Below are 1047355 nucleotides of genomic sequence, written 5' to 3' on the forward strand. Positions count from 1 at the left end.
CGCTGTACCCAAGATTGGCTAATTCTTATAATTAACGCGGCCAAGCGGATTGCAGACACAATTCTTATTGAGATACAGGCACTAGAGTCCCAGATCAAAGTGACCCAATCAGACGCACTGTTTAAGAAACAGAATGAAGAAAACAACAAGAGTAATAAAATGTTCAAAGACAGGCTTCTCACAGTAAAAAATCAATAAGTTCAATAAGGATCTTGCGCGTTTCTTTATGGAAAACGTGTATCCTTACACAAGTGCTGATTATACTCCACCTCAATTTAATTGGCAGGGTAGAAGGTATGTGATGTAATTAAGTACTCAGAAGCAGTAGTAAGTACAACGTTTTTATTCTGTCATCCACTCTCCGTGACTGGCAAAGGCATGCCAACATTCTAATGTCAACTGCAACAGAACGTTGCAAGGAAAGGGGAAAAGAGGGAACGAGGGACTGTACCAAAGTAAGGAGAGGGAGAGGGAGGGAAGATTACAACACATCTCCCTACCACAGAAAAGAGGAGGATACTATAGATAACAGGTAAATATCTTTACAGGTTTGACAATGTGAACCCAGCGGTTGATGGAGGCTTGAAACAAAATACAAGAAAACCACAAAGTGAAGGAACAGCAACCAAAAGGAACAGCGCAAAAATAAGGGAATGGCTGTGGAGACAATGCCATCAATAACATAGTTGTCCCCATGGAGGAAAGGACCATCTGAGCACCCTTTTTCGATGGCCTGGTAGCTGGTGTCGAAGCGAGTAACTGAGGTTACTTTTACCTTGGGTGATATGTTGGTTCGTAAGGGTCCCAGACTTCTACTTGAGATAACAGACTCTGTGTTTGTGGTCACATATCAGATTTCTCATGTATTGGTGACATAAAGGATTGTTTTTAGTGCTTGGATCTCTTCCCCTGATGGAAGCAAAAGGGGATACACCAGATATCGAGTCGGGAGAGATGTGAAATGCCCAAATTCCATCTCTTAAGGTTTTATCCACATCTTGACTGTTGACCCGGGCTAATCGAATGAGACTTTTAATCATGAGAATTGACTTTCCAATGAGGTTGTTGGCCATGCGACCATGTAGGGAAATTTTCTCATGCCTGATGCCTAGCCCTAACAGAAAATCCTTCATCCGAATGGAAGAAAATGTAATACCATTGTCTGTGACTATAGATTCTGGTACGCCTTCACGGGTGAATGAGTCTCTTAAGAATTCGATGAGAATGCTTGTCGTGGTGCATGACACAAACTTGTATTGGATCCAATGAGAAGTGTAGTCCATGAGTACAATCATAAATCTCTTCTGTACCCCCAAATGGTCTAAGGGACCGATTATGTCCATGTTCAGCTTGGTCCATGGTGTACTTGGGACCACTACTGCATTTTTAGAAGTGGACACAACTTCACCATCAGACAAATAATAACCACATCCAGTTTCTGTAATAGCAGATAATTGATCTTTTGTCCCCACTTCTACAAATGCTCTGGCAGAATAGGTGGAAGCAATGTTTTCCCCACCAGTTGGTGCATTGCAGACAGTACTACGAACAATGCAGCATTTTTCAGAGGACAAATCAGGATACATATAGAGACCCTGTTCCCACTCCTGAGGCGCAGCCGGGAGCTGGTGGTACACACTGTATTTACGATCTTTTAAACTTTGAATGTAATTCTTGCTATTGTATTTTAAAATATATCAGGCTTACCCTCCCTACTGATCTCGAGGCAGAAGCCCATTGACATTTAGCACACAGCCGATCATTCGCTGTCGCGCTCTCAGCTACTCTAGCGGCCGCCATCGCCGCCGGGCTCGTTGGCCATGCCCCCCCCCGAGGCCACGCTCCCCCCGCCCTGCTCAAAAGGCGCTGACTACAAGCGTCCTTAGAGACCCTGTTCCCACTCCTGAGGCGCAGCCGGGAGCTGGTGGTACACACTGTATTTACGATCTTTTAAACTTTGAATGTAATTCTTGCTATTGTATTTTAAAATATATCAGGCTTACCCTCCCTACTGATCTCGAGGCAGAAGCCCATTGACATTTAGCGCACAGCCGATCATTCGCTGTCGCGCTCTCAGCTACTCTAGCGGCCGCCATCGCCGCCGGGCTCGTTGGCCACGCCCCCCCCGAGGCCACGCCCCCCCAAGGCCACGCCCCCCCGCCCTGCTCAAAAGGCGCTGACTACAAGCGTCCTTAGAGACCCTGTTCCCACTCCTGAGGCGCAGCCGGGAGCTGGTGGTACACACTGTATTTACGATCTTTTAAACTTTGAATGTAATTCTTGCTAATGTATTTTAAAATATATCAGGCTTACCCTCCCTACTGATCTCGAGGCAGAAGCCCATTGACATTTAGCGCACAGCCTATCATTCGCTGTCGCGCTCTCAGCTACTCTAGCGGCCGCCATCGCCGCCGGGCTTGTTGTCCACGCCCCCCCGAGGCCACGCCCCCCCCGCCCTGCTCAAAAGGCGCTGACTACAAGCGTCCTTAGAGACCCTGTTCCCACTCCTGAGGCGCAGCTGGGAGCTGGTGGTACACACTGTATTTACGATCTTTTAAACTTTGAATGTAATTCTTGCTATTGTATTTTAAAATATATCAGGCTTACCCTCCCTACTGATCTCGAGGCAGAAGCCCATTGACATTTAGTGCACAGCCGATCATTCGCTGTCGTGCTCTCAGCTACTCTAGCGGCCGCCATCGCCGCCGGGCTCGTTGGTCACGCCCCCCCGAGCCCACGCCCCCCCCGCCCAGCTCAAAAGGCGCTGCCTGCAAGCGTCCTTAGAGACCCTGTTCCCACTCCTGAGGCGCAGCCGGGAGCTGGTGGTACACACTGTATTTACGATCTTTTAAACTTTGAATGTAATTCTTGCTATTGTATTTTAAAATATATCAGGCTTACCCTCCCTACTGATCTCGAGGCAGAAGCCCATTGACATTTAGCGCACAGCCGATCATTCGCTGTCGCGCTCTCAGCTACTCTAGCGGCCGCCATCGCCGCCGGTTCATTGGCCACGCCCCCCCGAGGCCACGCCCCCCCCCCCCCAGGCCACGCGCCCCACGTTAAAAATTTGCATGGACAGGAAGCGCAGCGGACGAGCGCAGCGGGAGCGCCTAAGGCAAGCCCGTCTGCGCCCGTCTGCGCCCGTCTGCGCCCGTCTGCGCCCGTCCGCGCCAAGAACGCGCGCGGCGCAGGAAGCTCTGGACAAGACCCCTCTTCCATAAAATACCAGCCCGACTTTCTTTACAGTCTACGCATAGAAAATAGCTGTACCTGTAAGGTAGAAATGAGTAACATCAAAGGGCCCTTTAGCTGCAAGCTCTGTAGGTGGAGTTCTGCAGGATCCCTAGCCACGTCGAAGACCTCCCCAGACGACTTGGCCAACAAAATGTCGCACTTCATAGGAGGGCTGATCAACGCTCGTTCCATGGGCAACCATAGCCAAGACATCAAAGATCTTATCCTCGATTTAGATCTTGACTGCCTCCTCATTACCGAAACCTGGCTTACTGATAACAGCAACCCAGACCTAGCCATCGCCCTCCCACAAGGCTATACCATTTTCAGGCAGGACAGGCTGAAGGGGAGAGGCGGGGGTGTGGCATTGGTGTTAAGAAACCATTTTAAATGCCACACATTCAACCTAGACCCCCTCAAAGGCATAGAAGGACTCGGATTCTCCATTAAATTAAACGAGACCTCCTCCTTCTCAGGAGGATTAATGTACCGCCCTCCGGGCAGTGCAACAAGATTCCTTGATTCTCTCAGTGACTTTTTAGGTCAGTTCCTCATTCGTTACCCACACTTTACTCCCCTAGGGGACCTTAACCTACACCTCGACTCTACAACAGACCCTCAGGCTCTCAATTTCCATCAGACCCTGGAAATTTTTAATCTTCAACAACTGATCAAACAGCCTACACATCAAGCTGGACACATACTTGATGGGGTATGTACGAACTTTTCCCACCTAGAAACTCAATCTCCGCTCCCTCTTATCTGGACCGACCTTAGTCTGATTCCATTCTGCATCAAAGCCCCTTTCCCACAGATCTCCTTCATATCCAAGTCACCTCTTGATAACCATGTTAACTGGAAAAAGGTAGAGGAAAATCTTAAGCTTACTCCTATCATCCAGTTTCAGACCCCCAGTCTGACGGGAATCGTAGACCATGACTCAGAACTCTTCCAAAACTGGATACAACACGAGATTAAAATACGTGCACCACCTAATCGCCACCGTAGAAAGGAGAAAAGAGGCAAAACTAATGCCCCCTGGTTTACTCCAGATTTAGCTAAAATCCATCTGCTATGTAAAAGAGGCGAACGCAACTGGCGCAAAACTTACAATACGGCAGACAGAAACTCCTACATTCAGCTGAGGAAGGTCTATCATACCAACATAAAAACTGCCAAGAAAGACTTCTATAACAGCGCTATCAAAGAAGCCAAACACAAACAAAAAACTTTGTTCTCAATAGTTAAAACCTTCACCCATCCTAGAGCACTTCTGCCTGAAATACCCCCATCTCAAGAATTCTGCAATCAGATAGCGGACTTCTTTGAGGAGAAAATTGACTCTATTCAGAAAAATGTTCCCACTCATCTAGCCCCACCTGCCGCTTCCCCCTTCAAACAGGGAGAAAACCCCATAGGATTTTTGAAAATTTTCACTCCGGTCAGTTTAGCCCAAACTCGTGATGTAATCTTAGCCTGTAAATCAGGCGCACCCTCAGACCCCTGCCCCCCGAGAAACCTACATCAGCTAATTGATGTGGTGAATCCTATCATAAACAACATCGTGAACTCCTCCCTCAACTCAGGCATTGTGCCACGAAAATGGAAACAGGGAATTGTTAAACCACTAATGAAAAAACATAATAAATCACCCTCAGATCTATCTAATCTACGCCTGATCTCTCTCCTTCCGGTCTTGGGTAAAATCACCGAACAATTGGTTTACAGAGAATTAAAAGGCCACATAGAAACTTACAACATCCTCCATCCCCAACAATCTGGGTTTCGCCCTCATCACTCCACAGAAACAGCACTAATTGAACTGACAGACTCTATAAAGCTGCTTCAAGACCAAAGAAAGAACTCCGTGCTGATTCTACTGGACCTCACTGCGGCGTTCGATACCATCTCCCATTCCATACTTCTAGGCAGACTAAAGGACATAGGTATCTCAGACGTGGCTCTCGCGTGGATAACATCCTTCCTAACAGACAGATCCCAAACCATTGCCCTGGGCCCCTTCCTTTCCAAAGAGAAGAACGTCCGCTCTGGAGTCCCTCAGGGATCTATTCTGAGTCCTCTACTATTTAACATTTACCTAATCCCACTCATCTCTCTGATTGAATCATTTGGCATATCAGTAACTTCGTACGCCGATGACACCCAACTCATCGTGCCATTAGAGGCCAACTCTATAAATGCCGAACTGAATCTCAAAAGCTGTCTAAGGGAAGTTTTCCTCTGGATGGAAGTAAATCGCCTCAAATGTAACGCCAGCAAGACCGAAATCCTCCCAATGGGAAAAAATGTCAATTTCTGTCCCAACCGTTGGTGGCCAGAGGGCTCCACTGCTCCTCCCCATACCGTTACAACAGCAAGGAACCTCGGAGTCCTGTTCGACACTGAGCTGTCCTTTGACCAGCACGTTAGGAAGGTTGCCGGAAGCTGCTTTGGCATCATTAAATCCCTTAAAAAATTCTTCGACTTCCTGCCCACAGACTCAAGAAAGACGGTAGCTGTGGCTCTAATCCTCTCCCGCTTAGACTACTGCAATAGTCTGATGGCAGGTGTTAAAAAATCTACACTAAAAAAACTGCAAAGCGTACAATACTCGGCAGCCAGATTAGTTCTAAAACTGCCCAGGAAATCCTCTGCTTCTGAGGCCATAAAAACTCTTCACTGGCTACCTTTGCACAAAAGAATATTCTTTAAAATTCTAATCATCGCCTTTCCGGCATTCCACGGCACAGGCCCTAAATACCTCACCAGGCGCTACCCCCACTACAACCCCCCCAGGACTCTACGTTCCTCTAACGACAACCAAATAAAAATAGATAGGTTCAATCTCAAAACCAAAGGGGGCAAAACCTTAACTTATCTGTCCTCCAGTGCCTGGAACTCCATGCCTAAAACCCTTAGATCCCTAACTCTAGAATCCAAGTTCAGGAAGCAACTGAAAACCTGGATTTTTAATCTTCCAGATGACTATGTCATGACCGCCATCTAAATCTTGCTTACGTAAATACTGCTTACCCCCAGAAACAGCGCCAAGATGCTCCTTTCGGAGCGACCGTTGCGCTCTACAAATACAATCACAAAATCACAAATCACAAATCACATATTAAAAATCCTGTTGGTACCCTCCTCCCGCTCCACAAGGAGAACTTCTTCTTTATAATTTGGATCAAGCATGATCCCCGACTCCCTTTGATGATGCCAACCCAACAGATTGGAACCTTTTTGTACAATATACACTTTGCCACATGTAGATCTCCCTTTGAAATTTATAAGCATCTTCACCATCCCTACTAATGGAATGGTTTCTTTTGTGTATCCTACTGGTGAAATGTCAGGTTTCAGAATATTGAGACTAGAGATGTGAAACAGGTCATTAATGGCATCAATATTTATTAAGGTCCAACGGGAATACAAATCAGCAAATACTACCAGGGGCTTATTATTCAAATGAATGGTACATTTAGGATACTTGGGAGTATTCAGAGCGGCATCGCTGTCATTAACTTTTACTTGAAATACATATTTGGGGGAGAAGTCCCCATCACTGCAAACTACTTTCACTTGACTGTTCTCTCCCTCTCTGTAAACTCTAGCAAAGTGCCCCTTCTTGTTGCATTTTTTACATAACACATTGTGGGTAGTACAACAAACACTATTTACAAGATGATTACTACTGCCACATCTGTAGCATTTCAAACCTTCAGTTTCTCTGACAGATTTGTTAACGTTGACTTATTTGGTTCTAACTTTAAGTATTTCCTTACCATTACAACTGTCAAGTGCATCACTGGTGTTGTGAACATTGGCAACAAGATCCTCAGATGTCTTCATTTCCTTGATACACTTAGATGTGTGTTCTATAGATACTGCTAAACTAATAGCTTCTTTTAGAGTAGGGTTTTTGGCCAGGAGCTTTTCTTATATGCAACTATTATTTGTGCACTTGACTAATTGGTCCCTGATAAGGGAATCATTAAGTTCCCAACATCTAATCCATTGTGCTTTGCACGCGTAGGTTCGTATCCAATCCTCATCGCCAGTGATGTAATGAAGTACTCAGAAGCAGTAGTAAGTACAAGGTCTTTATTCTGTCTTCCACTCTTTGTGACTGGCAAAGGCATGCCGACATTCTACGGTCAACTCCAACAGAACGTTCCAAGGAAAGAGGGGGGAAAGAGGGAAGGAGGGACTGTACCAAAGCAACAGAGAGGTAGAGGGAGGGAAGATTACAACAGTATGGATCAAATTACTCCACATCAGGGAGTGATGAGTGGTCCAGCGACTCCGATAATTCATACCAGTGCGATGCTGGCTTTAAAGGCCCTGCTCGTGGGAATAGAAACAACTGGAGAGGATACAGAGGAGGCCCTCAACCCCCACCACCACCTCAATGGTGGGCCCCAGAACCTTTTGGTTTTCCTAATGTCCCACCAAAGGGACAAATGTTCTCTTGTCAGCAACAACCACAAATGTACTCACATCAGCCTTTTTTAGGGTTTGGCCGAGGCAGGTCGAGAAGGAAACGGCAGAACCAACAAGCCCAGGTATATTGGGTAGATATACCACTGGCCCAATCAACCCGGAGTGCGACGGAAGCCACTGCCGGCTCGAGCAACGAAACGATCTAGTTATCAATCTGAGCAGTCGGAGTCTGAATACAGATGAACAGGCCGTCCTCAACCAGGGGTTGGGCTTTGTTTCCTCACATCGAGGAGATACTTTTGTGATCAAACAGGAACTTGCCCAATTTTTTGCAAGATTCGCCTCTAATTTTTCTTCAGAGGCAGGGTGCAAGATATGGATGATGAGGACGATACAAACTCAGGCCTTAAGAATCAATCTACATTTAGCCCTCTTGCACACCAAGTACCGCCAAAAGTTCTGACGTTTGAGAAAGCAGTGACGACACAAGTCAACAACATCTGTACCAGTAAGAACAGGCAGTACCAGAACCTGACAAGAAACAAGCGCAAAGTGATGCTAGTGATGACACTATAACGATCAAGCCCGCAGACAAAGTGGGAGCTATCGTTATAATGGATACCTCGGCCTATCGAACAGAGTGCCTTAGACAACTAGAAGACACTCGTTTTTACACTCCACTGAGAGAAGACCTGACTAAAAAACTAGAAAATGAAATCAAAAGCATTGTGGAAGAGGCTAGTACAAATGGATGGATCACCGCACAAGAGGCCGTTTTCTTGACTAAAACTCACCGGGTCATTCCATACTTCTATGCACTGCCAAAGGTGCACATGAATCGCAGCCCGCCTCCAGGACATCCCAGCAATATCCGGATAGGGCTCGTTGCTCGAACCATTATCCAATTTCTGAAGCCCTTGGTAAGCAAGATGCCGACATATCTAAAAGACACTAAGGAAGTTTTGCGGTTGGTGGAAGACATACAATTTGAAACTGAGCACAATTTCCTTGTTTCCTTTGACGTGGAATCATTGTACATGTGCATTCCTCAGGCTGAGACCCTCTCGACCATCGAGAAGTTGCTAATAAATTAAGATTTGGATATCATCACTCCGGTACCCTTTATCATTTCCTGTGCCCGTTTAGCGATGAAGGAGAATACGTTCACGTATTTGAACAGGATCACAATTTCAGTAACACGAATCCATATACAAACCATATACGCTTATGGAAGCGGTACATCGACGACCTGCTAGTGATTTGGAGAGGAGCACCGTCGTCGATTGATGAGTTTAAAATGTGGCTGAACGACAGGAATCAATGTTTGAATTTCACCTGTGAGTACAGTAATACAAGCTTACCCTTTTAGGATGTCAGGTTTTTACCCAGAGATGGTGGTTTGGGGACTGAGCTCTACAGGAAACCCATGTCAAGGAATTATTTGTTGTCAGACCATTGTTTCCATCCTAAAGCTCTCCGAGAGAATTTGCTGTTCCGCCAATTCTTGCGCATTAGAAGGAATTGCTCATCTACTTCCAAATATCAAGAACATGCAAAGAACTTGACAATGCAACTCCAAGCCATGCACTATCCAAGGAAACTTGTGAAAAGATCAATGAAAAGGGCAGCCAATACCCACTGAGCTGCACTCACAGAACCGAGCAAACCAAAGGAAGTGAACAATAGACTTTCCTATGTGCACACATTCTGCAGTTTTTGGAACAAAATAAAGAAAACCATCCTCTCTAATTGGAGAATATTGAACATTGACACCACATTTTTGCGACGTCAACTTTTTGCTTTTGAACGCAGTACCAACATCAAAGACCGTCTAGTGCATACAAGACCTAGAGGCAAGAAGGTGGGTAGACAGGAGACCCTCTGGGGGCTACCACCAGTTAAAGGACATTTTCCCTGTGGTTCGTGTGCAGCTTGTCCCCAGACGTCCCACACCACAGAGATAGATATCCGCATGACAAGACCTTGGGTACTATCGAACCACAGAAACTGTAACAGTGAACAGTTGATTTACTTGATTACTTGTCCTTGTACATTCCGATACGTGGGGATGACTACACGTAAAATCAAAATCCGTATCTTAGAACACAGGAGTACAATTCGTAGTAACAAATCCTCCACGAGGAGCTTCGCGCGATTCCAAGATGGACGCGTGAGCTAAGGGCTCCCGAGACCCCTTCCGCCTCCCGCGACTATCCTGTACTTTATCCTGATTACGACGACGGGTACTTTTCATTGATGCCCTGCTGATGCCAGCGTCCTTTTCAAAATTTGTTTTGGCCGCCGGACACTGGACTTGCTGCGCCCTGAACTTTGAGGCCTACATCGTATGCCAGCCGGGGGCTTGAGTCCCTGAGGTACCCAGGTGGCAATCGAACAACAACGGCTGATACGCCACGCCCACTGCCCCTGGTGTACTTTCGGTTTCGTTTCTGCATCTTGTGTGACCGCCCAATTCCCGATCGGAGTTCCGATTCTGCAACCGCCAGCCTGGTGCTAGCGCTGTGCCCCTATTCACTCGCAGTTCCGCGCCTGCCACGACGAAGATCGTTTTGCCTGGTCTCCGCAATTCCTGTTGGAGCATCTCCCCCGTCATGACGGGCAGAACAGTTGTCGAGAGACGCAGCACTAGAGGTTCGTCCCGAGGGGGGGTCACCCAATCTCAGACCATTGATCGATTTACTCGACCAAGGGTCTCCCCGGGCGGATCGAGTGGTGCCCTGGAGGAAGCTGGAGATGGTACTCCTGATGACGAAGAGCCAACATTGAAAGACGTTATGGGCGCTATTGCGAGTGTCCAATCCAGCATGGGCCAGCAATATGAAACCCTGGCTGCAAAGATAGACACGGTGGCGGTTGATGTTACCCTCATCAGAGCGGACCTTGGGAAGACAAACGAGCGTGTCAAATCTCTTGACCTCAAGACCACAAGTTTGACCACGGATGTCTCGGACCTCCAGACCACGGTCCGTAATCTTTGGACTACTTGTGACCTGTTTGCCAATCGGTTGGAAGATTTTGAGGGCCGGGCCAGGCGCAATAACGTCCGCATCGTTGGTGTCCCGGAGAATTCTGCCGACACGCCTGTCGATATCCTAGTGGAGGACCTCGTGTTGAAGCATCTGGTACCGAAAGGCCTAAGTAAATTCTTTGCGGTGGAAAGGGCCCATCGTGTCCCGGGTGGCAAGCCACAGTCGGGAGCCGCTCCACGGCCTATAATCGCTAGACTTTTCAATTTCCGCGATAGAGACGCTATCCTGCAAGCATCGCGAACAAATGGGCCCACTAAATTTGAGAACGTTTCAATAAGTTTTTATCCGGACTTCACACAGGCAGTACAGAGACAAAGGATGGGCTTTACGGGTGTGAAAAGGCGCCTCAGAGAACTGGGACTGAAATATGCTATGCTTTTCCCGGCCCGCCTGAGAATTGAACATGCTGATCGTGCGTTTTTCTTTGACCGCCCTGAGGTGGTGAGTGACTGGTTGGACACTTTATCGACGCGAAATGAGGGCCCGGAAGATTCGAGAGGCGCTGAGGGAGGCGTAGAGGACCAGGAGCAGTGAGTCTACATCGGCGAGCCAGAATCCATCGCAGTGGCTAAGAGACTATGTTTCAAGCATGATGTGCATGCCCGGGGGTGGGGGGGGGTTTACGGGATCTTCCTCCTCTGGGGACTTTTCTCTCTTTCTGTAGGTTGTTTAATGGGGCGACAGGCACACTGCAAGTTGGGGTGGCTTCTAGGTCTACCGCAGGGGTGCAGGGAGGGGGGTTTGACTCTGTTGGGTTCCTTGGGGGTGGTGGGGGGGTTCTTTTCTCTTTGTTTGTTCCGAGGCTGTGTTCTGCTTTACAATTGCTTTCATGTGGCTGTTTCGAGGTGGGGTGAGCGGTCAGTCTCCTTCCGGGATGGGGGGTAGGGGACTTAGGGTGCTGAGCTGGAATGTTAACGGTCTTGGGGACAGGATAAAACGTGGGATTGTGCTGCAATACTTTAAGAGGTGTTCCCCGGATGTGGTCTTGCTCCAGGAAACTCATCTGGTGGGCAATACATGTCATGCATTGAATAGGAGAGGCTATCGTTTGGTGGCACATTCCGGCTTTACCTCGGGATCGAGAGGGACTGGTATCCTGGTCAGGAATTCCCTTCCCCTGGAGATAGATACCACACTGCTAGATGACAGAGGCCGCTATGCTGGCATTACGGGGAGGTGGGAGGGGAAATTGATTTCCATACTGTCTATTTATGTTCCGCCTGGGCTGCAATCTACCACATTCGCCAATTTGGGGTCATTCTGGGCTTGCCCGATGGCTTGCTTGTGTTGGGTGGGGACTTTAATTCTGTGGCGAATGGAGAGTGTGATCGTAGCCCCCCCAGGCTCCTCCCTGCATCGCAGTTGTGGCTGGGGAGGTTCCTAGATGCCTTTGGGTTGGCCGACTGTTGGAGGCAGCTGCACCCTGGCCAACTACAGTACACTTTTCATTCGGGGGCCCATGGCAGTCTCTCGAGACGTGATTATATCCTCATGCCGATGGTGCAGTTGATCTCTGTGCGTGAAATCAAACACTTGGCTAGAGGGATCTCAGACCATTCCCCGATGTGGCTCCACTTAGATATCCGTTTGGGGACTGGGGGCCGAATTGCTCCGATCAATCCATGGCATTTTCATAACCCCAAAATCAGATCTGAGGTGGTCAAGTGTATGAACTACTATTTTTCCGAAAATGAGGGGTCGGTGTCTTCCCCAGTTTCACTGTGGGAGGCCTATTTATTTATTTATTTATTTATTTATTTTTAATATTTATAGAGCGCTGCATATACCCTTGGGCGTCTTGGCGCTGATAAATCTTTTGTTTGCATACGAAAAGTGAGATTATGAACCAGTTGATTAAGGTGGGCTGTAAAGGGAAAGATAATTATTGAGTGAACAACCAGGTTTTCAGGAGTTTGCGGAACTGAAGGAGGGTAGTGCTTTGCCTGATGTTGAGAGGCAGGGTATTCCAGAGTCTGGGGGCTGCCACCAAAAAGCGACGGTCTCCCCAGGTGACAGTTTTGGTGCGGGGGACGACCAGTTGATAAAGAGTGGCTGATCGTAAAGCTCTGGTGGGTTTGTAGTGTTGTAGTTGCTCTCTAAGGAATTGTGGTCCTAGATTGTTGACTGCTTTAAACACAATGCAGAGGGATTTAAAGTGGATTCTTTTTTGTACAGTGAGCCAATGAAACTCCTTTATGTTTTTGGAGATGGATTCAAACTTTGTCTTGCCAGAGAGCAGACGTGCCGCCGCGTTTTGTATAGTTTGGAGTTTTGTGATTACTCTAGTTTGAGCATTAAGAAATAGCCCATTGCAATAGTCCAAGGATGAAAGGACGAGGGCAGTGACTAGTGTCTTGATGGCAGCGTCAGGGAGGAAAGGACGTATTTTCCTGATCATTTTTAATTTCAGGTGAGCCGTAGACACTGTTTTATTGGCGTGGTCCAAGAAGATTAAGCCATCGTCGAAGATGACTCCAAGGTTCCTGACCTTGGTGGTGGGTATCGGAGGGGTACCGAAGGTCTCTGGCCACCAATTAGTTGGCCAGGCTGGTAAGAGAGGTCCGAAGATGAGTACCTCGGTTTTTTCCGAATTTAACTTTAGGCAGTTGGTAGCCATCCATTCCCCTATATCCAGGAGCCCTTCCTTAAATTTTTCGGCTACTTGCTCTCCATTCCCTTTGATTGCCAACACTAGTTGGGTATCATCGGCGTAGGAGGTAAGGCTCATCCCATGTGCTTTGATGGTCTTAGCAAGGTCCGACACATAAATGTTAAAAAGTGTCGGACTCAGGGATGAGCCTTGAGGAACTCCACAGGGGGCAGAGAGTTGAGCCGATTGAAAGGGACCTAGAATGACAGCCTGCGTTCTTTTGGCAAGGAAGGACGCAATTAGGTTTTTGGCAGTGTGGCCGATGCCACATCCCTGGACACGGTCGACCAAGATGTTGTGGTCGACCGTGTCGAAGGCCGCAGATAAATCTAGCAGAACCAGTATGGCAGTGCCACCCTGGTCCCTGATTACCCTGATGTCATCGGCGGCTTTGATCAGGGCTGTCTCTGTGCCATGATGTTTCCTGAACCCAAACTGCGTGCTGTCCAGGAGCTGATGTTTTTCTATAAATTCGGAAATCTGGCTGTTCATAATTTTTTCAATCACCTTCGCCATGAAGGGGAGGCTAGCGATGGGGCGATAATTTTTTAGCTCACTTTTGTCGAGGGAGGGTTTTTTTAACAAAGGTTTTAGTAAGGTGTTTTTAAGGGGGTCCGGGTAGTTGCCTGACAAGAGGATCGAATTACAGACCTGCGTGAGTGCCGGTATGACAGAGTCCATTACCGGTCGGAGTACGGAAAGAGGACAAGGGTCCAAAAGTGATCCTGATTTAATGGTGGATATTGTATTTTTTATTTGGTCGGGGGTGACTGGTTGAAAACTGAGGAACATATTAGCCGAGGAAGAGGTGGTGGATGTGGTTATAATTTGGGGTGATTTGGTAGAAAAAGCCTGGTAGATATCATCTACTTTGGTGAAGAAAAAGGAGGCGAGGGAGTCACACAAAAGTTGCGACGGAGGGGGAGTGAGGTCGGGTGAATTGCCTGATAGTGCTTTATTGATTTGAAAAAGTTGTTTACTAGAGTTCTTAGCTTTCTCACTTTGATCACTATAGTGTTCTTTTTTTGCTTTCACTATCATGGCTTTGTATAGTGCCAGGGCTTCCTTGTAGACTAATTTACTACATCTTGATAAGTCTTCATGCAAGCGGCAGACGCATGCAAATGACAACACTTGATCCGTGGTCAGGCGCTGTCCCTGGTTGCCGATGAGAAACGGCGTAACCAAGAAGAGGTGGTGAGTTTGGAGTCTGAGATTGCGGTGTTGGAGGAACGATTGGAAGCTGGGGTTACGCCTGAGATATTGCATGTTTTGGCTCTTAAGCAAACTGAGTACAGGGCCCTGGTGACTGCCTCGGCTGAGGCCATGCATCGTATGCAGCAGGGGCGACTCTATGATGTGGGTGATAAGGCCGGAAAGTTGATTGCTTGGCTGGACAGACAAGACAGATTGAATCGTGTGGTGCCTGTGGTTGAGAGAGATGATGGAGTGCGAGTCGTGGACCCGGTTGAGATAGTTGAGGTGTTTGCACAGCACTTTCGGGTCGTGTATGCGCCGGTTTCGGGCCTGCCAGAGGAGGACTCGTGCCTGTTACTTCGGGATCTTGACCTGCCCAGTCTCTCGGAGTCAGACGGGGTGTTAATGGAGGCTGATTTTTCCATCGATGAGGTTGCGCTCGCTATTCACTCTCTTCGTTCGGGGAAGGCTTCGGGCCCTAATGGTATACCGGTTGAGCTGTATAAGTTATGCCCAGACAAAATGGCGCCGTATCTGCTGCGTATGTTTGCGGCTTCACGAGATCTTGGCTTTCTTCCCAGGGACCAGAGGCTGGCCTCCATTGTGGTCATTCATAAAGACGGCAAGCCCCGCGAGCGTTGCTCATCGTATCGTCCGATTTCACTTTTAAACGCTGAACCCAAGATATTGGCGAAAATACTGGCAAACCGACTGGTCACGGTGATTAGCGGACTGGTCCACCCGGATCAGTCCGGTTTTATCCCCCAGCGCAATACTGCACTCAATCTTCGTCGTCTCCATGGCGTCGTCGCGAGGGCGGGATCTCTTAGTGAGCCGGCCATCTTGGTTTCTCTTGATGCTTCGATGGCCTTTGATACGGTCGAATGGCCATATTTGTGGGCCACCCTCGCCAAGTTTGGCTTTGGTCCGAACTTCATTGCATGGGTTAAACTCCTGTATGAGCAGCCACTGGCACAGGTGGTGGTTAATGGTAGAGCCTCGGAGCCCTTCGCTCTCGGGCGGGGCACGAGGCAGGGATGTCCTTTGTCGCCGCTGTTGTTTGCGCTTGCGCTTGAACCGCTGGCCGCCTGGCTCCGATGGGAACCCTCCCTAAGGGGTATTCGGTGGTCTCCAGATTTTGAAGACCGTGTCTCACTATATGCCGATGACATCCTGCTGTATCTGACGTCCCCCCGTAAGTCACTGGGAGTTCTCATTGATGTTCTGCGCTCCTTCGGCCGTAACTCCGGGTTGGTTATCAACTGGTCCAAATCCTGTATCTTTCCGCTCACCAATGACCCTCTTTCTTTGCCCCGAGTATGTCCGATCCCGGTTCGCACTGATGGTTTTAAGTATTTGGGGATTTATATTTCGCTTGACCCTGTGCTGCGTTATGATCAGAATTTGTTGCCTCCGCTCGCTCGGCTTCGGTCGGACGTTGCGGCGTGGTGTAATCTGCCCTTATCCCCCTTGGGACGGGCAGCATTGCTTAAAATGATGTCCCCTCCCCGGTTCTTGTATGCCGTACAAAACTCACTCGATCTGGTGCCGGCTAGCTACTTTCGCGAAATTGAGTGCCTCCAGAGGAAGCTGGTGTGGGCTGGTCGACCCCGTATTGCATTGGCTAAACTCACGCTACCCTGGTATGACGGGGGCATCGCATTACCCGATATAAGACGATATTACTGGGCGTCTCAATTGAGTGCTGTGAACCATGCTATGTATGGTCCAGTTCCGAATCCTGCTTTTGAAATGGACCGATGGCTCTTACCCGGGAGGGACTACTACAGGGCATTCTATTCTAGAGGTGCTAGGAAGACCTTGACGGGTCCCACGGCAGTGGCGGTGCGGGTATGGGGCAGCGCGACCGCGGCTACTGGGTGGACGGATAGGCTTACCAGAGCGACCCCTTTATTTGCTGCGGAGAGGCTGGGTGAACTATGGACTTCAAAAGGGTTTGATAAGTGGGACCTCATCGGGATCAGTAAGGTGGATGACCTCTGGGTCAAAGATAGAGTTAAGACCTTTGCTGAACTACAGCAGGAGTATGGTTTGAAGGATTCAGAATTTTTTCGATATCTCCAGGTCCGCCATGCCATTGGGTCGGTTTTTCCGGCCGGTTCTGACATCCCGGAGAGCTCCCCACTGGAGGATAGGGTGCTGGACGGACATGTTCCGGACAGCACTATCTCTCTTATTTATAAGAAACTTATCAATACTCGATCGGACTTGCTTGTTCACTTGCGTAGTACCTGGACTACCGATGGGCTGGAACTGGATGATGAAGATTGGCAGGCCGCGATATCCTCTCCTAGGGAGGTCGCGATTCCGGCGCGTCTGCGACTGATTCAGCTGAAAATTCTGCACCGTGTCTATGTCATAACATAACATAACATAAGTCACGAATGTTCAGCTGCTACCTGAAGCCAGGCGCTGTCTATTGAATGTATGGGAACCGAATGATTGTAATGTTGCCCAGACTCAGTGGGTGACACTGGGGAACGTGGTTGCGAAGAGGGACATTGCACAATTGTGGGGGTCTCAGAGGGCTCCATCGGTCTCCGGGTGGGAAGACAATATGGACTGGTGCATGTTCAGGGAGAAGATCGTTTATATATCCCGTGGCAGGCCCAAAAAATGGGGTAGGATATGGAACCAGTGGAACGCGTTCCGAGGGGATATATGTGAACCCCCTTTCATTGATCCCCCTGATATTCCTTGTTCCCCTTGACTGTACGTTTTGGCTCCTTCCTGTACTGTATCACCGATAGATCATTGGCTCTGGGTCCCCGTTCTGCCCCCCCCTTTTTTTCTCATCTCCTGAAGAATCTCCTGTTTTTCATATTGTTATCTGACTGCTTCTCCCCGCACCATATGGAACGGATATAATAACTGGAATATAGCCTTGTTTTTTCTTCATTGTTTTTCTTTGTTTAGATGTTATAAAAATGAAACCTTTCTATATCCTGTCATTCTGGAACTTACCGATTTTAACTACTATGGCTGCCGGACCCCTGGTTGTCGGCTGATGAGCTGTGTATCACACTGTTGATTTGCGGTATTGCACTAGCCGGCCCAATGGGTTGTAGGCATATCTCTGTATTTTATTTCTTGCAAATAAAGGTTTTTACAAAAAAAAAAAAAAAGAAATCCTCCACTAAACTGACGTGTAACTTTATTGAAGCAAATCACTCTCCACAAGATCTAAGATGGACGGTCCTTGAGAAACCATTTATTCCAACTCACATAACAGATATTACCACCTACCTGTTCAGATGTGAGCAACAATGGGTCCACAGATTAGACACTGATTGGCTGGGTTTGAATGAGGAGATCCCTTGGGTGTCTCTGTAAGGAGTTACTCAGTCAGTCCCCTAAGGCATGTCTAAATTGGCTATACTTATTTGCTAGAACTCCCTATGTTAGATTGGACCTTTTGTGTCCTGCCTCCAGGCTGTATGCGTATACCATTTTCACACACTTAAATCTTTTAAGTGCAGTCATAGAAACTAATCCTTGTAAATACAGTTTATGGGCTTAGTTTTTTATCTCCAGTAAATTTAGATTGGCATATATCAATACCATGTCTTTAAACCAATGCAATTTTTTAGACTCTTCCATCCAGTCAGATCCATAAGTTTATGTAATGAATGCAAGTAAAGCGGTATGTGCATCTATACGTAGGAACTGCTCTCTTGACTGTTTCGATTTGTCTGCCATAAGGAATTACTTATTACTCATCTATGAACTTTAGAACTATTAGCATCTACGATATGTAGTAATCAAAATTCTCTTGTGCAGGGCATTGGAACTACACATTCCAGCATGCCTGTTTCCAGATGCGGTTGTTAGATTCTATGTCAGTCCACGGAGGCTCTGATTATGCTTCTCTTATCTTTACTGAACAAAACAGCAGCCAATAAAAACCTTTAAACTTGCATAACCCCGGAAGGACAACCCCCTCCAACAGTCTGCACCAATCACTGTCCTGTCAATACAATATTAGTCCATGTAAAACCGGAACCTTCCTCTTTCTTTGCTGCTGCAGCAGCGAGTTAAGTGCCTTTCCCTTATTTTCTGTGATTATAGGGGTTTATGGTGTTTAGGTTGTGTTTTTAGGTTGATATGTTCAGTATATGCGCGTTTTGCGCGGCGGATTGCAGCGTTAGTACGCTTCATTGGTTTTGACTTGCGTGTGTTTTTTACTCGCGTTCTATCGCCTCGTTCCGCTTCCCGGCGGGGTGCACTGTGTATGTGAGCGCGTTAGGGGGCGGTGGAGCAGGAGGAGACAGACGCGGCTCTGCCGCGCACAGGGAGCAGTCGAGTGTGTGTCCCCTGTGCTACGCGCATGCGCGAGGAGCCGAGTTTCGATTTTCAGTTACCGGCTCCTCGCGTTTTAGCGCGTTCAGACTGCTCAATCCCTGGTCTCAGTTCTAACGCTGACCGGAGCGTGTCCGGATTAGAGCATTGCTCAAGGGGAGTTCTCAGTGTGTTCAGGGGTCTCCTTCCACCTATATATATATTAGCCTGACTCTGTGGTGTGTGGTGGCAACTGAGGTTGCATTGTGTGTGTGTGAAGGCTAACCCCTGGGCTGCTCCCCCCCTGTAAATCTCCTCCTACCTCCTTTGTATTTTAATATGGCGTATTACGCCGAGGAGGACGACCAGTGGGTCGAATTTAATGAGTATCAACAGTATGAGCCTGAGGAAGAACAGCTGGAGGAGAATTTAGGTGAGGCTCTGGCTTCCCACGACCAGAGCTCTGTCAGTAAAGCCCTGATTAAGGCGTTAAAGCCTTTTACAAAGTCCCATCATTCATCGGGCAAAAGGAAGGCTAAGTCTTCACGCAAAGGTGAGACTTCGGACCATCCCCAGTCCCATAGAGTAGCGGAAATGGCTAAGTCAGTGATGAGGGACCATGGCTCTATGGCTATTCAGACCTCGGGGGACTCCTCCTCGACACCACCTGGTACTTCGGACTCGGAGGTGGATTCTATAGCTCCTAGAAAGAAGTTCAAGAAAACTAAGCACACGGCTTACAAGCCGGACGATAGTCAAGTCCCTAGAAACCTTCTTTTTGACCCCAATAATATTGTTCACCCTAGATCCACGGAGTGGGTGCCCTGTGCCGAGGTTGCACATTATGTCACCAATAATTTGCGACAAGGTTTTGAGAGTGGGGTTCGAGCCACTCTGAGATCGGAATGCCCCAGACCTTCTGTGCTAGGGAAGGTGGCGGATACTCCGGACCTTGATCCCACCATGACGGCGTTTATGAGGAAATTCGCTAAAGACCCTAAAAAAGGACTGGATAGGGCGTGGCGGGGGTGCCAGGACAAGTTATTGGATGTCTCTGGCCCCCTTACTAAAATTCTGGAAGCTGCAGTCAAGGCCAAAGAACAAGGCGTACCTATGGACACCTCTGATGTCATGGAATGGGCCCAACGGGCTATGTGCTTTCTGGGGAACGCGAATGTGGCGTTGTCCACCGAGCGGAGACGCTCTTTCCTGATGCGCATTGACTCCCAGTTAGCGGAGATGGCCACCAACGAACCTGGTTCGATGGCTAACGGCATGCTTTTCGGGGACAAATTCGTTAAAGAAATGGGCAAGTACGTCGCCACTTTCTCCGCGCTTGACAAGGCGCAAACCACTATCAAGAGGGTGCTTCACACCGGTGTTTTTGATAGGGCCGGACGTCAGCGAGGTCGAGGGTCCGGCCGAGGCTTCAATCAGACCTCACGTGGAGGTGAACAGAGAGGCAGAGGATACCAACGTCCCAATTTCTACCCCTCCCGTAATCGGGGAGGAGGCCGTGGCAGAGGTCAGAAAGGAAATTACAGAGGACAGCAAAATAATTCCGGAGACAACTCCTATTCAGGTACGAATTCTTTGTGCGTCGGAACACATGGTGGGGGGCAGGTTGGCCTTGTTTCTTCACAGATGGCGAGAGCTCACAACAGATCCCTGGGTGTTGCAATCCGTCCAAGGGTATCAGATAGAATTTTATGCCTCCCCCGCGCAGCGTCAAGCGCCCGCGCCTCTACATTTTTCCCTACAAGAACAGAGTTTCATAGACACAGAGGTGATGGCTTTGCTCAGCAAGGGAGCAATTGTGGAGACTTTGCCACACGCTCTTCGTGGTCCCAAAGAAAGACCAGGGCTTTCGATTAGTTTTAAACCTCAGAGATTTCAACGCATGGGTGGTGTATCGACACTTCAAAATGGAGGGCATACACCTACTGCGAGACATTCTGTTAGAACAGGATTGGATGGTGCGTCTGGATTTGAAAGACGCTTACCTGGCGGTGCCCATTTTTCCACCGCATCGACGGTTTCTTCAATTTCAATGGCGCAACAAGTGGTTCGAGTTTGCCGCCATGCCCTTTGGCCTCTCATCCGCTCCCTGGTGTTTCACCAGACTGATGAAACCCATAGTTCAATGCTTGAGGGAGAGAGGCGTACGGATGATCATCTACCTAGACGACATCCTGATCCTGGGATGCTCTCCGGAGATTGTCTCACTTCATTTATCATGGACGATTTGTCTCCTTCAGGACCTGGGCTTCCTGTTGAACTTGCAGAAGTCCATTCTGACACCTTCACAAGTTATGGAATTCCTGGGATTTCAGGTCGACTCGGTGAAGGCCCAATTGCTCCTCCCGCTCAAGAAGAGGATGGCAATCAAGAAGGAGTTGAGGAAAGCACTTGTCTCTCCGACAATTTCCTTGAGGACCTTAGCTCGCCTGGTGGGACTTTTAGCTTCTTCCATCCAAGCGATCTTTCCGGGTCCCTTGCACTACAGGGCGATGCAGCGTTTGAAAGCCTTGCATCTTCGCAAGGGTGTGACTTACGCCCAACAGGTTGCGTTATCGACGGACGCGCGCACCGAGATGAACTGGTGGTTGGAACATTTGGAAGCCTGGAACGGCAGGGCCATCTTTGCGGCCACCCCGGAGGTTGTGATAGAGTCGGATGCGAGCCGATGGGGTTGGGGAGCCCGTTGCGGCTCGGTGGAGACCGGGGGCCGTTGGTCCCGCGAGGAACTGAATCTCCACATCAATTGTCTGGAACTCCTGGCGGGTTCATTTGCAGTGCGGACTTTGTCCCCTCAGAAGATTTCGTGCTGTATTCTCCTACGCATGGACAATGTGTCCGCGGTACGGTACATAAATCGCCTCGGGGGCACCAGGTCTCGTCTCCTAGCGGAGATAGCCAAGGACTTTTGGCACTATTGCCTGGACCATCAGATATCGGTGACGGCGGAGTACATTCCGGGTTCTGTCAACGTGACAGCGGATTGGAACTCACGATATTTGAGGGATGCCAGCGATTGGATGCTGCATCCCAGGATTTTCAAGGCTTTGGACCGCTTGTGGGGTCCGTGTGTCATAGATCTGTTTGCTTCACGGCTCAACAGACAGTTACCCCAGTTTTTCAGTTGGCGTCCGGATCCGTTGGCGATCAGCTCGGACGCCTTTCTTCAGTCATGGACGATGGGCATTCTTTATGCTTTCCCCCCGTTCATCATGATCCCGAGGGTTCTAGCTCAGATCCGGAGACAGAGAGCAGAGGTGATTTTGATCTCGCCGTGTTGGAAAACCCAAGCGTGGTTTCCGGTCGCGATGAGTCTGGCTTGTGCACCTCCGGTGCGAATCTCATCGTTCCCAGACCTTCTGACGGACCCAGTGGGCCTTCGTCATCCGCTGGTCCTTCTGGAGCAATTGTCTCTCATGGCGTGGAGACTTTCAGGAGACGCTGGCAAGTGCCAGGAGTTTCTCAAGACACTCTCTTTTTCTTGTCGCAGGCTTGGGCTCCTTCCACCCACAAACGCTATGAGTCTGCTTGGAGACGCTGGGTTGGTTGGTGTAACGAGCAACAGGGAGATCCGGTGGGATCTCATGTCTCTGTGATTGCAAATTTTTTGTCGGATTTGGCTCGGTCAGGGTTAGCATACAGATCGGTGAATACTTTCCGGTCAGCTATTTCAGCGGGACATCCTCACGTGGATGGTAGACCGGTCGGGGAACATCCATTGGTGTGTAAGGTTGTCAGGGGGATCCGGCTGGTGAACCCTCCTCAACCTAGGTATACGGAGCTGTGGGATGTTTCAGTTATTTTGCGTTTTTTGTCGGCGTGGCCGGCGAATGAGAGTCTGTCTAGGAAACAGCTCTCGGCGAAGCTTACGATGTTGCTATGTTTGATATCCTGTAGAAGAGTCTCGGACATTAGAGCACTGGATTTAGCAGGTAGAGTATTTACTCCCACGGGAGTTTCCTTTACCATTTCGAAACGTACAAAAACTCATTCAAAATGTATTTCTTACCCTGCTTTTCCTCATCACAGCAAATTGTGTGTGGTTAAATGTTTGAAAGTTTATGAGGATTGTACTAGAGAATTTAGGACCGGTTTTGGTCAATTATTGATTTCTCTACAGAGACCTTTCCGCCCAGTCGCCAATGCTACTCTGGCCAGGTGGGTTTCCTGGTTATTGAGTATGGCTGGTATTGATTCCTCCAGGTTCGGAGCTCATTCTGTAAGAGGGGCCATGGCCTCAAAATCTTTTGGTGCCGGCTCTCGGCTTCAGGACATCATGACTGCGGCTGATTGGTCCTCTGAATCTACTTTTAGAACGTTTTATCATAAACCTATTGTGGATGTGGCCTCGGTGGTGGTGGAGAGACTTTAAACTAGCATAATCAGAGCCTCCGTGGACTGACATAGAATGAAAAATTGTCTAGCATTCGCGACAAAGAATTTTCAATTCTATTAAGGACACGGAGGCGAGGATTATCCCACCCGAGTTGTCAGTGATTTACTTGATATGTAAATGTTGATGAAGTGATGTATTTTCCCACCCGAATAATGTTATGGCTGATTGTATTCCTGGTTGTTGGAATCGCCATTACGACACATTTTTTGTTTCAGGTGATCAGCACAAGCAGACCTGAGTGCGACTCCTGGAGAATGAGCTGGGTCTCAGCTGTGGAGCAGTTTTCCCCTTCGGACAAGAGCTTGCGATAGTTGTCACGTTGGGCTACAGTCTTGGTTGGACTGCGGAGGACTTCGCAAAGAAAGAGGAAGGTTCCGGTTTTACATGGACTAATATTGTATTGACAGGACAGTGATTGGTGCAGACTGTTGGAGGGGGTTGTCCTTCCGGGGTTATGCAAGTTTAAAGGTTTTTATTGGCTGCTGTTTTGTTCAGTAAAGATAAGAGAAGCATAATCCTTGCCTCCGTGTCCTTAATAGAATTGAAAATTCTTTGTCGCGAATGCTAGACAATTTTTCATTAGTGACATTTATGGTAAATACATGAGAGCAGTTTTTGCATTACTGTTTTGTAATCACACACCTTACTGGATTCAAACTAGGCTGAGCAAATCTCAGTCAAGGTTCTTTCTAAGCTTGGTTCATGCCGCATATTCAAACCGTGGTAAACTACATTTCCCGGCATGCTTATCATTGCGCATGCGCACTGTTACCGTGATAATGTCTGTCTAATATTATTATTCCGTGCATGAAATACCAACAAATTTTGCAGTTTAACGTAATCGATTTGCTTCTCCCTGCCAGATTAATTAATGATGATACAGATATTTGGTTAGTTTTCAGCATTGATTATGGGCTCTTTCATGAGCGCATGCGCTGTGACACAGTATTCCCACACGAGCATTGCGCAGGCTTTCCTGAAGTAGGCTTTCCACACCTGCTGCTTGGTTCATGCCATTTATTCAAACTGCGGTAAACTTAATTTCCAGGCATACTCAGCACTGCGCATTATTACCGCGATGATGTTTGTCAATACTCCGCGCCTGAAGTACTAGCATATTTGACGGTTTATTTCATCATATTTGATCCCCCTTGCCAGATTAGCTAATGAAGTAATGGACATTTAGTTCCTTTTAAGCATTTACTTCCGGCTTTTCATGAACGCATGCGCCGAGAATCAGTATTCCCTCACAAGCGCTTGCGCTGTTATTCCTGAAGCAGTATCTTCACACCTGGTGCTTATGAGTCACGGGCATTATAACAAGCATTGGAAATGCAATAGGTCTCGCAGCATTAGAGTTAGTGCTTTTAGAATTGTTTATGGGTTTTTGTGTAAATCTTTAGCATTTTTGTTTCCTGTAGCCAATGCTAAAGAATTAAAAAAAAAAGCCATAAACATTTCTAAAAGCTCTAACTCAAATGCTCCGAGACCTATTGCAGTCCCTAAAACTCCAGTGTGTAGTCAAAAGATAGCCGACGTCCTTGAGGTTGTCAGGGTGCTCAATCACCATATTTAAACACAAGGCACCCTAATGGCGATAATGCTGTGTGAGGGTACTCTACTCTTAAAACACAGATAGTGAGGTTACACACTGTCCTTGATGGTGTGGGAGGGCAAAGTTACTGGGTGTCATTGATGGTATGTGAGGTTCCTCAAAGTCCATGTGTAGTCTAAAGGTATACGGCGTCCATGAAGGTGTTTGAGGGCCCTCCAATTCCCACAGCTAGAAAGAAGGTACATAATGTTCATGATGGTGTGTGAGGACCCTTAAACTCTTGCTACTAGTTAGAAGGTCCCCGATGTCCATGAATCTGTGTGAGGGTCTTCAAACTCCCATGTCTATTCAAAATGTACTTGGTGTCGATCATGGTTTGTAGATGTCTGAGAAGGAACACAGCAGGTTGTTCCACAGCTAGAGTTGACAAAGACTTCTGCTTCACCAATAGTCTCTCTGTTGCATGGATTACACAGGTGAAGCACATCTCTTCTTCTCAGTGCCAATCACAAAGCTGATTCCCTTTGAAGTGATAGGTTCAGAGCTCGCCAAACTGGATTATTCATGAAATCTTCACTCATATTCTATCGGAGATCAGATTCAGCGCTGGATCAAGGAGGAAATGGAGGGGAAGTTGCTGCTAACTTAAGAAGCAACAAAAAAAGATGCTTACACATGTCGGGGCAAATATTGATGCAGTTGTAGTTTTTGTAGTGGGAGCCAAAACCAATACTGAAGAATACATGTAAGGCCTTCACAAGTGTGATGGGAAAATATTGACCGGATATGTTTAAGGCTAACCACTAAAGGAGCCTCTTGCTTAATGCATACTGCAAATATGAGCAGAAAGGCGAAGCATTTGAATAATCTCTTTATTTTTTCTTTAGATCATTCTACCTCTGTCTTAAATGTTAGGATAGGAATGCCCATATTTTCAGTTAGAAGAGTAGTATGTTTGTCACAGTGGTGGGATTTGCATCTTCATTACATAAATGCTCCTAGTCACTTTGGCGAACAGCACCACCACCCTCACACTTTTGTTTACTTCATTCACATATACATTTCCTGCTAATTTTTATGAACCTATTTGTGGAGCAAGCAAATTATTCATAAAATAATAGTTCGATATAAAAATAAATATACCCTGGTCCATATGAAAGAATTGTGCCATACCAGTATTTGCTTCTGCACAACATTGAAGGCAGTAGCCAAAGAGTTGCGTTGCCTTTAGAGGACCGAAGGAGATGCCAGGGGAACAAAAGGAAGCGAGGGAAGAGGTGGGTCGTACTTAAAATATGTGCATTGTAACTAAAGACTGAAAGGAAGCAGGTCCAGAACATCACGTGGAGTAATAGACAATAAGTTGAATAAGTAACCAAAATTGTTTGAGCATGAAATACCGGTGTAGGGTCATGTTCCTGATAAAGAACTCATACTCTTCCAGAGATCAAAACACACCCCGTTGGCAATTTTTAACCATTGAGTATATCTACAATTTCTAGGGAATAAAATTCCATGGGATTGAGATTCAAATAAAGTTACAAGCAAAGCAATTAAGGTAGACCCTTTGTCCTTTGTCTTCTGTTTGTTGCATTATAACAACCTCCTCCTCTATCAGCAAAAAGATAAGGCCTCTTGCATGAACATGTTTTATTTTTATTAAAACAAATGAGATTTATTTGAGAAAGAGATTGTTGCCTGAAGAGATTCCCCAAAAATAGTTGGGGAATTGGACATGCAAAAGAATTGCACAAAAATTGAATTGTGGTTTTGCAGTTCAGATTGTGAATTGGAACATTTGCACAATGAAGGTGCAAACAAATACATGCACTGAAAAGTAAGGTTGTTTTTCAGGATTAAATATTAAAAGAAAAAACAAAAGATAAGTTACTGATGCAACGATAATGCACGACAACTATGTTAGTTTAAATGTTATTTAATCCTTACAAATGATGGCAAGACCCACCTTCATCAGCGCAATACCCCGTACCATAGAAGCATGTGTGCGACATGGCTTCATTACGAAACTCTTTTAGCATGGCTGCCAAAGACTAGGACTGCCGCCAATCACATCAAAGATGAAAAACATCATGCAGTCCAGTCTCATTTGAAATCCAAGTTATCAAATCGTCCCAAAACGCGTTCTTTACACTGAGAATACTGCAATGTATCTGACTTTACCTTGGCCTAGGGCACAGGATTCATATGACATGAATGGTTCTTATATCGAACTATCAAAAAATACCAATAGTCCAGTTATAACGAATCTAGAAAGTAAAAGCTAAACATGGCTGTTTACTTTGGCTTATAACTTGTGGCTCTCTATTCTGGCTAGTCTGTTAGGAACCTCCGAGCCAAGAAACCTGCTGGTGTACGTGCGCTTAAACAAAATACCCACATAACATAACATAACCTAAACCACTCCTCTATCCTGGCTGACTGGATAATATTACCCATTCCCTCAAAGCCTTACTTTAGTTTCCACTTGCCTACCAAGCACTCTGCATTGCATACCGGGCAATCTATGGCGGAAAGTCCAGTCTCTTTATAGTAAAAACTAGGAGGTAATGCCTTCTCTGCAAAGATGTGCATGTTAAGGATCAAGCTGCCGAGGGGGCGCACGGCAAGATGGCTGCACCGATGTGAGGCTCTGCCTGACCGAGCTTCTATCCGACTAATATCTGCTGCATCCCTCGATATTACAACCTGCTGTTGGCAGTGGTGATCATCTGCCTGCCTCCTGAACAATTACAAACAATTTGCTGCGCTGCAGAGCCCTCCGTACTGGCCTAATGAGTGGGAGTCCTGATCTCGAGGCTGCGTGAAATGGCGGGCGCTGGCTACATTGCATACCGGGCAATCTATGGCGGAAAGTCCAGTCTCTTTATAGTAAAAACTAGGAGGTAATGCCTTCTCTGCAAAGATGTGCATGTTAAGGATCAAGCTGCCGAGGGGGCGCACGGCAAGATGGCTGCACCGATGTGAGGCTCTGCCTGACCGAGCTTCTATCCGACTAATATCTGCTGCATCCCTCGATATTACAACCTGCTGTTGGCAGTGGTGATCATCTGCCTGCCTCCTGAACAATTACAAACAATTTGCTGAGCTGCAGAGCCCTCCGTACTGGCCTAATGAGTGGGAGTCCTGATCTCGAGGCTGCGTGAAATGGCGGGCGCTGGCTACGGCAGGCAGGCAGGGGAGGAGAGGAGGAGGGGGGAGGAGAGTAGGGGAGGCACGGCCCAGCGGCCGTGCAATCAAGTAGTGAGGGGGCGGAGCTGGGGGAGGCTGTGGAAGAGAGTAGGCAAGGCGACACGGCGGGAGGGGGCGGAGCGGGTAAACAAAGACGGACATGCACGCGCCCGTGACTTTTAAGGTCAATGCGCATGCGCATAAGCTTAATGCGCATGCGCATTGACCTTAAAAGTCACGGGCACTGCAAGGAATCGCCACGATTCCTTGCAGTGTGGATAAAGAGTGGATAACTCGCAATACTCTCGCCTTGCTCGATGCGCATGCGCATCGACAGGCGAGACCTAAAAACGACTGCTACGGTTACTGACGCTCACCTCCGGTTGCAGGCTCAACTAGAGCTTGGGGGTATTGACGGATAGGTGAGTGTTATGGCGGTGCTTGTCCAAGCTATATTCTATTTTCAGATGTTTATTTGCTTGAGTACCCTTTCGTTTTTTGATCTTTACTAGATAATTAATCAAGGGTTTTTTCTACTTAGACATTCACTTACTAACCTATAATCATGTCAATAAATGTAGATCATGCCCTATACTCCTTGAGTAACCCGGCCTACTGGGTGTACATGGGTGTACATGTTCTTAAACATAACTCTTGCTAGATACAATGGGAGTTTGTGTGCTCCACCAGTTTTCCCCTACTTCTTGCTCTTTAACATGTCCTGATTAGGCTGGATGATTCAATATTGTTGTCACCACGCTGGCATGAGTACGGGCTTTTTAGTAATGGTAGTTGCCTCAATTTCTTCCTTCTAAAGCAGTGCCCACTGTTTTACGTATGGTAGATTTAAGCCAATATTCACTTCCTTTTTACACAGGATGTACACATTTGCATATTTTTCTGTTTCCAATAGGTAATTTCACCTTTTGGAATAACTGGAAACCGTAACCCGTTCTTGTATCGTTTGTTCACTTGAGCACTGTAGCAGCAGCATCTTGATAGGTCCTAAAGAAAGCCTTGCCTGATCCAGGGGTATTCTAGGCTGAAACATGTCGACCAGTATTTTTCATAGAACAAAAGGAGGCTATGGAAAACCACAAGCTACGTGGAGCATAGCTAAGGACGAAAATGTCTTCAGGAAATTACACAAACAATTATATGTTCGAATATACTCTATTAAAGAAACTTAATCAGTAATAATTTCATCAGTAAAGTTAACGAATTTGTACAGTTGATTTCATCAAAAACAGTATAGTGTATTATAAAAAATGTAGATTTCCATCACATTAACAAAAAAGCGAAATAATTAATTTTAACTTCACATATATACAGTGAGTTACTGTTCAAAGATGGTAAACCTCAATTGTGGGATGGTGTGTGAGGCCTGCAACCAATGAGCAACCAGTGCAGAGCTAATGTTTTTATTCCGGATCCTACTCTTGTGCTCTACCATTAGAACAGGTAGCCTTGAGTTCAGGAATAGACGCTAACACTGCATTGGCGCATAGGGAGACACACTGGATAAAATTACTAGGTACAGTGATCCCTGGGGGCTCAATGATCACTATGAGTTACTGTGTTTCCTTTGAACTTATACTGATTCCATTTCAACCTTCAGACCTTTGTTAAGGATTTGCCCTCTTTTTCTTCGCCCATTCACTTATTGAGTTTATATTATAATGATACATCACACCCTTTTTAGCTCACTCTACATTTCCCTTAGTGTCTTTTATATAAGCCTCAGCTCCTATGTAATTTTTTCGGTTCAGACTTCTCTAGGTGTTGCCTCACTTCCTCTACCACTGTGTAGCAGTGCATTAGCGTTCTTACATTGATTTTTTTACAATGACTCTCTATGTGGTTGCGATCACTTTTGCTCACTTGTTGGCAGCTTGAACCTAGTTTGCGATTACTTTCCACTGAACTCGTACGCTATCTTTATTATTCCGATTTTGCACAATAACGCCTGTTGAACCCTTTTTACTAGCAGATCGGTGTTTTTTTTAATCATAACTAATTATGTGCCCTGATCGTTTTCGCCCTCATGTTGGCAGTGTGAACCTAGGTTGTACGCTATCTTTACGATTCAGTGTCAAGTACATGGGCACATTCAAGTATGTTGAACACCAGTGGTGGGATGTCGCTTTAAATATTTTCAGCATGTTGCATATGCTGTTTCTTTAAATATGCTCAGCATGCTGGGTACTGTTGGGTACAACGGCTACTGGCGTTTGTTCCGAACGAGGCGTGAGAAGTTGTGTGCTCCGGTGTTCCATAATCCACTGTCCCCCATGTGGCATTGTACCCCCTATCGTGCGCATGCGCACTAATGGTGCGCATGCGCATATTAATTTTCATGACGTCTCACTACCCCGCCCATTCGGGACTGTATCCCCTGTTTGTGCACACATTTACGTAAGTGTGGGTGGGGCCAGTTGTTCTACGTTGCCATGTGTAAACACTCATTCATTGGCTCATCAACTGCTAGTCAGCGCGCTCTCTTAGACGACAGCCGAACTTGTGAGGGTTGGAGCTGTGAGTGAGGCGCCGCGCGCGGGGGAAGGTGCTGGGGGCCGTGTGCGCAGCTATGAGACTTCCGATTTCGCTCTCAACGACTCGACCCGATCGGAGTGAGTGGACCTTTGCGGCCTCGCCCCTCTGCTGTTATTCTTGTTACCCGAGCACCATGGTAACCCTGCCCAATTCCGACGTGTGCAACTGCCCCACCTGACATCGAGCCGACCCTCTCTTGGGCGCGATGCCTTTGTCACCATACTTAAAAACTCTGCAATGTCCTCGCCTGCGCGCGGTACTAGCCCCTCAGACCCCACCGCCAAGAGCCTTGTATCTGCCCGCCCGGAGCCCTACCCCCCAGCCTCCCTCCATCCTCTCATCCTCTGCCGCCCCCTGCGCCGTTATTATACTTTCGCTCCTTTGCCACTTACACACCTGCCGCCTCCCCCCCCATCATCTACCGTTCGCTGCATCCTGTATCCTGTTCGTTCTTCATTGCCACATGTCCGTCCTGAGGCCCCCATGCCCCCTTCTTTCCTCCACCGCTCTGTCTATCCTGTGCTAAATTTTTAACTATTTAGACGAGAACGCTAAGGGCCTAGTAGCGAACCAGTTATTTATACATGTGCATTTGTTCTTTCTGAATGCAACCTACTTGCGTGCTAAGGGACAAGTGCTGCAAACTGCGCGAGGTGGCGCTTACGGTGGCCACAATGTATAGCGCTTCCCAGCAAACTTCTACGCGCTGTAAATTAAGGCAAATCAATGAACTGCGACTTGCTCTGTCAGCCTCGAGGAGCTCAAAGAGTGATGTAGCTTATGGGCCAGTTTATTGCCTATGAAATCCCTGTATGTGAGTTAGCTTTGGGGCTGTATTTTTATGCGTTGGTACGTATGTGACTTTACAGTTCCATTTGCTATTGCTACTCGCACGCTTGATGCACGAAGGCTGTGTCTTCCTTCGAAAACAGAGCCCCCAATACTGAGAACCAGCCCCTCCCATCTTGTTACGCCACTCTCCGATCCTCAACCCCCTGACACCAAGGGGCATCTACTACCCAGCCCCCATCTCCGTAACCTGCAAGCCAGCCTCCAACCTTTCAACTCCGTCCTCCTGGGGGGGGGCCCTCCCCAAGACTTAGCGCCTGACCTGCTCGTGCTCGACCTCACCCCCCCCCCACCCCCCTCCCCCGCTATGGTTGTTGCCTGGGCACTCTGACACCCTGCCCCATTATTCCTTATGCCACAGTCCCGCAAAACGCCGCCTCGCCCTCCGCTGTGTAGGGGCCTGACCCCCCCCGTCCCGTGCCATTCACGCCCGTGCCACAGACCCCAGCGCCCCCCCCCCACTCCACAGAAGTCCCCTTGCCCCGTCCATTGCTTGTTGATATTGCACGGAGTCTTTAACTTGTTACTCCCACCCCTCCTTACATTTCTTAATATTGCACACTCTCTTATGGCGTCCCTTCCTTTACTTGTTCCTCTGCGCCCCCGCAAAGTCCCTCCCCCTTGCTACCCCCACACCTTCTCTTCTGTACCCACTACACTGCAGCCCACCCTAGATCCATCCCTCCCTCCGCCCCCTCCCCCCACCTCACCTCGCACTTTGTTGACGCTGCACCTCTTCTCCTGCCAAAATTCTCCGGAGAAAGAGGGCCTTGTGCCCAGTGTCCACCCTTAAATAGCCCTTATCTCCCTACCACATTCCTACCTTAAATTTATGGCTGAGCTGGCCCAGCCCCAATGCTTGGTGGGCCTGCTCTTACTCTTTTTCCTGCCTTTGCTCCCCTTATCTCCCGCCAATCATTGGTGCTCGGGCTCTGCCTCTCGGGGGTGGCCTCCACTGAGACCCCCGGTCCAGCCACTGTCCCCCTCCCCCTGGGGAGTGGGGGGGCCGAACCAAGGGGCATTGTGCTGACCTTGAGGTGCCTGCCCGCTTCTAGGAGCATCCGTACCGTTGTTCTGAGAGGTAAGGGTTGGCCCTCGGCTCCGGGAACAACTCATGTCACCGGCTGCATTTTCGCGGTGGTGGCAATTGGGTGACTTTTTGACTGACTGAATTTTATGCGGGTGTGGTGCCTCTCCACTTCATGTACTCTGGCTTTACTCACGAGCCACAGCCTCAAATGTAATATACCAGCTGACCGCTGGCCTATTGTCCCTCCCAGTCCGACCCTGGGGCAGCATCAGTCTTTCAGCTACACAGCAGTTAAAAGAGGCCAACTCATCCCCAGCCCTACCAGCCTTTCAGAGACACGAGCATAGCAAACCCAGAGACTGGCTGACTGCTCCTCAATACTACTGGCCTTTCAAAAGCATGGAGGCGCACATGTCGCAGACACGCAGGAGTGTGATGAGTGTTGCTGTTGTTGATTCAACCCCAGCCCTACTGGCCTTCCAGAATAAAGAGGCTACCGATCCGGCAGAGGGGCATCTCGATTTTCCGAACAAAGGACAGACTCCGTTGGCCTCTCCAAGCCCTGTCCGCTGTGTTCAGACTCTCAGCAACAACAGCCTTTTAGAGGCCGCGTCGTGTGACTAACGCCCTCGACAGTACTGGCCTTTTAGAGGCGCCACTGGCATGACTGATCCCACCAAGCGCTAGCCGGGTATCGTAGGTCGATGAATACTGTTATTTAAGAGGTCAGCTTGTGAGCTTGTCGTGTGGTTGACTCTTCCCCAGCCCCATCGACACGGTCCCAAGGGTAGGCTGTATGTCAGAGGGTTTCTGATGCGGGACCGAAGCGTGACTGAGCCGTCACGAGACAGTGTGAGGTCCAGCTACATTAACCATGTACATTCTTGATCAAGGCCTGCTTATGGTCTCTCCAACCTCTCTACGAACAAGGGTGGGGGTTCTGTGTGACTTATATCACTTGGCTTTTCTCTTTCAGCAACCTGCCCACCTCACAACAACCGAGACCCCCTCCCTCACCTTTACCTTGATCTTGCCAGCATCTCTAATAATAATAATAATAAAGAGCTTATAAAGCGCACAGTAACGCCATCACGGCATGTCCCCGCGCTGAATGGAGCTACTCACAACCACCCACTACAGAACCCCTAGCCCTACAAGGTATAGAGTAGAGTTTTGAGCCTAGCCCGAAACACCGTCTCACTGCTCTCCAATCTCAGGGCAGGAGGAAGTTTGTTCCAGTGCTGAGCAGCTTGGAGCGAAAAAGATCGTCCGCCCATTCTGGCCTTCCTTACCCTTGGGACTGTCAACAGCCCAATGCCCTCCGAGTGGAGGGCCCTTGGCGGTTCGTAGCGGCTGACTAAGTCCCTAAGATAGGCGGGCGACCTGCCCCAGACAATACGGTTACAGAAGAGGACGCATTTGAACAGCACGCGTTTCTTCACTGGCAACCAGTGAAGCGCATCCAGTGCCTGCTGAGAATTTGCTCTCCTAGGTCTCCTTAGCACCAGTCTGGCGGCGGCATTCTGGATGACTTGCAGGCGACCAAGGCTACCCTCGGTGGACCCAAGGAACAGAATGTTTCCATAGTCCAACCGAGAGGTCACCAGTGCCTGCGTCAACGTCCTTCTGGCCTCTAGGGGTAGCAGGTCTAAAGTTTTGTTTAGGGTCTTCAGTACCCCGAAACACTTGCCCACAAGACGCCTTATATGGCCCTCACAGGAGAGAGTGGGGTTAACCCATACTCCCAGGTTCTTAGCCTCCTCACTAGGTGTGGGAGTAGGACCAAGGCATTGAGGCCACCACTCGGCCGACCAGCTGTCACTCTTTCCCCCCACTACCAGAACCTCTGTCTTAGAGCCGTTGAGCTTTAGGCAGTGGGAGTCCATCCACTCAGCTAATGCCTGCATACAGGCCTTAAAGTTGGTGGAGGCATTAGCGGTGTTCTGCGATAGAGAAATCAGCAGCTGGGTGTCGTCGGCATAAGATACCAATTCCACCCCGTATGCCTGTACCACCTTCGCCAGGGAGGCCATGTACAGATTAAAAAGAGTGGGGCTCAAAGCTGAGCCCTGAGGCACTCCCTGGTCTAGTGGCATCTCTACCGATCGACATGCCCCTTGTTGTACCTGGAAGCATCTTCCTGTAAGGAACGACTGCAGCCAGTACAGCGCGGGACCAGCGACCCCAGCCTCACTAAGACACTGTAGCAAGATGGAATGAGCTACAGTGTCGAAAGCTGCGCTGAGGTCGAGCATGATCAGGGCCATTGTGTGTCCTGCATCCGCTCCTGCTCTTAAAGTCTCAGTGGCACGTAAGAGAGCTGTCTCCGTCGAAGCCAGCTCTAAATCCTGATTGGGAGGGATGAAATAAATTCCCTCTCTCCAGATGCTCAGTGAGTTGAGCATTGACCACCTTCTCAGCCACTTTCGCCACGTAAGGCAGTAATGAAATGGGTCTGAGGTTTTCCAGCACATCAATGCTTACATTTGGTTTTTTCTTTATTGGGAGTACTATAGCCTTCTTCCACTCCTCTGGAACCCGCTGAGTGGAGAAAGAGGTCTGTAAGACATGTCTATGTGTGGTTCCAGTCCAGCTAGACCCTCCGCAATGACCCAAGGAGGGGCCGGGTCATTGGGGGATCCAGACTTCACACTACGACGACATGTCTATGTGTGGTTCCAGTCCAGCTAGACCCTCCGCAATGACCCAAGGAGGGGCCGGGTCATTGGGGGATCCAGACTTCACACTACGACAAATCTTTATTAGACTATCAGCCGACGGGACCTCGAAGATTTGCAAAGAAGAGTCGGGAGCCATAGGCGATCCAACAGCTCTGAAGTCTATGCCCCTTCCCGGCTGTTTAGAGAAGGAGGTATAAATTGGTTTAACTTTGTTAGAAAAAAAGTTAGCGACTCTATTGCATTCCTCCGTGGAGACACTTACAGGAGCATTTGAGCTGGAAACCAGAGATATTTCCTTGTAAATTTTAAACAATTCGCGTGAGGAGCTCTCTGCTGCCTCAATGCGTGCCTGGAAATATTTAGCTTTCGCTCTGCGTACTGCATACTGATAGCATCTCTAATCGCCCAACGGGCCCCTCCTTTACATTCTACCTCCCCAGAATTAATCTCATAACGAGAAATGAGGCATTATTTATTGAGAAGTTTGTGTGAACAGTGTGTGCCCGCCGTGTCACCCCAGAGCACCAGCAGGTGGAAAGAGCAAACCTTATTATTGGGAGGACTCATTAGCATGTAGTCAGGCAGGGGGATGAACCATGTTCGATATTACTCAGCACAACCCTTGTCCACAAACCATCAATTCCCTTTGAAGGGAAGTCTGAAAATCTATTTTTCAGTAGTTTTCTGAATTTCAGGTCGTTGACTTTAGCTTCTGAGCTGGCTTCAAGGGTGTCTCAGAGGGGGAACATCCTTAACAATGACTTCGGAGACAGATTCCTGAACAACAAAGAGTTCTGGAGTCACGTTAGCAGTGATGCATTGTGAACTGGACGTCTCGTGTCACTTCCATGTCTCCTCCCTCCTGCATTCACCTCTTTCCTCCAACACCAGAGCGGATTTTGACACCATATTTCATTATGTAGTGTACATTCACGACCGAACAAGTTCCACAGCACCGGGAAATGTGAAGGTAGCATGATGGAAAGTGACATTAGCACCACAGATAAACACGGTGCCAAGGAGAGTAAACATCCATACGTTCAAATCGCTTTAACCTCGGAAACGTGGTCAGCTGTGCTTTGTTCAGTGTTACCATTACGATGACGCGCTTTCTTGCACGAGCTCAATAATCGTTATTGCTGACTGATTTGATGGGGTCTATGACACTACACTTTGGAGGTCTTCAAATTGATTGTTATGAATAGTTAACACTCTATGGTGACAATTTTCAATATCAACCTGTTATGTGCCTCCGGCGGTAGTAAAAGGGAGGGGGCAGCATTTCTCATTTCTCGCCTAGGGCAGCAAAACACCTAGAAACGGCCCTGGGGGCAGCATGTGGCCTGGGGTGGCGCGGGCGTCCCTATCCTCTTTCAATACAATTGGTCCGCCGGGGAGAAGGCTCCAGTGTCGCCCCAATATGCAGCGCAGCAGCGGCTGCCCTGAGCGTGTGGCCTGGGGTGGGGGTGGCGCGGGCATCCCTATCCTCTTGCCGGGGAGAAGGCTCCAGTGTGTCCCAAACGGCATCCCCCGACCTGTGTCTCCTACTCGGGGGATGCCGCCGTCGTTCAATCTGCGGACTGCGCCTAGGGCGGGGGACCTGCTGTCCGACCCCGGAGCATGCCTGGCTTGAGGTGCGGGGCTGGCGGAGCAGTGATGGCTGCTCTGGAGGGCGATTTAAGGGTGGTGTGGGAGGCGCTACCGTGCACCCTCCTGTAAAGGTCAAGTTGTCAAGATTAATTTAAATAGACACGTTTTCTATTGTTTTACAAACTTAGCACACAACGTTACCGGTGTCGTGTTTTACCACATTAATAGACTAACCCTGCATGTCCCACTATTGGAAATATAAATTTGTCTGCTAGACCCCTTATACTTTAACTGATGCTTTAGCCCAGAGCATCTTTACAACTAAACAACGTCATTCTTATACCAAAACGTCCATTGTGGACATGTGTAGAACCTGTAGGTCACAGGCTCGATCCTTCCGAGGTCATATCAGTCAGTTGGTGCTATGGTTAGCAAATATTTTCCCACATACAGACGAGAAAAATTGTATAAAGTGTGCGTCATGTATACTTATTATTAAGTTTGTTTGGTAATGCACGAACCCGTTCAGAAGACGTCAGTGTGACCATTACACTGGAAAAAGAAGTCAGAGGTTTATTATGAAGGAAAGCCTTATCATCTGTTCTAGCTCTAAAGGGCTGATCCCACAAACAAAATCCCCTTTTGTTGCACTACCCTACACAGCCACACACACTTTGATTCCATTACTGTGCAGACTGTACTAATGCAGCTTCCCTTTGCCGATCCAGACATTCATTTTAAATATCAACTTTAAAAATACTGAATTTAGTGAACTCCACGTTACTACCAAGCGGTAGCCGGTGACCTGCACGGACAGGTGTATGGTTGATATGAAGGTTTTAACTTAATGAAACCTATTTTGTTTTCTCATACATTTAAAGTATTCAAGGGCGTTCTAGGGTATGCCGTAATGCTAAGCTATGGAGATTTCTGGCTATACACTCGATTACTTCCGATAATATTTCACACCCCAGATCCTTCCCTAAAGCCTTTACGGTTAACAGCGCAAAGTGCTTTGTTGTGGGCCACATAAACCACCAACATAGAGTGTTCTGCTACCATCCACAGAGCGCTCGGTAGAAGAGCAGAAGGGTAGCACCGACCCTCTCCCCCCCCCCCCCCCCCCCCCAGCCAACTCGGGTGTCACCCCCAACTTTGTGCCCCCGTCTGGGGCACCCGAGAGCAATGTCAGGACTCCCCGCTGCATCCATGTTGCACTCCAAGAGGCCTTGTCCCCACCCTGCGGAGTTACGAAGCTTGACCCCCCCCCCCTTCCTCCAGACTCAGTCTAGAGCTCTCAGGCCAGGTTACTGTCCTGAAGAAGCCCTCGGGAGCTGGCTCGCGCTCCCCCATCGCCCGCACCGCGGGGGCTGCCGAAGCTAACGCCAATGGTCCAACCCCTCCCAAACCTTGGCCCGGTAACTACCCACGATTAAACCAAATTTAAGCGAGACCGCCCCATCTGAAGGCCCGAGCACGGACTCGGCGTCACAGATTTGGGTATTAGGAGTGCGGTAGGTGCAGGTGCTGGTACAGCCCTGCCTCCGTAGGGCCCCCATGGCTGGAGAGTCCCTCAGCTCCCACCATGGCCATGGTACACTCCCTGCCTCTGCAGGCCACCCCATGGCTGGAGAGTCCAGCAGCTCCCACCATGGCCATGGTACAGTCCCTTCCTCTGCAGGGCCCCGGTCTGCAGATCCCATTGTGGCCCTGGTACAGTCCCTTCCTCTTCAGGGCCCCAGTGCTGGAGAGTCCGTGGCTCCCATCGTGGCCCTGGTACAGTCCCTTACTCTGCAGGGCCCCCAGGTCTGGAGCCCTGAAGCTCCCATCGTGGCCCTGGTACAGTCCCTTCCTCTGCAGGGCCCCAAGGTCTGGAGAGTCCTGCAGCTCCCACCGGTGTCATGCAACAGTCCCTATCTCTGCAGGACCCCCAGGTCTGGAAAGTCCTGCAGCTCCCACAATGGCCCTGGTACAGTCCTTACCTCTGCAGGGCCCCCATGGCTGGAGAGTCCTGCAGCTCCCACCGGTGTCATGCAACAGTCCCTGTCTCTGCAGGACCACCAGGTCTGGAGTGTCCTGCAGCTCCCACCCACTCTACCGCCCTCCCTCACTCTACCGCCCTCCCTCACTCTACCGCCCTCTCACTCTACCGCCCTCCCTCACTCTACCGCCCTCCCTCACTCTACCGCCCTCCCTCACTCTACCGCCCTCCCTCACTCTACCGCCCTCCCTCACTCTACCGCCCTCCCTCACTCTACCGCCCTCCCTCCTTCACTCTACCGCCCTCCCTCCTTCACTCTAGCTATCGCCCTCCTTCACTCTAGCTATCGCCCTCCTTCACTCTAGCTATCGCCCTCCTTCACTCTAGCTATCGCCCTCCTTCACTCTAGCTATCGCCCTCCTTCACTCTAGCTATCGCCCTCCCTCACTCTCTAGCTATCGCCCTCCCTCACTCTCTAGCTATCGCCCTCCCTCACTCTCTAGCTATCGCCCTCCCTCACTCTCTAGCTATCGCCCTCCCTCACTCTCTAGCTATCGCCCTCCCTCACTCTCTAGCTATCGCCCTCCCTCTCTAGCTATCGCCCTCCCTCTCTAGCTATCGCCCTGTTCTCTTCTCACGTGCTGATCTGCTGCTCTCTTCCACCCCACCTCCTTCTTTAACTCCCTGTTCTCTTTTACTGTGCTGATCTGCTGTTCTTTCACCCCGCCTCCTTCTCTAACTCCCTGTTCTCTCACACACAACCACACCACACACAACCACACCACACGCGCAACCAGACCCAACCACACACGTTTATAAGCATTTTATCTTCTTTATTTCTCAAGCTCACTAATGCAAATGAAAACCTGTAAAGCAGTGTCCTTACTGCAGTTTTCAGAATTGTAGCCAAGAAGTATCTACACCTACCAGAATGGCAACAACTGCTGCTTAGCCTACGAATTCCTTGACCACCCAACATTGGTTCTTGGATTATGCCTGCCATTATTATAAAACTGTTAACACATTTTTGCACACCATGTAACTTGCCTTATCTGCATACTCTGCTAATTTTATGTTATCAATTTGCAGGATTATGGCGGTATGCAGAGACCTGGAATTGTTGTCGACTACCAGACAAGTCTGGTATTTGGTGGGCCTGCTGGAAGGTGGATGAAAAGAAAGATGATGCAATCGCTTAATAAACCCATTGGAGGGGCGTTTGTCGGCAAAAAACCTAAATTGAGAAAACCTGGATCAAATGGCAATGCGGTCAAAAAAGGTATGTTTCTAGATAGACAGCTTCTGTTTTTTATGTTTCGCCTGGCGATCCGCTGCGCAGCAGCGTTCGCCCAGGCGAAAACTTTTGTTTAGTAGTATGGGTGCTTTGTCCCGCATGCTCTTCCATTGGCTAGCTCCATAAATGGAGGCTAGCCATTGGAAGGGACATCTGTCTGTTATTGCCCGAGCAGATTCGTGGGCGTTCCTGTGTTTTTTTTTTTCTCTCTCCGCCCCTTTTTTTGCCGTCACGAAGAGGTGGGCCCATTGTGGGTGTTTACTTTTTTTTTTTGGGCCGGATGTTTGCGGCCGCCATTTTTTTCATGGAGCTGTGGGATGATTTGAGGTGGGTGACTGTTGAATGTCCCGGGTTTACCCCAAGAAACGTGGAGCTCTCTAGATATTGGCTCGTAAGGGAGAATGTGGTTCCAAGTCTAGCCGGTGCCGGTCAGCCGCCGCTGTGTGGCTGGCACCAGAGGGTAGGTCAGACGACAGGGTATGTGGGGTCCGGTTAAACAGTTTTCGTTTAGCTGGCACCGGTGGGTGAGGCGTGCAGCCTGGGATGATGACGGGCTGGGTAGACCGGGTGTGTGCGCTGCTACCAGAGGGCGAAGTTCGAAGATTGTCGCTAGCGGGCAGAGATGGGGTCTGATGGCCAGGGTGCAGCTGGCATACGTCTGTGGCTTTCACTCGATTATTGTGCCCCCCCTGCCTGCCTTGCTCTCCTGCGCCCTTCTCCCTGGCAGGCTACAGCAGCCAGGGCAATGCCTCGTCTTTTGGGATTGATTGGCAGGTTGGCGCTCTCTTGTAAACGCCAGGCGCGCCGCCCAGCGGCTGCTCTCTGAACTGCCTCCTGTTGAGTTCAGACGGAACCGGCCATTCCCTGTTCTGCCTGAACCTGGTGCCCAGAGCAGGCGCCCGTGGCCCGCCCGCGTCCATCCCCCCCCCCGAGGCCTGGGCCGAGGCTGCGCCGGTGGAGCCGCATTCCAGAGGAGCCGGGCCGGCTCCGAGCTCGGATTCCTTCAGAATGCAACTTCCGGTTGGGCGAAGTTTGTTGTGATGGAGCGGAGCAGCCAGGTGTTGTAATTACTCAGTGAGTGTTTGTCTGTCGGAGGCGTCCTGAGCCGGGATATGCCGGACGGAGAGCTCCCCCCCTCGGTGCCACCCCTCCGGCTTACGAACAGGTGGGCGCTGGATTATTTTGTAATACTGGGCGGCTGAGATGCGGAGTCGGTGCTGGATGAGAGCGAGGTTTGGACGAACGAGTGACTGGGATGAACCTGAATCTCTCACCCTGCACTGGACCTCGGCACCCGTCACTCACACTGGACCCCAGCACCCGTCACTCACACCGGACCCGAGCACCCCTCATTCACCCCTGCACTCGTTATGCACCCCCGCACACGTTATTCACCCCGGCACTGGTCCTCGGCACCAGTCATTCACCCCTGCACTGGACATTGCCATCACCACAGGACCACTGCAGGAATCACTCACAACTACACCGTGTCTGCCTCCCGCCACTAAACACTGGATCTGAACACCCCCACTCACCCCTAGATCTGAGCACCCGCCACTCACCCCTGGCCCAGAGCACCCGCCACTCACCCCTGGCCCAGAGCACCCGCCACTCACCCCTGGCCCAGAGCACCCGCCACTCACCCCTGGCCCAGAGCACCCGCCACTCACCCCTGGCCCAGAGCACCCGCCACTCACCCCTGGCCCAGAGCACCCGCCACTCACCCCTGGCCCAGAGCACCCGCCACTCACCCCTGGCCCAGAGCACCCGCCACTCACCCCTGGCCCAGAGCACCCGCCACTCACCCCTGGCCCAGAGCACCCGCCACTCACCCCTGGCCCAGAGCACCCGCCACTCATCCGTGGACCAGAGCACCCCCCAGTTGAAAATTAACTTGGGTGAATCTGAAGGAGCTACATTTTAAGGTGTATTTCAGAGTGCACAGTGTGTTACGATGAGACCCAGGGGCTTATTATGTCTGTGGTGCATTGAACCTAGGGGGCAAGTCAGAAGTGCTCACTATATCCTAGTTGGCTATTATTACTAAACCTTAGGCTTGCATTAGAGTCTAATGGGCCCCTTTCACATGGACGCAACGTGTTGCTTATTTATTTTATTTATTTATTTATTTATTCAAAGTTTTATATAGCGCGAACAGGATCCTTACAGATATCAGAGCGCTTCACAAAGACAGGGAAGGGGCAGTAGGAGTCAACAGAGATAATGGGAGACAGTATAATAGTCAATAACATGGTAATAACATGGATAATAACAACATACATAAAACCAATCCATATACAATCAGGTAAGGGAGTAATATAGGAACAGCACAGGTCATTGTTCACACTACAGAGGTGTACAGGTGGATCAGTAAACCAACGTGTATCATATCTTGGTCGGTAGTAAGAAAGTAGCGCAGTAGTGCCCCCAACAAGTAGAATATAGTGCCAGGGGATAGGGTGAGCAGTGAAACACAGCAGTGCAGAGTCTCTGTACCAACATCTATAACGATCAGGAGATCTTGGCCAGAAGGATGGTTTTCACCTCTTTCTTGAAGAGTGCAGTGGAGGAGATCAGCCTGGTTTCAGGAGGGAGCGCATTCCAGATCCGGGGAGCCATCCCTGAGAAGGAGCGCTTGTAGGTTTTCACTTTCCGGAATCTGCGGGGTTTCAGGAGAAGATTTTTTGTGCTCCTATTGGATCTCGAACCTCCTGATAAAGACAGCTTTTGAGCGAGGTAGTTAGGTGCCTTGTGGTGCACGGCCGCGTGTGTCATAACTGCAATTTTTAGCTGTATTCTGGCTTCAAAAGGCAGCCATTTTAGAGACTTTAGGTCTGGGGATATGTGCGAGTGCTTTCTAGAGCCAGTGATGAGTCTCGCGGCAGCGTTCAGGGAGGCTCTTAAGGGTGCTGTTGTTGATAGCGGGAGACCACTGAGGGCCACAATTCCATAGTCTATTTGAGGGATGACTAAAGCTTGTACAGCAGTTTGGAAGTCTTTGGCCGGGAGGAAGGGTTTAATTTTCCTCAGTGTGTTAATTTGGAAATTAGCTGCTTTTGTGGCTTTGCTGACGTGCTGCTGCATGTTGAGCTTGGCGTCGAGTGTGATGCCTAGGGATTTCGCCGAGTCCACGATGGTAGGTTGGACATTGAGTGCTGTTAGGTTGTTGAGCCAGGTTTGGATGGTGGAGATTTTCCCCGGGGGTGAGATGAGTAGGAACTCAGTTTTCAGAGCATTTAGTTTGAGGTGATTATCGGCCAGCCAAGCTTGGGTGTTAATAAGCGTGGAATTCAGATGTTTGATATCTTCCGGGGATTGTAACTTTAGATAGAGTTGTGTGTCATCGGCGTACATATGGAATTGTACATTGGATGCTTGAAGCAAGGTGGCGAGCGGTTCCATAACGAGGTTGAACAGTGTAGGGGAGAGGGTGGATCCTTGTGGGACACCTAGATCTACAGGCACAGGTGTAGATAGCACATTGTCAATCTTGAACCTCTGGGACCGGTTGTGAAGGAAGGACGAAAACCACTTGAGAACAGTTCCCGATAGCCCCATTCTAGTACTTAGCAGCTCCAGCAAATTCTCATGTTTGACCGTGTCAAATGCAGACGAGAGGTCAAGAAGGATGAGGAGGCAGGACTCATTGCGATCCAGAATTTGGAGGGCGTCATCAATTATGTGTGTCATAGCTGTTTCAGTGCTATGTTCTGTCTGAAGCCTGATTGATGAGGGTTGAGGAGGTCAAATTGATCAATGTGTTTTGTTAGTTGGAGTTGGACACATTTCTCCAGCAGTTTGGCCAGTGTGGGGATATTGGTGATGGGCCGATAGTTGTTTAGGTCAGACGGATCAGCTGTAGGTTTCTTGAGTATAGGCGTGACTTGCCCCACCTTAAGGGAGTCTGGAATGTGGCCTTGTTGTAAAGAGCTGTTGATGATCTTGGTCCAGAGAGGGAGGAGCAGGGGGATAAAGTCTTTTACCGCATTAGCAGGTAGAGGGTCTGTGAGGTGATTAGAGGGCTTCAAGGTGCAGAGCAGTTTGTGTATTGCTTCTTCCGAATAGGTATCGAAGTACTGCCAGGATGCCTTGTTTTTAGGTTGAATGCCTGCCTTTCTGGTGTGGTTGGGGTATCGGCTTACATCCATGATGAGGTCATTTCTTATGTTGTCAGTCTTTAGTTTAAAGAAAGCAGAGAAGGCTTCACAGTGTGGGGTGTCCTTTGTTGTGCTGTTTGATTGCGTGGGTTGTGCCTTTGTTTGGGTCTTGATTAGCTCGAACAGCTTTCTTGGCCTGTTCTTCGCTTGGTCCAACTGGCGGCTGAAGAAGTCCGACTTTGTGCGCTTTATTTTCCTAAAGTAGGCATTTCTCTTGTTCCTAAGCTTTTTGAGATGCAGTGCTGAAGGGTCCGATCTCCAGGTGCGCTCTGCCATTCGCATATTACGCCTTTCGTCATTGAGCCTGTCATCATACCAGGGGTTAGAAATTTTGGTGGAGACTCTCTTCAGTTGCAGAGGGGCGACTTCATTGACTATTGTATTCATAGAGTCAAGGTAGTGGTCAGTCAGTGATTGAACATCTGAGGCACCTGAAGGGGGAAGGAGGAGGTTGCCGATGTGGGGAGGTAGTGTGGAGGGGTTAAGATTCTTCAGATCCCTTTTCCATGTTTTGGATTTGATTGGTTGCGTAGGGTTAGGTTTAACTTTTTCGTTGATAAAGAAGGTGATAATGTGGTGATCTGACCAATCGCAGGGTAGAATCGCCTCCAGTTGAATAGCGTTCTCTTTGGCAATGATGAGGTCGAGTATCGCACCTTTGTCGTGTGTTGGTTTATCGCATAGTTGGGTGAGGTCAAGCGCATTGAGGAAAGTTTTGAGACTATTCACCACGGTGTCTTTCTGATCGTTCCAGTGGAGATTGAAGTCACCCAGGTATACTTGAGTGGTCTGCCGACCGGCATTGGAAGTGATCAGGTCCATGAATTGTTGGGTGAATATGAGATTGTCACCAGGCGGGTGATAGATGAGATGTAAAGCACAGACTTGTTTGCCCTCACTGGTGATGTCGAGGCAGAGGAGTTCACAGGAGGAAAGGGAGGGGGAGGTGACTTGAGTGACGGAAAGATTGCTCCTAAAAATGCATGCAATTCCCCCGCCCGTCTTGCCAAGAGACCTGTCCAGCCTAATGATGTGATAGTTGGGGGGGACTAGTATGTCCATAATCGGAAAAAGGCTTCAGTGAGCCACGTTTCCGTTAGAATGGCTAGGTCCAGCTCCCTATCTGAGACGAGATCCGCGATGTCGGAGGAATGTCTCTGGGCCGATCTGCAGTTTAGTAGGATGCATTTGAGTTTGGGAGAGAGAAGGGTGGTCGAGCTTACTAGTGTGAGGGGAACTTTTCTGAGGTTGTTAGGGACGGAGCCTCTGTTGTTGAGTGTTGGGAGCCTCAGAGGGTTAGTAAGAATTGTGGGTATGGGGATGTGTGAGTTGGAAAAGACTTTTACCGGACCTGGGCCATAAGAGTGTAGGAGAGAGCATAGGTCGCGGTCCGACAAGGGGTTGAGAACACGACGGGGGCGGTGGGAATTATTGCGAGCGGGGATAGTAGGCCATTGCTGGTGTCGTCGAGGGCGAGGGTATGTAGGGAGGGTGCGTCGTTTGTAGGGTAGTTGGGTGGTGGGAGGTAGACTGGGCTGTGAGGAGAGAAGGACTTTGATTGCGTGGACGTCTTTTTTGATTTGTAAGATTTCCTCTTTGACTTGTTGGAGGGTGGATAAAGTCAGGTCAGGAGGGTCATTGGGGAAGGTGTTGGTGGAGAGAGCCGTTGGTGAGTGGTGGAGTAGTGAGCTGGAGAGCAGGCAGGGTATCGGGGGGGGGGGGGTAAACTAGTGTTGTTGAGGGGTTCCGCGGTGCTAGTGAGTGGGATGGTATTCAAGGTGTGGACGTGTTTGTGGGCGAGGGGTGAGGGTATTGGAGGTGTGGCAGGCTGTGGTTGGGAGGCATAGGTAGTGACTTCAGTGGGAGACGGTGCTGGTGAGTAGAAGAGTGAGTGAAGGCTGAAGACAGTGGGGGAGGCAGGAGGGTAGTGAGGGCTGAGAGTAGGAGGTGGGAGAGAGGGGGATGCTAAGGCAAGGGGGGAGGTATGTTCTGTATCTTTTGTTGGGCGGGAGATAGAATTGTGAGTGGGAGTGGGGAGGGAGCAGGGAAGGGAGAGGTGTCTGCCGTGGGGGGGTTGGGGGGGATGGGGGGTGGTGGATAAACTCCGAGTGATGGTGTGTGCAGATGTAGGCGTGTTGTGGGTGGGAGTTGTTGTGTCAGGCGTGAGAGACTCGTGGGTGGGGGTGGAGAGGGAGAAGGGGAGGGAGAGGTGTCTGTGATGTGGGGGATGGGAGTGGGGGGTGGATAAACTTTGGGCGGTGGCTTGTTCAGATGGTGGTGTGTTGTGGGTGGGGGATGTGCTGTCCTGGGGGAGAGGGATGGAGGGGGTGTGGGTGGGGATAAGAAGGGTCATGTTAGAGGGGCTGCTAGTATATGCAGTGGAGATATTTGTGACTGTCCTTGGGGAGTGGGGAACGTTGACAACAGGTGGGTCAATTACTGGGGAGCTGGGGGTAGAAGTGTAGTAGGTGGTGGCTGCGACGTCAGGGGTGCTAGTGCTGGCGGAGTTCTGTGTAGGGGTCCGCAGCTTGGAGAGGTGCTCTTTGAACTTGGGGAACAGGTTGTCTAGTAAATCCAGGTTCTTGTCCGTGGCTTGGATTAGGACAATCCCGTTATTGTAGATAGTAATGGTAGACCTGCCAGGGAAGAGGTGGGAAGGTGTGATGGTGAGAATTAAGCCATGAGTTGTTTTCCTGGTGGTGGAAACTGAGAGTAGGGAAAGGAAAGTTTTCCTCCATTGGGCTCTGCGTGAGGTGTGGAGGATGATATCAGTATTCAGAGCTCCATTGCCCGATGAGAAGTAAGTGTCGGCAAAGGGTGTTTCAGGGTGCGACCTCAAGAAGTTGTGTTTAAAACGTTTAGTGGCATTTTTGGAGAGAGGAGTGGAGGGGTAGTTAATTCTAAAAGTGTGCTTGCCGTTGAGCTCCATTTTGGGGAGGCTGTGGTGTTAAGTGTAGGAAGTAGGACGACAGGGCCAAGGACGACACTAGTGAGTGATCAAAGATATAAGGAGTAGAAGTCGGTGTGATCCCCGAACAGACAGTGCGTAGGTGCATCTTACCACAAGTATCCTATATATGAGGTAGCAGTCGGCTTACACCGTTAAACCAACTATGAGAGATAGGACCGATTAGGTGGAAGCCAACTTGCATATTAGAATGTACGAGGTAACAGCAGTGTAGTCTAGGTGTAGAAAGTGGCTGTGTGCAGCTTACATGACAGAGCGAGTTGAATGAGGTAGTAATAGTCAGTGCAATAACGTGATGTAGCTTACATCGAAAAACCAACAAATAAATAAATGCGGTAGCGGACAGTGAATGATGGGGATGGAGGTGAGATATGTGCAGCTTGCCGCATATAAAATGCAGGCTAAAATAGGGCTAAACTACTAGTGAGTTACTGCATTCCATAAATGTGCATACAAACTGCAGCAATAACAGATATAACGCAGGCTAAAATAGGGCTAAACTACTAGTGAGTTACTGCATCCCATAAATGTGCATACAAACTGCAGCAATAACAGATATAACACTAGAATATACGATAGTAAAGTGATAGCAATGCATACAATGTAGGAAGCCAGTAATAATATAATAAGATAAAATAAAATAGAGACTGCAATAAAGGCAATGACTAGTCCATGATGGCCGCTGAGTAGAGAGAGAGGTCAGTCTAAAATGGCCGCCAGATAGGTCTGGAGACGCTAGTCCTTTTTTGTTGTTATTGCTTGGAGCAAGGAATAGAGGATCGATTAGTCCTCTTTTTGTTGTTACTGATATCCGAGCAGAGAGGAGTAGTTTCCGAGTCTATTCGGCCGGCGCAGGAACTTGCATACCAAGGGGAGTCTTATCTCAGTTTTTTATTATCTTAAGAGGGGCTGCTGAGGGGCCTCGTGGGCTCAGGCGGTACAGGAGGGGATTAGGTACTTAGTTTATGACCCCCGCCATTTTGAACAACAGAGGTTTTGTTAAAGAAAACGAGTGGGGCAGAATGTGCACATTTCCAATAAAACGCGTGGGGCAAAGCAAATACCTTTGTTAGCTGTCGCTGTCACTTCGGCAAAGACGATATTCACTAGCGTTTGCAGACCAGTCGGTCTGTCTGTTCCTAATGCAGCTGGGTGTTGGATACAAAGGGGGGGAACGACCATCCACCCTACAGCAAGGCGTCAGCTTCCTCTGGTGTCCTGGTGGCCGCAGGCAGGGGACGAACAGCCAAGCGAACAGTTTGCCAGGCAGAGCAGGGAGATCACTCCCGTTGTGAGTCACCCAGTCAGACTGGCGTGTGCGACGGTGCTCACTCAGGCTCTGCTAAAACTCCACTCGCCTCCAGCCGACCTCTGTCCCACTGATCCCACCAGCCACAGGGCTCCTCTCCGCTAGCTCCTTGGACGGCGGTGCCCCACTCCTCAGATCGCCCCCAGCTTGTATCTGATTTAGGATATTACATAAAATGTGACAATCGTGGCAGATCTGGTATTAACATTGTTAAATATTCCAGGAGTTACTGGCGATTAAATTGTGGAAACATGATTTCTGTTATTTATGATGCAACTCTCCCCCCAGCAGCAAAGGGCAACTGGAAACCGTCCCGTAAATTAGGTATATATGCGCGTTTGCTGTCCTACCTCCAGGCTATTTCAAGCAATAATTGTTTAATAAATAGTTGAAATATTGATTTGTGACAGGAGGAACACGCTGTAGAAAATGTGACTCTAGTATGTAAGGCATTATGTATTGCGATAGGAATGGGGAGCTCACAGAAGTCCGCACATACTACTTATCCTTTGAATACACACACACACACACCAAGCAATCTGTATCCTGTGCTCTACTCATTCCCCACATGCCAGCTTTCTACTCACCTTTCACCCTCAGCTCTTACCGGTGCCCTCAGCTCTTACCCTGTGCCACACATTGAATTGGAGATCTCTGCCTCGTTCACAGTTGATAGATGGACCATATCAGTAATATTCATTGGCAGTCTGGGATGGGACAAAAACCTGACTGGAGGTGGTAGGGGGGTTTTGGGGAACTTGGACGATCACATTGTTTAAAGTTTGTCACTGTTAATGTGTACTCGCCAGCCTGGCACGCTGCTGCAGCCGGTGACTGCTCCTCTGAACTCTTCTCTCCTTCCCAGAGCTTAACACCAAGATGCTTGGCTTTGACGAGTTCTTGCCCATGCTGCAGACAATTGCGAAGAACAAGGACCAGGGTACCTACGATGACTTTGTGGAGGGGCTGAGGGTCTTTGACAAAGAAGCCAATGGCTCTGTGATGGGCGCTGAGCTGCGACATGTACTAGTCACTCTGGGTAAGAGGCCATTTTGGCACAGTACTATTTTCAAGGCAGAATATAATTGACTGCTGAACTCCCCAGCCCCCCTGCAGTGTTCAGGGCCCCCCTTTCTGATTCCGAGCTTAGATTTCTACCCGCATCTGGATATTACAGTTAATGTGCCCTGATTCAGCCTTACAAAGTGTCCTATCAATCTCATTTAACTGTACATTCTTTTGGGGCGAAGGGAGGACGGGGACACGGACGGGGACACGGTTGGGTTACAAGTGGTTTTTGGATTGCCCCTTCTACAGGCTAGAGCTTTGACTGACTAATAGTTAGTCTTGGTGAGCCATGTCCTGGAAATTAGTGGCGTCCTTGTCTTGTGGGTAGCGGCCACTTCAGAACATCTGCTCTGTCTGGTTTTACCCTGGTGGCTGGCTAGTCTGTCCAGCCAGTGCTGCTTCTGTGGCGGAAGTGTATTTGGTGGGTAAGTGCTGGGACTGAAGCTGTGCGTGCTGCTGCATTCTGGGCAGTTAATCTGGAAGGTGTTTGATCGAAGCCTGTGTGCATTTTTGTCCTTTCCTTTGAGCAGGTGAGAAGATGTGTCTGCCTGTGTGGCTCTGTCTGCCTGTGTGGCTCTGTCTGCCTGTGTGGCTCTGTCTGCCTGTGTGGCTCTGTCTGCCTGTGTGGCTCTGTCTGCCTGTGTGTGTGGCGCTTCTGTGTGTGTGTGTGGCGCTTCTGTGTGTGTGTGTGGCGCTTCTGTGTGTGTGTGTGGCGCTTCTGTGTGTGTGTGTGTGTGTGTGTGGCGCTTCTGTGTGTGTGTGTGTGTGGCGCTTCTGTGTGTGTGTGTGTGGCGCTTCTGTGTGTGTGGCGCTTCTGTGTGTGTGGCGCTTCTGTGTGTGTGGCGCTTCTGTGTGTGTGTGTGTGGCGCTTCTGTGTGTGTGTGTGTGGCGCTTCTGTGTGTGTGGCGCTTCTGTGTGTGTGTGGTGCTTCTGTGTGTGTGTGTGGCGCTTCTGTGTGTGTGTGTGGCGCTTCTGTGTGTGTGTGTGTGTGTAGCACTCTGTGTGGATAGCTTTTTTTTTGTCGGTGGCTCTATGTGTGGGTGGCTCTGTCTGTGTGAGACTGGCTCTATATGAATGTCAGTGCAATCCATCACGTCATTAACAATTACAGACCTTCACATCGCCAACACCTTGGCATTGGTTTGATAGTTGAAATAATTGGGCAGTGTGGTGGTTATAATATTAATTATGGGTATCTCAAAATAAAGGCTTTGTCAATGTGAAGGGCATGTCTTTGAAATTGGGTGGCCTCTTCTCCCTATTTCATTTATTTCCAAATCCTTCGGCTCTCTCATTGACCAATCTGTGTCCTTCAAAGGGCATGTCCAGAAAAGAGCACAGACATCGGAGTCCCAGCTTACATTAAAGCACATTATCAAGCTTGCCCTTCATCTTAAACATTTGTGGTTCACGTTCCAGGTAATTGTCTTATCATTTGCCCAATGAGGCCCCACACTACTCTCCCACAGTTCTCATTAACACCTGTCAAAGTTTCTCTTACGCGGTCGCTTTTCTAATCGCCAAAAACAGACAATGTGAGCTTGTTTGCCCTTCTTTGAAATAATTACATGAGTTCCCTCTCCATTTCATAATCCACCTCGAAGTGTGTTGTGTGAGCTACAAGGCTATGAATCACTAATATCCCTACAACAGCACAGAAACCCGTTTCATAAATCAGTCATAGCGCATGCTGTCACATTAAGCAAGCACTATTCCTCCAGCCCCCTAGAAAGCACACCGAGTTCTTAAACAAATCCAAGCCTCCGCGACCTGGGAAATCCCCGCCCGCTATGTTTTGATTTCGTCCGAGAATTCCAGCCTCCAGCGTTTCCAGCCCACCTTCGCGGGTGACTGGGATACCGAGTCCTCAGAAAGAGATACCAGCCCTCTAGCCTTCTAAATCCCAGGTACTGAACTAACTAAAACCTTACAGAGAATTCTTGAGTCAGATTCTTGGCAAAACAAATTTAACTTAAACTGCTACTTACTTACTCCCACGTATTAGGCTTAGGTCAGGTACACCGGGGTAGGCGTAGTTAGAAGCACCAGTTGAGTACGATTAGTCAATGTATATATGTATGTATATCTTTTATCCATTTTAAAGTATCATATGGCTAAGAAACCATATCAATGCTTTTACAATATTATTTTATAATCCTGCTTTTACTATATGCATTCTACTTAACCCTAAGTATTGCAATTGTAGCGATTCATTTCTCTTGTATGAGAAAAGAGACTGATCAATAAATAACACCTTTTATTGAAAACGCCCGTCTCTTCTTTTCTCTACAATCTGGTGAAACCAAGTATGCACGTATTGACTGAGTAAAATAGCTGTCTTTTGTTTTCACACGACTCTAGAGATATACTCTTAATCAGGGAGAGCAAAGTTGTCCTGTTCTATGGTTGTCAGAAACTAAATCCCTTCTTGTCTATCCAGGGAGGTTAAAATCCTCCTCTCCTATTAAAGAAAGTTTCTAGTGAACTCTCAGCTAGCTGGCACACAAAACTTAAGTCTAATATAGTCAGTAGAAGACCTAGTTAACCTCTGTCCTACGTCTATACTATTGAAGATATTATTCCAATGCGCAGAGCCTATTGGGAATACAGGAACTACACTACACCCCACTGACCCCGCCCCCACTGGTGCGGCCCTCAGACACAAACCACAGTGTAAATTTGGCCCCTGAGAGAACGTTTGTGAGTACCCATGACCTATGCTGTGCTTCCAAGCGCTGAGATACCCCCCTGGGGGTGATTCAAGCGCTATACACATTAAATAAAATCATTAATTAAATCAAACAGGTACACATGCTGCAAACGGAAAGTTAATTACCATCAACAATTAGCTTGCATCCTGTAATGCTGTGGATGCACTTGCACCCTTCCTGCCACCAGGGCTCACACTGCATATTGAATGTTCAGATCTGTTTACTCCTTCCTCAGCTTTGCAAATAACACTTCTTCCGTACTGAGTTTCACCCAAAAAATTGTAGTTTTGCAGGAAATGAATTTCTTGGAAATGTGATGCCCACCCTCAATATTCCAGTCATCGCCCCCTCTGTACAAGGACTCCTCGGAGCTCATGGGCGTTCATAGACCTGGCATGGATTTTTCCTTCCTATGGTCTGTCTGGACATACTCTAAAATTTAGAAGTCCTGCATATGTTCTCCCCTTTGTAAGATGCCTTTTCTAATAATATATTCTTTCTGCTTTTTTGTGATCTGAAATCTGAGTTCTTTACTTGCACTGTACACAAGACTTTTGCTGTTACTTTTGTAATAGTTAGTGTGCATTTGTTCTGGAGAATTTTGCTAAAGATGGTTTAAAACTTGTGTTTACTTTTAGGGTGAGAATCCCTTTGAAATCGTTGAACAAACGGGAGAATCGGTAGTTGAGGAAACAACTGATGCGAATGAAGAAGACAATGAGCAAAACGAACAGGAGGACATTGATGGTGAAAACGATGAAAATGAGGAGCAGATAATGTGGAGGCAGAAAGTGCAGATGTGGATGATGCTGCTGACCCAAATGATTACTCTGGGGACTTAACAACCACTGATGAAAACTAGTTGAGAAACTGCCCTGAAAGACCAAACACTTTAGCACACTGCATTGGTGGAGTTAAAGAACAATTTTCCGCAAAGTTGAGCAGTTCGTTCACCCTGCATGCATTCCACTTCTGTTTTAATTGCCTATGGGCAAACCGGTTTTAAGTTTTGTTTTTTTAGTAAACTAAAGCTTGTATTAAGCACAGCAAATGCGTCAGTATTCTTCCAGTGTAAATTGATTTGTTCATGGTTACGTTTTGAGTAATTTTGAGCAGTTGGGGTTCTAAACATTCCAATGTGATTTTTTTTCCCCAGTTTTTAGCGCCCAATGTAGTGTTGTATATAATTCAAGCTGTTGTAGCAAAGAAACCCTGATTATGTCCTGCAGTAATAAAGGCTTACAACAAGATTATACACTTATTTTGCACCTCTCCTATATGGTACTGTCTACCTCAAAGAACGGGTACACTCAAGGTGGTGTATAATGTGTTTTATGCCCGGAGGTAGCGCCCCAGGGGGGAGAACTCGCCTGTTTAATGCTGATCAACGGCTCTTTGCTGAGGTGTGAGATTGGAGAGGGGGCCGAGGGTATTCTGGGTGACGAGGTGTTACTGTAAGGTCTGGTAGCCTCTGGATAATCAGCAGAGGTGGGGATGGCAAGAAACATCCGCTCTGCCTATGGGGGCCTTGTGACACCAGCTGGGTGATTCACCCACCGAGGTGTTCCTTTCTTGCTTTAAAGCGTTCGATTTGTCTTGTGTTTTTTCTGCACTTTTATTTAGCGCAAACCCTATCGGAAGGTATTGCAGCGCTTTAAATGAACACTAGTTACATCACACAAGGTCACTTTTTAAACCAGAAAAACAAGCATTTTCGGAAATTATGTAGAATATTCCATTTGTGGAGTGCTGCAGTCGGGGCCGGAGCTGAATTTTAATCAGGGGTGGACTGCAGTGATGGACTGCAGTGTGTCTGCTGTTATACCAATGGCATAAATCACGCCGAGCCAGACTCTGCACCCACAGGCACCTGCTCCCGACTGTCAGGGTGGTCGGGAGGCAGCTGGAAAGGTCGGAGGTACCAGGGAGAGGTGGCTGGACACAGACAGGGACGGAGGAACCAAGGAAGCAAGAAAGAGCGGGAAAGACGAGGGAGGAAAGGAGAGGAGGAAGAAAATAATATGAAGGAGGAGGGGCGAAGAGAGGGATAAACGAGGAGGGGGTTATGAGGGAGGAGAACAGAAGTGGATTGACAGAATAAAGACTACGGAAATAAAACGAAGGAAGCAGTAGAGGCGGGCATGCATGGTGGAAGGAGTAGAGGGGAAAGATCAACAGGATAGAAAGAAGAGAATGGAAGGAATAAAGCCGGGAAGCTGCACATTGGGGACACAAGAAATATTGAGCAGAAGTAGAGACGGAGAAAAGCAGAAGCACAGAGAAAGAGACTGAAGAGGATGGGGCAATGTTGGAAAGAACGAGGAATGAGGTAAGAAAGAGAAAACCGGAGCGAGAACAAGGAAGGTGGAATGAAGAAGAGGAAATCAAATAAAGAAGGCAGTAATAAAGAAGATATGAGAATACAGGTGATGAAGTTGTAGAAAATATGGAGGAAGGGGAAGAAAGGAGAAAGTACACCAAAGCATGTAAGAAAATAAAAGATGCATCGAAGATGAAGAATGGGAGACAGGGAGATTGACAAAGAGGAATACATGAAGGAGGAGACTGAGAGAAGGAGATAGAAATGGGAGGAAAGTGAACAAGTCAGTGTAAAGTGGTAGGTGGAATGAAGCATGGGCCGCAAAGCACACCAAATAAAAAGCGAGAAAAACTAGCTTTGGCATTGTGCGGAGTGGGGCGGGGGAGCGGCTTCCTTTCAAGTCTGATGACGAGGCATGGTGTGGGATGTGGCTGGCGATGTGCATGCGCCTGGCTCACATGAACTGAATTGAATCCGCAGTTTGGGGAGACTTTTCGGAACAACTACACAAACACAATTAGGAGGGGACCCAAGGGAAAGTTTAACGACCGAGCTCTGGATACATGCCCTACAGTATACTCATAACAACAAAGGTACCAGAGGGTCAAATAGTGGCAAGTGTACTCGGACTGGGACTAGATACTGATACCAGCAGCTACACCCTGACTCTTATAAAACTAGTAAGATAAGCCAAACCTGTGGATGATCTTGAACACCCATCAGTCACCACTCGGAACCGCCCTTCATCATTTGGGGTTCCGTGAGAGACCCACACACACCAAGATGTCTTATCACAAACCGGAATGGGCCGAGCAGATGACCATTGGTCCCTCCCCAGTCGGCACAGATGCCGGTTTGAAGTACCGACGGAAAGAGCGGTGCTTCACTTTTGCCCTGAGCCGCTGCCAGGTGGGGTGAGGTCTTCACACCTTACAATTCGGTGAATAACTGAAATTGTAAGAGGAGACGGGACATTGCACCTAGGAGTTCCAGGTGATATTTGTGCCAGTCTGTCTATTGATTCACTATTTGTTTATTTATTTCACAATTTGATTACATGTTTTGGTATTCATTTGCTGCAGTAGCCATAGTCGTCAATTAGGTCCTGAAGAAAGCAAGGCATAATGGCCGTGAATTGCTGAAACATGTTGACCACGTTCCACCATTAGACAGTGTATATCTTTACCTCTCGACTATTTTTAATGTTGGAAGAGGAAGCATTATCCGAATAAATTTGTTCTTCACTTCCCAATCCAATTTTAACACACTTTTTTATTTTAGTTGCATTCAATTTTTGCACTGCACAGTCTTCTTTATCTCATCAGTCACACCCTACAGCTACTCATAGTGTAGAGAGGCCACCCCACGCTCCCAACAGGAGGGACCAATGGTCATCTGCTCTGCCCATTCCTGTTGGTGATTGTTAGAAAGGCGATCCCGGGGGAGGCAGAAGATGTCTGACTGACCACCCCTAGGTCCACCTCTCCGTCGAGAAGTAGCCGAGAGTTATCGAGAGGCCTCCTGAGCGAGGGCCCTCTCCTAGGATCGTACAGTAGAGTAACCACAACACTACAAACGGACACCACACAAGAGGATAAGTTCTTAGGCTTTATCAGGAATAAAGGTTGCTGGATCTCAGCGGTATGTACAGGCAGATCGAGGGATCTGGAAAGTCTCGTAAATAAGGGATAGGGTAGCGGGACAGTCTCAAGATGGGTGCAGGAAAGGATACCCTGCGCACAGCTCTCAATCATCGAGCCGGGGGTTCTGAGGGTCGAGCCGCGGCAGCACGACTCGACAGGTGATCTTAACGGAGAGGAGGCCGCGGCAGCGCCAGCAGGCTCTAGAGATGGTTCACCCGCGGCAGCGCCAGCAGGCTCTCAGGGTATCTTCAGGTTACAGGCAATGAGTTCCTCTGGTGTCGGCCATGACAGCGTCAGCAGGGCTTCCAGTCAGGATACAACTGGCGTCCTACTCCGGGGCTGGCCCAGATATAGGACGGAGGTCCTTTGATGTTCGGACCCTCTCGCCTGGGGGCCAGAGGGGCCGGGATGATGGTGTCCAGACACCCAGCAGGAGGGTGGAGCCAGCGCCCAGGGAGGCCGGAGGGCGATCAATACCAGGCGTCCGGGGACGGCTGGAGGCCCATCGAAACTCCTCTTCCTCCGGGATCTGTCGAGTGGCCACTCGACCACCTGGGTGGATCTTGGTGCCTCGATGTCGGGGGTTCGCTGGGGCTGGGGCCGAGGCCACGTGGTTGTGACGTGGTGGGCCCAAGATGGAGTCGGGCACGGCCTCGTGCTTAGGTCGTGATGGGCCTACGCTGGGGTCAGGCCGGTGGTGGGGATCCGGGATGGTAGCCGGACCTGTGGTGTTGGGGCGTGCAGGGTCGGGCCGAAGGGGCTGCCCGAGGCCTGGTGGAGGGCTGATGTCGTCCTGGGCCTGCCATGCGGGAGGGGTAGGACCACGCCATGAGGCCGGGTCCAACAGTGATAAGACATCTTGGTCTCTCACGGAACCCCAAATGATGAAGGGCGGTTCCGAGTGGTGACTGATGGGTGTTCAAGACCATCCACAGGTTTGGCTTATCTTACTAGTTTTATAAGAGTCAGGGTGTAGCTGCTGGTATCAGTATCTAGTCCCAGTCCGAGTACACTTGCCACTATTTGACCCTCTGGTACCTTTGTTGTTATGAAGAGACTTTTCGGAAGCCTTACTATAATCTCGCCGAACAATGCTTACGCGTTGGTTTAGCGAGACCTAACAATTAATGTGTCCGTCTGTAACACAACTGGTGCTCATGTAAAGCGCTCTGATGCCTTCAGGTCTAGTTCGCGCCCCCCCCCACCCCCCTCAACAAATGTATAAACTTCACACAGGATGACTTCCTTCAGGGAGTCCTGCACTGCTGCAAGCTCCTCAGTCCAGGGCGGCACCTCTGAAACTCCATTCTTGCAAGAAGAATTGACAACCACCTCAAATTTTGAAAGCCTTCAAACCTGGCTGTTTATAGTTCCTTTAAGCTGTGAGACAGCATGCTGCTAAAGCACAGGGGGCACGGGTTTGCAGTCACAGAGGTGTAGTTTGGTCAGTAAGATTGGGGGGTGAGCTTCAGATTTCCCAACAATTGCGCTGGCATTTAATGTTATAATACATTATACAACAAGCAGGGTGCATGAGAGGGCTAAAGTGGCAGTGGAAAGGGAGACAAATGAGGATGGGTAGCGGTACTAAGTGAGAGAAAACGCAATATTTTGTAAAATAACCAACATTTATGAAGACTTAAAACAGAGAGGGAGACAGTGTATTTTTTGTCTGCATGTATGCAAACATTCCTGGTGAAATCCGACCGACACCTCACCATACCCGACTTAAAGCATCTGTACACAACTATTTACCAGAAAATGCATTTATTAGGGGCTGTAGCACCACAAACACCCCGCCTCCCAAAGGTACGTCCCTGTGCAGTTGCATGCACGACCCTATCTGTACTCACATCTTTCTCCAGAATTTCAGATTTAAGGGCAGGTACATATTTGCAGCACAATGATTTTGCAATGTCTCTGATTCTCACACAAATCACGCTCAGTACTTCCCATAAAAGCCAGATTACATCCCACATTCTTTCAGCCATGCACACCGAAAGAGCCTCCCTAGACCGTGTTGGCAATCAGAGGGCACCTTACATCATCGCTAGTGGTATAAAGTGCTACATTAATTCTGCAATACAGAACAAATCAAGTCAAGTGACCAATAACTGTCCGAGGTAGAGGGATAGGGGCAGAGAAAGAACAAGAACACGAGAGAAGGCAGAGAGACAGCCAGAAAAGCAAAGACAGAGAAACTGAGAAGTGGAGTAGAGCAAGAGAGATAAGCTATAGGGAGAGGCAGAGAGAAACAAAGTGAGGGGGTGAGTGCGAAGCAGTGAGAGAAAGAAGAAGAGTGAGGGAATAAAGAGATAGCGGCAGAAAGAGGAAACGATGGGTAGAAAAAGAGTGAGCGAGGAAGATAGTGCCTTACATCCCCGCCAGGGGTATACAGTGCTATATTAATTATGCACTGTAGGAGAGTAGGGTCTGCTTCCTATGGTCACCCCCTTTTTGCTTTTGCTTTACTGGTTTTCGACTTAGATATGGCTGTGGGCCTGCTAATCAGACCCCCAGCACAGATGCACTCTCTCTAAATTCAACATGTACCCTAGGTACAACCACAATTGGGAATTGATTCACCTTGTCAGCCCCTGTAATAAGTGTACCCTAGGTACTCAGGGCATAGGTGTAACTAAGGCCTACCAGGGGCTGCAGCATGTATTATGCCACCCCTGGCTGGTCACTCAAATAGACACAACTGGCTGATCACTCCGCTGGGGCAAGGTCGTGTAATCACCCCTTGCTTAGGTGTAGTATCCCTATACCTACTTATATATCGACTCATAGTAACGTATAAGTCACTCCTATGGCAGGCCTTAACAATCCTGGAGGCAGAGTGCTTGGTTATATGTGAGATGGTGCTCTAGCATGAGCTGAGCCTGTCTGCAGCTTTCGGAACCATGTCCTTAAAGCTGTTCTATGATATCGCCTTACCATATACTCTTTAAGTGCATTATAATCCTCGCGGTTAATGCTAACTTTGGTTTGGCTTTATCGAAACATGTCGTGTAAGGTGTCATACACTTTGGAATACTACCCCCTCGCCAATTTCTGGCGACGGGGGTAGCATTCCACCCCTCTAGAGGGAGAAGACATGTTGAACGTACTTACCCGGTTAAAGTTAACCAGAGCCCCAGCATCACAAAATGGATGCTGCTGCCACAGACACAAGTCTGGCCTCCTGCTGCTGGGAGTCCTTCCAGCAAGGGAGGCCTGGACAATAGGTTCCCTGCCTGGAGAGGTGGGAGCACCACCCCAGACAGGACTGTATTGGGACAGGGAGGGTTGACAAGAAACAGACACTGCCTGGAGCACACTAGGTGCTCCATGCATAGCCCCAGCTCTGGTGCCAAACTGGACAAAGGAAAGGGGGTGTAACCACCGCCCTTCCTGGTCCCACCCATAGGAGGGACCTAGTTAGCGAACCAGCCCCCTTTAGTTGTATAGAGGTAGGAGCTGACCCAGGAGACTTTAGATTAATCCTGGAATTGACTCGAGACGAAACTCTGGACCCTTCGACATTCACCTGAGCTGAAGACTGAAGAATCTCCCTTGTGGCCAAGGAGTGACCACCCTGGGCAACCAGGCACCATCCAGCGTTTAGTTGCTTCGACAGTGAAATGGATCCCAAACAAAAAAAAAGATGCTCCTGAGTGGCGCCGCGCGCGCCACTGCGAGCATATGTCTTCAATTAGGGCGGCCGTGTCTGGCTGCCATAATTGAAGACACATGGGCTTTGGTGCGCATAACAAACATCAATAGGCCATAGGCGGAGTTAAGCGACCGCCTATGGCCTATTGCGTGTTTTGTTATAAAACAGCACGCATGCAAAGCCCAATCAAAATGGGCCTTGAAATGCACATGCACGAGCTATGTGGAATTTCAAGGTCCATTTTTGAAACCCTAGTAAAAGTGCTTTTCGCTCGCTTCGCTTGCATGCCCTAAAAAGGTGAAAAAGATATCGTACCTGATGACAAGACACTGGGGTAACACTCTTTTGTCCAAAACTGGAAAGATAGTGCAGAAATTACATTTTAGAATGATTAAGGAGCTGCAAAGGGGGTATACAAAACACCATCACCCTAGTCAACACACACTGTCAACCAAGATTAGGCCTGTATAAATTCCCTTTTGACTTAGGGAGTACATAAAACAACGGGAAGCAGAAATACTACCTGCTACCCATCAACGCCAGCAAAACCCTAGTCAACGCACACTGGCAAACTAGAACAGGCCTGTATAAGTTCCCTTTTGACTTAGGGAGTACACAAAACAACGGGGAGCAGAAATACTACCTGCTACCCATTAACGCCAGCAAAACCCTAGTCAACGCACACTGGCAAACTAGAACAGGCCTGTATAAGCTCCCTTTTGAGTTAGGGGGTACAGGAAACAACAGTGAGCAGAAATACTACGCCAGCCAAACCCTAGACAACACACACTGGCAAAGTAGATTAGGCCTGTATAAGCTCCCTTTTGAGTTAGGGGGTACATAAAACCACGGGGAGCAGAAATACTACCTGTTCCCCATCAACGCCAGCCGAGCCCTAGCCAACGCACAACAAACAACTTGAACAGGCATGTATAAACTCCCTTTTGACTTAGGGGGTACAGAAAACCACGGGGAGCATAAATACTACCTGCTCCCCATCCACGCCAGCCAAACCGTACACAACGCACACTGGCAAAGTAGATTAGGCCTATCATCACCGGATAGTATGTATGAATAGGCCATTATCAATAAGGGAAAGTAGAGAAAAACCCTTCCCCTGAGGAATATTCTGATTTGGGAGGGAGTGAACGGAATACCTAACGAGAAATATTGGCTCAAGCCTATCCATTCACCCTCTGTTGGAAAATAATAGTCTAAAACCCGGTCCATTGGAAAAAACGAGCGAAAAATCAATATGCACACATTTGGTATAAGAGCGCCCGCCATGTGCGGAAAATTAACCCCACAGCAGAGTCCCGTGTCATGTATCCACCAGCTAACCTGGCCCTCCCACGTTGAATGAATCGCAAGGGACTGAAGAACCTGGAGTTATAGGGGAGCGCCAGCAACGCAGTTAAGCGCCTGACAATTTTCCGTTGTTATCGGAAACTGTGAACCCAAAAAAGGTGATTGCTTACTTGATGGCGGACATGCCAGAAACCTTGGTAATCAGGACACAACCCTTGGCCGTGGGTGTTGAAGTCGGCATGGAGGTCTTCATACATCAGAAATGCTAGGATCTGTTTCTGCTGACAGTGAAGGTGTAATAATAATTCACATTGGCAAAGCGCAAACGATCACCCGTAAGGGTCTCGAGCTGTAGGGGTCGTCAGGAAGATTAAGCAAGCTATTGCCAGAGTCACATGGTGCCAGGCTAATCTGGCGCCGAGGATCGAACCGTGATCCCCAGATTCCAGCGTCAGTCGCCTTAACGCCACACCCCTTGCCAATATAAGGCCTTAGACGGGTGTCTAAGGGAAAAGGAGTCAACCCCTCCTTTAGTAGGAGGAACAGGAACCTCCTAAGTTGGCGGTAGCTCCGTTTACAATATATTGGAAAGAGCCAAAGAGGCTAATGGGAACGAAGGTAATAATACCAGCACACCAAAGCACCCGAAGGAACCCTTGCACGGAGAGCTCCACAGTGAGCTTCAAGGGGAAGTATGTGAAGGATTGCACCCTCAGACAATGCCAGAGAACGAGATACTGGATGAACCCCCTGAGGCATAGGGGAACGAAAGTGCAGCTGGAACTGGCCCTGATATTGTGTATTCCCGAAAAGGGACCGGAAGCAGAAACCCTGAAGCATAAGGGGTTATAGGCGAAAATGGCGATAAGAAGGTGCAAACGTAAAGGACCGTTATTATGACGTATCCCCGGGGGTCTAGGGGAAGGCTAAACTTGCCCCAAAAACTCCAGATACCTTGCCACAAAGTTAATGGTGAACGACCCCCCATGTGGCATGGATAAATCATCCATTTCCCAGAAAAGGGATTTACATCTCTTGGAGGAGAAGGGGTGAAAGACGTACCCAAAACCGTATTGTGGACCCTGCAACCCGCGGAGTCCCCAGAGAGACTGAACTATCTAGTACGACAGTGCTGGATAAATCCATCGTATTTAAGATCTAGAATCAGGCGGGAGTGGATGTCAATGGTAGGAAGAAGACCGACCTTGGCGGTAGGAGAAATGAAATAGGAAAAAAGAAAATGGATAAGAAACAAGACAAAACAACAACGCCCAAAGGATATGCGTAAATAATAATGATGGGCGGTCATAGGGCTTACCACACCGTGTTGAGGACTGTATACCTGGGGCCCTGGTGACCGACACTGGGACGGAAAAATCCCGATTGGCACCGAGTGCATTCTGGGGCGAATGCTCCTTTAATGTACGTTTCATCCTCCTTGTAACTCACCCAGCCTTGTAAGGGTGTCCGAATGTAATATTGTAGTGCCAAGCACCAATCACGCCCGTGTAAGGGTGTCAGAATGTACTATTGTAGTGCAAGGCACCAATCACGGAGGAGTAAGAGGGGGAGCCAACCCTTTGCACACCAGAAGTGAAATTAATAATATAACCGGCTCCTCAGCAGAGCTGTAGTCCAAATCATTGCAGCCCACAAGGGCGTAAGAGCCATGTCTAGTTATAAGGAGCGTGTGCGCACTCCGAGGGCCCTCCTGTTGTTACAGCCGGTAAGGCGTAAGTAATAAAATTGCACCGTCTGAACTTGAGGCATTAGGAGCCCAGGAGCAATTTGGGAACACGAGCGAAGGGCGTAATCCAAACTGGTATAAATGGAACCTGATTGGGTTACGCCCCCCGGCTCGTAATCGGCTCTAATCCGCACTCAGCCACTTGGGAAGGCCTGTAGCGGATAAGCGCGAAACTGCGCCATGATAGGAAGTAGTCCCCGACGTACCCATGGAAGTACATTGTGAAGGTACTAGTTTGGGACAATATATAGTACCTACCTGCACTGAATACGGAACCCTTGGCATTAGTAAGATACCTTACCACCACCCGACAGTGGCGTAGTAGTAACGCTGGAACCCCAGAGCGGGGCCAAGCTCTCCCAGCCCCGTCTGGATTTAGGGTCCAGTTGGGCCAACGTATGTAGAGTCAATCTGTAAAATGAGAGCACGCCATCTCCACACCAACGTGAGCGTCTTAAGGCTGCGTGACCGGAAGTGTTAACCATTTCGTGTTATGACACAAAGACATCGTCTAGGCAGTTGAGGCATGAAGCTTACAATGCAAATTGCACAGGCATTGCAACTAGAAGCGCACATTGGTAAAACCCCACCGGTCAAGGAACATTTCAAGTATCCCGCCCGTGGGCGAAAACAATTCCTGGGGGGAACACTTAGTAAGCGTGAGAAACCAAGGGACAGTAAATAACACAGAAAAGCTGCAAGGTCCCTTCTATAACAGGTGGAAATACATATGAACACATACAACAGAGATCCGTCAGGCCTTTACTGTAAAACGGGTATAAAAACTAAGTCTAATAAGGCCACCCGCGTTGCGGATAGACCGCCTTATTTTGATCTTAATTTGATTTTGATTTAGATTTTGACTTAAGACTGACTCCTCCTCCAAAGACACCTCCAAATCTAATTCACACCCTCGCTATCAAATGAAGGAAGACCTCCCATTATTGAAAAGTCTATTGTCCAGGACTATGGAAGTTCCTTCCGAGTGTGTTCTGGTAGTTTGAATGTTTACCATTTTTTCCAGTATTATCCTTGTACCTGTTATGGTACCCTTTTGTAACTTGCACATGTCACTTTTCTCTTGTAACACACTGTTTGCTACCTCTCACATTTTGTTTGCTTTAGATACTTGCACAAGTGCCACCATTGCCTACGTAACGTTTGTTGTTGTGCTGGAGTGTCCGCCATTTATTGCAGTATTATACCTCTACTTGTACTTTGTATGCTTTTGTAACCTGCACACATATCACTTTTTTCTCCTGTAATGTACCGATTGCTACCTCATGTATTTTGGTTGCTCACTATTGTCACTTTTGATCATGTAACTTAACGTTTGCTTTTGTAATTTGTTCATTTGCAATTGTTTCCTCTTGTATCATTACTGGTCCTATTGTGAAGCGCTCTGACACCTTCGGGTAAAGTCCGCGCTATATAAAATCGCATAAATAAATAAATACATAAATAAAAAAAAAAGTTGCAACTATGCCGAAACCCGGGATTGAACCAGGGTCCTCTAGCTCTGCAGTCGGACGCTCTCCCAACTGAGCTATTGAAGCTTGCTTGAATCAAGGCGACGCGCACCTGCCCTTTTGTCTGACTGCGCCATGAAGCCTCGTGCACCGAGCCATCCACAGACTGCAGCGGGAGAAGGCGCAACACCACCAGTACGCCGCTTCTTTTTATTTTATTATTTTTATTTATTACCCCGGAGCACTCCACCATGCAAGCAGGCCATCGGGGGAAGGCAAACCTGGCCGGAGGGGCCGCACTGATAATTAATTGAAGCTTCAAATAACCGGGAAAAACTACCATGCGCGCAGCCATCGGGGGAGTTAAACCTGGTAGAAGGGGCCGCACTGTCAATGTAGGCAAAGCTCTGCGGAGTACACCGCGCGGGGGCCGCTCCGCCCTAAATAACCATAAAAACCAATAGCGCCCGCGAGCGCTGTCTCAAGAAATTACGGCAATTCTTCTAGTACACTAAAGCACCTGAACAGCTCCTCCCCCGTGACGTAGGGGGGTACAAAGCGCCATGGGGGAGCGACGGCGAATAGCTCGGTGCTGAGATTCGCTGCACCCCGTGACGTAGGTGGTACAGAGCCACATGGGGGTACAATGGTTCTCAGAACACCGGCACTTCCAGTCACGGTGAGAATCACGGCGTAGCGCGCCCACATTTGAGCTTTTGCAATGTCTTTATTACAAGACTTATACTAATTTCCTCACGTCTTCAACAGACAGCATTTATTTGGCAGACAGAAACTATCGTTGCACTATCTGCTGGCCGCGGAGCCAGGTAAGATATTTCACAGCTGTTTTCTGCTCCTATATTCTATCCTATCGCTCTGGGATTTCCCGTACTTAATTTAATTGTGTAATGTATTTTAGTGAAACGCTGTGCTGTTGAATATCTGCCTGAACAGATCTACGTAACGGGAGCGTTGGTTTTGACCACGCTGGTCGTAGTGTCGGGTAAGATTCATTGTGGACGTATTTCACTCTGTAATCTATCGTATAGATTATATTTCCCCTGGGGCTCAGTAGAATAAATAGTGGCATTTATCTTATAGTGACACACCAACTCCTCTTCAGCATTAGGGTAAGAGTCTACTGTTGACATTTTATTGAATACTGGGGAGTCACGTGGCTTTCTTAGGAATAGCACTGAGGCTCTGTAGTGCACGACAGTGTTTGGAAACGGTTGCACTATTTGGTTTATGTTACTGGATCTCAGCATATGTGTATTTTCGCTACACACAGGACAGCATACTCACATGCCCTTCTGCTCATCCACCTTCTCTTCTCTCTCTGTTGCTTCACTCTTGAGTGCAAATCCTATTCATCTAATGTACTGTTTTAAAACACACATCTGAATGGTTAAGACATAATGTGTGTTTAGTTTATAATTGTTGTGTTGTAGATTCCCGAGGAGGACATACCAGACCCTACACAGTTATTTTGTGATTATACTTATCCCTGAAGAAGGGTTCCGAATGAACCCGAAATGCATTGGGATTGTCTTTGTTAATGTATTGCAGACAGAGATTGTCATTTGTAACTCACTGTATATATGTGAAGTTAAAATTAATTATTTCGCTCATTTGTTAATATGATGAAAATCTAAATTTTTTATAATACAGTATTCTGTTTTTGATTAAATCAACTGTACAAATTCATTAACTTTACTGATGAAATTATTACTGATTAAGTTTCTTTAATAGAGTATATTTGAAAATATAATTCTTTGTATAATTTCTTGAAGACATTTTCGTCATTAGCTGTGATCCACGTAGGTTGTGGTTTTCCATAGCCTCCTTTTGTTCTATGAGTATTGAGAGAGATTTGGGCTACATCCCCCACTAACGTGGATGCATGCATAATCTGAGTACATTTGTTTAATCATTAGTTCACTTCTTTGATTCACTCCTTTGAAATAGGTGTGCAGGCTCACTCCAGGTATTGGTAGACCAGTATTTTTCACCAAACCAGGGCGACTTAAATCCATGTCGCTGGTGCACTGCTTTTAATCCTGGCAGGGGGTGTCCTAAATAAACCATACATTTCACGCCCCCTAGCTAGTTTTAGCTACACTCCCTTCACATTTTGCATTTTCTTTGCGCTGCGCCCTCGCTCATACTATTTTGTTCATCACATGAGGATTTAGCATATCCTAAATGAGTCTAAAAACATCCCTTAGCTCCTCCCTCTCAGAGAGGGGGTTGTAGTCCTCAAAGCAACTAGGTTTTTCCTTTGAGAGGAGAATCCCATATGATGAAGCATGTCACCTCTGGTGAGTGGGAAATTTCGTCCTGAAAAGGGATTTTCCCACAAGTAGATCTGTGCGGGTTATTTTATTTATTTTATTTTTATTTAAGAAGATTTCTATAGCGCTGGTCAGACCCAGGGGTATCGGAGCACTTTACAATGGGAACATAGCAGATAATCATCAGATATAAGATAGAAGAGTGACATATCAGCATAAGCACGCAAAAATAGAGAGCAACATATTGTAGTGAAGGACAGTTTTTCTTCAGAAGCAGATGGAGTCATTGAGTTGTGGCCAAGTTCAAAGTCCGCTACTTGCCCCGAGCTATCCAATCCCTAGGGAGCGGTTAAGGAACAAGGTTTTGAGTTGGCTTTTGAATTCTACAAAGGAGGGAATGGTTCTGATGTGAGGGGGAATGGAGTTCCAAATTTTGGGAGCGCTTCCAGTGAAAGATCGGTCCGCAGTTTTTTTTTTTTTAGTTTTTGGTGGGATGAGTAGGAGGGAGTTAGAGCTTCTCAGGTTACTGCTCTGGCCGGATTTTATGAGTTTTTTTCCCCAAGTACTCAGGTTTGCCGTGGTGATGGGCTTTGTGGGTGAGGCAGGCTGTTCTGAAGCTAATCCACATTTCGACTGGGATCTACTTAAGTTCCTTGAGTGCAGGGAGATATGATCAAATTTCTGGATACGGCCGATCATTTTGGCGGCTGCATGCAGTGTTGTTTTGATGGGAGCCAGGTGTGATTTTGGAATTCCTGAGAGGACTGCGTTCCCATAGTCCAGTCTTGACAGTACCAGGGATTGAGTGGACTGTTTGAGATCATTGGACGCAATGCAGGGTTTTATTTTGTTCAGTAGTCTGAGGTTCAGAAAAGCACATTTGGCTGAGTTCTTAATGTGTCTTGTCATGTTCAGTTTTAAGTCTAGAGTGATGCCTAGAGATTTGACAGTCTGCTAGCGTGAGATTCCCGTTGAGCGCATCGATGGCCTTTAACCATTCGGCAATTTGGGGGTTATCTTCCTTATTCGAGATGAGGAAAGTTTCCGTCTTATCAGGATTTAGTTTCAGGTGGTTGTTTGTCAACCAGTGCTGGACATGTTTCAGTACATCATTTAGTCTTGTATGTCTTTGAGAGAGGTAGTTTCCAGATAGATCTGAGTATCATCAGCATAGAGATGGAAGCGGATGTTGGCTTTTCTGAGAAGTTTGGAGAGTGGTTCCATGTAGATGTTAAAGAGCTGCGGTGATAGTACTGAGCCCTGAGGGACACCCTTGTTGACTTGTTGGAGGTCGGAAGTGAAGTTTTTGATTTTTATTTTTTGTGTGCGATTGTGTAGAAAGAAGGAGAACCATATGAAGACTACCTCGCCAAGACCGGCTCTTTCTTGGAGAGCCCTAATGAGGAGTTTGTGATCTACAGTATCAAATGCTGCAGAGAGATCAAGGAGAATGAGTAGGCAGCATTGGTCAGAGTCTAGTGATCCATGGATATCATCGATGATGTTCAGAATCGCGGTTTCTGTGCTACAGCTGTCGTAATTTGGCAGTACCTGAGTTAGCGTTAAGCTCAGCTACACGAACATTTCTGTTAACTTGACTAAAACGTGCAGGGGCCATTTTGTATTCGGTGGCTTCCATTTTGTATTAACATGCAGCCTCGTGGTCAGCGTGCTCTTTCGTCCTTCCTTCATACCAATGAACCTTTACCCTGCCCAGCAACAGGCTATTTTTAGCAATGGTCAGTCTCGTGCATGCGTACGTCTGATCTTTAGACTAGTGCGTGGTCACTCCTTTGGAATGTTCCTCCCAACTGACCAGTGGTATTAAGCTCCTCCCACATGCTGGCTGTGCTCCGAAAATTTCCTTATATGTACCTCAAACTGTTCAAATGTATACCGCCTACCTTTTTACTGCCTTCAAACTGTATAAAAGAGGTCGCGCACCGATGTTCGGTGTGATACTTCTTGCATTACCGAAGGGTGTTGTAGGAATGTACCACCACCCCATGGGGTCCTAATAAACTTGTCTCTTTGCATTTCCAGTTTCCGTGCCAACTTCTGTGTATGGAGTTCGAGTGTTTTTGCAGAGTATGTAGGCCTGACAGAACCCGATACGTCACAGCCTTTTCTGAAACCAGACTGGTGGGGGTCTAAGAGATTGATTTTGTCCAGGTGCTGGGTTAGTTGATGTAGTACGCATCTTTCTAGAGTTTTTGAAAGAAGGGGGAGGTTTGAAACAGGTCTAAAGTTGTTCAAATCCATCACGTCTGGGCAGGGTTTTTTTAACAGGGGGGTCACTTGACCCATTTTAAGGCAGTCTGGGACCACTCTGTTTTCCAGGGAACTATTTATGATTGAGCTCCAAAGCGGGGCTAAGGCATGCTTCAGTTTTTTGGTCAGTAGGGGAGGAATGGGAGCTGAGGGTTTGGAGGTGGAGATCAATGAGACTATCTCAGTTTCTTGAATGGATCAGAAGCTAAGTCAGGGATTAGGCGAGGAATCAGGAGAGAGATCAGTCTACCCAGTCGCAATGCTCTTCAAGGGGTGCGTGTTGCTGACTTGCAGTGAGAGTTCGATTTTCACGATCTTATCATTAAAGAAGTGGGCGAAGTTGTCGCATAGTTCTTTGGATGCCTGTACAGAGGGGGGCACAGTCTTGGAGGTTTGATGTCTGATAATGCTATATAGTTCCTTGGGCCTGATTTTGGCACTGTCCAGCGCCGAGCGGAAAAAGCTGGATTTCTTGTTTTTGATGTGATTGTTGTACTTCCTATGGGCTGATTTGAGTTGATCCCGGAGGATGGAGGTTGGGTTATTTCTCCACTTTCTTTCTTTGTCTCTTGGTTCTCTCCTCTCGGAGTTGAGGTCAGGGTTGAACCATGATCTGGATGGGATGGCTCTACTCTTTTTGTGCTTTAGAGGAGCTATTTTGTCAAGCATGGACACTAGCATTGCGTTATACCATTCAGTCAGGTCATTAGTGGAGAAGTGGTCTTTGGTGTCGGGGATACGTGTGCTTATCTGTTCTTCAAGGACTCCTATGGGAACCTGAGAGAAGTTTCTTAGCCATTTGGGGGGGTCTTGCAGAGGAGATTGAGAGAGAGTTAGTCGGTTGATACGAAATAGGATCATGTGGTGGTCTGACCAGTCGACGGGGAGTATGTGATTGATAGTGATGGTGTTTCTTTGAGCGATGATGGCGTCCAAAGTGGCTCCTTTATAGTGCGTCTCCTCTGTGCAGCACTGGGTTAGATTGTTATCTCCGAGGAGACTGGATAGCGATTGAATTATAGGGTTGTTGGTCTCGTTCCATCGTAGGTTCAGGTCGCCTAGAATTAGATTGTTGGCATCACCGAGTGCACCGTGAGCCATCATGTCAGCTAACTGTTCTCCGAAAGCCTGGAGGATGATAGAGAAGGTGACAAAGTACAGATCCATTATCTTTGGTCTTGATGTTGGTTGAGAGACATTCAATTGTGTTGTAGTCAAATGAATTTATTTCCGTGATGACCATGTTGTCTTTATTCATGATAGCTACCCCTCCCCCTCGCTGGCCTTTTCTGTCTCTATTTATGAGGGCGAAACCTGGGGGTACAAGCATGTCTAAGCATGGTGGGGATAACTCATTGAGCCACGTCTCAGTGAGGAACGAAATGTCAATGTCATGTGAGAGGATGGCCTCTGCTAGTTCAGTTGCATGCAGAGAGGCCGATCTGCAATTGATGAGCAAGCAGTTGGTGAAAGACTCTTTGTTGCTGGCGGTCTTTTCTTTGGGCGCTCTAGGTAGGCTGGTAAGGACGGGCGGTCTCGGGGGTTTTGTGCAGGGAGGGTCTTTTCGGAGACCTGTGATTACTTGGATTTTGGATTTAGGGGCGTCAAGGAAGGGTGTGTCGTAGGAGGCGGCTAGAACGGATGCTTCATTGTCTGACATGGCTGTCTCTGTTCTACTGGGTCTTGAGATCAAGGGTTTTGTATCAGTTTTGGAGCGTCTCTGGGGCCCAGTGGGTAGGGCTGCAATTGTTGAGGCTTTTGGGGCCAGGTTTTCCGTGACCAGTCTTGGGGGTCTCTGAGGTTGGGTTTCATGGGTTTGTGAGGGGCAGGAGGTGCTCTTTTAGCTGTTGGTGTTGGCAGTGGGGGGAACCCCGAACAGGGATTGGTGAGGTCTGCATGCTTTATCTAGATTGGAGAGGATTTCGGTCAGGCACCGGGAGATTGAGTCTATCTGGTTTTCTAGTGACGTGAGTCGCAGCGCCACTGAGTTGTGGGAGGGGTTGGGGGCATCTTGGGGGGGTTCACCTTGTGTGGTGTAGGTCGGGGGTGATGGAGTATTGACTCTTACTCATTGACTAGGAAAAGTTGTCCCTCTTTTGAAATCCTGGGAGGGGATGGGTTGGGTCGAGAACAGAATTAGAGTTTCTGAGATCTGTGAGGGAGCTAGTGAGGGTAGGGGGTCACTGTTGGCGGGACTCGTTCGTGAGATGGTGGTGCGTAGGTCCAATAGGGGAATGGGGTTGTGTTTTCCTTAGGGAGCTATGGCGCATGCTTGGTAGGGGCGCTGTGTTGTGTGGTGATTCGGGAGGGATGGATGCTGGGGGCGTGTGGTGGTATGGGTTTTATTTCCTGTTGGGGTCGATTAGTTGTAGGCGGGGGTGGGGTTGATGCGGGTCGAGGCTGGTGGGGAGAGCGGATCGGATTGCGGGGAAGAGGGAGTCAAAGGCTTCGAGGTTCTAATTGTTTGCCTGAATGAGTATGATGCCGTTAGTGTAGATGGTCACGGATGTGGTCCCTCTCCTAGATGAGTGATTAGGGAGCAGGGAAGTTAGTTTGCAGCTGTGAGGTGTGTATGTGGTTTTGGGGATGTAAAGTTGGGCTCTGAGAGTGGTGATCCAGTCTTCTGATCTCTCCGTGTGGAAAATTAAGTCCATCTTGATGGGGCCTTTGGAGGGGGAGTGGTAGATATCTGTAAATAGGGTTTCTCGGTGTTATCGGATTAGTTTCTGTTTAAAGTTTCATCTCATTTTAGTAGAGAGGTGGGGAGGGAAGTTAATAGTGTATGAGTTCAGGCTGTGGGGTTTCAGATGTGTAGGTAGGGATTGGGTGGGGGGGGGTTGGTGTGTCAAGAGCCATAATGAGGGAACTGTACGCAGGGGATCAAGTCTCTGAAAGTCACAACAGAGCCCTATGGGAAGATAGTTACCCCGTCCTGGTTGGGGGAGCAAAAGGGACTCGTACCTCGGAGGGCGTCAGTGTCGTTTCCGTTCCTGGGGACTCAGCAGTCAGCGTCAGAAGTCTTCATATTTGCAGTTAAATGAGGCTATATTCTGCTCACTATAGAGTTTCTCTGTCAGCTACGTTACCTTAGCTTAAAGAGAGGTGTTCCCCCATGTAGTTTTGTGTCTGGGGAGAAGTTCTCAGTGTGGATCAACGGGCGGCCATCTTAGGGCCAGGTAATGAGGTTTGCGGTGTGATTGTGGAGGGATTAAGGCATCCGAGGTATGTTAGTGAAGAGGTCTTTGGGCAAGACCCATTCACTGTCTTATTGGGGTCCTTACTTGTGGTTCGGTCTTCCCCTCTCAGAATTTTGGTCAGGAAAATTCTCAGAGTCATTCGTAGGCATCCATCTTTGGGCCAGGCATCTGGTCTTTGTTGTGAATTTAGCTGGCGTTAGGTTTTCCACGGTGTTGACAGCATAGTATTGATCTCCAAATAGAATTAGAAGTGCTGATCAGTGCTTTGTTTCTCTAGATTGATTCTCTAGATTGGGGATCAGTCTTCCTGCTCTTGAATCTGAAGTCCGGGGCCGTTTTTTGAAAAGAGTCGCGGGCGGCCCTCTTAGGGACAGGCTTCCGGGATTTGCAATAGTATGAGGCGATTATTCGGTTCTCCTTGGCGTTGGGGGCAGGTTTCTGTGGTAATCCCGGGAGGAGGTCTTGTCCGTGAGCTCCGGTGGCTCTTTTTGCAATTCCGTTTTTACCTTTACGATTTTATAAGGTATTTATCCTGCTGTGAGGAAGTACATATGGCTTAAAACATCTCATAATTTTTGATATTTTACACATTATAGACCCAAGAATTTTGCATGTGTTTCAGTCTAACCCCAGGGACGCACTGTTGCAAACTGCACAGAGGGACCCCACTGAGACCCTGACTTGTGTCACATCATTTACACCAGACTCCATACACATTAAGGGGATCATAAGGAAATACTGGGGCATCCTGAACAGTGGCGGGTCCTCTATACGGGCATTTGGGCACCGCCCCCCTGCTTTCTCGCCGTGCGATAAGGCGGAAACATAAATGGTAATAACTACCATTTATGTTTCTGCCTTCTCGCACGGCGAGAAAGCTGAAGTTCCTGGTTGGGAGTGGGCGGTGTTTCTCGAGGGCAGGGGGGAGTGGCTTGCCCACTGTTGTTCCTACTGACTGTTTAGGCAGCCTGAGGCCGCCCAAACAGTCAGTATAAACAACAGTGGGCAAGCCTCTCCCCCCTACCCTCGAGCAACACCGCCCACTCTCCCTGTTCTCACTGCATGCTGCAGCATACGGAGAGAAAATGACCCGGGTGGGGCAGCGGCCTCACCAATCACAACGCTGCCATTGCAGCGTTGTGATTGGTGGAGGGGAGGGAGGCTGCCTGCAGCCTTCCTGGTGACGAGCTGCAGAATTAAAAAAAGCAGGACGCCGGGAGTAGGGAAAAGCGGGAAAAGCGGGACAGTAAGTTTAACTATTGTATATATATTTTTCCCTTAAACCCCTCCCGTCTCCCCCCATACACTCCGCGGCGACCCCATTTTCACCCCCCCCGCAACTGCCTGAATGTATGTGTATTAGTGCTGTGTGCTTTGAATGGGTGTGTGCATGGGTATGTGCTAGCGAATGATGGGTGTATGTGTGCGCGCTTGTGAATGAATGGGTGTGAGTGCACATGTAGATGGGTGGGAGTGAGTATGTGTGTGTGGGTGCTTACAGGTATCTGGGGAGCATTAAAGAGGGTCCGCGCTCCTGATATGGGGAGCGCAGGGGTTTGAAGCAGTGCGGGGTCGGGTCAGGTTCATGGGAGAGGGCTAAAGACCACTGTTCATAAAAGGGGGTGGTGATGGACAGAGTATCTGAATTAAGCAGAACACTCCTACCCAGTCAAAAGATCAGGGCTTGATCCATCACCGTTTTTTAGCTCACTGCACCATCCCAGTTCAGAACCTGGCTACATGCAAATTAGTCTGGCCCTGGCCCAGTGCATCATGGGAACAGGGCAGACCAAACTACCAAGCCAATTCTTTACTGGAAAGGAAACAAGCTTCCGGGGACCGGTTTCTGGCATTGCAGCCGTCTTCGGCCCGGCTTGCTTGAATCCTAATGGTGCAGTGAGCAAGGGACTCACATCTGAGTATACCCTACCACACTTATGGTGGCCAAAACGATTCATAATAGGGGGTGGTGATGGACAGAGTATCTGAATTAAGCAGAACACTCCTACCTAGTCAAAAGATCAGGGCTTGATCCATCACCGTTTTTGAGCTCACTGCACCATCCCAGTTCAGAACCTGGCTACATGCAAATTAGTCTGGCCCTGGCCCAGTGCATCATGGGAACAGGGCAGACCAAACTACCAAGCCAATTCTTTACTGGAAAGGAAACAAGCTTCCGGGGACCGGTTTCTGGCATTGCAGCCGTCTTCGGCCCGGCTTGCTTGAATCCTAATGGTGCAGTGAGCAAGGGACTCACATCTGAGTATACCCTACCACACTTATGGTGGCCAAAACGATTCATAAAAGGGGGTGGTGATGGACAGAGTATCTGAATTAAGCAGAACACTCCTACCCAGTCAAAAGATCAGGGCTTGATCCATCACCGTTTTTTAGCTCACTGCACCATCCCAGTTCAGAACCTGGCTACATGCAAATTAGTCTGGCCCTGGCCCAGTGCATCATGGGAACAGGGCAGACCAAACTACCAAGCCAATTCTTTACTGGAAAGGAAACAAGCTTCCGGGGACCGGTTTCTGGCATTGCAGCCGTCTTCGGCCCGGCTTGCTTGAATCCTAATGGTGCAGTGAGTGTTCTGATTAACTCAGATACTCTGTCCATCACCACCCCCTTTTTGAAATATTTTGGCCACCACAAGTGTGGAAGGGTATGCTCAGACATGAGTCCCTTGCTCACTGCACCATCAGGATTCAAGCAAGCCGGGCCGAAGACGGCTGTAATGCCAGAAACCGGTCCCCGTAAGCTTGTTTCCTTTCCAGTGAAGAATTGGCTTGGTAGTTTGGTCTGCCCTGTTCCCATGATGCACTGGGCCAGGGACAGACTAATTTGCATATAGCCAGGTTCTGAACTGGGATGGTGCAGTGAGCTAAAAAACGGTGATGGATCAAGCCCTGATCTGTTGACTGGGTAGGAGTGTTCTGATTAACTCAGATACTCTGTCCATCACCACCCCCTTTTTGAAATATAAAGACCACTGTGACGCGTGGAAAGGCGACCTAACTATTCACCGTAATGAGCAAAAACATCACAAAATCCTTCCCACAACTCAGCTGTGGGAATGTGATATGTATCTCATATTGCGCCTAACTGCCGTATACAAACATCATAGCAACCGCAGTTATCAGTCAGTGTCAGTGTTTGATGCACTACATACGCTCTGGAATAAAGAATACATTTACAACTCAATGGTGAATTCGAATTACAGTACGTGTCGTTACTATTTTTTTCACTAATTTGCAGCCACTTCTGCCTTCCTAGATTGTGATTGCTGGTAAAATGGCGACTGGTATATTTATTCACATATTTTTCTTGCTTGTTCACAATAATCGTGAGGGGGAGCCACTCTCCATATAGAGCTCCGGCAACCTGCGACAGCTTCCTATATAATGCAGTTTCATCCTGGGGAATACATAACGGCGGCACACACTGCTGACTCCTTGGTGGGCGAGAGGGAGGCAAATTGTGATGCAGAGACTGCTCAGGATCTCAGTGATGGAGGAGGAGGCTTGTGAAACGCTGCTGTGGAAAAGTAAATTTTGCCATGTTGTATGTGCCTACGTGTTCCCCATGTTATGTCATATGTGCATGATCGATATGCATGTATTCCCCTCTGATCGATTAACGACGCAATTACAGTTGTGTCCATCTCTAGTATGCCAGTTTTCAGTCCTCGTGAATACAACGAATATTAGGCCTATGTAAAGCTACGTTGCCACGTTTCACAGTGTGCACGTTAATTCATTGAATTGTCCCCGTTTCTAGGCCTCAAAAGGGCCCGGACTCAGATTCAGCTCCTGTTTCCTGAACCCTCTCCGAGGAGCGATACAGCCCCCACCTGTATCCCTGACCCTTAGCCTACTTCTTGCCACGCAGTGCCCGGCTCGGCCTGGCTCTGCCTCCCAGTCTGCCAAGAGTATGTTATGATTCGAGTTATCAGTCCAGCCCTCCTTCTCTGCATTCCTAAGCTACTGAATCGCATCAATAGTTTCCGTCATGGTCTAGCCTTTATGTCTCCATGTAAGAGAAATACTGTATTAATGTTCATGGAATATTACTCGCACACGCACTACATATAGAATTATGCATGCACCAGTCTTAATGTCTGTTAGCCTTTGCCCTGATAACTTTTGGATACTATCAACATGTACTATAAACACCAGATACCAGATATGCCTGAGTACATGTCACTCTGACACTCCAGACTTTAGTCTCCTCTTCTAGTGCAGAAGTCATAGCCCCCAGTTCTCCCTAGTAACACGTCATTATCAGTTTGCGCGCACCACTAGGTTAAAGGTCCCAGCTGCTCAGGTAGCCCCCTCCATGATTCCGCCCCATTTATGACATATTCTGTTACGTTTACATCACATGTCTATGTATACGCCCTGTACACGCCTTCTTGTTACATCATGTTGCCCTTATCTTTCGCGACTGCTACAAACCCCGCCTACTGCTACGCCTACTATATTGAATGTAATGTATTTGTTTAACTATAAATATTGTGCACTGTTATTAAAAGTTACCCAATTGCCTAGCCTATTCCTGCCCCCGGCAGCTGCCATCCTATTCCCGTACAGGCTGTCCTGTCCCTGTCCTTTATGCTTGATTAAAGGCTGTCAAACTCCAGCTACCTCGAATCTTGACTCTTATTTATTGAGCTACCTGTTTATTGATTATAGTCAAAAATAGAGCCGGTAATTAATTATTTATTTACCACATAATGGCGCCCGAATAGGGACTTGCCCTTTCCCCACGCGCCGGAGAAGCCACGCAGGCCCCCTGATCCTCTGCAGCCGTGACGGAACCATACCGGCCACGTGCAGATATTTCTGCTTCAAGTATCCCTCAGGCCCACGGAGGAGACGGAGGTTGCGGTCCAGCATCCAGACGAGGCGGTGGAGGAACGCGGCAAGTCCCGACCAGAGCCCAAGCCGAGAGTCCAAGGTCCGAGGTATCCAGAGGCCCACCTGTAACTGAAGTTCATCCGTCCGTCGTCGTAGCAGTCCAGTCCAGTCCGAGGCCTTCCGTTCTTGCTGCCCGGTGAGTACCGTTGCTGGGGTAGTATCTAGACAGGGTCAATTAATTTGTCTCTGGTCCGTGGGTTTGGGTACACAGATCCAACACGAAGTGTCCACCTAGGTGGATGCGGGTCCTGACGTGTCTCTTTATGGGACCGGTAAGTTTCGTACTGTTTTAGCAGTGCATCTAGTCATTCTAGTAAGTTTCTATTCTAGTAAGTTCTGTTCTCGAGAAATTCATGTATTCTGTATTTCAGTATTCCAGGTAATATTCTGTCCGAACTGTTGTTTTAAATGTTATTTCATGTGTTTTCAATGTCGTGGTATGAGTGATTTGTTTTCTTAAATTATTATTGTGTTTCTCGTGTATTGTATTGTGTCCAGATTCCAGTCTAAGTTATGCCTCTGTTCACGAAGTTACGTCAGTTAAAAACCAGAAAAGGTCTGCTCGAGGAAGCAGTTCCTGTCCCGCCTAGGGACAGTCCAGGTCATTTTATGTATCATAAGCATGGCATAAGTGCCATATTATATCTAGACTTATGGGTAGAGTACACCAAAGAATTAGAGGAAAAATATAGATGGCCCGTATCAGGTACATGGGATGCCGAGTGCATCATGCGAGTAGAAGAAGCATTATGGAAAAAGAAAGCCAGACAGTCCCAGAAAGATGCCATCGAGTTATGGCGCAAAGAATCTCATAAAAGAACCGAAAAAGAAATCAGAAAATCAGAATTAAGTAGAGAATCCTTAGAAAGAGCCCAAGAAAGGGAATTAATCGAAATAGGTGAATGAGTTAAAGCCGAACAGTCAGACAGACAGAGAAATGCCCTCATTAAGGGTATGTATCCTCTTCTTGCCGAGGGCTTGCCAAAAGCAACCCCGGAAGCACCATGTAATTTTCCGCCGCCATTAGTTCCGATTAAGCTACGTCACAAACCGACCGCAGCTGATATTTTTCTCTCATCCTATTTGGACGACACAGTCCCAGAATATGCAAATCCTGTTCCGCCAGCTCCTGTAAATAATGTAATTCCTGTTCCTCCAGCCACCGGGGCACCTGTTACAACACCTGTTACGGTACCCCCGGTCCAGCCCGTAGTACAAGTACCCGCTACATCGGTCACTCTGCCAGCACGAAGAGTGTCAGTCGACGATTCCAGTTTAGGGGCCGCGGGGGGAGGTCCTCCTGGTACCCCGCCGCCACACAAACGTGTAACATTAGTCGAGTTACATGAACGTGCGTTACAGCGTACGCCCAAACATCAGTCCGTTGCAGATATCAGACGAGCTCTCACCGAATGCCGTTATGATCCAGTCCCAGGCGATGATAATATGGTTATATATTCATTGCGTGTAAGACGGGTGACCGAGTATTTGGACACCCTACCGAATATGAAAGAAGATCTAGACAGAATATATTGTTTCATCCGTACAGGAGAAGACCCAGAAAGTATTGGCGAAATCATGTCTCTAAGGAAAGCTGAGACCCAGCTCATGCTATTAAAGTTTCTAATTAATTGTTTAATAAGGGAACAAGATTATCCGACTAAAGATCCGATCGAAATGAGAGTTCTGACAAAGTGGAGTGATCATATAGCCGAGGGAAGACACAAGACACTCAGTAGTATAGAGAGTATGTACAAGAAAATTCGTAAGGAAATAATAAGGTTACACGAGAAACGCAAAGCAGCACAAGTGTCCGAAAAAGAAGACGACTCTCCTACCGAAGAGGTAGACGACGAGAATCCCACCAGAATAGCGTATGTAGGTAAATCTAGATTTCCAGACCGACATTCACGTCTAGAACACAAGAAAGTTTTTCATCTTCCAGCACCAGAACAAGGTTCTCTCGAGCAAGTATTTCAAGCTACCGATCACATTCTGAAATCACGAATCGGTTATAGTGAACTTAGTACTATGCATGAACAAGAACTAACCCGATCAGCAGTCCGATGGATTACTGATTCTACCACTTTTCCAGATGAAATAGTGGCACAAATGTTTCTGAAACTGCCCCCAGCCGAGCAGCGACTGGTGGGTATGTATATGATCCAGCACCTCATTACACTGTATGAGGGTCAGCATTCTGATCCAGGTCCGTTACATGATGTCCTGAACGAGTTACTCCAGTATAGATGGAAAGGTTTAGGTACCGATTTAATTAGCGTCATTCTAGAACAGCGCCACAAATATAGAACGTTTCTGAATCCGCATTTTGTTCATGTCTCACCTCCAGAAAGTAAATCATTTTACATGGATAGACAGAATCCGTTACGAGAAGTACACCCAGTTAGGACAGCGGGTGGTGAAATGCAATGAGTATTTGTTTACACCCCTATCACCAAGATGGAACTCTTAGAGATGAAGAAATTAATTCCCTGTCACGACAAAGATCCAGCAGGGTTCCATCGAGAATTAAAAGACATGCTCCGTATGGGAGAATACACGTATCCAGATATCATTAAAATGCTAAAAGTCCTGTTGCCCGCAGGGGTATATGAAAAACTCAAGGAAAAAGAATGGGAGGTGGGAGAGAAAAAGATAGATTGGACAGCTCTAGAAGCTGAAGATAAAATACGAGTACCAGGTACCGGTCTTGGGGACAAATGTAAAGAATTGCCCGAGTTATTGATTCAAGTTTTGCCAAGGTTACTAGCCACGAAAAAGGAAGATTGGGATGCAATCTCAGCATGTAAACAGAAACAGGATGAAGACACTAGTGATTTTTATTCTAGATTTGAGAAATGTTTTATTATCAACAGTGGTTTGAAGACAAGTAGCGAGTCATACCCTCATCTTTTTGTTACTAAACTAGTCGAGAATTCAAGTCCACAAGTTAAAAATCGAGTTTTGAAAGTCGAAAGTAGTTGGCAAGCTAATACTCCGTCACAAATGCTTCAGATGCTCCAGTATCACCAGAACAGAATCAGGGAAGAGCAAGAACACGAAAGGAGACGTATGAAAGACACGAAAATGAAAGTATTAGTTGCACAATCTGTTCCACAAGACAGTCAGAAGAGGGGTCCGAATCAAGCCAGTCATCCTGCAGCTCCCGTTAAAGGGACATGCAATTATTGTAAACAGCCAGGTCATTTTATAAACGAGTGTGCAGTTCTGAAACACAACATAGCTACTGGTAAGACTAAAGAAAGACCACGTCCGCCTAGACAAGAACAAGTTTCGCAGACTTCTCAGTCACCACAGAATGCACAACAGACAGTTCCAGCTCCGCAGCCTATCGCTGCAACACAGCATGTTACACAGCAAATGTACCAGTATGCCCAGACAGAGTATCCAGAGTATCAACAGTATTCATGAAACAGCCTAGAGAGGGAGGTAGGCTTGCCTCTCATCGAGATACCTGTAGATCAAGAGGGTCCCTATGTACACAGTCAAGTATTAGGGAAAGACAGAAAGTTTCTGATTGATACAGGGGCAAGTAGGACTACTATCAGTCATGACGAGGTTCCAGGGGCTCCGCTCTCAGGCTCTAAAAATGTTTCCCTTGGATTTTCAGGAAAACCGATTGTTAATGAGATTTCAAAACCAGTTACTCTAGAAGTTGGTCCATTGTCCCGAACTACTGATTTGTTACTTACGAAGTCATGTCCAGAAAATTTGTTAGGCATCAAAACATTGAAAGAATTAGGTGCAGTAATTTGCTGCTCCCCAGAAGGAATACGATTGTTTTTAAGAGACTTTAAAGGTCACTATGTATTACGTGATTTTGATCCAAGGTTACTAAATGTACCGCAGCATTTATGGGCGCAAGGTCCAACTGATGTAGGTTTTATGCAAATCACACCCCATCGTGTGACTCTCAAACAAGGTATAGTTTTGCCACGAATCAGACAGTACAGATTGCCACCTGAGGCTGTAGCAGCCTTATCCAAAATTATTGACGAGCTTATTGCTCAAGGAGTGGTTGTAGAAACTGACTCCAATGTATGTAATTCTCCTATCATTCCAGTCATGAAACGTACTGATCCAAATGCACCTCCAGTATATCGATTAGTGATTGACCTTCGAGAGCTTAATAAATGTATCATACCCCAGTATCCAGTAGTCCCAGATATTTCTTCCCTATTAACAGCCATTGATTCTGAAGCTACATTTTTTACTGTAATCGACCTCAAGAATGCATTTTTTAGTGTTCCCATTCATCCAGACAGCCAGTACCTTTTTGGTTTTTGTTTAAATGGAAGGAGCTATAAATTCACACGAGCTCCTCAAGGTTTCACAGAAAGTCCTAGTATTTACAGTCAAGCACTTAAAAGACAACTAGACAATATTCACATGCCAACTGACACTGCCCTGCTCCAGTATGTCGATGATCTACTGATCACAGCCCGTTCTGAACGTGACTGCGAGCGAGCGTCACTTACAGTTCTGTATTTCCTAGCCGAGATGGGGCACAAGGTGTCCCCTTCGAAGCTTCAGTTCTGTGTCCAGCAAGTGATCTACTTAGGCCACTTACTGTCCAAGTGGGGTAGGCAGTTGACACCAGACCGTATCCAGTTAATAGCGAGTCTTCCACAGCCCAAGACACAGAAGGAGGTACGTGCTTTTATTGGCCTTACTTCTTACTGCAGACAATGGATTCCTCAGTATGCATTTCTAGCCAAGCCACTGATACAGTTAACGACACAGGAGGCAGCCGTATCGACTGTTCTCCCTTGGACCCAGGAACATACACTTGTTTTTAATGAGTTAAAGAAAGCCTTATGCCAAGCACCTGTTCTAGCTACACCGAACTACAGTAAGCCTTTTACACTTTTTGTCACAGAACGTGATGGTACTGCATTATCTGTTCTCACACAAGATCAAGCAGGACAGTACAAGCCCTGTGCTTATTTTTCGAGCACATTAGATCCAGTAGCCCAGGCTCTGCCTGCGTGCCTCAAGTCAGTTGCAGCCACAGCTCTAGCAATCAGACAAAGTGATTCCATAGTGTTAGGACACTCCCTGACAGTACAAGTTCCACATTCCGTGGAAGTTCTTTTAAACAGAACACAGACTCAGCACTTGACAATTACACGTTTAACAGGTTATGAACTGACACTGTTCCAGCCACACATAGAAATCAGACGCTGCAACATTCTAAATCCAGCTACACTGTTACCGTCAGTTACTTCAAATCCTGCCACACATGACTGTGTGGAAGTTGTTAACACTATGACTAAGCCAAGACAAGACCTGACAGATATTGCATTACCAAATCCCGACCTGACACTTTATGTGGATGGTTCATGTATGAGAACTAGTACAGGAGAACTAGTAGCCGCGTATGCAGTGACTACTGAAACCGAAGTTATAGAAACACACCGTATTGACACCCTGTCTGCTCAAGCAGCAGAGCTAGTTGCTCTGACCCAAGCCTGCATACGTGCCAAGAACCTGAAAGTAAATATATACACAGATTCACGTTACGCATTCGGAGTTGTACACGACTTCGGAGTACTCTGGCAGGAGAGAGGTTTCATGACTTCTCATGGAACCAAGATTCAGCATGGTCTCCTCATTCAAGCTCTGTTAGATGCAATACATTTACCGACAGCTATCGCTATCATGAAATGCAAGGCACATACGAAAGTTACTGACATCATTTCCCAAGGTAACGATCTAGCAGATCGAACAGCCAAGCTTACAGCTCAGACACCAGACATTCCAGTTAACAAGACACAGACATCCACTCCAGAACAGACTACTTGTATGACAGTTAAGGACCCTACACAAGATGTCATAGACATACAGTTACATGCTACTCCCGAAGAAATAAAGAAATGGTCCAAACAAGGAGGGGTCAAGACAGATCAGGGATGGGTGACGAAGGGAAAAGCCACATGGTTTCTCCCCGACTCTATGGTTCAAGTCATTATTAATACCGCACATAGTCCAGCACATCTAGGAGAAAAAGCTATGTTAGACAGTATTCAGAACCTTTGGTTCAACAAGCACTTACGAGCTGCAGCCAAGCAGAAAGTCCGTACTTGTATGATATGTTGCCAGTTCAATCCAGGTAAAAGTGTCCCGGTGGAACAAGGTGGATTCCAACCTCCTAACCACCCTTTTGAAGTCCTCCAGATGGATTATATTCAGATGGAGCGATGTCGAGGTTTCAAGTATGTCCTCGTAGTTGTATGCGCTTTGTCCAGGTGGACAGAAGCATATCCAGTTCCAGATTATACAGCCGCGACCACTGCCAAGCAGTTGGTTCGTGAATTCTTTCCCCGCTATGGACTCCCTAGGGTCGTGTATTCTGATAACGGCCAGCCATTCTCATCCGAGTTAATGAAACATGTTTCCCTTTTGTTAGGGTACCAGTGGAAGTTCCATTGTGTGCGCCATCCTGAAGCAGCCGGTCTCGTAGAGAGACATAATCAAACCCTGAAAATCCGTATTGCCAAGACATGTAAAGAGAAAGGTGTAGACTGGCTAGTTGCCCTGCCAGTTGCTCTATTCTTCATGAGGATGGTTGCACATTCCAGATCAGGTCTGTCCCCTTATGAGGTCGTATTCGGCCGCCCCCCAAACATGTGGGGTACACCTAGACCCCGCAGTATTACAGATGTTTCCAGTAATATGTTGACAGATTACCTAGCTTCCTTGATGTCTGCCCTACACTCTTGTCGTTCACAGGTTGCCGCCGCATTCCCAGACAATACCGAAGTGAAACCGCTTGAGGTCATTACAGGCGACCTCGTGTTGGTCAGGAACTTTGATCGTTCAAGCCCGCTGGAGCCCCGCTGGAAGGAGCCACGTCTAGTCTTGTTAACCACGAGGACGGCGGCCAAGCTAGAAGGAAGAAAAGGCTGGGTCCACCTGTCCCACATCAAGAAATTCCATGGATTGCGTATAAAAACATTTGCCAAGAACATTTCTAAGGACTGCCTAAAAATTGACTCTGAATCCAAGCCTCCCCTGTTAGAGAAAACTCCGCAGCAGGAGTATAAGTTAAAGCTCCGGTCTAGTAAAATAAGTCAGCCAGTTTAATTGTCTAAGTCCCTCTCGGGTGAAACGGTTAGACAGGTATCTGACATGTATGAGATAGACCCCCATAGTGAGAGAGTTAGTCAAAACTTTATACGATGTATCATTTTTCTAAGTTTCTTATTGTTTTTAAGTTTGATGGTTACCTGCACAAGTTATGCATTACATTTATGTTTTCCAAGTTCACATGTAAATAAGTTTTCTAATGCTACAGTAGAGCACACATTCAGTGATCTGCCTCCTCACGAGTTATCCTATCGTCTTGCTATGCGCAATAACACCTTTATAAGAATGTTACACTATTCACACCAGACCAGCAATGCTACTAATTGTTGGGTGTGTGGTCGACTCCCCCCTTTCCAGACACCGAAGGGAGTTCTGCCACTCTTTCCTTATCCGTTTTCACATAATGGTTCGTGTGGAGCATGGTCCACGTTAACGTCATCCTCCAATGATATGTCCCTTCTGAATAGAACATGTTTTCCAGACAAGCAAGGTCTCTCCCATAGAACAGGGTTAGATCTAGAAAATGAAGTTTATAATTTAGGTAATTATTCTTCGAATTTTATGGTCCTGAATGTTCAGTCTGATACTACTCCAGATTTACCTGCTATTTCAGTACTACCAGTCAAAGGCGAATTATGTGTCAGAAAGAATGGTTCCGCACATATAGGACATAGTGATTGTACTACTATTGTCGAGTATAGTGACAGTGGGAAATCTATTTTCAAAGCTTCACGTCATTCTTATTTTGTTTGTGGTCAGACCGCATATGTTCGTTTGCCCCTCGATTGGGATGGAACATGTTACATTGCCTTCCTACTGCCACCAGTTTTTCTAGCCCCATCTGATTATCACAGAAACACACATCTAGTACACGTCAGACATAGAAGGGAGATCGAGTCCCCAATTGTCGATCAAACTGAAACTACTCTAGAACAGTATCAAGACTTTAATAAAGGTTTCTTCTTCTTTATAGGCCCTGTCCAGAATAGTAAGTTAATACGTAGGTTAACCAGAACCCTTGAAGCAGTAGTGAATGAGACTACTGCTGCTCTAGGTAACTTAACCGAAGAGCAATCTGCTATGAGATTTGTCATGCTCCAAAATCGTCTCGTTCTTGACGTCATACTGGCCGATAGAGGAGGAGCATGTAGAGTCATCGGATCTAGTTGCTGCATTTTCATTCCTAATAACGCGCCGTCTGTTTATTCAGCTATAACCAGACTTCACAAAATTGCCCATCAGTTACACCAGAATCCAGGCACCTGGACATGGTCCGGTTGGCTCTGGAGTATTATATCTGCCTGGGGATGGAAAGTATTGTCATTCCTAGGTATTGCAGTAATGATCATATTCAGTTGCTGCCTCTGTATACAATGTGGCCCTGCGATTTGCGGCATTTGTGCTACCTCTTGTATTCCTAGTCCTAAATCCCGTTCCAAGACAATTCGAGACGAGCAAATGATGCTATATGAAATGATAGATGGTATCATGAATATAGATGTTTCCTGATGGAAACGTAGGGCACAAGGAGGGAATGTGGAAAAGTAAATTTTGCCATGTTGTATGTGCCTACGTGTTCCCCATGTTATGTCATATGTGCATGATCGATATGCATGTATTCCCCTCTGATCGATTAACGACGCAATTACAGTTGTGTCCATCTCTAGTATGCCAGTTTTCAGTCCTCGTGAATACAACGAATATTAGGCCTATGTAAAGCTACGTTGCCACGTTTCACAGTGTGCACGTTAATTCATTGAATTGTCCCCGTTTCTAGGCCTCAAAAGGGCCCGGACTCAGATTCAGCTCCTGTTTCCTGAACCCTCTCCGAGGAGCGATACAGCCCCCACCTGTATCCCTGACCCTTAGCCTACTTCTTGCCACGCAGTGCCCGGCTCGGCCTGGCTCTGCCTCCCAGTCTGCCAAGAGTATGTTATGATTCGAGTTATCAGTCCAGCCCTCCTTCTCTGCATTCCTAAGCTACTGAATCGCATCAATAGTTTCCGTCATGGTCTAGCCTTTATGTCTCCATGTAAGAGAAATACTGTATTAATGTTCATGGAATATTACTCGCACACGCACTACATATAGAATTATGCATGCACCAGTCTTAATGTCTGTTAGCCTTTGCCCTGATAACTTTTGGATTCTATCAACATGTACTATAAACACCAGATACCAGATATGCCTGAGTACATGTCACTCTGACACTCCAGACTTTAGTCTCCTCTTCTAGTGCAGAAGTCATAGCCCCCAGTTCTCCCTAGTAACACGTCATTATCAGTTTGCGCGCACCACTAGGTTAAAGGTCCCAGCTGCTCAGGTAGCCCCCTCCATGATTCCGCCCCATTTATGACATATTCTGTTACGTTTACATCACATGTCTATGTATACGCCCTGTACACGCCTTCTTGTTACATCATGTTGCCCTTATCTTTCGCGACTGCTACAAACCCCGCCTACTGCTACGCCTACTATATTGAATGTAATGTATTTGTTTAACTATAAATATTGTGCACTGTTATTAAAAGTTACCCAATTGCCTAGCCTATTCCTGCCCCCGGCAGCTGCCATCCTATTCCCGTACAGGCTGTCCTGTCCCTGTCCTTTATGCTTGATTAAAGCCTGTCAAACTCCAGCTACCTCGAATCTTGACTCTTATTTATTGAGCTACCTGTTTATTGATTATAGTCAAAAATAGATCCGGTAATTAATTATTTATTTACCACATAATGGCGCCCGAATAGGGACTTGCCCTTTCCCCACGCGCCGGAGAAGCCACGCAGGCCCCCTGATCCTCTGCAGCCGTGACGGAACCATACCGGCCACGTGCAGATATTTCTGCTTCAAGTATCCCTCAGGCCCACGGAGGAGACGGAGGTTGCGGTCCAGCATCCAGACGAGGCGGTGGAGGAACGCGGCGAGTCCCGACCAGAGCCCAAGCCGAGAGTCCAAGGTCCGAGGTATCCAGAGGCCCACCTGTAACTGAAGTCCGAAGTTCGTCCGTCCGTCGTCGTAGCAGTCCAGTCCAGTCCGAGGCCTTCCGTTCTTGCTGCCCGGTGAGTACCGTTGCTGGGGTAGTATCTAGACAGGGTCAATTAATTTGTCTCTGGTCCGTGGGTTTGGGTACACAGATCCAACACGAAGTGTCCACCTAGGTGGATGCGGGTCCTGACGTGTCTCTTTATGGGACCGGTAAGTTTCGTACTGTTTTAGCAGTGCATCTAGTCATTCTAGTAAGTTTCTATTCTAGTAAGTTCTGTTCTCGAGAAATTCATGTATTCTGTATTTCAGTATTCCAGGTAATATTCTGTCCGAACTGTTGTTTTAAATGTTATTTCATGTGTTTTCAATGTCGTGGTATGAGTGATTTGTTTTCTTAAATTATTATTGTGTTTCTCGTGTATTGTATTGTGTCCAGATTCCAGTCTAAGTTATGCCTCTGTTCACGAAGTTACGTCAGTTAAAAACCAGAAAAGGTCTGCTCGAGGAAGCAGTTCCTGTCCCGCCTAGGGACAGTCCAGGTCATTTTATGTATCATAAGCATGGCATAAGTGCCATATTATATCTAGACTTATGGGTAGAGTACACCAAAGAATTAGAGGAAAAATATAGATGGCCCGTATCAGGTACATGGGATGCCGAGTGCATCATGCGAGTAGAAGAAGCATTATGGAAAAAGAAAGCCAGACAGTCCCAGAAAGATGCCATCGAGTTATGGCGCAAAGAATCTCATAAAAGAACCGAAAAAGAAATCAGAAAATCAGAATTAAGTAGAGAATCCTTAGAAAGAGCCCAAGAAAGGGAATTAATCGAAATAGGTGAACGAGTTAAAGCCGAACAGTCAGACAGACAGAGAAATGCCCTCATTAAGGGTATGTATCCTCTTCTTGCCGAGGGCTTGCCAAAAGCAACCCCGGAAGCACCATGTAATTTTCCGCCGCCATTAGTTCCGATTAAGCTACGTCACAAACCGACCGCAGCTGATATTTTTCTCTCGTCCTATTTGGACGACACAGTCCCAGAATATGCAAATCCTGTTCCGCCAGCTCCTGTAAATAATGTAATTCCTGTTCCTCCAGCCACCGGGGCACCTGTTACAACACCTGTTACGGTACCCCCGGTCCAGCCCGTAGTACAAGTACCCGCTACATCGGTCACTCTGCCAGCACGAAGAGTGTCAGTCGACGATTCCAGTTTAGGGGCCGCGGGGGGAGGTCCTCCTGGTACCCCGCCGCCACACAAACGTGTAACATTAGTCGAGTTACATGAACGTGCGTTACAGCGTACGCCCAAACATCAGTCCGTTGCAGATATCAGACGAGCTCTCACCGAATGCCGTTATGATCCAGTCCCAGGCGATGATAATATGGTTATATATTCATTGCGTGTAAGACGGGTGACCGAGTATTTGGACACCCTACCGAATATGAAAGAAGATCTAGACAGAATATATCGTTTCATCCGTACAGGAGAAGACCCAGAAAGTATTGGCGAAATCATGTCTCTAAGGAAAGCTGAGACCCAGCTCATGCTATTAAAGTTTCTAATTAATTGTTTAATAAGGGAACAAGATTATCCGACTAAAGATCCGATCGAAATGAGAGTTCTGACAAAGTGGAGTGATCATATAGCCGAGGGAAGACACAAGACACTCAGTAGTATAGAGAGTATGTACAAGAAAATTCGTAAGGAAATAATAAGGTTACACGAGAAACGCAAAGCAGCACAAGTGTCCGAAAAAGAAGACGACTCTCCTACCGAAGAGGTAGACGACGAGAATCCCACCAGAATAGCGTATGTAGGTAAATCTAGATTTCCAGACCGACATTCACGTCTAGAACACAAGAAAGTTTTTCATCTTCCAGCACCAGAACAAGGTTCTCTCGAGCAAGTATTTCAAGCTACCGATCACATTCTGAAATCACGAATCGGTTATAGTGAACTTAGTACTATGCATGAACAAGAACTAACCCGATCAGCAGTCCGATGGATTACTGATTCTACCACTTTTCCAGATGAAATAGTGGCACAAATGTTTCTGAAACTGCCCCCAGCCGAGCAGCGACTGGTGGGTATGTATATGATCCAGCACCTCATTACACTGTATGAGGGTCAGCATTCTGATCCAGGTCCGTTACATGATGTCCTGAACGAGTTACTCCAGTATAGATGGAAAGGTTTAGGTACCGATTTAATTAGCGTCATTCTAGAACAGCGCCACAAATATAGAACGTTTCTGAATCCGCATTTTGTTCATGTCTCACCTCCAGAAAGTAAATCATTTTACATGGATAGACAGAATCCGTTACGAGAAGTACACCCAGTTAGGACAGCGGGTGGTGAAATGCAACGAGTATTTGTTTACACCCCTATCACCAAGATGGAACTCTTAGAGATGAAGAAATTAATTCCCTGTCACGACAAAGATCCAGCAGGGTTCCATCGAGAATTAAAAGACATGCTCCGTATGGGAGAATACACGTATCCAGATATCATTAAAATGCTAAAAGTCCTGTTGCCCGCAGGGGTATATGAAAAACTCAAGGAAAAAGAATGGGAGGTGGGAGAGAAAAAGATAGATTGGACAGCTCTAGAAGCTGAAGATAAAATACGAGTACCAGGTACCGGTCTTGGGGACAAATGTAAAGAATTGCCCGAGTTATTGATTCAAGTTTTGCCAAGGTTACTAGCCACGAAAAAGGAAGATTGGGATGCAATCTCAGCATGTAAACAGAAACAGGATGAAGACACTAGTGATTTTTATTCTAGATTTGAGAAATGTTTTATTATCAACAGTAGTTTGAAGACAAGTAGCGAGTCATACCCTCATCTTTTTGTTACTAAACTAGTCGAGAATTCAAGTCCACAAGTTAAAAATCGAGTTTTGAAAGTCGAAAGTAGTTGGCAAGCTAATACTCCGTCACAAATGCTTCAGATGCTCCAGTATCACCAGAACAGAATCAGGGAAGAGCAAGAACACGAAAGGAGACGTATGAAAGACACGAAAATGAAAGTATTAGTTGCACAATCTGTTCCACAAGACAGTCAGAAGAGGGGTCCGAATCAAGCCAGTCATCCTGCAGCTCCCGTTAAAGGGACATGCAATTATTGTAAACAGCCAGGTCATTTTATAAACGAGTGTGCAGTTCTGAAACACAACATAGCTACTGGTAAGACTAAAGAAAGACCACGTCCGCCTAGACAAGAACAAGTTTCGCAGACTTCTCAGTCACCACAGAATGCACAACAGACAGTTCCAGCTCCGCAGCCTATCGCTGCAACACAGCATGTTACACAGCAAATGTACCAGTATGCCCAGACAGAGTATCCAGAGTATCAACAGTATTCATGAAACAGCCTAGAGAGGGAGGTAGGCTTGCCTCTCATCGAGATACCTGTAGATCAAGAGGGTCCCTATGTACACAGTCAAGTATTAGGGAAAGACAGAAAGTTTCTGATTGATACAGGGGCAAGTAGGACTACTATCAGTCATGACGAGGTTCCAGGGGCTCCGCTCTCAGGCTCTAAAAATGTTTCCCTTGGATTTTCAGGAAAACCGATTGTTAATGAGATTTCAAAACCAGTTACTCTAGAAGTTGGTCCATTGTCCCGAACTACTGATTTGTTACTTACGAAGTCATGTCCAGAAAATTTGTTAGGCATCAAAACATTGAAAGAATTAGGTGCAGTAATTTGCTGCTCCCCAGAAGGAATACGATTGTTTTTAAGAGACTTTAAAGGTCACTATGTATTACGTGATTTTGATCCAAGGTTACTAAATGTACCGCAGCATTTATGGGCGCAAGGTCCAACTGATGTAGGTTTTATGCAAATCACACCCCATCGTGTGACTCTCAAACAAGGTATAGTTTTGCCACGAATCAGACAGTACAGATTGCCACCTGAGGCTGTAGCAGCCTTATCCAAAATTATTGACGAGCTTATTGCTCAAGGAGTGGTTGTAGAAACTGACTCCAATGTATGTAATTCTCCTATCATTCCAGTCATGAAATGTACTGATCCAAATGCACCTCCAGTATATCGATTAGTGATTGACCTTCGAGAGCTTAATAAATGTATCATACCCCAGTATCCAGTAGTCCCAGATATTTCTTCCCTATTAACAGCCATTGATTCTGAAGCTACATTTTTTACTGTAATCGACCTCAAGAATGCATTTTTTAGTGTTCCCATTCATCCAGACAGCCAGTACCTTTTTGGTTTTTGTTTAAATGGAAGGAGCTATAAATTCACACGAGCTCCTCAAGGTTTCACAGAAAGTCCTAGTATTTACAGTCAAGCACTTAAAAGACAACTAGACAATATTCACATGCCAACTGACACTGCCCTGCTCCAGTATGTCGATGATCTACTGATCACAGCCCGTTCTGAACGTGACTGCGAGCGAGCGTCACTTACAGTTCTGTATTTCCTAGCCGAGATGGGGCACAAGGTGTCCCCTTCGAAGCTTCAGTTCTGTGTCCAGCAAGTGATCTACTTAGGCCACTTACTGTCCAAGTGGGGTAGGCAGTTGACACCAGACCGTATCCAGTTAATAGCGAGTCTTCCACAGCCCAAGACACAGAAGGAGGTACGTGCTTTTATTGGCCTTACTTCTTACTGCAGACAATGGATTCCTCAGTATGCATTTCTAGCCAAGCCACTGATACAGTTAACGACACAGGAGGCAGCCGTATCGACTGTTCTCCCTTGGACCCAGGAACATACACTTGTTTTTAATGAGTTAAAGAAAGCCTTATGCCAAGCACCTGTTCTAGCTACACCGAACTACAGTAAGCCTTTTACACTTTTTGTCACAGAACGTGATGGTACTGCATTATCTGTTCTCACACAAGATCAAGCAGGACAGTACAAGCCCTGTGCTTATTTTTCGAGCACATTAGATCCAGTAGCCCAGGCTCTGCCTGCGTGCCTCAAGTCAGTTGCAGCCACAGCTCTAGCAATCAGACAAAGTGATTCCATAGTGTTAGGACACTCCCTGACAGTACAAGTTCCACATTCCGTGGAAGTTCTTTTAAACAGAACACAGACTCAGCACTTGACAATTGCACGTTTAACAGGTTATGAACTGACACTGTTCCAGCCACACATAGAAATCAGACGCTGCAACATTCTAAATCCAGCTACACTGTTACCGTCAGTTACTTCAAATCCTGCCACACATGACTGTGTGGAAGTTGTTAACACTATGACTAAGCCAAGACAAGACCTGACAGATATTGCATTACCAAATCCCGACCTGACACTTTATGTGGATGGTTCATGTATGAGAAATAGTACAGGAGAACTAGTAGCCGCGTATGCAGTGACTACTGAAACCGAAGTTATAGAAACACACCGTATTGACACCCTGTCTGCTCAAGCAGCAGAGCTAGTTGCTCTGACCCAAGCCTGCATACGTGCCAAGAACCTGAAAGTAAATATATACACAGATTCACGTTACGCATTCGGAGTTGTACACGACTTCGGAGTACTCTGGCAGGAGAGAGGTTTCATGACTTCTCATGGAACCAAGATTCAGCATGGTCTCCTCATTCAAGCTCTGTTAGATGCAATACATTTACCGACAGCTATCGCTATCATGAAGTGCAAGGCACATACGAAAGTTACTGACATCATTTCCCAAGGTAACGATCTAGCAGATCGAACAGCCAAGCTTACAGCTCAGACACCAGACATTCCAGTTAACAAGACACAGACATCCACTCCAGAACAGACTACTTGTATGACAGTTAAGGACCCTACACAAGATGTCATAGACATACAGTTACATGCTACTCCCGAAGAAATAAAGAAATGGTCCAAACAAGGAGGGGTCAAGACAGATCAGGGATGGGTGACGAAGGGAAAAGCCACATGGTTTCTCCCCGACTCTATGGTTCAAGTCATTATTAATACCGCACATAGTCCAGCACATCTAGGAGAAAAAGCTATGTTAGACAGTATTCAGAACCTTTGGTTCAACAAGCACTTACGAGCTGCAGCCAAGCAGAAAGTCCGTACTTGTATGATATGTTGCCAGTTCAATCCAGGTAAAAGTGTCCCGGTGGAACAAGGTGGATTCCAACCTCCTGACCACCCTTTTGAAGTCCTCCAGATGGATTATATTCAGATGGAGCGATGTCGAGGTTTCAAGTATGTCCTCGTAGTTGTATGCGCTTTGTCCAGGTGGACAGAAGCATATCCAGTTCCAGATTATACAGCCGCGACCACTGCCAAGCAGTTGGTTCGTGAATTCTTTCCCCGCTATGGACTCCCTAGGGTCGTGTATTCTGATAACGGCCAGCCATTCTCATCCGAGTTAATGAAACATGTTTCCCTTTTGTTAGGGTACCAGTGGAAGTTCCATTGTGTGCGCCATCCTGAAGCAGCCGGTCTCGTAGAGAGACATAATCAAACCCTGAAAATCCGTATTGCCAAGACATGTAAAGAGAAAGGTGTAGACTGGCTAGTTGCCCTGCCAGTTGCTCTATTCTTCATGAGGATGGTTGCACATTCCAGATCAGGTCTGTCCCCTTATGAGGTCGTATTCGGCCGCCCCCCAAACATGTGGGGTACACCTAGACCCCGCAGTATTACAGATGTTTCCAGTAATATGTTGACAGATTACCTAGCTTCCTTGATGTCTGCCCTACACTCTTGTCGTTCACAGGTTGCCGCCGCATTCCCAGACAATACCGAAGTGAAACCGCATGAGGTCATTCCAGGCGACCTCGTGTTGGTCAGGAACTTTGATCGTTCAAGCCCGCTGGAGCCCCGCTGGAAGGAGCCACGTCTAGTCTTGTTAACCACGAGGACGGCGGCCAAGCTAGAAGGAAGAAAAGGCTGGGTCCACCTGTCCCACATCAAGAAATTCCATGGATTGCGTATAAAAACATTTGCCAAGAACATTTCTAAGGACTGCCTAAAAATTGACTCTGAATCCAAGCCTCCCCTGTTAGAGAAAACTCCGCAGCAGGAGTATAAGTTAAAGCTCCGGTCTAGTAAAATAAGTCAGCCAGTTTAATTGTCTAAGTCCCTCTCGGGTGAAACGGTTAGACAGGTATATGACATGTATGAGATAGACCCCCATAGTGAGAGAGTTAGTCAAAACTCTATACGATGTATCGTTTTTCTAAGTTTCTTATTGTTTTTAAGTTTGATGGTTACCTGCACAAGTTATGCATTACATTTATGTTTTCCAAGTTCACATGTAAATAAGTTTTCTAATGCTACAGTAGAGCACACATTCAGTGATCTGCCTCCTCACGAGTTATCCTATCGTCTTGCTATGCGCAATAACACCTTTATAAGAATGTTACACTATTCACACCAGACCAGCAATGCTACTAATTGTTGGGTGTGTGGTCGACTCCCCCCTTTCCAGACACCGAAGGGAGTTCTGCCACTCTTTCCTTATCCGTTTTCACATAATGGTTCGTGTGGAGCATGGTCCACGTTAACGTCATCCTCCAATGATATGTCCCTTCTGAATAGAACATGTTTTCCAGACAAGCAAGGTCTCTCCCATAGAACAGGGTTAGATCTAGAAAATGAAGTTTATAATTTAAGTAATTATTCTTCGAATTTTATGGTCCTGAATGTTCAGTCTGATACTACTCCAGATTTACCTGCTATTTCAGTACTACCAGTCAAAGGCGAATTATGTGTCAGAAAGAATGGTTCCGCACATATAGGACATAGTGATTGTACTACTATTGTCGAGTATAGTGACAGTGGGAAATCTATTTTCAAAGCTTCACGTCATTCTTATTTTGTTTGTGGTCAGACCGCATATGTTCGTTTGCCCCTCGATTGGGATGGAACATGTTACATTGCCTTCCTACTGCCACCAGTTTTTCTAGCCCCATCTGATTATCACAGAAACACACATCTAGTACACGTCAGACATAGAAGGGAGATCGAGTCCCCAATTGTCGATCAAACTGAAACTACTCTAGAACAGTATCAAGACTTTAATAAAGGTTTCTTCTTCTTTATAGGCCCTGTCCAGAATAGTAAGTTAATACGTAGGTTAACCAGAACCCTTGAAGCAGTAGTGAATGAGACTACTGCTGCTCTAGGTAACTTAACCGAAGAGCAATCTGCTATGAGATTTGTCGTGCTCCAAAATCGTCTCGTTCTTGACGTCATACTGGCCGATAGAGGAGGAGCATGTAGAGTCATCGGATCTAGTTGCTGCATTTTCATTCCTAATAACGCGCCGTCTGTTTATTCAGCTATAACCAGACTTCACAAAATTGCCCATCAGTTACACCAGAATCCAGGCACCTGGACATGGTCCGGTTGGCTCTGGAGTATTATATCTGCCTGGGGATGGAAAGTATTGTCATTCCTAGGTATTGCAGTAATGATCATATTCAGTTGCTGCCTCTGTATACAATGTGGCCCTGCGATTTGCGGCATTTGTGCTACCTCTTGTATTCCTAGTCCTAAATCCCGTTCCAAGACAATTCGAGATGAGCAAATGATGCTATATGAAATGATAGATGGTATCATGAATATAGATGTTTCCTGATGGAAACGTAGGGCACAAGGAGGGAATGTGGAAAAGTAAATTTTGCCATGTTGTATGTGCCTACGTGTTCCCCATGTTATGTCATATGTGCATGATCGATATGCATGTATTCCCCTCTGATCGATTAACGACGCAATTACAGTTGTGTCCATCTCTAGTATGCCAGTTTTCAGTCCTCGTGAATACAACGAATATTAGGCCTATGTAAAGCTACGTTGCCACGTTTCACAGTGTGCACGTTAATTCATTGAATTGTCCCCGTTTCTAGGCCTCAAAAGGGCCCGGACTCAGATTCAGCTCCTGTTTCCTGAACCCTCTCCGAGGAGCGATACAGCCCCCACCTGTATCCCTGACCCTTAGCCTACTTCTTGCCACGCAGTGCCCGGCTCGGCCTGGCTCTGCCTCCCAGTCTGCCAAGAGTATGTTATGATTCGAGTTATCAGTCCAGCCCTCCTTCTCTGCATTCCTAAGCTACTGAATCGCATCAATAGTTTCCGTCATGGTCTAGCCTTTAAGTCTCCATGTAAGAGAAATACTGTATTAATGTTCATGGAATATTACTCGCACACGCACTACATATAGAATTATGCATGCACCAGTCTTAATGTCTGTTAGCCTTTGCCCTGATAACTTTTGGATTCTATCAACATGTACTATAAACACCAGATACCAGATATGCCTGAGTACATGTCACTCTGACACTCCAGACTTTAGTCTCCTCTTCTAGTGCAGAAGTCATAGCCCCCAGTTCTCCCTAGTAACACGTCATTATCAGTTTGCGCGCACCACTAGGTTAAAGGTCCCAGCTGCTCAGGTAGCCCCCTCCATGATTCCGCCCCATTTATGACATATTCTGTTACGTTTACATCACATGTCTATGTATACGCCCTGTACACGCCTTCTTGTTACATCATGTTGCCCTTATCTTTCGCGACTGCTACAAACCCCGCCTACTGCTACGCCTACTATATTGAATGTAATGTATTTGTTTAACTATAAATATTGTGCACTGTTATTAAAAGTTACCCAATTGCCTAGCCTATTCCTGCCCCCGGCAGCTGCCATCCTATTCCCGTACAGGCTGTCCTGTCCCTGTCCTTTATGCTTGATTAAAGCCTGTCAAACTCCAGCTACCTCGAATCTTGACTCTTATTTATTGAGCTACCTGTTTATTGATTATAGTCAAAAATAGATCCGGTAATTAATTATTTATTTACCACACTGCGACAAACATGGGGCCTGGGAAGTGGCGGCTCGTAATGTCTGCCCCACTACTCGTTGACATTACGAGCCGCCACTGATCCTGAACATGGGTGAGATAGAGTTCCCCACACCTAGATTCGCCTTCAAGAGGACAAGAAACCTGAAGGACGCCATTGTGCATACAAGACCTCTCACTGTAAACAACAACCCACAGAGAACACTCTGGGACCTCCCTCGCGTCACCGGCATTATCCATATGGTACCTGTGTAGTCTGAGATCAGACCAGAGTTGTTACAACAATATCATTGTCAGACACATTTACCTGGACTATGAGGAGCCACACTAATTGCAATACATCCAAATACATGTACTTGGTGACATGCCCCTGTGGGAAGAGATATGTGGGTATGACGATGATAACAGTCAGGACTCGCAACACAGAACAGAACAGTAACATAAGATGCCAGAGGGTCACAACTAAAATGTACACATACTACCAAGAACAGGAAAACAGCCCAGAAAAACTTCAGTGGTTGGTACTAGAATCCCATGCTAAGATCACCCAACAGGCACTGTTTAGGATAGAGCAACGATGGATACATCGCTTGTCCACATCCTTCCTTGGCTTAAATGATGAAATACCGTGGGCAACCCTGAATAACAGATGACCCCTGGCTGATCGTATGTATATTCATCTTAACTTACCCCCACATTGGTACACAGGACATATGAAGTAATTACACCGAGTACACCATTATCCAACTGGATATAATGCATGGCCTCCCGGCTGGCCAACAAGGAAGACCTAGGTCATGGGCCGATGGGCAGCCACTATACATTGTCACAATACATATCCCAACATGGCTTACGCACGTTATACTGCACAACACACAACATGCTATGATAGTGAACTGTACCGCAGATCTGGTACCCCCCGGGTTCTGCCGCTGAATTAGAACTCCCATTCATCACTGTAGTACAGATATTATTTTATTAAACACTGTCACTCAACGTGTGTATAATTATACATTTAGCTAGAAATCATAAATAAGAATATACATTGATCAAGATTTCATTGATTGACCATAGAACCCAATGGCCCATTTGTTCCCTAGGGTTTACATTGAGACTGACTACATTATAAGATGGCCACCACATCAGCCAGGCATACAGCCTAGTAGTCCACAAGGTAAAATCCGGCATGATGTAGGTGAGACACCGCCCCCCCCTGCGCTCGTGACCGAGAACAGTACTTCAGCTCTCACAGGAGCTGACATGCTCTGATCCGGTGCGGGCGAGGAGGGTAGTAAGATCAATATTTGGGACAAGCGTCTGTGACCGCTCTATACTGTATCCTGGACACTTGTGGAACAGCGAGTGGAATCGCCACTATTTGACCGGCTTCCTGTCTCCCCCCGGATTGCGCACTGATGGGCCGACTGGAAGCTTTGTGGCTCAGCCACAGATCTAGTACAGGGTCTCCGGAGGTTGGGAATTTTATTGTTCACCGCCGGCTTCGATGTCCGCCCTAATTGTGCAGTTTGGGCGGCGTTGGGGTGCGGTTTGAGTTGAGAGGGCTCCCCAGTTGTCGCTACATTTGGGCAGGCAATGAAAAGGAGATATAGGTCAAGCAATTCTCTCTTATAAACTCGTAACCTCTCTCTACCTTCCTAACCCTTTTGTTTTACAGGACACCATGCTTCTAGATGTCCAATAGAATTGCTGCACACCGATTGAGGTAGGTGACATTCCCAACATTGGGAGGTGAGCTATACTATGACAAGCTCCATTACTGTATTATTATCACTATTGATGTGGCATGTCACGCTTATAGCTACAGATTTGCGCGCTCACCATGGTTTTAATAACAACAAATATCCCTCACAACCACCGCCCCTCCTAGGGGGAGGACAGTCTTCTCATTATAGCTGTATAGTGTCCGACTATATATTTTTATGCTTGCACCAGGGCATGAGAGCCATGCCATATATCACATACACTTTGTAAAATGTTTTTAATGTGCCTAGATCGTCGTTGCACTTTTTCTCACAATGTTTGGGGAAAGGAGAGTAAAAGGAGTTGTTCTTTGAGAGCCAATAAGGAATACTGTGTGACCACAACATGGGTGTTTACAGAAGTATTTTATAGAGTGCTGGATTTTTCCGCACATGAGAACGGCCTGTTTTAACATCCCTAGACTTACATCGCGACCTCTGTCCGTACACTGTGTGCAGAAACCTTCAAGGTCACCATAACAATGTATTCTGTTATTAAGGTTGATCGGCCCCCGCTCTAGACCTAACACAAACACAGCTGCAGCTAACTGAAATTCTAGCGCCTTTAACCCCTTCAGCGCTGCGCGAATTCCGCTGCAGTGCTGAAGGTTCTAAAGAACCTATGGGCTCATGACGGAACGGTTCCGTCATGAGCACAGGACCACCGACGCTCATGACGGAACTGTTCCGTCATGAGCATGGAAGGGGTTAATTTGCACTGCATGCATGATTAGGGCACTTGGAGAAAATCCTTTTTCAGAGAGAGAGAGCTTTTGCTGATTCTGATGTGATTCACTTCTGCTGATCTTGGAGGTATGGGGTTCCCCATTCAAGCACAAGAGACCTTCTATTATTATAAAACCCAGTTCCCAGCAGGGGAGGGTGTTACACAAGGTGCTATATGTCCTGTTTCCACTATCACTATAACTTGATTTTTCCCTTTGTGTTTTATGGAATTGTAACAATGCTGATTGTATTATTTTTAATCATATGCCTGCTTATGTTAGCAAAAATACAGCATCTTAGAGCACGTCGTTAAAATAAACATTTTAAACTTTTCCGTGTCTCTAATTACTCACGTTGTGGACTGGTATGAGAATAAAACGAAAGAGTGTTCTTGAGTCCCACCATTCCTGAGAGTATCCCAAGTCGCCTGTTCTGGGTTGTCTAATTATTGGTAACTTTTCTATAGGACAGAGAGCTAATGAGACACTGATGCTAGTCTGTTACGGGTTCTAGGTAATGGGGTGAGTTTTTTGGTACACCACAATTCACTGAGGTCCTGGGTTTCTGTGCACAGTTCTGTGTATGAGCAGAATCGCCGCACTAGTAGCTAATAGCCCCACCACTGAGTGTAGCTAGATTCACTGTTCACAGAATAGGTCCTGAAGAATTGCCACAGATTGATATAACCACTAGGCAAGAAACATGTTGACCTTAAGAGATGAGCATAGCTTTAACTGAACCTTGACGTCAGGGAAGCTCCACTCTTTATGTTTTGCTTTTACTGAGGTGGATAACCAGCCAGAATAAAAGTGTTATTTGGATTATCCTACCTATTTGAACTCACACATTCACTTCACTGTATCTACACATTACGGACAACACCCCCCCACTTCATCATATGGCAACAACGGAACAAAAGATATCCAATAAAGAGCCCCTTTACGGGTGCCTGTTGGGTATTGCAGCGCCGACCCAACAAGGAGCAGGTCCAGATGATGAAGCATGACACCTAGCTTGCTGGGTGTGTGAGGACCCTAGTTGCGAAAGAGCGGGATCCCCTCCTAATCCCTCTCCTATATCAGGTTCCACCTTAACTATCATTACCAATGATAGCGGTTGGTCCTCTGACTTTTATTGACTAGGCACCACTCTATGAGGAACAGCATACCATTAGGTAGTAGGATCTGACAGGGCACTTATGCTGGACCTTGATAAAAAGCCCCACAGTCCCCCCTCTTGTTGATCATAGGTTTGGAACCTTCACAGAATGAACTGTAGAGTGGGTAGCTCCCGTATCAATCAAAAAAGAAAAGGAGTGGTCATTGACTTCAGCATCAATGTATGGGTCACTTTGGTGATTGTCCCAAGCAAGCAAGCTTTATCTCCTCTCAGGCACCACCATTAGGAATCTTTTCCAGGAAAAAACTGAGGAAAATCATTATCTACAATCAATGGATTCTTTTAGTACCCTTCGCTATACCACATGTTTTTAATGTTTTGCTGAACGACTGGGGGTTTAGGCATTTTCCTGGGTAACAGCCTCTGATCATGAATACTCTGCATAGAAGCTGGCTTGGTTGTTGTCACTGACCATATCGGTATCGGTTTCACATTTCTCTGCATCTGAGGAACAAAATGATTCTGTATTCATTCTGAATTCTGTCGACATTCTCAGTTCCAATGCCCAATATTACCGCAAAAGTGACAAGCAGCGTTCTTCAACATATCTGTATTTGCATTAATTCCAGACTCTTCACAAATCCTCGTTCATGACCTTGCATTTGCATCATTACAGTTCCCATTCTGGCACCCTGCATTGAAGACATCCTTTTCATTCTAAGATTGTCTCAATGTACAGAACCCAAATAAGAACCATCAACTGATTTCCTGTAATCCTTTCAAATTGCTTTGTCTGGGCAACCACCAACCTTGCGGTGATTTTTTCTGCTTCACATCAAACCGATCACTACTGTATTTGGCAAGCTTCACAATTTCATCTATACACTGCTCTGCCAACACATATCACTTTGCTGTATTTCATGACAAACGCAGAAATAAAATAACTGGGACTATCTATCTCTCTCTCGGTCATCGACTCCGATATGCTTCTTGTAAATCTGCATGTGTCTCATAGTAAGTATGCATGGATTCTTTCGGCTCTTGTGAAATTCTCGAAATCTTTCTTGGGAACCATCTTTCTCAAATGCTTAATCACCAGCTTGTATTTGTTAGCTACCTCATCAGCAGGTGCAACTCTCTCTGGTCCCTCAATCGTCCAGGCAGCAGCAGTCTTACACTTCAGCCACTAATGACTAGGGACTCTGTGGTAAATGAAGCTGGAGACCACGAAGAGGTACAGTTGGTTTATTGTAGATGAACAGCAGGAAGCAACCACGACACAAGCTGGCCAGGCACAAACTGTCGCTACCTAGAACGCTAGGAGGGAACAGAGCCAACTACATTCTGGAATTGAGAACACAGGTAAGGATAGTGGTACAGCATAGAAATAAAAGAAAGGTAAATATACAACACATCTCCTTCCGTAGAATATAAAAGAAAATATGTCACAATAAAAAAAGGAAACTTAACGCATTTAGGAAACAGTCATGAAAAGGAAACTTAGCCAAAACTAAAGAGAGCTAGCTGAACTAAAGAAAGCTAGCAATGTCAGCAATGTATTTTAAGCAATTAAACAATTAAGAATCACCAGTGAAACTAAGCATTGAAATGGACACACAGCAATGTATATTGAGCAATTAAACAATTAAGAATCACCAGTGAAACTAAGCATTGAAATGGACACACGTCACCCCTCTAAAACTAATCACAACAGAAATCATTAAGGTGTGCAGGAGGCCTACGGCACCTCTGAGGTCTGGAGGCAGACACAGGAGGGTTGGAATCGGGAACAGGGTTGGGAGAAGAGAGAACGGGATCAGGTGCATCCCCACCCCCATCACCCCGCACCAAAACATCCACAGGAGCAGACACAACTGGAGCTGAAACCTGAGAGGGAATGAACAAGAACCCGGAAGATGTAGAATCCTGGGTAGGAACAGAGGAGGAAGGTGAAACAGAAACAGGACCAGTGCTAGCTTTCTGATAGAGAGCGACTCTCCTTAAATTCCATTTTTCACCATTAGAGAGGACTACATATTGAGGATAGACCATCTTTACAAGAAAGGGACCACGGAATTTGGACAAACCACCCGAAAGGCGACCGGACTTTATCTTGACGAGGTCACCTTTAGCAAGTTTTCCAGAATCTTTACCAGAAGGCAAACACACCGAACTCTTACCAGAAGACTTAGGAATACTTTGGGCCCGTATAGAACGACCAGCAGAAACACCTTTAATAGTAGATAGGTTCACAGAACTCCCTCCAGGAGAATACTTAGTAGGCAGACCTACAGAACTTTCACCAGGAGGTCTTGGTACACCTGGCAGCTTATCTAAGGCTGATTGACAAATCATGTCCTTGAGCCAAGAAGGAATAAGCTTGGTATTGGGGACTCTACCCCTCATCATTTCAAAAGGGGACTTGGACTGAGAGGTATGAAGAGTGGTACAATACGCATACACCATCTCACGAACAAGGGAAGAGACAGAAGAACTGCTGGAGAGAGCCATCTGAATGGTGCCCTTCACCAATCTATTAAGGCGCTCACAAAGACCATTGGCTTGGGGATTGTAGAGGGAAGTCCTATGGTGAGATATACCGCAATCGGCCAAAAAGGCTTGCATGGTATGTGAGACCAACTGAGTACCATTGTCAGTTATAATAACACTTGGAAAACCCTCTACAAAGAATAGGGACTTCAGGTGTTTGATGGTATTTTCCGTGGTAATATCCTTCATGAACTCTACGGATAACCATTTTGAATGGCAATCCACAATGACGGCGGCAAACCTCTGTGAAAGAGGTAACTCGGCCATAGGACCTATGAAATCCAAACAGATGGTATGCCACGGGATCTCAGGAAACTGCAACGCACCCATCTGGGACCCTACAGCAACCTTCAGTCTCTTTTCACCATCCTTACAGATATGACAGTCCTCAACCCAAGAAGACACCATAGAGTCCATACCGGGCCACCAGAAATTTAATTTGAGACGTTGTTGCGTCAGGGTTTGGCCAAGATGACCCTCATGAGCTAAAGAAATGAGTTTGAGTCTCAAATCAACAGGAGGCACAAACTTATCACCACGCATCACAACATTGTCACTGCATACAGACAAATCATCAATAACTTTTAGGAAGGGCCGAACTGAAACGTGGACACAGCTCTCCCTGCGGGAACCAAGTTTTATCAGTTGGATGACTTCCTGTAAGACATTATCCCGAGACATGGCATCCACCCACTCAGAACGAGAGAAGGAGCTTTCAGTTAGTAGAAGAATATCATCAATCCATGCAACATTCTCATCAAGACCCTCCAGACTAAAGCCAACATCAGCACCAGAAGGAACAGCCAACCTAGACAGACAATCAGCCTGGAAGTTCCTCCAACCAGAGATGTGGGAAATGTCAAAGTGGTACTCCTGGAGTTTAGAAGCCAACCTCGCCAACCTTGGAGAACCAAAAGCCCCCCCGCCAGGAGAAAGGATGCGGATAAGGGGTTTGTGATCCGTTTTAAGATTGAAACGAATGCCCCATAAATAGGGTCGAAAATGGTGAACACCCCAGGCAGCAGCGAGAGCCTCTTTCTCTATAACAGAATAATTCTGTTCACATTTGGAAAGGGTGCGTGAAGCGAAAGCAACCGGCCTGTCACCATCCCTATGAGACTGCAACAAAACAGCGCCAAGGCCATGAGCACTGGCATCCACCAAGAGAGTTGAAGTCTTTGAAGTATCAAAGGGTGCCAGCACCTTCGCACTGCAAATAGCTTCTTTGATCTGCTTGAAACACTTTTCTAGTTCTGGGCCCCAAGTAAATTTGCAACCTTTCTTCATTAAAGCCCTCAGAGGTAAGGTCTTCTCTGAGAATCTCTCTACAAATTTGGAGTAGTATTCGATTAAACCCATGAATGACCGTAACTGGTCCTTGTCAGATGGGCAAGGGGCTAGGCGTATTGCATCAAGAAGATTCTTTTTAGGTTTGACTCCGTTGAAGGAGATCTCATGTCCCAAGTACTCAATGTTCTGGACGAGAAAAGAGCACTTCTCCTTACGTAAAGTAAGGCCAGTGTCCCAAATTCTGTGCAAAACATTTCTTAGCACAAGGTTGTGGTCTGCTACAGTGTTTCCAAAAACCAAGATGTCATCTTGAAAGAACACCACGTTGTTTAGCCCCTTGAATACTTCACTAACCAGTCTTTGGAACACACTCGCCGCCGATATCAACCCAAAGGGAAGGCGAGTAAATTGGAAGATCCCATCAGGGGTGATGAAGGCAGTGAGGTGTTTTGAAGATTCATGGAGCTTAACCTGATGGTAGGCACTCTTCAGGTCGAGCTTGGAAAAATATCTGGCTCCCTGAAGAGTGGACACCATCTCTGCAATGTTGGGTAACGGGAAGGTGTCTGCAACGACACACTTGTTCAGGGACCTGAGGTCCACACAAAATCTCAATTTCCCGTCTGATTTTTTAGAAATCACGACGGGCGAAACCCATGGTGATGCTTCTGTAGGCTCTATCACACCGGATTGAAGCATCTCCTCAATCAGGAGTCTGACCTCATCACGGATAGAGATGGGAATCCTCCTTACACGATGCTGCACAGGCAAACTACCCTTCTTTAGTTTAATAAGATGGGCATACCCCCGAAGCTCACCCAATTCCTCCTTGAACACAGACCCAAATTCAGAGAGGATAAATTCGATAGAGTCATCATCAACAACCATAATTTGATTCTTTGCTCTTGGGTTGATAACTATATATAGGTCATATTGATGTACCCAACCCAGAATGGGGGGCCCGTCAATTGAAACATAAACTTTCCCAAATATAGACCTTTTCTCAAAAACAATCTCAGTCTCGAAGAAACCAAGGATTTCAATCTTCTGACCATTGAACCCTTTAGGAGAAATGTCACTGTTATGCAATTTTACCCCTTTCCAAAAAGTGTCAAAGGTGGACTTTGGTATGATGGTATGGCGAGAACCAGTGTCAACCATCAGCAGCACCTCATGGGAATCGATCTTAAAATTGGCTTTGGGTCTGTTTTGTCTTGGATCATCACAGATAACATCAACATCGTCAATAATCAGGAGTCTATCAGGTTCAGTTACAGAGTCATCGACGTAGTCATCAACGATGGCAACTCTCTGTCTAGCTTTTGTCTTGCACATTTTGGAGAAATGTCCAACCTTGCCGCACTTCAAACATTCCTTGTTTGCGGCAAAACAAAACCTAGCTTCAGAAGAGTGGCTACTACTGCCACACCTATTGCAGAATCTACTTGTTGGTTGTTTCTTCGCAGGAGGTTTGGGTCTGTTTTTTACTACAGCAACATTGTCTCCGCAGCAATGTTCACACTCTGCCACAGTGCCTTTGTCAGAAACAACAGAGACCTCTTGATGAGGAGAAGACTTATGTGAGTCTAGGACTTTCATGCATTTGCTGGACTCCTCAATTACTTTAGCCAAGTCAATTGCATATTTCAAGGTCGGGTTCTTAGCAGCCCATAACCTCTCTTGGATCTTTCTGCTTGAGCACTGTACTACCAGTTGGTCTCTAATAAGTTCGTCGTTCATAGCACCGAACTTGCACTTTATAGATAACTCTCTAAGTCTAGCTACAAAGTCATCTATTGTCTCTGAGTCTTTTTGGCGTTGTGTGTAGAATTTATAGCGGTTCATTATCAGGTTCTCTTCTTTGGCAAATCTGATCTCGAGACGATCAACCGCTTCCTTAAACTCATCAATATCTTGTGGATTAGCTCCTAGTGTGATCGGTAAGAATCTGAAGATTCTCTGCCCTTCCTTGCCAAGAGTGCTTAAAAGGATAGCTTTTTTCCTTTTGGGTGAAAATTCCTGTCCGTCTAGCGCTTCAAGATAATTATCGAACATTATATACCAGTCTTCCCATGGTATCTCAGGAACTCCAGGTTCGGGTAAAAACTGAGGAGGTAATGTAACTACGAACTGTTGTGCCATTTAAATGGTGTATTAAAGTCAAAATAAGGTAAAACGATTAAATTAGCACAACCAGGTTATAAATGTGATTAAATTATAAGCATACCTCTGTTGTATGGAGATTGGCAAAATTTCGCAAAACGATGTCTTAGCGCTGACAGTTGTGGCAGAAATGATAAAGAAAGGGTTTTCACGATGAAAAATCACGTTCAAATTAGCTAAGATGTCCGCCACCCTTATTTAATCGAAATTGAGGTTTGGCAGGCAAACAAAAGGAGCTAAGATGGCCGCCGCTAGGCAATAGCGAAAACGAGGCTTGAAATCCGCCTATTGAGGTTTGAAGCGCAAGCTTTAGCGTTGACGGAGCTTGCCGATGAGGTGTCTCCTAGGCAACAAGCTCCAATAGCAGGGAGACGATGACGTCAGATCCACTGCCGTTACTGGGGCTATTTTGCGCTCGAGCTTCCAAAAGTACTTACAAGTACACCACAGGAGCACCATCAGCCGGATTTGAGGGGCACCTCTTGGAAATAGACGGAGTCCACACGCAGCAGGTTCGTTTCTTGTCGTGGATGTTCTGCTGTGTTCCGCTGTGTTTGGTTAACAGGAACGATGTCTTCAATACTTTAAGCACCAACTGGAGATCTATGAAGCTTGCTGGCCAGCGTTCAAGACGTCGCCAAAAATTGTGGTAAATGAAGCTGGAGACCACGAAGAGGTACAGTTGGTTTATTGTAGATGAACAGCAGGAAGCAACCACGACACAAGCTGGCCAGGCACAAACTGTCGCTACCTAGAACGCTAGGAGGGAACAGAGCCAACTACATTCTGGAATTGAGAACACAGGTAAGGATAGTGGTACAGCATAGAAATAAAAGAAAGGTAAATATACAACAGACTCCAATTCCATATAACACATTTTAATCGGTCCAAAGAATTTTCAAAAAAGTAGTCAACCTATTAACCTTCTTGTACCATTGTTCAGGTTGCTCCCTTTAGTTTTGGAAAATTTGCCATAAAAGCATATTGATCAGCTCTCGACCAAGGCACATAATTCTCTCCATGTAATTCTCTGAATGGGAATTCTAAAAACCACCCATGTTTCTGATACTCTTCATCTTCTTTCGTATAACTTTATTTTTCCTTGTCATCTCTTTATTTCACCTTTCCCTGCATTACTTTAAGTCATTTCATTATCTTGTTTCTTCAATTAAATCCTTAATGTGTGCTCCTTATGCTATTAATCCCAATTCTTTTAATTTTCAATTGGTCAAATCCATTTTTTAATTTCTCTTCACATTCTTCATTTACTAAGGTCAACCTCACACTTATCAGCCAAATCATCAAGTTTATCTTGTGCTACATTTGCACATCTTGCAGCTTCTTTAATCGGATATCTAATTTCCTCAACATAAGTCAAAAGCCTACTCAGGTGAACAGTTCTCTGTAACATTGCTACAAATTCAAATTTTAAAAGTCCAACATTGACAATCCTCCCTTTTGGGTGGTTTTTAAATGACAGCAGTAGTCACTGGCAATTTAACTGTGGGGGCAAGAGAAACAATTGCAGTATCCATATGAGTACTTGTCATGGCTGTCATTGTAATTTCAGGCGGAGCACCTGCTATGGTACTCACAACCACACACATAGTTGTTAACTGTACTAGTACACTCATACTATTTCTTGCTGCACCTGTATCCAGCACCACAGCAGGCCTAGGTACCTGTCTCTACATCCCATCAGTATACAGAGGAGGTCTTGAATTCAAAAGGTTATTTAAAAAGTTATGATTCTTGATTATGTTCCTCTTCATTTCCCTCATAAGATTTCATTTTGTTTGTTGTTTCTTTAACTATTGCTGGAAAAACTCCCACTCCCTCCATCAAGTCTTCCCTCCAGCACTATTCCTGTTGACTCAACTTGTTTTCAAGACATTGTCTAAATGAGACCTTCACCAGCTTTGTCATTTTTTTCTCTCTATTTCGGTTGCATGCGATCCTATTGTGCACATCAAACTGTAAAAGACTTGTTAGAGCATTTTCTCAGTCATGGGTTGTCCTAGAAAATCTAGCTTACGAATATTAAAGGTAACCTCTAAAGGAAAGTGCAAGTTCTTGTCAGAAGCAGTATATTCATTCCATTCAGAAATCAAGGTACATTTATAACTTCCAAAGTCCATCATCATTTCGTCTGCAGGCATTTCTTCTGTGGGTAATTTATGACCCGCAACCCTTCGGTTGTAGAATGTACAAAAGAAACTTTACTTTTTTTTCAATACAGTACCCTTTATTTTGCTAAAAACTACTAAAAAAACAGACAGACCAGGGAAGCAGACAACAATCAATTCCAGTGCAGCTCTGTCAATGGTCAACCTATCATCTCTGTCAGCAATCAATAATTGCCAGCATGTCTTTGTGGTGATGTCTCACCAATTTCAGTGCTACTCTCTGGCTGACTAACCTATTAAAGCACCACACTCTGTGAATGAGGAACACAATTGCAAAGCCTTTCTCATTGAACTTCCTCTAAATAAAAAAAATAAAAAACTGTTTGCTCAACCCTAAATAAGAAGAAAATCAGTGATTTAAAGTAAGACAAATCTTGCAAACAACAGAAACAAGAACAGCACTCTTTTGCCACTGTTTAAACCCGTCCAGTGGCAATCCACCCTGAATAATGAACCTACTCCCGTGCTACTTAGAAATAAAGACACCAATCCAGATTAGACACACAATCCTAGGAAAGAAAACTTGTTAATTCAGAAAACAATATTTGTGTGCATGCAGTGCCTCACAATACACAGTAGCTTATGTAGACATATAAAACCACAGTATCTCAAGATCTTGGGTTTTGACAAATCCAATAAACAAGTCCTACCAATAATAATACAAAAGCCTCCGCAATATAAATCACAAATTTAAAAAAAAACCATCAAAACAAAAGTAGTCAAACCATCATCTGAACCCAGAATCAGCGTTAACTATCCTAACACTTCACATACAGGTGACACATCAATTTCTAACGTAAACTTCACAATCTCTATTGCACATTAGAAACATCACTGTCACAAGCATAAGAATTATTCCACCCAATTCATACTTGCAATCCAAATTGTTCAGGATCAGAATCGCAAACAGGCTGGGCACAAAGGGATTTTAGAAGCAGAAAAGCAGGTGCTCTTTAACAGGTAACCATCCTTTGCAACCAGGATATGTGAGAGCAAAATCACTGTACCTCAAAATCAAGACACTCTGAAGTTTTACCTCAAATACTGTTCCCACATTTACTGTATTGGAGATGGTTTTAAACCTCAATTTTATGAGGCAATGTGCCTCCACATTAGGGCACTTCCTAAAGCCTCAAATCAGGAGAAAATACAAAGAATTGAAATGAATTCAATTTGAACTTCGATTGGACCACTCAATCAGGGAGTTCTAGAACAATGAAAATGACAAAATTCAAAAATAAGTGGTACAGATTCAGTGCCATAAAGGCTCTCTAAAACAGAGTTATAAGGAGTATGTGAAAATCAGAAAGGATTGTTAAGTCCCAAAGGGCTGCAAAATCGATAGAAAACTGGACAACATCCATTTGAGCATCTATGTCTAAAGGAAAATCTTCCGGTTTATCCCCAAAATCAAGAGTTTTTTATACATTATTCTTAATTATTAAATCAACGCTTCTGCATATTCATCGTGTTGTGAGTAAATTTATAATTTCTTCAGCAAATAGGAGCACATGAAAATTAAACGTCATATTGGCTTTCCACTTAAGCACTATCCAATTTCATTCATAACTATTTAACACCCTCTATGCTAATGTCATCCAGACATGCTAGAACAGAATATAATAAATCAACAATAAGGGCCTGATTACGATACTGACCGTCCGACCGACTGCCATGGCAGCGATCCGATTCCAACTGCTGAGGCTGGGAAAATTCCCCCGCCATATTACGATGCAACCGCTGTTACAGAGGCGGTCTCATCAACAGCTGTGGAGATACCCCTGAGTATGTCGCTGTAGGTGCATGCAAAATCACAGAAAACGTGTGACATGTACAGACAAATTCATGACATATGTGGGGATATGCCTTGTGCACCATGCACCTATTTCTGGAGTGTGGTGATGTGTGCACAGTCCAGGCAATGAGGATACATGCCACCTATGGATTTACCTGCATTCCAGTGCCCACAATGTTGTAGTCTTTGGGGTTCAGCTGCTGCGGTGTAGGGTAGACCTGGCGAAAGGGATCCTCGTTGGAGATTGTTGTCGAGAAGCTGATTTGAGTGAGCATGCACCCCAAATCAATTATTTACGACGACTCGAGGCAGACTGTCGGACTGCCACAGTCGGTCATCGGAAACTCATGTCGTAATCCAGACGACGGTCGGCTGCCCTATGGATGCTGTTTTTCTTCAACCCCCATCTTGGCGGTCGGACAAAGGCTGTGGAAGTCTCCGGTCTTTTAGCGGTCAGTCGGAGTACAGGATGCATGCATTATAATGCAGGGGTCGGACCTACCGCTTCCAACGAGACAGTGGCAGTCGGACTGCCTCCAACAGGACCATGGAAGCTGGTCTGACCGGCATCGTAATCAGGCCCTTAGTGTTATGTGAAAGAACAGGTCTCAGTTAACCAGTGGAAAGAAAGAATACATGTTACGAGTTATCGCTCACTACAGAAGTTAATCAGGAACAGGACAACAATTATGCCAGTGGACAGTAATTTAGCAGATTTTAGCTTGACTATGCTCTGAAAAGCCTGAAGGAGGAGGATTTGTGCAAGCACTGAATGAGTGACAGAGATGACTTCCATCCTGGAGAAGAGGCTGATTTACACAGAAATGTGGCTAGGGTAATAATTATCAGAAAAATACACTTCTTTGTGTCATAGGAATTTGTTTCAACACCATTCATATTACATCAGTCTATACACGTACATTTGTATATCTAACTGAATAACTCACACTGTTAATGCTGGTAACAATGTGCAAAAACACAAACCAATACAAATCACTAACAAGGGTTAAGATGGTAAACATTTATCATCAAAACTCTGCCATAAAAACCTCTAGGAAGCTGACATTTATAAATAATGTGTTACATTTTTCTTTTTCTTTTTTTCCTCATTTGCCTTACCCCTTACTTAGGAAATGCCAACCACCTTACGTGTCCCCGACCAAGAGAGGGAACCAAAATGTGATACCCATCTCTGGTACCGGAACCCGAAATGTTTTACTGGTGGCAGAGAAGTCCCAAAAGGAAGAGGGGATTTTAAGATCTTACGCTGACTCCATCTAGGTATGTTTTAACCTGAAGGACCAAAAACCGTATTGAGGCCAGACCCGGTCCAAGGAGTGTTGATGGCATAATCATAGGACCCGGGGAAAAAACCAAAAAAAAAAACCCGGAACACTATCTCCACTGTATCAACAGATCCCAAAAGGCCAAGTTACGATTATTGCAAGCTCTAGCCATGTCCACCTTTGATGTTTCGTATAAAGACGTGAGCCAGTCCGTCCGAATATATTGGAGCAGTTTTTTCCACCCACCGTATGCAAATCTGCCTTCTAGCCAACAAAAGGGCGTAGAACAGAAAAGATCTCGCTTTGCCAGAAATGCTGTCCTCTAAGCCAAAGATGATAAGTGGTTATGAAATTACTAATGATGTATTCAAAATGGAATTCAAGGTAGACACCACTTCCTCCCAGAACCGGCCGATGTTGGGGCATTCCATAAACTTGTGAATGTCTGGAGCTTCTGGTAAATTGCATTTATTACATTTCTTGTCTGGGAGAAATTTGGAAAGTCTCAGCGGTGTTATATATGCCCGATGTGCTGTGAACAGATGGTTACGCCTCAGCCATGATGGCTTCACCACTTTATAGAGGAGCGCAAAAGATCTTAACCATATCTCCTCACACTGAAAGCCAGTTGTCTCTCCCCACAATTCATCTGGAAGGGTAAAATCCCCATCGGTTTCCTCCAGAAGCTGCCAATACCAGAAGGCCACCTCCTTACCACCCCTAGGTCTGATAATATGTTACATTAATGGCAAGAAAAATTTGTACTACCAATTTTATTTTCGAAATTTGAGTGCTGACCATGGCTAAAGAATACTCGAGATGCCTAAGTGTGAAGAGAGTTCTGTGGTAGATTAATATAACTAAAACAAATCATGCAAATAACTACTACTACAGCAAAACCTGCATAGAGATTTAGTACCTACCCAATCGACCAGGATGAAGTAAAAAGTCCAGAAATTAGACCTAGGGTACTTAATCCTTCCTGAAATCCATTTTCACTGCAAACACAAAAAATGCAATAAGTGGATCATACAACTGGCAAGACACAATTAAATACATGGAAAACTTGAGAATGTAAGCATGCATCACAGAAATACAGTTAAATACACCACTGAAGTACGTAATTCACCAACCGAAATCCAAAAGAAAAGTAAACTGAAAGAACCTGAGTTTAGTTTTAAGAAAAAAGATATGCTTGTAAAGTAAATTGGCCATGGAACTGTACCAGTCTATTTTTTTGAGAAATGTTTTTTCCCCAAGACTTTGTCTTGTACAGTAGAAAATCCAAAATATAAACTATTTTGTCAGGAAACGATCCATCAGTGTATAGTAACGTTTCCAAGGAAAATTTGCATTTTGGTGGGAAACGGTCCATCAGTCTATAGTAACGTTTCCAAGAAAAATGTGCCTTATCAAAGGGCTTTGAAAATTGATGATTCTATAAAGTAAGCACCAAGGATCTTTGAACCACTTAATATTGAGAATTAAAGGTCCTTAACTTATACAAGGCATTTCCAATTATCCTTGAACTTGGGTCTACGTAATCCACGAATCAAGGAGATTGAATCTGTTTTTTTTTTAAATATTAATTAATATTTGCTTTGCAACAGGAGCATTTTGCAGTTGCAATGATAATGCTGTGATCTATGTTGTGTTGGCATAGGCCAACTAGAAAGAACCACAGCACCGAAACAACACTCATCATGACCATAGATAACATTCAAAACATCCTGAACCAGGGAGAAACGGTGGTCCTCATCCTGCTTGACCTATCCATGGCCTTCGACACTGTGTCCTAAAACACCCTCATCAGAAGAATCCATGAGATTAGAATACATACCTGTCTGTGTACTACTCTCCCTGTCTAATTTGCCATTTAATTATGCGATTTTTCCTGTTTTTGTATTCCTAATTGATGTCCACATTGCTTTTATGTCCTTCCTTACATCCTAATTGTAAAGCGCTCTGAAATCCTTCGTGATCTTGTTCGCACTATATAAAACTTTAAAAATAAATAAATAAAATAAATACAAGGATCCTCTCTAAAATGGGTCTGTTCCTTCCTCACGAGAAGAACCCAAAGGGTCAGGCTGACTCCCTTTACATCAGAGACCAAGAAACTGATATGCAGTGTCCCACAACAATCCTCCCTCAGCCCCACTCTTTTCAACAAATACATGACACGGCTCACCAACATCATCCAATCACAAAACATCACCATCATGTCTTATGCCGATGACACCCATCTCATTCCCACCCTGACGGGCAAGACAATCGCCACCAGAAGACAACTTCACCAACTGCATGACAATGGTCGCTGACAGGATGTGAACCAACTGGCTGAAGCTCAATACCGACAAGATGGAGGTACAAGTCTTCTTCAAGAAGACATCCCTATGGGATTACAGCTGGTCACTGTCGGAACTAGAATCAACACCCACAGATCACGCAACAAATCTAGTTATCATCCTAGATGTCAAGTTTAACAAGACGGCTAAATACAAAGCAGTGAGCACCTCCTGCATCCACACTCTACGCATACCACCAGACCGTCACACAAGCACTTAGTACCAGCAGGCTGGACTACGGCAACACTCTCTAAGGCGGAATCTCCAAAAAACTGTTACACAACCTCCAGACCATCCAGAATGCAGCAGCAAGACTCATACTCAACCTATCATGCCAACTCCACATCACACTACACCTCAGGAAGCTCATTGGCTCCCCATTCTTAATTAAGCACACATACATACAAAACCCCACACAGCACAGGACCAGAATAACTGAACAGCGGCATACTCTTTCACCAACCCACCAAACACCCACGCTTTGCCTCACTATCACTTACACACACTCCCTGCATCAGCAAAAGCAAGATATGTATAACCTCCTTCAACACATTAGAGCATCCTCCTCACTTCTTGAGTTCCACAAGAATTTGAAGACCTGGCTCTTCCTAGAAGCACCGTGAGTTCAGTAAATTCTCGGGATACCACTTGAATGAAGACAAAGCAGAAGTTATAACATGGAACTCAAAAACCGTGACTAAAGTAAAAGAGATGATATACCTGTGGATCAACATCAAACAGAAACTAGACAAGCTCAGCATAAAAAAACTATCAAGGGGATCAACAGACATAAATATCCTTTTGAGGAAGTGGCAGCATCTATACTTAACTATCTATGGGAGGATCAATCTTATCAAGATGTGTATACTGTCTAAAATAACTTTGTTGTTCAATTGTATCCCACTAGAGTTTGACAGAAGAGATGTCCATAGTTGACAGTGAGTCAAAGTGCAGGGACTAGGAGACCCATGCATCAACCAAAATACTGGTCGCAAATGGGCTGATTCGCAGAATCGGCCACTTTGCGACTGGTATTTTGGCATTTGGGATACATCACCTCAAATGCAAATTCGCAAAATAGGTAATCACAAAATTTGCGATTACCTAAATTGTGAATGCATTTAGGAATCGCAAATTGCGATGCCCTATTTGGGATGCCTTTCCTAAATGCGACTGCATTTAGGAAATGCTAATTACCATCAACTGCAAGTTGATGGTAATTTGCAAAAACTTAGAAAAATGCACTAAAGTGCATTTTTCAAAGTGCCATGTGGCGACACACATGCTCCCGGGGCATGTGTGTGCACCACATGTGCACACATGCCATTTTCGTGGGTGCATCGGGGTGGCTTTTTGGCCCCATTTCCCTCACTGTACAGAAGAACCGCATGCGTCCCCTGCATCACAGTGATCATCAATATCATCACACTGCGCTGCCCCATCCTCTCTGTGATCCTGGGCAGAAAGGAGTCAGACCTTCAAAACTGTAAAAGCTGCAGCAACGAACACCGCCTCCGCAGTCCTGGATCAGAACTCCTCGGCATTGGCAGCGCTGCTCTGTCCCTTCCACTAGCAGCTCCTCAAGTAAACGGAAATAGCAGCCCTTCCTGCAATTAGAAACTAGTTACAGGGTGGGAGCCCCACCAGGAGAGGTCAAGTTCTCAGTCTAACCCAGGGTGGTGTGGAGTGCAAAAAAACGATGGATTTAGGCCCAGATCCCTGTACTGGGGTGAATGTATGACATTGTTCTACATTCTGTCCATCAACTGTGTTTTTTGCAATTTTCACCCCGATTGGGCTGGGTATGCTCAGACGTGAGTCCCAGGCTCTCCACACCACTGGAGTCAAGCTATCCAGGCTGATGAAGGCTGATAGCCACAAACCGGTCCTTGGATGCTCGATTCCGGTCTGGGAAAGACATGGCTTGGTAGTTCAGACTGGGCTGTTCCCATGAGGCACAGGGTCAGAGCTGAATTGCATATAACCAGTGTCTAACCCAGGGTGGTGTGGAGTGAAAAAAAACGATGGATTTAGGCCCAGATCCCTGTACTGGGGTGAATGTATGACATTGTTCTACATTCTGTCCATCAACTGTGTTTTTTGCAAGTTCTCAGTGTTACATAAAGGTATATATTAGTATATACAAGTATATATAAGATTCAAGACAGCTGGGAATTGTTGTCCACAGGTTGAAGGATGGAGCGGCCCTCGCTCCTACAAGTATCCTAATTAAGGAGTAAGGCATTTTAGATATTTCCTAAAACGTATTTAGGATGGAAAGTGCACTATTAGTTTACTAACCATTCAAAAGTGAAACAATTTCAACGGAAATGGATGGCTCAGAGTTTCAGGTCAAAAGAAACTTGTTTCGCTGCAATACTTAAGAGATGCAGGTTTATACTGAAACTTAATTTGTGTTTCATTTCTTTTAATAGCAAGGAAAGCACCAAAACCACGTGCCAAGCTTGTTTGTATTTACATGTTATAAAATAAGATTTAAAATATGTTTTTATATTCTCAGAATCCTGCTCTCTAACTAAGAGTTAGTGAAGTTCCTCTTAAAATCCTATTGATTGTTATCCTTGACGCAATTATTTAAGGGCAACATTTCTGATGGCTAACTCTTTGTTACTTGATTGCTTGAATTTGTTTTTGAATATTCCCAAGGCATCAGACTGGATCCAGAAACTTGAGCAGCACCTGTGTAAGCAGGTAGTTGTGGCTGTGCAGCTTGGCACTGACGCAGTATCACTCAGAAAATGACATACTCGGCCTATGTAGGTACCAATGCCGCACACAGACATCGGCTGCTTTCAAGGCTGTCCAGGGCAGGAGATTCAGAGCACCAGCAGCAAACTGGCTTTGACCAGTGTGTAGATTTCTAGACTTGGGATCTTCCTAATCGGTGGAGCCCAATTTACAAAACAGGGAGGATGGGAGGGCAGTTGAGGAATCTGCAGTAAGATAGAGTCTCTATCAGAAAACGAGTAACCACACGTAAGTAACTTGTTTTTCTAATAGAGGCTTCTAACCGCAGATTCCTCACCTTTTTAATAGATAACATAGCAGTACCTATTAGGAGGTAGGTCTGTCAATTGGCTCGAACCAAGTAATCTTGTAAGATGAGAGAAGCCGAAATGCCCTTCTTGGCCAACCTGGCTGTCCAGACAGTAGTGTTCCTTGAACGTATGAAGCAATGCCCACCTAAAGCCTGGCAGATGTCCAGCACAGGAACTCTTCATGCCAACACAGTGGAAAAAAGCTTTTGCCCTGGACAAAGGGTTTTGCAGACCTTCTGGAGGCTGCTTTTTGGCCAGTGCGTAGCAGATCTTGCTGCAGGGTAGGATCCAGCAGGAGGTGGTCCTCTTCTGCATAGCCTTGCCTTTCTTCACCCCAGTGAATCCCAAAAAGAGCTGATTGTCCTCCTGGTGTTCTCTGGGATGATAATGTAAGTTAGGCGCTCCTTTGAGGTCCAAATGATGAAGCACCTCCTCCTTAGAAGGGTGAGGCGGAGCATTGAACGCAGGCAGGCTGATGGATTGACTGACGTGGAACGGCATCACGTTTGGTAAGAAGGATGCATGTGTCAGCAGAACCAGTTTGTCTGGGAAGAAGGTGTGCATGACAGGCTGGTACAGAGAGTCTGAAGCTCACTCTTTCACCATGCCGAGGTGATAGCATTGAAGAACACACTCTTGAGTGTGAAGTGGCGCAAAGGACAGCTGTGAAGCAGCACTAGGGGAGTGCATATCAAATATTTGTGGACTAAGTAAAGGTCCAACAGAGGCATGACGAAAGAAGAGGGAGGAAACAAGTGTTAGAGACTCTTCAAAAATCACAAACGGTGACTTGAATATAAAGGGCTGATCCAGCAACCATAAAAAGTCCAAAAGATCCAAATGGTACCCCTTAACTGTGCCCAAAGCAAAGCCTTGCCAGGCAAATGCCAAAACAAACAATAGAGGGTCAGATCACTTGGCCTGGAGGAGTCAATCAGCCATGTGCCGCACCAAACCACAAATTTGTCCCAACAACAGGTGTAAAACGTTTTTGTTGAGGGAAGCCTGGCCGCCACAATGACATCAATCACCTTTGGAGGAAAATTGAGGTGTACTGCTTTCACCACTCAATCTCCATGCATGATGGAGGAAACTGCAATGTCCTAGGTGCAGATCCTGGCCCGTTTATTGTGACCAATTTTTAAGCTCAAGATAGCTTGATACAATACTCTCCATGCCCAATCCAGAATTACTAGGATGACTTGGGCTAGGTCGTTCCTGATCATCTTCAGAACTCGGGTAAGAGTGATTTTAGATGGGAGACGTACATGAGTACTGAGTTCCATTCTAGGCAGAATGTGTCCCCTAGTGAGTGGTGCTGTAGAAACTCCAATGTGCAGAACTGCTGACATTGCATGTTCTCAACAGTGGCAAATAGATTGGGCCAAGGCTCCCGCCTTTTGTGGAAGAGACCTTGTGCCACCTCCAGGTGTAACTGACATTCGTCATCCCAGTGGTTCCCAACATTTTTCAACCGACGGCTCCCTTGACCTATTGGCCATTGATCACGGCTCCACACTATCCTACTTTTTTTGGGAGGGTGAGGTGGTTGTAAGCCGGGCCTCGGGATGAAGCTGATGAAGGTATTACAATCATATATGCAGGGTGTTTTGTATTACTAAGGCAATGCCGCTAATAAAATATTCCTATTACACCTTTTAGCCCATGCCTTTTTTAGAGAACCTTCTCAAACCTTTTCCGCCCACTTACAGTACTAGATAGCATCCTTATGCATGCAGGACCCATTGCCAAAGTGGTTCTGTGCCTGAAGAATATTTGCATGCAATTCCATTTCTACCCATGTCATATGTGCCAACAAACCAGTCGCAGTCGGGTGACATATGATTTTTTAAGCCAAATGCAGCTTTATTTTAGCTGTCTCCTCCCTAAAACTGCCTCCAACTCAATGCAAGCCAAATAAATCCCTCAGATGTTTTTTTAAAGTCCCTTTTTCTTGTATCCAAATGTTGGCATTATGGCATATATGGTGTTTTACTTCACTGTGCTCATGGAGTGAGCAGGCCTGTTTGAAAATGTTTGTGTGCAGGAAGACATGTGTACTGGAAGTACCGATGGTTCAAGTACACATGTCAATACTTAATAACCATTAGTCTGTTTGAGAGACGGGACATTTTATTTTCCTGATAACTCGCATTGGTGTAAAATGCATTTGGAAAAAAACAACACTATCACCAAGTCTAACAAAATAAATCAGGCATCTTCCGCTTACTTTGGGAGTGTTGGAATGTGGGGATCCAGTGAAATATGGAGGTCATCTCCCTCGACATGCAATCAAATAAGCTCTACGTTTCCAGCTTTAGGCATGTCACTTACAAATCATCAACATCATGCATTTAAGTCTAATTAGTTTAACGGAAGCCAACAAACCTTTCAACATTAAATGCATTATAGTGCTTGGTGCACGGCTCCCCTTGCTACTTTTGAGGGAGCACCAGCGAGCCACGGCATACAGATTTGGAATCACTGCGCTACGAGTTGATGTCTGAGCCTGTTCGCCCTGGCATTCAAATATCTTGCAGATGGTTCACCACCTGAAAGATCCCTTGAAGGTCCAACCATTTCCAGAGGCATAGTGCTGACTAGAATAGGGTCCAGGACGCCACACCGCTGTGTTTGTTGCAATACCACATGGTGTAGGTGGTGTCCATAAGCACCTGCACCACTCTCCCTTTGATGGACAGTAGGAAGGCTTTCAATGACAAGCAGATGGCCCCCAGCGCCAGGAGCTTTATATGGAGCTGGGTCTCAGCCTGAGACCAGAGGCCTATGATCCCCACCTTCCGAAGAAGGGTCACTAATGTGAACTCTAGGTGAGTAGTGTTAGACCTGGCAACCTTAGTATGGTTTTCCGCCAAACGTATTGCCTTCACCTCTTATATTTTTACTGATCTTATTTTTGTTGGCCTTAGTACTCTGTGAACTTTACCACTGCTAATGAGTGCTAAAGTGGTTGTTCTTCCTCCCCTAAACATGGAGAAATTAGATTGTACCTAATTTCATCACTTAATTTACTCACAAGTCCCTAGAAAAATTGGTAGTTCCTGTACCAGGAAATGTACGTTAAATGCTATTATTGAGTCTGCCGCATTGATTGCGCCCCCTACTTAAGTAGCCTTGTAAATCATGTCTCAGGCCTGCCATTGCAGCCTGTGTGCAGTTTTAAACTGCCATTTCGACCTAGTAAAATAACCTTCTGCCAAGCCTAAACCAACCTTCATTTTAATACATACAAGTCACTCCTAACGTGGGCCCTAAATAGCCCAAAGGGCAGAGTGCAGTGTATTTAAAAAGTTCAACATGTATTTTTAAGTTTTACATGTCAAGGCAGTGAAGAACTCTTCAATTTGTGTGTCACTAGGGCAAGGCCTAACGTTCCCATAGGCTAACATTGGTACCCTAATAACATTTAATAAGTGGTAAGGTTCAATTGGGAGCAGATAGATGAGTCAAGTTTGGTGTCTAAAGCATTATAATCAAAAGCCTTCTTGAATGGTAAAGTTGGATTTTAAGTCACAGTTCTGAAAATGACACTTTTAGAAAGTTTAGGAAAAGCAGTATTTCTTAAGGTAATTAGAAGCATTACTGAATATATGAAAGAAAAAAGAAAAAGAAAACACAGAGCCATGAAGGAAATTACTACACAAAGCATACATTATGGTGAAACCTCTTTGTTACAGACACAACTATTTTGTTGACTGTACTAAACTTTATCTAGGTCCTGAGGTTCACTGGGTTACCCCATTCAATTGTAATGGAATTTTTGAAATTTGGCATTTTCTTGTCCTTACCATTCCCCGCCTGGGTCACATGACTAGGTGTATCTGGCAGTTGGTCTATGTGTATTGCTCCCAGACAGTGAAACAAAGTGCCATAGGTGCTGGCAGGATGGGCCATCTATTACTTGATGAGGGGGAGGAGCTGTCACCTGCCACACGTGTACATCATAAAGGCTCTGCCTGAGCACACTCACCAAAGGTTTGGCACTAGTGTTTTGTGACCCCAGACAATCTGCGGCCAGGGCAGGGGGGCAAGCAATTCCAAACATCTCTGGGGGGGGGGAAACCTCCAGAACCTACTCCTAATTCAAAATGGGCTCTAGGTATAAATATTGGACTCTCAGACCTAAATCTTCAGTACACATCTGGACTTGGGGAAGACTCTAAACAAGGACTGCCGTGCTGCTTTTCCGCAAGGATGACTGCCACTATGCTGCCTTGCTGTGCTTCCCTGCTGCCCTCTTGCCTGCCTGAGTGAGTGAGAAAAACTGGACCTGCACCGTGAACCCAGGACCACCAGAGTGACTCCAAGGGCTAGTTGTCTGGCTTCCTGATCAAAGCCTCAGGGATAGAACAAACTCCAACAACCTCGAACCCCGCATCTGAACTCTGCCAACAGTGATTCCCACCCTCCCAAGTGGTACAACCCCAGTCATGGACCACTGGAAGTGGGCCTGAAGGTGCTCTGCCTGCCAGCTGAGGTCCCAGCAGAACCAAGCAGCGCAATGCATCAGCTCCCAGAACTCTGCATCGAAACTGCAGGGCAACGCATCACCTTACAAAACCCCACATCATAACTGCTGTTTAACGCTTCCCTTTGCAGGACTTTGCATCGCAGGTTCCTCTGAACCTCAGCTGTACAACGCATTCACTGCACAGGTCTTTGCATCATAAGCCCCTTGTCGAAGGCATCCGTGACAACGCAGGACTCCACATCGCCAGCCATGAAACTTCCTCGGAACTAACCGGTGCGCAACACATCTTCGATGCAGGAATTTGCTTTGCAAGCCCGTGTATGTCATCCTTGATGATGGCTCAAAATCTTGCATCGCAGCCTCACAGTTCTCCAGAACCAACGTTGTGTGATGGATATCCATAGCAGGATCTTGCATTGCCTCAGTTGAGTGATACATCCTCAATGCAGGAACTTGCAGTTCTCCCCAACCTACACTTAAGGTACTCATGTTCAGCTGGCCTAACTAGGTTACTGTATTAGGCCCACACTCAATTATGGTTGGCCTGAACTTGTGACTTTGTACTGTTCCAGATAACCACAGTGGATGCCTTGTGCTTTTATGTGCTAGTTTCACTGAAATCTTTAAACCTGCATATCTCTGGGTCTACTGATTGGTTTTTGTCATTTTGGTCTCATATTATGTATTGCTCTAGTGTTATAAATTGGTGGGGGACCTTTCTGTGTTGTGTTTCACTTTATTCCTGTTGGAATTGCTGTATAAATACTTTAGAGATTACAACAAACAGGGAATAAACCTATTTCCCAAACCTGGGGTAAAAAACAAATATTAAAGCTACAATGGTTCAAGAATTTATATAACAAGTAAAATAAGTTTGCAATCAATAATACAAATAGATTAGTCAAATAAAGAAATAAATAAAGGAGTCAATGGTTGTGGAACAATTAAGTTCGCACTTGAGTAAGTTAGAGCCAAACTCAAAAATAATTATAGGTGGGGATTTCAACTGCCAATTCGAGCCTGTGCTGGGGCTTGAAAATTTATTAGAAAGTGAAGATAGGGCTCTTGATATACCCTCCCTAGATAGTGTAAAACCTGTAAAAAGCTCAGTGGCAGTCATGCAGATATATGAACTAACGGTATCCTTCGATCTAAGGGCATGTAATGGTAGATTAGATCCAGATAAGCCAGCAAACTATACATTTAGTAAGGGTGCATCAAAATCATTGATTGATTTTGTATTGATTACTACTAATTTGTGGCATCTGTTGTTGGCCTTTACTATCGTGAATAGACCAGAAAGTGACCACTTCCCCCTTCAGCTAGGGCTACTTCCTCAACCGTTCATAAAAACTGATGGTGGTACGGAATTAACCATGGAGGTGGGAGAGGTTGAGGTTTCCAATAACAGGAGAGCTATAAAATGGCCACATATCATGGCAAAACAAGATGTACTCGTGGGCATTTATAATACCTTTTCAGATATTATCCCACTATATGATTATTTGACCTTGGGATCCCAAGAGGTCCTTAAAATGCACTACCATTTAGTTGAGTCACTAATTCCCCTCCTGAGCAAAACTTGCAATAATATCAAATACAACACACGAAGGCAATTGGAACTAGAGACACCATGGTACAACAAACAGTGTCGTCTAGCTAAAGGTAAATTAATCAATGCTGTAAAATCTAAGGATCAGATGAGGGTAAGAGAGTGTAGAATTGAATATAAAAACCTCCTCTCTAGGGCAAAAAAAGAATGGGATGATTCGATCTGGGAAGATCTTTTAATTGCCGCTAAGAAGCATGATCAATGCACTTTTTGGAGCCTGATTTAAAAAAATAATAAATCGGGCAGCTCCAATAGAGACTTTTTCCTTGATGAAAAAATCTGGTACGACCATTTTCTAAAACTATATGACTTGCCAGGGGTGCCCTCAGTTGAAAATCGCACTGGATCTGTTCCTCCTTGCACTGATTTAACAAAATTCAGTATCGAAGAATCACTGTGTGCAATAAAGGCAGTTAAGGCCGGTAAGGCACCAGGCCCTGACAAATTACCAGGGGATTTGTTCTCCCATAACATTGAAGTATGGTGCCCCTACATACATTTTTTATGTAATTCCATTTTGTTAGGAACTCCGATTCCCGAATCATGAAAGGGGGCGGAAATAGTCACTATCTATAAAAAAGGGGATCACTATAATCCAGGTAATTATAGACCCATAAGTTTAATAGACATTTTACAAAAAATCTTTGCCAGACATATTTTAAATCGGCTTTTAGATTGGGTTGAGGAATTTAAAATCCTTTCAAAATTTCAAGCAGGATTTAGAAATAGGACGAGCACTGTGGATCAGGTACACAGGTTTATGTGTATTTGTTGGAAATACATTCAAATAAAGAAGTGTAGTTTATATGTAGCATTTATGGATCTACGCTCAGCGTTCGATCTTGTCCCCTGCTCACTCCTATGGGATACTTTAAGAAATATGGGGGTCCCGGAAGCACTGCTGTTTAACCTTATAAAGCTTCACACTGATAATTTTGCAAAAGTAAAATGGGGGAGAAATGGTGAACTTACTCAAGCCATACCAGTTAAGAGGGGGGTACGGCAAGGTTGTGTGCTGGCCCCGACCCTTTTCTCACTATTTGTAAACGACATCCCCAACTATCTGGCGCAATGTAATCATGATTCACCAAAACTATGCAATGAGGCAATTACAGCGCTGCTATTTGCTGATGATACAATTCTAATATCCCAAACACCCAAAGGCTTACAAAATTTAATAAATCAATTTAACAGTTACTGCGAATTAAAGGGGTTAGAAATTAACTCATCAAAAACTAAGTACATGGCCATTAATCCCCCGAAAACCTTTAAGAAAAATTTGGCTCTAAACAACATTAAATTAGAATATGTGGAGTTTTTTGACTACTTGGGTATTAGGCTTGACAGTAAACTGGCTTGGACAAAACAACTAGAAAAAAGTAGGTTGACACTCAAGCATAACTCCCTCCCTACTTTAAAAATCCATGGAGGGAGCACTTCAAAAGCCATAACCCCGGCGATTGAAGTGTTTAGAGCTAAAGCTCAAACTGCTGCAATATATGGCGCCGAGATTTGGGGACCTTATTCAAACAGAACATTTGAAATTGATGAGAATATGTTCTGTAGACACCTATTGAGATTGCCAGCAAGAACACCCTTAATTCCCGTTTTTCTAGATATTAACTTAAAACGTACAGACTATTTGTGTTGGCTGAGGCCTCTGCTTTATTGGGTAAGATTATGGTCTACCCCGGAACTTGCAGACTATAGAGCCGGACTAATGGAGATTATGGAATTGGACACTTTTAATTCGATCAAGTGGCTGAGACATATATCCTCATGGCTTACAAAAATAGGTTTATCACACTTCTGGAAAAATCCAATCACTTTGCAAACAAACTGTAAAGACCAGATAAAAACTGCTTATTGGTATTATATAAATACTAATGTATATGAGCGCACTACTGGTTCACTATCACTCAAATTTTTGCAATTCAAAGATACCCCTACGTTTGAACAATTTATGGACGAGGTTGAACCACCTTTGGCTAAAACCATCTACCTCCAATACAGATATGGGGTTCTACAAATAAATGCAAACACTTGCCGGTGGGGAAACTCTAAATCCAGTGGGGAAGACCCATATTGTAAACTGTGTGAGCTGAAACAAATTGAAGATGAGGCACACGTTTTATTCGTTTGCCCAGTATATGCATCACAACGTAGGAAATGGATCAAACCCCTTTGTAGAAATTTGGGTATACGTTCATACAAAGAGGCTGAAAGATTGCTTAGATGTTCGACTGTTCGGTTGATAACCTTTGGGGTTAGTCGGTACCTCCATAGTGTCTGCTTTATTAGGAAAAAATATGGATTAAAAATATGAATTTTAGCACTTTTTAACTACTGGCATTTTTTAATTATTTAAATGATGTGAATAGTTGTTCCTTTTTTTATTATTAGGTCTTGCAAATTAATTACAAACTGGAAGAAACCCTTTTTATGGATAGTGTAAAAGCAATGTATTCCCATGTTAATTGTAAATAACTTGTGACGTTCCGAGAATTAATATATGTATGTACTGAATTTTTTCACAAGTGATATTTTTGTTTTAAAAATTACTATGTTTATAAATGTATTTTATGTGTTGGCTTTATGGCAAAAATGTCGAATAAAAGCTTTACAACAAATAAAGAAATATGTTTTTGAAGGCAAACTAAGGCTTTAAGACAAGGAGGGGTACTCAACACAGTTATTACAAAAATATATTCTTTACTGCAATAACAAAATGTAAAAATACAATTGACAAAAACATGGTTCTCACATAATAACACAAAAAACACAATTCATAACATTATATACTGTGTAAGACAAGGAACAAATGGTAGAAAGGAAATACAATTTAAACAAACAAACAGTCCAACAAATAACAAGAACAGAAGATGGCAGTTAATGCTTCCTTATAACTGTATGCCGTCTGTATGGAAGACCTATCATCTTGGGATGTGGTTCAGTGCTTGAATCTCTGTTCATGTATACTGATGTCTTTATTAATGAGCTGGTGATTAATACTAAGAGCTAATTACGTGACAGTGATGATATGATTGTAAAACTTGAAGACATGTACTTCAATCCTGATGAGAATTGTTGCTGTGCTTGAACATTGAGTCCTTGTACATCAACATCCCTGAGATGGAGGGCATTGGGATTATTGAAGGTCCTCTTAAGTCCAGCACAGGCCCTGTCACTGTCCCCACTGAGTTCATTATTGATCTCCTGACTATTTCCCTTAGACATAACTATTTCTGAGTTTGATGGCAATTATTTTTAACAAATCAAGGGACCTTCAATGGCAGCAGCATGCACCCCAATTTTTGCGATTCTCTATGTGGATGGTTTCAAGAGACAAAACATCTATGACAATATACAAAATCCATATTTTGCCGATGGACGTTATTGGAGGCGTTACATTGATGATATTTTCTGCATTTAGCTAGGCAATGAACACAGTTTATATATTTTCCTTAATTGGTTGAATTCTTCGTCCATGAATTTGAATTTAATGTCACTTTCCAGCAATGAAAAGATCGATTTCTTAGATCTTATGATCTTCTCATGTTAGGGAAAACTACCAACTAGACTTTATACTAAACCAACGGCTCGCAATACCTTACTGCAGTATGCTGGTCACCACCCAAGAGGTCAAAAGGATGGATTGCCCTTTAGTCAATTCCTCCGGAATCAACGAAATTGCAGGTTCAAAAATGATTACTTTCACAAAGTGAATATATTGGCTAAATAATTGGAGGAATGTGGTTACCCCCAACAATTAGTCAAAAGATCGCTAAAACACGCCTTGTACAATCACTAAGACCCTTAACTTACACCTTCTGTTAAAAAACCTATGGAGAGGATTCCGTGTATAACCAAGTTTGGAACACAGAGCAATGCCATTACCAAATTATCAAAAAGCACTGTCTCTTGATCCAATCTACTGCCATCTCTAATGAATTGTCGCTATTCTCCTTTAAAAGGGATGTACCATGGGCGATCATTTGGAACATGCTGCCTTACCTAAATCTCCCTCTCCTGACTTGGTCTCACTTTGGGGACTCAGTAAGGTTGTAGGTCATCACAAATGTGGGAATTGTATAATGTGCGACTTGACAATTAACACCAAACAATTTCATAATGAGAATATAGTACACAACCTAAAGGACCATACCAACTGTAATTCTCAGAAGTGATCTATGCATAATGGTGCCTGTGCAATCTAATCTATATGTAAGAAAAGGGGTCAGGCAGATCAGGTCGATTACCCCTTTTCTAGGTTTGCCCGGCGTTAGCCGCTTCTCACCCAACTCACGGTTACCAAATAAAGAGGCAGGCGCTGGAGACTGGAAGGCAGGAAACAGGAGTTTATTTCCGATGGAGCAGAACACATCAGATCGGACAACGAGGTATCGTTTCGAGGTGCTCTATCCGCATCTCTGAGGCCTGGCCTCTTATACACAGTTTTATGGCTTTATTACATTTGTGACATCCGTGGTATTGCTTTGAAGTACGGAAAAGGCATCTTTGGAATCCCCGGTTCAGGCCCGTTACCAAACATATCTACAGTAGGAGTCCCCACCCCTAATCTCAGCATGATGGCTATCGCGCAGCTGGACATTCCGCTGGGAACAGAAATGCGGGCGATCGGTCGGATCTAGGGGTGTGAGGGCATTGATTAATCCCCGCTCCTTTGAAGTGAGGCGAGGTCCTACTGTAGGGGCAATAAACTGCATCTGTTGGGCTAAGTGATGGCCTGGGGTCAGGCCGGACAATCGGGCAAGGAGGAAGAGGTTATCAAAGGGCTTGTTTTATGAATGAGATGAAAAGAGTGTGGGGGGGGGTTCAGCACGGGATGTGGCTCGGAGGCAGGGTCGCGCTGGAGGTGCGTTTAGGGCCCAAGCAGGAGAGACCGGGGGCTGTCAGGGCGCGGGGGGTGCTTGCGAGGCCGGGGAGTGAGGGGGAGAGACGCGCTGGCTATCGGCAGTAGGCAGAGAGGCCATGGCACCTAAAATGGCTGCTGTGCATATTTGTACGTGAGTCTGAGGAAATGGACAAGATGGCGCAGATGATGTTCAGTTCACAAACTAGATTTCAACAGTCCTCCCTTTTAACATGTCTCGCCAACTTGTCAATTCGGATCTATCCCCATAAGGCCACGTATTTTCACCTCATAGAGGGGACTCATGTGCTCAGTTCCGAAGTCCAAAGTCTTAGGGCACATGCAGTTGGCAATGAGTGAACACAAAGGTGGCAAGCATTGAATACCTAGGCAACACCCACACAGTACCACGACCGGTATCAATATAAATGTAAACAACCTCCATCCCCAGTCCTTCAAAGTACCCCAGAACCAGTTCCCAAGCGACCATCCTTCCTGCTCCTGGTGAACCTCTGAGGAAAGTCTGTGGAGGTGCTCGATTGCTTTGTAGACTGAGGGTGAGTTATCTGGTACGTAGGTGCAACAGCTGGACCCGATGATGCGGCATGCTCCTCCACGGTCAGCTAGAACCACATCTAGAACAAGGCGGTTCTGAAGAGCCACCAGGCGGACTGCCTGAAGCTCGGCCGTATTGTTAGTGAGGATGCCAGCCGTGATGTTCATGGTCGTTTCTACTGCCTGGGTCAGGTGTCGGATGGCACGGCTGTTTGCCATTGGGCCCCACAGAGGAACAAGTCCCTTCACTGCATCCAGGAACTGTGCTCCGGTGGAGTCGGCTTGTTCAATGTCTCTTGCGCGCTTCTGCCGGTGATGGTTTGCTGGGGCCACGTACGTTGGAGGGAGAATGAAGGCGATGTAGCAAGTACCCCCCCAACCTTTTGGAAGCCACGTGTAAGCTTTGGTGCCACAAACAAAGTACATATTCGGAGAAGCAACAAAGGAGGGGGATCAATTGAGTCCAATGTTCTGGTGATGTGGCAGGAACTGTGACCCACCAGCTGTGTTCCCAGGCCTTCGAGGCACACGAGGCCCGTGACATTGATAACAGACAGAGCCACAGTCAGAGTGGCAGCAGTTCGTTTCCGTAGGTAGGAGAAGGTGGGTCTGGCTGGGTTATGGAACACCTGCATTTCAACTCGTTCCTTGGAAGGGATGTCCATCTGGAAGGAGGGACCAGAGGTCAAAAGACAAAAGGGAGCAGACGTTCTTCCGGTTTTGTTCAGCCAGAACCCATGGTAGAAGTATGACACTGTTTGACCAGAAGTGGCGTTGTCCTTGTAGCTCTCTTGCAAGAGGATCAACCAGGCAAGGCAGGAGCCGTGAACTGAGAAAGGGGAAGGGATGAAAGGGATGGAGTGTCCGGTGGCATGCAGGAGCAACCCACAGATCCAGCAGTTTGTGGCGTTGGCGGCAAGGTTGTGTTGGTGCAACAGTTGCACGAAGGAATTGTTCCAGAACTCCTTACGCCTTTCTCGGAGCTGAGGCGAAAGGGAGATCAGGTGATGCTCTTTCATAGTGGTTGGCTGTGCAGTGGTCAGCAATATCTGATGGGTGGGTGTGCTCTCTTCCACGATCCAGAAGGAAGTCATGAGGAGGAGGCAAAAGAGGAGGACAATGAAAAGGGCAATTGTCTTCGATTTGTGTATACTGTCAGTCTTTGGGTTCCGGTAGTGGGTATTTCCGGTTGCTTCCATCATCTTCTTATCTGGCGCTTCCATCATCTTCGAGGTGCTCGGTAGTGGGCAGAACCGCAGACTTCGTTTAGCTTCTCTCCGGGTAACCCTTGGTTGTGTTTAGGCTACCGTTCTGAGATTCAACTTAGTCTGTGGTCTACTTAGCCGAAGCTCCCTCCTTTCGACGCAGGAAATACCCTTCCCTAGATGGCACAGTGGGATCAGAGAATTTTGCAAGTTCAAGTGCCTCGGTATCAGGGTAACAGTTCAGTGATGGCCGGTCTTTGTTCAGCAGTTCTTCTTGGGTGCTGACGTTTTCTGTCGTGGCCAGGGTCGAGGAGACCTTCTTACAGTGGTGTGCGTGCAGCCAGTGTCGTTTCCCCTCCACTCGAAGAGCCGTCCGGGTGGTGATCAGTACTTGCCAGGGGCCCGTCCACCGGGGTTCCAGACTCTTTGCCCGTTGGAAATTTCGGATTAGCACATAATCCCCCGGTCGGATATCGTGACCCAGACCCCTGGAAGCATCGGGGATGGCCTGCTGCACCTGCTGATGAATGACAGACAACGTTTTAGTCAATTTGCACAAGTAATCAGACAGTAGGACGTCCGGGACGTCGTGAATGGAGGTCGGTTTAGGGGCAGTCCAGAGGTTCATCGGTCGCCCAAATACAACCTCGTAGGGGGTCAAATGGTGCTTAGTGGGAGTGGAGCGCATCGATAGCAATGCCAGTGGGAGGGCATCTGTGGTGGCCACTATCTTCGACAGTTTTAGTTTCAGTGTGGCGTTGTGTCGCTCCACTAGGCCAGCAGATTGGGGGTGAAAGACTGCATGAAACCTCTGTTTTACACCCAACCCTTTCAAGATTAGTTGGATAACTTCAGCTATGAAGTGGGGGCCGTTGTCGCTCCATAGAATTCGACAAAGACCGTAGCGAGGGAAAAACTCTTTCAGTAGTACCTTGGCAGTGGTCATGGCAGTGTTATCACGGGTTGGATAGGCTTCTACCCATTTGCTGAAGGCACACACAATGACTAATACATACTTCAGGCTTTGGCATCTTTCTAGTTGGATGTAGTCCATCTGGAGGACCTCAAAAGGATGGTCGGGGACCCCAAACCCTCCCCGGGGTACCACAGTTCCTTTCCCAGGGTTGTGTTGCAGGCAGATAAGGCATTGCTGGACCAGGCGTCTGCTGAGTCGGGGATTTTGTCGTTGTGCCAGACCTTGGAGATGAGTTTGATCATGGGGGCAGATCCTATGTGTGTCGGGGAGTGAGCCATAGTCAGTATGGGGATCAGGTATGAATTGGGTAGCAGCCATTTGTTAGTGTCCTTTGTCCGCCAGCAGCCTTCATCGTCTTTCAATCCCACCCGTGTCCATTCAGTCAATTCGTGTGGTGAGCTGGCCATCTGGATGTCCTTAATCGTTTCCCTAGCGTCAGTCCATTTTTCTGCTTGCGACCTGGTCACATACATGTGTGTCGTCGTCCTATTCTCAGCTGTGGTTCGGGCAGTGATGTCGGCCAGCGCGTTTCCCTGTCCGACTAAGTCTGTTACCTTCCTATGTGCCTGGCATTTGATTACAGCTAATCGTTTGGGGAGGAGAACTGCTTCAATCAGGGCGGAGACTAGATCTCCGTGGAGGATGGGCGTGCCGTGGGACGTCAGGAATCCCCTTTCTCTCCACAAGAGTCCAAAATGGTGAACCACTCCGAAGGCGTACTGGCTGTCCGTGTAAATGTTTGCCGCAGTCCCTGTCGCTATAATACATGCTCGTGTGAGGGCAATCAGTTCTGCCGCCTGTGCGGATCGTTGCGTGATGCGGGCGGTTTCAACTACAGTTCGGGCTGTGGTAACTGCATAGGCAGCTGAGGTGGTGCCGTCGGGGAGTTTTATGCAAGAGCTGTCTACCCATAGCTCTCCGTCAGGGTCTGTGAAGGCGGTGTCTCGGAGGTCAACTCTACTCCTAGTCTGGTCGTCTGTGAGGGTCACACAGTCATGTATAGGGGGGACATTTGGGTCGTTTTCGGGCAGAGGCAACAAGGTGGCAGGGTTCAGTGTGGTGCATCTTTTCAGCGTGATGTGGGGTGCAAGCAGAGTCAGTTCGTATCCGGTCAGTCGTGCGCTAGTTAGGTGTTGCGTCTTAGTCTGGTTTAGGAGGGTGTCAACAGCATGGGGCACTAATACCGTGAGGGAATTCGAGAGTACGATCCCCTCACTTTGTCGGATAGAGACAGCAGCGGCAGCTACGGCTCGAAGGCAGGCAGGCAAGGCTCTCGCTACGGGGTCAAGGGTGGCAGAGAAATAGGCACATGGTCGTTGCTTGGGGCCAATAGTTTCAGTCAGGACAGACAAAGCGCACCCCTCCCTTTCGTGAGTGTAGAGAGAGAAGGGCTTGGTGTAATCGGGGGTTCCTAGGACTGGTGCAGAACAAAGGGCGTCTCGGAGTTCTTTGAAGGAAGATTGGCATTCGGGGGTCCAAGGGAGTGGGAAGGGGACCTCTTTGGCTAGTAGGGAAAGTAGTGGTTTTACAATGAGGCTGAAATTTGGCAACCACTGCCGGCAGAAGGAGGTGAGGCCTACCAGGGAGCGGACTTGTTTCTGGGTCTTTGGGACAGGGGTTTCTAGAATGGCCTGAATTCGATCGGGTGTAAGCTTTATCCCGTCTTTGGACAAGAGGTGGCCTAGGTAGGTGACCTGGGGTTGGCAGAATTGCAACTTCTTCTTGGAGACCTTGTGGCCATTTTCCGCAAGGAAGTGCAAGAGTTGGATGGTGGCTGTGACTGCAAGTGGAGTGGTGTCGGCCGCCAAAAGGATGTCATCGACGTACTGTATCAACACCACTCCCTCCGGTAGTTGAACGGCGTCCAGCTGCCTCTTGAGGGCCTGGCTATAGATGCTGGGACTTTCTGTGTAGCCTTGGGGAGCTCTACAAAATCTATATGAGCGGGATTTTAACGTGAAGCCGAAAAGGTAGCGGCTGTCTGGGTGGATGGGGATGGAGAAGAAAGCGTTCTTGAGGTCTATTACAGTGAAGGTGGTGGCTGTGGAAGGAATCAGGGTCAGAATGGTGACTCGCTCTACGCTTCCGAGCTGAGTGGTCGTCCCCTGCTGCTGCCGAGGTATCGTCTGTGCAGCGCTTTTGCTCTAATCTAGATTGCTAATAATTGCGTGTTGGAACTGCCGCTCTACCCATTTTGTTTGCTGCTTTGCCCATTTTATTTGCTGAATTTGCCGATCTGCCCATTCGCAGTGTGATACTGCCAGCGTGACTCTGCTGCTTAATTTATTTACATATCGCCGCTTTTGCTAATTTGCATTCTGTTGATCAGCGCGACCCTGTTGCAGTACTTGCGTTTCCCCCCAAGCTCTCCTGCCGCCCTGACCCCTCCACCTCCATTTTGTTGTTGTTGTCGACCTCCTTAGCCCGCCCCGCCTCCCAGCTGAAGCGCCCTCGCCCCTCCCCCTCCACCATCCATTTATGACAGTAGTTCCCGCGCGCAGCGTTCACGCGCAGCGACCGCGCCCAATCCGCGCCGAAGGTGCGCCAAAGGTAAGCCCGTCTACGCCCGTCCGCGCCTGGACCGCGCCCAGCGCCAGACCCCCTGCCCCTCTCGCCGCCCACCCCCCCCGCATTACCTACGATGCCGCCACCCTCCTAGCCCTTAACCCCGGCCGCGCCCCCACCTGCGTCCAAGCCGCTCCTGGACGCACCCATGGACCTTTCTCCTGCTACTCCTGCAAATTCAGCAGCACCGTCACTAACTCCGCTACGACCACAACACAGATTCCCGACCCCAACCACCTAGAATGCATCCTTCTCAACACCCGCTCGGTCCACAGGCACGCCATTGACCTTTGGAACCTACTAGACACCATCTCTCCTGACGTCGCCTTCCTAACGGAAACATGGATGAACGCTTCCTCCGCCCCTGACATCGCCATCGCCATCCCTGATGACTATAAGATCACACGCAAGGACCGCACCGACCATACAGGAGGTGGAATCGCTATCGTCCATAAGAAAACAATCCGCATCTCAACCAGCTCTGATGCCAACCTCGCCAACTCCGAACACCTTTACTTCCAGATCCACATCGACCCCAAGACCACACTCAGAGGCACCCTCCTCTACAGACCACCAGGACCACGCGCAAAATTCAGTGAAGACATCACGGACTTCATCACCCCACACGCGCTCCCCTCCAAAGACTACATCCTTCTGGGAGACCTCAACTTTCACCTTGAAAAGATCAACGACCGCAACACCGCCACCCTCTTAGACAACCTCGACAACCTCGGACTTAAACAACTGGTCACTTCCCCCACCCACATCGCAGGTCACACTCTCGACCCCATCTTCACCTCCAGCAACCATGTCTCCTTCAGCCACACTACGGATCTCCTCTGGACTGACCACAGCTGCGTTCACTTCACCTACAACAAGCCGAAACCCATCATCCACCTCCAACCAACTCTACAAAGAAACTGGAACAAAATCACCACAGAACAGATCTCCACATCGCTCCTTCAAACCTCCCCAGCCCTCTCTTCTAACGCCAACGAAGCCGCCTCCAACCTCACCCTTTGGTTATCCAACACCGCCGACACCTTAGCACCACTGAAAAAACGTCAACACAAACTTGGCATCAAGAAGGCCGCATGGTTCAACGACGACCTCAAGAAGTCCAAGAAACTATGCCGCTCCCTTGAAAAGGCCTGGAAAAAAGACCCATCCACCAGCAACAAGGACGCCTTCAAAAGCGCCATCCGTACTCACCACCAACTGATCCGAAAAGCCAAGAAAACAGCATTCAAAGATCGACTTGACAACAACGCCCACAACAGCAAAGAACTTTTCAACATCGTCAAGGAATTTTCCAACCCCTCGGCCAACTCCAACGACATCACCCCCTCTCAAACCCTCTGCGATTCCCTAGCCTCTTTTTTCCACAACAAGATTGCTGACATCCACAACAGCTTTGACAACCAACCCGGAAGCCAACCCACCCTACCATCAGCTGACCATCTTCCCCCCGTTAACACCCTCAACGCCTGGAAGCCAATCTCCACTGAGGACACCATCCGCCTGATGAACTCCATCCACTCTGGATCCCCCACAGACCCATGCCCTCACCACATCTTCAACAAAGCAGACTCCGTCATAGCTCCGCACCTCCGAGACGTCATCAACTGCTCCTTCAACTCCGCTACCTTCCCAGAAGACTGGAAACACGCTGAACTCACCGCCCTTCTGAAAAAACCAACAGCAGACCCCACCGAACTCAAAAACTACCGCCCCATCTCGCTTCTTCCATTCCCGGCCAAAGTCATCGAGAAAGCCGTCAACAACCAACTCGCCGCCTTCCTCGAAGCCAACAAATCCCTCGACCCCTCACAATCTGGCTTCCGAGCCAAACACAGCACTGAGACCGCCCTCATCGCAGCAACAGACGACATTCGAACTCTGCTGGACAATGGAGACACAGTCGCCCTCATCCTCCTCGACCTCTCTGCAGCCTTCGACACAGTCTGCCACAGCACCCTTTTACAACGCCTCAGAAACATCGGAATCCAAGGAAAGGCACTGGAATGGATCACTTCGTTCCTCACCGGAAGAACCCAGAGAGTCCGCCTCCCACCTTTCAAGTCCGAGGCCACCGAAGTCATCTGTGGCGTACCACAAGGATCCTCACTCAGTCCCACCCTCTTCAACATATACATGAGCCCCCTCGCGGCCATCGCCCGCCAACACAACCTCAACATCATCTCTTACGCGGATGACACTCAACTGATCCTATCTCTCACCAAGGACCCCAGCACCGCCAAAACTAACCTACACGAAGGAATGAAAGAAGTCGCCGAATGGATGAAACAAAGCCGTCTGAAACTGAACTCAGACAAAACAGAAGTACTCATCTTAGGTAAATCCCCCTCTGCATGGGACGACTCCTGGTGGCCGGAAGCCCTCGGAAATGCACCCATCCCGACAGACCACGCACGGAACCTTGGCGTCATCCTGGATTCTTCACTCTCAATGAACAAACAAGTCAGCGCCGTATCCTCTTCCTGCTTTAACATTCTTCGCATGCTCAGAAAAACATTTCGCTGGATCCCCTCCGAAACAAGGAAAACAGTCACCCATGCTCTAGTCACGAGCCGACTGGACTACGGAAACACCCTCTACGCAGGTACCACCGCTAAACTCCAGAAGAAACTACAACGAATCCAAAACGCCTCAGCCAGGCTCATATTAGACATCCCACGCAACGAACACATCTCTGGTCACCTTAAAGACCTCCACTGGCTACCCGTCAATAAGAGGATTACTTTCCGACTGCTTACCCACGCACACAAATCACTCTACGACATCGGACCAGATTGCCTCAACTCTCGACTGTCCTTTTACACCCCCTCCCGACAACTTCGCTCTTCCAGCCAAGCCTTCGCCACTGTACCTCGCATCAACAAGACCACCATGGGAGGCAGATCCTTCTCATACCTGGCTGCCAAAACATGGAACTCACTCCCCGCTTACCTTCGCCTCACCCAGAATCACCTAGCGTTCAGAAAGCAGCTTAAAACGTGGATATTTGACAAATAATCCTCCTCCCCTTCCTAAGCGCCTTGAAACCCTCTGGGTATGTAGTGCGCTATATAAATGTTATGACTTGACTTGACTTGACTTGATATCTGAGACTACGGGGTACTGGGGTACAACTACCTTGTTGACCTCTCGAAGGTCGATGATGAAGCGGTACGCTTTCTCATCTCCCTCGCCCTGCTTCTTCACAATGGGTAGGATAGGGCTGTTGCAAATATTGCTGACTACTTCCTCTACCACTCCTGCCTCTACCAGGGACTGGATTATCATTACCAATGCCTTCTCACCTTCGGGCGAGATCCGATACTGTGGGAGTTTTGGGAGTATCGCATCTTGGCGAACAGTTATGCGCACGGGGTCGATCATCATTCGTCCTACGTCAGCGTCAGTTTTAGCCCACAGATACAGAGGTAGAGAGTCAAGTAAGGATGCGTCAGCGTCAGAGATGGAGAACATGTGTCGTGCCGGATGAGGTCTGAGCAGAGTCGGGTTATCGTACAGAATGACTCGAACTCCGTCCTGTGAACACCTGATAGTAGCTCGGAAGTGCTTCAGTAAGTCAAGTCCCATAATGGCATCGGGGGTGTTGGAGGAAAGTAGAAACGTCGTGTCAGTGGGGTTACTGTCCAAGTCGAAGGAAACCGGTGCGGATAAGGGGTTAGTGGAGGGCGTTCCATCAAAGCCTATTGATGTTATGTGTGAGTCAGACAAGGGTGCCCTTGGAATCAGTCGTTTAGATAACGCACTACGTGTTGCGCCAGTGTCTACCAGGAATGGAGACTTCGTACCTAGGACCTTAGTGGTGACATAAGGACCTTGCTGGTCAACATAGAGCTCGACTGGATCCCTTCCTTGCCCTTGGCAGTCCTATGCAAAGTCGCGGGCATTGTCGCAGTCAGACTGTTGGCACTGATTCTGCCGGGGACGGTCAAACGTGTTCGGTCTGCCAGGTCTGTCATTGTAGGTGTCGTGGGTGTGCCCTCGTCCCTGCCCTCTAGTCCTGGGGCCATTCGTCATGTCCCTCGTCTCTTTATTTTTAATCATTTCCAGAAGAACCGGACATTGAGACTTCCAGTGGCCAAATCCTTTGCAAAACGCACACTGGTTCTCATCGAGGTCTGTTCGTGGAGCGCCGGGTGTGGGTGTGCGGTCTCTAGGGGGTGGATTTCTACGGGCATTCGACTGGTAGTTTCCTCTATACTGTTCCCTTCCTGTCGTCACTTCTTGCAATTGAGCAATCATCACTCGTTCTTTCAAGTCCTTTTTCTTTTTCTCAGTCGCCCTATCGTTCTCATTCCTTTGGTGTTCGTAGTACTGAGCCATCTGAAGGATAGCTGCAGGTTTGGAGGCCCCCCAACTACTCTCGCTTGTCTGTAACTTTTGGGAGACCTCTTGCGATAGACCCTTTACGTAGTTTTGCACGAATAGGTGTTGTCCGGTTGCAGTGGTCATGTCTTGACCACTGTAGTCGGAGAACACCGTCTCAAATCGGGAGAAGTATTCTGACACGTCTTCCTGGGGTTTCTGACGGCAAGCCGTGACTATCGACCAGTCTACCTTCTTCTCTGGGATCAATGTCTTTAGCTTCTGAACTATTTTGTCCGGGAGTTCCAGTATGTCTTTTACAGGTTTCTTTCCGGGCTCTCGCTGTCTATCTAGTTCACTGAGTTGATTCCAGGTATGTCCGAACAGATCTGTGTGGTCGGTTTTCCGGATTTGCTTCCACACGTCAGCCGGCAGACATAACCCGAAAAACAAGTCAATGTCCGCTAGAGTCATTATTGTTGAACCCAAGGCTGTACCTAGTTTGGTATAAAATGCTGTCGGGTTCTTTCTTAAATCGAGCAGGGTTTGCCTAAAAGTTCAAATATCTTGCCGATCCCATGGCTGATAAACCCAGTTGTACACAACCCTCCCCTTCGCATCTGCGTGGTTGATATCGTCGTTTGTTCCCTGACCTCGCGGGGGAACCCAGTAGGGGGCGGCTTCTCTGATAGGCATCATAGTGTTGGCTACTTCTGATGAGGACCCAGTCGTTTCAGGGACTGTAATCTTAACTTCTGGTTTCTGTTCCGTGAGGTGGCGGAAGACCTCAAGCGTTTGCATGAAGAGGTCCGTCACGTCGTGCTCAGCCTCGTCTCCAACATTGACTTTTCTATATAAAGCTGTCAGTTTAGCAGGACCCTGATTCTGATACCTATCCTCATATGCGTTCAGGGTGTGGTAGCTAAACCGTAAAATGAAATGCCGTCTGTGGCTACCGGCATGTGAATTGTGCATATCTATCGTGTATTCTTCGCTCTCCTTCCGTTCTACCAGTGTCTTTACTATCTTGTCAATTCCATCCCGCTCATCTTTGCTCAATCTATTCAGTCTGGCTGGTGGCTGCTTGCTAGTCTCGAGTTCATCTGATGTCGTTACTAATGCGGCCGGTGCGGAGGCCGTGAGGGCTGGGGTACTAGCTCCAAGGTCATTCTCATTTGCACTCGGAGCTGGCAGGTGCTGTACTAGAGGTTGGGAGGGGGCATGGGGGGGGGCATGTAGATGATCGGAGGACCTAGCAGTAACTCATCGTTCGCCCGTTGTTTGGAGGGCAGCTCAGGGTAGAGCGTAGAGGGGGTCCTAACAGGGCATTGGCCTGCCGACTCAGATTCCTGCTTTTGTCTGACCTCCTCTCTTTCTTTTATTTCTTCCTCTAGTTTCTTAGCGGTCAGGTGGGCTGCCTTTCGTAACTCTTTTCCTATTCTTGCTTCTTCTCTCTTCTTTCGTTGCTCTGCTTCTTTGCCCAACATGCCGAAACTATCAAGCATAGTGGGCGTTGTTTTATTGTTACAAAGGGCTGTTTCCAGCACGCTTATTTTTGCGTCATTGAAGGATCCTATCAGTGGCCACTGACTTTCCAGATCCTTTTTAGTATATTTATGCCATAACTTACTATAAGCTACGGCGACTAGTCCATACTTTAAAAACATATCCTTATTAGGGGTGCCCTCCAGAGGAGCCGGATGATCCACCTCTAATAAGCGGTCCGGGTTGAACCAACTACTGAACAATGGGGAGAAGATAGGCATGACGGGTTACAATGGGGACAAAAGTCTGCACTACCTATCCTTTCACTGCTTACAAAGACTAGACAGAATATCTCTATTCCACGTTATTTGTAAGCAGAGAATACCTCCAAAGAACCGATATCGAACAATCAATGTCCGTTCAATCAAACAATCAGTGGCGAGAAAGAAATAAGCACGACGGGTTACAACGGGGGCAAAAGCCTGCGTTACCTATTCTTCACTATCTGCAAAGGAGGACAGAATACTTTTATCCTTCCCCGTTTGTAGACAGAGAATTCTCGAGAAAGCAATCCTCGAACAAACAATGTTCGGGCAAACAATCAATCAGTGGGGGAGAGAGATAGGCACGACGGATTACAACGGGGGCAAAGGCCTGCGTTACCTACCCTTCACTACCTGCAAAGGAAGAGAGAATACTTTCTATTCCTCTCCGTTTGCAGACAGAGAATCTCCAAGAGAACCAACAATTCGGAGAGTAATACTAGTATTTTCCAATGAATCAATCAAATATTTCACAGTTTGTCGTGTTACACGACCTTACCCGGACCGCATGGACAGTTTCCTGTCTTCCGATTCCAGCGCCCGATCGTCCTCTATCTTCTGTCGCGGCACTCCTGATGGTTCCCAGTCAGGACCGTCGATCACTCGAGAGAGGTCTGCTCGGAACCAGTGAAGTTCGGATGATCGGCTGCCAGACGAGGGTCTATCGGGCAGGTGCACTTCCCGATCGCTGCAGTCGTTCACTCCGTCGTCAGGACCTCTCCCACTGGATCCACGTGTCGCTGATGGGCCCCACGTTTGGGACGCCAATTGTAAGAAAAGGGGTCAGGCAGATCAGGTCGATTACCCCTTTTCTAGGTTTGCCCGGCGTTAGCCGCTTCTCACCCAACTCACGGTTATCAAATAAAGAGGCAGGCGCTGGAGACTGGAAGGCAGGAAACAGGAGTTTATTTCCGACGGAGCAGAACACATCAGATCGGACAACGAGGTATCGTTTCGAGGTGCTCTATCCGCATCTCTGAGGCCTGGCCTCTTATACACAGTTTTATGGCTTTATTACATTTGTGACATCCGTGGTATTGCTTTGAAGTACGGAAAAGGCATCTTTGGAATCCCCGGTTCAGGCCCGTTCCCACACATATCTACAGTAGGAGTCCCCACCCCTAATCTCAGCATGATGGCTATCACGCAGCTGGACATTCCGCTGGGAACAGAAAGGCGGGCGATCGGTCGGATCTAGGGGTGTGAGGGCATTGATTAATCCCCGCTCCTTTGAAGTGAGGCGAGGTCCTACTGTAGGGGCAATAAACTGCATCTGTTGGGCTAAGTGATGGCCTGGGGTCAGGCCGGACAATCGGGCAAGGAGGAAGAGGTTATCAAAGGGCTTGTTTTATGAATGAGATGAAAAGAGTGTGGGGGGGTTCAGCACGGGATGTGGCTCGGAGGCAGGGTCGCGCTGGAGGTGCGTTTAGGGCCCAAGCAGGAGAGACCGGGGCTGTCAGGGCGCGGGGGTGCTTGCGAGGCCGGGGAGTGAGGGGGAGAGACGCGCTGGGTATCGGCAGTAGGCAGAGAGGCCATGGCACCTAAAATGGCTGCTGTGCATAATTGTACGTGAGTCTGAGGAAATGGACAAGATGGCGCAGATGATGTTCAGTTCACAAACTAGATTTCAACATATATGGGTCAAACAACCTAAAAGGTCAAAAGCCGTCTCTCACAACATAAGAGCCGAATTAGGTGCAGGAATGAACACGCCTCTATGGTACCTGTCACGATTTACCTTACGTTCCCGAGTGAACGCTGTCTTTGTCTGTCCTGTTTTGACTGCGGATAGCGAGGTGTGTTCCGGACTACATTTCCCATGAGTCCATGCACTGCTTCCTGTTTCATGGCAAGGACTGCACAGAGGATGTCCGGCCGGAATTCTTATAGGATAGCGTCCCGGAAGACTCAAGGCTGAATATTTGATACTTCCGGTTGAGTCTTGCCAGTGCCTTGTGCAGTTCCTGAGTACCAGCATTCAGCTGTGATTCGGAAGGGTAACCTATTTGGTAGGTGTGCGTGTGGCTACACGCGCACTTTTGGTTCTCGACTCACGTTTTGGAATATTGTCTGCCACAGTAAATTCCAGCTCATTGTCTCTCTGGGCTGGTGGCTCTTTAGCTGCCTTGTTGGTTTCTGTGCTATTTGGATGGTGATTCCTAAATCTCAAGGAGCGGTTTATGTCACCTGTATAGACTCAGAGGAGTCTGTTAATTTATCCCTGACCAAGGAGAGGTTTTCAGTTTCCCGTTTAGACTCAGAGGAGTCTGTACTCATCCTTGGAAATCTTGCTGTACTCTTGACTTTTGTGACATTGCCTTATCATATACTGCACGGGTGGGAACAACCCTGCAGGTGCTACATTCGTTTGGCCTTTCTTGCATTGTTTATGGTGTATAGCAAGTTCAAATGGCGGATTTAATCGTTCTATATTTTCTATTGCCATTTACCAGGAGAGGAACTCTTGTGAAGTTTCTTATCTTCCCCTGTGACACTGGGTAATAGATACCTTGGGTAGGTACTGGAAGTTCTTCTGTGTGCTATACAGGGTAGAAGCAAGACTTATTGAGGGTTATTTGTTTATGATCAGTTTTTATGCCTTTTGTGTGTTACAGGATTATACTATTAGGGTTCTTATCTTTGTTCAACAAGGACATATTACAATTAAGCCTGCATTTATTTTTCTTTACAGGTATTAGGTACTTCTTACTTAAGTTTGCATATCTGTGGTGCTCGTTAAGGTATCTAATTCGAGTTTTTCTCTTTTAGGTATCCTTCCCCGCTGTTCCCTTCCCTTCCTTGTCTCACTTGATCCGAACAAGATTCTGTGTTGTTTAATGGCAGAATTGAGACGATCAAGAGGTGGACCCATATTGAGAATCGAATTGAGTTATCAGTAAATGACAGGTACCACACTTTCTTGACCACCATCATTCCCCTGATCAGATAAAATGGCAGGTGATTGAACTGATAAGTAAACGATCACGTTGTGGTGATGTTCAACAAATACTAAACAAGGCTGAATGGCGCTGGATGTTGAGGTGCGACAGCGTTAATAAGGGACTTAATACATTAGAGGAATGCTGCTCTTTAATTTCAAACTAAAAGTAATGTAAGATCTTTACTTTTCCTCTGAATCACACTTCTGGTGTGCTGTGACAATCTTCACTAATGAGTATGTAAATTAAGGTGGAATCAACAGTGTATAAACACCCTTGAGAATTGTTATATGTTATGTACCTTAATTATTTTTGATTTACGAGGATACAGGATTGTTATCTACCTTGACTATCTTTGACGTACCAGGGCATGAGGATTATATTCTTAATGTTTTTACATATACATCTACATATTTAATACTTATACTGTTTAGGCTGTACCCTAATTTCGGCTTGTAAATCTTGCTGTTCGGTTTGGATTGGAGCATGACACACTGTAGGGTTGATTATTATCTTACCCACACATACCTCTTTAATTTACTGTCACCTGTATTAATTTTGCAGTACTTTACATTATTATATATGTCTTGTTTCCTTATGGCTTATTTACATGGTATGTTTCTACCGCTCCAGTATGTATTTTGATTAAGCTTTGTATCATTTCTCTCTTCCGTTATTTGGTGTGAGATTGATTGTGATCTTACTCATACATAATCTTTGATTTGTTTCATCACTAGTTTTATGCTTTATCATTTTTTGTTAAAACTATAGGGAATGCTATGATCCCTCACCCATTTTTTTATATTTATTATTTTTCTCTCCATTTTCGATAATCTGCTAATAATTTGTGGGTTTGTTGTTCTTTTGACATAATACCCGGCAATATCGAATCTGTTGTTTGACAAAGTCTTTCCTCTAGCCTTTTCATTCAGGATTAGTGTTTTTGCGCATGCCGGTTGTCCACCACTCTGCTGACACATACGACAATTATTGTTTCTTATTGATTCTCTTACTACATTTGTTTTCACATTAGGTTGTTGATAATTTTTCCCTTTTCTTAGATTTTAGAACAACTATAACGAGGACCTTAGTGTTCTGTCTGGCTCTACTGGTGAGTAGTGCTATTAGAGACGCGGTGATTTGTCTCACGTTCACACCCCATTGTCGGGGAGCGTTATGCAATCTCTAGTCTTAATGGTAAGACCACTCCTGGCTATCCATTATTAAGCTTTGAGGTTTTTAGTCCTTTTCTTGATTGTTTTATATACATTATGATTTATGATATATTCCTTTTTTCGGAACTCAGATACTTTTTGCTCTGAATTCCTACTGACCCGGGTTGAAATGTTACACTGGCCTTTTGGATAGGCACATTATTTATGACGTGTGTCTCACTCCCTATTCCCAATTCTGGTAAGTTTTACGGTGCTTGAAATAAGTTGAGTCAGCACTCCTTAGACTAAGATGACTGTGTTTCCGGTATTTTATTATTTTTGCTGTCTAGAATTATGGATGCGTTCTGGATGGTAAACACCTCTTACGATGCATCCCTCACCCTGCATGTTGTTACAATGAGGTTGTTACAATGACCGTATTGTAACAATGCATACCGTTACCCCGAAAGTCGTTACAACGACTTGCGGAGGGGGTAGAAGGTGTTAGATTTAAAATCCAACACCTTCCCCACTGTCCGCACAGACTTGAGTTGGAATAGTAAATTATACTATTCCAACATCCAGATCCCCCCTCCTCAAGTCGTTGTTACGACATGCGGGGTGAGGGAAAGCGGGAAAAAGAGGCATATTCGTTCCGGATGAGCTTTCTACTCCTTATTAGAATGTCACTGTGGCAATATACAAGTAGGCTGGCTTGTGACTCATTGACAATTGGTGACTGTGGCTTTATACTTCTTCCTTTTCATACTTGGTTGTGATTTGGCTTTTTAATGATCAATACTCACCTTGTATTCATTTACGGATGGCTTTTGAAACACACTTTTCTGGGTGTTTCCCTACATACCTTCATTTCTTGGATTCTTCTGCTTGATATCCCTTGCACTGTGTTATGCTCCCATTCAATGAGGCAGCATTTTGTGGTTGTGGTACTCGTTTACATATAGTTTTTTCATTTTATTTTAGATTTCCTTTTTTTTGGATGCCCCCCTAAAGTGTATATCTGTCCTGCTGATGGCCTTAGTATAACATAGGTCGAAACGCAGTTGATGTCCACTACCGATATAAAGAAGCATTAACTGCCATTTATTTATTTTATTTTACAGAGTTTTATATAGCGCGAACTTGACCCGAATCGGGTATCAGGCCGCTTTACATAGCACCAATTGTGTTACATTTTTGTTAGGCATGGGGGGATTAAGTTATGTGCCCAGAATCACAGGATGTTCAGCGCCATTGCAGTGACTTGAACCCAGTTCCCCAGATTCGAGGTCGACCTCCCTAGATGTTAGGCCAACTCCTTTCCATCTTCTGTTCTGTTGATTTGTTGGACTGTTTGTTTGTATAAATTGTTGTTCCTTTTGCCATTTGTTTCTTGTCTTAGACAGTATATTATGTTATGAAGTATGTTTTTATGTATTATTATGTGAGCACCATGTTTCACATCACAGCCCTACCAACCTTTTCAGGAAGGGACTCAGTTTGGGTATGGGCTGTTACCATAACAGCTCTGCTAACTTTCTCAGGAAGAATTTCTACTGAAGATGGGGATGAGATTTGCTCAGCCCTACCAACCTTTTCAGGAAGGACATCTTGTATTGGGCCTTCTGGCAAGGGGGATGGTAGCTATTGAAGTGCAGCATTGTATTTCTGTCCGTATGCTGCACTTCAATAGCTACCATCCCCCTTGCCAGAAAAATAATATACCGTATGGTCAGTTCCTCAGGCTAAGGAGAAATTGTACTAAAAACTCGGACTTTGATAAACACGCCAAAATTCTCACTGAAAAATTTGTAGAAAGGGGGTACCCCAGAAAATTAATCAGACATTCCTACAAAAGGGCAAAATACTATAATCGAGATGAATTTTTTAAAACTAAAGACAGAGAGGAACAGACGATCCCGCTTACGTTTGTCACAAACCATAGTTGCCTTAACAATAAAATTAAAAACATAATAAACCGCAACTGGCATTTGGTGGAAAAACAAACGGACTCCACTCTTCCTAAACCCATGTTTTCATATAGACGCAATAAAACAATAAGAAACAGTCTTGTAAAAACCTATAGAGAAATCAATCATCAAACCCAATCTACAATAGACAGGAAGCCACTGCCCAAGGGTACCTTTCCATGTAGTGGTTGTGGTAATTGCAAGGGCATTCTTAAAGGTGCAGAAATTAAGATAGGGGAGAAGATACACAAAGCCCATGATTTCTTTAATTGCAGATCAAAAAATTTAATTTACCTAATAAAATGCCCCTGTAACTTAATATACATAGGTGAAACATCTAGAGAGATAAGGGTAAGATTAAATGAACACAGATCAGCGATTAGAACGCAGAAAGTCACGGCACCACTAGTGGAGCATTGGACCACGGCAAAACACAACCAACAAGATCTAAATTGGTGTGTTTTAGAAACCGTGAAAATGAACATGAGAGGAGGGGACATCGACACAAAACGTAAAAAAAGAGAGCAATTCTATATGTCCAAGTTTAATTCAGTACGAAATGGCTTAAATAGCAAGGAAGATTGGGAGAGAATTATTTAGGCAAATCTAGATCATGTAATAACAGCTAAAAACCTAATAATTACTAACTCTCACAATGACAACATAAGGCCCTCAGTAAATAACTTGGCGTATAGATGAATTCATCCTTTTCCACTATACCAAAAATATGAGTTGATTACACAACTCCCAAAAAAACCATGTTGTCCCTATGGAAATGCTATAGTGGAGCTATTTTATAATAGTATAAACGTACAGCGCCATAATAATGAATAAAAAATACTATAGTCATATGCTTTGTGTTGCCATTAGGAAAGCATATATAAATCTGCATCTGGCAAGACAGTATTACTAAACCAAAAGAGATACACATATTTTGCCCAATCCAAAATGGCGGACACGTTTTATGCAGATCACGTGACTAATAGCATAATAGAATATCGCCAGTAAGCTATAATTTCTACTAGCATTAATCGAATCACGCTAAGATAATTTTAAAAAAACAGATATAGGCTTTGTTTCCTTTAGGAAAACGTATATATACCGACTTTAGGAATATGTTATCGCAATATTATTGCTTGATTAAGTAACGAGTTCGATTGGCGTACAACCGAATTGAGCGAAGATAATATCAAAAATAGATATACGCTTTGTTTCCTTTTGGAAAATATATATATATCGGCCTTAGAAACATATTACTACTAAATCCAGAGGGACACATATACTTAGCCCATCTCAAAATGGCCGACACGTAAAGTGCGGACCACGTGACCGGGACCTCCGTCACCTTTAACCCGGATAGGGGAGATAAAAAGAAAGCGCAGACATCTCCGGTTGTTACCGCTGATGCTGCACCGGGAGCGAAATGACAGGGAGGCCGCTGATTTTTAATAAGGTAAGCCGGGAGGCTCCGAGTGAGTCTTTGCTACCCGCCAAAACCGCTAGTGCAGAAATGCAGGACATCGACGGCTAGCGGCAGTTTTATAATCTCTGGAGGGTTATGCAGTCAATTCCCCTAGCGCCATCTGCATGAGAACGGGGCCACTAGTGGGTGTAATCATGATAACAAACCCAGGGCTCGTATTACAATACCCCTCAAAAATGGCGATAAAAGCCATTTTGAACCTAGTGGGTAAAACGCTAAAAACAACGCGCAATATAGAAAGAAAGAGCCTGCAAGCCATAATACAACTTAGAACTCACTAAAAAACTTAAGGAGTTTCTATAATAACATCAATAGGTAAAATGAAAATAAAAACCCTAACAGCAGGTCTGATTACAACCATATCCCGGGTTCTGCTTTATCCAACTAGACAACTTGAACCTAAAAGAAAGAAAAAAAGAAGTTCAAAAGCGATGATCAAAATCGGGAATAGAAGGAAGTGATTTAAACTCCTCCAGACCCCATGAGGGGACCTCAAACTACATAACGAAAGGTAATAAAACTTTCAAAACCTATTAATTGTCGTTTTTTAACCATTACCAGAAGACCATAGCCTTCTTACAATTTGGCAATTGTGTGTATTTCTGTCTATTTGCAGTAGAAGTTTATATAACCTATCAGAACGGTGGTCATTCCTGGTGCAGCAAACCTATTCAACATATGTATTCCTGGATTAAGGTATTACAACAAGCAATTTTATTCACAGGAATAAAAGTATTTTTTGCGCAAGAAAGGGAAGTAACCTGATAGATGATGCCATCTGTATTTTTGTAGGTAACATATCTTTTTATGATATGGAGAACATACCCCTATGAGATTGAGAAATAGAGGGTAAACCTAGACAGTATATTACGAATCTGTCTCATTTGATTTCCAAGGTATGTATAACTTTGGAGCATGCACAAATAACCCTAGGATTTATGCAGAGCATATATTTGTTTATCATAACAAGTTGAGAAAATATTGTAAACATCTCTCAAATAAGAGCAATCCAAATGCAAATGAGAGATATGTTTTAATTAGCCATGTAAACATGAAAATAGATGACTCATGGCCACCAGTTCAAACCCAAAAGGGAATAGCATAATTGTAAAGAGACTATTGCCTGTATGTGAATATCTTAAATGGGAAGAAGGTAATCTATTAGAGAAAAACTTCTTGTATGTGAAAGTCTAGAATTACGTGGATGAAAAACTGTAATGAACGAGTATAGGAAAGTTGTTGCTGTTATGATTAGTTTCTTCAATAAATGTGCAATGTTTTTTAAATAATGAGAACAATATGTATAGGTCATAGCTCGAGGTCTTGTTATAAACTGTGTATAATTGTGGCATTCTCTTTTTAGTGATTTTAAAAACCCGTCCTGAAGAAGGTGTGATACACTGGTCAAGACACCGAAACGCTGCGTCGACTCTTTGGTTTTTATTGTAATGTTTTTGTATAATGATGCAACTTGTGATGTACTGTAATGTGATGAAATTTTAATAAATCATTGTTTTTAATTTACTCAAATACAGTTAGATCCTTTTTTTGAATGCCACAGGAATTATATCTGTTTTGTTTTAGTTTATGATGTTTAGTTGACCTCGAGTAGTTAAAATTGTTTTACACATGGTTATTAGGGTCCAGGTCGAATAACAGGACTAGGTGTGACACAACAATTGTGTTGAAGCCACGCTAGGTCCTTTGGGAACAAGGGGCTGTGACAGAGGGTATTTCCTGACAACTAGGGACTTTTTGGTGTTTTAACATTAATCTACCCTGTCCCATATTGGCATATAGGGGATCTCCCTCTTTTTTCTTGTTGACTTTTTCACTCCAGCCATCAACCCATTGCAGTAGTCGAGTCGGGAGAGTATTAATGCGACCACGACCGATTTCCTGGATGCAATGGGGAGGAAGTCAAAGAATTTTTTTAAAGATTTGATAAGTCCGAAACAGCAGCCTGCCGTGATCCTGACGTGATCATCAAAGGATAGAGCTGTATCAAATTGCACGCCAAGATTACGTGCAGAGGTCACTGCACTAGGCGGGGCCTCTGAGTCTTTGGGCCACCAATCCTTAGGACAGAAGGGCAGATCTTTACCTAATGGTATGATTTCAGTTTTCCCACTGTTGCACTTCAAGTGGTTTTTGTTCAACCACTGAAATACATCCGTGAGACAATTCTGGAAACGCAGCTCTGTGTCCGTGCAGTTTTTGTCGATAGAGACGACAAGTTGTGTGTCGACATTAACCTGTACTGTTCAGTGGTTAAGCCTAACCCATCTATCAGAGCACTCTTCAGGACCAGGTAGTTTCTAGAATCCCCATCACTAACTGTGAGGAGTCTGTCTCGGCCTCTACCTTCAAAGGAGAGCCACAAGATTGCTGCCCACTGCTCCTGAGGGATCTGCTGTACTCTGCAGGCTCTCTCAAGTGCAGTCATCCATTTGTGGATATCATCCCCAGCTTTGTAGGGGGGCACAATCTTACTCAGGTTTCTATTGTCATAGGACCTGTCTTTATCCTTAGGGATAGTGCTGCCACCAGTGGATCCTAATCCACTCTCTCTAGGCTGTCTTGCTCTAGCAAGTTTCTCTTTGGCCAGGGCAACTTCTAGTTCTTGCTTCTGGATCCTAAGCTTAGCCTCTCTCATTTTGGCCTCATGTTCCCTTCTCTGAGGGCTAGTCAACCCCCTTCTGGAGTGACCATGAGAACCTCTAGAAACTTGCGAAGTATTGGATTCACCTGAGTGATTCCTCCTCCTCCTTTGCTCCTGGTTAAGTCCACTTGGGGGTCTGAGTGGGTTGGACCCTGACTCAGTCCCAAATTGGCTTACGTTAGCCTGGCTAAGTCTCCTGACTGGCACCTGACTAAGTCTCTCATCATCAGAATCACTTTCTTCCTCCTCCTCTTCCTCTTCCTCATCCTCAGGCTGAGTATCTCCAGTGTTCTGGTCTTCCTCATCTATCTGAACAACAGGGACAGGGGTGTCAGTAATATCATCTTCTGTGGGAGAGCCTCCCTCAACATTCCCTGTGGGGTCTGTTTTAGAGGTCTTTAGAGCTTCAGACTGGTCTAAAAGCTCTCTGAGGTGTACTGTGGTAGGGGTTGGACCCGTCTTGAGACCTCTTAAGGTACACAGCTGCCTCATTTCTTTAAAATTAAGCATAGCAAATTTGGATGGTGCCTTTGGAGGGTCACTCTCAACAGGGATAGGTCTAGTGGACCCCTCTGCTCCAAGCATTGCTCTAGTGTGGGTGGATATGTTGCAATCTACCTACACTGGTGTTTACCTACAAAACCTATCTAGTAGTTGTAGTCAGGGTGTGCTACTCCCTATCGTCTACAACAACTAAGTTCAGTAGAACTTAAGTATACTAGTCTTGTTTTATATGTACCTAACAGGTACCTATATGATCTTTCAAATGATACTCTCAAAGATTGTAATGGTAAAACAACAGCAAGCTCAAATCCCAACCGCTGCTCACCAATGTGAGAAGTTGGCCTGGTATATGATGCTCACTAGTTCTAGTGATCACCTTGTACCATGCCAAGCAACCCTTATGATGATTGGTTGTAAGTCAACCTGATAGACCAGCTATCCTAGTAGCGTGGACAAAGCAGTCTTAGGCTAAACTCTGTAAAGGCATGTGAAGCAAGCTGTTTTACCATACACAATCCCCTTGAATACCAAATGAAAGGACACCACACAGATATATATTGAAAATATATATATATTTATTTACTACAAAATCCCCTATACTCTTTATGAGCACAGAAGCAAATGTGTTAAAACAAAACACAGTTTAAATACACAAAAGTTGCACAATATGGATGAGCCCTAGGGGCCACCTAAACCATATATTAAAATAGTGGTATAAGAACCACCAACCTGAAAGGAAATAGGCCTAGGGCCTGGGGAATCGCTGGAGCTGTTCGGGACTAACAGTGAAGAAGTCGGGAAAGGCCCGCGGGACTCGGGTGCAGCGCTCAAAGCACACGCATGCACCAATGCAATGTCAATGGTGCGTAAAAGTTATAAAGTTACTGTTTTAGGAACCTTCCGACTGACCTAGAAGGACAAAACTTTAGATCCAGGCACTAGAGGTGTGTACCAGTGTAGTAACACCGGAGTTGCTGAGTTACCTCACCCACAGGAAGCGGGTGCACAGGTGCGAAGATGAGTCGGGTTTCGTCACGCAGGTCGATGGTGCCTGGAGATGAAGATGCTGCAGACGGGTCGTCGAGGAGAGTTCCGGTGGATCCAAGGATGGATCTAAAGATGTGAAGACCTGAAAGCAGAGGGGACAATGTTCAAAGTCACTAGCCAGTGACTACCGTGGAACCAGGATGGAACCAGGCGATGTCGGGTGCAAACAGGTGAAGAGGTGCAGCTTGTCTCCGCAGCCACGTGGACACGAAGAGGTCAAGGATGTCCAGGAGTCGATCACGAGCTGTCCCACGAAGGCTCTAGCTGATGGCGGTGTCGGCAACTTGATTGGAGCTAACAGGCCTTGGCTAATGCAAGCCACGCAGGAAGTGGAAAAAGCTTATTACTCGGACCAGCAAGGTCAGAGCGGGTGCTCCTTTTCAGGGGAGCAATGGCCAGTCCGGAGCAACCAGACCAGCAGTGTAGATTGTAGGTTTCGTCGCCAAGATGGCCGCTAGCCACGTGGCAAGTGGCCGGGATGGTGCGTCGAGTGGCAAAGTGCAAAAGGGCCCCACGCAGATCGTGGAGATGCTGGGGGGCTGCTCTTCGGTGCAGATGCTGCTCGGTGGTGGGGCTTCTCAAACCCCAAAGCACAGCATCGAGGGTGCCTCGGGTGCTGCGCAGTCAGCTTCTCGGGGGTCTTTCGAGATGGCCGGTCCCACGTCTCTCGGTGCCTCCACGGGTCTCTTCTTTGCAGGGACTGTGGATCGGGCTCTGAGATGTCTGGGAGTCTGGGTCTCGTTGGGCACTGGGCTCGGGCTCCGGCAGGAGGCGGCGGCAAAGCAGACGTCGAGTTGCTGGTTGGTGCCTGAATTCACAGGGTGGTCACTCCTTGGCCACAAGGGAGATTCTCTTCAGTCTTCTGTGCAGCAGAATGTCGAAGTCCAGTTTTCTTCTTAGTTCCAAGTCGAGTTCAGGATGATCTGAAGTCTTGGGACACAGCTCCTACTCTTATTCTAAATCTAGGGGCCGGATTACCTGCTAGGTCCCTCCTCTGGGTGGGACCAGGAAGGGGGGTGGTTACACCCCCTTTCCTTTGTCCAGCTTCGCGCCAAGACTGGGGCTGGAGAGCCCCAGTACCGGTTTGAACTGGCCTATGCACAGGGACACCTTGTGTGCCCCAGGCATGTCTCAATCTATTCAGCCCTGTCCTACCCAATACACAAAACCCTGTCTGGGGTGGTGCTAGCACCTCCCAAGGCAGGAAACCCATTGTCCAAGCCTCCCTCGCTGGAAGGACTCCCAGCAGCAGGAGGTCAGACTTGTGTCTGTGGTGGCAGCATCCATTTTGTGATGCTGAGGCTCATGTTTAACTTTACCCGGGTTTCAGGTTATGTCCATGTCGTGTCCCTCTAGAAGGGTGGAATGCTACCCCCGTCGCCAGAACTGGCGAGGGGGTAGTATTCCAATTCGTATGACACCTTACTCGACATGTTTTGATAAAGCCAAACCAAAGATAGCATTTAACCGCGAGGTTCATAATGCACTTAAGAGTATATGGTATGGCAGTATCATGGAATCAGCAAAAGGACGTGGTTCCGAAAGCTGCAGACAGGCTCAGCTCATGCTAGAGCACCATCTCACATATTTCCAAGCACTCTGCCTCCAGGATTGATGAGGCCTTCCATAGGAGTGGCTGATAGGAACATATGTGTCCATTTTAGGTTAGATATAGACAAGTAAGGGGTGATTACACCGACTTACCCCAGCTGAGTGATCAGCCAGTTGTGTCAAATATGGAGGCCAGGCCAGGGGTGGCATAATATATGCTGCAGCCCCTGGTAGGCCTTGGAAACACCTATGCCCTGGGTACCTGGGGTACACTGTTACAGGGGCCAATAAGGTGAACCAGTTCCAATTGTGTATGTACCTAAGGTACATGGAATCCATTTTAAGGAGAGAGCAATTAGCATGGGGCCCTGAATAGCAGGATCCCAGGCCAACTATGTCAAAAACCAGCTAAACACTAGGCAAAAAGTTTGGGGGTAACCATAGTCAGATATCCACCTTCCTAAAGGGGTGTGCTTAAACTTCCTCAGAAGTGAGAAATTAAACAAGAAATACATTATAAAAACTGTGTGCCAAACAACACTGAGTCTATATAGCTCACTCAGTGCCCAGTGGTCCCCAAGTGTGAAAAAGAGAAACTATTCTCACAATTAAAAATGGGGCACCACTCACATGCAAGACATACTTTATTGAGTGCTGTGAGTGTCCTCAGGTTAAAAAATGGGCATGTATATGGCCACTTTCACCCACGAAATATGAAGTATTGGGTACCTTGGCAGAAGCTATAAAAGGAACTGTAGGGCTGATGCACCTGACTCCAGGAAGGGTGCTGTGGTCCTGCTCTAATTGAACCACTCTAGAGCGGAATCTGTCTTGTCCCAAAATAGGTGAGTTCTTTCAAAGGGCATGTCCATAAGGGATGAAGTGACATCACCTGAAAAACGTGTTGACCACAGCCAGGTGTAGCAGCGAACAGCGACACTGATACCAATGGCTCGTCCGATGGAATCAGTGGTGCCCGGGAAACAATTAATTGTGAACCTGGCTGCATCACAACTATCATGTTTGGCTTGGGCTAGGACAGGGAGCAGTTTTTATGGGGTATGTGGGAGGACGTAAGCCACCAAATCCCAAAAAGCATGGAAATAGCGTCCCAGGAGGCAGCTGGCCTTCACAGATCTGAGGTACAAGCTGGTGGAAGAGAATATCCTCTTCCCAAGAGTCTAATCATGTTTGGACTCCCTATTGGTTATAGTAGTGGAAAGGTATTCGAGTTTGTCTATCTTACTGACACCTGCAACACAATGTTTTCACAAGAGGGGTGTTAAAACAAAAACGCAGGGCTGTCTGGAGCAGGACTTGTGGCTCGCAATCTGGTGATTGACTGTTGGGCCCAAGCAATTTTTGACCCAATCCACCAACAGTGTTTCTACAGGTGCCTCACTGAAAGGAGAAGAGAAAGAAGTTCAGTAGAAGTTTGCCCTAGCTGGAGAACTGCCTTTAGAACATTTTGTTTGACCCCTATGGTGGGGAGCTGGAGGTGAAGAACTTCAGCTGCCTTTACATGACAATGGCTTAAGAAGCACTCTCCTCAGTGACAGGAAGAAGGGGGTGATAGAAGGCTTTACTCAAGGGAAGCCTCAAGGCCACTCGTCTCTTGAAAGTCATCATACTAATTCTCTTCATGGGATGGTTGCCCGATTTAATCACCCACATTATAATCATTATTTAAATCTATGCCAAACAACAAATGCAATATATGTGTACTTCCATGTGGAGATGGCAAGTCAAGCGAGAGAGGTGGTGCCTCAATAGGTGCAGAGGACAGTGTTGGTTGAGGTTATACTGATGCAGAGACCACAACAGGCCCCCTGTCCTCCAGGATCGATGGAGCCAATAGCAGTGTCAAAGCTCCAGGAACTAGCATGGAGCACGCTGGCAGGAAGGCAGATGAAGAGCTTCTTGGCTCCTTGGGGAATGAAGCACACACAAGAGGGAGTTGGTAAGGTGCTGACGAGTCGGAGCATGGCTTCGCTGAACTCTTCTATCTGCCTCAGTGTCACACACAGCCCCAGATACGTGGGTTGTGCCATGACAAGTTGTGGGATGGGTTACGACATCGATCGGCTTTAAGAGCTAGATCATGAGGCATGATGACACCCTTGCGCCTACTTAGGAGTATGTAAGTGGTGGGAAGGGGTGAGTCCCACTTAGACTTTTTGCTCTTTTTGTTCGATTTACCTAAATACTTGAAGTGTGACGACAAATAACTGCAGGAACAACTCCTATGACTTCTGGACTGGGAGTGAGGATTGGGAAATTCCCTTTGATTTGGACTGGTTTCGTTAGGACTCTTCTGATGCTTGCCCAAATAGAGTTTTGCTTGTGGTCTCATAAGCGTTCACGTCGTGGCTCGATCCTAGACATTATAGACAATATACAGTGCCTATTGAAGACAGACAAGTTTGTGCTAGCGCAGATAGTCAGCATGGAACGTGACTCTTCAGAAGCAAGTGCCCTCACACACACACAGGTGGGTGTCATACTTCATCATCGGGTGTGCTCCACGTCGCGCCGGTGCTGCAATGCCCAACAGTCACCCAAGAGAGGGCTCTTTACCAGATCTCTTTTCTTTTTGCTGTATATGAAGCCTGGGCGTGGGGGCTACAAGTGTAGATTAGTGTGATTGATGTGTGTGTGAATGAAATAGTGCAGATTTACAATAGGTAAAGTAGTCCTCTAAAATAGTTTTACTGAGTGAGTCCACCTTCCTAGATAAAAAACGTGGTTGCTATCATCAGAAATGTTGATATATGATAGCTGGTGAGTCAACATGTTTCATGCCTATATCAGTCGTAAAGATCTAGTGACAATTTGTCAGGACCTATACCTCCTAATCTACACAACTCAGTGGTTGGAATCTTATGAGGATGAAAAAGATTACCAACCACAGGGTATCTGTCTAAATTATAGTCAATACCTTCAGGAATAAGGCGAAGAACCGACCTGCAAGGTGAATAAATCAATCACATAGTAAGTATCTACATGACAATTATTTGATGTGGCATACATAACACTGTAAACCATGCCACTCATAAAGTGATTACACACAAAGGGGCCGATTAGGATGGAGGATTTTCCGCCTCCTCCGGGCCGGCGGAAGCCACCTCCGGCCCGGAGGAGGCGGAAAATCCTCTGCGGAGTCACTAAGGACCCACCGCCGCATTACGATGGCTGGTGGGTCTTGGTTTCTGTCCGCTGCTTTTCCGCCGCGGTCGGATTACAACCGCGGCGGAAAAGCTCTCATTTGGCTGGCAGTGTCTATCAGACACCGCCAGCCAAATTAGGAAACATTAGTAAACATGCTTTTCCGCGGTGGTTGTTCCGCCGTGGAAAAGCATGTGTACTTTTGATTTTGGGGGCCCGTTGCGGGCCCCCAAGGTGTGGACGGGTGGGGGGTGCACATGGGGGGTACCTATGGTACCCCCCAGCATTTACATGCACAAAGCGGCAGACACCGCGCGGTGCCTGCCGCTTTGTGCATGTAAATGTAAAACATGCACTTTTAACATTGCGGCGGGTGCTGCTTGAAGCAGCACCCGCCGCAATGTTAAATATCCAGGATGTGACCGCCAGGGTGGCGGTCACATCCTAATTTGCACGGAGGGACCGCCGCAGCCCATGCGGACGGTCCCTCCACCTCTGGGATGGCGGACGGACGCAAGTCCTGTCAACCATCCTAATCGGCCCCAAAGTGCGGTGTAAACCAACACAAACATGGAACATAAATTTGACAGAAAAAAACACAAAATTAGGTAAAAGATTTCATACACTGTGTTTCCTGGGTTAACTCAGCCAACTAAGATAGCAGCTTGGCTCCCACGAGTCAGAGTAGAGCCACACGCTGAGAAAGCATGCTGTAAAATTAAAAAGTTTGGGCGTGCACCAGTTTAAAATATGCAAGTAGCGCCTGTAGCCAGGGGCAGTTCTGAAGTCCGAATCATACTCACTGTGTCCGAAGCCACAATCAGCCAGAACACCTACCCGGACTCACCTACCTCGGAAGTGTGGAGGAAAGCCTGTGGTCATCTATAAGTATCCCTGCACTGGTTCACAATGAAGATCAGGTGCTAGATCCCGTGAGCAGGTGGACAGAGAAAAACTAGACCCCCAGCCCAACCGTGGTGCTTAGGGGAGGCAGTTATTTTCCGCTCAGGGTCGCATGAGCGGATAGCCAAACAAACCCATTGTATTGCCCAGCCAAAATGCGATCACTACGGGGCTGTTACAAAAAACATATGGATACGGCTGGTAAATTGCCAAACCCAGGGCAAAGTCCCAAGGAATATGGGGCCAGATGTATCAAGATACACTTTTGCGATTATCAAATAGAGATTTTTAAGGAATCGCTATTTGAGAATTGCAAAATGGTATGTATGTAGAAATTCGCTATTTTTTAGCGATTTCTTAAAATTCCTTAATTGTGATTAGCAAATTGCTAATCGCAATTAAGGAATAATTTCCCATTCATTTCAATGGGTCAGGAGGCCCATAGGAATGAATGTGAAATTATTCTCAATTTGCGATTCGCAATTTGCTAATCGCAAATTGAGAATAATTTCAAGGGTGCAGGGGTGTCCAAAGGACACCCTGTTGCAACTCTGAAATAAGCATGGGTGCACATGTGGTGCACATGTGCATCACAAGGCACTTTGAAAAATGCAAAAATTTTAGCAATTTTTTTTGCATCATACATTGCATTTAAGGAATCGCAAATTTTGCGATTCCGTAAATGCAATCGCAAAATAAGGAATCGCAAATTTGCGATTCCTTATTTTGCACTGAAATTTGCTACATACATACCATTTTGCTCAAATGAGTACGCAAACGCGAATTTCGGCGTTTGCGAACCCATTTGAGCTTCGTACATCTGGCCCATGGTCAGGTAAAAATAGCACAAAGAGATCAAGAAAGATAAGTGAAAATCACCAAGGGGCAGATTTATGAAGGCCTTGCGCCGCCGGTGCGTCACTTTTTCCCATGTTAAAAATGACGCACCGGCGGCGCAAGGCCTTCATAAATCTGCCCCCAAGTGTGTAAGAATGTACCTGTAAGTAACTACATAGAGCATAGCTAAAACTGTATGCCATGAGGTATATGAATGTGAAAAAATATTTTAAAAACAGATCTTTTCTGTAAAAAAGAGAAGAGCACACTGAATGGTAACCTATAATCAGGTGTCACATCAAAGTATCTAAACTACGAGCAACAACATTTGCATCTTAACTCGTGAGTATTCATGAGTTACAGGGGAGTATAAAAAGGGTATCAGTTTTGCATTTCGCCCCATGGAATGTCATTGTTTAGCCTAATATTAGTGGCCAAATTAAAAATCCACTGTTGTTTTCTTCTAAACCGCCTGTCCTTACTCATGTGAAGCTGTGCCTCCAAAATAATCCACACTATGCCATCGTGGGAGTGTCCCATAGTCAGATAGTGGGTACTCATCTTTGTGCTCGTCTTTTTACAGTGTATATTGCTGTGGTGTTCATTAATCTTTATTTTTGCAGGTCAAGTGGTCATACCCCAATACCTCCTCCCACAGGGATATGTCACCATGTAGATACAATTTTTAGAATTGCAATTAGTGTACATTTGTTGTGTCCATGTCTACTTGGTGTCAAATTCTATCTGTTTTGTGGCATCAGTAAGTTAGAACGCTGAGCCAGACCCACATGGAACGTTGTTCGGGTCACTTAGGAGTATGTGGTCTTGAGTGCACCTACATATCTTTCAGGCTTGCGGTGTGTTTAAATGCAAACCGGGGTTGTTGGGAACATAGATCGTCTCTCTGTAAGATCAACCTATGTTTTTTAATGATTACACACGTGAGCGTATCGTCATGTTCTCTAATACGCGGTTCCAGTAGAATTTCCTTATTACAGTTTTTATAACTTTTTGCTCTGTCTTTATACAGTTGGTAGGGTAATGTTGTGCCTCCAGATTGGAAACTAGGAGTCGCGCTTGTGTGTCAAAATATTTTACTGTACTACAGTTGCAGCATATGCATAAAAACTGGTCGTAAGGTAAATTGTCCCTGAGGGATTTTGGGTGGTGGCTTCCATATAGCAATAAACTGTTCCTCTATTTAGGTTTTTTAATAGATACTTGTCTGCAGTCTGTTCCCAACTCGACTCATCATCAGCTCCAGAAAAGGGAGCACTTCTTCTGAAATGTTCCTAAAGATTTTCAGATAGGGGTCGAGGGTGTTTACCCATTCCAAAAAATACTCACAGACTGTCTTGTCTCCTTAAAAAAAATGAAGATTTCATCTATGTACCTGCGCCATAAAGAAATATTTTCTTTAAAGGGGTTCTTGGTGCAGAAGTTTTCTGTTCTTCAAATTTAGTCATGTAAAGGCATGCCAAGCTTGGGGCAAAGGTACTCTCCATGGAAGTCCCTTGGGTCTGATGATAAAGTTGTTCCCCTATTGGAAGAAATGTTCTGTGAGATCTATGGTAGAGCATTTCACAATGAAGTTGACAGTGGTGGTAGGTGTCCACTCATCTGTGACTAGAGCACTCTCTATCAATTCATGGGTGGCGTCCTGAGGGATATTAGTACAGAGGGACTCCACATCATGGGTAACCAATAAGTCTGTCTGTAGTGTGTCATTCATTGTTTCAATCAAATTAAAGACACCCTTGGTGTCCTGTATAAATGAAGGTGTCTTATGTACCAGTGGCTGTATACAATGATCACAGAACCTAGGTAGTGGTTTAAGGAGTAAGTTGATCCCAGAAATAATAGGTCTCCCAGGTGTGGGAAGAATTCCTTTGTGAATTTTAGCGAGGAAGTAAAAGTAAGGGATCCTCGGTTGTCTGTTCACTAGAAAGCCTGCCTCATTGCTAGAGATCTATCCTTGTGTCTCTGCGTCCGATACTGACGAAGCAATCAGTGTAGTAAGGCGCCCTGTGAGGTTTTGTTCAATGGGGGTGTAATACTGTCATAGTAAATTGTAATGTAATGTAAATAAAACTTGTAGAGCGCAACTAATGCCCGAAACCGTCTTGGCGCTAGTTGGCATGATCACCTTTATCTGCTGGTTTAATTGTAGTTTGTTTGCCTGCAGCCAAGTTTCTCACTGCTCCCAGTTACAAATTGGACATATTGTAAAGGGTCAAGAGTAGAGCAGTTTTTCTCTGTCTTTTAAGACTGCTTCTTTAAAGGTGAGGAGCCCCATGAGGTACCATGATAGCAGTGAGTGTAAATGAGGAGGGGTTACATAGTCATGAATCAGTCTTATCCGAGGTAGGTCTCTCATGGGAAAAAGCCTTGTGGTGTATTTTGCAAAAGAAATTGTGCAATTGCCAATTCCTTTGAAACGTGTCAGTCTTAGGGTTGGCTACAAAACCCAGCCCTTTCTGTACGACTTTGGTCTCTGTCGCAGTAAGGGTTCTTGACGAGAGATTGACCACTAGTCTTTCTCCTGAATACCATCTGTTGTAGTCTGTTGTGGGGGTCGTTCCTGCCATTGGACCCTTTTCTGTTGTCCTCTTCTTTCTTTCCCTCTACCCCAACCTCTGCCTGAAAAGCTTTATGTTTGTGGGAAAGGCTACTATGCACCATTGGGAAACATTGGATACTGCCACATTGGTGGGTACTGGAAAGGTGCCAGGGTGGTCCCTCATATCATTGCTGCTGTCCCTTATGTCAGAGTTCGAGCTGCTGTTGAAGGAGCTCTTCCGTCTATGAAAAGACTGGCTCTCATCAGATGAAGTATCACCTGTTATCAGGATAGTCTTCTTGAAGATAGGGGTAGATTTTCACCTTATCAAACTTTTTAATATATTTCTGTAATTTGGCTATCTTCTATTTCATTAGATAGCCCTCTTTCTCAGTTATCTCAGTATTGAGTTCGGCCAATTTGGTTTTATAGGCAGAAATGAGAATACTTATTTTTAGGGCACATTCCACTATATTCATCTTGATAGTTAGGGTCTCTGCCCGCCGTACTAATCAAGACACCCAATCCTGGGAGCATTTCCATGCCACCTGGGACCATTCCTTTGTACAATTGCATCTTCATGGGTGCCCATCGAGCATTGCAGCGCCTGCCTGATGTAGGGCATGCCCGATGATGAAGCATGACAACCACCTGGGTGTGTGAGGGCACTTGCTCCTGAAGAGTCACGCTCCCTGCTGACTCTCCAGATTAGCACTGACCAGTCTGTCTTCATTAGGAACTACATACCCTTTTGCCTATATTGTATCCATTTAGGATCATGTATACTGGACCTCTAAACGCTCCTTTGTTATAAAATTGTCGATCCTAGACACCACAGGCAAACCTGATGAGGATCATTCAGCGACATTTGCTTGTGAATATCATTACAAGATTTAAAACTGCTTTTTTGGGAGCTGACATTTCCCATGCACACTATAGAAATTTAGGCATGAAACACTGTCTCAAAGAGATGAGCATCTGGTCGCCTGGAAAAAAAGTAACTGACATCAGAGTGGGAAAGTGGTGCCTATATAGACCTTGCATGTCATTTCCAGAGCAGACCGGAATCAGTGCAGAGCTCAAAAGTTTCCAGAGCCTATCTGATGATTGAGAAAAAGTCAAAAAGGTGAAGAATCTGTTGTTAGAAGTCTCTAGTAGAATTTTTTTTCTGATTGATACTTTCAACCACAGGCTTCTCACTTTTAGAACCGATATCAAAGAAGATAACAAAACAGTAACTATCAAAGGTGGAGGGTCTGGATTGGACTTTGAACAAAAAGACATGCAGGACCAAGCAAGCAGAGTGACCCTCTTGTCAGACCTGGCAGTAATGCTTTGTGAACGTATGCACCACACCGGACACTGGCAGACATCAATAACAAGACCCACTAGTGTCAGTGCCAAAGTAGCATTTCAGCCACAGCTGTTCTTTCACCAATTGATAGCAGATCTTGATTCAACAGACTATCTACCTCAAAATGGACCTCCTCTGCACTGCCCTTCTTGATCTGTGGAGCCAACAAAGGACTGATCTTTCGTCCAGCCGATCTAAAAGCTCAGCATCTACTTTGGATCAAGGTGATAGTCTCACCTCCTCTTTCGAGACATGAGGCGAAGTGAAGAATACTAGCAAGGTGATTCATTGACCAACAAGGAAGGGTACCATGACCTTAGAAAGGAAAGTGGCCTGGGTTCTCAATATTCACTTGTTTAGGAAGAAGACAGTGTAACCTGGTTGTACAGACAGTGCCTACAGCTCCAACGTGATGGCAATAGGAATGACTTTTTTGCCAAGAGATTTAAGGAGCACCAGTGCACAGGCTCAAAGGGTGAACAAATAAGGACAGTCTAGAGTAGGTTAAGGCCCCATTGTAGCATTATAATTTGTTTGAGAGGAAACAGATGTTGAAACTTTTAGGAAAAGCATCACAGCCAGTGGCTTAAACAAGAACAGTCTGCCTGGTAAACATGGATAGGCTGAAAGGGCTGACAAATAACCTTTCACTGTGCCCACTGCAAGGTCTTGCTGAGCTAAGGAAAGAAAAAACAAAAGGAAGCTTGATCCACTATTAAGAAACTAAAGAGAAAAAAACACTTGAAAATAACCAAAATAAGCTAAAACCGTTTTCTTTTAGCAACTTTGCATTCCTTGTTATTTGCAGACTTTTTTTTATATCAGACGGTAGCACGTTCTCCACCTGACCAGTTTCGCCAGCAGGAACCCACCTGTGGCAGTCACTCCCCTCCAGGAAAGTGGCAGTGTTATGCTTTGAAATGTACCTCAATATAGGCCTGGGTAATCACCTAACCTTTCACATACATTTCCCAGCCATTGTACTACATAACGGTTTTTGGTACTGACCTTTTACCTAGTTAGGTGCTGCATAATTGTTGTGTCGTTTTCCCAGAAAACTAGCCTCATTTATTATGCATGAGGATTCTCAGAATCACAACAGGATTACCATCTTCTGCATAATAACTATGTATAAGGGCCATCCCTTCTGTCATCCTCGGCCGACATGACATAGCAATGTAGGACCCCTGAGTGTACCATTCGGGTATATATACATCATATATTTGCTGGGGCAGGCAGAGGAGAAAGACTTCCATGCTTTCACACCGGCGAAAGATGCTGAGGTTCCTGAATTCAGACACTCCAGAACGCAGTGGTCTGACATCCTTTGCGGGGTGTTCATTTCGAGACCAAGATGGGGTCCTTCATTCTCTCACACCGGGTAGGGGTTCTTGGCTCTACACCTACATACATACTAGGTACACTTAGGTACATCTAGTTAGGGTTGCATTGTAGGAGTCATGTATTTATTTACCTGCCTGTACTCATTGTTTTAGGACTATGGTAGAAATCTAGCATCTTTTTACTCTGTTGGTGCTTATAATCATTTATATCTGTTTCTGTCTTATGGTTGTTTCAGCACACCTATTTTACACTAGAATGACACTAGTTCAATAAATGCTTATTGAAAGCGTCCCCACTGTTTATTCTATGTATTTCTCTGAGAGAAAGTGAGCACGAGTGACTGAGCGAAAAGTACTGTAATGTTGCCACGATCCCTGATGGGACAGTGTTGTCATGTTTGATAGTTGCCAGTAACTATTCCCTCCTTGGTAAGAGGAGTTTACAATGGCACTGTGAGCTAGCTAGTTATACAGGCGAACATACCCGGTGGGGGTATCTGGAATCCCTCTGGACACCAAAAGCACAGTTTATTTGATCTAAACATGCAGATCCTACATAGATTTATAGGAACTACACGACAGCAGGAGCTGGTAGTGTCTCCTGTCCATAGACAGACAAGGAAAACGCTCTAGTGGTGTGATTCTCACCCTACTCTACACTTGTTTGTCTGAGGTGTGGAACTGGGTCTCTCGTGTCCCTCTGGTCCAGTCAACCATGTCTGCTCAAGTCTTCTTCTTCACAACAGTAGCATCAGGGCCTTCGACTTTATGTCTTTCTACTTGCTGTATTCATGTGTTACTGATTTCTTGTGTTTCCTTACTCCCTGTTTCTTCCTCCTCCAGATGTCTTGGAGGAGAAGAAACTGGAGTCATTCTTTACTGTTTTCTTCTTCCTCTTTCATTCTGTTTCTGTTCCGTTTCCCTGTTTTAACTTTCCCCTCTGTATCACCAGGGTGTCAGACTTCACGAGTATAGGATGGCAGCAGGTGTTTCTCAGTTAAGTCCTGTATCTCGTGACAAACAGGTGGTGCGACAAGAAGAACAAAAAGAAAGAGAGTGCCAAACAAAAAGTACACAGCTCATGAATGGGCGTATCTGACAAAGGTTGAACTAGATGAAGTAGACATTGACTTGAAAAGGCTTCGATTTTTGTTTGAAGATACTCATATGAAATGACAAATGGACAATGAAATGATCAACGTTAAATAGGTTTCCTGTTGAAGAAGTAAACTTTTGCTATGAAATTTTGAAAGACTGATTATTTTTATCTCCTTTAATAATGTTTAGCATGTGATACATTTAATTACCTTTGATAACTGGGATTACTTTAGGGCTACTTTATAAATATTTTTGATTCATTTTTACTTTGCTATTTTTGCTTTCAAGGATCTGATTTATTTTGAAAGACATTGTAGAAAATAGCTGAAGAAAATGTCTTTAATAAAGGAAATGATTTGCATCATTTTTCAAAAAATGTGTACTAAAACTTATTTTAGAACTACTTATTTGTATGCTAGTGTATGCATATCCTTCTGGTGATATCTAACAAAGACTACTATTGGCTCATTGTTTCTGAATACTACTAAACATTATAGGTTAGAATAAGAACAAAGGTATGATAAAGAATTTAAATAAAACTCTTACATAGATTTTCTGAACAATTTTAGACATGTAGGGCAGGCCTCGGAAAATCATAAAATTGTTACTTGACATGCAGGTTGATTAACTTTAATAATCTACTCGATCTAACTGTAATGTACTTGACCAGTAAACTGGTCTCAAACGGCGTGATCATTGGGAAATATTTTATTTTACAGAGACGCCATTTTCTTCATTTCTCACATGTGAGTGCACCTTCACATATGTAAATTCAGCATTTCTGCTGTAAAAACAAATCTTTTTGTTTGATTAAATAGACTAAACATTTGCTCCATGTGTAATAAGAATGTAGCCCACATATAAGGTACACATGATTCCTGAAAGCATTGCCAACTGGCCTGGAGTGTTTTTAAGTTCATGTTTAAACTATATACAAGCATTTTTTGATTTGCCAAAAACTTTGGCACCGTTTGACGAATCTTGAAATATTAAAAACTAATGGAGCGATCACGTAAGCTACTGTCTTGAAAACTTCAGAGCGATCCGTCAAGCAGGGGCTGAGAAAAAGGGGGTCCCAAAACGCTTTTTCTTCAGGTTAATTTTCATAGGAAACTTTAGACACGACTACAGCCTGAACTTCTGAACATAACTACACCAAATTTGGCAAAAAGGTAGCTCTTGTTTCAGAAAGCACTATTTTTGTTAAATGGTCTAAATCCGTTCAGCAGTTCCTGAGAAATTTAAAGATTTCCCAGATATACAACTGTGGCTACAGTTGATCCGTGAACCCTCCCAATCTCGTGTCTGAGATCTGATTGGCTGCCAACACTTAACCAGGAAGTGTTGGCAGCCATAGGGTGACTCGGTTGAACCAAGTAACAAGATGAAACATAAAAAAAAAGAAAAGGGGCAGGGTAGAAACACCCTGACCCCCTAGGCCTGTTCAAAGGGTCCCAGAGGAACCCACAGGGCCAAAAAAGACATGAAAAATAATGAATTCAGCTGGATTTGCAGTGGATCCCCGGTTATTTCAAAGATTGGAGGGGGGCGCGCCGCCCCCCTCTTGGAGCCGTAAATGGCCCTGGGGACTGCCACCCCCCAGGGCCAGCTGCAGCAATGTCCCGGGGTACCCACCCCTGTGACATTGCAGTTTGCTATGGCTTGGCGGGAGCACTGATCCCACCAAGCCTTAGCAAACTCTGCTTCCCTTCATGGAATCGATAGCAAGAAAAATGCTCTCGCTTCCAAGAAGCGAAGCAGAATTGCTTTTGGACAGAGGAAGCTGCATGTTTGCAGCTCCCGCTGCGCAAAAGCAATGCCGTCTCCCGTAATGTCACTGACCATGTCATGAGTGATGTAGTATGTGACTTTATCAGTAGTGCATGCGGGGGTATGAGTTATATTTAGCTCACCTAACTATAACGGCTGAATTTCTCTGGTTTTGTATGAGTAAAGTCTGACCCTAACTATAACGTCTCTGTAACCTTTGTTTTTTGGGGTGAATATATATATATTATTTCTGAACCAGCGGCAGCATTTAATCGTCAAGGCAGAGCACAGCGGAGTTTAGCTCACCTCACTTTCTGACCAGCGTTTTAAGCCCACTCTTCGCCGCACCCGCTTCGCGGGTGCCGCTTCACAGGCTGCGGACACCGGACCAGCTGAGCATCTTTGTGTGGCGGTAAGGCGGCTGTGGGCGCGAGGCGTCAGCGGGGCTGCGAGCGTGCAGGGACTTCATTTCCCAGAAGTCCCTGCTAGACCGACGGAGAGCTTCCGGTCCGCTCTCCCTGCTGGCCCGCCCCCCGCCCCCCCACGAGGTGCTTAAGAGGAGTTCTCAACCGCCAACACATGGGACATTATTTCTGAACCAGCGGCAGCATTTAATCGTCAAGGCAGAGCACAGCGGAGTTTAGCTCACCTCACTTCCTGACCAGCGTTTTAAGCCCACTCTTCGCCGCACCCGCTTCGCGGGTGCCGCTTCACAGGCTGCGGACACCGGACCAGCTGAGCATCTTTGTGTGGCGGTAAGGCGGCTGTGGGCGCGAGGCGTCAGCAGGGCTGCGAGCGTGCAGGGACTTCATTTCCCAGAAGTCCCTGCTAGACCGACGGAGAGCTTCCGGTCCGCTCTCCCTGCTGGCCCGCCCCCCGCCCCCCCCCACGAGGTGCTTAAGAGGAGTTCTCAACCGCCAACACATGGGACATTATTTCTGAACCAGCGGCAGCATTTAATCGTCAAGGCAGAGCACAGCGGAGTTTAGCTCACCTCACTTCCTGACCAGCGTTTTAAGCCCACTCTTCGCCGCACCCGCTTCGCGGGTGCCGCTTCACAGGCTGCGGACACCGGACCAGCTGAGCATCTTTGTGTGGCGGTAAGGCGGCTGTGGGCGCGAGGCGTCAGCGGGGCTGCGAGCGTGCAGGGACTTCATTTCGCAGAAGTCCCTGCTAGACCGACGGAGAGCTTCCGGTCCGCTCTCCCTGCTGGCCCGCCCCCCGCCCCCCCCCACGAGGTGCTTAAGAGGAGTTCTCAACCGCCAACACATGGGACATTATTTCTGAACCAGCGGCAGCAATTAATCGTCAAGGCAGAGCACAGCGGCGTTTAGCTCACCTCACTTCCTGACCAGCGTTTTAAGCCCACTCTTCGCCGCACCCGCTTCGCGGGTGCCGCTTCACAGGCTGCGGACACCGGACCAGCTGAGCATCTTTGTGTGGCGGTAAGGCGGCTGTGGGCGCGAGGCGTCAGCGGGGCTGCGAGCGTGCAGGGACTTCATTTCCCAGAAGTCCCTGCTAGACCGACGGAGAGCTTCCGGTCCGCTCTCCCTGCTGGCCCGCCCCCCACGCCCCCTATATTACATCTTCCGCCTCCCGCAGCGCGGGACGCAGCCCGGGCGAAGACAGGGCAAAGACTGGGCCGTTTGAGGCCGTTCGAGGACTGGACTGGCCTACCCTTTTTCGCCCATCTGGAGAAACTGTTAAACTGTGGTTGGTGTTGTTAGGAACTTTTATGATCTTTAGAAGGTTTTATTTAGGTTTTTACTGTTTATAAACATGTCTGTTAGGATAACCCGTAGCAAGACTGGTAAGGGAAACACTTCAATCAGTGGCCCTATGGATGATTTTATTACTCGCACCAACCTGGCCATTGATGAGGAAATTTTTAAATTACAGACTCGTGTTTCTCTTGAGTTGGCAGCCGCTAGAAGATTATCAGAGGTAATTACTGCTTCGAAAAAATCTTCACTGGGGCATATTGCTACTGCTGTTACCCCGGAGCGACCTGCCACTCTTAAGTCACTAGTCCTGCAGGCAGAGGTTCACCAGGTTCCAACTCTACAGCTTGTTCCGCAGGTTGTAGAGTCAATTGATGATGCCGGTGATACGACTCCACCTGTATTGTCCCCTGTGAAGAATGTTTCTTTTAACTTTTCTATTCCAGCAACTGTAAAATCTTCTGCTGACACACAGGTCACTAGCTCTAATTTTCCTGACCCTGTTATTTTTAATTCATCTAGATCTAATCTAAAATCGGGTATCTTCCCAAAAAGGAAAAAGATCTCCCGGTATGCTTATTACGGGAAAAGGGCAAGAGTTGCACAAAAACCAAAACTGCCCCCTATACAAATTTCTAAAACAACTGACGGGATTATTCCTAAGGAACAGATACACTTAGAAGGTGCCAAGGGGGTGTCAGTACCTACCCAAAACTCTACTACCCCTCAAGAGGGGGGTCTAACTGTTGAGGGCCAGGTAGGGAAGGAAGGTAAGGACGGGGAATTTATAGGCATAGTTTGGGAAACACTTAAGAAATTACTCTCCCCTCTTGCTCTTAGACTCTCCTCCATCGAAAACAGTTTGCTGGAAATGGAGAAAAGCATTATAGCCTTGGCCACTCTTGGCTTGAGAAGTCTAGAAAATCAGGGCATTGGGGTAGAGGATCCGATTCCACAGGTATCTTATTCTCCTACATCTACACCACCACCGGAACGTCCAGTTCCGAAACCACGAACAGTGGGTGTGAATCAAACTGTTGCACCTCAACCTGTTGTCCCTTCCCGTCCTTTTACTATACTCACCACAAACCCTACTGTAGTTCCTCCTTCTAAACCACGGCCCACAGACTTTCGCCAACAGCACTCCCAGGGTACATTTGTAAAGAATAATTTTAGAGGGGGTTATATTGATCTCCCCCCAGAGGCAAATGACTACGTGGTTGTTTTGACGGGTGTTTCTGAGCTTGAAAATGGCCATCACGAGAACCATTGGTCCCTGAAGAACAAAACAATGCACTGGCTCAATGCGAACCGTGCAATTCCGAATGGTAGGAAGAGTAGAGTGCTGATGGTACGACGTGTTCCTTGGGTGGGCCCTACAAAGAAATCCGTGGTTGGTGATTGTGTAGTGGTGACCTTTGAGGACCCACATACAGCACGTTATATTTGCTCTTGTCCCAATGGGGAAGGTTCCTGTGTTATCCCTAGACTTCTGTCCTTTTTCTACCCTCCACCCCCCAAAAAACCTCGGTATGATGGTTGGTCACTGGTACAGCGCCATCCTCGGAGGACTTATCCCTCCAATTACCAAGATCCTTCTATGTGCTGGAATGGCCTACCCACCCAGAATAGGTTTGGCAGCCTTGAGGAGGTAGACTGACTTACAAGGCAAGCAACACCTGATGTAGAATTAATGGCCTCTGCAACTTCGATGGCAGGGCCTCTTTTAAGTCCCCTCGTAATGTCTGACTATAATCACGGACATATGGAAAGCTATCCAAATCCGACATTAGCACATATTGATAATGCTGAGGAACGCGCTGCTGCTAAGACTAGTTTCTTATCCAGGGTACCGATTATGGACGCTGAAACAAGGTTAGATGACCCACAGCAAGATAGTGTTGTCCCCCCCTTGGTACCATTGGTTCCTAACGTTGAACCTGACTCCCCTAGCACCGAGCCAACCCCACATCTGTTTTTCTTGTCATGGAACATCGCTGGAGTGGGCAAAAATCTGAAAGACCCAGAATGGGCAGATTATGTCGACACCAGCGATTTTTGCCTATTGCAAGAAACTTGGGCATTGGATATCCCGCACAGGATGGGTTACAAAACTTTTGGTATCAAGGCCACTCAGTCCGATAGGGGAAGGCCCTGTGGGGGATTGCTCATATGGCTTAAAATTACTTTAGCCATACGAGCTGATGTTATAGATACAGGAACCCCAGACATTCTGGCCTTAAAAATTGCACCAATTAATGGGGGTGAATACTACGTTATTAATGTCTATAATAGACCGATAGGGTATTCCAAAGTTTCGCCCACCCTGGAAATCCTGGATACCTTTCTGAAAAGGGTGGTGGGTGAAATCCCAGTAATATTAGGGGGCGATCTAAATTGCAATTTCGAACCGATCTATGGGATTTCCGATGTCTTTCATGAGGAAGATCAAGCATATAATATCCCCCAGCTTGACACCCTGAACTACGTCCCTTGTAGCACTCTGGCGGTTCAACTAATGAGGCTAACAGTTGATCATGGCCTCAGAGCGTGCAATGGTCGCCTTCCCTCAGATCTTATAAAACAACCTACCTTTGGGAAATCGAATAGTAGATTAGATTTTATTTTTGTTTCTTTAAGTATTTGGCATTTTATGGTTGATTTTAAAGTATCATTGAGGGCAGAGAGTGATCACTTTCCCTTGGAACTTTTTATTGACCCGCATATAATTAGAGACACCAATGGTCCGGCCCCATGTGAGGTGGGTGCTGATGTCCAATGTGAGCAGGCACATATAATTAATAATAACAGACGTGCTTTAAAATGGCCACATCTTTTAAGTGAGGGCAAGACCCTGGCTGCAGTTTATTCATTGTTTGATAAGACCTTTTCACCCTTAGTAGGACAACCCTTATCTACTGATAATTGTGATCACTGTGTCGAGCTACACAATGGTTTTTTTGATGAATTAAGAGTCCATATGTCCAAATTGCCGAGGAAGAATCACCAAAATGTACGCGTGGGATGCCATGGAAAACTTTGGTATGACCATGCTTGTAAAATGGCTAAGAGGAAGCTCTTATACGCGATTAGAAGTAAAACCCAGGATGATGTTAGACTCGCTAGGGAGGAGTACAAGCGAGTCCAAAGGGTATCACAGAAAACATGGGAAGAGTCAATTTGGGCTGATATGTTGTTTGCTGCAAAACACAATGATAATGTTGGCTTTTGGAGGTTGGTTGCAAATGGGGGACACGCCAGTAGACCTGTGAGGGACTCGTTCATTGATGAAATGACATGGGTAACGCACTTTTCCAATCTGTACAAACCATATGATAATGATAAGGAGGAGGAGCCCCCATGTCCACTTCCACTACCTGTGTGTCTCGACTTTACTCTGGAGGAAACATACAGGGCAATCAATGAACTAAAAAATAATAAAGCCCCCGGACCAGACAAAATATCGGGTGACCTCTATAAACATGTACCTGAAGTTTGGGCACCCTATATCAATCGTTTGTTTAATGCTTTGTCCATAAGTTGTAATTATCCTGATAGTTGGCGTGCAGCAGAAGTTGTCCCGATTTTTAAAAAGGGAAAAAGATCTATTCCCTCTAATTATAGACCTATTAGTTTAATGGACATTCTGCAAAAACTCTATGCCAAGCACCTACTATTTAGGATAAATGATTGGTTGGAGGAATCGGCCATACTTTCCAAATTTCAGGCAGGTTTTAGGTCCAAGACCAGTACGATAGACCAGGTCTTTAGATTTTGTTGCCTGTTTTGGAAGTATGTCCAGATTCGGAAAGGTCATCTGTATGTAGCCTTTATCGATTTGAGGGCGGCATTCGACCTTGTGCCTCGCAAACTGCTATGGAAATCGTTAAACACAGCCGGTCTGCCAGCAAGTCTATTGGTCCACATTATTGAACTGCACGCTAGAAATCACGCAAACATCAGATGGGGTCCGAAAGGTGAACTGACGCGTGACATCCCGATTAAGCGTGGTGTCCGACAGGGATGCGTCCTGGCCCCCACTTTGTTTTCTATTTTTGTTAATGATGTGCCTGATTATCTCAATGCTTGCAATAACGATTCGCCACAGCTGAATGGAGAGAGAGTGCCTGCGTTGCTCTTCGCGGATGATACCATCTTAATATCCCAAACCAAGAAGGGCCTCCAGGCACTCTTAAACTCCTTCAGCAGCTACTGTGTGACCAAAGGGCTAGAAATAAATGTTGATAAAACAAAATGTATGGCTTTAAACCCTATTAGACCGGATAGAGGGAACCTGACCCTGAATGGGGAAACTTTAGGTACTGTGGAGAATTTTACTTATTTGGGGGTAGTACTCGATTCTAAATTAACATGGAAGGCTCACATCGAAAAAAGTAAGGTGTCATATGCCCATAATGTAAAACCTATAATCTGTAGATTGAATGCTAGTACAAGTAAAAGTATAACTCCCGTACTTGAACTTTTTAAATTTAAAATTCAATCTGCAGCTTTATATGGGGCTGAGATATGGGGACCTTGGGCCAGGGAGAGTTTTCAAGGCCTCGATAACAAATTCATGAGATCAATTGTAAAGGTCCCAACCAGCACACCACTAATACCTCTCCATCTCGATTTGAACTTCAAACGAACCGACCACCTAACTATCTTAAGACCGCTAATGTTCTGGATAAGGATTTGGTCCACTCCGGAACTGGTAGATTACAGAAAGGGTCTTCAAGAAGTATCGAATTTAGATTCTTTTAATTCCCTTCGGTGGTTCGGGCATGTTAAAAAATGGTTCGACAATCTGGGGTTGAGTTCGTTCTGGGAAAACCCAGAGAATTTACCAGCTCTTGCTAAAAATACGGTAAAAAGAGCATACTGGTGCTTCATGAATGATAGATATATTCATGATAGTAGAATTGGCACCCTAACCAAAAAATGTTTAACCTTCAAAAGCGAACCATGTTTTGAATCGTTCTTGGATGAAATAGAGCCGCCCCTTGCCAAGACTCTCTTCCTGAAGTTCAGGTATGGGAACCTCATGCTGAATTCCAACATTGAGCGTTGGACAAACAAAAAACTGGATTGTCCTAATAGTACAAGTGAGAGATGTCCTATGTGCTCAGATTTATGTAAGGAGAATGAGGTCCATATGTTGTTCATATGCAAAGCATATCTGAAAGCTCGGAAAAGATGGCTCAAACCTATGTGTGCTCTTTTAGGAACTAGATCCTGTTCTATAGCATACAGGATCCTAAAAACAAATACTGCACAGTTCATTGTATTTAGTATCAGTAGGTTTCTTTACTCAGTTTTTATTGTCCGAAAGAAAATGGGACAGGTGCTTTGAAGATGGATAAATTTTAAATAGTGAACCTTGCTGCTAAAAATTTGTATTTTCCCGCTGAATGAACTATGTCTTCGATTTATTTGGTGAGAATTAATTTTACACCATATTATTGTAATTATTGTCTTAATTGATTTCACGCATGTATTGTGTTCTAAATGTATGAGTTAATGAATGTATATATGTGTGTCTTTTATGGCCGTTGGCCGAAATAAAGATTACTGAATTATATAATATATATATATATATATATATATATATATATATATATATATATATATATATATATATATATATATATATTCACTGAAAAAACCATAGGTTATAGACCATATATAGTTAGGAATTAGCATTTACAAAACCTTGAAAATTCACTGAAAAAACCATAGGTTATAGACCATATATAGTTAGGAATTAGCATTTACAAAACCTTGAAAATTCACTGCAAAAACCATAGGTTAGAGACCATATATAGTTAGCTGGACATTTTATTGACATAAAACCAATGAAATTCCATATATAGTTAGTTGCACTAACTATATATCGCGCACCCGCAATCCACTGCTGATGATGTCACATATTACATCATTCATGACATGGTCAGTGACATCACTGATGACATCTCAAATGACATCACTGATGACTACATCCAGTGACTGTATAATTCTGTAAAGTTAAAATATGTCTTACATATTGAAGAATGAGTGGATGTATAAGTGTCTGGACGAAGGATTTAGTAGGTGCATGACTGAATGTATGAGTGAGTGATTAAATGTGTCTCACTGAGTGCATGGGTTAGTGACTAAACTGTCTTAATTTGTGCATCATTATGTCTGTTGTTCTGTAAACTGCTGCATGTGTTGATCAGTAGCTATATGAGTAACTATATGGGTTATTGATTGATTGCCCAAGTATTTGTATGGGAGACTGAGTGTGTGTGTGGCTAGCTGGGAGGTAGTAAGTATGTGTTAGTACATGTTTGAAAATGTAAGGTGCTCTATGTTTAACTGTATAGACAAGAAAATGGAAGTCTCATTGATTCTTTACAGGACTGACTAGGTGTGTAAGTAACTCCATGGATGAGTGGCAGACTGTGAGTGTCTGTATAGGTGTATGAGTGCATATGATAGTGTTGTAAAGATGAGTGATTGTATGTATGAATGATTGTATGGGTGAATGAGTGAAGGTGTGTGTAGACGTAGCAATCAGTGAGTGCGTATGTAGTAACTAGTATTGGTGTGTCAATGGTTTCAAAAATTATACTCTTTTTAACACTGGGTGAAACAGAGGTTATATTAAAATGTGAGGAGATGCATTGTATTGTCACATGAATGATATCATCAGTGATGTGGTCATTGATGTCAAATGAGATGTCATCAGTGATGTCATCAGTGATGTCATTTGAGATGTCATCAGTGATGTCATCAGTGATGTCACTGACCATGTCATGAATGATGTAATATGTGACGTCATCAGCAGTGGATTGCGGGTGCGCGATATATAGTTAGTGCAACTAACTATATATGGAATTTCATTGGTTTTATGTCAATAAAATGTCCAGCTAACTATATATGGTCTCTAACCTATGGTTTTTGCAGTGAATTTTCAAGGTTTTGTAAATGCTAATTCCTAACTATATATGGTCTATAACCTATGGTTTTTTCAGTGAATTTTCAAGGTTTTGTAAATGCTAATTCCTAACTATATATGGTCTATAACCTATGTTTTTTTCAGTGAATTTCAATGGTTTTTTAATAGCAAATATCATAAGCTGTCGAATGTCAAGTACGTGGTAAGTAAAAACATTTTCGTGTTTATGCACACTGATCTGCTTTGAATGCTGCCCCCCACCCCTCATTTCTATTAGGAGTACTCTCTCTTTGCAGATAGTGAAGGGTAGTTAACGCAGCCCTTTGCCCCCTTTGTAATCCGTCGTGCCTGCTTCTCTCTCCATTTGATTGATTGTTCTCTTTCGTTCATTCTCTATTTACAAACAAGCACAGAGTCAAAATACTCTGTTTAGTCTTTGCAGATAGCGAAAAACCGTGTAAAAAAACAAAAGGAATCGAGCAAAATCAGTAGGCCACTAATGGGATCTCTTTTTGACCTCGCTAAAATAGAAACATTAGGAACAACCTGTTGAAAATAGCAATGCGTATGTACATAAGCGGCGTTCATTTGTGTTCACAGTACCCCTTGTTGATTGTTTGAATCGAGCATTGAATTGTTCGAAGTTGGTTCTCTTAAGGATCTTCTCTGCCTGCAAACGAGGAAGAATAGGAATATTCTCTCTCCCTTTGCAGATAGTGAAGGGTAGGTAACGCAAGCCTTTAACACGTCGTACCTATTTCATTCCTCATTGATTGATTGATTGTCCGAACATTGACTGTTTGGGAATTAGTTCTTTTTGGAGGTATTCCCTGTTTGCAAATAAACGTAGGAAAATCTTTGCAAGTAGTGAAAGGGTACGTAATGCGGACCTTTCTCCCCCGTTGTAATCTGTCATGCCTATCTACTCCCCACTGATTGATGCACCTGTTTCACCCGGACCATTTACTAGACATACGTCATCTGGCCCGACCAGAGAGCACCCCTAGTGAAAAGGACATATGCAATAATAACGAAGTGATCACTGTATCCTGTTAACAGAAACTTTAGCATGAAACAACCTGGAAAGAAAAGAATAGGAAATCGAAAATCAGTAGGCCACTGATGAACATGAACTTTTATTAAACAACGAACAAAGAAACGATAACATAACGTAATGATAAAACCTATTAATGTCCTAGAAACAAGAAAACGTTAAAATATGCCAGTGGTGAGAGACCAGAAAAACAGTAAGAGAAACCAAATCACCCCTCGCTGTCCCACCGCCTGCCACGCCAAAAAAATCGATAGACTAGGGAAAATGCAAGTCAGTAGAACATCCGCCCCCACTCTGGAAACTTCCATGGTGGGGCAGGGTTCCGGCTACGCCCAGCCGGGAGCAGCCCATATAAGGCAGGTCCTGCTGCCACGCCTCGGCCAGGAGATCCTAACGTAGGGTGTAGCCGGAGGAGAGGCCGAGACCAGCGGGACCCGGCCAGGGGATTGCCTTTACAACGCTGAACAGTTGCAGAGGGGGGGAATGTCTCCTCGACCCTCCCCTCTCTCTCCCAGTCCGGCCGCGGTGGCCCTTGAGAGTTGCAGGTAGTCCCGCCACATGCTCTTCCGGTCCGGCCACCAACGGTCGGGGGGCCGAGGCCGACGGGATCCGGCTGCAGCCGATAAACCAAGAAACCCGTTCATGGGGCCAGAGCCAGGGGCGTCCGGCCGACATCTACTGGAAGCCCGGCCCGAAGACGGACGGGACACTTCTTCTTTCTTGTATAATTGCTGCAACAACCCTGGGGGGGGGATGTCTTGCACATGCCTCCGACCCCCCCCCCTCGTCCTCATCGCCTGGTCCGGCCATAACAAATCTCAAGCGAGACGCCGTGGGGTGCACTGGGAGGGAGAGACGGTGCGAACAGGCCTCTCCCGCCTCCCCAGTGGAGGCTTCCCAGCTGCACCCTCAGCGCTCCAGGCGCCCGGAAAAGAGTTCTTCCACTGTGGCCATGCTGCAACGTCTCGCCCGGCAGGGTGGAGCCCGTCCGCTCATTTGACCACGCGATCGCCAGTAGCTACCGAACTCTCAAAATGGCGGTCAACCTGGCAAGAGCGGGCCCAGCATAAAGAAATGGCCCGGTCACTGGTTGACTCCACCACCGTAGTCCTCCACGACCTTGAAGATTCTAGAGGAGCCGCGGGAGTCTCCGACCCCCGATGGGGAATGACTGCCATGACAACCCGTGGAGTGACGAAACTGTATCCGCGGGACGTCGGCGCCAGCCTCACTTTGAATTACTAGAATCCTGCAGACCTCACTTCCGGTGAAAGCACAGTGTGACCCGGTAGGAAAAATTGTTGCACCCCCTCCCCTTTTTGACTGATAGTTCAAACCACCGATCCTTTCCTTTGCCCTTTTAACGGAACTTTGGACTGCCTCCCCCTCTTTTACATTTTCTAGAGAAAACAAAACATTAACCACTACATTAGCATAGCAGTTGACACCAGAACTGTTTTCAAATTGAAAACCAACAACATCTTCAACAGAATCCTTTTTGTTTCTGCTGTGACCCTGCTACAGCACAGGCATTGTCCCCAGCAGTAATTCTGCAATGCCGGTAAGAATAGCTGTGGTGCCTACTGGACTCACTCACCCCCGCGGCGCCCCACGCCGTTATTTGCTGGGCGGCAACTTGCTAGACATCACTTTCGTGCCATCTAGATTTCAGCGCGTTCTGCTGCCTTGGAACTATTCGCACAACAGACCGCTACTGACAAGAATATTTCATTATTGGTGCTGTCAATTTCAATAAATCTATTGGATAATTCAAAAGAAATTGCCACGGTCTCTTCGTTGTTTAAATGTTTTTACTGTTTTTGTTTTGTTGTATATATTTATATGTTATTAAAGTTTTATATTCCTACTACTTTGTTGGAGTGCTATATATTTTTAATGTGACACATAATTGTAAAAACTTTGATGTACAAAGAGTCATTCCTGGAATCTTCCGCTTCAGGCTCGGTCCCCTCCCCAATCACAATACAGGATAGTTTTCAGATAGTAGGAACACGTGTGGTGTGACGGATCTCATCGGGTGTGGGCCTTGATCTACTATAACTCCTTTGAAGAGGGGTGATTCTTTACAGCTGGGGCCATAAACTACATCTGCAGGGCTAGCTGATAGCCTGGACAATCGGACACAGAGGAAGAGGAGTGTCAGAGGGTGCGGTAGTGAATAGGGCGAAAGGGAGGTGTCGGGCGGGCACAGTGTGATTCTCAGGGAAGAGCAGCGCAGATGGGGGGAGGTTTATTGCCCATGCATAAGACAGAGAGCGGGGGTGACCAGTGCCTGGGGAAGATGCTTGCGAGGGTGAGGAGCCATGCTACGAATCAACAGCGTGCAGAGAGTGGGTCTGGTCAAGGCATCTAAAATGGCTGCCGTGCACGACAAAAGTGTGGCATTTCAAAAAAGGCAAGATGGCGCAGACAATGTTTTTCAACACTTCCTCATTTCCTTCGAATCGAACGTTAACAGACGTTGGGGCATATTACCAAAGTTAAGCGATATTTATCGCTAACGATGCTTACCAACGAATTTTTTACCGCTAAGCATCGTCAGAAATTATCGAAGATAAACCTTGCTATTATCAAGGTTTATCACAAATGCGATAATAAACGGCCGCAATGCATGAATATCGCTAAAAACTCAGCGATATTCATACATTACCGAGCTAATGCTCTTAGCCATGTTATCCACCTCCCATTGGATAACATGGCTAAGAACTGCTCAGGGCAGGTGTTACTTTTTGGAGATATTCGCGCTTAGCGCGAATATCTCCAAAAGTTGGTAATAGGAGATAGATATCTTGCATGTTGTAATGCAAGTTATTGTGGTATATGGAACTCATACCATAATCTCTCAGGAAAGCAGAAACTGATCCTTTTGGGACCGCCTAAAAAGGCCTAGGGGGTGAGGAGTACTCTACTTTGCCCCCTTTTCACGTTCCGAACTATTTTATTTTACTCTCTTCTGTAATTACACAAAATAGCAGCGATAAGATGCATCGGAGACACACAGTGAGAGAAAGGAGGCCGGAGATGAAGAAGAGATGTCAAATACACATTGGAGATAATATAGTGGCAGAAGGGAAGTAAATATGAGTAAACTTACCATGTAACATAAAAATGTTGCACTCTATACTATAAGTCTCATTTTATACTACAATCACTTCGCTACAACCTCATAAATTAAAAATAAAAATGAATAATGTCTCAAACAATTTTTGATTTCTAAATATAAATTTATTCTTCAGAATTTTCTAAATTTGAAAGAACTAGTAACATGTCCTCATCAGCAATGTCCTCATGAAAAGTCTGCAATAATGATTCTTGTAACTCTATGGTCTCCAAACACTCGATAAATTCGCCATCAAGAGATTGATCAAAAAAATCATTCAAGTCATCTCCTCCTTCTGACAATATTTCATTATTGGTGCTGTCAATTTCAATCAATGTAGTGGAATCATTCAAGTCATCTCCTCGTGACAATATTTCATTATTGGTGCTCTCAATTTCAATCAATGTAGTGGAATCATTCAAGTCATCTCCTCCTTGTGACAATATTTCATTATTGGTGCTGTCCATTTCAATCAATCTAATGGAATCATACAAGTCATCTCCTCCTTGTGACAATATTTCATTATTGCTGCTCTCAATTTCAATCAACGTAGTGGAATCATTCAAGTCATCTCCTTGTGACAATATTTCATTCTTGGTGCTGTCCATTTCAATCAATCTAATGGAATCATACAAGTCATGTCCTCCTTGTGACAATATTTCATTATTGGTGCTCTCAATTTCAATCAATGTAGTGGACAATTCAAAAGAAATTGCCACGGTCTCTTCATTATGAGCCATTTTATTTTGAAATTGCTTGCTGTAAATTGCAGAAAAAAATAATCACTTTCATTTATCGTTTTTAGTAATACATAATATAAAACTAACTTTATCAAGTATTTAGTATAACAGAAGGACTGCAAATAAATAACAGAAAACATTTTTCAAATTATCTTCAAGTGTACAACATAGTTCCCCTTACAAATTAACAACTCACCTTTTTAAAAGTAGGAAAAGTGTTAGTACTGTGTAAATCAAACACCAGAAATTCACCACCAAAAATTCCTCACAAATGTACCTCAGACAGTAGTATCACAAAATGGCTGTGGTTTCCTCTCATTTGACATATATACATAACCAATTAACTTTCATCACACACAAATACAAAACCAAAGTAACATTTTAATTGGTTCTAAATTTCAACACTTTCAAATGTGTTTTCCCCATGCAATTTTCCATAGGACATTTACATACGTCTACAGCCTGAATGGCTGAACGGAATTACACCAAACTTGGCAAAATGGTACATCAAACCTAAGAGGTCAGGAAGGATCTACTATGCCCCCTTATGGTCATTTCCCCCTTCGCTTTGGCCTCCTCTTGTCTCTCAATCCTACCGAGAGACAAGATGTCGGCCGCTACGGACTGTTTGGAATGTTGACAGACGCCGGAGAACCAATCAGCTTCGCAAAGCTCCGTAACGCGAAAAGTACGCGAAGCGGAGTGCTGTTACAGATATATATCTTTTTTTGAACGTTAATTTCTCAAAATCCACTGGAGCACATATATTGAGACCTAGCAAAGGCACATCGGGCTACCAGTCCCTAATATTTTACCAAGTTTCGTGCAAATCCATTCAGCCGTTCGATTATTATTATTATTTTTTTTTTTTGCCCCGCGGGGCCCTTTTAAAACCTCCACATCAAACCTAGGGGGTCAGCGAGGATCTACTATTCCCCCTTATGGTCATTTGCCCCTTCGCTTTCGCCTCCTCTTGTCTCTCGATCCTACCGAGAGACAAGATGGCGGCCGCTACGGACTGTTTGGAATGTTGACAGACGCCGGAGAACCAATCAGCTTCGCTTCACAAAGCTCCGTTGCGCGAAAAGTACGCGAAGCGGAGCGCTGTTACAGATATATATCTTTTTTTGAACGTTAATTTCTCAAAATCCACTGGAGCACATATATTGAGACCTAGCAAAGGCACATCGGGCTACCAGTCCCTAATATTTTACCAAGTTTCGTGCAAATCCATTCAGCCGTTCGATTATTATTATTATTTTTTTTTTTTGCCCCGCGGGGCCCTTTTAAAACCTCCACATCAAACCTAGGGGGTCAGCGAGGATCTACTATTCCCCCTTATGGTCATTTGCCCCTTCGCTTTCGCCTCCTCTTGTCTCTCGATCCTACCGAGAGACAAGATGGCGGCCGCTACGGACTGTTTGGAATGTTGACAGACGCCGGAGAACCAATCAGCTTCGCTTCACAAAGCTCCGTTGCGCGAAAAGTACGCGTCCTGGGACGCTGCCCGGTCCGCTGTTACAGATATATATCTTTTTTTAAACGTTAATTTCTCAAAATCCACTGGAGCACATATATTGAGACCTACAAAAGGCACATCGGGCTACCAGTCCCTACAATTTTGCCAAGTTTCGTGCAAATCCATTCAGCCGTTCGGGCTAAAAGTGAGGCCAACCGCCCTATGGAAAACTCAATGTTAAAAACACGTTTTGGGACCCCCCTTTTTTCTCGACCCCCCCTGGACGAAACCCCCCCCAATTTTCAGGGGCTGCTCAGAAACAAAATGTGCCATTTTCCTGAAAATTTCAGCCAATTCCGTCCACAAACGCCAAAGTTATTAGACATAGAATTTTCAAAAATCCCATAGAGAAAAAATCCTAACTATATATACCTACTGGCGACCGCCAGTAGGTAATATATATATATATATATTTATATATATATATATATATAATTACAAAAATATCCAATCCTTCGATTGAAGAAATAAGAATGCACACCTTCGAGTGTTTTAGGAATTACAGCGACTTTATTTTAGACGCTTATCTCGCCCAACGCGTTTCACCTTCTCACAAGGCTTGTTCACAGGATAATGAGCCCTGACAAACAGACTTCTTTTATTTTTGCCATACAGTCACTTCCTGTTTTTTTTTAAAAACAAGTGCATTGTGGTTATTGTGGTTTGTGACTTAAATAAGGATTATATAGACATTTTTTAAACATTTTTTAAACATTTTTTCCTTTCCTTTCTGTGTATAGTGCTCAATGTGGTTTTAAGTGAAAGATAATTTCAGCAAATGTTAACGTAAAGGTGATGTGTTTGCACCAAAGTCAGTCAATCAATTATTTCTCTCTGGTGAGCCATGATTGTCTCTGTGAAGTTTTCGATAATATTTTGTTGTATTGTCCATCACATCTTACTTAAATCCATCATTGCGATATTAATTCATCCCGCTCCCTGGTGATTCCGGTTAGTTTTGTGCTTTATAGCCAGTCGCTTCCAAAAGGGAGGGATCTTTCCTTCCCCTATTGTCTTTTGTTCTCCTCTCTGGTAAGCTAACTTGTACAAGTCTTGGATTTTAAATGTGTTTGCTGATTATAGGTGGACATACAATTCTTCATTTTGATTCAGTCCTCTTGGATATTGGGTCCTAAATGTAAGAATGTGCTTTCATCCTTTTTGTCGGAGGGTTTTGATCCGGTCTCCTCCTCTCTCAGACACTGGTATTTGTTCTAATGCACAATATCGTAGAGTTTCCCAGTTTTTTTCATGAAATTTCTCCATGTGTTTTGCAACTGCATTTGTGCAGTTCTTATGAGTCGTGGCTCGAACATGTTCTAAGATGCGTTTCTTAGCCTCGAAGATGGTGCTACCTATATACCTTTTGTGGCAAAGGCACTCTATCATATAAATTACATGTGAGCTCTTACATGTCGGATGTTGATGTATGTTCCATTTTTTGCCTCTTCTAATCTTGATCTCTTTTGTTGGGACCGCAATCTTGCAGACTTTGCAGTGTTTACACGGCCAGAAACCTGCTCTTTGTAGCCACGTTTTGTTTGGAGCCTCTGTGAAGTGGCTGTGGACAATTTGATCTCCTTTACTTCTGGTTTGCCGATATGTGATGTCCGGATGATCTCCTATGATTTCTGCCATGGTTGGGTCCAATTTAAGAATACCCCAAAGTCTTCTAATAATGTTGTTGAGTTTTTTGTTTTCTGCACTGTATGTCGTTATGAATCTAATTTTATTGCTTGTTTCCTTTTTTTTTGTAGGATTTCTTTTTTATCTTGATTCATGACTTTTGTTAGGCATTTTGTAACAACTTTTTTGGGGTATTTTCGATTTAGAAATCGTTTACTCGCATTCTCACTATGTTTAAAAAATTCCTTCTCATTTGAACAGTTTCTTTTGAGTCTTAAGAACTCCCCATAAGGGATGCTCCACTCTAGGTTTTCCTCGTGGAAGCTCTCTCCATGTAGCGTTGAGTTGGTGGCTGTGCTGTTTCTGTGTAACGTTGTTTGTAGGGAGTTCTGCTCAATATATATTTCCGTATTTAGGAATGTTACCTTGATCTGTTTGTTGAATAGGAAGATGTTATTATTCATTTATTGTTGAATAATAACATCTTCCTATTCAACAAACAGATCTACAAACAGATAAGAGGATGCGCAATGGGATTTTCATTTTCCCCGAATTATGCCAACCTCACAATGGGTTGGTTTGAACAACATCTGGCATGGAATACTGAGATCTATGAATGGAGAGAAAAAATCATCCTATGGCTCAGATTCATAGATGATCTGCTAATTATTTGGAATGGGACCAAAGAAGATTTTGAAACATACTTCGAAATACTAAATAACACCTCAGCAAAACTAAAATTCACTTTTGAAATCAGTTCCGAAAAGGTAACATTCCTGAATACGGAAATGTATATTGAGCAGAACTCTCTAAAAACAACGTTACACAGAAAGAGCACAGCCACCAACTGGGGAGGGGATGTCAGGGCTCTTATGGTGCAGGCATGCTGTAGCGGCGGTGGGGACCAACGGGACGCATTCTGTAGGTGCACCCACCTCTCCGCTTGATCCTAGGGAGTCGTCTTCGTGGTGTCACCAGCGCAGGCCTACGGTTTGCAGGGGGGGAGGGAGCTACGCCTCCCCCTTCTCCAGCCCTCTAGGCTGGTCTGATGCGTCTCTCACATTGCGGTGGCAGGCCCCGCCCTCAGCTGGTTCAGAACGTTTCCGGATCGGGGTGTTTCCCTTCAGCTGTACCACGGGGAATGTGGACAGACATTGGGGGCAGAGTTGTCCAAGCCATGCGCATTCACCTCTTTTGGTCTTGTGGTTCGCCCGCGCAGGCCTGCTGCGGCGGGGGGGAGGAAGGAGACAGCGGGCGAAGCGCCCACCCCTCTCCTTGTCTGACCGGGAATACAAGCTGGTTGTTTTCGTGCAAGCCCTGACAGAGAAGCGAGCGGAATTCACACAAACAGAGCGGTTCGAGGAAGTACTCTCAGCAGTTACAATATTGTTATATGTTGGGAACGAGTGACAGCCTTAGGGAGAGGATCTGGCGTAATGGTTATTGCAGCCGACCTTGGAACCAGGGAGCTAAGTTCAAGTCTCGGTGCCAGCTTGCAGCCTGTGATTCTGGGTAAATCAAACAATTTCCCCGTGTTTGAAACTGTATGGGATTGCCCGGGTTGCCAATATTGGCACAGAGACAGATCGGCTGATAACACAATATGGGCTTTCAATCGGAATAAGAGACAAGCAGTGCTTATGAGTAGGGAGTGCTTGCCCAAGTCCGAGCTGTTGGTGTTGCTGCAATCTGGCTCAATTTAGGGAGGAGCTACATTAGCTTTAGTGTCGGTGGGGAAAACCTTCATTTACAGTCAGTTGCAGCTTTGAAAGTGGGAGTATAAAGTATAAGTTTAAAGGACTGTCCTTTCATGCACCAGTTCTCATTCCACAGTCAGTAAAGTTAAGGCCGTGGGATTTTAATCCTAATATAAAATCCTACACTCACCACAGGCTGCTTCTGTGCGGGGGAGCAGCTCGGGTCGGTTCCCCTCCCCCCGAAAAAACCTGCAAACGTACAGCACTAAGGGCCTTCCCGTGTATGGTGCTTTTCAGCTTTGGTACGATCAACTCAAGTGTTTTGTTCCCTAATTGGGGCACTGTCTGATATCTACATGTTATCATTTCCTTCTTTGCTTCTTTCTCTCAAATCGGTGAATTAACACTTGTTACACGGAAATTATGGAAATGTCACATATAGCAATCCATTATTTTGGCAGCTATCTTCAATGTTTGATCCCATTCCCTGCCATCCACAGTTGAATGACTGACACAGTTAATAGCAGTTTACAAAATCACGTGAGGGGTAAGAAGCGATTATACCAATATTCAGCAGCAATAGCAGCCAATAATTTGAATCAGTAAGTCGGTGCTTCCCCCCAGTAACCAAAGGCAATTGCAGCTTATAATATAAACAGGTAAAAACAGAATGTTCACGGCAGGTATTATTATTTATTTATTTATTCATTTTAGTGTTTTATAGAGTGCAAACTTGACCTGTTAGGGTATCAGAGTGCTTTACAGATACAAAGAGTCATACAATAGGCATGATATCACAAGAGTATACTGTAAATTAGGGAAGGGGGTGCTGAATACAAGAGCGATGGGAGTATACAAGGATAGTCAATATTACAGTTGCTGAGGACATGCCCCCGGTTTCTTTCGCGTGGCGAGGTCAAAGGATGAAGGCAATAGTCTCTGAGGTGGTTGTGGGACAGGGTGTAGCCAAGGAATTTACCCATGAGGAAGGATTTAGCCTCCATTTTGAAGCATGCCAGAGAGGGGATTCTTCTGATGGCGGGTGGGAAGGAGTTCCATATTCTTGGTGCAGCCCCAGCGAACGCTCGATTATAGGTTTTTTTCCGAAAGTGTGCAGGCTGGATTAGGAGGGCACTGGCCGATCGTGAATTTCTGCTTCCTCCGGATATCACAAGTTTCTGTGCAAGATACGCAGGGGAGTTTGAGTGTTGGGCCTTGTGCGTGATGCATGTCAGCTTGAGATGAATTCTGCCCTCAAGAGGAAGCCAGTTCAACGCTTTCAGATGAGGAGTGATGTGATCAAATTTCCTTGTGCCGGTAAGTAGTCTAGCGGCTGCATTGAGGCAGGCTTTTAAGGGTGCTAGGGAGATCTTGGGTAAATCAGAGAGGGTGGAACAGCCATATTCCAGCCTAGAAATAACTAGTGATTGGACTGCAAGTTTTAGGTCGGGAGCGTCAAGAAAGGGTTTCAGTTTCCATAGGTAGCTCAGGTGGAATTTGGCAAATTTGGCCATTGAGTTGATGTAGTCTCACATGTTTAGGTTGTAATCCAAGGTAATTCCCAGAGATTTGGCCGAGTCCACAATGGTCGGGGGACAGTTTAAGGCTGTGATGGCTTTAATCCATGTCTGGATCTCCGAGTTGCTTTTAGACAGGGAAATTAGGAGGAACTCAGTTTTCTTTGCATTGAGCTTGAGTTGGTTGGAGGAGAGCCATTGGACAGTCAGCTTCAGGGCCTCATTCAAGGAGAGGATCTCCTCGAGAGATGAGATTTTTATGTAGATCCGAGTGTCGTCGGCGTACATATGGTAGGAGATATTTGCAGTGCGAAGGACTTCGGCAAGGGGTTCTAAATAGAGGTTGAAAAGGGTGGGCGACAACGTTGATCCTTAGGGACTCCCACCATGACAAAGGAGGGAGCGGACAGGTTACGGTTGATTAGGAATCTCTGAGATCGGTTTTGGAGGAAGGAACTAAACCAGTCAAGGACAGGGCCATCTAATCCCATCTTAAGTTTGAGGCGTTCAAGTAGCATCTCGTGGTTGACCATGTCGAAGGCCAAGGATAGATCTAGGAGGATTAGGAGACAGGTTTTGTCTTGTTCAAGGGCTTGTAGGGCATCATCGACGATGTGGAGCATAGTGGTTTCAGTGCTGTGTCCAGGTCGGAACCCAGATTGGCAGTCATCGAGTAGATGGAAGTTGTTGATGTGGTGACTTAGCTGCAGTTGCACACACTTCTCCAGCACTTTAGCCAAGAGGGGAATGTTGGAAATCGGCCTAAAATTGTCTGGGGAGGCTGGATCCAGCAACGGCTTTTTCAGAATGGGAAGGACTTGGCCCGCTTTCAGAGAGTCAGGGATTGATCCCTGCCGGAGAGAGGTATTAATTATCGCAGTCCAGCTAGGAATAATGGATTGGGCGGCGGTCGCAAGACAGTTTGAAGGGAGCAGGTCGTTAAAATGGTTGTTCGGGTTTAAGGTGGAAAGGATTTTGGCGACTGAGTCTTCATCATAGAGTGAGAAGTTGGTCCAGTGTGCTAGATTCTTAGGTGAGGACTGTAGAGGCAGGGGGGAGGAGGTGGAAGGTCTGGGGTCGGTAGAGAGAGTGAGGCAGCATTAAGTTTGTTACCTAAGGTTTTGATTTTGTTTGCGAAAAACATGGAGAATTCCTCGGATGAGATGAGAGACTTAGGGTTTTCTTTCGCTGTTTTGGCCAATTTGTTTGATTGGAGTTTGACCAGCTCAAAGAGTTTGCATGGTCTGTTCTGGGCATTTCCTAGTTCCGCTCTGAAGAACTCTATTTTTGAGTTGAGGATGTTCTTGTTGTATGTATTTCTGGCCTGGCGAAGAAGTTTTAGGTGAGCGGCCGAGGGGTGCTGTCTCCAGATTCTTTCGGCTTGTCGGAGGGATCTGTGTCAGCGTGCTCAAGTGAAAAGTTTGCAATAGTATTTACTAGCTCAGTTGCTGCCTATTTATCTTATGCAACTAACAACCTTGACAAAGCCAATATCCCTGACATGTCAGGTATGATCTTGCTGGATCATATATCTGCATGCAATGACAGAAACAGCAAAATACCAGACGGAAGGCACACCACCTAGGCACAGAATAGCTCCCTCAAGCACAGGGGGACCCGGGTGCAGATACTCAGGGGGTGTCACCAGGGGCAGATTTACACAAGGTTTTATGGTTGCAAGTACACAAGAGGGGACACCGGGTGCATTACTCATGTGTGGTCACGGTGTGCAAGCACACACAAGGTGTCTCGGCCTGCAAAGCAAGGCACATTTCCTGGTAATAGGACCAGCAGGACTGGGGCATCTAAGTACACACAAAAAAAAATCAGGAATGCAAGGCATTCATTTTATTTAATAGAAGTGCCAGGGCACTCGTCAAGTGCCATTGACAATACCCGTGGGTAAGTGCAACGAATCAGGCTTTTCGAGCCCCCCCCTCGTTATACAAACAACGCCATCATGGGCAGCTGTCACATGTCTCATTTATTTCCAATTATTTTCAGTATGGGGCAGGGTGTATTGAGCAAACAGTGTATTGTGCTGTGAGAAGTATATTGGCTAAACTATAAGGGGGGACAGAAGGTGCCCCGTGGGCTTGGTGTCGGCGGGTGGGCACGCTGGTCCCTTGGAGGACGTGATGTGGTTTGTCCGTCTGGGGCAGGGCCTGCACAGACTTAAAAGTGGAGGTCAGTCCAGGCTTCCCACTTGACCCAACTGTATGATCACAGACACATTTGCATTTCAACTTGCTTCCTTGTGTTCATCACAGATGGGAGTGCTTTCATGCGAGTCGATGTGTGGTCTGTTAAGAACCCTCTTGGGTTTGATTTGGCAGACTGCAATGTCGCTCTAGGCCTCATGTAGGATACAGATGCAATTAGAAGGTCTCTTAGTTCACTAGTAGGATGTTCACTAATACTGAGGTCCACAACACTACAGAAATGAAATACAGTGGATGATGCAAATGCCCATAATTACCACATTTACAGATTGGGACGGGTTACTGGGTATGCCTTGCCAGGACAGTGACACACACTTTACATGAACTGGAGCCTCAGTAAAGGTATGATAGAAACGCAAACTGGTATGTGGGACTCTCCCCTCCCAACATGCTGCGGGGCATTATGTTGGCAGGGTCTGTGACTGACAGGCAAGGGCATCAATGGGCTGTATTAAGCAACAGGGTCAGCTGCAGGGTGAACTGCGTAAGTTGTCACTCAGCGAAAGGGTGCAGTGGTGCCACAGTAGGCACAATTCATATAATTTCGAAACCAGGTCAGGAGTGCATACTCGTGCACAACAGCACATGCAGTAGTATTATCAGTTGCCATTGGTAGAAACTTATTTGGGGGCCCCTGTTTGGATCAGCTTTCAATTTGATACAGTTCAGCTCTTTCGTGCCCACTTTGGGAAAAGTACTGACAGTGCACGGGCATACTCTTCCAATTTCTAAATGTGTTTCCATACAATATTCGGGATGGTGACGTGTTTGCAATACGGTAACACAGCAGCCGCTCACTAATAGTAATGAAAATAATAGGTGACTCTACCAACTACCATATAGGAGGTTCTGTTTTGATCTAAAAGAAACCTTTTAGTGATGTTGTAAGGGTGGAACACATGGCCCAAGCAGCGCATGGTGAAGCTTTGCAGGGAGGCATACTGGGCTCGGTAATCGGAGCACTGTGGGTCGGTAGTGCGACCGATTATGTTAGTTTTGCTCTCCCAGGTTGAGAAGAATAAAAAGAGACTTGTACTTGGTTGGCGCCAATTTGATAAGGGACTGTTGAAGTATCTCCATAAATAAATCCAGGATACAGGAAGGTAGATTAAGTGAAGTTTAATCCAGGAATAAAGATCCCATCCACATACAATGCCAGCAGACATCAACTGACTGATATTAGAACATTCCCATGACAACGCAAGTGGCTTAGCTAATGACATCCTTAAATTCTATTAAAGCTACATTGTTAAATATCACACATCTCCTTCCCTTCAAAACAAAATATATATAACAGACATGAGATTATGCAGATACAGAACTATACAAAATCAGCAAGATAAGAAGGCCTTCTAGAAACACGCATAGAAGACCTAATATTTCCAGAATTAATTGCTTTATCATCAGTCAAACTCTTTTCTTTGGAATCCAAGCTCTCACTACCATGCAATTTCCTTCTGACAACAACGATTCTATTTAGATTCCAAATGCGATGATCTTGAGTTTGCACTGCATTGTTTAGAATTTTTATTACTTTAATAGGCTTCATAAACTTTGTTTCAGAACTACTCACAATGCCAGGACGTTTGACCATAACCATATCTCCAACACAGACAACAGTTTTCTTAACACTATTTTTAACATCAAAATATTCTTTTCTACGTTCAGCTTTATTCATCTTATTCTCAACAATGTCATCTTTGTTGCACAGACATTCTTTACCCTTCAACATTTCATACTTGTTAACCCAAAAAGGTTCCACTTGTGTGTTAGGGATTCTCCCACGAAACAACAAAAATGGAGTCTTTCCAGTAGTAGCATGAGGAGTATAACGGTATTCTTCTATTTTTTCCAAAACACATTTTTTCCAGTCAGATGACAAGTTTTTTGCTAAACTAATAGTGTCTTTGATTACTTTGTTGAATCTCTCGACCATACCATTGGCCTCTGGGTGATATAGAGAACAAGTCTTATGCGTAATACCCTTAGAAGATAAATAATGTGCCATCTCCGTGGAAACAAATTGCACACCATTATCTGATAAAATGGTTGCAGGAAAACCTTCTCTATAAAATAACTCACCTAAACATTGAATAATCTTACTTGAATCAATTCCTGACAAAAAAAAAAATCTCTGGCCATCTTGAGTACATATCAATGACCACCAGTATGAAAACCTGAGAATCTCTATGTTGTATGGGACCCACTAAATCCAAAGCTATGTCCTGCCAAGGACCATTAGGTCTTTTTCTTAAAAACATTGGTTGCGTGTGCGTATTGTAAGACTTGTCGCTAACATTGCAGTGTATACACTCTCTAATTACCCTCTCAACCATTTTATCCATGCCTGGCCACCAATATGACATGCGAAGCCTCTCTTTGCTTTTGGATAAACCTGAATGAGCAACATGAACTAAGTCTACCAAATCATTCCTAAGACTAGTTGGAGGAATCAACCTTGTCCCACGAAACAACAAATCATTATCCACAGATAATTCATTGCGTACCGTCCAAAAAGGCTTAGTTGAAGCAGAACCTTCCCTGTTATTAGCCCAACCATTTTTCATCAAAGACATAACTTCACATAAAACATCATCTTTTTCCAACTCCTCAGACCATTTTCTCTCTGATAGAAATTCGTAATCAACAGCACAAACCAATTCATCATCTAACTCCAGATGATCATCATCTCCCAAAACACCTTTAGAAACTAGGCGTGAAAGAACATCTGCTATACCATTGTCTACACCTGGAATGTATTGAACACCAAAGCTATATTCTTGTAAGCCAATAACCCACTTTGATATTCTCCCAGACACAAGATCCAACCCTTTCTTACTAAAAATTTCCACTAAGGGTTTATGGTCAGTGTGGACATCAAAGACTAAACCCCAAAGAAATTTCTTCAGTTTTCTCACCGCCCAAAACACAGCCAAGGCCTCCCTCTCTACAACAGAATAACGAGTTTCAGCGTCTCTCAAACTTCTAGATAAAAACATTATGGTTTGTATGCTATAGGACCATTTTGCTTCAATACAGCACCTAACCCTTTTTCACTTGCATCGGTAACTAAAATGGACTTAATCTTAGGGTTGAAGCTTTTTAACGCAGGAGCACTGTTTAGCCTTCGCTTAATTTCAATGAACTCATTCTCACATTGATCAGACCAATGAAATTCCACACCTTTCCTCAACAAACACCTCATGTTTACTGTTAATTCAGCAAAACCTTTAACAAATTTTGCATAATATTCAATCATGCCTAAAAGCTTCATAAGTTCAGTTTTATTTTCTGGTGCCACCATATTGTTTATTGTGTCCACCAATTCGGATTTTAGTTTCACGCCCTCACCAGAAATATTATGCCCTAAATAGTTTATAGAGTCGGATCTGAATCTACATTTGCTTGCTTTTACAGTGAGATTGTGTTTGCTGAATCTCTCCAATACCATATTCAGTGTCACATCATGATCAGATACATTTTCTGCAAAGATCAATACATCATCTTGATATATACAAACGCCAGGAACATCTTTTAAATTTTTTTCCATTACCCGTTGAAACACAGAGGAAGCAGACACTAATCCAAATGGCATCCTCTTGAATCTATATGTGCCAAAAGGTGTAATAAAAGACGTAAAATCTCTGCAAGACTCCTCTAATTCAATCTGGTGATATGCAGAAGTAAGATCTATTGTACTAAAAACTTTGGCTTTCCCTAACAAAACCAACAATTCTGCTATATTAGGTAGAGGATATCTGTCCACAATTACGCATTTGTTAAGTTGTCTGAGATCAATGCATAAGCGCAAATCCCCATTGGGTTTTCGCGCTGCGACGACTGGAGCCATCCATTCACAACCCTCAATTTCCTCAATTATGTCATTTTCAATGAGTTTTTCTATTTCTCTTTTCATATCTTCTTTTACTGCTAAAGGTACACGCCGGACTTTACAACTCACAGGAATAGAATCATTCTTTACCCGTATCCTATGTTGCTAACCTTTAAGGCAACCTAGAGTTTCTTTAAACACATTAGGAAAATTCATTTTTAGTTCACATGAAAATTTGTCTTCTAATGGCTTCCCTTCGATTGATTTTTCTTTCCCATCTAAAACACTAAGAATATTGTCCTTCAACTGAATGCAAGGATTAGCATTAGGGTCTAGAATTACTCCTAAGTCACCCTGATGTATCCAGCTGATAATGCTGTCTCCTTTCCTTGAAACATATATTTTCCCAGACACTAGTCTAGATCTATACTCTATAAGGCCTATAAAATAACCATGCAACTTTATAGGTTTCTTATCATACCCTAAAGGAATGATGTCAGGTTTTAAAAGCAACACTTTACCTTTCAATTTCTTAGTGAAAAATTCATCAGAAATAATTGTGATTTTTGCACCAGAGTCAAACAATACTTTGGTTTTCTTGCCTTCAACTAATATTTCATCAATAGGATCAGGTCTTTTACGCGGAATATCCCCACCACCGCCAATGGTTTGAACTACTTCAATATCACAATCAGAACCTGACGAAGTCCTCTCAAAAATTTCTACCGCTTTCACTTTAGACCTAATTTTTGTTTTGCATAAAGCAGTGACATGACCTTTTAATTTGCATTTAGAACAAGTTTGTTTGAGAGCGGGACATTTCTTATCATTGGCTAGATGACCAGGTTTTCCACATCTAAAACATTTAAGTTCATTTCCACTCTTTCTAGAATCCGGCTTGGCAGGATCCTTAACATATTTATCACTTTTAGACCTTACTATCTGAACTTTATTCTCTTTTTCAGTACTCTTTTTAGGTCTCGCCTGTCGATGCGCATGCGCATCGAGCTTGCGAGCCTATTGCGGCGTAAACAACTTTTAACTAAGCAGCAAGGAATCGTGGCGATTCCTTGCAGTGCCCGTGACTTTTAAGCTCAATGCGCATGTGCATTGAGCTTAAAAGCGCGTGCACAGCCGCAATCACCGTCAGCCGCATTCCTCCGACACCTTTTGAAGTGAAGCTTAGCTTCACTTCAAAGGCCCGGCTTCTTAACACCCACATGCCGCTCTCCCCGCTCCGCCCCCTCCCCTGCCCGCCTTGTGCATTTCTTTCTCGGCCTTTAGTCGTCACTCTCCCTCAGAGCCTCCTCTCCACCCCCTCCCCTGCTGCTCTTTCACGCCCCCTCCCCTGCTGCTCTTTCACGCCCTCTCCCCTGCTGCTCTTTCACATCATTTTGAGCGCAAGTGAAAATAGGGCTGGAAATTTTGTTGCAGGGCTCGTTTTCATTGCTCATCATTGCGCACCTTTTTATTAGCTCAGCAACGAGCCCCACAGTTTCTTTTCAGCATTCAAGGACTCTGGCATGGGAAGCCTCAAGAACAGCGTGCGATGGCAACTCCTCCCGGTCTGGCCTTTGCACCCTATTGTGGAATTTGCATCCCACCGAAGCCCGCCTCACCGGCTCTTCCAGCAGGCTGCTTCATGTAAAATCCCCCCCTTGCTCTACTTGTAATCACTTGACTGTAAGGGACGTCTGCAAATAGCAGTACACAACACAGTAAAACCAACATGCAGGGATTGGCAATTTAATTAAACTCACAATCTCGGATGTGCAGCTTGGGGCACTGCATGGTCTTTTGTTATGAGAAGCCTCGAGAACAGAACGCGGTAGCCCTTTCACCCAATCTGGGCATCGCAGCCTAGTCATGGAATTTGCGACCTGCTGAAGTTCCACCCAACGGCTCCTCATGCTGGCTGCTTCACAGGAACAAGCCTCTGCTCTATTTACAATCACTTGTTTATTTACATGACTGCCACGGGAAAATAAAGACGCCGATCAAAGGGGGTGAATAGAGAGGACCCTATTCCATTTACTGCTTGTTCTGAACGCCAGTTTCACTTTCGCGGTTGCGTCACTTTCACGGCCGCGCAGCCAATGCTTGTTTTTGTGAGCTGGTCCTTAGTACACAAGTGGCATACAATAGTTTACTTGCACCTGCATCCTTCAGACTACAACTCCCTTTCAGGACTAGTTACATTTGCGTCTCTAACTGGATCTGCCCTTAACAGTACCAGTGTATACTTTCTGTCCATCTGTGGATTCCTTTGGCGTTTTACACCCCAGCACACTGCCCTCCAAGAAGCCTCGCTCCTCAATGAAGGGCTGAATGCCAGGGGTTGTGGCAGTGGCGGCTGGTGGATTTTGGAAGTTGTTTTGCTGGGCATACAGTAGCAAACGCCTCAGAGTTCAAAAGCACTCCATAGCACCCAGCTTCAGGCTTTGCCAACCCCTGGGCCGTGTACCTTCACAGGCTTTCAAATCATCCGTGAGCACATACCCTTAAACACGAGCTCAGGCATGCAAGCTAACAGACACAGTCGCAGGCACGCACCCACACAGAGACAGTCATACAGACATACTCGTGCACTCCCCAGCACACAGATAAATACACACGGGCTGTTAAACACAATACGCATTAGCATAGCCAATAGGTCTCGCCTTTGGGACCTTATAAGTGTTTAACCATGCAACAGTTAATGTTGTTGCACCAAGGATATTGTGCTGCATAGCTAAATACTTATAAGATCCCAAAAGCGAGACCTATTGGCTATGCCAATGCAACGCCACTCAGCCACGCAACGCCACTCAGCCACGCAACGCCACTCAGCCACGCAACGCCACACACACACGCAACGCCACTCAGCCACGCAACGCCACTCACACACGCAACGCCACTCACACACGCAACGCCACTCACACACGCAACGCCACTCATCCACGCAACGCCACTCATCCATTTGCAAAACGAAAAATGTCAAACTCTTCTATTGCGAGACCTATTGCATTTTCAATGCTTGTTTATTATAGCTACACATTTAAGAGAATGCTCTATACGCTTGGCAACAGATAAAACTTCATCAAGTGAAGGCTCATCTTTAAGCCACAACTCATCTCGAACTTTTTCTATCCCACAACCAAACATGAATTGATCACGAATGCGTTCATCAATTAAAGCTCCAAATTTGCAAGAGGATGCAAGTTTTCTTTTGCGAGTCACATAGGATTCAATAGTTTCTTCATCATCTTGCATGCATTTGGTGAACTGGTACCTTTCAAGAATAGTACTAACTTTGGGTAAGAAGTGTAAGTCCAATTTCCTAATACTAATTTCATATTCATTTAAACCATTAGCTTCTGCAGGAGGAAGGTCAGGCAAATCATCAAAGACGTCCTGTCCTTCAGATCCCAAACAATGAAGTAATAAAGAGCATTTTCTCTCAGCACTGAGGTTAGTTCCACAAACTTTAGCATAGCGTTCAAAAACTACTTTCCATTTTTTCCATCTAATTGGAGGTTCACCAGGACAGGATAAAAAAAATAGTGCAGCTGTTACATTTTGCATTATCCTAAAAGATGAGAAATACTATAAATCTGTGAGAGTATCTAGGTAATTATGACAACTAATCAAAATGCAGATATGAGAAAATGAGAATGAGATGAACCACTCTAAAACAAACCCACTTGACTGAAGGAGAGAAAGCTGCAATGCTGAATGAAATCCTTTTTTTTTTTGTTTTTTTTTTTTTAAGTTTAAATGTGGGTAAACAACCACAAGTTTATTTCATGTAAAACAAATCTACTAATGTTTAAATGCGCAACAATGCTTCTTTCAATACATGGCTGCGTGAAGATTGTTCCCTTCAAGCTTGGCTGCAGAGTGACCAAATACGTGTAAATAACTTCCTTTATTTACTTCTTGATAGTCGGTAAATAGTTTATTATCATCAAACTAAAGACGCGAGGTTTCTTCAAGCTTGGTTGCACTTCAGGATCTGAACATTGATTGAAGAAACAGAGATGACGCGTCGACAGTCCAGGAAGTATAACGCGCTGACAGGCTTCAGACGCGCCGGCAGGCCAGGAAGTGTAACGCGCTGTCTGCTCGTGCTTCAAGGTTGTTTACATTCAGAAAGAGAGCACGCGAAGGCAGACGGTGCTCATGAGTAATCAAAGACTGGGCTCGTGTTCAAAACGTGACGACAATACATCAGAGATGACAGGTACTGTAGGGCTGTTAAGCTGCTCGCGCACAAGGTTTGTTTATGTTTGATTAACTGGGGAGCAATGACAGATGCTCGCGCTTAACAAGATTGCATATCTTGATGTAAACGGTGAAATTTACACGGGTGGTTGCAACGGTTAAAGGCAAACAATGTAGAAAGTTAATTCACTGTCATTTAGCTCAACAGGTGCTCGCGCTTAATCAAATTGCATATCTTGAGTTGTAAACGATAAAATTTCGTTACAGGGCTGATTGCAAAGGCTGCACCGAAGAGTGTGGAAAGTTAATCCAGTGTCATTTAGCCCACAATAGTGTATCTGTCATTTAGCCCAGGATAAGTTCAAGAGTCTTAAGCAGCTGTGTTAAACAAGAGTCTTTAGCAGCCGGTTTTAAAGCGCTCGATTGTAGATAAGAATAAGATAGTTTTACTCACAGTCAAGAGCGTTGATGTTGTGTAAAATAAATGCTGGTTGCCAGTTAAGGAAGAATAATTTCTTCAGACGGTTTTTCCTCGCAAAATTGATGTTGAGATCTTTTCATTCCTTTTTAAAGCTTCCAATGCCGACTACGCCAGTGAAGTATCTCCATAAATAAATCCAGGATACAGGAAGGTAGATTAAGTGAAGTTTAATCCAGGAATAAAGATCCCATCCACATACAATGCCAGCAGACATCAACTGACTGATATTAGAACATTCCCATGACAACGCAAGTGGCTTAGCTAATGACATCCTTAAATTCTATTAAAGCTACAGTGTTAAATATCACAACTGTGTTCTTTGGAAGCACATGTGCCACCTGTCCAGAATCGTTGCATTTTCAGTATACTACTACACCAAAGCCTTATTGGGGCTGTTCGCCTTGTTGGTGTCCTGTGCTCGAGGGTGGCAGATTTGGGCCTCCCGGGTAGGGGAGGAAAGTGCTCTCTCTAGGTGCAGCTGCTGTTTGAGGGGCCTTTGGGGTGCAGCTTGATGATTGCACCATGGGTCAGTGAGTGCCGTGCTCAGTATGAGGCGAAGCCAGCACGAGCTGGTTCCCCCCTGAGCGCAAGGTGTGTACATCGTGCAAGGCTTGTAGTTTGCAGGCGCCAATCTCCTGTACTTACTGTGCCAGGCTGTTCAGACTGACTGTGTATATTTGTGATACTCTGCTCAATCTGAACTACCTCAGTCTCATACCATACCAGGCAATTTGACTCGCAAAGTATCATGTATATATTACTGTCTCACACATGCACACTCCAAGCTCGGGAATATCTCTCAAAAGTAGCCTTAAACCTTGGTCTTCTTTTGGTCAAATGGGAGTAATTACTGATATCGGTATGTCTCCCTCATCTTCATGGTTTGATTGTTAGCAAGAAAGTGTCATTCATAGTCGTTTAAATGTCACTCATAGTTCACTGGAATGATGGAAATGTCACATATAGCAGTTGAAACCTTGGCAGCCATGGATGGGGGCGGCTAGCTCTCGGTTGGCTATGCAAGAAAGCTATAATTGTGGCTTATTTATCTTATGCAACTAAGAAGCATTGACTAAGCCAACAGATGGGCTTGTTGTAGGGTAGTGCTCCTTTTGTAGTAAATATAGGGAGGTAATGACATAGCGGCTAAGTACTAGGCAATATTCAGCACATTGCCTGAGCAAGCAGGATAGCCCTGCAGATTAGTTGGGCCTGCACAAGCCACACATATACCTCCTACATTCTGGCCCACACTGAGACATTTACATAAGTTGTATCACAGCACCGCCAGTTTCTTTTACTCAGGCCCATTGGCACTATGGTGATGCATTATCAATTTGCACAGATTTTGTGCCTGCATTAGCCACACCTACCTCCTCCAGTCTGACCCCACTAAGACCATTCAGCTCTGGCTCCACTTCGGGTCTGGCTGATACAATAAAGCCTCTAACTTGTTTAATCTCATTGGACACATGTTGTCACGTTAGTGACTAGGTAGACAATTGGTTTGGCTGGTTTTACTGGAAGGGTCCGGATGTGGGCAGGCAAAATCAACAGTTGAAAACTCAATAACAGGGGTTGACACGCAGTGCAGGGCCCTTGGCTAGGTGCACTGGTAAGCTTTTACCTAGACAGTATTTATTTAGTGGTTATTCAGGTACTAAAGTAGGGATACCTTTTGCAGTATTCACATGCAGGGAAGTACGTAGTGAGGAAGTAATAGTTTCCCTAGTTGCGCAACACGTATATACATTTGTATAGGGTGCTTGTTAAAAGCTTCCTTGGGTCCAACGAGTGCCAGGCAAACGGGGATGACTTGTACAAGAGACAAACATGAGTAGTTACTCAACACGGTGTGTTAGAAGGGATGTTGCCTAAGGAGAACTCAAACTGGCCTTAAATGCATGACGGAGACAATTAGTGACATGCCAAAGAGAAAAAACCTGTGGTAAATGGAGGGTATGCAAAGGGAGATAGCTTACATATTTACATATTTCACGTAATCCCACCAATCCCGTCAATTCAACATGCCTAAGTAAGCGAGGAATGCAAGAGTGATGGGTTGGACCTGTTATTAATTTTTTTAATTTTAATAAACACACCAAGTACTGCGAAGTAGTGACATTTGAAGTCATATCAATGGTACTTCCAGGACACATCTCCTTCAGTACACACACCGCCAGACAGGGTTGCTCTCCCTTGGAGCAAAGGGAAGCTAAACACCATAGACGGCATCATTGGCAACGTTAGCTAAGCTTGCGGCAGGCAGTGGGCTTGTCCAACTAATGTGATAATGTTAAGGGTTGCTAGCATGCACCAAGAGAAGGATCCTCGAGACCATCCAGGACAGACAAAAAGACCTGCCCTATAGCCAGGGAGCCATGCATTTGCGGAAGCTGCCAGCTAACTTGTGGGTTGCAGTGCAATAAGCTGAGGGGAACATAGGGTCAGAGCATATTTGGCTACAATGATCGAAGAAGGATTGTTTTGGCGTTCCCACTGCTCAAGAAGGAGCAAGTATTCGTTCATGTTGTTCCCCCTCTTACACGGCAGGTACACGAGGACACCCGTGCTTATGTCACATATTCTATGACCAGTCGAAGGTTCAGCAAGCAGGGTAGGCTGCATAAGTTGTCACTTCACTAAAGGGGGCAGTGTCTAATAACGGGCACCATACACTTATTCCCTCAAACCTATTGTGACACCATTGGGATGTATGATGTTACAACGCAGGCTATTACAACGCCTGCCTTTACAACGCGGTTTTTACATCGCAAACCTTTACAACGCATAGCGCTTAGAGGTGCTGGATAGTGAAAAGTTTAATTTTCTATTCCAACTCCAGTCCCCGTGGACACTAGGGAAGGTGTTGGATAGAAAATTAAACTTATTCCCTATCCTAGAGCGCCCCCCAGCGCAATGCGTTGTAATGGTTTGCGTTGTAATGACCGCGTTGTAATGGTAGTGCGTTGTAAAAGTTTCGTTGTAAAGGTTGTTCACCCACCATTGCTATGTTCACCAGGGATCAATCGAAAAGAACTATGAAATTGTTTGGGCAATGTGGCGAAGTAATGCACCCCAGGATAAGACCACAAGGTGCAAATTAGCAACCTCGTCGGGGGGGCGTGAGTAAGGGGGTTGACCGGCGGTTCACCGGAAGTGGGAGATGCTATCCCCTCACCACAACCACTAAGCACCGATTAGCTAAGGCCACAATGCAAGTTGGCCCCTCAAGTGGTAGGCCGCAAGGGGCGGCTTGCCTTTGGATCGCCTGTAAGATAACCCACCATGTTGGCATATTTGGTATGCTAATAAACCTGCAGCAATTTTCTCCACCAAAAAGTTGTCTTGTCTGCTTATTTATGCTACCTGTATGTTGCTGCGGGAGGGCTGGTAAGTGTGGCCGATATTGGCTCTATGCCTGCAGCTTCATTTTCTTCGGATAAGCAGCAACCCCTAACCTCCTAACTTACCGGCATTTCAACCCCTTTGGCGAGATCCGCTTCACACCGAGACTAAAAATCGCCACCTTCCAAATGTAGCGATTAAAAAAAACGCGGATTTTGACGACTGGATTTTTACGGACAGGACTTGGGGGAAAGAACCTTCTGGCTGCCAATGCACTGAAAACAAATATTTGATTCTATTATCGTTGACAACGCTCGAGCTGCTGGTCTGTTTTGTGTGAAATTTCTGGTTTGGTGTTGCGGGTCACACCGTACGCAGACTAATTTGCTTGAATTATTTCTGCAAAGGGACTGGAAGTGAAAAAAGAAGCGCTTACTCGCAGTGACGAAAATACAAAACGCTGTGTTCCCAAAACGCAGGGAGGATGTCCCACTGTCATATTCCCCAACAAATGTTATGCATACTAATGCTCTCTGCTGTGTGTGATGTTGCTGTCCCTCTCTCCTCGCTGAGGTTGGTGTAGTGCATTTTTTCTGCATATGCCGACCCGAAAGCGCATAAAAAAGAGCCGACTATACCCAGTCTTTCTTTGAGCTGTTTCGCTGGTGTGATTTCACCCAGGCTTATAAATGTCCTTGTATTCTCTTTTTTTGCAAGCGGATTAAACCCCGAATTTGCACCTTCAACTTCCTTAGTAGCTACATTGTGCCCCCAACCCAAATTTTCTCCTTCCTTCACCTTATTCCGTGTATATCCCCCCCCCCCAAACTCATGCTCTGCCCCACGGCGCGCACAATTTCTCATTCCCTGCCATCCTGGGGGTTGGTAGGAGGTGGCGGGGGTTGGGGGCACTGCTGCGATTTGTAATATTCTCACAACCGGATGATCATGTCCGCCTTATCTGAGCTGCGGCTGGCTATCGGTTTAGCCTCAGGCACAACGAGTGGGGCTTCTGAAACTAGAGTGCGTGGGGGTGGAGGGGGTGTTAGGAGGGGGTCTGAAGTAAGGATGCTTTGGTTTGGTCCAATACTTGTGTGCTGGTAGGTCCGCTACTGTACCTTCCATGAGACTGCAGCGTGAGGCTATGGGGGCGGGGTGGTGAGCTAAGCTTGTTTTATTGGTGCATTAGGTGTGCGGGTTCAGGAGACTCAGTCGTGTTTACCTTAAACTCCCTCCGTAAATCCCGCACACAGACAGATCATGGAGTTCAGTCAGCACTCCGATATAGATTTGAACCACAGGTGCTGCAATCAGGATGCACTCTCCAACCAATGCCTGAATTATGCCTCAGATAAAAAGAGGAAGAGAAAGACGGGCCGGCATTGGCCCCGCCACAAGTATGGCGGGCACACTGGCCCCACCCTCTCTCGGTGTTGGGGTAAGCCTGTGGCGCTACAATGACACAGGGGGGAACCTGGCGTCGGCGCACCAGCAGCAAGATACAATACAAGGACGGGCTCATCCACAGGAAGCAGGATCACATGTTGTTTGGGTCATTGGCCACTCATATGTAAGGCATTTGAATGCAGTTTTTTCTTTCAGGAAATTACAGACACAGAGTTGAGCAGGCCGGTTTTAGGGTATCATTCTATGGAAAAGGGGGTCTCTGCCATAGTCAGTTTAGGGGTTTTGTTACAGAGCTCTTGGGTAAACATGGGGCTCCACCCAGCATAGTTATCCTCCACTTGGGTGGGAACAATCTGGTAAATCTGGGTAGAAGAGGCTTGATGGAAGACATAATCTCGGAAGTAGGGTGGCTAGCTAAGACATGCCAGGGATGCACCAAAGTATGGTCTCAGACGGTACCCAGATTTAAATTAGGCGGGGGAGATTCTGTAAAAGCGTTGAATCACTCAGTAAGGAGGATCGAAAATAAAATAGGGAAATTGTTCAGGTCTCCTCAGCTACAGACGGTCGCACACAGGTGTAACAGGGGGCAGCCGTGATTCTTAAAAGACGGGGTCCTCCTGACTAGGGTAGGGAATGAAATCCTGTTAGAAAATATAATGGCTTGGCTAGTGAGTTTTAGGGACAGGGCATGACCTTTCAGTGTAGGAGGGTAAGGGGGGCCGGATAGTCGGTCAACTACGCTGGCCTGTGGCGGGAAGGTCATGATTGGTGAGCAGTAAATTTTAGGTCCTCAGAGGGTGGCTCCATTTTTGAATGGGGTCACCCAAGGGGAGGGACAAGTGGTCTCTCCTAGAACTCAAGGGGCAGTTACAGCCTGTTGGCTAGATGGGTACGGGGGAGGGGGAGTCACGCTTTCTCTAGGCTGGTTGGCCACCCCGCATGTGCACAATGACGCCAGTAAATGACGCAGAGATGCAAGGGCCCCCTTTAATGGAGTTAATAAAGCGTACAGGGGTAACCAGGGGGGGGAAGTACACTCACGGTAAATGGGCCCTCTGCGCATGCGCACTCCGACTGGAGGGCGTGGTTAATTGATAAGGATCTGACACCTGTTAGTGACCCTGCCGTAGGCCCAAATAGGATACGCAGAAAAGTAATTACTGTATGATTATGGTTAATATGTTAGATTCGGAAAGGAAATACATTGTACTAGAATTATGTTAAGGTTAGCCATCTGTTATCTGTATATATCAATAATAATCAAAGTCATGGAAAAGTTTTCTGCGTAATCATGTAAATATTGTTTATTTAAATGTTGTTTACTTTTATGTTTAAAAAATACGGCCGGGTTTGTACGACACCTGCTTCCAAAGAAATCCCTCCCATGTCATGTTAACAATGTTTGATAAAGGAAGGGGGGGGGGGTTTAGGCAGTCCCTAGCCATACAAGATGGAACCTCGCCTGTTGCCGTCGTTTGGTCAGACCTCATTTTCTTGAAGACTGTCACACTGTGGGCGAGAGATCTCTCGTAGCTTTCCTCTCTTTCTTACATAGTAAGATTTATTTTTTGGCGAATATCAAAATCGTTAATAACACCCTATCCTCTGTTTGGGAATAAATACTGTATGCCTCCCAGTTTTGGTTATCCAATAATCACAATGCAGAGGTACGCTAATTAAATTGTACTTCAAGGGGGTTGCTTAAAATACTTGTAACTGATGATATACCCCTACTTCAAATAAGCTAGTAATTAGGTCAGAGATTAGTGAATTAGTGCCTGCAATAATCTAAAAACACAAAGGCTGTCTCATCGTTATTTAGATTTAGCAGCGGGCTACTCTTTTTTGAATGAGGCAAAAACAAGCCACAACGCACTTTTACGCTTTGCATTTAGTTGAAGGACGCGCTGCTCTACTTGTGAAGTCTCCTAGCTACCCATGCGTCAGATACTTAACATGTGAAGAAACCGCAAAGAGACACTTGCATGTTAAAAACAAAATGCAGTGCTGCCGTTCCTGGAAGAATCCACAAGGTGGTAGTGTGTGCGCTTTTGGCGCAACAATTCCTTTACTGGGCAGTCAATTGCTTGAACAATTTAGTTTAATTATAAACAAAACTGTCCCCTGGGGCCCCCATGGCATGGTTGCTCTACGACAGCATGCAAAACAATGACGCACAGGCCAGCCAGGACGACCCCCTTGACAGTCAGACCTAATTTGACTGACAGGCCAGTAGAGAAGCGTGGGTGTAAAGATGGGCATCAGGCGCAGAAGAGGTTTGTGAAAAGTATATTTTATTCATATACCACAAAACCCACAGGAACAGCTAGACCAACATCCCAACTCCTCCAGGACCAACCGTCTACTGCCAACCACCAAACCCCCACAATTCTAAATGACATCAAACAATTCTAAGAATGACATAGGCACGTTCTACAGATGATCTCACAATATACAGATAGGCAATACAGTAAATCATGGAAATAAAAGAAATGGAAGTGGCCTACTACCACATGTATCTTTTTACAAACGAAAGAACAAAAAATTAAATTAAACATCCAAAACATAATCATCAAACTTCTTGGGAATTTTAGAAATCCTCTTGGGAATTTTAGAAAACCTTTTATGAGAGGAGGAATCCAATAGAGAGGAGGACCCTGAGAACTCCTGCATGTTAGGGACAGAAACAGAGACAGGAACAGAAAAAGTTCCTGGACCCTCTCCTGAAACAACAATTTCAGGAGAAACAGCAGCATCAGAGCCAGCATCATGGGCAGACCTATCGATAGATACATCTGCAGCACGAGACACCTTACTTTGCAAAAGATCATTCCACACACAACCACCATCCTCATCTACAGCAAAAAAACGTTCTTGCCCAGGTTTGAGAAGAATAACTGAACCCTTGCTCCACCAACCCTTCTCAGAAAGAAAAACAGCAGAATCAGTAACTTTCTCCACCTGGAACGGGTTGGAAAATTTAGAAGAACCTTTACTAGATAAAGAAGGTTTCACCACACGAACCCAGTCACCAACCTTAATAATCTTATCTTTAGACTTGAGAGAGGCATCATGATAGATTTTGCCAGCCAAACGCGACTCACAAATGTTCTGTTTGACCTCACCAATAATGCTACGCATATCGACATCAGCCCTGACACCCTTGACAAAGTTAGGTCTTAAAACAGATTTGGCATGTCTACCTCTCATCAGTAAATAAGGGGAAAACCCTGTAGAAGAATTAGGAGTAACATGGTAACTCCATAGTTTCTCTTTCAAAAATGATAGAACATCCAATTTGCTCTCTAGAGCAGCCTGAATGCCCTCTTTAACAAACCTATTGGCCCTTTCAACTTGACCATTGGCCCTGGGACAATACAAAGGAGTGGTTTCAGATTTTACACCAAACTTTTCCAAAAAATCTTTCATTTTCTTGGAAACAAATTGCACCCCATTATCAGACAAGATGAGATTGGGAGCTCCTTCCAAACTGAAAATAAAACTCAAAAAATCAATGACAGCATCAGTATTGGGATGTTCCACAAAAGTGAAATAAATCCACTTTGAAAAATTATCTATGACCACAATAGAAAACCTTTTCTCCCTACCTAAACACTCAAAGGGACCGGAAAAGTCAATGGAAATCTTATCCCAAGGACCCACAGCACCCTCTCTGAGGGATAATGGTTGAGTCGAAACTTTCCAATGTTTATCAGCTCTAATGCACACTGGACAATCATCAATAACCTTCTCAATACCAGAATCCATGCCAGGCCACCAGTAAAAGTTCTTGAGGATCTTCTTGGTGCCAGAAATTCCGGGATGACCAGCATGAGCAAGCTTGATAAGCTTGTTTCTTAAATCTTCAGGCGGAATAAACAGATCTTGACGTAACAAAATATTACCCTCAATGCTCAACTCATCGGCAATCTGAGCAAAACTCCTCAACTTATCCTCCAAATTCCTAATGGGTGGCCAACCCTCACCGACAAATTTCTTGACTTTACTAAGCAGCACATCCCTGTCCATAGCTTCAAGCCAATCCTTCTCAGAAACACTAGATTCAAAGGAACTCACAGCATCAACTAGAGCAACAACACATTCATGCTGATCTAAAATGTCATTACTGTCTTCTTCAAAAGGAGGCAGTCTAGATAGACAATCAGCAGTAAAATTTTTACCACCAGGAATATGTTGTGTTTCGAAATTGTACTCCTGTAGTCTAGCAATCAGTCTGACTAGTCTGGATGACGCCTTACCACTCCTGACACCATCCATCATGAAAACAAGGGGTTTGTGATCGGTGACAAGGATAAAAGGCCTGCCCCACAAAAAACTCTTGAACTTTTCAACAGCCCAAACACAAGCTAAGGCCTCCTTTTCAATAGTACTATAGTGCTTCTCAGCACCACGAATAGCCCTTGAAATAAAAGAAATCACTCTTTCTCTACCATCCACCATTTGAGAAAACACAGCACCAAGGCCCACTGTGCTTGCATCCACAGTGACGAAAGATTTGCCCTGAGGATCAAAAGTCTTAAGACCAGGTGCTCTGGAAATGAGTTTTTTGACACTGGCAAAAGCCTCATCATGAACTTTGCTCCAAATAAATTGAACACCTTTTCTAAGTAGCTGTCTGAGAGGTTCTACCACTAGCGCATAACCTTTAACAAACCTAGAATAGTACTCTCCCAAACCTAAGAAAGAACGTAAGGTATCTTTGTCTTTGGGAGTGCTGATTTTATCCAAGGTATTGACTAAATCCTCTTTGGGAAAAATGCCATCAGCCGTGATACGATGTCCTAAGTAATTCAGCTCTTCAACCAAAAATTTGCACTTGTCTTTGCTGACAGTCATACCTTTAGAGCCAAGAATTCCCAGAACCTTATTAAGAATAACATTGTGCTGATCACCTGTTTCTGCAAAAATCAAAATATCATCCTGGAATGATTGAACACCAGAAATGCCATGAAATAAATTCTCAATAAGCTTTTGGAATACACTAGCGGCGGATGCCAAACCAAATGGCATCCTTAAAAATCTGTATAAACCAAAGGGTGTAGTAAAAGTAGTAAGATCCTTGGAAGAATCATCAAGGAGAACCTGATGATAGGCAGATTTGAGATCTATAATAGAAAAAAATTTGGCACCATTCACAGCTGACAACATGTCCTGAATGCGGGGTAAAGGATGTGTGTCAACAATAATATTCTTATTGAGAGACCTCAAATCAACACACAGCCTCAAATCTTGGTTCTTTTTGAGTGCCAAAACAATAGCCGACACCCACTCAGAACTATCCGTTGACTCTATAATGCCTTCAGAACATAAGGTATCAAGGTGGACCTTCAATTTCTCACGCATGCCTAGCGGAACTATGCGTACCTTATGTTGAACAGGAACTGCATTTTTCTTTAACTTAATTTTATGCATGTAGCCTTTGACCTGGCCAACAACATTTTTAAAAACATTAGAATGTCTTTTGAGAATCATATCAAGACTATATTTGTCCATGTAGACATTGTTAACATCAAAATCTCTGAGTTGCAGAGGACGTTCAGAACCAGGACACAAAATTACACCTAGTCTGCCTAAATCAAACCACCCAACTATGTTCTTACCATCAATGGCAACGTAAATCTTAGTAAAAATTTTCCTGGATTCAAATTCTAGTGAACTTTCAAAGTAACCTAACATGGTAATATCAAAGTTGCCGAAAGCCTTGGGGTTGATGTCAGATTTATGGAGATTCACGTTTTTCCAATTCTTTTTGAAAAACACATCAGATAAAATGGTAATCGGTGAACCCGAATCAGCCATGGCTTGGAGCGAAACGTCACCAATTAACACAACACCCAAGGGTGCCTTAAACGGTAGATTGATATTGTTCACAGAATACTCAAAAATATTGTCATAGATAGCTAACATCATATTCTGCAAATCCTCTTCAACAACATCAATATTACTAACCATTGAATTAGAAGATTTTGAAAAAATTTTGGGTGCATGACAAACAGAAGAAAAATGGCCAACTTTACCACAAGTAACACATTTCTTTTTGATAGCAGGACAGTTGGCATTATTGGCTAAATGTGTTTTGGAACCACACCTATAGCAAGAAAACTTATTATTAGAAACTTGTTTTAAACTCATCTTTCCTCTGTTGGGAAATTGCACAGTACAAACAGGTGAAATAGTTTTGGAACTTTCAGCAGATATGACTTTAGAGGATAAAATGGATCTCTCCACACCTTTGGCTAAATCAATAGCTTCACTAAGTGTCGGATTGCGACACGCCAAAAGTCTTTCCTGAACCTTTTTGGATTCGCATTCAAAAATTAACTGGTCTCTAATACAGTAATCAACAGTAGCACCATAGGCGCAATTAGCAGCTAGAACTCTTAAAGCAGCGACATACTCTTCAATAGTTTCATCAGGAAATTGCTTCCTCTTGTGAAAAGCGTGTCTTTCAATAACGACATTAGGCTCATCTTGAAATTGTTTCTCCAATCTGGCTACGGCTTCTTTATAAGGGTTCCATCCTTCACCACCGCCAGTAGGTGGTGGAATGGGAATCAAGTTTTTAAAAATTTCAATGGCAGCAGAACCCAAATAACTGAATAAGATGGCTTTAAGTCTTTCTGGAGAAAATTTAGAACCATCAATAGCTACAATGTAATTCTCAAAGCTTTCAAACCACTTCTTCCATTCCAATTTAGGCTTACCTGGAATTTGTAGGAAAATTGTGGGTTGATTACAGATTTGTGCATTAGCCATATTCTAAATGAATGGAGAAATGAAACAAAGTCAAAGGAGATATTGACAACGTTAATAGAATATGGTATAAAAGCAAATGCGGAACTATGAAGTTGTAAAGCAATCAGGAGCCAAGTTCAAAATATCTGATAAGAAATCCCCTATCCAAACAGAGAATTAAATATGTGCTCACGTGAACAAGGAAATGTACTTCAAGAAGAAAAATAATGTTTTAAATGCAATCCAATTTAAAGTGTGCGCACCACTGAAAATGCGCTAAATATGTAACACAGATCTGCAATAATAGTAAAGATGAGGTGAACTATCCACGAAATGGTTAAAGTGTGCGCACCACTGAAAATGCGCTTGCAGTCATCAAGAGGATTGTAAAAGTGTGCGCATCACTGACGGTTGAAATTTTTGTTTGCGCAAAACGGCTTGAAAAAAATAATGAAAGAGTAAGTGTGCGCGTCACTGATGTAGCGCTGTAATGAAGTATATATAAAGGAATCTCACCACAGTTCCAGTAAGCGTAGTGAAAAACACGCCGACACACAATACCGCTTTGAAGGTTGAAGCGACGAAGCGTGCTTGGTGAAATCACTGGAGCGCAGCGCTGACACGCACGAAGGTGATTGAAGATAAGATGGCCGCCCCACGTAGATGCGTGATGATGTCACTGGAGCGCAGTGTTGAAGCGCACAATGACGAAGAGCAGGCTTGGCAGAGCGCGCTGGAACTCCGAGGCACAGTTGAATTAACGGACAGATCAAAAGTGCCAGGAAGCTTAAAACAGGTACAATTACAGTAAAGATACCTTGTTTGTAGTAGAATTTTCGCCCGAAGGCTAGAATGAACTAAGAAAAATTGTGGAGAAGTCTTTGGGCTTGATCTCTGGATCGTGAAGAAAACGAAGTCCAGAAATTTCAATTAGCCGGCATGTTCAGTGGGTCTTGTCAAAGTTTCCCTCGTCGCCAATGTAAGGATGGGCATCAGGCGCAGAAGAGGTTTGTGAAAAGTATATTTTATTCATATACCACAAAACCCACAGGAACAGCTAGACCAACATCCCAACTCCTCCAGGACCAACCGTCTACTGCCAACCACCAAACCCCCACAATTCTAAATGACATCAAACAATTCTAAGAATGACATAGGCACGTTCTACAGATGATCTCACAATATACAGATAGGCAATACAGTAAATCATGGAAATAAAAGAAATGGAAGTGGCCTACTACCACAGTGGGTCAGCAAAGAGCGGCCTCCTCCCAAGCTGAGGGTGGCTGTCGCAGCGAGAGGTCACATTTAAAAATTTGAATATTTTTCTCGCTCAGATTAGGACACGTGCCCTCTAATTGTATGCTTGGCTCACACGCATGTTTAAGGGTGGCAATACCTCACCATGAATGGTTTTATGTAGGGGCTATACAAACAAACGTTACAGAAGAGATTAACGGAATTCATTGCGCAGGAAACAACTGCGTTTTTGTCAGGTTTCTTGTCAATGTGCTTCCTTTGGGGATGATGAGCCCTGACTGGGTCATTTCTCAACTTGCTTCTCTTGTGGCTAATCTAACTTCTCTCTGAAGCCCACTCATTGCCCCTGTGTATGACGAAGAGGAATTTGCTAACCTCAATTGTAGATTACAGAAGCGCCTTAAAGTCTCTGAGCAAAGCGCACTCAAAATGCTGTAATGAAATAATCTGGTCTGTCAGGACAAGATGTCTGCTTGGCATCAGCACCGAGTTTCACCAATGCCTTTTTCAGAGAATTCACAATGGTAGTTAACGACATGGATGCTTATGACGAGCCCAGCTCGTCATGAGGCACAGTGGAGCTGTGCTCATGATGAGCTGGGCTCGTCATAACGGCCGCGCCACTCCGCCGCGCGGCGAATTTCACGCCCGTGCGGGTGTTCTATTGGAGTGGGCGGAGTCATGACGAGTCCAGCTCGTCATGAGCCCAGCTCCACTGGGCAGCATGACGAGCTGGACTCGTCATGAGCAACGTTGCGCCGCACGCGGCCCCTCCCCCTCCGCACTGCGGGGGAATTACCCCCGCTGCGAAGGGGTTAAGCAGTGTTTTGAGTATGGCTGTGGCCTGGAAGAGCGCCACAGGGAAGGACTTGGCACAATGAAAGTGCCCCGCAGCTGACCTCTGATTATGATTTGGCTGCTGGTGAGTGACAGGAAGAAGCTACTTACAAGAGTCATCATTGTTTAGTGGCAGTGAAAGAAGACGAGTTTATCTGAAGTAGGGAACTGCGCAATAGAGGGAGGGAGATTAATGATGTATGACTTTACTCAATTTTTCGGAGAGGTTTTTTGTCAGTACGATGTGCAAAAAACAATCTTTAATATGGAAAAAAAAAATATATATATATAAGTTTTTAAAGAATATTGCTTGCTGGGCTGACCCACATTGATGTTTGCTACGGTGCCATATATATATTCATTTGCGAGAATCAGCAATAAAGGGTGGATGACGCTTCAACAATATGATTGCATTATAATGACTTTGGGGCCCAGCGCTCCCTCGGATGAACACATTTAAGAGAGACAGTGGTAAAAGGGTGAAATGCATATGATCCTACATAAGTGAATGACTAATGAGCCATAATTTAAATTTGATATTATTTTGAACACGTCTAAGTGGTAAAAAGAAAAAGGGCACATATCCAGGAGCACATTTACTTTATCATTTTGTATCACACACGCTGGTCTACTGGTGCACCTCAACCTGCAACTGGGTTCCCTTGAATTTTGTTACACATTTGTCTCATTGTCACTATGTCCTGGAACCTGGTAACCCTTTTTCTCAACTCTGCTCTCCCAATGTTCTTTTTCTATGACAGAAGGTGGCCCTGACTCTCTTCTTACTTTGCCAAAAGGGGTCTTTATGCTAATTTGAAATGTCCCTGTTATTCCATTGGTTTCCAAGAGCACCTCTTTCCTGAAACGTGGGGCCCCAGCTGTCTCTCACTCCTCCGTCCCAGCACACACCATTTCCTCGCACTGCCCTATCAGTGCACATTGTCCTGATGCCCCGCATCCTTCAATCATGTGCATGTCTCTATTAACCTCGCATTTTCTTTACATTCAGCCCCCTTTTCTCTTTTCACATTTCTATTACAGTGCAGCCTCATTCTGACACTAGGGCCTTTGCTGTTCTGCACAACGCTCTCTCATTGCGCCTCTATATTGATGATCAGTAGCCCTAACATCCCCCACACATTTTGTTCTATGCTTCTGAGTCATAGCACTGTGTGATGTTGAGCTCGTTTAGTAACACATAGCTGTGTGCCCACTGCCTGCAACAGTGCATGCCTCTGTGCCCCCATGCAGCGGTGAGTGGATCCTTTTCCCCTCGTATTAGCGACTGACCCTTTTTACTTGTGTATCAGTGAATGGGTTTCTGCTCTGGTTCCACAGTAGTGCTTGCTGTTGTGCCGTCGTCCTGCTGCATTGCATAGTGCCATGCCCCTGTAGCATCCTATAGCTCTGTGCCTCTTGCACAGCCCTTTGGCAGTCCCTTTCACAGAAAAATGTCAGCGCTCCGTCCATCATGTCCTTGTGTTTGCTTTGTTTGCCCTAAGTTGGCAGGGGCATGGCCTCGGACCACTTCTCTGCAACCTAGCTCTGTGGCGCTTACTGGAGGTTCCTGGTGGGCTAGTTAGCCCCCAGGTAACCTCAAGATTCAAGGGGACGTAATCCCCAATTTATAATGAGCCACAGGGTGCGTTTGCACACTTGTCACATCAGGCTCCGCCACCTCCCTGCACCACTGTGCAAACGTGCCCTCTGGTGCGTTGTAAGTTGGGGGATTAGGTCCCCTTGAATCCTGAGGGTCCCTTAGGTCCCACTAGCCCACCTGGTACCTCCAGTAAGCACCCATGAGCTGCGTTGCAGAGAGGTGTAAAAACAGGCGTGGCCTTGGACCACCTCTCTGCAAAGCAGCTCTGTGCCGCTTCCTGGGGGTACCTCGTGGGCTAGTTGGACCCCAGGGATCCTCAGGATTCAAGGGGACTTAATCCCCCAACTTACAATTCGCCAGGGGGCGCATTTGCACAGTGGTGCAAGGAAGGGACGGGGCCTGATATTACAAGTGTGCAAACACACCCTCATGTGCTTTGTAAATTGGGGGATTAAGTCCCCTTGAATCCTGAGGGTCAATGGGGGACAACTAGCCCACCAGGTACTTCCAGTAAGCGCCACAGAGCTGCGTTGCAGAGAGGTGGTCCGAGAACATGCCTTTATTTACACCATAGGTTTCTGGGAGGTTATAGTTAAAAATTAGCATTTAAAAAACCATTGAAATTCACTGAAAAAACCATAGGTTTCAGGGGCGTTATAGTTAGTTGGACATTTCACTCGTACAAAACCATAGAAATTACCCCGTTATAGTTAGTTCAGCTAACTATAACTCGCACCCCCGCAATGCACTGCTGATGACGTCACATATTACATCATTAATGACATGGTCAGTGACATTACTGATGACATCTCAAATTACATCACTGATGACATCATCCACGTGAAAATCTGATGTACCTCCTCACACTCTAATATCACCTTTGATACATCCACTGTAAAATACTGCGGCCAAACAGACCTGGATGACACCGAGTGGTTGCCATCATATCAGGACAGGAGCGGAGTTTCAAGGCTAAAACATGCATGCGGAAACGAAGGAGGAGTGCCGAGCGACCCACAGTGGTTTTTAAAAATAATTCATTAATGGACTGCAGGACAGCTCACGGTAGCAATACTAAGGTTGCACCACAAGTTCCAGAAGGCCGTGCGAGCGGCCGCGCCCACTGGGCGGAGAACTCGAGTCTACAAAGGTGCACCATCAGTCTTTTGCTTTCCTGATTTTCAAGCCAATAATTAAGAACAGGGGCCCGAAATGCGTCTGGCTTCAGAGACTGGCTTCGTACATCCCACCATTTCACGCATGCAGCCTTGAATAAAATGTAAGCACATCTTTCCTGTTGTTGGGCTCCTTCAATTGAGGTAACTTTGCGGATTGATTATATATATATATATAAAATATGTTTTTAATCCTGCTGCTCTCTTTACGAACGTGGCGCTGCTTGCAGCTGTGCGTGGCGCAAAACCGCTAATAATTTCAAAAAACTTCTCCCTCTCGGGAAACAATTAGGTCACGGTCCGGTGATGGTACAAAATTGATATTTGTTTATTTCATGATTCTCCAAAAAGAAAAACAAACCAACGCGTTTCGATCTCCCCTGAGATCTCGATCACGGTAACGCCCCTTGTCTGTTTTGCTGCATTTAGTAAGTCTAGGTTGGATGACATCATTTCCTGTGATTAGCTTGCAAAGGGCATTATGGTATTTGTAGTGACATGGTATTTAAATCACATTGCGTTTTTTTTAAAAAGTGTACAAATACTAAATTAAATAAAGGCCACATTGTAAATAACATTGGGTTATATTATTGGAGTACTCTTGAGAGACCACTGCTTTAACTCTAGACATTTAAAACAATTCATGCGCTATTATATCCCGAGGTGCCCAATGTTGTATGTTTATATCCTATGTTTTACTAACAAACATCTCAATTCACTTAATTGCCTCTGGTGGCTTGTATCACAATCCGCATATCTGAATTCCTGCATATTGCCCATTGTACATACAAATATTTTAATGCCTCTAGTGGCAAAAAAAAAGGTGTCACAAAACTGGCAATGTTCAGCCTCTTTTAAATCTACGAGAAATAGGACTTATAGATTGTCACTGATTTCTATTATTGAATTTCACCTGTATAATTTAAAATGTTTTTTACACTTAAGGGGGTCACAACAGGCCAATGTTCGTTATAAAAAGTTTAGCAGGGAGCCCGAAATCAACAATGGGGATTAATAAATAAGGGAAAGATCAGCGCTACCAAGACTAAAAGCTATGAATATACGGAGGTGACATATGCCACTAGAGGCATTCAAATATTTGTATATACAATGGGCAATATGCAGGAATTCAGAAATGTGGATTGTGATACAAGCCACCAGAGGCATTTAAGTGCATTGAGATGTTTGTTAGTAAAACATATGATATAAACATACAACATTGGGCACCTCGGGATATAATAGAGCATGAATTGTTTTAAATGTCTAGAGTTAAGGCAGTGGTCTCTCAAGAGTACGCCAATAATATAACCCAATGTTATTTACAATGTGGCCTTTATTTAATTTAGTTTTTGTTCACTTTAAAAAAAAAACGCAATGTGATTTAAATATCATGTCACTACAAATACCATAACACCCTTTGCAAGCTAATCACAGGAAATGATGTCATTCAACCTAGACTTACTAAATGCAGCAAAACACACAGGGGGCGTTACCGTGATCAAGATCTTAGGGGAGATCGAAACGCGTTGGTGTGTTTTTCTTTTTGGCGAATCATGAAATAAACAAATCTCAATTTTGTACCATCACCGGAGTGCGACCTAATTGTTTCCCGAGAGGGAGAAGTTTTTTGAGAAAAAAATACATATATATATATATATATATATATATATATATATATATATATATATATATATATATATATATATATATATTACCTACTGACGGTCGTCAGTAGGTATATATAGTTAGGACCTAGTTTCCATAGGAAATCCCCAACATTCTATTGGGAATAACTTTGGCGCTGGTAGATGAATCTTTGCAAATTTCTCAAAGAAGATGGCCCGCTCCGCTCCTCTCCTTCCCTGAAAGTTTTGGGGGGATTAGTCAAGTGGGGGCTGAGAAAAAAGGGGTGTCCCAAAACGTGTTTTCCCCATGTTAATTTCCATAGGACCTTTAGACACGGCTACAGCTTGAACCGCTGAACGGAATTACACCAAACTTGTCAAAATGGTAGAGTCTTGTACGCAGATCACGCTTTTGGTTAAATAGTGTAAATCCCTCCAGTGGTTCCTGAGAAAATTAAAAGAGAAAACAGTTATATATCTGTAAGCGCGCACCCCGCAATTTTTCGGGAAAGAAAATTGGGGGGGGGCCTTGAGGGGCTTCTATATTTTATTTTAATCTTTTTATTTTAATCTCAAGAGTGTCCACCCCTCGTTTTGCTCCCCGAGATCACCGCCGCGGCCCGAGCCGCTTCAAGATGGCCGCCGCCTGGTTGTGGGCGGGGACGGGATAACGTGGTTTCCGCTTCCCCCTGCCCGGGGGAAGCCTTTGATGTGCCCGTCCGGTCTCCCGTGCCGAGGGGGAGACCGGGTGATGCTGCCGGCCCGAGGGAGAAGTGTGGGCTGGTGCGGGGCTCCCGTGTGCTGAGGGAGCCCCGGGAAAAGAGTAAGCATGGGCGTAAAATCCGCTCCGATCGCGGATTTTTCGGATTTTCGGCAAATTCGCAATCCGCGAATTTGTCGAAAATCCGTGAATCCGCTCGCGGCGGATTTTTTGCTTGGTTGCGGCGCGCGGCGTGGTGCACTGCGTTCACTTTCCGTCATTAAGCGTTTGCCGAGTTGTTTTTCTCGATCATATTTAGCGAGTGCCGCGCCATTTTGGATCTTGCTGCGTGATCCCGCGGGAGTTTGGCGCCCGCGAATACGTAATCGCGGCTTGCCACCTTGCACAGCACACCTCGCGAGAGTTTGCAATTGCGAACACGTAGTTGCGGCGGAAAGGAACAATCTCGCACTCGCGAAATAGAGATTTTGCAATTCTGCACAAGAAAATCACCAGCAAACAGGATAAACCTTCAGAAAATTATGATTTTTATCAGAATCACTCCTCAGGTTGACATTTGCATGGCCTTTTTTTTTGCAAGGAGTCCATTTTTGGGGGGGGAGGAAGGAGGTGCCCCACAGTCTCCAACTTCCTGTTCCTGTCCAGCAGGCTCCTCCCAGTGCTTTGTCCATCTCCTGGTCACTTTCATTTGGATCTGGAGCTGGAAGGATTACTTTTTGTGGGTGCTGCTGGATATTTGGATTTGAGGCCTTTTTGACTGTCTTTGGATCACTTTTGGATTAGAAATCAACTTTCACAAGTAAGTTTGTTTGGGGCATTACAGTTGCTGCAAGTACAATTTTGGAACTTTTTCAGAACATTAAATAAATTATATTGTTGGTAGCCACAGTATCCAGTAGGACCAGGGTTGGTTAGGGGTGCATGATACAACTGTTTCGTTGAATTTAAACACCATTGAGGCCATGGATGGGCTGGGATTGTGCTGATTTTTGTCGTTTTTTTGGGCCTGCTGGTGTGGCCCTTTGCCCAGGGGTGGTGAGTGTTGCATGGGCCTAGTCTTTCTGTGGGGTGTCTTCTTGAATTTGAACATCATTGAGGCCATGGATGGGCTGGGATTGTGCTGATTTTATTGTTTTTTGTCGTTTTTTGGGGGCTGCTGGTGTGGCCTTTTGCCCAGGGGTGGTGGTGCATGGACTGAGTGTGCCTGTGGTGTGGTCTCACTCTCTTTAATGTAAACATCATGGATGGCATTGGATTGTGGTTATTTCTGGCTGGTTTTCTGTTTTTTGGGGTTGTACTGTTGATGTGGACTGGCCATGTGGGTGGTGGTGGTGGCCATCTTGAGTCCTGGCTGGTACAGGCAACATGTGCTTGGGGTGTAAGGGGCCATTTTGAAGAGAGGCAGTGTCTGAGGCCTGCACTTATTTTGCCTACTTTTCATCCATTATGCCCAGGGGTAGTGAGTGTTGCATGGGCCTAGTGTTTCTGAGGGGTGTCTTCTTGAATTTAAACACCATTGAGGCCATGGATGGGCTGGGATTGTGCTGATTTTATTGTTTTTTGTCGTTTTTTTGGGGCTGCTGGTGGGGCCTTTTGCCAAGGGGTAGTGGTGCATGGACTGAGTGTGCCTGTAGTGTGGTCTCACTCCCTTTAATGTAAACATCATGGATGGCATTGGATTGTGGTGATTTCTGGCTGGTTTTCTCTTTTTTGGGGGTGTACTGTTGATGTGGACTGGCTTGGGGTGTAAGGGGCCATTTTGAAGAGAGGCAGTGTCTGAGGCCTGCACTTATTTTGCCTACTTTCATCCATTATGCCCAGGGGTAGTGAGTGTTGCATGGGCCTAGTGTTTCTGAGGGGTGTCTTCTTGAATTTAAACATCATTGAGGCCATGGATGTGCTGGGATTGTGCTTATTTTATTGTTTTTTGTCGTTTTTTGGGGGCTGCTGGTGTGGCCTTTTGCCCAGGGGTGGTGGTGCATGGACTGAGTGTGCCTGTGGTGTGGTCTCACTCTCTTTAATGTAAACATCATGGATGGCATTGGATTGTGGTTATTTCTGGCTGGTTTTCAGTTTTTTGGGGGTGTACTGTTGATGTGGACTGGCCATGTGGGTGGTGGTGGTGGCCATCTTGAGTCCTGGCTGGTACAGGCAACATGTGCTTGGGGTGTAAGGGGCCATTTTGAAGAGAGGCAGTGTCTGAGGCCTGCACTTATTTTGCCTACTTTTCATCCATTATGCCCAGGGGTAGTGAGTGTTGCATGGGCCTAGTGTTTCTGAGGGGTGTCTTCTTGAATTTAAACATCATTGAGGCCATGGATGGGCTGGGATTGTGATGATTTTATTGTTTTTTGTCGTTTTTTTGGGGCTGCTGGTGGGGCCTTTTGCCAAGGGGTAGTGGTGCATGGACTGAGTGTGCCTGTAGTGTGGTCTCACTCTCTTTAATGTAAACATCATGGATGGCATTGGATTGTGGTGATTTCTGGCTGGTTTTCTGTTTTTTGGGGGTGTACTGTTGATGTGGACTGGCCATGTGGGTGGTGGTGGTGGCCATCTTGAGTCCTGGCTGGTACAGGCAACATGTGCTTGGGGTGTAAGGGGCCATTTTGAAGAGAGGCAGTGTCTGAGGCCTGCACTTATTTTGCCTACTTTTCATCCATTATGCCATGGGGTAGTGAGTGTTGCATGGGCCTAGTGTTTCTGAGGGGTGTCTTCTTGAATTTAAACACCATTGAGGCCATGGATGGGCTGGGATTGTGCGGATTTTATTGTTTTTTGTCGTTTTTTTGGGGCTGCTGGTGGGGCCTTTTGCCAAGGGGTAGTCGTGCATGGACTGAGTGTGCCTGTAGTGTGGTCTCACTCTCTTTAATGTAAACATCATGGATGGCATTGGATTGTGGTGGTTTCTGGCTGGTTTTCTGTTTTTTGGGGGTGTACTGTTGATGTGGACTGGCTTGGGGTTTAAGGGGCCATTTTGAAGAGAGGCAGTGTCTGAGGCCTGCACTTATTTTGCCTACTTTTCATCCATTATGCCCAGGGGTAGTGAGTGTTGCATACTTGCATGGCCCTAGTCTTTCTGTGGGGTGTCTTCAATATAAACATCATGGATGGCATGGGATTGTGGTGGTTTCTGGCTGGTTTTCTGTTTTTTGGGGGTGTACTGTTGATGTGGACTGGCTTGGGGTGTAAGGGGCCATTTTGAAGAGAGGCAGTGTCTGAGGCCTGCACTTATTTTGCCTACTTTTCATCCATTATGCCCAGGGGTAGTGAGTGTTGCATACTTGCATGGCCCTAGTCTTTCTGTGGGGTGTCTTCAATATAAACATCATGGATGGCATGGGATTGTGCTCATTTTTCTGTGTTTTGTCGATTTTTTGGGGTGTATAACTGAACTGATGTTCCTCTGTCTTCCATTGCTTTTAGGTGCACAAGACTCAAGAGAACCACCAGTGCCAGGAAGAAGTCCTGCAGCGGTGTGTGTGTGCAGCATAACGTCACGCGACGTCACGTCTGGACACAGACAACTCTGCAACTCGTACAACTGCTGCCTGCTGTTCTGACCTGCTCTGAAGAAGATGGCCCCAAAAAAAGTAACCCGTAGCTCCTCTAGCAAGAAAGGTGCCAGTAAGGAGCAGAAGAAGCAAGTTACCAAGGAGACTGGTGTGCCGCCCGCCCCTTTTTTTGGGAGTAAAAAAAAAAGTATGCCTGCAGCAGCAGCGGGATCTGCTGGGGACCAAGCTGGCAGCAGCACCCCCGCTCCATTGGGCTCAGTGCCACCACCACCACCACGCCAACTTAAGTCCAAGCCCTTGAGTGCTGCAGAGGCAGCCAGTATAGTTCTTCAATCACCATCGACCAGTGATGTTGGCTCATCGCAAGAAAGCAGCAGCAATGTCCCTCAATCAACACAGGTTGTTGTAGCTCATCTGACGAGTGTTGAACAACCACAGCCGCAACAACAATCACATGTGCAAGTACAAGCCCAAGTACATGTGGAAGGAGAGGCAGCGCAAGGAGATGCGCAAGCAGAGGTGCATGGAGGGTCACAAGTGCCCACAATAGTTGTTCCTCCCGAAGTAGGGGCACATCAGGAAATCGACAATCAAGGCGAGGTATCATTTGAGGAAGCCACTCCTCCTGATGATCCTTCATTGTCTTCCACACCCCTAGCAAGGAAGAGATCAAGGGTGGTGTCTACATCTTCTTCAAGCACACCTCCTTCTGATGATACGGATCAAACTTGGGAACCAGCACCACTGCCGTCTGAGAGTGAGGCACACCATGATCCGACAAAGGTAGTTAAGCGTAAAAGGAAGCTCGTCCAAAGTCTCAGAGTTATGGAGTGTGATGAGGCTCAACAAGAAGTGGCGGATACTGCTGCTGATGAAGACTCTGCCAACGACGACCCAGTCATCATAAAGGTCACTGCAGCCCCAGCGGGCATGAAGCAAACAGACATTTTGACCCTAGCCCGAAGAGCTGCTGAGCGTGATGATGATGATGTTGTCGATGAGGAGGCAGTGGAAACACCACAATCATTGGAGTTAAGTAGTACACCAACTCGTCCCGCTTCCATATTTCTTTCTGGCAAGAAGAGACCTCCATCCACCTCGACCTTAATTAGTGGCGGTGAAAGTGCACAACGTACAAAAGTTGGGCAATCCAGATCCTCCACTTCATCTGGCATTAGCTTCATGACCACCACCACCAGTATCGCCGCCTCCTCCAGGTCCCACAGACACTTCAAGTCCCCAGTTTGGGACTTCTTTACTGTTTGTCAAAAAAATCCAAAGTTTGCCATTTGTACCATTTGTAAGCAAGCAGTTAGTCGTGGTAAGCCAGGTACCAACTATGGTACCGGAGGCCAGAGAGGTCATCTTAGGAGACAGCACACTGTCCAATGGTTTGCGCACCTAGATGCAATCAAGGAAGCCCGAATTCAAGAAAACGTTGATGTTGCATCTGATGATGATGACGAGGAGGAAGAAGACGTGTCAAACACTTCCCTTACACCCAGTACCCCTGTCAGCAGCACACCCAATGTGAGGCACACTAAGAGTGTTGGAGCGAGTGAGACACCAACGCACAAAAGTTCACCAGCGAGCAAAATTGGGTCAACGAAGTCATTATCAGCCCGTAAATGCTTGGTCCAGGGCAACATTAGAACAATGTTAACTTCAGACGTGCCATATGAACGCAACCACCCACTGACGCGTCTGTATAACACTAAGCTGGCAAAAATGCTAGCTGTGGACCTTCTCCCTTTTTCTTTTGTAGAAGCGGTAGGTTTTCTAGAATTAGTGGCAACGCTCTGCCCTAAATGGAAGGTTCCTAGCCGGTTCTATTTTGCCAGAGTTGCGGTTCCAGCACTACATGAAGATGTGCTGGAGGCGATTGGGGCAGCTTTGCAGAAGAGTGCTGTTCACACAATACATCTGACAACAGACATGTGGACCAGTGGCGCAGGCGCTGATTACATGTGCATCACTGCACACTGGGTCTCTTTTTCAGGTGTTAAAGCAAAGCTAAACGCAGGTGTTGACCCGGACAAAGTTTTCAAAGCTGCTCGGAAACATGCAACACTAGCCATGTTTGGCTTGGAGAAAAGTCACACATCCGAAAACATTTTGGAGGAGTTTGACAAAAAGGTCTTGAAAATGCTATCCCCCAAAAAACGCCAGATTGGTTATGTTTCCACGGATAATGGCGCCAATGTAGTTAAGGCCATGGCGCTGGGTCGCTATTTTAGAGTGCCGTGTTTGGCGCACTGTATCAACCTGGTAGTTCAAAAATTCTTGAGTGATAGAGACAGTGCAGCGTTCGCGGTAATGGCCACCTGCCGCAAAATGTGCAACCATTTCAGCCATTCTTTTAAGGCCCGGAAGCATCTGAGGAGGCTGCTACTTCAAAGTCGAATACCAGTGAAAGCACTCATCCAGGAGGTGGCAACACGTTGGAACTCAACCTTCTACATGCTTGAGCGTCTGTATGAGCAGTATACGGTACTCGATCACTATTTCTTCACAGAGGGTACATCTCAGAAGGAGGACATGCGGATGGGTGCGGCGCAATGGGACATAGTTAAAAGCCTGACAGACATGCTTCGTCCTTTTGAGTTCTTCACGCGTGCAGTCAGCCAGGAGGACTGTAATTTGGGAAAAGCTATCCCATTGTTGTGCATGCTGGAGCACCAACTGATGGCGGTGTCTTCTGAGTTTGAAAAAGATGTAAAAAAAAAAGACCATTTTATTTTGTCTGAGAAATGATTAGAGTGCCTACGTGGTGATGAACGTCTTCAAAAGATCAAGTCAGAACAGCATTACATTTGTGCTACTATTCTGGATCCACGCTACAAAAAGGCGCTGGCAGGCGAAGCATTCTTTCCTTTTGCTGATGCAGATGTTCAAAAGTACAAACATTGGTTAGCCTGGTCAGCCAAGAGGTTTGAAAAAGAACGGCAGGTTATTGAAGGAGAAGACAGTACATCAGCATCAGCATCAGCAGGCCATCCCCAGTCACAAGAATCCACTTCTGCACCTGTGGCTGGGGCACAAGGGACCTCTCAGCCGTTAAAGACACCGGCAACCGGATCATCTGCACCACACACAAGAGTAACAGTGGCTGCTGAAGAGGATTGGCTAAGTTTGCTTGGGTATCGTACTCGAAAAAAGGTCACAGGCACAGCAAAAAGTAAGCAAAGTGGAGGAACCGTTGAGGACCTTGAGTCGATGGTGCAGGACTATCTGAATGACTCAACAGAGGTCTTTCTTAATGATGAGCCATTGCAGTATTGGCATGGGAAAAAACAATTGTGGCCACAGCTCTCCAACCTGGCTATAAACTATTTGTCTTGCCCACTCGCAAGTGTGTCTTCTGAACGTGTTTTCAGTGCTGCTGGTGGCATTGTAACTCCCAAACGGAGCCGCCTCTCGCCCAAAAATGTGGAGCGGCTGACAATGATCAAGATGAATCAGCACCTCATACCACCAGATTACAAAGTACGAGAAAGCACGCCGCATGAAGACGAGGAGGACGGCAACGTAGATGAGGGGATTTGTTCTCTGTTCGGTGGCACTGACCTCATCCTGCCTGAATTCGCAGAGTATGATGACGAAATCTTCTTCTTATTCCCTGACACCGAGCCCTGAAAATGAGACAATGAATCAATAACTTTCTTTTTCGTCCTTATTCACTTTTATTCCTGTGTGTCTCTCTTTCTTTGTTTTGCACAGTTAATTTAATTCAAACTTTAATCACCTAATCCCAAAAACAAGACCATCAGCAGAACTGTCTTCACTTATTTGCTTATTGATTTGAAGGTGCCGCAGTCTACATTCCTCAGGTTCACAAGTTCTGAAGAACATGCTCCTCTATCCTCCTCCTCCAGACTGCGATTTCCCTCAAAGCAGAGTGCTGGATTACGCCCAATGAAGAAAGACTCAGCACTTGTGGGGGTGTTCTACTTCTTTGCGGGTGAGTTGACGGATTTGGGCCCATTGCTGTGAAGCTCTAATAATGGATAAAAGTGTTTTGGACCAAATATGAGGTTGAAATTTCTTGCCGTTTTTGCTGACTTGCTTGCCTTTGAGGTGCTCTTTGGCGGGGTTCCGGGTGTTTGTGGGTGAGTTTTGGGGTCTGGGAGCACTGCTGCGACAGTCTAATCTTGATTGCATTTGCTTTTCAGGAAATCCGTGGTGGAAAACGGGAGTTATGATGATTGATGATGACCTAGCTGCACAGCGCGTTTGGACCGAAGGCCGAGAGATATTGTAAGTATGAGATTTAGCTTTTTCGCTGTTTGGGGGTGTTGTCGCGTGGTTTTTTGCGGGTGGGTTGGCGCCGGGTCTTGCCTGGGGCATTCCTGGGAAGGTCTAATACCGGATAGAAGTGTTTTGGACAAAATCCTTAAGGAAAAGCCTTTTTTTTGCTATTTCTTCTGACATCTTGCTCAATGTAGCGTTTTGGGGGGCTTCCTGCTGTTCGTGGGTGGGTTGCGGCCGGGGTCTCTGTCGAAGCACTGCTGCGACAGTCTAATCTTGATTGCATTTGCTTTTCAGGAAATCCGTGGTGTAAAACAGGAGTTATGATGATTGTTGATGACCTAGCTGCACAGCGCGTTTGGACCGAAGGCCGAGAGATATTGTAAGTATGAGATTTAGCTTTTTCGCTGTTTGGGGGTGTTGTCGCGTGGTTTTTTGCGGGTGGTTTGGCGCCGGGTCTTGCCTGGGGCATTCCTGGGAAGGTCTAATACCGGATAGAAGTGTTTTGGACAAAATCCTTAAGGAAAAGGCATTTTTTTGCTATTTCTTCTGACATCTTGCTCAATGTAGCGTTTTGGGGGGCTTCCTGCTGTTCGTGGGTGGGTTGCGGCCGGGGTCTCTGTCGAAGCACTGCTGCGACAGTCTAATCTTGATTGCATTTGCTTTTCAGGAAATCCGTGGTGGAAAACAGGAGTTATGATGATTGTTGATGACCTAGCTGCACAGCGCGTTTGGACCGAAGGCCGAGAGATATTGTAAGTATGAGATTTAGCTTTTTCGCTGTTTGGGGGTGTTGTCGCGTGTTTTTTTGCGGGTGGGTTGGCGCCAGGTCCTGCCTGGGGCATTCCTGGGAAGGTCTAATACCGGATAGAAGTGTTTTGGACAAAATCCATAAGGAAACACCAGTTTTGGCACTTTTTGTAAGTTAGGGTTCGTTAGGGTTAGCCCTAGCAGCAGGATTGCATGTGTTTCGGGGTGTTCTATTGCAACGCAGTTCTGGGGTTTTAGAGCACTGTTGGAGCGATGCTGGCTATGGATACTTTTGCTTGCTTGCAAGTGGTTTGAATACAATCCACGGTCTGTATTTGGGCCTACTGTTACTTTCAAAGTACGTTTTGTCACCATTTTTCTGCTAGGCATCGTTTTTGGAGATCTGATTGGGGGTCTTCTACATTTTTGCGACTGGCTTTAGTAAGGGTCTTGGTGGGAGCATTGCTGGGAAGGTCTAATTTTGTTCTAAAACACAGTTTACAGTACACCTAGCTTGAGGGGAAAGATCCGCTAAATTAATTTGGCCATACTTATTTATCCTTAAAAAGGTGACTCAGACAGATTACGCAATTTCAAAAATATTGTACTGTCTATTAGGAAAATCAAAGTGTGACTTTTTGCACCACACAGCGTACATACCTTATATTTATTTAGCAGTGGTATTGTAATAGCACTTCCTGTTTTCCGTTCAATAATTACAGGCCGGGTTTCAGTCAACATCCGCCGGGCAGGCAGTGGACAGGGTGTCTTCTGTCAGTGGTCACTGGTCACCAACATTGATGGACGAAGCGTCAGCTGGAATGGAGGAGTGCCGCTAATAAGAGGAATTGTTTGCTGCATGCAACTTACTTACCAAATTCAACAGGACAACTCCAACAACATACAGAATACAGATACAGTATCCATTGTTTTCTTCTATGAGTGTGACTGCATGTGGTTAGCTTTAGTTTGTACCCAAAGATTTCTTTATCTTCAATTATTGTTTGTCCATGCTGTGCTTTTTTTTTCTTCTCTCAACAAAACCTACCCAAAAAGAAACCCCCATTCCCATCCATTTTCCAAACCCTAACCCTCTTCCCCCGGGCTGTGTTGTTTTGCTTGATGTCTGACTAAAATGACATCAATAATTCCACACACTTGCTGGGGAGGATAAGGTCATAGCAACAGGCTGGTGAAGGAATACGAGGATATCTTCTAGACTTACTCAGCTTCAGTACTATATCTTCTAGTAGTAGGAGCCAATGTCAAATAAATTCAACGCAAGTACTAGTTATACTTGCAAGCAAATACTTTACCATTTGTTAGGCTACATTATGGCGCTGTTCTAGTGTACTGTCACCTGCTATATTCTCGATCGTACCGTAACCGTTGTAATGCTACAGTAAGGACAAACCAGGTTTCGTTTTCTTTTTTTCCATAGGCATGCAAATGCCACTGTGTCACACCACTAGTACCACCGCAATGAGGAAATTTCACCCGCCCAGGATTGCCAACGTTAATCCCCATTTCACGTGGAGCCATCCCTGGGCCTAGCCCTAATTTCTAACACAAATTACAGGTAAGATAAGCGTTTGGTGGGAGGTAGTATAATGGAGTATTATTTAGGACTAGACGAGAGATTGACGGTAGTACTACTAAAGTCCTACGACTGTTCAGGAAAACAAACTTACTGTTACACCCCCGTCCCCCACCCACCAGACTGAAAAGCAGTAAAAAACAGGTATGGTCAGATAAAGTTTAAAAATGTATATTTATGTAGCCCTAACAAAATAATCTCCCTCAAGACCCACCCTAACCCCAACGATTGTCTTTGAAAAGTCCCAAAAAGAACCCAACTCCCAAATCACACCCCCCAAAAGTCTCTAAAAAAAGGGCAAGGGACACTCCACTACTGGAGGGTGCTGGTGCATTTTGCGGCATGGGCATCATACTCCTTGCGGAGGGTGGCAAGCTCGAAGCGGAGGCCCTCCACCAAGTTCTTATAGTTATGGACCTCCTGCTCCAGGTAGGACATTCGGACTCCTAGGCGGCGTTGGCGTGCCTTGCAGCTCCTGTGGGGGGCAGCTGGTCTTTCTGTTGCTTGGCGGTGGCGGTTGGCTTTGTTAGCCCGGCTCCGTCCCGCTGGAGCACTGCCCGTGCTGGCGGCCCGTGGGGTCACGGAGGAGGATGCAGCTGTCCCAGTCGAGGATGTTGTGGTTGCACCGGTCGACTGCGTGTCCTCCTCCTCCTCCAGGGCCACCAGCCGCCGATATTCGGCGACAGTGGCATCCAGCCTCCGTTGCCGGGCCATTCGAGCCTGCTCCCTCCGTGATGTCGATTTGGAAGGAGCAACTATATGAAGAAAGAAAGACATAGTCTGTAACCAATGCTCCTTAGCATTAATAACACAAAGTGATTGAGACGAAAGTTGGGTCACAGTACAAGTAGCAAATTGAAAGCACAGTACATAACTATTGAGGACAGTATCTATGTAACCTCCCACTTCTGCATCCTTGCTCTAACATTAGTGGTAGTTTAATGAACAAATTCTACGACCACTATGGACTTCCATTACAGTCAACTATGACAGTACACCAGTCTTATTCTTCTTCTTCTCTCTTGTTTAGGAAAATTGGTACGTTATCTTATGCAAGCCGGCAGAATGGCAGCACAGTGAACTTGCACCCGAGAAAAACAGTTGCACACCATGATGAGTGAGACAGACTTGCGTTACTGTACCGGTCCAGTACATGCAGGTGGTGAAGCTATTACTTTTCTATTACGGGTGGCACTGAGAATACTCTGTTACAAGGGCTACTGCTTAATTAATTTACCTTTCACCCTACAGTGCAAATGAGTACTAGAAAAGGAAAATGAAGAAGCTAAATAATTTGATTATCTATCACTTCACATGGGACGTATTTGATGACATATGGGATGACTTTAGGTGCTTTGCTTAATATTGAGTGAACAGTGATACACCCACACATGAATGACGTACTACAACTAAACTAAAGTTATTAAGAGAGGTACGGAGTGTCCACCGTAATAACCAGATATATGCTGTGCTTGCAGTTGCAATACAAAGTACTGCTACTATTCATGGTAGTATTGGACACATTTACAATTTCTTTTCCTTGCCTTCCCTACACTGGAACGGACGTGCGGGTGCGGTGGTACATGCTCTTCAAGGTAACACTTAGTTCATCCAGCGACCATCTACTCTCTCTAGATACACATGTGCTATCTAAGAGTCAGAGAATACCATGCTCCAGGCATCCATTCATTCAAAGTATACGCACACATACAGTTTCTGTTTCACCCACCCAGGCTGCTGTCCTTCCACCCATCCTTGCTTCATCATTGACCCAGCCATGCACCATACCATACTCTTTCCTTCCCAGCCACCTCGGGGGCCAAGCAAACACATATCGTTCTTCTTTGCCAGCCATCATACAATTTCGCGTCCCACTTACTTACACCCTTCTTTCGCTTTTCGTTCATCCCATCCATCACGTTCATCTAAGAACTTATTGGGATTCTTCTCACCAAAAACTTCACAGCTAAGTCGAAGTACATTTCGAGGAGGCTACTACCTGGTTGATTTGTAATACACCCGTGCAGAAAGCACACTATGCAGTCTTCAATCTCAATAAGTAAGGAATATATAGCTTACCTGTTCCCGCCACCACCGTGCGAACCCCCACAGGACCGTCCGCCGGCTCTTGCACCGCCTCCTCCCCAGAGTCCTCCGAGTCCTCGCCCAACACCGCCACCTCCGCGCTGGCCCCGTCACCAGATGTTCCGCCTACAAAGTACATTTAAGAATGTTATAATACACCACTCACTACTATATAATATTTGGTCTAGGAGTAATAAAGAAATGTTAAAAAAACAGAATACAATGTAATAATTTGTGACTGTCTACTCTAAAGTAAAAATTTCCCTTTTTCCAGGGAAGGCTGTTGTCTTGCTGCACTTTTATGCACAACTGATGAATGCTTGCTTTTTATTTTTAACACGCACCACTTTTTCTCCTAACAGACAGAGGCTTGACTTCTAAGAACACGACCAGGATCAAGTTCAAACCAGGTGAGAGCTCGGCTCGACCACAAGAAATGTGTCCAATTAATCGTCAGCACTAAGCACTTTTCCGTTTTCAGTTAAATAGTTTTATGACAAAGTACATTTTAATAAATGTGTTTACTTTTAATAAAGCTTTTAAACTTAAATAGACTCTGTGGTTTTTGGTCCTCCAGACTAGAGTGGATGAGCTAAAGGTTTTGGAATTTTTGCAAGCATGAGTGCCTCTGACACTTCTTGACTGTGACTCCTTACTCTTGTCCTGCGTACGATAATCTAGAGATCATTGGGGATCAATCATCGGTGACTTCGGGAGCTAAATGACTCTGCCACACTATCTAGTCAGTAAGGAGACAGTGCATAGAGCTATTGCTGAATAGAATGGGAGTCCAATGGAATTGCCAAATGTCCAATCTTAGTTAGCTACACAGACAGACTAATAAGAATAATCAAGTAATACCACAGGGAGTCATATTCGAGGCAGGATAAGAATTTATATCCAGTCTACAAGAAGATCAAAGACGATTTAGAAAAAATCGAATGAGGAATGCTAGGAAAAAATAGGTACTCTTTATTAAAATTAAAACTTACTGGGGCCAGCAAAGGAGCCCTCGCCTGCCCGATCCTGGCCTGCATCCTCCTGAACAGCACCCTCCTCCTCCTGTGTCCTCTTGCCCTTGGGGGGAGCTGATGTACAACATGAAAGAAAGAAAGACCAGAAAACATGGATGAGATTTGTCAACCAAATCAACCATTTCAAAAGAACAATAACAAAATATTTTGGAGAAATAGCAAATAGATAGACAACTATTCCACGGGATCTATCTCATGTGGTATACTACGTTATTCGTATTGCCTGATTTGCGGACCGTTGACTTAGAAAGTTCCTATGTAACTCAATAAACAGACTACTAAAGAGGTTTGCCTAGGCCTGGCAGGCAGCAGTCCGCAGCACGCGAAGTGACAGACAAAGTCCATCCTGCTTGCAGATCAGTGAATACTCAAACTATCAATCCACCCACCACCACCACTATTTCTTCTTATAGCCATGTGTCTAAAGGAAGGACTGGACTTCAGTCTGTTGGGGCTGATTTAGAAGTCCCTTGCGGCTCATTTTCCTCCATTGTTGCGTGACTTTTGTGACGCAGCGGCAGAACAAAAGACTCCCCATGGTGTTGGTGCGGCGTATATATTAAAAAAAACACATATGGGCGATGCATCACGTTGTAAAGCCCTGCGCCATCAGGGGGCGTTCCGGCGCAAGGGAGGGCGTACCTGCGCAGGAACGAATCCTAAAAGTGGCTGAGGGAAATCTACAAGATGTCAATCAGTCACTTTTAGGACAATGATGCATGACTGAAACCCTGCGCGCTTGAAGCCGACGTACGGCTTGATGCAGCATTGGGGAGATAGGGTACCCCAGAGCATTGCTGGAGCTGCGCCATCGTTGGCACGCAACTCCAGCAATGCGCCGCCTTTACGGCACAGATGCGTAAGGCTTCTGTGACGTTTTGGGCCAATGGGTGGTGGTGGCATGGCACACAATTACTGCCGCATCCCTGCTACTTTGCAGGGATGCGCCGGTAATTGAAAATATGACCCTTAGTGTCTAGCATTACGCAGTTCTTATCTTTACACTACACTCATACATAATTTCTCAGGCCAATGAAATGAACACAAAATACAAAACAAATAAGCATAGTAGCAAGCAAGGCTACTGAGAAGGAGAGCAGTGCACCTGAAATGCATAGAAGATTTTGAAATATAATTTACCTACAATGTAATCGGCAGCATTATTGCTCATGGTAAAGAACAAAGATTTGCAAATAACAGAGCCGGATAAAACAGAGTAGTGATGAATAGCTACTACTACTCACCAAGCCCGGGGACCTCTACGCGGAGCGCGTCCAGTAAGTCCCGTTCCCGGTCCATGACATCTGTCCAGCGGTGGGTGGCCTGGTTATATGTGCGCCGGACCCCAGAGAGCTTAAACATGGCCCGGCACACCTTCTCCCACCGCTTCCGGCGCTCCCGGATGCCATAGCCGGTTGCGATCTTGCCGCCTCCCAGGATCGTCTTGGGGAGGCAGCGCTGGACGTGGAAGATGAGTGCGGCCACCTCCTCCGCGCTAAAGATCTCCCGTGGCACCACTTGCTCCCCCCTCAAACGCCCGCACGGGAGCCGGGCACGGGGTGCGGGACCCTTCCCCTTCTCAGGGTGCTTCCCGGCTCATGGTCTGGGCAGAAATAAAGTTAAATGATAAAGAAGAAATAGAATAGTGAAGAAGAAAAGAAAAGAGTTTAAAAACGTAGTTTAAAAGTAACTAAAAGTAGCAGAAAACACAAAAATATAGAGCTAGAAAAATAGAGGGATAGATAATAAGTAAAATAGATCAAATAAACTTCAAACAAGCAAAAGATGGCAGAGATTCAGAGAGGATACAGAAAGCATGCCCAGAACCATAGCAATGAATGAGAAACAAGATGGCCGCGCCCGTTCACGACCGCGTGGGTAAGTTCGCGCGAGATTTTCCTCGCGAGCACGCGCAAAATTGTAATAGCGAGGAGCACACTTTGCGAGATTACACATAGCGGCCGGAAACGGAATTACGTCACGCAAACAAGATGGCCGCGCCCGTGTACGACTGCTAGGGTAACTTGGCAAACGTATAGCTACAAGCGCCTCGCGAACACGCACAAAACCACGCGAACATACACGTCGCAAAAAAAAAAATGTGTGTATTCGCAAGCATTCGCGGCTTCTGAAATCGATCTCGCACGGATTCGCGCCCCAAAAAACGCGCGAAATTGCAGAAAAAACGATTTTTGCTAAACTGAAAGCAATGAGCAGGTGCAAAAGTTCAAACTTAACATTAGTAACATTCACTGTAGTGCTTCCTGAGGGGCCCCTCCAGAGTTTGCAACTATTCTATGACCCTGCTATGACCCAAACAGCAGGCTCATAGAATAGCTACAAGTAGACCATAAAGGTCCTGTGAAAAAAAATTTCACTGCAACAGAAAGCAAATTACAGATAAGGAAGGAAGCAGGTGCTAGCCAGACTGGAAATTTCAAAATAACTGACACATTAATCAACCCCAAATTAATTCATGGCAGTTGAAGTAGGGGAGGTGTGCTTGCTTTTTTTTTTTCACCCCCCATAAACTACAGTGATAAACAAACCTAATGGGTGGCAGTGAGGATGTACCAGAGGGTGGCATGGGTGTCCCAGAGGGTGGCAGTGGTGAAACAGAGGGTGCTGTGAACCTGTGATGATAAACCAGACGTACAAACAACATAGTCGCGGCCGTTGCGAGCCGAAAAGTACGTTCGCAATTGCGAAATTGTCCCAAAATCGGCGCGAACGATCGCCAACACAAAAAACGGGAAAATCGGCAAATCCGCGAGAGTTCGCGTATTTTCGCGGATTTCGAATCCGTAAATCCGCAAATTCGCGTACGCGAGATCCGCTAGATCCGCCCATGCTTAGAAAAGAGGAGACGCTTCATGTATTTTGCCCGTTGGCTGCTCGGTTACAGAGTGCGGGACAGGAGCGACAACAGCCACCAAGGGTAAAATCCTGGTAATGAGCGCGTGTCGTCGCTTCCTTCGAATGGGAGCACATTACTGTCCTTACTGCGCTCCTGGCAAGGTCAAGCTGAAATCTTCCGTGCACCTCGTAATACGGAAATAAAGTTCAAGGAGAGCCGTCGTGCTGTATCCTGCCGCCTGCTCTCCCGTCAGCTGCTGCCGCCCCCAGTCCTCAAATAACACAACATACCCGACAAGTCCCAGTTCAATAGATCGGCAGGCCTGTCTCACCGGGCGGGTCTCAGACCTTCCGTCGCCTAGGAATTGCTTCACATGCTGCACCACCACAACACAAGTGCACACCCTTCTGCTGCACTCAGAACAGCAAGGGGATGACGCGAGAGTCGCAGCCTCTTGGGACCTGCAGAGCTAGTCCTGCCACCCTCCTGCGCCTCCACCTCTAACACCCTTTATCCACCACACTGTTGAGTGCTGAGACCCAAGAGCAGAGCATCTCTCACAGTTCGTCACCCATGGCACGAAAATACTTCACACGCATGCGGAGAACAAACACGGCCAAAGACAACACTCTTCCAAGCACCCACTCACACAGTGTAACATTCCACTTCAAGCCAGGGACCTATCTGGGTCAAAAGATGGTGGTGGTGGGGGGTGCGGAGGCGGGCTTCAGATTTTAGCTGCTTTCTAAAACTGATCAGGTTCGGCTGAGACCAGAGATTCAGTGGCAGTTGATTCCAAAGTATAGCTCTGGCATATATAATGCATTAATTAGAGGGGTTTATTACCACCCAAAATACCACCCTTGACGCTAAACTTCTCTTTTCAGCCCATCACTTAGGGGCAGTAAGTGCTGTATAAATGCTACAAAACAATACTGTCTGACTCAGACATGCCGACGTCACCGAAACCAGCCAACAAATGACATCATCACTGCGGCACACTGTGTGCCCTTTGTTCTAAGCAGGTTGACGGCGCAATTTATTGTATTTACATTAAAAACAGCACCAGCGTCTATTCCGGAAGTTAAGAATGTCTTCTGGATGTAAATCTTGAACATGCTTAGGTTAAAATGTATCTAATTTCCTTAATAGAAATTAAAGAGAAGAGAAAGTTGTTGTCTCAGAGGAGGAAGGGTAGAAACGCGCGGTTTTCTTGTGGACTGAATTATATATGAAAGGCAGTTGTAGGGTTTAGCTCATTTGTAGTTACATGAACATTTCTGACCTCGAGAGAACACTTTTTTTGCCAGGAGGATCATCATTATCTAGAAAAGAAATCAGACTTTTCCTCTGATCTCATATAATACAGCACCCGATCCATAACAAGTAAATAGATTTGAGTGAGTGGTACTTATGGTTGTTCGTGATAAAAAAAAACTAATGACTGTATCTTAGTAATTTTTTGATGCTTCATGCTAGCACTATATTGCCCCATCTACTGTACTGTTTTTGTTGCCAGCCGTATTTCAACAATTAACAACTTAGAGAACAAATTTGAATACTGCTGGCACAAAACTGGTCAGTTATATGGGTATGATGCGTGTGGGATGCTGTGCTTAGCAAATAAGCACACAGTGAAAGCACACGAAGTTCTTATATCAAAAAAGCGCTTCTGCATTTCCTAATCAAACTCGCAGGAAATAAATAAAATAAATGCTGACAAATTTGAGGTTAGCAACACGGTACCTCGTGGCCAGGCCTCCTTGTCTCTCCTTTATCACTGCCTGGGAGTTCAGGGGTTAAACCATCCCAACATGCCTCACTCCCAATTTATAAAGCAAGAATTCTTCCATAAATCAAAAGTTACAAACAGACTTTGTAATGTCATAACTCTCGTGACGGATTTCTCTTTGATTGATTCCTATACATACAATCTGTCTGATTACCATAATGTGTTCTCGTGGGACAATCCACGCTGGTCCGGGGAGAGGAGCCCGCACGGGAGTAAATAACAAATAGTCACAACGACTCCTCAGCGCGAGTGATTTCAGTCCAATGTTCCATCATATCAACTGGTAAAGAGAGTCTTCGGGTTTAGGCAATCAATCACAGATATGTGCAGCGGCAGACACGATCGCTCCCTGATTGTCACCGGTCTCGAGCAGTGACACCGGGAAGTCATCCATCAGTCTATTTTCACAGACACTCAAGGAAAGACAGCAGACACTTGTAGACCCACAGGCACCTGGACTGGTCTCCTTAACTGGTGCGTAGGTAGAAAAAAACGACACTTTCCAATCACCATTCTGTCGCCTTCAGCAGGCCTGTTAGCTAATTTTCCCATTTCTTGTAAATTTCCAAATTTCTAGTAATAATATGAGATACTGAAATATTTTAGTTTGCTTAACAATTAAACAAATGCACTTATTTTTGTCTAGTTTATATTGACAAAATGTTGTGATGCTCATATTAAAAAACTCCCCCAACAGACACACAAATTACTAGATAGTACCAATAAAAAGCAAATCATAGTGTCCTGAGCGTGTTCCTTTTTAAAAATACTTCTGTTTACCCAGTCCTGAATCGCTAACAGTTATCGACAATATGCATTCTACAATGTTGCTTTGTTGGGTGACGTCTACATGGGTCTTATGATGTATTGTGACATCACTCACGGAATGGTTCCTTTGTTACGTCATATTTCCCATCAGCCTGTGACCAAATTCAATGTATGTAGCTTGAGGTTATTCTTAAATGCATGTTTGTGCTCAATCAGAAAATAGTTTGTTTCCCCCAAAATGCTGTACACATTTCTTGCTTTATGTTCAAGTCTTGTGACTACTTTTTACTCATGGTCCTAATTTTAAACACTTTAAATGTAGAATTCATGCCCCAGATAGGCTAAGAGGGCTTCATGTTTCCAATATTGGTGTTGCCGGACTTCAAACAATAGTTACTGATTTCATGTATTCCCCTCTTATAAAAAAAAGTGGGCCTGTAGGACGGAAACTGCATCAAAACTATATTTCTTAAATTCTATTCTGATTCAAGTTATTTTTTTTCTATAACACCCGAACAATGTTTCTATTCTATAGAGCCTACAAAACGAGCTGTGTGTAACAATACTCTATGTCTAACCACGACTCCTTTTAGCTATTGATTACCAAATTATCAATCTTGTTACAATGTGATTTTATACATGCGGTGCAGATTTAATGCAGCATGCAGCCATGCATCTCTGGGAGTGTGTATTAAGGGCTGAAAGAGAAAAAACGTTTCCCAGGAGTCTATAACTTGCTATTGTCCCTTTTCAAATAAAATGGAAAAGATTTTGAAAAGAAGCCTAGATCAGTGAGCTGCAATTGTAACATTACGGAGCAGGTCTATAAATCTTGGCCTGCTCAGAAGATTGGCTAAACCAGCACTACAATCTGTCCAAACCTCATTCTCTCCACGACCAGCCAGCCTCATTTTAAGAAATGTATGTGGTCCTCCACCTAATTTTATCACCTTCATTTGTAAACCGGTCAATCAATCAAGGCCTCCTCGCGAGTTGAAATAGAAAAAGGGAGTGCATTTTCATGCGCTTCCGCACAGCAGAGCCCAAAAATTAATCTCGCCGCAGTGAGACACTCCGTGCCCTCATCTCAATAGACCATCATTAGGGTCAACAATGTATATTAAAAAACTGATCAATGTACCAAGCAATACATGTGCGGCACGCGTCTCTGAATTAATAGACAGATAGGGGCGCGCGGGCAGGGTAGGGATTCGCAGGCTCAAGTCTCAATCTCCTTCAGATTTGCAAATGTAAAAAAAAATACAAAAGGTTGTGGTGTACAGCTAACTGAAAGAGCTCATTAATAAACAAAATATATGTTTTGACTTCCTTAAGTATAACATAAAATTCTCTATTAGTGCACTCACCACCCCCCCCTCCCCCTCCCCCGCCTCCCCCTCCCCCGCCCAGAACCCAGAACAGGGTGTTCCATATTGACATTGGGGCATTCGTCTATGATTTCTGACTAATTGTGAGTTGGTGGCAGCAGCGGGATCACTGCACACAACCATATCTCGTGTGCAGCTGGAAACATGAGTCTGGTGGCTACGAGACATGGGGGGCCACAGTGGAGGGTGGTCTGCATCAAGCGAGGTTAATTTCAAACAATTGTCTATGATATTTACTGATTTCATATTTTAATGCTTCTCCCTAGCGGGGAATTGGCTAGAAATTAAAGGCGTAGACTCATACCCTGGTGTCGACCATTGTGCATAGCAATGAAGCTGCGTGGTGTGCATTTTGCTGACATTAAGGAAAGTATACAGAATGAACGGGTTATACACACCATTTATTGCTCTTCGCTTGGCTTTCCATTTTTTAATGCAACTGTAATGTATTCCCATATTTAACAAATGCAAGCACAATGCACGTTACGATGCCCACTATCTGCCGACAATTGAAAACCAGGGATGCGTACTGGACCAATTTTCATGAAGGGTTTACTCATGTTTATTTATTATTATTAGATTTTTTTTTTTTAGCATGGCTCCAACAACAAGCGTGGAATTTGCACTTTTGTTCCACTGTCTTTGTTGACTGGATCAACACTAGTCATCACACATCCACAGTGATCAAGCCATCATATATATATTACCTACTGGCGGTCGCCAGTAGGTATATATAGTTAGGACCTAGTTTCCATAGGAAATCCGCAACATTCTATTGGGAATAACTTTGGCGCTGGTTGATGAATCTTCGCAAATTTCTCAAAGAAGATGGCCCGCTCCGCTCCTTCCCTGAAAGTTTTGGGGGGATTAGTCAAGTGTGGGCTGAGAAAAAAGGGGGGTCCCAAAACGTCTTTTCCCCATGTTAATTTCCATAGGACCTTTAGCTTGAACCGCTGAACTGAATTACACCAAACTTGTCAAAATGGTAGAGTCCGAATGTTTTTAGGCATCATGTGTTTACTTTCCTTACAACTCTGAATATGCAACAAATACGGCACAATCAGGGAGCAGAAGGCAAGAAATACGGCACAACCAGGGTGCAGAAGGCAAGAAATATGGCACAATCAGGGTACAGAAGGCAAGAAATACGGCACAATCAGGGGGGCAGAAGCCAAGAAATATGGCACAATTAGGGGGGCAGAAGCAAGAAATACGGCACAATCAGGGGGCAGAAGGCAAGAAATATGGCACAATCCGAGAGCATCTTGCTCCGGTCCAAAAATCGGATCCCTAGGGCTGCTCAGGTGGTCCCACAAGGATATTAACATATTTAAACGTTATCCGCTAATAGAATTAGCATTTTCAAAACCTTGCAAATTCACTGAAAAAACCATAGGTTTCAGGCCTTATTCAGGTAGGAATTAGCATTTAAAAAACCTTTGAAATTCACTGAAAAAACCAAAGGTTTCAGGCCTTATATAGTTAGGAATTAGCATTTAAAAAACCTTTGAAATTCACTGAAAAAACCATAGGTTTTAGGCCTTATATAGTTAGGAATTAGCATTTAAAAAACCTTTGAAATTCACTGAAAAAACCATAGGTTTGAGGCCTTATATAGTTAGGAATTAACATATAAAAAACCATTGAAATTCACTGAAAAAACCATAGGTTTGAGGCCTTATATAGTTAGGAATTAACATATAAAAACCATTGAAATTCACTGAAAAAGCATCGGTTTCAGGCCTTATATAGTTAGGAATTAACATATAAAAAACCATTGAAATTGCTCCTATATAGTTAGTTGGACTAACTATATTTGGCGCACCCGCAATCCACTGCTGATGATGTCACATATTACATCATTCATGACATGGTCAGTGACATCACTGATGGCATCACTGATGACATCTCAAATGACATCACTGATGACATCACTGATGACATCTCATTTGACATCACTGATTACATCACTGATTACATCATTCATGTGATAATACGATGCACCTCCTCACACTCTAATATAACCTTTGATACACCCAGTGTTAAATACAGACTACCATTCTTGAAACCATTGACACACCAATACCAGTTACTACATAGGCACTCACTGATTCCTAGGTCTACACACACATCCACTCATTCACCCATACAATCACTCATACATACAGTCACTCATCAATGCAACACTATCATATGCACTCATACACCTATGCAGACACTCACACACTGCCACTCATCCATGGAGTTACTCACACACCTAGTCAGTCATGTAAAGAATCAATCACACTTCCATTTCCTCATCTATATAGTTATACACACAACACCTTACTTATTCAAACATATACTAACACATACTTACTCTCTTATAGAATCACTGATACAAGTACACATTGATCTGCACAGAGTCACACACCTCCCAGCCAGCCACACACACACTCAGTCTCCCATACAAATACTTGGGCAACCAATCAATAACCCATATACCAACTCATATAGCTACTGATCAACACATGCAGCAGCTTACACAACAACAGACATACTAATGCACACATTCACACAGTTTAGTCACTAACGTATGCATTCAGTAAGACACATTTAATCACTCACTCATACAGTCAGTCACGCACCTACTAAATCCTTCATCCAGACACTTATACATCCACTCATTCTTCAATATGTAAAACATATTTAAACTTTACAGAAAAACACAGTCACTGGATGATGTCATCAGTGCTGTCAAATGAGATGTCATCAGTGATGTCGATGTCATCAGTGATGTCACTGACCATGTCATGAATGATGTAATATGTGACATCATCAGCAGTGGATTGCGGGTGCGCCAAATATAGTTAGTTAGTCCAACTAACTATATAGGAGCAATTTCAATGGTTTTTTATATGCTAATTCCTAACTATATAAGGCCTGAAACCTATGCTTTTTCAGTGAATTTCAATGGTTTTTTATATGTTAATTCCTAACTATATAAGGCCTCAAACCTATGGTTTTTTCAGTGAATTTCAATAGTTTTTTATATGTTAATTCCTAACTATATAAGGCCTCAAACCTATGTTTTTTTCAGTGAATTTCAAAGGTTTTTTAAATGCTAATTCCTAACTATATAAGGCCTAAAACCTATGGTTTTTTCAGTGAATTTCAAAGGTTTTTTAAATGCTAATTCCTAACTATATAAGGCCTGAAACTATGTTTTTTTCAGTGAATATATATATATATTACCTACTGGCGATAGCCAGTAGGTATATATAGTTAGGACCTAGCTACCATAGGAAATCCGCAACATTCTATTGGGAATGACTTTGGCGCCGGTTGAGGAATTTGCGTGTAATTTTCCAAAATTTTGGCCAGCTCCTCTGCGCTCCTTCCCTGAAAGTTTCGGGGAGATTCGTGAAGTGGGGGCTGAGAAAAAAGGGGGGTCCCAAAACGTGTTTCCCCCATGTTAATTTCCATGGGACGTTCTGACAAGGCTACAGCCCGAACCGCTGAACGGAATTACACCAAACTTGGCAAAAGTGTAGGGACTGGTACGCAGAAGTGCCTTTGCTATATGTGGTGAAAATTGCTCCAGTGGTTTTTATGAAAATTTACTTCAAAAACACATATATATCTGGGCGGAGCCTAACCACACATCTCATCGTGAGATCTGATTGGCTGTCAGCACTTCATCCAAGAAGTGTTGGCAGCCATCTTGGGACCAATATACATGATAGCACCTCATTAAAAAGCATTGTAGTTAATAGAGGGTTTTAGGACTTTAGTTACATTATAAATCATTTGTTGATGGTACCATACTCATTTTAGGAATTGTGGTGTGTTCTAAGGTGATTTTACCATGTGAAAAAGCCTTCTGCTGGGATATCATGAATCATGTTTGAAAGAAAACTATTATCTCATGCTTTTCCCACAGTGGTTTGGAAGGGGATCTATAAGCTAAACTGAAAGCATATTTTCTGTAAATTCACATTATCTTTCTCAGTCGTGTGAGAATGAAGTCTGACATTCTCAGTAAAACATGTACATCCAACAAGGACAGAGACTGTCAGTTGATTCCTTTGTGTTCTACTGCAGCCTCCTAGAGTGTTCTAAAGAACAACTAGAGCGCTAACAGTTCTACTTATTACAAAGGTATGGCACACCTGAAGCCATCTTGATTGGAATAAAGTGGTAACTCTTAAAACATTTAATTTAAAAAGGAACAAAATGAGGGGGTATAAATTGCCATAGAAAGTATGATTAGTGCTGCAGAAAGAAAAATTAGGGCACATTTTGAGTGACTTCCCAAATCCTCTTCTATTTCATTAAAAAATTCTGACATGCAGTCTCCCAAGGTGGCCACCAGAGACAAAAGAGCCCAAATGTAGCCCAAATATCACCCAGATGTAGCCCAAGTATAGCCCAATGACAGAATGTCCCAGAGTGTTCTAAAGAACAACTAGAGCGCTAACAGTCTTACTTATGACAAAAGTATGGCACACCAGAAGCCATCTTGTTTGGAATGAAGTGGTAAGTCTGAAAACATTTAATTTAAAAAGGAACAAAATGAGGGGGTTCATTTTGCCATTTAAAGTATGATTAGCAGCAGACTTCCCTGGTGAGCAGTAGCTTTACTACAGTGATCTAATGAGCAACTAGAGTGCTATCATTCAGAATTTATGGCAAATGTGTGACACATCTGAATGCCTTCTTGATGGAACCAAAGTAAACAAGCATTGAAAATGCAATAGATCTCGCCCTCGTTTAAGTTAAAGCCATTCTGTTTGTAATGAGGTGGCTTTTTAGCTTTGCTTTTATTAGTGTTTTTAAAACTTTCATGTAAATAACATGCATATGTATGCATATATGTATATGTATGCATGCATTTATATTTGTATTTATATAGATATGCAAATTATATATGTTTATATATGTATGTATATATATATATATACACATACATAAATGCATATGCATATATATATGTGTATATGTGTGCGTGTAGAGAGAGGTAGAGGTGTAGAGGTAGAGAGGTAGAGGTAGAGAGGTAGAGGTAGAGAGGTAGAGACTAGTAGAGAAGGAAGTAGAGAGAGGTAGAGAGAAGAGAGTGAGTAATAGAGTAGAGAGTGAGTAGTAGAGAGTAGTAGAGAGCAGTAGAGAGAGTAGCAGAGAGTGAGTAGTAGAGAGTAGTAGAGTGAATAGTAGAGTGAGTAGTAGAGAGTGAGTAGTAGAGTGAGTAGTAGAGAGTAGTAGAGAGTAAGTAGTAGAGTGAGTAGTAGAGAGCAGTAGAGAGTGAGTAGTAGAGAGTAGTAAAGAGTGAGTAGTAGAGAGTGAGTAGCAGAGAGAGAATAGTAGAGAGTAGTAGAGAGTGAGTAGTAGAGTGAGTAGTAGAGAATAGTAGAGAGAGAGTAGTAGAGGGTGAGTAGTAGAGAGTGAGTAGTAGAGAGTGAGTAGTAGAGAGTAGTAGAGAGAGAGTAGTAGAGAGTGAGTAGTAGAGAGTAGTAGAGAGTGAGAAGTAGAGAGTGAGTAGTAGAGAGTAGTAGATAGTGAGTAGTAAAGAGTGAGTAGTAGAAAGAGAGTAGTAGAGAGTGAGTAGTAGAGAGTAGAGAGTAGTAGAGAGTGAGTAGTAGAGAGGAGTAGAGAGTGAGTAGTAGGGAGTGAGTAGTAGGGAGAGAGTAGTAGAGAGTAGTAGAGTAGTAGAGAATGAGTAGTAGAGAGTGAGTATTAGAGAGTAGTGGAGTAGTAGAGAGTAAGTAGTAGAGAGTAGTGGAGAATATTCCAAAGTTTGGCACAGCACCACTTGCACAATAAGTCCAATCAAATCATATCACTTAGAGTCCTTATTGAAGCGCTGAATCTTGGTGTATATTCAAATGCTTTTATTTTCCTTAAGTTTATGTACCACAGCCAGCTGACGCGTTTCGTTCTATACAATAGAACTTCTTCAAGGCGTTCTTATTTCCTTCAAGTTATGTCGGTATCCTGTTGTCATATAACTAGATATTTCTTGCAAATGTTAGACGAGACGTAAGTACATTCTTATTCAAAGTGACTAGGTATCAATTTTACCCACAAAATTCGGGCAGACTTGAGTGGTTTATAGCATCCTCAAAGTCAGTCTTTCAAAAATTCCAAAGTATAGGACATGATAATCCAAATCCAAATGTTTCTCAAGAAAAGTCATTTTCAATCGTTCTGAATTTCAGCGTTTGGGCAGATATGACCCAGGGACCCCCAGTATGCAAGGGGAACTAGTTCCCCCTCTTCAAACATGCACGGGGGCTGCTTTGCAGAGAGGTGTAAAAAAGGGTGTGGCCTCATTACACCTCTCTGCAATGCAGCACCCTGGCGCATACTGGAGGCTCCTGGTGGGCTAGTTGGCCCCCAGGGACCCCCAGTATGCAAGGGGAATTAGTTCCCCCTCTGCAAACACGCCAGGGGGCTGCGTTGCAGAGAGGTGTAACAAGGGGCTTAGCCTCATTACATCTCTGCAATGCAGCCCCCTGGCGCATACTGGAGGTTCAAGGTGGGCTAGTTGGCCCCCAGGGGCCCCCAGTATGCAAGGGGAATTAGTTTCCCCTCTTCAAACATGCATGGGGGCTGCATTGCAGAGAGGTGTAAAAAGGGGCGTGGCTTCATTACACCTCTCTGCAATGCAGTCCCCTGGCGCATACTGGAGATTCCTGGTGGGCTTTCAGGTCTTATATAGTTAGGAATTAGCATAAAAAACCTTTGAAATTCACTGAAAAAAACATAGGTTTCAGGCCTTATATAGTTAGGAATTAGCATTTAAAAAACCTTGCAAATTCACTGAAAAAACCATAGGTTTCAGGCCTTATATAGTTAGGAATTAGCATTTAAAAAACCTTTAAAATTCACTCAAAAAACTATAAGTTTTAGGGGTTTTATAGTTAGCTGGACATTTCACTCATACAAAACCATTGAAATTGCTCCTATATAGTTAGTTGTACTAACTATATTTCGCGCACCCGCAATCCACTGCTGATGATGTCACATATTACATCATTCATGACATGGTCAGTGACATCACTGATGACATCTCAAATGACATCACTGATGACATCACTGATGACATCATCCACGTGACAATCACGCACACCTTTTCATACACTAGTAAAATCTTTCATCACTCTTTGTAAAATACAGAGTATCATATTTGAATCCATTGTTACAGCAATACAAGTATCTAAAAACCCACTCAGTGATTCATAGATGTATACACACATCTAATCACTTACCTGTAGATTCACTCATACATGCTGTCAATGAACAATAGAACACTATCAAAAATACTTATACACCTAAATCGACATTACACACCAGCACACATCCTATTCACATATGAAGTCATCCTACTCACTTATGCAAACAATGGATCATACTTACATATTTACTTAGCTACACACTTATACAAACCCAACTTCATCTATTCATTTAGATAGTAAGTCATACTTAGTGAATTATAAAATCATTATTACAAGTATAAAGTTACACATACACTGCCTTTTATTTTTCTAGATTGTTGGACATGTACCATTGAAAAATATATTTGCTCATCACCACACCCATAAAGATATTCACTCACCCAAACAACTGTTAGAACATGTAGTTTTAACTTCATATATCTAGTGAATCAACTATTCACACATCTTTGGGCAGTCACACCCCCCCCCCCCCCCACCGAACCAAACACACATTCACTCTCCCATACAAATACTCAGTTAACTAATCAATAACTAATACAGACTTTCACATAGCTAGTAACCAACTGGAGAACCATTTTACACAACAACTGACAAAGTGATACAGATATTTAAACAGTTTAGTCACTATCCACTATATTTAGTGAGACACTATAAATTGGTCAAGTAAACAGTCAATTACACTGCTACTAAATCATCCATCCAAATATTTATTTTTATATATCCACTGATTCTTCAATGCAAATTGCTATATATATAATGCATATTTAAATAACGAAGCAAACCACATTCACTGGATGATGTCATCAGTGATGTCATCAGTGATGTCATTTGAGATGTCATCAGTGATGTCACTGACCATGTCATGAATGATGTAATATGTGACATCATCAGCAGTGGATTGCGGGTGCGCGAAATATAGTTAGTACAACTAACTATATAGGAGCAATTTCAATGGTTTTGTATGAGTGAAATGTCCAGCTAACTATAACACCCCTAAAACTTATAGTTTTTTGGGTGAATTTTAAAGGTTTTTTAAATGCTAATTCCTAACTATATAAGGCCTGAAACCTATGGTTTTTTCAGTGAATATATATATATGAATTTGGTTCTTTTACTTATAAAATATGCTGCTATCGATAGAACTGAAATCCTCTTAACTATCGATAAGCTTAACAAAGATATCAGCAAAATCAAGGAGTCAGACACTACTAAAAATCTCAGAGAAGCCATGGATGAACGCCTAGAGAAACACGAAGACAAAATAAAGGCGAGAAAGGTCAGCAAATTTGCTCGCGACCAGGCTGACTATGCACATGGGCAGATTTTCACTTTTGCCCGGAAATACAGTGTAGCTAAACGACAGCAATACAGTGGGAACACCAAAAAGCAAACGGCACTCACTGCCGCGCAAAATGACCATGAAGATGACGGTGGGTTAAATGAGGAAGATATAAACAGAGATACGCCATCCACATCTAGTGCCTCAAGTGATGACTCCGACAGAGATTTACAAGCGGCACCAATTCTGAATTTGGCAGAGGAACTTGATTTTTTAGTGGCGGAAAGACTGAGAACATTGCGCCCACGGTCAAACAGTCAAGGTCAGACCATAAAAGCAAAAAACAAAAAAGACAAGAACGAAGGAAACAAGCCAGAAAAAAAAGCGCAAACAAAGAAAACAAAAGCGCCATGGCAACGAAGGAAGTAAGCAACAACAATTCAGTAATCAACCTTTCAAGTGTTGTTCTGGATAAAGCCGAAGAACAATTACTTTCCTTGGGGCTCAATTTCTGTCCAGCCCAATCCTTCAACTATGCGGCAACCCGCATTGATGCGCAAACACTTCGCCACTCAAAGTTTGAAATCAACTACTGAAACTATCGCACTTGATGATCAAAGCGCCCCGGACGGAGCGCCAGAGGTAAGAGCTGCCGATGTTCCCACCTATCTAACACTCAATGACCTTTGCCAAGCTACTGATTCTCAGCCTATGGGTCCAAATATTGAAAGCAATACTCAAACCAGACTGTCAAAGATTAACATTATTCAAAAGGGGGCAGGCATAACGCCATTTAAAAACAAGTCCAAATGTGTCCCCCTTATGGTAAAAGATGCCATAGACACATTTCACGATTGTATAACCAACGAAATCAAGCAACTACACACTAAATCACGCAAACGGAATAAAACTAACTATGACCATCAACAAGCCAATTACATAGCGCTAATGAAAAAACTCAGCGCGAACCCCAATATAGTCGTGAAGACGGCGGACAAAGGTGGAAACCTTGTAATCTGGGCGAAAAGTGATTATGTTGTAGAAGCTTTGCGTCAACTCAATGACACTTCTTGCTATAACAAAGCCAATAAGAAAGAATACCTGAATGCTAAAATTTCTTTGGAAAAACTTTTGAGCAAATATCGACGAGAAGGGTTGATCTCAGGAGAGGAATATAAATTAATGTATAAAGAATTCCCTGTCCTCCCTGTTTTCTACCTAATTCCCAAAATTCATAAAGACATCTTGCCTACTCCAGGAAGACCGATTATTTCGGCTATCAATAGTGCCGGAGAGAATGTGGGTCGCTACATTGACTATTTTTTACAAGAACTGGTCACCAAATGGCCTAGCTATGTGCGTGACACTGGCGACTTCCTGTCCAAAATCAAGGAATTAGAATGGCAAGAAGATATGTTGCTCATTACTTTGGACGTAGAGTCCTTATATACAAGTATCGGACACACAGAGGGACTAAGGGCCACCAAACATTTTCTGGACACTCGCTCTGCTGACCTGTATGAACACAACAAAGCCATCTTGGAGTTAATGAACTGGTGTTTAAACAATAATTACTTTGCCTTTGGCAAAGAAATATGGAGACAACTACGCGGCGTGGCCATGGGTTCCTGCTTCTCCCCCAGCTACGCGTGCTTGCACGTGGGCTGGTGGGAGGAGCGGGTCCTTGGGGCTACGCATGCAGTATGGGTCAGAGAAAAGATTGTTAAATATCTAAGGTACACCGACGATATTTTTATTCTCTGGCAGGGCACTGAGGAGGAGGCCAATTTGTTTATTCATGAAATCAATGCAAATTCCCTCAATCTCCATTTCACCTCGCACGTCAGTCATTGCCAGATAGAATTCTTAGATGTACTGATATATGTGAAAGCCAATCGATTAACATTTACCCTACATCATAAACCCACATCTGGGAACACTTTGCTACATGCTTCGAGTCTCCACCCCCGACATACTATACATAGTATCCCTCTTGGTGAAATTCTAAGAATTAAGCGTATTTGTAGCTCTACGCCCGATTTTGATAAATGTGTCAATGACCTTAGAACCCGCTTTCAGGAACGTGGTTATTCCAATCAGACTTTCAACCAAGCTTTGGCTAAAGCAAGGTTGAGAAGCAGAGAGAGTCTATTGCAGATGTCTGATCCTGACTCAGATAATGCAGAGTTTCCCATTCATTCCAATACCCTTGCCAACACCTGTCCTAGATTCATCACTGCCAACAGCAGTGATGAAAAAGCCATCAAAAGGATTATCCAAAAGAATTGGCCAATCATTCTAACAGATAATATCCTTAGCCCTACCTTACCAGAAAAAACAATCATAACGTTTCGTAGGGCTAGAAATATGGGTGCATCATTAGATGTCAGCAGTCCAGAATTAAAACAAAAGGCTAACTGGCTAAAGGCCAAATCTGTTTTTCGCAAGTGTACCCATTGTAGGGCATGTAAATTCGGTGAAAACAAGACACATTACCGTATACCCTTTAGTCCTACAGAGATTCCAATAAAGGGTTGCTATGATTGCAAAACTGATTTTGCAGTCTATGTTCTGACGTGCACCTGTGGGCGGCACTACATCGGCAGCACGAAAGCACAGGTGCACGTCAGAATTTTGCAACACCTTAGGGCAATATTGCATACTGATCCTTCCTACCCTGTAGCTCGTCATTTTGCAGCCAGACACAACAAGGATCTTAACTGCCTTAGGTACTTTGTGGTAGGATCAGTATTGCCCTTACGGAGAGGAGGCAACAGAGAATTGTTGTTGCGACAACTCGAAACACGGTTTATCCTAGAGTTTGATAGTAAATGGCCGATGGCCTTAACAACACTGAAGACTTTTATAATTTTCTGTAATGTTACTACAAACTCATATAATATCTCGTAGGATCCAGTTGCCTCCCCTCTTCCAGTTGGAACTACATGTCTGTGAACTCTGTAGAATATTTCACTGTCAGTATCTGCAATACATATCTCTCTAACACAATGAGCAGTCAGGTTCCCTGTGGCTCATTCCTGTACCAAATGATGGAACTGTATCGATTTCCACTACTAATGTTAATCTATAGATAGTCAGGTTCCCTGTTATCTACTAAAGTCTAACATCAATGACTTTTTGCACTTTACATATGTATAATATTATGAATTTTCTTTTATACATGTGCTATATAACTTTGTATGATTATCCGATTTGCGCCCCTCTTACCATTTTAGACCAATGGTATACTTATTTCTTCCTCTCTTCATTCAAATTTTATCACTATTTATACTATTTACACATTGACTGTTATATTCTTTTATGAAAAATAATATTCTGATGAAATGATTGTTTTTAGAATTGCATTTTTAGATTGAATAATAGTTTCTGTTTGAATGACGGGTAACTTATTGTTTTTTCACAGTGCATTCTTCTACATTTACAATATAATGAATTTTACTATCTTTTAGAATATACAGTTTGCACTTTAATTCTAGCCTCTTTGCACACTAGGCAGGGTTGACCTAGCTTTTTTGGTTGTTAGTATTATAGCACTGTTGGGCCCTCTTTATTGATACGATTTCAACTTCCCCACTGTTTATCATTGTTGAGAAAGCAGACTTACACTATCATTAATTCAAAAGTGTACAACATTGTTTAGTGATTTTTGTTCTTACGAAACTGGATTCAACCAGTCATTACATCATTGTAAAGGAATTTATTCCGAGATATGCTTTCACGTATAATTATCAAATACAAGGCTGTACACATAATGCATTTATGCAAAATATTGTATGTGTTAGTTTTAACGATATATATCCATTGTGATAGTCTGTTTTCCTTATCAGTTTGGTCACATGACCATTAAGGGAAGAGGGCGGCAGGCGTGGCATTTAAGCACTTTAAATAGCAAAAAAATTCAGCTAGACCCTGCATGTGAACAAGGGCTGCAAAGCCCGAAACGCGTCATGGTTGGTTGGTTCATGAAAAACTGAAAAAATAAACTTACCTGGAAAGAAGTTGTGGTCTGTCTCCTGCTTCGCCGGTCCTGAGGGATTGGAGGTGGTATTGATATATATATATATATATATATATATATATATATATATATATATATATATATATATATATATATATATATATATATATATATATATATATATATTACCTACTGGCGGTCGCCAGTAGGTATATATAGTTAGGATTTTTTCTCTATGGGATTTTTGAAAATTCTATGTCTAATAACTTTGGCGTTTGTGGACGGAATTGGCTGAAATTTTCAGGAAAATGGAACATTTTGTTTCTGAGCAGCCCCTGAAAATTTGGGGGGGTTTCGTCAAGGGGGGGCCGAGAAAAAAGGGGGGTCCCAAAACGTGTTTTTAACATTGAGTTTCCCATAGGGCGGTTGGCCTCACTTTTAGCCCGAACGGCTGAATGGATTTGCACGAAACTTGGCAAAATTGTAGGGACTGGTAGCCCGATGTGCCTTTGCTAGGTCTCAATATATGTGCTTCAGTGGATTTTGAGAAATTAACGTTCAAAAAAAGATATATATCTGTAACAGCGGACCGGGCAGCGCTCCGGTTCGCGGACTTTTCGCGGTACGGAGCTTTGTGAAGCAAAGCTGATTGGTTCTCCGGCGTCTGTGAACATTCCAAACAGTCCGTAGCGGCCGCCATCTTGTCTCTCGGTAGGATCGAGAGACAAGAGGAGGCCAAAGCGAAGGGGCAAATGACCATAAGGGGGCATAGTAGATCCTCGCTGACCCCCTAGGTTTGATGTGGAGGTTTTAAAAGGGCCCCACGGGGCAAAAAAAATAATAATAATAATAATCGAACGGCTGAATGGATTTGCACGAAACTTGGCAAAATATTAGGGACTGGTAGCCCGATGTGCCTTTGCTAGGTCTCAATATATGTGCTCCAGTGGATTTTGAGAAATTAACGTTCAAAAAAAGATATATATCTGTAACAGCGCTCCGCTTCGCGTACTTTTCGCGTTACGGAGCTTTGCGAAGCTGATTGGTTCTCCGGCGTCTGTAAACATTCCAAACAGTCCGTAGCGGCCGCCATCTTGTCTCTCGGTAGGATCGAGAGAAAAGAGGAGGCCAAAGCGAAGGGGCAAATGACCATAAGGGGGCATAGTAGATCTTTCCTGACCTCTTAGGTTTGATGTACCATTTTGCCAAGTTTGGTGTAATTCCGTTCAGCCATTCAGGCTGTAGACGTATGTAAATGTCCTATGGAAAATTGCATGGGGAAAACACATTTGAAAGTGTTGAAATTTAGAACCAATTAAAATGTTACTTTGGTTTTGTATTTGTGTGTGATGAAAGTTAATTGGTTATATATATATCTCAAATGAGAGGAAACCACAGCCATTTTGTGATACTACTGTCTGAGGTACATTTGTGAGGAATTTTTGGTGGTGAATTTTTGGTGTTTGATTTACACAGTACTAACACTTCTCCTACTTTTAAAAAGGTGAGTTGTTACTTTGTAAGGGGAACTATGTTGTACACTTGAAGATAATTTGAAAAATGTTTTCTGTTATTTATTTGCAGTCCTTCTGTTATACTAAATACTTGATAAAGTTAGTTTTATATTATGTATTACTAAAAACGATAAATGAAAGTGATTATTTTTTTCTGCAATTTACAGCAAGCAATTTCAAAATAAAATGGCTCACAATGAAGAGACCGTGGCAATTTCTTTTGAATTGTCCACTACATTGATTGAAATTGACAGCACCAATAATGAAATATTGTCACAAAGAGGAGATGACTTGAATGATTCCACTACATTGATTGAAATTGACAGCATCAATAATGAAATATTGTCACAAGGAGGAGATGACTTGAATGATTTTTTGGATCAATCTGTTGATGGCGAATTTATCGAATGTTTGGAGACCATAGAGTTACAAGAATTATCATTGCAGACTTTTAATGAGGAGATTCCAGATGAGATGATTGAAGAGGAAATTACTGATGAGGACATGTTACTAGTTCTTTCAAATTTAGAAAATTCAGAAGAATAAATTTATATTTAGAAATCAAAAATTGTTTGAGACATTATTCATTTTTATTTTTAATTTATGAGGTTGTAGCGAAGTGATTGTAGTATAAAATGAGACTTATAGTATAGAGTGCAACATTTTTATGTTACATGGTAAGTTTACTCATATTTACTTCCCTTCTCCCACTATATTATCTCCAATGTGTATTTGACATCTCTTCTTCATCTCCGGCCTCCTTTCTCTCACTGTGTGTCTCTGATGCATCTTATCGCTGCTATTTTGTGTAATTACAGAAGAGAGTAAAATAAAATAGTTCGGAACGTGAAAAGGGGGCAAAGTAGAGTACCCCTCACCCCCTAGGCCTTCTCAGGCGGTCCCAAAAGGATCAGTTTCTGCTTTCCTGAGAGATTATGGTATGAGTTCCATATACCACAATAATTTGCATTACAACATGCAAGATATATATCTCCTATTACCAACTTTTGGAGATATTCGCGCTAGGCGCGAATATCTCCAAAAACTAACACCTGCCCTGAGCAGTTCTTAGCCATGTTATCCAATGGGAGGTGGATAACATGGCTAAGAGCATTAGCTCGGTAATGCATGAATATCGCTGAGTTTTCAGCGATATTAATGCATTGCGGTCGTTTTTTATCGCATTTGCGATAAACCTTGATAATAGCAAGGTTTATCTTCGATAATTTCTGACGATGCTTAGCGGTAAAAAATTCGTTGGTAAGCATCGTTAGCGATAAATATCGCTTAACTTTGGTAATATGCACCAACGTCTGTTAACGTTCGATTCGAAGGAAATGAGGAAGTGTTGAAAAACATTGTTTGCGCCATCTTGCCTTTTTTGAAATGCCACACTTTTGTCGTGCACGGCAGCCATTTTAGATGCCTTGACCAGACCCACTCTCTGCACGCTGTCGATTCGTAGCATGGCTCCCCACCCTCGCAAGCATCTTCCCCAGGCACTGGTCACCCCCGCTCTCTGTGTTATGCATGGGCAATAAACCTCTCCCCATCTGCGCTGCTCTTCCCTGAGAATCACACTCTGTGCCCGCCCGACACCTCCCTTTCGCCCTATTTACTACCGCACCCTCTGACACTCCTCTTCCTCTGTGTCCGATTGTCCAGGCTATCAGCTAGCCCTGCAGATGTAGTTTATGGCCCCAGCTGTAAAGAATCACCCCTCTTCAAAGGAGTTATAGTAGATCAAGGCCCACACCCGATGAGATCCGTCACACCACACGTGTTCCTACTATCTGAAAACCATCCTGTATTGTGATTGGGGAGGGGACCGAGCCTGAAGCGGAAGATTCCAGGGATGACTCTTTGTACATCAAAGTTTTTACATTTATGTGTCACATTAAAAATATATAGCACTCCAACAAAGTAGTAGGATTATAAAACTTTAATAACTTATAAATATATACAACAAAACAAAAACAGTAAAAACATTTAAACAACGAAGAGACCGTGGCAATTTCTTTTGAATTATCCAATACATTTATTGAAATTGACAGCACCAATAATGAAATTTTCTCACAAGGAGGAGATGACTTGAATGATTTTTTTGATCAATCTCTTGATGGCGAATTTATCGAATGTTTGGAGACCATAGAGTTACAAGAATCATCATTGCAGACTTTTCATGAGGAAATTCCTGATGAGGACATGTTAGTAGTTCTTTCAAATTATGAAAATTCAGAAGATGTTGCCTGGGGGTGGGTCGTCAGTAGCAGTCTGTTGTGCGAATAGTTCCAAGGCAGCAGAACGCGCTGAAATCTAGATGGCACAAAGGTGATGTCTAGTAAGTTGCCGCCCAGCAAATAACGGCGTGGGGCGCCGCGGGGGTGAGTGAGTCCAGTAGGCACCACAGGTATTCTTACCGGTATTGCAGAATTACTGCTGGGGACAATGCCTGTGCTGTAGCAGGGTCACAGCAGAAACAAAAAGGATTCTGTTGAAGATGTTGTTGGTTTTCAATTTGAAAACAGTTCTGGTGTCAACTGCTATGGTAATGTAGTGGTTAATGTTTTGTTTTCTCTAGAAAATATAAAAGAGGGGGAGGCAGTCCAAAGTTCTGGTAAAAGGGCAAAGGAAAGGATCGGTGGTTTTGTAGTGTAGTTCCTATCTTCCCAATAGGCTCTGCGCATTGGAATAATACCTACAGCAGTAAAGGCCTAGGCCAGACGTTAACTAGGTCTACTACTGTCGATACTAGACTTAAGTTTTGGGTTTGCCAGCGTAGCTCAGAGTTCGCTAGAAACTTTCTCGAATGTTCAAGGAGGAATTAACTTCCCTGATTAGACAAGAAGGGATTTAGTTTCTGACAACCATAGAACATGACAACTTTGCTCTCCCCTAATCAAGAGTCAATCTCGAGAGTCGTGTGAACAAAAGGCAAATTATTTTACTCAGTCAGTACGTGCATTCTTAGTCTCATCAGAATGTAGAGAAAAGGAAGAGACGGGCGTGTTCAATAAAAAGGTGTTATTTATTGATCAGTCTCTTTTCTCGTACAAGAGAAATGGATCGATATTATTGCGATACTTATAGTTAAGTAAAGTGCATACATTAAAAGCAATAGTATAAAGTAATACTGTAAAAACATTGATATGGTTTCTAAGCCATATGATGTTTTAAAATGAATAAAATATATTTACATACACATATACATTTGACTAAACGTACTCAACTGGTGTTTCTAAATACGCCTACCCCGTGTACCTGACCTAAGTCTAATGCGTGGGCGGGAATAGAAAGTTACAGTTTAAGTTAAGTTTGTTTTTGCCAAGTGAATAACTAAAGAATTCTCTGAGAGGGGTTATTCAGTTCTGTACCTGGAAGTTAGGATGAATGAGGAATGGTATCTCTCTCTCTGGTCTCGATATTCCAGGCTGCCTGCGAGGGCTACCCGGAAACGCCGGTGCTGGATTCTCGGCAGGAGAAAGCAGCGCGTCTCTCAGCGCGTCAGAAAGGCGGCTTCGGCAAGTATGGCTGCTCCGTCTCGTCACCACGCGTGTGTTTGCATATGGCAAGATCGGTAATATTTATACCTTTAAGGTGCCGAGATTGACGTAAGGATGGACATAGATACGTCAATAAAGATGTCATACGACTTGCTCGTTAGCACATTCTTTTACTAAAGTTCTCGGTGAAATCAAAACAATGGCCGCAGGGTTTTACCCAGGTTGTCATAGGTTTGATTTGTTATGAGAACTCCGTATGCCTTATCAGGGGCTGGAGGAATATCGCTTGTCTAATTAGATCGCAAGCGTTATGACCTAATCAGATAACACGTTCCTGTGCCGTAGTGTGACTGCGTCAGATAACGGTATCTGCATCATGGGGGTTTTCTGCCTCATGGGCTGACTGCTAGTTAACTTGTTGGTTTGTTTAACTAGAATAGGGTCAGGAATAGGGGGATCGATTCAGAACCGATAGGAATACATGACACCCACTCCACGCTAACTATGGACATATTTACTAATCTAGGCATAGTATAACATAGTACAACATACTATAGAGTAGTGTGTTTACCTTACCACCCCAAAATACATAAATGCATTTTGAAACTTTCAAATATACTGAAAAATTGCAGACATATATATATATAGTATGCACTCAAGCTGTAGAAAAATGCCAAAGTAATTGCATTTGTATACATTATTGCTTATTTGGTATATGAGAATTACACATGAAATGATGTCTTACAGAAAAAAGTTTCGAGACCATTCCATCACAGAATAAAATATCTTTATGAACATGCCAGCGGGCAGCTAATGTCTATAAGCTATCTAAAATTTAGAAACCTTAGTTCTTTAAGAATAGTTCTTACTTTAAGCAGAAGATAGTGTCCCGAAAAATATGCAAAAATATTTGGGGCTGCTGAAAAAACTGCTGTCCGTGAACTGGAGCGAAAATGTTCATGTGACTTTATTTTTAAAGTTGAAGGCCGAATTCAGGGAACGCCGTGTGCGAGCTTGCTCAAAAGTCTCTATTTCTGTTCGGGTGAGAACATCATATCATTTAGGCTTTCGAAAAAACTGTCAACAGCTTCCTGGGAAAGTTCCACTAACTCGGAAATAGGTGTAATCATGCATTCTTGCGCATGATTGTCTCCATTGACATTCTGATTTGTATTACTGACAGAAGGTCGTACCTGTTCGATGCTGCTTTCATCTTGAACTTCACTACCCATCAATCGTAGTGGTGAAGCTTCCACGAATGCCGTCATCAGGATTGGTAGCCTTTGAGGGCAGCACAAAGCATGAACCTTAATCGGGCTCAACAATGTTTCTGCATCCATCGGCGCATCCGATTGTAGCGTCAGACAGGTGTCTAACACGCATTCTTCTCCGCATAGCAGACACCTCAGTACAGGTAAAACACATCTTTGCCACATTGGTCGAAATGATAGAAACCAAGTCATGTTTAGGTCTCTAAGCCGGGAGAGTCCCAGGATTTTTGATATCCGGTCCCGGTATGCAATGGCTAGGATTGTTTCTTCCCTTGTCGCAAGAGTTTTGTCTGTGACATGGGTTGCCATAACGAAAAATAAGGACTAAGAATAGGATTCCTGCAATTAGTCCCAGGATCAGGGGAAGTCCGCCAAAAATCGAATGGACGAAATCTGGAAAAATACCCAGTATGGCTTTGAATGGTGTTAATGCCATCGAAAATACTGTCTTAAATACATTTGAGACCCCATTGGTATCAGAAATATTTAAGATTTCACTCAGGATTTCCGCGAAATGTACGGGGGAATTAGTTGATAATAATGTATGTATCTCTGCAGTCGTCCTTGCGACTTGTAGATCATACGTTTCTTTTGATGACTTGAGCCTGGTAGGCGTCTGAAGAAGGACTGTTTTCATTCTGCTTAAAGTATCTATTCGAATAGAAGTAATTTTCAAATCGGGCCATGCCCTTGCCTCCCTGTCTGGGAAGGAGCTGGGGAACAATGAGCGTCCACAGCACTTGACCTTCGCAGTCGTAGTAACTAGATAAGGAGTCCCGGGCATAAGACTACAACATCTGCGGTCTACAATAAGAATGTAACTCCCATTATAGAGTCTTTGAAAGAATGGTTCTATTTCAGTTGCTGGTGCGCCTTGCTGGTGACATGAAAGGTTGTATGAATTCCCTTCACAGGCTCCATGCAAACTAATTCCGTTACACAGAAGCGTGCCGCTTAGTGACATCGCACAATTGTTGCCACTAAGAAACACTTTCTGGCCTTTATTACTGACACATGCATGTGAATAGGGCAGGTTCCATGTTGTTTTAAGGTACCCCTTTCCCAATTTCTCGTACATGTCAGCCTGTATATATTTTTGGCAGTATTGAAACCTGAAGGTTGAGATTGGAATATTTATGATTCCGTGTATTATCCATTCACTGACAGGTCGTTCTGACATTGTCATTGGTAATCTTTCTAGTTTTTCAATGATCAAGATTGTATAATCAGCACCCTTTTGTGCCATACCGATTTGTCTATCAGTAAGGTTAAAGATTTGGAATAGTGACGTTGTGTTGATTAAACGCCAAGGCACATAGCCTGAACGCAGATTTTGTAACGTCCAGCCAAGCTGTACAATAGAACGCAATTGTGACTAACCATGTTGTAATAACAGTAAGTCTTGCGATAATATATCGATTGCTGAAGACACAATGCTGTCCAATGAAAAAATTCTGGAGGACAGAGTCATTAACCCATTGTCCACTACAGAAAGTGATTTTTCCAAATTAATACGGTCAATTTCCCGTATTCTCTCTGCTGTTTCAATTTGATTAACCTTCCAGGCCTCATTGTATGCTGCATATACAGAGGCTGCTATGAAACGCTTTTGACGCTGTTTGCGTGGTCCCAAAGTGAAATCACGCAAGTCAGCACCATCAGTAAGTAAACTTAGGTGTTGCTTAATTTCAGCCAGTGTGGAAGTTTGTAGCCATTGAAGGCATAATTTGCCCACACTGTAGGTGGTTATTATCCCTGGGTGATGTCTTTGAGGATATCTAGGGTCTGGCCTGTTCATTTTGAAACCCTGTGTTTTGTTCAGGAATCTGTCTTGACAGTTATTAGTATCTGTGGGCCAGATCAACCACTGTTTCCAATCAGGATGTGTTCTGTTTTGGTTTAATAAATGGTTTACGTCTATCTCTTCATCTTTAGAAGTGTTGCTAAACATTGTTGGCTTTGGAATAGACGGGTTATTTAAATCTTTGATTTTGGCTAGGCCAAGACAGGTGGTTTGTTGAACAGTGTCATTTAAAAATATCATTTGTTCTGGGATCATGCAGGCTCTAAACAAAGCTTCTATACCCTGTACTTGCCAATCTTTTGTACCCCAAACACTTTTCAATTCAACATTTTTGTCCCAATAATCAAATCCAAAGGTATTCATGTGTGCAAAAAATGAGTCTGAATATAACAATTTTGTGTTGGTTATCATGGTTTTGGTTCCTGTCTTGTTTGACAATTTAAAATAAAATGTTTCAGCATTACTCGTGTTAAAACCTGAAAAATATGAATATTTGTCGTAAACGGTTCTTGAGCTCCCTTTTGGAGGTGTTGCACAATGTTCCCATTGATTATAATTTAACACATTTCTAGGTTGTGCAGATCTATGTAAAAAGTGATTACCATAGTGGTTATAGCAATACATACTGTCATAATTTGTAGAACCCTGCAAATAATCATGTTTGGTAAATTTAGCAGACATTACTAAGTCAGACATCATATTATTAATACTTTCGAAGTCCCAATCATCAGCAAATGAGTTTGGTTTTGCAAAGTCACTCAATGAGATCTTAATTTGGTGTGGATATTTCAGGATCTCGACCGGACCATAAATTTCATAGTCAGTGTTGTCCCAGGCTACCCCACCAGGTATCGGATTGGCTGTGAAGTTGGCTGAAGAAAGTTCTCTTTTCTCGACGTGTGAAGATGTGTGTGGTTTGAGGACCAAGTTGATGTTCTGGCTTGCTGTGTCCATTTTAGCATATTTTCCCTCAATGAAGCGTCCCAAAGTAAGTACCATGATGAGCCAAAGTATGAGGATAAATGCACCAAAACCCACCCAAAATTCAATCCATGGGGAAATCAGATATGTTTCTTTCAGTTCTTTCAAAAGTTCCTTAGTTTTGTCTTTAAAGGATTTTGATGATGGCTGTGTCTTTGATTCACTGAAGTCTTCAGAGGAATCATCGAAGTTTATGAAGTAGCCGGATGCAGTTCTGTCAATAGTTCCAATTGCTTCAGGATTTCTGTTTCTTGCATTTTCACTTGGTACTTCATTATAGATTGGTGTGTCTCTGCTAAATGTTTTTATTTGGGTTTTCAGAGGTCTGAGTTCTATTGCATTGTTGCATAGTCCTTGTTGTTCTTCTGTAGGCGTTTCGAATGTGATGAGCCTCTTCGTTAGGACCTCTGTACTGGTAGCAAACCTTGGTGTTCTGCTACTTATTGGGAGTCCACTTGGCCTACTGTTTGTTATCGGCCACATGTTGTGGTTTTACCATGTCGATGGATACAACTCGGTTCTCCTTTTTACCAGCAAGTGGCGGTAGTACAACTGATCTTGTCCCGTTGACAGACAAGACAGGAACTGCTTTTCTGTAAGAAGGCCTAAATTCCTTCTTTACCGCGATCTTTTCCCTGACTAGATCCCCGACTTTTGGAATCCAGACAGGTCTTGCTGGGACAGGTGGTGGTTCTTCAGTGGTTGTTGGCTGTTGTTTCAACTTTATGTTGCTCAGGTCTTTTCTTGTTTTGTTTAAGTCCTGCAAAATAGCCAAACGGTCTTTGATATCAAAGCTTTTTTCTTTCACCACTGAAGTCTGACTATCAATGTCAGAGATAATCATCCTAGTTCCAAATAATAATTCGTACGCACTGAATCCCTTCAGAGAATTTCTTGGCAAGTTATTGAGACTACGTTGGACACTTATTAGATGTTTGACCTACCCAGCTCCCGAACCTAATATCCTTTCCGTTACAGATTGCTTTCTGCCTTGGTTTTTTCTTTACACCAACCCGTACCCTCAGGAAGGAAGTGAGAAGATTCCCGCTGGACTGTGCTCATTCGGCCATGTTTCCCCCCAGGCTGGTGGGCTTGAGTGAAAACAGTGGTCGAACGTAGCATGCTCTTAGCGTATATGCCATTTAGACTCGCAAATCTTTGTATAACAGTCCGGACGTCAGCCGAGTGCTGGTGATCTACATTATAAGTGGAACTAGCCTGTATATGTTAATCGCAAGCCCTGCTTTTTACTGGTGATATTATCTGCAGTCAGATTCCACCGTACTATATTTTTTCTCTCCCCACTGCGATTTCTGTTGCAGTTTGGGCAGTTTTTTACAAACATGGTATGATGTAGGCTCATGCCTGGCCACCAGTACCGTGATTGTAATTCTTCCAGAGAATCTTTTAGTTTGAGGTGTCTGAGACCCTCGCCCATATGTGCGTCTGCGATTAACAAGTTTCTCCTGTCCATGTTTGGAATCACTCTATCCCCCACTCCAGGGATTCGAGCAAAAGGGACGGAGTTTGCATCGATTATGTATGTATAATTGAGTGGATAGTTGATCGGTAACGCTGAGCAGTCGCCTTTTGATGACGTTTTCACCGCCAGCACTGTTTCACCGTCAATGTATTTTAATGTACGCTTTTTTCGAACTACGGGAACCGATTTAGTGGCTGCCGCTGTGGCTGTTTCAGCCAATGAATTCCCTACAACGTGAACGCCATCACGCTGATGACTCAGTGAGTGAGTCACGTGAGTCTTTGGTAGTTCTTTTTGTAAAAGAGCTATTTGTTCCCAGAGTAGTTTCTGCTTTATTGGTGCATCTGTGTCATCTTTGTAACCGTTTTGAATCCATGTCTGCAAATCGCTGTTATATGATTTGACGCAGTAATATGAATCTGACACTATAAGTGTCGGGAATTCGCGATCCGCATTATATAGCGCCATTTTCAATGCTATTATTTCAGTTTGTAGTTCTGAATTAGTTTCTACTGAGTGTGATTTTGTTAATAGAGGTCTTAGTTTACCTCCGCGCCACACTTCTTTTGTAATCTCACATGTGGGGTTGTATGCCTGTTCTCCCCAAACGGAGGGTTGAGCATGTCCATCTGTATAGATTACACAGGCGTAATGTCGTAGAGGCAGAATGTCGATTGGCAGAGGGTATGTTTCTTCATATTCTAGATTTTTTAATTCTTCTAGTTCTAGAAGATTGTAAGCCAGGCTACACTTGATAATTCATATCCTACGAACAGGACTGTCAGATGGGCAATTCTGGGTTTTTTAAAGTTGAATTTGTAACCCTCTGCTGCGAACCCAAGTATTATGGTGTTCACTCTTTTCAAGTGAGTCTCCAAGTCATCATCTGTTAAGTAAATGTCATCGACATAAGATAATGCTTCATCATCATATAGTTGTAGTAATTCTGTTACTCTCGCTGAGAATACCCCCGGGCTGTTCTTGTACCCCTGGGCTAACCGACAGAATTGTTTTTGAGTGCCATTTACTGAGAATGCAGTTAAATATCTGCTCTCTGGTGCTATGTTTTGACAAAAGAATCCATTGGAGATGTCCAAGGTTGTTTTGTATTTTTTGCGCACTATGTTATTCATTAGTGCAGCACTGTGTGAGTTTTGCACTGCAAAAGTTTTGCAACATGTGTTAAGGTGTCGGTAATCCAAAACTAGACGATATGAATTGTCTGGTTTGGAGACCGGAAACAAAGGATTGTTCATTTGTGAGGTGCAAGTTTCAATCACCCCCTGGTATTCTAGCTGATCTAGTATTTCATTTACCTGTTTTTTAGCTTCTTGCTTAATTGGGTACTGCCTTTGTGCAGTAGGTTGTGATTTTAGCTGGATTTTGTGAGGAGGAGAATCCTCATCCCATCCTACATGATTTTTATATAAAGCAGGTGCTAGAGCCACTGCCCACTTTCTAGCAAGTGTGTATTTTTTATGAATTGGAATTTGATTTGAGAAGGCAGGCATAATTACTTCTTCGCCATGAGGGCACTCCCTGACAAACTTTGGTGGCCAGTCTTTTTCAGCTAGAAGGATATCATAGCCCTTGGAGAGATTATCCCAAAATAGTCCCCTTATTTTCCTAGTCTTATCTCCCTCTATACGTAATGTTATCTCGTATATCTTGTGAGGTTTGCTAACCCTGGTGTCTGCAGTTTCCACTTGAAGATATTCATTCGTGTCCACTGTCTCCAGATGATTCATAAGGACTTTGCGAGCTATGCTCACTTCTGCTGCACTGTCCAGCATTGTCTGAGCCCACTCTCCGTTTTTCAGTTGTGTCCTCAGTATTCTCGGCATTGTTAACTACCTTGATACTGGCTACCTTCTTTTTTGGAAATTGTAATTTCTTTTTTAGTTGAGCAGGTTCCTTGTCTTTGGACTTGGCGTGCTCTTCTCTTTGTTCTGATCGTCCTCTTCTTTCCGATTTCTGCGAGGAATTCTGAAAAGATTGAGAGGGACGTGTATCAATGTCTTGATATCTATCAGGTTTTTTAATATTATCCCTATTTCTAAGGTTATATCTATTCCCAGAGGGGTCACTCTGCGGTGACCTCTGTCTTCGGTTTGGAGATTTTTCTCTTCGCCTAGGAGACCTTCCTCTGGACTGGAATTTCTTTTCTTTAGGATTGGATTGTTTGTTTCCATCCCAGTTCTTTTTTGGTGAATTATTATTAAAAAATATTTTTTCTGGACTTTCAGTCAGTTGCGGTTTTACTGGTATTCCACCTAAACTATCTCTACCTAGTTCCTCATAGGATTTTTCTATGATTCTGGCAATTTCAGCTGGTTGGTCTGCTATATCTGTCTCTATTAACCTCTGGCGGATCGCCACGTTTGCTGCTTCACCTTTTATGTTGGCTAATAATATAGCCGAGACCTGCTTGAAGTCTTTCAGTAATTTCATACCAAGAGTTAAAGCAGGTTCTGGACCGTATTCATCTTGAATTTGTTTTAGCACATCTGGTATCACCGAAATGGATGGAACACCGTGCGTTTTTGTGTAGATAGAAGCGAAGACTGTACCCCAAGTGTCACAGTCCTCTATGTGTGGTGCGATTCCCATTGGAAGACAGATAGTCAGAATCCTATGTTTTTCTAACGGGGTGGTGTCAGGAAACACCGCCTCTATTTGGGTAATTTTCTGTGCCAACCAGAATGGTATTTGTTCCCGTTTAGCCGGTACTTTACCTAGGCAGGATTGGATGTTCTGTGGTGTAATTTTATTTGTGTTCCCCTGGTGAGGGGTCAGCTGTGGAAGTTTAATCGTTGGCTGAATTGTTGAAGTCCGCATTACATACTGGACTAATTGTCTGTGAATTTTTAGTAATTGTTTTAGCTGTATTAACAGCTCTCCAGTAGACATCCCTTCGATGTCTGGGTGTGGTGTGTATCCGGCTAAGACCGGCCACGTTGCTCCTGGTCTACCTAAAGGACCGAGCCTGGTGATGTGATTGTTATGTTTTAGGGCGCCATCAAATAAGAGCAAATGCTCTTGGAATTTGAGTGGTACTTCCACCTCCTCGAATGGAGTGTAAATGTCAGGTGGTACCTCTATTTTGTAATAGTGGAAGTACTTTGTTACAGCATTTGCTGCTGGAAAATGTATCCATGTATAGTATACCTCTGTCTGCCGATATTCGTGTGCCTCAATTACGAATATGACTGTGCCACCTCTAGGTGTCAGTCCATTTTCTATAAGTTTTAAGGTTATAGATTTCCTTTTGGTGACCGGGATTAGTATTATATCCGGGTCTGCTGCCTGCATGGTAGCATCAGCATCTGCGAGTTCAGTTGCTAATCTAACTGCCTCTCTTTCATCCTCATTGTCAGACATTTTACTGTCAAAAAGGTTATTTTGTTTGTTTGCAGATCAGGTTTCTTCTGGAACAAAGATTAGATGCACAATATTTTGGAACTGTTTATCCTTCAACGTTGACAAAACCAAGAACCATACATAGGAGTTCCCTCCTGCGAGGTCTGGCGGATATTACCTTTCACCCACTCCAGACGTCTTTGGAGTATGTGGGAAAAGGGGTCTGAGTGAGAAAGCACGACTGAGTTACTCTAAATGTCTTACGTTAGTTTTATCGCCCTTTCCAAACGCGTTGGGCGCCATGTAGTGTAGTTCCTATCTTCCCAATAGGCTCTGCGCATTGGAATAATACCTACAGCAGTAAAGGCCTAGGCCAGACGTTAACTAGGTCTACTACTGTCGATACTAGACTTAAGTTTTGGGTTTGCCAGCGTAGCTCAGAGTTCGCTAGAAACTTTCTCGAATGTTCAAGGAGGAATTAACTTCCCTGATTAGACAAGACGGGATTTAGTTTCTGACAACCATAGAACATGACAACTTTGCTCTCCCCTAATCAAGAGTCAATCTCGAGAGTCGTGTGAACAAAAGGCAAATTATTTTACTCAGTCAGTACGTGCATTCTTAGTCTCATCAGAATGTAGAGAAAAGGAAGAGACGGGCGTGTTCAATAAAAAGGTGTTATTTATTGATCAGTCTCTTTTCTCGTACAAGAGAAATGGATCGATATTATTGCGATACTTATAGTTAAGTAAAGTGCATACATTAAAAGCAATAGTATAAAGTAATACTGTAAAAACATTGATATGGTTTCTAAGCCATATGATGTTTTAAAATGAATAAAATATATTTACATACACATATACATTTGACTAAACGTACTCAACTGGTGTTTCTAAATACGCCTACCCCGTGTACCTGACCTAAGTCTAATGCGTGGGCGGGAATAGAAAGTTACAGTTTAAGTTAAGTTTGTTTTTGCCAAGTGAATAACTAAAGAATTCTCTGAGAGGGGTTATTCAGTTCTGTACCTGGAAGTTAGGATGAATGAGGAATGGTATCTCTCTCTCTGGTCTCGATATTCCTGCTGGATTCTCGGCAGGAGAAAGCAGCGCGTCTCTCAGTGCGTCAGAAAGGCGGGGCTGCTGCCAGCGGGGTCTGCTCTGCTCTCGGCTTCGGCAAGTATGGCTGCTCCGTCTCGTCACCACGCGTGTGTTTGCATATGGCAAGATCGGTAATATTTATACCTTTAAGGTGCCGAGATTGACGTAAGGATGGACATAGATACGTCAATAAAGATGTCATACGACTTGCTCGTTAGCACATTCTTTTACTAAAGTTCTCGGTGAAATCAAAACAATGGCCGCAGGGTTTTACCCAGGTTGTCATAGGTTTGATTTGTTATGAGAACTCCGTATGCCTTATCAGGGGCTGGAGGAATATCGCTTGTCTAATTAGATCGCAAGCGTTATGACCTAATCAGATAACACGTTCCTGTGCCGTAGTGTGACTGCGTCAGATAACGGTATCTGCATCATGGGGGTTTTCTGCCTCATGGGCTGACTGCTAGTTAACTTGTTGGTTTGTTTAACTAGAATAGGGTCAGGAATAGGGGGATCGATTCAGAACCGATAGGAATACATGACAGTTTGAACTATCAGTCAAAAAGGGGAGGGGGTGCAACAATTTTTCCTACCGGGTCACAGTGTGCTTTCACCGGAACTGAGGTTTGCAGGATTCTAGTAATTCAAAGTGAGGCTGGCGCCAGCATGGGAGCGCCGACGTCCCGCGGATACAGTTTCGTCACTCCACGGGCGATCATGGCAGTCATTCCCCATCGGGGGTGTCTGCGGGGGTCGGAGACTCCCGCGGCTCCTCTAGAATCTTCAAGGTCGTGGAGGACTACTGTGGTGGAGTCAACCAGTGACCGGGCCATTTCTTTATGCTTGGCCCGCTCTTGCCACGTCGATCACCATTTTGAGAGTTCGGTAGCTACTGGCGATCGCGGGGTCAAATGAGCGGACGGGCTCCACCCTGCCGGGCGAGACGTTGCAGCATCGCCACAGTGGAAGAACCCTTTTCCGGGCGCCTGGAGCGCTGAGGGTGCAGGTGGGAAGCCTCCACTGGGGAGGCGGGAGAGGCCTGTTCGCACCGTCTCTCCCTCCCAGTGCACCCCACGGCGTCTCGCTTGAGATTTGTTATGGCCGGACCAGGCGATGAGGACGAGGGGGGGGGGGGTCGGAGGCATGTGCAAGACATCCCCCCCAGTGTTGTCAAAGCCATTATTCAAGAAAGAAGGTGTCCCGTCCGTCTTCGGGCCGGGCTTCCGGTGGATGTCGGCCGGACGCCCCTTGCTCTGGCCCCCTTGGTTTATCGGCTGCAGCCGGATCCCATCGGCCCCGGCCGTTGGTGGCCGGACTGGTAGAGAATGTGGCGGGACTACCTGAAACTGTCAAGGGCCACCGCGGCCGGACTGGGAGAGAGAGGGGAGGGTCGAGGTCACGGACATTCCTCCCCCTGCAACTCTCCAGCGTTGTCAATCCCCCTGGCCGGGTCCCGCTGGCCTCGGCCTCGGCCTCTCCTCCGGCTACACCCTACGTGATGATCTCCGAGGCGTGGCAGCAGGACCCGCCTTATATGTGTTGCTTCCGGCTGGGCGTAGCCGAAAACCTGTTGCCCTTTGGAAGTTTCTAGAATGGGGCGGATGTCTGCTGACTTCTATCTTTCCCAGTTTGCCGTTATTTGGCCGTGGCAGGCGGTGGGACAGACACGTTTTGGGGCAGTGAGGGGCGATGTTTTCAGGTTTCTTATTACGGGCTTACTTCTAACGTTTCTTGTTTCTAGGACAATAATAGGTTTTATCATTACGTATTGTTATCGTTTCTTTGTTTGTTATTTAATAAAAGGTTCATCAGTGGCCTACTGATTTTCGTTTTCCTATTCTTTTCTTTCCAGGTTGTTTCATGCTAAAGTTTCTGTTAACAGGATACAGTGATCACTTCGTTATTATTGCATATGTCCTTTTCACTAGGGGTGCTCTCTTGTTGGGCCAGATATCTCTAGTAAATGGTCCGGGTGAAACAGGTGCATCAATCAGTGGGGAGTAGATAGGCATGACAGATTACAACGGGGGAGAAAGGTCCGCATTACCTACCCTTTCACTACTTGCAAAGATTTTCCTACGTTTATTTGCAAACAGGGAATACCTCCAAAAAGAACTAATTCCCAAACAGTCAATGTTCGGACAATCAATCAATCAATGAGGAATGAAATAGGTACGACCTGTTAAAGGCTTGCGTTACCTACCCTTCACTATCTGCAAAGGGAGAGAGAATATTCCTATTCTTCCTTGTTTGCAGGCAGAGAAGATCCTTAAGAGAACCAACTTCGAACAATTCAATGCTCGATTCAAACAATCAACAAGGGGTACTGTGAACACAAATGAACGCCGCTTATGTACATACACATTGCTATTTTCAACAGGTTGTTCCTAATGTTTCTATTTTAGCGAGGTCAAAAAGAGATCCCATTAGTGGCCTACTGATTTTGCTCGATTCCTTTTGTTTTTTTACACGATTTTTCGCTATCTGCAAAGACTAAACAGAGTATTGCGACTCTGTGCTTGTTTGTAAATAGAGAATGAACCAAAGAGAACAATCAATCAAATGGAGAGAGAAGCAGGCACGACGGATTACAACGGGGGCAAAGGCCTGCGTTAACTACCCTTCACTATCTGCAAAGAGAGAGTACTCCTAATAGAAATGAGGGGTGGGGGCAGCATTCAAAGCAGATCAGTGTGCATAAACACGAAAATGTTTTTACTTACCACGTACTTGACATTCGACAGCTTATGATATTTGCTATTAAAAAAACATTGAAATTCACTGAAAAAACCATAGGTTATAGACCATATATAGTTAGGAATTAGCATTTACAAAACCTTGAAAATTCACTGAAAAAACCATAGGTTATAGACCATATATAGTTAGGAATTAGCATTTACAAAACCTTGAAAATTCACTGAAAAAACCATAGGTTAGAGACCATATATAGTTAGCTGGACATTTTATTGACATAAAACCAATGAAATTCCATATATAGTTAGTTGCACTAACTATATATCGCGCACCCGCAATCCACTGCTGATGATGTCACATATTACATCATTCATGACATGGTCAGTGACATCACTGATGACATCACTGATGACATCTCAAATGACATCACTGATGACATCACTGATGACATCTCATTTGACATCAATGACCACATCACTGATGATATCATTCATGTGACAATACAATGCATCTCCTCACATTTTAATATAACCTCTGTTTCACCCAGTGTTAAATACAGAGTATAATTTTTGAAACCATTGACACACCAATACTAGTTACTACGTACGCACTCACTGATTGCTACGTCTACACACACCTTCACTCATTCACCCATACAATCATTCATACATACAATCACTCATCTTTACAACACTATCATATGCACTCATACACCTATACAGACACTCACAGTCTGCCACTCATCCATGGAGTTACTCACACACCTAGTCAGTCCTGTAAAGAATCAATGACACTTCCATTTTCTTGTCTATACAGTTAAACATAGAGCACCTTACATTTTCAAATATATACTAACACATACTTACCTTCTTATACAATCATTGATACAAGTACACATTGATCTGCACAGAGTCACACACCTCCCAGCTAGCCACACACACACTCAGTCTCCCATACAAATACTTGGGCAATCAATCAATAACCCATATAGTTACTCATATAGCTACTGATCAACACATGCAGCAGTTTACAGAACAACAGACATAATGATGCACAAATTAAGACAGTTTAGTCACTAACCCATGCAGTCAGTGAGACACATTTAATCACTCACTCATACAGTCAGTCATGCAGCTACTAAATCCTTCGTCCAGACACTTACACATCCACTCATTCTTCAATATGTAAGACATATTTAAACTTTACAGAAACAAAAAATCACTGGATGTTGTTATCAGTGATGTCATCAGTGATGTCATTTGAGATGTCATCAGTGATGTCATCAGTGATGTCACTGACCATGTCATGAATGATGTAATATGTGACATCATCAGCAGTGGATTGCGGGTGCGCGATATATAGTTAGTGCAACTAACTATATATGGAATTTCATTGGTTTTATGTCAATAAAATGTCCAGCTAACTATATATGGTCTCTAACCTATGGTTTTTTCAGTGAATTTTCAAGGTTTTGTAAATGCTAATTCCTAACTATATATGGTCTATAACCTATGGTTTTTTCAGTGAATTTTCAAGGTTTTGTAAATGCTAATTCCTAACTATATATGGTCTATAACCTATGGTTTTTTCAGTGAATATATATATATATATATATATATATATATATATATATATATATATATATATATATATATATATATATATATATATATATAGTAGTGCATCAGTTACAGGCAGCATACTTCAGAGAAATGGGCTAAAACCTTCCCACTACTGTGCAGATTTTCTGATAAAACTATGTGGTGTTTTAACAGTAATCTGTGAGAATTGGGTTTCAGAAAACATATTTATCATTTACATATCACCAAGTGAAGTGTTCTGATTTGTTTGTCAGCCAATTTAAATATTTTTTCATCACACAGAAGTACAACAAATGGGCTTTCAGAGCTACTGAAATATATTTTGAAATGTTTGTACAGTTGACTTATTAGCTAATCAGGGGGTAGATGTATCAACATACCCCTTTGCGATTTCTAAATAGCGATTTTTAAGGAATCGCTATTTAGAAATTGCAAAATGGGATGTATGTAAAAAATCGCTATTTTTTAGCGATTTATTAATCTTCCTTATTTGCAAATTCGCAATTTGCGAATTCGCAATTAAGGAATAATTTCCCATTCATTCCTATGGGCCAGGAGGCCTATAGGAATAATTGTGAAATTAATCTTAATTTGCGATTCGCAATTTGCTAATCGCAAATTGAGAATAATTTCAAGGGTGCAGGGGTGTCTCAAGGACACCCTGCTGCACCCCTGAAATGTACATGTGTGTGCATATGGCGCACATACATGCCCTAGGGGCATGTGTGTCCGTCACATGCCACCTTCAAAAATGCCAAATTGTGCATTTTTAAAAGAATTCGCAAATTAACATCAACTACAAGTTGGTGGTAATTTGCGATTTCTTAACCAAAATTCGCAATTGAAAAATGCTACATACATAGCATTTAGAGAATCGCAAAATTGCGATTCCTTAAATGCTATGGCAAAATAAGGAATCGCAGATTTTTGCGATTCCTTAATTTGCGAATTTTTGATGCATGCAAAAACATGCAAATAGACCGTTTGCGATTCGCAAAGGCCGAAATTCTGTGAATATCGGCCTAGGCGATTCGTAAACGGCTTGATACATCAAGGCCTGTATGTGTGTTAGAAAAAACCTGACACACTACAGCTGTTCATTTCAGACTTTGTACAGCAGGTCAGAAAGTTCACTTTACAAAATCTTGGAACTCTGAAGTCAGATAAGGAAAACTAATTGTAAACTGCCTTCTGGCCTCAGCTTCTGGACACAGACCAAATATGAAAAGATAAAAATAAAAAAAAGTTGGTGGTAATTTGCGATTTCTTAACCAAAATTCGCAATTGAAAAATGCTACAAATACATAGCATTTAGGGAATCGCAAAATTGCGATTCCTTAAATGCTATGGCAAAATAGGGAATCGCAAATTTTTGCGATTCCTTAATTTGCGAATTTTTGATGCATGCCAAAACATGCAAATAGACCGTTTGCGATTCACAAAGGCCGAAAATCTGCGAATTTCGGCCTTTGCGATTCGTAAACGGCTTGATACATCTAGGCCTGTATGTGTGTTAGAAAAAACCTGATACACTACACCTATTCGTTTCAGACTTTGAACAGCAGGTCAGAAAGTTCACTTTACAAAATCTTGGAACTCTGAAGCCAGATAAGGAAAACTAATTGTAAACTGCCTTCTGGCCTCAGACCAAATATGAAAAGATAAAAATAAAAAAAAGTTATCTTTATTGCACCTTCCCTTTCTGACTGAACAATTTTTTGTCAACTCGCTAGAACGGTAGATTAGGTCCTAAATATAGCTCCAAATAATAAAATCTGACTCGTCATAGCAAGTGGGCGAGTAGATTTTGCAAGGACTGTAGGGAATTTTTTCTGATTGTTATATTTGTACTCACTTACCTACTCCTGCTTCAGTAGGTGTGACTTATACATAGCTACCTCTTTCTTATAGGTATTGTGCATAGCATATTACTCTATTATCACACACCATGATTATTAAGAAGACTTTAATGTAGATTATCAAGAAATTACCTACCCCATATTTCAAATCTCTAATTAACTGAACCAAATAAAGGCTCTATAGCATTTCATCGTATTAACTCTGTGAGAGCTATCAAAAATGTTTTTGTGTAGATTGACTAATGCAGATGAAACAGGAAAATATCAAAAGATAAGTTGAGAAGTTATGAACGGATGAGATATGAGTCAAGAGAAGAGACTGTGACAAAAACGTTGCAAACACATTCTGGTCCTATAATCTAGAAAGAGACGGAACGCAGTGGGAGTATGATGCAAATAAAAAGAATGAAATGCATAACCACTTACAACAGGGAATAGTGTTTGTAGTTATAATTATCTCACAGATCGGTTTCGTATAGTAGGTAGTGTTGATAATATGGGTAGAGGAGTTTATCACATGTATAACAAAACTACATATTTTACACCGAGTAGGGCAGCTTTGTATCATTTAGATATTTTTTTTCTCCAAAATCTGTCATGTAGATAGTTTGAGTGATGTACATCATGGGAGAGTGAACAGAAAAAATGTAGGGCAGCAAGTATCAGATGGGATTGGTGTATTGATTCCTCCAATAGGTGTTGGTTTGAATGATGCGAGGATTACAATATTGTTCACTTTAGCAGAACATTTAGCAGATAACACAATAGGAGATTTAGTTAAAATTAGTGAGGCGATGTTTGCAATTAGATGGCTGACAATAGAATAGAGTAGCTTCTCTTTTGAAATGCTTTTAGACAAAGAGTGAGTTGTCTGACATGTGAAAACTTAGAGCCCAATTCACAAAGGTAAATTTAGGCCTGAAGTCAAAGTTTAGACCTGAATGTCTAAGTTTACCTTTGTGAATCAGGCCCTTAGACTTCAGGTCTAAACCTAGACTTCAGGTCTAAGTTTACCTTTGGGAATCAGACCCTTAGACTTCAGGTCTAAACCTAGACTTCGGGTCTGAGTTACCTTTGTGAATTGGGCCCTAAGTGTTGCACATATATTTCAGATAATAGTGAGAGTATTAACAAATATATTAATACCTTGACACTCCTTGGGAATGGGATTTGACCATTAGGAGATCTAGCAAAAGATAAATGAATGTATTAAAAGGATTACTAAAGCTAAACTAATAAATATTAATAATTCAATCATAATAATGGTTATAATAACGAGTATGGTGCTAATGTTAAAGTTTTGAAAATTAGTTCTTTTTTAGGGGTTTTATATGTAAGAGTACTAACAAGAAGAAGCAGACGATGAGGCAAATGTCAAAGGAAGGTCCTGATGAACAAATTGCTGCCACTTACAATAACATGAGAGCATCACAGACGGATGATTTGAAAAATCAATAATGGTGACCGACATATTTTAGTCAGATGAATGTGATAATTAATAATGATCAAAGGTAGATCTGCGAGGGCCTACTTTTATATTTAAATAACAGTACCTAATTTAGGTTTGCTTTACTTGGCATAACTAGGTCGCACTAGGCCACATTCCAAAAGAGTGCATGTTTAGTTTGCTGTAAATGAGCTGTGTACGTTCATGTTTCAATTTCCTTTAAAGGAAATCATTATAAATTCAATCAAGGTCTCTATTTGCATGTAACAAAATAACCTTTCACTAGCTTCCCTGGTAAACGATGTTCTCCTGTTGCAACATTGCAAGGCTGCTCAGCTGAGCCTCTGTTAACATGTCGGTGTTATTTATGGGCAAAAGCAGTTCATTGTTTTCTTGTGTTTTGTGTTAATAAAACGTGCAATTTCTTCTGTGCAACAAGCTATGTGCATTGTTAGCAAATGAAAATAATGAACATGTAGGAGTCGTTTTTAAATTAATGGCAAAATGGTTCGATGTGCAAATAAAATCTCAATACTGTTACGTAATGTGCTATGAAAATGATGTGTTTTCATAATCAGCACATTGTAAAAAGACAGATGTTTTGGGAAAGACCTATTCCTTTCATGCACTGCATGCCGTTGTTTAGACAGCTTTAGGGTCAATCTCCTGGTGGCTCAGGGAGGGGCAGATGTTTGAGGTCCTTGTGGGACTTATTTCCTATTATTTTATTAATTGCCAGATGTGCGGTGCGTATTCATTTTCTTAAAGGCACCTTGCATTACAGTATTTATGATTCTGGTTTTAAACTAATTCCCTCAACGAATTAACGTTTGCTTCTGTCAAGTTACTATTATTTGAATAAATCAACAAATACTGAACACTGGAAAAGCTGTGTTCTGCAGATTTTCTTAATGATTTTGGCTGAGCATTCAGGTTCAGGATTCTTCCTTTCATGCCTATCGACCATCTTTAATTAAATAGAGATGGAACCTCGGAATTAAATTGATCTGGACAATGTTGGAAATGATGCCATAGGTTATTCAGTGGTCTGGGAGAAATGGCTCAAGCACTTTCCTGAAATTGATTTGGTATTCCATCATATGGACCCAGTGCGTGTTGTCCCATGAGACTCAAGCTCTCCCTTACTGACGACACGACCTACTGAAGCTAACAAGGGTCTGATGTTGCATGTTGTTTCTTGCAGGGAAGGAGATAGGGCATAATCGCCAGAGCTGTCGACCTTCAAACTGGAAAACCAGGTTTGAGTTCTGGTGTCAGCTGAACATCCTGTGACTTTGGGAAAATCACTTAATCTCCCCATAGCTGAAAAAATTATTCTGACCTGGTGTAATGCAATCTTGTGCTATAAAACACTCTAAAGGACTTGAGCCAAGTACGTTCTACAATAATAAAAAAAATGTTTAAAAAATGTTGCCTCGTAGATCTGTCCAAACTGGTTCTTTAGTGGTAGGCCTGAGCTGGTTTACTTAGAATAGCAAAAAAAGTATTTGTAAAGCCCCACCCAAGGGTATCTTGGCGCTGAATGACAGATGTTTATTGGTACTCAACGCAATAGTACTCATTTTATCGACCTCAGAAGGATAAAAGGCCGAGCGGACCCACAAAGATTTGAACCCGTGACCATGTGGTCAAACACAGGCCCATACAGTAGATGCATTAGTCCACTGAGCCATCAAACCCATGGTAGGCAATCCCTGTACATAATCACTCATATGCCTTAAAACATTCCCACCGGTTGTAATGGCTGTGGAATCGTTTCCATCATATTATTGAGTCATACAGAAAAAAATGTTGCATCTAATACTTGAATTCTACATTAGGTCTATGTTAACAATTCAAGTTCACAATCATTGACCAAACTTATAAAACGCTGGCAGGATGACTTCCAGCCTATATACACAAAACAAATTGTCCGTACGTCTTGTAGACAACTACCAAAACAATGTTCCATCTTCATGGTTTGTTGCCTATGGGTCTCCCTGGTAACCATTAGGCATTTATTACTAAAAACTCCTTAAGGGTAGAAGCGGCCTTCCTTCAGAATCCTTGACCCCTTGCTTTTAAAGTAACCATTACCATTCATACTGTATAGGTAAGACAATAACTTACATTTTACTACAGGTATTTCCATAAAGACCTTTGCTTTTATGGCCAGTGCCTTGAGCCCTTGAATACAATGTGTTCAATGTATTTAATACCAGTGGCTACAAAGAGAGAGTAAGGAGTGCGGGGAGAGTCAGTCTCCCTGAAAAAACTCAATATGCAACAACATGGACGAACCCAGTACGGGATCTGAAGTAAAAAAAATGACCCCCTGTATTTTCACGGGACAGTTAGAAAGCCATTGTTTTTTTTTAAAAGAGAACCCTTACCCACCAACCTAATTGGCGGCATGCTTCATCAAAGCGTTCCCAGCTGGGCTGCTGAGTGCAACCCAGCTGTGCTACAATGCCTGGACTACAGCGGAGCAGGGGGTTTTTCTGAGGGAAAGGGACAAGTGCAAATTAAAAGTACCTCTAGGGTGTCCAATCGTGAAATTTTATTCCTGGGTCTCTGGGGCACGTTTAAAAATAAGGAACGGGATTTGAAAGAAGATAAAATTGGTCTTCTATTATGCCAATGACATGGTCTACATGTTTCAGCCTCAACAAAATAGTACTGAGGCTTCGTCAGGACAAAAACAAAGTGAAAGAAAAGTGTGCGCACACACAAGGGTGTGCAGGGATACAGTGACAATACCGTACTTACGGTTTACGACTGAGCTGTTAGCTAATCTGAAACAATAAAACACAACACAGAATAAAAGACAATACAGAATGAAAACAGTATGAATACTGTCAGTAGGGAGGGGTATGCTGGAGGGAATACAAACACCCACTAGACTAGGTGAAGTTGTGTTTGTGGTTTAACATTAGTGTGAAGTCATTAAAAAGAGAAAGGATCCACATTACACCCATACACACAGGCAGGCAAATGTACACAGTAAATTCCATATTGCGTAAAACGTCGTGTACTAAGGCATGCCGGTGAATGGAGCGAGGAGTACTTATGAAGTGGCTGGGGCCTGAACTAGGCCCGACTAGTTCTTGTGTGCCGTACAGTTAAGTCCTGTGAATGGTTTGGCTTGGTTTGGACGTTTGTGCCAATGGATTTTGCAGACCAAAAACGATGTGCTAAAACGATATAAAGATTCCGGTTTTTATGTGTTGTGCTAACGGCAATAGTATAATAAATGGCAGAAAGGTAAGGCTTAAAAGAGGTACAAGACTTAAGTAGCTAAATGATCCCAGAGGGGGGCGGACTCCTATAGTCAGACACTGCGGGAAAAAGGAGATTATGAGCCCGCCAGATAATATCAGCAGCTTGCAAGAAAATGGAAAAATAAGAGTGGAAGGCAAAACTTACTTCCTCAAGGATGTCAGCCCTCAGATACCTACAGTGGCCCTCGACGGGATCCCGGTGGTATCCCTTGCTGGCTGGAGTAGCGCATTTGTAGTGCAAACTCCGGAAGCAGGTGGGTGTAGCCATGCCCAACACTTAAGGATACGTTCACGGCATGACTTCAGGTGTTGGGCGCTTAGCACTGAAACACTAATCTTGTTGTGTTAAGAGGCCAGCGGAAATGAAGAAAAACTGTCTCACTTGGTGTTGAAAAAAAGCGATATTTTCAGAAAGATTAAAAGACAGATAGCTTTATTGCACAATCAAAAAAAGTAGTTGGCCATAATGAGTTTTGCTGTACAATTAAGGATGGATTATCTTACTACAGAGTGTGAAAAGAAAATTATATCAAAATGATGTGCGAATAATGACTCTATTATCCGGTCAAAAATATTTTAACTACACTGGGTCTTGATGTGGAGTAGGCATAGGTTAAGGGAAAAACTTTTTATTGGGAAGAAGAAAGGAAAAGATTGCCAGTAGGCTTTGGGAAATTGAGAAATATGACCACTGCTAAATCAAAAATAGTAATTCGGAGACATAGTAAGCACAACAGGAGTTGGTATGTGTGAATATGGGTGCGCTGCTAACATGTATACTAGACCTTCAAAAGGTTTGGGAGGTCGAGGGTAAGGGAGTGGCACAGAGAATTTACCAGTACTGGGCTCAAGGGCATGAAAGAGTCAGCTGGTTTCGGCTTACAGGTAATGAGACAGGGAGCGCAAAATAAGTGTATCAATGGCAAGGCAGTTTCGCCATGTCCTGTTTATAGACTCTTAATTGAGTTTCAGGGTATGTTGTCATTCAGGCCTATCCTGTTCATGGCCAGGCAATATACCCAACGTTGTTCCTTTTCGAACAGGCGGTTTGCGAGATTCAGAGTGGTGGTGTCCAGTTGTACAATGATCACTCATCTGAGATCATTGGTCGTGTGTCCAGTTTCAAGGAAATGGTCTGCATCCTTGTGGTACTGTGCTTACATCTGATGTTGCTGCGATGTTCGCAAGTGCGGGTTTTCATTTTCCATGTCATCATACCAACGTATCGGAGACCGCAAGGGCAGGTTATCAAATACATAACATTACTGGAATTACAATTGGTATGTTCGATTAACTGCCACGTTTTTCCAGGTTCCAAGTTCAGGGTTTTAACTAAATTAGTGAGATGACACACGCTGCAGTTCCCGCATGGGAAGTGCCCTGTCACAATGGGAAGTCCACACGCATTTGGAACTAAGCGAGTGGGAGGTACTTGTATGTGAGGGCGAGTTGATACTAAACTGTCCTTAAGGCTGCGTGCTTTCTTGTATGAGAACAAAGGCCTTTCCCAATTGAGTTTTCCTGTTCCTAGAATCCGCCAATGACTCTGTATGATTTTTGACACCTGGTTGGAGATGGTGTTGTATGTCGTCACACGTGTATATGAGTGTAATCTGGATCCTTTCTCTTTTTAATGACCTCACACTAATGTTAAACCACAAACACAACTTCACCTAGTTTAGTGGGTGTTTGTATTCCCTCCCGCACACCCTCCCTACTGAAAGTATTCATACTGTTTTTATTCTGTATTGTCTTTTATTCTGCGTTGTGTTTTATTGTTTCAGATTAGCTAACAGCTCAGCGGTAAACCGTAAGTACGGTATTGTCATTGTATCACTGCACACCTTAGTGTGTGTGCACACTTTTCTTTTACTTTATTTGGTCCTGACAAAAACCTCAGTACTATTTGGTTGAGGCTGAAACATGTAGACCATGTAATTGGGATAATAGACCAATTTTATCTTCATTCATATTCCGTTCCTTATTTTTAAACATGCCCCTGAGACCCATGAATAAAAATTCACGATTGGACACCCTGGAGGTACTTTTAATTTGCACTTGTCCCTTTCACTAACAAAATACAATCCGCTCTGCTTTAGTCCAGGCGTAGTAGCACAGCTGGGTTGCACTTGGCAGCCCAGCTGAGAACCCTATGATGAAGCATGCCACCAACTAGGTTGGTGGCTGAGGGTTCTTTTTAAAAAAAACAAATGATTTTCTAATATACCTGTGAAGACACAGGGGGTCAATCTTCTACTTTGGATCCCATACCGGGTTTGTCCACATTTTTGCATATTGAGCTTTTTCAGGGAGACAGACGCTCCCCGTACTCTTTACTCTCTCTTTGTTGCCACTGGTATTAAGACAGTGCACAGCTGTGAGAGTTTTCTCTCTCTTTTCTCTCTTTTTCAATACTACTTTTCATGATTCATCACCAAACATAGCAGAAAACACAGGTCTCACATTCACGGAATTAGACATGAACATGATTTTATCGGCCCCTCCTTTGATGGCCGATCTAATTGTTGCACAGACCATAGCTCAGAGTCCAGACTGGGAAAATCTTACTGAAAAAAAGAAGACAAGAATCAGAACAATCCTGCACGGGTTTATACTCACTGAGTATCTGAGGAACAACAACCCCCCCAAAGGATTAATTGTTACCAATGCCCCACGTATCTTCCTGGAAGATGCAGCATTAAGGAGGGACTGGGCCCAAATAGCCTGGCATTGTACCAGAGATTGGACCATTCTCATCATCCAGACAGCGAAACGCCTGTCGGATGCAATTCTCATAGAAATCCAGGCTATGGAAAATCATTTCAAAACAACCCTAACTGCATTTAAGAAAAAACTAGCTGAGGTCAAAAAAGAGATGGCGGAATACAAAGAGAATCTGACCCAATCAAAAATAAAAAAAAGCAGAAAGATCTTAAGAAATGTTCCTACACTAAAATATATCCCTGCTCAGAACCTGACTATAAACCTGCAAGACGACTGGAGATGTCAGGGGGGTCCTCTGATGATAACCTGTCAACTAGCAGCGGTTCTAGTGGGGGAAGCTATAGGAACAGACAAGGTGGAAGAGGACGAACAGAGAACTGGCAGCAACCTTGGCCACATTTCCATCCAAGTGGGCAGATGCCTTTTCTAGTCCATATGCTCTGCCCAACCCCATATGCTATATGAATGGAATTCACCTTTTTTGCAACCACTGCCCCCCTTCATGAACAACAACCAAAGGTTTCCTTTTTTAGGGGGAGGTAGAAGAAGGCCACAGCAACAAGTACATTAGGAAGAGGACCAGAAATCGTGAGCCAACACAAGGAGCAGAACAAGAGACCAACAAGCGGGCCCCAGCTACAACAGAGTTTAGTGACAAACTTGTCCTACCACACCCTCACCCCTATTGAGGAAGATCTACTCAACAAAGGGCTAGGTTTCATGCCCACTTGTAGACTCGACAAATTCAAACTCCATTGCCAGTTGTCATAGTTCTTCTGAAAAGTCAAACTTAAGGCATTTTTTGAGGGCCATCAAACATGGGATCCTCAAGAATAACAGGGTGACACCCCCGCCTGAGAATCAAGTCAACCTTTACCCCTCCCCTAACACCATACCAGTTGACCTCATTGCCTTCAAATAAGCTGTATTTATCGATATCGATACAGCAGAAGGCCAACCTTTCAGAAATACCATCATTACAGAATTTGAGGCATTACGAACCTGAGGTCCAATGACCACATTATCATCAGATCAGCCAACAAAGGGGGAGAGATAGTACTCTAAAACAAAGTTGACTACCAAGCAGAATGTAGCCATCTTCTCAATGACCAAAGGAATTACAAACGACTGGAACAAAATCCAAGTGAAAGCCTAAAGGCTAAAATACATGGCTCAGTAGGAAATACGGAAATGGAGGGCATCATTACAAACACGAGGCTGAATTCTTGACAACCAGTGAGGTGAAAATACCCTATTTTTATGCACTGCCAAAAATACATAAAAAGACTAACCCACCAGCGGGCAGGCCTATCGTGTCCGGTATAGGCTCTTTACTGGCACCCCTGTCACAGTTCTGTGATTTCTTCTTGCAACCTATAGTGCAGTCCACCTCCACCTTCCCCAAGGATATAAAAGATCTTCTTAGACTCCTTGACACCCCAGACTAAGATCAAAACGCGCATTTGCGAACATCGCAGCAACATCAGAAGTAAAGAAGTAAGCGCAGTACCACAAAGATGACAGATCATTTCTTTGAAACTGGACACATGACCAATGATCTCAGTTGGGTGATCATTAAACAACTGTACACCACCACTCTGAATGTCCCAAACCGTCTATTTGAAAAGGAACAATGTTTGGTATATCGCCTATCCACGAACAAGATAGGGCTGAACTACAAAATACCCTGGAACTCGATTAAGAGTCTGTAAACAGAACTTGACATTGATACACTTATTGCACGCTCCCTGTCTCATTACCTGTAAGCCGAAACCAGCTCACTCTTTCGTGCCCTCGAGCCCGGTGCTGGTGAATTCTCTGTTCCGCTCCTTTACCCTCGACCTCCCAAACCATTTAAAGGTCTAGTATACATGTCAGCAGCGCACCCATATTCACACATACCAACTCTTGTTGCACTGACTCTATGTCTGCGAAATACTATTTTCGATTTAGCAGTGGTCATGTTTCTCAATTTCCCTAAGCCTACTGGCAATGTCTTCCTTTCTTCTTCCCAGTAAAATATTCCCAGAAAAATATTTTTCCCTTAACCTTTGTGTACTCCACATCAAGACACAATGTAGTTAAAATATTTTTGACTGAGTAATAGTCATTATTTGCACATTATTTTGATGTCATTTTCTTTTCACACTCTGTAGTAAGGTAATACATCCTTAATTGTACAGTAAAACTCATTATGGCCAACTACTCTTTTTGATTGTGCAATATAGCTAACTGTCTTTTAATCTTTCTGACAATATCACTTTTTTTCAACACGGAGCGAAGCCGTTTTTCCTCACTTTCGCTGGCCTCTAACACAACAAGATTAGCGTTTCAGTGCTAAGCGCCGAACACCTTATGACATGCCGTGAACGTATACTTACGCGATGGGCATGGCTACAACCACCGGCCTCCGGCATTTGCACTACAAACGCGCTACTCTAGCCAGCAAGCGATACCACCGGGATCCAGTCGAGGACCACTGTAGGTATCTGAGGGCTGACATCCTTAATGAAGTAAGTTTTGCCTTCGACTCTTATTTGACCATTTTCTTGCACGCTGCTGACATTATCTAGTGGGTGGATAATCTCCTTTTTCCCGCAGTGTCGGACTATTGGAGTCCGCCCACCTCCGGGATCATTTAGCTACTTAAGTCTTGTAGCTGTTGTAAGCCTTACCTTTTCGACATTTGTTCTACTATTGCCGTTAGCACAATGCATAAAAACTGGCATCTTTATATGGTTTTAGCACATCGTTTTTTGCCTGCAAAATACATTGGCACAAACGTCTAAACCAAGCCACACCATTTACAGCACTTAACTGTCCCTCACTTAACCCCTTCCATGCTCATGACAAGGTCAGCTCGTCATGCAGTGCACTGCTCCTGTGCTTATGACGAGCTGACCTTGTCATGAACAATGGGATCATGTAAATTTCAGCACCCAGCGGGAATGGCCTTAGCACCAATGTGGTTAAAAACTAGTCGGGCCTAATTCAGGCCCCAGCCACATCATAAGTACACCTTGCTCCACTCACCGGCATGCCTTAGTACATGACTTTTTGCGCAATATGGCATTCACTGTGTACATTTGGCTGCCTATGTGTATGGGTGTCATGTGGACCCTTTCTCTTTGTAATGAGCTCACACTAATGTTAAACCACAAACACAACTTCACCTAGTTTAGTGGGTGATTGTATTCCCTCCAGCACACCCCTACTTAGTGACAGTATTCATATTGTTTACATTCTGTATTGTCTTTTATTATGTGTTGTGTTTTATTGTTTCAGATTAGCTAACAGCTCAGTGGTAAACGGTAAGTACGGTGTTGTCACTGTATCACTGCACACCTTAGTGTGTGTGCACACTTTTCTTTCACTTTGTTTTGGTCTTGACAAAAGCCTCAGTACTATTTTGTTGAGGCTGAAACATGTAGACCATGTAATTGGGATCATAGAAGACCAATTTTATCTTCATTCATATCCCGTTCCTTATTTTCAAATGTGCCCCAGAGACCCAAGAATAAAAATTAACGATTGGACTTCCCAGAGGTACTTTTGATTTGCACTTGTCCCTTTCACTCAAAAAAAACTCTCTCTGTAGGCCAGGCCTTGTAGCACAGCTGGGTTGCACTCAACAGCCCAACTGGGAACCCTATAATGAAGCATGCCAACAACTAGGTTGGTGGGTGAGGGTTCTTTTTTGAAAAAACAAATGGTTTTCTAACATTCCTGTGAAAATATAGGGGGTCATTCTTCTACATTGGATCCCGTACTGGGTTTGTCAACTTAGTTGCATTACAAAGTATTGACCACACGCTTAAATAAGGCAAAGGACTACAGTAAAATAAATGGATATGACGAGGACTAATCCGAACACACCTGTTGCATGTTAGTGTACGTCATCACACTGTTTGGGTAGCCTTCAGTAGCTTTTCTACTGCAAATCCCGGTGGAGAAAACATCACGTTAATAAATGAAACGCGTTGAAAGTTTTTTAAATGTAACGGTTTAACCACCAGAAATAACATTATTTATTACTTACTATGCACATGAAAGCATTTCGGGGAAGAGTGTGGTGGCAGACAGCCCAAGAAAAATGCCCAGGATGACCAGTGTTAAGATGAACAGCCATAGCACACTGTGAAAAAACAAGTGGGAAATATCACAGTTCACAAATTTGAATTATTTTCTTGAAAAGTAACAGTGATTATTTCTGATCAGATGACAACTTTAGACACTGCCCAAAACATAAAGAGATTGATATGAATAAAAAAGCTATGCATGTGACTTTCATATGGTCTGCCAATGGCCCCTGTTGTGCAAGTGCCTGGTCAGACCTTACTATACTGCTGTGTCACAGAAACAACATAGAACCGCATCAAATCACCTATGTTCATCTTAGTCAGACGCGATGCAAGGGTAGAACAAAATACCAAGCAAATGTTCTTCTGTGAACATGTTATGTCCAACTTCAACATTATACAAATCATGTAAAATTGGCAATGATAATCAAAGTTCTGCAAACAAGGGATAAGGAACTGTACATAACTCATCGTTATTTCTGTGGTCTCTGTCCCTTGCAATGAAACACTTTCATCAGGACATACACAATGAATATAACTAGTAGCTCGAGGGACGTCTCAGTCACTCTTATTTGCAATTTTGGGTTCCCTTTTGGCAAACAATAACAGCACTCTGCTCAGGGTCTTTGCTCCTCATGCACTTTCTCCTAAGGAACCCTTAAGTGAGTTTCACATCAATTGACACAAAGGATACCACAAGACGTGCATCACTTTGATATAACCATGTTTCTTCCAAAGATAAGGTCAGGGCGGAGTACTTGGCACCTGTAAGACTATTCTATTATTCGCTCCATCTTCTACAGCTACTATGAGACAAGTACACCAATCCATGGAGAAGTTGGGTGAGCTGGATTCTGAACGTGTAGGATATGCTCTATGACTCTAGCCCAGAAAACTGGAGATGGGGCAGTAATTACACTTGAACTCCTCTTGTGCTACATGATGTGGTGTCGACCATGACCAGTGGTTAGGGTGATCACCTGGCATGGGGGCAAATTCTGGACAGGACTGCAATTCAGGACAAATAGAGGCCAATTTTACAGACAAACCCAAGGAGCAACCATACCCCATACAACCATACCCCACAATTGTAGAAGTGCATTTATTTTCTATTTTTCGATTACACTATTTATTCACTATGCTCTTGATGAAGCAAGGCTTTCGCTTTAGGTGGGAAATTCTTGCAGCTGCGTACTAGTGCCAAAGATGGCAGCTTCATGTTTCACATACTAATGCAAATGTTTCTGCTTGAAATAAACCTTGTGTGTTCTGCTTAACTATTAAAGATATAGTTAAAATAAAGTAATGGGGTTAGAGTAGAAATAAGTGCATTCATTTATTTTTGTATTCTAATGTGTCTCTCTTTGACTTCTTCAATAGCTCGTATTTGAGCCTGAAAAGTGGTTGAATCGCCATATTGAATTTCCATTGCGCATGTGTCGGGAGCCTTGAGAGACCTTGAGCAGTGTCATTGAATAGCTGCCAAGCCCGTCTTACCCAAGATGTTCTTGGGAACCTGACCGTCTGACCCCATGAGAGGAAGAAATATTGAACTGTATTGAAATACAATGTATATGATTTGAAACAAATATTGCTGGATGGAATAAATTCATGGGAAAGTAAGTTTGGTGTGATGACATCTCCTTGCCTTTCTAACCAATCACATATATTCACAACATTTGGGGGTGGTACATTGCCCTGGAAAAAAGTATAACTAAGGTAGGCTTAGTTAGATGACTTGTCCAACTTGTCACGGAGCTTTCACTGACCCAACTTATGCTGAAGGAGAATCGAGAGCAGAGTGCTGGCGAAGCACTCGGTCAGAAGAATCAGAGTTTGCTTAGGGAGAAGTATCGATTACCCAGTAGGGGTTATAAATTTGCCGCAGAGAGGGGTGTGACACTGGCGTTGCACTTGGTGGAGGTTACCTGTCCTGTTCTGCACCTGTCCTTTTTCCATTGGCACCTGATTAGTCGGGAGCTTTTCTTTTGTCCCAGCCCGTGGCCAGGGTTGGTCCTCGCACCATTCTGGGTAAATATATTCTGTGTGGGTTGTCCTTGTATTGTTTCCCTTTCTCACCATTCCCAGGTACCAATGTCTAAAGGTGTTGCCTTAACTTCTTGCAAACTTTATGTTTTAGTAATTATTTTCTTACTTGCAAAATTTCTGATCGCACTATTATGGCCTCTGACTCGTCAAATGTTGCATAGATAAAGTGTTTAAAACTTCTCCTGAGTCTGTGGTTATTTATGAAGGTAAATGTTAAAATCTACCTATTATGCTAACTTGCTTTCGATCCTTAGGACTTAGAGCACAGGTGACAGGTATTTGGTAAGTCATGGTGTATAGGTATAAGTCCTGAAGTGAATAAAATTCTGATAGGCAGGAAATTACTTTGAAGCAGGGTTACCGGTTTAAAGTGTGAATGTTAATGGGCCCAGGTGAGCATGGTAAACTGAGCTGGTAAACTGAGCTGGTAATCACGCGCGCCATCACTCTATATGTGATTGCCTCTAGGAGTGTTACATTCACGTGACATATTATGCCCTTGTTCGATGGAAAATTGTGGCTCTTGAGCCCCAAATCTGCCCCGTCTTTCTTGGAGACAAGAAACCTTTTGATAATGATTCTAAACAGTTTAAAACACCTGGGAAACACTTTGGTAAATATTACGCTAAGGGGCATTATCACCTTCTGCTAGTTTAGACAGGTTAAACAAAAACATCTGGCTCTTCTCACCCTTTACTGGACGTTAAAAAAATTAACGAAGGGGGCCTCTGCCGGGCAAGATGGCCGGACGGACGTAGCTCGTTTTGGCTACCGGCTGTCCTGGGCCTCAAGCTGTGGTTCTACGATGCTTGTCCTGTCACCCGGGTCTCGCCATTTGCCTGACCCTAATATGGCGGCTTGGCAATGCCTGAACTCCAACGCGGGCGGCTTCACATGAATACCAGGCTACCGCGCCCTTAAATGCAGAGGCAGGTGTAAGGTAGGAGGCCTCTACATACACCTGCTAAGAGCTAGAGCACCGCAAAGCAATCCCCTCCACTAAAGCCTAAAAGCACATTGATCTCAGCATGTCCCACCAGGAGGGGGCAGGCATTCAGATTACAGGCATGGAAGGTCTGTGGTAGAGGAGGGATTGATTGCCTACTTCCCTCAGGGGCCCAATGATATCTTGACTGGCAATCAGGAGGTCCGGTACAGAACATGCGTTGACACTCACTACCTACGAGCTCGCCCCTACCCTGAACTAGTGTACACCAGCCGCAGCGGGTCTGCCCTTCCCTGGCGATAATCTCCCACAGTGTGACACTCTCGGACTCATTCTAACTGATTGAAACGCCATTCCCTTACGGCCGAGTACAAGAATAGTGATCAAAACTCTCCGGGGCCCACTACCTGCCACCACCGCAGAGGCCACCCTGCTCCTTCGAGCGCTACACTTGTAAAGTCCCCTTAATGTATTGCCTGGGGGCCCCCGGGGCCTGTCCCTATCCTGCCAAAGAAGTTGTCGAGCAAAACTACGAGCAAAGTCTCTGATTTCTTCCTGCCGGCTGAGGCGCACCCGCTTCCGGACCAAGGAGCAAGAACGTACACCATGGCCCACACAAAAGAAGACCTCATGGCTACCTTCCAAGACTTTAAAATGGAGCTAAGGAAAGAACTAGGTCAGGACCTTAAGGCCTCCATTAAGCAACTAAAATCTGATCTCAGAACCTACGAATCCGAGACCTGGTAGAGGGGGTGGAGGGACCGGGTCCGGAAGCCTTTCTGGAGGGTCTGTGCACGGAGATCATCAGCCCACTGACACTCAAATTAGAAAGAGTACACCGAGTCGGATGACTGGCGACCGGAGAAAAGAGACGGCTGTGAGACGTGCTCACCAAATTCCACTCCTATAAAGTTAAGGAAGCAGTCCTTCTTGCAGCCCGGAAAAAGAGGAGGGTCTCTTTCCAGAATCATTCCTGCACCACCTATCAAGACCTAGCACCAGCCACCCTGGCTAGGAGACAGATGTATAGTCCCATCACATCGAAACTGTTCGGGCTGGACTGTTCCCATGAGGCACAGGTCTGACTGATTTGCATATGGCCATGTCTGAACTGGGGTGGTGGAGTGAGCTAAAAAATTATGATGGATTAAACCCAGATTAGTTGACTGGGGGTGAATATTTGATTTGCTCAAACGCTCCGTCCATCATCCCCTTTGGTATCGCTTTCTTCGCCCTACGTTGGCAGGGTATGCCCAGACGTGAGTCCCTTGCTCACTTTCCCACTGGATTCAAGATAGCCTGGCTGATGAGGGTAATGAACCCAAAACCGGTCCCAGGATGCTTGTTTCCGGTCCAGGGAAGAGATGGCTTGGCAGTTCGAGCTGGACTGTTCCCATGAGGCTCAGGGTCAGACTGGTTTGCATATGGCCATGTCTGAACAGGGGTGGTGGAGTGAGCTAAAGAATGATGATGGATTAAACCCAGATCAGTTGACTGGGGGTGAGTGTTTGATTTGCTCAAACGCTCTGTTCATCATCCCTTTTGGTATGGTTATGGTCAAGGGTACGTTAAAAGGTAAACTTTGCACATTCATCGCAACATACGCCCCAACCCTGGCCAAGCGTCCTTTTTAAACACACTGGTGGGGGGGATTCAGGACTTTGCAGATGGACCAACAATCCTAATGGGCGATTTTAATCTTACATGGCAAGCCACACTGGATAGCACCCACCTTCACCGATCGGAAAAAGGATCCTTTCCCGTAGAAACCAAGCAACAGATACTGACTTAGACCTTAGAGACGCCTGGCGTACCCTTAACCCTCTGATGCGCGACTACACTTTTTACTCACATGTCCGCCATACATATTCCCGACTCGACTACATTTTTATTAGCCAGAATCTACTGGGATCCCTTCAGGAGGCTAACATCTTTCCTCTTTCAGTATCGGGCCACTGTCTCATATCTATCTTTTTAACATGGAGCAACAACGCCTCTACATCCCCTAAATGTTATTTTCCAGCTGCCCTCACAAGAGGGAAAGTGCTTTGCACGGAAGTAAGAGAACCAATCACAATTTTTTTTTAATTAAACAACCCAGAAGACACCTCAGTGTACACCAATTGGGACGCGTTTAAAGCAGTCTTTCCGGGTCAATGCATTGCCCTTAACTCCACCCTGAACAAACAACGGACTAAGGAGAGGGAAGCTCTAGAAGTCGAACTCACTATAGCTGAAACCACTCATAAAACTAACCCTCTAGAAAATCTCTTCACACCCTTACCACCTTACGGGGGAAAGTCAGAGCTATTTATAGTAATAGGGCTGAATTCACCCTCCTAAAACTCTATCATCTTTCTAACTCACAGGGAAACAAAATAGGCGTGACACAAGCAAACAGCACGATTACCTTCAGACATTACAATTCCCCCAGGTCTCCCAGGTCTGGAATGACAAACTTACCGTTCCTATTTCCCAAGAGGAGGTAGGTGCTGCTATAAAATCACTTAAACCTCACAAAGCCCCGGGGCCCGACGGATTCACGTCCCAATTGTACAAAACTTTTGCCCCAGACCTCATACCACACCTAACGCGGCGTTTCAACACTATGGCAGAGGTGGGAGAGGTCACTGGCTCGATGGTTGAGGCCATGGTCATGGTTATCCCAAAACAGGGGAAAGACCCACAATTATGCTCTTCATACCGACCCATCGCTCTATTAAATCTGGATGCAAAGCTCTACTCTACCATCTTAGCAACCCAATTAAATCACGTCATGCCAGCACTAGTCCACCCTGATCAATCGGGCTTTATTAACGGACGTCAGACCCACGATAACACTCGGCGCATAGTACACCTGATTGAGAAGGCTAATAAACGTCGTATCCCTGCTGTCCTTGTCGGGTTGGATGCCGAAAAGGCCATCGACAGGGTGGACAGGGCATTGCATTTTAGCACACTCACAAAATTCGGGTTCACAGCTAAATTCATCTCTATGATCCAGACCAATTATATCCAGCCACGCTCTAGAGTACAGGTGAATGGGGTATTATCAGCTCCCTTCCTCCACAATAGAGGCACTCGTCAGGAGTGCCGGCTCTCACCCCTCCTATTTTCCCTCAGCATTGAAACGCTTGTGATGGCCATAAGGGCGAATCCAGAGATTCAGGGAATACCCTTTAGTGGGGAGTCACACATAATATCTCTCTTCGCAGATGATGTGCTCCTGTCTCTTACCGACCCACCCAACTCCTTGCCTCCACTCCAAACCGAGCTAGCGAGATTCAAAGAAGTAGCAGGGTTTAAGGTTACTTTAGGCAAATCATACATACTCATCCTTACCCTTCCAAAAGCTGAGGTGCAGGAATTGCAGAAGCGCACCCTGCTTCAATGGATCTCTAGCTCGCTCCAATACCTGGGGGTTCAATTGACGCCACGCGTAGAAGGACTCTACCAAGCCAATTTCCTGCCCTCCCTCTGTCGCCTCCTAACTGAGCTTAAATGATGGAAGCCACTTTTTATATCTTGGCTTGGTTGCATACACGTGATCAAGATGACGATACTCTCTAAGCTCCTATATCTTTTTCAGGCCTTACCCATAGAACTTGAGAAAGAATTCTTCCCCAAAGTTAAGTCCACGATCTTGCACTTTATCTGGCATGGTAGCCGAGCACGCTTTTCCTTTTCAATTCTACGAGGCCGCGGGCGGAGTGGGTCTACCTGATTTTGACTTGTATTACAAAGCAGCCCACTGCGAGTGGTGACTGAATGGTCCAAACGAGAATCAGAGAAACACTGGTTCCATATTGGGGAGAAGCATTTGGGACCTCATATGGCGACCTAAGAAGGATGACCGAAAAACACATACATTAGTTCCCCCACTCGCACTACTTTGAAAGTATGGGATTCCATATCTGGGAACGAGCAATGGACCACATTCCTCTCACCCTACACGCCCCTCCATTTTATTTCAGCCTTCCCCCCTGCTCTTTGAGAGGGGCCTTTCGACGCTTGGAGAGAGGGTGGATGCCTAGCTCTGACACACCTTTTCCATAACAACGACCCCCTTACCTTTAAGAATTGTAGAAGGGACTACGGCTTGGAGGTCACTGAACATTTTCACTACATTCAACTGAAGCACTGGGCCCTTACACCACACATCAGTGAAGTGGCCACACGCCCTCTTACGACATTGGAAACCTTTGTTCAAAGAGTAGACTCTATGAAAGGGGTTATCTCATTTTTATTCACCTATCTACTCACCTCTACCCACTCCCCACGACCACGATATATGCAAATCTGGAAAGACATACTCCAACGTGACATTTCGTATAGGGAATGGTCTGGGTTGGGGTCCGATATTGCTAAATTTACCCATTCTGCAGAACTACGTTAAGCTCATTTTAGGACTATGATGGATTGGTATCTATACTCCGCTAAGCTTAAGAGAATCTTCCCAGCCACCTCCGATAGATGCTGGAGAGGGTGTGGCCTCTTGGGAAACTTCCAAAACACATTTGGTGGGACTGCCCTATGATAGGTCCATTCTGGGAGGAAATCTTAGCACATATTAAAGAGATCTTAGGCTACCCCATTCCGACCACTATGGCAGAGATTCTTTTAGGTCTCCCTGATCCGACACTTGAGTATCAAACCAAAGCCGACAAAGCCATCATGTGGACGTGCATAGGGGCAGCAAAAGTAGCTATCGCTGCAGCTTGGAAGAAAAAGGAAGCTTCGGCCATCTCCCTATGACACTCTCGACTGTGGAAACTGCTTAGCCTTGAAAGAATGTCAGATATTTTTCGAGCCAACTATAAAAACTTTGAATATAAATGGGGTCCACTGGTTACCTTTCTCTCACGGGGACTCCCTCTGGCTGTCTGCCTTCCCTCTATTAGAGATATTCACCTCTTCCAATTCTAAGTTACCGCTGTCTGTTCAGCCATGAGCACACTTTGATAATGTATGCCGCCACCATCATGTTTCGGGGGGGTTGGTATTTAGTTTATATGGGGTTTCAATAGGGGGGATTCCTTTCTTTCAGGAAGTTCCTTTCCTGTTGGAAGGTTTGGCACAACACCATCATAAAAGCAAGACAGATTGAACCTGCAATTGCCTTTTTTCGCTTTTCAACAAGACATGTTTGCGCCTCTGTTATGTTAAGAAACGGTACCTTTCATTTGAGCCACTATATGGGTAGATGGCGGGGACATGTATCTTGTACTGCACCTCAGTCCAGACCTTTTATTACTGCATTATTGTAAGACCTCATCTTGATACAAGACCTGTTGTATTAGATTGCAGTATTATGCAAAAGGCCAATAAAATACGTTTGAGAAAAAAGAAAATGAATGAAGCACAGCAGATGGTGTGGGCGACAGTGTCACACGTAAAGTCAGGATGTAAAGTACCCACAAATTGTCTGCAGCTTCACAGCATCAAGAAGGCCGTACTGCAGCATTATAGTGTGTGTGTCAGGCACTCCATATTTCTCTCTGAACTGGGAGCCTTGACTAATAGACAAAGAGAATTAAAGAGCAACATGAAGTCAAGATCAGATGCAAATCCACAGCAACTGATCCAAAACACTGTTGTTAGGAACCAGACAAATAAGGAATAACAAAAGAAATGGAGACCATTCCTAAAATCAGGCAAAATGGGCTTGTTGTGAGTGTCGTAAAGTACTGCATACCAGGAGAGTAGCCTCAGTACAGAGGCCAGAAACAGAAGAGGCACTGACAAGTGATTGAGGAAGCAGCACCCATCCACCCTTGGAAACTCTGCTAGTCCAATGGTCCACTGGTGGTTCTTTTGGAGGGTGAGCAGGAGCCAGACTCCTTGGAAGGTCGTACCCAGTGCAATTGCCCACACTGCCCACGTCGTAAAAGGCCTTGACAGTTGAGCCACTGATCTGGCTCATCTCCAAGTTCCAAAGAACATGTGGAAATTCAAAATATTTGTAATGCAAATTACACAACTAACAAAATGTAAGAACATGATAACGATTTTAAAATGTAGGAGGTGCTTCTTTAAACATATGGGAGAGTTTCTATTTAGTACATAGATCACAACACTGCAGCAACATTTATTTGAATAGTACATTTCTTAGGATGAACTTTAAAACATGTATTAATCCTCCCTCCTTACAATCTATGAGTGAACAAAGTGAACCAATTGTCTGGTGTCCCTCACAACATGAACAATATTATTTTTATGGACGGTGGAACAATCAATACAAACTACTAAAGCATATGAAAGTTATATTTTGTACAGGATCCATCTTGAGCTTAATTACTTGAAAGTGCACTCAAATTTCCCTATTAAGTAAAGTAGACACGTGAAGTTAATCGATTTGACATAGTTCACCCAATTTAGACATGCAGGGAACCCAGGTTTTCTAGTCACATGAAGTGCCATTAAGCTACTAACTAGATTTTCCCAATCCCCCTTCACACCAAAGGACAGTATTTTTTTATAATTCTGCTAGATGGGTGGGTAGTAGGCTGTGTTAAACAAATACAGACAGATCACAGGTGAATCTGACACCGTAAGGAAACAGGATTTTTGCAGCCCCCTAACCTTTTGCCCCTTTTGAACTGCTGGCTGCTGTTTTTCTACTCTGAGGGTGCACTGATGATTGCAATCAAGACCTCAGTGCCACTGTTCTAACTCATTACAAAGTATATGAAGAATAGGCTAACCCCAACTGTAAGAGACTGACTTACTTATAAGTAAGTCTCTAGTATATGGTAACCCGGGCATGTACGGCAGAGTGCCACTCAGGGTGTTACCGCAAAAGGCAAGCTTCAAAGGCTAAACCACCTTTCGTGGGCAAGCAGCAATCACACTCCTGTAGGGCTGACAGGCTGGCGAGAGAGTAGAGACTAATGCCTAAACTGGTTTTTCCATGGGCATGTAGTCCACAGGTAGCCATACCTTTAGGGTGGGCTACCAAGCCCCTAACTTCAAAGGAAGGGTTCAAACATCTTCAGAGTGAGAACAATAGTGTTCTCTGAGATTGCTAGATGCCACACTTAGCTGGAGAATTGTCACACATCGGGAGGGGACCTGGTAGTCCATTGGCTTGTGACCGCATCATCCAACCAGGGCACTTTCTGGGCATAAATATGGCAACCTGAACCTCAGATCTCCCCGAAACTGAAGATAGGAGTTAAGAAGGACTGCCCACTGACCCCTGGACTTTGCTGGACTGCACCTGCCCACCTTGGGCTAGTGAAGAAAAGACTGTGCCTGTGGCTTCTGGATTGAGGAAAGATTATTCCCAAGCCCCATACCAAAGAGGTGACTTCAAGGGTAAGTTGGGTGACTAGTCCCTGGAACCAGCACCAGGGCCATTAAAGCTGGAGTAGCCCAACTCAGCAAGTTGGGACCCACTTACGAAGAATCACCACTGACTGACGCTGGGCACCCCGAGAGACTGGTCCTCGATGGCCTAAAGGTGCCCCGATTCTGCCAGACCTGGGAGTGTCGCTTTGTGTCCAGATTGGCCTCCCAAGAAGGACACCAACCTCCACCAATGTATATTGCTGAGACCTCTGTGGATGGAGACCAGTAGCCTAGCAGCAGCTGACCTTCCACTGGCTCAAAGAGGACTTCTACAGAACCCCCCATTTGTAGTCAAAGTCACCCCACCTGAACTGTGGACCAAGGAATAACCGCAAAGGGACCCCCGCTGAACACAGCACCCAGAGCATCCTAGAGTATCTTCCATCTCCTGCATCCGCAGCACCAAGACCACTCCATTAAAATCTATGGTGGTTATGCTGTAAAGTGGAGAACTGGACTGAACTAGACTGGAGAATGATTTGGGGGCCAGGTAACTGTCCAAATACTCCTTATTTGCCCCCGCGACTTCACCTTGTTGGATTTGGTTGTCACAGATGGGCCAGAGTAGACTAAAACAACTCTTACAAACTTTTCAAAAGTTTACAAACTTTATGGTTATCAATACTTGTTTTCAGTTAAACTGAGATTATTTTCTCTTAAAAAATCTCTATCTCGGGAACCCTCTAGAGGATTTTGCTCATGTCAAATCCTTAAAAATATAATCTATTTTTATAAATTTGTGTCAGATTTCTTTCATGGTGTGTGGCTTCCTTTTTTCTGTTTAATGTTTTACGCTAGTTTCTTTGTTTAAGGTTTGCTGCTGGAAGCCATACCTACCCAGGGTTGAGCTTAAGGTTTTGCAAACGAGCGTGACTGGACACAAGATGGTTTTTGTGAGTGTATTATACGTAAGGTTGCAATACTATATAATTCACTCAAACCCTCACATACAAAATATCTAAAAAATTGTATTTAGTGACGGAGAGGGAAGGCAGGACCCCATATGCTAATATTACTGTTTTCTTCACACTTTGCAGAGCTATTCAATGCAGTGGTCAAGGGTGCATTAAAAAAACCTCTACTTTAAAATTAATAGCCTACCACATGAAAATGTGCACTATTAATAGCATCTTCCAGACTTCTACTTGATCCAAACATTTTGTTTCAAGAGCAATCTCATCAATTCTTCAGTCACAACTCTATACAACACATTTCAAAAATAGTTTAACCACAATATTTTCACATTTTACTAACTTTGAAAAATGCTATGACAGACCTCCCCTTCTCTAATTATTTAAAATTATCACTAAAACCCCATTAACAACTTCATTTATTCACCTAAACATCCGCTTTGAAGTTTTCTGCTTTTTTGTTCTCCAGGCCTCCTACTCCAATAATCTAAACTGTTGATACATCAGATTCCAATAATCATTTCTCTCAAAATAGCCCTGATCTCTTTCTTTTTTGAGATTTAAATTCATCTGATTGCTTATTGTTTTCCTACCAATGTTAAACCTGGTATCCTTCGTTTGGTCTTCTCCCTAACCTTTTGCCTTCACAACTCCTGTTTTGCTGATTTTGTTTCTTCTTACCATAGCACTTTACCACTGCTAACCAGTGCTGAAGTGCTTGTGCTCTCACCTTTAAACATTTCAGAATTGGCTTATAGCCAATTGGCACATTTAATTTACTTGTACGTCCAAGGTAAAGTGACACTACCTGTGGCCAGGGCATGTACATTAAATGCTAATTGTGGGCTTGCAGCACTAATTATGCCACCCACTTAATTAGCCCTTTTAAACATGTCTCAGGCCTGCCACTGCAGCCTGTGGTGTGCCATTTTAAACTGACATTTTGACCTGGCAAAATAAGCCTTTAACCAGGCCCAAACCATACTTTTTAATACCTATGAGTCACCCCAAAAGTTGGCTCTGGGTAGCCCAGAGGGCAGGGTGCAGTGTATTTAAAAAGTTAGACATGGGGGGGGGGGGGGGGGGGCCAAGCCGTTCGACATGGCAGACGTGCTTTGAGCGGGCTCCGTAAGCCCTCACTATAATCCTGCCAAAATCTTGCCAATTCTCAGCTCCTACCTGCTTTGCAGAGTGGGCTTGGGCTCCGCTGGTTGAGTGGATCTCGCCGATTTGACCGGAACCAGCCCGGTGGTCCTGGGGCCTCTGATACCCGGTTGCAAGCTGCGGTCTGAGCATACCCGGCCCTGCGTACAGGCAGAGCCGGACGGGCCTCCGAGCGGAGCTGTGGGGCAGACTCGTGCGCCACATTGTGGATGCGGCGCTTGCTGATCCTGCTGCCCGGAGGCTCGGTGGAATGCGGAGGGACTGCTGCGTTGCCTGGGCGCTCCCTCTTGGGATCGGAGTGTGAGTCGGCCGGGGTGGCGAGGGGTGTGGCTTCGCGTCCGGCTCGCAGGGCTTTGGCGCTGCCTCTTTTTGACGGCCGGGTCGGGCTGTGGCGTTCTCTTCGGTGAGCCAGCTATACGGCCTGCAGACTCCTCTGCCCAACTCTGGGTCTTGGCCATGCCCTGACCTCCGCAGCCTGCCGGGACCTCAGCACCGCACTGTGATGGTGGTGGAGTGGGGCCTTTCTGCGTGGCATACTGGAGGCTCTGCTTTCCTGGAGGGCTGCGACAGCGGCCCAGCACCCTTCCGGTGAGTGGAGTGTGAGGAGGGAGGCATGGAAGACCTCCCTGCTTATGGGCAGTATTTCTGTCTCCTCTCGGTGGCCGGTTTCGGGCCATGGCGCTCCCTGTGGCAGGCCAGCGACATCCCCTGAGGCCATTGAGACTTGGTGGCAGGGCCTGCAGGCAGGGGAAGCGACCTGGCGAGTGCGGCGGCCGAGTTAGGAGACTGGCGCTCGACCTAAGGGTACCAATTCCCCATATTGGAGTGTGGACACCGCTGGGGCACAATCCAACACCCGACCCAGCACCCACATTAACTCCTTTGCTCTTCTCTCGGGGCCTTCCCGTGCCCCCATGGCTATCGCAGAACTTAGTGTTGATATTTCTTAGGGGCACGGCTGGATGGCTGTGGACGACTCGGCAGTCATTCCGTCCCACGGCGTGCCGCCTTTGCCCCCCCCTAGGGATCGTGCGGTGTTCTTGTGGCGCTGTTCTGGTCCATATTGGCAAGATTCACCGATGTGCCCCTGACCCGCGCCCGGGATGACTGGCTGTTTGGGGTGGGCCTGCATGTGCCTTGCATCCAGATACCAGTGGGGGTGGCGGCGTAGGGTGTTGCCCTCTCTCCCCATACTTGTTTGCGCTTACGATGGAGCCTCATGCTTCATGGGTGTGAATAGACACTCAGTACCGGGGATTTGAGGGGCCTGGGGCCGCGTTGGATCGTATATCGCTGTATGCAGAAGATGTGTTATTTTTTCATACACAGCTGACTCATTCTGGGCCTCGACTCCTAAGGATCATGCAGGTGTTTGGTGAGACATCCGGCCTGTACATGAACCCCCGAAAATCCTTTTTATGGCCCCTGCCTAGTACAGGACAGCTGGGTCCCTGGTCCATCGAGGTCATGATGGTGCCAAATGACTTTAAGTATCTGGGGGTCTTCTTGGCCGAGTCGCAGTCTTTGTCCTGGGAGAGAAATCTGGCACCGCTGAGTTTACAGTTTAAAGAACAAACTTGTGTTTGGTCCCATCTTCCTCTTTCGCTACTTGGTAGATCTGCCATCTTTGAGATGGTCTCCTTACCTTGGTTGCTGTACCACCTTCAAAAACATCCCTACTTGATCCCGCCAAGCTGGTTCACACAGCTCAATGCTACCCTTCGCCACTTCTTTTGGGGGAGAGGGACCTCCCGAGTCGCCCTGGAGACCTGCTTCCAGTCAACCTACTGTGGTGGATTGGCAACACCGGATATCCACGCTGGTTTGGGATGTCCTGCATACACCCAGATTAACGCTCCTACATATTATTGACCAAAATGGGGGGAAATATATATATATACTACACTTATTGCTGCTGGGCCTCACGCTCACGAAGTGCAACATTGCAAAACATTGGAAGGACACCTTCTCACCTTCTTTAGGAGTTTGGAAAAGGGGCTTAGATTTCTGTATGGGGCTTGAGGTACCTATTTTCATTGCCTGGGGCTGCCTGTGGAAACATTTCAAGATTTTGAAGAGATGGGCGGACTATAGGGGGATTTATCTGAAGCCTCCTCCGGACTCACCGGTGGACCAACATGCATAGATTGTTATGGTGGGATTTACAGATGACTGGGATGTGGATTCTCTGGTGTTAGATGGCATGTCTATGCATTATATTCACGGTGGGTGGGTGACACTCTGGTTTCTTGTTATCCTGACCAGTTGTCATGTACAGAATTTGTCATTATGTATCTTGCTGCAAAATGTCGACATTGGTATCCATATCCAACACTGTTCTTGTGTAACACCCTGCTGGGCATTTTCTGGCTGTTGACAATAACATTTTGTTGTGGAAAAAAAAGTTAGACATGCACTTTTAAGTTTTACATGTCCTGGTCGTGACAAACTCTCACATTTGTTTTTTACGACTCAGAGGCCTACCTCCCCCTTGGATAAAACTGGAGTTAACGTATGACATTTCATGAGGTGTAATTTCCAAATGGAAGCTGGTAACCAGTTCACGTTTAGTGTCTTTGGAAATGTAATGAAAAATCCTAACTTGGGGTGAAGTTTTATTTCAAATTACTTTTTTGAAAATGCCACTTTTAGAAAGTTAGCATTTTTCTACCTTAGCCGTTTGGTGCCTGCATCCTGTCTATGGGTGACATGACTGGGTGTAGCTGACAGTTGGGCTTTGTGCATTCCTGCTCTACAGCCACACACAAAAGGTAGCTTAGGTGTGTCTGGCTGGGACATCACTGGCAGGATGGGAGAGAGGAGCTGGGGAAAGCCCCCCCTACACTGGAATAGGATGAGTCCTGCCTCCACACAAAGGGCTGCATACCCCTAGTAATTTAGTCTGGAACCAGGGCAGGGAAGACAGGGCACATGTGCACTTAAAAGCCCTGTGTCTAGAACATTCTCCATACTTCAAAGGCACAACTGGGTATAAATATTAGACCTCAACACCAACTCTCAGGACACTTCTAGACCAGTGGGTACTCTGCCAGGAAGAAGGACTGCTGTGCTGCTGAAAGGACTGCCACTATGGTGGACTGCTGCCCTGCTGTGCTGACCTAATGTCTGCTGCCCTCTTGCCTGGATGTGAAGGACTGTACCTGCATCTGTTAAACCTAGGCCCACTGGAGTGACTCCCAGGTTTAGTTGTCTGGCCTTCTGACTTGAGCCTCAGGGACAGAAGGCTCCAACTGCCTCAATCCCCAGCACCTGGACTCTGCCATCTGTAAGTCTACCCTGCCAAGGAACCCCAGTCCTGAACCTTTAGGGTGATCTGCCAGCCTCTGTGGACCCAGCAGAACTGACGCATCTACTCTGCTGCGTGGCGTAACCCTGAGCTGGACCCACTCATTACCGCTGCTGAGTCGATTGGACCAGTCACAAAAACCTGTATCAGCTTTGCAGCCTCTTTAGGACCACCACTTTGTGACGCATTCTCGGCGCAGGTTCCCCCATACCTATTCAACGGTAATCTTGATGGTAATGGCAAATTCTAAATTGTAGCTCACTGGAACCGACGTATCGCCACAACGGTGCACGTCCTCGACGCCGGACTTCATATCGTCAGCTCTCATCAATGGGATCCTCAGCGGTGACGCAGGACCTCACATCGCAGCCTCACCACAACCCGGACAGACACATCGCTTTGGCTACTCGATGCACCTTCAATGCGAATCATCGCAATGCGACCCAAACCAGGATTTAAGCCATATGCTCAGTGGGCCTAACTGGGTCCTTATAGCTGGACTGCACTTGTTGCAGTCAGCCTGAACTTTTGATTTTACCCCAGTTCGGGGCTTCTATATATCCACAGTTGTCACTTTGTGCTTTTTGGCCCTATTTTCACAGAAATCTTTAAAATTGCGTACCTCTGGTTCTACTGATTGAATTCTTGTCATTTTGGTCTTGTTCTATTTATTAACGTCTACTCTATTTTTCTAATCTGACATGGAATCCTTTTTGTGTGGTGTTTTCACTTATTTACTGTTTGAATTGTTGCACAAATACTTTACACATTGATTTTAAGTTAAACCTTTAAACCTGACTGCTCTGTGCCAAGCTACAAGAGGGTTGAGCATAGGCTAATTCAGGGTTGGATTGTTCCTCACCTTGACAAGGACTGTGGGTGCTGCTTGACCAGGGCTCACACCAGTCAACAAACAACCCAATTTCTTATATTGGTGAGGATTAGGACTTGTGTTTGATCAATGCCATACAGTGAAACTGTGTACACTACCATTCCATATCTATGACCAATTGGTGTTTAAATTCTCCTTCATGGGCCTTCTTTTTTGTATTTTTATCCAAATGTACCCGCACTATACCTGAGTGTTTGTGCCAGGGTCTCCAGCTGCAAAAAATGGGATTTGAGCTCCTCAATCTGGAGAGCTACACTATGGCTAAGCTCAAGGAGTTTTGCCAGGAGAGGGTGCTACCCCCTATAAGGAGCTCCATGTAGGGAGAGCTTCAAAGGGATTTGAGGACATGGACAAAGGCCCAGCAGTTGCCAGTCACATCAGATGACAGGGATGGAGAGAATAATGTGGAGGAGCCAGTCTTGAGCTGGGGCATTCAGCTGAGGGGGATGGCTTTATCCCCTAGTTAGAACTCCCTGCCAGAGCATAGAGCAGTGTGTCTTCTTAAGCCTTGTTCCCAGAGGAGTTGGCGGACAGGAAGACTGAAAGGAAGTATAAGCTGCAGATGGACCAGCTAAAACTATCCTTCGAGGAAAACAAACTGACCATGGGGGAAAAGAGATTGGCAATGGAGGCAAAAAAAGAATTGTTTTAGAGCGGTTGGCTCACAATAGGAACCTTAAGGCACTGGACATCAAGGCTAGGCAGTCAAAGTCCAGCAATATTGGTGTCAGCATACCTGCAGTGTCATCTGTAGACCTGCTCCATATTCCCAAGGTCTGGCACCTGACTTTGTTGTGGGGGGTGACATTAACAAGTAGTTTAAAGCGTATTAGGTGGCTTTGCAGATGCAAAGGATCCCTGAAGAGGAATGTTGGGCTAGCCTCTGGAAGCACATCCCTAGTGAGGGAAGGGATGCCATACTAGCTCTAAATAAGGGAGACAATATGATGTACCCCCTACATGACAGACAGAGGGGTAGTAGAGGGGTAGAAGAGGGGTAAAGAGGTAACAGAAGGGTAGAGGGGAAGAAGGGGGATAGAGGGGTAGAGGAGGGAAGAGGGGTAGAATAGTGGTAGAAGAGGGGAAGTAGAGGGGTAGAAGAGTAGAACAGGGGTAGAAAAGTGGTAGAGGTGTAGAAAGGTAGAAGAGGGGTAGATGGGGAGTAGAAGGGTAGAGGGGTAGTAGAGAGGTAGAGGGGTAGAAGGGTAGAAGAGGGAATAGAGGGTTAGAAGAGGGGTAGACGGGTAGAAGAAGGGTAGAGGGGTAGGAAAGTGGTTGAAGAGGGGTAGAGGGGTAGAAGAGGGGGAGAGGGGTAGAAGAATGGTAGAGGGGTAGAAGGGAGACAGAGGGGTAGAAGAGGGATAGGGGTGTAGTAGAGGGGTAGAAGAGGGGTAGAGGGGTAAAAGAAGTGTAGAAGGGTAGAAGGAGGATAGAGGGGTAGAAGAGGGAAGAGGGGTTGAAGACAGGAAGAAGAAGGGTAGAGGTCTAGAAGAGTAGAACAGGGGTAGAGGTGTAGAAGAGGGGTAGAAAAGTGGTAGAGGTGTAGAAAGGTAGAAGAGGTGTAGAGGGGTAGATGGGGAATAGACGGGTAGAGGGGTAGTAGAGAGGTAGAGGGGTAGAAGGGTAGAAGAGGGAATAGAGGGTTAGAAGATGGGTAGAGGGGTAGAAGAGGGGTAGAGGGGTAGAAGAGGGGTACAGGGGTAGAAGAAGGGTATAAAATGGGTAGAGGGGTAGAGGGGTAGAATAGGGGTATAGGGGTAGAAGGGTAGAAAAGGGGTAGAGGGGTGGAAGAGGGGTAGAAGAGTAGAAAAGGGGTAGAAGGGTAACAGAGGGGTAGTAGCATAGAGGAGTAGAAGAGGGGTAAAGGGTTAGAAGAAGGGTAGAGGGGTGGTAGAAGGATAGAAGGGTAGAAGAGGGGTACAGGGGTAGAAGAGGAACAGAGGGGTGGTAGAGGGGTAGAAGATGGTACAGGGGTAGAAGAGGGGTAGAGGGGTAGAAGAGGGATACAAAAGGGGTAGAGGAGTAAAAGAGGGGTAGAGGGGTAGAATAGGGGTATAGGGGTAGATGGGTAGAAGAGGCGTAGAGGGGTAGTAGAATGGTAAAGGGGTAGTAGAGAGGTAGAGGTGTTGTAGAGGGAAAGAGGGGAAGTAGAGGGATAGAGGGGCAGAAGAGGGGTAGAAGGGTAGTAGAGAGGTAGAGGGGTAGTAGAAGCGAAGTAGAGGGGGAGTAGGGTAGAGGGGTAGTAGAGGGGTAGAATAGGGGTAGAGGTAAAAAGGGTATAGAGGGGTAGAAGGGGGATAGAGTGGGAGAGGGGTAGAACAGAGGTAGAAGGGGGTTGAAGAGGGGTACAAGAGTAGGAGTAGAAGAGGGGTAAAAAAGGGGTAGAGGGGTAGAAGAAGGGTAGAGGGGTGGAAGTGGGTTAGAAGAGGGGTAGAAAAGGGAGAGAGGGGTAATAGAGGGGTAGTAGAGGGGAAGAAGATGGGTAGAAGGGTAGTAGAGGAGTGGAAGAGGGCTAAAGGGGTAGAAGAAGGGTAGTGGGGTGGTAGAGAGATAGAGGGGTAGTAGAGGGGTAGAAGAGGGGTAGAAGGGTAGAAGAGGGAATAGAGGATTAGAAGAGGGGTAGAGGGGTAGAAGAGGGATAGAGGGGTAGAAGAGGGGTACAGGGGTAGAAGAGGGGTATAAAATGGGTAGATGGGTAGAATAGGGGTAGAGGGTAGAATAGGGGTATAGGGGTAGAAGGGTAGAAAAGGGGTAGAGGGGTGGAAGAGGGGTAGAAGAGTAGAAAAGTGGTAGAAGGGTAACGGAGGGGTAGTAGCATAGAGGAGTAGAAGAGGGGTAAAGGGGTAGAAGAAGGGTAGAGGGGTAGAGGGGTGGTAGAGGGATAGAAGGGTAGAAGAGGGGTAGAAGAGGGGTACAGGGGTAGAAGAGGAACAGAGGGGTGGTAAGGGGTAGAAGATGGTACAGGGGTAGAAGAGGGGTAGAGGGGTAGAAGAGGGATACAAAAGGGGTAGATGGGTAGAAGAGGCGTAGAGGGGTAGTAGAATGGTAAAGGGGTAGTAGAGAGGTAGAGGTGTTGTAGAGGGAAAGAGGGGAAGTAGAGGGATAGAGGGGCAGAAGAGGGGTAGAAGGGTAGTAGAGAGGTAGAGGGGTAGTAGAAGCGAAGTAGAGGGGGAGTAGGGTAGAGGGGTAGTAGAGGGGTAGAATAGGGGTAGAGGTAAAAAGGGTTTAGAGGGGTAGAAGGGGGATAGAGTGGTAGAGGGGTAGAACAGAGGTAGAAGGGGGTTGAAGAGGGGTAGAAGAGTAAGAGTAGAAGAGGGATAGAAAAGGGGTAGAGGGGTAGAAGAGGGGTAGAGGGGTGGAAGTGGGTTAGAAGAGGGGTAGAAAAGGGAGAGAGGGGTAGTAGAGGGGAAGAAGATGGGTAGAAGGGTAGTAGAGGGGTGGAAGAGGGCTAAAGGGGTAGAAGAAGGATAGTGGGTGGTAGAGAGATAGAGGGGTAGTAGAGGGGTAGAAGAGGGGTAGAAGGGTAGAAGAGGGTATAGAGGATTAGAAGAGGGGTAGAGGGGTAGAAGAGGGGTAGAGGGGTAGAAGAGGGGTACAGGGGTAGAAGAGGGGTATAAAATGGGTAGAGGGGTAGAATAGGGGTAGAGGGGTAGAATAGGGGTAGAAGGGTAGAAAAGGGGTAGAGGGGTGAAGAGGGGTAGAAGAGTAGAAAAGTGGTAGAAGGGTAACAGAGGGGTGGTAGCATAGAGGAGTAGAAGAGGGGTAAAGGGGTAGAAGAAGGGTAGAGGGGTAGAGGGGTGGTAGAGGGATAGAAGGGTAGAAGAGGGGTAGAAGAGGGGTACAGGGGTAGAAGAGGAACAGAGGGGTGGTAGAGGGGTAGAAGATGGTACAGGGGTAGAAGAGGGGTAGAGGGGTAGAAGAGGGATACAAAAGGGGTAGATGGGTAGAAGAGGCGTAGAGGGGTAGTAGAATGGTAAAGGGGTAGTAGAGAGGTAGAGGTGTTGTAGAGGGAAAGAGGGGAAGTAGAGGGATAGAGGGGCAGAAGAGGGGTAGAAGGGTAGTAGAGAGGTAGAGGGGTAGTAGAAGCAAAGTAGAGGGGGAGTAGGGTAGAGGGGTAGTAGAGGGGTAGAATAGGGGTAGAGGTAAAAAGGGTATAGAGGGGTAGAAGGGGGATAGAGTGGTAGAGGGGTAGAACAGAGGTAGAAGGGGGTTGAAGAGGGGTAGAAGAGTAGGAGTAGAAGAGGGGTAGAAAAGGGGTAGAGGGGTAGAAGAGGGGTAGAGGGGTGGAAGTGGGTTAGAAGAGGGGTAGAAAAGGGAGAGAGGGGTAATAGAGGGGTAGTAGAGGGGAAGAAGATGGGTAGAAGGGTAGTAGAGGGGTGGAAGAGGGGTAAAGGGGTAGAAAAAGGATAGTGGGTGGTAGAGAGATAGAGGGGTAGTAGAGGGGCAGAGGGGTAGAAGAGGGGTAGTAGAGAGGTAGAGGGGTAGTAGAGGGGAAGTAGAGTGGTAGAAGGGTAGAAGGGTAGAGGGCTAGTAGAGGGCTAGTAGAAGGGTAGAGGTATAGAGAGGTAGAGGGGTAGTAGAGAAGAAGTAGGGGATAGTAGAGGGATCGTAGGGGGTAGAGGGGTAGAGGGGTAGAAGGGATGGGTAGAAGAGAGGTAGAGGGGTAGTAGAGGGGAATTAGAGGGGTAGAGGGATAGACAAGGGTTAGAGGGGTAGAAGAGGGGTAGAAGGGTAGTAGAGGGGCAGAGGGGTAGTTCTGGATAGAAGAGGGGTAGAAGAGAGGTAGAGGGGTGGTAGAGGGGTAGAAGAGAGGTAGAGTAGAGGTAGAGGGGTAGAAAGAGGTAGGCAGGTAGAGAAGGGGTAGAGGGGTAGATGAGGGGTAGAAAAGGGGTAAAGGGGCAGAAGATGGGTAGAGGGGTAGAAGGGTAGAAGAGGGGTAGCGGGGTAGAAGGGTAGTAGAATGGTAGAGGGGTAGTGGAAAGGTAGAGGGGTAGTACAGGGATAGAGGGGAAGTAGAGGGGTTGAAGTGGGGTAGAAGGGTAGAAGAGGGATAGAGGGGTAGAAGAGGGGTAGAGGGGTAGAAGAGGGGTAGAGGGGTAGTAGAGAGGTAGAGGGGTAATAGAACAGAAGTAGAGGGGGAGTAGGATAGATGGGTAGTAGAGGGGTAGAGGGGTAGAAGGGTAGAAAGTGAGTAGAGGGGTAGAAGAGGGGTAGAAGATTAGAAGAGGGGTAGAGGGATAGAAAAGGGGTAGAGGGGGAGAAGAGAGGTAGTAGAGGGGGGTAGGGTAGAAGGGTAGTTGAGGGGTAGAAGAGGCATAGAGGTGTAGAGGGGAAGAAGAGGGGTAGAAAAGTAGAGGGGTAGTAGAGGTGTTGAAGAGGGGTAGAGGGATAGTAGAGAGCTAGAGGGGTAATAGAGGGGAAGTGAAGGACTAGTAGAGGGGTAGTAGGGTAGAGGGGTAGTAGAGGGGTAGAAGAGTAAAGGTATAGAGGTATAGATGGGTAGAAGAGGGGAAGGAGGGATAGAAGAGAGGTAGAGGGGTAATAGAGGGGAAGTAGAGGGGTAGTAGGGTAGAGGGGTAGTAGAGGGGTAGAAGAGGAGTAGAAGGGTAGTAGAGGGGCAGAGGAGTAGTAGAGGGGTAGTAGAGGGGTAGTAGAGGGATAGAGGGTTAAAAGGGGTAGAAGATGGGTAGAAGAGGCATAGTAGAGAGGTAGAGGGGTAATAGAGGGGACATAGAGGGGTAGTAGAGGTGTAGTAGGATAGAGGGGTAGTAGAGGGGTAGAAAAGGGATAGAGGTGTTGAGGGGTAGAAGGGTAGTAGAGGGGAAGTAGAGGGATAGTAGAGGGGTTGTGGGTAATAGAGGGGTAGAGGGTAGAAGAGGGGTAGAAGGGTAGAAGAGGGTTAGAGGGGTAGAGGGGTAGAAGAGGGGCAGAGGGGTAGAAGAGGGGCGAGGGGTAGTAGAGAGCTAGAGGGGTAGTAAAGGGGAAGTAAAGGGGAAGTAGAGGGGTAGTAGTGTAGCGGGGTAGTAGAGGGGTAGAAGAGCGGCCGAGGTATAGAGGGGTAGAAGGTAGAAGAGGGGTAGAGGGGTAGAAGAGAGGTAGAGGGGTAGTAGAGGGGAAGTAGATGGGTCATAGGGTAGAGGTTTAGTAGCGGGTCAAAAGAGAGGTAGAGGGGTAGTAGGGGGTAGATGGTTAGAAGAGGGGTTGAGGGGTAGAAGAAGGGGAGAGGTGTAGAAGGGGCTAGAGGGGTAGAAGGGGACTAGAGGGGTAGAGTGGTAGAAGAGGGGGTAGAGGGGTAAAAGAGGTGTAGAAGAGTAATAGAAGAGGGGTAGAGGTGGGTAGAAGAGGGGTAGAGGGGTAGAAGAGTAGAACAGGGGTAAAGGGGTAGAAGAGGGGTTGAAAAGGGGTAGAGAAGTAGAAAGTTAGATGAGGTGTAGAGGGGTAGAAGGGGGGTAAAGGGTAGAAGGGGAGTAGAAGGGTAAAGGGGTAGTAGAGAGGTAGATGGGTAGTACAGGGGTAGAAGAGGGTTAGAAGGGTAGAAGAGGGGTAGAAAAGTGGCAGAGGGGTAGAAGAGTAGAAGAGGGATAGAGGGGTAGAGGGATAGAAGAGGGGTAGAGGGGGAGTAGAGAGGTAGAAGGGTAGTAGAGGGGGAGTAAGGTAGAAGTGTAGAAGAGGGGTGGAGGTGTAGAGGGGTAGTAGAGGTGTAGGGGGGTTGAAGAAGGATAGAGGGGCAGTAGAGAGCTAGAGGGGTAGTAGAGGGGAAGTAAAGGGGTAGTAGTGGGGTAGAGGGGTAGTAGAGGGGTAGAAGGGTAGAGGTGTAGAGGGGTAGATGGGTAGATTAGGGGAAGAAGGGGTAGAAGAGAGGTAGAGGGGTGGTAGAGGGGAAGTAGAGGGGTAGTAGAGGGATAGTAGGGTAGAGGGGTAGTAGAGGGGTAGAGGGGTAGAAGTGGGGTAGAATGGTAGTAGAGGGGTAGTAGAGGAGTAGTAGAGGGGTTGAAGAGGTGTAGAAGGGGTAAAAGATGGGTGAAGGGGTAGAAGAGGGGTAGTTGAGAGGTCGAGGGGTAGTAGAGGAGATGTAGAGGGGTAGTAGAGGTGTAGTAGGGTAGAGGGGTAGTAGAGGGGTAGAAGAGGGGTAGAGGTGTAGAGGGGTAGAAGAGGGGTAATGGGGTAGTAGAGGTGTAGAGGGGTAGTAGAGGGGACGTAGAGGGATAGTAGAGGGGTTGTGGGTAGTAGAGGGGTAGAAGAGGGGTAGAAGGGTAGAAGATGGGTAGAGGGGTAGAAAAGTAGAAGAGGGGCAGAGGGGTAGAAGAGGGGTAGAGGGGTAGTAGAGAGCCAGAGGGGTAGTAAAGGGGAAGTCGAGGGGTAGTAGAGGGGTAGTAGGGTAGCGGGGTAGTAGAGGGGTAGAAGAGCGGTAGAGGTGTAGAGGGGTAGAAGGCAGAAGAGGGGCAGAGGGGTAGAAGAGAGGTAGAGGGGTAGTAGAGGGGAAGTAGATGGGTCATAGGGTAGAGGTTTAGTAGAGGGGCAGAAGAGGGGTAGAGATGTAGAGGGGTAGTAGAGGGGTAGATGGGTAGAAGAGGGGTAGAGGGGTAGAAGAAGGGGAGAGGTGTAGAAGGGGGATAGAGGGGTAGAAGGGGATAGAGGGGTAGGTTAGTAGAAGAGGGGGCAGAGGGGTAGAAGAGTGGTAGAAGAGGGGTAGAAGAGGGTAGAGGGGTAGAAGAGTGGTAGAAGAGGGGTAGACGTGGGATAGAAGAGGGGTAGAAGAGTAGAACGGGGTAGAGGGGTAGAAGAGGGGTAGAAAAGTGGTAGAGGTGTAGAAAGGTAGAAGAGGGGTAGAGGGCTAGAGGGGGGTAGAAGGGTAGAGGGAGGTAGAAGGGTAGAGGGGAAGTAGAGAGGTAGATGGGTAGTTGTTCTGCTCGATTTTTGGGCTCTATTTATGAGTGATGGTGACTTTAAGCTTGCTACCATCCTGAATCTCTATTCTTGCCTTGTGTTGGTCCTTTTAAGGCCTTTTTGCCATACCTAGAAGCATAAACTAGAGGATAGCTGCTTAATATGATGATAGATCCCTTATTGTCGACTCTAATCCATCTATTGCCTATTGGCTTTGACATAATTATGTGTCCTTTCATGATTCTACCTATAGTAGAGGGTGGATCCTGTTGTCTTGACTTCATATTACATATTGGTATGGTTTGTGTAGGTACTCTGGTAGAGCTAAGTGTTATTTCATCCTTCTCAGGCCTACAAGGCCCAGAACTAGAGAGACTCCATTTTGCTTTCTGTCCCTGCAGACTGAGATGCTTGCAGGGTAAAGTAATGTTTTAGTTATGAGGTGTTGTTCGCTTGGAGAGAACCGGTTCAGGCCGGCCCTTGTCGAAGGATTGTATTTTTCTTCGTGCCGAAGACACAACATCGGGCCGGCCAGCTGGGGATGTGTCCTTGGTACGGGGAGGTGCAAGAATTTGGAGGGCGGCAGGCTGATGCCTGGAACTTTCCATGAGGAGACAGTATTCCATATTAGTGAAGTGCAGAGGCGGAGTCAGGGAGAAGGACTTTGGGTTGGAAGGAGTGCAGTCGTGGATTGGAACGGAGAGCGTTAGAGTGCAGAAGGAGAGGAGATGGAGCAGGGGAGAAGAGACAGTGGATGCTGGAACAGAGGGAAGACAGACAGCCAGTGAGCTGGAACCAGAGAGAGAGAAACTAGAAGCAGTTGTGAGTAGATGGTGTTCTGAACAGAGAGAGATGAAGCAATGTTTGGAGCTGAAGACAGCAGTTAGAAGTAGTTACTTATCTGGAGGAGTTGTGATCAGCTGGAGTTTGTGGTGATGCCTTTTGGAAGAGACTGAAGTTATACTAATCTGTGAGAGCAGCTGGAGTGAATTGGGCATTTGAACAGAGATAATCAGACAGAATGAAGAAGCTAGTGGAGCGAACGGTTATCAGAGCGGCAGAAACAATTAGACTGAAGCTGGAAGGCGGAGACAGTTCGTGGGGGAGAGGTGTCCAGTGCAGAGTGATCAGCGCAGATGCATGTCCAAGAGTGCAGAGGAGAATCACAGACGAGGGAGGAATCCAGATGACAGCTAGAACAAGACTCCATACTAATCAGGTGATATCTGTCCTGTTATGTTAGTGCCCATGAAACATTATTACTAATCCTTTTCCTTTCAGCGGTGTGCAGTCTATTTACAGTCCCTGTTAGTTAGATGTGGATGTGGTCTTTACAGAGACCCTGCAGATCTGTGTATGTGTCTATTATGTGTTGCTAATGTTGTTATTGTTGTGTAATAAAGATACCCCAGTTCTTAGTGAACCATTGTGCAGAAATTATTATTATTAGTGAGGCTAACCTTTCTTCTAGTCAGGTGCAGGTGAACGGATGCATCTCCCGTCCATGTGGGTCTGAGCAAGGGGGTAGAGGAGAGCTTATATTTGATAATAACCTTTGCATAGTGAACCAGTGTGCTTCTTATTCTTGTATGAAAAGGTAACCTGTTCTTCTAGTCAGATGTTACTGTGAACAGATGCTACCCCTGATCAGGTAAGTGATAACTGAATAAGGGAGAGAGGAGCTCTTGGATTGAAGGATAGGTTGTACATCTTCTAATTTGGCAACTATGGTGTGATCCAGAATATTGTAGTACTATACCCCTGATGAATAGTGAGACTGATCCCTTTATGTAATGGTAATCATAGGATATGCTGCCGTCTGGGTAGGTTGTCTGGGTCTGTATGAGACCGCGAGATCGCCGATTCTGATACTGCCGTCTGGGTAGAGAGGTCTGGGTTCGAATGGGACCGCGAGGCCGCCGATTCTGATACTGCCGTCTGGGTAGAGAGGTCTGGGTTCGAATGGGACCGCGAGGCCGCCAATTGCTGATATTATAAGAGGTCTGGGTATGTATCTTAGGAATTCCCTGTCCTTAGGTGGTAGATATATGTTGAAAACCTTGTAAATAGGCCCTAGGGAGGGGGAGGTGGTAACGTTCTGGCTGAGTTGGTAAGGCTCTGGTGAGCTGGTCCTATCTAATCAGAAAAACCAGGCAGAACAGTAGTACAGGGTCAGAAGAGGGGTAGAAGGGTAGAAGAGGGATAGAGGGGTACAGGGGTAGAAGAGGGGTAGATGGTCAGAAGGGTAGTAGGGTAAAAGAATAGAAGAGGGGTAGAAGAGGGATAGAGGGGTAGAAGAGGGGTAGAGGGGTAGTAGAGGGATGGAAGAGGGGTAGAGATGTAGAAGAGGGGTAGAGAGGGGTAGACAGGTGGAAGAGGGGTAGAAGAGGGATAGAGGGGTAGAATAGGGGTAGAGGGGTAACAGAGAAGTAGTAGCGTAGAGGGGAAGTGAAGACGTAGTAGAGGGATAGTAGGGCAGAGCGGTAGTAGAGGGGTAGAAGGGTAAAGCTGTAGAGGGGTAGATGGGTAGAAGAGGGGTAGAGGGGTAGAAGAGATGTAGAGGTGTAGTAGAGGGGAAGTAGAGGGGTAGTAGGGTAGAGGGGTAGTAGAGGGGTAGAAGATGGGTAGAGGGGTAGAAGAGGGGTAGTAGAGAGGTAGAGGGGTAGTAGAGGGGACGTAGAGGGGTAGTAGAGGTGTAGTAGGGTAGAGGGGTAGTGGAGGGGTAGAGGTGTAGAGGGTTAGTAGAAGGGTAGAAGGGTATTAGAGGGGCAGATGGGCTGTAGAGGGGGGTAGAGGGGTAGTAGAGGGGTTGAGGAGTAGTAGAGGGGTAGAGGGGTAGTAGAGGGAACATAGAGGGGTAGTAGAGGTGTAGTAGGGTAGAGGGATAGTAGAGGTGCAGAAGTGTAGTAGAAGGGTAGAAGAGTGGTAGAAGAGAGGGAGAGGGGTAGTAGAGGGGATGTAGAGGGATAGTAAGGTAGAGCGGTAGTAAAGGGATAGAGGGGTAGAAGAGGGGTAGAGGGGTAGTAGAAGTGTAGTAGGGTAGAGGGGTAATAGAGGGGTAGAGGTGTAGAAGAGGGGTAGAGGGGTAGAAGAGAGGTAGAGGGGTAGTTGAGGGGATGTAGAGGGATAGTAGAGGGGTAGTAGGTTAGAGCAGTAGTAGAGGGGTAGATGGGTAGAAGAGGGGAAGTGGGGTAGAAGAGGAGTAGAAGAGTGGTAGAGGGGTAGAAGAGGGGTAGGGGGTAGAAGAGGTATAGAGGGGTAGTAAAGAGCTAGAGGGGTAATAAAGGGGAAGTAAAGGGGTAGTAGAGGGGTAGTAGAGTAGCGGGGTAGTAGAGAGGTAGAAGAGGGGTAGAAAATGGGTAGAGAGGTAGAAGAAGGGTAGAGGGGTAGAAGGGGGATAGAAGGGTAGAAGAGGGAAGAGGGGTAGAAGAGTGGTAGAAGAGTGGTAGAAGGGGGTAGAAGAGGGGTAGAGGGGTAGAAGAGTAGAACAGGGGTAGAGGGGTAGAAGAGGGGTAGAAAAGTGGTAGAGGTGTAGAAAGGTAGAAGAGGGGTAGAGGGGTAGAAGAGGGGTAGAGGGGTAGACAGGGAGTAGAAGGGGAGAGGGGTAGTAGAGAGGTAGATGGGTAGTTGAGGGGTCGAAGAGGGCTAGATGGGTAGAAGAGGGAATAGAGGGGTAGAGGGGTAGTAGAGGGGTTGAAGAGGGGTAGAGGGGTCAAAGAGGTATAGAAGAGGGGTAGAGGGGTGGAAGAGGAGTAGAAGAGGGGTAGAAGGGTAGAAAAGGGGTAACGGGGTAAAGAGAGGTAGAGGGGTAGTAGCGTAGAGGGGTAGAAGAGGGGTAGATGTGTGGTAGAGGGGCAGTAGAGGGGTAGAAGAGGGCTAGAAGAGGGGTAGAAGGTGATAGAGGGGTAGTAGAGAGCAGCCAATTTCTCTATTCTGGGTGACCTCAACCTCCATCTTGAGGACACCAGCTGTAATACCGCCAGTACTTTGATCTCTGATTTGGCAGCTATGAATATTCTTCAGTTAAATAGTGGCCCCACACACAATGCAGGACACATTCTAGACCCCATTTTTTCTAATTTACCCTCATTACATTGTAGAACGTCCACCCCCCTCTGTTGGACGGACCACTTCCTGGTTGGCTGCAGTCTGGAAATCCCTTGCCTTGCACCCACTAACTGCAACATCTCCGCTACACCTTCCAGGAATTGGACGAAGCTGAACATTACTAAGTTTAATTTGTTGTTATCCTTAAACCCCCCCATATATCATAATAATGTCACTTTGGATCTAGTAGCTTTTCAAAGATGGATTCAATCGGCCCTCGATATCTGTCTCCCCACCACTGTTAGAAAGTTTAACAACCACCGCCCCCCGGCCCCCTGGTTCTCCGATGAACTAAAGATAGAGAAAACCAAATGCAAAAATTTGGAGCGTCGGTGGCGCAAGAACTATTCAGATGAAGCAAAACTGGCCTACAATACCAGTAAACGGGCCTATCACTCTCTTTGTCGAGTTGCGCGAGCTAATTAAGTTTCCGCATCTATTCTACAGGCAAAAAACTGTCCCAAAACTCTGTTCAATATGGTCAAGGACCTATCCGGTTCAACCACCATACAACCTTCTCCCATACTTAACTCTACTCAATGCGAAGATCTTGCGCAATTCTTTGGAATAAAGTAGAGATGATTTATTATTCACTGGCCAGCTCTACCCCTGTTTCCCTGCTCCCTCCTACTGTATTCGCTGACTGCCCTGATCCTGATAATTGCACAGATTTGGCAACAATGCCCACCCTTGAATCTTGGCCACTTTTGGACATGAAGACACTTACGCTTCACCTTAGCCATATTAAATCGTGATCCCCCTGCGACATACTGCCCATCTCAGTTCTGCGACAAATTGCCCCATCCTCTCTCACCCATGTTCTCAAGTTACTTAACACTTCTTTAATGACTTCAACCGTTCCTCTAAGCTGGAAGCATGCAATGGTGGTCCCACTGTTAAAAAAAAACAATGCGGACCCTGCTCTTCCTTCCAATTTTTGCCCTATCTCTCTTTTACCTGCTCTCTCTAAGATTCTTGAGAGACACACTAATGGTCATTTGTCCAAATTTATTGAAACAAATGGGCTGCTTCACCCCACCCAATCCGGCTTCAGGACCGGTTATTCTACCGAGTCCACTCTGCTCGGAATTACAGAAGCACTTCGTCACAACATCGACATGGGTAAGGCCATGGCCTTAGTGCTTCTTGACCTGAGCGCGGCCTTTGACACGGTCTCTCATACGGTACTCATTAAGGCCCTTCAATGCTCGGGTGTCACAGGGACTGCCTTGAGCTGGCTTAGCTCGTTCCTTTCTGATCGCGCCTTGCAGGTCTTTTCATCTACCTCTAAATCCAAATCTCATTCCCTACCATTCGGGGTCCCCCAGGGCTCAATTCTCAGCCCTCTGCTGTTCAATATTTACATCCGACCATTGGCAGTATTAGTGGAGGAATCTGGGCTGTCGCCTTTTTCATACGCTGATGACACCCAGATCCTCTTCTCTCTGTCATCCGACAAACAATCTGAGCCCTCTGCACTTAGAGCCGGCCTCAGTAAAGTTATGACCTGGATGAACGCCAATTTTTTTAAACTCAATGGCAACAAAACTGAGGTTCTGATCCTTGGCAAGGACCGCGGTCTCTGGGACCCTCAACATTGGCCTCCAGAAATGGGTACGCTACCCCAACCGGCTACTCAGGTGTGCAACCTTGGCTTTATTATGGATGATTCTCTCTCCATGCGGCAGCAAGCTACCAGGGTTGCTGCCACCAGCTTCACCATTTTGAAATGGTTACGGAAGATTGTGTGGATGCTCCCTGCCCACACCCAGCGCACCGTGGTCCAGGCCCTGGTGACGTCCAGGCTGGATTACGGGAATATTCTGTATCTGGGTAGTAACAAGGAAATAACATGCAAACTGCAGCGAGTACAAAACTCTGCCACGAGATTACACTGTCGAGTTCCCAAAACTGTCTCAGCATCCAAGTCATTGATCGATCTAAACTGGCTTTCAGTGGAGAATCGAGTAAAGTTCAAGGCCCTCACGTACATTTCCGCATCAAGCATGCTAAGGCTCCAGACTATGTACAACAGCTTGCCATCCCTTATGCCCCCTCCCGCACTCTCAGATCCTCTACTCAAGCGAAATTCCAAGTCCCGAGAGTCAAACTGTCTCGTATGGGAGGGCGTTCTTTCTCTTACCTCGGCTCTACTCTGTGGAATTCGCTTCCATTGCCCCTCCGCTTACAATCTGACCTTCTGTCTTTCCACAGATCTGTTAAAACTTGGCTTTTCAGCCAATAGTTCCTTTTTCCTCCTGTTGTTTTCTGTCGACGCTGGGAAACCCCTTGGGGTAGCTGTGTGCTGTTATATACATTTAAATAAATAAAATAGCATAGAGTGGTAGAAGAGGGGTAGAAGTGGGGTAGAGGGGCAGTAGAGGGGTAGAAGAGGAGTAGAAGAGAAGAAGAGTGATAGAGGGGTAGAAGAGGGGTAGGGGGTAACAGAGGCGCAGAGGGGTAGTAGCGTAGAGGGGCAGAAGGGGGTAGATGTGCGGGAGAGGGGCAGTAGAGGGGTAGAAGAGTGCTAGAAGAGGGGTTGAAAGGTAGAAGGGGAAAGAGGGGTAATGGGGTAGTACAGAGGTAGAAGAGGGGTAGAGGGGTAGAAGAGGATAGAGGGGTAGAGGGGTAGTAGAGGGGAAGAAGAGGGTTAGAAGGGTAGTAGAGGGGTAGAAGAGGGGCAAAGGGGTAGAAGAAGGGTAGAGGGGTGGTAGAGGGATAGAGGGGTACAGGGGTAGAAGAGGGACAGAGGGGTGGTAGAGGGGTAAAAGATGGTGGAGGGGTAGAAGAGGGGTAGAGGGGTAAAAGAGGGGTAGAAGAGGGGTAGAGGGGTAGAATAGGGGTATGGGGTAGAAGGGTAGAAGAGGCGTAGAGGGGTAGAGGGGTAGTAGAATGGTAAAGGGGTGGTAGAGAGGTAGAGGGGTAGTAGAGGGGTAGAGGGGAAGAAGAGGGGTAGAGGGGTTGAAGAGGGGTAGAAGGGTATGAGAGGGGTAGAGGGGTAGAAGAGGGGTAGAACAGTAGAAGAGGGGTAGAGGGGTAGAAGAGGGGTAGAATGGTAGTAGAGATGTAGAGGGGTAGTAGAAGGGAAGTGGAGGGGGAGTAGTGTAGAGGGATAGTAGAGGGGTAGAAGAGGGGTAGAGGTATAAAGGGGTGTTAGAGGGGTAGACGAGTAGAGGGTGAGGGGTAGTAGAAGGGTAGAGGGATAGAAGGGGATAGAGGGGTAGAAAGGGTAGATGAGGGGTAGACAAGGGGTAGAGGGGTAGAAGAGGGGTAGAAGGGGGGTAGCGGGGTAGAAGGGTAGTAGAAAGATAGAAGGGTAGTAGAGAGGTAGAGGGGTAGTACAGAGGTAGAGGGGAAGTAGAGGGGTACAGGGGTTGAAGTGGGGTAGAAGGGTATAAGAGGGATAGAGGGGTATAAGAGGGGAAGAAGAGTATAAGAGGGGTAGAGCGGTAGAAGAGGGGTAGAGGGGTAGTAGAGAGGTAGAGGGGTAATGGAAGGTAAGTAGAGGGGAATAGGGTAGAGGGGTGGTAGAGGGGTAGAGGGGTTCAAGAGGGGTAGAAGGGTAGAAAAGGGGTAGAAGGGTAGAAAAGTGGTAGAGGGGTAGAAGAGGGGTAGAGGGGTAGAAGAGTAGAAGAGGGGTAGAGGGATAGAAGAGGGGGAGAGGGGGAGTAGAGAGGTAGAGGGGTGGAAGAGGGGTAGAGGGGTAGTAGAGAGCTAGAGGGGTAGTAGACGGGAAATGAAGGGGTAATAGAGGGGTAGTAGGGAAGAGGGGTAGTAGAGGGGTAAAGGGTAGAGGTGTAAGGGGTAGATGGATAGAAGAGGGGTAGAGGGGTAGAAGAGAGGTAAAGGTGTAGTAGAGGGGAAGTAGAGGGGTAGTAGGGTAGAGGGGTAGTAGAGTGGTAGAAGATGGGTAGAGTGGTAGAAGAGGGGTACTAGAGAGGTAAAGGGGTAGTAGAGGGGGGTAGACGGGTAGTAGAGGGGTAGAGGTGTAGAGGGGCAGTAGAGGGGTAGAAGGGTAGTAGAGGGGCAGAGGGAAAGTTGAGGGATAGTAGAGGGGTAGTAGAGAGGTTGAGGAGTAGTAGAGGGGTAGAGGGGTAGTAGAGGGGATGTAGAGGGGTAGTAGAGGTGTAGTAGCATGGAGGGATAGTAGAGGGGCAGAGGTGTAGTGGAGGGGTAGAGGGGTAGTAGAGGGGTTGAGGAGTAGTAGAGGGGTAGAAGAGAGGTAGAGGGGTAGAAGAGAGGTAGAGGGGTAGAAGTGGGACATAGAGGGATAGTAGGGTAGAGCGGTAGTAGAGGGATAGACGGGTGGAAGAGGGGTAGAGAGGTAGTAGAGGTGGGGAGGGGTAGAAGAGGGGTAGAGGGGTAGACGAGAGGTAGATGGGTAGTTGAGGCGTTGTAGAGGGATAGTAGAGTGGTAGTAGGGTAGAGCGGTAGTAGAGGGGTAGAGGGGTAGAAGAGGGGTAGAGGGGTAAAAGAGGAGTAGAAGAGTAGAAGAGTGGTAGAGGAGTAGAAGAGGGGTAGGGGGTAGAAGATGTGTATAGGGGTAGTAGAGAGCTAGAGGGGTAGTAAAGGGGAAGTAGAGGGGTACTAGAGGGGTAGTAGGGTAGCGGGGTAGTAGAGGGGTAGAAGAGCGGTAGAGGATTAGAGAGGTAGTGGGGTAAAAGAGGGGTAGTGGGGTAAAAGAGGGGTAGAGGGGTAGAAGAGGGTAGAGGGGTAGAAAAGGGGTAGAGAGGTAGAAGGGTAGTTGGTAAAAGGGGGAGAGATGGGTAGAAAAGGGAAAAGGGGTAGAAGAGTGGAAGAAGAGGGGTAGAAGGGGGTCAATGAGGGGTCGAAAAGGGGTAGAGGGGTAGAAGAGGGGTAGAAGAGGGGTAGTGGGGTAGAAGGGTAGTAGAAAGGTGGAGGGGTAGTAGAGAGGTAGAGGGGTAGTTCAGGGGTAGAGGGGAAGTAGAGGGGTAGAGGGGTTAAAGTGGGATAGAAGGGTATAAGAGGGATAGAGGGGTAGAAGAGGGGTAGAAGAGTAGAAGAGGGGTAGAGGGGTAGCAGAGGGGTAGAGGGGTAGTAGAGAGGTAGAGGGGTAATGGAAGGGAAGTAGAGGGGGGGTAGGGTAGAGGGTGGTAGAGGGGTAGAGGGATTGAAGAGGGGTAGATGGGTAGAAAAGGGGTAGAAGGGTAGAAAAGTGGTAGAGGGGTAGAAGAGGGGTAGAGGGGTAGAATAGTAGAAGAGGGGTAGAGGGATAGAAGAGGGGGAGAGGGGGAGTAGAGAGGTAGAGGGTAGGGTAGAAGAGAAGTAGAGGGGTAGAAGAGGGGTAGAGGTTTAGAAGAGGGGTAGAAGAGTAGAGGGGTAGTAGAGGGGTAGAGGGGTGGAAGAGGGGTAGAGGGGTAGTAGAGAGCTAGAGGGGTAGTAGAGGGGAAATGAAGGGGTAATAGAGGGGTAGTAGGGAAGAGGGGTAGTAGAGGGGTAAAGGGTAGAGGTGTAAGGGGTAGATGGATAGAAGAGGAGTAGAGGGGTAGAAGAGAGGTAAAGGTGTAGTAGAGGGGAAGTAGAGGGGTAGTAGGGTAGAGGGGTAGTAGAGTGGTAGAAGATGGGTAGAGTGGTAGAAGAGGGGTACTAGAGAGGTAAAGGGGTAGTAGAGGGGACATAGAGGGGTAGTTGAAGTGTAGTAGGGTAGACGGGTAGTAGAGGGGTAGAGGTGTAGAGGGGCAGTAGAGGGGTAGAAGGGTAGTAGAGGGGCAGAGGACAGTTGAGGGATAGTAGAGGGGTAGAGGGGTAGTAGAGAGGTTGAGGAGTAGTAGAGGAGTAAAGGGGTAGTAGAGGGGATGTAGAGGGGTAGTAGAGGTGTAGTAGCGTGGAGGGTTAGTAGAGGGGCAGAGGTGTAGTGGAGGGGTAGAGGGGTAGTAGAGGGGTTGAGGAGTAGTAGAGGGGTAGAAGAGAGGTAGAGGGGTAGAAGAGAGGTAGAGGGGTAGAAGAGGGGACATAGAGGGATAGTAGGGTAGAGCGGTAGTAGAGGGATAGACGGGTGGAAGAGGGGTAGAGAGGTAGTAGAGGTGTAGAGGGGTAGAAGAGGGGTAGAGGGGTAGACGAGAGGTAGATGGGTAGTTGAGGCGTTGTAGAGAGATAGTAGAGTGGTAGTAGGGTAGAGCGGTAGTAGAGGGGTAGAGGGGTAGAAGAGGGGTAAAAGAGGAGTAGAAGAGTAGAAGAGTGGTAGAGGAGTAGAAGAGGGGTAGGGGGTAGAAGATGTGTAGAGGGGTAGTAGAGAGCTAGAGGGGTAGTAAAGGGAAGTAGAGGGGTAGTAGAGGGGTAGTAGGGTAGCGGGGTAGTAGAGGGGTAGAAGAGCGGTAGAGGTGTAGAGAGGTAGTGGGGTAAAAGAGGGGTAGAGGGTAGGAGAGAGGTAGAGGGGTAGTAGAGGGGAAGTAGAGGGGTCATAGGGCAGAGGTGTAGTAGAGGGATAGAAGAGGGGTAGAGGGGTAGTAGAGGGGTAGAAAAGGGGTAGAGGGGTAGAAGGGTAGTTGGTAAAAGGGGGAGAGAGGGGTAGAAAAGGGAAAAGGGGTAGAAGAGTGGTAGAAGAGGGGTAGAAGGGGGTAGATGAGGGGTCAAAAAGGGGTAGAGGGGTAGAAGAGGGGTAGTGGGGTAGAAGGGTAGTAGAAAGGTGGAGGGGTAGTAGAGAGGTAGAGGGGTAGTACAGGGGTAGAGGGAAGTAGAGGGGTAGAGGGGTTAAAGTGGGGTAGAAGGGTATAAGAGGGATAGAGGGGTAGAAGAGGGGTAGAAGAGTAGAAGAGAGGTAGAGGGGTAGCAGAGGGGTAGGGGGGTAGTAGAGAGGTAGAGGGGTAATGGAAGGGAAGTAGAGGTGGAGTAGGGTAGAGGGGTGGTAGAGGGGTAGAGGGATTGAAGAGGGGTAGAAGGGTAGAAAAGGGGTAGAAGGGTAGAAAAGTGATAGAGGGGTAGAAGAGGAGTAGAGGGGTAGAAGAGTACAAGAGGGGTAAAGGGATAGACGAGGGGGAGAGGGGGAGTAGAGAGGTAGAGGGATAGTAGAGGGGGAGTCGGGTAGAAGGGAAGTAGAGGGATAGAAGAGGGGTAGAGGTGTAGAGGGGAAGAAGAGGGGTAGAAGAGTAGAGGGGTAGTAGAGGGGTAGAGGGGTGGAAGAGGGGTAGAGGGGTAGTAGAGAGCTAGAGGGGTAGTAGAGGGGAAGTGAAGTGGTAGTAGAGGGGTAGTAGGGAAGAGGGAGGTAGAAGGGTAGAGGTGTAGGGAGGTAGATGGATAGAAGAGGGGTAGAGGGGTAGAAGAGAGGTAAAGGTGTAGTAGAGGGGAAGTAGAGGGGTAGTAGAGGGATAGTAGGGTAGAGGGGTAGTAGAGTGGTAGAAGATGGGCAGAGGGGTAGAAGAGGGGTAGTAGAGAGGAAAGGGGTAGTAGAGGGGACATAGAGGGTTAGTAGAAGTGTGGTAGCGTAGACGGGTAGTAGAGGGGTAGAGGTGTAGAGGGGTAGTAGAGGGGTAGAAGGGTAGTAGAGGGGTAGAGGGACAGTTGTGGGGTAGTAGAGAGGTAGAGGGGTAGTAGAGAGGCTGAGGAGTAGTCGAGGGGTAGAGGGGTAGAGGGGTAGTAGAGGGGATGTAGAGGGGTAGTAGAGGTGTAGAAGCGTAGAGGGATAGTAGAGGGGCAGAGGTGCAGTGGAGGGGTAGAGGGGTAGAAGAGGGGTTGAGGAGTAGTAGAGGGGTAAAAGAGGGGTAGAGGGGTAGAAGAAAGGTAGAGGGGTAGTAGAGGTGATGTAGAGGGATAGTAGGGTAGAGCGGTAGTAGAGGGATAGAGGGGTAGAAGAGGGGTAGAGGGGTAGTAGAGGTGTAGTAGGGTAGAGGGTTAGTAGAGGTGTAGACGGGTAGAAGAGGGTAGAGGGGTAGAAGAGAGGTAGATGGGTAGTTGAGGCGTTGTAGAGGGATAGTAGAGGGGTAGTAGGGTAGAGCGGTAGTAGAGGGGTAGAAGAGGGGTAGAGGGGCAGAAGAGGAGTAGAAGAGAAGAGTGGTAGAGGGGTAGAAGAGGGGTAGGGGTAGAAGAGGTGTAAAGGGGTAGTAGAGGGGTAGTAGGGTAGCAGGGTAGTAGAGGGGTAGAAGAGCGGTAGAGGTGTAGATGGGTAGTGGGGTAAAAGAGGGATAGAGGGGTAGAAGAGAGGTAGAGGGGTAGTAGAGGGAAAGTAGAGGGGTCATAGGGCAGACGTGTAGTAGAGGGGTAGAAGAGGGGTAGAGCGGTAGTAGAGGGGTAGAGGGGTAAAAAAGGGGTAGAGAGGTAGAATGGTAGTGGGTCAAAGGGGGAGAGATGGGGTAGAAAAGGGAAAAGTGGTAGAAGAGTGGTAGAAGGGGGTAGAAGAAGGGTAGAGGGGTCGAAGAGTAGAACAGGGGTAGAGGGGTAGAAGAGGGGTAGAGGGGTAGACATGGAGTTAAAGGGGAGAGGGGTAGTAGAGAGGTAGACGGGTAGTAGAGGGTAGAAGAGGGCTAGAAGGGTAGAAGAGGGAATAGAGGGGTAGAAGAGGGGTAGAGGGGTAGAAGAGAGGTAAAGGTGTAGTAGTTGGGAAATAGAGGGGTAGTAGAGGGATAGTGGGGTAGAGGGGTAGTAGAGTGGTAGAAGATGGGTAGAGGGGTAGAAGAGGGGTAGTAGAGAGGTAAAGGGGTAGTAGAGGGGACATAGAGGGTTAGTAGAAGTGTGGTAGCGTAGACGGGTAGTAGAGGGGTAGAGGTGTAGAGGGGTAGTAGAGGGGTAGAAGGGAAGTAGAGGGGTAGAGGGACAGTTGAGGGGTAGTAGAGGGGTAGAGGGGTAGCAGAGAGGTTGTGGAGTAGTCGAGGGGTAGAGGGGTAGTAGAGGGGATGTAGAGGGATAGTAGAGGTGTAGAAGCGTAGAGGGATAGTAGAGGGGCAGAGGTGCAGTGGCGGGGTAGAGGGGTAGAAGAGGGGTTGAGGAGTAGTAGAGGGTAAAAGAGGGGTAGAGGGGTAGACGAAAGGTAGAGGGGTAGTAGAGGTGATGTAGAGGGATAGTAGGGTAGAGCAGTAGTAGAGGGATAGAGGGGTAGAAGAGGGGTAGAGGGGTAGTAGAGGTGTAGTAGGGTAGAGGGTTAGAAGAGGTGTAGACGGGTAGAAGAGGGGTAGAGGGGTAGAAGAGAGGTAGATGGGTAGTTGAGGCATTGTAGAGGGATAGTAGAGGGGTAGTAGGGTAGAGCGGTAGTAGAGGGGTAGAGGGGTAGTAGAGGGGCAGAAGAGGAGTAGAGGGGTAGAAGAGTAGAAGAGGGGTAAAGGGATAGAAGAGGGGGAGAGGGGGGGAGAGAGGTAGAGGGATAGTAGAGGGGGAGTCGGGTAGAAGGGAAGTAGAGGGATAGAAGAGGGGTAGAGGTGTAGAGGGGAAGAAGAGGTGTAGAATAGTAGAGGGGTAGTAGAGGGGTAGAGGGGTGGAAGAGGGGTAGAGGGGTAGTAGAGAGCTAGAGGGGTAGTAGAGGGGAAGTGAAGTGGTAGTAGAGGGGTAGTAGGGAAGAGGGGTAGTAGAGAGGTAGAAGGGTAGAGGTGTAGGGGGGTAGATGGATAGAAGAGGGGTAGAGGGGTAGAAGAGAGGTAAAGGTGTAGTAGAGGGGAAGTAGAGGGGTAGTAGAGGGATAGTAGGGTAGAGGGGTAGTAGAGTGGTAGAAGATGGGTAGAGGGGTAGATGAGGGGTAGTAGAGAGGTAAAGGGGTAGTAGAGGGGACATAGAGGGTTAGTAGAAGTGTGGTAGCGTAGACGGGTAGTAGAGGGGTAGAGGTGTAGAGGGGTAGTAGAGGGGTAGAAGGGTAGTAGAGGGGTAGAGGGACAGTTGAGGGGTAGTAGAGGGGTAGAGGGGTAGTAGAGGGGCAGAGGTGCAGTGGAGGGGTAGAGGGGTAGAAGAGGGGTTGAGGAGTAGCAGAGGGGTAAAAGAGGGTTAGAGGGGTAGAAGAAAGGTAGAGGGGTAGTAGAGGTGATGTAGAGGGATAGTAGGGTAGAGCGGTAGTAGAGGGATAGAGGGGTAGAAGAGGGGTAGAGGGGTAGTAGAGGTGTAGTAGGGTAGAGGGTTAGTAGAGGTGTAGACGGGTAGAAGAGGGGTAGAGGGGTAGTAGAGAGGTAGATGGGTAGTTGAGGCATTGTAGAGGGGTAGTAGGGTAGAGCGGTAGTAGAGGGGTAGAGGGGTAGAAGAGGGGTAGAGGGGCAGAAGAGGAGTAGAAGAGTAGAAGAGTGGTAGAGGGGTAGAAGAGGGGTAGGGGTAAAAGAGGTGTAAAGGGGTAGTAGAGGGGTAGTAGGGTAGCGGGGTAGTAGAGGGGTAGAAGAGCGGTAGAGGTGTAGATGGGTAGTGGGGTAAAAGAGGGATAGAGGGGTAGAAGAGAGGTAGAGGGGTAGTAGAGGGGAAGTAGAGGGGTCATAGGGCAGAGGTGTAGTAGAGGGGTAGAAGAGGGGTAGAGGGGTAGTAGAGGGGTAGAAAAGGGGTAGAGAGGTAGAAGGGTAGTGGGTAAAAGGGGGAGAGATGGGGTAGAAAAGGGAAAAGTGGTAGAAGAGTGGTAGAAGGGGGTAGAAGAGGGGTAGAGGGGTAGAAGAGTAGAACAGGGGTAGAGGGGTAGAAGAGGGGTAGAAAAGTGGTGGAGGTGTAGAAAGGTAGAAGTTGGGTAGAGGGATAGAAGAGGGGTAGAGGGGTAGACATGGAGTTGAAGGGGAGAGGGGTAGTAGAGAGGTAGACGGGTAGTAGAGGGGTAGAAGAGGGCTAGAACGGTAGAAGAGGGAATAGAGGGGTAGAAGAGGGGTAGAGGGGTAGTAGAGGGGTTGAAGAGGGCTAGAGGGGTAGAAGAGGGGTAGATGGGTGTAAGAGGGGTAGAAGAGGGGTAGAGGGGGAGAAAATGGGTAGAAGGGTAACAGAGGGGTAGAGGGGTAGTAGCGTAGAGGGGTAGAAGAGGGGTAGATGTGCGGTAGAGGTGCAGTAGAGGGGTAGAAGAGGGGTAGAAGGGCAGAAGGGAATAGAGGGGTAGAGGGGTAGTAGAGAGGTAGAGGGGTAGAAGAGGGGTAGGCGGGTAGAAGGGTAGAGGGGTAAAAGAGGGGTAGTAGAGAAGTAGAGGTATAGAAGGGTAGAAGAGGGATAGAGGTGTAGAAGAGAGGTATAGCGGTAGTAGAGGGGAAGTAGAGGGGTAGTAGAGGGTAGTAGGTTAGAGGGGTAGTAGAGGGGTAGAGGGGTAGAAGAGGGGTAATAGGGAAGTAGAGGGGAGAGAGGTAGTAGAGGGGAAGTAGAAGGATAGTAGAGGGGTTGTGGGGTAGTGGAGGGGTAGAGGGGTAGTAGAGGGGTAGAGGTGTATAAGAGGGGTAGACGGGTAGAAGAGGGGTAGAGGGATAGAGGGGTAGAAGAGTGGTGGAGTAGAAGAGAGGTAGAGGGGTACAAGAGGGGTAGAGGGGTAGTGGAGAGCTAGAGGGGTAGTAAAGGGGAAGTAGAGGGTAGTAGAGGGGTAGAAGAGCGGTAGAGGGGTAGAAGGTAGAAGAGGGGTAGAGGGGCAGAAGGGGGTAGAGCTGTAGAGGGGTAGTAGAGGGGTAGATGGGCAGAAGAGTGATAGAGGAGTAGAGGGGTAGTAGAGGGGTAGATGGGTAGAAGAGGGGTAGAGGGTTAGAAGAAGGGGAGAGGTGTAGAAGGGGGATAGAGGGGTAGGAGAGGAATAGAGGGGTAGAGGGGTAGAAGAGGGGGAAGAGGGGTAGAAGAAGGATAGAAGAGGGAAGAGGGGTAGAAGAGTGGTAGAGGGGTAGAAGTGTGGTAGAAGAAGGGGTAGAAGGGGGATAGTAGAGGGGTAGAAGAGTAGAACAGGGGTAGAGGGGTAGAAGAGGGGTTGAAAAGTGGTAGAGGTGTAGAAAGGTAAAAGAGGGGTAGAAGAGGGGTAAAGGGGTGGAGGAGGAGTAGAAGGGTAGTAGAGAGGTAGAGGGGTAGTACAGGGGTAGAAGAGGGGTAGATGGGTAGTAGGGTAGAAGGGTTAAAGGGTAGAAGAGGGGTAGAGGGGTAGAAGAGGGGTAGAGGGGTAGTAGAGGGGTGGAAGAGGGGTAGAAGGGTAGAAGAGGGGTAGACAGGTAGAAGAGGGGTAGAGGGGTAGAATACAGGTAGAGGGGTAACAGAGGGGTGGAGGGGTAGTAGCATAGAGGGGTAGAAGTGGGGTAGAGGGGCAGTAGAGGGGTAGAGGGGTAGAAGAGGAATAGAAGAGTAGAAGAGTGGTAGAGGGGTAGAAGAGCTGTAGGGGGGTAACAGAGGGGTGGAGGGGTAGTAGAGGGAGAGTAGGGTAGAAGGGTAGTAGAGGGGTAGAAAAGGGGAAGAGGTGTAGAGGGGAAAAAGAGGGGTAGAAGAGTAGAGGGGTAGTAGAGAGCTAGAGAGGTAGTAGAGGGGAAGTGAAGGGGTAGTAGAGGGGTAGTATGGTAGAGGGGTATTAGAGGGGTAGAAGGGTAGAGGTGCAGAGGGGTACTTGGGTAGAAGAGGGGTAGAGGGGTAGAAGAGAGGTAAAGGGGTAGTAGAGGGGTAGTAGAGGGGTAGAAAAGGGGTAGAGGGATAGTAGAGCTGTAGAGGGGTAGAAGGGGGTAGAAGATGGGTAGAGGGATAGAGCGGTAGAAGAGTGGTAGTAGAGAGGTAGAGGGATAGTAGAGGGGACGTAGAGGGGTAGTAGAGGTGTAGTAGGGTAGAGGGGTAGAGGTGTAGAGGGGTAAAAGAGAGGTAGAGTGGTAGAAGAGAGGTAGAGGGGCAGTTGAGGGGATGTAGAGGGATAGTAGAGGGGTAGTAGGGTAGCACGGTAGTAGAGGGGTAGAAGTAGGGTAGAAGAGTGGTAGAGGGCTAGAAGAGGGGTAGAGGGTAGAAGAGAAGTAGAGGGGTAGTGGAGGGGAAGTAGAGGGGTCATAGGGTAGAGGTGTAGTAGAGGGAGGTAGAGGTGTAGAGGAGTAGTAGCGGGGTAGAGGGGTAGAAGAGGGATAGAGAGGTAGAAGAAGGGTAGAGGGGTAGAAGGGGGATAGAGGGGTAGAAGAGGGAAGCAGGATAGAAGAGTGGTAGAAGAGGGGTCGAAAGGGGTAGAAGAGGGGTAGAGGGGTAGAACAGTAGAACAGAGGTAGAGGGGTAGAAAAGTGGTAGAGGTGTAGAAAGGTAGAAGAGGGGTAGATGGGGAGTAGAAGGGTAGCGGGGTAGTAGAGAGGTAGACAGGTAGTAGAGGGGTAGAAGAGGGCTAGAAGGGTAGAAGAGGGAATAGAGGGGTAGAGGGGTAGAAGAGGGGTAGAGGGGTAGTAGAGGGGCTGAAGAGGGGTAGAGGGGTAGAAGAGGGGTAGAGGGGTGGAAGAGGGGTAGAAGAGGGGTAGAGGGGTAGAAGAGGAGTAGAGGGGTACTGGCCAAAACTCAGTACTGATACTCTAATTGAACTACTTAACACTATTACATCAGGCTCACCTAATGACCCTATACCCTGTTCAATACTTAAAAAACTTAAAAAGGAGTCAATGGTCATTATCACTGACCTTTTAAACACCTCCCTACAAGAGGAGATGGTACCCAAAGAATGGAAACATGCAATGATCCATCCATTGTTAAAAAAGGCTGGAGCTGACCCCAACTCGCCTTCTAATTTTAGACCTATTTCTTTATTACCAATATTTTCCAAGATTTTAGAAAAGCATGTGAATCGTTCTTTAACTGATTTCGTCATTGCCCAAGATCTACTACCCCCCTGTCAGTCAGGTTTTAGGGCAGGTTTCTCGACAGAGACAACCCTGTTAGGTGTTACAGAAAATATCCCCCTCATGCTGGACAAAGGCGAAACGGTGGCACTGGTTCTTTTGGACTTGAGTGCCGCATTTGATACGGTATCACATACTGTGTTAATGCGGACACTACATTCATTAGGTATCAGAGGCCCCGCCTTGAACTGGCTTAAATCTCTGCTAAAGGACCGAACTTTTCAAGTCTTTTCCCGCTCAGCCTGCTCGGATATTCAAGTCTTCAAGCATGGAGTGCCACAGGGCTCTATATTAAGCCCGTTATTATTTAACTTATATATGAGCCCTTTAGCCAAGGTGGTGGAAGAAACTGGTCTAAAAATGTACTCTTATGCTGATGACTCTCAGCTGCTTTTTTCACTTTCCTCAGGAAATAATGACAACTCTTCCACACTTAAATATGGGCTGATGAAAATTGCAGGATGGATGCAAGAACATTTTCTCAAATTAAACGGTGAGAAAACCGAAGTGATGGTCTTGGGAAAGAACAAGGAACTATGGGGCCCTCAACATTGGCCACCAGAAATGGGCCTGCTTCCGGTTCCAATGATACAGGCACGCAATCTGGGCATCATTATTGATGACTCTCTGACTATGCATCAACAAGCAGTTAAAACGTCTGCTACATGTTTTGCCGTTTTAAAATGGCTAAAGAAGATCTGTTGGATGCTGCCAGAATCAACCAAGAAGACTGTAATCAATGCCTTGATTACTTCAAGGCTTGATTATGGAAATGTATTATATCTTGGGGCAAAGAAAGCCACGATTCTTAGACTACAGACAGTCCAAAATGCAGCAGTTAGGTTGTTATGTAAAATCCCCAGTATTACTCCTACTTCCAAGTACATCCGAGATCTTCATTGGCTAAAAATTGAAAATCGCATTAAGTTTAAATCACTTTGCATCATGCACAAAATTGTCACAAAAAAGCCCCCAAATATCTCCAAGCCTTGGTTCACCCATACTGCCCCTCTCGTGCTCTGCGATCTGCCACAGTGAAGAACTTCGTGACTCCCAAAGTTAGACTGTCACGCATGGGTGGAAAATCCTTTTCCTTCTTGGCACCCACATTGTGGAATTCTCTGCCTATCACAGCCAAAAATTAGACCAATTATATGAGCTTTAGGAAAGCCTTAAAGACCTGGCTCTTTAACATCTAAGCAACACTTGTACTGCAGCATCAAAGCACCATCTCATGAATGCGCCGGGAAACCCTTTGAGGGTAGCTGTTTGCGCTCTATAAATGTATAAACAATAATAATAATAATAAAGGGGTAGAGGGGTAACAGAGGTGTAGAGGGGTAGTAGCGTAGAGGGGTAGAAGAGGGGTAGATATGCGGTAGAGGGGCAGTAGAGGGGTAGAAGAGGGGTAGAAGATGGGTAGAAGGGGATAGAGGGGTAGTAGATAGGTAGAGGGGCAGAAGAGGGGTAGAAGGGTAGAGGGGTAAAAGAGGGGTAGTAGAGAAGTAGAGGGGTAGTAGAGGGGAAGTAGAGGGGTAGTAGAGAGGTAGTAGGGTTGAGGGGTAGAAGGGTAGAGGGGTAGTAGAGTAGTAGAAGAGAGGTAGAGGTGTAGAGGGGTAGAAGAGGGGTAGAGATGTAGAAGAGAGGCAGAGGGGTAGTAGAGCGGAAGTAGATGGGTCATAGGGTAGAGGTTTAGTAGAGGGGCAGAAGAGGAGTAGAGGTGTAGAGAGGTAGTAGAGGAGTAGATGGGTAGAAGAGGGGTAGAGGGGTAGAAGAAGGGGAGAGGTGTAGAAGGGGATAGAGAGGTAGAAGGGGGATAGAGGGGTAGAAGAAGGGGTATAGGGGTAGATGAATGGTAGAAGAGGGGTAGAAGAGGGGTAGAGGGGTAGAAGAGTGGTAGAGGGGTAGAGGCGGGATAGAAGGGTAGAGGGGTAGTAGAGAGGTAGAGGGGTAGTACAGGGGCAGAAGAGGGGTAGAAGGGTAGAAGAGGGATAGAGGGATACAGGGGTAGAAGAGGGGTAGATGGTTAGAAGGGTAGTAGGGGAAAAGGGTAGAAGAGGGGTAGAGGGGTAGAAGAGGGGTAGAGGGGTAGTGGAGGGGTAGAAGAGGGGTAGAGGTGTAGAAGAGGGGTAGACGGGTAGAAGAGGGGTAGAAGAGGGGTAGAGGGGTCGAATAGGGGTAGAGGTGTATCAGAGGGATAGAGGGGTAGTAGCGTAGAGGGTAGAAGAGGGGTAGAAGTGGGTTAGAGGGGCAGTAAAGGGGTAGAGCCCTAGAAGAAGAGTAGAAGAGTAGAAGAGTGATAGAACGGTAGAAGAGGGGTAGGGGTAACAGAGGGGTAGAGGGGTAGTAGCGTAGAGGGGTAGAAGAGGGGTAGATGTGCGGGAGAGGGGCAGTAGAGGGGTAGAAGAGGGCTAGAAGAGGGGTAGAAAGGTATAAGGGGACAGAGGTATAGAAGAGGGGTAGAGGGGTAGAAGGGTCGAAGAGGATAGAGGGGTAGAGGAATAGTAGAGGTGAAGAAGAGGGTTAGAATGGTAGTAGAGTGGTAGAAGAGGGGTAATGGGATAGAAGAATGGTAGAGGGATGGTAGAGGGATAGAGGGGTAGAGGGGTAGAAGAGGGGTACAGGGGTAAAAGAGGGACAGATGGGTGGTAGAGGTTTAGAAGATGGTAGATTGGTAGAAGAGCGGTAGAGGGGTAGAAGAGGGGTAGAAGAGGTATAAAGGGGTAGAAGAGGGGTAGAATAGGGGTAGAAGGGTAGAAGAGGCGTAGAGGGGTAGAGGGGTAGTAGAATGGTAAAGGGGTAGTAGAGAGGTAGAGGGGTAGTAGAGGGGTAGAGGGGAAGTAGAGGGGTAGAGGGGTTGAAGAGGGGTGGACGGGTATGAGGGGTAGAGGGGTAGAAGAGGGGTAGAAGAGTAAAAGAGGGGTAGAGGGGTAGAAGAGGGGTTGATGGGTAGTTGAGAGATAGAGGGGTAGAAGAAGGGAAGTAGAGAGGTAGTAGTGTAGAGGGGTAGTAGAGGGGCAGAAGAGGGGTAGAGGTATAAAGAGGTAGAAGAGGGGTAGAGGGGTAGAAGAGTAGAAAGATAGAAGAGGGGTACAGGGGTAGAAATGGTAAATGAGGGGCAGAAAAGGGGTAGAGGGGTAGATGGGTAGAAGAGGGGTAGCGGGGTAGGAGGGTAGTAGAATGGTAGAGGGGTAGTAGAGAGGTAGAGGGGTAGTACAGGGGTAGAGGGGAAGTAGAGGGGTAGAGGGGTTGAAGTGGGGTAGAAGGGTATAAGAGGGATAGAGGGATAGAAGAGTAGAAGAGGGGTAGAGGGGTAGAAGAGGGAAAGAGGGGTAGTAGAGAGGTAGAGGGGTAATAGAAGGGAAGTAGAAGGGGAGTTGGGTAGAGGGGTAGTAGAGGGGTAGAGGGGTTGAAGAGGGGTACAAGGGTAGAAAAGGGGTAGAAGAGGGGTAGAGGGGTAGAAGAGGGGTAGAGGGGAAGAAAAGGGGTAGAGGGGTAACAGAAGTATAGAGGGGTAGTAGCGTAGAGGGGTAGAAGAGGGGTAGATATGCGGTAGAGGGGCAGTAGAGGGGTAGAAGAGGGCTAGAAGATGGGTAGAAGGGTAGAAGGGGATAGAGGGGTAGTAGAGAGGTAGAGGGGCAGAAGAGGGGTAGAAGGGTAGAGGGGTAAAAGAGGGGTAGTAGAGAAGTAGAGGGGTAGTAGAGGGGACGTAGAGGGGTAGTAGAGAGGTAGTAGGGTTGAGGGGTAGAAGGGTAGAGGGGTAGTAGAGGAGTAGAAGAGAGGTAGAGGTGTAGAGGGGTAGAAGAGGGGTAGAGAGGTAGAAGAGAGGTAATGGGGTAGTAGAGCGGAAGTAGATGGGTCATAGGGTAGAGGTTTAGTAGAGGGGCAGAAGAGGGGTAGAGGTGTAGAGAGGTAGTAGAGGAGTAGATGGCTAGAAGAGGGGTAGAGGGGTAGAAGAAGGGGGGAGGTGTAGAAGGGGGATAGAGAGGTAGAAGGGGGATAGAGGGGTAGAAGAGGGGGTAGAGGGGTAGAAGAATGGTAGAAGAGGGGTAGAGGGGTAGAAGAATGGTAGAATAGGGGTAGAAGAGGGGTAGAGGGGTAGAAGAGTGGTAGCGGGGTAGAAGAGAGGTAAACGGGTAGTAGAGGGGATATAGAGGGATAGTAGGGTAGATCGGCAGTAGAGGGATAGAGGGGTAGAAGAGGGGTAGAGGGGTAGTAGAGATATAGTAGGGTAGAGAGCTAGTAGAGGTGTAGGGGGGTAGAAGAGGGATAGAGGGGTAGAAGAGAGGTAGAGGGGTAGTTGAGGGGATGTAGAGGGATAGTAGAGGGGTAGTAGGGTAGAGCAGGAGTAGAGGGGTGGAGGGTAAATAGGTAAACAGGTAAATTTATTATGCATAGTTAATTAAAACCAGTGCAAACATTTTACAAAAAAGGTTTTAAAATATCATAAGAAAATTTATCTAATGTCCAGGAACATCTCTCTTAAGGCAGGAGAGCATGTTACCTTAAGTTCTGATTAGCGCCTATATATTTCCTGTGTCAATGGTGGAATGTCTTTTAACAGTTTTTGCTAGATTATCGCAAGGAACTTTACATATCTGCAGTTCAGTTTCGTGTTTGCAGGGTTCAGGCAAGCCAGCACCGCTTGCCTTCTAGTGCGAGTTCCTATCTGCTTTAGCTGGTCCTTTAAGAGCTGTTGGCGGGCTGGTCGAAGCTCTTGACAGAGACAGGTCATATGAAGTATGTCACCCTTCTCTGTATTGCAAAAGGTGCAGGCATCATGGCCATCGCTCCTGAGCTATGGTGGAAAATGCTCTCGATGGGCAAGACCCCTAGTCTGTGTTTCAAGAACTTCAGTTTTGTTGCCTTGGGATAGCCCTGACTTAAATATGGTTGTGGTGTCAGGGATTTAAAGGAATTTAGAATCATCCATGCATGATTTCTTTTGGCAAATGTCTCTTTGTCCTCTAATAGTGAAAGGGATTTGACGGTTTTCCAAACCAATTTTTTAAACACATTATGCCCGAGTTGCATGTCCCAAATCGCTGATAGGTTAGTGGCCCCCAAGGCTGCCTTCAGATAGGATCTTGCCTGAGATACGTCCCTGCTTTGAATATCTTGCCATAGCAGCGAATATAGAGTGTTAGTAATAGCAGAACGAAGTTTGTGGCAGCAGATAATATAAGCACCCTGTCTTGCAAGAGCTTGTTTTTGTAATCCAAATTCCAACCTGAGTTGGGCGGGCGATGTGTAGCATGGGAGCGAAAACATTAATCTGTAGGCTTTTGACTGGATTATGTCCAGGTTCTTGGAGTCTCTCCCGCGTAGTGCCTCACTGCCATAGCAAATGGAAGGTAGTAACTTAGCCTGGATGACTTTCAGATAAGGAGTCAGAATTGGTCCCGTCAATTGGTTGGTTATACTTTTTAATGTGACGGCAATACAAGACCGTCTCCTTTTTGCTTCCTGCTTTTGCTGTGAGAATGAACCGTCTCGGTCAAAGATGACTCCCAGATATTTATAAACGGAGGCTGGCTCTATTTTTTGGCTGCCCAGTGTCCAAGACTTCTGAAGCTTTTTTTGTATATTTATCGACATGGTGCATGTTTTGCTCAATTTTTTTTTAGCTTGTTTTCCGTGGCATACCTATGCATTTGATTCAGAAGCTGCTGGAGGCCGATGTAGGTATGGCTAAGTAACACAACATCATCTGCGTACAGAAGGTTACTCAGAGATTTCCCTCCCAGCCTCGGAGAGTGGGAGTTGCATGTGTTTAGTATGCCTGATAGATCCGCCATGTACAGATTGAACAATATTGGGGCAAGCACGCACCCTTGCTTGAGTCCTTTGGTCGTACAGACTTTAGATGACAGATGTGTGCCGCCTCCTAGCTTCACCTGCACCCAGGTATCAGAGTGGAGAAGCTTCAGCATACTTAAAGTTGGCTGCGGTATTCCCATTGTGCCAGTTTCCTCCAGAGTCTGTCTCTCTCGATGTTATCAAACGCCGCACTAAAATCAATGTAGCACATGTGCAGTGGCAGTTTTTTTGTTTTTGCTGCATCAATCATTGGAGAGATAGCCAGAATATTTGTAGCTGTTCCAGTATTTTTCCGGAAGCCGGTCTGGTTCAATGGTATGATCTGATTTAAATCCGCCCATGACACAATCTCCTCTAAGATAGTTCCCGCAAAGTATTTTGCCTCATTATCAAGGAGGGCTACTAGGCGATAGTTGTTTGGGTCCATTTTATCGCCTTTTTTATATATGGGGACAATCGTCGACCCTCTCCAGGATTCTGGGATTTTATTTAGAAGTCTGACTTCCGAGAATAACAGTTGCATAATAGTAGCCCATTCTATGTTCTTTTCCTTATAAAGAGCTGGCGGTATGCCGTTAGGTCCTGGAGCGCCTTCTTTCCTACCCTTACGAATCTATTTTGTTATTAGTATTTTTTGCTGAGTGGCTGGTGCATCCATGATGTTTTCGGGTAGGCCTTGCTCCCTCTTGATCAGGGGCTCCGACAAGGGCGTTATAGAATCAGGCTCAGTGTTGTTGGTTTCTTGTGATCCTGCCTGTTCCGGGTAGTTATTGAAGTGGCTGGAGAGATAGTTGATCCATGACTGTTCCATGATGTGCGAGCCTGGTTCTTTGTATTGTGGACGCAGATTCCTGTTCACTGATTGCCAAAAGCATGCACTATTACTGCTTTTGGTATCATATAGTAGTTTTGCCCATGTTTCGTTTTCAGCATCTTTTTTTGTATTCCATTTTATGCGTTTAAGCTCCGCTCTTTGTTTCCTCAGCTCTATCCGAAGATATGCATTTTCGGGGGTTGATCTTAACTTCCTTAAGGTCAAGTTAACTAGTCTTTTGTGTTGCCTTAATTGTGCTCTCAATCCTCTTTTTAAGTTGGTTTTGCTGCCCTCGTTGTGAGGATTGCTTTTTGGGGCGGACTTAGTTGCCAGTTCTCGTAACAGAGATCCAGTGTATTTCTCCCAATGTTGAATGTGCCCGGCCGCATTTATTTTTTGTGTGTTATATAGTTGGAGGGCAGTTTTGGCCAGAGTTATTAGATTGGTTGACGTACATCTGATCCTTTTTTGATTAATGGAATGGATCGCCCCTATCGTTTTGTCTGGCCTAAATGCAGTGGGCGTCTTTGCTGTTAGATGGCATTCCTGGGGGCGATGGTCGCTTTTGCCCTTGTCCCCCATTCTGAATCCCAGGATGTGGGGAAATAGGGCCAGACTGGCAAGTGTATAATCCAGGATGGAGCTGGCTGTTTGTAAGTAGAATGTTTCTACTGGCGGAGAGTCAGTAATAAATCTTCAATTTAGTGACCGAAGGTTTTGATGTTCTAGATCTTTGAGTAAAGCGTTGTTTGGATGCTTTTTCCTGCGTGGCGGGGAGCTTTGTGGTGGTATGGTGTAGATTTTATTTAAAGCCAGAGCCTCTTCTTCTGCTGTTGAGCCAAGCATGTTTTGATTGAAGTCCCCTGTCAAAAGGAAGAGTGGTTTTTCCATGTGAGAGACGTACTCCGCTAGTTGGTTGGAAGTTGAATTGGAATCTTTGACTCTGTGTTTGGGGTGGATGTATGCGTTAACCAGGCATATCTCTTCTTCTTTGTTGCCGCGCTGTAATTTTATCTTTACTGATAAAGTTGTGAATGTGGAAGAGTCCATAAGAGCTGCCGATGAGATTGTTGTAGTGGATATATATGTGGCCAAACCTCCTGTCTGGTGACCAAATCTGTTAGTTCTAGTTGCTGCTGTTGAAAAGCAAGTGAAACCCGTAATGTGTTGTGTGGATGTTAACCAGGTTTCTTGCAGCATTACTATGTCAAATAAAGAGATGTACTTTTGAAAATCCGGGTCATTCATTTTTGATGCTAGGCCATTTATATTCCATGAGCAGATGCCTATAGATGGCACCCTGCCCTTTGTATCATCTCTTATTTGTTGGTGGCATCAGGCCTCTTCGGGTCGTGTGAAGATCGTTCGAGATAGTGTTTCCCTCGTTAGTGCTTGGTTTTGGTGTGAAGCCCCCCTAAAACTAGCTTCTGTCCGTCCCCGGGGACTGCATGTGTTTTTGTTTGGCGAGCTTCCTCTCAAGAACTTAGTCGAGGTAAGAGTGCGAGTCTGGTGGACCTTTGGCATTGGCCATCGCCCACTTGTTGTGTGTGCTGCTGCCACCCTCGGCCTGTCTTCCGAACGCTGCCAGGGCATGTTCTCTCTTTTTTTGGGCGAGCTACCCAAGGCGCCTCTAAGAACGCTAAGGGTGTTTGAATGTTTTGCCTCTGATTTTAAGCTTGTCCTCCTCTGCAGTGGTAAGGGATAAGCTGGTTTTAATAGAGGAACTAGCTTGATACCCCAGGACTTAAATTGCTCCGCTTCTGTTGCAATTAAATCTGCAACGATACTGGAGGACCAAGTAGTCTTGGTTGCCTCCGAGTTGTTTGAATTTGTGGCGGGCAGGAATTCAACGGAGATTAAGTCATTCGGGCTTATTCCCTCCAGACTGGGAATATATTCCATTAGTTTAAGAATATTGCCACGGTTTAACGTGTCGTGCTGCCCTTGCGACGTATATTCCGGAAGAAAGACAAGCATCTCTGTTGATTGTTTGGTGCTTCCTTCCTCCTGGTATTTTTTTGTTGTGTGTTGTACTTGAACTGACAAGCCCTGAGCTAGGGGAGCTTCATGGGATGCCGGGGTAAAATCTTTGCCAGGCAGATTGGCCATGTGTGTTGTTGCTTTGAAAAGGAATGTTCGATTTGATGTTGTTTGTGTTTCAGAAGTCCAATTTACTTGGGGATGCTCAGTTTGTCTTGGATCCGGATAAGTGGTCGTAGCTAGTGTATCTCTGAGTTGGGCTTCATGGGTTTGGCTTGGCGTTGAGCCAATCATTCCATTCCTGTCCCCCACCTCGGAATTTGGCCTGAGCGGGGACTTACTTGCTGATATTGATGGTGTATCTTGGTTTGTAGTTGCTTCAAGTGTTTCCCTTACCCTTTGAAGCGGAGGCTCCTTATTGTGCGAAGTTGGAATTCCCATTTGGCCGTCGATATCCCTCCCTATCTTGTTCTTGTCACAGTTTGACTGTGTGAGTTGTTTGGTCTTTGCTGCCACATCTCTATGTGCATCCATTTGTTCCAGTTGATCTTTTGCCGGTAGTCCTTGGGGCCCTTGCCCTTCTTGATTCGGCAGGTTACCGTTTGTTTTGTGCTGTTGCTGAGTTGAACTGAAGGGCGAGTGGTCTTTGCCCTCTGTGGAATGAGCATTGTTTGTGTTGGGAGGAGATTTCTCCTTTGAAGCAAAGAAGATCGGAAAGTATTTGGAAGTAGATGTTTCAGTTTCAGTTTTTTGCTTCTGCCCTTTCCTTTTTTGTTGACGCCGTTGTTTGGCGTTGAGTATCTTTGGGAGTTCCAGTCCCGTCTGGATTGTTTCTTTGTGTGCGGGAGTATGATCGACAGTTAGCTCTGCCTTGTTTCTAGATGACTCCTTATTCCTAAATGCTCCTTCTTCAGGTTTAGTAAGGCCCTTTTCTGCAGTTGCATTTCCTCTGTGTAGATTCCTCAAGTCTCCTATTAGGTCAGTTAGCATGAACGGCAATGTGGCTACTTTATCTAGTGCCTGGCTACAATTGCAGCTTGGGTAGATGTCTGTTTGTGCTCTCACTATTAAGTTGTTTAGGTTGCCTAACTTGTCGTCGATGCCAGCTGTAAAAACTGCCAGTGTGTTAAGAAGAGTGAGTTGAAGCTCCATTTTATCAGATTGGTATTGCAGTGCATCTACTGCTAACTGAACTGTGTTTAGCAGTGAATTCCAAGTTCCGGTATTTTGTTCTTTCCCCCGCTTGTTCTCCTTGGAGATGTTAGCGTACTTGTTTATGTTTTTAGCTGCCAAGGGTGGATCAAGGGCCTGGGGCTCTTTATGATCTGATGTATAGGTTGCTAACATATCTTCCCATTCTTGTGTGTTGAGATAAGACATTATTGCCCCGCCTTCTGCTTTGCGGCTAAGGTCATGTGGACTGGCTGCCTCCCTGCCAAGGGAGTTTGTTGCTTGGGCGTAGGTTCCTTGATCTGTGGGTGGTGGGGCGCATCCAGTCATTAAATAAGACTTGATGGGAGTGCTATGGGTTTGGCTCGTAGATTGTAAATCCAGCGCCGGGCTGAGTGATGCTTCCTTGATTGAGAGCTTCACTTGTGTCTGTAGGCCTGTCTGTGGGCCTACCCCAGAAGCCCTATCAGTTGGGCAAATGTCTGTTCTGTCATCTGTTTTTTGTGCTGAAGTGAGTATCTCATTCGCGTTATCATTGAGATCATCCAATGGGGTTGGTAACGCGTTTTCCAGGTTACATAGGGCCGAGCCGTCTGGATAACCAAGTAATGAATTCTGATTCTGATTAAGAACAACAGCAGAGTTAAATGTCTCTCTACTTGCACTTACGCTTAGGGTCTCCAAGGGAATACTTATATTCCTGTACTTTGAGGCGCTATCTTGCATAGGATCTAACGAATGATTTCCCAGGGAGAAAGGGCTAGTAGGTGCAGGCATGGATGGTGGCAGACATGCTGGGCTCAAGACAGCGGGAAGTAGTGGTGTTTCCAGACCATGCAGGTGGTTATTGCTCGAAAAGATGGCTGAACCCGCGTCCTTTAAAATTTTTAACTTTGTGTATATTTTGGGCTGGTGGAGCTTTTCAAAAATTGCTACAGACTCTGATATCAGGGCCGTTGGTAATCCCTGCTCCGTTGTATTTTGGTTCGCCCCCAATGTCTGCTCTGATGTCGAGAGGTTCAGCTCTGTGCCGATGGCGGTATTTGTACTCGTTTTCGTTTTCTTGTTCCCATTTCCTGATGTTTCATTCAATTTTGCTGTGGGCTTTGGTTTTGGCTCCGGGGACCCCCTGACTTTTCCTGACCTCATGGCGATAGTTGATGAAAATGGACCGCCGCCCCGGGAAGCCGCCAATGAGAGATGAAAGATGGCTCCCCACCTTGCTCCTCGCTCCTTACTAGCTCGATTACTCCTCTGCCGGATGATGTTTGATAGGGGGGGTAATTTGTAACAATGACCCCCCACGATGGCGGATAAGCTAATAAGGGAGAGCTGTAGGAAGGCTGAAAAGGGGGGCTGTGAGAAGGCTGTAGGAGATACCCCGCGGAAGCAGCTGATTGCGAGCAGGCTGTGAGCGGAACACTCGGGGGGGACCTGCAGGCAAAGTCAGACCTAGTCAGACCCGCCTAGGTCAAACCCCCCGGGCTCTTACTTAGCGGCTCCCTCTATCGGCAGCCGCGCTCACGTCACGTCTCTGCAGCAGCCTCACCTCACCTCCCTTGAAGCAGCTAATCCTGACGCCGGCGGGAGACAGCGGAGAACAGTGGACGGCAGTATCCGAAGCTGAGGCCGAAGCCGATGCTGGCTGTAAAGGCCGCCGCCTTCTCCCCGACTTGGCTGCGGCTTTTCGGCTCTTGCAGTTCTTACAGTTCTTTCGGCTTTTTGGAGGCTTTTCGGTGGCTCTACAGCTGCTCTGCACCGTCGCGCCGCGGTCCTCTCTCCGCTCTCACTCCCTGCTCCTCCTCTTCCGGTCTCTAGCGCAAATAGCAGAAACAGTAGCTCAGCACATAGAGGGGTGGAGGGGTAGAAGGGGGTAGAGGGGTAGAAGAGGAGTAGAAGAGTGGTAGAGGGGTAGAAGACGGGTAGGGGTAGAAGAGGTGTAGAGGGGTAGTAGAGAGCTAGAGAGGTAGTAAAGGGGAAGTAGAGGGGTAGTAGAGGGGTAGTAGGGTAGTGGGGTAGTAGAGGGGTAGAAGAGCAGTATAGGAGTAGAGGGGTAGTGGGGTAAAAGAGGGGTAGAGGGGTAGAAGAGAGGTAGAGGGGTAGTAGAGGGGAAGTAGAGGGGTCATAGGGTAGAGGTGTAGTAGAGGGGTAGAGGGGTAGAGGGGTAGAAAGGGGGTAGAGAGATAGAAGTAGGGTAGAGGGGTAGACGGGGATAGAGGGGTAGAAGAGGGAAGAGGGGTAGAAGAGTGGACGAATAGGGGTAGAAGGGGGTAGAAGAGGGGTAGAGGGGTAGAAGGGTAGAACGGGGTAGAGGGGTAGAAGAGGGGTAGAAAAGTGGCAGAGGTGTAGAAAGGTAGAAGAGTGGTAGAGGGGTAGAAGGGGGCGTGGCTTGGCCGCCGAAGAAAATGGACGGGTGAGCTCTGAGCTCCGAGGCGGCCTTCCCCGATAATCCTGTCATCCCTTATCCTGACGACCCTGATGCCCTGTATTTAACTGCATCCCCACCCACGGACAGTGTGGCCTGATCGGGAGCGGAGAGGTCGACCCAGCGGCGGTGTGGGGCCACGCCGCGCCCGAGGTCTAGCGGGCAGTGCCGGCCATCTTTTGCGGCCTGTGCAATCTGCCGCATCCCCGGAGTCGATTACGCAGGAGGCCGACCTGCGGTAGGGGCGGGCCGGCCGCCAGGGAGATCGGAGCCGCGGAGCCACGGACAGTCGGCGACGGCGGTGCCTGGGCTGCCTTGAAGTGGGGCGGCGGAGAGACTTGGTCGGCAGCGCCCGCAGGTGAGAGGGCTGGAAGCCTTCTGTGGCTACGGGGGCCTGCTGGGCGCTGGACGCGGGATCGGGGCGGGCCCGATCCTGCAATACCTTGTAGAGAGTGCTTTGCCAGCACTGGATACTCGCCCTGCGAGGCCGGAGGTGCCCTACCGAAGGCGTGAGGCCTGGAGGGTCGGCGCTGCGGGCCCCTGAAGCAGCCTGATCCTGTGATACACTACTAGCTGCTGCCAACGTGGGGGGCTGGGGCCCGGACTGGGGGCTTTAGAACATAGCGCGGCCTGCACCCGGGGGGCAGCTCTCGGCTGGCGTGCTTATCTTCGACCCGCCCATGGCTGGGACCGGGGCAGCCCGCCACTGACGCCGCCATATCACAGGGGACGCACTGACTGCCGCCTGCCAGGTGCCTTGCTCCTTGGGGCCTCCTCGCGGCTTCTGTCCTGGGCTACGGGGCACGTCGGCCCGGAGCTGGTGGTGGAATGCTGGACTTGGAGGCCCTCGGCGCCGACACGTGCGCGACACAAGGAGTGTCCCTTGGGCTTCCGGGCTTGTGCGTTGGTCCACCGGCGCAGAGTGCACCCACGGCGGACTTGATTGGGGGGACGCCCTGCACCTGATATCGGGGAGCGCTGGGACCGGCTACCATCATGGGGAAGCGCCTCAAACCTCCTCCAGACGCTGTGGAGGGAACGGCGAGCAGCCAGGACTCCACAATGGACAATGGGTCGGCGACGGGCCTACCACAGGGCCAACTGGAGCAGATCTTGAGGGCCATCGCCGACACCAGACAGGCCTTGCACCACGACATCGGTCAGGTATCCACGAGTTTGGGGCTTCTGCGTGCGGACCACGGCAAACTAGCGGACCGGGTCAAGCAGGCCGAGATTCGGATGGACGCACTGGAACCCATGGCCAAGGCGACTGAGGCTTCGCTGGGGGAGCTGCAACAACGGGTGCACCTGCTGGAACAGAGAGCGGAGGATGCAAAGGGAAGCAACCGCCGCAATAATATACGCGTGGTGGGCTTGCCGGAAAAAATTGAAGGGGCAGACATGTTGGGCTATCTGGAGTCCTGGCTGCGTGACGTGGTGGTCCCGGAGGGTCTGACGCCGTTCTACACTCTGGAGCGCGCCCACCGGGTGCTGGCTCGGCCCCCAGGTGAGGGTCGGCCTCCTCGACCGGTGGTGGCGCGCTTGCTGCACTACAGGGACCGTGATCTCATTCTACAAAAGGCGCGGGCCCTGGGGCCCTATAAGGTGGACAACGCCCAGGTTTCCATCTATCCGGACTATTCTCTTGAGGTTCAGAGGCAGCGCTCAACCTTTCTGGCAGTCAAGAAGGCTCTTCGGGAGGAGGGTATCCGTTACTCTCTCTTGTTCCCAGCCCGCATGCGGATCATGATGGAAGGTAAATCCTCCTTGTACGATTCTCCCGGCGAAGTATAGGACTGGCTGGAATTATATCGGACCGGTGCGGATGCTCATCGGACATCTGGGGAGCCGCGGAGGATGGCACCGAGACCTAGGCGGAACAGGAGACCCAGGAGACGACCACCGAAAGCTCGGACACCCTCCGTCTCACAGACTGAGCTGGAACGCAAGGAGGTCCTCCGGGCGGTCTCTACCATTTCCAAGACAGTGGGATCGGCGTTGGCGATGGAGTCGGGCTCCCGTGGGGGCTCTGAGGAGGCGGCTTCGGAGGAGTCGGGCGCTGGTGGCCCCGGGCCGCCCCATGTCACTCCTGGAACTGCAGCTGAATTACTGGACGAATGATCCTAATGCACCCCCCGAAGTGGTATTGTATAGGCCGCTATGCTCCTGATTTGTGTTTGGGGTAGCGACATGTAGCCCGGGCGGGCAGGGGACTGTTGCTGGGCGGCTGCCTGGCGCACTTAGTGGCTCCTGCCGCCGACGGGGTGGGGATGTGGGTCATCTAGGGCACACTGGGGAGGGCCGGACGGGAGGTATATGTCGCTTGCGGCCAGTTGGAAATAGCGACAAGCCACCCCCCCTATCTCACACCTATTGTGGGACTCTGGTAGTTACCAGAGACTGTTCTTCTTGGGATTTTGACTTTTGGATGGGTTTCTACTGTTTGGGGCCTATTCTGGGGATGGGTGGGACGCGGGACTGTTGGGTGGTCTTAGGGTTCTGGTTTTGGGGTGTTGTCAGTGTGCCTAAGATTTTCTCTTTATTCTGAACTGTACTTGCTATTGTGAATGGGGACCTTACCTGAGCTGAAGTGTGTGACCTGGAATGTGCGGGGACTGAACTACATGCTGAAACGCCACAAGGTGCAAGCCTATCTTGTTCGTAGGGGGATCCAGGTAGCCTTCCTGCAGGAAACCCATATTGACCAAACAGAGGGGCGGGCTCTGCAGCGCAGGTGGCGGGGACAGCTGTTTTACACAGTATACTCAGCATTTGTGAGGGGAGTTTTGATTTGGGTGCGGGCGGGGGTCCCCTTCCAACCCTTGGTGACAGTGATCGATCCTGAGGGGAGGTTCGTTGCTGTGCAGGGCCGCCTAGATGGGAGGGACGTGACGCTCTGCAGCGTCTACGCCCCAAATGTGGAACAGCCTTCCTTTTTTGCACGATTGTCCGGGAAACTGGCGACAGTCCTAGCCAATACGGTCCTACTAGGGGGGGATTTTAACTCTGTATTGGATGTGGAATTAGATAGGTCTCACCCACCACTAGCGCAGGCGGCAGCTCACAGGCTAGCGAAGAGTAGGAGAGAGTGGCAAAGTAGCTGGGGCCTGGCCGATGCATGGCGTACTCAACACCCTACAGAGAGGGATTTTTCCTTTTACTCTCCCCCACACGCTCTGCATGTTCGCCTTGACAGCATTCTCTGCTCACCGGATGCTCAGTGCTTAGTCCGCCACAGCGAATACCTGGCCAAAACGATATCCGACCATAACCCTTGCTTGGTGGTGGTCCACTGGACGCGGCAACGCCAAGCTATCCCGACGTGGCGGTTGAACCCGTTGGCGTTGGAGGACGCGGCATTTAAGGCCGATGTACGCATGGGGGTGGAAGGCTATTTCGATGTTAACGAGGGCACAGCTTCAAGTAGGGCGCTAGAGTGGGACGCCTTTAAGGCGGTAGTTCGGGGCGTCTGTATTTCGGCTACCGCGGGAGTCCGTAAGACCCTCCTGCAGGAGGTTGCGCGAAGCGAGGATCGCTTATGCGATGAGGAGCGGCGTAGTCACATGACTCCTGAGGCTCAAGGAGAGGTTTCGGCCGCGGGAGGAAGTGGCGTCGGCGATGGAGAAGCTGCGCTGCTTTGACTATAAGGAGTTTCTAGTTCGAGCTCATGCTGAGCGAGACAAGGTGGGCTCGCTGCTGGCCTGGTTGGCCAGTCCTGGGACCCGAGGCACTCCGATTGTAGCTCTGGCAACCCCGGAGGGACACATGGTTTATACTCAATCGGAGATCAACGATCAATTCTTGACATATTATGCGCACCTTTATAGGAGCAAGATGCCACGTACGCCTGTAGAGCTGGATGGGTTCCTACTAGCAGCGCAGCTGCCCCCGCTTGACCCGGAACATGTGGACCGCTTGGGCGGGGATATCTCTGAAGGAGAGATCCGAGTGGCCATCAAACACATGGCTCGCCGCAAGACCCCTGGCACGGATGGGCTACCGATTGAATTTTACGCAGCCTACGCGGATGTGCTGGTACTGCGGTTGCAGGCGGTTTACCGGGAGGCCTGGGACACCGGGGCCTTGCCTGCAACTACTCACGAGGCCTTGGTGGTACCCTTACTGAAGCGTGATGGCGATGCTGGCTGCCGTTCGGCCTACCGCCCACTCTCCATGCTCACAACGGACTATAAGATTCTGAGCAAGGTTCTCGCGACGCGGCTTCTGGCCCACATGCGCACCTTGGTGCACTCAGACCAGGCGGGCTTTATTCCCCAGCGCACCACCGCCACCTGTGTGCGTCGACTGCTTCGGGTCATGGGGGGCGATGCTACTCGCCACCCGGGTGCCGCTGTCCTTTTGATCGACATCGAGAAAGCATTTGACAGCGTCGAGTGGCCATACCTGCTCCGGGTACTGGAGGCCTTTGGACTGGGCGAACGATTTGTGCAGAGGACTGCCTTGCTTTATGCTGCGGCCACTGCCCAAGTCAAGACAGGGGCCACCATCTCTGCCCCATACAGGGTAGGACGGGGGACTCGACAGGGATGCTCCTTGTCCCCCCTACTATTTGCGCTCTCTATAGAGCCCCTGGCCGCTCACGCCCGTATGGGTCGTGCGTATGAAGGCCTTCCACTGAGAGGCGACACCCATTACATCTCTCTCTATGCAGACGACTGTTTGCTGTTTTTAGCGGACACCGACGATTCCCTGCATGGGGCTGAGCGCTTGCTCTCGGATTTTGGCCACCTTTCAGGACTGAGAGTCAACTGGGGGAAATCTTGCCTCTTCCCGCTGACACCAGGGACAGATGACTCCCAACCGGAGGGCGAACTGCGTTGGGAATACCATTGCCTCCCTTATCTAGGTACGCACATCTATCATTCTTCGTTGGCCCTCTTGGAGGGTAACGTCGACAGAGCGATTCGGAGTTTGCGAGGCTGCATGGGATTCTGGCGGACACTGCCGCTTTCGGTAGCGGGACGGGTGGCGTTACTAAAAATGGTAGCACTTCCCCGTTTATTATATCTGTTTCGCACTCTGCCGATCTGGATCCCGGCATCGGTTTTTAACAGACTCCGATCCCTAATCTCCGGGTTCATCTGGGGGTCGGGTAGACGGCGCGTTGCGCTGGCCACGTTGATGCGTCCCAGGGCAGACGGGGGACTTGCGGTCCCGGATTTCGAGTGGTATTACTTGGCGGCGCAGCTGCAATGGCTTACCCAGGCAGTGGCTTTAGAATTCCGAGGTCCAGAGGGGGTAGTGGGCAGAATATTTCCAAGGCATGTCATCTCCTTTATAATCCTAGGCTAGAAATTGGACCTCACCCAGCTCACACTGGAGGAACGTACGATTCGTAGCTGTTGGCTTCGTTGCCATAGGCGCTCCGGTGCCACTCGCCCATATGCCCCTGAGATCCCGCTAGGGATGTGCACGGCCTTTCCGCATGGCGGTGACTGGTCTGCGCTAGCGACCTGGGAGGAGCTTGGCTTGCAAATGCTCGGTGATCTTTACAAAGAGGGGTCGCTGCTCCAAGAGCTGCGAGACGCTTACGACCTCCCGAGAGGTGACTATCTGCTGCACACCTCGCTGGTGGCCGGTATCCGGAGACACTGGAAGAGAGGGCTCACCGAACCACCGACATCAGAGTGCTGTCAGTATGTGGTCATGGCTGCTGGTACTTACAAGGCCGTCACCTGCCTTTACCGGAGGCTGTCGACTGAAACCCTGCAGCCCCTGGATGGGCTGAGAGCCAAGTGGGAAGGGGATATCGGGCGACCGATCCCTGAGTCGACGTGGCCGCAGCTATTGCGGCGGGCATGGAAGGGCACTAGGAATGCCAGGTTCCAGTTGATCCAGTTTTTCACCCTGCACCGAGCATACTTAACGCCAGTTAAGATTTCGCAATATTTTGAAGGTGTATCCTCGCTCTGTCCTAGATGTGGGACGGCGGACGCGGACTTCGCACACATGTTTTGGTCCTGTGGTGAGCTAGCTGGTTACTGGGAGGCGGTGATGACCTGCCTGAATGCTGTCACGGACCGGCAGATTGACGCGGATATGGGCGCTTGCTTATTGTTATGGTTCCCTCACACCTCCCGTACTCGCGTTACCAGTAAGTTTTACGATTTGGGCTTGATACTAGCCAAACCAGAGATCACCATGCACTGGAAATCTAGCCAGGGACCCAGCTACTTGCGTTGGAGGGCCACTTTGGTGCGGTGGGCGAAAGCGGAGAGCACGTTGCGGCTGCAACAGGCCAGGCGCCTAGATAATGACAAGGCATTGGAGGTGGCTAGAGCGTGGGAGGCCCTAGTGATTGCGCTCCAGCTGCCTGAGAGCGAACTGAGCGAAGATGAGGGAGCAGCGACACCGTAGGGACATTGTTTTCAGGGGTACCCCACTTCCAGCGAGGCACACAATAACAAGTAACGATAGAGGCTCTGAGAGATCCGATCCCCCATTGATATACACTACTTACCTTTTACTTTTGTTCTTCTCAGGGAGGTAACTCACTGCTGGCACTTGGCTGCTGGGAGGAGAGGACAACGGCACACTGACTGGGGGGTGGGACACAGGGAGGGAACGATTTGGGGGAATGTTATATATAAAAAGCGTCTTGTCGGAACTGCACTGTTATCCGAAATTGTCATCTATTACCGCAATGTCTTACACTGTGTACTAAACTGATTTCAAACTTGACTTCCAATAAAAATTGTTTTTACAAAAAAAAAAGAGTGGTAGAGGGGTAGAAGAGGGGTAGAGGGGTAGACAGGGAGTAGAAGGGGAGAGGGGTAGTAGAGATGTAGACGGGTAGTAGATAGGTAGAAGACGGCTAGAAGGGTAGAAGAGGTGTTAGAAATGGGATCCCTGGCTGGCCAGGGCTTGCGCCAAAGTCAGTCAGAGACCACCACTCCCAAGTCAGGGCAAGGGAGTTACACGCCAAGATAACCCCTGCTCACCCTCTAGGTAACGTGGCGCGAGCAGCAAGGCTAAACTTGGAGGCGATGTGAGTTAAGTATTTGCGCACGCACCCCAGCAACAACATCCAAGACCCACCACAAAGGAAACTCCACACAAGGTTATATAAAAATAGCCTTTGTATTACACCAAAACACATTAGATAAAACACACACTTTACAATGTGCCAACAGGCACGGGCAGAATTTACAGGGGATATGTACAAGACAGGGCCACCTGGACCACTGTCAGGAATCAGCACTTTTAGAAGTAACACTTTTAGAAATAGCACTTAGAATGTAAAATCACTGTAGTACACAACAAGTAACTACTGGTAACCAGGAGGACCTCACTAGCACCACCTGCACTAGGAGAAACCAACCACCTATGTATCACAATACCTGTAGTGGTGTAAGCACATAACACATGATGCATAACATACATTCAGAGGTGTAAGGAACAAGGCACATGACGCATAAAAACACATTCAGAGGTGCAGAAAATGAACAATTGCGCCAAACTTACATAAGTCACCACCTGTGACTGTCCCTAGGCCAACTTGCCTCTCTAGGGCTAGGACGCCCGGTGTCCCAAAGTCAGGCAGGCTGCGCAGGCAGCCAAGAACACAAGCCTAAACGTAGCAGTTGCCCACAAAGTGCTGGGCAACTGATGCAGACAATGGGGGGCCACGTGGGAGCCTGCCAGGCTCTGAACCAAACAAACTGTGCCCTGGAGCCTCTCGGGGCTCTAAGAACAAAGGGCGCTGTGAGCCTTTCTGTGGCTCTAAACAAATATGGCTGGGAGCCCCTCGGGCTCGACGAACAACTGTGGGCGTGGGGAGCCTCTGGGCTCGAAAACGGGAATGCCCTGAGCCTCTCTGGCTCGACGAACAGATTGCCCTCAGGAGCCTCGGGGCTCCAATCTCATATGCGGGCTTCGTTGGAGTCCCTCACGGGGGACTCAGGATCAATACAACTGCCCCCAAGAGCCTCAACCGGCTCTTCACTCTGACGGGGAGGGGCGGGCACCGGCAATGTGCCCCGACGCCCCCCTCCCCGATTCTGCACTCTGAGCCCCACTCACCGGCTGTCTTGCTGCCGGGACGGCTCCTCCTCTGCCGGGGCTCTCCCTTTGCTCGGGAGCCTCGGGACGGCCAAGGCAGGCTGCTTCCTGCTTCTCCGGCCTGGCCTCTTCATGCTACCATCCGCCTGACTTCCGCTTCGGGGCCGCCAATGGCAGCGCGGCCCTGGGGGTATAGAGGCGGGACTTCCGGGTCGCCGTAGGCAGCGCGGCGGCCCGGCAGGGTCTCCTGGGCTGCGGCGGTGAAGTCGCTATTCACAATCCCTCGGGGGCAATGCCGGGTGGGCACCAGCCTCTAATGTAAAATAGAAAGCGAGGTGGGCACTCGGTCGGCCGCGCAGATAGCGGCAAGGTCCCTGGCGGGGTGGGCACCTGCCAGGGGATTCCCAAATCGGCAAAAGTAGACGGGCAAACGCCGGGTGGGCACCGACTGTGCAAAAAGCGCTCCCAATCGCTTAGGGGCCGGATAAAGCGCTCTCAGGCGCTAGGGAAAGAATAAAGCGCTCCCAGCGCTTAGGGAAGAAATAAAGCGCTCTTAAGCGCAAGAGGCAATCCACAAAGCTCCAGCAAGGTCTGGAGGCAGGCAGGGGGCAAGGCTGGGCCCAGAGCCAGCTCACTGGGTCTCCAGGCAGGGAGACAATCCAAGTGGTGGTCCTCTGGCCCAGCAGCAGCAGCCCCCTCAGGCAGGATCCTGGCAGAGAACCAATTGTAAGGGGACACAGCCCCTTCTTATACAGGTAAATCCTTTGTCTCAGGGTGCAGGGTGGGGGGAAACCAGTTGCAGCTGGTCTGTGAGCACTGTTGATGGGCTCAACCACCCTCTCTATTCACTGGCAGGGCTTGGGTCATCAGTCACACCACAGGGGGGCGGAGCCAGCATTGTCTGGGGAAAACCCAGCCTCATTCAGGACACATGTATACTCCTCCCCAGCCATCAGCATGCTAATCTCCCACTCATCAACAGGCAGACCCATCCAGACTTCCTGGAGCCTGGCATGCCAGCCAGCTCCAGCCAATCACACTCCAGCACCCTCACTGCACACACACAGCCATGTCTAGAAGTGGCACTTCCCCACTAGACACATACATGCCTCATACACCATTTTGCAGCATTCACTCTCACGAGTTCACACATACCAAACTCGAGCCTGCACTCCCCACACATCAGGAACTACCGGGGACACATACATTCCCCATGCATTCCTATGGGAGGGCAGGCCAACCTCACTCCACGCACTCAGCGTGCGCACGCACTTTCCACTGGGACACAGTGAAAGTGCGCAGACCAAAAATCACCATCACCAATTCACCATTTAAAGCAAAAAGTCTAGGGGTAAACCTGCCATAAGGGCCAAGTCCAACAAGAGGGAATAGAGGGGTAGAGGGGTAGAAGAGGGGTAGAGGGGTAGTAGAGGGGTTGAGGAGGGGTAGAGGGATAGAAGAGGTGTAGAAGAGAGGTAGAGGGGTGGAAGAGGGGTAGAAGAGGGGTAGAGGGGTAGAAAAGGGGTAGAGGGGTAACAGAGGGTTAGAGGGGTAGTAGCGTAGAGGGGTAGAAGAGGGGTAGATGTGCGGTAGAAGGGCAGTAGAGGGGTAGAAGAGGGCTAGAAGAGGGGTAGAAGGGTAGAGGGGTAGTAGAGAAGTAGAGGGGTAGTAGAGGGGAAGTAGAGGGGTAGTAGAGGGTTAGTATGGTAGAGGGGTAGAAGGGTATAGGGGTAGTAGAGGGGTAGAAGAGAGGTAGAGGTGTAGAGGGGTAGAAGAGGGGTAGAGGTATAGAAGAGAGGTAGGGGGTAGTAGAGGGGAAGTAGAGGTGTGGTAGAGGGTAGTAGGTTAGAGGGGTAGTAGAGGGATAGAGGGGTAAAAGACGGGTAATAGGGTAGTAGAGGGGTAGAGGGGTAGTAGAGGAGAAGTAGAGGGATAGTAGAGGGGTTGTGGGGTATTAGAGGGGTAGAGGGGTTGTAGAGGGGTAGAGGTAGAGAAGAGGGGTAGAAGGGTAGAAGAGGGGTAGAGGGGTAGTAGAGGGGTTGAGGAGGGGTAGAGGGGTAGAAGAGGTGTAGAAGAGAGGTAGAGGGGTGGAAGAGGGGTAGAAGAGGGGTAGAGGGGTAGAAAAGGGGTAGAGGGGTAACAGAGGGTTAGAGGGGTAGTAGCGTAGAGGGGTAGAAGAGGGGTAGATGTGCGGTAGAAGGGCAGTAGAGGGGTAGAAGAGGGCTAGAAGAGGGGTAGAAGGGTAGAGGGGTAGTAGAGAAGTAGAGGGGTAGTAGAGGGGAAGTAGAGGGGTAGTAGAGGGGTAGTATGGTAGAGGGGTAGAAGGGTATAGGGGTAGTAGAGGGGTAGAAGAGAGGTAGAGGTGTAGAGGGGTAGAAGAGGGGTAGAGGTATAGAAGAGAGGTAGGGGGTAGTAGAGGGGAAGTAGAGGTGTGGTAGAGGGTAGTAGGTTAGAGGGGTAGTAGAGGGATAGAGGGGTAAAAGACGGGTAATAGGGTAGTAGAGGGGTAGAGGGGTAGTAGAGGAGAAGTAGAGGGATAGTAGAGGGGTTGTGGGGTATTAGAGGGGTAGAGGGGTTGTAGAGGGGTAGAGGTAGAGAAGAGGGGTAGAAGGGTAGAAGAGGGGTAGAGGGGTAGAAGAGGGGTAGACAAGTAGAAGAGGGGTAGAGGAGTAGAAGAGGGGTAGAGGGGTAGTAGAGAGCTAGAGGGGTAGTAAAGGGGAAGTAGAGGGGTAGTAGGGTAGCAGGGTATTAGAGGGATAGAAGAGCGGTAGAGGTGTTGAGGGGTAGAAGGTAGAAGAGGGCTAGAGGGGTAGAAAAGAGGAAGAGGGGTAATAGAGGGGAAGTAGATGGGTCATAGGGTAGAGGTTTAGTAGAGGGGCAGAATAGGGGTCATGGTGTAGAGGGGTAGTAGAGGGGTAGATGGGCGGAAGAGGTGTAGAGGGGTAGTAGAGGGGTAGATGGGTAGGAGAGGGTTAGAGGGGTAGAAGATGGGGAGAGGTGTAGAAGGGGGATAGAGGGGTAGAAGATGGATAGAGGGGTAGAGGAATAGAAGGGGGGTAGAGGGGTAGAAGAGGGATAGAAGGGGGTAGAAGAGGGAAGAGGGGTAGAAGAGTGGTAGAAGAGGGGTAGAAGGGGGATAGAAGAGAGATAGAGGGGTAGAAGAATAGAACAGGGGTAGAGGGGTAGAAGAGGGGTAGATGGGTAGGAGAGGGTTAGAGGGGTAGAAGATGGGGAGAGGTGTAGAAGGGGGATAGAGGGGTAGAAGATGGATAGAGGGGTAGAGGAATAGAAGGGGGGTAGAGGGGTAGAAGAGGGATAGAAGGGGGTAGAAGAGGGAAGAGGGGTAGAAGAGTGGTAGAAGAGGGGTAGAAGGGGGATAGAAGAGAGATAGAGGGGTAGAAGAATAGAACAGGGGTAGAGGGGTAGAAGAGGGGTAGAGGGGTAGAAGAATAGAACAGGGGTAGAGGGGTAGAAGAGGGGTAGAGGGGTAGACAGGGAGTAGAAGGGGAGAAGGGTAGTAGAGAGGTAGAAGAGGGCTGGAAGGGTAGAAGAGGGAATAGAAGGGTAGAGGGGTAGAAGAGGGGTAGAGGGGTAGTAGAGGGGTTGAGGAGGGGTAGAGGGGTAGAAGAGGTATAGAAGAGGGGTAGAGGGGTAGAAGAGGGGTAGAGGGGTAGAAAAGGGGTAGAGGGGTAACAGAGGGTTAGAGGGGTAGTAGCGTAGAGGGGTAGAAGGGTAGAAGGGGATAGAGAGAATGAGGGGTAGAAGAGGGGTAGAGGGGTAGTAGTTAAGTAGAGGGGAAGTAGAGGGGTAGTAGAGGGGTAGTAGGGTAGAGGGGTAGAATGGTAGAGGGGCAGTAGAGGGGTAGAAGAGAGATAGAGGTGTAGAGGGGTAAAAGAGGGGTAGAGGTATAGAAGAGAGGTAAGGGGGTAGTAGAGGGGACGTAGAGGTGTGGTAGAGGGTAGTAGGTTAAAGGGGTAGTAGAGGGATAGGGGGTAGAAGAGGGGTAATAGGGTAGTAGAGGGGTAGAGGGGTAGTAGAGGGGAAATAGAGGGATAGTAGAGGGGTTGTGGGGTAGTAGAGGGGTAGAGGGGTGGAAGAGGGGTAGAAGAGGGATAGAGGGGTAGAAAAGGGATAGAGGGGTAACAGAGGGTTAGAGGGGTAGTAGCGTAGAGGGGTAGAAGAGGGGTAGTAGTGGGATAGAGGGGCAGTAGAGGGGTAGAAGAGGAGTAGAAGAGTAGAAGAGTGATAGAGGGAAAGAAGAGGGGGAGGGGGTAACAGAGGGGTATAGGGGTAGTAGCGTAGAGGGGTAGAAGAGGGGTAGATGTGCGGGAGAGGGGCAGTAGAGGGATAGAAGAGGGCTAGAAGAGTGGTAGAAAGGTAGAAGGGGATAGCGGGGTAAAAGAGGGGTTGAGGGGTAGCAGAGAGGTAGCGGGGTAGAAGAGGGGTAGAGGGGTAGAAGAGGATAGAGGGGTAGAGGGGTAGTAGAGGTAAAGAAGAGGGTTAGAAGCATAGTAGAGGGGTAGAAGAGGGGTAAAGGAGTAGAAGAAGGGTAGAGGGGTGGTAGAGGGATAGAGGGGTAGAAGAGGGGTACAGGAGTAGAAAAGGGACAGATGGGTGGTAGAGGGGTAGAAGATGGTGGAGGGGTAGAAGAGGGGTAGAGGGGTAGAAGAGGGGTAGATGGGTAGAAGAAGGGTAGAGGGATGGTAGAGGGATAGAGGGGTAGAGGGGTAGAAGAGGGATACAGGGGTAGAAGAGGGACAGATGGGTGGTAGAGTGGTAGAAGATGGTGGAGTGGTAGAATAGGGGTATGGGGTAGAAGGGTAGAAGAGGCGTAGAGGGGTAGAGGGGTAGTAGAATGGTAAAGGGGTAGTAGAGAGGTAGAGGGATAGTAGAGGGGTAGAGGGGAAGTAGAGGGGTAGAGGGGTTGAAGAGGCGTAGAAGGGTATGAGAGGGGTAGAGGGGTAGAGGGGTAGAAGAGGGGTAGAAGAGTAGAAGAGGAGTAGAAGAGGGGTAGAAGGGTAGTTGAGAGGTAGAGGGGTAGTAGAAGGAAAGTAGAGGGGGAGTAGTGTAGCGGGGTAGTAGAGGGGAAGTAGAGGGATAGTAGAGGGGTAGTAGGGTAGTGAGGTAGAAGGGTAGAGGGGGTAGTAGAGGGGAAGTAGAGGGGTAGAAGAGAGGTAAAGGGGTGGTAAAGGGGTAGTAGAGGGGAAGTAGAGGGGTAGTAGAGGGGTAGAAGAGGGGTAGAAGAATGGTAGAAGGGGGTAGAAGATAGGTAGAGGGATAGAGGGGTAGAAGAGGGGTAGAGGGGTAGAAGAGGGCTAGAGGGGTAGAAGGGGGTAGAAGAGGTGTAGTAGAGGGTAGAGGGGTAGTAGAGGGTTGAGGAGTAGTAGAGGGGTAGAAGAGGGGTAGAATATGGGTAGTAGGGTAGAGGGGTAGTAGAGGGGTAGAAGAGGTGTTAAATATTGGACAGATTTGTTAGCATGAGCTGAAAGCCATTTTGTATTTCTGGAAGCCATCTTGTTTGCCATGTGCTGCCACATGCTTGCCATGTGCTCTGACCTCCCTCAGTGTTGACTGCTCTTGTAATCTGCCTAGAAACGAACTATATTCAGCATCTTCCACCTTCTCACATGCTCAGATGAGCTTGCAGCTGTCCTTGCAACTGTTCCTAGTCTGTAAATGTCAGGATGTGTTTGCCAAAAACAGCCACTGTTAGCTCCTCCCACTTTGTTGAGCAAGCAGATCTTGCATGCACATATCAGGCATTTTGCATGCTTACATGAGCCAGGACTGCCCCTTGGTCTTATGCTGACTATGTAACCCTAAGCATATAAAAGGCCCCAGTTTTCTGTACTCCTTAGACTGCCTCGTTCATTTGCTAAGGCTTCTGTGTGACGTAGTCTCACTCATCTGAGGTTTAATAAATATGTATTTTATATTTCAGCTTCTGTGCCAATTTCTTCTTTGTTGGTTTAAAAGGACCAAGTATCAGTGGGACCCCTGAGAAGGTTTCTTGTTTTCTTCAAATGGCACTCCAACGTGGACCTCATCAGAGAAGTGGCTATCTAAGGAGTGATCTTGTCAGGAGACAGAAATCTACTGAGGAGGACAGGACAGGATTCTACTAAGGAGGTACTCTGTGCACGGAGATTCTGGAGATTCTCTGTCTCTGCAGCCCAGTATATTTCTGATCTTCCTGATTTTGATCCTCCACGTTTACCACTCCTGACTGAGAACCTTTTTGGCTTGAGTATTCTAAAATGACCGTTAGGTCATTCAGAACTTGGCAGTTAGAATTTGGACAACCATTTGTTTGGTAAGAGTCGTTCTGCGGCACTTGCTGTTGGTTTTTTTATGCCTTGGATTGGTAATGTAGTTTAGTAACAATTACTGTGGCTTAGGTTTGTGTTGGCCAACTTTGGATTTGTATGGGATAGATATACGAATTGCAATTTGTGTAGGCAGGTAATGAGGAGACTTTTCTCTACTTTGTATAAGATTTGAACGGCGCAACGTACGAAGAGTACCTTAAGCACTACTTTAACCCCTTCGATGCTCATGACGGAACGGTTCCGTCATGAGCGTCAGTTGGCCTGTGCTCATGACAGAACCGTTCCGTCATGAGCCCGTTGGCTCATTAGAACGCTCAGCACAGCGCGAAAATTTGCGCCGCGCTGAAGCGGTTAATTATAATACTGCATATTTTGCACTATTTTTAGCATGCCTGTTTAAAGCACACGTCGAAGAATGTGTTGCTTTTTGAAGGTACCATAGTGAGATGTAAATTAAATTAGCCGGCTCCCTTGAGGGAATACCTAAATAGGTTTAGGTATAAAAACATATTTCTTCCTTGGTGATTCTGTATCCCCAGGGAATTAAAATATGACAAAATACAAACAAGGATCCTTTTTCTGCGCAATTGTATGAATGGAGAAATGCAGAGCGATTGTTTGGTGTTCTGCCAGCCTAAGATAGTGAATTGAGTGTATTTTGGCTTTTTGGAAATAAAACAGTCTGTTGGGCTGTTTTTTTGCAGTCTTTTGGAATACTATTGAGAAGCTCTTCTTGTAAATATGACTTACAACTAGTATTTACAAATGGTTTGGTTTAAGTACAGTCTGTGGGCTGTCCTTTGTTTCTGTCCTAAGTGTTAATCTGTGGGTTAAATGTGAGTTTAAATGTCTATGTGGTTTGTGGTTTTCACATTAGTGATACTTCTGTAAGTAAATAACGATTGCGCTCTTTGTGTAAGGATTGCTAGGCTTAAGCGCTCTGTATTACGTGTCCTGAGTGTTTGACCCCTTCTGTATATGTCTGGAATGAGCTCAATGTGTATGTTTGTGTTTTTTTTGCTGTCATCAGTCTTGTATGCAAAATGTTATTTAATTAATATCAAATAAAAATTAAATAAAAATCCAGAAATTAACCATATGATATGCTAAATATTTATATGTTACTATTTAATTTATAGACTAAGCAATTATGCACATGTACAAACTGCTAATGCTTAAAAGATAAAAATTGTATTCACATTCAATAGGAATAAAATAGGCCTAAAAAACGAAATTGTGTGTTTTGCAATAAATAAACTTACAGCATTTTTCTTAGATACATTGTATTAGATACTAGCAGCCCGTCCCGACGTTGTCCGGGTAGGCCATGGGTACTCACAAACTTTCTCTCAGGGGCCAAATTTACAGTGTAATTTGTGTCCGAGGGCCGCACCGGTGGGGGCGTGGTCAATGAGAGGAGTTGGCCTAACGGCTAGGGCGCTCGACCTCGGACCTGGAGGAACTGGGTTCGAGTCTCGGTAACGACGTCAAAACCTCCTGTGATTCTGGGCAAATCACTTATTCTCCCCGTGCCTAAAAATGAAAGTGTGTCCTCATGTAACGTAACTGGAAAATGTGTAAAGCGCTCTGACGAGAGAGGGGGCGGGGCTAGAGACAAAAAAAAACTGTGACCATGAGGTTGAACACAGGCCCCTGCAGCGGATGTCTTCGTCCACTGATCCACCACACCCAGCATACACACATATCTCTCTCTCTCTGTCTCCCTCCCTCTCTCTCTTTTTCTCCCTCCCTCCCTCCCTCTCTTTCTCTACCTCCCTCTCTCTCTCTGTCTCCGTCCCTCCCTCGTCTCCCTCCCTCTCTAGTCTCCCTCCCTCTCTCGTCTCCCTCCCTCTCTCTTTCTCTCCCTCCCTGTCTCTCTCCCTCTCTCTTTCTCTCCCTCCCTCTCTCCATCTCCCTCCTCCCTCTTTCTCTCCCTCCCTCTCTCTGTCTCCCTCCCTCTCTCTGTCTCCCTCCCTCTCTTTCTCTCCCTTCCTTTCTCTCCCTCCCTCTCTTTCTCTCCCTTCCTCTCTCTTTCTTTCCCTCCCTTTCTCTCTTTCTCTCCCTCCCTCTCTCTGTCTCCCTCCCTCTCTGTCTCCCTCCCTCTCTCTGTCTCCCTCTCTCTCTCTGTCTTCCTCTCTCTCTCTCTCCCTCCTTCTCACCCTCCGTCTCCCTCCCTCCCTTTGTCTCCCTCCCTCCATCTCCCTCTGTCTCCCTCCTCCTTCTGCCTCCGCCTCCCTCCCCTGACTCTCCCTCTCTCTCCCTCGCCCTCCCCTGACTCTCCCTCTCTTGCCCTCCCTCGCCCTCCCCGACTCTCCCTCTCTCTCCCTCCCTCGCCCTCCCCTGACTCTCTCCCTCCCCTGACTCTCCCCTCCCTCGCCTGACTCTCTCCCTCCCTTGACTCTCTCCCTCCCTCTCTCTCCCTCCTTCCCCATCCCCTGACTCTCTCGCTCCCTCGCCCTCCCCTCACGATCCCTCCCTCTCTCTCCCCTCACGCTCCCTCCCTCGCCCTCCTCGACTCTCTCCCTCCCTCAACCTCCACTGACTCTCCCTCCCTCCCTCTGTCTCTCCCTCCCTGACTCTCTCCCTCCCTCGCCCTCCCCTGACTCTCTCACTCCCTCGCCCTCCTCTTACTCTCCCTCCCTCGCCCTCTCCTGACTCTCCCTCCCTCGCCCTCTCCTGACTCTCTCCCTCTCTCTCCATCACCGTCTCCCTATCTCTGTCTAGGCGAGGTGTAATAATTCTATTAGAAATATCACGAAAAGCAAGAGCTATTTGCTGCACACATCAAACCACCTTCCCCAGCCCCTTCCCAAAATCTGCTGCACATTATTAATGATACCCGAATGTAGAGGGTGCACGAGAGCTGGCTGGACCGCTGCAGCAGAGATCAGGTGTAATCCGGAGGGCAGAGATTCCAAATAAGGCTGGGCTGATTCAGACTTTCATCCCTTCAGTGTCGATAAATGTTACTCGGGGAGCAAGAGCTGCGCAGAGTGATCTCCAAGTTCATGCTCGGCTCGGTTCAATCAGTCACGGGGTTTGCCCTGGTCACTGTAATTGTCCAACAATTCCCCCCCCCTTCCTCCCTGTGTGGCAGCCCGGGATGAGACAGCGCGCACACAGCCGCTTCACAGGCCTTTAAAAGACCATTACATTATTAATGAGGCTTCGTTCTGTTTCACCTCTTCTGAGGCCCCTGCAGCTCCACTCTTTGGCTGGAATTTTATTTTTCTGCTCCCTGATTTATGGTTTTAGCTCGTGTTTTTCCACCCATTCAATCCTGTGTCAGCCCCCTCCGAGTCAAGCCCGCGTTCTCACTGGCTATATAGTAAACCAAATTAACCCAGTTTGCGTGGGAGCTGCTTGCAGCTAGATTTATGGCCCTGTGGCTGTGTGCGGGGCAGTGGTTATCAGCTGCGCATACAGGGCTAGGAATTATCTGGATCCGGGCACCGTGGACGGTTATGACTTCAGCCCGTAGAGATATTAACCAGACCCGCTTCCAAATAAAGCCTAATAAGTCAGAATTTTCAACAGTGTTTGTGACAGATGGGGGCAAGGAGGAGAGTGCATCAGCGCTAATGAAGACTGTTGACTGTATGTTCGCTTTAGCTGTGACGGATGGCACTTGGAGTGCTATGTTAGCAGGACGAGGGCTGCTGTGATACAGAAAACTGGAAAGGTTGTGCCGTAATGTGCCTTTTAATGTGTGCTACTGGCTTTCGGGGGTGATGCACTTCTTCCGGCTTCGCCATCCTCCCCGCGCTTCTGGCCGCCTGCGGTAATGTACCTTTTAATGTGTGCTCCTGGCTTTCGGGGGTGATGCATTTCTTCCGGCTTCCATGCTCCTGTGTGCTCCTGGCTTTCAGGGGGTGATGCATTTCTTCCGGCTTCCGCCTCCTGGACGCTCCTCCCCGCGCTCCTGGCCGCCGAGCCGTGATGTCAGCACGCACGTCGTTAGCTGGCGCTACTTCGAAGGGACTACTTTTCCTTAAAAATTACTTTGCCCTTCCAACATATATATTTTTTTATTATATAGCCTATGTCCATATGCTTGCCCTGACGTTTTCAAAGATGTATTGGCTGTTTGGATTGGCGCTGTGGTTCCTGAGTTTACCCGCCTCAAAGGTTCCCAGTTCTCGCTTTATAATAGTAGTATAGATTAACAGGCAAACACATCATCTGATTACATTTTTCCTGAACAAAACACAGCTTTCCACCAGCTGTGTGTTTACTGCCGCTGAGCAAACAGCTGTCGTTTTGATTGTAGGCCACACACAGAGAGACAGGAATGTTGATTCAGCTAGGATTTTCTCAGTGCTAGCATGGTGTAAAATCCTGCATTTCAGACTGCTGTTTTAAAAAGTTACAAAAATCAGGTTCATTATTTTAGATACCAGTAAAATATTTAAGGTAGGGATTTCCATTCTTAAAGCCTTTTACATAAGCACATTCTTAGTTCTGATGCTAATTAATGACTGTCCTTTTAAAAAAGTGGCGCAAAATTGTTCATGTTTTAAGTTAGGCTCCTGTGCTTAGGCTTATGAATGAATGTGTCTAAATGTGATAGGCAAGGATGAAGCTTGCTTTTCATATGTGAAATTATCAAAAATAATTGGTTTTATTAAAATATATATATATATATATATTCACTGAAAAAACCATAGGTTATAGACCATATATAGTTAGGAATTAGCATTTACAAAACCTTGAAAATTCACTGAAAAAACCATAGGTTATACACCATATATAGTTAGGAATTAGCATTTAAAAAACCTTATTTTACTCACACAAAACCAATGAAATTCCATATATAGTTAGTTGTACTAACTATATATCGCGCACCCGCAATCCACTGCTGATCATGTCACATATTACATCATTCATGACATGGTCAGTGACATCACTGATGACATCACTGATGACATCTCAAATGACATCACTGATGACATCACTGATGACATCTCATTTGACATCACTGATGACATCACTGATGACATCTCATTTGACATTACTGATCACATCACTGATGACATCATTCATGTGATAATACGATGAACCTCTTCAGACTCTAATATAACCTTAGATACACTTAGTGTAAACAGACACTCACAGACTGTCACTCATCCATGGAGTTACTTACACACCTAGTCAGTCATGCAAAGAATCAATCACACCTCCATTTCCTCAACTATACAGTTATACACACCTTACTTATTCAAACATATACTAACACATATTTACTCTCTTTTACAATCCCTGATACAAGTTCACAATCATCCATACAGCCACTCACACATTCACTGGCTCTTATGCAAAGTTATTTATATATGCCAACTCTCACATGTACTGTGTTTTACATATGTACTTACTTTGACATGTAGCACTGAGATATCCATTCACTCACCAATACACTGATGCACACAGTCAACCACCCATACAGCTGTTTCCACATGCACTTTTGAACCCATACATCTATGCAGAGAGTCATACACCTCCCAGCCACCCATACACACTCTCAGTCTCCCATACAAATACTTGGGCAACCAATCAGTAACCCATATAGTTAATCATATAGCTACTGATCAACACATGCAGCAGTTTACAGAACAACAGACATAATGATGCACAAATTAAGACAGTTTAGTCACTAACCCATGCACTCAGTGAGACACATTTAATCACTCACTCATACAGTCAGTCATGCACCTACTAAATCCTTTGTTCAGACACTTCTACATCCACTCATTCTTCAATATGTAAGACATATTTTAACTTTACAGAAACATACAGTCACTGGATGATGTCATCAGTGATGTGATCAGTAATGTCAAATGAGATGTCATCAGTGATGTCATTTGAGATGTCATCAGTGATGTCATCAGTGATGTCACTGACCATGTCATGAATGATGTAATATGTGACATGATCAGCAGTGGATTGCGGGTGCGCGATATATAGTTAGTACAACTAACTATATATGGAATTTCATTGGTTTTGTGTGAGTAAAATAAGGTTTTTTAAATGCTAATTCCTAACTATATATGGTGTATAACCTATGGTTTTTTCAGTGAATTTTCAAGGTTTTGTAAATGCTAATTCCTAACTATATGTGGTCTATAACCTATGGTTTTTTCAGTGAATTTCATTGGTTTTTTAAAAGCTAATATCTATAGCTGTAAAATGTATTCTTCTTTAAATCCAAAAATATATTTTATATATTTATTAATAATTTTTTTTAAATATTTTTTTTGTTTCGCTCCCGGTCCGCGAACCGGGAAGCTTTCCGTTAGCTCAAATTGATACCGCGACCCGGTCCGCGAACCGGTAAGATATCAACATAGTGACGGTATCGCGTTGCCGCGTAATGCGTCTTATGACGTACTGCGTTAGCGCACCCGGAAGTGCCCCGGGGCGCGGACCGAGGCGCGAAACGCAGCTCCCCGGAAGCGATCCGCGGCGCGTCGCGAAAGCGCGACGTATCGCGTTGCCGCGTAATGCGTCTTGTGACGTACCGCGTTAGCGCACCCGGAAGTGTCCCGGGGCGCGGACCGAGGCGCGAAGCGCAGCGACCCGGAAGCTAACCGGGGCGCGTTCCGCAGCGCGTAACATGAGCGTGAGAGGTCATGTGACTTGTTAATAAAACTTTTCATTGGTTCATTTCACTTTTGGTTTCATAATGATGTAAGGCTAGGTCAGGTGACCTAAAAATAACACTTTTCATTGGTTGAGAAGTATTGTTTTTCCCAAATGATGAAAACCCCTCCTTCTTTCCTCACTCTGACTTTCATCATTGTGAGAGGAAGACCTTTACTACTATATGAGAAATGGCTTCATTGGTAGCTTCAGCTGGTGCACCCCCACCACCACCTCCACCTCCTGGGAAGAGAGGACCACCTCCCCAGGTCATGACCAACACTGAGGAGGAAGAGGAAGAAATGGATGAGGAGGGAGAAGAACCACAGTTCTTAGAAGAGGTGCCCCGGGTTTCCAGAAAGAAAGCCAGTTTCATCTGGCAGTTTTATTCGATCCCTCGTGGCCAAAAAAAAGTCAATGCGAGGTATGTCACCTGCCTCATATGCAAAGAACAATTATCCAGAGGGACGGACAAGAAATATAGTTACGGAAATCACACAATGCACAGGCACATGACAAGGAAGCATCCACTCAATTACAGCCGGGCGGAAATAAGGGATTTGCAGGACAATCCAAGATCAACTCCTGTGGCCAGACCAAGAATACCAATTTCATTAACACCAGAAGAGGCACGGGAAACTGTGCCAAATATACAAGAAAATTTTGGCCACATGATACACTCTTGTATGCACTGTCGTGCGTTGTTAGCATGTGGCAACATGAGCATAAATGCTATAAACCTGGCGTATGAACACCATAATTGCCCTAACCGCCCCCAGTAATTTTTTTTTTGCTCCTGTTGAGCCCTTTTCAACGCCTGTTTTTTGTTGTTTCCCCCCCCCAAAAAAACCCCCAAAAAATATAAAATCGTTCAAAAAATACAAAAAAACCAAAAAATGTTCAAAAAATAAAAAAAAAATATAAAACAACAAAAATATTTAAAAAAGTTCTTTTCAGAACTACCTTCCCTTTCAAAAAAAATTGCTAGAATGTTTAGCACTCTGGCAAGCTCTATTTCTTTTGGTTCGCTCCCCGGTTAGCTTCCCGGTACGCAGACCGGGAGCTAACCAAAAAAAAAAAAAGAGTAAGTATAAGGAAAGTAAACAGAGAGTGATGTTAAAAGAAAGACAGCTATAGGGAGTAAAGAAGACATACTGTTTAATAGATCTATTTACCGAAGAAAAGACGGAAGAGGGTATAATTGTGAAAAACAAAATAGATAACGAAGTGAAAGAAAAAAAAAGAGAGTATAACATTAACAAAGAAGAGTTTCTTGGAGAATGTGAGTGAATGTTCAAAATAAGATTAAAACATGAGGAATAACAGAGAGAAAAAATAGAAAACAGAAAACAAAAAATAACAGAAAAAGATTAATTGAAACAGCAAAGAAATGTAAGTAACATAGAGCCATATCATCAACATAGGCAATAAAAGTTTTGCAGCAGAAATGTGTCGCTAAAGCTGCTTTTGCGGCAGAAAACCTGCCGCTAAAACCACTTTTGCACCAGTTTTCTGCCAATAAAAAGAGCAATAATTTTATTGGCTGTGTTCATAATATGCCCCTTAGTGTGCTTCAACTACACAGAGAAAGCATTATGAACAAGTAGTGATAGAGTGATCAGTCAAAGACACTAAGAGTAATAGAGACGGAGTGAGTGAACAAGAGTGAGGAACTATGAGAAGAGAGGGACTGAGAAAAAGAGTGGAAGGAGTTGAGTAAGTAGGTAATAGAGAAAGGAATGAGGGAAGTAGCAAAGGCAGGAAACTGAGGGTTAAAGAAATGAAGCAGTGGAACTAATAGTAGGTGAATGTGATAGAAATGTAACGAAAAGAGTACAAAGCATTTACCTTATAATTGTCGTTAAATTACTCACTTTTTGTTTTTATACTTTCAATCTGTGAAAGAGAGAACAAACATTTCAAAAATATTAAAACATGTATTTAAAAATTACAAAAGACAAGGGAAAAGATTGAAGGACAAACAGTTTTTCAACAACTTTGACACTTACAGAAGCTTCTGCTTCTCCAGGCCCCCTACACAGTCCTAAAGATATACATTTTAAACTAACAGTATCTTGATGCAGATGAAGTGAGGCCTATCTTAAAACATGGTTTTGCATTGCTGTTGTCTCAGAAAAATGTCGCAAGACACTAAAATTTTAAATAATTGCTTCAGGATGCCAATAAGATGTGTCCTATCCAGAGGTTTGTTTGAGGTGAGGCCTACTCAGGGTTGCAGATGAAATTTCGAGTTGTTGAAGAGAATAGAGGACATAATACATGTGAAGGTCTACCAATGAAGTGAGTCATGTCCACTGCACTCTTGAACAAAGTCCAAACCTCCTATGTTTCCCTGGACAGACCTAAACTTGATCTGCACAATGTGATTCGTAATGATAGGAAACACAGGTGATGTAATTGAAATACGTGCAATTTCTTTTGCTCATTTCACAATCACATCACTTGTGTTTCCTTTGCTTAGGTATCTCATTGTGCAGATGTAGTCTAGCATATGAAAGAATACGCAGAAGTGCAGCACTGCATGCAACAACTTTGACACTTACAGAAGCCTCACCTTCTCCATGCCTCCTACACAGTTCTACATATACATCATAAATGCAAACAGTACAGAATTAATTATACATGTTAAATGGTTTATTTTTGCTGTTCTCAGAATGTATCAAAATTCACTAAAAACAGTGACTTGAAGGTATTCATCATATAACAGCGGGGAAAAAAAACACAATCAAAATGATTGTGTTTAAAAACCCATACCACATAAGAAATCAGAATTCAGAACTCCTTAAAGTTAACTTACTTTCCATGACGTCAAAGGATGTCCTATGAACAGCTTACACTCTGTTGTGCTGTTATTACTTTCAGCCCGCCACTTTCTGAAAGAAAATCTCCATCGTTTTTAAAAACATGTTACATGCAATAAATGACTTCTTGCTCTCTACCACAAGTTTCCACAAGGCCAAATATTGTCAGACCCATTTATAACTCTTGGATTTCTTGTAAGCCAATCCCGTCATTTGGCATTTCCGCAACTTTCAGAATTAAAATGTTGAAGATCATTTTCACAATCCTGGAATAGTAATATCTTCCCCTTCTTGCTCAGTCATGTTCTACATTTCCTATGACACTGATACTGCTTACTATGAAGCAGACTTACACTAACTCTATGACTACTACAATTATTTAATTCTCTACATCACTTTCAATCACAAAGCAATGTAAAACAGTAGACAGCGTTGCAGACTTACATTCCCTCTACTCTATGTTTTGATTGGCTGCTTCAATTAGCTTATAAAAAGAAATAGTTTTTCTGAACTCATTCAAAGTGCACTTATTTCTCCATGACGTCCAGTCTTATGGTTAGAAGTTATGTCTCTGAACTACACTTATCCTCAAGGCCAAATTGTGTAGGAGCCATTAGAACTTCTTGAAATTCCACAGAGCACATCCCGAGATTATTTCCCTAAAATTTTGGTTTTAAAAACACCAGGTAAGAGTTTTTAAGGTCATACGGCAATTTTTTTTTGAAAATTAAAACAGAATCGTTGCAGAATGACCAGCCATTTCTAGACTTTAAATAAGCTGTGTAATGTCCTGATGTTATTGAAGGGCCGTCATGATATATAATTGCTGCAGTTACAAAAGTCCTTCCTGATATTGACAACTGCGAAGCTACAAAATTTTTTATTAAAGTTGTCAATTTTGTTCCATCAGGCCTACATCGTTGGAACATTAAAATGACATACTGGCCATATGTTCGTATAAATAATGTGGACATCATTTCAGATTTACATTGGCTACACTCCATGTTGTGATCAGCTGCTTTTACTAGCTTATTAAAGGAGACTGATTTACTGTCTGGCAAAGTTAAATATATAAATCTTTCTGAGTCTACACTAGTAGTACTTGATACCATACAGTTCTCGCAGTCATGCTGCCATTGATAAGAAAGCCCAAACAGCTGATCTACATCTACACCTTCAGCATGCAATACATCAAGCATATACATTAAAAACGCCTGACAATCTTGCTGAATATTTTGAGAGAATTGTGTTTGGCCTGAACATCTGTCTAACAGATTTCGAATTTCAGACACACTTTCTATGTTTCTTCTATCAGTGCTACATTTCTCTAACACAGAATTTAACAAACTGCAAAATCTTTGATCAGAATTGACCACAATCTCTTCTTTTACATTTTCTAGAGAAAACAAAACATTAACCACTACATTAGCATAGCAGTTGACACCAGAACTGTTTTCAAATTGAAAACCAACAACATCTTCAACAGAATCCTTTTTGTTTCTGCTTGTAATTTTAGGTTCATCGACTTTTCGTCTTTTTGCTACAACCTCCCCAGTATTGGTCACATTTCTTCGTTTCCGGCCTACCACACGTTTCTCAAACAAAGGATACTGAAGCAAATGTGGCGCATACTCTCTTCTTAACCTATTGTATTCCTTAACACAATCTAGATCCGCACAAATGTTTGTGACATCACACTCAATCAAGTACAATCCCGATAAAGTTCTAACTCGTGACAATGCCACATATGCCATACCCTCCTTGAACACAGAACTGCCAATATTCACCAATGCACAGTCTACACTTAAACCTTGCGATTTATGGATTGTCACCGCATATGCCAAGCAAACAGGAAACTGCTTACGGCGAACATATAAGTCTTTTACAAGCAAAAATCTAGCAGAGCAACGACCAATTAGCTGTACTTCCTCAATGCCATCAAATTTAATTTTTAAAAATTCAATTCCAACTCTATTTTTGTATTTCACAAAATCAACAACATTACCCATTGATCCATTTACCAGACCTCTTTCAACATGTAAATTCCTTCTTAAAATTATACGGCAGTTCAAGCACACATTCAGAGTCTTTTCAAAACCTGCAGTTTTAGATATACTCTTCTCTAATGAATCCAATTTTGTTTTCAGATTCTCAGACAAAATAATTGTTGATCCCATATGCTCTACTCTGTCAATAGCTTCCAGTTTCACAATCTCTTGCTTTTCTAAATGCAACATTTTGTTGTTAAATTTGGCACATTCTGCAAGAGTTGGCATCAAACATATTCCAGATTTCTTCTCAGTAATTTTCTGAAAAATATTCTCAGGCACAACATCTTGTTCTGGATATAAATTTGACAGTAATCGTGCATGTAAAGCTTCTTTCCCATGCTCGGTCACTTTTCCAATTCTAACATCTTGTAGAATAGTCTTGTAAACTTCATCCTTCGCCTGACGCATATTTTCATGCAGTTCAGCATAATTGAAGTTTAACCATATATTGACGTTGCCAATGCTGCCTAGGCACTTCCTGGTATCTTCATGCGTGAGCATTTTGAACACAGGTTGCCCTTTCACTGGTGTCAGCTGCAGAAGATCTCCGAAAACAATGATGTGTTTGCCACCAAATAACACATCATACTCTGTTTTGAGAACTTCTTGCATTCTCAAATGCACAAAGGCAAGCATGACATTGGAAACCATGCTTACTTCGTCAATGATAAGAAGTTTCATTTTCCTCAAGATTCTTGAAACTTCAAAACAAGCATCTCCAGATAGCTTGTGATATTGTAATTTGTTGTCATGCTCCACTGGCAGCATCAGTAAACGATGTAAAGTAATCCCTTTAATATTATGTGCTGCCAGTCCAGTTGGAGCAGTGACAACACAAGACAGCGATGACTCTGTCCTTTCCTGCAAATAGCATGAAATTGCTTTAATGAGGAAACTTTTTCCAGTTCCCGCTTCTCCACTCACGTACAGTCGGACAGGCTTCAACGACGTACATGAGCACTCTTTCTTATCATGACTTAATCCATGATCAATTTGCATGGTATCTTCGTCATATATTTTCCTCTGCTCAACGTTGAGTTGTCTTTCCAACTCTTCTAAGTTAACCGCATCCTCTTGAGCATGTGCCATGGCTCTTTCCACTTCATTCATAGCAGTGGCAGCTTCATTTTCAATAACAGGTCCTCCTAGTGGATCCTGACTCAATGAAGCAGAACTCTGACTGTCCTGAGAACTGTCTCTGGCAATCTCGGCTGCAATCGTTGCTTCCTGCTCAATTTCCGCATTCAACATTTCTACATATTTGGGAAAAGCAGGACATTCTATGGTCTCCTTGGCGGCATTGAAAGAGTCTTTGTAACAGAGAAAATCTCCAAGCAGTTCCTCTTCTGCACGCCAAGGCTTGAAAAGTTGCAAAAGTGCTAAATAGAAAAACTCCTTTTTTTCAGGAGATTCGCCACTCAATTTTCGATGGTTTACCAAGTGGCATTTTCTTTGCTTGACCAGACATCCCTCACTTCCTATTACAGCATACACTCCTTTCTCAGTATCTTCTTTGATGTTCCTCTTGAATATGTAATTTTGAAGAACCTCATACAGACAAACATTCTCGAGGTGAATGCTTCGATTTGGATAATATGTATCCAACATGTTGGTCTTCAAAATGTCGGTACTGTTTGGCTCCTTTTCCGCCAAATACTCAATTTCCCGGACAGGTTTGAGAACTCGATTACGCGTTGCAGCAAGACCAAGACTCGCCCAAACGATACTCCTGGACTTGGCATAGAGACTTGCTGAAGACAACCGGTCAGAACATTCGTACGCTCCGATTTCTCGATGCGACAACATCTTCAGACTGAAACTGTACAACTTCTTGCTGAGGCTCTTTTCATGGGAAATGTCCTCCCACATATCCTTCAATTCTGTCTTCTCTTTTTTGGTGATGTAAGACGTCACATACCGAGCCACAGCCATACAGTTATCAGCCACAAACTGTATATCCATGTTAGCATTCCACATGGACAAAATCACCGGGTTGTAGTCATTGATGTACTTGGACTCTTCGTTCCTCTTCAAATTGTATGTGTTTTTAGGTGATTTCTTCATGACATTGTGTCGCAGCGAAGACATCAAACTGTTTACTCTTCCTTTAGAAATCACCGGTCGTGGAAAGCCGAAACGACATTTGGTGTAGAACTTGTCCTTGTTTCGGAATTTACGACGGCAGTACTTTCCACATCGATGGCTTTGGAAACGCAGAACTTTTTCTCTTAGGCTTTTCTTCTCCTTTGCGTTTGGAACAACACACGTAGAATACTGTTGGATGAAACTCATCACTGAGTCTTCTGGATCCGTTCCAAATTTAGGTGCATCCTTGATCCACAGCAACATATGTATATGAGGAGCACCTCTTGCTTGGTACTCCTTTCTCCAGAAGAAATCCAACACCTCTCCAAGAGGTGGATTCTTCTTATTCATGATGAAAGACATCATAGCTTCAAATCTATGATTGAAGTACCTACATACATTGACTGGATCCAAAGAGCACAGTTCTCCGGGTGTCTTGAATTCGATGTTATCTACGTTAGCATTTGCCTCTCGTAGAAATTCAAGTAAGTCTTCCCAGCCATACTCGGCACAGCTCAGAGTGAGGAACCATGTGGGAGTACCTAAGTTCCTCAGCATACATTTTAAATCACCATGACGACGGTACCAGTACTCATTAGTACCACGCTGACACGCCATGAGATTAATCAGGTGAGAATCCAAAATACTGTCTTGGACATTGACTTTATCCATAAAGTCACTTGCCGAGATGTTTTGCATGTGTATACCACTTTTCAAGATGTGGTTCACTGCATATGACAGTCCAGACAGATTGCTTTCAAACAGGAGATGAAACAAATAAGGAATGCATTGTCGAAACCTAGCATCTCCTGCATACAATCGCAAAGTCCGGTATTCAGAAGCAGGAATTTGATGAGGTCGCTCATCATATCTTCCTCCCTGACCTGTTGGAAAAAGCTGTGGGAAACACCGAGCTTCCAAACTTTCCTCCCAAACACTAATGGGACTCCCTTTGGCTTGTTTCATTTGAAACAACTCAATAGCATTCCCCATGACTTCCTTGGAATGCAAAGGATGAACACTATAATGTTCATATATTTCTTCACTAGTAGAGGGTTCTACTTTCTCAATTTGACCAGCACACAAATCGCTATCCTCTTCCTCACTTACTTCCTCTTCTGCAACATATACATTCTTATAGTATTTATTATTTTTTTTCAAATACAATGTTGCCCTTTTGACTTTCCTAACATCTACTAAATCTTGCCATATTTTCTTATTCTTTGTCGGAACCCCATTAACTAAGATAACAAGAGGTTCCTCTTCCACTTTTTCTACTCCAATTGTGTTAATGTTTTTCTTCAAATCTAGAGGCAAATAAACAACTCTTCCCTTTAATCCTCTCTGTAAATCTGATGGAGGCAATTTCCCTGTCTTTGGCTCCATTCTTACAATAGCCTGAAAGGGATGGATACTTTGAATCAAAATAGATTCATAAGTATTTAAATCCTTCAATTCAGAAGGAATCTCAACCAATTCCAGATTATTATGAACTGCTCTAGCAGGCATCTGGTTTTGATTTAATTTGCAACAACAATAAGTACACACACGTTGATCCAATCCCAAATCAAAACAATTTTCTACCATCAAGTATGTTGCGAAATCCTTCCATTCACTATTATTTTCCCTTTCACTTTTTGCATATAAATCCACTAACTTAGTCTGATTCTTATAATAAGTGCGTCGACAACACACACAAGTGAAATTAGGCCTCTCACTTGATTTCACCTGAAACGTCGCAATTTCCTTCTGAAAATTATCTGTACTGGAAACCTGTACACTATCTTCCACATTACCCTCTTCTTCTTGGTCAATTTCAACATTCTCCTCTTTACTTCCAAAGTAACAAAACTCAATTTCTTCACATATATTCTTCACATCTATTTCAGAACCATGCAAAAGAGCAGCGCATAATTGTTTAAGCATAATTGCTGGACTCTTAGCATAATACAACATTCTAACTAATTTCCTCACTTTATTATGATGCACTGCTAGCATCCTGAAATGATGAAAAACACTCTGGCATACTCTCCTGGAAAGACAAGCCAGTGAATGACCATGCAAACCTGTCACTTCTCTCACTCTGCAAGGATCTAATTCTTGCAACAACCTTATTTTCTGCTTCAAACTTTTCTTATTAAATGACCGTACAAAATCACAAAGCAAATTGATGGAATCCTGTCGCACACTACAAATACTACTACACTTCCAGGTGTAGACAGGACCCTTAGCACGTCTTCCTAAAACCTCATTACCTAACACCTCTTCTGTCTCTGTTGTCACAAGTTTTTCTTTTTCAACTGGACAACCATCTTTCACTTCATAAGCACGACCACTGGTGTCAACTGCATGCACCAAATCATTATCCTGGAAATAACTCTCCTCATTAAAAAATGCCTCACAGCTTGAACTATGCATCCATTCTCCACAAAAAACTTCACAAAAATTACTACGATTAACTATTCTCTTCCATCTACTATTTCTTTTGAAATCATAAATTGCCTTGTTTAGCTTCCTAATTCTATTGATTATCAAAATAAATAACTTACGTTTAATTTCAAATGCCTGATCAATAACTTTCTCAACTTTTTTTTTTCTCTTATAAAAAACCACTTTCTGTTGACCTTTCTTAATATTTTTTAACAAATTGCCAATTATCCTGTTGCGGAACATTCGTTTACGAATGTCCCTAAACTGTTGTTTCCTTCTACTATCATGCACAGAGTTATCTCTTGCTCTAGCAGTAACATTTTTGATTGGCCTTTCCTTTCCATTTGAATTGGTTCTCTTTTTCTGGACTGAAACATTTTCTGTAGTAATATTTTTTTTACTACACATATTTCTTATGAAAAATTTTGTGCTCTTACCCGGTGCTTTCTTCGTGATTTGACAAATCTTTTTGTTAGAGGACTGCTGCTTATTTTGTTTCACCTGCTGTCTTTGACGTTTTGCAGCCTTTCTCTGTCTTTCTATTGTTGGCATGGTGAAATCTTGAAATGATCTGCAGTTGAATCTGTGGTAAAATATAATAAAAAATGTTATTAACCACTATTACCAAACAGTAAATCAATAACAGTGATCAAAAACTTAACACACTACTTGACATTTTAAATAGAAGATTTTTTAGTCCTTGGCAAATTTACAATACAGAAATAGCAGAAAAGAAATGACATTTATATTTATGTTACCTGTGCTATTTTATATGTGAATCTGATCTAATTTTATGAGCATATTTTAATATTTTATTGAAGACACTACACATAACCTGTTTTTGAAGGTGTCTTTATTTTTAAATTAAACGGTTTACATTTTTACTTTTTATTAATTATAAATTTTAAAAATAAATGTTTATAGTTCCATAGGCTCAAGCAGGTCAGCTTCCCACCCTATGTCATATAATTCGGACAAATCTGCATCCTCATCACGCTCTTCTTCATCCTCAGGATTTAAATCATCCAAGGGATCAACATCCACTGATGTTTCAATTACGAGTTCAATGATGAGGTCAAAATCAACTGATTGCAGATTGTCGCTCATGTTGATGTTGTCTTTATCTTTAAAGAAAGATAACAACAATGAGATGTTGCAGAGTAAGAGACAAATCTCAGAGATTATAATAGTAAAATTGTTTAACAAGAGTAATATTTTGCAGCTATTATTTAGCCATGTCCAGCAATGCTGAGCAGGTGAAGACTATGTCTAATTTTTCAGTGAACAGGACTCATCTCTTCTTAACCTTGGATAAGCCTCACCGACTCTGTGTCCCCTGCACATACTTAAATGTAAAGGGGCAGATTTATGTTAAATGGCACATCCCCAGGCATGCACCAGTTAACGTGCACCGCTGCTCTGCCACCCATGGTGTGCCGTATTTACAATCAGATAGGAGAAAGCTGCGTCAAAACCCTGCGCCTGCTTTAAGCAGGCATAGGTCTTGACGCAACATTGTGGAGATGGGGCACCCCTGAGCCTTGCTTGAGCTGCATCGCACTTGCGATACAACTCCAGCAATCACTACCTTTACAGCACAGATACGTCACGCATCTGTGCCATTTTTGCCCCATGATGCCCCGCATTGTAAATGCAGCACACCATGGGTGGCGGAACAGCGGCGCAGGATGAATGACACATCCCTGGTGATGCACCAGTCATCATAAATCTATCCCTAAGCTTCTTATCTTGTTACAGATGAACCGCCATATGTACCATCAAACTATTTTGCATTTCCTAAATAGCGAATTTTAAGGGATAAATAGCAATTCTTTACCATTCCTAATTTGCAATGAGCAAATTGCTAATTGCAAGTTACCCATTCATTTCCATGGGCTAGGAGGCTCATAGGAATGAAGGTTTAATTTGCGATTAGCAATTTGCTCATCACAAATTAGGAATTTTTCCAAGGGTGCAGGGGTGTCTCAAAAACACCCTGCTGCACCCCTGAAAAAGAAATTTGGGGGCATATGGCACACATACATGCCCTAAGGGCATGTGTTGGCGTCATATGGGACCTTTTGTTTTTGGGAAAAAAAGCTTTTTGAAAAGAATTCACAAATTACCACCAACTAGAAGTTGGTGGTAGTTTCCAAATCCTTAATGTCATTTTTTACATATTTTTTGTTTGATACATTGCATTTAAGTAATCGCAAAATTTGCAAATCCTTCAGTGCATTCGCAAAATAAGGAATAGCAAATTTTGCTACTCCTTATTTTGCATCAAACTTGTTTGATACATACCATTTGTCTAATTAACATTCGCAAAGGCCGAAATTCGCAGAATTTTGATCTTTGCGAATGCTAATTAGCTTGATACATATGGCCCCAAGTGAGGCCTGTCTTGCAACATGGTGCATCTTTTGCATCACTGCTGCATCGGTTTCATGTGGTACGTTTTTTTTACACCATGACATATCTGCCTAAATGCATCAATTTGTAATTTTGTCGCCTCATAGCAAATCTTTTGCACCGCCGCTGCATCATAAAAGTGACGCACAGTGGCGCAAAAGAGGCATACACCTATCATAAATCTGTCCCTAGCATTTTAAATGATTAATCCAGGATGACGATAAGGTGTGGCCTATCCAAAGGTTTGTTTAAGGTGAGGCCTACTCAGGATTGCAGATTAAAGTTACGCTTGATGAAGAATACAGAGGAGATAATACATGTAAAGGCCTACCAATGAAGTAAGTAATGTGCACTTTATTTCGCCAGTCATCATAAATGTATCCCTAAGCTTCTTATCTTGTTACAGATGAACCACCATATGTACCATCAAACTATTTTGCATTTCCTAAATAGCGAATTTTAAGGAATAAATAGCAATTCTTTACCATTCCTAATTTGCAATGAGCAAATTGCTAATTGCAAATTACCCATTCATTTCCAGGGGCTAGGAGGCTCATAGGAATGAAGGTGCAATTTGCGATTAGCAATTAGCTCATCACAAAATAGGAATTTTTTCAAGGGTGCAGGGGTATCTCAAGAACACCCTGCTGCACCCCTGAAAAATAAATTTGGGGGCATATGGCGCACATACATGCCCTAAGGACATGTATTGGCGTCATATGGCACCTTTTGTTTTTTGGAAAAAAATGCTTTTTGAAAAGAATTCGCAAATTACCACAAACTAGAAGTTGGTGGTAGTTTCCAAATCCTTAATGTCATTTTTTACATATTTTTTGTTTGATACATTACATTTAAGGAATCGCAAAATTTGCAAATCCTTCAGTGCAATCGCAAAATAAGGAATAGCAAATTTTGAATTAAGGACATTTTAAGTCATTTCCACATGTGCAGTGTTTTCAAATTATGATTTGAAAATCGTTTTTGGGGAAAAGGAATGGTTTGCAAATTTATGACAAGGACATAATGGTGTATGCTTCTCTATAAGGCATTTCAGTGTCTCTGATGTCATTTTTCCCATATTACATTATAAGACCTTTCCCCATGGAGCACATTCCTTGTAAATATGCTCCCACCTGTGCATGGTGAATTTAGATTTTGACTGTTTGAGTCACATAGCCATGTTAATAGTGACCCAAAAAAATTGGAAACGCTTTAAAAAAACACATTCATGTGTCTTAAGGACATTTTAAGTCATTTCCCCGTGGACAGTGTTTTGTAAGTGGCGCAAAAGAGTCATACACCTATCATAAATCTGTCCCTAGCATTTTAAATGATTAATTCATGATGACGATAAGGTGTGGCCTATCCAGAGGTTTGTTTAAGGTGAGGCCTACTCAGGATTGCAGATTAAAGTTACGCTTGATGAAGAATACAGAAGAGATAATACATGTAAAGGCCTACCAATGAAGTAAGTGATTTGCACTTTATTTCGCCAGTCATCATAAATGTATCCCTAAGCTTCTTATCTTGTTACAGATGAACCACCATATGTACCATCAAACTATTTTGCATTTCCTAAATAGCGAATTTTAAGGAATAAATAGGAATTCTTTACCATTCCTAATTTGCAATGAGCAAATTGCTAATTGCAAAGTACCCATTCATTTCCATGGGCTAGGAGGCTCATAGGAATGAAGGTGCAATTTGCGATTAGCAATTAGCTCATCACAAAATAGGAATTATTTCAAGGGTGCAGGGGTATCTCAAGAACACCCTGCTGCAACCCTGAAAAAGAAATTTGGGGGCATATGGCGCTCATACATGCCCTAAGGACATGTATTGGCGTCATATGGCACCTTTTGTTTTTTGGAAAAAAATGCTTTTTGAAAAGAATTCGCAAATTACCACAAACTAGAAGTTGGTGGTAGTTTCCAAGGGCCCGATGTAGGTAAATCCCATTTACCGATTTTGAAATACCGAATCCTACCGATTCGGTATTCAAAAATCGGTAAATGGGATGTAGGTCCCAACATCTGGATTCGTTACCGAATCCTTAACAATTCTTAAATTACCGATTTGGTAAATACCGAATCGGTAATGCCCATTCATTCCTATGGGCTTTGAAGCCCATAGGAATGATTAGGCATTACCGATTCGGTATTTACCGAATCGGTAATTTAAGAATTCACAAGGGTGCAGGGGGTGTCACTTTGACACCCTCTAGCACCCCCAAAACGGCCATGTGTGCAATGTGGCACACAGACATGCCCTAAGGGCACGTCTGTCTGTCACATGGCACATGTGTACATGCACAGATGTGCATGTACACAGGAATCGTTTTTTTACCATGGATTTGTATTCCATGGTAAAATACCGATTCTGTAAGCCATGTGCTGCCGGAACATAGGCTACCTACATTGCATTTTCGGTAATTTTACCGAATCGTTACCATTACCGAATCGGTAAATATTACCGACTCGGTAAATTTACCGATTCGGTAATGATAACGAATCGGTAAAATTACCGAAAATGTGCCCCTACATCTCCATAGCCCTTTACCGATCGGAAACGGCCGAAAATCGGTATTTTCGGCCGATTCCGATCGGTAAAGGGCTACCTACATCGGGCCCCAAATCCTTAATGTCATTTTTTACATATTTTTTGTTTGATACATTACATTTAAGGAATCGCAAAATTTGCAAATCCTTCAGTGCAATCGCAAAATAAGGAATAGCAAATTTTGAATTAAGGACATTTTAAGTCATTTCCACATGTGCAGTGTTTTCAAATTATGATTTGAAAATCGTTTTTGGGGAAAAGGAATGGTTTGCAAATTTATGACAAGGACATAATGGTGTATGCTTCTCTATAAGGCATTTCAGTGTCTCTGATGTCATTTTTCCCATATTACATTATAAGACCTTTCCCCATGGAGCACATTCCTTGTAAATATGCTCCCACCTGTGCATGGTGAATTTAGATTTTGACTGTTTGAGTCACATAGCCATGTTAATAGTGACCCAAAAAAATTGGAAACGCTTTAAAAAAACACATTCATGTGTCTTAAGGACATTTTAAGTCATTTCCCCGTGGACAGTGTTTTGTAAGTGGCGCAAAAGAGTCATACACCTATCATAAATCTGTCCCTAGCATTTTAAATGATTAATTCATGATGACGATAAGGTGTGGCCTATCCAGAGGTTTGTTTAAGGTGAGGCCTACTCAGGATTGCAGATTAAAGTTACGCTTGATGAAGAATACAGAAGAGATAATACATGTAAAGGCCTACCAATGAAGTAAGTGATTTGCACTTTATTTCGCCAGTCATCATAAATGTATCCCTAAGCTTCTTATCTTGTTACAGATGAACCACCATATGTACCATCAAACTATTTTGCATTTCCTAAATAGCGAATTTTAAGGAATAAATAGCAATTCTTTACCATTCCTAATTTGCAATGAGCAAATTGCTAATTGCAAAGTACCCATTCATTTCCATGGGCTAGGAGGCTCATAGGAATGAAGGTGCAATTTGCGATTAGCAATTAGCTCATCACAAAATAGGAATTATTTCAAGGGTGCAGGGGTATCTCAAGAACACCCTGCTGCAACCCTGAAAAAGAAATTTGGGGGCATATGGCGCTCATACATGCCCTAAGGACATGTATTGGCGTCATATGGCACCTTTTGTTTTTTGGAAAAAAATGCTTTTTGAAAAGAATTCGCAAATTACCACAAACTAGAAGTTGGTGGTAGTTTCCAAGGGCCCGATGTAGGTAAATCCCATTTACCGATTTTGAAATACCGAATCCTACCGATTCGGTATTCAAAAATCGGTAAATGGGATGTAGGTCCCAACATCTGGATTCGTTACCGAATCCTTAACAATTCTTAAATTACCGATTTGGTAAATACCGAATCGGTAATGCCCATTCATTCCTATGGGCTTTGAAGCCCATAGGAATGATTAGGCATTACCGATTCGGTATTTACCGAATCGGTAATTTAAGAATTCACAAGGGTGCAGGGGGTGTCACTTTGACACCCTCTAGCACCCCCAAAACGGCCATGTGTGCAATGTGGCACACAGACATGCCCTAAGGGCACGTCTGTCTGTCACATGGCACATGTGTACATGCACAGATGTGCATGTACACAGGAATCGGTTTTTTACCATGGATTTGTATTCCATGGTAAAATACCGATTCTGTAAGCCATGTGCTGCCGGAACATAGGCTACCTACATTGCATTTTCGGTAATTTTACCGAATCGTTACCATTACCGAATCGGTAAATATTACCGACTCGGTAAATTTACCGATTCGGTAATGATAACGAATCGGTAAAATTACCGAAAATGTGCCCCTACATCTCCATAGCCCTTTACCGATCGGAAACGGCCGAAAATCGGTATTTTCGGCCGATTCCGATCGGTAAAGGGCTACCTACATCGGGCCCCAAATCCTTAATGTCATTTTTTACATATTTTTTGTTTGATACATTACATTTAAGGAATCGCAAAATTTGCAAATCCTTCAGTGCAATCGCAAAATAAGGAATAGCAAATTTTGAATTAAGGACATTTTAAGTCATTTCCACATGTGCAGTGTTTTCAAATTATGATTTGAAAATCGTTTTTGGGGAAAAGTAATGGTTTGCAAATTTATGACAAGGACATAATGGTGTATGCTTCTCTATAAGGCATTTCAGTGTCTCTGATGTCATTTTTCCCATATTACATTATAAGACCTTTCCCCATGGAGCACATTCCTTGTAAATATGCTCCCACCTGTGCATGGTGAATTTAGATTTTGACTGTTTGAGTCACATAGCCATGTTAAAAGTGACCCAAAAAAATTGCAAACGCTTTAAAAAAACACATTCATGTGTCTTAAGGACATTTTAAGTCATTTCCCCGTGGACAGTGTTTTGTAAGTGGCACAAAAGAGGCATACACCTATCATAAATCTGTCCCTAGCATTTTAAATGATTAATTCATGATGACGATAAGGTGTGGCCTATCCAGAGGTTTGTTTAAGGTGAGGCCTACTCAGGATTGCAGATTAAAGTTACGCTTGATGAAGAATACAGAGGACATAATACATGTAAAGCTTTACCAATGAAGTAAGTGATGTCCACTTCATTGCGCCAGTCATCATAAATGTATCCCTAAGCTTCTTATCTTGTTAGACATCAACCGCCATATGTATCATATAACTATTTTGCATTTCCAAAATAGCGAATTTTAAGGAATAAATAGCGATTCTTTACCATTCCAAATTTGCGATGAGCAAATTGCTAATTGCAAATTACCCATTCATTTCCATGGGCCAGGATGCCCATATGAATGAAGGTGCAATTTGCGATTAGCAATTAGCTCATCGCAAATTAGGAATTTTTCCAAAGGTGCAGGGGTGTCTCAAGAACACCCTGCTGCACCCCTGAAAAATAAATTTGGGGGCATATGGCGCACATAAATTATAACAACATTCCATTACCTCAAAAACGATTTTCAATTCATAATTTGAAAACACTGCCCACAGGGAAATTACTTAAAATGTCCTTAAGACACATGAAAGTTTTTTTTAAAAGCCTTTGCAAGTTTTTGGGTCACTTTTAACATGGCTATGTAACTCAAACAGTCAAAATCTAAATTTACCAAGCACAGGTGGGAGCATATTTACAAGGAATGTGCTCCACAGGGAAAGGTCTTTTAATGTAATATGTGAAAAATGACATCAGAGACACTGAAATGCCTTATAAAGAATCATACACCATTATGTCCTTGTCATAAATTTACAAACCATTCCTTTTCCCCAAAAACGATTTTCAAATCATAATTTGAAAACACTGCACATGAGGAAATGACTTAAAATGTCCTTAAGACACATGAAAGTGTTTTTTGATTGCCTTTCCAGCATGGTTGGGTCACTTTTAACATGGCTATGTAACACAAACATTTAAAATCTAAATTTGCCATGCACAGGTGGGACCATATTTACAAGCAATTTGCGCCACAGAGAAAGGTCTTACATTAAAATGGGAAAAATAACATCAGGGACAGTCAATTGCCTTATAAAGAAGCATACACCATTATGTCCTTGTCATAAATTTAAAAACAATTCCTTTTCCCCAAAAACGATTTTCAAATCATAATGTCAAAACACTGCACATGGGAAAATTACTTAAAATGTCCTTAAGACACATAAAAGCGTTTTTTGATTGCCTTTCCAGCATGGTTGGGTCACTTTTAACATGGCTATGTAACACAAACATTTAAAATCTAAATTTGCCATGCACAGGTGGGACCATATTTACAAGCAATTTGCGCCACAGAGAAAGGTCTTACATTAAAATGGGAAAAATAACATCAGGGACAGTCAATTGCCTTATAAAGAAGCATACACCATTATGTCCTTGTCATAAATTTAAAAACAATTCCTTTTCCCCAAAAACGATTTTCAAATCATAATGTCAAAACACTGCACATGGGAAAATTACTTAAAATGTCCTTAAGACACATAAAAGCGTTTTTTGATTGCCTTTGCAGCATGTTTGTATCACTTTTAACATGGCTATGTAACACAAACATTCAAAATCTAAATTTTCCATGCACAGGTGGGAGCATATTTACAAGCATTTTGCGCCACATAATTCATAATTTTCTCCTTAAAGCACACTATTCTCTATCTAAATTAAAGAAATATTTTCTCACCTTAGCAAATACTTTGAGTTTGAAAACAGTCTCAGAAACACACCAATTTGTCTTCAGCAGAGCAAAAGGTATGCACTCCAGAGTCTGCAGCTATCAAAAGCACAGAAATGCTGTAATTCTTCACACATATCTCTCATGTCACCCAATCAAAACTCTTCCCTCACTTTTTTTCAAATCAAAACCCTTCCCCCCTCTGCCATTTCATGCCTTTTCTGCATGGCAACCACCTCTTGGAAGACTTCTGGTGTTTGCAAGTTCACACAACAACGTTGCAATTGAACTCTGAACTCTCAGTGCACCTGCATATCCACTGCAATCTTTCATTTAATGATTATTTATTGACCACTCAAAATACATCTTTCAAAGAACTCACCCATGCACCCTAACTTTCTGTTTTCAGCAATCAACATCCACCAATCACTGTTACTGCTTCATGAACACAGAAACTCCACAGTTTTTTTAATTTTAAACTCTCATTTTTTCAACTGCCATTTCATTGCCACACTTCATCTGACTGCAGGAGAACCTTCTCTCACCATGTTTTCTGTCTGGATTGTTGGACATAGTTATATTCACTGGGCTCAAAGGTATGCTGAAAACAGGAATTTACCTAACCTCAATTTACAAGATGTGGAAATTAAGTGGTTTGGCCACAGAGGATTAAAATGTCACCAATTGATACCATTGGTGAAAACCTTTATGCATTTGCCCAAACCTGACCTGTTAATTGTGCACTGTGGAGGTAATGATTTGGGCACTTTGACTGGGGTAGGTCTGGAAATGCTTTTAAAGGACACCTTTGAGCAATTGATGGCACTTTTTCCTCAGACTGCCTTGGTATATTCAAATATATGCCAAAGACAGAAATGGAGGTGGTCAAACCAATTTTGTCCACAAATTGAGAAGTCGAGGAAGCATGTAAACAAATCTGTTTCAGCTTACATGAGAGACCATGGAATGGGCTCCGTGTACAACAATAACTTGCGTTACTACATGCAAGATATCTACAGAGGAGATGGAGTTCACTTCTCAGATGAGGGCAACAGAATTTTCACTCTGAATTTAAGAATGTGCATTGGTACCTACTTATAAGTACCTAAATGTACCATAAACCCAAAAGCTCTTCTCAGAGCTACCCTACATCTGATCACTCACAATTGTTATTTTTCCTCTAACTTTTTTCACTAATTTTCAACAAAGTACGCTCCCAGGGACGCTACCCGGTACGCGAACCGGGAGCTAACCTCGCGAAATTTAAAAAAAAATGTTTTTTTTCCGCACATATAAGCCTCCTCAGCCACCCTCACAAAACCTAGGGGGTCAAGATAAGTCTACCGTGCCCCCTTCTACCCATTCTGAACATTATTTGCCCTCCATTTTGTATCTTAATTCGACCGAAACACAAAATGGTGGACTCCCGTAACGCTTAAGGTCCGCGAACCGGGGCGCTCAACGGTTCGCGTACCGGGTCGCTCCCTGGGAAGCGCACCATCAAAAAAGGTGGGAAAGTAGTTCACAGAAAAGCCACTGGAGACAATTTCACCAAATATAGATTAGCTCATACTACATACCAATCCCTACCATTTTCACAAATTTGATTGGAATTCCATTTAGCCATTTAGCCTGTAGACCTCTCTAAATACCCTGAGGTAAATTACTTCACAAAACACATCTGAAGTGTTGGAATTGACAACCAATTAAAATGTTACTTTCATTTTCTACTTTTTTTACCTGACATTTCATTGGTTATATACCTGAATATATATAAAGGAAGAGAAGAAAACACAGCCATTTTGACTACTACTTCTTGGTGTACATTTCAATAGTATTTTCACTAATTCCTTCAACTTCTTTCTAAAGGTAAGTTTTTATTTTTAAAACTGAAGTATATTGTGCACTATAAGTTAATATGGTAAACTTTTTCTGATAGTTATATACTATCCCTCTGTAGTAGTTATAGATTTAGATAGACTTCTCTGTTATAGTTATGGATGGAGTTAGGCTTCTCTTGTATAATTATGAATTTACTTACGTTAAATCACATACACTTTTTTATATTCCTACTTCCACTCTGATACTATACACTGCCCAAAGATAAATTCACTGATAAAAACTGCCTATCTAAAATTAATCCCAACAGTGCCCTATCTCTACTAATATATATTTTTTTAATCTAAATTTCAGGCAAAATGGAAGGCGAACAGAAAGTTGAATTTCAAATTGTCCTGCAAGAGAGCAGCCAAGAAATCATTGATAAAAATGATATTGAATTTTTCGATGAAACTTGGGACAAAGAACTACTGCAATGTGTACAAGCAGTAGATAACCTCCTTGAAAATGAGGACATTTTACACCCTCAGAGACTACAATGTATATTCAATGATAATTATGAAATTTCTGACAATGAAATGTTAGAAAGTTTAATAAATTATGAAACACAATCACAATAAAAAAAATGCTTAAAAAATTTAAGAAAATAAAAAATAATCAACAAAACCAACAATCAATTAACATACAGCATTTAAAAAGTCTATAATTCATTTTTCATTGCAGTACGCTGCCCAGAACGCTTCCCGGTTCGCGGACCGGGCGCTACCCACGCGGGGCCCTTTTAAAGCCTCCACATTAAACCTAGGGGGTCAGGGAGGATCTACTATGCCCCCTTATGGTTATTTCCCCCTTTGTTTTGGCCTCCTCTTGTCTCTCAATCCTACCGAGAGACAAGATGGCGGCCGCTCCGGACTGTTTAGAATGTTGACAGACACCGGAGAACCAATCAGCTTCGCTACGCGAAGTTCCGGTACGCTTAAGGTCCGCGGACCGGAGCGCTGCCCAGAGCGCGCTTACAGATATATATCTTTTTTTAAACGTTAATTTCTCAAAATCCACTGGAGCACATATATTGAGACCTACAAAAGGCACATCGGGCTACCAGTCCCTACAATTTTGCCAAGTTTCATGCAAATCCATTCAGCCGTTCGGGCTAAAAGTGAGGCCAACCGCCCTATGGAAAACTCAATGTTAAAAACACGTTTTGGGACCCCCCTTTTTTCTCGACCCCCCCTGGACGAACCCCCCCCAAATTTCCAGGGGCTGCTCAGAAACAAAATGTTCCATTTTCCAGAAAATTTCAGCCAATTCCGTCCACAAACGCCAAAGTTATTAGACATAGAATTTTCAAAAATCCCATAGAGAAAAAATCCTAACTATATATACCTACTGGCGACCGCCAGTAGGTAATATATATATATATGTATTATGAAAAAAATATTTAAAAAATAAGAGCTTTTAAATTTGTTTTTTAATATTTATAAAGCTTAATACTCATTCTGGGACCTCCTAGTATTCAAACTAAATGTAAGTTGTGTTGTACCGAGTAATGAGGATATTTGCATATGAAATTTCACTCTGCGCAGGCATAAAAAACTCATTTTTATAAGGATAGATATGGTTATTTTAATTTCCATCTCCCGGGCTATCTAGTAAACATTCTGAGTATGACTATTATGCTAAAAATTATAGGATATTCATTTTTAAGTGCCCCAAATATCAAAGTCGAAATTGGGCAAAATTCAATATTTAAACTGCATTTTTTTGCCATTTAGAGCAGCTTTTAAAGTGCCTTAGGCTTCAGTAAATGCATACATTTAGGTATAATACAAATAGCTGACTACTATATTGTTAGCCAAATATATTGCACACTGCTTACAATTGAAAATATGTATAAAAAACCACCAGAAGTTATTTTCTTAACTCTAAACTGACAAACAGGGGAATGGGTCAGCTTTCTGTTTTCAGGGTTACTTTGAATAGGGAAAGCTGCATGGAATACTTTGCACACAGAATAGGACAGCTGGGAAGAGTTAAAAGTCAGTTCTATATTTAGTAGCATGGCAGGGCTACCAGAGCAAGGTCTGCTTTGACATTTTGACATCTGAAACTTTTTAAAAGACAAGATGGCAGCGCAAGGAAAAAGGAGAAGTTTTACCTGTTTTTTTGGGGCAAAAAACAAGCACTTTATGCACTCATGTGATAGCAAACGTTATAATGGTATATGTGAACTTTGATTAACAGATAAGCTTTGCCATATTTATACAGCACTAATGCCTAAAAGCTGAGGCAATGAAATTTAGTTTGACCTCATGTTACATTTGTAGATTTGCTAAAAGGGTTTGGGTATTCATGTTTTTTTAGTTCTCTCAAAAGTGCTATGTACCTCCTATAACTTTGTTTATGCCTAGTTGCTACAAATAGGGGTTGATAGTGTTGACAGAAGTGAAACCTGTTTCAGGTTTCCTACTGTCAAAAATGGGGGAAGGAGGCTAGCTCCTCTACAAATTAAAGCTAGGTAATATGTATGTTGCTCTCTCCTTTTCTCAATTTTTTTTAGCCTGTCTAAACTGTCTGTGAAATAGCAAAGAGACATTGAATTGGCTATTCAGTAACACTGTTTTAAACATTGTTAGCATTAATAAAATGAATAAATATATATGTTATGTTACTGCCCATCCTGTTTGATGAAATTATTTGTGTAAATAAACTGACAGTCCTTATTAGAGCTGATGTTGCATAGTCTGGATCATGAAAGGTGGAACACAGGGAAGATGCCCATGTGATCCTTAGCAAAAATGTTTTGAAGAAAATGTTGTTTTATAGATAAGAGCCCCTGTGAAATTAGCAGTTTTAGATATTCCTGTTGCTCCTATAACATGAGAGCATGGTCCTAATCGTACAATGCAGGTATGTTGGGGCTTTTTATTAAAAAGAATCATTTTAGAAGTGTCTGCAGTCCTGTACAAGTAATGTAAAGTTCATGAGCAAAAGTGTAGAACATTTCCCTTTTTTTAGGGTTTTCAGATTAGTACACAGGAATACACCAATGTAAGGATTTAGGGTATGTCTGTGTTGTTTTTGTCTTTTCCTCTGAGTTTAGTAAATTAATACAGACTTCCTTGGCTGCTTGGGATTGGGTAATGTTCCTTTTATACTTGCCAATAGGTCCAGGCTGTTGTTTTTTTACTCTCACATAGAGTGTGAGCTCCTGGAAGTCTCGGAGATCGTTAAAGAGGTGCTGGACACGGGAGGCAGGGTGATGTTAGTTATGTTAGACCTGTCGGCGGCGTTTGACACCGTCCCCCATGAGGATCTCCTCACTAGGCTCCATGACATCGGGCTAGGGGGGACGGTGCTCAACTGGTTTTGTTCCTTTCTGGCCAACCGCCGCCAGACGGTCTGGGTCCCACCCGGATCCGCCGAGATGCCGCCACTGGGAGTCGGAGTGCCTCAGGGCTCTGTATTGAGCCCCACTCTATTTAACATCCTTATGACCCCTCTGGCGACATTGGCGGAGTCCTATGGGGCCCGGATCGTCTCTTATGCTGACGACACCCAGCTCCTCTTCACCTGTCGTAAGAGCGAAGATTTCGATGGAGAAAGGATCCGCGAGTGCCTTAGGGCTGTTTTTAGCTGGTTCTCGCACAACAGCCTAAAGTGCAACTCGGACAAATCTGAAATACTATTCTTCGGATGCCCATCGTAACCAGATTGGCAGGGATGGTGGCCTACTGACATGTTCCCTCCCACTCAGTCCTCTAAGTGGGCTAAGAACCTGGGAGTTAAAATTGACAACAAGCTCTCGCTCAAATCCCAGGTTTCTACTCTCACGGGAACATGTTTTGGGATTCTTAGAATGCTGCGCAAGTTCTTTCCCCTTCTCTCGGAGCAACATCGGAGGATCACTGTTCAGGCACTCATAGGGTCCAGATTGGACTATGCAAATGTCCTATATCTGGGCTTGCCTGAATACCTCCTCCAGCGTTTGCAGGTCACTCAGAACGCTGCTGCGCGTGCAATTTTTGGCCTGCACCGCCGCACTAGTGCCTCCAATCTCCTTGTATCCCTTCACTGGCTTCCGGTGCGGAAAAGGATACTGTTCAAGGCCATGACTCTTGCCCATAAAGCCTTGCATGGCAATGGTGCCAAATATCTTCAGAGGAGGCTGGACTTTTATCGACCTGCGCGATCCCTCAGGTCAGAAGCTCTGGCGTTGGCTCGGGTGCCACGCATCAAAAAGGCTCGGCTAGGCGGCCGGTCCTTTAGTTTCCTTGCTCCTCAGCTATGGAATTCTCTACCGGTGTCCCTGCGAAACACCGCAAATCTGCTTGTCTTCAGGAAAGACTTAAAAACCTGGTTGTTCGCTGGATAATTTGTCCCCTCTTTTAGGCCCCTGCTCTTTTACTGTTATGTTATCTAGTTCTCCTTTTAGGTCTGGAGCTCAAAGCGCCGGGACACTCCTTTGGAGTAGCCGTTGCGCTATATAAGTCCCATTTTAACATAACATAACATAACATTAACATAACATAACATAGATAGATGGAAGTGGTTCTTGGGTGCCTTGCTAATATATGAGGCGTCCCAAGACTAGGAAGTATTTTGACACTATCCTCTCTGTTGATAGACTGTTTCTGTGCCTTGTCTAAAGACCTTCTGTTCTGTCCACCAATAGATATTTCCTGCTTTACAACCACTACCAGAGGGGACCGGACATCAGGTTCAGCCTGGAGAGTCAGCGTCAGCACTAGTCCAGCTTGAAGCCAAAGAGAAGGTAACCAGTACAGGCATTGCTGGCAACTAGGACCTCAGTGAAGGCAGAAGCCCTGAAATGAATTGTGTACCCCTGCCACTGTCTTGGGCGAAAGACGGGGTCATAAATCAGAAAGGAGAAATCGTGGATCATGCCCAGCTGAGAGTTACAGACCGACAGAATGGCGAGGAAGCTTTACTTGAAGTGACCCCTATTGAAACAAGGGTTGCTTCAGAGATCCTAGCATCAGGCCTCTGAATCCTGGTCCCAAAGTGAATGCAAGTTTGCACCTTTGTTTGTTGGTCATACCCTGAAAGAAGAGACTTTTTCCTGGAAACTGGGCTGTGATTCTTGAGTTGCGAGTTGTGCAGCTCCACAGTGGAAACAACAAGAGCCTGCCTGTGAGGCTCAAACGGACACAAGAAGAAGACTCCCCTCTGGCTTGGTTGTACAGCGGCTTCAATTTCCCCAAGGACTTCTTCTTTTTCTTGTCAATAATGTATCCCTTTAGTCGTCCCTTTTTTGAGGAGGAGCAGCCCTTTGCAGCTCTTCGTCCTAATTCCTATGGCCCTGTGTGATCCTCCTGGTCCCAGATATGATTGATGTTTTAGCCCTCATAAAAAGAAAATGTAAAAGTCAATTGGAAAATGTTTTTATTAGATATGTGCTGTTGGCTATTCTGAAATTAAAACGAAGAGTCACTGAAATGCATAGGAGCCCTGAAAATGTTTACTAGAGGATTTTAGGATTTGCTTTTGCTTAGGACCAGAAAAATTATAATTCTGTTTGTAATAGTGGTCATTACTCTTTCCTGCCAACTGTATGTTAATTATGACCTGATGCTCCGTTCCCTTTGTATTCCTGATTATACCCACTTAATGAAATGTTTAGAATGGAAAATGCCCACCTAGCAATGAATTAGGATATTGATACATTTATGAAAATTAATGTGCACATATTTTCTATGTTCCTACTGGATCATAGCAATGTCTTTAGCTCATGCTGAAAAGACCATCTGTTAAATATTGGACGGATTTGTTAGCATGAGCTGAAAGCCATTTTGTATTTCTGGCAGCCATCTTGTTTACCATGTGCTGCCACGTGCTCGCCATGTGCTTTGTCCTCCCTCAGTGTTGACTGCTCTTGTAATCTGCTGAGAAACAAACTATATTCAGCATCTTCCACCTTCACACATGCTCAGTTGAGCTTGCAGCTGTCCTTGCAACTGTTCCTAGTCTGTAAATGTCAGGATATGTTTGCCAAAACAGCCACTGTTAGCTCCTCCCACTTTGTTGAGCAAGCAGATCTTGCATGCCCATATCAGGCATTTTGCATGCTTACATGAGCCAGGACTGCCCCTTGGTCTTATGCTGACTATGTAACCCTAATCATATATAAGGCCCCGGTTTTCTGTACTCCTTAGACTGCCTCATTTCTTTTGCTAAGGCTTCTGTGTGATGTAGTCTCCCTCATCTGAGGTTTAATAAAGATGTATTTTATATTTCAGCTTCGGTGCCAATTTCTTCTTTGTTGGTTTAAAAGGACCAAGTATCAGTGGGACCCCTGAGAAGGTTTCTTGTTTTCTTCAGAGGGGTAGAGGTGTAGATGTGCAGAGGGGTAGATGAGGCGTAGAGGGGTAGCAGTGGTGTAGAGGGGTAGAAGAGGGGTTAAGGGGTAGTAGAGTGTAAAGGGGTAGAAGAGGGATAGACGGGTAGAAGAGGGGTAGTAGAGGGGTAGAAGGGTAGTAGAGGCATTGAGGAGTAGTAGAGGGGTGGAAGAGGAGTAGAGGGGTAGAAGAGGAGTAGAAGAGGGGTAGAGGGGTAGAAGAGGGGCAGAGGGGTAGAAGAGAGGTAGAGGGGTAGAAGAGAGGTAGAATAGAGGTAGAGGGGTAGAAGAGAGGTAGAGGGGTAGAAGAGAGGTAGCGTTGAGGTATAGGGGTCGAAGAGAGGTAGAGGGGTGGTAGAGGGGTAGAAGAAGGGTAGAGGGGTAGAAGAGGTGTAATGGGGTAGAAGAGGGGTAGAGGGGTAGAAGAGAGATAGAGTAGAGGTAGAGGGGTAGAAGAGAGGTAAAGGGGTAGAAGAGAGGTAGAGGTGTAGAAGATAGGTAGAGATGTAGATGAGAGGTAGAGGGACAGATGAGAGGTAGTGTAGAGGTAGAGGGGTAGAAGAGAGGCAGAGGTGTAGAGGGGTGGTAGAGGGGTAGGGGTAGAAGAGAATACAAGAGGGGTAGAAATTGGGTAGAGGGGTAATAGAGGGGTAGAAGGGTAGAAGAGGGGTAGAGGGGTATTAGAGGCGTAAAAGAGGAGTAGAGGGGTAGTAGAGGGGTAGAATAGGGGTAGAAGGGTTAAAAGAGGGATAGAGGTGTAGAAGGGTAGTAGAGGGATAGAAAAGGGGTAGAGGGGTATAAGGGGGTAGAGAGGTAAAGGAGGGGGGGAAGGGGGTAGAGGGGTAGAAGAGTAGAGGGGAGGAGGGGTACTAGAAGGATATAGGGGTAGAAGAGTGGTAGAAGAGGGTTAGTGGGGTAGAAGAGGGGTAGAGGGGTAGAAGGGGATAGAAGAGGGATAGAGGGCTAGAAGGGTAGAAGAGGCATAGAGGGGTAGAAGAGGGGTAGAGGGGTAGTAGAAGGGTGGAGGGGTAGTGGAGGGGTAGAGAGGTAGTAGAGAGGTAGAGGGGTAGAAGAGGGATAGGAGGGTAGAAGAGGGGTAGAATGTTAGAAGAGGGGTAAAAGAGGGATAGAGGGATAGTAGAGAGGTAGAGGGGATGTAGAGGGGTAATATAGGGGTAGTAGAGGGGTAGTAGAGGGGCAGAGGTGTAGTAGAGGGATAGCTGGGTTGTAGAGGGGTAGAAGAGGCGTAGAAGGTTAGAAGAGGGGTAAAAGAGGGGTGGTGGGGTAGTAAAGAGGTAGAGGGGATGTAGAGGGGTAATAGAGGGGCAGTAGAGGGGTAGTAGGGTAGAGGGGTAGAAGAGGGGTATAGCTGTAGAGGGGTAGAGATGTAGAGGGGTAGAGGTGTAGAGGAATAGAGTGGTAGAAGAGGGGTAGAGGGGGTAGTGGTGGTGTAGAGGGGTAGAAGAGGGGAAGAGGGGTAGTAGAGAGGTTGAAGAGGGGTAGAGGGGTAGAAGAGAGGTAGAGGTGTAGAAGAGGAATAGAAGGGTAGAAGAGAGGTAGAGGGGTAGAAGAGAGGTAGGGATATATAGGCAAATGAAAAGGAAGCTATCGACTTCAGGAATGTGAAAGAAAGCTCTCCTATCTTGAAAGCTGATTACAAGCATCTACTGAGAAATGTGGCGAAACTTTCAAACCACGGAGTCGTTTGAAAGTTTTGCTGCGTTTCGCAGGAGATGCTTGTAAACACAAACAACCTGATTAATTTAATTTAACAGTTTGCTCCACCCAGGATTGCTCAGTAACGCAAATGACAAGGAAGCTATCAACTTTAGGAATGTGAAAGAAAGCTCTCCTATATTGAAAGCCGATGACCCATGAAGAGAAAGGAAAGCCAGATGGCGCCTCTGGCCCGCAGACGTAACTGCAAGCTCTAGACCACGGTGGTAGCATTTTATGAAGCCCTTACTAAAAGTCTCGCCGGAGCAACGCATGCGCTAGCTCAGGCGAGACCTAAAAATGGCTGATGAGAATTACACTAAATTTGGCTAAAGCGTTCTTTGCACTGAAATAGTACTTTTTGTGAAATTGGGCTTTTTGTGATTTGGAATAATTATGTTCAACTGCTTCAGATACATTTAAATAAAAAATAAAAAGATTTCTGTTGCCGCGGGAGTACCGTGAGGGAAAAAATAAAACATTCTGATTGGGTTGGCCTTTGACATCAAGAGCAGTCCAAAAGGACCCAACAATCTGATTCACTGGTCGCAACATGACATGAAATGTTCTGGCCGCCATTACAGGACTCAAGAATTCACTCCCCAAGTACTGTTTTTTTTCAAAACACAGAGAAAGGGGCAGGGTAGGTATACCATGCCCCCCTAGCCCTTGCAGATAAAATTGGAAAAAAAAGTGGGTTGTTGCGTTTCTATGGTAGTCAGCACCGCATCTCTGTAATCTCTTGGGAGTCCTGCATGTCCCCCCCCCCCCCACAAAAAAACTATGTAAAGAGGAAGAATGTGCGGATCCATGGATTGTTAGTCGCTCTTGAGGGGGGAGGGGGTTGGCAACCTGCAGGGAGTTCAGTGCAGAGCCAGGCGGCAGGCATGGCCCTTTGGCCAACACTCCTCCACACACAATTGAAGGCCATGTGCAGTGGGGAGCTATCCACCTATGGGCTGGAGGCAGTTCCTTATGTAAGGTAAGATCTTACTACCATACCAAACTTACACAGTGATGCAGTACTGCTCTCACTGGAGGACGGTGGTACCTCCCGTGTGGATCGTGGAGGGTCCTGCAAGTGTACTGCAATATCTCACAGGGAGAGCCATATTCTGTCTCCCTGGAGTACTGTGGTTTGCAAAGCAGGAACATTTATTTTTTTGGTCCTGGGCCAAAAACAGCCTGAGGCATGTGACTCAGAGCACCCCTCCCCTCCCCCCAACCCGAGAATGCCAGGGGGCCAGCTTACCAAGAATACAAGTCAGATCCATCACATATGTAAACAATAGCTAAGGAAGAGAAGCATTTCCATTAGCCAGTCCAAGGGGAATGGGGAACCACATACATGAGGGACTGGTGGTTAGTCTTTGCAATGTGAAGAGCTACCTATATACTATAAATGACTGGGTGGAGAGGAATCACATTTTACCTCTAGAACAGACAGGTTTTCGCAAGGGTCATGGCACATTGGACAACCTCACCGCACTTCAGATAATTTCTGATAAATATGTAAGGGTTCGAGGAGGAAGAGTATATGCGGCGTTTATAGATTTCTCCACAGCGTTCGACAAAGTGGATCGGCCGTTGCCGTGGAGAAAACTAGCCGCTCTAGGCATGCCTCCTCTCCTGTTAGATTTGGTTAAGGCCCTTCACTCAGATACTTGGTGCCAAGCCCTTCAAGGAGGGGAAAGGGGGCTATCACAAATCATTCCTACTATTAACGGATTAAAGCAGGGTTGTCTTTTGGCGCCTCTGCTCTTTTCCCTATACATCTCTGATCTTCCTATGTCTTTATCTGCTTGTGAAGGTATTGCTCCGTCATTAGGGGGAACCCCAATTTCCTGTTTGTTATATGCGGATGATATCCTTATATTGGACCTTACGCCCAAAGGGTTAAATAATCGTCTGCACGCCCTACACCTTTTTTGCAGAACTTCATTATTTAAAGATAAATACGGCCAAAAGTCAAATTATGAGTATTTCAGGGAGGAAAAAAAAGAAAATATGAGAACTTTGGTTGGTCCGTAGGAGGTCATAAACTGGAGGTGGTTAAGTCTTATGTCTTCCTGGGGAAAATAATATCTGATAACCTAAGTGACAAGCCCCACATCGATAATAACGCCCGGAAGGCCCTGTCTCAGGGTAAAAGTTTGAGTGCATTGTACTCTGCCACCGGGAGAAGACATTTCCCTCACATGCTAGAGGGTTTTAGGGCAAAAATCCCGTCATCCCTTCTGTACGGAACTGAAATAGTTGATATAGGGCATTGGTTTTTTTTTACATGTTGCAGAAGGAAAAATCCTACGGTTTTTAGCCTCTATTAACACTGCCTGCACAGGGGCATCCCTGAGACTTGAGTTTGGCATCCGTAGTAGCTGGGTGCAGGGTTTGGCAGGGCTAGTGCGTTGGGTAGCCAGTCTGGCCAGAGGGGATGTGGGTACCTTGAGACACTTAATGAAGTCGGAATTGTTGGGCACTTTAAGGGAGTTCTCCTCTATCGTAAAGAATTTCAGGAAAGCTGTTGTACTTCTGCAATTGGATGAGAGCACTCTTTTCACTCTGTCTGCCGTACAGTTAAAATCACTTTTGAAACAGGCCTCGTGGGATCTCAGCTTTAGGCTGGACAGGGAATCTATTCTTGCAAAGAAGAAAGTATCCCCCCTCACTGATACGTGCGTATTAAAACGCATGCAACCCTATGTCGCCTGGAACCTATCCCATGGCATACGGCGTTTCTGGCTTCTCTTGAGGCAGGATCTACTCCCTCTTAATAAGCTTATGGCTAAGTCGTATGGTTGCTCTGCAATTTGCAATTTTTGTAACTTGTCTACCCAGGACTTTATACATGTTCTTTTTATATGTCCTGCACTTCGTTTATTTCGTCGCAAGTGGTTAAGACAAATTTGTTTGAAATTGAATATCCTTACAGCCAATTCTTTCTTATGTGCTTTATACAATCCTCCAAATGAAATGTTCTGCTTTAGCATTTTTAATTTTTTTAAATGTTTCTTAGATATCTACTAGAGGGTTTTATTTAACTGTGTTGTGCTGATTATTTAGTGTTTTGGCAAAAACTTGTTAATGTTTGTTGCATTTGTACGAGTATTTTGTATCATGTATTTCTTTTTTATTTTTATTTTATGTGGACCTCTTCGGAGTTTCAAAACATAATAAACAAACATGAACTTGAAGAGCTAGAGGATGTGGAGAACTCTAGGAACAAGGAGCACTATGCCCTGCAGAAAGGAGTGGTGTATTCAACCACTTTGCATGCTCACTTGAACCACTCTGCATGCTCAGTCTGCTTTGGGAGTTAAGAATTGCAGTTACTCTTCAACTGGCAATGTGACCCTGCATGAAATCTCATGTGAAAGCACTGCCTCGGTCTTTTCAAGAGCTGCACTGAAACTGCTCTAGGAGAAAAAGCTCATCTCATTAAACTCGGAAGAAAAACGAAGTATATTGTGTTACAATAAGACCCCACAAGCTCAATCAAAAATTCTAGAGGACAGTCTTAAAGGTATCCTGAGCAATGAAGAAAAATAAATTAAGGTTTTCAGGCAAGACTGTGATTATCAGGGTTCAAACTCTAATAGTACAGAAAAGAACACAATGGTGGATTGCACAGCAAATGTTCAGCATTTAGAGTGGCTAAAATATCCTAATTTAACAATCCTAAAATTAGTGATCCTTCTCTCGGTTACAATCATTCAGTAACTAATCAGTTTCGATTTCTATTCATATTTAGCAAATAATACACTGCTCCATGGAAAAATCCCATAGCACGTTAACTTTTTTCACTTTATGGTTCACTTAAAACGTATAAAAATGAAGCAAACTCTACCTTTTAATGTGCAGGAAAGGGGCCGGTCCTAACAGGAAAAAACATGAAGCTGTCCCAAAGCAACCAATGAAGGCAAACCATTTACGTAGAGCCTAAAAACAAAAATGCATCTTCAGTGCACATTCATACATTTTTCTTTGTTGTCCTTTATCTATTCTCTGGCTAACACTTACTTTGGGTCATTCAAAAAAGGGAACCAGCTCTCTACTGCCATACACTACCTCCTTCATGTTCATGTCACTTCTCATCTGGCACAAATATGGAACAACATTCATCGTACCAGTTACAATGTGGTTGATGACTAATGGTTTCATTTGTAAGATTACATGACTATATCTTGTTACATCATTTTGCTTCCTAAAAATATTCTTAAAAAAAAGAAAGATAAGAAATGTTCCAATTACTTACTGGTAATTACATTAGAGTACATTTTCGACTAGGTTAAATACGTAATGAGGCTGACGTGCCTCACAGACACGCCCTTTCAAATCCAAAAAGAGTACTAAAGCCCCTCTCACCCGCATCACTACCTGTTTTAGTTAACTGAAGGCCCAAAAGAAATACGGATGGGATGGTCACCAAAGGGCGGAAGGAAGGTGTTAATTATTTTAAGCGAAAAAGTACTCGGAGTAATGTAATTACCTGCAGGTAATTGGAACATTACCCCCTTGTAACATGTACGCCACAATTAATTACGTAATAAGATGTAGCAAGCGGTGACCAAGTCCAGGACAAGTGAATTTTTATGCACAATCCAGTTTTATTTATTTGGGATTAAAACCTCTCAGCTTTGACTCCAACCTCTTTCAGGGTTGATTCCTGTATTACCCTGTAATGTCTGACAAAAGGAAAGGACGTAGCCTATATCAGCTAAAGACACTCAATACAATTCTACAACAGCTGGACAAGACATCCCTCTCTCCCTATGTGCCTAGGATTGGCAAGGATAAATCCCACCTACTAACAGTCTGAACAGAAGGGAGGGATACCTTCCTGACCAACCCAAAATCCAACACAGGGAAAATGCCACAGTGTACTCCGAAACCTTACCTAGGAACGTACAAATTGGGTGCTTTATATAGAAAATGTGCAATTCCACCTCCACCGGGGAAGTAGGACTAAGATGAAACACTAGAAGGATACCTTCTTGTGGACACCAAAGATGAACCAGAATGGAGCACCAGTAGCCGGCGTTCCACGGAGACAAGTACCGGACCCACGCATACTGCCGATCACCTACAGGTTAGTTTCCATCCCGCCAGCAAACCCCAAGCGCGCTACGGAGCCCTATGGAGCTCTCTAGCCAACAGCCGTTAACAACATTTTACCCTTTTCCTTTTTTTAGATTTCACAACATCCTTTATCAACAGGCATGTAAGTGACACGCCGACCCTTCATCTTTCCCTTTGCATGCAAACACTCGGAACGATCCCTATCAGACACAGTGTTGAATGTTTGTTACCTTTTCATTTACCTAGTTTTAGTTACAATTGCGATATGATCACTACGCCTTACAATTGTATAGCATGTCATGTTTATGTATATAGTTAACATTCATACTAATGTGCGTTTATATTATTGTTTCTAGTGTCAATTCCCTGATGAAGGGCATATCGCTAATGCCCGAAATGCATTGGACACGTTTAAAAGACAGTGCTTGATTTACATTGTTGAAAATGATTTTGAAGAAATCTGAACTTATTCTTTAAAACAATGAATTTAATCACGAAATAAATAACGAACTACAATGAACATTGAATGAAAGTCGTTTTCTTGACTCAAGGAATGACAACCAGGTGTGTGCCAGTGAAGGGATGAGACTAGAGACTCTCTAGCCTCACGTTCTTAAGCATGCTCTCAAACCAACGACAGGAGGGATGCCTCATTAGCAATGAGCTAAAGTACTCAAGGTAAGCTTTCTTAGCTCAAACTTCTCAAGGGATTCAAGAGGAAACCCCTTCAAGTTATCAAGGATTAGCGAGATGTACCACAAATAGTACACCTGTCAAGACCTAGGTCTCTGGTCAAGACACCCTCTACATAGCCTCTGAATAAGATAATTCCAATCTTGAAAAGTCCCCAAAAAGTGCTAAGGGCCCTAATGGATGCCCATTGAGTTTCAAGTGAAGAACCTAGGACAAGGGGGACCATATTCACATGGAACTAGGGTAGTTAAATGATTAACGAAAACAATGGCTCCTGTGGAATAATATCAAAGTGATATTGATATACTTATGCACAATGGCAATGAAGAGGGTTAGAGTGATGTCAAAAGGAGAAAAGACCTTATAACCTTACTTTTTGTATTTAACAATCAAGTTTATATAGTTCTTGAAAGAAATCAAGATATGCACAAGGAAATAATATCACAGTAGTGCGTAGTGTCCCCAGTAAAAAAAAAGGAACCTAAAATATTGGTGAGATATTTGTGACATATGTACAAGGTTTCGAATTAATCATAGAGTTGACCATTTGTAAGTATACAAAATGTACACTGCATTTCTTATACAATGATAAGCGCTAGTTTAATGGCTCGCTTCTGTTATCTGCGATAACGTTTCAACCCTTTGTGCAATGTAGGGTCTCTTCAGTACCTAGAAATGTAGGGACATCTACAAAGAAAGAGATAATATCAGTGTGTGGCCAAGGTGTAGGTGGGGTCACTTGAAAAGGAGCACATGGGTTTGTTTAGTACCTGAAGGGTGGTTTGGGCAGCCGCGTAGAAGATGTGTGCCACAAGTGAGTATAGGAAAGAGACACAGAAGAAGAAGATACTCACAAGAGGCCCAGCCGGGCGTTGTATATGTGAGAGAACAATCATATATTAGTGGAGAACTGGTAACACAAGGGTACTGGAAATGAGAAATAATCGCTAATGCAAGCTTACCCCGTGTGAGGGTAGAGTAGAGGGTAGAGTAGGGCTGGCAGCCTGTGGTGTAGCATGATGTGAGGATATCGCGTGTTGAAACCTGATTCTAACAGCACAACAGTGCGCGGGTTCCTGGTACGATCTCTGTGAAGAGAGTGGCTGTGTGTTAAATCCACTCTAGGGCGATGAGTGTGAATGCCGTACAAATGGTCAACAGTAGTGAGAATGAAGGGCTTAGCCAGTTGCTATGAATGACGTGCACACAGGAGGGGTGTCCGCTCTGTCCTGTGGGTTATTGATAACTTCCTACGTATAGGGCTGATGGAGCAAGGTTTCGCACGTAAAGCGACTTGCTTGGACTCAACCCTCTCAAAATAATAAGTAATGTATTAACCAACATGTTTTGTCTTATTAACAATGCAAAACACGACATTTCTAGTATCTAGGGGAAGCTGTCCTATGTGCTTTTTACTAACCATAACTCGAGTGTCTTAAAAATGGCCGCCGCAACGCGGGAATTTTGCTGCGCATGCGTCTGTCATACTCACGTGACATGACGTACTTTCTGATTTGGTGGGAAAACTTTGCTTCTGTGCACTAGAATGAAAGATGGCTGCTCTATGTTCTCATGCACTAATGCTTGTATTGCTGCTATTACTAAGTTGTTCGTTCTGCATAATCCCTAATGTTGTAGTTAAAATAAAGTAATTGGAATAGATTAGAGATAAGTGGTATACAGTGCATTCATTTATTCTTTGTTCTAAAACTGTTTTTCTTTGACTTTGCTATTAGCTCATGTTCGGACCAATCAAGTACAATGTTGCTCCACCTTGGGTCCTGAAACTGAGCATGAGCCGAATTCACCAGAGTCTACAAGTCATGGCATTGAATTCATGCCTACTCCTGACTTGCTAGAAGATGTTCATGGGAACCCGACCTCCTGAACCTCCAAGAGGATGGTAAATTATACATTTTATTTACTATTGGAACATTTAATTGCCGGGTGGAATAAAAGTGCATGGGAAAATAAAATATTGGGCGGGAACATTGATCTGAATATTGAAGAGCATGACCTCATAACTGGTATGGTGTAATGACCTCTCCTCGTCTTTTGACCAATCAAATTGAGGGAATACACACATTTGGAACATTGGGGGGTGGTACACTGCCCTGGAAAATGGTATAACTAAGGTAGGCTTAGCTTGTTAAATTGTCCAGCTTGTCCGAATAGCTGACCTGTCACTGACCCAACGCACTCAATAGGAGATCGAGAGCAGAGGTGCTGGCGGAGCACTCTGTCAGAAGGTTCGATAACCCAATCGGGGTTCTGGGAAGGAGTTCGATAACCCAATCGGGGTTCCTGAGGGAGAAGATTCGCTAACCCAATCGGGGTCCAACTGTTAGCTGCAGAGAGGGGTGTGACGCTGGTGTTGCACTTTAGCTGTGGGTGCCGGTCCTGACCTGCTGTGGTCTTGTCCTGATCCAATTTGGTCCGTACTTATCCTGATTCTGGTCTGCACCTGTTCTATCCTGTTGGCACCTGTACTATCGGGGGTCATGTCCTTTATCCCAGCCTATCCCAGCCCATGGCCAGGGTTGGTCTTCACACCATTCTGGGTAAATATAAAAGTTGTATGGGTATGTCATTGCGCTGTTTCCCTTTTCTTACCCTTCCTATGTTTCAATGCTTAAAGAATGTTTCATGATACTCTCATATCATCTTGCTTTAAATGTATTCTTATTTGATCAAGCTCTGAATAATTTAGTATCGACGCTTACCAAGAATACAGCGAAGGGATGCACTAGTAACAAGACTGAGAGAGTATGTGCTATTACTGACATGTAGCAAGGGGTTCTTACTTGTTAAAAACGGGTGGATGAATGCCGAAGGTGCAGTCACTCTGTGTTGGAGTTAGAAGGTGCCACTGACCGAGTCAATCAGTCATTTATATGGTCGACCTGTAAGTCAATGCGAGGGTGATATTAGAGAGAGTAACCAGAAATCAATGTATTCAAATGCATGGCTACAGAGTGTCTCAGCCTCTTACCTCTAAAGTATGTTGAAAGGAGATCAGCTCAGCCTGCTGATGCAGCGTGTGGGAGCAGGACAGCATGTGTCTGTCTGCTTGGCCTAATGACAGAGAACCTGCGAGGTGCCAAAGGGTATATAAGCTAGTTTCCTGCCAAAAGCCAGCCCTCAATCACAGGGCGGCCTTACTACAGAGTGCCGCCTGTCGGTGTAATCCGGTTCCCCGCTATCTATAGCGGAAATAGAAAAAAGACCGGTGCACATGGGGAATGGCAAAATGCCAAGAAAATAAATTAGATGCAAGGGTGAAAATCGAAAAGAGTGTATTGGAAAGAATATTAGTGTGACAAAAGCAAAAAAAGGAGGAAAATCAAAGTAGTGTGATAGAATGGAATTCTAGTGTGGCAACATTGTACGAGGTGGGTAACCAATCACAGGAGGCACTATCGGCTAGGAAGTGGTATCCTCTAATATTGAGTGTGTGAGATAATGCTTAACAACAATTAGTGTCTTGAAGCCATGAAAACAGCAGAAAAAACTGCGAGTGCGTGCTTTGCTGGACAAGTGCGGGTGTGCATTTAGATGAAACCACGTATAAATAGGAAATATTCGCCTATAGTTCTTGACATCAAGAGCATTTTACTGACAACATTTTCTGTTTGAGTTTCAACATAACAGAATATTACTGAAAACACTTATTGGCATAAGGCAGCATCTTACATGCATAAAATCGCTATCAGTGTAGGTTATATACATATCACTATATATAGTGTCATACCAAGGAATGCATGTGGTTAAGACTCTCTGGATGTACTTCAGTGCAATCACAGTATATAACAGGTTCTAGTTTGCTAGCGTGGTAACAAAACCACACCATTCCTCTGCGAAATTTAACCCCAGGACTATGGAGTTCGTCCTCTCAATACAACATCATTCTAGTTGTTGTAAAATCTGCGTGAGATCTCCACCTCTTTCTGGCATCATGGCTCTATCGATAACTTGCCATCTTAAGTCATCTGCAGAGTGGTTCTATTCAGAGTAGTGGGTGACCAGCGGTGCATTGACCACACGGCGCCTGATGCGACTACGATGTTGCCCTATCCTTGCCTTAACTGGTTGTTGGGTTTGTCCAATATATGAAAAAACAAAAGGGAGAGCAAGGGATTGTGTTCACATTGCGTGAACGGGGAGTATATGCAGAAAAGAGGAGTACCACCACCGTAGAATCAAAGATTCCTAATGGGGTGTGTGATTGAACAAAAGTGAGAAAGTTCTCCTTTTGTTAAGAAACCCCTCACTCACCACCTAGTGGTGACATGCTTCATCATCGGGGTCCACCCTAATGACCTAGCGCCATCAGGGTGTGCTACAACACCTGTTTACAGTGGAGCAGGTTGTGAGTGAAGGTGCGTAAACAAAAAGGTGTGTTAAAAATTGTCCTGGTTTATCTTGTGAGAAACAAATTTTTTTTATTTTCAAGCAACTGGACAATATTAAAAACAATGGCGAGATAGAGTGAGGGTGATTATGACCCGTGTATCTCTATGTGTGTCTGGTCTACATGTTTCAACCGTAAAGGTATTCATTAACCAGGTTTTCTTCAGGACCAAAAAACCAGAGGAGTGGATGTCTGCGTCCCCTAAAAGACACACCCAGTCCTACTCTCTGGGTACCACACGTGGGCAAAAGTGTGCCTGTGGTGTCAGCTTATGCCGCAATGGGTAAGCATAAAAAATAATCAAAATACCTGTAAAGAAGGAAAAGACAAGTGTCAAAATTTAGACTACTACATGCCTGTAACGTTGTGCAGTGTCTCGAGATCGTGCCTGCATGCTGTCACTCCCATTAGGATAATCTGATTACTCAGCGTCACAAATAGTCAGGGCGCAAAGGGACTGTTGGGTGTGCCTTTTCAGTGAAAGGGCGTGTTTATAATAGGCCGTGGTTGAGCTGTTGATAATTACCACATCTTGCAAGCTTATCAATTGTGCGTGCTGAGTGGTAAATATGTTTCTTATAAACTCACGCGTATCTCATCAAGTTTTAAGTGGCGTGAATATCTCGCATCCAGAATTGTGAGGGGGAGGCTGTATCTAAATAGATAGTGCATGAACTGTCATACTTCACAAACTTGAACACACTGACAGAAACATAAAGGACAAACAAACATATAGTTCGTAGTATGAGGCTTACTCTCAGTGGGGTATTGATAGACATCGTAGGGCAGAGAACGGTAATCCTCAATCTAAAATGTATTCTGAAACGAAATAAGTGTATCGTTTCACGAATATCGTTTTTTAGGGGCCGGCGAAGGAATATGCGCCAAATCTGAAAAACGAACTACGGAGCGTAGTTGTTAGGTAGTGCCCGTCGTGGTTCTCTGGGCTGGTCTGACAAGTATTCTACTTACAGTTTGGTTGTGTGGATTGAAGCTGTGAACCTAATTCGGTCCGCCGCCCTGCTACATTGTGACCGGGAGTCCGGGAACTGAAATAGAGGAGGTCGGCTTCCGTGTAGGGCGGGTCTTCTTGCCGAACACGTGGGGCGTTGTCATGGGAGCCAGGGAGACTGCATCGGCTACGGGGGCCGTGCAGGTTCAAAATTGTATCCCCAGGATGGAGTTCGATCCTGGAATACGGAACAAGCGGGTGTTAAATTACAGTGCTGGGTTTAAATTTAAACAGATGCAGAGAATTATCATTATAGGTACTGGCTACAAAATTTAATAAATACCGGTGGTATATGCTTTTCATATGACAATAGATGCACGGGCACATTATCGATTAGGGGTGCCAAGTGCCATAGTTGGTGCAAAGGTCCGACTAGGTTCCTGTTTTGAACTAGAAAGGGGTCGGTATTGGACAGAAAGATGGACGTTACATAGATGGTGTCCAACTGGTGGGGTAATTCGATATAGACACATAGTATTGTGTCACGAAGGGAGTGATGAAAATTAGACCATTCATACTGAGACGGGTAACTATTTGGGTTGGTTGCCCTATGAGCTAAACCTATTGCCTGGCGCTATTCGTAGGGGTGTATTTCGGGTGGTGTACACTCAAGGTCTGATTCATTTGAGAACTGATGCCCACGGAATATTGTCATTGAGCCCTGTTTTGTGGGTTGATAGTCTATAGACCCAACGTTGTTCTTTCTCATATAAGAGGTGTTGTGTATTGGGTCCAGGTGGGATCTGCTCGATAATGGTCCACCTCATATCATTTGGAGTGTGGTGGGCTTCGAGAAAATTATCTGTCAATTTGGTTGCATTTTTCTTACACCGTATGGTGCTTCGATGTTCACAAATGCGTTGCTTGACTTTGCGTGTAGTCATGCCAATGTAGGGTTTTCCGCATGTGCATTTGATCAAGTACACAACATTTGCGCTATTGCAATTTGTGTGTGAACGTTGTTCCCAGACCTTCCCTTCTTCCAAGTTGAGAGTCTTTGTGTTTTCCGTGAGGTGACACACGCTGCAATCCCCGCATTTGAAATGTCCTGTCACCGGCGGGAGGTTCCAGGCTACTGTAATACTTGGGTTCAGGTTGGATGGTTTCACTTTTGGTCTGGTGTTGACTAGACTGTCTTTGAGACTGGGTGCCCTCTTGTACGAGAAGAGTGTTTTTTCCTATTGTAGTATGCCTGTATTTAGTATGGACCAGTGCTTGTTGATGCTCCTGCTCACTTGGTTCGAAATTCTGTTGTACGTTGTGACACAGGTGAGTGGGACAGAGTCATTGTGAGTTATTTTGTCTTCTAGGAGCACGTCTCTGGGCTGGTTTCTGGCTCTTTTTTGGCATTTATCAATGATCCTAGAGGGGTACCCACGTTGTTTAAGTTTGCTGGTTAGGTCCTTTGCTTGGGCTTTGTAGTCCGTCAGTTTGCTACAGTTTCTCCGTAACCTTAGATATTGCCCGTAGGGTAAATTTTCTCTGAGTGGGCGGGGGTGGAAACTTTCATATCTGAGGAGATTGTTCTTGGCAGTAGGTTTGAAGTGGGTTTTGGATGTCAAACCATTTCCTTCTTTTGAGATTTCTAGGTCTAAGAAGACCATTTTTTGTTTATCATAACAGTGTGTACATTTTAAATGTGGGTCACAAGTGTTGATCCATATGATAAATTCTCCGAGTATTTGTTCCGGCCCTTGCCAGATAGCTAGGACGTCGTCAATGTATCGTCGCCAAAATTCGATGTAGTTGACGAAAGGGTTTGTCTCTGCCAGGATGAATTTTTCTTCAAGGTCGTGGACGTATAGTCCCGCCACACTTGGGGCAAAAACACTGCCCATGGAGGTACCTCCAGTTTGGAGGTACAGAGATCCCTCATACTCAAAATAATTCCTTTTCAATGCAAGGGTGGCACATTGTAGGATGAACGATTTTGGTGTTTGGTGGTCCCAGTTGTTTCTTTCCAGGGTGGTTTTGAGTACATTAATGGTGGCATCCTGTGGTATGCTGGTGTATAAGCTTTCGATGTCGAAGCTAAGCAAGATGGTTTCATCATCCACTCTGATTTCATTGAGGAGTACCAACAGATTCTTAGTGTCCTTCAAGTATGTGGATGTGGATTGTACGATAGTCTTGAGGAAAAAGTCACAGAACCTAACAGTCTCCTACATTCTGTGTCGTAGTCATCGAGCATATGGGAGTAACCAAACAATTTCTCAACAACAGCAAGGCAGAACAGGATGCGATCATAAAACTTAAAGCAGATAACACTGTGATAATCAAACCGGCAGACAAAGGGGGAGGCCTGGTTATAATGAACAAAAATGACTACGACACAGAATGTAGGAGACTGTTAGGGGATGTGAGGAACTACCAACCCCTACAAAGGGACCCCACAGAAGATCTTAGAGCAGAAATCCTACAACTAGTGGAGACAGCAGAGGCAACTGGGAAAATTTCCAAGCAGGAGGCAGATTACCTAAGTAAAATGGAAGGCAAGATCCCTTACTTCTATACAGTGCCGAAAATGCACAAAGGAATAATCCCCCCTCCAGGCAGACCAATCGTCTCGGGGATTGGTTCACTGTTAGAACCACTCTCAAGGTTCTGTGACTTTTTCCTCAAGACTATCGTACAATCCACATCCACATACTTGAAGGACACTAAGAATCTGTTGGTACTCCTCAATGAAATCCGAGTGGATGATGAAACCATCTTGCTTAGCTTCGACATCGAAAGCTTATACACCAGCATACCACAGGATGCCACCATTAATGTACTCAAAACCACCCTGGAAAGAAACAACTGGGACCACCAAACACCAAAATCGTTCATCCTACAATGTGCCACCCTTGCATTAAAAAGGAATTATTTTGAATATGAGGGATCTCTGTACCTCCAAACTGGAGGTACCTCCATGGGCAGTGTTTTTGCCCCAAGTGTGGCGGGACTATACGTCCACGACTTTGAAGAAAAATTCATCCTGGCAGAGACAAACCCTTTCGTCAACTACATCAAATTTTGGCAACGATACATTGACGACGTCCTAGCTATCTGGCAAGGACCGGAACAAATACTCGGAGAATTTATCATATGGATCAACACTTGTGACCCACATTTAAAATTTACACACTGTTATGATAAACAAAAAATGGTCTTCCTGGACCTAGAAATCTCAAAGGAAGGAAATGGTTTGACATCCAAAACCCACTTCAAACCTACTGCCAAGAACAATCTCCTCAGATATGAAAGTTTCCACCCCCGCCCACTCAGAGAAAATTTACCCTACGGGCAATATCTAAGGTTACGGAGAAACTGTAGCAAACTGACGGACTACAAAGCCCAAGCAAAGGACCTAACCAGCAAACTTAAACAACGTGGGTACCCCTCTAGGATCATTGATAAATGCCAAAAAAGAGCCAGAAACCAGCCCAGAGACGTGCTCCTAGAAGACAAAATAACTCACAATGACTCTGTCCCACTCACCTGTGTCACAACATACAACAGAATTTCGAACCAAGTGAGCAGGAGCATCAACAAGCACTGGTCCATACTAAATACAGGCATACTACAATGGGAAAAACCACTCTTCTCGTACAAGAGGGCACCCAGTCTCAAAGACAGTCTAGTCAAAACTAGACCAAAAGTGAAACCATCCAACCTGAACCCAAGTATTACAGTAGCCTGGAACCTCCCGCCGGTGACAGGACATTTCATATGCGGGGATTGCAGCGTGTGTCACCTCACGGAAAACACAAAGACTCTCAACTTGGAAGAAGGGAAGGTCTGGGAACAACGTTCACACACAAATTGCAATAGCGCAAATGTTGTGTACTTGATCAAATGCACATGCGGAAAACCCTACATTGGCATGACTACACGCAAAGTCAAGCAACGCATTTGTGAACATCGAAGCACCATACGGTGTAAGAAAAATGCAACCAAATTGACAGATCATTTTCTCGAAGCCCACCACACTCCAAATGATATGAGGTGGACCATTATCGAGCAGACCCCACCTGGACCCAATACACAACACCTCTTATATGAGAAAGAACAACGTTGGGTCTATAGACTATCAACCCACAAAACAGGGCTCAATGACAATATTCCGTGGGCATCAGTTCTCAAATGAATCAGACCTTGAGTGTACACCACCCGAAATACATCCCTACGAATAGCGCCAGGCAATAGGTTTAGCTCATAGGGCAACCAACCCAAATAGTTACCCGTCTCAGTATGAATGGTCTAATTTTCATCACTCCCTTCGTGACACAATACTATGTGTCTATATCGAATTACCCCACCAGTTGGACACCATCTATGTAACGTCCATCTTTCGGTCCAATACCGACCCCTTTCTAGTTCAAAACAGGAACCTAGTCGGACCTTTGCACCAACTATGGCACCTGGCACTCCTAACCGATAATGTGCCCGTGCATCTATTGTCATATGAAAAGTATATACCACCGGTATTTATTAAATTTTGTAGCCAGTACCTATAATGATAATTCTCTGCATCTGTTTAAATGTAAACCCAGCACTGTAATTTAACACCCGCTTGTTCCGTATTCCAGGATCGAACTCCATCCTGGGGATACAATTTTGAACCTGCACGGCCCCCGTAGCCGATGCAGTCTCCCTGGCTCCCATGACAATGCCCCACGTGTTCGGCAAGAAGACCCGCCCTACACGGAAGCTGACCTCCTCTATTTCAGTTCCCGGACTCCCGGTCACAATGTAGCAGGGCGGCGGACCGAATTAGGTTCACAGCTTCAATCCACACAACCAAACTGTAAGTAGAATACTTGTCAGACCAGCCCAGAGAACCACGACGGGCACTACCTAACAACTATGCTCCGTAGTTCGTTTTTCAGATTCGGCGCATATTCCTTCGCCGGCCCCTAAAAAACGATATTCGTGAAACGATACACTTATTTCGTTTCAGAATACGTTTTAGATTGACGATTACCGTTCTCTGCCCTACGATGTCTATCAATACCCCACTGAGAGTAAGCCTCATACTACTAACTATATGTTTGTTTGTCCTTTATGTTTCTGTCAGTGTGTTCAAGTTTGTGAAGTATGACAGTTCATGCACTATCTATTTAGATACAGCCTCGCCCTCACAATTCTGGATGCGAGATATTCACGCCACTTAAAACTTAATGAGATACGCGTGAGTTTATAAGAAACATATTTACCACTCAGCACGCACAATTGATAAGCTTGCAAGATGTGGTAATTATCAACAGCTCAACCACGGCCTATTATAAACACGCCCACTCACTGAAAAGGCACACCCAACAGTCCCTTTGCGCCCTGACTATTTGTGACGCTGAGTAATCAGATTATCCTAATGGGAGTGACAGCATGCAGGCACGATCTCGAGACACTGCACAACGTTACAGGCATGTGGTAGTCTAAATTTTGACACTTGTCTTTTCCTTCTTTACAGGTATTTTGATTCTTTTTTATGCTTACCCATTGCGGCATAAGCTGACACCACAGGCACACTTTTGCCCACGTGTGGTACCCAGAGAGTAGGACTGGGTGTGTCTTTTAGGGGACGCAGACCATCCACTCCTCTGGTTTTTTGGTCCTGAAGAAAACCTGGTTAATGAATACCTTTACGGTTGAAACATGTAGACCAGACACACATAGAGATACACGGGTCATAATCACCCTCACTCTATCTCGCCATTGTTTTTAATATTGTCCAGTTGCTTGAAAATAAAAAAAATGTGTTTCTCACAAGTTAAACCAGGACAATTTTTAACACAACTTTTTGTTTACGCACCTTCACTCACAACCTGCTCCACTGTAAACAGGTGTTGTAGCACACCCTGATGGCGCTAGGTCATTAGGGTGGACCCCGATGATGAAGCATGTCACCACTAGGTGGTGAGTGAGGGGTATCTTAACAAAAGGAGAACTTTCTCACTTTTGTTCAATCACACACCCCATGAGGAATCTTTGATTCTACGGTGGTGGTACTCCTCTTTACTGTTTTTGTCCAATATATGGCATGCCGCACAGACACCATATACAGTACACCACTTTACGTGTGTTGCAATTTACAAAAAATTCCAGTGTGTGTTTCACAATTGAATGTTCAAATGTTTTGGTGTTGAATGTAAAGGCGCAGGAGATACAATTGCCACATTTGAAGTGTTCTTTTAACACTGGTAATCCCCAGGTAGATTGCAGTATACCTGTTGTGCGTACTGTGCTCTCTGTGGATGAGCGAATCAGATGGTCTTTAACGTTCTTGCCTCGTTTGAAAGCAAACATGGAGGTTTCTATCTCTGGGTCGATGCTTTTAATAATATCCAAGTTCTTTGTTATTAGCTTACGGACCTGGTTGGTGTGTACTTCAAATGTAGTCATGCAGATGAGTTTGCTTGTTGAGGACTTTTCTTTGGTGACCAGTAATGCCTCCCTGGGACAGAACCATGCCTGTTTAAATGACTTCCTGACTAGCCTATTGGGGTAACCTCTTGCCACTAGTTTAGCTTTCAAAGTCTCTGTTTCTGTCATGTAGTCCTCTTTCTGTGAGCAGTTTCTGCGCAAGCACAGAAACTGCCCAAACGGTAGGCCATCTCATAGTGCCCATGGGTGGTGGTTTTTGTAGGATAAAAGTGTATTTCTTTCAGTTGGTTTTCTGTGGAGGCAGGTGTATAAGACTTCATTCTCATGTCAGATGTTCAAGTCTAGAAAAGCTATGGTGGATTTGTGCATGGCTGAGGTAAAGGACAAGTGTTTCTGAATGTTGTTGAGATAGGTAACAAAGGGCTAGATGTAGGTAATTGCAATTTACCGACTCTAAAATACCGAATGTTACCGATTTGGTATTTCAGAATCGGTAAATGCAATGTACGTAAAAAATCAGTATTTTTTACCGATTCGGTAAAATTCGGAATCTGCCATTCGGAATTTACCGAATCGGTATTTACCGAATCGGTATTTTCCATTCATTCCTATGGGCCAAAAGGCCCATAGGAATGAATGGGAAATACCGATTCGGTAAATACCGATTCGGTAAATACCGAATCGGAAAGCTTTTAAAAGTGAAACTTAAGTAGGCAGCCAATCAGGTGCTACCACCCTCCCCCTCTCTACCAGGAAGTGGCTACACAGGCAGCTGCAAGAAATTAGAAGCTTCTGGAGAGGCTGTAAAAGCTGAGCTGAGTCCCTGAGCCACAGGAAACGTTTTGTGCTTTTAAACTTTGAAAATGGCAAGCAGCAGTGAGAAGGAACTTCTAGAGAGGAAGAGAACAATTAAATTTAGCACCATGGAGCTGCAGGTCCTTGTGGAGGAGGTGGTGAAGGAACACCAGAAATTGTTTGGCAAGCTGTCCCTGACTGTGGCTGAATCTGCCAAAAGGAAGATTTGGCTGGAAATACAAGCAAAGGTGAATGCTGTAGGAGTGACTCCAAGGGACATAGATGACCAGAAAAAGAGGTGGTATGACTTGAGGAGCTTGACTAAGAACAACATTGCTGAGCACCACAAAGAGGCAAACAAAACTGGAGGAGGGAAGAACCGTGCACCCCCCCCCCCCCTGACTGAGCTGGAGGAGCTGGTGGGGTCCACCATTGAACCAGAGAGCATCTGTGGACTGGGAGATGCAGACAGCTCAGCCAGAGCTGCCACCAGAAAAGGTAAGAGGCATGCACCGCAATCACCCCCACCCCATCACCTTCCCTTTTCCCTATGTGGCAAAGTTAACCCCAGTCCAGTAGAGGTAGCACTATACAGGAGCAATACATTATGGGACATGTAGTCAGTAAATGAAACACCATGTCATACAGCACAGCAAGCAACAAGTTAGGCAAATCTTTTCAGACATAATCAAGCGCAGGCAACATGTACAGTGTTTCAGTGAGAATTATTTAATTGGAGGCTGTGAGGCAGGAGCACAGAGCTAATGTACGCTTATATGTCCACAGGCGAGACATCTCGCAGGCGTACCAGGGAGACGGAAGGCACGGCACCAGAGAGGGATGACAGCCAGGAGGCAGCCACAAGTGCAGAGAATGTCACAGAGGACACAGGTGCACCAACAATACAGACACCATCCCAAGACCTTGAAATTTCTCCACAACTGCAGGCGTCCCCAGAACGTTCAGGATCCCCTCTGCCACTGTCCTCACCTGAACTGCCTGCATCACTGCCTCTAACAACACCTGCATCACAAAAGAGCAAGAGGCATGTAGTTGCCCCACTAGTCCAAATGGAGTCATCAGCAGGTGACACGGAGGGGGGTGACACTCAAACCTTGGCTGGGTAAGGAAGCACTGCCACACAGAAGTCCAGTGCAGAGGGTGCCCGTACAGGTACCAGACGCCGCAGGCACATAGATAGCAGTGTTGCAGCAAATGTGGAGGATTCCAGTGTCTTCCGTGGCCTGGAGGGTAGCATGGTCAAGATTCAAAGGATACAGGGGAAGGCCATCCAGTCTGTGCAACGCCAGATGAGGAACCTGAACACAAATATGGAAGACATAGGGAAGGGCATCAGAGAACTGGTTGATGTGAACAAGGAGATGGCTGCAGGGATGCAGGACATGACACAATCGGTGCAGCTTCTGTGCAGTAAACTGGACCAGGACATGTTAGCAAGGCGCAAGGAGAGGCAGTATTCGCAGCAACAAAGCAAGGCAATGAACCGCCTGGCCACAGCCACTTCCCTACTATGCAGACGATGCATCAACATGCAAGAGGGACTCACACACAACAGCAATGAGGTGTCTAGGGGCATTGCTAGGATGACCAGTGCTGTAGATGTGCTGATTAATGCACAGACTTAGAGCGGTAATTGCAAACACAACAGTGATGGACAGAATGTGGATCAATGTCACACATTCACCCCAGTCCAAAGATCTGGGCCCAAATCCATCGTTTTTCCACTCCACACCACCCTGGGTTAGACAATGGCGATATGCAAATCAGCGCTGACCCTGTGCCCCATGGGAACAGTCCAGTCCGAACTACAAAAGCCATGTCCTTCCCAGAACGGAATCAAGCATCCGAGGACCGGCCCGGTTTCGAGGTAACACCTCTCATCAGCCCGGCTAGCTTGACTCCAGTGGTGTGGAGTGCCTGGGACTCACGTCTGAGCATCCCCAGTACACTTAGAGCGGTAATTGCAAACACAACAGTGATGGACAGAATGTGGATCAATGTCACACATTCACCCCAGTCCAAAGATCTGGGCCCAAATCCATCGTTTTTCCACTCCACACCACCCTGGGTTAGACAATGGCGATATGCAAATCAGCGCTGACCCTGTGCCCCATGGGAACAGTCCAGTCCGAAGTACAAAAGCCATGTCCTTCCCAGAACGGAATCAAGCATCCGAGGACCGGCCCGGTTTCGAGGTAACACCTCTCATCAGCCCGGCTAGCTTGACTCCAGTGGTGTGGAGTGCTTGGGACTCACGTCTGAGCATCCCCAGTACACTTAGAGCGGTAATTGCAAACACAACAGTGATGGACAGAATGTGGATCAATGTCACACATTCACCCCAGTCCAAAGATCTGGGCCCAAATCCATCGTTTTTCCACTCCACACCACCCTGGGTTAGACAATGGCGATATGCAAATCAGCGCTGACCCTGTGCCCCATGGGAACAGTCCAGTCCGAACTACAAAAGCCATGTCCTTCCCAGAACGGAATCAAGCATCCGAGGACCGGCCCGGTTTCGAGGTAACACCTCTCATCAGCCCGGCTAGCTTGACTCCAGTGGTGTGGAGTGCCTGGAACTCACGTCTGAGCATCCCCAGTACACTTAGAGCGGTAATTGCAAACACAACAGTGATGGACAGAATGTGGATCAATGTCACACATTCACCCCAGTCCAAAGATCTGGGCCCAAATCCATCGTTTTTCCACCCCACACCACCCTGGGTTAGACAATGGCGATATGCAAATCAGCGCTGACCCTGTGCCCCATGGGAACAGTCCAGTCCGAACTACAAAAGCCATGTCCTTCCCAGAACGGAATCAAGCATCCGAGGACCGGACCGGTTTCGAGGTAACACCTCTCATCAGCCCGGCTAGCTTGACTCCAGTGGTGTGGAGTGCCTGGGACTCACGTCTGAGCATCCCCAGTACACTTAGAGCGGTAATTGCAAACACAACAGTGATGGACAGAATGTGGATCAATGTCACACATTCACCCCAGTCCAAAGATCTGGGCCCAAATCCATCGTTTTTCCACTCCACACCACCCTGGGTTAGACAATGGCGATATGCAAATCAGCGCTGACCCTGTGCCCCATGGGAACAGTCCAGTCCGAACTACAAAAGCCATGTCCTTCCCAGAACGGAATCAAGCATCCGAGGACCGGCCCGGTTTCGAGGTAACACCTCTCATCAGCCCGGCTAGCTTGACTCCAGTGGTGTGGAGTGCCTGGGACTCACGTCTGAGCATCCCCAGTACACTTAGAGCGGTAATTGCAAACACAACAGTGATGGACAGAATGTGGATCAATGTCACACATTCACCCCAGTCCAAAGATCTGGGCCCAAATCCATCGTTTTTCCACTCCACACCATAGACATTGTTCTACATTCTGTCCATCAACTCTGTTTTTTGCAATTTTCACCCCGAGTGTGCTGGGGATGCTCAGACGTGAGTCCCAGGCTCTCCACACCACTGGAATCAAGCTATCCAGGCTGATGAAGGCTGATAGCCAGAAACCGGTCCTTGGATGCTTGATTCCGGTCTGGGAAAGACATGGCTTGGTAGTTCGGACTGGACTGTTCCCATGAGGCACAGGGTCAGAGCTGATTTGCATATAGCCAGTGTCTAACCCAGGGTGGTGTGGAGTGCAAAAAAACGATGGATTTAGGCCCAGATCCTTGTACTGGGGTGAATGTATGACATTGTTCTACATTCTGTCCATCAACTGTGTTTTTTGCAATTTTCACCCCCAGTGTGCTGGGGATGCTCAGACGTGAGTCCCCGGCTCTCCACACCACTGGAATCAAGCTATCCAGGCTGATGAAGGCTGATAGCCAGAAACCGGTCCTTGGATACTTGATTCCGGTCTGGGAAAGACATGGCTTGGTAGTTCGGACTGGACTGTTCCCATGAGGCACAGGGTCAGAGCTGATTTGCATAGAGCCAGTGTCTAACCCAGGATGGTGTGGAGTGCAAAAAAACGATGGATTTAGGCCCAGATCCTTGTACTGGGGTGAATGTATGACATTGTTCTACATTCTGTCCATCAACTGTGTTTTTTGCAATTTTCACCCCGAGTGTGCTGGGGATGCTCAGACGTGAGTCCCAGGCTCTCCACACCACTGGAATCAAGCTATCCAGGCTGATGAAGGCTGATAGCCAGAAACCGGTCCTTGGATGCTTGATTCCGGTCTGAGAAAGACATGGCTTGGTAGTTCGGACTGGACTGTTCCCATGAGGCACAGGGTCAGAGCTGATTTGCATATAGCCAGTGTCTAACCCAGGGTGGTGTGGAGTGCAAAAAAACGATGGATTTAGGCCCAGATCCTTGTACTGGGGTGAATGTATGACATTGTTCTACATTCTGTCCATCAACTGTGTTTTTTGCAATTTTCACCCCGAGTGTGCTGGGGATGCTCAGACGTGAGTCCCAGGCTCTCCACACCACTGGAATCAAGCTATCCAGGCTGATGAAGGCTGATAGCCAGAAACCGGTCCTTGGATGCTTGATTCCGGTCTGGGAAAGACATGGCTTGGTAGTTCGGACTGGACTGTTCCCATGAGGCACAGGGTCAGAGCTGATTTGCATATAGCCAGTGTCTAACCCAGGGTGGTGTGGAGTGCAAAAAAACGATGGATTTAGGCCCAGATCCTTGTACTGGGGTGAATGTATGACATTGTTCTACATTCTGTCCATCAACTGTGTTTTTTGCGATTAATGCACAGACAGCACAAACTGCTGCTCTGGATGTACCAGAAAGTGAGGAAAACATCAATAGGAGTAGCATGACAAGCCCCCTTGTTGTTGAGGCACGGAGGAGCAGCAGGCGCCATGGTGAGTCAACAGCCCAAACACACAGTGAAGAGAGCCAGCCACTTACATCTGGCACTGGTAGGCGTGGGCGGAAATGACTTGTACAGTAAATGGGGAAGTGACCCAGGACTACCATTATTCAATGGATTACATTTGTGTTGCACAATTGTGCTTTTGAGGACCTGCGTAGTGCCAAATATTAAACTACGTTGGGTGCATACTCCTTCTGTCTGTGTCTCTTTACTTACTTAAAAGTAGTTGCGTGTGATCTCTGCCCGTCTGTGTCTGCCATCTGTTGGTGTCGCAACTCCTGCTGTGTTGGGTTCAGGCAGTGCAAGTTCATCATCATGGTCCTCTTAGTCGCTCAATTCCACCTCAGTGCCATTCTTAGTAGCAAGGTTGTGCAACATTGCACAAGTTGCAATCATCTTACAACAGATGATTGGTGAGTACTGCCGTGCCCCTCCACTTTTGTGGAGGCAGCGGAACCTACTTTTTAACAGCCCAAAGGTGCGCTCCACAATGTTCCTAGTAGATTTGTGTGCCACGTTGTATCGTCTCTAGCTGGGGGTTGAAGGGTTGAGGTAGGGTGTCAGGATGAAAGAGCGGATGGCATATGCACTATCCCCTATTTGAAAATGAGAAAGCCATTACTCACATGCACACATATACATACATCTGCAATATGTATCAAGGGAGTGTCACACAGTGTGTTACCTAGCAGGTATCCTTTGCCAAATTCCCCCGCTGTCAGGCGTGTGTAGATCCCACTGTTCTGAAAGATGTAGGAGTCGTGGGTACTTCCTGGGAACTTGGCCACTATGTCCGTGATAATGTACTTGGCATCACAGACTACCTGTACATTGATTGTGTGGGTTGACTTTCTGTTTCTGTAAATGTACTCTGTGGCAGCAGGTGGGCATATTGGGATGTGGGTGCCATCAATACAGCCAACGACATGTGGGAAATTAGCAATTTGATAAAAGTCAGTCTTGGTCTTGAGCAGTTCGGCGTGAGTTTCAGGGAAGCTCATGTAATGATGCTTTTTCTGCATCATGGCCTCTAGGAACTTCCTGAAGAAACAGGACAGGCAGCTCTGGGACACCCCACCTACCGCAGCAATCACACTCTGGTAACTCCCAGATGCAAGCAGGTGTAGGCTACAGAGCACCTGCACATGGGGTGGGATGGTGTGCGCCCTTGGTGTTGGGTGCTCCAAAAGTGGGTGCAGGTCCCTGATCAAGTCCAGGGTGGTGTGGGGGTGTAGCCTGTACCTTTGCAATATCTCTGGCTCAGTTAGTTGAAATAGCGTTATCCTCTGCCTGTAGACTTGCTCCTCCCTTCTCCAGACCCTCTCTCCTGCTGCCTGTAGCCGTAGCCGCCTTGCTATCATGTAGAATGCCGCCATTTTGGTCACACTGTTGCATTTTGGGCCCTTTTTTATAGCCTGCACCTGGTTACCACCTGCTTTACATCCATGGTAAATACCGACTTTTAAATACCGAATTTCATGAAATTCAGTATTTTAGAAGTTACCTACATCTCAAAACTCATTTTTTATCATTTCTTATTCACCGATTCGGTAAACTTACCGATTCAGGAAAATTACCGAATCGGTACAATTACCGATTCGGTAAAATTACCGACTCGTATTTACCGAATCGGTATTTTTTGTGACCCTACATCTCAATATCCAAATACCGGTCGGTAACGGCCAAAATTCGGTATTTTCGGCCGTTACCGACCGGTATTTGGCTACCTACATCTGGCCCATTGTCATTAAAATGTGTCTCACTGCCAGACCAAATCAAAAAAATATAGCTGAAGACATAGATGTAAGAGGGTCTCATCAATGACTGCATTGTATATACAGCAAGTTGCCATTCACCTAGAGATAGAACTGATAGCAAATGACTTTCTATCCACTTTGTGATCTACTGGCTCCTATGGCAACAGCCTCAAGTTGTTGTTGTGGTAAAGCTAAACAAAGGCGATAGGATGGAATTCACTTCATAATATTTGGATGAAAACTCCAGCGGGACCTGTTCCTCTTGCTGCAGCCTTGGACTTTGCTGTTAAAATCCCAGCAACCGTCTTTTCAATCATGGGCTACCACAAGACTAATCCCTGGGTCTCTTAGGTGTCTGATCTTTAGGTAAATTCCCCTTAGAATAGGAAGATGAGAGCATACACCTCTTCAGGGCATTATCTCACCATAAACTCAGGATAGCTTAGCTCAGTTGAAAAGCAACTCGCCAACCCCAATGGCCTGGAGAGCGTCAAATAGCTCCTGAAAGTCACACACCTGTGTGCAATTTCTACTTGAACCTTGGAAGACCTTGAAACACAATGCATATGTAATTAACAGGAATATAGATTAGGGCACAACTTGGTGTCCATTAATCTTCAGAGAAAGAAGACCTTAATCACCAGGCTCCAATTACTTGTCAACACCCAACATGTTAATCAAACAACAAAATTAAAACAAAACCCCAGAAACATATGTTTTTCTTCTTCATCAGTATGTACGTGTTTATATATTGCTTGGACTTTTGGGACCCACCATTACTCTGCTTGCGGCCACAGCTTGGGAAATACTGACTGAAATTGTGTTTCAGAACTGCATACTGGTTGCTTACTTATAAGACAAGGAAACAAACGCAGAAAATCCATGTTCTAAATTTGCACGAAATGACTTTGCATCAGGGTTTTTGTTCAATATCAGAATAAACCCAAGCAAACTCCTGAAATCTCAACAGATGGGTATATTTTTGGGGGAAATCATGGGTTTTAATCATTATAAGCGTCTGACTTCACCTAAATCTACCATTATTAGGTTACAATGAAATAATAAACACTCACCAATTTCATCATTTCAATTCACATTTATCCCCCTTTGTCAGAGCTTGAACACTTGTCCTTAAAGTGTCTTCAACACCAGAGGCAAGCAACAGCACCAGTGAGATATAGCTCCTGGCAATCTTTTTTCCCTTCTCATATATTTATAAAATACATTGACATACTCCACAATGGGGCTGCTTTGTGACTCTCACTTTTATTTGGGGCATACCTGGCATTCCCAGCAGGCGCTCAGCAGCTCTCGGGGACACTCACTGCTTGCCTCCTCCTACACTGCTCACACATAATGTGAAGCACGGCAACGTTGGGGAAAGCCAGAGTTGTTTCCCTCCTCAGCATCCTCCACAGGTGCTCTGCAGCCCAAGAGAACATCAAAAGCCGGCCTCCTTCTCCAGCCAGTACCTAGAGCAGGAACATAGAAGTGCTGCCGTATAAACTTTCCAATGGCGGTTTGGGGGAATGCAACATACATTGGGGATATATGTGCTCAAAAGGTCTGATGCCATCCTTGGGTTACTTTTTAGTAGGGGGTGGGGAAGAGGATATATAGGGGAGAAGAAATTTGGGGTACCAGCCACTATTTTGTAAGGTAGACATGGTTGCTGGTAGCATTATAGTGAGGGGAAGAGTACTTTTCAAGGCTTGGCGCATGTTTTTTTTGTGGGTCCCATGGTCGTGATAGAGGACCCCCGTTTTATGGTGGATGTCTGGCTTCTTCAGCGAGTCGGCTGCACTAATTTATTGAAGAACAGTGATGCGCGTGGAGAACACTATGGTGGCAGAACTGCCATGCTCACCGCTGCACCAGAAGACACCAAGTTGGGTCAGAGAGGCATGGAGTGAGGGAAAAGAGGTGCTGGTGGACGAGGATACAATCCTCCACAAGTGTAGGCAGAGCAGCGCTGGGGACTGCTTTTCTTAAGAACAGTGGGAAGGGGAGGGGTGGGCTCCTGGCCAGCCCTTCACCTCCAACAGCTTTAGACTGGGCCTGCAGGGCCTCTGGGGAGGGCAGCCAGTGGGAAATGACACAGCAGGTGGAGCTGCTTGTTGGGAGGATTGGGCGTTGGGACAGATGAGGCAGGGGCAGCTTTGAAGGTACAGGTGAGAGAATCACAGGTAGAGGTGGCAAGGGTAGCAAAAAGAAGGGGGAGGAGCAGCGGGTGCAGGACAGGTTGAGGAAGGGACACAACGGACCGATAGGATGAGGCTGCAGGGGCGACGGAGGGTACTGAGAAGGAAAGGAAGGAGCTCAAGGTGAAGAAATTGCACTACATGGTCATCCCTTAGCCGATGATTAAAGCAACAAGGAACAGGATTTGGAAAGGGGACTATTTGGAAGTCTTTAAACTGCTGCATAGGGGAATCAGAGCAAAGGAAGGGTCCTAGGATGAAGAATATGATATGGCTAGCCAGCCTAGGGTACCAGCCACTATTGAGAATTGGGCTGCAGCATTCTTGATATACGCCAGCATGTAATGTGAGAAATTCCTGTTGTTTAAATACATTTATGGGATCCGTAAGGCTCACATTACTTTTGGGAGGTACACCTGGGTGAGGTATGATGAGGAATTCAGATTGTGTTTGGTTGACGATGCCAAAGACAAGTGGGGGGCGCTGGATGATGATTTGTGAACCCATACCATGGGGCTGGCATGGCCCACACCAATGGTCTTTACGGCCAGTGGGTTGCCAGTGACATACCGGCCCTGTGGGAGCATCAGGAAAAGGACAGCCAAGTCAGGGAAGGGCATGTTGGGCATAAAACAGACATTTGTGCCTTAGGGAATATTGTAAATTTAGACACAAATGTTCAAGAAGTGCGAACAGGTACCCAGATGTATAACAGGCACCCACATATACATTGCGGAGGGAATGCAGGGACAAAAAAGGGGAAGGGGGACAGTGGCAGCAGTAAGGGTACAAAGGGGGCAGTACGAGGAATCCAGGCACTGGGTGGAAGGGCTCATATGCCAGTTAAATTGGATAGATTGGCATACTGACTGCAATAGATACTGAACCAGGAGGACAGGGAGTTGTTGATGGCAGAGTTTCACAATGGCTTTAAATTGGGGTATGAAGGTACAGAAATGGGGCAGAGAACTTAAAGTAAATGCGTGACCACCCAACGGTGGTGCAAGGTAAGCTAGACAAGGAAGTCGCGGAGAGGCAGATGGTGGGCCCATTAGAGAGATTGATTATCTCACCAGTTGGGGTAATACTAAAAAGGAAGAAGGGGCAGTTTTGACTGATACAGCACCTTGTCCTGGCCCTTGGGCCAAGTCGTTAATGATTTCAATCCAGAGGATCTTTTGTGGAGCTACTCTTCAGTGGATGTGGCACTGGACATTGTGAGCAAGGCAGATCAGAGGATACTATGGAAAAGTGTGACTTCAAATCAGTGTTCAGGCTGCTGCCTGTTTATCCCCAGTATGTTGAGCTGTTGAGTCTACAGTTTGGGGAACACTGGTACGTGGATAAGGCATTATCTATGAGGCATTGTCAGGTCTGTCTTTGCCTCACTATCGGATGCATTTGAAGGCGATGGTTAAGTAGGACATGGGGATGTAGCAGGCATTCTTGACTCGTGTCATTGGAAGTCCTAGGTGAATGAGCGGAGGGGCAAATACAAATTCTTTCTGATACTGCAGGAGGGACGGGTTTTGGTCTGTACTGGCAGGTACATTGGTGTGTCGAACGATAGCCGGAGGACTAGAAGAGTGGTGGAAGTAGAATTACCTTCCTGGAGTTGTTTCCGTTGTTGATGGTGCTGGCTCTGTGGGAAGGTGAATTTGCAAGCAAAAAAGTGTTGTTCAACATGGAAAACATGACAGTGGTGAAGGTGGTGAACCAGAAGTCAGCGGGTGATGTACAAGTCTTGAAGTTGCTGAGAGTTTTTGTGCTGATCTGTTTACGCCAGAACATCTGTTTCAGGGCACAACATGTACCGGGACAAGATAATAACATTGCAGACGCTCTGTCCCGTTTTCAGTGGCAGAGATTCTGTGGTCTTGCTTTGGGAGTGGACAAGGATTCGATGGTGATGCCAGTCGACTTGTGGAAAGTAGGAGCAAAAAGAATGCTGCAATTGGTAATGGGTTCCGGGGCCATTTCTACAAGATGGGTGTATGGCACGCATGGAGGGAGTTTTTGACATCAGGGGCCCAGAGGAGAAGTTGGGACAGCCACAATGGGAGATGGCATGATGATGTGGTGAATTTTATCTTGGAAAAGGTGGAACAGAGTTGGTTGAGGGTAACTATAGCCGGGAAGCTATCCAGTATTGCTTCCCTGGGGATGCAGTTGTGGGGCTGTGCGCCCTCGGCTGGAGAACTGGGTACGTGGCTATTGGAAGGTTGGGCGGGGGAGGATGGTAATGGGGGTCGGGAGCAGTTACTTCTGTTTTTGCAGAGTGATTGATGTCTTGACTGCATTATGCTCCAGTGTAGCAGAAGCTGTTTTGTTTTCAAGTCTGATGCGTCACATGTTTTTGGGGGCTTTCAGAGTGTCAGAGCTGCTTGGGCGGAAAGGGGTAGCAGGTCTATGTTGATCGGTGGTGCAGCAGGGAAGGAGGGAAAAATAGTGAGCATTCGGAAATCCAAGGTGGATTCAAAAAGAAAAGGGGCTACAGGATGGCGAAGACGAGCAGGAGGCGCACAGGGCATTGTGTTCCAGCATTAAAATTGGTCACCGGTGTCATCCTTTCAGCTTTTGCAAGTGCTGCAAGAGGCTCTGCGGCATGTGGGGCTGCCAGCAGAGGAATATGAGACATTCCTTTAGAATCGTTGCCCGTTATAAAGACTGTTAAAACGGACCACAATTGAGAGATTTGGCACTGAGCCTAAGGTGCCACAGCCTTCAAAACTGAAGCATTACAACGCATGCCATTACAATGCTTGTCGTTCCAATGTGAAAGGCTTGTTGCAAGGGGTAGAAGGTGTTGGAGTTAACACCAACACCTTCCCTAGTGTTGCACACACTGGAGTTGGAACAGTAAATTATACCATTCCAACTCCCAGAGCACCCCAAAAGCAAGTCGGGGTAAAGGTATGCATTGTAACTGCATGCGTTGCAATTGCATGCGTTGTAACATCCTACAACCAGCCTAAGAGCACTGCTGTGTTTTTTTACCAGTGCCTGTGTTGTAAATTGGCAGCAATGGGTTAGCATTAGCAGAAGCCATCTTTGCCATCCCTTTGCCTATCTTTGTTCACCTAGGTTCTTTTAACCCCTGATTTTATTGCCGCTCCACTGGGCTTCTGTCCCCTTACCTGCACTTAATTTGTGGAAAATACACCGCCATTTGGCGGGTCCGGGTTCCGGGGCTGTTTTCATTTATGGGCGCCATCTTTGGTTGGGCTGAGTGTGTGTGTGCGCGGGCGCCATCTTGGAGTGTCTCGACGCTCGAGGGGATGTGGGAGACGCCTATTTAAGGCGGACTCAACTTTCAGGCATTCTGATTGATTGCTACACGAGCGCAGGTCGCACTGACACCTAGCTCGGACAACTGGTGATTTTAAAACTCCCTTTGCCTATCTTTGTTCACCTAGGTTCTTTTAACCCCTGATTTTATTGCCGCTCCACTGGGCTTCTGTCCCCTTACCTGCACTTAATTTGTGGAAAATACACCGCCATTTGGCGGGTCCGGGTTCCGGGGCTGTTTTCATTTATGGGCGCCATCTTTGGTTGGGCTGAGTGTGTGTGTGCGCGGGCGCCATCTTGGAGTGTCTCGACGCTCGAGGGGATGTGGGAGACGCCTATTTAAGGCGGACTCAACTTTCAGGCATTCTGATTGATTGCTACACGAGCGCAGGTCGCACTGACACCTAGCTCGGACAACTGGTGATTTTAAAACTCCCTTTGCCTATCTTTGTTCACCTAGGTTCTTTTAACCCCTGATTTTATTGCCGCTCCACTGGGCTTCTGTCCCCTTACCTGCACTTAATTTGTGGAAAATACACCGCCATTTGGCGGGTCCGGGTTCCGGGGCTGTTTTCATTTATGGGCGCCATCTTTGGTTGGGCTGAGTGTGTGTGTGCGCGGGCGCCATCTTGGAGTGTCTCGACGCTCGAGGGGATGTGGGAGACGCCTATTTAAGGCGGACTCAACTTTCAGGCATTCTGATTGATTGCTACACGAGCGCAGGTCGCACTGACACCTAGCTCGGACAACTGGTGATTTTAAAACTCCCTTTGCCTATCTTTGTTCACCTAGGTTCTTTTAGCCCCTGATTTTATTGCCGCTCCACTGGGCTTCTGTCCCCTTACCTGCACTTAATTTGTGGAAAATACACCGCCATTTGGCGGGTCCGGGTTCCGGGGCTGTTTTCATTTATGGGCGCCATCTTTGGTTGGGCTGAGTGTGTGTGTGCGCGGGCGCCATCTTGGAGTGTCTCGACGCTCGAGGGGATGTGGGAGACGCCTATTTAAAGTCGTCCTCTCCCGCGCAGCGGGATCGCGCAGTGGGACGCCGTCTCTTAGCCGGAGTCATGCCAGAGTCCTGCCCGTCTGCGCCCGTCAGCGTCCCGGAGGCGTACGAGGCGACGGACAGTCCTGGGCAACTGTATTTCGCATGTAGCCTGTGCATGTGAGCATTATGCCTCACTACTCGGGCTCGGAACTTCGGTCTTTGCAACACATCAATGGCTCCTGCCGTACGGTGTTTCCTGCTCGCCACAAGGGCAAGTGTTGTTGCCCTGAGTGTGGCTGGCGCCCGCAGAAACATCTTGGCGGGGCGCCGCAGAAGGTGGCGGTTAGCGCTAAACATCTGGGCTTATTGCTCAATACTAGGTCTCTGGGCCGGCATGCTCTGGACATATTTGATCTGTTGGACTCAGAGAAACCCTTGTTTCTGATGCTCACCGAGACATGGCTCGGGGAGGCGTCCAACCCAGACATTGCTACTGCTCTCCCGCCCGAGTATAACATCTTCAGGCAGGATAGGTCGAAGGGGCGTGGAGGGGGGGTTGCACTAATAGTAAATAAAATAGCCACCTGTACTATCATCCCCTCGGACGCGATCAAGGATTGCGAATCCCTTGCCTTTGCTATTTGTCTTTCACCGCACCAATCGATGAAGGGTCTTCTAGTTTATCGGCCGCCAGGGCCCATGGGCTCTTTTTTTGAAGAGTTCCAGTCGGTGACTTCTTCTCTGTTACTTACGGCAGAGCATTGTATTGTGGCCGGGGACTTTAACGTCCACATGGACGTGGAAACGGACGCGGATGCGATAAAAATGTTGGAGGTCACAGCCCCTCTGGGCCTGGTTCCATATCATATCGGACCGACCCATGAGAAGGGGCATACTTTAGATCTGACCTTCTCTACGACCCCTATAGAGATGCTGGCTCCTAGCCAGGTTCTCTGGTCCGACCATAGGCTGGTGAAATTTTACCTCTCGGAAGTTAGGAAGCCTTCCGGTGCCCCCCGGCAGTCTTCCGTGGGATTCAGGGCACTTCACCGGATTACTCCGGAACTGCTGGCACAGGCTTGTGCGGCCCACCCCTTCGTGTCAGCAGGGAACTTAGAGGAGGATGTGGAGCGACTGCAGGCCTGGTTCTCAGAGAGACTTAATGATCTGGCTCCTCTGAGACCCCTCCGCAAACCTGAAAAAGGTGCTTCTGCCCCTTGGTTTACGGAAGCATTGGCGGCCTCTCGGCGCCAATGCAAGGTAGCGGAAAGAGCATGGCGCGCAAACTACGATGCGACGGCGAAACTCGCCTACAGGTCTGTGGCGAAAGCTTACCATCGGAACATCCTCGCGGAGAAGAAGGCTTATTTCGCGAGAAAAATTGAAGCTGCCTCTAATTCCTGTAAGGAGCTTTTCGCCGTTGTGCGGGAGTTTACTACGTCGCGCGCAGTTCCAACCCGGACTCCCCCTCCTGCGCCTTGGGTCAGGGCGATTGCGGACTTTTTCACCTCTAAGATCCAGCGGATCCAGGACTCCTTCCATGTGCTGGAGCCTGAGATACCGGGTCGGGTGGAGAATACCGCTGCTTCTCGACTTAACGCAGGTGTGGCCTTGGCAGCCTTCCCTCCTCTCTCGCTGACCGCCTCATTTGACCTGATGGCTGGGCTTAAATCAGGTTCCCCTCGGGATGCCTGTCCGGCAAAATTTTTGGCTAAAATGGCAGCTGTCGTTAATCCCCTCGTGAACCCCCTGTTGAATTGTTCTCTTGCACAGGGTGTGGTTCCCCAGGCCTGGAAGCAGGCCATGATCATTCCCCTGCTTAAAAAGCCTGGCCTGGATGCGGAGGTGTTGGCGAATTATAGACCTATTTCGCTCCTGCCGGCTTTTGCGAAGGTCATTGAAAAGCACGTCCATAAGGTGCTTGCCGATTACCTGGAGTCCCACGACCTACTGCACCCTACCCAGTCGGGTTTCCGCGCCAATCTTAGCACCGAAACAGCCCTCCTGGAAGTCTCGGAGGCGATTAAGGAGGTCCTGGATTCGGGCGGGAGAGCGATGCTGGTGATGCTAGATCTGTCGGCGGCCTTCGACACCGTCCCTCATGAGGGTCTTCTTGCAAGACTCTCAGAGGTTGGTCTCCGAGGGACGGTGCTCCAGTGGTTTCGATCTTTCCTGGCAGGCCGTCGACAAACGGTCTGGGCTTCTGCTTGCTCCGCCGAGATGTCGCCATTGGGGGTCGGAGTTCCTCAGGGCTCTGTCCTGAGTCCAACTCTATTCAACATCTTTATGACCCCTCTGGCGGCATTGGCGGAGTCTTTCGGGGCCCAGATCGTTTCTTATGCTGATGACACCCAGCTCCTCTTCACCTGTGAGAAGGGTGCGGACTTCGATGGAGGTAGGATCCAGCGTTGCCTTGAGGCTGTGTTTCAATGGTTCCATCATAACAGCCTCAAGTGCAACTCGGATAAATCTGAGGTCCTCTTCTTTGGGTGCAGTTCGGATCCGGACTGGAAAGTGTGGTGGCCTGAGAACATGTTCCCACCAGCAAGTTCGTCCCAGGTGGCTAAAAACCTCGGGATTAAGATCGATAATGGCCTCACACTACGTTCTCAGGTAATCAGGCTCACTGGGACCTGCTTTGGCCTACTCCGGATGCTTCGTAAGTTCCTTCCCCTGTTATCGGAGGAACATAGGAAGATCACGGTGCAGGCGATTATAGGCTCGAGAATTGACTACTCCAACGTCCTCTATCTCGGCTTGCCAGAGTATCTGCTCCAACGGTTACAGGTTGTCCAGAATTCGGCAGCACGGGCCATCTTTGGACTATCTCGCCGTGCCAGAGCCTCGGGTCTTCTGGAGGCTCTGCACTGGCTCCCTGTCCGGAAGCGGATAATTTTTAAAACTCTTACTCTGGCGCACAAAGCCTTGCACGCCTCCGGAGCAAAATACCTGCAGAAGAGGCTGGCCTTTTATTTGCCTGCCAGGTCGCTCAGGTCTGAAGCCTTGTTTCTTGTGGCGGTTCCTCGTGTGAAGAGAGCCCGCATCGGAGGCCGCTCTTTTAAACTACTAGCGCCTCAGTTATGGAATAAACTGCCTGTGTTCCTGCGCAGCATTCCTAATTTGTTGGCCTTTCGGAAAGGGCTTAAAACTTGGCTCTTCTCCTCTTAGTTTCGGTCTCTATTAGGTTTCTTCTATCTCTGTTTTTTATTTTCCCTGTTGTGTTATGAGATTAGTGTGCAATCCAAAGCGTCGGGACACTCTTCCGAGTAGCCGTACGCTATACAAAACCCCTGCATAACATAACATAACATAACATAACATCTTGTATTTAGAAGTTATCTTATCCGTTTTGTGAAAGCCATTTTGTATGTCTGGCAGCCATTTTGTTTGCCATGTGCTCGCCATGTGCTCTGTCCTACCTTTCTGTTAACTGCTCTTGAAATCTGCCTACAGACACATTGTATTTAGCATCTTCCACCTTCGCACATGCCCAGAAGGGCCTAGCTAGTAGAATGCACCTGCTTCTCTAGTATAACTGTCAGGCTATTTTTGCTGCTGTATGGAGAAGTAACTCTCCTCCCACTTTGTTGAGCAAGCAGATCTTGTATGCCCATCTTAGTCATTTTGCATGCTCACATGAGCCAGGACTGCCCCTTGGTTTTATGCTTACTATGTAACCCTAAGCATATATAAGGCCTCTGTTTTCTGTACTCCTCAGACTGCCTCATTCAGTTGCTAAGGCTTCTGTGTGACGTAGTCTCACTCATTTGAGGTTAATAAAGATGTTCTTTTATATTTCAGCTTCTGTGACAATTTCTTCTTTGTTGGTTAAAAGGACCAAGTGTCAGTGGGACTCCTAAGAAGGTTAATTGATTTCAACACCTGACAGTGGGTTAAATATTTGACCCATCGCTTTTGTCTGCCGCTGGCCGACACAGCAAAATAGTCAAATGACAAAGCTACGCACACAGGTGGAATTGAAAGTGTAAGAGAGAATGTACACAGTCAGACACACAGACTGTGTTAAACCCTTTGTTGGGAAATGTTTATTTATGTATTTTCGGCATTGATATTGAGCAAAGTTCAGCACTGGAGTAGGCTTAGGGTCCCAGCCTGCAATAGATGTGAATTCTGGTAAGTGGCAGGAAAAATAGAGGAAAAAAGAATCAACATTCAAAACAAAATTCAGGTCAAAGAAAGGTCAATTTCACAGGATAAGGTAAGGTCACTTTTACAAAAACACTTGAGGTCAAGCAATAATATAGAAATAATATAAAAGTACCTAAATAGAATGCTGACACAAAACACACAATACATTCCAGTATACCACCGAAATTAAGAACAAAAAGCTGGTTGATTAGGGACAACGGACATGTGCCCAAAATAACAGTGAGTCCATGTAAATAACAACAGGTGGTCACCATAAGTGGCGTATAGCCACTGACAGAAAATAAGAATTATGGACACAAGCGGTAAGTAACAGTCTGAACAGCCTGATTCTGTTGGTTTTCTGGAAACTAAGATGTTTGGCAGGGTGGAGGATGCTTGAAGGAGAAGTGGTTGCAGACCTGAATCTGGTGGTGAGGAAAAGGCATTCTTTGGGATGAAGAGCACAGATTTTAACATGGTAGTAGATATGAAAAGTAAAAGCTGGTGGTCTGTTTCAAATGCTGTACAAAATGCAGGAGTTAAGCTGAATTCATTCTACAAATTTCAGGGAATGACGTGAGTCCAAGATCCATGAAATGTGATCCCAATACTGTAGTTCACTCCAGTTCTTCAAAAGGGAGTGTAATTGCTACTCATTAAAAATATATTGCAGGAACGGACACATGAATACCACTGGTTAGAAATAACGACCTCCTTAGTGACACCTGCTCTATTTCAACTTCAGGTATAGGGGTCCGTCGAAGAAGCAGTTTTAAGTCAAAATATCATAGGCAAACATATTGTGAGACAAAAATATCAAGTCTTAAATATGGTTTACAAAATCTACATTCACTGGGTGCAGATTCTATACTAGTAATTCTAATGAGGAGCTATTTTTGTAAATAATATTTAGGGCATCGCATTTCTGCCAGAAGATATTTTGTTATGCTGTTTTGGTACCATACGAAAAAAGTGCATCTATAAAATACGACTACAAAAACAGATGGGCAAAATGTGCTTAAACCTTTCATGACACATTCACGTCCACGCAGCATTTAAATGGTTCTAAACGATACAACGATCAAGGACAAGGCCATTTGTATCATGCTTGGACGGTGAGCCACGATGCATCCTACTAGGCACCAAACAGAAACCTGGTATCAATTATAGCACATAGATCAACCACTGAGGAACCTGGTATCAATTATAGCACATCGATGAACCACTGAGGAATCTGGAATCAATTATAGCACATCGATGAACCACTGAGGAATCTGGAATCAATTATAGCACATCAATCAACCACTGAGGAACCTGGTATCAATTATAGCACATCAATCAACAACTGAGGAACCTGGTATCAATTATAGCACATCTGGGAGGAGGAGCTTCGCGCGCATCCGAGATGGCCGCGTGAGCACAGGGCTCCCGAGGACCCTCGCTGCCTCCCGCATTTATCCTGTACAATATCCTGATTTGATGGAAGATCATTGAAGACACAACCCGACTGATGTACTAGCAGGTTTTTGGGTCGAAATCGGACGCAGGGTCCCCGAGCTTTGCCGTTTTGAACTTTGCGGCCTTCTCCATGGAGCAGCCTGGACCTTGAGTGGTGGCGGTGCCCAGGTCGTAATTTAACAACAACGGCGTGCGGGGATCGGACCACAGCCTCACTTCACTTTCGGTTTCGTTTCTCCGGCGCACTGCCTCATATATGCGGTGTGTCTGTTGATTGGACGAGCCCCGATGCCAGCTCATTGAGTTTCGAGCGGGCGACTGCTTTGCTGTGGTCTCCACTTGGCTCAACCTTGCCTCCTGTGTTGCCGTGTGTGAATTTAAAGGAGCCATTTGGACCAGATCCCAAGCCTCCCTCCGGGGCACCCGACTCGCCATGACGGGCAAGCCTGAGGGTGAGAAACAGAAGGTCAAGTCCACCATCCGTGGAGGTTCTACCCAGACGAACGTCATGGATCGCTATACACTTTCTAAAGGATCCCCTGGTGGCGCACCTAAGACCCGGGAGGAGGTTGTCGACGATCCTGCTGTGTTGGTGGACTTAACACTACAAGACGTGATGGGCGCCATTGCTGGCATTCAGTCTTCTATTGGCCAACAGTATGAAGCCTTGGCTCTGAAGTTGGACACGGTGGCTATCGATGTCAATCTCATTCGCACTGACTTGGCCAAGACGAATGAGAAAGTGAAGTCATTAGACCTGAAGACATCCAGCCTTACCACGGACGTGTCCGACTTGCAAACGGAAGTGCGCAATCTTAGATCTGCTAATGACTTTTTTGCCCGTCGCTTGGAGGATTTTGAAGGCCGTGCACGGCGCAATAACGTGCGTATTATTGGGGTCCCGGAAGAATCTAGTCCACTTGCCACTGATCTTCGAGTGGAGGACCTCATTCTTAATCATCTGGCACCAAAGGGCGTGAGCAAATTCTTTGCCATCAAACGTGCGCACAGAGTGCCGGGGGGACAGGCGAAGCCCGGTTTCCCCCCGTCCGATTATTGCACGGATCTTCAACTTTAGAGATTGCGACGCCATTTTGCAGGCGGCACGGACAAGCGGCCCTACGCAGTTCGAGAACGCCGCTGTGAATTTTTATCCAGATTTTTCTCAATCGGTCCAGAAACAACGTATGGGATTTCAAGGTGTGAAACGGCGTCTAAGAGACATGGAACTAAAATATGCTATGTTATTCCCGGCCCGACTGCGTGTTGAATATGACAATCGAACATTTTTCTTTGTCATGCCTGAGGAAGTGAGTGATTGGTTGGACACTTTGCCGACTCGCCGCGCTGGCCAGGAACATGCGGGTGGTGCGGAAGGGGGACTGATGGACCAAGAATGATTATGGTGCCTGCGTCCGGAACAACTTTCAGCGTGATCAGCCGGAGTTCACTGACCTTTTTCTTTTTGATCATTCCGTTTGTATCCTTGGAGGCAGCGGGGATGGCGGGACCCTTTCCTCCTCTGGGGTTTTCTTTGTGTAGATTAGTTCATGTTTGTAATTGCTAGGGCGACAGGCACACTGCAAGTTGGGGTGGCTTTTGAGTCGGTGCAGGGGTGCAGGGTGGGGGGAGTTGTGTTGGGAACCTTGGGTGGAGGGAGGGACGAGTTCTGGGATTGTTTGTTTTATCTTTTTCAAGGCAAGGTGCTTTCATTATCTTTGACACTGGTGTGATGCTCGTTTTGCGATGGGAGTTCATTTTGGACTTGGATGGGGGGTAGAGGGTTGAAGGTATTATGCTGGAATGTGAATAGGTTGGGTGATCGCATAAAGAGAGGGGTGGTCATGCAGCTGTTGCGGCGCCTTTCGCCTGATGTCGTTCTGTTGCAAGAGACACACTTGATAGGAAACACTTGTCACGCTCTTAATAGAAGGGGTTATCGTCTTGCTGCCCATTCTGGTTTTACATCTAGTTCTAGAGGAGTGGGTATTCTGCTTAGGGTTTCCCTCCCCGTCGAAGTTGATGATGTGATCCTCGATGCCAGGGGTCGATATGTTGCACTTATCGGGCGGTGGGAGGGAAAGCCAATCTTGTTGGTGTCAGTTTATGTCCCCCCGGGCTTGCAATCCACAACATTCATGGACTTGGGGCGGATGGTGCTGGGTCTTCCTGAGGGTGTTTTGATACTGGGTGGTGATTTTAACTCCGTCATTTCTGGCAGGATAGACCACTATCCCCCCCGAGATCTTCCTGCTGCGCAGTCCTGGTTGGGCGACTTCCTGGAAACATTGGGCCTCATAGACTGCTGGCCACTAATGCATCCAGAGCAAACACAGTTTACTTTTCACTCGGGAGCTCATGGCAGTCTTTCTAGATTAGATTATATCCTGATACCGGTGGCACTGTCCCCCTCGATTGGAGAGATTAGACCTGGCCCGGGGCATATCGGATCATTCCCCTATTTGGTTTCATTTTAATCTTAGCATTGGGGCCGAAGGCAGGGTGGCTCCGATTAACCCATGGTATCTCCTCAACCCCAAGACACACTCTGAATTGATTAAATCATTTGATCTGTATTTTACTGAAAATGTTGTTTCTGTATCCTCACCTGTCTCGTTGTGGGAAGCTTTTAAGACTGTGATCAGGGGACAGGCATTGTCTTTGGTGGGGTGTGCCAAGAAATGTAAGAACGAGGCAATTGTTCAGCTCGAAACTGAAATCACAGACCTGGAGACTGCATTGGAGCGGGGGATGTCTCGAGAAGCATTACATGTCCTCCACCTTAAACAATCAGAATATAAAACTTTGGTTACTGATGCGGCAAAGACGATGAGTAGGGAACAGCAGGGACGGCTCTATGATGTGGGTGATAAAGCAGGAAAATTGATTGCCTGGCTGGACAGACGGGAGAGAGCGAATCGAGTGGTTCCGGTGATTGTGACATGTGATGGTGTGGGTGTAACTGATCCTGTTGGCATTGTTGAATGCTTTGCTGATTATTTTCGAGAGGTCTATACCTCGGTGTCCGACAGGCCTGAAGAGGATTCGCACTTGTTGCTTCGGGACATAGCACTGCCCTGTTTGTCGGAATCGGAGCGTGATTGCTTGGATGCCACGCCCTCTGTGGATGAGGTGGCTCTCGCGCTGCGCTCCCTTCGCTCCGGCAAGGCTTTGGGTCCCAATGGCCTTCCTGTGGAACTGTATAAGTTACGCCCTGATACTTTGGCTCCCCATCTACGTGCTATGTTTCTGGCTGCGCGAGATAATGGTTCCCTCCCCAGAGATCAGCGTCTTGCGACCATTGTGGTGATCCATAAGGAGGGTAAACCACGAGATCGCTGCTTGTCTTATAGACCCATTTCGCTTTTAAATGCGGAACCCAAAATCCTCGCCAAATTGCTTGCTAATCGTCTGATTACGGTTATTGGCGACCTGATTCATCCGGATCAATCAGGTTTTATCCCACACCGTAACACGGCATTAAATTTGCGACGTCTGCATGCTGTTCTCGCGAGGGCCCCGACGCTGCGTGAACCGGCCATCTTGGCGTCCTTGGACGCCACGATGGCCTTTGATACAATCGAGTGGTCTTATCTCTGGGCGGTACTCGCCAAGTTTGGATTCGGCGCGGGTTTTATCGGTTGGGTCAAACTCCTGTATGAAACACCGCTAGCCCAGGTGGTGGTTAATGGCCGCGTCTCCGTGCCTTTTACTCTCGGTAGGGGCAGACGACAGGGCTGTCCGTTGTCCCCACTCCTTTTTGCTTTGGCGTTGGAGCCTCTTGCCGCCTCGATGAAGGGTATACGCTGGACGCCGGAATTCGAGGATCGCATTTCCTTATATGCGGATGATATTTTATTGTACCTTACCTCTCCCCAAAAATCGCTCAATGTGTTGTTCGACGTACTTACCTCCTTCGGGAAGAACTCGGGCCTCATCATTAATTGGTCGAAATCCTACATCTATGTACTGGCGGGTGATGTCCCTCGTTTGCCACGGGGCTGTCCCATCCAGTTGTGGCAGTCTGGCTTTAAGTACCTGGGTGTGTTTATCTCCATGGAACCGGCGGTTCGCTACTAACGTAATTTGCTCCCCCCACTCCAACGGTTACACTCCGATGTAGCGCGTTGGCGTAAATTACCGTTGTCTCCCCTAGGGCGTGCGGCCCTTTTTAAGATGATGTCCTTGCCTCGGTTCCTATATGCCCTCCAGAATAGTTTTGATGTCATGCCGTCGACATATTTTCGGGAAGTAGAATCGTTGCAGAGGCAACTAATATGGGACGGACGTTCGCGCATAGCTCTTCCGAAATTGACACTCCCCTGGTATGATGGCGGTATAGCGTTCCCGGATATTCGTAGGTATTACTGGGCTTCCCACCTTGCTGCTATCAACCACGGGATGTATGGCCCGGCATTGAATCCAGCATTTGAAATGGACAAGTGGCTACTTCCGGGTGGTGATTATTATAGGGCACTTTACTCGGGACCCTCCCGTTCACAACTCACGGGACCTACCGCTATAGCTGTGCGGGTATGGCATAGCGCAACGGCGGCTATGGGCTGGAGTGATAAATTAACGGGTGCGACACCGCTCTTTGCCTCTGCGAAGTTGGATGGCCTATGGAGGACGAAGGGATTTGATAAGTGGGACATGATCGGTATTGGTAAAGTGTGTGATCTCTGGGTTAAAGGAACGGTTAAGGCCTTCTCTGACCTGCAAATAGAGTATAAGCTAAGTGACAGGGAAAGATTCCGTTACATCCAGGTATGTCATGCTCTGAATTCTGTGTTGCCAGTGGGTAGTGCTGTTCCGGATTCCTCCCCCCTCGAAGATCGTATACTAGATGGCTATGTGCCGGATAGCACTATCTCACTGTTCTATAAGAAAATGATTAATGACCGATCGGGTCTGCTTGATCGCCTCCGAGAGGCCTGGATCGCTGATGGTATTGAATTGGATGATGAGGATTGGCAGTCCGCGATCTCCTCTCCCAAGGAGGTGGCGAACCCGGCCCGCCTCCGTCTGGTTTAACTCAAGATCCTCCACAGAATCTATGTCACTGGTCCCCGTCTAATTCACATAGGCTTCTCTACGGATGGCATGTGTCGGCGTGGGTGTGGGCTCCTTGGCACCTATCTCCACATCATATGGGAATGCCCCGAGGTGGTGCGATTCTGGAAACGTATACATGAGATTATGGATGATGTCACGGGTGTTGTTATGATGCTGGAAGCCCGACAATGTTTATTGAATGTATGGGGTCCGAATGACTATGACGTGTTGCAGCTTCGGTGGGTGACCTTGGCCAATATGGTTGCGAAGAGAGATATTGCCCAGTTGTGGGGATCCCCAAGGCCGCCTACAGTGACTGCTTGGAAAGAGAGTCTGGACTGGTGCATGTTTCGAGAGAAAACAGTATATATTGCAAGAGGCAGGCCCAAAAAATGGGGGAAGATTTGGAATCCGTGGAACTCATACCGTGGAGATATTTGTACACCCCCGCTCACCGCTATCCAGAGTCCTTCCCCGTCGCCCTGACCTATATCCCTTCCGGCTGTGGTATATCGTACTGTTCATATGCAATTCTGCCTCCGCCTCCCTCCCCTCATCTGTATTCAAAGACTTTTTTCTCCTGCTATCATGTCTCTCCCGTCCTCGTTGAGCTCAGACCTAATGACTGTATTATTACTGTACTGCCTTACTTGTTTGTTTGATGTTTTGTTTTTTGTGTTTCAAATAATAAAAAGTTTAAAAAAATAAAAAATGATAGCACATCTGATCAACCACTGAGGAATCTGGTATCAATTATAGCACATCGATGAACCACTGAGGAATCTGCAATCAATTATAGCACATCAATCAACCACTGAGGAACCTGGTATCAATTATAGCACATTGATCAACCACTGAGGAACCTGGTATCAATTATAGCACATCAATCAACCACTGAGGAACCTGGTATCAATTATAGCACATAGATCAACCACTGAGGAACCTGGTATCAATTATAGCACATCGATCAACCACTGAGAAATCTGGAATCAATTATAGCACATCAATCAACCACTGAGGAACCTGGTATCAATTATAGCACATTGATCAACCACTGAGGAACCTGGTATCAATTATAGCACATCAATCAACAACTGAGGAACCTGGTATCAATTATAGCACATCTGATCAACCGCTGAGGAATCTGGTATCAATTATAGCACATCAATCAACCACTGAGCCTTTAATCAGCTTAAACAGGGACGGGGGAGATCCTTGGGAGTACTTGGTCCTAAACTCTGGATTGTCATAAATGCAAGTCTCAGAGCAAAACAGAAGTTTGTGCGCTTCAAGAAGTGCTTGAAACCTGTGTTGTTCAAAATTGCCTTCAGGTAAGTTATCTTCCAATCAGGGTTTGTGATAGATGGATGTCGGAAAGGTTTCCATGTATATACAACAGCAATTTAATATTCCTCATTTCTGACAGCACTGAAATTCTACAATACACTAATCATATTATTACGTGAAAGAAAGTAGACAATGGACACCTTATAAAACTCCCAAATAAATTAGGAATTGCCATTAAGAATTTCCTTCAATCCTGCTCCTCCTGTACATTAACGTTTCCATTCAATGAATTACACTTTTTTTTAAAGACTGGTTTTTACCTTTTATACTATTAGTGGAAACACATTCAACAAGTTGTATGCTCTTATTTTGTGTTTCAATTTTGTTGTATTGAACATCATTTTTTCACAAAGAATTGTTGTGTTAAATTAGAATGTTCATATACAGTTTGATATATAGTTATTTTGCCTGCTGCAGTGGTATGTGTGCAAAATGAGTGTGCTAAATTTGAAGCCCACTACAGAGATAGAACCAACGAAAGATACAGCAAGGCACTGCAGAATATCAGCCGGAAATAGGCTACCACAGAAAAAGCACACCTCAGAGCTGGGAGGCCTGCGGGAACCGTGAAGGAGTATTCAGGCGAGGAAAATGTTACTTATCCAGTAAGCATCTGTTTGTGGCATGAAGTGCTGTACATTCACATGCTGTGCATAATCCTGCTATCTAGTGTTGGGCCCGGATGTGTGCAAGTTGTTTTTCTTTGAAGAAAGTCTTTCAAGCCACAAGGTATTGTGACTCCTCCTCTTGCAGGTAATGCGCATGGTCCTCGACTTCATTGTGAGATTGTTTTCCCTCATGGCAGGTGAGGTTGGAATCTTAAGCAAAAAGTTGTATAGAGAGATGTCCATGCCAAGAAGGAGGAAATTGAAAATATATAAATGTGACTGCAATAGCCACAGACATCTGGGGAGGGAGGGGCACATGTAAATCTGTAGCACTACATGCCATAAACAGATGCTTACTGGGTAAGTAACATTTTCTGTTTGAGGCATATGTGGATGTAGATGCACATGCTGTGCATAGACTTTAAAGACGTCCTCCCATAAAAGTGGTGGTTAGCTTGTGCAAATGGCAGTGGTTTGGAAAAGTGTACAGAGAACTGCCAGTCAGTTCAGTTCATACGTCTTTATTTCGATTTTTTACATCATAAAAGACAATTGCCAAGACAGTTAAAAATACAAACCGAATCATATAAACACATAATATTTAACAACATCATATTTCATCTTAAATTCATTAAAACAAGGATTAAACAGTGAAACTTTAAAGACGTAGTATGAAGAAAAAGAAGAAAAAGAAGAAAAGGGAACCTCATTTAAAATTTACAATTAATTATCATGAAGGTGTCTAGCTCTGATGATCCAAGCCCACCCTAAATACTTTGCTACTCCTATAACCACAGACTCGGAGGTATTTGTTCTTAAAACCCACAGCGCCTCTACACTCCCTCTAATATTCAACTGACGACATATTGGCCTAATCCATTTGTTCCTGGCGGCTAGGTATGCCGGACAGGCAAAGAAAAAATGACCCACATTCTCCTTTTGGTCATTACACCAGGGACAATACTCAATTGTATGGCCAACCCAATTCTTAGTAAAGGACCTCACTGGTAAGGACCCTACTCTGAACTGGTGATATAATTTTTTGTCAAGGCTTTTGGTAATAACATCCCAATAGTTCTCAAGTAAGGGATCCAATTTATGAACCAAAAACAGCCCGTTAAGGAGGGGGTGTCTGACAATACAACAGAATGGGTTCTAACTGAGGCCCAGAAGAGCATTTTATATTCTTTTTTGGAAGGAAACACAGAGGACCCCGGATTAACCCACACTTGGCTAAGTCCCATGGATTCCAGCATTACTTTCACTTCCTTTAGCCATGGGATATTACCTGAACCCATACTTGATTTCACATCCGCTAGTTCATTTGCAAAGAGGCTAAGATCCGGAGACGTCCGATCCGTCTCCACAGTGCTACAAGCCTATATCGTGCCATTTCGTTTATTGGTTTACAGCCCATATCCAACAGAAGTGGTTTAATTTGGGTGGATTGGGGTAAACCTACCAGTTTATGCAAAAATTTGTTTTGTGCTCTTACTAGGGGTGCTAAGTCCTTATAACCCCAAAGGTCGGCCCCATACAAAATAGCAGAATTAATTTTTGCTTCATAGATCTTTAATACTGGTAAGATCCTTTTGGTCAGAGACAATCGTTGTTCCTGGATCAGGCAGCCCATTAGGCGAACAGATCTTAGGTAGAGTGCCTCAACTTGTGGCTTCCAGCGAAGGCGATAATCTAGGGTCACGCCAAGGTAGGTCATAACGTCCACTTGTTCAAGTGCGACTCCATTCATACTTGCATAACTTTTGATGGGGCGGTTTTTGGTTAGGACCATAAATTTGGTCTTGCTCACATTAATTTGGAGGTCATTTAATTTGCAGAAATCCTCAAATCTATTAATCGCCTTTTGGAGGCTTCGAGAGAATTAAAGTATCATCTGCAAAGATGAGCAATGGGAACTTTATCCCACCCAACATGGGAGCGTCAGTTGGGGTGTTTTCAAAAAAGTTTACCACCTGATTAATAAATAGTAAAAAGAGGGTAGGTGCCAAAACGCACCCTTGGCGAACACCCCTCGTGACAGGAAAACTTGCCGTTACCTGCCCCTGTTTCCCCCACCTTACCTGAGCAAAATTTTTCTCATGCAGAGTAATCAGAATTTGGAGTAATTCAGACGGCAGTCCGATCTTAGCCAGGACATCCCACAGTTTTGTCCTGGGCACAAGATCGAAGGCGGACTTAAGGTCCACAAAGGCGGCAAAGATGGTCCCTCCGCCCAATAGCACCACCTTCCAGAAAATCATAACAAAACGAAAAACCTGATCGATGGTGCTAATACCTGATCTGAATCCTGCCTGTAATGGAGAGAGAATACTCTCCATCTCCATCCACCCTTGGATCCTGGCAAGGACCATCCTGGCGAAGATTTTCTGCATGGAATTTATTAAACTTATGGGGCGGAAATTACTTGGCATCGAGCGATCCCCCTTTTTAAGAATGGGCAATATTTCAGCCCCGTTCCAGGATTCTGGAATCCTTTCCTCCTTTGCAATGGCATTAGCGACCTGGGTAATGTACGGAACCCAGAGTTGAAGATTTGATTTAAATAAGTCGGTCGGAATACAATCCAACCCGGGAGCTTTCCCTGCTTGCACTAGACGGAGGGCAGACTCAGTGTCAGCATTAGTGAACACTAGTGGTTGGCAATTGCATGAGTGCGGTGGGGCCCAATTCGGCGCGGAAACAGTATTTTCGTGGTCAGACTCCTTAAACTGGGATGAGGAAAAATCCACTCAAGCTTCCACCGCGACATGGTTAGCGGGGATCTGTGAATCTGAATTCCTGCCCCATTTAACTACTTCCCAGAATTTAGTCTGGTTGGAAGATAGACTAGCCTCGTATAGGTCAGACCAGTAACAATCATCCCATTCTCTCCTCGCCTTCCACTGGGCCCTTTTATAACTCAGTCTCGCCATTTTGATGTCAACCGTTACCCTTGATTTGAGTGCTCTTTTAAGAGCACTAAATGTCTCCCTGCAATCACTATTATACCATTTCTTTCTAGTAACGGGCATTTTTACTTTCCCAAGCCTTGGAGGAAGGGTAAGAATAGCCTTCAGTTTATTAAAGCACTACTCATGTAGATCACAAATCTGGTGAGCTGCTTCCTTAGTGGGAGATAAATTGAATATGGCATTCAGAGTTGCTGCTGCTGCTTCCTGTGATAGAGCATCTATCATGTCAGGATCCACCAAGACCCTGCTCCATCTAACCCGCCTTCCATCGTTAGTTGATAAAGCCTCTGCGGTGGCACATATGGCAGCTGGAGATCTACCTAGGCCATCAGCAAGCTTCAAACTTAGGAACAACGGGTTGTGGTCACTTTCTGGACGATTCACAACTACCATGTCTTCCACAAGGGACCAATATTCCATTTTAACCAGAATGTAATCTATTCTACTTTTGCTAACCCCGTTATCAAAAGTAGATTGGCCAGCTTTATCGGAGGCCGTCCGACCATTAGTCGCACTCAAACCCCACTCTAAGCACAGCCCTAACCAGTGAATAGCAGCCTCTGAGCTCCTGTTAATAGGATTTATTGTCAAACTCGGGATGTTCCACATGGCATCCTCCTCGCAACACAAATCCTCTACCTCATTCCTCTGGGGTTCTAAAGTACAATTCAAATCCCCTGCTAGGAGAATTAGATTGTCTCTTCCAATCGATTCAAGATAAATGTCCAAATCATCCATTATAGCCGGGCATCTCCCCCCAGGGAGGACACGTGCATAAATATTAATAAGGATAATGTTCTGGTGGTTTTCCCTACATAATTTTATCCCCAAGATATCGAGGTTGTTACCAGGGATTTCCACTAATCTACAGTTAATGGACTGTCTAACCCAAGTTACTAAGCCCCCAGAGGCTCTACCCTTGGTACCCTTTAATGCGGGTTTGTAAAAATCTTAAAAGCCTGGTTTAAAAATTGGTTCAAGGGCCCAGCTCTCTTGGAATAACAAAATATCAAATGTATCAACAAAATCTGCCCAGTCAGTCGAGGATAGTCGTCCTTTTAGTCCTGCAATATTCCATGAAACTATTTTCAATATCGAGTCCTGGGGAGGGGAGGCAACCTGGTCTATGACCATCAACTCTTGATTTAAAACCCCCACGTCACTAGATACAAAATAGTGCAGGTTATTCCCCTTTACAACACTCCCATTAACCACATCCTTATTCAAATATCCCTCCTCCTGTTGGACTAAACTCTTTAAACTTTCTAGGACAACAACATCTTTTTCGGGATTCCCTGGGGGACTCTCTCCACTGGTCATGGGTGGGAGTCAATCAATTTCCTCCAAGCCAGAGAGTGCTTCAAAACGATTAGACAGATGAGGATAGGATGGGGTGTATGTATTCCTATCGGTTTGGAACCTCCCATAAATTCTTCTGTGCATTAGCAAATGGAATGTTCTTTCTTTTTGGATAGAAGTAACTGAGGCGTAACGACTGCACATCCCCCATCCTCCCAAATCTTGCTTCCCTACATATGTGGTCCACCACCCGAGGGTCCCTGAAATTGATGATAATACAATCACCTTCCAGGTCCTTCGGGCCCAGGGATGGGTGGAGAGGTCTATTTTTATTTAGCCAAAAGACAACTTTATTTCTAAGATCCGCATGAGATTCAGGTTTTTCATCTTTAATAGTTGAAACACCTGTTAAAACATCCTAAAGGGAGAGGCCTCAGGGGGTAAATTAATACAAGGGAGGTCCCGTCTAAAACATTTCTGAGTTGGGGCCGGTGAATTGTTACTTTGCCTCCCCAAAACTCTAGGGGTTGGATTAATCGTAGTGATCGATCTAGAGGCACCACTATCAAGATTCGGGGGGTTGGGAAGCCATGCGAATCTTAACCTTTGACCTTGCGTCCGCTATCTTGTTCCCCACCCTGGATGTTTCGGTAGCCGAGTTTTTTGATATGGGTTGTGTATTAGGATGTTTAGTGGGGGCCTGTGGTGACCGTTTGGTTGTAGTAGCGGCACCCGAGTGAATAGGAATACCAGCTGGAATAGATGGAAGGGGATGGACATTTGCTATCTTATTTAATATATTGGTATTCTCTTTAACAAGATTTTCCAAATAATCCCTCTTTGAGTTCATAAGTCTAGTACGTTCAAGTAATGGTAACATAAGGGTTTTTATTAGTAGTTCCACTTTACATAAAAGACCATCATCATTATTCGAACTCTCTATATTAGCAACTAAGTTTGTCAATAATAAATGCGGGGGGACAAGGGGCTGATTATAACCTGAGGATGTTGGGGACTGACAATTTTTATAGGGGTGCGGGTGGGCTGGGAGTTACTGTTGAATTTGGGTATTTTAGAGGAGCCCCCCTTCTGAGAGCTCTTACTTCTCTTCCTTTTGTTGGACATATTCCGTTGTGACTCATTGGTACTACGATCAGGTTGGGCTGAGCTCACGTTTAACGAGCTTTCCCCACTGCAGCTTCCCAAGGAAACACTGAGTTGAGAACCACTCCCAATGGAGTTCGAGGTCGTTCTCTCTGCCTCTGCGTGAACATCCACCAACACAGTGTTCAGAGACTGGATAGGAATCGTGGGAGCTGCCTGTGGGCTAACCACTGTAGCAAGTCGACCAATTGAGGAGCGCTTCCCCGTGATAAGATCTAACGATAGCCTTTTCTCTACAAAGGCTATCTCCTTTTCCAGGAAGCCAGTCGCCCTGGTTATAAAAGCATCGAGGGGACCAGTTACCACCCCACTACCCGTCTGCACATGCACAACTCTTTCTTTCCCTGAGCGTAGGGGCATTATTCACAACAATGGTAACAACCAACGAGAAAAGTACTTGCGACTTAATATAAAGAACAGGTGCCCCCCTATGTCCGCGCAAACAACAAACAATGCAAAATAGGCAAAGATCAGGAGAAAGGGTGGTGCCCCAACCCAACTTCTGCCAACCTCAGAAAGCCTCAGACGGCCCGCCCTTTGCCCGGGCTTCGCCCCGTGCTCCGTCCCGCGCGCATCCCGCGCGCGTCCCGCGTATGCGTAGCCAAGAGCACTTAAATTAGATGAGGAGGTGGGGGCGGGAAGAGGACCAGCTGCGGCAGATTAGCAATGCACTGCCCGCTGGTCCTCGCAGTCCCGCAGGGGTCCGGTGTCGAGTCTCCTCCTCCTCCCCTTCAATATGCAGCAAAAGTCTTCCCCTCACGAGTGGCGCCCACGAAGCGGGGGCCGCGAGAAGCAGGCAGGATCCAAGGGGCTAAATCGGCAGGCAAAGCACGCCCGCAGATCGAAGGCAGCAACACCCCGCAGCACAAACTGCCAGTCCAATAATGGTTTGCTGGCGAGCCAGTACATACACACAATTATGTTTTGTGAAAGTATGTGTGTGGACCATGTAGCTGTTTTACAAATATTAGCTACAGGAATGTTGCCAAGAAAAGCCATAGATGCTCCTTTTTTCTGAGTGAAGTGGTCTCTATGAGGGATAGTTAGTGTTCTTTTGGTTTTAGCATAGCATGCTTATATGCATTTAACAATCCACCTAGAAATGCGTGATTTAGAAAGAACTTTGCCTTGATGGGGTTTGGAGAAAGCAAGAAAAAGTTGCTCTGTTTTCTGAAAAGTTTTAGTTCTGTCAATATGAACTGATACCTTCCAAGAGAGAAACTGGAGGGGGCAGGAGTGGAGGCATTCAAATGGAAGTCCCATCAGAATTGTTAGGACAATGTTAAGATTCCATGTGGGGCTGGTGGGATCCGAGGAGGAATGACTCTTTTAAGAGCTTCCATGAAAGCTTTAATTATAGGAATTCTGAAGAGGAAATTCTGTTGCATATTCTGAAGATAATCAGCTACAGACTCTAGATGTACTCTTATGGATGTGAAAGTTAAACCACAAATTTGCAGAGTAGGTAGGTAGCAGGTTTGCTTGCTAGTAGGCCTATATGCTTTGACCAACAATAGTAAATGATTTATCACCATTAAGCCGCGTAACAGGCATGAGTAGTAGGTTTGCGCTCCTCTTTAAGAATGTCCATACATTGGGGTGGACGGTTAAGGTATCCAAACTCTAGGACCTCAGGAGCCAGACTGCAAGGCTGAGAGGTAGCTTATTTCTTCATGGTTCTGCATGAAAAGGTTCAGCCTGTTGGGGCGTTCTCGTGTGGAACTAATGAGAGTTCTATGAGGGTGGTGAACCATGGTAGGTGTGCCCACGTGGGAGCTATCAGGATGAGGGGGAGAGATGTCTGCTGAAGCCTCCGAACCACAAACGGAAGTAGTGGGAGAGGAGATAAAGCATAAGCAAATATCCCTGACCAACTCATTCATAGTGAATTGCCCCTGATGGTGAGTGTGGGAACCTGGAGACAAAGTTTGGGTATTTGGCGTTTTCTGCTGTCGTGGAGAGTTCTATGTCCAGTAGTCCCCAGCACCGGAAGTAGTTTAGAAGGATTTGAGGGTGAAGTTCCCACTCGTGGAATTGTTGCGGCATCCAGCTGAGGAGGTCGGCAAAGTTGTTGTCCACTTCCAGTAAATATTCCTCTAACAGATGGCTATTGTGTCTGAGTGCCCATCTCCAGATGCTCTGGGCTACGTGAGAGAGCTGAGTGGATCTTGTGCCCCCATGCTTCTGAAGGTAATGGTGATCATGTTTTCTGTTTAGATGAGGGCTACCTTGCAAGTGAGGTCGGGAAGAAAGGCTTCTAATGCAAGGTGAACATCTAGTAGTTCCAGATTATTTATGAAGAGACCCTTGAGTCTAGGTGTCCCCCCACCCCATAAGGGAATCATCCATTGTGATTGTCCTCTGTGGAAGTGGGGCGGGAAAAGGCCATCCCTGTAACAGGTTGTTTGTGTTCCAGCATTGCAGAGAGCAATAAGCTTAATAGTCCACCAACACTAGATCATCCCAGTGACCATACACTTGAGACCACTGGTCCACTAAGTACTCCTGCAATGTATGCATGTGTAACCTAGCATGGGGTTCTATGGCAATAGAAAAGGCCATCATGGAGAGGAGATGCAAGACTTTACTGATGGTGACTTGTTGGCCTGGTTGGAACAGAGGGATGAATGTCCGAAAAGGCTGTATCCTGGTGGTATTTGGGTAGGCCATGCCCAACTTTGAGTTGAGAATTGCCCCCAGATAAGGTTTAATCTGGAGAAGCTGGAGGTGTGATTTTTAGGCATTGATAGTAAAGCCTAGTTTGTGAAGTAGGTTGAGGGGGACCTGAGTGTGTTCAAGGCATTACTGATGAGTGGCACACTTGATGAATTGATCGTCCAGGTAGGTGATGGCGTGGATGCCTTGACTGCATAGGTGAGCGGCCATCACCGCGAGGCACTTGGTAAAAACCCTGAGTCTGGTAGTGACTCCGAAAGGGAGCACTTTGAACTGACAATGCTGTCTGCTGACTACACATATGAGGTACAGGCGATGTGTCAGATAGATTGGAAAGTGGAAATAGGCGTACTTGGTGTCGAGTGCGACCATGAAGTCACCTTGTTTTAGTAGCAGGATGACATCCTGAAGAGTGACCATTTAAAAGTGCTCTGAGAGCAAGTATTTGTTGAAGGGCCTGAGGTCCAAAACTGGTCTGAGTAACCCAGCCTTTTTGGGGTTCAGAAAACTCCTGTACCCTGTTAATGGTGAGGAATGGACACTGTAGCTCCTTTTTAAAGGAGCGTGTGTACCTCTTCATGTGAAACTGTTGATGTTGTGGGGAGAGTTTGTGTTTGTGAGGTGGTCTAGTGGGAGGTGTAGAAGTGAGCTTCAGATAATAACCATGTTGGAAAATATCCAATACCCACTCGTCAGAGGTGACGTGCCACCAAGCAGGAAAGAATCCCTGAAGTCGACACTGACTGGTGTTACATGGTCAGGGGGAAGGAGAGGTAAGTTAGGGCTTAGCGCTGGTGGCAGCTCCTTTGGGAGAGACACCTTTACCTCTTCCTTTGGAGTTGTTACCTCTGTAGGAGCCTCGAAAATAGCCTCTGGGTGTAGTGTGTTGTGCGTGTGGACGATGGTATGAGATGGAGGGTTCCGGGGAGTTGGTCTTGGAACCTCCACAATAGGCTGCGCAGCAAAAGGTAGGGGTTTGAAAGGCACCCATTTCCTTAGCTGTCTAAGCGCCCTTCTACATTTTCTCTAATAACTGATCAACCTGCAGTCCATAGAGATATTGACCATCGAAGATCAGGTAAATTTAGCTGGACCCTTGGTTTTAAACTGGAGATATGGAGCCATGCATGCCTAACGTAGCAGCAGTGTCCGCAGCATGTAGGGTGCAGTGTATGGTGGACATAAGTTCTTGTCGCCCCAATTTGTTGGGAACCACACCCTCAAAAGTGAGCTTATCTGAAAGGTGAACATTTCAGTAACATTAAAAGGGAAAACATAAAGGTTGCAATGGCAATCCCTAGTGACCTATGAATGATATCAAAAAAACAATGTGTTATTCAATCTAACATATTTACACGACTAATATTCGTACCGTTTTTGCATACAGAATAGTAATATGTCATACTTACTGGCTTTTTATCGCTTATTAAGCCTAGCAGTGGTGATGAAAGTGCATAGGACAGTGCAAGACCAAGGAATACCAACCCCACTTGGCCAACTGGTAAATGAAACTGTGGATACAAAATTAATACATTTGTCAAAACTACACGCATTCCATTTATCCAGTCATAAAAACAATACATTTAGGGCCAGATGTAGGTAGCCTAATACCGGTCGGTAACAGACGAAATTACAGAATTTCGGCCGTTACCGACCGGTATTAGGCTTTTTAGATCTAGGAGGCCAAATTGAAGGATACAGTAATTTACCGAATCAGTAATTTAGGAATCAGTAAATTACTGAATCCTTAACATACCGAATCGGTAAATTACCGAATCAGTAATGTAGGGAGCACTCAAGTGAGTGCATTTCTGAGTTGAGGATTCGTTATTTACCACCAACTATAAGTTGGTGGTAAATATCGAAAACCTTTGAAAAAGCAAATTTGTGCTTTTCCAAAAGTGCCATGTGGCAGACATACATGCCCTTAGGGCATGTATGTGTTCCACATGTGCACACATGCAAGATTCAGGGGTGCAACAGGGTGTCAATGTGACACCCTGCCACCCTTGAATATGTGCCCCCTATTACCGATTCGGTATTTACCGAATCGGTAATAGTGAATGGCTTCCCTTTCAGTCCTATGGGCCTGCAGGCCCATAGGAATGAATGGAAATTACCGAATCGGTAAATACCTATTTGGTAAATACCAATTCGGTAAATACCGAATCGTACCGATTCGGTAAAAGTTACTGAATAATTACCTACATACTATTTACCTATTCTTCAATACCGAATCAGTAGAATTCGGTATTTAAGAATAGGTAAATAGAGATTACCTACATATGGCCCTGTGTTATTTGGTTTTCTATGGGTGACTGACATAGCACTATGGAAAATATGCCTGAAATTTGCCAGCTAATGACGTATTTTTAATACCATGAGGAATTAAAATTAACACATTGGTGAAGTAAATATTGAATTACCCCGCAAACAAATTTATCTTGACTTATTTATTAGGAGATGGGACTTGCATTCAATGTAGAGTCACTGTTAAAGTTGTCTGACTAATATTATCGTATTGCATATGCGATTTAGTTTAATTATCACAAGAATTTTAACATACCCACTGTTCACATTTTAGACAAAAATGAAATAATGGTTGCCACGTTTTAATGCAATAAAAATACACAGACCTAAGCAACATTTACAGCAGACATGTCATGCTGAAGCCCTGCATGAAAGCTACATCAAGGAGCAAGCATTTGCAATGCAATAGGTCTCGCATTTGCGAGAGTTTAATCTATTGGCATTGTAGGTGTCAATGCTTTTTATTTATATGTTTTGATAATTAACACATGAATAAAAGGCATTGTCATTTACAATGCCAATAGCTGAAACTCTTGTAAATGCAAGACCTATTTCATTTCAAAGAACCGGCTGCTATTGTCCAGGCTGCTTGGAAACTGAAAGCGCGCATGGTGCGCTGAATGTTGCAGGAAAGCATGTTGTGTATGCAGTCGGAGAATCTCATTAAAGAAAATAGTGCTACAGACTAAATAAGACATACCATGTAACAACAGAAGTAAAAGGGCCAGTCCTCATGGGTGGTCACAAACGAAGACAAGGCGGTACTAAGATGGACTAACAAGCCTATTAACGAATCAGAAGCCAGCATGCACAAAGGGAAATGACACAAGCCAATGAAAAATATGGGTGGAGGGTGGGCTGAGCTTCAACTCCATTCTTGAATACAGCATGCGTCGCAGAACAGCACATGAGCTGCCCAGGCTCGACCGAAAAAACACTGCAATCTAAATTAAAGGAATCTGACACAGTGGCTTTAGAGCTCCATGGAAAGCAGCACACTGGAGAGGCCCAGAAACGAGCTGCATGGCATCGGCGCGGTCCAAACTCTGAATGCGCAAATACGTGCCGCAACACCTTGCCACAGCAGTGTAATTAAGAGTTCATACTCACAGAATTCGAAATAACCATAGGGACTTGGAATTTTCAGTTCTAGTTTGCAATGTATTTCCTACTCCATACAGATTAATGTTCACAGTTACCACCGGCTGTGAGCAGGTGGTGAATGGGGTTGGAGGGCAGGGCGGTGAGGCAACGAGAGGGTAGAATGTCAGTGGTGAGGGTTGATGGAGCCAGGCAGAGGGGAGCCATGCATGCTCTCCCATGCCGTAGTAGAGGACCAGGCTACACTTATGCTTTCAACCCATTTCCGATGCTTCTGTAATTTTAACAACTTGATTTTTCTGGCCAGTAAAATCTGATAGGGCCTGGTGTTCACAAAACCAGGTAATCCGGGTGCCTGAAGATTGGGCCACAAAAATACACCTGACTTACAATTGGGCGTTAATAGAGCAGGACAGAAGGACTCAGAGTCAGATCAAATGGAATGAACGGTTAACACTTTACTGAATTACATTTTGGCTGCTCTCCTGGGCCCCTTCACATTTGGCATCGTTGCTCGTTTCTGAAGGACGATCCCCAGAAATGAGCCTCTGATCTAGCAAACTAACTGTGTCCACCATGCCTTTACTACAATTGTCTCTGACACAAGTGAAAATCTCTGAGGGCTGCATGATCTTTTGCTGACTTAATGGGGGTTTGGTGTCATGGGGTGGTGGCACAGTGACGGTGAGATTGGCCCTCATGTAAACAACAAACATGGCCCCTCCATTTATGGCTTGGAACTGAAAAAGCAGCTATAATTGGGGTGCAGTGAGCCCCTCAAAACCCTGGGGCCTGGTGCCCCCGAATCAGCTACATTATTGATGGGTACACCATTGCCAAGGTTTGCGACTCGTAAGTAGTCAATGGCAGAGGTCTGAAGGGCCAATCCTGAAACCGAAGAGTGAGGAGCCTCCCAAACAGACGCAGGTGCATGAAAGGGGAGGAGAGAGGGAGACTGAAGGGGAGAAACCATCAGACAACAGCAACATTGCAGGATCCAGTGCAGTTCATGTCACTGTTAACCTAAAAATTCTGGGCGCTGAAGGAACTAGGATATGACCAGCTCCTTTTCCAGAGCAACCACAGGCTTTGGGTACACGCTGCGATCACTGGATGACATCATGAAGTCAAAATCATACATGATAGATACCGCAGGAGGAGATCTAAACTCACCATAGTCCTACTAAAGAACAAGAAGTGATAAGTAATAAATAAATACTCGGATTTGTAGAGCACGGCTAATCAACCGTGAGGGTATCCAGGCACTGTCCATAAGCACAGGAGATTATGTGATTTTCCCATGATGTTGAGTGGATGCTGAGATGCAAACCTGGATGCCCAGCTCCAAAGTCAGCAGCTCTGGTCGTAACGCCACATCCTCTCACTCACTGTTGGATGACAGCAGAAATATGAGAAACGGAATAAAATGTTCTTTCAAGAAAGAAAGGATTGAGTAATATGCAATCCATTGAAAAGGGGAAGGGCAGGGAGGCTGGATGTTCCTGGGAGAGATCTCGAAATATTTAGTGGACAAGGTTTCCTGGCAGACCATTGTAAAATCTAAGTGTATGCTCTATGGTAGACAGAACAGTATGAATAGATGTGGAAAATTGGGCGCTGTACACCTGTAAAAGGGGTGCAAGCAGGGAGTCATTTGAGTACCTGTCCAAGATACCTATTGTGTGTTGGAAAAAGAGCTGACACCACCCCACAATCACAGGTAATCTCTGCCAGGGGTGTGAGGTGGAGAGGCGAAAGAACCTGGTGTCTGTTTTTCTTGAGTCATCAAAACTTGCATCTATTGTGCTTTAAATATGAAGCGATATCACTAGATCTAGCTCTGGCTAGGAAGTATGAGAAGAAGGAGAAAGACACAGTGCACAACCCTGCAACCAATATGCAGGACACAGAGCAGCCAGTACAAGAGCAACACTTCCACAAGAATGATTTACAGGCACTCTCCAAGAAGAAAAGATGAAAGTGAAGGAAACTAATGGCGAGATACCTTATCTGGTTAATGCGAATATAGCACGTTGTAACGTGTGCTTTTACTACGCAGTAGGTAACAACGCAGTTGTAACAACGACCGTGTTGTGACAATGGGATGCCATTACTACGCAAGTCATTACATCGACTTGCAGTAGATGGTGATGTAACATTAGGAATGTATAATTTACTGTTCCAACTCCAGCCTAAGCACCAGTAGGGAAGGTGTTGGAATAGTAAAATATACTATTTCTTATGTTAGAGCGCCATCTTCTGCAAGTCGATGTAATGACTTGTGTAGTGATGGCATTGCGTTGTAAAGACATCGCGGTCTAATGACCGCAATGTAAAGGTTGTTTCCTGTTTAATGCTATTGCGGACCTGGGGCATATTTTTAGGATGGCAGTGCTGCAACAGGGAGCTAGATTTGTGTAACTAACAAATGCCACTAGGACACAGGAAACTATAGCATTTAATTTTATACCTCATCTACTAGTGGTGGCTCCTAGCAGCTGCTTCTCCAAAGAATGAACACTGGTGGGACACATCTAAACCCATGAAGTCTATTGTGGAAAGTAGCAACATGCCTCATCCTAGACTGAGAGGTCTACTGCAACTCCTGCTTCAACATTTTCCCCATTTCTTAAGAATAAAGAGCTTGGAAGGACTCCTGAAAGGAGTAAATCTAAGCATGATTGTCGCAGAAGTGAAAAAAGGACCGAAGCAGTAGTTCAAGCAAGCAGTCAAATCACCATAGCTCAGTGGACTTTTGTAGATGTCCCTTTAAACAATCAATTTCAATCATTAGAGCCTGAAATATCGGGTTTACATGCTAAAGAGGACAGGTTCAGGAAAAAGGTATGTTGCATTATCTTATTTTTTTCAGTCGCAAATCTTTAATCAGACCAGACTTTAGCGCAGAGTCATAATCTGAGCCTGAGTCTTTACAGTCAACAAGTGTTAGGCAAGATGGGATAGAGCTGGAAAGACAAGTGTCAAGCAGAACTAGAGAGAGATCAGAAACCATCTCCATATCTTCCTGACCTACCCAAATTAAAACCTAATGTACTTTTGGAGGTTCAGAGGTCATATAAATTCCAAGAGAGCCGTTTCCTCAGTAAGACAAAAAAGTGGACAGGCTAGACAAAACAATGGCTGTTTTCCTCAATGTGATGCTGCTGTTGAAGAGAAAATGAAGATGCTAGGGAGGAGCTTTCACACAGGCAGGAACGAGACAGACTCAGTGAACACTTAGATTATGCAGGGAAAGGCTGTCACAAGCTCCACCTTCCCTGTACAATAAGTCGTTTTTTTCAGGACAACCGAAAGAAGCATGTGCTAGAAAAGTTCCTGGTAATTACTCGGGCAGCATTCCAGTCCATCATTATTTTACACACTGGGATGGACTGTTCCCATGAGGAGCAGGGTCTGTACTGATCTGCATAAGTCGAGCCTTTGTCTAAGAGTGGCACAGAGGGTTAAAAACAATCGGTTGGAATGTTACCCGGAAGGATTGTCAGTGGTTATGCTTTTTGCAAGCCTTCCTCCCATCAAAATTTGTGTGTATTATGTAATGCTCTATTTGGCCAAGGAAATGACGAGGGTCCCTTGCTCACTGTGCCATAGGTTTCAAGCTGTATCTCACTGATTAGGCCTAAGATGGCAGAAACCATTCGGGGTTGCATGTGGTCCCTTATGGAGGGGAACTAGTCTTGGAGTTCGGCATGAGTTTTCCCATGAGGAGCACAGGTGTATTTATTTGCACATGGCGTGCCTTTGCCTAGAACGGCACAATGGGTGAAAAACATTTGCATAAGGCGTGCCTCTGTCTAGAGCAACACGATGGATGAAAATCGAAGGGTTGGAATGCTACTCCGAGTGATTGCCAGTGGTTGGACTTTTTGTAAGCATTCTTCCCATCACCTGTTGTATGTATTCTGGACCAACCAAATAGATGTGCTCTGTATTCGCAAACTGGCTTACAAAACTCCAAAATGGGGAATTGTAAAATGAGCCTCATTCCCCATATGGAGGTAGCAAACGTACAAGCACAGATTATTCATCAATCGGACAATTTTTTGTTATTGGGGGTCTACTTATTAAAGAGTTAGTTGACTGTAGTGCCGCTGTCTCGTTCCTGTAAAAGTTATTTGTGGTCCATTAAGCTGCCACCTAACGGCCGGCCACGTCTTCTGCATCATGTCATTCTGCTATGTTTCTCGTTGTTTTTCTTGCAATTCACATTTTTGTTCTTCTATAATATATTTTATTAATTCTGTGAACCAACTCATGTATAATGTGTAGTTTGTGGCAGTGAATCGTGGCCTTCAAATTAAAAAAAAAAGTCCATGAGGGCCATAATAATATATCAGTAGATCCGGGTCCTGCTCAGACCGGCCTACTATGCTACACAATGGGTCACTATGAGGCTAGGTTGGGAGAGAGAATGGGGTGAGCATTTGGGGTGCTCCTAGGGGGCGTTCAGCTGGAAAAAATAGCACCTTTATTTTGGCATAAATCTATTACTTATTTAACTACATGACTTATTCGTGTCTACTGCCTGGCTCAGATATCATCTTTTACTAAATGTGGTTGGTTCTTTACTACATATTCCACTTCCATTCCTTTATCGTTTATATGTCTACCCCCCGTGGTCTTCTTTTCTTGCTCCCTTTTATCCCAGCTTCCTCACTTCTTCTTCCTCTCCTCTCACCCCATCCATTTAATCTCTTGCCCTATATGCCCTCCCTCCTTTTCACACTATATTTATCTTTGTTCATCTCTCTCATTTATCTCCTTCTTATCACTCTCTACAACAGCGTAATATATGCCCTCTTGCTTTCTTTTACCCCGTTAGCTTGTTCTTATCTCCTTTCTCTCCCTCTTCCATGGCCCGCCCTCACTTTTCTATCTCTCTGCTCTCAATCACATTCTCTTGTTTTCCCTCTTTTTCGTTTGCCATCCATGGCTCCGATTCTTTTCTCTTTTGTTTTCTCTCTGCACTTCCCGCTTACTCCCTCCACACTTACCTCTCGTCCCTTTGATAGAGCGCAAGCTCACCTGCTCAACATACTCACCTGTATATATTTAAACAGGTAAACTTACACTCAATCAATTTTAAATTTTACCATTCGGAATCTATACCATTTGACTTACCAATCCAAGTCACCGATACCCAAAGTCCTAGAGGATCAAGGAAGGTAGCAAGAAAATAGGTAGTAAAATAACAATTAGCATTTCATAAATAACCACAAACTCTGGAAAGGTTTAAGTTCTTTTATCTAAAGTAATGTTTGAAACCATTATAATCGATAATTTCTTGTTCTATTAAAATTAATGAAGATTGAAACAAACGTGCAATAATTTAAAAGAAATATTGTTAAGCATTAAACACAGGGTAGGGTAGAAAAGGGAAAACAATACTATGAAAAACCCACACTTTATAGTTACCTAGAATGGTGTGAAGACCAACCCTGGCCACGGGCTGAGTCAAAGGATAAGAATCCCAAAGTGCAGGTGCCAGCGAGAAAGAACAGGTGCAGACCAGAATCAGGACAAGTTACGGACCAAATTGGATCAGGACAGGACCACCACAGGCTAAGACCGGCACCCACAGCTAAAGTGCAACACCAGGGTCACACCCCTCTCTGCAGCTAACAGCCGAACCCCGATTGGGTTATCGATCTCCTCTACAGAACCCCGATTGGGTTATCAAATCTTCTGACAGAGTGCTCCGCCAGCACCTCTGCCCTCGATCACCTATTGAGTGCGTTGGGTCAGTGACAGGTCAGCTATTCGGACAAGTCGGACAAACTAAGTAGCTAAGCCTACCCTAGTTATACTATTCTCCAGGTCAGTGTACCACCCCCAATGTTGCAAATGTGTGAATCCCACAATTTTATTGGTCAAAAGACGAGGAGAAGTCATCACACCATATTAATATGAGGTAACTTGTCAATCATGTATTTAAATATTCCCTCTCATGACTTTATCTTCCCATGTACTTTTAATCCACCCGGCAGTGAACGTAACAATACCATACAATGTTTTAACAAATTATTCAATTCAGCTTCCTCTGGCAGGGTGAGGAGGTCTTTTTCTCATAGTTTCACAGTTCACGTCTGATTCTGGCACTGGTTCAATGCCATGGCTTCAGTGGCTTGAGTTTCTTTGCGCAGGCGCATTTCCTCCAAAAATGTAGTTTAGAAGTACATTTCAGGCCCAAATGCGATACATGCAAAAATAGAGAGAAACAGTTTTTAGAAACACAGAATAAATGAATGCACTCTATACCACTTATCTCTACTCTATTCCCATTATTTTATTTAAACTATTGCATTAAGGTTTAGCCAGAACGAACAGCTTAGCAAAAGCAGTGATGCAAGCTTCTTGCACGTTAGGACACATAACAGCCATCCTAGTTCTAGTGCGTAGAAGCAAAGGTTTCCCACCAAACAAAGTAATACGTCATGTCACGTGAGTGTGACAGACACATGCGTAGTAGAAAATCCGGGATAGCAGCAGCCATTTTAATGCAAGCGGATTATAGTTAGTAAAAGCACATTGTCCAGCTTCCCCTAGATACTAGAAATACTGTGTAATGCAATATTAATATAACAAAACATGTTAGTTAGTACATTAATATTATTTTCGAGAGGGCTGAATACAAGCAAGTCACTTTACGTGTGCAACCTTGCTCCATCAATCCCTTCTTTGATGATAATTTATATCATCACCAATTAATGAAACAGATGGCAACTTTTACATTTCACCCAACTCAATTTCTTCAAACTTTCTGTTAAAATTCTTTTCATTTTTCATGTGAGGGTCTTTCACTTTCTTGTACAAATGTCCATTATGCTCTTCTAATTCAATGTCATCAATATTTCTTTTTTTCCCTCTCTTATTCACTGTATATGTCTTTTTATGCTTGCAACATTTGCAACAAGTTATTATCCCTAGAATCAGTAGGGCTATTCCCACCATTGGCATCAGTACTCTACCTACAAAACTTTTTCCTACGTTAGAAAACCAACTACCAATAGAGGAGAGACCATCTGTAAGTCTCTTCCATACACTATCAACCTCCAGTGGTTTGAGTTCTTTTTCTAAATGTGTAATATTCCTTACATACCCTTTAATTTCTACACTTTTGTCAGGTATGTAAGTGCAACAATGTTGTGCTTTCAACATTCTGCAGACTCCGCCCTCTTTTGCCAATAGTGTATCAAGAGCAAGTCAATTTTGTAAAACCATTGACCTTACCGCAACTAGTTCAGTATTGATCATTAAGAATCCTCCAGCAGTGTCAGTCGATAAACGATCCACCACTGTTCACTGTTGACAATTTGCAAATTCTTTGAGTATTCAGAACCACTCCCACTGAAGGTATCAATGCACTAAATATATCACCTACAATTTCTGCAAAACTAGCTCTCTTACTACGCATTAGTCCATTAGTTTCTTCATTGCTTCCAGTGATTTTGTTCACATGATATACCTTGGGGAATACTATTCCAAAATAGCAACTCCTGTACCAATGATCAGACAATTTGTAATATGCTTTGTTCCTACATATGTAATAAATTCCAGGAAATACTGGCTCAGTTCCATCTTTGAAACCCCAACCCCCAATGACCTTATAATTGTCTTCACATTCACTAGAACCAATTAATATATCGTTATAATAACTCGTTCTCTCTCTGTGGAGACAGTTTCCCTTTCTTTTCAAAGTCCAGCAACATAGCAGCATGAGTTTTGCCATTCAAGGTGTACTCTCTATTTTCTGTACATTTAGGAATTTTCCGTTTCTGTTCTGTAGCTTTTCTCTGGAAATCCTCTCTCCTTTTTCAACGAAATTCAAAAATATCTGTTCTGTTTCATGTAAAATGCATGTTAAAATATTCTTGTGTGCTTCAGCTATATCTATTGTACCTATTGTTAGAAAATATTCACCCATATAACGAGCTATGTCACCTGTATTATGTACAGGATTCAAGTTACTATGTATAGGAAGTTCAGAGAAAATCACATCTGAGTTACAATATTAATATTGTAAAGGTCCTTTTTTTAATAAAATAAACTAGCTAAAATACTACATAAAAAACCATAGGTCAGGGGCAAATGATGATAAGTGACACCCTCCGCTACAGACAATGGTAGCTTCATACAAACATAGCAATCGCTTATTTCCATTGCCTCTTCATAATGTACTAACAGATTTGCGAATACGTTCAAGTGTGTTCTATTTCTAACTTTATTGTAAAGCAGTTCTTCCTCATCTGATGCTTCTAATTCTACTCTTTTCTGCCTAAAATTATCTATTCTTCCATGTATATTTAACTTTTCAGATGCATCTACTTTCTCATGAATATTAGTGTAATTTTTCTCATTTTTACTCATTAGATAAGGAAAAGCTACCGTCAGTCCTAACCATACTATAAGTATTATTACTATACTACATGTGCATATTCTACAGCATGTTTTTAAGCAGTTTCTTTTCGGTTTACCATTAACAGTATGATCAACCATTTTTCCTGATTAAGCAGACTTAGCCCCCCTTTTGAGACTTTTCACAGAATTTTAACCTGTGAATTTTTCAAGTTGGTCTCACTTCTTCGTCTGTTGGATCATCAATTAGTTTGTCATCACTTTCATCACTCAGTTCTACATTTTCAAAATCTTCAAGGATGACATATGTTCATTCAGGGCCTCTGGATTTGTTATTCAATCTTTTCAGTCGTGGACTCCTCCTTCTTGGTTGTTCTGTGGAAAACCAAGTTTGACATGATATTTCATTTACTTGCTCTGGTTCTTCATTTATTGTTTTAAGGCGAAATTTCAAACTTTTGACAAAACCAGGCCACTTATCTCCCTTTCTGAGTCTTTTAGCTGGCACTGTGCTTTGTTTTTCTTCAATTGCTCTTTTATTCTCGTTCAGTTGTGGCACAATTTGTACATCTTCGTTGTCTGTATCTCTCTCTATTTGACTTGGTCCAGGTCTTGTTTCTGTTTCTTCTGCCTGGATGCTAATATGGCCTTGTTCAGGAGTGTGCTGTAATTGGCTTTGATTTTGTTTGTTTTCTTCTTCCTGAACACGTTTTTCTACATCTATCTGATCCTGCTCAGGTATCTCGATCTCTTGTTTTTCTTCTTCCTGAGCCTTCGCCCTATCACCTATCTGTCCCTCCTCAGACTCTGGAACTGTGACAGGTATCTGGACTGACTGAGTATATTGATCTCTCCTTATCTGTTCCTCCTCAGAATTACTATTGGCTTTGATTTCTGTAATCTGAGTACGTTCTTCTATTCCTGACTCATCCTCACTATCACTCTGTCTATCTAAATAAGTCTGGCTTCTGGTTTTCACAACATCTGCAGGAATGTCAATCCTGGAATCCATTCATCCTGACTGGTGCTCGGTTGTTCATCATCAACTACTTCGGAATCACTTTTTTGGGACTCTTCAGCTGCATAACCTTTAGCTTCAGTTTCATCGGGTTCAGTCACTCTTTTGACTTGCATGGATCCAATTCAGAACTCCCTTGCACTTTACAGCTGTAGTGGTGACCAATATCAACATTAGCCTGATAGTTTTAAAAGGCATAATGTTATTATGATTTCAAGACAAACATGATATACTCTCATGCCCTGAAGATGATGCCCTGTATTTAGTTTCAAAAGGGGTTAGGTCCTTTATGTGGTGAGGGCTAGACCTAATAACATTAGTAAACAACACAAAATGCCCAAACCACAGTTACTCAATACAATTTTTTGATATAGGGTAAGAAACACTTTATTATCGCTTCCCTGGACACCATTATTTTGTGTCAATCATTTTGTATTTTCTATAATTTGAAAAAATTGCTGACAGAAAAAAGGCATTGATTGCAAATATTTACAAATATTTACAAGGCTGGACTAATGTTAGCAAACATTAATAGTCTTTGCCCTTAATGTTTGCTAACATTAGTCCAGCCTTGTAAATATTTGTAAATATTTGCAATCAATGTCTTTTTTCTGTCAGCAATTTTTTCAAATTATAGAAAATACAAAATGATTGACACAAAATAATGGTGTCCAGGGAAGCGATAATAAAGTGTTTCTTACCCTATATCAAAAAATTGTATTGAGTAACTGTGGTTTGGGCATTTTGTGTTGTTTACTACTGTATTTAGTTTCAGCATCGAAACGTCGTCGACAAATTAGCACCATATGCAGTAGAAATGTCCAACAATGATTTGTGCAATGGTGATTAAGAAATTGAATCAAGTCTGTTCACTGAGCACAAGTATACAGACCGCCTTGGTCGCCTTTTCCTAAAACGTTCGTTGTTTTGTCTTGTTCACTGTGGGTCACGGGTCGTGCCCACTTGTCATTTTGAAAAATCCATGTGTTATTGCCTATACCTGCAAAATAAACTCCTGTCCGGCTGGACAAAGGACATACTTACTATTTAGTGTATGCCTATTATTCTTCTGATCCTCCAAATACCAGGGACCACTGTTCTCTATAATAATACTTGGATTGCATCTCCCGAGAGGGGTAGGTTTGGAACGTCTGTTGTTCTCACAGTAGAACGGGTAGCACCAGTATCCAACAGAAAGGTAACATCATTTCCTTCAACCTTTCCCTCAATGTATGGACCTGACTGATCTACCTGCAAGGATGCGCCAAGTACGCACTCCTCTTCCTCCCCTCTCAGGCACCATCAGAAACTGGCTTCATCAAAATAGGTGTCACTCAAAAGAAATTGCGGTGTTACTGTGTCCCTTTTACCACTTCCTTCCCAACTTGTGGTATCCACACTGTATGAGGGTTGACTCCCAGGATTTGGCATAGGAGCCAATGGTAACTGGTTTTGTATTACTTGCTGCTGCTGCCTTTTCGATACCTCATTCTGCGTCTGTGAATTCAAATTGTTAGTTTGCATGTTATTATTTAATACAGCCTTACACTCGTTTTTCCAATGCCCCAACTTGCCGCACCCATGACAAGGAAATTTCTTTTTAGCTTCACCTCGGTTATACTTTCCCCTAGGTTTATTCCCATTTCCATCTCCTTGGGTCTGAATATTTTTCATTTGAAGTTCTTGTTGCTCTGCTAATTTTACTTGTGCCCACATTACTTTTTCTTCTAAATTCTTTTTTATTTTCTAACTCATCTCCACAATATTTTGCATATTTTAAAATGTCATCTATCGGTTTGGCCTGCAAACAAATCTCATGATCTTTAATCATTTGCGAAATTTCTGGTTTTAATCCTGACACAACTGATAAATAAAATGTGTCATGTCTTTTGTATCAATGCCTTTTAAGCCACTGTACTGCTTGAATACCTGTAAAAGGCAGTCGTAGTATGCATGTACTGATTCATCTTTATTTTGGGTAGTTCTGTCTATTCTCTTCCAATCTGATTCTTTTGGGGGCACCTTTCCTTTCAAGTACAATATTACTTTATTATATGTTTTCATCACTTCATCTGATGGAGCTCCTGTTTTTGGATCTCTAGGGTAATCATCATTAGGCTTATCAACTGCTATTTTACACTCTGTCCACAAATCTACAGGACAATGTCAAATAACCCATCTAAATCCTTTAGTAACACTTTCGAGACCTTTACAAATCTTTCGACCTGCCTTTACCATTCTACAGGTTTCTCTCTGAGTTTTGGGAAATCATTCGTAAATAACAAAATATCCTGTCGAGTCCATGGAACAAGTACATAACCTCCTCCTGGCACTTCCCTCATCGGACACAATTTCTCTTCTTTCTCTGATTCTTTCATTACATATTCAGATACAGTGCTTTTTGCTTGAGCTTCTTCCTTTTTCTTTATCCATCTAGCTTTCCATCTGTCTAAATCACCATATTTTTCCAACAGTGATAATAACTCTTTGATCTGCAATTTACGACTTGACACATTTATCTTTTCTAAATCTTTGTCCGAAAATTCAGCTTGATAGGGTTTTTGTAACACTTCAGACTTACCAATATCAATTCCCATTTCATTTGCCAAACTCGTTAACTTTTCATGAAATGTTTTTGTATTTAGAGTGATACTTCGACATATAAACAACAATTCATCCTCATTTAATGCATTTAATCGGTCTAACCCCACATTTCCAGCAAGCAGTTCTTCCAATTCAACTCTTAATTTAAAAATATCCAATGTCTTCACTGGGATTTTGGTCTTTCTATTTCTCGGGACCATCTCTCTATTTCTTCTGGAGTAACTACAGTAGCACTTCTCGTACATGAGGAGGTTTCCATTTGTACCTCTCTAGAATTTTCAGGTGTAGTTTTCCTAGCTGAGCTACTTACTGGTTCTCTTATAGGTAAATCCATCAGAGAAATTTCTGACTCACATTCACTTGCTTGATCATCCAATATTAATGTTTCTTTTCTTGGCTGCACTACAGGTGTAGTTAAAACAGGAGGTCTAAGACTGGTTTGCTTATCTCCATATGAAGCAACAACAGGACCTATAGTCACTGGAATTACATTTAACTGTGTAATTTTCTGAATTAACTCATTCCTTTGTTTATTTATTGCTTCTTGTTCCTTTTCCTGGAACACTTTTTCTAATGATGCCTCATGTATTACTTGCGGAACTAAAGGTGGCTTTAAGAACGGAGCACTAGGATTAACTTGATTTTGCTCCTCATTATAAGGTGGTGGATTTTTCACTAGTAAATCCTCCAAGTAATCATCTTCCGGATCAACACTTGTCATTAGATTTTTAGTTTCTCAGTACTTTTTCTTCCTGTTTGTTCTTTTAAAGCTCGGGCAGGATATAATCCTTCTACTAACATGGACTGCCGCCATTGTTTCATCTGTTTATCTCTCGTCTCTTTAGGAAATTTAGGATAACATTTATTCAAATTCCTGTCACTTCTAGATATAACTCGCTCAAAAGCCTCTCTTTCCCATTCCTCTAATGCTTCGTATTGGGTCAATCTAGGTCTAGGATCTAATTGGCTGAGCCTGTAACCAGGCTAGGTCGCCCCCACGCACTGCTGCTTGCCAGCAAGCCTGCCTGCTGTTTTGCCGCTTGCCTGATTGCCTTGCTTGCCTGCTGCCGCTTCTCCTCGGACGACCCAGCCGCCGCTGAGCCGCCCACCTCCAGACTCTTTCCGCCGCTGCCTCCCTGCGGCCGCGCCCCCCTCCAGCCCATTCGCCGCCCCGCTCCCGCCACCCAGCTGCTCCTCCCTCCTGGCTCCTTACTTATGATGACCTCAGAACGACCGCGCGTACCACAAGGATCCTCACTTAGCCCCACCCTCTTCAACGTCTACATGAGCCCCATTGCAGCCATCGCACGCCAACAAAACCTTAACATCATCTCCTACGCCGACGACACCCAGCAGATCCTCTCCCTCACCAACGACCCCGCCACTGCCAGAGCCAGCCTTCACGAAGGGATGAAAGACGTCGTCGAGTGGATGAAGAACAGCCGCCTGAAACTGAACTCAGACAAGACGGAAGTCCTCATCCTGGGATCATCGCCCTCCGCCTGGGACGACTCCTGGTGGCCCCCTGCCCTGGGCACCACCCCCAGGCCAACGGACCACGCACAAAACCTGGGCTTCATCCTGGACTCCTCCCTCTCGATGACCAGACAAGTCAACGCCGTATCGTCATCGTGCTTCAACACCCTGCGCATGCTCCGTAAGATCTTCCGCTGGATCCCCACCGAAAACAAGGAAGACAGTCACCCAGGCACTCGTCACCAGCCGACTGGACTACGGGAACATCCTCTACGCGGGAACCACGGCCAAACTACAGAAAAGACTTCAGCGCATACAGAACGCCTCCGCACGACTCATCCTGGACATCCCTCGCCACAGCCACATCTCGACCCACCTGAGAGACCTGCACTGGCTCCCCGTCAACAAGAGGATCACGTTCAGACTCCTCACCCACGCACACAAGGCTCTCAACGACATGGGCCCGAAGTACCTCAACAGCCGCCTCACCTTCTACACACCCACCCTCCCAGCTACGATCAGCCAGCCTCGCCCTCGCTGCCGTACCACGCACTCGCAGAGCCACCGCTGGAGGAAGATCCTTCTCCTACCTGGTGGCCAAGACATGGAACTCCCTCCCCATCCACCTACGGCTGACCCAGGACCACCTCTCCTTCAGGAAGCAACTCAAGACCTGGCTTTTCGAGCAGTAACGGACCCCTCCCCCCAGCGCCTTGAGACCCTACCGGGTGAGTAGCGCGCTTTACAAATTGATGATTGATTTATTGAATTCATTCATGCATGCTCTTAAATTATACAAAACTCTTCCATTGAAGGTACCATTTTCTGGAAATGCCAAAATTCCATCATCTTTCGTATATTCTATCCAGTTTTTTAACCATATACAAGTGTGATAGCCCCTTTCAACCATCATGTATGATGCAGGCGTATTCGATGGTGAATAATAATCCCTTCTCTAGTTTTTATAGGTTTATCCTTTTTAAAGAAATTTTTAACTTTCTTGACAAATGACATTTTTCTTTTATCTCCGTACATGATATAGGGTCTCCCACTAATCATCTGTTCCTTAGCAAAACCTAGATATTTTCTATCTGGTCTATTTCCTATGAATCCTGGACCTATATGCCACATATATGTTATGCCGCTTTACTTTTGTAATGACACTCTGTTTGTTTACGTAAACCTCCAATACTAACGCGTTTCTTATTTTTCAATGACCAATCAACAATTAGAATTCAAATAAATCCAGCCAATAATTGCGGGGCCTTTCTCGTGAGACGAGTTCTCACACTCCTGTACTCACCCCTCCTTTACAGTATTACCTCAGCTACTCCTGTCTGTGCTGTGGGGCCAAAGTGCTGTCCCTTACCTGCTGCCTCGTACACCTCAATCCAGCGCCCCTCTATCCCCGCCATCGCCGCTGCTGCCAGGACATCGCAGCGCGGCCGCCGGGACAGGGGACTACATCCCCCATGATCCTCAGTGGCTGGACGCCGCCTCCAGTAATCAGGGAGCGCCCGGAGGCGCCTAAAACGAAGGACTGCCCTCGGGGGAGTGGGAGGCCCTCCTGTCTGTGCTGTGGGGCCAAAGTGCTGTCCCTTACCTGCTGCCTCGTACACCTCAATCCAGCGCCCCTCTATCCCCACCATCGCCGCTGCTGCCAGGACATCGCAGCACGGCTGCCGGGACAGGGGACTACATCCCCCAAGATCCTCAGCGGCTGGACGCCGCCTCCAGTAATCAGGGAGCGCCCGGAGGCGCTTAAAACGAAGGACTGCCCTCGGGGGAGCGGGAGGCCCTCCTGTCTGTGCTGTGGGGCCAAAGTGCTGTCCCTTACCTGCTGCCTCGTACACCTCAATCCAGCGCCCCTCTATCCCCGCCATCGCCACTGCTGCCAGGACATCGCAGCGCGGCCACCGGGACAGGGGACTACATCCCCCAAGATCCTCAGCGGCTGGACGCCGCCTCCAGTAATCAGGGAGCACCCAGAGGCGCTTAAAACGAAGGACTGCCCTCCGTGTCGCGGGTAGTGCGCGGGTAATGCCGGGCTAAGCCCGGGCAAAGGGCGGGCCATCTGCGGCCAGAGGAGGCCGGGACGGGGCAACCCCCTTGATACCGAACTAAGAAAGGAAGAAAAAAAAAGGTACAGATACCCCATGACAATCCCCAGTTTCTCACAGGTCCTTCCCAAGCGTCACCATTGTGGAACTGTTGAACTATTTCCTGGTAGTTGCTGCTGCTGATTCAGTGTTAATCCATATAAGCTATCACCCTATGACCTGCAAGGGGGTATCAGAAATATTTCCCCCCAGAGTGACTTACTTAGGGGAACGATTGACTACTATATAAAGAGGGCAACACTCCCCATTGCCAGTGAACTAGAGAGTATAGAACGATCCCCAGCCATGGTTAGTTCTTCCAGTATGTGTTCTCCTTCACAGACTGCCGATGCAGCACGTGATATATCACTGCTGGAGGAATTAAACAACATGTGTAAATCCACGTACGTTCCTGTGGAATCAGAAAATGTGCAAACTAGTGCTCCTATCCGCGCTATAGCAACGACTAGTCCTCGGTCCAGCAGTCAACTTCAACTAACTCCAAGCCTACAGGGTACTCCCTTTATAACACGACCAAAAGTATATTCCCAATCTGCAGTGTCCCCTCAGGTCACTTTTGCTAAAAGGAAGAGAGATGGGGTCAAACAAACGGGGAGTCAGGCTAAGCAACAAAAACTAAACCCAAATCTCCCACTGCCCAACACTCCGAGCACTGCCACCTCGAAAACACCTATCCAGGCTTCTCTATTGGCCTCGATCGAAAAAATTATGAAGTCAATAATATCCCCGCTGATTGAAAAAATGACTAGCTTAGGGGATAGGCTCACGGGTGTCGAGGAAGCAATTAAGGCCAATTCGTTACTTATAAAAACTATGGCAGGACCCTCTCAACCACAGCGTCCAGCCTCCATAGAAATGTCTAAAACCACAACACAAAGTAAGACCACCCGTAATTAACTAGTAACCCCACATATGAAAACTTTAAACCTTTCGAAAGCTGCCACAACAGTACGGAGCTCTTACCCTAGAGTAGGGCTGAACAAAGAAACTACTTTACATAAGGGAACAGCAGTTAACCATGACAATATGTCACATAAAACTAACCATCTACATTTGCCACCAGAGGCCGCTCCTATTGTGTGCGTCCTCTCGGGAGTACCAGAACTCACAAAGGGGAAACATGAAAGACATCAGGACCTAAGAAATAAGGTTGTGTTCTGGCTAACCAAAAATAGACCTCTGCCACCCAACATCGATGGCACTATACTAAGTGTTAGAAGGGTGGGCTGGCTAGGACCTCTTCCAAAAGATATTGGGGGCGATTTGGTACTTGTAAAATTTAGGAATAAATACGTCGTCCCATATCTCCAATCTTGGCAGCCACAAATAGGAGATGGTCCTATATCTATCTGGAGCCTAAGTGAATTCTACCCTAGAACATTATATGTCCCGTCGCAATGTCAAAAAGCACAGAGCAACCACCTGATGGGTAGTAATGGTCTTGTATCAAGTGGTCACATCACCCCCACGTTTAACAAATTTGATCTACTTTCTTGCTCTTCAATGATTAGCTGATTTATTCTATTGATTTAATCCCATTTTAACAGATGTTATTATTTTTAATGAAATATATTGGTGTATATCTATGTATTGTTGTTGCTTTTATGATTTTTTTATACTGAAATCGAATAAAGCTATTCTGAACATAAAAAAAAAAAGAACCTCAGCTACACACCCGCTGTCTCAACCAATACCAGCGCGGCTCTAAGTGACGTCAGAACAGCTCCGCAACTGACTCCCATCTTTTGCAAGGTAATACGAGAACTTATTTCTTATTTGCTTTAAAGGTTCATTTCATTAATTAATGACATAAAAAACATTCGCCACTGTGCCTGAGTGACTAATTCAAAGATTTGATTTGTTTTCACTGCGAGTAACTCCCTTCCGTTTACTCTTCATAAACTACAAGTAAATCCCTTTCGTCTACCTTTCACGCAAGCATCAGAGAACCTGTTATTCCCTCGGGCTTACCCTTTATGGTAATATAAGACCAAAGTTTCATCAGCGAACCCCTTTGCTGTCAACCAAGCTCAGAAGAACCTGTTATTTCTTCAGTGTGACCCTTTCTGGGTGATGATTACAGAAGAAGAAGTGGGCGGTGCACAACGGGATAGTTCAAAGTTCAAAGAATGAATTTAAAGCGCGGATGGGTGCTCTCCAGGGAGACGGTCCCGCTAGGCGTCTGGAAATATGACAAATCTGTGTATGCAATGGCTTGCAAATACATCCCCTGCGTGAGGCACTCCTTTAGGTGTTCATCGAAATGATTACCAAAGTGAATGTAGGGAAGTTGATTTATTCATCAATATTATTTCATAGAGAACAAAGTTCCAATGATATTGTCATCATATCATTAATAAGTTCACAATGCGGCTCGTACATATGCTCCAATGCATTTCGGGCAGATCGCCCTTTATCAAGGAGAACTGGAAAGGAAGAAATTAGCCCCGGTCAAAAAACAAGTAAGGACAAAGAAATATATGTAAAGGCGGACGAGGAGATAGGATGGTGATGAGTGATGCTAACAGTGTGGTTCCTGGGGTGTGGGTCGGGTGAAGTGCTGCGATCAATACGCCTTTCGGGATGGTGAAAGAAGGTGGTAAGAAACATTTGCCAGGAAAGGAGGAAAAAACGTGCGGGTAGCGAGCATTATCAAAGTGATTAAAGTCGGAAAAAGATGGTGATGAGAGAAGCGGTCTAAGTGCAACTAAGTAACGGAGCTTATTAGTCGGGTGACAGTGCATGCGTTAAGTGCGATGTGAGCTGTACTTACTTCATGACGGAAAGCCGTTTCCTAATCTTATGCAGACGTCAAGTTACAGAGTGAGGTTGTAGTGATCCCGGTGGGGAAATCAGTTAAACGCTGTGGCAAGATGTGAAGAGGTAGAAAGTGGACAGAACGTCAAGGTGAATGTGGGGGCCATGTTGGAATGGGATGGGGTGGATGAAAGATGGCAGACATGATGGAGAGGGCAAGTGGGTAAATAAAAAGTGAGACAATGGAAAACTGAGAACAAGTTAGAGAAATGTTAAAAAATAATAACAGAAAACGAAAGAAGACGGATACAAAGAAAATAGATAAAGGATAAAAAAGTGTAGAATATAAACAGACTAACAGAGAACAATGCGCTGATAGGTAACAGATACTGAATAGCATCTTAGAGATAACAGCTATATTCAACACGGTCATTTAATCCATGTGGTTTAAGGGTCTGTAAAAGGTAAATCCATTGTAGTTCTTTTCTGAGCAAAGTCTTACGATTGTCTGTGCCTTCAATGCGATCAATGATTTCGAGTACAGTGAATTGCAGTTGGGCGATGGTGTGACGGAATTCAACAAAGTGCATGGCAACGTTGGATTTTTCTTGTTTGGTGCGGATGTTGGATTTGTGTTCGTTAATACGAACTTTAATTTTTCTCTCGGTTTTTCCAACGTACATTTTCCCGCATGGACATTTCAAGGCGTAAATTAGGTTCATCGAATCGCATGTGGCATTCACGTGTAATTTGATGGAGTGTCCCTTCATAGGGTGTTTGATTTGATTTCCTCTGATGATGCAATTACAATTATTGCAGTTAAGACATGGTTGAGTTCCTTTATAGTTCTGAGTCGTTCGTGTGGGAGAGGAAAGGATTTCCTTGATGTTCTTGCCTCTGGTATGAGCGAACAGTGGTGGAATGTCAAAAATGCCCCGGAAATCAGGTTCTAGTTGTAGAATCGGCCAGTGGCTGAGAATGATTCTCTTGAACTTGTGGCTTACTGTGGAGAATTTGGACACAAGGACAGTCCGTTCCTGAGCTGGTTTGTGGTATGTGGTAAGAATTTGTTGGCGGGTAATCTTTGCCACTCGTGTCTGAGATTCATTCAAAATCTTTGCAGGGTAGCCTCTGTCAAGAAAACGTTGGTGCATTTCCTTGATGCGGGCTTGGTAAGTTTGTTCGTCTGATACGATTCTTTTCACGCGAAGCATCTGCGAATAGGGCAAGTGTTTTTTCAGTGATCCCTGGTGGAAACTGTTAAAATGTAAGGTGTTGTTGCGGTCAGTGCTTTTGCGGTGTAGGTCGGTCGAGATGCCTTCTGCGGTGACTTTGATCAAAACGTCAAGAAACGCGATTTCTTTATCGCTGGTTTGCCATGAGAGAGTAATCCGTTCATCTTTAGAGGTAAGTTCAGTTAAGGCATTGTTGAGTGATTCTTGTGAATCGTTCCACATAATGAAGAGATCGTCTATGTATCTCACATACATTTTGATTTTGTTCTGAAGGTGCTGATTGGAGTATATATGGGTTTTTTCAAAATTCTCCATGTAGATGCTAACATCAAATGCTTAAAAGCAGATAAAGGCGGTGCCCTTGTGATCCTCAATAGCACCTTGTACACCCAACGCCTCAATGAACACATACAAGACGCTAATATCTACATGCAACTTGAGAACAATCCTACGAGGGAGTTCCAATGCACTTTACAAACTTTAGTCTCTAAGGCACATTTAGCAGGCATCATAGAGGATCGCACTAAGAATTACCTACTCAAAGAAAACCCCAGGAGCCCAAGAATTCAAATGAGTCCCAAGATACACAAAAACCTCTCCGACCCTCCCTTCCGTCCGATTGTGTCAACCAAAGGATCAATACATGAATCAACTGGCAAATATATTGATAAATATCTTCAACCCATTGTAACTAAATCTACGAGCTACATTAGAGACACCACAGACTTCCTCAATAAACTCGCACAGATCCAATTTGATCACAACGAATCACTGATACTTTGTACAGCTGATGTCAACTCGCTGTACACGTCCATACCCCACCAAGGGGGTATTGAAGCCGTCGAAAGTGCTCTACTTGACAGCGACATTGATCTACCGATGCAAACCTTCATCATGGAACTTATGTTATACACGCTATACCACAGTTATTTCCAAGAAACTGACAAATGGTACTTACAACTATCCGGAATGGCGATGGGAAATTGTGCGGCCCCAACATACGCCAACATCTACATGGAGAATTTTGAAAAAACCCATATATACTCCAATCAGCACCTTCAGAACAAAATCAAAATGTATGTGAGATACATAGACGATCTCTTCATTATGTGGAACGATTCACAAGAATCACTCAACAATGCCTTAACTGAACTTAACTCTAAAGATGAACGGATTACTCTCTCATGGCAAACCAGCGATAAAGAAATCGCGTTTCTTGACGTTTTGATCAAAGTCACCGCAGAAGGCATCTCGACCGACCTACACCGAAAAAGCACTGACCGCAACAACACCTTACATTTTAACAGTTTCCACCAGGGATCACTGAAAAAACACTTGCCCTATTCGCAGATGCTTCGCGTGAAAAGAATCGTATCAGACGAACAAACTTACCAAGCCCGCATCAAGGAAATGCACCAACGTTTTCTTGACAGAGGCTACCCTGCAAAGATTTTGAATGAATCTCAGACACGAGTGGCAAAGATTACCCGCCAACAAAGTCTTACCACATACCACAAACCAGCTCAGGAACGGACTGTCCTTGTGTCCAAATTCTCCACAGTAAGCCACAAGTTCAAGAGAATCATTCTCAGCCACTGGCCGATTCTACAACTAGAACCTGATTTCCGGGGCATTTTTGACATTCCACCACTGTTCGCTCATACCAGAGGCAAGAACATCAAGGAAATCCTTTCCTCTCCCACACGAACGACTCAGAACTATAAAGGAACTCAACCATGTCTTAACTGCAATAATTGTAATTGCATCATCAGAGGAAATCAAATCAAACACCCTATGAAGGGTCACTCCATCAAATTACACGTGAATGCCACATGCGATTCGATGAACCTAATTTACGCCTTGAAATGTCCATGCGGGAAAATGTACGTTGGAAAAACCGAGAGAAAAATTAAAGTTCGTATTAACGAACACAAATCCAACATCCGCACCAAACAAGAAAAATCCAACGTTGCCATGCACTTTGTTGAATTCCGCCACACCATCGCCCAACTGCAATTCACTGTACTCGAAATCATTGATCGCATTGAAGGCACAGACAATCGTAAGACTTTGCTCAGAAAAGAACTACAATGGATTTACCTTTTACAGACCCTTAAACCACATGGATTAAATGATCGTGTTGAATATAGCTGTTATCTCTAAGATGCTATTCAGTATCTGTTACCTATCAGCGCATTGTTCTCTGTTAGTCTGTTTATATTCTACACTTTTTATCCTTTATCTGTTTTCTTTGTATCCGTCTTCTTTCGTTTTCTGTTATTATTTTTTAACATTTCTCTAACTTGTTCTCAGTTTTCCATTGTCTCACTTTTTATTTACCCACTTGCCCTCTCCATCATGTCTGCCATCTTTCATCCACCCCATCCCATTCCAACATGGCCCCCACATTCACCTTGACGTTCTGTCCACTTTCTACCTCTTCACATCTTGCCACAGCGTTTAACTGATTTCCCCACCGGGATCACTACAACCTCACACTGTAACTTGACGTCTGCATAAGATTAGGAAACGGCTTTCCGTCATGAAGTAAGTACAGCTCACATCGCACTTAACGCATACACTGTCACCCGACTAATAAGCTCCGTTACTTAGTTGCACTTAGACCGCTTCTCTCATCACCATCTTTTTCCGACTTTAATCACTTTGATAATGCTCGCTACCCGCACGTTTTTTCCTCCTTTCCTGGCAAATGTTTCTTACCACTTTCTTTCACCATCCCGAAAGGCGTATTGATCGCAGCACTTCACCCGACCCACACCCCAGGAACCACACTGTTAGCATCACTCATCACCACCCTATCCCCTCGTCCGCCTTTACATATATTTCTTTGTCCTTACTTGTTTTTTGACCGGGGCTCATTTCTTCCTTTCTAGGTGATATCACACCAAAAGTTTCACTAACGAACTCTTTGCTATCAATTATTCACACATTTATACAGAAAGTCCCTAAAACAGTGCTTCCGGTTTTACCTAACCATGCACTTACTTCCACAGGCAAGTGACCTCACTACAAAGTGGCTTCCATTACCACCTGTTATTCTGCCCCCGGAGATTCTAAAACAAAACATATAACAGGTACAAACAAGTTTGGTTAATACATAAAAATCAAAATAATTTCAAATATGCAAATGCAATTTAATTTAACCAACTAACTACACCTAACTACCTATCTTAACTAAACTCTAACCATCACGCTGCTACCAAATTAACTGATAGAGCGCAAGCTCACCTGCTCAACATACTCACCTGGGCCCATAAAACTATGTATATATTTAAACAGGTAAACTTACACTCAATCAATTTTAAATTTTACCATTCGGAATCTATACCATTTGACTTACCAATCCAAGCCACCAATACCTAAAGTCCTAGAGGATCAAGGGAGGTAGCAAGAAAATAGGTAGTAAAATAACATTTAGCATTTCATAAATAACCACAAACTCAGGAAAGGTTTACGTTCTTTTATCTAAAGTAATATTTGAAACCATTATAAATCAATAATTTCTTGTTCTATCAAAATGAATGAAGATTGAAACAAACGTGCAATAATTTGGAAGATATATCGTTAAGCATTGAACACAGGGGAGGGTAGAAACGGGAAAACAATACTATGACAAACCCACACTTTATAGTTACCTAGAATGGTGTGAAGACCAACCCTGGCCACGGGCTGAGTCAAAGGATAAGAATCCCAAAGTGCAGGTGCCAGCGAGAAAAAACAGGTGCAGACGAGAATCAGGACAGGTTACGGACTAAATTGGATCAGGACAGGACCACCACAGGCTAAGACCGGCACCCACAGTTAAAGTGCAATACCTGCGTCACACCCCTCTCTGCAGTTAACAGCTGAACCCCGATTGGGTCATCGAACTCCTCTCCAGAACTCCGATTGGGTTATTGAATCTTCTGACAGAGTGCTCCGCCAGCACCTCTGCTGTCGATCACCTATTGAGTGCGTTGGTTCAGTGACAGGTCAGCTTTTCGGACAATATGGACAAACTAACTAGCTAAGCCTACCCTAGTTATACTATTTTCCAGGTCAGTGTACCACCCCCCCAATGTTGCAAATGTGTGAACCCCACAATTTTGTTGGTCAAAAGACAAGGAGAAGTCATCACACCATATTAATATGAGGTAACTTGACAAACATGTATTTAAATGTTCCCTCCCATGACTTTATCTTCCCATGTTGTTAGAATTGGGGGTCTCTGGTTAGCACAGGTATGCACTTGTGACAAGCAGGGACCCTCTCCTCTAGTCAGGGCAAGGGACTACTCCTAGAAATAACCCCTGCTCACCCTCTAGGCGGCGTGGCGCGAGCAGACAAGGATAATCCCCAGAGCGTTTAGAGTTAAGCATTTGCAATAACACACAGTAACCAGTTGCCACACCACAGATAGACACAAGGCTGGTTTTATGTAAAAATATACTATTTTATATTCAGGCTTTAAGTAGGCTTAATTTACAAGTTCCAATAACGTTAAAAGGTTCCACAGTACTATTTAGCAATAATTAGTTTGTTAGCAATGCTTGTTTACAAGGTGGTGTGAATCGTAGCGCTCCTGTGCGACTCGTTCGGTATAAAAGGAGAAGCCTTGCAGAATCCCACACCCCTCGCGGACACTTCAGTCCGAGGCGCGCTGCACAATATGATGCATACAAGAAGCCGATTACACAGGTGGTGCAAGTCGTAATGCTGCAGTGCGACTCGTACGGTGATGGCAAGAAATACTTTGTGGAGTCTCACGCGCCTCGCGGACACGTCAGTCCGTGGCGCGGCGTACAGTTCGCAGCGTTTCACAGTACCTTGGTTTCTTAGTCGGAGTGGTCAGGGCGGACGGTGCGGTGCCGGTCAGAGGTCCCACGTCGCGGTGTCTTCCTTGTGGTGCGACTACGGCTCAGGCAGCAGTCACGGTACGTTGGCCAGCGATGCGTTGTGGTGGAGAACTGGGCCTTATGGGCCGAGCGGCGCAGGGCACGCCTAAAATCTCCGGGTTCACCTGCCTTATCAGACAGAGACACAAGACACTCCGTTAGGCCTAGAAAATCAGATTTTATTAGCTGCAGCTAAGCACAGTTGTCCAAGAAGTACACCAATGGTAGGTTCTCAGGAGACTGCCACTTCATTTCGTGGCGCACAGTCTTTTATACCATACATATTTACAATACCTAGTCCCAAAACATACAAAACTGACAAATGAGAAAAGTTCGAAAACAAGCTATCAAGTATCTTGTGTACGCCCTTCTTTCAGACCCCGTGTTCTCCCCTCCCCTCAAGTTAATAAATGCTAAATGCATGTAATTCAATTTGCAGGTGGCAAGACGTATTTGCGAGCCTCAAAGGATAGTTGTGTAACAGGAGAGTACACGGAGAGAATAGTGAAGTCCAGTCAAATAAGATAAAGTAAAAGAAGAATGGTGAGACCCAAACAGACAACTAAGACAAGGATCAATCAGTCTAGACATGGATTAACTAACTCGGCCAGTCCCTGACATTGGTTTCACAAACAAGGACAAAGGGTTACTTTTTAACAGGAGAGACGAGCAGCTGAAAAGGCAAAAACACCATGTTCGCCGTGTCGCCTGAGTGAGGGCAACACAAAATAGCGGCTGTCACAAAATGGCGGCTGACTACGAAGCGAAGTTGAAAATCACAGAACCTCAGACCCTCCTAGAGAGGGATGGTTAAAATCATTCCAAGGAAAGTTAACACTTTCCATCCCCACGTGGACAGTAGTCCCCAAAACCATCCCATCACGGACCAATCTCCTGTGTCCTGATGAATAGACTCAGAAATCGTGTGTAATTTAGAAATGGCTTGGTATACTGTAGGAGCATTATCAGGAATGTAAATGCAGCAACTAGATCCAATCAATTTACAGACTCCTCCTCTATCTGCAAGGACAATGTCTAAAACCATTCGGTTTTATAAAGTCATGAGATGATCCGCCTGAAGTTCAGCCATCAAGTTACTCAAGGCTCTGGAAGTTACATTTATCGTAGCCTCGACGACACGAACTAGCTGTCTGATATTTCTGCTATTGACCATTGGGCCCCAGAAGGGAAGAACCCTTTAATAAAGTCTCCTCCCTCTTGTCCAGCTGTGTCTCCAGAATCAATAACCCCTCTACCATATCTTTTTCTGTAATGACTTGAAGGAGCTGTGTATGTAGGGGGAAGAAGAAATGCTATATAACATGTTCCTGAAAAATAGGCAGGAAGCCATGTATAGGCCCTATCGTGACAAACAAAATATGTACCTTGAGATGGTACTAACGGAGAAGAAATCAAGGGGGATTAGACATAGGTATGAGAACAAACACTCTTTTCCTGTTTATTCTTATTATTCGGACCAGTTACTTGCAAACATAAGATACCTTTATGAGGTACAGTCCAAATTGGTAAGGATCTTTTTGTCTAGCCTTGTCAGTGAGGCTAGTGATGTAACGAGTCACATTCCAACCATCATATGCTCGTTTCTCGTTAACGGGAATCTTACTAATGTCGGCAATTTTAGCCATAGTCACTATTCCCTTTATCAAAGGACTATGGCTATAATCTGATCCACCAGTATATATATCACCAGGAGGATATTGAAGTTGGTTCTGATATGCATTGGAAAACATAGCCAAATAAGCCCAAGCAGAACCTTCATATGAAAACGGGAGAACTAAATATGGCATCCCTTTCTCAGCGTTATGGGGCATAAGCCCAGAAACCCAACAGTCAGTAGTGTTAACTACCAGTTGATGCTGATGTAACAACTGGATGAATGAATTGTTAAAATATTCTGTTCTCCTAACTTTTTCATGGTCTGGGAGTGTGTAGAACTTATGCAGAGAGTTAGAAGAAGAGGGCAAAGGAACAGAAGTTGGAACAGGTGCTTGCTGCATAGTGTGGATAACCCATCCCACACAAGCTAATAAACTACATAAACACAATAAAATACATAATGCTACGCCACATCGACTAAACAACAGTTTCTTGTACTTATTTCTTTTTACAATCTTAACATCATTCCCTTCCATTTCAGTACCCATTTCTCTAAAGGCGTTGCTCACGGTAATCTTCCTAGATCACTTAGCTGTGATTATTAGCCGTCCTATGGCACTGCAAGTCCTCTTGACCTCGTCACTATTCAGGTCACAGCCTAAGACTCCTACCGTGACCCTGCAACTTGATGGATGGTGGAAAGGAAATGTCTTTTCAAAAAAGGTAACCAAAGAAAAAGAAAACACAGTTCAATTGTTTTTTGGCAACCTAGGTCTTAGGTTGTATCGTGTCTTGCCAGGTATCATTTGGTCCCGAAACAAAGTCTCCGGATTAGTGGTGTCCAATCTCAGATGTGGTGGTACAGCTTCTTGCAGCACGTCGTCATCTTCTTTCTCAGAACTTGTCCAGTCCAGGCGTGCACTACTAAAAGGTACAAATCGGGGTACTTTCTCACATTCACTATCACCAACGCCTTCTTGGACCCACTGATCATAAGGTAAAGGCAAGGGTACCCTCTTACAGTGCACGCCGTGGACCCAGTTTTTTTTCCCAACGACTTTAACAGCTGTACGTGTTGTCAAAAGCACTTGTCGCGGCGGCCCCCAACGAGGTTCCAGATTCTTCTTCCTCCGGAAGTTTTTAAGACACACGAAGTCGCCAGGTCGAATGGAATGACCTGGATCTGAGGAGGCCTCTGGCAAAGCGTTTTGGACCTGTTGATGAATAACATGTAATTTAGTGGTGAGGTCATGCAAGTAATTAACCAACAATGGATATGGAATGTCAGAGTATTTCTTTGGTCGAGGGACTCCCCAAACATTGGCTGGGCGTCCAAAAACGACCTCATAAGGATTAAGTCCTAAACGAGAATGCACAGTTGTTCTTGTAGAGAGAAGTGCCAAAGGTAAGGCGTCAGGCCAAGCGAGGCCCATGCTGGCCTGAATCTTCGCTAATTTGAGCTTGAGAGTGCCATTATAGCACTCTACTAAACCCGCTGACTGAGGATGGTTTGCTGCATGGAATTTCTGTCTAATCCCAAGACCCGCACACACCTGCATATTTTGATCCACAAATTTACTTCCATTGTCACTCCAGACAATGCGCGGCAAACCAAACCTTGGGAAGAATTCCTTCAAGAGAATTTTAGCAGTGGACAAGGCAGTATTATCCTTTAGGGGGTAAGCCTCTATCCATCTGGAAAAGGCACAAACCACCACCAGGACATACTTGAGGTTATTGGAACGTTTCATATGAATGTAATCTATTTGTAAAACTTCAAAAGGATACGTAGGAGGAGAAAAATGGCCTGCCGGAGTTGGTGTTCCCTTTCCTGGATTATTCCTTAAGCAAACAATACAATGCTTTACCACATTCTCCGCACATTTAGGAATACCTTCATTCTGCCATACTGGACAGAGAAGCTTACATATTCCTTTCGCACTGATATGAGCTGGACCATGCGCCATAGTAACTACAGGTAGTACATAGGCATCTGGTAACAACCAACGTTGGTGTTCCGACAATTCCGTCCAACACCCTGTCGTGTCCAACATTCCCGTACTCTCTCTCCACTTACTCAATTCCTTCTCAGTTGCTTCTCCCTGAATCATCTTCAGACTTTACACTGTGTCCTCACACATACCTGCTTCTCCAACCCATCTTGCAGGACCTGCAACATACATATGGCTCTTAACATCTTTCGCTGTTTCTTTCGCTACTTCGTCTGCAAAGGCATTCCCACGACCCACATCATCAGTGATCCTTTTATGTGCACTGCACTTCACAATCGCTATTTGGATAGGCAAGGCAAGTGATTCGAGAAGGTCAGTAACCAACTGACCATGCTGTATTTTAGTCCCATGGGAAGTAAAGAATCCTCTTTCCTTCCACAAGCGACCAAAACTATGAGCCACGCCAAAGGCGTATTGGCTATCGGTGTAAACAGTCACTCTCTTTCCTTTTGCCAACACACACGCTCTCGTCAGTGCAATCAAATCAGCTGCTTGTGCTGAATTGTGTGTAATACGTGCAGTTTCTACTACTGTATGCAAAGTGGTAACAGCATAGGCTGCAGTCGTATCACCATTAGGAAGCTTAAAACACGACCCATCTACCCATAGGATCCCATCCGGATCCACGAGTGGTGTATCTTTTAAATCCATTCTGCCTTTAGTTTCCTCCTCTGTACGAAGAAAACAATCATGCTGATCTTGTATATCCTCCTGTTCGGGATTAGGTAACAATGTTGCTGGATTTAAAACATTACATCGCTTCATGCGTATGTGGCTAGCTAAAAGCGTCAACTCATACCCAGACAAGCGAGCACTCGTGAGATGTTGCGTTTTTGTTCTGTTCAAAAGAGTATCTACTGCATGTGGTACCATAACAACAAGAGTGTGATCCAATACCAATCCAGCAGATTGACGAATAGAGATCGCTGCTGCTGCTGTTGCTCTGAGACAACTAGGCAATGCCTTGGCTACTGGATCCAATGTAGCCGAAAAATAGGCACATGGCCTTTGCTTGTCTCCAAATTGTTGTGTTAAAACTGACAATGCACAACCTTCTCGTTCATGCACATAGAGTGTAAAAGGCTTACTATAATCTGCAGTAGCCAACACAGGAGCAGAACAGAAAGCGGTACGCAAATCAGAAAAACTCTTCTGACATTCATCAGTCCAAGGAAGAGGTTGATGTGTGTCTTTCAGAGTAAGTGCCAACAGAGGTTTAGCCAACAAAGAAAAATTCGGAATCCACTGTCTACAAAAAGAGGTAATGCCCAAAAAGGCACGCACTTCCTTTTGTGTGGATGGTACAGACATTTGTGAAATTGCATGAATACGTTCTGGGGTCAATCGCCTTCCCTCCTTCGACTAGAGATGACCTAGATAGGTAACCTTTTGGCGGCAATATTGTAACTTAGAAGGTGACACCTTATGATGTAAATCAGACAAATGGCGCAAAAGCGAAACAGTCGCATTTTTACAAACATCCTCTGAATCAGCAGCCACTAACAAATCATGCACATACTGAATAAAAGTAGCACCTGGAGGCAAAGAGAAAGCATCCAGCTGGGACTTCAAAGCTTGGCTATAAATGGAGGGACTCTCACAGTAGCCTTGAGGTGCACGTTGAAATCTAAGGCTTCGGCCTCTGAGAGAGAAACCAAAGAGATCTCTACTTTCCTCTGCAATAGGAATGCTAAAGAAAGCATTCTTGAGATCAATGACCGAAAACCAAACAGCCGAAGCTGGTATCATTGTGAGCAAAGCAGTAATATCCGGGACAACAGGAAACTGAGGGACAACAATTTTGTTGACCTCTCGAAGATCAATCACAAAACGATATATACAGGTGGCCTAGAAGGATCCGTACGTTTAAAAACAGGCAAAACAGGACTGTTGCAAACCTTTCCTCTTGTTTCTTCAACAACACCTTTCTGAACTAAATCATACACAATAGCCAACAGAGCTCTTTCGCCATCATTAGAAATCTTATACTGAGGAATACGTGGCAATTGAACATCAGGTTTGATAGTAATCACATAGGGTGGAATCTGGAGCAAACCAACATTATTCGAACCCGTGGCCCAAAGCGTAGCTGGAAGTGAACGCAATTCAAGTGGCAGTTGATCCTTAGACAAATACATAGAGGAAACCAATTTATCACCCAAAGTAAGATGCACACCAGAGGGGGAACAATACAACGTTGCATGTAGACGTTTCAATAAATCCAAACCCAACAAATTCTCACAGCAACCAGTCGTTAAAATGAGCGGGGCTTCCAAATCATAAGGACCTATAGAGATGGGCAAAGGACAAGAGACTGGGGTACTAACTGGGGCGCCAGAGAATCCTACAGAAACATTCGTTAAGCCAGACAAAGGTGCCCCAGGGAGTTTGGAGTGAATAATAGAACTTCTCACCGCACCAGTATCCAAAAGAAACGGCTCTGAAACACCCAATGCAGCAACGTTAACATGAGGCCCATCTTGATCCACTGGAACTGATACCACTGCCTTGCTTTGTCTACGGCTGTCCTAGCTAGTAGAAAAATCAGTATTTTCGTTCTCAATACAATAGTCGTCATTGTAATATTGTGCAGACTGACAATTCTGTTGATCAAAATAATTCATAGTATTCTGAGGGGGTAAGGAACGCTGTCCTTGAGACGGTGCACCTCGCCCTCTAACCCTAGGTGTTGACTGAAAACCACCACGGCCTCGTGGCCCTGATAGTCCACATGTACGCTGTAATAAAATCGGACAATTATTCTTGAAATGACCTTCCTCTTTACAATAGGCACATTGATTAGGACCCAACAAAGTTAGTGGAACAAATGGTGCAGGTTTCTGTAACAATCTCTGAAACTGTGGAGGCTGGTGCAATTGACGCTGAGCAGAACGAGGGGGATAGGCTTGTTGCAAAAGAACCTTTATTTTCAATTCTTTAGTCTTTTTCTCTACTTTATCCTTTTCTTCCTTATCCCTATTCTCGTAGTACTGAGCAGTAGCTAATATCTGGGCAGACGAAGAAACAGCCCACGAACTTTCGGAGTCTTTCAATTTATGCGATAATTCAGGAAGTAAATTAAATACAAATTTCTCCACAAATAATCGCTGTCCACCCTCCGTACTCATATCTTGACCACTGTGGTCGATGAACGTTTCTTCGAAACGAGTAAAGAAATCAGAGACACTCTCATATTTCTTCTGTTTACACGCAGCTAACTTATCCCAATTAACTCGGAGGGCAGGCATCATCGTTTTCATTAGAGCTATTATTCTACCAGGCAATTCAGTGATCAAATCATCGTGTTTAGCACCACCTACTTGTTGCGCATATGCAGCAGTCAAAGCAGCCCAATTACCACCTAAAGCTTGATCGTGGTCCTCCTTACGAATCCGAGCCCATAATGCTTGAGGGACTACATTTCCCATCAGCAAATCAATATCTGCTAAATTCATGACGCACGCATCAACAGTCTGGGACAACTCTTTGTAATATCCAGCAGGATTCTTACGAGGGTCCGGTAGAGACTGTTTATGCGCCAGAACTTCAGATCTTTTCCAAGGGACATGTACCCATATACGCTGGACATGAGCAGGGACAGGCGGATTAGCAGCTGGATCCCCATCCCTCCATATCGGAGGTACTTCTCGCATAGGATAGTGTTTTACTTTACGCCGTACTGCAGGATCCGGTTCAAGAGAAGCTTGAGAGAAAAAGGAAGACCTAAAAGTGATAAGTGTTCGAACAGCATCCTCGACATCGGAACCCACAATAAGTCCCTTATCAAATTTAGCCTGTATATCAAACAAACCCTGAGGAGGTAAATCCAAATCTATATCACCCATCCTTTAACAAGAGTATTACACATAACATTAAAAACATATCTTTGTGTAGGCGCATTCCACTGAAGAAAAGTATCCAAGATATCGCGTACATTATACTGTGGACCACTCATGATCCAATTGTGAGCGAGAGAGTCCAACCTAATTCGTTCATCAGTATCCGGAATTTGACTACGGGATTGTCTTCGGGACGAAGCAGGAGTCAAATTAAGAGACCCGTAGAAAGGCAACAAAAGACCGGAAACGGTATCAACTAATCGTTGACGAGCCATAGGAGAATCTGACAGTAAAACCGGGGACAACGTGTTAAGCACAGCAGGAGAAGAACTGTCAGTGGTAAAAGAAACAGACGGTAAAGGAGACTGAGGTACAGAAGTCGGTGGCAAAGGAGGTGGAATTACTGGAAGAGGCAATTGTGGAAGAACCGGAACAACTGGTTGAACAACAGGTTGCTGAACAACAGGTTGTAATGGGGGTGCATTAGCACCTAATACATAAGGTGGAGGTAATCTCAACAAATGAGACATTAAAGGATCTTCATCAAGATCTTTACTCTTTGTGGAAGGAGGCAACACAGGATAACATCTATCTATTGCCATATGATGCTGTCGTTCTGAAATTTCAATCATTTGATCAATTTCATTATTCTTAAACTGTTGAGCAGCCTGTAGAATCATCATATTGTGTGCTTTCTTATCTTTTTTCGCTTGTTTAATTTCTTTCTGTTTGGCTTCCTTACGCCATAGGCGGAAAGAGTCAAACATTGCTGGCCGGGCTTTTCTCTTAAATAAAATTGTTTCTAAATTGTCTAATATATCAGGCTCAAAGCTACCATTTTGTGGCCACTGTAGAACACCATCTTTCTTGGTATATCGAATCCATGTTTCATTAAAAATAATAGGACCAAGACCATGTTTTGAATAGAGCTCATAAGTAGGAGTTCCAACCGGAGGAATTGGACAAGAGTCCTCTAGCCGGGAATCCCTAGTACAATCAAAACAGCAAAACTTCTTAAACTTACTAAGTCCAGGCATTTCGTAACGAACTGGACTATTCCCAACCTTCAAGGGGTTTAAGGCAATTAATACAGCACAAACGTACTTACCCCTAGGCTTCGACTAATGCATGATTCGAATAACAAAAAACAAACAAAAGAGTGAGCGCTACCCACGAATACTTAACTAAATATTTTCTCACGCCAACAGGTGTCCGTCTAACGTCTCGCGATACCAATCATTACCAGAGGGCCAAGGCAGGGCGACAGTCAGGGCAGCAGTCGTCTGCAGCCGTCGGAAAGGAGTAGCCGCGCTGAAAAAGACCTTCGGTCCACTTTCGACATACAGGGGTCGCTTGACGTGGTTCGCGAATCCTCCAGAATTTTCTTGCGAGGCTCCTCACGACCTTCGGGCTCAACCGCTACCACTGAAGTCGCCCTACGTTGGGCGCCAATTGGAGAACTGGGCCTTATGGGCCGAGCGGCGCAGGGCACGCCTAGAATCTCCGGGTTCACCTGCCTTATCAGACAGAGTCACGAGACACTCCGTTAGGCATAGAAAATCAGGTTTTATTAGCTGCAGCTAAGCACAGTTGTCCAAGAAGTACACCAATGGTAGGTTCTCAGGAGACTGCCACTTCATTCCGTGGCGCACAGTCTTTTATACCATACATATTTACAATACCTAGTCCCAAAACATACAAAACTGACAAATGAGAAAAGTTCGAAAACAAGCTATTGAGTATCTTGTGTACGCCCTTCTTTCAGACCCCGTGCTCTCCCCTCCCCTCAAGTTAATAAATGCTAAATGCATATAATTCAATTTGCAGGTGGCAGGACGTATTTGCGAGCCTCAAAGGATAGTTGTGTAACAGGAGAGTACACGGAGAGAATAGTGAAGGCCAGTCAAATAAGATAAAGTAAAAGAAGAATGGTGGGACCCAAACAGACAACTAAGACAAGGATCAATCAGTCTAGACATGGATTAACTAACTCGGCCAGTCCCTGACATTGGTTTCACAAACAAGGACAAAGGGTTACTTTTTAACAGGAGAGACGAGCAGCTGAAAAGGCAAAAACACCATGTTCGCCGTGTCGCCTGAGTGAGGGCAACACAAAATGGCGGCTGTCACAAAATGGCGGCTGACTACGAAGCGAAGTCGAAAATCACAGAAAATCAGAGGGGCGCAGGCTCTTCGCTGCAGAGTCCGCTCCGGTCCTGAAAGGGGGAAAGCGGGGGACGGCGATGACAGGGGCAATGCGATCCCAAGGTACGAGAAGTACACCAACCACCCTACGCGCCGCAGCTGCTCAGTCACAGCGGTGGGGTGCGTTCAGGAGGGCGCCACACAGGGGAAGCGAACACAGGCAGAAAGTCCGTCTTTACGTTGCGAGCTACGGCCCGGGGGCCACAGTATCATGGTGCTCGGATCGGATGGGTCCGTTCTTGCGTTGCGAGCTACGGCTTGGTTTTGACAGCAGTTACGGTGCTCGGGCCAGGCATGGCTGGTCCTTACTTTGCGAGCTGCGGTGCGACCAAGCAGAAGTCGCGTTGCTCGGCGGGACAGGGGTGCACAGGCTCTTCAGAGTGCGCGACGAAGGGTCACAGCGCACTCAGCTTTCCTCGGTTAGCGATTCTGGGGCAGGTAGCACCATCCACAGTTTTTCCTTCAGGGGGGTAGAGCCCAATGTTCCTGGGGCTCAGTTCAGGGGGCCGGCTCACACGCAAGCCCTTGGAGATCTTTTTCAGATATTGCACATGTTGAAATAAAAAGTCACTTCAGTCTTTTCTCCTCTCCTTCTTGCAGCAAGGCACCCACCACAGGCCAGTCTCCCAGGTCAGAGACAGTAGTCCTCCATGTAGCTTTCCCAGGTCCTTCTCTTCGGGCAGAGGTTCTTCTGAGCGCAAAAAGGATCTGATGTTTAGGAGCAGGGCTCCTACTTTGATACACAAAATCCTTTGTTCTTGCAGGCCACGGGGCTTGAGCCTGGTTCAACCCAGTTTTGGAGCACTTTGTTTTGGAGACTCTTCCTGCTTCTTTCAGGGTGCAGGGCAGAGACCTCAGACGCTTCGCAGGAGGTGGAGCCAGCATTGTGGTGGCAGAGCACAGTCCTATTCAGAGTCAAGGGGCACTCCTCCCACCCATCCTGGTGTAATTTCTCTATTCACTACCTGGCAGCCCAGACTGTCTCCTGGAATCCCCCAGCCCTGTCACTCACAGAAACCAGACAGCAGATATACATTCCGAGCAGAGGCGGGCTGAAATAGTTCGGCAAGCAAATGCTAACTTTCTAAAAGTAGCATTTGCAAAAACAGGATATTAAAATAAACTTTACTAAAAGAAGTATTTTATTATTCTGAGTTCAGGCATACTAAACTTGACTTTCTACCATGCTCTCTGAGTCTGTTAGGATTATAGAGTGTAATAATTCCAGCAGCCCATTCTGGCCCATGGAGAGCAGGTGGCTTTACAATAGTGAAACAAAAAAATGGATGTAATTCACTACATGCCACACACATCAGGGCTTGTCCTACCTTATACTTACAATGCACCCTGCCCTTGGGCCTACCATAGGGGTGACTAATATGAAGTTAAGGGAAGGTTTAGGGACTGGCAAGGGGGTGCCCTTGTCCAGTCAGCATGACAGTACCAGACTGCACGCAAGTTCTGCAATGGCAGACCTTAGATACATTTTAAAGGGCTGTTTCTGTGGGTGGCACAACCAGTGCTGCAAGCCCACCAGCAGCATTTGTATTTACAAGCCCTGGCACTCCTGGTGCACTTTACTGGGGACTGACAGTAAACCAAATAAGCCAATCATGAAAACCAATCAATGTATACATTTTTCATAGGGAGCACTTGCACTGTGGCACTGATTGGCAGTGGCACAGTGCCCTGAGCAGCTAACACCAGCAAAACATATTAGGCACATCAGCAAGCCAAGGTGCCAGGTCTAACACATGTACTTTTATTCCACCCGGCAGTGAATGTAACAATAACATACAATGTTTTAACACATTATTCAATTCAGCTTCCTCTGGCAGGGTGAGGAGGTCATTTTCTCATAGTTTCCCAGTTCATGTCTGATTCTGGCACTGGTTCATTGCCATGGCTTCAGTGGCTTGAGTTTCTTTGCGCAGGCGCATTTCCTCCAAACAATGGAGTTCAGAAGAACATTTCAGGCCCAAATGAGATACATGCAAAAAAAGAGAGAAACAGTTTTTAGAAACACAGAATAAATGAATGCACTGTATACTACTTATCTCTACTCTATTCCTATTATTTTATTTAAACTATTGCATTAAGGTTTAGGCAGAACGAACAGCGTATCAAAAGCAGTTATGCAAGCTTCTTGCACGTTAGGACATGTAACAGCCATCTTAGTTCTAGTGCGCAGAAGCAAAAGTTTCCCACCAAACGAAGTTATACGTCATGTCATGTGAGTGTGACAGAGGCATGCATAGTAGAAAATCCGGCGTAGCAGCAGCCATTTTAATGCAAGCGGATTATAGTTACTAAAAGCACATTGTCGAGCTTCCCCTAGATACTAGAAATGTCACTTAATGCAATATTAATATAACGAAACATGTTAGTTAGTACATTAATAATATTTTTTCGAGAGGGCTGAATACAAGCAAGTCACTTTACGTGTGCAACCTTGCTCCATCACCTTCCCTTCCCATTCCTCTTCTAATTCCTTCTTGGTATTATTTTTGTTCTTCCTATATTGTCTTTTTTATTTTTTTGCAGCACCGTCAGTGAGTGGCACCGTACCTAAGAGAAATAGTCAGTGAGCCGACGGAAAAAGCCCCAGAAGTAGCTGGAAATGACAGACAGTAAACAGCGGTGAAACACTGGCTTTGTTTTGCTTCCACTACTTTTACTAATGAAATATTATCAATTGGATGTAGGAAACACTTATTAAGCTTATTAGTATGAGTACATTTATTAGGAAAGATTGGCGTATGTACAGTCATTAAGCCAACCATTTGAATAAGTTGGGTGGCACCAGCCAATCGAAGTTTACAATTGTTCTTGTACTTCAGCTATAATAACCGTTTGTATGGTGGGAGATGTATAAGATAAGACAAAATAATAATAACGCATATGTTTTATCAATTGCATAACTTCAACATACTGATAGGTTGATTATGTCATGCACTGCACCGCCTAGGACTTTCTTATCTGTCGGTGGCTGAGTCAGATACATGAGTCTGCTTAGCTTACAATTAAACATCGGGTGTATTTTTATGAAATGTGAAAACTTGTTTTATGTTCTCAAAATAAAACATCTTACTGACTGACAGATAAAAGAAACAAGGAGAAATAAATAAAGGTCAGTATATTTCACTGGGTCTCTGGGAACCAAGTTTTAAAACTCATCTTTGCATGAAAGTGGCTTGGACATGGCACCAGCGCAAAGTTTGAGGGTATTGCACTCAGCACAATAATGGCAATGTATAATTACAAATAATAGGCCAACTGTTATAACTTGTTAGCATTCCTCTTCTTTAGCTACGTCTTCCCTACTGCTCAGCCAGGATGAGTGCTGGTGTGCTTGATGATGTTTGGAATGCTGGATGTTTGATGATGTCGAGGGATACATGGGTGTCCGTGGTGGATTGAGCGTCAGTTGGTGTGTGCAGGCTGAGCAGCAGGGAGGCTGCTCCTGGTGGGGTTTACCTCATACTTATCTTCTTCTACCTAGTTATAAGAAACTTAACCTGGAACTAAGCTTGAATAAATCTACCTTATTTTATAGACCTCAGCTAATGGATATCTATTTACAACATTTTTGGCGACGATTTTCTACAAGAACCTACGCGTTGAGGAAGGAAGACAGTGTCTACTCTATTAAATATACTGGAGCTAAGGAGCCTACTAAAGAGATTGGAACTTATGACTGAAACCTGAAGGAAAAGGTAATACAACTGAAGTGAAACCTGAAGGAAAAGGTAATACAACAGAAATGCTCTGGTCAGCCCCACCAGAGTCCCTTATCAACAGGACAGCCTGCAGCCTAGGACGTTTGGCCTTCTACTACGGTGGAGCACGCTTTGTGCTTACTACAGTGTTGACAGCTAGCATCCAGTTGATGGACAGAGCTGGTGTAACTAATGAGAAGTGAAAGCTGTCCTGCGTGTTCACCCTTTTCAGCCCGTGTGATGTTAGAACTGTACCAAGATTGAGAAGTTGAGCGACTTGGAGGAGATGCCTGGAGTACGTGAGCACTGAGGTGTCCCAGTGCCCTCGGTGAGGCGTTTTTTTTTGGTCCCTGATTTTATTTCAAAGATGAGTCTGCTTGTGGGGGTGGTTGTTAGGAGCACGCGCACTTTTTTTTCAAATGCACCAACTGCGCGAGCAACCTTACCTGTTGCTGTACACGCGCAGCACCTTGAGGACCTGCTATGACTTTGTTCTTCTCATTTACATCTTTGCCTCTACACAATTCAGGCCTGCCTATGGATGTCTACATACACGGACGTGCCAGCAGCCACCCGGCTCACCGTCGTGCTGCGTGCCACCATTTTGCGATTGAAATGGTGTACAGGCTTAGTTGCAGTTTCCAGCTTTGCCAACTACGTTTATTTGTTGTCAGTTTTAATAAAGTTAATGGGAACGCCGTCGTACCGGAGCAGCAAGATATTACAACTACTCTCGTCAGCTTCAGGCTCTGTGGTGTTCCGTATTGGTCGGTCTGGGATCCTCCTGCAGCCAAGAGCCCAGGAATTGGGTGTGTGGAAGCTTCGTTTGAGCAATCATATATTCTCTTACTACTTCACTGTATGTATAGTTTTCGTCTTGGGAAACATTCTGTCACCATGTGCAAAGGGCCAATAGCTGCGCTCCTGAAGATTACTGTTTAAAAGCTGGATGTTATATGTTGAGAGATGCATTTTGGATGAGAACCTTGGGTGGGAGATCGCTCACCCTGGTATAAGACTTTCTCTATTGATTGTTATCTTAACATGTCATGGAAGGGGGTATGTGTGCTTGCAATCATGTATTTGTTTTCTTGGGCGTAATGTGTTCTGTTTTCAAGGGTGGTGAGTACAATATTACGTTGAGGTTGTGGGGCGGTGAGTGCCCCAGTTCTGGTTTTCATGGGTGGTGAGTACTCTATTACGGTGAGGTTGTGGGGCGGTGAGTGCACCAGTTCTGGTTCTCAAGGGTGGTTAGTACCCTATTACGTTGAAGTTGTGAGGTGGTGAGTGCTTCAGTTCTGTTTCAAGTGTGGTATGTACAACTTTACGTTGAGGTCGTGGGTGGTAAGTGCCCCAGTTCTGTTTTCAAGGGTGGTGAGTACCCTATTACCTTCAGGTTGTGGGGTGGTGAGTGCCCCAGTACGGTCTGGTGGGTGGTGAGTGCCCAATACTGAGTTGCAGGGTGGTTAGTGCTCCAATACTATTTTTTTTGTTTATGTTTACCCCAGTACCGCGTTGTCTAGTGATGATTGGTATTAGCTCAGAGGCATAGGCTTGGTGCTATTTCAAGCCTTGTCCTCGCTTTTCTTATTTTATTATTCCCTAAGGGAGGGGGATAGGGTTAATCATTTATTTTGGGCATGCATATTCTTAGTTTTGTGATTGTTCATGCATATTCTTAGTTGTGTGAATGTAATGTATTTAGTGATGTTTCTATTTATTTGCATTACTTATGCTTGTAGTTTCCCTAAGGAAGGGGTGTATGTTATAACTTTTATAACCATTCCTCTTATTTAGCTACGTCTTCCCTACTGCTCAGCCAGAATGAGTGCTGGTGTGCTTGATGATGTTTGGAATGCTTAATGTTTGATGATGTCGTGGAATGCATGGGTGTTGGTGGTGGATCTGAGTGTCAGTTGGTGTGTGCAGGCTGAGGAGCAGGGAGGCTGCTCCTGGTGGGGTTTCCCTCATACTTACCTTCTTCTACCTAATTATAAGAAACTTAACCTGGAACTAAGCTTGAATAAATCTACCTTCTTTTTTACACCTCAGCTAATGGACATCTATATACAACACCAACATTACGGGCTAAAGCATATTTTGTGTTTGTACAGAAGACTGGGGGTACTCACCCACAGATATGATTCTTGATCCTGCTTAAAGATACAAGGAGCCCTGAGCCACAGCATCTCTGATATTCTCATGGTACTTTGGGATGTTGTTAATGTGCCTGTTGAGTGATGCACGGCCGGCATTTAAATGGAAATCGCCAAATAGCTGCAAGCCTCCCAGGAACGGTTTCCACCGTACGTCATAGAATGAGGGCACAGGGAACATGCAGCACTGAGACCAGGGACACAGGATCATGGTCAATAGGGACAAAAGGACAGTAACCACCTATTGCAAGGCAACACTTTCCATGGGCTATAGACCTCACTACAAATCCTTACAGGTATTTAATAGTACTCAGTCAACAGGGTTCCACAATAAGAGATTTTCACAGACCCTAATCAGAACACCAAGAACTTGACAATCTAGTCGCGAACACCTAGCTGGACCAGATGAATATGGATTCCCATTCAATGTACACTGTCTTGCTTGGAGAAGAATGACCAAGAAATATGTCAGGACTCAAGTAGACCCAGGCACACAGTAGCTAAAACGTGTTAGGTAGAGGGTCCTAAAAACCCTAATCCCATCGGTGAGCCACAATGTAGAGACAGCCAAATAGGCACTGGGCAGACCCACAGATTAGTTTGGAAGTCCACATAAAATGTACATTGAATTATGCCAGTTATTACCTGTTGAACTTGGGAGGTTTCTTTGCACTTGATTTTGAAACAACGAAACTTAAAGTGAGCAGATGTCAAGAAAGCGATATGACAACAGAGGCAACTCATTCTCCATTTTTATCAAGGCAGCTCAACCCTTTTTAATAGAACCTTTGGAGGGAACCAGGATGTTGAAGACATAATCAATGTTTGGGTGGAAAGGTGTCATCCTTGAGAACAGACAATCCCATTGCAGTGACGATATTCTGAAAGTGTGACTGAGTACCCATTAGTTACTGTGCTTTGTGTGGGTGTCCTTGAAATTTGTGGTTAAGGAGAGTTCGAAAGATTTCAAAAGTGACGATGATGACAATTAAGAAGACAACCAGGGTATTCTGCTTGTTACGGTGTAAGAAGATGAAAGTTCTGCATACTTCATTTTAAGAGTCGTGAAGAGCAAAACAAGTAAAGATATTAGCCTTTCCCTCAAAAGTAATTTCGAAACAATCAGTTGCATCTTTAGATGCAAACCTAGGTACATGATGCAATCTCACAATCTGCAGAGATTAATATGGCAGTTCTCTGGGAGCCGACAGACCCGAATGCGTACGGGAGGCAGTGGGCGACCCTTGCCTGTATGATTGCAAAGCGTAACATTGCTCAGTTGTGCGGCGCTGGCCACCCACCCAGGGTTGAGAAATGGATGGAAGACCTGGACTGGTACATGTACAGGGAGAGGACGGTCTACATTGCCGGGGGCTGTCCAGCGAAATGGGGGAAGGTTTGAGGGACATGGAACAGTTACCGTGGGGATATTTGTGTTCCTCCTATTGTCGGGGAAGAGGCAACAGCGCATGAATCCCTGTGATCCCTGAAATGCTATCCTGTGTGTATTATTTTGTGGTCTGGAAAATGTATGTTTGAAAACTGTGGAAGCGGTACAATGTCACCTGATGCCTTTTCTTTTTGCCTTTGTTTATAAAAAAAGATTTAAAAAAAATAATAATATGGCAGTTCTTCCCTGTTTCTAGGACCACACAGTACACCTTTGGCTACCACCCAAACCTCAGTGATAACCAGATTAGGCAGCTCCTTCCGCTGATGGATAAATTGCACATTAACTAGCCAAAACAGGCAGCAACCACGTGTACAACCTTTATAAAAATCTGTACCTCTTAGATGCAGAAACAAGACGAGCGCAGAGGTGGTGAGGAGCTGCTAGGCAATAGATTTTCTCAACCGACTCACTGAGTGTGTTCTTGCATTGTAAATTTGAGTACAGTGTAACTATACTATAGGAATAGAAAGGAGTAACATGCCAAAAAAAGGCAAAACAGGGTAACGCTAATCAATTCAAAATCATCTTCGAATCTTAAAAGTCATGAAGCAGATATACTGTAAGACCTACTTGCTGTTGATCGGTTACCCTCCTCAGGGCTCAGGAGGTAGGGAGCTAAAGTATATAGACATTGTTCTTGTAAGTTCTGGGAGGCTTAGCACCACATGACTAGGCTGGCATAGGAGCCCCTGAAAGAGCAAAATCGTTTCCCAAGTACAGAAGGCACAGTGGCATATAGGGTTGCAGGCAGGTTGTGGCTTACCTTTTCTGTGACAAAAAGTGACACAGTGGGATCCAGAAAGCCCATGCTTGAGCTCATTGAGATTATGATAAGGCACATAAACAGAATCTTTGGTATTGTGAACAGCCTCCAGAAAGAATCTCGGCTTGGAACTGCATCTGGATTACAAAAAATAGGGAAAATAAGTAAAGGAATTACCTTCAAACTAAAAACAAAACAAACAAAACAACTAGTGTCCAGACCCTGCTCTTAAGTGATGTCCTTGTCTTCGAAAAATTTGCTTACCTGTAACAATTATTTTCCATCTTGGACCTTTTCTATACATTCCCAGGGTGAAACTCTTAGTGGACAGTTAATCCAAGACTCATTCCATTAACATCATTGTAAACACTGAACAATGATATCAGAATGGAGAGCCGGTAACTAATGAAATTATATTTTACTTTTTTACACATTAATACAGGATCACTGTAATGCAGAAAAATAAAACTCTTGAAGAAACCTTGTGATTTTTAGTACATATGCAAATGTAGAGCAAACATAAAAAATATTCTAAATCACGTTCGCAATCTCAACAGACCAGGGCTTCGTCATCTGAGCCATTGGAACATACAATGCAAAGTTCACTTGCATTTTGGTGCTCTTTTATATGTTTCCTACAATGCAGCAAGCGGAGAATGGAATATGTGGAAAACAGAAACTCAAGTTAGTTGCTAACAAGCAGGTGCCTAGCTCTTCTCCTGGAAAGAACTTGAGAAGACCTTTAGATAAACATACAGTAGGATACGATAGAAAGCTTCAATAAATCTGCAGTTTCTCTCATCAGCCCCATCTCCTTACTGAGATGAGCCAGTCCCCTTCCAAGAGACCTTTCTTAATCAAAGAGCTCCCTTTGAAGTGTTCTGAAGAGTCTGGCTCTCCCTTCCATTAGAGTATCCCACCCAGCTTACAGGAATGCACCAATACACAATTATTTCTACAGGGATTCCTCTACCACCTCTCCTCATGATCCCCCAGTCAGCTCTAGGTCTCCCAAAATGGAACCCATGAGTCTTCTATGTATTGTACCGTTTATAGGCATACATACACCCAGCACGTGCACATGAGATACAAGAAGTGCACAACATTGTATTATCCCTGTATTGTTCCGCTCACAGGCCTACTACATACACCCAGCAAATATATTCCATTCACACACTGTGCAGCCCTACACACCAAACTGTTGTAGAAAACGTGTGTGCTAAGCACACAGCAGCAGAACTTCAAATGAATGAGCCCGTAGGCCTCACTCCAGTGACACAGGCAAAAAGGAGCTTCTCACTCATACTGATCACTAAATAGTAAGCTGCCACCACTGCGCTTATCCCACTAAACTCCTGGCAAAGGCCGTTTCACCACTATGAGGGTAGAACTTTGCACGCCCCTACTGCTCCAAAAAAGACCACAATCCATGAGACTGGCTGTAAGAAATTGGGTTATTGATTGAGGGTGCGGAAAACCCACCTTAAGCAACAACCACAATCTTTGCCAAGGTGTACCACAAAAGTCACTAAATTAACCTGCGCTAAGCCTCTGGTAGCTTGGAACAAAAAGAGTCAATGTTAACTTAGAGGCACCATGTAAAGTATCTATGCTGCACATCAAGAAAAGCCTCACGCCATTTTACAGAAAATGTGTCAAATGTAATAAATACAATTACATTAAAAATTGTAATCAGTAGAACCAGAGTTATGAATTTCAAAACTTTTAAGTGGAAAATAGAGCCTATAAGATCAAAGCGCTAACCTTGGGCATCTAGTTGCCCGAGACTGGAGCAGTCAAAGGTTATGGCCAGATGTGATAGAGCACCGTTTGGATACACAAGGTTAACTGGCCTGAATAAACTTTCCTGAGAAAGTAAAGTTTAGAGAGGCAAGGCAGCCAAATGTGTCTAAGGAGGAGGCATCGTGGTCGAGGAGCCACTGGACAAAGTCGCAGTGAAGATTTCTATGTCCAGACTTTGTGCCCTTTTTGGAAGTCTTAAATCTCCAGGTGGGCAAAGCTGGAGGTTGTTGTCAACGAGGGCTCCATGAAGCAGAATACCTTTCCCAAGAGGACCAGCTGAAAATGATTCACTGCTGCAGAGAAGAGCATAGAGAACGCTGCTGCTTCTCAGGGGGATCAGCGAGCAGTATAGTCCTGGTCTTCTGTAAGCTCTCGGGCAACTTCTTTTTTAAGTTTCAGGTTTTGGCTGAAGAAGTAACTTTAGCACCACTTCCAAGGATCTGAGACTGGTTGGGCAACACTAGGAGTATCAGGACTCACTCCAGGCATAGGAAAGATGAAGGGTTCAAGGTCTCTGAAACTTTTTACGTCCTTATAGTTCACACAGATAGACAGCCAACTCACCCTTGGACTCACTCTGGTAGTCCTGGGATCAGGCAGCAAGGCGGGCTTCAAGCAGCAGGGCAGTTCTCTGAGGTACAAAGCAGTTCTCAAGCAGTAGGATATCCATCTGAAGAACAAGGCAGTCTTTTTGGGGTTCCTCCACAGGTCCAGGAGTGTACTGAAGAGTTGGTCCAAGGATCAAATGTTTATACCTGGTGTCAGCCTTTGAAGTGGGGGATACCTCTAGACTACCCCCAGATCTGGTTCTGGAAATGTCCTTCCTAGCCCAGGATCCAAGTGGTCTAGGATGACAAAAGGTTTATGTCAAGTTCCTTTGTAACTGTGCTTGAGGCAGCCCTTTGAAATGTAAGTGAGGCAGGGAACAGCTCTGCCCCATCCATTCTGGCAGGATATCCCAGCTTGCTTACACCTTGTCTCCCTTTCTCTCACTGTCTGAGAGGAATACACAAAGTTTGAGTGCCAACTAACCACAATTATGTGACCTAGGAAAAGGGCTGCATACACCTAATGGTTAGGACAAGAAAATGCCAACTGACTGCAGTGACCCCTGTTGAAGAGCCACTGGCTCGAAATGCATTGGGTAAAACGTTACGAGTCTACTCTGAAAAATGGTGGGCCCCACGTGTTGCTGTTGAAAACTCGGATGAGCTGCAGCAGGCATTTCAAACTGGTAAATAAAATATTCAGGCATATAACCATTCTGTCTCCGTGGTGATGAGATATGCAGGAAGATTGGAATAACTTTATGAATAACGTTTGGTACACAGTGTTGAAAATTGATTACTTAAGAGAATGTGGGTTATTCAGATGGAATACTCCCAAACAGCTGTGCGACAGCAGGGTGCGCGAGTAAAGTGCCTGTGTTTTATAACTGTCTAAAAGTGGCATTTTCAGAATTGGGACTAAAAACTCGACGTGACTATTAAAGAGGATTTTAAATTACAATTCTTTTGGGACGAAACATGGCATTTTTGCCTGTTCCCATTCAAATGTTTGCACTTATTACATGTAATAATGTAATTCAATGTTAACCCATTGGAGAGGAAGGCTGCGATGTACTGAACAAACAATTTAGAAGTTTTTTACTACTACAACATGCAAAACTTAAATACACATGTCCAACCTTTTAAATACAATGTAGCCTGACCTACGGGATGTTTAGGTCTATATTTGGGATGATTTTTATGTATTGAAATGGGAGGTTTAGGCCCGGCAAAACTTGTATTTTGCTAGGTTGAATCAGCAGTTTAAAACTGGACACAGGCTGCTATGGCAGATGGCCTGAGAAATGTTTCAAAGGACTATGTAAGTGGGTGGCACAATAAGTGCAAGCCCACTAGTAGCATTTAATTATCTGACCGGTACCATGTATTACCACTTTACTAACGACTTATAAGTACATTTAAATGTGCCAATTGAGTGTAAACCATTTTTACCAAGTGTAAAATAGTGAGCAGAATCACTTCAGCACTGTTTAGCAGTAGTAAAGAACGCAGAGTGCTAAAGCCAACAAAAACAGCTTTCAAAAAAAGGAGGGGAGAAGGAGTGGAAAAAGGTAAGATAATGTTAAAAAGAGAAGCAGTAGCAATTTTTAAGTTAAATAAATTACAGCATTAATTAAATATAAAAAACTATCAAATAAAAAAAAAATATTTATAAACAAATAAGATAACATTAAACAGATATTAATAATAATAGATATATTGAAACAATATTAAGGAAAAGTATTGAAGTCTGGAAATAATACATATGATATTTCCACTCCAGTTTATGCAACAGTAGTGAAAGCATAAGCTTTCAGAGGGGTTACATTTACTATTCCCACTCCAAACAGATCAGCAGTATTGGACTTAGAAGGGGGGAGATTTTTTACTTAAAAGGGGTAAGTTTACTATTCCACTTCCAGTCAGTGCAACAGTAGGAAAGCATTGGACTTCGGAGAGATTAAATTTACTATTTCCACTCCAGTCTGTGCAACAGTAGTGAAAGCGTTGGACTTTGAAGGTTTGACATTTGTGCAACAGTAGGGAAAATGTTGGACTTCGAAGGGTTGAAATTCACTATTCCAACTCCAGTCTGTGCAACAGTAGGAAAAAAGTTGGATTTCCGGAAGGAAAGATTTACTATTCCCACTCCAGTCTGTGCTACAGAAGGAAAGCTTTGGGCTTCAGAGGGATTAAATGTACTATTCCCACTCCGGTCTGTGCAACAGTAAAAAAGAGTTGGTCATCAGAAGGGTAAGATTTACTATTCCCACTCCAGTCTGTGCAACAGTAGGGAAAGTGTTGGACCTCGGAGGGGTAAGATTTACTATTACCACTCCAGTCTGTGCAACAGTGGGAAAGCTTTGGGCTTCAGAGGGATTACATTTACTATTCCCACTCTAGTCTGTGCAAAAGTAAAAAAGAGTTGGTCTTCAGAAGGGTAAGATTTACTATTCCCACTCCAGTCTGTGGAACAGTAGGGAAAGTGTTGGACCTCGGAGGGGTAAGATTTACTATTACCACTCCACTTTGTGCAACAGCAGGAAACGCGCTGGACTTCAAACACATTACATTTTTTAATAACACCATTAATTAAGAATATATAACTCTTAGTATGAAAATAGGATATATATATATATATATATATATATATATATATATATATATATATATATATATATATTCCAACAACGTTTTCTTCCAAAAAAGAAAACACGGAGCCGCAAACACCAGCAAAACTCTTCCATCAAGTTTCGATTAATTTATTCTTAAATCCATTTCAATTTTGGCACAGGCATGACCAACGCGTTTCGATAGCCTCCGATATCTTGATCACGGTTAATTTGTTACTGTGTTCTCGTGTGTTTTAAAATACATTTTTTTTTTCAAAAATCAGGTGACAGTGGAAAAACCCTCCCCAAACAGGAAACACATGACATGGCAGCTTCCTGAGTCCAAGTTCAGTGACCTAGGAATTATGGGCAATGTAGTTCATGGTCAGTTTGTGAATTACATTCATTTCTTGCTGTTAATACCTCTCAACATATACTCCTAATTTTTGCCATGTACTCATTTAACATTGCTCACATACATAGATAAACACAGTTCTTGCCCTCCAGTGGGCCAACATTGTTTGATGCCGTCATTTGTTCAAAAAATAGTCCCTTTTAAAAGTTTTGGTTTATTGCACCTCCTTCCAGTCCGTAAGGGGTCGCTATTTACATATCACGTTGTGTGAAATTTCTTACAAAGTTACTCATACCCCTTAGTGGGTTGACTGAAAATTTCTGAATTTAAATTCGTGATAGTTCTATTTTTTCATAATTATATGTTTCGTGGGTATCAATTTTGGCGGGGGTTAGTGAGGAGTGTTCTTATTTCAGTGAAAGTTAAAATTCTAACTTAATTCTGTGAGAGAATGGAAAGGATAGTGAGGACCGAGGAAATATAGTTCTTAATTTGAGGTTTTACTACAGGTGTATGTACAGTTCCTCTGATTGATTCAAACCGAAAGGAATCATGGTTCTAAAGTTCAGGATGTGTCTAGATTCCTTCTGACGTAAGAGTTTTTCCCGGTGACCTCCTCTGTCAGATAGGCTCATTGTCTCAATTCCACAATATTTCAAAAGTTTCCAATCTCCTCCATGGTGGCTTTCCATGTGTTTTGATACCGCGTTACTTCTGTCTTTATGTACCGTAGCTCGAATATGTTCTAATATTCACTTTTTTAATTCACATATAGTGCTCCCTATATATTTGAGTTTGCAGGGGCATTCTATCATGTAGATTGTGTACTGGCTAGTGCATGTTATTAGTTCTCGTATTTTCCAAATCTTGTTATTTGCCATTGGTATTTCTTTGGTGGGTTTGGAAATTTCACATGCCTTGCAGTTATAACACTTGACAAATCCACATGTTTTTAACCATGATTTCTTTTTGTTTATGTTCTTCGCAGTCACTTTAAGAACATAAACAAAAAGAAATCATGGTTAAAAACATGTGGATTTGTCAAGTGTTATAACTGCAAGGCATGTGAAATTGCCAAACCCACCAAAGAAATACCAATGGCAAATAACAAGATTTGGAAAATATGAGAACTAATAACATGCACTAGCCAGTACACAATCTACATGATAGAATGCCCCTGCAAACTCAAATATGTAGGGAGCACTATATGTGAATTAAAAAAGTGAATATTAGAACATATTCAAGCTACGGTACATAAAGACCGAAGTAACGCGGTATCAAAACACATGGAAAGCCACCATGGAGGAGATTGGAAACTTTTGAAATATTGTGGAATTGAGACAATGAGCCTATCTGACAGAGGAGGTCACCGGGAAAAACTCTTACGTCAGAAGGAATCTAGACACATCCTGAACTTTAGAACCATGATTCCTTTCGGTTTGAATCAATCAGAGGAACTGTACATACACCTGTAGTAAAACCTCAAATTAAGAACTATATTTCCTTGGTCCTCACTATCCTTTCCATTCTCTCACAGAATGAAGTTAGAATTTTAACTTTCACTGAAATAAGAACACTCCTCACTAACCCCCGCCAAAATTGATACCCACGAAACAGGGAGGGTTTTCCCACTGTCACCTGATTTAAAAAAAAAAATGTATTTTAAAACACACGAGAACACAGTAACAAATTAACCGTGATCAAGATAGCGGAGGCTATCGAAACGCGTTGGTTATGTCTGTGCCAAAATTGAAATGGATTTAAGAATAAATTAATCGAAACTTGATCGAAGAGTTTTGCTGGTGTTTGCGGCTCAGTGTTTTCTTTTTTGGAAGAAAACGTTGTTGGAATACAAAGCGGCTAGGCTCAACCGCAGGAGCAACGCACCTACGAAGCAGCGCCTGGTTTGGGGGGGAAGAGTGAGCCATATCGTTGATATATATTTATATATATATATATATATATATATATATATATATATATATATATATATATATATATATATATTTCCAAAACACCTTTCTTTTTGACGGAAAGGAGACTCCTCGCACATGCAGCAATAAAGTTTACGCTCTTAATCCAAATTGCGTTTAAACTCCAAGGTTTATTCTGGCATTTTCAAGTAGCAAAACAACCAGCCCCCCTACGCGTTTCAAGACAACCTGACTCTTGTTCACGGGGAAAACACAAACTGGTTTGGATTAAGAGTGTAAACTTTATTGCTGCATGTGCGAGGAGCCTCCTTTCCGTCAAAAAGAAAGGTGTTTTGGAAATATTTTGGCGGGGCTCTGCCGATCTGTCGCACCACCGCAAGAACGCCCACGGACCATTAAACGGGGCCACTTTTGGATATAATATATATATATATATATATGTACATCTATATATAATAAACAATTTACATGATTGACAAATAATACACTATTTAATGCAAACAAATTATCTATTAAATACTTAATTAACTCCCATGCTATACCCCCACAAACCTAGGAACCCACCCTTAAAATATAACTAAAATAAATAAGTATAAACATTTTTACAGAACTAATAATTAAATAATAATTATTTGTGAATTATTACCTAATGAATGACTGCCCTGTACCCTTACAAACCTAGCAACCAGCAACTAAATATAACTAAAATAAATTATTATATAATACAAAAAAGATATTATCAAATAAATAATTGATAATTCTTACTTAATTAACTTCCCACCATATATTCCTATAAACCCAACAGCCCACACCTAAAATAGAACTAATGTATAAAGTAATTAAACAATGTACATTATTATTATTATTATTATATTTATTTTTATAGAGCGCAACAGCTACCCTAAGGTTTCCCGGCGCTAAGACAGAAACTAAAACAAAGTAACAATGGAGAGGGAAGATAGTGAGCAAATGGAATCTGTTTATTGGTTAAACAACCATGTCTTCAGGTTTTTACGGAATTGCAGATGGCATTCATTTTTACGGAGTTGAAGTGGGAGCGAGTTCCATAATGAGGGGGCCAAGTAGGAAAAAGAGCGACCTCCCTGTCTAACTCGTTTAATCCTAGGTACCTGGAACTTATGTTGGGTCGAGGAACGTAGGATTCTGGGGGGGACGTATTTCTTAACCAAGGAGCTCAGATAGGCAGGAGCCTTATCAGCTTTGATTCTATGCATGAAACACAGAGCTTTAAATTTTGCTCGTTGTTCGATCCGGAGCCAATGGAGGTTCCGGAGATCAGATGATGTAGGGGATCTTTTTGGTAACATGCATATCAGTCTCACAGCTTCATTCTGCACTGTTTGTAGTTTTTTAATAACATCCTTGCGAGCTCCCAGGTATAGGATATTACCGTAGTCCAATCTGGATGTGATTAGAGCTTGGACCACGGTTTTTAAAGTGTCCTGGGGGAGCATCCACCTGATTTTTCTAAGCCACTTGAGTATGTTAAAACACGTGGCTGCCGCTCTAACCGTCTGTTGTTTCATGGACAGGTCTTCATCAAAAATTATGCCCAGATTGCGAGCGGTACTAGAGGGGGTGGGTGTGGGCCCCATCTGGGAGGGCCAATGTTGTGGGCCCCACAAGGAGGCTTGTTTACCAAACAGAAGTAGTTCCGTCTTTCCTCCATTGAGTTTTAACTTATTCTCATGCATCCAGCTGGCAATATTGGTAAGGCCCAAATGGAGGGAGGATGGGTTTGAGTGTGCATTTGCTGAGAGAGAGTACATAATTAATAAACAATTAAATAATGAATAATAAATTAACAATTAATTGCTAATTATTAATTATTACTAAATTAACTTCCTACCCTATACCTCTCCAAACCAGCAGCCCACAAATAAAATATAACTAATATATAAACTTATTACACAATTTAGATAAATGATAATCAATTAAATAATGAATACATTAATAGTTAAATGTTAATTATTACTTGATTAACTTCCCACCCTATACGACTACAAACCAGTATCCAGCACACAAAACATAACTAACAAATATAATTATTACACAATTTAGATGAGTAATAATCCATTAAATATGTAATAATAAAATATATAATTGTTTATTATTCATTAACTTCCCACCCTACACCTCTGCAAACCTAGCAACCCACTACAACCCTATAAATTACTATTAGCAATTAAATTAAAAATTTAAATGTACTTAAAATTGCAAACTATATTTGAAAATATTATTAACAATTATACAAACAATAATGACACATAAAATTAAAAAATGAATAAAACACATATTTAAAAAACTATATCTTTTACGACATTATTTAAAATGATAGGAACAGCAATATTCTCAAAACGATATTTACCTGAAAAAAAGATTTTAGTATCCCAAGATTATTTTCTGATATTTCTGTCTCCAGGCATAATAAAACTCATATTTTGTCCAATCACGAACCTCCTAGGCCTTGTAGAAATTTTCCAGGGTAGGCCCTCCAGCAACTAGCAAACCCTGCAGCTCTAGAAGTGACCCAGACTCCAGCACCTATGCCCACATGCATCAAAGTCAATTGCATTCGCAAACGGTGCGAATCGCAATTTTCGGCCGTTTGCGAATGCAATTGACTAATTTGGAATGCATCATGCATTTCGCAATTTTAGGAATCGCAACCATGTTGCGATTTCTAAAATTGCGATTGCATTTAAGAAATCGCAATTTCAGATTTCTTAAATGCAATGCATGATCATTTTTTAATTGCGAATTCGCAATTTGGAAGTGGTAAATTAGCATGAAGTTGAACTTCATGCTAATTTACCGAAAACGTTCAAATATGCACAAATTGCATTTTTGAAAGTTTTAATTTACACACACACGTACCCTTGGGGCATGTGTGTGTGTAAATTGCATTTAAAGTTACATTTCAGGGGTGCAGGGAGGGGTTCTTTGGACCCTCCCCCCTGCACCCTTGAAATTGCATTCACATTTTGCGAATCGCAGTTTGAAATTCGCAAAATGTGAATGCCTTCCCATTCATTCCTATGGGCCTTTTGGCCCATAGGAATCAATGGGAAGGGTTTTCCTTAATTGCGATTCGCAAATTGTGAATCGCAATTAAGGAAAAATACCGAATCGCAAAAATAAATGCGTATTATTCATGCATTGCAGTTTGCGATTTCTAAATTGCGATTCCTTAATTTTCGCAATTTAGGAATCGCAAACGGGTGCAATGATGCATGTGGGCCCAAGTCCCCTTCAGGAACCTCCATTGCCTTCCTTGAGTATACCTTTCCTGCAAATTACCTTGAGCTCATCCCTGCAAATCAGGAGGATCTCGCACTCTGAAACTGATGTGCAGCATGTGCTTTGATCAAAACACTGCTGTGGATGGACCAGGCTATAAAGACTCCTGTTCCTGGAACCCAGTCAGGGGCAATCAAATCAGTGCCCAAGAGACATCCAGCACCTTGCTTTTCCCTTACCCCAACATCAACCATGGCCACTTTGCCATGAGCTCAATCTCAACCCTGTCAAGTGGATGCTCTATGCTCTGTCCACTAGCTACCAAGCCGTTATCTGTAGTCCCAAAGAGGATTTCCTCAGGCTTAAGGTATTTCTCTCTACCATAGTGCAGAAGACTCCAGTATTCCTCAGGGCAGGCACTTTCCTCCCATTGATATTAACTTCCTGTGCAAACCTCATTTTGTTCAGACCATCGGGGTCCCTTACCCAGATCTACATAGTTTCTAGTTTAAGCTTAACCACACCCTCTCTGGTCCCTTCACCCACATGTAATATGGCAGCTGTCATGTGTGCTGCTAGGTCATGGTCTTTCGTCTGACAATCCCTCTTGAAGTGTCCCACCTGGTGGCACTAGTGACAAAGTCATACCGTAGAGTTGAGAGAACATCCCTGTTCTCCCTTCTCATGATGCCATTTCCCAGATGCACCATTAGCATTCCCATTTTTCCTGAACCCTCCTCGAGTCCCATGTCAGTTACCCTTACCCTTAACCTCTTGTTTGGAACCAGTCTGTGGAAAGTTCCTCTACCCCTTTGGCTTAGAACCATGCTGTTCTAGACTTTTGCAAAACCTCTTAGCTAACCACTTGTCAACCAATACTGCAAGCTTCTCTGGATCCCTCTCTGTCAAATCAGACAGGTATTGCTTAAATGGGACCCCTATTTCTTGAGTCGCACTGTCATCATCAACTGGTTAAGGAACTGAAAGTCTTTGGCCTCAATGACTCTAACACACAAAAAACTGAGGTCATGCAGTGGAACATACCTACCCCACTAATTGAATCAAAAGAAAATCAGATATCTCGGGATTCAAGTCTTAAAAAGTATTGAGGACATCGCCCAGGCAAATTTGGAGCTAAAAGCTGAAGAGATGAGTAAATTATTGAAGTCATGGAACTGTTTATCCCTCACTTTTATGGGGAGAGCTAATGTAATAAAAATGGCTATCCTACCAAAGTTTACTTTTGTTTTTAATACAATCCCTCTGGAGTTTAAGTCACTCTGTATAAAAAAGATACAACGTGAAATAAATACTTTCATTTGATTGTCTAAAAGTGCGTAGGATAGCTTGGCAGAAACTAAGCCAGAAGAAACATTGAGGAGGAATAGTTTGTCCGGATCGCATGATGTATTACAAAGCTTTTCACTTCAAAAATATAAGGCATATTTTTCGAGCTTATGAGTCATATCCCGCCTATTGGAAAGCAGTAACAAACATGACCATTGCCTCTATAAGTTTGGACACCAAAAGTTCTTCAAAAAAATCAGGCTAAAGGAGCCAAGATCAGCATTCAAATTATGGTCAAACATAAGAAAAATATGGCAATACCCCTACTAAAGCCCCCAAGCACCGATATGGAACTCTCCAGGAACTCCCAAATGTTTGAAGGACTCATTAGCACGTCCCCTGAAAAGGGCTAGAATCGCCAAGTGGGGAGATCTTTTGGAAAATGGCAAATTAAAATATTGGGATGAGCTAGTGAAAAGAACTAAGAATGAAATATCTAGGTTTAAATACTACCAGCTGGCTAGCTGGTCTAAAGATCGAGTGACATGGTCAGACTATGTTGGGAACCTAGAGGGTGAATTCCACAAAGATCCTGCAAGGAAAAAAGTATCGAAGTGGTACTGGTACTTGGAGGAGAAGAAGGAAGCAGATTATGACACCCCAGACCTTATTTAGAAGAAGACCTTTCCGGCTCAAGACTTGCCACAATCTTGGCAAGTATCCTGCACTTTCTTATGGCACATTATAATTTCTACACTTCTTAGGAAAAATCATTTGTTTACTTTGCACAGATCTTACTGGACGCCCACAAAGTTGTCAAAAATGAATACCCAGGTGACGAAAAAATTTCCTAAATGTGGCGAGAGGGAAGCAAATGATATCCATATGTTTTACTCAAATAACCTTGATACATTTTGGATCGAAATTGGTAGGATTATTGATAAAAGCTTAAACATGACTATTAAGGTTAGAGCTTTTAATATTATTTTTGGCATTCTGGATATCGAAGAATCCAACATTACTTCAACAAAAAAACAGAAATAGCTCTTGTTTACGTTCATGCTGCTTGCTAGACACAAGATTTGTATAAATTGGATTCTTCTCCCTCCCCCTAAGGTTGATGACTGGGTTCGCTCAGTAGAAAAATGTAGGAATAGGAATAGATCCAGAGGGGAATGTAATCGCACGAAGCACTGGGATCTATAGGATAAATATAGGCGGTAGGGTAGGAAGGGATGTCCAATGATTTAAACCAACGCGATTATAATCCTCATGAGTTTATTTGGGTTGGAACAGTGACACGTTAACTCATGGAAACTGTTGGATTTAAGGCACGGTTCCCACCTCATCTCCGAGGGGGTCTAGTGAGAGGTGACCCTGTTGCTTAAACAGCAAAGATCACATAAATGAGGACAAAAAAAAATATGCAATACACCACGAATCTCAACACTCAATCAGAACAACATCCGCCCTCTTGCAATCCCGGAATCGCTGATGGAACTGAATTGAGTTCAGTCCAAACCATCTAATCAGAGCCTCTTTCATTCACTCGCACGCCGTCTGGTCTGCCACAGGCATCCTCCTAATGACGGTTGTCCCGTACAATTCATGCGCCCGATTAAGACAGCTGCCATAAACACCTCACATAAGGCATGTGCCTTACAAGTGACCTCAAAGCTCACAAACCATTCCAAGATGTCCTGCCCTTCCTTATAATTCTGTACAAGATCTCTTGGAACCTTTGGCTCAAACTGGCCTGAAATGGATGTAGTCAAGTATCCCTGATGGAGTTGCAATTGCTGCCATTCTAATTTTCTCACTTTCATCGGCTATCATTTTCGTCTCCAGCTCTTTCCATTTCCTTCCGTCCCTCTTAATCTCTCTGCTTTTTACTGTCTTTCTCTCTGTTTCTCCTCTCTCTTGCAATTTGTCTTCTCAGGCCCATTCCTCCTGTCGCTCCGGCCTCCTCTCCTCTTGTTCCTGGTGACCTAGTTAGCATAACTCTCTCAAACTCTCTGGCCTTCTCTTCTTGAAGCACCAGCTGCAAGCTGACGGTCTCTGCTAGACTCGGCCCACACAAGGGGTTTACTCCTGGAACTGGTTGTCAGTGGTACCATAGAAATTCGAGGTGGTGTACATACACACTTGGGGAATTGGAGAAAACAAAGGTGATGACAGTCCTGGTGAAACTGTGAAAAATACATTATGAGACACACTCTGCATGGGTGTGGAAATAATCTGATCTAAGAAGATCCTAGAGCCTGACTTTACAGCGCACCCTTCCAGCGTTCCTACTATGGTTCCTCACCAGAGTCAACTACAGCCTTTTCCCATTTGCCCAGTGTCTCAAACTGGTCCCTAATGAAGTTAGCAATGGCCTCTCTGTCTCTACATCTGTGAATCCTCCACCCTGTGTCCCTACATAAATCCTTAAACAGATTTATGGACATTGTGATGAGGTCCCTTCTCAACACATTGTTTTCCATCATCTATGTGTGTCAATTTAATGTGTAAAAACTGGATTTATTGTACTATTGGATGTAAATTGTAAATAGCCAATGCCACACCTGTATCCAAAGTTCCTAAATGTTAGGTACGGTACCTCTTGTCGCCAGTTCTCAGAATACTGTTCAGAAGGCCACAGTGCAAGCAGGAGCTATTGGTCCCAACTGTGGCGGATGAGGCCTTATACCCCTGAGTAGGCCCGACCTACTATGAATCCTGATCAACTGGGCCAAGTATCCCTTCAGCACTTGACTCTCAGTGTCAAGTACAAATCTTTTAGTTTCTGAAAGGGTGTGTTGGAACTCTGAGATGCTGGCTCTCAACGCTCCATGATACCAAGGCCCTTTCTGCGTTCTCCACGTGTTCTGGATGGAGACACTAAAGGGGAAAGGGGAATGGAATAACTATAGAAAGCAGCTAGGAGAACAATCTCTGGTTGAGTGGTGCTTCAGTGCTGTAGTTGGCTGTTCCTTCTCTTAATGGTGTATCAGATCTGCAATAGTAGAGACGTTTTAAGTCGTTATGCATTCAAGCTAAATCCTATCCTCTCTCTTATCCCCTCAGAAACTATTGTTGACCTGTATTTGTCCGCTGTTGATGTACTCCCTCTCTCCTTGCTCAAGGTATGATCCTTGTATGACCATGGAAGAGCGTTATCAGAAGTCTTCCAGCTCTTCATTAACTTGTCCACTTTGTCCCCCCCCCCACATGTTCCCATTTTTCCAAATGTGATGTTTCTATCAGGTTCTTATCATACACTTGAAGCTCTTACGGAGTCCATGTGAATTCTCAAGTGTCACTGGTTTAACAGTTCACATTATCAAATACTAACAATTCACTGTATATATATTTGAGATGCGTATATAGTTCTATACATGAGCTTCAAGCTACAATCAAACATAACTATTAATGAGCAACACACTTCAGGCAAACAAGGTTAATGTTAGTCTTTCTTTATTAGATTTTCTATATCCATAGGGGAAAAAAATACGCTATTTGCACCCACGGTAAGGTATGTTCAATTCCTATTTGTTTTAACTGTCCTAAAACCGAGGCTCGTTACCGCCAGCTATGTATACTCCGTGCTGTCTTAATGCTGGTCTTTTGCTTCCCTTCTTAGATACCCAGGCATGGAAGCAACTCAGCAATGGAGGCCAGGAATCCAGGTGTACGCGGGAGCAGCGCCCAGGAAGAGAATCCTCTTAAGGTCGAACAGCAAGCAACTTCCAGAAGATGAGCACTGCCTAAAATAGTGGCCACGCCCAAGATAACTGCCAGCTCTCACAAGACAACTCAGTCTTGAGAGTTTTCAAACAAGCTTTTCTATTTCTTCCCCCATATTCTGATTTCTATGTATGTGCTAAAAGCACTGGGGGGGGGGGGGTGCTTTTTAATGGACATGGAGAACAGGGGTATTTTTTTTATACATACTTCGCATCCTCTGGTGAGATGGTGAGAGGCAGGCATGACACTCAGTGGTAACACGGGTCGAGCAGTCCATAGCTTCTCAGGGGGAGATAGACATAGGGGGGTGAACACAGGGTCACAACTCAAAATAGGTGCAGCAGCAATAACTGATTGCCCCGGTCAAATACTTGCTGTATTGAAAAAGGGAGTATTTATATCCAAACACAAATTAAAATGCAATGCTCACTGCCAAACGCGCAGGGAATCCCCCTGCGCTTCATAGGCACCTTCAGATTGGCTACTCGAGGGCGTTGAACTTTTCAGAATCCCTAGGAGTTGGGACGCTAGGCAACTTATTTCATAATGAGGTATTCATCCCATTTGGTCTAATTACGGAGCAGACAGGACTTCCGAAGAGTCAGTTTCTGACATATAGAGTCACCTCATCGCAGTAGTGGAGCAGCTGTGGGGCATAACTATCTCAGAGCCTTCCCCTCACCCCCTTACACAGACACTCTAAACAATTTGTGAAGGGCAGAGTCTCATCTCCTAGCTTGCAAAAGCCATCTCACATTAAAACACTAGACCCGCTCGTTCTCCTATGACAAACATGGGAACACTTCGTTAGCGTCCAGTATCCCCTAAAGAATGGATTAGGGTCCTTGCATACACACGGAAGGTCCCCCGTATTGCACGTTCCCAAAACAGACAAAATAATATATTGCACAGAGAATATCTAACACCGGCCAAGTTGCACAAAATATATCCTGCCCGTATCCCCCTAATGCTGTGCTCCCAAAGCAGATATAACACATATGTTTTGGGACTGCCCGATCGCCGGCACGCCCTGGATAAGGAGACTGCTCGGCTCTCGTATGCACTACAGGCCAACAAGCACCTAGACTGCATGGCTAGCTGCTTTAAAAGCGATAAAGAGCTGGTGATGCATCTAACTGCTTTATTGACCTGGCCTTGCTGACTGCCCGACTGGTGGCACTATGATGCAGCACTGACTCACTGAAAGTAGCGAGTGGGCCAGAAATGAGTGGGAAGCAGTGACTTGGTGGAGCCCATGGGAGAAGCGACCTGGCCACAGGGGTCTTGACGCAAGATGGCGACACTAGATTGACACAGAACGGAGCCTAACCCGGTGGAAAGTGGTGGCAGGTGAGAGCAGGACTGAGTGTCAGAAAGCGGCACAGTATTTGAGCCAAGCCTTGGAGCTACTGACCTGCTAACAATGGAACTGAGGAGGCCAACCCAGGCAGAGTTGAGGCTCCTTGGATCGCCGCGTCTGGATCGGATATGGCAGTGATCCCCTCCACCCATCCACAGTGTATTTCACCTGAGCACAGAGGAGGGCAATGCGGCCTGGGACAAGGATGGCATGTGTAAGAAAGGCAGCGCTTACCGAGACTTAGCCTGTGAAGCAAGATCAAGGCTCGCCGGCTTGGAGAGAGGAGGAGGCTGACGTCTGGGTCGGTAATACAGGAATCAGGCCTCTGAATGCTGTGAACATCTTGGGTAGTGACCGGACCCAGGCCAGATATTCACATACAGCACTGAGGACGGGTCGGCTTGGTAAGAGATGGCTGCATGTGTTCCCCGGCTGGCCTGGGGAGCGACAGGAGAGTGCTGACAGGGAGTGTTCCCCTTATGGTGCTGGCATGCAGGGCTGACATGAGTCCACACAGATTGTCAGTTCGTCCCCGCATTCGTACTGGTGGTGGCTACCGCGGTGCTGGTGCTGCTAAGGAACCCCCTCTACACCTCTGAGGGGCTAGGGCATGGATGAACTAAATTGGCCTACTGTCCCCAATTCCCCCGTTTTGCCTTTGGCCGGTGTCCTATCCTGGGATTACTAATTAAATACATTGACTGGAGTTCTGAACTGCAGGTGGACAATCAGAGTCTGGGGGGACCGGAGCACAGCAGGGTAGTGGCCTCTGTGGACCCTGCATGGCAATATTGCTGACTTTTGGACTGAGGTAGCCATTGGCAGTTGGGGGACCTGGCCTTCCCTGAGTTGAACCTACAAAATACTGTGTGCTTGGTGGCTTCGAGCACTGGACTGTCAACATGGGCCGAGATAGGGCCCCCAGATCACAGAAAACCAAGATGGACCAACATAGAAGTCTACCCACTCTGCCCCTGCCACTCTGAGATGGATGTGGGGGAGCCCTCAGTGGTTTTGGGGGAACAGACACTGAGTGTGCCCAGGGCTTCTAAACCAAATACTGCTGGTGGGCTTGCAACACTGGATGTGCCACCCACAGAAGCAGCCTGTAAAAGTTTGTCTAAGGCCTGCTATTGCAGAGCCTGTGTGCAGTCTGGTACTGTCATGCTGACTGGGAAAGTGCACCCACTTGCCAGTCCCTAAACCTTCCCTTTTTTTCATATCAGACACCCCTATGGTAGGCCCAAGGGAAGGGTGCATTGTAAATATAAGGTAGGACATGCTCTGGTGTGTGTGGTATGTCCTAATAGTGAATTACAGCTATTTTTATTTTTCACTATTGCAAGGCTACCTGTTCTCCCTAGGCCAGAATGGGTAGTTAGATTATTTCATTCTTATAATCCTAACTGACTCAGGGAAAATGGTAGAAATTCGAATTTAGTATGCCTGAACTCAGAATGATAAATACATCTTTTAGTGAAGTTGGTTTTAACATTCTGTGTTTGAAAATACCACTTTTAGAAAGTAGGTATTTTCTTGCCTAACCTTTCAAGCCTGTCTCTGCTAGGTTGTGTATTCCTTGTCTGGAGTTTGAGTGACAGGGCTGGGGGGTTCCAGGAGACAGGATGAGTCCGCCCAGTGGTGAATAGAGAGATCTGCATCTAGATTGGAGGGAGGAGTTGCACCTGGGACCTGAATAGGACTGTGCCCGCCCCCCACTGTGCTGGTTCAACTCCCTGTGGTGCGACTGATGTCTCTGCCCTGCTCTGTGAAAGTAGAGAAGGAATCATGTCAACAAAGTGCTCCAGAGCTGTGCTTTCCCTCCACAATGCTGGCTCCACCTCCTGTGGGGCGTCTGATGTTTCTGCCCTGCACTGTGAAAGGAAAGAAGGAGTCATGTCAACAGAGTGCTCCAGAACTGGTTTGGACTGGGCAAACGCTCCTCTGCCCTCAGAGAACAAAGGATTTTGGGGTATAAATATTGGGACACTGATTCCAAGAATTTAGATCACTTTGGACCACAAGAAGAAACTTTTACTGACGAGAGGAAACTGAAGAGACTGAGGAGAGACTATTCCTAAGCTGAAGTGCTGCTTGGGGATTGGCCTGCAGTGGTTGCCCCATGCTCCCCAGAGTTCTTGTGGAAGTGCCTGCTGCTGTTTTGGGCCTTCTGAGGAACTCTGTGTCGCAAGGAGCTGGAAGCACGACACAACGAGATCGAAGCGTGTCGCCATCGCTGCTGTTGCAGTAGCACTTATGAACAAGGGTGTCGCAGCTGGAGTTGTCTCACTGCACCGCATCGAGAAAAGCGTGCCGCAACGAAGAGGAAGCGTGTCGCTGCTGCCTGCCGTCGCACATCTGAACAAGGGTGTCGCCGCTGAAGTTGTCGCACTGCACCGCATCGAGAGAAGAGTCTCGCAACGAGGTTGGAGTGTGTCACCGTCGCACTTCTGAAAAAGGGTGTCGTCGCTAGAACTGTCGCACTGTACCACATCGAAGAAAAGAGCCTCACATCCCCGAGAAGCGCACCGCCGTCGGAGCTGCTGCCGTCGCATCGTGGTTGCCGCTGCGGAATTTGTGGCATCGTGCGGAAGCTTCACGCATCGTGGGAGAAGAGTGTTGCAGTTGGAGCTGTTGCCATCGCATCGCTGAACAAGGGTGTCACCGCTGCAGTCCACACATCGAACCGAGAACTTCTCGCATCCCCAGAGAAGTGTGCCTCATCTGGAAGATCTTCACGTCTTTATTTCTTTGCACCTGGACTTTGCCGCATTTCCCTCGCTGCGACATTGCTTGTCGTGGAGGCGCAACGATTCGTAAAGGTACATTGACGCAAAGTGTCACATCTTAAGAACTGAACTGAACTAAGCTAAATCTACCATCTTAAAGTAACAGTATTGTGTATTTTTGTTCTTTATGGTCTTGTGGGAAATCTATATTAAGTATACTTACTTTTTATGTAAACCTTGTGTGGTGTCCATCTGTAGTGTTGTCACTAGGTTACTGTATGTGGTCACAAATGCTTTACACACTGCCTCTGAGATAAGCCTGTCTGCCCGTGCCAAGCTACCAAGGGGGTGAGCAGGGGTTATCTTTGTCGTGTAACTCCCTTGCCCTGACTAGAGTGGTGGTCTCTGCCTGGCTTTGGCGCAAGCTTTAGCCAACCAGAGATCCCATTTCTAACATTGGTTGTCAAAGGTGAGGATTAGGACTTGTGTTTGCGCAGTACCACAGCGACAACTGGCTTCACTACAAAACTCTGCATTTTAGATAGTCACATGGAAAGGGATTATTGTTTCCAAGTTTGCTCTAAATGTCATTTCATTGGAAATGTGTTTCTTGTGCACTATGAGTTGGGTGTCCTGCCAAGGACAGAAACCAGAGAATCTGAAGGAGAGACTGCCCTGGAGCCATTGCGCTGGTTCTTGGGTTGGCCTATAGTGGGGACTTAATTGGTATGGAGTCACTAGCTCGGGAGGGTAGATCATTCCCTAAGTGCAGTGTGAGTTTTCTGGATTCACCAGTAAGGGTGGGATCTAGTGGTGGCAGCTAAAGTGTGTCCAGTCCATGAAGTCCCCGTCCCGTTGTCAGAGTATGGTACCTGATGCTCAGTAAGAGGGGTGCAGGTTGAGACTCAGGGGCAGTAAATACTGTCTCACCGGTCTGGGGGGGTGTGTGTGGATGAATGGTGTGTTGCACTGGACGAGTGGTGTGAGTTCTCTGAAATAAGGAGCTTGCTGAATACTTTGGTGTGAGTTCTCTGAAATAAGGAGCTTGCTGAATACTTTGGAGTGAGTTCTCTGAAATAAAGAGCTTGCTGGATGATTGGGTGTGAGTTCTCTGAAAAAAGGAGCTTGCATTGGGGAGTGATTCCAAAAGGAGTGGCTGAGGTGTCTTCCAGCCCAGAGTGGTGGAAGAGGTTCAGAGTAGCCCAGCTAGGTCCCGGTGTAGGGGCCCACGTTCTGTCTCTGAGGAGAAGGAGTGGGTGGGACTGCGTGTCTCCATGTGCCCGAAACCCTGTCTCAGGGCCTGGATGGTTTCTTTAGGGAACACCAGGAGGGGAGCCTAGGCTGTACTGTTAGGCCATATGAGGAGAATCTCCCAGTGTTTAGAGAACATGGAGCCTCTGTAAGCAGGGCTACAGTTATTCTGGTGTCGGGCGGTACCGCTGTAGTTGGGAGGGTGCAGAAGTCCAGATGGAGGAGTGAGAGGGGAAAAGAGTCCCCAGTGGGAACCAGTGGGCCAGCCAGAAGGGCTGAGTTGCCAATGATTGACCATGGTGCCGCCACTTCTGTCCTGAGGGATCTGCAACAGACTGTCAGTTGGACAGGAGGTTGTGAGATCTGCGCCAGGCAGACTGTCACACAACACATTAGTTATGTGTCACCCTCGTGAAGTCATGGTTCGCCGGGCATCTGACCAAAGGGTAGCGTCCCTAGGTTGGTGAGCCAGGTTCAGGTGTTTGCCTGTCCTGGACGGCAGGGCGGCTGTGATCAGGGTCCTGGCCAGTTTGCCTTCTAGGCGTACCCCTGTGAACACAGGTGGGGCTCATCTTAAGTGAAGAGACCCTGTGTTTCCCAGAAGGGGTGGTGCAGGCCTAGCCAGGATTTTTAGGGTCCTTGGCTGAGTGTGGTAGAACTACCCTGAGAGCAGGTGGGGTCTATCTTAAGTGAAGGGACCCTGTTCTACAGTGGGAGGGTGCAGAACTCTGGAAGGAGGTGCAGAGAGTGGGAGACCTCGCCTCGGACCCGGGTGCATCTGGTGAATGTGGATCCCAGGTGGGAGACCAGTTGATGGAGAGAGGTCCTGAACTGGTGGAAGAGTTGTGTTCTGGTGGGTACTTCCCCTGGGAGGGTGCGGAACCCCAGAAGTAGAGGTAGGGTGGGGCACTCTTTCCCGTGACCTCTGGTCAGCCTGAGGGTGCGGACTCTATGTTGAAGGATCAGTGGTAGTTTGGAACTACACTGAGAAGGGGAGTGGAGAATGGCTATTGTGTGCCAGGGGTTACTGCCCCCCACTCTGTGGATTGGCAAGGACGAGTGGTATCTGGGTGGCCTAGGGCCTGGTCCTAGCCATGGGCAACTAGAGAGTACCGGTGGGGTAGCCTAGTTGGGCCTGAGTTTTTTTTTGTTTTGTGGAACCACGTGGCGTAGAACCAGAGGGTGTCCCTGCAGTGCAGGCCCGCATCCGTGTTCTATAGCCCCAAGCAGGGAAGCCCATCACAGTGGTGATTGGTCTGCCCTGCATTTTGGATGAAAGGTGGTTGTGTTGGACTTGGCCCTTTTGGCAGGTTCACCCCTGAACTTTTTGCCTTTTAATATGACTTGATGGTAGTGATTTTAGGCTCCTGCGCTCTTTAGCACTGTGGCCCAGTGTAAAGTGTGTGCGCTCTCTGAGTGCGTGTGGTGAGATTGGCCTGCCCTCCCACAGGAATGCATGGGAGATCTTTGTGTCCATGGTAATTCCTGATGTGAGCGGAGTGCAGGGGCGAGTTTGGTATGTGCAAACTCGTGAGATTAAATGCTGCGCGATGGTGTGCGCAGATTTAGTGTGACTAGTGGAGAAGTGCCACTTTTAGAAGTGGGCATTTCTGTGTGCAGTGTCTGCCTGCCTGATGTGAATTGTATGTCTGGCTTGTGATTGACAGGGGCTGGCTGGTGTGCTTGGCTCCAGGAGCCAGGATGGGTCTGCCCGGTGGTGAATAGGGAGATCTGAAAAGTAGATGGGAGGGAGGAGTTGCACCTGGGACCTGAATAGGGCTGGGCCTCCCCTCCACAATGCTGGCTCCACCCTCTGTGGTGCATCTGATTTCCCTGGCCTGTCCTGTGAATAGAGGAGAGGAGCTGCGCAAAACAAAGTGCTCAAGTGCTCCTGAACCAGTTGTATCTCCTAGCCCTGTGCTGTGTCACAAAGTGATTTAGCTGTATAAATAAGGAGCTGTGACCCCAAGTAAATGTTCTTTGACTTGAAACTACCAGGGGCATGCTGCTGCTGGGACCCAAGGGAAGGCTTGCCTACCTGGGCCCTGCCCTGCCCCTGGATGTCTGGAGGATTTTCCTTGCTGGGAGCTGTTTTGCTCCATCTGTGATACCCAGGACTTCTTGGACCTATTGCTTCCTTTTTGCTTTTACCAAGGCTTGATACCACCTTGGAGTCTGGGGGCTGAGCAGCGCGGCGGCCCGTGCCGAGGGAATCCCCCTCGCAGGGATCCCCCCTCCTCTGGAGCCCTGCAGGTGCCCACCCCGCTCCTTTTTACTTTGATTATGCAGGTGCCTGCATCTTCGTGTTTGGTTTTTAAGTTTTGAACCTTGGGGCTCCCATGCGAAGGAAGAGCCCCACGGTTGCTGCCGGATGGAGGGGACCCGGGTGAATTGGAGATGGCAGCAGAGGCCACCAATGGCAGTGCAGGGCTCCCAGGAGTCCCGGGAAGCCTCGCAGGAGAAGTGCTGCCGTCCCATGGAGAGGAGTCCCCCGCAAGCAGCCCGGTAAGTTAAGAAGGGCTGGGGTACTCCATAGGTGTTTTGGTTCATGCCGACTGCGGCACTGGGGAGCAGATGGTGTTTGTGGTGCCAGTGCTAGGCACGAGTAAGAGCGGCCCCGTCTGTCAGCGGCCAATCCAACGATTGGGCATTCATTTTTAAAAGGGCCAGAGTGGCCCAGGGGCAGTTCCAGGCCCCACCGTTGTTATCTGAGCCTGAGGGCTCCAACGTTTGGCTGATTATCTACAGAGCCAGTGTGCTCCATGGGGGCAGGTTATTTTCAGAGCCAGAGGGCTCAAACGCTCCACATGTTTACCTGGCAGAGCCAGATGTCTCCACCGTTGGGCACAGTCATTTCCAGGGCCAGTGAGAGCCCCTGCCCACATCTTGATTTCTACAGCTGCATAGCAATTAGTGCCAGCTGCATCGTTTAGGCCCCCATGTTATGGTTCTCAGCTGCCCAGCAAGTAGTGGGCAGCTGCAACGTTTAGGTTTGCGCAATAGCGCACCCTTGACCTTCGCTGCCTAGGCAGCAGCCCTGACTTTGTGGACATCGGGCATTTGAGCACCCTATTTGGAGATGGCCAGTTGGCCAGGGGGGATTGTTACATTTATAGGGCGCCAGGCCCTAATGTGATGTGTGTGCTAAAATATGCTTTTGGTGCTAGGAAATGTATTGTGCATAGTATGTTTTATGCACCCTATTTGATACCTCTAAATATGGTTTATGATTATGAGGTTGTGTTGCCTATTATGGTTTGTATTAGTGAGATTATACTTCACTGTGTGATTTACGCCCCTAATGTGAGTTATACTTAGGAGGTTAGGGTCTAAGGTATTTAGACTTGTGTGATACTGTGCATAATGTAGTTTATGTCACAGACTGATGCAAAGTACAGTGATTACCAGTGTTTACTGGTTGTACGCTTTATGATCTATTTTTACGTCTACCAAGTTCGCTTTGTGATAGTTCTGACAGTAGTCCATGTGGCCCTGTCAGGTGTCCAATAATCCCTTGTAAATATTGCCCAGTGCCAGTTGGCACAGTGTATAGTATGTGTGTACTATTCTAATGTGTTTTGAAAATACAAAGGCTATTTTTGATATAACCTTGTGTGGAGTTCCTTTTGTAGTGTGCCTAGGATGTTGTTGCTGTTGTGCTTTACACATTGCCTCCGGGATAAGCCTGACTGCTCGTGCCAAGCTACCAAGGGGGTGAGCAGGGGTTATCTTTGGCGTGTAACTCCCTTGCCAGGTGGTCTCTACCTGGCTTTGGCGCAAGCCTTAGCCAACCAGAGATTTCATTTGTAACAGAGTTCATGTTGTGGGGTTATTGTTTACTACCAGGAGGACAATGATGACTTTCGGGGTAGTGACCATGGGTGCAAACCAGGGCATGTATTATAACTGTGTTCAATGGCGCCACCAGTAGTCAGAGCAGAAGAGTTTAAACTCCTCACTTGGAACATACAGGGCATGGGGTCACCTGCTAAATTATATAGCATTCTTAATTATATACGCCACAGAGGAGTACATGTGGCGTTGCTACAAGAGACCCACCTCACCGAAACAGAAGCGGTGAGGCTGCAGCGTAAATGGAGGGGGCAGCTTTACGCAAGTACTTATTCAGCTTTTGCGAAAGGGGTATTAGTGTGGATTCGCCCAGGTGTTCCCTTCCAACTACTCGGAAATGGGTAGATACGGAAGGAAGGTTTGTTATCATACTTGGGAAACAGGCAGGGAGGGAGATAATCATAGGCAATGTGTATGCCCCCAATCGAGATCAGATCCCCTTCCTAGAGAAGATGTCTGGGATTTTGGCGGGAGTGGATAGTGACAATCTTATCCTGGGAGGTGATTTTAATTGTGTGTATAATATTGACTGTGATCGGTCTATGCCCCCTCTGCATGGCACATTTGCATCCAGTACAGCACAGGGCCTCAGAGGATGGGTGGAGGGTTGGAGACTGGTGGACATATGGCGACTCCACCACGATAAGCCGAGAAACTATTCATACTACTCCCACCTATATGATCTTCATACGAGATTATATATGTTCTTTTGCTCCACCACTCTCACTCACCTACTTTCAGGGACTGAATATTTGGGACGAGCCATATCAGACCATAGCCCCTTGCTCATGAAGTTTACCCCTACCCCCGAGAGTACTCTGATCCCCTCATGGAGGTTGGACTCTAATTTATTGGAAGATGAAGGGTTCGAGCAGATATTAGCGGCCGAATTGACCACCTACTTCATTAACAATCAAGGCACTGCAAGCTCCCCGTTAATGGAATGGGAAGCATTTAAAGTGGTCACCAGGGGGCAATGTCTTTGGCAAATGGTGGGACTCCGGCGTGAAATCACTGGGGAGTTGGAGCAACTAGAACTACATCAAAAAGAGCTTGATAGGGAACTAGTGACAGGCTTAGCAGTGCTAGATAAGATAGCAGAACTCCGGAGTTGCTATAACAAAACCTGGGACCGGCTACGGATTCTAGACCTGAATAATTACAGGGTGCATCAGCATGAGGAAGGGGGCAGGGCTGGTAGATTACTGGCTTGGCTGGTTAGACCTGAGACAAGAGGGACACCCATCCCGAGTATTACAGATCTTAGGGGGCAGGTGCTTTACTCTCCGAGCGCAATTAACGAAGAGTTTCGGAGATACTATGAAACCCTGTACAAGCAGCCGTGAGCGATACCGCTGGAACGGATAAGAGCATACCTTGACACGATAGGATTGCCGGGATTGGAAGCGAGTAGTAGGGACTCCCTGGCGCTGCCAGTCAAAGTCGGGGAAATTAGAGCGGCACTAAAGGAGATGGCACGGGGGAAAACACCAGGTCCAGATGGCCTTCCAGCAGACTTCTACCTGACATTTTTAGACATTGTGGCTCCACACTTAGAGCGGCTATACGGAGCCTCGCTGGGTACTAGGAAACTTCCATCCACTATTGGAAAAGCGCTGGTAATTCCCAAACCCAAAACCAAGATAGCACACCCCAAAGTGATGGATTTCCGTCCCTTGTCCATGTTAAATACGGACTTTAAAATTTTAAGCAAGGCATTGGCTACCAGGCTCCTACCGCACATGCAGGGACTGATACACCCCGATCAGAAGGGTTTCATACCCACACGCTCTACCTCTAATAACATGCGTAGATTGTATAACATCACGTTCCATTCTGATACTAGGAATTATCCAGATGTGGTAGTGATATAGATTGACTTTGAAAAGGCTTTCGATTCCCTGAGTTGGGACTTTTTACTAAGTACTATGGATAAGATGGAGATGGGTGAGGGTTGGTCAAATTGGGTGCGCGTTGTTGTATGAAGAACCAAGGGCTCATGTTCGCACAGGTAATTGGCCATTACTATTCGCCCTGGCCATAGAGCCACTGGCTGCACACCTCCGGCAGGAGGGGGAGTGACTGGGGATTAGGCTAGATGAGTCTACTCACATCATCTCGCTCTATGCGGATGATGTTCTGGTTTACCTGAGAGATGGACCTGAGGGGATTCCCAAGATCTTGCCGAAACTGGAGGAGTTCGCAGAGGCGTGCGAATGAACAAGGGGAAGACACCTATCGTCCCATTATGCCCTAACTTGCCGCGACCATTGACTCTCCCGATGGAATTTAATTGGGCTCTGGAGATCTTTAAGTATCTGGGGATAAAGATTTCCCACACTCAGTCGGACTTGCTAGAAGGGAAACTAGGAGGAGCCTTGCAGGGACTTCGCCAAAACGTGACCTTTTGGCGCACTCTGCGACTGCCTGTAATGGCCCAGGTGGGGCTGTCAGAGATGGTAATGCTACCCGACTCCTATATTATTTTGTTAATCTCCCTTTAGTTATACCACGCAGCTGGTTTAAGACATTGGATTTGATTCTGAGAGACCTGATCTGGGACGGGGGCCGCAACAGAGTGTCGCTACAAATGCTGTGCCTCCCACCGCTGGCCGGGGGCCTGGGAGCCCCTGACTTTGAAGCATATTATTTGGCAGGCCAGTTGAAGTGGTTGGCTAGATGGCTGAATGGGAGGGGGTTGGACACACTCTAGCCTACTCCCCGCTCCGTGATAGCGTTACTCCTACCCAGACTGCTTGACATACGCAGGAAGATCAAGCCTATGGAGGTGTTACTCTCTGTAGCCATGACATGCTGGGCGAGAACCACGAAACAATCAGAACCATGAAACTCTACTCCCCGTGCGTCCCTTTCGTGGGTTTACTGCAGGCGGGAGGGGACCAACCCCATACAGAATAATCAATTGGAGGAATGGGAGGAGACAGGGGTTCGGACAATTGGGGAATTGTTACAGCTGAGAGACTTCTTGGAATACCATGAGCTACCAGCGGGGCAATTCTTGAATTATCACAAAATGCGGGGTGTTATGATTGAACTGTGGGGGAGGGAGACGAAGGAACCCAATACACATGCGATCTTACACACTTTGGTGACACTGGGATCCGCTGGCCACTTAGTGAAATGGCTCTATCAAACATTTCTGGCAATATCAGGCCACACACTGCACCGACTGACAGAGAGATGGGAGACCATGCTTACTACACAGCTCTCCGATAAAGACTGGGAGCGAGCCTTGGGAAGCCCCAAGAAGGTGTCCCGGAATGCAGCTTTTAAATACTTACAATTCAATTGGCTCCATAGAACATACCTCACGCCCCACTGCTTAATGACAGCCTTCAGAGGGGGGAGATAAGGCTTGTCCACGCTGTGCTCTGGTTGACGCTGACCTGACCCACATGACCTGCTTGAAGGTCCAAGAGTACTGGACGAAAGTGGTAGACATGATTAATAAAGCTGTGTCCCTGGGATTGGGGTGCATACCAGCTGCTTGCCTGCTGGGCCTTTTTCCAAGACCTAAGGCCAAACGACTGAGGCACTGATTCGCGATTTGGTCTTTCTTTTAGCTAAGCGGCAAATAGCCCTTGGGTGGAAAAAGCCGCAAGCCCCGTTGGTGAGTAAATGGGAGGAGGACATAACTATCAGGGCCAGAGCGGAGGAACGAGCCTTGATTAAGGAAGACAAGGTAACTAAACGGCGTAAACCACTAGTGGAGCTTTTGGCAGATATAGTTAGGGCTTGGAAAGCAAGGAATGCTCCGCCCTTACCCACCGAGTCAGAATTGAGTGACCCGGATGCCCGAAATTAGATGTTTATCTACCCGGCCACAGGAGTTGAGCTTCACTTTTTTAAGGGCAAGGCGCTGACCTGACCTACTAGGATACGAGGGGGCTCTCCGAGCAGCACCGACGTAGAGAGAGGGGGAGCTGCCCAATATCTACTCTGGCCCGCTCATGGTTTAACACACATATTGGCACTGGACCTTAGTACACACATTGCCGGCTGAATACGTCAACTGGTAGATGGTTCTTAAGTTTAGTGTTCATTATTATAAATAACATAGTTCGCGATTTGGAGACTACTTTGTTCCACTATTTATTGTGCGATCATTTTAGGCATCCATTATCAGTTATATTGCAATGGTTTACAATGTGAGTCTGAGATGCATCAGAACATATAGAATTTATTTTACAGCGATGAAAGGGAGCCTACACTGTATGGCTTGTCTCCCAGAGGGGCTGGCTACCTCCTTCATGACACCCACTTGGTTTCATTTACAATGTGAAAGTTTCAACAAGTTCTGATCTCACTGTTTTTCTATTGTCCTCTTCATTTGTATCTGTGTGTATATCGTAGAAGTTGCCTTCATTGGCTATTGCCATCTGCAAGATGTACCTCGGGGTCCATATCTGTACTTACCCAAATGGGGTTAAACATACTGTTAATGGCAACTCTAATAATTATTCATGGGTGAGGGGCGAGTCATTTAGAGTCTTGTTCGGAACAACAATACTCAGTGCACAAAAAAGTAATGATTGTAGACTGTTGATTGGAATTCTTACTAAATGCCAATAAGAATGATATGTCACAAAAACTGTTTTTTTACAGTAGTGATTAGAGAATGTGAGCGTAAGGGTGCAGTGTCGTTAAAATTACCTCCTTCTGTCGATCTTGGTTTCATTATGTTGAAGACGGAATCAAGATAAAAACAGGGTGGTGGTGTGGTGATAGAAGGGCTACTGTTCTATTACACCGTTTTGAAAACGTGGTAGGTCGACATGTTTCAGCCCAGGTGTGCCCAGTAGGGTCTGAGGGCTTTCTTCAGGAACAACGGAAAGCACATTGTCCAGTCATAACGTGCAAATGTAAGTAGTGCACTTACCCTTCTACTTAAGTGCGCCTGTTTGCACACTTACAAGTTGTAGATGTAATTGTGTCTACAACTGAATTAGAAAAAGAGCATCAAGACAAAAGATAACAGTACATAACAGCATCATTAGGGCTATTGTTTTCAAAATGTTTTGTCAGAGGTGATACTAGAGATTCAAGATTTTGAACTTTCTGAGTGTTACTGGGAAAGAAACAACAATATTCAAGAAGAGACACATAACAATTATAGCTCTGGTGGACAGATTTGTGTGGGAGCTGAGCATGTAAGTGATGGTAAAACACAGTAGGGTGATTAAACTTGGAAATCAAAACAGAGGAAATGGCACACAATAACATAGCAATTAGTCATGCTTTATCATGCAATACGTGCATGCCTTGGGCCAGAATTTGCTGACCAACCTGGTGGTACATAAGTGAGAGTGAAGGTATGGTTTTAAATGAGCGCATTAGGAAATATTGTCCAGATGATAGTAACAGTGAATTACAGAGGTTATTGTACATGATATTCAAAGCAATGAGATTGAGGCCCAACAATGTCACAATTGGTCATATGCTTATTCATACGATGATTGTGTTCGCTGTATCTTGTCATGCAAAGCGTGCCTGGGGTCAGAGCTTTCTGGTCAGGGTGGTGGTATTTAAATAGGGCAGCTGAGAAGGTCTTATGTGTGACTTAACCAGATAAATAACCATTCAAAGAAATACGGTTGTTGCATTACAGACAAGATCGGGATGGTAACTGCTAGTGTGCGGCACGTGTCAAGTATAATTGCACCTTTTATGTGTGTTCGTGGGCCAAGTCTGTTTGATAATATAAGCGTGCTTCAATTTTATTTAGCCTAGGAGGGTTCCAGTTCCTCTAAGGGAGATTTGGTTGCAGTGCGCATAACTCTTACGAGCTGTTGATAGATGGTGAAAAGTTTGTGAAAAGTTTGTCTATTACCTTGGCGGAAGGTAGCTCGCCTCCATCAGTGGGAGGGCGGTCGGACTCTCTTTGGGTCCTGTTACCAACTTGTACTAGCGCCGTCTACCGTGCCCCAGTGGCGGGGGCCAGACAGAGGCACTTTTTATGTAGAGCAAAGGATAGTTTGCTTAGATGAAAGACTCTACGTTTGAACAATGGATTTGCATTTTGATTCTGCGTGGTAGTATATATATTTTAATCCACTGACTGGTGTGTCCCACATCAGTATCTTTACAAAAATGCATATGTGTAACAAATCATAATACGTTTTTGTAATTGTTTTGTGTTGGGGTGTGCCTCATCAGTATACTTCACTATGTTGATAAGTGGGGCGCTAGTTTACATTATTTCCATATTCCATTGCATTGAGTTCCACACTAATAATCTATTCGAGACCCTCTGTACACGGGCATTTTGAAGTGATTATGTCTGCACGGTGTGCACAGTTGGCGGTCTGCTGGCTAGCTCAGTTCTGTTCATAATGCCAGTTGATGAGATCTTACTCAGCATACTTGATAGTTGGGACGTTAGAGGACTGTTTCCCCTACTGTTTACTCAATGATCAGTGATGTAATCTGTGTGTGCCCCTGAGTGTATGCGTGCCACGAGTAGTCAATCAATCTTTTATTGTTCGGATCCTTTACACGGACCGCTTTGTGACTTCTGTTGACAGCCGTGATTTCCTGGTAGTCAAGTTTCTCTTCCTTGAAGGAAGTTTTAAAATGTTGGTGAGTGTTTGGGGTCATGTGTAGCATTGAATGCCATGGTATATTGTCATTCAGCCCCTCTTCGTACGTTTTGAGGCAGTGGACCCAACTTTGCTCCTTTTCAAAAAGTATGCGTTCTAAATTCTCATTTTTTGTGTTGAGTTTTTCTATGACAACCCAGTTGATCATTTCAATCGTGTGTTTGAAGTTGATGAAATGGGTGCTCATTTTGGTGGTTGTTTTGCCCGCACTTGATACTACTTTGACGTTCACAAATTCTCTATTTTACTTTCCGACAGGTCATACCTATATACTTCAGGTTGCACGGACAAGTAATCATGTAAATAACGTTAGTCGTGTTGCACTTCGTGTGATTCCTCAAAGTCCACTTCATGTCCGTGTTTAGTTGTAGAGTCTTTATGATTCTCGTACGTTTGCAGACAGAGCAGGACCCGCAGGGTTAGTGTCCAGTCATAGGTGCCAGGTTCCATGTGTTTGTTATTGATTCCATTCTCGACTTGTTAGGAGATGGTGTGGTGTGCAAGTCAGGAATCCTCCTGGTTCGTTTATTGGCAAATCTTGGTTTTGGCTACTTGAGATTTCCCGATGTGAGGATCCGCCAGTTTTATTGACAATTTTTTGACTGCTTTTGATGCTGTGTTGTATGTTGGCACGCATGTCATTATGTTTTCGTCTTGTCCTTTTACAGAAGTCTATAGAAGGTTGTCCCTGTTTTGGTTTCTGGCTCTCTTCTGGCATTTGTATATTATGTTGTTCGGATAGTTCCAGGCTTGTAGTTTATGGCTCAGGTCTTGTGCTTGTGTTTTGTAATCTTGTAATTTGTTGCAATTCCGTCTGAGCCTTACAAATTGACGTGGTACAATGACCCAATATGTGCAGCAACCGTCTCCTCTCACCTTGCTACACGGATTCAATCACCAGGAACCATCCACAGAACCTCGCTCCCACTGGCGCTCGCCTCTCCCTCACAGGGCACAGTAGTTTTGGCAGGCGCTGGTGCTCCAGGGTAGGTGGTCTTGGATTTTCTGGGTTTTGTCTCATCACCCAGCTGGGAGATTAGCAGGACTTGCCCTCTCCCCATCTTGGTAACAGGCAGACATTTGGCAGGGATGCTCTTCCTCGCAGAGTCTGACTGCCTGCTTGACAGGTGACAATTTTTGGGGTCTCTTGCTCCTCTGCCAATAGTACTTTTTAGACACCAAATTTTATTTAGTGTCTGAGTCTTTAAAGTTTATGTCAGGGTTCTGCTACCTTTTGAAGTGCTCTCTACTCTGCTCTTTCTTCTTCCCAAAAGCAGTATTTCCCAGCAGGAGCGACTCCAAGCCGGATAGCCCCACAACACAGGCCATGGGAGTGACTAGAGGTTCACACCTTGGTGTCAGCTACAATGATATGCATATCAAAAGGGTACCACAGGGCCTAGTCCAGACTCTTTATGCTTTTGCTTATCAGTCCCCTCTCCTTCCTGAGATGTGCCCAGGCCCCTTTTCGGTGACTGCTCTGAATCAAAGAGCTCCCTTTGAAGTATACTGAAGAGCCTGGCTCTTCCTTCTATCATTGTGTACCACCCACCAGACAGAAATGCAGCAACACATACATCTATAAGGGAGATTCCTCTATCTTCTCTCCTCACATCAGTCCTGGATCCCCCAAACCAGTCTTTCATGTATTGTATCATTCACTGACACACAAACCCCAAGCACATGCATATAGCCTAAATGCAATGGACAGCACTACATCCTTGAAGTATTGTACAATTCACAGGCACACATACACTTAGCAAATGCATATAAGATACACACACTGCACAGAACAGCATTATCCCTGTATTGTACCACTCACAGGCGCACACACCCAGCACATGTAGTCCACACATGCACTGCACAGCTCTACACACCAAATTGATGTAGATCAGGGGTGAGTTAAGCAAATGGCAGAGGAATTTTAAACAAGCAAGCAAGCAGACCTCACTCCAGTGACATAGGTTAAAAGGCGATTGCCTTTCACTACTACAAGGTTAGCGCTTGGGCTTCCTCCCTGTCCCCCAAAAAAACGCTATCTGTGAGACAGGCCTATGTCATGGCAAACAGGCACGATCCAAAATGGCCCATGAAAAAAAAATCAGCATTAGGAATACAGACATCATTCCAATTGGGACAATCAGGGCATGGGTACATTCCCATCACCATGTGAGAGAGCTTCAGTGTCAACAACAGATTAGTAGGATAAGGAGTAGTTTTGGTATTATACTGTGAACAGAAGGCTCTTGAAAAGAAAGCCTTAAGTAGAGAGGCATGTCAAGGACTGGTCCAACTTTGCTACTTTATTTCAACCTCAACACCTGTAGTTTGTGATGTTTCACACATCTCTCTCTTGCCACCTTTTCATCTTAATGTTTATTTGCTTCCCCTTTCTGGGGTTATTTCTGTTTATAGTCTGCAGTAGCAGACATATGCTGATGATACTCAAATCCTAATAGGTTTACACCAGGAATCAAGTGACCCAGACTCAATTTTACAGTTTAAAACTTGGATGGGAGATAATTATCTATGTTCGAATGCAGGGAAAGCTGACCTGCTTTTCTGTGGCAATGACACCAGTCATTTAGAGTTCAAGTGGCCCACTGCACAGTGATCTCCAGTGCAATCAGTTAGTGCTGTTAAATATTTAGGAGTTATTTTCAACAGTAACCTCTCGTTTGAGCCAGAAGTCTTGGTGGTAGTTAAATGTACATATCACCATATACCATAACCTGGCTGGAGACAGATGGTAGGCAAAATTAAAATGAGAGTCCTCTCCTTGTTTTGAAAATTTGTGCAAAAGCTTGCGGAGAAATACCAGAGTAACTATTGCTTTAAATGCCAGCCAGAGCTCTTTGTTCCTCACTGGATTCCAAACTTGAGATTCCTAAGTGTTTGAAGGTAAAGCAAAGGGAAAAACAATTGCAAAGGGCAAGTGTAGCAATTTAGAACAATTGACACTATCTTATCGGAGAGTCAAAATATGGCAAACATTGCTGCTCTCTGTGGCCAGTAGAATAGTTCTCTCCAAAATTATTATTCTCCCACACCTGTTGTACTACTTTGCCACTCTCCCCCTTTTACTACTGGGATCCTTCTTCAACTCATTTGGCACAGGGACTATTATAGAGTTCTATATTGCGCCTCAGCTGCAGATGGTAAGTTGTGGCTAGTTGAACGCCATCTTAATGACACAGCCTCAGCACTCCCTCCATGATCACTCACATGATTGCTGCTTCTTTCCATCCTGCCCGGACTAAGGCACTGACTGGCCCTCACCTCCGTTTTGGCATCTGTTTGACGCTACCACAGTGGCATATGCATCACTAACTTGGTGCTGAATTACAACCCGGGTCATCCCTCTTTTAGGTTACTGTGCCCCGGGGGGGCGGCTATCGTCTTTAACCTTCCAGAAATGGCAATCTGGGGGGAGAACAACTTTGGGAGACCTATTGCACAACAGCACCTTCATGCCCTTTGTTGATCTTGTCAACCACTGCTATTCCACAGGGAGAGTTTATGACGCCCCATGCCTTCTCCCACACACTGTGAACCACCTGGAACAGCACAGACCCAAACCTCCACCACATACCTACATAGCCTGGGGAACGGCTACCAACTCATCAGCTGGAAGCCCTCCGGAATTTTTTTCAAACATCGCTGACAGTTCTACGTGACAAAAAATGGTAGTTCCTGGGGTCAAACACAACCTGCTCCTGATGCCACACTACAGACGCAGATCTACACCACATTCTTTGAGCATGCAATACTCTCTCAGTACTGGACCGAGGTCACCACTCAACTTACATGGCTAACCAGCTCAGCACCTCTCCACACCTGGAAGCCTTGCATCCTAGGATGCTTCATGCGCCCTGCAAAACAGAAAGTGGAGGCACGTTTCTTGGACTTTGCTCTGATCTGGGCAAAGCGCATTATGACAAGCCATTGTGGGTCAACAGGCCCCAGCACCAGAGGCATGGAGACTCTCACTCCAGGCCTGGATGGAGGTTGAATGGACAGCACTGCGCAGACAGGAAGTCCAAGCTCTTCAGGAATATCCCATCACCATGGAATAGGATGCCTTGTTGTTCAGGTTACAGGAGATGGCAAACAATAGTTCTACTCATTCTTGACTTCACCCCTACAGCAACTTGAGCAGCGCACTGAAACCTCCCTGTTTATGGCTTGCAATAAGCCCATGCCTCTGTTTCCCAACTCATCGGATGAGGACTGCTTCCACTCAATCCCTTACTGGGCACATCGGGCACTTATAACTGTAGCCACCACACTCCCTACAAAATGGATTGCCTGGCATTTATCACCATGTAAAAACTCCTCAGCCAAACACTCATGACCCAGACAGACTGAAAACAAGAGAATAGTTGCATATTTCCTGGAACCTCTCCCTAGACTTCCTACTATGTCTCTTTACCCTCCAAGCCTATTTGTTTTTGCCCAGCTCCCGTTACCTTCTCAAGATGTCTACAAGCAGTAAATGGTACTGCACCTGCAACATCCGCATTGTAGCATCATGTTGTATGGTACCTACTTGTATTGTCCAACTTAAAGAGAAACAAGCGTTGGTATAGCCAATAGGTCTTGCTTTTGGGACCTGATAAGTGCTTAGCGAGAGCAATTGGCGTTCCCAATGTCTATAAGCTGTGCTGCTCTGCTGTGCAGCATGTTGAAAAGTTATAACAAAAAAGTGGTATAAGCATTTTTGTTAGCTTATATGTAACTAAGAAGGCATTATGTACAACTGAACAACTCTATTAAAAAAAATGAACATAAACAATGTCTTCATTTTTTTGTGCTTACAATGCTGACAATTTCTTCCTGCCTGTTCTAATGCTTGTTTGTTATAGCTTTTTTTGTTATGGGGGTTGGGACAATGACCAGTGGGAGGGTGGAGATTGGGAAATAGCACCTGAATTACAATAAGAGTAGTGGGTGAACTCTAGGCGAGAATCAACAGATGCCAGATAGATTCCGTGGGCAGACTCCACTTATAATATATAAAAGCATTGAGGCCAGAGATAGAGAATGGGAAATTGAGCTAAGAGGGTGTGTGTAGGGGGAAGAAATAAACATGTGAGAAAGGCAGACAGAGTTAGTATGAGAGAAGAGCAATGGAATAGAATTAATGATACCCACAGGAAGGACAAAGGGTGACACAGAAAAAGAAACAAGAACGAGAGATAGAAAGAGTGAGACATTGCATATGTGTATCTGCTTGAGAGAGAGGTAGAGGAAACTAGAGAGAGAAGGAGTGAAACAGAGAGGGGGAACAGATAGTGCATGTCAGAACGAGAGTGACCACAGAAAAGATTTAAAGAAATAGAGGATGAGTACCTGGGTGATGCTCTCAGAAAGAGAGAAGACAGAAGACCAGAGACAGAGAGAAAAAAAGAGTAGCATAGAGGAAAAGAAAAAGAAAGGAGGGGAAATGCTGAGAGAAATCTATAGAAAGAGTGAGAAGTCTGATGGCAAGAAAGAGAGGGGGAATAAACAAGACCATTAGAGGCAGAAAGGGAGAGACATGAAGGAATAAGAGGCTGGAGGATGAAAACAGAAAAAAAGAAGAGTGTGCCTGAGAGAGGATAAGATGTAAACAAATAAGGAGAGAAGGATTCAGGAAGACAAGAGAGAAGGAAGACGAAGGAGAGAGATTGGTAGGAAGACAAAGAAAGAAGGTGAAAAGAGGAAGAGAAAGAGGGATAAGAATTAGAGTGAGGGAGCAGAAGAAAATAAGAGGCTGGATACGGAAGGAAAGAGAGAAATGGGGAGAGCAAGAGAGAGAAACACCAGGCAGCGAGAGAAGAGCAGACGAGACGTGGACGAGTGATAGGAGAGCGAGTGGAGGAAGAAGAGAAATTAATTTGTGAGTGCCATTTAAGTCATTATTTGTGTAATTACCCAAGCATACAGATACAAATGGCATTCTTACAGATCATGTATTTCTCGTGCTAAGGAGGGCTGAACAAGAGTTATCATGTACCACTACTTCAGGTGCGTCCATTGGGGCGTAGGGGCGTAGCCCCACTAAGCCTCGTGGACGCACCGTCAAGCACTGTCAGCAGTATTAAGCACAAAAATATTGCTGTTCCCAGTTCCTCACGTGCGTGACAACGTCCTCGCTGAGAATGCCACTGCCAATACCGGGACTCGCCTGAAACAATCGGAGTGCGCCAGGGGGTGGGGCTGGACTGGGCTGCTGCAGCTTGAGTGACATTCCAGACTCAGCTGCAGCAGTATTGCGCATGTGCATTTTTGGGTGCTCACCAGCCCAAGCATGCGCGTACTATACCTTCCCCTTAAGAGAGGGACCCAAGGGTGCTGTTTAGTACAGTAGCCAGGGCCGCAGCCCCCGTTGTTGAAGGGCGGATGCCAACTGTGCCCCCCTAGCCAATCCTGGCGCTACATGTAGCACCAGGATTGGTTGGTCCGCGTGGGTGGTGGCACACTGCCGCACTTTCTATGGCCAATCACTGTGTGACTTCATGTGAAGCCATGCAGTGATTGGCCATTTCGGGATACACGCTGTCTGTCTGGTTGCTCCCTAGTCTGGGGACACACCGGAAAGTCTGCTGGTGCCTGCTGCTCGTCATGGACTTGGAGTTGGACTCGTGTGTGTCTGTCGACGTGTAGTCACCCACTAGACACTAGTCAGTGTAGAGAGAATATATCGATGATCCTCCGAAAAGAATTGAAAGTAAGAGTCTCGCTCTCGTGTTACAGTAGTGGCTCGCGGTAATAAAGCAAGGGATTGTGTATTTTTTATATAATGTATATAAAATGTGTATATGCAGAACAGTGTGTAATTATGCGCCTAGGCCTGCCAAGGACCGGTGGGTGATGCGTGATGTGGGACTTGCAGAGGCAGCGAGCAGCACACATCATAGTCACATCAGGGCCACAGGAAATCCTCCGCCCCCACATTCCCCAAACGTGCAAAATAATACACAGACAACGTATTAGTTTGGGAAAAAATTTGCTGCAGGTTTATTACATACAACATATGTAATGAAGGTGGGTAAACATTACGGGCGATCCCGGGCCGGCTGCATTCTCGCCACCTGCCCGCCTGTTGAGCCGAACAGCACCGTGGCGAACCACCCAACTGCTGTACAATTAGAATATAAATACTGACACGCCCCTTGTGGGGCGTGACTAGGCAAACCCCCGGTTGCACAGGCCCACAACCGCCCGAAGGACTACTGGGGCGCCGACACGAATTCCTGCACCTCCCATGAGGTTACAGGTTAGGCTCTGAGGTAATGCTCTGGCACCCCTATGTGCCAGCTGCAGTACAGTGTTTGTACCTCTCTTCTTCCGGATCGCCCAGTAACTCCGCTTAACTCCAACCTGCAACGATAAATAGACACATTAACAAACCTCCACAATTCCCTCGTACAGACACTCTGGGTTCGAGGAAAGGGAGGGAAAAGAGTGTCCCCACGAGCTCGCGACGGCGTCCGGAGCGGCAAAGAGGCACTCCAACGGGGTACTGGAACTTAAGTACCCATGGAGGCCCCTCCCCGCCGCCCCGGAAGAGAATCACCGCCAGCCGCCTCCTCCAACCAGTGAGGAGGAGAAGCTGAACATCCTGCTGGGGGCGGGACAGCCCTCCGAGACTAGTGGCCCGCCCTCTCTATGGCCACTGCGTGGCCTCGGGCAGGCGCATAGTCACATCAGGGCCACAGGAAATCCTCTGCCCCCACATTCCCCAAACGTGCAAAATAATACACAGACAACGTATTAGTTTGGGAAAAAATTTGCTGCAGGTTTATTACATACAACATATGTAATGAAGGTGGGTAAACATTACGGGCGATCCCGGGCCGGCTGCATTCTCGCCACCTGCCCGCCTGTTGAGCCGAACAGCACCGTGGCGAACCACCCAACTGCTGTACAATTAGAATATAAATACTGACACGCCCCTTGTGGGGCGTGACTAGGCAAACCCCCGGTTGCACAGGCCCACAACCGCCCGAAGGACTACTGGGGCGCCGACACGAATTCCTGCACCTCCCATGAGGTTACAGGTTAGGCTCTGAGGTAATGCTCTGGCACCCCTATGTGCCCGCTGCAGTACAGTGTTTGTACCTCTCTTCTTCCGGATCGCCCAGTAACTCCGCCACAGCCCGTGCGGTGGTTCCCGCTGCCGCACGGGCCCCCCACCACTGCTACTACTTTCTTCCTGCAACCTACGCACATAATGGCTTCCTTCAGATAGAGGAGGAACAGGGCAAGCCCATAAGCGTGATGACACCATCAGCCGCAAAGGATCCCCGACCTAACCTTAGCTCCGCAGAGCTTCTCGTCAGTCCAATGAACAAGACCCAACGACAAATGCGGCGGACCCTATCCACCTTGAGGAGACCAACGCTCCTGACATGAACAGAACATGCCGGAAGGAATGAAAGGGCCCCTCTGCGACCAATCTGTAGATCCCCCCGGGACCAAACCTTCCCCAATAGGGTAACCATCCCCGGAGAAGTTACCAATACTGTGTGAGCCGACCTCTACACCGTCAGCTAGAAGGAGTGCCCACTTGACACGCTTGTGCCGCTATCCTCAAAGAGCACAGGGGGATACGGGGGGGGGTCACTACTAGACTAAATTATATGGGATAGAACCAGACTGACTGCATGCATCACCGCACTCATGTAGTCTGGAAGCAGCTTAGAGCCTGGGCCAATGAGTTGGCTAGCCTGTAGGAAGACCTACGACCGCCACCAAGGGGTAGCCGGATAGAAGCCAATTGCCCCCATAAGCACCCGGCCTGTATGAAGACCCGCCTGGGACACGAATGCCCCTCTGACGCTAATCAGCATATGCACCCAGGAAAAATCCCTCTACAGCAATAGCGAAGCCTCTCCCAGGTACGTGAGGTCATACCCCTGGCAAGAACCAGGAGATGGGGAGCCTCCCTTGCTGGTATCCCCCACAACTTTGAAAGAAACAGGGGAAACCGCGCATGACACTGAGTCTCACAACACCACTTCACACAAGCATCAGCGAACACTCCCAATGATGTACGACTCCAGCAAAGGCGCAGTGCTACCTTCAACTGTAACTGCTCTGTAACGCTTGTGCAACTCAACTCGAGAAGATACCGAAGTGTAATAGAGAGAGCAAGCATATTGGTAAGAAGCTTGCGCAGGATTGCCAAAGAAACAGCCGTAATCCCTGACGCTAAGTTAGCAAAAAGGCTGCAATACCAGTGCCACCTCAAGGATGACTTGTCTCCAGGAAGACTTACAACCCCTCCACAGGAATATGACCAAGGCTTCTAGGGGAGGCCACTTATTTGGCGTTATTAACAGTCCGAACTCAGGCAATGGTAGCACCAGATGCTCCACTTCGGCATGAGGTGGGAGTAACACTGCAGGTTGCTGACCCTACCATCTGCTGAGGGGCAGCAGGAGCTCCCGGACTGGTGGCGCAGTGTGAGGGCTGCCTACTTATTCCAGAGCCTTGGATGACAAAAAGATGCCAGGAGTAGAATGGAGGGGGAGAAATGACAATTGTCCTGTGACCTCTCCTACTCAAGGCAATTAAACACAGTACGAGTCCCAGGATAAAATTAACAGGACTAGCCAAACCTCAAGGTCGAGGCCCCAGGGGGTATAACGCGCCCGGGGATATTCCCATACGTTAGGGGTGGGATTAGAACATGCAAGAAATCCTACTTAGCACACCCTAACCTGACCTCCCTACAGGCCAACCTTGCCTTGACAATTGTCCTGTGTCCTCTCCTACTCCAGGCAATTAAACACAGTACGAGTCCCAGGATGAAAATTAACAGGACTAGCCAAACCTCATGGTTGAGGCCCCCAGGAGATATAACGCGCCCGGGGATATTCCCATACGTTAGGGGTGGGATTAGAACATGCAAGTAATCCTACTTAGCACACCCTGAACTGACTTCCCTACAGGCCAACCTTGCCTTGACGAACAGTAAGATGTCCTGAGCGACGACCCAAGGTACCAAGGCTAAAAGCACCCCTTGACCCAGGATAGTGCGGACAAAATTGGAGCTTCCGTACCACACGTACGCAGTCGCACAACAAACCACCTCGCACCCACACTTCCAGTTAAAGGAAGATACCCAACCTGACATGCACTCGAAAGAAGCAGGAGGAAGGATTAAAACAAGCACCTACTAGACCACGACATACTACCATGTAGCGGCTTGAACCTACCGTGGCATAAACTGACCGCCCCGCGCAGGACAGCAGTTTTTTTACCCAAAACCTGTACACGAAAACGCTGGCAGCAACATCAAATAATCCGAATACCTTCTTGACTATCCAAAACTGTTCGAGCTTCCTTGTGCGCCACTCAAGTACTCAGTCCCTGCTGGCCTATGTGCTTATTCCAAACAGAACCTAAAGGCTAGAGAATAGCAGACTTGCTCGAGCCTATACTTCAAAACAAGCGCACGAAACGTTGGCTACAACACAACGAATCATAATGCATTCTTGACTATCCAAGAAGACTGTTAGAGCTTCCGTTTGCGCCGCTCATGAACTCAGTCCCTGCTGGCCTACGTGTAACAACGTTCACACTAGACCAAGTAATGTCCCTGCTTATGATAGCCAAAACCTTCGCGTGACCGCTTCAATATCTCTAAGTGTGCGCCGACATAAGGGATTGATTTAAGGGATCTGAACTGGCAAGGCCTGACTAGTGTTGTCGGAACACAGATGTGCTGGCAATTATATTAAGCCCACGATGCCAGTAGTGATATCCCAGCCTTCCCTAGACCAGCAACACCTCAACGTAAGTGCCATCCATGAACCGACTTCACGTGGTGTTCAAAGAATGGCACTTACAGCGCCTCCACAATACAATGTGTGTTACAGCCCACACTTCAGAAACATCATGTCCTTGTGCACCACGTGAAAGACTTCCAATGTAAGGCATGCTCGGCGGCCAACATTAAGTTTATGCGGGGGAAGGAAGGGAGTTAAGAGCACAGGGTAGAAGAGTGGCATCTAAGGACAGTCAAAATTGATAACTTTAACAACCCGGTGTCAGGTTGTTACAATGCTATTGTTTATACTGGGTGTGAACTTAAAGTTCCCAACAAAGCTTGCTGGCAGCTACAAATTCCTCGCGCCGCGTGGAAGAGGTGCTGGATCCCACATGACATGTTCTGCGGAGACCCGGGGACACATCTGTCCTACTCAAATAACGCCCGCCTTTTTTACTTAAAAGCAGGAGGACGACCGCGTGAGTACCGTTGTAAACACCCTCTGCACGAGGAATTCACGCCTATCTCAGTTGCCCAGTGCACACTGGGATGAACTAATCTGTGCGCTAGATTAACTCCGTACTTCTCGCCCATATCCAGATTGCAGGATATAAATCGGGTGGTGATGCAGATCACACAGAGTATGTGGCCTTCCGGAAGCCTTCGAAAGGCTAACAAGGGCGTCTACCGGCACAAGCCAGCCCGTGCTCAGATGCTCACCAACTTATTGTGCAAGGTTAATTATCTAGGCTTACATGCCCCGCAAGTCCGGCTGTCCCAGCTAGGGTTGGCCAGCCCCTGGCCACTGGCGCTCGAGGCTTCCCCAGGAAGCCGATGTGAAATATGAGAGGGGGGCCCTGAAATAGGTTTGGCCCAGGGTGGGCCAAACCTTCATAGATACTACTTACACAAAATACTTGCCCCGCTGGGTCGCGGACCCTGAACTCGCGAGCCAACCTGACCACGGAAAACACCGGGCCAAGACCTCATGACCTTCTTGGAGCTGTATAATTCTAACCCGACTGACGCTGAACACTTCCCTCCAAGAAGGGACACCCGGAGGAAACTACCTCGGAGGCCCGCGGCCAGCGAACCCGGGGACCTGGAGATCAAGCGCATGTCCCCTCGGGCGACGAGGGCGGAGCCTGCAGCCGAGGGTGCTGGCTAGGTACCGGAAAGGTAACTAACAGGAGAAGCGTTCCTCGTGACCCGGCGAGTCTGCAAGCCGGGAGCCAGGCGGGGCCGCAAAACATACCGGTGCCTCGATCACGATCGGGTTAGTGCTCTCTCAATATAACGAACGGCTCTATGACATTGCCGAATGCAGGGCGGCCCCGCGAGATATGGATCCCTAGTTACAAACGAGTTTTGCCCGGGCGGGAGAGCGAGGTCCCAGCAGGCAGAGACAATATGTGCCCAGAATCGCAGGCTGTTCAGCGAAATGCCGGGGCTGGAACCCCGATCGCCCGCCCTCGTCGTTAGGCCACATCCTCTTAATGAACGCCATTGAACACGTACTAACTGCACCCGAGACAGGCAGGAGATTCTCCCCTTCGAGAGCACCAGGTAAAAACACCCCCGAGGCATCCCGCCCCGCCCCCCCGCAAGGCTCTACACTTGTGGCTCATGCAGGAAGGCTGCAGACGGGGCCATGGCTGGAGAGCCACACATGGCTGCAGATGGGGAATTTTATTTATCCACTAATTATTCATTGTGGCCACAATGCAGCGCCGCTAAGGTATACGTGTTATTGCCAACAATCAACAACGTATTAGTCGGAAGAACATCACAGGCCATCGATGGCTTGCTGGGGACTAAAGGGCTAACGGAATCACCCTGTCTGCTCACTTTACACTTTCGGTTGGTTATAACTGCATTAATGGAATCGAATTTGGAACATGGTGTTTAGTAATGGAGCCGCCGAACAGGCTTCAAGTTATGCAAAATCGTGCCGACAAATACATTACAAAAGACCCGCCCAGTACTCGTTGTTTGATAGGGTTTAGCTCGCAACATGAAATTACCGAACCCCCCTAGTACGCTTTCCAGGACGGACTAAAACATGTTATGATGCGAACGATAATGTTTCACATGTATCAGTTCTGTTCCTATTATGGAGCGCTCTGACGCCTTCGGTTAAGGAGGTCCGCGCTAAAATGCATAAATAAATAATGTTATCCCTGTCGGGGCTGCGGCGTCGGCCCGGACCTGCGCCCTCAACCCCGCCGCGTGTTTACATTACACATCCAAGCGCGGGGGATGAATGATGTGCCCAGAATCACAGGAAGTGGGCGTGACCTAGAACCTCGCACCCTGGTTTCTCGCACCAGCGTCGGCCGCTTTGCTGACGGCCCAACTCCTCTCTTGATATTACCATTAGTGCAACCTGACCCGAAGGTATCGGAGCGCATTACTGAGCACCAAATTAACATGATACATCCAGGCACGGAGAGTTTAAGTGATTTGGCCAGAAGCACTGGATATGGACGCCACCATGAGACTCGAACCCCGGTCTCCTGCACCCGGTCGGCAGCCCTTCCATTGGAAACACGCTCGGCTATCCTCGCAAATATGGCATACGCGCCGCAATTGGCCCGTCCAGCTGCTGACCAGGTACCTGTGCCCGGTGTCCGAGCGACATGCCCATCCAGCATGCGCCGACCACAAACGGCAAATTCAGGCCAGCGCAACCATTTCAACGTGATGAGCAAAGCCCCGCCCGTGTGGGTGTTTAAACCTCCCGCCGCACTAGCGCTCCGCTGCTCAGTGACCCAAGCTGCGACCCAGTGCATACCCCCCGCTCGTGCTGGTGAGAGGAGGGTGTCTGTTACTCCATGTCCCCTCGGAGCACCGCACGGCATGTCGGTACCACTAATGAGGTCATGTTCCCCCTCGCGGGAAAACTCAGTCCCCGAGCGATCTGCCCAGTGGCTCGCGAATTCAAGTAGCTGTGGGTACCGCCGTGGCTTGCAAGTACCCATTTTTGGATATACACACCTCACCGCCTGCCGGGGGTGGGGAAAGGTGGCCCACAATGTGAGGGCGGTCTGTGAGAGCAGGTAAACACTGCCCGCATTGACCGCTCCGGGCGGGAGCAGTCTACCATATCACATAAAGGGGGTGATTCCTACGTTAGGAGCAAGGCAGCAGATAGATGTTAGACCGTTGAGCTATTCCCAGGGTATCCTACGCAGCCCCACCACAAAGGCCCCAACCAAACATGGGGGAGGGGGTGGGGCGCCTACTGCCTTTGGCCAGTCCCGCATACCGCGCTGTGATACGAGTCGTTAAATTAATTACAGAAGTTTTTGGGCCAGAGTTCCTTGAAGCTACATCGGAACTGCCCCCCAACGCCCCGGACGCGACAGCCAGCTTAGTGCAGGGCAGGCGGTGCCAATACTGCGCTCACCCTTCACGGGCCATGGCTGTGCCTGGATCCGCCCACGCGTGGAAATTGCAGCATCGTCTCTATGAAGCTGTGTAATACCAATGCTGGGAGAGACCGAGCATTGCTGAACGAGGCGAGTTACACACTCCCTGCTTTGGCGGCATGGAAACCTCCTTCACATCGCCCCCGACCTAATCCCTCACCACTTGCCCCCACCGTGCGGGACCAACATCTGGCCACTCCAGAATAAACCTTCGGGACCGATTCCACCCGAGCAAAAGGCTGGTGCGGTGAAACCAGGGGGGGGGAGGGGGGGTATTTCCATCCATGGCGCTTCGAACCCGATATATGGTGGGATAGCGCGCACGAGGCTTCTAGCGGTGTGCTTTTGTGTGCCTCGAGCCTGCTAACCCCATCGACAGCGCCCGGCTCAGCATGCGACCCCAACAACGGGGAGCGGGCACAAGGGGGATAGAACTGCTGCAATTTGTGAAACCTCTGACCTGCCTGCCACCAGCCTCAGCGGGCCGCCCGGCCCAGCTGCAACCCCCATAAGGGGGGGAGCGGGCACGAGGGGGGCTCTGAAATAGGACTCACCGCGAGCAAGGATGATGCAGCGAGGCAGGCAGGCGCAAGACGACCGAGGCCGGACAGCAGCAGTCGGGAAGGCAAAAGAGTGTCCCGATGCACGACACGCGCGTCCAGAGCGACAAAGGTGGGGTGGGAGAGAGGGGGGGGTGGCTTGCGAGGGCACTCCGCTGCCAGAGCTAAGGGAGGCGACCCATAGTTTAACGTGCCCCTGGACCCCACCACCCAAAGGTTTCCCCCCCTCCCACCGCGACGAAGTCACGGATACAAGTGTCGCCACTGCGGTGGGACGGGACAACGTTCCGGGTAGCCCGGCCTGGGGACACTCCATCATCACGGCCGCAAAGGCCGTAGCGAGGCCGACAAATTACAGGCCGGCCCGCTAAACCCCACCCGCATCAAAAGGGGGGGGCGGGGCAGGAAACTGAGGCCACATCGGGGGAAACGGACGTCCCCCCCCACAGCGGCCCACGCAGCATGGGCCGCCTCGCCAGGCTCACGCTCCCGCGGAGGGAGCAGGCGGAGGGGAAGGGGGGGGGAGTATAGGCCGGGAAAGGCCTCGCTCACCTCCAAAGAGTATCCCGACGAGCTCCAGAGTGAGGCCACATCGGGGAAACGGACGTCCCCCCCACAGCGGCCCACGCAACATGGGCCGCCTCGCCAGGCTCACGACTCCAGCGGAGGGAGTAGGCGGAGGAGAAGGGGGGGGGGGGATAGGCTGGGCAAGGCCTCGCTCACCTCAAAGAGTGTCCAAAAGAGTGTCCCGAAGTGCTCGCGACGGCGTCCGGAGCGGCAAAGAGGCACTCCAACGGGGTACTGGAACTTAAGTACCCATGGAAGCCCCTCCCCGCCGCCCCGGAAGAGAATCACCGCCAGCCGCCTCCTCCAACCAGTGAGGAGGAGAAGCTGAACATCCTGCTGGGGGCGGGACAGCCCTCCGAGACTAGTGGCCCGCCCTCTCTATGGCCACTGCGTGGCCTCGGGCAGGCGCACATGGCACACACGACTAACAAGGATCGGTGGGTGTGACGTGGTGTGGTGCGCTGCAGAGTTGGATACAGACAGTGCGTGGCACACACCAGCCACGGTGGGAGGTGAGGATGATGTGTGGTGACCGAGTCTCCCCGCCACCCCCTGACACGCGCCTCACCCCCTGGCATGACTTACTCGGCGCTGCAGTGCAGCCACCAAGCAGGCAGGCTCTGAGGAGCGCGGGGCTGCAGCCAGCCTTCATCCCGCCAGCTTGGCAGGCAGCCAGGATGTGGGGGGCACAGCGTCTCTGCTCTGGGAACGCTCTGATCTCAGCTAATGCTTGATTCGTGCTGGTTGCTTGTATCACACAAACAGCAGCATTCCTAAACGACAGACATCGTCGCAGTGAAACGCACCCGGGCGGGAAGGTTCCAGTTGCAACAACACATTTTCCACATGGAAGCGCCGCAATGTCTTTCAAGTGGGTGTGTGTGGGGAGGGAAGTGCAGGCAGGGCTGGGCAGGGTATGTCCACTGGCTGAAGCCATTGGATTAGTTCATTGGCTGTTTTACCTCTAGCAATACATTTCAATGTCCTTCTAGTTTGCATGGGTTAGGAATTTTCAAAATGTACATACATTTATATTTCCATTTCCTGGGCACGAGTGACGTAGAACATGCATGTCCCCAGAAGTGATTGATCAACATAACCTAATATGTCGAAACTGAAGTGGGAAAACGAACTAAAGCAAGGCAGTTTGAAGAGTGACTCATGCTGATTACATATAGACCGCAGCAAATAAAATAAAATCCTGTTTATGCTGGTATTACAAACTTGTCCCTTTACTTCTTCGCAAAACTCACTTCACGAAAATAGATCCCCTCCTAGAAACTGGAGTTATGTGCTTCATACCCACCACGCTGTGTTTCTCGATCTTCCAGACGGTCAGGCCCCTTGTTATGTTTGTTTAATTTAGAACATGCTTAATCAGCCTGGGAGGGATATCTCTGCGCCACGCAGCTCACAGACAAGCCAGCGAGCTAATAGGTCACAAACCACGCTGTTTTAATAAGTTTGCCAAATTTTAAGTGGTCCGTACATTGATAAATATAGTGTGGGGCCCGGGAGGGGTATCTCTGCGCCACGCAGCTCGCAAAGACCAAAGCGGGCCAGGAGCAGAGGCGGTCAGGTAAGTTTTAAACATTTTATTCTCCCTTGGACCCACACCCCTGCGCGACCCCTCCCCCTGTGACCCCCCCCAAGTTACCCCCCCCCCGTTACCCCCCATGCTGCGACCCCCCCCCAAACAACAGAACAGCTGTGCAGTCATTGAGCGTGTACTGTAGGTCCCAACTTGTCATCCCTTTTAAATACCACAGTTTACCATCGTTTAATCTGATCTGCCTGACAACAAGACATTTGAAGGTAGGACTGAATAATGTGTTTAGTATATACAAATTCAGAGAAATGGGACATAGGCTAAAGCTGTATTTTCTGTAACTCGGCTACTCCCAGTCCTTTTGGCGCCTTTAGTAGTTGTCACCCTGTGAGCACCCTGCCACCTCCTGCAGTGACAGGAACCTGCTTCTCCAAGTTGTTTTATCAGAGGCCTCAGCCCATCACGGCAGACATAAAAACACACTTGACTAGGCCAATTCAGTAGGTTCCCTTCGCTGCTGATAGTTGTTTCACAGATAGGACATGTAACAGGTATGCTGGTCAGCAGCTGTTATCTACACTTGCCACACATCAAGCATAGCTTGACAGCAGATTTGTATTATTTCATTTTCACTTTCATATCATTGCTGGTGTGCCAAATCTAAATTCGTTTTACATTTTGCAACTTTCTATGAATGAAAAGGTACTTTCGGTGTGTGCAGACATATTGCCCCTCTTAGGTTGGACACATGGTGATACATATTAGGTAAACTATATGCAGGGCCACAAGAATTAAGCAACAGGTGAGGCCAATAATGTGGCAGGGTTGACTAAATAATGCAGCAAAAATTTGTTTTGTCAGTGAAGCAATGCTGCTTTACAAATTTGTAGTTTTTACACGTTAATACAATATGTGCAAGCATTTCACCGTATTAATATCAGTTAAACTACTAAATGCAGCAGTCTGCAATTAAATGAGAGCTTCCTCTGTGTGACAAAAGGCCTACAACATGCGTGGCAGTACGTTTTTTAAAACTTTTTATCCATTTTAGCTAGAAACTGTTTTTTTGCTAAAATATGCAAAGTATGCAGAAAGTTGTGAATTAGATGGAACGTGTGGCAATTTGCTTTTAATTTCGTGCGTGCCAGGTAACATAACATTAATTTTCCTTTTTGGGCTGGTGTGTGATCGTCAAATTTAAAAGGAGGCACTGCAAAGTTTGCTTCTTTCTCCACAAAGTATTCTGAATTATTTTGTTCGCAATATTTGCTTGGTAAATTAGAATACTGTTGACTCCCTTTGAAAACTGATGCTTTTGTTTGATTATTTGCGTTTTGGTTACCAAAACAGAAAATGGAGTCTATTTCCGTCCCAGCAAAGGTCTCCAGTTTGTTTATAAGTGTTTCCAACACATCAGTCACAAAATTTAAGAGGGGTGAAGAAACACGTTGCTCTAGCTCATCTTTTCTGTTTTGAGAATTTTGACATGACAGGTTCAATTTATTATTCAAATTATTGACCACTTTTTAAATTAATTTCCCATTTAAGCCTTGGTTTAGTAGGAGATGGTTTTATTCCTTTGCATGTTTGTTCACAAAGGCTATTTAACTGCTCAATAATAACAGTTCCATGAACGGGGTCTGGCCCGGGACCAGGGTTCCATTCCCGTCGTCGCAGGGTCTTGGGCTCAATGTCCTCGGACCCGATAATTCTCGCCTCGGTGCCTACTCTAATCATGGGTCCCACTCTGCAACTCTGGGCAATAGCTTGCTTAATCTCCACACCGGCCCAAACAACGCTAGAATGCCTGGCTTCACCTTGGGGTGCCCAGGAGTGGGCACCTCACAGGAACAGGCCAGGACGGGTTCCTCAGCGGTATTCGTACAGCACTTAGAGACCTCTGGGTGATCGGCGCTTTACAAATGCAAATTAACATAACATAACATATTCTTCTAAATATTGTCTGTTGATTACTTCTCTGATTACGTTTCTGTTTATATCTGGGCAGTGATGGGGATCTCCCCTGAGAGAGTGTGACTAAGGAGGACTGGGAGAGAACAAAGAGTGCTAGAGACAGTAGAGAGAAATCAAGAGACAGACACAGAGGGTGAAAGAGGGTGCAAAGAAGAGAAAGACAGACCTAAAGAAATATGGATGTAGATAGAGATAAAACGAAAGAAAGAGATACAGGCCTAGAAAAAGAGAAAACAGATACTTGGGGATAAAGTCAATGGAAAGCAAAGAGAAAAGAGTCACACAACGCACCTGTGAACCAAAATGTCATGCCTGGTGTGTAATGGAACTAAACTGGATGTAATTGATAACATAAGAGAGAGAAAAGATTGATAAATAAAGCAAGAGAGATGAAGTGAAATTGAAAGGAAGATGAAGAGCCAGAATGGGAGAGAGGAGAGAGTGAGAGTGTGTGTGTGTGGGAGAGAGAAGCAATGGATTGTTAGAGAGAACGAGAGAGCGAGGGGGTGAAACAGAGAGATGGAGCTAAGCAGAGCCAGAATGAGAGAGTGTGGCCGAAAGAGAGAGAGGGGTATAACGAGTATTCCTACTTACAAAACCTGTGTGGCTGTGTTATCTCTAGTATAATCAGACACTGGAACAGACCATTGAATGTTGGAATGTAAAATCTTTTCCCGCTTTGGGGTAGCTTAAAATTTTGTCAGCCACAGGAATTTGTAAATATGAGAGAATGTTAATTTGCTTTGGCAAGTCATGCATTGTAGACTGCACTTAGCCCACATGAAATGATATGTGGGACTGGAGGCCTGCTTTGGCAGTGCATTGGATCTGGAATTTCTGAGTTTGAGTTGCATGGTCAATATTTATGTGTCACTTTCATAGTTATTTAGACTGTGTTTCTGTTTTATATTGTTTCTGCCAATATGTAACCTTGAGCCACAGTTTTGGTTGATTTTGATTGCAGTGGCTCAGTTTATTTGGTGATTCACAATTCCAATCATGGGTAAAACATGGCTTGTTAAACATAGATGAGATGTACTTGCAAATTGTTGGATTGCGTATTGCATTTCAGGTTTTCAATTTTACCAATCTTTTGACTTCTTACCAACGAAATAGGAGTGTCTTCCTGGTTGAGGACCACACTGCTTTTTCTCTTGTCTGTCTTTTACCAAGACCCTGCTGGACTATGGGGTGAAAGAAAGCTTGAATAAGCAGCTACCTATGTTATAGGACATTTCTTTATTAATGTAATAATGGAACTTTCACAATTGCTTTATTAACCTTCCTGCTTTCTCAAACTTGCTTGAAAATGCACCATTTGTCCACTTTCAAATGTCACCACCCGCCCCTGGTAATCAGGAAGGCATTTGCAAAACGGACCTATAATTTACACCTGATTGACGTTCTGCAGGCTACAATTACATGTTATTTTTTTGTTGTTTTTTTTAGTTTTCAAAAACCTTTATTAAACAAAATTGCAGAGCAAGATTACATACGGATACCAATACAAAGCACCATGGATATGCACACAATTGAGTCCGACAACATGTAGCACAATCGCGGTATATATGAAAGTCCGCCGGTCATGGCCGGGATTTGGCCAGCCTCCTAATCATGGCGAGGATAATGAAGTGCGCTTTATCCACCAATCGCCCAATAACTTTGTTCCCAAAAGAAAGAGAAAATCAATATTGGACAACCTAGGAACTCACCCGTCCCCTCCCCCCCCCTCCCTACCCCCAAACCCCCCCAACTCCTCCCCCCTTGCTGCCGGGTCTGGAAACGAAGGAGAAAGTGTAAACGAAAAATTGGGTCTATGCCATCCCTTCCCTATGGTGGGTCATCATGTATCGTGCCACCCTGTGTCAGGGTCTCCCGCTGTCCCATGTTCGTGGAACCTGGGCTATTTTGAGTCTGTGGGGCATCCAATCCCACTAGCTCCTGGAAAATCACAACCCAAGCCTGCAGGACCTCCGGTAGCTTCCCGTCCCTCCTTGTGTGCGCTTCTTCCGCCAATGCCCACTCCCGTAGATCCGCCCTCCATTTCTGCAATATTGGGCCCTGTGGGGACAGCCAGTGGATCGCTATACGACGTCGGGCTGTGACCAGGCCCAGTACGAGGAACCATCTGCTCACTTTCCGTTTGGGGTCTCTGGGGATTAAGCCCAGGAGGCAAGGGCGCAGGTCCAGGTCTATCACCCACCCTGAGACCCTCATCAAGACCTCCAAAACCGATTTCCAGTAGGATTGGAGGTTGGGGCACGCCCACACCATGTGGACAAAGTCCGCCATGGGACTGCGGCACCTCGGGCATTGGGAATCCCTGGTGTTATCAATAGCCTGGAGTCGCCTAGGGGAGAGATAGGTCATGTGTATAATATTATATTGAATTTGTTTAAAGCGGTTGCACACCGACACCTTCCGCACACTTTCATGTATCTTTTCCCAATCAAGGGGGGTGATGTCCTGCGGACACGCCTGCTGCCATTTGTCTTCTGTCGCCAAGGGCGGTAGTCTCTTATCCTCCCGCAAAGCCCTGTAGAGGTGGGTCACAAACTTCCGGCCCCCCGCCATTGCCAACATCGTGACTAAGGTATGGGCGTGTGCCGGGGCCTCTGGGAATGAGGGCCATAACTGTCTTGCAGTCGCCGCTAGTTTAGCGTAATGAAGGAATTGCCCCGGACCCAGCTCGAAGGCTGTGACCGCCTCTTGGTAAGTGATGAATTTATCATTTGGGTACAGGTCGGCTAACATGGGGCAACCACCCTCCATCCATTTGTCTACAGACATAACCTGTGCAATCCGCGCAAAGGGCGGCATCAGCCACAGATCCATGTCGGGGGCAAACGGCGTGCCGCCGATGTGGCCGCGCGTCACACGGTCCCAGATTGCGGCCCCCAACCGAACCAGCGGGGGAACGTGATCTCGTCGTCCCCTCTCCTGCCAAAGCAGCGCTCCCAGTTGTTCATTCCCATAGGCCCCTGCCAGCAGGGAACTTTCCCAGGAGGGATCTGTGTCCAACCATGCAATGGCATGCTGTAGCTGTGACGCAAAGTAGTACAGCTCTAGGTCGGGGACTTCCAGTCCACCGAGCCCCAGCTACGCTTCAGGACCTCTAGACTCACCCTACATCTTTTCCCGTTTCATAACAGCAGGACTAAGAGGGAATCCAATTCTCGAAAAGTCCGGTGCGGCAAATCATAAAAGGACCCTTGCATCGAGTATAGGCAGCGTGGGAGGACCACCATCTTGATTAGGGCGATCTTCCCCATCAGGGAGATCTTAAGGGTGTTCCAGAAGGCAATACTTCCCTTCAAATCCCGAGGTATCCGTCCCATATTATGGTAGAAAAAGTCGGTCGGTCGGTTACGACCAATCCAGATCCCCAAATAGCGAAGTGTGTCGTCCACCCATGGGAGTTCTATCTCCGGGCGCTGGACCCCCTCCCATTCAGACTGCTCCCCAATCGCATAGAGATGGGACTTCGCCCTATTTACTGCGAGGCCACAAGCAGCCGCGAAGTGTGACAGCTCGGACAGCAGGATGGGTAGCGAATGCGTCGGTTGATTCAGATAGACCAGGGCGTCATCTGCATATAAGGACACCACATGCGCCACTGTCCCTATTTTGATGCCCTGGCCCTGCAGTGCCGTGCGGAGATGGCATGCCAACGGCTCCATCGCCAGGGCAAAGAGCAGGGGGGAGAGGGGACACCCCTGCCGTGTTCCCCACGATATGGGTATCTCATCCGAGACACAGTGACCCGTGCGGACTCTGGCCACGGGCTTGGTATATTGTAGTTGAACCCATTTTACGAATCCTTCCCTCAGGCCTAGTTTTAAAAGCACCTTCCAGAGGTAGGCCCAGCGAATCGAGTCGAACGCTTGTTCGATATCCAAGAAGACCAGTGTGTTTTGTTTGGCTTGTCCCGCTAGAGTTCGCATGACGTGTGCCAGGCGACGGATATTCCGTAAAGTGTTTCAGCCAGGGATGAACCCCGACTGGTCATCGTGGACCAGGCGGCAAAGGTAGGGGAGGAGTCTGGAGGCCAGCACCCGGCTAATGATCTTCAAGTCCACATTTAAAATGGATATGGGTCGATAGGATCCGGGGTGGAGAGGGTCCTTACCCGGCTTAAGGATCATTACGATCGTCCCTGCCCGCATGGGGTCTGGGAGCGAGCCCCGTAGGCCTCCATTGCCACCTCACGAAGTTTTGGAACCAGGACCCCCTTGAACTCTTTATATAGTTAGGCCGCTAAACCGTCCATCCCCGGGGATTTCGCTGTCTGCAGGTGGGCTATTGCAGCATGAAGTTCCTCCTCTCGTAGTGGCCCCTCTATGTCTTCTTGGCTATTCGCTTCAATCTCAGGGAGCTGTATCCCCTCGAGATACACCTCCATGGTCTCGGCGCCCGCTAACGGCTGCGCTTCCGAGTATATTTTACATAAATGGGATCGGAACACCTCGTTGATCGCCTGCTGGGTATGTACCATCCGGCCCAATTCATTCTGCATTGCCAAAATAGGGTGAGGAAGGGTTTCTGCCCATATCAGCCGCGCTAACAGTCTACCAGCTCCATATACCATTTCCGCCTGCTGGCTGACCGGTTAAATTTGCCAAGCGAGGCCCAGGTGTCTCCCAATTGCTGCCGTGTGGCAGTCCATTCAGGCCATTGCTCCTTGTCTGTGGGGAAGTCTCCCTCCATCTCCGCCAAGCGGTCCTCGTGCTGTAGGAGTTCCCGTTCCGGCACCCGTTTCACCCCTACCTCCGTAGACATAGCTGTCCCCCGAAGGACAACCTTCATGGCGTCCCATTCAGTTGCCCTCGTAGTAGCTGACCCCCAGTTCACTTCTAGGTATGTCCTGAGCCCCTGCGAGATAGCCTCCTTATAGGTGGGGTCTGCGAAGGCCTCTGTGTTGAGTCTCCAGAGCGGGATCTTGGGCCGTGGTCCGCCCACCAAATACGTGAGTAGGAGCAGGGAGGGATCCGATAGGTATCGCGCCAAGTAGTGGATCTCTTCCACCCTATCCATTACCATGCCCTGCAGGAAAAAATAATCAAGTCTACTATGTGTGTTGGCAGCAGGCGTGAAGCACGAGTACACCCGACAAACCGGGTTGCGGTGTCTCCACACATCTAGGAGGTCATAACTCTGGAGCATCTGGGCCATTGCATCTCTCATTTTTGGTTTGGCGTCTAGCTTTGGGGGGCATTTGTCTAAATTCCCATCAAGTGCACAGTTAAAATCCCCCACCAGCAGGAGCTCCGTGTCAGGGTCTATATCCAACTGGCTCAGCACTTTACTCAATACTCACCATCATCCGTATTTGGGGCGTAAACATTCACCAGGCAAACACTACGCCCATCCAGAGTACCCACCACAATCACAAACCTACCCTCTGGATCCAATTTTGAGTGTACAGCTTTAAAGGAGACCCCCGGTGCAACCCAAATGAGCGCCCCTCTAGCAAACCCTGAGTATGACGTGGCGAAAAACTTACCACGCCATCTACGCTGGACATACTTAAGGCAATCCCCCCAGAGGTGCGTTTCCTGTAGGAAAGGAAAACTGACCCCATAATGCCGGAGATATGTGGCTACTCTGATCCGCTTAACCATGTTATTGAGCCCCCTAACGTCCCATGTCAGTAGATTGTATTTACACATGTCACCCATCAGATAGTAGCATTTGTCTCCCTCGCAGCTCCCACTTGGCGCCCCTTGGCATCGTCTCTGCAGTGTGACGTGACCCACCAAACAGCAGGCAGCTTAAACAATACATTGCAAGAGTGTAAAATGACCGGGCAGCATCCCTCTTCGAAGCAAAACAAGGAACCCCAACATTTCCCCGCCACAGGCAGTAGTCCCACCCCGAACCAAAACATTACCCACCCACAGGCGGTAGCACCGCATCCCCCGATTCGGAACCGACCAGGAGACCTCGAACCCCGCCCCAAAGACTCGCCCCCCCTCAAACCCTCCCCTTCAACTTACAATTAGAAAATTAAACAAAATAGACACTGCAATTAAATACTTTATAGTCCAAAAAAGAACCCTTTCACCTCGTAGATGAGTCTTCAGCTGACTGACTGGTACCGTGCAGCCCTGCTCGGCCGAGGCCTAGCCGGCCACCTTGGCACTCTACAGTCGGTGACTTAGGGTGAATTGGCACCGTAGAACAAGCACTGTGTTACACTGGGTTACCGCCCCCCCCCCCCGTCCCCATCTCTTTATACTCTTACCACTCCGGGTAACAGCCCCTTCTCTAGCTCGTCAGGCTGCCAGGATCCCCCTAGATTAAAGTATAAAGATACTCACAGTGGATGGGGCGTGGCCAAGCAACATGGCCGACAGGACGTGAGCTCCTCCAGCTCCGTCCCGAAGACCCACTGAATCCTGTTTAAAACTCCTGCCCGGGCTGTCAACTTGCCCGATTTCGGTGTCGGATGTCTTACCGACCCAGCTGGGACCTCCGGATCTGAAGGAGCGGTCCCGCACTCATCCGTGTGAGGAGGAGACGACACTGCCGGTGGCCGCAGGGACGCGCTGATTCACGCGACACCGCGGCCTGGGCCTATGCCGCGAGGCTGCGCCGCAGGCGGACCGCCTACAACTACGGTGCAGCGAGCTCTGGCCTGAGTGAATCCTTGGCGGACCCCGGCGCCCGGTTCGTGACTGCCACTGTGGCCGTGTGGCAGTGAGAGAGGTGGCTGGGAGGCCCCGAGGCTCTGCGGGGATCGGGGTGACGCGGACCGGGCGCCATCCATCTCGCACTCTGCTTTGGCGGCGGAGCTCCACCCCAGCTGCTGGCACTACCGGGAATGGCTGGATAGATCTCCGGAGGCACTCTCCACACCGGCGGGGAGCGTGAGTACTGTTACCCCGGGCCCCCCTGGGCGCACTAGCTGTGGGCGGCTGACCGGCCCGGTCCCGCCACTATTCCCCGCGTGAGCTGTGGCTCTGCCTTCCCCCCACCTCCTCCCCCCCCCCGGACTGTGAACAGCGTCACATCTCCTCATTGGTACTTTGATCTCTGGGGGGGTCCTGCAGAGTGGTGCCTTGGGGCTACCTTGCGCCCCTCCCCCGACCGCCATTTTGACTCCTTTCGCCTGGCGCTGGGGACTGTGGCAGCGTGTGTCGGAGCGAGCCGCTGGCACTGCTCACTCAGCGGACCTGCGACCTCCTGGGGGGCACCCGTTGAGGCCCCTGCACTGGGCCACTGCTGTGTGGGACTGGAATGAGCTCTGAAGGACATGAGTGAGCGTGCCTCCTGATCCGGCTGGCCTACCACTTGGCCCTGGGCATTGCCCTCCTCTGCGCTCTTGACTTGAGGGGGTGACAACTACACGCGGCCTCCATTCGGCTATAGCTACTGGATCACCCGGTCTGCCCTGAACGCTACCTACACTGAATTGACCGTGGCCCTTGCTGTGGCCCCGCTGCGCCTGCTGACCCTGGCTTGGGCCTGACGGACTAACTCCTTTCTGACCGGTGAGGACAGGTGTGGCTGCTGTAGAACGGGCTGCACAGGAGCGGCAACTTTAATCATGGCGGCACGTAAAGACCGTTCCGTGAAGGCCTCCCAGCCCAACACAATTGTGCAGTATACTACTGCGCGTGGCAGATAAGGTCTCGGACGCAGAGGGTAATATCACACAATTACAGGGGGAAGTCGCTTCCTTTCAGAAATCAGTCGCCCAGCTTACCTCTACCACCCGCGCTTTGGAGAGACGTGCAGAAGATGCGGAGGGGAGGGCCCGTAGGAGCAACATACGGGTCCTGGGAGTGCCGGAACGATTGGAGGAGAGGAATCCTGAACGCTTCCTGGAAACTTGGATCCGCGCGCATCTGTGCCCGACTGGTTTATCCAGCGTCTTCGTTGTGGAACGGGCGCATAGAGCCCTTGTGCCCCCTCCACGCCCTGGCGAGGCTCCTAGAGCCCTCATTGCAAAGATTCTGAACTATAAGGATCGTGACTGTATCCTGAGGGCTGCGAGGGAAGCGGAATCCCTTATGATCGAGAACAGTCGCGTGTCAATCTACCCTGACTACACGCAACAAGTACAGGAACAAAGAAAATCCTACTTAGGAGTTAAACAAAAACTCCGGGAAATGAAGCTCCAATATATGCTTTTATATCCTGCCAAACTCAAGGTACTCTCCCAGGGCCGAGCACACTTCTTTGAGACGCCAGCAGAGGTCTGGGAATGGCTTGAGATCAGAGGAGATGACCTGCCCCCGGGTGAGCGAGGTGGCTCACGTGAGACTTGGGGGACCAGACCACAGAAGAGAAGACGAGGGAGAAGGGGACGCCAGTCTAGCTCCCGCGGATCTCCTGAGATGAGGCCTGTGGTGGGGGCGGATGGAGCTATTTGTATGGAAGCCTCACCGATGAGAGCGGGTTCCAGCTCAACTGGGGATCCTGCCCCATGTGAAACTTTGGTGCCGGACACCTTGCAGGAAATGCTACCGGATATGAACACCACGGCCCCGGAGACGGCCCTCTCAGAGACAAGGTTGGAATAACTTTTTGATATCCGTTGAATGTTCTTCTCTGGGCCGGTCTCCTCCGATTGGGCGTCCTCGCCCCGCCACCTAGGTGGGCATCCACGCTTCCTCCTTGTCGGTTGGGCCTCTGGGTATTGGACCATGCCGGAAGGCTTGCGCACCTGTGGCCTGAGATGTGGGGGTAGGGGGTGGAGCCGACTGTTGCCTGGAGCGCCTTTGTGGCCACACTGCGGACGGAGGTGTGAAGACATGCCCGGGTAATGTGTTGGAATTATTGGGTCTCTTGGGGAGCTGGGAGGGAGGGTGGGGGGGGGGGTGGACTTGTTGTGAGTGAGTGGAGGTTGAGTGTGTAATATGGGGTGGCTGTGTACATCCTGGCACTGGCAGGGGAAGGGCAGGGTGGCGTTTTTTTTGTTGCTATCCTTTTGCTCGTGGGTGGGGGTGGGGAAGCTGTTTTTGCACAAGTTCCATGTTTTGGGGAGTTTTTGGAGGGTGGGATAGGGTTCTTGGTAAGGGTTTTTCTGACATCATGTGCGAATGTTTCGGATGTTGGGATTGCTGAGGGGTGGGTTGTGTTTTACGCAGACATTGTTGCTGGCATCATGTGTATATTGCGTCCGTGTTGTGGAGGGTTCCCTCGTGGTGCTCCTCCTTTCCATCTACCTATTGTGGGGATCGAGTGGGAGCGGGGCATGTTGTTTTTCTACTGTGCCCCGATCGGGCGTAATGGCTGGACATGGGATTTAAATTTTTAACGTGGAATGTGCGTGGGTTGGGTACTTGCACCAAGAGACACAGAGTACTCACCTTTCTGAAGCAGCATGGGGTTTCAGTGGCTTGCCTGCAGGAGACACACTTAGACGACGACGGTGCGCAGCGCCTGTCCAAGAAATGGAGGGGCCAGATTTTCCATTCCTCCTTCTCTACATATGCTAGGGGGGTCCTCATTTGGGTGGCTCCGGGGATCCCCTGCGCTGTCCAGTATGTTGATGCGGATGTGGAGGGTAGATACTTGTTGGTGAGACTTAGATTGGATGATAAGGAACTCTTGCTGCTTAATACCTATGCCCCAAATACTGATGACCCGGCTTTCTTCTCTCGGATCCAGGACCTGGTGGCCCCTAGTTTAGATGCACCCCTCCTTTGGTTTGGAGACTTTAATTGTATATTGCACCCTGAGTTGGACCGCCACCCGCCCCGGTCGGGCACTAAGCCCCGTATGACAGCACGGTTGCGGGACGTGATGCACAATCTTGGAGCGTTGGACGTGTGGAGGGCCTGTCATCCTGTTCAGAAGCTCTATACCTGTTACACTCCGACGCACGGTACCCATAGCAGATTGGACCGTGTACTGGCGGCTAACCTTACCCCGTCTCTTACCTTGACAGTTACCCATCAGGCCCGATATTTGTCGGACCATGCCCCTGTGACGTGTGTGGCGCAGTGGCCTGATCGAGTTACACGCCCCCGCACATGGAGGATGCCCGCTGACCTCCTTCAAGGTCCAGTGGGTAAGGATCATGTAGCATCTACGCTGGTGGACTATGTGGACCTCAATTGGGGAGGTGACGAGCTGCCCTATTCTGCTAAATGGGATGCATTGAAAGCAGTAGTGCGTGGGGCGTGTATGGGCCTCACGTATGGGGTCAGAAAACAACTGCTATCTGAGTTGCAGGACGCGGAGGCTGCGCTTCGGCGCGCCCAGTCCCGCCCAGACCCAGATGCCCTAGGTCTACAGGCTGACGAGGACGCTTTGGTCTCGATCCACGACATCCTTTCCCGGCTTGACAAATATACTCTGGGCCAGTACAGGCAGCGACTCCACCGTGAGGGCGATAAATCTAGCCGCCTGTTGGCCTGGATACTTCGCGTGAGTTTGCACCTGAAAGGATAGTTGCCTTGCGCGACCCACATGGGGTTATGGTCCACTCTGAATCCGATATCCTCGAGGTCCTTCGAAACCACCTGCAATCGGTGTAAGAGGCGGACCCAACGGTTACGGAAGATACCTATCGATCGTATCTTGAGGAACTGGACCTCCAAGCCTTGCGGCGGCAATAGAATTGGAGGCGAAACTGACACTGAGTGAGATAACTGCGGCAATGGCCGCCCTCCCTCGGGCCAAGGCCCCTGGTGGAGACGGCTATCCGGCAGAGTTCTATCACTCCTTCGATCATGTCCTGGCCCCCCTCCTGTTGCAAGTCTATAATGAGGCTTTGCAAAAGGGCGCCCTTCCGCCCACTATGAACCAAGGAGAAGTGTGCATGATTTTAAAGCCGGGTGGCGATAGTGCTGACCCCGCGGCATACCGTCCTATCACCTTGATTAATACGGACGCGAAAATTCTCACCAAGCTGTTGGCCACTCGACTCGCCCCACTTATGACTCGGCTGATACATCCCGACCAGTGCGGGTTTATCCCGGGTCGTAATACGGCGATGAATTTGCACCGCCTGAACCATATCCTGCATGAGGTGAGGGGTCGGGAGGGCCCTCATGTCTTGGTGTCAGTCGATTTGGCTAAAGCCTTTGACACGGTGCACTGGGGATATCTGATGCAGGTGCTCCAGAAGACGGGGTTCGGACCTGAATTTCGCGCCTGGATCCGGGTGCTCTACTGAGCGCCCCGGGCCAGGGTGCGGCTGGGATCGGCCCGTTCGGAGGAGTGGTTGTTGGGGAGGGGCACCCGACAGGGATGTCCTCTGTCTCCCCTCCTTTTCGCGCTGGCGATTGAGCCCCTTGCCGTATCCGCCCGCGCTGCACTACAGCGCTGGGCAATAGCCGTGGGTGACACTGCTAACGTGATATCCCTATACGCGGATGATGCACTCTTTTATCTTGCCTCCCCCTCTGAGGCCCTTCCCGCCTTGATGCGGGTCCTGGACCGCTTTGGTGCGGCCTCTGGGTTGCGTATCAATCTTAACAAATCCCTAGTTTTCCCGCTGACGGGCTGCGCCCCGGACCCAGGCGTGGATAGACCCTACCAGGGCCTCCGCTGGGAATGGGAGGCGTTTCGATACCTTGGCATCCAAGTGGCCGCGTCTGATGATGCCCTGCTGACTCGTAACGTTGACAGGGTGCTTATAGCCCTCCGCAAGTCTGTCACCTTTTGGAATACGCTTCCTCTCTCGCTCATGGGACAGCTGGCGGTGGCCAAAATGGTGATGCTCCCTAGAATCCTATATGTCTTACAGAATACCCTATGTCCGTTGCCTTCCCGAGTGTTTCGCACCTTGGACTCGCTCCTCACTTCCCTGCTTTGGGCGGGTGGGCGCAGCAGAGTGGCTTTGCGCACGGTGGTGCGCTCATGGGAGGAGGGAGGCCTTGAGGCCCCGAGATTCGAACTCTATTACTTCGCGGCGCAGCTCCTCCCGGCGGCGAGGTGGTTTGCGGAAGAACACAACTGGGAACTGGCTCTACTAGCAGGTACGGCTAATGAAAGGGTCCTGAGAGAGGCGTTGATGCAGGGCCGAGGCACCGATGACACCTTATCGTATGTGGTGCGACACACGGCTGAAATTTGGCAGCGGTTTGTTGAGAAGGTGTTAAGGCGAGCGCCTTTTCACAGGGAGCTCCCGATATGGATTTTAGCCCCGGTACTCCGGTTGGAAGAGACTATGTCCTACCGGAGGTGGCGCTCTGGTGGATGTGAGACACTAGCGGATCTCTACCCTGACGACTCTTTCCTATCCCTTGAACGTGCCAGGGAGTCCTTTGAGCTGGGAAGGGGGCAATACCTTCACTATCGGAGCATCCAAGATGTGGCCAAGACAACATGGCCCCAGTACCCGGAGGCCCCTCCGGTTACGCATACCCTTGACGTCATCTTGTCCTGTGGGCGAGGCAGACGATTGATCTCCCTTCTCTACTCGGCCATGCGCCGGGATTCAACCCCTCCGACGGTGCCGGCTTGGGCGGCCTGGGAGGCGGACTTAGGGGTGTCGCTGGAACCGGACCAGCGGAGGCGAATAGGGCTCTTAACCCGCAAGGTCTCCTGCAACGCGCGTTTTAAACTTATCCACTTTAACTTCCTCCACCGGACCTATATGACCTCTGTTTCCTTGCATCGTATCTCGGCCGATAGACGTCACACTTGCCCACGATGTGGAGCACAGAGAGCGGGCTTTCTGCACTTAGCATGGGTCTGCCCTCCAGTGCAGGACTTTTGGAAGAAAGTGGTGCCCCACATTGCCCGGGCCACGCATATCAAGCTCCTTTTAGACCCGCTCCATTTGTTAAAAATAGCAATGTGTATGTACATAAGCAGAGTTCATTTGTGTTCATAGCACCCCTTGTTGTAAGCAGAACGGATATTGCGAAAACACTGAGTGTGTTATTCCTCCAGCATAGATCCATGCACACATGTACATGACAGCCATTTTAGGTACCATGGTCTCCCTGTTCACGATCGCTCATCAGCGCACTTCCCTGACCCTGCAAGCATTCCCCCATGCACCCTGACTGCCCCCTCTCCCACATGCGCGAGTCATGAGCCCACCCCTCCCGCATGACTCTGTCCCTAAGAATCGCACCCCGCGCCTGACCAACACCTCCTGTCCCTCCGTGAATACCCCTCCTTTGATGACCTCTTCCTCCGAGCCTGAATGTTTGCACGGACCGCTGGTCATCCCTTAGCCCGAGGATACGGTTTATTGCCCACTACTTTATGCACTCGTCTCTCTTGGAAGAAGCTACTATTGATCATGGCCACCCCACCCCCTGAGACTCAATCAGGCACACACATTCCAATGGAATCAGCAGGACACTCAGCCGCATGATAGCCCCCTCCTATTTGCATGGAGAATAAGGGCCCTACTGTAGCCACGTGTTGGAATACCTCCATACTATACAATGTGTTGATTGTAATAAAGGATGCCTGTGTGCCATAAACCTGTGTATAAAAGACGAAGCCTCAGAGAAACTTGTTAGAGCACCTCCCGAAGACACTATGCGAGTGTCCCAAAGGACAGGCTCTCCTCATGAGTAATAAACCCTGTTCTTGTTTTCCTACTTCCAGTGCCCGTCTCTTTATTTGGTAGCTATTCAAGATGCAAAGAAGAGTCGCCCTGCACCAGCGGCCTGGGCATCGGGTGCGATATGGGCTGACTTTTCTACAATTGGCGTCCCAAACGCAGGGCCCATCAGCGACATAAGGTCCGGTAAGAGAGGTCCAGACGATGGGGTGAACATCTAAATGATTGGAGTATACCTGCCTCGAGAGGGCCCTCGTCCGGCTGCCGATTTAATGAGCTTCACCGATTCCGAACGGACCTCTCTCAAGTGACCTATTGTCCTGACTGGAATCCCACTGGAATGCTGCGGTAAAAACATGGAGAAAGAGAACGATCGGGCGCTGGAAAAAGGAAGGCGAAGAACTGTCCACATGGTCCGGTCCGGGTAAGGTCGTGACACACGACAAATTGCGAAATTGATTGATTGTTTGAAAATACTAGTATTGCCTATTGATTGCTTCTGGGAGATTCTCTATTTGCAAACAAACACAGAGTCGCCATACTCTGTTTAATCTTTGCAGATAGTGAAGGGTAGGCAACGCAAAACTTTAACACGTCGTGCCTATTTTTTTCTCCCCATTGATTGATTGATTGAATCGGGCATTGAATTGTTCGAAGTTGGTTCTCTTAGGAATCTTCTCTGCCTGCAAACGGGGAAGAATAGGAATATTCTCTCTCCCTTTGCAGAGAGTGAAGGGTAGGTAACGCAAATCTTTAACACGTCGTACCTATTTCGTTCCTCATTGATTGATTGATTGACCGAACATTGACTGTTTGGAATTGGTTCTTTTTGGAGGTATTCTCTATTTTGCAAACGAGCACAGAAGTCGCCATACTCTAGTCTTTGCAAGTAGTGAAGGGTAGGTAATGCGGACCTTTGTCCCCCGTTGTAATCTGTCATGCCTATCTACTCCCCACTGGTTGATACGCCAGTTTCACCCGGACCATTTACTAGAGGAAGGTCATCTGGCCCGACCAGAAAGCACCCCTAGTAAAAAGGACATATACAATAATAGCGAAGTGATCACTGTAACCTGTTAACAGAAAACTTTAGCATGAAACCACCTGGAAAGAAAAGAATAGGAAAGCGAAAATCGGTAGGCCACTGATGAACATGAACTTTTTAATAAATAACGAACAAGGAAAACGATAACAATACTTAATGGTAAAACCTATTTAGTAACCCGTAATAAGAAACCTGAAAACAATAAGAACGATAAACTGGGGAAAATGCAAGTCAGCAGAACATCCGCCCCCACTCTGGAAACTTCCAAAGTGCAACAAGTTTACGGCTACGCCCAGCCGGAAACAACACATATAGGGCGGGTCCTGCTGCCAACAGTCGGCTGGGGATCCTCACGTAGGGTGTAGCCGGAGGAGATACCGAGGCCCGCGGGACCCGGCCAGGGGATTACCTTGACAACACCGGAGAGTTGCAGGGGGGGGAATGTCTATGTCCTCGACCCTCCCCTCTCTCTCCCAGTCCGGCCGCGGTGGCCCTTGAGAGTTGCAGGTAGTCCCGCCACACTCTCTCCCGGCCCGGCCACCAACGACCGGGGGCCGGGGCCGACGAGATCCGGCTGCAGCCGATGGGCCAAGGAACCCGTTCATGGGGCCAGAGCAAGGGGCGTCCGGCCGACATCCACCGGAAGCCCGGCCCAAAGACGGACGGGACATTTTTTCCTTTTCTCCTTCGTAATGGCAGCGACAACACGCCAGGCGACACTTCTTTCTTTTTTCTTCCGTAATGGCAGCAACAACACGCCAGGCGCCACATCTTTCTTGTATAATGGCTGCGACAACTCTGGGGGGGGATGTCTTGCACATGCCTCCGACCCCCCCCCCTCGTCCTCATCGCCTGGTCCGGCCATAACAAATGTCAAACGAGACGCCGTGGGGTGCACTGGGAGGGAGAGACGGTGCGAACAGGCCTCTCCCGCCTCCCCAGGTGGAGGCTTCCCAACGGCACCCTCAGCGCTCCAGGCGCCCGGAAAAGGGTTCTTCCACTGCGGCAATGCTGCAACGCCTCGCCCGGCAGGTGGGAGCCCGTCCGCTCCTTTGACCCCGCGATCGCCGATAGTTGCCGAACTTTCAAAATGGCGATCGACCTGGCAAAAGCGGGCCCAGCACGAAGGAATGGCCCGGTCACCCGTTGACTCCACCACCGTAGTTCTCCACAACCTTGAAGATTCTAGAGGAGCCGCGGGAGTCCCCGACTCCCGCAAATACCCCCGATGGGGAATGACTGCCATGAGTGCCCTCGGAACGACGGTAATGTAGCCGCAGGACGCCGACGCTCCCATGCTGTCGCCAGCCTCAGGTTGAATGACTAGAATCCTGCAGACTACAGTTCGGATCAGTTCCGGCGAAAGCACAGTATGACCCGGTAGAAAAAGATTGTTGCCTCCCTCCCCTTTTGACTGATGGTTCAAACCACCGATCCTTTCTTTTGCCCTTTAACGGAACTTTTGGACTGCCAAGAGAAGCTCTGAGCCAACCACGAGTTAATAGACATTTAGACTATGCCTGGTTCTGCCTGACTGCACCCAAAATGGCGCCGATGCAAATGAAACTCTCACACTCCTTATTGTACCCCGATTGCTCAGCCTTGATGTCATAGGATATGTATGAAGCTTTTTTTTTTTTAGATTGATATAGAATGTGTACTGGTTATGAGTTCGGACAATGGATTGATATAGGATGTGTACTGTCAGTTCGGGAAATGAATTGATATGAGAAGGGTACGGGTTATATGTTCGAACAAAGAATTGATATTGGATGGGTACTGGTTATGTGTTCAGACGGTAAATTGACATCAGATGGGTATTAATTGAACATTCGGACAATGAATTGTTGTTGAATTTGGCGCATCATGATTATTGAAAGTTCGAAATTTCGATGCTTATGATATTCGCTCACACTAAAGATTCAATATGATTTTTATTGCACTTGGCGCACTTTTTATGAAATAAACGACAACGGACTCCACTAAAAGTTTTTCTAATAAAGTATTCCCACATCTACAGTTCTAGCCTGCTCCGTGGCCGGCACACGGCGTTGTAGGCCCATATTTTTTTTGCACTGACATTCTTATTAAAGATTTTTGGAAAAAGCAAACGTAGTTGTCACGTGTGAATTAGTAAGTTTTGAATAAATGACCACTGTTTAAAGATTAAAAAGGTATAGTACGCAGAGATACTGCAAAAATGAATGGTACGGTTTTTGTTGTATGTACTTTGCACACTTTTGTACAGCTTAAAGCAACCACTAAAAGATCCTGGAATTCAGTCTATACTTTATATGCTACCTGTATCAGAAAGATTGTACTAAAATGCCCCTAAGTCGCTCCAAAAGAGTGCCATCTGGCCTCCCTACATACGATCTGTAATACCACACTTGGGTGACCTATGCTATCCACCGGCTTCCGATAAACATCTCTCGCACACTAAAAGGTTCATCTGGGCTTAAATGCCGAATTGGCAAGAACTGCGTTCCGGGGAGATAGACCGCGTATGTAGTAAGTAAAAGCCTTTTCGGGTTTATGCGCGCTGTTGTATTCTTAAATGCTGCCCCCGCCCCTTCTTTTTCCCTCTTTCTGCAGGTCACCTTGGAACATCGATTAGGAATGCAAAGAAGGAAAATGGTGATCTGGCGGACGAAGAAGACGGGAAAAAGGCGTTCGATTATGGTGCCCATGCACTCCGAATAATACCACCAAAAATAACGTGCACACATGATTAATCACTCCACGCTTAACTAAATAGGGAAAAGTTTAGGGTATATTTCGAGGTAGGGGTTACACAAGTATCCTCCGCCGAGAGGACTAGGGATATTGCCAATATTTGAAAACCTCCTACCTCCTTTTCCGCATCCTCATAGGCACATAACTAAAAGCTGCCCCATTGCTCTCCAATTGACACCAACTGTTGTCTCAGCCTGGAAACGCACTTGCTAAGAATGACTCGGATAAACCTCCGTGAGCATTAGCCCGACCAGGTTAGTTCATGACCAGTTGCCAAAGGCGTAAGTGTGTACAATCAAAGCCACCAGTAAGAAGCAGCCGACGAATAAAAGATAAGAAAAAGGTAAAAAGAGCTTAGGATGATAAAAATGCACAGCATACAGAAAAGGGATAATTTTGGCCAATAACTGTTTCATGTTTTGTCTTGGATTTTTTTGTGTATAATACATGTACTGTCTTCCCCGTCTGAGTTTGTATGTACGTGATGCATGAATCTACGTCATCCTTCTGCCTGTGTTTCCGTGCTACTTAACGCCTGTTGTTCTGTGTTGCACGCGCACTGAACGGTCCATTATTGTACACGTCTCTCTTTCTCTCCCCGTGTCATACGTGTACCGAGTGGACCATTTAGGGTGCGGTCTCTCTCTCTCTCTCTCTCTCTCTCTCTCTCTCTCTCTCTCTCTCTCTTTTTTTTCTCTTTCCAAAAAACACCGTTTTCTCTTTTCAAAAATAAAGACGTTGTGCCCCTCCGGCACAAAACATTATTAGGTTTTCTCGAACGAAAAAAGGTTCAGCAAAATTGACCAAAACCAAAGCGATTGTGACTTGCCATATTACTACCTCTCCTTTCTGCAAACGATAGAACCAGAGTTGGTAATGAAGGAAAGGACAGGTAAGACGACGAATGTCCCCTAAATCTGGCCTTTTATAAGGGAACTATAACGTCAATGGCCTTCTGTTTCTCAGTTCGTTAGAAATGCGATCCCCAAATGCCCCGATTGCCCCACCCCCTTGCACCTAAGTGCAGATGTCCAGAGTACCCCACTTCTCCCGATCGACCCCAGCTCCCTGTCCAAAAGCACCCACGCGCCCCCGATCAACCCTATGATAACGCCCCTGCTTGCAAGAATTAGCCAACCCCGAAGGGAGATGTGATATTGTCGATACTTGGGTTAAAGGGAAGAACGAGTCTCTCCATAAGGACTCGATTTTTTGTAACGTAATACATTGTGTACAAAAGTTCAATTTCTCTTATCATATATCGCGAATGAACGCCAAACAAGTCTATAAATTCAATATGCAATGCCCTTCTACAGACTCCATAAATAACGACCTCTGACTGTGACCGATGAACCTATCCCCCACCTACTCAGAAATAGGGAAGGAATTGAGATGTATATCTGTTCTCCCGACCAGTTTGTCTAACAACTTGTTTTTCACCCATTTAAAGATACAATCGCCAAAGGAGAGGAGCTGGACGTGACGCACAGCCTGGCCACAGATCATGGAGCACGTGTGACGACCAAAGGTGGAGCCGCAGAGCAACGAGACGCGGGACGAGGCACAACTTTCAAGTTCAGCTGATGAAGGAATAAGGGGCTGCCTTGAAGCCCTCGACTTGCTGACCCACTCGTGCCTGAAGTTCCCGTCCCTTTTTGAGTCCGACTGATGGGCCTGCCTGCTCATTGTCCTTTGCTCCCTTGGTCCCTTGGTGTGTTCGAAGATCTGGCCCCACTCCGCCCTCTCCTCCCTCGATTGTTCAACAAACTCTTTTCATATAAAATTTGACTATGGACTGGGATTTTGTCACGGAAAAGGAAAGACACGCAGGTGCCCAGCATAAGGCACCCCTAAGACAATAAGTTAGGAAACAGGACTGTGATCTAACAGCAGAGGACTGATCGCACCCTGCAACGTGTAAGGACGAATCCGAGCTGGAGCTATAGCTCCACCGCCGGTGCTCAGCAGCGCCAACAAAAGAAGACGGACTATGTTAAAAGACATTGCGACAAAGACCCTTCCCCCTTTCCAGAACTTTCTGTTCGCCCCTTGACTAAATTACTTGTATCAAATTGAATACCTCCCTCAACCATTTTGTATTGCCTTTTAAGAAATGTTTCGTCGGTCACTCATGTGGTTAGTTTTCCAAAATCCCCTATAGTACTGACGAGTCGGAAGGTATCAGAGCGTTCTTCCTGTATGTTGATGTCACTAGAGAGAAAATGTGAAGCTGATTTTTTTGTATCGGAACATTTTTCTTGGTTCTACACCGACTAAACATTATGCCGATCTCTAGGCTTGTATGAAGAACCCGACAGGTGTAAATTAACATGTATTGTATTCCGCCAATCACATCGACTAGGTAGAAATTGAACTTGCTTATGTAAAAAGCGGCGACTGTTAAAAATAGCAATGTGTATGTACATAAGCGGCGTTCATTTGTGTTCATAGCACCCCTTGTTGTAAGCAGAACGGATATTGCGAAAACACTGAGTGTGTTATTCCTCCAGCATAGATCCATGCACACATGTACATGACAGCCATTTTAGGTACCATGGTCTCCCTGTTCACGATCGCTCATCAGCGCACTTCCCTGACCCTGCAAGCATTCCCCCATGCACCCTGACTGCCCCCTCTCCCACATGCGCGAGTCATGAGCCCACCCCTCCCGCATGACTCTGTCCCTAAGAATCGCACCCCGCGCCGGACCAACACCTCCTGTCCCTCCGTGAATACCCCTCCTTTGATGACCTCTTCCTCCGAGCCTGAATGTTTGCACGGACCGCTGGTCATCCCTTAGCCCGAGGATACGGTTTATTGCCCACTACTTTATGCACTCGTCTCTCTTGGAAGAAGCTACTATTGATCATGGCCACCCCACCCCCTGAGACTCGATCAGGCACACACATTCCAATGGAATCAGCAGGACACTCAGCCGCATGATAGCCCCCTCCTATTTGCATGGAGAATAAGGGCCCTACTGTAGCCACGTGTTGGAATACCTCCATACTATACAATGTGTTGATTGTAATAAAGGATGCCTGTGTGCCATAAACCTGTGTATAAAAGACGAAGCCTCAGAGAAACTTGTTAGAGCACCTCGCGAAGACACTATGCGAGTGTCCCAAAGGACAGGCTCTCCTCATGAGTAATAAACCCTGTTCTTGTTTTCCTACTTCCAGTGCCCGTCTCTTTATTTGGTAGCTATTCAAGATGCAAACGAAGAGTCGCCCTGCACCAGCGGCCTGGGCATCGGGTGCGATATGGGCTGACTTTTCTACACATTGTCTCCTGGCGCTGATACCCAGACCCAGGAAGAAAAAGTTGTCCTATAAGTTCCTGCAACTTCTATTGGTCCTAGCGAGGAGACGAGTGGCCATCACGTGGATGGGCCAGAGGACACCCGACCTTTCCATTTGGTAGAGAGATGCGAAAGAATGGGCTCTAGCCGAGGAGACGCACAAATTGCAAGAGGATCTGCTTGCCTGGAGGGTGCTGTGCATGGAGGGGCTAACAGAGGATGACTCAGATGCCACCAGCGCTGAACTGTTTATTCCTGCTGATCCGGAGTCCGACAATGCTGGGGAGGGTTCAGAGTTAGGGGGTCTCGATCGGGTGTAGGAGCCCTTTGTACCCACGCCGAGTTTCCTTACAATGTTTGCTTTTACATAGCAGGGATCCCCATAGGTCCAGCTGCTTCATAAGATCCATGCCTTAGCTTGTCCCCGCACTAGTGACTTACCTCCTTCGAATTTGTACTACTGATGCCTTTGTTGTTTTAGGGGGGTTTTTGGTTATTGTTGTCATGTTATATATAATCAGAAGTTGGAGCGTGAAAATCAGCGAATGTATTGATGGTTTGGTATCCTTAGCGCACAAATGCACCTCCTTTATCCTCACTACATGCCTTATTCCTACGCCGCCCAGCCTCCGGGATGTGGGCCGTATTTGGCTGTGTATTATTTTGGAGATGGCATGTTGTTATTCCTCCTACGTATTTGCTTGGGGTGTCATTGTAAGGTGTGCATTCTCTATGTTTTCGCAATAAAAACATATTTTTCAAAGATACTCACAGTGTCCTGGACCCCCCTATGTTACCCTTCGACCACCTGAGTTACCAGTCACTTGTCCTGTGCAGGTTCTGCCACCGGACTGGTGGCTCCCCCTGCGTCAGACTGCATTTCTTGCACCAAACACAGTGGGGAGAATTGGTTCTGTGTTGGAATCGCCGTTAGTTCCGCGCGGAGTGTGCCATCCGGGCCCACCGTGAAGCGTTCGTTCTGTGTAACGGTGCTTTCTCCCGGAGGTTGTCCTCCCTTTCCGCGCCGCTGGTTCCGCCGGCCTGTATTCCGTCGTCGTTGTTCCTGCCATCCTTGCGCGTGGTCGTGGCCCGCTAGGCTCTGTGCGTCCATCCATTCTTCTGCATCCGTTGGGCGGTCGAAGAAGTGTGTCCTATCGCCATGCTGTACTCGGAGCCTGGCAGGGAAGAGCAGACTGTATTTGATGTTGTGGCTCCGCATCCGTTGTTTAACCTGCAAAAAGTCGTTCCGAAGGTCTTGAACTTTTCTGGGGTAGTCCGGGAAAATATGAATATCCTGGATATCATATCTGGGTGGGCCGGACTTGCGGAAATGCTGTAGGATCACGTCCCGGTCTCTAAAATTCAAAAACCCGAGCTATTATGGCCCTAGGAGGAGATCCCGGCTTCGGAAGCGGTCCCAGAGTCCTATGGGCCCTCTCAATTGCGAACAGTTTAGATAGTTGTAGGTTCGGGAAGACTTTGCCGATCCATTCCTCCAGAAATAGGTCTGCCGCTGGCCCCTCGGAGCGTTCCGGAAATCCCAGGAAGCGGAAATTGTTCCTCCGGGAACGCCCTTCTGCATCCTCAGCCCGGTCCTCCAAGCGGGTCATATGCTCCTGGAGGGCCGCTATTGTTTCCTTCATCTGCCGGACTTCGGATTGCAATACTGTCAGAGCCCACTCCGTGGTGGTGACCCTGTCCGCCACCTTTTTGAGGTCAAGGCGTAAGTAGTTAATGTCCATAGCCATCCCGTCCATCTTGGTTTCCAGCGCTACCCTGGAGTCCCGGATCGCCGCCAGGATATCAGCCGTATCCCGGGCCGTCGCCTCTGGGGGGGCCACCGCCCTCCGATCCATCCCAGGGAGCTCCGACACCGCTGGGCCCCGGACCGTATATTGGACTATCTTGTTCGCTTGGGCTCCCCTCACTGGTCGGTCCTTGCCAATAGTAATGTGAGCCGCCGAAGGTGGTCTATCGGGCACCTCCCAGGAGAGGCCTGCGTAGTTCACTGTACCTCCCTTTGCGTGTCAGCGCAGCTCGGGCAACGACAACACAAGGTCCGGCCAGTCCAACCACAGGGCCCCCACAAGTTAGGATCCCAGATGAGCGCTCGCTCTCCCCCGCAGCAGGAGCACCAACGGTATCCACAGGTGCTAAACAGGGTGTGGGGGGGGGGGAAAGCTGCACCCAGGCTGCCCGGTCTCGGGGAGAGCTCTGATCACTGTGGGCTGTGTAGCGCCTCGGGGTCGTCAGGCTATTTGGGGTCCTACCCGACCTGTGTGCACATTCAGTACTCACTGAGGGTCCACAGCGCCTCGTCCGGTAGTCGCTCCCATTCGCCGGCCGCCACCCTCACTGATCCTGTGAGGATGGGTTAGCACTCTACCAATCTTTGTGGGGGTATCTCCGATGTCGCTAGAGGGCCTCACACCATTTATAGGCCCGGAGCCCCTATAGGACCGGGTGTCCCCCCGATGGAATGGGGGAGACGGAAACAAGAAAAGCCACACTTCAGTCCGCTCCGACCCTGCTGGTCAGATCTCCGGACTCTCCGCCGGTGCTCCCGGCATTTGAACGTGTCTAGGCCGCACCACCTCGGCCTCGCGTAGGAGGGGTCCCCCGAGGCCGCGGCAGCTCCTTCTGCAGTCTCACCCGATTACCATTGGCAGGGAATTTTTAGCATGTCGGGGCTCGCGCGTCTCCCCACTCACCTCCGTGGGGGTGCACAGCCACTGTCAAGGGTCCCCAGGCTCTACAGAGTCGCCTCAGCGCGAGGCGGCTGCCATTTTCCGGCCGTGGGCGCTATCAGGTCCGTTGCCGGGCGCCGGGCCCCTTTCCTTCACCAGCCGTAATTTTTCTCCACGGTAGATACGGTCCAGGTCCGGGGGGGTTTCACACCACAGGAGCACAGTTTTTTTAGTTAAAAAATGCCAGGATAATGTAGGATTTTAGATCGCTGGGGCAGGAGCTGGGCTCAAACACGTCTAGCCAGCCATTACGTTAAGCCACGCCCAATTACATGTTATGTTATTGTAATTTTTGAGTACCCGTTATCCAATACTTTGTCACTTTCTATGATTTTTGTTTACTCCGCCGACCAATGAGAATAGATCATTTCCTTATTAATCTATCGTCAATGGCAAAAGACACCACTCCTCACCCCTGCCGCCACGTGTGGAACAATGCGCAATCCTCGCGTTTCCTACCCTGCACGCTCTGCCCCAGATGAATGATGCTCTCTCCTGTCACCAAATGAATATGAAAACGTAAACAGGTCTCAACCTCTAGTGCTAAATGAATACTGCGGTGCTGCGTGGCGCTTATTACAGACAAGTGCTGAGTCAACCGGTCACAAAGTGCTCTGCTGATAGGTTGTGGTACGTATAAACCAGGGGACACCTACAATAATCAATAACTACATTATTGGACGTCGCATCAGACATCATCCAAATCCCGCCAAAGCGAGGAATGAAACTGGCAGAGCACAGGGTATGACAAAAACAAAGGACAACGAGAGGGCTATAATGATGAGAAAAGCATTGAGTGCCTCGAACAACCACAGAAAGAGAACACGGAACGGCGGAAGTAACCTCGGCCCGGGGGTGCAACAACAAGGAACATCAGTTTCTGCGAGGAGGGGTGGTGGGGGCGCCAGCAGACGGAACTTCTGAAGCAAATGGGGGTTGGAGTAGCAGAAGAAACGACAGTCAGCAAGGGGAGGGGGGCTGCAGAGAGAACCTCATTGGGACTCAAAGACAACCTCAGCCACGGTTAATCAGCACAAATGAAGCCTCGGCCATCAAGAGGTAGACAGTAGACAGCAGAGAGAACCACAGCCACCAGGAGACACGGAGGAGCCGTGGAAGACTCAACCAGCAGGGGCATGGCGGTGGCAGCAGAGAGAACTGTGCCACCAGCAGACAGGAAGCAAAGGGAACAAGCGTGCGCACCTCGTTCTAAAAGTAAAAAAAAAAAGTTAGACGAGGAGAGGAGGAGGCAGCAGGGGGAGGGGAGAGAGGAGGGGGCCTGCGCCTGTTTCCCTTGCGGGAGCGAGCTTTGAAACCATCTGTTAATTGCAAACAGATGGGTTCAAAGCTCGCTCCCGCAAGTGAATCGCCAAACGTGCATGCGTTGCCGTTCAAAGCAATGCAATGCGTGAATTTTTTTTACCTCAAAACCCAATCGATTCCTAAAGGTCTCATCCAATGCAGCGCATGCGCGCTGCGTCGGCAGGACCTGAAAACGAATCCAAAAGTATTTAAAAACAAAATCAGACAATCAAGACAAAGCGCCTACGCAGGATCGGAGATTATGTTAACCCCAAGAACAAGCAACAGATTAACAGTATTTATATCAGCATTGTCAATTAAATACGCTGTAAATCAAAATGGGGCGTGAACCTACTCAAATTTAAAAACTATGAAGGTTCATTAAATATGTCAACCGCAGTACAGAAGGCAAAAAAACATAGTCAAAATGCATAGTAATCAATAAAGGGACTTAGCATAAGGTTCAATCAGATGCAGCAAAGCACAATCTGCAACATATCCTAAATTCACACAGTCAGCATAAACTGAGCAAAGCTAAATGAATCACAGAACAGAATTATAAAACATCTACTACCACCATCAAAGCACTATACCCTAAATAAAAATTAATTTGGCAATTTCTGACCTAATGTTCCTCGGCTGTGGCAGTACAAATGTAGTTACACAAACAATAACAGACTCAAGGCAGTCAATCACTCATTCATCTTTATTCTGCTAGAAAAAAAACGTTCTAAATAAAGTACAATGACACATAACATCATATATAAAAACATTAAATATATATAACAGCAATAAAAACCAGGCATGAATAAATACGACCTCACATAAAAAGGTTCTCCCATAAAAGTGATGATCTAATGCAAACAGACATTTTGTTAGTAGCTCGAGTAATAAGAAAAAAATGTATCACTGCTGAACAAGTATGCAGTGTCTAATTTTTTCAAATATAGAAAGGCTACCTTATTTTGTTTGATATTTACAGCAAGCAGAGTCGTGATGAAGATACATGTCTGAAGTGATGAATATAATGTGCAAAAAATAATAAAGTGTACTGTATTTTGCTTAAACACATGCTCACAAGGGAAGCTAGAAGGATTAAAATACAAAGCGCCTTGCACCGGAATGCGACAAAAAATGAATGAGAATAACCTGAGTGTAACAATAGCCAAATATACGATGGCGAGGCCCAAGCAGATCTATATGGCCTTTATGGATCTGTCGGCCGCTTTTGATTGTGTTACCCACTCTAAGCAATGGATTATTATGGAAGAGATGGGCATCGAGGCAGCTATAATCATTTTTGTTTGTCAGATCTACGCCGAAGCTACAGCTTGTGTCCGTTATGGTAGAGATGGTGAGTGCACAAGGTATTACTTAATAAAATGGGGCATAAACCGGCCTGCGTTCTCGCCCCCTTTTTTATATTCAATCTATACTAATCGGGTGCAGGCAGCCGCGACCTGATCTACGAAAGATGTACCCATTTTTAATGCAGTGCCCCTCTCTATACTGCTTTATGCAGATGATGCAGTGCTAATTGCAAGAACTAGGGTGGCGCTACAAACACGTATGTAGGCCTACTAAAAGTTTGTGACTAGTTTGGACCTTCTTGTTAATGAAGCAAAATCCTTCATATTAGTGGCTGGGGGACTGGATTTGAGTCTCGGCAGGGACGCTCAACATCCTCCCGTGCCTCACAAAAAATGAGAGCTCTAGTCATGGAAGACAGTGTAAGGCCATTTTTACCTTTATTAAGAAGCTGGGGTCTAAGCTTAGCGGGGTGTGCCTAATGGCGGCAACTGACCCTTTACAAAGAATAGAGGATATTTTTTTTAAAAGATTACTAGCCCTCCCACGTAACTGTTCAAATTACAATTGTCATTTTGAACTCGAGGCCCCGTATATATCTGACATTGTGAGGTTAGCACCCATATTGCTATGGCACCCGATTTGGAGGAGAGACACTGTTAACCTGACCCAAAATATTATTAGGGACTGTTTAGCTTTAGACAATGTACAAAAGATCGCATGGCTGCAATATGTGAAATTGTGACGGTAGGTAAGGATCACGGGACAGTAGATTGGTTTATGCTAGGTTTTATTAAATATATTCATTTCTTGTGGGTTGCCAGAGTTATTAACAACAGATAATACGCCTTATCCAGTTCTGTTCAGTTCACAGGTTTCTCTGTTCGTCTTCTTCCCTTCTCCTCTTGTAGTCTTGTCTCGGCACCTCGGGATGCTCGGAAAGGGGGAGAGAAAGTATAGGAGACATCAGGACCTATATTAGTGGGGGCAAGATGGCCGCTGCCAGGCCGTAGGGGGAAGACGTGCTCTCTTCTCTCTCCCGAGGCTACAGCTTGTGTGGAATACACCACTCTTCTAGGTGATGGAAAAGGACGAGAAAATTCCCTGAGATTCCCTCTGAGACCCCCCCATGAAGAGCAATGATTTTTGAAGTCAAATATGGGAAAAAATTATCCACGGTGAATTTATCTGTAGTGAGCGATTCAGGTTCTCTCCCTGGGACACTGTGGTCGGCTCTGACTTTAAAGGAAAACATTAAAGGGAGTCTGAAACGTACTCGTCGAGTTCTGGAAAGACTTGCAGATACAAGCCACTGTTATTGGCATCGCTTAAGGAGGATTATAATGGCTCCAAAACAGCAGAGAACCACAAAAGAGGATAAGGAGAAAGCGGTTTGCAGTGACCCTGATGCCCCTGCGGCAAATCTCCGGGCAAAAACAAATCTACGTAAGATGGAAGAGCGGGATATGGAGCCGGGTAAAGCAACCGGCAACAGTGCTGTGGCAAACCAAAAGGAGAAAAAGGAAAAACTAAAAGATAAAATTATTGCAAACAGGAGAAATAACACTGGCACTAAGACGTCTGAACAGGCAGGATTAAGACAGCCTACGGTAATAGAGGCGTTCTATCCTGCTATGGCGGTGGCAGCAGCAACACGCCCGAACGCCAAATCTACGGTAAGCGCCAAACAAGTTGAATCGGCGGGTAAAGAGAACACCCAGACCCCGCTGCTATAGGCCCCTGGGCTTTATCCCCCAACGAGTTTGCAGGAGGTGAACGGGACACTCACCAATGGAGCTACGGAACACTCAGGTACGATGACTACGGGTGTACAGGGGGCGGGATCAGAGACGGAGTATCGGCCAGGACAGACCCTGCAGATCCAGCAGCCGGAGCAGCCGGAGCAGAGGCCAGGACAAGCTTCGATGCAGGCTGTGGGGAATGATTCAGAACGATCAGAGAAGGTATGTGCGGTGCCGAGGAATGAGACTCAGGGCTCAGATAGCGTACCTGCTGCCACTCAGATTCAGGCGATCACGGCAATCACGGAGATAACACAAAAACAAATATCGCAGGTAACGCAGGAGCAGGGGGTGGACTTGTGTAACGTGGAACTGATACTAGAACATACTAAGTAAGCAGGAGCAATAATACAAGTGAATACTGGGGACATAATCTATACATTAGATCCCGTGGGTATAGAGGAGCAAGATGGAGGCCGGCAGATAATGTCCATATTAACGGTGTCACAGACTGATAAGACTGTATTAAACTCTGATTCTAACGCCGCGGGTGCTACTTTACACTCTGGCCTAAATCCCGGGTCACCTAGCGATGAATGTTTTTACTCGCTTAATGAGGGTGGCGACGAGGAGGAAGGGGCTGTGGGAGGAACTGAAACAGGTTCAGGTTCAGAGTTAACTAGTGCCTTAAAAGATACAGATATAAAAACTGAATCACTTCCTTCTGGATTAGACTCTGATATTTCAGATAGTTCAGATGTGAGGGAAGATACAGTTCATAAACCCCCCTCAAGACGCAAATCAAAGTGTCTTGTGAGAAAGCGACGGAGTAGATCTAAAAGCGGCGCAAGTCCCTTACAAGTACAGGTTGTAAAAAGATTGGATTGGGATTACTCTGTGACATCACAACTGTATCAAGAGACAGCGGGTTCTGCCCCAGCCCAAGATATGTCACAGAGACACACTCCAGGTCAAGGCCAAGGTCAAGGTCAAGATTCGCTTGGATTTGAAACAATGTATTCAATGTTGAAGCAGATACAAGTGGAGGCCAGAGTGGAGAGTCGCAGAGCGAGACAGGAGAGTAAGAAGATACAAGGTTCCCTCAGGAAGGTTAATAAACTATACACAGACCTAGTGGGAAGAGTCACCGAAGTGGAGGAAAGAACTGGCAATTTGGAGGATGAAGTTAATAAATGGCAGGACTTCAAACAGGATCAAGAGAAAACTACATCAGATGTTCTGTGGAAACTCGAGGATTTTGAGAACAGGCAACGAAGAAACAATATAAGACTATTGGGTGTGGCAGAGGGTAAGGAGGGGCAGGACGCGAGGGCATATGTAATTGAACTACTCAGAGGTGCATTGCCGGATATAACAGGTTGGAATTGGGAAAGTGAAATACAGCGCGCACATAGGTTCCTATTTGTACAGAGTAAGGGAAACATGTCTGTTAAACCTAGAGCAATATTCATATATGTTGGAAATTACTTATTAAGGGAAGAAATTAAGGCAAAGGCAAAACCTCAGGCTAAATGTCGATATAAAGATGCGGAATTTTTTGCTAGGCCTGACTTCTGCCACACAACTGTTGAGAGGAGATGGAGGATGAGGGAGTTCATAACTCCATTTCAAAAACTAGGATGTGAGGCATATTTGATGTTTCCCAGTAGGCTAAAGGTAGTAAAAAACTGGCAATTCAAAGTTTTCTACTCTGAGATCAAGGCCCAAGAATACTTGGTATGGTTGAAAGAAAATAGAGCTCAGGATGGCACAGTGGCTTTGATTTCTCATGGAAGTCGGAAGACTTAATAAATGAGCTCAAAAACAGGTCTACAAGCTAACCTAACATTCTGAGGGTAAAAACATGAAAAGAAAAAGAGGGAGAAGATTGATGTAGGGGGGGGTTGGGGGGATATGAGGTGGACAGAGAAAATAAGGGAGAGTGGTGTGTTGAAAGTTGTGGGGGTAGGGAGATGAGCTGAGAGAGTGCGGCACTCCCGGGGGGGTCACAGTTGCCACATATAGGTCTCACGGACCTATTTGCCAGTAGGGGGGGTGGGATCGTCGGAGGGGCTCTCAGGGGAGGGGGTGGGGACACACGGGGGTAAGGGGCACAGCATGGAAAAATTCTACACAAAAATGCAGACAAAGCAAAAGAGAATAAACAATAAGCAATCGTGGAGGCTATATCTGATGAAAGGAATATTTGAGTTGAAATGGTTTAAATGGATGGGGCAGGTATTTGACGTTTTTTAATGGCTGTACGAATAATGTCATGGAATGTTTGTGGCCTGAATGATAGGCAGAAGAGGCAGAAGAGACAGAAGGTCTCTCTTTTGTTAAAAAACACGAGAGTTGATTTCTTACTTTTACAAGAAACGCATATTATGGCATCTGAAATGCAGTCCTAGCCTTCTCAAGACAAGGCTCTAGGAATAGGGGGGTGGCAATACTAGCAAGGCGAATTGGCACCATTGCTAGGAAGAAACTGGAAGATGTTTGGGGGAGATGGGCTTTGGTAGAATGTATGGTTGGGGAGGAATGGATAACTTTAGGCTCTATGTATGGTTCCACAGGGGATGACTCTGAAATTTTTGAATTCTTAGATGTGGAGTTGGCTACATGGGCACCATGCATTATACTTGGAGGTGACTTTAATATCAATGGTGCAGGGGGATTGGGATTAGGGGCAGGACCTCATATACTGTATCAAGGAAGGAAGAGAAGAGTTTTCCAGGCAATTTGCACTATGACTTGGAATAATGCTTTAATAGATCTCTGGGACACTCTAAAACCGCAAGAGAAGGGATATACATACTATTCCGCCCGCACAGGGTGAGTGTAAGATTAGACAATTTTTTGGTTTCGAGTAACTGTATATCTAAATTTCAGATTGAGAGGATGCCACGTTTATTGTCCGATCACAACCATAGGGGGGGTACACGGTGGACATTTGAGAGAGCGCTCATGGAGGATGAGATATATATTCAACACATGATGCAATGGATTTTGGAATATTTGGTAATAAATAGGGGCAGCGCATCAGAGGGTATGGTATGGGATAGTTTTAAGGCGGGGGTACGGGGGGAGACTCTCAGCTATAGTACAAACAAACGAAAACAGGAGTAACAGAGCAACCAGGTATTAAAAACAGAAATGCTCTTAGCTGAGGAGGAATTAAATGAATGTATACTAGCAGGCAAGTCACTGGATGCTTCACTTATTAAATTAGCAAAGATAAGGATGGAGGCAGAGGAAGATATAGCAATTAAGGCAGCAAAAATATATGTGGCAAATAGAGAGAAATGCTATGAAGCTAGTGAAAGGGTGGGTCGAACGTTAGCAGTGCGAGCAAGGCAAAAAACAGCGATAGGAGAGATAAGGGTGATTAAAGACAGCTCTGGGATTGAGGTAACAGATACGCAGGAGATTAGAGAAGTTTTTAGACAGTTTTATATGAAATTATATGAAGAGCAGCAAGTAAAGGATCCTGGGGAAATTGCACTTTACCTAGAGAACATCCCAAGAGTGATGTTAGAAGATGAAGAACGACAGAGATTAGACATTCCATTAGACTCTCAGGAGATCGAAGCGGCTCTTATGAGTCTTCCTTCTGGAAAGGTAGCAGGCCCGGATCAAATACCGATAGAGTTTTTCAAGGTATTTTGGAAAGCATTGGGAAAGGACATGGTGAAGACCATGCAACAGGCACAGACAGGGGTATCTGTACCAGGGTCTTGGTCAGGTGCAGAAATTGTGGTTATATTAAAGAAAGGGAAACCACCAAAAGACCCCGGATCTTATAGACCTATCACACTTATGAACGCTGATACAAAGGTTTATTCAAAGGCATTAGCAGTAAGATTTGCAAGTGTGATAACACCATTAGTCACCACAAATCAGCACGGATTCATACCAGGGCGTGGAACGACGCATCATACCCGGAAGCTCATTACCTTATTTGACACCATGGAAGTCACGGGGGCCCGATGGCGGCGCTGTTTTTAGATGCCGAGAAGGCTTTTGATCGGGTCTCCTGGGACTATCTATGGTGTGTTTTAAATAAGGCGGGATTTGGGGAGGGTTTTGTTAATGCAATAAAAACACTTTATAGGGATCCGGTAGCAGCTATTAGGGTAAATTTAGGATTAACTAGGGAGATTCAAATTAAGAGGGGAACAAGGCAGGGGTGCCCGTGCTCCCCTCTGCTGTTTGCTATGTATTTGGATCCTCTGATTCGGAGGATGGAAAGTAACGAAGACATAGCTCCATTGATTACGCACAGGGGGGAATGCAAGATACTTGCGTACGCCGATGATGTGGCAGTTCTTACACCATCACCCACGGAGGCTATCCGATATGTGGAACTGGAGGCAAAAAGTTTTGGAAGGGTTTCAGGCTACTCCCTGAATACCAATAAAACGCAAATAATTAAGAATAACAACGTGGTATGTCAGGATCAAAGGGTGGTGCAGACTGGCATATATCTCGGTATTACAATTACCTCAGAATTGGATAAGGTGGTGGAATTGAATATAGCCCCTATTATAGCTAAGGTTGGAAGGGATTTAGATAGGTTACATAACCTCCACCTCTCAATAGTCGGCAGGACAAATATTATCAAGATGCTAGTGTTACCAAAGTTCTTGTATATATTTAGGGCAATTCCATTGATGTTTGATAACTCCTGGTTTAAAAAGCTAGAAATCATAATAAATAGGTTTATCTGGTCTAAAGGAAAGACTAGGAGAGCACTACACTTCATGGCACTCCCAAGAGAACGAGGAGGGTGGGCATTACCTGATCTGAAACTTTATTACTGGGCTGCTGCCTTACAATATATGGTGGGTCTAATTGGTGGAGCAGAGATGGAGGGGGAGGACGATCTAGGAACCCTGGCAATATATGGTCTTTTGTTGGGTGGGGATGCGAATAATGTGTTCCTCAGATATTTTGACTCTGCTTATTTCAAGAGGACTTGTTTTAAGACCCTGATGGCAGCATACAATATCTGGAAGGCCTTTAGCAAGAGATATGGCCTGGGCAAAAACAACAGATATACAAGAATGAAGAATAACTCAACTTTTCCCAATGATATTTTTTCTGATGCAGTATTCACGATTTGGGTAAAAAAAGGAATTATGAAAATTGGTGATTTGATGGGGCCCCAGGGCTTGATGCAGTTCTCAGAGATCCAGGCAAAGTATGGGATAGAAACAAGGCATTTTTTTAAATACCTTCAAGTAAAAAGCTTTTTGGTAAATAAAAGGATTTGGGAAAAATACCACACTGGAGCTGGTGCAGGAAGGAGTTAGTTGTAACATTAAAAGGTTTTATTACGAACTAACAGAATCCAAACAAGATGATATGGTGAAATGGGGGGAAACTTGGGCAACTAAATTAGAGGTGGAAGCAGATTGTTTTAATTTGTCACTAGAGTTGGGTCAGAACGTTTTGTGCTCCGCAGCATTACAGGCACAACATTACAAGACACTGTACCGGTTATATTATACTCCAGCAAAAATCACGCAATGGGGAGCTACAACGGGCATTAATTGCGCAAGATGTGGAAGTTTACATGCTGATATGGTTCATGTATTTGCAACATGCCCTCAATTACTTACAACATTGAATGAATTAGAGAATTTTATGCAAAGGGCATTGAGAATACCAGTTAACTTAACCCCCTCGCTAATATTGTTGGGTGTAAATCCGGATGGTACTCAGGGGGAAGAATGTTATTTTATTTTTGTGGCCATGGCGGTATTAAGACTATGTATCGCTTCAGCTTGGCTTGATCCAATACCACCGACATATCAACAATGGTTGGCCAGGATTCTCAATGTACACAACTTGGAAAAAGCAATTTACGCTAGAAAGGGGAAGAAAGGGAGGAAACTGGGAATAAAAATATGGGAACCAATAACTAAATGGAAGGACGTGATTTAGGATAATAGGACTCTATATAGAGATGTATTGATTAATGATGTCACTATTCGTTGAGTTAGGCTGTTGTATCTATGATGCTTTTCTTATTTTTTTTTCTTTTTCCTTTTATCTCTATGTCTCTTACTTCATTACCTTTTCCTTATTTTTTTTCTTCTTCATGTATTTATTATATACTTGTGGGTGTATAAAGTAAATTGGCTGCATGTTATGCTGTGCTTCTTGCCCTCGGTTTAGGGGGAAAAAACAGATAAAAAAACAATAAAAAACATATTTTTTTTAAAAAGGACCTATATTAGTACTGACAACTACAAAGGGAGCGAGTGAGGGACCACCGGTGCTATGACAAACTCTTAAGAGTGGTGGCATCAGTGCCGGGAACTGGGTAAGCTGGAGGATAGCGGGAGGAGTCTTACTCACTGACGCTCGCCTTCCTCCCAACCCACCCCAAAACACGCTCCTCCAGGAGCGTGGCTGGGCGCCGAGCCATGACGTTGGCCTCCTGACTCCCTTGATAATGCTTCTCCCTCCATTATCGCGGTCAGTAGCGGTCATCCCCTATCTCGCGTTTCACGCCAGCTCTCCAGGGAATCCTTGCGTTCTCCTCTTCCACGTCTTCCACGTCCTTTTCTGCCTCGTCAGGAATTCGGCCAACTCCCATTGGCCTGTCCGGGATGACGTCGTATTTATGGGAGGCAACCTCAGGGGAACTCTCCAAGTTAAAAGAACAGGGTCCTACAAATACAGAGCCCTCGTCCCATGGGGTGTTTCGTTCCGTAGTCCAGTCGTCTGGCCGGAAAGAGAGGAAAGAACTGGTTTCTGGAGCCGCATTCCACCGGTCCCCCGTATGCTCCTGTCCCTCCTGAGACCTGGTGGAACAGTGACACACCCCTCCCCCAGGATTCTCCCAATCAGGGAGAGGGAACACCCTAAATAAAAAGTCTGCACTCTCGTTGTCGGTACCCCTCAAATGAAAAGGGCTGAAGGGACAGGAACCAACGCAGGATGCGGGGATTATGGCCCATGTTCCTGCTCATCTATTGGAGGGTTGAGTGGTCGATGTAAAGGGTGAAAAGACTGCCGTCCAGATAGTATATATATTTGTCCACTGCCCATTTCACAGCAAGACATTCCTTTTCTATGGTGGGGTATTTCTCTTCATGAGGGAACAGTCTCCTGCTTATAAAGAGGATAGGGTGGTCAATGCCATCTTGGGAGAGCTGTGAGAGAACTGCTCCTAGTCCATAGTCAGACGCGTCAGTGTGCAGTATGAAAGGCTTGCTAAAATCGGGTGAGGCTAACACCGGGCTTGGGGTGATGGCTCGTTTCAACAGGGAAAAGGCTTCTAACATATTTTCTGAGGGATTCAGTAACATCTGTGCCTTCACAATTTTGCGGAGGAGATCTGTAAGCAGGGCTGCTACCTCCGAATATTGAGTCTGTAATAGCCAAGTAACCCTAGAAAGGCCCTCAGCTCTCTTTTTTCATGGCGGAAAAGGGGTTTCTGCAATGGCTTTTGCTTTTTCCTTTTGAGGAGCTATCACCCAATGACCTAGTACATACCCAAGGTATTTGACGGACTGAAAACCCACCCGGGATTTTTTTTAATTGATGTGGAGCCCAGTCTGTAACATGAAGTGAAGTATTAGGTGTAGATGAGTTAGGTGGTCCTCCCATGTGGGACTGAATACCACTATATCATCCAGATAAGCCGATGAAAAGGCCTGGTGTTCTCGGAGTACTGTGTTCATCAACCGTTGGAATGTGGCAGGTGCTCAGTGAAGACTGAATGGGAGAACAATAAATTCATACAGACCATCTGGGGTGACAAAAGCGTTTTTCTCTCTATTTGTTTCTTTGTGTGGTCAATGGTGGTGATGTAGCGTGCCTCTCCCATTTTCTCAATCAACTCATCTACCCTTGGTATTGGATAGTAGTCAAACTTGGAGATAGAGTTGAGAGCCCTCAAGTCCATGCTAAGTATGGGCTGAAAATCCGCTCCGTTCACAGAATTTGAGGACTTTAGACAAATTCGCGGTCCGCGAATCGCGCAAATTTGTCCAAAAATCCGTAATTTGCAAGCTGGCGGATTTTTTTGCTTGGTCGCACTTCAAAAATACAATATCGCGCGCGTGGCATTGACTTACTGTGATTCTGAGTTCCCTGAGTTGTTTTTCCTCCCGGTTTGAGTGTGCTGCGCCATTTTGGATCTTGCAGCGTGATCGCGCAAGAGTTTTTCGACCGCGAGTACGTCATCGAGCCCGCCATCTTGCACAGCGAGAGTTTGACAATGCGAGTACGTCATAAGGGCCCGCGATCACGTATTACGGGACTAAACAATTGCGAACACGTAGATGCGGCGCGGCGGTCTTCCGGCGGGAGATTTGAACAGCTCGCTTTCCCGAACTTGCAAAAATTGCAATTCTGCACAAGAAATCCACCGCAGACAGCATAAACCTTCTGAAAATGATGATTTTGATCAGAATAACTCCTCAGATTGACATTTGGCTGCACTTTTTGGTGCAAGGAGTCCATTTTGGGGGGGGGGAGGGGGTGGGAGGAAGGAAGTGCCCCAGAGTCTCCAACTTCCAGTTCCTGTCCAGCAGGCTCTTCCCAGTGCTTTGTCCATGTCCTGGTCACTTTTCATTTGGATCTGGAGCTGGAAGGATTACTCTTTGTGGCTGCTGCTGGATAATTGTATTTGAGGACTTTTTGGACTTAGGATCACTTTTGGATTTGAGATTTTACAAGTAAGTTGGTGTTGTTTGCTTGGGACATTGCAGTTGCTGCAACGACAATTTCAAAACTTTTTCACAACTTAAAAAAAATATATTGTGGGTAGCCACAGTATCCAGTAGGCCCAGGGTTAGTCATGGGCGCATGATACAAATGTTTCTGTGAGTTTTGTTGAACTTAAATCTCATATATGTCATTGAATTTTAGCTCACTATATGTGGATTTTTATTTTTTTATTTTGGGGTGCCTGTAAAGCCGCACTAGCCAGTAGGCCCAGGGTTAGTGAGTGGTGCATGGACCATGTCTTTCTGTGGGGTGTCTTGAATTTAAACATCATTGAGGGCATGGATGGCATTGGATTGTGGTGATTTCTGTGTGTTTTTTCGACTTTGTGGATGCTGTTGGGGCCTGACCATGTGGGTGGGGGCCATTTTGAGGCCTGGTCCAGGCAGGGCCTGGCCATGTGGTGGGGGTCAAGGGGCCATTTTGAAGCCAGGAAGTGTGCTCAGGCCTGCACCCAGTTTGCCTTGCTTTCATCCATTATGCCCAGGGGTAGTGAGTGGTGCAAGGACCAAGTCTTTCTGTGGGGTGTCTTGAATTTAAACATCATTGAGGGCATGGATGGCATTGGATTGTGGTGATTTTTGTGTGTTTTCCGACTTCCTGGGGTGTTGTTGGGGCCTGGCCATGTGGGTGGAGGCCATTTTGAGGCCTGGTCCAGGCAGGACCTGGCCACGTGGCTGGGGGTCAAGGGGCCATTTTGAAGCAAGGCAGTGTGCTCAGGCCTGCACCCAGTTTGCCTTGCTTTCATCCATTATGCCCAGGGGTACTCAGTGGTGCATGGACCAAGTCTTTCTGTGGGCTGTCTTGAATTTATACATCATTTAGGGCATGGATGGCATTGGATTGTGGTGATTTTTATGTGTTTTTCGCTTTTTTGGGGTGTTGTTGGGGCCTGGCCATGTGGGTGGGGGCCATTTTGAGGCCTGGTCCAGGCAGGGCCTGGCCATGTGGGTGGGGGTCAAGGGGCCATTTTGAATCCAGGCAGTGTGCTTTGTGCCATAGGCCAGCTGTACCCAGTATGCCTTGCTTTCATCCATTATACCCAGGGGTACTCAGTGGTGCATGAAGCAACTCTCTCTGTGTGGTCTCTCTTCTATTAATGTAAACATCTATTTTTTATTAGAAATAAATTAGCAATTTTTATTTTTGGTCTTTCCGTTTTGGGGTGTGTTGTAATAATAATAAATGCCTAGTTGCAAACTATTAATTGAAGCACGACATATGCAACATTTATTTAACTGATGTTCCTCTGGCTTTGTTTGCTTTTAGGTGCACAAAGACGAATCAGCCTCATCGTTCATCATCAGTAGAAGAAGTCCTGCTGCGGTGTGTGCAGCACAACGTCACCTGTGGCCACAGACAACTCTGCAACTCGTGCAACTGCGGCCTGCTGTTCTGACATCTGAAGAAGATAGGCCCAAAAAAAGGTGGTCGTAGCTCCTCTACCAAGAAAGTTGCTATTAAGAAGGAGCAGAAGAAGCAAGTCGCGCCACTTACCAAGTACACTGGTGTGCCGACCGGCACATTTTTGGGTAAAAAAAACCTACGCCTGCAGCAAACTGGGAGCAGCACCTCCGCTTCATTGGGCTCAGTGCCACCACGCCAAGTTAGGTCCAAGTCCATGAGTGCTGCAGAGGCAGCCACTTTAATTGCTCAATCACCATCAACCAGTGATGTTGGCTCATCGCAAAAAAGTAGCATCCAATCAACGCAGGGTGTAACTCATCTGACGAGTGTTCAACAACCACAGCCGCAACAACAACCACAGGTGCAAGTAGTACAAGCACAAGTACATGCGCAAGGAGAGGCGCAAGGAGAGGCGCAAGTAGAGGTGCAAGTAGAGGTGCAAGTAGAGGCGCAAGGAGAGGCGCAAGGATAGGCGCATGGAGAGGCGCAACTAGAGGCGTATGGAGCGGCACAACTGCCCACAATGCTTGTTCCTCCAGAAGTAGGGGCACATTAGGAAATCGAGATTGAAGTGGAGGTACCATCCGAGGAAGCCACTCCTCCTGATGATGATCCATTGTCTTCCAGATCCCCAGCAAGAAAAAGGTCAAGGAGGGCTACTACAAGTTCTTCTTCAAGCCCCCTTCCTTCTGATGATCTTGATGTTGATTGGAACCCACCAATGCAGTCTGAGAGTGAGTCACCCCATGAGCCGACAAAGGTAGCTAAGCCTACTCCGGGTGAGTAGTGCGCTACACAAATGCTCTGATTGATTGATAAAAGGAAGGTTCCCGCAAGGCTTTCAGTTATGGGTGATGACGACGAACAAGAAGTGGTGTATTCTGCTGCTAATGAACAGTCTGACGACGACCCAGTCATCACAGTCGTCACTCCAGCCCCAGTGGGCATGCAGCAGACTGATATTTTTACCCTATCCCAAATTGCTGCTGCGCGGGATGTGGGCGGCGTGGCACTGGTACCACCACCAACGCAGTTAACTAGTACACCAACACGACCTACAGCTTCCATATTTTCTCGTCAGAAGGGCCAGCAGGGTTAGCAAAAAGGCGGAAAGCATGGTCGTTTGTTCAATTTGTAAAATTGTATTTAGTCGGGGTAAGCTTGGTACCAACTATGGTACCGGAGGCCAGAGAGGTCATCTCCAAAAACACCACACTATCATTTGGGATGCGCACCTAAGGAAGATCCGGGAAGACAAAAGAAAAACAAATCCAAATGTATCCATTCATATTGCATCTGATGATGACGAGGGGCTGATCATGTAGGGGGAAGTGAAGAAGTGACAGACATTTTTTCTGGTACACCCAGTACCCCTGGCAGCAGCACTGCAGTGGTAGCGTCCACACCCTCTACTCCTGCAACATGTATGAGGAACACTAAGAGTCTGGGAGACACCAATGCGAAAAAGTACATCAATGAGCCTAACTGGGTCGAAGAAGTCTGCATCATCATCATCATCACCACGTATGAAAACGGTTCAGACCACCATCAAAAGCATTTTTTGGTTGGATGCGCCATTTGAACGCAACCACCCTACGGAACGTCTTTATAATACAATGCTGGCTAAAATGTTAGCGCTGGACCTTCTCCCTTTTTCTTTCGCGGAAGGGGTGGGTTTTCTAGAATTTGTGGCAACAGTCTGCCCTAAATGGAAGGTTCCTAGCCGGTCCTATTTTGCCAGAGTTGCGGTTCCAGCACTACATCAAGATGTGCTGGAGGTGATTGGGGCAGCTTTGCAGAAGAGTGCTGTTCACACTATCCACCTGACAACAGATATGTGGACCAGTTGCCAAGCACTTGATTACATGTGCATCACTGCACACTGGGTCTCTCTTGCAGGGGTTTCAGACAAGTTGCGTGCAGGTGTTGACCAGGACACAGTTTTTCAAGCTACTCGGAAACATGCAACAGTAGCCATGTTTGCCATGGAGAAATCTCATACTGCACAATACAATTTGGATGAGTTTCAGAGTAAGGTCTATGAATGGCTGCATCCAAGAAAGCACATGATTAGTTATGTTTCCACTGATAATGGCAGTAATATAGTTAAGGCCATGCATGAGGGTGGCTATTTCAGAGTGCTGTGTTTGGCGCACAGTATTAACATTGTTGTGCAAGATTTCTTGAAAAAAGAAAACACAGTCAGCAAGTTACTGACCACCTGCCGAAGAATCTGCACACATTTCAGCCATTCTTTTAAGGCCCCGAAGAAGCTGAGGAACATGCAACGTGAACGTAGACTGCCAGTCAAAGGACACATCCAGGAGGTGGTAACACGTTGGAACTCAACCTTCTACATGCTTGAGCCTCTATCTGAGCAGTGGGTGGTAATCAATGAGTATGTCTTTGCACTGGGTTCTACTATGAAAGACATGAGGCTAGAGTTGGAGAAATGGAAGCTAGTTAAAAGCCTGACAGACATGCTTCGTCTTTTTGAGGTCTTCACGCGTGAAGTCAGCAGGGAGGACTGTACTTTGGGCAAAGCTATCCCATTGTTGCGCATGCTAGAGCACCAACTGAAGGCGGTGTCTTCAACGTTCCGAGATGATGCTGAAAAGCAAGACGCATATCACTTGGCGGAGAGGTTATTAAGCCGCCTAGTTGACAATGAAAGGCTTAAAAAAATACATACAGAACAACATTACATTTGCGCCACTATTCTGGATCCACGGTACAAAAAGGCCATGGCCAGCAAAGCATTCATTCCTTTTAATGAAGCAGATGTTTCAAAGTACAAACATTGGCTAGCTCTGTCAGCCACTCCGTTCGAAAAAGAGCGGCAGAAAATTGAAGGAACCGGCAGAAGTACTACTGAATCAGCAGGCCATCCGGCGTCAAGGTCCACTTCTGAATCACTGAGTCACTTTCCCTCACAGCCGTTAACGACGCCAGCAACCGTATCATCATCCTCACCAGGCCCAGTCATAATATTGTCGGAAGCGGATTGGCTAACTCATCAAGGGTTTGCTCGTTCCAGTGATGCAAAGGCCACAGATGGTACGCAAAGTGGAGCAACCCTGGAGAACCTTGAGTCGATGTTGCAGGCCTATCTGGATAACCCAACAGAGGTCTTTGTTAATCAGAACACATTGCCTTATTGGTATGGTAAAATGTCTCTATGGCGACAGATCACCAACCTGGCTCTAAATTATTTGTCTTGCCCACTCGCAAGCGTGTCTTCTGAACGTGTTTTCAGTGCTGCTGGTGCCATTTTAACTTCAAAAAGGACCCGCCTCTCGCCCAAAAATGTGTGGAGGTTAACAATGATCAAAATGAATCAGCACTTCATACCACCAGATTACAAAATACGTGAATGCACGCAGGAAGAAGAGGACACCGACTTAGGTGACGGAAGTTATTCTCTGTTAGTTGACCTACTCCCGTCTCAATTCACAGAGTTTGAGGACGAGCTCTACTTCCCTGACACCGAGGCCTGAAAATGACTTCCTTTTTTTTCGTCTTATTCACTTTTATTCCTGTGTGTCTTTCTTTGTTTTGCAACTTTTACCACAACAAAACTCTAATCACCTAATCACAACAAGTCCATCAGCAGCACTGTCTTCATCTTATTTCCTTATTGACTTGAAGGTGCCGCAGTCTGCATTCCTGAGGTTCACAAGTTCACAACTCAATCATGCTCCTCTATTCTCCTCCTCCAGACTCCCTCTATCCATTTCCCTCAAGGCAGATGGCTGGATTACGCAGAATCAAGAAACTTTGTCTTCGTAGACAAGTCCCCTCAAGTGGGACTGGAATTGCTGACTACATGCTGATTGCTGACAGTTACTTCTGAGATTGACAGGAGAGGCTGCCCAGTGGGCCTTCACTTTCAGAACTATATGCGGACAAAAAGTGGAACAGGTGACCTGACCCAGGACACCCCCCACGCCGCACGGCTCGCTAGCTGTAGCGCGTCTCTCTGCCACAGCGCCACAGGTTCGTAGGTTCGTCCCTGGCCTCGGTGCCCCCGCTGCTGCTCGTTTCTTTCTTCCCCGCTGTTGCCCTCATTGTGTGCATTTACTAATTGTACTTCTTTTATTCTGTAAGCAAATATCCACCAAGCACTCGTTCTCAAATATAGTCTCTAGGGTCTTGATGTTCAAAATTCTTTTATTCCAAATAATTCTTCATCAGATTTCTTCATCCAATGTACGACAAATACCAGCCAACACGTGTTTCGTCTGATCAGTATATGATATACAGACTTCTTCAGGGCTGTAATTAATGCAGTAACCAAAAATTACAAAAAATACTAAATACTGCGCTCAGTATTTACAATACAAATCGCTACAAAATTCACCGAATCCGTGCAGAGAGAAAACGTAAAACTAAGAAGTACCCGTCACCAAGAGTAAAGCTTGAAAACCCAAAGTGTATCTATCATACTCTAGTACCCAGGTATGAGTGCGTTTGCCTACAATCATATATATCAATCACCTTCAATACCAGTTAGGACCCAGTCACCAACCACACCAGCAGGTTGGTCATCGTGTTAATGATAATAGTAAGATCTCAGTAACTCACCATTAAACTTAATACTAGTGGTTGTGATTCGTAATCCTCGTAGCAAAAAACAACAAATTCTTCAATCCAAACCAATCGTAATAATAGTCTGAAAACAAAACTAGTTTCTCTTAATATACACTCTGTTCGTATTATCACGCACATGTCTCAAAACTGAGGCTTAAATACATTTCACTATCTTCATGTTCAATCGCTATATCCTCCAAATTGGCTAGCATATAGCATACGTACTGGCTAGAGATATGTATCATTCTCCCCCAAAATTTCTCTGTACTTCAAAATTAGTACCGACTTAAATTATATACTAAGCATTTACATTAATCACCATTAGGTACCTTAATATGTGAGTTGAAACGCCTTCCAATAGTTATTTCGTCTCAGAATTATATAATCAGCAAGGTCTGAGTCCGACCCTCGTGAATATTCCACACTTTCTCGCTGTCCACGTATCTGCAGACCGAGATCAATATATTATATATATTAATATACACTCTTGTTTCATTAGCGTTGTATACGCTACGTTTACCAAACTCCAGGTATCTGTGTTATTATCAGTAAACAGTAAGTACCTCAGTCTCAAAGCAGATTCTCTGTCCAATATAATTCAGTATACTCCGTTCCTAGTTAGTGGTGTGACATTCTCTAAGTAATCCAAAATTGTCACTATCCTCATCACAGTGGGCTGTAAACAGAAATTGTAGTACATTAATACGCGTCCTTTTAACAAATAACTATCTTGCGCCCTACGTCCGTATTGTTTTTAAACTCACCACATATCAGCTCCACACTCCTCTACCGACGGTCGCGTTTGACTTGCGCGCCATCTTAGCGAGTGTGTAAATAGTCTAATCCACGGGCGCCATCTTAGAGTGGTGTGTCTATGAGGCACCATATCCCAATCCATAACTATGATATACACACAATCTAACCACATTCAGTACTTAATTGCTATTTCTAATAGTATCCGCCGCGCAATTAAAAATTAGTCAACCTGAGGCAAACGCGTTGTATACGCGTGCCATCTTTGTATAATAATCACGTACCGCTTACGCAGGCGCCATCGCAAAGTAATTGTTTACTAGTATGTCATCATAATACTAAAGAGTATTGGTAGTTCTACGATTGGGTAGCTGCTAGTTCACTCTTTCATTTATTCCCATAGACTCAAAGCTAATTGTAAACCATTATTACAACGTTACATGAAAGAAAAAGGAAAAGGAGAATAAGTCCAAATATTTTCAGCGCAACACCGTGCGCTATTTACATTCATTAATGTTTACAACCCCTCGCTATGGGGTATCTCCAGTGGTATGTATGATATTTTTAATAACAACTCAACTGCACTAACCCATTACGTTACTACAGTAAGTAAAGTCCAATATTAGATAAATGGACAGGGTCATGTCAAGCGACCCACATCTGGCAGCGTGTATCAGTGAAAAGGGTCCCAAAGGTATTGTCATTCTACTCTAGTTTAACAGAGTTTCAGTACACCCAGGGATCAGGAAGAGTGTGAAAGGAAGACAGGGTAGGAATTACAGTAACATACATTATACAATCTGTTATTCTGTACAACCTTTGAACTCTACAAAGTACAAAAGAACAGTCAGTTCATATATACATCTTTGAAGCTCTATCAGAGTAAAGACATGCATTCTGCTCAAGCTCAGTGAATCATCGTTGTCCTAGATAATATTCAAATTCATGGTCGATGTTCAAACCGCGTTCAACTGCTTTAAGCTTCAATAGCCACATAACTTCTCTGCGTCTCAGCTGTAGCTGCCTATTCCCACCTCTAGCATCAGATTTAATGTGATCAATTCCATGATATTTAAAGACATGTTTCTCTTTTTCATGAAAATTCCTGACACTGTGAGATGCTATTGGATAGCGGGTGTCCCCTGTTTTTAGTGCTCGGAAATGCTCAACCATCCTATCTTTCAGTCTCCTGATAGTGCTACCAACATAAATCTGATTACAGGAACAAACTATAACATAAACAACATAAGTAGTATCACAGTTAATAAACATGTTAATCTGATGTTCCCCTGTATTGTTATAGTTAAAATTTCTGATTTTGTTTACCGCCCACCTACAAGAACTACATCTTCCACATTTGTGGAAGCCTGTAGATCTCTCCGTGAGCCAGTCAGGAACTGTATTCTTCAGAGGGTAGCTAGGACTGACAAAATTAGAAAGAGTGCGACCCCTTCTAAAAGTCAGTCCTGGTTTGTCTCCAATAAAGGGTGTTAGGTCTCTATCCATCAGTAAGAGATGCCAGTGTTTATTTAGGACTTTATACAGTTGGGCACTATCTGTACCATAATTTGTAATTAGACGAATCTTTTCATCTTTACGTGTACTGGGCTTGTCTTTGAGGGTTGTAAACCTCTTTAGTTTCTTAGCTCTAGTCACAGCCTCCTCAACCACTTTACTCTGATAGCCACGTTTCAAAAATCTTTTAGTAAGGTCATTAAGATTAAGCTCAAAGTCGTCATCCATCGAGCAATTCCGTCTCGCCCTTACCATCTCTCCATACGGTATAGCATTCACTTGGCTAACTGGGTGACAACTCCGGGCATGCAAGACTGCGTTACAGCTAGTGGGTTTGCGAAACATGCGACTACAAATTTTCCCATCTTTAGTGAATAGTTCGAGGTCTAGGAAATTAATGCTACTTTTGTCATAGTGAGTGGTGAATGACAGGTTCAGTGAGTTATCATTTAGATAGTCAAAAAAACCCTTGAGTTCATCAGTTGAACCTGTCCAAATTAGGAGGCAGTCGTCAATGTACCGCCCCCAATAGTGGATATATTGTATCCATCTCTTACCGGATGGGCCCCAGATTCGCTCCGCCTCAAAGAACCCCATGAAGAGGTTCGCAAAGGACGGAGCAAATCTAGAACCCATCGCGGTACCAAGGCGCTGTCTGTACCAGTTTCCATCAAAAAGAAACACATTATTTTGAAGCACTAATCTTGTCATCTCCAAAACCATCTGATTGTGATCGTAGTATTCAGCACTTCTTTTACTCAAAAAGAAGTCAATTGCATGAATTCCTAATTCGTGATCGATGTTGGTATACAGTGATACCACATCGAGAGTAACCAATGTCATCCTGTCATCCCATACCAGATCGTTCATCAAATTGAGTACATGCTTGGAGTCCTCAATAAATGAGGGTAAGTTCTTGACATATAGTTGTAAAAAAGTATCAATATATTGGGAGAGACGCTCCGTCGGTCCCCCAATGCCAGAAATTATCGGCCTGCCAGGCGGTTTAACCATAGATTTGTGAATCTTTGGCAGCGTGTACATGCATGGTGCCCTTGGTGTAATAACTTGCAAATACATAAATTCATCACGATCAATAAGAGTTTCATCATACCATATTTTCAAACGGTCATTAATAACCTTAGACAGGCTCGTAAGGGGATTACCACATAGTTTCTCATAGTACACAGGGTCATTCAATTGGGAGTAGACCTCTTCTTTATAATCTATGGTGTTCAAGACTACTATGTTCCCACCTTTGTCCGCTCTACGTATGGTGATGTCAGGATTATTCTTGAGTTCATTCAGTGCCACCCTTTCCCCAGGCGACAAATTGTCTATGTACTTCTTAGTCTTAGCTGAGAGTTTGGCATCAGTGATTCTGTCTATGTCTTGGTTCACTAGTTTAGAGAAGGCTTCAATTGTACCCCAGAAGCATCTGGGGGTACAATTGAAGCCTTCGTAGAGCGGACAAAGGTGGGAACATAGTAGTCTTGAACACCATAGATTATAAAGAAGAGGTCTACTCCCAATTGAATGACCCTGTGTACTATGAGAAACTATGTGGTAATCCCCTTACGAGCCTGTCTAAGGTTATTAATGACCGTTTGAAAATATGGTATGATGAAACTCTTATTGATCGTGATGAATTTATGTATTTGCAAGTTATTACACCAAGGGCACCATGCATGTACACGCTGCCAAAGATTCACAAATCTATGGTTAAACCGCCTGGCAGGCCGATAATTTCTGGCATTGGGGGACCGACGGAGCGTCTCTCCCAATATATTGATACTTTTTTACAACTATATGTCAAGAACTTACCCTCATTTATTGAGGACTCCAAGCATGTACTCAATTTGATGAACGATCTGGTATGGGATGACAGGATGACATTGGTTACTCTCGATGTGGTATCACTGTATACCAACATCGATCACGAATTAGGAATTCATGCAATTGACTTCTTTTTGAGTAAAAGAAGTGCTGAATACTACGATCACAATCAGATGGTTTTGGAGATGACAAGATTAGTGCTTCAAAATAATGTGTTTCTTTTTGATGGAAACTGGTACAGACAGCGCCTTGGTACCGCGATGGGTTCTAGATTTGCTCCGTCCTTTGCGAACCTCTTCATGGGGTTCTTTGAGGCGGAGCGAATCTGGGGCCCATCCGGTAAGAGATGGATACAATATATCCACTATTGGGGGCGGTACATTGACGACTGCCTCCTAATTTGGACAGGTTCAACTGATGAACTCAAGGGTTTTTTTGACTATCTAAATGATAACTCACTGAACCTGTCATTCACCACTCACTATGACAAAAGTAGCATTAATTTCCTAGACCTCGAACTATTCACTAAAGATGGGAAAATTTGTAGTCGCATGTTTCGCAAACCCACTAGCTGTAACGCAGTCTTGCATGCCCGGAGTTGTCACCCAGTTAGCCAAGTGAATGCTATACCGTATGGAGAGATGGTAAGGGCGAGACGGAATTGCTCGATGGATGACGACTTTGAGCTTAATCTTAATGACCTTACTAAAAGATTTTTGAAACGTGGCTATCAGAGTAAAGTGGTTGAGGAGGCTGTGACTAGAGCTAAGAAACTAAAGAGGTTTACAACCCTCAAAGACAAGCCCAGTACACGTAAAGATGAAAAGATTCGTCTAATTACAAATTATGGTACAGATAGTGCCCAACTGTATAAAGTCCTAAATAAACACTGGCATCTCTTACTGATGGATAGAGACCTAACACCCTTTATTGGAGACAAACCAGGACTGACTTTTAGAAGGGGTCGCACTCTTTCTAATTTTGTCAGTCCTAGCTACCCTCTGAAGAATACAGTTCCTGACTGGCTCACGGAGAGATCTACAGGCTTCCACAAATGTGGAAGATGTAGTTCTTGTAGGTGGGCGGTAAACAAAATCAGAAATTTTAACTATAACAATACAGGGGAACATCAGATTAACATGTTTATTAACTGTGATACTACTTATGTTGTTTATGTTATAGTTTGTTCCTGTAATCAGATTTATGTTGGTAGCACTATCAGGAGACTGAAAGATAGGATGGTTGAGCATTTCCGAGCACTAAAAACAGGGGACACCCGCTATCCAATAGCATCTCACAGTGTCAGGAATTTTCATGAAAAAGAGAAACATGTCTTTAAATATCATGGAATTGATCACATTAAATCTGATGCTAGAGGTGGGAATAGGCAGCTACAGCTGAGACGCAGAGAAGTTATGTGGCTATTGAAGCTTAAAGCAGTTGAACGCGGTTTGAACATCGACCATGAATTTGAATATTATCTAGGACAACGATGATTCACTGAGCTTGAGCAGAATGCATGTCTTTACTCTGATAGAGCTTCAAAGATGTATATATGAACTGACTGTTCTTTTGTACTTTGTAGAGTTCAAAGGTTGTACAGAATAACAGATTGTATAATGTATGTTACTGTAATTCCTACCCTGTCTTCCTTTCACACTCTTCCTGATCCCTGGGTGTACTGAAACTCTGTTAAACTAGAGTAGAATGACAATACCTTTGGGACCCTTTTCACTGATACACGCTGCCAGATGTGGGTCGCTTGACATGACCCTGTCCATTTATCTAATATTGGACTTTACTTACTGTAGTAACGTAATGGGTTAGTGCAGTTGAGTTGTTATTAAAAATATCATACATACCACTGGAGATACCCCATAGCGAGGGGTTGTAAACATTAATGAATGTAAATAGCGCACGGTGTTGCGCTGAAAATATTTGGACTTATTCTCCTTTTCCTTTTTCTTTCATGTAACGTTGTAATAATGGTTTACAATTAGCTTTGAGTCTATGGGAATAAATGAAAGAGTGAACTAGCAGCTACCCAATCGTAGAACTACCAATACTCTTTAGTATTATGATGACATACTAGTAAACAATTACTTTGCGATGGCGCCTGCGTAAGCGGTACGTGATTATTATACAAAGATGGCACGCGTATACAACGCGTTTGCCTCAGGTTGACTAATTTTTAATTGCGCGGCGGATACTATTAGAAATAGCAATTAAGTACTGAATGTGGTTAGATTGTGTGTATATCATAGTTATGGATTGGGATATGGTGCCTCATAGACACACCACTCTAAGATGGCGCCCGTGGATTAGACTATTTACACACTCGCTAAGATGGCGCGCAAGTCAAACGCGACCGTCGGTAGAGGAGTGTGGAGCTGATATGTGGTGAGTTTAAAAACAATACGGACGTAGGGCGCAAGATAGTTATTTGTTAAAAGGACGCGTATTAATGTACTACAATTTCTGTTTACAGCCCACTGTGATGAGGATAGTGACAATTTTGGATTACTTAGAGAATGTCACACCACTAACTAGGAACGGAGTATACTGAATTATATTGGACAGAGAATCTGCTTTGAGACTGAGGTACTTACTGTTTACTGATAATAACACAGATACCTGGAGTTTGGTAAACGTAGCGTATACAACGCTAATGAAACAAGAGTGTATATTAATATATATAATATATTGATCTCGGTCTGCAGATACGTGGACAGCGAGAAAGTGTGGAATATTCACGAGGGTCGGACTCAGACCTTGCTGATTATATAATTCTGAGACGAAATAACTATTGGAAGGCGTTTCAACTCACATATTAAGGTACCTAATGGTGATTAATGTAAATGCTTAGTATATAATTTAAGTCGGTACTAATTTTGAAGTACAGAGAAATTTTGGGGGAGAATGATACATATCTCTAGCCAGTACGTATGCTATATGCTAGCCAATTTGGAGGATATAGCGATTGAACATGAAGATAGTGAAATGTATTTAAGCCTCAGTTTTGAGACATGTGCGTGATAATACGAACAGAGTGTATATTAAGAGAAACTAGTTTTGTTTTCAGACTATTATTACGATTGGTTTGGATTGAAGAATTTGTTGTTTTTTGCTACGAGGATTACGAATCACAACCACTAGTATTAAGTTTAATGGTGAGTTACTGAGATCTTACTATTATCATTAACACGATGACCAACCTGCTGGTGTGGTTGGTGACTGGGTCCTAACTGGTATTGAAGGTGATTGATATATATGATTGTAGGCAAACGCACTCATACCTGGGTACTAGAGTATGATAGATACACTTTGGGTTTTCAAGCTTTACTCTTGGTGACGGGTACTTCTTAGTTTTACGTTTTCTCTCTGCACGGATTCGGTGAATTTTGTAGCGATTTGTATTGTAAATACTGAGCGCAGTATTTAGTATTTTTTGTAATTTTTGGTTACTGCATTAATTACAGCCCTGAAGAAGTCTGTATATCATATACTGATCAGACGAAACACGTGTTGGCTGGTATTTGTCGTACATTGGATGAAGAAATCTGATGAAGAATTATTTGGAATAAAAGAATTTTGAACATCAAGACCCTAGAGACTATATTTGAGAACGAGTGCTTGGTGGATATTTGCTTACGTTCAGTCATTTATGACAATTACTGAGTAGTGGTAACCTACTCGCTCCGCTTTGAGCACCAATTGGACTTGTAATTGTATTTACTGGCTTATACATGCTGTGCGCTTCATAATAACTGTTACCATCAAATTTCAAGTTCTTTTATTCTGTAATTGTCATTTTTGTGCCTTTGTGAGTACTGTAACCCCTGGTGTGCCCCCTCCCCGCTTCCCGCCGCTGCTCCCTCGCGGCCCGCCCCCTTTTTCTTCTATTACCCCATTGGCCGCCCGCTCCCGCCTCCCAGCTGCTCCTCCCTCCCACTTGGCCTCATATAGAGACCGCGCGGCGCAGGTGAGTGTGACCTGACCCAGGACACCCCCCCCCACGCCGCACGGCTCGCTAGCTGTAGCGCGTCTCTGCCCCAGCGCCACAGGTTCGTCCCAGGCCTCGGTGCCCCCGCTGCTGCTCGTTTCTTTCTTCCCCGCTGTTGCCCTCATTGTGTGCATTTACTAATTGTACTTCTTTATTCTGTAATTGTCATTTTTGTGCCTTAGTGAGTACCGTAACCCCTGGTGTGCCCCCTCCCTGCTCCCCGCTTCCCGCCGCTGCTCCCTCGCGCCCCCGCCCCCACCCCCTTTTTCTTCTGTTACCCCATTGGCTGCCCCGCTCCCGCCTCCCAGCTGCCCCTCCCTCCCACTTGGCCTCATATGGAGACCGCGCGGCGCAGGTGAGTGTGACCTGACCCAGGACACCCCCCACGCCGCACGGCTCGCTAGCTGTAGCGCGTCTCTGCCCCAGTGCCACAGGTTCGTCCCTGGCCTCGGTGCCCCCGCTGCTGCTCGTTTCTTTCTTCTCCGCTGTTGCCCTCAATGTGTGCATTTACTAATTGTACTTCTTTATTCTGTAATTGTCATTTTTGTGCCTTCGTGAGTACCGTAACCCCTGGTGTGCTCCCTCCCCGCTTCCCGCCGCTGCTCCCTCGCGGCCCCGCCCCCTTATTCTTCTGTTACCCCATTGGCCGCCCCGCTCCCCCCTCCCAGCTGCTCCTCCCTCCCACTTCGCCTCATATGGAGACCGCGCGTACACGCAGCAAGCGCCCCGATTGTGCGCCGAAGGCGCCCCAAAGGCAAGCCCCTCTGCGCCCGTCCGCGCCTGGACCGCGCCCAGTGCCAGGACCCCTGGCACCCGACGATACCAGCCCGCACGACGGACTTACGACGCCGCCACCGTCAACGCACTCAAACCCGACCGGAGTCCCGCCTGCTACCGAGCCACCCTGAAACGCACCCACGGACCCTTCAGCTGCCAAGCCTGAAAGTTCACCTGCCTCCGGACCTGCACAGTACCCAAAAGGCAAGGCACCAGCAACAACCACCTCAAGTGCATCCTGCTCAACACCCGCTCCGTCCACAGACACGCCGTCGAACTCTGGAACCTGCTCGACACAACATCACCAGACGTCGCCTTCCTCACGGAAACCTGGATGAACGCCTCCTCAGCCCCCGACATCACCATAGCCATCCCGGACGGATACAAGATCACCCGGAGGGATCGCGTCAACCAGACCGGAGGAGGCATCGCCATCGTCCACAGGAACACCATCCGCATCACGACCAACTCTGACGACGCCTTCACCACTGCCGAGCACCTCCACTTCCAGATACACACTGACCCCAAGACCACCCTCAGAGGCACTCTCATCCACAGACCCCCGGGCCCACGCACACAATTCAGCAAAGCCATTGCAGACTTCATCAGCCCGCACGCCCTCACCTCCTCCGACTTCATCCTCCATGGGGACCTCAACTTCCACCTTGAGAACAACAATGACAACAACACCACCACTCTGCTGGACAACCTCGCCAACCTCGGACTCAAGCAACTGGTGAAAACCCCCACCCACTACGCCGGCCACACGCTTGACCCCGTCTTCTCCTCCAGCAAGCACATCTCCTTCAGCCACTCCACCGGACTTCATTGGACTGATTACAGCTGCGTCCACTTCAGCTTCAGGAAAACCACGACCCACCACCACCCGCAACAGGTTCCCCGCAGGAGCTGGAGCAAGATCACCACCGACCAGCTCACCACCTCCCTCAGCCAGAACCCTCCCGCCATCCAACGGACCCCAACGAAGCTGCCCGCAACCTCACAGAGTGGCTCACCAACTGCGCCGATGACCTCGCACCACTGAAGAACCCTCCCAGCAGACCCGGCAGCAAGAAAGCCTCGTGGTTCACCAACGAACTCAAAACATCCAAGAAAAACTGCCGCACCCTCGAAAAAGCATGGCGCCACGACCAGATTACAGAAAACATGACTGCCTTCAAGAACGCCACCCGCACACACCACCAGCTGATCCGCACCGCCAAAAGGACAACATTCAAAGAACAACTGGACAACAAGACCCACAACAGCAAGGAACTCTTCAGCATCGTCAAAGAGCTCTCCAACCCCAGAAACAACGACATCACACCCTCGCAAGACCTCTGCGACTCACCCGCCTCCTTCTTCCACCGCAAGATCGCCAACATACACAACAGCTTTGGAGCACCGACCACGCACCCAACCACCGAACCAACGCCCCCCTGCCCCCACCACGTCTTCAACAAAGCCGACTCCATCATCGCACCCCAACTCCGGGACATCATCAAAATCTCCTTCAACACCGCCACCTTCCCGGAGAGCTGGAAGCATGCGGAGCTCCGCGCCCTCCTGAAGAAACCGACAGCAGACCCCACCGACCTCAAGAACTTCCGCCCCATCTCGCTCCTCCCTTTTCCTACCAAAGTCATCGAGAAGACCGTCAACAAACAGCTCGCCGCCTTCCTCGAGACAAACAAATCCCTCGACCCCTCACAGTCCGGTTTCCGAGCCCACCACAGTACCGAGACCGCCCTCATCACAGCCACCAACAACATCGGATCCCTGCTTGACAACGGGGAAACAGCTGCCCTCATCCTCCTGGACCTGCAGCATTCGACACAGTCTGCCACCGCACCCTAATACAGCGCCTCAGCAACATCGGAATCCAAGAGAAGGCACTGGAGTGGATCATCTCGTTCCTCACCGGAAGAACCCAGAGAGTCCACCTCCCCCCGTTCAGATCCGCGGCCACCGAAGTCATCTGCGGCGTACCATAAGGATCCTCGCTCAGCCCCACCCTCTTCAACGTCTACATGAGCCCCCTCGCAGACATCGCACGCCAACACAACCTTAACATCATCTCCTACGCCGACGACACCCAGCTGATCCTCTCCCTCACCAACGACCCTGCCACCGCCAGAGCCAGCCTACACGAGGGAATGAAGGACGTCGCCGAATGGATGAAGAACAGCCGCCTGGAGCTGGAGTCAGACAAGACGGAAGTCCTCATCCTGGGATCATCCCCCTCCGCCTGGGACGACTCCTGGTGGCCCCCTGCCCTGGGCACCACCCCCAAGCCAAAGGACCACGCAAGAAACCTGGGCTTCATCCTGGACTCCTCCCTCTCGATGACCAAGCAAGTCAACACCGTCTCGTCATCCTGTTTCAACACCCTGCGCATGCTCCGAAAAATCTTCTGATGGATCCCCACCGAAACCAGGAAGACGGTCACCCAGGCACTCTTCACCAGCCGATTGGACTACGGGAACACCCTCTATGCGGGAACCACTGCCAAACTACAGAAAAGACTCCAGCGCATACAGAACGTCTCCGCACGACTCATCCTAGACATCCCCCGCCACAACCACATCTCCGTCCACCTGAGAGACCTGCACTGGCTCCCCGTTAGCAAGAGGATCACGTTCAGACTCCTCACCCACGCACACAAGGCTCTCCATGACCTGGGCTCCAAGTACCTCAACAACTGCCTCACCTTCTACACGCCCACCCGCCATCTGCGATCGTCCAGCCTCGCCCTCGCAACCGTACCACGCATTCGCAGAGCCACCGCCGGAGGAAGATCCTTCTCCTTCCTGGCGGCCAAGACATGGAACTCCCTCCCCATCCACCTACGGCTGACTCAGGACCATCTCTCCTTCAGGAAGCAACTCAAGACCTGGCTTTTCGAGCAGTAACGGACACCTCCCCCCCCCCAGCGCCTTGAGACCCAACCGGGTGAGTAGCACGCTATATAAATTGTTTGATTGATTGATTGATTGAACAGGTAATGAATAATGAGAAGATGGCATGCAGTGGACAGCAATGGCTGTCTGGCTCTGATGAAAGCAGTTGCTGTTTGTTTGTTGTGCATTAAATAAATCATATGTCTTCTGTTATTATTTAATCTTTTACACACTAAATGTAACTCAAGTCTACTCTGCTTTTTTTTACCTTGTTTAATTAAAATTGTACTTCAACTGCAGAGGCCACTACGTTGCATTTTCCAATATGCAAAATTTCCTTGGACTTACTGTTTGCCAATATACCATGATGATTGATGATGAGTGTTGATGATCATAGTTAAATAATATATATTTTTTCTTTACAGTCACTCACTGGGATGGATGGATCATCATCGTCGGTTTACGGAAGAACTATGGCCAATTCGTGAGTGGCAAATAGGTAAACCAGTCAACAACAACTACTGCAGCAGAACTACATGTCTGGCTAGTCGTGGTATGGAGTGGTCGAGGCAGTGTAGTGTTGTTATGCCAGACAGAGTCCAGACAGCAGTTCAAAAATAATTGGGGCTATGTGGCTTGCTGCATGCAATTTAGATATGATTTGTCTGTCTGTGTCAAAGAGCCTAGGTATGCTACATCAGGTTGCTTCACTCAGTGGTGCCTGCCTTGACCGTCTGCATCGCCCTGGCCTGATGTGTGCTAATTATAAGCATGGGCCAAAAATCCGCTGCGCTCGCGAAAATTGTGAATCTTCGGCAAATTCGCAATCCACGAATCTTGCGAAACTGCAGAAAATACGCAAATTCGCGAGCGGGTGGATTTTTTTTTAGGCCAGCTCAGTGTAGGGTTGAGGGCTAGGTTTGAGGGAATTTGGGTGTTTTTTAGGGTTTAGGGCTGTTTTGGGGGTTCAGTGCGGTTTACTAGGGTTTTTGGGTTGAATTTGGTAGGGTTCCCGGAGTCTAGGGCTCAGGGCCCGATGCAGGCTCGTTCATAATGATGTTGGCAAGGTTTTAGGGGGGTTTGGCATTTTTCTGTCCAGAATTGGCCGAATTTCAGCCTTTTTAGTGTTTTGCGGGCGCGTGTGTTTGGGTGGCAAGTCATACACCTTCCAGTTGATCGATTTTGTTCTGCCTTGCTGAGATTCTTGGGAATCGCTGGAACAAGTGTCCTGGTAAGTTTCAAAAGGATCAAAGTAGCAGAAGTGCAGAAAACAGCAATTTTTTGTCAAGGTGCAATATGCCATGTTATCCGATGGTCGGTTTGGGGCGCAAGGAGAAAGTGTGTTTGGGGTGTTCCAGTTGAGCTAGGAAAACGGGGCTTCTGTGAGTGGTAGGGAGGGGGAATTGGTGGTTGTGCAGGAAATTTTGGAGGAATCAGTTGATGGCAAAGGTGTGTTTAGGCTAAGTCGAGAAAGGGAAACCGATGCCATAGGCGCCCATGTTAATTTTCGATTATTGCGTGTTTTCAGGGTGTGATTGGAGTGTGTTGTAGGTGGTTCTTAGTGGATTTGCTTAGCTGGGGTGAGAGTTGGGAATGTCTAGTTTTGATTGCAAGTGGTCTGAAGAAAATCCATGGTGGAAAAGGGGTGTTTTGGGCCTAGTTTCAGAGTGCGTTTTGGCACGATTTTAAGGCCTGTGCGAGGTCGCGGTAATGCACATTTTTGGGAGGGTAATGTGGGGTGTTCTAGATTGTTGGGAGTGGGTTTAGGGGTCTGGGAGCACTGCTGGGAAGGTCTAATTTTGTTTCAAAACAGCAGTTTGGTCGTAGGTTGAGGGGAAAGGGGAATTTGGGCCTGTTTCTGAGGTGCATTTTTTCCATTAGCTAACATTGGCGGCCTGCGAGGTAGCAGTATTGCATGCTTTTGGGGGGGCTAATTGGGGGTGTTCTAGATTTTTGGGAGTGGGCTTAGAGGTCTGGGAGCACTGCTGGGAAGGTCTAATTGTGTGTCAAAACAGCAGTTTGGTCGTAGGTTGAGTGGAAAGGGGAATTTGGGCCTATTTCTGAGGTGCATTTTTGCCATTGGCTTACATTGGCCGCCTGCGAGGTAGCAGTATTGCATGTTTTTGGGGGGCTATTTGGGGGTGTTCTAGATTTTTGGGAGTGGGTTTAGGGGTCTGGGAGCACTGCTGGACAGGTCTAATTTTGTGTCAAAACAGCAGTTTGGTCGTAGGTTGAGGGGAAAGGGGAATTTGGGCCTGTTTCTGAGGTGCATTTTTGCGATTGGCTAACATTGGCGGCCTGCGAGGTAGCAGTATTGCATGTTTTTGGGGGGCTATTTGGGGGTGTTCTACATTTTTGGGAGTGGGTTTAGGGGTCTAGGAGCACTGCTGGGAAGGTCTAATTTCGTGTCCAAACAGCAGTTTGGTCGTAGGTTGAGGGGAAAGGGGAATTTGGGCCTGTTTCTGAGGTGCATTTTTGCCACTGGCTTACATTGGCGGCCTGCACGGTAGCAGTATTGCATGTTTTGGAGGGGCTATTTGGGGGTGTTTTAGATTTTTGGGAGTGGGTTTAGGGGTCTGGGGGCACTGCTGGGAAGGTCTAATTTTGTATCAAAACAACAGTTTGGTCGTAGGTTGAGGGGAAAGGGGAATTTGGGCCTGTTTCTGAGGTGCATTTTTTGCCATTGCCTTACATTGGCGGCCTGCAAGGTAGCAGTATTGCATGTTTTTGGGGGGCTACTTGGGGGTGTTCTAGATTTTTGGGAGTGGGTTTAGGGGTCTAGGAACACTGCTGGGAAGGTCTAATTTTGTGTCAAAACAGCAGTTTTTGTCGTAGGTTGAGGGGAAAGGGGAATTTGGCCCTGTTTCTGAGGTGCATTTTTGCCTTTGGCTTACATGGGCGGCCTGCGAGATAGCAGTATTGCATGTTTTGGGGGGCTATTTGGGGGTGTTCTAAATTTTTGGGGGTGGGTTTAGGGGTTTGGGAGGCACGGTGGGAAGGTCTAGTTTAGGGGAAAAATAGTAGTTTGTCTGTAAGTTGAGGGGAAAGGTGATTTGGCCCTGTTTCTAAGGTGCATTTCGGCCCATGGGCTAACATTGCCGGTAATGCGTTATTGCAGATGTCACTCGAGACAACTCCTCTGGCAATTTACGCAGCTGTGGTGTAGGAAAAGCACTATACATTTACCCAACGAGGTAGCACTTAGTGGATTAGCCAGTAGAAAGTACTCCAGTAATAGTTATGCAAATCGCCCAAAAATCCGCGAGTTTGCGGGAAAATCCGCAAATTCGTGTTTTTTTGCGCTTTCGCGCAAATTCGCATCCGCAGATCTGCAAAATTTGCCCATACTTACTAATTACTATCCTTGAAAAGGAGACTCAGAGTACGCACTTTCGAAATGATGCTTGTATGTAATACTGTCGCCTCTGAAACTGAAAGTGTTATTTTTGCACTACACAGCGTACCTTATTTTTTTTTCTCCGTGGTGTTTTAATATCACTTCCTGTTTTTCCATCTATAATTACAGGCCGGCTTTTACCCTGTGCAATCGGAAAAACGATGAACTCAGGCTTACCATTAGCGATCCGCAATTCCGCATCAGGCAGGCAGTCGACAGTGTGTCTGGTCACCAAGATTGATCAACGGAGCGTCAGATGGAATGGAGGAGTACCGCGAATAAGAGGAATGGCTGGATGCACGCAACTTCCCAAATTCAACAGGACAACTACAATATACAGTTACAGTATCCTCTTCACTTCTCCTTATCTTTTAAATAATGTTATTGTTGTGAAGTTCTATCAGAGTGACTCTGTGCATTTGTTTGCTCTCTGCTTCAAATTCATCCCTCCAGCCATTGTATACGTTCTTCTTTGCTATTTTTAAAACTAATTTAATGTACTAAGTGTTGTTTATTCTCTCTGAGGGCAGATAGGCAAGTGAAATTGCGTATTTACTGCAGCCCTGTACTGTCACATTGTTTCTTCATAGTTAGTAAGTTGTAGAAAGTACTACTTAGTTTAAGTAACCTAACCATCCATTTAACAAACAACTTCATGCATGCAGTAGTGCATGCACTTCCTTTATGTCCCTTAAAAGATTTATGGATATCTTCGTATCCAAAGATTTGTTTATCTTCATGTGTTGTTTGTCCATGCTGTGTTTTTTCCCTCTATCCACAAAACTTTCCCAAAAAAACCCATTCCCATCCAATTTTCAAACCCTAACCCTCTTCCCCCGGGCTGTTTGGTTTTCATTGAGGTGTGACTAAATGACAGCAATAATTCCACACACTTGCTGGGGAGGATAAGGTGCAAGCAACCTCCTCAAATCTATTTTAAGGCAGCTAGATGAAGCCTAGGATATTGTAATTCTGCTTAAAAAAACAACAATGAGTATTTTAAAATAAATTCTGAATTTAATGCCCACCATCGATTGGATCCATCGTCAACATCATCCTCCTACATGTCAAGAAGACTTGAAGATGCTGCTGTGTCACTGTTCTTGTTGTAGCCATAATCATCCATGCAATTTTTTTTTCCATACTTATCTTCAGCATTGCTTAGGCTACAAATATACTGTTCCTTCTAATACTCCTCTCAGGCCACTCAATGTCTTATTTTTTACCTTTGTTTTTCATATGCTGCTACTGCTAGTGTGGTACCACTCCTACTACCACCACAACAATGGAATTTCTGTCCTGGATGGATTTCATGGGCAACCGTAATCGCCATTTGCCATGCAGCCAGCGCTGTGCCTAGCTCTATTCTCAAACACGAATCACAGGTAAGATAAGCATTTTGGAGAGGTAGAATAATGGGCTAGGACTCGGAGGAGAGACTGACAGTATTACTAGTAAAGTACTAGTAGGCCAATTGAATGCACTAACTCTGTTACTGGAACTTTTGTACATTTTTGGACGTTTTAGATCATTCATTCTGATAAGTTTGAGGAAACTAACGTGCAGTTACCCCCGCCCACCACCCCACAAAATAATATGAACGGGTACACTATGTTGAAGTATGTAAAAACAAAAATAAACTAGTCCCAAAGACCCAAACCACCCCCCTCCCTAACCCCAACAATTGTCCATTTCAAATGTCCTGTGAAAAGTCCCAAAGAATCCCCAACTCCCGATTCCCACCCCCCCAACAGTCTTTAAAAAAGGGGCAAGTGACACAGTCACTTCCGGCGGTGTCCTGTGGACAGGTGGTCCCGCAGCTCTTTGCGGAGGTCCCGGAGCTGTTGCTGCTGCTTCTCCACCTTGCGTTCAAGGTAGTCCACTCGGCGGCGTAGGCGGCACAGGCGTGCCATCCAGGCTCTTGGGGGGGGCAGCTGCTGGTGTTGTTGCAGCTGAGCGGCGGCGGCGGGAGGCTGTCGGACCACGGCGCCGTGCTGGAGGCTGCTGGCTGGTGGACCCGGGGGCACTGGAGGAGGATGTAGCTGTTGCCGCCTCCTCCTCCTGTTCCCGAGACCACAGCCGGCGATATTCGGCACAAATGGCTTCCAGCTTCCGGGCCCCGGCCCGGACAGCCATCTCCTTTCGGGTGAGCTTTTTTGGAGCATCTATATGAAGAAAGAAAGAAAAATACTGTAACCAATACTCTTTAACAATAACACAAAATAATTCAACAGAAAGTTGTCTCACAGTAACACTAGCAATTTGCAAGCGCAGTATAACATTTTGGCATGTATCTTTCCCCCGTCTTTGTAGTCCTGTAACATTAGTGGAAGTTTCAGGAATTCTACTAGCAGCACTATGGACTCACTACATAGTCAGAGAGTCAGAGAGTACACCAGTCTTCTTCTTTTTTTCTCTAGTTTTGCGAAAGAAATTACTTGTACATGAACGTGTGGTAGCCGACATAATGCCAGCTCAGTCAGCTTGCACCCAAGAAAAACAGATACAAGCCATGATGACACATACTTGCATTACTTTAAGCAGTACATGCAGGTGGGGATAGGGAAACTCTTACTTTTCTATAGGGGTGGCACTGGCCATACTCGGTTACATCAAAGGCTACTGCTCAATGTAATTTATATTTCGCACTGCCCCCCCAGGCCTTCAGTACTACAAAAGGAAAATTAAGATTATTCATTTCTGATCATGTATCCAGCCGATCACATGATCTTTGCTTATATGATGGATGACTTTAGGTGCTTTGTTGTGATAGATTGAGTGAACAACAGCGATAGTCCACCCATGATTGACACAGCTGAAAGAAAATTATTAACATAGGGAGTAAGTGTGGTAACCATATTTGCCGGAGGAAGGGACTTGACTTGTTATAATTGTCAACTATACAATACATACACAATATCTGCTGTGCTTGCAAAGTAAACTACTGTACTGTTACTTTAGGCAAGGGAGAGTTTCTGAACAATCACAACTTCTAGTATTTGGATTTCCTCTGCTTTGCTACTCTGGCACGGACATGCTGTTCAAACAAAGTAACACTCTTCATCCACAGAGCGTCTGTTCTACATACACCTCTGCTATCTATGAGGAAGAAGATACCATCCAGGCTTCCAAAGTAAACGTCTATCATTCTTCTTAATGTCTCAACTGTACCAACTTTACTTTTTCTCAACAACCAACTAACACCCTTTTCAAATTATTTGGTAAACCACCGTCTTGACCTGCATTTGAGTTTCACCCAAATGATATATTGCAAGGCACACCACACATGCATTTTCTTATTCACCCACAAAGGCAGTTATCTTTTCTTTCTCCTCCAACCATCCTTGCTTCAAACAGCCATGCATCTGATTCCTTCCTATCAGCCACCTCTGCCTGCATTCAAAAACACATATCATTCTTTACAGTCATAAATGTTACAACTCGCTCGTCCTTCCTTTCACCCTAAGTTCTTTCTCTTTTTGTTCATCACATCCCTCAAGTTCATCTGATATGACTTGGTTTCACGATAAAAGTTTCCCAGCTGAGTTGAAGTCAAATAGAGGGGGCCATTGCTTACTCGAGAACTACCGCCGCTAATGCTATTGCTAATTCAAGGGTGACTGTCTTCTCCGTGATTGGCAAAAATGTAGTTCTAAATTAGTAACTGTTCTTAACAGTACAGTGTACTTGTACTAGTGTACTGTCTACTGTACAGTACATCATACACTCCTTTGCGAGCCTACTCTAAAATGTCAATAAGTAAGGAGTATAATAACTTACCACCGTCCGGCACTGCTGAGCCATCCCCTCAGCTCCTCCTGGTGGCACTTGTGGCGCCGCCGCATCCGCCCCTGGAGTGGACCCCTCCGCGCTGCTGGCCTCGGCACTGGTGGTGGGAAGTGCCGCATCCGATGTTGTGACGCCTAGAAAAAACATGTCATGTTTTGGATGCCATACACCACCCCCTATTTTGTCTCGTAATGGAAGAGAAAAGGTTAATACATAAACAATTTTTAATTATTGGGACTGAGGTTTTGGGGAGGGTGTTAACTTATATGCTTAGCCATAACATGCAACACTTTTTGGCACAACTGATGAATGCTTGCTTTTTAACGTGCAACATTTTTCTAATTACAGACAGAACCACCTATGCCTCATCACCACCAGGAGGACTTGAAGTTCCAACAAGGTGAGGGCTCCCGAGTCCCGCACAGTTACCAGTTACTTCTGACTGAGGTATGTGGAAAGTCGAACTGCACCTGTCATCAACAATATCCTATTTCGCTTGTCCATACTTCTGTATGTGCAGAATAGTCCCTGAAACACTAGCGGTATGGTATGTGCTAAGCATGGGCGGATTTTGCGAATTGGCAATCCGCGAAATTGCGTATTTACGGATTCGCAATCTGCAAAATCCGCGAACTCTCGCGAATTTTGTGGATTCCTTTTTTTTGTGTTCGCAAGTATTTCTGCCATTTCGCAAGGGTTTTTTACCAGTTCGCAAACGCGAACTTACTTGTCGGGTTGCAACGGTCGCGACCATGTTGTTTCTACATCTAGTTCATCACAGCACCCTCTGTTTCACCACTGCCACCCTCTGTTTCACCACTGCCACTCTCTGGCTCACCCATGCCACCCTCTGGCTCACCCATACCGCCCTCTAGTTCATCACTGTAGATTATGGGGGGAAAAGCACACCTGCCCTGCCTCAACTGACATGAATGAATTAGGGGCTGATTTATGTGTCACTGAATTTGAACTTCCAGGCTGGCACCTGCTTCCTTATCTGTAATTGCTTTCTGTTGCAGTGTAATTTTTTTTAACAGGACCTTTGTTGTATACTTGTAGCTATTCTCTGAGCCTGCTGTGAGGGTCAGAGCAGGGTCATAGAATAGTTGCAAGTAGGCAACTGAACTCTGAAGGGGCCCCTCAGGAAGCACTACAGGGAATGGTTACTAATGATAAGATTGAACTTTTGCACCTGCTGAGTGCTTTCAGTTTTGCAAAAATCCAAATATCCAGCAGCATCCACAAAAAGTAACCCTTCCAGGTCAAGATCCAAATCAAAGTGACCAGCACATGAAGAAAGCACTGGGAGGAGCCTGCTGGACTGGAACAGGAAGTTGGAGACTGTGGGGCACTTCCTTCCTCCCACCCCCCACCCCCCCAAAATGGACTCCTTGCAAAAAAAAAAGTGCAGGCAAATGTCAACCTGAGGAGTTATTCTGATAAAAATCATAATTTTCAAGGTTTGTGCTGCCTGCTGGTGGATTTCTTGTGTGAAATTGCAAATTTTGCAATCTCGCAATTGCGAGATTGTCGCTACCCGTCGCATCTACGTGTTCGCAAGTGTTTACTTCCGCGATGCGTGATCACGGGCCTTTATGACGCACTCGCGTTGCCAAATTCTTGCTGTGCAAGGTGGCAAGCCGCGATGACGTCGACAAACTCCCGCGGGATCCCGCAGCAAGATCCAAAATGGCGCAGCACAAGCAAACATGGAGAAAAACAACTCTGCAAACACTGAATAACGGTAAGTGAACGCTGCGCACCGCAAAATTGTATAGTATTCTAGTTGGCAAGTGCGACCAAGCAAAAAATCCGCTTCGCACGGATTTACGAATTTTCGGCAAATTCGGGAGAGTTCGCCGATTGCGAATTTGCCAAAAATCCGCAAAATCCGCGAGCGGAACGGATTTTACGCCCATGCTTAGTATGTGCTACTTTCAAATCAAAAAGCCAACTACTAGCTTATTCTTGGTGGACATTGACATTTTGTTGTTGGAAATTGTCAAAGCACTAACATTAAGAAGACTGGAAAAGACAGCAAGGGCAACCCAGAGGACTGCTCTCAGAGCCTCTAGAGCTATTGCTGGATCAGAGTTTTGTTTTACACCGTTTGCCGACTGGGCAAGCTTAGCTACCTACACAGACCGACTCATAATAATAGTAAATAGTAGTAGCACAGAGAGTGATGGTAGAGAGGCAGGATAAGAATGTAGAAACAGTCTACAAGAAGATCAAAGACTATTTTGTAAAAAATAGAATTAGGAAACAGTTTGGAATGAATAGGACTGTAAAAGTTAGGGAAGTATAATTATATTAACAACAGAACAACTTACTGGGGCCAGCAGAAGAGCCTGCAGAGGACCGTTCCTGCCCACTTTGTTCCGCCGGAGTCTGGGGTGTAGTCTTCTTGCCCCTGGGAGGTGCTGATGATCATGAAATAAACACAAACATGGATGATTGTTTTTTAGAAATATTTGATTTCTTTGACCACAATCTAAAATTATTTCGGGGAAACAAGTTACCAACAATTGCACTACATGCATTGATTGACCTCTCTGATCTGGTCAACTAGGAAAGATAGTACAGTATTGCTGGATTCGCAGACCGTCTACTTGGAAAGTTATGTAAATCACTAACTAAACCAACAACAAAAAGGTTCTACTATGACTGCCAGCACTCAGCAGCACGTGAAGTGACAGACACAGTCCGTCATCATGATTGCAGACCACTAAAAAATGTCCTACTACTAAATAATAAGTCATAATATACTCAACCTATCAATCCACCACTATCTCTTCTTAGTGCCAGCAGGAGTACAAAGGAAGGACTATACTTGAGTCTCTAGTCTCTCTAACATTACGCAGTTCTGCTCAAATGAGCACAAAGTTGCAAACAAGTAAGCATAGTAGCAACGCCACTGAGCAGGCGAGCACCTGCAATCACAGAAGCTATTTAAACATTAATTTACCTGCAATGTAATCGAATCAGCAGCATTCTTGCTCTTCGGGAAAACCATATATTAGCAATATAACACAGAGCAGAAGAAACAAAGTTGTTATTAAATAGCTACTCACCAAGCCCAGGGATCTCCACGCCTAGCAGGTGGAGCAGGTCCTACTCCCGGTCAAGGACGTCTGCCCACCGGTGCGTCGCTCGGTCATAGGTGCGCCGGACCCCCGACTCCCTACGCATGGCCCGGCACACCTTATCCCACAGCTGGCGATGCTCCCGGAGGCCATACCCTGCACCGGGCCTGTCCCCTGCTGCCACGGTCTTCGGGAGGTGGCGCTGAACATAAAATATAAGTGCGGCCACCTCCACTGCGCTGAAAATCTCCCTGGCCACTACATCCTCCCCCTTAATCGCCCGCAAGGGAGCCGGCTACAGGGTGCGGGACCCTTCCTCTTGCTCTTCCCGGCTCCCTTTGCCATGGTCCTTGACAGGAAAGTTAAATAAAAAATAGGAAAGAATAGGGAAAAAGTAAATAAAAGAAAAGAGTTAACAAAAGTAGTTTAAAGTAACCAAAAGTAGAAAAAAACACAAAATATAGATGTAGAAAAAGAGAGGGATAGATAATGAGTAAAAAAGATCCAAAAAAAGTTCAAAGAAACAAAGGATTGCAAAGATTAGGGGAGAATTGAAAAAGCATGCCCAGAACCATAGCAATGAATGAAAAACAAGATGGCCGCGCCCATTGAGGACCGCGTGGGTAAGTTTGCGCAATATTTCCCCCGCGAGCACGCAAAAACGCACACGACCACGTAATCGCGACCCGCGCACAACGCGAGCATGCAACTAGCGCCCGGATATGGAAATACGCAACACGAATAAGATGGCCGCGCCCATGTACGACCGCATGGGTAACTTCGCGGTCAGTGCGCTGCAAGAGGCCCGCGAACACGCAAAATAAAAAAATCCGCAAATTCGCCCAGATTTGCGAATTTTGCGGACCGCGAGTACGTATTCGCACAAATTTGCGTACCGCAAATTCCCTAATTTCGCCCATGCAGAACGTGGTGGTGCCGTCCGGCTTGGGGACCATGACTATTGGAGAGACCATTCGCTCTTGGAGGGGCGAATGACCCCCATCTCCAACATGGACTTGACCTAATTTCGTATAGCCTGTCTACGAGCGGCTGGTATACGATAAGGACGCTGCTTATGATCAGGCCTGGGATAGTCGTGATGGAATGTTCTATCAGGGATGTCTTCCCCGGGTCATCAGAAAAGACGGAAGAAAAGGGTCTCAAGACGGCCTCCAAGGAGTGCCTTTCTTGGGGTGACAATTCATCGTTCGTGACCAGATGATTTAGGGAACATGAAGGTGTTTCTTCGGGTGTTGGCAGGACCAAATGGACAGAGGTGGGTTGAGGGTCTTACCACTTCTTCAGTAGGTTTACATGATACGTCTGAATGCGGGAAGGCCGCATCTGGACTTTATAACTGGTTTTCCCCACTGTTCCTACTACTTTATATGGACCCAACCATTCTGATTTGAACTTACTTGAGGAGGATGGTAGCAGGACCATAACCCAATCACCAACGGCCATAAGCCGCCATTTCTTTCCCTTGTTATAATAATGTTTTTGTTAGTCTTGCTTTTTTTTTCTAGGTGTGAATAGGCAAGATCCCTCAGCTTCCCTATTCTCGATTTGAGACTTTTGGTGTACTCCAGAAACCCCCAGGCTTCATCTGCTTCCTCCTTTTCCCAGGCCGCCTTTGTCATTTCTAGGAGTGTTCTCGGCTGTCTTCCATATAACATCACGAAAGAGGAACATCCGAGGCTGCTTTGTACCGACTCCTAATCACGTATAGGGCCAAAGGGAGAAGCCGGTCCCATTCCTTCCCTTCACTACCCAACATCTTTTTGAGAATCAGCTTCAGGGTCCCATTATACCTCTCAACCAGGCTGTCTGTTTGTGGGTGGTATACTGATGTTTTAATGTGTCCAAGGTTTAAGATTTTGCACACTTCTTTCATTAGCTGAGAGATAAAAGGGGTGCCCTGGTCTGTTAAAATGTCACGGGGAACCCTACTCGGGAGAACAGCTCGATTAACTTATCTGCAATATTGTGGGTAGTGGGGGCTGTTAGAGGAAATGCCTCTGGGTAGCAGGTGGTATAGTCCACCAGTACCAGGGTGTACTGGTGTCCCTTTTGAGTTTTGAAAGAGGGCCTATGAGGTCCATACACACCCTTTCGAATGGTACACCTATGATCAGTAGCGGCTGGAGGGGAACCGGGGGAGGACAATATGGGTTTCTCTTCTGACAGGTTTCACATTCCTGGCAGTGTTTTCTTATGTCCCCATAAATCCCAGGCCAGTAAAAATACCTCAAGACGTTCTGGGTGACCTTCTCAATCCCTATGTGACCCGCTGTGAGATGTGAATGCTAAAAGAACAATATCTGATCCCTGAGGGTCAGTGGAACGAGTAACTGTGGTTCCTCCCCCTTAGTCGCATTTCGATACAACAACCCATTTTTAAGAAAGAAATGGGGGTAAGTCCTGGGGGGTAACATCATTGTCTCTGGCATTCTGCCAGGCATGCTGGAGGGTGGGATCATTGGAATGAGCAAATTTGAAGTACCTATCCAATAGCCAGTGTTCAGCGGTTATAAGGGCTGGACGGTGTGTTCCCTCAGGGTCCTCCCTCTCTCCCGTCTTAGTTTTGTTAAGCACTGTTGAGAGGAACATGTTAAGGATCTCCGGATTGTCAGTCCCAATGATTAGCTTCTCTGGTAGTTCCGCTAATACCCCTACCCGGACTTCGCAGGGAGACCCTCCTGCCGGGGTGACAACTATCGAGGCGACAGGGTAGGGTTTTACGTCACAGTGTACACATCTAATGTGTACCAAAGCCTCTGGTAGAAATTACAAGGAGTGTATCAGATTGCCCCGTATAACCGATTGCCTGCACCCAGAGTCCAACAAGGCCTTCATCGCTTTCCCGTTGCCCTCTACACTCGCATAGAAGGCGCTTCCCAGTTCCGCTGTATCCAAAATGGACCGTGGTATGTATCCGACCTCCATACGTTCTTCGGAGGTTCTCTTACGGGAACATAACAGGGCTATTTGGCCCCACTCACTGCACTCGAAACATTGGTGCCCTTTGTATGATGGAATGTCGTGTCTCTGTGGATGAGCTTTTGACATGTTTGAAGGGGGTCTATTGTTCCGTTTCTCGTCTTTTCCTTGAGGGAGGCGACATGGTTTTTCTGGTTCCCGCATCAAAGTACAGAGTTGGGCCCTAACTTTTGTAGTGGCCATTTCGACTGCTTGTTCCGTGGTTAAACAGAGACGTTGCCTCAACCACCTCTGAGTATTGAAAGGAAGTGCTTCCAAGTATTGCTCGAGATATATGCGATCCATTATCTCTTCTTTGGTACTTTCGGCTCGCCTCAGCCATTTATCCGCAGCTGTTTTGAGACAGAAAAACAGGGTTTTGGGGATCTCTCCAGGGTTGCCCTTTTCTCTCCGGAAGCGCACATGGAATGCCTCAGCATCCAGTCCCAGATGATCAAGAATGATGGTCTTGATCTCGGAGGAGGATGTATTGCGCGTGGTGATGGCCACCTGATAGGCGGCCTAGGCTTCGCCTGTCAGCAAAGGAGCCAGACAGAAAGGCCTTTTCTCAATAGGCCATCCACAGGCCCTGGCCACCCTTTCGAAGTTGAGAAGGAAGGCAGCATCTGGGTCCTCCCCTGCCACATACTTTTGGAAGGAAAAACCTGTGGGTCCTGGGCGGGTACGCCTTGTGTTTCCCGTGTCCGTAGTGAAGTCTTTTCAGCAGTAAGCTTCTGGAGCTCCTCCAACTGGGCGGCCATACTATCTTTGAAGATGTCTCTGTCAGCTTGGGCCGCGATCGACTGGCATTCCATGGCCCATCCTAACTTTTCTTGTCCTGCTATTAAATGCTGGATGACGGCATCCATTATCTCCATACTAACGGACATTTGCCCACATTCTCCATTCTCTGGCTGCAATATGTGAAACTGTGACGGTAGGTAAGGATCACAGGGACAGCAGGTCGGTTTCTACTAGTTTTTTTTACACATATTAATTTCTTGTGGGTCGCCAGAGTTATTAACAACGAATAATACTCCTTATCCAGTTCTGTTCAGTTCACAGGTTTCTCGGTTCATCTTCTTCCCTTCTCCTCTTCGTGTCTCATTTCGGCACCTCGAGATGCTCAGAAAGGGGGAGAGAAAGTATAGGAGACGTCAGGACCTATATTAGTACTGACAACTACAAGGGGAGGGAGTGAGGGACCGCTGGTGCTATGACAAACTATTAAGAGTGGGGGTGTCAGTACGGGGAACCAGGTAAGCTGGAGGATAGCAGGAGGTGTCTTACTCGCTGATGCTCACCTTCCTCCCAACCCACCTGGAACACGTTCCCGTACCTGTCTGAGCCACGCTCCTCTAGGAGCATGGCTGGGCGTTGGACCGTGACATTGGCCTCCTGACTCTCTTGATAATGCTTCTCCCTCCGGTATTGCAGTCAGTAGCGGTCGTCTCCTCTCTGGCGTTTCACAGCAGATCTCCAGGGAATCCTCGCATTCTCCTCTTCCGCGTCTTCCAGGTCCTTTTTCTGCCTTGGCAGGAATCCAGCGATCTCCCATTTGCCTTCCGGGATGACGTCGTATTTATGGGTGGCAACCTCAGGGGAACTCTCCAAGTTAAAGGGACAGGGTCCTACGAATACAGAGCCCTCGTTCCGCAGGGTGTTTCGTTCCGTAGTCCAGTTGTCTGGCTGGAAAGAGAGGAAAGGACTGGTTTCAGGTGCCACATTCCACCAGTTCCCCATATGCTCCTGTCCCTCCTGAGACCCGATGGAATCGTGACAGAAACCAATGCTGGGAATTTTGGGTTTGGAAGATCTATATGTTAATCAATCTAGCTGTAGGACTGTGTCTAAGCAAGAATCAAACAGATCTTTTTAGAGAAGACTGCAGGAGAGAGAGGAGAATCAAGTCGTTGAAAACCCTCAGTAAAGATGGACTTTATGTGCCTCCTCTCCACTGAGGTTGGCAAATCACACTTAGTACTTGTGTCAAATCCCCAACATCATTTTACTTTAGTTAGGTTCTATATAAATCTAATCCCTTTGATGATGGGTTTTTCCCAAATAAGAGGTATTCGCTAAACGATTTGCCAGTCAGATCTGCATTTATTGTTTTTTAAAGTTTTTTTGATCTACAAAGGAGAAATGCTCATCCTCCTTCTTTTGCATAAATTCCATTCTAAACAAAACTCGCCCTGCTCTTCATTTTATTAAAAAATTGATTATTCCCTTTGTATGTCATGCTCCTCCCTGAACAGCAGACGGGTCATGACAGAATGGGAGATCGAAAGTCAAAAGTGAGGCAACAATTGATTAGTTTTTATGGCACAACCCGGTTTACAATTTAATGATGATTGTCTTTTTGAGTTCAGGACTTTAAACATGGATTTCAAGTTTGTTTTTATATTGTATCACATACTATATGTATATTTTTATTACCATTGTTTTTATCCTGTGTACTTTATTTGCATATGAAAGATTGAAAAATAAAGCATTTTGACTGATTTTGACAGACTGACTGAATAATAATAAAATAAAGCGTAGTAAGATGAAATCTGTACTCAGTGTGACAAACAGTGGACAAATAATACTCAAGTCCTGATGCTGATTCAATAAGGCCATAATTAAAGGCTGACTGCAAACACTGAAATTCCCTCTCTCGAATCTCCACTAGCCATATAAAACAAGCATTTACAATGCAATGGTCTCGACATTGTTAAAGTTAGAGCTATTGGCATTGCTCATGACATTATTTTTATTTATATTTTTTTGTTTTTAAAACATATAAATAAATGGCATTGTCATTTACAATGCCAATAGCTTAATCTCTGGCAAATGCGAGACCTATTGGATTTGCACCCACACAAATTAACAGCTTCAAAACGGATCACATAGAAAACACATCACACACACACATATCACACACACACACACATACATATCACACACATATCACACACACACACACACACATATCACACTCACACACACACACATATCACACTCACACACACACACACATATCACACACACACATATCACACACACACACTCTCTCTCTCTTTCCTAAAGTTTTGTAAACACAAAGCTTTGGTCATGAAAGATTGTCCTCTCCAGAGACGAATAAAGGAAACAGAAAGAAAACAAACGTGGAGATGGTGGAAGATAAGGCAGAGGACGCAGCCAGTGAGAAGACGCAAGCCATGGAAAGCATGCATTAAGCTGCCAGACTGGGGTGGATAACAGAGACCGAGGCGAGAACAGAGCTGTGACATTTGCTCGCCCGCCCTGTAAACAAGCCTTCTTCACCCTGCCAGTTATTTCCATCTCCATTGATTGCAATGAAATGACCCCCCAAAAACCCTTGCTCTCACCCTGCTTCAGAAGAATGGCAAATCAAACCGGCTATTATACCCGAACAGTTTTCTTTCGAAATATCGATGTCTCCACTTGTGCAGCTGGGAAAGGGGGATGAACCTAGTTTTGATTTTCAAGTGAAAATAAACACACTCAAAAAACAATGCTTATCTCCCGGGTGGACCAGGTTAACCATTTTAAGAGTATTGTAGCGGTGTGGCCACAAGTGCGCTTTCGCCCATTATTGCAGGTAACTCTGTAAGCCATCTGGTGGCGTCTAACTATGCCTCACTGGGGCGTTAAATCGCTTGTATTTCATTATAGCTGTGTGAAGAAAAAAAGGTTGCACGGAAAGCAGTAAAGAAAAAAAAAGAAACTTGCTCACATTGATTTAACAAGACCCTTCTCGACTCCTAACCAAGCTGAACTGGAAGATAAGAAAGATATTCTATGGTTCAAGTTTAAGGAGTTGCAACTTTTGGACACAGAGGAGCTTATCAACAAAGCTATGACTCCTCCCTCCCCCCTCCCCCATTAAACCCTTGCACAGTACAGAAGCTGGTGGCAGGACTAAGCAACCCCACTAAAACTAGTTCTATATATGAGGACCTACATTGCATGACCATGCAGTCTACTGTACTCGTCATGATCTAGGAAACCATTTAATTTGCTTTATAAATTCACGTAAACAGGATAATGATACATGAAACTGAAGCACTTTACTTTTGTACACTTCCCTTCCACAAAAAGCTCTTTAGCTCAACAGTTTAATAAATTAAGGGCATGCGGTGCCTCCCACAGCATTATGAGCTCTCGAAGTGTCAAAACAAACCAAGAAGACAAAGAAACTAATGACACTGACAACTGGAAAATGACTTCTTGATCTATACATTCATCAATATGAAGCAGCACATGGCAAACGATCTCTGTCATGCCCGTTGTTGATCTCACCTAATGCTTTTACAAGAAGAAAGAAAAACAAGCTATGTTCAGCTCCCGAGGACAGGGCCATTATAGGGTTTAAACTCCCCGTGATGACACTGCCAGGGTTGGGGGGGCGTGTGTTGTGTGCAGGAGCACACTCGAACTTTCTCCTCCACAAGGACAACAAGCATTGGAAATGCAATAGGTCTCGCATTAGAAAAATTGGAGCTATTGGTCTTGTAAATGACAAATATTTTATTTATGTGTTGGTTTTTAAAATAGCTAAATTGATAGCTTTGTCATTTACAATGCCAATAGTTATAACTTTCGCGAATGTGACACCTATAGCATTTGTAATGCAACATGTTTTGTATTTACGTGACTTAGATGGCAGCTCTGGTCGTTAGGCCACATCTCTAGAGAGATGTACGAAGTACTGAGGAAGACAAGATAAACTGCACTTCAATAGTGATGTCGAAATTAAGTTAGTACCTCTTTGATCGTTTTACTGCAGAATTGTGAAAATTATGAGACTCTAGTTCAGAACAGTTCGAATTTAGCTGTAGCACAAGGCAACCCAAGAAGTGCCAGTGCAAAGTGTTGGAAGTAACTGCTGCCAAGCATCTACTGTAAACAGAGGCCACGTTGTCAGTAAACTTGGGAAAATATGTAGCCTGGCCCAACATTAAAAGTGTTGCAGTCACTGGGTGTAGATAGTATGCAGCTAGGAGGTTTTTTAAGTTACCAGAGTAACTGGGTGTAGGCCATTAAAACAAGCATGAATGAAAATAGAGATTACGCAGAGAAAAAAATGAAAATAAAGGTATCTTTAGTAGTAGGAGGAAGGGACTATAGAATGAGAGAAAAAAAATTGCAAAAAAAGTTTAAAAGGTAAATGGAGAGGGTCGGTTTAAATAAAAAGGGCTGTAGGAATCCTCTCGGGTAAATTAAAAATGAAAACGTACTCTGCATTTTAAATAACATGCATTTGTAACACACGGACAGAGGGAGAGAGGACGTGAGAGCAAAGCAAATGGGCAGCCTGTGAAAATGTATGGCCCGATGAAGGAGATAAGATATGCGTGGTGTGGGGATGTTGTGAGGGCTGGAAGGAAGGGGCCCCAGAAGAGAGACTCCGGATGCGAGGGGCTGCATGTTTTTTTAAGTAAATGTGCGCTGATGCATTTGGAACACGGAAGTGAAATGCAGACACCTCCAGTATTAAACGTTTAGTAAAGTGGGCGGTCAAAGGGAAGAGATGAAAAAAGTGTATCTTAAAAAAACTGACTCCGAGATGGAAGGCTAGATCCGCCGCCAGTTGTGAATAAGTGCAGCGAAGACTTGGGGGTGAGAGACAGAGGCTTTTTTTAAGTAGCAGGCGGAAGCAGGGATGCCAGGAAGCAAATAGGGAAAGGCTGTGTGTGTTTGTGTGAGACGGCAAAGCGACAGGCTAAATAAACAAGCAATGCTGCCACCATTGCCAGAAGGCCATGTTACATGTACCACGTCATACAGGAGCTAGATGCTGTACAACATGCTAAAAAAAAATTTAAATGAGAAGGGATGATGCAACTGATGTGTCAGCATCAGAGAGCATAAAAGGAGACACGGCCTGGCGGCCGTGAAACTGAAAGTACGGCCAGCCGGCCGTGAATAATTAGGGGATGAGAAATGCGCTGGGAGGAGAAATGCAGAGCGCACGCTGAGAAGCTTGTGGGAGGGAGGCTGGGCTGCCTTTGATGTGGTAATGCGAGGCAGGCAGGCAGGCGGCTGGTGGCATTGTGCACGTGCTTTTTAGGGCTTGCGCTTGCGCAATGATCTAAAAAAGCGCACATGCACTGCATGGAATCGCCAGTGGTTAAACTCTGGATATGCCACTATAGAGCTTCGCCCGCTATGCGCAAGCGCATCAGCAGGCGAGCCCTAAAAAGTACAGTCACCCAGACTCTCCTGCGAACAAATAAAAGGTGCAGCTAGGATAAAAGGTGTAGTCACCTTGGCGCTGTCACCCACAAAGATAAAACGTGAAGTCACATTGGCCCTCTCCACTATAGGGAAAAAGGTGGAGTCACCCTGACTCTTCTCCACACGGATAAAAGGTGGAGTCATCCTGACTCCTCCACACGGATGAAAGGCGGAGTCACCCTGGCTCTCTTCTCCAAGGGGAAAATGGTGGATCTCTTTGGCAACTTACTTAACTATGTCTTGTTTCCAGCCATGGTTTGAAGTAAGGCTAGGGCCATAGGTGACGTATTTAGGGGCAGCAGGGGTTAAAGTCCAAGGGTAATGGGACAGAAGAGGGGCATATGCCCAAGTGGTCCCACGTCACAAACTCGCCCTCTCAGCTGGCCCTGGCTTTAGTTAACTCTCTGTCAGGGCAGGAGCGTCCGGTCCGCGGGTCTTACGGACAGAAACTACAAGACCCAGAATGCAACGGGGTTAAAGTGACAAAAGAGAGTTAATCCTGGCAGCAGAAAGGGGTGCTTCGTGGGTGCCTCATCCCCCTACCTAACTCCTAATGGAAACTACAGAAACAGAGAGCAGAGGAGGGACTGGAGGCCGATGGATGAGGGGAGGGAGAGGGGAGGAGAGACAGGAGGGCTGGGGCCAGAGGGTGGTGAGGGCTGGGGGTGTGTGGTAAGGAAGGGAGGTGACAGGAGGGCTGGGACCGGAGGGTAGGAGGGCTGGGGGTGTGTGTGGTGAGAGAGGGAGGTGACAGGAGGGCTGGGGCCGTAGGGTAGGATGGCTGGGGGTATGTGTGTTGAGAGAAAGGACTGAAGACTGTGGGTAGACAGGGCGGAAGCAATATAGGAGCACAGCAGGTTTATATGTAGTTGCTTCTGAATTTAGAACTTGTTCAATTGTTGCCTGTTGGGCTTTGCGACAGCCGGATAACAGCCTTTTTTTACTTTTATCCCTGCGGAAGTGTTTCGAAATAGTAACTTGCATACCTTCTGCAAATATAGTTATATAAGTAAGTAAAAACTGATCTCACACGTCTTTCCATTTGCAACCGGAATTAGGTAATTAAGTGATATGGGATTAAGTGATTCGCCCAGAATCCCAGGATGATTGAGCCTCCCACCAGACTTGAACCCGCTGCCCCAGCTTCACAGTCGGCCGCCCTAGCCGTTAAGCCACACCCACACAAGGGCGTGTACCAACGCAGAACTCGAGCCTTTCTTTCAAATTTGTAATCTGGCCTTATGCTGCTGCAGGATTCAGGTCAGAGACAGGAATGAACATATGAATGTCAACGCTGTACACAATCCCAAAACATAAATATGTTTACAGTAAAAACGAAAGCAGTATTCACTAATAACACCCGACAAAACGGCTGATGAAGTGTGGGAAACATAATTTGCGGTTTTAACTCTCCCCTTCTCCAAAGTGCAGCTGTGTCTGTTGTTCTGTTGCTTCAGAGATCAGACCCTGTTACACAGTCGGGGTGTCACAGCGCATCCCAGGTAATTGTGCACGCGGCTCCGAGCAGACAGATTGGAACTGGCAGTTTCTGAATATTTACTGCACCGAATTGGACGTTAATGTAAAACTCACAGTTGCAGACAAAAATAAAACACAATACTGGGTGTTCAAACTGTACTGTGCAGATGTAATTCATATAGAGGTTCCACACAAGCATTCTAATCTGAAAATCCATTACCCTTGGCGAAGCAAGGACGGAATTTAACTTCAATGTTCTGGGGCACTTTGGATGTGAATTGCTTATTTCATATTCTGCTGAAATGCACGCAGCAGGGGGAGGATGGAATGGCAGCGTCTTTGAAGTGGGAGACAGAACCATCCTCATTTTTTAAATTCAACAACGTGTGAATCTTCCAATGATGTGACAGCCAGTAGTCACCACATACAGCAGCTAAGCGTGTCTCCGACACTTCAGACTTTTATTACTTCTGATGGAGGGGGAGCTTCATTCCATTGGTAGCTGTCACTCTCCCAGCTGCTTATCAGGAGGGGATAAGTGATAATAAATACACTTCTATTTCTGAGCATTTATGCAGTTTATATGTTGTAACTGAGCCTGGGCACCATGAGCTCGCCCTTCCCTCTGCCCCGGGCGCTGCGGCGCTCCGTCAGCCTGGACCCTGTTCGCACCGTGCGCCTGGTGGTGCTGGGGAAGAGCGCCGTGGGAAAGACAGGTACCTCGCTGCCTGACAGCTGCGTGCCTTCATTGTGTGTGTGTTGAGCCGAAGCAGCATGGCCGCTGGAGAGGGAGGGAGGGGTGGGGGCCTGGGGGAGCGACGGAGGAGAGCTGCGCCAGAGGGAGGGGGGGAGGCGAGAGCGCGACGGAGGAGGGCAGAGGGAAGGGGGGGAGGCGAGCGGAGCCGAGCAGCTCCTGAAAGCAGAAGGGAAGGGAGGCGAGCAGCTCCGGAAACAACACCATGTTTCTCCGAGGCAAGGCGGAAATGCCTCGGAGAAACACATGGCCATTTTCTGATTCGGGGGCGTGTTTTTTTGCTGAGTGACGGATGATGTCACTGATTAAAAAATGCAAAAAAAAAACACGCCCTCGAATCTGCTCAAGCCGGGGCCAGAACCGAGTGACACCCCTCTCCTCCAATGGCTGGCCAGCATTTACGAGGCCAGCCAATGGAGAAGAGGGGCGGGTTCAAGCCCCCATACTGCAAAACATAAAATCTCGGACTCCGCCCACTGCGTGGGACGCTAGTCCGAGACCTAAAAAGGACCTCTCACCAGACCTTTAGAGCCAGCTTTTACACTGTCGGGGTTGGAGAATAATCCCTGGAATCTCTGAAATAGTAAAAGTGATTTAACATACCTTAGCCAAGGAATGGCTAAAGCATTTTCAAGGGAAACACAATCTTGAATAATAGCTCTTGAAAAGCTTGCTGTTGATGTCCCCCAGACCGTTAAACAAGAGTAACAGAGGATTACATTTAATTTTGTTCTTCCAAAAAGTCCAAACCTGCCTCAAGCTGGCAGATAAAAGTAGAAGAGGAATAAGGATCAGCCAACAATCAATGCAGAAATGTATGTTCCTCTTTTTGGAAGTGGCTCTGCATCCTTATACCCCCAAGCCCCGCCCCAGCGCCATATCCTCTTATTGCAACACAGTTACTAGTGTAAAGAATGACAACCTCCCTTATCGGTCTGAGACCCAGTCACCTGACAAAACTTAACTCAGACTCAATAGATCTTTGAAATTGATGAGCTCTTGATCTATGAAAGAATTCCTAGCTAAAGTTAGAAGCAAATGGAATCCCCAGACACGTAAGGCTTTACACTTAGCTACTTCCACACATTCTAGTTGGAAATTTTTATTTTGGTATGTTTTGGCATATGTTTTCTAATAAAGGACTTACTAAGGTTTGATTTAAGGGTTAAGTCACTGATAAAGGACTTAAATGCATCCAAAACTATCTGAAGACCATTTGTGGTTCTGGGGATTAAGACCACATCATCTGCATATGGCAAGAGCAGGAGGTTCCCTAATTGCTGCAAATCCTTCCCTAGCAGACGCAGATGTTTTCCAGACTGGTACTATAAATTAACAAAAGAAGGGGGATATCACACAACTTCGATACACTCCCATAGTAGATCTAAATTCAGGGAAAAGTTCCCCATTCACACCCTATCGTATTCTGGCCAATGTGTCCCAGTACATGTAGCAAACCAATCAGGTCTTGATCAAACCCTGTCCTTCCATGATGTACCAGACTTTTGGTCAATTCACCATGTTGAATGCACAAGGGAGGTTCATAAAAGCTAGATGAATGGAATCTCTCTAGGCCTTAACATACTTCTCTGTTTTAAGCAGAAAATTGAGACACTGCTTTACAGTCCCCAATCCACGGCAGAAACTGCACTGCACCCTGGAAAGAATCTGCTTTTCCCTGCAAAGAATCTGCTTTTCCAATACCCAAGTTTCCAGTTTGGAGGTTAGGATTCTGCACATTATCTTACCGATATCTTACAGAAACTGTACAATAACAGTTTCATTTAATGAATGGATTACTAGTGTGAAAGCAAGAAAAGACATTAGAATGATGCAAATTTACAAGACGGTTTCCTCCAAGGCTCTTCAAGAAGAGCATCTCATCAAGAAGTATACATGCACATTTTTCTGTGTGCAATGTCAGAATATGAAATGAAAACATGTCTGTGACAAATTAAAAATGGAGGCAGGGCTTAGTGTCGGGGCTATTTTACAAAGCACAGAAAAATTCAGTTCTACAAAACTAATTATTTTTGTTTTAGCTCTGACATGTTCGAAACCTTTAACACATGTTCAATAAATCTAAATCACCTCTTACATTCCCCCATGATGAATCAATCAATCATCAAAATCTCACTAACCTAAAACACAGTTTAAATAATTTCAATTGCTTCCTACCCCCTAAAACCTAAGATCTTAAAAATCACCCCCTCTCTTAGATCCTATTTTAAGATGCAGGAAAATGGCCCTGAGATTAGCCAACCGCTCTTCTTCTCCTTTAGGCCTCTCTAGAACCATGTCGCTATCAGCAGTGATTGAGGTTGTGGATAAGGAAACCAGTGATAAAACAATACTGCTAGATCAGAATGGGGAGGTGACAGAGGTGTCCGGGATTCCTCTGAGCCCAAACAAATATCAATGTTTAGCTGGGGTTGATATCAACAGAGATAGAGACCATGAACTAAGCGTGGTAGTGGGAAAGACCAGGGAGAGATGTAATGGAGTCAGCCGAAGGAGGTCGTATTCACAGCATTACTCCCCAAATGGAGAGGACAGTTCAATCAGTGGTAGACTCACATTTTTCCACTGCATCTGATCCACATATGAACTCCTTGGAGCAATTAATGAAATCTCTCGCAGAGGAAGTTAAAAGCAGATGTGCCACGTCGAAAGCAAATCAGAAAGAGATCCAGGGTGTTTGCAAAGGATTAGCAGAAAAACTGGAGTCCCTATCTCTAAGAACGCAGGTGTTGGAATCATCAGTGGTGGAATTACAAGAAGGTGCGACGAGGGACAGAAAATAACTGAACACTCAAGGAGAGTAAAGATAAACTGGAATCCCTAGAAAACAATGCAAGATGTAACAATATCAGACTCCTAAATGTGCCGGAAAGAAGTGAGAGGGAAGACATAAAAAACATTCATAGTCAACCTGATAAAATCTAGTGAGGTTTGGGAAGGCTCAGCTGAGACCTTGATGCAGGACATCCAAAGGATACATTGTGACCCATTTAGGAAGGATAAAGGCAAAAGAAAGCCCTGCAGAATTATAGTGAACTTCATTACGTATTCCATTAAGGACAAACATCTGAATACAGCTCTAAGAGTAGGAGCTTTGTCTGGCGAGGGATTTTCCTTCCACATCAGATCAGACGTGCCTGAAGCAATTGTGAGCAGGCAGTGAAAGCTGGAAAAAAGAATGGACAACTTCAGGAGGATGGGAAGAACTGCCCAGTTAAAGTTAGCGGCCACTCTACAAGTGATGATGAACAATAAAATGTATAATTTGAGGGACATGAATAGGCTGATGAGTTAGTGGAGAAATTTAAGATGAATTAAGATTTCATAAAGATTCCACAATTAAGGCTCAGGGGTAGGCTATGTCTTTCCCCTCTGAATTAGAATCTAGGCCTTCGTGGTCCAAATAGAATTAAGTTGCTGTTATCGCTAATCTTACAAAATTACTGGTTGTCTTTTGATTTTTTCCTCCCTTTTTTCACTCTCCTTTTTCTCCTACAATATGTGTTATTATATAAACCTCATTCCCCGACAGGGCCAAAATTGTAAAAAAACTGAGGTAGATTGAGCAGTTTGTTTGTAGTGAACAAAACTGTCATACGAAAGGACTCATCATATTAACAAAAAAGAGAACAGAGGTATCGATCTTAGAGTGAAAAATGGATATGAAGGGGAGGTGGTTTATCGCTGTCATGAGAGTATTGGATAAGCACTATATATATGTAGGGTATTATGGCCCTAATATAGATGATATAGTGACCTTACAAGCTATTGTCTCAGAACGGAGTCAGTTTCAATTTCCTGATCATCAGTTTTAATGTAGTACTGGACTGTCATTTGGACAGTTCTAATGATAGTAGAACAAGGTTCAATCCCCAAATGCTATCCTATATTAGATCTTTAATGAGACAGTTTAGACTGTGTGATGTTTGGAGGGATAAGCATATTGCCGAACAGCAGTATACATTCCGTAACCAAAATTATAAACCACTCGAGAATTGATTTCTTTTTGATAGATAAATCTTTAAGAGCAGATGTTAGAGGTAATAAACATCTTCCCGCTCATTTGTCTGATCATGTAGCAGTTGTAATAGAGATAAAGGTGGAAACTGGAAGACGAGAAAGATGAACAATAGATTGATCTTTACAAAATGATCAGTCTATAATAGATGCGCTAAAGGAAAAGACAATTGAGTTATTTGAGATTAACAATTCATCAGCATCTAGATATATTGTTTGGGATACGTACAAGGCATTTGTAAGGGGGGTTTTGGTAAGTATCTCAGCACAAAAGAGAAACGAATACAGGAAAAAGGTTGAAGAGTTGGAACAAAGGACAATGGCACGTGAGCTGTAGTGTAGAGAATCATCAGGAGAGGAAGACCTTATTGAGAAGTTGCAGGAGGAAATCTCTTAGTATAAACATGTTCTTATTTCCAGGTTGGAAAGTAGGGTTCGTGCACGCTGGGATCCTAGTAAATTAGTGCATTTTGAATATAGCGAAAGTGTGGTGAAACTCCTGGTATGGAAAATGAAAAATTAAGTCATAAAAAATGACATAAATTAGATAATATATATGGAAACAGGAAATCATTTAAGGGAAAGACAGGAGATTGAGCAAGCCTTTGTGGAGTTCTATGGGGAGCTATATACAGAAGATTGACATGTTTTGGAGGTCTAGGTTAATAGTTGGCTAGAGGGTCGGACAGGGGAGGAACTATCAAGGGAGGAAAGAGAATCTCTAGAAGAAGATATACACCAGAATGAACTTTACTCAGTGATAAAAAAAAGAAAAAGAATTAAGCAGCTGGTCCAGATGGGCTCCCAAATGAGTTTTATTTAAAATTTAGCGATACCCTATGTCCAGTATTGATCCAACTCTTTGCAGGTATTTGGGAAGATGGAGCACCCCAACCAAAATATTGGGCAGAAGCAGTAGTTACCCTAATTTTAAAATGCAGGAATGATCTAAAGTCTGTGAGGCCTATAGATCAATATCCCTTTTAAATTGTGATGATAAGTTTTATGCTAGTATTCTTGCAAACAGATTGAGTAAGGTGATTGGAAGTGTACTAGCAGAAGATAAGAAGGGGTTTATGAAAGGCAGATATATGCCTTAATTAGGTCATGAGCTTATAAGCACAATTGATCTGGCAGTGGAGCATAAAGTACCCATCGCTATCATTACACTCAATGCTACTAAAGCCTTTGATAGGGTGAGCTGGCAATTTCTGTATTCAATGTTGAATGGCTATAACATGGGTGACACATTTTGCAGGGCTATACGGAGTATATATAATGCCCCTGTGACAAAGATTATGCTGAATGAGAAATTAACTTCAAGTTTTAAAATAACTACGGGACCAGACAAGGCTGCCTCTCTCTCCACTCTTATTCAATATATATATTGAACCTTTTGCAGAAAAGATTAGGATGGAATAACAAATTACCCCCTTTGAGTATGGCTCTTGTCGGAAAAAAATCACTTTATATGCCGATGATATCATGGTTTACACCCAAAATCTAGCGCCAACTGTCGAGAGCTTAGAACAGCTGGCAGTAGAGTTTGAGAAGGTTGCAGGATATGAGGCAAATCCAACTACAACAAAGGTAATGGTTTGGAATATGGAGGAGCGGCATAATTTGATTAAAGACTAAATACATTTTTGGGTTTAAAGGAGGGCCATTAATTAGGGAAACTGGTGGAATCAAATTTAAAGAAAACAATGGTGGAAATTAATAGGCTACTAACTTGTTGGTCACATCTCCCAATAATTTTTGGGAGGGCTAGCTTACCTATGAGGTCAATTCTCCCTAAATTCACATTTCTCTTAATATTATAACACTGCAATTCAAGAATGTATGGTTTCAACAACTCCATAGTAAGGTAGATTCCTTTATATGGGCAGCTAAGGAAATAAGAATTGGAAGAAGGAAGTTGTGGAAAAAGTACAATAAAGGGGGTATTGCACTACCAAACTTCCAATTATATGCTTGGGCATTCCAGCTAAAAAGGTTTTCAGTTCTTCTATCAGATAGAGGTGGGGCATGAAGTGAGAGGTTTTGCGAGACCCTACTTAAGGAGTTGGGAACTGGTGGGTCCGAATTCATGTTTACGTGTGGACACCAAAAATACTTTAAAAAAATCAAATTAAAGGTGTTGCAGGCGGCAGCACAATTATGGGTACAGATTTGACGTACAACAAACGTACCATACTATAGTATGTACGCCCCACTGTGAAACTCCACAGGCTCCCCAGGATTCTTGGAATACAGTTTGGCAGTGAGTCTCAGAGAAGCTGGAATTACCACATGGGGCCGGATATTTCAAGAGGGGCAACTATGTTCTTGGGATCTGTTTCAACAAATGACCAAGATGTTGGTGTTGAAGTTCAAATTCTTACATCTACAAAGTTGGGCCCAGTCGGTTGGAGAGTATAAAGGTGGAACAAATGATTTGGAAGAGCAACAAATTACAATCAAGCAACAAAAGAAGGTGGTGGCAACCTGGGTAAGCTGATTATGGATATTCAAGACAAAGGGGAAAGTATACTAACTCAGCTCTGGGATGAAATAATATCACCTACAAACACTGAACACTTGTGGCAAGTATCCTTTCAGCTATTATTTAAGTTAGTTAAACCAGCATATTTAAGGCAAAATCATTTGTCTTCTCTCCATAGAACTTTCTGGTCACCGAGAAGATTAGCAAAATTGAAGGGAGCTAAGGGGACATATTGTAAAAAGTGCAGGTTTATGAATGATGATGATTTCCACATGTTCGTCAGCTGCTCCTCCATTCAGATTTTTGGGAAGGATGTATAAAAGTTTGTGACAGACCTCTTGCACACGCAATTGAAGGTAATTCTTAAACTAATTATTTTTGGGTTGACACCAGAGATGGGAGACAAACTGGATCTTGGTAATAAGTTGGCATTTTATTTATTATTACTAGGAAGGAGGTTGATCCGCAAGCAATGGATTCACTCAACACTACAGTTAAAATTAGAATGGCTTGATTCAGTCCTTTACATATACGAGAAGGAGATAAATCGATCTGCATCAAAAAAGTGTCTAAGTTATGGTCCCCCTTGACATGTTGGCTGGAAAGAATGGTGATAATAACTGAGAACTGGACTAGGATGATGCTATAAGTTCTGTTGTAGTCTAAACGATTACAGCCACATGGGGTAATGATGTGGTAGTTGCTTTGACCAGAATGCTGTTATCTCCAATTTCCCAAACAGAGCAGGAGACCATTCAAATAAGATGGAAGCTCGGAGATCTCAGTAGGAAACAAAGAATGCATATGAGGCTAAGAAAGAAAAAATAATAATTTGCTTGCATGTCGATTCTTCCAAAGCGTTAATCCCATTAAAACATGGGCCTTTAAATCCTCCATCTCCTTCACCTCAATATTACATCTTTAACTTTTCTTTGTCATGCTGCTGGCACCTTCTTCACACACTCATAGAGCCCCGTTTCAAAAAGATTATCCTAGGACAGTACAGTTAAAGAATTTGATCAAGTATGCACAAGGGAATAATAAGTATTGGAGTTAATATTTTCGCAAGAACACTCCCACTAACACTATGAAAACATTCACCAACTTTCGAGAAAGTCTTTCATATCTCACTAAACCACACACCAACCCATGCTCTTTAAGAGCTTTTACTAACGTGACATATTAGTAATATTACGGATATAATTATTATTCAATTTGCTATTATCTGGAATGAAAATGAAACATTGCTAAACCCTCACTACAAAGCAGACCCTGCCCCTTTGATAGAAGCATATCTTAAGCAAGGCAGTTTTGAAATCTAATTGTATGCACAGCTATAAGCTTGTTTATTTTAGTTAGTGCACCTAGAGTATTAGAGGACAAGCGATCATCCAAAGTAGACAACTTTCTAATTTTCACACCATTCAGAGAGCTATACTGATGGGCTGGAATCAAACATCAAATACATCTATCAACACCTGTATAAAACTGATCTTTCAAGATCCATATAATTTCTTTCTTTCACATGATACCCATGTGAAAAGACTAAAGCAAAATAGCAGCTTCCCACCCATTTACGTGGAAAGTTAAAATAAGCAGTGTTCCTACATGCATACTAAATTCCTTTCAATATTGGTTCTTCACCAATCAAAAACGTATTATCAACTACATAGCTCACATTACATTCAGTCTTACCAACAAATTCACTCGTCTCACCATTTTGAGATTTCGCACGCACCATACACATTACTCCCTCCCCTTCTTTACATTTTTATCCCTCAGTCTAGAACACATCTTTGCCTGTCTAAACTTCTCTTCAGTCTCTTCTTCGAGTTCAATCTCTTTCATCTCTTTCCAATTTCTACTAATTCTCACTTTTCTATCATTGTACTCTTTTATGAATTTACACTCCACATTACTCAATTTACATATAAGCCCGTTATTACTCAAAATCGATTCAATATCAAAGTGAATTATTGTCCTCAAAATACCTAGGAATTGATTCTGTATCTTCAGTTTCAGGAAGAGCTATCAAGGAGATCTTGTAGTCCATAAAAAGGCACTAAGAATTCTTGATTACGAAAACATTCACAAAAACATTACGATTATGCAACAAGGAGTTGCATGTATGTCACTCCCTCAGACAAAGAAGTTGGAAGAAAAGTGCACAAATAGCAATTATTTACTCTCATGATATCTGTATATTCAAATAATTAATTAACATACATTCGCCCAAAAATTACCTAAAACCCTATCTTTAGGTGTTAACTTTGTGTCTGTTAAGCAATTAAAAAACCAAAGGTGGTGATGGACAGAGCGTTGACAATACAAACACTCACCCCCAGTCAACTGATCTGGGTTTAATCCATCACCGTTCTTTAGCTCTCTCCGCCACCCCAGTTCAGACATGGCCATATGCAAATCAGTCTGACCCTGTGCCTCATGGGAACAGTCCAGCCCGAACTGCCAAGCCATGTCTTCCCTGGACCGGAATCAAGCTTCCCAGGACCGGTTTCTGGCATTACAGCCGTCTTCAGCCGGGCTTGCTTGACTCCAGTGGCAAAGTGAGTAAGGGACTCACGTCTGAGCATACCCTGCCAACTTAGGGCGTACAAAGAAAAACCAAAGGTGGTGATGGACGGAGCGTTGACAATACAAACACTCACCCCCAGTCAACTGATCTGGGTTTAATCCATCACCGTTCTTTAGCTCACTCCGCCACCCCAGTTCAGACATGGCCATATGCAAATCAGTCTGACCCTGTGCCTCATGGGAACAGTCCAGCCCGAACTGCCAAGCCATGTCTTCCCTGGACCGGAATCAAGCTTCCCAGGACCGGTTTCTGGCATTACAGCCGTCTTCAGCCGGGCTTGATTGAATTCAGTGGCAAAGTGAGCAAGGGACCCACGTCTGAGCATACCCTGCCACACTTATGGCGGCCAAAAGCGGTACAAAAGGGGGTGGTGATGGACGGAGCATCTGAATCAATCAAACACTCACACCCAGTCAAAAGATCTGGGTTTAATCCATCACCGTTCTTTAGCCCACTCTGCCACCCCAGTTCAGACATGGCTATATGCAAATCAGTCTGACCCTGTGCCTCATGAGAACAGTCCAGCCCGAACTGCCAAGCCATGTCTTTCCTGGACCGGAAACAAGCTTCCGAGGACTGGTTTCTGGCATTCCAGCCGTCTTCAGCCCGGCTTGCTTGAATCCAGTGGCAAAGGGAGCAAGGGACTCACGCCTGAGCATACCCTGCCTCACTTATGGCGGCCAAAAGCGGTACAAAAGGGGGTGGTGATGGACGGAGCATCTGAATCAATCAAACAATCAAGCTTCCCAGGACCGGTTTCTGGCATTACAGCTGTCTTTAGCTCAGGCCAGCCCGAACTGCCAAGCCTTGATTCCAGTCCAGGGAAGACATGGCTTGGCAGTTCGGGCTGGACTGTTCCCATGAGGCACAGGGTCAAACTGATTTGCATAAGGCCATGTCTGAACTGGGGTGGCGGAGTGAGCTAAAGAACGGTGATGGATTGAACCCAGATCAGTTGACTGGGGGTGAGTGTTTGTATTGTCAACGCTCCGTCCATCACCACCTTTGGTTTTTCTTTGTTCGCCCTAAGTTGGCAGGGTATGCTCAGACGTGAGTCCCTTGCTCACTTTGCCACTGGAGTCAAGCAAGCCCGGCTGAAGACGGCTGTAATGCCAGAAACCGGTCCTGGGAAGCTTGATTCCGGTCCAGGGAAGACATGGCTTGGCAGTTCGGGCTGGACTGTTCCCATGAGGCACAGGGTCAGACTGATTTGCATAAGGCCTTGTCTGAACTGGGGTGGCGGAGTGAGCTAAAGAACGGTGATGGATTAAACCCAGATCAGTTGACTGGGGGTGAGTGTTTGTATTGTCAACGCTCCGTCCATCACCACCTTTGGTTTTTCTTTGTTCGCCCTAAGTTGGCAGGGTATGCTCAGACGTGAGTCCCTTGCTCACTTTGCCACTGGAGTCAAGCAAGCCCGGCTGAAGATGGCTGTAATGCCAGAAACCGGTCCTGGGAAGCTTGATTCCGGTCCAGGGAAGACATGGCTTGGCAGTTCGGGCTGGACTGTTCCCATGAGGCACAGGGTCAGACTGATTTGCATAAGGCCATGTCTGAACTGGGGTGGCGGAGTGAGCTAAAGAACGGTGATGGATTAAACCCAGATCAGTTGACTGGGGGTGAGTGTTTGTATTGTCAACGCTCCGTCCATCACCACCTTTGGTTTTTCTTTGTTCGCCCTAAGTTGGCAGGGTATGCTCAGACGTGAGTCCCTTGCTCACTTTGCCACTGGAGTCAAGCAAGCCCGGCTGAAGACGGCTGTAATGCCAGAAACCGGTCCTGGGAAGGTTGATTCTGGTCCAGGGAAGACATGGCTTTGGCAGTTCGGGCTGGACTGTTCCCATGAGGCACAGGGTCAGACTGATTTGCATAAGGCCATGTCTGAACTGGGGTGGCGGAGTGAGCTAAAGAATGGTGATGGATTAAACCCAGATCAGTTGACTGGGGGTGAGTGATTGTATTGTCAACGCTCCGTCCATCACCACCTTTGGTTTTTCTTTGTTCGCCCTAAGTTGGCAGGGTATGCTCAGACGTGAGTGCCTTGCTCACTTTGCCACTGGAGTCAAGCAAGCCCGGCTGAAGACGGCTGTAATGCCAGAAACCGGTCCTGGGAAGCTTGATTCCGGTCCAGGGAAGACATGGCTTGGCAGTTCGGGCTGGACTGTTCCCATGAGGCACAGGGTCAGACTGATTTGCATAAGGCCATATCTGAACTGGGGTGGCGGAGTGAGCTAAAGAACGGTGATGGATTAAACCCAGATCAGTTGACTGGGGGTGAGTGTTTGTATTGTCAACGCTCCGTCCATCACCACCTTTGGTTTTTCTTTGTTCGCCCTAAGTTGGCAGGGTATGCTCAGACGTGAGTCTCTTGCTCACTTTGCCACTGGAGTCAAGCAAGCCCGGCTGAAGACCGCTGTAATGCCAGAAACCGGTCCTGGGAAGCTTGATTCCGGTCCAGGGAAGACATGGCTTGGCAGTTCGGGCTGGACTGTTCCCATGAGGCACAGGGTCAGACTGATTTGCATAAGGCCATGTCTGAACTGGGGTGGCGGAGTGAGCTAAAGAACGGTGATGGATTAAACCCAGATCAGTTGACTGGGGGTGAGAGTTTGTATTGTCAACGCTCCGTCCATCACCACCTTTGGTTTTTCTTTGTTAAGCAATTACACACATTGATTATTTATTTTTCATTATTTGAATTTGAATTTAAAAGCATTTGTGCAGCGCACTTCTACCTAGCGGTTTCATGGCGCTATTGCGTTACGGAGGGTAGCAGCAGTAGAGGGGGGTTAGACAGAGTAGGCTTTAGTGAACAGGAAGGTTTTAAGATCCTTCCGGAACTGGGTATAGGAGGGCGAGGTGCGGAGGGCAACGGGAAGGGAGTTCCAGAAAGTTGGGGGATTAGTGGGAGAATCATATCCAACTGCAAAGATGAAAAACAACAGTAAGAAAACTGGGAAAAATATTAAGGCCAATAAAACTATACAGTTCTGACCAGCACCTTTGCTTGTTTTTTGCCATACTCCTTTAATAAAACACACAAAAAAAATCAGAAACCTCAAAATTGATCCACTATTTTTAAAGGTACAAAATCAGGGAAAATTAAAGCAGTAGTTTCTTTTTTAAGTAGCTTGGTTCATTGATGCACTGACTCAATCTATATGTTGACAAATAACAGATACACTTTAATCTTCAACTGAATACCTAAGGTCCAAAATAAAACAAAACAAACTATACCTATGAGGTGGTATGCAAATAACTGTTTCGCCTAAAGAGGAAAACTAAAAACTCTATTTTTTCCTTTTAAATCAATAGTTCATGGTGATTCAAATTAGCAAGTTGTTATATCACAGATTTCCACATCGTCAAATTCTGAATCTGTTCTTGCAAAGTAAGCCAATTGAGGAGCTTCATGCTTTCTTTTTGGTGCTCTCGCTATTGTTGATTTCTTAATTGCTGCCTGTTCACTTACACCATAATGCGAGTATTGAACTTCTTGGTCAGGTTCTTCTCTAACAGTCTCTGGCCTTTGAACATTCCTGTGCAGTCTTTTTCCACCTATCACAGGTTCAGACCACTTACTTCCTACAATTTCTTATCAAGCTCACTTATGACCACAGCTATTTATTCATCATCACCTGGTATTCATTTTGATCTAGAAAAGGTTGCCTTTCTTGTTGGAGCACAAACTGTTTTCCTCTGGAAGGGCGTTCTTGTAACTGAAATTTTAAGCTTCACCTTTTGATTTTGAGCCTTTTGAGTATGTCTGATTTTGTAGTTCTTATTGATTTTGAGCTTCTTCTTCGCCCCCTCTGGATCAACACATTAAACTCAAGTTTGACACTATGAATCAGTAGTTGTTGTCCCACTTAATCATCTGCAGCCATCAATGTTGTCTTGGGAGATGCATGGACTCACTGTGGCAAGCCTCCACACTTAACAGCAGTGTTCGCCACAAGGATAACATTGTAAGGGTTATTTCACTCTGGTTCCATACAGGACTGAGGCTGGAGGGTAAGGCATGGTTGTTTATTTGGTGAAGGTGTCGCTAAGTTCACCTGATGAGAGATAGAGCCCCCAACACCAGCCAGACTTTTGCAGTAATCTGGTACAATGTCATCACTAACAGACCTAAGTGCTGCTGATGCTATACAAGGAATCCTCATAGTCATAGGATTTCAGGGGCGGGAGGAGAAACCAATCTTTTGTCTGTAGCATTTCTAAGACTCATGAGAACCAGTTCGAAGAGCATATGGCCACTTAAAAGACGTTGAGAGGCACACCTTTGCCAGCTTTGATTCAAGAGTGGCTTTTACATTTTCAACAACAGAATGTACAGTTTTTCAGCTGTAACCCATATTTCATTATTATCTTTTGTGCAACCTCCTATTCCCCATTTCTTTTTACAATCTTGTGGTGCCTCGTATTGGAGCTTTTCGATAACTCAATGTCTGAATTGAAATCAAAATGAAAGAACTTACATTTTCAATTTCATTTTGTTCCTGTTCATTTGATATGTTCGTAGCAAATTCAAGAGGACAATACTTTGTTACTTCATCTTCATATTTGTTTCCAAGGGTTCCTATATCAGCCTGCCTTATGTGCAGTACACTTCAAAACAGACATTTCTTTTGACTGCTGCAACACACTGAATTCCAAATTATATGCTCAATCATATATATGAGTATGAGTAGATGTCATAAAACCACCTTGTAACCACAATTGGCCAAAATCATGGACTGCGCCAAATCCAAACTGGCTGTCTGTATAGATTGTAATATTCAACCCATAGATAACCAGCATGTTCTCGTAAGAGTAATACTTTCTGCTGCTTGAGCTGAAATTACATCACATGTACAATGCTTCCACAATATTTGATAAGGTGAAAGCTGCATATCCTGCTTTCAATGTACCATAATGATCTCTCAGACAAGTGCCATCCACAAATAGAATCTGATCTGCTTGTTCACGTGGAACATATTTTATGTCCGGTCTCGGCTTGGTTCTCAATTCTGTTACAGCAAAACAATCATGATCACGGTACTCATCATCACTTTCTCTACCTGCAATTGGAAAAAGCGCTGCAGGATTCTGGGTATTTCATCTTCTGGATGAAATGCTATCAGTCACAAGAATCATTTGCTCATATTTAGTTAGACAGCTGTTTGTCTAACGCTGAGTTCATGTAGGTGTCAAGAAGATGTCAACTGAATGAGTGAGTAACATAATAAGTGTGCAACCCCTCACAGTCCCCTCACTTTGCTGAATTACAAGGCAAACTGCTGCTACCAATTTTAGGCAACCTTGAAGTGCAGCAGCAATTACATTTAATGTAGCAGAAAAGTTAGCCCCAGGCTTCTTGATTTAGCCATGTTTTCGGTCAGGAAAGACAAAGCACACACCTCTCCTTTATGTCAACATAAGTAAATATCTTTTTCATAATTGGGCATCCATAAAGTGAGTGCACTACTGAGGTTATCTCTGAGCTCAAGGAATGCACTCACGCATTTATCGTGAAATGCCACAGGATCAGAAACTTTGTTATTAAGCTTCAGTAAAAGCTTTGCAATGAGGAAAACGTTTGTATTCCACTGTCTGTAGTAGCCAACCATTCCACGAAACAATCTCACTTCTCTATGTGTGCTTAGAAAATTCATTCTCAGGATTGCAGAAACAAGTCCTTTAGACACTTTTGTCTCTCCTTTTTCAATGTGGTGTCCCAAATAAATAACTTCTTTCATACAGTACTTTATTTTTGTGGGAGACATCTTATGGTCATTGTCAGCAAGATAGTTCAAGAGCACAACTGTATCCAACTTGCAATTTCCCCTCGTTTTAGATGTGAACATCAGCCCATCTATGTAATGTATTGTGTCCCAAAAGGTTTCCTAAACAAAGGAAGAAGGATGGGGGACTCAACGCTGGATTTGGAGGTCCAGATCCCGTGATCCTCAGTGTAAATCACAAAAAGGGGATACTATTCCTAGAGAAGGAGAATATATATATACGCAGGTTGTGTGAGACTAGAGCAAAGGCACAGGGGCAGTCAACAAGACTGTCTCATGTTACCCTCACACATCCCCCAGTGGCTGTCATGTTACATCATAGGGAATTTGCTCCTTATTGGGCCGGACCAACGATTCCTATTAAAAACATTAAAATACAGGTAATGCACGTTAAAACTTAGTTTTATCCCCTTGGACAAAGTGAAGTGTGACATATGCCTTTGCCAATTCAACATGTTTAAGTAATGGCAGTCATTTTTACATCTTTTTATTTTATTTTAATGTACATAGTATGTTTCGAATAGAATAATAAACTGGCAACAACTCTGAACAAACTCTCACACCTCTCCCCTATTCAACCATGTGCCCTGAAAAAATTGTTAATATTGCAAAGCAGGAAGTAGGTTTTAAACCGCACCTAGAGTTTTCTCAAAATGTGGATTGAAATTTGGGCTCCACCTGCATATCATGTCCAGGCCATCTATTTTGATGTACTTCTGCTGAAATGATTTCTGCGAATCCCCAGTTATAGCCCTTCCTGAGTGCAATTGCAATATCTGTGAGCTGCATCTCCGTTCGCCACAGCTAATATAAAATGGAACACCTCTAGGTATCTGACTTTTGAAGAACTCGAGAGCACAAGAATATTTGGAGCAAGTGCCTAGGCCCAGTGATGGAGCAAATTTCATCTGCAGTCAGGCATTGTTTTATTTTTTGTGCTTCAGACAGGCTGCATTTAAATTGCCACGCACATTTTGGTGCAGGTTAAAAACATGGCACATGAAAAACATGAAAGTGAGGCCTATTCAGTCTGAAATGCTTTTGCTGAATTAACATGTGTTTTTTCCAATGTAGAGAAAAGTGGCCTTTTTACCTTTGAAGATTAATAGAATGTGTTTCTCTCTTCCCAGCTCATCCATGTAATCTAAATTTATTATTTCTGTCTTAAAGGACTTTGACTTGTTGCATATTTTGATAAATATTTTCAGTTAAATAACACCTCTTTTTATAATGTGTGTGAATTAACAAATGCACCAAACACTACACAGGGGACTAAATGCTTTTTGCATGAAAAGCTATCTAAAACACTAATGCATGTTGCTGTGTGCACTATATTAATTGGGTGTGCTTTTGAAATTTACACTAAAGCATGAAGATGCTATTTTGCACATTGCACATTTTTGCATGTTGTACACAAATTAGAAAAAACAGCTTTATACTAATAACTTGGCTAGGTAAACATTTATAAGGGGTATTAGCATGGAGTTGGGAAACATAATGGGCTGATTTACATGAAATTAATATTATCTTTGTGTTTGTTTTATTTTTGGGGCCTACACAAAACATGGCTGCCTGTGAATCCATCAAGGCTATGGCTTGCAATTTAATGAGAAGGAAGCATGCGCAGACTGTGGCAGCTTTCCTCATGACAAGAAGTGAAGGACATCTTGAACTGTAGATGCTTGTGACTGTGCCAATGTACCAGTTAGTTAAAAGTATCCATCTGATTGCGCTGAGAAGGGAAGGAAGAGAATTAGAATGAAACATTTTTCCTAGTAAATGTTGCAAATGTTTATAAATGTAGTTATTCATGTATGCTTCTTTTGTTAAAACTGGTAAAGTCAGGATTTTAGAATGAGCCAGGGTAGTGACAACTCATGCCATCATGACTGACCAATCACGTACAGGTTTTCCTGAAAGATGCTACATCTTTGTGTAGTCTGCCAATAATTAGAGTATAAAATAATGTCCTCTCTGGATGGGGGCTGGCTTTCTCAGCTCAGCTGGCTTCTATGGGTTAGGTACGCGAAACGTCCCGGGAGATTGCTGAAGGGGAGGTGCGTCCGAGGAGATTCAGGGGGAGATTTCTTGCTTCCACGTCATATTTTGGCACTGCAGGCCACATTCCTTTGAGGTCTGGTGAAGGGCGGGCTGTCTCCCTCCTTTTTGCTCTTTAGACACAGAGATGCACAGAGCAGCAACCGATAGAAAGGCTCTTTAGATTTAGATGCTAAACTTTAAGTTTATGTTTTGACTAATTAATTAGGTCTAAAAAGATTTATTTGTTTTATGCATTTATTTCTCTTAATGGGAGATTTTTGCCAACTATTTAATTATTGATTAGCTTTGCAAGACTATTTTTCTTAGAAACTCTTTAAGAATTTTGACTGATATTTTGCGCCACATTTTCATAACTACATGTAATGCTTATATGCAGACTGTAATGTGTTCTGTATTATTGATATTTTTCCTGTTTTCCAAATTCTGTAACCTGATTGATATTTTACTAATGAATAAAGGGTCAGAGAAAAATTTACTTTTGACTAGAATATAAAACCCTTTAAAATACTCAACAACTCTCTTTATTGGCTTGAATGATAATTGCAGTTTTTACTGTTCATGATTATTTAAAATCTCCTGAAGGTAATACATGGTGTGAAGGGCCCAACACCTTTTGAGCGGTAAATTAGAGGTAGCATGAGGGTTTTACATTGAGAAACTACCAGAAGAAATTACCGCTCCATCAGTTTTTGGTAAGCAGAGGATGGTCATTATTGATTAGTTTGGTGATTAATGATTATTGATTTCACCATCAACTACTCAACTAATGGATCATTGACCTTAAGAGGGAAGTAAAATAATTGCCCAAGTTAGATAAATGCCCAAGTCCTGATTCCTGACTCCAATGCTCAGAACCTGAAGACTGGCAAAGCAGTACTGGAAGGTGATGCAAGAAGTGGTGTGAGTATCAATAGGGTTGTGAAATATTGTTAATATGCTAGCATGTATTTTTGAAGTGTTGAAAATATTAAGTTTTTATTGTTGGTGAAATTTTGCTCATTTTGAATTGATGGTGTTATTGATTATATTGGTAATTTCATAGGACATACTTTTTTGGTTATTGATTACATGTTTTAACTCTTCATGTTAAGTTAGTGTCTTGTTCTATGTTGTCTGTAACACGCAGGTATGCACACCTGTGGAATCCCGGGAAGGAATAGCGGGTGGTAAATGGAAGCCACACTGCACTGAGGTTACTCGTCTGTTGGAATAACTCTGAGAAGCTAGGTAGGGCTGGGAGTGTTAAATTAGGGACTATTTTCTGTGTGAGTGATTGATAGCAAAGAGTTCGCTGGTGAAACTTTGGTCTGATATCACCTAGAAAGGGTCACACTAAAGGAGTAGCAGGTTCTTCTGAGCTTGATTGATAGCAAAAGTGTTCGCTGGTGAAACTTTGGCCCAAGATATATCCTGAAGGATAAGTCCAAAGGAATAGCAGGTTCTTCTGAGCTTGAGTGACAGCAAAAGGGTTCGTTGGTGAAACTTTGGACTAAGATATATCCTGAAGGATACATCCAAAGGAGTAGCAGGTTCTTCTGAACTTGAGTGAAAGGTAAGCGGAAGGGATTTACCTGTAGTGTTTGAAGAGTAAACGGAAGGTCTTACTTTGTGAAGGGTAAGCGGAATGTGTTACTCGCAGTGAATATAAATCTATCCTTTATTTAGCACAACAGACAGAGTAGCGAATGTATTTATGTTGTTACTAACAGAGTTATTGATTAAGAGAAATATTGCAGTAAGATTTTGTGGAGGGTCAGTGGTAGGAGTAAAACTGACTAAAATTGAGACTGACGGCTTTGGAGAAAAGAAATTGTATTGAACTATTGCAAAAATGAAAATGTTTGAAGGTTTAAAGAAGCTGTTAGGAGGTAAAGTGAAAAATTCGTTTTTTATTGGTGATGCTCCTGAAGGAACACCTGTGCATTTTATGTCTACCAATTTGGGACAAAATACATGTATGTGGGTTCACCAATGGTGCAAGATTACTGAAAAAGAAGGTGCTTTGAGGTTTCCAAAAGATGGTACTTTTGAATTTCAAATTATTGACAAATTAAGGGAAGTGTTATGTGAAATAAAGACACAATCTAAAGCTGCACAATTTGAGGCCTTAAGCCTGTGGGAAAAGACAGCAAGAGAGAAAGCAAGTGAGGATGAAAAGGTAAAGCACCAAATGCAGGAGAAGAGAATTAGTGATGATAAAGAGCTTCAAATAAATAATGATTCAGGGGATGAAATAATGGATGCATTGATAACTGAGTGTCCACCACTTTATCTGGTTCCCATGAAAAATACTGAAAATAGTGTACCAGTAAATACTACAGGGGCTACTGCTTCTGTTGAACAGAGAGAAATACAGACTGAGAGAACTGTGCAGACATTTTATATTGACCCATTACCTGTTGATTCAGTACTGACAGTGATACCTCCAAGTGTTACTGCTTCAAATGTGCCTGATTCAGTTCAAGAATTACAAACTGCAGATGCACAGATAATGCCTAGAAAAATTATGACTGTCCCAAATAATATGGTCCCTACTGAAAAAGTTCAAAGAGCTGCAGAATCAGTGATTATGGCAGGGTTTATTTCAGAAACTCAGAATACACAGATTATTGAACAGAAAGTACACCAAGCACTGAAAGGTGAGGGAAAATGGTATTTACAACATCTGCAGCCCAGGATAAAATAAATATATTTGAAAATGGGATCTTTCAAACCTGCTTTGATGAAGCAGCAGTGATTGTGGAGAAGTGTGGCTCACTGGTTAGTAGCGGCAGACCCTGAAGCAGAGGTCGGCCCGGTACCAGGGTTCAATTCCCGACACGGCAGGGTCTTGGGTCAATGTCCGCGGACTCGATAATTCTCGCTTAGGTGCCTACGCTAACCATGGGTCCCACTTTGCAACTCTGGGCAATAGCTTGCTTAATCTCAACAACGGCCCCAGCAACGCCGGGGATGCCTGGCTTCACCTTGGGGTGCCCTCTCACAGGGAAAGCCAGGATGGGTTCCCTAGCGGTATACAGCGCCAGGACGCCACGTAACGAGGTAACAGTGCGCTTTACAAGTATACATACATTACATTACATTACATTACATAACATTAAAAAAATAGAAAACATGGGAGAACATATTAACACATGCCCTGAAAAAGAGAAACAGCTTAGTGTTTTAAATTCAACATGTGAACATGAAGAAATTAACAGTCCTTGTTGTTTAAATCATGAAAATGTGAACCAGTGTCAGGAAAAAGTATTAATTTCCCTGAGTAAGGAAACAGCTGCATGTGCATTAACTACACATAATGGACTGACAAATTTGGTTAAAAAATATGAAACTGATATTTCAGGAAGTTTTACATCTCAGAAAAGTTTTAGGGTACACATGGATGATGAAGCAAATGAGAAAATGTGTTCTTCAGGAATGCATTTGCACATTGCAGAAATAAAATACATTTTCAAGTGCAATGGGTTTGAGAAATTAGGAGACAAGTGGGCAAGAAAACATGAAAAGAAAAAGAAACCACCAGACCTAGCAAGGAAACTGGATAAGGAAAAGAAGCCACCAGATCTAGTTGAGAAAATAATAAGCAGAATGAGGTAGAAGAGTTTGCTTACTCATTGAGAGAAAAGGTTGGAGAAATGTATGTGCATATGCCACAGAATAAAAGTGAACTTGCAGCATTTCTGAACACAATCCCACAATTGAGAGACAAAATTATGCTGTGGTACCCACAAGTTGATGGATTTGATGAAATATTGAAAGAGTTGTGCATTAATTTGGAAATGTTCTTTTATATTGCCATGCTGACTAAGTTGTGGTTTGAATCTAAAGTTGTTGTGGAAAGGCCAGGTGAGGAGACAGTGAAAAGGGTTTGCATGAATGCACCATCATTTTCTGTTGTAATAGAGAAAAACACAGCAGTGATTACTTTCCCAAAGGGCAGAGTGCCAGCAAAGGATGTTGATTGGGTACAGATTAAAAGAACACAGGATGGAAGTAAAGGTGTTTTGGTTTGTGGAAATTCAGGTATGGATGTTGTACTGCTGGAAAATGTGTCCTTTTGCCATCTTTATAACAGATTTGAGCATTGGAAGAAGAAAAATAAATGTAAACATGATGCACAAAAACATGGAGAAATGCAGATGCAAAATGTGCCAGCTAAGCAAATGCAAATGTCAGTTCAGAAACAGGTACCAATGGCAGGAATTTTTCAAGCACAAGTGGTCCCACAAAATATGGAAAATGCTAAAATGAATTTAAATAGGTTGTCCAGAGCAAATGTGTATTATTTCCAGAGACAAAATCAGAACCCAGTCCAACAGGTTGCTGTGTTTGAAAATGAGAGTTTTAACCCTCACAATTCTGAATTTACCAATTCCATTGTGAAGGCAGTGGAAAGTCCAGATTTAGTAGCAGGAGTTTTAAACAAAGAAATTACAAACCCAGTGTTAGAAGAATTTGAAGCAAAAATAGGCCTATTTGAGGAATATTGCAAAACTGTTGTCTGTGACTCTGGCCTAGCAAGAAAACAATTATTTTGCAAATTAAGCAACACAGACTACTGTACATCAGATAATGTTATTTTTCAGATTCCTGATGAGGATGTAAATTTTAAAATGTCTCAACAAGAGACAGCTGTAGCATTATTTTCAGAAAAGACTTGAAAAATTACCTTCTGCTTTCATTTCAAATCTTTATTTCGATCATAAAAGATCATAAAAGATATACACAATATACAATAATCATTAAAACTCCAATAAAAAACCCGATAAGAACAGTGAATGGATATGCTAATACAATACAAGTCTAAAATGGATGAGCCCAAATACAAGGGAGGAACAAAAAGTGTTCACAATGTTGTGGTGCCATTGATTATTCGAGTGCGTGCCAGCCACATTGCAGTCAGGAATTTTGCCATAGCAAACACTGTTGGCGGAGATAAATCCGATTTTAATACTCTATAGGCCGGAGCATATGTTCTAAAGCCCAAGTTTTTTAGATGAGGGACCAACCAATGTCTCCTAATTCTGGTATAGGCTCCACAGAACAGGACCACATGTAAGTCATTCTCCAATTTATAAGCACATGCCGGACACGCCCCTGTTTCCGATCCACCCACCTAGACCTTTGTGAAGGACCTTAGAGGGAGAGACCCATACCTCTATTGCAGGAAGAGCTTCCTTGTAAGCACCGGAGTTATGCCATCCAGGACACATTCATGGCTATACGAATCTTTGATTTTAATGAAGAGATCTGTTAAGGACCCCTCCCGAGTGGTATCCAGTGTTTTTTGAAGCATGTAATTATAAAACAGACTGGACAGTGCTTTTCTGGGCATCCTCGTGCACGCGCTTTCGGGATCCGACCATAGGTCAGGCACTCCAAGAGTCTCACACATTCTCCTTATGTACTTTAGCCAGGGAATTTTGGTGGCATTAGGTAGCTTGAGAAATTCCTGCAACTCTGATCTGTAGATAGTGAGATCCTGGCTGCTCCAGAGACGGCGCCAGTAGATCAGAGGTTTGAGGTCCAGTTCTTCCGTAATAGGTCTCAAATCCAGGTCTAGTCTCAATGGGAGAAGTGGAGTACTTGGGGGAGAGCCACCAACTGTCTGATGAATTTATTTTCTATGCTTTGAATGGTGTGTGTCGAAGCGTGGCCCCACAACTCAGCTCCGTAGGTAATTCCCCCCCGAGCCTGGGCTTTATAAATCTGGATGGCAGGTGCCAACGGGCGGAGTGGGGATTTGCTAGCAATTCTCGTGATACCTCCCGCCCTCTGCGATAGTTTCATACTAGCTTTTGTTGTGTGGGTCGACCATGTTAAATTTTGATTTAGAGTTATCCCAAGATATTCTATTGTATGTACCCTTTCCAAGCATGCTGAGCCCAGGCGGGGGTTTGGGCGATTACTGGCCTTTGGGTTGAGAATCATAAATTTAGTCTTTGCAGAATTGATTTCAAGCCCCCTTTCTGTGCAAAAACCTAGAAATCCGTCCAGCACTCGCTGTAGCCCCATTGGTGATTTGGACAGCAGCAGGGTGTCGTCCGCAAACATGATTGCGGGCACCCTGCTGCCGTTCAATTTTGGTGCATCGATGTTACTAATCCTCCTCAGGTGTTCTATCACCCCGTTCACAAAGAGGCAAAACAGGGTCGGGGCTAGCACACAACCCTGCCCTACCCCTCTGCGAACGGGGAACCTGTCAGTCAGCTTACCACCTTTCCCGCACCTGACTCGTGCATAGTTATCTTTGTGGAGTCTGGTTAGGATTACAAGGATGTCTCCCGGGACGCCCAACTCGGCCATTACCTCCCACAGTTTTGCCCTCGGAACCAGATCGAAAGCGGCACGTAGGTCCATAAAGACCGCATACAAAGTGCCGCCCTCGATCAATGCTGTCTTCCAATAGATGATATTTAGTCGAAATAATTGTTCGACTGTGGAAACTCCTCTTCTAAATCCTGCTTGGAGTGGGCTCAGGGTATCTGTCTCGTCCAACCAGGTCTGTAGCCTATTGAGTATTAACCTGCCAAATAACTTCTGTGATACATCAATGAGGCTCATTGGGCGATAGTTGGCCGGAAGCAGGGGAGATCCCTTTTTGAATATCGGGACCACCTCCGCCCCCAGCCAAGTATCAGGTAATTCCATCCCCTCAAGGAATGCATTGAATATCAACAGAAGGTAGGGGGCCCAGATACCTGGTTCCTGTTTAAATAAATCTCCTGGGACCCCGTCCAGCCCTGGGGCCTTACCGGAGGATAACCCTGCAATCGCCGCCCTTATCTCTTTTTCAGTAAAGGGTTCCGGAGCCTGGTTACTTTGTGGGATTTGGAGTGGGGATTCCAAGGATTCAGCCTCCGGGGCGTAAAGGGACTGATAGTGGTTTTGCCATACACTCGGGGCAAAATTTGGTTCAATTGCCGACGGAAGGTTTTCAGAAGCGTGGTTGACCACATGCCAAAATTTGCGGGAATCCCTGGTTGCTAGTGACTCAGAGAGCTTCTCCCAGTGTTGGAGATCCCATTCCGCCTTGGCATTTGCCACGAGTGTCTTGTACGCCTGCCTTCTGGCACGAATCTCCTCCCGAGATCCCCCCGCTTTAATTGTAAGCACAAGGTCACGTTTGGAATTGCGGCATGTAGTATTGAACCAGGTATCTTTGTGTATTCCCCCGGTCCTAGAAGGTCCACTGCTAAACAGGTCCACCTCTAGGGTTTTAATTAAGTGTTTGTGTATACTCCAGAGCTGGCCTCTGTTTCCCGGGGTACTCAATGGCCCCCGCGAGGCAAATGCCTCTTCCAAAATCGGTGTAATCCTAGCATAGAGGATCGCTATCTTGTCGTCCCTGGCGGACAACTTCTCCCATCTTATTCTCCTTCTATTATTTTCTAGGAGATGTCCTGGCATGGCCCTCTGATCGTCCTGTACCCTGTCCTCGATAAGTAGGATGACATATTCCAATTCCAGGGCATTATGGTCGCTGTCTTCTCTGTCTATCACTCTAAAGTCTATAACCCGTTTCCAGGCAGATTGCTGTACAAGGAGATAGTCTAGTCTTGATTCTCTCCCTGTTTTATTATGCTTTGGAAAAAATAATAAACACAGAAATAAGAGAGGTCACAAAGAAGGATGCCAGTTTAATAAAATGTGCAGAACATGTCTTATTAAAATTTGAACCAGATGACATGTATTCAGGAACAGAATCAGTTGCAGGAATTTTACCAATAAAAGGATTTTTGATGGAATTGATTAGAATTTTGTGTAACTTTCTGATCAAAGGTTCACAGAAAATAAATGAAAAGGACAGAATAGTGCAGGAGATTAAAAGCATATGTTTTCCATGTTGTCCTGTGGTACTGAATCCAGCCAATATATTTTTTCACATTCCATGTGGTGAAGAATGGCTTATTTTTTTCGGTTTTTGCCAAGTTCATGTCACAGTGCCATTGAATGAGAATAGTCAGGAGTACTGTCAAAAAGAAGATGAATACCTGGGACACAAAATTGGAAAGGGAGGTAGAAAGGTGTCACCAGAGAAGGTGGAAATAATTTCCAGGATGAATACACCTCAAATTCAGAAAGAAGTCAGGACATTTTTGGGAATGGTTAGCTACTGTAGAGAGTGGTTACTAAACCTTTCCCTAGTGGCTAAGCCTTTACTGAGGCTGACACACTCAGGTGTGTCTGATCCGCTTCCATTGGACAACAAGTGCACAAAAGCATTCCTAGAGTTGAAAGAGAAAAAATGTCGCGCCCCAGCACTAGGAATGAAAGTTTATTTGAAAGAAAATACACTAATTTGCAGTGAGAGGGAGGGCTGCGCTCTCTCATTGCCTATTGAAAAAGATGACTGTGTTCAAAGGTTTGTGATGTATTGCCCAATGACCTTTGACCCAAACTTCACAGAAATGTCAGCAAATGAATTGGATTATGATGAAAACGAATATGAGTGTCTAAATATCATGAAAATATGCATAAAGCCAAATTCAGACTTTAAGGATGAACGTCTGAGTCAGCCCAACAATGTCCATTTTGTAGATGGCCCATGTTTGAAAGATGACACATTAAAAGCATCACATGCTGTGCTCCTTACACATGATGTTGTCAAAGCTTCATGGCTTTTAGTAATTACCCCAGCCCAAAATTCGAAGTTGATTGCCCTTACCATAACATGCAGTATATCTGCTCAAATGAGAGTCACTGTTGTCATGGGAGAGAGAAATGCTAATTCAGTTGCACAAATTTGTGTTCTGTTAGCATATACATTCAATGGAATCTTCACAGTTGAATTAAAAGAGGCTCAAGAAAATGTTTTTGAAGCAGCACAACAGGGTTGTATCAGAACTGTTTTTGAGAAAAATGACAACTGTAAAGTGGCAAATGTGTTATTGCAAAAACTGATGCCCGGGTATAGATTACCAGTTTCTCTGAAATCAGATCATAATGGGGTCTCAAAGATAATGAGTGCAGAACAACAGATTGGACAAGGAATGGATTGTAGCTATCTGCCTGAAGTGTCAAGCATAATAAGGCAACACAATGGCAGCACAGAGTTACCTTTTGCAAAAGACTGTTTTTCAGCATTACTAAAGTGGCTTTAAAATGCATATGCAAATGCACTTGTGGAAAACACTGAGGAGAACACTAGCCATTTCTGTGTAGGTCTGGTTGATGTACAGTGAGCAGTTTCTCACCAGATTGCAGCTGCTACACAAAATCTGCATAATGGATGGTGCAACGACTTTGATCTGAGAGATGCTGTGGTGAAACATCTGAATCTGATCAAAGTGAAAATAAGAGTGAAAGGCCTTGGTTGAAAAAGTGCAAAGGATTGATGGTGCTCTGTCATAGTTTCTCAGCACCTAAAGTAGTCTAAATTGCATAGAAAAAGTACAGAATGCCACACTGTATGAGCCATTCTGATGGCAAGCTGATGACAAAGAGCAAAGAAATGCTGAAACTGTCCTGTTGAATTCTTTTTTATTATTTTAGTTACTTGTTTTAAAGAAGACTAACTGTTCCAAGAAGCTACTTACAGATCTCTGCACTAAAACATTTGAGCTTGGCTATATATGATCTGATTACAGACCAAACTTGTGTTTGCCTTAGAAATAGAAGTAACATTGTTATATGCTCAGCTTTTGCAATAAAAAAAAAAAAAAGATATTGTCACTTGTGAAATAAAATATTTGTGATGAATTATAAATCATTTTATTATGCTTTGAATCATCAGAAGGGTGGATTGATGGAGCAGATTTCATCTGCAGTCAGGCATTGTTTTATTTTTTGTGCTTCAGACAGGCTGCATTTAAATTGCCACGCACATTTTGGTGCAGGTTAAAAACATGGCACATGAAAAACATGAAAGTGAGGCCTATTCAGTCTGAAATGCTTTTGCTGAATTAACATGTGTTTTTTCCAATGTAGAGAAAAGTGGCCTTTTTACCTTTGAAGATTAATAGAATGTGTTTCTCTCTTCCCAGCTCATCCATGTAATCTAAATTTATTATTTCTGTCTTAAAGGACTTTGACTTGTTGCATATTTTGATAAATATTTTCAGTTAAATAACACCTCTTTTTATAATGTGTGTGAATTAACAAATGCACCAAACACTACACAGGGGACTAAATGCTTTTTGCATGGAAAGCTATCTAAAACACTAATGCATGTTGCTGTGTGCACTATATTAATTGTGTGTGCTTTTAAAATTTACACTAAAGCATGAAGATGCTATTTTGCACATTGCACATTTTTGCATGTTGTACACAAATTAGAAAAAGCAGCTTTATACTAATAACTTGGCTAGGTAAACATTTATAAGGGGTATTAGCATGGAGTTGGGAATCATAATGGGCTGATTTACATGAAATTAATATTATCTTTGTGTTTGTTTTATTTTTGGGGCCTACACAAAACATGGCTGCCTGTGAATCCATCAAGGCTACGGCTTGCAATTTAATGAGAAGGGAGCATGCGCAGACTGTGGCAGCTTTCCTCATGACAAGAAGTGAAGGACATCTTGAACTGTAGATTCTTGTGACGGTGCCAATGTACCAGTTAGTTAAAAGTATCCATCTGATTGCGCTGAGAAGGGAAGGAAGAGAATTAGAATGAAACATTTTTCCTAGTAAATGTTGCAAATGTTTATAAATGTAGTTATTCATGTATGCTTCTTTTGTTAAAACTGGTAAAGTCAGGATTTTAGAATGAGTCAGGGTATGACAACTCATGCCATCATGACTGACCAATCACGTACAGGTTTTCCTGAAAGATGCTACATCTTTGTGTAGTCTGCCAATAATTAGAGTATAAAATAATGTCCTCTCTGGATGGGGGCTGGCTTTCTCAGCTCAGCTGGCTTCTATGGGTTACGTACGCGAAACGTCCCGGGAGATTGCTGAAGGGGAGGTGCGTCCGAGGAGATTCAGGGGGAGGTTTCTTGCTTCCACGTCATATTTTGGCACTGCAGGCCACATTCCTTTGAGGTCTGGTGAAGGGCGGGCTGTCTCCCTCCTTTTTGCTCTTTAGACACAGAGATGCACAGAGCAGCAACAGATAGAAAGGCTCTTTAGATTTAGATGCTAAACTTTAAGTTTATGTTTTGACTAATTAATTAGGTCTAAAAAGATGTATTTGTTTTATGCATTTATTTCTCTTAATGGTAGATTTTTCCCAACTATTTAATTATTGATTAGCTTTGCAAGACTATTTTTCTTAGAGACTCTTTAAGAATTTTGACTGATATTTTGCGCTACATTTTCATAACTACATGTAATGCTTATATGCAGACTGTAATGTGTTCTGTATTATTGATATTTTTCCATGTTTTCCAAATTCTGTAACCTGATTGATATTTTACTAATGAATAAAGGGTCAGAGAAAAATTAACTTTTGACTAGAAAATAAAACCCTTTAAAATACTCAACAACTCTCTTTATTGGCTTGTATAATAATTGCAGTTTTTACTGTTCATGATTATTTAAAATCTCCTGAAGGTAATACATGGTGTGAAGGGCCCAACACCTTTTGAGCGGTAAATTAGAGGTAGCATGAGGGTTTTACATTGAGAAACTACCAGAAGAAATTACCGCTCCATCACCAGCACCCCCACCCCCTTTTGTCTAACTGATCTCCGATCAGTCTAGGCACTTTCAGGCCAGCTCCTTTTGTTTGAGGAGCCCACCTTGCTTTTTGTTTCAGCTCCTTTACTCGCCTCTCTCAAACTTTCAGCTTCTGCCAAGCTTTTTCCTTCTGCTCCTTCTCTTGCGCATTTAACTGCTCCATCTCACACCTCTTTTCTGTCTTTCACTATTGCTTTGACCCCTTTGAGTCTCTATTTTACTTTTGCCTCTCATCTGCTCCTTTTCCACATTTTCTCTAACCCCTTGAGCCTCTTTTCACATCTTAGGTCGAGCCTGGGAAGTGCATGAACTGCTCTGCGAGCCTTGCTTTATTAACTTAAAGCCCTGCCAACTCTACGCCCATATTTGTCATTGGCTTGTTCTATTGTCCTTCCTAAATGCTGGCTTCTGATTCGTTAATAGGCTTGATAGTCCCTCCTTAGTACTGCCTTGTCTTCATTTTTAACCTCCCATGAGGACTGGCCCTTTTACTTCGATTGTTGCACATTAAGTCTTATTTACTCTGTAAGCACTATTTTCTTTAATGGTTTCTCCTACTGCAGGCACTACATGCTTTCCTACAACATTCAGCGTGCCATGCATTGTTTCACAGGGAGCTTTACAAAAAAAAACATTTGTTTGTCAACCTGACAAACAAATGCTTTTTTGGGTAAAAGTGCCCCATGCCGCACATTCACTTTTCATAGCGGCCGTGGACATTTCTTTAGGCATGGATCGTCGTAAGAAAGTGGCGTGGCCTCTACTAACGTGAAAGCCAGCATGGGGCGCTTGTAAACAACAAGCATTAGCAATACAAAATGTCTCGCATTTTAGAAATTTTGACCTATTTTGACCTATTGGTATTGTAAATGACAATGCCTTTTATTATTGCAGGTTTTTTTAAACACAAAATAAAAGGCATTGTCATTTGCAATACCAATAGCTCAAAATCTTGCAATTGCGAGACCTATTGCATTTCAAATGCTTGTTTCACTCTTGCCACTCGTCTGCTTTTTCGCCCTTCTGCGTCTCTGCTTTCACCAGTTGTTGTGCCTGTTTCTGTACCTTCTTAGCTATGTGTGCCTCTTTCCTCCATTCAGGCCTTCTGTCATGCTTCCAGCATATTTTCTCGCGTTCTTTCTGCTTACGTTCAGAGTTATGCTCAGAATTTTTAAATCTATGTGCGTGTCGCTCGTATTTTTCCCTCGGTAGCCCAATTTTGGGTAGACCATTCTCTCTCAGACATTCCATCATATTTTGATACAGCCCTGCAATGCATGTGCCTCCCGTCTCATTTCAGTTTGCACAAACGCACAGACAAATGTGAAAATTGGAGAGAAAAAAAAGAGATGTAGCTTTAAATACTGAAACAATTTAGCAAACAAGAGACATGCTACCGTTCAGTTCGCCATAAAGCGTGTGCGATAAAGGCAGCGTCTTTCGCTCATTTGCTGGTTTATTAAAAAGTATGCACTTAATTATTCAAACATTGACATTTATCAGTGCGTTTATGTATATTGAAAGGAAAGGTTGTCTCTTTTCCAATTATTTTGAAATTGAAAATGCAGCGTATATACGTATACTGTTTAAATAATGTGCTTGCCTATGTATGCAATGTTTGCAATAAAAAAATAGAGATAGGATGAAAACATATGCTGCCTTTTAGATGCCCTAAACCGGAATTTTCTCCCGAAAACACTTGACTACCTACTCTAAAAAGACTAAAATATACATAAAACACAGCAGATGTGGTTTTGAAGCTACATCAAACTTAATTGCAGCTCATAAACTAGAGCCATATCAATAGTGGGAAGCTTACCAATCTTGTAATTTTGGACAATTAACGGAAGGTTTACATTCCCAACTAAATTTATATGCAGCTCAGGAGAGCGATAGCAATCTCTAGAGCTATGCATCTGCTTTCACAGCACAACCAGAAACTATTGCAATAGGTCTAGCATTTGTGAGAGTTTAGGCTATTGGTATTGTAAAAGACAATGCTTTTTATTTATCAGTTTAGATAATTGACACATAAATAAAAGGCATTGTCATTTACAATGTCAATAGCTCAAACTCTTGTAAATGCAAGATCTACTTTATTTCAAAGAAGCGGCCGCCATTGTCCCTGGCTGCTTGGAAAGTGAAAGCATGCATGGCGTGCTGAATGTTGCAGGAAAGCATGTTGTGCCTGCAGTAGGAGAAACTCATTGAAGAAAATAGTGCTTACAGACGAAATAAATCATACCATGTAACAACAGAAGTAAAAGAGCCAGTCCTAATGGGAGGTTACAAATGAAGACAAGGCGGTACTAAGGAGGGACTAACAAGCCTATTAACAAATCAGAAGTCAGCATTTACGAAGGACAATGTCACAAGCCTATGACAAATAAGGGTGGAGAATGGGCGGAGCTTTAAGTCCATAATCGAATACAGCATGCGTCATGGAGCAGCGCATACGCTTCCCAGGCTCGACCTAAAAACAAACTCACAATAAACAGATACAGATACTGTTTCGTTAAGAACCATTTACCCAAGTGCTGCATATGGTCTACGGTGCTGACCTAGTTAACATTTTATTTTCTCTCCTTGTCCTTACTTTAATACACAGTGATATTCTTTGCTCGCATCAGCTATTATCTCCTGCTAACTGTAAAGCTCATACTTAAGACAACTTTCACAATTGACAAGGTTACAGCTGGGATATTTCAAAGGACAAAATCACATTACAGTCCTAGCGTAACCCTAACATATGGTGATTTTGGGCAATTTACACAGATTAAGGCCCATGCACTGTCCAGGCTTCAGGGGACTGTTTTAAGATAAGATCTCTTCCCAGGGAACAAGGCAGCCAGCACGTCACATTATTTTGGTATTCTTCCATTTTATTACTTTGTATTGTAAAACAGATGCTTTAGCCTCCCTCAAAAGACCCATCCGCACCTTGCATTGACTCTCAATTGACTAGTGAACCACCTTCCTCTAGGCATGCCCTGAGTCAGCGTACCACCCCTCCTTTCCCTCATGGTTATGGATCCACCCCTCATCGCCAGTAACTCTCTGTTGCATGAGCCACTGGATATTCAAAGATCGCACAGGAAAAGAAATATGCATGTTGTATAGACTGCCTTCGGGTGCCCATTGCATCTGACTTCACACAAGCCTTCCCAGAGTTGGTTATCATAATGCTTCCCAGAAAGAAGGAGCATGCACCAGAGGATAGCATATATTCCTGAATCAGACAGCATGACCCAATGTGTAGTAATTGTAAAGCTATGCAATCCCTGGAGGCACACCATCCAGGATATTTGTGCTGCATGGTTAAACACTTATAAGGTCTCAAAGGCAAGACCTATTGGCTATGCCAATGCAATGCTTGTTTAATTTCAGTCACAGGGGAATTACAGGGACTGCCTTGGACTCTTTTAATATATCCTGTTCTGTAATTTTCTCGATTACAAGTTTCATGCCCTACTCTGCTTCCCATACAAGCTTGTACTAAGGTGTTTGAGTGCAAACTACTTTAAGTTTTATTGTAATTTTCACTGGCTCTGCACTTTGCTTTTAATCAACCCTATTGCTTTACTTGTAAAATCTCATATCTCCTCCTTCACTGTGTTGCCTAAATTAGGAGGCAAATCATCTTTTTGGGTGTACTGGAAAGAAATCAAATATTGTGATTTTTAAAACTCAGCCTTTGACCCACGTTTGAATTGCTGCACCATCCGCAGTGGCAGTTCCTCCGCTAAGGCAGAGGAGCATCACCCCACTGATCACAAAGCAGTGTAAACACAAAATAAAATCATAATAACTGAAGTTATTATCATTTTACTTTTTGTATAGTCAGGCTAGGGTCAAGGCGGGGATTGGCCTGCCTGATGTCAGGGAGGAGGAGTGGTTGTGCACTCTGTAAAGTGTGCATGAATGTTTGACCGGCCCTCATGGACCAGCCAAACATACATGCACGCTTCGCATGTTCTGCATGCCGGTTGCATTACAGCCTGCATAGAGAACATGCCCAGGCCCCCATTCCCTGGCTGAGAACTGAACCACGCCGCTTAGACCAATTACAACGCTGCATTGCAGAGTTGTGATTGGCTCAGGGTAGCCTGGGTGCTTACCAATCACAAGTAGGGATTACACTAGGAGGTGGCCCCACAACCAAAGGGAACAGGGCACTACTAAACAGTAGAGGTAGAAAGTTTCCCCTTGGAAACACAATTTATAATGCACACGTTCACAAACTCACTCAGAATTGCAATCTACCATACATAGAGTATACATATGGAATGAGACACCCCACCACAACTGAATGTGCCACCAAATTGAAAATATAACATCAGAAGCTTTAATTTAAAAAATCACATCATAAAAACACCATTGTTTATATCCTTGAAAAACATTCAATAATATACAATTCATATTCAATATACAATATAAAAATCAATGTGTACAATGTTAAATAACCTCACGCCAGAATATAAGAAAAGGGGACCACAAGTTCTAACGGGAAGACCCTATTGCACAGTTCAAAAAGTGCTGTTGCATAAACGGATCCAACTGTTTACATCAAGGGCATATCCTGGTGAATGCGAGACTTTATTCATTCCAGTGATTCCTGGTGATCGGATTCACAAACACTTAGCGTCAAAGCGTTTCGGTGGATGTGAATAAATGAATCCCACATTCCTCAGGACAAAGAGATAAGGGATTATTTCCTCCCTCCTTGGAGTAATAACAGCGTTTTCATTGGCTGTGTGGGTCCTGGGTGCTTCCCGGACCCTGGAAGAGACTCAATAGACATGGGAGAGACGCGGAGATGAAGAGACGCGGTAAGATCAGATAGGTGTTATTTTCTTTTTTGTTATTCAAACCCCCCTCCCTGCCCCGCCATCCCAATACCTTACCAGCCGCCACTGACCATCCGTTGGAAAATAAATCTTGCCATTCATTTAGCAACAATGATTTCTACGTAAAAGGTTTACATGGCTCATACCACAAATTATACACTCTCCAGTGGGCAAGGTTTATGGGAACATTTGCTGAGATCTGATTTGTAATTTGACTGTTATTAATTCTAACTTGGGACTTGTTCGTTTGAGAGGGGTAGGTTTGGAGCCTCCATGAGCTGAACCATCTGTATATGATCCACCCTGATCTACCATCAGGTAGGATTGCAACAAGCATGCAATCCTTCTCACCCTAGTAACCGTAATTGTGAATTAATTGTAGATCCTGAAAACTGTAGCAAATTATTATTAGACATTAATAGACTCTGTTGATAGACTGCCATTCTATTTTGCATATTGTGCTGCATTACTGGAGCTACTGGCATATTCTTATTGAATTGCCTTTTATTTAGCGAATTCGGCTTAGAAGCCAGTTGGGATGGGTCAACTACCTCAGTTGGTTGCATTTCCATCTGGTTTGGCTTCTGTTGCATTTGAGGGAATACATTATTTTCCATTCAAAGTGGCTTCTGTCTATTTTCTCGCTTTCAGTGTCCAAGAAGTCTGCAGTAATAGCAAGGGGTACTCTTTTTCAACATGTTGATTTTCACATTTGTTCCATTCTAGTTATTCACAAAACCCTTACCTCTGCCTTGTAGATTATCATTAGACCTATCATATCCTTGCAAAATTACTCCCTGCATCAGTTACCTGACTCTTCCACCTGTCTGAAAACGCTTAGGGCCTGATTAGGAGGACCACCAAACTCATGGTGGAGGTGTGGTGACAGTCTGGAACCACTGCACCAGTGGTCCGATCACCGTATTACAGCTACAGCAGTCGGACCTCCATGGCACCACTGCAACCGACAGGAACCGCATTCCCTGGCGGTGGTGATGGAGCAAGGTTTCGCATGTAAAACGACTTGCTTGGACTCAACCCTCTCAAAATAATAACTAAGGTATTAACCAACATGTTTCGTCTTATTAATAATGCAAAACACGACATTTCCAGTAAGCTGGGGAAGCTTGCATATGTGCTTTTACTAACCGTAACTTGATTAACCCAAAATAGCCGCCGCGTTTCTGCGCATGCGTCTGTCACACTATCGTGACATGACGTACTTTCTGCTTTGGTGGGAAAACTTTGCTTCTGCGCACTAGAACTAAAGATGGCTGCTCTATGTTCTCATGCGCTAAATGCTTGCATTGCTGCTTTTACTAAGTTGTTTGTTCTGCATAATCTCTAATGCTGTAGTTAAAATAAAGTAATGGGAATAGAGTAGAGATAAGTGGTATACAGTGCATTCATTCATTCTTTGCTCTAAAACTGTTTTTCTTTGACTTTGCTATTAGCTCGTGTTCAGCCCAATCAAGAACAATGTTGCTCCATCTTGCGTCCTGAAACTGAGCATGCGCCGAATTCACCCGAGTCTACAAGTCATGGCATTGAATTCCTGCCAACTGTTGACTTGCTATAAGATGCTCATGAGAACCTTACCTTCTGACCCTTTGGAAGGAAGCTGAAAATGGTTATATTACATTGTAATTCTTATTGATACATTCACTGCCGGGTGGAATAAAAGTACATGGGAAATAAATTATTGGGCGGGAACATTGATCTGAATATTGAAGAACATGACCTCATAACTGGTATGGTGTGATGACCTCTCCTTGTCTTTTGACCAATCAAATTGAGGCAATACACACATTTGCAACATTGGGAGGTGGTACACTGCCCTGGAAAATGGTATAACTAAGGTAGGCTTAGCTAGTTAGATTGTCCGACCTGTCCGAATAGCTGACCTGTCACTGACCCAACGCACTCAATAGGTGATCGAGAGCAGAGGTGCTGGCGGAGCACTCTGTCAGAAGATTCGGGAGCAGAGGTGCTGGCGTAGCACTCTGTCAGAAGATTCGATAACCCAATCAGGGTTCTGGGAAGATCGATGATCCAATGTGGGTTCCTGAGGGAGAAGATTCGCTAACCCAAACGAGGTCCGACTGTTAGCTGCAGAGAGGGGTGTGACGCTGGCGTTGCACTTTAGCTGTGGGTGCCGGTCCTGACCTGCGGTGGTCTTGTCCTGAACCAAATTGGTCCGTACTTATCCTGATTCTGCTCTGCACCTGTTCTACCCTGTTGGCACCTGCACTATCGGGGGTCCTGTCCTTTATCCCAGCCCGTGGCCAGGGATGGTCTTCACACCATTCTAGGTAAATATAAAAGTTACGTGGGTATGTCACTGTGCTATTTCCCTTTTCTTACCCTCCCTATAATTCAATGCTTAAAGAACGTTTCATGATACTCTCACATATCTTGCTTTGATTTTATTCTTATTTGATCAAGCTCTGATTAATTTAGTATGGACACTGACATTTAAAGAGATTATTTAGATAAAACATTTAAATCTTTCCCAAGGCTGTGGTTATTTTATGAGTGCAAATGTTTATTTACTACCTATTTTCTTGCTAACTCCCTTGTTCCCTTAGGACTCTAGGTATCGGTGACTAGGATTAGTAAGTCAAGGTTTAGGTCCTAAAAGGTTAAATTAAATCACTAGTATAGCGTAGGATTACCTGTTCAAAGTGTGTATGTGTTTATGGGCCCAGGTGAGTATTGTAAAATTCTGGGCAGGTGAATCCACGGCGTGGTGGTGTGAGGCGTTGATATGCTCGGCAGGGCCGTTGCGGCCCCAGCAAGCTTATTACGAGTTTCCTCACTGCCAGTGGTCTCACAGTGGTGTTCCCCTCATGAAACTGCTAGCAGTAAGGAAACTAAGGGGGCCTGCAGGGCCGCCCCGTCTGCATGGATACTCAGTTCTGCACGGCATGGACTTAACAGTCCATGTCGTTCAGAAACTTGCTTCGATGCTCCCATTGCAGTGCCTTTCTAATCTGGTGGACTGCCAGCGGTCGACTTTGGCGGTGCGGGGCACTGGAGTGCGAATCCGCTCCCGCACCGCCAAAGTAGTAATCAGCCCCTTAGTCTATACCATCGTGAGTTTCTCCTTCAACATCCTGTGCTTCGCATTAAAGCAATCACTGCAGTACTTTGCACTTAAGCATTTCATCTACACTCTTAGTCTGCCAATACATCACACTCTGCTGGATATGAGAACTAAGTTTTGGAAGGAAACCGATCACTAACACTGACGCAAATACTCTAATACCTTCTTTTGTCAGATATTTGACTCCACTATACTCTATATACATCAGCATTAGCCTCTTGAAAAAGGCAATAAATGTTTTTTAGGCTCCAGAGTAGCCCTCATGATTTTGGTCAAATGTATCTCTTTTACAGGAACCTTTTATAGCAAATGTGAAATCACTGTGAAACCAGAGCGGAACCACTTGCGGATTCACTCTTGGAGGCTTTTCTGATGACCATGGTACAGCCACTTTATACTTTACTAACAGAGATAACATAAGATGATACCATATCAGCACAACTCATAACGGAGATCTCAGTCAGGACTCAAAGCATTGCACAATGCGATAGAAGCATTCACAGAATACAGAAAGAAGTGCCAATATTGTATCTTTCAAGAGATTGCCAAGCTCTAGGTCTTTTGATTTTTCTGCTATGCGAAAAGACCTTAAATTTCCAGCCATCTTCAGAATGTCAAGGCACACCATGTTCCTCTATAACTATAGAATGGAAGAGATGCCCCAATTTGAAATCCCCAATATCAGTTTGCTTGTTGTCAACTCTGCCCTTTTCAACGTATAAAATATTTGGTTCACTGCCCTCTGATTCACACTTATATCACTGCTGTCCAACTTATCAAAGAAGCCTTGGATGCCACCATTGAACATCAATCTTGTCCGTCTTCTCATGAAGTACTTTATCAGAACCCATTACTGCTTCCACGTTTGGATCTGTTCAGCCATTATGTTCTCTATGCCTCCACTCGCTATTAGAAATGGGTTGTGTAGTGGTCTGAACATAAAAAACTCTTGGGGACGTTTTACTCTTGTTGGCTTTTCCTTTCTCTAATAATATGTGCCTTTCCATGCTTAATTGTGCACCTAAAGTTGACTTTGCTTCCTATCTTCACAGTAGGAACAATGCCTGCGTTTAATCTTATTGCCTTTCTTGTGATTGCTTTGTTATGTACCCACCTTTTTACATGTCTTGGTTGCTCCATACAGTCTATGTGTGGCTATTATGGCCACACACAGCACCACAACTGTTCCTTTCTGCTCTGCTGCTGCTACTCCTCCCTTTGAGAATTTGCCCACAAAATGCTTGCACACGTGGCATGGGACTGGGTGAACGAGGCTACTAAAAAATGATGCCCAGCCTTTTGATACAGACACAACCTTTTAGTGGGTAGAGTCAGAGTCTGTGTCATTCATTCACTAATTCCCTCTTAGTTCTCCCACCAGATCAACTTTCAGCTAAACTAAACACAAGACAAATGTTAGGTACATGATAAATAAGAGGATTGTCACTAATGTAGGCACACATTGAAACTCGCTAGAACCCTTATGTAACTGGTAGTTAGAAAAGGAAGAAACTAGGTGAACCATAACATACTTTTAGTTCTGTCAGGACTTTTGCAAGGTCAAAGAGCCCACACATATAGTATAGGAACAACTTTTGCATCTAAAACCAGCTTTTCTTAGACACCTTAAATATTCAGAACCACGTTAGTATCTAAACAAATTAGAAGTTAGAAAAACATCAATGGGGGGCGTGGCTTACGCGCCGACGTGAGATGGCGGCTCTCCCGTGAGCTCTGGAGAGATACGGGCTCCCAATGATTTTCTAGCCTCGTTTCTTCATGTTTGAGGCCGGAATTTTGCATATTTGTGCGGTGGAACATGTGCGGCGCTGATGGTATCCAGTCCTGAAGCTCCTAACGCCGTTTTTGAAGTCCTGCGAGCCTTTCCTCCTGCAACGGTATCGGGACGCGGGCGGCCGCCATTTTGAGCTGCCGAGCCCACGTCTCTCCTCAAGAATTTACCGTCGCCTCAGGCTGTCTTCTGAGCTATTCTTGCTCCATACTTCACCTACCTTGCAGCCCTTGCATCAATGGCTCCTCCTTATGTGACTCACTTTTTCTTATCATGACTTTTTTGCCATAATAAGTGACGACCGCCATTTTCCCAATTTTGCTGCAAAGGTGTGCTGGGTACCTACTTCTCTCAACTGCCGTAATGTGGTGCTTTAATGCTAGCTCTTACCCCTCATATTTTTCATTAACACTTTGCTGATATACTCTTTTCATCACCTCTTGTGGCTTTCCTCACCTTGCTAGTTTGCGGAGTCTGACTGACCTACTCTCTCTCACTACATTTGTACGAGGTGTGCCTCGGGGTTCTGGAGCAGGTTGTCTGAGTCATTATACTCATCCTTTTTGAGGATTTTTCTTCACGCTTGGTGACTATTTTGTGCTGCTTCTTCGCAACCATCATTCTTTTTATTTATTTTTCTTCTGTGTTCCTGGTGTGTCCCTTTACTGGAATAATGACGCATGTCACAGGCAGCTTAAAGTCGTCGAACACAGGAACCACGCCCAAACGCCTTAAGAAGGTCCCCCCTTCTCCGATTCGCACCTCCCAGAATCCTATTTTGGACTCCATCTTAGAGGAGGTTAGGGGTATCCAACCCTTTATGTCTGCCACCAATGAGAAACTCAAGCAGATTGAAGAGAGGTGGGTTGTTATGGAAGGCAAGGTCTTGAATCTGGAACAGCGCGTTAGTGATATTCAAGATATCTCTACTAAGATACCCCTGTTGGTAAAGGAAATTCACCAACTCAAGCTACACACAGAGGACCTTGAAAATCGCAATCGTAGGAACAACCTACGTATTTACGGAGTTCCAGAGAATCTTGAGGGGTCTGACACGGTGTCTTTCATTCGTGGACTCCTGCATGAGCTGTTAGACCTTCAACCAAATGCTTATCCCCTAAATATCCAGAGAGCTCACCGTCTTGGACGTCCTACTTCTAACTCCTCAAAACCTCGGGGTATCATCCTCCTTTTCCTCGAGTTTACTGAATTAATGACTGTTCTCAAAGCTGCCAGGCTCAAACGTCGCCTTGTGTGGTCAGGTCATAACATCTTTATCTCTCAAGACTTGTCAAATGCCACCAATGCCCGACGTAAAGAATTTCTGAACCTACGCCCTCAGATGAGACAGTTAAATATTCAATATGGAATTCTGCACCCTTGCCTCTGCAAAATCACCCATAATGGTCGCACTCGCACATTTGATGATCCTCAGAAGCTGCACGAATACCTGCAATTTGCCTCTTCACCTAACATGGATGTTAATACCTAATGCCTTTTTTAGGCATCTTTTGTTTCTCCTTTTCTGCCAGCCTTCTGCTGAGTTGTTGTACTGTTTCTAGCCTCAACATGTTTTCCTTCTATATGTCGTGCTGTTCTTGGTTTTTCTCTACTTCTCTCCTGACGTCCTGGGGGGGTCTGCTTCTCCTTTGGCGTCTCCTCGCTCCAGATGTCTTGGTGTTTTCTTTCTTCTCAGATCTGGCATTCTTGCCTTGATCTGTCTACTTTTTCCTCTTCCTTCTTCTATCTCTTTTCTTTCCTCCTCCTAGTCTCTTTATCTCCTACCACTATGTATTTTTGTTCAACATCTCTTTCCCCTTTCTTTCTTTTTTGACTGTTCTATTCCTTGATTTTTGTTTTCTGTTCCTTGTTAGTTCGTCTTTGGTACTTTTTGGCATATTTTTTCGTATTAATGTACTTCTATAGGATATTATTTGTATCTCTAATGCTTGTGTTGCTTATCCCTTTTATTTTAGTCATTCTCCTGCAATGTGTTCGCGCCCCAGATGTTCGTCCCCTTCCTCACCTCCCATCATGTGTAATCTTGTCACGTGGAACGTTCGTGGTCTGGGTCACCCCGTCAAGCGTCAAAAGGTATTGTCACATTTATCCAAGCTTAATTCACAGGTTGCCTTTCTTCAAGAGACCCACTGTACGGATTCGGAATCTTCTAAGCTCAAGAGACAATGGGTGGGTCAAATTGTATATTCTCCTGCTGTCAACAACAAGGGAGGTGTTGCAATTTTATTTCACAAAGGTTTATGTGTCCAAATTCTCTCCTCCAAAGCTGATACTGAAGGTCGATGGGTTATGGCTAAAGTTGTTATCCAAAACAAAACACTGTTTTTTTTTAACATTTATGGTCCTACCCGTCCTTCTCCTGAATTTTGGAATGAGGTTAAAGTTCTTATTTCCTCTATTGACTGTCCCAATATTGTGATTTCTGGTGATTTTAACCAGTGGTTGGATCCTTTTTCTGATAGACTTTCTTCCACCAAATTTCGTCCTGACAAAACTCATAAATGTTTCCAATCTGCCATCTCTTCCCGTCCCCTATATGATGTATGGAAAACTTGTAATCCTGATACTTTGGAATACACGTTTTATTCAATTGTACATCATACTAGATCTAGGATTGATTATATTTTAGTTAGTAAGTCTCTCCTCCCCACATTGCATAAATCTGAAATTGGTTCTATTTTTATCTCGGACCATGCCCCTGTCTTTGCAACTCTTGACCTTACCCTTACCTCTTCCAAATTCAGTCGCTGGAAATTCAACACCTTCCTTTTGTCAGATGCTGTCTATATGAAGGAGGTCCAGAATTTTATAGCCGAATTTTTCACTTTTAATGTTCCTGCGGACACATCAGTTCCTAATAATTGGGATGCCTTCAGGGCTGCCCTGAGAGCTTTTACAATCTCGTATGTCTCTAAAAAGAAGAAACTTAATGTATCTAAATATTCGGAACAACTCTCTTCCATTAAGAAGCTGGAACATTTGTATTTCTCATCTAAAGACTCTGATGCCCTCCATAATCTTGTTAAAGCGAAATCTGAACTGAATAAAATAGCTACAGCTGAAGCATGTAACACTTTATTGAAAATTAAATCTAAGTTTCATGGAGGTCAGAATAAGGCTGGTAAAATGTTGGCAAATTACCTAAAAATCAAATCTGAGCGTAAAACTGTGGGTCCTATCCTAAATGAATCTACAAATACACTAGATACCTCCGATGAAGATATTGCAGAGGTTTTTCACACCTACTATCACAATCTTTATACTGATGATACTCACCCCACAAACCAAAATTTATATTCTTTTTTTGAGAGTCTCCCCTCTCCTCCTACACTCCCTGATGAATTTGTTCAATTAGAAAAGGATATTACCTCTCAAGAGATTCTTCTGGCCATCAACTCCCTCAAAAAATCAAAGGCCCCTGGCCCAGATGGATTGCCAATTGAGTTTTACTCTGCCCTCCATGCTATTTTTGTGCCTAAATTACTACAATTGTTTAATTCCTTCATTGCTGATGCTACGGCCTCAGGATCTTTCTTGGATGCACTCATTGTCATAATTCCCAAACCTGACAAAGATCACTCCCACTGTAAAAATTATCGCCCTATTTCCTTGATCAATTATGACTGTAAAGTTTTTGCCAAAATCCTCGCATCCCGTCTTGATTCCATCATCCCACTTTTAATTAAAACGGACCAAGTTGGTTTTGTTAAAGGCAGACTTGCTGCTGACAATGCTCGTATGATCGCTAATGTCATTTCCCATAGCAAACACTTCAAAGCCCCTCTAGCTGCCTTATCCCTAGATGCGGAAAAAGATTTTGACCGCATTAACTGGCATTTTATGTTTCGCACCTTGCAATGGTTTGGTTTTGGTCCCTCTTTTATTTCCTTGGTCAAACTCCTATACTCAGCTCCCCGTGCCAGTATTTTTGTTAATAACCAATTTTCTAGATTCTTTCCCTTATGTAGAGGAACGAGACAAGGGTGTCCCTTATCCCCGTTACTGTTCATACTTTGCCTTGAACCCTTTCTTGAACAAATTCGTTCTAATCCCCAAATAACTGGCTTTAAACTTTCCTCTGTTGAAACTAAATTGTCTGCCTATGCTGATGACATTTTAGTCTACATGTCTAATCCTGTTACGTCACTTCCCCCTTTTCTAGACGAAGTCCTCCTTTACTCCTCAGTCTCTGGGTATAAACTCAACTTATCTAAAACTGAAGTATTACCTTTAAACTCTACTTGTTAGCAATACATGTTTTCCTCCACTGACTTTGCATGGTGTCCCTCCAAAATAAAATATCTGGGCATTTGGTTCTCACCATCCCTTATTGACACTCTTAAAGCCACATTCACGTCCCTCACTCAGAAAGTTCAATCCCTCCTTCAAAGTTGGTCCCCTTTATTTTTATCTTGGTGGGGTAGACTTGATACCATCAAAATGATGATTAAGCCTCATATATTATATACTGTATCAATGCTCCCCATGAAAATTCCAAACATTTATTTTACTTGTTTAAACTCCATTTGTTCCAAATTCCTGTGGAACAACAAGCATCCTCGCATTGCCTTACATAAGCTCATACGTCCTAAATTGGAAGGCGGGGTTCGTTTCCCTCATTTCAAGCTCTATCACTCGGCCTTCCTCATTAAGCAATCCTTTTCTTTAGCTTTTGACTTTCATAACTCCCCGATTCCTAAATGGATTACCTTCGAAGGATCATTGTTATAAGGTTTTTCATTTCAACATACTGTTTTTATGTCTAACTGCTCGTTTTTATCTAAGCATACAGTTTTAAAATACTCACAAACTCTATTGCATGATATATTTGCTAAAGATTTATCTCCACTCCAATGTTTTTTGTCTTCTTCTGTCTGGTACAACAAATTCCTCAAATATAAGGGCAGATCTTTCTATTACAAATACTGGAAAGAAAAGGATATTGTCTTTGTACATCAGTTCTTTGCCAATAATGTCATTATTTCTTTTTCTGAACTGCAAGTTTTGTATAATCTACCCATGTCTTTTCTCAAGGAATATATGATTATTACTAATGCTATAACTTCATACTTATCAACCTTTCCTTCTTCTGATACTCTACCATCATTCTCTCCTTCCTCCCCCCTTTATCCTCTATTTTCCCTACAACAACCCAAGGCTGCCCTTGTCTATAAAATATTGTCTTCAAATGTTGTGGAACGGTCTAAGTCAGCTACTGAGCTTGCTTGGGAATCTGATTTGTCTGTATCTCTATCTGTTGATGAATGGAATTGTATATGGAGCACATTGTTTAAGACTTCTGTTGCAGCCCGCATTACTCAATCATTATATTTTATTTATCATAGATCCATTCTCACCCCTCTTAGTATTGCCAAGTTCTCACCTTCTTCTTCTACTCTATGTTGGTCATGTTCTTCACTCACTGGTACCCTCAAACTTCAACTTTATAAATGTCCCTCTGTTTTAGTTTTTTGAAACTCTGTTTGGGATATTTGCATGCGTATATTTCATTGTTCTGTTCCCTTATCACTCATGAATGTGTTTTTAGGATCTGCTTCAGTCGGTATTGATATTGCTCCTTCTAGTGTTAGATTACTAGATCTTTTTATTGCTATTGCGTTTAAAGTAATTTTATCTTGTTGGAAGGATAATTCTAAATTATCTGTTCTTACTTGGTGGAACTTTGTATGTGATGAACATAGCATTGCTATTGCTTCGTCCTCTAAAGTTAAATCTGATCTTCTTTGGCTCCCCTCCAACTATCTTTCATCACCCCCTTCTCTCTGATTGCTGAGCCTGTATATCCACTGTTTTTCTTCCTCACTTCTTCTTTCTTCTCCTTTCTTCTTTCCTTTTCTCTCTTTCTCCTCTCTTTTCTTACTCTCCTTCTATCTCTTTTATCTCTCTATCTTTTCATTTCTTCTTTTACTAATGAACCGTTATTCCATAGCTTTTTCTTTGCCTCACATGTGTATCTTGGTTCTACTGTACTATTGTATTACCTTGGTATTGAACTTTATTTAAACAAAAAATAAAAATTTCTTAAGCTGAAAAAAAAGAAAAACATCAATGCATAGAAATCACAAACATTTTGTCATGGGTTTCTTTCACTTATTTTTGAGTGTCAAAGTATAGCTGGGTAAGAGTTAATCATGTGGAGTCCACCAACACCTTCCACTTTCAAACAGAAACAACGAAATATGGTTTCTTACCATATCTGGGTAAGATGTACATGTTCAGTGGCAACATGAGAAGCAGAACAGATCCTACAGCAATGAAGGGAACCTCATATCCAAAAGTCTGGTACAAAAATCCGCCGATGGGAGGGCCCAAGACAAGTCCCAGTCCAGTAAAAATTTCCAGTGTTCCCTGAAAGGCGAAACAAATACACATTCATTTTTGTTGAAACACTTAAATTAACTGTGTACATCATTGAAAGTAGATATTGATCAGCACAGAAGTCAAAAGGTGAATATATGTTTCAGTTGAGCACAATGAATAATTTCATTTAAATACTCCGTCAACAAGTAAAACAGTCATAAAATATGTACAATACTCGGCCTGGTACTGATTTACAATTCATACAATGAAAATAATAAAATCATGTCAATATAATAATTATATTGAAAATGTGCCACTAATAGGCCATGCCCACGCTAGGAATATATGGCCAGATGTACAAAGAACAGAGCCAGTAAATGTTGTCACAAATTGTGAACCGCCTTTTACTGAATCTACTCTGTTTTTGCAAACCAACCTATGTTCTAATAGGTTTGTTCACAAACACCTGATTCATAGTGGGTCCAAATCGACCGTACTCATGAATATTAACCCCTTGAGTGCTGCCGTCGGCCAACGGTCGTCGCAAGCACTACCTTGGTAGTGCTGCGCATGTCCGTTGGCCGACGCGGCCGCACCCGTTTCTTCGAACGTTCAGCACTGGCGTAGAACGTTCGAAGCAACAAACGGGTTAATGCCGTAGGTTGAAAATTGCTACCCACTATGAATCGCTGCCTGCTGGGTAGGCCCACCATGTTTTTGACTGCTTTTAAATAAAGCAAGCATTTGTGTTTTTCCTTAAAGAAAAATTAGATGCATAAAAAACATGCAATGTTTAACATTTTTTAACGCTAGGCAGTGGTTACCACCGCCTATTTTAATAAATGTTTTTCTTAACATTCACAAAAGGGAAGGAGTACCTTGGGGACCCCTTCTCGCTTAAGAATGTCTCATCACTACATTTCTGTAGTCAGTAAAATATTAAAGTTTTGCGACCAGAATTTGGTCGCAAAACATGAATATATACCACTCCAAATACCACTCGAGATGTGGAATGACACCCCACACACCTCCGAAATACTGATTCGGACTTTGGTTGCAAATTCAAATTGCATTTTGTGGTCTGTACATCAAACAGTCCTTTTTTGGGTTGCAAACGGACAACTGAAAAAAGTATTAGTACATTTGGACGCTAAAAACTGTAAAAAAACACACCGCAACTAATATCTGTTTAACATGTTTTCTTGTTTATTCTGCAAGGTCTATTTAACAGACCCCTGAATACTGTATGACCACTCTTTAGTAGACACTATCATTGGAAGAATGCCCAATCTAAATTTAAAATAAAGTGCTCTTGTGCTAAATGAATTAATATAGTCCAAAAAATCCTAGAACTAAGGATCACATTTAAATACTAGAATACTATTAGTTAGGCTCCCACCATTCACTAATCAAATATATACAAGAAAGGGCTTTCCAATACCTAGCCTTTATAATTTTCAAGCTATTTGTGGGAGTCTTTGTTAGAAAAACTTTATTCGGTGTGTGTAAGACAACCATAAAAGTATACCTAAATAACATGTTGATTACATTACACATGAATGTTCGTCACGTGCCACTTCCTTCTTGAGAGCCCGGAGTGCCCTGTGCTTACCCTCGAGGAAAGGTCGTGCTTCCTGGGAGAACATTCAGCTCCTGTCCTTGGGAGGAAGGACAGACCGGGGACGGGGAACGCGATGGGCGGGAAGAGATCGGTCACGGTAAGGACTGAAGGGGAGGCAGGTAAAAAGAGAGACCAGCGACAGGGAGACCACGAAAGGAAGGAGGCAGAGAGGGGTGGGGGTCTGTTGCAAGAAGGAGATTCCACAAAAGTAGAAGTATTTCCAGAAAAGGTAAGTTTATTTCAAAATACGGAGCCCCACGCGATGCACAATGACAACTCACTGCCACAGGGTCGTGTGAGGGGCAGCCAGCGCACAGCTGTGAGAAATGGTGGATCGATGGGCAAAATTGAGGAGAGGGAGCTTGATGTGTACAGGGTGCTCAAGGGCTCGATAGATGGGACCTAAGCAGAAAAGGCAGCAGGCAAGGCAGAAATAGAAAGGAGCTGCCAGGGGAAAGAGCGAGGGGGTGGGCGACAGACAGGTACAGTTATGATGTACCCGGAAGGGGAATAGACAGCACCGGAGGTGGGGGAGAGCACCGCCTGCACAAGAGTAGAAAAGGCTCGGTGTGGAGACTGATGGGGAAACAGGCACGGGACAGACATGGAAAGAGAATGAGGGCCAGCGGCAGGGAGGGAGCACACGGGGTGGGGATAGGTAGAGACGGTTGGAATGATGGCAGGGCAGATAGGCGGTATACCAGTTGTCCTGAAGCGAGAGAGGGCAGCGGAGACGAAGTGAGGAAGGGAAGAGGGACAGTTGCGAGGACAGTCTGGAGGTGGAGGGGGAAGGACTGATGGGTGCAGGAGTCAGGATAGACAGGTGCCAGACGGGAGTGAAGAGGACGGACAGTGATCCCAGGAGAGACAAAAACAATGGAGGGTGCCTAGAAAGGGGCACAGGGAGGGAGGTAGGGCGGGAAGAAAGGCAGACGAAGGATAGGGTGAAAAGGGGGCAACACACAGAGTGGGGATAGTCAGGTTGAGGGAGAGAGAAGGAGGGTGCTCCCTCGAGCTAATAGACACCAATCGGCCATGGGCGGAGCAATGCGCCCGCCTTTGGCCAATTGCGTGCAGTCTTTAATAAAAAGGCGCACGCAAAGGCCAATCAGGTAGCAGAAATGGAAATGCACATTCACGAGCGTGTGCAATTCCTAGGTCACCTACCAAACCCCGTTTTTCCCTTACAAAATGTCTCGCGCAGTGCGGAAGAATGACGTTACAACGCAGGCTATTACAACGCCTGCCTTTACAATGCGTTTTTTACATCGCAATCCATTACAACGCATAGTGCTTTTGGGTGTTGGATAGTGAATAGTTTAATTTACTATTCCAACTCCAGTCCCCGTGGACACTAGGGAAGGTTATTGGATAGTACATTAACCTATTCCCTATCCTAGAGCGCCCCCAGCGCAATGCGTTGTAATGGTTTGCGTTGTAATGACCGCGTTGTAATGGTAGTGCGTTGTAAAAGTTTTGTTGCAAAGGTTGTTTACCGTGCAGTGCATCACTAGGCGCGAGACCTAAAAATGAATGTGCCCTCATGTAATGCAACTGGTGCTATGTAAAGGGCTCTGATACCCGATTCGGGTCAAGTTCGCGCTATATAAAACTCTGTAAAATAAAAAAATTAAATAAATAGTAACTTCTGAAACTAGAATAAAAACCACAAAACAATATAAAGTGCACAGTGCTTTGCTTGCTCTGACCATCACTTGGGCAAGGGTTCGAATCTTAGGGACAAGTTTTCATATAAGGGAAGGCAACTAAATGGTGAGCAATTCCCAATCTAAAACTAACTAGTACAAAACAGTGCATGAGATTAGGAATGTAGGTTAAATAATCTTGACAGCTCTCCGTTAAAGTAAGTGTTGGATAAAAAATTACAGTTGATTTCCTTCTCTCACAATCCAATCGGACTTTCCTTTTATGGGTTATGAAAGTTTCTTTGATAGACAGCTTGGTAAGTGATGTTACCGATAAGGGGTAAGTCCGGACAGGAATCTTAAATATTTTACTGTACAAAGAATTAATACAACTTAACCACCAGTATATTGTACAGGGACAAACAGTCTAAAATAATTGACTTGGTAAAACTGGTTTCGTCTTTGGGCCATATGGAACGCCAAAGCAACAAAAGGCAGCTATGTCTGTGAGATACCCTATTTCTCTGTGAATGATCTCGGAAGAGGCCAAGGTAGGCGAAATGAGTAGGTGTTTGAGGAACCCATTTTCCGCCATCTGGAGCGCTTTACTATAATGGTGGCTCCACACACAAGCCCTATATGTTGCAATGATGGAGCAAGGATTCGCACGTAAAGCGACTTGCTTGTATCAAGAACCTCAAATAATGTTAATAAAATATAATCAACCTGTTCGTGTTACTAATACTGCACATTTTACATTACACGGGGTGTCCCAGTGACGCTTGCTTATGTGTTTACTCATCTTAATACGCTTGCCACTAAAATGGCTGCTGCTACGCGGGAATTTCTTCTGCGCATGCGTCGGTCATACCCATGTGATGTGACGTACTCGCAGTTCTGGTGGGAACCCTTTGCGCTTGCGCATTAGCGATAAGATGGCTGCTTTATGTTCTCACATGCAGAAGCTTGCACTGCAGCTTTTGCTATACTGTTTGTCTGCACTAATCCTAAATGCTATAGATAATATAAAGTAATGGGAATTATATAGGGATTCCTGATATACAGTGTAATCATTTAATTCTGTGTTCTAAATTGTTTTCCTTTACTTTTCATGTATCAAATCTTTTGGGCCTGGTAGGGGCTTACTACTCCATCTTAGAAGTCCCTACTGCGCATGTCACCCTGGCAGAGGGAAGAAAACCTTGTACCAGTGGAGCCCAGCCAGCTGGCAGCCACAGCCAAGATGCTCCTGGGAACCGACCTGTGACCCAGCAAGACGAAGCTGAACTGTACTACATTTGAAACAATTGTATATGAATATTGTATTGAGCATTGTTAGGTGAAAAGCACATGTCATGGGAACCCCAAATTCAATGGGAGGTCCCAAAAATGTAAATTGTAGGCTTGAGAAAGTCAAATCCTAGTTGCCGTGATGACCTGTCCTTCCTTTGGACCAATCGAAATTGGGGATTCGTACACTTGCAACATTTGGGGGGTGGTACACTGACCCGAAAACAGTATAACTAGCCTAGGTTTAGCTAGAGAAATTGTCCGACTTGTCCGAATAGCTGACCTGTCACTGACCCAACGCACTCAATAGCTGATCCAGAAAAAGAGGTGCTGCGGAGCACTCTGTCCGACTGACTCACAGACCCTTTCGGGGTTTTGAGAACCTTAAGTGCTGGCGGAGCACGTTGCTGGGGAATTCGATAACCCAATCAGGGTTTTGACTGAGAGCTGCAGAGAGGGTGTAGGGCAGGCGTTGCAACTGAACTGCGGGTGCTGGTCTTTCCTTGGTGGTCCTGTTCCGATCCTAATCTGTTTTCCTGTCCTGGGTGTCCATTCTGCACCTGCTGGCCTACTGGCGACTGTCCTTCCTTGGGGTTTCTCCTGTCCTTAACTGACCCGTGGCCAGGGTTGGTCTCCACACCGTTCTAGGTAAATATAAATCTGAGGGAACCCATTACGCATTCTCCATTTCCTTGCTTTTAATAAAATCGTACTTTCACATTGTTCTTTGTATTACCTTCCCTGTGCTGACCAATGATAAAGTCCTACATTTTAGTTGTTATACTAGCATGTTCCATTCTTTCCCCATCCTATAAGTACATTCCTATATACTGTTCATGAAATATAGATGTTCCTTTTCTTTACCCATCCTTTAGTTGATTTAAGTGATTATAAAGAATTATCAGCGTGTTTCACATTTTACCTTCCCTATAGCTACATGTTATCTCCAAATCTTCTTTAGTACAAAATTAAGTTCATTAGCTTTACCCACCTTTGAGGGGTATTCAACTGTGACATTCTAGCATGTTCCTTATCTTTCCCGCCCTTTAGACACACCATACCAAGTCTAATTTCTGAAATGTTTCCTAGCATGTTCCCTGTTCTTACCTTCCCGCTAGAGTTCTAAATGGTTGGCCTAATCTATTACTTGCATAGCTAATCGATATTCATGCTCCTGGTTATTGATAGTTTAATTGCTGTAAATCTTTTACTTTCTGACTTTGAAGAAGATTAGATAAAGACTTTGAAAACTTCCTGTGTCTCTGGGTATTATATGAGTGCAAAAATAGTAAATGGTATTTGTATTTTTGGTGTCTGCCTTTCTTTTACAGCTAGCTCCCTGATCCATTGTGATCATAGGTACCCGTAACGTGGATTGGTAAGTCGGGTACATTGGAAATAATAGGAATGAACTGGGTTACTGGTAGTAGAGTGTAAGGTTACCCGATTAATAAATATGGTGTATTGAAAATATATGGGCCCAAGTGTGCGTAAATGGTAAAATTGTTAGTCGGGTGACCTGCGCGCTCTATCAGTAATTTTCTGGTAGCAGAGGAAATGGTTAGGGACTAGTTAAAGGTAGGTAGGACTAGTTAAGATAGGTAGATAGGTAAATTGCTGCTAACTGTGAAAATGTTATTGCTGCTAAAAGTATCGATCAATCAAATGAAAAATTGATGTTATATTGCTTGAAAAATTATGAAATGTTTTAAATAGTTTTTCTTACTGTTATATTGATATATGTACTAATACACTCGTTAGTGATTGTTACATGTTTGTCTGGAATCCCCGGGGGCAGAATAGCGGGTGGTGAGGAGAATCCACCTCGCAGTGAGGTCAGTTGCTCGAGGAAAATTGGTGCAGGTTAGGCAGAACTGGAAGCACTAATTAGGTTTTTCTGTATAAATGTATGAATAAATTATAGCAAAGAGTTCGCTGGCAAAACTTCTATTGTGATATCACCTAGTAAGGGTCACACGGAAGGAGTAGTAGGTTCGTCTGAGCTTGTGTGATAGCAAAGGGGTTCACTGGTGAAACTTTTGGCTTAGTATATATCCCTGAGTGGATGAGTCGAAGGAGTAGCAGGTTCTCTAATGCTAGTGTGAAGAGTAGGCAGAAAGGTTCTACTCGCAGTATTTGAAAAGTAAACGGAAGAGATTTACTTGCAGTGAAACAAATCTTTCCTTTCTAGACACTCGAGTACAATGGCGAATGTGTTTGCGTTGTAAATTAAATAGAGCACTTGCACTTTAAAAGGTAGAAATTGAGTTTTCCTTACCTTGTGAAGGAGGGAGTCAGTTGCGGAGCTGCGCTGACGCCACTCAGTGCCGCGCTGGTATTGGTCGAAACAGCGGGCGTGTAGCTGAGACAGAATTGTAAAGGAGGGGTGAGCACAGGAGTGTGAGAACTCGTTTACGAGAAACGCCGCGCACCCATTGGTTGAGACTGTTTGAAATCGAGCAATTGATTGGTTGCAGGAAAATAAAAGACGCATTTGTATTGGAAGTGATTTTGTAAACAAAGTCATTTGCGGAAAAGTATATGTGGTATTCAACTAACCCAGAGACTAGACCTGATCCAAGATACCTAGGGTTTGCAAAGGATAAGTGGAAAAGCCATAGATATAGCATTATGTACGGAAACAAGAGAAAGATGACCTTAGTAGACAAAGTAAAGAATTACTTCAAGAAAGACAAACCCATCAAAACTAGAGAAGGAGTTATCATTCCACCACCTAATACTCCCGCATCATTTATGATGTTTGACAGAGGCTACCATGCTTGCGTATGGTTGAAAAATTGGGTGGAATATACTAAAGATGACGGAATTTTGGCTTTCCCGTTAGATGGTACCTTTAACAGTAGGATTCTGTTCAATCTGAGAACCCGAATGAATGAATTACATCCCAGACCCAGACTAACGCAATATGAGGCCTTGGAGGAATGGGAGATAGAGGCTTTTGTGCGAGACAAACCCAGAGTGGACAAAGGGTTAACAAAATGGTATCCGAAAGTAAATAAAGAGACCCGAGAGAAACGAATGAGAGAATGGAGACAGAATATGATGGTAGAAGGACTGTACCCTGTAATAACAGTAGAAGAGCCCATGGGAGGGAAAAGGACAGAGAAAACAAAGCATTTGATGACCAGTGGGGATTCAGATGATGGTTATCTGAGGAATTGTTAATGAAGAATCCACCTCCTTATAATGAGTGATCAAGACCCGTAAGTGCGAGAGACACCTGTCTAAGACCTCCTTATCAGGAAGAGTCGAGACCCTTAAGTACGGGAAATCCATTCTTGAAACCTAATTATGGTGAAGGACCAAGTTTGACACAACCGACTGTCCCGAATTATACTCCCACCCTAACTCCGCAAATAGTGCAAGAAACAACCATGGAAAAAGTACTGCAGGATAGAGAAAGAGAAGCTATAATTAAACAAAGAACAGAATTAATTCAGAAGATTTCCCAACTGAATAAAAGTCCTGAAGCTTTGACAATCCCAGTAACTATTGGACCAGTTGTTCCTTTGTACGGGGATAAGCAGAATAGCCCGAAAACTCCAATTATTACCCCATCTGTAGTACAGCCGAGAAAAGAGCCTTTAATTGTAGATGATCAGGCAAGTGAATGTGAATCTGTGATTTCCTTGATGGATTTGCCGATATGGGAACCAGAAGGGGGTTCACAGAGGAAGAACACTCCTTTCACTCCGAGAGAAGTACAGATTGAGTCATCTACGGGTACTAGAAGTGCCACGGTAGTGACTCCTGAAGAAATTGAAAAGTGGAGTCGAGAATTAGAAAAACAAAATCCTCAGCCTAAACCACTAGATATTTACAAACTGAGAATAGAATTGGAAGAACTGATGGCTGGAAATGTGGGTTTGGACAGACTGAACACCTTTACTGAAGAAGAATTGCTGTTTATTTGCAAAAGTATCACCCGTAATACCCGAGTGTTCCATGAGAAATTAATGGACACTGCGGCTAGTATGGGAATAGATATTGGAAAATCTAAAGTGTTGCAAAAACCCTACAGACAAGAATTCTCAGACAAAGATTTGGAAAACATGAACGTGTAAGGGAAAAAAGTATAGATCAGAGAATTGTTAAACCTGTTACAAAAATGGGGATAATTAGAAAAATGGAAAGCCAGGTGGGCAAAGAAAAAAGAGGAAATTAGATCCAAACAGATGGCTTCTGAGTATGTCTTGAAAGAAGCAGACAAGGCAGAAAAAATATATCCTATGCAAGAAGTGTCAGGTGGAGGATATGTACATGTTCCATGGTCCCGACAGGATATTGTGTCCTTTACAAATGACTTCCCAAAATTACGAGAAAAACCTGTAGATTGGTACAGACAGGTCGAGAGATTTGTGAAAGTGCAGAAATGTCTCCTGAAAGATCTAGATGGGTTCTTTGACATCGTAGTTCCTGTAGATTTATGGACAGAATGTAAAATTGCTGTTGATTGGCCGAATGATGAGTACCCGAGGGACCCAAAAACAGGGGCTCCTTCAGCAGATGTAATGAAAAAATACAATCAGGTAATATTGCATCTAAAAGGAAAAGTGCCTGCAAAGGAAACTGATTGGACCTGAATAGATAGAACTACCCAGAATCGAGATGAAACTGTACACTCTTATTACGAGCGACTGTTACAGGTGTTCAAGATATACAGTGGTCTGGACAGCATCGAGATGAAAGATATGACCCACTTCATTTATCGATTTGTGTTGGGGTTAAGACCAGAGATTTCACAATGGATTAAAGATAATAAAATCTTCTGGCAAGCAAAACCAATAGATGAAGTCCTGAAGTATGCAAAATATTGCGAGGATGAGCTGGCAGATTAACGAAAAGAGTTAAAAGAAAAAGTCATGTGGGCACAGGTAAAATTAGCAGAGCAGCAGTTGAGTAAAATGACTAGTACTCCGAATCAAGGCCCCGGGGGTGGGGGAAAACCTAGAGCAAAAATGAGCCGAGAGGAAGCGAAGAAGAAGTTCCCCTGTCACGGGTGCGGTAAGATAGGGCACTGGAGAGACGAGTGTAAGGCTGTGCAGAATGGTAACATGCAAATTAATTATTTAAATCTGCAGACGCAGAATGAAACTCCAAGGAAGACTCAGCAGCAGGTAAAACAGAATCAGTTGCCTCGTGCACCTAGACCAAATTATAGGAGCAAAGCACAACAGGGTGAAGACACAGAAGTTTGTGAAGGAAGGGAGGATAGAAATGCAGCAACTTCACAATTTCTGTTAAATGAAACATTTCTCTGTGATGACACCTACTGACGGTGCCTGAGGGGGGAGGACGAGGAGTGCGTGCTTGGCGCTTCCTTGCCGGTGGACCAGTCAGGGCCATACATTGAAGGAAGACAACTGGCTGCTCCTGAGGCGAAAAGCCGGGAGACAGCTCCATGTTTTTAAAATTGCTTTTCTGAAAGATTGTTTGTTCCTCTTTTAACCAATTGCACTCACCTTAAAACCGCTGACCTGACAAGCGGACCCCCGGTGATATCGGCGTGCAAAACGCCAGCGCCTCGAGAAATCGACAGGCCACGCCCCCCTCGGAGGCCACGCCCACCGCCCGCAGTACTTAAGGGACGCTGATCACAAGCGCGCCCATCTGACAACTGGCTGCTCCTGAGGCGAAAAGCCGGGAGACAGCTCCATGTTTTTAAAATTGCTTTTCTGAAAGATTGTTTGTTCTTCTTTTAACCAATTGCACTCACCTTAAAACCGCTGACCTGACAAGCGGACCCCCGGTGATATCGGCGTGCAAAACGCCAGCGCCTCGAGAAATCGACAGGCCACGCCCCCCTCGGAGGCCACGCCCACCGCCCGCAGTACTTAAGGGACGCTGATCACAAGCGCGCCCATCTGACAACTGGCTGCTCCTGAGGCGAAAAGCCGGGAGACAGCTCCATGTTTTTAAAATTGCTTTTCTGAAAGATTGTTTGTTCTTCTTTTAACCAATTGCACTCACCTTAAAACCGCTGACCTGACAAGCGGACCCCCGGTGATATCGGCGTGCAAAACGCCAGCGCCTCGAGAAATCGACAGGCCACGCCCCCCTCGGAGGCCACGCCCACCGCCCGCAGTACTTAAGGGACGCTGATCACAAGCGCGCCCATCTGACAACTGGCTGCTCCTGAGGCGAAAAGCCGGGAGACAGCTCCATGTTTTTAAAATTGCTTTTCTGAAAGATTGTTTGTTCTTCTTTTAACCAATTGCACTCACCTTAAAACCGCTGACCTGACAAGCGGACCCCCGGTGATATCGGCGTGCAAAACGCCAGCGCCTCGAGAAATCGACAGGCCACGCCCCCCTCGGAGGCCACGCCCACCGCCCGCAGTACTTAAGGGACGCTGATCACAAGCGCGCCCATCTGACAACTGGCTGCTCCTGAGGCGAAAAGCCGGGAGACAGCTCCATGTTTTTAAAATTGCTTTTCTGAAAGATTGTTTGTTCTTCTTTTAACCAATTGCACTCACCTTAAAACCGCTGACCTGACAAGCGGACCCCCGGTGATATCGGCGTGCAAAACGCCAGCGCCTCGAGAAATCGACAGGCCACGCCCCCCTCGGAGGCCACGCCCATCGCCCCCTACTTACCTTTCCATAAGTATGTGCCTCCCCAGGAAGCGCAGCGGACGAGCGCAGCGGGCGCGACGATTGCGCGCCGAAGGCGCGCTTAAGGCAAGCTCGTCTGCGCTCGTCCGCGACCGTCCGGGGCCAGGGGCATGTCATTCTGCTCGCCCTACCAGCTATTCCTCCTCTCAATTACGTTGTCTTCAGGGCCCCTGGTCACTACCTGCCTCTACTTGCTCACGCATTAAGGCTCTTGGCCTATTTCCACCTGCCCCTCCTGCCATTCCTTTCCCCCAACCTGCCCCCTCTCCTCCTCCCAGAGGTAGCGCCACTCCTGCTACCCCTAGAGCCCTTACGGCCCTTTATATAAACACTAGGTCTGCAGTAGCTCACGCTCATGAGCTTTCGGTTCTACTGGATCTTCATGCCCCTGACTTGCTTTTCCTAACGGAAACTTGGTTCTGCGAGGACTCCCTCCCCGTCCTCTTAGCTACTCTTCCATCGCCATATTACGCTATCCGTGCTGATCGCTTAAATGGCAGACCTGGGGGCGGGGTGGCAGTCATTGCCCGAACCGACCTCCCCTTCATAACCTTATCCTTACCTGACATTGCCACTACGGAGTATCTAGCCATCCGCACTACCTCCATCACGCCCCCCCTTACTTGTATACTTATTTATCGTCCCCCTCAATCCGCGTCATTATTCCTTCCGGACTTCCTTGAAGTTCTGGCTACCACTACAGTCAATAATTCCTCCATTTTGCTTCTGGGTGATTTTAATTTTTGGCCCTCTGATCCAGCGGAATGTTCATCCTCCAAAGAATTCTCAGACACACTCCATTCTCTCAATTTCATTTCTCATATTCATTCCCCCACCCACATCAAGGGTCATATCCTTGACCAGATTTGGTCCCTAAATTGCCCAGTAGAGTCCCCCTTTGTCTTGCCCTGTACTTGGTCTGACCATCATCTTATCTCTTTCTCGCTCTTTATCCACCCTCAGGTCAAGCCCCCACTCCCGAAAAACATCTGGGTGCGTGCATGGGGCCGAGTAGACCCGGAGAGTCTAGCTTCCTTACTCACCGCTTCCCTACCCTCCCTGAATAATCTGCCCATTCATTCTCAGGTCAAGGCCATTAATCTTTGGCTCTCGGCAGGCTGTGACTCGGTTGCCCCTCTGAAACGAGTCTCAACCAAACGAGAGAAGGATGCCAATCAGTGGTTCAATCAAGATCTAAAAACCACTAAATTAGCAGTTCGCCGGGCGGAGCGAGCTTGGAGGAAGAACTATTGCCCCTTTTTGCGACTAGAGTTTATTAACATCTTGACTCTCTACAAAAAAAACATCTTGGAGGCAAAAACCGTCTATTTTTCCTCCAAAATACTCGCAGCGGAAAACAAATCGAAGGAAATCTTTTCGATTATCCACAACTTGGCGTTCTCAGACAGAACCTCGCTTAAACCCACTCCCTCCCAGGATCTTTGTCACTCCCTCAATCATTTCTTTATTCAAAAAATTGCCACTATTAAATCCAACATTCCCCCTCCTCCCCTCTCTTTTGTGGACCCTCAGTGCCCTTCCCCTAAGGAACGCCTCACTGCCCTCCCACTTCTAACCCAAGAATCCTTGACTGCTATAATCCCACTCGTCAAATCTGGTTCCCCACTAGATTCTTGCCCGGCCCATATTCTCCGTCACATCTTCCTCAGCTGTCCCGACCTTCCTCTCCACGCTCTAAACAGTTCTCTTTCTCAGGGCGTGGTACCCAATTCATTGAAATCCGCCATCATTGTTCCCATACTGAAAAAACCGGGCGCTGATCCCTCAGTTCCAGCCAATTTTCGCCCCATTTCCCTCCTGCCGTTCTTGGCGAAAGTTCTCGAGCGCCATGTTACTTCTGCCTTGAGCTCTTTCGTGGAGAAGAACGGGGTCCTCGCCCCTCGCCAGGCCGGGTTTCGCCCCGCACACTCTACGGAGTCCGTAGTGCTAGCGGTCCTTGACAACCTCAGGGAGGGTATGGATACCAACCAATCTCAGGCCCTTGTCCTCCTCGATCTCTCAGCCGCTTTTGACACGGTGGATCATTCCATCTTGCTTTCCCGTGTCAGGGCGGCGGGGATCGAGGGCACGGCGCTGGTCTGGTTATCCTCCTTCCTGAGGGACCGCACCCAGGCCGTCCGCCTGGGTGACTTCACTGCGGACTTCTGTAATGTCCAGTGCGGGGTCCCCCAAGGCTCCTCCCTTTCCCCCCTTTTATTCAACTTGTACATCTCCCCTCTTATTTTTTCACTGCAACAAATGGAGGTCGCCGTGTTTAATTATGCGGACGACCTCCAGCTTGTCTTTAACCTTTCCTCTTCCCCCGACTCTGCTCTTAATTTTCAAACCATTATGATTCACATCCGTGACTGGATGAACCACAATCATCTTAAACTCAACCCAGACAAAACAGAGCTGGTGTTGACGGGTGGTTCATCCAGCCCCTGGTCCCCCATTTTCTGGCCCCTTTCCCTTGGTCCCCCTCCTGTCCCCGCTACCTCAGTTAAAACTCTTGGCATTAAGCTTAATCCCCAACTCACCCTTCACTCCCAGGTCAGCTCCGTGGTCTCTTCTTCCTTTCTGGCACTGCGTACCATACGCAAGGTATCCCGTTTTTTTTCATTTGACGCACTTAAACTGATTACTCTGGCCATGGTCGTGTCCCGCCTGGATTACGGCAACGCCCTATATGCTGGTATTCCTGCATATAGCCTTCGGCGGTTGCAGCAGATCCAAAACCAGGCGGCGCGCCTGGTGTTTAAACTCCCCAAGTCCCACCATGTCACTCCCCTCCTAAAGTCCCTACACTGGCTTCCTGTCTGTGCCCGTGTCCAGTTCAAGCTTGCCTCTATCACCTTCCAAGCGCGACTGGGCACGGCCCCGGCTTTCATCTCATCTGAGATTGTGCCCTATGTCCCCGCTAGGGAACTGCGGTCTTCCACCCAATCCCTCCTTACGGTCCCACGGTTCCGGAGAAAGAAATGGGGAGGCTCCAAATTTGCGACCCTCGCCCCGATCTTTTGGAACTCACTACCTCCGCAGCTCAGAGCTTCTACCTCCTACCTACTGTTTCGGAAACAGCTCAAGGCATATCTCTTTGCTAAATCTTTCTAACCAATAATCTGAGCTTCCCCCTCATGTTTAGCTCGTTGTCAGTCTAGCGCCATGAAACCGCTGGTGTACGTGCGCTGTATAAATAATTTTAAATAGAAATAGAAGATTGAAGGAAATGACGTCACCTTTCTGTTGGACACTGGTGCTACCCGTTCTACTGTGAGAACAGCAGACGTTCCCAACCTACCCCTCTCGGGAGAAGCGATCCAAGTAGTGGGTGTTTCTAATCAGCTAATTAGTACCCCAGTTACTGAAACTATGGAAATTAAAATTGGGAATTTTAAAGAAATGCATAGATTTGTTGTCTGTGATTCCAGTCCTGTAAACCTGCTAGGACGAGATTTGCTGTGCAAAATGAATTGCACCATCTTTTGCACACCAAAAGGAGTCCAAATTCAAACACCAGATGAAGATGGAATTTATAAATTAATGTTAGCAAGACCCAACTCAGACATTAAAAGACTGACAATACAAGACTTACCTGAAGAGCTTCAACAGACAGTGAAACCAGAAGTATGGGATTTTACTGGAAAAGATGTAGGACTAATGGTAAATGTTGACCCAATTAAAATAGCCATAAAGGAAGATGCAGTCTACCCAAATACCAAACAGTACAAAATGAGTGCAGAAGTAAAATCAGGGGTTGCCAATGAAATAAAAAGATTGTTAAAAGCAAATATCATACAAGAAGTGATGAGCAGTCCTTGTAATTCGCCCATAATTAGAATCAAGAAACCTAGTGGGAAGTACAGGGTAGTACAGGGCCTGCGCAAGGTCAATACAATTGTGGTTCCTTGCTGTCCTATTGTTCCAAACCCTGCAGTAATTTTGTACCAAATTCCATGGAATGCTGGATGGTTTACCGTCATTGACTTATGTCACGCATTATTTTCAATTCCATTACATCCAGACAGCAAATTTCTTTTCTCATTTGAATTCAACAGTCATGTTTATGTCTGCAATCGTGTCCCTCAGGGGTACACAGAGAGTCCTTCAATTTTTAATCAGATTCTAAAAAAGTGCCTGGAATCATTAGTTTTACCTGGAGAATCAGTCTTGGTGCAATACATAGACGACCTCTTGGTGGCGTCTAAAAGTCGGAAAGACTGTGTTGATGACACCATTGCATTATTGAACCATTTAAGTGAAGTTGGAAATAAGGTGTCACCAGACAAATTAGTTCTGTACCTCTTCAGTGAAATATCTGGGGCACCAGATAGAGAGAGGCATCAGAAAAGTCACGACAGAAAGAATTAGAATAATTCGAAACATGGAATTGCTAAATACCCTAAGGAAATCAGTATGTTCCTTGGAGTTGTAGGATACTGCAGGCAGTGGATTGTGGGATTTGCAGTCCTAGCAAGACCATTGATAAAGATGACAAAGAAAGGAGCAAAAGACCCAGTGGAATGGAATGACGAAAGCATGACAGCTTTTACAAAATTACGAGAATGCCTGTGTACAGCTCCCGCATTAGGAATGCCTGATTACTCGAAAGAGTTTGCATTGTTTTGTGACACAAGAGACAATTGTGCACTTTCAGTCCTGACCCAAATTCATGGTTTAACCAGACGTCCAGTGGCATATTTTTATGCTAATTTGGATCCAGTGGCTGCTGGATTACCTGGATGTTTGAAAGCAGTAGCTGCAACCTGCATGAGTCTTGAACAGAGTGAATCCATCATTATGGGACATCCTGTAACTGTGTATGTTCCACATGCAGTTGTAATTTTACTGACCAGAACTAAAACCCAGTATCTCACACCTAGTCGGCTGACTAAGTATGAGAGAATCCTAGTAGGTGCAGCAAATGTGACTATCCCGATGTAATATTTTGAATCCAGCTACCCTATTACCAAATTCTTTCACGGCAGAAGTAAAGGGAGAGGTCGAGCATGATTGCCTCGATCTGACCGAATTCAGTACAAAACCTCGCCCAGATATAAAGGAAAGTCCCTTAATTGACGAAGAGTACGAATTGTTTGTAGACGGCTCATGCCTGAGACATGAGGATGGAGGCTTAAGTGCCGCCTATGCTGTATGCACACTAGGAGGCCCAGTGGTAGCATCCTATTTATTCGGAGTCAAGTCTGCACAAATAGCCGAATTGGTTGCTTTGACAAAAGCCTGTAAATTTGGGAGAAACATGAGAATAACCATATACACTGATAGCCAGTATGGTAATGGGGTTGTGCATGACTTTGGCCAGTTGTGGCTACAAAGAAAGTTCCTGACTTCTTCAGGTACTCCTATTAGAAATGGAAATTTCGTAAAGGAATTACTGGAAGCAATCCAGTTACCAAAAGAATTGGTAGTGGTCAAGTGTGCTGCTCACAAATCTGGCAATGACAAAGGCACAGCAGGTAATCGGTATGCTGATCAACTGGCTCAACATTGTGCTAAACATAAAATATCAATCAATACCAACTTGGGGGTAGGCGGAAACAGCTGCCAACTTATGGTGTTTGAAGAAATACCAACATGGGAAGAACTGAGAGATTTGCAGAATGCAGCAGGACCAAAGGAAAAGAAAAGATGGAGAAATTCTGGTTGTCGAAAAAGAGATGAGGATGGTGTCATTGTTTACACTGATGATATGCCTGTGTTGCCAGACTGTTTGCTTGCTCCTATGGCTAGATTAATACATGGAGATACACATGTAGGAAGAGATGCAATGGTCCGTGTCTTCAGACAGACATGGTTTAATTCAAAATTCAGAAACATAGCAGAGGCACTCTGCCAGAGATGCTTAGTATGCCAGCAATTCAATCCCGGAAAGAGAACAGTAGTGTTACCAGGTACCATTGGAAAAGCTGAGGGTCCTTTCATAAGATTACAAATTGACTTTATTCAGTTACCCCCTTGTCGAGGAATGAAGTACGTCCTTGTCATTGTCTGCCTATTTTCAAAGTGGGTAGAAGCTTATCCTGCACGCAGAAATGATAGCATCACTGTAGCAAAATTGTTACTGAGGGAACTGATACCCAGGTACGGTTTTCCAGTCACAGTTGAATCAGACAGAGGTGGGCATTTTCAAAACAAAATATTTGGCCAAATCTGTGAAGCATTCAAAATTTCACAAAAACTACACTGTGCATATCGCCCAGAGGCTTCTGGAGTGGTAGAACAACTGAATGGCACTATCAAGTCACGATTGGGAAAGATGTGTGAATCTACTGGAATGGAATGGCCCGATACTTTGCCCTTGTCTTGATGGGACTTAGAAGTATTCCAGATCGGAAGACAGGCCTGAGCTCCCACAAGATACTGATGGGAAGAGTAATGCGGCAGGCATGAGTGCCAGGACACAAACTGATAAATATTTCTGATTATTTGGTGCTAGAGTACTGCAAGCAACTGGGTGACCAAGTGCGTTCTATCTCTCGCCAGATTGGGGAAGACGCCGTCGCCAGGCCAGCAGCTCCAGCCCATGGTTTGCAACCTGGTGATTGGGTTGTAATTAAGAAACACACTCGGAAGAGTTGCCTTTCACCGAAGTGGGAAAAGAAAAGACAAGTGATTCTTGTTACCACAACAGCGGTGAAGTGTGCAGGTGTGCCACGGTGGATCCATGCCAGCCATACGAAAAAGGTGACAGAAGACGAAGTAACTGGGGCTGAAGGTTGTACAGCTGATGGGTCGCCCGAAGAGGATCCTGAAGTAGCTGAAGAAGAACAGCCGAGCACCAGTCAAGACGATTGGGTCCCAATAATCGACCTGACACTCGATCCTATAAGAACCAGAAGACAAACCTACTTAGATAGAGAGTGGGATAGCGAGGACGAGACAGGTGAAGAAGAAGCTACTCAGATCATCAAAATCCACGTTAAATCTGATTCTGAGGAGGACCAGATAGGGAGAGAGCAGGTAATTGACACTCCACCAAAAACACCTACACCAGAAGAGGGACAGATAGAAACTAGGGCGGAAGTTCAAGCGGAAGAAAATCAAGAGTTCGAAGAGCTTGCACAGGAACAGATAGGATTAGACAATTGTGTTCAGGAAGAAGAGATCGAAACAGATCAAAACCAAACTCAGCATACACCTGAATAAGGCCAGTTTAGGGACCAGGCAGAAGAAACAGATGAGAGACCTGGACCTAGTCAGTTAGGGAACAATACAGAAGACAAACTTGATCTCAATGTGCCACAACTGAATGAAAACAAAAGAGCCTTTGAAGAGGGCCAAAGCACAGTATCAGTTAAAAGGTTCAAGAGAAAAGAAAAAGCGCCTAGATTTGTTAAAAGACTGAGATTGAGACTAAAGACAGACGAAGAACTTGAGCAAGAAAACCAAAGAAAATCGGATCAGTCTGAAACGAAAGCCAAAAGAAGAAGTGCCCGAATAAAAAAAACTGAACAACAAGTATCAGAGTCCTGAATGGACTTATCTGGTGTTGGAGGAATTTGAAATTCTCGAAATAAGTGACGAAAGTGATGAAGAATTGATTGCTGAACAGACCAGTGAAGAAGCAAACCCAACCTGAAAAGTTACTCGAGTAAGCAAGCTGTGCAGAGTTACAAAGAGGGGTTAAAGCTTCTTTTGAGCCAAAATGTCTGATTCTTCTGTGAATGGGAGACCGAGACTAAGTTGTTTAAAAACATGCTGCCAAGTATATATATGTAGTGTAGCAACAGTATTAATACTTTAGATAGGACTAACCATAACTATTCCTTCTATGATGAGTAAAAACCCAAGTCTTTACCCAAATAATAATCTACCTGACGACACTGTAGAATCACACACTATAAATACACCACAAAGAGTAGATGCACTAGACAAGCCACTTAGCCTGAAATAAACAAAGTTAGATTTAGAAGCACCAGATGAGGAAGGATTACACTTTAACTAAATTAAGAATAAAACTCATTTAAATGTTTTTGCAAACCTGTTAGTACATTATGTAGAAGCTATGGAAATAGATGATTGTTATGTCTGCATGAAGCTACCCACTTCAGTAGCTGAAGGGGTGACGTACCACCACTTGCCCTTAACCTATGGAATTTACTGTAGTATGCTAACTAGTTTATTTTATAGAAGAGGACCTTTACAGTATTATTACTCAAATCTTGATGTGACATTTTCTGAACTTCCTGTTCGAAGAAATCTGAACCCTGTACATACAACTAGAGATGTAGCAAAATACATGAGTGATTATTTTCTAACAGTAGGTAAGATAGACATAGATGACGCACATAAAAATAACTTGACCTGTACATTACAAGAAAAAGAAAAGGAATTCCTGAATATGGTAGAGAAAAGAAGAGAAAGTTTCCAAAAGAAAGCCAAAGACAAGAACCAGAAAATTCCTAAATGGGCAGAGAGTGTAGGGAGCACCTCAAATGGTGGAGCTAATGCTGCCATGTTGCTGGATTTCGAAAAGAAAGGGAAACTTTGGCTTAAAAGAGAGAAAACTAGTTATTATAACAATATTTTCATTGGTTCCAGTGAATGTGAACATAATTACAAGGTAATTGGAGGTTGGGGTTTCAAAGATGGGTCAGAGCCTGTGTTTCCAGGAATCTATTTTATATGTGGAAATAAGGCTTATTTCATATTGCCCGACCATTGGTACGGGAGTTGTTATTTTGGTATTGTCTTCCCAAAGATATACCATGTGGGGACAATCACTGGAAGCACTGAAAAAACTAATGAGTTAGCGCGTACTAAAAGAGAAAGTGCTGGTGAAATAGTAGGAGATATTTTTAGTGCACTCATACCTACAGTGGGAGTGGTTCTGAATACACACAGAATTTGCAAGTTGTCAACAGTTGTGGATCGGTTATCAACTGACACTGCTGGAGGTTTCCTGATGGTCAACACCGAATTGGTTGCGGTGAGATCAATGGTTTTACAAAACAGACTTGCTCTTGATACATTATTGGCAAAAGAGGGCGGAGTCTGCAGAATGTTGAAAGCGCAACATTGTTGCACTTACATACCTGACAAAAGTGTGGAAATCAAAGGGTATGTGAGGAACATTACAAATTTGGAAAAAGAACTCAAACCACTTGAGGTTGACAGTGCCTGGAAGAGACTTACTGATGGTCTCTCCGCCGTAGGTCATTGGATTGCTAACTTGGGTAAAAGTCTTTTGATTAAAGTACTGATGCCAATTGCGGGAATAGGTATAGCAGTATTTATCATTATAATCTGCTGCAAATGTCGCAAACACCAAAAGAAGTACACTGTGAATAAGAGAGGAGTGAAGAAAAATGTGGATGAACTTGAATTAGAGGAACTGAATAATCAGATTTATAAAAGGGTGAAAAATTCTCACCCTAATAAAGAGACTAAAGAAAAGCTGAACAGAATGTTTGAAGAGATTAAACTGGGAAAAATGTGAAAAAGTTGGCATCTGGTTCCATTAATTTGTGATGATATAAAATATCATCAAAGAGGGAATTGATAGAGCAAGGATTCGCACGTAAAGCGACTTGCTTGTATCAAGAACCTCAAATAATGTTAATAAAATATAATCAACCTGTTCGTGTTACTAATATTGCACATTTTACATTACACGGGGTGTCCCAGTGACGCTTGCTTATGTGTTTACTCATCCTAATACGCTTGCCACTAAAATGGCTACTGCTACGCGGGAATATCTTCTGCGCATGCGTCGGTCATACCCATGTGATGTGACGTACTCGCAGTTCTGGTGGGAACCCTTTGCGCTTGCACATTAGCGATAAGATGGCTGCTTTATGTTCTCACATGCCGAAGCTTGCACTGCAGCTTTTGCTATACTTTTGCCTGCACTAATCCTAAATGCTATAGTTATTATAAAGTAATGGGAATTATATAGGGATTCCTGATATACAGTGTAATCATTTATTTCTGTGTTCTAAATTGTTTTCCTTTACTTTTCATGTATCGAATCTTTTGGGCCTGGGAGGTGCTTACTACTCCATCTTAGAAGTCCCTACTGCGCATGTCACCCTGGCAGAGGGAAGAAAACCTTGTACCAGTGGAACCCAGCCAGTTGGCAGCCACAGCCAAGATGCTCCTGGGAACCGACCTGTGACCCAGCAAGACGAAGCTGAACTTTACTACATTTGAAACAATTGTATATGAATATTGTATTGAGCATTGTTAGATGAAAAGCACATGTCATGGGAACCCCAAATTCAATGGGAGGTCCCAAAGATTTAAATTGTAGGCATGAGAAAGTCAAATCCTAGTTGGTGTGATGACCTGTCCTTCCTTTGGACCAAACGCAATTGGGGATTCTTACACTTGCAACATTTGGGGGGTGGTACACTGACCCGAAAACAGTATAACTAGCCTAGGTTTAGCTAGAGAAATTGTCGGACTTGTCCGAATAGCTGACCTGTCACTGACCCAACGCACTCAATAGCTGACCCAGAAAAAGAGGTGCTGCGGAGCACTCCGTCCGACTGACTCACAGACCCTTTCGGGGTTTTGAGAACCTTAAGTGCTGGTGGAGCACTTTGCTGGGGAATTCGATAACCCAATCGGGGTTTTGACTGATAGCTGCAGAGAGGGTGTAGCGCAGGCGTTGCAACTGAACTGCGGTGCTGGTCTTTCCTTGGTGGTCCTGTTCCGATCCTAATCTGTTTTCCTGTCCTGGGTGTCCATTCTGCACCTGCAGGCCTACTGGCGACTGTCCTTCCTTGGGGTTTCTCCTGTCCTTAACTGAACCGTGGCCAGGGTTGGTCTCCACACTGTTCTAGGTAATTATAAATCTGAGGGAACCCATTACGCATTCTCCATTTCCTTGCTTTTAATAAAATCGTACTTTCACATTGTTCTTTGTCTTACCTTCCCTGTGCTGACCAATGATAAAGTCCTACATTTTAGTTGTTATACTAGCATGTTCCATTCTTTCCCCATCCTATAAGTACATTCCTATATACTGTTCATGAAATATAGATGTTCCTTTTCTTTACCCATCCTTTAGTTGATTTAAGTGATTATAAAGAATTATCAGCGTTTTACCTTCCCTATAGCTACATGTTATCTCCAAATCTTATTTAGTACAAAATGAAGTTCATTAGCTTTACCCACCTTTGAGGGGTATTCAACTGTGATATTCTAGCATGTTCCTTATCTTTCCCGGCCTTTAGACACACCATACCAAGTCTAATTTCTGAAATGTTTCCTAGCATGTTCCCTGTTCTTACCTTCCCCCTAGAGTTCTAAATGGTTGGCCTAATCTATTACTTGCATAGCTACTCGATTCATGTTCCTGGTTATTGATAGTTTAATTGCTGTAAATCTTTTACTTTCTGACTTTGAAGAAGATTAGATAAAGACTTTGAAAACTTCCCATGTCTCTGGTTATTATATGAGTGCAAAAATAGTAAATGGTATTTGTATTTTTGGTGTCTGCCTTTCTTTTACAGCTAGCTCCCTGATCCATTATGATCATAGGTACCCGTAACGTGGATTGGTAAGTCGGGTACATTAGAAATAATAGGAATGAACTGGGTTACTGGTAGTAGAGTGTAAGGTTACCCGATTAATAAATATGGTGTATTGAAAATATCCGGGCCCAAGTGTGCGTAAATGGTAAAATTGTTAGTCGGGTGACCTGCGCGCTCTATCAGCAATAGATAAAACATGTGCCCTATAAATTTCTATCATCTCCTTAACAGGCCTAGAGCCAAGCTTGGGCTGAAAATCTAAAAATTCCAGGAGGGCATCTGTTCATTTGGCTCCTGACATTAGTGACTTCACTGGACCAGGAGCTATTACCAGAAAAAGTAATACCTAGATAGCTACAGGTATTGGTATTAAGGGTAGCCACCAGCGACCTATCCATAAAAACTGTTGTACATTGTTTGTCCCTTGACCCACAAATCATTGTATAAGTTTTGCTTTTGTTAATCAATTTTCTAGCAGCAATAAAATCCACCAAAGGTGTTCATTAAATGCTGCAGCCCCATCGGAGTCCAGGCCAGCAGGACAGTATCATCTGCATACAAGAGCACTGGTGTGGGGTGCCCAGCAACTTGTGGGGCGTCGTCATGCACTGTTTGTAGGGTCTGGTCCACCCAATTTATAAACAAAGAAAACAGTAAAGGGGCAAGTACACAGCCTTGCCGAATACCACGTTTAACTGAAAAGATTCTCATATAATCTTACCAAAAAACAAATAATAGGCCTAGGCACCCCCATAGCGAGCAGAGTAGTCCAAAGGATAGTTTGGTCTACTAGATCGAAAGCCCTGCTCAAATCAGCAAAACAGAGATATAGTCTTCCACCTTTGGCACGTGTATATTTGCCTATTAATAGATCCAGATTCACACACTGCTCTAGGGTCCCCACAACTTTCCTAAAACCAAACTGAACCGGTGAAAGTACTGAGCAACCCCAGGCCCATTGTTTGAATCTCTTAAGCAGGACTTTGCTCATCACTTTTGCCGATGAGTCTAACAATGAAAGTGGCTGGTATTTCTTAGGATCTTATTTATTACCCTTCTTGAAAACTGGGACAATAATAGACGTTCCCCATGTAGGCGGAAACACTGTAGTCGCAGCCATGTCGTCGCAGCCATGTTGAAGAGTCTTGTTAGAATTGGGCCCATAAATCAACGGCGATCTTAAAAACATCTACTGGGACCCCATCTTAACCTGAGGCTTTGCCCCTTTACTTTCTTACAAGGCCCATGACACTTCTGTATACTAATGTTCAGGGATAAGGGGGCACCTATCAACTGTTCCTTAAATTGCATAGTCGCCTTCGGAGAGCTAAATATTTCAGTAAAAAGAACAACCCAGGCGTCACGGGTGACATGTGACAACAATTCAGGGAAGGAATCATCCTTTAGGAAAAGGGAATTAACAGTATCCCAGAATAAGTAACTATCTGCTGTACCTGCGGCCCATGACTGTTTGGACCATGCTACATCTCGGAGTTCATTTTACTGGCAAACAGCACCTCTTTAAAATTGAATCTGAGAGACTTAATCAACAGATTATCTCTAGGTTGTCTGCACAGGGCAAGTTTCAAATCCCTAGAAGCTATAGTACATGCGTGGTCAAACCATCCTCTACGTTTGACATGGCCTATTTTATTCAGGCGAGTCATAAGTGCATCTATTCTACTGGTAGTGCCAGTAAAACTATGGAGTAACCGATTGGGGTGACTAGATCTCCCAGGCAACGAATGATATTGTTATGGCCCTTAGAGCAAATGTCATGCAAAATTTGGGTTGGGTCCACTCCATCCCACTTTATGTGGGCCCCATTTGGTGTTATTGGAGCAATGTCAGTAATACGACTAAGAGGTGTATCACTGGTCTTGCTCCAGAAAAATACTGTCAATATAATAAAGTTATGGTCACTCAGGCCTGGGCTGGCAACCCTTGATATGGTACACTACTTGCATGCATTAGTTGATATTAGGATATGGTCAATAAGAGATGTAGAATTCCTCCCTATAAAAGTTAGCATGGAGTCCCCATTGCTATTGCATGCACATTTTTTTTTGTTTGTAAAATTTTTATTTGTATTTTATGGAGAACAGAGAAAATAATACAAGTGACAGCTCCGTAGTGTTTCCCACATAAGGAGTAATGAAGAGGCAAACAGCACATTATAATCGTTATAACAGGTACCACAGTGCAATTAGAAAGATCAGTCTCTGATGTCAATCAAAGTCAATCCCCCCTCCGAATCCCGGAGGGGTACCGGAAGCAAGGCGATCGATGCAGTGCAAGAGATGTTGGAAGCCTCCAGATGCCTTGAGGACGTCGCAACAGTGAACATAACTACTGAACCGCCCCAACCCCCCTCCCTACCCACCCCCCAGGTGGTGGTGACAATTGAATGCATACAGTCCTTCATTCATACGGCCGTGGTTATATCTGGAAGAGGTGAAGTGCGCGCAGCGAGGATGGACAAACTGCTGATGGCAGCCCCCGTAAGAGAAAGCGGACCAGGGGACCTCAACGAAACATGAAGTTCTGGAAGGCTCCTAGGAAGATGTCCGCCACTCGTTCCACACTCAGTCTCCACAGTCTCGCGTGCCACAAGGATATCGCCGGGGCATCTGGCTTCTTCCAGGCTGCTGCCAGGGTGAGTTTGGCAGCTCCAAGGCAGAGCCACAAGATTTGTTTGTCAGCTCTGGTTTGACGTTCGAGAGCTGGGTCCCAGAGGCCCAGCAGGACGTGGGCTATGGAGTCAGCCACCGGGTATCCGAGAATGTCATTGATGTGGGACAAAATCTCTTCCCAATACGGGCGGATGATCGGGCAATCCCACTGGATATGGCGGAAGTCACCTAAGAGACCACAGCCCCTCCAACACCGGTCCGAGGAGGCTGGGAATATGCGATGTAACTTGAACGGGTACAAGGACCAGTCCATAAGTGTCTTGAGATGGGCTTCTCGTAAATCTATGGAGTGGTTGTGCGTCGTAATGTCGCGCCAGAGACCCGACCATTCCTCATCCATAATATCTCTCCCCAGAAGTTCCTCCCAGTGCCCCATATAACGGGGACGGGGTGCCACAGCAGTGGTAAGTAGCAGATTATAAAGGAAGGAGATAGCACCTCTCATAGTGTTGGTTCGGAGGATAAAGGCCTCAAATGGGGACAGGGGTCTAGTGGCTGCGTCGCCTATCCCCGAGGAGGTAGCCCAATGGAGAAGCTGGAGGTGGTGAAACCGCTCAGTGGCCGGGACGCCATAGTCCCTCGTGCAGTTAGCAAAGGTGAGTGGGGCAGATCCATGGAACAGGTGCGTAAGGGCCCTACATCCCCCCTCTCTCCACAGTTGAAAGGGGCCCTCCTGCAACGCCGGTGGGAAGGCCGGATTGAAGTGTATCGGCGTAAAGGGGGAGGGAAACGTAGTCCAGCAATCATCACTAGAGACCGTGTCCCATACTTTCAGCACCGTGCTCGTGGGTGTACTGATGTAAGCGTTCCTGGGCCTGTCCATCTTAGGTTTCCAAGCCAGGTCCCAGATGGACCTCCCCGCGACACTCCTGTCCATGTGCAGCCAGTGTTTTTCTGAGAGTTGTTGGGACCACTCCACCAGCACGCGTAATTGTGCAGCTTTGTAGTAGAGGTGCATATCGGGGAAGCCCACCCCCCCCTCCTTCCGCGGCTGCCGTAGAGTGGCAAAGGAGAAACGTGCTCGACCTCCCTGCCAGGTGAAGCGCAGCATCAAGGTCTTGAGGCACCGGAGGAAGTCCAGATCTATCGGAATGGGAAGGGCCTGGAAGAGGTATAAAAACTTGGGGAGGAGGACCATCTTTAGAGCGTGGATTCTACCCAGCCACGAGATGTACTTCGGTTTCCAACAATCTAAGTCCGCTCTCACCGACGCCAGAAACGGGGGGTAGTTCACGGAGAACAACTTCCTTATGGTAGGCGTCAGCCGAACACCCAGATATAGGAGAGAGGTGGTCGCCCAAGACAGAGGAGTCAGCAGCCGCACTTGCTCCACCTCTGCAGGAGGAAGTGTGAGATTGAGGATATACGATTTATCAAAGTTGACTTTGAAACCGGCCACCCCCTCGAAGCGACAGAGGACCGCCTGGACGTGCGGGAGTGAGTGCGCCGGGTCTCGAACGGACAACAAAACGTCATCCGCAAACAGGGAGATTTTGTGTTGCTCACCGGTAAAGGGGAGACCCCGGATCCCCTCATGTTCCCTCACTGCTAGTGCCAACGGCTCAATGCTCAGCGCGAAGAGCAGGGGGGAGAGGGGACAGCCCTGTCGGGTACCGCGGGAGTGCGAAAAGAAGGTGGATAGGTGTCCATTAACCGTCACTCTAGAGCGGGGATCGCTGTAGTTTGCCCGTATCATGGTTATAAACTTATCCGAAAAGCCAAAGGCGGCCAGGGTGCGGAATAAAAACCCCTAGTCCACGCGGTCGAAGGCCTTCTCGGCGTCAAGGCCCACCAGCACTGCCGGGATATGAAACCTATTGGCTTTTTCTATCAGGTGGACCACTCGCCTCATATTATCATGGGTCTGTCGGCCCTTGATGAAGCCGGACTGGTCTGGATGGATGAGGACCGGCATTAAGTCCTGGAGCCTACGTGCAAGGATAGAGGAGTATAACTTAGCATCAAGATTGAGGAGGGCTATCGGGCGATATGAGGAGCATTTGGACAGGTCTTTCCCCATCTTAGAAATAACGGAAATCACCGCCTCCGCCATAGATCCCGAAGTCCTCCCAGTCGACGCCATTTCATTAAAGAGGGAGACCAGATAGTCACACACCTCTGATGCGAACGTCCGATAGAAGAGGGCGGTATAGCCATCGGGACCCAGCGCCTTATGGAGTTTCAGGGCTTTGATGGCGTCTAGCACCTCCGCTCTAGAGATGGGGGCAGTCAAGAGATCATTCCGTTCTGCAGAAACCTGGGGTATAGGGAGCTCTGCCAGATAACTCGTCTGATCCTCAGGATCGAGGGTATCCCCCGCGTAGAGATTGGCATAAAAGCGGCCAAAGAGGGCCGCCTTGTCCTCATCCCGGTGTTGCAGATCACCTGACGAGTCTCGGATTCCTCCGATGTATTCCCTCTCCCTCTTATCCCGAAGCTGGCGGGCCAAGTGTCGACCCACCTCGTTCCCCTGCGAATACGAGAGGTGCCGAAGCCTCAGGAGGGTGAATTCTGCCCGATTATTATAATGGGCCTTTAATTTCCCCCTAACCGCTGTCAATGGGCGAAGGGTCAGGCGAGACGGGCGGAGTTTGTGCGCCTGTTCCAGAGTGGCGAGTTCCGCCTCCAACCCCTCCCGCTCTTCCCTCCTTAATTTGTTAAGGCGAGCATTGAGGGCCAGGCAAGTGCCCCGTAGCGAGGCCTTGCAAGCATCCCATGTGGTGAACACAGACGTGTCCGAGATGTGATTAAGGGACAGGAAGTCCCGAATGGCCTCACGTAGTTCCCTGCATGATGTGTCGTCCCGTATCAGCGCGGCTGGAAAGTACCACTTGCGAAGGTTGTCACCTTTCGCCGCCCAGTGTATCCCAAGGACTAGCAAGCTATGATCAGACACAGACAGTGGAAAAATGCTGGAGTCGCGGACATCTCCCCTGAGGGCCCGGCTCAAAAAGATATGGTCCAGGCGGGAATAGGAATGGTGGACATGAGAAAAGAAGGTGTAATCTCGTGACTGGGGATGCAGGGAGCGCCAGCCGTCAATCAGACCCAATTCACCCACCAGTCGCTGCGTTTCAGCAGAAAACAGGCCAGTGTCGGACCTCTGAGTACAGGAGTTATCTAGGTCCTTGTCCCAAACCAAATTAAAGTCACCTAGCAGAAACAAGTGACCCTCCACAAAGTCCCCCACCCTGTGCAGCAGATCTTGGAGAAAGCTATTTTGACCCGCATTGGATACATACACCACCACAAAAGTGCAGAGCCTACCATGCAATAACCCCTTGACCATCAGCCAGCGGCCTTCCCTATCGCAGCTCACCCCCATTGGCTGGAAGTGGAGGGACGCACGGAATAAAGGGGCCACCCCCCCTGTGTTTAGTGGAGGCGGAGGACCTGTAAATGAGGGGGAAATGTCTGTGCTTAAGGCGTAGCTCATCTCTGCGCGCTAAATGGGTCTCCTGGAGGCCCACCACATCCAGTTGGTGATCAGTTAAGTATTTTCAAATTTTCTGGCGTTTCTGCGGGGAATTCAGACCTTTCACATTCCAAGTACCAATACTAACTGGCATTGCAAAACATTAAATCCATTCTCACCACTATCGCCTTGTCGATGAACCCCAACATTCCTCCCCTCTCCCAAGTCTGAACCCCCCCTGCACTCCCTCCCCATCATCCCTCTCGCTAGGCTGCCACTCCTCCTCCCTAAACAACATCCAGAGCCAATCCCCAGGCTGCACAGGAGGTCCTGGAAATAGCTGCACCAGATCGACATCACCTGAGCAAGGAGCACAGCTGGCACTGTGATGTATTCCTATAGGTTCTGAATCGATCCCCCTATTCCTGACCCTATTCTGGTTAAACAAACCAACAAGTTAACTAGCAGTCAGCCCATGAGGCAGAAAACCCCCATGATGCAGATACCGTTATCTGACGCAGTCACACTACGGCACAGGAACGTGTTATCTGATTAGGTCATAACGCTTGCGATCTAATTAGACAAGCGATATTCCTCCAGCCCCTGATAAGGCATACGGAGTTCTCATAACAAATCAAACCTATGACAACCTGGGCAAAACCCTGCGGCCATTGTTTTGATTTCACCGAGAACTTCAGCAAAAGAATGTGCTAACGAGCAAGTCGTATGACATCCTTATTGACGTATCTATGTCCATCCTTACGTCAATCTCAGCACCTTAAAGGTATAAATATTACCGATATTGCCCTATGCAAACACACGCGTTGGTGACGAGACGGAGCAGCCATACTTGCCGAAGCCCAGAGCAGAGCAGACCCCGCTGGCACAGCCCCGCCTTCCTGACGCGCTGAGAACGAGACGCGCTGCTTTCTCCTGCCGAGAGATCCAGCACCGGCGCTTCCGGGTAGCCCTCGCAGGCAGCCTGGAATATCGAGGCCAGAGAGAGAGATACCATCCCTCATTCATCCTTAATTCCAGGTACAGAACTGAACAACCCTTCGCAGAGAATTCTTTAGTTATTCACTTGGCAAAAACAAACTTAACTTAAACTGTAACTTTCTATTCCCGCCCACGTATTAGGCTTAGGTCAGGTACACGGGGTAGGCGTATTTAGAAACACCAGTTGAGTACGTTTAGTCAAATGTATATGTGTATATAATATATTTTATTCATTTTAAAACATCTTATGGCTTAGAAACCATATCAATGTTTTTACAGTATTATTTCATACTATTGCTTTTAATGTATGCACTTTACTTAACTATAAGTATTGCAATAATATCGATCCATTTCTCTTGTATGAGAAAAGAGACTGATCAATAAATAACACCTTTTTATTGAACACGCCCGTCTCTTCCTTTTCTCTACATTCTGATGAGACTAAGAATGCACGTACTGACTGAGTAAAATAAATTGCCTTTTGTTCACACGACTCTCGAGATACACTCTTGGTTAGGGGAGAGCAAAGTTGTCATGTTCTATGGTTGTCAGAAACTAAATCCCTTCTTGTCTAATCAGGGAAGTTAATTCCTTCCTGAACATTCGAGAAAGTTTCTAGTGAACTCTGAGCTAGCTGGCAAAACCCAAAACTTTAAGTCTAATATCGTCAGTAGTAGACCTAGTTAACGTCTGGTCTAGGCCTTTACTATTGAAGGTATTATTCCAATGCGCAGAGCCTATTGGGATAATAGGAACTACACTACATGGTGCCCAACGCGTTTGGAAAGGGCGATAAAACTAACGTAAGACATTTAAAGTAACTCAGTCGTGCTTTCTCACTCAGACCCCTTTCTCCCATAATACTCCAAAGACGTCTGGAGTGGGTAAAAGGTCATATCCGCCAGACCTCGCAGGAGGGAACTCCTATGTATGGTTCTTGGTATAGTCAACGTTGAAGGATACACTGTTCCAAAATATTGTGCATCTAATCTTTGTTTCCATAAGAAACCTGATCTGCAAACAAACAAAATAACCATCCTGTCGGTAAAATGGTAGACAGTGATGAAGAAAGAGAGGCAGTTAGATTAGCAACTGAACTCGCAGCAGCTGATGCTACCATACAGGAAGCAGACCCGGATATAATACTCATCCCGGTCATTAAAAGGAAATCTATAACCATAAAACTTATAGAAAATGGACTGACACCTAGAGGTGGTACAGTCATATTCGTAATTGAGGCACACGAATATCGGCAGACAGAGGTATACTATTCATGGATAAATTTTCCAGCAGCAAATCCTGTAACAAAGTACTTCCACTATTACAAAATAGAGGAACCTCCTGAAAATTACACTCCTTTCGAGGAGGTGGAAGTACCACTCAAATTTCAAGAGCATTTGCTCTTATTTGATGGCGCCCTAAAACATAATAATCACATCACCAGGCTCGGTCCTTTAGGTAGACCAGGAGCAACGTGGCCGGTCCTAGCCGGATACACACCACATCCAGACATCGACGGGATGTCTGCAGCTAACCTATTAACACAGCTAAAACAATTAATAAAAATACATAGACAATTAGTCCAGTATGTGATGCGGACTTCAACAATTCAGCCAGCGATTAAACTCCCACAGTTGACCCCTCACCAGGGGAACACAAATAAAATTACACCACAGAACATCCAGTCCTGCCTAGGTAAAGTACCGGCTAAACGGGAACAAATACCATTCTGGCTAGCGCAGAAAATCACCCAAATAGAGGCGGTGTTTCCAGACACCACCCCGCTAGAAAAGCACAGGATTCTGACTATCTGTCTTCCAATGGGAATCGCACCACACATTGAGGACTGTGACACTTGGGGTACAGTCTTTGCTTCCATCTACACAAAAACGCACGGTGTTCCATCCATTTCGGTAATACCAGATGTGCTAAAACAAATTCAAGACGAATACGGTCCAGAACCCGCTTTAACTCTTGGTATGAAATTACTAAAAGACTTCAAGCAGGTCTCGGCTATATTATTAGCCAACATAAAGGGAGAAGCAGCAAATGTGGCGATCCGCCAGAGGTTGAAGGAAACAGATATAGCAGACCAACCAGCTGAAATTGCCAGAATCATAGAAAAATCCTATGAGGAACTAGGTAGAGATAGTTTAGGTGGAATACCAGTAAAACCACAACTAATTGAAAGTCCTGAAAAAATATTTTTTAATAATAATTCAACATCACAGAAAAAGAGCTGGGATGGAAACAAACAATCCAATCCCAAAGAAAAGAAATTCCAGTCCAGAGGAAGGTCTCCTAGGCGAAGAGAGAAATCTCCGAACCAAAGACACAGGTCACCCCAGAGTGACCCCTCTGGGAAAAGATATAACCTTAGAAATAGGGATAATATAAAAAAGCCTGATAGATATCAAGACATTGATACACGTCCCTCTCAATCTTTTCAGACTTCCTCGCAGAAATCGGAAAGAAGAGGACGATCAGAACAAAGAGAAGAGCACGCCAAGTCCAAAGACAAGGAACCTGCTCAGCTAAAAAAGAAATTACAATTTCCAAAGAAGAAGGTAGCTAGCATTAAAATAGTTAACAATGCCGAGAATTTTGAGGACACAACTGAAAAACGGGGAATGGGCTCAGACAATGCTAGACAGCGCAGCAGAAGTGAGCATAGCTCGCAAAGTCCTTATGAATCATCTGGAGACAGTGGACACGAATGAATATCTTCAAGTGGAAACTGCAGACACCAGAGTTAGCAAACCTCACAAAATATACGAAATAACATTACGTATAGAGGGAGATAAGACTAGAAAAATAAGGGGACTATTTTGGGATAATCTCTCCAAGGGCTATGATATCCTTCTAGCTGAAAAAGACTGGCCACCAGAGTTTGTCAGGGATTGCCCTCATGGCGAAGAAGTAATTATGCCTGCCTTCTCAAATCATATCCCAATTCATAAAAAATACATACTTGCTAGAAAGTGGGCAGTGGCTCTAGCTCCTGCTTTATATAAAAATCACGTGGGATGGGATGAGGACTCTCCTCCTCACAAAATCCAGTTAAAATCACAACCTACTGCACAAAGGCAGTACCCAATTAAGCAAGAAGCTAAAAAACAGGTAAAAGAAATACTAGATCAGCTAGAATACCAGGGGGTGATTGAAACTTGCACCTCACAAATGAACAACCCTTTGTTTCCGGTCTCCAAACCAGACAATTCATATCGTCTAGTTTTGGATTACCGACACCTTAACACATGTTGCAAAACTTTTGCAGTGCAAAATTCGCATAGTGCTGCACTAATGAATAACATAGTGCGCAAAAAATACAAAACAACATTAGACATCTCTAATGGATTCTTTTGTCAAAACATAGCACCAGAGAGCAGATATTTGTCTGCGTTCTCAATAAATGGCACTCAAAAACAATTCTGTCGGTTAGCCCAGGGGTACAAGAACAGCCCGGGAGTATTCTCAGCGAGAGTAACAGAATTACTACAAATATATGATGATGAAGCATTATCTTATGTCGACGACATTTACTTAACAGATGATGACTTGGAGACTCACTTGAAGAGAGTGAACACCATAATACTTGGGTTCGCAGCAGAGGGTTACAAATTCAACTTTAAAAAATCCAGAATTGCCCATCTGACAGTCCTGTTCTTAGGATATGAATTATCAAGTGAAGGCAAAAGCCTGGCCGACAATTTCCTAGAGAAATGTGCCGTAATCCAAGCACCTAGAACACTAAAAAACCTACAGTCGATTCTAGGCTTCCTAAATTTCGGAAGAACATACATTGCAAATTACGCAGAAAGGGTCAAACCCCTTTATGATCTGATAAAACCAGATTTTAAAAGATCCAATTGGACTCAAACACACACAGAAATTTTGAGATCCTTACAAACAGACATGCTAATTAAAACAAAATTAGAAACACGTGATAACACACGCAATCTTGTGATTCGAGTCATCCCAGGGAGATGCGGATTCACATACCTGACCTCTAATGAGGGAGAAAAGGTACCAATTGCATTCAAATCACACTTGTACACTAAGGCTGAAATGAAATTTAGCCCTACGGAAAAAAATTCTAACTGCAACACAGACAGCTATAGCAAAAGAACGAGCCCTGGCACAAGGTAAACGAATAATAATCGTGACACCGATACCAGCCCTAGAGGCGGTAACAAAGGCAAGCATTCCAAATGCTAAAGCGCTCCATCCGAGATGGATACAATGGGCTAATTCTCTTGCTGCAATGGACGTGGCATACAAATTTGATCCTAACTTAAAAACACAAGAATTTCTCCAATATGAATTTGAATGTCCTCCGCCGACCGAAATTCTGCCTCTAGATCATTACGGCTGTATAATATATACAGACGGATCAGCACAACCCGCAGTCGGGGGTAAACAAGCTTATAGTGCTGCGTGCGCGATTGTTAAAGGTCGCTGGCACGAAGGGAAATTTAAACCAACCCTCACTAAAACGCAATCTCTAGGAGATTGCACAGCTCAGCGACCTGAACTACTGGCATTTAAGATGGCGCTTGAAAATACCGATCGAGAATTCCCCACGCTGATAGTATGCGATTCGTATTATTGCGTTCAGTCTTATAATGAATACTTGCAGATCTGGCTTCAAAATGGTTTTAAGGATGCAAAAGGAGGCACAATCAAGCATAAAATGCTCTGGGAACAAGTAGTTCTTTTGCAAAAAGAACTACCAAAGACTCACGTGATACACACACTGAGTCATCAACGTGATGGCGTTCACGTTGCAGGGAATTCATTGGCTGATGAGGCCGCGAAGGCAGCTGTGCAAACGGCTTCTGTAGCTGCCATCACCCGGTCAAAAACAAAAATAGACAGCGAAATATTACAAGCTGTCAGCGCTTCAGAAAAGGATTCGATAGAAACACTCCCGAAAGGCTTTCCAGTAAAATACTCATACATAATCAATCAATCAATCAATCAATCAAGTCATTTGTAGAGCGCACTACTCACCCGTAGGGTCTCAAGGCGCTGGGAGGGGGGGGGTGCCGCTACTGCTCGAACAGCCAGGTCTTGAGCTTCTTCCTGAAGGAGAGGTGGTCTTGGGTCAGGCGCAGATTGGTCGGAAGTGAGTTCCAGGTCTTGGCGGCCAGGTAGGAGAAGGATCTTCCTCCTGTTGTCGCTCTTCGAATGCGGGGGACGGCGGCGAGGGCGTGGTTGGTTGATCTGAGGAGGCGCTTGGGAGTGTAGAAGTTGATCCGGTTGTTGAGGTAGCTCGGGCCTTGGTCGTGTAGGGCTTTGTGCGCGTGGGTGAGGAGCCGGAAGGTGATTCTCTTGTTGACCGGGAGCCAGTGCAGATCTCTCAGGTGTCCGGAGATGTGGCTGCGTCGGGGGATAGCTGATGCAAACAATGTTCCTTTTGCTCGAATCCCTGGAGTGGGGGATAGGGCAATTCCAAACATGGAACATAGGTTAGGACTAATAATAGCGGCACACGAAGGGCTTGCTTCCATCCATGCTGGCGTCTCAGCCACAGTATCATTATTAAAACAGAGATACTGGTGGCCACAAATGAGAAGAAAAACAAGGAACTATGTTCTAGAATGTGAAATATGTCAAAAAATGAAAGTATCAACGGTGAGACGTCCAGCTCAGACGCCCCTTCTAATCTCGGATAAACCATTAGCATGTGTTTATCTAGATCACTGCGGTCCCTTACAAAGGGACGGTAACTATAAATATATCTTGGTCGCAGTGGATTCATGCACGAGATTCATATGGATGTGGCCCCAGCGAACGGCTGATGCCAGAACTGTTATAAAAGATTTGCGAGTCTTTATCGGCACATACGCAATTGGCATGCTGCATTCGGACCACGGTCCTGCTTTTAGCTCTAGAGCTTATAAGGAGGCCATGGTCAGCATGGGCGTGGCATTGCGGTACTCTTGTCCATTTCACCCTGAGGGGAACGGAATTGTTGAAAGAAAAAACCGTGACATAAAGCAATCTATAACGGCAAAGGTATTAGGTTCGGGAGCTGGGTGGGTCAAACATCTAATAAGTGTCCAACGTAGTCTAAATAACTTGCCAAGAAATTCTCTGAAGGGATTCAGTGCGTACGAATTATTATTTGGAACTAGGATGTTGATCTCTGACATTGATAGTCAGACTTCAGTGGTGAAAGAAAAAAGCTTTGATATCAAAGACCGTTTGGCTATTTTGCAGGACTTAAACAAAACAAGAAAAGACCTGAGCAACATAAAGTTGAAACAACAGCCAACAACCACTGAAGAACCACCACCTGTCCCAGCAAGACCTGTCTGGATTCCAAAAGTCGAGGATCTAGTCAGGGAAAAGATCGCGGTAAAGAAGGAATTTGGGCCTTCTTACAGGAAAGCAGTTCCTGTCTTGTCTATCAACGGGACAAGATCTGTTGTACTACCGCCACTTGCTGGTAAAAAGGAGAACCGAGTTGTATCCATCGACCTGGTAAAACCACAATCATGTGGCCGATAACAAACAGTAGGCCAAGTGGACTCCCAATAAGTAGCCGAACACCAAGGTTTGCTACCAGTACAGAGGTCCTAACGAAGAGGCTCATCACATTCGAAACGCCTACAGAAGAACAACAAGGACTATGCAACAATGCAATAGAACTCAGACCTCTGAAAACCCAAATAAAAACTTTTGGCAGAGACACACCAATCTACAATGAAGTACCAAGCGAAAATGCAGGAAACAGTAATCCTGAAGCAATTGGAACAATTGACAGAACTGCATCCGGCTACTTCATAAACTTCGATGATTCCTCTGAAGGCTTCAGTGAATCAAAGACACAGACATCATCAAAAACCTTTAAAGATAAAGCTAAAGAACTTTTGAAACAACTGAAAGAAACATATCTGATTTCTCCATGGATCGAATTTCGGGTGGGTTTTGGTGCATTTATCCTCATACTTTGGCTCATCATGGTACTTACTTTGGGACGCTTCATTGAGGGAAAATATGCTAAAATGGACACAGCAAGTCAGAAAATCAACTTGATCCTCAAACCACACACATCGTCACACGTCGAGAAAAGAGAACTTTCTTCAGTCAACTTCACAGCCAATCCGATACCGGGTGGGGTAGCCTGGGACAACACTGACTATGAAATTTATGGTCCGGTCGAAATCCTGAAATATCCACACCAAATTAAGATCTCATTGAGTGACTTTGCAAAACCAAGCTCATTTCCTGATGATTGGGACTTCGAAAGCATTAATAATATGATGTCTGACTTAGTAATGTCTGCTAAATTTACCAAACATGATTATTTTCAGGTTTCTACAAATTATGATAGTATGTACTGTTATAACCACTATGGTAACCATTTTCTACATAGATCTGCACAACCTAGAAATGTTTTAAATTATAATCAATGGGAACATTGTGCAACCCCTCCAAAAGGAAGCTCAAGAACCTTCTATGACAAATATTCATACTTTTCAGGTTTTAACATAAGTAATGCTGAAGCATTTTATTTCAAATTGTCAAACAAGACAGGAACTAAGACCATGATAACAAACACAAAATTGATATATTCGGACTCATTTTTTGAACAAATGAATACTTTTGGTTTTGATTATTGGGACAAAAATGTGGAATTGAAAAGTGTTTGGGGTACAAAAGAATGGCAAGTACAGGGTATAGAATCTTTGTTTAGAGCCTGCATGATCCCAGAACAAATGATATTTTTAAACGACACTGTTCAACAAACTACCTGTCTTGGCCTAGCCAAAATCAAAGACTTAAATAAACCGTCTATTCCAAAACCAACAATATACAGCAATAGCACTATAGATGAAGAGATAGACGTAAATTATGTATTAAACCAAAACAGAACACATCCAGATTGGAAACAGTGGTTGATCTGGCCCACAGATACTAATAACTGTCAAGACAGATTCCTGAACAAAACACAGGGGTTCAAAATGACCAGGCCAGACCCTAGATATCCCCAAAGACATCACCCAGGGATAATAACCACCTACAGTGTGGGCAAATTATGCCTTCAGTGGCTACAAACTTCCACACTGACAGAAATTAAGCAATACCTAACTTTACTTACTGATGGTGCTGACTTGCGTGATTTCATTTTGGGACCACGCAAACAGCGTCAGAAACGTTTCATAGCAGCCACTGTATATGCAGCATACAATGAGGCCTGGAAGGTTACTCAAATTGAAACAGCAGAGAGAATACGGGAAATTGACCGTATTAATTTGGAAAAATCACTTTCTGTAGTGGACAATGGGTTAATGACTCTGTCCTCCAGAATTTTTTCTTTGGACAGCATTGTGTCTTCAGCAATCGACATATTATCGCAAGACTTACTGTTATTACAACACGGTCAGTCTCAATTGCGTTCTATTGTACAGCTTGGCTGGACGTTACAAAATCTACGTTCAGGATATGTGCCTTGGCGTTTAATCAACACAACGTCACTATTCCAAATCTTTAACCTTACTGATAGACAAATCAGTATGGCACAAAAGGGTGCTGATTATACAATCTTGAGCATTGAAAAACTCGAAAGATTACCAGTGACAATGTCAGAACGACCTGTCAGTGAATGGATAATACATGGGATAATAAATATTCCAATCTCAACCTTCAGGTTTCAATACTGCCAAAAATATATACAGGCTGGCATGTACGAGAAATTGGGAAAGGGGTACATTAAAACAACATGGAACCTGCCCTATTCACATGCATGTGTCAGTAATAAAGGACAGAAAGTGTTTCTTAGTGGCAATAATTGTGCGATGTCACTAAGCGGCACGCTTCTGTGTAACGGAATTAGTTTGCATGGAGCCTGTGAAGGGAATTCATACAACCTTTCATGTCACCAGCAAGGCGCACCTGCAACAGATATAGAACCATTCTTTCAAAGACTCTATAATGGGAGTTACATTCTAATTGTAGATCGCAGATGTTGTAGTCTTATGCCCGGGACTCCTTATCTCGTAACTACGACTGCGAAGGTCAAGTGCTGTGGACGCTTATTGTTCCCCAGCTCCTTTCCAGACAGGGAGGCAAGGGCATGGCCCAACTTGAAAATTACTTCTATTCGAATAGATACTTTAAGCAGAATGAAAACAGTGCTTCTTCAGACGCCTACAAGGCTCACGTCATCAAAAGAAACGTATGATCTACAAGTCGCAAGGACGACTGCAGAGATGCATTCATTGTTATCGACTAATTCCCCCTTACATTTCGCAGGAATCCTGAATGAAATCTTAAATATTTCTGATACCAATGGTGTCTCAAAGGTATTTAAGACAGTATTTTCGATGGCATTAACACCATTCAAAGCCATACTGGGTATTTTTCCAGATTTCGTCCATTCGATTTTTGGCGGACTTCCCCTGATCTTGGGACTAATTGCAGGAATACTATTCTTGGTCCTTATTTTTCGTTATGGCAACCCATGTCACAGACCAAACTCTTGCGACAAGGGAAGAAACAATCCTAGCCATTGGATACCGGGACCGGATATCAAAAATCCTGGGACTCTCCCGGCTTAGAGACCTGAACATGACTTGGTTTCTATCATTTCGACCAATGTGGCAAAGATGTGTTTTACCTGTATTAAGGTGTCTGCTATGCGGAGAAGAATGCGTGTTAGACACCTGTCTAACGCTACAATCGGATGCGCCAATGGATGCAGAAACATTGTTGAGCCCGATCAAGGTTCACGCTTTGTGCTGCCCTCAACGGCTACCAATCCTGATGACGGCATTCGTGGAAGCTTCACCACTACGATTAAGGGGTAGTGAAGTTCAAGATGAAAGCAGCATTGAACAGGTACGACCTTCTGTCAGCAATGCGAATCAGAATGTCAATGGAGAAAATCATGCGCACGAATGCATGGTTACACCTTTTTCCGAGTTAGTGGAACTTTCCCAGGAAGCTGTTGACAGCTTTTTCGAAAGCCTAAATGATATGATGTTCTCACCAGAGCAGAAATAGAGACTTTTGAGCAAGCTCGCACACGGCGTTCCCTGAATTCGGCCTTCAACTTTAAAAATAAAGTCACATGAACAATTTTACCTCCAGTTCACGGACAGCAATTTTTCAGCAGCCCCAAAATATTTTTGCATATTTTTCGGGACACTATCTTCTGCTTAAAGTAAGAACTATTCTTAGAGAACTAAGGTTTCTACATTTTAGATAGCTTATAGACATTAGCTGCCCGCTGGTATGTTCATAAATATTTTATTGTGTGATGGAATGGTCTCGAACTTTTTTTTCTGTATTAAGAGCCATTTCATGTGTAAATTCTCATATACCAAATAGCAATAATGTATACAAATGCGTGATTACTTTGGCATTATTCTACAGCTTCAGTGCATACAATACATATGATTGCAATTCTTCCGTATATTTGAAAAATTTCAAAATGCATTTATGTATTTTGGGGTGGTAAGGTATACACTATACTCTATAGTATGTTTTTACTATGCATAGATTAGTAAATATGTCCATAGTTAGCGTGGAGTGGGTGTGATGTATTCCTATAGGTTCTGAATCGATCCCCCTATTCCTGACCCTATTCTGGTTAAACAAACCAACAAGTTAACTAGCAGTCAGCCCATGAGGCAGAAAACCCCCATGATGCAGATACCGTTATCTGACGCAGTCACACTACGGCACAGGAACGTGTTATCTGATTAGGTCATAACGCTTGCGATCTAATTAGACAAGCGATATTCCTCCAGCCCCTGATAAGGCATACGGAGTTCTCATAACAAATCAAACCTATGACAACCTGGGCAAAACCCTGCGGCCATTGTTTTGATTTCACCGAGAACTTCAGCAAAAGAATGTGCTAACGAGCAAGTCGTATGACATCCTTATTGACGTATCTATGTCCATCCTTACGTCAATCTCGGCACCTTAAAGGTATAAATATTACCGATATTGCCCTATGCAAACACACGCGGTGGTGACGAGACGGAGCAGCCATACTTGCCAAAGCCCAGAGCAGAGCAGACCCCGCTGGCACAGCCCCGCCTTCCTGACGCGCTGAGAACGAGACGCGCTGCTTTCTCCTGCCGAGAGATCCAGCACCGGCGCTTCCGGGTAGCCCTCGCAGGCAGCCTGGAATATCGAGGCCAGAGAGAGAGATACCATCCCTCATTCATCCTTAATTCCAGGTACAGAACTGAACAACCCTTCGCAGAGAATTCTTTAGTTATTCACTTGGCAAAAACAAACTTAACTTAAACTGTAACTTTCTATTCCCGCCCACGTATTAGGCTTAGGTCAGGTACACGGGGTAGGCGTATTTAGAAACACCAGTTGAGTACGTTTAGTCAAATGTATATGTGTATATAATATATTTTATTCATTTTAAAACATCTTATGGCTTAGAAACCATATCAATGTTTTTACAGTATTATTTCATACTATTGCTTTTAATGTATGCACTTTACTTAACTATAAGTATTGCAATAATATCGATCCATTTCTCTTGTATGAGAAAAGAGACTGATCAATAAATAACACCTTTTTATTGAACACGCCCGTCTCTTCCTTTTCTCTACATTCTGATGAGACTAAGAATGCACGTACTGACTGAGTAAAATAAATTGCCTTTTGTTCACACGACTCTCGAGATACACTCTTGGTTAGGGGAGAGCAAAGTTGTCATGTTCTATGGTTGTCAGAAACTAAATCCCTTCTTGTCTAATCAGGGAAGTTAATTCCTTCCTGAACATTCGAGAAAGTTTCTAGTGAACTCTGAGCTAGCTGGCAAAACCCAAAACTTTAAGTCTAATATCGTCAGTAGTAGACCTAGTTAACGTCTGGTCTAGGCCTTTACTATTGAAGGTATTATTCCAATGCGCAGAGCCTATTGGGATAATAGGAACTACACTACAGCACCATAGTCAAGGCCCGCGCCTACAAACCCCAGAAGTAGTACCAAACCAAAAGCAACAGTTATACCAAACCACACATTCCGGTCACCACCACCCCATATTGCAACCCCACCAACTCCCCTACATCCCCCCCTCCCCACTCCCTCAACATACCATCCCGGATCCCCCCCACCCAAAACCCTGCAGAGCAATGGAAGGATACATAACAAGTAACAACAGCTCCCATGCGAGGGCAAGTGTAGCCGCCCCCCTGTGGTGGGGGAAGGGGCACCAATGTGTGTGCCCTCAGAGGGCCGGACTGGGGTGTCTTCCCAAAAGTACAAGTTACCCACAGTACCTGAAGGCGAAGGGCCCCTCCGGCGCCATAAGACTTCGCTGTAAGGCTCAAGCCGCCCCAGAGCTCTCTTGTGTCGATGGCACCGTCACAGATGCAACAGAGGCGACCGCTGCCCCCCGCTCCTGCAAGCTGGTCGTGCGATCAGGCCGTCTCAAATTCCTTTCTCGGCCCACTCTCTGCCTAGATGGCGACCGGCGTCTCCGCCTCGAAGGGGAGCCCCCGTCATCCGAGGCAGGGGTTGCATCGTCAAGGCCTAAGATGTCACTGGCCGCCTGAAGTGACCGGACCTGCACCAATCTGTTCTGCCACCTGAAGATGAGTCGAAAGGGGTGGCCCCAGGAGTAAGATATAGATTGTTCTCTGAGATAGGAGGTTACAGGACGAAACTCCCGTCTCTTCTGGAGTGTCGAAGCCGCCAAGTCCTGGAACAATTGGGGGGCGATGGTCTCGGAATAGCAAAGACGGGGTCTCCCGAGCCTTCCAAAGAATGCGCTCCTTCAGTTGGAAGTCGTGGATGCAAACCAAAATATCGGGGGGGGGGCCCCTCCGCGTCGGGGTAAGCCGACCCTGTGGACCCTGTCCATCCTGACGGTACTTACGTCCTCGTCATCAAGGACCTGTAGGAAGAGTGCCTCTACATATCCCCGCAAGTCACCAGCTTCCCCGTCCCACAGCACCGCCCGGATGCGGATGTTTTTCCGGCGGGAACGGTTCTCCAAGTCCTCCGCATGCGCCTGGAGATCCAGGTTCTGTTCCGTGAGTCGGATTATATCTTGCTGTAGTTGATTCACATCGTTCGCTACACTGAGGTCATGATCCTCCAGGGTGGCCACTCGTTCTCCAATGCCGTCCACATCTCTCCTCACCTCGCAAAGATCCGAAGCTAGCTGAGAGCGGAGCTCTGAGATGTCCTCTTTTATGGCAGCGAAAAAAGTTCCATCATAAAAGCCTTAGTTGCAGGAGCCTCATCGTCGTTCGGCTTGGGAGACGCGCTGGGCCCAGGAGACGCCGGCTGTTGGGTCCCCTTCTGTGGCGCTTCCTTACCAGGCTTCCCTTTACGCTGTGACGCGGACATCGTGGCGTCGTTGGATCTCCCACACACCAGTGGTGGAAGAGAGTCCCGACCCGTTGGAGCGACACGTCGCAGGCCCCACTGTAGATAGCGTCAGCTCGTTGCGAGAACAGCCGGCTCCTGCCCAGGGACCAATCGAGCCACCACTTCAGCCTCGGGTTTCTCTGGCCTATCTCCAAGGGGCAAACTCTGTGCTCTTCCAAAGCCGCTTCAGGTGTCGGTACAGGACGCAAGCGCCTCGCGGTCCGCCGACCAACACGTGGCGTAGGCCGCTTGCCACCACTCACTCAGCCCGGGTGCCTGTGCAGGTCCACTTCAGCATGTGCGCCACTAGTGCGAGTGTTCAACGTAGGGCTCCTTACCAGCCAGATCCTCCAGAGACCAGGGCCCACCTCTCACCGCAATCGTCCGCAGCCAGGACTCGTGCTCCAGCAGGCAGCGACGTCACTACTGCGGCTGTCGCCCCGTAGTTATGCGCCAATCTGGTCCCCCGCAAACCAGGTCCCAGGGGGTGTTCTCGTCGCTACGGGGGGCGCCGCCGCCCCGCAACGCCAGGCAGAGTCTCTCTCCGCACCTCCAGTGCTACAGGCGCACACAGGCCAGGCTTCTTAATGGCGGCTCAGCACTGCAGCAACGCAGCTCCCCAGTCAAGGACGGGGCAGGACGGCGGGGCAGCACCTCCGGGCGTCCCCCTCATGTGTACAGTGTCCCCGGGGTCCACCGCGTCAAGCAGCCCCAACCACCAGGTCAGATCAGGAAATGGGGGGGAGGGGCAGAGCAGCCGCGGCTCTCGATGTCCCGTGCCGGCCGCCACCTCCGGCACCCTCCTACCGGCAGCAGCGCAGTCTCTCGGTGAGGCCTCACGTCTCTGGGGTCCCTGCGCAGCTCCCCCGGCAGGCGGTGAGTCTAAAGCCGAGTGCGTCGAGGTTACGCCTGTGCACGGCCCTCCGCCAGCGTCCGACCCTCTCTCTGCGGCGTAGGAAGTCCGGCCCCTCTCGCCACTCGAGGCCGGGGATCGCAGGCCTCAGGTCGCCGCCGTGCACGAGCCTGCCTCTAAGCCTCTGCTGGGCGAATTCGCGCCACCGGACCCAGCCCCCCCGCCTCGGGGGTCACAGCAGGCAGTGGGGGCGCCGATATCTCGCTGCTCCAGGGGCTAAACAAGGCTTAGCTGAGGTTGGCGCCGGAGGGACTCTGAAAGACGTCTCACTCCGTCGCCATCTTGGCCACGCCCCTGCATGCACATTTTAATAAGGGTAGCTTGAACTTGGTAATCATGGAGTTCAATTGATCACCATAATTGTTGTGGGGAAAGTGTGAAAAACCAGTCCCAGCCTCATCAGTGACCCCGCGTACTCATGTAGCAGAAAGTGTAAGTAAGTAAGTAAGTACATTTTTATTTGCATAGTAAATTAAAACCATTGCAATATAACCATTAAAAATACGTCAACACGCAAAAACGTTTCTCACTACAAGCATAAAATTGCATCTGCATAAATAAAATGGTATATGTTCTGTTTCAATTTTTCCATTTAAAATCATAAAATTTACCATTTTTTAGACGGTCATTATTAAATAAGATCCAACTTATATTTTTAATGTTATCTGCGAGTTACTGAAGGGTCAAGTTTCGACATTTCCTTTTCCACCACCTTCATAAACTTCACAAAACTATAGTTCAACTGCGTGTCTTTGGGTGCAAAGCAGGCAAGATCTGCTTGTCTTCGTGAGCGTATTCCTCGCTGGTTAAATTGAAATTCTAACAAACGTTTCCGTTCCTCCAGCAATTTGTCGCAGGAACACAACGGATGCGGCATATCCTCAGGCGCCATGCCACATAAGCGACAAAGGGATCCCGCCTTATCCATACGCCAGTGTGGAAAATGGTAGATACAAGGTAACAGGCCCAATCTGTACTTTAAAAACTTCATCTTTGTAGGTTTTGAGTATTTCAAGTCAAGATAACTCTGTTGTGCTTGTGCGGAGTAGGAGTTTAGGGTCATCCATCCATGTGACCTTTTGGCAAGAGACGCCTTGTCTTCAGTCCATGAAAGATGTTTAATTGTTTTCTTTACCAATTTTTTGACTGTTGTATGGTTGGTAGGGGTATTCCAGAGCTGTTGCAAGCCAAGGCTCGCCAGACTGTTTTTCAGATACTTAGAGGATGGTGAGGCTGGGGTTCGCTCTAATTCCGACCATAAATAATCTGGAGGCGTGGTAAGTAACATTACTGCAGCCTCTCCTGCGCGCTGTTACGGAACACTCTCATTCAACTAAATTACAAGCACCTGCTACCATCAACCAGGGCTCTAGCCGGGCACAGGCGGCGGATCAGTACACTAATTACACGCACCTGATAACATCAACCAGGGCTGCCGGTGGACCTCAAGTGGGGGAACACGCGCCTGCTAACATCAAATAGGCCTGCATCTGGGCCTCAAGCGGGGGAACACGCAAATGAGCGTGTCTGCCGGGACAATTATTGCAGCCTCTCCTACTCGCTGTCACTCAACTCTCTCATTAAACGGATTTACCCGCGGCTGATAACTCTCTCATTCAACGACATTACACGCGCCTGCTAACATCAACCAGGGCTGTAGCCGGGCTCAGGCGGCGGGTCACTACACCAATTACACGCGCCTGCTAACATCAACCAGGGCTGCAGCTGGGCCTTCTCCATCTCGATTCTAATGAAACAAAAAATGTTGTCTACCGTGAGATTTTAAAATAAATTGCCCTTGCCAAATACACACACATTACGCACATTCTATTTTATACCCGGGCAACGTCGGGACGGGCTGCTAGTAATCTATAAAGCACAAGTGGATGTGCATTTTAGTTGTTTTGGCCTTGTCAGTTAACAGGCCCATGGTTAAAATATTGGTAGTTGTCCCAACCGACTTAGCAAAACCAGTCTGATTAACCCGAATTAGGGATTTTTCTATGGCCCAGGCCAGCAGTTCCTCGAAAAGTATCCCAGCAAAATTCTTTGCCTCATTGTCCATAAGAGCGACCAATTTATAGTTTTGTGGTAGAGACTTATCTCCAGATTTAAAAATCGGAGAAATAGTAGAGCCCTTCCAGGAACCGGGGGATCTATTGAAGTGTTTAATTTCCCAAAAAAGTGGCTCGAGTACTGCAGCCCATTCGCTTTCCTCCTGTTTGTAAAGAATGGGCGGAATTCCGTTTGGGCCTGGCGCCCCCTCTCTTCTTCCTTTTTTGATTTGGCGCATAATTATTTTTTGTAAACCTGTCACACCTTTATTCGTGGTTGCTATATGGCCTTCTTGTTTGTAGCTGCTCCCGTGCGTTGGCATTAAGTTGTTATTGTCAGTTTCTGTCTCAAAATGGAAATCTCTGTCTTGTTTAAAATGATTTCTAAGATGGTTTGCCCATACTTCTTCGATGATATTAGAAGAGACTTCATCATGCTTAGGTTTTATGAAGGAATTGATGGTTTTCCAAAATCTTGCCCCGTCATTCCGTTTGGTACCTGCGTGTAGTTTTGCCCACATGTTGTCCTCCACAGATCTATTCGCTTCCCATTTTGTTTTTTTCAGTGATGCCTTTAATTCCCGTAAAAGATCATGTTTCACTATATCCATTTGGTTACACCTAAGTTGACACATTGTATGATAGATGAGTTTTTTTGTATACCTTATCTTCTCTTTATATTCTCTTGTAAAATGATTCATGTTACTGCCGATCTGTCCCACTTGTATTATTCGACTTGTTGAGTAAGTTGCCATAGTTGCTAGAAAACTCTCCCATTTCTCAACTTCGCTAGCTCCAATTCTTTCGTGAAGGTGCTGTTTTGCCTTTTCTAGCATGCTTTCATCGTTCCCTGACGAGTACTTGATCCTTTTGTAGTTGATGGTATAAACTGAATCTTGAGGTACTAAGGATAACTCAAATTTAGGCTTGCTAATATTGAGAGTGATCGCTGTCGGCTTTTTCCCCTATCCGAAATGAAGCCATTTGATGGAATAAGGATAATGAAATAAAGGTGTAATCCAATATTTTACTTATTCTTGTCGTGTGGAATGTAGTCGCTGGAGGATCATCTCCAATAAATCTCCTGTTTAATGCTCTGATGTTGAAGATTTCGAGATTCTCTAATATCTGCCTGTCTAACTTGGCGTATTTGAATGTTTGTGGCCTCTCTTGGAGTGGTGTATCCCAGGCTATGTTTTGAAAATGATTACCATCGTCTGTCGAGATTCCCATCAGATTAAGATTGAAGTCCCTGGTGATCATGAGATCTCTTGATGGTGTTTCGCTTATGCACTCTTCCAGGTACTTACATAATTCTTTTGCAGCCTTTAATTTTCTCTTTGGGTGAATATAAACATTGATCAATGTAAGATTAATTCCCCCATGCCTGGTTGCAAATTGGAAAGGTTTATTGCCATTGACTCAGGAGAAGTTGGTCCAACTTCTTTGATCACATAGGCACTTGTGGCTGAACCATAGGTCTCTAGACCACCTTGAAGGTGTCCATATTTCGCTATCCTTATAGCACTGGTAAAGAAACGCAGAAATCCGTGAAGGTGCGGGGGCTCTGCTAGCCATGTTTCTTGCAGTGCCACATTATCGAAGGATCTTATGTAACTGACAAAGTCTGAATCGGACATTTTGGAGGCCAGGCCATTGATGGTCCATGAGCATATTCTAAAATGGTTAAGCCCACTCGATCTTGGGTGTGTACTTGTTTGTCAATTTGCTTGATTATTTATAGTTCTGTCGATCCATCTTAGATCGATTGGTCCTGTTGGAGGTGGTGCACCGTCTTGAATACGTAGCAGAAAGTGGGCATAGGTCAATGTTAAATTCTCCTGCCCAAATTAACATAAAATTATTAGTAATGGACTGGAGTAAAGTCTCCAGTCCCAATTCAAGGGCTGTGACCACCTTACCCCGAGTGTTGTTAAAAACATTATTATAAAAATTGACCAAAACTATGTTATGGCCTCCCCTAAATATTAGCCATTAAATTAATGAATGGGAGCCTATAGTTGTTGTTTTCTTTATGCTTACCGGGAGCCTATTCAATATAAGGACCATAAGCACCCCTTTTACCCTCCCTGCAGTCGATGGGTCAGCCTCCAGCCAGTGTGTTGCAAAACCCCCAAAATAGACAGCCGCAATACACCAGGTTTCTTGAATATATATTATATCCAAGTCACTTATAAACTCCACCCACCCTAATGTACTCTGGTTTTTTTCATGAACCCTCCTACATGCCAGGTAGCGATTTTGTAACTGCCCTCCGTCCCTAAGCCAGTACTACTAGAAGATAACAGGTTAGGTGGAGCAACTGCTAGAGGTATGGGTTCCGTCATGTCGTTACAGAGTGGCAACAGATAAAATATCAGTAATATCATGGTTGCCCTTAATAACAGGGTTTGTATCCTCTTCCCTCCCTTCATGGGGTGAAAGCACGTTCACCGTGTACTGCCATGTCTCATGTCAATCAATGTCCTGGATGTTACGTAGTATTTGGTATCCATTGGAAACCACCAAAGGTTTGTAAAAAAGGGTATAAAGGGTGTTCTGGGACAGGGTAGTTAGCTGTTGATCCTATTCTACTCATCAGGGGCACAGGTGACTGAAAGTGCCTGTAGACAAAACCCAAGGGCTGTAATGATATGTTCTATTCTAGTTGTGGGCGACGTGCCACCTCCGTTAAAATTCACTTTGCCCATCTTGGTTCCCTGAAAATAATTTTAAATCAATCCCCTTTACATTTTTTTTCTTGAGGGGCCAATCCAACTCACTCTCCTTGTAAACAAAATTTGGTGGGCATCCCCTACTGGGTAGTGGCAATTCCTTTTTTTATCACATAATTTTATTGATTTTTCATTGCATTACATATAAAAGAGTTATAGTACATTTGTGTATTTAGTATTCATACTGCGTATTTTATTGACAGCATAACATTTCTACTTTTCGCATATTTCGTACTATAAACTTCGATGATGTGAAGCCTATATCTAAGAATGTGACTATCTGTGATTGATATTGTTTTTTAGCAAAGAACAGTTCGGAGCTGTACGATCGGGTAGTGGCAATTCCTATTAAGCCAATGTACCACTCTGTTCTTTAATGAGTCATAAGATTCTACTTGGCCCGGGCGCAAGGGGGTTGCATTAACTATGACTACCACATAGGGATAACATTCTGGAGGTAAATTAATGGTGACCTAAGCATCTGTTACATTGGTATTACTTTCCGTTGCTGGTTTAGTAACTCTTGAGGTATCACTTTATGTCTGATGCGCATTACCTACGTTAGGTAGCTTTGATTGTTGCTGCACTTTGGCTGTGAAAAAACAGTAGTTGCTCACAATCCCTGGGGATGGATTCAGTCATAGCACCGGCAACCTGTGGCCTCTCAGAGTTAGCTCTAGATGTCACTGTACTAGCCCTCAGTGAGTCGGGGGTTATAGTTGGTATTAATAACGTTTCAGACACCTCCTTTGATTGCCCCATAGAGGGGATAAGATTATGCATTCTGATCTGTATCACTTACGCTGTCAAGGACTCTGGCTTCTCCTGGATTGCTACATTGCCCCATAGAGGGGATAAAATTATGCATTCTGATCTGTATCACTTACGCTGTCAAGGACTCTGGCTTCTCCTGGATTGCCACTAACAGGGCTTCCATTCTAGAGATGATCCAAGCCAGTAATGAAGCCCATTGTAAATCACCCAAAATACTTGTTAGCATCACAGCCTCTGAACATGATGGAATTGTAGTCAGGGGGTATGTGATCGTCCAGATATAGCAGTGGCCTGCTAACAATTCCTTTTTAGGTCGAGCGACCTATCTCAATGCGCATGCGCATTGAGAGCGGGAGCTCGATATAAAGGGGCTTAAACAGAGGTTTAACTAGCTGGCGATTTGGTGCTGTGCCCGTGAAATGCTCGTGCACAGCATCAAATCGCCAGCCATCTGCCATCTGTTCCCCAGCAGCTCCGCCCCACAAGCTTCCCCCAGCGTGCGCTCTGGCTCAGCCGAGCCGCACTCCTCCCACACCTCTCACGCGCTCTGGCTCAGCCGAGCCGCACTCCTCCCACACCTCTCACACACAAGTTTCTTGCCCACAGATTTATTTCTCTTGTTTTCACCAAACCGGTTCTCATTATCAATGGAAGCAGCAATTATTAAGGTACGGTTGGTTAATTGCACTCGGCATAAGAGCGTTTGAGACATAGTGTTTTGTACTCACTGAAACTATTATGATTTGTACACTGTAATAAGGAGAATAGACATATACTACATACACGACTTCCATTAATGTGGAATTTACATCGTTTGATTACGCCTTTTGCTCAACACAGTGGAAGGTAGATACTCACTTTGAGTTTTAATGATTACATGCACATTTACGCATCTTAAATAACCGTGTTCTTCACGCAGTTGAGAGCTTCTTACACAAACCAGTTACAGGGAGGTTCCCATCACATGGGTTTGCGTGGACACGGAGACTTTTGTTGTACTTTTGTCATTTACCATAGAGGGCTTAGTGCGCCTTTGGTTAGCATACTTAACTCTCCTCCCCTCGCGACGCTCTTCCCGCAAACCATCTGTTCCCCAGCCGCCTGCCTGCCTGCCTGCCTTACCACATCAAAGGCAGCCCAGCCTCCCTCCCACAAGATTCTCAGCGTGCGCTCTGACTCAGGCCGGCACATCTCCTCCCCTAATTATTCACTGCATGACCTGCTACAGAGCGCACGCTGGGAGAAGCTTGTGGTAGGAAGGCTGCAGCCGTGTATATCCTTTTCCTCTCCTTGCCCCTTTCTCATTATGTCTGACTTGTTAAATGATTGTCCTATATTCATAGCATTATTCCCAACACTCGGGATTTTGTCACTGTAAACAAGATTTGGACATTATAGTTAATACAACTCAAATACCTTTAAAACAAACCTGAACTGTGCTCTGCTTAGCTTGTTAGTCTCTTGAGGCCGGTTTAAAATGAGTTTGTCAGTGCAAAGAAAACACGCTGCTGGCAAACGTTCCCTTCACAAACGGACTTTTGATGACTTCTGTGTAGAATGTTCAAAATAAATGTTGCGCCTTTACACCTCCATCCCACTCGTCTTATTCCTCCTAAAAGCCCTTAATTAAAAAAAAAGTGCAAATGTGTCTAGCTTCACCTTTCTTAATAACTCGACTGACAACATAACTCCAGTATGCAAACAACCTATAACCCCACCACATCCACCACCACATCCACCAACACTTTAACCACACCCACCACCACCACATCCACCACACCCACCACCACTACATCCACCACCCCATCCACCACCACCACCACCCCATCCACCACCACTGCATCCACCATCACCACCGCATCCACCACCACCACATCCACCACCACATCCACCACCACATCCACCATCACCTGCACATCCACCATGACATCCACCGCCACATCCACCACATCCACCGCATCCACCACCACCGCATCCACCACCACCACATCCACCACCACCACATCCACCGCATCCACCACCACATCCACCATCACCACCACCTCCACATCCACCATGACATCCACCTCCACATCCACCACCACATCCACATACACCGCATCCACCACCACCACATCCACCACATCCACATCCACCGCATCCACCACCACATCCACCACATCCACCACCACATCCAACACTTCCACCACCACCGCATCCACCACCGCATCCACCACCACCACATCCACCACCACATCCACACCCACCATCACATCCACCACCACATCCACCACATCCACCACATCCACCACCACCACATCCACCACATCCACATCCACGCATCCACCACCACATCCACCACATCCACCACCACATCCAACACTTCCACCACCACCGCATCCACCACCGCATCCACCACCACCACATCCACCACCACATCCACACCCACCACCACATCCACCACCACATCCACCACCACATCCAACACATCCACCACCACTTCCACCACCACCGCATCCACCACCACCACCGCATCCACCACCACAACATCCACCACCACCACCGCATCCACCAACACCACATCCACCACCACCACATCCACCACCGCATTCACCACCACCACATACACCACCACCACATACACCACTACATACACCACCACCACATACACCACCACATACACCACCACATCCACCACCACATCCACCACCACTTTCACCACACCCACCACCACCACATCCACCACCCCATCCACCACTACATCCACCACCCCATCCACCACCACCACTGCATTCACCACCACCAACACCCCATCCACCACCACCACTGCATCAACCACCACCACCGCATCCACCACCACCACATCCACTGCATCCACCACCACCACATCCACCACCACATCCACCACATCCACCACCACCACATCCACCACCACCACCACCACATCCACCACCACCACCACATCCACCACATCCACCACCACATCTAACACGTCCACCACCACTTCCACCACCGCATCCACCACCACATCCACCACCACCGCATCCACCACCACCACATCCACCACCACATCCACCAACACTTTAACCACACCCACCACACCCACCACCACTACATCCACCACCCCATCCACCACCACCACCACCCCATCCACCACCACCCCATCCACCACCACTGCATCCACCACCGCATCCACCACCACCACATCCACCGCATCCACCACCACATCCACCATCCCCACCACATCCACCACCACATCCACCACCACATCCACCACCACATCCACCACCACATCCACCATCACCACCACATCCACCACCACATCCACCACCACATCCACCACCACATCCAGCATCACCTCCACATCCACCATGACATCCACCGCCACATTCACCGCATCCACCACCACCACATACACCACCACATACACCACCACCACATACACCACCACATACACCACCACATACACCACCACATACACCACCACTTTCACCACACCCACCACCACCACATCCACCACCCCATCCACCACTACATCCACCACCCCATCCACCCCCACCACTGCATTCACCACCACCAACACCCCATCCACCACCACCACCACTGCATCAACCACCACCACCGCATCCACCACCACCACCACCACATCCACTGCATCCACCACCACCACATCCACCACCACATCCACCACATCCACCACCACCACCACCACCACATCCATCACCACCACCACATCCACTACATCCACCACCGCATCCACCACCACATCCACCACCACCGCATCCACCACCACCACATCCACCAACACTTTAACCACACCCACCACACCCACCACCACTACATCCACCACCACCACCACATCCACCACATCCACCACCACATCTAACATGTCCACCACCACTTCCACCACTGCATCCACCACCACCACCGCATCCACCACCACCACATCCACCACCACCACCGCATCCACCAACACCACATCCACCACCACCACATCCACCACCGCATCCACCACCACCACATACACCACCACCACATACACCACCACATACACCACCACCACATACACCACCACATACACCACCACATCCACCACCACATCCACCACCACTTTCACCACACCCACCACCACCACATCCACCACCCCATCCACCACTACATCCACCACCCCATCCACCACCACCACTGCATTCACCACCACCAACACCCCATCCACCACCACCACTGCATCAACCACCACCACCGCATCCACCACCACCACATCCACTGCATCCACCACCACCACATCCACCACCACATCCACCAACACTTTAACCACACCCACCACACCCACCACCACTACATCCACCACCACCACCACATCCACCACATCCACCACCACATCTAACACGTCCACCACCACTTCCACCACCGCATCCACCACCACATCCACCACCACCGCATCCACCACCACCACATCCACCACCACATCCACCAACACTTTAACCACACCCACCACACCCACCACCACTACATCCACCACCCCATCCACCACCACCACCACCCCATCCACCACCACCCCATCCACCACCACTGCATCCACCACCGCATCCACCACCACCACATCCACCGCATCCACCACCACATCCACCATCCCCACCACATCCACCACCACATCCACCACCACATCCACCACCACATCCACCATCACCACCACATCCACCACCACATCCACCACCACATCCACCACCACATCCAGCATCACCTCCACATCCACCATGACATCCACCGCCACATTCACCGCATCCACCACCACCACATACACCACCACATACACCACCACATACACCACCACCACATACACCACCACATACACCACCACATACACCACCACATACACCACCACTTTCACCACACCCACCACCACCACATCCACCACCCCATCCACCACTAAATCCACCACCCCATCCACCCCCACCACTGCATTCACCACCACCAACACCCCATCCACCACCACCACTGCATCAACCACCACCACCGCATCCACCACAACCACCACCACCACATCCACTGCATCCACCACCACCACATCCACCACCACATCCACCACCACCACATCCACCACCACCACCACCACCACATCCACCACCACCACCACATCCACTACATCCACCACCGCATCCACCACCACATCCACCACCACCGCATCCACCACCACCACATCCACCACCACATCCACCAACACTTTAACCACACCCACCACACCCACCACCACTACATCCACCACCCCATCCACCACCACCACCCCATCCACCACCACTGCATCCACCACCACCACCGCATCCACCACCACCACCACATCCACCGCATCCACCACCACATCCACCAATCCCACCACATCCACCACCACATCCACCACCACATCCACCACCACATCTACCATCACCACCACATCCACCACCACATCCACCACCACATCCACCACCACATCCAGCATCACCTCCACATCCACCATGACATCCACCGCCACATTCACCGCATCCACCACCACCACATCCACCACCACCACCACATCCACCACCACCACATCCACCACCACATCCAACACATCCACCACCACTTCCACCACCACCGCATCCACCACCACCGCATCCACCACCACCGCATCCACCACCACATCCACCACCACATCCACCAACACCACATCCACCACCACACCCACCACCACCACATCCACCACCACATCCACCACCACTTCCACCACCACCACTTCCACCACCACCACATCCACCACCACCACATCCACCACCGCATCCACCACCACATCCACCACCACCACCGCATCCACCACCACCGCATCCACCAACACCACATCCACCACCACATCCACCACCGCATCCACCACCACCATATCCCCCAGATCCACCACCACCACATCTATATGTGTGTGTGTGTGTGTGTGTGTGTATGTGTGGCTGTGTGTGTGTGTAGGTGCAAATGCCATGTTCTTGGATTTTCGTCACAATAAAATACACTGAACATAATCTTCACAAAAGTTATTTACAAACGTTTAAGGTATTGCCATTATAAATTACAAGAACTTTTATTTAAGTATTAATTATTTACAAAATTAAAAGCCATTGTTATTTGTAATATCAATACATCTAAGTCACGTAAATACAACACACATTGCATTACAAATGCTATAGGTGTCACATTTGCGAAAGTTAAAACTATTGACATTGTAACTGACAAAGCTATTAATTTTGCTATTTTCAAAACCAACACATAAATAAAAAAAGTGTCATTTGCAATACCAATCGCTCAAACTTTCCTAATGCGAGACCTATTGCATTTCCAATGCTTGTTCCTTTTGGGAGTAGGGGAATGGTCGGAAGTTGTACAATTAACTGAGCAGGGGGATAGTATTGCCTCATTGTTTGTTTGGATGACCAAGTTATCAGCAACACTAGGGCCATGGGTTTCCCTAATCTGGATCTCTATTACTGGTGGTATAGATATTCCATCTACAGGGAGACCAATATTCCCGCACCCAGTCCCTCCTCCTATTGAGAGACGTTGTTCTATTATATATATCTCTTGGGCGATCATATTAACCACCTGTACTAAGAAAGAATCAATGGTTGTGCGGCCATTATCTGATACTGGTGGGATATTTGTAGCTTTGTGTTTACCAATAACAACCTATAGGTCTGCTTGAAAAGAAAAAGAGAAAAAGGAAAATGACACAAGGAAATGGGGCACTTTATCAGGTCTATCACCAGTCCATAGGATAAAGTATATGCAGACAACAGCCCATTTGTAGCGTAAATAGGCAATAGAATCCAAGAGATTGTAACTCTAGGTGAGTGTATCACTTGGTGTTCCACTACGGTGGAAGTAGTTCAACCAGTACCCCATTAGAAGCCTAAGGCAGTCATTCAACCCAAACAATTGAGACAGTTAAAAAATACAGTACCTTCCAGTAAGTTTGGGCCACAGATATCTGATCTCCAGGTGCCAGAGGACGATGCGGGAGAAAGCAGAGGAGCCTGGGAGCTGTGTCCGTGCCCCGGCTTGGTTGAACCAGGTCCCGTGCAGGTCCCAGTTTTAGTGATTGAAACTGGGAATGAGGCACCCCTAGAAGACTTGCTTAGCTGAATACAAAGAGAGGCGATGTGGTCCAATTTTTAGTGAACCTTCAAGCAATCTGAGCCACCGCTGACAAAACAAGCTGCGGAACGGGCTCGAACAAAATATTCGACATCGCCGGCATGGCAAAAATTGCCCCATGAAGGCTCAACTAAACTTCCATTTACCGTAGACAAGCATAACAACTGCATTGGTAGAAGTATCGCTCGATTGGCTCAAGTCGTGATACTTAAATTTTAACTTGCATCTTTCGCCTGCAGCACGAGAATTGCTTACTCAAATCGATCGGATAAAACAGTCTACACCCTGAAGAGAATCCCATAAGCCACCATGGGAATCGAAACACGTCAGCATTACACATCACGGGGACTGTTGTATTTGATTACATTTTTCCGCCCAGTGGAAATGCTTTTTGAATTGTCTCGCTACTGGGTTTGATTGTTTTGTTCTCCGTGATAGCAGCTACTTAACTCAGTTTTACAAAGTGGATGTTAAAGGATATGCAAGTAGCTCCTTTGTTTGTGAATTAGGACTGGTCACATAATGTTTGTATACTTTGTTGTTTTGTATCACTTGTTCATGTACTGTTTTTTAAATCACACTACTTCACCACAAAGTTTGTATGTTTTTGTTTGATCTGTGGCATAAGTAAGTGTAAATTGTTCTAGACTGAAACGTATCTAACTTCTCTGACCCATGATTCAAATGTGGAGTAAAGTACATAGAAATGAGCAGCAAATAAATGCCTCAAGCCAATAACAATTGAATTGTTGGTTCATAGTCTGTTAAATTAATGTAGCATTTGAAAGGTGAAGGATAGGACACTTCTTTCTCTTAGTTTCATACAGCCCCGTCCAGCCGCCTAGGGCCAACCCCCTTGTTGCTATTACGTTTTTGCGCCTCCAGAGAATGATGCGGGAGAAAGCAGAGGAGCTTGGGAGCTGTGGACCGTGCCCCGGCTTGGTCGAATCGGGTCCCGCACAGCGGGGCCTTGCAGCTCCCCTTTTGTGCCTCCAGGCGCAAGAGAATGATGCAGGAGAAAGCAGAGGAGCCTGGTACATGTGGTCCGTGCCCCGGCTCGGTCGAATCAGGTCTGGGAGTCATTGCAGAGTTCTTCCAGTAATCACTCAAACCACGTTTTCCGATATGAAATCGAAGACAACTCCAGAGCGGTCAGCTCTGTATGGGTCAAGTTCTTCTAATATCCAGACATGTGTCCAATAAATTAAAAGCATGTAGATTGATTTTAATGCAAGATCAAGTTGTATAAGGACCGTGGGAGCACTCTTTGGTACCTTCACTAAGGATTTAGTTAATTTATTTTCAAGTTTGACTAGCATTTCAGCTTTACAACAACCCCATACAGGGCTACACATCCTGCTGTAGCCATATACATTGCTATTCTATAAAAATAAAATTAGGGGGTATTTTACAAATGTAAATAACGAAGCCATTCTGTAATCCAAGATAAGATGACTTTCTGTGATTTCTGGTAACCGGTTATTAAGATACAACAGTCAAATGCACAAATAATCAACTTCATACTATCTCTATAGTATAGTCATTGGTAGAAATCAAACCTTTAAACAAATTATGGAGGTTGAAAACCATAGATTTATATTTGAAGGCATTCATTTCAAGCTTGTATTCTGAACAAAACATACTAATCTCTAAGACGCATTATGTTTTGGACAACAAAATAGTATCATCTGTAAATAAAAGAGAAGGGACCTTATTTGATGCAATACACAGAGAATAATTTTTACAATCTAACTGAAAATTAACACAATGACTTATGTGTAACAAGTAAAGTGTCGAATCAAGTACAAATTCCCATGCTGGATCCCTCTCTAATAATCTCAATTCCTCTCAATTTTCTCATTTCATTTGCTGTGTACACCCTAACGGAATTGAGCATAATTATCTGTATGCAATTGAACAATGAAAGAACACAGGGGGAACTTCCTGATTCTGTAATAGTTTCCCCAGCAGTACTAGGCCAAAGGCCACCGTCAGGGCAACAAAGGCCACACAGAAATGATCTACAGTTAAATCATCAGTCTTCCGTTTGACCAAAATGAAAGACCTGTTCTATTTTACTGATCATTGGCCTATAACCCGCCTGGAGACGGGAACGTATTTGATTTTCTTCCATCTACAAATTCAGCTTATCCAGGTTCTGTTTGTAAAATATTTTTTGTAAATATTCACTTAATTGTATTGGGCAATACTTCCTAGATGGGTATGAGAACCCACTTAGTGAATAGGACTAATCTCTGTGCCCCGCAATGTGTCAGGGATCGAAGCTCCTAATACTGTTGCATTTGTTAACTTATTGATATAAACACCTCAAGTATCAGACTCAAAATTAAACAAACTGCTGAGAATTCCGGCTAAACCTGTTGCCTTGCCAATTTTGGGGGTATTTATAGCATTCAAAGTATCATCAAAAGAATACTGGATTGGCTTAATGGTTTTTGGTCTCAAATCTCAGACATCAGATCAAGATGGAATTAAATTAAAAAGTAAAAAAAGTTCCAGCGGCACAGCCCTATATAAATCAGTGATATGTATTTCTTGTCTCATATAATTGCTATGTTCATTATGGGCTACAATGTGCCAAAATCCCTTTGCGTACTTTTGTTGGGCTGCATCCAATAGATTGTCTCAATTGTTTTTGACAATCTTTTAATCCTTTTATAGTTTGGCAGAGATTTTATTATTTTAGTCTTCTCTCCAGTCCTAAATGCAGAAATCAACACTAGTTTGGTGGCTCTATACTCGGGGCCAGATTACAAGTTTTGGTGACTGTTGGCGGCACGTGGCACAACGGTGCCGAAGGTCATTGCCGCCCGCCTGTCAGATTACAACTTTTTAGTAGTCTCGCAGGCACAAGAGACCCCCGGGACCACGCACACGATTCAGCGAGGACATCGCCGACTTCATCAGCCCGCATGCCCTCCCCTCCGCCGACTACATCCTCCTGGGGGACCTCAACTTCCACCTGGAGAACAACAGCGACCGCAACACCATCAGCCTGCTCGACAACCTCGCCAACCTCGGACTCAAGCAGCTGGTGTCCACCCCCACCCACTTTGCCGGACACACACTCGACGCCGTCTTCTCATCCAGCAAAGACGTCACCTTCAGCCACGCAACAGGATTCCACTGGACGGACCACAGCTGCGTCCACTTCACCTTCAGAAGAACGACGATCCTCCACCACCAGCAACAGGTTGCCCGAAGAGGCTGGAACAAGATCACAGCCGACCAGCTCACCGCTTCCCTGAGCCAGCACCCTCCCGCCAGCTCAGCGAACCCCAGCCAGGCCGCCGACAACCTCAAGAAGTGGATCAACAACTGCGCGGACGAACTCGCCCCTCTGAGAACCCCACCCAGCAGACCCTGCAGCAGAAAAACACCATGGTTCACCGACGAACTCAAGAGCTCCAAGAAGAACTGTCGAGTCCTCGAGAAAGTCTGGAGAAGGGAACCAACTACGGACAACATGACCACCCTCAAGCTCGCCACCCGGAAACACCACCAACTGATCCGCGCCACCAAGAAAAATACATACAAGGATCGACTGGACAACAACGCACACAACTGCAAGGAACTCTTCAACATCGTGAAAGAGCTCTCCAACCCCAACGCCGGAAACAATGACATCACCCCGTCGCAAGACCTCTGCAACTCCCTCGCGTCCTACTTCCACAACAAGATCACGGACATACACAACAGCTTCAACAACCAACCAACGCAAGCCACAACCGCAACAACGCCACCCACCACCACCCTCCGCACCTGGACCCCGATCAGCACCGAAGACACCATCCGCACCATGAACTCCATCCATTCCGGATCCCCGACTGACCCCTGCCCTCACCACGTCTTCAACAAGGCCGACGCTGTCATCGCACCCCACCTGCGGGACATCATCAACACCTCCTTCGACACCGCCACCTTCCCTGAGAGCTGGAAGCACGCCGAACTCAGCGCTCTTCTCAAGAAACCCACAGCAGACCCCACCGACCTCAAGAACTACCGTCCCATCTCGCTGCTCCCGTTCCCGGCCAAAGTCATCGAGAAGACCGTCAACAAACAGCTGGCCGCCTTCCTCGAGACGAATGGATCCCTCGACCCCTCACAGTCGGGCTTCCGAGCGAACCACAGCACCGAGACCGCCCTCATCGCTGCCACCGATGACCTGCGAACTCTGATGGACAACGGAGAAACAGCGGCCCTCATCCTCCTGGACCTCTCCGCGGCTTTCGACACTGTCTGCCACCGCACCCTAGTACAGCGCCTCGGCAACATCGGAATCCAGGACAAGGCACTGGAATGGATCACCTCCTTCCTCGACGGAAGAACACAGAGAGTCCGCCTACCACCGTACAAGTCAGAGGCCACCAAAGTCATCTGCGGCGTCCCTCAAGGATCCTCACTGAGCCCCACCCTCTTCAACGTCTACATGAGCCCCCTCGCGGCCATCGCACGCCAACACAACCTCAACATAATCTCCTACGCCGATGACACCCAGCTGATCCTCTCCCTGACCAACGACCCCGCCACCGCCAGAGCCAACCTGCACGAAGGGATGAGAGATGTAGCCGAATGGATGACGACCAGCCGCCTGAAACTGAACTCGGACAAGATGGAGGTCCTCATCCTGGGCTCCTCGCCCTCCGCCTGGGACGACTCCTGGTGGCCCCCCGCCCTGGGCACCGCACCCAAACCGACGGACCACGCACGCAACCTGGGCTTCATCCTGGACTCCTCCCTCTCCATGACCAGACAAGTAAACGCCGTCTCCTCGTCTTGCTTCAACATCCTGCGCATGCTACGTAAGATCTTCCGGTGGATCCCCACCGAGACGCGGCAGACGGTCACCCAGGCCCTCGTCACCAGCCGACTGGACTACGGCAACGCCCTCTACGCCGGAACCACGGCCAAGCTCCAGAAGAGACTCCAGCGGATCCAGAACGCCTCGGCCAGACTCATCCTCGACATCCCCCGACGCAACCACATCTCCGGACACCTGAGAGATCTGCACTGGCTACCGGTCAACAAGAGAATCACCTTCCGTCTCCTCACCCACGCGCACAAAGCCCTACACGACCAAGGCCCGAGCTACCTCAACAACCGGATCAACTTCTACACTCCCAAGCGCCTCCTCAGATCAACCAACCACGCCCTCGCCGCCGTCCCCCGCATCCGAAGAGCGACTACAGGAGGAAGGTCCTTCTCCTACCTGGCCGCCAAGACCTGGAACTCACTCCCGACCGACCTGCGCCTGACCCAAGACCACCTCTCCTTCAGGAAGAAGCTCAAGACCTGGCTGTTCGAGCAGTAACGGCACCCCCCCCCCCACCCAGCGCCTTGAGACCCTACGGGTGAGTAGTGCGCTCTATAAATGACCTGATTGATTGATTGAGTTGGGCGGGCGGCGTGGCGGTCCCGTGGCGTTGCCTCTTTTAAAGGCTGGGGTGACTTTAAAAAAGGCATTGCAATGTTGCTGCACGGCATAGACTCAAAAGTCCATGCCGTGCAGGGACCAATATGCATGCACACAGGGGGCACGTTCTTATGCCTCCGTGTTCATCCACATGCGGTTGAAGCTCAGGGGTGCCCTGTAGGGCCCCCTTTGTTTCCTCTCCTCGAAGGTTTACATGGAGGAAGAACCTTCATGTAAACCAAGGAGGAGAGGAAACCCATAATATTCTTGGCAGTCCCACCAAGCATGTTGCGGTCTCTGACAGCCGCTCTAATGCCAGGGAAAGGTAGAGCTGGTGGTCTAAGGGCGGCCTGACCACCCAACTCCTAATGGCACAGTCAGACCGCCAGTGAGGCGGTGGCTGGATCTGCCACTGCCACGCCATGAGTCTGGCAGTCCTTGGACTATCAGATTCGTAATAAGGCCCTAAGTGTTGATAGCTGGACGACATACCCCAAGCTGTAATCTTTTATGACATTCCATTATTTCAACACTGTTAGGTTCAAGAGAAGCATATACTGATAAAGCCAAAGAGCTACATACATTTCATAAATGACATTCACCGATGAGCTCATATCAGTCCACCTAATATTTTTCCTGTCATTGGATACTATAAGAGAATCAGGGTTTCCGGTTTTCTGTTAAAGCCGATTATACACCATCGAAGGAAATATTTGCTTTTCTGTAGAAAACGGAAAACACTGATTTTGCTGCCCTTTTACCAGTTTAATGCTCTCTGGTGTCAAACAGTATAAATGTAACCCCTTTCTTTAAGCACTATTCTAGGACAGATGCTCCCACTATAACTGGCTTGGGCCATGCTAAGCAACTTAATATGCCCTTCTGGACATTTCCAAGGTCCCTGGACCCCTAAGTGCTACTTCATCTCCTGTTCTGGGAGAACGTCTTACATCATATGGCTTCAGTTTACTGTTTACTGCATGTTGCTGCATACTGGTCAGCAGGTTTGCAGCTGAACTCTCAACAGTGTCTCTAGACCAGATCAGGTTTGTTTTCTGTAAATTGAGATAAGACGTTTTTGGCAACAAAAATTATAGTGCACACTGGACAGAATACAAAGGTAAAGTGCCTTGAGGAACTGTCACAACTGATCAAAAGCCCTCGCACAGCCTTAAAAAAATCTAAAAACAAACATGCTTGATAAAAAAATAAATCCTTAGTGGTCCTCAAATAAACCCCCAATCCATCAGATATGGCCCAACAATGTCAATTCAATGTCATTCCTGCTGTCAACTGTAGCCGCGTCTGGTAGCTTAGTGGACTAATGCATCAATTGCAGAGGTCTGTGTTTGACTTCATGGTCACAGGTTAAAATCTAGTTGGGTCCACTCAGCCTTTGATCCATCTGAGTTTGATAAAACGAGTATCATTGAGTTGGGTAACAATAAACATCTGTTATTGAGCGCCTTGATACCCATGGGTGATAAGTTCGCTATACATGTGTTATGTTATGTTACAAGCAAATGACCCCAGACATCCTGCAGGTGATTAATCATCTTTACTAACTTAGCAGTTTCTTCTTGCAGCAAGACGGTTTGATGTGAGCAAAGTGACTTTAGCTAACAATATGAATATAATAGTTCTGCTGAAAGTTTCTACATTATGACTGGATAGTAGAGGAATATGCCTAGATCATTCAATCATTCATAACACACACAGAGGAATATGCCTGGATAATTTAATCATTCAACACACACACTTTTTTATTGAAAAATACAAAGGTTAAAGTAGGGTTATAGTTAGGTGAAATGTTCAGTAACAATGTAGTGTACCATTTTAAAATCTAAAAACTACAGAAATTCACCAGGTACAGTTACAGTTATCGCAAGTAACTATAACTCATGCCCTAAGGTCTAAGGTAACTATAGCCTGTGCCCCGTCATGCAGTTTTCTCATCAATAATTTCACTGCACATGTTGCAGCAATATTACCAATGATGTCATAGAAGATGTAATGAGTGATGTAATATGTGCAGAAATTAGCAGTGCATGGCGAGGGCCCAAGTTCTAGTTACCTACATATTGGGGCCCCATCCCCCAGGCCATATATATTTTAAAGGGCAGCCTCATTAGACCCTGGGGACTCCATCCCCAGGGCGTATTCATTTTAAAGGGGAGGGGACAGCGTGTCTCCCAACCCTGAGCCACGGCCACAGCCAGCTCCCCCCATGCATTGGGAGCCGGCATTGCTACTGCTGCTGCTCCTGGGCGAGAGCAATATTTTGATCTGTTGCCCTGCCAGCATCAGTGCGGGCAGGGAAATAGATCAAAAATCTGCTCCTAGCCGGCATAAGCATTTTTAAACCTCCCACCAGCTGGAAGGTGACTTTGTGTTTGCTCCTGCTAGGCGGGTGTTTTGAAAATGTACCTTCCAAGAGGACGTAAGCACAGGTTTCTTTGCCCACAACGGTGCAGGGAGGGAAACTGCTATGTCCCAGGGGTGGGCTCCCCGAGGCATAGCTAGTGAGCCGGTTCAGGGAGGGGGATTGCATGGCCCACCTCTCTTTCAATTAGTTTAGCTGCCTCGGGATGGAGTTTCTGGGACCTTTTGAAGCTTTTGGAGGGGGTTGGCGCAGACACCCTCCCCTTAAACATATGCTGAGCAGCAGGGGATTGGGTCCCTGAGGCTAAAAGCGGCCTGGGGAGGGCGGTCGTGTGCCCCCTAGACCTCAAAAACACATTGGTTGATGTGATCCCCAGGGCTGTAAACAACCCAGTGATGGGGGAGCTGCGTGGCCTCCACCCCCTAGAAAAGGCAACAGAGATGGGGGCCTTGGGCTGAAATTGGCCTGGTGAGGGAGACCACGTGTGGCCCATTCCCTCATAAAATGAAGCCCTCCTCCCTTCCCTGGGCCCTGGCATACCCCGGGGGTTTTAAAAAACAAGCGCAGAATCAGGGTATTCCTACCCTCCCCCCTTGTGTTTTTTTAAGACTCTGGACTGAGTCCCAGGTCCTTAGATGGCTGCCATCACATCCTGGTTGAGGTGGCACCAGCTAATTAGATCTCTACTTGAGATCTGTCGGGATCCTTGGAGGCTCTGTGTCCCTAGATATACAAAGTGTTGACCATTAATTGCTCCAGAACTACTGAACAGATTTTTACCAAATTACACAAAGCAATCTTTCTGGACCGAGATCTAGCTTTCTGACAAATATGGTGAAAATCTATTCAGAGGTTTAGGCTGTAGTTGTGTCTAAAGTTCCTTAGGCAAAATGAATGGGGAAACATGTTTTGTGACCCCAAAACTATCCAAGAGCCAACTAGTCAAAAAGTAGCACTTTTCACCAAGTTTTGTGGAGATTTGTCAAACAGCGCCAAAGTTATTAGCAACACAAAAAACTGCATTTTCTATGGAAACACGATCCTAATTATAACTACCCAGTGGTAACTGCCACTTGCTATATTTTGACAATGGAGGGTGGGCAATGCACAGTTCAGAGAGCATAACAAGTGGCGGGTTGGATCTACATTCAACACAGGAGTTCTGCAGTGCATGCAAACAAGGTTAATGTATGAAACTATACACTCAAATCATTCAAATTGTCTCCAAATGTATCCTCAATTATTGCCATCCACACTTCTAGAAAGTGCTTACAGGACCCTTGACAAGGGAACACAAACGTAAGTTCAGATATCTCCAAGAAATCCAGAGGACACAACAGGATACTGAAGAAAAGTTTCAAAAGGACACAGATTAGATAGGAGAAGTTGAATACCCATGGGCAAATAAGATGGTAGATACAATAACTGTGTGGGAAACATTGGCTGTTGAACAAATGGCTGACAAACAAACTTGCACAAACCTTACTATTGTAAAGCACTGAACATGAAGCGGGTCACTTCATATACTGACTCAGCTACTGCTAACCTGAAGTGTTAAGGCCCTCAGCAACCCTACCCAGTGCTCTTTTTGAGTGGGATTAGTGGAGCGGTGTATCTCTAGTCTTTCCTCTGATGTATGCAGTGATTGCTCCTGAAACAGTAATTTTTTTTACATGGTCCCCAAGACTAATAACTGTTAAGCAATATGGAAGCTCGGTACCACTAGACACCCATCGTGAAGGCTAATACCAGAGCAAGAGAATCCTTTGACACGCCAACTTCTTGATAAGTCATTACCTCCTGTACAGTGCATTTAATTCAGACTGATTAAAATCTTAAAAAGTTATCAGAACACAAATTTACTGCAACCTTTAATGCTTGTTTTGTGGTGAAGCCGTCTTAGCTCCGCTTAGGTTCTCCTTTTAGTTTGACATTTTACACATTTTAGCAGACTTTGTCTTAGCCCTTTTACCTTTTATGTATCTTATTTCTGCGTTATGATTCTGAGTAATGCTTGACACAGGGGGTGGAGTTTGCCTGGCTTCAAGATGGTCGCAAATTAGTGGAGCTCCGTGAGCCTGACTACATTTCCTCCATTATCATTCTGCCCAATGCGGTAGGGCGCTCCGCGAGCTGTGGGGGCATCCCTTAACACCCACACAATCTGCTGCTGCCGGGTCTCTGGCCCTTGAAAATGCTCTTGGCATGGAGAGTGGCGGTTGCTGCGGAGCTGGCAGGGCCTGGCCTGTATTTGCTCAGAGGACTAAGGCTGCGTCCCGATACTGTTTGAGACCTGTTCCAATTGGGCTAGGCGGGTCCTCCACAGGCCGCTACTTGCCACAAAGTGCCACTGAGGTAAGCTCTGCTTGAGGGGATCTGTGAGCCCGCACAATCACCCTAAGGGTGCGGCTCTGGGGCTCGAGCCTCCGACAATGTAGATGATTGCTACCCTGCTGCCCTGACTGCTTGGGAGGAGCCTTGGCTCCACTGTCGTCTAGGGCTATCAGCTCTCCCCGGAATCCAGATAGTGTCAGGCACCGACTGGAGTCTGTGAGACCGTACCTGCTCATGCCTGCACCTTTATAAGTATATAAGGCCCATGGGCCTAGCCTGTGATGGCGCTCAGATTGGAGGAGATTGGTGAGGTGATCAATGTGCCAGGACTTTGGTAGCAACCTGTTTCCATGAGAGCGTTATAATTACTCTTCCCATTGCTACTAGCAGCCTACCGGCCTATGCAGACCATATAAATAGACAGCAATCTAAGCTTGATCAATCAGGGGATCAGGCCTACCTGCCTCTGGAACTTCCTCTTGCTCAGGGCAATGTGCAATTAGGGTGCTCGCAAATTGGAAAGTGCCCATAGTGTTGTGTGACTATGCGCACTGAATGTCATAGGTGCGGATCATCATGAGCATAACAGACAAATCGCAGCCAAAGCTCCAGTTTGAGCCATGCAAGAAACACAGAGGCTGAATCTTGCGCTGTGGCGTCCGGCTCGGAGTCCAATGATCCTCCCACAGAACAAGATTTAAAACAGATTCTAATCGCAATGCAGCATAGTTTAGCAAAGATTGACGGTAAAATAAGCGCACTCTCTAACAGATGAATCGTATGACTGAGAGGTTGGACAAACACACTAATAGACTTGATACAGTTGAAAAGAGAGTGTCAAATGCAAGAGGATATAATCACTGCCCAAGACATGGCCCACACCAAACTGGATAACATGCTGTGCGCTCCACATGCTAAGGCCAAAGATTCAGAGGTGCGCTCAAGTCGGAACAACATATGGATCGTCGGAGTGTCAGAATCAACGAAGATTTAAAATATGGAGCGATATGAACAGCTGCTGGTAGCACTATTGGGTAAAGAAATTTCCTCCGAATTCTTTGCCATTGAACACGCCCATCATGCCCTGATGCTCAAGCCTATCCCTGGAGCGAATCCTCATCCAATTGTAGCCATCCTACTGATATACAGGAATCGCGATGCTGCCTTCTGAAAGGCAAGAGAACTAAAGGTACTGTGACACAAGGGCATGGATCTTTCTCTCTACCCGGACCTTACGCAGAAGGTTCAAGAGACCTGTCATCAATTCACCCACGTAAAGAGAAAGTTATGTTAATTGAACTTTGAATACATTGTGATTAGGCTGTCCGGTTTTAGGTTTAAATCTATAATAACTGATAAAACCCCACAGAAAGGGAAAATAGCACTCACCAGTGTAAACATCTAAACACTGAAAAAACGCCTGCACAACCACAAACTAAACGCCATTCAAAGAAAGGAAAAGGAGAGTGAAAGAGTCATTTTTTTTCTTCCTGAAGGGGCTAATACAATGTAACTATGTTATACAAGCTAGCAGCAAGAAAGACTGGGCTAACATTATTCTGCTTGAATTTTGTTGTTTAGGGTTGTCACTAAAATGTTGTTTCTTCTTCCTTTTGCTTTTTCAGTTTTGTGGTCTTTGGTCTAAAGATGCATGATGGGAGGGCGTGGCCAAGATGGCGGTGTGAGCGGACGCTTCCTCCCGTAGCTCCCCCGGCCCGGCTCAGCTCGAGCCCCGGTTCCTGCGCTTCTCTCCCCCCGCGGCTGCTTTGCGGGCGAGGGGTCTGTGCCGGAGTTCCTGGGGCACATTTTGATGCCACTTTGACTCCTGTCGCCCCGGAGGAAGTGCCCTGAAAGTTTGCTCGCAGATCGACCCACGGAGAAGGGCTTGGGCCGGACCGCGGAGACGAGCCTGGGGGCGGAGCGTGTTGCGGCGCTGTCCGGGCGCCTCGGCTGGGCCGAGTGCTGAGTGCTGGTGCTCCCGAGGGATCGGACCCGAAGTGCTTTGCAGAGTGCGGGACCCTCCGGCCGGAGCCTGCATGACCGGAGTCGCCGCTGGACAGCAGACCCTGGACCCTCGCTGGTGCTCTGACCCTTCGCGACTGGTGTCGGTGAGCGGAACGACGTTGATCCCAGACCTGGAGGCGGGGGACGGAGGCGTTTAGGCGGCGGCCGCTCTGGGCGGGCCCGCCGGTGCAACTGTGGGGCGCCTGCTCTGTACTTTCCTGGCCCATTGCAGCCCGGCGGTCTACGGCGGTCCTGTTGGCCTGGGCCGCCCTCCTGGGTCCCGCTCTTCCGCCATCTTGTCCTGGGGAACTGGAACTGGCGACCCTCCCGGCGCCCTTGCTGAACGAGTGCCTCCTTTTGCCCTGGCTTCCGCTCCGACTTCCCTGAGAGTGACCTACTGAGGGACCCTGACTTTGGCCCGGCTTACCGCTCTGGTCGGTGCGGTGATCGTCTCGCCCTGGCCTGAGCCGCCATTTTGTCGTCAGTGACGCTTCACCCTTGTCCCCGGCGGGGCCTTCACATCTGGTGCCCACAAGCGACCGGCCGCATCTACAGCGGCCAGCCCTGAGCTTTGCCCACTGCGGAGGTCAGGATGACTGGGAGAGGTGGCGCGAAAAAGGGGGACCGCACCCTGCCGGATATGCTCAGCAGGGCCCAGCAGCAGCGGGACAGGACGCAACCATCCCCGGGGCCCTCTCGGGCCTCTGCGGACGCCACTGGCGGCGAGCCACCGGTCACGAGGTCCTTCATGGAGGGCTTATTCAGCTCCCTCAGGGAGGACTTCCAGACGCTCAAGAGCGAGGTAGCCAGCGAGGTCCGAGAGGTGCGCAGAGAGGTCGAGGGCCTTGGCGAACGTGTTGACACGGTGGAAACGGCAGCCCAGCGCCGCGATGAGGAGATAGTCCATCTCCAGCAGGACGTTCTCCGCCTACGGGAGCAATGCGTCGAGCTCCAGGCCCACTCTGAGGACCTTGAGAACAGGTCCAGGCGGAACAATATCCGGGTGCGGGGTGTTTCATCCACAGATGAGGGATCGGACCTGGTGGCCTATTTGCAGGACCTGTTCCGGGAGATTTTGGGAGAGGACACGGACTTTCCGATCCGCATAGACAGAGCGCACAGAGTGGGCCGCCAGCGCCAGTCATCGGCACCCCCCCCTGATATTCTGGCGTTCCTGCCGGACTTCCCTTTGAAGGAGCGCATTATGACAGAAGCCCGCAGGAAGCAGCCTTTAACCTTCAGAGAGCGGCCCGTGGCGCTCTACCAGGACTTGTCCGCCATCACGCTGCAGAAGCGTAGGTCCTTCCGGATCGCTACGGACTTTCTGCGGGAGCATGAGACGCCCTACTCTTGGGGTCACCCCTTTCGTCTAATCTTCCGATGGAATGGAGTGTTACACCAGCTGCGCTCCCTCCAAGACATTTGCGGGGTGTTGGGACTCACAGCTACGGAAGAGGACGGAGCGACGCCCGCATGGAGACGTCCCGAGAGACGGGGCCGGCGAGGATCGAGGAGACGACAATCGTCGGCGACTGCGAGTCGCCCTGATTCCCCTACCGTCAGAGCGGAAATGGCGGAGGCCCTGAGGGCGGCGGCCGGGACCTCGCCTGAATCCAGCGGTGTGGCCATGACGGCCTAACTTCACTCCGGGGGGAGAGATTCTTAGCCTCTTCGATGCTGGGTTGGGACTGGGGGGTTGGGGGGGGACAGTTGGAGGTGAGTGGCTGAACGTCCACTTGATTGCTTTCTGCAGACTTGCCCGTTCGGGCTGGACTGAGACAATGGGGTGTTTTTCTTTGTTTATGGTTTTGGCTAGTTGCCGTGGGTTGGTTCAGGGGGGGTTTAGGAGTTGGTTTGTTGTTGGTGGGGTCCCGTCCGATACTGCCCATGCACGCGCGAGGCCGGTTCTGGCCTTCCCTGCACCCCTGCCCCGCGCGCCCCCTCCGCTGATCCCTCACTTGCTGCATAGCGCTTCGATCCCCTGGGAGCGATGCCGTCCTTGAAGGTGGTGACCCTTAATGTTAAGGGTCTGAACAACCCTGTGAAGCGTAGGGCGATCCTTTCCCTGCTGGAGGGGACGCAGGCGGACATTTGCCTTTTGCAGGAAACCCATTTACTTTCCAATGATTGTCATAGGTTGCGCTCTGCCAAGTTCCCCACCCAATTCTTCTCTTCGGCGGCGACCAAGACTGCGGGTGTAGCCATTCTTTTAGCCAGCTCCTTTAGGGGCGAGGTGTTGTATAAATATGCCGAGCAGAAGGGGAGGCTCCTCGTGTATCGCATGCGGCTTGGAGGTATCGCCTTTACGGTTGGCTCCGTTTACAGCCCGAATGACCACCAGGATCGTTTCCTGGCATCAGTGTTGGTGGACGTCACTGCCTCGCCCGATCGCCATGTTGTCCTGGGGGGAGACCTAAATATGGTCTTCGACTCAGCTTTGGATAGGTCTGCCCAACGCTTCCCGCAGACGGGGGAGCTTTCTCGAGCGGTGCGAGACCAGATTGCTGAGATGGATCTGCATGACCTCTGGCGCACTATGCACCCCACCGATAGGGACTATTCATACTTCTCCCATGCGCACCGCACTTATTCGCGGTTGGACTACCTCTTGGTGAGCGGACCGCTTCGCTCGGCCGCCACGGCGGCAGACATCGGGGTCTTGTCCCTGTCCGATCATGCACCGGTTTCCGGAGTCTTTGCTTGGCCGGCAGCCCCCCCCTCTAGAGGGATGTGGCGGCTTCGGGATACGCTTCTACATAGGAAGTCGGTGGTGACGCGAGTGGGGGAGGTTATTCAGGAGTACCTGGTCCACAATAGCAACTCCGACACGTCTCTAGCGACGCAGTGGGCGGCCTTGAAGGCGGTCCTCAGGGGGGAATTTATTTCCATTTCCTCGGCGGAGAACAGAGAGCGGCAATGTAAGAGAGACGAACTGACGGCGCAAGTCAGGGAACTTGAGCAGGTTCACCGCCGCACGGGGGCTCCTCGGGTCTGGAGGCAGCTGAAAGCGGCGAGGAAACTCCTCTCTGCGCTAGATCTAGATCGGGCGGAATACGCTGCGTTGCGTCTGAAGCATGCCTTTTATACGGGCGGGGACAGATGCGGTAAGCTCCTGGCCCATCGGCTCAGGGCTGCGCGGCAACGCAATGTGGTGAAGGAGTTGGTGGGCGCGGATGGGGTCCCGGTTTCCGGTGACGCGGATGTGGCGGATTCTTTCCGTAGCTTTTACGAGGCGCTATACGCCGCGGAACCCTCCCCGCCGGGAGAAGCTGAGGCCTATCTGGAGTCAGTGACCCTCCCGTCTCTGGAGCCCGCCCAGGCGGACCATCTGGAGAGGGACATCCATGTGGTGGAAGTCATCTCCGCTATCGCACGCTTGAAGCACGGTAAGGCCCCGGGCCCGGATGGCTACACGGCCTTGTTTTACAAGACCTTCTGCTCCACTCTGGCGCCTCTACTGGCTCGCCTGTTCAACTCCTTCTCTGAGCCGGGGGCCATTCCGCCGGACCTTCTTTCCGCGACGGTGTCGGTTATTCCGAAGCCCGGGAAGGATCGGACCCTGTGCGGTTCATATCGGCCTATTTCGCTTCTGAATGTGGACCTTAAGCTCTACACGGGGATCCTGGCGGCCAGACTTGGCCTGCACCTACCGGGCCTGGTGGAGGCGGACCAGGCTGGTTTTGTGCCCGGTAGGCAGACAGTCGACAACACCAAGAGGGTGACACACGTGTTAGAAAAGGCCTCACGTGTCCCGGGGGAACGGATGTTGCTGTCGGTCGATGCGGAGAAGGCCTTGGATAGGGTTCATTGGCCGTACCTTGAGCTGGTTCTCGGGAAACTGGGGATCGGCGAGAAGTTCCGCTCCATGGTCTTCAATTGTTATAGGAGACCGTCAGCATCGGTGCGGGTCAACGGACACAGCTCTGGTAGTTTTGCCATTGAGCGTGGTACGAGACAGGGATGCCCCCTCTCACCGCTTTTGTTCGCCCTCTATATGGAGCCGTTCGCCCAGAGGATTCGCGACAATCCGGACGCTATTGGGGTTGAGATGGGTCAGTATACCCATACTGTTAGCCTATATGCGGATGATGTCCTGCTGACCCTGGATGACCCCAGGCGGTCACTCCCTGCCTGCGTTCACGAACTGAACGCCTTTGCACGCGTGGCCGGCTTTAAAATGAACATGTCTAAATCGGCTGCCCTGGATGTGTCGCTTTCCGCGGACACCAGGCGAGACCTCCAGCGTCTTTTCCCTATGCAGTGGTCCTCTTCCACGGTGCCGTACCTGGGGATCCTGCTTGCACCTTCGCTGCCCGAGATGGTCAAGACCAACTATTCTTCCCTTAGCAAGAAGATTAAAGAGGAACTCGGCCGATGGGACAAGGGCCTGCTCTCGTGGCTGGGCCGTATCGCAGCGGTGAAGATGACGGTACTGCCCCAGATCTTGTATCTTTTTCGCGCTCTACCTCTCCAGCCCCCTGTGGGTTGGATACAGCAAGCGCAAGCTGACATCTCCCGTTTCGTGTGGCAGGGCTGCAAGCCTCGGATGAAGAGGGTTCTTTCCACGCTTGCACCGGAGGCGGGGGGTCTCGGTGTTCCGGACCTCCGGAAGTATTTTCAAGCGGCGCAACTCCGGTATTTGGTGGAATGGAGCAGGTGGGAGTCGGACAAGCACTGGCTCTTTCAAGATCAGGCAGTTGCAGGTCGCACCCTTCAAGAGGTTCCATTCTTGCGGCGCGCACACCGCCCGGCTAATCTCTACGCCTCCTTTGTCACCCGGGTTCCGCTACGAGTGTGGGATGCGGTTTGTGAACTCCGCGAGCTAACTACTTTCCCATCTCCGTTCACACCCATAGTTGGTAACCCAGACTTTACTCCGGGCCTGGACCCGGGAGCTTTTTCTCACTGGATGAGTGCGGGTTGCAGGGCACTCTTTCAGATTTACGGGCCGGAGGGCGTGCTCCCTTTCCAACAACTCCGACAGGACTTTGGTCTGACGGAGGTGGACCGACTGCGTTATATGCAGGTCCGTCACTGGGCTCTCCAACCCCAAGTGCGCGACGTCGCCGCCCGTCAAATCACACCTTACGAGCGGTGGCTGGTGACCCGGACCTCGGATGCCAAGCTTATCACTGATCTATATAAATTTCTCCAACCCCCGCCGTTTCATTACCACAACCCGGGGAGAGAGCGCTGGCACAGAGAGTTGGGCAGGACCCTGAGCCACAAGGAGTGGGACGGGATCGCATATCGGGCGAGGCACTCTGCGTACCACACTGGGCTGACGGAGACTTTTACCAAGGTGTCCACCTACTGGTATTACACCCCGGAGAGGCTCTACGAGATGCACAAACTCCCCGACAAGGGTTGCTGGCGAGGCTGCGGCCAGGAGGGTACTCTATCGCACATTCTCTGGGGGTGCCCGGTACTATCTGCTTATTGGAAGGAGGTCTTAGATGAGGTGGACAGGCACTTCGAGGTTGAACTCCCGCGCTTCCCGGCATATGTCCTGCTAGGCCTTCCCAACGACTTGATGTACCCGCTGAAGTCCCGCAGGGGTAGGCAGATTGCTATTGCGCTAGGCTCAGCGGTTCAAAATATCCTTGTGCACTGGCGCACCCCCACTGCCCCCTCTATCACTGGCTGGTTACACAGACTCTGGCAGGTACTGGGTATGGAGAAGATGTCGCTCACAGTGGCTGGTAATGTTGACCAGTTCGAGGAGCTCTGGCATCCTTTCTTGGCACTGTTGTCCACGGAATTTCGTGAGATCACATGTCCGAGGTACCTACGCCTTCTTAGGCTGACGCCGCCGGCGGCTCCAGCGGATTAGGAGGGATGGGATCGGGGGGACTGGGGGCTGGGGGTGGGTGGCTGGGGACAATGTTTCTATAACGGGCTATTGGACGGGGATGTTGGGGTATTGTTTTCTTCTTTTCCTTTTTCTGGGGATGGGGGGCTTGGAGGGACTGTGTTGTTTATGCTGTGTTGCGGGTCACTACTCATGCTTAGCTTTGATTGGGAGGTTGGGGACTATTGGAGGGTTATTCGCACGGCCTTCTTGCCTTACTGCATTTGCCTTTTTCCCCCTCCGGGACTACCGACCTCCCCACTTTCCGCCAGCATTGCTGCAACTTGCCTCCTTTTGTACTGTATGTAAACTTGACCTCCTAATTCCCTTCCCCGTGTTTTTATGTTTTAATAAAATGCTTTAAACCTAAAGATGCATGATTTAGAAGAATATTTTATAAACTGTAGAGAATCAGGAAATATCAAAATCATATTTGATATTTTGGCAGCATTTGATTATTTCACTGATACGTAAAATGGCTGGTTTCATAAGAATCTTTCCCAATATGTGGCACCAAATGTACGCACAAAGAATGGGTAAAAACCCTTGATGCATCAGCCCCCAATTTCTAGTGAGTCAGTATTGATTGTAGGTGAATTGCCAACACCTCAGGCTTGAAACATTCAATGCACGCTATAGTGACAAATATATGTGAAAAGAATGCTATCACCAAGCATCTGGGATAGTGGTGAAAACATGACACCTGACTTTTGGAAAACATGGAACGCAGTGTCACTTAGAATGCAGCTACAAAAAGGTTCTTTCCAAGTTCAACAAAGATTGGAGTGATAGTGTTTATATTTGCAGTGATTCAGCTACTTATATCAAAAGATTGTGTGAAGATCTGTCAAAATCGATGCATGAGCTGAAGTGCTTTCCTGTAAGAGATCCTGGTCACTTGCTAGATGGCATGCTGAAAGCATCTTTACAATATTTAGAGTGAATGAAGAATGCAATTGACTTTTCAGTCCATTCTGGTGCACCTTTTTGTTATGCGTCGGAACTAGAACGCATATATTTTCCATTTTGTGCTTTCCGTGGCATCAAAGAAAGAGTCATTCCAAAAGTGTCATTAGCTGGTGATTCTCAGTCCTAGAGGCTGTGATTGCTATATTATTCACGTGCCAACTGTTTACAGAATTGTTACTGAGTGATGATGCCAAAGGCCATTCAGGAACTTTTACTTTACAATGTATGAGAAATGGCTTGCAATGATGCATAGAAATGTCCCTTCATCAACCATGGCATTTGAAGTCAATTAAAGCTCACTCTGGTACTCTAAACAAGTTCTAGATTCCTTCCACAAAGGGGAATCTTCTCTGTAGTTTCAAAAGTGCTGCTTCATTTCTGACCGCTTCAGTAACTCTGAGGGTATAATCGCCCAGTTCAATGCAAATGTTGCAGAACCTGACCAGAGAATCACAATCTTCAAGTGCACCAGTCTTGGCATGGAAAGCTATGTCAGTGGCCAGAGTTAGCAAATTGTGTACTGACTGTTTTGGCGTTGCCCGTCTTAAGTGCCAATTTTGAGAGGGCCTTTTAATTGTTGTATTTTAGTATAAAACTGTACTTGTATTTTTATTTCGCATTCCTGTATGTAATGAATGATGTTTTATTTATGTACTTTATGTGGAATTCTTCGGAATTCTAAACCATAATAAATACTAATTGAGAGGGCCTTTTCACAGAAAAAAGTTAACATGGGAAGGAAAGAACAAGCACACATGACCAAAGACTCACTGAAGAACTATTGTATGGTGTACTACAATAAGTTCGATTTGCAAAAATGTATTTTGACTTCATATACACTGCACATACATGGTCTATATACCATGCACTATGAGTGCAGAAAGCAAGCAATAATAAAAGCTTCCATAAACACCGGAAAAACACTGTTTCTGTTGTTTTTAATGGCGTGAAAATGTGTAACCACTGATAACCACTGTTTTTTTAAGGTATTAAAATCCCTTGAAAACACTAAAAAAACACCAGAATTTACAAAAAATAGTAACTGAAAACAGGAAAGCCTAAACATGATCTATCCAGCAAAAATATGACTCCTTTCAGAGGGGAACCGTACTTTTTCATAGACCCTAAACAAGTGCTACAGTTCCTTAAAAGACACAATGGCATAATCTCACAGGAACTTCCACAGGCAAGCTTCCAAAGTACTCCAAAACAATATGAGAGAGTAAGGGTATTAAACAATGTGTAAGGTGGGAACTCCTGGTCCCCTACTTCAGTGTTAAACAACAAATGGAGGAGTACCCCCTGGAAGAGTAACAGAGAGAAACTCTGTACCTGGAGCTTAAGGCTCAATGGAGCACAGTGTGCCCAACCTTATAGCAGGACAAAGCATGTCCTTTTTGAAGACCCCTCACTCACCAACCTGGTTGGTGACATGCTTCATCATCGGGGTCCCACCCCGAAGGCCGAGTGCCAACAGGGTGTGCTGTGACACCTGATTACAGTGGAGCGGGTTTTCTCATTTCTTTTATATGTGCAATGACTCTAGAAAGTGATAAGTGGTTTAAAAAGGGGACAATACTACTCACTGCAAGACTTTATTCTTGAGTGATTTAACCCCCATAAAATAAAGTGTGACACCTATGTCTAATTAGGTAGACTTCGATGTCTAAGACTTGTAGTGTTTTAAAAATAGCGACGTGTGCTATGTGATTTTAAAATTAGGTCTACATGTTTCAACCTTCTTGCGATTGTGGGTTTTTGTCAGGGCCAAAGGAGGTGACCTGGGCGGTACGCACACGCTAAGGTGCGCCCTGCCCTCGATCACATGAGAAAAATGGGCCCACAAACTTGTGGACCTAAACAAAATATAAAAGTCTTCTCCCCACACCGGAAGAAAAACCTGTAAAGGGAAAAATGGGGTTGGGATCACGTAAACAAGTAGACAGACATTTGTTTGTACACTCAACATATATTGTGCTCATAGAAGTGAGTGGCAGAAATAACTGCCTGGTTGTTGACCCATGCTTATTGCTAGTATAGCACCAGGACACACATCAATGCCGGGTGGAGGTGCAATAGTGTACTTAGCAGTGTATCGGTGGTTAATTCCCCCGGGCAACTCAAAGAAAAGGCCTGGCATGCCGCCGGGGGGTTGGTTAAAAAAGAGGAAAGTGCGGACGAAATAATTGTGCGATCAGGGAAGTGCCGCAATAGTTCAAAATCGTGGGGTATAATGCATGTCTGACATACACCCAGGGCGCTACAACTATGTATCCAAGGGATCGGATGAATAATTAAAAATTGTAGCCCTGTAAGGCCCAGATATATGAGAAACATTAGGCTTACTGAGAAAGCGGTGTAAGCCGCTACATGGGCGTCCGGGTTCCAAGAGTCATGCTCACGTCACCTGGATAGAGATAAACACAGAAGCGGGTACATACCGATATGAGCTGTGTTGCATCATTTTCCGAGTTTGGGCAGAGTCCCGTAGTAACATTGCAAAGCGACTTACTAGTGGCTTCTGCTCATCGGACTGGAAACCTACTTGGTTCCTGTTCGGTACACCCCGAGGAAGTCCCTGGCTGCCCGTGTCTACATCGAAGTATATCTGATTCTCTCTACTTCCTGGAACGGGGCAGGGGGGCGTGGTTGTCGTTACGTGGGACAGGGAGCTAATCCCCGTACCGTGTTACGTGAACGAGGCTTGGGAGAGGTTGCCATGGTAACACCATAGCTTGTTCGAGAGTCCCTCATAGTTAAAACTGCTCGGTTTCGTGTACACCGGTCGCTCGTTATTGCAAACGCGGTAGACACAGGAACATGTGTCCCGGTTGGCTGCACAAACAGATGAACACGGTGTATATTAAAAATTCACACAATAGTGAACGAAGGGGGAAAGAGACAGAAGGTAGTTAGTATGAAAGTACAGGACCTACTGGCATAGAGTTATCTGTATGCTTGTTAACCAACATGTGTATGCCTAATAAAAAAATGTTATAATTGAAAATATTTTTGGCATACAACAGTATTGTCAGTCTCCATTATCACGGAGGGTGGAATACAGTGGAAGTAGTTATCTGGCGGAAGTCACAACCAGATAAGTGGTAGTTGGACAGTGTCGGTAAATACTCAATGGCCTGATGATTACATATGAGTCAATGGTACCATGTATATATAGCCTGAGTATTAAGTATAAATGCACTGGTGGTCTTAATGCAAAAAAATGTGTCAGTCTCATCCCATGATTGAGTTCCATGGAATGTTGTCATTCAGGCCAGTCCTATGGGTGCCTAGCCTGTACACCCATCTCTGTTCCTTCTCGAATAGGCGTTGGTTTTGATTGTTCCCTGCACTGATCTGCTCAATGATTGTCCATTGTATGTCTTCAGGCGTGTGCCCAGCTGTCAGATAGTGTTCTGTGAGCCTTGTCATTGACTTCTTACACCTGATGGTGCTTCTGTGCTCGCCGATTCTTAGTTTTACTTTTCGGTTGGTCATACCTAAGTAATGTAGGTTGCAGGGGCAGGTTATCCTATACACTACATTTTCGCTGTTGCAGTTCGTGTGTCCTCGGATAATCCAGGTTTTGCCTGGTTCAAGTTGTAGTGTCTTGGTGTTGGTAGTAAAAGGGCACACACTACAATTCCCACATTTGTAGTGGCCCGTCACTCTTGGTAAGCCCCAAGTATTCAACACTGACTCTACTTCTGCTGCTCTTTGGATCGGTCTGGTGTTCACTACTGCGTCCTTGATGCTCCTCGCCTTTTTGTAGAAGAACAGAGGCTTTTCCCATTTCATCTTACCAGAGTTCAGAATCAGAAACGCGCTCGTAACCAGCCGAGGGAATCTCTTCTGGAGAACACTGAAAAAACAATTGAGGATACTCCCCTAACCTGTGTCACCACGTACAACACGATCTCTAATGATGTTACCAGAGCAATTAACAAACATTGGTCCATTCTGAACTCTGGTAAGATGAAATGGGAAAAGCCTCTGTTCTCCTACAAAAAAGCGAGGAGCATCAAGGACGCAGTAGTGAACACCAGACCGATCCAAAGAGCAGCAGAAGCAGAGTCAATGTTGAATGCTTGGGGCTTAAAAGAGTGACGGGCCACTACAAATGTGGGAATTGTAGTGTGTGCCCTTTTACTACCAACACCATGACACTACAACTTGAACCAGGCAAAACCTGGATTATCCGAGGTCACACAAACTGCAACAGCGAAAATGTAGTGTATAGGATAACCTGCCCCTGCAACCTACATTTCGTAGGTATGACCATCCGAAAAGTAAAACTAAGAATCGGCGAGCCCAGAAGCACCATCAGGTGTAAGAAGTCGATGACAAGGCTCACAGAACACTATCTGACAGCTGGGCACACGCCTGAAGACATACAATGGACAATCATTGAGCAGATCAGTGCAGGGAACAATCAAAACCAACGCCTATTCGAGAAGGAACAGAGATGGGTGTACAGGCTAGGCACCCATAGGACTGGCCTGAATGACAACATTCCATGGAACTCAATCATGGGATGAGACTGACAATTTATTTTGCATTAAGACCACCAGTGCATTTATACTTAATACTCAGGCTATATATATGGTACCATTGACTCATATGTAATCATCAGGCCATTGAGTATTTACCAACACTGTCCAACTACCACTTAACTGGTTGTGACTTCCGCCAGATAACTACTTCCACTGTATTCAACCCTCCGTGATAATGGAGACTGACAATACTGTTGTATGTCAAAAATATTTTCAATTATAAAAAAAATTTATTAGGCATACACATGTTGGTTAACAAGCATACAGATAACTCTATGCCAGTAGGTCCTGTACTTTCATACTAACTACCTTCTGTCTCTTTCCCCCTTCGTTCACTATTGTGTGAATTTTTAATATACACCGTGTTCATCTGTTTGTGCAGCCAACCGGGACACATGTTCCTGTGTCTACCGCGTTTGCAATAACGAGCGACCGGTGTACACGAAACCGAGCAGTTTTAACTATGAGGGACTCTCGAACAAGCTATGGTGTTACCATGGCAACCTCTCCCAAGCCTCGTTCACGTAACACGGTACAGGGATTGGCTCCCTGTTCCACGTGATGACGGCCACGCCCCCCGCCCCGTTCCAGGAAGTAGAGAGAATCAGATATACTTTGATGTAGACACGGGCAGCCAGGGACTTCCACGGGGTGTACCGAACAGGAACCAAGTAGGTTTCCAGTCCGATGAGCAGAAGCCACTAGTAAGTCGCTTTTCAATGTTACTACGGGACTCGGCCCAAACTCGGAAAATGATGCAACACAGCTCATATCGGTATGTACCCGCTTCTGTGTTTATCTCTATCCAGGTGACGTGAGCATGACTCTTGGAACCCGGACGCCCATGTAGCGGCATACACCGCTTTCTCAGTAAGCCTAATGTTTCTCATATATCTGGGCCTTACAGGGCTACAATTTTTGAATATTCATCCGATCCCTTGGATACATAGTTGTAGCGCCCTGGGTGTATGTCAGACATGCATTATACCCCACGATTTTGAACTATCGCGGCACTTCCCTGATCGCACAATTATTTCGTCCGCACTTTCCTCTTTTTTAACCAACCCCCCAGGCGGCATGCCAGGCCTTTTCTTTGAGTTGCCCTGGGGAATTAACCACCGATGCACTGCTAAGTACACTATTGCACCTCCACCCGGCATTGATGTGTGTCCTGGTGCTATACTAGCAATAAGCATGGGTCAACAACCAGGCAGTTATTTCTGCCACTCACTTCTATGAGCACAATATATGTTGAGTGTACAAACAAATGTCTGTCTACTTGTTTACATGATCCCAACCCCATTTTTCCCTTTACAGGTTTTTCTTCCGGAGTGGGTTTTCCTTCCGGAGTGGGGAGAAGACTTTTACATTTTGTTTAGGTCCACAAGTATGTGGGCCCATTTTTCTCATGTGATCAAGGGCAGGGCGCACCTTAGCGTGTGCGTACCGCCCAGGTCACTTCCTTGGGTCCTGACGAAAACCCACAATCGCAAGAAGGTTGAAACATGTAGACCTAATTTTAAAATCACATAGCACACGTCGCTATTTTTAAAACACTACACGTCTTAGACATCGAAGTCTACCTAATTAGACATAGGTGTCACACTTTATTTTATGGAGGTTCAATCCCTCAAGAATAAAGTCTTGCAGTGAGTAGTATTGTCCCCTTTTTAAACCACTTATCACTTTCTAGAGTCATTGCACATATAAAAGAAACGAAAAAACCCGCTCCACTGTAATCAGGTGTCGCAGCACACCCTGTTGGCACTCGGCCTTCGGGGTGGGACCCCGATGATGAAGCATGTCACAAACCAGGTTGGTGAGTGAGGGGTCTTCAAAAAGGACATGCTTTGTCCTGCTATAAGGTTGGGCACACTGTGCTCCATTGAGCCTTAAGCTCCAGGTACAGAGTTTCTCTCTGTTACTCTTCCAGGGGGTACTCCTCCATTTGTTAAGCTTCCAATGTAGACACCGATATACCGAACTGAGAGAACCTTAAATAAGACTATCATCTTTTGCAGCCATGAGCGGGGAGCGATTGGCTGAGAGCTAGGCGGAATTGTTAATGTCACCTGAGTGGCGTTCACCATGGGAAATCTGAGTACCTCAACATCTAACCACCCTGCTATGACTGGCTAAATCAGCAGCATCTAGAACTCTGTCGCTATTCCCTATCAACGATACCTATGATTCGGGTAAGACTGTTCCTACTATGTTGGTCCGAAAGTGGAGAGAGGATGTCTTTTCGTATATTAGGGGGCAAAAATGTAATTTCTACCGATTGTAACAAGCTGTATACTCTTATTGTGCTTTTCACATTCTTTCATGATCTGAATTGGTTGGTATCTAATTGTTGGGTGCCGGAGTCTCTGTAGTAGAAAAGGGGGGGGAGCTGGAACTGTCACCTAGGACCCCATCATTATTGGGCATTACACAGGACACATTAGCCGGTAACGTCCAACCTCATGTGTGTCCCACCTCATGTAGGAATTTATTTCTTGTGTTTTGTTTCAGATATTTTGGTTGGGAGGGTCGGTGGGCTTACAATCTGCAATGCAGAGTTGGGGTGTGCATAGATTGGGCAGGTGTGATTGTGGGGTATTTCTTCTTATTGTTATCTATGTTAATGTTTTGGTGCAAAGGCTGGTTAAGTGTGCAAGAGATCTAGTTGAGGTCAGTGAGGGATGGGTGACCTAGACAACACTGCAGACACACGACCAGTCCCCCCTTTCATCAGATTCCGCACATGGAACGTGAGGGGCCTGAATGATCACAGGAAAGTCCGTAAGGTACTAGTGTATTTGAAAAGACATAGCGTGGATGTTGCAATTTTGCAAGGGACGCACTTACCTATAAATAGTGGGCTCTTAACATAACAAAGATTATAAGGGTCCTTTAGTGCTGTGGCATTCACCTCACATGCTCTGGGGTGTGAGATGAGCTAATAATAGGTCTGGTATTATACTGCAGGAGCCCTGTATAGATCAAGAGGGCAAGTTTGTCATTGTTTGTTATGACAGGGATGGGGAAGCGTTGGTTGGGGTCTACGGATCCAGCCACAATGACCCACAGTTCTACAATACACTTAGTGTCGGTTTGTATCAATGGGGAGACCTGCCGCAGATATGGGAAGGTGACTTCAACTGCATTAAATACAACCAGTGACCATTCAAATGGTCTTCTGCGTCGCCCTCTGCTGCCACCAGAGCGACCATAGGTATCTCAGAACTCTTAGGCCTGGTCGATATATGGAGACTTCGCGCTCCAGAAAGAGCAGGTTTCGCACACTACTCTGTAGCGCACAACACTCATACTCGTATTGATTTCTGGTTGGTATCCAAAGGCTTGGAGTCCCGAGTTACAAAGTGTGAACCACTCCTGAGAACCTTTTCTGATCATTCACCCGTGGTGGTGGGCAAAGCTCTCTGAGGTTAGAAATTCACTGCATTGGCGTTTCCTGCCATACTCTTTACTAGACTCAGTATTCAAGGTGTACCTAGCACAGGCGATTGAGGAATTCTTCCAACACAGTATTGGTACTGTCTCTAGCTTTAGCATGGGTTGGGAAACCTTCAAAGTTGACATTAGAGGCACCACAATCCCAAAGCGCGCAGGGGGACTCAAGTCCCTGAGAACTAGACTATCTATGTTAAAGAGGGAGATATCTCAACTGGAAATGAAATACCAAGGGACAAGTAATGAACCACTGCTCAAAGACATCAGAGAAAAGCTTGAGGAATTTCGGGAGTCTGCAGACTCTGAAGTTAATCATCTAGTCAAATATGCCACTGCCAGAGTATACGGGAAGGGAGAATATCCAGGTGCCACGTTGGCTGCATTAATGCACCACAGATAAGAGTTGGGAGTGATCATGGAAATATTAGATGAAAATTACCAGCTGGTACATGATTTGCAATGCATAGCTGACAGGTTCCGCAGATACTACTCTGAGCTCTACCGCTCTCCAGTGGCTCCTGACATAGAGGCTGTAGCAGACTACCTGGAGCACATACACATGACATGGCTCACAGTGGAACACAGAGAGCACCTCATGGCACCTCTGGATCCCTCAGAAATATGAGCTGCATTCAAGGGAGTGCGTGTGACTGGAGCCCCCAGTACTGATGGCCTTACTGTGGCCTTCTACAAGGCCTACCAAGACCTGTTGATCCCACATCTAGTTATCCTTTTTGAGGAGCTGGTCGAGATGAACGTGATGCCACCCACAATGAGGGAGGCGCTTATTGTTGACCTCTAAAAACCGGATAAACCACCCAATAACTCTACCTCGTATAGACCCCTGTTGTTACTAAATGTGGACACCAATATTTTTGCCAAAAATTCTGGCCAACCACTTGGCCCTGTTGGTGCCAGGAATAGTCCATCCTGAACAAGCGCGCTTCGTCCTAGGATGGAGTATCACCTATAATCTTTGCACTTTATTTGGCCTGACACAACAGATAGATCCAGGAGTGAAGGCCGCAGCCATCTTTTAAAACATGGAAAAAACATTCGATTCAGTGGACTGGGTAATTATGAAGGCTGTACTGAGCAGGATTGGGGTGGGAGACATGTTCTTGCGCTTGATTGTGCTTCTCTACAGGGCACCAACTGCCAGAGTGAACAACCATGTCACTGTACCCTTCGAGATTGCTTGGGGCACCTGTCAGGGATGCCCCTTGTCACCCCTATTTTACGCGCTGGTGGCTGAGCCACTGGCCTGTGCTCTAAGAGAATACCACGGCCACAGGGGCCTGTGATTGCTGAGACATAGGTTTATAATATCGGCATATGTAGACAATACTCTACTGTTTGTTCGCGACCCTGAAAGTAATCTCTCCCCTGTACTGTTCGGTGCCCCCTGGGGACTACGGATGAACTGGGGTAAGCCCACTATCTTCCCTCTGACCCCCTCCACTTTACAGCCGATAATGGAATTCCCCCTACAATGGAGGACAGGCTCTATACAGTTCCTGGTTATAATAATCCATACTGATCTGGCTATAGTAATGCTAGTTAACTTTGGAAAAGCAGTGCACAAACTTGAAGACAAAGATCGCTGAATTAAATTACAATACGTATTGCCCTGATGAAAATTATAGTATTGCCCGGATTTTTATTTCTATTTCAGAATATTTCTATGTCCTTGTCACAAACACGTTTTGCCTCCTTGCACTCATTGCTGATCAAGTTGGCTAGGGCTGGTAAGCAACCCAGGGTCAAATGGGAAGTCCTCACATTACCATACAACATGGGAGGGCTGACCACGCTAAAACTAGAACAGTATCTCAATGCGGCGCAGTGTACACATGCCCATTCCTGGCTACACAGTCCGCAAGACCTTCTGCATCTACATGTTGGAATGGAAGACGACCTTCCTCAAACTTTACCTCAGACCCTTTTTCAGGAGCGAACCAGACAGCACCATACATTTGACTCATTGGTATGGCCTGGCATAGGATGCTGGCAAAGCAAACGGGCTCCCTATTGTACTCACCCCACATTTTGCTCAAGTGGTGCTGGTGGTTCCCAGTGGGGAGAGAAAGGCAGTTACTAAAGCCGTACACTCACCAGACATACGCAAAATGGGAGTCTACTTCATTGACAGCAACACAAATAGAGAGCGCAGTACCAAAAATACACTCACCCCTGAAAGCTCGTCAGAAGCAAAAAAGGAATGGACGGAATAGGAAGTTAGCAAACCAGGACTTTAGCATTAAGTATCAGCCCCACGCAACTCTAACAGCTCCTGAATTTGATCTTGAGGACATCAAGGGAGCCCCCACTTCCACCTTGGCTGACAGGCCTGAGCACTCTTCCATGGTACCAAGTGCTGTCTCCCCAACTGATCCGGGCCTATTTTCAAGAGTATTAATGCAGAACTTTTGACTGAAGACAACAAGCAGGAGTCATTCCAAATAAAAGAAGAACCGGTTACATCAAATTCGGAATCAAGAAAGACTATTAAAAAAGATCAAAATTTAAGGTCGCCCCGAGATGACACTCAGACTAGTAAAACGGAATTGCCACAACAGGAAATCTGAATACAACTTGGGTGTCAGGGAATACAAAGACGAAATGTGACAACCAGCAAATCCCCCTCATGAGGGACAATCTAGGAGCTATCACAAGTTGTCTTATTCAACCTGGGCCCTCTGGAAACGAGAGGTCTCTCACCGAGCAAATGGTGGCGCGACACGAGGAAGGTTTGACTACCATCATATTCATCTCCGAGTATGAATCTCGGGGCAGGCTGGACATTTTAAACAGAGGGAATATATTGTTGCTCCTACACTCTATCATGAGCATTGATAGCATCAACTCTACAGATCTCCTCTCTATAGAATTTCAATCAACTAACAATCCGCAATGTCCAGAAGCAACTAAAACAATATGGAATTTTAGTGAAGTTCTTAATAAAATTATGAAAGAAGCACAAACGTATAAACATTGGGGGATAAAATTGGAAGTCGAATTAAAACCACCTTATCCGACACCTTTTTTTACACATCATCACAGATGGCCCACCTAAGAATACCACCTCAGTACTTAAAGGAGCCAGGAGCAGTACCCCCGGAGTACATACCATTCACACAAAGCCATTTGCCTTGAACTCAGATTCAGGGGAATCATGTTTTGCTGCGCTGACAACATCGCAAAATTTGAGGCAAATACAGCGTACAATCACAATAGAACAAACAACCTGACAAGGGGAGAGCAGTTTACTGAAGGTCCCGGCCGAGACCAACAACATTAGTATATGTATTTGGAACATCAATGGCCTAGACAGCAAGATCCAGGACCATGAGGTACTGCATTACCTAAAAATATTCAACATGATACTGCTCCAAGAAACCTGGGAGGACAAGGCCCTTGAGCTTCAGGGCTACACCTCCCACTTTGTTGCAGAAACAAAAGGCTCCTGATTTGGTCGTCGCTCGGGGCGTAATGATTTTGGAGTCAACTGATATAGGAAAAATCACACCTATAGAGACCCAAATCACACCTCCAAGCTTCATTCAAGCAGTAATGACAACACTCGAGTTTATCAACGTAAGTCAGGAAGTAATAATAATTAACAACTATATCCACCCTAAACAAAAGTTGAAGGCAGCTAAGGAGCTAATTGTAGCAATAAAAAGGATTATGGACGAGCAAGACACGGATGACATCATTTTGGCAGGTTATTTCAATATGTACCTCATTGGCACTGGAATAGATAAAGACCTTCTGCAAGATCTTATTGTTGCACGGGAAATACCGAACCAGGGCTACCCAAAAATCGATAAATCCACAAGATGTTTAAAACATCTTTCCAGCAATTTGAATATCTCAATTTAAGAGCATTGAAAGGATGTTTTCAGGAGGATATTCCACCAGCCGCCACGTTCCACTCATCAAAAACACCCTCTCACTTAGACTACATGTTTACATCTTTAAACATACTTGGTAAAGTGACAACATTTGGAATAGGCAACAAGAAACATAGCGATCACTTGCCACAGGAAATGACGCTAAAGGCCAATACAGTCTTCAAGTTAGAGACATGCAAAGGGATCAATGTAGAAGGAGCCTCAAATCTTAAGCAATTAAGGTGTAATCCCAGTTATATTGATGCAATATCATCCACGGCCTAAACATTGTTTATACAAGGGGTAGGTATCCCACTACAACCAATTGAAGCGTGGCAAAACTCGATCATGAAGCATAAGCATTTTAAGATCTGCAGGCGAGGACCACACTGAACTGTGCAACCTTAAGCAATGCCAAGAGTGGACTTTAATAATGCTCTGTTTGTGCAAACTGTTGCCTAACCCAGGACAATTACGTTCAGCTTTCTTGATCCTAAAGCATAAGTATTTTGAGACTTGCTCAACTCAAAGAAACTATGTCTAGCTTATTTTAACCTGAAACGCAAGCCCTTCAAGACCCGCTGATCATATTATACAGATTTGTGAAATTTTGAATAATGATTTAAGGTGGATTTAACATTGCCTTGTTTTTGAATATTGTTGTTTAACTCAGGCCTACTACATACGGTTTGATCTATTTCTGAAGCATGAGCACTTTAAATTTACCTGATCGAGGACAATTATAATTAGATTGCGTGATCATGACATACGTGTACGTTAGGAATTGTAGATGAGTAACAAATCGAATTGGGCAATTTTAATGTGAATTTTAATGTTGTTTTATCGTTGCAAAGGTTTTGATTAATCGCTCATAATAAAATGTATCTCATGTATCTCACTTACTTCGGTGATGGAATTGTTAATAGTTGGGAGTCGGTGGTCCAGGGTGCGACTGGACACACATTTCTCACTAGTTTCCAGTACTTTAGGGCTCACCAGGCTCTGCAGGACCTCCTGGAGGATAAGATGCAGGAGCCTTTGGAAATTCCTGCATTGTCGATTTTGTTTCAAAATAATATATCTGTGAAGTTAATCACCCAATTTTATGCTCTTGCGCAGGCGGTCAGGCGACCAGCAATGCTTAAGGCTTGGATAGATTGGAAGAGAGATCTCGAGGTGATCATAGCAGATAAAACATGGCAATACTGCTGTGCCAGGACAGGGGAGATCTCTCTCAATGGTAGGCACCGACTCATACATTTTAAATATATATAAGCCAGCTATCCTTGCTGATGAAGGCTGATTGCCAGAAACCGTTCCTAGGATAGTTGATTCCGGTCCAGGGAAGACATAGCTTGGCAGTTCGGGCTGGACTGTTCCCATGAGGCACAGGGCCAAGACTGATTTGCATATGGCCATGTCTGAACTGGGGTGGTGTGGTGAGCAAAACAACGATGGATTTAGGCCCAGATATCTGTACTGGGGTGAATGTATCACATTGTTCTGCATTCTGACATCAATACTTCCTGGGTAAAGATTTTCCAGCAACTGTTGCTCATCACTGGCCACACGTTAGAACTCGATCCATTATTAGCTCAACTGGGTCTCTATAGAGAGGTGAACAAGGGAGAGAGGAAACTGGTGGCACTTGGGTTCCTTTTAGCCAAATGCAGGGTAGCTATACGTTGGGCCCATGGCCCGCTTCCTACTCTGGAAGCCTGGCATAAAGACATGATACACTGCAACACACAGTCAGATGTTTATAGTGCTTTTCTTCCCCCACAGAGTTGACCTAGGGATATTTGGAGCCCGTATCAGGCTTATTTGGTGGGTAAGGAGACGGGAAAGATGGAAGGAGAGTGGGAGGAGACATCATAGGTTTGATCTTATCTTTTTTGTCATAACTTCTGCCTTCTTTATTTCCAGCACTGTTGGGTTAATTCGGGAGCTACCATTGTGCACTTCAATGAAGGTTGTTATCTTGCAGGGGGAATACGCACTGAGACTTGCCATTTATATCACCTGTATCGATTCCCGATCTCTGTATCTGTTACATGTATAATTGCTGTGACGCGTCCAGCCTATCGCCAATTGTATTTCGTAATCCATTGCAGGTAATAAAGTAAAAAACAAAAGAAATGCTGGACATGTTGCTTGTTTTTGGACAGCCTTTCCTGTGACGCAATCCGTACACTTTGATTCATGGTAGGAACAAGGAACGAGATATCCAAGTACATACGTTGCCCGCTCAGAGACAGCTTCTAATATCTAGACACATCACTGCATCAGAGCTGTACCTCTAACACAGTAGTTTTATTACATAAACAGGGAACTGTCCTTTACTGGGTTTGAGGGGACACTCCAGGCGCAACGGTCCTGAGAAAACTTTCATGTTTGACATGTAGCTCTGCTGATGCTGATCTTCCACGTTGATCCTACAGAGTGATTTTCAGTCCAACTCGAGACCAAAACATCCAGGTATGGGGTCTTAGGCTATCCTCAGAGAGCTGGCAGAATGGTTTTGTTTGTTTTGTTTTGTTTGTTTTTGGAGTTTTATATAGCGATGGCCAGACCCGTGGGTATCGGAGAGCTTTACAACATAGTTTCAGGATATACAAACATCATTAGAACAGTCCTCAGCAAAGAAGTTAGGTGGTCCAAAGAGAGTTGAGGTTTCTAGAGGTAGGGTAGAGTCCAGAGGTAGCCTTCCTGAGTGCTAATTGCGGTGGACCGAAGAAGTTCAGCCGTCCAAGCTTGTTGAGTCCATTAGAGGTAGTGGTAGAGTCCTGAGGTAGTCAAGTGGAATGTTGAAATAGAGGTAGACCGAATGCACTAATAATAAAGTGCGCAGTTAGTCCTGAGGCGGGTTGAGGGGAAATTGAGCAGTGTATAGACAGAGATAGCGTGGCTATCCATTCGGGAGGGCACGGTTCAGCCTAAGTGTTTTAAGGTGTTTTTTGAATTTGGTGAATGAAGGGATATATCTGATGCTGCAGGGATGGAGTTCCACATTTTAGGGGCTATTCCAGCAAATGATCTTGCAGCTGTTTTGTGTTTGTGTGTTCTCAAGGGGATGAGAAGGAGGGAATTTGTGCTCCAGAGGTTTCTTGTCTGCCCAGCCCTTTTAAGTTTGGTGGCTAGATAGTCCAGTTTTCCAGTGTGGAGGTCTTTGTGCGTGAGGCATGCCGATCTGAAATTGGCTCGCTGTTCAACTGGGATCCATTTAAGATCTCTAAGAGCTGGTGAGATGTGGTCATACTTCCTGATTCCAGTGACCATTCTGGCTGCTGCGTTGAGGGTTGTTTTGAGGGGAGCCAGGTTGGATTGTGTGGCGTCGATTAGGGTTGCGTTGCCATAATCAAGCCTGGATAGCACCAGCGATTGAGTGGCTTGTTTGAGGTCTTTGGCAGGGATGAATGGTTTGATTTTGTATAGAAGCTTAAGGTTGAGGAAGGCAGTCTTGGCAGAGTTTTTGATGTGGTTGGTCATGTCCAGTTTGGGGTCTAGGGTGATTCCTAAGGATTTTACGCATTTGGCCAGGGTGAGATTACCATTTTGAGTGTCCAAAGCTTTAAGCCAATCTTCAATTTGTGTGTTCTCTTCTTTGTTGGAGATGAGGAGGATCTCCGTTTTGTCTTGATTGAATTTAAGGTGATTTTGGGATAGCCAGCTTTGAATTTCTTTTAGAGTGTTGTTAAGTCTGAGGATGTCCTTTGGGGAGGAGGTTTCAAGATAGATTTGAGTGTCATCTGCATATAGGTGGAAGGGGATCTTTGCCTTTTTAAGAATGGTGGTGAGAGGATCCATGTATATGTTGAACAGTTGCGGTGAGAGCACTGAGCCTTGGGGAACACCCCTGCTGACAGAGGTAAAATATTTGATTTTTATCCTTTGCGAGCGGTCCTGGAGGAAAGAGGTGAACCATCGGAGGACCTTTTCCTCGGCACCAACCCTTTCTTGTAAGGTCTTGATGAGAAGTTGGTGATCTACCGTGTCAAATGCTGCCGATAGGTCGAGGAGAATGAGAAGGGAGCATTGCCCGGAGTCTAGTGACTGGTGGATGTCGTCTGTGATGTTGAAGATCGCCGTCTCAGTGCTGTAGCCTTTTCTGAACTCCGATTGGTGTGGATCAAGAAGGTTGATGTTGTCCATGTGTTGAGTCAGCTGAGAGAGGACGCATTTCTCCAGGATTTAGGATAAGAGGGGGGAGATTGGAGACACGTCTGAAGTTGTTCAGGTCTGTGCAGTCAAGGCCTGTTTTTTTTTAGTAGTGGCCTGACTTGGCCAACTTTGAGGCAATCAGTTATAAAGCCGGATAGCAGGGAACTTTTGATGATTCTGCACCAGAAAGGAGCTATGGAGAGTATGAGATTTTTGGTCAGTTGAGTCGGTATAGAGTCCAGGAGGTGAGAAGCAGGTTTAGATGTGGAGATTAGCTTGGTAATCTCAGCTTCGGTGATGGGAGTGAAGGCCTTCCATGAAATTGTGTTGAGAGTGCAAGTGATTTCTATAGTGTCAAATGGTAGGCTTTCGTTGGCGGGATGGATGTTGGTGTCTAGAGAGTGTTCAATCTTGTTGATTTTTTCCTCGAAGAATGTGGCGAAGTTTTCGCAGAGTTCCGTGGAGGCCTGGGTGAAAGTTGTTACGGGCTTAGTGGTTTGTAGCTTGATGATTTTAGAGAGTTCGTTGGGCCTGTTTTTTGCATTATCTAGGGCGGAGCAGAAGAAGTTGGCTTTATCATTGTGGATGTGTTTTTTGTAATGTCTTCTGGCTGTTTTGAGTTGTTCAAGAAAGCTAGCGGAGTGGTTGTTTCTCCATAGTCTTTCTGTGGCTCTGAGTTTTCTCCTTTCGTTATTGATGTCCGTATTAAACCAGGATCTAGATGGGATGTTCCTGGGTTTTTTTAGTTTCAGAGGGGCTATCTGATCGAGAATAGTAGACATGGATGTGTTGTAGTGGGCAGTGAGTTCAGTAGTGGAGAGCTCAGCTGAGGAGTGAGTGAGTAGGAGAGTGACCTTTTCTTCCATGTCAGTCATGTTGATCCGAGTGAGATTTCTGGTCCATTTAGGTTGTTCTTGGGTGGGGAGTTGAAGAGTGGCTGGCTGAGTGAGTTGGAAAAGGATAAGGTGGTGGTCGGACCAGTCTACTGGCAGAGTGTGGTTTATCCTCACTGTTTCTTGATTGGCTATGATGGCATCTAGGGTTGCTCCTTTGTTTTGGGTTCTTTCTAAGCAGTGTTGCACGAGGTTGTTGTTGCACAGTAACTCGCTCATACTTTGGATTAGTGGATTGTTATCATCATTTCAGTGTAGGTTGAGGTCGCCCAGGAAAAAGTTGTTCACATCTCGTAGGGAGCAGTGCGCAATTAGGTCAGATAAGTGTTCAGTGAAAGCGGCGGAGTTGCCTGGCTGGTGGTAGATGAGGTGGCAGGTTAGTGGATTTTAGTTGAAGATGATGATGTTGACAGTTAGGCACTCAAATGTGCTGTAGTTGAATGATTCAGATTCCGTCACAGATATATTGTCTCTGTGGATGATTGCTAAACCTCCACCTCTATGGTCTTTTCTGTTTTTGTTAGTGATTGTAAAGCCTGGAGGGACAAGGGTGTCCATGAGGTTTGAATCTGCTAGTTCAGTGGCGTGTTTGTTGGCTGATCTACAGTTTATGAGCAGGCAGTTTGTGGGGGTTGTCTCTGTTTTGGGCTTCTTCGTGATGGGGGCCGTGGGGTGTATGTACGGGTGGTAGGAGGTCTCGGTGAGTTGGGGGGGGGCTTGGACTCTACCTAGTCCGGTGATCACCTGTATTTTGGATTGGCTGGTGGCAGCACTGTGATTGTCGTACGAGGAGGCGAGATCCGCCGCATCGTTCACAGACATAGCGTCTCTGGTTCTTTTTGGTCTCTGTGGTCGATTGGGGGCGGGTTAGCTACCCATGTTCGGAAGGGGTAGTGGGTGTGTTTTGTTGCATCTGAGTGTTGGAGGAGTGGGTGTGATGTGGTGGTTGGGGCACTGCGAGGTTGGCTAGGATTTATTTGAGGCCCAGGATTATGGTAGCTATCAGGGTTTCAAGCAAGGAAATGCATTGTTCAGTCTCTGGCTCATAGATGTAGCGGGATTGGACCTGTGTAAGTGTGTTAGGCTTGGGGGAGAGTGGGGGAGGGTGGGAGCTGGTAGGTGATGGATGGGGGTGCGAGCCCACGGTGGTTATGGGGGGGTTACAGTTGTCCATGGGGGTTGTGAGGGGGATGTTGTGTGTTGTGCCGGCAGGTGATGGGTGAGGGTGTGGGTGAGGGTGAGGGTGAGAGCTAGTGGGTGACGGAAGGAGGTGAGAGCCCACGGTGGTCATGGGGGGATTACTGTTGCCTAAGGGGGTTGTGAGGGGGATGTTGTGTGTTGTGCAGACAGGTGATGGACGGGACTGAGCGTTAACGGTGGGCAGTAGGGTGGACCTGTTCTCTTTGGAGACGGTGAGGGGGAGGCAACGTGAGGGAGTAGTAGCTTTGTTGCCTGCGGGTGTGAGGAGGGTGGTGTTCTGGTTGTTCACCGTGGGGATGGGGGTGTACTGGTTGTTCGCAGGTGATGGACTGGAATGAGCGCTAACGGTGGGCAGTAGGGTGGACCTGTTCTCTTTGGAGATGGTGAGGGGGATGCAATGGAGGGGAGTAGTAGCTTTATTGCCTGCGGGTGTGAGGAGGGCGGTGTTCTGGTCGTTCACCGAGGGGATGGGGTGTCCTGGTTGTTCGCAGTGAGTTGGGGAGTTTGAGGGGTCGGTGTAGAGGTGATAGCTGGCAGGAGAAGGGGGTGGGTGGGGGGGCGGGAGATGGTGGGAGGGTTAGAGCTGGTGGGGGGAGAGAGCTGGCAAGTGGCGAGTGGGAATGAGATTCAAGAGTGGGGAGTAGGGAATGGTGAGGGGAATGTAATGTGGTGTGGGACGAGTGGGGTTGCTGGGAGGTACCTGGGCGGTGGGTGGCGGATGGCGGAGAGAGCTGATGTGAGGGAGGAGATGGATCTTGTTCTCCCTGTGGGAGGAGGGGGGGTTTTGCGAGGAGGCGGGCGTGGGGGGTGGCTAGGGGGACTCGGAGAGGTGGGTCACAGGTGGAAACGGACAAGGGAAGAGGGGACGACGTGCATTCCCTGGGGGTTGTGGGAAGGGAGGCATAAGCTGAGGGGCGAGTGCTGTTGATAGTGTGTTCCGGGGCGGTAGGTGAGTTCCGATGGCTGGTCCAGCACCTCCGGGGTGGGAGTATGGGCAGGAGAGGAGGTGTGTGAGAGCGTGTATCCCGGAGAGAGGGGAAGAGTGCGTCAAAGGACTGTAGATTGTCGTTGTTGGCTTGTATCAGTACTGTGCCGTTAGAGTAGATGGCCACCGTGGTGTTTCCAGTACGCTTTGGGCAGTGGGGGAGTGAAATGATAAGTTTACGGCTATGTGAGTTGTTGGTGGTCTTAACAATTTTAGGGTGTGATCTGATGATGTGTTTCCATACGTTGTGTCTCTCCATATGGAAGATAAGGTCTGTTTTTACCATACCTTTGGAGGGACAGTGGTAGGTGTCTGCAAAGAGTGACTCGGGATGTTGTCTGATCAGTTTCTGTTTAAAGTTCTTCTTTCCTTTGGGGGAGAGTTCAGGTGGGAAGCTGATTGAGAAGGCATTTCGACCGTGCGGAGTGACGTGTTTTGTGGAGGGGGGTGCGTTGTGGGCTGTCCGGTCGGGAGGCATCGTGTGTGTAGGGTGTGTGAGGGGGGAACACTGATGAGGAGGGAAGGAGCTGAATAAGGAGAGTCTTAGGCCAGAAGTAGGAGAGTGGAGGAGAGGGTTCGGAATTAGGATAGAGTTGGGATGGTGTTACATGGTCTGATTGGAGGAGGGGCAGCTCCGGGATGCAGTGGATAGGGAAAACGACCTTAGCTAGAAAAGGGAAGGTCACTACGAGGTCTGAATCGAGTAGGGCAGCTTCAGGGGTGAGGTGGGTAGGGTGCAGGTGGAGTGGAGAGCTACAAGGGTGCAGTGGATAGGGTGTGGGTGGTGTGGAGAGGGTGCAGGTGGGTGGAGGGCGGAGTCACCTGGAGCTAATGGGCTCGGTGCAGATGGTGAGCTTCTGTCCGTGGGGGGAAAAAGCCATTCAGTGTTGATGGATTGTCAGGCCAGGAATGAAGTTATTATGTCGGCCGTCTTGTGGTTGGCCCCCGAGAGCACTGCCCCTGGGGGGGTAGGGTGGAGGAGGGGGGGAGGGGAGACGGTTTAAGAGTGGCACGGGAGGGGGGGTCACGCAGCACTATGGACAGGTCGAAATGTCCTGAAGCCAGTGTGAGTAGCTATTACTCTAAGAAACTTTAACCAAATTCTACAAAGGGCTGCAATGCTGTCCCACCACACACCTTTACCTCAGAGTGTTAACAGACCGATAAATTGCAAACATGTTGAGGAACTATGGATCATCAACAACTGGTTGGGCAACAACAGCCGTAAACTTAACGGATCAACAATTCAAGTCCTCGTTTAAGGTACACAATCTCACCCCAAGCAAAATGACTTCTTGTGTCCTCCCCCACTTCCCTCAGCTGGACGGTTTCCATCAAATCTAAAGGCACTTCGGGATCATTTGAGAAACTGACCATAGTCTCCGCCCTCCGACTGCAGCAGTAGTAAAAACATAATCTACTCATACTAATCAATGCATATATTTCCCCAGAACAACATGCTGTAGTTCTACATGCTGATCTTCTACATCGGATAAACAGACTATGAAAAGTTTAACATGGAACCGGCCGCCTTAACTTTGCTCTAAAAAATATTGGTTACGCAACTAAAGAAACTTGCACTTAGTCCCCATCAAGAAAAGGTTCAAATTCAAGATTGCCTTCCTGATCTTAAGTGTCTGGAGGGTTCTACACCCAAATAAATCTAGAACAAGGTAAGAAATTTACAACCATACTCACCCTATATTCTCTACTGGAGATTGCCTGATAACCAAACCAAGAACCAGAAACAAGAGTAGAGGCGTCAGGAGATTTGCAGTAGCGTCACACCAATTATGGCACAACTTCCTTCCAGACATCCGCAATGCTCACTACCTTATGCTCTTTAGGCACAAACAAAAAAACGCCTCTCCAACACTAGCACATCCAGGGTCAAACATTTCCTTAAACAAGAACTGTAAGTGCTGCATCTCTATTCTGAGTATGCATATAGCAGATATAGATTTTCTTTTTAACTTACACAGTCTGCTCCTGTCCATTTATTTATTTATGGGTTTATACCGCGCTTGAATCGACTCCCGAAGGAGTATCTCTGCGCTCACACGCCAGTGGTTGATGGAAGGAAGGGAACAATCCAAAAGAAGAAGCTAAATCAGGAACAGGAAAGTTTTCAGCCTTTTCCTGAAAGTTAGATGGTCCGAACATTGCCTGAGCTGAAGAGGGAGTTTATTTCATAGAGCAGGATCGACCACTGACAGGGCTTTGCCGCCCTGTCTTGTCTTTTTCACAGTGGGCACTCGAAGGAGAAGCTGATTGCTGGACCTAAGGGTACGGACGGGGTTGTATGGAATACATTTTTCTGCAAGATATGAAGGTCCTAATCCATGTAGACCCTTATGGACCACACAACAGGTCTTAAACTCCACCCTTTGGCGAACAGAAAGCCAGTGTAATTTTTCTAAGAGGGGTTTAGAGGGGGATCTAGGGGGGGCATTAAGGACCAGCCTCGCAGCGGTGTTCTGTACCACTTGAAGCTTACCAAGTACTCCATCGTTGGCCGATGCCAATAGCCCGTTGCAATAGTCAAGACGACTAAGCACCAGGGCCTGCACCAAAGTTTTTCTCATGGTATCTGGGAGTAAGGGAAACACTCTACGGAGGAGTCCTATAACATGAAAACAGGATCCTACTATGTTGTTTCCGTGCTGCTTTAAAGATAACTCCTGGTCCAATCGTACCCCCAAGTTCTTCACCACCTGTTTGGGTTCGGGAAACGTCCCTAAATCGGACGGCCACCAATCAGGTGTCCATAGCATTTTGGCATCCCCAAAGAGCATGACCTCCATCTTACCCACATTACATTGTAGGAAGTTCAAGGTCATCCACTGGGAGACCGCCTTCATACCTTCGGAGAACGATTTTTTAACCTCAGAAGTAAGAGATTTAAATGGAAAGAGGAGCTGAGTGTCATCAGCGTATGACACTGGAATGAAGCCGAAAGATCTCATAAGCCTAGCCAGGAGGGCCACATAAATGTTAAACAAGGTAGGGCTCAAACATGAGCCCTGTGGCACCCACTTTGTAATCTCTACCTCCGCTGATCGAAATACTCCCATGTTGACACATTGAGTGGGATCAGAAGGAAATTCCTCAACCAGGCCAGTGCCATACTCTCAAGTCCAATCTCTGCAAGGCGCCCGAGCAAGATATTGTGGGATATGGTATCGAACGCTGCCGATAAATCCAACAGCACCAGTACCACCGAGTACCCCTTGTCCTGGTACATGCGGAGATCGTCTGTTACTGACAGCAGTGCCGATTCGGTGCTGTAATTCGGCCTGATGCCGGACTGAGAATAGTCCAGACTCCCAGTTTGTTCGATAAAGTTCGAAAGATGTTTATTCATGTACTTCTCCGTAAGCTTGCTCAGGAACGGGAGCAGAGATATGGGCCTGAGGTTGGACAAATCCGTCCATGGAATAGAGGAGTTTTTCCGAATGGGTCTCACCAGTGCCTTTTTCCACTCCAATGGAACACGGCCCTCGGCGAGCGAGAGGTTGACAAGGCACTGGATCCCAGGACCGAGCGCCCTGCCAACCACCCGCATGATTCTGGCCGGGATGAGGTCAGATGGACAGCCACTCTTGATTTGGCCCACCAGGTCCTCCACCTCATTCAACAAGATGGCAGGAAACGTAGTAAGCACGCCAGTATTAGCAGTATTTTTAACCCGAGGCAGTGCTATAGGCCAACTTGAAGATAGATTAGAGTCAGTGATTTTGTCATAAATCCTGTCTATCTTATTAGTAAAGTAGTGGGAAATATCGTTGCATAAATGTTGTGACGATAGATCAGGACTCTCGCAGGCTACTGGTTTTATGAAGGTTTGCAGAATCTGATACAAGACCTTGGGGGCATTGCCTGCTACCATGAGTTGGGAGGCAATGTAATTCTTACGGGCTGCTCTAATAGGTTTGTGATAAGAGGTCAAGGCCGTACAGTAGCAGATTCTGTCAGCCTCCAAATGAAATGATCTCCAGACCTTTTCAAGCTTCCTGCAAGCCCGTTTAAGAGACCGTAGATGCTCAGAAAACCATACCTCCTGCCTTTGTGCAGGGCGTGACTTATAAAGTTTCAAGGGAGCAATGGTTTCTACCGCTGTATGGATAGCCAGCTTATATTTGGATAAGGCCACCTCAATATTAGCTATGGGAGCGATATGAGGCTCTACAAACGTCTCTTTAAAAACCTCCTGGGACATTTTATGCCATTGTCTCCGCCACAAAGGTAGGGGCAATGGTTGACTGAAGTGCTTGCCTGAATTAGGCATCCTAAATTCTAAAATGAAATGGTCTGTCCAATTAACCTGCTTGGGAGGGTGACATAAAATCATAGGTGAATTGGAAAATATTAAGTCTAATGTGTGCCCTGCCTGGTGGGTAGGGCCGATGTTATGCTGTGTAAGACCCAATAATGAAAGATCTGTCAGTAAAGCCTGGGCTACCCCACTATCCTGCAGCTCACTGTGGACATTGAAATCCACTAGAAGCAGAAAGTCACAGCCCAAATTAACATGTGGGGCCAGTGCTTCAACTAAAGAAACTGAGAAATTCATGCAAGGGCCAGGGGGGCGATACACCAGAGCCCCTTTCCAGCTGTTCCTTGCCGGAGTATTGATCTTAAAGATCATCAGGTCCAGATCCGAGGTACAGCACTGATCCAATATGGAGATAGTTATACCACTTCTGTGGACTATGGCTATACCACCTCCTATCTTAATAGGGCGATCTAGTCTGACTATTTTGTATCCATTCGGGATCCCCAAGGTAATGGCAGGAACAGAGTGGGGTTTTAGCCACGTCTCCGTTAAGAAACATAAGTCAGGTTGTTGGGTTGAGATGAGGTCCCAAACCTGCGTATGATGCTTAGGCAACGATCTAATATTACAGAGCAGGCTTCTCCACCCTGGTTGCATGTTAGAGACATCCCCAGAGGTTGTTCCTTGTTGGTAAAAAGCATCGTCATTATGTTGCGCCTGAAACTGACAATGCGACATGAGAATGGCCCTTCCGGGAGAGACCCCACCTCCCTGACACAACCCACCAGAGAAGCACTCTGTAGATCTAGTAATACTTGGGATGAATAGCTCACCCGCTTATATGAGTGGCATCCTCTGTTTGGAGAAGTAAAAGCCATGGCCCCTGGCCTCGTCCGGTCGCGGACGGGCGCAAAGGGGCTTCTCTTTGGCTTGTCTTAGGCGCGTCCTTAGGCGCTCCCCTGCGCGCAACCACTGCGCGCTCGTTATGACGAGAGGGCTAAGTAGCCCTTCCTGTCCGAGAGCTAGAGCGCTAACCGCTCCTGTAGGCGGTACTACCTGGCTCTGCCTGTCCCGCCATCCGCTCAACGGTACTGGTTACCGAGTCGGACCGCGGCGGGCAGGCTGCAAGATCAAGCACAGGCTTCCCTCAGGTAAGTGTGGGCCCTCCAAATTCCCCTTATGGCACCAGTGATGTTAAGCGGCCAGAAGTGAAGATGCAGTGGACACAATTTAAAATAAATTCAGCGATATTGTTAAAATTCGGCAACTATATTAAAAGGAATCAGGAGTCAAAAGCATCAGGAAAGCACCATCAAATTGTATTGCGCTCAAAGAATAACTCACTAGGCGTGAAGCGGGTCGGGGAGACTCTGCCACCGTCCTCCCTACCGCCGTGCTTACTCTTTCAGTAAGGTGTATGTATTCAGGACAACTCCATTGCCACTGAAGAACATGTAAAGGACATTACTTTATCTCCCCAAGGCCTGAGTAATGTTAACTAAGACGTAAATGTAGTTAGGTTTTGTAGTATGATTTACACAAATGAATAAGCATAAACATACAGGCACCTATTTGATGCTGAAGAGCTTTGGTAAGAATGCTACTTTCTTTTTGTTCCTGCTGCAGCCTTAATAACCCCTGATACCAAACATTAACAACGGTCTTAGATACTAAAGAGTAAACCAGGGGATCATAGCTCTAATCCTGATACTCTTAATTTTGGTTGAAGTAAACATCAATATTATTTTATGCCACCTCACAGTGAAATACATTCTACAAAAAAGGTTGGTACCATTTTATCATTTCAGGCAAGAGAAAATTAGTAAATCCAATGAATGCATGAAAGTATTGTTTAAAGGTACCTGAAATTGCAAATAAACACCAAAAAATAGAATAAACATACCAGCACTGTGGCAATATGGTTAGGAAATGCCTTTGCTAGAATAGAAAATGATGCTGTCGTGGCCGCTCCAAAGCCAACTGCATCCACTGCTCTCACTACAAAGCACAGAACAACAAAAGGTGTGCCGTCAGCTGCCTTGTCCAGAATACTGCAAAGAAATAGTTGAGTAAGTCCTTATGATAGAAAATGTATGTAGACAAATGAACCATGCAAAGATGAACGCATAACTGTTTAGCCAACGAGTTTCATTCATAAAATGAACTTATTCAGGGCTGCAAACATATATATACAAAAATTAACAAATAATGCTCATACTATAAAAAACATACATGAAGACATTGTTGAAAACAATACAGGTGATAGTAAATATCCTAATTCCGACCATTAAAATCAAAACCACAGGGTAACAAAATAAAAAAATCAAATGGCAGCTACACAAGACGTGCATTGGTGAACTCCGTCTTGGGCCAGCAAACCATCCTGGTGTATACCGCTTCAATCTGGCCCACAACACCCGCGGAATAAGTGGATGACCCCCAGCAGGAAGATGCTGTTGAGAGGGGGGGTCCAGCGGCTCTCTCCTCACCACCGTCACACAAAAACAGAGGCTTGCGATTCCGGCCTGCTAAGAGGCCATGAGGCACGGTGGCTCGGCGCTAGAGGCCGTTGGAGGCTTGCCCCAGATGAACTGACAATCCGCGAGGTACCTGCCTGCTGCCTGATTCCTCGTGCCTCTCCAGTCAGTCTTGTTGCAAGTATGGCTCGGGCACATGTGGCACACAGGAGGGCGGACCACAGGGGCTATATTCACCTGCATTGCTTTCGGTGGAAGCAGCCTCCGAACTTTGCTGAGATCGGCCACGAAGGCTAATTCTGCAGCCGTACGACTGTTCCACGTAAGGGCCCCCCCTGCTGGTTACAGTTGCCACTCGCCTGGTCCTTTGTGTGTAATGAGGCCTGCTGTGAGCTCTTATGCATGGGGTCCCTACTTCTGAGGGCTTGCAGGCGGAGATCCTGGGAGGGAGAGGCCGTCACAGGGGAAACTGCACAGGCTGGCTACAAGAGTCCTTGTCGGCGGGGGAGATGGATGAACAGCAGACACTGTTGCTTTGCCCTGTGGGATTTGAAACAACTGTTTAGGTCAGTGCTTTGCTCCTGGGGACCAAGAGGAGGTATTACTGACACTACCTTGGTCAACCACTCTGCTGCAGGGTGTGAAGCTGTTGCGTTGAGATGCCGCTGGGGACTTCATATCCCACATCCCACTGCATGTCCATTCAGCAGCTGTAACGACCTAAGCCCTGCGCTGCACCGCTGCGCGGGCCGGGCAAGGAAAGCCAGTCCGTGCCCATCAGAGCCCAGAGGAGGCTGGGCTGGGCCGGGCCAGGCCACTCCTCTATCAACACTATAAAGGATCCCCAAGGCGGTACGCTCTTAACTATTTGCTACGGTAGCAGCCGTTTGTATGCGTCATCGAGTCCTGGCAAACATTTCTGGGGTTATTGTTTGTGTTTTTCCCTTGCTTCATGTTGCCTAGAGCGATGGGATTCCATCCCATTTGTGAAGGGGGTGACTTTGCTCCCTTGATCTCCCTTGGCTTTTCCCACACAGGTTACTCACAAAAATGTGGAAAAGGAAAGCTACTGAGGGGGCACTGGCGACAGACAATCTGAAAAAAGAAAGTGAATAAACCAGCAGGAAGTAATTGTGTGATAAATAATATAGATAACATAGACACCATACTCGACAAATGTGTGGATATATTAAATATTTCCCTCCCTCTACATTGAGGAAACTTTGCACCATCTGCAAGCTCTCTCATTTTTGAGATGGCCAAGGCGAAAAAGAAGAGCTCAGACAGGTGTAAAGTTTCCAATAAAGTCGCTCCAATATACCCTGAATCTCTGAGTGTTACTGAGCTGCAGCATAAGCCCCAGGACTGTTCAGTTATTGAGTGTAATAGTAGCTTTCCTGCCTCGTGCAATAATAGTTCATTGTCAATGGGTAATGATGTCAATAATTATGTGATTAAAGAAGGGGATGAGAGGGGTGCAGTTACAAGACGGAGCAAAGTGGGGAGGTACCAGGACATCTAGAAGCTTTTGGGTAACATAATGGAAATTGTGGGTGGGTGCCCTGCAGGAAGAGGTGGGTTAACTTAACACATTATGAAAAGCCTGGAAAAGAAGCTTTCGGGGTGTGCTAACACAAAAGGCAACTATCCAAACCACTGGAGGTAGGAGTGATTTAGCTCACGGGGCAAAACAGAACTTAGACAGCTTGGCAGTGACCGTTGCTATGTCCAACCCTCATATGCATTCTGTTGGACTTGGCCCTTTTTGCAGGGTCATCCCTGAACTTTTTGCCTTCCTCCTATATTTTTTCTGACCTGTTGTTGGCTATTTTATGACTCTGGGCACTTTACCACTGCTGATCAGTGCTAAAGTGCATATGCTCTCCATATTGTAAATTAAAGTATTAATTGGTGATTCCATGATTGACTATTTGGTTAACTTGTCAGACCCTCGTACAGTGCACTGTGTGTGCACAGGGCTTGTAAATCAAATGCTGCTAGTGGGCTTGCAGAACTGGTTGTGCCACCCACAGAAGCAGTCTTGTAAAATGTGTCTAAGATCTGCCATAGCAGAGCCTGCGTGCAGTCTGGTACTGTCATGCTGACTGGGCAAGTGCACCCACTTGCCAGTACCTAAACCTTCCCTTTTCTTCATATTAGTCACCCCTATGGTTAGCCCAAGGGCAGGGTGCATTTAAGTATAAGGTAGGACAAGCCCTGATGTGTGTGGCATGTCCTAATAGTGAATTACAGCCATTTTCATTTTTCACTATTGCAAGGCTACCTGTTCGCCATAGGCCAGAATGGGCTGTTGGAATTATTACATTTTATAATCCTAACAGTCTCAGAGAACATGGTATAAATTTGAGTTTAGTATGCCTGGACTCAGAATAATAAAATACATCTTTTAGTCAAGTTTATTTTAATATTCAGTGTTTGCAAATACCACTTTTAGAAAGTAGGTATTTGCTTGCCTAACCTTTCAAGCCTGCCTCTGCGAGGTTGTGTATTCCTTTGTCTGGGATTTGTGAGAGACAGGGCTGGGGGATTCCAGGAGACAGGTTGGGGCAGCCCAGTGGTGAGTGGAGAGATCTGCATCTAGATGGGAGGGAGGAGTTGCACCTGGGACCTGAATAGGACTGTGCCCGCCCCCCACAGTGCTGGCTCCACCCCCTGTGGTGCGTCTGATGTCTCTGCCCTGCACACTGAAAGAAGAGAAGGAAGACTGTCAACAAAGTGCTCCTGGGCTGTACTTGCCTTCCACAATGCTGGCTCCACCTCCTGTGGGGTGTCTGATGTTCCTGCCCTGCACTGTTAAAGGAAAGGAGAAGTCTGGTAAACAGAGTGCTTCAGAACTGGTTTGGACTGGGCACAGGCCCCTCTCCCCTCAGAGAACAAAGCATTTTGGGGTATAAATATTGTGACCCTGATCCCAAGAAATTAGATCACTTCTGGACTTACAAGACAAAACCTCTGCTAAGTAGAGGAACTTGAAGAAACTGAGGAGAGACTATTCCCAAGCTGAAGTGCTGCTTGGGGGATTGGCCTGCAGTGGTTGCCTGACTGCCAAAGAGAGGAGAGAGAACTTTGTGTACTTTACTTTCAACTTGTGCAAAAGATCTCCAAGGGCTTGGAAGAGAGCTTGCCCCCTGACCGAAGTCTCATGACCAGTAGACTTCACCAGCCTTTGAGAATTGCTGCTGGAAACGCTGTTTCAGTGGCTACAGAGGCAGGGAGCTGTGACCGACTCTCACGACTGGCCCGGTGTCCTGTAGGCACCGCATCAAGCAACGTCCTCCTCGAACAACGCAAGCTCTGAGCTCACCCACTCCGTCCTGATGCTGTCACCGAGCCGTTGCCTGCACCGCGATTGGTGGACACCGCAACGTGCAACGCCTCGCTACACTGACTCGTATTGGTCTGACCAGCGCGGTCACTGCTGCTGACTTCGAGTCCTGTGAACGCACCGGAGTTGGGCACCACCTCGCATGCTTTGTGACGTACCGCCCGACTCGCACCGCCATCCGGACTGATCAACGTCAGCTCCTGAACCCCGGCTCTGTCGCCGCACCGCAAGCTGCAAGCACTGCATCGAAGCACCGTCTCGCCCTGCAACGCACAACTTGGATCCACCGACTCTGTCAACGGGCCGCTGCCTGCACCGCATCGAGGGACAACGCATCCTGCAACGCTTTCTTTCTGCACCTCAACGAACACCGGCACCGGCTAGCACATCTGTGCCGGCCGCCTCAAGTAAAAGGTACTGTGACTGAGTCTGTCGACATTTGAGTGTGCCCGTACCAACGCGGTCCACTGGATTTGTTAGACTCTGTGTTATTTCAACAACGCTGTAGCCAGACTGGGCTACTGACTCGCAGAGAATCTTGAATTAAGCCTTTTAACCAGAACTCTTGAAATCTAATAGTACTGTGGATTATTTTTTTTGTTTATTGGTCTTGTGGTAACTCTATATAAAATATACATATTTTTGATATAAAACCTTGTGTGGTGTCCATTTGAAGTTGTCACTGGGTTACTGTATGTGGTCACAAATGCTTAACTTACAATGCCTCTGAGATAAAGCCTTGCTGCTCTGGCCAAGCTACCAAGGGGGTGAGCAGGGGTTATTTTAAGAGGGTAATCCCCTTATCCTGATTAGAGGAGAGGGTCCCTATTTGTCACAAGTACCTACCTGTGCCAACTAGAGACCCCCAATTCTAACACATTCCGGTTTGAATACTCTCCCCCAAACCAAAATCTTGACTCATACCCCTGGGATGTAACTTCACAAAGGCAGTGAGAGGAGATGGGAGGGAAACAAATCTCCCCTGGTAGACCTAAGATCTGAGGGTGCCGGAGGGCTGGTGAGGAGGAATGGCGGGTTAGGGATGGGTTGGCTGGGATGTGGAATCCATCCCAATTAAACAACCCCCACTGTTGTTGTATCCTAGGGGATAGGTTCAGAGGGGGATCTACACTAGAGATTCAATGAATAGGGTTGAACCTATAATTTACCCAACCCAAGTTCCCAAGTTAGCAGTGTGGGCCAAAGAAGGAAAGCTCTCCCTTTTAAATAAAGTCACACATTGGTTTAGGTGGGTGTGTCAGTGCTTTTCAATTATTAGTAATGGTATAATGGATGTAGAAAGATTTTTGGGCCAGGAGGACACCAGAGACACGTTAAGAGTAGTACCCAAAGACACAGCCTTAGTAGAGGGCTTGATGGAGATAGACACAAGGTCCAATCTGAAATCTAACACTGAAATTCAGCTTAAATACAAACTCCATGTGGTGTCTATTCCTGGTGACAACCATACTCCTAGTGAAGTTTATGAGGTACAAGAGATCCCTGACGCATTCGAGACAAGCTCAGTGGATTGACTGGAAAGGCAGAGTAATTCCAATTTAAATGACATAGGAATTCCCGCAGTCCAGAAAGGCACCAATGTAGATGGTGGGTGAGTAGCTCTGTCCGATTACAGGCCGTGCAGAGCCCTGGGCTCTGACGATTGTGATAGTAAGGGTGCTCCTAGAATTCTCAGAGAAACAAATGATAAGATCAAAGGGATGCCCTACGCCCGTAGAGAAGGTCGGAAGGATAGTAGTAGAACTGAGCTTGCTATGGATGATGCAAAAATTATATTTTGGAATGTGGCAGGGATTGGTAGGAAGGTGTCCAAAACTGACTGGGATACTTTTGTTGATACCTATGACATCTGCCTTTTTCAAGAAACATGATTTACCAACACAATATATAGTAATGGGTTTACCTTGTATTGTATTGATGCACTACAGTCTGGTAGAGGGAGGCCCTCAGGAGGACTAACAGTCTGGGTTACGAAAAAACTATGCTGTAAAATACATCAAATCACCATGCTTAACCTGACACTCATGTAATTAGTTTATCTCTGCCCTTCGGCCTCAGCTTGACCATCTTTAATGTCTATAACTGGGTGGGAAACTGAAGTTCTGAGACCTTGGTGCTAAAGGCAATCGAGGATGTGCTCAAAGTCATGCCTGGTGATGGTTTCCTCTTAATGTGGGGGGACTTTAATACAACCTTTGCAACCTAGGGGTTAGGTCTACAAGATTGGACTTCCCATCTCGATAATATGTGGAAGATTCCACAACTAGACCTCCCCGTGGTGAGATGGTCAACAACAGCAGCACAATTATTATCATTAACCTTTAGTCATGATCTAAGAGCAGCAAATGAAATGACATCCTCTGATAGAGCGGTTAGAGCTACTTTCAATAGAATTGGCCACACTAGCTGCATCAATTATTTCCTAGTGGGGCTACGACTCTGGTCATTCCTGAAGGGCATGTAAAAAGATCCAAGGAAACTTAAAGTAGCTTTTCATGAAGAGTTTAATGCATGAATCAGAGTTGAAGCACAGCACATCATAACAGGTTCAGGTACAGGTATCATAAAATCAGTTGGCCTGGAATCTGGAACCCAGGATGTAAGATGCAGGCACGCATCATACATTCCAGGCAGCAGATCCAGACAGGGAAAGGCAATGGGACAGAACAAGGCAGAAAGAAAATACTACAGAATGCAACACATCTTACCCCTAAAAAAAAAACATTAAAAAAACATTAATCCAGATATCTGCTGGGAACACACTTTTGCCTATTGGAAACTTTAACTCTAGAGGCAACTGAGGAATCTAGATGAACAGAACTGGGAGAGGGTAAAAGAGGAAAAACATCAGGTCTCCTCAGGCAAATACCCTGAGTGGAGGAAGGAGAGAAACGTACATTTTCAGGATTGCAAAACTTAGCTACTCTGCGGACGTTCCATACCCTACCGTCTTGCGTGGCAACGCTATTTTTAAAGACTTTAACTATTTTGATAGGAGGGTAAAACTTAGAAAGACCCTTGACGAGAAAGCCAGGCTTTCTAATTCGTACCCAATCCCCCACCACAAAGTCATTATCTTTAGCTTTCATTTTGGAATCAAACAAGGTTTTCATTTGTAGTTGTTTGTTTTCAACCCGTTTGGCCACAGCAGCAAGGTCACAAACAGAGTTATTTACATCAAGTTTTACATCAAGTTTTTTAATCCACCAGGGACATATATCAGAAGGAGGCTCCCTACCCTTAAGGAGCTTGAAGGGACTAACACCGGTAACAGAGTGGGGGGTGATACGATATGTCCACAATCTTTTCCTCACAACATCCACCCAGTTATCATCCGAAGACTGCACAACATTCAAACAATCCTTAAGAACACGGTTAAAGCGTTCAACTTGGCCGTTTTCCCTAGGCTCATAGAGAGAGGTGGTGTAATGTTTGATACCACAAGCACTGAGGAATTTCTCAAAATCATCTGACACAAGTTGAACACCATTATCGGTGACACAGGTTTCAGGAAATCCTTCCCTGGCAAAGACTTCCTTAAGGAAAAGAATGACCGATTGAGAAGAAACAGAACTGACAAACTTGACTTCGGGCCACTTGGAGTGGTAGTCCACCAGAACTAAAGCATACCGAGCATTAAAAGGCAACTGTTTAAATGGACCAGATATATCAAAACCCACTTTCTGCCAGGGAAAGGTGGGCCAAGACACAGGCTTGAGAGGAGCAGAGGTCACCGAGAAGAAGAATCTTCTCTTGTAAGGATTGAGGTGGAATTAATTTACCAGATTTGAAGAGTAAACCAGAAAACACTTCAATTTCCGAAGAAACCTGGCAAAAAGGAGCTATATCTGGAGAAATACCCTTATGGGGTGGCCAACCATTCCTGACAAAATCAAACAGATGTTGGCAAACCACATCCTTGCCAAGTTCAAGAAACCATTCATCTTCCGACAATGAAATAAACTCCTTGGAAACACAATCTCCAACAGAGGCAACCACATCGAGGTCAATATCCATCTTTGGAGACTCCTCACAAGGAAACCTTGAAAGAAAATCAGCAGTCACATTACATTTACCAGGAACATACACAATTTCGAAATCATACTCTTGAAGGCGTGAGGACAAACGAGCTATACGCGCAGTGGAGTTCCATCCACCTCCAGGAGATAAAATCCCAACTAAGGGTTTATGGTCGGTACGTAGTACAAAACGATTTCCCCAAACATAATTCCTGAAGTGCTCAACAGCCCAAATGCAGGCCAGAAGTTCCTTTTCAATTACGGAGTACCTTCTCTCCGTGGGAGACAAAGTCCTCGAGGAGAAGGCAACACACCACTCATCCTTACCTGATGACTGACTTAACACACTACCAATGCCATAAAGGCTGGCGTCAACAGTAATAATGCACTTTTTATTGACACAAAAGGACTTTAAAGTAGGAGCATTAACAATTTCCTCTTTGATTTGTTTAAAAGCTTGTTCCTGTTTCTCTGACCAAATGAATTTAGCTGAACTCCTAGTAAGTTCTCTGAGAGGTTCCATTTTGTTCGCAAAATTTTTGATAAATTTGCTATAATACTCGCAAAGTCCTGCAAAAGAAAGTAACTTTTCCTTGTTGTCTGGGGAAGGAGCCTTAACAATAGCATCCACAAGGTTTTTTTTTGGTACAACTCCATCCCCTGAAAGCGAATGGCCCAAATAGTCTACTGTCTTACAAAAAAACTTGCACTTACTAGCTTTGATGGTCAAACCAAACTTCTCCAACCTGGAACAAACCTCCCTAAGGTGACCATCATGCTCAGAGATATTTTTAGAAAAGACAAGAATATCATCTTGAAAGCATTTGACGTAGACATTCAGATCCCTGAAAATGTGATACATTGCCCTCTGGAAAACAGAAGCGGCTGACGCTAAGCCGAAAGGCATTCTTCTAAACTGAAACACACCATGGGGAGTGATGAAGGCGGTGAAATGTTTTGAGTCTTCCGTGAGCTCTATCTGGTGGTATGCAGACCTAAGGTCTAAAGTGGAGAACACACAGGCACCATCAAGCATACATAACATTTCATTTATGTTAGGTAACGGGTGACAATCTGTAACCAAACATTTATTTAACGCTCTCAGGTCTACACACAACCTAATAGTTTTGTCGGGTTTAATCGCCAAAACAATAGGCGAAACCCATTCGGAGGATTCTACCTCTTCAATAACACCATCTTTAACCATGTTGTCAAGCATGACTCTGAGTTCCTCTCTGACACTGATGGGAACGCCCCTCAACTTCTGCTTCAGAGGCACAGTATTAGGTTTGACTTTGATTTTATGCATAAAACCAGTCAATTTCCCAAGTTTCTCGGAAAAGACATTGGGAAAGGCGATAGATATCTCTTTAGACATGGATGCTAGATCATAGTCCCCATCAGTTATAGCAAGAACACATACAGGATCCTTTAACCTAGGATTTAACGAGATCCCCAACTTAGCTTGGTCCCGCCAACCTAGAACATTCACACCTTTGGACGCTACATACATCTTGATGATAGCTGAATTATTTTTAACAATAATGGGGACTTCTTTAAAACCAATAAAACTGATCTTGGAAGTATCAAAATTGTAGGCATCGATATCAGGTTCACACAAAGAATTCACATCAATTAAGTTACCAAATGACTCCACACAGTAATCATGAGTGATTATGGTCCACGGTGAACAGGAGTCTACCATAAGTTCAAGAGTTTTACCTAGTATGTTCACTGAACTCTTAGGAGGAGGCAAAGTATCTGCAAGTGTCACGTCGAACGAAGATTGTATGGAAATTACAATACCAGACTCTCTGACTAGCAGATCGTCACTCTCTCTCTCCGCAACATAAGACACATTACTATTAGCACGTCTGGGAGTGGCATAGGAAGGTTTCTTGTAATCATTAACTGGCTTAATCGAAGTCTTACAATATTTAGAAAAATGTCCAGTGCGATTACACTTATTACATTGTCTATTCAGAGCAGGACACTGTGGAAAAGAAGCTATGTGATCCGGACTTCCACACCTAAAACAATAAAATTGTTTACCTTTGCCCTCGTATTTGTTAGAACTTTGAGTTTTAACATTCACAGTGCTAACCTCACCAGTGGATGTGGACGGGGCAGATTGAACAGAGGCTTTGTCTAAAGATTTGATCCATTTGTCGGACTGTTCTAATGCTTTAGCTGTACTAATGGCAGTTTCTAAACTAGGATCCCCTAAAATCCATAACTGCTCCTGTACTTTTTTGCTTTTCACATGCACCACTATTTGGTCTCTAATCATTTCGTCGGTTATAAGACCAAAATTGCAATGGAGAGAAAGTGCACGTAAAGCAGTTAAGAAATCATCAAAGCACTCATTCTCATCTTGTACTCTGGTATAAAACTTGAACCTGTTTAAGGCTACACTGGTTACTGGTTTAAACCTTCCCTCTATTCTGTGTACAGCCTCATCATAAACATTAGAATCCCCACCAGATCTCACAGGAGGTAAAGTTCTAAAGACAAGTTGTCCTTCTGAGCCAAGACAATGTAAGAAAATGTTCTTTTTCCTTTCCGCTGACATCCTTTCGCCATCCATGGCTTTAAGGTAAGTAAAGAATTCCTCTTTCCACCTAGTCCAGGGGATGGGTGGATCTCCTTTGGTTTGCAAAAACTTTGAAGGTGGGTCAAATTGCATAGTGGCTAGAGAAAGTAAGGGTACTTCCTCCAATCTTTAACTAATGAAAAAAAATTATCACCAAATAATAATAGACACAAAACGAATAACGTAAATAGGGCTTAACAATAGTTCTTTAAGTGGTACAGTCACCAGTTCGAAGAGAAGAGAGAAATCCTTTCCTTTGAATTGAATGAAAATGCGGCAAAAGTACTTGAAACTGAAATCAAAACGATAATAAAGATAAATCTGTTATTATTTTTCCATCCGGCGTATATATACAGTTTTATTTTACCTTCCGGCGAGTAGAAACGTTTAGGAAGCCTCGACAATGATTCTTATGCGTTGCCGTGTATTCCGTTGTTATGGCAACCAAGATGGCGCTGAGGCGTGCAGCGTGAAGGCAGGAAGAACGCGTCACGTGATCACGCAGCGCGTGATGATGACGCAGCGTGTGTAACGAAGAAGCCTCACAGCGCGCGTCTGCAGAGGAAGTCTCGCGCAAGCAAAGCCTCGCGCATGGAGAAATGTCGAAAAAGGCTTGAAATTGAATAAAAGCAGTTTTATACTTCACCGGATCGCCGGAGCAGAAGCGCAGGAAACATCCGGAGGAGCGCTGAATAAAACGGTAGAAGTGATGCTTTTTGAAGAATCTTTGTAGTTTTCTGTTTTCAGTTGGTAAAACGAAAAGTTTTAAAAATAGGTAGGAAAACACTGGTAGCTCGTAAATTTTCGTAGTTTCGATGTGGAAGCATTAACCAGTGCTGTCAAGAAGAAAAGGCTGATGAATATGTATTACAGGTTTCTTCCTTAGTACGTAGTTTCAAAATGAATAATTCTGCTCCTGTGCTCCAAGGATGGTGGCAGAAATAGTAGGGTTTACCTCGTCGCCAGTAAAAAGATCCAAGGAAACTTAAAGTAGCTTTTCATGAAGAGTTTAATGCATGAATCAGAGTTGAAGCACAGCACATCATAACAGGTTCAGGTACAGGTATCATAAAATCAGTTGGCCTGGAATCTGGAACCCAGGATGTAAGATGCAGGCACGCATCATACATTCCAGGCAGCAGATCCAGACAGGGAAAGGCAATGGGACAGAACAAGGCAGAAAGAAAATACTACAGAATGCAACAGCATGTATGGCCAAGATAGAATGGACAGCTACCATAACACCCTTACCTAGACTCTAGAGTATGCTATGATATTGAGCAATATAAATATGGCCAAGAGGGTGGTAGAGGATATCCTCCAGTCAAACAATAAGAAAACTAGGAAGTGGGAATGGATAGTCAAGCATCCTGGGGACCTAGAAAAGGCCATTATAAAGGTAAAAAACAAAATGGAAAAGATTCACAGTCTCCCCTCGAAGCAGACGTCAATGGATCAGCAGAGATTCCATGATACCCTCTACAGTAGGATTAAAGATCTCTTAGCCCAGAACAAAACAGCTGATCCTCCAAGGAGCAAAGATGCAGCCTGGTACAAGGTTTATTGTAGGACTGCTAAAGGGGTTCTATTGAGGGCTGTGAAATCCAAGTGCAGGGAAGACTGGGTGAAATATAGAGCTGCTTATAAAAGGGAACTAGACAATGCAAAGAGAGAGTGGGAAGGCAAGTTGTGGGAAAATATGTATACAGCTATGACAACGAAGGACCCTAGATTCTTTTGGATAATCGCCTCACATACTGCCACTGGCACTTAAAGGAATGTGGAGCTTTTTATCCACCCTTTAGACTGGGTCTCCTATTTTGGTGACATATATTCATGCCCAGAAGTGTCAGGAAGGGGAAGAGGAGCTCTTTTAGTTAGCTCTGGGGCTTACAATGATAGTTGTATGAAATGTGAGCTCAGCAAAATCGTGGGTGCTTTAAAATCTTGCCGTGTCTCCAAAGCCCCATGTCTAGATATGCTACCTAATGACCTATATTTGGTCGCCCCGGAAGTCTTGGGTCCCTACATAAATTTACTTTCCAATGCTATATTGCAAGGAATGGAAATCTCCCCATCATGGAAGTCTGCAGAGATTATTCAAATTTTCAGAAAAGGGCTACACAATGAACCAGCAAATTACAGACCAATCAGTTTGATTGATGCACTACAAAAATCTTCTGTAAACAGGTATTGCCCCATCTACAATCCTGCAAACAAGACAATAATATATTATCAGATCTCCAGGTTGGCTTCCATAGTAACATCAGTGCCCTAGATCAGGTGGTTTGCTTTAACTGTATATTTTGGAATACCACAGAGATCGGTGGAGGCCAGTTAGATGTAGCCTTCGTCGACCTGCATGCTGCATTTGATCTAGTACCCAAGGATATTTTATAGAAGGAGCCTCAAAAAATGGGTTATCAGAGAAACTCTAGATATCCTAATTCAGCTTCACTCAGACAGCTGTGCCAGATGGGGAGAACAGAGACAGTTGAATGACCCCTTCAGAATAGATCAAGTCATCAGACAAGGCTGTGCCTTGCACCAACCCTGTTCTGAATGTTTATAAATGGAATAGTTGATCACTTAGCTAAGGATGGGGGTGATTTGCAAAAAGTTGGGGGCCGCTGGTGCCAACCCTGCTCTTTGCGGACAACATGCTTTTGCTATCGAAATCCCCTGGGGGTGCAGCAGTCGCTAAATGATTTTATGGCATTTTGTAGGGAATAAGGGTTTGAGCTAAACAGCACAACAACTGCATTTATAGTGTTTAGCCCAAAACATCAAAAGAAATTGGGAAGATTGCAGATGCACGTTGGTTCTAGTCAAATTGAGCAAGTCTCCAGTTTTGAATTTTTAGGTATAAGATTACTGCCTAATCTTAACTGAGACTTAAAAACCCAAAAAGCATATGGATCTCTAACGTATCAAGCTGCTTACATTGTGAAATTACAATAGATGACCTTCACGAAGAGGGTGGCTCCGGCCCTAGAGATATATAGCGTGAAGGCATTAGGAGCTGTTTTATATGGTTCTAAAATCTGGGTCTGTCCAAATATCAAACTACTGGAAACATCCAAACACACGTTTCTAAGATCTTTATCGACGTTACCAAGGACTAACCCACTGGTTCCAGTTTAACTTGATCTGGCACAGAAGAAATGAAGAGAAAAAAATTAAGTGTAGAATTTTTACATATTGGCATAGACTTTGGTCTTCCCCAGCCCTTCATCTGACATTAGTCTCCAAAGCCAGCTTAAAAATTATTTACTGGGAAGTTATGGCAGTCCTAAGAGTCACAGGAAAGACAGGTAGCCTAACTGAGGAATGTTTGAATCATAAACGTTTCCCATACTATGAGTCTACAATAGATGAAATAGTGCTGATGAGAGCACGTAAACTGTATATTCAGTTTAGTTGAAGCGATTATCAACAAAGGCTTTCTGTAGCAAGTGGACAGATGTAGCAGTTAAAGATGATCTATGTCCACCATGCATGGGAGCCCCAGAGATGTTAACCCACACATTATTATTTTGTCCAGCTTATGCTACCCAAAGAAATGAATGGCCAAAGCCCACCTGTAGGTCGCTGGGAACCAGAAGGCATTTGGAGGCCCTTAGAATACTTAGCACAGACACAAGGGGCCCAATTCACAGAATGAACTTAAGACTCAATCCTAAACTTACTACTATTTTGGTATTCACAGAATGCACTTACTACTTTTGGCATTCACAGAATGAACTTAAGACTCAATCCTAAACTTACTACTATTTTGGTATTCACAGAATGCACTTACTACTTTTGGTATTCACAGAAGTTAGGATTTTGTCTTAAGTTTGTCTTAAAACAAACTTAAGAAAGACTTAAGATAGACTTATTCCTATATTATACAAGTAATACCAGTCGTCCATGATGGTTGCAGCACAGTATTATTTATATTCAAACAAGAATTCCCGCTGGAATCGCTTTGGTGTATGCTCTCCTAGTACGGGGGTGAGTTTGTGCCTTAGGAAAAACAGAGTAGCGAGCAAGTTTTTTCGACTCTGTATAATAGAATTCTTTTTCTTCTTTTCCCTTAATTTTTTGGTAATTATACATTGGACCCAAGAAATGTTTTCATTTATTATGGCGCAGTTGGGTTTTTGGCTTATCTTTGATTTGAATTTTCTTATCTTGCCTTTATACCACTTAGCGGCAGCAGCAGCCTAAGATGTCTGCAGTGTTTTAGTGACAGCTTTAGTTCTATGGAATCCACACAGGTGCATGTTATTTAACTAGGTGGGGAGTTATTGTTTAAGAGGCTTAAAGAGTTTTTTGTCCTTTGTTATTCAGGATAAGTAACGCCTGACCTGCAGTCTTGACACGGAATTGGGTAAGATGATTTCGAAGAGTACGTGAACAAACTGTTACATTGCATCATTTCTTTAACATTGCGCACAGTACGGTCTTTCTCTGCACAAAGGGCCTCATTAAGATGTCAGGCGGAAAGTTTCCGCCCAACACGTCTCGGATTCCATAACCGAATCGTCGGATTATGATGTGACCGAACACTGTTCCCATTGTTACCTATGGGACCCGGTGTTCCGGCCGACAACAGAGGCTCCTATAGGGAAATGGGGGGTTTGTGGAAAACCCTGCACCCTGCCGCAGGCACCCCATGGTGCCTGCCACACAGTGCAAGGTTTTATAGGGGGGTACCTTAGGTACCCCCGCGGACCCCAGCCAGAGGCCGGAGAAAAGACTGTTGGAAATCGACAGCGCAATAGGTCGTTCGAAACGCTGTTTGTAGAGGTGCAAAATGCGGTTCCGACCACCACAAATTCTCCGAGAGCCAGTCAGAGCCGATTTGGAATGACTGTATGTTTAAATTGCCTATTGCACGCACGGCGGCATTGAGTTTCTCCACGTTTCTGTCGTATCTGTTTCTTTTTTTTTTAGATCGCTGAGCCTTGCAGCGGCATGATTGCTGCCCTTGAGTGATTTAATACAAGAATACAAGGTAATACTAAGCGTATTGGTACACTTCGCACCAGACTATCACTGCCTAAATTTGTATCTATTTGGCTCATGAGGGCTTTGTGTTATTTCTGCTTTTACTCTGCAGTGGAGGGCCCATGTTGACACAATGTTACAAGGTTGCTTTTATTCCTTAGAATAGACAGAACTGGACTTAAATTGTTATAATTGCCCCAATGGGGTCCACACAGATGCGATGATACAGGGTTTCAAATTCTCTCACATTGAGAGCTTGTATTTATATGATGTCACATGGTAATATTGCATGATGCGCATATGACAGTATTTTCCTTTTCCTTCCCCCCGCCCCCTTTTATGATGTCTGTATCTTAAATCATTGTTGCGCTTTTTACAGCATTAGGGTTGCCATGGAAGTGCAAATTAACACAAAGTAAATAGGCATTATTAACATATGGGCGCACTTGGCACCAGATTTAATTGCTCAAATTTACATCAATGTGGCTTATACAGACTTTGTGATATTTTCTCTCCTTTTGTGTATTGGAGAGCCCGCATTGAAATAATGTCACTAGGTAGCATCTACTCATTGGCGCTGATAGCATCAGACTCAAAAATGGCTTCTTCTGCCCAAATTCGGTCCATGTACATGTGATGATACATGTAACTAGTTTCCAGCATTTCAGCTTATGCTGCTACAATGTTGCAAGATGTTAACTAATAGCTAAATTAATGTATTGGTAAGACACTGACAGAGAGCTCTTGGCCTGCAGCAAGAATTCAAATAGTGCAGAAACAGCACTAGGGCATCTGCTGATTCCTAAAGCACCCTGGTGTCGTCATGTTCATGGCAGAGTCGAGGTTGGACACACATCGCACCAGCTTGCAGCACTGAAAAAGTGTTTTTTCTGGAGGGAAATATATAGCCAAAGGTGAAACCCCTTGTTCAAATGTCACCCAACATCTACATCCATACTGTATACAAGGTGAATGAGTAGCTGACACTGATATGTACAGTAGAGGGCTGACTGAAGTCTGAGTTTGTGGTACCTGTGTAGAATTTATGTGATTGAAAGTGCTATCTGCAACCACAACTGTGTAACAAAACTCTTTAACTGATCTACTCATTATGTGTGCCTCCACCCGTTATAAAATCCAGGAACTATTGCAAGGCATAGGATTGTGACTCCCACTGTGGTGGCTACATGCCATACTTGCGTCTTTATTGCAATGCCAATACGTATTATAAAGAAGGGACCTGCAGACATCTTGCTGGCTACACAGTGATATTTAGCATTTAAAAAACCTTAGGAATTCACTGAAAAAAACATAGGTTTCAGGGGCGTTATAGTTAGTTGAACATTTCACTCATACAACACCATCGAAATTCCCCTGTTATAGTTAGTTCAGCTAACTATAACTCGCGCGCCCGCAATGCACTGCTGATGACGCTACATATTACATCACTCATGACAAGGTCAGTGACATCACTCATGACATCACTGATGACATCTCAAATGACACGCTTGGTACCTGATTGAACCCTCTGTAACCGGATCCCGCCGGGGTCGACACACTGGTCCTGACGAATGCCTAGCTAGTTACAACATACAGGCAGAAACATGTTGACCACCTTACCACCTACAGTGAGACATTGCTGAATTATATATCCAGCATCCATCACTCACTCCATTTTAACCATGCCTGGTTGGCCATCGAATAAATAATTTTTGGACACAACCCAGAAACTTTTAACTCACTTCACTCTCACTTACAAATTATACAAAACAAACCAGCTCCGCAGTAATTTTGGCGTCGAAGCACACTGGGGAGGTACTCGACCATCCTGGTGGGGACCGATGATGAAGTATGTCACCAGCTAGGTTGGTGAGTGAGGGCTTTCTAAAGAATCAAATCGGATTCTTGTCACTTGCTCTGCTCTTCTTCTAAGAAGGTTCACTCTTTTGTTGTTTAAATATATTGCCAGGGGGGCTAAGAGTACTCCTAAAGAAAATCCCTCTCTCTCTTGTTGTTTAGTGATGCTGACAACTAGACCTGTGATCAGCAGATCACTACAGGGAAGACCTGCGATGTGTAGCACTTCGTTCCTCCCTGTATGCGTAAGCGGAGTGGGCTGGCCTGACGTCTGCCAGTTCTGCGTGAGGCTGTGAACAATGATTCTGGAACTATGGGCGTGGTTCCATCCTGGTCTGTATGAGGAATCAACAGATGCAGGTATCTCTGTTGTAGTGTTGCCACCAGGCATGCAGCAAGCGCCAATGTGTCACCCTGTGACCCAAGTCCCACAACATGGCCAAAATGGAAGGTAGTGGGAATCAATGACCCTGCATTCATCCATACTTCCACACTTGAAAGATTGTGGACATGAGATATCTGTGTGGATATGAATGTTTATTGAGCATTCAGTGGAGTGTTGCAGCTGTAGCAATACAGAGCCATGCAAAGCCCAAATTTCAGTTTTTGGCACATGGAAGGCAGCCAATTTGAGTCAAGCTCATGCTCAGGGGTTAGACTCTGCCAACATATGTACTTATCCAATCACTCCACCAATCCCCAAGCACTTATAAATTCACTATACACTCTCCTTGCAATACTCTAATGATCCAGTCTCTACCTATGTACTTATACAATGACCGAGACAAAGTTACATAACCAAAGTTTTCCCCACTGCCAGAAGTAACACGGTTGCGTGGGCTGTCCACAGCACAATGTAATGTGGTAGGGCCCAGGGGCAGCATCATGCATAAATAATGAACATATGGACACAGTTAGATAGATAGTGTAACTGGGTACGGGCACGTGCGCTCGGCCCCTTTTTATTATTAGGGTCAGATGTCCAGTGACGTCTGTGCTTGATGCGTGTGGGGTGAGTGCAAGCCATCCCTCAGGGAATGGTTAGTGCTGGCAACAAGTTCAACAGTAATTATCAGATCACATACAGAGATTCAATCATGACGGGTCCATGTCTTGTGCTGCACTAAGGTAGGGGCAGCAGATCTGAAATCATACACAAAAGATTCTATCATGAAGGGTCCATGAGTTGTGGTGCACTGAGGTAGGGGCATCAGAAGCATTCAGCGTGTGTACAGCCAGAAATGATGCCTGGTCCGGAAGGGCCGCACTGGTAGCAATGTCTGTTGCCTACTGGACTGCGTCATCTACAATCGATCGCAACTCGATCTGAATTGTGAGCCCTGTTGTCCGCAGTGTAGATCGAAGGCAGTAGTCAGCACAGACATCGAGGAATGTTTTTTGTCACTTCCTCTTGACAAAATCCGAGGACATAGAGTACAGTTCTCTCAGCAATTAATAAATCAAGACTGAATTAGAATGGTGAGCCCTGCTGACCGCAGTGTAGGCGTATGGAACAAAAGATGAAATATGTATCGAAAACATTGTCGAAATATGTAGGTTTCAGGGACGTTATTTGCCTACTGGACTCTGAAATTAATGAATCAAGACTGAATTTGAATTGTGAGCCCTGCTGACCACAGTGTAGGCAGGAGGCAGCGGTCATCAAAGGCCCACAGCCACGTGGCATTGACTTGAGCTCCACAGTGTTAGTGGCACCTGAAGCCCTCAGCATGTGCGCAGCCAGCGATGATGCGTGGTCCGGGCGGGCTGCACTGGTAGCAATGTCTTTTGTCTAATGAATTCTGCCTTAATAAGGCTATGTGGCGATGACTTGTGGTGCACTGAGGTAGTGGCACCTGACGCCACCAGCGTGTGAGCAGCCTGCGATGATGTGTGGTCCGGGCGGGCCGCACTGGTAGCAATGTCTTTTGTCTAATGAATTCTGCCTTAATAAGGCTACGTGGCGATGACTTGTGGTGCACTGAGGTAGTGGCACCTGAAGCAACCAGCGTGTGCACAGCCAGCGATGATGTGTGGTTCAGGCGGGCCGCACTGGTAGCAATCTCTTTTGCCTACTGGACTGCGTCATCAGCAATAGCGACTCAATCTGAATTGTGAGCCCTGCTGTCCGCAATGTACATCGAAGGCAGTAGTCTGTACAGACATAACTATGCGGTGCTGTGCTGTTGGGTTCACAGGGGGTCTGTGTTGAGGAGGCCAGTGGTCACGGCAACTGCCTCGTGGCAGGTGAGGGCCGCCGTCCTGGCAGACATGTTGGCCTTCCCAGAAGTAAACCACCCCCAGAGCCCTGGCCCATTTATTCACACTCCTACGCTGGGGTGGCATACGTTGGACTTGCCCACTTCACTTCTGCTTCCGCTTACAGGGGGGGACGACATAGCTACATGACGGAAATCTTCCCCACTGCCTGAGGTAACATGGTTGCGTTCACTGTCCACATCACTACAAGCACCAGCAGTATATATACACATAGAGAGGTTTCTGCTCTGCATAGTGAGGTCTGTCCAGCACATCACCGCTACACTTGGTATTGTGTGCATTGTTATTGATGGGTGACTTGCGTCTTTCACACATGCTTGGTTGCGTCATCTCCCAGAATTCAGCTATTGTGTGGCTGAGGGGCCATGCTGCTTAGGGAAGGTCCGCTGTCCTGTTCTGCTTCGGTGGTAGTAGGGGGTGTGGTCCGGGGGGAGGTCCTGGGGGTGATGGCGGTGGGTGTTGTGGCCTTCTTGAGTGTCGGAGCTGCATGATCAGTAGCTCTATGAAATGTGTTGGTCTTCAGATGTGGCTCTGGGCTGGGTTCCCTTTCATACTGTAGGTAGTCATCCTGTTTTACACCAGTAAAAGGCAGATGTTAAATTCCCACTGCTAACACGGCTTTTCGCCTGTTTTTGGAACGTTTCGCAGATTTGGCTGGTCGTTGAATATATCGGGAAGTGGTGTTTTTGTGTTATTTTTGCACAGGAACGGCTAGTCTGCACGTCATTAGAGTTAGTTGTCGCTCTCATTTGTGGGGATTTTTTTTGCGGAAGCGATCGATGGAAAACTGGCGATATCGGCAGTTTTCATTAGGTTGAGAATGGGATGATAATTTAAAATGACAGAAAAAACTATAGGTTTAATGAACATTATGATAAGAAATTAGCATTTAAAAACCTTTGAAATTCACTGAAAAAACCATAGGTTTCAGGCATGTTATAGTTAGAAATTAGCATTTAAAAAACTTTATAAAACGCACTGAAAAAACCATAGGTTTCAGGGACGTTATAGTTAGTTGGACATTCTTCTCGTACAAAACCATAGAAATTCCCCTGTTATAGTTAGTTCAGCTAACTAGAACTCGCGCACCCGCAATGCACTGCTGATGACATCACATATTACATCATTCATGACATGGGCAGTGACATCACTGATAACATCACTGATGACATCTCAAATGACATCACTGGTGACATCACTGATGACACCGTCCATGTGAAAATCTGATGCACCTCCTCACACTCAAATATAACCTTTGATACACCCACTGTAAAATACAGATTACCATTTTCGAAACCATTGACACACCAATACCAGATACTACATACGTGCTCACTGATTCCAAAGTCTACACTCACATCCACTCATTCACCCATACAATCACACATACATAGTCACTCATCAATACAACACTATCATAAGCACTCATACACCTATACATGCACTCACACATCACCACTCATCCAGACTTACTCACACATCTAGTCAATCATGCAAATAATCAATCACACTTCTATTTACTGACCTATACAGTTATACACACACCACATCACTTATTCAAACAGAAACAAACACATACTTACTCTCTTATACAATTACTGATACAAGTACACACTCATCCATACAGCCATTCACACAATCACTGACTCTCACGTATAGTCATTTATATACTTCAAGTCTCACATATACTGCTTTTTACATATGTAGTTACTTGGACATATACCATTGAGACATCCATTCACTCACAATCACACCCATACACACAGTCGCCCACCCATACAGGTGTTTCCACAGGCACTCTTGAACCCATACACACAGTGAATTAAGCACTCAAACATCTATGCACAGAGTCACACACCCACATACACTCAGGCACCCATCCAAATACTTAGGCAACCAATCGATAACCCGTATAGACATTCATATAGCTACTGACCAACCCATGTAGCAGCTTATACAACAACAGACAGATTGATACAGACATTCACAGAGTTTAGTCACTAACCCATGCATTCGGTAAGACACTTGTAATCACTCACCTAAACAATCAGTCGCGCACCTACTAAATCCTCTATTCAGACAGTTATACAGCCACTCATTCTCCAATACACCTTGGCATATATAATACATGTTTAAACTTTAAATAAAAACACAGTCACTGGATGATGTCATCAGTGATGTCATTTGAGATGTCATCAGTGATGTCACTGACCATGTCATGAATGATGTAATATATGACGTCATCAGCAGTGTATTGCGGGTGCGCAAGTTATAGTTAGCTGAGCTAACTATAACAGAGGAATTTCTATGGTTTTGTACAAGAAGAATGTCCAACTAACTATAACGTCTCTGAAACCTATGTTTTTTTCAGTGAATATATATATATATATATATATATATGTATATATATATATATATATATATATATATATATATATATACATATATATATATATATATATATATATATATATATATTCACTGAAAAAAACATAGGTTATAGACCATATATAGTTAGGAATTAGCATTTATAAAACCTTACTTTACTGACACAAAACCATTGAAATTCGCATATATAGCTAGTTGCACTAACTATATATTTCGCGCACCCGCAATCCACTGCTGATGATGTCACATATTACATCATTCATGACATGGTCAGTGACATCACTGATGACATCACTGATGACATCTCAAATGACATCACTGATGACATCACTGATATCAACATCCAGTGTCTGTATGTTTCTGTAAAGTTTAAATATGTCTTACATATTGAAGAATGAGTGGATGTATAAGTGTCTGGATGAAGGATTTAGTAGGTGCATGACTGACTGTATGAGTGAGTGATTAAATGTGTCTCACTAAGTGCATGGGTTAGTGACTAAACTGTCTTAATTTGTGCATCATTATGTCTGTTGTTTTGTAAACTGCTGCATGTGTTGATCAGTAGCTATATGAGTAACTATATGGGTTATTGATTGGTTGCCCAAGTATTTGTATGGGAGACTGAGTGTGTGTGTGGGTGGTTGGGAGGTGTATGACTCTGTGCATAGATGTGTGACCAGTTGATTCACTAGATGTATGGGTTCAAAAGTGCATGTGGAAACAGCTGTATGGGCGGTTGACTGTGTGCATGAGTGTATTGGTGAGTGAATGGATATCTCAGTGCTACATGTCAAAGTAAGAACATATGTAAAATACAGTATATGTGAGAGTTGACATATATAAATAACTGTGCATAAGAGCCAGTGAATGTGTGAGTGGCTGTATGGATCATTCTGAAATTGTATCAGGGATTGTATAAGAGAGTAAATATGTGTTAGTATCTGTTTGAATAAGTAAGGTGTGTATAACTGTATAGTTGAGGAAATGGAGGTGTGATTGATTCTTTGCATGACTGACTAGGTGTGTGAGTAACTCCATGGATGAGTGACACTCTGTGAGTGTCTGTTTACACTGAGTGTATATAAGGTTATATTAGAGTCTGAAGAAGTTCATCGTATTATCACATGAATGATGTCATCAGTGATGTGATCAGTCATGTCAAATGAGATGTCATCAGTGATGTCATCAGTGATGTCATTTGAGATGTCATCAGTGATGTCATCAGTGATGTCACTGACCATGTCATGAATGATGTAATATGTGACATCATCAGCAGTGGATTGCGGGTGCGCGAAATATATAGTTAGTGCAACTAACTATATATGCGAATTTCAATGGTTTTGTGTCAGTAAAATAAGGTTTTATAAATGCTAATTCCTAACTATATATGGTCTATAACCTATGGTTTTTTCAGTGAATTTTCAAGGTTTTGTAAATGCTAATTCCTAACTATATATGGTCTATAACCTATGGTTTTTTCAGTGAATTTCAATGGTTTTTTAATAGCAAATATTAAAAGCTGTTAAATGTATTCTTTTTTTAAAGGAAAAATATATTTTATATGTATTTAATATAATTTTTTTATGTATATATATATTTTTTTTTGTTTCGCTACCGGTCCGCGCACCGGGTAGCTTCCCGTTAGCTCAATTTGGTGCCGCGACCCGGTCCGCGAACCGGTAAACGTTACGTTAGCGCAACTGCCGCGTTAGAAAACAACATCGTGACGCGTCGCGTAAGCGCGACGTATCGCGTTGCCGCGTAATGCGTATTATGATGCGCCGCGTTAGCGCACCCGGAAGTGCTCCGGAGCGCGAACCGAGGCGCGAAGCGCAGCTCCCCGGAAGCGATCCGGGGTGCGTCGCGTAAGCGCGACGTATCGCGTTGCCGCGTAATGCGTCTTTTGACGCGCTGCGTTAGCGCACCTGGAAGTGCTCCGGAGCGCGAACCGAGGCGCGAAGCGCAGCTCCCCGGAAGCGATCCGGGGCGCGGCGCAGAGCGCGTAACATAAGCGTAACAGGTCATGTGACTTGTTAATAAAACGTTTTATTGGTTCATTTCACTTTTGGTTTCCTAATGATGTAAGGCTAGGTCATGTGACCTAAAAATAACACTTTTCATTGGTTTAGAAAAAAAACATGTCCCAAATGATGAAAGCCCCCACCTTTTTTCTCACTCTGACTTTCAACTTTGTGAGAGGAAGACCTATTTTCATTATTAAGAGATGGCTTCAATAGTAGCTGCAGCTGGTGCACCCCAACCACCACCACCACCTCCTAGGAAGGAAGGACCACCTACCCAGTTCCTTCCCAACCGTGAGGAAGAGGAGGAAGAAGAGGAAGAGGAGGTACATGAGAGAGTATTCTTGCCTGAACAGCCCCGGAAATCCCACCACAAGGACAGTTTCATTTGGCAATTTTATACATTCCCAGAAAGCCAAAAAAAAGTCAATGCCCGTTATGTCACATGCCTGATCTGCAAAGAAGTTCTGTCCCGAGGCACAGATAAAAAATATAGCTACGGGAACTATACTATGCATCGCCACATGCAAAGGTGGCATCCAATAAATTACAGCGTGGCTGAGGTGCGTGACCTCCGTGAAAACCCACGAACTCCTGTGGCCACCAACTCAACACAGGAAAGTTTTTCGGGACCAGAGGCGAGGGAGACAGTCCCCAATATCCAGAGCAATTTTCAACACATCAAGCTAGTGTGTATTTATTGTGGGGGACTACTTTGCCACGGGGAGATGAGTGTGATTTTAATGAACAGAGCATTTGAAAATCACAAGTGCTCAAAACGCCCCAAAAAGTGATTTTTTTTTTGCTCCTGTTGAGCCCTTTCTAATGCCTGTTTTCCGTTGTTCCCCCCCAAAAAACCCAAAAAAACCATAAAATTGTTCAAAAAATACAAAAAAAAACAAAAGTTCTGAAAAAAATATATATAAAACAACAAAAACATTAAAAAAAAGTTCTTTTCAGAACTACCTCCCATTTTTAAAAAATGACTAACATTTTTAGCACTCTTCACTTCATTTTTCTCATTGGTACGCTTCCCGGTACGCGCACCGGTGAGTGCCCCGTTAGTGCAACACAAAAAAAAAGAAAAAAAAACAAGAGAAGGAGAGCATAAGAGAAAGAGAAAGAGAGAGTAATGTTAAGAGACAGACAGCAAGAGAGAGCAACACAGATGTACTGTGTAATACATAGTAAAACAGTGTAAAAGATATAACAAAGTGTAAGAGAGAAAATGTAAAAAATATAATGCTGTGAAACAAAGAAAGAGAGAAGAAGAATACTAAAGCAGAGGCACATGAAGAATGTGAGTGTCTGTAAAGACTAAAAGGAAAGAGAAAAAATGATGTACAAATAAAAGGTAATAACGGAACCAGATTTAAATAACACTGGTAAAGGAGAGAGAGAAAAAAGTAGTGTGCATAAATAAAGAGGGATGAAATAAGATGGATAACATCGAATAAAGTTAAAACATGTGGATTGACAGAGAAATGCGCTACCCATAGTATAAGCAAAGAGGGGTGAAAGAGGGAGAAATATTGAATTAGGATAACACATGGTGAGTGACATAGAGAGTGGACATAGAGAGTAAAGGAAACAGTACCTGAATGGGCTTGAGTAAAACAGCAAAAAAAGTTAAGTAATGCAATGTGTGTGACTTACAGGGAGTCAGTGGGTGTAGGTAGGAGTTTGGGTGTGTAAGGTGTGTCTGTGGGTGTGGTTGTGTGGACTGTTATGGAGAGAGAAAAAATGAAGGTGTGTGAAATATGTATGAAAAGTGTATGAGTGTGGGGTGTATATGTGTTCGATGTATGTGTGTGTATGGAATGTGTGTGTGTTTTTGAAGAGTGTGTGTGGGAGTTTTTTTTGTGTGTATGAGGTTTGTGTGTGGTGTGTGTGTGGGTGTATGTTACAGGTGTGTGCATGTGTTGGGAGGGGGATGAGCTATATGTGTAGGAGTAAGGTAAATAATTAAGAAAAAGAGAATGAGTGAAGAAGCAAAGGAAGGGAACAGAGGGTAAGTGAAGTAAAGAATAGGGATCAAAAGAAGTTGAATATGAGAGGGTAAATAGGGAAAGGGGAGTAAACATGGAGAATAAGAATAAGTGAAAGAAGCAGAGTAAAAACACAGGAGTGAGGTAGATTGAGAAAATGTTAGTGACCTTAAAGCAAAGGGTGATAACAAACATTTTTTTAGTCATACTTACCATATAATAAATGTAACTTTAATTTTTTTTTACTACAGTTGGTATCTGTGAAAGAGAGAAGAAAAAATAAGTTATAATTAGTAAAATATGTATTTTAAATTAAAAGATACAAATGAAGAGCTAAAAACATCATGACACTCTATTTAGAAATAAAGTGAGAGTGAAGAACACAGAAAGGGAAATAAACTAAGGTAGAGAGACAAAAAGAGGGAAAAAGAAATAGAAGGAGAGCAAATTACAAAGAGTAAGGCATATAGATTCACTAAGAAAAAGAGAGAGAAGTACAGAGAAATGAACTGAAGGTAAGAAAGATACTAAAACAATGTGAGTTAGCAAAACTAAATCAGGAAACAGAAGTAAGTAAAAAGATAATGACTGAGACAGAAAACAGTCTAATTAAGGATGCATTTAGAAGAATGAGGAATAGAAGATAACTGAGAGTAAGAGAAGAACAGTCATAGAGTGAAAGGATGAAGGGAGACAGAATAATATACAACAATTGAAGGAAATGGACTGAGGAAGTTATAACGTAGACACACTAAGAGAAAAACTGAGTGAGGTGGAGTACAATGAGTGAGAAAAGAAAAATAGTAAGTCTGCAAAAAAAAAGGAAAGAGAGGAGAAGACGACTAAAAGAGTGGTACTGAGAGAAAATAATTTGGTGATGAAAGTAAAGAGAAGGACATTGAAAGAAAGGAAATGATGGATAGTAACGGAACCAGAGTAAAAGAAATGGGATGAAGAACGATGAGAGAGGAGCAGTGAAGTTGTTGTAAAAGAAATGATAGAAGGTAGATAAACACAAGTGAAAATAACACAAGTAGAGTGAGGCACTGAGCACAGAGAAGTAGTGAACGAAAAATAGAGAGAAGAGGTCAAAAGTAAGAAGCAAACAAAGATAAGCGAGGGAGAGTGGATGTCAGAGAATGGGAATACAATTTAATTTACACAATCCAAAGTATAGAATAATTTCTACAACATGTTATATAGTTTATTTTTGCTGTTCTCAGAATATATTGAATTTCACTTAAAGCAGTGAGTTCAAATTACTCATCATATGACAGCGGGGAAAAAAAAACACAATCTAAAAGATTGTGTTTTAAAAAAAACCTTACATACTGACAAACGACAAATGTACGCTAATCTTTGATTGACTTACTTTTCCTTGAGGCCAAATAGTATATCATGGAGGTCCTTTTCTCGTTACATAGTATTTTGCTGTTCACTTAGAAATCCATTTCATCGACTTTCTACAAGAAAAGCACCAAGAACATCTGAAATATTTTCAAAATTTTAATATACTCCTTTTTTTCAGTCATGACTCTTTACTCATTCTTGCACCTTTCCATTTGGCCAAATAGTGTCACATGTATGAGTATATATGAGTACTCCTCCCGTCTTCATAGGCCAATTACCTTTACCTAAATTTTGGCTGTAAAAACACTAGGTATGAATTTATAAAGCCAAAAGGCAAACGTTGTTTGAAAGTCAAATTATTGTCGTTACATTGGGTCCAACCTTTAGAAGTTTTTAAATAGCATGTGTAATGCCCTGATGTTGTAGAAGGACCGTCATGAAAAATAATAGCTACAGTTGCAAAGGTTCTTCCTGATATCGATAACTGAGAAGCCACGAAATTTTTAATAGAAGTTGTCAATTTAGTTCCATCAGGTCTACATCATTGGAACATTAAAATAACATAGTGACCATAATTTTGTAGAAATAATGTGGACAGCATTGCAGACTTACATTGAGTACACACCATATTGTGATCCGCTGCTTTAACTAGATTATTAAAAGACACTGATTTGCAGTCTGGTAAAGTTAAATATATAAATCTTTCAGAGTCTATTCTAGTAGTACTTGATGAAGCACAGTTATCACAGTCATGTTGCCATTGATATGAAAGGCCAAATAGATTTTTTATATCTACTCCTTCATCTTGTAATACATCAAACATATACATTCAAAATTCCTGACAATCCTGCTGAATATTCTGTGAAAATTGATTTTGACCTGAACACATATCTAGAAGATTTCTAATTTCTGAAACACTTTCTATTTTAGCTCTATCACTACTACATTTCTCTAACACAGAATTCAATAAACAGCACAATGTTTGTTCCCGATTTTCAACAATCTGTCTTTGTACATTTTGAAGAAAAAAAACAACATTAACTACTACATTAGCATAGCAGTTGACACCAGAACTGTTTTCAAACTGAAATCCAACAACATCTTCAACAGAATCCTTTTTGTTTCTCTTTACAATTACACTTTTATCTACTTTATGCCTTTTTGCTGATACCTCACTGCAATTACTCTCATTTCTTCTTTTTCGGCCTACCACACGTTTTTCAATCAGAGGATATTGAGGCAAATGTGGAGCATACTCTCTTCTTAACCTATTGTATTCTTTTACACAATCTAAATCTGCACAAATCTTTGTTTCATCACACTCAATCAAGTACAATCCTGCTAAAGTTCTGACTCGTGATAATGCCACATATGCCATACCCTCTTTAAACACAGAACTTCCAATGTTCACCAAAGCGCTATCCACACTTAAACCTTGAGACTTATGAATTGTCACAGCATATGCCAAACAAATAGGAAACTGTTTTCGGCTAACATATAAGTCTTTCACGAGCAAAAATCTAGCTGAACAACGACAAATTTGTTCTATTTCATCAATGTCATCAAATTTAATTTTTAAAATTTCAATTCCATCTCTATTTTTGTAATTCAGAAAACCAACAACATAACCCATTGCTCCATTTACTAGACCTCTTTCAACATTTAAATTCCTTCTTAAAATGACACAACAATTCAAACACACATTCAGAGTCTTTTCAAAACCAGCAGTTTTAGATATAGTCTTCTCTAATGAATCCAATTTTGATTTCAAATTTTCAGACAAAATAATTGTTGCTCCCATATGCTCTATTTTATCAATAGCTTCCAGTTTCACTATCTCTTCATTTTCTAACTGTAACATTTTGTTGTTGAACATGGAACATTCTTTCAGAGTTGGCAACAAACATATGCCAGATTTCTTCTCGTTAATTTTCTTAAATATGTTCTCTGGAAGAATGTTTTCATTTGGGTACAAATTGAAATTAATCGTGCATGTAAAGCTTCTTTCCCTTGCTGACTTACTTTTCCGATCCTTACATCTTGTAGAATATTTTTATAATCTTCATCATTTGCCTGCCGCATATTTTGAAGCAGTTCTGCATATTTAAAGTTTAACCATATATTAACGTTTCCGATGCTCCCTAAGCACTTCCTGGTATCTTCATGTGTGAGCATTTTGAGCACAGGTTGTCCTTTCACTGGAGTCAACTGCAGAAGATCTCCAAAAACAATAATATGTTTTCCACCAAATAAGACATCATAGTCTGTTCTAAGAATTTCGTGCATTCTCAAATGCACAAAAGCAAGCATGATATTTGACACCATGCTTACTTCATTAATGATAAGAAGTTTCATTTTCTTCAGGACTCTCGAAACTTCGGAACACGCATCTCCTGATAGCTTGTGATACTCCAATTTGTTATCATGCTCCACTGGCAGCATCAGTAAACGATGTAAAGTAATCCCTTTAATGTTATGTGCTGCCAGCCCAGTTGGAGCAGTAACAACACAAGACAGCGGTGATTCAGTCCTTTTCTGCAGATAAGTTGCAATGGCTTTAATCAGAAAACTTTTTCCAGTTCCCGCTTCTCCACTCACGTACAGTTGGACAGGCTTAAATGATGTACATGAGCATTCTTTTTTCTCATGACTGAATCCATGTTCAATCTGTTCTGTGACTTCGTCATATATCTGTTTCTGCTCAAGGTTTAGTTGTTTCACCAAATCTTCTAAGTTAACTTCATCATCTTGACCTTGTTCCATAACTCTTTCCACCTCATCCATGGCAGTAGCAGCTTCATTTTGGATAATGGGTCCTCCTAGTGGATCCCAACTCAATGAAGCAGAACTCTGACTGCCTTGAGAACTGTCTCTCGCAATCTCTGCAGCAATTGTGGCTTCTTGCTCTATTTCTTCATTCAACATTTGCAGATAATTTGGAAAAACAGGACATTCTACGGTATCCTTCGTTGCATTAAAGGAGTCTTCATAACTGAGAAAATCTCCAAGAAGTTCCTCTTCTTCACGCCATGGTTTAAACAGTTGCAAAAGAGCCAAATAATAAAATTCTCTTTTATCTGGATTATCACAACTCAATTTGCGATGATTAATCAAATGACCTTTTTTCTGTTTCACTAGACATCCTTCACATCCAATGACTCCATATATTCCATTATTGATATCTTCTCTGATGTTCCTTTTATAAATATATCTCTGCAGAATTTCATAGAGACAAGCGTTCTCAAGGTGATGACTTCTATTTGGATAGTATGTATCCAACATGTTTGTCTTCAAAATATCTGTACTTTCTGGTTCTTTCTCCGCCAAATACTCTATCTCTTGTACAGATTTCAAAACTCGATTTCGTGTTGCAGCAAGACCTAGACTCGCCCAAATGATGGTTCTAGATTTGGCATAGAGACTTGCTGACGACAATCGATCAGAACATTCATACGCTCCAATTTCTCGATGCGACAACATCTTCAGACTGTAACTGTATAATTTCTTGCTTAGACTCTTTTCATGTGAAATGTCCTCCCACATTTCCTTTAGTTCTGTCTTTTCTTTTTTTGTGATGTAAGACGTCACATATCGAGCCACAGCAATAGAGTTGTCAGCAACGAATTGAATATCCATGTTAGCATTCCACATGGACAAAATCACTGGGTTGTAGTCGTTGATGTACTTAGACTCTTCGTCTCTTTTTAAATTGTATGTATTTTTTGGTGATTTCCTCGTCACAGTATGTCGCAGAGAAGACATCAAATTATTTACTCTTCCTTTAGAAATCACTGGTCGTGGAAAGCTGAAACGACATTTTGTGTAGAACTTGTCCTTGTTTCTGAATTTTCGACGACAGTACTTTCCACAACGATGGGATTGAAAGCGTAAAACTTGTTGCCTTAAACTGTTTTCTTCTGTAGTTTTCGGAACAGCACATGTTGAATACTCTTCAATGAAACTCATCACTGTGTCATCCGAATCTGTTCCAAATTTGGGTGCATCTTTAATCCACAACAACATATGTATGTGAGGAGCACCTCTCGCTTGATACTCCTTTCTCCAAAAGAAATCCAAAACCTCTCCAAGGGGAGGATTTTTTTTGTTGGTAATAAAAGACATCATAGCTTCAAATATATGATTAAAATATCTGCATACATTCACTGGATCCAAAGAGCACAGTTCTCCAGGTGTTTTAAATTCTATATTTTGTATATTAGCATTGGCCTCTCGTAGAAATTGAAGTAAGTCCTCCCATGCATACTCGGCACAGCTAAGAGTGAGGAACCATGTAGGAGTTCCTAAGTTTCTTAGCATACATTTCAATTCCCCATGGCGACGGTACCAATACTCATTTGTACCACGCTGACATGCCATGAGATTGATTAGATGAGATTCTAAAATATTATCTTGAAGATTCACTTTCTGCATAAAGTCCCTCGCCGAAACATTTTGTAGATGTGCTCCACTTTTCAGAATATGGTTTACTGCATAAGAAAGCCCAGACAAGTCACTTTCATACAGTAGATGAAACAAATAGGGAATGCGTTGACGAAACCTTGCATCTTCAGCATATAATCTTACAGTTCGATATTCAGATGCAGGAATTTGAAGTGGTCGATCGTCATATCGTCCACCTCGACCTGTTGGAAATAGCTGTGAAAAACAACGAGCTTCCAAACTTTCTTCCCATACACTAATGGGACTTCCTTTTGCTGTTTTCATTTGAAACAAGTCAATTACATTCCCCATTACTTCTTTGGAATGTAAAGGATGAACAGTATAATGTTCATATATTTCTTCACTTCTAGACACATCAACTTTTTCACTTTGGCCGCCTGAACAATCACTGTCTTCATCTGTAGCTGTTTCCTCTGCTGCAACACATACATCTTTGTAGTACTCATTGTTTTTGACTAAATACAACGTTGCCTTTTTGACTTTCCTAACATCCACTAAATCTTGCCAGATTTTTTTACTCTTTGTTGGAACCCCATTAACTAGAATAACTAAAGGTTCCTCTTCTACTTTTTCTATACCAATTGTATCAATATTTTTTTTCAAATCTAGGGGCAAATAAACAACACTTCCCTTTAATCCTCTCTGCAAATCTGTAGGAGGCAATTTCCCTATCTTAGGCTCCATGCGAACAATTGCCTGAAAAGGATGGACACATTGAATCAAAATAGACTCATATGTATTTACATCTATCAATTCACGGGGAATGTCTATCAACTCCAGATTATTATGAACAGCTCTAGCAGGCATTCTGTTTTGATTTAATTTGTCATAACAATATTTACAAATACGCTGATCAGAACTCAAATCAAAAGAATTCTCCACCCACAAATAAGTTGCTAAATCTTTCCACTCATAATTATCCATCTTTTCACTTTTTGCATATAAATCAACTAACCTAGTCTGAATCTTATAATGAGTCCGTAAACAACACACACAAGTAAAATTCGGCCTTTCACTTGATTTCACCTTAAACCTGGTAATTTCCTTCTCAAACTTTTCTGTATTTAAAATCTGTACATTGTCTTCCACATTACCTTGAATTGCTGTCTCAATTTCTACACTGTCCTCTTGCTAACGAAAATAACAAATCTCAATTTCTTCACAAATCTTCTTCACATCTAATTCTGTTCCATGCAAAAGAGCACTGTTTAATTGTTTAAGCTTAAGTGCTGGACTTTTTGCATAATACAACATTCTCACCAATTTCCTCATTTTGGTATGATGCACTGCTAACATCCTAAAATGAAGAAAAACACTCTGACAGCCTTTTCTAGAAAGACAAGCCAGTTGAATGGCCTTGCAAACCGGTGATTCCTCTCACGCTGCAAGGATCTAAAGCCTTGTAACAACTTCATTTTCTGCTTTAGACTTTTCTTACTATATGTACATAAGAAATTACAAAACAAATCAATTGATTCCTGTCGCACACTACAAATACTACTACACTTCCAAGTGTACACTGGACCCTTAGTACGTCTCCCTAAAACTCCATCAGATAACACCTCTTCTGGTTCTCTAGGCACAAGTTTCTCTTTTTCAATCGGACAACCGTCTTTCACTTCATACGCTCGACCACTGGTGTCAACTGCATGCACTAAATCATTATCCTGGAAGTAACTCTCCTCATTAAAAAATGGCTCACAACTTGAACTGTGCATCCATTCTCCAGAAAAAACTTTACAAAAATTAGTCCGATTAATTACTCTTTTCCATCTACTGTTTGATTTGAAAACATCGATTGTCTTGTTAAGTGTCCTAATTCTATTGATTATTAAAATAAATAATTTTTTCTTAACTTCAAAAGCATTATCAACAATCTTCTCTACACTTTTCTTTTTCTTATAAAAAGCAGCTCTCTGTTTACCTTTCCTAATGTTTTTTAACAAATTTAAAACCACCCTATTGCAAAACATTCGTCTACGAATGTCTGTAAACTGATTTTGCCTTCTATTCCTATACATATTATTCTCTCCTGCTCCAGTTTTAGGATTCTTTGAATTTCTCTCCTTCCTTTTCAATTTTACTCTCTCATTTTCTTTTTGTACATGGTGTCCATTATTTTTTCTGGATGTACATATGTTGCGTAAAAAAGACTTAGTTGTCTTACCAGGAGCTTTGTTCCTGTTTTTTGAAGTATCTGTTGTGGAAGAATGCTGTAATTCTGTTGCTATTTTTGATTTTTCCCGGTTGCGTTCTTTCGTTGTCCTTTCTTTTGTGGGCATCTTTGCTTTTTCTTCAAATAACGATTTCAATCTGTGTTAAAGAAAAACAGTACCACATTATAGACCACTATTACCAAACAACAAAGCAATGTCAAAAAGCAAACAATCAATACAGGGTTTCAGATCAGGTGAGGATTCTCCAGTGGTGCACAAAAGATGAGGAGTGTATTGAAAAATATAGTGGAAGACAGCTCTGTCCACAACTACAAAGAAGATCAGACCTATGTCTAACTCCACTGCACTCTTATACACAGGCTTCACCACCTATGCTTCCCAAGAAAATATTGAGTTATATAGTTATATAAAATTGTATTTTATAAAATTGTGAAGCTCCATGAGAAAGCGTTTGCCTCAGTCTTATTCCTGTTGTGAGGCAGGTGCAAGATTTTGCCTCAGTCTTATCCCTGCTGTGAGGCAGATGATTGTAAATAGGATCTGTGCTGTGTTTCCTAAATGTGATGTCAAAAACGATTTTGGAGAAAATGATTGGTTTTTACATTTTTGATTATAATGTGGCGCAGAGGTTTCAAAAGTGACGCATCTACCTACATGCATCAATTTTTAAATATGCAGCAAAAAGGTACTTGTTTGGGTTTTCCTGAGGAGCGTAGTTGGTGAAGCTTGTGTCTAAGAGTGCAGTGGACTAGGCTTCATGAAGCATATACCTGTCTGCATTCTTAGACGCAGGTGTCAGTTTGACTCTTTACAGTGATGTTAGCTGTGCTTTAAATCAGTGTAGGAATCATATTGAGTTTGTTTGCATAGAGGAATTGTATTTTGTAAAATTGTGAAGCTCCATGTGAAAGTGTTTGCCTCAGTCTTATCCCTGTTGTGAGGCAGATGATTGTAAATATGATCTGTGCTGTGTTTCCTAAATTTGATATCAAAAACGATTTTGGGGAAAATAAATGTATTTTACATTTTTGAGTATAATGTGGCACAAAGGTTTAAAAAATGACGCATACATGCGTCACTTTTTAAATATGGGGGAAAAAGGTACATGTTTGGGTTTTCCTGGTGAGCCTAGGTGGTGAGGATTGTATCTAAGTGTGCAGTGGACTAGGCTTCATGAAGCATATCTCTGTCTGCATTCTTAGAGACAGGTGTCAATTTGACTCTTTACAATGATGTTACCTGTGTTTTAAATCAGTGTAGGAAGCATATTGAGTTTGTTTGCATAGAGGAATTGTATTTTGTAAAATTGTGAAGCTCCATGGGAAAGCGTTTGCCTCACTCTTATTCCTGTTGTGAGACAAGTGCAAGATTTTGCCTCAAAACACCTGTGTCTAAGAATGCAGCAGAGATAGGCTTCATAAAGCCTAATCCACTGCACTCTTAGACACAAGCCTCAACACCTATGCTCCCCAGGAAAGCCCAAACAAGTACCTTTTTTTGCCTCATATTTAAAAAATGACACATGTAGGTAGATGCGTCACTTTTTAAACCTCTGTGCCACATTATATTCAAAAATGTAAAAACCATTTATTTTCCCCAAAATCGTTTTTGACATTACATTTAGGAAACACAGCACAGATCCTATTTACAATCATCTGCCTCACAGCAGGGATAAGACTGAGGCAAAATCTTGCACCTGCCTCACAACAGGAATAAGAGTGAGGCAAACAGTTTCTCATGGAGCTTCACAATTTTACAAAATACAATTCCTCTATGCAAACAAACTCAATAAGCTTCCTACACTGTTTTAAAACACAGCTAACATCATTGTAAAGAGTCAAATTGACACCTGTGTCTAAGAATGCAGACAGGGATATGCTTCATGAAGCCTAGTCCACTGCACACTTAGATACAATCCTCACCACCTAGGCTCCCCAGGAAAGCCCAAACATGTACCTTTTTTCCCCATATTTAAAAAGTGACGCATGTATGCGTCATTTTTTAAACCTTTGCGCCACATTATACTCAAAAATGTAAAATCCATTTATTTTCCCCAAAATCGTTTTTGACATCACATTTAGGAAACACAGCACAGATCATATTTACAACCATCTGCCTCACAGCAGGGATAAGACTGAGGCAAAATCTTGCACATGAAGCTTCACAATTTTACAAAATACAATTCCTCTATGCAAACAAACTCAATATGCTTCCTACACTGAGTTAACACAGCTAACATCATTCTAAAGAGTCAAATGTATTTCTATTAAACATGCACACATTCTTTATTACTTTTAAAAAATGTAAAAACTATTTTTATGCTTCATGAAACCTAGTCCACTGCATTTTTAGACACAAGCCTCACTACCTACGCTCCCCATGAAAGCCCAAACATGTACCTTTTTGCACCATATTTAAAAAGTGAGACATGTAATTAGATGCGTCACGTCTTAAACCTCTGCGCCACAATATACACAAATATGTAAAAAAAATCATTTCACCAAAATCGTTTTTGACATCACATTTAGGAAACACAGCACAGATCCTATGTACAACCATCTGCCTCACAGCAGGGATAAGACTAAGGCAAATGCTTTCACATGAAGCTTCACAATTTTACAAATTACAATTCCTCTATGCAAAAAAACTCTATATGCTTCCTACACTGAGTTAACACATGTAACATCATTGTAAAGAGTCAAATTCACACCTGTGTCTAACAGTGCAGTCAGGGATAGGCTTCATGAAGTCTAGTCCACTGCACTCTTAGACACAAGCCTCACCACCTACGCTCCCCAGGAAAGCCCAAACATGTACTTTTTTGCACCATATTTAAAAAGAGACACATGTAATTGGATGCGTCACGTCTTAAACCTCTGCGCCACAATATACACAAATATGTAAAAAAAATCATTTCACCAAAATCGTTTTTGACATCACATTTAGGAAACACAGCACAGATCCTATGTACAACCATCTGCCTCACAGCAGGGATAAGACTAAGGCAAAAGCTTTCACATGAAGCTTCACAATTTTACAAAATACAATTCCTCTATCCAAACAAACGGAATATGCTTCCTACACTGAGTTAACACATGTAACATCAGTGTAAAGAGTCAAATTCACACCTGTGTCTAACAGTGCAGTCAGGGATAGGCTTCATGAAGCCTAGTTCACTGCACTCTTAGACACAAGCCTCACCACCTACGCTCCCCAAGAAAGCCCAAACATGTACCTTTTTGCACCATATTTAAAAAGAGACACATGTAATTAGATGCGTCACTTTTTAAACCTCTGTGCCACAATATACTCAAATATGTAAAAAAACATTCATTTCCCCATAATCGTTTTTAACATCACATTTAGGAAACACAGCAGAGATCCTATGTACAACCATCTGCCTCACAGCAATGATAAGACTAAGGCAAAAGCTTTCACATGAAGCTTCACAATTTTAGAAATTACAATTCCTCTATGCAAACAAACTCAATATGTTTCCTACACTGAGTTAACACAGGTAACATCATTGTAAAGAGTCAAATGTATTTCTATTAAACATGCACACATTTTTTATTTCTTTTAAAAAATGTAAAAACTATTTTTTCCCCCAAAAATCGTTTTTTACATCACATTTACAAAACACAGCACAAGTCCTACGTAGAAACATTCCATGTCACGACTAAAAAATCACAATTTTACAAAATACAATTACTCTATGCAGTAAAAACTTTTTACCAAGCATTATCAAAAAGCATGACACAAAGCAACATTTAAAGACCACAATTTTCTTCCAAATCTTCTCCATAGAGTATACAAGTCTCTATGTATATTAAATGAATCATAACTCACCTTTACAAATGCTTTAGGACATTCACAACAGTGTCAGATACACACATCAATATTTCTTTAGCAGAGCAAAAGGTATGTCTCCAACCACTGCAAACCATAAAGGCACAGAAAACCTCTAATTCTACACAGATATCCCTTTTTGTTAACCAATTAAAACTCTTCCCTCTCTATATTCAAACCAACACCCTTCCCCCCATCAGCTCTTTCTACCTGTTACCATAGCAACTCCCTCCTGACTGAGCTGCGAGGGTTAAAAGCTTATTCTACAATGTTTCAAATCACCTCTGCAAGGATGTTTGACCTGCAAATACACCAGCTTATCTGGTGTAAGGTTTCTTTAAATAACTTTTTTTTAACCATTCAAATTACTTCTTACACAGAACACAACCATGCACCCTAACTTTCAGTTTTCACCTATCTCATTCTACCAATCATTGCTTGTGATTCAAGAGCACTGAAACTCCACAGGTTTTTTTTGCAAACTCCTAATATTCCAACTGCAATTTCTTTTCCACACTTCATCTAACTGCACCAGAATCTCCTCTGACCATGTATTCTGTCTGGATTATTGGACATAGTTATATCCACTGGGCTCAAAGGTATGCTAGTAACAGAAATTTACACAACCTTGATTTATCAAACGTGAACATAAAATGGATTGGCTACAGAGGATTAAAATGTCACCAATTGATTCCATTGGTGAAAACCTTTTTGCATTTGCCACACCCTGACCTGTTAATTCTGCACTGTGGAGGAAATGACTTGGGCACTTTGACTGGTGTAGGTCTGGAAATGCTTTTAAAGGACACCTTTGATCAATTGATGGCACTTTTTCCACAAACTGCCTTGGTATATTCCAATATATGCCAAAGGCAGAAATGGAAATGGTCCAACCAATTTTGTCCACAATTTGAAAAAACACGGAAACATGTGAATAAATCTGTTTCTGCTTAGATGAGAGACTATGGAATGGGTTCAATATACAACAACAACTTGCGTTACAACATGCAAGATATTTACAGAGAAGATGGTGTGCACTTCTCAGATGAAGGGAATAGAATATTCCTCCTGAATTTAAGACTGTGCATTGGTACCTACTTGTAGGTACCTAAATCAGCCACAGAACCCAAAAGCCCTTTTCAGGGCTACCCTATCTCTGATCACTCCAAATGATTATCTTTTTCTAACTTTTTTCACTAATTTTCACCAAGTACGCTCCCCGGTACGCTTCCCTGTGCGCGTACCAGGCGCTCCCCCGCGAAAATTTAAAAATATAAATTTTTTTTTGTCCTATATGGGCCTCCTAAGACCCCCTCAGGAAACCTAGAGGGTCAGGGAGTGCCAAATGTGCCCCCTTATACCCATTCCCAACGTTGCTTGTCCGCCATTTTCTGACTCAAATCTACCGAAACACAAAATGGAGGACTCCCGTAGCGCTGCCGGTACGCGTACCGGGGCGCGCACCGGGAAGCGCTCCAAAAAAAATAATAAAAGTTAATTTACATAAAAACCACTGGAGACACTTTCACCAAATATAGAATAGGCAATACTACATACCAGTCCCTATCATTTTCCCAAATTTGGTGGAATTCCATTCAGCCATTTGGCCTGTAGCCCTGTCTAAATATCCTGAGGTAAATTACATAACAAAAACACATCTGAAGTGTTAGAATTGACAACCAATTAAAATGTTACTTTCATTTTCTATTTTTTTTTCCTGACATTTGATTGGTTATGTACATGAATATAAATGAAAAATGAGAGGGAAACACAGCCATTTTGACTACAACTACCTGAGGTACATCTTGAAAGGATTTTCGCATTTTTTCTTCTCCACCTCTCTCTAAAGTAAGTTGATAATTTGTAAGGGGCACTTTAAGTTAATTTGTAAAAACGTTTTCTGATAATTATTTACTGTCCCTCTGCTATAGTTGTAGATAGAGATAGGCTCCTCTGTTATATTTATTGATTGACTTAGGCTTCTCTGCTATAAATATGAATTTACTTACGCTTCTTCACAAGCACTTTTTTTTATTTCTACTTCCTGCCTGTTACCATACACTACCCAAAGTTAACTTAACTGTTAAAAAAACAGAACTACCTGTCTGAACTTAAACGCAACACTGCCCTAAATCTACTGATATAGTTATTTTTTATGCAATTTACAGCAAAAAAATGGAAGGGAAGCAAGAAAATTTCAATATTTCCTTCGAGATTACATCTGAGGAGATTCTAAATGAAGATTGTTTGGATGAAGATTTTATGGATCAGTCTTTGGATGAACAATTTATTGAATGTTTACAAGACATAGAAACATGCATGTTTGAGGAGATTCCAGATGATGTAATGCTGGAAGTTTTATTGAACTATGAACATTCTGCCCAATAAATTTTTATTTAATAATTAAAAATTGTTTTAGACATTATTCATTTTTATATCTAATTCATGAAGTACTACCAAAATAATTATGTTTATATTATAGTATAAAGTGAAACTTACAATATACTGTGCAATTTTAAAACATCATAAGGGAGCAGGGTAGACTACCCATGATCCCGTATGTCTTCTCAGGGAGTACTTAAAGGATCTGTTTCTGCTTTCCTGACAGACTATGGTATGGATTCCATATACCACAATAACTACTATAACAACATGAAAATTATCTACAGAGTAAACGGTGTACATTTAATTTAAGACTCTGCATTGGTACCTACATGTTGGTACTTAAATCACCCACACAACACAACAACTCTATTCAGAGATACCCTACCTCTAAGCACTTTAAATTATTATTTTAGTGTTTCACTGAGTTTTCCCCATGTGTGGGGGTGGGGGAGGTGTGTGTGGGGGATGTGCGGGGGGTGTCTGTGAGGTGTGTATGTGTGTGTCTGTGTGTCTAGGGGGGATGAGGTGTATAGGTGTGTGGGGTATATGGATGTGGGTGGGGATATTGGTATGTAAGGTGTGGGTGTGGGTGTGTGGGGTGTTTGAGTGTAGGTGGGACTGTGGGTGTGTGAGGTGTGTGTGGGGTGTGTGTGGGTGTGGGAGGTATGTGTTTAGGATGTGTATGTATGTATAAGATGTGTGGATGTGTCTGTGAGTTGTCTCTGTGTGTGTTGGGGGGAGATGTGTGTGTGGGATGTGTGTGGTGTGTCTGTGAGATATTTGTGTGTATGTGCATGTGTGTGTGTGTGTGGTGGAAGGGGGGTGAGGTGTGTGTTTGAGTGTGGGTGTGTGGAATGTGGGTGTAGCTGTGGATGTGTAAGGTGTCGATGTGGGGGTGTGGGGTGTTTGACTGTGGGTGGAAGTGTGCATGTGTGAAGTGTGTGTGGGGAGTGTGTGGGTGTGTGAGTGTGGGGTTGTGTGCATGTGGGGGTGTGTGGGACACACTTGTAGGTACTTGTAGGTGCCAACTAGCCCACCAGGTACCTCCAGTAAGCGCCACAGAGCTGTGTTACAGAGAGGTGTAAAAAGGGGCGTGGCCTCAGAACACCTCTCTGCAACGCAGTTCCCTGGCACATAATGGAGGTACCGGGTGGGCTAGTTGGACACCAGGAGAGCTCAGGAGTCAAGGGGACTTAATCCCCCAACTTAAAACACTCCATGAGGCGCATTTGCACAGTTGTGAAGGTAGGGGGCGGGGCCTAAGGTGATATGTGTGCAAACACGCCCTGTGGCGTGTTTTAAGTTGGGAAATTAATTCCTCTTTGTTAGAACTGGCTATTTCTGGTAGGCTAAGGCTGACGCCAAAGCCAGGCAGAAACCACCATTCTAGTCAGGGCAAGGGAGTCACACGCCAAGATAACCCCTGCTCACCCCCTTGGTAACTTGGCACGAGCAGTGAGGCTAAAATCAGAGGCAATGTGTAAAGCATTTGCGCCAGCGCACAACAGCAACAACATACTAGGCACACCACAAAAGGAACTCCACACAAGGTTATATTAAAATAACTTTTGTATTGTCAAAACACATCAGATAAAAATCACACATGTACATTGTGCCAACTGGCACGGGCAACATTCATAAGGGATTATGTACAGGACAGGGACACATGGGCCACTGTCAGAATCAACACTTTGTAGATATAGAAATAGCACTTATAGAACTTAGAATAAGTATAGCAAAAAGAATAACAGTTGTAAATCACATCCAGTAACTACTGGGGACAGGTAAGTACCACCTACGCAACCCTAAACACCGTAGGAGGATGTCACACCAAGGACCAGGACCTCACTAGGACCACCTGTACTAAAAAAGAACAACCACCTAAGTATCACACAGCATTTAGTGGTCTAAGAAAGAACACATTACCCATGATGCATAAAACACATTCAGAGGAGTAGTAAAGGAAAACCACCTGATGCATAAACCTACACATTCAGCGGTGTTAAGAACAAAGCACATGATGCAATAAAAATACATTCAGAGGTACCATAACAATACAATAGCGCAAAAGTCACATGATGTCTAAAAACATTCAGAGGTGCAGGAATAAAAACCATACAATTGCGCACAACTCACATAAGCCCCCACCTGTGGCAGTCCCTAGGCCAACTGGCCTTGTTGGGGCTAGGACGCCCTGTGTCTCAATGTCAGGGGCCTAAACGGTGCAGGTGCCCACTACTTGCTGGGCACCTGTGAACATCCCAGACCTAAACGGTGCAGCTGTCCACTAATTGCTGGGCAGCTGGGGAACTTCAAAACTGCGCCAGGGCCCTCACTGACCCTTAGGCGCAAACTGCACCCACTGCTGGAGCCACACAGGCTCTGGAAACAAATTCCTCGCAGGCAGGAGGGGGCGGGCACCGGCAATGTGCCCCGGCGCCCCCTCTAACTAAAAATGACCAAACGCTGGAGCCACACAGGCTCTGGGCATCACATGCCCCAAACGTTGGAGCCACACAGGCTCTTAAACTAGATATGGCCGTTGGAGCCCTCAGGCTCTACACACAATGGCCCCTCGAGCCTCGCTGGGCTCGTAAGTACAACTGCCCTCAAGAGCCTCACTGGGCTCTAAATAACGATGTGCCCCCCTAGGGCCTCCGTGGCTCTAAACACCATCTGGGCCCTGAGCCTCTCAGGGCTCTACACACGTTGGGGCGACCCACTGCCGACCGGGGCCGCCCTTGAAGCCCTCGTGGCTTCCCACTGACAAGGAGCACGAGCTCGCGCTACTGGGGGGGGGGGGGGGGGCGGACATCGACAATGTGTCCCGGCGCCCCTCCCTTTCGTCTGCCCCACTCACCGGTTGCTCCCTGTGCTCTCGCCGGTCTCCGGTGCGGCGGGGGTGGCATCTGAGGAGCTCCTGCTCCTCACAGACTCTCCTTGCTTTGCCCGGTCCCCGTCTGGGTACCGGGACTCAGAGTGGAGCCAGCAAGGCTCCCGGCGGCAGTCTCCTCTTCTGGGTGAGTGCACCGGGGCGCAGAGTAGGCTCCTGCCTGCCCCGGTGCCCAATGCAGCCGCAACTCTTCTCTCTCGGGGCTCCCTCCGCACACGGGAGCCCCGTCACCGGCCACAGCTCCACTTCTCCTCCCGGGGCACCAGCCAATCCCAACGCGGCAATGGGGCGGGACTTCCTCTGCAAACCGGAAGTCCCGCCTATGGTCAGGCGCAACGCTGCCTGACTTCCTGGGCGGCCATTACACACAGCTCGGGCCGCGGCGGTGAATAAAGGGGCACAACGAGGGGTGGGCACCCTCGCTATTAAAATAAAACACAGAAGCGAGGTGGGCACTCGCAAATAAGCAAATAAACGGGCAAAGTCGCAGGGTAGGCACCTGCCAAACCTCACGCAAAATGCGTGAGGGCGCCACACTCGCAATGGGTTCAAATAAAGCGCTCTCCCAGCGCTATAAGTAATATACAGCGCTCCCAGGCGCTATAAATACCAGTCAAGCGCTCCCAAGCGCTTAGGCTTCAACAAGCCTGGGTAAAGGCAAGAAAAAAGGTCTCTTGAAGGAAAATGCAGCTTCTCCATGCTGCCAAAGGTCCCAGAGAGTTCAAGGGGGCAAAGCAATGTCCCCCCATCAGCCCAAGCAAGGCAGAGGGGTCCCCCAGGAGTCCAGGAAAGTCCATCAGGAGTCCAGGGGCTGGGCAGGGCTCAGGGATTCCCCTGAGCCCCAGCAGCAGCACGCCCCTGGCAGATTCAAGTTAGAAACAAGAACATTTTGGAAGGGGACACAGCCCCTTCTTATACACAGAAAAGTCTTTGAAGTCTTTGTGCAGGCAGTGTGAGAACCAGCTAGAACTGGTTATAGGGAAGTCCTGTCAGTATCAGGGACAGAGGTGACAGTCGCCCAGCGGGGGGGTGGAGCCAGCATTGTGGCAGGCAGGCACAGCCTCACTCACTATCAGGTGCGATCTCCACCCACTTCCCTGGCAGCAGATGCTGCCTTTCATCCACGGGCTGACTCAGACAACCTCCTGGGGGCTCTGCAGCCCCTGTCACACTCAAACCAGACAGTCAATACACAAGCAGGCCCAGGCACTCTGGGCCAGGCTCACCAGCCAATCACACGCCAGGCACAAATTACACAAATATGCCAACTTCTCAAAGTGGCACTTCTAGACTAGACACAATCATGCCGCATACACCATTTCGCAGCATTCAATCTCACAAGTTCACACATATCAAACTCGACCCTGCACTCCCCACACATCAGGAACTACCATGGGCATACACATTCCCCATTCATTCCTATGGGAGGGCAGGTCACTCACCACACATACACAGAGAGCACACACACTTTACACTGTACCACAGTGAAAAAGTGCGCAGAGGCCTAAAATCACCAACCCAGGTTCCAGAAACAGGCTAGGAAAAAGCAAAAAGTTTTGGGGTGAACCTGCCAAAAGGGCCAGGTCCAACACTCTTCAATCCAGAGGTCCCCTAGAAGTCAATTAGCCCACCAGGTACCTCCAGTAAACGCCACGGAGCTGTGTTGCAGAGTGTTGTAAAAGGGGCTTGGCCTCTGAATAGCTCTCTGCAAAGCAGCTCCCTGGCGCATACTGGAGGTACCTGGTGGGCTAGTTGGCCCCCAGGGGACCGCAGCACTGAAGAGAAATTAATTCCCCAACTTAAAATGCGCAACAGGGCGTGTTTGCACACATGTCACTGCAGGCCCCATCCCCTTCCATCACCATTGTACAAATATTCCTCTAAAATCAGTCGAACTACGAATTCCGATTTACTCACCTGTTATCAGGAGAGAACTCAGTGCTGCATCTTTTAGCCATGTCAGAACTGGGGTGGCAGAGTGGGCTAAAGAACGGTGATGGATTAAACCCAGATCTTTTGACTGGGTGTGAGTGTTTGACTGATTCAGATGCTCCGTCCATCACCACCCCCTTTTGTACCGCTTTTGGCCACCATAAGTGTGGCAGGGTATGCTCAGACGTGAGTCCCTTGCTCACTTTGCCACTGGACTCAAGCAAGCCGGGCTGAAGACGGCTGGAATGCCAGAAACCGGTCCTCGGAAGCTTGTTTCCGGTCCAGGGAAGACATGGCTTGGCAGTTCGGGCTGAACTGTTCCCATGAGGCACAGGGTCAGACTGATTTGCATATAGCCATGTCAGAACTGGGGTGGCAGAGTGGGCTAAAGAACGGTGATGGATTAAACCCAGATCTTTTGACTGGGTGTGAGTGTTTGACTGATTCAGATGCTCCGTCCATCACCACCCCCTTTTGTACCGCTTTTGGCCACCATAAGTGTGGCAGGGTATGCTCAGACGTGAGTCCCTTGCTCACTTTGCCACTGGACTCAAGCAAGCCGGGCTGAAGACGGCTGGAATGCCAGAAACCGGTCCTCGGAAGCTTGTTTCCGGTCCAGGGAAGACATGGCTTGGCAGTTCGGGCTGAACTGTTCCCATGAGGCACAGGGTCAGACTGATTTGCATATAGCCATGTCAGAACTGGGGTGGCAGAGTGGGCTAAAGAACGGTGATGGATTAAACCCAGATCTTTTGACTGGGTGTGAGTGTTTGACTGATTCAGATGCTCCGTCCATCACCACCCCCTTTTGTAGCGCTTTTGGCCACCATAAGTGTGGCAGGGTATGCTCAGACGTGAGTCCCTTGCTCACTTTGCCATTGGACTCAAGCAAGCCGGGCTGAAGACGGCTGAAATGCCAGAAACCGGTCCTCGGAAGCGTGTTTCCGGTCCAGGGAAGACATGGCTTGGCAGTTCGGGCTGAACTGTTCCCATGAGGCACAGGATCAGACCGATTTGCATATAGCCATGTCAGAACTGGGGTGGCAGAGTGGGCTAAAGAACGGTGATGGATTAAACCCAGATCTTTTGACTGGGTGTGAGTGTTTGACTGATTCAGATGCTCCGTCCATCACCACCCCCTTTTGTACATCTTTTAGCCCAGCACTGACCCTGAAAAGTAATTCTAAGCGTACTTACCACTAACTTGTATTTCCTTCCATAGGAATCCATTGTGTCATTTTCAGCAGAAAAGTTTCAAAGTGTCTATTTTCACATACTAAAAATATTCCTTAAAAATTGCCTGTATGACTTAAACGCATTCTTTTGACTGTTTACAGGAGATGTACCCGTGCTGCATCCAGGATCCACCAATGGGTAAGAAAAAGTAACGTTAACACTACTTACCTGGTAAGTGAATTTCCTCCCGTAGGATAACATTGGTGGTTCTATGTGAAAAAGTTTCTAAGTGTCAACTTTTAAAATACAATAATATTCCTTAAAAATCACTACTGTAACCAAAACATTTTTACTCAACTGTTTACAGGAGATATCTCAGGACTGAATGTAGGATCTAGTCTTGTGGTTAGAAAAGTAATCGCACATTACAACTGTAACTACTGTACTTAAAAGTCAATTGCCTATTTGCAAAGTATTTAAACTAAAGTAATTCATTCTGAGAAAGTATAGTTTGGAATGTAATGTATAATGTAATTATAATGTAATTTAAAAAATAAAATATCTAACAATAAATAGTTTTAAAAAATGTAGTAAATCAGTATCAAAAAAATAAATATAAGAATTAATACATTTAAAAATTGTCATTTACAAAACCTTTGAAATTCACTGAAAAACCATAGGTTTCAGACATGTTATAGTTAGGAATTAGCATTTAAAAAACCTTTGAAATTCAATGAAAAAACCATAGGTTTCAGACATGCTATAATTAGGAATTAGCATTTAAAAAACCTTTAAAGTTCACTGAAAAAAACATAGGTTTTAGGGGTGTTATAGTTAGTTGGACAATTCACTCGTACAAAACCATTGAAATTCCCCTGTTATAGTTAGTTGTACTAACTATAACTCGCGTGCCCGAATCCACTGCTGATGATGTCACATTTTACATCATTCATGACATGGTCAGTGACATCACTGATGACATCACTGATGACATCTCAAATTACATCACTGATGACATCACTGTTGACATCATCCACGTGACAATCTGATACATCTTATCATACACTAGTATAACCTTTCAACACTCATTATAAAATATGGAGTACCATATTTGAAACCATTGACACACCAATACAAGTTTCTAAAAACCCACTCAGTGATTCCTACATCTACACACACATCTGAACACTTACCTATAGATTCACTCATACAAGCTAACAAATATCAATAGAACACTATTAAATATACTTATACACCTACATCAACATTACACACCAGCACACATCCTATTTCCTTATGCAGTCATTCTACTCACTTATGCAAACAGTTGATCATACTTATACTTACTAAGCTACACACACAAACACCACTTTATTTATTGATATAGATAGTAACTCATACTTAGTATGTTATAAAATCACTATTACAAGTACACAGTTATCCATACGTCACTCATACAATCACTGAGTCTTATGTATAGTTATTTATATACAACAACTGTCACATACACTGCTTTTTATATTTTTAGTTTCTTGTACATGTATCATTGAGAAATATATTTACTCATCACCACACCCATACAGAGATTCACTCACCCAAACAACTGTTTCCACATACAGTCTTAACCATATATATCTACTAAATCAACTATTTACACATCTTTGGACAGTCACACACCTCCCACCCAACCACACACACATTCATTCACTATTCCATACAAATACTCACTTAACTAATTAATAACTAATATGAACTTTCACGTAGCTAGTAACCAACTTATGTAGTAATTTACACGTCAAGAGATAGAGTGATACAGGTATTCACAAAGTTTAATCACTATCCCATATATTTAGTGAGACACTTTAAATTCGTCACTTACACAGTCAATCACATTGCTACCAAATCCTCCATTCAGACACTTATACATGCACTCAGTCTTCAAGGCAGATTGCTATATATATATATATAATACTTATTTAAATATCGAACCAAACCACATTCACTGGAGGATGTCATCAGTGATGTAATTTGAAATGTCATCAGTGATGTCATCAGTGATGTCACTGACCATGTCATGAATGATGTAATATGTGAAATCATCAGCAGTGGATAACGGGCGCGCGAGTTATAGTTAGTACAACTAACTATAACGGGGGGATTCTACATTCTACATTTTTCAACAATCTGCAATGTTGCAAAATCTTCAGTGAAGTTATGAAAATAAACATCCACACCTTGTAAATGTGCTCTTTACATAGAATTTGTCTACGGTACTGTGTAGTCACTATTAAATTAACATGGACACAAGTCTAGACATCCACTATGAACAAAAGGTTTTGCTTTCCTCACTGATTTTTTGCAACAGGCTTTCAGTCGCAACTATTTGATAATGCCTCTGCAACCCACATCAGGTTGGGACAAGGAGAACCAGGTGGGGGAATGAGCGTTCCCACTACGTATGATTTTGTTGATATTTAACGTTGGCAGTGGGGCACTTTCTCTGCGGAGTTCCAAGAATAAGATCCAACATATGAATCCTGACATTATATGCCTCCAACAGACACTTTTAGCATAACAAAAGCCAAGAAAGCTAAGTAATTTAGGCAATCATTTGCCAGCATTCAAGAGGTTGCCATTGTAATCAAACATAAGCGATGGGTATGTACCAAATTGTATGCTGATAAGAAAGGGCAGTGGGTAGCTGTAGGGATTGGTAAAGATATTTTTTAAGCTAATGCTCCATTTGTGATAGCAGTGTTAATAATCCAACCATCATTACAGAAATAATACTAGAAATTAGATTTTAGTAATGGACCATTGTTTCTTGTGGGTATATGAACTTATATTTGTATCCCTATAATCCACATCAGCGCTCAGCCTATACCTTGCATAACATGGAACACTACTTGCACCCAAAACTTTACTGTTTGGTAAACTATGAAACTGATAACTTTCACCATGCACAGATACACTTACGCTATTTCTATTCCTTGCAGCCACACATGTACACACAATAATTCTATGCTGTATTTGACAACAAGCCCCTCACCACCATCTTTCTTTTTAAAAAGATGTACGATGATATGGAGTAATGTAAACAGAGGGATCATGGATGAGGTCATAAGTGTTTTCATCATTGATTTCATCAATGATGTCAGTTGAGATGTCATCAGGGATAACATCAATGATGCCATTTAACACATCATGAGTGATGTAATATTTGAGGTCATAAGCAGTGCATGACGAGGGCACAAGTTATAAACAGTTCACTAAACTATAACCAACATTCAGTGTTTTTCCGTTTTTTTAACATTAATTCATTTCTCATTTCAACACCTGACTATAACTCCACTGACTTTTTTTTCTGAATATGTATTTTGTAACATAAGTTAGTGTCTTAGTACCATATGCAGCTATAACGGCACTTTAATCTTTGTTTTTTTTTCAATTAAATTCAGTGGGGTCTTTTCATCACATTTAAAGCTAAGCATACATCAAACACATGCGGTCAACCAGCAGGCAACCTGCGGCCAACAGGTATGACCTTTGATTGCACCCAACCTCTGCGGGTGCCAACTGACTACTTCATATGCCCTTTAGCTGCGAGCACCGGGGATTGGCTTCAGGGTCATGCATCAGGCCAGGCCATGGCCCAACACCCCAAGGGCGGCCAACCTTCCTCGCAGTCGGCCAGTCCTTCAGCGGTGTATATCAGATGGCTGGCCCTGCGTCAAGGCAACAGCAGGTGGCCAACCAGAGTGAGCACAGCTATGGCCTGCACAGTGGTGGTTGCCTGTAGTCTACGGCCAGACCTTTACAATTTCTTTTGGTACCGTGGTCCTGGGTTGGCGTTGTGCTACCCCAGAAGAGGCCTTGCTGGGAAATGCCATCTTTTAAAATTTAACCCATGCAAGGGCCCCTTTGCCCATACAGGTGTGTGGGTCGGTGTGTGCTAAGCCAGGCCCCCTGCGTACACTTAGGTATTTTTTTTCCAAGACTCTGGGACCAAATCCTTGAGTCCTGTAATGATGGCTGCAACATGTTCTTGAATGCTTCAGCCAGCCAATCATGTTTTTTGGTACTGGCACCCAGTACTAAAATGACCAAAAGGAAAAAGGCTCCAGCTGCCATTCAGAAGCACTTAGTTTTACATTTTTTGTGTACTGCAGAAGTCCTGCTGAACTCCTGAGGTACCAACAAGTCAGTTATCTATAACTTTTTTCTGAGTGTTAACCCATTCATGCCCAACCTGATTTCCTCTTTAAAGACTAATTTCTCAAAAATGGCTTAATAGATTTATACCACACAGTGACAAAGGATATGGCCATAGCCAAAAAGGATCAGTTTGGCATCACTGTAAATAAAAATTCGAACTTCAGCAACCCCAGAGGCATCAGCACCTTTCTTTAATCAAGTAGAGAAGACGTTGTTAGTTCTCGGTGGGGAGGGGGGTGTGAGGGACTAATTTTTTTTAATTGACTGAACACATTTACACTACACCGAAACAAAGAGTTTTGGCAAAGCCAAAATACATCAGTTTGGCAGCCCTTGAATAAAAAATTACAACAGCAACAATCCCGGAAGCACAGCCCCATTCTTTATCAAGTAGAGAAGGTGTTGTTCGCTTCTATGAAGGGAGGTTGGAGGGGGGCTATCAGTCGACCGAGAAGCTAACACCACCTTCATGCTGAAGCATGGAGGTATCCTATTTCTATTTCTATTTAGGGAGTTTTGTAAAGCGCTTGATGACGCACAACGGCGTGTCTCCGCGCTAAGGAGAGAAATGTACTGGGATCTACTGAGCGGCCTACCTTACTGAGCGAATAGTATAGTTTTAAGCTTGGCTCTGAAAATTAGCTCAGATGGTTCTAATCGCAGTGCCATCGGTAGTTTGTTCCATCTGGAGGCTGCAAGGTACCTAAAGGACCTTCCACCCATCCGCACTCTAGACACCTTGGGAACAACCAGGAGTCCAGAGCCGGCGGATCTCAGAGTCCGGGACGGCTCATAAGACGTTAGTAGTCCCTGCAAAGGGAGAGGAGACCGCCCGTTGATGATCCGGTGGCACGTGCATAGTGCTTTGAATTCTACCCTACTTCTGACCGGGAGCCAGTGCAGCGACCGGAGGGCAGCAGCGGAAGCGGCTCTTCTGGGTAGTTTAAGCACCAATCGTGCAGCGGCATTCTGCAGAACCTGTAGGCGGCTGAGATTCTTCTCCAAGGTCCCTAAATAGAGGAGATTGCCGTAGACCATCTTTGATGTAACTAATGCATGCACCAAAGTTTGTCGGGCTTTTAAGGGTAAAAACTTCAGAGTCTTCCTAAGACTTTTAAGGGTCCCAAAACAGGATCCGACCACCTGGTTAATCTGGGGGCCAAAAGTGAGGTCAGCATCAAACCAGATGCCCAGGTTCTTAGCTTTCTGGCACGGGATGGGTGTTGGACCAAGGCAGGATGGCCACCATGCCGACGTCCACGCTGAATGGCATCCCCCCACGACCAGCACCTCGGTCTTGCCCCCGTTGAGCTTGAGACAATTGGCGGACATCCAGGCTGCAAGATCTTGCATGCAAGCTCTGAAGATGTCCGCTGAAAGACCGGGTGCACGCGACAGGGAGATAACCAACTGCGTGTCGTCGGCATACGATACCAGTCGGAGGCCGTAGCTCTCTACTAAGGTGGCGATCGGGGCAACATAAAGATTAAAAAGTGTTGGACTCAGGGACGAACCCTGCGGCACTCCCTGGTCCAGAGAGATCCGTCCAGAGTAGTAATCACCCTGCCTTACTTGAAAACCTCGGCCAGTAAGAAATGAGTATATCCATTTCAACGCTGCCCCTCTCACCCCACCTTTGCTCAGACACTGTAGCAAGATGGAATGTGCTACAGTGTCGAACGCAGCGCTGAGGTCTAATAGAATAAGAGCCATGGTTTGTCCCTCATCTGCACCCTGCCTGAGGGACTCGGTAGCCCTGAGAAGGGCAGACTCCGTGGAATGACGGGGCCGAAACCCAAATTGGGTAGGGTGAAGGAGATTGCTTTCCTCCATATACTTCATTAGTTGTTTATTTACCACTTTCTCTGCTACCTTAGAAAAATAAGGCAGCAGCGATATGGGGCGTAAGTTGTCCAATTTCTCGAAGCTAATGTTCGGCTTTTTGCGGAGGGGGAGCACCACAGCCTGTTTCCACTCCTCGGGAATTAAACTGGATCGGAAGGAAACATCTAGCAAGTGCCTGATATAAGGTTCAAGGGTCTCCAAACTGTCACTTAGCCTTTTTGGTGATACGGCATCTCGGGGGGAGCCAGATTTAACTGACCTGCAAATTTTGACTAAATTTTCCGGTGAGGGGATAGTAAAATTAAGTAGCAAATTTAGATCATCTTCCTCTGCTACTATATCTGCAAGTTCTTCCGCTGCGGCTGGAATTTCGGGAAAGGCCAAGTAAATCCTAGACACTTTTTCGCCAAAGTAGTTAGCAATGCGATTGCATGCAGCTACTGAATGGTCTTCACCTTGAGTGGTGGTTTTTAGAGTGGCTAAAGACTTGTATATGCAGAACAGTTCCCTGGCTGAATTCTCTGCTCCGTGGATTTTGTCTGCATAGTAAGTTGCTTTCTCTATCTGAATTTTATTATGATAGGAGCGTCTCTTAATGAGATAAGCCTCTCTCATCTGGATATCATATGCCACTCTCCACAATCTCTCTGCACGTTTGCAATCCCTTTTTGCACAGCGCAGCGTCTCGCTGAACCATGGAGCAGTTCTTTGTCTGTGGACGCTTTTAGTTGGCTGGCCTAGAGGGGCCGTGCAGTCTAGAGCAGCCATGATGCGGTCATTGAGCAATTTGTTTGCCATTGACACGTCATTGCCACCTGGGGGTCCTTCCGCGGTGAGAGCCTTATTAAACTCTTGCAGAGAAAATTCCGCCCACCTGCGTCGGGGGTAATTGAGAGGGGTTGGATTAGTAGCCTTAGACTTGGGCAATTGAATCACGAAAGGGACGAAGAAATGATCTGTCCAGGGCAGGGGTACTGGGGAAGCAACTAAAACATCCTCCCAATTAGCGAATATGGGGTCCAATAGATGCCCATGATTGTGTGTAGGGAGTTGCCCCTTAAGCTCTAACTGTAGGGTGTGAAGTTCTTTCCGGAACTCCACCGCTCCTTTGTCTTGAGGGTCTTCCAAATGTATGTTTAAATCCCCCAACATCAGAAACTTGTCTCTTCTTATAACTGTTTCTGTAACACATTCTAGAAGGTTGCCTTTAAACCTGGACATAGGTCCTGGTTGGCGGTAGACTAGCAGCCCATTAATAGTCATGCTTCCATCAATTGTTATAGTAAAGATGCCCGCCTCACATCCTGCCAGAGTGGTTGATTCTAGTTTGCAGGCCCATTGTTGTTTAAAGGCGATTGCAATTCCGCCTCCTCTGCCTACCGGTCTATCCAGGCGTACCATCTGATAGTCATCTGGCAGAGCCTGAATAATATCGGGGTCAGAGTTGGCATCTAGCCAAATTTCTGTGATAAACAACAGATCGGGGTGTTTATCAATAAGAAGGTCATACACATCGTATTTATGACAGCTTAGCGATCTCACATTAACAAGGCCGCAGGATAATAAGGAGTAGCGAGGCTTGATATCTGCAGTTGCTGTACAGAATCGAAATTGGCAGTAGCGACATCCCTCATTCTCTCCTACTATAATGCTGTGGTGCCCAGGGATACACCCTATAGAGGATAGACTTACTAAATCACTCCTGCTCCAAGTGCGTCTTAGAGCTGGGCCAGGGGTTGGGGCCCTGGGCCGTGTCCGGTCGCGGACGGGCGCAGACGGGACATCCTGCCAATACAAAGAAGGTAAATAAATATATATGTATATATATATATATTTTTTCCTATTATTATTTTTTTTTTTACAACTTTGCTATTAAACATTTAAAACAGGACTGCCTTTGAACTTTACCAGTGATTAATTTGTGGAGGCTGGAATACATGAACTTTTTGGCACTGAAAGGGAAAGCCTATTTTATACTGTGAGATCCTACTTGATATAAGACAACATGCCAAACAGGGGAGACCACTGTTACAAAGATGAAAGATGCGTAGACCAGGTGATGTAGATAAGTTCTCAGCTTTATTCACAGGATCACTTCTTGGTTACAGGTACAAGATATTACAAGTTACATCCTTTAAAGGGCCCCACCAGGAGCAGGCTCTCCACTGCTCAGCCCATCCACACCAACTGATTCACTCTTCCAATCCAAACACAATCAACATTCTATCTGACCTCATCATAGGCTGAGCAGCAAGGAGAGAACTTCTGTAGGGAGAGTGCATTAAGTAAAAGGTACATTACAACAACCACTCTATGAAGTGTGCCATTTATATGGAAAATATGGATAAACTGGAATGTTTGCAGTTAGCCTGCCTCCACACATTTCTCTCTGAAATACTGTATACGTTATTGTAGGGAAGCTGCCGTGTGCCATTGTTTCAACTGTATACATATTGACCTAAAATAAAAATCACAGTTATAGTGATTATGAATTAAAACCAAAAACCCATTGAATTCTGTCACTGTGGTTAGGCCCACAATCAATACCTAAAACAACAGCCATGTAAACTATAACTGAAATACCAAATTCAAAGCTCATGACTTCAACCTTGATTAAACAGATGTATTTACACAGGTTGGATTTGCATTATATATCACATTACTCATCGTTTTGACACGGACGAGTGTGAATGTACTATCATTTGTTCTTTAATCACATTTTGCTCTTTGGTGTTTTTAGTTATTGGTATACATATTGTGAGGTCAAAAGCATTGCACTAGGTGTGAGAGTTATGGTTTTTGCATGGCTGTTGTTTTAGTTACCAACTGAGGTCCTAACCATAACTTGCAAATTGCAGTTGTTTCTCAGTTTTGATTGGCAACCATAACTGCATATTAACAGTCGATTGTTGGGTGGATTTCTGAGGTTTTTTTTAACACATGCTAAGTTGTTATAACAAAGCCAACAATAAACTCATTTTAACCTTTGTTTTTTTGCTTAGTGAATTACTGTTCTTTTTTTGTTCATCATACTCCACATCCAAGATTCATCAAATGTCGCCAAACTTATTAAGACAACAAAACACACCTTTCGTCTGGTGACTGCTAATAAAGACTGAAACTCACCCAAACAGAATAGTAGCAACTCCAGATGTAAGAATTCCAGCTAAAAGCATGAACTTTGCTCCAATTTGCACTAGCTGAAAAAGAAGCACAGTACTGTTAACTGTAATACTCACACATTCAGCACTAAAATATAATTAGGAAAGCACAAAATGCTCAAAGACATGGGCAGGCAGAGATAACCCATGCGTTTCTATTGAGGTCATTTTTCCCCACATCAGCTCTCCTTGCTATTGCCAATAATTACCAAACCCCGGCATTGCAATTTAGAAAATTCAGCACAGAGCACTACAGAGTAGAAGCACTAACTCACAGCACTACCTTGCATCCCAGAGACTGAGACATACGACACAGAACCCAAGACACCAGCATACTCAACTGCATCCTAAGGACAGAAACCTAGGACATGCACTTCAGCATAAAGGCACTAACTTAATACACTGCATTACATTTTTACTAACGAAACCCCATCGTACTATGCTTCGCTCTAGGTACACTGGCTCACCACACTGCACTACAGCTAGGGACAAGCATACATTAGTTTTAAGAATGATGCAGTCATTTTTCGGTCAGGGTGAAAAGCATTAGCTTTACCGTAATCTAGCTCCTAGCAAAGCACATGATAATGGCTAAAAAGGAGAGTTCTTTCTCGGTTCTAGTGAGCATCATTGTTCCTGGCTTGCTAAAGCCCTAGTGATATGCACAGAGTTAATGATACATACATCGTTAGAATATGGATTCTCAACCTGGAATGGCCATGAAAACACCTGTATGGGCGAATAATATGCATGAGTGAAGCAGGCAAAAATCAACATGAGTTAAGACCTGGCTCTTTCCAAAGGTTTGAGAATTTTGCTTAGTAACAATATCGTCCTTGCCGCGCGCCTCACAACTCCTCGATAGCCTACTTACTCCCGACCACTTGCCACTCTCTCAGCGCCAGGATGCCCGTAGGGTTACAGAGCGCTTTATAAATGTTAAAAATAAATAAATAAATAAACATAGATTTTATGGAATACATGGGAGGGGGCATTGATGAGCCTGCCGTATGAAACAGCTATTCGCACAGACTTGACATTGAAGTTGTGACATGAACTACAAACATGGGTTGCACACCAAAATCTTTTGCCATTCTTTAAATAGTCTTCCTTGGTGGAATATCAGACAAAACGTTAGCACTGCCTATGGTTGCAAATATTTTAATACTGGTGAACTGCTGTATGCTTGCTTTATGAACTTTGAAACAACATTTTTTGGAGGCGTTAGGAACTTATTGTCGAATAAATGTAATATCTGGGGAATGAAATACTATTACAAGCTATCTGACAGCTATACAGTAGAACCCCAGTTCAAATAAGGCGTAATAGCAACTTTGCTTTATCCTCTGGTATCCTTGGTTATAGGAGATAGAAACAAGGCAGTGTGCTCACCCTTCTCTTTTTCAGACTCTGTGTTGCAGACTCAGGGTCTGCTTTGGTCAATCTTAAATCTTGATCCCCACAGAAAGAGTAGAACTGGACATCAATTTTACAGTACGCAGCTGTCATAATAATACTGAACTAAATTATTGTTGACCTGTAGCATCAATTAAGTGTCCTTCACATGTACAGCGAAAACAACAGCAGTAAAAACAACAAACACAAATGTTTTAGTATTTGGCAAAAAGGTTTTAAACTCAGGAGGCTGATATACAAATAGTTAAGCATTTGCAATATTACCAGCCTAAAGATACCTTGGTCTGGTTCAACGAAAAGATCAGTCAGTATCAATGAACTTTGCTAAACCTGAAAGCTGCTTCTTAAATAAGTGTTGCACACATTATTTATTCACCTTGCATGCCAAACAGCAAAGCCAACCGTAGCTGCAGCACGGGCCATATTTCTATGCACTGTGGCCTGTGCTGCAGAGTCATACCTAGGGAAACACTCCAAGAGGTTGGGCATTGAACCATGTAGCTTGCTTTCATTATTCAGGTCACCTAACAAACTCCCCATCAGAAGAACAATCTAGCCAAGTACACTATGGGAATGAAGCTTGATTTGTCCTGATTTGGCACCAAAGCAGAAATTGAGAGCCACATTAAAATCTCAGCTTTTGTTAGAGTTGCTTAGCTTAAGCGCTTCCCCCATATTCCCTTGGTTTACATTCAAACATACATACTAACATCATTGGATATGCTGAAGGTATGGGAAATTGGATTGGCACATGCGGTGTATTTAAAAAGGATACTGACAAAACATCTAACTGACAACTCATACTGAGTAGAACTAACTAATTGCTGAAAGAAAACAAGCTGATCTACGGCTAGCCTTCTACTCCTGAAGTAAGCTGTAGAGATATATGTTAGGCCTGCTTCCTATCTGCTACCTATCTTTTGTTTTTAGAATTAAGGTTTGGGCTTTTCTGAAAGGAGAACCAATGCCAAGTGAGCATAAACCCAAAACTCGCTGGTTGCTTTAGATTCTATAATAACATCAAAGAGTTTCCTGTGCATGTAATGTATTGTTTCCTCAAGCTTCAAAATGAATGACGAAGGTATTTAAACATTTCGTTCACAGGAGTTGGCATACAAAACTGTGTTTTTGTAGTAATATCTTGATTAGATGGGCAAGGCCTCAACCACAAGTAAGTACGATATCTATAGGCGGAAGATGATTAACTGTTTGAGGAAAACAAGTGAAAGTCCAATTAGGACGTCGCAGAATTACTGTCCAAGTACCAAAGTAAGGGAAAACCATTCTTATTGATAAGAAAGCCTCACACACATATTTGTGTCATGCTTCACCATTGCCAACCTCTCCCTACCCTTGTAAGGCCTGGTAGGACAATGCCACCTGGGCAGACTTGACTCTGGCTCTCAACTCAAAAGTGGTTTGTGGAATGTACTGATGCCATATTGAAAAGGATTGAATTGTAGAATAGTTTTTCTTAATATGTATTAAATATTACGCATGACTAGTAATTCATTTTAGCTTCTTTAGTGAGGTCAGGTACTGCCAAACTTTTACATTGTAACTGTGAATATTTATTGTTTAGAAAATATATATTTATTTCTCACAATCATTTATGTATTTAATTGAATGAGTTTAAACCATTTAATCTTCCTGTTGTACCTATTTTTGTGTTTTATCATTAGGCAAACCAGTGCCGCCTCTGTGCCTAGATGATCAAATTCCCTCTTCTGAGACTTGTATGTTTTACCTTTCTTCTTGTGTCTGTCTGCTGAAACCAGTAAAAAAGAAAAGGTTCTAATGGTGGCGAAACAACACTAAAGTCAGTCTCCACAATTGTTGTACCTTTCTTCTTAGTGGTCCGGCCAGGACCCCATGTATGTTTTGATATTTATATAGCACAAACCTAGCTATGAAATAATGGAGCACAGTACATTGCGTGAGTGGTTGGAAGACGATCTATATGATTGCAGGAAATGACTATTTTTCCTGTGATGTCCCACAGATGTTTGCCTTATATACTTTGCTGGCATTGGAATTCTGTCAACTCTACCCCTGCTAATCAATAGTAAATGTGCCTGTACGCCACCTGTAAACATGGTCAAATTGGCATATTCCTAAGGTGTAGAAAGCTTACCCAAGGCAGGAGGTTAAATGCCAGGTGTGTAATGCAGCACCTATTATACCACCCACTCCTATATGCAGGCAGCAGATTAATGGCAAGCATCACAAAAAAATTGCGGTCACTGTTCTCAGAAAAAAGAGGCAACCCTTTCAATTGGTAGTTTAGATTAACGTCTTGACAGCAAAAATATGCCTCTCACTGGCATGGAGTGGCCCCATCCTTGTGAGTAACTAAAGAAAGCACTGAAATTGTTGCAGCAAAGAAGTATTTTCGCCTTAGCTCATGTGAATGAGACGCTAGGCACAGAATGTACCATAGCTGCCAAGCTTTCAGTGTTTACATGTTTGACAATTCTATGTTTGCAGTGTTCATATGTATGACGTTTATATACCTCAAGTGTGACTCTTCGAGTGACACTTTACAGCAAAAAGTTGAACATAAAAACTAGTGAGATGTAGAGAAAGAAGGTGAAACAGAGGGAAAGGTATGGTGAGAAAAACAACAACGACAGAGAATGAGAAAGTAGGATCGTTAGAGAAACAACTTGAGAAATAATTTTGTTCTTGTTTCAAGTAACACAAAGAGACAGCTGGAGAAAGAGGAGAGCGAAATGGGGTAAGATGTGACTAGAAAGAAAAAAGAATGGGAAGAGAGCAAGACACACATACAGAGGGACGTGATATAAAAGTAGAGAGGTCCCAAGTGATGGGTGGGAGAAATAGAGAAGAGAAACGGTAATAAGGAAATAACGCGCAGTACACACTCCCAGACAGGGACGTTTTATAGTCATGGGCAAAGTGGGCTATGTCCTAGGGCCCCAGACTTTCGGGGGGGAGGAGGGGGGGGTACTGATACAGCCATCTCTGTTCTGCAGAGTCTTGCCCTAATGAATTTGGATAATCCTTAAACCGATTATTCTCAAATACCATTTATCATTAATTTATTTTTAGCTTGAGTGATGTGTGGGAGTCTAATTCAGACATTTTGCAAAGAAATGTTATGTTTATTTTTCATGCAATGTCCCAAAAAATATTTTCTTTTAGATCAAAATAGGACCACAAATAGGAGAAATGGGAGGGAGTCACACAGATTTTTAGTAATATTAGTAAGCTGGTGCTGTGTTACAATAATTGAAAACCTACCTCACTATCCCTGAATATTCCAAGGAAACACATTTAGAATTTGGACGAGTGTGCCTGTGCACTGTCAGTGACCTGGCCAAAGAGGGCATGAAAGAGCTGAAACTGAATCATAAATTCGAGATGGCTCCAAACAGGGCCCCCAAAAATGCGTTCGGCCCAGGCCCCCAAAATCGTTAAGATGTGCCGGCTCTCAGACTCGCAAACCAGCACTGCCAGCCATGACAGAGCCTCTCAGAACGACGTGTTTTCTTCAGTTGTTCTGGGCTGGAGGAGATCTTATTTGTGCCCTAGCTTAGGTTGCAAATGGGGAGCAGTTAGGCTGCTAAGGCCGGAGCGCTTGACTCTGCCAACTGTAGAGCTCAATTCCCTCCTCCCCAATCCCCTCCCTCCACCTGCTGCCCACTCACTCTGAGGTCCAAGCAGGCTGAGCAGCGCATGTGCATCTGGGGCTGGCCCAACCCACCTCCTGGAAGGGCATAAACAACTGCAGGCAACAAAGGCTTCGCCCAGCCCGACTAGTGTTACTGACACTATTGCATTGCAACTGAGAAATAGAACCAAGGAGGCAGAGTAGGCATCTGCACCACCAGCGCAAGCACATTGAGAAAGACCATGCTACTCAACACAATGGTGTGACAATATTGGGTGCTTGCGGTGATGCAATGAATTTTCCAGAATACATTAGAGTAACGCATGTGTGGTACTTGGCAGGACAGGCAATGAACTCTCTTCGGCTTCTTAATGGGCCTTGGGAGGGCCAGTGGGCTTGCTTGGGTGGCCCTGGCCCACCCTCCAGAATCAGGCCTGTTCTCACATTTCAACGGTGCCAAAAGTGTTACGCATCTGTGTTGAAGAGGTAATGTACCCATGGTTTTTTTTGTAATTCCCTTATCTACAGGACTAAAGTCAGGGCCGGCCTTAGCGATGGTGGCACCCGGTGCGACAATCATTTTTGGCACCCCCACACCCCATGATCGTTTCTTCAGATTCTCTCATTACCACCAGGCAAAAATGTTCCTCATCTCTCCAACCATGCGTTATTACTAAACACAGCGCCCCCTTGAGGTCAGCGACCCCCTCCACAGGTCAGCGCACAGTGCGGCCGCACCAGTCACACTGCCCTAAAGCCCGCCCTGACTAAGGTAATTAGTGTAACGAAAACATATGAAATACAACAGAGCTGTTTATGTTGTTTCTTGGATTAAAATAATGAAGCATCTGTACAGAGGTGCTGGGACAATTTTCAGAGTGGCGGTGCTGTCATCAATGTTACATCAGTAAACTCATTGATTGTGAAAAATCTAAGCGTACACAAAGAACAACGGTACTAAGTCACACCCATTCAGCAAGAAAGTGGTATGAGTGTAGAATGTAGCTGATGTTGCATTATGGAGCACACTGTCCACATTTTCCATTGAAATAACTAATAAATTTGCACAAACATACAGATTTACTGATGAAACAATATATAGGGTACAAACAATAAATGAGGGTATCCGGTTTCAGTGAGTATTTGTCATTTGGGCATCACCAAGTAAATTCGTGATTTGGTTTTAAACTATTAAAATCTTTGTTTCCATCACACTTCAGAATTACAAATTTGAAAATATTTGTACAGCTCATTTTACAGGCACTTAAATGTTGTTGTGTGTTCAAAAAATGACATCCTATAGCGTTTTTCACACTCTCTATAACCCAGTATGGTTGTCACATAGTCGAATTACAAACTCCTCTAAGTCTGAAGTCAGCGAAATAAAAGGAAACAGCAATCTCTGTTAAAACAAGCAATACATTTGTCAGAAAACTAGCCTTATATTTTACCTCTTTCTCCAAACCACAGCAAACGTAACAAGATCAAACCAAAATTCAAAGTCCACATTTACCTTGAAACTCCAGTATAGTTATTTTAAAGTGCTTCAGCCCCCCTCCAACCTACTTCCAGTGCCTATGCATCTGTAAGGGATAGAAAGTGAACCACACACTCTGTGTAACTTCACCCAGCAGAAGGAAAACACATCTGAGGCCGTATTACAGAGAGTGCCGTTGGGGCGCAACGAGCGTTTGGGCCCGCTTTGCGTGCCCCGGCAGAATTTTGGTATTACAGAAGGGGCCAGAGGCGCCTATGTGGCCCCTTCTGTAATACCAATAGCGCTGGTGCACATAAAGCACCAAAGCATCTGCAGGGGGTGTTCCCTCATTTGCATGGGGGCATGGCCAATGCAAAAGAGGGAATACAGTTGCCTCTGAGCCCACGCCGTATTACCAACATGGGTGCAAAGAATCTATCAGTAGGCGCACTGACAGTGCGCCCCCTATGAGCACCCCTCTACAGGGGGGTAAAGGGGGACTTTAACACCCCCAGACATCCCCTTGCAGGCAGGTGTGGTCACTGACTGCACTTGCCTGCAAGTGGATCTCCAATCCCGTCTAAAAGTTGTGTGAGGGCTGCCGCCTGCACTGTGAAAACACGGAGCGGCCTTGAAGTAGCTGCTCCATTTTTCACCTGAATTTGCTGCCCCAGGGCAGCACGACTTCCCGGTTGTCCTAGGGAAAGCACATTCATGCTAATAGGGTGCATTTTCATTGTTTTAAAAGGAGCGCCCAGCACAAACAAGGAAAATGCACCTTTACTGTAATACAGCCCCTGAGGGCCCTATTATGTATAGGGCACACTTTCCTGGTTTGCGTCTTGGGACACCTTAAAACAGAAAGTGCACCCTATTACATAGAATGCGCTAATCGTGCTGCCCTGGGGGCAACGCATTCAGGTGAAATATGGAGCAGCTTTGAAGCAGCCACTCCATATTTCACTGTGCAGGCAGCAACCGGCCTGCATTTTTAACCCCTTCGGGGCTGATGACGAGCTCGGCTCGTCATGAGCGTAACGTGCCGTGCGCTGATGACGAGCTGAGCTCGTCATGTAACGCGGTAATTTTTAAATTGCCGCGTACAGCGGGAAAAGCCGCCGCGTTGATGCGGTTAAAGGCGACCCCTTTCCCCCCTCGAGTGAGCTTCTCTCGGGTGGCGCACTAACAGTGTGCCACTTTTTAGATGGCGTACTGTCAGTGCAACTTCTGAGAGCTTCTTTGCCTCTGCACCCGCGTCTGTAATACGGCACAGGCACTGAGGCAAAGGGATTCCCTCTTTTGAATGGGGGACGCCCCCATTCAAATGAAGGAAAGCCCTCTGAATAAAGCACTGGCACTTTATGTGCGCCAGAGGTATGGGTATTACAGAAGGTGCTGCACAAGCATCTGCAGCCCCTTGTGTAATGCCAAAGTGCCCATGGGGCGCGCCAATTGGGCTCAAACGCCCGTTGCTTACCCGGGGCAGCAAGTGTAATACGGACCCTGCTGCTTGTGCTGGGGCTGTGTGCAAAGGATTCACGGCAGCATACACTGCTTTATTGTGCTATTGGTGCCCTTTGTGTCCAACCACTGCCCTACTTCAAATGTTTAATGGGGTTAAAATCCACTTGTTGTGTACATTTGGGGGCCAATTCACAATGGCATTTATAAGTTTTCAAAGAGATACTTCTTTGATACTACTTTACAGACTTATAAATGCCTTTGTGAATTGACCCCAAAACATCTCAAATCGGACTATTCAGGAAATATTCATATACGGTTAGGACAAATAAAATGGACTCTGACCGTTTCACTCTTTTTATAATAGGGAGTTGAACATTGCCCGGCCAATACACACAGTTATTTAGGAGTAAGTGAAGTAGTGCTCCTGTAATACTACTACTTCACGTGCATATAAGTGTATTTGTGACAGTGCCTCTTGGTGTTTTTTTGTCTAATGGTGAGTAAATGGGATTCTGATGCATCCACCTGCAGCTTGAGATATTTTACTAGCATTGGGGGCAGTGTTTCAGTGGTTCTCTCACCACTATGTACAAAGAAATTGAGTGCTGGTCTTACTTTGTGCATGGCTATAGTGTCACTCTCTTCCCCCATAGGTGTCTTCACCTTGTGAGCTCCACCTCTTCCTATAACCCTGGCAACCTGTGCTGCCTACCTCTTGTTACCATCACCTCCATGTCTTTACCTGTTCAGTCAGTCTGTGAGGGTTTTCCCTACAACCCCTTTGACCCCTAAACAGAGCTTGCCTCATGCAGGCACCTTCCGTCATAATTTGCCTCTGCCCTGTGTTTGAAGAAACAGTTCAACCTGTTGTCCACTCCATTGTAGCTCTTGTTTTCATGGAAATAGGGTTTTCCAGCCCCAGTGGTGCCATCCCATTGTGGCATACTCAAGCCTCCATATCTCTGCATATTTCACTGCATGTTGCTTTTTTGACCCCTGTGGTGCATAGCACTTATGGATTCCATCAACTTTCAAACTTTCGCTTCCCTGGTCCTTTGAAGCCCGCAGTTGCCTCTAAGACTTCCACTGTGGCTTATTTTTTCCCTCTGTAGAGGATGTCTGTTTCCTAATTCTGTCTATCCCAGATAGCTTCCTTTTTTCCACTCATTAAGGGTTTTTAACAAAAGTGATGCCATGCCTTTCTGGGCTCCCTCCGATCCAGCCTCCTCATTTCCGTCCACAAGGAAGGTGTTACACCCCTGAGTGATTCTCATCTTTTGTAGGCTTCCTTTTCCTCTTATGGCACTTAATGTTTCAGCTCCATTAAGATGATTTGGACCCCAGTGGTACCTCCCCTTTGTAGACTCTCCTTTCCTCAGAGAAGAAAACTACCCTCTCATGGGATTCCTACCTACATTAACCTAAATGACTTTCAAGCAATTAGAGTTTTTTCACCACCAGCAGTGACTCCCAATTGTGTACTACCTCTACCCTTATCCACTGTGATTTCCCTCTGTGAGAGTGTTCAAGATCCCAGCAATGAGTATGAAACCTGTCGAACATACAAGCATCCAAAATATGAAATCTACACTGTTATGACATGAAAATTAATTTGGTTGCTTTTAGAATAACATCTCAATTCCAGTACATTGAATGGTGCTACAACATAATGTGTATCATGTCAGTAGAGACACTAGCTCCAAATGCGTCTGTAAAATCAGAGCATTTCGCTACAGTATTTTATCTAATTTGTTTGTAATGACACCTGTTGGTTTAAAAAATTAGTCAAATGATGGCGCTCAATATTGTAACCAAGGTTAGCTGAAATGCGTCGAGCCCGCAGATGGTGTGTGGACAATAAAGTACACATTGCACGATTCAGGAAGGTGGTACAAAAGGGAGTGGTGATGGACGGGGTGGTGTTGGACGGAGCGTCAGAACCAATCAAACACTCACACCCAGTCAAAAGATCTGGGTTTGATCCATCACCGTTCTTTAGCCCACTCTGCCACCCCAGTTCAGACATGGCTATATGCAAATCAGTCTGACCCTGTACCTCATGGGAACAGTCCAGCCCGAACTGCCAAGCCATGCCTTCCCTGGACCGGAAACAAGCTTCCGAGGACCGGTTTCTGGCATTCCAGCCGTCTTCAGCCCGGCTTGCTTGAATCCAGTGGCAAAGTGAGCAAGGGTCTCATGTCTGAGCATACCCTGCCACACTTATGGCGGCCAAAGCGGTACAAAAGGGGGTGGTGATGGACGGAGCATCAGAACACGATTCAGGAAGGTGCCAGTGCCTTCTTTTGGATGTGGGTAGAGAGGTGGTGCGAGAATTTGTTACTGGGTGTGCTGCACCCTGGAGAGGCTGTGCACAACCCTCATTCAGGTGCTTAGGAGCATTTCGTTGGAATAAATATACTATAAAATATATGTTCAATGTAAAAAATAACAGTTAAAGTGGCGTTATAGTTAGATGAACATTTCAGTACCAAAGCAATGTTTTGAACCCAAAAAAGCACTGAAATTCACCAGTTTTAGTTAACAGAGCTAACTTTGACTTGCCACCCCGCCATGCACTGCTTATGACTTCATATATTACACCACTCAGGACATGGTCTATGACATAATTTATCACTTCACTAATAGCATCTCAAATGACATTATTTGTGAAATCACTGATGACATCATCCGATGAGTGTTTCAGTTTCTTTTATATTTTACATCGTGGTGGGTAAGGATCATCCTAGTTATCTGCCTATTTTTGTACAGCCTCTTTGCTGCTAATGGGTGTAACTCTTAACAAAATCATCTTAGCATGATCATTTCTATATAGGTCAGACGACAGTGTGCACCAGGAGCTTCCCCATGGACATGTGCTTGATAAGCCAACAAAGCTGATCTATCTATAACGTTTTAGCAGAGTTTAAAGGGTGTGGGTAGTATGAGCTTTAGCACCTTCAGCCATGGGTGTTTCCAGTAAGTAGTCTCTCTTTGGAGAGATTTTGCATACAATGAACACTGTTCTTAATAGATACTATTTAATAATCTGTGGTATACTCCTCATGAGAGTTTGGCTGTCTGCAGTGTGGTACATGGTACAGTTTCTGCATAGGGGACAGCTGTTAATAGTACCCACTTTTCTACTCATATCCATTTAATTTCTCATGAAAGGTTTGCGAACTGTAAACGGTTTTGATACAGGCTAAAGGCTGTCTCCGTAGTAGGGCATTACCTATGTAACAGGGCTTGAGTGTCTGGAGGAAGTTGTTTTTCTCTGAACAGCTGTATACAGATTGAACACCGTTTGCAGTAGGGGTACCGCATCTATGTGTGGCCGATTGTCACCATGAGCTTGCTTTCCCATTAAGTGTAAGCTATAGGGTAAATGCAGCACATAACAGAAGCTTGCTTCACCTAAGAGAGTTGTGTGTATGAATGCATTAATGATGTTTATTCCTACATCTAATGCCATATTCGTTTATAAATGAATGTGTGCCAAAGTATCTTGAATGAGGTCATGAAACATGTCATGAGTGATGTAGTATGTGAGGTCATAAGCAGTGCATGGCAGTGGGCAAGTTATAGTTTTTTTTTTAGTTTTTTTAATTTTTATTTCTCAGTTTTAAGAAACCTGCACAAAGACAAGTGAGCATCATACAGTTGTGACAGAAATTTACATTCCTCTCTAGCACAATACAGTTTACATGTAAGAAGAAGTAGGTGCAATGTCCATTTGTTCTTAGGTCGTCCAAAAACATAAAAAATATCCATCAGGGCTTGCAATACTATATACTTATTAATAAATCTAATCACAGTGTTCAGGACCATTCCATAGATATACTGCAGTTACCTCTTCCAGGTATACATAGGTGCATGTGGCGGGGATGCATACAGTGGAGCTATAAAGCCTTAAGGACACATCATATCAACAAAACATATTTAGTCACCAGCCGAGTGTGTAAGCATGTATTCAGTATATGGTCCCCATATATCCCTTGGGCGCGACCTAGCCGGCAAACTCTCTGCATAGCAAACTAGCTGATCACAGCAGTATGCCATATCTAGTAACCACTGTTTGAGTTGAGGTGCAGGTCTACCATCCCAGCACATGGCCACCCTACGCTTCGCCACCTGTAAAGAAAGCACCACTAGCTTACGAACGCCAGACAGGATTTTTGAGACAATACCTAACAGACATATCCGCACTTCACACTCAATCTGTATACCAGTCATGCTCGTCAGGGCAGTCGTCACAGCATCCCAGAATGCAAGAATTCTCAGGCATTCCCACGTCAGGTGTATAAAGTTAGCTTTATCTGCGCCACAGCGCTTGCAACAATGAGAGGCTCTCAATCCATACTTATGTAACTGTGCTGGGGTATAGTACATCTGATGCAGAAACTTATAATGAATACGTTTAAAATTACCATTAACAGCAAAGTTCCCCGTCATACAGCAACCTTCTTCCCACTCCTCATCTGTCAACGGCTGTGGTAGGCACCCATCCCACTTGCCCCTGGAACTGTGCACTGGGTTGCCCTCCTTCATCTGCGAGGTGTCATACAGGCGAGACACTAATTTTGTTGTGGTGATCGCTGTATACACAAGCCTTAGTGCCCCCAGCGTAGCAGGTTCCTCTGGAAAACTCGGGTAGTGGCTACGCACCGCCGCCCGCAGCCTAGCATATATAAACGTTGGCATAGTTACATTAGTTTCAGTACCTAAAAAGGCGGGCAATGATAGGAGCCTTCCATCCGGAAAAATGTCTCCCATGACATGGAGCCCGGCAGCATGCAGTACCTTCAGCGCCCCAGCCTCACTCGTCACAGACAGATCGCCATGATGCAACAAAGGCATAGCGGGAGCATACAATGGTCGCCGCTGTACTCTGTTTCCAAGTTCCACCCAAGCCTTTGTCGTGCACCTCACCGTATCCACCTCGCCCTGCTCATACACCGTATGTGGGTTCACAATCATCGCTTTGAGCGGAATATGGTGTACCGCATCCACCTCGACAGCGGCATGTGGCGTGTATGGAGGTGCATTCTGCCAATAATGGGCGAACTGCTCCTGCGCGCAAAGGTAGTACAAAGACATGTCCGGCACTGAGAAGCCTCCCAGCGCATAGGGTTTTGTCAAGGTCTCCCACCCTACACATGATTTCATTCCCCCCCAGGCTAGCGTGATCAGTAAGGAGCGCAGCGTCATAAAAAATTTTTGTGTCAGAGGGATAGGAACGTTAACAAACAAATATAGGAATTTTGGTAGCACCACCATTTTAATTAAGGCAGCCCTGTCTGCGAATGTCGGGGCAAGTTATAGTTAGCTCTGCTAACTATAACTGGTGAATTACTGTGTTTTTTTAAATCCAAACCATTACATTAGCACTGAAATTTTCCCCTAATTATAACGTCCTTTTAACCTTTGGACTTTTCTGTGAATTTATAAGGTTTCTTTCAAACCAAATTCGATTTTATTATCACACCTAACTATAACGTTAGTTTAACCTTTTATTTTTTTCAGTACATTTGTAGGTTTTTTTTTAAAAGCAAAGTATTATGACATTACCATACGTAAAACAATGTATTTAAACGGGTGCTGCACTCCAAATAATCAATTTCAAATATTATCAAACAATATGTGTGCTGTGTTTGGATTAGTGCCTGCACACTATGCAATGAATTGTATGTGTCCTGGGGCCAGAAGGCCACCAGGACTCCAACACGCACTACGAAATTAAATGCTCCTTTTGTCAAGTTGCTATTCACTTTTATCCAATGTAAATCATCAAAGGTTCAAATCATTACAATCATCATAAGAAATAAATCATTGGAAATTATCTAAATTTACATTACTTTCAAAGAACAGACATATGGATTTATACATTAAATATTACAAAACAATACAATAACACCCAATGCATTTCGGGGCATCAGCCCCTTCGTCAGGGGTCTGTTAAAGAAAAAAGAAAGAGAGAAAAGGAAACCTTGTTACTCTTGGTGCCAGGGAGAATCAATATTGCTGAACTAATGTTTCTGATAATGCTAAGCTTACCTCGTTATTGCATGTGTTACGTGCCACTATATAATATAATGCATGTGAGAAAAACGCTATAATAAAAAAGGAAAACGTGTTTTAACCTTTATATAATTGAGGACTTAACCATGAATTTAATTAAAGTTGTCTTTAAAATTTACCTGATGCTGTCTTGGATGTACAAAGTCTGTGAAAAATAATGATAATCACAAACTTTTGATTATCGGACTATTGAAAAAATAAGGCTCATTGAAATGACAATATACCAGCTACTTAAACGCTGTATTGGGCTCACCTGTGGTTTTCCTAAATGTGGCCTTAATCCGTCGACTCTGAAATGTTTAAACAAGTGGATCTTAATTCCCTCTTGTCAAATATTACAATAAACGGTACAAGCGTTTATATAAAGAAGCTTTTTTTACCTGCAGGGCATTCCGTTATGACTTGGCCCCGCTCTCACGCTCCTTGTATGATTCAGCCTGTGAAACATTGAAACCAATGCACAGGCTTTAGTAACACGCAGATATAACTCCATTCAACATTACCAACTCGGTATAGCACATTCGCTTACCTGCGGGTTCGAAAATTGGACCAGTCCCGCTGAATATTTAAATGGTTTGAATGGCTCTGCGTGAAAAAAAGGATACACGCGAATATTAGACAAGCTGTCTGAGCGGGCGGGAGGCCTCGCTATTGAATATTTTAAGGATTGGTTCCCTTACCGATACACTCGCCTTCAGTCTCTACTGCACGCGATGAGAAGCAAACGCGTCAGTGCTCAATTCAAACTTTGTTGTTTACGAAGTCCCTTATCTCTGTTCCCTCTCTAACTCAACATAGAGATGGGACTAAAAATATGCGGCGGCCATTGCTGAGTGGTGTTTTTACTGTTTAATGATGCCTGTGTTCGCTGTTAAAAAAAGGGGGGGGTCCTTTATATGTACTAATAACCTGCATGTGAACGAACCCGAAAGTTCATTTCTAGATGAAAATACATGAGAATATTTAGATTCCAATGTAAGAATAAATGAAAAAAATTTGGGATGTGTATTGATGTAGACCAGAAAAAAATATTAAATAATAAAGAAAAATATACAGAGAATTACCACTGGCATTAGATTCAAAGCATTATCTGCCTATTTACAATCTAACCATTACAATCTTATGAATACTTATTATAGTTACTACAAAACCACTAAACTGGAGGTATGCCTGACTTTTTATTTGACATGTCTGCATGTATCACTGTGTGTTAGTGTCCCATGGGGTGCTGTGTTGTGAGGACTGTTACGTGTACTTCTCTATGTTGCTACAAGAAGCATACCATATCCATTTTGTCATTTAACCCAGTGGGGGTCAGAGTCTGTAATTTACGAATCCAAAAAGCTTCCCTTTGGAGTAAAATTTTAGAGTTGTCCAAGCCTAATCGTTGTGGAAGTAATTCGATGATCTGAAATCTTAGCTGCGCAATAGTATGTCCAGCTTCCCACCAATGTTTCGCAAGAGGCGATGTTAAATTCTTATTGCGAATGCGGTTTTTATGCTCTGAAAGTCGCAGTTTCAGTTTGCGCTCTGTCTTTCCCACATATAGTAAGCCACACGGGCATTTGATTGAATAAACCACATGCTCTGAATTACAGGTTGTGCTATGTCTCAGTTGAATTTTTTCACCTGTCCGTGGATGCAGTAAGATATTCCCGGGTATTACGTTGTTGCAGTTTTTGCAATTATAGCAGCGTGTGGTGCCTTTGTACTCTTCTAGTTGCTGATTAGTGCCCATATTTCGTGTGGGTTTATTCAATAACTCTTTCAAATTTTGCGCTCTCTTATATGCAAACAATGGTTTATCACTGAATAGGGTACCAAAGTCTTTTTCTACTTGTACAATCTCCCACCTCTTCATAATGATACGTTTTATGTCTCTAGATGCGGTGGAGTATTTTGAAACAAATACCATCCTCTTGTTCTCTGTCCTTGTTTTTTTCTTTAAAAGATCTACCCTCGGGATTGTCTTGATCTTGTCCACGTGTGCTTCCAGTAGTTTTCGCGGATACCCTCTGTCCAAGTAACGTTGTTTTTGTTCTTCAATGTGCTTATCACAACTGTCCTTATCAGAAGATATTCTTTTGATCCTCATAAATTGAGACACCGGTAAGTTATTGATGAGGTTTGAAGGGTGGAAACTTCCATACAGTAGTGCGGTGTTCTTGTCTGTAGGCTTCTTGTAGAGGGTTGTGTTGATAGAGTTACCTTTAAGTTCAACCCATACGTCCAAAAAGGGTAGAGCTACCTTGCTGATAGTGTGCGTGAATTGAATTCTGGAATTTGCAAGATTCAAACTTTTGATATTTTGAATTAGATCCGAAGTCGACCGTTTCCATATTATGAAGACATCGTCAATATATCGCTTATAATATACAAGGCCCTCTTGCCAAGTATAATCTTCAAGAATGTAATCCAGTTCAAACTTGGCCATAAAAATGTTCGCATATATACAGGCCCCCGGAAAACCCATTGCTGTCCCCGTGAGCTGCATATAGTAATCATTTTCCCATGTGAAGTAGCTGTTTTCTAAACAGAATTCCAACAATTGTAGTATTAGGCACTTCAATTCATCTGGTTTGTCATCTCGGAGTAAAGCCCACTCCATTGCTTCTAGGCCTTGTCTGTGAGGAATAGATGTGTACAACGATGTCCCATCAATTGTACATAGAGTCCAATCCGCTACTCCTTCGGTGTTGATTGTTGATAGACTCCGTAAGAAGTCCGAAGTGTCTTCCAAATAAGTTGGCCAATTTTGGATAAATGATTGCATATGGGCATCAATAAAGATGCCCAAATTCTCAAAGATAGATGAGCAGCCAGACACTATCGGCCTGAACGGGGGATTCTTAAGGTCTTTGTGCACTTTTGGCAGAAAGTATATTCTTGGTCTTCTCGGATAAATTTGCCTCAAATATCGCTTTGTCGTGGTGTTCAACCATCCCAATTCCTCTGACTTATCCAATATTGCATCAAGATTCCTAGTGATTGCAGTCGTTGGATCACCATCTAGTTTGGCATATGTATTCACATCCTGTACATGTTCAAATGCCTTCTTTACATAAAAATCTGAATCCATTATTACGAGTTCTCCTCCTTTGTCGGCTTTTTGGATTGTAATCTCTTTGTTGTTAATCAATGCTTGGAGAGTACTGTATTCAGCCCTTGTTAAGTTGTTGAGTTTCCTCTTATATTGAATCTTGCTCAGATCTGCCTTGACTAGCAACTCAAATGTATCCAGGCTTTTATGAGAGATTGGAGCCATAAAAGTACTTTTAGGCTTGAATGTAATGGGAGTGTTGTCTTCGTTCTCAATGGGGTTGAGTATTGTGAAAAAATGCTTCAATCTTAAAATCCTCATGAATTTAAAGAGAGCTATTTCTGTCTCAAGTTGATTCGTATGGTAAGTATTGACAAAAGTTGTTCCTTTGTTAAGCAATTGTTCCTCTGATTTAGTTAAATGGTGACTGGAGATATTAATCACGAGATTTTGGTCTGACTCCGTAGACCCGATTTTTTCTTCTCCCCTTCCTTTTCCTTTTCCTCGTCGCGTTTTCTGTCGCTCACTGGGGTGGGTATATCCGGTGGTTTGCCAAATACGTAAAGCCAATCCTGACTGCACGCGGCCCCTGTGTACGGCGGGGGTTGGCCAAAGGCCTGGCCCTGCAGCCAACCCCTTGCAGGCAGCCAGCTCCCTTCCGGAGCAACCGGGTGTGGGTTCCTTCCCCCTAAGCTAATATTGGCCCTGGGGACCTTTTCCCCTGTGGCCAAAATCATTTATATTAGAGGAGGGGGCACACTGCCCCCTACTCTGAGCCCAAATGGACCCTGGGGCCATTCAGTAATTATAAGGGAGAGCTGCCCCTCCCTTGAGCCTTAAGAGAACCCAGGGACCCCATCCTGAGGGGGCCAAACATAGTTACATTAGAGAAGGGGGGCACATGGCCCCACTCCCCTCGCCCAAATGTGCCCTGGGGACCCCATCCTCTGGGGCCAAAAACTAATAATAGGGAGGGGGCACGCCGCCCATGTCCCTAAGTCTTAGGAGGCCCGGAGACCCTACTCCCTGGGGCCAACCACCAACATAGGAGAGGCAGGCACACTAACCCTCTCCCAGAGCCTTAAGACGCCCCTCGGACCCCCAACTCCAATGACCAACCACTAAAAACAGGAGGGGGTACACAGCCCCACTCCCAGACCAATATTAGGCCCTGGTACCCCATCCCGAGGCCAAATTCCATTAAGGAGAGTGGGGCGCAGGGTTCACCTCCCTGAACCTTCTTTAGTCCCATGGGCCCCATCCCCTGGGGCTCAACACATTAAAATAAGGGGAGGGTGCTGCCCTTCCTTGAGCCTTAGGCCCCAGGAAACCCACTTCCCTGGGACAAATGCAATAAAAAAGGGGGGGTGGCATACACCCTCCCCAAGCTTTAATATACCCTGGGGTCCCCATCCCAAAGCCCAAATACATTAAAAATGGTTAGGGGCATATGGACACCCTGTCCAAACCTTCTTGGGCCCCGGGGACTCCTGAGGTGGGTGCTGAGGGGCCCACCCAGGGTACCTACAAACCAACAGTTGGGGGGCACAGAGGTGAGTCCCAGGCCCAGTGCCTCAGCCGGCTCCCCTCATGGTGTGAGAGCCAGCATTACTACCGCCCAAATGCAGCAACTAATTATGCTTGCTCCCTCCGGGTGGAAACAATATCTGTTTCCCTGCCGGCAGAAGTTCTGACAGAGACGTCTACTCTCACCCAGCTGGAGCATTTTTTTATTTCCTGCCAGCTGGGAGCAACATGCCTTGACCGCCCACACTGCAGCAGGCAGGGAAGTCATGTGTGCTCCTACTTGGTGGGACATTTAAAAATGCTCCTGCCGAGCGGGAACAAACCTATGTTTCCCTGTGTGCACTGATGCCGGCAGGGAAACGACTCTGTCCAGGGGTGTTGGATCCCCAGGACAGACTAATTGAACCGATCCCGGTTTGGCTTTCCTGGTTGCTCCAGATGTGCCCCAACTCCCCTCCAAAGGGTGAGTCCCTCAGACCTTTCTGGTCTACACCGAAGCCAATCTTGTCTTCTTGCGTGGGTTGCTGTTGCCAAGGCTTGTTGGGTCCAATCCGGATACCGACACTGCAGCGCTCAACATCCTTTGTGGGACAGGTTGAATCCAGCTCCTGGTCATCGCTGACGCCTCCTGGTCCTTGTGGCTGAAGAGTCAAGCTTCACCTACTTCACTTGAAAGCATCCAACATTGGCTGGCATCTTCCTGTCGCCATCCTGGTCACTGGCTAGTGACCCAGACTCTGTCCCATCTGCTTTCAGGTTCCTCAGATCTCCATTGGAATCAAGGACGAAACCTGACACCAAAAGACACCTATGCACCCGGCTTCCCTGGGTGAGGTAACACGAGTAGTCCGGTGCTCCCGTGGGTCTTGATTCTCGAAGAGTCTGAATCTAAAAGGGTTCCATCGTAGTTCACCCCAAAGTGTCCTTAATCTTTGAAATTGTAATTTGTATTTCCTCCATAGAAGTCAATAGGTGATCCGTGGCTGAGTTTAGACACTGCACGCGTCCCCCGTAGGCCTCCTGCATCCGTACCTTGGGTGGTTCCGAGTTGCCCCAGCGGTTCTACAGGTCCTAGGCCTAGCTTCTATCCCTCACGTGGTTCTTATACCACTATTTTAGTATTTGGTTTGTGAGGACCCAATGGCAAAACGTACACTGTGCTATTTACTATGTGCTATTTAAAGTGCCTCCAGCCTCATTAAGAAACTAGAGGGGTTGTGTTTAGAATAAATACATATATATTTGATATATACCTTGTGTGGTATACTTTCATTTGATCATTCAAGAGATTATAGACTGGTAAAACAAGCTAATTTACATTCCTTCAAGACTTAGCCTGAAGGCTGCTCTCCACAGCTATCACTAGGATAGCTTTCTATAAAGGCTGTCTTAAACCTGATTAATAAGGGTCGTTTGGACTGGTGCAAGGTGCCCACTAGAATAGTGGGCATTATCTGCCAGGCCAATTTCTCACATTGGTGTGCAGCGTGTGGGATTCCAGCTTGCATTGTTTTACCAGATAATCTTGAGAATATCATTTGCAAAAACCACTAAAGGTACCAGTAGGTACATATGAATCAACCTTAGAATACTGTAAGTTCTACTGAGCTTAGAAGTTGTAGGTGTTAAGGGCTTAGCACCCCCTAACTGCAACTACTAGAGAGGTTTAGTAGGAAACCAAGTAGTGTAGGTAGGTCCACACACCCCGCCTCACTAGTAATGTCTTCAAAGGAGGGACCCAGTGGATCAGCTCCAGATGCCAGTCAAGGACAGGTATCTAAGTATGACACATTTCCTTTACAGGAGTTAAGTACTTTGTGTGCCATGAGAAAATTGAAGCCAGGACGGAACCCCAATACTCAATGCCTTATAGAGGTGTTGATGCTTGATGACTTTAAGAAGGCATCGGATCCTGACAAGGGAAGTGATGAGGTACATACATCAGAAGAATAGAAAACTGGTGAGTTACCTCACCAGGACTCTGAGGATGATGTAGACCAGGTAGATGTCAGTGACCTAAACCTGGGGAATCCAGATCTACCTGGAGATGAGGAATGCCAGAATGGGCCTCCCCTTGTCCTCCCAGGTAGACCTGGTGGTGTGCCTAGAAGGAATAGATGACCTTCAGTGGAATCTAACCATGCTGGTACATCTGTAGGGTCTTCTGCCTCTTCTCATAGGAGGGATACCTCCCCTGAGAAGAGGAAGCATGAAGCTAGGATGAGAGAAGCCAAGCTTAGGATAAGGAGTCAAGAAGTAGCCTTAAAAAAGGAGACCCTGGCTCTTGAAAGAGAGAGGAAAAAGATGGGACTAGAGTCCCATGGTGGCAGCAATATCCCTAGTGGTTGGGATAGGTCTTATGACCATAGAAACCTGACTAAGATTGTCCCCCCCCCCCTGCCAGTCAGGGGATGACATCCACAAATGGATTACTGCACTGGAAAGGGTCTGCAAAGTACAGCAGGTACCCCCAGGGCAGTGGGCAGCAATCTTGTGGATCTCCTTTGCAGACAAAGGTAGAGATAAGCTCTTCGCTGTAAGAGAAGAGGATGCTGACAATTACACTGTCCTGAAGAGTGCTCTGATAGATGGGGTTGGCTTAACCACTGAACAGTACAGGTTGCAATTCAGAGACACCCAAAAGGCATGGACACAGAACTGGGTTGACTTTGTTGATTGTGCTACTAAGGCTCTGGAGGGTTGGTTACTGGGCAGTAAAGTGTGTGACCATACCGGATTGTATAATTTGAACATGAGAGAACAAATTCTTAATAACTGTCAGAACCAGCTATTGCATCAGCACCTGGTTGACCTCTCCCCAAGAATAGGGAAAGAAGGCAGACAAATGGGTCAGAACCAGGGTGAAGCAAAAGGTGCAAAACCAAGGTGGTAACCAAAAGAAGCAAGACCAAAAGGGTGGGGAGAAAGTTAAGACCAGAAGACTTCACAAGGTCCCCAAGTAGCTTCTAATGGTGGGGGTCCATAATCTAAAAAAAAAAAGAAGGCCCAAGAAAACCATGGTGCAAAGTTTGTAAGGTTAATAGTCATTGGACTAGTGAGTGCACCAAAAAGGAGACAGCTCTGGCCACCATTGCCCCTAAGGTAACTGTTCCCCCTAGTACAGTTACAAGTGGTGGTTCCCAACAGAAGGGTGTGGTAGGGTTAACCCTTGGATCAGGGATGGACTCTGGCCTAGTTAGAGTGCCAACCCAAGCTGTTTTGATCTGTGAATGAGGCATGGATATGACCTCCTCTGTGAGCCCCAGTAATCTGGGCAAGTACAGACAAACACCTTTAATCAATGAGAAAAGGCTGAGGCCTACAGGGACACAGGGGCAAGTGTCACAATGGTGCAACCAGACTTTGTGGACCCTGGACAAGTCATACTTGGAGAGACTTACCAAGTGACCAATGCGAGCAACGTCAGTACCATCCATAGTATGGCAGTTGTTAATTTCTCCTGGGGACGGGTAAATGGCCATAAGAAGGTTGTGATAAGTGCAGACCCCCCTGTTGAATGCTCGCTTGGCAATGACCTAGAGACTTCAGCCTGGTCTAAAGTGGAGTATAGGACCCATGCAGAAATGTTAGGAATCTCAGCACATGTCCTTGCAGTGACTAGGTCATAGGTCAAAAGGTCTAACACTGAACAGGCACTGGATTCTGGAATAATGGACCAGTTGCCTCCCAGGAAATGGAGCAGTAGGGTTAAGGCAGTGCCTTCCCTCTGACTCAGAGTGAGGATCAGCCTTCTAAGAAAGCTGATTGTGAGCCTGAAAAAGGAACTGTTCCAGAGGAGTTTGAACCTCATCAGGTTGAGTTCTTAGGGACAGGGGACCCTTCCAGGGCAGATCTGAGTCAGGCGCAGTTGAGCTGCCCTTCTCTTGAACCCCTCAGACAGCAAGCTGCTGCTGAGGCTGCTGGGAATGCTAGTGGCACCCATAAAATTTACTGGGATGAAGGGCTCCTGTATTCAGAGGGTAGAGGCCCCAAACCTGGTGCATCCAGGAGGTTGGTCATACCGTTGGCATTCAGGAGCTTCCTTTTGACACTAGCCCATGATATTCCCTTAGCAGGACACCTGGGCCAGGACAAGACTTGGGACATAATTGTCCCTCATTTTCACTGGCCCTACATGCCTGAAGACACCAAGGAGTTTTGTGGATCCTGTGTAACCTGCCAAGCCAGTGGCAAAGCAGGTAGTACTACAAAGGCCCCCCTTATACCACTACCGGTGGTGGGGGTTCCCTTTGAACGTATAGGGATTGACATTGTTGGACCAATGGATCCCAAACTGCATCTGTGCACAGGTTTATTCTAGTGATAGTGGATCACGCCGCCAGGTACCCAGAGGCAATTCCCCTTAGGACCACTACAGCGCCTGTTATGGCAAGTGCCCTCTTGGGAGTTTTCTCAAGAGTGGGTTTCCCTACGGAGGTAGTATCTGACAGAGGTGCAAACTTTATGTCTAGCTACTTGACTGCAATGTGGAAGGAGTGTGGAGTGAACTACAAGTTCACCATACCCTATCATCCACAGTGCAATGGTCTAGTTGAAAGGTTCAACAAGACCTTAAAGGGTATGATTAAGGGTCTCCCAGCAAAGCTCAGGTGGAGATGGGATATCCAGCTACCCTGCCTTTTGTTTGCATACAGGGAGGTTCCACAGAAGGGGGTTGGCTACAGCCCATTTGAACTTCTGTTTGGGAACCCTGTTAGAGGATCACTTTGTCTGTTGAAGGAGGGGTGGGAGTTACCTCTCAAACCCCCTAAACAGGATATTGTGGACTATGTACTTGGTCTCCGCTCCAGGATGGCTGAGTACATGAAAAAGGGAACTAAAAACCTCGAGGCTAGCCAGGAAGTACAGAAAGCCTGGCATGACCAAAAGGCTGTACTGACTGTTTACCAGCCAGGACAGAAAGTGTGAGTATTGGAGCCTGTGGCCCCAGCAGCTCTCCGAGACAAGTGGAATGGACCCCACACTATCGTTGAACAGAAGGGAGAGGTTACCTATTTGGTAGATCTTGGAACTCCCAGGAGCCCCCATAGGGTACTTCATGTCAACAGATTGAAACCATATGTTGACAGGGCAGACATGGGCTTGCTCATGGCTACTGATGAAGTGCAGGAGGAAGAGAGTGACCCTCTCCTAGACCTGTTCTCTCAGAACCCTGATGATGGATCAGTTGATGGAGTAGCCTTGGCAGGCAGCCTCACTGATCAGCAGCAAACTGATTGCAGACACGTTCTACAACAGTTCAGACGTATGTTTTCACTGACTCCAAGTCAGACTACCTGGTGCACTCATGAAGTGGACACTGGGGACAGTCTGCCTGTTAAAAATAAGATTTACAGGCAACCTGATCATGTCAGGAACTGTATCAGGACAGAAGTCCAGAAAATGTTGGAGCTGGGAGTAATTGAACCTTCAGATAGCCCTTGGGCTAGTCCAGTAGTCCCAGTACCCAAACCTCACACCCAGGCTGGTAAGAGAGAGATGAGGTTTTGTGTAGACTACAGAGGTCTCAATGCAGTCACTAGGACTGATGCCCATCCAGTACCCAGAGCAGATGAGCTCATAGACACTTTGGCCTCTGCCAAGTTTTGGAATACATTTGATCTAACAGCTGGCTACTGGCAGATCAGACTAGCTGATGATGCAAAGCCAAAGACAGCATTTTCAACCCCTAGTGGACATTATCAATTTGTGGTAATGCCCTTTGATCTGAAAAATGCACCTGCCACATTTCAAAGGTTGGTGAATACAGTCCTAACAGGCCTGGAAAACTACTGTGCAGCTTATCTTGATGATATTGCTGTCTTTAGCTCCACCTGGGAGGATCACCTGATCCACCTGAAAAATGTTTTGGAGGCCCTGCAGAAGGCAGGCCTAACTATAAAGGCTACTAAGTGCCAGATAGGGCAGAGTTGGGTTGTGTACCTGGGCCACCTTGTAGGTGGAGGCCAGGTTCAACCATTGCAGAGCAAAATCCAGACCATAATGGACTGGGTTGCTCCAACCACCCAGACTCAGGTCAGCGCTTTCTTAGGCCTGACTGGGTACTATAGGAGATTTGTCAAGGAGTATGGTTCCATAGTGAAAGCCCTGAATGACTTAACCTCTAAAAGAATGCCTAAGAAAGCTCAGTGGACAGTCAGCTGTCAAAAGGCATTTGATGACCTGAAGCAGGCCATGTGCACTGCACCAGTTCTGCAAAGTCCTAACTATTCCAAAGAATTCATTGTCCTGTGGAAAAGTAAATTTTGCCATGTTCTGTGTCCCTACGTGTTCCCCATCTTATGTTATGTGTGTATGATTAATATGCATATGTATTCCCCATGTTCGATTAAAGACGCAATTACAGTTGTGTCCATCCCTAGTATGCTAGTTCCCAGTTCTCGTGAAAGCTACGAGTATTAGGCCTATGTAAAGTTACGTTGCCACGTCTCTCAGTGTGCACGTTATTTCATTGTAAAGTCCCCGTTTCTAGGCCTCAAAAGGGCCCGGACACCAGATTCAGCTCCTGTCTCCTGAGCCCTCGCTGAGGAGCGATACAGCCCCCACCTGTATTCCTGACCCTTCACTCACTTTCTGCCTCACAGTGCCCGGCTCAGCCTGGCTCTGCCTGCTAGTCTGCCAAAAGTATGTTATGATTCTAGTTATCAGTCCAGCCCTCCTTCTCTGCATTCCTAAGCTACTGAATCGCATCAATAGTTTCAGTCATCGTCTAGCCTTTACGTCTCCATGTAAGAGAAATACTGTATTAATGGTCATTTAATATTCTTCAACACACACTACATGTAGAATAATGCATGCACCAGTCTTAGAGTCTGTTAGCCTTTACCCCGATACCTTTTAGTTTATATCAACATGTTCTCTAAACATCAGATACTAGATATTGTTTAGGTACATGTCGCCCTGACTCTCCAGACTTCAGTCTCTGCTCCTAGCGCAGAAGTCATAGCCCCCAGCTTCTCCTAGTAACACGTCATTGTCAGTTTACGCGCACCATTAGGTTAGAGGTCCCGGCTCCTCAGGTAGCCCCCTCCATGTTTCCGCCCCATTTATGACATATTCTGTTACGTTTACATCACATGTCTATGTAAACGCCTCCTGTTACACCCACTTTCACCCTTATCTTTCGCGACTGCTATTGACCACACCCACTGCTCCGCCTACTGTATTCACTGTAATGCAATTGTTTTAGTATATATATGTTGTATTTTGTTATTAAAGTTAGCGCGCTCATCCCAGATCCAGCCCCGGCAGCTGCCGGGCTCTGCCATCCTATTCCTGTGCAGGTTGTCCTGTTCCTGTCCTTATGCTGTATTAAACCTGCAAACTCCTACTACCTCGAATCTTGACTCTTATTTATTGAGCTATCTGTTATTGCTATGTCCAGTCAAACCTAGATCCGGTATTATTTATTTATATACCACATAATGGCGCCCGAACAGGGACTTGCCCTTTCCCCACGCGCCGGCGAAGCCACGTATGCCCCCTGACCCTCTGCAGCCATGACGGAACCATACCGTGCACGTGCAGATATTTCTGCTTCAAGTATCCCTCAGGCCCACGGAGGAGACGGAGGTTGCGGTCCAGCATCCAGACGAGGCGGTGGAGGAACGCGGCGAGTCCCGACCAGAGCCCAAGCCGAGAGTCCAAGGTCCGAGGTATCCGGAGGCCCACCCGTAACAGAAGTCCGAAGTTCATCCGTCCGGCGTCGAAGCAGTCCAGTCCAGTCCGAGGCCTTCCGTTCTTGCTGCCCGGTGAGTACCGTTGCTGGGGTAGTATCTAGACAGGGTCAATCTAATTGTCTCTGGTCCGTGGGGTTTGGTGGTACACAGATCCCAAAACGAAGTGTCCACTTCGGTGGATGCAGGTCCTGACGTGTCTCTTTATGAGACCGGTAAGTTTCGTACTGTTTCAGCAGTGCATCTAGTCTCTGTTCTAGTCAGTTCTGTTCTCGAGAAATTCATGTATTCTGTTTTCAGTATTCCAGGTAGTATTCTGTCCGAACTGTTATTTTAAATGTTCTTCATGTATTTTAATGTCGTGGTATGAAAGTGGTGTAATTATCGTGTTCATTGTGTATTGTATTGTGTCCAGATTACAGTTCAGTCATGCCGTTATTTTCCAGACTACGTCAGTTAAGAACTAGAAAAGATCTGTTAGAAGAAGCAGTTCCTGTCCCGCCTAGGGACAGTCCAGGTCATTTTATGTATCAGAAGCATGGCATAAGTGCCATATTGTATCTAGATTTATGGGTAGAGTATACCAAACAGTTAGAAGAAAAGTATAGATGGCCCGTATCGGGTACATGGGATGCCGAGTGCATCATGCAAGTAGAAGAAACATTATGGAAAAAGAAAGCCAGACAGTCACAGAAAGATGCCATCGAGTTATGGCGCAAAGAATCTCATAAAAGAACCGAAAAAGAAATCAGAAAGTCAGAATTAAGTAGAGAATCCATAGAACGAGCCCAAGAAAGGGAATTAATCGAGATAGGTGAACGAGTTAAAACCGAACAGTCAGACAGACAGAGAAATGCCCTCATTAAGGGTATGTATCCTCTTCTTGCCGAGGGCTTGCCAAAAGCGACCCCGGAGGCATCCAGTAATTTTCCGCCACCATTAGTTCCGACCAAGCTACGTCACAAACCGACCGCAGCTGATATTTTCATCTCGCCCTACTTGGACGACACGGTTCCAGAATATGCAAATCCTGTTCCGCCAGCTCCTGTAAATAATGTAAATCCTGCTACTCCAGACACCGGAGTACCTGCTACGGTACCCCCGGTCCAGCCTACATTACAATTTCCCACTCTGCCAGCACGAAGAGTATCAGTCGACGATTCCAGTTTAGGGGCCGCAGGAGGAGGTCCTCCTGGTACCCCGCCACCACACCAACGAGTAACGTTAGTCGAGTTACATGAATGTGCGTTACAGCGTACGCCCAAATATAAGTCCGTTGCAGATATCCGACGAGCTCTTACTGAATGCCGCTATGATCCAGTTGCAGGTGATGATAGTACAGTTATATATTCCATCCGTGTAAGACGGGTGACCGGGTATTTGGACACCCTACCGAATATGAAAGAAGATCTAGACAGAATATATCGTTTCATCCGTACAGGGAATGATCCAGAAAGTATTGGCGAAGCCATGTCTCAAAGGAAAGCTGAGATCCAGCTCATGATATTAAAGTTTCTGATTAATTGTTTAATAAGGGAACAAGATTATCCGACCAAAGATCCGGCCGAAATGAGAATCCTGACAAGGTGGAGTGATAATATAGCCGAGGGTAAACACAGAACTATCAGTAGTATAGAGAGTATGTACAAGAGAATTCGTAAGGAAATAATAAAGTTACACGAACAACGTAAAGCAGCACAAGTAAGCGAGAAAGAGAATGACTCTTCTACTGAAGAGGTAGACGACGAGAATCCCGCCAGAATAGCGTATGTAGGAAAATCTAGATTTCCAGACCGCCATTTACGCCTAGAACACAAGTCAGTTTTTCATCACCCAGCACCAGAACAAGGTTCTCTAGAACAAGTATTTCAAGCTACCGATCATATTCTGAAATCACGAATCGGTTATAGTAAGTTAAGTACTATGCATGAACAAGAACTAGCCCGATCAGCAGTCCGATGGATTACTGATTCTACCACTTTTCCAGACGAAATAGTGGCACAAATGTTTCTGAAACTGCCCCCAGCCGAGCAACGACTGGTGGGTATGTATATGATCCAACACCTCATTACTCTGTATGAGGGTCAACATTCTGATCCAGGTCCGTTACATGATGTCCTGAACGAGTTACTCCAGTATAGATGGAAAGGTTTAGGTACCGATTTAATTAGTGTCATTCTAGAACAGCGCCACAAATATAGAACGTTCCTGAACCCGCATTTTGTTCATGTCTCACCTCCAGAAAGTAAACCGTTTTACATAGATAGACAGAACCCGCTACGAGAAGTACACCCAGTCAGGACAGCAGGTGGTGAAATGCAAAGAGTATTTGTTTACACCCCGATTACAAAGATGGAACTCTTAGAGATGAAGAAATTAATTCCCTGTCACGACAAAGATCCAGCAGGGTTCCACCGAGAATTAAAAGACATGCTCCGTATGGGAGAATACACTTATCCAGATATTATTAAAATGCTAAAAGTCCTATTGCCCGCAGGGGTATACGAGAAACTCAAGGAAAAAGAATGGGAGGTGGGAGAGAAAAAGATCGATTGGGCAGTTCTAGAAGCTGAAGATAAGATACGAGTACCAGGTACCGGTCTTGGAGAGAAATGTAAAGAATTACCAGAACTGTTAATACAAGTTTTGCCCAGATTATTAGCAACTAAAAAGGAAGACTGGGATGCAATCTCAGCCTGTAAACAGAAACAAGACGAAGACACTAGTGATTTTTATTCTAGATTTGAGAAATGTTTTATTATAAACAGTGGCTTGAAGACGAGTAGTGAGTCATACCCTCATCTTTTTGTTACTAAATTAGTCGAGAATTCAAGTCCACAAGTTAAGAATCGAGTTTTGAAAGTCGAAAGTACATGGCAAGCTAGTACCCCGTCCCAGATGTTACAGATGCTCCAGTATCATCAGAATAGAATCAGAGAAGAGCAAGATCATGAAAGGAAACGTATGAAAGACACGAAAATGAAAGTACTAGTTGCACAATCTATTCCTCAAGACAGTCAGAAGAGGGGTACGAATCAAGCCAGTCATCCTGCAGCTCCCGTTAAAGGGACATGCAATTATTGTAAACAGCCAGGTCATTTCATAAACGAGTGTGCAGTCCTGAAACACAATATAGCTACTGGTAAAACTAAAGAAAGACCACGTCCGCCTAGACAAGAACAAGTTTCACAGACTTCTCAGCCACAGAATGCACAACAGACAGTTCCAGCACCGCAGCCTATTGCTGCAACACAGCATGTTACACAGCAGATGTACCAGTATGCACAGTCTGAGTATCCAGAGTATCAGCCATATTCATGAAACAGCCTAGAGAGGGAGGTAGGCTTGCCTCTCATCGAGATTCCTGTAGATCAAGAAGGTCCCTATGTTCATAGTCAAGTACTAGGGAAAGACAGAAAGTTTCTGATTGATACAGGGGCAAGTAGGACCACCATCAGTCACGCCGAAGTTCCAGGGGCTCCGCTCTCAGGCTCTAGAAATGTTTCCCTTGGATTTTCAGGAAAGCCTATTGTAAACGAGATATCTAAGCCAGTTACTCTAGAAGTAGGTCCATTGTCCCGCACTACTGATCTGTTACTTACGAAGTCATGTCCAGAAAATGTGTTAGGTATTAAGACACTGAAAGAATTAGGTGCAGTTATTTGCTGTTCCCCAGAGGGAATACGACTGTTTCTACGTGACTTCAAGGGTCACTATGTATTACGAGATTTTGATCCAAGATTGTCTAATGTTCCGCAGCATCTATGGGCGCAAGGTCCAACTGATGTAGGTCTTATGCAAATCACACCCCATCGTGTGACTCTCAAACCAGGTGTAGTGTTACCACGAATCAGACAGTACAGATTGCCACCTGAGGCTGTAACAGCCTTATCCAAAATTATTGACGAGCTCATGGCTCAAGGAGTAGTTGTAGAAACTGACTCCAATGTATGTAATTCTCCGATCATTCCAGTCATGAAACGTACTGATCCAAATGCACCCCCAGTATATCGATTAGTGATTGACCTTCGAGAACTCAATAAATGTATTATTCCCCAGTATCCAGTTGTTCCAGATATTTCTTCCCTATTGACAGCCATTGATTCCGAAGCTTCATTTTTCACAGTCATAGACCTCAAGAACGCGTTTTTCAGTGTCCCCATTCATCCAGACAGCCAGTTTCTTTTCGGATTTTGTTTAAATGGAAGGAGCTATATGTTCACACGAGCTCCTCAAGGTTTCACGGAAAGTCCTAGCATTTACAGTCAAGCACTTAAGAGACAACTAGACAATATTCACATGCCAACTGACACTGCCCTGCTCCAGTATGTCGATGATCTACTGATCACAGCCCGTTCTGAACGTGCTTGCGAGCGAGCGTCACTTACAGTCCTGTATTTCCTTGCCGAGATGGGGCACAAGGTGTCCCCTTCGAAGCTTCAATTCTGTGTCCAGCAAGTGATCTACTTAGGCCACTTACTGTCCAAGTGGGGTAGGCAGTTGACACCAGACCGTATCCAGTTAATAGCGAGTCTTCCTCAACCCAAGACACAGAAGGAGGTACGTGCTTTTATCGGCCTTACTTCTTATTGCAGACAATGGATTCCTCAGTATGCATTTCTAGCTAAACCACTGATACAGTTAACGACACAGGAGGCAGCCGTATCGACTGTCCTCCCTTGGACATCTGAACATACACTTAGTTTCAATGAGTTGAAGAAAGCCTTATGCCAAGCTCCAGTTCTAGCTACACCGAACTACAGTAAGCCTTTTACACTTTTCGTCACAGAACGCGAAGGTACAGCATTATCTGTTCTTACACAAGATCAAGCAGGACAATACAAGCCCTGTGCTTATTTTTCGAGCACATTAGATCCTGTAGCCCAGGCTCTGCCTGCGTGCCTCAAGTCAGTTGCAGCCACAGCACTAGCTATCAGACAAAGTGATTCCATAGTATTAGGACATTCCTTGACAGTACAAGTTCCACACTCCGTGGAAGTTCTTTTAAACCGAACCCAGACTCAGCACTTGACAATTGCACGTTTAACAGGTTATGAACTGACACTGTTCCAGCCACACATAGAAATCAGACGCTGCAACGTTCTAAATCCTGCTACACTGTTACCGTCAGTTATTTCAAATCCTGCCACACACGACTGTGTGGAAGTAGTTAACACTATGACAAAGCCAAGACAAGATCTGACAGATATTCCATTACCAGATCCCGACCTGACACTTTATGTGGATGGTTCATGTATGAGAACAAGTACAGGAGAACTAGTAGCCGCGTATGCAGTGACTACTGACACTGAAGTTATAGAAACACACCGTATTGACACCCTGTCTGCTCAAGCAGCAGAGCTAGTTGCTCTGACCCAAGCCTGCATACACGCCAAGAACCTGAAAGTTAATATTTACACAGATTCACGCTACGCATTCGGAGTTGTACACGACTTTGGAGTGCTCTGGCAGGAGAGAGGTTTCATGACTTCTCATGGAACCAAGATTCAGCATGGTCTCCTTATTCAAGCTCTGTTAGATGCCATACATTTACCGACATCTATTGCTATCATGAAATGCAAAGCACATACGAAAGTTACTGACATTATTTCTCAAGGTAATGATCTAGCAGATCGCACAGCCAAGCTTACAGCACAGACTCCAGACATTTCAGTTAATCCGACACAGACACATACTCCAGCTCCGACTACCTGTATGACAGTTAAGGACCCTACTCAAGATGTCATAGATATCCAGTTACATGCTACTCCCGATGAAATCAAGAAATGGTCCGAACAAGGAGGGGTCCAGACAGATCAGGGATGGGTAACGAAGGGTAGAGCCACATGGTTTCTCCCCGACTCTATGGTTCAAGTCATTATCAATACCGCACATAGTCCAGCACATTTAGGAGAAAAAGCTATGTTAGACAGTATCCAGAACATTTGGTTCAATAAGCATTTACGAGCTGCAGCCAAGCAGAAAGTCCGTACCTGTATGATATGTTGCCAGTTCAATCCAGGTAAAAGTGTCCCGGTGGAACAAGGTGGATTCCAGCCCCCTGATCACCCTTTTGAAGTCCTCCAGATGGATTATATTCAGATGGAGCGATGTCGAGGTTTCAAGTATGTCCTTGTAGTTGTATGCGCTTTGTCCAGGTGGACAGAAGCATATCCAGTCCCAGATTACACAGCCACGACCACTGCCAAGCAGTTGGTTCGTGAATTCTTCCCCCGCTACGGACTCCCTAGGGTCGTATATTCTGATAACGGCCAGCCATTCTCATCTGAGCTCATGAAACACATCTCCCTTTTGTTAGGGTACCGGTGGAAGTTCCATTGTGTACGCCATCCTGAAGCAGCCGGTCTAGTAGAGAGACATAACCAGACCCTGAAAATCCGCATTGCCAAAATATGTAAAGAGAAAGGTGTAGACTGGCTAGTAGCTCTGCCAGTCGCTCTGTTTTATATGCGCATGGTCGCACATTCCAGATCAGGTCTGTCCCCATACGAGGTCGTATTCGGCCGCCCCCCTAACATGTGGGGTACACCTAGACCTCGAAGTATTACCGATGTTTCCAGTAATATGCTGACAGATTACCTAGCTTCCTTGATGTCTGCCCTACACTCTTGTCGTTCACAGGTTGCCGCCGCATTTCCAGACAATACCGAGGTGGCACCGCATGAGATCGTTCCCGGAAATCTGGTTCTTGTGAGGAACTTTGATCGTTCAAGTCCGCTGGAGCCTCGCTGGAAGGAGCCAAAACAGGTCCTCCTGGCCACCCGTACTGCCGTCAAGCTGGAAGGCAGGAAGGGCTGGGTCCACCTGTCTCACGTGAAAAAGTTTTATGGATTAAAGACTGTTTCCAAGAACATTTCCGAGGATTTTAAGGATTGCCAAAGTACTATTCTTAAGGACTGTCCCGCAAAAGACAATGATACTAAACCCTCCCTGTTAGAGAAAACTCCGCAACAGGAGTATAAGAAGAAATTAAGGTCTAGTAAAATAAGTCAGCCAGTTTGATTGTCTAAGTCCTCCCCTAGGTGAAACGGTTAGACCGGTTTCTGACATGTATAAAATAGACCCCCATAGTGAGAGAGTTAGTCAAAACTCAATCCGATGTATCGTTTTTCTAAGTTTCATATTGTTTTTCAGCCTCATGATTACCTGCACAGGTTATGCATTTTATTTGTGTTTTCCAGTTTCTCATGTAAATAAGTCTTCTATTGCTACAGTAGAGCACATGTTTAGTGATCTGCCTTCTCATGAACTATCTTATCGTCTTGCTATGCGTAATAATTCCTTTATCCGCATGTTACATTATTCACACCAGACCAGCAATGCCACTAATTGTTGGGTGTGTGGTCGACTCCCCCCTTTCCAGACACCGAAGGGAGTTCTGCCACTCTTTCCTTATCCATTTTCACATAATGGTTCATGTGGAGCATGGTCCACGTTAACGTCATCCTCAACAGATATGTCTTTTCTTAACAGTACATGTTTTCCAGACAAGCAAGGTCTTCCCCACAGAACGGGGTTAGATCTAGAAAATGAAGTTTATAATTTAGGTAATTATTCTTCGAATTTCATGGTCCTGAATGTTCAGTCTGATACTACTCCAGACTTACCTGCTATGTCAGTACTACCAGTTAAAGGCGAATTATGTGTCCGAAAGAATGGTTCCGTACATGTAGGACATAGTGATTGTACTACTACTGTCAAGTATAGTGACAGTGGGAAATCTATTTTCAAAGCTTCACGTCATTCTTATTTTGTTTGTGGTCAGACCGCATATGTTCGTCTGCCCCTCGATTGGGAGGGAACCTGTTACATTGCCTTCCTACTGCCACCAGTTTTTCTAGCCCCACCTGAGTACCATAGGAATTCCCACCTAGTACATATCAAACACAAGAGAGACCTCCCGATTGTCGATTATACTGAAACTGCTTTAGAACAATATATAGATATCAATAAAGGTGTCTTCCCTTATTTAGGTACTGTTGTGAATAGTAAACTGATACGTAGATTAACCAGAACACTCGAAGCAGTAGTGATTGAGACTACTTCTGCTCTAGGTAATTTAACCGAGGAGCAATCCTTTATGAGAATTGTCGTGCTCCAGAATCGTCTCGTCCTTGACGTCATACTGGCCGATAGGGGTGGGGCTTGTAGAGTCATCGGATCTAGTTGCTGCATTTTCATTCCAAATAACGCGCCGTCTGTTTATTCAGCTATAACCAGACTCCATAAAATTGCCCATATGTTACACCAAGATCCAGGCACCTGGACATGGTCCGGTTGGTTCTGGAATATAATTTCCGCCTGGGGATGGAAAGTATTGTCCTTTCTAGGTATTGCAGTAGCGATCATATTCAGTTGCTGCCTATGTATACAATGTGGCCCTGCGATTTGTGGCATCTGTGCTACCTCTTGTATTCCTGGTCCCAAGTCCCGTTCTAAATCCCGTTCCAAGAAAATCCGAGACGAGCAAATGATACTGTATGAAATGATAGATGGTATCATGAATATTGATGTTTCCTGATGGAAACGTAGTGACAAGGAGGGAATGTGGAAAAGTAAATTTTGCCATGTTCTGTGTCCCTACGTGTTCCCCATCTTATGTTATGTGTGTATGATTAATATGCATATGTATTCCCCATGTTCGATTAAAGACGCAATTACAGTTGTGTCCATCCCTAGTATGCTAGTTCCCAGTTCTCGTGAAAGCTACGAGTATTAGGCCTATGTAAAGTTACGTTGCCACGTCTCTCAGTGTGCACGTTATTTCATTGTAAAGTCCCCGTTTCTAGGCCTCAAAAGGGCCCGGACACCAGATTCAGCTCCTGTCTCCTGAGCCCTCGCTGAGGAGCGATACAGCCCCCACCTGTATTCCTGACCCTTCACTCACTTTCTGCCTCACAGTGCCCGGCTCAGCCTGGCTCTGCCTGCTAGTCTGCCAAAAGTATGTTATGATTCTAGTTATCAGTCCAGCCCTCCTTCTCTGCATTCCTAAGCTACTGAATCGCATCAATAGTTTCAGTCATCGTCTAGCCTTTACGTCTCCATGTAAGAGAAATACTGTATTAATGGTCATTTAATATTCTTCAACACACACTACATGTAGAATAATGCATGCACCAGTCTTAGAGTCTGTTAGCCTTTACCCCGATACCTTTTAGTTTATATCAACATGTTCTCTAAACATCAGATACTAGATATTGTTTAGGTACATGTCGCCCTGACTCTCCAGACTTCAGTCTCTGCTGCTAGCGCAGAAGTCATAGCCCCCAGCTTCTCCTAGTAACACGTCATTGTCAGTTTACGCGCACCATTAGGTTAGAGGTCCCGGCTCCTCAGGTAGCCCCCTCCATGTTTCCGCCCCATTTATGACATATTCTGTTACGTTTACATCACATGTCTATGTAAACGCCTCCTGTTACACCCACTTTCACCCTTATCTTTCGCGACTGCTATTGACCACACCCACTGCTCCGCCTACTGTATTCACTGTAATGCAATTGTTTTAGTATATATATGTTGTATTTTGTTATTAAAGTTAGCGCGCTCATCCCAGATCCAGCCCCGGCAGCTGCCGGGCTCTGCCATCCTATTCCTGTGCAGGTTGTCCTGTTCCTGTCCTTATGCTGTATTAAACCTGCAAACTCCTACTACCTCGAATCTTGACTCTTATTTATTGAGCTATCTGTTATTGCTATGTCCAGTCAAACCTAGATCCGGTATTATTTATTTATATACCACAGTCCAAACAGATGCATCTGAGTTGGGGGTAGGGGCTGTGCTGTCACAAATGAATGATGAAGGTCAGGACCAGCCAGTAGCTTTTATTAGCAGAAGGCTGACCCCTAAAGAGAAACGTTTGTCAGCTATTGAGAGGGAGGCATTTGCTGTGCTTTGCGCTCTGAAGAAGCTGAGGCAATACTTGTTTGGCACTCACTTCACGGTTCAGACAGATCATAAGCCCCTCTTATGGGTAAAACAGAGGAAGGATGAAAATCCCAAACTGCTCAGGTGGTCCGTTTCCCTACAGGGGATGGACTATACAGTGGAACATAGACATGGGAGTAACCATGCCAATGTAGATGGACTCTTCCGATATTTACACTTAGAACATGAAGACTCAACTGGTCAAGGTTAGTTTAATGTCCCTGCGTGTTTTTTTGGGGGGGGAGTGGGGGGGTTGTGTAGGAGAGTATGGTCTGCTTCCTATGGTTACCCCCACTTTTTGCTGTGTTTCACTAGTTTTTCGACTTTAGTCTGGCTGTGGCCCTGCTCATCAGGACCACAGCCTAGCTATTTTCTCTCTAAATTGATACAATGTACTTTAGGTACATACCAGATTGGGTACTGAGTTAGCCTGTGAGCCCCTAGTAAATGGTACCTTAGGTACCAAGGGCATAGGTACCCCAGAGGCCTACCAGAGGCTGAAGCATGCATTCTGCCACCCCTGGGAAGCCTTCCAAAATGGCAAACCACAGATCTGCACTTGCAGCCTGGGTAAGGTGGTGTAAGCACCCCTTACTGAGTTATAGTATACCTATAACTACCTATACAGATAGACACATATTAACCTATAAGTCACTCCTATGGCAGGCCTTGACAAAGGCAGAGTGCTTGGTTTTGTGTGAGAGGATGCCCTAGCATGAGCTGAGCCCCTCTGCAGCTTTCGTAAATCCTTCCTTATAGCAGTTCTATGATATAGCCATACCATATACTCTTGAGTGCATTATAATCCTCGCAGGTAATGCTAACTTTGGTTTGGCTTTATCAAAACATGTTGTGTTTGGTGTCAAACACTTTGGAATACTACTAGCATTCCACCCTTCTAGAAGGAGAGGACATGTACACACTGGTATACCCAGTTAAAGTTTTACAGAGCCTCAGCATCACAAAATGGATGCTGCTGCCACAGTGTATTGGGGCAGGGTGGGTTGCATTCAGTGAATGCTTTTCAGACACTGCCTGGGGCACACAAGGTGCTCCATGCATTTCCCAGTTCAAACTAATTGCTGGGACACTCAGCCCCAACTCTGGCGTGAAACTGGACAAAGGGGAAGGGGTGTAACCACCCCCTCCCCAGGTCCTCCCATAGGTGGGACCTTAGAGTTAGTCCATCCCCTAAACTTAGTATAAGTATAGGACCCCAGTCCCTAGGACTTTAGATTACCCTGGACGAAACTCTGAAGACAAAATCTTGGACCTTCTACATTCCATATCGACTGGAAGATGGAAGAAATCTCCCTTGGGGTCAAGGAGTGACCTCCCTGTTCAAACAGGCACCTAAGAGTATCTTGCCGGTCTGCATTTTCCAGGCTCCCGCCGGATCCCGAAGAATCTGTGACAGAGGACACAGACTTCCAGACATCTCTGAGGCCAACACGAGATCCCAGCAAAGCTGAGACCCGCAGCCATCACGAGAGACGTGGGACTGGAACTGCTGGACATCCTGCAATTTTGCAACTGCACCTACTTCCTGAAATTTCCCAAAGTTGTGCATTGAGCTATTTGTTGCCCTTGCAGTGAGCACCTTTTGCACCAAAGCTGAAAGGCCAGCACTCCACGAGTGTCCCGTGAGTCCCATTTCTTCCCCCCAGCTTGAGGCTCCTTCGCGATCTCTAGTCTGTTGGCTAGTGGGTCCCCACAAAGGACAACCCTTTGTTTCTTGGGCTTTTCTGGTAGCTCCAGAGAAGCCCTGACTCCCCTCCAAAGGGTAAGTTCCTCACACCTTTCTGGTCTGCACCGAATCCAATCTTGTCTTCTTGCATGGGTTGCTGTTGCCAAGGCTTGTTGGGTCCAATCCGGATACCGACACTGCAGCACTCGACATCCTTCATGGGACAGCTCAAATCCGACTCCTGCTTGTCGTCGATGCCTCCTGGTCCTCGTGGCTGAAGAGTCAAGCTTCACCTACTTCACTTGAAAGCACCTGTCATTGGCTGGCATCTTCCTGTGACCATCCTGGTCACTGGCTAGTGACCCAGACTCTGTCCCCGTTGCTTTCATGTTCTTCAGATCTCCGATCCACCCTTGGATCCACCCTGACACTTTCACTCTGGTCGCCTGTAGCACTTCTTCGCAGCTCTCCATTGGAATCGAGGACGAAACCCGACACCAAAAGACACCAATGCACCTGGCTTCCCTGGGTGAGGTAACACGAGTACTCTGGTGCTCCCGTGGGTCTTGATTCTTGAAGAGTCTAAGTCCAAAAGGGTTCCATCGTAGTTCACCCCGAAGTGTCCTTAATCTTTAAAATTGTAATTTCCTCCATAGAAGTCAATAGGTGATCCGCGTCCCCCGTAGGCCTCCTGCGTCCCTACCTTGGGTGGTTCTTGGTTGCTCCAGCGGTTCTACAGGTCCTAGGCCTAGCTTTTATCTCTCACGTGGTTCTTATACCACTATTTTAGTATATGGTTTGTGAGGCCCCAATGGCAAAACGTACACTATGCTATTTACTGTGTGCTATTTAAAGTCCGTGTATTGTACTTTTGCCTCCAGCCTCATTAAGAGACTAGAGGGTTTGTGTTTAGAATAAATACATATATTTGATAGATACCTTGTGTGGTATACTTTCATTTGATCATTCAAGAGATTATAGACTGGTAAAACAAGCTGATTTACATTCCTTCAAGACTTAGCCTGAAGGCTGCTCTCCACAGCTACCACTAGGATAGCTTTCTATACAGGCTGTCTTAAACCTAATCAATAAGGGTCTTTTGGACTGGTGCAAGGTGCCCACTAGAATAGTGGACATCATATGCCAGGCCAACTTCTCACACTCTGCTTGCAAAATCTTTATAAAGAAAAGGTTTCTTAAAAGAGTCTTTTCAGCCTTCCTATTACTTATCTTAACTTACCATTGATTGCCACCCATGTCACTCTTATTTCATGACATCTTTTGGGGTGTGTGAGGGCATCACGAAGAAAGACCTGCCCTTCCCTTGTCCCCTTTGGGAACTGCATACCCCTCTGTAACTCAATCTTGTTTCCTTGCCTGCTATAGGTCAGCATCTCCTACTGCCTCCAAACTTCCTGCTTAGTTTAAAGTCGTTGTCCTTACCGTGAAGCATGGGCCAAGTACTACTTCCTGTGACGAATGTCCTTCTGCTGGCCGCAGGTTCCTGTGGGTCCTCCTTTTTTATTTACTTTTCGGCATGCAGTCCCTCTCCCTCACCCCTGCCATCCTCCCACTTTCCGTGGTGATATTACCCCTCTGCCCGCCCTACGTGGTGTCAGCCTCTCCACCTCACAATTGTTTCACCCAACTCTCAACACCTGTCCTCATGAGAAGTGGAATTTGCTTTCACTCTCCAGTACAAAAAGGGTATGTAGTACCCAGATATCTTTAACAAAGCACTATGTGTGTGCTATGAAAGACAAATGTGGGTAACTACAGACTCTCACATGTGTGCGCCTTCTGTTCATGCAGATGCTGTCATATCACTCTTGCTGGATGCAATCAAGCCTTTGTAGCCCAAATTGAGCCTAGGCCCGTGCCAGAATGTGGAAGATGCAGCATCGAGATCAACCTGTGGTTCCACACCACAAAGAACAATGCTCTAATCTCGGGGCTTGAATCCAAGCTAAAAATCAGTGATTCTCTCTGTATTTGATAAAAATCATGTGACTAATATTAGTCTGCTCATGAGACAAACAGATACATTTTTTAAAATAGCCTGGGATAGAAGGAAAAGAGTCTTTTAAACACTTTACAGTGTGACTAAACATAAAGTTTTTTTAAAGATGTGCATTATAAGATGGCGGCCACCTAGTATGACCCGTGCTGATACTTATATTCGCACTTTTGTAATTGTTACGAATTAGAACGATTTTAAATAGTATAGTCAGTGTATCCCTGAGGTAAATGAGCAATCTTAATAAGAATGGGGTGGACTGTGAGGGAAAAAATATTTTTTTTTAATTCTGGGGGGTATGACATTTTGCTGTGATTTACATGAAGACTGTATAGAAAAAGTATTTGGAATCCTGCGCACAGAGCTTTAACCATGTGATTTGTGTTGAAGTTGCCTTTTACAATATGGCGGCTACTAACTCTCTATGCAGACTTTGCGTAAAGTGTAGGGATTAAAATGATCTAAAATTAATTTTTCGGTATTATGCTCATGAGGCATGTGGCTTTTCGCTGTGATCTGTATGGAAATTGTACAGGATAAGCTTTGTGATCTTGGGCAATGTGACCTAATAATACGATTTCTGTGTAAATTGCACATTATAAGAAGGCGGCTACTCTCTGTGAACTGCGCCGGCGGTTTCTAATTGTTATGTTATGTTAAGGTTTTTATAAAGTGCTCAAATCAAGCTGGGGCATCACGTCTTTGACTAGGCAGAAATATTACTGAGGGAAGAAGTACAGATAAATCAAGCAGAGTTACTAGAACAGATAAGCTTTCAGCAGTTTCCAAAAGACTTTATAGCTTGTGATTTTAGGTAAAGCTTGCGGGAGTTGATTCCAATACCTTGGAGCTAGAAATGAAAAGGCTCTACCTCCCGTACGGGCCAGCCGAATTCGGGGACTCTGTAAAAGATCCTGAGCGCTGGATCTGAAATTCCTACAAGGGGAGTATTTCTGTAATTTTTTCCGCAAATACAGAGGGTCTCTTTCATTCACTGTGTTGTACGTCAGGCAACAAATCTTAAAGAAAGACCTTTTCTTTACTGACAGCCAATGCAGTCCCCTCAACAGGGGAACTGAAGGTGAACCTGCCGGTTGATTTAAAATCATTCTGGCTGCCGTATTTTGTACTACTTGGAAGTTTGGCCAGTAGTGTCTCTCCAACTTCAGCCAGCAGGGCATTCCCGTAATCCAGGAGGCTAATTACCATGGCCTGTACTAATGTTCTACAATAGGAGATGGGTAAGTAAGGTAGAATTTTTCTCAGAAGTCGAAGGCCGTAGTAACACAAGCTTGTCGTGGCCGAAACATGATCTTTCATGTTCAGGGCTCGGTCCAATTTTAGCCCCAGATTTTTTACTGTCAGTTTAGGGGAGGGGGCAAGGCCCAGCTGAGCCGGCCACCAGTCTTCTGACCAGACATCCATGGCTTGCTCCATAAGCATCAACTCGTTTTTTTCCGGGTTCAACTGGAGACAATTGGCTGTCATCCAGTCGGAGATGGCAAGCATACCGGTGCCAAAACGGGCTTTGTCGAGTGCTGGGTTTGGACCGATGGTAAATATAAGCTGCGTATCGTAAGCATATGAGATGATCTCGAAGCCCAGCTGATCGACAATCCTTGCCAATGGAGCCATATATAAGTTAAAGAGAGTTGGGCTTAAGCAAGAGCCCTGCAGAATGCCCCTATCAAGGTGACTTTTTCCGGAGGTGTAAGGTCCCATCATCACCGTTTGGGTTCTCTAAGACAAGTGGTTGAGCCACTTAAGTGCAGCGCACTTGATACCCAAGGCTACAAATCTCTCCGCCAGTCTAGAATGCGAGATGGTATCAAAAGCTGCAGAGAGATCTAGGAGAATCAGAATTGATGAGCCCCCCGCATCAATAGTCTGTCTGAGAGAATCGGTCACTGCCAGGATTGTGGTCTCTGTGCTAAAGCCTGGCCGAAACCCTGACTGTGAAGGATGCAAAAGATGATTGTCTTCCAAATAGGTACTTAGTTGTCGATTTATAATACCTTCCAATATTTTGCTCAACAAAGGTAGCAAAGAAATGGGCCGGTAATTACCAAGAATTAAAGGGTCCGCCATGTTTTTTTTTTTTTAATAGGGTGCACAGATGCCTCCTTCCATATCGCTGGAATGGTACCCGTATGGATTGAAAGATTAAATATGTCTAATGACTGGGGCGCAACATGTTGCTAATAATGCCATTGTTTTTTGGCGGACAGAGATCTGAAGGTGACCCTGATTTGGCCGTTGCCAGACCTTTTGTGACCTCCTCTGTTGTAATCATTGTGAAACTACTGCGGGAGCACACTACACTCTCATTCTGCTTCTCTGATGAGCTGGGGGCAGACACATCATATGGGGCTGATGGAGGGAAGTTCTCATAGATTTTAGAAATGTTATTGTGAAAGTAGAGTGCTAGAGAATTACATAATTCCTGCGATTCCACCGGATCCTGACTACACACTTTAGGGGATACAAAGTACCGCACTATACCAAACAGTGTTTTTGGAGAGTTGCTGGCAATTTCACTATGGGTAATAATAAACTGGCGTCTGGCCCCTTTAAATTAAGATGGTATTTTGCTAGAGCCTGTCTATAAAGTAATTTATTTTCATTGGTCTTATTAGAGCTCCACATTCTTTACGGACGCCTGCAACTAGCTTTTTCCATTTTTAGTTCCACTGTATACCAAGGAGTGGAGGCCCGCCTTTGAGTGGGACATAGTGTCTTTTTTGGAATAACCGTGTCCAAGGCGGTATTAAATGCCTCCAACTTTAAAGCTACATCTCCAATATTTGTGGCCAAACCCGAAGAGAAATCCTCGTTAAAAGTCTCCGCGGAGAGCTTACCCCGGGTCCTACTCTGTTTAGGGGTCTGTCTAACGGGGCGATTAGCCATCTTATTAGGAGCTCCACCGGTATATTCAGGCATATATGGGCAACTCTATTAAATAGTATCCAGTATCATATAGCCCCTTTTCCAATAACACAAAAAAAAATTGAAGTCAATGCTTTTTCACAACTTTGGGTACTGAGATTTAACCATGTGATTCGTGTTAAAGTTGTCTACTTACAAGATGGCGGCTACTAACTTTCTATGTGTGCTTCGTGAAACATGTAGAAATTAAAATAATCTAAAATTAATTTAGATATGCTCGTGGGGCATGTGGCTTTTTGTTGTGATCTGTATGAAAACCGTACAGGATAAGAGATGTGAACTTTGGGCAATGTGACCTTATAACACGATTTGCATGTAAGCTGTTCATTATAAGATGGCAGCTACTCTCTGTGACTGCGCCAGTGGCGTTTAATTAGGAGCTCCACTGGTATATTTAGACATACATGTGTAAGTCTATTGATTAGAAAAATTCAGTACAATAAAGCTCCTTTACCATTAACAAAAGAACTTAGAAGTTAATGAAGTTTCACAATTTTATTGATTAGAACAAGCCAATAAAAGACAATAACTGTCTTTTATGGTATGATTTTTACAAATGTTGTACACCACAAGATGTCGCTTTTTATCAGGTACTCCATCCGGTATTTTGTGGTAAATAAATAAATAATACCCTATTTTTGACTAGACATATATCATAACAGATAGCTCAATAAATAAGAGTCAGGATTCGAGGTAGTAGGAGTTTTGCAGGTTTAATACAGCATAAGGACAGGAACAGGACAACCTGCACGGGAATAGGATGGCAGCTTCCGGGGGCCAGGATCTGGGATGAGCGCGCTAACTTTTGATAACAATACACGAGCATATATACATAGCGCAAACACATAGCATTACATTGCAGTAGGCGTAGCAGTGGGTGGAACAGAAGGCGTGACGCGTAGCAGTCGCGAAAGATAAGAGTAAAAGTAGGTGTAACTGGGCGTGTACATAGACATGTGGTGCAGACGTAACAGAATATGTCATGAATGGGGCGGAAACATAGGAGGGGGCTACCTAAGGAGCCGGGACCTCTAACCTGGTGGTGCGCGCAAACTGGCAATGACGTGTTACGAGGAGAAGCTGGGGGCTATGAACTCTGTGCTAGGAGCAGAGACTAAAGTCTGGAGGGTCGGAGCGACATGTACCTAAACTCTATCTAGTATCTGATGTTTGGAGAACATGTTGATATAAACTAGAAGTCAAAAGGGGAAAGGCTAACTGACTCTAAGACTGGACCATGCATTATTCTACATGTAGTGCGTGATGAAGAGTATTAAATGACCATTAAATACAGTATTCTCTAACATGGAGCCGAATAGGCTAGACAATGACGGAAACTATTGATGCAGTTCAGTAGCTTAGGAATGCAGAGAAGGAGGACTGAACTGATAACTGGAACTATAACATACTTTTGGCAGACTCAGAGGCAGAGCCAAGCTGCACCGGGCACTGCGAGGCAGGAAGTAAGTGAAAGGTCGAGGATACAGGTGGGGGCTGCATCGCTCCTCAGCGAGGCTTCAGGAGACAGGAGCTGAATCTGATGTCCGGGCCCTGTTGAGGCCTGGAAACGGGGACTTTATAATAGAATAACGTGCACACTGAGAAACATGGCAACATTACTTTACATAGGCCTGGTATTCGTAGTATTCACGGGGACTGGGAAATGGCATATCAGAGGTGGACACAACTGTAATTGCGTCATTAATCGGGCATGGGGAATAACATATGCATATTGGTCATGCACACATAACATATGATGGATGACACGTAGGGACACAGAACATGGCAAAATTTACTTTTCCACATTCCCTCCTTGTCACTACGTTTCCATCAGGAAACATCAATATTCATGATACCATCTATCATTTCATACAGTACCATTTGTTCATCTCGAATTGTCTTGGAACGAGATTTAGAACGGGGCTTGGGACTAGGAATACAAGAGGTAGCACACATGCCGCAAATCGCAGGGCCACATTGTATACAGAGGCAGCAGCTGAATATGATCGCTACTGCAATACCTAGAAAGGACAGGACTTTCCATCCCCAGGCGGAAATTATATTCCAGAACCAACCGGACCATGTCCAGGTGCCTGGATCTTGGTGTAACAGATGGGCAATTTTATGAAGTCTGGTTATAGCTGAATAAACAGACGGCGCGTTATTTGGAATGAAAATGCAGCAACTAGATCCGATGAGTCTACAGGCCCCGCCCCTATCGGCCAGTATGACGTCAAGGACGAGACGATTCTGTAAAACGACAATTCTCATAAAGGATTGCTCTTCGGTTAAGTTACCTAGAGCGGAGGCAGTCTCATCTACTACAGCTTCAAGGGTTCTTGTTAACCTACGGATTAGCTTACTGTTTACAACTGTACCTAAATAAGGGAACACACCTTTATCAATATCAATGAATTGTTCTGCAGCAGTTTCAGTATAATCGACAATCGGGAGGTTTCTCTTGTGTCTAGTATGTACTAGGAAGGAATTCCTATGGTAGTCAGGTGGGGCTAGAAAAACTGGTGGCAGTAGGAAGGCAATGTAACAAGTTCCTTCCCAATCGAGGGGCAGACGAACATATGCGGTTTGACCACAAACAAAATAAGAATGACGTGAAGCTTTAAAAATAGATTTCCCACTGTCACTATACTTGACAATAGTAGTACAATCACTATGTCCTACGTGTACGGAACCCTTATTTCGGACACATAATTCGCCTTTGACTGGTAGTACTGAAATAGCAGGTGAGTCTGGAGTAGTATCAGACTGAACATTCAGGACCATAAAATTCGACGAATAGTTACCTAAATTATATACTTCATTTTCTAGATCTAAACCTGTTCTGTGGGGGAAACCTTGCTTGTCTGGAAAACATGTGCTGTTAAGAAAAGACATATCTGTTGAGGATGACGTTAACGTGGACCATGCTCCACACGAACCATTATGTGAGAATGGATAAGGAAAAAGTGGCAGAACTCCATTCGGGGTCTGGAAAGGGGGGAGTCGACCACACACCCAACAATTAGTGGCATTGCTGGTCTGGTGTGAGTAATGTAACATGCGGATAAATGAGTTATTACGCATAGCGAGGCGGTATGAATATTCGTGAGGAGGCAGATCACTAAACGTGTGCTCTGCTGTAACATTAGAATGCTTATTTACATGAGGAACTGGGAAATATAGGAAAAAGGCATAACTGGTGCAGGAAATCATAATGCTGATGAATAATATGAAACTTAGAAAAACGATACATTGAATTGAGTTTTTACTAACTCTCTCACTATGGGGGTCTATTTTATACATGTCAGAAACAGTCTAACCGTTTCACCTAGGGGAGGACTTAGACAATCAAACTGGCTGACTTATTTTACTAGACCGGAGTTTTTGCTTATACTCCTGCTGCGGAGTTTTCTCTAACAGGGGAGGGGTTGTATCAATGTCATTTGCGGGACAGTCCTTAGGAACAATATTTTGGCAGGTCTTGATATCCTGGGAAATGTTCTTTAAGGCGGGTTTTAGTCCATTAAAAAGTTTAACATGAGAAAGGTGCACCCAGCCCTTGCGTCCTTCCAATTTCACGGCTGTACGGGTGGTGAGGAGGACCTGTCGGGGCTCTTTCCATCGAGGCTCCAGCGGACTTGATCTGTCAAAGTTACGGACCATCACCATGGAACCTGGAACGATTTCATGCGGTGCCACCACGGTATTGTCTGGAAATGCGGCAGCAACCTGTGAACGACATGAGTTGAGGGCAGACATCAAGGAAGCTAGGTAATCTGTCAGCATATTACATGAAACATCGGTAATACTTCGGGGTCTAGGAGTACCCCACATGTTAGGGGGGCGGCCGAAAACGACCTCATACGGGGACAGACCTGATCTGGAATGTGCGACCATGCGCATATAAAACAAAGCGACTGGCAGAGCTACTAGCCAGTCCACACCCTTATCTTTACATATTTTTGCAATTCGAATTTTCAGAGTCTGATTATGTCTCTCGACTAGACCGGCTGCTTCGGGATGGCGTACACAATGAAACTTCCACTGGTACCCTAACAACAGGGAAACGTGCTTCATCAACTCAGATGAGAATGGCTGACCGTTATCAGAATATACGACTCTAGGGAGTCCATATCGAGGGAAGAACTCACGAACCAACTGCTTGGCAGTGGTCGCGGCTGTGTAATCTGGGACTGGATATGCTTCTGTCCATCTGGACAAAGCGCATACAACTACAAGGACATACTTGAAACCTCGACATCGCTCCATCTGAATATAATCCATCTGGAGGACTTCAAAGGGGTGGTCAGGAGGCTGGAAACCACCTTGTTCCACCGGGACACTTTTACCTGGATTAAACTGACAACATATCATACAGGTACGGACTTTCTGCTTGGCTGCAGCTCGTAAATGTTTGTTGAACCAAATGTTCTGGATACTGTCTAACATAGCTTTTTCTCCTAAATGTGCTGGACTATGTGCGGTATTAATGATGACTTAAACCATAGAGTCGGGGAGAAACCATGTGGCTCTACCCTTCGTTAACCATCCTTGATCTGTCTGGACCCCTCCTTGTTCAGACCATTTCTTGATTTCATCGGGAGTAGCATGTAACTGGATATCTATGACATCTTGAGTAGGGTCCTTAACTGTCATACATGTAATCGGATCTGGAGTGTGTGTCAGGTTAACTGGAATGTCTAGAGTCTGTGCTGTAAGCTTGGCTGTGCGATCTGCTAGATCATTACCTTGAGAAATAATGTCAGTGACTTTCGTATGTGCTTTGCATTTCATGATAGCAATGGATGTCGGTAAATGTATGGCATCTAACAGAGCTTGAATAAGGAGACCATGCTGAATCTTGGTTCCATGAGAAGTCATGAAACCTCTCTCCTGCCAGAGCACTCCGAAGTCGTGTACAACTCCAAATGCGTAACGTGAATCTGTGTAAACATTAACTTTCAGGTTCTTGGCGTGTATGCAGGCTTGTGTCAGAGCAACTAGCTCTGCTGCTTGAGCGGACAGAGTGTCAATACGGTGTGTTTCAATAACTTCGGTGTCAGTAGTCACTGCATACGCAGCGACTAGTTCTCCTGTACTAGTTCTCATACATGAACCATCCACATAAAGTGTCAGGTCAGGATCTGGTAACGGAATGTCTGTCAGGTCCTGTCTTGGCTTTGTCGTAATGTTGACTACTTCCACACAGTCGTGTGTGGCAGAATTTGAACTAACTGATGGTAATAGTGTAGCAGGATTCAGGATGTTGCAGCGTCTAATTTCTATGTGTGGCTGAAACAGTGTCAATTCATAACCTGTTAAACGTGCAATTGTCAAGTGCTGAGTTTGTGTTCGGTTTAAAAGAACTTCCACGGAGTGTGGGACTTGTACTGTCAAAGTATGTCCTAAAACTATGGAATCACTTTGTCTGATAGCTAGTGCTGTGGCTGCAACTGACTTGAGGCACGCAGGCAACGCCTGGGCGACTGGATCTAGTGTGCTCGAAAAATAAGCACAGGGCTTGTATTGTCCTGCTTGATCTTGTGTGAGAACAGATAATGCTGTACCTTCGCGTTCAGTAACGAAAAGTGTAAAAGGCTTACTGTAGTTCGGTGTAGCTAGAACTGGAGCTTGGCATAGGGCTTTCTTTAACTCGTTGAAACTAAGTGTATGTTCAGATGTCCAAGGGAGAACAGTCGATACGGCTGCCTCCTGTGTCATTAACTGTATCAGTGGCTTGGCTAAAAATGCATACTGAGGAATCCATTGTCTGCAGTAAGAAGTGAGGCCGATAAAGGCACGTACCTCCTTCTGGGTCCTGGGCTGGGGAAGACTCGCTATCAACTGGATACGGTCTGGTGTCAACTGCCTACCCCTCTTGGACAGTAAGTGTCCTAAGTAGACCACTTGCTGGACACAGAATTGAAGCTTCGAAGGTGACACCTTGTGCCCCATCTCGGCTAGGAAATACAAAACCGTGAGTGACGCTCGCTCGCAGTCACGTTCAGAACGGGCTGTGATCAGTAGATCATCGACATACTGGAGCAGGGCAGTGTCAGTTGGCATGTGAATGTTGTCTAGTTGTCTCTTAAGTGCTTGACTGTAAATACTAGGGCTTTCTGTGAAACCTTGAGGAGCGCGTGTGAACATATAGCTCCTTCCATTTAAACAAAATCCGAAAAGAAACTGGCTGTCTGGATGAATAGGAACACTAAAAAATGCGTTCTTGAGGTCTATGACAGTGAAGAACGTGGCTTCGGAATCAATGGCTGTTAATAGGGAAGAGATGTCTGGGACAACTGGGTACTGAGGAATAATACATTTGTTAAGTTCTCGTAAATCAATCACTAATCGATATACTGGGGGTGCATTTGGATCAGTACGTTTCATGACTGGAATGATCGGAGAGTTACATACATTGGAGTCAGTTTCTACAACTACTCCTTGAGCGATGAGCTCATCTATAATTTTGGATAAGGCTGCTACAGCCTCAGGTGGCAATCTGTACTGTCTGATTCGTGGTAACACTACACCTGGTTTGAGAGTCACACGATGGGGTGTGATTTGCATGTAACCTACATCAGTTGGACCTTGCGCCCATAAATGCTGCGGAACTTTAGACAGTCTCGAATCAAAATCTCGTAATACATAGTGACCCTTAAAGTCACGTAGGAACAGACGTATTCCCTCTGGGGAACAGCAAATAACTGCACCCAACTCTTTCAATGTCTTAATGCCTAATAGGTTTTCTGGACATGACTTAGTAAGTAACAGATCAGTAGTACGGGACAATGGACCTACTTCTAGAGTGACTGGCTTTGAAATCTCATTAACGATCGGCTTTCCTGAAAATCCAAGGGAAACATTTCTTGAGCCTGAGAGCGGAGCCCCTGGAACTTCGGCGTGACTAATTGTGGTCCTACTTGCCCCTGTATCAATCAAAAACTTTCTGTCTTTCCCTAATACTTGACTGTGAACATAGGGACCTTCTTGATCTACAGGTATCTCGATGAGAGGCAAGCCTACCTCCCTCTCTAGGCTGTTTCATGAATATGGCTGGTACTCTGGATACTCAGACTGTGCATACTGGTACATCTGCGATGTAACATGCTGTGTTGCAGCAATGGGCTGCGGTGCTGTAACTGTCTGTGGTGTATTCTGTGACTGAGGAGTCTGTGAAACTTGTTCTTGTCTAGGCGGACGTGGTCTTTCTTTAGTCTTACCAGTAGCTATGTTGTGTTTCAGAACTGCACACTCATTTATAAAATGACCTGGCTGTTTACAATAATTGCAGTTCCCTTTAACGGGAGCTGCAGGATGACTGGCTTGATTCGGACCCCTCTTCTGACTGTCTTGAGGAACAGATTGTGCAACTAGTACTTTCATTTTCGTGTCTTTCATACGTTTTCTCTCGTGTTCTTGCTCTTCCCTGATTCTATTCTGGTGGTACTGGAGCATCTGGAGCATCTGGGACGGGGTATTAGCTTGCCAGGTGCTTTCGACTTTCAGAACTCGGTTTTTAATTGGTGGACTTGAATTCTCGACTAATTTAGTAACAAAAAGGTGAGGGTATGACTCACTACTTGTCTTGAGACCACTGTTGATACTGAAACATTTTTCAAATCTAGAATAAAAATCACTAATATCTTCATCTTGTTTCTGTTTACAGGCTGAGATTGCATCCCAGTCTTCTTTTCTAGTTGTTAATAATCTGGGTAAAACTTGAATTAATAATTCTGGTAATTCTTTACATTTCTCCCCAAGACCAGTACCTGGTACACGTATCTTATCTTCTGCTTCTAGGACTGCCCAATCTATCTTTTTCTCTCCCACCTCCCATTCTTTTTCCTTTAGCTTTTCATACACCCCTGCGGGCAGCAGAACCTTTAACATTTTAATGATATCTGGGTAAGTGTATTCTCCCATACGGAGCATGTCTTTTAATTCTCTATGGAACCCTGCTGGATCTTTGTCATGACAGGGAATTAATTTCTTCATTTCAAGGAGTTCCATCTTTGTTATTGGGGTGTAAACAAACACTCGTTGCATTTCGCCACCCGTTCCTTTAACTGGGTGGACTTCTCGTAACGGATTCTGTCTGTCTATGTAGAATGATTTACTTTCTGGGGGTGAGACATGAACAAAATGCGGGTTCAAGAATGTTCTATATTTGTGACGCTGTTCTAGAATGACACTAATTAAATCGGTACCTAGACCTCTCCATTTATACTGGAGTAACTCGTTCAGGATATCATGTAACGGGCCTGGATCAGAATGTTGACCCTCATACAGAGTAATGAGGTACTGAATCATATACATACCCACCAGTCGCTGCTCGGCTGGGGGCAATTTCAGAAACATTTGTGCCACTATTTCGTCTGGAAAAGTGGTAGAATCAGTAATCCATCGGACTGCTGATCGGGCTAGTTCCTGCTCATGCATGGTACTTAACTCACTATAACCGATTCGTGATTTCAGAATCAATCAATCAATCAATCAGGTCATTTGTAGAGCGCACTACTCACCCGTAGGGTCTCAAGGCGCTGGGAGGGGGGGGGTGCCGCTACTGCTCGAACAGCCAGGTCTTGAGCTTCTTCCTGAAGGAGAGGTGGTCTTGGGTCAGGCGCAGATTGGTCGGAAGTGAGTTCCAGGTCTTGGCGGCCAGGTAGGAGAAGGATCTTCCTCCTGTTGTCGCTCTTCGGATGCGGGGGACGGCGGCGAGGGCGTGGTTGGTTGATCTGAGGAGGCGCTTGGGAGTGTAGAAGTTGATCCGGTTGTTGAGGTAGCTCGGGCCTTGGTCGTGTAGGGCTTTGTGCGCGTGGGTGAGGAGCCGGAAGGTGATTCTCTTGTTGACCGGGAGCCAGTGCAGATCTCTCAGGTGTCCGGAGATGTGGCTGCGTCGGGGGATGTCGAGGATGAGTCTCGCCGAGGCGTTCTGGATCCGCTGGAGTCTCTTCTGGAGTTTGGCAGTGGTTCCGGCGTAGAGGGCGTTGCCGTAGTCCAGTCGGCTGGTGACGAGGGCTTGGGTGACCGTCTTCCTCGTCTCGGTGGGGATCCACCGGAAGATCTTACGTAGCATGCGCAGGATGTTGAAGCATGACGAGGAGACGGTGTTGACTTGTCTGGTCATGGAGAGGGAGGAGTCCAGGATGAAGCCCAGGTTGCGTGCGTGGTCCGTCGGTTTGGGTGCGGTGCCCAGGGCGGGGGGCCACCAGGAGTCGTCCCAGGCGGAGGGCGTGGAGCCCAGGATGAGGACCTCCGTCTTGTCTGAGTTCAGTTTCAGGCGGCTGGTCGTCATCCATTCGGCTACGTCTCTCATCCCTTCGTGCAGGTTGGCTCTGGCGGTGGCGGGGTCGTTGGTCAGGGAGAGGATCAGCTGGGTGTCGTCGGCGTAGGAGATGATGTTCAGGTTGTGTTGGCGTGCGATGGCCGCGAGGGGGCTCATGTAGACGTTGAAGAGGGTTGGGCTCAGCGAGGATCCTTGGGGTACGCCGCAGATGACTTTGGTGGCCTCTGACTTGTACGGTGGTAGGCGGACTCTTTGTGTTCTTCAGTCGAGGAAGCAGGTGATCCAGTCCAGTGCCTTCTCCTGGATTCCGATGTTGCTGAGGCGCTGTACTAGGGTGCGGTGGCAGACAGTGTCGAAAGCCGCGGAGAGGTCCAGGAGGATGAGGGCCGCTGTTTCTCCGTTGTCCATCAGAGTTCGAAGGTCGTCGGTGGCGGCGATGAGGGCGGTCTCGGTGCTGTGGTTCGCTCGGAAGCCGGACTGTGATGGGTCGAGGGATCCATTCGTCTCGAGGAAGGCGGCCAGCTGTTTGTTGACGGTCTTCTCGATGACTTTGGCCGGGAACGGGAGGAGCGAGATGGGACGGTAGTTCTTGAGGTCGGTGGGGTCTGCTGTGGGTTTCTTGAGGAGAGCGCTGAGTTCGGCGTGCTTCCAGCTCTCAGGGAAGGTGGCGGAGTCGAAGGAGGTGTTGATGATGTCCCGCAGGTGGGGTGCGAGGACAGCGTCGGCTTTGTTGAAGACGTGGTGAGGGCAGGGGTCAGTCGGAGATCCGGAATGGATGGAGTTCATGGTGCGGATGGTGTCTTCGGTGCTGATCGGGGTCCAGGTGCGGAGGGTGGTGGTGGGTGGCGTCGTTGCGGTTGTGGCTTGCGTTGGTTGGTTGTTGAAGCTGTTGTGTATGTCCGTGATCTTGTTGTGGAAGTAGGACGCGAGGGAGTTGCAGAGGTCTTGCGACGGGGTGATGTCGTTGTTTCCGGCGTTGGGGTTGGAGAGCTCTTTCACGATGTTGAAGAGTTCCTTGCAGTTGTGTGCGTTGTTGTCCAGCCGGTCCTTGTATGCATTTTTCTTGGTGGCGCGGATCAGTTGGTGGTGTTTCCGGGTGGCGAGCTTGAGGGTGGTCATGTTGTCCGTCGTTGGTTCCCTTCTCCAGGCTTTCTCGAGGGCTCGACAGTTCTTCTTGGAGCACTTGAGTTCGTCGGTGAACCATGGTGTTTTTCTGCTGCAGGATCTGCTGGGCGGGGTCCTCAGAGGGGCGAGTTCGTCCGCGCAGTTGCTGATCCACTTCGTGAGGTTGTCGGCGGCCTGGCTGGGGTTCGCTGAGTTGGCGGGAGGGTGCTGGCTCAGGGAGGCGGTGAGCTGGTCGGCTGTGATCTTGTTCCAGCTTCTTCGAGCAACCTGTTGCTGGAGGTGGTGGATCGTCGTTCTTCTGAAGGTGAAGTGGACGCAGCTGTGGTCCGTCCAGTGGAGTCCTGTTGCGTGGCTGAAGGTGACGTCTTTGCTGGATGAGAAGACGGCGTCGAGTGTGTGTCCGGCGAGGTGGGTGGGGGTGGTCACCAGTTGCTTGAGTCCGAGGTTGTCGAGGTTGTCGAGCAGGGTGATGGTGTTGCGGTCGTTGTTGTTCTCCAGGTGGAAGTTGAGGTCCCCCAGGAGGATGTAGTCGGCGGAGGGGAGAGCGTGCGGGCTGACGAAGTCGGCGATGTCCTCGCTGAATCGTGTGCGTGGTCCCGGGGGTCGGTAGATCAGGGTGCCTCTGAGGGTGGTCTTCGGGTTGGTGTGGATCTGGAAGTGCAGGTGTTCAGCGGTGGTGAGGGTGTCATCGGTGTTGGTAGTGATGCGGATGGTGTCTCTGTGGATGATGGCGATGCCTCCTCCGGTCTGGTTGTCGCGGTCCCTCCGGGTGATCTTGTAGCCCTCTGGGATGGCGATGGCGATGTCAGGGGCTGAGGAGGCGTTCATCCAGGTCTCGGTGATGAAGGCAACGTCGGGGGCGGTGGTGTCGAGCAGGTTCCAGAGTTCTACGGCGTGTCTGTGGACGGAGCGGGTGTTGAGCAGGATGCACTTGAGGTGGGTGCTGCTGGAGTTCGGCTTGGCGGGTGCAGGGAAGGTCCGGATGCAGGTGAACTTGCAGGCGAGGCAGCTGAAGGGTCCGTGGGTGTGCTTCGGGGCGGCTCAGTGACATCCTGGGATGTGGCCGGTGTTGAGTGCGATGAGGTCGGCGGCGCTGTAGGTTCGTCGGGTCGGCTTCCGTCGGTGGGGGCCAGGGGTCCTGGCGCTGGTCGCGATCCGGTCGCGGACGGGCGCAGACGGGCTTACCTTTGGCGCGCCTTCGGCGCACAATCGGCGCGCCCGCTGCGCGTGACCGCTGCGCGTGACCGCTGCGCGTTCGCACGGTCGCCATTTAAGGCGAAGTGCGCGGGTGGGCGGGGCAGCTGGGAGGCGGGAGCGGGGAGGGTTACAGAAGAAAAAGGGGCGGGGACAAGCGGCGGTGGCGGGAAGGGAGGGCGGGGGGCGGAGCGGTAGGCGGACAACCAGGAAGGAGGGTACACACGATACAATACTGAACAGGCACAAAATAGCGACAAAAACGGGGAAAAAGCAGAGAAAACAACAGATCAGTGAGACAAGCACAAATACCTGACAAAACAACCAAAACAAGGGGAAAAAGCGCTCGCAGCGGCGGCAGCCGGCGAACGAGGCAGAAACGAGGCAGCAGCGAGGCAAGGGGCACACGCAGCAGCTTGGTAGCTTGAAATACTTGTTCTAGGGAACCTTGTTCTGGTGCTGGATGATGGAAAATAGACTTGTGTTCTAGACGTAAATGGCGATCTGGAAATCTAGGTTTTCCTACATACGCTATTCTGGCGGTATTCTCGTCATCTTCCTCTTCAGGATCAGAGATACTTTCTTTCTCGCTTACTTGTGCTGCTTTACGCTGTTCGTGTATCTTTATTATCTCTCTACGGATTTTCTTGTACATACTTTCCATGGCACCAATGGTATTGTGCTTTCCTTCGGCTATATTATCACTCCACTTTGTTAGAGTTTTCATTTCTTCCGGATCTTTAGACGGATAATCTTGTTCTCTTATTAGACAGTTAATTAAAAACTTTAATATCATGCGCTGAATCTCGGCTTTCCTTTGAGACATGGCATCACTAATACTTTGTGGGTCATCCCCTGTACGGATGAAACGATATATTCTGTCTAGATCTTCTTTCATATTCGGCAAGGTGACTAGATACTCGGTCACCCTCCTTATGCGTACGGAATATAAAACCATATTAAATTCGCCTGGAACTGGGTCATAGACACATTCGCCAAGGGTTTGCCTGATTTCTGCAACAGACTTATTACTTTTAGGAGTACGCTGTGATGCTTGAGCATGTAATTCGAGTGCTGATAAACGCTTGTATGGCGGCGGGGTTTGAGGAAGACCTCCCCCTGCGGCCCCTAAACTAGAATCATCAACTGATGCTTTTCGTCCTGGCAGGGTCGGTAATTGTAACGTGGGCTGGACTTGTATGGCGGGCTGACCCGGGGGGGCTGTTAAGGGCACCCCGGTGTCTGGAGGAGCAGGAATTACCTGATTTACAGGGACTGGCGGAGCGTGAACAGGATTTGCATATTCGGGGACTGTGTCGTCCAGATAGGACGAAATAAAAATATCAGCTGCGGTCGGTTTGTGACGTAGCTTGGTCGGAACTAATGGTGGCGGGAAATTACTGGATGCCTCTGGGGTCGCTTTTGGCAAGCCCTCAGCAAGAAGAGGATACATACCCTTATTAAGGGCATGCCTCTGTCTGTCTGATTGCTCAGTTCTAACTCGTTCACCTATCTCGATTAATTCTCTTTCTTGGGCTCGTTCTTGGGATTCTCTACTTAGTTCTGACTTTCTGATTTCTTTTTCGGTTCTTTTATGAGCTTCTTTGCGCCATAACTCGATGGCATCTTTCTGTGACTGTCTGGCTTTCTTTTTCCATAATGCTTCTTCTATTCGCATGATGCATTCGGCATCCCATGTACCCGATACGGGCCATCTATACTTTTCTTCTAACTGTTTGGTATAATCTACCCATAAATCTAGATACAATATGGCGCTTATGCCATGTTTCTGATACATAAAGTGACCTGGACTGTCCCTAGGCGGAACAGGAACTGCTTCTTCTAACAAACCCTTTCTAGTTTTTAACTGACGTAATCTCGAAAAGAGAGACATTGTAAACTTGAATCGGAACACAATACAATAGACGAGGAACAATAACAATTGGGAAAACAATTCAGGCATACCACGACATTGGAAATACATTGAACAACATCATAACATTACAGTTCGGACAGAAATACTACCTGGAATACTGAGAACAGAAGCACAAGAATTTCTCGAGAACGGAACAGACTAGAGTTACTGGATGCACTGCTGAAACAGTACGGAACATACCGGTCCCATAAAGGGACGCATCAAGACCCGTATCCACCTAGGTGAACACTTCGTTTGTGAGTCTGGGTACCACCAACCCACGGACCAGAGTCAATTTAGATTGACCCTGTCTAGATACTACCCCAGTAATGGTACTCACCGGGCAGCAAGAACGGAAAGCCTCGGATTGGACTGGACTGCTACTACGACGACGACGGACTTCGGACTTTAGTTACGGGTGGACCTCCGGATACCTCGGACCTTGGACTCTTGGCTTGGGCTCTGGTCGGGACTCGCCGCGTTCCTCCACCGTCTCGTTTGGATGCTGGACCGCCTCCTCCGTCTCCTCCGTGGGCCTGAGGGATACTTGAAGCAGAAATATCTGCACGTGGCCGGTATGGTTCCGTCACGGCTGCAGAGGGTCAGGGGGTCGGCGTGGCTTCACCGACGCGTGGGGAAAGGGCAAGTCCCTATTCGGGCGCCATTATGTGGTAAATAAATAAATAATACCCTATTTTTGACTAGACATATATCATAACAGATAGCTCAATAAATAAGAGTCAGGATTCGAGGTAGTAGGAGTTTTGCAGGTTTAATACAGCATAAGGACAGGAACAGGACAACCTGCACGGGAATAGGATGGCAGCTGCCGGGGGCCAGGATCTGGGATGAGCGCGCTAACTTTTGATAACAATACACGAGCATATATACATAGCGCAAACACATAGCATTACATTGCAGTAGGCGTAGCAGTGGGTGGAACAGAAGGCGTGACGCGTAGCAGTCGCGAAAGATAAGAGTAAAAGTAGGTGTAACTGGGCGTGTACATAGACATGTGGTGCAGACGTAACAGAATATGTCATGAATGGGGCGGAAACATAGGAGGGGGCTACCTAAGGAGCCGGGACCTCTAACCTGGTGGTGCGCGCAAACTGGCAATGACGTGTTACGAGGAGAAGCTGGGGGCTATGAACTCTGTGCTAGGAGCAGAGACTAAAGTCTGGAGGGTCGGAGCGACATGTACCTAAACTCTATCTAGTATCTGATGTTTGGAGAACATGTTGATATAAACTAGAAGTCAAAAGGGGAAAGGCTAACTGACTCTAAGACTGGACCATGCATTATTCTACATGTAGTGCGTGATGAAGAGTATTAAATGACCATTAAATACAGTATTCTCTAACATGGAGCCGAATAGGCTAGACAATGACGGAAACTATTGATGCAGTTCAGTAGCTTAGGAATGCAGAGAAGGAGGACTGAACTGATAACTGGAACTATAACATACTTTTGGCAGACTCAGAGGCAGAGCCAAGCTGCACCGGGCACTGCGAGGCAGGAAGTAAGTGAAAGGTCGAGGATACAGGTGGGGGCTGCATCGCTCCTCAGCGAGGCTTCAGGAGACAGGAGCTGAATCTGATGTCCGGGCCCTGTTGAGGCCTGGAAACGGGGACTTTATAATAGAATAACGTGCACACTGAGAAACATGGCAACATTACTTTACATAGGCCTGGTATTCGTAGTATTCACGGGGACTGGGAAATGGCATATCAGAGGTGGACACAACTGTAATTGCGTCATTAATCGGGCATGGGGAATAACATATGCATATTGGTCATGCACACATAACATATGATGGATGACACGTAGGGACACAGAACATGGCAAAATTTACTTTTCCACAATTTCCATATAGAGAATGTGCAACTCTAGTAGTTAGAATATAAAACAATTCCTTTTTCAACAAAATGACTTACTATTGATCCACTAACATGATAGCTTATGACAATTACACGTCCCTGTTAACTGAGAATAGGGATGTAGTCCTTTAGGGAATGACAATATATAATTGGATGTACATTGAAACTGCTCTAACAGATATATTGTTTATCTATTTAGATTAAGATGCCAACATAGGCCTGTGATATATGTTATGGATTACTGAATTCTGTCAACATGTAGAAGATAACGTTGTGAGGATGGAAAGATATGAAACCTAATGGGATCGAGTTCACCGGTACGAGGAGACTAACTGTGGCTAACAGGACCCATTTATGATATTGGCCAACTAAATAAGGTATATTGTCCTATGTATAATGTCTAAAATAATGCTAAAATGTCTACAAAATGGGGCTCACCGAATGTAAGCTAAATTGAAATATATGCCCAAGACAGGATCTTATTGCGTTGGAAATTGAATTGAGGCATTTTCTTTTATGAACCAGATCTGTCACTGTATTAGGAAGTTAAGTTGAACTTAGTGTATATATGGAGACACAAACTGAGTATAGAATCCCGTGGATAACTTTTAATTATGACCATTGAAGTATATACAAAATGTTGTTGTTAGTTGCTAAATCAAATCTGGCCTCTCTTGCGAATTTGCATATTTTATAAATGAATTACATATAAGGAAATATATGACTTTACAGATGGGTTGCATATAGGCAGTATAAAATTATGTACAAACTGAGAGGTGAACTGCTATTACCCATTCATTAAGATGAAATATAATGGGGCATGTTCTGTTATGTAAACAAGATTTTAAACTGTATAAAAATCAAAAAATGTTGTAAATGGTTTTAATTATGAGTAAATTGTCTGTCATTTGTAGCCCTGAAGAAGTCTCACTATAGAGATGAAACACGTTGGCTACTGAGAATCCTTTTTATCTTTTGAAGAATTGAATAAAGATGTTTTATAAAGAAAAAAGGACTCCTGTGGATGAATTGCTACACAACCCACTACTTGAATGTTAATAATTAAGTGTGTGTGCTGCTCACGATTGTTTAATTTTATTAAGGAAGGATAGGGGAATGTCCATCCTGATTGGAGCACCACATTAAGGAAACTACCTTCACTATAAGTGATAGGTGAAAGCGTCTTTGCCTCAGTTTCTTTCTCTGTAAATCACAATTTATAGTGATAAGAAATTAATTGTTAAATATATGTTACTAATGTGAAGCTCCAACATTTAGCTCAACATCTTTAATAAATATAAATGAAAATGAGAGCGCAGAAGGTATAAGAAATTATGACTAAACCTCCAATAATTTTACCTACTGATCTCCCATCGAGCATTGTTTGAATGGCAGGTCCTTATTTTGCTGGAAGATTATACACTCCTGTATTTCATAATTTTCCTTGCCTCCAGCTTTCTTTCTCCTCCTGTTTCTATACTTTATACTTTCAATTCCCATTCACTCCTTTTACTTCTCCCCTTCTACCTTCCCTTTCTTCCTATTCTCCATTCCACCTATTTTCAATCTACCTTCTTTGTGCTCTGTAGTCAAATTCTTATCACCCCATAGCCTTTCCTGACTTCTGTCAGTCACTTTTCCCCGGTCTCTCTCTTAATTTTGCTCCTGCACCTTAACATTCTCTGCTTGATCTCTGAAGTCTTGTATTTTCATTTCTCTTCTATCAGCCTCTCCCTTTCCCTCCTTTCTCTTCCGTTGTATGCCCACTCTCATCTGCCTTGTTTTCTCTCTACATTTTTTTTCTATTTCACTCCCAACGTTTCTCGCTTCTCTTTTACCTCTTATCTCACCCCTCTCTCTTCGGCACACAATCCTTCCTCACACCATCCAACAGAACACATGATTCACCACAAAACTTATACCATGAACTTAAGCAAGTAGTAAGGCACAGGAGCTGCCCCTAAAACCTATATAGAACGAAAGCGATCTATAATATAGGTCAACAATATTCCAGTGAAGTCTCATTGAGGAAACATTTCACAGTTCAATGGAATCCTTAATGAACCATATTGGTAACTAAACAAGAAATATCAATAAGCCATGGAACATAGTGTAAGTTAGTTTACTGAAGCAAACTTTCAAAAGACATGTGTAAAATATGCTTGATTAAGCAGAACAATAATTGCTCTGCCTGGAAAATGTGAATACAGGGTGTTGGGTGATATCAACAAATAGATGCCCAAGTGTGTTGCATGAGATACAGCAACAGACTTACAGAACAGCTGAAGAATAGACAGGGAATTAATGTCCATCTACATGTACACACTGCGAAGTATAGTGATTATAAATTATAATCACTATACTTCGCAATGAGCCTTTGATGTCGTAATTATCAAAGGAGTTTTGGCCCCTGAATTACTTATAGGTCATCATGAGGATGGTGGGAAGGAGGGTCGGATCCAGCAGCGGCCAGTGGCAAGCCAAAGAAGTGGGGGGGACAACCTAACACAACAAAAAACAAATAACTTACCGGCTGCATTGATGCTCTTCCGCTCCTCTCCGGCTCATGTCCTCTGCAGGCACAGGCTCCCAGACTTCCCTGTGGCTTATCCAGATGCTGCTGAGAGCATTATCAGGATTGGCCTGAGCGACTTTGATTTGCGCTCCCAGAGAGACTGGGAGCCTTTGCCTGCTGTTTCCAACCTTGGGTTGGAGACAGCTCAGTGCGCGTGCCGGTGTGGCTGTCCTAAGGCAGCAGTCCAAACCGGCAGGCGCACTGATAGCAGTGTCCACCACCACTGCCTCTGGCGCCGCCATAGCGATGGACCCACCCCCCAAGACTCAGCCTTCAGAGGATAAATAAAAAGATAATAAACATGTTTTATTATTGTATTATTTTTCACGTTTTGAGGCTGCTGGCGGGGGGGAGACGTTCCGTCGCCATAGCTGATCACCTCTTCCCCATTCGCACAAAGAATTTACACTATTAACCCACTTCTGATGGTAGTATCGCTATAATACCTGCAAAGAAAATTCGCACAGCGGAGCCATACAGCAGAAATACCTGTCAATTCGCACCACTGCCAACCTTGAATGTACATGGATATACCAGGAGGATGTGAGCCCTAATCCTCCACCTTGGTGGTATGTGTAATATCACAATGCACATTAGTAAGGAAGGGAGATCCAATTGATCTAATACAAAATATTTAGTAGTTTTCTCTGTTATGTACAATACTTACATCTTTTCTCAAGCTAACAGATGTTTACAACAAAATACGTTAACTCTTCTCATGTCCTTCAACATATTTTTGAAAATTTCTACTATACTAAGAGTATTTCCTCTATAACGCACCAGTGGAAAGTAGCACTCATCAAATTAACGCTCAAACGCTTACAAAATGTATTTCCAGCCTTTTGATTTTTTTTTATTCCATTACCCAACTAAAATGGTATTTTGGGGTGTTGATAATTAAAACATACAAAAAGCAAAATGGCTATGCCTACTCTTTCATATTGGTAAACCTCAGACCTTTTGGGTTTGCCAGTGATTTCTGTATCATTACTTAAATAATTTCCCGAAGCCAAGTTCAGAAAAGAATAAGTGCAAATAACTGCCATTTTCAATAACTTATACTAAGCAGCCAATAAAACTTAAATTCAGCGAGTCCTAAATTATGTAGAAATGGCCAAATTCTCAAAGATATTTGTGTACTTAAGTTAAACTCCGATGAGTGAATTAAGTTGTTTACGGGGACAAAGTCCTCATAAATGCAAACACAAATGTAGAGGTAAGCAGACATAGGACACGAATGTTCAGTCAAGACTACCCAATCGGCAGAAAGTGGTACCCATAGCTAGTCCTTTGCTGACCCTGGAACTGTTTCTGCTGCGCTTAGTTTCAAGGCTCATGAAAGCGGCAGCTTGACAAGAAAGTAGAGAGGATTCTAAGACTGCAGTTACTTTCTCTATTGTGCACTCCTTGCCTTTCCCCTACCTCCTTAGCAGGACTTCGCAGAACTTTGAGGAGAAAACCTCTGACAAGAGTGTGAAAAGCCTGATTGAAAGTGAAAAACTACACAGAATCACTTCTGCTAGCTATAACAATTTTTTGACATTCATGAAATTGTATCCACAATTTAGAAAATTACTTACATACTTTCCAAAGACTAACGAAGATATGAAATTGAATAAAGCAAAGCATCCAAAAATCAATCCAATTATAGTACTGTTAACACCTTTCTTCGCAGCCTGCATGGGGGGACACATAAAAACAATAAAACAAAGAGCATGAACAGCAGAGCTAGTTGGGGTTACAATGAGCAAGTGTGAGAGCACTACATGATTAAGCAAATATGGACTGCTTGATGTAAAAAGGAACCACTTACCTCCTGAGGAAAAAAGGGGCTCAAAATAGAGCAGACGATCATTGAACTAAAGTTAATTGAAGCAGAGGAGATCAGGGTGAAAATCTGTGCTCTCGAAAGCTTTCCTGATTCCTCTTTGAACTCATCTGGTCTTTGACTGTCTGAAAGAAAAATAATGAAATTGGAAATAGTGAGATCCAGGAATACAACAAAAGGAGGTGGCAGGTTATTAATTTCCACACAGATTAATATTTGAGGACCTTGTAAAGCTAGTGCCAATGAGAATTTAGGTATTAGTAGCACGGACATAAATCAACAAGCCCTTCTAAGAGAAAAGTGCGTGTTAAGTATTTAAAAAAGCACCAAATAAAACTAATGTCAAGAAATTAAACAACAAAATTCCCACATTAATTTAGTAAAATACAAAACATTTAATAAGTAAAACAGCACCAAAAAGGTTAAGAAGGTATAATGTTTTAAAGTTCAAAAGTCGGGGGCGTGGCTAAGATGGCGGCCTGACCAGACGTGTCCAGCGAGGCTCCCCGGACCTAAACTCCGTATAGCCTCACTCACAGAGCGCATCACCCTTTAAATTACAAATTTCACGACCTCGAGGTCCAGTGCTGTGCCCCGAGATCCATCACCTACTGACCTGAGCTGCTCGGCCTGCCGGAGCTGCGGGGTGTACGGCGGAGGCTCTTGCCGATGAAGGACGGTGAAATGGCGGCCATGTGGGCTCGGCACCCGGAGTGATACCGGCGTTCCAGTGGTCCTGTACAGCACAAGTGACGTGTCGAGAACAGCAGCCGCTGCCTTCGGAGCGCCGGACGGTCTGTTGCGACCCCCGCGGCTGGTGTACGGCGGGGACTGACTGCAGCGCTGCCCCGGGGCGGCCGGACGGACTGCTGCGACACTCGAGCCCCCGGCTTCGGGCCTAGCTCCTGCGGTGGCTTCCCCGTCCGGAGGGGTCGCGGACTCCTGTGAGCAACATCACACCCCCTGGTCGGATGGGTGGCTACTGACCCCGTCGCCTGCTAGCGCTGGGGAGCTCTGCCCGGGACGGAACAGAACGAGGCAGTGGACGAAGGCGACAGAGATCTGGGATTTGGCTGCCGACCGGGATCTGAGACTGACGGAGCTGCTACGCGCCGATCCTTAGGCGGCGAAGGGGCGGTCGGCCCGCACGTTATCAGCACAGCACCTGATTCCGAGACTGAAAGGTGAGAGGCGCGCGCCCCCGGCTTGCCTGACCGGTGCAGCAGAGCACCGGAAATTGAGGCCCAGGCTTCGGGCCTACTACGAAAGTGCACCGGCGGCCGTCTAGGGGGAGAGACAGCGCACCATACCGGCGCCGGGGGGGCTAGCCCTGAGGGACATCCAGCGGCTGCGGCCCCCGCAGGGACCCGCCCCGGGCCTGACTCGGTGCCTATTGGGCTCTGCTACACGGCTGGCCCCTCGGCAGTCTCCCCTTATGCCGGGGGCCCCTGGGGGAGACCGGAGCACCCCTGAGGACTCGGGCGGCTGCCCCCCCGGGCCGACACCCACCCCAGCTTCCTGGCTGCGGGAGTCACCGATCTGCACACGTGGAGTGCGGATACCCCCGCAGACTCGCACCCTTGACTCTGACGTGAGTACAGGACTCTCACTTATAGACGTAGCGGGGGTGCAATGGACTTGGCACTGCACGGACCAACTATCGCCCCCCCCGACTGACCGGGTTGTGATACCCCTCACCACTCCAGAGGCTCGGACTCGGCGCTTTCCCGGATCATGACGTAAGCCCAATCTAACAAACCCTATCCCCGATACCGCTGTGGTGCCACCTGCGGCCTACTGGAGAGCCTCTCTCGGACCTCAAACGGTACTGCATACAGACGACATGGCTAACACCGGGCGCAAAGGCTCCCACAATATTGTAGATTTGCTCCACAAAAACGCTCCCAAAGGGGAGAAGGCCCAGGCGCCCCTATCCCCCAAGACACCTGTCACCGGCCCCGGCCAGGACGATGAGGCTGCTCCCATCACGAAAGCCTTTCTTTCCTCCCTTTTCAACACCCTGAGTGACGATTTTCAGGCCCTAAAACAGGAACTGGCCGGGGAACAGCGAGAGATTTGTCGTGACGTTGACAGCCTGAGGGAGCGCGTAGCCGCGGTGGAGGAAGCAGACCAGACCCGTAGCACAGAGGTGGAGCGGTTGCAGCAAGGAATCCTCCGTCTCCAGGAGCAGCAGGTGGACCTTCAAGCGCAGTCAGAAGATCTTGAGAATCGCTCCGGAGGAACAACATACGGGTTCGGGGAGTTCCGTTGAAGGCGGAGGGGAACAGCGTGGTCTGCTATCTGCAGGAGCTGTTCCGGGAGGTCCTGGGGGAACCCACTGAGTTTGACATTCGTATTGACCGCGCGCATAGGGTTGGCTTAGCGCGACGCACCCAGGCCCCCCCTCCGGACATCCTGGCTTTCTTACCTGACTTCCCACTGAAGGAACGCATCTTGAGAGAGGCCCAACTGAAACAACCTATCCTATTCCGGGGAGACTCCGTGGCCCTTTTCCAGGACCTCTCCGCCATTACCTTGCAAAAACGAAAAGCTTTCAAAGTTGCCACGAACTTCCTGAGGGACAATGGCATGCCATACTCCTGGGGTCACCCGTTTCACCTTATTTTCAAGTGGAAAGGGATGCTACACCAACTCAGATCACTCCGAGATATTTGTGCGCTACTGGACATTGATTTACCGGAGGACGCTAGATCCAGAGAGGCTTCCCCACAGAGGTCGCAGGACGAGCCCCCGCGACGCTCCAGCGACGGATGGCAGACGGTGCGACGACGGCGGTCCCCCAGGTCGCTTCCGAAACCTGACCCCATCACAGCCGCCCGGGAACGAGAGGCGGCAGTGCAGGAAGTGGTTGACAACACAGCGGTCAAACTGTAAGGTGTTATAATCACAGGGTTTGCCTTTATGCTATCGCTTTGTCAGGGGGGAAGGGCGGGGGAGCCACTGGGTCAGCCGCTGGCACGTTATCCTTCACAGTGACACTCTACGGACCTGAACTTTGTTTCGATAGGCCCGAGACTATGAGTAGCGTTTTGAAGGGTTGTTGGGGGGGGGGAGATTGGTGGGTGTTTGGGGGAGTTGGGGGGAGGTTGGTTGAGGGTTGGGTTGGGAGTTGGAGGGGGTTGGGTTGGGAGGGTCGGCTGGGATGGGGGAGGGGTCGGGAAGGGGGAGGGGATTGAGGGGGGGAACCAGGGTAGGTTGTCCAGTGCTCAATACAGGTCTCTGGTCCTTGGGATACAACTCCACGCAGCACACCAACAGGGCGGGGAAACAGCGTCTTAGACTCCACTGTCACACATGCCACCTACAACATTTAAGATTCTGACCCTTAATGTCAGGGGATTGAATAACCCAGTAAAACGACGCGCAATACTGTCCCACTTAGAAAACAGCCGGGCAGACATCTGCTTATTACAAGAAACTCATCTACTATCCCGCGACTGCCACCGACTTCGCTCTCACAAATTCCCGACCCAATTTTTCTCGTCTAGAAACAGTAAGACGGCAGGGGTGGCGATTCTGGTTGCACGACATTTTAAGGGGGGGTACTACATAAATGCGCAGAACAGAAGGGAAGGCTGCTAGCTTATCGACTTCGGATTGGGGCCTCACATTCACGGTAGGGTCCTTGTACAGCCCTAATGAGAATCAGGAACATTTCTTACACTCGGCACTGACTGACATCACGGACACACCAGATAGACACATCATCCTAGGGGGGGATTTCAACATGGTCTTTGACACGGTCTTAGATAGATCTGCCCAGCGCACCCCCCAAACGGGGGCGTTCACATCTGGGTGTACGGATAGGATGGCGGGACTATATCTCCATGACCTCTGGCGCCGCACACACCCCCGAGATAGGGAATGCTCGTACTACTCCAATGCTCATAAAACGTATGCCAGGCTGGACCATCTCTTGGTCACGGGGCCGGTGTGCGCTTTAGCTACCTCGACGGAGATTGGAGTCATCTCGTTGTCGGATCACGCACCAGTCTCCACCACAATCCAATTGCCACCACTAGCACACCCACCCAGGGTCTGGCGTCTCAGAGATACTCTATATGAAATGAAATGAAATGAAAACAATATTTAATAAAGCGCACTGCTGCCAAGCGGCTTCCTGGCGCTGGGGGACCTGGATCAGAACTCACAGAGGGGAACACAAGGGAACCTAAGAAGGGAAAGCCAAAGAAAAAAGAAAAGTTTTTAAGGCTTTGCGGAAGTGGCTAAAGATAGGAATGGAGCGAAGATGAAGCGGAAGACTATTCCAGAACTGGGGAGCCAAGACAGAGAGACGAGTGCCCCCGGATCTGGATTTACGGAAGCGGGGAATGTGAAGAAGGGAAAGAGAGGAAGAGCGGAGGGTGCAACTGGGAACATAGGAAAAAATGAGGGAAGTGATGTAGGCGGGGGCAGTGCGAGAGTGGGCACGAAAGGCAAAGCAAGCAAGTTTGAAAAGGGATCTAAAGCGGATAGGCAACCAGTGAAGGGATTTCAAAGCCGGGGTAATGTGAGAGGATTTGGGGAGGGAAAGAATGAGACGGGCAGCCTGGTTTTGAATGGCCTGTAAGCGTCGGGATTCGTGGGAGGGAATGCCCACGTACAGGCCATTGCCATAGTCGAGGCGTGAGATGACTAAAGCCAGGACTATGGTTTTAAGCGCGTCGATGGTGAAAAAGCGAGATATTTTCCAGATGAGACGGAGGGAAAGAAAACATGAAGACACAACAGAGCTGATCTGGCTGTGCATGGTTAAGTCAGAGCTGACTTTAATGCCAAGGGTACGGACAGAGGAAGAGGGCGTGGGGGGGGGACCGAAAGAAGGGGGCCAATGTGCAGGGGACCAAGGGTTAGAAGGGCCACCCGTGAGGACAAGTTCCGTCTTATCGGGGTTGAGCTTCAGATGGTTGGCGCTCATCCACTCAGAGATAAAGATAAGGGTGGAACTGAACTTGGGAATAGAATCGGGAGAAGAAGAGAGATCGAAAACAAGCTGGAGGTCATCTGCGTAATTATATACAGAGACCCCCAGCTTGAGAAGAGAAGAAACAAGGGGACAGATGTATAGATTAAAGAGGAGAGGGGAAAGAGAGGAGCCCTGAGGAACACCACAAGTGACCGGACAGGAGGGGGCAGAGAAACCGGAGAGATGAACAGCCTGATGCCTATCCTGAAGAAAGGATGAAAGCCAAGAGAAGGCCGCGCCCCGAATGCCCGCTCCGCAGACACGGTCGAGAAGAATGGAATGGTCGACCGTGTCAAACGCAGCGGACAAATCGAGAAGCACCAGGGCCTGGGGAAGATTAACATCTGCCTTGCCCTTGAGTTCATCTAAGACCGCTAGTACCACCGCTTCTGTAGAATGGCCAGGGCGGAAGCCCGCCTGGTGGGAAGCTAAGAGACCATTGTCCTCGATGTATGAGGAAAGGCAAGAGGTGACGTGGGTCTCTAGGATCTTACCCAAGTAGGGGAGAAGGGAGATAGGACGGAAATTGGCGGGGAGGGAAGGATCTAAACCAGGTTTTTTTAGAATAGGGAGCACGACAGCAGATTTATTGCATAAAAAAGCAGCAGTGACCCGCATTCAGGACACTATCCGCGACTACCTATCTCACAACGCCAATGACGACACCTCCTTGGCGACTCAATGGGCAGCCATGAAGACAGTAATCAGGGGGGAATTTCTAGCCCTCTCCTCTGCGGAAAATAGGGAGCGGCAATGCAAACGAGACGAACTCACCCAACGAGTTCGCGAGCTCGAACAAATGCACCAGCGCACGGGCGCTCCCAGAATCTGGAAGCAACTTAAGGTAGCGAGGGAACTCCTGGCAGCCCTAGACACAGACCGGGCGGAATATGCTGCTCTACGACTGCGACACTCCTACTATACCGGTGGAGACAGGTGTGGCCGTCTCCTGGTGAGTAGGCTTCGAACGGCACGCCAACGGCAACTGGTGAAAGAGATCACTGGGCCTGACGGAGCCTCGATCACAGAAGATACCCATATAGCGGGCAGCTTCCGCAGCTTCTATTGTCACGGTTAGCAGCGGAGAGGAAACCCAAGAAGAGAACACACAAGCCACTAACCTGAGGTATCTAGCCAGCGGGGACCACAAAGAGAAGACAGTCTTCCCAGTTCCCAATAGCACAAACCCTCCCTGTGCGAGCATACACACCAGGGACAGGTAGTACTCCAGGAAAAGGGAAGGGAAAAGCAAAGCAGGGAGGTTGTTGAGAAGACGCCCCTCTAAGTCTGGTCAAAGGTCTCGGGGGTCTTCTGATACACAACAGTTCTAGAAAACACAAGATAAACTGATTAGAAGTTTTGCTGATATACCCCACTATATGGTATATGGAGGTAAGGTGAACACTTACTGATTGCCCACACTATGACAGCCTGAAATTCGTTATTTTCTTTCGTGGGTCTCAGTAGTTCGGTAGCTGTTCCACCACAGCCCAAACCAATACTAATACTGGATATAGTTCTACACCCCCAGGTAGTTATTGTCACTACTGGCGAGCAAGGCACAAAGTGTTCCAATGTCAAAGGAAATAATGTGATAAGTTCCACTGGGTCAAAGAAAAAAGGATTCAGGAAGTTCTGAATTACAAAACTAGCACGGCCGTGCTAAAGTACGAGGTCCTACCTCTTTACCACGGGGAGAGAGCGTCTGCGGCTCTCAGTCTTCGGATTCCATGGCGTCCTCCAGCGGGAAGGAAAGCGTCCGCCCACACCAGCATTCGGCGTCCTCCAGCGGGAAGGAAAGCGTCCGCCCACACCAGCATTCGGCGTCCTCCAGCGGGAAGGAAAGCGTCCGCCCACACCAGCACTCAAGGAAAGTACAACACTAGCTCTGTCTCAACTACCGGAAGGATTGACAAGCAGGGAAGTGCTTTTATTGCTGCACGGGAGGTGAGTTCCGGTTTGCCTGGACCCAGGGCATTCTGGGTGTTGTAGTGCCGCAGCGGTCTCGACCTTTTCGCGCCCTGTATAAGCTTTTTCTGGTAATCGCTACAGAACCCCCTCTCAAGGACCGCCGACCCGGCGGTCGACCAGGCTTCCCTGGATGCACCTGATGGAACTGTGCTACCAAGTCAGGGCAATGGAGGTTCCGCTCGGGTTCCCAGGTCCTCTCCTCAACCCCATAACCTTTCCAACTCACTAGGTATTGGACCCTGCCCCTGTGTAGCCTAGAATCCAATATCTCCTCGACCTCATACTCCTCCAAACCCTCCATCAGCACCGGGGGAGGATGATCGGGCAATCTAGTATCAACGTGACAGGGCAGGAGTAGAGAAACGTGGAAAACGGGGTGTATACGCCAGGAACGGGGGATAGCCAATCTCAGTGCTACAGGGTTGATGACCTCCTCAACACTATAGGGACCGATATATTTAGGCTTCAGTTTGTTTATACCCCAAAGATGTATGTTTTTAGTGGAGAGCCATACCTTGTCCCCCACCTGGTATACCGGTTCAGGACAGCGTTTCTTGTCAGCAAAACGTTTTTGAGAGACTTGAGCATCCGACAAATGATGCATCGCATCGATTCGAACAGCCTGGAGATGCGCATGATGTTCCTGAATGCTGGGCAAATTAGAAGACACCGGCCAGTCGAAGGGGAGAATATTCGGGTGATATCCCAGAAGACAGAAGAACGGGGAACAACCCAAGGTGGAATGATCGGAGTTGTTGTATGTGAACTCCGCTAACCACAGGAGGGTGACCCAGTCCGTTGAGTTTTGTAAGGTAAAACAACGCAGGTATTGTTCTATGGTCTGGTTGAGCCGTTCCGTTTTGCCATCCGTTTGAGGATGGTAACTCGTTGAGAGCCTGGCATCGATGGCTAAGGAATTGCAGAGGGCCTTCCAAAATCGAGACGTGAATTGCGACCCCCTGTCTGTAATAAAGACACTTGCGATTCCATGAGCTCTGACTAGATGCTGAAGTATCACCATTGCCAGTTCAGCTGATGTCGGCAATCCCTCCAACGGCACAAAATGGCCCATTTTGGTCAAGTGATTGATGAGTACCAGGATCGCTGTTTTTCCTTGACATAAGTGCATTTCCACAATGAAGTCCATGGAGACCGTGTGCCACGGTTTAGGGGGAATAGGAATAGGACGGAGTAGACCCGTAGATCTGGTATGTTTCGCTTTACTCTGGGTGCACATCGAACAGTTCCTGACGTATTTCTTGACGTCGTTTCGTAAGGTAGGCCACCAGAACGACCGCTCTATGGTGGCTATTGTTTTGTACACACCCCAATGTCCCCCTAACACAGAATCATGCGCCCAATTGAGCACCTGCATATGTAAACCAGGGTCGGGTACATACAGGGCATGGCGGTAATACAAGAGTTCGTCAGTCTGTGACCGCCATTGGGGCTCATCCTGTAGCCAGGCCTGGGCATCAACCTCCGTCAACGCCACCCTGATGTCCTCGATAAAGTCTGTGGACGTGAGCAAGGCAATGGTGCTTTCGGGAAAGGACCCCTCAGGCAAGATAGAAGGTGGTTCCACGTGGACTGCTGACTGAGGGTCTTGGGAGTCTTGATTCCGGGAGAGAGCATCGGCCTTTCCGTTTTGTGGCCCGGGACGGTATTTGATGATGAAGTCATAATCCGAGAAAAACAGGGTCCATCTGAGTTGTCGAGGTGTGAGGGCCCCTGCTGTTTTCAGGAACAACAAGTTCCGGTGGTCAGTGAATATCTCGATGGTGTGCCGGGCTCCCAGTAGGTAGTGTCGCCATTCCTCACATCCTCTTTTGATGGCGAGCAACTCTTTATCGGTGATGGAATAGTTGATCTCACTCGGATTGAGTTTTTTGGAGTAGAAAGCAACCGGGTGAATCTGCCCTGTTGTGGGGTGGCGTTGTGATAGCACCCCTCCCAAGGCGTATTGAGACGCATCGGTCTCCAAAATGAAAGGAAGTTGGGCGTCCGGATGGCGCAAGATGGGGGCTTGGGTGAACCGTTCTTTGAGTGTCCGAAAAGACTGTTCGGCTTCATCACCCCATACAAATGGAATGTTTTTCCTTAGCAGACTGGATATGGGGTGGATAATCCTGGAGAAGTCCTTTATGAAGCGCCTATAATAGTTCGCAAAGCCTAAAAAACTTTGCACGGATTTGACGCACTGCGGGGTTTTCCAGTTCGTGATGGCCTCCACTTTTCCGTTCTCCATATGAAAGCCATTGGCATTTATCACGTACCCTAGAAAGGACACCTCAGTTGCATGAAAAAGGCATTTTTCCAATTTGGCGCACAATTTGTGTTGTTGTAAGCGACTTAAGACGTTCTTTACGTGTTGCTCGTGTTCTTGGAGGGTGCGTGAGTAGACGAGAATGTCGTCGATGTAGACCATGCATATGGTATCCAGTAGGCCCCTGAGCACTTCGTCCATAAAGTATTGGAAGGCCGCAGGGGCGTTGCAGAGACCAAAGGGCATAACCTTATACTCGAATAGGCCGAACTTGGTTCGGAACGCAGTCTTCCACTCATCACCCCATTTGACCCGGACTAAATGGTAGGCCCCACGAAGGTCCAGCTTGGTAAAGTAGCGGGCTCCTTTTATCTGGTCCATTAATACCGAGATTAAAGGAAGGGGATATCGATTCTTGACCGTGATGTTATTCAAGGCCCTGTAATCGATACACGGTCTCAGCTCGGCACAGTCCTTTTTCGGTATAAAAAACAAGGGCGACGAAGCTGGGGATGTGGAATGACTGATGAACCCAGAAGCCAGATTCTCCTCAATGTAGTTCTTTAGATACAAGTTCTCATTTTCGGTAAGAGCATAAACGCGACTGCATGGAATGGCCGCCCCCGGGAGTAGGTTGATGCAACAATCGTATACCCTATGCGGGGGTAACCGGGTAACCTTCTGTTTGTCAAAGAGGGAACGAAACCCCTTATAGACCTCGGGCAGGCTGGTGGCGCTGCAGATATGTTCCACTGTACATGACATAGCCAAGTGGTGAGCACCGGGACTCACTTCGCCTTCTGTTGCCAAGGCGGGACGACTGTGACAATGTTCCTTACAGTAGATCGAGTTCAAGGACACCGTACGTGCGGACCAGCTCACATCGGGGTCGTGTAGCGTTAGCCAGGGCATACCTAGTATAAGGCGAAACTGAGGTGCCGCAATCAAATCGAATTGGATATACTCTGAGTGTTCTTCATGCTGCATGCGCAGAGGTAGAGTATGCATTATTGCAGGTCCGGAGGTTAAGGCTGAACCATCCACAGCCTTCACATTTTCAGGTTCGTCCTTCTTCTCCCAAGCTATCCCTAGAGAGGTTGCATAGTCATGTCCATGTAGTTGCCCGTCGCTCCGGAATCCAGCAGAGCGTCCATATGTGTGATCTTGTTTTCCGAGGTCCACAAAGACACTGGCATGTTGATATGGGCCACTGCGGGCATCATCGTATTTGCGAGGAGCGAGGAGATCGATGTCTGCCGATCGTCCAACCCAGTGATCTCCGCCTGGTTTGGACGCTTTAGTTTTCCGACGTCTCTCTGGTTCCCATGACGGCAGGTTTTCGAGGAGCCGGGCTTCTTTCTGGTTGTTGGGCCCTCGCCTTGCATTCCCTTATGAAATGCCATCCTTTGCCGCAGTAAAGACATAGTTTCATTTTGCGTCGTCGATCTCGTTCCTCAGAGGACAGGGGACCTCGAATTCCGCCGATTTGCATTGGTTCGGTCCCATCTATGCCTTTGGTACTGTCCTCTATCGGGGATTTTGGTTTGAGATACCATCCTCTTCCTTCACTCCTGTTCCGATCCCCTCTTCTTTCCAACAGGCGATGGTCTAATTGCACCGTGATATCGATAAGCTCCTCGCAAGTCGCCGGCATCTGGACTACCTGCGATAGGACGTCCTTCAATTCGCTTCTTAGTCCTTGATAAAACAAGGAAGTCCATTTCTCTTGCGGCCAATCCGTTTCGGCCACGAGTCTATTGAAGGACGTGGTATAAGACAATAGGTCTTGTGACCCTTGGCGCAGCGTAAGGAGTTCCTTATCCAAGGACAACATATGTGTCTTTCGGTCAAACAGTTTCCTTAGGGCAGAACAAAAATCTGGGAACTGATGTAGGACTGGATCGTTCCTTTCCATTAAGGGTATCGTCCAGCTTGCGGCGTTCCCGCCCATATAGGACATCATAAACGCTGTCTTTGCCGCGTCATCCTGGAACACAGTAGGTTTGCATAGAAAGTGGAGACGGCACTGGTTAAAAAATGTCTCGAATTTCCTGGGGTCCCCATAAAAACGTTCAGGAGGGGCCAGAGGAATTCCTGTGTTCTGTATCACGTGCACCGTTGGGGAGTGATCGGTGGAGGACGAAGGTACGGCTGTAGGGGTAAAGAACCCACCCCCGGTTGCCATCGGGGGAGAAGGCTGGGAGTGGGGAGCGTGGCTTCCCTAATGTAGGACCCTGCTCCATGGCTTTTACGTGACATGCCAGCGACTTCCCTGCGCATGGTATTCATGTCCTTTCTCAGTTCTTGATTCTCCAATCGGGAAGCATGGACTTCCTGCTGAAGTACGCTAAAGCTCTCAAGTAGAGAGGCTAAAGCCGCACTAGTGTCCATGGTCCAGTTTAGGCTTCTTTCCTTGGGCTTGTCAATCTGTCACGGTAAGCAGCGGAGAGGAAACCCAAGAAGAGAACACACAAGCCACTAACCTGAGGTATCTAGCCAGCGGGGACCACAGAGCGAAGACAGTCTTCCCAGTTCCCAATAGCACAAACCCTCCCTGTGTGAGCATACACACCAGGGAGAGGTAGTACTCCAGGAAAAGGGAAGGGAAAAGCAAAGCAGGGAGGTTGTTGAGAAGACGCCCCTCTAAGTCTGGTCAAAGGTCTCGGAGGTCTTCTGATACACAACAGTTCTAGAAAACACAAGATAAACTGATTAGAAGTTTTGCTGATATACCCCACTATATGGTATATGGAGGTAAGGTGAACACTTACTGATTGCCCACACTATGACAGCCTGAAATTCGTTATTTTCTTTCGTGGGTCTCAGTAGTTCAGTAGCTGTTCCACACACAGCCCAAACCAATACTAATACTGGATATAGTTCTACACCCCCAGGTAGTTATTGTCACTACTGGCGAGCAAGGCACGAAGTGTTCCAATGTCAAAGGAAATAATGTGATAAGTTCCACTGGGTCAAAGAAAAAAGGATTCAGGAAGTTCTGAATTACAAAACTAGCACGGCCGTGCTAAAGTACGAGGTCCTACCTCTTTACCACGGGGAGAGAGCGTCCGCGGCACTCAGTCTTCGGATTCCATGGCGTCCTCCAATGGGAAGGAAAGCGTCCGCCCACACCAGCATTTGGCGTCCTCCAGCGGGAAGGAAAGCGTCCGCCCACACCAGCATTCGGCGTCCTCCAGCGGGAAGGAAAGCGTCCGCTCACACCAGCACTCAAGGAAAGTACAACACTAGCTCTGTCTCAACTACCGGAAGGATTGACAAGCACCCGTCAACAGCAGGGAAGTGCTTTTATTGCTGCACGGGAGGTGAGTTCCGGTTTGCCTGGACCCAGGGCATTCTGGGTGTTGTAGTGCCGCAGCGGTCTCGACCTTTTCGCGCCCTGTATAAGCTTTTTCTGGTAATCGCTACATCTATGCAGCTCTTTAGGCGGGTGGTCCGGTGGACAACCCCACAGCAACGGAATACCTTGACTCGGTCACTCTCCCCTCCTTGACCCCCTTAAAGGCACACCACCTAGACAGAGATATCCGCATTGAGGAAGCTGCCTGACCTTCTGCGGGCATCCCTCACGGTCATCCCCAAGCCGGGAAAGGATAGGACCAAGTGCGGCTCCTACAGGCCGATATCACTTCTAAATGTGGATCTTACGTTGTATGCTGGGATTCTAGCGGCCCGACTGGCCCCCCACTTGCCGGGCTTGTGGACCCGGATCAGGCGGGGTTTTTTCCCGGACGGCAAACGGTGGACAACACCAAAAGGATCGTCGATCTCATAGAAAAAGCCTCCAGAGTCCCCGGAGAGAGGTTGTTTCTAGCAGTCGACGCTGAGAAGGCGTTCGACTGGGTACACTGGCCGTACCTAGAACGAGTCCTTGCGAAAGTCGGTATTGGGGAAAAATGTTGCTCATTTGTATTCAACTGTTACAAATTCTCCACGGCAGTGGTGAGAGTGAACGGTTGCAACTCACAGTGCTTCCCCATTGAGAGAGGCACGAGACAGGGATGCCTGTTGTCGCCCCTACTCTTTGCCTTATATATGGAGCCATTCGCCCAGCGGATCCGCCAGACGCCTGCTGCAACGGGGGTGAAGTTAGGCGGCTTCACCCACACCATCAGTCTCTACGTGGACGATGTCATACTATCCCTAGAGAATCCACGAACGGCCCTACCGGCCTGCATTGTGGAGATAGACATCTTCACAAGGGTAGCGGGATTCAAAATGAACTTGGACAAATCGGTAGCTCTGGATCTTTCCCTCGCTCCGGCTACCAAAACTTACTTACAGGACCTCTTCCCCTTACAATGGTCATCAGATCTTGTACCATACCTGGGGATTTGGCTAGCCCCCACCCTACCGGCCATGGTGACGGCCAACTATGCCGCACTTCGCGGGAAAATACAGGAAGAGTTGAGACGCTGGAAGCATGGCACCCTTTCTTGGCTGGGCAGAATTGCTGCAGTCAAGATGACCGTTCTCCCCCAAATTCTCTACCTATTTCGAGCACTACCCCTACAGCCGCCGATAGGCTGGATTCAGCAAACGCAGGCAGACCTTTCGCGCTTTATCTGGCAGGGCCGGAAGCACAGACTAAAGAGGACTCTATCCACGTTGGCCCCGGAGGCCGGTGGGCTGGGGATACCAGACCTGCACAAATACTTTCAGGCAGCACAGCTACATTATTTAGTGGAATGGAGCAAATGGGAGTCGGACAAGCACTGGCTCTTCCAGGATCAGGCGGTGGCAGGGCGCCCACTCCAGGAAATCCCCTTCCTACGCAAAGCTCATCGGCCCGCCAACTTGTATGCTTCATTTGTCACGAGGGTACCCCTGAAGGTATGGGATGCCACCAACGCCTTGCATGAGCTCACCACCTTCCCTTCCCCACTTACTCCGCTGGTCGATAACCCAGATTTCACTCCAGGGCTAGAAAAGGGGGCCTTTACACACTGGCGACCCGCGGGGTGTCGTTTTCTCTACCATATATACGGTCCAGAGGGCGTCATTCCCTTCTCCCTCTTTAAACAGGAATATACACTGCCTGAGACAGAACGGCTGCGCTACATGCAGGTCCGCCACTGGGCCCTACACCCCCAAGTGAGAGAAACGGCGGATAGGAAACTCCTTCCCTACGAACAGTGGCTTATATCCCGCACTTCGGACGCCAAGTTTATATCCGATCTTTATAAATTTCTGAAACCACCGCCCACACACCTTCATAACCCAGGTAGGGACAGCTGGGAACGGGAACTGGGTAGGTCATTGAGCCATAAAGAATAGGAACAGATCTCATACAGAGCCCCCACTCAGCATATCACACGGGACTTACGGAAACACTTACCAAGGTTTCTACATACTGGTACTATACCCCAGAACGAATACGTGAGATGGACCGCAGCAAGGCCGACACCTGTTGGCGGGAATGTGGGCACGTAGGCACATTATCACACATCTTGTGGGACTGCCCGCTTTTACACTCCTATTGGAAACAGGTACTAGATGAAATTGACACTCATTTTCGGACTGAGCTGCCTCGCTTCCCCGCCTACATCCTCCTGGGGCTCCCTAACCGACTAACATACCCCTTGCGCTCCCGTAGGGGACGTCAGATTGCTATTACACTGGGCTCTGCGGTGCAGAATATCTTTACACATTGGCGCACTGCCACCATCCCTTCCCTTACGGGGTAGTTACACAAGCTATGGCATGTACTGGGAATGGAGAAGTTGTCCCTTACCCTGGCTGGAGATATAGACCAGTTTGATGAACTTTGGCAGCCATTCCACTCCCTGCTGGCCACTGAATTTAGAGAAATCACCTGCCCGACATATCTTCGCCTATTACGGCTCACTACACCTAAAGGGGAGGATCCCTGAATGTGCCCCACATAGGAGGTCCCTCCGTGACGGGGAACGAAAGAAATGGGATAGGATAGGCCTGAGCACTGGACGGGGGGGAGGGAGGAGGGGAGGGGATGGGGAGTTGGGAGTTCGGGGGGTGGGGGGCATTTTTTAGGGGGAGTTTTCTCCCTTTTTGCAGCACTGCCTTTATCGGTCTCATTCTAATGGCTGGATTGCTTCTAGACTGTCTCCAGGAAGGCCACTGCGTCGCAAGCGAGCCACTAGCCTTTGCAGATCCGCATCACCTATGCAATGTATGTTTTGTTTCTGTGCACTGCTTCAATAAAAACGATTTGAACCTAAAGTTCAAAAGTCACAAATACTTAAGAAACTGCAAAGTGCTACTGAAGGTCAAAGAACAAAGGTCCCTTGGTGTATTTTAAGGTTCCATCTGATGGAACGCAGGCCCTGTATTCTTACAGAGTTACTATGGTCAACAGTTTTACATTTATATTTTTGAAATCATTTAGATCCTAGTGGATGGTCCGGCAGTCCACCAGAGGTGCTGAACTCATGACGATTCAAAAGGGGGTGGTGATGGACAGAGTATCTGAATTAAGCAGAACACTCCTACCCAGTCAAAAGATCAGGGCTTGATCCATCACCGTTTTTTAGCTCACTGCACCATCCCAGTTCGGAACCTGGCTACATGCAAATTAGTCTGACCCTGGCCCAGTGCATCATGGGAACAGGGCAGACCAAACTACCAAGCCAATTCTTTACTGGAAACTCATGACCTCCACCACACAGGGAGAGAACGGTGTCCACAAGTCACGGTGCAGACAGCGGTGTCGGTGATGGCATTATTGGGCGTACCAAGTGGTGGTGTGAAGCAAGGCGGTGCGCAGTGCAGTGCCCACAGATCATGATGCAAGGAGCAGCTCGTGGCGACTTAGGGCGGCGGCGTAGATGAGACTAGGGTTGCGGTACAAAGTATGGCGGTGCCCTCTGTGGTGCCTTCAGGTCACAGAGCCTGCAGCAGCAGCGTTGACAGCGTCGGGTTACCCTTTTCCTCTAGGGCAAATTAAACATCCAGTTCCAGAAGCCGGTACCCAGAAAAAGTTGAAGTCTTTGATTTCCCTGAGCCATCCAACAGAAGGTAAGCTCTACATCAAGCCCTTGGAGATACTTAGAATGCAGAAAGAACAGTCCTTTTCCTGCCCAAGACAGAAGCAGCAACTGCAGGCCAACCCAGCAAAACACACATAAAAGTGGTAGTCTCTCCTCACAGCTCTTCAAGCTCTTCTTTCTGGCAGGTTCCTTAGTCCAGCAGTAATCTAAAGTTCTGGGGTCAGGGCCCAAATATGTATACCCCATTTTCTATTGAAGTTGGCAGAAACAAAGTTCCACTGGCATACATAATCCAGTTCTGCCTGGCTCAGGCCAGGCTCACTCCAGGGTGTGGAGAAGGCATTGTGGAAGACAGACACAGTCCATTCAGGCGCAAGCAACAACTCCTCCCACTACTCTAAATGCATTCAGGTCTATTCAGCCTGGTCATGAGTTTCTCAGGAAAGGCCGGACACAACTCAAACCCCCCCTGGTGTCTATGCAGTGTGAATGCACAAACCAGCCTCTGTCAGTCTAAAACCCAGACAGTGAATACAAAACAGGCCGAGGCACATAGGATGGTTAGACAAGAAAATACTCACTTTCTAAAAGTAGTATTTTGAAACACATAATATAAAAATCATCTTCACTAAAAGATGTACTTTTAAATCCTGAGTTCATCCCAACCTCCATTTTTCTATCTTGTCCCAATGGAAAGTTATGCTTGTAAGATGTTACCAAAGCAACTCTCATGTCAGCCTATGGGATAGATAGCCTTGCGATAGTGAAATACGAAATACGCAGTTGTTCACTATCAGGAAATGTAAAACACACCAGTACATGTCCTACCTTTCACATACACTACACCCTACCCATGGGGTACCTTCGGCTTACCTGAGGAGTGCCTTCCATACAGAAAAGGGAAAGTATGGGCATGGTAAGTGGGTGCACGTGCCAGGTCGACATGGCAGTGAAAGTGGTAAGTGGGTGCACGTGCCAGGTCGACATGGCAGTGAAAACTGCGTGCAGACACTGCAGTGGCAGGTCTGAGACACCTTTGACATGCTTCCTGTGTGGGTGGAACAATCAGTGCTGCAGGCCCACTGTCAGCATTTGGTTTACACGCTCCTGGGCAGACACAATGCACTGTACTAGGGACTTATAAGTAAATCAAATAAGCCAATCATGGAAATACCAATCCATAGGGACAATTTTCATGGAGAGCATATGCACTTTAGCACTGAATAGCAGTGTTAGAGTGCCCAGAGTCCTAAAGCAAAATAAAGCAGGGTCAAAAATAGGAGGCAAAAAGTCTGGGGGTGAACCAGCTGAAAAAGCCAAGTTTAACACTTTTCCTGTGCTCGTCTAATGGCAACTTCGCATACAGAGTATGGTGAGTTCATGAGGCTGTACAGGGTACACAAAGATGTATCTGTCCATACGAGGCTCCAAAGGATTTGCTTATGAGGCGACACTGACCAAATTAGGCAATACACTTGTGATTATGAGGCATATGAAAATGTACATGAACGTATGGGGCTGAACTGGTTATATGAAAGACAAGCATTGGCAAAGTCAATAGGTTTGGCGTTTGACAGTGAAAGTATTTGGTATTAGTTGGGTGACCTTGTGCATTGCCCTCAGACAGGGCTGGACTGAGATCGCAAACCAGCCCTGGCAATTATGTCTGACCGGACCCCTGAGGAGGAGGGGGTGGGGGGGGGGGGGGTTGGACGTAATTGTCAGGGCTAGAGCACTGCTGCGGTGCTTTTGTTGAAAGGGGCTGATTTTGCAGCATAGCTGCAAAACCGGCCCCCAGCAACAAAACCGGACCCCACTCTTCTGGCCCACCAGGGAAAAGCCAAGTGCCTGCTACAGACAGTACAGCCCTGCCCTTAGATGTCCTACAAAGAAAATCCCATAATGAAGTAACATCTTGGGCTGAAGCAATACAGAAGAAGAGTGTACTGCTCTCTTGCAGAACAGACTGTATTAGCAGGGTAAAGGAAGCTGTAGCCTCAACAAATAGTGTTATGAAAAGGATTCAGAAGATTACGTTTATTAAGTGATGAACTTAAAAGATATGCACCACAAAATAGTGCATAGTAGGTACGTTTGACAAAGAGCTTGTAGTGTAGTTCCTATATTCCCAATAGGCTCTGCGCATTGGAATAATATATTCAGCAGTGTAGACGTAGGACTGAGGTCGACTAGGTCTCTACTGACTATATTAGACTTAAGTTTTGCCAGCTAGCTCAGAGGTCACTAGAAACTTTCTCGAATAAACAAGGAGGAGTTTCACCTCCCTGGATAGACAAGAAGGGATTAGCTTCTGACAACCATATAACATGACAACTTTGCTCCTTCAGAATAAGAGTGTATCTCTAGAGTCGTGTGAAAACTATAGACAGCTATTTCACTCAGTCAAGTGTGCATACTTAGTTTCACCAGAGTGCAGAGAAAAGAGAGACGGGCGTTTTCAATAAAAGGTTGTTATTTATTGAGCAGTCTTCTTTCTCATACAAGAGAAATGAATTGCCACAATTGCAATACTCATAGTAAAGTAAAGTGCGTACACTGGGACTCCAAGAAGACCTGCCGCACCCTCGAGAAAGCCTGGCTCCTCGACCGGACCACCGACAACATGACCGCCCTCAAACACGCTACCCGCAAGCACCACCAGCTCATCCGCACCACCAAGAAGAAATCCCTGAAGGAACGACTGGACAACAACGACCACGACAGCAAGGAACTCTTCACCATCGTCAAGGAGTTCTCCAACCCCAGCACCGGCACCAACGACATCACCCCGTCACAAGACCTCTGCGACTCCCTCGCCTCGTTCTTCCACCGCAAGATCGCCGACATCCACAACAGCTTCGGCACACCACCCACGCACCCAACCGTCGAACCCACGCCCCCCACCGCCACCCTTCGCACCTGGACCACGGTGACCACCGAAGACACAACCCGCACGATGAACACCATCCACTCCGGATCACCGACCGACCCCTGCCCACACCACGTCTTCAACAAGGCCGACTCCACCATCGCACCCCAACTCCGGAACATCATCAACACCTCCTTCAACACCGCCACCTTCCCGGAGAGCTGGAAGCACGCCGAGCTCAGCGCCCTCCTGAAGAAACCTACAGCGGACCCCACCGACCTCAAAAACTTCCACCCCATCTCGCTCCTCCCTTTTACTGCTAAAGTCATTGAGAAGATCGTCAACAGACAGCTGACCGCCTTCCTCGAGATGAACGGATCCCTCGACCCCTCGCAGTCCGGCTTAAGAGCCAACCACAGCACCGAGACCGCCCTCATCGCAGCCACCAACGACATCCGGACCCTGCTCGACAAGGGGGAAACAGTGGCCCTAATAATACGTATAAAATAAATTTTTTCTACATACACCCATTTCTTTTGCCTTTTCTGATTTGATCACATACTGTGACTGTTTTTAATTTGAATGAATAATCACGATTGTTTAGTTCGTCTATAGACCCTCATTCATTTGGGTCTAAAATTCAATGAGTTAAGTGCTCCCTCTTAATATATATGTGTGACAAGTGGGTCATGACATATGCTAGAATCTTAACCTTTCCAACAAGGAGTATATCTTGACAAGGTTGACAAATTGCACACTGTGCAATTAGTTAATACAAGTAGTAGTTATTTCCAGCGAAAATGTCAAAACACCAGTAAGTTCTGTATGAAACAAGTTATTTTTAATATTACTCTGCACAAGGAATGGTTGGAGGTCATGACTGGTGAGCAATACAAGATTGTCATGTCTAGAGGTGATACGGTTCACATGTCTACAAAGCCAGAAAGTATGTGATGACCTTGTTGCATTAGATGCAGATTAAAGCCTCAGGCCATGCTTTGTGTGTACAGTGCAAAGTGCCTGGATGTGGTGTGCTATTGATATGCAGCTAGATATTGTTTTTAATTAGGGTAGAGGCGTATCAGCTCTAGGAAAACATAAAAACATTATATGGCTGGATCAACGTTATACTACTTATAATATTGGCAAAACACGACTTTGTATAGTTGAAAGGACATCCTAATTATGAAGACTGCAACTATGGTGAAACTCTAAATCAAAGGTGACCATATTTTGCCATGCATGTAGGTGATAATAATTAAACTATTTATTACCTAGAATATCTAGAGAGCAAACATATAAGTAACCTGTAAACTCCTGAAGTTCAACCATTGACCAAGTTCTTCAATCAATACTAAGCTACTACGTACGTGCCAACATTTTTAAACTGGGAAGTGAGAGATTCAAAAGAGGGAGTGTATTATCCCCATTCTTTATATTGCAGCAGAGACGGTTTTAGGTGGGTGTCTCCTAAAATAAAGCCATCTTTTGGGGTTGTATATGCGCCACCCACGCATGCCTAAACCACGCATGCTTAAAAAACACAGTTTGAACCAAGACCCCGTCTTTACCACCCATGCCTTCACAATGAATATTGTTACAAAGTCATTATTGCTAAAGGAATGTGCATGGTAAAGCGCACACCCCAGCCCCCCCGCCCTGCGCCCTAACACTCGAGACCCCCGTCCTGCAATCCAATCCGCCCCAGCCCTTAAAACTAACCCAACTTCTCACCTTCAGCCCTAACACTCGGCCCCTGCCGAAAAAACGACCATAACCCTAGCCCCCTGCCCTGAGCCCTAAAACTGACCCCCCAGGCCTGAAAACTGCCCCTTACCCTCCCCCCGCCCCGAGGCCTAAAACCCTGCCTCCTGACAAAAACTCCCCGACCCAAGCCCCCTCAGAGCACTAAAACTGAACCTTATCCCTGAAAACTGCCCCTACCCACCGCCCTGAGCCCTAAAACCCAGCACCAGCCCTTAAAACCACCCTGACCCACCGGCTGTGAGCTCTAAAACCATGACCCCTGCCAGAAAATTACACCGACCCCCGGCCTGAGCCCTAAACTGTCCCCCCCAAAACTTTAAACTACCCCCCAAACCTGGCCCCAGCCCTACTTACCAGGCATGTCCCAGAGTTTCCTCTTCCGATCTTTCCTGTTCCTCCATGCCCATGTGCACATCTACACCGCTGACTGCTTAAGGCATATGCGTGGTTATGGCAGAGGCGTGGTTTAGGCAAGCTTTGTTTCACATGCACGGAAACAGTTCAGCCTGCGTTGTGAAGGCTGTTGCCCATCTTTTGGCTTCAAAAATCGAGAGTCTACTGTCTGAATTCAGTCTATTGGCATGTATGCTAGTGAAACTACATTCAACAATAATGTCTGCAGCAAAAACGGTCAATATGAGTTTGGGGAGAAGCTGGAAAGATTCTTGCCTGGAAAACTAAAGCCGATAAAGCACGGAACTATATTAGGGAGATTAGGGTAGAAGGGGAATCAGTCCCCCGTTTTTCAAAGTTGGACATAGGTTGCGCTTTTCAGGACTTTTTTCAGGCTGTCTACAAAGAGGACATCTGTGATGATCAGGCGGGGAGAGATGCCTGGCTCGATAATATTTCTATGCCAAGGCTTTCCTCTGAACAAAGCATGGCTCTGGTCACAGAGATTACTGCAGAGGAAATCAAGAAGGCAATGGGTCAAGTGAAGCGTGGGAAGGCGGCTGGCCCGGATGGTTTGCCGGGGGATTTATATCGGGAACTTAGTGAGGAGATTACATCAGTTCTAGCTACTCTCTTTAATAGTATTCTCTTGGAAGGAGTGGCCCCCCCAAAGTCTTGGAATGATGCCATTGTAGTCCTAATACCAAAGCCAGGAAAAGATCTAAAGGAATGTGGCTCATTTCACCCAATATTGCTTCTCAATAGTGATTATAAAATCTTCACTGGTATTATGGCTAGTAGGCTGGGGGGGGTGGTTAACTCGATAATCCATGAGGACCAAAGAGGTTTTATTAACCTCTTGGATGCTATGGGAATTCCCCTGCTGTGCTGGGATTTCGCGATCCTCGCACATTCATGACGAGCTGGGCTCGTCATGAGCGTAGCAGGAGGCTACTGCATGACGAGCCCAGCTCGTCATGAGCGTCGAAGGGGTTAAAGGCAGAAATTTAGCAGACCTCACACATGACCTAGTCGGGGCTATCGACATCGCCTCCACTTTTTCTCTCCCGTTGGCCGTCTTTACCCTGGACGCAACTAAGGCCTTTGATAGGGTGAATTGGGCCTATCTGGCCGCGGTCTTAAAAAAATTTAATCTACCTGATAGCTTTTGTCGCATGATAGCTCTTCTATATAAAGCTCTAACTGCTAGGCTATCTTTTAACAACTCTTTGACAGAGCCTTTTAGTATCACAAGGGGAACGAGGCAGGGCTGCCCAATCTCCCCTCTTCTCTTTAACCTTTATATTGAGCCGTTTGCTCAGACTCTTAGAGAGGAGGTTGATATTTTACCTTTTAGTTTTGGAGGGTGGGTAAAGCGGGTAGCACTATATGCTGACGACATTCTTATAATGACATCAAACCTGGATACTGCTTTTCCAATGGTAATTAAGCGGGCAGAGGAGTTTGGCAAGTTTTCCGGTTACGAAATTAATGCAAACAAAACGGAAATCATGGCTTCAAATATCAATAATACCCATCTTGACGTTGTTTCTTCCATGCGATATCTGGGAATTATAATTAGCCAAGACGTCAGCAATATTGCCGCCCAGAACTTAGAACGAGTACATAAGGAATGCCAAAAAAAACTAAAGGCATGGGTTCACCTCCCCCTCTCCATTTTGGGGAGGACAAACTTAATTAAGATGTCTATCCTGCCAAAATACACTTTTCTGTTTAATTCCATCCCCCTGGCTTTTGATACTACTCAAATAGATAACTGTCAACGTGAGCTAAACTCCTTTGTTTGGAAATATGGGGCTACTAGACTGGCCTGGAAGAAGCTGAGGAGAAGGAGGGAAAAAGGGGGTTTAACACTACCAGACCTGCAGTACTACGCATGGGCGTTCCAGCTATCTTTTTCTAGAATGCTCTTAAAAACACCTTCAGTCTCTTCTAGGGGTGAGATGTTTTTGAGCCATGTTAGAGGGAGCAGATCTTCCACCGGACGGCTTCCTCTTTAAGTTTGGAGATCAGAAATGTTTTTAAAAAGTAAAATTAAAAATTCTCCAATCATTGGCCAGAAGCTGGGCTAACTTAAGAAAGCGAATAGGGCTTTGCTACTTTTCTAATCTAGCACCTATGTGGGACTCGCCAGGCACTCCACCGTGCCTTAAAGACAGACTGGCTAGTCCAATAAAGGAGGCTGAAATGTTGCAGTGGAGAGATTTGCTGGCAAGTGGCTCAATGCTATCATGGGAGGACTTGCGAGAGAAAGTAGGGCCAAATATCTCTAGATTCAAACATATGCAGCTGACTAGCTGGGCTCAGGCGCTGAGTAGGAAGGGGGTCCCTTTGGGCATCTCTAGTAATTTGGAGAATCAATTAATGACAAGATCAAAGGGTGGAAAGGAGGTCTCCTGTTGGTACTGGGCAATGCTGGAAGAGATAGACGGAGACTCCAATCTAGCCGAGGAGCTATGGGGAGGAGAGGTGGGTGCCAACTGTGAAAAGATGTGGCTGGATTCTTTTAGTTTATTGTATAAGACTGTCAAGCCAGAATGGTTGAGGCGAAACCACCTTTTCACGTTACATCGTGCATACTTTTCACCCCAAAAGCTGGCAAAGTTTTGTCCCGGGAAAAAATGCAATAAATGTGACTTATTAGAGGCATCAGATGTGCACATGTTTAAGGATTGTCCTGCTATCAGCCAGTTCTGGGAGGAAGTGAAGGATGCCCTGAACTCTATACTTAACACCACACCGAGTATTACTCTCCCTCTAATCATCTTTGGGATCGATGAAAACATTTCCGGGCAGGCCAGATCTTTCCTCTTTTTTGCAATCCTTTTGGCAAGGAGATAGATTTGCAGGTTTTGGGTGGATACCAAACCCCCTACATACTCGGGATGGTTGACGTCCCTCTATGAAGTCTCAAAGATCGACTCGACTAGATCTGGGAGCAGGAAAAAGCTTGCATTTTGGGACCTCCTGGTACAATGGAGCTAGGATCTCCGGGGTTTTTTTTTTTTTTTTCCCGGGTCCTATGATTATGCCTGTTCTCTGCTCCAAAGACCTCAACGCAATGGCTCTCCTCGGTGAAATTGAGGTCCAACGGGTTATTATATACCCTGTTGGATAGCAGGTCGCCCGCTCTGTGCTGGTTTTCCCACCTCTGCCAGAAAATGTATCTGTGTCTCGGTCTGTTAGCCAATCTTTCAATCTTCGGCCACGGACAAATAGACACATAGCGGAGGTCGGTGGTTTCTTGCACGGGGGCAATGGCAAATGAGGACAAAAAAACAAAAGAAAAAAAAACAATAATGTCTGCAGACAAAAACAAGCATTGGCAAAGCCAACAGGTCTAGCCTTTGAGATTATTAGGTCTACCATTTCCTTTTTGTTTATGTTGTACAGCAAGGGCATTGCTGCTATGCAGCATGGTTTAAATATTTTTTACCAAGCATTTCCAATGCAATAGGTCTTGCATTTATGAGAGTTTAAGATATTGCCATTGTAAATGACAAAGCCTTTTATTTATGTTTTAACCCCTTAAGTGCTGCCGTCGGCCAACGGTCGTCACGGCCACTACCTCCCCAGTGCTGCGCACGACCGTTGGACGTCCATTCAGCACTAGTTCCAATGGACAGCGCAGCACTGGGGAGGTCTATTTACAACGCTTTAAAGGGTTTAAAAACTAAAACATAAATAAAAGGCAACGTAATTTTCAATGCCAATAGCTAAATCTCGCATACATACAAAATCTTTTGCATTGCAAATGCTTAAGATAGCGCTGCTGTAAGCATTTCCTTAATCCACACAGCTCTGTGCCCCCTTCAGGATACGGGTGCCCGCGGCCCAGCTCCCCCATGCTAAAGGTGTTGCTCTGCTGGGTGCACCTAGTGAGTCACCCTAAGGAAAGCAGCGGTTCACAGTGATGGGTCTCCTACTGGCCAAAGGAGAGTGGTTATGCACTGGATGCAAATAGCAGGGACCTCGACATGATCGCTAATTACAAGACATGGTATATTGCAGAGACCAAGCCGAAGTATATGATCAGTAACTTCATCCCATGTCCTGTCCTAAAGGTTTTTGGGATCCACTACGAACGTACCTCCAGGAGCAAGTTAACTCAGACACTTCCTCCACCAATAGCGAGACGGCTCCTGGCCCACTGGAGGGGGTGATACCACCCACGTGATGAAGCACTGATGCACTGTTTACATAGTTTCCTGCTACTTGTTTCCAGTCACTGATATACTACAACTGAATATAATGTTCATAGCTTGTATTCTGCCAATTTGATTTCACTGCGAACATTAATATTCTGAATGCACCCACTGCAAAACGTTATTAAAACTTTTAAAAATAATTATAATTTGGCTATATACAATAAAGTCTTACTTTAGTGTTCTGTATAGTATGAATGAGCTAAAGATTTCATCACTAAGTCATGCATTGCAGTTTGGAGTTATTACATGTACCGGATGCTGGTCACGGTGTCATAGTACGCTGAGTAAGAGCCAGTACCCGATGTGAAATAACAACGGAACGCATATGTATTGTTTATGAACTGCAAATCCATAGCGAAAGAACGAATGAATTGAATGAACTGATCTAAATACAATTCTTTAAACTTACAAAAAAGTATGTCTTAAAATTAACGTGACAAACAAACCCTCAAAGTTGTGCATTTATTCTCTAAACTTTTGAAAAGTTATTGTACGCGTAACGGGGGATAATGACTATGTTGATATGGTTTCCAAACACTTCAATAAATTACTAACATAGAGAGCATGCCATTACTGAATGTGTATTTGTGTCTAGCTGAAAAGAAAGGAGCACATCTTAATGGGAATAAACAAAACAGGAACTGGAAAAGTCACATCAACATTTGGTCTGTATTCGTGACTTTACAGTGTCTGATGAATGCTGACAATAATAATGGACCGAAATCGACAGCTTAACTTCGCGAATCCACCTTGACTTTAATCAGTTGCTGTTGCCTGTTACACCCTGTGAATTCGCTCTTCGCTTCTGCTAGATATGTGTTGGTTGGACTGTGTTTACTTCGAAAGCAAAAATAATGTTACACATGGTTCAGTTAGATAAAGACGGATTAAACCTCAGCCAGTGTTCATTCCCAGCACATCCACTGCGCTCATTCTCCTGCTGAGAGCTAAACAGATATCTCCATGCCCTACAATCCTGATTTGTATAGCCGCCAAGTCTGTCCACGGCATCAAGGATGGATGTTGGAAATCAAACTCCAGCTGGAAGACAGAGAAGAGAACCACTGGATGCCAATCACGCGGCAAATGCCCCACCTGAAGTAAGCCAAAGTAAGCCAAAGTGAACCGAGGTCGAAACGACAGTACAATAAACCTGTCGATTGCAAGACAGCCACCCTCTGGAAATCACAGCCAACAGCCCTGTTTAAGATGCACGGATAACGTGAAAAAGATAATAGACAAGCATTTTCAACGGGAGGGAGGGCAGATAGCGCACGGACATCGGTAGGGAGGGCGGGGGAAGATGGCACAGACAAGAGGGCGGGCGGGGGAGGGAGGAGAGGAGATGGCACGGACAACGGGAGGGAGGGTGGAGGGGGGGAAGGGATGACAACGGGAGGGGGGTAGAAGGTACCACAACATGGTGTGTTGTGTGATTCTAGACCCCACATCGCCCCATGTTGTTTGAAAAGCTGTGTGACGCTACATGTGCCTCTCTACACACTCCACATTTACCTGGTCAGTCTCCTGCGGCGGGCTCCGGCTCCAAAAGGAAATAGTACACGCCCCATGAGGTGTGGCGCCGCGGCCAGGGCGACTGACGCTGGAATCTGGGGACCACGGTTCGATCCCCGGCTCCGGCGGCAGGTTAGCCCAGCACCATGTGACTCTGGGCAATAGCTCGCTTAATCTTCCCGACGGCCCCCAGCGCCTAGAGACCCTTACGGGTGATTGTGCGCTTTACAAATGTGGACTTTACTTTACTTCCCATGTAGCAACTAAGTAAAGGGGTCAGTAGCCATAGGAGGATACAAATTACGATTTGGCTGTATAAAGGAGGGACTAAGAAGCCTCATAATGAATCAGAAGACAGCATTTACAAAGGACAAACACACAAGTCAATGAAAAATAAGGGCAGGGGAGCAGGCGAATCTTCTCTCCGTACTGAACTACCACAGCTCTTCGCAGAGCAGCGCTTGTGTGATGGCTCACGCGCGACCTAAAAAAAGACTATGATGCATCCAGTGCTAATGCATGTTTCAATGTTTAAAAAAATAAAACGTGCATTAGCACTGGTTGCTTCAAAGCGCTTTCCTAAATTAGTTTTAGCATGGCTACAAAACATTGCCAACAGCTCTCATAGGTGAAAGCCTATTGGCTTCGCCAATGCTTGTTATTTTTTTGCATATGCTTGCGATAATAAAAAAAAACACAGCAAAATGTTAACCATCACATTGGCCCGCCAAGTCCAATGGCTTTGCTAATGCTGTCTCCCCTCAACAGATGGATATTTGACAAATGAGGAAACTGTCCTACTGGCACTAGTGTAGCTCATAAACAAAAGTCAATTTATTCTTCTACAAAAATATCAGCAAATGCTATGTATGGGAATGGAGAGGAAACAATGCGCTTTTCTTCTCTGGTACCGGAATGCATGTGAAGGACGGGTCATAGTCATATTTTTTAGCCACGGGGACATTAAGTGATTTGCCCAGAATCACAAGATGTGTTGAGTGGATGCAGAGTCCAATCGGATTCCCTAATTCCAAAGTCGCCAGCTCTGACCTTAATATCACACTCTCTCGCCATTAACTGCCTGTTAAGCATGACATGGTGTGGCCTTGGTGTCCATAAGTTGAACTTCTGTTTGGGCTCCATGGACCTTTTAAGCCTACATCTCAGCACCAGAGGTTCTTACAAAGCATTCTGCAAGAGAGATAGGGGCATGGCTCCGTTCAGCTCTTCCCGGTAGGATCAGGCCTCCTAAATCCACCCCCACTGGCAACACATGAATAGGAGATCAGATAACACTTGAATAAAACAGGGCAGAGTGAAGGCGATTATCAGATCTCGGTGACACAGGACAGCACAATGCCTTGAGGAGGGAAGGGATGCAACGTTTGTATAACAAGCAGTACAAAACACATGCCATCACACCAGACACTCGCGTATGTCTACACTGCAAAAAAACAAAAACATAGCAAAAATGGTTTACACTCAAACATTATTTACATTTACACATTCATAACGTGTGAAACAACTAGATAATACCAACCAAAATCACACCAAGTTTTATTTTCGCCTGCCTGAAGCACAATAAGGTGTAACACACTAGCCATAGTTCGCACACTGCAAGCATACACATCACGTTTACTTGGGATGAGGCAAAGATCTCAAGTTGTCGCGGTCCACGAGTGAAAAGATCATTCTATCCTGTGTATGGATTGGCATTCTGGGACTTGTAGTCCTCATCAGATAAACGGGACTGTAAACCCCAGAACATAAAGCAAAAACATGGAACCAGATTTGCATGTTACGCATGGACCCAGGAAACATGATAACTCTGCTGGATAAAAAAAATAGAGAAGAAGTGTGCTGCCAAATGAGATCTAAAGTTTTCTGAGTGGCGCGTTATGGCAGCAGTAACTTCATTGCCTCATTTTCATCCTGAGTAAGTCTGCAACGGGGGAACAACAAAGAAATGGTAGTAAGGTATTTCTATTGCCCCAACTAGCTATACACAGAAGTTCATGCACATTGCTCTACATATGCTGCCCACCTCGTTGGTTCACTGCCACAGACATATTAAAAAAGGACTTTTTCATCTCAATGTAGGACACGTGTTTCGTTTTGATGTATTGATACATTCTATAATCATTTTCACTGCTGCCTCTCTATTTGCTGGTTGTAAGTCTGCAACGGGGCACCGAAATCGGGATGTGCAACAAATCCGTGGCCCAGTGATCAGCAGGGTTTTGAAGCTGATTTTTTGCCTGTAGAGTACCTAGTCCCAGAAAAATTGATTGTCTTATTAGCACCAACGACATTTAAGGACGTATGGCAGGGTCCAATGTTTTGATGGCGTCACTGGAAAAATAGGACAGTCCATCACAAAAGAAAATAGAGCAAATACAACCATAATATAGATAATTTGGTGCTGTGATTCGGCAGTTTAATAAACCAGGCCCCTGGTGTTTGGGCACAGCTGTAGTTATCAACGTGCTCGGAGAATAGATTTGCAGCTCTCTAAAAAGGGAATTTGTATTAGTGATAATGGCTTGCAGAATTCTACAGGTTTTTTTGTTGCAGTTTTACATAGCACAACATAAAGATCCACATGTGATGGATCGTGGAAAACCAGCCAGGAGAAAAATTCAAAAGTATCCCCAGACTTTGGGTGTACTTTCGCAGAAAAGAACATTTATTTTCTTGAGTCCCCTCACTCACCCAGGGTTGCCCCTAGGTGACATGCTTCATCATTGGGGCCATCCCAAGCATCTACTGCTAGGGGCGTGCTGTGACTTGTGGAGGAGACGTAGGAGCACTGCATTGTGAAACTATGTGTAGTGCAGTGTGTAGAGTGGTGAATGTGGTGATAAAAATACCTAACCTAGTGAGCTACACAATTTTATTACTACTCCTAGTCGGTATATTAAAAAGGAGTTGGATGAGTTGTAAAATTTAACTATTATGTAGTCAAAAATCCTAGCATCCTGTCGACATGTTTCAAGGTGTCCCCTACACCTTTTCTTCAGGATAACATGAGGGCCAGCCCCATGTGTACCACTCCTCTGTGAAAACCTAGGTTCAGGTTTGACAAAAAACAATTATATAAGGAATATAAAGAAAAACACACCTAATGTGTATGTCTTACACATATACATACGGTTAACGTTGTACCCGCTCTATCTGGATTTAGGAAAGAAACACAGATTTGCAGATTAGCATATACACTGCCTGCCCAACTGGGCAGGTCTTGTTGTTAGGCCGAGTGGTAACGTGCATATATCCATTCAAACACAAGTGTTTGTGGCATACGGAGACTTCTATTAATTAAATTCGTAAAAATAGGTGAAAAACTGGGAATCGAACTCGGTAGCAGCAATTTGTATGGCGGCCATTTTGGGATGGGCAAAACAGCTCGGCTTCGTTATTTGTAAATCGCATGAAAATGAGATATATTTAAAAAAACTTAATATGTAACATGTATCATATATAGGGAAACAATTATGATATTTCTTGTGTTAACCATGGTGTCATATAGTAGAAATTACTGGTTTCCATTGTCTCAACCAAGGAAATTCAATTCACATGACAGTGTTAGTAACAAATAACTATTACATTTTGCATGACAGTGTTAGTAAAAAATAATAAAATATAGTACAGGCTACTGGTCCTTATGTATATATCTGTACCAGTAGTTGTTCCAGGTAGGGAGACTTCTTTCTGAGCTCAATTATCTTAGGAACTGCCCCAGGGTATGCCCTCATTCAGCCCCATGGTGTCCATATGAAGCTTGTATACCCATCTTTGTTCTTTCTCTAGGAGAGTTTTTTCTAGATTGTAGCAACTTTTTACATGTTCTAGGACTACCCATTTCATGTCGTGTGGAGTGTGCTGTTTCACATTGAAGTGAGCTGTCATCCTTGTGCTGGCCCTGTGGCATCGGATGTTGCTTCTATGTTCACAGATTCTGGTACTGATTTTTCTGGTAGTCATACCTACATAGTGTAAATCACACACACATGTGATTAAGTACACTACCCCCACTGTGTTACAGTTGGTGAATTTACGTAGTTCCCACGAGTCTCCTGTATTGAAAACCACTTTTTTTTGTGGTGCTGGTCAGGTGGCATACACTGCAATTCCCACAAGGATGATGTCCTGTCTGTAAAGTACTGATAACTTGTTGATTATTTTTGCTTTGTTGTGTCGGGCGAGTATGTTTTTTCATAAGTCTCCAGAAGGGAGTCTCGGTGGTTGTTTCTCGCCCTTTTCTTAGCCTTTGTGATAGTTTTTTTAGGGTATGTTAGATTGAAAGCTTGTCAGCTAATTCTTTAGCTTGTGTGTCATAATCAGACAGGTCTGTGCAGTTTCTCCTCAATCTGAGACACGGGCCAAACGGGAGATTTGCTTTGAGATGGCGAGGGTGGAAGCTGTCAAACAATAAGAGGCAGTTCTTCGCAGTAGGTTTGAAATGGGCTGTAGTTTTTAAGGATCCGTCTTTTGCAAAAATATTGAGGTCTAGAAACACCAGTTCTGACCTGCTCATGGTATGAGTGAATTTTAGAAAAGGGTCTTGTAGGTTTAGCCAGTCAATTAAATTGTTGGCTTCTGTTTCATTCCCTTCCCATACAATTAAAATGTCGTCAATATATCTTTTCCAATTACGAATTTTTTGACGGTGGGGGTTTTGTTCAGAAGAATTTTTTGCTCCTCTAGGTGGTGGACGTACAGTCCCGCCACATTCGGCGCGAAAGTGCTCCCCATGCTTGTGCCATGTTGTTGTTTAAACAGAAGGTCCTCGAATTGGAAGAAATCTTCTGTTAGTGCCCACTTATAACACTCAAGAACCACATGTTGTGGTGTGTGATAGGACCAGGAGATGTTGTAAAGCGTTTCTTCTAGGATGTCCAATGTCTTCTTGTGGGGCAGGCTGGTATACAGGCTTTCCACATCTAACCCTATCAAAATCTGTTTTGTGGGGTCAAAACTGAGGTCTTTCAGTAAGCAAAGTGCATCTTTTGTGTCCTTCAAGTAAGTGTTTGTGGACTGTATTATTGGCCGTAGAAACGCATCCGCGAATTTTGACAGTGGTTCCAATATGGATCCTATCCCAGAGACGATGGGTCTACCAGGTGGGTTCATCAAAGATTTATGTATCTTTGGTATTGTGTAAAAACAGGGGACCCTAGGTTTTTTGTTATTCAGGAATTCCCCTTCTTTCCTGGTTATCCAATCGTGGGCGAGTGCTTGCTCTACCATGCTGCTGATTCTTATTCTTAGCCTTTCAGTCGGATCCTCCTTGAGTCGTTCATAGTTCCTCTCATCCGAAAGGAGTCTTAGGCATTCTTGCCTGTATGCTTCTGAGTCTTGAATGACGATTCCTCTGCCTTTGTCAGCCGGTTTAATGGTGATGTTTTTGTCGTTGGCTAAAGTCTGGATTGCATCTAGTTCCTGTCTCGATGTGTTGTGGAACACCTTTATGGTTGCAGGATCCAGTTCTCCTATTTCTTTCAGTACTGCCTTCTCAAATGCCAGAATCTCTACTGGAAGGGTCACTGCAGGGGTGTGAAAGTGGATTTTGTGCGGAGATCTATGTTATGTTATGTTATGTTATTATAATTTATTGTGCGCACAGCGACTCCAGCCAAGGAGCGTCCCAGCGCATAGACAAGGAGGAACATAACACAACAGGAAAAGATAAGACATAATAGGGGCAACTAAAACAAAAAAGTTTTTATTGCTCTCCGGAAAGTCATAAGGTCCTCTAACAAACGGATTTCGACCGGGAGAGAATTCCAGGTTAGTGCAGCTTTTACACTGAAGGAGCGACCCCCCATGCGTCTGAGTCTGAATCTAGGGACTACAGCAAGGGCCTGGCCCTGAGAGCGGAGGGTGCGAGTGGGGACATAGAAAGAAAGACAGCTGGACAAAATTTCAGGGCCTATACCTCTCAAAATCTTAAAGGTCAAACAAAGGACCTTAAAGAGGATGCGCTTCCTCACTGGGAGCCAATGTAGGGAGCGAAGGACACTCGCCACCGGGCAAAATCTGGGCAGGCCGACAATCGCTCTAGCCGCAGCATTTTGAACCCGTTGCAGGCGAGTTAACTCAGCCTGGTTGGCCCCAACCAGAAGAGAGCTAGCGTAATCCAGGCGGGAGATGATAGTTGCCTGGATCACCAGCTGTCTGGTTGGGGCATCAAAAAATTTAAGTACTAGTCTTAAGCCTCTCAGCAGACCAAAACAACAGGCTGCTGTTTTTTTGGTATGTCCTACAAAGGTAAGGCCCGCATCCAGCCAAACCCCCAAATTTTTCACCTCCGACACCGGGGTCGGAGTAGGTCCCAGCTCTGAAGGCCACCATTGGTCACCCCATAGCTCCACTCCCCTTCCGACAATCATTACCTCCGTTTTAGTGGCATTAAGCTGGAGACAATTTCCTGTCAACCAGCCAGCCACCGCCTTCAGTCCAGCCTGAAACCTGGGGGCATCTTGTTCCGCGTCCCCGCTGAGAGTGACCGCCAGCTGTGTGTCGTCGGCATATGAGACCAGAGTAAGGCCCCACTGCCTGGCGACATCAGCCAGCGGTCTCATATAAAGATTAAACAGCGTGGGACTCAGCGAGGACCCCTGCGGAACCCCCATGGCCAAAGGCTGGAAGTTGGACTTGAAGGGAGGGATGGAAACACAGAAGGAGCGATTATCGAGGAAGGAGCGGAACCACTGCAACGCCTGGCCACCAATACCAATCTCCTCCAGCCGATGCAGGAGGATGCTGTGAGATACCGTGTCGAAGGCGGCGCTGAGATATAACAATATCAGCGCCGCCGTTTGACCAGCATCCAACCTCGCACGGAGATGTTCCGCCATCACAAGAAGAGCGGTCTCCGTGCTGTGTCCAGCACGGAAGCCATTTTGTGTGGGGTCGAGGGCGTTGGTCCGGGCCAGATGTTCCAACAGGGCCAGGTTGACATGGGCCTCTGTAATCTTTGCCGGCCAGGGTAGCAGCGAGATGGGGCGGTAACTTTCAGGCTTAGACGGGTCCAAGGAAGGTTTTTTGATAATTGGGGACACCACCGCCTGCTTCCACTTGGTTGGAACTACCCCCGACTCCAGGGAGAGGTTGACAAGGGCACGCACGGCAGAGCGCCCCATAAAGGTCTGATCTCGAAAGAGAGCAGGTCTTACTGGATCAGATGGAGATCCAGATTTAACTTGCAGCGCAAGTTTGTCAAATCCATCCGAGGTGAGAGGAGGGAATGAGAACAGGGTGGTTTGGTGAGATGTCCCGTCGAAACTTCCCAGACCGATCCCTATGCTAGGGAATGTCCGATAAATTGCTTGGACTTTTCCCGAGAAATAAGAAGCAAGGGATTCGCAGTGGGAGATGGAGCTCACGGTCATAGAGGTAGTCCGCTTCGCCATGAGATCTTTCACGGCCTTGAAAATGGCCTTCGACGGGTTAGTGCTGTTTCGAAATTCTGCGGCATAAAATGCCGCTCGAGCTCGACAAATAGCCCGATGATAGAGCTTGACGGACGTGGTGTATGCAGCTTTTAAATCAGCCCCATACGTCTTCCGCCATGCCCTCTCCGCCTGTCTACAGGCTCCCTTCAGGGCACGTAAGGCACCATCGTACCAGGGACTCGACTCTCTAGTATTGATTTTAGTCGATACGATAGGTATCAGAGAGTCCAGAGCCCTAGTAAGCCAAGAGCAGAAGAGGTTATATCCCTCTTCTACGCCATTCAATGGACCCAGCGGCTCCTCTAACAGAAGGCGATGGAAGTCTTCTAGCCTAAGTTTGTTCCAAGACCTCCTGGGTACTCGTCTCGCTGAAGAGGTAGAGGGAGTAACCGATATAGGACAAAGAATAGACACCAGGAAATGGTCAGTCCACTCTACCGGAGAAATAGATGTAATTTTAGTCTCCGGCAGATTGGTGAAGAAGGGGTCAAGAATATGTCCCCCAATATGGGTAGACTGAGAAACCAGCTGGGAGAGTTGAAAGGCCTCTAAGTCTGAGGAGATGCTGCGTACCGTCAGATTAGAAGGGGTGTCGAAATGAAGGTTCAGGTCACCCATGATGGAAAAGTTGGCACAGTCAGTGACCAAAGTGCCAACAGTATCGGGGAAGGCATTTCTGAACCCCACATCGCTACCCGGCGGACGATACACAACCATCCCGGAGAGTGTAAACTCAGGGCTCACAGAGACCTTAAAGGAGGCACTTTCACAACCGGCGATATTAAGGGCACTCCACACACAGGAAAAACTGGACCTGACTATAAGAGCTATACCCCCACCTCTAGAGGATCTATTCAAGGTGAACATAGAATAGCCAGGGGGGCATGCAAGATTACAAATAGCAGCGTCTGCTTCCTGGAGCCAGGTTTCAGTGATGGCAAAAATATCGGGGGCTTCATCCTCAATAAGATCGTAGATGTTCTGGTGATGTTTCGATGCCGATCTAACATTTAGATTTAGGATCCGCAGAGAGGAAAGGGAACCCCTAATGCGGTGAACATCTAAACAGTTTTTCCGGGGGATGGATCCCGGAAGGTCGAGTACCCAACCATTGCATGGGCAGCGGTATGGACCGCAAAGCGGATGGACAGGCGGAAGATCACATCTATGGCTCACCTGACCGATGGAATATAGGCTCTCTCTGGAGTATGTCAGCATTGCGACACCGAACGATGAAATACTTGTCGCAGCCCAGCAACCGCAGCGTCCCGCACGTCCTTAGCGCGGACGGGCGCAGACGGGCAGGACTCTGGCACGACTCCGGCCACGCGAAGGCGCGCCCGCTACGCGATCCCGCTACGCTAGGGGAGGAGCTTTAAATAGGCGTTCCTCGCTGGCTACTGCGCACTAAAGCACAGGCAGCTGATAGTAACTGCAGCAACACTCACCCCACTCCAAGATGGCGCCCAAAACCGGCAGCCCACCCCAAGAACCGGACCCGCTCAAGCGGCGGTGAGGAACCGATTATGGTGTAAGTAAGGGGATAAAAACAGGGAATAATAAAGTAAGATAAAGCAAATAAAGAACAGGCTTCGTTTTAAAAATCGCTATAGAGCGCATAAATGCGCGCGCAGCGCTCCAGCAGTGGTACGCTCCTTGTCAGGGCGAGCCACAGAGAGGACTCGCCTTAAATAGGCGTTCCTCGCTGGCTACTGCGCACTAAAGCGCAGGCAGCTGATAGTAACTGCAGCAACACTCACCCCACTCCAAGATGGCGCCCAAAACCGGCAGCCCACCCCAAGAACCGGACCCGCTCAAGCGGCGGTGAGGAACCGATTATGGTGTAAGTAAGGGGATAAAAACAGGGAATAATAAAGTAAGATAAAGCAAATAAAGAACAGGCTTCGTTTTAAAAATCGCTATAGAGCGCATAAATGTGCGCGCAGCGCTACAACAGTGGTACGCTCCTTGTCAAGGCGAGCCACAGAGAGGACTCGCCTTAAATAGGCGTTCCTCGCTGGCTACTGCGCACTAAAGCGCAGGCAGCTGATAGTAACTGCAGCAACACTCACCCCACTCCAAGATGGCGCCCAAAACCGGCAGCCCACCCCAAGAACCGGACCCGCTCAAGCGGCGGTGAGGAACCGATTATGGTGTAAGTAAGGGGATAAAAACAGGGAATAATAAAGTAAGATAAAGCAAATAAAGAACAGGCTTCGTTTTAAAAATCGCTATAGAGCGCATAAATGCGCGCGCAGCGCTCCAGCAGTGGTACGCTCCTTGTCAGGGCGAGCCACAGAGAGGACTCGCCTTAAATAGGCGTTCCTCGCTGGCTACTGCGCACTAAAGCGCAGGCAGCTGATAGTAACTGCAGCAACACTCACCCCACTCCAAGATGGCGCCCAAAACCGGCATCCCACCCCAAGAACCGGACCCGCTCAAGCGGCGGCGAGGAACCGATTATGGTGTAAGTAAGGGGATAAAAACAGGGAATAATAAAGTAAGATAAAGCAAATAAAGAACAGGCTTCGTTTTAAAAATCGCTATAGAGCGCATAAATGCGCGCGCAGCGCTCCAGCAGTGGTACGCTCCTTGTCAGCTTGTACGCTGTGTCTCCTTTCCCCATCTCAATGTTGGCTTTGTTGTCAAAGAATACACTCAATTTAATTTTTCTGATGAATTCATTCAATTCACAGCTCAGTTGGAATTTGTCCAATGATGGAGTAGGTACAAAACCCAAGCCTTTTTCTAATACTGTCAGTTGTATCTGGGTTAAGTCTGTGTTAGACAGGTTCACTACTAGACTCGTGGATGTTGGTGCCCGGTTGCTCTGGGGGGCCCATGCTCCTAGTGTGGCTCCTGGTTGCTTCCAGTGGTTGTGCCCACTGGACTTGTTGTCCTTTCTTTGTTCTTCCTCTTGGTGGACCTCTGCTCCGTCCTAAAAAAGGATTCTGTGGGTAGTCATTTTGTGGGATGGGTTCCCAATAGGGGTATTGCTGTGGGGGGTATGGTGGAGGAGCGTAGAAGAAAGGTGGCTTCTGAAAAGGGGGTTGGTAAGGTGGCCAACCATAATTTCCTCCTCTATCTCGCACTCTTTCTCTGAAGTTTTGGCGTCCTCTTGAGTTCTTGAGTCCTCCTGTACTGTTGTCATATTCATTGGAGCTAGTGTCTGATCCATTTGTATCTGTGTTATACCCTGGATTCCTCCCTGTTAGTTGGTAGTCATCTCTTGTGTAGGGGTAAGCCTTCTCGTGACTGAAGGTTTTTCCATCTTTTCAGAATTTTTGGTATTTAGTGTCTTTCAGTGACACTTCAAACTCCGTCATGGTTCTGTTGAGTTCTTCCAGGCGTTTCCTTAATTCTGCTGGAGTTTGATACGTTTTCAATTTCACTTCAAGGGTATGGATCTCATCCTTCATTGCATGTGAGAGGCGTGTTGCAGTCTTTATGATCACCACTAGCCAATCTCTTGTACAGTGCCAAGAGATTAGCGACCAATCTCTTTTGAACTCTTTATCCTGTTGAAAAATAAATGGTTTGTTTCCTACTAGCAGGCCCCTTGGAGCTGCATTTATTCTCAGGTACTCTGCCATCATAATGCCATGAATAATTGTTTTAACTTGGTTTCTCTTAGGCTCTGTCAGCTCATTCCAACATTGAGTCGCCTCGTTGTTGTCTATGTTAGGTGTCTCAGAAAGAGGGGTCATGGAAGCTATGATTCTTTCTACCTCTTCGTCGGTGAATGTTAGGCCTGTTTTTTCTGTCAAGTTGCTGTGTAAAGAGGTTCAGATGATCGTGTGTTATGTTTTTAGGAAATTTTAAAGGGTAATACAACTCCAGCAGCTTTCGCTGTGAAATATTTATCCAAAAAGAGGGAGAAAAGAGGCTTACGGCTGGGTTCTGCCTTCTGAGTTTAAAGTACAACATAAAGATCCACATGTGATGGATCGTGGAAAACCAGCCAGGAGAAAAATTCAAAAGTATCCCCAGACTTTGGGTGTACTTTCGCAGAAAAGAAAAGAACATTTCTTTTCTCGAGTCCCCTCACTCACCTAGGGTTGCCCCTAGGTGACATGCTTCATCATTGGGGCCATCCCAAGCATCAACTGCTAGGGGCGTGCTGCGACGTGCGAAAGAGACGTAGGAGCACTGTATTGTGAAACTATGCATAGTGCAGTGTGTAGAGTGGTGAATGTGGTGACAAAAATATCTAACCTAGTGAGCTACACAATTTTATTCCTACTCCTAGTTGGTATATTAAAAAGGGGTTGGAGGAGTTGTAAAATTTAACTGTTATGTAGTCATAAATCCTAGCATCCTGTCGACATGTTTCAAGGTGTCCCCTACACCTTTTCTTCAGGACAACATGAGGGCCAGCCCCCTGTGTACCACTCCTCTGTGAAAACCTAGGTTCAGGTTTGAATAAACAATTATATAAGGAATATAAAGAAAAACACACCTAATGTGTGTGTCTTACACATATACATACAGTTAACGGTGTACCCGGTGTATCTGGATTTAGGAAAGAAACACAGATTTGCAGATTAGTATACACACTGCCTGCCCAACTGGGCAGGTCCTGTTGTTAGGCCGAGTGGTAACGTGCATATATCCATTCAAACACAAGTGTTTAAGTGATCCTAGAAAAATAATGCAGTTGTCATTACAGTGTCTCAAGGTCTATTCAGGCTTGCTCTGGTATTCCTATCTTTAAGGAAGAAAAGCAGGAAATAAATAGGAAAAAATGGAAAAACGTAACACACTTATTAACGAACACACCTACACAATCATACATGCAACATGAAGACATTTGATCTTAATTGAAACACGTACTTTTTAGTTAGCATTAATGTGCCCCATGGTCTGTCCAGGTGGAGGGGTCTGTTGACCCTGTGGGTAAAGAAATAAATAAGCAATAGGCTTCGTATCGCCGTTTTAGCATTCAGGAAAGGAAAAATAGTTGGGGAATTTAAAAAGGCGGTATCCGTTTTAGACCCGGAAACTCCTGTTCCTGAGAGCAAAGTATCGGGGTTAGTAGTACTTACTTGAACAAGGCATCACTCCGTCTGTTCGACCTACTGGGACCCGGTACGACCGCATGTTAACGTGTCGACCGTCCCGGGCTGTATTTAAACACCACTGTTACTTCCTTGTCCCCCCGCCCATGTGCGGTGTCAGACTAGAGCGCGCAGTGGTTTGGCAGTGCAATGGGGCAAAGCGGCCACCATTTTACTCACTTGTGGGTGATAATACTGATGTTTATTGTTTGTTAAATCCCCATATCATGTGGATATGTTTAAAGTTGATAGTATGGCATATTATGGCATACGGAGACTTCCATTAATTACATTCGTAAAAATAAGTGAAAAACCGGGAATCGAACTCGGTAGCAGCAATTTGTATGGCGGCCATTTTGGGATTGACAAAACAGCTCGGCTTCGTTATTTGTAAATCGCATGAAAATGAGATATATTTAAAAAAACTTAATATGTAACATGTATTATATATAGGGAAACAATGATGATATTTCTTGTGTTAACCATGGTGTCATATAGTAGAAATTACTGGTTTCCATTGTCTCAATTCAATTCACATGACTGTGTTAGTAACAAATAACTGTTACATTTTGCATGACAGTGTTGGTAAAAAATAATAAAATGTAGCACATGCTACTGGTCCTTATGTATATAACTGTACCAGTAGGTGTTCCAGGTAGGGAGACTTCTTTCTGAGCTCAATTATCTTAGGAACTGCCCCCAGGGTATGCCCTCATTCAGCCCATGGTGTCCGTATGAAGCCTGTATACCCATCTTTGTTCTTTCTTTAGGAGGGTTTTTTTCTAGATTGTCGCAACTTTTTACATGTTCTAGGACTACCCATTTCATGTCGTTTGGAGTGTGCTGTTTCTCATTGAAGTGAGCTGTCATCCTGGTGCTGGCCCTGTGGCATCGGATGTTGCTTCTATGTTCACAGATTCTGGTAATGATTTTTCTGGTAGTCATACTTACATAGTGTAAATCAGACACACATGTGATTAAGTACACTACCCCCACTGTGTTACAGTTGGTGAATTTACGTAGTTCCCACGAGTCTCCTGTATTGAAAACCAATTTTTTTGTGGTGCTGGTCAGGTGGCATACACTGCAATTCCCACAAGGATGATGTCCTGTCGGTAAAGTACTGATAACTTGTTGGTTATTTTTGCTTTGTTGGGTCGGGCGAGTATGTACCAATATGTCCTTTAGGTTCTTGCCCCTTTTGTGTAAGAACATGGGCATTGGTATATTTAGTTTGCCACTATTCACAATCTGCCAGTGTTTTTGACTAGTTTGGCGACTTGATCCGACACGACGCTGTATGTTGTTATACATATCGGTCTTTTCTCTTTCGTTGTGTCTGTTTTTTCATAAGTCTCCAGAAGGGAGTCTCTGTGGTTGTTTCTCGCCCTTTTCTTAGCCTTTGTGATAGTTTTTTAGGGTATTTCCGTATTCAAAGCTTGTCAGCTAATTCTTTAGCTCTTGTGTCATAATCAGACAGGTCTGTGCAGTGTCTCCTCAATCTGAGAAACTGGCAAAACAGGAGATTTGCTTTTAGATGGCGAGGGTGGAAGCTGTCAAACAATAAGAGGCAGTTCTTCGCAGTAGGTTTGAAATGGGTTGTCGTTTTTAAGGATCCGTCTTTTGCAAAAATATTGAGGTCTAGAAACACCAGTTCTGACCTGCTCATGGTATGAGTGAATTTTAGAAAAGGGTCTTGTAGGTTTAGCCAGTCAATGAAATTGTTGGCTTCTGTTTCATTCCCTTCCCATACAATTAAAATGTCGTCAATATATCTTTTCCAATTGAGAATTTTTTGACGGTGGGGGTTTTGTTCAGAAAGAATTTTTTGCTCCTCTAGGTGGTGGACGTACAGTCCCGCCACACTCGGCGCGAAAGTGCTCCCCATGCTTGTGCCATGTTGTTGTTTAAACAGAAGGTCCTCGAATTGGAAGAAATCTTCTGTTAGTGCCCACTTACAACACTCAAGAGCTACATGTTGTGGTGTGTGATAGGGCCAGGAGATGTTGTAAAGCATTTCTTCTAGGATGTCCAATGTCTCTTTGTGGGGCAGGCTGGTATACAGGCTATCCACATCTAACCCTATCAAAATCTGTTTTGTGGGGTCAAAACTGAGGGAATTCGTATTAGTGATAATGGCTTGCAGAATTCAACAGGTTTTTTTGTTGCAGTTTTACATAGCACAAACTCGACCTGAAGACATTGAAGTGAAGCATCAGTTACATCACACAAGGACACATTAACATTTTGTCAGGCACAGGGAGATTACGTGATTTGTCCAGAATCACAGGATGTTGAGCCGATGCCGATACTCGAATCTTGCTCCCCAGTTCCAAAGTCGGCCTCTCTTTTATGCCACATCCTGTTCCACTGCAAAAGGGTCATGGACCCCTGAGCTCTATCTACATAGCAATCAATGAGGTAAGGGATGCAGCAGGTGCTGCGGTCTTAGGGGCAGATTTACAAGCCCTTTGCGCCTCTTTTACGCCACCGTTGCGTCAATTTTGTGACGCAGTGGCGGCGCAAAGCCAGCACCATGCTGCAGGGTATTTATAACGTGACGCATCTGGGAGATGCATCATGTTGTACAGCCTGCGCAACATGTAGGCGTTCCGGCGGAGGGGGGGGCGTTCCGTTGCAGGAACACCTCCTAAAAGTGGTGATTTCACTCAGTCACTTTTAAGGCCATGCTGAGCCAAAACCCTGCGCCTGCTTGAAGCAGGCGTAAGGATTGACGCAGCATGTTAGGGATAGGGAACCCCCGAGCCTTGCTGGAGCTGCGATGCAACTCCAGCAATGCGCCGCCTTTCCGATGGGGTATGCGACATGCATATGCCCATCCGTGCGCCACGGTCGCCGCATTGTAAATGCGGCGCATCCGTGGTGGTGCAACTATTCTGGCGCATCCCTGCTGATTAGCAGAGATGCGCCAGAAGTAGTAAATAGTGTTTTGCTGACAGGGTACCAGGGAGGAACCGCTCTCTTTCACTGCATGCACACCGATTTCTGCAGCAGGGTCATGGACCCCCGGAGTTCTCTCACTAGAAATGAACGAACAAAGGGATGCTGAAAGCTTGAGCGCAGCCAGTGCTTCAGTGTTATAGTTTTTGCTGGTACTCTCCACGGAACGGCCGTCCTCCATCACACTGCACTGCATTTCCACGGGTTTCTGCAGCAAGATCATTGATCGCATGAGCTCTCTCACTATTAACAAATGAGGTTACGGATGCAACGGTGATGTAGTGTTCGTGTTTTGCTAAGAGGGTTCACTGAGGATACATCACTGCACTGGATACCCACGGATTTCGTTTTGCATTTTTATATAGTGCGAACATGACACAAAGGTCTTGGAGCACTTTACACGAGCACCAGTTCTTGTTGATGTAAACACAAGCTATATTAATACACACAAGGGGTCTTAAAGGGAGTGGGTAACCCGACTTAAGGCATTCTACTTCCCTAATGAACATAAGACACATAAGGGTATGCCTAGTCGGAGTATGTTCTAGTATGTGGAGAAATTGCTATTTTTAAAGGACGCAAAACCGGGCCCACCCAAGGGTGGCATGCTTCATCATTGGGTTCCCTCCTCACACCAGGACCAACAACTCTCCACTGGAGAGGAGCTGAGGTGTTTTTAAGTAATCAAGAAGAGCTTGAGGAGGGGTTGAGAGGCAGAATGTTAAGTATATAAAGTGTAATGACTCTAAAACTAACTCCTGGTAGGCTACAAATAAATAACACATCAGTGAGCCATATGGTCCTGTTGTGGTCATTACCCCCATGCGAGATTCCCTATTTCAGAGACTAATTGTTCTCTTGGCAGTCCCCCTTTTGGATCATTGGCGTGTGATCCAAGTCATTATAGAGAAGTCTGATCAAGGTAAACACAAAATCGTCACATTCTGAGCCAAATTCGTACACAGAACAGGTGGAACAGGTTTTTATGGATGCTAAAAGCAATTTAAATCTTCTCTCTTTATGCATGAGTGTTATTCAACAACACATATACAACTTATCATTAGGTAAACTATCCGCAATGATTATAGTACAACCTTCTTTCGTTCCTTCCAAGGTTCATGTGAACACCCCCCTTATCAGGTCAGCACTGGGCAGAGTGGATAAACTGCACTGTAACCACCCACACCTCTCACTGTTTCGACACCTTAACCATCCAGCACACCACATCACACACACATAAAAAGTACTAAAGCCAGGCACTTATTGCTCCTCCACCACTTACTCAAACCCCATCCACTTTCAACAAATGCAAAAGAGAAACAAACATCTCCACTTGCAGAAATGTTGCATCTTCCGTGCTACAACACATCAGCATTCAACTCAATTGCAACACAACATCAAAGCATAAGCTTACACCAACACCAATTTCACAAACACTCTCTGAGGCACACTCATCCTCCCGCAAAAGATGCATCAAATCTCTAATAAGCCTGTTTGCACAGGACACAGATTACAAGGAAAGCCACAATACTACCACTTTCAGTAGATGCACTCTACCTATTTCCTCACATTCTCATACACATGTGGAACAAATCTTGTTCAACAATAGTGCCACAACAACTATAAACTCATTGGATGACACTAAAGGCAACCCAGATATAAAATCCTCCTTCTGCAAAAGAAAGCACCTCCATCTAAACTGTATGCTGTTCAAGGAGCAAAAACAAATACAACATGTTTGATCCACTGATAGGTACAGAACTAGACATTCTATTCATCGCAGAAGCCTGGTTGGGAAAATATAGGATTACAATACTTCATGAAGCTAACCCAACTGGTTATCAAGCAATTACACACAACCAACATGGAAAGAAATGAGACAGGCTGGCTAGTATCTTAAATGATACAATAACAGTCACCAAGAAGGAAGAGGTGACAATGCAAGATTGTGAAGCTCCTCTTAATAAATGCAAACTCAGTTCCATTTTCACCTCCAACTTCCTCTTGCTCTGCAGACCACTGCCCGATGATGAAGCCTTTACAGATGCTTTCATGGACACTGTATCACATCTGTGAACCATACTCTCAAAATATGTGTACTCAATGAATTAACATTGGGTTCGAAAAACTAAATATGCCTCAGCCAAATGCCACTGCATTAGCGTTAAACACACAATTTTCAACAGATCCTCTCCGGACCTACGCACATAGATGATCATACATTGGATGACATTGTCTCCTCTTCTCCATACCAGAGGTAACTGTTTTTCAAAAAGTTTGAACAGTCAGATTGACTGAGAATCACATCATCACTTTTCACTCAAAATTATTTCAAACAAAATAAAGACGTTCTGCAATACCACAGCAACATACAGGCAATAGAACAAATTAAATACGCAAGAGTTGGGGTCTTAGCTAACCACACACAATTAGAAACATTAAACTCAGTAGAGAAACTCTTTGAATGGAAGACCAAAGCCGTTGACAAACTAATTCCAAAAAGAACTTCAAAGCAAAAGAAAAAGAAAGACCTTTGGATAAATGAAGTCTTAAAAAAGATCAAAAAGAAAAACTTCAACACGTCACCAGAGCTGGCACAAAGAACCTGTTTTTTTTTAAATATGTTTTATTGATTTTCACCCAACAAACAACTTACATTGGCCTCATAACAGTGCAGTGGTGCACTTCTTGATTTCTTGAATTCACATTTTTGGCTATGGCATATAGACAATACTCAATTTCAATGTCCGACAGTTTCCCCGCATATTTATCCCCTTGTGATACGCATTACCTAATGTACAGTTTTAGTCAGTTGCATTCTCTTTGTGTGTCCATGTGCCACCAGTTTGTTTAGTCAAGGCACCCATCCAGTTGCAAAACATACCCTCCCCTTTGACCCTCCCTAACCCTCTCCACCGGTGTGTTCGATATTACTGTCCTTCTAAAGTCATACTGTAGGTAAATTGGCCCAGGGCATATAGCTCCCTCTCATACTGGGTTGACTAAACTAGCCGGCGTCTTTCCTGATTTCGCTACAGTGTCTCCTGGAATGGTGAGGTACCCCTATATGGTCTTCCTATTCATGGCGTCCCCGCCGGCGTATCTATTGACTCCCCATCCGACTCTGACTCAGGTGTCTGCAACAATGCCACCAAAGCTTCCCATGCTTGGGCAGCTTCCAATACCTTCTCGCAATTAGATCTCCTAGCTAGCTGAAACCGTACCCTTCTCTTGCTGCCCACCTGGTTAACTCTACCTTCCAGTGCTCAACGCTGGGTCGTTGCCTGGATTTCCAATTCTTCGTTAATTCCCTTTTAGCTAGGATCAGCCCTAAGTCCAGGAACTTATTTGTGACTTTTGTCTTGTTCGTATGGGGAAACCAATGTAGCATGCATGCGCCCATGTTTGGGTCTATCTGCCTGTCCGTCACCCCACATAATATATCAACCACTTCCTCCCAATATGTTCCTAATTGCGAGCAACTCCACATCATGTGAATAAATTCTTCTTCTTCTTAGTTGCATCGTGGGCATCTGGCTGTGTCTACATTAAGATATTTATCAATTTGCGCCAGAGTCAGGTATGCCCTGTGCAATATATAAAAATGAATGAGCTGAAACCTGGAATTGCGCCGACTCTTCCACGCCCTCTCTACTATTCTGGTCCACGCCGTGTCAGGAATTTCTTTACCCAGGTCGGCTTCCCATTTCCCTTGTAATTGGCTTAACAGCTGCCTCCCTTCCTCCCCCATCCTTCAGTTTAAACATGTTATTGCCATTAAATCCCTGCCGCCATCACTACATACTGGCACGTTAGAAATGTCTGCGGCTCAGCTAAACCATTGGATTGCCATTGTTAGGGCTGAATGCAGCAAGAAATCACCCCTGGGTAGGTCGTAGCGGTCTAGCAATGTCTAGTAAGGCAAAAGTGCACCCTCTTCATACAGGTCCCCTATCATTTTCACTCCCTGTTCTTCCCATGCAGCTAATGCATCCCAATCTCCCTCATGTGGAAGCGCTGTGCACATGCCCAGTGGAATCTCCGGCGCGTATGGCCGTAGAACCCCACTTTATTCCGGTTACAACATAATCTCAGCGTCCGCTCTTCATGCGTTAACGTGTCGAGCCGCAATCGCTGACCAAGTATAATAAATGATGAGACGTGACAAGGTATCCACCGGCCCTCCGGCCTGTATGGGCCCCTGAATTCCCTTGCCACTGCCTGGCTAAACAACTGCAGCTGGGCTGCCAAATAGCATTGTTCAGAGCCCATCCCCCTTCCGCTCTGGGTCGCATCATCGTGGTCAAGGCCACTTGACGTCTGCCGCTCCCCCATATAAACTCCCCCACTAAGGATCAGAGCCTATTGAAGAACGGGCCTGGTATCCAAATCGGTAGCGTCCTGAAGTAGTACAACAACCAAAGCAAGGCCACCATCTTCAGAAGTGCCACTCGGCCCGCCACCGAGATTGGCAGCGTGCTCCAAAATGTTACACTCCCTTTAATCCCTCTAATTGCTCTCCCTATATTACCCTCCAGCAGATCCACCAGCTTATGGTAGATGTGGGTCCCCAGATAAGGTAAATAGCGTGGTTCCCATCTTATACCTCCCGTTTGGTGAGGTTTCTCCCTCGTCTGCCTTACAGGGAACAGGCAAGTCTTATAACCAGTTCACCTGAAACCCTGACGCCTCAACCAACCCACGCAGCAGCATTGTCACCCCAGTCAAGGATTCTGCTGTGTTAGCCAGATACATGAGTAAATCATCTGCATAAAGCGAGATATACTGCGTGTCTCCTCTCAAGTCCAGGCCAATATAATGTTTCCCCGTTCTGGCGTGCACCGCTAGTGGATCGATTGCTAATGCGAACAGCAGCGGAGACAAAGAACAGATGTTAATAGAACTAGGTTGCAGGAATTTACATGTCAACAGTTAAATACAGAGTAGGAGTTAAACCGTTGCAAGGAAAGGATGTAAAGGGTGTGGACATTTTAGGGGTGCGTGTAATTGAAAGAAGGTGAATCAATGTATGGTGAGGCTTAGTTTTCTAAGGCAAAGGCCTAGTGTATTTTGTGATGTGCACCTGTCCTCAATAAAGCAGCCTTTTCCACACAAATTAGCATATGTGTAGTCTGTGCTGCTCCCCTTTGGGCCAAGGGGCACTGACCTTGTCCATGTCGGACACCTCCATGTTGCTTGACCTGGGGAGCAGATCATGCTCTAAGACAGCAGCAGATCCATGTCTAACAACACCTGTCCAGTCACTTGCACAATGCGGGGGTCCCACAGCCCTATCCAGCCAAGAGCACTGTTAAAGCAAAAGACACACAATTGATGAACGGAATGCAGAACAAATCAAAACATTCACCCCCAGTCAAGAGATCTGGCTTAAATCCTATATTATTTTGCTAACCATGCCACCCCAGTTTAGACCTGGCCATATGCAAATCAGTCTTGACCCTGTGCCTCATGAGAACAGTCCAGCCCGAACTGCCAAGCCAGGTCCTCACTGGACCGGAAACAAGCATCCTAGGACCGGTTTCGGGGTTTCACCCCTCTTCAGCCAGGATAAACCCCGAAACCGATCCTAGGATGCTTGTTTCCAGCCCAGGGAGGACCTGGCCTGGCAGTTCGGGCTAGACTGTTCCCATTGGGTGCAGAGTCTAGACTGATTTGCATATGGCTGGGTCCAAACTGGAATGGCATGGTGAACAAAAAAACTATGGATTTAGGCCCAGATCTCTGTACTTGGGTGAATGTATGACATTGTTCTGCATTCTGTCCATCAATAGTTCTTTTTGCATTTGTCACCCCGAGTAGGACGGGTATGCTCAGACGTGAGTCCCGTGCTCTCCATGCCACTGGAATCAAGCTATCATGGCTGAATATGGGTGAAACCCCGAAACCGGTCCTAAGATGCTTGCTTCCAGTCCAGGGAGGACCTGGCCTGGCAGTTCGGAATGGACTACTCTCATTGGGCGCAGGTTCAAGATTGATTTGCATATGGCTGGGTCCAAACTGGAATGGCATGATGAGCACAAAAACGATGGATTTAGGCCCAGATCGCTGTACTGGGGTGAATGTATGACATTGTTCTGCATTCTGTCCATCAATAGTTCTTTTTGCGAGAGCACTGTTAAAAGCAGCACTGCCAGCCAGCTAAATGTATTAGTCATCTGCCACTGCAAGACTTATCCGACTGAGGGCATTGTGGCGAGGGTGCTGTCATATGAAATCTGTCCTGTGATTTTTGAGATAGCCCAATAATGCACCATGCCCACAGATGGTGGCTGAGCAGAAGGCAGCTGAGGGGAAAGTCAGCCTCTATATTGCAAAGACCATCAAGAAATTCCATGTTTCCAGCTACTCACCAGAAACCAGCCATTGCTCTAACATGCAGTTGATACTTTCTTTAGGTATGGAGTCTGTTTCTAGTTACAATCTTATAGCCATCAACCGAGACATTGAAATATGTGGAAATAACTGGTTAGTTAACCATATTTTACTTAAAAGTAATATATAAGATTTGTGTTTTTCCCGATTATAGGCTGATAGAGAACTAGTATTCAACAGTGACTGACTTCAGGGAGCACATTGTTTTAAGCGTTCATCAGTCCTGGCCAGCGCCAAGAACCACAGAGGCAAGCTCTGCAGTTGGCCTCGCAGAGGACAGCACTGACACAGTTTTGCAATGCAAGAGCAGTACTGCGGGCCTCGCGCCTCAGTCTTCAATCAGACTAGCACACAGTCTGATGCCCAGTGGCCCCCAGAATAGCCCCACTGTAAAAGACACTCTGTGATGGCTCAGCCTGGCAGTCACTTGAACAGGGGAGTCCAATAGAGCACTGGCGCCTTTGAAGCCAATATCCGAGTGCAGGGGTGGCTCATCTGTTAAGGGTGAGCAGTGTCACCCCACTAACTAAACTTCCCCCAGAGATGGAAAAATAAAATGGCAATAAACTTCATGCATTACCGTTATATTTTTCAAAACCCTGTCCTGAGCCGAGCATCAGGAAGCGGGGTGGGGCTTTGTGCTTTTCTGATGCTGCCAGTAAGGCAAAAACAACAGTTGATGGACAGAATGCAGAACAATGTCATACATTCACCCCAGTACAGAGATCTGGGCCTAAATCCATCCTATTTTTGCTCACACCACCCCAGTTCAGACATGGCCATATGCAAATCAGCCTTGACCCTGGGCCTCATGGGAACAGTCCAGCCCGAACTGCCAAGCCATGTCTTCCCTGGACCAGAATCAACCATCCTAGGACCGGTTTCTGGCTATCAGCCGTCATCAGCCAGAATAGCTTAACTCCAGTGGCGTGGAGAGAACGGGACTCACGTCTGAGCATACCCGTCCCACTCGGGGTGACAAATGCAAAAACAACAGGTGATGGACAGTTTGATTTGCTCAAATGCTCCGTCCATCATCCCCTTTTGTATCGCTTTGTTTGCCCTGAGTTGGTAGGGTATGCTCAGACGTGAGTCCCTTGCTCACTTTGCCACTGGATTCAAGCTAGCCTGGCTGATGACGGCTGAAATGCCAGAAACCAGTCCCAGGATGCTTGTTTCCAGTCCAGGGAAGACATGGCTTTGGCAGTTCGGGCTGGACGGTTCCCATGAGGCACAAGGTCAGACTGATTTGCATATGGCCATGTCTGTACTGGGGTGGCGAAGTGAGCTAAAGAATGGTGATGGATTAAACCCTGATCTTTTGACTGGGTGTGTGTGTTTGATTGGTTTGGATGCTCCGTCCATCACCACCCCCTTTTGTACCGCTTTGGCCGCCATAAGTGTGGCAGGGTATGCTCAGACGTGAGTCCCTTGCTCACTTTGCCACTGGATTCAAGCAAGCCGGGCTGAAGACGGCTGGAATGCCAGAAACCGGTCCTCGGAAGCTTGTTTCCGGTCCAGGGAAGGCATGGCTTGGCAGTTCGTGCTGGACTGTTCCCATGAGGCACAGGGTCAGACTGATTTGCATATAGCCATGTCTGAACTGGGGTGGCAGAGTGGGCTAAAGAACGGTGATGGGACAAACCCAGATCTTTTGACTGGGTGTGTGTGTTTGATTGGTTCGGATGCTCCGTCCATCACCACCCCCTTTTAAAAAATAGAGGCAGCATATTTAAATAGAGGAAGGCGAACGTGGTGTGTCACCTACAGCTATCTGCTGTTCTTGTCCTGCGCACGGCACTGGCTGTGGTCTGTTGTAGGGTGGGGCTGATGTCTGTCCAGTCAAGTCATTAGAAGTACTGGCAATCCCACAAGGTATGTTGTAGATGGCAGTGCACAGTGGCATCCCTTCGTCAGTGGCTGCTAAGCATCTCTTCCTGGCCTGAAGTGCCCATACTGAGAACCCCTAGAGGTGAGACTTACTGTTCTCACACTTGCACTGTTCTTTCTGAACTCTTCACTATGGGCTGAAAAGCCCATGTAATTTAAGAAGTGGAATACATAGAAGACCAAAGTCATACTAGTCATGACATCCTCAGAATTATAATAAAGGTATATCTGATTAATTTATTTGTGAATATACGTAAGGTTATCTGTGCAGCGATTAATGAAAGAACCCAGGAGTTTATCTTTGTTTTTGAAGCTGTATTCAAAAGGTGTATAAAACAGTATTTAAAGGTGCAAACTGTCCCTTTATGAATGTTCTTCATGTTATTTCTAAAGAGGAGGAAGTTGTGTGGGTCACTTTCCAGTCGCTGCAAGGGGGAGAGGGGACACATACCTAAATAAAAACGTGGCAAATGACTTCTGCAGCTGCTGCAGCCATCCTTAAGGATTATAGGCAGCAATTCCATTACACCCTGGTGGGAACTATGAAAGAAAGCGGACAAATGGCATTGCAAGTCTAAATTGTTTTCTATGATCCCATGCTTTGTCTGGGGGGGGCGGCGTGGTGTTCTGTTAATATGGCAATGTTCATTTTTCATTTTGCTAAAAATACCCAATCATGCTTCGCATCCAGACATTCAAAGTAAATTATGAATGCCCCCATTTCTGTTTTTTTATGTAATCGTGTGACTATTAGGCAATATTTGAAGTGGTTATGTTCTGTAGAGATGATGTTCGGCAACCACTCGCTTGCTTTATTTCAATTTAGGTAATATGTGATTGTCTATTACAGACATTTCGTAACAAAATGTGTTTATGTTACATGCAACAGCCATAAAAAAGGTTTCTTTAATATCAAATCAGGAGCTTACATATGAGAAATGTCAGATTGTCACAGAGATTATTTGCAGTTAATATTAGTGAGTTGCTGCTGTGTAACCATATTTAAAACACACATCCTATCCCTGAATATTACATGTAAACATAATTAAATTTGGACGAGTGTGCCTGTGCACTGTCTCTGACATGGCCAACGAGGTCATGATAGTGCTGAAACTGGATCATACATTTAAAACTGTCCCTAACAGGGGCCCCCCAAAAATGCTTGGCCCAGGGCCTCCAAAATCCTTAAAATGTCCCTGGGGCCATCTGTAAATACGATGGTCATAGTTACCAAGTGTGCCAGCATGTCTAGGCCCATCATGGAAAAGACATTTCCATTTCTCTTTGTATTACAAGTGTGCTCACATCCCATTCCCTAAACATGAAAAATTACCTTACTGAAAGAGTATCATGCTGCAGAAAGAAACACTACATCTACAGATATATTTCATCTATAAATTTTTGGGTACATTAAGATGGGCGAATTCTGAATTGGCCGAAATTCACAGAATTCGAAGCTGGTAGAACCCACAAAGCATTTTTCAAACGCGAGCTTGTGGTTTGTGCGATGCATAGTGAGTAGTCTGGCATTTATTTTAACTACACTACTCCAACATGTAAGAGAAATTAGTAGTAGTCAGAAGTACTACACATGATTGCACCTACTTCCTCTTCCGTGGACTGCCTATTGACAAATAGCAAATATTCTTACTTCATGTCATCAAGAATGGTACAACAAGATGAGCAGCGCGACAAAGCCTACATTTTAATCAAATGCCTGTATTTTTTAAACGTATTATTCATTCACATGGTAGGTAATAATGCCTATCCCCTATGTTATTTACCACAAAATACTCATGTAAAATATGTTGTATGAACTGGGGCGTAAATAATGTCTCCCTAGCACAGTGGCCTGGAATCCTGGAGTTAATTGGGTTGTAATGATGATTCAGTGACTTATTATCGAGGGACATAATATAAAATGCCCAAAATATCGACTCCAAAATATCGAAGGACAAAACATAGAATCCCTATCTACAAACAGGTAAGTATTAAAATATTGAATCCAAAATATAGATTGTTAAAAATTTAGTTACCTAAAATATCAATGTTTTTAAATATATTAAAAATTATATAAAATTAATTAAATATTATAAACAATTAAATAAACCAACTTAAAATAATGTAATAAATCTTAAAATATAAAAATAATAAATGTAATGTAAAAAAAAGTGGAGAATTTGTTGGTTAGCGAGAGGGTAAAAATTACTATTTCTACTTCAGTGAGTGCAACAGTAGGGAATGCGTTGGATAGCGTAGGGGTAAAATTACTATTCCCATTCCAGTAAGTGCAACAGTAGGGAAAACATTGGATAGCGTAGGGGTAAAAATTACTATTCCCACTCTAAAGAGTGCAACAGTAGGAAAAGCGGGGGATAGCGGGGGGGGTATAAATGACTATTCCCACTCCAGAGAGTGCAACAGTAGGGAAAGCGTTGGATAGTGGGAGGGTAAAAATTACTATTCCCACTCCAGTGAGTGCAAAAGTAGGGAAACCGTTGGATAGCGTAGGGGTAAAAATTACTATTCACACTCCAAAGAGTGCAACAGTAGGGAAAGCGTAGGATAGAGGGGGGGTCAAAATTACTATTCCCACTCCAGAGAGTGCAACAGTAGGGAAAGCGTTTTATAGCGGGAGGGTCAAAATTACTATTCCAACTCCAATGAGTGCAACAGTAGGGAAAGGGTTGGATAGCGTAGGGGTAAAAATTACTATTCCAACTCCAGTGAGAGCAACAGTAGGGAAAGCGTTGGATAGCGGAGGGGTAAAAATTACTATTCCCACTCCAAAGAGTGCAACAGTAGGGAAAGCGTTGGATAGCGGGAGGGTAAAAATTACTATTCCCACTCCAGTGAGTGCAACAGTGGGGAAAGCGTTGGATAACATAGGGGTAAAAATTACTATTCCCACTCCAGTGAGTTCAACAGTAGGTAAAGCGTTGGATTGCGTAGGGGTAAAATTTGCTATTCCCACTCCAGAGAGTGCAACTGTAGGGAAAGTAATGATTTAATATTAAAATAAAATAAAATTAATTACCCATACCAATAAAAAAAATTAATTACAAATAAGTACCAATTAATACAAAATAATTACCAATTAAAAAACTAATTAATAAAAAAATAATTACCAATTAATAATTAATGTATAATTAATTATTAATTGGTAATTAATTTTTATTAAATATTAATTAGTTTTTTAATTGGTAATTGATTTGTATTAATTGGTACTTATTTGTAATTAATTTTTTTATTGGTATGGGTAATTAATTTCATTTTGTTTTAATATTAAATCATTACATACAAATAAAATGTTATATTTACTTTATTACAATTAAATTACTTCCCACACTATTCACCTATAAACCCACAACCCGCTCCAAATATTAAATAATACAATTAACATAATTGACAATTAATCAATTAATACAAATTATTTACCAATTAATAAAAATGAATTACCAATTAATAATTAATGTTCAAGCAAGTAATTATCAATACATATAAATAAAAATCATTTTTAACTTTATTACAATTAAATCACTTCTCACCCTATTCCCCTATAAACCCATAACTCACTCCAAATAAATACAATTAACATAATTATCAAATAATCAATTAATACAAATGATTTACCAATTAATAAAAAATAATTAATAATTAATAAAAAATTAATTACCGATTAAAACTTAATTTTCAATCAATTAATTATCAATACATATAAATGAAATTATTTAATTTACTATAATTAAATTACTTCCCACACTATTCCCCTATAAACCCACAATCCGCTACAGAATTAAATTACGCAAAAATTAAATTACATAACATTCATTACTTAAAAAAAATGTAAACATACATTACAAAATCAATACATAATTTTAATACATATACTACCATAATAACACTAAAAAATGTCGATATTATGGAAATCGATATTTTTAATTCGATATTATGGAATTCGATAATTCATACCCTAAATTCGATATTCTGGGCTGTCTATATTTAGTAATTCGATATTTTGGGCAGTCTATATTTTGGATTCGATATTTAGGGTGTTCATCTGTAATGATGGAACACAACACTGCCTGGCTTCCTTGAATTTGAAATACACTTCAGGCATTTTTATTAACAGTTGGCATTAATGATGACAATCACTTCCGTGAAGCTGCTAGGGGTTGACAGTGATTTGTGGTTTTCAGAGCTGCTTCACTCATACGACCCTCAAGATGGAGAGGGTCAGCCTGAATCACGGTGTGTGCTTTTGTCACCCACTCACATTTATTTCAGCTTTTAATGATGTTTTTGTCCTGCTTACTAATTAAGACATGATTGTAGAAATTAAAATTGCTTTCTCAGTTCATGCTATTATCATGCACACCCTTGACAGTCGCAAGTGTGTGGCATGTAGATAATTCACTAGTTTATCTCTCATGGGGCTGGCAGGATCCTGAGTTATATCTTGTGTACTCCTCATGCATTATTGTCAGTCGAGTCAGTGAAGTTACAGGTTTGGGTTTGCCTTTAAAAGTTTCAAGTTATTGTCTATCAATGTAAATTCTAATTCAGACCCTAAATAGTTATTTGTTATTCAGCAATAAGCAAGTGAATAGGACCACTCCCTGGCATTGTTCTGATTGTTGTCGCAGTTAAATAATCTGCTCTTGACAATAATGTAACAAATGGTGTAGTTTAAATATTAAGAGTATTTCCCACTTTCTTATTAAAACTTTGAATGAGAGGCATTCCATTAAATGTTGGCGGTTTCATATAAAAATATAACAGATTATTGGGTGGTGGGGAAAGAGGTAGGTGGTGGGCTGGGCCACTGTGAGGGGGCTCCCCTCAATGTACTTTGCAGGGGGCCCCCTCAAGTTTCGTTACGCCACTGCATATGCAGTGTGAAAATTTGGCAGCTATGAATAGGATATGGCCAGTTCAGATGCCCTTCCCTCGACACCTCGCTGCTATACTACTGATGCAACACTGTGACAGTAGAGGAGGAATAAATGAAACGTATGGGCGCTCAGGTGCACGCTTGCTCGGAAATGATGCCCGGATGTTACCTTCGAGGTCGCCTGTTTCGGGTCCTGTTTCCGCACCGTCCATGGCAACAGGTCTGCAGGGACGGCGAGGAGCGTTCAGATGCCTTTTCCTGGTTGTGTGGAGAATGCGTAGACGCCGCGTTTCACCCTCTCCCGGCTGCACAACAACTACTCCCCTCTTGGAACCTTCACTTGGACAGGACAGCCTGCAGCTGGGACACGAAAACTACCGCCTCAGTCCCAGCAGAGGGCAGCACTGAAAGCAGGACTGCCTCGGGTACAATCGCAGGCAATAGGAATAATTCACTGTATGAACTTAAATGAAGTTCGAAATGTGCGCTCTTCTTCAAATTAAACGTTAATTGATTTGTACAAACTACTTAGTTATTATACATATATACATCGGGTAAATACGTACTTATATTAATTAAGCATGGTGAGACTCACCTGGATCACTTTATGAGATCGTTTTACCTGAATTTAATTTCACAAAGTCGTGGCAACAAATTAAAAGTGTTTCCCATTAGCGAAACAGATAGGTAAACAAGCATTTGCTTTGCGATAGGTCTCGCATTTGTTAAAGTTAGAGCTGTTGCAATTGAAAATGACAATGTTTTTTACTTGTTTTTTTTTTATTTGCAGTGGAGTAATTATATTTGCACAGCGCTATCCATGGGTATATAATAGCACTAGTAAGAAACATTGTCATTTTTAACGCCAACAGCTCTAACTGTAGCAAATGCGAGACCTATTGCATTACAAATGTTTGTTAGGGAAGGTAGCGAGCAGGACCAGCAAAGTAAGTAAACTGAAATATATGGACGCGAACCGGTAATGAGTAGATTCTGGTACATCCTAATGCCACCCTAGTATAATATTGTACTGCTTTGTTTGGTGAAATTAGAAAGCAGGACCAGTAGAGCGAGCAGACACACAAATAAAGTGGAGAGGGCAGGCTGCGGGGCAGAACCGAATGAGTTGCTGTACCCTTACTGCCATTCTAGTGCCATTGTTTAATGCTTTGTTTAGGGAGATGGATAGTAGATCTAGCAGAGTAGGACACTCTTATAGCAAGCATTGGCAAATACAATAGGCCAGGCCTAGGCAAACTCACTGTGTTTTTGTGCAAAGGTGCAGTATGCAAAAAAAAGGAAAACAATATGAAAACATAATAATAAAATTGTCCGGGCATTGCATGGCGCTCGTTTTTCAGGCGACTGTTCTCAATCAATCAGAGCATTTGTATAGCGCACTACTCACCCGGAGGGTCTCAAGGCGCTGGGGGGGGGGTCCGCTACTGCTCGAACAGCCAGGTCTTGAGCTGCTTCCTGAAGGCGAGGTGGTCCTGGGTCAGGCGGAGGTGGGTCGGAAGGGAGTTCCAAGTCTTGGCGGCCAGGTAGGAGAAGGACCTTCCTCCTGTGGTGGCTCTTCGGATGCGGGGGACGGCGGCGAGGGCGTGGCTGGTCGATCGAAGCTGGCGCGTGGGAGCGTAGAAGTTGAGGCGGCTGTTGAGGTATCCTGGTCCTTGGTTGTGTAGGGCTTTGTGTGCGTGGGTGAGGAGCCGGAAGGTGATTCTCTTGTTGACCGGGAGCCAGTGCAGGTCTCTCAGGTGTCCGGAGATGTGGCTGCGGCGGGGGATGTCCAGGATGAGTCGTGCTGAGGTGTTCTGGATCCGCTGGAGTCTCTTCTGGAGTTTGGCGGTGGTTCCGGCGTAGAGGGAGTTACCGTAGTCCAGACGGCTGGTGACGAGGGCCTGGGTGACCGTCTTCCTGGTCTCGGTGGGGATCCATCGGAAGATCTTGCGTAGCATTCGCAGGATGTTGAAGCACGACGAGGAGACGGCGTTGACTTGTCTGGTCATAGAGAGGGTGGAGTCCAGGATGAAGCCCAGGTTGCGTGCGTGGTCAGTTGGTTTTGGTGCGCTGCCCAGGGCGGGGGGCCACCAGGAGTCGTCCCAGGCGGAGGGTGAGGATCCCAGGATGAGGACTTCCGTCTTGTCCGAGTTCAGTTTCAGGCGGCTGTTCGACATCCATTTGGCTACGTCTGTCATCCCTTCGTGCAGGTTGGCTCTGGCGGTGGCGGGGTCGTTGGTGAGGGAGAGGATCAGCTGGGTGTCGTCGGCGTAGGAGATGATGTTCAGGTTGTGCTGGCGTGCGACGTCTGCGAGGGGGCTCATGTAGACGTTGAAGAGAGTTGGGCTGAGCGAGGAGCCTTGAGGAACGCCGCAGATGACTTCGGTGGCCTCCGATCTGAACGGGGGGAGGCGGACTCTCTGTGTCCTTCCGGCGAGGAAGGAGGTGATCCACTCCAGTGCCTTCTCCTGGATTCCGACGTTGCTGAGGCGCTGTACTAGGGTACGGTGGCAGACAGTGTCGAAGGCCGCGGAGAGGTCCAGGAGGATGAGGGCCGCTGTTTCTCCGTTGTCGAGCAGGGCTCGGATGTCATCTGTAGCTGCGATCAGGGCGGTCTCGGTGCTGTGGTTGGCCCGGAAGCCAGACTGCGAGAGGTCGAGGGAGCCGTTCATCTCGAGGAAGGCGGCCAGTTGCTTGTTGACGGTCTTCTCGATGACTTTGGCCGGAAACGGGAGCAGCGAGATGGGGCGGTAGTTCTTGAGGTCGGTGGGGTCTGCTGATGGTTTCTTGAGTAGAGCGCTGAGTTCGGCGTGCTTCCAGCTCTCCGGGAAGGTGGCGGTGTTGAAGGAGGTGTTGATGATGTCCCGCAGGTGGGGTGCGATGACAGCGTCGGCCTTGTTGAAGACGTGGTGAGGGCAGGGGTCTGTCGGAGATCCGGAGTGGATGGAGTTCATCGTGCGGATGGTGTCTTCGGTGCTGATCGGGGTCCAGGCGCGGAGGGTGGTGGTGGGGGGCGGTGGTTCGGTCGTGGCGTGCGTTGGTTGAGTGCTGAAGCTGTTGTGTATGTCCGCGATCTTGTTGTGGAAGTAGGAGGCGAGGGAGTTGCAGAGGTCTTGCGAAGGTGTGATGTCGTTGTTTCCGGCGTTGGGGTTGGAGAGCTCTTTCACGATGTTGAAGAGTTCCTTGCTGTTGTGTGCGTTGTTGTCCAGTCGTTCCTTGAATGCGGTTTTCTTGGTGGCGCGGATCAGCTGGTGGTGTTTTCGGGTGGCGAGCTTGAGGGCAGTCATGTTGTCCGGTGTTGGGTCTCTGCGCCAGGTTTTCTCGAGTGCTCTGCAGTTCTTCTTGGAGCTCTTGAGTTCGTCGTTAAACCATGGGGCTTTCTTGCTGCAGGGTCTGCTCGGCGGGGTCTTCAGCGGGGCGAGCTCGTCTGCGCAGTCGCTGATCCATTTCGTGAGGTTGGTGGCTGCTTGGCTGGGGTTCGTTGTGCTGGTGGGAGGGTTCTTGCTCAGGGAGGTAGTGAGCTGGTCTGCAGTGATCTTGTTCCAGCTTCTGCGGGGGGCCTGTTGCTGGTGATGGTGGAGCGTGGTCCTTCTGTAGCTGAAGTGGACGCAGCTGTGGTCCGTCCATTGGAGTCCCGTGGCGTGGCTGAAGGCGATGTCCTTGCTGGAAGAGAAGACCGGGTCGAGCGTGTGTCCAGCGTAGTGGGTGGGGGTGGTCACCAGTTGCTTGAGTCCGAGGTTGGCGAGGTTGTCCAGCAGGGTGGTGGTGTTGCGGTCGTTGTTGTTCTCCAGGTGGAAGTTGAGGTCCCCGAGGAGGATGTAGTCAGCGGAGAGGAGGGCGTGTGGACTGACGAAGTCGGCGATGTCCTCGCTGAATTGTGTGCGTGGTCCCGGGGGTCTGTAGATGAGGGTGCCTCTGAGGGTGGTCTTGGGGTTGACGTGGATCTGGAAGTGCAGGTGTTCGGCGGGTGCGAGGTTGTCGTCGGTGTTGGTCGTGATGCGGATGGTGTTCCTGTGGATGATGGCGATGCCTCCTCCTGTCTGGTTGACGCGGTCCCTCCGGATGATCTTGTAGCCGTCTGGGATGGCGATGTCGGGCGCTGAGGAGGCGTTCATCCAGGTTTCCGTGAGGAAGGCGACGTCTGGGGCTGTGGTGTCGAGCAGGTTCCAGAGCTCGATGGCGTGTCTGTGGACGGAGCGGGTGTTGAGCAGGATGCACTTCAGGTGGGTACTGCTGGAGTTCGGCTTGGTGGGTGCTGGTGCAGTGCAGGTCCGGGTGCAGGAGAACTTGCAGGACTGGCAGATGAAGGGTCCGTGGGTGCCTCTCGGGGTGGCTCGGTAGCAGCCCGGGGTTCGGCCGGTGTTGAGAGCGTTGAGTTCGGTGGAGTCGTAGGTTCGTCTGGTCGGCTTCCGGCGGGTGGGCTGGGGTCTGCGGGGGCCAGGGGTCCTGGCACTGGGCGCGGTCCAGGCGCGGACGGGCGCAGACGGGCTTACCTTTGGCGCACCTTCGGCGCTCAGTCGGTGCTCCCGCTGCGCGCGTCCGCTGCGCGGTCGCTGAGGGGGCGTCATAAGAAGGGAGCAGTGAGGGCGGGTCAGCTGGGAGGCGGGAGCGTCTTAGCCAATCGGCTGGCGGGGGGGCGTGTCTGCAGTCAGTGGCGGCGGGAAAACCGGGTGCGGGCTTCTCTGGCGGCCCTGCGGCGGCTGGGGCGCCGGGAGCAGGCGACGCTGGAGATTGGTCGGCACAGGAAGCAGGAGGGCGCAGGAGCGAGGATCGTGGGGCGACCAGGCCGGTGAGGGCGCAGTGGTTGCTCCTGAGCGGGAGAAGAGGTCCCCTTAAGAAGGGAGCAGTGAGGGCGGGTCAGCTGGGAGGCGGGAGCGTCTTAGCCAATCGGCTGGCGGGGGGGCGTGTCTGCAGTCAGTGGCGGCGGGAAAAGCGGGTGCGGGCTTCTCTGGCGGCCCTGCGGCGGCTGGGGCGCCGGGAGCAGGCGACGCTGGAGATCGGTCGGCACAGGAAGCAGGAGGGCGCAGGAGCAGGAGCGAGGATCGTGGGGCGACCAGGCCGGTGAGGGCGCAGTGGTTGCTCCTGAGCGGGAGAAGAGGGTCCCCTTAAGAAGGGAGCAGTGAGGGCGGGTCAGCTGGGAGGCGGGAGCGTCTTAGCCAATCGGCTGGCGGGGGGGCGTGTCTGCAGTCAGTGGCGGCGGGAAAACCGGGTGCGGGCTTCTCTGGCGGCCCTGCGGCGGCTGGGGCGCCGGGAGCAGGCGACGCTGGAGATCGGTCGGCACAGGAAGCAGGAGGGCGCAGGAGCAGGAGCGAGGATCGTGGGGCGACCAGGCCGGTGAGGGCGCAGTGGTTGCTCCTGAGCGGGAGAAGAGGGTCCCCTTAAGAAGGGAGCAGTGAGGGCGGGTCAGCTGGGAGGTGGGAGCGTCTTAGCCAATCGGCTGGCGGGGGGGCGTGTCTGCAGTCAGTGGCGGCGGGAAAACCGGGTGCGGGCTTCTCTGGCGGCCCTGCGGCGGCTGGGGCGCCGGGAGCAGGCGACGCTGGAGATCGGTCGGCACAGGAAGCAGGAGGGCGCAGGAGCGAGGATCGTGGGGCGACCAGGCCGGTGAGGGCGCAGTGGTTGCTCCTGAGCGGGAGAAGAGGGTCCCCTTAAGAAGGGAGCAGTGAGGGCGGGTCAGCTGGGAGGCGGGAGCGTCTTAGCCAATCGGCTGGCGGGGGGGCGTGTCTGCAGTCAGTGGCGGCGGGAAAACCGGGTGCGGGCTTCTCTGGCGGCCCTGCGGCGGCTGGGGCGCCGGGAGCAGGCGACGCTGGAGATCGGTCGGCACAGGAAGCAGGAGGGCGCAGGAGCAGGAGCGAGGATCGTGGGGCGACCAGGCCGGTGAGGGCGCAGTGGTTGCTCCTGAGCGGGAGAAGAGGGTCCCCTTAAGAAGGGAGCAGTGAGGGCGGGTCAGCTGGGAGGCGGGAGCGTCTTAGCCAATCGGCTGGCGGGGGGGCGTGTCTGCAGTCAGTGGCGGCGGGAAAACCGGGTGCGGGCTTCTCTGGCGGCCCTGCGGCGGCTGGGGCGCCGGGAGCAGGCGACGCTGGAGATCGGTCGGCACAGGAAGCAGGAGGGCGCAGGAGCAGGAGCGAGGATCGTGGGGCGACCAGGCCGGTGAGGGCGCAGTGGTTGCTCCTGAGCGGGAGAAGAGGGTCCCCTTAAGAAGGGAGCAGTGAGGGCGGGTCAGCTGGGAGGTGGGAGCGTCTTAGCCAATCGGCTGGCGGGGGGGCGTGTCTGCAGTCAGTGGCGGCGGGAAAACCGGGTGCGGGCTTCTCTGGCGGCCCTGCGGCGGCTGGGGCGCTGGGAGCAGGCGACGCTGGAGATCGGTCGGCACAGGAAGCAGGAGGGCACAGGAGCGAGGATCGTGGGGCGACCAGGCCGGTGAGGGCGCAGTGGTTGCTCCTGAGCGGGAGAAGAGGGTCCCCTTAAGAAGGGAGCAGTGAGGGCGGGTCAGCTGGGAGGCGGGAGCGTCTTAGCCAATCGGCTGGCGGGGGGGCGTGTCTGCAGTCAGTGGCGGCGGGAAAACCGGGTGCGGGCTTCTCTGGCGGCCCTGCGGCGGCTGGGGCACCGGGAGCAGGCGACGCTGGAGATCGGTCGGCACAGGAAGCAGGAGGGCGCAGGAGCAGGAGCAAGGATCGTGGGGCGACCAGGCCGGTGAGGGCGCAGTGGTTGCTCCTGAGCGGGAGAAGAGGGTCCCCTTAAGAAGGGAGCAGTGAGGGCGGGTCAGCTGGGAGGCGGGAGCGTCTTAGCCAATCGGCTGGCGGGGGGGCGTGTCTGCAGTCAGTGGCGGCGGGAAAACCGGGTGCGGGCTTCTCTGGCGGCCCTGCGGCGGCTGGGGCGCCGGGAGCAGGCGACGCTGGAGATCGGTCGGCACAGGAAGCAGGAGGGCGCAGGAGCAGGAGCGAGGATCGTGGGGCGACCAGGCCGGTGAGGGCGCAGTGGTTGCTCATGTAATTAGAGTAAGGGATGTCACTCAGACTGCAAGAGGCAATGGATGAAGTGGGATGACCGATTCCCCAATGGTGTATGCTGTGATTTATAGAAGCAAAATATGAATAACCCTTGGAAAGACCAGAGCCTGAAGTGGGCTGACTGTGTGTATGTTATACTTTGAGTTTGGAGACACAGCTGAAGCTGTCTAAAGGCCAGGTGTAACAAGCATTTGCAATGCAATAGGTCTCGCATTATTTAAGTTTGAGCTATTATTATTGTAAATGGCAATGTTTTTTGCTTTATGCTATAGTTTTCTTATGTACATAAAAAGCTACATATAAAGTATTTGTTGTTAAAATTATTTATGCAGTATTTAAAGGCAAGCATTACCGCCTTCGGGTAAAGTCCGCGCTATATAAAAATGCATAAATACATGAATAAAGAAATACCGCCTTCGGGTAAAGTCCGCGCTATATAAAAATGCATAAATACATAAAAAAATAAATACCGCCTTCGGGTAAAGTCTGCGCTATATAAAAATGCATAATTAAATAAATAAATACATACCGCAAAACATCCTCGTTACTCTGCCGGCCTGCGACCAGGAAGTCAGGCAGGCCGGCGCGACACCCGGAAACAGGAAGTAGGAGGGCGGGAGCCTACCCCGCCTCCCACGGAAGAGCCGCGATTGGAGCCGTGTTGGGAGCAGGGAGCACCGGAGCAGGCAGGAGCCTACCCTGCGCCCCGGTGCCGAAGGAGGGAAGAAGAGTCCTGCTGCCGGGCCTTGCAGCTGAGGAGAGGAAGCCGGTGAGTGCGTTGCTGAGCGGCGGGCGGGCGGAGGGAGAGGAGCATGTAGGCGCGGGGGGGAGGCGGCCTGTGTATGTGTGTGTATGTGTGTGCGTGCGTGTGTGTATGTGTCTTGGAGTGCGTGTGTGTGACTGTGAGGGAGGGGGTGTGTGTGTGAGCGAGTGTCTGTCTGTGACGTGTGTGTGTGTGTGTGTGTGTCTGTGTCTGTGTGCATGCATGCATGCGCGGTAGGCTGGGAGGGCGGCGCATGCGCAGTAGGCTGGGAGGGCGGCGCAGGACGGAACGTGCGCGTTCGCGCAGCCAAATCCGACTGCTAAAAATCGTGCCAGTTTTTTGTCCCTCATTCCCCGGCATCAGACAGCTATAGAGTCTCTGTCCCTGTTCCAGGGCGAGACCTAAAAAGGATTTATTAATGTGTTTGTTTTGTGCAAGTCAATGCATTGCCTCTTTGCAGCACTCAAGAACACTGTGGTGCGGATGAGGAACCAAGTGAACCACTGGTGTTGTGCTGAATGGGTCTTAACCACAGGTTATCTTCGGGCCTGGTCAGGACGACACAGAGAGTGTAACATAAATGTAGAGATAGCTTGTCTTTTTCGTTGAAAAGTCATGTTTTTCGCTTTAAAAAACAGCATTTCTAGGCACCTCAGAATCTACATATTAAAGCATACTTATGACTTAATTTCGCTCCTCGTTAACAAGAGTGTGCTGGAAATTCTGTTTCTCCCTCTTGGAACACTGTCCCACGACTAACAATACCTTCTCCACATTCTGAACAACTGTGTGTTTAAAAAACAGAATACGAGGCCAGCCTTACATTCCCCAGAGGGGTAAGGCACCTACTGTCAAACTAGGAGTGGGTGTAACTCATGTAATTCCTTGTAGTGTAATCACGCAGAACAGGAGTAGTGAGTGCGGCCACGCTCGTTAAATGTACTACTGGGGTAGGAGGTTCCCCCCAACTTACCCCTGGTAATACATTTGATAGTTTTTAATTGTTTCAAACATAATACATGTAGCACTTTAAAAAAACAAACATTCAAGTGTGCGAGATAATCCAATAGCTGCTCACTTACTCCTGGCATCTAGCACTATTTAATTAGCACAAAATGCACCCCTGCATCCAAAATGGAGGCGAGGATGCATTTTGAACTAAGAAATAGCGCTACATTCTCTTTATTACATGAGCAGGAGTAATTCCATTATTGTCAGTAATTCCGTGTCAAAGAGTAATGCAGAATTAACACATTTACTTTGATTACTCTGGCATAATTGAAATTCCCCCAGGACTATCACAAACCTCAGCAAATTCAAAATGATTGCACCCACAACATTTTTCTGCCATAAACCTTGACAAACTCCTTTTGTGGTCCCAATAACAAGTGCATGCCCTTATAAAAACTGATTACAAAGCGATTACTCTATTCTGTAAGGCATATAGTGATTACAAACAATGGAAGACTGGTACACAAAAACAATTTTGCATGTGTTCCAATCTCATAAACAAATGTGTTTACTTTTTCTCTTTTGGTTTGTGAAGATGGTCAGCGGTGCATATTAACACCCCTTCTAATTTGTGCACTCTAGATAGTTATGCTACTGGCTGCCTGATTTGAACCTGGTAAAGATCAGTGTGGCAACCTCTCCCCGCACTTAAAGGATCCGCAAAGGGAGGTTAACCTCAGCAATGTGAACTGGGGATATTTTGCGAGGTAGTTGCAATGAATTGAGTCGATCGAGGAGAAAGCAACATTAAATTAGCTTTCTAATTTTGAGAGAAGCTCAGCGCTTGTGCTATTCCATTGACCGCACTGACTTTAGGAAAAGGCAGCAATCGCCTTGAGCCAGACAGCAGGTCAAGCAGACTCAATTCACTGACCCTACACAGCCGATCGGGAAATTAGAAACTGGCTTGCTACAGCCACACACTGGAGTCAAGGTGAAATGAATAACCAAAGAAGAACACATTTGTAATAGAAGGAAAATTGAGACAGGAGGCAAAACACACAGCTGGATCTCAATCCAGAGAAGAGGTTAGTTAAAGAAATGATACCCGAGAAGTATTACATCGAATTAGGGCTGCATGAGGAAGAGAGCACGTTCAAAATACCACCTAGCCTCATTCAACTACAGAAATGGCCACACAACTCAACTTTGAATTCACTGTGATTTTCATTCTAGTACTATCATTTCCAAAAGCCAGTTAAACAAGCCGATGATTCATTTATGTTCTCTTTAAGATCGAAAGGTATGTTAAAAGGTGTACTTTATTTAAATAATAGCAAAACCATGGCAACAAATCCACCTGGGTTACCCGCAAAATGGTTGTAAGCCCTAAGAATGGAAGGATTAGAAACACCACAAATCGATAAAACAACCATAATATATACCTTGGCGCCATATACATGTATATGTTCAAAGATATAGACAGTATTTCACTGGTCGACACTTGATACCAGATACAAACCTTTAATCCTAACATGACTATGAAACACAGAATTATCATAACCGTAGTCTGGGAAAACAATGTGAATGCAATTTCTATCTGGATTAGAAATACCGCCTTCGGGTAAAGTCCGCGCTATATAAAAATGCATAAATACATAAAAAAATAAATACCGCCTTCGGGTAAAGTCTGCGCTATATAAAAATGCATAATTAAATAAATAAATACATACCGCAAAACATCCTCGTTACTCTGCCGGCCTGCGACCAGGAAGTCAGGCAGGCCGGCGCGACACCCGGAAACAGGAAGTAGGAGGGCGGGAGCCTACCCCGCCTCCCACGGAAGAGCCGCGATTGGAGCCGTGTTGGGAGCAGGGAGCACCGGAGCAGGCAGGAGCCTACCCTGCGCCCCGGTGCCGAAGGAGGGAAGAAGAGTCCTGCTGCCGGGCCTTGCAGCTGAGGAGAGGAAGCCGGTGAGTGCGTTGCTGAGCGGCGGGCGGGCGGAGGGAGAGGAGCATGTAGGCGCGGGGGGGGGCGGCCTGTGTATGTGTGTGTATGTGTGTGCGTGCGTGTGTGTATGTGTCTTGGAGTGCGTGTGTGTGACTGTGGGGGAGGGGGTGTGTGTGTGAGCGAGTGTCTGTCTGCGACGTGTGTGTGTGTGTGTGTGTCTGTGTCTGTGTGCATGCATGCATGCGCGGTAGGCTGGGAGGGCGGCGCATGCGCAGTAGGCTGGGAGGGCGGCGCAGGACGGAACGTGCGCGTTCGCGCAGCCAAATCCGAATGCTGAAAATCGTGCCAGTTTTGTGTCCCTCATTCCCCGGCATCAGCCGCCTATAAGTCTCCGTCCCTGTTCCAGGGCGAGACCTAAAAAGCAGCGTGGGGAGATGGTATGGAGCCAGCACTGAAAATGATTTTAGCCTCTTCCCACTTCTGTTTTTCTTCTGCTATTCAGCATACAACTTACAAATGAATGTTTGTTTGAGTTAACCCTGTAAAAACTGTCCATTACATAGAAAGATGGTGACCTGTTTAATGTGTTTAGAGGCTCCTTTTATTCCGAGTGAGTCCCATGGCAATGGAATGAATGAGGGAGTATTTTACTTTAGATATTAGTAGGTGCATGCCCTGCTAGCACTGGGGATAGAGCACGAAAAGTTTGTGAAAAGTCGATGCTACAAACATGAAAAAAGTGAAACAAAAATGTTTTCCCTTGGCAGCCCTTGAAATCCGGAGATTTTAGTTTAAATCCAACTGCAAGTGGCTCTGGCTCTATTTTCAGCTAAAAACAGCACTAAGTAAAAGGTCACATAGAAGTATTACGTTAAATAAATAAGCAATGGTAAGAAATCAGGAGAAGGAGCAGGAGAGACGCAACAATCGAGGCACAATGCAGGGACGGGTAACCAGAGATAATTGCCTGCCACGTGTTTTATTAAATAATTGCCTCATGCATGTTCACCCCTGCCTGCAGCCCGTTAAATGAACAATGATAAGGAAGACGACACGGGATGGGCAAGAGAGACGCAACAATCGGGGCAAGATGCAACAATGGGAAGAAAAAAAATAGAAATACCTTCTCTCCGACCGGTTGCGAGCACTGATTCCTATGGAGCTGATATGAGGAGAAATCTGCAGGTTCACCACAGAGTGTGCGAGGAACAGGAGGCGCCTTGGGGGGTTTGATGCGCACAGCAACGCGATTGGGACATTATAAATAGCTTTTTAAGGCTGAATAACCACAAACATGAACATCGTTGAAACAAACACAGGGAACGATAGTATAAAGAACACGCAGCAGACACATTAAGGTTTCTCTTAAAATTGGAGACTTTCAGAGAGGAAGCATCTCGGTATACTTTTAATAGGAATTTGTCAAAGGCTGCCGAGGTTTCTCAATGCACTGTAGCACTTTTATAGGAGCTGTCCCCAGCGCATTTGAAGCTCTTTTTAAAAGATCTGACTCCTAGCATCAGTTAAGAAAATAACAAAGAATATTGCATTCAGCTAAAACAGTATAAAGGGTTCGCTGAAGGCATAGATTTTAAAACCCATGCGCCCTATTTATAATTTCAATTAGAACACGGGGTAAGACGTTGCATTCTTCTTTTACGTATGGGAATACTCGCATTAGCAACTGATGGAGCGAGGTTTAGAAATATATTTTATTTCGACTCGCAAAGTTAAACTTCCATAATTAAATAATTGTACTAATAGGCATGGAGTGAATTATATTAATCAACCTAGATTAAAACGCATACATGACATGAGGGTTTAACATTTTTGCTCTATGTTGCAACTGCATGTACATGAAAAATAATGAACTAACCTTGTCTATTGTCTTTGTCAGTATTAAAATGCGGCTGTTTAATTAATGGTATGTGCTTATTTGTGTGTGCTTATGTTATGTCTTTTTGTCTTTATGTGGTGTAAGTACTAAAATGCTTTGGCTAGGTAACATTTATTAATGGGTTAATATTTAGCAAAGGTGGGTAGGTAACAGAACAAATTCTAATTCTTTCATTAATTATTCTTTTGTGTTTCTTTGAATACTAGTTTTCCATGAGAGAGGCCTAAAGTCTGAGGCCTAACGTTGTTAAGATGGTGTTGTCGAGTCCTGTCTAGAAAGAGCAAGAGCCCTGCGTGGAAAGTTTTATCACGTTGGCATTATTTTGCAAGTTCAATTGAAGAATGTGTTATACAAGCTCATGGAAGGACTAAGCCAAGGTCGGAAACCGGCAGAGATTGCCAAGCTAAGGAAGTCACGGACTGTCATTTACAAAAATGTTTCTCTTTGAGGAAGCTGCGTGACTTGTGAATAAGAGACAATAGACTCTTAGAAAGGTCGGAACTAGGCTTCGAAAAGATGATGACACCATGTGTGGACTGACGTCTGTCAGCCAATCAGGACTCTGGATGGCAGGGAAAAAGTATTCTTTTTAGTTAGATTAGCTAGGGAAAAAGGTATAAAAATTGCCCCCTTGGGCAGGAGGGCGCTTCTCGCTTTCCGAATCCTGTATGGCGTGCCGTGCTGAAGGACTATTTGGAGCACGTAAGGATCAATAGGGTTATTGACTTTTTCTTTAGGATAAGTGAGTTATAGACAGGGAAAATAGATCTTATGTGATGAAAACTGTTTATTTTACTTAAATCATGCTATTTGATTTTACTTTGAATTAACAGTCTAATGTGCTATTCCTTAATAAAGCTGCAAAAAATTGCTAATAAAGAGTTCATAAATGCACTTACATGAATAAAGCTAATAAAATAAGATTTTGAAGAAACAAGCTGGCCTTGTTCATTCGTGGTCTTGTTACCATTAGTTGATCCATTTACCTTGGTGACTTAATTAAAATGTTTTATGCGCAAAACCATGGTCATTGTATATAAATGTGTAAATAGTTTGAGAATAGGTTCTGATTAATTAGGTCACATGATTCAGTTGCCCAAAATCTGTCTTGTTGGTTAATGGGCCTTATGAGTAATTATGATTAATGGTGAGTATCTGGTGTTGGGTAGCATTGCTGAGACAGAATTTCTATAGGGGCGCTGGATCAATTCTCTGGTAGCAGAGTTCGGTTACTATGGTAACTAACATGTTACATGGTAATTACATAGGATCAATGTTTAACATATGTTGAGTTTGTTCACTTGTTACATGTAGTCGAAAGGTTTTTTCCAACAGTGTGAAAATTCCTAGTTGTACCGGTACAAGAGTAGTGTGACAAGTAAAGTTGCACAGTGCATTTGTTCTGTTTCAAAATAGTGGTATTGTCATATATCACTAGTGTTGTGGACGTACAACACGAGTTTAGGGATTTTAGGTATGCTAGGTAAAATGTATAGTGAGGATTGTCTATGAAATAGTAGCTTTCGAGTATAGGGACTTGGAGCCTGTTTTAAAACTCACTGCGAAAAGAGTAATAGAATTTATCTGAGCTTGTGTGAAGGGTAAGGTAACGTCGTTTATTTTACTGACAAAAGTGGATTTCTATGGTTGGTTAAAGTCCTACCAAGATTCATGAATGCATGGTTAGGTTTTCTTCTGTTTGAAAGTGCGCAAATGATTTAGTAATTACGTTCAAGTGAAACTTTGAATTGACACTTTATGTGCATTCAGAGAGAAGTGAGTTCGTTTTTACCTGTTGGAAGGGTAGAGTAGTCTTACTTTATCAACGAATGAATATTCTGTGAGAATAGCGTCGTCTATTCCACGCAAAGAATACTTGAATGATTGTAAAAACTATCACTTTATTTTAGTGAAACAGACAAATGGTTTGTTTTTCTGTCGTTATTAATCGAAATTCATTGAAAAAGTTTTCTTAAAATGGCGCTGTGAAAATATTTTGTGAAGGAGGGGTGAGCTCTAGGAGTGAGAGACGAGAAGCTGCAGCGGCAGTGTACGTCACAGGGTCCGCGCTATGATTGGCTAACATACGTCACAGCTAACACGCTGATTGGCTCACGTGATTCTGACGAGCTGTTAGCTGATTGGCCCATCCTGAAAAGAGCAATTCTAATGGTTGAGCAAGGTGGTGACGTAGCTTAACCTGATTAACTTGTTGGTGAGTTTCGCGCACGGATTGGTTGGTTTTGCGGAACAACCAGGAAACGTTTACGATCATTTAGAATTAAGCGGATTTGATTAAAACATGAGTTATTACTACAAAAAAGAGGAGAAAAAGCTTACATGGCTTCAGAAATTGAAAAATATAATTTCACCTGATAAGAAAATTGAAACGCGAGGTGGAAAATTACTTCATAAGTACAAAACACCTGCAGCTTATATGGAGGGTGAATATGGTTATCATACTTGCCTTTGGTTCGATAATTGGATGGATTATACTAAAGATGATGGTGTATTAGCATGGCCGGAAGACGGATCATTTAATATGAGGGTTTTGAAAAATTTAAGAGAAAAAATGATGGCTCTTGTGCCAAAGCCTAGACCTACACAATTTGAAGCTTTAGTTGAATGGGAGGATGAAATGTTTGAACTTGCACGAGAAACCAGAGGTGTAACAAAAGGTCCAAAATTAAACATTAATAGAGAAACTCATGAAGATAGAATGCGTCGATGGCGATATAGCAGACATGTGTGATGGTCTCTACCCAGTAAGAGTAATGGTTACTGAAATACCAGGTGAAAAGAATACTCAAAAGAAAAATAATATTGAAGAAAGTGAATTAGAAGATCCAGTTTTAGAAGAGATTTATCTTACAAATAGGAAACAGACTCCTTTTAAACCAGCTTGCGCATGGTCTACCCCGATGGTTTCTACAGAAACCACTCCAAGTGCACCACCACTTAATGAAGAATCACCCAGATTTTACCCGAATAATACGCAAACTCCTGAAAGAGTAGAAACGAGAACTAATTCTAGTACATATGGTGAAAGTAGAAATTTTCCTGAAACTCCAGTTTCGAGAAATGAGACTTCAAGAAGTCAAATGGAAACTGGAAGAGATGAGGAAACTCCAAGTGCTCAGAATATTTACGATCAAAAGAGGAATTAATTAGACAGTTAACTAAAGGCATGGAAGCAGTAACAGTTCCAGTAACAATTGGTCCTGTTCAACCTGTATTCGATCAGGGAGAAATTAAACATCCAGGTTTGACTATTCCATTAAATGCAGAAATTCAGAAAGTAGCTGAAAAATTTTACTCAGATTTAACAGAAATACATCGAGAAAAAACAATGATTCCTGATTTAACTTCTAATCCAGGTTCATTATGCAGAACACCAATTGGTGCAGAATCTGATACTGAAACCCCAGAAGAGAGTGTTGAAAAATCAAATGTAACTTCCCCAAAACTTGATGTTGCTAGATTAAAAGCAGATTTGGAGGAATTCATCATTGGCACAATTGGACCTGATAATTTAAAGCATTATCAAGATGATGAATTATTATTTATTTGTAAAAGTGTACAATGGAAAACGAAAAATAAATATGAGCAGTTGGAAGAATTAGCTACTGAATTAGAGATTGAGTTGAGCAAACAGAAGAATGTGGGAAAACAGTACAGATTAGATTTTACTGAAAGAGACATTGAGAGCTTGAATACAATGGGAAGAATTTTGCATATAAAAGACTTGATTGTGTATATAAAAAGATTGGGAGATTTAAGCAAATGGAGAGTAAAATGGACAAAGAAAAGAGAGGAAGAAAGGAGAGAAAGAGGCATGGTGGCAAATCAGTATCCAATGAGGGAAATAGCAGGAGGTGGATATGTGCATGTTCCTTGGTCAAGACAGGACATCTTGTTGTTTACAAATGATTTTCCTCGACTCAGAGAAAAGCCTGTGGAATGGTATCGACAGGAGGATAGATTCATAAAAGTTACAAAAGTTCTGTGGATTGATCTTGATGGATTCTTTGACATTGTTGTCCCGTCGGATCTTTGGACAGAATGTAAAGTTTCTGTAAGTTGGCCAAAGGTAGAACCTGCTCGAGATGAAGTAACAGGTGCTCCATCATCAGAAGTTATGGGTCTGTATGATAAGGTAATTTATTGGTTGAGAAATAAGATTCCCCCAAAAGAAGTGGATTGGGTTAAAATTGACAGAAAAAATCAAGAGCCAAAAGAGTCAGTACATTCATTTTATGAAAGATTACTGTTGGTGTTTAAACAATATAGTGGCTATGAAAAATTAAGTGAAAAGGACATGAGCCACTTCATATACAGATTTGTTTATGGCTTGAGACCTGAAATTGGAGAGATGATTAGAAACGGGATTGTCGGTTGGCAATCACTCTCAGTTGATGACATTTTGAGAAAGGCTAAATATTGTAGTGACGAGATAGATGCCAAGCAAAAGAAGCTAAAAGAAAAGGCAATGTGGGCACAGGTGAAGGTAGCTGAACAGCAAATTGCAAATTTAGAAAGTAAAAATGTTAATGTTAATCAGAATCAGAATCAGGGAACATTTAAGGGAAATTTTAATAAGCAATGTTAATATTGAGGAGTTGAAACAAAAGCTCCCTTGTTTTAATTGTGGCGAAATTGGAAACTGGAAGCGCGAATGTAAAAATCCGCCCAGAAATTTAAAAAATGCATCATTGAATTCACAGATGCAGAATGATGTAAATCTGCAGCAACAGCTACAGCGACAGTTAAATGAGTTGAATCTGCAGCAACAGCTACAGCGCAGGTAGTGAATCAGCAGAGTCAGATTCCACAGCCACCACTACCAAATTGTGTGAATGTGCAGAGATACAATTCGGAAACGGGATTCTGCGGAGGTGATCAGGTAATCAGACCGCAAAGAGTGAATGTGCCAAATGTTTCTCAACACTTTTTGATGGCAGAAAATGGAGGAAGTGATTCTGAGGATTACTTATGACGGTGCCTGAGAGAGGGGGAAGAGTGTGTGCTTGGAGCCACTCTTGAGGTAGATCAGTCAGGTCCCTATATAAATGGAAAGGTGAATCATGTAGAAATCACTTTTCTTGTGGACACTGGTGCTACCCGTTCTACTGTTAGATCAGTGGAAATAGAAAACCTACCTCTCTCTGGGAATAGTATCCAAGTAGTTGGCGTAGCTAATCAACAAAGTAAAACAGATTTAACTGAGCCTGTAAAGGTCGAAATTGGAAAATTCAAAGACAAACACAGATTTGTAGTTTGTAACAGCAGTCCTGTAAACCTGTTGAGAAGGGACATACTCTGTAAAATGAACTGTAAAATATATTGCTCACCGGAGGGTATTGAGCTACAAACACTGGAGGAAGATGGGCTTTACAGATTAACAATGTTAATGGTTGAAGCAGAGGAAAGTAAATTGTTTCCTGCATTTGACAAAGATAATCTGCCAGAAGAATTAAAAAAGACAGTCAAAGCTGAAATTTGGGATTTGACAGGAAATGAAATGGGCTTGATGAAAAATGTTGACCCAGTTAAAATTACAGTGAAACAGGGAATAGATTTTCCAAATATTCCACAGTATAAAATGAAAGCAGAAACCATTGAAGGTGTCATTCCAGTAATTGACAAGTTCATTAAACAAGGTGTACTGAAAGAAATTGAAAGCAGTCCTTGTAATTCACCGATCATGGGGATCAAAAAGCCAAACGGAACGTACAGGATAGTTCAAGACCTGAGAAAGGTTAATCAAATAGTTGTTCCATGTTGCCCAGTTGCTCCAAACCCAGCAGTGATTCTTTACCAGATTCCGCATGATGCAGAATGGTATATGGTCATTGATCTTTGCAATGCGTTCTTTACTGTTCCATTGCATCCAGATAGCCAGCAAATTTTTGCGTTCAGGTTCCAGGATCGCATCCTAGCATGGTGTCGTATCCCTCAAGGGTATACAGAAAGTCCATCTATCTTTAATCAGTTGCTAAAGAAATCTTTGGAGAACCTAAATTTACCTGGAAATCGACATTGGTTCAATACGTAGATGACCTCCTTGTAGCAGCAAAAACACGAGATAACTGTGTTACAGACACAATTACTCTTTTGAATCACCTGGCAGATGAGGGACATAAAGTGTCTCCTGCAAAATTACAGTTTTGCAAACAAGAAGTGAAATATCTTGGTCACAGGGTTGCAAAAGGAATAAGACAAGTGACAATTGAGAGAATAAAAATGATTCAGGGAATGCAGCCTCCAAAAACACAGAGACAGGTTAGAATGTTTCTAGGAATGGTTGGCTATTGTCGCCAATGGATTAGTGGATTTTCAGTAATTGCAAAACCACTGCAGAGATTAACAAAAGCAGACATAAAAGACCCAATTGTTCTGACAGAAATTGAGATGGAAGCTTTTGAAAAATTAAAAAGAAGTTTGTGTGAAGCACCTGCTCTAGGTATGCCAGATTACGAAAAAGATTTTGAGCTGTATTGCAGTGAAAGAGAAGGATGTGCATTATCAGTCCTTATTCAGAGACATGGAAAACTGAGAAAGCCAATAGCATACTTTTCAGCAGTTCTTGATCCTGTTGCAAAAGTATTACCAGGCTGCTTGAAAGCAGTAGCTGCAACAAGTGTGAGCCTTGAGCAAAGTGAGGGAATCCTAATGGGGTTTCCTGTAAAAGCTTATGTACCCCATTCTGTTGAAATTCTTCTTACCAGAAGCAAGACGCAGCACCTGACAAGTAACAGACTTACAAAATACGAGAAAGTTATTCTGGGATCAGATAATGTCTCGATAGCAAGGTGTGTGAATTTAAATCCTTCCACATTATTGCCTGATGGTACTGTGACAGAAATTAGAAACGAAAACGACATCGACCATGAGTGCTTGGATGTTTTAGAATATTGCACCAAGACTAGGCAGGACATTAAAGATGTTCCTTTGCCTGAGTCAGATTTTGTTTACTTTGTTGATGGTTCTTGTCTGAGAACAGATGAGGGTTTTCTGAGAGCAGCATATTCAGTCTGCACAGTTGCAAGTGTAGTTGAAGCATCATGTCTCGAAGGAATTCGTTCAGCTCAAGTAGCAGAATTGATTGCTTTGATTCGTGCCTGTGAAAGAGCAAACTAATTAAAAATGACCATAGTGACTGATAGTCAGTATGGATATGGAGTTGTCCATGATTATGGTCAGTTCTGGTCTCAAAGAGGTTATTTAACTTCTGCGGGAACTCCAATCAGAAATGCAAATTTGATCAAAAGATTATTTGATGGCATTCAATTACCAGAGAAAATTGCTGTCGTGAAATGTGCAGCTCATAAAAAAGGTGAAGATTATATCACCAAAGGAAATGCCTATGCAGATGAAATCGTGAAGTATTGCGTGAGAAACAATTTTGCAATTAATCGGGAAAAAGATAATGAACATGTTTTGAGTTCACTTATGCTAACATCTGTAGTTGAAACATGGCAAGGAGTTAAGGATTTACAAGATGAGTCAAGTGATGAGGAAAAAGACTCATGGTTGTATGTATGTATGTATGTATTGCGACTTATATAGCGCACGTATCACCCGAAGGCATCAAGGCGCTTGCCTTGGGAACCCGTCCCGGCTTTTCCCTGTGAGATAACCCCTACTGGGTATCCCCAGGGTGAAAGCCAGGCATCCCGCAGCGGGTGGGCCGCCATAGTGGAGATTAAGCAACTATTGCCCAGAGTTGCAGCGTGGGACCCCATGATTAGAATAGGCGAGAATTATCAAGTCCGTGGACATTTTTGGGCTCAGGACCCTGCCGCGTCTGGAATTGAACCCTGGTCCCGGGCCAGACCTCTGCATCAGGGTCTGCCGCTCTAATCAGTGAGCCACACTCCTCCACTGGTGGAGGAGATTATGGTTAAAAGCAGATTGTAGGCAGCAAGAAGAAGATGGAATTTGGGTTTATAAAGATGGCAGACCAGTTTTACCAAATAGCATGATTGCTGACATGGCCAGGATGTATCATGGTCAAGGACATATTGGAAGAGATTCTATGATTAGGCTATTCAGACAAACTTGGTTTAACCCAAAATTCAGGATAATTGCAGAATCTTTTTGCCAGAGATGCTTAATCTGCCAACAAATGAACCCTAACAGAAAAACAGTTGTGAGCATGGGAACCATGGGACGGGAGAGTGGTCCTTTCACAAGGTTACAAATGGATTTCATTGACATGCCACCACACAATAAGCTACGTTATGTCCTTGTGATAATCTGTTTGTTTTCAAGGTGGGTTGAAGCGTTCCCAACACGTCACAATGATTCAGTTACTGTTGCAAAATTACTTTTAAGGGAGATCATACCAAGGTACGGTTTTCCAGTGACTGTGGAAAGTGATCGTGGAACACATTTTGAAAACAGATTGTTACAATTGATTTGTGAAGCATTGAACATAGAACAAAAGTTACACTGTGCATACAGACCAGAAGCATCAGGTGTTGTTGAGCAAGTAAATGGTACAATTAAGAACAGGATTGGAAAAATGTGTTTAGCTACAGGAATGAAGTGGACAGATGCGCTTCCACTTGTTTTGATGTCACTAAGAAGTACTCCTGATAAAAAGACAGGGCTAAGCCCACATGATATTGTCATGGGCAGAGTCATGAGACAAGCATTTGTACCTGTGGGAAAACTGATGAGTATAAATGATAGCGTAATTTTGGAGTATTGTAGGAACCTTTCTGACGTCGTGACTTCTGTGTTCCATCAGGTGGGAACTGAAGTGATAACAAGAGATAAAGAGCAAGCACATGATCTGTTACCATGAGACTGGGTGAGGACAAAAGTTCACCGAAGAAGAAATTGTTTGGTACCCAGGTGGCAGAAGGCAAGACAGATAATTCTTGTCACAACAAATGCAGTAAAGTGCAAGGGTTTGAAAAGGTGGATTCACGCAAGTCACACAATTCGTGTACCACCACCTGAAAATCCTGACGAAGGTGACACTACAGCAGATTCAGATTCTGAAGAAGAAACTGAGAAGAATCCAGATTCTGAAGATCGACAGGAAAGTCGACATCTGGAAAATTCAATTGCAAATGAGGCATTGAATGGAAAAGACTTAGAGATTGTGGTAGTAGACTCTGATAATGATGAAGATCTGCTAGGAAAAGAAGCGAAAAAAGAGTCTGAACAAGAAGCAATCAAGGATCAGGAGAGTATTGAAAAGCAGAAGAGAAGCTCTGAAAGCAGGAACAGAATTTCTGAAACTGGGAAGTTGAAGGTGATTGAAGAAGAAGAAGAAGACGAAGTACCAAGTACCAGCTATAAGGATAGAGTTCCTAACAGAGTGAAATTGCCGAGTAAAGAAGTACCTGAGTCCAGAATTCAAATTTCTGACAGTGAAACTGAAGAGAGTGATGAAGACATTGAAATAAGAAATTTCAGAAAAAGAGCTTGGAGAACAGAATGTAATGTGACCGAGCCAAAGAAGAAATTACCAAGAAAAGGTGATAACTGGCCAAGTGAAATGAAGGCCTAAAATTAAAATTGGTGAATAGATCAAAAGAACAAGTGAATGAGGTGTCAAGTCAAATAGGTGATCCTGAAAAGAAAAGTGAAACAGGAAAGAAAATAGAAGTCATTAGTAGTAGGGCAAAGAGAGCCGTAAAACCAAACCAGAAGTACAAGTCCCCTGAGTGGACATACATCATCATCCCACCTGTGGTGGAGGTGAATAGTAGTAGTCAGGAAGAGATTGATGACAATAGTGACAAGGATTGAAGTTTTTCTGTAAATTTTAAAGTTTTGTTTTTGGCATAAGGCTGAAGAAATTGTGTTAGGTGACACAAGGTTGAAGAAATTGTGTTAGCTGGGAAACAAATTGATGTGACGCAAGGTCGAAGAAAAGTTGTTAGAAAGTAGGGTTTTCTTTAAAAAAAAAAATATGGGGTGTTGAAATTTTAGAAAATGTTTAGAAATTTTTAATTTTTGATTTTTGTTTTCTTTGCAAGGCTCTTGTTAATAGAGGAAAGATGCCTTATACTTACACTAATACTAATTCTAGATGCTCCATTTTAAGGAGATGTTGTAAAATGTCTTCTATTTGTGTGATCCTAATAATCTTGCTTTGGTTAATTTTAGCGTCATTTTCCCTTTTGGGATTGATAAGGAAACGTACAAAGCTAATATGACAAGTAAAGCTATGGCTAAACAAGATAATCATGATGTAACAAGCAAAACTAACAGAGTTATTGAACACAAACCAGAGATCCACCAAGATAGATCTGTTGGTGATTTTTCTAGTAATACTTTTTCAAGGCTTTTGGCTGAGTATGTAAAAGTCATGGAAGTCAAGGATTGTTATATATGTGTAAAGTTGCCTGCTTCTGTTTCGGGTGGAGTAACGTATAATATGCTTCCTCTTAATTATGGCATAACCTGTAGTGTGATAGCTAGCTTATTTTATCAGACTGGTTGCTTAGAATATTACTATTCGAATCATGATGAAATCTTTGCAAATTTGAAAATTGACAAAAGCTTAAACAAGCATAAACAAGCAAAACAGATGAGGGATTTTTTTATTGTTACCAATGAGCTTACCTATGAGTATGCTTTTAAAAACAATTTGACTTGTAAATTGAGAACTGAAGAAAAGTCTTTTCTGAATTTGGTCGAAGAGAGAAGAGCAATTTATAAGAGAAATGAAATGCTTAAACAAACTAAATCGAAATTTTGGCAGATAGAGGACGAAAAGCTAAATGGCAAATCATTTGAAAATGTTGCAATACATATAGATAAACCTGTTAGTGGTAAATTCTGTATTAGGAGAGATAATACACTGTTTGATAATTACTTTGTAGGTGCCAGTCAATGTGAAGACACTTATCAGATCATGGAGGGTTGGGGATTCAAAGGTGGCAAGGATGCAATTTTCCCTGGAATTTATTTTGTATGTGGGCACAAAGCTTATTACAATCTCCCAGACCACTGGTATGGGACTTGTTTTATTGGTTTAGTTTTTCTAAAAAATGTTCATGTTGACAGAAATGCAGAGGGTTCATTTGAGATTAACAGTCATCTGAGCAGATTTAAAAGAGAAAGTTTCTCAGAAATTTTGGGAGACATATTTGAAGCAGTCATACCTTTAGTAGGTATAACCCTGAATGCAGTAAAAATCAGAAAATTGTCCACGATTGTTGACAGGTTGTCAACTGATACAGCTAGTGGTTTCCAATTAGTAGATACTAAGCTCATTTCTATAAGATCCATGGTAATGCAGAATCGTCTTGCACTAGACATTCTGCTAGCAAAAGAGGGAGGAGTTTGTGGCATTTTACATGTCCAACACTGCTGCACCTATATCCCTGATAAGAGTGAGAGTATTGAGATGTACATCAAAAACATTTCAGAGATTCATTCAGAGATTGTACCTTTAGAAGAGGAAGATTTTTCAGAACGTTTGACCAAAAGAATTTCAGCAATCAAAACCTGGTTTCAAGAGATCGGTAGTTCAATCTTAGGCAAAATACTGACACCTTTATTAGTTATAGTCTTTGTGATACTTTTGTTGAAGATCAGTTGCATGCTACATAAGAGAAAGAAGTACCTAAGGGAAAAGAAGAGGATCTATAAGCTCAGAAAGGAGCAGGAGAGAGAAATTTGGATATTTGGATATTTGGAAGGGTATTTCTAGAGCGCAGACGTTCGCTCCGAAGGGAGCATCTTGGCGCTGTAAATCCTAAGACCAGATCGCAAAGAGAGAGAGGGGGGGGCTAGATGGCTGCTTTAGTCCAGTCGTCAGGGAGATTAAAAATCCACGTTTTGAGGAGCTTCCTAAAAGGCTTCTCAAGCGTCTGTAGTCTGAGGTGCCTTGGCATGCTGTTCCAGGCTCTAATAGCCAGGGTGCTGAGCGTTTTTCCACCTTTAGACTTCAGATAGAATTTGGTGGGGGTCATGAGATTTTCTTGTGAGGATCTGAGGGAGCGGCCCGGAGTGTAATGAGGGAAGCGTCTAGTCAAATACGACGGACCGGATAGAACTGGAAGAGTTTCGTAAACCTCAATATGAGAGTTGCAGGCAAACAGCTGAGACAAGACTTTAGAAATACTAACACAGTGAAAATCAAAACATGTTCTGAAATAAAATGTTGCTAAATTTTTGGGTGTAGTTTGGTGAGTTTAAAATCACCAGATGAGGGAGTTGATGGAGCGAGGTTTAGAAATATATTTTATTTCGACTCGCAAAGTTAAACTTCCATAATTAAATAATTGTACTAATAGGCATGGAGTGAATTATATTAATCAACCTAGATTAAAACGCATACATGACATGAGGGTTTAACATTTTTGCTCTATGTTGCAACTGCATGTACGTGAAAAATAATGAACTAACCTTGTCTATTGTCTTTGTCAGTATTAAAATGCAGCTGTTTAATTAATGGCATGTGCTTAATTGTGTGTGCTAATGTTATGTCTTTTGTCTTTATGTGGTGTAAGTACTAAAATGCTTTGGCTAGGTAACATTTATTAATGGGTTAATATTTAGCAAAGGTGGGTGGGTAACAGAAAAAATTCTAATTCTTTCATTAATTATTCTTTTGTGTTTCTTTGAATACTAGTTTTCCATGAGAGAGGCCTAAAGTCTGAGGCCTAACGTTGTTAAGATGGTTTTGTCGAGTCCTGTCTAGAAAGAGCAAGAGCCCAGCGTGGAAAGTTTTATCACGTTGGCATTATTTTGCAAGTTCAATTGAAGAATGTGTTATACAAGCTCATGGAAGGACTAAGCCAAGGTCGGAAACCGGCAGAGATTGCCAAGCTAAGGAAGTCACGGACTGTCATTTACAAAAATGTTTCTCTTTGAGGAAGCTGCATGACTTGTGAATAAGAGACAATAGACTCTTAGAAAGGTCGGAACTAGGCTTCGAAAAAAGATGATGACACCATGTGTGGACTGACGTCTGTCAGCCAATCAGGACTCTGGATGGCAGGGAAAAAGTATTCTTTTTAGTTAGATTAGCTAGGGAAAAAGGTATAAAAATTGCCTCCTTGGGCAGGAGGGCGCTTCTCGCTTTCCGAATCCTGTATGGCGTTCCGTGCTGAAGGATTATTTGAAGCACGTAAGGATCAATAGGGTTATTGACTTTTTCTTTAGGATAAGTGAGTTTTAGACAGGGAAAATAGATCTTAGGTGATGAAAACTGTTTATTTTACTTAAATCATGCTATTTGATTTTACTTTGAATTAACAGTCTAATGTGCTAGTCCTTAATAAAGCTGCAAAAAATTGCTAAGAAAGAGTTAATAAATGCACTTACATGAATAAAGCTAATAAAATAAGATTTTGAAGAAACAAGCTGGCCTTGTTTATTCGTGGTCTTGTTACCATTAGTTGATCCATTTACCTTGGTGACTTAATTAAAATGTTTTATGCGCAAAACCATGGTCATTGTATATAAATGTCTGTCTTGTTGGTTAATGGGCCCTATGAGTAATTATGATTTAATGGTGAGTATCTGGTGTTGGGTAGCGTTGATGAGATAGGGGCGCTGGATCACAACATACCTAGACAGTTGGGCTGGTATAAATAACAATAAAGGCATATGTGAATTGTGTAAAGGAGGACAAGATTTACTTCATGTTTTTACTAATCTGTCCAAATCCGAGAATGGTAGAGGCTCGACGACTATATATATAAAACCTATCCAATTAAAGCATAAAGTGACTCTAGCCCATGACTTATTATGCTGTGTAACTCTCCAGCCAATTAATTAGTTTGTCATAACTTGTTTACATTTTTTAGAAGTTTTTTTAAATTGTTTTAAAGTAGAGCACATAATTGTAACATTTTTATTCAAAAGAATGTTGCACAGGTGGATTTTAAAGCATTTTTATTGTTCTATTTTATAATGAATTTTCAAAAGTTTTGTGATTGTATTTTAATAAGGATGAGTTCAAGTGTATGTATTTGTTGATCTCAGTAGAGGTCTGAATCAAATAAAATATTGTATTGTATTGTTGTAAAAAGAAACAGTCCCACCTGATCAAAGTCCTGCCCCCTTGCAAAGTGTGCACAGCACAGCATGTCGGGAACTTTAGTTTACTTTGAAAGTGAAAGCCACATTAGGTGCCACCAAAGAACAGGGAAGTAATCAGCTGCTAAAGGGGCGTAGCCATTTGCTCTTATTTTAGTACCCGCTAATATTACCCACTCGGCCAAAAGTGTTACTAGAGATGAATGACTGCCATATTGTTTAATTAATAAATGCCTAATGCACGTTTCGCCCTGCCTGCAGCATAATACACATAGAATATGAGGATTCAGAGAGAACGGAAAGGTAAGGTCCTCTTTTCCACCACACTTGACGCAGTTTTTCACGCCGTATAGTTGTGACACGTTGGTGAGTGCGGTCCCCCCTTTTTGTGTCTGGCAAGGCTGCTAAGCCATTGCCGGGGCTGCGGTCCGCCATGGAAGGGGGGGGGTCAACTCCCGGGGTGCTTGGTCATCGGCCCGTCCCCTGGTCTGTTGGCCGGGGAGGAGGCTAAGGGTGGACAGGGGCCCCGTGGCCGCGGCTATGCTGGGGCGTAGTGTGCTGGGAGGCCCGGGTTTCGACTCCAAACACCCATGCATCTGCCGGCGGGGCCAGGCCCAGGGCCTACGCCTGTGGGTTTCCATGGGTGCGGGGTGGGGACTCCCATATCCGCTGTGTCCACATCCCTCCTCTGGTGTCGGAACCTGGGACCAGAAACTCGGGACCAAATGTTGGTCGTCGTGTGCGGTGAGTTTTGGTGGCAGGGAAGGCCTTTGGGGCCTTTCTTTGCTGCTGATCAGCTTTGGCTGGCGGCACGTGGAGGTGCATGCAGGGTAGAACCGTCGAGCCTGGGGCACAATGTAAAGAATACGCTTCACAGCGATTGAAGTAAATACTTTTATTAAGCTTTTTATTCCAACACAGCATGAAGGAGGGGAGAACTGCAAGGAGCGTCTGGTCACGGAGGTCAACAGCTGGCGTCTTTTAACATTTTAGAATGCTCAGCTGATGACAGGGGAAAGAGAGGAATGGAGGGTGAGAAGAGACAACAGAGTTACAGTGAAAACACAACACATCTTCCTCCTTACGGAAACAGTAATGAAAGGTATACAGTTAGTCACATATAAAGTCATCCAGTTTGCTCGGTGGTATGACCCTGCGTCCACATCTCGTTCTTACAGGCTCTTTTTAGTCACTGACAGGTAAATGCTCACCTTGGCCCGTTGAAGCCGAACCCTGGGTGCCCTGTGGAACATCCCAATCGACCTCATCTTCCCAGAAATCACACCTACCACCTTTAGTGGTTCTATGAGCAACAATTTCTTCTCCATTCGGGCTACTGTGCTTGCCTGGGACCAACCTTGAGAAATGCCACACTCTTCCATCGCTCAGTAAGGCAGAGTTAGAAAATGCTTTTTTTACCATGAGGGGTTGGGAAAACATGTTCTACCCCTTGGCTATGAACCCACTCATTTTCACACAAACCATTTTTCCCACAGACACCTGTACAGGTTTGCAGCTGTGTTTCATGTCATAGCGGGTCTTACAGACTATTTGTGTCTTTTGTAAACAGCTTTAACCATGTCTTTTGACCATTCAGCCCTTTTTGTCGCCGTCTGCCAACCCACATTGTCCTTAGACATGGGTGTCCTCCCTCTCATAAGTTTGAATGGGCTATGACCTGTGCTATTGCATGGTGTTATGCGGTATGCCCACAATGTTTTGGCTATTTCATTTCTCCACACAAGATTGTTGTTAGTTGCTAGTTGCAAAATACCCTTAATGACCCAGTTAAACCTTTCTACAGCACCATTACCAGCTGGATGGTATACTGTAGTTGTTTTGTGTGCATTCTTATTTCTTTTTAGGTAGCTAACAAACATCTCTGAGGTAAACTGGGAGCCGTTGTCACTGACAATGCTTTTGGCCGCCCTTCCTTTATGATACATCATCAAGAAATTGTAGAACACTCTGGGTATCAGTTTTGTTCACAAATCCCACTTCAGGCCATTTTGAGAAGTGATCGATAAGTAGTATGGCGTAAACCTGTTCCCCCTGTTGTGTGATGAGTCCATGATGTCAATTCCTATTTTTTCCTGTTTGGGCACAGTATGGGGTGGAGTGGGGGTCTGAACGTGACCTTGGACTTGTCTGAATTGTTGCATTGTATGCAATCCCTCACAACTCTCTCTGTGGCGAGATCCACCCCCGGCCACCAATACAAGTTTTTGATCCTGCTCTTGGTTTTGCCAATACCCAGGGGTCCTTTGTGGCATAATTCTTGAATGGTATGTCTAAGTTTGGCTGGTGGAATTACTGTGCCGCTCCTTAAGAGTAATCCTTCTTTTAGTGAGAGTTTATCCTTCACTTCCCAGTACGGTAACAAATCTTTTTCCACATTGTTTTTTAAGGGCCACCCATTCATTATCATGTTACACACTGTGCATAAGGTCTGGTCTTTACTTTGTTCAGTTAACCATTCTTCAAATGATATGCCATGCGTCTCCTCATGGACACTAGCAACCTAGAATTTATCATCTGATTCACTTCTAGATTCTTGTACCATAACAGGCATCCTACTCAGGAAATCTGCTACTACATTCTTTACGCCGGGTACATATTGCACTTCATAGTCATAATCAAACAGTCTCACAGACATCCTTGCAAGTCTTGGAGAAGCTGCATATAATCCCTTGGTGGTTAATACCTTTGTGAGGGGTTTTTGGTCACTCATCAAAATTACTTTGCTGCCCCACTCAAACTGTCGAAAGTGTTCCAGGGCCCAAACACAAGCCAAGGCCTCACGTTCAATGACAGAATACCTTTCTTCTGTCGGTGTATGTGAACGTGAGGCAAATGTAATGGTGCATTCAGTACCTTTTGAATCTTTTTGGGTTAGGACAGCACCTAATCCTCTCCCACTGTCGTTGGTTCTTACAATACTTTTCAACAATGGGTCAAATCCTTGCAAGGGTGGGGCAGTGCATATGTCATTTTTTAGCATGCAGAATGTTTTACAGCATTCAACTGACCATATAAATTTGTTTTTGTTTTTTAGTAACTGTCTCAATTCAAATGTTTTTGCCGAAAACGTCTTGATGAATTTAGAGTAGAATTCTATGAGGCCCAGAAAAGAGCGAAGTTCATCTTTATTTTAAGGTTCTGGGGCATTTAAAATGGCATCAAGAAGCTCTTTTTTTGGTTTGATACCTTCAGCCGAGATAGAGTGTCCCAGGTAAGTAACCTCTGAACGTGCAAAGTTACATTTGCTATATTCAGCTGTGAGGTCCTTGTTCTCCAGGATCTCCAGTACTTGCATCAATTTATTGTCCTGTTCTTCTTTTGTTTTACCCATGACTAATATGTCATCCTGAAATAATAGCATGCCTTCCACCCTCTTAAATGTCTCCTGTATTGGTCTCTGGAACATGGCATCAGCGGATGCCAATCCAAATAGAACCCTTTTTAAAAGGAAACGCCCAAAAGGGGTGACGAAGGTGGTTAGGTTTCTGCTCTCTGGGTGTGAGGGAATCTGATGGTATTCTGCCTTAAGGTCGATTGTCGAAAAGTACTTGACTCCTTTTGTACAAGCTAGCATCTCATTGATTTGTGGGAGTGGAATCGACTAAAATGTTCTCGTTGAGATCGTGGAGATCAATGCACAATCTCAACTGCCCATTGGGGCGTTTCACAACAACCATGGGGGGTGACCCATTCAGAGGATTCAACCCTCTCAATTATGTCATCTTAGAGTAATATTTCCAAATGGTCTCTCACCCCCTCTCTAAAGGAGAACGGAATATTCCTAACCTTATGTATTATGGGAATGGTGTCCTTCTTCACACAAATTTTATGTTAAAATCCCTCAAATTGACCAGGGGAGTCAGTAAATACTTTGGGGAATCTTTGTTTGACTTCCTTGTAAATTTCTTCTTCACTTTCTACAATGAGAACAGGCTCTTCACTGTTCGGGTTGAGGACATTCCCTAGATTCCCTTGATCTAGCCATCCTAAAACTGATGGGCTTGACTTGGATACGTATAGTTTGCATAAGGCTTCTCTTCCTTTGAAAATGAATTTTAGTCTCCTAAATCCCTCCAAATCAATGGGTTCCCCAGTAAATGTTTTCATGGAGATGTTTGGGGATTCTAACTGTTCACCTAGTTTGGGCAAAAACTTCTCCTTCCACACTTTTGCATTAACAATTGTATACGGTAAACCTGAATCTGCTACAATCGACACGTTTACACCACCAATACACATTTCACAAACTGTTTTTTTCTTAACTGCACCCTCCTTGTTATCATCAACGTCTAAAACACAGACATCATCAATATTGAGTACAAACATGTTCATGTCATACTCATCTGAAAAATTAGAATCAGTTTCATTCTCATTTTCTACATATTTTACAGTTTTAGGTGACCTTATGTGGCATACTTTCTGAAAATGACCCATGACTCCGCAAAAGGAAAATTTTTACTTTTTGGCAGGGCAAATGCGATAATTTGCTAAAGGATTTAAACTGCTGCATCTGTAACATCTTCTGTTAGTATTGCTTGTATTTTCAAATGTTCTGTTATTATTTGGTTTGTCCCTGTGTTAGTTCTACCATCCTTAGGTTTTCTGTTACTCTCTCTAGCAATAATGTTTTCCTCTTTCTTTTCCTTACTTTCAGCTATCACAGCTTTAGCACATCTGCCAGTGAGTTCTGCTCTGCTAACTATATCAATGACAGTCTGTAGTGGATTCTCTCCTTTGGCCCACAAATTGTCCTGTATGTCAGCGTTAGAACATTGCATTACAATTTGATCACAAGTAAATTCATCATGAAGATCACCAAATCGGCATGTAATGGCTAAATTCTTCAATGCCGCAACATAGTCATCTATAGATTCGTTCTGACCTTGCTTCCTATGGAAGAATCGATAGCTGTCCACTCCAACACATACGGTGGGTTTGTAATAACTATTAAGATCATCTATTGCATTTTCATAGACATTACACTCATCAGCAGCCTTTGCTTTTTTTGTTGATCTGTTTGAAAATCTTTATTCCACCTGCACCCAAGCAGTGCATCAAGATTTTGTACTTCCTTTCTGCTTTTAAGTCTTCCTCGTCCTCAATTGTTTCAATTAAATTTGTAAAATGCTCTCTCCATTCCTTCCATTTGATGGGGGTTCTCCTCCCCAGCTAAAAATGAGACAGGTAAATAACCTGTAGCCATGTTTTCCTGCGTATTCACGATAGGCTAAAAAGTTCAGGTGTCACTTTAGTTAGAATTACTTGAAAGTGTGTGATGTACCTCTTCACACATACACTGCAAAAAGTGCTAAAATTGTACCTTTTACTTAGCGTTGCTGTACCAATCAGTGTAGATTGTAAACTTCTGTGTAAACTTCCTCCTCTCAATGTTTATTTGTCATTGCTCCCACACGCGTGTACCGCTGCCCTGTAAATCCTGAAGGCTCGTAGCTTCACAGTGCCGATCGCCGTGTGATATTTCCTGTTAATTGCCAAGAGATGACGTGCATGTCCACGTGATTACGTTAGGATAAATGGTGAGGCACTGACATTTAGTACTGCGTCAATAACACTTTCAAGATGGCATTCTTACTCAGCTGACGTGCTGCGTCATTCACCGATTGACAGTTCTCGTCAGTTGTGAATTCACGGTTGACAGTGCCCGATGACAGTTGACCAGTGGCGGTTGGCAGTTTTTTGAGTCAAACGTTGCGCACTGACATTAAATTAAACCACGAAGGCAGCTCTTCTTTCTTTGTTCTTATTAAGTGCATAGCTGCCAAGATTTCAAATTGCTATGTGTGACATGTTCATAATTTCAGTGCAATTTTGAGTGACATTTCATCGAATATGAGTGACACTTTCGCACGATCAAAATCAAACAATGAAGACGAGGGAAATATATAAATATCCAAAATTAAACCTATTTGAGCAAGGAGAAACCCTAAGAAGATCTTAAAACTGGTGCAAAGCATCAAAAATTGAAGGTCACTTAGGTGTGAATGCATGAGGAGCTTGGCTTCTACGCACCTGCACCAGTGCTCCCCAGAATCTCCAGCCCTCCCTGTGTTCTGGGGCACTCCCTCCACCCTATCGTGACTCTCTCGCGCACCAGGTGGACACCCAGGCTGCAGGCACACTTTAGAACGAATGTAGGGTCTTGCCACATGTGTGAATGTGCGAGGAGCTCTGCTTCTAAACACACTACTGCCCCCAAGACCTGTAGCCCTTCCTGGCTTCTGAGGTGCTCCGTCTGACCTACCATGCCTCTTACACTTGTAAGAGGATGCCCAGGCTGCAGGCATAGGTGCAGCCTTGTGCTACAGGTGTGAATGTGCTTCTAAGCACCGCATGACACTGACCCCTAGGACTTGTGGCCCTTGCCGAATCGAATCATTAATCCAGCTGTGCAAATCAACGAACAACATGCCAATGTAGATGAAATGAGTATGAAACCTTTACAATAACTCGAAACTGTTAAACTATAATGGTATATATTGTTCACATTACTTAGATTATACCTGGATGCGCATGTCTTCTCATATAACCCTAAGCCAGTACCTTTAATTCAAACCTCTCCGGCCCAGTCGTCTTAGACAGCTGGATGGAGAGCAAGCACAGCTCTCAGTGCCTTTAGGAGCCAATGTGAGTGCTTCACTCATGCTGCTTAACATTGCTAACAGCATGAAAGCAGTATCTGGATTGGAGAAGGGAGCTGGCTGTGGAACCTGGCGCTCGGAGCCAGGGACTGTAGAGCATCAAGGATGTGTTGGGCTGGGCTGCAGGCTGCTACGGTAAGTTACACATTTAACCATTTAATTTTTCTTTCTAAAATGTTTTTTTTATTAAACTAATGTAATGCAACTGGTGCTCATGTTAAGCTTTGCAATTCCTTCAGGTCAAGTTCTGCTCGTATAGTGCCTCACCATTTTTGTATGTCACCAACCGCCACTGTGTAGTAATTATTTGTCATCCATACTAGTAGGCAGTATATTTTAAAAGTGTTTGGTGGTTGAGGTTGGCTTTAAAACTAATAATGTATTTCTATCCAAAGCAATCCTTTACAGCAACATTAGGATAATGAAATACTGATGAAAAACATAACTTTCTAACCTATACTATGCAGTATGCATGCAGCGCTTTAATGACAGTTCATAGTTACCATATTAGGATTGTAACTCAAGAACTGCAGGTAAAAAGATCCCTGGGACAAAAACAGTAACCCACTGAGCTATCCCCATAAATACAGTTGTTTGATCTGCATGGTACACCTTCTTTGTGGCAGGCATATTACCCCTGTGAACAGAAACTGCCACCTAAAACTCCCATCTCTCTCCAGCAGGAACATGTATCATCAGCGTTATCCTGACATTCCTATTGTTGCCTGAACCCTGCTGGACATACAAGGAATTCTGCAGCAGGTGCTTTTGAGCGCATAAGTCATGAAAACGGAGACTCTCCATTTGAAAACAAGAACCTTATTTGGCAGGAATGGCGCATACAGTTAGGCGTCATGCCTGCAGTGCTACAGATGCCAGAAGTTATTCATTATAAACCAGTGCATTACGTCTTGTAACAATGACGCTCAGAATAGGCAACACATAAAATACAGCTGATATTAGCGAGTACTGCAGAGGGGGGGGCGGGGGTAGAGGAGCACACGGATATTCATGCAATTGTATATTAGAAAAGCTTAGAGAGAAAACACTCTAACAAACATACTATTGAAACAAGTTATCTGGATCCTGAATTGGCTTCTGGGTGGTGTTGTGGCAGTCAGTATTTCACCCCAGCAATATCCCTGAGATAACTAGGGTAAGGGAGGAGGCGTGAAATGCACCTTGGCGTGGTGAAAACTAAGACGTCGGCATCCTTACTGTAAACTAGAGTTGGAGGTAAATTTCAAAAGCTTCCGCAGTTCGTCCAGCCTTTTCCCGGTTGCCTCCAAGAAGGGCTGGAAAAAGACGGGATACCACCGCTCTCCCCGTTTTTGCCGACTTTGAGGTGGATGCCTTTCGAAATCCTCTCTGGCCTTGGCTAAGGGGCACAGAGGGGCTTCGAACCTGAGTCTCCAGGCTTGTCCGAGAACTCCCCCCACCCTGCGACCTCCTGCCCGCAGCTTCCTGAGCCCGTAATATGTTCATGATATCAACTCCAGTCTCGGGATACGGGAGCAGCTGACAGGTGCTGCGGAGGTGAGGGCAGCTGTCAACGGACACAGGGAACGGTGTGTGTAGCGGTCAGTGTTCCCAAATCTCCTTTGTCTCAGAGTCAGTTTATTTGGAGATTGAAGTTTAATAGCTTGTGACTTGTTCTAAAAAACACACTTTAAAAAACATACCAAATGGGGCCTCATAGCGCAGCGCAACGCAACATCGCGGTGTAAGAAGCCTTCTGCGTGGGCTTCTATGAGGTCATGCCCGCTGGCAGTCCTGCCAAGCGTCACGCAACTGGTGTGACGCTCACGCATTTCAGTGCGGTGATCCGCATCACCGCACTGAAATGCATTGTCACGCATTTTGACATCTGCGAGGTGTACCACCAGTGGCACCTCTGCCCGAGCTTTCTGCTGCTCCCGAGACCGTGCTTCTGGCTGGGCTGAGTTCCTAAATAGTTAACCCGCGACTGCTCTCAGCTCTGTAGGGGCTGAGAGCGCTACAATGTATCTCTGCAGGCGACTCTGCCCAGGCAGCTACCTGCTGTGAATGTTGCTTGGAAACAATGAATGCGCAAGCTGCGGCGCCGGCGCGGTGCCTGGCTTCAGTCAGACTCATCACACTAATAAGGTGGGGGCTGCCCTCTCAGCAGTCGATCCTGCTGTCGATCACAGTGGCACCATGGAGGCCGGGATTTTAATCCGGATGTTCCCGCAGTAGAGTGCCGTCACGTCCGGAGGAGGAAGAGGCAGAAGCGGCGGGAAATCGAGTGAGCAGCATGCAGCACGAGAGACAGACTTCAGTCTCATGGCCGCCCCCCTCCACGTAGAAGCGCCCAGTAACACAGAGGTGAGTCACCGACTCGGCCATGGGCAGTGGCAGCGTGCAGGCAGTCCTCTACTGGCGGTGCACGCAGGAGACGCCAATATCGATCTCCGGTCCCTGTGAATTAGAGGGCCCCAGCGGGCATGACCTCATAGAAGCCCACGCAGAAGGCTTCTTACACCGCGATGTTGCGTTGCGCTGCGCTATGAGGCCCCATTTGGTATGTTTTTTAAAGTGTGTTTTTTAGAACAAGTCACAAGCTATTAAACTTCAATCTCCAAATAAACTGACTCTGAGACAAAGGAGATTTGGGAACACTGACCGCTACACACACCGTTCCCTGTGTCCGTTGACAGCTGCCCTCACCTCCGCAGCACCTGTCAGCTGCTCCCGTATCCCGAGACTGGAGTTGATATCATGAATATATTACGGGCTCAGGTAGCTGCGGGCAGGAGGTCGCAGGGTGGGGGGAGTTCTCGGACAAGCCTGGAGACTCAGGTTCGAAGCCCCTCTGTGCCCCTTAGCCAAGGCCAGAGAGGATTTCGAAAGGCATCCACCTCAAAGTCGGCAAAAACGGGGAGAGCGGTGGTATCCCGTTTTTTTCCAGCCCTTCTTGGAGGCAACCGGGAAAAGGCTGGACGAACTGCGGAAGCTTTTGAAATTTACCTCCAACTCTAGTTTACAGTAAGGATGCCGACGTCTTCGTTTTCACCACGCCAAGGTGCATTTCACGCCTCCTCCCTTACCCTAGTTATCTCAGGGATATTGCTGGGGTGAAATACTGACTGCCACAACACCACCCAGAAGCCAATTCAGGATCCAGATAACTTGTTTCAATAGTATGTTTGTTAGAGTGTTTTCTCTCTAAGCTTTTCTAATATACAATTGCATGAATATCCGTGTGCTCCTCTACCCCCGCCCCCCCCTCTGCAGTACTCGCTAATATCAGCTGTATTTTATGTGTTGCCTATTCTGAGCGTCATTGTTACAAGACGTAATGCACTGGTTTATAATGAATAACTTCTGGCATCTGTAGCACCGCAGGCACGACGCCTAACTGTATGCGCCATTCCTGCCAAATAAGGTTCTTGTTTTCAAATGGAGAGTCTCCGTTTTCATGACTTATGCGCTCAAAAGCACCTGCTGCAGAATTCCTTGTATGTCCAGCAGGGTTCAGGCAACAATAGGAATGTCAGGATAACGCTGATGATACATGTTCCTGCTGGAGAGAGATGGGAGTTTTAGGTGGCAGTTTCTGTTCACAGGGGTAATATGCCTGCCACAAAGAAGGTGTACCATGCAGATCAAACAACTGTATTTATGGGGATAGCTCAGTGGGTTACTGTTTTTGTCACAGGGATCTTTTTACCTGCAGTTCTTGAGTTACAATCCTAATATGGTAACTATGAACTGTCATTAAAGCGCTGCATGCATACTGCATAGTATAGGTTAGAAAGTTATGTTTTTCATCAGTATTTCATTATCCTAATGTTGCTGTAAAGGATTGCTTTGGATAGAAATACATTATTAGTTTTAAAGCCAACCTCAACCACCAAACACTTTTAAAATATACTGCCTACTAGTATGGATGACAAATAATTACTACACAGTGGCGGTTGGTGACATACAAAAATGGTGAGGCACTATACGAGCAGAACTTGACCTGAAGGAATTGCAAAGCTTAACATGAGCACCAGTTGCATTACATTAGTTTAATAAAAAAAACATTTTAGAAAGAAAAATTAAATGGTTAAATGTGTAACTTACCGTAGCAGCCTGCAGCCCAGCCCAACACATCCTTGATGCTCTACAGTCCCTGGCTCCGAGCGCCAGGTTCCACAGCCAGCTCCCTTCTCCAATCCAGATGCTGCTTTCATGCTGTTAGCAATGTTAAGCAGCATGAGTGAAGCACTCACATTGGCTCCTAAAGGCACTGGGAGCTGTGCCTGCTCTCCATCCAGCTGTCTAAGACGACTGGGCCGGAGAGGTTTGAATTAAAGGTACTGGCTTAGGGTTATATGAGAAGACATGCGCATCCAGGTATAATCTAAGTAATGTGAACAATATATACCATTATAGTTTAACAGTTTCGAGTTATTGTAAAGGTTTCATACTCATTTCATCTACATTGGCATGTTGTTCGTTGATTTGCACAGCTGGATTAATGATTCGATTCGGCAAGGGCCACAAGTCCTAGGGGTCAGTGTCATGCGGTGCTTAGAAGCACATTCACACCTGTAGCACAAGGCTGCACCTATGCCTGCAGCCTGGGCATCCTCTTACAAGTGTAAGAGGCATGGTAGGGCAGACGGAGCACCTCAGAAGCCAGGAAGGGCTACAGGTCTTGGGGGCAGTAGTGTGTTTAGAAGCAGAGCTCCTCGCACATTCACACATGTGGCAAGACCCTACATTCGTTCTAAAGTGTGCCTGCAGCCTGGGTGTCCACCTGGTGCGCGAGAGAGTCACGATAGGGTGGAGGGAGTGCCCCAGAACACAGGGAGGGCTGGAGATTCTGGGGAGCACTGGTGCAGGTGCGTAGAAGCCAAGCTCCTCATGCATTCACACCTAAGTGACCTTCAATTTTTGATGCTTTGCACCAGTTTTAAGATCTTCTTAGGGTTTCTCCTTGCTCAAATAGGTTTAATTTTGGATATTTATATATTTCCCTCGTCTTCATTGTTTGATTTTGATCGTGCGAAAGTGTCACTCATATTCGATGAAATGTCACTCAAAATTGCACTGAAATTATGAACATGTCACACATAGCAATTTGAAACCTTGGCAGCTATGCGCTGGGGCCCTCTAATTCACAGGGACCGGAGATCGATATTGGCGTCTCCTGCGTGCACCGCCAGTAGAGGACTGCCTGCACGCTGCCACTGCCCATGGCCGAGTCGGTGACTCACCTCTGTGTTACTGGGCGCTTCTACGTGGAGGGGGGCGGCCATGAGACTGAAGTCTGTCTCTCGTGCTGCATGCTGCTCACTCGATTTCCCGCCGCTTCTGCCTCTTCCTCCTCCGGACGTGACGGCACTCTACTGCGGGAACATCCGGATTAAAATCCCGGCCTCCATGGTGCCACTGTGATCGACAGCAGGATCGACTGCTGAGAGGGCAGCCCCCACCTTATTAGTGTGATGAGTCGGACTGAAGCCAGGCACCGCGCCGGCGCCGCAGCTTGCGCATTCATTGTTTCCAGGCAACATTCACAGCAGGTAGCTGCCTGGGCAGAGTCGCCTGCAGAGATACATTGTAGCGCTCTCAGCCCCTACAGAGCTGAGAGCAGTCGCGGGTTAACTATTTAGGAACTCAGCCCAGCCAGAAGCACGGTCTCGGGAGCAGCAGAAAGCTCGGGCAGAGGTGCCACTGGTGGTACACCTCGCAGGTGTCAAAATGCGTGACAATGCATTTCAGTGTGGTGATGCGGATCACCGCACTGAAATGCGTGAGCGTCACACCAGTTGCGTGACGCTTGGCAGGACTGTGAGTGCAAAATCACTCTTCATGCTAAATGTACTGTTCGCATTCTATTTTCGAAAGGTTAAAGTTGTTTTTATGAATGAGCCGAGATGTAGGAGGTATTTTCACAGGTCAAAATGCTTTTTTTCCCCGACATTTAAGCAAAAGTCTCACATTTTCACTGACCTTCTTTTTATTTTTTTATTTTAAAGTCCTTTGTTGGTGAGTCCGGGTTGCTCACATTGAATTATCAATCATTTAGATTCCTTTTCCTTTACCTCGCTAATATGTGCACGCAGGATCTGGTGTGTTGGCCGTCGTCGCCAATTTGTAAAGAATACGCTTCACAGCTATTGAAGTAAATGCTTTTATTAAGCGTCTTATTCCTTCCAACACAGCTTGAAGGCCAGGAGGGGAGAGCTGGAAGGAGCGTCTGGTCGCGGAGGTCAACTATTGGCATCTGTCAACATTCCAGAACGCTCAGCTGATGACAGGGGAAGGAGGGGAACAGAGGGTGAGAAGGGACAACAGAGTTACAGTGAAAACACAACACATTATCAGGCCACTCTCCGCTGCCCCTCTCCGTGAATGTTGGGGTGGGGGGTGTAGCTCACTTTGGTCCACCCCTAGAGACACAATGTGGGCCTTGACCTGGGCCGACCAGCCTCATTAGTCTCGGCCATCTGGGGTTTGAGGGGGCCAGGGTTCTCGGGTCTGTTGTGTCCCGGTGTTGAGGCCTGCGGCTGCCGCCACCGGAGTGCCGCCTGTTTTTCCTGGCTTGCGAAGGGCAAGAGAGCTGCATGTTGCAGGAGGCCACGGGCAGCGTTGCATTGCCCGGTGGACCAGTTCAGAGACAAGTGGTGCGGGGGTGCATGGGCGAGCGCCTGCAGCACTTTGGCTGTGCCAGACAACTCATGGCACGGGGCCGCTCCAAGGGATTCCGCGGGGCAACCCTGGAGGGCCTGTCCGAGTAAGGGTTTCTGCGACAACACCTGTCTGTGGTGGTGTCAGAGGGGCGGGCGTCACGGCTGCGGTCGTTGTTGCCGGGAGTGGGGGTCCCTGCGGGGGGGGGGGGGGGCAAGGCTTGACGACCGGGGTGGGTGGTGCGCGGGGATCGATCGGCAATGGGGGCATAGCAGTAGTTCTGACATTGCCGTTGTTGGATTGCATTGGGATGCTGCGTGTGCGTTCTACAAGCGCCAGTGATCTTGGTGTATAGCCGTAGTTCTTTATTTCGATTGTTAATCTATAGGCTAAATCCTATGAAGCTGCCGCCATATCTTGATCGCATTAGGATGCTGTGGGTGGGTGTTCCATGGGGGACCTCTTCTGCTCTGCGCGCTTGTCACGTTTGGGGGCGAGCTGGGCACTTGCTGCCACATGTGGGGATAGGGCGGTGTACAGGACCATTGATGGTTGGTCCTTGTGTATGAAGTACCAAGGTGTCACGAAGAGCAACTTTGTTTTACAATGTGCAAATTCTTGTAAAATAAAGAGCTGCGTTTGCTATTCCTTCCCCTCAGTGCTCATACGGGTATTTTATAATTGTAACTAGTGGTCCTTGTGCTGGGGCACAAGTGGAAGTAGCCTACAGTATTCCAGAGATGGTGTTTCACAGAAGTAAATAAAGATGTAGAAGTACACAACTCAAAATAGATATCAGCAGCGCAGTCAAGGCATTTAAGTTGGGATGCTGCTGGACAGCACTTCTACTCAAAATATGGTTGTCTGTGGCCAGCTCCCCACCCTAATATTGCCCCAGCACCACTACAATGTATGCCTTTGTTAGGAGTTCAGGACTCAGCCTTCGGGCCGATGCTGTTTACATTCTGGATTCAGAGATGTCTGTATTCGGAGGTCAGATGCTGCAGGCATAACTAAATAAATAACTACCAGTGTGGTTGAGTCACAGACTCTCTGAGCAGGTTTTTCTGAGCATTCAGTTCCTGTGTGGACGACTAAACCAGGGTTTTCTTGTGTAGGGAATCAGATATCCGCCCGGAGGTACTAGACACCTCCTATTAGGGACTAAGAGGCAGACTGCAATACCAAGCCAAAGCTGTCTCTATTCCACCACTGCACTGACCTCCACTGCAGGGATCAGTGTTTGACCTCTGGGTCACAGGCTCTAATCCCGGTGAGGACACGCAGCCTTTCATCCATCTGAGGTCGATAAATTGAGTACCATTGAGTTGGTCTCAAGAATCAGCTGTATTTAGCACCAGGTTACCTACGGGTGCACGTGCGCTCCTTTATGTTATGTTATTGCTTGGGGTTTAAAGATATAGGAAGGCTTGTACGGACAAATAAACCACTGCAGAACAGTTCTAGATCTTGAAAGTATGGATCAGAATTTCCTGGGAATTATGTTGGCTCCTAACTCAGCTGCTTGAGATGCTGCCTTCCAGGTGGTATGTTTCATCATGTCGGTTACGGAGTTAGCGGTGGAGCGTGGCCTCATCACCCTATGTATTGGTGGAGTCTGGTGCGGTTGGAATTAGTCTGGGGGCAGGGAAAGAAGCAGTTATTTGGTTTGTGTTGCTTCCAGAAGTGTTTATATAACAAGCACATTTACATGCGTGACATATGGGCAATTGTTTCAGCTGCTTTCCCCAATGCAGTATAGTCATGGGAGGCAGATTTGCCTTGCAGAGTCTGACAATAAGGACCTTGAATAAGTCTTAACTGGAATGGTCTAAACGCTAGCAAAGCCACAAGGGTCAAATGTCAGGCCAACCCTGCAAGGCAGTTGTTTGTGCTACCTGGGGAGAGGTGCAAGGAGGGCAGGGCCCTGCAGCATCAGTCAGACATGTGTGCTAACAAGGGGGTGTGGGGTGCCTCCTTCCAGCACAAGCTATGTTGTGCAGCAGGGCATGGCAACACCCTGTTGGGTAGATAGGAATGCAGCAGCTTCCCAGAAGAGTCTAGGGCAGAGGTCTTCAAACTTTTGGATGCCGAGACCCCCTGTCAACATTTTGAGGTGTAAGGACCCTCCTCCTGACAAAAATTTCTAAACCTGTAAGTAGAGCTACTGGAATTATGAGGCAGTTGAGGACCAAATTAAGCGATAGGCTTGACTAAATTGTGTGGGAAGAAAATGTAAATGATGTTATGTGATGCCGCGTATTTTGGATTAGCATTGCTTCATTATTTTGAAATTAATTTATTACACACAGTAACACTGCGAAAAGATTTCACCGCATCAGTACCTGTTTATAACCAAAATACAACAATTAACATCAGAAAGATTTCTAGTCAACCTTGGCGAAGGGTCTTCCACTCCGCAGGAATACGTGCTGCCAAACGGGAGCAGCAGGGGTCCCTTAAAACCCTGGCAGTCTTGTGCAGAGTTAAGCAATTTACCCATGCCACTTTCCTCTCAACCCTCCCTTCCATCCCTCTCTCCTCTCCCAACCCCGGATCCCTCTCTCAATTTGCAGGCCATTTTCTTTCACCCCTTTTTACAACTTGTGAACTCTCCCCATTCAACCTCTCACTTCACCTTCAATCACCTCTTGCCATTCTGTTTTTTCACTGCCCTCATCTCTAACAGTCTCTCACATTTATCTCATGGTCTCTCTGGCCCGCCACCTCCCGTGCCCTTCAGCACTTCTCCTGCACCTCATCTCTCCATTTAACTTTTTGTCTTTTTGTATCTTACACCTCTCCAGTCCCCCCATTCATATTTCACATCTCCTCTTTGTTCTAACGGAAGCCCTCACCTTTGGCTCACACTCACTTCTTGCTTGTCCACACTTCTCTTCTGCAATTTACATTTCTCCTCATCCCTGACCTCTTCAATCAAATTCTCTCACTCCCTTGCTGTCCTCGCTCATCATCTCATCTCTCCTTCCCTAATTCAAGAAGGCATGAGTTGTCTGTTTCGCTGTTTTGGTGCAGGCCGCACAGTTATGAGACTTGCACCCTCCTTTGCTTCGCTCCACCAAGAATCTATTGTCCTTTAGGAAGATATAAAAACCTTTCTCTATGCTCTGTAGGTTACCCCATTTGGCTGGTTCTCCTTCTCCTTCTGTGTGTTTCTCATTTGCCTTTAGGCAGCAAATGGTTATTAGCCCCAGGACATCTTTTGGTAACTGTAGCGCACTACAAATGTAAATAATAATAATCGGCAGAAGCAGGGAAGCCACTAGACCAGAACTTCTGGGGGGGGGGGCTAACGCTCCCAGCCAGGGCTGGGCCTAACACTGGTTGCACAGGGTGCAAAGGTCTTTTATGGTGCCCCACCCCCGTTTCCTTCTTCTCCATGAATTCCCTCACTACCCCTCACCAACAATGTACCTCATCTCTCTATAGCACCTTTCTGACAAACATTCAATTTTTTTATAGCGCTACTCATAGTTTACTCACACTCATTTCTGTGATCTGCATGGTACATATTCTTTGTAGCAGACACATTAACCCTCTGCACTGTGTGGGTGACAAGAGTGCCCATGTGAGTGCACGTTGAGCGATGCAACAGAGTTGGGTGAGAGGAGTGACTGCAGGGTGAGTGAGGTGACCGTACGAATTTGGGTGTGGATGCAAGTTCGGAATAGGACGAATTAATGTACGATTACTGCTGGGCTTGTTTGAGTGAGTTATATATTAAGCAGTGAGGGGGACAGGTGATTGAAGTGTCACTTGAGTGCAGAATGAGTAGTGTGCTTGTGTGACTGCAGGGTGAGGTACAGGCTGAACAGCGCAAGTGCATTGTGATTGCCGAGTAATCACTGTGAGTGCAGGGTGAGCAGGTGAATGGTGTGAGTGCATGGTGATCAGTGTGAGTGCATTGTGATCGCTATGAGCACAGGGTGAGCGTGAAAGTGAAGGGAGAGAATGAAGAGTGAGTTGTATGAATGAAGGGTGCATTCCCAGACACTTGAAGTAACTCAGCATGTTATTGACGGTGGCGTAGGGTTTAAGATCTAAGTTAAACTATTGCTATTATGGCATTAATCGGGGATCGAGGGTGGAGGAAATAAATAATGTGCTGATGCTACAACAAACTTCCAGTCCTATGGTTAGGGTTGCCAGCAGATTATTTTGATGGCCCTGTTGGTACAAAAATAAGCAGTCACCTAAAGCTGTATTTTAAACACTTATATGTGCATACGTCGAACATCAAATGTAAATAGGAAACACTTTTAATTGTGTTCTAGGGCGGCCTGAATGGTCCATGACTGATAACTAATCAAATCAAATATAACTTTATTTCGATTCCACAAAGAAATCATAAAAGTATACATCAATATAAAAAAAACACAAGCTACAATAAAAACCACAATACATATTTACATAATACTGATTTCCATAAACATTCACTACCGATTTCTAATAACTGGAGCTGATCTAATAGGGGTAGGAGTGTTGATAGTTGATAGTACCCCTTCCTGACAGATATTTACGTAGGGGTGTTGATCTTGGTGAGGGGATAGGTGGGGTACTCGGGTAAAAATCGTAGAGATCCCAAACTGAAATGGAGCCATCATTTTCATGGGGCTGGGAGGATCGTAAGTAGGGGACTGTGTGCCTGTCCCTAAATTTAACTAGAACTAGGTCCACAGGAATTTCTTTAGATGATGACCCTAACCAGCCCACCCTTCTAACGCTCAGGATGCCACCGTTTTTGTTGGGTGGGAGGGGTCTATTTTTTGATAACCAAAACAGGACTTTATGAAATAGGTCCTGATGGCTTTCAGGTTTCCCATGGATAGGTGCAGGTACTCCTGCAAGAACAAGTACAAAGGGGGCGGCTTCTGGAGGCAAATCTATACAAGCTGCTCTGTTAGGTTCTGCTCTACTAGCAGAGAAATTAGATAGCACGGGTTTACGGGCAATTTTGGTGGCAATTGGAGATTGTCTCTTAGGAGGTTGTCGATCGGTTTGGACATTTTTTGTGGCATTGATCACAGATGTATGGGCGATTTTGGTAACGGTTTTAGATAGGCAGTTGGGAGATTGACTTACAGTTGGGACAGTTTTTATAGTGAGAGGCACTTTGGGGGCAGTAGGGAAAGTGGAACAATTAGGTGTAACAACCTTTGCAGGAGGGAAAGAATTGGCTTTAATAATAGTCTCTAGGCTTGTCAACCTATCTCCTAAGATGTTGATTTGGTCAAGCAGGGGTGTTATTACAGATCTTAACATCAATTCAAAGTGGGGCAATAGTTGCAGAAGGGGGGATGCTACTTCGTCATCCAAAGTTCCAGTGTGCACCTTGGATGAGATAGGATTTATGGCGGGCGATGAGGAATCAGTACAGAGTTTTTGTATTTTAGCTTCTGTTTCGTAATCATTATCCCCGTCGTGCTTCCTTTTCACACTTTGGCCCTGTGACAGTCCAATAGCTTGGCTGCTATCCTCCTTGGGTGATAGGGGTGGATCGCAAGGTCTATTGGCCCGAGGGTCGATAGTAGAGCCTTTTACGGGGGAGGGGGCTATAACTGGAATAAAATTAGTGCCGCACAAAGCATTTAATTCCTCCCAATAAGAAAATTTTTCTGAACTGACAGAGGTTTGTCGGAGGGTTTGAGTTGGATCTAGGGATTGACAGCAATCATCAGAATCTGTTTCGCTGATAGTGATAAGGGTCATATGGCTCTGAGTGTACGTGTCCATTTCCTGGCCCGGGCATCGTTTTTGAATGAAGATTGGATAGGCCCCCTTGGATGTCATGATTTATGTAATATGGCTATGTTGGTAAAACAGAAAGTCCATAAGTCTTCTACAAAAGAGAATAGGCACTGTACCTTCTCTTGTGGGGATGCCAAAGGGGACTGGCCCGTCCCCGTCCTCCTCGTGCCGCTGAGGGCCACAGAGGGCCCGCCCTTTGCCCGGGCTTAGCCCCGGGCACCGACCCGCGCGCGATCCCGCGACGCGGGGGCTCGCGCTGGCCTTAAGCGCACCTCCGGGGGCGGGACAGGATGCGCGCCTTCCTAGGCGCAAGCGGTGCTGGGGGATGTAGTCCCCGATCTGCCGCCTCGCCGCGATGGTTGGGAAGCGGCAGGCAGCAGGGAAGCAGAGACCCTGGTGTCCGATGCAGCAAGCAGCGCTGGGGCTGCGGTGGACCAGGAGCCCAAGTGGTGACCTCCCAGGTCAGTGGCAGTGTCAGGTCCCCCCTGACTGATAACTAAAGAGAACAAAGACAGAAAAGTCACGTAATGAATGAATACATACTTTTTTAAATTTATAAATCTATTTAGTGTCAAGAGGAGGTCTCTGCAGGCTCTTTAAAGAACACACACAGGCATTTTACTTTTGGCAACCCTACTTTATATTCCTTTTCATGAAATGCATTCTCACACTACAGCAGTAAATGTAAAATACAAATGTAAGGTATAGGCAGAGTGGATCTCAGGGGTACTGGAATCAGGAAAAAACATTAACCCTCTGTAACCAGTTTACAAAGGCATGTAAATATGTAAATAGCCTTTAAAGACCTGTGAAACACTCTGATGGGTGTGCTGGAGATAAGACTCCAGACACTGCCCAGCTGAGGCCCCAGCAGCTCAAGTTACACTGCAGCAGCCCGGGCTGAGACACAGGATGGGGGAAGGGGGGGTTGAAGCCCTGGGGCCTGAGCAGAAGTGTCAGTGGGAATGCACGACCCCCCTTGCATCGCTCCACGGCCCCCCTGGGGGTCGCGTCCCACAGTTTGAAGACCCCAGGCCTAGGGGGTGAAAAGGAGCACACTAAGGGGCCGATTATGATAGAGGATTTTCCGCCTCCTCCGGGGCGGCGGAAGCCACCTCCGGCCCGGAGGAGGCGGAAAATCCTCTGCGGAGTCACCAAAGACCCACCGCCGCATTACGATGGCTGGTGGGTCTTGGATTCTGTCCACTGCTTTTCCGCCGCGGTCGGATTACAACCGCGGCGGAAAAGCTCTCCTTTGGCTGGCAGTGTCTATCAGACACCATCAGCCAAATTAGGAAGCATTAGTATACATGCTTTTCCGCGGCGGTTTTTCCGCCGTGGAAAAGCATGTGTACTTTTGCTTTTGGGGGCCCGTTGCGGGCCCCCAGGGCGTAGGCGGGTGGGGGGTGCACATGGGGGGTACCTATGGTACCCCCCAGCATTTACATGCACAAAGCGGCAGGCACCGCACGGTGCCTGCCGCTTTGTGCATGTAAATGTTACACATGCACTTTTAACATTGCGGCGGGTGCTGCTTGAAGCAGCAACCGCCGCAATGTTAAATATCCAGGATGTGACCGCCAGGGTGGCGGTCACATCCTGATTTGCATGGAGGGACCTCCGCAGTCCATGCGGACGGTCCCTCCACCTCTGGGATGGCGGACGGACGCAAGTCCGTCCGCCATCCTAATCGGCCCCTGAGTGTTGAAAAGAGTGCCCACGTTTTATTGCTTCACAGTATAATTTCCCGCAAAGCACAGCCAGTCATTTTGTTATTGCATCTCACAGTAGGGTGCACCTTTTTTTTTACTTGTTGAGACTAGCGGGATGTAATTATCTGCTGGGTCGGCTTTATCACAGCAGGTTTAGAGGCTAGGATGGACAGGTGCCTGGGCAAGGTGCAGCGAGTGAGCCTCAATATCGGAAGTAGGCAGGCCTGCAGATGTCTTGGGAAGTTCCATGGAGGGTTACTGTCATTGAAGGTGATCCAGCGGGACACCAACCTGCGGACAATTATCACTAAATACTCATTCGGGCCCATGAAATACACACACACTCTCTCTTTCTGGTCGATGAAACCCCACTGGGGATCAATTTAGGACTAATTCTATATGTCCGTTTGCCTCTCAGTTTTGAGCCAATTTAATACTAAGCCCTTTTCTTTACAAATGGATCTACATTAGTTGATTATGTTTAGTAATTATGGCATTGATATGTTTACCTGTTCTGTTCATTAATAACCATAGACTCGCATAAGGTTTGACATTTTATTTGAATTTTCCTTTAGTAAATCAAAGACAAATTACAGTGTTAACTCCATCATTCTGAAGAGGTAAGATTCAATTTATCTAAAATAAAAATTTTCAATGAGAAATACCTCAGGAAGAGAGGATAGAGAGAAAAGGCACATTGACACAATACACAGATTTATATTTACAGGATGGTGCGAGATCGGACCCCCCTGACCACCTGTTATGGACCCCTTAGAAAATTCAGGTGATAGGTTCAGGACAGAAATAGGACAGGACAGGTAGCCTCTTCTGGATTCGATGCCTGCGTCTCACCCCTCTCTGAAGCTAATTTCCTCCTCGATTCTTCCACGATCTCCTCTCTAATTCTATTACCTCCTCGATTCTTCCGCGATCTTTTCTAATTCTATTTGTTGAAAATTCGGAGTCTGCTTCTTTAGATATTTAGATCAGCAATCGGACAGCATCTCTATCTGGCAGCGATTGAGCTAACTAATCTAACTGACTACTCCAATTATACCTTTTTAGTGGCATGTTCCACCCCTAAATGTTTCAACCTTATGAAACTCCTAATTCTAATAGGACAAGCCGAGGGGATGATCATCACACTATGCTAAGTTTAATACTTTTGTCTTATGTTCACGCCCATTAATTTGTTTCTCCCAAGCTTTATTCCCACCCATGTTCATAATGCATTTTCAACAATGTATTCCATTGAGTCTTCAGGATGTTCAGCTGGTTCCCAGGACATGTAGAAAGGGTGTCCTTGATCGGGTTCCAAGACTTGAGAACATGACTCAGCTGTTGTCTATACAGCGCATGCGGATGGGTGTCACATGACTGTCAGCCCTTAGCTCTTTTTAAGGCCCAAATACGAACTAACAGAGAAGTCAAAAAGACAAGATGTGAGATTCAAATAAAATGATTTCACTGTATACCACTTATATCTACTCTAATCCCATTTAAAATTTAAAACTATTTATGCATTAGCACTTAGTAAATAATGCAATTTAGTTTCAGGAGAGCAGATGCTTAGCATGTGAGTTCTCTAAGCGGCCATTTTGACTGTCATTGCGCAGAAGCAAAGCTTTCCCTTCAAGCTTTAAGACGTCATGCAGTTGACGCGTGAGCAGTTCAATTTCCCTCGTTAGCAGCCATCTCTAGTTGCACTCGGTTACTTGTTAGTAAAACACATAGGCAAGCTTCCCCTTTTCTAATAAGTGTAAAAAATGTCGTGTAAAATTAGTATTACAAACGTTATTAGTAATTTATTACAAGGTTATATGAGCGGATTATATCCGAGCAAGTTGCTTATTTGCAAAACCCTGCTCAATCAAAGGCCAGGGAATGAGGAACCTCCATGGTTTGGGGGCCAAACTCTCAGCGAACAATGTTATATCTATTTCACTGCAGCTTCAGCTGGTTTGTGGCCAAAATCTCAGCAACCAAATTTCAGAGTGAATTTTAAATCCAGCTTTTGCTGTTGGGCTCAATGAGAGTTTCTGTGGCAGAGTGGTGTTGCCACGTCTAGCCATATGCATAGGTTCCAGTTCAGGACCAGGAGGAAGCAGATTTTGAGGTCAGCTGGGTACATTTCCAAGGGGTTGTGTATACCCCCAAGGGGTGTTTCCGGAGTTGATGGTCCTCCTGACCTAGATGGCATCCGAAGTCTCTTGCACATTTCCTATATTGGGTTCCCCAATTACATCACCTCAGAGACATTTATAGATATGTCCTTGTTCATTGTTGGCATATCAAGGTTTTCATTACAAGACATCAATTGCTTAAGGGCACTTGCTCCGAATGGCATCAGAATCGGGGCAGGCGCATATCTTAGTGGGAACAGACACAAACGTATATATGCATTTTGCCCATGGTAGAAGGACACGTACACTTGCTGTATAATAAGTGGAGCGAGAGGTGATGAAGGGCCACAGGTGGCAGGTCAAAATAATATTGAACCAGCGGTGGCACATTTGATTAGGGGCATGTTGTTAGGTCATTTAACAATGTGGTATCTGGTGTCTCATCCGTACGAGCTAGCCTCAGTGATGCTAATGTGCCTCACCCATTTATCAACCAGCGGCAAAATTTATAGTCTTGGCAGGCTATAGGCAATGTTATGGGATGCACATATTGACGGGTACAATATCAGAGGGGCAGGACAAGGGAGCTCTCAACAAGGGAGCTCTCAACCTAAGCTCAGACGCCACCTTATATATTTTTAATCCAATGCCATGAGCGTCTAGGTTCGGGCCAGAACCAGTAGCGCAGCGGGTGGCCTTTATAAGTACTTTTAAGTGTGCATATGGCACATTGGATAACGGTGCAGGATATTTTCCACTGAAGGTACACCTGGGCCAGCAAATGGGGAAGACTTCTGCAACAGATGAGCACATTAGTTATTCAATATTTGCTCAATCTAAGGGTGAATTGGCCCACTTCTGACATGCCTTTCCACTGTCTTGCCCTTGACTATTATCCTTAACTTTGTAACTGGGTCATGTCCAGCTGTTTAAGCTGGGTGGGGCAAAGGGGAACAACAGCCAAGGGTTATCTTGGACAGTTCAGATGGCTTGGGGGAGCGATCGATGCTTGGTCTGCCCGCATAGGCAGGCTATTTCTGTGTGGGCTTAGCTGTTCATGCTAGCCTGCATTGCTTTTACTGACTAGGCGGATGTAAGGGAAAGGGTTGCAAGCATGCGACAAGAGACGGGTCCTGTCGATTCCTTCCATAATTGTAACCTGGTCAGTATTCATGTATAGGAGTGGCTGCAGGAGATTGCTTGTCGGTTGGCATGCTCTCCCAGAGGTTTGTTGCAAGCTCGTACTGGTTATGTTCCTCAGAGTTGTGGCAGGTTACTATACCTTTCTTGTCTCTCCTGGGTGTGTAGATCTCCTGCATATTCAGACCTAGGCTAGACATAGGCATTACACAGTGGGTGTGGGATTTGCCTAGGGGTGCTGGCTACTAGCCGTGCTCCGGGAAACGCTTGCAGTACGCTTGTATCCAGTATTTGATAGTGGTCCGTTAACATGTTCCAGAAACAAAGATTTACAGGATTAGCATCTGACTGGGGAAAGTGTTTGGATGCAGGGTGAGAGGATACCGCTCCTTCAGGGGTATGCTTCTACCACTATTTTGATTTAAGCATGGGCAGACGAGGAAGTATGCAGAAGTACACAATAGATCTTCAGTAGAGCGTGGTATGTGTCAGGCAGTATTCGGTACCAACCAGTAGAAGGAAAGACCACAGGGGGCTCCTACATAGTCCGCACATTCAGACGGCAGCTTAGTTATTGTCCTGTCATATTCACGGTCCCCAATTAACCTACAGGAAGTAGAGGTCAATGTTCTATCAAGGAGTGCAGGTGCAGTAAGGGCAATGCGGCGCTTAGTGTTAGACCTGGCCAGCAGCAATATGTCCAGTTGGGGGCTGGTGTATTGACTGACAGGCAGGCCGCCAAGCAAGCTGGACTAGGTATATAGGTCATGCGCATTAGTCAGAGGTGTTCAGTGGAATCATATAATTGGAGACTGCACCAGGATATGAAACTGCACAGGTTAGATTCCGACATAATGTTTCTGCACCACTGATATTGTTAACTGTGACAGGCATTTCCCTAGGCCTCTTCTTTTGATACACTAGTAGCTGGGCAGGCACGTACTTTGGGGAGCATGGTTACAAAGGTAATTTTGCCAGTGGTGGTCAAGCAAGCAAGACATGCTCACACTCTTCTCTAACGGGAGCCTCTATGGGGAAACAGTGGGTGGGGCTTGCTATTTGGCAGAGGACAGGAGATTCAATGAGCTTTCCAGGGTCCCCTTGGCTTAACCAAATGATCAATGCACAGGAGGATGGAGGGTGATTACAATGGCCTCACTGTTGACATCATTGAATAACTACAAGGTACTACTGAGAGGGAGCATATCAGCTACCCAGCGATGTGTATCACAAAAAGATCTGATACACGTGATGGTAAGTTTCCTTTTTCACCCGGGATTGATACTTGCAATATCATTCAAATTTGGCAGCCAGAAACGGGATAAGAAATAAAAGCCCTGTGATTGTGTGTGGGGACACTCAGCAGCGAAGTAAGCTAAGATTCAGCATATTCCTGGTACATCTCCAAGAAAAACTCAGGGTTATGGGCTACACACAAATAGGCACTAATCAGTCAGCTGGGGCTTGAGTTTCAGTCTTAAAAGGGTGCCGTTACCTCAATGGTGTAGAAATAGAGGGATTGGATGACAAATACGGACAACTACCAGAGCACATTTTACATTCATAGTCAGGAGGGTGCAGGTACATTGCTCATAGGTCTTACTCCTGGTCCTCAGATCCAAAAGCATTGCATGTTACAGATTGCTTCAGATAAACAAAATATCCTGGCGTGTTGTCAGCTAACAAGGGGACTTCTGTCCCAATTCTGGGCCGCTGTTGTACTCCCATACTGGAGTTTAGTGAGAGGATCAAAGGTGGACCAGGCTCAGCAAAGGAGGGTTTTCGGTTGCTCCAAACTGGGTGGATAAGTGGTATGGCCCAGTGGGTCTGGTCGCCTCTTAGCTGGCCCTTTGCACTCTGGAGAGCGTTTCTTTCTGATTCATGCTGACAGCATGCTCCTTACCAACTTCGGTTTGAACAGGTAATATGGGCAATGCGGGTCCGGGAAGGTGCCTTTGCAGTCATTCCTTTCAGGGGCAGCAAACACAGCATTCTGGGAGGGCTTGTCAACAGAGAACATCATGCAGGGGGACAAAGGGATTCCCAAGGATTTAAAGGGTACATCCGTCGAGGGCTGAGCTGGAACTGCTTGCTGTAAAAGCTGTTCCACAGACTAGGGGGGTTGCCTCCCCTCCTAACAGGTTGGTCATAAACCTGGGAGACAATGAGTGGACTCTCATGAGTCGGAGGGCACTGCTGTAAGAAATGGAGTCCTACATGTGCAAATAAAGCAACCAAGTGGGGCACTTGAGTTATGGTGGCAGAGATAACCCCACATTTATTGTGGCCAGGTGCCCGGTCAGGTGATGCCGGGGAAACCTCACGCTGAGAATTAACAGTGCCATGGCCACATTTACAGAACAGTAGGGGTATGGTTTTTTCAGCCATGGCTTGCTTCATGCGAAGTCCAAAGGGTATTTTGAAGAAGATGGGGTTCACATGTCTATAGTGTGCATGATCTTGTGTTGCTGGACCTGGGAGAGGACCTGGAATCAGCAGGATGTAAGTAGGAATGCCTACCTTGGTGTGGGACCCTGGTCGTGACGGAGGCCTCACCCAGGGCTGTGGCGGAGTTACAGGGTGATCCAGAGGCTGAAAGGTACATGGGGTACCCTCTTCAGGAGCACAACAAGAGTGAAAAGGCCAAATATCCCCAGGGAGGTCCTCGTATTGGACCCTGGAAGAGCGACGGCACCCCCTTAGTCCTACGGGTGTTTGTGGACCTGAGCAACCAGGGGTTGCCTGAAACACTCCGCCTCCTTCGGGGGACGTGAGTAATGGGGAGGAGTGGCAGTCCACCGGTGACGCTGCGCATGGACCCTTAGGGGGTCCCACAACGCTGGACTGTCTCGTGTGACCTCATGTGGCACTAAGGTGGCCGCCCTCTTATGAGGGTCACCTTCGTGGACCACAAGCTGCCAATATAGTGCCAATATCAGCAACACTCCTGCCTGCAGCCCGTTAAATAAACAATGATGAGGAAGACAACACAGGATGGGGCAGGAGACATGCAACGATCGGGACAAGATGCAACAGCGGGTAAAATAATATGGAAACATACCTTCTCTACGACCGGCTCTGAGTGCTGTTTCCTATTGCGCTGATATGAGGAGAAACCTCCACGTTTACTGTAGGGCGTGCGAGGAACAGCATGCACCTTGGGGAACTCAGTACGACAAGGCAACCAAGACATTATGACCAGCTTTTTAAGGGGCTAAATAACAAAAAAGCTATAAAAATAACTTGAGGGGTAAGACTGTACTTGGCCGGTGGGCTCGGGGAGGGGCGGCAGTAGAAGAGGCATGACAAATGCATGCCTTAAACCAATGGTAAGAAAGAATGATCAACTTACTACGCAGGCAGCTAATAGGAAGCAGGGGTGTGGACTTGAAGCCAATAGACTGGATACATCAGGTCACGAATGCGCTGCTAGCTTGACCTAAAAATGGCCCACATTGGCAAATCAGAACCGTTTTAAACTTGTAAACACAAGCTGTATAGGTATTTTGAAAAAAACAGCACACAGACCATAAAACAGGCCCACAAACAGCCATAAACCTTGCATACACGGATATCTCAGACCAGCCTCTTGAGCACTGCCAGATATCCCCATAGACCAGTCCGACCCTGGAATTTCATCAATGATAAAATTACTGTCCTTTTGTATATGCCTTAAAATTTATGAGACAGGGCACAATTAATAGTACATTTGAAATAAATCACATGTGGGAGTAAATTCTACTGGGATCTCTAAATGCTTCATGTGTTTTACTCCCCATAAAGAAATGGCACAGGTTGTGAATTGGGATCAATGTTTGCATACTCTGAAGCCTCAACCATTAATTAATATATGTTTTTAATGTTTAGTTTAAAGCTTCGCAACAGTTGAATTGTTCACGTAAAAAGAATTTTTGCCTTGAAGAAGCATGGATACTAGTGAAACAAATGTTGGCATAGATGTACATCATGGATCAAAGGGAAGTTTAAACGTAGCAGCGAATGACAGGGATATTAAGAAACATTACAAATAACCAATATACTGTAACTAAGTTGAGAGTGACTCTTATATTATGAGTCAATACCGATAAGAAGCCAACATTTGTATCCCTATGTTTTGAGACTTTAGTGGAAGTTGGCAACAGTTTGCATGTTTGGTGTGATTAAGAAGGTCCAAAAGACATTTGCCAAAGTTTCTAAACTATTGCACGCATGCGCGGCCTGCAATTTCCTAGGCTTCAGAGCCATACCACTGCAAAAAACAGGAGAGAGTGTTATCCTTAAAAGTTTACCTTACTCTTGGTGCGCCGGAGAAGCACTGAAGCTAGATCAGAAAGAAGGCAAAGACGTTGAGCATGTGAGTGCAACAAGCTGTGGCTTTTATAACAAAGGAGGATAATGCTCACCTTCTTTCTTTTGTGCTGTATGAGTTGTCCAATACAGAGCAGCTATTGTGTTTTCAAAGAATGTAAGTAAGACACAGCGTGTGCCATTGACGGATTTGGTTTTCTACAGCCACTTACCTGTGCTTCACTTTCTGCAAGTAGACGTCAACACTAGAAGCCGTCAGCATCCAATTTACATTTACATTTCTGTTTTATTTTTATGTTTATTTAAAATAACACAGCGCAGGACAAAAAAGCACTTTGTTAACTATCATGGATAAAAGCCCTCATAACCTTAAATTGGTGCCAACAATGTAAGGAAAACTCAGTAAAGTTACATGAATTTTTAGGTAATCTTCAGCAACTTCAAATTGGCACCATATTCATTGTCCATCGATAACAAGCCCATTCGAGAAAAAGGGGTTTGGTGGAGAAGAAGGTGAAGAGGGAGAGAAAACCTAGAAATCTAACACTACTTTTCAGGTACTCAAATGACAGTCTATTCTAGTCTTCTCTGGCATGCTGGAGGAGATTCACAAACAAGGGCCACAATCAGGGAACCGCCATTTCCTTGGTCAATCTCCATGGTTTTTGGAATCAGGTTGTCAAAATGGTATTCTGTTTCCTCCAAGCAGGGCTTTCTAGATGCAAGAAATTCGCTGTCTCCGGATTAAATTATCATATAAAAAACTTTTTTCCCTTTGTCACATGCTGAGCTTCATGAAAAACCATAGCGGCACACCATTCCAAAGGCTATCATTATTTTACCATCTGCAGGGCCTGCCTGTGTCACAGGATAGCAAGACTGAGGGCTGTGAAGAGGTGAAGATGTGGATCCGCTAACAGGGTGTCCTTGGCAGCTGCTTGGTGATCATTGCACCCTTGCTCAGCTCTGGCCACTCTGTCAACACTGTTCCAATGCTTGCTGTCTTGCCTGCTGGGTTTTTCGTTGGCAAGGGGGATGCTTTAGGGATTGACACACCAGACCTCTCATTTCCATCTTGCAAACCTCCCTGAAAAATCGCTGCACTTTCATTTTCAGACTACCTTGCTCTTGAGAATTAAGAAAACTGAATATTCGAAATCCACTTGCCTTGGCATGATTCTCTGGATGTTCCTGTTTTGATTGGAAGCTAATAGTAGATGCAACCAAACAGTTTCAAATCTAAGATACATCTGGTTCTTTTCACTGTGTTGCCAGTGGAGTTTTGGCGCCCCCACTCGACAGCCTGAGGATCCCACGTGTTGTGATATTCAGACTTTGTTTAAAACTGTTCTAGTTGAAGAAGGACCTCCAGATTTCTAAGTATACTGAAGCCTCTGATTATATTATACCAGATGCCAAGATAAATACAATTCCTGCAGGGAAGCCTAAAGGCAACATAGGTATTGACTATGAGTATACAACAAGGAAAAGTTTAAAACAAGCATTGTCATAGCCAATAGGTCTCGCCTTTTCGACTATAAGTGTTTAGCCATGCAGCACATTATCCTGGATAAAAGCCAATAGGTCTTGGCAACCCGAGACTCTGGGGCTCAAGAAAACTGTACTATAAACTTCTGTAAAGTCCAGTGCTCTCCCCGAAGCAAGATGCACCGACCAGCTCTCTACAGGAATTGAAATACGATAATAACATACTTGAAGTTTTAAATTGTTCAAACGGTAAAATCTAAGCACTCTACATAGGCTGAGGCCAGTTTAGTACCAGGGAGCAGAATGGCAGGAAGAGGTAACTGATTGGAAGATTACCCACCATGAAGAGCAAATGAAACATGAAGCTCTTATAGTCCCCATATGGTTTACAGGTGATGCTGCACATGACCAAATCAAGCAACGTTTTATGACCATTTAACAAAGAATTGATTTGATACGTTACGGTTAACAAGCAGCAATTACTCTTTAGTATGATAACTGTATGTGACAAGGAATGTATCGGGCTCTTCCCGTACCATCATCAAACACACCCACAAAATGTCTTAAGTGCTCAGCATCTGCAGACAGCAAAACGTTTCATAATTAAATGGCTCTGAAGATACATTACTAGGGCAGTGTTTTTTAACCTGTGGTCCTGGGGATACCAGTGGGGTCCGCAACACCTCCTCAGGGGGTCCACAACTGCTTAGACAATGAAACAATATTAACAGATTAATAAGGTGTGTATGTATAAATAAGCAACATTTAAAATACTAAAACGTTCTATAAATGTGAAGGAATTTTAAAATGAAACATAAAAAATAAGTGGGCATCCTCAAATTAATTCAAGGAAGCAGTCAAAGCAAAATGTTGTATGGACGATGGGCGGTCTCACCTGAATTTAGAAGAGTGTCAACATTACCATTAAAATTAACATTTTCAATTTTTCATATTTGTTGCAGAATAAAAGAAAAATATTTCTTCCTTTATGTATTTGTTTGATAAATGCTTGTTTCCATATGTTTGTGTATTGTTTTGCAGTTCAAATCTTGTAAATGGTTTAGACCAGGCCCCAGATTCCGGTAATGATGAGGTGGTCCCTGGGTACTAGTAATGATTAAGTAGGGTCCCACAGAAATCAAAAGGTTAATAACCACTGTCCTTGGGTTCTCAAATGTCTTGCAAGAGGTATGATGTGGCCCAACTGGCACATCTACAGGAAAGTGTTAATGAGAGAATGATTGTACAGCACTCTAGCCCATCCCCCCACAAAGTACTGCTACAGGCACACTTAATTTGATTGTTGCGCAAAAAGGTTCGCCTCAAGTTAAAAGATGTGTGTTGACTGAATAAACGTGTGGTGACTGTGGAAAATTGGATAAAACAAGCCTACGTGTGTGTCTTAACTACTTCTGCAGTTTAGATTGACTAGGAACAACTATTCTGCCCGCCTCCTCAGTAAATGTGATATGGTCTAGTCAGAAAAATAGTGTGATTGAAAGCTTGCAGTTCAGCCTAACAAAGTCCTACACAGTATAAGATTAAGATTGCTTTAAAATTTCAGATCAGCTATTTTGCCGCTAACAAGATACAAGTTACAACACGAATCCCATCCAACTAAAAATATAGTAAATGTGTAACCCACTCAAAATAGCAGCTTTCAGCAAGAAAAATATAGCTAGTCAGCAGAGTTTTAAGTGAGATGAAAAAACTGGGAGGGGGGGTCTCAAAGGGGTGTGGCCAACGTAATTACAGGTGTGGGTTAAAAACACCTAAGCTAAAAACCTGTGCTTAGCATAGTGTGCGCCCGACTGGTGTTTTGCGGTTTCTGTCATTGCATCCAGATACACACAAGTAACATTATACCTACAACAATCCAGGACTATTGGCTTTGTCAATGGTGGTTGAACTGCAATGAGTCTCATTGAAGTTCCCACAATGGAAGTGAAGGGCGTTAGTGCTTGCGAGTTAAGGATTTTGTCCCACTCCGAGAGTGACGGCAAAAATGGACATCCTTATAGGGACCCGTCTCAGCACATGCTGTTCAGAGCTGCTGGTAGGACTTGGCCCACTTAAAGTCCTGCTAGCCAGGATAAAGTAAAATATTCCAAACGTTAAAACCTGCATGGTTAGAAATGCTTCCCATATGCGTAAAAAAGTCACGGTTATTGACAGTGGGCAAGGGCCGCTCTCTTGCGATGCCCTCCTCGAGCTTAGCAGAAAGGCGCCAAGGTCTCCAATCCTATGATCACCACCAGTAAAATAGGATTCAAGAAGAAATCTCTGCATCAATCTAAAACTCAACCACAGGTTTTAGAAATGTCTGTCTGTTTCCACCTGCATTGAGTGTATATAACACTAAACTATACTCCGCCAAACAAATGACGCTCGTCTCTTTACAGTGCCCATCTCTTTACAGCGTCTGTCTTTTTACAGCGCACACTGATCATAACACAAAATGACCACAAAACACTCTAGCAACATGGAGATCGATGAACTACACTCTTCTCACTGTACACAAAATAGACGTGGGTCCTGGGCTCACTGTGCCACTGGAATCAAGCTATCCTGGCTGAAGAAGGGTGAAACCCCTAAACTGGTCCTAGGATGCTTGTTTCCAGTCCAGGGAGGACCTGGCTTAGTAGCTTGGGCTGGACTGTTCCCATGAGGCACAGGGTCAAGACTGATTTGCATATTGCCAGGTCTAAACTGGCGCGGCATGGTGAGCAAAAGAATGATGGATTTATCCCAGATCTCGTGACTGGGGGTGAATGTTTTGATTTGTTCTGCATTCCACCCATCAATTGTGTGTCTTTCACAAAAAAGAGCCAGGCACAAAGGCACTCTTCTCTGACCATCTACTTAACAAACAGCAAGGGCTGAAAGGCTCCCACCCACTGCACTTCCAAAGTCCTCGGAAGTACTACTGTGGATGGCACAGAGAGCAGCCACCCCAACACGTGCGTCCAGGCAGTCTGCAATGCTGCAAAACACTGGGCCGATTTCTAGACAGTACAAAAAATACTCGCTGTTGAAAAGTGGGTGAATAAGTCTGAGTGTTATATGAGCACATGCGTGTGAGGGGGAGAGGAGATACCAAGAGGCGACTACCTGGGGGCGATGCTGCGGGCTCAGTCCATGTACAGCATTTACCTTGCGGGAGCGAATGCGATAATTGCAAACAGATGGCGCCGCTGCTCGTTCCCGCAAGGTGAACACCGTACATGCATGAGGGCACATTGGAAACAGTGCAAAACATGTACAAGTTTCCACAAAAGCCCATAATGGCTCCGAGAGGTCACTCCATAGCAGCGCTTGCACACTGCGTAGGCGAGACCTAAAAAGGGAAGAATAAACAAACAACATAGAGAGCTGGAAAAAACCTCTGGGGCAGATTTACAAGAACTGGCGCATCTCTGCACATATGGCAAAGATGCGTCCGCTAAATTGCGTGACGTAAAAAAAGACCTGCGCCACCATGGGTGAGTCGCATTTACTATGCGGTGCACCGTGGCGCAAGGATAGACAGATGCGTGGCCCATCTTTTGGCGGAAAGGCAGCGCATTGCTGGAGTCATGTCCTAAGCACGACGCAACTCCAGGTCAGGAATACCTATTCCCATTCTGCTGCATCACTCCTAACGCCTGCTTCAAGCAGGCCCATGGTTTTGATGCGCTGGCGTCTTAAAAGTGACTCATTGAAATGTTGTAGCTTTCACTGTGTCACTTTTACGAGGCTTTCTTGCGACGGAACGCCCACCCTGCGCTACATTATACCTGATGCAGGCATAATGTAGCGCAGTGCTTTACAACGTGACGCATCTCCATAGATACGTCATGTTGTAAATATGTCGTAACGTGGAGCATTGTTTCCGACACTGCTGCGTCACAGAAGTGACGCAAAGGCGTATTAAAGTTGTCGGAAGGGGTAAATCTGCCCCTTCCGAGTCGGTGACTGGAAATGTTTGTAGGCAAGAGGGAGAGGTTCAAAACCACTAAGACGATACAAGTCATACCAGCCTGGTGTAGCACAGAATCCCATAAATAAGGACCGGAGTGGCATAGCACAATCGGATAATTAACTTCAGGAAGCTTGAAGGCAAGTACTAATGTACTTGAGTTAGAAAAAAGAAATGTCCATCTGTGCCAAAGAAGTCACCTTACAACCACCTAAGGGTGTGTCCTAGAAAAGGAAATGGTTTATTCAATCTAGTTGTCAGTGGGTGCAGTACTGGGTGTTCTATAGAGTAGTCAAGATAATCAGTTTTTTTCATTCTTTTTAGGCACAGCGCATCTGACCACCATATTTGGAAAAAGAGACCTCAGTATCCTGGGGTGTCTTTTTATTAATCTATTTCATCACCTCTTTTCATGAGTGGCTTCTTCTGAAACAGTTCTGTATGTTAAATTATCAAGGGCCAATCGTAGAAACATCCTTCCATTTAAGTTTGTACTACGGAGAACACCATAGATTCCTTTTTTTATGTAATCCGTGTAGTTTACTTGAGAGTTTTAATTCATTTTGCAGAAGATCTTTTGTGACTAAAAGAATTGTTTACAAAAGTGGTGGATGCCCTCAGAAATGTAAGAAATTATGTGGATCCTGGCTACGGATTGGGAGGGGGGAGTTTGATGCAAGGGCCGACATATTCTAGTAAATTATCTACTAGTGCACTTAATTAGCAAGAAACAAAAAGGTTGAGCCCCTAGATATAATGACCAACTTTTTAATGAACAATTAACAACACATTCAGTGACGTGTATGAAATGTTTTAAAAAGAGATATATGAGATCTGCAACTAAGGGAAATGTTGTAGATTAATTAGGTTGAAAATTACAGAAATGAACAATGTGGAATATGCCCAGGGTGGCTTGCAAGTGCAAGTACAGACTTAAATGCTCCAGAGAAGCCTCAAAAGACTATTGCAGACTTATTGCAGTCAGGCAGAGTCTCAAGCAAATGGTAAACTGTAAAACACATTGGCGTAGTATCGATAATTAAAACCTAGTAAGATTTAAAGATCACTTTATGCGAGGAGGGAATGATGTCTGAAACAAAGAAGTAAAGTAACATCAAGTTGTCTATTTAAAACAAAAAGCAGTGCACATCACTTAGGGAATGAATGGAGGTCCTTAACCAAGAATCAAAAGGCCCAAGTAACACAGCCTTTTCCATGCAGGTATCGCTAACATCTAACAATACAGAGCAAGTCGTAGTAATTAACATGTACTTACTTAAAAAGGCACTGGAAGAAAAGTTCATGAAATCCCATTTTTAGGCATGGTAAAAAGTGGGGGGGGGGGGGGGGGGGGGGGGGGGGGGGGGGGGTGTGTGTGTGTGTGTGTGTGTGTGTGTGTGTGTGTGTGTGTGTGTGTGTGTGTGTGTGTGTGTGTGTGTGTGTGTGTGTGTGTGTGTGTGTGTGTGTGTGTGTGTGTGTGTGTGTGTGTGTGTGTGTGTGTGTGTGTGTGTGTGTGTGTGTGTGTGTGTGTGTGTGTGTGTGTGTGTGTGTGTGTGTGTGTGTGTGTGTGTGTGTGTGTGTGTGTGTGTGTGTGTGTGTGTGTGTGTGTGTGTGTGTGTGTGTGTGTGTGTGTGTGTGTGTGTGTGTGTGTGTGTGTGTGTGTGTGTGTGTGTGTGTGTGTGTGTGTGTGTGTGTGTGTATATATATATATATATATATATATATATATATATATATATATATATATATATACACACACACACACCTACTGGCGTAGCTTTAGTTACGACCAAGTTTCCATAGGAAGAACATTTTTTGTTTTGCTTATAACTTTGGCGTCATGTGATGGATCTTCATGAAATTTCCCAAACTAATTCTTTGTTCATATCAGCTCCCATGTTGAAAGTTTTGGAGGTGATTCATCAAGGGGGACCGAGATAAAAGGGGGGTCCCAAAACATGTTTTCTCCATGCAATTTCCATAGTAAACTTTAGACAACGCTACAGGTCGAACGGGTGAACTGAACTGCCCCAAATGTGGCAGGGAGAAGGGTATTGGTCTGGAAAGCACACTTTTGTTTATTTGGTGTAAATCCGTTCAGCAGTTTTGGAAAAATATCAAAATGTATAGATATCGATATTTGGGAATTCTGCCATCTGATTGGCAGGGGCGTTACGAGCACGAGCTTGCTGCTTATTGGTAGCGACCGCTGCAAGCGTTTGCAACTAGGAAGTGTTGGCCGCCATTTTGTGATTTCGTTGAAACAAGTAATGGGGAAAAAGGGCAAAAAGAATAGGAAAGAGGAGGATAGGAGCACTATAACCTCTGTGGGGGAGTGTGAAGCAAAGTAGTCGCTCCTACCGGTCTGAAAGTGCGGTGTTGTTCAGAGTGAAATGGTGATGAGATGCTGCTACCCTCGGGTATGAGACCGAGAGCCTAAACCGTGAGCTCATTGCTGTAAAGTGATGTGCTCTGGTCTTTGTAGCATATGTGTGCAAGTAGTGTTAGTAGGCGTTTATACCATACAGGGAGTGGCAAGCGAACTACTGAGTGCTACCGTGCGTTTATACTATAGCGGAAGTGAAGTACTCATGCCTACCGGTGTGAAGACTCGGGTAACAAAGCAAGCTGATTGCTGTAAAGTGATGGGGCTCTGGGCGATATAGCATACCGGCCGCTGTAGTATAACTGTGTAAGTAATGTTAGTATGCGCTTATACTATGCAGGGAGTGGGAAGCGAACTACTCAGCCCTACCGGTCTCAGGACTTGTGGATAAAACCATTAGCTCCTTGCTGTAAAGTCATGTGCTCTGTGTAGTATTCTTAGAAGAATGTTAGTATGTAATGCTAGAAGAATGTAAGCATGTAATGTTAGAATGTATGGTTTTCATGCGGGAAACCTTGGGGAGTTAGTACATGGTGCTGGAGAAGACTGTTGCCTTGCTGTCTGCTCCTGTTGGTGGCTGTTTAAGCTGTCTTGTTTTCCTGCAATGAATCTACTTATCGGATCCGCTGCTGTCTGCCTCTTCAGTACATAAAGTTGGCAATGAGCAGTAGAAGGTAAAAAGAAGGCAGCACTCACCAATATTTCGATCTTGCTTGCATTGTGCTGAAGACCCCTTTTCTTCGTGAAGCTGTTTCTACTCATCCCAGGGTCGTCGGCTCATTGAACTATGTCATCCGAACTCTGGTAGGATTTATATTTTTTGATTTTGGGCTTCCTCTGCGTTTTCAGTACACTCTGGTCGCTGTACTACACGTGTGCAAGTAGTGTTAGTATGCGTTTATACTAATTCTGTAGTTATGCAGTAACCAATGCATCATGGTCCTAGGGAGCCACCTCCCATGCGCAGTTCATACAATGTTCCGGGGTGTGCATCTGCAGGACATTTATGGTTGCTATTAGAGGGTGGGTGCATGGCCTCCACCCTGTGATAGCAAATCCTTGTTTGCCTCGTTGAAGCGAGAGGCTTTACTTAAATATGCAGGGGGGGCCTCGACAGTCCCTGAAGCCTCGGTGGTCCTAGGCAGTGCCTTATTGGTTTTGTAATCACATGGGCAGTACTCATGGTGTTATAAAGTGATACATGCATAGAACCCTTGCGGTTGTAGAATTACACAGTCTTCATTTATGTAATAGTCTGTTGGTTTATATTTGGTAGGTGCACCCCAAAATTACAAATGTTTTCCCTCATAACCTCCTATAAACAGTCTCGATCGACCCCCACACAGTTTTTCATCGGAAGGAGAGGACAATAGCGATGCAACACTATCCGGAACGGACTCGGTCACACCACCCCTGGTCACCCCCAGACAGCAGATGCCATACTGGATGGACAATTGTCTACCACCTCACCCTGAGATGACCTGGTAGAGACCACTGTCAGAACCCACTCCACTTACGCACCCCCCCCGGTGACTGCGTACTGCATCGACATGACCTGACACATCTCAGGTGATGCACTATGATCCTACTATAGTCCGATCACCGTTACGCCTCCCACACATGCACCGACACCCCCATTGCATTTTGTAGTACTTCTCCCAAGTTTCCAGTTGGAGCCAGTTTGGATGCATCGTCACCAACGATGGGTCCTCAGTATTAGGACAGTTTCCCGACCCCAGTGTTTATTACCCCAGTTCAGAAATTTCCTGTCCCTTCCTGGATCTTCACACCACAGGGTACCTGCAAAGCACGCATAGGCAACATTATATCCCACATGGGCACATCATGCTACTGGGGGATCACTGACCTACCCGCTATATCAGTGCGCGGAAACAACCACACATGGCCATGACAACACAGAGCACGGATATTAGCATCCTCACACTTAACGCCAGAGGTCTACACACGCCGAGCAAACGTTATGCGGTGTACTCATATACAAAACACCAGAACGCGCGGATCGTGTTTCTGCAGGAGACACACCTCACATCGATGAAGATAGGCAAACTACAGGCCAAATGGCGCGGAACAATATGTGCCACGTCATACTCGGCATTTGCCCGTGGGGCACTGATTTGGGTTCGCCCAGGGACCCCATTCCAAGAACTCAGACAGGTGGTGGACAAGGAGGGTAGATACACCCTGTTAGAGGGACTCCTAGATGGGCAGGCAGTCTTACTGGGAAGCATATATGCCCCGAATGTCGAGCAGGATAAATTCTGGGACCGCCTTACGAATGTCCTTGCCCAATTCACCCCTATACCATGGCTACTGGGGGGAGATTACAACTGTATACTAGATCCCAACTTGTACCGATCCTACCTCCCCCTTGCGCACTCGCCCACACTTAGGCAAATTGAAGACATGGGTCACACGATGGGCACTCACAGACGCATGGAGAATGCAGTACCCACAGGCACGACTGTACTCATTCCACTCTATCCCACACAACCTGAGGGTCTGTTTAGATAGATTCTTATGCTCAACGGCGCTACTCCCCAAAATACACCCCTCGGACTGCATGGGTAGGATCGTCTCTGACCATGATGCCCTCGTCCTGAGACTTAACTGGAGACCCCCACATCCCCCCGTCCCCACATGGCGCTTACCACAGGACTGTTTAACGGATCACACCTTCACACACGAACAGGGGCTAAGTATCCAAGACTTTTTCACCCACAATGCAGGGACAGTGTCTTCGACATTAGTAGAGTGGGACACGTTCAAAGTGGTAGCCCGAGGAGAATGCATTAAACAAAGAACTGAGGTAAAACGGACCCTAGAACAAGCTCTCACCAGGGCCGAATCACAATTAGCCAAGGCTACTAAATGAGCCGATGTCTCAGAAGAAACGGCGACACTGGTGGCTAATGCCAAGACAGAGTACCAAACTGCCTGTGTGGATTTCCGGCGACATAACTTTAGAAATTACGCGACCCGGATACATAAGGAACGAGATAAAGCCGGCACATTGCTGGCATGGTTAGCCAAAAACGACACTGACGTAAGGCCCATAACAGAGATAATAAATCCCCTCGGAAATCTTGTACGGTCTCAGGATGAGATCCTCTTAGCGTTCCACCAATACAGTTTACCATAACCCGGTACCGGTTGAGCAGGGCATGATCGACCAATTTCTAGATTCCCTCACGATCCCCAAAATTGCAGAGGCAGACAGGACAACATTGGATGCAAAGATACGATCTACAGACATCACTCCCGCCCTTCACAACCTAGCCCGCAACAAGGCTCCGGGACCAGACGGATTCCCCCTAGAATATTATACCTCCTTCTCCACTTTACTGGTCCCCCGCTTGGTGTCGATGCTCGCGGTCGCATTAGAGATGGGAGAATTACCGAGATCCCTTCGGGAGTCTATAATAGTGACTTTCCTGAAACCAAACCGCGATCCTTAGCTAATGGCTTCCTATCGCCCCATCACACTCATATCCGCCGACTGTAAGATTCTGGGAAAGGTTCTAGCGGATAGATACTTGCAAATCAAACGGCCATTGGTGCACCCCGACCAGTGCTGCTTTGTCCCAGGCAGGAACACATCCCAGAATATACGCAGACTTTATCATGTTCAAGATCAAGTCGGCGATGAATTTCCCCGGGCAGCATGCCTTATCCTGGACCTTGAGAAGGCCTTTGATACCCTTACTTGGCAGTTCCTCTTCTCGGTCCTGCAACAAGCAGGACTGGGCCCCATCCTTATAGCGTACACATGGCTATTATACACCAAACTCACCACACGCGTTCGCATCGGACGGTGCATCTCACCAGAGTTTGCTGTACAGAGGGGTTCGAGACATGGCTGCCCGCTCTCGCCCCTGCTTTTCGCACTTGCTGTGGAACCCCTAGCTATACGGCTCCGTCAGGAGGGACAGCAATGGGGCATCCCACTCACGGACGCCGTGCACAGTGTATCAATGTACACCGACGACGCTCTTTGATATGTTCGGGACATTTATGCGGATCTCACTCCCATCTGGGCAACACTCACAGAATTCGCGGACGTCTCGGGGCTGAGAGTGAACTGGGAAAAATCCACGGTTTACCCACTGCACCCGAACCTCCCTCCCTGGGACGTCTGGCTCAGAGATCAGATGGTGGCCTGGACTGCAGAGGCTCCCCGATACCTTGGGATCCGCCTCTATCACTCACCAACCGACATATTCGAGGGCAATCACCTCAGGGCATTATCCGGTATCAGATCTACGGTTGGATTCTGGCGGAATCTACCTTTAGCCCCGATTGGCTGGGTGGCACTGGCCAAAATGATAGTAGTCCAGAGACTACTTTACCATTTCACCAATCTTCCAGTAATCCCGCCAAGAACCTTCTTCAGAGACCTAGACTCACTTCTTAGTTCGCTAATATGGGGGAAAGGCAGACACAGGATAGCATTAGCTAAGTTGAAACTACCCACTACGCAGGGGGAACTAGGTGCCCCATCCTTTGAATCATACTTTCTCGCAGCGCAACTTCAGTGGCTATCCTACTGGACGGCAGGCAGACACGTAGGTGAGACACACACCGAAGCAGGCCGGGTGCCCACTCCGGAATTATGCCGTCTCTTAATGCCAGGGACTACATCAAGGAGGACATACCCCTTACAAGTAGCGGTGGTCCGCACATGCATGCAAAAGATACATAGGATGTCACCTGAGAAGTCCCCATACTCACCCCTGCTACCGCTGGTCCGTTGGCCCAAACGTGAACACTATTACACACCCACAGAGCTCCACACATGGACGACATGCGGTATCACCGAAGCAGAGTCACTATTCGAGGGCAGGCAACTTAGACCGTTCCAACAACTCATAGACGACTACGATCTCCCCCTGGATAGTTTTTACTTCACCATCAATTACTTAAAAGCTACCGACGATTCCACGACTTATCTGTAGGAGAACAAGCCACACACCCAGTCATCCAAACAATATTACACATGGGGGGGGGGGGGGGCAGCACCTAACCACGTGGCTGCACAAAGCCATACAGGAGCTCACAAACAGACCCCTAGATGCCCTATGGAATACCTGGGAGGGAGAACTTGGACGGCCCCTGCATGAGAAAGAATGGGAGAAGGCACTCGAATTTCCCAAGAAGGTCTCCAGAAACGCACGATTTAAAAATATACAATTCTACATCCTACACAGGGCGTATCGGACACCGGCTCGTCTCCAAAGATTCTATCCCGATACTCAATTTCTCTGTCCTAGATATGCGCAGGACGCAGATTTCTACCATATGTTCTGGAGCTGCCCAACTATACAAGCAGACTGGCACAATATACACAAATCACTTGGAGAGCTCACTGGGCTCACACACCTAACCACCCGGGAATCATGTGCCTTAGGCATATTCCGGAAACAGAAGCAACACAAAGTACCCACCAGGTTTGTCTCACTGGCCATCTTGCTGGCCAAACGGGGCATAGCTATGCACTGGCACTCCCCCACAGGCCCCCCGACCTTGGCATGGGTGGGAGCACTCCTCAAATGGGCTGCGGCAGAGGAAGAAGCTTTGCGCGAGGAGGAGGTGAAAGGTATACGCAAACTCCCCATATCCATGGAATGGGCATTGTTCCTACACCAATTTAAACAGGCCCAGCTCCATGAGAATCCAGACCATGACACACAAGTTCCTAGGTCCTCACAACCACCGGCTCAGCCTACAAATTCACACCCCAGAACTCACACCGGGGCGTCCATGCAGAACCACTAGCGCATAGGGCCCTACAGTACATCACATCTAAATACCAGCCATCAGGGCACGTCAGGCTTCGTATCCCCCACTCCCCCACTTACGGGATATAACTTCACTGACCACTGTGTATACAATGCCCCGATCCGTCACTAGACAGCAGTACCCAGAAGTTCAGGAACACCCCCTGTTCTGTACCACAGTTTTATATGGCGACCACTGGAAGCGACATCCCACTGTTGCCAGAAAAATGGACTAAGCAGAGACTGAATATCACGGTACCATATACTAATGGAGAATATAACAATACAACGTGCTATTTCCAAGCATACTCTGTCAATGTGATATTAAAATGCCAATAAAAATATGTTTTAAAAAAACTCCTATAAACAGTCGATTTTCACAATAAACTACAGACAAGTGCTGTCAGAAAAAGAAGAACTATACACTCACTTATTTATTGGTAAAAAAATAACCTTTATTAAAACAACACAAATCCATGGAAACACAAGTTTATTAGAACAAACAACAGTATAACATGAAATAAGTGGGTGGGACTCCTCCGGAAGCAGCGTACAAAACCTGCAAGACAAGAGAAAAAGAAAGGTAGTGAGATTGAAAGAAAGATAGTGAGAATGGGACAGAGAGGGAGTGGGTGGAAGGGAGAAGGGGAGGGGGAGTCAAAAGAACAGAGGAAGGAGGAGACAGAGCGTCGGCCTACTGCACCCAGCCCTCACTGTTTACCTCCCATCACCCGTGTGTCTAGGTCGCTGGGGTCCGCGAGAAAGAGTGCAGTCCAGCAAGTCCTTAAAATGAAACAGATATGCATGAGGCCAGAGATTAGATTATTATCTACGGCAACATTGCTTGCCTGCACCTGTGCACCCAGGCTGTTGCACCCCAGCCCCTTCCCTCTCACTGTGCTCAATTGCAGCTCCTGCGCACCGAGGCTTTACTGCTAACCTGCCACCACTGGTGTGTACAATGATGTGTCCCTGCAAGCGCCGACTCGGGGGTGCCTCTCTAAGGTGGCACAGCAGGTCTCTGGCCGGGGGCGTTGTCTTGATACCACGTTGGAAGGCGTCAGAATGCCCAGGGCATCATCACGGGGTGAGCACCCGCTCCACCTATTTTGGCACAACCAATTCAGTGTCTGAAAAGGGAGGAATAATATAATGGTGGAAATGTCTGGAGGTAAATGAAGGTTTATTTCAAGCTTAATAGAGAATACCAGTTGAGTGCATCCTTCCTTCTTGAAGTACGATGTACCAACTGTTAGTGGTAATCATGGTTCAAAGAGGAGTTGGAGTGCACGAGAATACACAAGGTTAAATAATAATATGTTATGCCAACGTTCACATACAAAGGAACAGAGCGCATGCTAGAAGCATACTGTGCATGTGTAATGCAGTGGCACAAGCCTGTGTGCATGTACACTTAATAATCAGCTCACTACAGTGCCCTAAAAAGCAACACCACATGTCTGTAGGGCAGCGCTGCCTGCTGGCTCAGGCCTACAGTATGGTCCAGCAGGTACTTATAATGAGACAGAGATGTGACTGAATGAGGTTAGAGATCACATCATTACGCACGTCAACATCGCTTGTTCGCACCTGCGCACCCAGGCTGATGCCCCCCACCCCTCCCGCTGCACCGCGCTCAACACGAGTCTGTAGGGCAGCGCTGCCCGCTGGCTCAGGCTTACAGTACGGTCTAGCAGGTCCCTAAAATGAGACAGAGATGTGACTGAATGAGGTTAGAGATCACATCATTATGCACATCAACATCGCTTGTTCACACCTGCGCACCCAGGCTGATGCACCCCACCCCTCCCGCCACACCGCGCTCAACAAGTGTCTGTAGGGCAGTGCTGCCCGCTGGCTCAGGCCTACAGTACGGTCTAGCACATGGGTACTCACAAACTTTCTCTCAGGGGCCAAATATACAGTGTGGTTTGTGTCCGAGGGCCGCACCAGTGGGGGCGGGGTCAGTGGGGAAGGGGGCGGGGCTAGAGCAACAACAAAAAACTGTGACCATGAGGTTGATCACAGGTCCCTGCAGCGGACGCCTTCGTCCACTGAGCCACCAGACCTTGCATACACAAATATCTCTCTCTCTCTCTCTCTCTCTCTCTCTCTCTCGCTCGCTCCCTCCCTCCCTCTCTCCCTCTCTCCCTCCCTCTCTCCCTCTCTCCCTCTCTCCCTCCCTCCCTCCCTCTGTCTCATTCACTCTGACTGTCTCACTCACTCTGACTGTCTCACTCTCTCCCACCCTCTCTCCCACCATCTCTCTCTCCCTCTGTCTCCCACCCTCTGTCTCTCCCTCTGTCTCCCACCCTCTGCCTCCCTCCCACCCTCTGCCTCCCGCCCACCCTCTGCCTCTTTCCCACCCTCTGCCTCTCTCCTACCCTCTGCCTCTCTCCCTTTCTCTGCCTCGCTCCCTTTCTCTGCCTCTCTCCCTTTCTCTGCCTGCCTCTCCCTTTCTCTGCCTGCCAATCCCCTTCTCCGACTGCCTCTCTCCTTCTCTGCCTGCCTCTCTCCTTCTCTGCCTGCCTCTCCCTTTCTCTGCCTCTCTCCCTTTCTCTGCCTGCCAATCCCTTTCTCCGCCTGCCTCTCCCCTTCTCTGCCTGCCTCTCTCCTTCTCTGCCTGCCTCTCTCCTTCTCTGCCTGCCTCTCCCCTTTCTCTGTCTGCCTCTCCCTTTCTCTGCCTGCCTCTCCCTTTCTCTGTCTGCCTCTCTCCCACCCTCTGCCTCTCTCCCTTTCTCTACCTGCCTCTCCCTTTCTCTGCCTGCCTCTCCCCTTCTCTGCCTGCCTCTCTCCTTTCTCTGCCTGCCTCTCTACTTTCTTCCTTTCTCGGCCTGCCTCTCTCCTTTCTCTGCCAGCCTCTCCCTCCCTCTGTCTCCCTCCCTCTGGGACACGCCGCCTCAAAACGCCTTCCCTGTCGACCTCTGGTGCTCTATGTTGGTCCCAATTGTTGTGATGTCACTGAGCACCAGGTGGGGGGTTGCGTGGCTCTGGGTCTCAGTTGAATGGGCTTGTGTCCACTGCGCACCCTGGTCCCACCTGTTAGCTTGTTGGTCTAGTGGGGTTAGGTAGCAACCCCCTCCTCCTCACTCCTCAGGTTGCTGGTGTGGCCCCCTCCCATGCTTCACAGGTACGAGCAATGATGAATCACTGCTTTACAGGAGGGCACGCCACTGAGATGCAGGGAGCACTCGCGTCGGGCTGGGACATCCCCCGTACTGGGCTATTGGATGCTGAAACTATGACATTTCACAATTCAAAACCCTACCTCTGACATTCCCGTTTTGAAAAATGAGCATGCTTTTCTCAAAGTGACTTTAACCGGGACTGGCAACTTTAATACATTTTATTTTTCATTGTCTGTTTTTAAAATATGCATAACTATGTACTTTTCTTACTCTTAACATTTTTTGAATATATTTCAGGAGCTAAGCATACCAGTGAGTCATACGATGTTTAGTTAAGAACTTGTAAATAAACACACATATACATTTTAATTTCTTATGATAATATGTGATTATTTGTAGCATGTATTTTCATTTGTATTTTCACATGAGGTAGAGTTGTTTTCTGCCACTCAGAATATATTAATGCTGACTGTGCCTTGTAGGTGCTGATTACGTGACCTGGGTTCATAGACACTGGTCATTTCAATGAAAAAAGTTTACGGCTTTAAAGGGAGCAGGGGGTCTGCATGGATATGCATCGTAGAGCCCCCAGACTTCTCAGGGCGATCTTCTCCCAAAGCACCCCTCCTACCAGCTACCCTGGCTGAGGCAGCTTCCAGGACACACACAGCCGCACTCGAGAAATTAACAGGTCTTTAAAAGACCATTTGCATGTTAATGGGGCTTTGTTAGCATTTCACCTCTTCTTGGCCCCTGCAGCTCGACTCAATCACTGGAATCGCCCTGGCCCCGCAGCAGAGTCTCTCAGAGTCTCTCAGAGTTGCGCTGCTGAAACACAGTGTTTGCAGACACGCTAAACATGTTTTCCAAAAACACGGGTACAATGTCAGCAAGGTCCGCGGGCCGCAAAGGAAGGCTTGCCGGGCCGCCACTGGCCCGCGGGCCGTACTATGAGTACCCGTGGTCTAGCAGGTCCTTAAAATGAGACAGAGATGTGACTGAATGAGGTCAGAGATCTCATCAGTACGCACGGCAACATTGCCTGTTTGCAACTGCGCACTCAGGCTGATGCACCCCACCCCTCCTGCAGCACTGCGCTCAATTGCAGCCCCTGTGCACCCAGGACCCACTGCTCACCTGCTGTCATTGTTGTGTGTCCAAACACGACGGGCAGCAGTATTCACAATTCAGATGTAGTGTTGATTACCAGGACGGTGTATACCTCATGGATCCCTTTTTTTGTCTTGCGCATTGTGATATGCGAGGTGGATGCGGCCATATCACCTTAGGCAGTGTGAAAGAACTGGGACATGTGGCGTCGTCGTTATCCTATTTATACGTACTCAAAGTGGGCTGCACTTGCGTACACCAGACCAGCCTAGGAGTGTGAATAATTGTTCCGGGACCTGGACGTTGTTCAGTTCCTGCCTGGCCAGGAAGTGTACTTATGTGTGGTTCTCTTGCAGTTTTGACGTCGCATAATGTGCACTTTACATTAATGAAGCATGTACCGGGAGGGGGGCAAATATCGCTAATGAAATGCTGTTCGAAAACATTGAATGGACAACATCACATGTCGTTGTCAAGCTTGTGGATATGCGCAGGCACGCATGTAAATGGTGTGCGGTAATATAGAAAGTGTTGCTATCGCAAAGCGCACACATGTGATTGTGCTCGGATGGAGGGGGGTCAGCAGTGAGGCTATGTCATACATAGTGATAACGCTCATTACAGTCAAGCAATGCATGCCAAACGTGAATCTGAAAGTCTCACATATGACACACATTATACTGGTAAAGCATGAGAACAGAGCATACAGCAACACAAATGTACACATTACTCTTTACTATTTGTCACATGTGATCTAGGATGTGCACTCTGCCCGTGGCTGATGATACCCCTTCAAGCCACCAATACCCAGGCCAAAAGGCAGCACAATAATGTACACACACACACACCAGGGGGATCGTGTAACACACATTTGTTTTTTAATGTAACATTTCAGATGCATGGCCATCACACGTGGAAGGCTAATGTACAGACCATGAATTTTGATCCAGAAGATCGTTGCATGTTGTGTGTAGTATAAGATATGTGTACACAGCAAAATAACTGTGTAGAAGGGATGTGTCTCATCAAACGCTGTAGAGAGAATGACTAAAATGGGTGGGGTCCTCCAACTGTTATAATGGGAAATGTTATGAACTAATCAAATGCTTTTTTTTAAGGTCACATGGTCTGATAGTTGATGGCTTCACTCAGTTTTCTAAAACGGCGACTAAAGCCAGACCTGGCTGCCCTTCGGGTGGAATCATGTCCCTTTTTTCTACTAAAACAATAAATAAGGCCTCCCTGATAAACACTTCTTGTAAATGGTTATTAGCCACTGAGATACGCCTAAAGGACCTGGGAAGGCCAAATGAAGATGTGATTGTGGTTAATATATATGTGCAGTGGGGTACCCCAGGAGAATATGCAAGAGAGTTGGGGCTCTTCGAAGCTGATTAGAAATCCCTATACGATAAACATGGGAAGGAGTTCATCATTATGATGGGAGATTTCAACCATAAGTTAAACCCCGAAAAGGTAGACCTTTGGATGAAGGACATCCTAGATGCATATGAGATAGCGCCAGCTCTTTTTCGTGATAATAAAATGAATAAACAAGATGTAGAGTTAGGGAGATTATTAGGGTCATATGTATTAATTAGTCTAAATGGTAGATCAGAATATGACAGACCAGCAGAACAAACATTTAGAAGGGGTAATCAATGCTGCCCAATTGATTATTTATTAGTACAGGCCTGGAACTTTGAGCTAGTAAAACAATTTAAAGTAATTAAGCGCAAAGGTAGTGGCCATTATCCATTATATTGTGAAATTGAAAGAGCCCCCCAAGGGAATGTGATAAAAGTTTTACGCCAGTGGATAAATTACCCAAAAAGACTAACTACAAAATTGACTGAGGAATATATTAGAAAATTTACTTGTTTCCAACAAAATTTAGACCCAGAGATAGATTGGAGCCAGAAGGTTGTATGATTTGAAGTAAAAATCAAGCAGGCAGTTCTCTGTCTGTCCACAAATATAAGGAAAACAAATACAGGGGTAAAGAAACAGCAAGGAGGTGCACAACTGCAAACTACTTGGTTTGATTCTGTATGCAGGGAGAAAAAAAGGCAGTTAAGGAGAGAGGAAAGAAAGATGAAGTTAAGATATAATCAAGAGGGTTACAACGAATTATTAAAATTAAGGAAGGAATACAAAATTTTAGTGACAAATAAAAAAGGTGCTTCAAAGAAAAATGCTGGATTTCCTTACTTGAAACCATAGAAAGCAAAAATATTAAAGGGTTTTGGAGACTGATTCAAGATGCTTCTGGTCGATCCCCAGGAACCATGAGTTGTGAAGTCGACGAGGCATCCTGGGAAGAGCATCTAAAGCAACTATACAAATCAAATAATGTGGCCGGAATTAGCAAGGGGAAAATGCTGAGGCGACAAGTAGTAAAGAGCTTAATTCCCCTATGCTCGTTTGAAAATGTAAAAGATACTATTAAGAAATTAAATTTAACCCGTGCAGCAGGGCCTGATAATTTACCCGCCGTAATAATAAAAACAGAGCTAAAATGGTGGGCTTTATTCTTCTCAAAAATGTTTACGGTAGTCTTGACTACAGGGATAATCCCAAATTCTTGGAGGGGAGCAGTAATCAGGCCCATACATAAGAAAGGGGATAGAAAGGACCCTAAGAACTACAGGTTAATTAATCTTTTAGACATTGGGGTCAAAGTGTTCTCTAAAATAATCCTGGGTAAACTGAAGGAATGGGTGGATTCAAATGCAATTGTCCCGGTAGAACAAGGAGGGTTCAAAGAGGGGCATTCAACACTTGACCATTGTTTTGCCCTGTGGGCCATGGCAAGGAAGTCAGTAGAACGGCAGGGTAGATTATACTGCTGTTTCGTTGATTTCCGGGTGGCACTTGACTTAGTAGATAGAGCATGCCTATGGGAGACGTTAAAAAGATATGATATCCCCATTGACATCCTAGAAGTAATTTAAAGTCTGCATAATGAAAATTGGGCACAAGTTATTAAAGATACATCAGGATGCTTAACCCAAGAGATAAGAATAAATAATGGGCTAAGACAGGGATGTGTCTTGGCCCCACTCTTGTTTTCTATCTTTCTTGCTGATTTGCCGAAATTATTAATAACTGAAAGATCAGCAAGCCCCAAGGTAGATGGAAAGCATCTGACCTGCCTGCTATACGCAGACGATTTAGTTATTCTAGATCAAACGGAAATAGGGTTGCAAAGAAAACTAAATGTCTTTGAGAACTATTGCGTATCCAATAACTTAATAGTAAATATGGATAAAACAAAAATATGTGCTTTGGAAAGAAAAACAAAGATTATAATTGGGCTTTGGGCCATACAAAATTCGAAGTTGTAAATTAATACAAATATTTAGGCGTATGGTTCAACAGAGCATTAAACTGGAATATGCACCTTCAGGCCCAAAAAACAAAAAGGTTTTGCAGGTACTTGTGGGTTGAAAAAATCCAATGGTATCTATGGAGACATATCCCATAGACCAGTGCTGAAGCATTTAAGGCTATGATCCCCCCGCAAGTGCAGTATGGGGCGGAAATCCTGTGCTTGGGGGGGGAAATGTGACTGGGAGAAGGAGGAAGGAAAATGTCTAAAATCTCTTCTCTCCTTGCCTAGCTCCTCAATGATACAGGCTATTAGGCTAGAATTGGACTGGCCAGCATGGAATATACAAACACAGGTAAATCTGGGCAGATTTTGGAAAAGGATGGGAGCTGGAGAAGAGGAGAAAGTGTTTGGTTGGTGTAGGAGGGAGATCCAACAAAGTGAACTGAAGTGGGCAAAAGCTACTAGAAATAAATTGTACTCTATTTGCGAAACCCTGGAAGCATAAATTGACCCAGAATCATTGTGTATTGATGAAGGGAAGAGTGTCTTAAAAAATCTGGGAAATGAAAAATCCAGACAGATCGATATGGAGTATCTGAAGCAAAAAAAGTCTGTGCAATTTATGATAAAAACCTGGAGTAATGATAATTCATACTCATACTTAGATACCGTCCCCGATCATAGGATGAGATTAGAATTATTAAAACTAAGAATAGGTATTAATCCCGCCCGTACAAATGAGAAAGTAAACAATATGCTAATGGATGACTATGGTAAATGTACTTGTGGACTAGATTTAAAATGTACTTGTGTTCATTTTGTAATGGATTGCCCAAAATTGATATCAGTGCGGTGCTTGATTTTAAGGCCACTCTTTTTAAAACATAGAAAAAGTACAAGGTTGCAGGCAATCGAGCTACTCATGGATATGCAGACCTTAGAGAGTGCAATCGCCTTGGCAAAATCTATACAAGTAGCCGAAAGATTTCTGTTGGAACAATGATTCAAAATAGGTTGGTCCAAGTGGTGACAAATTGATAGAAATAGAATGTTTGTAATCATTTTATTTATTGTAATTTTTAAGTACTTCACCTTGATTTATAATGTGTTATTACAAAAATATGTTTTTATGAGAATATTATGAAATTGGTTTTTAGGTCTCTATGAATTTTAAGAATTTTATTTTTATTCTGTGATAAGATGACTATGTAGTTTAAAGGCCAAATGCACAAAAGAAACTTATTTTTGATTGATTGATTGAGGTCACATAGCAATCACGCATTGAGGGCGCAAGGAGGCCGCACCCGACGAGATTTTGAGAAAATATATTTATCATAATATAAGGTTATTACAGTTGGAAATATATAAATGTTTAAAATATTTTAGATTATCACTTTCTCTCATATTCACTTTAAAGTTATTTAGATATAGTTTTGAGACATAAAAAAAAATGAGGGAATGGCGTACCCGGTGTGATACCATACGTTTATGACATAACACAGGGCTTGGCAGCATGCACTCGTCGCATACGCAACGTGCAGCTGGTGCGACCCCGTATGTACACGACGTAACGCGTGGCTTGGTACTGCGTACCCCTCGAATACCAAAGTATCAGCTGGCGCGACCTCATACGTATATTATGTTATGCAGGACGTGGTGCCACGAACCCGTCAGGTACGAAATGCACATCATTTACGAGTTTAGCAATATGGCGGATAGCATTTGCGTGGTGATGGAGCTCAGTAAACTACAGGTATGGGACTGCAGCTTTCTCAACAAAAAAAAGGAAAGACATACATATTTTTGGGGTAAGATATAAAACCTTACACAAATTTTTTATTTCTTTTCTTTTTTTGAAATTTTTTATTTTTATATTTTCCAACAGTTTGCAGAATCACGTTTTACAGTTTCAAAGACCGACCCACCCCTCCCCCCACCCCGGGTCCGTGGTAACCAAAAAAAAAGAGATAAGATACATTTTCAGGCTATAAACTATTACATTTCACAAATACATATACCGAAAGGCGTATTCTATCCCAGTCAAATAGAAAAAAAACCTGAGATCAAGTCAAATGAGAGAAGAGAAGGGAGCGGGTAGAGGAACAAAGGGGATGCGACGTGTAGAGGGGGGGCGGGACGAAGTCAAGGTGAAGAGGGAAGGTAAGGGGAATACTAAACAAAGAAGAAGAGTAAGAAGACGGAGGCCGTACCATACCCGAGCCTAAGAATTCACTGTATCAAACCAGTTACTCATAGGTTCCCAGACTAGCCTACCCCTTTTCTTTGCCCTCCGGCCTTTTTTGGCAAATATTGCCCACTCCAGTTTGTACGTGGCAAATAGCCTTGCTTGCCATTGACCAGAGGATGGATGATTCGGATCTTTCCAATAGGTAGCTATTTATATCCGTAAAATAGACATTGCGACAAATATTAATGACCCGCCAGCTTTAAGATCCAGACGGTCATAAAGCCCTAACATGATAGTACGGGGTGTAAGTTGGATGTCTGAGGAGAGGATCTTGCTCAAAAGTTGGTGTACTTCTTGGATTAATAGCTTAAGTTTAGGACATGTGGCAAACATATGTACTGCGTCCGCGCTATACTCTGCACTGCGCGGGCAATTTCCCCAGGGCCAGATGACCATTTAGCAACTCTACCGGGTGTTATATACAAAAAAAAAGCAGTTTTATAAAATTGCGCTTGTAATTTAGAAGAAGGAAGACAAATTTGTGCTAAACCCAAAGAAGAGCAGAAAGCATTCGACAGAGTATTCAGCTTGAGCTGCCATTTTGCGTCAATTTTACTCATGTTGTCTGGCTGCTGTTCATTCAATATAGAATAAATGGATCCAATCTTTGGCCGGTTGGGGCTTAATAGCTTATCAATAAGTCCAACCGCAGTAAACCCTGCGGCCCCCCCAGTCTTATGCGTTAAGTAACTCGTAATGGCCTGATACTAAAAAATCTGGTTATTGCCCAGCTTATAATGAGTTTTCAGCGCCAGATTATCATTATATCTTATGGGAGTATAGCAATTTAATTTAGATATACCAAAAGCCCTACGGACATTGCTGAAAACCCGGTAAGTACTGAGCAGAGTCTTAAAACGGTCTAGCTTGTAGTAGCCGAGTTCTAGTTGTCGCCTAAGACAACCCCTTACATTCTCCCGCAATAATAAAAGGTAAGGAGAAGGCAGTCCTGATGGACTTAGAGCACAATCCTCAAATAACAATTCACAAGAATGTTGTAGTGTCACAGCCCTGTAATATAGTTTTAAATTAGGGAGGGCCCAGCCTCCCCTTTCCCTAGGTAGAGAGAGGAGGTTAAATGCTCTTCTTGGCTGCGTATTTACACAGATAAACCGCAAGAAAATTTGCTCAAACGTAGCTAGTGAGTGATTACTAAAGACAAGTGGAATTGTCCGAAAAAATTATAGTAACTTAGGAAAATACTAAGTATGGGTGCAAAATCCTTTCCGCTCGCGGATTTTGCGAATTTTCGGCAATTTCGCGATCCGCGAAACTCGTGAATTGCAGGAAAATTCGCAAATTCGCTCGCGGGCGGATTTTTTTGCACTTGCCCGAGTTGAAGCTCAAATAATTAGCCCAAACAACTAGTGAGCACGGTCTAAGCTATGCAGGTGTGCTTCCTCCCTATATCTACCGCCTACAATTAGATGTAATCCTTGATGGAGGTCTTTGCATCCACGAGTTTCTCAAGCGCAATCCCCGTATACTTCCTGTGACCAGGAGGCTGCTTTCTTCTCATTTGCTGCTCTGATCGGTCTCTGACCCTTTATAAACAAGAGGCATGTGAACTCACATAGAAGCCCCGCCACACACACACTAGGGTATGCAACGTCTTCCCGCTCTTTTCTCACTGTGATGGACAGCTCACTCGAGGGACCTCGGCACCTTTCGGCATGGTGGCAAAGTTACAGACACACGTGGTCACTGAAGACAACTCTTCTGGCCCTTTACGCAGCTGTAGTGTAGCAAAAGCACTATACATTTACCCAACGAGGTAGCACTTACTGATTAGCCAGTAGAAAGTACTCCAGTTGAGTAGAGGTATGGCACAACACAGTGGCATCTTCATGGATAAATATGCAGGCAGGATTCTTTCTGGCACGACTCTCCTGTCACAAAAATTAAACCTCAACAGGAAGCACTTACAGATATAAGGAGGTGCCTGAGTTGAAGCTCAAATTCAGTTGTGCATTATAATCAGCCCAAACAACTAGCGAGCTCGGTCCAGGTGTGCTTCCTCCCCATATCTACCGCCTACAATTAGATGTAATCCTTGATGGAGGTCTATGCATCCACGAGTTTCTCAAGCGCAATCCCCGTGTACTTCCTGTGACCAGGTGGCTGCTTTCTTCCCATCTGCTGCTCTGATTAGTCTCTGACCCGTTATAAACAAGAGGCATGTGAACTTGCATAGAAGCCCCGCCCGTTTGGCCCCACCACACACACACTAGGGTATGCAACGTCTTCCCGTCCTTTCCTCGCTATGATGGACAGCTCACTCGAGGGACCTTTCGGCGCGGTGGCAAAGTTACAGACACACGTGGTCACATTATTTGTGCAAATCCGCGAGTTCGCGGATTTACCCGCGAACTTGTGGATTTTTTTGCCATTTTGCGCGAATTCGCGGACCGCGAATCTGCAAAATTCACCCATACTTACTCTAAGGACCCTCGCTGTCGGCCCCCTTCCAATATCAATTCTCATAACAGAGTATTGAGCTGGTGGAACCAATGTGCATGGCACCCTCACCTGAAGGTTACTAAAAAAGTAAAGCAACTGTTTGTACAAGGAAACTCGGGCCATAATCAGTAGTTTTAGAGTGCACCAGAAAGGGACGCAAGATCGGAGAGACCGGAGTGATGTCCCAAGGTTACCATCTTGTAAGTCCTTGAGAGAGAGAGTGGAATATCTGTATTCCCAAGTATCAGAACATGGTCTGGGGCCAGTTTAGATCAACAGGAAGCTCCTGTGATCGAAGAATTCCCAAGGACACAGGAAAAATATGTGTCTTGGTCTTATTGATCCACAGGCCAGTGAGTTGTTCAAACTCTCGTAGGAGACTGAGTCCCCTAGAGGAGAGGTGTCACAAAAAATCTCGTGTTGTGGGAACACTGTTCTGCCAGTTTTGAACTGTGCAGTAGGGGTTGTACAGAGATGTACCCACTTGATCCAGGGTCCTTCAGGCCCATCTTCTTCATAACCTCAATTAAAAAGTCCCAGCGAATCATATTGAAAGCCTTTTCTAGGTCTACTTACAATAGTGCTGCTCATTGGAAGGACTGCATCTATGAGTGGTGCATCACATAATATAAACTCCAAAGATTGAATGAGATGTCCCATGCCAAGATGAAACCATTTTGGTCATCATATATAAGTGTAGACAACCTGAATTTTGCTAAGAAGTTTGAAATCCATATTAAGCATGGAGAGGGGGCGGAAATCTGTGGTGTGGGCACACTGCGTACTGAGCTTGGAGAGAGGGATCGCAACAGGGTCTCAAAATGTTCCGGCAACCCATTGCAGGGATTCTCTAGCACGTTTATACCATATCTTGAATAAAACTCTGCAGGGAGGCCATCAGGACCCAGGGTTTTGCCTGTTGCCATACTTTTGACAGCTATACAAATCTCTTGAACCAACACCGGACCTCCCAATTCCTCCCTGGCATTTAGGTCTAATTTCCACAGCTTCAGCATGCTCCAAAAAGGTTGCTTGTACCCCTGTAGGATGGGTTACAGCGTGCCGCACAATTCTTAATAATAGTCTTGAAACAGGGCATTAATGGGTCCCGGTGCAAAAAGCGATTCCCCAGCACTCGCTGCAATATGTGTAGTTGGAGCACCTAAGGTTTCCGGCCTAGTAAACATGGCCAAAAGTGTACCTGGTTGCCTCTCCTCTTGCATTTTGGAGAGATACCCTCTATAACTGTGGAATCAGCACCGTTCCAATACAGCGTTGTAGAGCTCTTGTGTCTCCCTAAGGCAATCAGGGTCTGAAGCCTCCGTGCCCTGGGAGTTATCAAGGCCATGCAGCCAAACTTCAAGATCCTCAAGCTCTCGATGCACCTCACATTGTATACCTATTGATTGCCCCAGACAGTGCCCCCGCACCACCACCTAAACGCTTCCCTCTCCACCAGTCCTATGGGTGCCGAATCTGTATTAATATTAAAATAGGTGAGAGTGTGCAACCCAAATACTCAGTATGTGTTATGGAGTGAGTAAGTCAGTGGGAACACATAAAAGCGTCTAGCCATGTATGCAATTCATATAGGGGGGAGTAGAATGAAAAATCACTGGTAGAAGCATGTTGCGTCCTACAAATATCTGTTAAAGCCCGGCGTCCCAGCCAGTCACAGAAGTCTGCAGCAACCTAGTGTGCAAGGGCCCCAGGCAATGTAAGGAAAGAGTGGTTCAAAGTGGCATCTACCACATAATTAAAGTCTCCATCAAGGAGTAGCTCATCAGTAGCCAATGGAGCCAGTGAGGTAGAGAGCATATGTATAAATGGTACCTGGTCTTGATTTGGAGCATAAATACACCCTCTTTGTCTATGATGGTGTGTAGGGGCTCTGCCTTACCCCATGTCTGGGCATCCTGTGGGCAGGCTCTGCACCCGGAGGAGTCTGCCTAGACAAGTACACCTCCAACTACTCCCAGGCATCTTTGGGATCATTGGGAAATGCGTAGTTCCCTCCAGGATTATCCAGAGCCTGGCGTGGAATATCAAGGAGTACAGCAGTCCCTCCATGCAAAGGGTTTTCATGACTTCCAGGAAGGAGGTCCGCCTCCGTTGCACCTCAGCCATGAAGTCTGGGAATATGGAAACCTTACTATTATCTATGGCAAAATGGCCCTCAGAGTGTGCCTTTTGGAGTATTGTTTCCCTATCCTTATAGTGAAGGAGTCCTGCCACCAATGGGCAGTGCAAACTGCTGCTAGTGGGCGCACTGGTAACTGGTGCGCTCGCTCCAATGTGAAAAAGGCAGATAGGACCTCCGGGGCAAACTCCGTCTGGAGCCATGGTTCAAGATATGCTATCATGCAATCCCACCACTTGGGTATTATTCCTCCTACAGTGTCCTTCAGCATCTTCGACTCTATGTTCGAGTGTGCGGACCCTATCAGAAAGGTCCATAATTGGTAGGACAATGACTGTTGAGCCGGTTGCAGTTTAACAACCAAGGTTTCCACCTCCTTGACATTCTCCGCCAACTTGTGGTGATCGGCTCTCAGTAGCCCCAGCCCCACCGACACAACTGATATCATGTTGCAGCGTAGCCTTAGTGTCAACAATGGTTTCAAGTATTTTGGTTAGTCACACCTGTATAGGGTCCTCCAGGGGCCCAGGCCTGGTCCCTCCTTAGCAAGTTCCTGGGATGTGTTGTCTACTCCACTAGGCACCCCAGTGTTCCTGGCTCTTGCCTTTCCCATTGTTTCAGAGCAGGGGGGACTCTATTTAAGGGGTAGAAATCCCCAACAACCACTAACATCCACGTGTCGCCAGGCCCAGGGTATTCGGGGCAACAGGCCCTCAGGGGTGACAATCATACGAAGAGCGCCTATGCAGCAGGTACTCCGGGTTAACTCGCCCAGTTATTAGGATGATGTCCCCCTGGCCCTTAAACAGCGATAGGTCCACGTTCCAACAATTCTAGGCCTTACCTCTGTCCTTCCAGCACTGGACCTCTTGGTCCGGTCACCAAATGACTCAACCCCTTCGTTGACAGGCCTTGTCCCCTCCAGTGCCATTCCTTTTTTTGGCTATTTGGGGTAGTTTGCGCTTAGGCCTCCATAACCTTTTGTTCACAAAAGGTATCCACGCCATATGGTGTGTCCTTTTCTTCTAACATCCTGAGGATTCTAAAGGTATCCATGGTTTGTGGATTCCCCTGGAGAGCACCGAGAAATTAGGCAAAATACAGCTATATTTTGGTTTTTGGGCAAAAATGGGAAAAACGTGCTGCAGAAGACAGCATCTGTGCTTTTTTCCCTGCAAAAGGTATCAACAAAGGGTTAGTGGTGTCAAAATCACCATCTTCTCAGCTTTCAGGACCAGTAAAACTTTTGTAAGAAAACAAAAATTTTCTACACAGGTTTGTCATTTTACGGAGCCATAGCCTATTTGTCCTATTTTTCATGATTTCAATGGCCTTCCAGTTAGTGGTAGAAATCGGTGTGAAACCAATAATCGATCCCAGAAAGCTGTACATTTCTGAAAAGTGTCAGAATTTTGAATCCAGCAAGGGGTCATTTGTGTAGATTTTTCAAAGCTGTATTATAGAAACTAATAGTTGAAAATAAAAAATAATGAAATTGAGTCGAGTTGAAAAAAATTGCCTTTTGTGACAATGTTTTCACCTGTAACTTCTTTTAAGTATGACAGATTTTTTAAATCAATATACTGTTACATCCGCTGGACCCATCTGTTTGTGGAAAAATATAGGACCTGTAGGTTCACCAAGAACCCGAGTAACCCAGAGTCAATAACTGAGCTGCGTCTTGCAATGGTTTTTCATTGTGTGCCGGGTATATAGCAATTCATTTAATAAAATATAAAGAGTGAAAGATAGGTACCAACTACCAAGGAAACATTTTATATTTATGAAATGGGAACAAAATATAGAGTTTAGAGTAATTTGTACATCTCCAAAATTGAGGGTACTCGAGGATGTTTTTCCAAATTACTACTTTTTTTTAAAACAAATTTTCTTACGTTTGCAAGGCAGAAATGCAAAGAAAGCCAATTGGTAATAACAATTATTCTACTATTTTGTGTTCCCCTAAGTCTACCGATAAAAATGCTACTTCACTTGTGTGGGTAGGCCTTGACAGGAAATGGCCCAACATGCAACGTGCCAAAATAGGCTGGGGCAGTATTTCGCTCCAGTCACAAACTACATAGCAAAAAATTACTTTAATGAAAACTGTATTCGTTTTTTCTTCATTTAATTCATATGTATTCCAAATTCTTCAAACTTTCACAATTCAGAACGGAGCCAACATGAATCCATGCTTTAAATGCTGCATACATGCCCATCCAGGTTTTATCATGCAGCACGATGGAATCAACAATGTATCCTCGTTACTTGTGCAACTATAAACCCAATGCATTTTGGGCTGAAAGCCCTTCTTCTGGGGTAACTGCAATTTAAAAAAAAAAAGGACCATTAGCATTTAGGGACGAGATCCAACATAAAACCTAAAAATTTACAATGCGATACCAGAGTATGCAAAAACATACCACACTTTACCTAAATGTGCAATTAATTACATGCAAACGTAGCCAAAAACACTACTGTAACCCACTATCCTATATGTAATTACCCCAAATTATATGTGCATAAAAATGTACGTGCTGTTCCTCTGTGAATTAATCCAGAACAGTGTCACCTGCCAGACGCAAAAAAAAATTCAAAACTCATTTAAACTTAATTTCAACTTACTTTGCCTCAAGTGTAAAGACAATATCTTCCCTTTTTCTGCTCCAAAACCGGCTGCTTGGTACACATTTGTGCAACATCAACATGGTTCTTCAAATGAAAGCAACCAATTGTTTTATTCCTGTTTTAAAATTCAACATGGCCAGCCCATTCAATTATAACCCAAGTGTCAGACCTCCTCAATCCGAGAATTAGCTAGAAAAAGTACATGAACCACAACCCTACTGGTGCATTCTGAAAATAACCGGAGATCTAATACACAAGAGTGACCTAAGATTCCACAGTTATTAGATCGAGCCCCTACATTTGTTAATTTCATGTTTGAATGTTTAAAAATGACTCTTTTTGATGTTGAATAAAGTTCCAGGTCCCCTCCATAATTAGATGACATTTCTTTTTAATGTTCTCATTCGACATCTGGTTGCAATAGACGGCGGGGGCAAAAATTGACTGAATTACAAATAATGAGTCAATGCACATCTTTTCATCCATTTTCAACGTGATCAATACTCCAAACAGGTTGTGCATGCGCGATTGTTGTATGCTCTGTCCCAGTGACATTATAGGGGTGGGGGTGGGATCAAGGCTAGTTCACTGGATGTATAGTGAGATCCTAGTTTTGTAAGGTGTTTGGTTAGGATTTATTGTTATGTGCACCTGTTTCAATAAAGCGGCCTTTTCCGCACTAAAAATGGGTCAGTGTTTGTCTGCACCCATCACTCTCAATGGGTGCTTGGCAGTTAACCATAGAATTCATTCAGTGGCCCCAGTGGTGCGGAGGGGGCCCCCCAGGTTCCAGGATGGCCCTTCAGCACAGTACTCTGGACGAGAGCTCCTGATTGAGTCCGGAGGTGGCCTCTCCGCGTACTTTGCATGGGGGCCCTGTGAGAAGTTGGCCTGGTATATGCTGTCCACTAATTAAAGTGGGCGCCTTGGAACAGTGCAAACGACCCTTATGATGTATGACGACAACGATAACCTTTAGAAAGCTATCCTAGTGGTATCTGTGGAAAGCAGGCTTCAGGCTTGATCTTGAAGGAATGTAAAGCAGCTTGTTTTACCAGAATATCACCTCCTATATTGACTAAATGAAAGGAGAACAACACAGTAGTTATATAAAAATATGTATTTATTAATATAACACTCTAGCATCCTCTACATGAAGATAGAACACAAAGCACACAATACGAGATCAATAGAACAGTTGTAAGTAGTACAATACACAGTGGGCTCCTGGGGGAGACCACACCATATACTAAAATAGTGGTATAACAACCATGACTCGGGTCAAGACAAGGTCTGGAGCACGTAGAATCGTCGGGACTCCAAGGAACCACCAAAGGTGAGTAGATAGGGACCCCACGGAGGACGGGTGCAGTGTACTAACAAGACCACAGGCTACGTAAAATTCTATGGGGAAGTCGAAGTTTCAATTTTACAGTTTAAGGACCCTTCTAGGAGGACTTCGAAGAACCCCTTTGAAACTTACGAGGTTGGAGAGCCACTCCACCCGTGGATACCGAAGTTCCAGAGTTACCTATCCCAGAGGAGCCGGGTGCATAGGTCTGGGGTGGTGTTGGAAACCGTTGTCGTTCTCAATGGAGTGCTGCCAAGAAGTGCTGCTGCTGTGAAGGTGAAGAGGGTTCGGTGGAATCCAAGCCGGTATTCTGGAAGAAGGGAACCTGAAAGCAGAGGGGACAGAGTCTGGGTCACTTCAGAGAGACCAGGGGCTCGGGAGACGAATGCCCACCAATGTCAGGTGCTTCAGGTGCGAATAAGGGATGCTTGACTCTGCAGCCACAAGGACCAGAAGAGGTTGATGACCAGGAGCCAGATACGAGCTGTCCCACGAAGGATGTTGAGTGCTGAGGGGTCGGTGTCCGGCTGGAGCACCAACAAGCCTTGGCAAGAGCAACCCATGCAGGAAGGTCAAGCAGGTTACGGTGGGGAACAGCAAGGTCCTGGGGACTCACCAAGCAATGGGGAGTCTGGGCATGTCTAGAGCAACCAGGGAAGCCCAACACAATTCAAGATGACCCTCAAGAGGACCCACAGGCCGAATGACTAGGAGTCATGAGGAGACCTCGAGCAAGAACACAAAGTACCAGCCCACAGAGCACTCGGTGCGAGGAGGCCAGAGTTCTTTTGTGAAAACTGGTCAGGGTCAGACCTACACGGAGTCCAATGCACAAGCTCGGGAATCGGCAATAAGCATATGCAATTGCAAATAGAAGCGGTGCACAGGGGTTCGGGTTATGCAGTCCCCATGAGGGATACTAGCCTCAAACTTGCTGAGAGGGCAGATCGACCTCAGGGACCTTCGAAACTCACCTACTGTGTTGCTGAAATCTTCGGAGTCTACAGGAGCTCAGGAGCAGCAGACCGGTCAGTTGTGTTGAGGTGCCTGCGAATGCAGGGGAGTAACTCCTTTTCCCCAAGGGAGATTCTTCAGTTGTCCTTAGTGCACCACAGTTGCTGCACCACAGTTCCTGTACGGAGTCTGTATGGAGCAAGGACAGAGACAAAGCTTTGGACGGAGAGGGAGACGGGCCCAGTCGAAGTCCAGCAAAGTCCAGAGTGTCCAGACGGTCGAAGCTCAGTGGTTTCGTCTTGTAGAATCTTGTCCATGTCAAATCTGAAGTCTTACAGCCAGGTAAGCACTTTTGTACCCACAGAAGAGGGTTGGACAGATTCAGGTGACCCTCCTAGGAAGGGTCAGGACAAAGGGGTGGTTACATCCATGTCCTCTGTCCAGTTTTGTGCCAGAGCAGGAACCAACGGCTCCCAGAACTGGTCTGAGCTGGACTATGCACAGGGACACCAATTGTGCCCCAGGTGCAGACTTTCAGACACTCTGAGAGTGCACCCACCCAGCCCCAATACACTAAATCCTGTCTGGGAGGTGGTCAAACCTCCCTGTGACAGGATGCCTATTGTGCTCCCTTCCTCTGCTCGATCTTGGCTCAGAGCATGCATTTTGTGCTGACCCGGTTGAGACGGCTGACACTAGATAGACCAGTAACCCCACGAAGCTTGCTTCGGAAGGGTGGAATCATACCTCCCACACCGATTACCGGTGTGGAGGTATAATTCCACGGTGTTTGATACCAATGTTTCTATGCAGCCGTTTTTGAGATAGCATTTACGGCGAGGTTATATGCACCTCTACCTATATGTCTGGCTGAGTCACAGACAACCAGGGAAAATGGTCTCCGAAGGCTGCAGAGGGGCTCTGCTCATGCAGGGGCACCCTCTCACGTAAAACCCAGCACTCTGCCTTCAGGATTGTTAAGACCTGCTATAGAGGTGACTTACAAGTTTTAAGTGCGGTGATCTATAGCTATAGTAAACCTATATCTAAAGTAAGTGGTGCAAGCAGCAGCTTACACAGGTTGCAGTAACAGACCTGTAGTTCCGTCGTTTTGCATGGCCTCTCATGGGTGCCATAATACCTGCTTCAGCCCATGGAAGGCCTCTGGGTTATCTATGCCCTGGGTACATGTGTACCATATACTAGGGACTGATAAGGGTACCCCAGTATCCAATCTGGAGTGTACCAAAATACATGTAACCATTTAAAGGAGAAAGCAGATAGGCTGGGGACCTGATTAGCAGGATCCCAGTAAGACTAGTCAAAAACAGTGCAAAAATTGGGGGTAACCATCAGAAGCAGATCCTACTTTCCCAGGCCCCCTCAAGTGTCATTACGCCAGTGGATCCATTGTAATTCGGGGTTCTGGACCTTTGCGGTAAAAGGCCTCAGCCAGTGGGCCCAGAAACTCCTTTTTACCCTGTGGCCCACTGAAAGGAGTTCTGACATACAGTAATAATTTTTCCATTTCAAGAACAAAGGTTTGCCGCCATATCAGCGTCGGATTGGTAACGAGGGCACTCGGGCAATGCCCGAGTGGCCGGGGTCCGAGTTGCAGCGTGGGCTGCTTTTTGAGCAGCTTGGGGGCCAATTTGGGCGGTTTCTGCTTTGTTCGATGCCGCCAGCAGCCCAGTGGGTTACTGAGTGGCCTTTTTGGAGGTAGATTACCTCTCTTTTTTCCATGGGCCGGCCAATTAATATGTGCATACTGAGCAGTGGCAAGGGGCAGGGGGCCTGAGCAGAAGTGGCCTCACTTGTTTTCAGGTGTGTTTCACCATTGTAAACTAATCTGTTTGAGCCTAGCGCTGCACGCATGCGCTGCTCTAGGAGATTACCTTTTGGAATCGGTCTGCACTTTTGTAACACTCATGCAGGTAGCGGCATCCACCTTGCGGGAGCGAGCAGCGGCATGCAGGGGCCATCTGTTTCTAAGTAGCGTGGCTGCACTTGTTAATCTGCGCTTGTTTACATTTGCCTGTCTCGTTGTTCATTTAGCGTGGTGGCTTTCATTTTCGCGTGTTTTTTTTGCAATGGCTTGTTTTTCTTTGCATTCTTTTCCAGTTTTACCTTTTTGTCAGTGTTAAACTCAATGGTGTTGTGGCGGAAAACAGTTGATCAGTAATTCTCTGCACCTCGTCTTGATGCCTCTGTTAGAAAGCACTGTCTTTTTCAGTGAATAATGAATATTTGCACGAGTAATGAACACTTCCTGGCTGTGATCCTGGTGCGAGGATTTGGAAGCAGCATGTGGTGACAGATTCCACTATATAAATTCATGTTTGCCATTGCTGCACAACCGAGAGGTCATAGTTCTAAAACTTTGTTTGATTGTGTCGGTCGTGTTTAGGAGAGGTCATTTCTGAGTAGCGGTGCTGCTACACCTGTAGTTCAAAGCCACAGACGAGTATACTTCATGCTAGAGCTTGTGAATAGGAACGCTAAGTACTCAGAGATTGAAATACGTGCAGCGTGAAGATAGCACAGTGAGTTCATTGCCTGTTGCCTAGAGCTGTATGTAACCTGCAGTTCAGAAGTTCAAATCCTGGCATAGCAGGTTCAGCCTTTCATGCCACTCACTTTACACAAAAACGGGTGCCTTTGGAGTGCATAATATCATGTAATGTACTGTAAAACACGGGACTAACTAAGAGCAGAAAGAGGGCTCCAACATTACAAAGTGTGATTAAGATGCCAGTAACTTGTGGTTTCATATAGAATATAGCCATGCTCCACTTTATGTACTTCTGATTGTGTTTTTTCGTGGTTATGCCAATATGGGAGCAAAAAAACAGAAGCTTTGATGTGCTAATCAAATTCACGCAGTTGACTGTAATTGCATTGTGTGTGGTCCGTTGCATCACAAAAACGGCAAAATGGAATTGTGATGACTTAGCTATTTCATGGTCATGAAGTTCAGTGAGTAGTTCCAATTTGCATTCCATAAATGCTTTAACTCTGGAATAGGCTGTTTAGATTTTTCAGATTACTTGTATTTCCTCCTTCTCTGTGAGCTATAGGCATGCTCACTTTTGGGCCGATTCAGGGCCGCTTCCATTTCGTCCGCCCAAGAGTTGGATAATTCGTTGGACCTGGCAAGTATTAGAATTTCGTCGAGGGTGATGCCCGGCTGCCGCAGTATGAGGAGTCGTAGCGAGACCGACCGGCAACCTTGAATGAGCTGTGCGTGGATTTCCACACTCTGATCTGGCAGTGTACACGAAGTTGTAAGCTTTCGTACGCGGGCGTAGAAGACTTCTATGGTTTCGGCCTCTCCCTGTCGCGCTTGCCTGAGTTTGAACCATTCGAAATCCGGGTTGATTTGGATATCCAAGTGGCGGTTGAGAGTCGCGACCGCCCGGCGTAGTTGTAATCCTCCCCCCTGTCCGGCAAGGTCTCGAACAGGTCGTACAACTTCGCACCTCCATAGCACATGAGGAGTGATCCCTCCACTCTCCCGTCTGTGTCTCGCACTCCGATGAAGTAATGGTCCAGACGACCAATCCAGGAACGCCACCGTGGTGCGGCGGTGGACGGGTCACGGAGTTCACTGAAGGGCGGCAACGAGGCAGCCGTGCCATGACTGGGCGGAGCGGGAGCTTGTTGGGCGCCCTGTTGTGGAGCGGGAGCTTGATGGGCAGCCTTTTGCGGAGCGGGGGGCCTGTAGTGCAGCCTGCTGAGGGGGGCGGTGCCGTTTGGGGGGCACCCCCACCGGCGGCGGCCGGGTTGCTCATCTTCTACGGCTGGTGCGTCAGAGCACAGACGACGGTTGGTGCTGGTAGAGGTGTGGCGAGTACTGGAGCAGTCCCTCACCGAGCAGCAGGGCCGGCGCACGTGATGGTGGCACTGGCGCAGGTACCACGACGCAGGGCCTTCCCCCAGGAGCCTCTGGGCGGAGTGTGGTGGCTGAGTATGGGCACTGGTGCGTTCTGGTGCAGGGCCAGAAAAAGCGACTCTGGGTTTCCCCCCGTTGCACAGTATGCAGCCAAGGTGTGTATTAGACCCTGAAGAATTATCTTACTCTCTGTTGTAATTAAAAAAAGTCCTAGAACCAGGTATTAAACAAGCTGGATTTAATAAAGCTTAGTTTCAAGATCAGTTTCAAGTAAATAAGTTAAGATGACAAAAACCCCACCAGGAGCAGCCTCCCTGCCGCTCGGCCTGCCTGCCATCAACTGCCACTCCACACACAAGCCAGGCACCCAAGTTTCTATGATGTCATCAGGCATTCTAATACCCACACCAGCTGAGCAGCAGGGAAGTCACACAAGCTAACTATAACATATCCCCCTTCCTTCGGGAAACAACAATTCACAAGTGAAGGAAGGAAATGTGAACAACCATCAAAATATACAATGAAAATATACACAGCATTGTGAAAAGAAAGCCTTTACATTGCATTCTAAAGACACTGAAATTAACGCCCCAATATATACATTGCATTTTCAAACATAACATTAACATTGCTCCATCCCCCTCCCTCAGGGAAAACATTTTTAAAACAAGCATTAAAAGCACTGGTGGCATATCACTAAATGCATGAAACTCACCACCCTAAAACAAACTGCAAGGGGCACTCACCACCCCAAAAACTCTCCACCGTAGGGCACTCACCACCCTAAAACAAACTGCACAGGGCACTCGCCACCCCATAAACTCACCACCATAGGGCACTCACCACCCTAAAACAAACTGCATGGGGCACTCACCACCCCAAAAACTCTCCACCGTAGGGCACTCACCACCCTAAAACAAACTGCACAGGGCACTCGCCACCCCATAAACCCATCACCATAGGGCACTCACCACCCTAAGACAAACGGCACGGGGCACTCACCACCCCAAAAACTCACACCGTAGGGCACTCACCACCCTAAAATAAACAGCACCGGGGCACTGACCACCCCAGAAACTCACCCCCATAGGGCACTATCCACCCTAAAAACAACAAACACTGGGGTACAAACCACCCCTGGGGCACTCACCGTCCCAAACTAAACAGCACTAAGGCACTAAACACCCCAAGAACTATCAAATCACCTCAGGACAAAATACACCACCCCATGACCTCCCCTAAGATGGCTGCACAGTGCAATATACACTGATATAGACCTTAGGCACAAACCATGACCTTGAACCCATACCCACACAACAAGACAAACATTATAGTGACCAGCAATATAATGAAAGAGAAAGTCTTGTGCTCCGGTGAGCGGTCTCTCACCCGAGGTCTCCAACCAAAGAGAAATCTCTGTCCTTAAGCTGCCAGTAGCTGTATTATTCCGAAAATCTTGCAGAAACCCAGGAAACAGTTAACATGAAAGATTTCGCTGAGTTGCTGACTGCATCCTCTCCAGCATATGAAGGAAGTCGTACTTTCATCTCAGTCTTTGAGTAGAATAGAATTCTAATTAAATACTTTGAAAATCCACAAGATGGCAGTAATGTACAATATTTAACCCTATCGCAGTCTTTGAAAATGAAGCGAAAATTCAATAAGGCTCGTTTTTTGGCATTAAGTTAACTTGCGATATTAAGCACACTGTTTGTCCTCACTTCCCAATCGACGCATACACATGTAATTCCATCAGAGCACAGGAGTGCTGAAGAAAGCACAGGAACGGCAGTCACACAGCAATTACTCACAGATTACGCTTCCCTCTTTTAAATGCTTGTGAGATCCACTGGCTTTATCTTCTTGAAACCTTGAATTTCGCTCCTGTGTCATTGTGTTCCGGTGACCTTAGAATTCAATTAACCAAAATGGCTCCTCGACGTTGCGCACTAATGCGCAGTGACGCACTTGTAGGCCTTCTCGGGTCAGAGGTTGAAAGCCTCTGACGCTGGCTGACGCACAGAAGACTATGCTTCTCCACCAGAACCCACGGAGATTCTACGACGTCATCATGGGAGACTCACCAGCTCTTCGTTGTAAAGAGGTGAGGAGCGCGTGCCAAGTTTACACTTTTAAATGGCTGTGTGACAGTTTCTTGTATCCTCACTGTAAATTAGACAAAGTACGTGCCAAAACGAATTCACTTTCTAACCCAGACGACCTTCACTTGAGACAGGCAGCGATGCAGGACCATCTCCCAAACCACTCTTAGCCGTGTTCCATTAGCGCTGAGGGAGATAAAAGCTGTGCTTCACAATTTGTGCTCTGACACTAAGGAACCCCGAGCATAAAACTCCAAACAGCTTGCTCAACCAAGTGCAATAACTGTAGCTTCCAGAAAGTCACCTTCGCCCCCTTTCAACACATTCCAAGGTGTCACTCTTTCATTTCAATTAATAAAAACACGGGGTCAATCATTTGACAGGGTCCATTCTTACCTCACAAGCATGTAACTATGAACTCATAAGTCCTCCAGGTGACCGCTGAGTGCCCAAGCGCCAGTTTCTACTGCCAAAACAAAACCTGCTGTCAGACCATGACACTTCTCATGCAGGTTCACTGTCCAAACACCCTGGCTACAGGCTGTCCCTGGTCAAAAAGGAAGATCATCCTGGAGTGATTCTGAAGTCATTGGATGACTTCTCCTGCAATTATCTGGGGACGTCATCCCAAACCATCCTGAAGTCTGCCCACAGGGGAAAAAATGTAAACGTGATGACTCTTACTGTAATCACAAAAACTATTCTAGGATGGTGTTCTGATGACTCTCTTACTGTAATCACAAAAACTATCCTAGGATGGTGTTCTGATGACTTCCACTGGCAGGGAGTGATTACCTTATACAACTCCACGAATACTAATTGACAACTTTAGGATGAGTGTGAATTACTCCAGGATGGGCTCCAGACAATTTAAGGATGATTGTGGATTATTCCTGGATGATCCTATTACCGCTTTAGGATGGGGATGGAAGTGGATTACTCTGGAATTACCCCATGATAATTTCAGGATGAATGTGGATTACTCAAGGATAAAATGTAATGATAACTCAAAAATGAGCATAGATTCTTTAGGATTATATTAGGACAACTACAGAATGAGCGTGGATTACTAGACAATGACTACATAAGGGCTTTAAGATGGCTATGAAAAACTCTAGCAGGTTTTTATACCAACGGCAGGCCAAGTGTAGATAGCTCCCAGGTGATTTAATGAATAACTTAGAGTGGCTGTGGATCAATAATAAATCATTACGGGTTGGATTACACCTTAAAAATTCCATGTTACAAGCACATTAGCCGACTGCCAGTATTCCCTTGCAGGGTCCCACTATTAGTTTAGGAATATGGATTTGGTGGTAGGGAAATATTTAGAGGATCACCTCCTCAATGAACCTTCCTGTCAAAAACAGGCCTCTTGGATGCAATATGCCCTCTTTATACAATACCATGAATTATTTGCAATGCCAGGAGTTCTAAAGTAAGGCCTAGATTTACAAAAGTGTCACTTAACGCAGCACAACACCCAAATTTGCTGCGTTGCATCACAGGGAGAGAGCAGGAAAGTGCCATGTCTACCCCTCTCCCTTGCACCACTGCACCATTAGGCAGTCGAGCACCATGCACATGTGTTTGCACTATGGTGCAAAGGTGTCTAGCTTAGGTTTTTTACTGGAAGGGCCCCCTTGCAGTACAAAAAATACTATGCCTAGAAAAACCTGAAAACTTTTCCCATGTGGATGAGTGTTGTAACAAATACCAATTTTCTCTGGTTTATAAATCCTGAAAAGATTGTGTGTCAAGTCCGCATTATAAAGCTTAAGCAAACCAAAAACAATACTTACATAAATCTGGTCCCAATTATAACATCAATATTCTCCTACTCTGGAAAGATTATTTTTTAAACTCTACTGTGGGATGGGTGCACTGTACAAAATAAATCTTAGAAAGATTCCTTCTGGCTAGCTTTGTGCTGTAGCAAGACCATATGCATACAAAAGTTGTGGCTTCAACAATGTTATATTTTGCATTCAGATAAGATTAACAACTTGTGCAGCTACTCCCATACTCCTGACTCACTGGGACTTGCCTTACTTTGAGGTACAGAGCATAGCTGAAGCTGTTTAATGTGGTGACCAGTGGCAAAAGACTGAAAAAAGTAATGGTTAAATGAAAAAGCATCAAAGGGGATGTGTTAAGATGTAATTTTATTGATCTAAAACACACCTTTGGCCTCATAGGAGCCAGGATACTGAACAAGAGAACATAGAGAAAGTCCAGGACACTGTTCAAGAGGGGAAAAATGCCAGAATAATACAAAAAAGAACAAAAAGGCTTAATGAAAGCCAGCAACTTCAATTTTTGTTTTTAGATTCGGAGTTTTCTTTAGTCCTCTTCCAGTATTGCAAATCATTATAGCCAGCTTCCTTCTCATAGTTCTGTTGTCCAGTGATGGCCAGCCTTCATCCCTGCACACAGACTTCATAGAGTCTGGAGGAAAAAGAAATTAAAATACATAAGTATCATGTTAACACCACTATTTTAGGTTTTTAATAGGACAGGGCTGCTAATAAAATGTTCCAATCCTTTTATTTCATATAGTGTGCCCGATGAGATATGGTTTCAAGGGTTCCTAAGTTTAACATTACAGTTACTTGGTCAAAGAGGTAATGGTGAGAGCAAGGCATTGATGAAGAGGTGGGAAGGAGGTAAAGAAAGAAGACTCACCTGTCCAAGTGAAGAAACTGACGCTGTTCACCAGACGCTGTCACGCTTCATCTGCAAACAGAAAGCAATCAATACCAGATTTAATTTACAAAACCATCATGGAGGCAGCCATGTAGAGCCGGAACTCTACTTATTACAGTATTCTTATTTGGAAAGCAGTCTAAAAAATTACCATACTGACCAGAAATCCAAATAGTCGCTTACAACCTAATGCTAGGAAATGGGCAACTGATCAAATTATTGGGAGAGCTGAAATTAAATCCCAACTCAAGGCTAAGCGCCAGATTTGCATGTAATTTGTTGCGCAAATTCTCAATGAGTTACAACTCCTCCCCCATTGCTCTTTTGCAGATGGCTGTTAAGTGTGAAGGAGCCCGTGTACAATAATATGAACCAGGACCACATATGCAAACATACATTTTAACACTGTATGTATATTCATGCATTTTCATAGTCCTAAATCAATCAGAGTGGAAATAGTGCCAGTAGTGGATGAGTGTGGTTATGCTTGGGCAACAGAATCCTCCAATACCAGTTGACAAGTGCAAACAGAGCCATGAGGCCATGCTTAGTAAGAGCAAAACAAGGCAAGTTTGCCCCATGGCATTGTTCACCGCCATGCGGAATGGGGCACTCACCACATAACTTAATGGACTCATGATCGTAAGGAACAGGGCACAGCTCTGTGTTCCAGACCATGGACAATGGATATATAATGTCAGGTCACCAGTTGCCATTTCTTTTTTCAGGTTGTAAGTTGCTTAGTCTTACTGGCTGAGAAAAACCTGGAAAAACTAGGAGTTCACTATAGATTAGCACATGGACATACTTTATTATTTTTGCTAAGGTAGCATAAAAAGGTAATATCGCTGCAAGGGTTCAAACATTTTTGTAAGACTGAATCTCAATGCACAGCCACGGTTGCAGTGGCTTTCACATAGCCAAGTGATGGTGCAGGTCAGAAATAGACGTCCAAGACATCCAGACAGGAGAGAGATATCCTATGTGTTCTTTTCCAGCTTGGGGAAGTGACAAGTTTGGCATTTAACAGTTGACTGATTCAATGTTGCCCCTTTACAGTTGCATGGCTGTGGCACCAAGCCCCTTCAACACTCATTCAAACAAATATGCCTCTGGAAATACTATCAGGGCAGATTGATAGCTTTTCCAGGATACCAGTGATCTATCTGTTCCATAACTATCAAAGCATTTCAAATTTGTTGAACAAGGAGCCATTCTACATCCTCCTTTCAACATCTAAAACAGGTAATACTTAAGATGACCATAATCTATGACGCAAAAGCTGGTTCACAAAAACCAAGGCCCTAAACACCCAGCATTAGACAGAACAAGGCTCAAGGAGAGCAGGGTGCAGGCATTGTCAGTCAAGCCAGCTCCTATTGCAGACAGGGAGCTGGGTGGATTCAAGTGTGGATAAATTGGTCAGTCAGTGACAAGAACGTGGTTCACGTTCAGTCACAGATCTGCTTAGCATTTCCCGCACTCCCTTTGTGTTGTCAACTTACCCCCTTGGTTCCTGTTGTCCCGCAGTCGGGAATTCATGGTACCTTGATTGGACGTCTCTGACATGTTACGGCTCCTTCACGCGGGTCTTCCTTTTACAGGTCGTTGATCTCTTCTTCCGAGTTCCTGTCCGCATCCATGTTCACTCGCTGGAGGTACCTGCTTGTTTAGCTCTGTTTCTTCACGCCAGAGTTTCTTCAGCCTCTCGTCCTGTACAGAATACAATGAGAGAAGAAAGATATATTTAACCACAGAATCCTCATCTGTCAGATATATGGTAGGATGATGATGTTATATATGGGTAGGAGGACAGTTACTTATCTGATTTATCTGATCCACAGAGAGTGGAAAAACTACTGTTATTCTTTTGTTTCCCTTATTTAACACGGGCTGGATATAAAGAGGAAAGGAGGTGAGGCATTGACTGTGAACACAAGACAGGAGTCAGCAAAGAAGTTAAACGCTGGAATAAACCAATTGTAGCCAGGAATAAAGCAGATTACAGAAGGTCTTGCTTGCAGCAACGCTTGCGCGCTGCAAAAGCCCAACCAAAAATGCATATTTATTAACCATACGAAATAAAAAACAAACACTTTATAAAAAATATACAAATGATTTACATTATGTAGAAATATATTGCAGGATTTCCCAAAACCATCTATGATAACCATTGTGTCGATTTTGCTGGGGTTTGTCACAGCAGTCAAGTAGATGAAGTAAGCAAAATTGGGAGATGAACGGAAAGGGTATGAGAAGCATAGAAAGGGAGAAGAGGCGAGGCTTAAGAAGACTGGATGTATTAACAAGCATTTGCAATGCAATAGATCTCATATTTACGAGAGTTAGAGCTATTGGCATTGTAAATGAAAATGCCTTTTATTTATGTGTTGTTTTTAAAGCAGATCAATAAAAGTGATGTTGTGGTGCCCCTGAGTGATGCTCTGGTGGTGCTGAGTGATGTGATAGATAGATCGAGTGAGGGCGAAAGATAGATCGAGTGAGGGTGATAGATAGATAGAGTGAGGGTGATAGATAGATAGATCGAGTGAGGGGGATAGATAGATCGAGTGAGGGCGATATACATATAGACAGATAGATAGAGTGAGGGCAATCGATACATAGAGTGATGGCGATAGAGAGAGGGCGATAGATAAGTGAGGGCGATAGATAGATAGAGTGAGGGTCATAGATAGAGTGAGGGTGATAGAGTGAGAGCGATAGATAGAGTGAGGGGCGACAGACAGAGTGAGGGCGATAGATAAATAGAGTGAGGGGCGATAGATAGAGTGAGGGCGATAGAGTGAGGGGCGATAGATAGATAGAGTGAGGGGCAATATATAGAGTATGGGGCGATAGATAGATAGAGTGAGGGGCGATAGATAGATAGAGTGAGGGGCGATAGATAGAGTGAGGGGCGATAGATAGATAGAGTGAGGGGCGATAGATAGATAGAGTGAGGGGCGATAGATAGATAGAGTGAGGGGCGATAGATAGATAGAGTGAGGGGCGATAGATAGATAGAGTGAGGGGCGATAGAAAGAGTGCTGCAGGCCAGGACTGAGGTGCATCGGTAGAGCTGTGTGTGGGGGTGGTTGCTGCAGGCCAGGACTGAGGTCCATAGGTAGAGCTGTGTGACATAATTTGGGTGCAAAAGGCCCATCACATCCTTGGACCCTGGTGTCACTGTACCTGCTGCACTAATGTTAGGGTCGAGTCTCCAAGTAATTCTGTTTGTCATTTCCTCTTTCCTATCTTCAGTCCTCTCGCATTATCTTTTCACCCTTTCAGCTGCCTATGCATTCCTCTATTTTTCTCCAGTTTCACATTTATCCTTATTGCCTTCTCTCACTTTTTCTTTCCTCGCTCCCCTTAAATCCATTCTTTTCTTTTTCCTTTTACTCTCCACCCTAAGCCGCCTATATTCTCAGTCTTCAACGTGCATCATACCTTTCTCGCGCCAACTTCCTCTTAATCTACCAGTTCTCATTCTCCTACTCACCTATTGTTGTATGTGTATTTTGGTACTTTTTTATCTATCTTTTATTTGCTTCGCTCTCCATTTTCCATCTTCTTCCTCTTGCTCTCTCTGACCTCATTATTTGTGGGCCCTTTCTCTTCCTTCTCCTTTTTTGCTAACCCTTTTGTCCTCCCTTTCTGTTACTTATTGCCCTCCTTTTTTTCTTTCACCATTTTCTTTCCTTTCATGTTTTCCTTTCTCTTTGAATCGGTCTATTTCTTGATTATCCTCGGTTTTGTCCTCCCTAACCCTTTCACTTTTCCACCCCAAGACTGAATATAGTGCAGGTCAAGTGTTTGTCATTCAGAGCAAGTGGCCTGTAGTCTATCTGCAACAAGTACTGGGTAGCCCCCCCCCACCCCCCTCCCCACACACACACACCCCGCTAGGCCTTGGTACCACAGCGCAGTCTGCACAACTGGTAGCTACACCCTTGTCCTCTGTGTCATCAGTAGCACTGGGGACATTTGACTATGTAGCAACCAGTGCATGATAGGCAGCCCTCCCCCCCACAACCTCTAGGCCCTGGTGCCGATGCACCATGTGCACCACCGATAATTTATGCCTCTGTATATTTTGTGCTACAACTAGTTTCAGCTCTTGTGAGCTTTGGTACAATCCATGCAGTGCATTGAAAATACACCTGTTACAATGAGGCCAAGCTTCCTCTGGAGGGATGTGCTTTGCATCTTCATAGGACAAAGTCTGAAACCAGCGTGCCTAAGAGGTCCCTGGGCTGCAGTTTTCCAAAGCGAAGGCAATCAAGCCTCGTGTTCACATGCAGTGCTGCCAGGTCTCTTAGGATATATTCCAATCCGGTTTGAGCTACAAAGGATACTTCGTTGTTTGCTGTAGTGTTAGGGTTGTGTGTATTTAAAAAGTAATCCAGTTCACTACTTTTGTACATTTTTAGAACGTGCACAACCTTAAATTCACAGAAGCTTTCACAGTTTGAGGTACAAAGGGGGCATCACAGCAGTCCTTCTTGCTACTCCAGGTGCTGCAAGGGCCTGAGAGGGACCCTCATAGACTGCTGGTATCGGGGAGTGGTATCCCATCGAACTCACTACCTTTGATGCACCCTTAACCCCTTCCCAGAGGAGAGTCCTGCATTATCCCCCGCCCTAACAACCCACTCTGCTCCTCCTAAGGCCCCCTCCACCCAACCCCGACCAAGCTCTCGCTTATAGCTGGGGAAGGCAAATTATACCCCTTACACACCCCTAAATTGGCTCCGCTCCAAAAAAATCTTAGAATGGTGACACCAAACAGTGCCTTTTACAGCAGCTTTCGGAAGAAATTGAGCAAGCATCTATGAATGTGATGGAAAGTAAATTGAAAGCACGGAGTTCAAATCGAAGGGTTATAAAATCGTAAAAGCAAGCATTCACTGGATTACTCATCAATTACATTTATACAAATTAAGGGTCCCATTAATTCAGAGGCCACTAAGCCCATTCTCAGGTCAAACTGTAATGGGAATTCGCAACAACACATCATACAGTCCCTCTGCTCTAAATGGCACCTGGCTCATTGCTTACAATATGAAAAATAATGTATTACCAGAACAATTCCACACATGGAGATGAAATAGAATGTAATTGGGAAAAATGAATGTGAGATCAAAACAAAAAAAAAAATACCTCGCTCAGAAGTTTAAGTTTATTTCAATTTCCACGATCAATTAAAATGATGGCAACCATTCACAATAAAAACACACCCTGAATTAAAAGAAGCATTGGCATAGCCAATAGGTCTTGCCTTTGGGACCTTATAAGAGTTTAGCCATAAATAAATACTTATAAGGTCCCAAAGGCGAGACCTATGGGCTATGCCAATTCTTGTTCATTAGAGAGCTGATTTAAACAAAGCGAAACCTTCGTGAACCATCAAAAACACATGTCCCTCAATTACCTGTGAAGCAGTTATTCGATCTCTTACTCCTGTCCCGATTAAGGTTTCTCCTGAAGGCATCTACAATACTCTAGTCTAGAGGAAGAGGTTGAAAAGGCGCCATGTCCACTTTGTGAATATCTTGCTGACCCAGGCGTGTTGACCTAACGATTGCCCTGACGCTCTGACATGACGTCAGTTCCGGCGCCAACGGAAGTGCATAACAAAGCACTTCAACGTTGCACTCTGGGACTTGTAGTACACAATCGGGACTGATAGATCAACGGGCAATAATGTTATAATGGGCAGAGATGGATTAATGAGGAAACATGGACAGAGACTGATTTACAGACAGAGACATTGATAGAACAATAGATAGGCCGCGAGACAGACAGATTCCATCGTCCTGGCAGTGCACATTCTAAATATCCCTGAGCTGCGATGCGCTAAAATGAAACTTATCAGCGCCGACAGCCACACTGTCCCCAGACCAATCCAAGGCGCAGCTTCTGCTACCCAATTGATTCTCATTAGTCACGATAATGTTTTAATGGTGTTAGTTTATAGAGCCGTCTCCCGGGGTTAATAGCGGGGGGGGGGGGCAGAAGCGCGCGACCCCAAAGGGTACGGAGCATCCTAGAGAGTGGGTCGAGTCATAGCAACATACACTGAAGAACACTTCTGAAACTGCACAGATCGGTCCAGTGAGGTGAGACAGAAACTGGCGCACAGTGCGATGCTATGACGGAAGGTGCCCTAAAATGAATAAAAGAAGAAGGTGCGTCCCCCCCAACAGTCAGTGCACGGGAGTCTGCAGCCCACTGACTAGGTCAGTCACAGATGGAGGCAGCCGGTGTGGCAGGGTCTCAGCTGCTAGTGCAGTTAGCTGAGCCCAGCACACCACGGCACGAGTCTTAGGATGAGTCACCAGACATGTCAATCAGTTTGAAATTAGAGTTATGAATGAAACTTACTGTGCCTACACACGCGGTCAGCAAACAGTACTAGTAGTACTTACCGGGATCGACCTTCGCTTGCTGCACGGTCTGCACACACACACTGCTGAGGCTGTGACAGGATTCATTCATGTAGCAGAGTGCTGGCAGGCTGTAAAGAGCGCCTCACCTCTGGCCTCTTCAGCAGTGCTTCTCTGCTAGCTTTAATTGTATGTTAGCAGACAAGAAATATCATATTACAATAAAATATGGTGTCATATAGTTCAAGTGAATGTATTTTTTTAGAGGCTGAATCGATTTACCTTAGTGAAACTTATTATTTATTATCTTTTAAAAGTGAAAGTTTTAAAACAGACCGATTAACAATTCTGGCCTCGCTCTGATGACATTTCTGTACCAAAAGGCAGGTAGAGGTCAATATCCCTGTGTTTCCAGTTATTTATATAGCGTAAACTTGTCCCAAAGATATTGGGGCTCTTTACTTGAGTGGAAATACATTTATGCCAGCCCTTCCGATTTCGAGCCTAATCACTTGCCTGCTGATTGATTGTAAACATCCGACTTTGAGATTCTGCTGCTGTCGGGCAATTAGTTATCAGTCTGGTATCCTAAGCCTGCCTTGAGTCAGTATAGGGTTACATGTGGGGCGTGGAGTGCCTCATTGGCAAGGACTGAGGAAAGGAATTCAATGCAGCCAAGGTGCAGCCTGTGCCTCCTTTTCATGGGGCTGCAGTGACAGGCAATTTTCCGATGTATCGAAGTGTGCTATGAGTAACCTGCTGCTCCAGCCTACCAATTGCCTGCAGCAGTCTAATGCACCATGACAATCAGATATGTGTGTCCCTCTAAGCCACAGAGCTCTCTTTTCCCACGGTTAAGGGAAAACAAAGTATTGATCCAATGGGGTAAGGCGGTGCTAGCCCACAGCATTGGGGTCCCTCTGTAGCATAATTGCCATGTCTACCCCTCTCCCTTGCACCACTGCACCATTAGGCAGTCGAGCACCATGCACATGTGTTTGCACTATGGTGCAAAGGTGTCTAGCTTAGGTTTTTTACTGGAAGGGCCCCCTTGCAGTACAAAAAATACTATGCCTAGAAAAACCTGAAAACTTTTCCCATGTGGATGAGTGTTGTAACAAATACCAATTTTCTCTGGTTTATAAATCCTGAAAAGATTGTGTGTCAAGTCCGCATTATAAAGCTTAAGCAAACCAAAAACAATACTTACATAAATCTGGTCCCAATTATAACATCAATATTCTCCTACTCTGGAAAGATTATTTTTTAAACTCTACTGTGGGATGGGTGCACTGTACAAAATAAATCTTAGAAAGATTCCTTCTGGCTAGCTTTGTGCTGTAGCAAGACCATATGCATACAAAAGTTGTGGCTTCAACAATGTTATATTTTGCATTCAGATAAGATTAACAACTTGTGCAGCTACTCCCATACTCCTGACTCACTGGGACTTGCCTTACTTTGAGGTACAGAGCATAGCTGAAGCTGTTTAATGTGGTGACCAGTGGCAAAAGACTGAAAAAAGTAATGGTTAAATGAAAAAGCATCAAAGGGGATGTGTTAAGATGTAATTTTATTGATCTAAAACACACCTTTGGCCTCATAGGAGCCAGGATACTGAACAAGAGAACATAGAGAAAGTCCAGGACACTGTTCAAGAGGGGAAAAATGCCAGAATAATACAAAAAAGAACAAAAAGGCTTAATGAAAGCCAGCAACTTCAATTTTTGTTTTTAGATTCGGAGTTTTCTTTAGTCCTCTTCCAGTATTGCAAATCATTATAGCCAGCTTCCTTCTCATAGTTCTGTTGTCCAGTGATGGCCAGCCTTCATCCCTGCACATAGACTTCATAGAGTCTGGAGGAAAAAGAAATTAAAATACATAAGTATCATGTTAACACCACTATTTTAGGTTTTTAATAGGACAGGGCTGCTAATAAAATGTTCCAATCCTTTTATTTCATATAGTGTGCCCGATGAGATATGGTTTCAAGGGTTCCTAAGTTTAACATTACAGTTACTTGGTCAAAGAGGTAATGGTGAGAGCAAGGCATTGATGAAGAGGTGGGAAGGAGGTAAAGAAAGAAGACTCACCTGTCCAAGTGAAGAAACTGACGCTGTTCACCAGACGCTGTCACGCTTCATCTGCAAACAGAAAGCAATCAATACCAGATTTAATTTACAAAACCATCATGGAGGCAGCCATGTAGAGCCGGAACTCTACTTATTACAGTATTCTTATTTGGAAAGCAGTCTAAAAAATTACCATACTGACCAGAAATCCAAATAGTCGCTTACAACCTAATGCTAGGAAATGGGCAACTGATCAAATTATTGGGAGAGCTGAAATTAAATCCCAACTCAAGGCTAAGCGCCAGATTTGCATGTAATTTGTTGCGCAAATTCTCAATGAGTTACAACTCCTCCCCCATTGCTCTTTTGCAGATGGCTGTTAAGTGTGAAGGAGCCCGTGTACAATAATATGAACCAGGACCACATATGCAAACATACATTTTAACACTGTATGTATATTCATGCATTTTCATAGTCCTAAATCAATCAGAGTGGAAATAGTGCCAGTAGTGGATGAGTGTGGTTATGCTTGGGCAACAGAATCCTCCAATACCAGTTGACAAGTGCAAACAGAGCCATGAGGCCATGCTTAGTAAGAGCAAAACAAGGCAAGTTTGCCCCATGGCATTGTTCACCGCCATGCGGAATGGGGCACTCACCACATAACTTAATGGACTCATGATCGTAAGGAACAGGGCACAGCTCTGTGTTCCAGACCATGGACAATGGATATATAATGTCAGGTCACCAGTTGCCATTTCTTTTTTCAGGTTGTAAGTTGCTTAGTCTTACTGGCTGAGAAAAACCTGGAAAAACTAGGAGTTCACTATAGATTAGCACATGGACATACTTTATTATTTTTGCTAAGGTAGCATAAAAAGGTAATATCGCTGCAAGGGTTCAAACATTTTTGTAAGACTGAATCTCAATGCACAGCCACGGTTGCAGTGGCTTTCACATAGCCAAGTGATGGTGCAGGTCAGAAATAGACGTCCAAGACATCCAGACAGGAGAGAGATATCCTATGTGTTCTTTTCCAGCTTGGGGAAGTGACAAGTTTGGCATTTAACAGTTGACTGATTCAATGTTGCCCCTTTACAGTTGCATGGCTGTGGCACCAAGCCCCTTCAACACTCATTCAAACAAATATGCCTCTGGAAATACTATCAGGGCAGATTGATAGCTTTTCCAGGATACCAGTGATCTATCTGTTCCATAACTATCAAAGCATTTCAAATTTGTTGAACAAGGAGCCATTCTACATCCTCCTTTCAACATCTAAAACAGGTAATACTTAAGATGACCATAATCTATGACGCAAAAGCTGGTTCACAAAAACCAAGGCCCTAAACACCCAGCATTAGACAGAACAAGGCTCAAGGAGAGCAGGGTGCAGGCATTGTCAGTCAAGCCAGCTCCTATTGCAGACAGGGAGCTGGGTGGATTCAAGTGTGGATAAATTGGTCAGTCAGTGACAAGAACGTGGTTCACGTTCAGTCACAGATCTGCTTAGCATTTCCCGCACTCCCTTTGTGTTGTCAACTTACCCCCTTGGTTCCTGTTGTCCCGCAGTCGGGAATTCATGGTACCTTGATTGGACGTCTCTGACATGTTACGGCTCCTTCACGCGGGTCTTCCTTTTACAGGTCGTTGATCTCTTCTTCCGAGTTCCTGTCCGCATCCATGTTCACTCGCTGGAGGTACCTGCTTGTTTAGCTCTGTTTCTTCACGCCAGAGTTTCTTCAGCCTCTCGTCCTGTACAGAATACAATGAGAGAAGAAAGATATATTTAACCACAGAATCCTCATCTGTCAGATATATGGTAGGATGATGATGTTATATATGGGTAGGAGGACAGTTACTTATCTGATTTATCTGATCCACAGAGAGTGGAAAAACTACTGTTATTCTTTTGTTTCCCTTATTTAACACGGGCTGGATATAAAGAGGAAAGGAGGTGAGGCATTGACTGTGAACACAAGACAGGAGTCAGCAAAGAAGTTAAACGCTGGAATAAACCAATTGTAGCCAGGAATAAAGCAGATTACAGAAGGTCTTGCTTGCAGCAACGCTTGCGCGCTGCAAAAGCCCAACCAAAAATGCATATTTATTAACCATACGAAATAAAAAACAAACACTTTATAAAAAATATACAAATGATTTACATTATGTAGAAATATATTGCAGGATTTCCCAAAACCATCTATGATAACCATTGTGTCGATTTTGCTGGGGTTTGTCACAGCAGTCAAGTAGATGAAGTAAGCAAAATTGGGAGATGAACGGAAAGGGTATGAGAAGCATAGAAAGGGAGAAGAGGCGAGGCTTAAGAAGACTGGATGTATTAACAAGCATTTGCAATGCAATAGATCTCATATTTACGAGAGTTAGAGCTATTGGCATTGTAAATGAAAATGCCTTTTATTTATGTGTTGTTTTTAAAGCAGATCAATAAAAGTGATGTTGTGGTGCCCCTGAGTGATGCTCTGGTGGTGCTGAGTGATGTGATAGATAGATCGAGTGAGGGCGAAAGATAGATCGAGTGAGGGTGATAGATAGATAGATCGAGTGAGGGGGATAGATAGATCGAGTGAGGGGGATAGATAGATCGAGTGAGGGCGATATACATATAGACAGATAGATAGAGTGAGGGCAATCGATACATAGAGTGATGGCGATAGAGAGAGGGCGATAGATAAGTGAGGGCGATAGATAGATAGAGTGAGGGTCATAGATAGAGTGAGGGTGATAGAGTGAGAGCGATAGATAGAGTGAGGGGCGACAGACAGAGTGAGGGCGATAGATAAATAGAGTGAGGGGCGATAGATAGAGTGAGGGCGATAGAGTGAGGGGCGATAGATAGATAGAGTGAGGGGCAATAGATAGAGTATGGGGCGATAGATAGATAGAGTGAGGGGCGATAGATAGAGTGAGGGGCGATAGATAGAGTGAGGGGCGATAGATAGATAGAGTGAGGGGCGATAGATAGATAGAGTGAGGGGCGATAGATAGATAGAGTGAGGGGCGATAGATAGATAGAGTGAGGGGCGATAGATAGATAGAGTGAGGGGCGATAGAAAGAGTGCTGCAGGCCAGGACTGAGGTGCATCGGTAGAGCTGTGTGTGGGGGTGGTTGCTGCAGGCCAGGACTGAGGTCCATAGGTAGAGCTGTGTGACATAATTTGGGTGCAAAAGGCCCATCACATCCTTGGACCCTGGTGTCACTGTACCTGCTGCACTAATGTTAGGGTCGAGTCTCCAAGTAATTCTGTTTGTCATTTCCTCTTTCCTATCTTCAGTCCTCTCGCATTATCTTTTCACCCTTTCAGCTGCCTATGCATTCCTCTATTTTTCTCCAGTTTCACATTTATCCTTATTGCCTTCTCTCACTTTTTCTTTCCTCGCTCCCCTTAAATCCATTCTTTTCTTTTTCCTTTTACTCTCCACCCTAAGCCGCCTATATTCTCAGTCTTCAACGTGCATCATACCTTTCTCGCGCCAACTTCCTCTTAATCTACCAGTTCTCATTCTCCTACTCACCTATTGTTGTATGTGTATTTTGGTACTTTTTTATCTATCTTTTATTTGCTTCGCTCTCCATTTTCCATCTTCTTCCTCTTGCTCTCTCTGACCTCATTATTTGTGGGCCCTTTCTCTTCCTTCTCCTTTTTTGCTAACCCTTTTGTCCTCCCTTTCTGTTACTTATTGCCCTCCTTTTTTTCTTTCACCATTTTCTTTCCTTTCATGTTTTCCTTTCTCTTTGAATCGGTCTATTTCTTGATTATCCTCGGTTTTGTCCTCCCTAACCCTTTCACTTTTCCACCCCAAGACTGAATATAGTGCAGGTCAAGTGTTTGTCATTCAGAGCAAGTGGCCTGTAGTCTATCTGCAACAAGTACTGGGTAGCCCCCCCCCACCCCCCTCCCCACACACACACACCCCGCTAGGCCTTGGTACCACAGCGCAGTCTGGGGGGGGGCAGAAGCGCGCGACCCCAAAGGGTACGGAGCATCCTAGAGAGTGGGTCGAGTCATAGCAACATACACTGAAGAACACTTCTGAAACTGCACAGATCGGTCCAGTGAGGTGAGACAGAAACTGGCGCACAGTGCGATGCTATGACGGAAGGTGCCCTAAAATGAATAAAAGAAGAAGGTGCGTCCCCCCCAACAGTCAGTGCACGGGAGTCTGCAGCCCACTGACTAGGTCAGTCACAGATGGAGGCAGCCGGTGTGGCAGGGTCTCAGCTGCTAGTGCAGTTAGCTGAGCCCAGCACACCACGGCACGAGTCTTAGGATGAGTCACCAGACATGTCAATCAGTTTGAAATTAGAGTTATGAATGAAACTTACTGTGCCTACACACGCGGTCAGCAAACAGTACTAGTAGTACTTACCGGGATCGACCTTCGCTTGCTGCACGGTCTGCACACACACACTGCTGAGGCTGTGACAGGATTCATTCATGTAGCAGAGTGCTGGCAGGCTGTAAAGAGCGCCTCACCTCTGGCCTCTTCAGCAGTGCTTCTCTGCTAGCTTTAATTGTATGTTAGCAGACAAGAAATATCATATTACAATAAAATATGGTGTCATATAGTTCAAGTGAATGTATTTTTTTAGAGGCTGAATCGATTTACCTTAGTGAAACTTATTATTTATTATCTTTTAAAAGTGAAAGTTTTAAAACAGACCGATTAACAATTCTGGCCTCGCTCTGATGACATTTCTGTACCAAAAGGCAGGTAGAGGTCAATATCCCTGTGTTTCCAGTTATTTATATAGCGTAAACTTGTCCCAAAGATATTGGGGCTCTTTACTTGAGTGGAAATACATTTATGCCAGCCCTTCCGATTTCGAGCCTAATCACTTGCCTGCTGATTGATTGTAAACATCCGACTTTGAGATTCTGCTGCTGTCGGGCAATTAGTTATCAGTCTGGTATCCTAAGCCTGCCTTGAGTCAGTATAGGGTTACATGTGGGGCGTGGAGTGCCTCATTGGCAAGGACTGAGGAAAGGAATTCAATGCAGCCAAGGTGCAGCCTGTGCCTCCTTTTCATGGGGCTGCAGTGACAGGCAATTTTCCGATGTATCGAAGTGTGCTATGAGTAACCTGCTGCTCCAGCCTACCAATTGCCTGCAGCAGTCTAATGCACCATGACAATCAGATATGTGTGTCCCTCTAAGCCACAGAGCTCTCTTTTCCCACAGTTAAGGGAAAACAAAGTATTGATCCAATGGGGTAAGGCGGTGCTAGCCCACAGCATTGGGGTCCCTCTGTAGCATAATTGGATCTTTCTGAGCCAGCTTCTTCTTCTTATTATTATTATTATAGGCTTTTATAGCGCGCTCTGTTACTAAAAAAAATAGTATCCTGGCGCGGAGAGGGAGAATGAAAAGTGGAGAGAGACCCTATACATTGATGTTAAAAAGATAGGTCTTCAGTCCTTTCTTTAACAGAGTAATGGAAGGAGCTGTTCTTAACTGTTGTGGTAGGGTGTTCCAGGTTCTCGCCGCTCTGACTGAGATGGATTGGCCACCAAGCCTGCTGTATTTGAATTTTGGAACATTCATTTGGTGTAAATTAGCTGATCTGAGGGGGCGGTTGGGGACATATAAGGAAAATCTTTTCCTTAAGTAGACCGGACCAGCTTGATGGACAGCTCGGAAGGCAAGAACCAGGATTTTAAATAAAATCCTGTGAGCAACCGGGAGCCAGTGTAGGGTGCGGAGAGGTTGACGAACACTTGAACTTTTTGGAATGTTAAACAAAAGCCGTACAGCGGCATTTTGTATAACCTGGAGGCGATGGATCAGATAAGCAGGAAGGCCGCAAAAAAGGCCATTTGCGTAATCTAATCTGGATAATATCAGGGCACGGATGACGGTCTCTTTGGCCGCTCTCGGGAGAAGAGGAAAGAACCTGTGTAAAGTTTTAAGTGTGGAAAAACAGGTCCCAGTGAGTCTTTTTATGTGATCCTCATATTTAAGGTTATTGTTAAACCAGACTCCGAGATTTTTAGCAGGGCCACCGATGGATTTGGGACAGGGTAAGTCAGCTGGCCAGAGAGAGTTGCCAAAGTTGTCTGGGAAGGAGCCATAGAGCAAAATCTCAGATTTGCTTTCGTTGCATTTTAATTGGGCGAGGGCAAGCCAGCGAAAGACAGATGACAAACAAGTTTGGGCTCCAGATGTGTCCAGGTTGTTTTTGGGCCAAGTAAACAGGAGTTGAGTGTCGTCAGCGTAAGCCATTATTTTTGCTCCCAGTTGTTCAGCAAGAAAAATAAGCGGCGTTAAATAAATATTAAAAAGTAGGGGGCTAAGAGTGGAACCCTGCGGTACACCTGTTACAAGATTCTTAGGGGAGGAGGCAAAGGGCGGCATCCAGACTTGTTGGAATCTATTGTCCAGAAAGGATGTTAGCCAGTCAAGAGCAGAGCCAGTAATGCCTATGGCCGCTAATCTGGTAAGCAAAAGGGAGTGAGGGACAGTATCGAAGGCGGCAGAGAGGTCCAATAAAATCAGAGCCGCTCTGCCACCTTCGTCCAGACACTCCCGAATTGCCTCGGATATTTCCACCAGCGCCGTCTCTGTGCTATATGCTACTCTAAAGCCTGACTGTGCTGGATGTAGAGCCTGGGAATTTTCGACAAATTTGTTCAGCTGAGTGAAGGCGACTTTTTCACATACTTTTGCTAGGGCCGGCAACAATGATATAGGCCGGAAATTAGCAGGGCTAGCCGGATCTAATCCATTCTTCTTTATAAGTGGGAGCAGTTTAGCTTGCTTCCAGCATGTCGGGACGGTGGCAGTGAGGAAAGAGCAATTGATAATATGCGTTACCTCATTGCCCACTGTGTCCGCGAGACGTGCAAGCACACTGGCAGGGCACGGGTCAGAAGGGGATCCGGAGTGTAGAGAAGTGAGGATGCTGACAATGTCCGCATTTTCTACTGGGGAGAACTGGTGAAACCATTCCGTGGGGGTAGGTAACACAGGGGACGGGATGGCTAATAAGGGTGAAAAGCTGTTACATACAGTCAATAAATCATCCTGAATTTTGGTGATTTTGTCCACAAAGAAAACGGAGAGTTCTTCACACCATTTCTCTGTGGAAGCAAGTATGGGTTGAGCAGCACAGGGTGAAGTAAAACTTTTCACTATAGAAAAGATTTCTTTGCTGTTATTATTAGCATTAGCTATACGCCCTTCAAAATATTGGCCTTTAGCGGTTCTGATCGCCGCATAATATTTCTTTTGAGCCGTCCGTAGGTTCTTTTTTGCCTCGGGGAGATAGGCTTGTCTCCATGTCCGTTCAAGTTTTTTACAGCCTGACTTAAGATCTCGGAGGGTGGAAGTAAACCAAGGTTTGGAAGGAGTTGTACGCAATCGGCAAACCCGAGCTGTTTTTGTTGATGCGGCCGAGCCATCTTCTATCCAGGAATTAAATGTACTAACGGCCTGTTCAATTTCCATAGGTAGAGTGGGGCGGGAGGCGTCGAGATGTTCAGACATAATCTCTACATTAATTTTTTGTTTGTGAACAGTTAGGTCATTAGTCTTAATCGGGCATGTCAAAGGCCAAGAAAATCTGATCAGCCTGTGATCAGACCAGGGTACAATTTCGGGGGTGGATAAATTGATGTCAAAGTTAGAGCAGACTAAATCAAGGACATGTCCACCTGAGTGAGTAGGAATTTTAACCCATTGTTTAAGCTGGGCTGTGGCAAGAGCTTCACTCAGGCGAGAAGTGTCAGGGAGGTCCAGATTATCCACATGGATATTGAAATCCCCCAGAAGAAGATATCTGGAGTATCTCAATGCTCGTGGGATTACAATGTCCTCAAAGGTACCTAGAAATCTGCCAGCATGGCCTGGTGGTCGGTAGACCAAAGAGCCCCCTAGAGTAAAGTGCGCCCCAAGTAAAAGTGAAAAATGCAGTATCTCAGCATCCGCTGGGGGGCCTTGGGGTTCTAAAGAGAAAGTCCATATGTCTCTAAATATAACTGCTAGGCCACCGCCTCTGCCTAATGGGCGGTCGTTCCTAGCAATTTTAAAGCTTCTTCACTGGGAACAAACCAAAGAAACCCCTAATTTGCTCTGCGCGGGAGTCAAACCAAAAAGAAGCAGTGCACTACGTCTGCCTTATTACAGAGAAATGCGCGCGAAGCTCCGAGATCTTCAGATCCCATAAACAGGATTTTGACATTTATTTAGTTAAGATTTGTTTTTGTATTCTGGTACTTATAAGCCAGTATTTTATTCACTGGACTACGAGTCCCAGAATGCAAAGGAAAAATCTGGAATACACCAATACTGTTCCAAAAGGTGAGAAATTCGAGGCAAGACCCCGCGCTCTCCAGCACCTGCTCAGGAAAAAACCATTCTAGGTATTTGCACCTATTTCTTATAGAAAGTTTTGCAAACAAACTGCCATAGACTGTGTAATATCGTGCAAAAGTACAGCATTTTGACTAAAGAAATAGCGCTGTGAGGCCAGATGCTTAACACACTTTCATTCCATTTGAAGCTTCAAAAGACCGCATTTCAGAAGAGAAAACATTGTGTGATGATAAATGAACTCAGCAATGAAGCTGCGGAATAAAACAGAAAAAAGAGCAGAGATAAGCAAAGAAAGAAGACAGAGTGAAAGTTAGGGTAGGGAGACTGCCCGTTAGTGACTTGTCATAAATGTTCAATGTTAATATTAAATAACCACTTTCAATAAGGCAGCATGCTACACTCTACTTACTGGTGTGTGAAGAACCTATTAGTATGAAGCACCATTTAATTGTATGTAAATGAATACTTGTGAAATATCTAAACAGTGTTCGTTGTTCACTAATAAACAAATAATCTGAAATTATCTATAAGGCTTTATTTTTTGTAACAAAAATTAAACCAATACAGAGAAAGTAATAAGTAAGCCTTCCTAAAAAAAACAGGGCCAGTTTAATTTTGTGAGTGCCTATGAAGTAAAGAGAAAATCATCTTTAAAGCATCCTCAAATCATCAGGAACCATCTCATCTTGAGAAGTCATCAACTGCTTATCCTCTGTTCATCAGGAATAATCACATCTTGTGGCGTCATCAGATACTCATTTTCAAGTCATCCTCAAATCATCAGGCTCACTTTTCTCAGTTCTGCTGATGACTTCAAGAGCTTGATGATGTCTGATGATGTGAAAATGACTTCTAGTGTAGTTGAATGATCATACAATGAGTCTGGGATGGCTTCTAAAGTAATCCTGTTTGACCAGGGGTCCTGATGATGAGGGACACTGGTGGGGCTGACCAGGGCGTTGCTTACGTTGTCTTTTCTGTAAAGTTAAGTCTTTTCCAATAGTTACCATTACTTTCTTCTTTTTTAAGTTCTTTAATTCTTCCAGACCCAGACTCTTTTCTTCACTCGTTGCTTCTTTTAAATACAGACTTATCCTTTGTAGGTTCCTTAATTCTTTTCCAGGGCTGAAGGCCTCGAACGAGGGCAGGCCGCTGGAGGCACAGGCAGGCAGAAGGGGGCGTGTAGCAGAAGGCCCCTGCTCGCGAGGGTCGAGTCCTCCCTCCGTGCGAGCTGCAGGTTTTTCCAGGACGCGCTGTGGTAGACGCGGAGCTTCGCCCACCGGCTCAACCACATGGTAGTGGGAGCGTGGCCGGGCAGCAGCAGTGCAGTGCGGGACCCAGTGGTCGGAGGCTGCGCAGCACTGGGCCAGTAGGGCGCTCGCTCGCACTCCCGCGTGTAGTGTCCTAGCATGGACACGTTCTAGTGTTCAAGTGTGATGTAACTTACTTTACACCCACCCACCACAGACGTCATGGTGTCACATGACGCTGCCAATAAATGGGGCCGAGCGCACGTGCTCGTGGCCATTCCCACTACCCTCATCTGGTGTCTGCGTCCGTCATTGCCGCTCCTAATATGCGGGCCTAGGGCCCTCCACCTCTAACTTTACAATGGCGACGAGGCCGGTAGTGCAGCCCATGCGTGCCACTACCTTCGGCTGATCAAGGAGAAAAAAGGGGAAGAGAGCTGCCCACCTAGAGGGCATCCCCTGTGGCGAGGCGCAACGCGCCGTGAAGCCGGTAGGCACGTCGGCGCCCCACAGCAAGCCGACCGGAGCCCACCCGCGTCGACCGCCACCACCGAGTGCCACCAAGCAACAGCGGACCGCCCAGAGCCCACCTGCGACGGCCGCGAGGCTGACGACCCCCACCGCAGAGGTGCACGGGCCGGGCGGAGCCCACCCGCCGCGACCGCGACGGAGCATCTGGCCCGCCGGCCGAAGGTGAGCCCCACGGGCGAAGTGCCCGCCATGAACTGTGCCACTGAATAAGCAGGACCAGCGGAGCCTACCCGCGGCCTGCCCGAGTCGTCCACCGCCCCCGCCGCGTGTGTGCTTAGAAGCGGCAGGGGCACAGAGACTAATGGCGGCGTGAGGAAGCGCGGCCGGACCCGCAACACCCGTCAACAACGAGGGGGAGGGAGCGGAGTAGCTAACCGCCTCCCGACCCCCCTCGCGACGTGATCAAGACCAAGCGGAGCCCACCCGCGGCCTGCCGGTGGCATCCCCACCAAAGAAAGACTCCGCAGCGCCAGCGGAGCCCACCCGCGGCCTGCCGACGGCACCCCCGTGAGGAAAGTCACTGCAGAGCCAGCGGAGCCCACCCGCGGCCTGCGAGAAGCATGGCAGGTCTCCGCCGCGCAGCGTGAGCAAGGTGAAGCTGCTGCGGCGGGAGACCGGGGAAAAGTGAAGCCTGCCGTGCCGGAGAACTAGTAACCTTTAAATAGGCAGAGCCGGCGGAGCCTACCCGCGGCCTGCCTCGAGCGCCCCTGCCCCAGGGAGGAGTGACGGGAGCGACGCGCTCCCCGCCTGAAGGATCAACACACAAACCCCCCCGCCCGCGTGAGGACTGCCGCGGGCTGGGAGGGGGAAGCAGGAGAAGCAAGCGTCTGCACGCGGCCAGCGCCGCCAAGATCCAGGAAAGGAGCAAAGTGCCTGTAAGCGGCCAGCGCCACAATACTAATTTGGAACTGGACAAAAGTAACTTCAAAGCGTGTGTGAGAGCACGGACAACCAGCAAGGCACTGAGCATGGCTTTCCCCCCCCACCCCCCTGCACATAGCCACTGAAGTACCTCGCCTCCATGCCTATGCCTCCTGCCCCCGCCGGTAAATAAGAAAAGGGGACGGACTTACTAGGAAGGCAGCCCGGTGCCCAGCACCCAAGGACAGGGACTCAACAGGAAGGCAGTGTGAGGCCAGATTCCCAGCAGTAGCTCCAACCCCAGCCCCCTGTGCACCGAGAGAGCACAGACAATAGAGTGCTCAATCTGCGAAGAAGGTATCAAGCAAGGCAGGCTGCTGACACAGTGAACACTGCCACCCAGTGGCCAAAAGGCAAAGCGCACCTGCATTTTCAAAAAAAAAAAAAAGAACTAAAACAAGCATTGCACAACGCAAGCTCAGTCAACAGCATCAAGGGGCATCAGACTGAGTAGCGCCCCCAGGGAAAGCATCTAAACTCCCGCAGCAAGCAAGCATCTAAACTCCCGCAGCAAGTACCTGCGCAACAGCGCAAGTGACACCCACACACACCAGCAAGGAGTCGGCGGCTGTCACTTCCAACGCGACGTGGGAAAAGGCACCAATGCCTCACAAAGCATCCAAGCACTGACGTCTGGAGGAAACGACTGCCAAGCACTAGAAGAACGTCCAGGGAAACGACTGCCGCGATCAAAGGACGGAGAGAGCAGCGACGCCTTGTGGCCACAGGCGCTCACCGCATCATCAACTACTCCCGCCAACGGTCCAAAGCATCAAGTACCCGACGACAGCCAAAGCAGCAAGTACCCAACGTCACGCCACAGGCGTCCCAGAACCATGAACAGTAAGTGCGCAAACAACGCGCCACGTGGCGACGCACAGCCACCGCAAGCAGAAAGAAGAATGCATGCAGCGCCATCGCGCAGAACAATCTTCGCGAACGATCGCCCATCAAGTGCCGACCCGCGACAGATCCATGGCGCCTCCCAGGAGCCGATCCCCAGAATGATCGCCCATCAAGTGCTGACCCACAACGGGTCCCCCAGGAACTGTTGTAGCGCAAAGTCCGACAGGACGACCGAAAGCAACCTGCCAGGCATCGGCAGAAGTGGACCACCAACCGGTCCAGGACGTTCAACCATGAACAGGTCTACAAACACGGACCCCCGAACGTCACCAACAACCATCAAGAAAATAAAGCATCAAGAGAAGAAGGTTCGCGACACCAACTCTGGCTGCTGAGGAAGTAGGAGAAAGTGTCCCCGACGGGACAAGACCAGGGGTGCACATGCAGGGTGCGCGCACTGCATGGAGGACCCGGGTCAGGAGTGAAGACACAAGATCGGTCCAAGTGATGTCGCGATGCAGGAGGAAGAAAAGGAGAGACCCGAGTGGCACGTCTGCCACCGCGAAAAGGAAGGAAGAAAAGAAGAGATCTGAGTGGCACGTCTGCCACCGCGAAAAGGAAGGAAGAAAAGAAGAGATCTGAGTGGCACGTCTGCCACCGCGAAAAGGAAGGAAGAAGAGAAGAGGTCTGAGTGGCACGTCTGCCACTGCGAAAAGGAAGGAAGAAAAGGAGAGATTTGAGTGGCACGTTTGCCACCGTGAAAAGGAAGAAAGTATATCCATGTGGCCTGTTGCCACAATTAAGAGTAGAAGGAGAAGTCAGTGCGAAGCAACGTCCTCACAGGGAAACAACTAAGGAAAGACAGAGAGGAGTGCAGGAAGACGAAGACCACTCACTCCTGAAGAGAAGTAAGGTGACAAGTGCCAGGACAACGGTGCGAGGAACACGAGGCCGGAAGAACACCAATGGCAAAGAAGACCAGCAGACAGACGATGTTTCCGCACACCCAGGATCTGCGGAGAGGAGCAAGCGAGACCGTTAGTGACATCCACCTTTGGGGTCACACGGACACTGGACACATGCCAGCCGTGGTGACTCAGGGGCAGAGGCCTCCGGGACGCAGTCCCCGCGACGAGAGACAGTCCTCCGACGCCCATCCGAAAGGTCCGGGGAGGGCGAAGACATCGCAAGCAAAGACAGAAACCAACAGCTACCTTCGGAGGAGGCTGCGGAATCTGAGGTGAGACACATCGTCTCTTCCATACCCCCACTGACGGCGGCGCAGGAACAACTGATGTGGACACATCCAGCCCAGCGCGAATCCGAGAAGAGGACCTCAAGGATATCCCGTGGCAGGGGAACACCGACGAGAGGGGTCATCCTAGTGAGAGGGATGCCTTGCAACGGATCTGCCTTTTGCCAAGTAGGACACAGACTACAAATAAAGCTAAGGCCAAGGCCGGAAATCGTGCATCATTCCCCGGCGAACCACATGAACTCTAACTGCACCCGTCGCCATGGAAGTGAGCAAAAGAAGGACTGTGAGGACAATTTGGTTGCAGAGTCGTCAACAGACTGTTTCCATCGAGCACCACAAACCGGTGCCACTGTGAACTGATGTTCCCCGCAACAGATTGAACACCATCTGTGATTCCAAGCAGCGGCGGATTGAAAGACACTGCGGAAGCTGAACATTTTACTGCATCCTGATACATGTTATTTTCCCCACAGGTTGATTTCTGAATGTGGGTCTTTGCAATTAAAAAATGGGAGGGATGTAGTGTCCTAGCATGGACACGTTCTAGTGTTCAAGTGTGATGTAACTTACTTTACACCCACCCACCACAGACGTCATGGTGTCACATGACGCTGCCAATAAATGGGGCCGAGCGCACGTGCTCGTGGCCATTCCCACTACCCTCATCTGGTGTCTGCGTCCGTCATTGCCGCTCCTAATATGCGGGCCTAGGGCCCTCCACCTCTAACTTTACACCGCGCAGAGTAGGCCTCACCTCGTGCTATGCTCTGTGCTACAAGATAGCTTAAAGACATTGCAAAAGGCAATTGCTCTAGGTAGAAACTTACAAGGTCCCAAAGGCGAGACCTGTTGGCTATGCCAATGCTTGTTTTTAGCGTCCTCGGGACGATTTTTAATCCCACTCCAACACGGCGCCATATATGCATTTACTATGCAGTCCGATATTTCACTGTTCTGCAGTTCTTTCCTCTAACGAGACTTTCCTAGCAGCATATACCGCGAACGCAGCAGCACTG

At 45.5% G+C, this 1047355-nt stretch overlaps 1 protein-coding gene and 2 long non-coding RNA genes across 3 annotated transcripts; 1 reads left to right on the forward strand and 2 right to left on the reverse strand.

Moving 5' to 3' along the window:
* Positions 1 to 30504: 30504 nt before the first annotated feature.
* On the forward strand, positions 30505 to 53348 carry LOC144761791 (uncharacterized). The gene is made up of 3 exons (XR_013595896.1): positions 30505 to 30661; positions 39805 to 39994; positions 52861 to 53348. It is a non-coding gene; the product is annotated as an uncharacterized LOC144761791 (long non-coding RNA).
* Positions 53349 to 112713: 59365 nt separating this feature from the next.
* On the reverse strand, positions 112714 to 928416 carry LOC144761792 (MFS-type transporter SLC18B1-like). Its single transcript, XM_078647042.1, has 11 exons — positions 928265 to 928416; positions 872446 to 872585; positions 872213 to 872308; positions 809692 to 809765; positions 754201 to 754348; positions 653025 to 653181; positions 482355 to 482491; positions 438108 to 438209; positions 388356 to 388447; positions 280538 to 280633; positions 112714 to 112792 (listed from the first exon to the last, which is right to left on the reverse strand). The coding sequence occupies exons 1-11, from the start codon at positions 928305 to 928307 to the stop codon at positions 112714 to 112716; spliced, it is 1164 nt and encodes a 387-aa protein (XP_078503168.1). The 5' UTR covers positions 928308 to 928416.
* A 104272-nt stretch (positions 928417 to 1032688) lies between these two features.
* On the reverse strand, positions 1032689 to 1034945 carry LOC144761794 (uncharacterized). Its single transcript, XR_013595898.1, has 3 exons — positions 1034742 to 1034945; positions 1033216 to 1033266; positions 1032689 to 1032978 (listed from the first exon to the last, which is right to left on the reverse strand). It is a non-coding gene; the product is annotated as an uncharacterized LOC144761794 (long non-coding RNA).
* Positions 1034946 to 1047355: the final 12410 nt, after the last annotated feature.

This window comes from Lissotriton helveticus, chromosome 6 (assembly GCF_964261635.1).
Source record: "Lissotriton helveticus chromosome 6, aLisHel1.1, whole genome shotgun sequence".
NCBI lineage: Eukaryota > Metazoa > Chordata > Amphibia > Caudata > Salamandridae > Lissotriton > Lissotriton helveticus.

Coding starts and splice junctions, on each gene's coding strand:
- LOC144761792 (XM_078647042.1), bottom strand. CDS start 928,307: ATGGACGGTGCGGAAACAGGACCCGAAACAGGCGACCTCGAAG. Junction 438,210..482,354: donor CACTTTTTGTCACAGAAAAG/GTAAGCCACAAC, acceptor TTGTATCCACAG/TTTCATTTACCAGTTGGCCA. Junction 112,793..280,537: donor GAAATGCTTTCATGTGCATA/GTAAGTAATAAA, acceptor TTGTGTTTGCAG/TGAAAATGGATTTCAGGAAG.